Below are 1,153,433 nucleotides of genomic sequence, written 5' to 3' on the forward strand. Positions count from 1 at the left end.
CGGGGCTCTCTTTCTTTCGTGGACCGCCCTCCGCACCACAGATCATGGGTGCCGGCCACAACCTCACAAGACCCCTCATTCCTCACCCGTGCCGGTGGGCAAAGAACACTTCCGCTGGTGCCCGCTCCGCACTGTTTACTCTGGCACACCTCTCCAGCCCCACCAGTGTCGCTCCTCTCTCTGTCTCTCGGACCACCCTGTATTGGCTCAACAACCTGCCACAATGCCACAGCGTCCACCGGCTCACTTGAGGTATTGAGGGAGGGTGGGAAAAGGGGTAGGAGGGTCCCCACAGATATCTGCTCTCCTCCACTCCTGCCCACCTTGGGTCAAAGTCCGCTTGGAGCACCGCAGCGGTGTTGTGCTCGTCCCCTGGGCTTTAGATTGCTGCCGTTTTGTCTCCGGCTGGGTCTATGGTCTTCACTACCTTCTCTGCTGATATCGGACAGTTGCTGTGAAAACAAACCATTCCCCGTACGGGTGCTGTGCTCCTGTACTCACGTCTTTGAGCAAAGGATTCAATCAGGATTAGTTATGGGCCATCGGAGTTCCGGTCGGACGCGTCTAGTCCACCATGCAGCCGGCCATGCCCCCCAGGTAATCGCAATGTTAGCTTATGGGAAATATAAGCCTTGCATTAATTGAAAACAAACTTAAGAGTTTTTCACTACCAGGTCATATAAAATGTTATGTTATTATGTCCTACTTTTTAAATACATTGCACCATGCCCTCTTGGCTATACAGGGCCTCAAATAGAGGTGACATATATTTATTAAAAAGAAAGGTTTGGGTCTGACAAGACATTTAACTTCAATCACACTCTAAAAGGAAGGGACGAGACGAAAAAATACTTCCCTGCGCCTCCCTCAAAAATGTTTAACCACACACATAAAGAAGGGAAGGCTTTTGAATTCAATAATCTGTGTTAGCGGGAAACCCTCTGGGTTTTTAATACTGCCCTCACCCACTAGATAGTGGCATGCTACATCATAGGGCTGCTTCTAGACCCTGCTGCAGGCCAACATACAGGGTGGAGCGCAAAAAGTTTTTTTGGGGAAAAAAACTATAGGCCTCCATTTATGCAGAGGCAGTGAATTTGGGGTATCTAGTAATTTACCCTCTATATTACTTTATTCTTGGGTCTGTCCTGATAGGGTTAAAAAAATTGATGGTAGGGGTGTACTAAGGGAATTAAGGTCCCTGTCACCCTCTCTGCTTCACATCGACATGTTTCTTGCTAATGTTTTTAGCCCCCTAGGGGTCTATGGCATTACTCAGGATATAGATACCATATTATACCTCCCACCTAATTATATTCTAGGTCAGGGTTATAGTGCATACTTAACAATCCTGTTATAGTAACACATCAGGAATGTCCTATAGTAAAAATAGAAGTCAGCTTTAGTTTCTATACATATGAGTTATTCCTCAGTACATATATGGGTAACACACCATGCCACTTGTCTGCTACCCCTTCCATTAGTTATCCCCAATTCATATCTTTCGAGCATCCAACGGGAGTACTCTCCCCTACACAATATATTGACTCACAAACACGTTTACTGGAATATACGTAACTCTGAGATACTTGCACATACATCCGCCAATTTTTCGAGGGATACAAGTCTTATTTTGACCCATGTTGAATGGGACCACTTACATGTTATACCTGGACTGTGGCGAATCTGCTTATGAAGCCGTGTTTGCATGTGGAAGTCGTTGGGCAATATACCCAAGACGAAACACGTGTTGGCCACATCTTGGCTACACCAACTACACCAATCTGCTGTCATGAACCATGTGTAATACATCTACGGTTGTGAACAGGATGAGAAAATTAAGAAATGAGAAAATAAAGAAGAATACTAACACACAAGATTTGGACTGATACTTTCTCGGATTGACTTTCTGATGATATAATTTTGATTTCTCACTTACCCTTTGCTCAGGAACGGTATCTTGTTTTGTATTTGTTCTTTGTGTACCTTGGGTAACAGAGGATTTCTGGATACGTGGATGGCCGTCTCCTAGCTGTTCCCTCGAGCATCTGTTAGATATTATTGGCATCCTGATTATAATATTGGTATTGAGCAAGGTTTGACCTAGCCACGTTTCAAACTCACATGGTTTTATGGTTAGACTGGGTTATCTCTGAGTTCCTGAATGGCTTTATTTTCTTCTTTAGTTAGATTGAAGAATGTTTTTGGGGGTGATATGTTCTTAGAATCAATCTCCCGCATTACTGCTTGTTCAAACACAGGTTATTGGATTCAAAAGCCTTCCGTTCTTTATGTGTGTGGTTAAGACATTTAACTTACCAGGTCGACATGGCAGTTTAATACTGCACACACAGGCTCTGCAATGACAGGCCTGAGATATGTTTAAAAGACTACTTAAGTGGGTGGCATAATCAGTGATGCAGGCCCATTAGTAGCATTTAATTTACAGGGTGTGGGCATATCTTCTGCACTCTACTAAAGACTTATAAGTAAATTAAATATGCCAAGAGTGGATATGCCAATGTCAATACGTTTTAGAGAATGAGCACAAGCATTTTAGCACAGGTCAGCAGTGGTAAAGCGCACAGAATCCTAAGGCCAGCAAAAACAAAGTCAGCAGAAAATTAGAGGAAACCACGGCAAGAATGCCAGGTCTAACACAGACCATAACACTCTTAAGAGGAATTACACGGTAATCCTCATTAACAGGATATTCAGCACAGACCCGCTAAAGCACTGCTATAACTCAATCCTAAAAAATAGGTAAGTTAAAGACAGACATACTAAGAACTTATTTTATATTTCATGTCTTTTACAAGTATCCTGTAATCTGGTACTTTGTCTGAAATGGTAAGCTTCAAGAGCTCATCCAGATGTAAGTCTGTAAGTTTATTTCTGAGTTACTCTTCAACACTCTCCTTGTGGGAAACTGATTTTCATAAACATATATTGACCAAAACATACATCTTACTTTCTGGGCCACTATAAAAAAAACGAGGACATTTATCAGAGGGCACAATATTACATAATTGTTCTGGTGCCCACCCAAAAAAAAAGATGCTTTGAGAGCTGAATTGTGCTGCATGTCAATCAGCTCTATTTCTGCTTGTGCTCTTTTCATGACAATAAATTGAACAACTTCAAGATTTCCTGCAGCCATCATCCAGGGGTTTTCACCTAGCCTGAACATCGGGGTGAGGGCTCTGAATTGAGAAAATCACCTTTTGATCTCCCCAGAAATGTCCTCTAGACATGCAACAAAGTTTAGCATTGACAGCATTTCTTGTACATTAGGAAACCTTTGAGTCATAGCCAACAGTCCTGGAAAATGGGAGAAGACAGCATCATTCAGTTGTTCTTTGAATAGCACACGCTTACTTTCAAATGAGCAAATACCATTCATCATGAAGAATACAAGCTTGTGTTTGACTTGCAGCACCAAATTGAGAGCATTGAAGTGTGAAAATAGATCTGACAGAAAATTTAGCATTTTAAACCATTTCACATCCTTTAGTTCTAGGAATGATTGACCTCTACTGTTTACAAAGTCTTTAATTTCAGGAAGTGAAGAGATGAACTGTTCCAGACTTTCTCTTTGTTTAACCATCGCACGTCAGTGTGCATCAAGAGGTCTGTTTATTCAGGTTCAGAATCCTGCATCATAGCTGCAAAAAGTCTATTGTTAAGCACTTTGGCACAAATAAAATTATCAATTTTCACTGCAAGTTTTAGGACATTATTCAATTCTCTTTATTTCTGCACACAGAACTTCTTGATAAATAATACAGTGGGGGTCTATGACAGTCCTTCCAGTGAACAGAGATAATTCTAGTCTTTTTCTTAATGTTTTAAACAAAGTCCCTTCTCTCTCCACATCTTTAGCGGCCATTTCTGTTGATGCAGAAAAAGCATTTGACAGAGTAGATTGGTCATTTTTATTTGCATCCTTGAAATGGCATGGTTTTGGTCCCAAATGTATTTCTCTTATATCTTTGTTATATTTAGCCCTCAGAGCAGTTAACGGTTGTGTCTCATTCTACTTTCACCCCCAACGTGGAGTCCGTCAGGGATGTCCTCTCTCCCCTCTTCTTTTTGTTCTTGCTCATGAACCCTTCCTTTCCTCAAGCCTCAACAATGCTTCTATTTCTGGTTTTTCGTACGGTGAGCAACATTTAAAACTCTCTGCTTACGAAGATGACATCCTACTCTTCATTTCCGATCCTGGCAAATCCATTCCTCCCTTAATACAAGAATTTGCTTCTTTTGCCTGTTTTTCTGGTTATAAAATTAATTCTGATAAAACAGAAATTCTTCCCCTCACTAAATTCTGTCTTCCTCATTCCTTTTCTTCCACTGGGTTTGCATGGAATAGTTCCAAAATCAAATATCTAGGTATATGGTTCTCCAATTCTATTTTTCAAAGAAAAAGAAAGCTGTTCCTCTGTGTTGCAGACTCGCCTACCAACTAATTAGTGGTGGTGAGTTTAGGGAAGAGAGAAAGGAGGTAGAGGGATCGGGGATCCCGCTTATGCGGAACTAGGGTCCTCACACATCCAGCAAGCTAGGTGTCATGCTTCATCATATGGACCTGCTCCTCGTTGAGCCGGCACTGCAATGCTCAACGGGCACCCGCGAAGGGGCTCTTTATCTGAGATCTTTTGTTCCTTTGCCGTATGGTGAAGTGGGGGGGGGTGGCCCGTGTGTGTGTAGATAGTGCTGTGGGGGTGGGTTAAAAAAGGTTGGATATTCCAAAGCGAAATGTTTTATTCTGGTTGGTAATCCACCTTAATAAAAAATAGATATATGCAGAAGAGAGGCACCGGCCCTGTCGGGGGAGGTTCATTCACTTATGTGCTCTTCTCTTTGGGTCAACATGTTTCTTGCCCTGTTTGTCTGATAGTACCGTGGCAATTCTTCAGGACCTATATATGTGTAATCTGTGAGAAAAATGTGGGGGGGCAGGTGTTGGGTATCTACACTAAACGGTGCTGTTAAATAAAGAGCTACCATTCAGAGGGGACTACCTATCTATGTTAGTGTAGTCCGAAGGAAGAGGAGCTCCCTCAAAGATGCGAGGAGCTTCAACGTGGGCGGGAGGGTCGTGGGGCGCCTCAATAGTAGGAGCCTTTACTCATCTGGAGTCTGCGTTTGTCACCTAGCCTCTGTCGCCGATCCCACGGTCGTGGATCAATTCTATTGCCTCTTCTATTAAATTAAATATGACTGGGATCCTGTCTCAGGTTGACAAATTACTTTCTTCTTGGAATCCTCTCTTTCTTTAATGGTGGGGTCGGTGGGACTCAATCAAGATGATGATTACTTCTATTTTGATTTATACTCTTTCTATGCTTCCTTTCATATTCCCGCCTGCTATTTTAAACAATTCGATTCTCGTATATCTAAAGTTCTTTGGCAAGATAAAAAATCAAGAATCTCTCTCTCTTCTCTTCTTTGGATAAAATCTAATGGTGGTGTAAATTTCCCTAATTTTCGCTTATATCATAAGTCTTTTTGTCTTCGACATGCCTCTAAATGGCTCTTCTCTGACTTCTCCCCCTACACTCCCTTATGGCTCTCCATTGAGCAAGCCTTATTATTACCGTTCTCTTTTAAAGAAGTCTTGGCCTTTTCTGCCAAAACACCTCTTACCTCTCTCCCTTTGTTTAAACACACTTGTTCTCTACTGAAACCTTTATTATATCCCAATCCTATCTCTATGGAATCCTTTTTAGACTCCCTTATTTGGCATAACTCCCTCATTACTATTAATGGTAGACCTATTTTTTGGAATTCTTGGGGATCCCGGGGTATAACCTGGGTCAAAGACCTTTTTGATGGTCTAACTCCTTGTTTATTCCCCCAGTTTCAAACCACGTTTCAATGTCCCCGCTCCTTCCTACAGACAATTACTGCTCTAATGACAGTTATTCTTTATATATTCTATTCTCTTCGTTCCTCATCTCTTCCCCCTACCTCTCATTCTCTTCTAAAACTTCTTCTCTTAGTACCTAAAGCATCTCCTATATATAAATATTTCTCAGCTCCCAATCCAGAGCGTATGAAAACCAAGTTGGAACTTACATGGGAATCTGACCTGGGATGTGAATGGTCTATTATTTTTTGGGAACATTTTGGTCACGTTCTCTCAAAATCTCTTGTTCTGCTTCTCTCACTCAATCTATGTTCTTCCTCTATCATAAGCTATATCTCACTCCCACCTCTATCGCTAAATTCTCTCACTCTACTGATACAAACTGTTGGACCTGTGGCTCCCCTAATGCCGACCTTCTTCACCTTTTTTTCCTCTGCCCTTCAGTCTCCTCTTTTTGGAAGAAAGTTTGATCCTATGTGTCTCACCTATTTAATTTTTCTATTCCCTATTCCCTTCCCCTACTTTTCTCTGGAAGTCTCTCTGATTCCATAGACCTTCTCCCTCATAAAAACGGTCTCTTTGATCTTATGCTTGCTTTAACTTTCCAACACATTACTCTCAATTGGAAAACACTAACAAAACTCTCTATTCAACACTGGTGGAATAGCCTCTGTCATATGCATTTACTTGTTATTGCTTTTGCCTCCTCTTGTAAACCTGTGCTCAATAGACATTTCTTTTGGCTGCCTCTTACCACTCATTTAGATCACTCCATCTAATTATAGGCCCATAAGCCTCATAGACTCTATTCAAAAAATTGTGGCGAGATTAGTGCTAAGTAGGGTAAATAGTTGGATAGATGAGAACGAAAAATTTTCCACCTATCAAGCAGGATTTCGTTCCCATGTTAGCACTATCGACCAAGTTTTTAGATTCATGATGATATACTAGAACACAGTGGTCTTAGCAGGGGGGACTCTCTATGCAGCATTCGTAGATCTTAAATCTGCATTTGATTTAGTCCCCCGCCATAAGATGTGGGAGGTTCTTAGGGAAGCACTGATGCCTGCAGAGATCTTATCTTTTATTGTAAATCTACATGAGTCTACATCTGCCCAAGTACAATGGGGTCAGCAGGGTGAGCTAACAGACCGCTTTCCTGTGAACAAGGGAGTAAGGAAGGGGTGTGTTTTGGCTCCTACCCTCTTTTAATTGTTCATAAATAATGTTATCTCATACTACTCTGAATATTCCACGGACGCACCTACTCTTGCTGGATCCAGGGTTCCTCTATTAATGTTTTCATGTGACACTTGTTTAACTGAGGACGAGACTCTATTGCATGTCCTGTTTATGTGCCCTGCATACAAGAGCCCTCTGCTGAAATGGCTCAAGCCGCTTTGTACAAAGTTTGGAACTAGATCTTGTCAAACGGCCCTGCATATTTTAAAAACTGAAACGTCTGAAGTCATAGTTGTTGCTATGGCTAAGTTTCTGAGCTGGACTTGGGTCCTTAGAAGGAAAAACCTGCAAGGCATTATGTAATCTATCTGCTTATGCATTGGTGTGCTCAAGTTTCCCCCACGCCATTCAGTCCAATATTGAAGACTGTAACCAAGCTCTGTGTAATTATGCATTAATAGCTTTTGACCCTGAATTCTCCCTTTTAAACCCAATCATTGTTTTAACAGCCTTGGGATTTTATATGACATGCTTTTTTTAACAAAATATTTTTGTATGAAATGTTATGCTTTATATTATATTGTATTTGTCTTAATGTGTCTTTTATGATTGATTATGATCGAATAAAGATGGAAAATAAACTGAATAGATCATTTAGTATTAACTGATAACACTCGTTTAAATGCTGAATATTTCAATTTCTTCATTCCTTAACTTTTACTGTTTTTTGATTACCATATATATTAGCTTGATTAGTTTTATCTTTCTTATTCTGACGTAAGATGCAATGTTTTAATTCTTAATTTATTAGTTTTTGAAATGTTTACCTTCCTTTCTTCCCTCTTTTTCCCGTTTTCCTTCCCTACCTCTTATTCACTTTGAAAATTTTAAATAGCTTTCTCTTCTAGTTTACATAAACCTCTCAATTGCTATGTTTTTTCTCTTAGAATGCAGTAATTTTGTATCATTGTTTTCTTTTTAGAGACATGCCGCTATGAAAAATGTAGCTAAAACAATCTACGTTTAGCACTACAGCAATGGGGAGGGGTAACCTCATACAGGGAAAAAGCGGACACTTAAAACAAATCGCAATCACAAAGGGTGAATGCGTACAGAAGATAAGCCAACATTTGAAACCCAGGAACAGAAACAAACTAAAACAAGCACTACGAAGTGCCTGGCTTTAGTTTCTCCTGGAAGTGGTCGTTGGCCCAGTGTTACAGATGTTGATTTGTCTAACTAGTCCTGGACAGTGTAGCGCAGTATCTGCCCACTGACAATAATATACAACCCGACCCCACTCACCTAGGTCTACTGTTAGCATAAGGTCTTCATGTGCGGCATCTTGCCATTAACAGCCATAGTGTTAAGGAGTAGGTTACATATTCCAGGCCCTCCACTCATTAAACCACCGTATCAAGGGGGCGGGGGAGGGGAGGAGAGGGTAGGAACAAAGGGAAAAAAATTGCAGGGGTTTGAGAGTAGAAGCAGAACAGTCATTCCAAACCATCGGGCTGTGAACTCCCTGGGCAGATCGAGAAAAACAACTGCCCATTGGGCCCGTCAGCATCCAAGCACGTTTCATACATTTAAATAAATCAGCAGGAGCATCGAGCCAGAGCCCTGCATGTCCCACCCCTAAGTCTACCACTGCCTATGAGTGACCTGAAAAAGGCTTCACAACCCCATTTATCCACCTCCTGACAATAGCTCTCTTGCTCCTTGGGAGTGCCTGAATCAGCTACTGACTCTGGGAGTTGCCTGCAGTGTCCATCCACTGCTGTGATTTAAGTCCTGAGTCACTCACTCTGGGTGACATGAGGAAAGACAACTCACCATCCTGTGCCCAGCTCTTGGCTCTGTCGCTGAGACTGTGTGATCTGTTGAAGATCATTCACAATCCTGAGTAGCCAACTCCCGGCTCAAACACTGACTCCCTGGTTGGCCTTAGGATTACCTACTCACCACTAACGTGCGCCTGACTCAGTCACTGATTTCTAAGGGGTATTACACCCTACTGCTTTCAAAGATCACCAGACGCTGTGGATGCACATCTAGAAAATCTCTATCCCACACAATGCCATCATCTTGGCCATGCTGTAAGCCCTGCCTCAAACCTTACCCATGAGCTTCCCCACACCCTCCTCTGTGATGCCCTTGTGTGCTCATACCACCCCACAATGCCTTTTTACCTGTGAGCTCCTCCAATCACCTCCCGCTGTGTTCTCTCTCATCCATTTGTTCCCCCTTGTTCCTCTTTCTCCCTATTTGCTCCCACCCCATTGGTGCTCCTTCTCTACGCCCACTTTGCTGCTACCACCATCAAGTTGCTTTGCACACCCCTTCCTGTTGCAAACCCCTCTGTGTTGCTCCCACCCAGTTAATTCCCTTTCCCCTGTGTAGCTTTTCCTACCCGTACAACTTTTTTTTTATTTACAGATCCAACCCGGAAGGGCAAACAAAAAAAAGCGCAAGCCACATTGTGCAGGTGTGTGCAGACAAAATGATGTGGCTGGCTGCGTGGTGCTTTTTATTCCTCTTTTTAAAAAGACATGCAGCATAGCTTCAGGGATTATGTGCAGCATGGCTAGAACACTTGATAAAAGTTCTCAAAGGTTCTCACAGGCAATACCTATTGGATTTGTCAATGTTTGTTTAGATATTGCCTTTACTGTGCTTCTTGCTGCTCCCTCACTATTTTCTGCTCCAGGCAAACAAGTCCTCAATGGCAAGGTAGCCCTGGCAGATTGGATACAAGGCGTGGTTGGAGTAATAAGCAGGGAACAGTGACAATGTTGGCTGGGTAGTGGTCTGCTCTCCTGAGCAACTTCCATCATAGTATACCGAGTGTGAGACCCACTCATCTACATTCATATGCACATCTTGGTGGGAATCTCTATACCTATGCCTTCTCAGTACTACAAACTTTAAACAAAATATCTCAGAATGGACAATCAAGTAAAGTAACCAGCTAAGCGGAGTATGATCATGACAAAATACAATAAAATTACCTACAGAGCTGCTCAAAGCTGCCAGCTTCCTGAAATCCATAAACTGCGCATATGTCTCACAATTCTTCATCCATCACACTGCTAAGGGTTGGGTCCCATGACACGCTAACCACACCTCAATCACGACACTGAAACACTTCCTACATAGGATCAAAACAAAGACAACATACTTCCTGTCACACAGCCCACATGGTGTATCGTGCTACTCTTCTAGACAAGTGCTTTAGCACCTGACATAAGGGAAGTAAGCACTATCTAAACATTGCAATGCAATACTAAACTCTTCTGGTTGCGCTAAGGCACGTTCCTTCCTATGTAAACTGGATTCAGGTTGCCAGCTGTCATTTGGCCACGCAGGAACCATCAACCACTTGCAAGATAAGCAACATGGACATGAGAAAATTCTTCTTTCATGGAACAAGGTTTCATTTTCTCAAGTCTGAAGACATCACTAAAAGAGGTGAGATCAGAGCGGCGAAGAGACTCGCATATGCGCCACTGAGGCTATGAGGTACCTAGAATTGCCTACTAGCCACTTGTAAATCTACCAGGGGGACAGCATTACCGCGCAGTATTATCCAGGGTGGGTTTATCGGCTGCCGCCAAGTTTTCTTTGTAAGAATGGGAAATACTATGCCGTTTCCGCCTGACTGATAGAAGCACAGCCACTATATCCGCTGTTTTTCTCAAACAAATTCCTAAGAGTGTTACCTGAGGGGAATTTTCGCAGGAAGACAAGCACAATCTCCCCTAAAATCGAAAAGTAGAAGCAAGGCTGCAAACCGTTTCTGCTCAACTTTACCTTTGTTGCAGAGTGAGACGGCTGGAGTGGGATGATTTTTTTTTTGATAAACACATTTTATTGATTTTACAGGAAATACCAGCCAATCACCAAGATATCACGATAACCAAGATTTAATTGCATTACTCTGGACAACCCGAAGGCCATAGACATACAATTTCAAAAGGGCAGATATGGGTGCATCCCCGCCAAAATCAGGCCATACTTCCCAACCACTTCCCCCAGACCCTACGATACTTCTTGGGGCAGCCACGTGCCATGTACAATGTCTTGTTTTGCGTGGCGCACCAGGCCACTTCGGCCCGCCACTTCCCCACGTAGGTAGGGTCAGGGCACTTCCAAGCAGAAGCTTTGTCTCTTTTGGACACTACCATTGCAGTGGTGTAAAAAAGTTTTTTGTTTCTGGTCCCGTCCAATCTGTCTGTGATGCCCAGCAGTGCATTTCTGGGGGCATGTGGGATCTCCGACCCCAACACCTCATTGAGTTCCTCCTCAATGTGCTCCAGAAGCGCGCCAGGCGTGGGCATGTCCATACCATGTGAAAGAAGTCGGCTGGCTCGTAACTGCACCTATCACAGAAAGGGGTTGGCCGGAACCCCGCCTGTGTAAGCGCACCAGCGTCAGGTAGGCAGCATGCAGAAAGAAGAGTTGTGTCAAACGCAGTCTAACGGAAGCGATGACTGTCCTGGGGGCCATAAGGGCATCGCGCCAGACTTCCTCTTTCAAGGAACCCACCCATTACTCCCATTGGGCCCGTAATCGGTCAAGAGATGTTGGAATGAGCGACCGATAAATGCGGGAGACCCCCCTCTCCCCAGGTCCCCCAGCATAATTTATGCATTTGGGGGGGGCTATGATCTGGGAGTCGTGTACCAGTCGTTAAGTATACTTGAAGGGCGTGGCGAAGCTGCAAATATCTGTAAAACTGCAAGCGATGCAAGGAATGCCTAGCCTGGAGGTCTTGGAAGGAGAGCATGTGGACACACACCCAAATGTTACCTAGTTAGGAAATGCCTATAAGATCCCAGGACCGAAAGCCCTGCAGTCCATTGACTTCTCTGATCCAGGTACCCTGCCACAGGGGTGTGCACTGAGTCAGGGTGCGGGTCCACCCAGTGTGGCGCAGCGTGGCCCGCCAGGCCAGGAACACCGAACGCGTCACCTCTGGTAAGTGAGGCGGGACAGGTGCCCCATACATCATCGACTGGAGGTTGGACAAGCCCAATTCACTAAGTTCTAGTCTGTAGGCCGGATCTGACCATCCTCCGTTGAGCCAGTCATGCAGGGAGAGCAGGCGTGTGGCTAGGTAATACAAATATAGATGGGTCATCCCTATGCCCCGATCAAAGGACAAACACCCAAGGCCAGTCGGGACCTGCCCTTCCCCCAGAGGAATTTGGAAGCCAAGCTATCAAGTTCTCAGAACCACGCTCTCGAAAAGGTAATGGGGGTGTTTTGGAGCATGTAGAGGAATCTGGGAAGAATCATCATCTTAAACAGAGCGACTTTCCCCATGGAGTTTAGCGGCAATGACTGCCATTTTGACAGATCCGCCTTGACAGTTTCACCAGGGGTGTAACGTTGAGGGCCCAGCTGAGTTCACGGAGTAAAGTCACCCATATCCCTAGGTACTTGAAAGATTGGCGACTGAGTGGTATAGTGGATTGCCAATCAAAACACTCCCAGGACATATGGAGGGGAACCAGGACCGATTCCTCAGGATTGAGCCAGAGGCCCGCCTGTTCAAAGGACCGGAGGATCTGGAGGCATTGAGGGTCCGCCAAATAGATCAGGACATTGTCTGCATGAAGGGCGATTTTATCTACCTCCGTGTTAGGCCACTCCCAGCACTGCACCTGCCCGCTGGAACGTATCAGGGCTGCCAGGGGTTCCATCACCAGGGCAAAGAGCAGAGGAGAGAGAGGACATCCCTGCCCCATTCCCCTGCGGATCAGAAAGGGGTCTGATAGAACACCGTTCACTGGGAACCGCGCCCTCGGTCGGGCGTATAATAGTCGGACGAAACCGCAGAAGCAGGGTCCGAAGCCCATCGTCTCCAGAACGTCGTCCAAAAACCCCCAGTCCACCGAGTCGAAGGCTTTCTCAAAGTCTACCAAGAGGAGAGCGAGGTAAGGGGTGACCAACTTGCGGTAAGCCAAAGCTGTATGGAGCCTCCGCAAACAATGACTGGCTACGTGAAAGGTCAGTGTCTGGGAGATCAGGCACGGAGGCGGCCGGCGACGAACCCCACGGCCCAGGCGGCCAGATGAGCCGGAACGCCGCACAGTCTGGAGGCCCTCCCGGGGCCAGTCTCCAGATTCCAACTGCCAAGTTCTGAATCAACCAAATGGTCATTTTTAGAATACTCACGCCAAAAAGGTTCTCGGTCAGGAGCGGTAAACATTTGGAGGATCAAAATCAGGAAGACCAGAAATATACTGAGCTGCAGAGGCAGAGAATGTCAGTGCACAGGGTACCTCCTTAGTAGATTCCTGTCCTGTCTTCCTCAGTAGATTCCTGTCTCCTGTCAAGACCACTCCCTTGGATAGCCGCTTCTCTGATGAGGTCCACGTTGAGTGTCATTTGAAGAAAATAGAAACCTTCTCTGGGGTCTCACTGATACACCTGGTCCTTTTAAACCAACAAAGAAGAGATTGGCACAGAAGCTGTAATATAAAAGACATCTTTATTAACTTCAGATGAAGGAGACAACGTCACACAGTACCCTCAGGAAACTGTAGGAGGCACAGTACAGAGAACAGGGACCTTATATATGCATAGGTTTACATAGTCAGCATAAAACCAAGGGGAGGTCCTGGCATGTTCCAGCATGCAAAATGACTAATATGGGTATACAAAATTTGCTTGCTCAACAAAGTGGGAGGAGAGATCAAACTGAGCACATCAGTAGGAATAGCCTGACAGTTATAACATAAGGGCAGGTGCATTCTACTAGCTAGGCCCCTCTGAGCATGTGCAAGGCTCTGGAAGAGGCAAATGTCAATTGCCAAGTACAAAATGGCTTTCAGCTCATGCTAACAGATCCCTGAAATCTTTAACATCCGGATCCTGGGTCTCTCCTCCGGTGGCTGGTCCCAGTGACGGTACACACAGGTACGGACCAGGGGGGCCCCCGGGTGAGTCCGGCACCGGCCCCAGATGAACACAGGAGTCCACACCGCTCAGGCCGCCACCATGCAGCCAGCCGTCCCCGCCACGTGAAACCGCGGCCGAAGGTTGCGTCCCACCGCGGGTACCCTTGGAGATGATGGCAGCGTCCCCCGGCAATGAGGCCCGATCAGCAGGCCCGGGTGGGCCCTCAGTCACGTACCTACAGACGGGTGCCCCAGGTGGGGCCAGCAGCACCCTAGGCTCTCAGCGCACCACCGGACCTCCTCCGCCACGGAGAGTGCCTCTCAGTACCCCCACTCCACACCGGCCACAACGGAGATCAGCGGAACGAGGAGCTGCCGAGCCCGCCAGTCAGCGTGCCGCCATGTTAGGGGCCGAGGCCCGCCGGTCGCACGATCCCCTTCTGAAGGCCTCCCTCCGGTGGAAATCAGCGGCAAAGGTTGCGGCCAGGCTCGCGACAAGCAGTCGGCAAAAAGAAGGCTGGATGGCTCTCTCCTTGGGCGGATAGCGAGCGGATGGTGGAGGGGTCCTGGAGCGCACTCAAGGAGCGACTGCCATCTTAGCTAGGCAAGCCACGCCCCCGAGTGTGATGATTTTTAGTGAAAGACTTTAGAACTAGCTGTCATGATACCATGTTGGAGTGAGTACAAATGTAAAGTAAAATCAGCATTTTTTTATTTATATAAAAAGGGTAGTGAATTCCCGACCCACCTGCCGATGACAAATCGGGACCTGAGCTGGAAAATACCAAGACAGAGAGGGGCAGTTGCAGAAAAGAACTTGCAAAATTTTAAACTAGACTGTTATGGATTTCAAGCCTTCAAATATGTGCAAGTGTGTACTATCAGGCACCACTTTCTCTCTCTGCAGCCTTTGGCACAACGTATAATTCTATCAATCTTTCTTCAGTCTATAGTTTAAACTTGGAGTTTGCAATTGTGTGTGCAAATGTCTCTGCTCCTGTCTGACATCTAAAACTTAATCGGTCTCTTTTCCCTCCTTTTCACTTGGCCTCTTCTACAATTACTAGCTAGGCACTGCGGCACTCCTTCTAGAGCCCCAAGTTATTCAATGCCTGCCTTCACTCTAAATGCTGCAGCTGCCCACAATATATTTGCATTATAGTCAAACAGATATTGCAGTTTTAAAAAAAGGCCACGGTCAGCCGCAGTGCTCCCACTGAGCCGAATCCCCACTTTATTGTAAGTCATGAATAGTGCTTCAATAATGAACTCTGAACTGACTTAAATATTTCTAAGGATAAACTTTCAACAAATGACACTGTTCAACAATAGACGCCTGCAGACCCTGATGAATTCATCCTATTGCGTGTACCTTCCCCCTTCCGGAAGATTCGTTTTTTCTACCGGTTAATGCGAACTCTCTCCTGCGCCTTCCTATTGACTGCGGGGTCGCTGCTGATGGGAACGGAGCGTCCGGTAAATGGCCTCCTTTCTCATTCCACCAAGACGCAACGTCCATAACAGCGAGGTGAAGGGGGTAAACCGTCACAAAGTCAAAGGTGATAAAAGCCTGCTTGCATAACAGAGAGGTGAAGGCGGTAATCCAGTCTGCGAGTGAGCGACCCCAGCTGGGCACATCAACAAAATTTTCGCATACCCCCAGACTGGAGACACTCGGGCAGAACACACTGCACCTTCCTTGCGAAACCCACCCCCTTTGTTTACAGACAGGCACACTCCCAGACGGACCCAGCCAAGCTACTGGATTGGGCATTGCTAATGTCTAACTTTGCATTTTCAAACCAATTATCTGTGCAGAGTATCAATACCAGGGCGATTTTGCTTGCATGCTAACACGGCGCGACAGACTAACTGTGTGCCAAGCACAGACACCAAACTATTACGTAGTAAAACAGAAATAAATAGTGCTCTAAATAACACGTCCGTACAGTGTAACACTCGAGGTAAAGGGGCCAATAGCCATGGGCAGCTCTACCAAGTAGCACGCATCACGCGTTAGACCAACGCATTTCAGTGTGGTGGTCTGCATCACCGCACTGAAATGCAAAGTAACACATTATATGAATTAGTGCCTGGCCCTGGGCTGTCAAGCCATAGTGTTGATGGAGCAAGGTTTCACACGTAAAGTGACTTGCTCGTACTCAACCCTCTCGATGATAATATTAATGTACTAACTAACATGTTTTATCTTATCAATATTGCATTACACAACATAGTAGATATCTAGGGGAAGCGTGCCAATGTGCTTTTACTAACTATAATCCCCTTGCACTAAAATGGCTGCTGCTACGCGGGATTTTCTACTGCGCATGCGTCTGTCATGCCCACGTGACGTGTTTGGTGGGAAAACTTTTGCTTCTGCGCAATAGAACTAAGATGGCTGTTATGTGTCCTAATGTGCAAGAAGCTTGCATCGCTGCTTTGCTAAGCTGTTTGTTTTCGTTTAATATTTAATGCAATAGTATAAAATAAAATAATGGGAATAGAGTAGAAATAAATGGTATACAGTGCATTTATTTATTCTGTATTTCTAAAACTGTTTCTTTTCTATTTTCACATGTTACCAAAATTACGGGCCTAAATGCTTTGCTGAACTCCATCTTTGGAGAAACTGCGCCTCTGCGACAAATGTCCTGAGGCCACAGAAGCTGTAGCCTTGAATCATGGCCAAGACGGACATGGAAGGCGGAGAAGAGTGAACTCCGTGCCTTGCCAGAGGAAGCTGAATTGATTAAATTGTTTTAAAATGATTATTGATACATTTCACTAAAGAACATGGGTAGATAAATTTATGGGAGGGAAAGACTTGAATACATGATTGACAAGTTGCTTCTAGAAAAGTATGGTGTGATTGCTACTCCTCGTTCTTGGTCCAATAAAATTGTGGGATTCACACATTTGCAACATTTGGGGGGTGGTACACTGATCAGCGTATGACCAGGGTTGGTCATTACACCGTTCTAGGTAACTATAAAGTGTGGGTTTGTCATTGTACTGTTTTCCCCTTTTTCTCTTACCCACCCTCTGTTTAAATGCTTAACGACATTTTTCTCTCCTAATTATTCTGAAATATTTATGTTTTTAAATCTGCATTAGTCTAAATATTATAAGAAATTAATTTGAGTTTTCATGTTTATAAGTTTTCAAAGATTTTACTTAGATAAAGATTTTTAACCATTCCCGAGTTTGTGGTTATTTATGAAATGCTAAATGTTATTATTACTACCTATTTTCTATCTCACTACCTTGATCCTTTAGGACTATAGGTATCGGTGACTTGGACTGGTAAGCTAAATGGTAAAAATCCAAACGGTAAAACCCCAATTGATTTGAGTGTAGGTTTACCTCTTTAATGTATATATAAACATATGGGCCCAGGTGAGTATGTTGAGCAGGTGAGCCTGCGCTCTATCAGGGTTGCTAATTCCATTGCGGTAATATTGGAGGCGCCCGTGTTTCAGGATGCCTCAGTCAAATTTATGGTGCTCTGGCTCCTCTCAGCATGATGTGGCCCCTCCTCCGAGCTGGAAAAGGAAAGGAAAAGCTAGAGCAACAATGTTGGAGGCTCCAAATGCTAGTCTGATAGTTAAAGCTGGAGAGTGGGAGCGAGCTGCTCACGGAGGCTGGGGTGGCTTTCTGAGCAGTGCTTGGCATACAATGTAATAATTAGCACGCAATGTCAGCAAGCCGACTTTCAATAGCCATGTCATTCATGTCCTGCTGGCGCCTGCGGCGCAGCGGGGGTTAAGCAGCAGAGTTACTGTGCGGATTTTATTGATTTTATGCATTAACCAAAACTGTTCGTACCTGTTTTTATGTTTTGTCTGGAAACCCCGGGGGCAGAATAGCAGATGGTAAATGGAAGCCATTCTATAGTGAGGTCATTTGTTTGAGGAAGTAACAGCCAGATTCATCAATGTCCAAATCTGCGATTTTTAAATTGCGAGAAAATGCGAATCGCCATTTAGAAATCGCAGAACGGCATTCATGAAGTTTAGCGATTTAAAAATGCGAATCGCAAGCGGCCGCAATCGCCGATTGCGAGAAGCCAGAAATCGGTAAAAATTCGCAGATACCGCCGATACCCCTATTGAAATTGCGAATTCGCAATTACCAATATCGCAAATAGCGATCTCGCTAACTGCGAGATCGCAAAAACGGGAAGTCGCATCCTGAGCACAGTGATGACATCACAACCAGGAAGTAGGCAGCTCCCACCCTCATTCAGCAGCGAGAGGCTGAAGTACAGGCAGCAGTTGCAGAGCTCCCCTCCAGCATTCCCACAGGACTACAGCAGGAGACACCACAGTGGCAAGCATGGCACAGGATGCAGCAGGAGCTTCCACCAGTGGGAGAAAGCGCAAAATAAAGTTTTCGGAGCAGGAGCTCGAACACCTAATTGAAGGAGTTTCCAAGGATCACAACTGCCTATTTGGCAGTAACTCCAGAAAGGTACCAGAGGCGGACAAAAGGCGCATATGGCTGCGCATCCGCGCCAAAGTGAACGCCGTGGGGGTGACCCAGCGCTCGGTGGACGAGCTGAAAAAGCGCTGGTATGACTTAAGAGGGCAGGCAAAAGAAAAGATTGCGGAGAGGCTGGGGAGCAATTAGCGACAGGTGGAGGGGAGCCCACTGTCCCACCGAACACCCCACTGGAGGACCAAGTGGAGGAGACCATCAACCCACAGGCCTGCGTGGGTGTGACCCAGCTTGACTCCTCCCGACCCACCCAAGACACACTAGGTAAGTGCCATGCGACTGCAACCCCCTGTCCCCTAACATCGTCCATGACTCCAGTGCATCCCATAACAAACCTCAATCATGCAGCCAAAGTACAGCTCCATAGCGCAATTGCATTGTGGGACATGTAGTCTGCCCACAATTACCATCCTGTACCATAGAGCCTGACATGTCCAGTGAGATTCAATCCTGCAGCGAGACAGGGAATGGTAGACTGCATGCATGTAGCAAGCCTAACTGTGTACGGAACATGTCACTAATCAACGTCCACTTCACATCACAGGTGGCGCTGATGTCCCCAGCACAGACAGCGAGGCCCTGGTGATAGAGGAGAACACGGAGGACACGGAGGGGGATACACATCATACCCCACAGCCCGGACCATCAGGGCAAGCTGCCACAACAGTGGTCATCCCACCACCCGCCCCTGTGGCCCGTGCCACCCCCGTGACAACAGGCGCTGCTGTAGCACCACGCAGCACACAGCCACCAGTGGGGCCTGCAACACCAGCAGCAGGTCGCCAACAAACCCGCCGCCCTGCAGCTGTGAGGAGCCAGACGAGCGGTCTGGTCAGGGAGCCGCGCACCAACACATCCCGCGCTGGCAGGGGCAGAATTGTGCGAGCATGTGGGCTCTCTATTGAGCGCAGGATGCTGAGTGTGCACCAGACCCAGGCCCGACACCTAGCCGCCATCCACCTCCAACTGGACAAGACGACACGTAATGTGGCACATATGACAGCAGCTGTGGAGGCCAACACTCAGGCAATGTCCAGGCAGCGGAATGTCAATCGCCGCAGACACCGCCAACTATTGACCCGCCTGTCGGCGTACACGCGGTCAAATCACATTATTGGGAACGCCACCTCCCAACTCTCGCGACACTCCCTGGCCATGCAGGGCCAAATGGTGCAGTGCTGCCAGGACGTCGCAACAGCCCTGGAGAACATAGCAACAGCCATGCAGGGCATGCAGGCCACTGGCCATGGCCAGGCGGGGGGCAGACGACAACAGTGAGGCAACATCAAGCCACAGCAGCCAGTCCATACCACCGGTCGTAGCACCCCGCCGCAGCAGCAGGCCCTCTGCTGCCGCACGGCAGAATCTGGAGGAGGACGTTGAGAGGAGGTCAGGGGCAACTACCCGGAGACGCCACTGAACTGTTGTGCATTACAATGAGGCCACATGCTGACGCAACAAGCATGCCATACAGACTAACCTGGAGATATGACGCAATATGTCAATCTTTTCACACTTTTCAGAATGCCATGTTTATTGTGCAGTAACAGTAACTAAAATTCTGAATAACGTAATGTGCCTCATGTCATTATTAATGTTGTCATGCATGAGTTGAGTAATGGGTGTGGGGAGTGGGTGCCCTAGGAATAGTTCATGCAGATTTGGTTGCGGCGCCTGTGTCCTTCTGCTGGATTCTCCCCGCGTGCGTGACGCACATGTGCAGGTGGCCGATTGTCCCCTTCTGACTCACTGCCAGAGATGTCAACAGGGATCCTGCGCTTGGTAGCAATGTTGTGAAGGATGGCACACACGGCCACGATGCGGCAGCAGACCTCAGGATCGTATTTCATGGCCCCACCTGTCTTGTGCAGTATGCGGAACCTGCTTTTCAACAGGCCAAATGTCCTCTCAATACAGTTCCTTGTGCGAATGTGTGATGCATTAAATCGCTGTTGTTGTGGAGTTGCAGGGTTGAGGTATGGGGTGAGGAGGTACTCATGGAGAGCATAGCCGCTGTCACCTGTATGTAAGGAGCAGAGAGTGAGTGCCTGTTCTGCGCAGCTACATGATCACAACGTACACATTTGGGGCATGTGTACTTACCCAGTAGGTGTCCTTCCCCAAAGTCTCCCCTGGCCAGTAGTGTGTGGATGCCGCTATGCCTGAAGATGAAGGAGTCATGTGTGCTCCCTGGGTACTGTGCCACTATGTCAGTGATTATTGTTTTGGCATTGCACACCATCTGGATGTTGAGGGAGTGGTAGCATTTCCGGTTGCGGTACATGTACTCCGTCTCAGCAGGTGGGCAAATATGGACGTGCGTACAGTCAATACATCCAATGACGTGTGGGAATTGAGCTACATTATAAAATTGCAGCTTTGTATCATTGATGTCCTGTTGGCTGGTGGGGAATGATATATAGTGGTGTAGCCGGGTCAGCATTGCCTCCAGGAAACTCCTTAGGCAGCGGGACATGGTGGGCTGGGAAACCCCCCCTGCAACTGCGACCATCCCCTGGAAGCTCCCGGAGGCCAGGAGGTGCAGGCAGCACAATACCTGCACATGTGTGGGCACGGCATTGGTCCTTCTTGTAGGGTGCTGCATCAGGGGGTCTAGGTCCCGGATGAGCTTGATTATCATGGCCCCACTCAGGCGGTACTTGGCATAGATTTGCTCCCTGGTTTGGCCCAGAAGGGTGACCCGCTGGCGGAATATCCGCTCCTGTATCCTCCGTCTGTTGCGTGCAGCTAGCTGCAGCCTACGCCGCCTCACCAGCATGTAAAGTCCAGGCATTGTGGGAATCACCAGGCTCCAGCTGCATGTCCTTATATGTGTTTGATCAGCCCTGCACCTGTTGGGAGTGACCTAACTGTTTTTGAATATTTTTTTTTCAGTACTGGTTATCACCTGATTTGAGTTCTTCTTAAATTGCGCGTCGCAAATAGCGATTTTCACGTTTTTCACTTTTAGCGATTTTTCATGAATGGCTTTTTTGCGAATTCGCTATTAAATTCGCAGAATCCATGGTTCCTCGCAATTTCCGATTTGCAAATGCCCATCCTCCAGGATTCTGCAAATTTAATAGCGAATTCGCTATTTTTAAATTGCGAATTCGCTATTTTGGTTTTTTGGGTTTCTTGAATTCCTTCCCTTCAAATTGCGAGCGAAATTGCGAATTCGCAGCTATTGCGAGCGCAATTTCCTTTCATAAATCTAACTGTAAGTGTATGGTTAGGTAAAACCGGAAGCACTGTTTTAGGGACTTTTCTGTAAAAATTTGTGAATAATTGATAGCAAAGAGTTCACTAGTAAAACTTTGGTGTGATATCACCTAGAAAGGGTCACACTGGAGGAGTAGCAGGTTCTTCTGAGCTTGATTGACAGCAAAGGGGTTCGTTGGTGAAACTTTGGCCTTGCATAACCTAGAAAGGGTAAGCCCAAGGGAGTAAAAGGTTTTCCAATGCTTGCGTGAAAGGTAGACGGAAGGGATCTACTTGTAGTGTATGAAGAGTAAATGGAAGGGAGTTACTCGCAGTGAATATAAATCATTCTTTTCTTTCAAATTAGTTACTCGGACACAGTGGCTAATGTTTATACGTTGTTAATTAATGAAAATGAGTTTTTAAAATAAATCTCTCGTATTTCTTACAAAGGAGGGAGTCAATTGCGGAGCTGCGCTGACGTCACTCAGAGCCGTGCTGGTATTGGGTAATACAGTGGGTGTGTAGCTGAGGTAATTTTGTAAAGGAGGGGTGAGTACAGGAGCGCGAGAACTCGTCTCACGGGAAAAAGCCGCGCAACCATTGCTTGAAAATATTTTGGATTCTAATTGTTGATTGGTTATTGAAAATAAGAAACGTTTTGGTATTGGAGGCTTCTGGTAAACAAACTGAGAGTCATTACAAAGAAAAGCGGCATAAAATATATGTGGCATTTAGATCCAGAATTCATAGGAAATAGACCAGATAGAAAATAACTAGGTTTTGCTAAAGAACAGATGATAAGAGGGAGACCTTATATCATGTACGGAGACAAAAGAAAAATGTCATTTGTCAAGAAAGTTAAAAATGTCTTTAAAAAAGATAAACCGATTAAAACCAGAGAAGGGATTATTATTCCACCATCAAATACTCCCGCATCATACATGATGGTTGAAAGGGGCTACCATACTTGCATATGGTTAGAAAACTGGATAGAATATACAAAAGATTATGGAATTTTGGCATTTCCAGAAAATGGTACCTTTAATGGTAGAGTTTCATATCATTTAAGAGCCTGCATGAATGAATTAGTTCCCCCTATGTTAACTCAATATGAGGCATTGGAGGAATGGGAAACAGAAGTTTTTGTGCGAGACAGTTCCAGAAGTGATAAAAGTATTAGTAAATTTTATCCTAAATTTCCTAAAGCAACAAGAGATAAGCAGATGAAATAATGGAGACAGTCTATGCTGGTGGAAGGATTATATCCTGTCCGAGCAATAGAAGAACAAACAGGGAGTAAAAGTACTGAGAAAAATAAAAATGTAATGACAAGTGCTGATCCAGAAGATAATTACTTGGAGGATTTATTAATGAAAAATCCGCCACCTTATAATGAGGAGCAGAATCCTAGTGCTCCGTTTTTAAAGCCACCTTTAGTTCCACAAGAGTTACATGAGGCATCATTAGAAAAAGTGCTGCAGGAAAAAGAACAAGAAGCAATAATTAAGCAAAGGAATGAGTTAATTCAGAAAATTACACAGTTAAAGATCAGTCCTGAAGCCTTGACCTTTCCAGTGACTATAAGTCCAGTTGTTCCTTTATATGGAGAAAAATAGACTAGTCCCAGACCTCCTGTTTTAACTACACCTGTAGTGCAGCCAAGGAAAGAAACATTAATAGTGGATGACCAAGCAACTGAATGAGGGTCAGAAATTTCTTTGATGGATTTACCTATAAGAGAACCAGTAAGTAGCTCAGCTAGGAAAACTACACCTGTAAATACTAGAGAAGTGCAAATAGAGACCTCTTCAGGTACGAGAAGTGCAACTGTAGTTACTCCAGAAAAAATTGAAAGATGGTCCCGAGAAATAGAAAAACCAAAATCACAGTCAAAGACATTGGATATTTTTAAATTAAGATTTGAATTAGAAGAAATGATTGCTGGGAATGTGGGATTAGATCGATTGAATGCATTAAATGAAGATGAATTGTTGTTTATATGTCGAAGTATCACTCGAAATACAAAAACATTTCATGAAAAATTGACGAGTTTAGCAAGTGAAATGGCAATTGACATTGGTAAATCAAAAGTGATACAAAAACCATTTCGAGCTGAATTTTCTGACAAAGATTTAGAAAATGTGAATGTGTCAGGTCGTAAATTACAAATAAAAGAACTGTTATCATTGTTGCAAAAATGGGGTGACATTGACAGATGGAAAGCTAGATGGTTAAAGAAAAAGGAAGAAGTTCAAGGGAAAAGCACTGTATCAGAATGTATGTTGAAAGAAACAGAAAAAGTGGAAAGGTTGTGTCCAATGAGAGAAGTACCAGGTGGAGGTTATGTGCATGTTCCATGGTCCCGACAAGATATATTGTTATTTACAAATGAATTTCCAAAACTCAGAGAGAAACCTGTAGATTGGTACAGACAGGTAGAGAGATTTGTAAAGGTTTCAAAAGTGTAATTAAAAGATCTAGATGGGTTATTTGACATTGTTGTTCCTGTCGATTTATGGACAGAATGTAAAATTGCAGTAAACTGGCCAAATGATGAGTATCCTAGAGACCCGAAAACAGGAGCAACATCAGACGAGGTGATAAGGAAGTATAATCAGGTTATACTGTATTTGAAAGGGAAAGTGCCTCCAAAAGAAACAGACTGGACTAGAATAGACAGAACTACTCAGAATTAAGCTGAATCTGTGCATGCATATTATGAACGTCTTTTACAAGTTTTTAAACAGTATAGTGGTTTAGAAAATATTGACACCAAAGATATGACACATTTTATCTATCAGTTTGTATCTGGATTAAGACCAGAAATTTCACAATGGATTAAGGATAATAAAATCTGTTGGCAGGCCAAACCTGTAGATGAAATACTGAAATATGCTAAATATTGTGAAGACGAATTGGATAATAAACGAAAGAATTTGGAAGAAAAAGTAATGTGGGCACATGTAAAATTAGTAGAGCAACAAGAACTTCAATTGAAAAACATTCAGACCCAAGGAGATGGAAATGGTAATAAACCTAGAGCTAAATTTAATCGAGAAGAGGTTAAAAAGAAATTTCCTTGTCATGGGTGCGGCAAGTTGGGGCATTGGATGAACAAGTGTAAGGCTGTGCTAAATAATAATAATAATTTGAATCCACAGACGCAGAATGAGGTATCAAAAAAGAGGCAAAAACAGGTAATACAAAATCAGTTACCATTGGCGCCTATGCCAAACCCTGGGAGTCAACAAGCACACAGTATAGATACCACAAGTTGGGAAGGAAGTAGTAAAAGGGACACAGTGACACCCCAATTTCTTTTGAATGTCTCATACTTTGATGAAGATAGTTTCTGACGGTGCATGAGGGGGGAGGACGAGGAGTGCGTACTTGGCGCATCCTTGCAGGTAGATCAGTTAGGTCCATACATTGAGGGAAAAGTTGAAGGAAATTATGTTACCTTTTTGTTGGATACTGGTGCTACCCATTCTACTGTGAGAACAGCAGACGTTCCAAACCTACCCCTCTCAGGAGAAGCGATCCAAGTAGTGGGCGTTTCTAATAAACAAATTAGTACCCCAGTTACAGAACCAATGGAAGTCAAAATAGGCAATTTTAAAGAAATGCACACATTTGCTGTATGTGACTCCAGTCCTGTAAATCTATTAGGCAGGGATTTGTTGTGCAAAATGAATTGCACTGTCTTTTGTACTCCAAATGGAGTTGAAATTCGAACTGGAGATGAAGATGTAATTTATAAAATTATGCCAGCAAAACAAGAACCTGAAAAACAAAAATTTCCCATAGAAGACTTACCAAAAGAATTACAACATACAGTAGATCCTAAAGTGTGGGATTTCACAGGAAAAGATGTAGGATTAATGGCAAATGTTGAACCAGTTAAAGTGACAGTAAAAGAAGGTGCAGTTTATCCAAATATTCGACAGTACAAAATGAGCCCAGAAATAAAAGCAGGAGTCGCACTAGAAATGAAACGTCTAGTGGAAGCAGGAATTTTGCAGGAAATAATGAGCAGTCCATGTAATTCACCCATAATTGGCATCAAGAAACCGAGCGGAAAATACAGGGTCATACAGGACCTCCGCGAAATTAATAAAATTGTCGTCCCATGTTGTCCAGTTTTGCCAAACCCTGCTGTATTTTATATCAAATATCATGGGCAGCAGGCTGGTTCACCGAAATTGACCTTTGCCACGCATTTTTCTCAATACCACTACACCCGGATAGTAAGTATCTTTTCTCATTCAAATTCGAGACCATATCTATGTTTGGAATCGCGTCCCTCAGGGGTACACAGAAAGTCCATCGATCTTTAATCAGATCTTGAAAAAATGTCTTGAATCTTTGATATTGCCCGGACAATCAGTCCTGGTGCAGTATATAGATGACCTACTGGTGGCATCTAAGAATCGAAAAGACTGTGTTACTGACACAATTGCTTTGTTGAATCATTTAGGAAAAGGTGGACACAAAGTATCACCTGAAAAGTTGCAGTATTATACTACATCAGTGAAATATCTGGGGCACCAGATAGAGAGAGGTGCCAGAAGGGTTACCTCTGAAAGAATCAGAATAATTGAAAACATGAATCTACCTCAAACACCGAAAGAAATCAGAATGTTTCTTTGAGTTGTAGGTTACTGCAGTCAATGGATTGTGGGATTTGCAGTCCTAGCAAAACCATTAATACAAATGACAAGAAAAAGAGCAAAGGACCCAGTAGAATGGGATGATGAAAGCATGTCATCTTTTCTAAAATTACGAGATTGTTTGTGTTAAGCTCCAGCATTAGGGATGCCTGACTATACAAAATTTTTGCATTGTTTTGTGACACACAAGACAATTGTGCACTTTCCGTTCTGACTCAGACTCATGGTTTGACGAGACGACCTGTTGCATATTTTTCCTCTACTCTGGATCCAGTGGCAGCAGCATTGCCAGGATGTCTGAGAGCAGTAGAAGTAACTTGTGCGAGTCTTGAGCAAAGTGAGTCCATTATCATGGGACAATCAGTAACAGTGTATATCCCACATGCAGTTGTGATTTTATTGACCAGGACTAAAGCTCAGTATTTAACACCTAGTCGGCTGACTAAGTATGAACAAATTCTTGTAGGTGCAGAGAATGTGACAATTGCTAGATGTAATATTCTGAACCCAGCAACATTGTTACCTGAATCACAATTTGCAGAAGTCAAAAATTAAATCGAACATAATTGTATTGATCTTACAGAATAATGTACTAAACCACGACCAGACATAAGAGAAGAGCCACTAATAAATTCAGAACATGAGCCATTTGTAGATGGTACATGTATGCAACATGAGGAAGGAGGTTTGAGTGCTGCTTATGCAGTTTGCACTCTATGGGGTCCAGTTGAAGCATCATATTTACCTCGAGTAAAATCTGCACAGGTAGCAGAAATAATTGCATTGACAAAAGCTTTTAAATTTGGGAAAAATCTGAAAGTGACTATTTTTACTGATAGCCAATATGGCTATGGGGTTGTGCATGATTTTGGCCAACTCTGGATGCAAAGAGAGTTTCTGACTTCATCAAGTACTCCAATTAACAAGCATTTGCAATGCAATAGGTCTCGCATTAGGAAAGTGTGAGCTATTAGTCTTGTAAATGACAATTTTTTAAAAATATGTGTTGGCTTTGAAAATATATAAATTAATAGCATTGTTATTCACAAACCCAATAGCTTACACTTTCCTAATGCGAGCACTATTGTCTATGGCAATGCTTGTTGGTAGCAAGCAAGGACAGTGCTGTTGTGGTGCTGAGTGATGCTGTTGTAGTTGGGCTGAGTGATGTGGTGGTGTATTAGAGTGATGTGGTGGTGTCCCAGAGTGATGTGGTGGTGTCCCAGAGTAATGTGGTGGTGTCCCAGAGTGATGTGGTGGTGCCCCAGAGTGATGTGGTGGTGTCCCAGAGTGATGTGGTGGTGTCTGTGAGTGATGTGGTGGTGTCTGTGAGTGATGTGGTGGTGTCCCTGAGTGATGTAGTGATGCCCCAGAGTGATGTGGTGGTGTTCCGTGAGTGATGTGGTGGTGTCCGTGAGTGATGTGGTGTTGTTCTGTGAGTGATGTGGTGGTGTTCTGTGAGTGATATGGTGGTGTTCCATGAGTGATGTGGTGGTGTTCCGTGAGTGATGTGGTGGTGTCCCTGAATGATGTGGTGGTGTCCCTGAGTGATTCCCCAGAGTGATGTGGTGGTGTTCCGTGAGTGATGTGGTGGTGTTCCGTGAGTGATGTGGTCGTGTTCCGTGAGTGATGTGGTGTTGTTCCGTGTGTGATGTGGTGGTGTACCGTGTGTGATGTGCTTCCTGATTCTTGAGGCATGGGGCAGATGCGTGGGACCCGGCAGGAAGGTAAGTGAACTTGCGGGACCCACCCTGCCCCAACACCGGCGCGCCATGTAGGAAAAGGAAAGAACGAGCATGCGTAGAAGTACGAAATAAATCACAACATTAGGCAATCGTATTATCTACCGTACAAGTTTTTTTTCTGGAATGTTTCCGGGTCATAATAATTGAGAAGTTTGCCTGACCCTTTTTCGGCTGGTCGTAGTAGGAAACATCATAGTGCTCTTCATGGTCAAGATAAGCATTTGTGAGATAACAAGAGACTACAAACGCCGGACATTACTCACAGGAAAACGTGCACATCCAGGAGCTGGAAAACAGGTAAAGCGATCCGTGAAAAATGAAAGTTGAGTGAGCTAAACAGCGAGAGTTGGGAAAAGATAAACTATTGTGAGTCATGTTCTGTTCTTGTCATCTGCTCTCAGCGTGTCCTGATTCAAAGGTTTGGCTTTCGCATTCATTGAAAATAATGTGGCGGTGTGGTTGATAAAAGGTTGTATTCCGCTTTCAATGATATGCACAAAAGCCCACGTGAAATAGCAACGAAGAGCTGAGAAGTCAACTGTTGCTCAGGGAGCAACTCCAAGCGAGATGAGAGTCACACCCCGGACAGCAGTGGAATCCTTAGGCTCGAAGCACACATTATATTAGAACTAATAATGAATTAAAGAAACCTATCCTCGCAATGCAACATATCCCTTCCCACAAAAACTAAAGGAAACAAGCTCTTGGCATTGCTGTGGGGAGGAGAAATGCGAGACACGGCCTGGCGGACGTGAAGTGTGAAGCAGTGGGCGGGGGAGTGAATCCCTTTGAAGTGGGAGGCAGGCGGCTCGGGAGCAAATGGTAAAAAGCGCATGCATGAGCACATGCACTCGACGAAATCCGCGATGGTTTCAAAGCTTATTTGGCCCACAATACTCTCGTCCTATTATCGCTTGCGCGATTAATAGGACGAGACCTAAAAATGGAAATTTTGTGAAAATTTTACTAAAAGCAATTCAATTACTAGAAACAGTAGCTGTGGTCAAGTGTGCTGCTCACCAATCTGGCAATGACAAAAGTGACAGCAGGTAACCGATATGCTGACCAACTAGCTCAATATTGTGCCAAGAATAAAATGGCAATAAACACGAAAATTGAACCAAAAAGAAACAGCTGCCAACTTATGTTGCTTGAGAAAGTGAAAACGTGGGAAGAAGTGAAAGATTTGCAAAATGATGCAGAACAGGAAGAGAAGGAAGAGTGGGCAAAAATAGGATGTCAGAAAAGGGCTGAAGATGGTGTCATTATTTACCTTGATGGGAGGCCTGTGTTGCCAAACTGTATGCTTGCTCCTATGGCTAGGATGTATCATGGTGATTCTCATCTAGGGCGAGATGCTATGGTAAGACTATTCAGACAAACTTGGTTCAATGCAAAGTTCATGAACGTTACAGAGAGTCTTTGCCATAGGTGTTTGGTATGTCAACAAATGAATCCCTGGGAAAAGAACTGTGGTTTTGTCAGGAAAGATTGGAAAGGCAGAAGGTCCATTTATTCGACTTCAGATTGATTTCATTCAGTTACCCCCTTGCAGAGGAATGAAGTACGTTCTTGTCATTGTTTGCCTATTTTCAAAATGGGTGGAAGCTTACCCTACACGTAGGAATGATAGCATCACAGTAGCCAAACTATTACTCAGAAAGCTTATACCACGTTTCGGTTTTCCAGTAACGATTGAATCAGACCGAGGAAGACATTTCAATAATGAAATAATTGGTCTAATCTGTGAAGAATTTAAAATTGAGCAAAAGCTGCACTGTGCATACCGCCCAGAGGCTTCTGGAGTGGTAGAACAACTGAATGGCACAATCAAATCAAGATTGGGAAAGATTTATGAATCAATTCGATTAGAATGGCCAGATGCTTAACCTCTTGTTCTGATTGGAATCAGAAGCATTCCAGACAGAAAAACAGGCTTGAGTCCTCATGAAGTACTCATGGGAAGAGCAATGAGGCAGGCATGGGTGCCAGGACATAAGTTGATAAATATATCTGATGACTTAGTACTAGAGTACTGCAAAGAACTGGCTGACCAAGTGCGTTCTATCTCTCACCAGGTTGGAGAAGACGCTGTCACCAGGCAAACAATCCAGCAACACGATCTGATTCCAGGTGACTGGGTTGTAATAAAAGAACATACACGAGAATCTTCTCTAGCTCCAAGGTGGGGAAAACCAACACAAGTGATATTGGTTACCACTACAGCAGTAAAGTGTAAAGGAGTTCCGAATTGGATCCACGCGAGCCATACACAAAGAGTGGCTGAACCTGATGAAATTGAAGCTGAAGGTTGTGCAGCTGAGGGGTCTCGAGAAAGTGATTCCAAAGTAGTTGATGATGAACAACAAAGCACCAGTCAGGATGAATGGATTCCAGTGATTGACATTCCTGTAGATGTTGTGAGAACCAGAAGCCAGACCTATTTAGATAGACAAAGTGATAGTGAGGATGAGATAGGAATAGAAGAACGTACTCAGGTTACACAAATAAAAGTCAAAAGTAATTCTGAGGAGGAACAGATAAGGAAAGATCAATATACTCAGACATTCCAAATACCTGTCACAGTTCCAGAGTCTGAGAAGGGCTACCTGAGCAGGATCAGATAGATGTTTAAATGTGTTCAGGAAGAAGAAAACAAACCAAATCAAAGTCAATTGCAGCACATACCTGAACAAGGCCAGGTTAGTATCCAGGCAGAAGAAACAGAAGAAAGACCTGGACCAAGTCAGATAGAGAGAGATACAGATAACAGAGATATACAAATGTTGCCACTACTGAATGAAAACAAAAGAACAATTGAAGAAAAACAAAGCATAGTGCCAGCTTAAAGACTCAGAAAAGGAGATAATTGGCCTGGTTTTGTTAAGAAACTAAAATTTCACCTTAACTCAATAAATGAAGAACCAGAGCAAGTAGCGAAATATCAAGTCAAACTGAGCTTTCCACAGAACAACCAAAAAGAAAAAGTCTGAGATTGAAAAGACTGAATACCGTATTTTCTGGCGTATAAGACGACTGGGCGTATAAGACGACCCCCTACTTTTCCTTTTAAAATATAGAGTTTGGGCTATATTCACTTGTTTATTAAATGACACCGGCGTATAAGACGACCCCCAACTTCTGAAAAGATGTTCAAGGGTTAAAAAGTCGTCTTATACGCCAGAAAATACGGTAATAAGTTCAGAGGTCCTGAATGGACTTATGTCATCCTTGAAGATCTTGAAAAATTAGAACTGAGTGATGATGATGATGAATTAATTGATGAACCAACAGACGAAGAAGTAAGACCAACTTGTAAAATTCACAGGTTGAAATTCTGTGAAAAACTCTCAAAGAGGGGCTAAGTCTCCCTAATCGAAAAATGGCTGATCATACTGTTAATGGTAAACCGAAAAGAAATTGTTTAAAAACATGCTGTAGAATATGCACATGTATTATAGTAATAGTACTTATAGTTACTATTGCTTGATTTAAGAAGCTTTTTAACTGGTGACATCTGCTGAGACCTCGCAGAGACCTTCCCCCCGCCCCCCCTCGCTGCCTGGCCACTCTCAGCCGAGTACCGACGCTGAGAGTCCGGTCCCGGGTAGGCGAGTGATAGACAGCGGCCATATTGGGTGTGGGCTATTGCTGGGTCGCGCTCTAGCTGCGCATAAAAGGGGCATTCGGAAGCCCTGCGCTTGACTAGGCAGTACGATCTTTTCACCCTCCTGAGGCAGATGCCGGGAGGTCTCTCTTTCACTTTTTCTCGTATTTTAAAAATGTTGGTGTTATTTTGACTATTGCTTGATTTAATAAGCTTTTTAACTGGTGACATCTGCTGAGACCTCGCAGAGACCTTTCCCCCCCCTGGCTGCCTGGCCACTCTCAGCCGAGTACCGACGCTGAGAGTCCGGTCCCGGGTAGGCGAGTGATAGACGGCGGCCATATTGGGTGTGGGCTATTGCTGGGTCACGCTCTAGCTGCGCATAAAAGGGGCATTCGGAAGCCCTGCGCTTGACTAGGCAGTACGATCTTTTCACCCTCCTGAGGCGGATGCCGGGAGGTCTCTCTTTCACTTTTTCTCGTATTTTAAAAATGTTGGTGCTATTTTGACTATTGCTTGATTTAATAAGCTTTTTAACTGGTGACATCTGCTGAGACCTCGCAGAGACCTTTCCCCCCCTCGCTGCCTGGCCACTCTCAGCCGAGTATCGACGCTGAGAGTCCGGTCCCGGGTAGGCGAGTGATAGACGGCGGCCATATTGGGTGTGGGCTATTGCTGGGTCGTGCTCTAGCTGCGCATAAAAGGGGACGGCTATGTCTTCGTGCAGCGGACGCGCCGGATCTGTGCCGGAGTCGTGCCAGAGTCCTGCCCGTCTGCGCTAAGGAGGCGCCTTGCGCCGGAGATACTGTGCCTTACAAGCCTGACGGAGGTTTGTACATGAGGGAGGAGCTACTTAGTATCCGGCAGCTGTCCCTACACTGTGAGCATTCCTCTCTTGATCCGTTGTGTGGCCCTTTTCAGTGTCCATGTGGCAATTTTTTACTTAATCCCCCAACCCCTATTAGAGCTTTTATTGAGCCCCCTCCCACTGTTTCCCTGCCCACCGAGCCTTCGGCTCCTCGGGATCTTAAAATTTGGAATCTTAATGTTAGGTCACTGGTTAAACACCATTCCGCAATTTACGACCTTATCTTGGAGGAGGCCCCTGATATTTTCTTCATGACCAAAACCTGGCTTCATGATGAGGCCGTGGCCAAACTGAACTTAGCACTCCCTCCAGAATACTCCATTTACGCTCATAATCTTAACTCTAGGGGCGGGGGTATTGCAGTGGTAGTTAAATAATGCTACCCTTGTATTTGGAAGAAACTAGCCATGGATGGATGCGAGAGTGCGCATTTCTGTATTACGGTTAATCACTATTTTACCTTTTCTGGGCTTCTGATTTATAGACCCCCTGGTAATGATACCGCTTTTAGAAAGGCTCTTGCAGAAACCGTGAGCTCTCTTGCGATAGGATCGGCTAACTTTAGTGTCCTTTGTGATCTCAACCTCCATTTTGACCTCTGTCATACCCCAGCTATTGGTAGTACACTTGCAGATTTAGAGGAGCTGCAGTTAAGTCAGGTGGTTACCCACCCCACGCATGTGGGTGGACACATCCTGGATCCCATATTTACTAATTTGACAGTGGCAAATACCTTACCGCCGATTCCAGTACCTTGGTCAGATCATTGTTTAGTGGAATTACACCTCGCGATTAGAGACCCTCCTTTTAAAATCATAGACAGAGTCGTTCTTAAACGCCCATGGAAGAAACTAAAGCTTGAGGATTTTCATCGGGTGCTCAGTGAACACTCGCCTGGCCCTTTTAACGACGTTGAGTCTGGCTATGATCTCTTCTGTGAATGGGTCTCTCGGGCACTTGATTCCCTGATCCCTGCTACGTGGAGTAAATGTCGCTCTTTAGAACCCAGTCCATGGTATGACAGCGCCTTATTGCTCCTGAAAAAATCATGCAAACAAGCGGAAAGAGACTAGCGTAAAACCTATGATGCCGAGAAAAAAACGCAGTACCTAGCTAAAACCAAAATTTACCATAGAGCCATAGAGCCATATGTACTCCCAAGAGTTCAAACGCAGTCCTAATCCCACGAAGCTGATCTTTAAAGTTCTCAAAGACCTGACTGCTATAAGAGCCCCAGCAGCTGAGATATGCTCAGTGTCCCACTGTGAAGAGCTCGCTACCTCTTTTTTGGAAAAGGTGCACACTATCTATCGCTCTTTCCCTAGTACCATCCCTCAGAGTGAGGACCAGAGGCCTAGTACCATCCCTCAGAGTGAGGACAAGAGGCCTAATTCTACTACTAATGTGGTTTTATCCACATTTCCTGGAATTTCAGAGGTAGAGTTTGATAGGCTGGTGGCCAAAGTAAAATCCGGGTCTCCTGCCGACCCGCTTAGACCTGCGCAGTTCAGAGAGTCGGCTACACTTTGCCTTCCCCCCGTGCGCCAACTCATCAATCTTTCGTTCTCTTCAAGGACAGTAACAACTAAGTGGAAACAAGCCTATGTCACTCCTATTTTGAAGAAACCCGCGCTGGACCCTCTCAAACTCGAGAATTATTGTCCAATTTCTCTTCTCCCATGGGCCGCGAAGGTTGCGGAGGCTCATGCCAATGGAATCCTGACTAAACACCTTCAGACTGCCAATATCCTGGACTCCTCCCAGAATGGATTTCGGGCAGGTTATAGCACAGAGACTGCTCTCCTTGCTATGACGGAACATCTACGCTCCGTGCTCTACTCTGGTCAACCTGCGGCGCTGGTGTTACTCGACCTCGGTGCCACGTTTGATACGGTCTCACACGCGATACTGCTGCAGTGTCTGGGAGAAGCAGGTATCTCTGATTTAGCACTTGAATGGTTTCGGTCATTTCTAGCAGGTCGCTCATTTTGGGTCGCTACACCTCCATTTGAGTCTAAACCCTATTCCATCGAGCAGGGAGTGAATCAGGGGTCGGCACTTAGCCCCACGTTGTTCAATCTGTATGTGCAGCTGCTGGCTGCGGTCGCCAAGCAGTGGGGCCTGACTATGGTTTCGTATGCTGACGATACGCAGCTGGCGGTTGCACTCAGTGGGGACTCCGACTCTGAGGCCCCTAGGTTCAGGGAGGGTTTGACAGCAGTGGCTGGCTGGATGACCGCTAACTGTTTACAGCTCAATGCCAAGAAAACTGAGGTTCTTATTGTTGGTAAGCATAGCAACCTCTGGGGCGCTCAGTGGTGGCCTCCAGAGCTGGGTCCAGCTCCCATCCCAGTACCCGAGGTTAAAAACTTTGGTGTCTGGTTAGACTACGGACACACAAACAAATTGGCTGCTACATGCTTTGGTATTTTGCGTGGGCTCAGGCCAATCCTGAAATTTTTTGATGCCCCCACTAGACAGTTGATAATCCAGGCCACCATACTCTCGCGGTTTGATTACGCAGGTTCGCTCCTGTTGGGGGCCAATCAGTTAACCGGATGAAGCGCATACAGAATGCGGCGGCCAGAGCCCTGGTGGGCCTACCTAGGTTCTGTTCTGCGAAGGAAACCATCCGGAAACTCCATTGGCTGCCCATGGCTCAAAGGATTGAGTTTAAGACTCTATGTCTTTCCTTCAAGATTCTTAAACTGTCCTCTCCCTAGATCCTAGAGCATCTTCTCACCCCCTATGTCCCCTCTCGTTCTCTGAGGTCATTGGGTCAAAATCTGGCTACAGTCCCACGGTTCAAACGCTGCAGAGCGGGAGGGCGTTCCTTCCGCTATCTAGCGGCTAGGCTTTGGAACTCGTTACCAGCTCACATTCGCGCCCTAGATGATTTGCTTACGTTCAGGAGGACTATTAGAACCTATCTTTCCCCCCCTGGACCCTAATATACTGCCCTGCTTCTACTTCTCTCTGGGTTTTCTTCTGTTCTATATGTGTATTCCTTCTGCCAGTCAAAGCGCCGGGACGCCCCTTTGCTGGGGCAGCTGTGCGCTATAGAAGATGAGATAACATAACATAACAGTATGGTTAGGACTAACCGTAGCTATTCCTTATCTAATAGGTAAAAGTGAAAAGAATGATACTAACATTCATGAGAAGGTAGACGCACCTGAAAAATTAGACACACTTGGGAATATAGACAATGTTAGGCAGCACAGAATAGAAGTAGAAGCATCAGATGAGGAAGGATTGTGTTACGATAAAGTTAGAAATAGAACACATTTAAATGTATTTGCAAATCTATTAGTACACTATGTAGAGGCATTGGAAATAAGCGATTGCTACGCATGTATGGTGCTACCATTGTCTGTAGCGGAAGGCGTCACTTATCATCATTTGTCCCTGACTTATGGTATTTCATGTAGTATTTTAGCTAGCTTATTTTACAAGAGAGTACCCTTACAATATTATTATTCTAATTTAGATGTGATTTTCTCTGAACTTCCTATTCATAATAACCTGAATTCCGTACATAGTAAAGGTAACATAGCTCGTTATTTGGGAGAAAATTTTCTAATAGGTACAATAGATATAGCTGAAGCACTCAAGAATAATTTAACATGCATTTTACATGAAGAAGAGAAGACATTTTTTAATGTAGTTGAGAAAAGGAGAGAGGATTTCCGAAGAAAAGCTACAGAACAGAAACAAAAGATTCCTAAATGGGCAGAAAATAAGGAATACACCTTGAATGGCAAAACTCATGCTGCTATGTTGCTGGACTTTTAAAAGAAAGGGAAACTCTGTCTCCACAGGGAGAGAACAAGTTATTATAACAATATATTCATTGGTTCCAGTGAATGTGAACACAATTATAAAATAATTGGGGGTTGGGGTTTCAAAGATGGAACTGAACCGGTGTTTCCTGGAATTTATTATATCTGTGGGAACAAAGTGTATTACAAATTGCCTAATCATTGGTATGGGAGTTGCTATTTTGGAATAGTATTCCCAAAAGTATACCATATAAATAGAAACACTGGAAGCAATGAAGACACTAATGGACTAATATGTAGTAAAAGAGCTAGTATAGCAGAAATTGTAGGTGACATTTAGTGCATTGATACCTTCAGTAGGAGTGGTTTTAAATACTCAAAGAATTTGCAAATTATCGACAGTGGTAGATCGTTTATCGACAGACACTGCTGTAGGTTTCTTAATGATTAATACAGAATTAGTTGCGGTAAGATCAATGGTTTTACAAAATCGACTTGCTCTTGATACATTGTTGGCAAAAGAGGGCGGAGTCTGCAGAATGCTGAAAGCGCAAAATTGTTGCACTTACATACTTGACAAAAGTGTAGAACTGAAAGGGTATGTAAGGAATATTACATATTTAGAAAAAGAACTTAAACCATTGGAGGTTGATAGTGCATGGAAAGGACTAACAGATGGTCTTTTCTCTATAGGTAGTTGGTTTTCTAATGTAGGGAAAAGTTTTATAGGTAAAATACTGATGCCAATGGTGGGAATAGCCTTAATGATTTTAGGGATAATAATTTGTTGTAAATGTCGCAAACATAAAAAGACATATGCAATAAATAAAAAGGGAAAGAAAAGAAATATCAATGAAATAGAATTAGAAGAATATAATAGACATTTGTACAAAAAGGTAAAAGACCTCCATATGAAGAATGAAAAGAATATTAACAAAAAATTTGAAGAAATTGAGATGGGTGTAGTAAAAAATTTGGCATCTATTTCATTAATTAGTGATGATATAAAATATCATCAAAGAGGGGATTGATGGAGCAAGGTTTCACACGTAAAGTGACTTGCTCGTACTTAACCCTCTCGATAATAATATTAATGTACTAACATGTTTTGGCTTATTAAAATTGCATTACACGACATATTAGATATCTAGGGGAAGCTTGCCAATGTGCTTTTACTAACTATAATCTGCTTGCACTACAATGGCTGCTGCTACGTGGGATTTTCTACTGCGCATGTGTCTGTCATGCCCACGCGACATGCTTGGTGGGAAAACTTTTGCTTCTGCGCAATAGAACTAAGATGGCTGTTATGTGTCCTAATGTGCAAGATGCTTGCATCGCCGCTTTGCTAAGCTGTTTTTTTTCGCTTAAAATTTAATGCAATAGTATAAAATAAAATAATGGGAATAGAGTAGAAAGAAATGGTATACAGTGCATTAATTTATTCTGTGTTTCTAAAACTGTTTCTTTTCTATTTTTACATGTTACCAAAATTACGGGCCTAAATGCTTTGCTGAACTCCATCTTTGGAGAAACTGCGCCTGTGCGACAAATGTCCTGAAGCCACAGAAGCTGTAGCCTTGAATCATGGCCAAGACGGACATGGAAGGCGGAGAAGAGTGAACTCCTTGCCTTGCCAGGGGAAGCTGAATTGATTAAATTGTTTTAAAATGATTATTGATACATTTCACTACCGGGAGGAATAAAGAACATGGGTAGATAAAGTTATGGGAGGGAACGACTTGAATACATGATTGACAAGTTGCTTCTAGAAAAGTATGGTGTGATGGCTACTTCTCGTTCTTTGTCCATTAAAATTGTGGGATTCACACATTTGCAACATTAGGCGGTGGTACACTGACCTGAAAAATAGTATAACTAGGGTAGGCTTAGTTAGTTAGATTGTCCGACTTGTCCGAATAGCTGACCTGTCACTGACCCAATGCACTCAATAGGTGATCGGGAGCAGAGTTGCTGGCGGAGCACTCTGTCAGACGTTTCGATAACCCAATCGAGGTTCTGGGGAGGAGATCAATGACCCAATCGGGGTTCGACTGTTAGCTGCAGAGAGGGCTTACAACGCTGGCGTTTTGAACCTTAAATGTGGTGCTGGTATTAGCCTGTGGTGGTCCTATCCTGATCCAATTTGGTCCGTAACCTGTCCTGATTCTGGCTTGCACCTGTTCTTTCCATTACCCGGATGTTCTACGTTTCCCGCACGTACACACCTGTGCGCCTTCTCCTTTTCAGGTCCCCGTTTTGGGTATGTGACGCACCCGTCCAGATTCTTTGACCGTTCCGACAGCAGGGGATTTAGGTGGCTGGCAATTGAATCTTTTCCGCCATCTCGAACCCCGACCCTATGACAAGCATTACAGCCCTGATGAGTCACATCCCATTCATGTTGTGACGAAACACGTGTCGGCTGGATATTATTATTTGTACTGACCTATAAATCTTCTTCACAATCATAACCACTGTGTTTGAACTTCATTTCTACCTCAAGAGATCTTTGTTCCCAACAATCCAGTCCTGACTCTAGGGCCACTTACTGGATGCATGTGTCATGTATTCCTATAGGTTCTGAATCGATCCCCCTATTCCTGACCCTATTCTGGTTAAACTAACTATCAAGTTAACTAATAGTCAGCCCATGAGGCAAGAAAAGCCCCCATGATGCAGATACCGTTATCTGACGCAGTCACACTACGGCACAGGAACGTGTTATCTGATTAGGTCATAACGCTTGAGATCTAATTAGACAAGCGACATTCCTCCAGCCCCTGATAAGGCATACGACGTTCTCATAACAAATCAAACCTATGACAACCTGGAAAATCCGTGCGGCCATTGTTTTGATTTCACAGAGAACTTCAGTAAAAGAATGTGCTAACGAGCAAGTCGTATGACATCTTTATTGACGCATCTATGTCCATCCTTACGTCAATCCCGGCACCTTTAAGGTATAAATATTGCCGATCTTGCCCTATGCAAACACACGCGTGGTGACGAGACGGAGCAGCCATACTTGCCGAAGCCCAGAAGCAGAGCAGACCCCGCTGGCAGCAGCCCCGCCTTCCTGACGCGCTGAGAGACGCGCTGCTATCTCCTACCGAGAGACCCAGCACCGGCGCTTTCGGGCAGCCCTCGCAGGCAGCCTGGAATATCGAGACCAGAGAAAGAGATACCATTCCTCATTCATCCTAACTTCCAGGTACAGAACTGAATAACCCCTCACAGAGAATTCTTTAGTTATTCACTTGGCAAAAACAAACTTAACTTAAACTGTAACTTTCTATTCCCGCCCACGCATTAGACTTAGGTCAGGTACACGGGGTAGGCGTATTTAGAAACACCAGTTGAGTACGTTTAGTCAAATGTATATGTGTATGTAAATATATTTTAATCATTTTAAACATCATATGGCTCAGAAACCATATCAATGTTTTTACAGTATTATTTTATACTATTGCTTTTAATGTATGCACTTTACTTAACTATAAGTATTGCAATAATATCGATCCATTTCTCTTGTACGAGAAAAGAGACTGATCAATAAATAACACCTTTTTATTGAACACGCACGTCTCTTCCTTTTCTCTACAATCTGATGAGACTAAGAATGCACGTACTGACTGAGTAAAATAATTGCCTTGTGCTCACACGACTCTGGAGATACACTCTTGATTAGGGGAGAGCAAAGTTGTCATGTTCTATGGTTGTCAGAAACTAAATCCCTTCTTGTCTAATCAGGGGAGTTAATTCTTTCCTGAACATTCGAGAAAGTTTCTAGCGAACTCTGAGCTATGCTGGCAAACCCAAAACTTAAGTCTAGTATCGACAGTAGTAGACCTAGTTAACGTCTGGCCTAGGCCTTTACTGCGGTAGGTATTATTCCAATGCGCAGAGCCTATTGGGAAGATAGGAACTACACTACATGGCGCCCAACGCGTTTGGAAAGGGCGATAAAACTAACGTAAGACATTTAGAGTAACTCAGTCGTGCTTTCTCACTCAGACCCCTTTTCCCAAATACTCCAAAGACGTCTGGAGTGGGTGAAAGGTAATATCCTCCAAAACCTCGCAGGAGGGAACTCCTATGTAAGGTTCTTGGTTTAGTCAACGTTGAAGGATACACTGTTCCAAAATATTGTGCATCTAATCTTTGTTCCATAAGAAACCTGATCTGCAAACAAACAAAATAAGCTTCCTGTCGGTAAAATGTCTGACAATGATGATGAAAGAGAGGCAGTTAGATCAGCAGCTGAAATAGCAGCAGCTGATACTGCAGCACTAGATGCGGACGGGGATATAATACTCATCCCGGTCGCCAAAAGGAAATCTATAACCTTAAAACTTATAGAAAATGGACTGACACCTAGAGGTGGCACAGTCATATTCGTAATTGAGGCACACGAATATCGGCAGACAGAGGTATACTATACATGGATACATTTTCCAGCAGCAAATGCTGTAACAAAGTACTTCCACTATTACAAAATAGAGGTTCCACCCGCCATTTACACTCCTTTCGAGGAGGTGGAAGTACCACTCAAATTCCAAGAGCATTTGCTCTTATTTGATGGCGCCCTAATACATAACAATCACATTACAAGGCTCGGTCCTTTAGGTAGACCAGGAGCAACGTGGCCGGTCTTAGCCGGATACACACCACACCCAGACATCGAAGGGATGTCTACTGGAGAGCTGTTAATACAGCTAAAACAATTACTAAAAATTCATAGACAATTAGTCCAGTATGTAATGCGGACTTCAACAATTCAGCCAGCGATTAAACTTCCACAGCTGACCCCTCACCAGGGGAACACAAATAAAATCACACCACAGAACATCCAATCCTGCCTAGGTAAAGTTCCTGCTAAACGAGAACAAATACCATTCTGGTTGGCACAGAAAATCACCCAAATAGAGGCGGTGTTTCCTGACACCACCCCGCTAGAAAAACACAGGATTCTGACTATATGTCTCCCAATGGGAATCGCACCACACATAGAGGACTGTGACACTTGGGGTACAGTCTTTGCTTCAATCTACACAAAAACGCACGGTGTTCCATCCATTTCGGTAATACCAGATGTGCTAAAACAAATTCAAGATGAATACGGTCCAGAACCAGCTTTAACTCTTGGAATGAAATTACTGAAAGACTTCAAGCAGGTCTCGGCTATATTATTAGCCAATATAAAAGGTGAAGCAGCAAACGTGGCGATCCGCCAGAGGTTAAAAGAGACAGATATAGCAGACCAACCAGCTGAAATTGCCAGAATCATAGAAAAATCCTATGAAGAACTAGGTAGAGATAGTTTAGGTGGAATACCAGTAAAACCGCAACTGACTGAAAGTCCAGAAAAATTATTTTTTAATAATAATTCACCAAAAAAGAACTGGGATGGAAACAAACAATCCAATCCAAAAGAAAAGAAATTCCAGTCCCGAGGAAGGTCTCCTAGGCGAAGGGAGAAATCTCCGAACCAGAGACACAGGTCACCCCAGAGTGACCCCTCTGGGAAAAGATATAACCTTAGAAATAGGGATAATATTAAAAAACCTGATAGATATCAAGACATTGATACACGTCCCTCTCAATCTTTTCAGACTTCCTCGCAGAAATCGGAAAGAAGAGGACGATCAGAACAAAGAGAAGAGCACGCCAAGTCCAAAGACAAGGAACCTGCTCAACAAAAAAAGAAATTACAATTTCCAAAAAAGAAGGTAGCCAGTATCAAGGTAGTTAACAATGCCGAGAATACTGAGGACACAACTGAAAAACGGAGAGTGGGCTCAGACAATGCTAGACAGCGCAGCAGAAGTGAGCATAGCTCGCAAAGTCCTTATGAATCATCTGGAGACAGTGGACACGAATGAATATCTTCAAGTGGAAACTGCAGACACCAGAGTTAGCAAACCCCACAAGATATACGAGATAACATTACGTATAGAGGGAGATAAGACTAGGAAAATAAGGGGACTATTTTGGGATAACCTCTCCAAGGGCTATGATATCCTTCTAGCTGAAAAAGACTGGCCACCAGAGTTTGTCAGGGAGTGCCCTCATGGCGAAGAAGTAATTATGCCTGCCTTCTCGAATCAAATCCCGATTCATAAAAAATACACACTTGCTAGAAAGTGGGCAGTGGCCTTAGCACCTGCTTTATATAAAAATCATGTAGGATGGGATGAGGATTCTCCTCCTCACAAAATCCAGTTAAAATCACAACCTACTGCACAAAGGCAGTACCCAATTAAGCAAGAAGCTAAAAAACAGGAAAATGAAATACTAGATCAGCTAGAATACCAGGGGGTGATTGAAACTTGCACCTCACAAATGAACAATCCTTTGTTTCCGGTCTCCAAACCAGACAATTCATATCGTCTAGTTTTGGATTACCGACACCTTAACACATGTTGCAAAACTTTTGCAGTGCAAAACTCACACAGTGCTGCACTAATGAATAACATAGTGCGCAAAAAATACAAAACAACCTTGGACATCTCTAATGGATTCTTTTGTCAAAACATAGCACCAGAGAGCAGATATTTAACTGCATTCTCAATAAATGGCACTCAAAAACAATTCTGTCGGTTAGCCCAGGGGTACAAGAACAGCCCGGGAGTATTCTCAGCGAGAGTAACAGAATTACTACAACTATATGATGATGAAGCATTATCTTATGTCGATGACATTTACTTAACAGATGATGACTTGGAGACTCACTTGAAGAGAGTGAACACCATAATACTTGGGTTCGCAGCAGAGGGTTACAAATTCAACTTTAAAAAATCCAGAATTGCCCATCTGACAGTCCTATTCTTAGGATATGAGTTATCAAGTGAAGGTAAAAGCCTGGCAGACAATTTCCTAGAGAAATGTGCCGTAATCCAAGCTCCTAAAACACTAAAAAACCTACAGTCAATTCTAGGCTTCCTAAATTTCGGAAGAACATACATTGCAAATTACGCAGAAAGGGTCAAACCCCTTTATGATCTAATTAAACCAGACTTTAAAAGATCCAAGTGGACTCAAACACACACAGAAATTTTGAGATCCTTACAAACAGACATGCTAATTAAAACAAAATTAGAAACACGTGATAACACACGCAATCTTGTGATTCGAGTCATCCCAGGGAGATGCGGATTCACATACCTGACCTCTAATAAGGGAGAAAAGGTACCAATTGCATTCAAATCACACTTGTATACAGAAGCTGAACAGAAATTCAGTAATACAGAAAAAATCATTCGTGCAGTTCAAACCGCAATAGCTAGAGAAAAAGACATAGCTGACGGTAGACATATCACAGTCAGAACAGCAGAATCAGCCTTTGAGGCACTAACAACACCGTGTAATTTACCAACAACAACATTGAATCCGGAATGGATACAATGGATGAATTCAATCACAACGGACAAAGTGTACTACTACTTTAATCCAGAACTAGAAGAATTAAAAAATCTAAAATATGAAAAGACGTATCCTCTGCCAATCGACATTCTGCCTCTACGACATTACGCCTGTGTAATCTATACAGACGGACATGCTCAACCCTCCGTTTGGGGAGAACAAGCATACAACCCCACATGTGAGATTACAAAAGAAGTGTGACGCGGAGGTAAACTAAGACCTCTATTAACAAAAACACACTCAGTTGAAACTAATTCAGAACAACAAACTGAAATAATAGCATTGAAAATGGCGCTAGATAATGCGGATCGCGAATTCCCGACACTTATAGTGTCAGATTCATATTACTGCGTCAAATCATATAACAAGGATTTGCAGACATGGATTCAGAACGGTTACAAAGATGACACAGATGCACCAATAAAGCAGAAATTGCTCTGGGAACAAATAGCTCTTTTACAAAAAGAACTACCAAGGACTCACGTGACACACTCACTGAGTCATCAGCGTGATGGCGTTCACGTTGCAGGGAATTCATTGGCTGAAACAGCCACAGCGGCAGCAACTAAAACGGCTCCCGTAGTTCGAAAAAAGCGTACATTAAAATACATTGACGGTGAAACAGTGCTGGCAGTGAAAACGTCATCAAAAGGCGACTGCTCAGCGTTACCGATCAACTATCCACTCAATTATACATACATAATCGATGCAAACTCCGTCCCTTTTGCTCGAATCCCTGGAGTGGGGGATAGAGTGATTCCAAACATGGACAGGAGAAGCTTGTTAATCGCAGACGCACACATGGGTGAGGGTCTTGGACACCTCAAACTGAAAGATTCTCTGGAAGAATTACAATCACGGTACTGGTGGCCAGGCATGAGCCTGCATCACACCATGTTTGTAAAAAACTGCCCAAACTGCAACAGAGATCGCAGTGGGGAGAGAAACAGTTTAATACCTCGTCGTATCAAGGCAGATAATATGACCAATAAAAAGCAGGGCTTGCGATTAACATATACAGGCTAGTTTCCACTTATAATGTCGATCCTCAGCACTCGGCTGATGTCCGGACTGTTATACAAAGATTTGCGAGTCTAAATGGCATATACGCTAAGAGCATGCTACGTTCGACCATTGTTTTCACTCGAGCCCTCCGGCCGGGGGGGAAACATGGCCAAATGAGCACAGCCCAGCGGGAATCTTCTCACTTCCTTCCTGAGGGTACGGGATGGTGTAAAGAAAAAACCAAGGCAGAAAGCAATCTATAATGGAAAGGATATTAGGTTCGGGAGCTGGGTGGGTCAAACATCTAATAAGTGTCCAACGTAGTCTAAATAACTTGCCAAGAAATTCTCTGAAGGGATTCAGTCCGTACGAATTATTATTTGGAACTAGAATGATTATCTCTGACCTCGACAGTCAGACTTCAGTGGTTAAAGAAAAAAGCTTTGATGTCAAAGACCGTTTGGCTATTTTGCAGGGCTTAAACAAAAGACCTGAGCAACATACAGTTGAAACAACAGCCAACAACCACTGAAGAATCACCACCTGTCCCAGCAAGACCTGTCTGGATTCCAAAAGTCGGGGATCTAGTCAGGGAGAAGATCGCGGTAAAGAAGGAATTTGGGCCTTCTTACAGAAAAGCAGTTCCTGTCTTGTCTGTCAACGGGACAAGATCAGTTGTACTACCGCCACTTGCTGGTAAAAAGGAGAACCGAGTTGTATCCATCGACCTGGTAAAACCACAACATGTGGCCGATAACAAACAGTAGGCCAAGTGGACTCCCAATAAGTAGCAGAACACCAAGGTTTGCTACCAGTACAGAGGTCCTAACAAAGAGGCTCATCACATTCGAAACGCCTACAGAAGAACAACAAGGACTATGCAACAAGGCAATAGAACTCAGACCTCTGAAAACCCAAATAAAAACATTTAGCAGAGACACACCAATCTATAATGAAGTACCAGGTGACAATTCAAGAAACAAAAATCCTGAAGCAATTGGAACAATTGACAGAACTGCATCCGGCTACTTCATCAACTTCGATGATTCCTCTGAAAGCCTCAGTGAATCAAAGACACAGCCATCATCAAAATCCTTTAAAGACAAAGCTAAGGAACTTTTGAACCAACTGAAAGAAACATATCTGATTTCTCCATGGATTGAATTTTGGGTGGGTTTTGGTGCATTTATCCTCATACTTTGGCTCATCATGGTATTAACTTTGGGACGCTTCATTGAGGGAAAATATGCTAAAATGGACACAGCAAGTCAGAACATCAACTTGGTCCTCAAACCACACACATCTTCACACGTCGAGAAAAGAGAACTTTCTTCAGCCAACTTCACAGCCAATCCTATACCTGGTGGGGTAGCCTGGGACAACACTGACTATGAAATTTATGGTCCGGTCGAGATCCTGAAATATCCACACCAAATCAAGATCTCCTTGAGTGACTTTGCAAAACCAAACTCATTTGCTGATGATTGGGACTTCGAAAGCATTAATAACATGATGTCTGACTTAGTAATGTCTGCTAAATTTACAAAACATGATTATCTGCAAGGTTCTACAAATTATGATAGTATGTATTGCTATAACCACTATGGTAACCATTTTTTACATAAATCTGCACAACCTAGAAATGTTTTAAACTATAATCAATGGGAACATTGTGCAACACCTCCAAAAGGAAGCTCAAGGATCGTTTACGACAAATATTCATATTTTTCAGGTTTTAACACAAGTAATGCTGAAACATTCTATTTTAAATTGTCAAACAAGACAGGGATGAAAACCATGATAACCAACACAAAGTTGACATATTCAGATTCATTCTTCGAAGAAATGAATACTTTTGGATTTGATTATTGGGACAAAAATGTTGATTTGAAAAGTGTTTGGGGTACAAAAGAATGGCAAGTACAGGGTTTAGAAGCTTTGTTTAGAGCTTGCATGATCCCAGAACAAATGATATTTTTAAATGACACTGTTCAACAAACCACCTGTCTTGGCCTAGCCAAAATCAAAGATTTAAATAAACCGTCTATTCCAAAGCCAACAATGTTTAGCAATAGCTCTGATACGGATGAAGAGATAGACGTAAACCATATATTAAACCAAAACAGAACACATCCTAATTGGAAACAATGGTTGATCTGGCCCACAGATACAAATAACTGTCAAGACAGATTCCTGAATAAAACACAGGGGTTCAAAATGACCAGGCCAGACCCTAGATATCCCCAAAGACATCACCCAGGGATAATAACAACCTACAGTGTGGGCAAATTATGCCTTCAGTGGCTACAAACTTCCACACTGCCTGAAATTAAGCAACACCTAACTTTACTTACTGATGGTGCTGACTTGCGTGATTTCATAATGGGACCACGCAAACAGCGTCAAAAGCGTTTCATAGCAGCCTCTGTATATGCAGCATACAATGAGGCCTGGAAGGTTAATCAAATTGAAACAGCAGAAAGAATACGGGAAATTGACCGTATTAATTTGGAAAAATCACTTTCTGTAGTGGACAATGGGTTAATGACTCTGTCCTCCAGAATTTTTTCATTGGACAGCATTGTGTCTTCAGCAATCGATATATTATCGCAAGACTTACTGTTATTACAACATGGTCAGTCACAATTGCGTTCTATTGTACAGCTTGGCTGGACGTTACAAAATCTGCGTTCAGGCTATGTGCCTTGGCGTTTAATCAACAAAACGTCACTATTCCAAATCTTTAACCTTACTGATAGACAAATCGGTATGGCGCAAAAGGGTGCTGATTATACAATCTTGAGCATTGAAAAACTAGAAAGATTACCAATGACAATGTCAGAACGACCTGTCAGTGAATGGATAATCCACGGAATCATAAATATTCCAATCTCAACCTTCAGGTTTCAATACTGCCAAAAATATATACAGGCTGGCATGTACGAGAAATTGGGGAAGGGGTACCTTAAAACAACTTGGAACCTGCCCTATTCACATGCATGTGTCAGTAATAAAGGACAGAAAGTGTTTCTTAGTGGCAACAATTGTGCCATGTCACTAAGCGGCACGCTTCTGTGTAACGGAATTAGTTTGCATGGAGCCTGTGAAGGGAATTCATACAACCTTTCATGTCACCAGCAAGGCGCACCTGCAACTGAAATAGAACCATTCTTTCAAAGACTCTATAATGGGAGTTACATTCTTATTGTAGACCGCAAATGTTGTAGTCTTATGCCCGGGACTCCTTATCTAGTCACTACGACTGCGAAGGTCAAGTGCTGTGGACGTTCTTTGTTCCCCAGCTCCTTTCCAGACAGGGAGGCAAGGGCATGGCCCAGTTTGAAAATTACTTCTATTCGAATAGATACTTTAAGCAGAATGAAAACAGTGCTTCTTCAGATGCCTACAAGGCTCACGTCATCAAAAGAAACGTATGATCTACAAGTCGCAAGGACGACTGCAGAGATACATACATTATTATCGACTAATTCCCCCGTACATTTCGCGGAAATCCTGAGCGAAATCTTAAATATTTCTGATACCACTGGGGTCTCAAAGGTATTTAAGACAGTATTTTCGATGGCATTAACACCATTCAAAGCCATACTGGGTATTTTTCCAGATTTCGTCCTTTCGATTTTTGGCGGACTTCCCCTGATCCTGGGACTAATTGCAGGAATCCTATTCTTAGTCCTTATTTTTCGTTATGGCAACCCATGTCACAGATCAAACTCTCGCGACAATGGAAGAAACAATCCTAGCCATTGGATACCGGGACCGGATATCAAAAATCCTGGGACTCTCCCGGCTTAGAGACCTGAACATGACTTGGTTTCTATCATTTCGACCAATGTGGCAAAGATGTGTTTTACCTGTATTGAGGTGTCTGCTATGCGGAGAAGAATGCGTGTTAGACACCTGTCTGACGCTACAATCGGATGCGCCAGTGGATGCAGATACACTGTTGGTTCCTACCAAGGTTCACGCTTTGTGCTGCCCTCAAAGGCTGCCAATCCTGATGACGGCATTCGTGGAATCTTCACCACTACGATTGAAGAGTAGTGAAGTTCAAGATGAAAGCAGCATCGATCAGGTACGACCTTCTGTCAGCAATCATGCGCACGAATGCATGGTTACACCTATTTCCGACTTAGTGGAACTTTCCCATGAAGCTGTTGACAGTTTTTTCGAAAGCCTTAATGATATGATGTTCTCTCCAGAACAGAAATAGAGACTTTTGAGCAAGCTCGCACACGGCGTTCCCTGAATTCGGCCTTCAACTTTAAAAATAAAGTCACATGAACAATTTTTCCCACCAGTTCACGGACAACAATTTTTTAGCAGCCCCAAATTATTTTTTACAAAATTTTCGGGACACTTATCTTCTGCTTAAAGTAAGAAACTATTCCTAGAGAACTAAGATTTCTATTTTTAGATACCTTATAAACTTTAGTTGCCCGCTGGTATGTTCACAAATATTTTATTATGTGATGAAATGGTCTCGAACTTTCTTTCTGTATAGCCATATTAAGAGCCATTTCATGTGTATTTCTCATATGCCAAATGAGCAATAATGTCTACAAATGCGTGTTTACTTTAGCGTTTAATTCATAGCTTAAGTGCATACAATATATATGACTGCAATTTTTCAGTATATTTGAAAATTTCAAAATGCATTTATGTATTTTGGGGTGGTGAGGTATACACTATACTCTATAGTATGTTGTACTATGTTATACTATGCATAGATTAGTAAATATGACCATAGTTAGCGTGGAGTGGGTGTCATGTATTCCTATAGGTTCTGAATCGATCCCCCTATTCCTGACCCTATTCTGGTTAAACTAACTATCAAGTTAACTAATAGTCAGCCCATGAGGCAAGAAAAGCCCCCATGATGCAGATACCGTTATCTGACGCAGTCACACTACGGCACAGGAACGTGTTATCTGATTAGGTCATAACGCTTGAGATCTAATTAGACAAGCGACATTCCTCCAGCCCCTGATAAGGCATACGACGTTCTCATAACAAATCAAACCTATGACAACCTGGAAAATCCGTGCGGCCATTGTTTTGATTTCACAGAGAACTTCAGTAAAAGAATGTGCTAACGAGCAAGTCGTATGACATCTTTATTGACGCATCTATGTCCATCCTTACGTCAATCCCTGCACCTTTAAGGTATAAATATTGCCGATCTTGCCCTATGCAAACACACGCGTGGTGACGAGACGGAGCAGCCATACTTGCCGAAGCCCAGAAGCAGAGCAGACCCCGCTGGCAGCAGCCCCGCCTTCCTGACGCGCTGAGAGACGCGCTGCTATCTCCTACCGAGAGACCCAGCACCGGCGCTTTCGGGCAGCCCTCGCAGGCAGCCTGGAATATCGAGACCAGAGAAAGAGATACCATTCCTCATTCATCCTAACTTCCAGGTACAGAACTGAATAACCCCTCACAGAGAATTCTTTAGTTATTCACTTGGCAAAAACAAACTTAACTTAAACTGTAACTTTCTATTCCCGCCCACGCATTAGACTTAGGTCAGGTACACGGGGTAGGCGTATTTAGAAACACCAGTTGAGTACGTTTAGTCAAATGTATATGTGTATGTAAATATATTTTAATCATTTTAAACATCATATGGCTCAGAAACCATATCAATGTTTTTACAGTATTATTTTATACTATTGCTTTTAATGTATGCACTTTACTTAACTATAAGTATTGCAATAATATCGATCCATTTCTCTTGTACGAGAAAAGAGACTGATCAATAAATAACACCTTTTTATTGAACACGCCCGTCTCTTCCTTTTCTCTACAATCTGATGAGACTAAGAATGCACGTACTGACTGAGTAAAATAATTGCCTTGTGCTCACACGACTCTGGAGATACACTCTTGATTAGGGGAGAGCAAAGTTGTCATGTTCTATGGTTGTCAGAAACTAAATCCCTTCTTGTCTAATCAGGGGAGTAAATTCTTTCCTGAACATTCGAGAAAGTTTCTAGCGAACTCTGAGCTATGCTGGCAAACCCAAAACTTAAGTCTAGTATCGACAGTAGTAGACCTAGTTAACGTCTGGCCTAGGCCTTTACTGCTGTAGGTATTATTCCAATGCGCAGAGCCTATTGGGAAGATAGGAACTACACTACACATGTGCACAGGACCTGTTTCCCCACCTGTTCTTTCCTGCTGGTACTTATACTTTGGGATCCTTATTCTTTCACTGAGCCTATGACCAGGGTTGGTCATTACACCGTTCTAGGTAACTATAAAGTGTGGGTTTGTCATTGTTCTGTTTTCCCCTTTTTACTTGCCTATGATACTGCATGCGCTGCTGAAAGTCACGAGTTAGGAATAGGAGCAAAAGGAGCAAGGAGCTAGGAGCAAGACCCAAGGTTCAAAGGGTTGCAAAGTACGATTAGCTGCTGACAGGTGTGAGGGCTTCCATAAGCTGTGGAAGCGCTGTGGAAATAAGCACCTCACCAACCCGTGTATGCTGTTTTTGCTATAGGCAGGTGAGAGCGCTATGCCCCGAGCGCTGTTATAACAACACCGCCATTACTGCCATTACCACCATCAACCACCATCAAGCCAAGTAAAACCGAGCTCCTGAGGTCAGGGGGTGTTCGGCCACGCTAAGAGGTTGCTCCAAGGGGCCGGCTCCAGGATTAGATTTCATATCACACGGACCACGCTCCACGACCACACCTCCTGACTAGATTGGTGGGGGGTACAGCGTTTGGGGTCCGTGTGCTCATATACGGCTTCTTGTTTCTGGGTTACTGGGTCGGAGGGAAAATTCCACACCCTCATTTGTTATGAGAGCTCGCGATTAGACTGGGACTCTAGTCAACATACCCCTCAGGCTCAGGGGGTCCGTCTATAACTCAATTCGCTTTCACTGTAGCGCTTTCCCTGACGGCAGCTGCTCCTTTGCTGTGTGTAACCTGGTTATGTGGTAATTTCACGCGGCAGGGCACCAGAGCAACCAGAGAGAGTAGACAGGCCTGGGACTGCACTAGTGTTGCGCGGATAGATAGGCTTGGGACACGAGTCTTTAAGAGGGGGGGAACCAGGAGTGTTTCCAACTAACAAATTAGCAGATATAACGATCTAAACTATAACTACAATTACAGCACACTCAACGACATGCGATCGGGAAAAGTAAGGACTGTGGGAACAGCAACTAAACGCGCTAAGAGATTGCAACAATCTACTACATCAAAAAAGGTAAAAATTAACGCACCTGGTCAGACCCAGTCACTTATATCCCCGATTGTGAGGATGTTCGAGAAAGCAGGAAAAATCCCAGACAAATTTCAATTTTTTAAGGATCCTGCAGGAGGTACGATGTCAATGAGAACAGAAACAAATAATGACAAATTACAAACCCCTATGAAACCTATTAATACCACCATGGAAACACTAAACCTGTCGCAAATCAACACACAAAGGGAAAAAATGGAGCAATCAGAACAAAACTGGAAAAAGTACGAATCTGATGACTTAGTCAAACAAAATGGAGACAAACAGCAATGGCTAACTCAGCAGGAACCCCCAAAGGAGAAGCAAAACCCCAACATATTATCGATGAATGATACTAACGCCCTTGAAACGTCAAACTGGGATGTTACAACCTCAAACATGTTGATGTCACAATCCATTGAAATCAACCAACATGAAATCCAATCCATGAAAACTATCCAACATGAGAGCCAAGATAGGACTGAGCAACCAGTACAAAGGATTCCCTTTGAAGTGAAAGTTGAGATAAAGAATTGTTTGGGTATTACCACTACGGAATCTGAAACAAACTCCAACTACCATCGGGAGTCCCAGAGGAGTGTTAAGAATAATAATACCCTCAAGGATTTAACAAACGAAACTAGGATGTTAGGGGAAAACTCAGAAGGATCTCAGGAAAATAATAACTTATCCTTTAATACGATTGACAATACCATCAATAATGACAACACTAAGGAAGAACCTATACAAGACAGGGGATATGATCAAACCAAGCGCGAAACTGAACAAAGTATAGAACTAGGAGGCAAACAACACGATGCAGTTAAACCCTGGGATCTTTTCTATCAAACATCGACCCTTACATTAGAAGCCCTACAGTACCAATCAAATAAAATGGACATTCAAATCGACCTGTTAAAAATGATGGCAAACAATGTGGTGGGAATCGACAACAAACTTGCTCAATTAAATGATTTGATAATCAGAGCACAAAGAGAATACGAAAAAACAACCTCCGATTGCATCTATGTTCCTATCATGGACAAACTATCAGTCCTACAAGCAGTACTAACAAGTATAATAGAAGATACAAAAAGAAATATCGAACTCAGTAAGGATAAACCCAAATCAAACATGGATAGTACGAGGGCAATGGAAAAAACTGCAACTGGGGTTGAAGTGGATAACCTACAATCCAAAGTTCCACAACAGTTAACAGAACAACCTGGCGACATAGTCACTCTTCCATTCCCCCTGGTAAAGGTTCTACCGGAAAAGGAAACCACGTGTGAAACTCTGTGTAACACCTCCAAAAACGATCAAAACTACAGTGACACAGAGTCAGATGGTTTCTCTAAGATGTCAAAACGTCAAAAGAAAAAACTTCGCAAAGCTAGAAAAAATGAGAAACCAAAGCTGAATATCATAAGCACCATAGCTGAGGATCCGACATCATCTACTTCAGGAAAAAAAAAAGATAGATAAAAAGAACATCTTCCCTATTTTTGAAAAACAACCAACAAATGGCCCAAACTCAACATCATCTGACAGGATAAAGGAACCTCAAATGTCGGTACGGGAAGACAACAGAGCATGGGAAGTACAAGTAACAAACAGTATATCAAACAATTTACAAATAGTATCTATTCGAGATGAAATCCAAAACAAAGAAGAAATAGAGTCCAGTACTTACAATCCTAACATAACGAACGGAACCATGCCTATTAAACAGACTGAAACAAGGATTGCCTCCCACAACAAGGTTGGCACGGAGGAAGATACAAAAAAAGAAAGGGTCCTCATAGCCCGGAGGGTAGAAACCAGTCCTGAAACAAAACCTGAAAGGGACAATCTATCTGCAGATAAAAAGCAGGGATGGGAATAAAACAATCAGCTACACAACGAAACAAATCATGAAAAAGGAGGCAGCTATTCGTCATAGTCCAAAAACTAGCGAGAAACTTATATTTACACCAGAATTCCACTCTAGAGGTAGACATGACATACTCAATCGAGGGAATCTACTTCCACTTTTCAAATCCATACCCTCACTGAACAATATTACAACTGAAGATATTATCTCCGTACAGTTTATGGAGGACGAACTTAACACCCAGACTCCAACCTTAATCTCACTAACATCGTTACCCATAGCTCAACAGATAATGAAGGAACAAATGACATTCAAATCCTGGGGCATAATACTAACTAAACAAACCCCTGAGGTTTACCCTACCCCTTTTATAGAAGCTGATACATCACCGAAACAGAAAATGGTAGGGACAAAGATTGTATCAGTCTTAAAAAATGCATTAGGCAGATCACCGGTAAAAAATGAAGGTTCCTTCTACCAAAATGTGGCAGAAAGAAAACTAGAAATAAACGATAAATGGATCACCATGGCACTCCATAAATATCAGTCACAATGATATGGTACTCCAACTCAAATAGGAGACAACACTGAAGTCAAAGAAAGATTAAGATTATGTTCCTGGAACATTAATGGTTTGAGGGGGAAAATTCATAATGCACAAATTGATTCTATAGTGGGAAATCCAGACACAATAGCTTTGCAGGAAACATGGGAACTTAATCCATTTATGCTACACGGCTATGCCGGTTATTACAAAAACGCAAAGAAAGAGCAGAGGTTTGGGCGAGCCAGTGGGGGGCAGGCAATATTCATTTCAAATGCGTTGCACATCGACCACAAACAAGTAGGGATAGATGACTCAAACATTCTGATGGTTAAACTGAGTTATAAAATAAACTCTCAGAATCCTAGAACACTATATTTGATTACTGTCTATATACTGCCCACCAATAAGAATATGGAGACAACATGTGGAACCCTGAACAACGTCCTAATCGATAAAATGTTGGAGGATCCGTAAGCAGATTTTCTGATAACCGGGGATTTCAATCTTAATTTATTGTCATCCCACCTAAGAGATGAGAACACGCTATTCCAAAACCATCAATGGCTAATACCTGAGCAGGATATAGGGATTGATAACAACAGAAACACTAATAAAACGGGATAGAAATTCGTAAAGGATATGGAAGCTTTGGGTCTTCGAATACTTAATGAGAGAATAAAATCGGATGTCCCACCAAGATACAGCTATTTTGGTCACAATGCAACCTCGAGGATTGATTACACGATGACATCACTATATATGTTCCATAACATCATCTCATACCAACTAAACAAAGTAATGGAAAGTGACCATACCCAGCAGTTAATACTAATGGACACCAGAATAACTATGAAAAAAATCTATCAGACGGTCCAAGGGCATATTGGTACTATTAACTATAAAAATTGATCTGGAACACGGGTAACAAAGAAGAAATGAACGACCAAGTGGAAAAGACCTTGGTAAAATGCCTGAATGACACTGCATCAAAAACAGTAATGGAGCAATGGGAAAATCTGATTGGGATGTTAACTAAAACAGAAGGTCAAACTAAAACAAATAGGTTTAAAAACAGGAAGGAGACCAAGAAGGAAAATGAAGATTTTCTAAACCTACCGCATACAATTAGGTCACTGAAAAAAGAACGTAATAGGACTATCATATTAACTAAGAAATCGGGTGCCAACGCAGAAATGATTGGAAAGTTAAAGTCAATAAATTTTAATTTGAAAAAACTGATATGGGGTGTGAAAAACAAAGCAAAACAAGAAATCTGGGCAAAAATTTTCCACGCAAGCAACAAGAAGAACTCAAGAGACTTCAGGTGTATTATCAATGGTCTTGCTCGTCCCAACAAGCAAGCAGTCTCATCACCTATAACGGAGCAGGAATGGTACAAGTTCTTGAGGAAACACCTGAACCAAGACTCTCTACATACAACCTCTCTGGGAATTCAACAAGGGCATAAATCTCACAAAGTGAACCACATTACTCATCATGATTGTGATATGGATACACAATTAGATATAGGAAAAGAAGAGATAATCAAACCCATAAAACAACAGAAGAACTATGCTCCCGGACCAAATGGGATACCATTTGAGCTCTTCAAAGAAAACCCAGAATTATGGGCAATATACCTTGAAAAATTGTATTTAGAAGTCGCTCGGACAGGATCGGTACCCAAGTCATGGCGCGGATCTCTAATAACTCCAATTTTTAAAAAAGGATGTTGGGCACTCCCAGAAAACTATAGACTGATCACATTGCAAGACATGGATGCCAAGCTATTTGCCAGAATAATTTTGATGAAACTAACTGCCTGGGTGTCGGAAGAAAAAATAATGCCTTTAAACCAAACAGGTTTTATACAAGGATTAGGAACTACCACTAACATAATGGTTCTTGCCCTACTGATGAACAAGTGGCTTAGATCAAAACAACCCTTGTATCTTTGTTTTATAGACTATAAATCTGCATTTGACTGTGTCAACCGTAAATTACTCTGGAACAAATTAGAAAAAATGAAAATTCCAGCCCCCCTACTTAAGCTAATCTGCCTCTTATACTCAGAGACATGGGTGAGTGTGAGGATGGGTGATGGTAACACATTATCCAGGGAGATCCCAGCTAATGAAGGTCTAAAGCAAGGCTGTGTTTTAGCCCCCCTTCTTTTTAATTTGTTTCTTGCGGACCTACCAGGAATATTGGACGAGGAAAATGCGCATCCCCTGAAACTAGCTGACAAAAGGCTCACAAGCCTGATGTACGCAGACGACGTTATACTTATGAGCCACACAAAAGTGGGCTTACAGCGGTTAATGAGAAGGACCTATATCTATTCTAAAGAGAATGGGATGGTTATAAACGAGATCAAAACCAAGATTATGGTAGTTGCCAAAAACGCTAAGTTGAAATATAAAAGCCAATGGTTCATGGACAAAATAGAGCTTGAACAAGTAGAGGTCTATAAATACCTGGCGTACTATTTGATTCAAAGGGCAACTACCACCTACATATGAGTGACGCGCAAAGAAAAGCGAACGCACTAGCTGCTGCATTTAGAATTGTGCAGAAGTCGCTCCCCACCCTGACGTATGGTCCTCTCTTGAGCATTGTCGGTGCAAAACTCCTGCCCACTATTGTTTATGGCAGCGAAGCCTTGATGGGTAAAGACAGTGATATCTTGAACAAAATCATAACTAGAATATACCGAGTGTTATTTCATCTCCCAGTGAACGCTTCCCCGGCGCAAGTAAGGTTGGAGTTTGGTCTAACCAACCAACAGTTCGCTAGGAAAGGCCACTTTATAAAAGTCTGAAATCAAATAAAAAGGTACCAGAAAAACGAGATATCAATGCTCTTATGGAGAGAAATAAATAAGGATACTAATTCTTCTGCAGCTATATATCTTAGAGAAGCAATCAATGAGTTTGGGGTCACGTCTATATGGGAAACGAATATAACCAAGTCATCATTCAAGAAAATCATTAATAAAACTGCAGCCCACCTATCCATTATAAAGGATAAGGCTACCCTTACCAAGAGGAAATACGCCTGGATTGTGCTAAACGCTTACAAAAAGAAGGAGATACAACAATATCTGATAACCCCGTGGACGGAAAAAAACAAGCAGGTGCTCCTTAAAGCAAGATTCCGATGCATGCCAGGCCTATGTCATCTTCCGTGGAAAAAACAATGGGAGAGTGAGGTCCTTTTCACTTTTTCCTTTTGGTCCTGACGAAAACCCACAATCATAAGAGGTTGAAACATGTAGACCTAAGACCTATATTTTAATCACATAGCACACGTCGCTATTTTATCATCACTACACGTCTTGAACACCGCAGTCTGCCTAGTTAGACAAAGGTGTTAAAGTTCTTTTACCAGGGTGTTCAGTCACTCAGGAATAAAGTCTTGAAGTGAGTAGATCTGGCCTCCTTTTTAAATCACTTAACCTTCTATCACTGCACATATAAAAAGACAAAATACCCGCTCCACTGTAATCAGGTGTCGTAGCACACCCTGTTGGCACTCGGCCAGCGGGGTGGGACCCCGATTATGAAGCATGTCACCAACTAGGTTGGTGAGTGAGGGGTCTTCTAAAAGGACATGCTATGTCCTATATTAAGGTTGGGCACAAGTGCTTGGCTAAGCCTTAAGCTTCAGGCGCAGAGACTGTTACTGTCTCGCCTACAGGGGGCACTCCTCCATTTGTTTTGATTATAACGCTTACAGGGGAATAGGAGCTCTCACCTCACTTCTGAGTGAAAAACCCTCACTCTCCCATTGTTTTTTCCATAGTTAGGCAGCGCACAGCTGCGAGAGTAACACATAGTCATCACATACTCTATCCGCAACCATGAGCGAGAACCAAGGCCTCTCCTACACCTCAGAGGAGGTCGAAGAAATCATGGGAGATCTGTCTATATTCGCGGATGCGAATATAGCACAAAGCATATCACAAACAACGGATTGGGAGAATCTAACAGAGCTAAAAAGGAACAGGATTAGAACTATCCTACATGGCACCATTCTAAAACAGTACCTGAGCAACAATATGGCACCCAAGGGTCTACTAGTTACGAACGCACCGCGAATTTTCTTGGATGATGCTGCCTTCCGAAAAGACTGGGCAGCAATAGCATGGCACTGTACGCACTACTGGATAGTCCTCATCCTGAAAACTGCTATAAGACTGTCAGAAAAAATACAAGTCGAAATCCAACTAGCTGAAGGCCAGATAAAAACAACGATCACCGGTTACAAGAAGAAACTTGAAGAACTAAATAAGGAAATTAATGAGTACAAGGAGAATCTGATGCAGCAGAAAGTGCAAAAGTTTCAGAAAGACCTAAAAAGATTTTCCATGGTGAAAGCCTATCCCTATTCAGATCCGGAATATGTACCACCCTCGAAGGCAGATGACAATTCGGATGCCTCAAGTAATGCCTCAAGCAATACCTCCAATGCTAGTAGTAACTCAGGCAATGGAAGCACCAAACCAAGAGGAAGAGGTCGTGGAAGAATGCAGAGTAACTGGCCATCGTTCAATCCAGTACCGATGCAAGGCTATCCAGATCCATTCAACCCCCAGAACTATCAGATGTATGGGTGGCAACCGCCATTCCAGCAACCCTTCTACCCACCTAATGCTTATAGACCGCCTTTTTTAGCCAGGCGCGGAAGGGGAAGGGGAAAGAGAAGACCGGGAAAACAAGGCAACCAAGTACATTGGGGATCGGAGGAGCCGGACATGAATCAACTTCGGAGCAAGACTCCACAGGCAGGACCCAGCAACCGGAAAACCTAGTCACAAATCTAGCGACTAGACCCCTCTCCAAGGATGAGGAACAAGTATTGAACAAAGGCCTCGGGTTTGTCCCGACGGCGAATTTGGACAAATTCAAACTCCAGTGTGAGCTTTCATCCTTTTTTAGAAAACTGAAACTAAGAGCATTTTTTGAAAAGAAAGACGAGATGATCACTAACGATGACCCTAATGAAACAGGCCTAAGAATTAAATCATCCTTCGTATCACCACCACACACGATCCCAGTGGAAGTAACCACATTTGAATAGGCGGTCTTCAATGAAGTAGAGCAGTTGACCCCGAAAACAACATTTACTAATCTGACCAAGAAGGAAAGAGTAGCCCTGGAGACTCTGAGAAATTGTGACACTATCGTGATCAAACCCGCGGACAAAGGCGGTGGAGTGGTGATATTGGACAAGTCAGCATATCAAACTGAATGCTGAAGATTACTGTCAGATGAGATGAGCTATCGGAGATTACCCAGTGACCCCACGGAGGAGCTGCGCAGCGAGATAAAATCACTGGTGGACTACGGAGAAGCGGAAGGGTATATTTGCAAACAGGAGGCAGATTTTTTGTGCAAAAGTGAAGGAAGGACACCCTACTTCTATACACTCCCAAAAATGAACAAAAATAAACTACCCCCACCAGGGAGACCGATAGTATCCGGCCTGGGTTCACTTCTAGAACCACTGTCCCGTTTTTGTGATGTCTTCTTCAAGAAATTGGTACAAAAAACGAGTACATACCTACAAATACTCAACGATCTCACTGTGGATAACAACACCATCCTGGTGAGTTTCGACATTGAGAGTTTGTATACAAGCATTCCCCAGGACGCAACACTGATGGTCCTGGAAAAAGCTCTAGAGGAGGAAGAATGGAACTCAAGAACCCCGAGAAATTTTATCTTAGAATGTGCAAGGCTTGCATTAAAAAAGAATTATTTCGAATTCGAGGGAACACTATACCTCCAGACGGGCGGAACTTCGATGGGGAGCACATTTGCCCCCAGCGTGGCAGGACTATATGTTCATGACTTTGAGAAGAAACATATACTGAGTGAAAAAAAAAACCTACAGATCAAATGTCCTGCTATGGAAACGGTACATTGATGATGTGCTGGCAGTTTGGAATGGAACAGAAGATTCTCTGGCCTCTTTTTTCAACTGGATGAACACCTGCGATGACAATCTAAAATTCACCTATGTCAAGGACCATAACACACTGGTGTTCCTGGATCTGGTCATAAACAAGGTGAATGGGAACTTTCAAACTGTAACACATTACAAACCTACGGCAAGAAATAATCTTCTAAGATACGAAAGTTTTCATCCCAGGCCATTACGAGAGAATCTTCCGTACGGGCAATATTTACGAATCCGTCGCAATTGCAGTCAACTTAAGGACTACAAAGAGCAAGCAAACGACCTCACCAAAAAACTGAAGGACAGAGGCTATCCGGACAGAATTTTGCAAAAGAGTCAAAAACGTGCTCGCAACCAACCCCGAGAAGCACTTTTGGAAAACACAGTAAGGCCGACTGAGGAAAATCCACTCACATGTGTCACTACATATAACAAGATTTCCAACGATGTAAACAGGGTGCTAAATAAACATTGGTCGATCTTGAATTCTGGCAAAAGACAATGGGAAAAAACACTTTTTTCTTTTAAAAAAAGCGAGAAGCATAAAAGATGCAGTGGTGAACACCAGACCAATAATGAAAGCAGTACAAAACGAAACAGTGCTAAACGCTTGGGGACTACCTAAGGTAACAGGCCACTACAAGTGTGGCAATTGTAGTGTGTGTCCCTTCACGACAAACACAAAGATCCTGAATCTAGAACCAGGAAGGATCTGGACAATCCGAGGTCTGTAACAGTGAAAATATAGTGTACAGAATTACGTGCCCATGCAATCTGCACTACATTGGCATGACCAACAGAAAAGTCAAGCTACGTATAGGTGAACACAGGAGCACCATCAGGTGTAAGAAGTCCATGACTAGATTGACAGAACACTATCTAACTGCAGGACATACGCCGGACGACCTTCAATGAACTATCATTGAACAGATAAGCCCAGGGAACAACCTGACTCAACGCCTCTTTGAAAAAGAACAGAGATGGGTCTATAGGCTGTCAACACATAGGACTGGTCTGAACGACAATATTCCCTGGAACTCAATCATGGGGTAATATGTTTACCAACAATAACAACATACTTGGAAAATGTACCTGTAGGCACCATCATTTTGGTCATACAGAAATATTTCTGACTACACTGCGTGATGGTCTCTGATGTGGTCCCTATACTTATCCGATTGCCACTGTCAACTGTGGTATAAGCCCCGATCTTTTTTGAGACAAGATACGAATTTGCTCCTTTATTTCCGAAATTTTAATTCAGAAACAAACATCAAATATAGCCTCTCTTTTTTGCCTCAGGTGTCTTGTACTTATAACATACTTGGCCATCGGGATAGAAATGCAAACAAAATTTGCCTCGTAATCCTGACTTTAGAAGGGCGCTCCCGAGCATTCATCGAGGCGCCCACGGTTACTATGGAAACTGAGTTCCAAGCCTCAGTTTGAACACAAATGCCCGCTGATTGGCTGAGCGATACACGTGAGCGGCCTGACCACGCCCCCCCCCACGCCCCTTTCAGGAAGCGGAGCACCCAACTATTTGTAACGCTCCCGCACTGAGGGTGAGGGATTACCACGGGGCGGATCGTTGATGGAACCAAGTAGGTTACCAGTCCAAGGAACATAAGCCGCAAGTAAGTCAGGTCATGATCCCCCTGGATTCTGTTTGTTTTGTACGTACGAGAGGACGCCTTGTCACTCATCGCATTTTTCTGCTCGTGTTTTCTCGTTACTCCTCAGATTACGCGAGCATCGCCTTTGGATCACGAACGCCCATGAGGCGGTTTCTTACCGCTCTATGAGTAAGCCAAATGTTTTACGAATATCCGTGTGTTATTTTGCTACATCCAAAGAACGTACTATCAGATCCTACAACTGGGATTAGTGAATGTGGCGTGCATGGGTATATTGTGAGACATCACTACCTCCCTGATTAGCTGTTTTTTTCACCACGATATGCTTTAGCTGCACAGTTTTTACCGCAAAAAAACTTTACTAATCAATAGGCCAATATAGTCAAAAACGTACTCCCAACAACAGGCTTACATACTAGTTTAGCCTATTGAGAACAGTATCAGTATCTTAGCCACGCAGTGATGATTCTTATGGCTGGATACACCCTGAATGGAGTTGATACCGGTATGGTAAATCGACCATTCCTATCTACCTACAGCAAAAAAATTTGTTATATGTACAACCAATGTTTGTTTTGTATTGTGTGATCCCAACCACCCTTTTCCTTCACAGGTTTTTCTTCCAGAGTGGAGAGAAGACTACATTTTGTGTAGGGACACAATTTTGTGTTCCCATTTATCACGGATCGAGGGCAGGGCGCACCTTAGCGTGTGCGTACCACCCAGGTCCTTTTCACTTTTTCCTTTTGGTCCTGACGAAAACCCACATTCATAAGAGGTTGAAACATGTAGACCTAAGACCTATATTTTAATCACATAGCACACATCGCTATTTTATCATCACTACACGTCTTGAACACCGCAGTCTGCCTAGTTAGACAAAGGTGTTACAGTTATTTTACCAAGGTGTCCAGTCACTCAGGAATAAAGTCTTGAAGTGGGTAGATCTGGCCCCCTTTTTAAATCACTTAACCTTCTATCACTGCACATATAAAAAGACAAAATACCCGCTCCACTGTAATCAGGTGTCGTAGCACACCCTGTTGGCACTCTGCCAGCGAGGTGGGACCCCGATGATGAAGCATGTCACCAACTAGGTTGGTGAGTGAGGGGTCTTCTAAAAGGACATGCTATGTCCTATATTAAGGTTGGGCACAAGTGCTTGGTTAAGCCTTAAGCTTCAGGCGCAGAGACTGTTACTGTCTCGCCTACAGGGGGCACTCCTCCATTTGTTTTGACTATGTCATCTTCCCCCATGGGAATTTCAAGAAACCCAAACGCTATGCAGACAATGCAACAGGGGTGAGGAAGACATTCAATATCTTCTGTGTATTTGCCCTGATTTCCTTCAAGAGAGAAAAACATTGCTGAAAGCTCATCTCAAGTCACGCGGCATACGGTCATGCAGGCAGGCCGTGATTAATTGTATGATCCCAAATGATATAATTTTAAACTCCTCCTTTGTAAAGTTCCTACTGTTAGTTAAAAGGAAACTCGGAAACATAATTAATGCAAACACTTAAAGGATTGTAACGTTCATTTTATGATATTTTATATGATTTTAAATTGGAATATAACTTTTAAATTTTTTGTGTGAAATGTTGTAAGATTTTAAATAATCATCACAATAAACTACCTTTGTACCTTTGTACCCTTTTTACTTACCCACCCTCTGTTTAAATGCTTAACGACATTTTTCTCTCCTAATTATTCTGAAATATTTATGTTTTTAAATCTGCATTAGTCTAAACATAATACAAAATTAATTTGCGTTTTCATGTTTATAAGTTTTCAAAGATTTTACTTAGATAAAGATTTTAAACCATTCCCGAGTTTGTGGTTATTTATGAAATGCTAAATGTTATTATTACTACCTATTTTCTCTCTAACCCCCTTGATCCTTTAGGACTATAGGTATTGGTGACTTGGACTGGTAAGCTAAATGGTAAAAATCCAAACGATCAAATGTCCTGCTATGGAAACGGTACATTGATGATGTGCTGGCAGTTTGGAATGGAACAGAAGATTCTCTGGCCTCTTTTTTCAACTGGATGAACACCTGCGATGACAATCTAAAATTCACCTATGTCAAGGACCATAACACACTGGTGTTCCTGGATCTGGTCATAAACAAGGTGAATGGGAACTTTCAAACTGTAACACATTACAAACCTACGGCAAGAAATAATCTTCTAAGATACGAAAGTTTTCATCCCAGGCCATTACGAGAGAATCTTCCGTACGGGCAATATTTACGAATCCGTCGCAATTGCAGTCAACTTAAGGACTACAAAGAGCAAGCAAACGACCTCACCAAAAAACTGAAGGACAGAGGCTATCCGGACAGAATTTTGCAAAAGAGTCAAAAACGTGCTCGCAACCAACCCCGAGAAGCACTTTTGGAAAACACAGTAAGGCCGACTGAGGAAAATCCACTCACATGTGTCACTACATATAACAAGATTTCCAACGATGTAAACAGGGTGCTAAATAAACATTGGTCGATCTTGAATTCTGGCAAAAGACAATGGGAAAAAACACTTTTTTCTTTTAAAAAAAGCGAGAAGCATAAAAGATGCAGTGGTGAACACCAGACCAATAATGAAAGCAGTACAAAACGAAACAGTGCTAAACGCTTGGGGACTACCTAAGGTAACAGGCCACTACAAGTGTGGCAATTGTAGTGTGTGTCCCTTCACGACAAACACAAAGATCCTGAATCTAGAACCAGGAAGGATCTGGACAATCCGAGGTCTGTAACAGTGAAAATGTAGTGTACAGAATTACGTGCCCATGCAATCTGCACTACATTGGCATGACCAACAGAAAAGTCAAGCTACGTATAGGTGAACACAGGAGCACCATCAGGTGTAAGAAGTCCATGACTAGATTGACAGAACACTATCTAACTGCAGGACATACGCCGGACGACCTTCAATGAACTATCATTGAACAGATAAGCCCAGGGAACAACCTGACTCAACGCCTCTTTGAAAAAGAACAGAGATGGGTCTATAGGCTGTCAACACATAGGACTGGTCTGAACGACAATATTCCCTGGAACTCAATCATGGGGTAATATGTTTACCAACAATAACAACATACTTGGAAAATGTACCTGTAGGCGCCATCATTTTGGTCATACAGAAATATTTCTGACTACACTGCGTGATGGTCTCTGATGTGGTCCCTATACTTATCCAATTGCCACTGTCAACTGTGGTATAAGCCCCGATCTTTTTTGAGACAAGATACGAATTTGCTCCTTTATTTCCGAAATTTTAATTCAGAAACAAACATCAAATATAGCCTCTCTTTTTTGCCTCAGGTGTCTTGTACTTATAACATACTTGGCCATCGGGATAGAAATGCAAACAAAATTTGCCTTGTAATCCTGACTTTAGAAGGGCGCTCCCGAGCATTCATCGAGGCGCCCACGGTTACTATGGAAACTGAGTTCCAAGCCTCAGTTTGAACACAAATGCCCGCTGATTGGCTGAGCGATACACGTGAGCGGCCTGACCACGCCCCCCCCACGCCCCTTTCAGGAAGCGGAGCACCCAACTATTTGTAACGCTCCCGCACTGAGGGTGAGGGATTACCACGGGGCGGATCGTTGATGGAACCAAGTAGGTTACCAGTCCAAGGAACATAAGCCGCAAGTAAGTCAGGTCATGATCCCCCTGGATTCTGTTTGTTTTGTACGTACGAGAGGACGCCTTGTCACTCATCGCATTTTTCTGCTCGTGTTTTCTCGTTACTCCTCAGATTACGCGAGCATCGCCTTTGGATCACGAACGCCCATGAGGCGGTTTCTTACCGCTCTATGAGTAAGCCAAATGTTTTACGAATATCCGTGTGTTATTTTGCTACATCCAAAGAACGTACTATCAGATCCTACAACTGGGATTAGTGAATGTGGCGTGCATGGGTATATTGTGAGACATCACTACCTCCCTGATTAGCTGTTTTTTTCACCACGATATGCTTTAGCTGCACAGTTTTTACCGCAAAAAAACTTTACTAATCAATAGGCCAATATAGTCAAAAACGTACTCCCAACAACAGGCTTACATACTAGTTTAGCCTATTGAGAACAGTATCAGAATCTTAGCCACGCAGTGATGATTCTTATGGCTGGATACACCCTGAATGGAGTTGATACCGGTATGGTAAATCGACCATTCCTATCTACCTACAGCAAAAAAAATTGTTATATGTACAACCAATGTTTGTTTTGTATTGTGTGATCCCAACCACCCTTTTCCTTCACAGGTTTTTCTTCCAGAGTGGAGAGAAGACTACATTTTGTGTAGGGACACAATTTTGTGTTCCCATTTATCACGGATCGAGGGCAGGGCGCACCTTAGCGTGTGCGTACCACCCAGGTCCTTTTCACTTTTTCCTTTTGGTCCTGACGAAAACCCACATTCATAAGAGGTTGAAACATGTAGACCTAAGACCTATATTTTAATCACATAGCACACATCGCTATTTTATCATCACTACACGTCTTGAACACCGCAGTCTGCCTAGTTAGACAAAGGTGTTACAGTTATTTTACCAAGGTGTCCAGTCACTCAGGAATAAAGTCTTGAAGTGGGTAGATCTGGCCCCCTTTTTAAATCACTTAACCTTCTATCACTGCACATATAAAAAGACAAAATACCCGCTCCACTGTAATCAGGTGTCGTAGCACACCCTGTTGGCACTCTGCCAGCGAGGTGGGACCCCGATGATGAAGCATGTCACCAACTAGGTTGGTGAGTGAGGGGTCTTCTAAAAGGACATGCTATGTCCTATATTAAGGTTGGGCACAAGTGCTTGGTTAAGCCTTAAGCTTCAGGCGCAGAGACTGTTACTGTCTCGCCTACAGGGGGCACTCCTCCATTTGTTTTGACTATGTCATCTTCCCCCATGGGAATTTCAAGAAACCCAAACGCTATGCAGACAATGCAACAGGGGTGAGGAAGACATTCAATATCTTCTGTGTATTTGCCCTGATTTCCTTCAAGAGAGAAAAACATTGCTGAAAGCTCATCTCAAGTCACGCGGCATACGGTCATGCAGGCAGGCCGTGATTAATTGTATGATCCCAAATGATATAATTTTAAACTCCTCCTTTGTAAAGTTCCTACTGTTAGTTAAAAGGAAACTCGGAAACATAATTAATGCAAACACTTAAAGGATTGTAACGTTCATTTTATGATATTTTATATGATTTTAAATTGGAATATAACTTTTAAATTTTTTGTGTGAAATGTTGTAAGATTTTAAATAATCATCACAATAAACTACCTTTGTACCTTTGTACCCTTTTTACTTACCCACCCTCTGTTTAAATGCTTAACGACATTTTTCTCTCCTAATTATTCTGAAATATTTATGTTTTTAAATCTGCATTAGTCTAAACATAATACGAAATTAATTTGCGTTTTCATGTTTATAAGTTTTCAAAGATTTTACTTAGATAAAGATTTTAAACCATTCCCGAGTTTGCTGTTATTTATGAAATGCTAAATGTTATTATTACTACCTATTTTCTCTCTAACCCCCTTGATCCTTTAGGACTATAGGTATTGGTGACTTGGACTGGTAAGCTAAATGGTAAAAATCCAAACGGTAAAACCCCAATTGATTTGAGTGTAGGTTTACCTGTTTAATGTATATATAAACATATGGGCCCAGTTGAGTATGTTGAGCAGGTGAGCCTACGCTCTATCAGGGTTGCTAATTCCATTGCGGCAATATTGGAGGCGCCCGTGTTTCGGGATGCCTCAGTCAAATATATGGTGCTCTGGCTCCTCTCAGCATGATGTGGCCCCTCCACCGAGCTGGAAAAGGAAAGGAAAAGCTAGTGCAGCAATGTTGGAGGCTCCAAATGCTAGTCTGATAGTTAAAGCTGGAAAGTGGGAGCGAGCTGCTCACGGAGGCTGGGGTGGCTTTCTGAGCAGTGCTTGGGAAACAATGTAATAATTTGCACGCAATGTCAGCAAGCCGACTTTCAATAGCCATGTCATTCATGTCCTGCTGGCGCCTGCGGCGCAGCGGGGGTTAAGCAGCAGAGTTACTGTGCGGCAATGGTAGTTCTGTTTGCACCACCGCGGTCAAGTTTAAAATGAATCAACATTGTGATCCCACGAGGACTGGACCCACTCTCAACTCACTGGACCGCGGCAGCCGCGATGGAGCGCAGAGCAGATCAGCACACTACTCACGGACTGTGCAGCTGGTGAGTACCTTTAGAATCATAGCCCAGGCCGCAGTTACAGATTACTTATTCACTGTGGGGACAGGCGGGGGTTCACAAAGCCATGCCATGGGACAGCAAAAGAAAGGGTTTCCTGAAGTTTACAGTGTCAACCCCAGCAACACGTCATTAAAAATATCCCTGCACATCGCCTTGATGTAACAATCCTTGCCAAGTCCAATTATTTTTAAGTGTCTCTCTGAATCTGTTGCAGGTCCTGAGAGGCAGGAATCTCAAAGGTATCAAAGGGGTGCCAGAGGGAACATGTTTGGTGAGAGCCCCACACTCACTCAGGCTCACTTGGGTTATCGCCCAGCAATGGCTAGACATTCCCACTGAGCCCCACTGCAAAGAGCAGGAGTTGCAGTACAAAATTACTTGTTTTTTACGCGCTGCATGCCTATATACTTATTTTATCAAGAACGGCTTTCTCATGTCCCTTGCCTAGCCGGTATCTAGTTGCACTTGGCTGCTATAAGTTTGGCTTCATGCTGTCTTCCGTGTCCTGCACTCTAGCTACTGTGCAGTCAAGCAGTCTCTCTCTACTTCAGCAGTGACATGTTAGTGCACAATACTATAGCGTGAGAGAGTCAGGAGGGTGGGTGTGCCGTACTAGCGCTGCATGCAATTTGCCTTATTATGGCACCATGGACGTCAGTCTGCACCAAATAAAACAACGCTCTCGAGTCCAGCAAGGGGGTAGTCCCGCCCAGCTTAACAGTACGATCAGGTTACTAGGGTACCAGATTAGTGCCCTTCAAGTTCTTGTACTGCTTTGCAGCAATTTAAAATCTTTTTCTCGTTGTTCAAATGACTGTAAATTCTGATATTTATGTTTCCCTCTTATTCACCCTCGCCGCTGTCCCCCGCATCCAACGAAGGACCTCCAGCGGCAGATCCTTCTCCTACCTCGCCGCCAAGACATGGAACACCCTCCCTACCCACATACGGCAGACCCAAGACCTACTCACCTTCAGAAAACTCCTCAAGACCTGGCTCTTCGAGCTGTAGCAGCCCCCCCAGCGCCTTGGGACCCTCACGGTAAGTAGTGCGCTTTACAAGTACTCTGATTGATTGCTTTATTTTTCCTGCAAGATAGTGTCACTCATGAACATTGAAATGTCACTCATAATTACACTGAAATTATGAAAATGATACACATAGCAATCTGAAACATTAGCAGCTATGCATTGGAGGGTACAAATGAGGACATGGCATAATAAGGAGGGACTAACAAGCCTCACAATCAATCAGAAGACAGAATTTAGGAAGGACAAACACAGAAGCCAATTAAAAATATGGGCGGAGCGTGAGGGCAGCTTATCTCCTATACTCTACTACTGAATGTCTCGCAGAGCGAGCGCTGCCGCCAAAGCTCGACCTTAAAAATAGGGAGCCCTCCAATACAACTGGGCTGTTGACATGTTTGTAAGGCACAACGGATATATACTGCAAAAGTAAATAATAAGCACCATAACTTAAGCAATGGATTAAATGCATAATCTTAAAAATAGCGAGTAGCTGAACCAAACTTAAAGTGGAAGTGTAGAGATGGGAACCTTCAGAACCCACGCGCACGCGCCTTCCCAGCTTTCTGTCCTGCGCATGCCCAGTGCCCTTCCCACACTCGCACGCTCGAACTTCCTGGCCACTGCACGGTAAACAGTGAGGTCACGTGACGCGGCCTTGCTGCGGGCTTCGAGCTGCTGATGGCTGCGGAGAGTGAGCCGTGGGGGAGGAGGGCTGAGCGCGCTGGGGCCCGGTGGCGGTCATAGCATGAGACGGACGAGGCACGAGCAAAGCGCCCTTTAAGAGCTGTGTCAGGTGAGTGTTGTGATTGTGAGAGTAAAGGTCACCCTTACGGGAGATCTCGATCCGTAACCGTTTCTCCTCTTTCCGTGGCCATTGCGAAGAGATCCCCTCTGCGAGCCAATTTAAGGGTCTGTCAAAGCGCATTCCTTCCCTTACAAGAGGCTGCAAAAAGTGGTCTTTTTGCAAGGCCAAGTAATCTTGTTTCTAACAGTGGGCGTGGCATGCCGATCGCTGCACACTGCCACCTCCCCGTTGCTGGGCGGCTCTTTTCTTGATGATATCGCTGCACGCGCTTGTGCCCGCGATGGGACTGCCTAAACTACACGAGGTCGCCAGCTGTTGTGGCCGGATTCTCACTATTACTTCGTATCTGCGTTATTTTCGGGGTGTTCTTTTTTGATGGTTTACGCTGGTACTCGCTCTCCACCCAACTCACTAGCTTGATGTTTTTTATGCCCAGCTTTATTGGAGCTCGGACCCGCCACTCTCGTGTGCTGGACGTGTTCGTTCATTGAGTGATGTCATTCAGACGTCAGTATTCCCCCCCCCTTTTCCCAGTTGCATTATAATAAGGGCAGGTTCTGTTCTCCTTTTGAGTTAGTCTGTTCGATTCTGATGAACACGGTTCGCAGTACAAAATACTGGCCTGCTTGCGAAATTCTTAAGGCCCGCTTTTGGATGCAACTTGATTGGGATTAATGAATACGCAACACAATAATAAAATGGCACTGGTGATGTTCTAATCACCATACCTTCTTACGTATGTGGGTTGTGATGCATTAAATTAGCTCAAAGATAGGCATTCTTAAAATTCCACGTTCTTATTTGAGACAGACATGCACGTGCCCGTTTGACATTATGCTTAAAAATCTTCTCGTGATATGACGATTTGAATTATAACGTTTTCCGCATGTTTTCACACTGTCATTTTGAGGAGCATCACCAGTGTACAAAGTTGATGGAGGGCATGTTTATACTACGACCTTTGTGGCAAGCATTTCGTGTTGCTTGCGATGGTCAGAGGGGGATTTCAACTTTCTGGTTGCAGTCATCTTACTTTGTACAAGTTGTTTTTATGAATCCATTTTATCCACGGGATAATCCTTTGATTTATGGTAGAAGACCTGTCTCTGCTCTAAGGAGGTGGTTTCCAAATATTTGTATATTAATGGAACATTTTTTTGAGGCATTTGCTAGTTTACCTGCGGTATGGGAGCCATAAATTCAGGGCACAAAAATGCAGTGACCCACTAAAGACACCCATATAAAAAGGTCCAAAATGTAGCCAAAAGCGAATGAGAAGAATGCCAATAGAGAGATCTATCTATAGCAGCCAAAAGCAAAGACAGCAAGCAGTTCAAGCATATTGTGGCTAAGGGAAGTAGGATCCAGGCTTTAGATGAAGATTATTACACCCAACCGATGTCCTAGGTAAAAAAGTTTAGTACACTTTACAGCGAAGAGACTCAAACAGGACTGGGAATAGATAATCCATTACGGGCAAGTATAAACAGGGAATCCGGGGATACTGATATTGATTCTATTGACTTGAATTTGGAGGAAACTAGGCTAGCCCTTTCCACGCTTCAGAGAGGAAAGACGTCTGGACTAGAAAAAGTCCCTGGTGACCTTTTCTTTTCTGAAGTGAATGTATGTTGTGTTAGCCTCCACCTTTGTTTTAATGCTGTTTTAAATGGTGCACAGGTTCCCGATTCCTGGTTAGGGGTGGAGGTGGTCCCAGTGCATAAAAAGGATTGGCGTAGCCAATAGGTCTTGCCTTTGCGACTGTGTAAGTGTTTAGCTGTGCAGCACATTATAGAGAAACTAAAGACCACCGGCCATGCCCTAAAGGGTATTTACAATGAATTTACATTTATGTAGCACTGACACCCCCTGACGAGGCGCTTTAGCATGCTAATCCAGAACCTGAAATTACTGGGTAGTGCAGTAGTGAATGGTTATTCAAGTGCTGTCAAGGAAGCCGCTCCTTGCTCTTACTTCAGTTACTTGGTTGTAACACTAATGATTTCGGTATGATAATTATTTGGGGGTATGTGGAAAGCAAATCGTGGATGGAGTGACTAAACAAATTGTTAGGATGTAGGGATTTTTTTTCAGAGTGAGAGATTAAGGCATGCGGTGTACCGTGTACTCGGGGAGCATGTAAGAGGTGAAGGAGAGGGTCGTTAAAAAAAATAAAGGAGGATTTAAGTCAAGGTCAGATTTTCACACAGGGTGTACGTACATTGCGGACTATGGTTAATGAGACAGTATGTGATCTGTGGATGTATAAACAGAGTCCGATGTTTCTGCCGTCCAGGTCGCAGGGGCCTCTTTTAGAACAAGGTGGGGGAGGGAAAATGCGACGGTCAACAAAAAAAAGTAGTCCGGTTCAGCAGTTCGTGACCGCGCTGTTAGCACTTTCCAGCCTTGCCAGGGAATTGATTTAGCTAGATTTGTCTGAGATTTCATGGCAGAAAAACACTTTCTTTCTGTACAGCTGTGTTGTGCAGATGGACATCGCTTACAGTGACGTAAAATGGCTTGTGGTGAAATGTCCCAGGTTTGGCTTTAAAATTCTGGCACCCCACATACAGGATCTCAATGAATAACACTTATGAACTCCGTGGTTATCATGAAAACCTGGCATGGATATTACCCTCCTGAAACTAATCTGGACACAGCCTTTAAGTTTGAGATTGCCAACCCAAAACACGTATATCTTAAAGACCTTCAACAATCACCGTAGTGGTTCGCACGTCCCCTCCTAATTACTAGCTATGCGGCCATTATTATCATTTACAGATGGCTATGAATGCTCCTCCCCTCCCTGAGCTCGGGGTGATGACAACAGTGATCTGGTCTCAATTCCAAGTTTTCAGCGGAAGAAATGTAATAAAAACTCCATTCGATTATTTCCAGGTGAGAATTCACAATCCAGAATGCACTGTCCCCTTGAGCAGCTCAGTGTTTAGTGTACACAGTCTCCCTGACTGACCACACATTCCGCAGATGCCGCCTCTGCATTTGGCAGGATGCCGACAAATTAATTGCCCGCCGCAGATATCTGTCCCGTTGTCCGTGCAACATGTTTTCTGCCTTCTTCTGGGTCCGTTCCACATGACGGGAAGATACAATAGAAACTCCCTGTAGGCACCATAAAAATGCAGTGGCACATCATAATCTGGCCGGAGCTCGTGGACAGCACGGCACAAAAGAATGCACTTTGGTAGGCAGGCAGCACACACTGACAGAATCTGACTGGGGCACAATGAGTGCCACCTGCTTGCCGCTATCGGTGAGAGCCTAAATCTGGGCCACTGGAATTATGCGACTGTGTGGCAGTGGCGTTTTCGCACTGCTAAGTCAAGAAGATATGATGGGACGTCACCAGCAGGAGTCCCCCGCGTGATGCCACTGTGTATTATATGATGCAGGTAGCACAAATCCACACCATCAAGGAGTCTGTATACTTGATCTCAGAGAGTCTTTTAAGAGCTGACGGCACAATTACATGTGGAATCCCAAAAAACTTTGCTCTTTAGCTGCACTAAAGAAAGGAAGGGATGGCGCTATACTTTCCCTACTAACGTGTACATGAGCAAGACTTTCAAGGACTGTAGTTGATTCACGCCTTGATACAACTAGGCATTACAAACGTAAACAAGGCAATTAAAAATATATATGTTTATCACGTCTGTGTCTTACAATACACGACAAACAGAGCATGAACAAAGCTGTGTCAACAACCTCACAAAGCAACTGAAAGACAGTCACTTGGCAGTAATAATATTAAACAAGCGCGAGGAATGCAGCTCCAGCGTCCTGCAAGTGGTGCGCGTGCGCTCGTGTGAAATCTGACACTTAACAGATCGCACACTGCGCGCCGCTGCTCATAACCGTAGGCGGATACATTTCCTGGGAAATGTGGGACATGCGCCCGCCTTTGCCCAATTGCATGCTGTCTTTTTAGAAAGGCGCACGCAAACCCAATACAAAAAATGCTTAAAAAAAAAAAAAAAACAAGCACAAGCGCGTGAAAAGTTTAGAGTGATTCCAAGAGGTCGTTTTCCTAGAGCAGCGCATGCCCGCTGCCCTAGGCTCGACCTAAAAAAAGAGACCAATATGATCCCACCAACTATAGGCCCATTAGCCGAACAGATATTTCACAAAAACTGTTTTGCAGGCATTTGTTGGGGAGATTACAACAATCAAAGAGATCAAATTGAATGAGATCCTCTGGCCCCACCAGGCTGGTTTTAGAGGTAAAATAGGTGAAATCTATCTGGTATTCAGGTTTTTAATAATTCTGTGGAAGTATGTGGTGATCAAAAAAAGAACATGTGAACGTTGTGTTCATAGATTTACGTGCCACCTTTGATCTTATTCCCAGATAAAAATTGTGGGCAGTTTTAGCGCAGTTTGGTGTTCCAAACTACCTTTTACAAACGATCATTAGGCTTCCCCAGGTACATTATGCCTGGAGAAGATGAGGTGAAATTGTGAACTCGCAGAGCGCATTAAGGTGGACAGTGGGGTATTGTAATTGGATTTATATAGCACTTACTACTGATGAGGCGCTGAAGTGATTTTTCGGCGAGTAGCACACTATTCAGTAACCCATTAAGTATTAGTGATGAATTAGTATTGTGAAATATGAATGTTATTTGAGCGGTGGATATGTTAGGCAGTTATTTGGATTGAGACGGCTACTGGAGGGATAGAAGCTGGAAAAAGGTTTGCCTTTATGTAGCGCTTGCTACCCCTGATGAGATGTTGAAGCTCTTTTTCGGTGAGTAGCATGCTAATCCGGAACCCATGAAGGATTAGTAGTGAATTAGTATAGTGAAATATGAAAATAATTTGAATAGTGGATATGTTAGTCAGTTTTTTGGATTGAGAAGGAAGAGGGAAGGTTCTAGAAATTATAATTTTTTTTTCTTTTTGGGAATTTATAGCTGTTGGAGAGGGTTTGGGGTGAATAAAGGGGAGGTGGAGAGGAGTTAGTATAGGGAAATATGGCATTAATTTGAGTGGTGGACATGCTATTCTGTTTTTTGGACTGAAACAGAATAGTGGAGGAATAGAGGAGGATAGAAGAGGGAGCGAAGGAGGGATAGAAGAGATAAGGGTCTAGAATCTTTTTTGTTGTTGAGATCACAGCAGTAGGAGGGAGTTTGGGATGAGTAAAAGGGAGGAGAAGAGGGAAGAGTCAGTTAAGGGTTTAGAAAGGCTTGTTTACTAGATCTGAATAATAAGAGCTACAAGATGATGTAAGGGGGTAGAGGAGGAAAGAGGCTAGAAAGGGTTATTTTGCGGATCATAGTGATATGGGATAAATGAGAGAGTGGAGGTAGAGGATATATTGATGGAGGTATAGGGTGAGAAATAGGGTAGTGTAAAGGAAAGGGCAGTAGAACAAGGTTTGAGATGAGTCAGTCAGAGTGTTGAGATTGAAGATATATTGAGAGCCGTATAAGGTAGAAATAGGGTAGTGCATTGGATATGCTGAATTAGAAGAAAAGTAATAATATAGATACATGTAATGTAATGTAATGTAAGGTTTTTTTTTATACCGCGCTACTATCGCTCCAAGGAGCATCTAGGCGCCAACAGAATGACCAATGATGTAAAACGGCCTGGCTGCTAATGTTAACTAATCCAACCTTCACACTAAAGTCCTAGCTATGGTGTCCTGTAGCTTAAAGATCCAAGTTTTAAGTTCTTTTCTGAATTCAGTTTCACTCTCCAGTGCCCGAAGGTAAGGAGGAAGAGTATTCCAGGCTTTTGAACCTAGAACTGGTAAAGATTTACCCCTCTCGTACTAAGTCTGAAAGTTGGAACAGACAGCAGATTAGCATTTGAGGAACGCAAGGTACGGGCTGGATGATACCTGATTAACTTTTTCCTTAGGTACTTGGGCCCTGAGGAGTGAACAGCTCTACAGGTGATGACCAGTATTTTAAAAAGGACCCTTTTGATTATGGGTAGCCAGTGCAGGGTTTTTAGTGCAGCAGTTGCAGATGATCTCTTCGGCCATTTCAGCACCAATCTGGCTGCTGCATGCTGCACCATCTGGAGTTTATGGGTAACCACTTTGTTAGTACCAGCATAGAGGCTATTACAGTAATCTAGCCTTGATGTCACAAGGGCGACTATTACCGTTTTTCTAGCCTCCAGCGGCAAAAGATCAAAAAACTTCCTTAATCACCTGATGATACCAAAACATGTCCCCGCTACCTTCAGTGCCTGTTGCTTGAAGGACAAATCAGAGTCAAAGTTAATCCCCAAATTACGAGCAGAGTCTGTAGTGTGAGGCGGTATTTCTGCCTTCTCCGGCCACCATAGTCTGGGGACAAAGTCGTTTTTCGGGCCCATCGGTATGATCTCAGTCTTTCCCGTGTTACATTTCAGGTGGTTTCTCCTCATCCATTCAAAGGTAGCCGTCCGGCAACATTTGGGATTGGCTTCCCAGTCCTGAGTGTCTTTATCAAGGACTGTACATAAATACATGGAATATGTGTGTGTGTATGTATGTGTGTATGTATATATATATATATATATATATAACGCTCCAAATCCTTTCAAGCTTGCAGAAAAGAACAAACAGCACTCGAAGATGGAGGTTTCAACACGCTTAGATTTTATTCAGCGGGGGGGGGGTGCACACAGACGCGTTTCGGCGGTCTGCCTTCGTCAGTGTGTGATGCACTGTGTTTACTGCCGACATTGTTTTAAACATTATTTTGTATCGTTCACTCCCACATTCAGTAAGGCATATTCACTGAAAAAAACATAGGTTTCAGATATGTTATAGTTAGGAATTAGCATTTAAAAAACCTTAGAAATTCACAGAAAAAAACATAGATTTTAGGGGTGCTATAGTTAGCTGGACATTTCACTAGTTCAAAACCATTGAAATTTCTCCGTCATAGTTAGTTGTACTCACTATAACTCACATACCCGCAATCCACTGCTGATGATGTCACATATTACATCATTCATGACATGGTCAGTGACATCACTGATGACATCTCAAATGCCATCAATGATTACATCACTGATGACATCATCCAGTGAATGTGGTTGGTTCGATATTTAAATAAGTATTATATATATAGCAATCTGCATTGAAGACTGTGTGGATTTATAAGTGTCTGGATGGAGGATTTAGTAGCACTGTGATTAACTGTCTAATCGACTAAAGTGTCTAACTAAATATATGGGATAGTGATTAAACTGTGTGAACACCTGTATAACTCTATCTCTTGTTGTGTAAACTACTACATACGTTTATTACTAGCTATGTGAAAGTCTATATTAGTTAAGTGAGTATTTGTATGGGATAGTGAATGTGTGTGTGGTTGGGTGGGAGATGGGTGACTGTCCAAAGATGTGTAAATAGTTGATTTAGTAGGTATGTGAGGTTAAGACTGTATGTGGAAACAGTTGTTTGGGTGAGTGAATCTCTTTATGGGTGTGGTGATAAGTAAATATATTTCTCAATGATACATGCACTGTATGTGACAGTTGTATATAAATAAGTATACATAAGACTCAGTAATTGCATGAGTGACTGTATTGAAAACTATACCTATAATAGTGATTTTATCACACACTAAGTGTGAGTTACTATCTATATGAATAAAGTGGTGTTTGTATAAGTGTGTAGCTTAGTAAATACAAGTATGATCAATTGTTTGCACAAGTGAGTAGGATGACTGCATAACTAAATAGGATGTGTACTGGTGTGTAATGTCGACGGAGGTCTATACGTATATTTAATAGTATTCTATTGATCTTTGTTAGCATGTATGAGTGAATCTATCGGTAAGTGTTTAGATGTGTGTGTAGATGTAGGAATCACTGAGTGAGTTTTCAGAAACTTGTATTGGTTTGTGAATTGTTTCAAATATGGTAGTCCACGTTTTATGAGTGTTGAAAGGTTATTCTAGTGTATGATGAAATGTATCACATTGTCACGTGGATGATGTCATCGTTGATGTCATTTGAGATATCAGTGATGTCATTAGTGATGTCACTGACCATGTCATGAATGATGTGACATCATCAGCCGTGGATTGCGGGCGCGTGAGTTATAGTGATTACAACGAACTATAACGGAGGAATTTCAGTGGTTTTGTACGAGTGAAATGTCCAGCTAACTATAACACCCCTAAAACCTATGGTTTTTTTTCCAGTGAATTTCTAAGGTTTTTAAATGATAATTCCTAACTATTACATGCCTGAAACCTATGGTTTTTTCAGTGAATTTCAAAGGTTTTTTCAATGATAATTTTAAAATGTATTAATTGTTATATGTATTTTTCATTATTTTACTACATTTTTTAATCTATTTATTTTTAGATATCTTATTTTTTAAATTGCATTACACATTTTAATATATATATTTAAAATTAAAAATGTGTTTTTTTATGTAATTTTATATTTTTAAAAATAAATGTATAATATTTTCTTTATTTTCAAACAAATTTTGGGGAGTCGCGCACCCAAAGTGCACCTTACTCGATCACTGCGCGGAACCTAGCCGTCATTTTAGAATTGTTGTGTAGGGTCCGCGTAGGGTGTGCGACTGGTGCCTATTACTTTACGCGACGCTCGCGTGCTTGCTCGTGACATCCATATACATGTTCGATGCAGGGGGTGCGCGACTCCTGTGAAATTTTTAAATGTCTAATATGATATATATATGTATTTAATATACATATTAGGACAAGACATTATCTAACCTAATCATAAAAATACAATTTCGCGTTGGGTGCGTGCTGCCTGTGCGCAGGGTTGCGGATCCCATGTGACCTGAAAAAAAAGATCTGATTGGTTCATAACTTTTCCCATTGTAACTATTGAAGGACTCCACCCATTTCAATCATTCTTCTTAGAGCTTCTTTGGAGACAGATCTCTTAGCTGAGAAGAACTTATTTTCTGATATTTTCCAATTTGTGGACAAAATGGCTTCAGGACAACAGCCACCACAAGAATCGGACCATTCTTCGGACGAAGAGTTTGTTGTGGAACCTCCACCTCCAAAAAGACCTTCTTCAGTGGTGTGGAAGTTTTTTTTACCCACCCTGAAGGAGAAAGGAAGGTGAATGTCACAAAAGTCACCTGTAAAATCTGTGGCAACGTTCTTTCAAGAGGCAGTGCCAATAAAAAGTACTTGTGCGGCACTGCAAGTATGTACAAACATCTTAGGAGTCTGCACCCTGTTAATCTGTCTTGGGAGGAGTGCAGGAGGCTTCGAGACAACCCTCCAACTGCAGTGCCAAGTACTTCTGCCAGTTCCTCTTCGCCAGCACGTCCGAACATACGTTCCGAATTTGCACACATAAAAATACACTGCATCAAGTGCAACCAACTTCTGTGCTACGGAGAACAGTCTGTGGACTTAGTCTGTACAGCACAACACGAAACCACAGCTGATAGACTTTTTTTTTTTCTGGCTTGTTAGTTCCTGAAGTTCACTGTTTTTTTCGTCCGTTTTTCTATTGAAAAAACAACAAAAAAATTCAGAAAATTGTTAAAAAAAAACTACCCAAAAAAAAAGTTCTTTTCAGAACTAACTTCTCTGGTTAAAGAAAGAGCTATATTTGTATGATAGTGTATGAAAGTTTGTTTGAATGTATGCATTGTGCATAATTGACTGAAAGAATGCATTAGTACTGTATGATGTATATGTAAGTGCAAAACTATAAGGAAGTGCTGTAGCATGACACTTTTTGCTCTTTAGCTTCAGTGTGCTGTGGTACTTCCGAAGCACAGGGATGCAACATATGTACATAAATATGTTGCAAGTCTATGCTTCCCTCTGCACTGCTGCTTAAACTGCAGCCATTTGGTGACACAGGCCCCCTTGCACCATGGCGCAAGGATATCTGTGCAAAAACAAGAAAAGAGAGGCCAGATCAAACACTTGATCAATCTAAGCGTAATCTATACAGACCACAATTCAAGAAGTCAACACAAGATTATCACATCCGATTTGGGTGATAAAGAAAGCCCTCACACACTGACCTAGTCAGTGTCATGCTTCATCATCGGGCCCCACCGAAAGAGGCCGAATGCCTCTTCGGTGTGCTACGACGCCAGAAAGACTGCGGAGCTGGTTTTGTGTGTGGAGGGCGTGCTCTTGTTTACAGTGAAATATTAAAAGTGCCTAAAAAAAGGGTATCGAAAAAAATTATTTTAATAAATGATCCCTGAGGCACAAAGTAAAGAGTATTACGTGTCTGTATTTACATGCCAAGGTTCAAGATTGGTAAAATACAGAATATACTCAGTTTCTTTTAGTCAACATGTTTCAGCCATAAGGGTGGTATATTACCGTGGCATTCTTCAGGACTATACCCCGGCGGTATGGGCTCTCTAATCACCCACCCTGACCTGGGGACGTGAAAGTACAAATAAAGAGTGAAAAAAGTGCATAAAAATATTGGAAGAGTAAAATACTCGATTCCAAAAAAATACTCCGTAAATTTGGAGTGTCACTGCACTTTCAAAAGGGGCGCTACTAGCACCATGGGTCTCGGGAGGGGGTCGGAGCGACCTGGCACATCGCCCTCAGCGCTCTCGACCCGCTGATAAACCTGGTTGTGGCCTCAAATCCCCCGAGGCCACAACCAGGTTTATCAGCGGGTCGAGAGCGCTGAGGGCGATGTGCCAGGTCGCTCCGACCCCCTCCCGAGACCCATGGTGCTAGTAGCGCCCCTTTTGAAAGTGCAGTGACACTCCAAATTTACGGAGTATTTTTTTGGAATCGAGTATTTTACTCTTCCAATATTTTTATGCACTTTTTTCACTCTTTATTTTTACTTTCACGTCCCCAGGTCAGGGTGGGTGATTAGAGAGCCCATACCGCCGGGGTATAGTCCTGAAGAATGCCACGGTAATATACCACCCTTATGGCTGAAACATGTTGACTAAAAGAAACTGAGTATATTCTGTATTTTACCAATCTTGAACCTTGGCATGTAAATACAGACACGTAATACTCTTTACTTTGTGCCTCAGGGATCATTTATTAAAATAATTTTTTTCGATACCCTTTTTTTAGGCACTTTTAATATTTCACTGTAAACAAGAGCACGCCCTCCACACACAAAACCAGCTCCGCAGTCTTTCTGGCGTCGTAGCACACCGAAGAGGCATTCGGCCTCTTTCGGTGGGGCCCGATGATGAAGCATGACACTGACTAGGTCAGTGTGTGAGGGCTTTCTTTATCACCCAAATCGGATGTGATAATCTTGTGTTGACTTCTTGAATTGTGGTCTGTATAGATTACGCTTAGATTGATCAAGTGTTTGATCTGACCTCTCTTTTCTTGTTTTTACATAACTAACCGGGGACTAAGAGAGTGCCTCATTCTCCCTACCTCTCCTTTTGTTGTTAAAAAAAAAAAGCAAGGATATCTGTGTCATGCAGAATTTGTTTTTGTGCAGGAAGACACACCTTCCTGCACAAAACAATCTGTGAAGGCATTTTTCTCCTTCAATGTATGCTGTGCATTTTAGCATACATTCAAAGAGAAACAAGCATTAGAAATGCAATAGGGCTCGCATTAGGAAAGTTTGAGCTATTGGTCTTATAAATGAATTTTTTTTTATTTGTGTTATTTTTGAAAATAGCTAAATTAATAGCTTTGTCATTTACAATGCCAATAGTTATAACTTTCGCAAATGTGACACTTATCGCATTTGTAATGCAATATGTGTTGCATTTACGTGACTTAGATGTATTGACATTACAAATAACAATGGCTTTTCATTTTTTAAAATAATTAATACTTAAATAAAAGGTATTGTAATTTATAATGGCAATAGCTTAAACTTTTGTAAATAACTTTTATGAAGATTATGTTCAGTGCAGATAGATAGATAGATGGAGATAGATAGAGTGAGGGCGATCGATAGATAGAGTGAGGGCGATAGATAGAGGTAGAGCAATAGATAGATAGAGGGAGGGCGATAGATAGAGTGAGTGCGATATAGACAGCTAAGGTGAGGGCGATAGACAGAGTGAGGGTGATAGATAGATGGAGTGAGGGCGATAGATAGAGTGGGTGTCACTTTTCTGTACTTCGCTTGAACCCCACTAGTGCGTGACTGGAACACAGGAAAGACCCATATTTAGCTGGTGGAATAGAAACATGCGTCAGTATGCCTTACAGTGTGGTGACACCACTTTTATCCCACCTGCCCACCCCCTTATCTACTCTTTAAACCCATTGACTCAAGAGAAAGAAAGAAAGAAAGAAAGAAAGAAAGAGAGAAAGGGAAAGAAAGAAAGAAAAAGGGAAAGAAAGAGAGGGAAAGGAAAAAAGTGAAGGAAAGGGAAATAAATATAAAGAGAGAAAGAAAGAGAAAGAAATAAAAAGAAAGAGATAGGGAAAGAAACTAAGAAAGAGAGAAAGAAAAAGGGAAAGAAAGAGAAAAAGAAAGAGAGAGCCAGAAAGAGAGAGAGAGAAAGAAAGAAAAAGAAAGAAAGAAAAAGAAAGAGAAACAAAGCGAAAGAGAGAGAAAGAAAGAGAAAAAGAAAGAAAAAGGGAAAGAAAGAGAGACAGAAAGAGAAAAGGAAAGTAAGAGAGAAAGAAAAAGAAAGAGAAACAAAGAGAGAAAGGGAAAGACAGAAAGAAAGAAATAGAAAGAAAGAAAAAGAAAGGAGAAAGAAAGATAGAAAGAGAAAAAGAAAGGAAGGAAGGAAGGAAGGAAATGGAAGGAAGAAAGAAAAAGGAAGGAAGAAAGAAAGAAAGAAAGAAAGAAAGAAAGACATTGGTGTGGTAGCTAGTATGTGCTGAGTGACCGAGAACTGAGATGATGTCTGGTAAAACAGACATCCACGTGGGCAGCTGGGCCGACCTGGTTTCTGTACACAGAGCTCAAGGGGACAGCCTCAGCAGACTCCAGGTTTCACTGAGGGCATTTAAAAGTGCCAGACTGCATTTTAACTTGGGCTGACGTCATTTCAATTGAAAGGCAAACATTCGGGGAGGAGCTCGTCTCCTCGCTCTACAAATTACTAAGTGACTCTACCAACAAGTCGAAACAAGCAAAAGAAGACCTCAAACACACTTACAGTCACATATCACAGCCTAAACAAAAACACGAACACACACACCAACGGAGGTCACCACAGATACCTGAAAACAAACACTTTCGAAGAGAGACAAGTATACATATACGCATACACAAAAAGTTAGACCGCGATACATACTTATGAGCACAAGCTTGACCTAAAAAACCTGTAAATATGTTGTGTGTCGGCAGCATTGATGACTCTGTAAGTTCACAGTGCCTCTGCGTCTCAAAATAAAATGTCTCCTGTACTTCTAAGACTGTTTTAATTTTGCGCCTGGTGCACATGAAAGAGCACACAAAAACACATCAATAAACGTTTGTACACAGCAGAGTTGAACAGTTTCTAATTGTGTACTTTGATCCAACTGAATACTTTTTTCTGAAAAGAGGCCTTTGACGCTATGCAAAAGGGCTCCTGAAAAAGCATCTTTCACTAAAGTGCCCAAATTCTAAATCGTACCCTCCGCTGCTCTAACCATGATCACCAGCGCGCACCGAGGCTTTAATTGCGTGCGTGAAGCACACTGTGTGATTCGTTTAACCTGTCATTCTTTCATGCACTTATTTATTTGTAGGTGTTTGTTAGTTGATTCACTCATGCATTCAAAACGCTTTTCTGTCAACAGCTTTGCGTGCACTGAAGCGCTTGAGTTGAGTCGTGCGCAATACAAGACCAGTGTTTTACAATCTTGGCTACCCCACTCGATCAAAGTGTGTGATCCCTGGTAAATCACTTCATGTCCTTGATTTCGCTTTTCTGTCAACAGCTTTGCGTGCACTGAAGCGCTTGAGTTGAGAGTCGTGCGCAATACAAGAAAGCACATCCATGCGGTTGTTGAACAGAGCATTTACCATCCCCCTCAGCATGAAAATAATTTAAAAATACATTAAAGCTGTTGCTGTGCTTAAAGTTAAAGCGGCGGCAATCAGTATGAAAATAATTAGAAAGAAGGGAAGACTAGGGGAGAGTAAGGGTGACGAGACGCACGGGGAGCAGCAGCCTTTGATGTGCCAGCCGGCCGTGGGCAGTGAATAATTAGGGGAGGAGAAATGCCAGAGCGCACGCTGGGGGAAGCTTGTGGGAGGGAGGCTGGTGGCTTTGATGCGTGCACGCGCTTTTTTCACAGGCACAGCATCAAATTACCCGTTTGGTTAAGCTCTCGTTAAGCCCCAATATGTCTCGACATCTGCAATGCTTACGCATTGGCAGAGGTCGAGCCCTAAAAATGAGGAGAAATTAAACAATTCTCCTTGTTGTGCCTTGCTACACCAATTGGAGGATGGTGCAGCATTCACACACATGTCCAGATTTATGATTTATAATAAATCTGGAGATGTGTCTTGCTCTCTGACTGTTCTGTGCAAACACGCACACCAATGGAATGCTCCTTCAACATAGGAGTTTGAAGCACTCCGTGCCCTAAAGCCTGCCTCACTGCATGAGTACATGCATACTGACTGAATGATAACAGTACTGTAAGGAGAGACACTGGGTGAATTCATAATTGGTTGAGTTTTACTTTAGTGAATGGATTAGTACATGGTACTGAAAGAGTCACTGTGGGATTGCAAGAGCAGTCACAGGGTGTTTGCTGGAGTGTATGGATACTGACTGGGGAATTGTAGGCCTGAAACACAATTGTGTACTTAGTTAATCAGAGCCCTACACCCAACTCGTAGAAGTCGTGCACCAAACGTGTTGGAGTCCTGCATCCTACACGTTAGGAGTCGTGCATCCAACGCATGCACACCAGGGAGCCACACTGAGCGCCGCGCTGGGTGCGCAACTCCTAATTTTAGCTTTAAAAAAAAAAAATAGCCCCTATCACTAATTTCTATTATCCCCAGGCACTCCATCCCCCGGGGCTTATATAAAACATTGGGGACAGTGGGGGGAGCCCCAATGCCCCCACGGTTCCAGCCGTCTCCCTACATCCTTCAGGAGCGGGCATTGTTTTCCACATGGGGAGCAGCTAACGTGTGTGGAAAAGCAATTTGATTTTGATTTTGATAGACAGAGCAGGTTTCCCTGCGCTCTCTTTCAAAATCTAAACCAAGTTTGCTATGGGAGGGCGGGAGCCCGCAGACTCCCACCCTCTCATAGCAAACAGCAGTGTCCCGGAAGTGGGCACCCTGGGACACTGCAGGAGCCGACCATGGTGGGTGGCGGTCCCCAGGGCCCTCAACGGCCCCCCTCCCATAATACACAAAGCTGGGGGGGGGGGCATTGAGCCCCCACCCACATATTTTGCTGGAAGGCCAAAATCGGAGCACTTATACTACTCCTGTCCACGCGGCATGGGATTTCTTCTGAAGCCGGAACAGCGGAATTGCTGTTTGCCGTGTGGACAGGAGTAGTATAAGTGCTCCGATTTTGGTACTTACCATTCTATTCCCGATTACCAATTTTTACACTGATTGATTGACGCCACCGCCAGGACGGAAGTAAAACCGGCGGAGAGAAACCGTGATACTCTAGCCATCTGTCCAATAGCCCTGAAGAAGTCTTGGGTTACACCCTGACGAAACACGTGTAGGCTGGGCACCTGAAAAAAAAATAAACCATACGGAAAAAAACCCTCAATTTGACCATTGTGATTATGCTTTTGTAAAACATACAGTATTAATACTGTTAATGAAAATTGCATGTGCACAGGTCATCTGTACAATTGTTTCAAGGACTTCGGTCCTGTTTGGAGGTTTTGGGTTATCCTCTTACCTGTAGCACCGTTCATTATTTGGTCTGGGTTTGCACATACGTTGTAATTGGAGGCGCCAATACTTGCCGCAACACTCTTAACCCTTTGCTTGTATTACTGTGCTGAGGGGGCCCCCTGCAGCTCTGGCCCCCCAGCACCGCGGGAGATGCGGGAACATGTGTTACGCCCCTGGCATTATTACTGATACTATAAGTTCACATTCACAAAGTCCAAAAACGATATTCCTACTGTATACGCTTCTTTAAACTACCTCTGTCAGTGCGACTCTGATGAACACTGTTTGCCGTACAGAAGGCCTGCTTGCTATATTCTAATGCCCGCTTTTAGATGCAATTTGACAGGGATTCATTAATAAGCAACGCATTATTAAAATTGCGCAGGTGATCTTATAATCACCAATACCTTATGTATGTGGGTTGTGATATATCAAATTAGCTCAAAGTTAGGCGCAAGTGGAATACCCTGCTTTAATTTGAGAGAGACATGCACGTGCCCAGTGATGTAACAAAAGCCCCTGCAGTCCCTGCAGTAGGTTTATACTCCGACGTACATAGAAAGCATTTTGTGTTGCCTGTGATGGGCAGAAGGCTTTTTTTGTTCTCAGTTTTTAGCAGCAGACTTAGTGCTGTGCATACACAAGGGCTGTGACATATTGTTCTTAGATTGTACAAGTAGTTCTCATAGATCCATATCTCCATGGGATGATCCCTTGACGTATAGTATAGGTCCAGTCTCTGCTCCAAGGAGGTGATTTCCAAATATTTGTACACTTGTGGACCATTTTCTTAAGGCTTTTGATAGTTTGCATCTGGTTGTGATGTTTATGTAGGTGAGGTGATCAACTGTGTCTTAGTTGCTCTTCCCAATTCCAATTGATGTGAGGCCTTTCCTAATTTTGTTTCAGAGTGCAACAGTAGGCAAAAGGTGAGATGTATCAGCTTTGCCAATGTTTTTTAGCGACTTTGAAAATGGTTAAAAATATGTCGCAGCCAGTGTTGACTGCCTTATAGCATTTTTTTTCACTTGCTATGCTGCACTAAGTCAGCACTGCGGTATAGTGTATAATATGACGTCCCTGTAGATCAATAGTCTGGGGACCGCAAGCACAGTCCTGACCTATTCATGCAGCCCCCTGGCAAACATTTATTTACAAGTTATTCAGTGTGAAAGAAAGCAAGGAACTAGGGTTTCCTGCACAGTTAACCTTTGGGCCATTAAAGACATTCTGCAACGAACGTGTAAAATATGAAATCATTTTTTCAAAAATGCCAAAAATCTGTTATAACTGTTTTATCTTAGTAGGAGTATATCAGACTAAATCAGCGCACAGCTTTCTTTTTTGTATTTTTAGGAATAGTTTTCAAACATGAATTTTAAAACATTCATGCTTCCACCCACCCTGACAATGCCAGTAGTGAACTAACAGGCAAGTAAGCTAAGTGCACCCTTTGGATGGCTTGGGTTGCTTTTCTACATCAACAACATTTTAGTAAAATTCAATATTGGAGACGTTTTCATGCATTGCAAACCCTTAAGGTATGTATTTCAAGATCATATTATATGTAATAATATGGAACAAGCATTGGCAAAGCCAATAGGTTTCACCTATGCAAAATCTATTGTCGTTGTCAATGTTTTTGAGCATGAGCTCTTGACTTGGGGAACTAGGTTCAAGTCTCCGCGTTGGCTCAACATCCTGTGATCCTGGCCAAATCATGTAATCTCCCCTGTGCCTTAAAAAAATATCTTTTTGCAATATAACTGGTGTTCATATAAAACACTGAAATACTTATTGAACTTATAAGTGCTTTTTATAAAAGCTTCCCTTACTTTGGAAAAATAGAAAGTGGTCCATACACTTTTAAGGTGGGCCAGTGTCCTAGCGTGTAGCTAACCATAAACACACAAGATTTTATAAAAAGTGCCTTTAAACTTATCTCTCCAAAGCGAGTTGCCACAGAAGTCTTAAATACAGCATTTGCTTTACAAATTAAAGTGAAAACCAAGCATTGTTAAATTGTGTTACAATGTGGCTGGCTCTTTTCTGTGAAAAGATCTTATCCTGTGCTTGACAGTGAAAGGACCATAAACAGTGTAAATTGCTCAGAATGACCATGTTAGGCTGACACAGACTGAAATGCGATATTTGTTCCTAAAAAGTCAGTTTCACAAATAAAATGGACTCCCTAAAGAAGAGGAATTTTGTAAAAACATATTAAATATGAAAAAGTACCTGCAAAAATTCCACAAATGTATTTTATTTGCATGCAGAACTGTTTCATCTTAATAGTACAGTACGTCAGACTAAATCAATGGGATTCGTAAGCAGCCTCCCGAACTTTGCATGCAACTACCGTTGAAAACAGGCAAACGTTTATTTACAAGTTAATCGATGTTGAAGCAAGTAACAAGGGTGTCTTGCACACTTAACATTTGGCCACTTTTATTTATAAAGACATTTTGCAAAAAACATGTTCAATATGAAAACGCCTGCAGAAATTTATTTCATTCACATGCAGAACTGTTTCATTTTAGCACTAGTACTTCAGACTAAATCAGTGCAAGTTTTTTTGTAAGTAATAGTTTTCAAACATGATTTTAGAAATGGTCATGCTTCCACCCATCCTGTAAAATTCATGCCACACGACTGAAAAGCAAATGTTTTGTGCAGTTGAAGAAGATACCTTTTGAGATGGTTATCTAAAATAAAAAACACATTTAAGAAAAAGGGCACACGCAGGGTCTATGGAGAAATTACTCTGTATTCCTCTTTCCTATAAACGCTCTCACTTTGAAGTCAGCCAAAAGTAAAATAAACACCAGGCTCCCTCGCTTGACATTTGACCTCGGTCTTTGAATGCCAGCAAATGTGACGAGATAAGATTTAAAGGCCTGTTTATTGCAAAAAATTAGTTAGTGGGAAAATACTATAAATGCGTCTTTGGCTTGGGGAGGTACAAACTCAAGCTGGACAGCCTAAAGCAAATTAAGCCAGCAAATAGAAAGCCAGAAAACGTGAGTTACAATCCTCAAAGCGAATAGCAAGCAACTGATGGAATGCATTTCTAGGTCAACTTTCTGAAACTCCCTAAGATGTCTTTATCATAGCCCGTCAGCTGTGCTGTCTGGTAGACTGCGATCTAGAAAGGCATCCTCGCCCATATGGGACTTTCTGTCCCTCCGGGTAGTCCAGTGTGGTTTCTGATCCTGGTAGGATAGTATGTGCAAAGCGTGTGTTTTAGCAGAAGCCACGGTAGTTGTTGATTATACAAAGGGGAGGATCAAAATAGCTATTCAAAAATAAAGATGCAATCCCCTTGATGGATGCCTGCTTCAAAACCAAAAGGTGAGGATTTGGAGATTGTGGGTTGATGGTTTATTGATGTCTGTTTTGAAAGGTAAAAAGAGATGGTGTCCAGTGCAGTGCTGTGTAAGATTTTTGGTATAGCTCAAACTTAGTTGAAAGACGGTGGAACTCTGTACAGGGTCAAAGGCAGTGATACAGCCAAAAAGTGATTGGAGCAATACCTGGGGACAGACTAAAAGTGGACTGTTACTCCGTTGTGATATAGTCTTCTTTAAAAATGTGCATCTTTGGTTCTTTTCTGAATTGGAGTATAGTTTGGTCAGTCTTGATGTGTACTGGGACCTCAATCCAGATCCTGTGTGCCTTAATGGAGAAGACATGTTAACTTATTTTTTCACATCTTGCCTGCTAGATAGGCAAATGGTGCCGTTATAATGACTTTGTAGATGATGCAGCTAATTTTTAAGATGGTAGGTGATCCAGTGAAGATTCAAGATGGTTGACACGATGTAGTTATATTTTGTCAGATTTTAGATGAGGCGTGCTGTGACATGCATGATGTTCTTAAGTGCATAAAGAGTCTATTCGGTCTGTGTGTGTTGTTGGAAGCCGCCCTGTCAAATGTCAGAGTTAGACCACGAGAACTGCCTCCCTGTTCAGCTCGACTATTGATTTGAACTCATCCCGGATGACAATTAGTAATAATTCAGTGCAATGCCCTGGAGGAAATCTGGTTCAGCAATTCAATGGCAGGGTTGTGGAATTTAATAAAATATCTACTTGTCCAAGGGACAGGTTGCTTCATAAAACTACTCATCCTGTAAAAAAAGCCACCTGACACTTTGGTGCCACATAGTGCAGCAACAAATTAGGGCAACAATCTCGTCATATAAAAGCTCTGATCTTAGCCTTTCCGATTAAGCCAGGGCTAATACAATAGTAAGGTTAGAATTCTAGCAGTTTCCTTACTTTGCTACCTTTCCACAGAACTACATACTGGGGCTGGAGATTGCTTTAAGCAATACTTCCAGGGTTTGAATGCCCCTTTGAATCTGAGCAAACCTACTAAACTGCATGTTTATGGGGTTTTCGCTAGTTCTTCTCTAGAATTCTAGCAGTTTCCTTACTTTGCTACCTTTCCACAGAACTACATACTGGGGCTGGAGATTGCTTTAAGCAATACTTCCAGGGTTTGAATGCCCCTTTGAATCTGAGCAAACCTACTAAACTGCATGTTTTAGGGGTTTTCGCTAGTTCTTCTCTAATATTTTCTCATACTGAGAATGGTAGGAAATTTACACCTGACAATGGCAAAAGTAAAACTTCTTCCAGGGTTGGGGAAAAAAGTGGTTGGAGTGAAAGTGAACTTGTAAATGCTCATGATTATCTCATGAGCACATCTGCACATGCATATCTGCTCGTGCTAAAAAGCAGTTCACAAATATTTTCTAGGAGTACGATTTCCTGCCTACTTCTGTAAATTCTTGTGAATTCATGAAGGCTATTAATGCAAGGACATATACCATGGGAGCAGATTTGTGACTTTCTTTAAGAATTAGACACCTAATTAGGTCTGTAGTTAACCTAGAAGTTTATTTTTTGTTAAAAATCTATCTATCCATTCATCCAGAAGGAGCATATCTGCACACAAAGTAGTTTTGTTTAGTGCCAGGGACTACTGTGGCAATGTGTGCTTTTTAAGACCCCAAAAAATTATTGTTTTTGTCAATGTTTGTCATAATGGTGAGGGTCTGATAACTCCAACAAAGTTTTATAAAAATGTTATCAAAACAAGACACATTTACAAAACCAAAAGGCTGACCACTAATATCAGACATATTGGCTTTGCCAATTATGTTTTTCATGTTTCCCATTATCTTACTGAAACTGGTTGCAGTGATATTCCATTATGAATATTTTTGGGGAAAATACTGGCATACATCAACACATTTGACTAAATGATGCTTCAAAGAAATGCTGCCTACTATTTCACTTTAGTTTAGCAAAAGCTTTTTTTTTTCCTAGTTTCATTTTTTTTGTGAACATGTTATTTTAAAAGCAAAGGATCATCAATCTTGTTTTCATACTTCTGCAGATATTTGCATCTCATTCAAGAGCAATCAGGGAGCAATGTATGTAGCATCATATTGTTAAACTTTGAAAACTTGTGTACACATTTTTACACTGGAACAACTGTCAGTAGTGCAGTCCAAGCTTACAACATTTCATCCGAGCGGTCACCCAATAAGAAAGGCTTTTTATTGATGAACCATTAATACAAGTTAGAACGAGCAGCATTAACATATGGACACAAATATTACCTAAACTGGAGACAATGCCCTTTCCTAGTCCATAATGTGGAACTGTAAACTGGCAGCCAGGAGAAGTGTGGCTCACTGGTTAGAGGAGGCAGACCTGGACGCTGAGATACGACCCGGGACCAGGGTTCAATTCCCGACGCGGCAGGGTCTTGAGCCCAAAAAATGTCCACGGGCTCGGTAATTCTCGCTTCGTGCCTACTCGAATCACAGGTTCACACTCTGCAACTCTGGGCAATAGCTTGCTTAATCTCCACTACGGCCCCCCGCGGCGGGATGCCTGGCTTTCACCTTGGGGATACCCAGTAGGGGCTATCTCACAGGGAAAAACCAGGACGGGTTCCCAATGCAAAGCGCTTTGAGACCTGGCGGTGATATTGCGCTATATAAAAACCCATCCATCCATCCATCCATCCATCCAGCCAAAGGGTTTGTGCTACAGGGTTCTGGGCCTACTTGTCCCAAGGATAAAATAAAAATGAAAACTTGTTGTCCTTGACCCCAAACAATATGTTCTGGGAGTCGGGCTGTAGGAATTCCACACCCATGCGATGGGATGTTGTTTTATTTAAAGAACTAAGATAGTTGCATGAAGTTGAAGGAATCAATGGTTTTCTTGAATGATATATTTGATATAAACTGTCTTCAAGCGATCATTGTGTTGATTAGTAATCTCTAATGTATTAAAAGACAAAGTTCGGCTTGTGTTATGTCCTCTATGTTAAATGTCTGTCTGCTTCTTTTTTGGACAAATAAGGTCAGTTTATCACAAAGAGATACTGTACCCATGTGACAACTAGAGGCTCAATTCCTGCTGGGGCTGACTGCTGCAACTTATTTTTCTGTAATGACTAAGTAAGAACCATTATAGCAAGATCATGAACACCATCCACTCCTAGGGCTCGAAAAATCTGAAAAATGGTACTAGCCCTTGAACCTTGGAAAATCTCCTCAACCTGGCAAGATGGCGACAGAGTGAGGAACCACATCGATCCTGCTCTCTGAGGACCTGAGAGTAATTCTAATTCTAGATGGCTGAGGCTGGAGCTTTTTGAGAACTGAGCTATGCCCCCGAAATAAACCTGGACAATTGAGCAAATGAGCTATTAGCAGGGAGGAAAAAACTCTCACCGGAGACTCGGAGGCTTGGTGGCTCAAACGGCGCAGGTGCGAGGTAACAGCCAGGGCACTGGGTCGCCGCGATAGGGCGATATACCGCAACAGTCTCGAAAGGTAAACACACCGAGTGCATCTTGAGCAGCAGGGAGCTGTTGCAGTGAGCGGCGGTGTGCAGTTGCGAGCTGCGAGGCGCTTGAAGCGCAGATGGTTCTCTGACCTGTCTTTCCCTGCTTCCTTGGTCTCCCGGTCTCCAGTCCTCCGGTCCTCGTGTTAGGTGTTACAGCTGAGTCTTGCACGGCCGGAGGGGGTCCGCCTATGTGCCCACTGATATTCGGCTGATACTGCTGGGCCGCTTCAATCATCTCTGGCTGCTGGCTGCTGTTCTATCTGTTGCATTGTACGCTGTGCTGTGCCTGCAATCCCTCAACTGGATAGCGGCCCAGCGAAACCTGGAAGCTTCATCGGAGCACTGACTGCCGGTTGCTGATAGGGAGAAAGCCACGCCCCCAGTACACAGAGCATAGGGAGCGTCCATAAACTGCCCAAAAAAAAACCCTCTATCGTATAGGGGTTCTGGAGCAAGGCACCTTTTCCCTCTTACGGGGGAGTAAGAGAACCTGACTGTCTACATGTGCACACTTCAAATGATCCAAATCATTGTCTCAAAAAGATCTGGGAGGGGCTGTAAGCACAAGGAGGAGCCTCTCATAAAAAGATTTAAAGATAAGCAGAACAAGCAAAACAAGCATAGACTGCTGCAAAAGCTACTACTGCCTAAACAGAGAGTAAGCCAACATAGGATCACGATAAAGCTCGACTTTAAGAGAGGACAAGAGTGGGATTATACTGACTCAGGTATTCTCAATCTTAATCTCAAGGATCTTGTTGGGGCTTCTATGGCGGCACCACATGCTCAAACTCAAGTACAGATAGTACAGAAAATGCCTGAAACAATCTCGAGAAATTCTATAAGTAAAGCACTTTCGGAGGATGAAGCTAATGAAATGGTTAAGATAAATGAGCCGAATGAGCCAAAAGAGGCGACCAAAGTAATAGCAAAAAACGCGGCGACGGTGGATCATGAAAGCAGCTCAAAACAACCGGTTAGCCACCAACTAAAAAATAATGGCTCCACTAGAAGACCAGAAACTAGAGGATTGAAGGCACAAGAAGTTAAAGAGGCCAAAAATGGAGAGGAAGGTAAAGAGGGCATTACCACTGGCAAAGCAAAATATAAAAACAACCTGGAGAAAAGTAAAAGTCAAAGTCAAAGCAATAATGCCCTGAAAAACGCTGAGAAGGGGAAGGAGAAAGATGGTGAAAGGGGAAAACAGAAGAAACAAGAACAGCTAAATGAATGCAACGAAGGAGAGAAATTCGATGACCAAGTTGATGAAAAGATGGAACTTTTGCTTAAAAAAGCTAAAAGAGTGCAAACTATTAAAAATTTGAAGGCTGCTGCAAAGCTAACTGGTTTGTGTGACGAAACACAACCAAGGATATCTAACATATTTACGCCACTCTCAAAGGAATCCTTGAAGGAACGCGACAAGGGAGACGACAGTAGCAGTATTCTTAACGATAATGGAAAACTAAAGGACGTAATGAACAATAAGAGATCCAGTGATGGAATAAATCCAACTACCACAGGTGCAGAAATGGTGGAATTGGCTACAGATCTGATTGATCAAGAACGGGACTATGTGGAGGCTAACGGTCAAATCAAAGCTGGGAATAAAGAAACGGAAGCTGGGGGCGAAGATTCGTCAGAGGAATCTAACTCTGAAATCTATGAAACTGGGGTTTCGATCACTAGCGAAATTGAAAGTGAAATTGGAGGCACAAGTGCGGCTAGCGAGGACGAAAAATCACCAACCGCCGATTTGGAAGCAATCGATACAAAGAACAATAACAAACCGGGTCGAGACTCAGCATCCAAAAAGAAAATGGAAAAGAAGAAATCCAAATTTAGAAAATCACACAAACCACTAGATGATGAAACAATGGATCAGGGGAGCAACCAGGACCAAGCAAAGAAAAAACATAGACCCCTCCGGAAAAGTCCGACTCCGACATTTAAAGGAGACACAGAACTTAATCCTAAAAACGGGGCAGCTGAATTGAGTAAGGGAAAACAACAACATCATGATACCGATAAACCAGGAGGTTCTGTAGAACCATCTCTGAGCGAGGTCCTGAAGACCATAAAGGATTTTCATTCGGATGTCAAAACCGATAGTCAAAGGAATCATGACGCGATTCAACAACTCCAAGGCGCTATCCAGAAGGTAGATAATACCTGTACGGAGATAGTGGATAGAATGGCCTAGGTGGAGAGCCGCACTGAAAATCTAGAAGTAGATGTCATTAAACTCCAAGGAAAAGAAAAATCTCAATCTGCTATTATCGAAGACCTAATGATAAAGGTGGAAGACCTTGAGAATCGGGGAAGAAGAAACAACCTCCGCTTCTTGGGAATTGCAGAAGGGGCAGAGGGAAGTGATGCCAAGGGATATATTGTAAATCTTTTGAAGTCTTCCATGCCCGAACTTTCAAATTGGGAATTGGAACGAGAAGTACATCGTGCTCACCGCTTTCCTCTGACACTTCATAAGAGACCTATTAAAAAAAATCAGTACCCAAGAGGTCTGTTTTGGAAACTTTCTTTTAAGAGAAGCAATCTACGACCTGGCTAGGCCAACGAGCAGAAAAGAATTTCAAGGAAATAAGTTCTTTGTCCGTCCAGACTTTGCACATGCAACGGTTGAACGCCGATGGAGGCTGTGACAACTCTTTGCCCCATTTGAGAAAATTGGAGCAACCGTCTTTCTGCTGAATCCAGCACGCTTGAGAGTACTCTACAAAGGAACATCAAAGAACTTCACTAGCGAGATCCAAGCTGAAGCTTACCTGCATGAACTCTCTGAACTAATAAAATAGGAGGGGGAAAACTAAACTTAACCAACTGAAGCGTTATATGGCTAAAAACTTTTTGCTCTCTCAGGCGATCAAGCAGGCGGTGATGCTCGGATCACTTGATCGCCCATACCTGGGGCCCCTCGGTCCCAGGATGCCTCACGGACTGGTAGGGGGGGAGGTGCGAGAAGCGGGAGGGGTCGGGGGGGATAAGGGAGGGCCGGGGAGGAAAAAGGGGGAAAAAACTTCATCACATCAGGATATAGAAGAAACTAAAGAAGTCAGTGCAACAAAAGCAGAATGGGGGAGAGCGAAATTGAAACAGAAATGCCTATGCGGATAGTCTCGTTGAATGTTTGTGGACTAAATGATGGTAAAAAACGAAGAGCTATGAGGGAATATTTAAGAATATTGCACGCCGAGCTGATTTGCTTGCAAGAAACACATATAGAGGCTTCTCAAAAGGGTTTTTTAGAACAGCTGGGATATCAATTAGTATCATATACGACGCAAGGAACAAGAACACCAGGGGTGGCGATCTTAGCAAGGCATGGATGTGTGGTTGTAAATAGGCAAAAATCAGACTGCTATGTAGTGTAGTTCCTATCATCCCAATAGGCTCTGCGCATTGGAATAATACCTACAGCAGTAAAGGCCTAGACCAGACGTTAACTAGGTCTACTACTGTCGATACTAGACTTAAAGTTTTGGGTTTGCCAGCTTAGCTCAGAGTTCACTAGAAACTTTCTCGAATGTTCAGGAAAGAATTAACTCCCCTGATTAGACAAGAAGGGATTTAGTTTCTGACAACCATAGAACATGACAACTTTGCTCTCCCCTAATCAAGAGTATATCTCGAGAGTCGTGTGAACAAAAGGCAATTTATTTTACTCAGTCAGTACGTGCATTCTTAGTCTCATCAGAATGTAGAGAAAAGGAAGAGACGGGCGTGTTCAATAAAAAGGTGTTATTTATTGATCAGTCTCTTTTCTCGTACAAGAGAAATGGATCGATATTATTGCAATACTTATAGTTAAGTAAAGTGCATACATTAAAAGCAATAGTATAAAATAATACTGTAAAAACATTGATATGGTTTCTAAGCCATAAGATGTTTTAAAATGAATAAAATATATTACATACACATATACATTTGACTAAACGTACTCAACTGGTGTTTCTAGATACGCCTACCCCGTGTACCTGACCTAAGTCTAATACGAGGGCGGGAATAGAAAGTTACAGTTTAAGTTAAGTTTGTTTTTGCCAAGTGAATAACTTAAGAATTCTCTGTGAGGGGTTATTCAGTTCTGTACCTGGAAGTTAGGGTGAATGAGGAATGGTATCTCTCTCTCTGGTCTCGATATTCCAGGCTGCCTGCGAGGGCTACCCAGAAACGCCGGGGCTGGATTTCTCGGCAGGAGAAGTCAGCGCGTCTCTCAGCGCATCAGGAAGGCGGGGCTGCTGCCAGCGGGGTCTGCTCTGCTCTTGGCTTCGGCAAGTATGGCTGCTCCGTCTCGTCACCACGCGTGTGTTTGCATAGGGCAAGATCGGTAATATTTATACCTTTAAGGTGCCGAGATTGACGTAAGGATGGACATAGATACGTCAATAAGGATGTCATACGACTTGCTCGTTAGCACATTCTTTTACTGAAGTTCTCGGTGAAATCAAAACAATGGCCGCAGGGTTTTGCCCAGGTTGTCATAGGTTTGATTTGTTATGAGAACTCCGTATGCCTTATCAGGGGCTGGAGAAATATCGCTTGTCTAATTAGATCGCAAGCGTTATGACCTAATCAGATAACATGTTCCTGTGCCGTAGTGTGACTGCGTCAGATAACGGTATCTGCATCATGGGGATTTTCTGCCTCATGGGCTGATTACTAGTTAACTTGTTAGTTTACTAACCAGAATAGGGTCAGGAATAGGGGGATCGATTCAGAACCTATAGGAATACATCACACCCACTCCACGCTAACTATGTACATATTTACTAATCTATGCATAGTATAACATAGTACAACATACTATAGAGTATAGTGTATACCTTACCACCCCAAAATACATAAATGCATTTTGAAATTTTTCAAATATACGGAAAAATTGCAGACATATGTATTGTATGCACTCAAGCTGTAGAATAATGCCAAAGTAATCGCATTTGTATACATTATTGCTTATTTGGTATATGAGAATTACACATGAAATGGCTTCTTAATACAGAAAAAAAGTTCGAGACCATTCCATCACAGAATAAAATATTTATGAACGTATCAGCGGGCAGCTAATGTCTATAAGCTATCTAAAATTTAGAAACCTTAGTTCTTTAAGAATAGTTCTTACTTTAAGCAGAAGATAGTGTCCCGAAAAATATGCAAAAATATTTGGGGCTGCTGAAAAATTGCTGTCCGTGAACTGGAGGGAAAATCTGTTCATGTGACTTTATTTTTAAAGTTGAAGGCCGAATTCAGGGAACGCCGTGTGCGAGCTTGCTCAAAAGTCTCTATTTCTGTTCTGGAGAGAACATCATATCATTCAGGCTTTCGAAAAAACTGTCAACAGCTTCCTGGGAAAGTTCCACTAACTCGGAAATGGGTGTAATCATGCATTCTTGCGCATGATTGTCTCCATTGACATTCTGATTTGTATTACTGACAGAAGGTCGTACCTGTTCGATGCTGCTTTCATCTTGAACTTCACTACCCATCAATCGTAGTGGTGAAGCTTCCACGAATGCCGTCATCAGGATTGGTAGCCTTTGAGGGCAGCACAAAGCATGAACCTTGATCGGGCTCAACAATGTTTCTGCATCCATTGGCGCATCCGATTGTAGCGTCAGACAGGTGTCTAACACGCATTCTTCTCCGCATAGCAGACACCTCAATACAGGTAAAACACATCTTTGCCACATTGGTCGAAATGATAGAAACCAAGTCATGTTCAGGTCTCTAAGCCGGGAGAGTCCCAGGATTTTTGATATCCGGTCCCGGTATCCAATGGCTAGGATTGTTTCTTCCCTTGTCGCAAGAGTTTTGTCTGTGACATGGGTTGCCATAAAAAATAAGGACTAAGAATAGGATTCCTGCAATTAGTCCCAGGATCAGGGGAAGTCCGCCAAAAATCGAATGGACGAAATCTGGAAAAATACCCAGTATGGCTTTGAATGGTGTTAATGCCATCGAAAATACTGTCTTAAATACCTTTGAGACCCCATTGGTATCAGAAATATTTAAGATTTCATTCAGGATTTCCGCGAAATGTACGGGGTAATTAGTTGATAATAATGTATGTATCTCTGCAGTCGTCCTTGCGACTTGTAGATCATACGTTTCTTTTGATGACGAGAGCCTGGTAGGCGTCTGAAGAAGCACTGTTTTCATTCTGCTTAAAGTATCTATTCGAATAGAAGTAATTTTCAAATCGGGCCATGCCCTTGCCTCCCTGTCTGGGAAGGAGCTTGGGAACAATGAGCGTCCACAGCACTTGACCTTCGCAGTCGTAGTTACTAGATAAGGAGTCCCGGGCATAAGACTACAACATTTGCGGTCTACAATAAGAATGTAACTCCCATTATAGAGTCTTTGAAAGAATGGTTCTATTTCTGTTGCAGGTGCGCCTTGCTGGTGACATGAAAGGTTGTATGAATTCCCTTCACAGGCTCCATGCAAACTAATTCCGTTACACAGAAGCGTGCCGCTTAGTGACATCGCACAATTATTGCCACTAAGAAACACTTTCTGTCCTTTATTACTGACACATGCATGTGAATAGGGCAGGTTCCATGTTGTTTTAAGGTATCCTTTTCCCAATTTCTCGTACATGCCAGCCTGTATATATTTTTGGCAGTATTGAAGCCTGAAGGTTGAGATTGGAATATTTATTATCCCATGTATTATCCATTCACTGACAGGTCGTTCTGACATTGTCACTGGTAATCTCTCAAGTTTCTCAATGCTCAGGATTGTATAATCAGCACCCTTTTGTGCCATACTGATTTGTCTATCAGTAAGGTTAAAGATTTGGAATAGTGACGTTGTGTTGATTAAACGCCAAGGCACATAGCCTGAACGCAGATTTTGTAACGTCCAGCCAAGCTGTACAATAGAACGCAATTGTGACTGACCGTGTTGTAATAACAGTAAGTCCTGCGATATGTCGATTGCTGAAGACACAATGCTGTCCAAAGAACAAATTCTGGAGGACACAGTCATTAACCCATTGTCCACTACAGAAAGTGATTTTTCCAAATTAATACGGTCAATTTCCCGTATTCTCTCTGCTGTTTCAATTTGAGTAACCTTCCAGGCCTCATTGTATGCTGCATATACAGAGGCTGCTATGAAACGCTTTTGACGCTGTTTGCGTGGTCCCAATGTGAAATCACGTAAGTCAGCACCATCAGTAAGTAAAGTTAGGTGTTGCTTAATTTCTGCCAGTGTGGAAGTTTGTAGCCATTGAAGGCATAATTTGCCCACACTGTAGGTTGTTATTATCCCTGGGTGATGTCTTTGAGGATATCTAGGGTCTGGCCTGGTCATTTTGAACCCCTGTGTTTTGTTCAGGAATCTGTCTTGACAGTTATTAGTATCTGTGGGCCAGATCAACCACTGTTTCCAATCAGGATGTGTTCTGTTTTGGTTTAATATATGGTTTACGTCTATCTCTTCATCTGTGGAAGTGTTGCTAAACATTGTTGGCTTTGGAATAGACGGTTTATTTAAATCTTTGATTTTGGCTAGGCCAAGACAGGTGGTTTGTTGAACAGTGTCATTTAAAAATATCATTTGTTCTGGGATCATGCAGGCTCTAAACAAAGCTTCTATACCCTGTACTTGCCATTCTTTTGTACCCCAAACACTTTTCAATTCAACATTTTTGTCCCAATAATCAAAACCAAAAGTATTCATTTTTTCAAAGAATGAGTCTGAATATAACAATTTTGTGTTGGTTATCATGGTCTTGGTCCCTGTTTTGTTTGACAATTTAAAATAAAATGTTTCAGCATTACTTGTGTTAAAACCTGAAAAATATGAATATTTGTCGTAAACGGTTCTTGAGCTCCCTTTTGGAGGTGTTGCACAATGTTCCCATTGATTATAATTTAAAACATTTCTAGGTTGTGCAGATCTATGTAAAAAATGGTTACCATAGTGGTTATAACAGTACATACTATCATAATTTGTAGAACCCTGCAAATAATCATGTTTGGTAAATTTAGCAGACATTACTAAGTCGGACATCATATTATTAATGCTTTCGAAGTCCCAATCATCAGCAAATGAGTTTGGTTTTACAAAGTCACTCAAGGAGATCTTAATTTGGTGTGGATATTTCAGGATCTCGACCGGACCATAAATTTCATAGTCAGTGTTGTCCCAAGCTACCCCACCAGGTATCGGATTGGCTGTGAAGTTGGCTGAAGAAAGTTCTCTTTTCTCGACGTGTGAAGATGTGTGTGGTTTGAGGATCAAGTTGATTTTCTGACTTGCTGTGTCCATTTTAGCATATTTTCCCTCAATGAAGCGTCCCAATGTTAGTATCATGATGAGCCAAAGTATGAGGATAAATGCACCAAAACCCACCCAAAATTCAATCCATGGAGAAATCAGATATGTTTCTTTCAGTTGTTTCAAAAGTTCCTTAGCTTTATCTTTAAAGGTTTTTAGGTCTCGCCTGTCGATGCGCATGCGCATCGAGCAAGCGAGACTATAGGGGCTCATCTACTCTTTATCTAACTTGCAAGGAATCGTGGCGATTCCTTGCAGTGCCCGTGACTTTTAAGCTCAATGCGCATGCGCATTGAGCTTAAAAGCGCGTGCACAGCCGCCCGCATTCCTCCGACACCTTTGAAGTGAAGCTTAGCTTCACTTCAAAGGCCCGGCTTCCACGGCCGCCAGGCCACATCAAAGGCTTCCCCAGCACTGCCCCGCCCATCAATCACCCTCCCACTGCCACCCCCCTCCCTCTCCATATGGTGCGCTCTGCCTCAGGCCTCTGAGCCGTCCCTACGCTCCCCGCCCACCCCCATCCTTTTCTCCCACCTCATGTAATAGATGCCATCCCGATGCTGGTGACGCCCCCTCACCGAGGCCTAAGATACAAATTGCACCGAGGCTTAAGATACAAATTGCACCACCATCCCTTCTAAGCGCGCACTAGGGCCACTTATTGCACTAAAAGTCTTCAGATGAATTTAACACCAACCACTTCGCCCCAATTGTTAGATTACAACTGATTGGCAATGGGAGTATCAGAGCACCAGCCTCCGTCACTTGCGTTATCGACCGACACAACAGTAGAGATAATCAAGTGCTTTGGCCCAAACCCAACATGCTGAACGACCCAGCCAAACTCGACCCCCAAAAACGGGTTTACCCCTATTTCATTGGTGTGCCAAACCTGATGGCTTCACTAGCAACGTCACCATGCAGGAATGAAGTGATTTCCCCAGATTTGCAAGATGTTGCGCGCCCCCGTCACAATATTACCACTAACCGGTTAGCCATGTGGTATCAGAGCCCCTCGCACGAGCTCCAGTACGTTACACAACGGCACACCAACATTGTGGAATTAAGTGATTTGCCCAGAGTCGCACAATGTCGAGCATTCCCGCCGAAATTCAAACCCTGCTCCTCAGCAACCCTGACGACCGCTACAGCTGAAGGCCCTACTGTCCGCCTTTCGGACCTTTGCAAACGACTACCTCTGTGCTCTGTCTACACCAATCTCGAACTGCCTAGTTCTTGCTGCCTGCAGTTGTTACCACCAATTAGCATAAACACCAGTTTTCAGCCTATCAATATTTTCGCTACGTCAGGGTTCCCTCCCCTTCCATTCACAGTCGCAAGATAGAGCTTCCTAAGCAATATTTAAGTAACGTGCAGCATTCTCAAGAAACGCAAGCAGCTGTGAGGAAATCTTGCCAATTTATGAAATAAAGTGCACCAGTGCCCCGGCTAGGTGGCTGCACTATGTGCAAGCCAGTCACCGTCTGCTGGAAACACAGACAGAACTGAAGTGTCCACCCCGATTCAGTAAGACATTCACTAAGACATCTGGTTCTCCCGGCACCCAACCTGCCTGTCACGTGGCTGCACTCTGGCCAGCCCCGTCCCTGCATTGCCTTGCCAGTTTAATATTGATGAACCACTCCCTAGTTCAATCTCTGCATACCTTGTAATCCTGGCACTGACCACAAAACGTAAGAACAGCTGGCCACCCCTGAACCACTCCTAGGAAAACCAATATGACATTGTAGTGAATTGTAAATGCGCTGCCCTAATCACACCGATCCCCGATCAACAAGACCCACATAGCTGCGTCTTCTCGGGGCCCCCCCGGTACAGTTAAAGGTGGATTCACAATACACGGTCAATGGGAAAAACGCCGCCATAATGACACGATCCACCGTTCGGTCTACCAGAACCTACATAGCTGCGTCCCCTCAAGAGTGCTAAGGCTTTCTTCGTGGTATTGGCGCAACGCAAACAACTCAGAAGGTGGAGTCATTATACTAAAAGGAAACCGCACAGGCTTTCTGTATACTGTGACTGTGGGAGAATTAGTTAATGTTCCTGCGTTTGAGTTAGAGCTTTTAGATTTGTTTATGGCTTTTTTTCTTTGTAATTCTTTAGCATTGCCTACAGGAAACAAAAATGCTAAAGATTTAAAAAAAAAACCCATAAACAATTCTAAAAGCACTAACTCTAATGCTGCGAGACCTATTGCATTTCCAATGCTTGTTTATGATGGCTGTGTCTTTGATTCACTGAAGCCTTCAGAGGAATCATCGAAGTTTATGAAGTAGCCGGATGCAGTTCTGTCAATTGTTCCAATTGCTTCAGGATTTCTGTTTCTTGCATTTTCGTTTGGTACTTCATTATAGATTGGTGTGTCTCTGCTAAATGTTTTTATTTGGGATTTCAGAGGTCTTAGTTCTATTGCATTGTTGCATAGTCCATGTTGTTCTTCTGTAGGCGTTTCGAATGTGATGAGCCTCTTTGTTAGGACCTCTGTACTGGTAGCAAACCTTGGTGTTCTGCTACTTATTGGGAGTCCACTTGGCCTACTGTTTGTTATCGGCCACATGATTGTGGTTTTACCAGGTCGATGGATACAACTCGGTTCTCCTTTTTACCAGCAAGTGGCGGTAGTACAACTGATCTTGTCCCGTTGACAGACAAGACAGGAACTGCTTTTCTGTAAGAAGGCCCAAATTCCTTCTTTACCGCGATCTTCTCCCTGACTAGATCCCCGACTTTTGGAATCCAGACAGGTCTTGCTGGGACAGGTGGTGGTTCTTCAGTGGTTGTTGGCTGTTGTTTCAACTTTATGTTGCTCAGGTCTTTTCTTGTTTTGTTTAAGTCCTGCAAAATAGCCAAACGGTCTTTGATATCAAAGCTTTTTTCTTTCACCACTGAAGTCTGACTATCAATGTCAGAGATCATCATCCTAGTTCCAAATAATAATTCGTACGCACTGAATCCCTTCAGAGAATTTCTTGGCAAGTTATTGAGACTACGTTGGACACTTATTAGATGTTTGACCCACCCAGCTCCCGAACCTAATATCCTTTCCGCTATAGATTGCTTTATGCCTTGGTTTTTTCTTTACACCATCCCGTACCCTCAGGAAGGAAGTGAGAAGATTCCCGCTGGGCTATGCTCATTTGGTCATGTTTCCCCTCAGGCTTGAGGGCTAGAGTGGAGACAATGGTCAAACGTAGCATGCTCTTAGCGTATATGCCATTTAGACTCGCAAATCTTTGTATAACAGTCCGGACGTCAGCCGAGTGCTGGTGATCTACATTATAAGTGGAACTAGCCTGTATATGTTAATCGCAACCCTTCCTTTTTACTCCTGATTTTTTCTGGAGTAGAACGACGAGGTATTAAACTGTTTCTCTCCCCACTGCGATCTCTGTTGCAGTTTGGGCAGTTTTTTACAAACATGGTGTGACGCAGGCTCATGCCTGGCCACCAGTACCTTGATTGTAATTCTTCCAGAGAATTTTTTAGTTTGAGGTGTCTGAGACCCTCGCCCATATGTGCGTCTGCGATTAACAAGTTTCTCCTGTCCATGTTTGGAATCACTCTATCCCCCACTCCAGGGATTCGAGCAAAAGGGACGGAGTTTGCATCGATTATGTATGTATAATTGAGTGGATAGTTGATCGGTAACGCTGAGCAGTCGCCTTTTGATGACGTTTTCACCGCCAGCACTGTTTCACCGTCAATGTATTTTAATGTACGCTTTTTTCGAACTACGGGAGCCGATTTAGTGGCTGCCGCTGCGGCCGTTTCAGCCAATGAATTCGCTGCAACGTGAACACCATCACGCTGATGACTCAGTGAGTGAGTCACGTGAGTCTTTGGTAGTTCTTTTTGTAAAAGAGCTATTTGTTCCCAGAGCAGTTTCTGCTTTATTGGTGCATCTGTGTTATCTTTGTAACCGTTTTGAATCCATGTCTGCAAATCCTTGTTATATGATTTGACGCAGTAATATGAATCTGACACTATAAGTGTCGGGAATTCGCGATCCGCATTATCTAGCGCCATTTTCAAAGCTAATATTTCAGTTTGTTGTTCTGAATTAGTTTCTACTGAGTGTGTCTTTGTTAATAGAGGTTTTAGTTTACCTCCGCGCCACACTTCTTTTGTAATCTCACATGTGGGGTTGTATGCTTGTTCTCCCCAAACGGAGGGTTGAGCATGTCCGTCTGTATAGATTACACAGGCGTAATGTCGTAAAGGCAGAATGTCGATTGGCAGAGGGTATGTTTTTTCATATTCTAGATTTTCCATTTCTTCTAGTTCTGGATCAAAGTAGTAGTATACTTTGTCCGTTGTGATTGAATTCACCCATTGTATCCATTCCGGATTCAATGTTGTTGTTGGTAAATTACACGGTGTTGTTAATGCCTCAAAGGCTGATTCAGCTATTCTGACTGTGATATGTCTACCGTCTGCTTGATCTTTTTCTCTAGCTATTGCGGTTTGAACTGCATGAACAATTTTTTCTTTGTTGCTGAATTTCTGTTCAGCTTTTGTGTACAAGTGTGATTTGAATGCAATTTGTACCTTTTCTCCCTCATTAGAGGTCAGGTATGTGAATCCGCATCTCCCTGGGATGACTCGAATCACAAGATTGCGTGTGTTATCACGTGTTTCTAATTTTGTTTTAATTAGCATGTCTGTTTGTAGGGATCTCAAAATTTCTGTGTGTATTTGAGTCCAATTGGATCTTTTAAAATCTGGTTTTATCAGATCATAAAGGGGTTTGACCCTTTCTGCGTAATTTGTAATGTATGTTCTTCCGAAGTTTAGGAAGCCTAGAATCGACTGTAAGTTTTTTAGTGTTCTAGGTGCTTGGAGTACGGCACATTTCTCTAGGAAATTGTCAGCCAGGCTTTTGCCTTCACTTGATAACTCATATCCTAAGAATAGGACTGTCAGATGGGCAATTCTGGATTTTTTAAAGTTGAATTTGTAACCCTCTGCTGCGAACCCAAGTATTATGGTGTTCACTCTCTTCAAGTGAGTCTCCAAGTCATCATCTGTTAAGTAAATGTCATCGACATAAGATAATGCTTCATCATCATATAGTTGTAGTAATTCTGTTACTCTCGCTGAGAATACTCCCGGGCTGTTCTTGTACCCCTGGGCTAACCGACAGAATTGTTTTTGAGTGCCATTTATTGAGAATGCAGTTAAATATCTGCTCTCTGGTGCTATGTTTTGACAAAAGAATCCATTAGAGATGTCCAAGGTTGTTTTGTATTTTTTGCGCACTATGTTATTCATTAGTGCAGCACTGTGTGAGTTTTGCACTGCAAAAGTTTTGCAACATGTGTTAAGGTGTCGGTAATCCAAAACTAGACGATATGAATTGTCTGGTTTGGAGACCGGAAACAAAGGGTTGTTCATTTGTGAGGTGCAAGTTTCAATCACCCCCTGGTATTCTAGCTGATCTAGTATTTCATTTACCTGTTTTTTAGCTTCTTGCTTAATTGGGTACTGCCTTTGTGCAGTAGGTTGTGATTTTAACTGGATTTTGTGAGGAGGAGAATCCTCATCCCATCCCACGTGATTTTTATATAAAGCAGGAGCTAGAGCCACTGCCCACTTTCTAGCAAGTGTGTATTTTTTATGAATTGGAATTTGATTTGAGAAGGCAGGCATAATTATTTCTTCGCCATGAGGGCACTCCCTGACAAACTCTGGTGGCCAGTCTTTTTCAGCTAGAAGGATGTCATAGCCCTTGGAGAGATTATCCCAAAATAGTCCCCTTATTTTCCTAGTCTAATCCCCCTCTATACGCAATGTTATTTCGTATATTTTGTGAGGTTTGCTAACTCTGGTGTCCGCAGTTTCCACTTGAAGATATTCATTCGTGTCCACTGTCTCCAGATGATTCATAAGGACTTTGCGAGCTATGCTCACTTCTGCTGCACTGTCTAGCATTGTCTGAGCCCACTCTCCGTTTTTCAGTTGTGTCCTCAGTATTCTCGGCATTGTTAACTACCTTGATACTGGCTACCTTCTTTTTTGGAAATTGTAATTTCTTTTTTAGTTGAGCAGGTTCCTTGTCTTTGGACTTGGCGTGCTCTTCTCTTTGTTCTGATCGTCCTCTTCTTTCCGATTTCTGCGAGGAAGTCTGAAAAGATTGAGAGGGACGTGTATCAATGTCTTGATATCTATCAGGCTTCTTTATATTATCCCTATTTCTAAGGTTATATCTATTCCCAGAGGGGTCACTTTGTGGTGACCTGTGTCTCTGGTTCGGAGATTTTTCTCTTCGCCTAGGAGACCTTCCTCGGGACTGGAATTTCTTTTCTTTAGGATTGGATTGTTTGTTTCCATCCCAGTTCTTTTTTGGTGATGTAGATTTATTATTAAAAAATATTTTTTCTGGACTTTCAATCAGTTGCGGTTTTACTGGTATTCCACCTAAACTATCTCTACCTAGTTCCTCATAGGATTTTTCTATGATTCTGGCAATTTCCGCTGGTTGGTCTGCTGTATCTGTCTCTTTTAACCTCTGGCGGATCGCCACGTTTGCTGCTTCACCTTTTATGTTGGCTAATAATATAGCCGAGACCTGCTTGAAGTCTTTCAGTAATTTCATACCAAGAGTTAAAGCGGGTTCAGGACCATATTCATCTTGAATTTGTTTTAGCACATCTGGTATTACCGAAATGGATGGAACACCGTGCGTTTTTGTGTAGATGGAAGCAAAGACTGTACCCCAAGTGTCACAGTCCTCAATGTGTGGTGCGATTCCCATTGGAAGACAGATAGTCAGAATCCTGTGTTTTTCTAATGGGGTGGTGTCAGGAAACACCGTCTCTATTTGGGTGATTTTCTGTGCCAACCAGAATGGTATTTGTTCCCGTTTAGCCGGTACTTTACCTAGGCAGGACTGGATGTTCTGTGGTGTAATTTTATTTGTGTTCCCCTGGTGAGGGGTCAGCTGTGGGAGTTTAATCGCTGGCTGAATTGTTGAAGTCCGCATCACATACTGGACTAATTGTCTATGTATTTTTATTAATTGTTTTAGCTGTGTTAACAGCTCTGCTGCTGGCATCTCATTGATGTCTGGATGTGGTGTGTATCCGGCTAGGACCGGCCACGTTGCTCCTGGTCTACCTAAAGGACCGAGCCTGGTGATGTGATTATTATGTTTTAGGGCGCCATCAAATAAGAGCAAATGCTCTTGAAATTTGAGTGGTACTTCCACCTCCTCGAAAGGAGTGTACTCATTAGGAGGTTCCTCTATTTTGTAATAGTGGAAGTACTTTGTTACAGCATTTGCTGCTGGAAAATGTATCCATGAATAGTATACCTCTGTCTGCCGATATTCGTGTGCCTCAATTACGAATATGACTGTGCCACCTCTAGGTGTCAGTCCATTTTCTATAAGTTTTAGAGTTATAGATCTCCTTTTGATGACCGGGATGAGTATTATATCCTGGTCTGCTGCCTGCATGGTAGCATCAGCTGCTGCGAGTTCAGTTGCTAATCTAACTGCCTCTCTTTCATCCTCATTGTCTGACATGTTACTGACAGGATGGTTATTTCTTTTGTTTGCAGATCAGGTTTCTTATGGAAACAAAGGTTAGATGCACAATATTTTGGAACAGTTTATCCTTCAACGTTGACTATACCAAGAACCATACATAGGAGTTCCCTCCTGCGAGGTCTGGCGGATATAACCTTTCACCCACTCCAGACGTCTTTGGAGTATTGTGGGAAAAGGGGTCTGAGTGAGAAAGCACGACTGAGTTACTCTAAATGTCTTACGTTAGTTTTATCGCCCTTTCCAAACGCGTTGGGCGCCATGTAGTGTAGTTCCTATCATCCCAATAGGCTCTGCGCATTGGAATAATACCTACAGCAGTAAAGGCCTAGACCAGACGTTAACTAGGTCTACTACTGTCGATACTAGACTTAAAGTTTTGGGTTTGCCAGCTTAGCTCAGAGTTCACTAGAAACTTTCTCGAATGTTCAGGAAAGAATTAACTCCCCTGATTAGACAAGAAGGGATTTAGTTTCTGACAACCATAGAACATGACAACTTTGCTCTCCCCTAATCAAGAGTATATCTCGAGAGTCGTGTGAACAAAAGGCAATTTATTTTACTCAGTCAGTACGTGCATTCTTAGTCTCATCAGAATGTAGAGAAAAGGAAGAGACGGGCGTGTTCAATAAAAAGGTGTTATTTATTGATCAGTCTCTTTTCTCGTACAAGAGAAATGGATCGATATTATTGCAATACTTATAGTTAAGTAAAGTGCATACATTAAAAGCAATAGTATAAAATAATACTGTAAAAACATTGATATGGTTTCTAAGCCATAAGATGTTTTAAAATGAATAAAATATATTACATACACATATACATTTGACTAAACGTACTCAACTGGTGTTTCTAGATACGCCTACCCCGTGTACCTGACCTAAGTCTAATACGAGGGCGGGAATAGAAAGTTACAGTTTAAGTTAAGTTTGTTTTTGCCAAGTGAATAACTTAAGAATTCTCTGTGAGGGGTTATTCAGTTCTGTACCTGGAAGTTAGGGTGAATGAGGAATGGTATCTCTCTCTCTGGTCTCGATATTCCAGGCTGCCTGCGAGGGCTACCCAGAAACGCCGGGGCTGGATTTCTCGGCAGGAGAAGTCAGCGCGTCTCTCAGCGCGTCAGGAAGGCGGGGCTGCTGCCAGCGGGGTCTGCTCTGCTCTTGGCTTCGGCAAGTATGGCTGCTCCGTCTCGTCACCACGCGTGTGTTTGCATAGGGCAAGATCGGTAATATTTATACCTTTAAGGTGCCGAGATTGACGTAAGGATGGACATAGATACGTCAATAAGGATGTCATACGACTTGCTCGTTAGCACATTCTTTTACTGAAGTTCTCGGTGAAATCAAAACAATGGCCGCAGGGTTTTGCCCAGGTTGTCATAGGTTTGATTTGTTATGAGAACTCCGTATGCCTTATCAGGGGCTGGAGGAATATCGCTTGTCTAATTAGATCGCAAGCGTTATGACCTAATCAGATAACACGTTCCTGTGCCGTAGTGTGACTGCGTCAGATAACGGTATCTGCATCATGGGGATTTTCTGCCTCATGGGCTGATTACTAGTTAACTTGTTAGTTTACTAACCAGAATAGGGTCAGGAATAGGGGGATCGATTCAGAACCTATAGGAATACATCACAGCTATGGCCGATGGGTTTTGGTGGAGTGTCAGGTGCAGGGCTTTAACTTCACACTATGTTCATTGTATGCTCCCACTGTAGACGACCCGGAAGTTATGGACTCTGTTAACGTACAAATAGCCAACTGGCCTCTGCCATTAGTAGTTTGTGGGGACTTAAATGTCAATGGCCTGAATGGTTTGTGGAAGAACGATCCGGGAAAATTCTCCGGTCGGAAGAAGAGAAGCCACAGGGCATTGATTCAATTGATGCGTGATAACGGTCTAGTAGTTATGTGGGACCTGCAAAATAACTTAGGGAGTGGTAGTACATATTATTCTGCCCCTCATAAGGCTTTAGCAAGGCTAGATTACTTTTTGGTATCACCAGCAGTAGCTTCTATTGCAAAGATTAGCATATTCTCCCGGGTAATGTCCGACCATAACCCGCTTATCTTGGATATATCAATTTCTGCCCAACAAAAGAAGGTGACAAATTGTACATTTGAGAGAGCCCTGTTACAGGATCCGGAGTATACTGCCCTAATGAAGGAATGGATGAGAAATTTTTTGGAGCTAAATAAAGGCTTTGCCCCCCCTGCAGTAGTGTGGGATACGCTGAAAGCAGGAATAAGGGGGGAGACAATTAGGTACTCAATTAGGCGCAATAAGGCAGAGAGGGAAGAAATAGAAACGAGAATAAGGGCAGTCGCTAGACTAGAACATGAACTTAGCAGCGCAATCAGGGGGAACCAGGATATTGTCATAATAACATATGAGCTTGCTATGGCTAAGGCAGCGGTTGGGGAGCTATTTGCGTCTAAGGCAGCAGGGAAGTATCTGGCGTGGAGAAAGGACCAATATGAGTATAGTGAGCAGATAGGCCGTATGTTAGCTGTTCGAACTAGGCAGGCTGCTACTAAGGGGGATATTTCTGAGATCAGGGCTGAGAACGGAAGTGCTGCAACAACACCGGAGAGTATTTGTGCTAGCTTTCGGGACTACTATCAGAGGCTATATGAAGCCAATTATATGGTGCCTAGCGAGCATATAGAGAGGTATCTTGGGAGTGTCAGGCTAGAGAAGCTAACGACAGAGGATAGGGGGATTTTGGAGATAGCATTTAATAAAACAGAAATGCAGTGGGCAATCTATGACTTACCGTCAGGTAAAGCGGTAGGCCCAGACTCTATACCCTTGGAATTTTACAAAACGTTTTTACCCGAGATAGAAGAAGAACTATATGAGATGGTTGTAAATATACAAGAGGGTGCGATACCCCCGGAGTCATGGGGAGAGGCAACTATGATAGTCTTTCTGAAAAAAGATAAGCCCCCAACCAATCCTGGGTCGTATAGGCCGTTAAGTCTAATGAACAGCGATGTGAAAATGTATTCAAAGATGCTGGCAAATAGGCTAGGAGCTGTAATTGGGAAGATTGTCTCTCCATGGCAGCACGGGTTTATCCCTGGGAGAGGAACGGCGGAGCATGTTAGAAGAGTGCTTACGTTATTCGATGGTACTGCATCCTCACGAGACCCTATAGCGCTGATTCTTTTAGACGCTGAGAAGGCGTTTGATAGGGTCTCGTGGGGATTTCTCTGGGCTGCATTGGAGAAGTTGAATCTGGGGGAGGGTTGTGTGGGGGCTGTGAAGGCCTTATACCTCAATCCAAGAATAAGGGTTAGAACCATGGGGGAGCTGAGTGGCATAATAGATATTGGACGAGGAACTAGGCAGGGGTGCCCCTACTCCCCGTTGCTCTTCGCTCTATATATAGATTCATTCATTAGGAGGATGGAGCAGAACAGAAACATCTTGCCCATAGCACTGAACAGGCATGAAACTAAAATCCTAGGATATGCGGATGACCTGGCCATAACATCAAGCGATCCAGTGTCAGCCCTAAGAGAAATAGAACAGGAAGCTGCTGCATTTGGAAGACTGTCTGGGTACAAATTAAATGCAAATAAGACCCAAGTGGTAATAAATCAGAAAATATCTTTAGTCGATCCAAGAGTAGTAGAGACAGCAGTATATCTGGGGGTTCGCATAACCTCAGACCTTTCTAAAGTGGTGTCGAAGAACTTAAGCCCCATTATAGATAAGGCTAAAATTTATTTTGACAAGCTGAACAACCTACACCTAACAACAATTGGTCGTTGCAATGTTATTAAAATGGTGTTTTTGCCAAAGGTGCTATATTTATTTAGGACCATACCGCTAATTTTTAACAATAGCTGGTTCAGGGAGTTAGAGAAGGTGACAAATAGATTTATTTGGGCTAAGGGCAAAACACGCCGCAGTCAAAAAATGTTGTCGCTCCAAAGAGAGAGAGGTGGGCTGGCGGTACCGGACTTTAAGGCATACTATTGGGCAACGGTCTTGCAATACATCAGAGGTATGCTGGGGGGGGGGGGAGTGTTACAGACAGATGGAGAGGTAGAGATGGTGTCCCAGACGTATACGAACTTGTAGTGAAAGATTCCAATCAATGGTTACTTACATATGAGGTGAGGAGCTATTACAAAAAAGTAAGGTTCAAGATTTTGGTGGCCGCAAGGTTAGTCTGGTCTGGGATAAGGAGAAAATTAAAACTAGGGAGAATTATTACACCCCTCTATATGGGAATCCATCGCTGCCGGGGGTATTTCATGACCCAGTTATGAGGGGTTGGGATGTATTAGGGGTTAAGACTATTGGGGATCTTCTAGGGGCAGCCGGTCTGATCTCTTTTGAGCAGGCACAACGCTTATATAATTTAGGGCGTAGAGACTTTTTTAAGTACCTACAAGTGAGGTCAGTTTTGCTAAAGAAACGGGGGGGGGACATGAACTTTCAAAGAGTTGAGCTTTTGGAATGTGTAAGGGATGAAGGGGGATCCTCTATCTCGCAACTATATGGGGGAAATTTGTAAATATAAAAAAGGATGATTGTGGCAGAATGTATGAGAAGTGGAGAGGCAAAATAGGTCTAACAGGAAACGAGGCAGAGAAGTCATTAAAACTGTCAAATTCGGTGCTAAGAGTGGCAAACTTACAATCTCAACAATATAAGACTATGTTTGAACTTTACTACACTCCTCATAGAATAGCGCAGTGGGGGGGAACAAGCGGGGGCATCTGTCCAAGATGCCAATCCACGCAAGCAGACACAATTCATATGTTTGCATCATGCCCCTCTCTAGATGTGTATAAAAAATCTTTAGAACAATTTTTTGATGATTCTCTGGGGATTCATTTAATTTTGACTGATGAAGTTATTATTTTGGGTGTAGTGAGGGAGGGTGTAGAAGTTCTCCACCATGAGTTTCTGTATTTAGCTATGACCCTCAGTAGACTATGCATAGCCACACTCTGGAAGGATCCCAACCCCCCCAACGTTACAGCAATGGATCTCTCGGGTATTGGCCATATATATCTTAGAAATGGCCCTATATGAAAAAAGGGGGAGGGAAAAAAAAGAAGTTGTACGGAGGATATGGGCCCCAATAATTGAATGGAAACGGAGGCTGGGTGAGATATAAGATGAAATAGGGGGAAAGTTTAACGCAATTAAGATTGTATGATATTTCTTGATGATGGTTTTCTATTGTTCTTGGGATGAATTTTTCCCTTCTTATGATTCACTTTTCCCAGTCTATAGCTCTTTGTGTTTTTGAAAAATGCTTTATTTGTTTTGAACCTGATGATAATGCTTTCTGAATTGTAAGGTACTTTTGTTTCTCTGGCAATGTCTTATGAATTTGTAACTCTGATGTTGATGAAATAAAAAAAAAAAAGGAAAATCTCCTCGACCTAACAGTAACCTCCTTGACCTCCGTCTCTGAAAGCAGAGCAAATGTGACAAGATAACGAGATTTAAAGGCATCTTTATTGCTCATTTGCTTTGTGAGCAATAAAAAGGCCTTTAAATCTTGTTATCTTGTCACATTTGCTCCGTTTTTCAAAGACGGAGGACAAAAGTTAGAATGTTTTCCTACTCGCCAGAAAGGGCGAGTAGGACCTAAAAATAGATCACCTTTGCACCCATGCCTGGGACGACTCCTGGCGGCCGACCAGTCTGGGAACAGCCCCAAAACCCACGACCACGCACGCAACCTAGGGGTCATCCTGGACTCCACCCTCTCCATGACTAAGCAGGTCAACGCTGTCTCCTCCTCCTGCTTCAACACCCTCCGCGTGCTCCGCAGGATCTATAAGTGGATCACCACCAAATCGACAAGAACGGTCACTCAGGCACTTGTCAGCAGCAGATTGGACTATGGAGATGCCCTCTACGCAGGAACTTCGGCCAAACTACTGAGACGGCTGCAACGCATGCAGAACGCCTCTGCACGTCTGATCCTCGACATCCCTCGCCACAGCCACATCACACCCCACCTGAGAGACCTGCACTGGCTCTCCGTCAACAAAAGGATAACCTTCAAGCTCCTCACCCACACACAGAGAGCGCTCCACAATACCGTACCAGCATACCTCAACAGACGACTCCGCTTCTACACCCCCACCCGCCCGCTCCGCTCCATCGGCCTCGCCGCAGTCCCCCGCATCCAAAGAACGACTACCGGTGGCAGATCCTTCTCCCACCTCGCCGCCAAGACCTGGAACACCCTCCCCACCCACGTAAGGCAGACCCAAGACCTGCTAACCTTCAGAAGACTCCACAAGACCTGTCTCTACGAGCAGTAACAGCACTCCCTACCCCAAGCGCCTTTAGACCCTTGCTGGTAAGTAGTACCCCTAACAAATGTTATCATTGATTGATTGATAAAACCATGTTCCCCCAGGGGTTTGAATTTTCTCATCATTTTGACTAAAGGTCATTTTAGTCACCGAAATTGTAGTACCTTTGCTCCTCAAATCCGAATCCTTTATTTTGTAGAAGCACAGTAAAAGTTAAATAAATGAGCACATCTGTTGAAAGTGCATCTATAACTATTCGAACAACAGTGGTTTATGTTCTATCTACATTATAATGTATTTTTGGCCTTTGACTAGAACAGCTTTTTAAACATAGTTCTTGGTGTTGAACTTTGCAGTGCAGTTGCAATGCAAATAACAAATGCTACTGTTACGCAACTCATTTGTTATCTACTTTTGTAAGGGCGAGAAGCAGTTTTCCACTATGATTCAAACTCAGTTGCACATGCTGTGCTTCCCTGAACATTCCCTCTATATATAGCCCATGTTCATTTTGATGCATTAAAGTGAACAATTGGATTTCTGCATGCTAGCATCATCTGGAACACATGTAACATTTAAAAAATCTTTGCAGCATATGAGTTTTGAGGTATTCGACTAGCACTTAATCTATTAAGTAGAAGTTAATTGAATCATGTTGAAATACCAGCTTTGGCATTTGTCAGTCAATAACGTATATGTTTTCCTTGAAGGTCAGAGCACCTATATTTGGAAAGAAACTTGGTCTAGTGTCTAAGGTGGGGACTGTCGTCTCATCTGGAACTTAATCTTAGTTCCCTCACTTAATCACATTTTGCTACACTGAGTACATAATGTCATTTTATGGCACTTAATTTCCCTCACCAATCAGAATTGACAGAGTTTAGAAATTAGCTGTATGCTGGTGCTACCCATCCAATATGTTTTGTAGGCTTTGATTGTCCCAGAATACAAAACCCCTGATACATCCATTTTATTTGTTCCAGAGTAACTTCTGTGTCTTCAGTAGCTGAAAGCTTTGCCGCTATCTCTCTCCCTCCTCGCTACTCTGTTCCACACCTCAAGTGGAAGAGAGGAGCAAGCTACTTTGTTACTTTATATAGATCCTTTGGCATTAGTGCATCGTGTAAAGTAACAAACTAACATGTTATTCTCTTCCACTTGAAACTTATCTGAGAATAGCAATGACTGAGCATGATTACATCTTCCAGGTATTAAGTGTCAGCTATTAAATGTGAAAAGGCTGCACGTGTTGCATTGAATGAATGAATGAATATAACATTTTTTAAGCGCGAACTTAGCCCAGGGGCATCAAGGCGCTGCGGACAGAGATCAATGCATCAAAGTTCACAGGTTACTAGAGCTAAAAGATTACGAGAGATGGCAGCTGGAGCAAGAGAAAAAAAGCCAGGTCTTCAAAGATTTCCTGAAGGAAGAATGTATTTCCAAACTAGAAATAGAGGAAGCAAATTCCACAAGGTGGCACCTAACAGCGAGAACGCCCCCCCCCCATCTGACTTTCCTGAACCTAGAGACTGTTACCCGATTCATACTAGCAGATCTCAAGTTCTTGCTAGGGATAGATCTGTGAAACATTTTATTAATGCCTTCAGAACCCCTGTTGTAACGGCCTTGTGTACCAGGCATAGGGCTTTGAACACAATTCTCCCCCAAGCGGGAGCCAATGAAGGCTCCTAATGGTGGCTGAGACGGCGTGAGATTTAAGGAGAGCCATCACCAGCCTAGCGACTGCATTGTGCACCAGTTGGAGTTGATGCAGGAGTCCCTTATTTATCCCTAGATAAAGGGCATTACAGTAATTCAACCTGGATACCACAAGGGCGACCACTGCCTGTTTCCGTGCTGAAAGGGAGAGAAAATGGAAGATCTTCCTAAGAGTCCTTATCATTCCAAAACATGTTGAAACAGTTCTATTTGTAACTTTAATGACAAAGAGGAGTCTACAATAATGCCTAGATTCTTGGCACTGAGACAGGGGACGGGGCAGGCTCCTAGGGAAACAGGCCACTAGGCCTCTGACCAAATATCCAGCTTGTCTCCAAAAATTAAAACCTCAGTTTTGTCCCCATTGAGTCTGAGGTAATTCTCCACCATCCATGTGGACACCGCTTGCATGCAATTTTTAAAATTTGCTGCTGAGGCTGAGACACTCTGTGATGGAAATCAGAATCTGAGTGTCATCAGCGTAGGATAGGACTTCTAAACCAAAAGACCTAACCACGGGGGCAAGCGAGGCTACATAGATATTAAAGAGAGTTGGACTCAATGAGGATCCCTGAGGGACTCCACAAAACAATTGTTTGGGGGCAGACAGAAATTGGCCCATCTTAACTATCTGTGAGCGATCCATAAGGAAGGATGACAACAGATTAAGTGCAGATTCCTCTATCCCAATTTCCTGGAGCCTACCAACCAGTCTACTCGGAGAGATGGTATCGAAGGCTGCAGTCGGGTCCAGGAGGATCAGCAAGGTGGTGTGACCAGCATCAACCTGTTGGCGAATGTTGTTAAAGACAACGGTTAGTGCCTATTCTGTGCTGTGTTCGCTCCTGAAACCATGCTGCGAACCATCGAGCAGTTGGAATTCCTCCAAGTAGCAACTGAGATGGTGGTTAAGGTGTCTTTCCACGATCTTGGCATGAACTGGCAACAGAGAAATAGGCCGATAGTTTTTGGATTCGGTCGGATCAAGGGAGGCCTTCTTTAGCAGAGGTTTTACTACTGCAGTTTTCCAAGCGGTGGGAAATTGGCCAGCTGAGATGGCGGAGTTAATGATCGTCGTTAGAGGAGATACAACTGCCTCTTTTTTCCAGTTTCAGAATCTTAAGAGGACACGGTTCAAAAGGCGAACCAGACCTAATCCCACTTAACAACGATTCAGTTTCTTCTGGAGAATAGGCGGAAAAGAACGTAAGTGACAGTCCACCGTGGGAACTTCCACTGAATCAAGAGGAGGAGGTAATTTAACACTCCCCAGATTTGAATTCTCCAGGGAGGTATAAATGCCCTTAAATTTTGGCATTGGTGTAGATAACATGGCTGTATGATTCTGGATTTTAGTATCGTGTGCCATTAAAATCCCCAGAAAATAAGTTTGCCTTTACGAGCCATTTTAACAATAAAAACAACTGTCTTATTACAGTGAGTTTACACTGGATCATTTACCTGTGGTATACAGAGAGACGTTTCATAATGGCCAAAGACGTACATGACAAGATGAAGGGAAAGTAAAAGACCAGCATGAAGGATACCGCAATGGAAAAACATTGTGAAACAAAATATACATTCTAAAAGTTCTGTTGCAAACACCACAGGGAAAAAACATTGTCTTCAGTGCATGAAATCAAATTCCACAAGGAGAAAAACATCTGGCTGTAAGCGAGCTGAAGGTTGTGATGCTATGCATGTAGATATGTTTATATAGTACAAACGTAGCTGCTGGACTGCTGCCTTCGCCTAATTGAGATGAGACCTCCACTGTTCAAAGAAAAGAATTTAATACAATAGTCTTCTTTTCTGTCACCTGGCTTTGTCTCTAAATTTCTGTCAAAAGCAGTGGGCAGTTTTAATTCACCTTTTGTTTAGCTTTCTTACACATGCCATTTTTTTCATCAAGTTAGAATTCAGATTTATGGTCTCTGAGGGCCTGATTTTGGCGGTGTGGCACCGGGTCTGTACCGCCTCTGCACTAACAAAGCGGTGGTCAGATCTCCCGACAGATAAGTTGTTTTCTCCTGTGTGGCAGACTTTTTTGGGACATTCCCACGGCTGTGCCCTGAAAATGGGCACCGCAATGGGAGTGCCGAAAACAGTTTCTGCATGGCATGGACTGGAAAGTCCATGCCGTCAAGGAACTGGTGTGAATGGACACCGGGGGTACATCTGTGCCCCCTGTGTGCATCCACATGCGAATGAGACACAGGGGGCCCTACATGGCCCCCTTTTTTCCTCTCTGCCACGGTGTTTATGGAGGAGGAACCTCCATGACCCCACCGGCGGAGAGGAAACTCGTAATATGCTTGGCTGGACAGCGGCCATCCCACCAACCATATTGTGGCCTCCTTGCAGCCGCAACATGACCAAAGAACAGCAGTTCCCTGGTGGCTGCACCTGGGCTGTGATGGTCCGACCGCCCGACTTGTAATGAGGCGCCCCCACGAGTCTGGCTGGCCATGGACCACCAGACTTGAAATTGGAACCTTCATTGGTTTGGCCTTTGCCTAAAAAAATAAACGAATGTTAATCAAAAAATACTAAGTTTGATTTTTGGGAGGTGAGGAGTAGCATGCAGGATTGTGTAATAACCTGAAGCTGGGTAATGAAATCATGGGAACGAGCCTAGAAGCCATGAGTAGTATTCTTATAGAACTAGCAGTAATCCGGGTCGGACTGCCCTTTTGGGCATCATTCGGTGGGCAAAGGAGGAGGGGAGTGGTCGTAGATCACACCCTGCGTGCAGCCCCAGAAGGCTGTGCACAGCTTGTTTGGGAAGTAACATTTTCTGAGGTTGTTGCAGCTTCCCACATTTTCATATTTGTTGCAAACACCTATTAAATAGTAAGTCCTTAAGAACCCTCTTTAGCTGTGAGCACTGGGGACTAGTCCATGATGAGTCATTCATCCCCCCCCCCCCAATCCCCCCCCACCACTTCCCTTTCCTCTTAAGCCAGGGTGCAGCTGGACTGGAAGATAACAATTCTTTAGCAGCAGTGCATTTCCTTGTGAAGACCTTTTGCTGTTCTTTGTGCTCAGCACCACCTGGATATCCAAAGCAGCTGCTCATAGCCTGTGGGTAGGTGCAGCTTGTTTGGGTAATACAGCTTCTAGGGCAGCCGCACACGACCTTTGGTTGTGCAACTGCCCAAGGTTTTTTCCCACTAACTTCCAAAATTGCCAGCATATAGCCTCCACTGCACTCTGTTACTCATACTTTGCACTTCACACTTTGCGCCCACCTTGTTGATATTGACCTGGCTGTGCACTGCAGACTTTGGCAGAAGAGTCCCTCCTCTCTACAGAACCAACTGCTCACTGACTTGGGTCTCTTGTGGTCTACAAGCTGGATGTGACATTTCGCTAAACCTGAAGTCTACCCCCAAGAGATTCAACCATCGGCTGTGCACTATTCATTTTTGTGATACAATGTGGCAAACAAGACTACAAGTCCTAGAATGCACCAACACAACCTTTCCCTTAATGAGGTGTCAACGCCTCTTCAATACTCACTCCTCCTCCGCAGCATTTGCTGCTCTGCCTGACCTCCTCCCTCCTCCTCCAGAGGTCTCCCCACTCCGCCATGGCACAAATCAACCTGCACTTTGTAAGTTCACATGCTAATTAATCACACTTTTTAGGTCTCCGCTACGCAGCGCGCATGCGCTGCTTAGAGGGACCTCTTGCCATCGCTCAGTACTTTTTGGGAAACTCTTGCATGTTTTGCACTGTTTCCAATGAGGTCTTGTACATGCAGAGCGTTTGCCTTGCGGGAGCGAGCAGCGGGAGCCATATTTTTGCAATTTTCGCGCCTTGCAGCTCGCTCCCGCAAGGCAAACGCTCTACATGCACGAGTACTCTTTAACTTTTGGGGCCGTGCTTGTCTTTCAGCGCTTGTTCTTTCTTTTATATCTGGTCTTTAAAAGCGTCATACACAGGAGCTACAGATCAGAGGATAATCATTATGCCAGTTGAGTATATGTACTATGTACACTCTCTGTGGACTTCCAGTATTGTGCCGCAAATGGCGACTTTCAGGTCGTATTCATAATAATCACCTCCACTGTCCCGCATTTAGGACTTTTGGACTGCTTACTAATGCCTCTTTTGGTATTTACATGGGGTTATGTGAGAACGATGCTTGTGATTGAACAAGGTGTTTATCAGACTGCTAAATAAATTATTCGTTATCCGCAGTCCTAACGTTATATTTGTTAATTGCTTCAGTGTCAGAACGAGCATACCTTGTGGCCTCTAATAATACAGTGCTGCAGGTACCGACGCGGATTGCTTTGACCCTGCACTATACACTCATTAGAGTAGTAGCATTTCTTTAGCGGTGACCTGTAGAAGGCACTAGACACCTACTTACCGAAATTAAATGTAGCAATAGAGCCACAAAGATGCGGAAAGGTGATGCCAAGATTGTACTTCCTAATCGTTAAGTTATTATATGTTCCTGTCAACATATTATTCCTTGAAGTTTTTTTAACGAAATTTGGAGGACGGCATATTGATGTACGAGTGCGCTGTTTCCTGCTGTATTGCTCGTCATTCCACAGCTGACATGGCAAACTTTGAAAATATTGCAGCTTTTGAGCTGCGGTACTTCGGGGTCCTAACACCGGGCACACAGGAATCCCTTGTGTTAGGCCAGCACAGCCCAGCAGCTGCCTGTATGGATCTCCAGAGCAGCCACTATTTTTTTCTCCCGAAAATTGTCTGCTACATTCCAACGCATGGTTTCTGTGACCAGCGTGGAGGGCTGTTTGACTGCAAGTTATACGATTAGAGAATTGCTCTGCTGAAACATAACACTATGTGGAAATAACCTGTCACACCTGTTGATAAACACTTTGACATCTTATCAGCATCACAGCAACACCGATCCTCCACACACCCCTAGTCTGTTTTCTGCTCAATCGTTTCTGTTAAGTGGGACTCTGCACATTCCTGCACACCCCACTACTGTTACTCGTTATATAAAACAGTGCCGCAGAACATTTGCCATTACGTTGTGGACATGAACTCTTAAAGCCAGTATTGATAAGAAATACACTGAGTGCCTATGTGGGGGACTTGCCTTTCCCACTGCAGTACCTTGATGAGGTCTCCTATTTTTGAATCTTTTTCCATAACTCCTTATCTGGAAGTGGCTTGCAGTCTTTTGCAATTGGTTAAACCCGCAATTGACATAAGTAGTCTAAACTGCCTGTTTACGCTCTAGATCTTATAAGAACCTGGCAGCCTTGGTGTGGTGATGACTTTCAGCACAGACAGGATTTGTACACGTCAAGCGGAATTTCAGCAGTAGCTGGTTCAAAAGAAAACAGGCCTACTCATTCTACAACTAAAAGTAACAGATAACAAGCATTGAAAATGCAATAGGTCTCGCAATAGAAAAGTTTAAGATTTTGGTGTGGTAAATGTAAATATTTTTTAATTTTTGTTTATGTTTTACAAATTATAAAAGTATTAATTTTGTTATTTGAAATGCCAATAGCTATACATTTAGCAAATGTTACATCTATGGCATTAGTAAAGGTACATGTTTAGTTTTCCCCTGTCTTACATGTATTGATCTGACAAATCACAATCTTTTAAAAATGTTATAAATAATACGTTTGCAATGCAATAGGGCTCGCATTAGTAAAGTTAGGGGTATTAGTATTGTAAATGACAAATTTTTTATTTATGTTTTTGTTTTGAAAATAACGAAATTAATAACTTTGTCATTTACAATGCCAATAGTGTTAACTTTTGCAAACGTGACACCTATAGCATTTGTAATGCAATATGTGTTGTATTTACATGACTTAGATGTATTAATATTAAAAATAACAATGGGTTGTATTTTTTCCAATATTTAATACTTAAATAAAAGTTATTGTCATTTCTAATTGCAATAGCTTAAACTTTTGCAAATAACTTTTTGGAAGATTATGTTTAGTGTATTTTATTGTGATGAAAATACAAGAACAGAAGTGAAATATTAACATTTTTTTGTGACATTTGTAATAAAGTTTGAAACATTGAGAGAACATATTTGAATCAGTTGTTGTTGAATGGTTGCACAGATTGATGCTGTGGTGGCTCTGAATGATGTTGTGGCGGCGACGAGTGATGCTGTGGCGTTCAGTGATGCTGTGGCGTTCAGTGATGCTGTGGTAGCGCATAGTGGGTGAGGGATGGAGTGTGGGCGAGGGATGCAGTGTGGGGCGGGGGATGCAGTGTGGGGCGGGGGAGGGAAGGAGTGTGGGGCAGGGGAGGGATGGAGTGTGGGGCGGGGGAGGGATGGAGTGTGGGGCGGGGGAGGGATGGAGTGTGGGGCGGAGGAGGGATGGGGTGTGGGGCGGGGGAGGGATGGAGTGTGGGGCGGGGGAGGGATGGAGTGTGGGGCGGGGAGGGATGGATGGAGTCGGGGGATGGATGGATGGAGTGGGGGGATGGATGGATGGAGTGGGGGTATGGATGGATGGAGTGGGGGGATGGATGGATGGATGGATGGAGTGGGGGGATGGATGGATGGATGGAGTGAGATGGATGGATGGAGTGGGGGGGATGGATGGATGGATGGAGTGGGATGGATGGATGGATGGAGTGGGGTGGATGGATGGATGGGGTGGGATGGATGGATGGATGGATGGAGTGGGGGGATGGATGGATGGAGTGAGATGGATGGATGGAGTGGGGGGATGGATGGATGGAGTGGGGGGATGGATGGATGGATGGATTGGGGGGATGGATGGATGGATGGAGTGGGGTGGATAGATGGATGGATAGAGTGGGATGGATGGATGGATGGGTGGAGTGGGATGGATGGATGGAGTGGGATGGATGGATGGATGGATGGATGGAGTGGGATGGATGATGGATGGTTGGAGTGGGGGGATGGATGGATGGATGGAGTGGGGGGGTGGATGGATGGATGGAGTGGGGGGGGTGGATGGATGGATGGAGTGGGGGATGGATGGATGGAGTGGGATGGATAGATGGAGTGGGGGGATGGATGGATGGAGTGGGGGGATGGATGGATGGATGGATGGATAGAGTGGGGGGATGGATGGATAGAGTGGATTGGGGGGATGGATGGATGGAGTGGGGGGATGGATGGATGGATGGATGGATAGAGTGGGGGGATGGATGGATAGAGTGGGGGGATGGATGGATAGAGTGGGGGGATGGATGGATGGAGTGGGGGGATGGATGGATGATGGATGGAGTGGGGGGTGGATGGATGGAGTGGGATGGATGGGTGGAGTGGGATGGATGGAGTGGGGGGGTGGATGAAATGGGGGGGATGGATGGATGGAGTGGGGGGGATGGATGGATGGATGGATGGAGTGGGGGAGCCGAAGGCAAGAAAAAAACGAGTGCAATCAGGGGAGCAGAAGGCAAGAAAATGAGTGCCTTCAGAGGAGCAGAAGGCACGAAAAACGAGTACAATCAGAGGAGAAGAAGGCACAAAAAATAGAAGAAATGGAGAAGCATGGGGAGTGGGCAGGAAAGAGATGGGGGTGAGAGGATAAAGAGTTGGATAGAAGGACCAGGAGAAAAGGATGGAAGGTGGTGAAAGGAGGGTGGATGAGATAAGGGCGAGGATGTAGGTGGAAGAGACAGACTCAAAAGAGATGGGAGTGGAAAGAGACTATAGAGGAAAAGGAGGCTGGAGAGGAGAGGAGCAAGAAAGAGATCAGGGGGGAGGGGGCAGGGAGGCCAGAGGAGCTGTGAAGCATCCAGACTGTCCTGAAGAAAATAAGGTGCGAGGTCGAGGTGAGGCCAGAAAGAGATGAGAAGGGCGGATGGAGAGGGGAGAGAGGAGGTGAACATATGGCGGTGGGAACGGAAACATGCTAGAAATGACGAGCAGGGAGAGAATAAAACAGATGTGGGGAAGAGAAGGGGTTTACGCAGGAAGAGGGGAAGTAGGACGCTGCAAGGCGAGGAAAGAACATCGTAAGATGAGAAAGAGGGGTGGGGAGAACAGAAGGAGATGAGGACGGATAAGCATAGGGAGAGAAAATAAAGAAAATGAGGCAAGAGTGGAGAAGATAACGAGATACAGAAGAGACGATGGCGGAGGGGACGAAAACAATGAGATAAGGATGAGAGGATGGGAAGGAGGCTGGAGAAGTGAAGGGCATGGAGGGCGGGAGAAGGGTGAGGGAGCGAGCATAGGAAGGAGGAGGGAAAAAGATTCTGAGGGAATAGTGGAGGGGAGAAGAGAAAGGAGAAGCAGAGGGAAGAGAGACAAGAATGAAATGTGGATGCGTAAGAAGGGTAGGAAAGAAAGAGTGACGGGTGAGGACTCTAGGGTGGAATATTGTAAGAAATGGGAGGCAAAGAGAAGTGATGTGAAGAAAATGGATGAGAGAACATTATAAAAGAGAGTGCTGCTCTAGAGGGTACACGAGGAGAGTGAGGACAGGGCATGCAAAGAATGCACCTGAAGATGCTTACAGATGGTGAGAGGGAGCAAAGGGAGGGCTGGGGAAATAATGATGTGGAAGAAGTGAGGCGTAGCCAGAGATTGGGGGCGGGGGGGGGGGGTAGAGGAGTAGGTGCAATGGAATGGTGAGGGGAAGTGGCATAGCGGAAGGAGTGAAGGAGCACGAGAGACTGCGCAGAGAGGTCAAGAGAGTGACGTGTGTGGTGGTGTGCATCAGGAGGCACTGGGACAAAGGCAGTCAGAGAACAAGTGAAAAGAGACAGGCCACGTGGAGTAAGAGACAGCAAAGTGGAGAGGGTGGTCACAGGATTAGAAGCAGCCCAGGTAGAAATGTGGGGAAAGAAGTGAGCCGCGGAAGGACTGCATGGTGCACGCGGGAAGGAGGGGAGGAACAAGGGAGGGGAAGGACACCTTCGGGTAATGTTTGCGCTATATAAAAGCGCATTAAATAAATAAGTAAATGAAGTCCGCTTTAGGAATTGTAAAATTCCTGGAGTCCAGTTTGTTTTGCTCTCTGCCGTCAAGTATTTTCAGTAGAGCAAGGAGTACGATTACAAACATGAACATTACGAACCTCCTGGAAAGTAAAGATACTTGCTTTGGCTGCAATAAATGTGCTGGTTTGTAGAGAGGATTCCTGTAAACAACAAGCTCTTGGCATTGCTGTGATTAGGGGGGGGCGGAGAAATGCGGCTCGGGAGCAAATGGGGGGAGGGGGCAGGGAGGCCAGAGGAGCTGTGAAGCATCCAGACTGTCCTGAAGAAAATAAGGTGCGAGGTGAGGCCAGAAAGAGATGAGAAGGGCGGATGGAGAGGGGGGAGAGGAGGTGAACATATGGCGGTGGGGACGGAAACATGCTAGAAATGACGAGCAGGGAGAGAATACAAGCCTTTCACCGTAACACGGCTGGCAGGGGAGGGGGCGGAGAGGGGAGAGGTGCGACACGGCAGTAGGAGGAGGAGGGGGGAGGAGAGTAGGGGAGGCACGGCCTAACGGCAGGCGAGGAGAGGAGGAGGGGGGGAGGAGTAGGTGCAATGGAATGGTGAGGGGAAGTGGCATAGCGGAAGGAGTGAAGGAGCACGAGAGACTGCGCAGAGAGGTCAAGAGAGTGACGTGTGTGGTGGTGTGCATCAGGAGGCACTGGGACAAAGGCAGTCAGAGAACAAGTGAAAAGAGACAGGCCACGTGGAGTAAGAGACAGCAAAGTGGAGAGGGTGGTCACAGGATTAGAAGCAGCCCAGGTAGAAATGTGGGGAAAGAAGTGAGCCGCGGAAGGACTGCATGGTGCACGCGGGAAGGAGGGGAGGAACAAGGGAGGGGAAGGACACCTTCGGGTAATGTTTGCGCTATATAAAAGCGCATTAAATAAATAAGTAAATGAAGTCCGCTTTAGGAATTGTAAAATTCCTGGAGTCCAGTTTGTTTTGCTCTCTGCCGTCAAGTATTTTCAGTAGAGCAAGGAGTACGATTACAAACATGAACATTACGAACCTCCTGGAAAGTAAAGATACTTGCTTTGGCTGCAATAAATGTGCTGGTTTGTAGAGAGGATTCCTGTAAACAACAAGCTCTTGGCATTGCTGTGATTAGGGGGGGGCGGAGAAATGCGGCTCGGGAGCAAATGGGGGGAGGGGGCAGGGAGGCCAGAGGAGCTGTGAAGCATCCAGACTGTCCTGAAGAAAATAAGGTGCGAGGTGAGGCCAGAAAGAGATGAGAAGGGCGGATGGAGAGGGGGGAGAGGAGGTGAACATATGGCGGTGGGGACGGAAACATGCTAGAAATGACGAGCAGGGAGAGAATACAAGCCTTTCACCGTAACACGGCTGGCAGGGGAGGGGGCGGAGAGGGGAGAGGTGCGACACGGCAGTAGGAGGAGGAGGGGGGAGGAGAGTAGGGGAGGCACGGCCTAGCGGCAGGCAGGCAGGGGAGGAGAGGAGGAGGGGGGAGGAGAGTAGGGGAGGCACGGCCTAGCGGCCGTGCAATCAAGTAGTGAGGGGGCGGAGCTGGGGGAGGCTGTGAGAGAGAGTAGGCAAGGCAGGCGGCTGGGGGCATGTGCACGCGCTTTTAAGCTCAATGCACATGCGCATTGAGCTTAAAAGTCACGGGCACTGCAAGGAATCGCCACGATTCCTTGCAAGTTAGATAAAGTCTGGATGAGCCCCTATAGTCTCGCTTGCTCGATGCGCATGCGCATCGACAGGCGAGACCTAAAAACTGCTGTGATGGACCTTAATTATTTCTTGTTGAAGGAACAGGTACATTTAAAATCTGCTTCATGCGCAAAGACCGAACTCTTTCCCTACATACGATTCAAGATTGTTGTCTGCAGAAGAACACGGGCCTGTTTTCTCTCTTGGACGATAGATACCTTAGTAATTCAAACTAATTCCCACAGAAGTAAGACAAATACAACCACATGGGCAGCTCTCTTTGACTGCTCTTCGCTCCAATCCGTGTATGAGAGGAGTTTCTCATTCGCAGCAACATAAAAATAAATGTAGTTTTACACACACTACTCATAACTACACATTCATTTACAAATGTAAACATGCTTATAAGTGGTCCCCACACCCCAGAACCGTTGCTCCAAAGCACGAGCTGCAGAAGTAGTTGAAAAAACAATAAGATATCGCCTGAAGGCATAAATGCATTTCGCAAGAGACATAAGGTACCATCTGGGAAAAATAATAAGGGGGTTCTTGTGTGCCTGACTGCCCCAGAGCACTTTGCCATTCGTTGGTACAACCCAGCCATATGCAAATCAGTCTTGACCCTATGCCCCATGGGAACAGTCCGGACCGAACTGCCAGGCCAGGTCCTCCATGGACTGGAAACAAGCATCCTGAGAGCGGTTTCAGGGTATGTCACCCTTCTTCAGCCAGGCTAGCTTAAATGCAGTGCCACAGTATGCAAGGGACCCACGTCTGGGCATACCCATCCCACATAAGGCGAAAAGTTTTACAGCAAACAAATGATGGACGTAATGCTGACAATGCAAACATTCTCCCCAGTCAAGAAATCTGGGTTCCGTCCATCATTTGTTTGCTGTAACACTTTTCGCCTTATGTGGGATGGGTATGCCAGAGCTGGCAGAGGACAGGGCCGTTGGTCACTGGGCCCCCTCCCGCGGATAGTGAACGAGGGTTCACAAACTCACTTCAAAATGGAACGGGGTACTTAACCTGGGGTGGCAACGCTCCTAAAACTTAGCCAGTATTGCCTCTCTGAATTCTTTTCGTTTTTTAAATTGATCCAGGTTTAAAGTTTAGTAAGTTGTATGCCACGATTAACTACTCGCCCTGGTGTTTTAAATCTTTTGCATTATTGCATGCTTTGAAAAACGGCCAAACGATTCAAGTCGTGAATGCTGCGTCGCGCAGTGTCTGCTTCAATTTCTGCAATATTGAATTTCAACTAACATCTCCATGATTGGTTGTCAGAAAAGGGATTTTTTTATGCAATGAGGACACCCTTTCAGTTTTTACTTTAGTAAAGTAATCCATTTGCATGTAATTGATCCTTTGACGTTGAAGCTTGGTTACCTTCAAGGCGCACTGCCCCTCATTTTGCAGAACAAAATCTGTTTGGTATTTATTCACTGGTTAAGCACATATTTGCAGTCCCTCTATTGGACCAGATGGTAGTTTCCGAAGGTAAATGGACTCTTGTGGAATGTACTATGGCAGTATTCTTGGAAACCCTTTATTCATAAACCCTCCTCACTTGACCTCCAGCGCAACTTAGACCAGGCACAACTGTCGAGTTGGTGTTAAATTATTTTGGTGCATAGGAATATGTTACCTTAAGTTATATTTCGTTTGTTTGAGTGAAGGTTGTAGCTCTAATCCATAGTTACTCGCAGGCTTTCTCCCGGAGGCCAAAAAGTATGATGTGTGGGGACAGTGCCACAGAGTTTTGCCAGAGGGGGACGAAAGGTAAGCAAAGCCTGTACATGGTGTGCACAGCAAGTCGTGGATTTATTATGAGGGTTTCATTCCTTACTGTCCTCTAGAGTGAGATAATTCTATCTAGAAGTCCTAGATGTGACTATACTGTTATACTGAATCAGAGCTGCTGTCCTTCTGCAACACTATGGGCTAAGTAAGTCCCCTATTTGCTGCAGCAACCTTTGGTGAGTCAAGTGCACAAAGGTAGAAACTTGGTTAATGGTAATTAAATGGTTAGGCCTTAAATCTCTTTATGCCTTTGGTCTCTTCACTGTAAACAATGGGAGGGCGTTGAATTGCGTTCTGTTAAAGTAGGAAGTGTTTAAAAAAATCCATGACAAGGGACCCCCAAGCAACGTTGCACTTCACTGAGTTGGTTAGACACAAACAGGCAACCTATATCACTATACATTGGACAGTGAGAATGTAATGACCTTGGCACGGAGACTTGCCATTTAATCCTGGATTTACCAAAATGTATTGGTTGGTAAATCTGTATTCAAAGTCTAGGCATGTCACCTGTCTCTGATGGAGTAGTTCCTGAGTAACTAAAGTCTCGCCATAGGAACCACTAAAACCCCAGTTGTGTAATGATCAAGACCTAAACTAAAAAACCATAAGGCATGCTGTTTTAATTAATCTATGCCTTCCCTTATGGCACCCCTTGTGGTCTTGGGTAATCACTTTCTGAACACATTGATATGTCTGTTGTATTTATGAATCTTAAAACAAGGAGTCCTGCACTGTTTGTACTCCCGCTTAACTAAATTGATAATAAATCTTTCTTATGCCCCCTAAGTTGTTATTGTGATAAAGGTGGGTGAGCAACTGAAGGCTTTAACTAAGCAAGAGCTAGATGGTTGACTCTGGCTCATCTTAAAGGGCTTAGATCAATGGGCCAGAAACTAGCCAAACAAAACATTGCTTTTTTGTAAAACAAAATTGAAAGAGATACCCATCAAGTGGTTGAATTGCACAATGTGACATTTTTCTCGTGATACGTTTGCATTTTAAAAGCACTGTTTTGATTCTCCCACTGAAAGCAAATTTTAATTCAAAGCACCGAAGATGATCTCTCGAGGCCGAAAATGCAGCAGCACGCTGTTACTAGAAAATTGCAGCCTTGAGGGAAAGCGTAATGCCTTTAAAGCGAAACAATCATGAAAACAAACGCGAATACAAGCCAGCTGAGGATCAATTCCACGTTGATTCCATCAAAGCCAAGGTGACAAAGCTTGCTGTCCTGAAAAGTCGAGCAAGGAAAACGCTGTCTCAATAGAGCGCTCCAGTCAACTCCGTGGGTGACACTTAAAAAAAAAATACTTACAACTTTCTTTTTATATACTTGTATAAGTCGCATTTTCAAGAAGTAGAGTGTCATGTCTGGTGCGGAACCAGGCTTCAGCCAGGTTTGAACGGGCCATTCAGACCCAAAGCTTCAGTGTGCCTGTGATTGTGTGCCTGCATGTGCGATCACGTGCTTCGGTGCACCCTTGCACCCGTGTGCCTCTATGTATAAATGTGTCTCTCTCACGGGGTGCGTGTCTTTCTCAGCGTGTTCATGCATGTGTGCCTATTTGTAGTGCGGTTTGTATGTATGTCTGTATGCGGGGGTCAACAGGGGGTAAAATACATGGTCATTTACAACGCCATTACTTGATTAATGCTTCACGTAGGGGGAAAAAACCCAATAACATTTTCAATGCCAATAGCTCAAAAGAATGTTATTGCGAGACTTATTGCATTGTAAATGCCTGTCTACACTGCTGCCTGAACAGGTAGTAGTCAGGTTTCTGTGGGACGTATACACAACAAAGACGTGAGATTCAAACATATTACCTTCTTTTCCACTCTCTTGATACAGGTCTTAAGGGACAACGTTTGTTAGAAGTCTATGGCTGGATACAAAACTGATTCTGAGATAAATAATTTGCAGTAAAAGTAGACTGGCCCGTATCTCGTATCTAGTTCGTAGATTCTGTCTAATATACATTTTCATTAAATGTAGATTTCGATGTATAATTGACCTTTCTAGTTTAAAGATGTAATACACATTTCTTTTCTCTCTCTTTGTTGTTTACAGAACTGAAAGGTGCACAGAGTTCTTAATGGATATAGTTGACTCATTTAACCACTTAATTCCAGAAAGCTTAGATGATGCCCTATTTCTTGGGTCCAATCTGGAGAGCGAAGGCTGTGATGAATTTATTTCAAGTCACGATGTCGTAGAAGACTCACTGAAAAACATGCTTAGTGACAAGGACCCTATGCTAGGATCTGCAAGCACGCAGTTCTGTTTGCCTGTTTTGGATGGCAGTGATCCTAATTTCCAACTGGCATGTTCTACAGGTAAATAACGTTTTTGTTTTGCTTATTGCTTTTGTTGACCTGTACACTTTCAATATTAAGATGTGTACCAAGAAAATGTAACGGTATGGTAAAATAAACTCCTCCCTCAGTTCTTCCTTTCCTCCGTCCGAATCATGTTCACCTTTTCCTCTCTGCTCCTCCCTAGCCCCCTCTTTCTCTCTTCTTCTTTGTGCCCTACCATCCTTGTTAAATTAAAGATCTAGAATCAAGGAACAGCCTTAAAGAAGGTCAGTTCCTTTTTACGGTCTCTCTTACAAGACAGCACAAGATGTGTGGTTGAAAAACACATTTTGTGAGCATACGAAGAACTTCTTGTGGCTTCATTGTCATTCGTTTGTTTTCTTCTTATTTGATGGGTTGGCTTTTCCGTCGTGTGTTTGCTCCTCCCAGGAACATAGCCTGTTTACCATCCTTTGCTCAGCTGACTTCTATTCTTCCACTAATCGATCTTAAGGGACTACTTAAAAGAAAAAAGAATTATGCAGTACATGTGTTTTCAAACGCTCTCCCTCGTGTGCTTGTCCCCTCTCAACACGTGCTGCTGTCTACCTCAGATTGCAAGCTCACCCTTGTGTGCTTCCCCCTAGCCAACCCCTTCTAGCTCGCTCCATGTTGCTTTCTCACTTGTGCGCTTCTCCCCAACCTAGAGCAACACACTTGCTCTAGTGTATTGCTTTTCCCCTCTCCTGTCCTCATTGCTTCCACGTCCATGCCTGTTTCCAGGTTGACCCTCCACTGTTTTAAAATGTTCGCTTTTTTATTCATTTTCTTGCAGGCGCAGGCAACAAATGAGGCTCGCCTCCCTGCCTTAAAAAAGCAATATTGTACTACTTAAATTTCATTTATTTTTTATTTACCGATATGCCTCAGATCGATACTTTTAAAAAAGGGGTGCCTGCTTCATGGCATCATGCAGGCATGCACACAATCTTCTTTAATTTCTTTTGGCTTTAGTGCACATCATCTTGTCCATTCTGTACAATGTGGCTCACGGACAGCGGCAGAGCCAGTAGGTCCCAAATGCTTGTAGTAATAAAGCCCTGATATTCAGGCATAAGGAAACCGAATATTGCAGTTGCCTTTTTAAAGGAATAGATTGATTTTATTCTTCTTTCTTATTTTTCTTCATTAACTTTTGTGTTTTGTTCACCAGCACACAATAACTTCAAACACGCTTAATCTTCTGTGTTAACTTAGTTGCAGCATGAGTTAGCGTAATGCATATTTATTTTCAAGTTTGCTGCATTCTTACAGTTAAATATAAATAAGCATTTGCAATGCAATAGGTCTTGCGTTTACGTAAGTTTAAGCTATTGGCATTGTAAATGACAACGCCTTTTATTTATATTTTAAAAATGAAAACAAAAATTAAAGACATTTTTATTTGCAATATCAGTAGCTCAAACACACGTAAATGCGAGACCTATTGCATTGCAAATGCTTGTTAACAGAGGGGCCAGTAAAACCTCAGTCCCCTTCAAGACTAGTGTTAGCGCCCTGAAAACTTCACTTTCCGCATCCGAGCACACTGTTTGCAGTCCTTAACCCTACATGCCCAGTGACTGCACTTTGTGATCTTACCTGGCCTCGGCATGTCTACTGTCTCAGTGGTAGGCCTTTCATCACCCAGCGGTGCTCTATGCCCTCTCCATGCACAGTGTCAGCACAATCCCAGCTGCTTGTGTGGCCACTACTACTGGCACCCTCTACCCAAGCCCCTCCAGTGGCAGAAGAATAATATCTCCCTCACTGAGCTCTTTGTGCCCAGTGTCATCTCTGTGCCTGCCCCCTTCACGCCCAATATCAGTTCTCAGTAAGTAACCTTCCCCAGTCCAACCATTCTCCTGACACCGACGTCTGTGACTCTTCATGTCCAGAGTCAGCACCATGTGACCATGCCTGCCCAGACCCCCATCCCGGACCCTGCCTGCCTAGTGTCAGCATGCAGCATTAGCACTGTAATGCTACAGTACTCCCAGCATGCTCAATACCCGCTGCCTCCAAAACTTCCCATGCTCTCTACGCCCTGTGACCGCATACAAACTCCTTCTGCCCTCTCTGTTCACATCACATTCCCCAACGTCAGCAGCCCTAACTCCTTCTTATTGCCCTCTTATGCCCAGTTTGATCATTATACACCTGCTCCCCGCATGTCAATTGCCTGCAGTAGCACTCTATAATGCTACATGCCCCCTGCTTAGTCAATATCAGCGTCTCCGAATCTCTTCTCTCTATGCCAGTTATCCAAAGCAGTTAGTTCCCACTGCCCTATGGCAGCAGCCCTAGACCCTCCCTGCCTTTCGTCTAAATGCCCAGTGTAGGCACCTCCCAGTCCTACTCCATTCTTAGCGGCAACTGCTTGCCCTCCCCCTCCATCTCCACAGCCGACCCCAGACCCTCCCCACTTTCTGCAGGTGACAGTGGCACGGGATCCGAGGTGACAGGCAAGGCGGCGAGGAGCGAGGTACAGATTCTCTCCAGCAACCCCTTCCTCACCGAGAATCGATTGGCCGATTCAAATCCTGCATGCTTGCCCCCATCCAGTGAGGGGGGGCGAAGGAGGGGTCTCCCTTTCAGAAGAATGGACGCTGGGGTGTTTACAATAAGTGGGCAGAGCCATACTGGAGACAACAGGGAGTGAAGGAGCATCTGGGGCGACTGAGGTAGGAGGAGGGACAGACTGGAAGCGGGCCGGGTGCAGAAAGAGGCACTGCGGGCAGGAGTTAAAAGCGCGCCACCAGTGTGTGCAGCGCCAGAGAGAGCTTGGTGCCCAGGGCGAGAGGAGCAGAGCGATGCTGAGGCAACCTGTAACACACATGCACCTGCTGAAGACTCGGGAAATGCCAAGGTCCTGCTAAATCCACGCTGAAAGTGTCTGAAGTACCTGGCAAGCTCTGCCTGCAAAAGAACGGTGGTGCCAAAACCTCGCTGGTGGAAACTGACAATGGAAAGTGGACCCCGGATGACCCCAGTATTGGAAAATGGACAATGGAGTAATCCACAAATGAAAAGTGGACACTGAGAGACCCCATCGATGGAAAGCATACACTGAAAAAATCAGGCGATGCTTAGCCCATGTTAAAAAAAAAAATAATAAGCGCTCCCAGCAGAAACCATCTCCAGGACACGCAGTCTGAGAAACGTCATGCTAACAAGCGTGGTGCGCGCGCCACAGCGAGACATCTGTTTTCCATTATCGCGCACGCATCTGTGCACGATAATTGAAAACCGATGTGGCCTGTGTGGGTAACCGCAAGCAATAGGCCATGGGCGGAGCAAAGGCAGGACATGCGCCTGCCTGTGCCCAACTGCATGCTGTCTTTCTTAGAAAGACGCACGCAAAAGCCAGTAGCCTGTCGCGAAAACAAAACCACACGCACGAGCATGTGGTGAGCTTTTCTAAGCCCTGTACTGATGACAATAAGCCTCGCAGAGCGAGGAGCGCATGCGCGCTCCAGCGCTAGTTCTGCGAGACATAAAAATAATTGGTCTACTACTTATATCTTTTATATTTTTTGTTGGTTCTTCATGTAGCATTTCAAAACCCTATGAACATCGTGGCAGAATTCTTTATACAAAATAGCAAAGTACAACAATGCAACATGTACCATTATTAACATATGAATTAAGGTCATCTTGGCAATAGTGACATCTTTGTAATACATTGACGGCCATTGACGGCGAGGAGTAGAGGCCACGCCTACCTCTAGGCCACGCCCACCCGCCGCATTATAAAAACGCTGCCTCTAGCGCTACATCACTAGAACCCTGCAATCTCCTGAGGCGGAAGCCGGGAGACGACGGAATCTTTTTAAAAATTTGAATCTTTCTTGTGTCACTTGTAAAATACTTTGTACTTTTTAAAACGCGCACTCACCTGGTTGCCACCTTCATAGCGGGCCAGTGATACGCTTAAACAGCGACTCCTTCGCTGCAACGACCCACTCAAAACAAATGTTTTGCCGCCATTGACGGCGAGGAGTAGAGGCCACGCCTACCTCTAGGCCACACCCACCCCCCCCTTTTTTTCCCTTTTTAGGGATGTGCAATTACCGTACGCGCAGCGGACGGGCGCAGCGGGCGCGCCATCAGCGCGCCCAAGGCAAGCCCGTCTTCGCCCGTCCTCGCCAAGTCCTCGCCTCTCGCCAGACTCCCTGCCCAAAAAATCGTCTATGACAGTAACATTCTGCGGTCGCTCAACATCGGCCCCAGATGCAACAATATAGAAGGTTGCATTGGTAGTACCTCCCTCTACTGCAAGCTTTGTAATCTGGCCATACCGGAACCATGCCTGACAAGCCATAAAGAGATTAAAAGGAACGATACCTCACTCACCATCATGCAGCTGAACGTTAGATCTCTAGTTAAACACCATGCAGAGGTAAGAACTCTCCTTATGGACGAGAACCCAGACATAATGTTTCTAAGTGAAACATGGCTCAAAGATGACCTTACTAGCATCCCTAATTTAACAATACCGGACGGGTTCTCTATGACGTGCATCAATAGAGACTCAAGAGGAGGCGGCATTGCTGCCATCTACAGAACCCCCTTTACCTGCTCCTTCCAAAAGGAAAGTATCGCAGACTGCGAATGTGCCCGCTTTAAAATCTCCACGAGCCCTCACTGCACTTTCTCGGGCCTTTTTATTTACAGACCCCCGGGACCTTCTGCTAAGTTCACGGAAGAGGTCATCGATGTTACAAATGCCTTGATCACTGGCTCGGCTAATTTCACGATTTTAGGAGATCTCAATCTCCACTTAGACAATGAAACGGACGCTAAAATTAGCAACTTTGTCACGGACCTAGCCGCCCTGCAACTAACTCAGTTGGTCAAATCTCCCACACATGTAGCAGGACACTTACTTGATCCAGTATTTACTAACATTCCCGAGGCTACAACGGATGACCCTAAACCTATGGCATGGACTGATCACTCATTAATAACCCTCTCCATTCCGAATAACTCCCCTCCTAAGAAAAAATCACCCACCTCCTGTTTAAAAAGACCCTGGCATAAACTCCGACAAGGTGACCTTGCGGCCAGCTTGGGGCAACCTACCCTGGATAACACAGACGACATAGAAAAATCTTACGCGTCGTTCCAGGATTGGATCACCAAGGGGCTGGACACTATCATACCAGCCAAGTGGACAAAAGGACGTAGTACTCCTTCCAACCCTTGGTTTGACGATAGTCTGAAAAAAATGAGGAAAGCCTGCAAGAAAATAGAACGGCAATGGAGGAAGGAATATAAGCAGAATGATAAAATCTTATATTTGGCTTCGCTGAAATCATACCACAAGGCAATTCGGTCAGCCCGTGCTGCCTTCTACGCCTTTGAAATAAAATCCAGTTCAAACCCCACGAAAACTATCTTCCAAATTGTGCAAAAAATACAAAACGGAGCCAAACCGGCCACTCATATCACCTCCACGCAACAATGTGAAGAACTAGCTACCTTCTTCACGGACAAGGTGAAGAAAATTTACAACACCTTCACCCAGGACATCTCAGGAGACGTCGATTCTCCTAACGCCACCTTCGGAGACGCCAGGCTCACTCGCCTACCCGCCATCTCCAGTGAAGAACTTACTAAACTTTGTAGGAAGGTGAAGTCGGGTGCTCCAACAGACCCAATGAGACCTAGTCACTTTCTAGGAGCCTTGGAATTCTTCCTCCCACCCCTAACCGTGATTCTGAATCTATCATTTGCTACGGCCACGGTACCCATCTGCTGGAAACAGGCCTGGGTAACTCCGATTATAAAAAAACCCTCCCTAGACCCCGCTAAACCAGAGAATTACCGGCCTGTCTCACTGTTACCTTGGGTCGCTAAATTAGCGGAAGCCCACGCGAATAAAATACTCAGTGAGTATATGGCGAAAAATAATATCCTGGACCCCTCCCAACATGGCTTCAGGCCGGGCCATAGTACGGAATCCGCGCTCCTTACCTCCACTGAGAGCCTGCGGGAAATCATGGACACCGGTAAAAGTGCCGCGCTGATACTGCTCGATCTTAGCGCGGCCTTTGACACGGTGTCACATGCTATTCTGCTAAAACGCCTGGAAAATATAGGAATCGTGGACTCGGCGCTCCAATGGTTTCGGTCATTCTTAACCAGCAGATCATTCAGGGTATCTGCCCCTCCGTTTATCTCCAAACCCCAAGACATAGGACAAGGTGTCCCACAGGGTTCGGCTCTCAGTCCCTCCCTGTTTAATCTATATATGCAACCTTTGGCGGAGATTGCTAAAACATGGGGCCTCACAATGGTGTCGTATGCTGACGACACTCAGTTGGTCATCAGCCTTAGTGAGGCCCCCTCCCCGGAGGCCACCAACTTCAGGGATGGACTGTCTGCTGTAGCCAAGTGGATGACAGCAAATTGCCTCCAACTGAACGGTGGCAAAACCGAGGTACTGATAATGGGAAAAAACAGCAACAACTGGAACGATCTATGGTGGCCTCAGTCCCTGGGCCCAGCACCCCCTCCAAAAAACTTAGTAAAAAATCTAGGGGTATGGCTGGACTCAACCCTGAGCTTCCAAGCGCACACAAAAAAAGTCGCCGCAACCTGCATTGGACTACTGAGAAGCCTATACCCCATCCTAGGCTACTTCGACTCCAAGACACGACAACTCATAGTACAGTCTACTATCTTGTCAAGACTGGACTATGCGAGCGTCCTGTTGCTGGGAGCTAATAAAGCTGAGATAAAAAGATTCCAAAGAATCCAGAACTCGGCGGCTAGAGCGATAGTAGGCCTTCCAAGAAGGTGCTCAGTAAGAGCGACTATGTACAGACTTCACTGGCTGCCCATAGAAGCCCGTATCCAGTTCAAGGCCCTCTTATTTGCCTTTAAAATCTTGAAGAATGAAGGCCCAGAGCTTCTCCGTCCTCTGCTGACCCCCTATAAACCCAAACGGAACCTCCGGTCTATGGGGCAACATCTAGCTCTGATACCCCAGACGAAATTCTGTCGCATCGGAGGTCGCTCTTTCAAACTTCTGGGGGCCAAGCTGTGGAACTCCCTCCCTCTCCACATCCGCTGCATGGATGATCTGCTAGCCTTCCGAAGAGCGATTAAAACCCATCTATTTCCCGCCCCGTAGGTCCCTCTCTCGCATCCAGTAGATTGTGTTACGGTTCTAGCGCCGGGACGCCCCGTCGCTGGGGCAGCTGTTGCGCTCTACAAAACAGGTAACATAACATAACATGTTCAGGGAAATCGGTTTAGAGTATTGGAATCAGAGTACAAAACGTCTTTTAGAAAGTGTTGTGCCTTTTTTTAAACAGTGGAGATTGTTATGACTTGTCTGTACCATTAGAACATTCCAAGTCTTTGGTTCATTGCCACAGTGCATATGCTTAAGGGTTGAGGACTTTGCAAATCTGGAAGTGTCTAACTTGAACAAAGCTTGCTTTCTTAGTGTTCTGTTTCTGCCAGAAAGCTGAAGCTTTTCGGCCATGTACTCTGGTTTGTTCTTTTTGAATCGCCTTGTAAGTAATGCATGCACTCTTATACCCATAGTGGTGCTCCATGGCAAGACAACCCAGTGATTTACGGGATGGTGTAATATGCCAAAATCTTTTCTGAACCAGACTGGCTATTGGAAGGACTGCTTTTAGGGGAACTAGGCGAGGCTTGGGCAAGCCAGTTAGTATTGCATTACCGTAGTCTGTGCATGAGGTAACACAGGGTGTGGCACAATTTTAAGGTCTTGTTTTATGAGTATAGACTCGAGGCAACATGAAGTTTTAATTGCAATCTGGTGCTTGTGGCCATATCTTTGACGTGGATATCAAGGTGGAATTTCTTGTGAAGCTTAAAGCAAAGAGGCTTTGCTGATGTGATTGTTTTTGGCGCGATATCCATGTCCTTGAGTCTATTTGACCACTGTTCTGAAAGTTTGTTCAATAAAAAAGAAAATCCGTCTGATGTTGGATTAACATTGATAACATGTTATTCAGTTTTAAATTTCTATAAGGGAAGGAGGAAAGGGGATTTAAGTAGTTGGGACATTCACTTTTTATATAAAGCGATATATCATATGCATATTGAAGAAAGGAAATGCCATGTGTTGTTGCAATACCACGGTGTGCTTTCACTTAGTGATTAAAGAGTAACAGGTGAGTATAAGGCCCTGATTAACTTCACAATTAACTTTGACAGGGATAGAAAAAGAATTTAATATTTGGCGAGTTCAAATTTTGTCGTACAAAATGGGACTAAACCATTCCAGGCCTACAACAGTTGAGGTACACTTCAGGACAGTGTACTGGCACCAGACATTTTCTTCTCCCCTCCAGTAATCAGGCATTCACTCTGAATTACAACACTCTTTATTTCTTCTCCATCCTTTCAAATATTAGTATGAAGCGCAGGTGCTTAAAAAGTGTAGAGTTTGCTCCGATGGGTTGTAATCAGTACGCTGACCTTTTTTAAAAGTACATGTTCTCACCATCTTAGCCTGCTATTTATAAACCGATCATGTTCAGCATAATTCATGCAGCTGGTAAGCATCCTATCCAGATCTGTTGTAAGGCAGTTATGAAATGGATCCATGAAAATAACTTGCTAGATGAAACTCTGTGTGGATTCCAGAGTGGTTTTAGCACGGAATCCGTTCTTATTGTGGCTACAGGCGAGATGGGGGCAGCAGTATAAGGTGGTGGCAATGCCACTCTCATCCTTTTTGATTTATCTGCGGCCTTTGATACAGTTAATCATAATATTCTGATTAACTGCCTACATAATTTGGGGATCCAGAGCGTTGCACTCGAGTTACTGAAATCCTTTCTGACTGACCGCATTCAATCAGTTGCTTTTAAGGGCTTTACATCTGAATCTTTTTTGCTGGCTTGCAGGGTAGGTACCTCAGGGCTCATCATTGAGCCCAACTCTTTTCAATCTCTACGTAACGCCCTTGGCAGCCCTAATCAAGTCCTTTGTGCTATCGCTGGCGTCGTACTCCGACGATTCCCAAATTGTGGTACCTTCATCGGGCAGAGATCTGGACTTGAGTAAGATCTTTAAAAACTGTATGGTTGCAGTGGGCTGTTGGATGGACCAGAACTGCCTAAAATTGAATTCAACAAAGACAGATGCTGGGCAGCACATGCACTGCTCTGTGAGCCTTGCTGTTTTGGAGTATGTACTTGAAACCCCGCCAACTCTCCGCCCATATTTGTCATTGGCTTTTGTCATTGTCCTTCGTAAATGCTAGCTTCTGATCCGTTATTAGGCTTGTTAGTCCCTCCTTAGTACTGCCTTGTCTTCATTTGTAACCTCCCATGAGGTCTGGCCCTTTTACTTTGGTTGTTTTACGCTGTGTGTCTTCTTTAGTTTGTAAGCACTATGTTCTGTAATGAGTTTATCTTACTACAGGAGGGCGAGGGTCTCTCGTGCATAGTTGTGACCACAAGCTTGTTTATTTAACTTGTAGCGAACTGGGAGCTCTTCAGGGGCCATGGGAGATGGAAGGGGGCAGCTCAGCCATGCCGTCAAGCATTTAGAATAGGTCTCACATTTGAAAGAGTTTAAGCTATTGGCTTTGTAAATGACAGTGCCTTTTATTAATGTTTTGAAAACCAAAACATAAATAAAAAGCATTGTCATTTACAATGCCAATAGCTCAAACACTCATAAATGCGAGACCTATTGCATTGCAAATGCTTGTTTAAATAACTTCTTACTTTTTGTATCAGAGACTTTTTGTGTTTTGATACTCTGTGCAATAGTTGTGTTTTTCTTTACTTCTTTTTGCACTTATTCCAGTTGTGCGCAACCAATTTAAAGCAATGTCTTGGTCCTCCTACTAGTAGGCCTTTTCTCTATGACCATCTGTTTTCCATTTTGCCCCTTTTGTTTCTCAGTTCTAAGGAGACACTCTATTTGCTGCTACTTCTTTCCTCTCTGAGTTTTTGTTGGCATGGTAATTCTCTGTAGATAACTAGATAGTTATGTCTGAAAACACAAATAGAGAAGCAGATTCAGCACGTAATTACATCGTATCACCTTACATATTTTAACTATTTACACATTTACTTTACATGATCAAATATAGCTCGGGTAGTCTTCAGACTGCATGTGTTACCTTTTAAGTACGTAGGACCCTCCCTATTAGCTACCTGCAGCCTACCTTAGTGCTCAGTTATATTATGGGTGAGTGAGACCGTGCTCATACAGCTACTCTCTCTCTCACACACACACACACACACACACTCACCCATAGAGTTACTCACACACCCTCTCACTCACCCTTACACCTACTTACACAGACATGAACTCGTAGGAGCATACCCTATTGCTTGACTACATCCTACCTCGGGGGACAGTCCTATTTTGTAGAAGACAAAGTTAAGTCTTGAGAAGGGATTTTAAATGCCAAATCGGCCTAGCATGCACACAGTTAAGAATGCCAGCCTGAAGACATGTTAAAGGACTACTCCTCTGAATGGGTGACTTCCTAGTATCAAATCTTCAGTACATATCTGAATGACTGTCTCAGTCCCTATGTGGAGTTCTGTGATTGCATGTGTATGTAAACTTCTGCTAAATTACTGCCTCTCTTTGTGAAATCTATGATTCTGTAAGTGTGTCTCTAAGACACTGTATGGATGTGGCTGTGTTAGTGAGTATTGCGTTTTTAAGTGCATGTGCAACTGCCTCCATTAGTACTAGATACATAAAGGTTGTGCCTCTCTGTGTGAGTGAATGTTTAGATGCTTCTGTCACTGTCTCAGTGGCTGTTTTAGTGTCTGTCTGCTTTTGTCCTTCGGTATGTGAAGTTAAAGTCTGGGGGGCAGCCTGGATGTATAATTGGGTACATGGGTCTCATGAGGGCATCTAGCTCACTGAATTTTCAGAGTACACATCTTACTTCTTAAGCACAAAGGACCCTATCCTATGGTTTACCTACAGGTTATCTTCATTGTTACTTATACATGGTAGAAAAACAGTTTAAACCTTGTATAGAACTTTTAAATGAGAATATACCATTAGCACTAAAACTACATACATAGGCCGAAATACAGCAAGCCTGAAAAATGATGGAAGGGCTACTTCTGTACGTGTTAGACTTGAGTGTCTGTTTTTTCGCAGATATCTGAATGACTGAGACCCTGTCAGGGGCTGACATTCCAAGTGTATGTACGTTTGTTGGTAAATGACTACTTCTCTTTGTGACCTCTATAGTTCACTAAATGTGTCTGTAAGTGTATTGGATAATTTTCATGTGTGTCCATTTACCTGTTTTAGGACAAGATACATATTAGTTGTACCTGTCTATGTGAGTGAATATATATATATATATATATATATATCTATATATATATATGTGCTTCTGTCATTATTTCAGTGGATGTTTAGTGCCTGTCCGCTTTTCTACTTAGGTGTGTCAGATTGAAGTCTGGCTGGCATAGTTGATATATAATTGAGCACATGGGTTTCTATGAGCACATACAGCTGACTGAATCTTCAGAGTACTTGTGTTACCTTTTAAGCAAATGCCAGCCTCCCCTATGGCCTACCTACAGCATTTCTCTTTAGTGAGGTATACATGGTAAAACATTAGTTTATGCCTTGTCTAGGAGTTTTAAATGTGAAGGTTAACCAAGTAGTAAAACTGCATGCATAGCCTCAGGTGTAGCATCCCCGAGGCATGATGCAAGGGCTACTTTTCTGCATGTTAAACTTGAAAGCGTCAGTTTTTTAGCAGATATCTGAATGAGTGTCTCAGTCCCAATTTGGGGCTGTCATTGCATGTCTATGTAAGTTTGTTTGTAAATGGCTGCCTCTCTTTGTGACATCTACGGTTCTCTAAATGTGTCTGTAAAAGGCTACATAGATTGCCTCCTGGATGTGTTAGTAAGTTTTGGGTTTTTTGAGTGTGTTCAACTGCTTCCATTAGTGCTAGATACGTATTAGTTGCCCTTGTTTATGTGAATGAATGTTTAGGTGCTTCTGTCACTATCTCACTGGGTCTTTTAGTGTCTGTCATCTTTTTAACTTAGGTGTGCTAGATTGAAGTCTCGGTGTCAGGGTGGATGTATAATTGGCCACTTGGGAGTCTAGGAGTGCATATAGCTCACTGAATCTTCAGAGTACATGTGTTACCTTTTAAGCACTTAGCTCCCTGCGCAATGTCCTAGCTTAAGTCTACCTTAGTGGTCACTTATATGTGGTACAAGAGCAAATTTTATCTTGTGTAGGAGTTTTAAATGACAAAACAACCCTAGCAATAGAACTGCAAGCACAGAGTGAATTATAACAGGACCGAAGCACAATTCAGGGCCTACATCTCTTCATGGTACACTTCAGAGTTATTTGTGTGTGTGTGCAACTGCTTCTATTAGCGCTCAATACATATTAGTTCTGCCTGCCTGGGTGAGTGAATGTTCAGGTGCTTCTATGACTATCTCACTGGGTGTTTTACAGTCAGTCTGCTTTTCTACTTACTTATGTCAGATAGAAGTTAGGGACTGAAGGTGGATGGATAATTGGGCACATGGGCCCCAAGGAAGTGCATATAGCTCACTTAAACCTTGCAGTGCATTTCATAGATTGTAAGCACATACCAGCCTGCCCTAAGGCCTACCTGCACCAACCTGCCTTAAGACCTACCTGCATCCTATCTCACTGGAGAGTTCTACATGGTTATAGAGTAGTTCATACCTTTTAAAGGACTTTTCAATGTGCAAATTAACCTAGCAAGAAAAGTGCATGTACATGCTTAAGTGCAGCAGGCCGAAGGCATGATGCAAGGCCTACTTCTCTGCATGGTAGAGTTGAAAGTGTCAGTTCTTTACTAGATATTTGAATGAGTGTCAGTTCCTGTTTGGGGCTCTGATTGCATATGTATATAAGTCTGTTGCTAAATCACTGTGTCTATTTGTGACATGCATGATTCTCTAAATATATCTGTAAGGGGCTGCAGGGCTTGCCTCCTGGGTGTTTAGTGAGTATTCAGTTTTCTTAAATATGTGTACAGATACCTCCATTTCCACTAGATTCAAATCAGTTCAGCCTGTTTGTGTGATTGAGTATTTCAGATTTAAGTCTGGGTGTAGGCTGGATGTATAATTAGGCAAATAGGTAACTGGAAGTGCATACAGCTCACTGAAATGTCCGAGTGCTTCTTTTATTATTTTGAGCGCATAGCTCTGTGCGCTATGGCCTAGCCACAGACTACATCATTATTCAGTTATATGTGGTACAAGAACAGTCTACACCCTGTATAGCAGTTTTAAGTGATAAGACAGCCCTAGCAGTAAAACTACATGTCCAAGCTCAAGTACATCAGGCCTGAGACAAAATTTAAGGGCTACTTTCTGCATGGCAAAATGGAAAGTGATAGTTGTTTAGGAGATATCTGAATGAGTGTTTCAGTTCCTATCAAGGGCTGTGATTCCACGTCAATTTAAATTTGTTAGTAAATCACTGCCTCTCTTTGTGAGATATATGGCTCTCTAAATGTGTTTATAAGGGCCTGTATAGATCGCCTCCTGGGTGTATTAGTGAATATTGGATTATTTAAGTGTATGTGAAACTGTCTCCATTAGCACAAGATACATATCTGTTGTACCAGTGTGTGTAAGTGAATGTTTACATGCTTCTCTAACTACATAACTGGGGGTATCAGTGTCTTATCTTCTTTTCTACTTGGGTATGCCAGATTTAAGTCTGGGTATAGGCTGGATGCGTAATTGACCACATAGGTCTGTAGGAGTGCAGATGCTTCAGTCAATCTTCAGAGTAGATGTCTTAAGTTTTAAGCATATAGCTCCCTACAGCATGTCCTAGCTACACCCTTCCTTAGTTTGGGTCATGTTCTAAAAGAGCAGTTTACACCTTGTGCAGGGTTTTTAAGTGAGAAGACCGCCCTAACAGTAAGACTGCATGCACAGGTCAATTAGACCACCTCTAACACATAATGTATAGGTTTCTACTTGGGTATGTCGGCTTAAAATGTGGATGGTACAGTGCATGTATACTTCAGAACAAAAATCTTTATAAGCACATATAGCTCACTCAAATATTCAAAAGACATATCTTACATATTAGCCACATAGCACCCTCAAATATTCAAAAGACATATCTTACATATTAGCCACATAGCACCCTGTGCTATCGCCTACCAGGCAGTCCCATAACATGTGTTAGAAAATGTACCAGTATCTGACTATCTTTTTTGAAAGCTCAGAAAATATCAACGTACATTGCTTAATAAATACATCAGTGCCTGTATTATGAATTTGAAATATATCCCGAACTGCCTTTGATACAGGTACACATATATCTACTTTGTAAGTATCTTTGTGAATATATGTGTTTCTCTTGATCCATGAGAGAATGAAAGAAAGCCTCTATAATTTACAAACATATATGTCCCACGCATTATAGGTACTATACTTTATATAATACATGGCATAACAGTGCCTAGCAGTATTGTTTTGCATATCTCAATCTGAATATGAATAAAGACCAATATCCCCTTGTATGCACATACAAATCTACCCTGTAATGATCCAACACCTACACTAAAGAGTATGTAACATATAGCTATCAACTTTGAGGGATTCATTATTCAAATATAGCCACAGTGCCCAATTTCCACTTTCAAATATTAGTATTAGTCTTCTTTTTTTAATGGAAAAAATTAAGACCACAACTCCCAGAATACAAATACATTTTTTTTTAGAAGCAGCACATCATATATACATATATAAAACTTTGGCATCTTGTACTACATTATTACATATTCCTTTAACCATTACTGTGTACTCTTTTCTTCTACCACTTACAGAATAGAATAAGGGAATACAAGTGAAATATTTACCTTAATGGAAACTCATTCTAACTTGACAGACACCTAGTCTGCACCTGAGCCAAAATATGGGGCCAATTACGATGTCAATGGGATTGACACTGATGGTACATTGGTGGCGGTCCCACTGACCTATTTAATTGCGGTCAGACCGCCGCATTATGATGTGGTCGATCGGACTGCATTACCCCAGGGACCGACTGACAGCTTCCAATAGCGTCGTCCGATTGCATTCCTCACAAGGGGGGTGGTACTTTCTTAGGGTCCGCCGTGGGGATTACAATTCACCTTTCCGCCAGCCATTTCACGTTAGTTCTTCCAATGTGAAAAGGATGGCGGAAAGGCTTTCTTAGGGCCCTTAGCAGAGCTACTGTCCCCCATGGCCTAATCATCGCTGTATCGTGTGGCAGGCACCGCATGGTGCATGCCACTGGGTGCAGGTATGTTTTTAAACAAGCCTCTTTGCATGGGGGCTAGTGCAGCGGTCCTTTTCCAGGCCGCAGCACAAGCCTCAATGCAGAGCAGCATGTTTACGACCACATGCATGGCAGTCTGATCCTAATTTGGCTTGCGGGACCACCAACTACATGTCGGTCAGTCCTGTTCCTGCAGTGATGGTGGTCGGACACTTATCCGACCGTCCTTGTAATCGGCCCCTATATCTTAGTTACCTATTAATAGGTATATAAAAACACTTAAAATTTCAATTATATGTCATCCTTTCTTTTTTTTTTTAATACTTATACATGTTTCAATATCTTTTATTACAATATGACATAATTATCTACCTAATTAATCCATTTTTTCGCGTACAAAGAAATTTAATTAACACCATAATATTGAGTTTGTTGGTAAAATCGCTTTTTTCTGTTAATATTTGGATGCAATACTCTTATTGTACAAAAACTTAGCACAAGAATTGCATACCACTCTCATACAAAGCAGCCATGAATAGCAACCTCCTGAACTTTCCATTGCCGAATACCGCAAAAGTCAGCAAATAAAAACTTTCCTTTTGTATTTCATTGTTCTAACTGCATTTCTTTTTTTTTTTTAAGTTCAGAAAAAAAAATTATTGAGAGAATAGGGGTGCCAATACACAGTTCACAATATTAAATTCATATCATTACGAAATAATTAGCTGCAATAAAGTTGCATGAATCGGACTCGAGAATAAAAATAGAAAGAATAAGCAGTTAAAGTAACGTTTGAGGCATATGAGCTGCAGATCGTATACTGTGCATTAGATCGCCACCTGGTGTTGGGCTCGGATGATTGCAGGTTGTTGTCTTCTTGGAAGAAGTCTTTGTCACGAGATAGGTGACTCCTCCCTAGGGCAATACTGCGCATGGTCATCGACTCCATCCTCAGATTGTTTTTGTCCGCCACTGGGTTCGGATGAAAGTTTTCTGCTCCGGCTAGAAAAGACTTTCCAGCAACTTCGAAGCAAAACAACTTTATAAAAATATCATCGACTTCGAATAAACTACTTTCGACATCAACTACATTCCGGTGCGTCGACGCGGGCCGTTGGGCCCATCGGCGCCGTACGGCCTACGCCTCATGGACAGAACTCCATTGAAGAGATGCCCGGTATGTCGCGGAAAGTTCCCTCATAGCGACCATCACGAGGTCTGCAACCGCTGTCTATTGCCGGAACACGACGAGTCGACCTGCACAGCTTGTGCATCCTTCCGATCGAAGAAGACCATCCGGGATCGGAGGGCCCGTCGACACGAAATGAGGAGATCAGTACCAGCACCGGAGGCCATCTTTGAGGAGGAGATAGTCGAAGAAGACATCTCCGAGGACGAAGATCCACTCGTCGCCGAGGAAGACTCGCCTGATCTCCAGATCATATCGGGGGCAGAGGACTCAGACGACTCGATTCCATCTCGACAACCCGTGAGTACCCCTGCCCCTGCACAACAGGCACTACCCAAACAAAAGGCAACGGTCAGCACTCCGCCCATGGGGCCCAGTCGAGGCCGAAATATCCCCTCAAACGCCCCGCCCTCGGGCTCGGCTCCGAGGAAAACGTCTACACCTTCCGGTGCCTCGGCACTGACAAAACCACATGTGCCAATTCCACCTCTTCCATTGGCACCGAAGCACACACATCCTTCGGCACCGAAGGATTCCTCGGCACTGAAGCCAAAACGCCCTTCGGTGCCCAAAGAAAAAGAGCCTTCGGCACCCAAACCAAAAGAGGCATCGGTGCCGAAGCCGAAGACTGTACCGGATCCGAAAAGAGCTCCGACTCCAAAGCCTTCTGGTTCCAAAAATAAATATGGGAAGCCAGAGTCCGACGCCGCAAGGCCAAGGAGACCTGTCTCCACTCCAACCTCGGTACCAAAGACTCCTACTAAGCCGAAACCACCTTCGGCACCGAAAACTTTGCCACGGGACTCAATAACGCCTCCTACAGCAAAACACACGAAACAACCCCTATCGGCACCGAAAAAGTCGACGCCAAAGAAGGTTGTAGAGGGGGAAGAACTGTTTACACCAGATCCTAAACAAAAGAAAGTCTATATCAATCCAAAGACTGGACATGTAGAAGCTATTCCTTATAAGAAGAGGCCAGCAGACCCACCACTTCTACCTGTGGTTCCTGCCAAAAAGAAGGACTGTGCAACTTCTCCAATGCACCCTTCCTCTCCTTTACCTTCTTCCTCTCCTATCCCTCCTTACATTGAACCTACAGTTTCTCCTGTTCAATCTCCTGCATCATCACACCACACTGACGAGGAGTATGATCTAGGTGGGGGGAACGACATACCAGAGCCACAGGAATACCCTTTAGATGAAGATGTCAATCCTGAATATCCTAAAGAGTATGACATGTATGGCTTCCCACCACACAATGTGCCCGACATTCCTGACCCTGAGTCCTAGCCAACAAAGCCGTCCCCTCCGGAGAATAGTATTGGGTTTAATCATTTACTAAATAGAGCAGCCCTTTACCACGGGGTTTCAATGCACTCTGATGCCATTGATGAGGATTTTTTACTGGATACATTTGAGCAGTCACAAAGGTCTACACAAATACTACCTATGATCAAAGGAGTTATTAAACATGCTCCAAAAATATTTAAAGACCCGGTACGCTGTAGGGTACTAAACCCAAGAATAGAAAAGAAATACAGACCAGCACCATCTGATCCAGTCTATATTAGGGGACAACTGCCACTAGACTTTTTAGTAGTGTCTTATGCAAGAAAAAGAGCTAATTCCCAGACCTCTGGTGAGACGCCCCCGCCTGACAAAGAATCTAAAGTTATTGACGCGTCAGGGAAACGGATTGCTGCGCAAGCAACAAACCTATGGCGCATAGCAAACACACAAGCCCTGCTCTCAAGCTATGACAGGGCTCACTACGACCAATTAGAAAAATTGATGGAATACCTCCCAGATCAGTACAAAGATCAGGCAACCGAGCTCATACAGGAAGGCAAGTTAATATCCAATGCCTCAATTAAATGTGCACTAGATGTAGCTGACACAGCATCCAGAGCAGGTAATACTAGTGTTATACTCGGACGACATGCGTGGTTACGCATTTCAGGGTTTAAAACGGAGGTACAGACCACCATCTTGAACCAGCCCTTCAATCAAAACTAATTGTTCGGGACGAAAGTAGACAACACACTAGAAAAGATGAAAAAAGACACAGACACAGCTAATTCTATGGGTGGATTACAATCCACACAGACTAGAAGTTCTTTTCGCCGCTCCTTTTATAGAGGAGGCTCTAAGCAAACCGGCACAGATACAATGTCATCTTTTAAAACAAATACACAGGCCTCCTCTAACAAGAGCTACTTCAGAGGAGGATACAGAGGAAATAATAACAAGGGAAGAGGTAGAGGTAATAACAACAACCGCTCCTCTTCCACTCCCAAACAGTGACTTCCCTCTGCCTCCCCCACAGCATTCCACTCCTGTGTGGGGCAGATTATCATAGTTCCTACCTGTCTGGAATTCCATCACAACAGACAGGTGGGTAAGACAAACTATCCAACATGACTACTGCCTAGAACTCACAGCAACCCCCCCAAACATACCGCCCAGGCAGCGTCCAATGTCCACGGACCATATTACTGTGCTTCAACAAGCAGTTCTAGCACTTCTACAAAGGGATGCTATTCAAGTAGTTCCTTTAGAAGAACAGGGAACAGGAGTCTACTCCTTGTACTTCCTAATTCCCAAGAAGGATGGGACACTAAGACCAATTCTCGACCTCAGGCCCCTCAACCATTACATACAATCAGATCATTTTCACATGATCACTCTGCAGCAAGTACTCCCACTACTACAACAAGGTGATTTTCTTTCAACACTAGACCTAAAGGACGCCTACTTTCACATTCCTATACATCCTGCTCACAGGAAGTATCCAAGGTTTGTCATAAAGCACTATCAATTCAAAGTCCTTCCATTCGGTGTCACAACAGCACCACGAGTGTTCACAAAGTGCTTAGCAGTAGTAGCGGCACATCTCAGAAGACAACAGATACATGTCTTCCCTTATCTAGACGACTGGCTCATAAAAGCAAAAACATACAGTCAATGTGTCCATCACACAAAGCACACAATTCAAACATTGCACGACTTAGGGTTTACCATAAACTACACCAAGTCGCACCTAGAGCCTTCGCACGTTCATCAGTATCTAGGAGCTACCATAGACACATCTACAGCTGTAGCGTATCCCAATCCAGCCAGGATACAGAGCATTTAAACCTTAGTCTCCATTTTTCAACACCAGCAGTCTCTCCAAGCCAGAGTGTTCATGAGACTAATAGGCATGATGGCATCTTGCATCTTCATAGTTCCACATGCAAGACTGCAAATGCGCCCATTACAAGAATGTCTAGCACAACAGTGGAATCAGGCTCAAGGTCATCTCTCACACCTGGTGTTGGTGGACAGCCGTACATATCGCTCTCTGCAATGGTGGAACAGCAAAAATTTGACAAAGGGACGGCCGTTCCTAGAGCCTGTTCCACAGATAGTGCTCACGACAGACGCATCCCTCACAGGATGGGGAGCCCATCTCTTACACTATACCACACAAGGTCAATGGAACAACCAACAAAAACTGTTCCATATCAACCATCTAGAGCTGCTAGCAATTTTCCTAGCACTCAAAACATTTCAAGTGCAAGTACAAAACAAAGCTGTCTTAATCCGGACAGCCATGTACTATATACAAAAACAGGGGGGACACACTCTCTGCAACTGTCCCAGCTCGCACAGAACATTTGGAGATGGGCCATTCCTCAAAACATACACCTGACGGTAGAGAACCTTCCAGGAATTCACAATCAGATAGCAGATCTGTTGAGTCGACAGTCACAACAGATTCACGAATGGGAGATACATCCACAAGTTATTCAGCCATTCTTCCAAATGTGGGGGCATACACAGATAGATCTGTTTGACACCCACGAGAATACAAAATTCCCAACCTTCGCCGCCAGGTTTCCACACCCACGGTTGGAGGGGAATGCGATATGGATGAACTGGTCAGGCAGATTTGCGTACGCTTTTCCTCCTCTCCCACTCATTCCACTAGTAGTGCGCAAACTCAGACAACATTCTCTCAAACTAATACTAGTAGCTCCCACATGGGCACGCCAGCCGTGGTTCACCACACTGCTGGATCTCTCACTATTTCCACATCAAAAATTAAAGCTCACGCCCTCCCTGTTAACACAGAATCATGGAGAAATAAGACACCCAGAACCAAGCTAACTGAATTTGGAGACCTGGCTCCTGAAGTCTTAGAGTTTGGTTTCTTAAACCTACCACCAGACTGTATGAACATAATTAAAGAAGCTAGAAAACCCACTACCAGAGCGTGTTATGCCGCTAAGTGGAAACGATTTGCAATATATTGCAACAATAATCACATTGATCCACTGGATGTTTCCATCCAAAATAATTTTTTGCTACCTTCTACACCTACAAAGGTCCAATTTAGCTTACTCTTCCATACGCCTCCATCTGGCAGCAATAGCAGCCTATTTACAGAATAGACAACATCTATCTCTATTCAGAAGTACCTGCGATCAAAGCTTTTATTGAAGGATTAAAACGTATAATCTCACCTAGGTTACCACCTGCTCCAGTATGGAACCTAAACGAGGTCCTTACAAGACTTATGGGACCTCCTTTCGAGCCTTTACATAAGTGTGAATTACAGTTCCTAACATGGAAAACTGCTTTCCTTGTTGCCATCACCTCTCTCAGAAGAGTTAGCGAAACACAAGCATTCACAATACAAGAACCTTTTTTTCAGATACATAATAACAAAGTGGTTCTTAGGCCTAATCCAAAATTCCTGCCAAAAGTTATTACTCCTTTTCAGCTTAACCAATCAGTAGAGCTACCTGTGTTTTTTCAAAACCCGGACTCTGTTGCAGAAAGGGCTTTACACACCTTAGATGTTAGAAGAGCCTTGTTATACTACACAGATAGGACTAAAACCTTCAGAAAGACAAAACAATTATTTGTATCTTTCTCTCCTCCACACAAAGGCAACCCCATCTCTAAGGGGGGAATTGCCAGGTGGATTGTAAAGTGTATACAAATATGCTATCAAAAAGCTAAACGTACACTAGCAGTTCCTCCTAGAGCAAACTCTACTCGCAAACTAGGAGCCTCTATGGCTTTCTTAGGAAATATACCACTAGAGGACATATGCAAGGCAGCGACATGGTCTACAATACACACCTTCACTAAACACTATTGTGTTGGATGTGCAAGCCAAGCAGCAAGCTGCAGTAGGCCAAGCTGTCCTTAGAACACTATTTCAGAATGCTGCAACGGATACAGACGACCACCGCTAGGGGAGACACTGCTGCACAATCGATGCACAGTATACGATCTGCAGCTGATATGCCTCGAACGGAATATGCTACTTACCAGTATGCATCTGTTCTTGGCATGTAGAGCTGCCGAGTCGTATACGCCCTCCCGCCTCCCCGGGGCTTGTATCCGTTCCAGCTATCATCTAAATTAGATGCACACGCATGGACATCCTTTCTTTATCTTTACTTCTACTAACTCCATCATTTCCCATCATGGCGAAAAACAATCTGAGGATGGAGTCGATGACTATGCGCAGTATTGTCCAAGGGAGGCGTCACCTATCTCGTGACTACAAAGACTTCTTCCAAGAAGACAACAACCTGCAATCATCCGAGCCCAATACCATGTGGCGATCTAATGCACTGTATACGATTCTGCAGCTCTACATGCCAAGAACAGATGCATACTGGTAAGTAGCATATTCCTTTTGAACGACATTGAAGTAACAAATAGTTTAGGAACAGTTGGGGGTTAAGGGGGTTTTGGAACCTCTTTTTGGATTGGTTGTAGCTGGAAAGATCGTCTGGCACTTGGGTCAAGGTATATGTAACCGGAGACCACAAATTGAGGCATTTTACTGCCATGTGTATGGGATATACAAAAGATGTGTCAATCCTGTGATTGTGGCAAACAGCATACCACCATGCCTTAAAAGAAATTTTCGTAAAGTCTTCCCAATTTGCCGTGATCTGCTGAAATGCTACAGCTAAAAGCAAATCAGTAATTTTAACATTAAAGTTACCAAGTTCCCAACAAGGTGAGATACTTCCTAAGAAAACATGAGTAGAAGAAAAAGAAAATTGAGTTTCAAACATTAGGTTGACCATACTTGTTTCCAAAAATTGTGTACAGTGGGACAAGAAAATAACATATGAAGTAAATCGGTGTTTGGGAAGGAACATGTCCAACAAACATCTGGTACAGTCGTAAACTTTTTACTCAAGGCACCCCGTGTTAAGAACAGTATGTTGTAAACAAAAAACAGCGTTTGCGTTATACTAGCTGTCCTGGATGATTTACGTATCTTAGTCCATAAGCTGTCCCATAAGGACACTGGCCAAGATAACGCAAAATCTCGTTCCCATACCTCTTCTATTTTGAATTTCTGCCTAACAGTGTCAGTGCCGTGTAAATACCTATATATGGAGGAAGCTTTGGGCATAGTTTGTAATAGAGTATGAAGTCGTAAAGGAGGATCTGGAGCGATGGGAACAATATGCATATTAGATAGTTGGGTATATGTGCCCATCACAGCTGTCTTAAGTAGATTATATTTATGAATCAATGAGGTTGGTAGGTTAAAAGATTGACTAAGTGAGGACAAAGGTATGAAATCTGATTGTGAGAGTAACTGGTGGATCCATATTAATCCTCTCCGATGCCAAGTCTTCCAATAGAATGGTTTGTTTCGAATGAGTAGATTTTTATTGTGCCAAATTGTTGACTTAATAAAGGAGTCTATAGTGCTATGAGCAGTGAGGGAGGTGGGTACCAGGAGTTTAGAAGTCATTTTGATTATGGGAGTGGATAAGGCCTGTGGTTTACGTGAAAAGGAAAGATATTCCTCAAAGGAGTAGGGGGGACAGAAAAATTCGCTCAAGTATAGTCCATAAAGGACAATCTTTTGTGGGGTTGCGCAACAAATGAGAAGCCCGACGTAAAAGGAATGCTTTTTGATATGCCGGGAAGTCAGCAAAGTTAATTCCACCTTGTGTTTTGGGTTTAATTAGCCTGAGTAAAGACATTCGGGATTTCTTGTTATTCCATAAGAAAGAGGAAAGGACAGAATTAATCTTTCTTAAATATTTTTGTGGGAATAGGGACAGGGATGTTAGAAATAGTGTATATAATTATAGATGTAAGCATCATCTTTATAGTGTCCAAATGGCCCTCCATGACAGGTAAAGAGGGTGCCATTTAGTAGCTGGGTCTGAAATCTTTTGTATACATCTGTTCATGCATAAAGATACTGTGTCCGGAATTGAGTGGGTAACATGTAAACCTAAATAATTAATTTGATTTGGACTGCATGTGAAGTTGGAAGCACTAAAATCTGATTTAAAAGTATTCTTAGTTAAGGGCAAAATCTCGCATTTATCATTATTCAGTTTATAACCAGAAATATTGGAATACGCTTGCACTTATTCGCTAAAAAAGGCAGGGATTGAGTCATTTGGTTTAAATATAAATAGCAAAATATCATCAGCATAAGCGGGAATTTAGTGTTTGAAAACCATGTATATTTGGGTTTTGGCTTAATTTGGATAAAAAAAGGTTCTGAAGCCAAATTAAAAAGGAATGGGGAAAGAGGACAGCCTTGACACACACCTCTCCCTAGATCAAAGTATGGGGAAATCAGACCATTGGCACAAACGGCCGCACGAGGATTGGAGTAGAGAGGAGAAATTAAAGATGTAAATTTAGGGCCAAAACCAAACCATTTAAGAGTATGAAATAAATAAGTCCATTCAACTCTATCAAACGCCTTCCCTGCATCTAGTGCTATCTCTATAAGGGAATGTGTTAAGTGAGAAGATTAAATAAAACATTAAAAAGGAGTCGTGTATTATCAGTTATGAAACTACCTTTGACAAATCCAGAGTGTTCTTTTCCCAACAAGTCTGGTAAGTAGGAATCTAATCGTGTGGCTAATGCTTTGGAAAAAATGTTGTCGTTAATGTTGACCAAGGATATAGGCCTATAATTTTTGCAGTATTGAGAATCTTTACCTTCCTTGGGAATAAGGCAAATGTGAGCTTCTGAGAAGGAACCAGAAGAGCTGCCTAAAAAATTAAAGGAATTTGTTAGGGAGTACAATTTGGGCATTACAAGTTTGGAAAAGTGGAGATAAAATTCGACAGTGAAGTCATCTGGCTCGGGGCTTTATCTTTTTTAAGGAGTTGAAGAGCTTTCAGTAGTTCTTGCTGTGTAAGATCCAACTCCAGGGATGATAGATCTGGAAGATTATGTTGAGGTTTTTGGATATTGGAGAAAAAGTGCAAGAGGGAATGGTCAGTGGGATGTGTTTCAGAAGCATATAATGACTTGTAAATAGAGAAAATTCATTCAAAATATCAGTGTCTTTGAATTTTAGGTTTGATTGTGTATCATAGATAGATTCAATGTTCAGTTTATTATTTCTAACTTTTCAGTAGTTGGCCAATATTTTCCCTGTTTTATTTTTCCCCCATAGAATTTTGCACTAGATTTTAACAAGTACATGAAGCATCTTCTGTTGATTTCTTATTGAATTGCAATTTAGCATTAATGAGAGTTGTAAAACAATCCTTCGAATTTGAAGTATAATAAGAGTGCTCCAGTCTCTTGATATCCTGAACGAGCTCCTTAGTTACTTTACGGGCAATCCTATGTTTATTGGCAACAAAGCCAATTATGAAATTTCTCGCTGTGGCTTTGAATGCATCCCATAGGGTGGAGAAGGGCATGGAATGAGAATGATTCGTTTTAAAAAAAACTCATAAAAAAAAGGTAGTAAAGGAGGAATTAAATTTTGGATCTAAAAGGAGGGCATTATTAAAACGTCATCTTCTGGGGCCTGTACTTTTGGGTAGGATGTCAATGCTAATGGAGACAGGGGCATGGTCTAACAATAAAATGGGTCCGATCTCTGCATTTGTGAGAGTTTGTGAAATAGTATGGGAGACAAATACATAATCAAGTCTTGATTGAGAATGGTGGGTAGGGGAGTAAAAGGTTACTCTCTAGTGGTCGAATTACAGAGACGCCAGGCATCGAGGAGTTTATGCTGAGTGATAGTGGAAACAAAAGATTTATGAGGTTTATTAGGAACACAGGGTACTTTAGAATTCTGATCAATAAAAGGGTCAAAAATGTGATTACACTCACCCGTTAGAATAAAATTCTCCTCTATGCAGTGAGTAATTTGCTTGTCCAATGTAGGCCAGAAAGAAGAATCTTCACAAGTGGGAGCATAAATGTTTAGGAGAGAGACTGGAACACCCTTCAAAGACAATTTAACATTCAGCCATCTGCCATTAACATCAGATTCTTGAGATATAAGTGTGTGCGGAAGGGATTTGCGGCAAAGTATCATCACTCCATTATGTTTACCATCACCTGGGGAAGAGAAAACTTCCCCCACCCAACCTTTTTTTAATTCTAACGCTTCAGCATCCAAGAGATGGGTCTCTTGCAGAAATGCCATATCTACATCCAATTTGGCTTAGTGGGTCTGGACACTTTGCCTCTTAATGGGAGAGTGCAATCCCCTAACTTCAAGTAATCAATTTTAATGACATAGATTATTAGAAATAAATTGATCTAGACGAATAAAACATCGGTCCAATTCATTGTGAGAGCTAAATTAAATGTGAAAGAAGAGAGGAAAGAAATTAAAGTTGAATTCAGTACCAAAGTAAGAAAAAGCGTAGGAATCAAATAACCAGAAATGAAGACGAAACCAGAGAAGTGAACGTATCCTATCGAGAAAAGAGAAGATAAAGTAAGTAAGAAAAGAGATAGGAAAGAAATGGTGACAGTCGAATTTGCAGCAATAGATATAGAAGTATTATCGGCCTATGCAAGAGAATAAGAGAAAGAAAGACACCAGGTAAACATCTGATTGTAAAGTTCAAAACCTATTGAGAAACCAAAGACAAAACTACACAGATAACAAAGGACAAAACAGAAAACATACCTACAAAAGGAAATGTGGGTGGGGAGGTGTGTGGAGCCAAATGGAGCAGACACTCATCTAGGGAGGCTCCAGCAGAATTCGGGAAAGACCATTTAACGATTAAACGTAGCTGTGAAACAGGAAACAAGAAACGTAACTTAGCAGGAAAGAGAAATTTAAGAAAGTAAAAACAATAAGAACACGACTTAGAAACACTATAAATAGGACATCGTGAATTTAAACCAACCACACAGCATAGAAGGAGCCAAGTAAACTAAAGGACTGTTGAAGATAGGCCATCAACATAACCCAAAACTAGTTGCATAAGAACTATAATAAAAGAGCAGCAGCAACGCAAATGTATACATCAATAGTTCATGTAACATACGGTGAGAGTCATCCTGAAGAAATCGTAGAATCCATCCTACGCGAAATGATGAACTCTGCAAACGAACTGGATCTTCGTAATTCGTCGTTCTGTTGTTGTAGGTGACCTTGAAGAGACATGGATGGAAAAGGCCATATCTGGCACCCAAGGAACGTAAGTCAGGTCGTAAGTTGAGAAAATCTTTACGTCTGGCCGCTGTGGCTTTAGAGTAGTCTTGCGCAAATAACAATGTGGAACCAGACCACGTGATGCGTTGAATAGCTTTAGCTGCTGTCAATACCTTTAGCAAGTCTGTATATTCTAGAAAATAAAGGATGACTCCTCTTGGTCTCTGGGAAGGTGAAGCAGTAGTGGATGCTCGCCCCAATCTGTGGGCGCGTTGTATGTTCAGCGCAATGTCATCTGGCATATGTAATAATTTAGGGAGGAAATATTTGAAAAATGTGATGGAGTCTGTGCCTTCGGCACCTTCTCCCAGGCCATAAATACGTAGGTTGTTCCTCCTGTTAAGATTTTCAAGGTCTTTGACCTGCTTCTGGAGGGTCGTGACTTGGGATTGCAAAAAAGGGACACTCTTAGTAGTGTCGCTAAGGGAAGAAACATTATGCTCAACTGCAGTAAGTCTTGTGTCTAGTTGCATCCAGTTATCTGAGAGAGCTTGCAGTTTGGAATTTGTCTCCTCCATGAAAGGCCTAAGTGCTCTAATCTCCTGCAGCAGCACTTCCATTGAGGCTGGGGAAGCTGGTTTAGCAGGCGAAGGAGGGTCTTTTTTTAACCTTTTAGCCCTTGATTTGCCTGATGCCACAGGTGTAGAATCCATTGTTGAGTTTGCGTTATCCAGCTCTAACAACAGTGAATCGTCCAGTTTAGACGGCTGTGGGAAGAGGGTAGAGTTTTTGATAAAAAGAGCACTTTGGTGCAGTTACGCTATGCAGAGAGCCTTTCTTTCTGCCCATGTACTGAGAAAACGAGCCCAGAAGCAAGGTCTGGAGTTAGAGTCCGAAAATTTAATGTAGGAAGTGCGGATGTAGAAAGAGGGGAACCTCAGCTTGGGGCACACAATTCTTATAATAAAAGATATGCAGTCAAATAAGTTGATATATCATGTAGGTTATCAAGTGTTAACTATCTCAGAGGAAGGGTTCTGCATAACTCATGAGCGCTTGAAAAATGTTGCCTCAGACCGCCTCCCTCCTCTCTCAGAACTGCTTCACGAAGATCATCAAACTGAACCAAAAAAAATAATTATGTGAGAGATGACCAGCTTCCAATTAAGCAAGCGAGTAAAAGTAAGAGATAAGGAAGAACAGTTCATCTGGACGCTGGAAAATGCATCGTATCCTCGATGTGAGTGAAGAAAGAATTAAAAATGGCAGCCATTGCAAATATCCTTCAGCAGCTGTGGGCTGACAGAACAATGAAAAGAATTGTTGCAGGCAATTTATTGAAAGCATAGGCATTAAGGTTCTGGGCTGAGAGTTGAGCTGTGGGGCATAATGAGGTTGCTTATTGTTTAGCGAGTGAGGCAGATAGGCATACGCCACTTGTGTTACGAAATTCAAAATGGCGGCCGCAGCGCCGAAAAAACGCTCAGGAAGGCCATTACCTGCAGAAAAATGCTTATTTGCGCTTTAAACGCATGCAGACGTCTTGACCCCAGAAGCAGCATTGGTGCGGCGGTGTTTCCTCCCAAGCCGCTTCACATTTAGGTGCCACGGGACAGGTACTCTTCCGGTGCTGGGAGCCCTACGGAGATGCGACCATCCTCCTTGGGCCCCTGGCCACGCCCCCATTCTAACTGCATTTCTGAATGGTTACTGTCTGGTAACCCTTTCACTCCATTTTAGACGTAGCTCAAAATGGATGCATTTGTGTCAGTACTCGCAACGTAATCACGATGAATTCATGAAAAAAACGGGATTTGGAAAACCTACTTTAATTTATAATTTTATATTTTTAACACTATACTACACTACTTACCGTATAAAACAATTAACCTAAAAGCTCTCCAATTTGGAAAAATTAATACCTGTCTCTTTAACACCATTCCCCTCAATACACCCTTTGCAAGTTCTCCATAGAAACTCACTAGAACCAGCAGGTCACAAATTCACAGCACATTCCAGAACGGCCATACTAGTATACAAATGAACTACAGCAGGTGTGGTTTACTTCACAGGGCTCGACAAATCCACTCGCCCGCTCGCATTTGCGAGGGAGAATGGATGAGGACGAGCTATTTTTAGGTCTTACTCGCCCTAACTTTTGTCCTCTGTCTTTGAAAACGGAGCAAAAGTGCCAAGATAATAAGATTTAAAGGCATTTTTATTGCTCACAAAGGGACTGAGCAATAAAGATGCCTTTAAATCTTGTTAACTTGTCACTTTTGCTTCGTTTTCAGAGACAGAGGTCAAGAAGGTTGCAGTTGGGTCGAGGGGATTTTTCAAGTTTCTAGACCTGCAGGACTAGTACCATTTTTTAGATTTGTCGAGCCCTGCTTCACATACTGTAAAGCATATCCAACTCTCTATTACATTTTTTCTATTTACCAGACTCCATTATATATCTATTTCCTAATGATTTCTAAATGCTACCTACTTTTTTTTACCTGCATGTCCCCTCCACCCAATCAAATGTTTTGTTTTTTCAAATCACCAACACATGCATTTTCCTTGTTTTTCATTGTACCAACTGTGATCTTCAGCTGCAGACCTGTCCATGGGCTGCTCCTCCTTCCTTCAAAATGCCTGAGAGTGGATTGTGGGCCACAGCTATGTCTATTGAGCTGCAGTGGCTGCAAGAAAGTGAAGCATTAACCGGGACGTGGGTTTGGCTTATGTGAACATTACTTGGATTGGGAAGAGAGGATTAAAGTTACTACTATTGGTTAAAATCATTGTGGATTTACCAGCCCCTGACCTTTATGATTGTGCACTGTGGTGGCAATGACCTAGGCACATTAACTGGAGTAGGACAGGAAATCCTAATGAAGCATACCTTTGCTCAATTGATGATGCTTTAGCCCCACACTGTCTTGGTGTACTCTGATATATGCCAAAGACAAATGGAAGTGGTCTAATCAATTCTGTCCACAGATTGACAAAGTCAGGAAACATGTTAATAAAAATGTTTCTGCTTTCCTCAGAGACTATAACATGGGCCCTATCTACAACAACAACCTGTATTTTAACATGCATGGAATCTACAGAAGAGATGGAGTTCACTTTACAGACCAAGGAAACAGGGTGTTTCTAAGCAACCAGAAACTCTGGAATAGGTCTCGCATTTATGCAAGTTTGAGCTATTGGCATTGTACATGACAATGCGTTTTATTTATGTTTCAAAAACCAAAACATAAATTAAAGGCATTGTGATTTACAATGCTAATAGCACAAACTCACGTTAAATAGAGACCTTTTGTATTGCAAATGTTCCCTGGCCTAGTCACATGACCACCAATATCACTGTTGTAAAGGATTCTGACATACTTCTCAGCCTACAGGAAAGCTGTAAGCCATTAAACAGAAAATAATTAGTTTTGCCATCTCACTGCCCCTACTGCACACGTCTATCTATATCATAGACGATCTCCACTGATCTTGGCTGTGTGCGGCCTCAGGCCTGGGAGCACAAGGGAAAACCACGTGTGAACCCTGTGTGCATTTTACACTGAAATCCATTTCTGTCAGCCTTCCACATTGCTGGGAACTATTTTGTAACCTTACATTTGTATTTCAAAACATTAAGAAGCAATGCTGTATGGAAAACTATCATCGGGAATTAAAAACATTTTGATTTAGAGGGCTTGACCGGAAGTACTCTGATACCTGCTATTCTGCTCTGAAGGAAGCCAGCCCCGCCGACTGCAGTTATTATTTTCTGATTGTTAAACAGTGCTCGGCAGGCAGCCCGCAAGCACAACGCCGTAATTCCAGGAAGACGCGAGGAATGGCAGCCACGAGGGGGGCAGCAACACAGAGAAGTTGGGTGTTGAAAGAAGCAACACAGGAAAAAGGGTAATTAACATTCATTCAAACCTCAATCACAACGCAAGCAGCAAAGAGACAATGGGGTCAGTGACACGCAGAAGTGGTGGGTGGGAGAGGAAAGAGGGAACAGGGGCAACAAATTAAACAAGCAACAACAACTAAACAATATAAAAAAAGTGGGGAAATCTAACGTTAATAAACTCGATCGCAAGCTACAAATAGAAATCAAACTGCAATACACTATCGCAAGTAAGTCTAACGCCGCAAGTACACAATCGAGTTCGGATGGGCCATTCGCGAAGGAGACAGGGCAGTAACCACAAAGCCTCCTTTTGAATGGGAAGCGAGCGTTTAGCATAAACGCTGACACAACCCTATTAGAATGATGGGCAGGCTTAAACTCAACTTCCGAAAAATACTGATTACAAGAAGCCTCTCAGAGATAGCAGTGCAAGCGCGCTGCAGCGCTAGGCGAGACCTAAAAAAGTGGTATCTTGGAACATTAGTTCTAACTATTACAATACATATATTACTAACTACATCACTGCTTAAAAAGCATGTTTGTACACATTTTTCTAGTAAGTTTAAAAAAAAATGTTTGAACCCTACTTTCCAAGTTCAAAGGCTTTATTTTGATAGATCAAATCATAAAAGCATCATAATAATACAAAAGAAGAACATTTCATACAAGGATAAAATTGGCCATTGGTTTTAGTCGTAAGGGCATAGAGTGTGTGTAGACAGTTGTAAGGATAGGAAAGGGAGGCTGAGAGGGCAAAGTATTCCGTTTGCCAATTGGTGTAATTCACACTTTATGTAGCAAATCTGTGCATAGTCAAATAAAAAAAAATGCTTGTTTTGGGGCAGTTAGTGTCACACCCTTTCGTGAAATTAAGTAGGGGGAGCAGATGGGCAATGTTCGGAAAGGGTAACGTGTGGGTGCGAATGAAGTGGCGGAACCCTGGAATGGAGGGGATAGAACCAGGGAGCAAAAGGCAAGAGAAAGGCCAACTAGATAAGGATGGACGGCAAGTATAAACTAATGGTATGCAAAGTGTATTTTGCAGCCTTTGTAAACATCTATAGAAAGTTTTGCTTAGTGTTTTTTTTGGGGTGTGAGGTTTATCGCACTCCATTGAAATATTTACTTTTTTCCACCAATTTAAGTTATGTTTTTGCGTGTATAGTGCTAATACAGTTTCCGTGATATTTGGACTCCTTTGTTGGGGAGCTGTAAAAAAAACAACAGTTGTATCTTGTGTGTGTGAGATTAGTAGAGAGTATGCAATCTATCCGTTTAGATTTAGTATTAAGGTAAATTGCGTTTGATCTTAGGAGATCATTGTAGAGTTTTAACTTTTATGCGTCACTGGAGAAGTACATAGGGTTTTCCTCTATTGGATATGATCAATAGTAATTTGCTCGTTTGGAGCAGATGTTTATCTATGCGTAACAGTTTTCAATGGGTGAATGACTGTGTAACGCGCCGATTGTGAAAATATGTTGTATTGCAGCCATGTTTACCAAACATTTAGCAATAAGTGAACTGAATTTTTTGCTTTTTATGCAGTAGTCTCCGCGATCTGGTATCTCGTTGATTGCCACCCAGGTCAGGCCAGTTTTCGAGGGCTTGTGTGACTAGTTAAGTAGATTAACAATGTTTGTAGCAAGTAAAGTTGCTGTCCTTGAAGAAACGGGAACAACGTACTGCTTGCTCACTGGCTTGCCAAGTTCTTTCGTTTATAGCGCAGCTGTCTGTTTGCGTAAGATTTATTGGGGACCTGTCGATAGCTGATCTGGAAAGCAACTCTACCCATTGCTTGTTTCCATTGTATTTTTGCTGCTTTCTATTCAGTGGTTTTATTTGTTTTAGTCTGTCCAACTAGCCCGCCCCCACATGAAGCATTGCATACCTACCATGTTACTGATGGACTCCTTTTATCCTTCCAAAAGTGCTTGTTTTAAACCATTTCATCTACGGCCTTTACTATATTCCTGTGTGCATATTTCATTTCTTACCTTTAATACCACCATCATTTTAAAACCTTAAACTACACTTTTAATACGTTTTTAGTGTTGCTTCCCGTGCCTCATGTTGCTCCCCCTCCCTCAGTGATTCAGCCATCTGTGTTCACAAAATGATTCAGTAAAGGGGGTGGTGATGAACAGAGTGCCTGAATTAAGCAGACCACTCTTACCCAGTCCAAAGATCAGGGCTTGATCCATCACCGTTTTTTAGCTCACTGCACCATCCCAGCTCAGAACTTGGCTATATGCAAATTAGTCTGTTCCTGTCCCAGTGCATGATGGGAACAGGGCAAACCAAACTACCAAGCCAATTCTTATACTGGGAAGGAAACAAGCTTCCGGGGACCGGTTTCTGCCATTTCAGGTGTCGTCGGCCCGGCTTGCTTGAATCCTGATGGTGCAATGAGCAAGGGACTCACATCTGAGTATACCCTTCCACGCATATGGTGGACAAAATGATTCAGTAAAGGGGGTGGTGATGAACAGAGTGCCTGAATTAAGCAGACCACTCTTACCCAGTCCAAAGATCAGGGCTTGATCCATAACCGTTTTTTAGCTCACTGCACCATCCCAGCTCAGAATCATATTTTGTTAGGGAGTTTGTATAAAAACCATCTTTAAAACAGATTTTCAGATTTCACAATGTCGCCGGGTGCCACGATGATATTGGTTTCCGTGATCACTCCAAATACGTTGCAAAATGACAAAACAAAAGCTGACATTCAATAGCCACAGCCATATACAAAACATATAACTGCAAAATAGATTATAACCAACACTCTAAACTTATTACTATCTAAATGAGTCTATAATAACATATATAACTCCCTTAATATCTCTATAACACTGTGTATAACTCTTTCAGTGGAATTTGTCACTGCATTCATTACCATCTCAGTAACTCACTCATTCACTGTAAAAGTATTTGACTGGATCTGTAACAGTGTGCAACCGTCCATTACTGGTTATATAACTAACTGTGTGACTGTCTCGGTGGATCTATGACTGGGTGCATGAGTGTCTCAATGGGTCTGTGATTGGTTTCATTAGTCTCGACGTCGAACTGTGACTAGGTGCACGGGTGCCTTAGCCCATTAACAATTGAATATATAACTGTCTGACTTCATCAGACTGCATTTGTGACTGCATACATGAGTGTCTAAGTGGATTTGTGACTGGATGCATTAGTGTTTGTCTAGGTTTGTGAATCGGTTTCTGAACAGATCTTTCAGTGGGTGTGCCAGTGTCTAGGTGGATCTTTTGAGTGTTTGCCTCAGTGTCTGAGTGCCCTCTTACTGAGTGCATCAGTGTCTCAGCGGGTCTGTCAATGTTTTAGTTGGTCTCTCAGTGTGTGCATCATTCTTTGAGTGCATCTCTGAGCCACTGCATCAAAGGGTGTGTCTCTAACTGGGTCTGTGAGTGGATGCATAGGTCTCTCAGTGGATCTGCGAGTATCTAAGTGGGTGCATTGGTTGGTACATGAGTCTTCCAGTGGATCTGTGACTGGATGCATAATCCTGAGTGGATATGTCCGTGGGTGCATGACTGTCTAAGTGCATATGTGAGTTGGTACATCAGTCTCTGACAAGACATATTAATAGCTGCATGACACTTTGAATAAGTCTGTCAGTCTGTACATAAGTCTCTCAATGAATATGTCACTGACTGAACGAGTTTATAACTTAATATGTCAGTAGATAAATGACTATCTCAGTCAGTATGCAGCTGGGTGCATACGTCTCTTAATGGGTCTGTAACTGGCTGCAAATCTCTCTGACCAGGGTCTGAAACAGATGAATGAGTTTCTATGTGGGTATGCAAGCGAGTACATGAGTTTCTGAGTGAGTCTATGAGTGAGTACATGATTCTCTTAGTGGGTCTATGAATGGGTGTGAGTGTTCTACTGGGTCTGTGAGTGGGTGAGTCTGAGTGGGTCTGTGAGTTGGTCCAAGAGTGCCTGAATGGTTCTGTGAGAGCGTGCTTGAGTGTCTGTTTAGAGTGATTCAGTAAAGGGGGTGGTGATGAACAGAGTGCCTGAATTAAGCAGACCACTCTTACCCAGTCCAAAGATCAGGGCTTGATCCATCACCGTTTTTTAGCTCACTGCACCATCCCAGCTCAGAACTTGGCTATATGCAAATTAGTCTGTTCCTGTCCCAGTGCATGATGGGAACAGGGCAAACCAAACTACCAAGCCAATTCTTATACTGGGAAGGAAACAAGCTTCAGGGGACCGGTTTCTGCCATTTCAGGCGTCGTCGGCCCGGCTTGCTTGAATCCTGATGGTGCAATGAGCAAGGGACTCACATCTGAGTATACCCTTCCACGCATATGGTGGACAAAATGATTCAGTAAAGGGGGTGGTGATGAACAGAGTGCCTGAATTAAGCAGACCACTCTTACCCAGTCCAAAGATCAGGGCTTGATCCATCACCGTTTTTTAGCTCACTGCACCATCCCAGCTCAGAACTTGGCTATATGCAAATTAGTCTGTTCCTGTCCCAGTGCATGATGGGAACAGGGCAAACCAAACTACCAAGCCAATTCTTATACTGGGAAGGAAACAAGCTTCCGGGGACCGGTTTCTGCCATTTCAGGCGTCGTCGGCCCGGCTTGCTTGAATCCTGATGGTGCAATGAGCAAGGGACTCACATCTGAGTATACCCTTCCACGCATTTGGTGGACAAAATGATTCAGTAAAGGGGGTGGTGATGAACAGAGTGCCTGAATTAAGCAGACCACTCTTACCCAGTCCAAAGATCAGGGCTTGATCCATAACCGTTTTTTAGCTCACTGCACCATCCCAGCTCAGAACTTGGCTATATGCAAATTAGTCTGTTCCTGTCCCAGTGCATGATGGGAACAGGGCAAACCAAACTACCAAGCCAATTCTTATACTGGGAAGGAAACAAGCTTCCGGGGACCGGTTTCTGCCATTTCAGGCGTCGTCGGCCCGGCTTGCTTGAATCTTGATGGTGAGTGTCTGTTTAGGTCTGGGACTGGGTGCATGAGTCTCTCAGTGGGTGTGTGAGTGGATGCAAAAGTGTCTGAGCGGGTCTGCGAGTGAGTACGTTAAGTGTTTGATTGGGTCAGTCAGTGGGTGTGTGAGTGGGTGCATGAGTCTGACTGAGCCTGTGAGTGGATGCATGAGTCTTGCAGTGGGTCTATGAGTGGAAGCATGAGTGTCTGATTGGGTTTGTGAGTGGGTCATGACTATCTGAATGTGTCGGAGTGGGTGCATAAGTGCCTAGCTGGGTCTGTGAGTGGGTTTAAGAGTCACTAAGTGGGAATGTGATTGTGCGCATGAGTCTTAGTGAGTCTATAAGTGGATGCATGAGTACCTGAATGGGTGAATGAGTATCTGAGTGGGTATGTGACTGGATGTATAAGTGTCTGAGTGAGAAGGTATGTGAAAGGGTGTATAAGTGTCTGAATGAGTTTGTGAGTGCGTACATGAGTCCGAGACAGTGACCGGCGAGCGGATATATATATATATATATATATATATATATATATATATATATATATATATATATATATATATATATATTACCTACTGGCGGTCGCCAGTAGGTATATATAGTTAGGATTTTTTCTCTATGGGATTTTTGAAAATTCTATGTCTAATAACTTTGGCGTTTGTGGACGGAATTGGCTGAAATTTTCAGGAAAATGGAACATTTCGTTTCTGAGCAGCCCCTGAAAATTTGGGGGGGGTTCGTCAAGGGAGGGCCGAGAAAAAAGGGGGGTCCCAAAACGTGTTTTTAACATTGAGTTTTCCATAGGGCGGTTGGCCTCACTTTTAGCCCGAACGGCTGAATGGATTTCCACAAAACTTGCCAAAATTGTAGGGACTGGTAGCCCGATGTGCCTTTGCTAGGTCTCAATATATGTGCTTCAGTGGATTTTGAGAAATTAACGTTCAAAAAAAGATATAAATCTGTAACAGCGGACCGGGCAGCGCTCCGGTTCGCGGACTTTTCGCGGTACGGAGCTTTGTGAAGCGAAGCTGATTGGTTCTCCGGCGTCTGTGAACATTCCAAACAGTCCGTAGCGGCCGCCATCTTGTCTCTCGGTAGGATCGAGAGACAAGAGGAGGCCAAAGCGAAGGGGCAAATGACCATAAGGGGGCATAGTAGATCCTCGCTGACCCCCTAGGTTTGATGTGGAGGTTTTAAAAGGGCCCCGCGGGGCAAAAAAAATAAATAATAATAATAATCGAACGGCTGAATGGATTTGCACGAAACTTGGCAAAATATTAGGGACTGGTAGCCCGATGTGCCTTTGCTAGGTCTCAATATATGTGCTCCAGTGGATTTTGAGAAATTAACGTTCAAAAAAAGATATATATCTGTAACAGCGCTCCGCTTCGCGTACTTTTCGCGTTACGGAGCTTTGCGAAGCTGATTGGTACTCCGGCGTCTGTAAACATTCCAAACAGTCCGTAGCGGCCGCCATCTTGTCTCTCGGTAGGATCGAGAGACAAGAGGAGGCCAAAGCGAAGGGGCAAATGACCATAAGGGGGCATAGTAGATCCTCCCTGACCCCCTAGGTTTGATGTGGAGGTTTTAAAAGGGCCCCGCGGGGCAAAAAAAATAATAATAATAATAATCGAACGGCTGAATGGATTTGCACGAAACTTGGCAAAATTGTAGGGACTGGTAGCTCGATGTGCCTTTGCTAGGTCTCAATATATGTGCTTCAGTGGATTTTGAGAAATTAACGTTCAAAAAAATATATATATCTGTAACAGTGCTCCGCTTCGCGGAGATAAAATTATCTCTGTATTACCTAGCTGTTGCTAACACCAGTTAGCGACCGCTAGTAGGAGATAGCGACCATCTTGGGCCCCACTTTGCATGTCAGTGATATTTATCACTAATGACGTGCAAAGTGGGCATGCCAAGATGTTAGCGACTGGAAACAGTCGCTAACATCGCTATCTCCTATTACCAACTTTTGGAGATATTCGCGCTAAGCGCGAATATCTCCAAAAGCTACCACCTGCCCTGAGCAGTTCTTAGCCATGTTATCCAATGGGAGGTGGATAACATGGCTAAGAGCATTAGCTCGGTAATGCATGAATATCGCTGAGTTTTCAGCGATATTAATGCATTGCGGTCGTTTTTTATGGCATTTGCGATAAACCTTGATAATAGCAAGGTTTATCTGCGATAATTTCTGACGATGCTTAGCGGTAAAAAATTCGTTGCTAAGCATCGTTAGGGATAAATATCGCTTAACTTTGGTAATATGCCCCAACGTCTGTTAACGTTCGATTTGAAGGAAATCAGGAAGTGTTGAAAAACATTGTCTGCGCCATCTTGCCTTTTTTCAAATGCCACACTTTTGTCGTGCACGGCAGCCATTTTAGATGACTTGACCAGACCCACTCTCTGCACGCTGTCGATCCTTAGCATGGCTCCCCACCCTCGCAAGCATCTCCCCCAGGCACTGGTCACCCCCGCTCTCTGTCTTATGCATGGGTAATAAACCTCCCCCCATCTGCGCTGTTCTTCCCTGAGAATCACACCCTGTGCCCGCCCGACACCTCCCTTTCGCCCTATTCACTACCGCACCCTCTGACACTCCTTTTCCTCTGTGTCCGATTGTCCAGGCCGGTCCTAGGCTATCAGCTAGCCCTGCAGATGTAGTTTATGGCCCCAGCTGTAAAGAATCACCCCTCTTCAAAGGAGTTATAGTAGATCAAGGCCCACACTCGATGAGATCCGTCACAGCACACGCGTTCCTACTATCTGAAAACCATCCTGTATTGTGATTGGGGAGGGGACCGAGCCTGAAGCGGAAGATTCCAGGGATGACTCTTTGTACATCAAAGTTTTTACAATTATGTGTCACATTAAAAATATATAGCACTCCAACAAAGTAGTAAGATTATAAAACTTTAATAACTTATAAATATATACAACAAAACAAAAACAGTAAAAACATATAAACATTTTTAGGGAAAAACAACGAAGTAGCGGTCGGCTGTGCGAATAGTCCCAACGCAGCACAACGTCCAGATTTCTGGACGGCACCCAGGTGATGTTGCCTGGGTGCCGCACTGATTTCGGCATCCGGCGTGGGGCGTCGCGGGGGGTGGGTCATCAGTAGCAAACTGTTGTGCGAATAGTTCCAAGGCAGCAGAACGATGGCACCAAGGTGATGTCCAGTAAGTTGCCGCACTGGTTTTGGTATCCTACAATGCTGCTCCGAATAACGGCGTGGGGCGCCCCGGGGGGGGGGGGGGGGGGGGAAAGGCGGCGTGAACGGGCCTCTCCAGGTGGAGTCTCGTCTGTTGTAGTGGGGCGCCCCTTTACCGTTTCAGTTGCCATTCCGTCCGCATTTGGTCCACTGTGTCAAAAGCCGCAATTCAGCTGAGTTGCGCCCACTCTTGCGGTGCAGCGATAGGCGGCTGCCACAGGACTCTCAAAATGGCGGCAGGCTCTTTCCTTTTTGGGCCTGGTCCACTGAAATGGCCCTGGGACACCTTGGAAATCGGACGACTGTCTGCTAGGTCTTGGACCCCATTCTCGAAAGCGTCCCCTCCGCCTTGAGGATTCAACAAAAGTTTTGGGGGCCCCCGACTCCTGCAGACTTCTGGTGGGGAGCGGCTGTCATGATTGCTCGCGGAATGACCACGACGGAGCCACGAGATGGTGGTGCTTTCATGCTGACGCCAGCTTCAGTCTGAAACATCCAGAAACAAGGTGGGGCTTTCATCGTTTGGGGAAAAAAAAAAGTTTTCATCCAATGAAAAGTGTTATTTTTAGGTCATATGATCAAGCCTTCCATCATTAGGAAACCAAAAGTAAAATGAACCAATGAAAAGTTTTATAAACAAGTCACATGACCTGTTATGCGGCATAGGGTATAAAATGCGGAGAAAATACGTTGGCACGTGAGGCGGCGTCAGTAGCGGACCGATGTGCGAATAGGCCGAAGGCAACACAACGCGCCAAGATCCGGATGGCACCGAGGTGGTGTCCAGCAAGTTGCAGCACTGGTGTGGCCATCCTACAATGCTGAAAGTCGGCGTGGGGCGCCCCGTTGGCCTGTGAGTTCGCGTCAGTAGCGGACCGATGTGCGAATAGGCCGAAGGCAGCACAACGCGCCAAGATCCGGATGGCACCGAGGTGGTGTCTAGTAAGTTGCCGCACTGGTGTGACCATCCTACAATGTTGAAAGTCGGCGTGGGGTGCCCCGTTTTGGCACGTGAGGCGGCGTCAGTAGCGGACCGATGTGCGAATAGGCCGAAGGCAACACAACGCGCCAAGTTCCGGATGGCACCGAGGTGGTGTCTAGTAAGTTGCCGCACTGGTGTGGCCACCCTACAATGTTGAAAGTCGGCGTGGGGCGCCCCGTTGGCCTGTGAGATGGCGTCAGTAACGGACCGATGTGCGAATGGGGCCAAAGGCAGCGCAACAATATTTTCGGAATAGAAGACACCACAAGGCGCTGAGATGCCAACATCCGGATGGCACCGAGGTGGTGTCTAGCAAGTTGTGGCACTGGTGTGGCCATCCTACAATGGTAAAAGTCGGCGTGGGGCGCCCTGTTGGCCTGTGAGATGGTGTCAGTAGCGGACCGATGTGCGAATGGGGCCAAAGGCAGCGCAACAATATTTTCTGACTAGAAGACACCACAAGGCGCTGAGATACCAAGATCCGGATGGCACCGAGGTGATGTCTAGCAAGTTGCTGTACTGGTGTGGCCATCCTACAATGCTGAAACTCGACGTGGGGCGCCCCATTAGCCTGTGAGATGGCGTCAGTAGCGGACCGATGTGCGAATGGGGCCAAAACCAGCGCAACAATATTTTCTGAATAGAAGACACCACAAGGCGCTGAGATGCCAAGATCCGGATGGCACCGAAGTGGTGTCTAGTAAGGTGCACTGGTGTGGCCATCCTACAATGCTGAAAGTCGGCGTGGGGCGCCCCGTTGGCCTGTGAGATGGCGGCAGTAGCGGACCGATGTGCGAATGGGGCCAAAGGCAGCGCAACAATATTTTTGGAATAGAAGACACCAGAAGGCGCTGAGATTCGGTTAGCACCGAGGTGGTGTCTAGCAAGCTATGCAGCTGAGTTGCGTGTGCACTTGCGGCGAATAGGTCGAAGGCAGCACAACAATGTTTTCTGAATAGAAGACACCACAAGGCGCTGAGATTCGGTTACCACCGAGGTGGTGTCTAGCAAGTTGCTGCACTGGTGTGGCCATCCTACAATACTGTTCCGAATAACGGCGTGGGGTGCCCGAAGGGGGGGGGGGGAGGCGGCGTGAACGGGCCTTCCTAGGTGGAGGCTCGTCTGCTGTAGTGGGGCGCCCCTTTACCGTTTCAGTTGCCATTCAGCTGAGTTTTGGCCGCTCTTGATGCTACAGCGACAGGCGGCTGCAACAGGACTCTCAAAATGGCGGCCTGTTCTTTGGATTTGGGCCTGGTCCACTAAAATGGCCCTGCGACACCTTAGAACTCGGACGCTCGATTTTTTTTTCCTTTCCTCTACATGCAAAAAAAGGTAAATGCCCGGTACGTTATACGCTTCATCTGCCACGATGTACTCTCCAGAGGAACCGAAAAAAAATATAGTTATGGTAACTATACCATGCATCGTCATATGGAGAGGTGGCACCAATTAATTATAGTGCTGCATAAAAGAGAGATTTGGAGGAGAACCCCCGACCTGCCAGTACATTCATCAAAGAAGTGGCACTGACAGCATCAGAGGCAAGGGAAACGGTCCCAAATATTTAGAAGAACTTTGCAAAGATTAAAATGACATGTTTAGATTGTGGCAAATTAATTTCATGTGGACAGATGAGTGTTACTCTATAAATACAGCATATGAACATCATCATAGTCGATGGTTGGTAGAGACATTTTGACTATATCCTGGACCTGCCCGTCCTCGCCCAAAATGGCGCCGGAATAAATGGGACTCGTAACTCCTTGTTGTGTACTGGTTGCAGAACCTTGAAATCACGAGATACGTATGCAATTTTGAAGCACATGGCGGGCGGGGACGAGAATTGATTGAGTATTTCGACATCCCTATTGATATTAAGTTCTGATGTGTTATTGATTACTGTACTATTGAAAGTTCGAATTAACGTCACGCATGGTACTTGCCCGCAAATGTATATCTAGATAATTTTATTGTAACTGGCCCTGTCGTATTTTAATTATAAAATGTACGTCCACCGATTCCGCAACTGTTAGACACCTTAGTTCTTGCAACCTAATGGCCCGCCCGTTACGTTCCTCTACAGTGTAAATGTCTACTCATCATATACGATTACAGTTTGCTCCGTGGCCGGCCCACGTGGTTATAGGCTCGTATTTGTATAATGAAATTTTCACAATAAAGGTTTTTAAAAGAAAACATGGTAGTAGTATATACATTGGTAAAGTTTTTAATAATAGTCACTGTTTTAGAATCATTAAAAGGCAAGTGAAATAAAGCAGACCAATCACATGAAGGGTAAAAGGTATAATACGCAGGAACGCAGTAAAGATAAATGGTCAAGGGCTGTTGTGTTTTCTACTCCTGCAACATAAAGTGATCGATAAGAATCTCATATTCAGGCGTATCGGCGACTAAGACAGCAGGTCGACCCTCTTTTGCTCAACGGCTCCGTCATGGGACGAAGAAACGCCCTTTTTCTCGAAAAAAGAATATATTTTACTTGCAGGACAGTTGTAAATTTTCCGGGAAAGTACATTAGCCTGGAACATTATAACATATATTTAAGAAAAAATAATGTTCGGAAGTAATAAAAAGCGTAATTTTTAGGTCATATGACCAAGCCTTTCATCATTAGAATAAGAAAAGTAAAATGAACCAATGAAAAGTTTTATTAACAAGTCACATGACCTGTTATGCTTACGGTACGCGCTGCGCGTCGCGCCCCGGATGACTTCCGGATGCGCTAACGCGGCGCGTCATATGACGCATTACGCGACAACGCAGGTCCAGAATATAGTCAAAATGTCTCCACCAACCAGCGGTCGGAACACAACCCCTTTCAGCAGGCTAAATAGTTCTGTTAAATGACAACAGAAGGGACAGGCAACAAGAACCATCAGTCAAAGAGGGGAGGGCTAGTTCTTCTCTACCGGGTTACATTGGGGCGCTACCGGAACTGATCGAATTGGTAGTCTACAGTGTTTCTGGATGTTTCAGACTGAAGCTGGCGTTAGCATGAGAGCACCACCATTTCGTAGCTCCGTCGTGGCCATTCCGCGAGCAATCATGGCAGCCGCTCTTTATCGTTATTTTGGGCGGGGTGGGTGGCGGAGCCGAGCTGTATTGCAGCCATCATGGTGTGGAGTGCAGTTCATTTCACTAGTTTCGTATTTGTCATGAGGGGTTGTTCTTAATGTTTCTATTTTAGCGAGGTCAAAAAGAGATCCCATTAGTGGCCTACTGATTTTGCTCGATTCCTTTTGTTTTTTCTAACGATTTTTCGTTATCTGCAAAGACTAAACAGAGTATTGCGACTCTGTGTTTGTTTGTAAATAGAGAATGAACCAAAGAGAACCAATTCTAAAACAGTAAATGCTTGGATAACAATCAATCAAATGGAGAGAGAAGCAGGCACGACGTATTACAACGGGGGCAAAGGCCTGCGTTAACTACCTTTCACTATCTGCAAAGAGAGAGTACTCCTAATAGAAATGAGGGGGGGGGGGGCAGCATTCAAAGCAGATCAGTGTGCATAAACACGAAAATGTTTTTACTTACCACGTACTTGACATTCGACAGCTTATGATATTTGCTATTAAAAAACCATTGAAATTCACTGAAAAAACCATAGGTTATAGACCATATATAGTTAGGAATTAGCATTTACAAAACCTTGAAAATTCACTGAAAAAACCATAGGTTATAGACCATATATAGTTAGGAATTAGCATTTACAAAACCTTGAAAATTCACTGAAAAAGCCATAGGTTATAGACCATATATCGTTAGGAATTAGCATTTAAAAAACCTTATTTTACCCACACAAAACCATTGAAGTTCCATATATAGTTAGTTGCACTAACTATATATCGCGCACCCGCAATCCACTGCTGATGATGTCACATATTACATCATTCATGACATGGTCAGTGACATCACTGATGACATCACTGATGACATCTCAAATGACATCACTGATGACATCACTGATGACATCTCATTTGACATCAATGACCACATCACTGATGATATAATTCATGTGACAATACAATGCATCTCCTCACATTTTATTATAACCTCTGTTTCACCCAGTGTTAAATACAGAGTATAATTTTTGAAACCATTGACACACCAATACTAGTTACTACATACGCACTCACTGATTCCTACGTCTACACACACCTTCACTCATTCACCCATACAATCATTCATACATACAATCACTCATCTTTACAACACTATCATATGCACTCATACACCTATACAGACACTCACAGTCTGCCACTCATCCATGGAGTTACTCACTCACCTAGTCAGTCATGTAAAGAATCAATGACACTTCCATTTTCTTGTCTATACAGTTAAACATAGAGCACCTTACATTTTCAAACATATACTAACACATACTTACCTTCTTATACAATCATTGATACAAGTACACATTGATCTGCACAGAGTCACACACCTCCCAGCCAGCCACACACACACTCAGTCTCCCATACAAATACTTGGGCAATCAATCAATAACCCATATAGTTACTCATACAGCTACTGATCAACACATGCAGCAGTTTACAGAACAACAGACATAATGATGCACAAATTAAGACAGTTTAGTCAGTAACCCATGCACTCAGTGAGACACATTTAATCACTCACTCATACAGTTAGTCATGCGCCTACTAAATCCTTCGTCCAGACACTTATACATCCACTCATTCTTCAATATGTAAGACATATTTAAACTTTACAGAAACAAAAAATCACTGGATGTTGTTATCAGTCATGTCATCAGTGATGTCATTTGAGATGTCATCAGTGATGTCATCAGTGATGTCACTGACCATGTCATGAATGATGTAATATGTGACATCATCAGCAGTGGATTGCGGGTGCGCGATATATAGTTAGTGCAACTAACTATATATGGAATTTCAATGGTTTTGTGTGGGTAAAATAAGGTTTTTTAAATGCTAATTCCTAACGATATATGGTCCATAACCTATGGTTTTTTCAGTGAATTTTCAAGGTTTTGTAAATGCTAATTCCTAACTATATATGGTCTATAACCTATGGATTTTTCAGTGAATTTTCAAGGTTTTGTAAATGCTAATTCCTAACTATATATGGTCTATAACCTATGGTTTTTTCAATATATATATGTATATATATATATATATATATATCTATATATATATATATATCTATATATATATATATAGATATATATATATATATCAACCATTCCCGGCTGTTCCCAGTCTCTAGTTACGGCGAGTCTGTGCGGGTGCCGGCCACCCTATATAAACAAACAACTCGTTTCTCCCAGTTTCGAAGAAATTGCACAGACTACTCCCGATGCTTCAGTGATTTATTTACACGAAGTCAGCAGCTCCCTACCGACGCGTTTCGCCACTTAAGGCTTGGTCACGTGACGCGTATATATATATGTATATATACAGTCAAACTCAATCCCAAAAGGAAAAAGCAAGGGGAGACAGTTGGAGGCTTTATTCTGCAGTGTATGGCGGATGCATTTCTGGCCATTGATAGCCTTCGTCAGCGCCCAAAGCCTCCTCACGAGATACAGCACCCAGCTGATAGGTCCCGCCCCTTTTGAACCCGTGATGACTGGTCCGCACCGCCCCTCAGTTCGTAAGCCAGCACACCTGTGTAGTACCCAAAAGGTGGAGGGAAACTACAGATCCCAGAGTTCCAAATGTTAGGTTCCTGGAGGTGTTGCTGGGGGGATGAAGCAAAAGTTTTACTCCCTGTGCGTGCGTGCGGGAAGCCAGGTGTGCCCTCACAATTAAAGCAACAAAATGTGATGAATCCTTAACGAGCAGCTTTGCAGTCCACAAAACAGCGCCTCCTCAGCTCCCCTATACCGCTTCAACCAAGACGTCCAGGGATTCCAATAGCAGGGGCTACAGTGACAGTGCACGCAGCCCAGCGCGAGGTTGCAATAACCTAACAACTGCTGAATTTCTTCCCGGGCTCCTTGGCGGGCGCAGGACCATCCAAACAACTTTGGCCACACAAAGAACTGAGAAAGTTCCAGCCAGTAAGGTCCTAGCCCAGAGTGAGGCGGGGGTACTCCGTAGTGCGTCTCTGGCTGACGCATAGAAAGGTGCAGTCAAACTCAATCCCAAAAGGAAAAAGCAAGCAGAGACCCAAGGGGAGACAGTTGGAGGCTTTATTCTGCAGTGTATGGCGGATGCATTTCTGGCCATTGATAGCCTTCGTCAGCGCCCAAAGCCTCCTCACGAGATACAGCACCCAGCTGATAGGTCCCGCCCCTTTTGAACCCGTGATGACTGGTCCGCACCGCCCCTCAGTTCGTAAGCCAGCACACCTGTGTAGTACCTGAAAGGTGGAGGGAAACTACAGGTCCCAGAGTTCCAAATGTTAGGTTCCTGGAGGTGTTGCTGGGGGGATGAAGCAAAAGTTTTACTCCCTGTGCGTGCGTGCGGGAAGCCAGGTGTGCCCTCACAATTAAAGCAACAAAATGTGATGAATCCTTAACGAGCAGCTTTGCAGTCCACAAAACAGCGCCTCCTCAGCTCCCCTATACCGCTTCAACCAAGACGTCCAGGGATTCCAATAGCAGGGGCTACAGTGAGAGTGCACGCAGCCCAGCGCGAGGTTGCAATAACCTAACAACTGCTGAATTTCTTCCCGGGCTCCTTGGCGGGCGCAGGACCATCCAAACAACTTTGGCCACACAAAGAACTGAGAAAGTTCCAGCCAGTAAGGTCCTAGCCCAGAGTGAGGCGGGGGTACTCCGTAGTGCGTCTCTGGCTGACGCATAGAAATGTGCAGTCAAACTCAATCCCAAAAGGAAAAAGCAAGCAGAGACCCAAGGGGAGACAGTTGGAGGCTTTATTCTGCAGTGTATGGCGGATGCATTTCTATATATATATATATATATATTTTGGTGTCTGTCACAATACACTGGTTGACACTGACGAAGCCTTAACGGTGAAACGCGTCTGTCGAGGGGGCATGGGGGTCTGCCAATAAACCACCTTTTGGAAAATCGACTCTGAGTGCTGTCTACTTTCGTTTAAGTAAACGAGTGTGTGGCAACAATATATATATATATTTGCATTGTTGGTGCGATATTCGATACGTCCCGTCACAGTACACGGGGCCGCACAGGCGATTGCGGCATTGTCGCAGATACCGCGGACGTTTACATTTTATTTATTTTGCACACATAACTGTTATGTTGGGTATATGTTGTTCACTCCTTACCGTAGTTGCTCTTGACAGTGTACTGCCTTGTCAATTACTTTAAACACAAGTACTTGCACACTTGCAAATTGATATGTGCACACATTTATGTGTAGCCACACTCAGACCACCACATGCTCATATAATCATATGAACACTCACAAATTAACATACATCTAACCGCTCATTGTCTCTCAGACGCACACACATCCACCCCTGAACATTCAGAAACCCATACAACAAGAAATGCACACGCACATCAAACATGTTTGCAAGTAAAACTGCAAAAATAAACCAGCATATATTCTCACATACAATGAATTGCGCATACATTATATAAAAATTAACACCAACCCAGTCAACACACACATAATTAAAAACACTTGCATAATTAAACAAGCAAAACATACAAAAATGTTCTGTGTAGAATCACACAACCACACTGTTACCCATATAGAATGTCACGTGTACAACATATGCAGACACAGATATATGTAAAACTACACAAGCACACACAATAGCATTAACACAGATTGCCTTACATCCGTGTGTTTTAGAATATTCACAATGGTTCATAAATTTGTATTCCGGCACATCCTCAATTTTTGCAAATTATAATAGTTAATGCTTCTGTGGACTGGGCCTTTCTACAAACTGAAGAGCCAAGAACTGTAAATCACGGTAATTGATTTACACGTAACGTGTATTGAAGACCTTTAGTGACAACATGTGAAATGACTTGTAATGACGCACGCTATTATCGTCAGTGATTTTAACTTTTAGATTGGTTTGCTAGGAGCCGTTATAACAACTGAACCATGCATCAATGAAATTTATATTTGGACCATTTCCTTTAACATTCTGACCATTCTGATGTGTGTGCAACTGCAATACATACTACTACAAGATAAAGGGTCTTTGCATCAGTGATTTACTTGTTTGGATACATCCTGAGCTAAACCTTCTTGTTATCAATTGCAAATGCTATCATCTGTGAAATCTTTGTAGTCCCTATATTTCTGACAAGTAGCTTTTGTCCACAGATACCCCTTTGGAGCTTGTGAGCTCGGTACAGTGACCATGTTCTCTTCATCAAGAATCTGGCTACAAATGTATTTGAGATCCATAGAGTAAGATTGTGTTTTGGTGGCATCCTTCAAAACAATATCAAAATATGTGGATGAGCTCCTCATCTGCTGATTTGACATTCTGTCAGTGCCCATACATTTTGACTTCATTATTTACTGGGAAAAAAACTTTTTAGGGCCACCCTTAAACTGTTAAAGGCCAAAGAGTAAAAAAGATTGTTACTAGACTTGACACTTCAGGGAAAAATACATTGCAGGAAGGATTTGCTAAGTTAAGTAATTTAATATTCCAATGCAACCCTAGCTTGACTGATGTATAGTAATGATCTTTTGTAGGTTATGAAATGTTAAGATGTGGGGAGTGTCAATGATCGCAATAGGTCCAGCGTCTTTCTGTAACACCAGGGCTGGAACAGCTGGGTGTAGTGGTAGTACAACATATATGTCTGTGTTTTTTTTGGAATGTGTCTGACTGTAAAATGCACTTCAGATAATGATTTTTTTTGCTGCTTATTTCCACATTAAAAATATTGTTCTAGCAAGAAACGTGGATAGAATGCCCCTGACAACTTCTAGATTTTTATTTTTTATTTTCCCCAGATCCTCTAGGAGTGCTGTAGGCCACCTTATTCCTGTCTTATTGATTGTAACATTCACTAATCTTAATCGGTGTGTGAAGGAAATATATGGCGTACCTCTAATGTATGTACAGTATCTACTTTTCTACGCTAGATAACTAAGAAAATATATCGGCACTGAATTTTGTCAGTTTATTTATTTTATAAATCTTTTTATTGTGCATTTTTCAAATGAAAACCAGAACATTAGTATAATGCAATTAATCATTAATCAGAGTCTTACTTTGGTTCATAAGAAGTCGCATGTACAAAAACAGGGAATCCATATCAAACTTAATTTTTGTCGAAAAGACTGCACTCATACCATGTGCCACATTCTTACCATTATACCTTTACCTTGGCCTCCAGATCTGTAGATGTTTTTTAGTTTAGCCTCACACTCTATATATTTTCTCTGTAGCTGTTGGTCAATGGACCATTCCCCTGAGCTACTCGTGCAGTGTCAGGCCTCTTTTTTTCTTCCAAGTTTGAATAATGTCCATTTTAGCCAACAACTTTCTTACCCCTATTTGTGTGCTGGCACCCATGGATCCCTCTCAGCCATCCAAGATACAGAGACAGGCCATTTTAGGGTTAGAAATCAAAGAGTGTCTGAGCAGTCTGGATTAATATCCAATGTGGAGTAATTACCTGACGTTTCCGTATGATGTGCATGAAAGTACCTTTCGTATGATTACAATGGACACAGCCAGTTTCTAGGAACTCTACCATTTGCAGTAACCTGGTTCGGTGTAATTGAGTCCTGTGGAAAAAATGAAGATGTATTAGTTGAAGTTCTGTGCATGCAGCCAAAGTGGAGGCCATCCGAGCGACTGTCTATTCTTTCTCTTCTTGCACCCCTACATCATTCCCCCATTTGGCCCGTAGATCAGCAAAACATTGGGCGTAGTGATGCTAAGTGAACTATATAGTCTAGAAATCGCTTTTATCTCTAGTATCTCCATCATTATTTTAGCCACTAGGGGGCATCATTCAGGCACCTATGCTATCTTATCTTATACAGTTCTACTGCATGGAAGATTTGCTGAGTGCAGATTAGTTTAACAGTTGCTCATACAACTCAATATGATTAGATTCTCAAACATCATCATCCAGCTTCGAAATCCCTATGAGATCCCAGGTTTGGAAACCATCCAGATGCATGACTGGATTAGCGAAGAGCCCCGCCAGAGAGGAGACTTCCTTAATATGGTTCTCTGCCAACTGATCTGCATTACAGCATTGGGCCAGCATTGCATTGGCAGCCTGATAATGTGGAAAAGTAAGTGGAGAATAAGTGACCTATGAAAAAATGTATCCATGCCGATTGGCTCTAGTAATTGCAACTCTAGTCTGATTCCAGGTCTTCCCTATCACCAAAAAGCCAATCATTGAGTGGAACTAGGTGGGAAGCCTATACTATGACTGAATGTTGGATGTTCCCAGGCTGCTGTCCTAATAATGCCTCGTGCATGTCAATAAAAAGACTTGCAGAGTACCCCCCATTCAGTAAAAAAAAAAAGTTTCAGTGTGAAATAATTGGGGCAGTAGAAGTAATGGGAAAGTTTGTAGTGTTTGTAGGAATCGGGGTCATCGGGGACATCATCTTAAAGAGCGGTCTGCACACCATGATAGTCAGTGGCATGATAGTCAGTGGCAAGAAAGCCTATCCCTCCAGGCATATATAAGTAATGGGGTTATGTTTATGTCCCTTCCTGTGTCTGCCTCTCTCATAATCCACATTCCTAAGTTTTTAAAAAGGTGGACTGCTACTTCAGTACGGAGATGATTCAAAGAATTTGACGCCCCTTGTGTACCCCACAGTTTACCTGTAGTCCAGATTGCATCACTGTTGAGTTGTAGCATCTGAGTTACTGGTGAGAGAGAGAATGGAGTACTGGATATTCAGCAAATGTTGTCTGCATTGAGCAAAACCCTGTCCTTGTGCTCATTTCTCCTGAGGAAAGCCTTGAGCTATGCGTATCCACCTTGCCAAAGGTTTTATTTTTAATGCAAATAGGAGGGGGAGAGCAAACACCCCTGTTCTATGCCACGTTCTGTTGTAAAGAGTGGGAATAGCACACCATTTACCCTAACCTAAGTGGAATATAGTGCAACCACATATTGCCTATAAAGAGGACCAAAGGCTAGCTTCTGTAGTATCAGGTGTAGAAAAGGCAAATAAACTGTGTTGAAGGCTTTTTCAAAGTTGACTGATATCAAGGCAGCACTTCCTGATGTTCGTTGGCTCTCAGCCAGCCTAACGTGTAGGCGTCTGAGTCTGTGGCGGGTGCTGCGACACGGCATAAAGCCATTTCGATCACAGTGAATGTGAATACATACCGCCTTAGAAATCTAGTCACTAGGAACTCTGCTACCACCTTCCTTTCACTATTTGAAAGTGATATTGGTCGATATGAACTACATTAATTTGGGAGTTAGCCTGCTGTTAATATCCAGGAAATAGTTTCTCCACACATGTGGTAGGAAAAGATCCTACAGTGAGGGCCTCATTGAACAATGTGAGCAAGTGTTGCATCATAAGCGATGCATACGTCTTGAGGAATTCAGTTGTGCCAGGGGCCTTGCTTAACCGCATGCGTGCGGGCGGAATTCCGCCCGTACGCTGGGTTTTTTAAAATCGCACTTTACGTGACGAGCTGGGCTCGTCATGAGCGTGCGAGGAGGCTACCTCATGACGAGCCCAGCTCGTCATCAGCGTCGAAGGGGTTAAGGACAAGTCCTATATTCCCTGCAGCATTTTCCTGTGGTGTGATGGGTAGATCCGACTCCGTCTGTCGTAATCAGAGAAAGTGAGGAGGCGGATATCCTTAAGTAATGGGAGATCTAACTCCATTTGCTGATAGCACATCTTACGTATAGGCATTTGTAGTACTTAGTGAAGGTCTTGGCAATCCTTACACTGCCTGTAATCAGTTACTTGAAACTTTCTGTTTAGTATCTCTAGAATGTTCCTTGCCTCAACCTCTCTATTGTACAGCCAATGCAGCAGCCGTGTCGCTGGAGGTTTTGGGTGAATGACCTAGGAGTGTTTCCTCTCCACACTTCTTACTACTCACAATTGCGATTGAACACCTTATCTGTAATTAATCAATCAGGGTTTTTATAAAGCGTGCTACTCAACCGTGAGGGTCTCATGGCGCGGGGGGAGGGGAGTGGGAGTGGGGGGGGAGGTGCAGCTCCAGCCAGTCGAGGAGCCAGGTCTTGAGGTTCTTCCTGAAGACATGCAGGGTAGGGGAGCGTCTGATGTTGACTAGGAGCTTGTTCCAGGCCTTGGCTGCGATGTAGGAGAAGGCTCTACCGCCTGCTCTGTTTCTGTGGATGCGGGGGGTCTCTGCCAGGGCGGGGTCGGCGGAGCGGAGGTTCCTCTTGGGTACGTGGAAAGAGACTCTCTCGTTGAGGTATTTGGGTCCGATGTTGTGGAGGGATTTGTAGGCATGGGTGAGCAGTTTAAAGGTTAAGCTCTTCTTGACGGGGAGCCAGTGGAGGTCTCGTAGGTGTTGGGTCATGTGTTCGTGCAGTGGGGTCCGGAGGACGAGCCTGGCTGCGGTGTTCTGGATGGTTTGGAGCTTGTATAGGGGAGTTCTGTTAATTCCAGCATAGAGGGTGTTGCCGTAGTCCAGTCTGCTGGTTATGAGTGCGTGGGTGACGGTTTTCCTACCTAGGTGGGGGAACCATTTGAAGGTCTTGCAGAGGATGCAAAGTCACTTGAAACTGGTGGAGGCAACCGAGTTGATGTGGCGGGTCATGGTGAGTGAGGAGTCTAGGATGATGCAGAGGTTCCGTGCATGGTCAGTAGGGGTGAGTGGACTACCGAGGGCGGAGTGCCTCCAGTTGTTTTCCCAGGCGGAGGTGGAAGGTCCGAGGATGAGGACCTCTGTCTTCTCTGAGTTGAGCTTCAGGCAGATATTTTTCACCAGACTGCGACGTTCTTCATTCCTTCCTGGAAGCAGAGTCTGGTGTCTTCAGGGTTTTTTGTGAAGGAGAGAATGACCTGTGTGTCGTCAGCGTATGACACCATGCTGAGCCCATGCTGTCTGACGATGGCGACGAGGGGGGCCATGTAGATGTTGAATAGTGTTGGGCTGAGCAATGATCCTTGGGGTACTTCGCTGTTGATCTCTGTGGGTTCGGAGAGGAAGGGAGGGAGTCTGATTCACTGTATTCTGCCAGAGAGAAAGGATTGGATCCAGTTGAGGGCGGGTCCCCTCAACTGATCCGGCAGTCTGAATTGGGCACTGGGCCATGATGGTCAGAAACCCTGAAGGATAAAATATCACTTTATGATTACTATCATCTGTTTAAGAAACCCCTTGGGCCAGCGTTTAGGACTGAAGGTCAATTGGTCTAAGAGGAGGACTGACCCTCTATACCCAGAGGACAGATACAGAGACTGGATAGCTGAAAATGGGATCTGAGTAAGCACACTGAGAATAAGGTATCTAGGGATCCACCTTACACATGTAGAAGATGTAGCTTGAGCTGGTAATATCGCCCCTCTACTGGTCGGTGTCCATAGAGACATGCTAGTCTGGATTTCTTTTCCTCTATCAATGATGGGGTGGATTGCATTTGTGAAAATGAATACGCTTCCAAAATCCTGTACTTAGTAAAAAACGACCCTTTCATTCTCAGTGGCTTCTTGTCACTACTGAAACCTCAGGTCTTACTACAGGGCTGCACACTTACTTAATGTGAACAACTGAATTCAATCCACGCTTGTGTGATCCATAATGGGGATAGCACCCCAATGCAAGTGCTGTATGGAGATTCACTGGAACGTCCATGGAACTCCCTTCCTGAACTCCCCAGCAGCAAAAGTAGTTATAGAAACATAGAAGGCCTCTAACGAACACATTGGATGGAATGGAAGCCTCGCTGACCAAACCCTTCTGTGGACAGGTACCACTTTCCTGGACTGGAGTTGATTGCCATTGAGACCTTCAGGGGCTGGGACCAACTGGGGATTTCTGTACTGTGAGACATAGCATCAGGAGGCATATTAAACCGCTGTGTAGAAATCAAGGTGGAATTTTGGGTTATTTCAAACTCTGTTTTCTAGATATTTCCTACTTAGGGATGCAATTAGGCCCTGAGTTCAGTCCCCTTGAGGCAAAACTGATTATGTCTCCTCTTCTCACACTCAGGGAAGTCTCCTGACTATATTGAACCTTGATCATTAACTCTCTAATATTTTCAGTACGCTTGGAGAAAACTGTGAGGCAGACACTAGCCACCTCAAAGCTGAGGAATGGATGTTTGACCTCATGGCCTTGCGGGAAGCGGCAATCATGAGCAAGCTTCATCTTATACAGTACAAGTACCTATGTAGAATCTACCTGACCCCCGAAAGATTGTGGCAGTTCCAGAGAGGTTCTGGCCCTGAAAGTTTTAGATGCTGGGCCCCAGTAGGAGATTTTCTTCACATTGCCTGTGCTTGCCCAGTCCATTGGTCCTTCTAGGTAGGTCTTTACCATAAATTTCAAGCTATTTTAAAACCGAAAATTGGTTTAGATCCAGAGATAGCCCTGCTAAATATCCTGGAGGGTGTTGGTTTCACAAACGCTGAGAAGACTCTCTTAATATTAGGACTAACTGGGAAGAGAGACACCACACAGAGCTGGGGGAAACGAACACCCCCAAGTTGTTGTAGTGTGGAAACATAGCATTGATTGGTGTTGCAGTCTCAAGATCCTGATATGAGTCCATGGGCTGTCCACATAAGCATAGTAAAATCTGTAGTGGTTGGGAAGTATACGATACAGCAGATCTCTAATAACAACAAAGTCTTAATTACAAAAGACAATACTTATGAGGTGGTCATAACACACACGCTCATATTTGACATGTATCCTTTTTGCTTGGCTAACGGGAATTAGGATCCTGCTGATATTAGTTAATAATGCTCTGAGAAGTGCCTAGTGATTCTTTATGGTTTTTCTCCTGTTTTTCAGATAAAGCTCTATAAAGAAAATTATTAAAAAAATAAAATAATATCCAGGCGCTTGGCGGAATACAACACCTGCACTACATACCAACTGTCTGACCAAAAGATTATGCTCTTGTCACTGAAAGGTATTTACCAAATTGTTACTACCACCAAAATGTGAAGTAGCTCAAGAAAGTTCATATATTTTGTCAAAACCTGGTGATGCCGATGCATGCGGCCACATGTTCCCAGGAAAGACCAAAACCAACATTGACTGGCACACCTGTGCATAGATGTGAAGAATCGCTGGAATCACCTCCCCACACAACAGCAAGATCCTGTTGTAGTTTTCTAAGCAGAGCTCGCACACCTTGAGATCATTCTTCACCCCCCTTAGATAGTTTGGTAAAATGTAATCTGTGCTGTAATCTCTTGATTGGCCTTAATTCCAGCTGTTGTTGCTGTGAGCGTTAATGTCATCTGCTCCAAACATTTTACCCACGCCCCCATCTTCAACGTCCCCCCACACTGTTCTAGCCCGCTTAGCCATCTTGCCCTTTGCCCTCAACTCTTCCCCTACTCATCCCAGGAAGCTCATACCCTTCCCCGAGCTTCTTTCCACTACCTCCTATTGTATTGTATTGTACTGTAATTGCATTTATATAGCGCTTATCCTATGTTTCTCCTTTCCAGGACCGTAGCTTGAGTGCCTAGTGGGTCCCCACCTGCATCCCATTTCCAAGTTTCTTCCTCCTGTTTTCATTTATTTATTACTTTATTCATCTCTAGGAGTGAACTTCCCTGGTCGCCAAGTGGCTCCAACCTTCCGCCCCCAACTTCCATCTCTAGTGCTAAGCTACCTTCATGGTGGCCCAGTAATTGCCTGTCCCTTTTCAAACACCCTCGAGGTCCAGCAACATTTGACACTCCACCTTCCAAACCGTTAATCTCCATCCCTCACTAGTGCACTAGCCTCCTAGACCCCAGAGGGCCTTACACTGTTCTTAGCACAGGCTGCAACCACACCGGGAAGTAGCAGAGAGGAGGTGTGCCTGAGAGTGTGTTCTTTCCCATTGTATGAAAATCCGAGATCGCCGCATCCACCAGTGGTTGTTTGAAGCAGGTCATGTGCCCAACACAATATCAGACAATGACGAGATGATCATGGGATCTCGTTGACTTTCCCAGCCTCACTGCGCCTGCATGTCTGCACAAAATCCCCCTGGGATGTATGTCGTGCCGGGTGGAGCATTTTCGCTGCTCTCCAAGTAAGTTAGGCTAAACAAATTGGATTCTCAAATTGTTGTCTGTCCTGCGACAAACATCCTTATGCTCCTGGATACTATCTTCTTGTGCGTGGAGAGATTCAAGCCTTGGCCTCTGGGGGTGCAGGGCAGTGCTCAGCCATTAGACCACATGAGCTTCTCTTTACCCAAGCACAGTGAAGGCACTCGCTATTGCTCACGCCACTAACTAGTCTTTGGCCTGCCAATGAATGGTTCAAGTGTGTAAATTCGGCTTTCTGTACACAGTCCCTGGAACTACCTTGGAGAGCTCTGTCACTAGTTGGAATAAATGGCATACTGCACCTAAAAGTGCTCCTTCAATCCCCACTATGTTTTATTTGTTTACTAACCCTTCACAAATAGTCTATTGTTTTGCTGATCTCACAGCCCCCTACACACTGCTCAGATGCAGCCTCACATCTATACAGAGGTGATGAGTGGGGAATTATGTATTTGGCAAGGGATACCTTTACTTACTTGAACATGTCCTTTCCTAACCTACCATGACTTAGAAAGTATGCATTCTAAATGTCGTTAGCCATGATACTGGTAACATATGTGGTGGGCTCATCTAAAATGTGCTTCATAGGGGCTTTTTGGTTGACCCACAGCTCCTATATGTACCTATAATGTGTATTGTTGATAGTGTGCATAACCTCTGGGGAAACAGCTACAGCAAACTAGCTCTGGCATTGAAGCGAACTATATGACATTGAAGGGATCTATATTTGGGCACAGGTAAAGTTCTGTCATTCACAGTGAGGGTAGTCAGTGGCTCAATTTGTCTGACTCCTTGCCGCAAGCTTTATGCTGTGGTCGGCGAAAATAAAATGTGATTGAAATCTGAATAGACAAGTGAGTGAAGAGGGCTGACTGAGAGATAGATAACGAAATCCTCAAAATATATAATTATATATAATATATTATATATATTTGTTTGCTAAGAAGGATATGACAGTAGCAGGCAGCGTTCAAGACTATTTGGGTGTAAAGACATTATATTTACTGCCTATGCTGGTCAAAAAGCCACACTGTTGCATCTTTTTTTTTTTTTTACAGAGTTTTATATAGCGCGAACTTGACCCGAATCGGGTATCCGAGCTCTTTACATAGCACCAGTTGCATTACATGAGGGCACATTCATTTTTGTTAGGCACGGGGAGATTAAGTGATTTGCCCAGAATCACAGGATGTTCAGCGTCATTGCATAGGCTAGAAGCCAGTTCCCCAGATTCAAGGTTGACCGCCCTAGCCGTTAGGCCAACTCCTCTCCCCAAAACACAGTGGGTGGTTCATCACATATTTAGAGTTCATGCTTCAGGTGGAGGTAGCGGGGGAAGGTCAGACCAATAACAACGTCCATTCAGTAATTTAGACCCTTTCACTAGGATTCTCTATCATAGTACATCTTAAGGTGTCTCCTACGTTACACAAAATACAGCGACACGTTTCAGCCATTACACTTTCAGGCCTCTTCAGGACCAATGGAAGACAAGTACTTTACCACTAAATGAAGGGTTTCCACTGCTGACTAGACCGCCCGAGCTAAGCTCAGGCGATGTGTTTAGACGTGCTTTGGTCTATCTCTGGTTGGGCAGCAGTGGTAAAGGAGTTGTGATGTTTGAGGTCTGCGGAAGGCTTTGGCCTGGGCCAGTAATATGATCTATGGCCTCCGTTGTAGTTTGTTTCTGTCAAATATTGACCAAAGTGCAATTGTTTTTGAGTTAAGCGGTTTTAAAAGAAACATGCAAAAATAACGTGGTCGCAGATAGATCTTTTGGGTTATAGAACCGGATTTCTTGTCACGCCTTCAAGGGCTGTCCGAGGCCATTATCACTAAGGTTTGTGGTACGAGTAGACTGGTTAAGGAAGCACCTTTGAATACATCAGGTAATGGTCCTGGTGCGTCAAAGCTTCCATTAGACCTTTAAATGCCCACAATGGTGCTTTCTGTGGAATTAGACTGCAGTCCTATTTTATGTATGAAATCATTACCTCCCTGTAGCAATAGTTTGAAAGCTTGGAGCTAATCAACACTCACAAGCTGTGCATCATTCCATTATCTAGTAATTGTGTCCAGAAAAACATGCAGAAAAATTAGACTTTTCGCTTTTGGGGCATCGTTCATAGAAAGACTCCTAACATCAGTCGTAATCCCACATTGTGTGACTTCCAATTTAAGATTCTCTTTCAAGAAAAACTATTTCCATTATTCTCATCAGTTGCTAACAAGGTCTGCATTCTGGCTCGTAATGCGTCTGGGCTAAGAGACAATGGCTCACATGCCAACATATTAGAATCAAAAGCCCTAATGAGGTTATGGGCGAGAAACAAGGGGTACTTTAGTTAAATCTGGTTGGAACAAGACTAGTCATCACAGTCTGTTTTAATGGAGAATTCCATGTAGCTTTTTTTTAGGACTGAAGTTTCCCACTCTGGTGGTCTCCGTCTCCATCTCCCAACAGTCCTTTTAAAAATACATGTTGAGGACTCAGGGAGAGTGAACCACCTCAACTAAAAATATATTTATGGGCCACATTTAGAAGCTGGTGCCTCCTCGAATGACGAGATAGTTGCTTGCCAGACTATGTTTCCCACCCCACACATCACATTAAAGGGGCAGTCGCATTCCCTGCAACAAGTGCTCTTCCTCTTAAAAGCACAAGTCACACCGGAAGTACCACCTTAAAAAGATGGACACCTCCAGGAGCGCTATAGTCGCCTACCTGCTGGATTATATGATGAAAGGCTAAAGGGAAGTCCTTAGAGGAGAAATGCCACTTATTGGAAGAAACGAAACGGTTGAGAAAAAGAGCATTATTTGGTCTTTTGGGGAATTCCAGACAATGTGTGTGGTTGTATGCAACATCAGAAACATAATAAAGGATAGGAAACATGATTCAATTAACTGAGTGATATAAAAAAAAAGTGGCAAATAATAATGTCTCTATTTTATGGTCCTTTTCAGCCCTGTTTCAGGTCTGCATCAGAGAGTTTCCAAAACTTAATTTAAGCTGACATTTTGAGGTTTTATTCTGTTTTTTTTTAGGTCTCGGTCTGCGTAGGCTGCGCTTGCGCAGTCTCGCCGGCGAGATCTTATGTTGCTTAGTGTGGAGATTAAACCCGCCCCTCTTCTCCATTGGCTGGCTTCCTAAACGGAGGCCAGCCATTGGAGGAGAGGGGCGTCTTTTCATTTAAGCAACCGCTAGGGATAAAAATGAGCAGATGTGCGGGCCCCGTCCTTTGCAGACTCGGGGGTGTGTTTTTTAGGTTCTTTCTCTCTCTGACGTCCTCATTCCGAAACACGCCCCCCATCACACTGCCTGCACGCCTAAGTCTGCTCTCTAATTGGTTGACAACTACCAAATAAACACTACCATTCGTGTTCCTTATTAACCAATGAGGGGGGCGACTGGCGCGTGCAGTCAGCGTGAGCAGACAGCAGGCGGATAGAAGCACTTCTCAGAAGCGTGTTTGTACTGGGCGGGGAGGGAGGGAGGCAGGAGAAAGAAAAACACGCCCCCCAGTCTGCAAAGGACGGGGCCCGCAAATCTGCTAATTTTTATCCCTAGCGGGTGCCCACACCGCCAGGGACCTTGCCGCTACTCCGATACCCCTAGTGGGTGCCCACCACGCCAGGGACTTTGCCTTAAAGAGGGTGCCTACCCCTCATTTTGCCCCGATAAACTCACCGCCGCTGGCCCAGGAATCCCCGGCAGGGCTGCTGCTGTCATCACGAGGCGCCGCGCTGGGATTGGTCCCAGCCGTGGGCGTTGCCTCGCAACGAAGAGGAAGTTGCCGGTGAAAGCGAGGACGGGAGCCTACCCTGCCTCCCAGGACGTCCCGGCACCGGAGAGGAGAAGCCAGGCCAGAGTCTGCGGGGCTCCCATGAGCGGGAGAGAGCCCCGCCCGAAGAGGAGTGTCCCAGGAGGCTAAGAAGCCGTCCCGCGCCTTGCTGGTCTCCCGTGTGGAGCGGGAGACCAGAGATGCCCCCGCCCGCTGAGAGAAGCTGTGTAGCACCGGGGGGAGAGGTCCCGCAGGTGCCAGCAGCCCGGTGAGAAGCCCCACACAGCCCGCAACCCAGGAGCGAGACGCCGCCCAGGAGACCGGCAACACAGGAAAGCCCGGTGAGTGGGGCTCGTTGGCGATGGGGTGGTAACCTGGCGAGCTATGAGGAGGCGCTCCGAGGAAGAGCCAATGTGAGCGCAGGTGTCTGCGGCCCCCCGAAAGACTGGGCGGCTTGGGCGACCCTGAGTGCAAGAACGAGGAGACACAGGGAGGCAGCCGGCAACCGCATTGGGCAGCGTTAGCCCTGGGCTAAGGAAGGGAGAGAACGCTGGCGAAGCTGTGAAGAGAAGTGGCGCCGGTGGGTGATGTGAGCACGCTGCTGGAGAGGGGACTGGGTGTGCAGAACAGGTTTGAGAATTCGCCTCACTGACTACTCCACAGTAATGCTGTAGCGGTGGATTGTAATTGTGAACGTTTTTCTTGCCTCTGATCCCTGGTTGTTATCGTTTTTCTTGCCTCTGTTCCCTGGTTATGCTTGCTTTTCTTGCCTCTGCCCCCTGGTTGTGCTCGCTTCTTTCCTCTGCCCCCTGGTTTGTGCTCGCTTTTCTTGTCTCTGCCCCCTGGTTGTGCTCGTTTTTCTTTCCTCTGTTCCCTGGTTGTGCTTGCTTTTCTTGCATCTGTTCCCTAGTTGTGCTCGCTTTTCTTGCCTCTGTTCCCTTGTTGTGATCGCTTTTCTTTCCTCTGTTCCCTGGTTGTGCTCGTTTTTCTTGCCTCTGCCCCCTGGTTGTGCTCGCTTTTCTTGCCTCTGTTTCCTGGTTGTGCTTGCTTTTCTTGCCTCTGCCCCCTGGTTGTGCTCGCTTTTCTTGCCTCTGCCCCCTGGTTGTGCTCGCTTTTCTTGCCTCTGTTCCCTGGTTGTGCTCGCTTTTCTTGCATCTGTTCCCTGGTTGTGCTCGCTTTTCTTGCCTCTGTTCCCTGGTTGTGATCGTTTTTCTTTCCTCTGTTCGTGCTCGTTTTTCTTGCCTCTGCCCCCTGGTTGTGCTCGCTTTTCTTGCCTCTGTTCCCTGGTTGTGCTCGCTTCTCTTGCCTCTGCCCCCTGGTTGTGCTCTCTTTTCTTGCCTCTGTTCCCTGGTTGTGCTTGCTTTTCTTGCCTCTGCCCCCGGGTTGTGCTCGCTTTTCTTGCCTCTGCCCCCTAGTTGTGCTTGCTTCTCTTGCCTTTGCCCCCTGGTTGTGCTCGCTTTTCTTGCCTCTGCCCCTTGGTTGTGCTCGCTTTTCTTGCCTCTGCCCCCTGGTTGTGCTCGCTTCTCTTGCCTCTGCCCCCTGGTTGTGCTCGCTTCTCTTGCCTCTGCCCCCTGGTTGTGCTCGCTTCTCTTGCCTCTGCCCCCTGGTTGTTCTCGCTTTTCTTGCCTCTGCCCCCTCGTTGTGCTCACTTTTCTTGCCTCTGTTCCCTGGTTGTGCTCGCTTCTCTTGCCTCTGCAAGAGAAGCACCATAAATGACGTCATTTAGGCGCCCGCACAGCGGACGCGCGCAGCGGGCGTGCCGCGGCGCACCTAAGGCAAGCCCGTCCGCGCCGGACTGACGCCAGACACCTGGACACCTGGACCCCTGCTCCTGCCGCCAGTACCCATATCTCCTACACGCGAGATGAGCTCCTGGCGTGGGAGGTCAGGTGCCCTGCTCGTATTTGGGATCCTTGCGAGGGGGCTTTCCAGTGCACATATTGTGCTCGTCACCTCCCGGCCAGGAACCCACACGCCGACACAGGACAGGGCATAGTGGTAAAGTGTTTAAGCCTGAACTGCAGATCCCTGGCCAAACACCACGGTGAGGTCTTTACTCTTTTAATGGAGGAAAATCCTGATGTTTTATTTCTAACTGAGACATGGCTTACACCGGACCTGGCGGCCGTGTCCTGGTTGGCTCTGCCTGCAGGATACAGGCTATACAGCATTCCCAGGGAGACAGGTAGAGGTGGGGGCATTGCAATTATTGCTTGGGAAGCTTATACTTGCTCCCTGAGTAAAGAGAGCATTGCTGGATGCGAAATTGCCCTATTTAAGATCGCTCTGAATCATAACTTCTTCTTGACGGGCCTCCTAATCTACCGCCCGCCTGGCCCTTCTGGTCCCTTTAGAGAGGATGTACTTAATAAAGTGGCGCATTTTGCATGTAAAATGGCCAATTTTACCGTTCTTGGGACCTCAATCTTCATCTTGAGGACTGTAAGTCCGCCGAGATTGTTAGTTTCTTGGCTGACATGGAGGTCCTCCAGCTAATCCAATTGGTGCAAACTGGCACGCACGCCGCCGGTCACCTACTGGACCCTGTCTTTACAAACTTAAGCTCCTGCACAGTATCGTTGCTCGTCCCGCAGGTCTGGACTGATCATTTTCTGGTCCCCTTTACTCTGCAACTTCTAGTCAAAGGGGAGGCTATCTGTCCCGCCCCCATTCTTAAGCGCCCCTGGCATAAGCTTGACGCAGGCCGCCTCGCGACCTGGCTGGCTAGTCACAGGCCTCAGACGACACAGGATATTGACCTGGCGTATTCTGGCTTCAATGAGTGGGTATCCGCTGGGCTGGATAATTGTATTCAGCCAGACTGGGAGGGAAATTTCGTGGGCCGTCAAACCCTTGGTTCAACGACTCCCTGGTCATGGCCAGAAAGGGCTGTAAGCAGCTGGAACGAGCATGGAGGCGCTCCTACGATCTAGCGGCAAAAAGGAAATATCGTTCCGCGATCCAGCACTACCATAAGCTTATCCATCAAGCCCGGGCCAAGTTCGTGGCCGATAAAATGCTGTCCAGCTCTAATCCGGCTAAAACCATCTTCGCTGTTCTAAAGAAGATGAAAAGCGGAGGAGCCATGGAAACCTCTATGATCTCGTCAAATGAACAGTGCACCGAGCTGGCCGCTTTTTTTGTGAATAAAGTTGACAACATCTATCAGGGGCTAGACGCCCCCAATCCATCTCGGGGGGGGGGGGGGCGCGGGCTGAGGTGCGGATTTCGGGATTAAGGGGTACTAATTCCTTGGCCTCTTTCCCATCTCTGACGGAGCCCGATTTCGAGGCACTGTGTTCTAAAATCAAATCTGGCTCTCCAGCCGACCCCTTGACGCCGAAACACTTTCGCCAATTCCACGCATGCCTTGCTCCGCTGAATTTTAACTTGGTCAATCTTTCTTTGACTTCAGCGTCCGTTTCTAGGGCCTGGAAACACGCCAAGGTCATTACTTTGCTAAAGAAGCCCACGCTGGACCCCACCGAGCCAGCCAATTTCCGCCCAATTTCCCAACTGCCCTTTCTGGCCAAGGTCACAGAATCACATGTGAATACCATACTCTCCAGGTTTGTGGAGCAGAATGATATCTTTGACGCGTCCCAACATGGCTTTAGGGCTCGACACAGCACGGAGTCGGCGCTACTGGTGGTCACGGAGACTATCCGGGCGACCTTGGATGTGGGAGACTCAGCAGCCTTGGTCCTGTTGGACCTAAGCGCCGCCTTCGATACGGTCTCTCATGCAATTCTCCTGCGACACCTCCTGGATATTGGCATCAGAGATCTGGCCTTGGAGTGGCTCTGGTCATTTTTGGCAGAAAGGTCTTTCCAATTGCATGTTCCACCTTTCCAGTCACAGGAGTTTGCCTTACGCCAAGGTGTACCGCAGGGATCAGTGCTAAGTCCCCTATTGTTCAACATCTACGTTCAGCCTTTGGCCGTATTGGCAAGGGATAGGGGCTTTGCACTGGTATCGTACGCTGACGACACCCAGTTGGTGATCGCTTTCTCCCAAAAAGAGTCACAAAGCTGGTGAAGTTCAAGGAGGATCTTGCCGCTATAGCGGACTGGATGGCAGCGAACTGCCTGCAGTTGAATGCAGGCAAGTCCGAAATCCTGCTGTTCGGAAGAGACCGAGGGATGTGGTCCCAGAGTTATTGGCTGGACCAGCTGAATCCTGCTCCGGCTCCCAAGGAGACCGTGAAAAATCTCGGTATTTGGTTCGATAGCGAACTAACTTTCGACGCCCAATCAAAAGCTGTGACCGGATCATGCTTTGGCGCTCTGAGGGGCTTGAAACCTCTACTGGGTTTCTTCCCCCCGAAAGTTCGCCAACTCATCCTACAGGCGACCATTTTGTCGTGATTAAACTATGGGAACTGTCTTTATCTAGGCGCAAACCAAGCCAGCGTTAAGCGCTTGCAGAGGGCACAGAACGCGGCTGCTCACATGTTGCTGGCTCTCCCCCCTATCTGCTCAGTTTCCCAGGTCTTACAGAGGCTTCATTGGGTGCCAATAGCAAAGCGCATCCAATTTAAGACGCTTTGCTTAGCCCATAAGATCCTATCACCACAGTCTCCGGTGGGCTTGAGGGGATTGCTGCAGCCCTACACCCCCCGTGGCCCTTTAAGATCTGCCACCGCAGCACTTGTATGCACTCCGCGTGTCCAGAGAGCCAGAGCGGGTGGTCGTTCCTTCCGCTGTCTGGCTGCGCAACTTTGGAACTCGCTCCCCGGGTCAATCAGAATAATTCAGAACCATCTTGCGTTCCGGAAAGCCATTAAGACCTGGCTTTTTCCGGCTTAAGGCTGGTTGCTGTGGTTAATGTCCAGGAGTTGTTGGTCTGCACTGGGACGCTCCGTTGCTGGGGCAGCCATGCGCGTTCTAAATCTAACAAATAAATACAAATCTGCCCCCTGGTTGTGCTCTCTTTTCTTGCCTCTGTTCCCTGGTTGTGCTCACTTTTCTTGCCTCTGCCCCCTGGTTGTGCTTGCTTTTCTTGCCTCTGCCCCCTGGTTGTGCTCGCTTCTCTTGCCTTTGCCCCCTGGTTGTGCTCTCTTTTCTTGCCTCTGTTCCCTGGTTGTGCTCACTTTTCTTGCCTCTGCCCCCTGGTTGTGCTTGCTTTTCTTGCCTCTGCCCCCTGGTTGTGCTCGCTTCTCTTGCCTTTGCCCCCGGGTTGTGCTCGCTTTTCTTGCCTCTGCCCCCTGGTTGTGCTCGCTTTTCTTTCCTATGCCCCCTGGTTGTGCTCGCTTTTCTTGCCTCTGTTCCCTGGTTGTGCTCGCTTTTCTTGCCTCTGCCCCCGGTTTGTGCTTGCTTTTCTTGCCTCTGTTCCCTGGGGCGTTACTGGGCAGAGGTGGGCGTGTGGTGAGGGGCAGTGGGTGCCCAGGCGATGGACACCAGCTGACCTGGACTGAGGGAAGCAACGGGTGAGCTCTGCGAGTTGGCGGGGGCCTCAAATAACCCATTTGTAAATAAGGAGAGTCCCCGAGGTGAGGGTGTGTGTGTCTCTGTGGCTTTGTGTGGCTGTGTGGCTCTGTGTGTGTGGCTGTGTGTGTGTGGCTCGCTTTGTGTGTGTGCGGCTCGCTGTGTGTGTGTGTGTGTGGCTCGCTGTTTGTGTGTGGCTCGCTGTTTGTGTGTGGCTCGCTGTTTGTGTGTGGCTCGCTGTGTGTGGCTCGCTGTGTGTGTGTGTGTGGCTCGCTGTGTGTGTGTGGCTCGTGTGTGTTTGTGTGTGTGTCTGTGTGTGTGTGTGTGTGTGTGTGTGTCTGTGTGTGTGTGGCTCTGTGTGCGTGTGTGGCTCTGTGTCCGCTAATACTCTCTACTACTCTCTAAGGCTCACCTATTGCCATTGTAAATGACAATACCATTTATGTTTTAAAAAAAACAAAACATTTAAAAAATGCCATTTGCAATGCCAATAGCTCTAACTTTAACAAAGCCGAGACCATTGCATTGTAAATGCTTGTTTTTAAGACTGGTGGATAAATTGAGGAGCGGATAAACGGAGGAACATTAAACAATCTTCTCCTTCAGAGACCTTTTGAGACACTTGGTAGCTCTCTGAATGGCGACATGAAGTTCCTACAAACTGCCCTGTGAACGTTGGTTACTCAGAAATTAGCAGTCGTTGAACGGTGATGTTATCCATATCATCCTCCAAAAAAGTGTTCAATTCCCCGTGAAATGTAATCGGATCACCTGTTAAACCTAATTTTTGAGGCAAGCGGCTGGCAGGTACAGAGATATTTCTTTAAACTAATATAGTGAACAAAAGTTATTTGTGCTATGTAAAGTATTATTGTTAATGCGGGAAGAGGCAGCAATTCAATTTGTTGAAAAGACTTATAAAAGGTGTTCATCTGCTCACTCTGCAGACGGTCGAGCCAGGTGACTTGGACTCGAAGCCCTTATCCTCAACTTCAGATCCTGGAAACTCACTCCTTTCCCATGACTGATATTGAGCACTTGCACATGATTGCAATGTCACCCACCTGTGAACAAGGTGCAAGCTGAAACACGGAGGGTTAAGTTTGCAGCAACATGAAATAAATACCTGTGCAACTTCAAACCGGGCTTGGCACTTCTTTGTTGTATTTGTATGACATAGTCCTCCATCTCCGTTGATAGCTGGAGCTGCCCTGCATGGTCGGGGGCCCCCTTTAAGGAGACTTTATTGTTGCCGTACTGCGGATCAAGGGGGCATGACCCGCTTTGCTCATTGCTAGACCAACGGAGTTCCAAAGAAATTCTGGCGTGAGTGATGAAAGGGAGATCAGAGGGGCTACACCCTTCTTGGACAGTTTGAAATGCCAGGTATTTCCTTATAACTACGCTGCATTTGGGACATTGTGCACTACAGATATCGTATTCACTTTGTTTGCCAAGAAGGATATGACAGTAGCAGGCCGCGTTTAAGACTATTTGGGTCTAAAGAAATTATATTTACTGCCTATGCTGGTCAAAAAGTCACACTTGTTGCATCTTGGAACTCGTAGTGCCCTGGACAGTCACATGACTGATATTGAGCACTTGCACATGATTGTAGTGTCACCCAGCCTTAAACAAGGAGCAAGCTGAAATGCGTAGGGTTAAGTTTGCAGCAAAATCAAATAAATACCTGTGCAACTTCAAACTGGGCTTGGCACTTCTTTGATATATATCTTATCTCTTACTTTAGACTAAATTATTTGACTCTTGAGTATTATTTTGCTCTGTTAGTTTGGGGCATGCTTGCATCAGTAACAAAATGCCTCCTCGCATACTCATGTATGTTTGGTCTAAGCTGGGAGCCTAGACTATTTCTGAAGCTTCAATGAACTGTATACAAAAATTATAAAGCCATACTTTGGGAATGCCATCTAATACAAGTGGAAATGAGTGGAAAAGAGAAATAATACCCAATTTTGCCATTGAGCAGGGGTGTGTTTTGGTGGGCCTGCTTTTCAAGTAGGTTTAGCAGATTTGGATTTAGTTCTGAAAGCATTGTACAACCATCCCCCGAAATTGAGTGCGACTACTGTCTTTGCTTTATTTGTATTTTTACGTGGATGCCATGGTGTTTTTGTATGTTTTTATAAGCAGGTGGTGACTAGCTTTCTCATTTATTCACATCTCTAATCATAGCCCATACATTATTTCCAGAGTATAAGACTCACACTGCTATCAAAAGGTATATATAATCAATAACAAAAATCGTTGTGAAACAGTAAAGTTTTTTTTTTTTTTTTTTTCCTCATTCGCCTTTAACCCTCTTGAGAAGAAACCAACCACCATTCGTAACCCCACTGAACGAGTTCAGGAGTCTCTGACATTTTAATAGCTCAGATAAGGGTATGTTTAGTAGGCAGGAGGAATATCAAGGGGTGAGGATAGGTTTTTTACTCCACCTCAGTCTTTGCAGACCTGACTGACCATATCGGGGACCTGGGAAACCAAAACAGTAGTCCAAGGAGTAACCAAGAAAGGCATAATCATAGGACTCGGGAGAAAAAAAAAACAGGCTCTCTATCTCCACTGTATCAATAAGTCCCAGAACGCGATCTTATTCTTCCTGCAGGATCTAGCCATGTCCATCTTGGATACTTCATATAGAGAGGTCAACCATTCTGAGTGAGTTGGTGCAACTGAATTCACCCAATGTTTGCATAGTTGTCTCCTAGCCATTAGGATTGCATAAAAAAGTAAAGATCTGGCGGGACCCGTGATGTAGTCGTTAAGGCCAAAGATGATTAGTGGCAGACTAATATCCAGTGATACCTTCAAGATGGACTCAAGAGTCTTCTTCACATTTTCCCAAAAGGGGCGAATGGAAGGACAGTCCTTAAACATATGAACGTCTGATGCTTCGGGCATCCTACATTTGTTACAAACTTTCCCTATCTGAAATTTCGATAACTTGAGAGGGGAAAGATACGCTCTATGAGCCGTGAACAAATGATTTCGCTTCAACCAAGCAGGTTTAACTATTCTATGCATGAGTCCACCCAAACCAGATCACAATGAATATCCATCTGCTCTCCCCATAACTCGTCAGCGAGTTTAAAGACGCCATCCATTTCCTCCTCAATTGCCCAATACCACACTGAGACCTCCTTTTTACCCGCCGGTCTCACCACTAACTGTTCTTCCAGTTTACTGACCTTCCCAAAAGATGTATTATGCCTAGCCTGGGCCTGGGTCCAGCTTTACATCTGGATGTACTTAAATCTGGAAAGGCCAGACCCCACTCTCTCACGTAGATCTTCCCAGGAGAGTAGAGATGCACCATTCGGCAAGTCTCCCCATATTGTGATCCCAGAGTCTCTCACTGGTTTAATCAGGCTATCCTGGAAGCATGCGGGTGTGCCTGGGGAGTCCCACAGTGGTGCAGATTTTGAAAAGTAGCTAAGCCCCACTTTGCTTCTTATTGTGGTCCAGTTTTTACCATCAAATGGAGAACCTTAAATTTGGTCTCCGAACTTAAACTAAAAACCTTCCTCTGGTAACCCTGCCCCCCTTAACATCGGCCTCCCCTTCTGTGCTCCTTAGCCAGCCTCATTTGCTCCAGAGCAGCAGCTCGGCAGCCGCTTGGCACCCCACCCTAACACAGACTCTGCTCCCCAACAAAAACTAATCACCCATCCAAACCACACCCAGAAACACTTCTCCAACAAGCATTGGCATAGCCAATTGGCCTCGCTTTTGGGACCTTATAAGTATTTAGTTATGCAGCACAATATCCTTGGTGCAACAACATCAACTGTTGCATGGCTAAACACTTAAAATTTCCCAAAGGCAAGACCTATTGGCTATGCCAATGCTTGTTTTTCTTGTGCGTCTTCGACCATATGAGTTTAAACTCCTCCTTGTGTGACATCGGATGTATGCCCTGGAAATCCCTCAACGCAGTCGCCATCTTCAGATTCTTTTTTCAGTCGCTGGGTCTAGAACCGTATGGTAGAGTTCCGGAGTTGAGGAAGAGAAATAGCAGAGAGATACCACTTTTCCTACCGAATATCACCACAAAGGGGAGAGGATTGGTTGGCGACTGATAACAAGTAGAGAGGAAACACCGAAAACCACAGGGTAACACCGAGATGAGAAGACCAACGTAGCAAGACCACATGGTTGGAGAATGAGAAAGGGGCATGGAGCATACCTACTTTAGATTCTGCTATAAGTGCCACCCCAAGTATGCACAGGAGGGTACACACAATGTCTTTAACCTATGCCTCCCTAAAGACCACAGCGGTACAAAAGGGGGTGGTGATGGACGGAGCATCTGAACCAATCAAACACTCACACCCAGTCAACAGATCTGGGTTTAATCCATCACCGTTCTTTAGCCCACTCTGCCACCCCAGTTCAGACATGGCCATATGCAAATCAGTCTGACCCTGTGCCTCATGGGAACAGTCCAGCCCGAACTGCCAAGCCATGCCTTCCCTGTTGTTTTTGCATTTGTCACCCCGAGTGGGACGGGTATGCTCAGACGTGAGTCCCGTGCTCTACATGCCACTGGAATCAAGCTATCCAGGCTGATGAGGGCTGAAAGCCCGAAACCGGTCCTTGGATGCTTGTTTCCAGTCCAGGGAGGACCTGGCTTGGCAGTTCGGGCTGGACTGTTCCCATGGGGCACAGGGTCAAGACTGATTTGCATATGGCTGGGTTCAAACTGGAATGGCATGGTGAGCAAAAAAACGATGGATTTAGGCCCAGATCTCTGTACTGGGGTAAATGTATGACATTGTTCTGCATTCTGTCCATCACCTGTTGTTTTTGCATCCCTAAAGACCACAGCGCATAGTACTGTCCGGCATGCACATAGTTCTTGTCCAAGACCATCAGGACAAGGCAGAAGCAGAGGTGGGCACAAAGGTGGGCACAGAGGAAGGAGAAGTCTCTAAAAGACCTGGACCTGTCAACCGACAACAAAAAATTCCTAGAAAAGAGGAAGCCCAAATGAAGAGCTGGAGCTTGATGAGATCGACTATAGCTAAACCGGAAAGAGCCTCTGGTAAGAGGCGAGGGAGGAGCATAGACCAAAAGTAACCCCACAGAGCCGAGAAACCGTCAAGCCGAAATCCTTGGGCTTGAAGAAACCAGCAATTACACCTAAATCGTCGACTTCGGAGGGCAGAGTGAAGTCCGCAGAGCCACACAGGTCCAAGACAAGGGACACCGATGGAGGTAAACCCTCGAAACCAGCTTTGACTTCGAGAAAGGATCAAAGAGCCGGTGAGAGAAAGCTCAACGCCGTCCACGAAATTCAGTTCAAGGCTGTCCAGAAAGACTGGAGCCATGACGATGCAGAAGAGCCCCTCTGCATTGCTGCTCAAAACTCCTGAAGCACAGTGACACCCGACCTCTATGTCGAAAGGTTTGTCAGCATTGATGTCGAAACAAACAGTTGAAGCGGAGCACGGAAATGATGCTCTACTTAAAAAGATGAGGGTATTCATTGACTCCCTGCAGGGTTACAGAATCCCACTGGAAAGGCAGGTGGAAGTTGCGGAAACAGAGGAGCTGGAACAGCCCTCTATCCCCGCTACACCAGAGCTGCAGAAAAAGTTAGAAGAGGAGTCCCTTGATCTTGAGGAGGAATAAGAAGGCTTCTCACATAGGAGAAACAACAGATGACTGCAAGATATCTATGCAGAGTCCCTAAACAAAGGGGTGGAGTCTTATTAATCAAATCCTTCACCACCAGACAACATCACTGCATAAATGGAGTAGTAAAGAGGTCTGCAGGCACCTATTGAGTGCAACTTGAGCAAGTACAAGCCGAAGCATGTTTCCTCCTGGAGACACTGTTACTGGAGCAAAAGATAAACGCTTTTCGGCCAACGCTCCCAAGCATGCGAGGGCAGAGAGGCTTTAAAGAACAAGCTGCGGCTAAGGTAATAACCCCAAGGGTAGATATTTTCATCAAGAGCCCCGCCATACGTCAGGGGAAACATGCCAGCAGACTCCCTCATCATGGTTACAGCATGGAAAAGAGCAAATAAACCTACGTCTGCAGGACCACCCCCTGACTTGAGTGTGGCTAAAACAAGATGTGTCAAGACAGATCTTCAGGCTCTGGGAGACTCCACAAGTAGACCTCTTTGCCACCCACAAGAATGCAAAATGACAAAACTTTGCATATAGGTTCTATCACCGAGAGTCTCTGGGGAATGCCCTGTCAATAAATTGGTCAGGAAGATTTGCTTATGCCATTCCACTGATTCCAACGATACCAAAGGTAATCTAAAATTCTAGACTGGAACAGGTCAACCTTATCCTTCTAGCCCCTCAATGGGCTTGGCAGACATGGTTTTCAGGCATTGTAGAAATATCTCAAGGTCAATACATGCCAGTCGCAGCACACCAAGACATCTTAATGATGCACGGAGACCAAGTGTGGGACCCGGAACCAAACACCCTCAACCTGGCAGCATGCCTCATGAGGACTTAGAATTTGGGTACATCAAGTTGTTAAAGGAACCAAGGCGACCAACAACATGAAAATGTTACAGCCACAAATGGAAAAGATTCCAATTATGGTGTAACAGGCCTGGGAAAAGAAGAGACTGGACGCAAGGGGCCTCAGTCATTAGATACCAGACACATCTAGTAGACAATCAGCTCTACTATGCCTCTATCAAATTCTACTTGGCAACCATTGTAGCTTAAACAAGAGGCACTCTGAGTAGAAGTTTCTTCACCACACCAGTGGTGAAGTGCTTCCTAGAAGCGTTGGAGAAAGTAGCACCACCAAGAAGCATGGCAGTGTCTGCATGGAGCTTGAATGTGGTGCTCACTCAGCTAATGAAGTCCCCATTTAAACCAATGCAGAATGCACAATTGAGGTTTCTAATCCTCAAAACTGCCTTTCTCATGGCCATCGCTTCGCTAAGAAGAGTAAGTGAGAAACCAGCACTCCCCACCCAAGAGCCATGCCTTCGAATAAATAGGGACAAGTTAGTCATGAAAACGAACCCAAAATTAGTTTCAAAGGTGGTATCAACATTCCATGTTAACCAAGCAATCCACGTACAAGCTCTTTTTCAACAACCTAAAACGCAAGGGGACTGAGCATTGCACACTTTAGATGTAATAAGAGCAAATATGTACGATTTGGAGAGAACAGAGGACCTCATGAAAGGATAACAGTTCTTTGAATACTTCAGACAAGCAAGTCACCAAGGGAACAATTGCAAGGCGGATAGTATAAAAAACACAATATTATCACAAGGCAGGAGTAATGCTGGCAGATAAGGCAAAGGCTCTTTCATTGAGAAAAAAAGGAGCAACACTCGGCTTAGGTAGTGTAGTGTTAGAAAACATTTGCACAGGTGCTACATGGTCTTTGATACATACCTACTCTAAACACTACTGTTAAAAATGGGGGTCTCTAGTTGGAAAGGGCTTGCACATTTGTCCAAGTAGGGACCCTTCTTCCTAGTCAGGATAAGGGAGTTACACTCCTAAAATAACCCCTGCTCAACCCCTTGGTAGCTTGACACGAGCAGTCAGGCTTAGTCTAAAGGCAGTGTGTAAAGTATTTTCACCTAACTAACCGCAATACAGTGTAAGCACTACTGTAGAACACCACACCAGTTCAGAAAAATTTCCAATATTTTTATATACTTAAGACCAGACTAAAAATGATAGAAATCCACCATACAGTACTTTTAAATCTTCAGTTATCAAAATAACCTTCAAATACAGTTAGTTCCTTGAAGTCGATCGCTCCATCCAGGGCTATCACGGCGTCGTGAAAAAACAAATCCTTACAGTTCTGGCTGACTGCAGCATCGCGGGCCAGCTACGGTGTCAGGAAGACCCGCAAAACAGTGCAGTGCAGTTGCTCGGTGGCGGCGTCAGTTGGCGTCGTCTGTGAGACCAGGGTCACGGTGCGAGGTGATGCGGTGCTCATCGCAGTGCTGGCTGGTCACGGTGCTGGCAGCGGCGTCATCAAGGCTGAGCGCTGTCCCCGGCTGATGAACTGGACTCGATGGCACCGGCTTCGGTAGGCCAAGGCTATGGTGCAGGATGAGGACGGTGCGTTGTGTAACTTATAAGCGGTGCCCTCAAACCATGGTGCAAGCAGCAGCGCGAGCACCACATTCAAGCTCCATTGCCATGCTTCTTGGTGGTACTACTTTCTCCAACCGTTCTAGGAAGCACTTCACCACTGGTGTGGTGAAAAAACTTCTACTCAGAGTGCCTCTTGTTTAAGCTACAATGGTTGCCAAGTAGAATTTGATAGAGGCATAGTAGAGCTGATTGTCTAGTAAATGTGTATTTAATTACTGAGACCTCTTGCGTCCTGTTTTTTTCCCCCAGGCCCGTTACACCGTAATTGGAATCTTTTCCATTTGTTGCTGTAACATTTTCATGTTGTTGGTCGAGTTGGTTCCTTTAGAATCTCTATCTCCCTTCTTGGTAACTTGATGTGCCCAAATTCTAAGTCCTCATGAGCCATGCTGCTAGGTTGAGGGTGTTTGGTTCCGGGTGCCACACTTGGTCTTCCTGTATCATTAAGATGTCTTGGTGTGCAGCGACTGGGATGTATTGCCCTTGGGATATTTCTAAAATGCCTGAAAACCATCTCTGCCAAACCCATTGAGGTGCTGCGAGCCCACAGTAGCATTAGGTGTACAGTCCCTGGCACTCCCAGTGCACTCTACTAGGGACTTACCAGTAAGTCCAATATGCCAATCATGGAAACACCAATCCATAACATAATTTATAACTGGAGCACTTGCACTTTAACACTGAACAGTGGTGAGAATGTGTTCAGAGACACTAAACCAGCAAAAACTGACTACAAACTAGGAGGTCAGAAAACAAAAAGACAGGGGAAACACGCCAAACGATGTCAGGTCTAACAACTACTGAGTGGACATTCAGATCAACAGAGAGACAGAAGTGGGATAAAGAGTACTCAATATTTGTTTGCTAATACACACTCCAAGGAACCCATACCCACATAAAAGAAAACTGCTCTGCAATCAGTGCACAGCATGAGAATCCAGAAAATATTCATGCTGCAAAACAAAATTGTTACTTACTGGTAGGAGTAGTTTTGCAGCTTGAAGAATTTTCTGGATTCACATGCCGCCCACCACCTCCACCAGTAGAGGTATATTTACAAACTCAAGACAGCAATGCCACCCGGAAGAAGAAAAATGAATCTAGGAGCAGGCTTCTGATGTCACACAGTAAGGGGTTTAAACCCAAATGGTCGATGACTCCGACAAACAAAAAGCTAGAGACAGAGACTTCAAGGAGTCTTTACCGGACCCAACTACTAGACAGCGGAATAATGCACGGCACGTGAATCCAGAAAATTCTTCAAGTTGCAAAAAGTGCTACTGGTAAGTAACCATTTTCTTATATGCTTTACTTGCAAAGTCATACTTTGCTTCTACTTCCACTAGACTTCACTTGGATGCTGTTCCTGTCTACCTACAGAACAGGGAACACACTTTACTCTTCAAAGTTCCACTCATAAAGGCCTTCGCGGGAGGGCTTGAACGAGTCATTCCACCCAGGCTGCCACCTGCCCCTGTGTAGAATCTCGGTACAAAAGGGGGTGGTGATGGACGGAGCATCTGAACCAATCAAACACTCACACCCAGTCAAAAGATCTGGGTTTGATCCATCACCGTTCTTTAGCCCACTCTCCCACCCCAGTTCAGACATGGCTATATGCAAATAAGTCTGACCCTGTGCCTCATGGGAACAGTCCAGCCCGAACTGCCAAGCCATGCCTTCCCTGGACCGGAAACAAGCTTCCGAGGACCGGTTTCTGGGATTCCAGCCATCTTCAGCCCGGCTTGCTTGAATCCAGTGGCAAAGTGAGCAAGGGACTCACGTCTGAGCATACCCTGCCACACTTATGGTGGCCAAAGCGGTACAAAAGGGGGTGGTGATGGACGGAGCATCTGAACCAATCAAACACTCACACCCAGTCAAAAGATCTGGGTTTGATCCATCACCGTTCTTTAGCCCACTCTGCCACCCCAGTTCAGACATGGCTATATGCAAATCAGTCTGACCCTGTGCCTCATGGGAACAGTCCAGCCCGAGCTGCCAAGCCATGCCTTCCCTGGACCGGAAACAAGTTTCCGAGGACCGGTTTCTGGCATTCCAGCCGTCTTCAGCCCGGCTTGCTTGAATCCAGTGGCAAAGTGAGCAAGGGAGTCATGTCTGAGCATACCCTGCCACATTTATGGTGGCCAAAGCGGTACAAAAGGGGGTGGTGATGGACGGAGCATCTGAACCAATCAAACACTCACACCCAGTCAAAAGATCTGGGTTTGATCCATCACCGTTCTTTAGCCCACTCTGCCACCCCAGTTCAGACATGCCTATATGCAAATCAGTCTGTGTAGAATCTCAGCATAGTTATCAGTAGACTTACGGGCCCTCCTTTTTTCGAACCACTTCACTCATGCCCTTTACTTTACCTTTCCTGGAAGGCAGCCTTCCTTGCTGTCATCGCCTCTTTCAGGCGTATGAGTGAACTTTAAACAGTAACCCTTCAAGAACCCCTCATCCAAGTTAACGCCGATATGGCAGTCCTTAGGAAACTCCAAATTTCTATCCAATTTGATCTTTTCTTTTCACCTCAATCAAACTATCGAACAACCAGTATTTTTCCCACATCCAGAGTCCGTGGCAGAGAGGGCTCTTCAATCAATGGATGTCAAAAGAGCCCTTTTGTGTTACATTAACAAGACAAAACACTTCTGTAAGACAGACCAATTCTTTGTCTCTTTTTCCAAAACACACAAAGGCTATGCTCGCTCTATAGTAGTAATAGCACAGTGGTTGGTCAAATGTTGCTAGACCTGCTCCGTTAAGGCCAAATGATCTTTGCCTATCCACCCCAGACCCCACTCTACCTCCAAAAAGGGATCCTCCGTAGCTTCTTTAGACAACACCCCTATAGCGGACCTCTGCAAAAGAAATACCTGGTCTACTCCACACACTTTCATCAAGCATTACTGTGTGAAGGTCTTAGCAGGCCAACACGCTTATGTAGGCCAGGCTGTACACCATACACTCCTTCAGTCTTCTGCAACATCCTCTGACTAGTCACAGCTTAGGGTGAAGACTGCTTTACAGTCTGTGCACAGCATTTGTATTAACAGCTAAACATGCGATGAACATAACATTTTGTTTACCCAGGAAACATTTGTTCGCTACACAAATTGCTGTAGTTTCACATGCGCCCACTCCCTGTAAAACTTTGGTTGTTGGAGAGGCCCTTCCTTCTATATTTGTGTGCATGGTCATCATCTTCTGTATTTCTATGCTACATCCTATCCTGTCCCTCTGCGTGGAGAAGCAATCTAACAATGGATCCGATGTCCCTGTACATCTTCAGTATGCAGTTACTGAACCTCGTGACTTGAAGAAAAACAAGTTAAACACATCCGAGCCCAACACTAGATGGAAGGAGTATGCACAACATGTGAATCTACAGCACTACATGCCACGTATAGTTGCTTCCAGGGTAAGTAACATTTTCCTTTCTCACCACTTTTGGTAGTCCTTCTTACCCATTTCATCCTGGCCCTTAAAGGAACATTTTCTATAATTTCCAATAGTAGAAGGACTGCTGGTATGCCTAGCGCTCTGTCCTTGGACTAGCACCTCAAAATCGTGTAGTGCAAATATCAAGCACAGCTAATGCATATTTATTATTTGCCTTGTAAAGCCGGGCATCACAGGTGAGTATGTCAGGCAGTGCGAGTGTAGCTCAAGTACCAATTAAATTCGGAATCAGTGGACCTAGTTATAGTAACTTAATTGAGTTACTTGACCTGTGGTTCTTGAGGCATTATTCATATATTATAACTTTTATCAACTCTTCTGGATATGGTTTTAGATGTTGCACCTCACGAGGCCCAAATATTTTTAGTGTAAATAGGATGTTATGGTCTTACATGCTCATTAGGCAACAATCTCAATTGTTGATGGGTCTAGCATCATTGAGAGCAGTACATTTTTGACATTGGATGTACGAGTGCTGATAATAGTAGATTCAAAAAATCTTATGTTCGAAGGGATGACCGACGAGTATTTTCTTTTCCAGTCATAGGTCTGGATGATATGATGGATGAAGGGTGTGTAAAAGAAAGTACTCCTGATACCATCGATGAAGATGATGCGATCCTATCATGCAGCAACGAAAGGCACAGATTGGATAAGTCTGCAGTCAAATGTTCACGAAAATCACCTCGCTTGATAGCACAGGGTAAGCTTGCATATAAAGCAAAACTACATCAAATAAACCACACTGCAGAGCAGTATGAGTGACTCATACCTTGAAGCTCTACCTGACTAACCGGATATTCAGTAGCAGAAAACCTGAATGCATATAATGTAACTTAATGAAAGCACTCAAGTCAACAAAATCAAAAGACAATCCAGTGCATCACTTGATGTAAAGTTGCATGATATAATGGAAGTAATATATCAACATGCTAAATATAAGGTGTTTAGCGCAGTTTATTTCACTGATGAAACACAAATACCACCATATATGAAAATTAAATGCACCGACAACAAACCCTCATGCTAATAGCAAAGACTCTGGAGATTGCAGCAGCCAAATGATTGCTGTACAGCAACACAGAACATAAAAGGTCTCACCAATTGCACTTATAACCACTAATGCTTTGTATGCATACAACAAATACAAAACGAAAGACTACACTTGCCACAAGTGTAAAAACCCAATACAATCATATGGGCACTCAAAATAGACTATGATATTCAAAATGCATACACTACCTCACAAATCTTATGCCTAACAACAAACCCACATTAACGGAAGGCAATAGAAACACCAGAACTGAAATACACACAGAAACCGAGATCATACAAATATCAGTGTGTGGCTTTTGGTAAGCTCTTAAAACAATTAAAATTCCTTCTCCCCTATTTCTCGGTAATGTCCTATTTCTCCACTCCCATCGCTGAACTTCACCTCTCTACTGCTTTACATTGCCAAATCCCAGTTTAGCAAAACACACCAACAAAGCACCTAAACTTGTATGGTTGGCTAAATAATGCTTTTTAACAGCGCTAATAGAAAAGAGTCACCCAGAGCATGTACAAAACTCTCTAGGAACACGTTTCTCTAAGGTCCTGAGTGTCTTAAAAAATGTTAGACTAATTGCAGTGTGAGGCTGTTAACTGTGTGTTTACGTGCCTACGGGGAAGAAAGAGAACGTATACTTTTGCTGAGGTTTGTCTTGTTGCTCAAGCCAAGGTACCAAAGTTGAGCCAAGGTTGCTACCATCACTGAAACCTTTAACCTATTTGGACTGGACTGTGGGTCATTATCCAACATGTCTGTTTCTCATGAGTGCATATAGAAAAAAGGCTGTTTCCACTGTCACCAGCAAATGTGGAATACATGATTTGTTTGTAACTTGTGATGTCTTGTTTGTCTGTACGTACAACATTATTTGAGGATGCATGTGGTGTCACGTTCACCCAGGTCTAATCAACAGACTTGTAGAAGGTATATAATTTGCAGTTCAATTATGATGTTGTTGATCTAATTTGTGATGTAATTTCTAAGGGCATGGAGTGCTTTAGAGGGGTTTATGGTTGTATAGATCACAGTAACTGGCCCATTTCTGTTCTTTAGGTTGATGATCACAACTGTGATTCCCATCCAACTGAAGGGGAATATATATTGCTTTTGTTACTAGCTCATGTTATCTTGTGCTCAGAGTAAATAACCATAACACCCCTTTAGCTGATTTTCAGTGGTTCTTTTTGATTTTGTTATAATATGTCATTGCCCTTGCCTAAAGTATCTATAGGGTGCTGGCAGTGTAATTTCATCCCATTGTAGCCTAGTCCATATGTCCACAAAGAAGCGTGGCACATCCTTTGGCCAAGCCTATTTGGATTTGTTCGGTTCCAACCTGTCCCTCATATGCTCCCTTATTAGTGATCAGAAGAACATGTGGTCTGTGCTTCAATTGCATGGTTAGCTGCTTTGATGTATGTTTTATTTATTTATAATCGGGTTTATGCAGTGTGGACAGGACCCGTAGTTTGACAGAGAAATTCACAAAAGATGAGTTTCTTACAAAAGTTAATAGCCAATATTATAATAAATATCTTTAAATAATGGTAAGTTAAAGGTCGTAAGATATTACATATAATGAAGGTAAATTGATCCGATGAAATGTGAGCTAGACAAATATCAACATAATACGTATAGTAGAATTCCATATAAACTTCAACCTCAAGGGGTATGTCAGAAAGTTCAAAGTCACATTAACCTTCTCCGTAAATAGCAGCAAAGAGATAGTGCTCTTTGACGTTTTGAAGTAGGATTGAAATAACATTTTTTTTAGCTCTGACTTCGAAAGATCTTAGGACGATATTGTTCTAATGGCACCCTTTGGTACACTTACTTGAATCTTGGTGTTTCCAGAAAAATAGTATCCTTGCTCTGATGGGTTTGGGTCCTTGGTTAGTTAACGTACAAAGTAAGATAACTAAGCAGTACTTTGAAACACAGCTATATATGTGATAAAGTCAAGTTTTTAAATGCTCCTGACTTCTATAGGGATCCATTTAGAAGAAACCAAGAGTCCCGTAGAATTTCAGAAATTTCTTGTTTCCTTAGGCAGTCTAGTAGCTGCATTAGTGTTGCCTAAGAGGGGGTTATGTGTGTGAGAAAGTGCCATCTTTCTTGCATGGTATGCCCCCACTTTTTGCTGAATTGCTGATGTACTTTGAATAAGTGTGCCCTGGGTTCCTGCCAATCAGGTGCCCAGGGCCTGTGTTCCTTCCCTAAAACTGTGTTGAAACCTAAACCCAATTGGCATCTCTGGCCACATGTCAGCCCCTTGGTAAATGGTACCCTAGGTACCCAGGGACCTGTGACCAGAGAATGCCCCTAAGGGCTGCAGCACTTATTGTGCCACTCTTAGAGGCCCTGTACTCTGACACACACACACACTGCCTTTGTAGGCTGAGTATCTGGGTGCAGAACAAGACAGAGTCGACATGTCACACATCCCTGTGTGCCATGTTCACAACACACTGCCCTGGCATACCTCAGTCACCCCTCTAGCTGGGTGCCCTATGCTAGTGGTGTGGGTACAGGTGCATTAGCCCTGTACCCCTGCAGTACCCAGGTCCATTCTTGGGCACTGTAAGTGCAGTGCTGCCATTAAGAGTATATGGTGCTGGGGGGCCGTGGCTAACCCCCGACGATGGCGGTCGTGGCTCGGTAGAGCTCCGGATGCTCCAGGGGAATCTGCATTTATACGCCACGGCCGTATTTGATGGGGCCTTGCTGGTGTGGATGCCCTTAGTCCACAGTAGTGGTGTTGGAGGCTCGAAAGTTGCTGCGGAGTGACCGGGAGACTGGCTCGACCTTTGGCCTATCTGTCCCGTGACGCCGGAAGGAGCCGGGATCTGACTTGCAGAGTGCGCCGGCGGGCGGTGCTGCTGGACCGGGCCTCTCTGTAACCCGAGGAGCGGCGGGTCCTTTTCATGGATCCCTGCTCCAATTATCGACCCCTTTGAGAAGCACGGAGTGGTCGCCGAGGACCCGGGTGATTTACTGGGCAGCGGCGGGCTCCACGGAGAAGAAACGACCTGCTGGTGAGCGGCCGGGGGGCGAAGCAGGAGAGGCGGAGAGGTGCTGGGGGAGCGCGCTGGGGTCAGACGCGGCTATATGTGTGAACCCCCATGGTTTGAGTGGTGCGGAGACTGCCGGAGCCTCGCCTGGGGCAATTTGTGACTCTTTTTGCCCTTAGAGGCCTGAAACAGCCACCGGCCCTTTAGCGGTGACGGGCTGGTGGTGGAGTGTGAAGTACGGAGGGCGAGGCTGCCTGGCTGTCTAGCGCTGCGGGGGCTGCTCGGGACCTGGCTGTGATTTGGGGGCCCGAGCTGGCTGATTGGGCCCCATCCGTCCCCGTTCCCAAACCCCCCCCGCCCCAGAGACCATAAACGCAACGCCGGAGGCCCCTTTCACGTGGTGCAGAGGACTGAGGGACACTTACTGGGCCCTTGAGACCCGACTGGTGAACACTGTACAGGCACAAGTGAGACGGAGAGAGACCTGTGAGGAGAGAGGGGCGAGCGGATGGCGATTCGGTTGGCTCCATGAGCCACTGTACCTTGATACTCTGCTGAGGGAGTTGCAATACACTGGCGCTACGCCCCGCTGCCTAGCTGGGGCCCTGACCACTCTAGAGAAGGGGCTCCCTCCCACTGGCGCATACCGAAGTGTACAGTTGCGCAGTACTAATCCTAGGAGCGGGATGTTACCCCTACAGGACCAACTGTGAGAACGCCCCGCCGAGCAGCCAGGTGGTGACGTTGGGCAATGGGGAGGAACCGTGCTAAAGCAGCAGAGGGACAACAGAGCACCGACCCCCCCCCTTCCATCATGCCGGACCAGGCTAGCAGACCCCCCTCGCCGAGGGCAACCCTGACTGACCACACGGGGGGGGCACGCCAGATAGACTGGATCTCATCCTGCAGGAGATACGGGACTCAAGGGTCGCAATGGAGCTGCAGATGGGAACGCTCACTACGGGACTGACACTGCTGAAGGCGGACCATGCCAAACTGGCTGATACAGTGAAAGACCACGGCCCATCCCTTGCAGACCTCGTCCCTACAGTGGCGGACCACTCCTCCTCCCTACAGCGGCTCCAGCAGCAGGTCACCTTGCTCATTGACCGAGTGGAGGATGCGGAGGGCAGAAACCGACACAACAACATCCGCGTTATAGGTCTGCCGGAACGCTGCAAGGGGAGTGGGGCGGCTGACTTCATGGAAACATGGTTCTGGGAACATGTGGCTCAAGAGGGATTCTCCCCCTACTTCTGTGTTGAAAGGGCTCACAGAATACCGACGGGACAACCCAGACCTGGAGAGCCGCCCCGACCTCTAATCGTAAAAATACTTAATTATAGGGACCGCGACATGCTTTTACAGAAGGCTAGAGAAAAAACGCTCATCCAGTACGAAAATCGCCGTGTCACTATGTCAGTATAGTACAGACATATATATATGTCCGGACTATACTGCGATGGTGCAAAGACAGAGGTCTTCCGATCAGGCGGTGAAGAAAAAGCTACAGACTGCACAACTCAAGTATGTATGTATGTATGTATATGTATGTATAGGCATTTATATAGCGCACTACTTACCCGTAGGGTCCCAAGGCGCTTCGACCGCTGCGAAACCCTTCCTGGCTTCCCTGAGAGATGGTCCCTTAATGGGTATCTCCAGGGTGAGACCAGGCATCCCCGGCGGTCTGGTGGGGCCGTTAGTGAAGATGAGGCAAGCTAATGCCCAGAGTTGCCGAGTGTGATCGCTGATCAGAGTGGGCACCGAGGCGAGAGAATTATCGAGTCCGCTGACCCTGGTCCAGAAACCTGCCGCGCCGGGAATCGAACCCTGGTCCCGGGCCGTCCTCTGCTCTCGGGTCTGCCGCCTATCGAGTCCGCTGACCCTGGTCCAGAAACCTGCCGCGCCGGGAATCGAACCCTGGTCCCGGGCCGTCCTCTGCTCTCGGGTCTGCCGCCTCTAACCAGTGAGCCACACTACTTCACTGCACCCTCCTATATCCCGCCCGACTGAAAGTGACGCATGACAAGAAGACTCACTTCTTCGAAAGTCCGGCGGACGTGGAAGAATGGATGGGAGGTCATGTGCATCGGTTCTAGCCAAGCTAGCCGCCCGGAGGGCTCCTCGCAGGATTCGGAAGCGCTCCCGAAGCGGACCTCTAGAAGAACACAGGGCACTAACCGAGTGAAAGGCGGAGCGGGACCCTCACGAGAACAGCAGCGGAAGGACCAGGAAGGGGCACTGGCGGTGTCTGGCTCCTTCCACGAAGACTCGAACAAGATTGCCATGGATTCAGAGGATAGTACGGTAGATTCAGACTCTGACCATAGTGTCGTACTCTTCCCCACCATCACACCGAGAGCGGCAGATGACCCGATTAATGAATAAGGAGAGCAGCTGGGGCACCAGCACTTGGGACTCCTACTACTGACTTTGCTGTACGGCGAACATGCACCTAGCAACAGAAAGACTATTGTATCCTCTTAAAGAGGTAGCTCACTGTATGAACTGGTATACTAGTAGGGACAGCTATTGTTATGAGAGATACTAGCCGTAAGTTCTAACACTGTATTCACAGTATTGTGTGCCACCTGGAGATCAAGATGCTTGATGGGAGAGGTGTGGCGCCGCGGCTAGGGCGACTGACGCTGGAATCTGGGGATCAGGGTTCGATCCCCGGCTCCGGCGGCAGGTTAGCCCAGCACCATGTGACTCTGGGCAATAGCTTGCTTAATCTTCCCGACGGCCCCCAGCGCCTAGAGACCCTTACGGGTGATTGTGCACTTTACAAATGTGGATTATTATTATTATTATTATTATTATTGATGGGGTACCATTTGTACAGCATTGTTGGGCCCAGCGCAGTTTAGGCGTTGTGCCAAATTTCGTTCAAGATGTTGGCGAAAAGGGACTCCTGGTCAGTACTGCCTTGATAGTGTCACGCGGAGTTGAGCTCCGCTCCTGCATGGGACAAGACGGGGACAGAGATGCTGTGATTCTGCCCTGTACACGGTACCCTTAGGGAAGACGCTCATATAGTGACTGCCTGTTATCATCGTCATCGTTGCAGTACGACTGACCAGGAGGGGGTTAGGGTGGGATGGGAGAGGCGGGGGGGGGAATAGTTTAGGGTTTTCTTTTGTCACTAGTTGAACTTAAAATATGCACTACTTTGAATTATGGATGTGACCCTGCATGTGCATTTATGGTTCGGGAAAAGGGATCAGACTATAAATACCCTTTGTAAGCCTCTATTATAATGCAAGATATGAAAAATCACATTGCTATGTACAAATGCGTTGGGATGGATAAGGTGGGAGAAAAACAAAAGACTGTATTTAAATGCCTATACTTTTGGAAGTACATGATGCACAAGCGGTCATCAATAAAGTGTTGAAAAAAATAATAGTATTTGGTGCTCAGAGGTCGTCATCACGAACTCCACAGCACCATGATGGCTACACTGAAAACAGAGAAGTTTGGTATCAAACTCCTCAGCACATTAAACCCACACTAATGCCATTGTGGGATTTAATGTCAAATGCACGACAGAGGGCAACTTACAGTTGCCCCCTGAAACTAACCCACAACCAGTGTCCTGACTGAGAGGCTGCTTTGGCTGCCACCCTGTAGACATGTTGCTGGACCCCTGGGTAGAGAGCCATCCGCTCTTGTTGGCCTGTAACAATGCACATTCTGGGGCTAGGTGCTAGGCCTCCTCTTCCAGGATGGGCAGGGGAAGCTTCAAAGCCATGCCGCCTTTGGGAGCTTCTCCAGGCCATTTGCTGTACTACGCAACTGGCCCCCACCGGTTCTGACCCCAACTCTGGCGGGAAGACAGGCGGGAAAACCTAAGTGAGGAAAGGTGGTGTGCCAGCCTCTGCCAATCCCACCCCTCAGGTGGGGGAGGCAAGGTGAAGCACAACTCCGGGCTCTTGTCATCTTGAGGGTGGGGAGCCCTACCCAATCAGAGACATGCTCCTGCCCCCTCCCACTGGAGAGTAGCAGGATATGGTGTGTACTCACCCAAGGGGAGGGACCCATTGGTCCCTGACCTTCCCCTACCTGTAATGCCACTAAATTTTGTATTTAGGGGCACCCTGAACCTTCCTTCCTCAGATCCCGATTCCGAAACTACAAAGAAGAACAAGAAGATAGAAGACCTGCCGTGCAGCTGCTAACAAGAGGACAACACCAACTGACTTGGCCCCAGCCCTACCCGGCCTATCGACCCTCGAACCTGCTCCTGATAAAACCCAGTGTCTCCTGTGGTCAGCAACCTCGAAAACCCCGGAAGACCGGACTGCCTTGCTCATCCAAAGACTGGGACTCCCACAAGCAGTGGTTCTGCTCAAAGATCTAAAACCCCGGATGCCAGCCAGGAACCGTGAATCCAGCACACTCTGCACCCGCCGAGCCCGGCCTGAGTGGACAAAGACCACGAGGACGTTCCCCTGGAGACTGTGACCAAGAATCCAGCACTCAAGGACCCTCCTCGATGCTCCTGACGACGCCTGCAGCCTCACAACCAGGGACCCCTCCAACCGTGACCAACAGAGGGTAAGATTTCCTGACGCCAAAAGACACCCCTGCACCCGGTGCCCCTGTGCCCAACTCCTGGGTGTCTACCTAACCTACAGCTTCCCATCTTACCTCTTGAAGTGGTGGTCACACCTGAAGAATCTCCGTCCCCGAGCTTGCAGCCTTTGTTCGTCTTGCAGCTTTCCCATTGAAATACATTGGGCGCCCAATGGCCCAAAAGCACCCTGCTCCCACCTGCCCGAGTGCCACTGGAAGTGCAGCATCTGTTCTATTCTACTTCCCCCCTTGCCCTGTGTGAGTGACCAGAAGCCCAGCTCCCACAGACGCATGGCCTGTCTGCTAGCAGCCACCTACCTGCCATATGCTAACACTGGGCCTACTCTCTCTGCACCCGGCTGCCCCAGTGCCGCTGAGGGTGTAACTACTGTACCTACCTGAACCTGGGAGACCACTGAGTCTATCCCCAGAACCTTAACTCTGCCAGCCACCTGAAAGCCGATAATTTAAATTTTTTCCATAGGGTAACACAGACTGGTTTTCACTTGGAAATTCTTCTAAGTGTCGAGTTTTGAAACTTTGAAATATTCACTAAAAATCATCCGATCAACGAAAACGAAATTACTCACCTGTTACCAGGAGACAGTGCTGGATCTTGTTGCCCAGCACTGACCCTAAAAATTAATTACAACTGTGATTTTCCGATAACTTGATTTTCCTCCATAGGATAACCTCGCCTGTTTTTTGCCAGAATTTCTTCTAAGTGTCGATTTTTGAAACATGCAAATATTCCTTAAAAATCGCCTGTTTAACTAAAACTATTTCTTACAACTGTTTACAGGATATGCACCAGGGCTGAATCCAGGATCCAGCCCTGAGTAAGAAAAACATACCTAAAGTAAATGATATTGCATTTTACTTAAAACTCCCATTGAGCTCAATGTTATCATTGTGTTAAGCTTATGTTGCACATTGCAACAACTGTATCTATTGCATTGAAAAGTCTATTGCTATTTGAAAAGTATTCAACTGTAGCATCCCATTCTGAGAAAGTATTTTCATACCTACTTGTGGTTCTAGAATAAAACAACAATATATTTTTATATACAAAGCAATTGGCCTAGAGTTCAGTTCTTGAGTGTGTGAGACCATTTGCTGACTGAGTGTGTACAACAAATGCTTTACACTGACCTCTGATACTGCTTTACTGCTCGACCAAGCTACCACTTTAATGAGAAAGGTTATACCTAAGTTTAACCTCTGCCAAACCTCTGGGGACTGTGGACTCTGTGCACACTGTACCTTACTTTGGTGCAGTATATACAGAGCCACTTTCTTACAATGTGCAGTTTGGGATACCTTTAATTAGTCATGTGCCATAGTCCAGTTTGCACAGTATGCGGACTGGATTACTTTCTTAAAATCCGAATTCGGGAAACAAGGTTTGATTGAGTTGAGATTTAGCCTCCATCATGGCAAAGAGTAAACGGATCTATGAGAGCTATCCCATAAAGACGCACCGAGATTTCCCTGCAGAGCCAAGGTTTTATGCACATTTCTCATAAAGACGATTATCCACTTTGTCATGAGTTCTGTTCCCATTATAGTTCATATTTACTAACTCTTATTGTTTACAGTGATTTTCCAGAGTGTGTTTAATATTAAAATACTTTTATTTCCTTAAACCAAAGTACTGGCTGGACAGTGATTTATTAAATGCCATTTGCTGTTTTTTTGGGTTTGCCTTGAACTGCTCAATTCCAGAACCCTGTGTGTCACGTGCTAAAGGGTTGTGTTATTGTTACGTTTTTATTGGTCCAGTAGAAGGGCGACGCCATAGTACAGCAGTGGTAAATATCCTTTAATCAAATTATCTGAGCTTAGTAACCCCTGACAGCCCCAGGACTCCATTGTACATAGGCAAGAACCGGGTTTTAGTAATCAGGAAGTATGGCGCTCCAGCAATATTTGCGTAAAGGATCTAACAGGACTAATTGTTATTAGGAATGGTGCTAGCAGGAAGGGGAAACCCTCACAAACCCCTTAATCTGTATAGTAAAACCATACAATCATGAAAAACGAAATTCCTGCGCACACATTTATATTACAAATACAATGATTAAATTCTCAGAAATAGGACCAATCCAATAGTAGGTTCTTTGTTCCGATCTGGATTCTTTAATTGCATACCAAAGATAAGAAATACAAAAAAGCCAGCCGACACGTGTTTCGTTGTGGGAAACCGTAATCCACAACTCTTCAGGGCTGGGAACCAGAGAAAGAAATAAAATACATTCTCAGAAAGAACCATTCCATATTTTTCGACAGTTATTAATCAAACAAATACTTGAAGTTCATTTCATTCCCACATTTCTGTGCACCATAATTATAAAATATAAAAAACAACCAACACTCGTGGAGCCCCACAAGAACAACATTCTCCATAATATAACATGCACCGAGTAGCTTAATAAAGGTGTTGACAACTTATAATTCTTATTGTGTCTACACAATTCAAGTAAAAATTGTCTTAATGTTATTTAAACTCATTGTGATCCAAAAAATACAATTGATCCGAATCCCTTAGTATAAACGAATTCAAGATATTCAATCAATACCTAAATGGCTTGTTCCAATTGTAGAAATGCTGCAAGGATAAAACAAGTAGGAAAATACAAGAAAAGAGGAAGAGAAGAAAAAGAGGACTGTTTTAATGGCTCATGTATGAAAGATAATAATGCATCTAAATAAGTGTAGTGAAATTATAGTACTACACTTACCCCACTCCCGGTGATATTTCCACCCGGTTGGGTGACACAAGTTTATTTTCTCTACTAATCGTCTCAATTAATAAGATACCCGAATGCCGGTTTCAGCTGCACAAGACGTCAATGTAGGGGAAAAGAAAGGCAATACAAGGGAAAATAATCAATATCAACCTCCCCAAGGTTATCATATACCACTAACGTGACCACATATTTAAAAAGAGCAAGACACCACTACTCCAGAAGCATCATCCATCAAATATGTATTCATATTCTACAGGTTAGTGGTTTTCATCCCAAAGCTTTATTCTTAAAAGTAGTCCCAAAGGTCCTAATATGTCGCTGTGTTTATAAAGAAAAGGTCTCACTCAGCCACCCAGTGAAATGACCACTATTTTTGATTGGCCAGGATCCCAAAAGGTCGCATCTCCCTCAATAAATAGGATCTCCAATCCAGGTACTCTTACCTATAAATCAACCGCAAGGTATGAAAACGCCAGTATGTGGTAAAATCGGATGTTCATAATAGGCCGAATATACCCTACATGGAAATGCAAGCAAGTATTACTAAACCAACGTCACCTGTGTTTATATGAACTATTATAGGAAAGAAGACAAATACATCCCAAGTGTCAACAGATCGCCCATGGTGAAATTACTCACGTCAATATTATCACAACATTCCTGATAATCACAAACCGGCGAATCCCGGTGTAGCACGGGTACGTGCTCACACGATCCCTGCATCGGGGAAGAAAAAAGAGTAGGGGAGAAGAATATTTATCTCCACGAACCCGTAACTTCTTCCCATTCATATAATTAAAACCACACGCACGTCCAAAATTCGCTCCGAGCAATATGCTCCCTGCAAAGTCCCCGTACCTGCTCTCGTAACACGTCCCCTCTTTCCGGCGTCTTAGTCAAATGGCGTGTAGCTAAGTGAAACCGGAAGTACTATTATATCCGGTTTCTCCTGAAAACAACTAGAACGTGAACGTCATGTCCACCCAGAATAAACATAAAAACAATCCCCAAAGTGCCTCGCATATAAGGTAAACCCGGATCTATCTCCCAACATTTATTAAAATCTGTCGCATGAACCATCAAAACAATCCAAGGAATTTGTTAAAAAACCCATTTAGTAAACCCAAAGGGGCCAATTCTATTTTTTATATTGTGTCCTTGATATCCATCAATCTTCACGATAATACTCTAATAAAAAAGATTTATTATACACCACTTTTTTCTCAAAGTCACCCAAGATCAAAAGAGTCCAGAAAAAAGTAAAGACCAGAAAAATTGCAAGTAGTAAACCATACTCTAGTATATCATTGAACTGATAAAGGAGTTCACAACATATACTCCGATATCACAATAAATCACCATACAATGTATTACTGACTTGGCTGCAAGTCACCACCTGCTAATGGTACATACTATGTTACAATACAGGAAATATATTACGATATCATATACATAACCATAATTATTAAAAACTTCGCTGCAAGTCACCACCTGTTAATAGTACATCCTGTATTATAATGCAGAAGATTAATTTCGTACTTATGTTGATTATGTTACATAATCACGTATAAGGCATCCCAATAGTCCCTCCTGCTATTGTTAACTTAAAGGTTCAATGTCAATAAATCCCATATGTTGACTAAGGACTGAAAACCATCAAACCACCTTTTTCTAAGTGAACAGATGTACAGTAGATTTACTTAGTAGTTCGTGATAGTATCCTCCAGTTAATCTTCCACAAGGGTGTGATCTAACCTAGTCACCCAAGAAATACTGCATCTCTGAATCACAACTCAACCCCCGTTCTACCGTATGCAATTTCATAATCCAAGTGGCCTCCCTTCTCCTAAGGAAGAGTTCTCTGTTGCCACCGCGAGGATTATGGGCGATGTGTTCAATTCCAAAAAAACATATTTCTTTGTGTTGGCCCTGTGCTGTACAAGACGCAGCATGGGTGGCCACTGGGTATCTAATATCTTGTTGTATCAGTGCCCTTATGTGTTCCCCTATTCTCTCCTTCAGGGGTCTGATCGTGCTCCCAACGTACTGCTTGCCACATTTACACTCAATTATGTAAATTACAAATTTAGTCACACAGTTAATGTTTGTTTTGATATCATACGTTCTGTTGTCAATTCCACTAAATCTCCTAGTGTTATGTTTAGCCCATTTACACATCCCACAAAATCCACATTTGTAAAAACCCGTATTTCGTGTGGTTAGCCAGTTGTCAGTCCTGATCAATCTAGGAACAGTGGGGCTCAGTCTGTTACGAAGAGTTCTACCCTTCCTGAATGTAATTAGTGGTTGTGAGGTAATGTGACTCGTAAGTGTGTTGTCTGATTGTAAAATATTCCAATGTTTTTTCAAACTTTTACGTAACACATGGCTCAATCCATTAAAGTCTGTAACCATGCGTATAGTCTGACTAGTGTTCGTTTGTATCAACTTAGGTTTCAAAGTATCTACCCTCTTGACTTTCATAATCCTGGTCTCAGCTCTTTTTAGTTGTCTAGTGGAGTAGCCCCTATCCAGGAATCTACCTCCCATGTCTTTAATACAGTTGACAAATTCTGCTTCTTCACTGCAATTACGCCTAGCCCTCATGAACTCACCATAGGGTATAGAGCCAATCTGATGTACCGGATGTGAGGATTCGGCATATAGTACCGAGTTACAAGCTGTGTCTTTACGAAACAAGCGACTCGTAAGCTTGTTATCTTCCACGTAAATTTCGATATCAAGGAAATTAATGTGCGTATAGCTAAATTCAATGGTGAACTTCATGCCAAATGTATTACTATTCATATATTCATAGAATAGTTCTAGTTCAGGTTGTGTACCTGCCCATAGTAATAGGCAGTCATCTATAAACCTGCCCCAAAAGATGATTTTTGTCAATCCATATATTACCACAATTGCCCCAAATCCAGTCTCTTTCCAATCCTCCCATGAATAAACAAGCAAATGACGGGGAAAATTTTGATCCCATTGCGACCCCTCTGTTTTGTTTGAACCACTTCCCATCAAAAAGAAAGTAGTTGTTGTCAAGAATAAGGTGCATCATTGTAATCAACATCTCATTATGTAACCTTTCAGAGGCTGGTCTAGAGCTAAGCATGCGTGTTAGAGTATGCACCCCCAATCCAGGTTCTATGTTGGTGTAAAGAGATACAGCATCACGAGTTGCTAACAATAACCCTGGTTGCCACTCTAGATCTGCAAGTATACTCAGTATGTGTTTGGAGTCTTGTATATAGCTCGGCAAGGTTCGTACTAGGGGACCCAGAAAAAGGTCCACATATTAAGATAATCTCTCTGTGGGGCCCCCTATACCTGATACTATAGGTCTCCCATGCGGGAATGTACCCTGTTTGTGCACTTTTGGTAGGGTGTATAGATAGGGGTAAGTGGGTCTGAAGACCTTTAAATATGCCAATTCGTCATCATCAAGTATGCCCTTGGAGTGCCACTCAACAAGGTGTTTGTTGATTAAAATAGTGAGGGGACCCATCGGGTTCTGTGCCAATTGTTCATAACAATTACAATCATTAAGTTGTGACATCACTTCTTTGTTATAATCAGATCTATTCATAAGGACGACATTCCCCCCTTTATCTGCCTCCCTTTTGAGAATCTCACTATCATTGCTAAGAGCTTGTAAAGCATGTCGTTCACCACTACTTAGATTGTCCTTGAAGAATTTATGTCTCCTCTTAGATGCCTGTTTAAAATCCCAATCATCCAAATCATGTAAAACCCTTCTATAAACTGTATCAATAGAGTTACCCCCCGGGAGGGTGGGTGTCCATCTGGACTTATTCTTAAGTCCACTATAAATCGACAAATCCATATCAATCTCAGGGTCTTCCAAAAGACGAGTCATCGTGTGAGGTGAGTCCTCTCTCTCCGTAATTGACAATAATAAGTTAGTGGCCTGCATATCTTGAATACTGGGTATACCAGACACATCACTCATAATTGCATTTGGGACTCTTCTATTTGATACAGGGTTACAAGTAAAGAATTTTTTCAATTTCAATCCTCTGATAAACTTGAATAAATCCACTTTCATTTTACACAAGTCACCCGGGTCTCTGGGATTGAAACTAAGTCCTTTGTTTAGCAGGGAGATCATATCTGAATCTAATTCCTTAGAGGAAAGATTAATAATCTGTAGGGAATCATCAGATCTCTCTATTTGTTCCTGTCCCCGCCTGACCTCAATTTCCTTTTGTAATCCTCTTTTTCCCCTTTGTCTGCCCCTTTGGCCTCTACGGGTTTTGCCTCTACCCCTGTGCGTGTCCCTTGCAATCTGTTCCCCTTTCGGACAGTGCGTACCTCCTGTAAAAAAGCAGATACTGAGGAGTTATTAGCATTGTCCGTCTCACTGTCGCTTGAGGTTATGGCGTTAATGGATAAGGAGCTAGAGGAGATAGAGATTGTGTCAGCTCTTACCGATTGCTCTTTGTTAGGGTTTTTAGGAATCAGAGAATCATATTTACGAGCATAAGTAAAAATTCTCCCGGTATTATAATCGATCTCATCACGTTTCAACTGCCTCAATTTTCTGTCCTTAATCTCCCTCTGATGTACTGCTAAGACATCCTTAAGAATGGCATAATTCTTCTCAGTTGGATCCTTAAGATCAAGGTCACTAATTTCTTTTTCCAAAATACCAATTTCAGTTTGAAGTTTATTCACCTTCCTCTCAGAGCTCTCAATCAGAATCATCATTAGGGTTTCAGAATTTACATTAAGTGACTCCTCCCATTTGTTTAAGAGGTCTGTATCTAGTTCGTCATAAGTAGGTAGGATCTGGGCACGTAATCCCCTTGGAATTCGTTTCAACCTTAAATATTGTTTGAGGGTTGCCCCATCCCACCACCTTGCATTTTCTGTCTTTTTAAGACGTTCCAATTTCAAAAATTTATCTCTGAGGCCCTCCTTACGTGCGGTGTTAGTGCTAGTGGTTGCATTGGTACTAATAGAACCTGTGGTCAGATTCCCAAAAAGTTCAAGTGCTTCTTTATCCCTATCCATTATGACCGGGAAATATTACATTTCTTTTGGTTTTAGAGTATTACGCAGCGGCTGCCCTTCCTGGGACACAATTGTACATAGGCAAGAACCGGGTTTTAGTAATCAGGAAGTATGGCGCTCCAGCAATATTTGCGTAAAGGATCTAACATGACTAATTTTTATTAGGAATGGTGCTAGCAGGAAGGGGAAACCCTCACAAACCCCTTAATCTGTATAGTAAAACCATACAATCATGAAAAACGAAATTCCTGCGCACACATTTATATTACAAATACAATGATTACATTCTCAGAAATAGGACAAATCCAATAGTAGGTTCTTTGTTCCGATCTGGATTCTTTAACCCCTTCAGTGCTAATGACAAGGGTAACTCGTCATGGAGTTTCCATTGATTTCAATGGAAAGTCAATGGAAGTGCATCATGTGCCTTAGCAGCCAAGTGGTTAATTGCATACCAAAGATAAGAGATACAAAAAAGCCAGCCGACACGTGTTTCGTTGTGGGAAACCGTAATCCATAACTCTTCAGGGCTGGGAACCAGAGAAAGAAATAAAATACATTTTCAGAAAGAACCATTCCATATTTTTAGACAGTTATTAATCAAACAAATACTTGAAGTTCATTTCATTCCCACATTTCTGTGCACCATAATTATAAAATATAAAAAACACCCAACACTCGTGGAGCCCCACAAGAACAACATTCTCCATACTATAACATGCACCGAGTAGCTTAATAAAGGTGTTGACAACTTATAATTCTTATTGTGTCTACACAATTCAAGTAAAAATTGTCAATGTTATTTAAACTCATTGTGATCCAAACAATACAATTGATCCAAATCCCTTAGTATAAACGAATTCAAGATATTCAATCAATACCTAAATGGCTTGTTCCAATTGTAGAAATGCTGCAAGGATAAAACAAGTAGGAAAATACAAGAAAATTGTAATTGTAATTGTAAAAAGATTTTTAAAGCGCATGGCTGCCCGTGAGCGTCCCAGCGCTGACAGAAGATCTGGATAGAACAGGCGGGAGCAAGAAGATGGTTAAGGGAACAGCAAAGTCTTTACAGACTTACGAAAGGGCAGAAGGTTAGGTTGGGAGCGGAGGTCCAATGGAAGAGCATTCCACATCTTGGACGCATGAAAGGAAAACCGCCGGCCTCCAGAACGTGCTTTCTTAATCCTGGGAATTTGGGTAAGGTGGGCATTAGAGGATCGGAGAGTTCTAGTCGTGGTATGAGGGACAACGAGGTCCTTAAGGATAGGCGGGGCTTTTCCATGAAGGATTTTATGGGTTAGGCACAGGGTCTTGAACTGCACCCCTTGCTCCACGGGCAGCCAGTGTAGTGCTCTAATCGCAGGTTTAGCTGAGCAGCGATTTTTAGTGCCCGTGAGAATCCGATCGGCAGCATTTTGCACGACCGGCAGCCTGGCTGTGACTTTCTTTGGTGCACCGAGGTATAGGGCATTTCCATAATCCAGTCTGGAAAGGATGAGGGCTTGTAGGAGGAGCTTTCTTGACTGGAAAGGAAGCAGGGAGAGAATCTTACGAGTAGTGCGTAGTAGGCCGAAGCAGGTTCCGGCCGTTTTCCTTGCCTGGGTATTTAGGGTGAGGTTATGGAGAAGTGTGGCTCATTGGTTAGAGCGGCAGACCTTGATGCAGAGGTCTAGCCCGGGACCAGGGTTCAATTCCCCGCCTCGGCGGGTCTTGGGCTCAAAATTCCACGGACCTGATAATTCTCGCCTCGGTGCCTATTCCAATCATGGAGTCCCACTCTGCAACTCTAGGCAATAGCTTGCTTAATCTCCACAACGGCCCCCACAACGCTAAGGATGCCTGGCCTCCACCTTGGGGGTGCCCAGGAGTGGACACCTCACAGGGAAAGCCAGGATGGGTTCCACAGCGGTATTCGTACAAGCGCCTTGAGACCCTTGCGGGTGAGTAGTGCGCTATACAAGTATCAATTTACATTTACAATTTTATGGTCTAACCAAATCCCCAAGCTTTTGAGGTCTGTTTTGGGGGTTGGAGGAGGGCCCATACACTGGGGCCAAAGAGACTCCGGACGGAAATGGGACTGATTGCCCATCACCATTATCTCAGTTTTTTCCCCATTGAGTTTTAAATGGGAGGAGTTCATCCAATTGACTATGTCTCTCAGGCATGAATGCAGATCGATGGCAGGATTGTCTTGCCGACTGAGGGAGACAACCAGCTGAGTGTCATCCGCGTAGGTCAGGAGTTTAATACCATACGGGATGACAATTTTTTCCAGGGGCGACATATACACGTTGAAGAGCGTCGGGCTCAATGACGAGCCCTGAGGCACTCCGCATCGTATTGGGGTCTCCCTGGAGATAAACTCGCCTTCCGCCACCTGGAAGGAGCGGTTATGGAGATAAGATTTGAGCCAAGAAAGGGCCGGCCTTGAAATACCAAGGTTTTCAAGCCGCTGTGCCAGGATCATGTGGTTGACGGTGTCGAATGCCGCGCTGAGGTCCAGAAGGATCACTGCCACTGATCCTCCTGCATCAATGATCTTCCTAGCCTCTTCGACCACCGCCGCCACCGCTGTTTCGGTGCCCTGGCCCGGTCGGAAGCCTGTCTGAGATGATTTTAGCAAATCGTTGGCTTCCAAATAGTTTGAGAGCTGACCATTGATGAATTTTTCAGCCAGCTTGCTAATGCCAGGGAGAAGAGAAATCGGCCTGAAATTGGCCAGATTGCCAGTGTCAAGGTTGGGTTTTTTGATTAAGGCTTTGACCACAGCCTTCTTCCAACTTGCGGGAACCGTACCACTTTCTATAGAGGTGTTTATCAGGTTCACCATTAGTGCTAGAATGGTAGACGCAACCTGTTTCAGATGTCTGACTGGCGCTGGATCGTGCGGGGACCCACTTTTAAGAGATTGAAGGATGGGCCCTAAGGTTGCCTCACTGATGGGAGAGAACCCGATTAGTACTGTGTCCAGGTTCTGGCACTTCGGCGAGTGAGGAGGTGGGGGATCCACAGGGAGAAGAGGGGGGAGATGTTGAAGAATATTTTGTATTTTCAGGTCAAAGAACGTGGCAAACTCATTACAATGGTTGTCCGAGAGATTATGCGTGACAGTTGGATCTGGGATTTTTACAAGTTTTTTCACGATTTGGAAAGTTTCTCTGGACGAACAGGAGGCCTTGCTAATTTTTTCAGTAAAAAAGGATATTTGAGCATTTTTTAGGGCCTTTTTGTAGATGAGAATAGTCCGTTTATAGTCATTTTTGCTGTTGAGGTCGAAATCTTTCCTCCATACTCTTTCCGCTCTCTTGCATGTTTTCTTTAAGAGGCGAATCTCGTGGGTAAACCACGGGGAGGTGGCTTTTTTCCTAGGTTTCCGGTATGGTTTTTTGGGAAGGACTGTATCTAAGGAGTTTGCAATCCAGGACGTGAAATCCACGTCTGCTAGGTGAGGGTTCATTTCGGGATGTGGCCTGGTGTCCTCTAGTGCTTGTTTCCATTTGTCGATGTCGAGTTTCGCCCATGGACGGGAGGGTCTGCTAGGTGCTTGGGTGGAAGGAGGAGTAGCCAGAATTCGCCACCTGAACGGGATGAGCAGATGGTCGGACCACGGCACAGGAATCGGTGTTCCCACCACAAGATCAGGAAAGATGCAAAAGATAGGATCAAGCAAGTGTCCACGATTATGTGTGGGAAGATCGTTTTGTAAGTTAAGTTGGTGGATTGCCAGGTCTGAGATCAGTTCTGTGGCTATTTCATCTTTACTATTGTCAAAGTGGACATTAAGGTCCCCTAAAATTAGGAGATTGGGCCGTGTACTGGCCATGGCCAAGGAGCATTCCAGAAGAGAGTTATGGAATTGCCCCATGGCTCCTGGTGGACGGTAAATGAGAACTTCTGAAAGGGAGATACTAGGGGACATTTGGATGGTGAAATGCGTATTTTCACAGTCCGTCAGGGGGCTGTCCAAGAATCTACATGAGAAAGACTCTTTAAAGATAACGGCGATTCCTCCTCCCCTGCCCTTAGGACGGTTTAGGTGTTGTATCAGGAATCCGTGGGGTAGTGCCTGTACTATATCTGCGTCTGAGTCAGGCGCTAGCCATGTTTCCGTAAGAAACAGGATCTCTAGATGGTGTTCCTCGATGAGTAGATGTATTTCATGAGCGTGTTTGGGCAGAGACCTGCAGTTGATCAGACCCATATTGATGATCGTCTGAGGGTGGTCCTCGTTTATAGACTGGGTGAGTTTGAAAGGACAGTGGGGACAGTGAGTGAAGCGGGATTCTCCTCTCAATGATTGGGAGCATAACGGTAGAACGGGCAGCTTGAGATGGCATAGGGAGTCTCTGGAGTATGAAATCCTCGACTGAGCCTGGCTCCTGGCTCGTTCTGGCGCGGACGGGCGCAGACGGGCTTGCCTTAGACGCGCCATCGTCGCGCCCGCTGCGCTCGTCCGCTGCGCTCGTCCGCTGCGCTCGTCCGCTGCGCTTCCGGTGGGTGAACATATTTTATGGGAGTGGAGATGCTGATTGGAAGGGGGCGTGGCCAGCCCAAGTGGGCGTGTCCGGCAGGACCAGGAAATGGCGGCAGAAATACATACACTCACCCGTAACAGCGCTAATTCCGCTGTGCGGGGATGTCTGTTTAAGTTTGTGGCTAGAGGGATGAGTGACCAGCAAGTAAGTGAAGTTAAAAACAAGTAATCACGATTTAGTATTAAAATACAAGTGGACGTTGCTCCCGGCTTTCCACCTCAGGAGGATTCTGTAAACACTGCGCTCGCACTCAGCGCGCGTTTAAATGTCTGGTAAAGGGGGCGTGGCCAACCCAAGTGGGCGTGTCCGGCAGGACCAGGAAATGGCGGCAGAAATACAAACACTCACCCGTAACAGCGCTAATTCCGCTGTGCGGGGATGTCTGTTTAAGTTTGTGGCTAGAGGGATGAGTGACCAGCAAGTAAGTGAAGTTAAAAACAAGTAATCACGATTTAGTATTAAAATACAAGTGGACGTTGCTCCCGGCTTTCCGCCTCAGGAGGATTCTGTAAACACTGCGCTCGCACTCAGCGCAGGTTTAAATGTCTGGTAAAGGAGGCGTGGCCAGCCCAAGTGGGCGTGTCCGGCAGGACCAGGAAATGGCGGCAGAAATACAAACACTCACCCGTAACAGCGCTAATTCCGCTGTGCGGGGATGTCTGTTTAAGTTTGTGGCTAGAGGGATGAGTGCCCAGCAAGTAAGTGAAGTTAAAAACAAGTAATCACGATTTAGTATTAGAATACAAGTGGACGTTGCTCCCGGCTTTCCGCCTCAGGTGGATTCTGAAGAAAAGAGGAAGAGAAGAAAAAGAGGACTGTTTTAATGGCTCATGTATGAAAGATAATAATGCATCTAAATAAGTGTAGTGAAATTATAGTACTACACTTACCCCACTCCCGGTGATATTTCCAACCCGGTTGGGTGACACAAGTTTATTTTCTCTACTAATCGTCTCAATTAACAAGATACCCGAATGCCGGTTTCAGCTGCACCAGGACTCCAAGTTCCAGCATAGTCAAATTTGGTAGAAAACATACTCCAATTTCCAATGTAATTTTTTGATCATAAATATCCGAAAGTCCGATTAGAGCTGTCCACTCTTAAGCACTTCATATATAACTTTATTATAGGATTGGGCCTAGTTGAGACTTGAATGCTTTATAAAGTTTCACAAGGAACCTGCTGGGGCCCTTGGTCTTGCCAGATTGTAATTGGGTCAGTGCCTCCTTAAACTTTTCAACAATAATGATGCCCATCAAGAGAGTTCTTCCTTCCAAGTTCAACCTATGAATGGGCCGCTAGACCATAAATGTGACCAATGTAGACTGCAGTTGCTCGATGGCACGAGTTGAAGATTATCATAGTAAGTTGAGAACGTGTGTGCAATAGAGAGATCCCCTCTAATAGGATTAACCTGGTCATCCATCAGCCAAACAATAGATTCACGGGTGGTGGTGGCAGAGCAAAGCCTGTGTAGAATCTTACCAGCCTTGTCCCCCACGATAAATATGGTTTTGCGCTAGAAGCCATGCTGACAGTGCTTCATCTGGGGCATACACACTAATGTGGGACCGTTGCACTCCATGTAGTAAACCTGTGACTTCCACATATCTCCCCCACTTGTCATGCCAAACCTGTGTGGTTTTAAAGGAAAAATGATTGCCAAACAAAATGGAAACCCCCCCATATCTCATGCATGATACATCTGGATGAAACCCAGCCAAGCCAAGAAAGGGCAGCGATTAACTGCCAAGGGAGTCTCCTGGATTAGGACTACGTTCTACTCAGCACAATCGGCAGCCTTCAAGATAGCCTGTCTTTTTACCCTGTCCAGGAAGTGATTAACATTCCAGTTTATGAGCAGCAACTGGTCCTAATCTTTGGACCTTGCATGGCCTCCAAGAGGAGACAGCAGGCAGATGTTGGTGGTTCGCTTATCTTGAAAGTGTGGTGCTACTATCAAGTGTCTATATAAAAGAAAATTCTTGTGATTAATCGGCGGTGCACCCCCATAAATAACTGAACCCTGCCCACCGTATAGTATCTGTCGTGGCCTGTACTAGGAATACTGCAAACAAGTCTCTACTGTCCAACAACCCATTCATCAATCCCATAACACAACCTAAAATCTGGAAATTTTGGAGTGTCTGGTCACATCCTCAAACAAAAAGTGTGTAGGAAAGGCAGATAAAGCAGTTAAAGAAATGGAGAGAACACCAAACCATGTCTTACGGAGCACATGTTTTCAATCTCTTTGGGGTCCTCCGCACTCGACGACGATCAGTGCTGTTTAGAACTGCCGTAACAATTTCCCTAGACGGTTTGAGCTGTTTAGAACTGCCAGTAACAATTTCCTCAGAGCGTCAGCGATGCTTACTTATTCAGCTCGTGTGAGGCAAATACGACCAGGCCTCAGAAGACCTCTCTTTCTCCGATATCAACCCCCTCTCCAGGCTGCTTCTCTTTGATTCAGGGCATTTCTTTATGCAGTCCAGGCATTTTCCAGTGTATAGGTGTCTAGAGTCTTATCTCCTAAAATAATGTTCAGACAGGCATGGGAAAGGAGCATGCATTTGATCTCCATAGCCCTAATTTTTTGTTTGACACCTAGAAAGGAACAACATGGATGGTGTACCTGCCATGTATAATCAGTCAAGATATTTATCCATGAGGAGCCATACATGAGATTGTCAAGTTTTCGGAAGGCTCACTGGATCCCATACCTGTCTGCAAAGTTAAAGATACCAGTACAAAGGGTCTGGGTGGTACCCACGACTGCGCCTGAGGGGCCAGGGATCTGTTTGCAAACCCCACCAAAAAGCACACCGCAACATCTTCTGCCAGAGCCCAAGATTTAAGCCACTGCATAATGAGTTTTAAAGATGTTATTCCCGCTTCCCCTTAGGAAAACCCACAATCACTATGCTATGTCTTCAACGACCCTTTATATCTTCTACTCGACTCTCGAGGTCTGGTGCGGTCTCCTGGAGGTCATTTCGAGATCCTTAAATGAAGTGTTCTATTTCTGAGATCTGATTCTCAACATCTTTGAGCCTGTTTACAGTATTCTGTTAGTCTTGGTGAAGGATGGAACAGTCATCGACGATAATATGAACACTGTGGAGCTCGAAGCCAATTATGTGGAAGGTTGTGATACCAAAGGCGAGCCCCTATGAGGACCCTGGATCAGTTTTGTGAATTTGTCAATGCACCCCTGGATGGACTGGGATGTTTGTTTATCTTTCCTCATAAGGGATGTGGGGTTTACGTGTGGTATCAAGACGCAGGGGGGTCTCCGCCTCCAAGACATCCCACCATTGGGAAGGAGTCTGACCACAAACTGCCCTCTCCGAAACCCTATTACCAGCTCTGGAGGCTGAACATCCAGATAAGGAACTTTAGGCTGCTGCAGGGGCCTGTGAGAAGGGATGAAGAGAGGCTGCCAGTCTCTGTCGGAAGATGAAGTTCACAAATCTCCCAGTCAAAAGTCCCTGTGGAAGGAAGTGCAGTGGGCTCCTGCAGTATCCTGTCTGTGTACACAGTCAACTACACTGCGGCCCAACCACCAGCAACCCTACAGCCATCCTGAGATCACACTATTCCAGCGCAGGCCAAAGGGACAACCGGGTCTCGGGTGCTGATCATGAAAGAATCTGGCATGTTGTGGGGTGTGGCCGAGATAACATTCAAGGTACTTTGCAGAGTATATCAGGGTGCCCCCAGCAGACCAGGTTGAGCAGCACCACCAATGGGGATAGAGGGCCCCTCATCCGCTGCCCGACCAACCTCCACCATGGTGATCCATTCTGTAGGCCACCGTGTCCCAGGTCAGCCTCAAAACACGTTCCTTAACCACAGTCCGGCACAACTGCTTGACCTCTTACCTCTACATATGGGAGTCGCCTGAGCTTCCCTCAGGATGGGCTGTAGTCTGGTAGCCACTGCAGAAACCAGTGGAGGCCCCAAACCCTCCACATCCTGCTCCAAGAGTCTCCGCTGCCAGGGGTCCTCAGTAGGTCCAATAAACTTAGCCCCGTAGCGGGGGGCGCTAGAGGGCGCATGATCAACATGGCCGAGCACTAGCGAGGCTCCTGCCGGCCCGGGCGGAATAACAAACATAAACCCCATCCTCAATTGCTAAACGCATCCACTGTGCATCTGAACGGAGAGCGGACATACTCCTGCCTGCGTGTAACTTACTCCAGACGCCTTGAGCCTCCATCCGCCTGAGATATCTGCCAGCAAATACTTAGGCGTTCGTCAGGAACGGAGTGCCGGAGCTCCGTGACGGCTGCATTCCTTAGGCAAGCTCGGGGACGACTGGGCCCTGCCGGAGCGGGCGATCGGCAGGCCCCGGTACTATTGACCCCCCGCGATTGCGGTCCTCGGAGGCACCCGCGGGCTGTACGCTGCGGGCAACGGGGGGCGCTGCTTGGTGTTCTGCGAAGGACTTTGGCCAACGACAAGAGTTGACGGTGGCATCACAGCTCACGGTGGAGAGACCCGACCCCTGGTGAGTGAGCGACGCAATATTGGCGGAGGAGGCCACACGAGCCATGGATGTGGGACGCCTGTGTGCTGTGTGCATGACTAGCTCTGCTTTGCCATAGGAGACCACGCGACCCCAGGAACCATCCCTTGATACCTGCAGAGTGGGGGGCTGTGGCGGCCGCCATTTTGGACACACGCGCGCCGGGCGGAGAATCGAACACATTACCTACGGGGGGCCTCTGCTGCTTTTTGCCTGCATGACACACTGAGGGGGGAATGTGGTACCCAGTCACAGATACCCAAGCCGCGGACTGGAGTCTTGACGAGGACATCACCATCCTGCTGTAGACCAACTATTCCCCCCACAGAGGCGATAGTCTTGCGCGCCATAGGAGAGACGGGTGTGTGCGTGCTCCCCAGTTGTGGTGTATTTTTCCCTTCGCTCAGCTGCCAGATACGTCCCGTGCCACCTTGGACGTGAAGGAGATATCGCAGTGACGCCATAGCCTGCACAGGGTCCACAGTTGGGGTGACCCAGGGCGTAGCGCCTCACTACATAAGCAGCATGGGCCTCAACGAACCTAAACAAGCCAAACGATCCTGCTGGGCATGAAGCAAAGCCTCACGTCTATCAACGCCAAGATAGATAACATGAACACTAGAATTGACTCAGTGGTTAACAAACTTGAGCAACATGATCATAGGATCAAAGAGGTTGAAACCAGGGTGTCGGACCGGGAAGATGGCGCTGCATCAACAAGTACACATGTGCTCCAACTGGATAAACTGCTGAAAGTGATTGCTGAGAAGAACGAGGATTTGGAGGCACGCTCCCGCCGGAATAAAGTCTGCGTCCTTGGCCTTGCAGAGTCCACCAACACTGGCCAGATGGAGGTCTTCATGGAAAACTTGATTGTCGAGTTATTTGGCAGGGACGCCTTCACGGCCCATCTCAGGGTGGAGAGAGCGCACCGGTCACTAGCTGTGCGCCCACCGCCGGGAGCACCGCCCCGTCCTGTAATTGTTTGTTTCCTAAATTATCAGGATCGGGACACTGTGCTGCGGCTTGCCCGGGAAATGAAACAAGTACGCTACGAGAATACTACTTTGGCTTTTATCCCGGACTTCACCCAGACGCGCGGCGCAAGTATGCAGCGGTAAAGAAGAAACTTCTGGCGCAAAATATTCAGTACGCGATGCTCTACCCGGCGAAACTCCGGATTAGGCACTTAGGGAAGCAACACTATTTTACCACTCCACAACAAGCCGAAGACTACCTAAGGAGACATCGCAGAGCAGGGTCACGGGAGACGGAGGGAAGTAGGCGCTCCAGATCTCATTCACATACCTCGAACCCGGACTGAATATCGATCTATGGACACTGCACGGCAGACGGATGAGTCTGGTTCATGTCAAGAAACTGTCTCCAAATTGGTGATGTATTAACAACGTTTTTTTTCTGTTGTGTTTGCATCATAACTTTTAGACTCCGCCCGGGCACTCTCCTCCGTCCCACTGATGCACCCTGCCTAGTAGGGCAGAGATGCGGGTGGGTGAAACATAGGAGGTGAGAGGGCGAATCGTGAGCCACTAGTGTTCTGCGTATGTGGGCATACCCCCAGATTTTCCTCTACTGAGAGGTGGACCTTATCAGACTTTGAACTTATTACAGGGAGGGAGCCGGTGTGGGAGGGGGAGGTGGGGGGGAGTTCGGGTCTGACTCTAGTTGCTAGGCTGGACAATGGACAAGGTAGTTATGTGGCAGAAATGTATACGTGCTGGGACAATGGTTGAAGGTTCTATGGATGTGCGAGAACTTAATATATTATCGTGGAATGTACAAGGCTTAAATGAGCGATGGAAGAAGAGACAAGTGCTGAGTTACATGGACAGACATTGTATTAATGTGACCCTGTTGCAGGAAACCCTCTTGGGCCAGAGTAACCAATCCCAATCCGTTGGCCCGTTGGTCTACACACCAGTTCTTTGCTTCCTACTCAAACTATTCCAGAGCGGTGGCTATTCTGGTTAAACGAGGGACACCTTTTGTACAGGGGGGAGAGGAGGTGGATGCAAATGGACGGTATTGTCTACTCTGGGGGAGGATACACACTCATGATGTCCTGTTTGCTAACAGAAGCTGGACTAATTCGACCTGCCCCAGAGTAGAAAGGGAATCCAATCTCTCCAAACTTTCATCACAACAGACAGAGGACTACTTTTCTCGTTCATGCTCTCCTATTTGGTGGCCATCTTGACTAGTCTTCCACAGTGGCGGCCATCTTAGACTAGTCATCCTCATCACAGATCACACTGATGGTTAGTCCCAATTTTATTTTCTTTTATTTCTATTTTACTTTATTCTATCTCATTTATGTCTGTTCACTTAACCCTGTATTTACACCTACCTTCACACACCCCTCCTCATCAATTTTTATTCTATTCTTATCTTACATCATTCTTATCTAATTTATTCCTATTCATATAACCCTACAACTACACCTACCTCACACACCCCCCCTCATCGACCCACCCCACCTCCCCTAACATGGAACACACGGGCAAGCACACATACAAAATTAACTACCCACCCAAGCTCACCAAAAAAAACACCAAACGCTTCAAACACAACGTACTGAAGGCCCACCCTGAAACCCCTTTCGTGGACTCCTACTTCTCACTGATCAATGGAGCCACGAGCACCGATATCATCTTCTACACCACACAGAGAGCACAATGGAGGAAAGTGTTCCTCTCCCTCCTCACTATCTCCACCACCAGGAAATCCGCTCATGGCCTAACACTCTCTTGCACACCATCCCAACTCTTCCCAGGCAGAGCTACCATCACTATTTACAACAATGGGATCATCCTACTCCAAACCACTGATAAGAACCTTGACCTACTCGACAACTTGTTCCCCACCTTCAAAGAACATATCTCCAATAGGCAGACCCCCAATCCAAGCACCTCGGACTACACAACACCCCCTACCTCGCATCGCCTATCTGACCCTCCAAACCGTGCACAGCATCAGAACGACATGCACCCCCACCCTCCCATTGTAGCTACCTCACACCCCACAATCACAGATGTAGATCACTCCCCCTCTCACATCCCCCACACCCCCACCCCCCTACCCCCCGCCTCGCACCTCCTACTTTCCCCGCAGAATTCCCCACCCCCTTAACTCATCCCCCCTCCTCGCAACATGACCTTCTCCCACCCTATCCCCCCCACTCTTAGCCCCTACTACACCACTCTCCCAACTAGTCTCTCAGAACACACCACCCACCTTACCATAACTCCTCCCCCTCTCTCTCCCCCCATTCTCAGCCCCCACCCCCTTACCTGCACCCCAACCTTCCCTAGCCTACACTCACCCCCCAACTCGCCCTCGCTGCCTCCCACCAACGCCCACACTTATACCACAATCCCCCCCCTTACTCCTCTCACTCCCATCACCCAGTTACTCGCTCACCGGCCGAATACCATCCCACTTACCAATACCGCAAAGCCCTGCACTAACACTAGCGCACCCCTCCCCCCACACTCCAGTTCCAGTTACAATCTTCCACCATCGGCTCTCATCCCCAACACCACCTCCAATCCTACACTGGACATGATTATGTCCACCCTCCTCCAAGTCAAAGAAGAACTTCGCACCATCAAAGAACTCCTCCTCATACACCCCCCTACAAACACCACTTCCTCGTCCAACAAGTCCCACAGCGTCCACACTGCCCCTCTCACTCAACACTCCCCACATTGGCCCGTTATCCCGGCGCGCAACCACACCAACCGCCCTCGCCGCGCCCTCAATCCTCTTTCGGTCCACGACATCCACACCCTCCTCCGCTCTTATGGCCCAGTTCCCTTTAACCACACCTCCACCACACACCTCTCCATACCCATGATTCTCTCAAATCCCCCTAGGCCCCCCACTCAAAACAACAGAAGCTCCGTCCCAGATAACCTTAGAAAAGTCCCCCTCTCTCTAGAACCCTCTACCACCCTTTTCACCCCCAGACTCAAATGTATCCTACTCAACTGCAGATCAGCCCCTAGACACTCCTCCGACATTGCAGATCTTATCATAACAATGGACCTTGACCTAGCCATTCTAACGGAAACATGGCTATCTGAATCTTCCACACCCATAATGGACATTCTTGTCCCCCCCAACTACCACATCATTAGACTCGACAGGTCCGGCAAGACGGGCGGGGGAATCGCATGCATTTTTAGGAGCAACCTTTCCGTTGCTCAAGGCACCTCCCCTTCCCTCACCTCCTGTGAACTCATCTGCCTCGACGTCAACAGTGAGGGCAAACCTGTATGCTCTCTACATATCATTTACCACCCGTCCGGGGACAACCTCACCTTCACCCAACACCTCATGGACACGATCTCAGCCAATTCCGGACGGCAGAACACACAAATCTACCTGGGTGACTTCAATCTCCACTGGAACGACGAGAAAGATGCAGTGGTGAATAGTCTTAAAACTTTCCTTAATGCGCTTGACCTCACCCAAATCTGCAACAGCCCGACACATGACAAAGGCTCTATCCTTGACCTTATCATCGCCAAAGAGGACTCTACCCAACTGGGGTCAATCCAACCCTGTGATTGGTCAGACCACCACATTATCACATTCTACATCAACGAAAAAGTCAAACTTAACCCGGCTCAACCTTTCAAATCCAAGTTCTGGAAAAGGGACTTCAAGAAACTTAACCCCAACTCCTTGCCTTCACACAGCTGCAGTCTCCTCCTTCCCCCCACCGGCGCATCAGACGTCCAACCTCTGACCGACCTCTACCTCAACTCTATGACTTCAATAACCAACGAAGTCGCCCCCCTGCAGCTGAAGAGTTTCCACCAAGAACTCAAACCCATGGTATGATGGCAGACTCAATGAAGACAGGCGTGCCAATGCGAATGGCTGAGCGCACCTGGAGATCTGACCCATCAGCACTGCACCTTAAAACTCTTAAGAAGAAGAGAAATGCCTATTTTAGGAAAATCAAGCGCTCAAAATCAGCTTTCTTCAGCCTCCAGCTCGATCAGGCAAAAAATAGACCAAGAAAATTGTTTGAACTAGTCAAAACTCAAACCAAGGAACAACCTCTACATTCAAACATCACCTCAAGCGATATACCAACCTGTGAAGAATTCTCTCCTTTCTTTAAGACAAAGACCGATACTATAAGAAGCGATCTCCTCAATGATGTTTGCCGTTACTCCAACCCCATCGGCATAACTTCCACTCAACCTAAAAACAATGCGACATGGTCATCCTTCGACACCTACTCAGAAGAAACATTTAACAAACTGCTGGGCACTTTGAAACCCTCTAATCACTTCACTGACCCCTTACCTGCGAATGCTGTAAAAGACTTCACCCCCTGCTCCTCCCACTCTGGACTAAAATCATTAACTGTTCCCTCCAACAAGGTCTCATCCCTGACTCCCTCAAGGTGGGGCAAGTCACGCCTATACTCAAGAAACCTACAGCTGACCCTGCTGACCTTAACAATTACCGCCCTATCACCAATATCCCCACCCTGGTCAAACTGCTGGAAAAATGCGTTCAACTCCAACTGACTAAACACATCGATCAGTTTGACCTCCTCAACCCACATCAATCAGGTTTCCGAGCAAGACACAGTACGGAAACGGCCATTACACACATAATTGACGACGCCCTCCAAATCCTAGACCGCAATGACTCCTGCCTCCTTATCCTACTTGATCTCTCCTCAGCATTTGATACCGTCAAACATGAGAACCTACTTGAGCTGCTAAACACCAGAATGAGTCTATCGGGAACTGTCCTCAAATGGTTCACTTCCTCCCTACATCACCGGTCTCAGAAGTTCAAGATCAACAACGTGCTATCCCCAGCTGTGCCTGTTTTATTAGGCGTACCTCAAGGATCGTCACTATCCCCCACATGTTCAACCTAGTCATGGAACCACTCACCACCTTGCTCCAAGCATCTAATGTACACTTTCATATGTACGCCAATGACACTCAGCTCTACCTCAAACTACAATCCCCGGAAGACATCATACTTCTGAACTCTACGCTCAAAAACACCCAATCATGGTTGGCCGATAATCATCTCAAACTAAATGCTCTGAAAACTGAGTTCCTTCTAATCTCACCTCCGGCGAAAATCTCCACCACTCAAACCTGGCTTAAGCACCTAACTGCATTCAATGTCCAACCCACCATTGTGGACTCCGTGAAATCATTAGGCATCACTCTTGACGCCAACCTCAACATGCAGCAGCATATCAACAAAGCAACTAAGGGAGCTAACTTCCAAATCAGCACTCTGAGGAAACTTAAACCCTTCCTCCCAGCTAAGGACCTCTAAACTGCAGTTCAAGCCCTAGTCATTCCACGCATAGACTACGGAATCGTGGCTCTCAGCGGACTCCCCCTATCAACAACAGCTCCCCTAAGAGCCTCCTTGAACGCTGCAGCGAGACTTATCACTGGTTCTAGAAAACACTCGCATATTTCCCCTGACTTAAAATCCCTGAACTGGCTCCCTTTTGAAGCCAGAATACAGCTGAAAATTGCCTGTATGACACACATGGCTGTACACCACAAGTCTCCCAGCTACCTCACTCAAAAGCTGACTTTATCAGGAGGCTCGAGAAACAACAGAAGCACAAAGAATCTCCTCCTGAAACCTCGAAGATTCCGGAAGGAAAAAACTTACAAGCGCTCCTTCTCAGGAATGGCACCTAGGATCTGGAATGCCCTCCCTCCCGAAACCAGGCTTATCTCCTCCACTGCACTCTTTAAGAAAGAAGCAAAAGCCATCCTTATGGCTAGTCGCACTTGAACGCTTTTTTGGTTGTACTGAAGACTGTGCACAGACTTTGTATTATTGCTTATTCTGATTGTCTATTGTACTAAGTTGTTTATCAGATTATTACTCTAGTTTGTTACACACCTACTACCCACTACTATCTTGTACCTATAAGTTTGCTTTTGCCGGTTTATCTTATTGTGTATTCGTTCACAAGTTGTTTATCTGGTTACTATCCTAGTTTGCTACCCACCTACTACCCATTACTATCTTGTACCCACAAGTCTGCTTAATCTCCCGCTTGTTTCCCTTACCCCGTGTTTTCTGTAAAGCGCTCTGATATATGCAAAGATCTTGTCCGCGCTATATAAAACGTTGAAAATAAATAAAATAAAATAAATTATGGTCCCAACACGGACGATCCACATGCCCTCCGTTAAGTGTGGGGGAAGATTAAGACACTAGACCCTACTTATGTGAATTGTGGGGGCGTCTTCAATACTGGTATAGACCCCAGGACCGACCGATCCCGTCCCGACCACATGCACTACGCTAATTCGCAAAAAACACTGCAGGATATCACAATCTCTAACTGCCTGCTGGACACTTGGCGATATAAGCACCCCACATTGAGGGAAAGAACACACTACTCGGCGGTGCACGGGTCCTGGACGAGGCTCGATTATGTGCTGGTAACGGTGGGTATGGCGCACTGGATAGAAGAGGCATTCCACTTGGCCCGTACGTATTCTGACCACTCTCCTGTCAAGATCAGATTGCGGCCCCCGGTGGATCATTCCCCTATCTTCATTGGCAACTCAATCCCCTGCATCTCCAGGACCAGGAATTTAGGGCTGAACTGGAATAGGAGATTCGGGAGTTCTTTGAGCGTAATGTAAACTCAGTCTCCAGCCTGACTATAGTGTGGGAGGCTTTTAAGGTGACGGTGCGCGGCTGGTGCATCTCCAAGAGGGGGGGGTATCCTGAAAGACCTCTGCAGACAATCACAAACACTTGAAAGGGAACTTAAATCCCTAGAGAGGGACCTGGTAGGGGGGAGGAGACTGGAGTCACTATGGCAGCTCTACGTACTAAGGAGGCTGAAAGGGAATGTAAGTTCAGGGGAAAAACCCACAGAGCACGGATATTTGGGGAGGGGGATCGGCCCGGGAAAACGTTGGCAAATGCAGTACGTTCCCCTAAATTCGCAAACTATATTGTGGAAATACGGGATGAGGAGGGGCGGCCACATAGAAACCTGCCGGAGCAACTGCACACATGTGTGAGCTTTTATAAGACGCTCTACACATCCCTGAGGGGACCGCCTTTAGACTTGCAGACCTATTTTGAGGATACTGCTCTGGCATGGGGAAGTTTCTTGATCTGGACCTGGAGGTGGATGAGATCACCGAGGCCATCATGTCTATGAAGTCGGGGCGTGCGCCGGGTACGGATGGGCTGCCTGTGAAGTTTTATAAGACCTTTGTGACCTCTTTAGCCCCTATATTGAAGGCAGTTTATTACGAGGCGCTGGAGGAGGGGATATTGCCGGAGACTATGAGAGTAGCCCAGATTATTGCCTTGCTGAAGCCAGGGAAGTGCTCTGCTTCTTGCGACTCCTACCGACCGCTGTCGCTTCTCAACTGTGACACTAAATTCCTGGCCAAAGTCCTTGCTACGCGCCTCAACCTCCTGATGGAGAGACTGGTCTTACCTGACCAGGCAGGCTTCGTTCCCAATAGGGCAACTGCCCATAATCTTAGAACCCTGCTGTCCGTGATGCAAGACATTGATCCTAACAGTGCTGCCTTTCTTGACGCCACCAAAGCCTTTGACTCTCTCGAATCGGACTACCTTATTGGCACGCTTAGTTACATGGGCATGCCGCATCCTTTTCTTAACTGGGTGAAACTGCTATATTCCAATCCACGCGCCTCAGTGCTGCTGAACGGGACTTGGTCTGAGAGCTTCCCCATCTCTAGAGGCACGAGACAGGGGTGCCCATTGTCTCCCGTCCTTTTTGCGCTGGCAATTGAGCCTTTGGCTTTAGCTCATTGTTCACTACACATTGTTATGTAGTGGCTAGCAGGTTGTTGCTGAACTAAGAGCAGGGTCCCAGTCCAGGGCACGAGACATCACCACGATGTTAGCTCCTTCGCTGAAAGCGTGATGGAGTGTTGCTTTCTGAAAGCTGAGGTATCAAGATAGTAACACAAATATTACTGTGCCTATAAATGCTCCTAAAGCCATTGCCCTTCAATCAAACGCTCTACCAAACACTCCCTGTATTAGTTTTATATTATGATGGTCTGCAAAGTGTGCCTGGAGCAGCTGCATCTCCACATGAAGGACAAAAACCATATAATGTACATCTTCAGCAACCATTCACAGGGCTAGAAGGGGCCCGGGCACCGGGTTTGCTGAAACTGTGCTTCCTACAGTGCATAGTTTAACTCCGTGAATCTACAAATTAGTGTATGAGGTACACATAGTGCAGCTCAGTAACCCACGAAGAAGCAGCCACTGCTCTTTGGTTCTTAGTATGTGCAAGCAGCACAATTTGTGCAGAAACAGGTGCATGGACCTGTTGTGAGCCTGCATACAGAAGTAGCACGTGATTATGATACAGCCCCGAGATCACCAAGTTCAGCTTTCACTCCTGCTATCTCCAAGTTAAAAAGAAGCTTGGAAGTTATGGTGATGAATGCTAGACACATGGCAAAAACCCCTGTAAAAACACTGCGGCCTTATTTAATAGAAGCGTATTGAACTGTGCTAGTTTTTTCTCCCAAGATCGAAAATGCACTAGAAGAGTGAAAACTACACAGAATACAAAGATAAAGTATTTTTCAGCAAAGCCCATATATGCCTGCTTTCACACAAACAATGGCCCACTTGCTTTGTGTAAATCAATTGTCAGCTTTATTCGTGCTGGCTTTCAAATAAAGATTAAATCCCACATGTGTTCCCTATTAATGTAAAATAATCTTCAAGATTTATGAAGTAAACCGCACAGGCAAATAACCCTAGACATGCTCCAGGTCATGGAGTTGCTTTACTGATGCAGCTGCTTCTTTATACTGCAGCAGAGTTTGTTGTCACCATAGACAGTATAGCTAGCAGTATGCTTATGACTTCATTAACAAATATCTTGCCTTCTAACCAAGTCATTAAGGAATAGGCCTAGATTGAAAACTTAAAACTACATTTACTAACCCGGTCTTTTCTTGGTATCTCAAATCTTGAGAATAGGGTAGGGTTACACTAGCAATAACTGCACCAAGCGTCAGCAATTCTTATATCTTAAGTGGAAAATCTTCATACGGATGTCGTATGCCGACGACACCCAACTTGTACTCGCTATTCATAATGATGGAGCAGAAGTTGCAGCCAATTTGCAGAAAGGTATGCGTGACATCAGTCTTTGGATGTCTCGCAACTGCCAGAAACTGTACTCCGATAAAACGGAGGTAATGACTTTTGGCAACTTAGTCCCTAGCTGGTCCCCAATCTGGTGGCCAACTGAAATGGGACCTCCTCCACCCCCTGTACGCAAAGGTTAGGAATCTGAGAGTGGTGTTCGATGATAAATTTTCATTTAAACATCATGCCAATGCTCTTGTGTCCTCCTCTTTCTTCACTCTTAAAATGATCAGAAAACTCCTTCCTTTTCTTCCAATGAGTGCAGAAAAAACTTTGATGTGCACTTTGATCTTATCGAAGATCGACTTTTGTAATGGTCTTTTTTTAAATGCTCAGGAACAAGTATTGAATAAATTGCAGCTAATTCAAAATTCAGCAGCAAGAATTCTATCTGGCACACCGAAGTTTAATTCGATTTCTCCGGTAATACGCGAGCTTCATTGGTTGCCAGTTAGGAAACAAATTAAATTCAAAGCCCTCTGTGTAGCATACAGGGCGGTCAACAATTCAGGACCTAAGTTCCTAAGAAGGTCACTAGGGCGCTATATCCCCAGTAGACTTCTACGCTCCTCCTCTGCCTGTCTTCTAACTGTCCCTCGTACAAAGAAATCGTCTTAGGGAGACAGATGTTTCTCAATTGCCACAGCGAAATTATGCCACACCCTTCCTTCCCACATCAGGGCTAGCCCCTCTCTCCTCACCTTTAGGAAGTCAGTAAAAACCTGGCTTTTTAACCAGTAAACACCATCTCTATCTGCTCTGTATTATTGTTTTTTCAGCGCCGAGACACCTCCGGGTATTTGTACGCTATACCAATTGCATAAATAAATAAATACATTTCTGTAATTTGCTAAATGCTAGAGCAGCAGGAAGGTCTGTTAAATGCTCACCACTAACCTTTTATGTGCTATTACCAAATCTTAACGAGGTGTAAATAAAACCTCGTCTGTGCACAACCTGAACAAGGGTGGAACTGGGCTGCTGGAGAGAGTAGCTGGGGAATGAGACCGGGAGAAGGATAAGCAAACATTGCAAACTTACTTGGAAGAGCAAATTCAAGCATAATGTCCATAGAAAGGAATTGGGAGAAAGATGGAAAGAAAATGTAACATTGGGAACGAACTAGAGAAGGATGTAAATAAGAGTAATTCTTTATATGCACTCGAAAAATACCATACTCTTGAATTTCTGTGGCGCAAAAAAAGAGTATACAGTGATTAACTACTGACTTTTAAAATATTGGAAACATTGAAAAACACCACCAGAATTCACAACAAATAAAAACTGTAAACAGCAAATGCTATATATTGTTTTCTATTGTTTTTGTGTTTTCCTGTATTCCCCTCTTGCAGGCAGAGAGATTCAAGGTTAGTGAATGTAATAAATGAACATATGATAAAGCATTGGTGTTAACGGTGACCTTTTAGACTCTTTTAGTGGTTGTGAGTTCACGTTTGGAAAACCTTTATGTCCTGTAAAAACAATGCTGACTTTAGAACCTATAACCAATACTTGCATTGCGACATCCATCTTACCATGGTTACCTACTTTGGAATTGCGACAATAGTTTGTAGTAAAAATATATTTTTAAGTTGAGGCCTACCAGATCACTGTGCTTTCTGGTTTTCAAAAGCCATCTTGAGGACATTCAGAAAGCTTCCCTGGAAACGCATTTGGCACATTGCTTACAATTGTTCTTATTGGCTTTTTCGCCCTAAGTGGGATAGGTATACCCAGGCGTGGGTCCCTTGCTCACTGTGCCACTGGATTCAAGCTAGCCTGGCTGAAGAAGGGTGACATACCCTGAAACCCGTCCCACGATGCTTGTTTCCGGTCCAGGGAGGACCTGGCCTGGCAGTTCGGTCTGGACTGTTCCTTTGGGGCACACGGTCAAGACTGATTTGCATATGGCTGGGTCCAAACTGGGGTGGCGTAGAGGGCAAAAGAACAATGGATTTAACCCAGATCTTTTGACTGGGGAGAATGTTTGCATTGTCAGCATTTCGTCCATCATCTGTTTGCTCTAACACATATCATTTTAGTAGTAAAACTGTATGTCTGTGCAAATGTAATGGTAATTTCAATTGAAAATGTGTCAGCTGTAATGGCAGTGGGCTACCACACCATGCATACTCCTCTGTACTCTGCACCACTCTACTCCCCACCATTGCACTCTACACCACTCCACACCAGGCCATTGTACTCTACGCCATTGTACTCTACGCCATTGTAATCTACACCACTGCACTCTACGCCACTGCACTCAACATCACTCTATTCCACTTCACTATACATACACCACTCTCCTCTCCTCACTACCACTCAACGCCAATGCACTCTACACCACTCTTCACACTACTGAACTCTTCGCCACTGCTCTCTACACCACTCAAGTCTAGGCCACTTCAATCTACTCTGCACAACTTCACTCTGTGCCACTCTGCAATACTTCACTCTGCTCGAATACACTTTACTCTGTAATGCTCAACTCTACGCCACTCTAATCTACTCTGCAACAGTGCACTCTATGCCCCTGCTGTATAATCCCCTTTACGCCCTTACACTCTAAGCCACTGCACTCTACCCTGCACCACTCTACTACTCGCCATTTCACTCTACTGTGAAGCAATGTACTCTCGCCACTGCACTCAATGCCACTTTACTCTGCACCATTCCGCCACTGCACTCTATACCACTTTACTCTGCGCCACTCTGCCACTGCACTCTATGCCACTGCACTATGCCACTCTACTGTAAACCACTGCACTCTACACAACTGCATTCTAATCTGCACCACTGTACTGTATGCCACTGCTCTTTGCGTCACTCTACTCCACACCACTACACTCTATGGCACTCTACTCTCCACTGTATGGTAATGCATTCTACACCACTCTGCTCTGTAACACTGGACTCTGCATCACTCCAGTCTATGGCACTGCACTCTGTACTGCTCAGCTCTGCACCACTCTGCTCTGCGCCACTCTACATCACTGTACTTTACGCCACTTCACTCTATGCCACTTTACTCTGCATCAATCCGCTGTGCACCACTTTGCTCCACTATGTAGTGTATTTTGTAAAGCGCACAGCTGCCCCAACGGGGCGTCCCGGCGCTGTATAACGCTGTGGAACCCTTCCTGGCTCTCCCTGTGAGAAGCCCCTCCTGGGCACCCCCAAGGTGAAGCCAGGCATCCCAGTGTTGTAGGGGCCGTTGTGGAGATTAAGCAAGCTATTGCCCAGAGTTGCAGCGTGGGACCCATGATTAGAGTAGGCGCCGAGGCGAGAATTATCGAGTCCGCGGACATTGAGCTCAAGACCCCTGGTCCCGGGCCTGATCTCTGCTTCAGAGTCTGCCGCTCTAACCAGTGAGCCACACTTCTCCACTACCACTATGCACTACCATAATCTGTGCCACTGCATTCTATGGCGTTGCATCGTACAGCGAATTCTTTCTATGCTGCTGGTCTACGCCACTGTACTCTACACCACTATACTCTGCAACACTCTATGCCAGTGCACTCCACACCAATCCACTCTAATCTACTCCACATCACTGCACTCTACTCTGTGCCGGTCTACTCTATTCCACTGCACTTTACACCACTATACTCTACTCTGCACCACTGTACTCTACTCTGCACCACTGTACTCCACGCCACTGCACTCTACACCACTTTACTAAACACCACTCTGTCACTGAACTCAGCTCTTCAACATTGCACTCTACGCTACTGAACTCTGCCACTGTACTTTTTGCCACCCTACCTTGCACTCTACACTGCACCATATGCCAGTGCGACCTATGCCACTCTATTCTGCATCTCTTCACTGTACACCTCTGTACTCTGTAACTGCACTCTACGGCACTATATTCTACTCTGCACCACTCTGTCTCTGCACTATGTGCCACTTTACTCTGCATCGTATGTCACTGTACTCTATGCCACTCTACACTTCTCTACTGTTCACCACTGCACTCTACTATGCTGCGATTTAAGTCACTAAATATAATGGGGTTGCCATGTGTCCCTCAGAACCTGGACATATAATGTTATGTGCTACAGTGAATTCTGTTGGTTATCTCGATTGCTTTGCGTAATCGAAATTGTATCTAGATTATATCTAGACTATATCAATAATGTGTGTAGCCCAATCTATGGTCTCGAGAATTGAGTAGACAGTGTTCACAACATAAGTAGAGTGTGGTCCTTTACTTGACCAATATTTAACGCTCTATAATACAAATCAAATAAAGAAATAAACTTATTTTACTAGTCCTGAGGAAGACCTGCAGTGATGTCTACCAACTAAGATATACACAAAGGGTTGAAACGTCGAAGACAATTTTATCAGTCCAGGTCCTGGGTCAGCCATCCTCTAAATGGAATTAAGATATGATAGGACAATTGTTGAACTAGTCAATACAAAAAGGACGGACATATTCTCTGTGTGTTTTATGTACATCTTTTGTATTGTGTTTTGCTAGTACTTTTGCCCTTTATGTCACTACTTCAATGAAGTCACATTGTCTTTTTAGGTCTTGCCTGGCATTGCAGCCCAAAGCGCTGCTCGCTGGGGAGAGATATTGTAAGAGAGTAGATTTGAGAAGGGGAATTGAAGCCCCGCCCCTCATTTTCATTGGCTGGCGTCACAGTTTATGCTAAACAGTGGCATGCCATTGGAAATTAGGTTTTTAGGACACTGCCCTTTCTCCCTTTAGTCCGGCCGATCCGGACAGGGTTTTCTGCTTTGCTGCTGTCTCAAAGCAATTTCTTATCTTTATCGGGGCCATCTGTTTTCACTCAGCCTGTGTTTATTTTTGAATGGCGCCTTCACTTAAAGTGAAAGCGCGATGCAAATATAAACAAGTGGCTGAGTGAAAACAGATGGCTAGTGCTTGTTAACCAAAGATGCCAGCTTCCACCAAAGAGTTTTTCGGAGCCAGCATCCTTGTAGCCAGACTAAGGCACTAGAGGTTGTATTTGCAAACTCACCGAGAAGATTTCTGATGAACTGAAGTCTGCTACAGTTTAGCTATTGTTGTAACTAAATCCAGAAAGTGGCCTCTGCGCGTTATATTCAGTGCTGATTCCCTTCAAGTGAGTTGTAAATAACACGAAGACGCTGGTGAATCACAATCAGTGATCTGGCAGAGGCACCTTGAGAGCGTAACTGGGAGGCGAGCGAACAGTCTCTTTACCCTAGGTGTACGGCGGCTCGCTTTAATCCGGAGTGGTACGGTGCACCCACCAGCGCAATGCACAACGGTGCACCCGAGCTGTCGGGCACACACACTGGGCTGGGCTAGCTCGGTGCAGCTCTTCCTGACAGCTGAAGACAGCAGACATGAGGAGACCCCCGAAAGTGAGTCACTTTGATGCACCCCAAACCTCCATCTACCGTACTACACTGTAAATTACCACTGTAACACTTTCCCTAACTCTATAACGCTAAACAGTACTTTCTTCTGACTTAAATCTCATTTTCTGTTATTGGTGGGTTACTTCTTTATCTTGTAGTACGGATGGGAAAACCATGCAATGAGAAACCTTGGAGACCATTTGGTAAACAGTAAAGTGGTCAGTGCTTTTGCTTTACTCCATAGGCAGACTGTGAAGTCAGGCCTTGTATGATTTTTAGATATTTTCAATAGATTCGGCGTGGGTTAATCTACCTGAAGAGGGAGAGGTAGGATACATGCAAAAACGTAGTATAAAATCATAGCTTTTTCAATGAATGACTACATATATGTATTTATATAAAAGCTCCTCTCAGCGAGGTCTATATAAGTACATCTGGTAATAAATGCCTGGCCTGCTCTGGATTTAGGGAACAAGTTGAACCGGATTTTTAACGACTCCTCTGGTGCATTTCTCGGCTCTCTCCCTCCCTACGACCCTGTACCACACACAGACTCCCATTGTCACCTCTCTCCTATGTCATTTACAGCTTCAGTCCTTTTCTATAAGCATTTTTGGGGGGGTTTTGGCGTGTGGGGGGATAAATGAGACAGTGGTAAGCTTGGAAAAGACCACCTTCAAATCCCAAGCATTTCCTGGCGTTCATGCCCCCCACCCCTTTACTTTAACTTCCACCCTTGCCCGTGCCATTAAATGGGCGCTTTTTTTGCCAGTCAGGGAGACAGGGGAGCAGGAAATTACGTGGTCAGTTTAAAAATGCGCATACCCACCTCTTGTGTGTTTTTTTCAGTACATGAGCAATTCATGTGGCAGTGAGGTCCTGAGGTAACCTCCCTCCTGCCCCTCCACTGGAGGAAGGGACCGCTACAAATAAGGAGGGTAGGTGCTGCTAATCGCACACTACAGCCTCCTCCCTCTTACTACAGCCCTCCGCCCCACCACCGCTCAGATATTCAAAGCAGTATTGATCTGTGCCCGGGCACTCGAGCCGGAGTGCTTCTGGGCTGCGTCTGACGCTCCTGCGCTGTGGTGGAGCTGCGCCCGCCGCCCAAGTTTCCAGAGTGGCAGGAAGGAGTACGGGCAGAGGCTGAACTATTTGAACGTCATGAGCCACCTGCGTGGACGGCCAACTGAAGTTTGGGGAGCAAAGGGAGGTGAAGAGAAAGAAGATGTGAGGCACAACCTTCTTGTGAGGCACAACCTTCTTGTGCATGGCAGGACCCCATATCCATGAAGCTTCCTGCCTCGCCCTGGAGAAGAGGTCTGCGGGGATGCCGTTCCGTGGGGCAGCTCTGGTGACTGTTTCCTCTTGAGGAGGGTGGGGCATTGCACTTCTCACCGGGGCTTCCCCGGGGACCACTATCAAAGAATATGAGCGATGGGGTGTCCGAGGAGGACAGTAGTCCGCTGTGCGGATCAGGGGGCGGGGGACTGTACTCAGAGCAAGGGCCCCCCACCGCCACCAGGGCTTAACCGGAGTGCGGTCACCGCGGGCTGAAGGAGCTGCCAGGAAGCTCCATGGAGGGAGGAGGAGTAGGAGGGCAGCACCTGGACATGGGCAAGAGCCCGACTGAGGGGGATTCCAACTACTGATGCAGGATCCTGGTCAGCGGTAAGATGCACGTGTGCTACTGCATCCTACCTCAGGAGTAAATACACCCTCCTCTAGAAAGCTTCCCTACGGAACCCTCAAATCCTGACAGCTCGCACAGGCCTTTGTGGATGTAGGAGTACTGACAGCTCGCACAGGCGTGTGTGGGGGCAGGGGCCCTGACAGCTAGCACGGGCGTGTGTGGGGGCAGACTGCCGAAGAGCCAGGCAGCCCTTTCATGACAGACTGTTGGAGCCTAGGGGTCTGATGGGGGGGGGGGGTCCTGGGTGCTGTCTCTGTGCAGGCAGCGGATAAGCGGCTGCATTTCTGTGCCATTTTAGCAGGGCTGAGCAGCCCCACAGCCTCATTCCTGGTTGGAAACAAGCATTTGCAATGCAGTAGGTCTTGCATTTACGCAAGTTTGAGCTATTGCCATTGTAAGTGACAATGCCTTTTATTTATGTTTAGATTTTTAAAACATAAATAAAAGGCATTGTCATTTACAATGCTAATGCTTAAACTCTCGTAAATGCGAGACCTATTGCATTGCAAATGCTTGTTTGTTAATGGCATGACAGCCTTACACGGAGAAAACAGTGTTTAATATTTGAATATATGACTGCGAATAAATGCAAAAAGTAATGGCTATGTTGTGTGTTATTTATTCCTTTATTTGATTTATATTCTGGAGTGTTAAATATTGTTCAGGTGTAGAGCCACACTCTATTTATGTTTTGGACATTGTCTGCTCAATTCCCCAGACCATAGATTGGTCTACACACCATGTTGATATAGTCTAGATATCATTTCGATTGCACGAAGCAATCAAGATAACCAACATAACTTATTGTAGCTCATAGCATTCTACGCTATTGCACTCTATGCCACTGCACTCTATGCCACTACACACTGTCACTGTGTTGCACGCAGCTGCACTCTATGCCACTGTACTCTGCAACACTCTACACCAATGCACTCTATATCAGTCCACTCTACTTTATGCCACTCCACTGTACGCCACTCTTTGCGACTCCACTCTATTCCACTCCAAAACAAGGCACTCTTTGCTACTCCACTGTACATCACTCTACTCCCCTCTTTGCCCTTTAACCTTCACACTCAGTGCCACTCTCCTCTACGTTACTAACTTTTAGCCAAGCTGAACAGAAGCCATGTTGGTGTACAACATGGCTAAAACAAATTGGCAATGCCAATAGCTCTTCCATAGGCGCGACCTATTGGCTCTGTCAGTGCTTGTTAGTGAACCAATAGCAGATGTAAGGTTATGGTTTATTATCATTTATCTTAATTTGCGTTTTTTGTTTTTTCTTTCTTCTAGAACCTGTTCGAAGTTTGCGGCAAAGCACAGTTGCAAAGCGCTCTAAGGCTGCACCTGCACTGAGTCCTCAGAAAATTGCTTTAATTTCTGCAGTAACTCTGACAGTTGGGGCAAAGGAAGACTCATTTCTTAAGTCCAGTGAGGTTGTTGATGACCATGCAGATGAGTTTCAGGTGAAAGCAGAGCATCATAAATCATTGCGAAAAAGCGGAAGGCGAGCGTATCAAACAGTGCCGCGAGTGAAGGTGCAACTACCTGGTGTGAAAAACTCAAATGTGATAGGTGAAGACATGAGGAAAGAAGCAACAGACAAAGTGGAAACTAAATTGGAAGAAGGATCAGAGGTTAAGTCTGAAAAATTAGGTAGCTGTGCCCATATATACAACTCTCACTCTGTGGAGGAAGAAAGGCATATTAAAGTTGGGAATACAACACAGTTTGAGCATATTAAAAGTGATGTACAAAGTATCATGACAGAAAAAGAAGCACTAGCTGACATAACTCTTCAGTCACAAGCTGAGGGGGGCTATAAAATAAATGAAATACTGAAGACCGTGAAGGAAAGAAGTAGTTCTGAATTGGTTGAACCATCTAATCAAGCATTTGTGAGTACTGCGGAAGGACACAAGGTAATGCCAATCTTGCAGGGTGCAGTAGGTGAAGAAAGTGCACGAAGCTCATGGTTAGAGGCTTCTGTGGATTCACTGGTAAGAAATACAGGGGTAATAAACAGCTGCAAAGGGGGGGCTTTGCAGGATGAGAACACTGAAGGCCAAGTGCTATGCTTTTCTGGAAAGTGTTTTGAAACTGTTAGATCTGATAAAAAAACTGAGGAGAATTTGTACACTTCTGGGCAAGGAAAGAAACGTGTTTTCGATAGCAACCATGCTCAAAAATTCCATACGCAGAACGCATCACTGATTACAGGGGGTGTCCGCCCAAAAAGGCAAGCAAAGCCAAGAGCTCATGCTCTCCACAATAAACTGGCTGTTAAACCTACAAAAAGCAAGAAAAATGTTAAAAAAACACTATACAGACCAATTCAAGCTGTACAGGATTCTCTGCATAATTCAGACCGGGGAGCAGAAGAAAAGTGCATATCAACCAGGAAAGGCCCGAAGAAGACAAGAACACATACAGTCCACGTTAAAATGATTCGGCCTGTTGGGAAAGAGTCACCAGAAAAGGGTACACCAAGTACTGCTGAGCCTACTTTTCAGCTTTCTGTTAAGTCAGGAAAAGGGAGAAAAGTACATTCAACTAAAGATGACAAGATGCATAGTTCTATTTTAGATGCTAAAGTGACCACAAAGCCAATCGTAGATGTGAAAAAAACGCACCACACCCATGCTCAAAAGTCATTAGCCAACAGTTTGGATGATAAAGCTAGGATTCAACAAAGTACTCCAGGTGAAGGACACCATCCAGTTTCAATGCATGTGCATACCCATTCTCAACCAGACAACACTGGACAGTCTAACCAACGACAAACTCCAAAACAGTTGCCTTCATCGTTAAAAACTAGTGATCCGGGAAAGGATGAGGGGGAACAGAAAGATCCAATGGGTGCTGAGCGGTTGAAGGAAGATGAGAGGCTTAAATTGAAAAAAGGCCTCCAACCACGCCAAAGAAGAAGCAGTAAGAGCATTTCTTTAGATGAACCTCCACTTTTTATCCCAGATAACATTGCTGCTGTAAAGAAGGACAGTGTTGAGCATAGCTCACCAAGTGACAGAAATGCATTGTTGCATGCCAAGCAATGTGCCTCTTGTAAAAAGCACCATGTCAACAGGTATGTATGATGGTATTTTGTTCTGAATGTTCTCTTTTTAACTTTATATAAAATTCACAAATATTTTCTAAATCATTTTTTGTTCACACATATTTCTGATTGTCACCCTTTGTATTTGTACTACTTGCATGTTAGTTAAATAATTTGCCTGTATAATCGTTTTTTTTCTTACATTGTGCCAAATTCACTGTTTACTATCATGGGCCTAAGTACACTTAATTAGTTACCTTTACTCTAATGGTTGTGGCTTATATCTTCATTTTTACTGTGACCAGCAAGATACTTACTAGCCTACTACTTCTGCTTCTGAGACCCAGGACTTGAAGGGTTTGTCATAGGAGTGTGTGAAGTATTGATTTATCCCTTATTGCAGTAGTATCACATATCCTCATCCTTTTTTAATGTGCTGAATTCATGGTGGTGTGTTTTTGAAAAGGAATGTACTAATCCTCAATGTTAGGGCTGGGTTGATGGAATCAAACCTGCTTTACAAATTATATGGCTAAGGTCTCCATTTAATAAAATATCCCACTCATTCTCTCCATAATGGTATTTGCTGCAATAGTCCTAAGCACTAGAATACCACTATGCATCCTTGTATGTTCTCATTGAAACCTGAAATCCCTGCACTGTACTTAACTTGCTAACAGTCAAAATATTGTTAGCAGAGTATGTTTTCTGTCCCCATGTTTTCTCTTTTTTACACTGAAACATCATTTTTTAATAACAATGAAAGTGGAAATTTTCTCTGAGGACGGGAGCACGGAGCATAGGTTGCAGCAAGATGGCGGCAGGCTGAGGGCAGTTGTAAGATGGAAGAAGGAAGCTGTTTGTTTGACTCCTCCCCCCATGAGAGTGCGTGTGGAATAAATGTAGTCTCCATATCTACGGCCTCCTGATTTTATTAATGCCGAGTTTACTGATGGACTACAATTTATGCCATATGTGACCCTTGAAGTATTTGGCATGGTTTAAGGATCTGGGAGAACAGCTAACATCTGTTTAATTGTATCAGGCTAGGTGTCCCAGTTTGGTGCTTGCGGACTGCTTTGTAGCCAGGGGTATTGTGACTGTTAGCAAATTATGTTTACTCAATGCATGTAGACTGACCTGCGGGCCAGTGGGGTACAACATTTCCTAGCTGTTCCCAAGACCAACAGGCGAGGCATGGCAGAAAATATAGTGTCCCTCCCTGTCTACCTCGCTCCATCTCAAGGGCCTCCCATGACTAAGGTGATGCCAAATGAGAAAGCAAGAAACAAAGAAAAGGATGACGTAAGTAGTGGGACTGTCAAGAAGACTGAGATAAGTATGAGCTAGAGGCTACCAGCATCCAGCTTGTGCTCTGATGAACAGGGGATAGAGGAAACGTGCGTCTTGTGGGTCGAGCGAGGTCCGGAAAATGGATCCATTATCCGGACCTCGCTCGACACACAAGACGCACGTACCGGGTAATGGATCCATTATCCGGACCTCGCTCGACACACAAGACGCACGTACCGGGTGCGTTCCTTTCTCCGCTACATGCTTCCTTTTAACTCGGGGCGCAACCGTCCCCAACTACAACGCCTGCCTGCTTAACCCGGGACACAACCGTCCCCACCTACAACACCGGCCTGCATAGCAGCTCTCCGACGTTTGACCATCTACTTTCCACACGGACGTGGCTAACCCTCCACCGTTCCGTGCCTCCATGATCACGTCTTCCACCGTAGCCCTGCAGCCCTGATGAGTCACATCTCCCTCACGGTGTGACGAAACACGTGTCGGCTGGCTACTATTTTCTGTACAGACCAATATTTTACCTATAAACAAACTTTCACTCACACGAACCTTTGCATCTGGCCTTTTTGAACTTTGAAGTATCTATTTTCTCCCAAGAAATTTTACTGGTCCTCACACTAGGACCACAGACTACATTTGCGTGTGCACAGGATTTGCTCTTACTCCTCCTTTGGATGATATTGCGCATGGGCATCGGCTCCATCCCCAGATTGTTTTCTTCCGCCACCGGGCTCGGATGTGGTTCCAGCGCTCCTTGTTGGAACCGATTACCGTTGGCGCGCAATCCTCACCGGCTTCAAGAAACTACTCTTCAAGACCAAGAACACCGATTCCGGTCGTCGACTACGGCCTTCGGGGCCCAACTAGGCCTCGACTCCAGCTAATGGAAAGGACGCCATTTAAAAAGTGTCCTCAATGTGGGTCGAAGTTTCCCCACACCGACCTCCACGAGGTCTGTAACCTCTGCCTCTCTCCGGAGCACAAGGCAAAGGACTGTTAAGCCTGTTCCTCCTTCCGCTCCAAAAAGACTATCCGGGACCTGAGAACCAGAAGAACAATGACTCGATCTTCAGCATCGATTCCAGATGACATCTTCCAGGAAGGCGTTGACGTCCCAGAACAACACGACGTCGACAGCAACTCGGAGGCAGAAGATTCTGATGTTGAGGACGTGACTCCAGTGCAGCGGGTCGTAAGTAAGACCGTTGACCCCGAACCCTCTCTCAACACACAAAAAAGGCTACGGTCACACCCTCGCCCTCGGGCTCGGGTGCACACCGAGACACTACTTTGACGGCCCCACCTTCGGGCTCGGCAAGAAGTCAATAAAGCCTTTGGGCGACTCGGGCTCGAGTCGACCCCCACTCGGTGCCAGCCCACACTCATCGACACCGAAGAAACCATCTAGTACCGCACTGAAGCCATCGGCGCCGAAACACTCAGTTCCTTTGGCACCCAAAACATCTTCAGAGCCACACAAAGCTTCCGGCCCCAAGAAGGCATCGGAGTCGAAGCACACATCGGAGCCGAAAAAAGTATTGGACACTAAAAAACCCTCGGAACCAAAAAAGACTTCGGAACCGAAAAAGACCCCGACTTCCCCCATTAAAGACAAAAGGTCGAAAAAAGGCGCTACGGCGCCAAAACAAGCTTCCACGCCGAAAGGTCACACTCCTGAAAGAGACTTGTTTACTCCAGACCCAAGGCAAAAGACTCATAAAAGATCCTAAGACTGGTCGATTGACATTATCAAAGAAACGACCATCAGAGGCACCAGCACCAGCTCCTGCTCCAAAAAAGAAGGACATTGCTACCTCACCTATGCATGTGCCTTCCCCGCCTCCTGCACCCAATCCCTCCCCCCATATTTCACCACATCGCTCCCCTACACCATGTAGCACACATGATGATAATGGGGACGACATATCAGATACAGGGGCTAACCCAGAGGAGCCATATTATCACCCAGCCTCGCCAGACCCATGGGACAACTATAATACACCAGACATTCCAAATGTACCCCAAGATGACATATACCCCTCTAGGCCTTCACCACCAGAAGACACTATGGGGTTTAACCAGTTACTGATTAGAGCAGCACAATACCACGGGGTAGACATGCACTCCGATGCAGTAGAGGAGGACTTCCTGCTAGATACATTTGACACTGCACAAAGATCCTCAGCAACTTTGCCAATGCTCAAAGGCGTGGTTAAACATGCCTCTGAGGTCTTTAAAGACCCAGTCAGAACTCGGGTCATAAACCCAAGAGTTGGGAAAAAGTATAAAGCTGCACCATCTGACCCAGCATATGTAAAGGGACCAGTTCCCCTAGACTCTCTAACTCTCAAACATCAGGCGAACCTCCTCCACCAGACAAGGAATCTAAACTCCTTGACGCGTCAGGGAAAAGAACTGCCTTACAAGCAGCAAACATGTGGCGCATTGCCAACACACAAGCCTTACTAGCACGCTACGATAGGGCACATTATGATGAACTCGAAGACATAATGCAACATCTCCCTGATAAATTTAAGGATACAGCTAGTGAGCTAATTCAAGAAGGAAAAATTATCACTAACATATCTATCCGCTGTGCACTAGATGCAGCAGACAAAGCCTCCAGAGCCGTCAATACTAGCGTCCTGCTGCGCAGACATGCTTGGCTTCGTATATCTGGCTTCAAGCCAGAGGTCCAAAGAGCTATACTCAATCAACCATTCCATGAGCAACACCTATTTGGACCCGAGGTGGATGTCTCCCTCAAAAAAATGAAAAAAGACACCGACACAGAAAAATCTATGGGAGCCCTGCAGTCGCAGGCTCCCAGACGTTCATTTTGTCTCTCCACATATAGAGGTGCAAACAGAGGGTACTCATCAGACACACCTTCCACAGCATACAAAAGCCCAACTCAGTCTACCTATTGTAGGGGCTACCAAAGGGGAGGTTACCGCAGTAACAACAACAAAGGCAGAGGCAAGAACAACAACTCACGCTCTGCCTCCACCCCTACCCAATGACTCCCCTCCCCTTCCCCCGCCCCATTCCACTCCTGTCGGGGGAAGGATACAGCAATACCTACCAGCCTGGGAAGACATCACATCAGACAGGTGGGTGCTTCAAATAATTCAGTCAGGTTACTGTCTAGAACTAACATCTACCCCCCCCAAACATACCACCCAAACAGCGTCCAATGTCACAAGATCATTTAACGCTGCTCAGACAAGAAGTACTTTCTCTCCTGAAGAAAAATACAGTAGAAATAGTTCCAAAACATCAAAGGAACAAAGGAGCATATTCCCTATACTTCTTAATTCCAAAGAAGGACGGATCTCTGGGACCTATTCTAGACCTCAGACCTCTAAACCCTTACATACAGTTGGATCATTTCCATATGGTCACACTTCAGCAAGTCCTTCCACTCCTGTTGCAGAACGACTTTCTTGTCACACTAGATCTCAAAGACGCCTATTTTCACATCGCAATTCACCAGGCGCACAGGAAGTACCTAAGATTTGTGCTAGGAAGACAGCACTACCAATTCTAACTACTCCCATTCGGAGTAACAGCGGCCAAGAGTGTTCACCAAATGTCTAGCAGTGGTAGCAGCACACTTAAGAAGACAGCCACGTCTTCCCATATCTAGACAACTGCCTCATAAAAGCACAGTCCTACAGCTAGTGTGTACAACACACTCACAATACAATAATGTTACTACACAACTTGGGATTCACAGTAAATTACACCAAGTCACATCTGCTACCATCGCACACGCAACAGTACCTAGGAGCTACAATCAATATTCAACTAACACTAGCTTATCCCTCTCCAGCAAGGATAACAAGTGTGCAAACGCTCCTAACAAAATTCAAATCACAACACTCGCTTCCAGTTCGAGTGTTTATGCAACTCATAGGGATGATGGCATCTTGCATATTCATAGTACCTTACGCAAGACTGCAAATGCGTCCACTGCAAGAATGTCTATCACGTCAATGGAACCAGGCTCAGGGTCAGTTAACAGACCTAGTGTTGGTAGACAGTCTGACTCATCGCTCTCTGCAATGGTGGAACACAAAAAACCTGTCAAAAGGCCGACTATTCCTAGAGCCTGTTCCACAAATAATACTAACAGCAGACGCATCACTCTCCGGCTGGGGAGCCCACCTACTGCCTCACACCACGCAGGGAAGGTGGACACCAATGCAAAAGCTACTCCACATCAACCATCTGGAGTTGTTAGCTGTGTTTCTAGCTCTAAAAGCTTTCCAAAAACAAATTGCAAACAAAACTGTCTTAGTCCGCACAGACAATATGACAGCCATGTATGCCATAAACAAACAAGGAGGGACACACTCTGCAGCTCTCTCAACTAGCTCAGCAGATATGGAGGTGCGCTATACCTCAGAACATCTTCTTAATAGCCCAACACGTCCCAGGGGTTCAAAACACCATGGCAGATCTGCTAAGTCGGCAGACTCAGCAGATGACCGAGTGGGAACTTCATCCACAAGTTCTTCATCCGTTCTTTCAAATGTGGGGACAACCTCAGATAGACCTCTTTGCCACCCACGACAACGCAAAATGCCCACACTTCGCCGCCAGATACCCACACCCATTGGCCAAAGGCAATGCGATATGGATGAACTGGTCAGGACTATTTGCGTACGCTTTTCCTCCTCTACCAATGATTCCTTTACTAGTACGCAAGATGCAACAACACTGGCTAACGCTTATACTAGTAGCTCAACCTTGCGATCTGGCTCCTGAAGTCATAGAGTTTGGTTATCTCAAACTTCCTCAAGAGTGCATGAACGTTGTCAAGGAAGCAAGGCGTCCCACCACTAGAGCATGTTATGCTGCTAAGTGGAAACGTTTTGTAATATACTGTCAAAACAACAACATAAATCCCCTAGATGTGTCCATCCAATACATTATAGTCTATTTACTACACCTTCAAAGTGTAATTTAGCCTACACATCTATCAGGTTGCACCTAGCTGCCATTGCAGCTTACTTACAAAATAGACAACATCTGTCTCTTTTTAGAGTACCAGCCATTAAAGCTTTCATGGAGGGTCTCAAAAGAATAATACCTCCAAGAATACCACCTTCACCTGTGTGGAACTTAAACATAGTGCTCACACGTCTCATGGGACCTCCATTTGAACCTTTACATAAATGCGAATTGCAATTTCTCACATGGAAAGTGGCTTTCCTAGTAGCCATTACTTCTTTAAGAAGAGTTAGTGAAATGCAAGCATTTACTGTTCAGGAACCTTTTCTGCAAATGCATCACAATAAGGTTGTGCTTCGTACAAACCCTAAATTCTTTCCAAAAGTCATTTCGCCATTCCATCTAAACCAATCTGTGGAACTGCCAGTCTTCTTCTCGCAGCCACAAACAGTAGCAGAAAGAGCTCTGCACAACTTAGATGTCAAAAGAGCATTACTGTACTACATAGAGAGAACACAAAGCTTTAGGAAAACAAAACAGATTTTTGTATCTTTTTCACCACCGCATAAAGGCAACCCAATATCAAAATCTGGTATTACCAGGTGGATCGTTAAGTGTAACCAAATATGTTATCATAAAGCTAAGCGTACACTAACAATTCCTCCAAAAGTCCATTCTACAAGGAAAATAGGGGCTTCCATGGCATTCTTAGGGAACATTCCCTTAGAAGACATCTGCAAAGCAGCTACATGGTCTACACCGCACACATTCACAAAACACTATTGTGTAGATGTGCAAACAAAGCAACAAGCCACTGTAGGCCAAGCTGTACTTAAAACACTATTTCAAACAACTGCAACAGATACGGGTGGTCGCCGCTAACCTGGGTACTGCTATACAATCTATGCATAGTGTACAATCTGCAGCTCATATGCCTCCAACGAAAAATGCTACTTACCAGTATGCATCTGTTCTTGGCATGTAGAGCTGCAGAATTGCACACGCCCACCCGCCTCCCCGGCTACCTTTATCTGTTCCAGTGTTATCGTCATTAGATACAAACACACATGGTCATCACTATCTCTTAGCTCCATCACTTCCCTAATGGCGAAAAACAATCTTGGGTTGGAGCCGATGCCCATGCGCAGTATCATCCAAAGGAGGAGTCACCTATTTCGTGACTTCCAAAGACTTTCTACAAGAAAAACAAACTCAAACATCCGGGCCCAACACTAGGTGGCCATCTATGCATAGTGTGCAATTCTGCAGCTCTACATGCCAAGAACAGATGCATACTGGTAAGTAGCATTTTCCTTTCCTGTGGTAACTAGGTTCTAACTATAACTATCTACTGGTGACAAAGCAAATTTGATTTTAGAAGTGGGCCTTGTGATGCAGAATCTTCTCACTAGTGCTCAGCTAGCAAGCACACTGAGTGTGAATATGCATGATCTGTCGCTTCTCCCTCAAGGACCATAAGTGAGAGCTACACCTCGAGGTGACAACGGTTTTCTTCTCCAATTTAGAATTTCCACTTGTGGATCTCTTTGATGTGGCTCATAACAGGAGGTGTCCTTGGTTCTGTGTTATACACTTCCACCTGAATGGTTCCCAGGATGCCGACTAGTTTTTGGTCCTCCAGTGAACATTTCTGGCTATTCATCTCCTGTCAAAATTCTGTGCATGGTCAAAAGTCGTGTGGGAGGACCGAGCACAACTGTTTCTGATTGTCCCAGACTGAGTGATGAGCGTCTCGTCTGCTGATCAGTTAGCACTTCACATTTAGCTGTACTGCCATCTCCTGTGCAGAGCAGTTCTGCACTCATAGTAGCATTGCGATGGGTAGGTTCACCACACAAATCCCCATATGCTGTGGTTGCATGCCTGAAGATTGATCAGTGCCCGTTAAGAGCCCTTATGCGTTCCTGATGAAGTCGCAGACATCATCTTGACAGCCAGTTACTAAATCCATTTGCTACTAAATCTATCTACGCAGTCCAGTGGAATAAGTTAAATTAATTGTGCAAGTTTGTAGGCATTGACTTCTTTAAATCCTGGATTTCTGATGCCTTAATATTTGTGTTGTCCGCCACACAGCTGGGTCTAGTGGTGGTGTAGGAAAGTGGGTTTCTGTTGCAGAAATCCGCCCCCCTTTTTGTCAGACTACTGATGCACTTTGGCATGATGCTCCCAGGGTCTCTGCCAATCAGGTTCCCAGGGCCTGTGTTCTTTCCCCAAAACTAACCCAATTGGCATCTCCAGCCACTGGTCAGCCCCTGGTAAATGGTACCACAGGTACCCAGGGCACTGTGACCAGGGAAGACCTCTAAGGGCTGTAGCACTTATTGTTCCACCCATAGAGGCCCTGTGCCTTTGCACACACACACACACACACACTGCCTTTGCAGGCTACGTGTTTTGGTGCAGAACAAAGTGAATAGTCGAAATGGTACACATCCCTGTGTGCCAGGCCTACAACCCATTGCCTGGTATAGAACAGTCACCCCTCTAGCTGGGTGCCCTACACCAGTTGTGAGGGTACAGGTACATGAGCCCTGTACACCTACAGTGTCTAAGTCCATTCTTAGACATTGTAAGTACAGTGCTGCCATTAAGAGTATACGGTGCTGGGAGCTTGTCATTACGAACTCTTCAGCAGCATAATGGCTACACTGAAAACTGAGAAGTTTGGGATAAAACTTCTCAGCACATTAAACCCACACTGATGCCAGTGTGAGATTTAATGAAAGATGCACACAGAGGGCATCTTAGAGATGCCCCCTGAAAAACGGCCAGCCTCTGGTGGGTTCCCTGACCGGTACACAACAGTCTACCACTGGGAGGCATGTTTCTAAACCCCTAGGGTGAAAGCCTTTGCTCCCTGAGCCCAGAAACAAAGCCTTTCCTGGGCGGAGGTTTTCACCCCTCCCCCAGGCCAGGAAGGGCCATCTGTGGCAGGGGAGCTTCAAAGGCCTGGCAGCCTTTGTAATGCGACCCCCAGCCTCTCCTGCTATCAGAAGCAGGCTCCCTTCCTGTCTCCCCTCCTTTTCGGCGGGAAGACGGGTGGGAAAAACTAGCCAGCCCAGAAGGTGTGCCCTCCTCTGTCAACTCCACCCCTCCGGTGGGGGAGGCGAGGTGAAGCCCACTCATCTTGCATATGGCAGGGACTCCCCAATCAGGATTGAGGATTGTGCTCACTGCCCCACGAGGGGTGAGCACACCCAGGGTCCATTGGCTACTGATCTCGAGACCCCTAAAACGCCCCCTAAATACAGTATTTAGGGGGCAGCCCTGAACTAAGAAAGCAGATTCCCGCAACCTTAAAAAAAAAAAAAGGGCGAAAGAAGACGCCCAGCAGAGGAGACTGCTGAGAACAACTGACTTGGGCCCAGCCCTACCGGTCCGTCTGCAGTTTCCGGAGATCTTGCCCCAAAAATCTTGTCCTGCAGCCAACGACCTCCCGAACCCCTGGGAGGATTGACTACCTTCAGCAAAGACCGTACCTCCTGTGAACAGCAGCCCTGTTTAAAAGAAACTCCGAAAACAAACTCTGAGCCTGCTGAGGACAAAGAAACCCGACTACTGCACCCGTCGCCTATGGCCTTAGTTTGAGTGGGTCACCGGTCCCAGCAAGGCCCCCCCATCGCTCCAGAGTCAGAGTCCACCATGGGTTGACCTCTCCAGGACTCCCCGATGTCGCCTTCTGCCTCTGCGCAGAGATTCCACCCCCCTCCCCCCCAACTGCGAGTGGCCCGGTAAGGGGAAATCCGACCTCAAAAGACACCCCGGCGTCCAGCCTCCCTGTGCCCTGGAGAAAAGAACCAAAGGTGCACCTACATCCTCGAGCCCTCCAAGTTACCTGCACAGCTGTTGGTTCCTCCCAGAAGTCTTCCTGGACCGAGCCTGCAGCTAGAAACCAAAACAAAAAATCCCCATTGAAAACAACAGGGCACCGGATACCAAAACAGCACCCTGCACCCAGCTGCCCCTGCGCCGCTTCTGTTTGTATGCTTACCGGATCCCCCTTTGCCCTGAGCCTAACACCCTGAGCTTGGCTGCCACAACCAAGTGGCCTGCTCGTCAGCAGCCACCAACCGGAGGTCCCCTATCCCACATTGGATAACATTCAGCCTCAGCACTCTGCACCCGGCCTCCCAAGTGCCGCTGAGGGTGTAACAAGAGTGCATCCTTGACCCTGGGGGACCCCTGAGTCTACCCCCAGAACCTCAACTCCCACTACCAATATTCCTACCTTAAAACCGATAACACTAGTTTCCTCCATAGGATAATAACATTGCCTGTTTTTCTTTAAATGACTTAAATGAGATGCAGGGAACAGCGGTGCAGCCCTGAAATGATCGGTAGCTCTATTGGAGTTATGGAAGAGAGCTACAACAGATATTACCATAGAGTTCCTTAGATGCGGTCCAAATGGCCGTGCAATCGCTGTTGTTATGCGATGTGAGATTAATGTCAGGGGGGCGGGGCTAGTTAGCGTCTTGATCCTCTGAGCCTACGTGCGCAGCCTGCCCCCAAATCCCTCGGTCCTCGCGGCGATCGTTGCGCAACGTCCAAGCTTCGCTAGAACCTCCGGGGTTCATCGCAGACGGGCTGACCGCTAGATACTTGGGCCCACTGTGGAGCTCAAGGCGCGATGTCAGAGCCGCCGAACGGTGCTGTGTCCAACCCAGCCCACGATTCCTCAACCTTTGTGGGGAAACGCAGGCGCGATGACCATTCTTCCTGATGCAGCCTGCACTCCCGCGCCGTGATGGAAAGAAGGAGCGCGATGCCAGGAGGGAGTGCGATGCCCCGGAATGACCCCGCTGCTACTCAGGTGGCAGCCCACAACCTCGTCCGGAGGTTTTCAGGGCTCGCCCCCAGGGACTCCGATCCAGCTGGCTCACACCCAATGCCGCAGGGTCTTTCAGTCTGGCAGGCTAATCGGACTCCTCCGGTAGTCGTCGGCGGTTCCGTCTACGTCCCTCGGGGTGGTGATCCTCGGCAGAAGCATTTCATTTCTAGCCTTAACTGTTCTGGAGGTCTCACTTACAACATTTCTAACCCCAGATAGATGTTGATATACAGTCCCCAACTTTAAAACACCTACACAGACTTCTTGGGTGAACTGGCACCTTATTGAGGCATTGCCCTAACAAATAGCACAGCAGCTACTGCATTTTGATGCCAGTGACTATGCTCACTGATCTCCAGGTACGGATGCCTGGACACATGTCACCACCATCTCTCTTGAATACCTTAGGGACACTCCCAAAAGATTTTACTTACCTTGAAGAATTCACTCTTAATTTCTTTGTACGTTGGACCCATTGGGCCCCTTTCAACATCTTTTATAATTTTGTGGCAGATACACAGAGGACAAATTCTCAACATGTTTTGTATGTTACCTAAAAGAAATCACCGAAATAAAAAACTATAGGACCTTTAGTTTAGATTTTTGGGTGGTCCTTTGATATAAGGTTTTTACACCCCTTTGAAGAACTGACTTTAGTTTTGGCTAAAGACATCTGTAAGGTTTGTTGGGGACATTCCTGAGCTCTACCATAGTATAACATTGGCTACAGGGTTCAATAGAAAGGAAAATAGTAGTGCTGAGTACTTAGGACTTAGACGTTTTTAGGTTCCTGTTTCTCTTCCCTTTACCGTTACATTACTTCTAAACTTGTTGAAAGTGTTTATTCTGACAACATCTCTTTGAGTTCCTCTAGACTACTCCACCTCGCTATTCTTTGAGAGTCAAGTACTAAAGGGAACTCCTTGGTTATGCAAACTGAGTGCAGCATTTGTATCGCTCCTGTACACCAATGGTAAAAGACATCAGTTGTCACAACTGATGCTCATGGTAATCTTGGACTATCCTGGGACCTCAAGAAAATGCCTCATAGAGAGACAGTAAGCCTTCTTAACATGGTCACTTTACAGCCTACCATAAGAGGGCAAGCACTAGCTGCTCTTCCTTATGTAATGAGTGTCCTTTGGATGATCGCCAGACAACAAAGCCTAGCTCTAGAGCGCTGTAAAATATGGAGCACCACTACCAGACTTGCAGAATGCTGAGTTTTCTAGATGAATAACATAGCCCCGAAAAGCATAGAGGCAAGAGGTGTTATATTCCATATAGGTACCCCAATATCTGCTCAGGTACTACACGCACATTTAACCTACATTGCCCTCGTATTGCGCTACATAATGGTTCTTAGGACTGACCTTTTACCTAGTTAAGGTAATGACTAGAGGACCTGGGGATTTCACCGAAAGGCCTAAGCCTCATTCACTCATTCATTATGCATGAGGATTCTTGGAATCACGGCTGGACAGCAGGCCAAACATCTGCATGAAAACAATCTACAAGGATCATTCCTTCCGTCATCCTAGTTCGACATGACACAGCGAGGTACATCCCCAGGGGGTATCACTTTGGGAATATATACACTATCTCTTGCTAAGGTAGAGAGAGGAGAAAAGAACTTCAAGATTGCCGACATCCACAACAGTTTCGGCGCACCTTCCACGCACCCAACCACCGAACCAACGAACCCCACCGCCACCCTCCGCACCTGGACCACGGTGACCACCGAAGACACAGCCCGCACGATGAACACCATCCACTCCGGCTCTCCAACTGACCCCTGCCCCCACCATGTCTTCAACAAGGCCGACTCCACCATCGCACCCCAACTCCGGAACGTCATCAACACCTCCTTCAACACTGCCACCTTCCCGGAGAGCTGGAAGCATGCCGAACTCAGCGCCCTACTGAAGAAACCAACAGCGGACCCCACCGACCTCAAAAACTTCCGCCCCATCTCGCTCCTCCCTTTTCCTGCCAAAGTCAACAAACAGCTTGCCGCCTTCCTCGAGACGAACGGATCCCTCAACCCCTCGCAGTCCGGTTTCAGAGCCAACCACAGCACCGAGACCGCCCTCATCGCAGCCACCGACGACATCCGAGCCCTGCTCGACAACGGGGAAACAGCGGCACTCATCCTCCTGGACCTCTCCGCGGCATTCGACACGGTCTGCCACCGCACCCTAGTCCAACGCCTCGGCAACACCGGCATCCAAGAGAAGGCACTGAAGTGGATCATCTCATTCCTCGCCGGAAGAACACAGAGAGTCCGCCTCCCCCCGTTTCGATCCAAGGACACCGAAGTCATCTGTGGCGTCCCGCAAGGATCATCACTCAGCCCCACCCTCTTCCAACGTCTGCATGAGACCTACAACCTCAACATCATCTCCTACGCCGACGACACCCAGCTGATCCTCTCCCTCACCAGAAACCCCGACACCGCCAGAACCAGCCTACACGAAGGGATGAAAGACGTCGCCGAGTGGATGAAGAACAGCCGCCTGAAACTAAACTCAGACAAGACGGAAGTCCTCATCCTGGGACCATCACCCTCCGCCTGGGACGACTCCTGGTGGCCCCCAGCCCTGGGCACCGCCCCCAAGCCAACAGACCACGCACGCAACCTGGGCTTCATCCTGGACTCCTCCCTCTCGATGACCAGACAAGTCAACGCCGTATCCTCATCATGCTTCCACACCCTTCGCACGCTTCGCAAGATCTTCCGATGGATCCCGACCGAAACCAGGAAGACGGTCACCCAGGCACTCGTCACAAGTCGACTGGACTACGGAAACACCCTCTACGCCGGAACCACAGCCAAGCTACAGAAAAGACTCCAACGCATCCAAAACGCCTCCGCCCGACTCATCCTGGACATCCCCCGACGCAGCCACATCTCCGGCCACCTGAGTGACCTGCACTGGCTCCCCGTCAGCAAGAGAATCACGTTCAGACTCCTCACCCACGCACACAAATCCCTCCACGACCTGGGCCCCAAGTACCTCAACTACCGCCTGACCTTCTACACGCGCACCCGCCAGCTACGTTCGACAAGCCTCGCCCTCGCCGCCGTACCACGCATCCGAAGAGCCACCGCCGGAGGAAGATCCTTCTCCTACCTGGCGGCCAAGACATGGAACTCCCTCCCCACCCACCTTTGGCAGACCCAGGACCATCTCGCCTTCAGGAGACAACTCAAGACCTGGTTGTTTGAGCAATAGCAGACCCCTTCCCCCAAGCGCCTTGAGACCCTTCCGGGTGAGTAGCGCGCTATACAAATGCTATGATTGATTGATTGATTGATGATATAGGGGCTAGCATAGATGATCCATCTATTCCTCCAGGCTCACCTGACCCGTGGGATGATTATAACACCCCAGAAGTCCCAAATGTCCCTCAAGATGACATATACCCCTCAAGGCCTTCCCCACCAGAAGACACTATGGCTTTTACTCAGTTGATACACAGAGCCGCGCAATATCATGGAGTAGATATGCATACAGACCCTGTAGATGAAGACTTTCAAGGACCCAGTCAGAACTCGGGTCATTAACCCTCGAATAGAGAAAAAGTATAAAACTGCCCCTTCAGACCCTGCATATATTAAAGGTCCAGTAGCACTAGACTCACTTGTAGTTTTCAACGCACGCAAGAGAGCAAACTCACAAACATCAGGTGAAGCTGCACCACCAGATAAAGAGTCTAAGCTACTTGACGCATCATGGAAAAGAACTGCGTCTAAAGCAGCAAACATGTGGCGTATTGCCAATACACAAGCATTATTGGCCAGATATGACATGGCCCATTATGACGAATTAGGATCACTAATGCGACATCTCCCTGATAAATACAAAGATAGAGCAAATGAGCTTATTCAAGAAGGGAAAAATATTACAAACACCTCTATTCGGTGTGCACTTGATGCAGCGGACACCGCCTCCAGGGCAGTTAACACCAGTGTTTTATCACGTAGACCTGCCTGGCTACACATATCACGGTTCAAACCTGAAGTCCAAAGTGCTATACTTAATCAACCCTTCGATGAGCAACACTTATTCGGACCCAATGTAGATCTATCACTTGAAAAAATGAAAAAGGATACAGATACAGCCAAATCTATGGGAGCCCTGCGGTCGCTGGCTCCCAGACGTTCATTTCGCCGCTCATCTTATCGAGGCGCCACCAGGGGACACTCCTCAGACACACCTTCTACCTCATACAAAGCCCCTACGCAATCCACATATAGTAAGGGCTACCAAAGGGGAGGTTACAGGGGTAACAATAACAAAAGCAGAGGTAAAAACAACAACTCCCGCTCTGCCTCTACCCCTGCCCAATGACTCCCCTTCCCCCGTCCCATTCCACTCCTGTCGGGGGACGACTACAACAATACCTACCAGCCTGGGAAAACATCACATCAGACAGGTGTGTGCTTCAAATAATTCAATCAGGTTACTGTCTAGAGCTAACATCCACTCCCCCAAACATACCACCCAAGCAGCGTCCAATGTCACAAGAACATTTAACACTGCTCAGACAGGAAGTAATATCCCTCCTGGAGAAAAATGCAATAGAAATAGTCCCAGAGCTTCAGCAAAGCAAAGGAGTATACTCCCTATATTTTCTAATCCCAAAGAAGGACGGATCTCTAAGACCTATCCTAGACCTCAGACCTCTAAACATTTACATACAGTCGGATCATTTTCATATGGTCACACTCCAACAAGTCCTTCCACTCGTGTTACAAAATGACTTCCTTGTCGCTCTAGATCTCAAGGACGCCTACTTCCACATTCCCATCCACACAGCGCACAGAAAATATCTCAGATTTGTGCTAGACGGGCAGCACTAACAATTCAAAGTGCTTCCATTCGAAGTCACAACAGCGCCAAGGGTGTTTACCAAATGCCTAGCAGTAGTAGCAGCAAACTTAAGAAGACAACATATTCACGTCTTCCCATACCTAGACGATTGGCTCATAAAAGCTAGCTCATACAGCCAGTGTGTACAACACACTCAGGCTACTATTCAACTGCTTCACGACTTGAGATTCACAGTAAATCACACCAAGTCACATCTGCAACCTTCACACATACAACAATATCTCGGTGCTACAATAAACACCCAACTAACACTAGCCTATCCCTCTTCAAACAGGATAACAAGTGTACAAACTCTCCTAACAAAATTCAAACTGCAACACTCGCTTCCAGCTCGAGTGTTCATGCAGCTCATAGGAATGATGGCATCTTGCATATTTATAGTAACTTACGCAAGACTGCAAATGCGTCTACTTCAAGAGTGCCTAGCACGCCAATGGAACAAGGCTCGTGGTCAATTAACAGACCTAGTGTTGGTAGGGCCGATTGTTCCTAGAGGCTGTTCCTCAGATAATCCTGACAGCGGACGCATCGCTCTCCGGCTGGGGAGCTCACCTACTGCATCACACCATGCAAGGCAGGTGGACACCGCAACAAAAGTTACTCCACATCATCCACTTGGAGTTACTAGCTGTTTTCCTAGCCCTAAAAGCATTCCAAAAATAAGTATCAGGCAAAGCTGTCTTAGTCCGCACAGACAATATGACAGCCATGTACTACATAAACAAACAAGGGGGAACACACTCTCTGCAGCTCTCTGTTAGCTCAGCAGATATGGAGATGGGCTATACCACTAAAAATCTTCCTCTTAGCCCAACACGTTCCAGGAGTACAAAACACCATGGCAGATCTGCTAAGTCGAGCAACACAGCAGATCCACGTGTGGTAACTTCATCCACAAGTTCTTCAACCCTTCTTTCAAATGTGGGGACAACCTCAGATAGACCTCTAGGCAACCCACGAAAACGCAAAATGCCCAAACTTTGCCGCCAGATATCCACACCCGCTGTCTAAAGGCAATGCGATATGGATGAACTGGTCTAGAAAATTTGCGTACGCTTTTCCTCCTCTCCCACTACTTCCGTTAGTGATACGCAAGCGACAGCAACATTCCCTAACACTCATTCTAGAAGCTCCAACTTGGGCCAGACAACCGTGGTACACCACACTGCTGCAACTATCGGTGGTACCACACCAAAACTAAGCCTATCTCCACGTCTCTTGACACAGAACCATGGAGAAATCAGACACCCGGACCCAGCTCAGCTCAACCTAGCGATCTGGCTCCTGAAGTCATAGAGTTCGGTTACCTCAACCTTCCTCCAGAATGCATGAACATTATTAAAGAAGCCAGACGTCCCACTACGAGAGCATGTTATGCTGCGAAGTGGAAACGATTTGTAATATACTGTAAAAACAACCACATAAATCCGTTAGATATGTCTATTCACACATCATAGGATTCCTATTACACCTTCAAAAGTGTAATTTAGCTTACACGTCTATCAGACTACACCTTGCTGCCATTGCAGCATATTTACAAAATAGACAACATCTATCTCTTTTTAGAGTGCCAGCTATAAAAGCTTTCATGGAAGGACTCAAAAGAATAATCCCTCCCAGAACACCACCTTCACCAGTGTGGAACTTAAACATTATTCTTACACAGTTAATGAGACCTCCCTTTGAACCGTTACATAAATGCAAAATACAATTCCTAACTTGAAAAGTAGCTTTCTTAGTAGCTATTACTTCTCTCAGAAGAGTCCGTGAACTACAATCATTTACCATTCAAGAACACTTTTTGCAAATGCATCATAACAAAGTGGTTCTACGCACTAATCCTAAATTCCTTCCAAAAGTCATTTCACCATTTCATCTAAATCAATCTGTTGAACTGCCCGTTTTTTTCGCGCAGCCACAAACAGTCGCAGAAAGAGCTCTACACACCTTAGATGTCAAAAGAGCATTACTGTACTACATCGAAAGGACACAAACTTTTCGTAAAACGAAACAACTTTTTGTGTCTTTTTTACCACCACATAAAGGCAACCCCATATCAAAATCGGGGATAGCTAGGTGGATTGTTAAATGCATACAAATATGTTATCAGAAAGCCAAACGTACGTTAACAGTTCCTCCAAAAGCCCATTCTACAAGGACAATGGGGGCTTCAATGGCATTCTTAGGGAACATTCCCCTAGATGATATATGCAAAGCTGCTACATGGTCTACACCGCACACATTCACAAAACATTATTGTGTAGATGTGCAAACTAAAAAACAAGCTACTGTGGGCCAGGCTCTACTAAAAACTCTGTTTCAAACTACTGCAACGGATACTGGTGGTCGCTGCTAGGTGTGGGTACTGCTATACAATCTATGCACAGTGTGTAATCTGCAGCTCATATGCCTCGAACGGAAAATGCTACTTGCCAGTATGCATCTGTTCTTGGCATGTAGAGCTGCAGAGTTACACATGCCCACCCGCCTCCTCGGCTACCTCTATCTGTTCCTTTATTATCTTAATTAGATGCAAATCACATGGACATCACTACTTCTTGTACAGCTCCATCACTTCCCTAATGGCGAAAAACAATCTGGGGTTGGAGCCGATGCGCATGCGCAGTATCATCCAAAGGAGGAGTCCCCTATCCCGTGACTTCCAAAGACTTTTCTACAACAAAACAAACTGTAAACATCCGGGCCCAACACTAGGTGGCCATCTGTGCACAGTGTGTAACTCTGCAGCTCTACATGCCAAGAACAGATGCATACTGGTAAGTAGCATTTTCCTTGTTAATTGTTTGCTTATGATACTGCTATTATCTCCTTTCTTTGACATTCTGACCACAGTTGCTACTCTGTTAGACCTTAGTTATGTGATTTACTGATTCAGATGAGGTGATGCAAGTATGTCCCTTTCTCTTATAGATTTATGGTGGGCTGTTGGCGTTGTGGAGATTGGTTACATGGTGATTGTGTTGGTTTGAGTCTTTCTCAAGCACATCAAATGCGAGATGAAGGTAAAGAGTACATCTGTGTGAAGTGTTCTGCTGATGAAAATAGGAGGATTGAATACTATGATGATGGTGCCTTGAAAGATGAAGATAAAACTGGTGCAGATAGAGAAAACAAAACTGTTGAAAGCAAGAAGACTGTGATATTAAAAGAATCGGTCAGCAGTTTTACATCAAGTGAAAAACCGAAGCAAACAGAAGAACGCGTGAAGAACAAAATTAAATTGTGTAACAAGGTAATCTTACATACTTGTTTTTGAGTGTAAAATTCCAGAAACCCCTTATTGTATTTTCCACTGAAATAGTATTAGCCTCACTAGGAAATGATCTACTGTGACAAAATATGGTACTGTTGCTAAATTGGAAAACAAAACTATAGTGTTGTTTTCAGTGAAATTATATAAATATTTTTCATCTGGGGAACAAATCAGAGATAGCCTTGAGTAACAACGACATAACTATTGAAACTTTCAACCCAGGAGGTGAAACAGTATGCTGTGTTTCTGCATTAAGCACATTTCTATAATGCCTCACATAAATATGTGAGCCCATCCACTATATGTATATCCATATCCATATTCTCACTGTCTTGGGTATTTACAAATGTCAATAGAAGGCCTCCAATTCTCCAAAGTGCTGAACGTTAATTTGATCAGTTAGAGTCCCATTTCTGGATTTTTTAAATTAGATGTATTTGATGTATTTCATATAATTACAACAAAAATCCATAGCACTTCGTAGAGAACAGTTTTTATTGTTAACAGGAAGATCTCACATATGGACTCTTGGCGATCTTAACAGTTAATGCAGTTATGTATTTGCTGAAACTCTATCCCTCTACTCCCTGCCGCTTCTAAAACTCTCTCTCTCTTTCCCCTCCCCACTCCCCCCGCCGCCAGCCACCCCGACCCGTGTATCATTCTTATGGGGAACAGAGGGGCGAATTGACTCTTTTCCAAGGTTCATCGACTTATGGCTCTTCAGTGCATACATCTGTCCCCTGGCTGATATGCTCAACCATTGCAATATGTCCATACACATCTATGCAGATATTACACAGCTTAGACTGGGCTTGGAAAAGCCTTGCAGAAAACTGGTGCAGATAGAGAAAACAGTTTCTCATTCAAGTTGAAGAATGGATTAAAGTGTGAGTTAATAGTTTATTCGTTTTTGGGTGCTAAGCTGATCTGATTTTTGGGAAATACAGCTCCAACCAACTGCTGTCCCACGGTGGTGGTGACGAGATCGGAGCAGCGAGACGTGCCGAGGAGCCCAGCAGAGAGCGAAGCCCACAGGCGCTGCCCCGCCTTCCTGACGCGCTGAGAACGAGACGCTGCCTTTCTCCTGCTGAGAAATCCAGCTCCGGCGCTTCCAAGCAGCCCTCGCAGGCAGCTGGAATATCAAGACCTGGGATAAGAGATACCAGCCCTCCATCATTCTAGATCTCGGGTACAGAACTGAATAACCCCTTGCAGAGAATTCTCGAATCAGTCCCTTGGCAAACAAACTTAACTTAAACTGCTACTTATCTACTCTCGCCCACGTATTAGGCTTAGGTCAGGTACACTGGGGTAGGCGTGGTTAGAAGCACCAGTTGAGTATGATTAGTCAAATGTATATATGTATGTATCTATTTTATCCATTTTAAAGTATCATATGGCTCAGAAACCATATCAATGCTTTTACAGTATTATTTTATAATTCTGTCTTTACTGTATGCACTTTACTTAACTACAAGTATTGCAATAATAGCGATTCATTTCTCTTGTATGAGAAAGGAGACTGATCAATAAATAACATCTTTTATTGAACACGCCCGTCTCTTCCTTTTCTCTACAATCTGGTGAAACTAAGAATGCACTGAACTGACTGAGTAAAATAAGTTGTCTTTTGTTTTCACACGACTCTAGAGATACACTCTTGATTAGGGGAGAGCAAAGTTGTCATGTTCTATGGTTGTCAGAAACTAAATCCCTTCTTGTCTATCCAGGGAGGTTAAAATCCTCCTTGCCTATTCGAGAAAGTTTCTAGTGAACTCTGAGCTAGCTGGCAAACACAAAACTTTAAGTCTAATATCGTCGGTAGAAGACCTAGTTAACCTCTGCCCTAGGTCTATACTATTGAAGATATTATTCCAATGCGCAGAGCCTATTGGGATAATAGGAACTACACTACACTCCGACGGTATTGTTTTCGAGCGCGTTTCCTTTTCTCTGCTGTTCCACTTGACCATCAAGAAATCTCCTTTTCCATTGAGATTTTCGCAGGCGACCTACCGGCACCTTGTCAATGGAACGGATTCCATTCAAATTCTGCCTCCTGTGCTTCGCAAAGTATCCGCATACAGACCTACATTAGGGGTGTAACTTGTGCTTGTCCCCTGAGCACAAAGAACAAAACTGTGACGCGTGTCGATCCTTCAGGTCGAAGAAAACTCTCTGTGATTATCAAGCTCGACGTCGAGAGATGAAGTAGCAGCAGTTAGACGACACACTGGAGCTCTTTGGCGAGGACTTCGAACATGAGGAAGTCTCAGCGGCCAAAGAAGAACAGGCTTCAGCTGCATCGGACTCCGAGGCAGAGTTGCAGATTATCCTCGAAGACGACGATGTGCCACAGGGACAAGGGGACCTGAGTACAGAAGACAGCTTGCCTCCCCTTTCCACCGTCCTGAGAAAATGTAAGGCTTCGGTACCACCTCTGCCTTTAAGCCAAGGTCATATAAATGATGGGGTTTGTCCGTCGGAGTCAGGCTGGACATATAAATACTAATAATACACAATTGCCTGGTCTCAATTTCAATGCTGTCTTTTAATTATCAGCACAATGAGAGCCTGAATTTACTTACACAGCTCTTGTGTTATTTCACTCATTTTACATTAGATTCATATAAGCCATTACTTCATTTCTTATGAGGTTTCAACACATTCTAAACTTAAATTGCAGAACAAATACATATACAATACAGTGTCCTATTCCATACAGTATCATACATCAATATACAGTGTCATGCTTAAATTAGTCAATGAAAAAACATCTTTGGGAGGTACACCAGAATCAATTATACTTCAGTCCTATCTGTGTTATTTCTGATTGTCTTTTTAAGGACTGATTATCACCATAGGGTAATTTTCAACTGATGTGTCCAACTCGGACACCCTTTTTGTTTGCTACCCTTGGCGACCGGAGCGATGAATCTGCTCAGGAAAGCCGACGCGTTTCCAAACCCGGTCCAATCGTTCGGGTTTTTCCTCAGGGCGAACCTGGGTACCTGACAGGTTAAAAATTACATTATTAGTGCCTTCTCCTAATTCAATTGAAGTTGCTATGCAGCAGTTTTTAGGCGCCCGGAATTACCTTCTAGGTTCAGCGCCGCTTTAGCGTGTGCATTCTGGAATTGTTTTCGTTTCACAACCTGTAATGGTGTGAAAAGGGGGAATCAATTTGTGTCTGTCTATGTCTCCACTTGGGCATTTCTTAGAACATACCGTGCATCCTCAGGACTTACTTGAAGTGATGGCTGCGGTGGGCTCGTGTTGTTGACGATTCCCACGTTGAAACAATCTAACGGAATCACCCCTCTGTTTATAAATAACAAACTTGTGTCAGTTCTACACGACAGTGAGTTCGAGTGACACAGCAGTCTTGCAACGCGAGCATTTCAAAAGGGATTTCAAGAAGGGGGAGCGGGTTCTTACTTGTATCTGCCGTAGTTATATTGCTGTCTTGTGACGATTCTTCATTTTGGGGATTATTCAACCGCCTTCAATGCTGTTTGGCTGAAAAAGGTTTGAAGGCTTTATTAAACACGCACGCATTTAACTGCGAGCCGTAATTGAAGCTCTACATTTAAGTTATTTGCTCACCTTACTTCTTTTGGTGTGATTCACGATTACTCGCTCCTGCTGGTTAGCGTTCAGCCGTGGCGTTACTGTGTGTATAGACTCCACGCCTTCCGAGTCATGTGATTCGTGTCTTAGGTGTTTAAGGGACTTGTAGTTTTGTGACTTAGAAAACTTTCAAGTTTTTGGAGGGCATCACAATGATTTAGGGGTGTAATCAATTTTACTAATGTGTGATTTTTATGCGCCTAAGTGCGTTAATTTGAGTGCCGGGGCAGCTCACATGGGGGGTCAGTAAATATTCCTTTGAAGTTCAGAAAGTTCGTTCATCCCATCGATCACGCAGTTGAACTTTAGTATCAGGTATGCTACCCTTTGCGTTAGTAAACTGTCCACGTCCCCTCCTCGTGGGGGGGTCCTGATGCCAGATAATACAGTCCACTTGAAATCCTTCTCACTATGACCGAATTGCTGAAAATGTTGTACCATCGGGGCTGTTAGTATGTTTTGTTTTATTCTGGATCGATGCTGTGCTACTCTTTGATTGATTTGCTGGGTCGTCTTGCCTATGTACAGTTTTGGGGAAGGGCAGATTATAGCATAAACTAAATTGCGACTTTTGCAATTAGTAAATTCCTTGTGTCTCCATTTGATGTTGTTATATTGAAATTCTGTTCCTTCTACCGTGTTGGACAGGACACACAAGTGCCGCATTTGTGGTGGCCTTCTACCGGCTTTAATTTCCATAAAGTGCGGAGGTCAGTTTTGACCTGACTCACCCCCAAATCTGCCCGGACAATCTGCTGTCCTATGCTCTTGTTATTTTTAAGAGCAAAGAGTGGTTTTTCAAATGGCATTTCAGACCCAGCAATCAAGTGCCAATTTTTTTAAATGATGGATTTAAACTTATTTGTGTGTGGACCATATGTTGACACACATACTAGCTTATCAGTGGGTTCTTTTTCTTTTTTTGTTACCAATTCCTCTCTTGGTGTATACCAAGCTCGTTTTGTCGAGTGTTTTAACAATTTGCCAGGATAGCCTCTTGTTCTTAATTGTTTGCTCAATATTTCAGCATGTGCTGCAAAGTCATATTTTTTTGCACAATTCCTCCTAATCCTAAGCATTTGGCTGTAGGGGAGATTAGCTCTTAGATTTTGAGGATGATAACTAGTGTAGTGGAGAATTGTGTTTTTGTCTGTTTCTATGCGATGTAATGTTGTAGTTAATTATTGGTATTGTGAGAATACCTCTACATCCAAAAATGTGAGGCGAGTTTTACTTGATGTCCCGGTGAACTTGATGTCGGGGTGTCTCATGTTTAGCCATTCGTGGAACTGAGTCAATGTTTCTGTTGTGCCCTTCCATTGGCACCAGATATCATCAATGTAACAATACCATGTGACGATTTGATCACTAAATGGATTGTTGTGGTACACGAAACGTTCCTCGTACAGGGCCATGAAAAGGACCGCCATCTCCGGGGCATAAGGACACCCCAGTGCGGTCCCCTTCACCTGCACGTAGAACGTATCCATGAACTGAAAGTAGTTCCTTTTTAATGCAATTCTGGCAAGGTCTATGATGAATTCGGTGGGCACTCTTTGTGGTTTGGGGCGAGTTTCAAGGAAGAACTCTAATGCTTCGAGTCCCTCCTCTTGCGGGATTTGTGTGTGGAGGGAGATGACATCGAAGGTCACCATCAGATCTTGGCTCTCATCAAACGTTACTTCTTTTATCTTGTTGATGAAGTCCATGGTGTCCCGAAGGTATGATTTTACTTGGCCTAAAAAAGGCTTCAAGAACACATCTACGTACTTGGCCAATGGCTCCAATATAGAATCACATCCGGAGACAATTAGCCTCCCGGGCTGTTCGGTTGGGTTTTTATGTAATTTAGGTAAAAAATATATTACCGGAGTACGTGGTTTCTTTTTCATCAAGTACTCGAATTCTTTAGGGCCTAAAATGCCTTTGTCAAATCCTTCTGTTAGTTTGATTTGTATTTCACTTTGTATAAGTCAGTGTTAGTTGCAGGTACAAACTAACACTGACTTGACCAAACTTAAAATTGAGGCGCTTGAATAAAAACCCAACCGAACCACCCGGGAGGCCAATTGTCTCCGGATGTGATTCTATATTGGAGCCATTGGCCAAGTACGTAGATGTGTTCTTGAAGCCTTTTTTAGGCCAAGTAAAATCATACCTTCGGGACACCATTGACTTCATCAACAAGATGATGAGAGCCAAGATCTGATGGTGACCTTCGATGTCATCTCCCTCTACACACAAATGCCGCAAGAGGAGGGACTCGAAGCATTAGAGTTCTTCCTTGAAACTCTCCCCAAACCACAAAGAGTGCCCACCGAATTCATCATAGACCTTGCCAGAATTGCATTAAAAAGGAACTACTTTCGGTTCATGGATACGTTCTACGTGCAGGTGAAGGGGACCGCCATGGGGTGTCCTTATGCCCCGGAGATGGCGGTCCTTTTCATGGCCCTGTACGAGGAACGTTTCGTGTACCACAACAATCCATTTAGTGATCAAATCGTCACATGGTATCGTTACATTGACGATATCTGGTGCCAATGGAAGGGCACAACAGAAACATTGACTCAGTTCCACAAATGGCTAAACATGAGACACCCCGACATCAAGTTCACCGTGACATCTAGTAAAACTCGCCTCACATTTTTGGATGTAGAGGTATTCTCACAAGACCAAAAATTAACTACAACATTACATCGCAAAGAAACAGACAAAAACACAATTTTCCACTACACTAGTTATCATCCTCAAAATCTAAGAGCTAATCTCCCCTACAGCCAAATGCTTAGGATTAGGAGGAATTGTGCAAAAAAAGATGACTTTGCAGCACATGCTGAAATATTGAGCAACCAATTAAGAACAAGAGGCTATCCTGGCAAATTGTTAAAACACTCGACAAAACGAGCTTGGTATACACCAAGAGATGAATTGGTAACAAAAAAAGAAAAAGAACCCACTGATAAGCTAGTATGTGTGTCAACATATGGTCCACACACAAATAAGTTTAAATCCATCATTTTAAAAAATTGGCACTTGATTGCTGGGTCTGAAATGCCATTTGAAAAACCACTCTTTGCTCTTAAAAAAAACAAGAGCATAGGACAGCAGATTGTCCGGGCAGATTTGGGGGTGAGTCAGGTCAAAACTGACCTCCGCACTTTATGGAAATTAAAGCCGGTAGAAGGCCACCACAAATACGGCACTTGTGTGTCCTGTCCCAACACGGTAGAAGGAACAGAATTTCAATATAACAACATCAAATGGAGACACAAGGAATTTACTAATTGCAAAAGTCGCAATTTAGTTTATGCTATAATCTGCCCTTGCCCAAAACTGTACATAGGCAAAACGACCCAGCAAATAAATCAAAGAGTAGCACAGCATCGATCCAGAATAAAACAAAACATACTAACAGCCCCGATGGTACAACATTTTCAGCAATACGGACATAGTGAGAAGGATTTCAAGTGGACTGTATTATCTGGCATCAGGACCCCCCACGAGGAGGGGACGTGGACAGTTTACTAACGCAAAGGGAAGCATACCTGATACTAAAGTTAAACTGCGTGATCGATGGGATGAACAAACTTTCTGAACTTCAAAGGAATATTTACTGACCCCCCTGTGAGCCGCCCCGGCACTCAAATTAACGCACACAGGCGCATAAAAATCACACATTAGTAAAAGTGATTACACCCCTAAATCATTGTGATCCCCTTCAAAAACTTGAAAGTTTTCTAAGTCACAAAACTACAAGTCCCATAAACACCTAAGACACGAATCACATGACTCAGAAGGCGTGGAGTCTATACACACAGTAACGCCACGGCTGAACGCTAACCAGCAGGATCGAGTAATCGTGAATCACACCAAAAGAAGTAAGGTGAGCAAATAACTTAAATGTAGAGCTTCAATTACGGCCCGCACTTAAATGCGTGCGTGTTTAATAAAGCCTTCAAACCTTTTTCAGCCAAACAGCATTGAAGGCGGTTGAATAATCCCCAAAAGGAAGAATCGTCACAAGACAGCAATATAACTACAACAGATACAAGTAAGAACCCGCTCCCCCTTCTTGAAATCCCTTTTGAAATGCTCGCGTTGCAAGACTGCTGTGTCACTCGAACTCACTGTCGTGTAGAACTGACACAAGTTTGTTATTTATAAACAGAGGGGTGATTCCGTTAGATTGTTTCAACGTGGGAATCGTCAACAACACGAGCCCACCGCAGCCATCACTTCAAGTAAGTCCTGAGGATGCACGGTATGTTCTAAGAAATGCACAAGTGGAGACATAGACAGACACAAATTGATTCCCCCTTTTCACACCATTACAGGTTGTGAAACGAAAACAATTCCAGAATGCACACGCTAAAGCGGCGCTGGACCTAGAAGGTAATTCCGGGCGCCTAAAAACTGCTGCATAGCAACTTCAATTGAATTAGGAGAAGGCACTAATAATGTAATTTTTAACCTGTCAGGTACCCAGGTTCGCTCTGAGGAAAAACCCGAACGATTGGACCGGGTTTGGAAACGCGTCGGCTTTCCTGAGCAGATTCATCGCTCCGGTCGCCAAGGGTAGCAAACAAAAAGGGTGTCCGAGTTGGACACATCAGTTGAAAATTACCCTATGGTGATAATCAGTCCTTAAAAAGACATTCAGAAATAACACAGATAGGACTTAAGTATAATTGATTCTGGTGTACCTCCAAAAGTTGTTTTTTCATTGACTAATTTAAGCATGACACTGTATATTTATGTATGATACTGTATGGAATAGGACACTGTATTGTATATGTATTTGTTCTGCAATTTAAGTTTAGAATGTGTTGAAACCTCATATAAGAAATGAAGTAATGGCTTATATGAATCTAATGTAAAATGAGTGAAATAACACAAGAGCTGTGCAAGTAAATTTAAGCCAAGGTCAGCACAGAAAAGAGGTTTCTAATGCTCCGCCTTCCAACTCAGCACCAAAATACTCTGACAAGCATTCCTCGTAGCCGAAATCTTCAGTGCCGAAAGGACATTCCAGCTCGGCACCGAAAGCTTTGGTACCAAAAATTAAACTGCTGCCAGTACCGCAATCGGATCCAAGCTTGGACATTGTACCATCTTAATCAGATCTGAAACAGAAAAAAACTCTATTATTATATGGATACTGTGCATAGTCACTCTAAACCACCATCCAAACACAAGCTTCCAGATGATGACAGCTGTAAAATTCCATTGAAGAAGAAACGTGTGGGGACTAGTCCTTTCCATACGCTACCATCTCCTCTTCCTCCCTCTCCACCACAATTTCATCCCTTAAACTTCTCCCCGCCGGTCAGCTGACGAGATGCAGGAGTCTCGGTGTTCTAGGTCTCATTCGGCTGAACCTGTGCCTTCCCCACCTTCCCGGGAGCCTAAGTGACCCCCTCCCAGCTCAAGGAAATTCTATGATGCCAAGTGCCTCATATTCGGGTAACGTGGCCCTCCCAGTGTAGCTTTGGGCCCTGGAGGCTCAGAAGGGGCTTTATCGGGTTCTGAGTCGGTGGCTCGGCACCTGGCACCGATGATGTCGCCCGCACCCCAACAGCACCCCATACCTCCTACTCCCCCTACCCATGGAGCTGATAATGGATCCGGACTGATGCAGGTAGTGCCACTGCAACTATTGTAATACATGGTGACAGTTGTTGGATGACACTCGTAAGAGACCGTCATCACAGTGAAAAGAAGAAAAAGAAAAGCCCTAGAGGAGAAAAGGATCACATCATGCTCAGAAATGGACCGAAGACAACAACAGTTTGAGTGGGGTCTGATAATCGCCCCAGAATATAGTGGCTAAAAGTGAGTAGTATAAACCCTCACCATTTGTGGTTCATACATAGAACGTTGTGATCATGCGATAGTATGGTGGGGAGTACCCTAACTTTTAGGCAAGTGTGAACAGTGATAAACTCCTAGGGAAACGGGTAAGTTAAACGCGTGTAAGTATCTGACCACGAGTGAAATGGTCTGCACTAATGGTGAGAAGGTGAGAGACCGTATCTCACCTCTCCGGCGATTGTAATTCCATCCCGGCTGGTGTATAGCAAAAAATGTGAACAACAATCACAAAGTCCTTGAATAAATTCAAAAGCGGTTCCTGTGTAAAATAAAGTAGACACACTGTTATTTCAAGTGCTGTTGCATAATGACCATCGCAGTAGAATGTGTTTACAGCTTAAGAGACATGCTCCCAAATCTCACCTTCTAATGTAGAAAAATGTACAGATGGGCCTCGGATAATAAGAAGGTTTTTGCTGGACAGGACAGACATTAGTACACGATCAGACAGAATATAAACTGTAATTCGAAGTATGAGGTTTACATGATTGAATGCAAGTGCAAAGAACTATATGTAGGCAGCACTATTAGAATGTTGAAAGAGAGAATCAGCGAGCATGCAAGGGCGGTGAAACAATGTGATGACAAATATCCCTTGACAGTACATGCTATGGATTGTACAGCGCAGGGACCTCATAAACAATTTTCTTTCTATGGAATTGAATCAATTCCACAGAACTCGAGGGGGGGAGGGTTGGGGGGGGGGGGACAACAGAGAGTTGAAACTAAGCCGCACAGAGGCAACCTGGATTATGGGGCTCAGAACGGTGGAATGTGGCTTAAACACGGACCACGAGATGCAGTATTTTCTTGGGGATTAAATGATCTCCACTTCATAATTCAAATGAGACCATTTGGTTTGAATGTGTTATATATATGTTTTAGACATAACCAGGACACATGCCCAGACAAAACCAATTTTGATGCCTATAGATAACCAGTAGATGTTGTATAGGATAACAGGTGCACATTACACAAATCATATAGAGGGAATGTTGCGTAGATATACTTGGGATTATTAGGAAATGATTGTTGATTATAATTGAAAAATGTATGTTCAAGGTATGTGAATTGCAGATCACAAGCTGTGCACAGCTCGCCATCTAGTGTTTGCTCTGGATGTTTGCACTTTGTTTTTCTTCGAAGAAGACTTTTCCGTCACGAGGTAGGTGACTCCTCCTTTCAGTGATAGTGTACATGGATATTTACTCCATCTTTAGATTGTTTTTTCCGCCATCGGGTTCGGATGTGTATTGCTGCGCTGCGATACGCCACCGTTTCCCGGACTCCTTTGACGTGCAATCCACTACCCTCGACGGTATTGTTATTGATCAGGGTTTCCTATTTTGCGCGTAACCTCTCAACTCAAAACAACTTCGATACGAAAACTCGTAGCGGGCCGCCGGTATACCAGCGCTGACAGCGCTAACAGTTGATGGAACATTATAAACTCTGCCATGGGTGTTGTGCTAAATTCCCGTGCACCGACTTGCACAAAGTGTGTAACCTCTGCCTTTCCGCACAACACAACGAGAAAGACTGCGATACGTGCCGGTTGTTTCGATCAAAGAAAACGCTTCGTCACCGTCTGGCTCGACATCAAACAACACCAAAGCGGCTCCGCACCAGACATCCTCAGTGAAGATTTCGACAAAGCACATCACGCTCAGGGAACCGAGGAAGAAAAACAAGAGAAGAGGAGCGGGTTACTCCGGGTCAGCATACTGTGAGTAAAGAAATCCATTGCCCCCCCCCCCCCCCCCAACAAACAAAGAAAAAGGCTCCGGTCCCTCCTCTGCTTTCGGGCCAAGGACGGCACAAACAAAAAGTTTCAATGCCCCGCCCTTGGGCCCGGCACCGAAACGCAAAGAAAAGCCTTCCGGCTCGGGCTCGAGCTGGCCCCATATCGGTGCCCAACCAACACCTTCGTCACCGAAACCCAAACCGAAACATCTCTCAGTGACAATGCCTTTGTTACCAAAGAATCTTCCTTCGGCACCGTAAGGTTCGGAGCCGAAACCTTCGACTCCAAAACTGGCAGGTAAGGACAAAGACACTCTGTCTAAAGAGCCTCGGCCCAAGGCCCCGCCTTCGTATCCGAAATAGAAAAAGCTGGGGATTAACCCTGATACGGGGCATATCCATGCCACCCTTCCAAAAAAACGGAAAATAGACCAGCCTGAGGATTACAAAAGGAAAAGTGTGGGTTCTCACCCTTCTCCACCATACATTCCACCTCCTTCCCCTACTGATCCCAACTTAATCATCAGACCCACAAATTCACCACCACTATCACCTGACCTACAGGATGATGTGGATAGAGATGAGGATCATGATAGGCCTCAGGACACTGACCCCTGGGAGGATTATCACACTAACCCAAACACAAATAATGACCCTGATCTATATCCGTCCAGACCCTCACCACCTGATGATAACATTAGTTATATTGAGCTACTTAACAGGGTTGCTCAATATCACTGGGTGGAGCTGCATAAGGGGGCACTAGAAGAGGACTTTCTATTTGAGACTCTAAGTTCCACTCAGAGGGCCACTCATACACTGCCAATGCTTAAAGGGATGTTCAAGCATGCAGATGAAATATTTAATGATCATTTAAGGGCAAGAATAATTACACCTAGGGTGGAGAAAAATCTAAACCTGCACCTATTGACCCCACTTACATCAAAGGTCAGTTGCTCTTAGACTCTCTTGTGGTTTCCAACACTCGCAAGATAACTAATTCACAGACCACAGGTGAGACCCCTCCTCCTGACAAGGAGTCCAAGCTAATTGATGCCTTTGGTAAAAGATTAGCTTCCCAAGTGGCAAATCATTGGCGCATTGCTAATACTCATCTGAGGGCTCATTGTGATGAGCTAGAAAAACTCATGAAATTCCTCCCTGACGAGCATAGGTCTAGGGCTAATGATCTAATCCAGGAAGGCAAACTCATTACAAATACTTTCATCAGATGTGCCCTCGACACAACAGACATGGCCGCTCGTGCAGTAAACAATAGCTTACTACTACGCAGGCATGCTTGGTTGAGAATCCCAGGATTCAAGTCTGAGGTACAAACCTCCATTCTCAATCAACCGTTTGATAAGGAACATCTCTTTGGCCCAGCAGTTGATACCTCACTGGAGAAAATGTAAGAAGACACGGAGGTCTTTGCAGTCATCTACAAATAGGGGTTCCTCTTACCGCTCCTTTTACAGTGTTGACTCCAAAACTGTATCCACAGAAACTCACTCATCCTCTTACAAGGGTAACAACCAATCCCCCTCATCAAGAGGCTATTTTAGAGGGGGTTTTCGAGGAAACAACGGTAAGGAAAGAGGCAGAGGCAACTCCACGCGCACTTCCCCTGCAAACCAAAAGTGACTTCCTTGCGTTAACTCCCACCCCCACTCGATCATTCCACTCCTGTCCGGGGACGTCTCTCTCAATTCCTACCTGTCTGGAATTCAAACACTTCAGACAAGTGGGTACTACAAATTAATCAATATTGTTACTGCCTAGAGCTTACAGACATTCCCCCAAATATTCCTCCAAGATTACATACAATGTCACAAGAACATATCACCCTCCCAAGGCAGGAGGTTCTCGCTCTCTTGGAAAAACATGCTATAGAGCCGGTCCCCTTACAATACCAAGGGACGAAGGTATACTCTCTGTACTTCTTCCCCAAAAAGATGGTTCTCTCAGGCCTATACTAGACCTCCAAGAACTAAATCTATACATTCAGTCGGACCACTTTCACATGGTCACACTCCAGCAAGTGCTTCCACTACTTTAACAAGGCGTATTTCTATCCACTCTGGACTTAAAGGACGCCTATTTCCATATTCCCATACACCCTGCTCACTGGAAATACCTCAGGTTTGTGGTAGAGGGCCAGCATTACCAATTCAAGGTCCTTCCATTCAGAGTTACTACCGCACTTAGAGTTTTCACAAAGGGCTTGGCAGTAGTTGCAGCTCATCTACGAATACACCACATTCACGTCTTCCCATACCTAGACGACTGGCTCATAAAAGCCAGCTCAAAACAAAGCTGCCTACTGCACACTCAAAAAACAGTGCAACTGCTCCATGACCTTGTGTTCACAGTAAACCTGACCAAGTCTCATCTACAACCATCCAACATACAGTTGTATCTAGGAGCCACAGTAAACACTAGCGTGTCCCAACCCAGCCAGAATCCACAACATGCAGACTCTAATCTTTCAGTTTCGGCCCCAACACTCATTACCAGCTTGAGTGTTCATGCTGTTACTAGGAATGATGGCGTCTTGCATCTATAATCGTACCTTACGCAAGAATTCAAATGCGTCCCCTTCAGGAATGCTTAGCATGTCAGTGGAACCAAGCTCAGGGTCGGCTATCAGTCAAGTGTTGGTGGACGGCCGCACCCATCGCTCTCTGGAGTGGTGGAATACACAAAACCTTTTAAAAGGGCTGCCCTTCATCGATCTGGTTCCACAGATCGTGCTAACAGCAGACGCATAGCTCACTGGCTGGGGAGCTCATTTCCAAAAACATAACATTCAGGGCATGTTGACTCTGTAACAAAAGCAGCTCCACATAAACCATCTAGAGCTGCTAGCGATTTTTTTAGCGCTCAAAGCGTTTCAACTTCATTTATTAGCAAAGTTGTCCTAATTCATAGGTACAACATGACAGCAATGTACTACATACAACAACAGGGAGGCACTCACTCTCTCCAGCTGTCACAACTAGTTCAGACCATCTGGATATGGGCTTTACGTCACAAAATGTATCTCCTTGCAGAACACCTTCCAGGAGTAAACAACCAGATTGCAGATCTGCTCAGTCGTCCACGACAGCAGATCCACGGATGGGAACTCCACCCTCAGGTTCTCCTCCCATTCTTTCAAATGAAATGTGGGGCTTCCTAGAGATAGATCTGTTTGCCACACACCTAAACGCAAAATGCCCAAACTTCACATCCAGGTAACCTCACCCATTGTCCAAAGGCAATGCACTATGGATGAATTGGTCATGGATATTTGCCTATGCTTTTCCACCTCTCATTCCATTAGTGGTTCTGAAGCTGAGACAGCAGTCCCTGACACTAATCCCAGTTGCTCCCACATGGGCCCGTCAACCCTGGTTCACAACCCTGTTGGAGTTATCAGTAGTTCCTCACCAAAAAGTACAACTTACTCCCAATCTCCTCACTCGGAGACATAAGGCATTCAGATCCCAGTCATCTCAACATTGCGATCTGGCACCTGAAATCTTAGTTTGGCTACCTCAATCTTCCGCCAGACTGCATGAATATCATCAAAGAGGCTAGGCGCTCTACCATAAGAGCATGCTATGCACCAAAGTGGAAGAGGTTTGTGATAAAGTGTAAAAAAAAATCAAATCAACCCTCTTGCCGCTTCAGTACAAAACATAATTGGCTATCTATTACATCTACAGCGTGCCAATTTAGCGTACATATCCACACCCTTACATCTTGCTGCAATAGCTGCATATCAACAGAACAGGCAACACCTGCCTCTTTTTAGAATGCCTGCTATTAAAGCATTTATGGAGGGACTTAAAAGAATCATTCCCCCAAGTATTCCACCTGCGCCAGTGTGGAATCTGAACATTGTCCTTACCAGACTAATGGGTCCACCTTTTGAGCCTTTGCATAGATGTGAGCTGCAATTTCTCACTTGGAAGGTAGCTTTCCTCATAGATATCACATCACTGAGGAGGGTGGGTGAGCTTCAGGCACTAACCATAGAAGAACCCTGTAAGAAAGTTGCTCTGTATATACTGGACCAAAGTAAGGTACAGTGTGCACAGAGTCCACAGTCCCCAGAGGTTTGTCAGAGGCTAAAGTTAGATGTAACCTTAATCTCTAAAGTGGTACCTTGGTCGAGCAGTAAGGCAGTATCAGAGGATAGTGTAAAGCATTTGTTGTACACACTCAGTCAGCAAATGGTCTCACATACTCAAGAACTGAACTCTAGGCCAATTGTTTTGTATATAAAAATATATAGTAGTTTATTTTGGAACCACGAGTAGGTATCATAAATACTTTCTCAGAATGAGATGTTGCAATTGAATACTTTCAAATGGTGATAGACTTTAGAATGCAATAGATACAAGTGTTTTTAATATGCAACACAAGTTAAACACAATTATAACATTGAGCTCAATGAGAGTTTTAAGTAAAATGCAATATCAATTACTTTACATTTGTTTTTCTTACACAGGGCTGGATCCAGGATTTAGCCCTGGTGCATCTCCTGTAAACAGTTGAAAGAAATAGTTTTTCTTATACAGGCGATTTTTAAGGAATATTTTTATGTTTTGAAAATCGACACTTAGAAGAAATTCTGGCAAAAACCAGGCAATGTTATCCTATGGGACGAAATCAGGTGATCGGAAAATCACGGTTGTAATTACTTTTCAGGTTTAGTGCTGGGCTCAAGGATACAACACTGGGATCTCTCCTGGTAACAGGTGAGTAATTTCGTTTTCGTTGATCAGCTTATTTTGAAGGAATATTTCAAAGTTGCAAAACTCGACACTTAAAAGAAATTCTAAGTGAAACCCAGCCAATGTTACCCTATGGAGAAAATCAAGTTATCGGTCTTTGGGTAAGTACTCGGCTAGCAGAGTTAAGGTTCTGGGGGAAGAATCAGGGGTCTCCCAGGGTCAGGTAGGTGCAGTCGTTACACCCTCAGCGGCACAGGGGCAGCTGGGTGCAGAGTGAGTAGGCCCAATGTTATCCTATGGAGGATAGGGGGCCTTTGGTTGGTGGCTGCTAGCAGGCAGGCCACGTGACTGTGGGAGCTGGGCTCCTGGTCACTAACACAGGGCAAGTGGGGAAGTAGGATAGGACAGTTGCTGCACTTCCAGTGGCACTCGGGCGGCTGGGTGCAGGGTGCTTTTGGGCCTTCGGGTGCCCAATGTATTTCAATGGGAAAGCTGGAAGTTGAACAAAGGCTGCAAGCTCGGGTACGGAGATTCTTCAGGTGTGATCTCCAATTCGAGAGGTAAGTTGGGATGTTGTAGGATAGGTAGACACCCAGGAGTTGGGCACAGGGGGCCGTGGGGTGCCCGGTGCAGGGGTGCCTTTTGGTGTTGGGAAATCTTACCCTCAGCTGGTCGCGGTTGGAGGCTTCCCTTGTTGGAGGCAGCAGGCGTCGGCAGGAGCATCGAGGAGGGTCCTTGGGGGCTGGATTTGTGGTCACAGTCGCCGGGGGGGAGGTCCTCTTGGTCTTTGTCCACTCAGGCAGATGCAGAGTGTGCTGGATTCGCGGTTCCTGGCTGGCACCAGGGGTTGTTGCGGCTTGAGGAGAACCACTGCTCGTGGGAGTCCCAGTCTTTAGATGAGCAAGGCAGTCAGGTCCATCGGGGTTTACGAGGATGCTGACCACTGGAGACGCCAGGGTTTAGCCAGGAGCAGGTTCAAGGATCAACAGGCCGGTAGGGCTGGGGCCAAGTCAGTTGGTGTCGTCCTCTTGTTAGCAGCTGCACGGCATATCTTCTTTCTTCTTGTTCTATGCACAGCATGTGAATCTACAGCTCCGCATTCCTAGAACAAAGGCATGCTCTTGTAAGTAGCATTGTCCTTCCAATGTATTAATGTCAAGATCAAATGTATGGCACCCAAATTTGACCTGTTAGATAATTGTCTTATCTTTTAAACATCCGCAACTAATATGTGGTCGCCAATACAGTGATCATATTCTTTACTTTTGTTTACCCTATATAAGAAGAGACTAGCAGGTGATCATCAGGTTTACTCACATGAGTTAAAACACTTCCGCATGTTACTATGCTAACACTTAAGGTTCACTTCATTTACTCACTTGTCTATCAACTTCATGATAATCTATTTTAGTTCTCTATTTTTAGATTATAATAACCCACTCGTACCCCATTTACTAACATCTAGTTACACTTCAAACAAATTAAAAGAACGTTTGACATAATATCCACATTACATATTTGCGGACAGGCTCACTCATCACTATAGATTTTATTATATCAACTTAGGTATCAACACACAAAATATATCATCATATCTGGGAACAGAATTATGTAATGTTGAGTTTCTCTGGGCTTTTAAATAGGATGTAGTTACAGTTACGTGTTGAAAATGAGATGACCAAATTAGATTTGGCATTATCACCACCAGGTTCTCTTCCGGTTTTCACACGGACGTGCTGCCACTTGTTGGTTAGCGGTCTAGCGCTGAAACGTACTTTAGCCAAAATAGAGGAGTTTTGCTGCCGGGTAACTGCTTCCGGGTCAAATTGGAATCTCGAAGCGGGATTACCACGGACATCGCATTCGCTAGAAGGTAAAGTTCTGTAAACTGGGAGCAAGTGGGGGTACTACATGGATTGTCGTTTCTACCTGCTGACTTACATAGAATTTGTTTGGGATATATTTTTTAGGTACTCGTATTTGGAGTGCCGTTGAGAGAAGGACATTAACCTTAATTTGGACATATTACACTGGACATTTTTCTAAATTAGAAGGTGAGATCTGGGGGCATGTCTCTTAATCTGTAAACATATTCTACAGCGACTGTCATTATGCAACAGCACTTGAAATAATAGTGTCTGTCTACTTTATTTTACCCAGGAACTGCTTTTGAATTTATGTAAGGACTTCATGATTGTCATTCACATTTTTATCTATACACCAGCCGGGATGGAATTATAACCGGTGGAGAGGTGAGATACTGTGACTGACCTCACCATTATTGCAGACCACTTCACTCATGGTCAGATAGTTACACGTGTTTTAACTTACCTGTTTCCCAAGGAACTTATCACTGTTTACGCTTGCCGCTGTACTATCGCATGATCACTACGTTCTATGCATGAACCACAAATGGTGAGGGTTTATACTCCTCACTTTTAGCCACTGTACTCTGGGGCAATTATCAGACCCCACTCAAACTGTCATTGTCTTCTCTCCGTTTTTGAGCACGATGTAATCCTTTTCTCCTCTAGGTCTTTTTTTTTTCTTCTTTTTTTCTTTCACCGTCATGAAGATCTCTTACGAGTGTCATCTAACAACTGTCACTATGAATTACAATAATTATGGTCACCTGATGTACTAGAGATTCTCAAAATTTAGCCCTGGCCCTTCTATAGCTCCTTGACCGCGGCACGAATTCCGCCGGGGTGCGGAAGATCTAATTAATGGGTGGGGCTGCGTCGGCCAACAGACTTGCGCAGCACCAGCGAGGTAGTGCTCGCAATGGCACGGAACGGGCCACTGGGATTGTGTTTACTTGTAAATAGGAATATGTTTTCTCCCAACACAAATCACTGTAAGTTAGGGTGTCCCCTACTTGATGTATGGTATATGATCAACATATCATATTGTATTGAATGATATCAGGATTCCATGATATGTTATGTTCCATTATACATCTTTTCAGCCCTGAAGTAGTCATGGGGAACATCCCTAGACAAAACACGTGTTGGCTGGGCAATGTTCTGATTAAAGGAACAAGAAAATTACAACTACACAGATTAATCTCATTTTTGTGATATGTGTCCAATGAATTTGTAAAGAAGCTTGACAAACTAAGAGTTCTAATTAACACTAGCGTGTGCATAGGCTTGCTATAGTCATGTTTTGACCCTAGGGTCTACTATTGAGGGCCTAGGGTGTTCTTTCTCACTTTTTGCACCGCTTTACTCGCAGAGTTATAATTTATGCACACTTTATAGGTGCCATTTTCTCCCAAATAAGAACCCCCCACCCCTGTTTTACTCCCCGTTCTGTGAATGGATTTCTTTTGACAGGCTTTCCCCTTTCATGACCCTAGTTTTCTACACCAGTGTTCAGTGTTCTTCGTGGCTCTGCGCTCCTAACGTGGAAAGTTGTGACAAGAAACTGATGTCAGTGCAATTGGGTGGCTCCTATATAGGCACTGCACACTTCACTTCTTTTTTTTCAAAACACTTTTTATTAGTCTGCACAAATATAAATGCAAAGCCCCGGTCACCGGGTTCTGTTGCATACATCAATGAAGCAGGCACAGCAGTGTCAGACATTTTTATATAATACAAACATCCCCCCACCCCCCGGTTGCGCTGCTACCATGTACCAGGTTACAGAGACCAATAGGAGAAACAATGATCATATGCCAAAACCATCAGAGCACTACCAACGTGCTCCAGCACTCCCTAGTGATTAAAGTGTCAGAGTGGAGTAGTTTTCCGGGCGGGTCAAGGTCCAGCCCCCTGTAGTCCGCCCATCTTTTCCAAATCCGAAAGTGCTTACGGGGGCACCCTCTGGCTAGGAAGACAGGCTGCTCCAACCCCATACAGAAGTCCATGTCGTACCTCCAGGCGGCCAGAGGCGGGGCCAGGGGCGCCTTCCAAGCTCTGTCTATGTCCTGTTTGGCCAAGGTCAAACCCAACAACTATAGGTGACGTTTATATCGATTGCCTCCAACCCCCTCCATAACATGCAACAAAGCCAATTTCGGTTCCCTGGACAGTTCCCATGCCAATACTTCTGATAAACATCGAAAGACTCCGGTCCAGATCCTATGCAGCACCGGGCAATCCCATGTTGTGTGCAAGAGTGTGCCTACCTCAGAGCCACATCGCAGGCACTCAGGGGACCCTATCATACCCGCCTTCCACAGGCACTCCCTGGTGAAATATGTGCGGTGAAGGTATTTGAATTGTACAAGTCTCAGACGTGTGGAAATAGCCGCCCCCTTGGGGCTCGCCAGAGCTTCCATCCAGTCTTCCTCCTCTAATTCCCCAACATCCCCCTCCCACGCCTCCCGCAACCTCTGTAGGTCCGAGGAACAATGCCGCACCAAGGACTGGTATATATGGGACAGTTTTTTGTCGGGCAGTTCCCCCATAAACAGCTGGGCTTCAAGTGGGCTAAAGTCTGGAAGGGTGTCCATGTCCGTCAGGTATGGTGTCAGTGCATGTCGGAGTTGGAGAAAGCGAAAGAATTGAGAGCGAGGCATCTCATAGTCGTTCTGCAGATCTTGGAACGACTTCAAGGAATCGCCCGACATCACATCCCCCAAGGTGGAGATTCCTATGGCATCCCACCCGCCAAAACCCCTGAGGGTCAGCAATTGGGGCAAGCGACCATTGTGCCATAGGGGGGTCTCCCGAGTAAGGATGCTCCACCATCCCATCCGGCGCAGCACCTGCCGCCAGACGGAGAAGACCACTTGCGTGGCGGATGGAAGATTCCGCCGAAGCGGTGCAGAGTACAGAAGGACATGGATGGACGACGAATCCATCAGGTGGCGCTCAACAGCATATGCTGGATCCCCCCTGTCCCCGTACCACCAGTCATAGAGGACCAGAAGATGCGCGGCTTGATAGTATGAGAGTATATCAGATGTGGCGAGGCCCCCCACGTATGTGGACCGAAAGCATGTCCATAGCGCAACCCTGACTATCCCACCCTCCCACAGGAATCCGCCCAGTGCCGAATTAACCTGTTGAAACCAGCGAGGCGGAATGGGGTAGGGATGATTCTGTAGTTGATACACAAGTCTTGGGAGCGCCACCATTTTGAAGATGCAAAAACAACAGGTGATGGACAGAATGCAGAACAATGTCATACATTCACCCCAGTACAGAGATCTGGGCCTAAATCCATCGTTTTTTTGCACTCCACACCACCCCAGGTCAGACATGGCCATATGCAAATCAGCCTTGACCCTGTGCCTCATAGGAACAGTCCAGCCCGAACTGCCAAGCCATGTCTTTCCTGGACCGGAATCAAGCATCCAAGGACCGGTTTCTGGCTATCAGCCGTCATCAGCCTGGATAGCTTGACTCCAGTGGTGTGGAGAGCATGGGACTCACGTCTGAGCATACCCATCCCACTCGGGGTGACAAATGCAAAAACAACAATTGATGGACAGAATGCAGGACAATGTCATACATTCACCCCAGTACAGAGATCTGGGCCTAAATCCATCGTTTTTTTGCACTCCACACCACCCCAGGTCAGACATGGCCATATGCAAATCAGCCTTGACCCTGTGCCTCATGGGAACAGTCCAGCCCGAACTGCCAAGCCATGTCTTTCCTGGACCGGAATCAAGCATCCAAGGACCGGTTTCTGGCTATCAGCCGTCATCAGCCTGGATAGCTTGACTCCAGTGGTGTGGAGAGCATGGGACTCACGTCTGAGTATACCCATCCCACTCGGGGTGACAAATGCAAAAACAACGATTGATGGACAGAATGCAGAACAATGTCATACATTCACCCCAGTACAGAGATCTGGGCCTAAATCCATCGTTTTTTTGCACTCCACACCACCCCAGGTCAGACATGGCCATATGCAAATCAGCCTTGACCCTGTGCCTCATGGGAACAGTCCAGCCCGAACTGCCAAGCCATGTCTTTCCTGGACCGGAATCAAGCATCCAAGGACCGGTTTCTGGCTATCAGCCGTCATCAGCCTGGATAGCTTGACTCCAGTGGTGTGGAGAGCATGGGACTCACGTCTGAGCATACCCATCCCACTCGGGGTGACAAATGCAAAAACAACAATTGATGGACAGAATGCAGAACAATGTCATACATTCACCCCAGTACAGAGATCTGGGCCTAAATCCATCGTGTTTTTGCACTCCACACCACCCCAGGTCAGACATGGCCATATGCAAATCAGCCTTGACCCTGTGCCTCATGGGAACAGTCCAGCCCGAACTGCCAAGCCATGTCTTTCCTGGACCGGAATCAAGCATCCAAGGACCGTTTTCTGGCTATCAGCCGTCATCAGCCTGGATAGCTTGACTCCAGTGGTGTGGAGAGCATGGGACTCACGTCTGAGCATACCCATCCCACTCGGGGTGACAAATGCAAAACAACAGTTGATGGACAGAATGCAGAACAATTTTCACCCCGAGTGGGCTGGGTATGCTCAGACGTGAGTCCCAGGCTCTCCACACCACTGGAGTCAAGCTATCCAGGCTGATGAAGGCTGATAGCCAGAAACCGGTCCTTGGATGCTTGATTCCGGTCTGGGAAAGACATGGCTTGGTAGTTCGGACTGGACTGTTCCCATGAGGCACAGGGTCAGAGCTGATTTGCATATAGCCAGTGTCTAACCCAGTGTGGTGTGGAGTGCAAAAAAACGATGGATTTAGGCCCAGATCCTTGTACTGGGGTGAATGTATGACATTGTTATACATTCTGTCCATCAACTGTGTTTTTTACCATTTTGAAGATGGCAGACCTCCCAAATATGGACAGTGGCATGCGGCCCCACGCCTTCATATCCTCCCGTGTGCGATCCCACAGCGGGGCAAGGTTACGAGCGCGGGAGATAACTGCATCCTCAGACAGAAAGACTCCCAAGTACTTCATTCCTCCCTGGGCCAACTGTAAGCCCGCTGCCCAGTCACCCGCCGGCTGCCCGCCGCCCAGGACCCACAAGGTTGATTTCCCCGGGTTCACATAGAGGCCTGAGGACTCCCCGAAGATCTGCAAGATGCGCCGCAGCCGTGGCCCTGATCGATCAAGGTCTGTTAAGAAGAACAATACGTCGTCAGCGTAAAATGCTATCTTGTCCGTAAGGCCCGGGGACCAGCGAAAACCCTTGAGCTGGGCGTCGATGCGCACCCACGCAGCTAAAGGCTCCATGGCCAGCGCGAACAGGTATGGGGTGAGGGGACACCCCTGACGCGTACCCCTCTGAAGCGGAAATGGCCGGGACACAGCCCCCCCAACTCGCACGGAGGCCGTGAGACCGGTGTACAACAGCTGCTCATAGGTCAGAAAGCAAGGACCTATGTTAAGGCGGCGCAGCAGGGCAAATAGGTAGGTCCAACTTAGGGAATCAAAGGCACGGTCCATATCTGCCAGGAACAAGGCAGCCCGCTTGTCCAGATGTCTCCAGGCCGAGACCGCCACCTGTGCCCGCCTAATATTATGTCGGGTGGCCCTTCGGGGCATAATGCCCGCCTGGTCAGGGTGGACCAGGTCCGTAATATGGGGCTTAAGCCTATTGGCTAAGGCCTTGGCCATGACCTTGGCCTCCGTATTGATCAGCGATATCGGGCGGTAGGGCGCGTGGTTCTCCGGAGGCCGTCCCGGCTTCAGGAAGACCACCACCTCGGCGTGTCTCCAGTCCGGCGGGAGCACCCTACTATCTCGCGCTTCCTCAATCACCGAACGCAGGCGTGGGCCCAACTGCACGTGGAACCGTTTAAAGAATTTGCATGGAAACCCGTTGGGGCCCGGCGCCTTGCCCGGGTTGAGCTCGCCTAAGGCAGAGCCCAGTTCCTCGTCCGTGAAGGGCCTGTCCAACAGGTCTCGCACCTCATCCGAAACCGAGCTGCACACTTCACTTCTGGCGGCTCCGCCGCGCAGAGCTAGTTGACGGCACCACACGGCGCGCAGGGGTACTGTTCACTAAAAAATTCCAGATCTAGTCTGATACCTGGGGATAATTCCAAGGTAAGGAATCTGTGGCAAGATAGTCTCTACTAGATAAGGCATTACCGAAGGTAAATAACTTGTTCTTTAAAGTTGTATTCCATCGTAAAAACCTCACTGCATGCAACTTCATGTATGTTTATTTAATTACAGGTAGCTGTGCAAAGTTCATATCCATCTGTAATAAAAAATAGTGAGGGGCAGACCAATTCCTGCTTCAAATTCCTTTTATCAGCTTCATTTATTCAACTTGTAACTCCTCTATTCATGTATATAAATAACTACTTAAGCACAAAACCTCAGTTATAGACCACTCCAAAACATAACAGCAGCACATAAGAAGTGATGTGTATTAGACCCCCACTGCAGGACATCATTTGCTCCTATTGCCAATGGGGATGGTCACAAGACAGGAAAGTTTGTGGGCTTCACCCAGATTACAGAAACATGCACTGGGACTCCGGGATAAATTCTGATTCTCATCCATTTATTGTGAAAGTAGCCTTAGAAGATATATGTAAGATAGTCTTCCATTGTTCAAATTCACAAAGCGCGACTTTGTGGATATTCAGGACCTCTGCGAGACCAAAGTAAGACAGAGAGTTGAATAAATACACACCTCAAGCCCACGTCTCTAGATGGAATATTGATTTACATTTGTTGCACAGCAAGTAAATCAAGCATAGGTTTACTCCTCCAAAGGCAAAAGGTACTTATCTAGAATAGCAAACTATTGGTATACAAGACTCTCGTAAACAGCCCTGGTAAATTGGGACAATACATAATTAACGTTTACGGCTTGTAATATTCACTTATGAACACTTTGATATTTTTCCTCACAAACCTTCAAGGAAGATCGAATCTAAAGAAGGCAGTCACTTTGTGGGTCATTGTGAGTATACATTAAATTTAATTACTCTGACTTTGATGAGCATCCCAGACATTTAATATTTAGATGTCTTTCCAAGATCAACCTCTATTTGGTGGAGTAATACTGTTCATTCCAATCTAGTATAGACTTAAGTTGGTGAATTCTTGTCAGTGCCTTTCTTTTTTTCCAAGATTGTTTGCCTCCGCTCTATAAAAAAAACTCATTTTAATGGTAATCACTTAAAATTTACAAAGGACATTTCAATGGGTTTAATTGTTTTACTATTTAATTAGTAATTGAATAACCTTTTGCAGGACTCTGGAGATAAATGTGTATCAGAAAGCAAAGAATTGGATAGCAAAAAAGTGCACAGTACACCTATAAGGAAATCAACACAGACATCTTTATCATCTCATTTGCTACCTGAAGAGAAGAATGATAACCTAACTAAACACTTTCCAAATGTTTCACTTACAGAAGAAAAAATGCCAAAATCAGGTAATTGTATCTATATAATAAAATAGAATGTTTTATCTGAACATGTGTTTGCTGTGCTTGAATCGTTCTTCTTTTACCCCTCTAATGATACTCAAACCTTTCCCCCTGCTGCCAAATTGTTGTCAGGAAAATGCATTTGTAAAGAGCTGCTTATATGTATGATATATATATATATATATATATATTATATGTGATTTACTGAAAAAACAAAGCTTAAAGTGACGTTACAGTTGTAAGAATATCTAACATTACATTACAAAAACCTTAGAAATGAACTGAAAAAAACAAAAGTTAAAGAGATGTTATAGTTAGGTGAAAAGGTCGTGTGAAACATACTATTTGAAACTAACAAAACCACTGAAATTCACTTGTAACTGTAACTCGTGCCCCTGCCATGCACAGTATTATCAACAATGATGGCATTTCAGATGTGATATACCATGTTATGAATTATATCTGAAAGAAACACGTTAGTGTTAGATTCCTTACCTTAGAATATCCCCAGGCGTCAGACTGGATCCGGAAAGTTTCCGTCAGCAGCACCCCTGCGCGTCGGTAGGAGTCGTCGGTGGCTTCGCGTCTGTCGTCTGCATTGTGATTGCCGGGATGACGTCGTCGGAGTACTTAGACGCCGCCCTCGCACGCTGACGTCGGTTCTTCTTTTTTTCCGCGCCAGCAAGCGCAGATCCGGGAAGAGCACTTACCCATAGTCATTTTTTTACAAACTTTTTGATCTTTTTGACTATCTTTTTCGAGTCGACTTTGACTCCTGGTGCCAGTAGGGATGCCCGGTTTTAAGCCGTGTGACGCCTGTCACCGACTGATGTCGGTTACCGACCCCCACCGCCGGTGTCTCTACTGCTTAGTGTCCGACCACGACGACAAGTCGTGCCCCGACTGTCGGGCCTTGACTTCGAAAGCAAGACGGGAGCGGTCCCGTAAGCTTCTCGAGCTCTGGCAGTCGGCTCCCTGCCGCTCGAGGAGGAAGTCGAGGGACCGATCGCGGAGCCGCAGCCATCACCGCTCGTCGGGTTCCAAGTCCTCGCATTCAGGTAAGTCGAGGTATGGCAAGAAGTCGTCGAAGAGGCGACATCGCTCTTCTGACTCCCCTCGCCGGTCGCGTGACTAAGCTGAGGGTTCGGGTGGCACCACCCGCGCAGCTCCGCCGGAGCCGCAGGAGTCGCATCTGGCTCCACACCCTCGGGTCCCTGGGCTTAATGCGACTCCGGGCGAGATTCGAGACTTCCTCTTGGCCATGAGGACTCTCTTTCCGCCGCCGAGGCCCGCCGGCGTACCCCGCGGGCCTGGCTGGGGGCTTCAGCTTCGGCCCCTGCACCGTCGGCGACTTCGGTCCTGGCGTCGCAGGACCCCTCGGGATCTAGGCCTGGATCCCGGTTGATGCCATTTGACCTCACTACTCCGTCGCTGGCGCCGACCCCCACGGTGCCGCCCCTGGCGCCGTCCTCGGACGACGCTGTCCCTGGTTTCAGCCGCAGTCCAGGTCCGGCGTCTGAATGGTGCAGTCTCCGGCGTTGAAGGGTGAGCACTTCGCCTATGACCCGGCTCCGTTATTTCTGCCTGTTTATCAGGACACGGATGAAGTAGAGGACTGGGAGGGGTCTGAGGACCCTCTAGCACAACAGTGCCAGTTAAGTCAGGACTGGGCAGATGAGCTGGGGGATGCCAGTGGTCTTGACACATCGCCTGACACTGGTTTTCTCTCTCCTCCTTCTGTGGCTACGGAGGAGGGGGCTACGTATGCTGTGGTGTTGCGCAGGGCGGCCAAGGCCCTGGCACTTGAGCTCCCTGCAGCGGTCGTGAGGACTAACCTCCTCACTGAGGTGCTTCAACCGCCAGTAAGCTCTTAGGAGCCTATGCTGCCGTTCAATGAGGCCCTCATCGACGTTCTGATGGACACTTGGTCCAGGCCCTCCACAGTCCCCCCTGTGGATCGGAACGTGGCCCGACGCCGGCTCCGGGCGATCCCTGCTTTCTGTGCACCCACCCCATCCCCGAGAGTCTGGTTATCCAGGCCTCTACGTCCCAGACCGCATTTCCGACCGCTCCCCCGGATCGGGAATCCAAAAGGTTTGATAAGTTTGGGAAGAAACTGTTCTCCTCGGTCAGCTTAGGATTGCGGTCCATTAACACTGCATGCCTTTTGGGCCGTTACACCCACTCTCTGTGGGATACGGTGGCGGATGTGTTGCCCCAGTGTCCGGAGGAGGCCCAGATAAGGCTCTCCCAGACTCTTGCTGAGGGGCGGGACGCAGCACAGTATTCGATCCGATGTGGACTTGATACCACGGACTCGCTAGGCAGAGCGATTTCCATGAATGTGGCGATCCGTCGTCTCACCTGGCTGAGGTCCGCCAATTTTTCGGGGGATGTCCAGAACACACTCATGGACATGCCCTTTGATGGCCGTCACCTGTTTGGCGAAAAAAGCAGACAGTGCGCTTTAGCGTTTCAAGGACTCCAGGGCTAAGGCCAGGTCCTTGGCGCTGTCAGGCCAGCGCTAGCAGACTTCTACTTTTCGTCCCTTTCAAGGCAAAGGGAGGGGCGCCCCCACACGTTCGTCCAGCCACAGGCCGCAGAACAAACCTCAACGCGGTCGCGGACGTGTTGGCCGCCATGCCGGTGCAAGGGGACAGAGGCCGGGTCAGTCCACATCCACATCCGCAGCATCCGTCTCAAAGCCTTCCTAGTCTGAGCTTTCAGGCCCATTCGACACCATTGGGAGGCAGGGTTCTCCTTCACCTACTACACTGGCGTACCATCACTTCGGACAGGTGGTTGCTGCAAATCGTCCGAAGGAGCTACTCCCTCCCCTTCGAGGCGACCCCTCCAGCCATGCCACCGCAGTACCACCGCATGTCTGGGGATCACTTGCGACTACTGCAGGAGGAAGTTGGGGGCCAACGAGCGCGTTCCTGGGCCAGAAGTAGGACGTGGTTGTTATTCCCACTTCTTTCTGGTTCCCACGAAGGGCAAAGGGGGCCTGCGCCCTATCTTGGACCGCAGGAGCGTCAACGGATTCCTCCGGAGGGAGAAGTTCAAGATGCTGACTTTAACTCAGGTCCTGGCTGCCCTAGACCCTGGAGACTGGATGGTAGCATTGCACTTGCAGGACGCTTATTTCTATATCCCCGTCCTGCCGGCCCACCGGCGCTACCTGCGGTTCACGGTAGGCCATGAGCACTTTCAGTTTACCGTGCTCCCCTTCGGCGTCACCAGTGCCCCTCGGGTGTTCACGAAAGTGATGGCGGTGGTCGCAGCTCATCTACACAGATCCAGTCCTTCCCTATCTCGACGACTGGTTGTTGAAGGCGGGCTCGCCCCAGACAGTCGTCTCCCACTTCCAGACTACGGCCGACCTCCTGCACTCGCTGGGTTCTCCATCAACGTGCCGAAGTTACACCTGAGTCCCTATCAGAAGCTCCTCTTCATCGGAGCGGTTCTGGACTCGGCGCAGTTTCAGGTTTATCCTCCCGAGCAGTGGGTTCGGGATATTCAGGCTCTGATTCTGATCTTTCAGCCTTTATCCCGAGTTTCGGTCAGGATGATCTACGGCTCCTGGGGCTGATAGCCTCCTGCATCCTGCTGTACATCACGCCAGGTGGCAGATGCGGGCTCTGCAGTGGGACCTGAAGTTCCAGTGGGCACATCATCAGGGCAACCTGACCGATCTCAGAGGGCACTGCGTGTCAGTTGCAGTGGTGGCTCACGGACCGCGATTGGGTCAGTGGCAGATCCCTCTCCCTACCCCAACGGGAGTACACAGTGATGATGGATGCATCCCTCCTGGGATGGGGGGACCACATGGGAGAGGTGGAGATCAGAGGCCTCTGGTCTCCGGCGGCGTCCTGGCTCCATATCAACCTTCTGGAGCTGCGGGCGATCCGGCTTGCACTGAAGGCATTCCTTCCCTCTGTCTGGGGAAGTGTAGTGCAGGTGTTCCCGGACAACACCACCGCCATGTGGTATTGCAACAAACAGGGCGGGGTGGGGTCGTGGACCCTTTGTCAGGAGGCTCGGCGCCTCTGGACATGGCTGGAACACCAGGGCATCACCTTGGTGGTTCAACACCTGGCAGGTTCCCTGAACGCCAGGGCGGACAAACTCAGCCGCCGGTGCATGATGGATTACGAATGACGTCTGAACTCGGACGTGGCGCAAGGTCTCTTTCAGCAGTGGGGAGAGCCTTGGTTAGATCTATTCGCCACCGAAGAGAACGTACAATGTCATCAGTTCTGTGTGTTGGAATTTCCAAGGTGGCACTCGCTCGGAGACACTTTTCGTCGCGACTGGAGTTGCGGTCAGTTGTACACCTTTCCGCATATACCACTTCTGCCCAAAGTGGTGAAGAAGATCAGGCGCGACCGGGCCCAAGTCATCCTTTTGGCTCTGGATTGGGCACAAAGGTACTGGTATTCCGAGCTACTCAGTATGTCAGTCGATCCCCCGATTCGTCTGCCTCTTCAGGGGACGGTCCTCCACCCGAACCTGTTCAGTCTCCACCTACATGCGTGGAGATTGATCGGCGACAGTTGAGGCCATTTGACTTGCCTCCTGAAGTTTGTGATGTTATTCTGGCAGCCAGGCGCCCCTCCACAAAAACGGTATATGCCTGCAGGTGGAACAACTTTGTGGCATGGTGCACAGCAAAGGCTGTGGATCCACTCTCTGCCCCTCTTTCTGAGGTCCTAGAGATGCCCCCTGAAAAACGACCAACCTCTGGTGGTTTCCCTGATTGGTATAATCCAGCCTGCCTCCACGAGACATGATTCTGGACCCCTAGGGTGGTAGCCTTCGCTCCCTGAGCCGAGAAACAAAGTCTTTCTTGGGCAAGGTGTTCACACCTCCACCAGGCAAGGAAGAGCATCTGTGGCAGGGGAGCTTCAATGCTTCAGATGCTTTGCAGCCTTTGTAATGCGACCCCCAGCCTCTCCTGCTATCAGGAGCAGGCCCCCTTCCTGTCTCCCCTCCTTTTTGGCAGGAAGATGGGCGGTAAATATTAGCTGGCCCAGAAGGTCTGCCCACCTCTGCCAACCCCAGGTGGGGGAGCCGAGGTGAAGCCCACTCTTCAGTGCCCACCATCTTGCAGATGGCAGGCACTCCCCAATCGGGATTAGGGATTGTGCTCACTCCCCCACATGGGGTGTGCACACCAAGGGTGTAGTCACCCTAAGATCAGTAGCTCATTGGCTACTGATCCTAAAACGCCCCCTAAATACAGTATTTAGGGAGCACCCCTGAATCAAGTAGGCAGACAAGAAAGTAAAAGAAGAAGGATCGAACAACCGTACCAAACCTAACAAGAGGAGGACGCCCACAGACTTGGTCCCAGCCCTACCGGCCTGTCCCCACCTCGACCCTGCTCCAGCAAAATCCCGGTGAGTTCTGCAGCCAGCACCCTCGAGAAACCCGGAGGACATGCCTGCCTTCCATCCCAAAGACTGTCTCCCGTGAACACCGGATTTGTTCATCAACAGACTCCAGCTCCGCAAGGATCTGCTGGTCTCCACCCGACGCCCACGGCCCAAGTTCGAGTGGCCCAACACCCAAGAGGAGGTCTCCCCGAGACCCGTTAACCCCTGACCTGCCTCAAGCAGATGCCTGCAGCCTCAAACCGGAAGGTCCCCCCAACCATGACCAAGAGCTGGTAAGAAGATCCAACCCAAAAGGCACCCCTACACCCGATGCCCCACGGCCTTGGGTGGCCCAACTGACTGTGCCTAACCAACTCCCAACATCCCAACTTACCTCTCCAAGTAGTAGTCTTACCCAGAAGACCTTTGTCCCCGAGCCTGCAGTGTGTTGCCAAACCGGAGACTCCCCTTTGAAAGTTACAGGGCACCCGACGCCAAAATAGCACTCTGCACCCAGCCGCCCCAGCGTCGCTGAGGGTGCATCTTTTGTGCTGGCCTAAACCCCCATTTGACCTGAGCTTAAGCGCAGGAGCTTTGCTCTCACAACCCAGTGGCCTGCTCGTCTGCTGCCACCAACCAGAGGCCCCCTTTCCCCCATTTGATAACATTGGGCCACAGCACTCTGCACCCGGCCGCCCTATTGCCGCTGAGGGTGTAACAAGAGTGCATCGTTGACCCTGGGGGACCCCTGAGTCTAACCCCAGAATACCACCTCCCACAACAAAGTACTTACCTTTGAACCGATAACACTATTTTCCTCCATAGGATAACATTGACTGTTTTTCTATGAAAAGTTTTTAAGTGTGGAGTTGGAAAACCTAAAGAAACTCTTTAAAATTGTACTAACTAACAAAAACGATTTTACCTACCAGTTTACTGGAAATGTCCCAGTGTAGTATCCAGGTATACGACACTGTGTAAGAAAAGTAATCTGAAAGTAATGTACTGGTCATTTTACTAAAAAGCCCACTCAAAGTATATGTACTGTATTTCCAAAGCATTGCATTTCTCAGTAACAGTACTGTGATCAAAACAAAGAGCATATACAATTACAATCTGTGTTACAACTGTATATTTACTTCAAAGTACTTATCACTTACCTGTGCCAGGCTTTCTTGGTTCTAGGAAATAAAATAACTATAATAATATTTTTATACAAAAACAATTGGTTTGAAGTTCAGTCTTCGTGTGTGAATTCATTTGCTTACTGAGTGTGTACAACAAATGCTTAACACTGTCCTCTGATAAAGCCTTACTGCTCGACCACACTACCACAAATATAGACTGTGGGGCTATCCACTTTACCTCTCCCTACCTTTTGGCTTCCACTGGACTCTGTGCACACTATACCTCCCTTCGGTATAGTATATAGAGAGCCAGCTTCCTACATGTTATGAAACATTTAGTTTTATTTGTACTTGATGGTTATTTTCTTTATATTTGCATTTCAGGCACACTTGAGAAGTATGAACACAAGAAGAAAACTGAAAAGCGGTTGTCAGTTAGTAACGTTCATCCTACAACCCCTCCTGCTCCTAAACCATCTGTAGATCAAATCCGTCAAAGTGTCCGTCATACTCTCACAGACATACTGTTGAAAAGGTATTGCTTCTAAAATGTGTAATGCCGGAATGCCTGTTCTTTCCTGTTGCTGAATGGATGCTTTACAGAGCCGTAATGCAACAATTCTGTGCGGACCGCTATGCTAAATAATGTTACTTCTCAGTATCCTCAATAAACCGGATTCTCATAGAGATTGTTGGTGTACTTTATTCCCGTTACAGCGCTAATGTACATTATGGTCATATACATTTTATAGCACTGTAAAGAAACAGTATTGTACAGCCCTCTGTACTGTTCTTCATTAAACAGTGCCTTTAATTTCACATTAATTACGAATAATTTGTAACCTAATTGCACAACTTTTATTTCAGTTATTTTGATGCTTGATTCATGCTTTATTCGAGCTTGTAGTACAACATTAGAGCTGTTTAGAGATTATGTGCTCTTGTTTTGTACTGAATTCCCTTGTATATCCCATAAGATTCAGTTCCCATAATTCTTGTTTTAGAATACCTTTTGTTTATTTTTTTGGTAAAACCAAACAGATAACATTTACATCATGAATTGATGTAAACATATCATCATATTCAGTACTACCTATAGGTTTGTTGGGAAAATTGCTGGAATAAATTCTCCATATCCATTTCGAAATCTGAGAATAGTCTAACATTGAGGAATCTGCAGGCAGGGTATCCAATAAAAATACGTTCCTAATTATTTATGGATGAAAATGACTTTGTGAGTTGGGAACATTGTTAACGGTATAGAAACTGAAGAATCACAAAGCTAGAATTGTAGTAGAGTTGTCCAAATGCTGTCATGTCACCCTTACACTGAAAGAATCATTTGCTAGCAGTGACCTCAAAGATTAAATGCAGTGCTCTTGCATGCTGGTACAGTGATTTGTAAGACATTCCACTTGCTTAGCAGAAATCACAGGAAGAGTAGACTCATTTGGTGTACACTTCTATAAGATCTTAGCTCACAATTGAAAATATTTCTGGCACTTTTCTAGATTTACAGGGGCACTACAGGTGGCAAAGTGCAGCATTAGGTGGAGGCATGCATCTCCACTTCTATCCTTATTAATTTCTGCGGTTTTGCTAAAAAAGTTGAATACCTGTTAACTGGAAAAGGCATGATTCAGTTGGTTTTGAGCAAGCACCTGTGTTCCAGTTTGGGTTTAGGTGCTTTCGAAATAGCCTGAAATGAGTTGTTATTCACTGTTATGTAGTTTGCACAGTTTACCCTCTCCACCTCCTGCCTTGACTGCTCGCCCTTGCTAGCCTGCTGCACGGAAATGCCGAAAAAATGAGACTTTATTTTCCGTTTGGGTTGTATTATAGAATGGCCGGTGCTAAATGGAAATGTCACCTCAGTATACTGTCTAGTAACATCCAAATGGCACAGTAACCCAAGAAAAAGTCTGTCAGTCTACAAGAGCAGCTCTCTACCGTAAAGTGGCAGAGCGAAACATCTCTTATCAAACTCATCTACTACCACCTGGCCCTGTTTAATGCATTTTCCTGTTAAAGAAAAAAATTGAAACAATGAATGTAAAATCTCTTAAAAATTACTTTTAGTCTTCTACTAATCTTCTATTAACATTAGATTTAGGGAAGCTGTTTCTCATTAAACCCATTTCTTAACCCCACTTACAAGAGAAGATATTGTATGTTTATGAAGGTGGAGACGATTCTGATGAGCAACTAGATTTACAAACAAGTTAATTTCCTTATCTTTAACTGAGCCTACTTAGAAAACTTGTAACCCTTTTCCTCAGAATTTTTGCTCAATTTCTTTATTATATCTGTTAGCAGTTAAGGAATGAGAAATATTAGAGATGCACGTCAGTTTGTTTGTTGTCATGCACGTATGCACATGGCATATATTGCGTAGTGTCAACAGCTTGTTTACTTGATGTGAAGAATGTGTAATACTAAAAATACAAAAAATGCTGTGAAAATGCATGGCATTTGCTTTTGCAACACCGGCAAACCTAATTTTAACGAAATAACTTATTTTTCAGATTGTCAGAATCTGGTTCAAAAATTCCAGAGGAAAGAGCAGCAAAGGTGGCAACAAAGATTGAAAAAGAACTATTCTCCTTTTATAAGGACATTGAATCCAAATATAAAAACAAATATAGAAGTTTAATGTTCAATTTACGGGATCCTAAAAATAATGTAAGCACATTTTAATTAGTAGTAGCTTTTTACTAATGCATTTTGTTTTTCATTTTTATGTATAGAATGCAAATCAAACTTCTTTTTATTTTTAGGTCTTGTATAAAAGAGTACTCAAAGGAGATATTTCACCTGATCATCTCATACGAATGAGTCCGGAAGAATTAGCCTCCAAAGAATTAGCTGCTTGGAGACAAAGAGAAAACAGACATGTAAGATTTATAGCCTCTATCTTCACTAATCTGCCTCATAATCTGTCAGCCATAATTGGAATTTGATGATATTCTTTCATAACATAATAACTGATGCCACTTTGTTAGGACATGGACACGCTTTCCTTGTCATTCTGGATAAAGGAGTTCCCGTGAGGTCTGTGTATCTATGCTTGGATATCTGTGTCTGTCTGTTCTCCAGGTTTCCTAGACGTTGTTCGCCAGGCAAGGCAAGGCAGACCCATGCGCTTGAGGTCTTTAAGGACTCCAGGGCTACGGCCAAGTCCTTGGGCCTCTTGGCCCCGCGCCAGCAATCGGCTGCCTTTCTCTCCTTTCGTGGCCACGGAAGGGGTGTACCCACACGTGCTGCCAGCCACGCTCCGCAGGGTAATACCCAACGCGGTGGCGGCCGTGGGAACCGCCGTCCCGGCGGTCGGGGACAACGGCGAGGTCAGTCCACACCTTCCCCCGCAGCATCCGCCTCTAAACCCTCCTAGTCCGTGCTTTCAGGCCCATGTGACGCCAGTGGGGGGCAGGGTTCGCCATCACCACCTTCACTGGTGCACTGTCACTTCGGACAGGTGGGTGCTGCAAATCGTCCGAAGGGGCTACTCCCTCCCCTTCGAGGCGACTCCTCCAGCCATGCCACCGCAGAACCACCGTGTATCGGGGGATCATTTGCGACTTCTGCAGGAGGAAGTTACGGCCCTCTTGGCCAAGGGGGGCATCGAGCGCGTTCCTGGGCCAGAAGTAGGGTGTGGTTGCTACTCCCACTACTTTCTGGTACCCAAGAAGGGCAAAGGGGGCCTAAGGAACGTCAACGGCTTCCTCCGGAAGGAGAAGTTCAAAATGCTGACACTGGCTCAGGTCCTAGCTGCCCTGGACCCAGCAGACTGGATGGTAGCGTTGGACTTGCAGGACGCTTATTTCCACATCCCTGTCCTGCCGGCCCACCGGCGCTACCTGCGGTTCACGGTTGGCCACGAGCACTTTCAGTATACCGTGCTCCCCTTCGGCCTTACCAGCGCCCCACGGGTGTTCACAAAGGTGATGGCGGTGGTCGCAGCTCATCTGCGCAGGTTAGGGGTTTCAGTCTTCCCCTATCTCAACGACTGGTTGTTGAAGGCGGGCTCGCCCCAGACAGTCGTCAGCCACCTCCAGACTACGGCAGATCTCCTGCACCGGCTGGGGTTCTCCATCAATGTGCCGAAGTCACACCTGTGCCCCTCTCAGAAGCTCCTTTTCATCGGAGCGGTTCTCGACTCGGCGCGGTTTCGGGTTTATCCACCCGAACAGCGGGTCCGGGATATTCAGGCTCTGATTCCCATCTTTCAGCCGTTATCCCGGGTCTCGGTCAGGTTGACGCTGCGGCTACTGGGGCTGATGGCCTCCTGCATCCTACTGGTGCATCACACCAGGTGGCGGATACGGGCTCTGCAGTGGGACCTGAAGTTTCAGTGGGCCCAGCATCACGGCAACCTGTCCGACCACGTCCTGATCTCGGAGGGCACTGCGAGACAGCTGCAGTGGTGGCTCACGGACCGCGATTGGGTCAGCGGCAGATCCCTCTCCCTTCCCCAACCGGAGCACGTAGTTGTGACGGACGCGTCCCTCCAGGGCTGGGGAGGCCACATGGGAGAGGCGGAGATCAGAGGCCTCTGGTCTCCGGCGGAGGCCCGGCTCCACATCAACCTGTTGGAGTCACGGGCGATTCGTCTAGCACTGAAGGCATTCCTCCCCTCTGTCCGGGGGAGTGTAGTGCAGGTGTTCACGGACAACACCACCGCCATGTGGTACTGCAACAAACAGGGCGGGGTGGGGTCGTGGACCCTTTGCCAGGAGGCTCTGCGCCTCTGGCAATGGCTGGAACGCCAGGGCGTGACCCTGGTGGCTCAACACCTGGCAGGTTCTCTGAACGCCATGTGGTATTGCAACAAACAGGGCGGGGTGGGGTCGTGGACCCTTTGTCAGGAGGCTCGGCGCCTCTGGACATGGCTGGAACACCAGGGCATCACCTTGGTGGTTCAACACCTGGCAGGTTCCCTGAACGCCAGGGCGGACAAGCTCAGCCGTCGGTGCATGATGGATCACGAATGGCATCTGAACTCGGACGTGGCGCTAGGGCTCTTTCAGCAATGGGGAGAGCCTTGGTTAGAAATATTCGCCACCGAAGAGAACGCGCAATGTCATCGGTTCTGCGCGTTGGAATTTCCAAGGCGGCACTCGCTCGGAGACGCTTTTCGTCTCGAGTGGAGTTGCGGTCTATTGTACGCCTTTCCGCCTTTACCACTTCTGCCCAGAGTGCTGAAGAAGATCAAGCGCGACCGGGCCCAAGTAATCCTTGTGGCTCCGGACTGGGCACGAAGGTACTGGTATCCAGAGCTACTCAGTATGTCAGTCGATCCCCCGGTTCGTCTGCCTCTTCAGGAGGACCTTCTGTCGCAGCAACATGGGACGGTCCTCCACCCGAACCTGCCCAGTCTCCACCTCCATGCCTGGAGATTGAACGGCGACAGTTGAGGCCATTTGACTTGCCTCCTGAAGTCTGTAACGTCATTCTGGCAGCCAGGCGTCCCTCCACAAAGTCGGTATACGCCTGCAGGTGGAACAGATTTGTGGCATGGTGCACAGCAAAGGCTGTGAATCCTCTTGCTGCCCCTCTCTCTGAGGTTCTTCTCTTCCTTCTTTCTCTTGCCCAGCAGGGCTCTGCTCTGGGCACTATCAAGGGCTACCTTTCTGCCCTTTCAGCCTTTCTGAGGCTGCCTGATCAACCTTCTTTGTTCAAGTCCCCTATTGTAAATAGATTTCTAAAGGGCATCACACACACATACCCTCCTGTTCCGTTTGTGATGCCTCAGTGGGACTTGAACCTGGTTCTTACGTTTCTGATGTGCGCTCCCTTTGAGCCACTTCACAACTGTCCTCTCCGCCTTCTTACTCTGAAGACTGCTTTCCTGGTTGCCATCACCTCTGCCAGGAGAGTGAGTGAGCTCCAGGCCCTTTCTTGTACTCCACCTTTCCTTTCTGTCCTTCCGGACAAAGTGGTGTTGCGTACTAAGCCATCTTTCCTGCCCAAGGTTGTCACGGCCTTCCACATCGGGCAGTCTATCACCTTGCCAACCTTCTTCCCGCCACCGCATCCCTCTAAAGAGGAAGAGCGGCTCCACCGTCTGGACCCAAAACGTGCGCTCTCATTTTACTTGGATCGCACACGCCAGTTCCGGGTGGATGACCAACTCTTTGTTGGTTACGTGGGCGCTAAGAAGGGGAAAGCGGTGCACAAGTGGACCATCTCCCGGTGGATCATCTTGTGTATCCAGGCATGCTACTCCCTGGCTAGAAAGGAGCCCCCTGTTGGATTACGGGCTCATTCCACCCGAGCCACGGCGACTATAACTGCTCTGGGCCGGGGAGTGCCCTTACAAGACATCTGTCAGGCGGCTACGTGGGCATCACTGCACACGTTTGCAAGACACTACTGCCTGGACAGCCAAGTCCGGAGGGATGGCTTCTTTGGCCGTTCAGTCCTCCAGGACTTTCTGGTGTGATTATTGGTTCGCAGACCCACCACCGGGGTTGGTATTGCTGGGGTATCTATTCTAGGGTAAGGAATCTAATACTAACGTGTCTCTTTCAGATGCACAAGTTACTACTTGTGTAACGATATATCTGTAAGAGACATTAGTTAGCATTCGATCCTTACCGACCCACTCATCCTCCCCGTTCTGCGAACCGATATCTAGGGTTAGGGTTACCCCCTTTCAGGGCCCTAGTTTCAAAGGCACCAGTGTTGGTTTTTAACATGGCTCTGCGTTTCTGGCGCGGAAAAGCTGTGTCTAAGAACTGACGTCAGCACGCGGAGGCGGCGTCTAAGTACTCCGACGACGTCATCACGGCGCCCACGACGCCGACGACGGACGCGGAGCCGCAGACGACGCCTACCGACGCGCAAGGGTACTGCTAGGCAAAAGTTTCCGGATCCAGTCTGACGCCTGGGGATATTCTAAGGTAAGGAATCTAATACTAACTAATGTCTCTTACAGATATATCGTTACACAAGTAGTAACTTGTGCGTTAGGTTGTAGGAAGCTGGGTACCTGTAACGGTACCCCTTACCCCACACTTTTTGCCTGGTATTTGATTCACCTTTGACTGAAGTGTACTAGGTTCCTGCTAACCAGGTCTCCAGTACCAGTGTTCTTTCCCCAAAATGTGCAATTATTTACCCAATTGGAAACACCTTTAGCACCCTCTGTAAGTCCCTAGTAAATGGTACTCCTGGTAACTAGCCCCATAGTTGCTAATGAGGGTCCCTAAGAACAGCAGCCTCTGGTGTCCTTGCTGACTGGTTTCTGCCAGCCTGCCACCTGAGAAGCTGTTCTGACCTCCTAGGGCAAGAGCCTTTTGCTCTTAGGAGACCAAAAACACAAGCCTGTCTGGGATCATGGTGTAACACCCCCTCCCACTGGATGACCTGCTTATTGGTCTCCTTGGGCTGGCGAGCTTCAAAGAAGCTGCAGCCTTTGGAATACAAATCTGGCTCCCCTCAAAGGAGATTGAGCCTCTTTTGTGCCTGGACAGACAGGAACATTAGCTAATCAAGTAGGCGTGCCACCTCCAGGCTAGTACCACCCCTAAGGTGGCCTACTGTGAGGTGGACACAATTTTTCAGAGGTAGCCATCTTTGTGACGGCATACTTACAAATTCTGGGACAGGTTTATGCCAACTTCCCACAGGAAGTGGTCATAATAGGGGGCGTAGTAACCCCAAGGGTCAGTAGCCCATTGCCAACTACCCTAATCACCCCTAACTCCCCTAAATTCAGTATATAAGGGACTCCCTGGCACCTGAGAAGCAAATCCTTATGACCTAAGGACAGAGGTCACCAAAGAGCCACAAAAGCTGAGAAAGTAGAAGCAGTAGCTGACTGGTACCAACCCTGCCAGCCTGTCTGCATCCTTCATCGAAAACAGCACCAAAGATGACTTGGGAGGACTGCCTGCCTTTGAAAAAGACTTAAGACCGCCGGTGTGCAGCGGACCTGTTGCAAAGAACTCCAAAGGAAAAGATTCTGATGTCTCCTGAACCACCAACTCCTGGCACCTGAACCTACTACTGCACCCGTCATCTCTGACCCAAGTTGAAGTTGGCCAACGATGCCAACAAAATACCCTAGCTCTCCAGAGGTCAAGCCCATTGTGGTTTCACCCCTCGTGGGCTCCTTGACATCCCCTGTAGCCTCTATACGCTGGCCCCCTCGACTACTCCCGGTAATAAAACCTTGTGCCTAAGGACACCTCTGCACCTGTCTCCCCATGACTGTGGAGAAGAGGACGCCAGGTGTCCCTACGTCTCTGAGCATCGCAAATCTTGAACCCCCTATTGGTTCAACCCGACTGGCTTCCTAGCCAGAGCCTGCAGCCTTTGAGTACAATGCTGATTTGCACCCTGTCCCTAGCTGCCCTTGTACCCCTGCTGGTGCTGCCTTTGACCTTGCCAACCACTCACCTTAACTCCTGGAGATTGGTTTTATAGGTCGATGTTCTGTACCTGTTTGGGGAACTTGTTCTTCCTTCCATAGAAAAACATAACAGAACTCCCACATTGCACCGTGGCCACTTTTTGAACTAAAATGAATTTATATTTGAAAAAGTATATAACAATACTTGCTATTTTTATGAATTGGTGTGGATCTCCTTCTTGAGTCTTGGTGTCATTTATTGATCATTGTGTGTATTTACGAATGTATTGCACCCCTCTGTGTTAAGCCTAAGGCTGCTCGACCACACTACCCTCTAATAAAGCATTTTGGGATTGCATAGCAAACATCTGTCCAGTCATAAGGAAACCACAGGACTCTTTACAAGGGTATATCAACTTATTTATATATCCCTTAAAGAGCCAGCTTCCTACATAGGTCCCCTACAATACTGTGAGATATGAATTTATTTTGAATCTCCTGAAACGTCCAAAGGGTTAGTAGAGAGGAAATTGCACATCAAACTCAAGAACAGAGGCGAAACAAAAGTTGAATGATGCAATAAGTGCCTAACTGGGACAATTGAAAATATACTAAAACTTATTTAGAGGATGACCGATCATTGGTGGCATATGCGTTGTCAGTCGTTAAACAGATATCCTAATTAGAGAGAAGACATTTACCCAGATAAGTTTAGATGCCTCTTCAAAATTGTAGTTTCATTTTCTGAAGATTTATGTTCGAGGCATATGAGCTGCAGATTGTACACTTAGCATTAGATCGCCACCTTGTGTTGGGCTCGGATGATTGCATGTTGTTGTCGTCTTGGAAGAAGTCTTTGTAGTCACGAGATAGGTGAATCCTCCCTTGGACGATAGTGCGCATGGGCATCGGCTCCATCCTTAGATTGTTTTTTTCCTCCACTGGGTTCGGATGCAACTTTTTCGCTCCGGTTCAAAAATATACTTTTCAAAGACTGCGACGCGCAAAACTTTCTAAAAACAAACTTTAACTTCAATATACATAGTCTCGACCTCATCACTTCGATTCCGGTCGTCGACGCGGGCCGTCAGGCCTACCCACGTGGTGAGGCCTACACCTCATGGAAAGGACACCATTCAAAAAATGCCCCGGGTGTGGAGCAAAATTTACACACAGCGACCATCAGGAGGTGTGTAACCTGTGTTTATCACCGGAACACGACAAGTCGAGCTGCACAGCTTGTGCGTCCTTTCAATCCAAGAAGACCATTTGAGATCGGAGGGCCCGGCGACGCGACATCCAGAGATCAGCTCCGGAACCGGTGGATATCTTCGACGAAGGTCCATGTGTCCCCGAGGAAGATTCCGATGATCTCCAGATCGTATCTGAGGCAGACGACTCCGATGACTCCATACCATCCGGTCAACGCGTGAGTACTGCTGCCCCTACCCTAGTCCCAACCCATAAACCAAAGGCTAAGGTCAAAACTCCGCCTTCAGGGCCCAGCCGAGACCGAGACAATGCTTCGAAAGCCCCGCCATCGGGCCCGGCTCCAAAGAAAATATTAAAGCCTTCCGGTAGCTGCATACCAAGCAGACCGCACGCGCCGATACAACCAGCTCCCTCGGAACCGAAAAAAGTCCCGGTTCCGAAAAAGATCCAGAAACCGTCGATTCCTAAAGACAATACAGCACAGATACCAAGGAAGCCTGTTTCAGACGCTTCCAAGCCGACCAAAACAGCTTTTAGTCCAAAATCTTTGGTGCCGAAACCTACAAAGCCTGCTACCGACGCACTCGAACCAGGCCTTGATGCCGAAAACGATACCTTCGGTGCCGAAAACTACGCCAAAGGACTATACAACAACTCCTAAGGCTAAAGACAAGCAGAAACCAGGCCCAGAGCCGAAAAAATTGGCGCCGAAAGCAATTTCTGAAGAAGAAGAGCTTTTTAGACCTGATCCTTTGCAAAAAAGGATATACATAGACCTAGAAACAGGACATGTTTCCACCAAACCACACAGGAAGAGGAAGTCAGATACATCACCTACACCTCCAGTGCATGTCAAGAAGAAGGACTCTGCCACATCTCCTATGCACCCTCTTTTCCTGTATCTCCCTCTCCTGCTGTCCCTTTAAACATTTCACCTCAAAATTCTCCACTTCATTCTCCACAACATACACCTCCTCAGGATGCTGATGATGATCAGTATAGCATGGGGGGAGGGAAAGACCCAGATGACCCCTTTCCCTACCCAACAGGTTCACCAGACTGGGAGTATCCAAACCCACAGGATATACCAGATAGATATTCCTGACCCACATATATTTATCCATCTAAACCTTCTCCTCCGGAAGATAATATTGGGTTTGGACACTTGGTTAATAGGGGTGCCGTCTATCACAATGTTACCATGCATTCAGATGAGGCAGAAGAGGATTTTTTACTAGACACTTTTGAACATTACCAGAAATCCTTGCAAATACTGCCAATGATTAAAGGAGTTATTAAACATGCCCCAGAAATGTGTTTAAAGATCCTGTACGGGCTAGAATCATAAACCCAAGGATAGAAAAAAAGTACAGAGCAGCTCCTGGTGATCCTGCTTACATTAAGGGACAGCTACCCTTAGACTCCCTAGTAGTTTCAAACGCTAGGAAAAGAGCAAATTCACAAACACATCAGGAGAAGCACCACCTCCTGATAAAGAATCCAAAATCATAGATGCTTCAGGGAAAAGAATAGCTGCCCAAGCTAGCAATGCATGGTGCATTGCTAACACACAGGCCCTCCTCGCAAGATATGATAGGGCTCACTATGATCAGCTAGAGAAGCTATCACAACATCTACTTGATCAATATAAGGCACAAGCAGATGACCTCATACAAGAGGGTAAGCTTGTATCTAACTCCTCCATTAAATGCGCACTAGATGTAGCAGACACTGCATCCAGGGCAGTAAACACCAGTGTCCTTGGACGTCACGCTTGAATACGCATTTCAGGATTTAAGCAAGACGTACAGACTACTATCTTAAATCAACCATTCAACCAACACCAGTTGTTTGGTCCAGAAGTAGACACAGCTCTTGAAAAAAGACACTGACATCCAAGTCTATGGGAGCTTTGCAGTCCACCCAAGCAAGAGGCTCCTTTCGTCGCTCCTTTTACAGAGGCGACTCCAAACAAGCTGGAGCAGACAATTCAGCTTCCTTTAACACTAATACACAAGCATCCTCCAATAAATGATATCTTAGAGGGGGCAACAGAGGTAATAACAATAAGGGAAGAGGTCGAGGTAACAACAACAATCAATCCTCTTCCACCCCTAAACAGTGACTTCCTTCAGCTCCCCCAACAGCATACCACTCCTGTAGGGGGGAGATTAACACAGTTCCTACCTGTCTGGAATTCCATCACAACAGACAAGTGGGTAAGGTAAGACAAATTATCCAGTATGGTTACTGCCTAGAGCTTACAGCTACCCCTCCAAATATACCACCCAGACAGCGTTCAATGTCCACAGAACATCTAACGCTGCTCCAACAAGAGGTTCTCTCATTGCTACAAAAAGATGCACTAGAGCTAGTTCCATTGCAACATCAAGGAACAGTGGTCTATTCACTCTACTTCCTAATACCCAAAAAGGATGGGACACTCAGACCAATTCTAGATTTGAGGCCTCTCAATCTGTATATACACTCAGATAATTTTCACATGATCACTTTACAACAAGTGCTCCCATTATTGCAACAAGGCTATTTCCTCACTACACTAGACCTCAAAGACGCCTACTTTCACATTTCCATACATCCTTCTTACAGGAAGTATCTCAGGTTTGTGCTAGAAGGACAACACTATCAATTCAAAGTCCTTCCATTTGGGTAACAACAGCACCAAGAGTGTTCACAAAGTGCTTAGCAGTAGTAGCAGCACATCTCAGAAGACAACATATCCATGTCTTCCCTTACTTAGACGATTGGCTCATAAAGGCCAAGTCATTCAACCAGTGTGTTCAACACACATCTCACACAATTCAGACACTGCACAACTTGGGGTTTACAATAATCCACACCAAGTCACATCTACAGCCCTCTCATGTACATCAATACCTAGGGGCTACCATAAACACAAATACAGCTCTACCATATCCCAGTCCAGCCAGGATACAAAGCATTCAAGCCTTAGTCACAAGGTTTCAAAACCAACACTCTCTCCCAGCCAAGGTGTTCATGCAACTAATAGGCATGATGGCATCTTGCATTTTCATTGTACCATATGCAAGACTGCAAATGCGTCCATTGCAGGAATGTCTAGCACATCAGTGGAATCAGGCACAAGGACAACAGACAGACCTGGTGTTGGTGGACAGCCACACACATCGCTCTCTGCAGTGGTGGAACACCAAAAACTTGTCCAAAGGGCAGCCGTTCCTCGAGCCAGTTCCACAGATAGTACTGACAACAGACGCATCCCTGGCAGGATGGGGAGCACATTTGCTCCACCACACAACTCCGGGAAGATGGACTGCTCAACAAAAGGTGCTTCACATCAATCACCTAGAGTTGCTGGCAATTTTCCTAGCACTGAAGTCCTTCCAAGTGCACATACAGAACAAAGTTGTCTTAATCCGGACGGACAACATGACAGCAATGTACTACATACAAAAACAAGGAGGCACACATTCCCTGCAACTGTTCCAGCTCGCACAAAACATTTGGAGATGGGCCATTCCACAAAACATATATCTGTTAGCATAACACCTTCCAGGAGTTCATAATCAGATAGCCGATCTGTTAAGTCGACAGACACAACAGATTCAGGAATGGGAACTACATCTGCAAGTTCTTCAACCATTCTTTCACAAAATAGGTCATCCAGACATAGACCTGTTTGCCACACACGAAAACGCAAAATGCCCAACCTTCGCCGCCAGGTTTCTACACCCGTTGTCCAAGAGCAATGCGATATGGATGAACTGGTCAAGCAGATTTGCGTACGCTTTTCCGCCAATGCCACTAATACCACTAGTGGAACGCAAGCTGAGAAAACAGTCTCTCAAACTGATCCTGGTAGCTCCCACATGGGCACGCCAACCGTGGTTCACCACACTGCTAGAACTTTCTGTAGTGCCACACCAAAAACTGTCTCCAACACCATCCATGCTAACGCAGAACCATGGAGACATCAGGCATCCAGATCCAAGTCAACTGAATCTGGCGATCTGGCTCCTGAAGTCTTAGAGTTTGGTTACCTTAACCTGCCACCAGACTGTATGAATATCATTAAAGTAGTCAGAAGACCAACTACTAGAGCTTGCTATGCGGCTAAATGGAAAAGATTTGCCATTTACTGTACTAATAATCAAATTGATCCTTTGATTGCTTCCATCCAAAATATTATCTGTTACCTTCTCCATTTGCAAAGATTTAATCTAGCATATTCATCTATACGATTATATCTTGCAGCCATTGCGGCATACCTACAAAACAGATAACATATGTTGTTGTTTAGAGTACCAGCAATAAAAGCTCTTATGGAAGGATTTAAAAGAATTATTCCTCCTCAGTTACCACCTTCTCCAGTGTGGACCCTAAACATTGTTCTTACCAGGCTCATGGGACCCCCTTTTGAACCTTTACACAAATGTGAACTGCAATTTCTCACATGGAAAACAGCTTTCCTCATTGCTATTACCTCTCTTAGAAGAGTTAGTGAGATTCAAGCTTTCACTATACAGGAACCATTCTTATAATTACACCGTAACATAGTGGTTTTAAGGACTAATCCCAAATTCCTTCCTAAAGTAATTACTCCTTTTCCTCTAAACCAATCTGTAGAGTTGCCAGTGCTTTTCCAAAACCCAGACTATGTAGCAGAAAGAGCTCCACACACACTAGATGTCAAAAGAGCTCTTCTCTATTACATTGATAGGACAAAATCCTTTCGCAAAACAAAGCAACTATTTGTAGCTTTCTCTCCACCACGTAAAGGCATCCCTATGTCTAAATCAGGAATTGCAAGGTGGATTGTTAAATGTATACAAATATGCTATCACAAGGCAAAACGCACATTAACAGTTCCTCCTAGAGCGCACTCCACAGGCAAACTAGGAGCCTTTATGGCTTTCTTAGGGAACATTCCCCTAGAAGACATCTGCAAGGCAGCAACATGGTCTACAACACACACCTTCACTAAACACTATTGTGTTGATATGCAAGCCAAGCAGCAAGCTGCAGTAGGCCAAGCTGTCCTTTAAACTCTCTTTCAAACTACTGCAACAGACACAGGTGACCACCGATAGGGGAGCCACTGCTGCACAATCGATGCTAAGTGTACAATCTGCAGCTCATATGCCTCGAACGGAAAATGCTACTCACCAGTATGCATCTGTTCTTGGCATGTAGAGCTGCAGAGTTGTACACGCCCTCCCGCTTCCCAGGGACCTGTGTCTGTTCCAGTTTCATCTTAATTAGATATACACGCATGGACATACTTTCTTCTTTCTACTAACTCCATCATTTCCCATCATGGCGAAAAACAATCTAAGGATGGAGCCGATGCCCATACGCACTATCGACCAAGGGTCGGTGTTGTATTCGATTTCCCTTCGACGCGCAATCCTTCACCGCTCTACGGCATTGTTTTTCAGTTGCGCTCCTTGACAGGGATCCAACAAAATCTCAATACCTTTGATTTCGGTTGTCGATGCGGGCCGTTGGGCCTATCAGCGCCATCAGGCCCTGCAGCTAATGGAAAGAACTCCATTCAAAAAATGCACCCTGTGTGGTGTCAAATTGCCACGCACTGATCTCCACGAGGTCTGTAACCTTTGCCTCTCTCCAGAACACGAGGACAAAGATTGCCCGGCCTGCGCTTCATTCTGATCGAATAAAACCATGCGTGATCGCCACATAATCTCTCGATCCACAACCTCGGTGCCGGACGACATCTTCGATGCAGGCCCCTATGCTCCTAAGGAACAAGAACCAGACAATGAAGACATCAGCGTCTCCGAGGCCGACGAATCAGAGCCCCAAGATCAGACGGTCACTCCAGGTCAACGAATGGTGAGTACCGACATAGACACCCCTACCCCTTCTCAAAAACGAAAGGCTCTGGTAACACCTTCGCCTTCCGGCTCAGGTCGACACCATGACAAAACTTCAGACGGCCCACCCTTGGGCCAGGTTCCGAAGTCCAAAGACAAGCCTTCAGACGTCTCAGGACCGAGCCAACCACGCATCGGTACCGAACCAACCCTGGTACTGAAACCCAAACATTCGGCACCGAAACACCATCAGGATAAACCCTTGGAGCTGAAACCAAAATCATCAGTGCCGAACAAGGATACTGGATTAAAAGACCTATTTCAATCAGATCCTGTGGATCCTGAACAAAAAAACCTTCATATTGATCCTAAAACTGGTCATATCAAGACAATTCTATCTAAAAAGAGACCTTTGGACTCCCCAGAAGAACTCACGGTACCCTTAATGAAGGGAGACATGTGAACTTCTCCAGCCAGACCCTTCTCTCCTCCAAATATCCCCACAACACCACTTTCTCCAGAACACTCTCCAATACTTCCATATTCACCTACACCACAAGATGATGATGATGATGATCACGTTGGGGGTGGGGATGACATTCCACGAGAGGATAACGATGATGAGATGACTCTCCCACCACCTGATCCTTAGAAGGATTATGATAATCCACCAGATGTCCCGGATCTCCCAGATCCATACTTCTTACCCTTCTAGACCACCCCCCCGGACGACAAAATAGGGTTTGCACAGCTCATAAATAGAGCTGCACAATATCATGGGGTAGAATTACACTCAGACCCACAGGAGGAAGATTTTTTGTTGGAGACGTTCACACAGTCACACAAATTAACAAGCATTCTACCTATGTTAAAAGGTATCATCAAACATGCATTTGACGTTTTTAAAGATCCTGTCAGGGCTAGAGTTCTCAACCCCAGGATCAAGAAAAAATTTAAACAAGCTCCCAATGATCCAGCTTATATTAAAGCACAGCTCCATCTAGGTTCCTTGGTTGTGTCAAATGCACGTAAACTAGCAAATTCACAAACATCAGGAGATACCCCACCTCCAGATAAGGACTCTAAATTACTAGACACGTCTGGCAAACGCAATACTTCACAAGCAGCGAATCACTGGCACATTGTCATTACCCAAGCTTTACAGGCAAGGTATATTAGGGCTCATTATGATGAGCTTGAAAAGCTCATACATCTTCCCGATCAGTATAAGCCTAATGACCTCATACTAGAGAGAAAATTAATTACAAACACTTCTATAAAGTGTGCTCTTGATGCAGCCGACACAGCGTCTTGTGCGGTTAACACAAGCGTTTTACTATGCAGACACGCATGGCTACGCATATCTGGGTTTAAACTGGATGTGCAGTCCACAATTCTTAATCAACCCTTTGATCAAGAACACTTATTTGGACCCACTGTAGACACGTCTTTGGAAAAAATGGAAAAGGACTCAGAATCTGCTAAGTCCATGGAGCCCTACAGGCAACAACCACCAGAGATTATTTTTGTCGCTCCTTTTATAGGGGCGCCTCTAAAACTATTGGGACGGACAACACCTCATCCTCTTACAAAAACACGACTCAAACCTCCCCTAATAGAGGTTATTTCAGAGGAGGTTATAGAGGCAATAACAAAAAAGGGTAGAGGCCGCAGTAATAACACCCGCACCTCTCCTACTACCAAACAGTGACTTCCCTCCTCTTCCCCCGACCATTCCACTCCAGTCGGGAGAAGACTATCACAGTTCCTATCTGTCTGGGATTCCATCACCACAGACAAGTGGGTAAGACAAACTATCCAGTATGGTTACTGCCTGGAACTCACTTCAACCCTGCATTCATACCTCTCACACAATGTCCAATGTCCACAGAACATCTGACACTGTTAAAACAAGACGTTATCTCCTTATTACAACAACACACAATATTTTTTATTTTATTTATTTTGAAAGTTTTATATAGCGCGAACAAGATCTTTGCAGATATCAGAGCGCTTTACAAGGGCATGGGGATAAAAAATACAATGTAATAAAGCGTATATACAGAGTAATATATGAGGTAGTTAGGTACAAGGTGCTAGTTACATAGGTGGGACAAAGGACATGAGGTAGGTCACAGGTGAGGTAGTGTCGGTACACAGTGTATAGACAGACAATTGCGTCAATAGTATAAAGTGCAATAATAAGGAGCATATACTTGCTTAAGCGTGTTTAGAATATTTAGAGTTTAAAGGTGGGTACAGTTGAGGTAGGTGTGAGCAGGGTGTATAGTCCCACAGGTGCGAGAGTATTAGGGGAGTAACGTTGAGATGGAGAGGGTAAAGTGTGCAAAGTCAACCAGGTGCGTCAATAATATAACAATATACATAATCAACCAGGCGCATCAAACATTATAATAAAATACAAAGAGTGAGCGAATACAGTTAAGTAATTCGATAACACGGGTGGCACAGTAGACCAGGGTCGGGAAGGACTTACAAGGCAGATTCATGAGTGATACGGAGCAATAGATCATGTGTATTTTGCCATGAGGATCGCTTTAACTTCCCTCTTAAAGATTGTTTCGGAGGAGATGAGCCTTGTTTCCGGAGGGAGTGAGTTCCAGATCCTGGGTGCCATTCCTGAAAAGGAGCGTTTATAAGTTTTTTCCTTCCGAAATCTTCGAGGTTTCAGCAAAAGATTGTTTGTGCCTCTAGTAGTTCGGGAGCCACCCGAGATTGTCAGCTTTTGAGTGAGATAGGCGGGTGAATTCCGGTGCACAGCCTTGTGTGTCATGCAAGCGATTTTCAGTTGTATTCTGGCTTCAAAAGGTAGCCATTTCAGTGATTTAAAGTCCGGGGAGATATGCGAGTGTTTTTTTGAGCCAGTGACGAGTCTCGCTGCGGCGTTAAGGGACGCTCTTAGGGGTGCCGTTGTAGTTAGGGGTAGCCCGCAGAGGGCGGTGCTACCGTAATCTATGTGCGGGATGACTATAGATTGTACTGCAGTTTGGAAGTCTTTGGCAGGAAGGAAGGGTTTAAGTTTTCTCAGGGTATTGATTTGAAAGTTCGCTCCTTTGGTTGCCTTGCTGATGTGCTGCTGCATGTTGAGATTGGTGTCCAGTGTTATGCCTAAAGATTTTGCTGAGTCAACTACGATGGGCTGTACATTTAGAGCCGTTAATTGCTTAAGCCATGTTTGGGCCGTGGATATTTTAGCGGGAGGTGAGATCAGGAGGAACTCGGTCTTCAGAGCATTGAGTTTGAGGTGATTCTCAGCAAGCCAGGATTGGGTGTTTCTGATCACACAATAGAACCAGTTCCCTTACCTCATCAAGGAACAGAGGTTTACTCCCGTTACTTTCTAATCCCAAAGAAGGACGGTACTCTCAGGCCAATACTAGACCTCCGACCGTTAAATTTCTACATACAGTCGGACCACTTCCACATGATCACTCTCCAACAGGTCCTCCCACTGCTCCAACAGGGCGATTTCCTTGCCACTCTAGATCTCAAGGACGCCTACTTTCATATTCTCATTCACCACGCTCACAGAAAATATCTATGGTTTGTAGTGGACGGCCAGCACTATCAATTCAAAGTCCTCCCATTCGGAGTGACTACAGCACCCTGAGTCTTCACAAAATGTCTTGCTATAGTCGCAGCTCAAATCACACGCACACTATGTGCACAATACACATAAACAAATCAGCTGCTCCCCTATTTGGGATTCACAATAAACCTACCCAAGTCCCTCCTTCAACGGTCCCATCTACTTTAGTATCTAGGTACCACAATAGATACCTCAAAAGCCCTTGCTTACCCCAATCCAGTCAGGATAGCCAGCATGCAAGCTCTCATATCAAGATTTCAACCTCAACACTTCCTTCCAGCTCGAGTGCAACTAATAGGGATAATGGCCTCTTGCATCCTCATCGTTCCTTACTCAAGACTTAAGATGCATCCCTTACAAGAATGTTTAGCACATCAGTGGAACCAAACTCAGGGTCAGTTAACAGATCTGGTGTCGTGGACAGCCGCACGCATCGCTCTCTGCAGTGGTAGAACACACAAAACCTATCCAAAGGGTGGCTTCATTTACCCGCTTCCACAGATAGTGCTAGCCACAGACTCATCGCTCACTGGCTGGGGAGCTCATCTCCAAAACCAAACTGTACAGGGTATATGGACCCATCAACAGAAACAACTCCACATAAATCACCTGGAATTACTGGCAATCTTTCTAGCACTAAAGTCGTTTCAACTCTTGCTAGTAGGCAAAGCTGTCTTGATTCATACAGACAACATGACAGCAATGTATTACATACAAAAACAGGGGGAACACACTCTCCAGTTTTCACAACTAGCACTGAGCATATGGAGATGGGGCATTCCTCAAACCTTTTACCTCCTCGCAGAACATCAACCAGGAGGACACAATCAGATCGCTGATCTGCTCAGTTGCCATACACAGCAGATCCGCGAATGGAACTTCATCCTCAAGTTCTTCTTCAATTCTTTCGCATGTGTGGTCATCGGACATAGATCTGTTCGCCACACACCATAACGCAAAATGCCCAAGCTTTGCCTCCAGATATCCACGCCCATTGTCCAAAGGCAATGTGCTATGGATTAACTGGTCAGGCAGATTTGCATGCACTTTTCCACCTCTCCCGCTCATTCCGTTACTGGTTCGGAAGCTCAAACAGCACTCCCTCACAATGCTCCTAGTTGCTCGAACGTGGGCGCACCAACCATTTTTCACAACCCTGTTGGAACTTTCTGTAGTGCCTCATCAAAAGCTGCACCTCTCCCCCAAAAATCTCACTCAGAACCATGGAGAGATAAAGCACCCAGATCCCAATCAACTCAATCTTGCGATCTGGGTCCTGAAGTCCTAGGGTTTGGCTACCTCAATCTCCCGCCAGACTACATGAGCATCATTAAAGAGGCGCTAGACGTCCTCCTTCTATAGCATGCTATGCAGCAAAGTGAAAGCGATTTGTCATTTATTGTATAAATAATAAAATTGATCCGCTAGATGCTTCCATCCAAAATATTATCTGTTATCTTTTGCATCTACAACAATCAATGTAGCCTAGCATGTACATCTATACGGCTACATCTTGCTGCAATTGCTGCTTACCTCCAAAACAGACATTTGTTGTTGTTTCGAGTACCCGCTATCAAAGTGTTTATGGAAGGACTTAAAAGAATAATTCCACTTAGAGTTCCACCTTCTCCTGTATGGAATCTCAATGTTCGAGGCATGTGGGCTGCTGAATTCACATCTTATGCATAGATCGCCGCCTAGTGTTGGGTCCGGATGATTGCACCTTGTTGTCCTGGAAGAGTCTTCGAAGTATCACGAGATAGGTGGCTCCTCCCCTGGACTACAGTGCGCATGGGCATCCTCTCCATCCTCAGATTGTTTTTTTCCGCCATTGGGTTTGGATGTACTTTCTTTACTCAAGTTCGGAAACTTTTTCTACAAGGCCAAAAGGCCTTCGGGGTCGTCGGTATTGTTATTTTGATCGGTGCCGAGTTCTTGTTCCAGTTCTTTTCGAAGCAAGACGTCGAAGAGAGCCGCGTGGCCTTTTCGACACCGAAGGCCAGATCGTCGATGGAACGAAGTCCGTTCAAGCGATGCCCCCTTTGTAACTCTAAATACCCGCACATTGACGTACACCCGGTGTGCAATAAGTGTTTATCACCAGAACACAACGAGGACAGCTGTCTCGTTTGTGCTCGGTTCCGGTCGAAGAAGACGCTTAAGCTCCGACGTGCAGCACGGCTAACAATGACGAAGCCAGCGCCCGAACCGGTGAATATCTTCGATGAAGACGTCAAGGAGGTCGCGGAGACCGAGGAACCAGAACAGGCATCGGATCCTGGCTCGGAGCACGACTCAAACTACTACGAAGACGACGAAGAACGCGTCGTTAAAGAAGAAAACGTCAAAGAGGTAAGGGACGACGTGTCCCCCGTCGGAGCCGTCGATGACGACTCGAGTGATGAACCAGGCCCGACAGCAGGTACTGGGGCCCAAAAAGACACTCAAAGACTTTCTAAGGCTCAGGTCGAGGCATCGCAAAAAGGCCTTAGCCAAGACCTTAACAAACATTCTATAGCCCCGCGTCTCGGCCCGGCTAAGAATACATCGCACGAGCCATCGTTCGCCATACAAAAAGCAAAACCGAAAGCTATCGAGGCGCAATCAAAACCGAAACTGCTAAAGACAGTCCTCGGATCGAAGAGTGCAACTACGTCCGAGTCGACGTCGAAAAAAAGTGTTGACGACCCTGCGGGGTCCACCACAAAGGGTGTCGAACCGAAAATTGGTGCACTAAAGGCCATAGCTAAAGCCAAGAGCGTCGAACCCACGAGGTCGGCGTCGATGGACAAAGACACAAACAAGGGACTCCAGTCTCAAAAGGCCCTTGAACCGAGGCACCGAATCGAGATGCAACAGCTCGTCAAAGCCCTCGAGCCGAAACACAAAAGCGCCTCGAAGGAACGCGTCGAGTCGAACACAAAACACGCGCCTCCACAGCTTCAAGCGCCAAAGTCGACACAAGGGCAAAAGTACGACGACAAGGCAAAGTCCGACGACAAGGCAAAGTCCGTCGGTCCATTATCGACGCCAGCCCCGAAGCCGCCGATAAAATTTGGTCTGCCACCAACAGCACGACCTAAGGCTATCGATCCAACAACAAGAATCTAATCGCCCAAAAATGTGTCTCTTGGGAAACTAAGTCATCCTCTGGAAGAGGACATTACGTACCAGGAGCCCACCTATGATGAACAAGCAAAGCTCCACATCGACGCAAACACAGGCAAACTTACTGTCTATCACAGAAAACTAAGGGCAGAAAATCCTCTGGAATCCTACAAGATCCCACTGAAAAAGAAAAGGGATTCTTCAACATCACCAGTCCATTTTGAGCCTGTAAGGTACCATGAACAGGACACTTATACAGGCTCACCCACACACTCTACTGTGGACATTGGGTATGACTATGATGACCAACATGGCTACCCTGCAGGAGATGATCATGATGACCAAGCTCAAACCTGGACAGACAATACAGACCAGGGAGAGTCACAAACTATCCCTGATACTCCTTCCTATCCAATAAAAACTTCGCCAACAGAAGATACTGCAGCGTTTAACGCATTAATAGAAAGGGCAGCCCAAAATCATGTGGACATGCATGCTGACCCAGTTGAGGAGGACTTCTTGTTTGACACTTTCTCCTCTTCTGAGAAATCTGTTGAAACGTTACCAATGTTAAAAGGTGTCCTAAAACATGCAGGAGACATCTTTAAGGAAACCACAAGAGCAAGGGTTGTTAACCCCAGGATTGAAAGAAAATACAGACCAGCGCCTGTGGACCCTACATACATTCGGGGACAGTTGCCATTGGACTCTTTGGTGGTATCCAATGCTCGTAAACGTGCCAACTCCCAAACTACTGGTGAAGCTCCTCCCCCAGACAAAGAGTCTAAAGTGTTAGAAGCTTCTGGGAAAAGGGTGGCTGCTCAAGCAGCTAACATCTGGAGAATATACAACACACAAGCCCTATTAGCCAGATATGATAGGGCACATTATGGCACGTTAGAACAACTGCTATAACACTTACCTGATCAATACAAGGAAGGGGCTGAAACCCTAATCCAAGAAGGGAAACTAATATCCAACGCATCCATTAAGTGTGCGCTAGATGTGGCAGACACTGCAGCCAGGGCCATCAACACAAGCGTTATGCTCAGAAGGCATGCTTGGTTGCGCATTTCAGGGTTCAAACAAGAAATACAAACCACATTACTAAATCAGCCTGTAAACCCTGATTTTTTTATTTGGACCAGATGTGGACACCATCTTAGAAAAGATTAAAAAAGACACTGAGACAGCCAAATCTATGGGGGCCCTGCAGTCTCAGCAATTCAGAGGTGGCTCCTTTCGTCGCTCCAGTAACAGAGGGGCTACAAGAGGCCAGGCGTCCCAGCAAAACCAATACAATAAAGGGAACACGCAATCCACCTATACTAAAACAAACAGAGGCGGATACCGTGGCAACAGCAGTAAAGGCAGAGGACGAGGAAACAACAATACCAGATCCTCCGCCAATACTAAGCAGTGACGCCTTGTCACTGCCCCCAGACCATGTAACACCAGTCGGGGGCAGATTACAACAGTTCCTGCCAGTCTGGGAAAGCATTACCACATACAGGTGGGTGAAACAGCTTATTCAGTACGGTTATTGTCTAGAGCTAACTTCAACTCCACCCAATATACCCCCAAAACACCGTCCTATGTCCGCAGAGCACATACACTGCAACAGGAGGTTCTCAGCATGCTGCAAAAAGGGGCTATAGAGCTCGTCCCTCTACAAAAACAGGGTACAGGGGTGTACTCTCTGTACCTCTTAATCCCCAAAAAGGACGGGTCTCTCAGGCCCATATTGGACCTCAGGCCCCTAAACCAATACATCTTGTCAGAATACTGTCACATGCTCACTCTGCAGCAGGTCCTACCATTACTCAGTCAGGGAGACTTCCTCGCCACACTAGATCTAAAGGATGCGTATTTCCACATACCAATACATCCAGCACACAGGAGGTATCTCAGGTTCACCATCCAAAATCAGCACTACCAGTTCAAAGTACTGCCTTTCGGGTGACAACAGCCCCCAGGGTGTTTACCAAGTGCCTAGCTACAGTGGCTGCGCACCTACGGAGAAATCATATTCCCGTCTACCCATACCTGGACGACTGGCTCATCCAAGCAAAGTCAGCCCAGCAATGTGCCAGCCACGTGTCATGCACTATTCACCTCCTACACATCCTCGGATTCTCATTAAACTACCCAAAGTCTCACCTTCAGCCCACACATGTTCAACAGTACCTGGGAGCAACAATAGACACTCTGGCGGCAACGGCGCAGCCAAACTCAGTAAGAATCAACAGCATTCTGTTACTCATTCAAAAATTCAGACCCCAACACTCGCCCCAGCAAGAGTGTTTATGCAGTTGATAGGCATAATGGCCTCCTGCATCTTCATAGTCCCTCACGCAACACTGCACATGCGGCCGCTTCAGGAGTGCTTGGCACGGCAGTGGAACCAGGCTCAAGGGCAATTGACAGACCTAGTGTTGGTGACCGGTCGTGCATACAGTTCTCTGCATTGGTGGAACCCACAAAACCTTTGCATGGGACGACCGTTCCAAGAGCCTGTACCACAAATAGTGCTCACGACGGACGCATCTCTCCTGGGATGGGGGGGCGCATGTCCTCCATTACACAGTGCAGGGACTATGGACGACACAGCAAAAGAAGATGCACATCAACCTACTAGAACTGATGGCAATCTTCTTGGCAATGAAGGCTTTCAAAGTACATCTCTGCAACAAAGTCGTGTTAGTCCGGACGGACAACATGACTGCAATGTACTACATACAGAAGCAGGGGGGGACACACTCTCCACAGTTGTCCCATCTTGCGCAAAGCATGTGGAAGTGGGCCATTCAGAAAAACATCTTCCTCATGGCGGAAAACCTCCCAGGCAAGGACAACCAGATGGTGGATCTTCTCAGCAGACACAGCCACCAAATGCACGAGTGGGAGATACATCCCTCGGTACTACAACCCTACTTCCAGCGGTGGGGTCACCCAGAGATAGACCTGTTCGCCACAAGGGAAAACGCAAAATGCCAAAGCTTCGCCGCCAGGTTTCCACATCCACAGTCTCAGGGCAATGCGATATGGATGAACTGGTCAGGCAAGTTTGTGTACGCTTTCCCCCAGCCCCGCTCATACCACTAGTGGCACGCAAACTACAACAGCACTCACTGACCCTCATTCTAGTTGCTCCAACGTGGGCGAGGCAGCCGTGGTACACCACGTTCCTACATCTTTCCGTGGTGCCTCATCAAAGGCTCAAGTTAACACCCAGTCTTTTAACGCAGGGCCATGGCGACATTCAGCACCCAGACTCACAGCAGTTGAACCTAGCGATCTGGCTCCTGAGGTCACAGAATTTGGTTACCTAAACTTGCCTCTCGACTGTATGAATATTATCAAAAAGGCAAGAAGGCCTACAACAAGAGCATGCTACGCGGCCAAATGGAAGCGATTTGTCATCTATTGTAACAATAATGACATAAATCCGCTAGATGCATCTACTCAAAACATCATATGCTATCTCTTACATTTGCACAGATGCAATCTGGCTTACAGTTCCATACGGATACATCTAGCCGCCGTAGCAGCTTATCTTCAGAACATGCAGCGCCTTTCACTCTTCAGGGTGCCTGCCATTAAAGCTTTCCTGGAGGGACTGAAACGAATGATTCCACCAAGACACCCACCTTCGCCTGTCTGGATCCTCAACGTGGTTCTCGCCAGACTAATGGGACCACCTTTTGAACCTCTACATTCCTGTGAAATACAATTCCTCACATGGAAGGTGGCCTTTCTAATAGCTATTACATCGCTCAGAAGAGTTAGCGACTGCAAGCCCTAACTATCCAGGAGCCATTCATACTAATTCACGCTAATAGGGTAGTACTACGAACTAACCCTAAATTTATGCCAAAGTTGGTGTCCCAGTTTCACATCAATCAAGCCATAGAACTGCCAGTATTCTTCCCTAATCCAGATTCAGTGGCCGAAAGAGCTCTACATACCCTAGACGTTAAAAGAGCTCTCCTGTACTATATAGACTGAACAAACCCTTTCAGAAAGACCAAGCAACTGTTTGTTGCCTTTTCCCCACAGTACAAAGGCAATCCCATTTCCAAATCAGGTATAGCCAGATGGATTGTTAAGTGCATACAGATCTGTTATCAAAAAGCTAAACGCACATTATCAGTTCCCCCACGAGCGCATTCCACACGCACGTTAGGGGCATCCATGGCTTTCCTGGGAAACATTCCTCTAGAGGACATATGTAAGGCAGCCACATGGACTACCATACATACACTTACCAAACACTACCGCGTGGACGTACACTCAAAGCAGCAAGCAGCCGTAGGGCAGGCTGTACTCAAAACTCTTTTTCAGACTGCTGCAGCTGGCACGGGCAACCGCCGCTAGGAGGAAACTGCTATACATTCTATGCATAAAATGTGAATTCAGCAGCCCACATGCCTCGAACGGAATATGCTACTTACCAGTATGCATATGTTCTTGGCATGTAGGGCTGCTGACATTCACATCGCCCTCCCTCCTCCCCGGTGCCTGTCGCAGCTGTAGCACTCAGACTTTATCTCTAGCATGGACATCACCTACTGTATCATACTCCATCCCTGCCACAATGGCGAAAAACAATCTGAGGATGGAGAGGATGCCCATGCGCACTGTAGTCCAGGGGAGGAGCCACCTATCTCGTGATACTTCGAAGACTCTTCCAGGACAACAAGGTGCAATCATCCGGACCCAACACTAGGCGGCGATCTATGCATAAGATGTGAATATCAGCAGCCCTACATGCCAAGAACAGATGCATACTGGTAAGTAGCATATTCCATAGTTCTCACCAGACTCATAGTTCCCCCATTTGAACCTCTGCACAAATGCAAGTTACAGTTCCTTACTTGGAAAGTAGCCTTCCTGGTAGATATCACATCACTTAGAAGAATTAGTGAACTCCAGGCATTAACCATACAAGAACCATTTTTACAAATATACCATAGTAAAGTGGTTCTTAGGCCTTATCCAAAATTTCTGCCTAAACTGGTATCTGCCTTTCACCTTAATCAGTCGGTTGAACTTCCAGTATTTTCCCTCAACCAGACTCGGTGGCAGATCGCGCTCTCCGCACGCTAAACGTTAAGAGTTATACTCTACTACATCGAAAGAACTAAACGTTTTAGAAACACAAAATAACTTTTTGTTGCTTTCTTCCCACCTCATAAGGGCAATCCCATTTCAAAAAGAGGAATTGCCAGGCGGATTGTTAAATGCATTCAAATATGCTATCTCAAAGCTAAACGCTCATCAACTATTCCCTCTAGAGCTCATTCCACACGCAAACTAGGGGCTTCAATAGCATTCTTAGGGAAAATTCCCCTAGATGACATCTGCAAAGCAGCAACTTGGTCTACACCGCATACTTTCACTAAACACTATTGTGTAGATGTGCAAGCAAAGCAACAAGCTACTGTGGGCCAGGCTGTATTAAGAACACTTTTCAAACTACTGCAACGGATAAAGGTTGCCACCGCTAGGGAGGAGAAAACTGCTTTATAGTCTATGCTAAAGTATACAATCTACCGCTCATATGCCTCGAACTGAAAATGCTTCTTACCAGTATGCATCTGTTCTTGGCATGTAGAGCTGTAGAGTTGTATTCGCCCACCCACCTCCCCGGGTACCTCTAGCTGTTGCAGTATCATCTTATTTAGATACATCACTTGAACATCCTTTTCTATTCTCTTACTAACTCCATCATCACCCATTATGGCGAAAAACAATCTGAAGATGGAGTCGATGCCCATGCGCACTATCACCATAAGGAGTCACCTATCTTGTGACTACAAAGACTTCTTCCACAAAAATAATGTGCAAACATCGAAGCCCAACACCAGATGGCGATCTATGCTAAAGTATACAACTCTACACCTCTTCATGCCAAGAACAGATGCATACTGGTAAGTAGCATTTTCCATACTACTGGTCTCCCATTACTTATGACTCTCCAGTTGGTTAAGCCAGTTTCCTCGTTAAGGCAATTGAATCTGCAGATGTCGCTAAGTTGAGTGTTAAGATGCGTTTCTGTAGATGACATGCTTTGCCCACTTCTGCCATCTAGAGTTTGGTGTGGACAATACAAGTTACTTCTCTTCAAAGTAAAGGTTTCAGTTCTGAGATAACTAGTAATTTTTGCAGCTTGCATCTTTCCTGGATTCACATGGTGCGCATTATTCCGCCATAAATTTTCTCCTTGGAAAATAGTCCTTTCTTTATTTTTCCCTTGCTGTTGTGCATGACAGTCCTCACCATTTGGTGTTTGCTCCAACCTCTTCTGAGCTGTAAAAGAAAAGGTATAGAAAATGTACGAAGATATTCATAAATAATAATCAGTTATACACAAGACACAATTGCTCGTGTTCTAAAGGTTATGTATTTACAGCTGTGAGGAAGTCTTATTTAGGACAAAACATGTGTTGGCTGTATTGGATGTGCCTTAATCATTTCGTGATTACATGTTATTACCTTCCTGTTTTAGTGATAGACCCATTTTTTTGCTGTCTATTGGATCACTATACATGTTCCATCTATTTGCTTGGGTTATCTAATATCCCTATATCACATGATTACTGCAAAAAGAAAATATTATTCGGAATGGGTCATATGCATGAAAATGTTAATAAAATAGTGTTCGAGGCATATGAGCTGCAGATCTCACACTTAGCATTAGATTGCCATCTGGTGTTGGGCTCGAATGATTGCATGTTGTTGTTGTCTTGGAAGAAGTCTTTGTAGTCACAAGATAGGTGACTCCTCCCTTGGAAAATAGTGCGCATGTGCATCAACTCCATCCTTAGATTGTTTTTTTTCCGCGATTGGGTTCGGATGTAACTTTTCCTCTCCGGTTCAAAATCTACTTTCCTAAGTAGTTCAATTCAAAAAAACTTCCTTAAACTCTTCAAATTAACTTCTAAACATCTCGACCTTTGACTCGACTTCATAACTTTGATTCCGGTCGGCGACGCAGGCCGTTGGCCCTATCCTCGCTGTAAGGCCTGCATCCCATGGAAAGGAAGCCATTCAAGAAATGCCCCCAGTGTGGAACAAAATTCCCGCACAGTGACCATCACAAGGTCTGCAACGTGTGCTTATCACTGGAACACGACGAGTCCAGCTGTCCAGCCTGCGCATCCTTTCGATCGAAGAAGGCCATTCGAGATCGAAGAGCTCGTCGACACATCATGCAAAAATCAGCTCCGGAAGCGGTGGACATCTTTGATGAAGGCCCAGATGTCCCAGAAGAAGAGTCCGAAGATCTCCAAATCGTGTCAGAGGCAGATGACTCCGATGACTCCATCACTCTGGGTCCAAGAGTGAGTACTACTGCCCCTACCCCCACCAAAATCGAAGGCAATGGACAACACTTTGCATGCTGGGCCCAGTCGAGACCGAAAACATACTTCAGGAGCCCCGCCTTCGAGCCCGGCTCCAAAGAAAATCGAAAAGCCTTCCGGTAGCTCGGGACCGAGCAAACGGCATGTGCCAATCCCACCAGCACCTTCGGCACCGAAACCAAAAGAAGTCCTGGCTCCGAAACCGGTTTCGACTTTAAAAGACAAACGGGCCTGAAAACTCCCAAGCCCGTACACAAACTGGCTTCGGACACTTCCATACCGAAACATTCAGCTTCGGCTCCAAAACCAAAACCCTCGATCACGCCTCCGAAAGTGGTTCTTGAGGAAGAGGAGCTTTTTCATCCAGATCCTATTGATCCTAAGCAGACAAAGATCTATATTGATCCAAAGACAGGACACGTCACCACTGGACCATATAGAAAAAGGAAGTTAGCTACAGCACCTGTTCCGCCAGTGCATGTGAAGTAGAAGGACTCTGCCACATCGCCTATGCACCCTTCTTCCCCTACACTTCCTTCTAACCCACTTCCTCTACCTAAACCTATTACACCTCAAACTTCTCCACCTCATACACTTCCACATAACGATAATGATGATGATGACATAGGGGCTGGGTGTGACCCAGATGACCCTTTTATGTACCCAACTGACCCACCGGATTGGGAGTATCCTGTCCCACAAGACATACCGGACATCCCAAGTTCACATACATACCTCTCAAAGCCATCTCCTCCAGAAGACAATATTGGTTTTTGACACTTAATTAATAGGGCTGCCATCTATCATGGTGTCACAATGCACTCAGACGAGGCAGAAGAGGACTTTTTATTAGATACTTTTGAACAGTCCCAAAAGCAGGACAAATATTACCCATGATTAAAGGAGTCATTAAGCATGCCCCTGATAGAAAAGAAGTATAGACCTGCTCCTGCAGATCCTGCCTACATTAAAGGACAGTTGCCCTTAGATTCTCTGGTCGTTTCCAATGCTAGCAAGTGCGCTAACTCCCAAACCTCAGGAGACGCGCCACCTCCTGATAAAGAGTCAAAGCTACTAGACACTTCTGGTAAAAGAATAGCTGCCCAAGCAAACATTACCTGGCGCATAGCTAACACTCAAGCACTGCTTGCAAGATATGACAGAGCCCATCACGACCATTTAGAAACCCTACTACAACATTTGCCTGACCAATATAAAACGCAAGCAAATGATCTAATCCAAGAGGGTAAACTAATTTCAAATGCATCAATAAAATGTGCACTTGATGCAGCAGACACTGCTTCTCGAGCAATAAATACCAGTGTCTTCCTTAGATGTCACGCATGGCTACTCATCTCCGGTTTTAAGCAGGAGGTCCAGACTACTATCCTTAATCAGCCATTTAACCAACAACAACTTTTTGGCCCGGCTGTGGACACTGCACTAGAAAAAATGAAGAAAGACACTGAGACTGCCAAATCCATGGAAGCTTTACAGTCCCCACAAACACGGGGCTCCTTTCGTCGCTCCTGCTACAGAGGAGCCTCCAAACAGATGGGAGCAGACAACTCATCTTACTTTAAAGCCGCTACACAAACATTCCCCAATAGAGGATATTGTAGAGGCGGATGCAGAGGAAACGGCAATAAAGGAAGAGATCGAGGTAACAACACCAATCGTACGTCTCCCACCACAAAACAGTGACTTCTTGCGCTCCCCCACAACATCCCACTCCAGTTGAGGGGAGATTAGCACAGTTCCTACCTGTCTGGAATTCCACCACAACAGACAAGTGGGTAAGACAAAGTATCCAGTATGGTTACTGCCTAGAACTTACAGCCACCCTTCCACACATACCACCCAGGCAGCGTCCCATGTCCACAGAACATCTCACTCTACTAAAACAAGAAATTCTCTCATTGCTTCAAAAGAACACAATAGAGATTTTTCCCTTACAACATCAGGGAACAGGGGTTTACTCGCTGTACTTCTCAATACCCAAGAAGGACGGGACACTAAGGCCATTTCTCGATCTCAGGCCCCTCAACCTATTTATACACTCAGATCCTTTTCACATGATCACTCTACAACAAGGTGACTTTCTTGCCACACTAGATCTCAAGGACGCCTACTTCCACATTCCCATACATCCTTCTCACAAAAAGTATCTAAGGTTTGTACTAGACGGACAACACGATCAGTTCAAAGTCCTTCCATTCGGGGTGACAACTGCACCCAGAGTGTACACAAAGTACCTTGCAGTAGTAGCAGCACATCTCAGAAGACAACAAATCCATGTCTTCCCATATCTAGACGACTGGCAGATAACAGCCAAGTCATTCACTCAGTGTGTTCAACACACTCATTAAACCACTTCAACATTACATAACTTGGGGTTGACTATCAATTACACCAAGTCGCATCTCCAGCCCTCTCATATACACCAATATCTGTGGGCCACAATAAACACCTCTACAGCTCTAGCATATCCCAGTCCAGCCAGGATAGCGAGCATTCAAGCCTTAGTCACAAAATTACTAGCCCAACACTCTCTCCCGAAAAGGGGGTGGTGATGAACAGAGTGTCTGAATTAAGCAGACCACTCTTACCCAGTCCAAAGATCAGGGCTTGATCCATCACCGTTATTTAGCTCACTGCCCCATCCCAGCTCAGAACCTGGCTATATGCAAATTAGTCTGTCCCTGGCCCAGTGCATCATGGGAACAGGGCAGACCAAACTACCAAGCCAATTCTTCACCAGAAAGGAGACAAGCTTCCGGGGACCGGTTTCTGGCATTTCAGCCGTCGTCGGCCCGGCTTGCTTGAATCCTGATGGAGCAGTGAGCAAGGGACTCATGTCTGAGTATACCCTGCCACACCTATAGTGGCCAAAAACGATTCAGAAAAGGGGGTGGTGATGAACAGAGTGTCTGAATTAAGCAGACCACTCTTACCCAGTCCAAAGATCAGGGCTTGATCCATCACCGTTATTTAGCTCACTGCCCCATCCCAGCTCAGAACCTGGCTATATGCAAATTAGTCTGTCCCTGGCCCAGTGCATCATGGGAACAGGGCAGACCAAACTACCAAGCCAATTCTTCACCAGAAAGGAGACAAGCTTCCGGGGACCGGTTTCTGGCATTTCAGCCGTCGTCGGCCCGGCTTGCTTGAATCCTGATGGAGCAGTGAGCAGCCAGAGTGTTCATGCAACTCATAGTCATGATGGCATCTTGCATTTTTATTGTACCGTATGCAAGACTTCAAATGCGTCCATTACAAGAATGTCTAGCACATTAGTGGAACCAGGTTCAAGGACAACTTACAGATCTGGTGTTGGTGGACAGCCGCACACATCTCTCTCTGCAGTGGTGGAACACCAAAAACTTGTCCGTTCCTCAAACCTCTTCCACAGATAGTACTTACTACAGACGCATCACTTACAGGATGGGGAGCCCATCTCCTAGGACATACGACTCAGGGAAGATGGGCCACTCAACAAAAAGTGCTCCACATCAATCACCTAGAGCTACTAGCAATATTCCTAGAACTAAAATCTTTCCAAGTACATGTACAAAACAAAGCGGCCTTAATCCGGACGGACAAAATGACAGCCATGTGCTACATACAGAAACAAGGAGGCACACATTCTCTGCAACTGTCCCAGCTTGCACAGAGCATTTGGAGATGGGCCATTCCACAGAAAATATATCTACTAGCCGAACACCTTCCAGGAGTTCACAATCAGATTGCAGATCTGTTCAGTCGACAGACACAACAGATTCACGAATGGGAGCTACATCCACAAGTTCTTCTACCATTTTTCCACAAATGGGGCCAACCAGACATAGATCTGTTCGCCATACAAGACCACGCAAAATGCCCAACCTTCGCCGCCAGGTTTCCACACCCATTGTCCAAGGGCAATGCGATATGGATGAACTGGTCAGGCAGATTTGCATACGCTTTTCCGCCACTCCCACTAATCCCACTAGTGGTACGCAAGCTCCGACAACAGTCTCTCAAACTAATTCTAGTAGCTCCCACATGGGCTCGCCAACCGTGGTTCACAACGTTGCTAGAACTCTCACTAGGTCCGCACCAAAGACTGTGCCTGTTCCCATCCCTGCTAACGCAGAACCATGGAGAGATCAGACATCCAGATCCAATCCCGCTGAATCTGGCGATCTGGCTCCTGAAGTCTTAGAGTTTGGTTACCTTAACCTGCCACCAGACTGTATGAACATCATTAAAGAAGCCAGACGACCCACTACTAGAGCTTGCTATGCTGCAAAATGGAAAAGGTTTGCCATTTACTGCACCAATAATCCTATTGATCGACTGGATGCTTCCATCCAGAATATCATTTGCTATCTACTCCATTTACAAAGATGTAATCTAGCATACTCATCTATACGCTTACATCTTGCAGCATTTGTTGCGTACTAACAAAACAGACAACATGTGTCACTATTTAGAGTCCCTGCAGTTAAAGCATTTATGGAAGGATTAAAAAGAATCATTCCTCCTAGGTTACCACCCTCTCCAGTGTGGAACCTAAGACCAGGCTCATGGGACCCCCATTTGAACCTTTACACAAATATGAACTACACTTCCTCACATGGAAAACAGCTTTCCTAGTTGCCATTACCTCTCTTAGAAGAGCAAGTAAGATTCAAGTTTTCACTATACAGGAACCATTTTTACAATTATATCGTAACAAAGTGGTCCACAGAACAAATCCAAAATTCCTTCCTAAAGTCATCACTCCATTTCATCTTAATCAATCAGTGGAGTTGCCAGTGTTTTTTCAAAACCCAGACTCTGAAGCAGAAAGAGCTCTACACACCCTAGACGTGAAAAGAGCCCTTCTTTATTACATTGACAGAACAAAATCCTTTCGCAAAACAAAACAATTGTTTGTAGCTTTCTTTCCACCACATAAAGGCAATCCCATTTCTAAAGCTGATATTGCAAGGTGGATTGTAAAACGTATACAAATATGCTATCAAAAAGCAAAACGCACATTATCAATTCCTCCTAGAGTGCACTCCACACGCAAGCTAGGAGCCTCTATGGCTTTCTTAGGGAATATTCCCCTAGAAGACATCTGTAAGGTGTAAGAAAGTGGCTCTATATATACTGGACCAAAGTAAGGTACAGTGTGTGTAGAGTCCCCAGTCCCCAGAGGTATGGCCGAGTCTAAAGTTAGATATAACCTTACTCTCTAAAGTGGTAGCTTGGTTGGGCAGTAAGGCAGTATCAGAGGACAGTGTAAAGCATTTGTTGTACACACTCAGTCAGCAAATGGTCTCACACACTCAAGAACTGAACTCTAGGCCACTTGTTTTATATCAAAAGATATAGTTGTTTTATTTTAGAACCAACAAGGTATCAAAATATACTTTTCTCAATATGAGTGACTTTAGGTAACTACTTTGAAAATAGGCAATAGACTTTGTAAGTACAATAGCTACAGTGGTTGCAAGAGGCAACACAATTTCAAAAACAAGTTAACATTGAGCTCAATAGGTTTTTCTAGATAAATGCAATGGATTACTTTATGGATTACTTTTCTAACCACAGGACTGGATCCTGGATTCAGTCCCGGGACATAAGCGGTAACCAGTTAAGTAAAAGCGCTTTGGTTACAGTTGTGATTTTCAAAGAATATAATTGTATTTTCAAGGTTGACACTTAAAAACTTTTCAGTGATAACCAAGCAGTTATCCTATGGGAGGAAATTCAAGTTACTGGTAAGTACAGTTCTAATTACTTTTTCGGTTCAGTGCTGGCCTAAAATGTGCAGCACTGGCTTCTCTCCTGATCACAGGTGAGTAAATCGGAATTCGTTATTCGGCTGATTTTAGTATTAAATCTTTTTTTATTGAGCAGCAAGGAAAAACTTAGCGTCTCATACAGCCACCCGCACCTGCCTGAGCACATGGCGGTCAAGAACAGTTCAATAGCGTACACACGGCTGATAGAGGCTCCTACTGCAAGCGTTAACACAGCAAGCCGCCTACAACCCATCCGGGCCGGCCGCGTCATAAGGGCTGAAATGCAGGTGCGGTTGGCACTGATAATGAAACATGAATAAACGGAGAAAACAGAAGAAAGGAAAAACAAACCCCCACCCCCCACCCTCCTCCCACAACCACCCCTCTCCTTGTCCACAGAGTCAAGACAGAGACCATAGGGGATCGCCTCTCTAATGGGCGCCATTGGGTGCAGAACTCTCTGGTGTTTTGTGCTTGTGTGGCTGCGCCTTGGGTACTGGAAGCGGGGTGTCTGCAGGGCGTAGCAGCCGCAGGTAGCGGGGGCAGCTCAGCTCTCGGAATTCTCCTGTCAACAGGGTCAGAAACGGTCGCCAAAGTGCTGCAAATTCTGCCCCCTTCCCTGCCTTAGCCAAGGATAACTTCTCCATTTCCAGGATCGCCCACAGCCTATGTAGCCAGCCCAGTTGCAGTGGAGGTTGGATGGCTCTCCAATGTGCTACAACATTTTGTACAGCTGCCCTTAGTGCGATTGCAATAAGCCTCCCTCTCCGGGATTTTAAGGGGTACATCAAAGCGTTAGGAAGGCCCAGTAGGACATAAGCAGGGAACCTGGGTAGTTGAGTATCTAGGTGAGAGTCTATCAAATCTAGGATCGAGTTCCAATAAGGCTGAAGGTGGTCGCAGCTCCAAAGCAGGTGCTCCAATGTTCCACGCTCCCCGTACCCCCTCCAGCAGCGGTCGCTAACCCGAGGGTCCCATTGATGGAGTCGTTCGGGTGTATGGTACCAGTAGGTGGCAACTTTGGTCATAGTTTCTGTAAGTCCTGTATGATATGCAGAATGCCTGGCTCTGTAGTAAACCCCCTCCCATTTTTGCGTGTGAGTTGTCACCCCAAGTCCCTCTCCCATCTGACCCTCCCCGCGTTGTATGTGTATATGTTGGTGAGGAGCAAGTGCTGGTACAGATCTGAGATCAGATTTTTGTCGGATGTGCGTGTCAACAGCCACTTCTCGTATGGGGTGAGGTGGCGCTGTGCATCGGGTTGGATCGATGGCTGTAGAACCCAATGACGGACCTGCAGGTAGGGCAAGCGATCTGTTTCCGGTATGCCATAGTCCTCCTTCACTTTCTGGAAAGGAAGAATGCCCTTAAGATCAAACATATGTCCCACGTTCCTGCAAGGTGTCGTCCTCCATGTCGCATAAGCCCGAGGGTCAAGGCCGGACGAGAAGTCAGGGTTGTCGAAGATCGGCGTCATTGGTGAGGGGAAGGAGGTGAGCTCTTGCTTAACTGCCACTTTGTCCCATATGTCCAGGACCGTGTTGGTGATCCGTGAGGCGTAGAGATTGGGAGGTCTATGGCAGCGCGGCAAGAACGGGATGCCCTGGAGTGGACGACCAGCCACCGCCTGGTCCTGAAAGAGCCAGTGTTTGCCACATTCCAGTTGGTGCCACTCCACCAGAGTGCGTAGCTGAGTCGCCTGAAAGTATAGAGTGAGATCGGGCATGCCTACACCGCCATGTTCGGGGGGGGAAGTGTGGCGATCGTATGTTTAAACCGCGGGCGGTGGCCGTTCCAGATAAAGTGCGCCAGATCCGATTGTGCCTTCCGGAGCCATCCCGCCGGTGGGCGTAAAGGGAGGGTCTGGAATACGTAAAGAATCTGGGGCAGCAGGGTCATCTTGGCGGCAGCGATACGACCCAGCCAGGACAGGGTGAGGTGTTTCCACCTTCTGAGATTGTCACGAAGTCGGGAACTGAGTCTAGCATAGTTGGCCTCCGCGGTGGCCTGCACTGTTGGAGCCAGCAAGACCCCTAAGTAAGGGATGGTAGACGCTGACCACTGTAGGTCAAACTCAGCATTGGCGTCCTCTAGTACCTCTGGTGACAGTGATATATTCAGGGCCTCCGATTTCGCCACGTTAATCTTAAAGCCCGATGCCAGCGCAAAGGTGTGAAGTTCAATAAAGAGCGCTCGGAGGGATTGCATCGGATTGGTCAGGGACAGTAAGATGTCGTCGACGTATAAACTGATCGTGTGCGTGTCCCCGCCAAACGGGATGCCCGTAATGAGGTTGTGTTGCCTCACCCGTTGCGCCAATGGCTCCATATAGAGCGCGAACAAGAGGGGAGAGAGTGGGCACCCCTGTCTAGTTCCTCTGCCAATTGCAAACCGTGGGGAGGTGTGGCCGTTAACCCGGACTACAGCGTTTGGGTGGCGGTAACAGTTAAATATACGGTTGCGAAGGGTTTCTCCCACCCCGAACCGTTGTAGCACCAGGTCTAGGTAGGGCCAATGCACCCTATCGAATGCCTTCTCTGCATCGATCGTGAGGAGCATGCAGTCCGGTCTCGTCCGCGACCCCGCCTCAATGAGGTGGAGGACTCGCCTGGTGTTGTCCCTTGTCTGCCGCTGTGGGATGAAGCCCGCCTGATCGGGCTCCACCAGTTGCTGCATATAGGATGCTAGGCGACCTACAAAGATGCCGGTGTAAAGCTTCAGATCTATATTCAACAGGGAGATCGGCCGGTAAGAGCCACATCGGGTGGGGTCCCGCCCAGACTTGGGAATTACCGAGATGGCCGCCTCCAGCAGGTCCGGGGGGATGGCACCAGGCTGATCGAAGGTGTTGAAGAGGTCTCTCAGCAACGGGGCCACTTGTGGGCAAAAGGTCTTATAGAAGGCCGCCGTGTAGCCATCCGGGCCTGGGGATTTCCCCAGTTTGAGGCGAGAAATCGCCGATATGACCTCCTCCAGGCCTATGGGCCGATCGAGGAATGCTGTCTGTGCCTCATTTAGGGAGGGGAGAGCTGCACCCTGCAGGTAATCATGGCCATCTTGCAGGTCGAGGTGGTCCGCTGTATAAAGATCAGCGTAATAGTCGCCAAAGGCTGCGGCAATAGCCGCGTCGTCTGTGATGGGGGCATCGTGGCTAGGCTGGAGGGTTTGGATATGTTGCCTCTGGCGCTGCTCCCGCAATCTGCTCGACAGCAATTTCCCGCAGCGGTCCCCTCCGGTATAGTACGCGTGTCTGAGGCGCATAGCGGCATATTCCGCCACGTCCTGGTCTAGGGACGCCCGCATTTTCCGTTCCGTGCATAGCTGACGCCACGCCCGCGCTGCCCCTGTGCGCTGATGCATCTGCTCCAGTTCCGCCACTCGCTGAGTGAGTTCGGCTCTTTTCTGCGTGCGTTCCCTATTGTTAGCCGTAGCTATAGAGATAAATTCACCGCGGAGGACCGCCTTAAGAGCCGCCCATTGTGTGGCTTTAGAAATCCTCGTTGGCATTGTGATTGAGGAACTGAGCAAGCGCCGCCTTAATCCGCTCCAACGTGGTCGGAGTCTGCAGGAGGCCATCTCGCAGCCGCCAGTGCCGCTGAGGGCTGGGTGCGGCCGAGACAAGAAAGGACGCCACTACCGGTGAGTGATCGGACAGAGAGGCCGGGAGGATCTCCACGTTCTGTGCTTGAAGTACCAGCTGGGAGTAGCATAAAAAGTGATCAAGTCGCGCATATGTTTTGTGGGCCGCGGAGTAATAAGTGTATGCTGTCGCCCGTGGGTGTGCGTGTCTCCAAAGATCAACGAGATCCAGATCCAAGATGTGGGTGTGCCCCGCAGCTGACAGTGCCCCCACTTGACCGGACCGCTGGCCAGAGCAGTCCGCCGTGTTGTGAAACACAAGATCAAGATCACCCCCGAGCAGCAAGTGTGGATGCGTGGTGGCTGTGGCCGCCTCCAGGGCAGTATGCAGAAATTTCTCCTGGCCTTCGTTGGGTGCGTATATGGTACCTACTAACAATGTCTGACCGGCCACTTGGAAGCGATGGACTAACAACCTACCCCGGATCTCAGCTTCCTTTTGCAGAACCCTCCCACCAAAGGATTTGGCCACTAATATCGCTACCCCGGCTACCTTTTTGTTAGCGGACGAGAAAAACTGCCAGGGAAAGGAGCGGGACTTGAGCCTGTGTTGGTCCTTGGGCATCAAATTGGTTTCCTGCAGGAGGCAGATGTCCACCTTCGAGTGTTCCAGGAGAGATAGGACCGCTTTGAGCTTAATAGGGTTATTGAGCCCTCGCACGTTAAGCGAGAGAACTGTCAGGGGGTGCGTCATTCTAAGCAGTTAGCTGGGCTAGCTACGCGCAGCGCCAGGCCTACAGCAGTCTGTGGCGGAGCTGTTCCGCGTTCCGCGTGTGATGGCCTAGGAAACCCTTGGATAAACTCCAAAGGTCGTGGACAAGGAGAACCCCCCTCCCCCCATCCTCCCCTCAATACCAACAACTCCCCAACTCCCACTGTCCCCCCCCCCGACTCCCCTCCCCTGACTCCCCTCCCCCTTTGCCCCAACTGTGAGTGACCCATTAGTGAACATTGTCCCAGGTCCAGCCATCAGTCCGGCAAGATCCGTGGTAAAGTGTAACGTTGACGGGGGAATAGTGGCGACGGCGAACCATCGGCTCCCCGCCCCGACCCTCTCACCGCTTGGCGGCAGTGCACATCAGTAGTCCCCGAAGCTATGTCTCATGGCACGCTAGACGTGTCTTTTGTCACTTCTTGGATAGCGGCTGCGTGTTCCTGCGCCACTGTCTCTGTGTCCGGTTTGCTGACCTTTTTCCTAGGTCGCCTGTGTCTCACTTTCTGCCAGCCATCCCTAGCGCCCGGCGGGGGCACCGAATGAGAGGGGGGAGCACCCGTCTCGTCTCCAGAGACCTCCTCGTCATGGGGAATGCCCAGCAGGTCGCAGGTGTCTCTTAGGGATCTGAGCTGGTGTAGAGTCCCGTTCCACTTGAAGATGATGCGGAAGGGATACCCCCAGGAGTATGGGACCCCCTTCTCTCTTAGGAAAGCAGTGACCATCTTGAACACCCGCCGTTTCTGTAAGGTGATTGCGGACAAATCTTGAAAGAGTTCCACTGTTTGACCTCGGTAGACGAGGGGTTGTTTCTGCCGAGCCATTTTCAAGATGCGCTCCTTGAGGGGAAAGTCAGGGAGGAAGGCGAGAATGTCCGGTGAGGGGGTAGCTGCACGGCGCGGGAGGCCCACTCTGTGTGCCCTGTCAATTCTGATCTCGAAGTCTTCAGGCTCCCCCAGGATGTCTCGGAACAGGCCCTGTAGATAAGCTGCTACATCCCCTCCTTCCGCCTTAGAGGGCACATTCCGGATGCGGATATTATTGCGTCGTGAGCGGTTCTCCAGGTCTTCCGAGTGCGCTTGTAGATCCATCTGTTGCTCCTGAAGTCTGAGTATTTCTTGTTGAAGTGTGTGCACTTCCTCGCTTCTGGCCATGTCCGCCTTCTCCACCTCCGCCACCCTTTCCCCAAGCTCGTCCATATCACGACGTAGTTCTTTGTATCCTCCAGCCACCTCCTGTTTGAGAGTCTGAATGTCCTCCTTGAGGGAGGTGAACAGCGCTTCCATAAAGGACTTTGTGGCCGGGGCTTCCCGGTCAGCCCGGTCTCCGTCTCCGGGTTGAGGCAGCGGCGCCTGCTTGTCGGGGCTTATCTCACCTTTGGCCGCCCCCTTTACTAGCATGTCTGTGATAGTGCGCCCTGTTCTGCGGTTGGAGGAGGACATGGCTGAGGCGCGTTTCGTGCTGTCGGTTCCCCTGTTTCCCGGAGCGCCCCTCACTCCTGCGACGCCAGCGGGCCCCGGTGGGTAGGCCCGCGGCCTGCTTTGCGGGGGGGGGATGGCCGCTGTGGAAGGGGAGTGTTAAGATGTGGCGGAAATGGCCGGCAGTCGCGTGCACTAACCTCCGCCCCTGATGGTCGAGGGTCGGGCCCTCAGTGTGGTCTCGGGCGTGTCTCCTGTTTCTGCGGTGTCCCGGGGCCCGGCTGCCGGTCTCCTTGTCTGCCGGTAGCGGGTAGGACTCCCGTGCCAGCTCGCTCCTCGGGGCACCCAGGCAGCCGCAGCCGGCGGAGCCAACGCCCAGGCCCTCGAGCAGGCGGACCCGGGCTCCAAGGAGGCACCTGTGTGTGTCTCTCGTGTTCCTGTGGTGACCGTGGGAGTGGCGGCTGTTCAGGAGCCGGCGCGTCGAGCGCGGGCCGCCGGTGGAGGCCAGTCTAGGGGCGGCGGGCTCCCGGCAAGCACGTGAGGGCCGGAATCGTAGCTAGGGTCTCTTTGGCTAGGGCCTCAATGCGGGTCACGACGCCTTCCTGCCTCCCCTTTCGCGCCAATCCGCGCTCTGGTCTGCTAGGCCTTACGCCGGGGGCCCGAGCGTGCCCCCCGAGTCTCCCTCTCGCACCCCTCCTAGTGACTCCTCACCTCCGGCCACATCCGCTCCAGGCCCCGAAGCGTGCGCCGCCGTCTCCCGCTTGGCCGCACTCCCCGTCGTCTGCCGCTCAACACCAAGCGTGGCTCCACCGGTCTCGCACCTCCGCCTGGCCCATCTCAGCGGCAGTCCGGGCAGGCGCACGCTTCTCCGGCTCTCCGGTCACTCGCTCCCTGGCCCGCGCCCAGCCAGATCGCGGCGTCCTCCTAGGGGGTCCGTAGGGCCAAGGCCCGGAAGCCGGGACCTCGAGTTTTGCGACCTACGGCCGGCTCACCCTCACCTCACCGGCCGGGTCACAGCAGATGCAGCCGGAGCTTCTATTCACTCCCGGCCAGGAGTCACGGGCTGCTGGACCTCGTCGCGGACTCCGCAGGGACCGGAACGATCCGCGCTCCTCCCAGGCAGCAACCACTGATCGGCGCGGGCCGGCGATCACTCCGGGGAGGCCGCCATTTCAAGGGTCGCGGTCGCGGGTTTTCACATCCGTCGGGTCTCCCACTCGGTCAAACAGGTCCAGTAGCAGCGCCGGTAAGGCAGTCCACTGCTGCGGTCAGGTGGGGACCAGCAATGTGATGGGTGGGGAAGTTTTCGCTGTGTCGGGTGCTTCAAACGAGGATCGGAGCAGGGAGCCACAGAGACCTGCGTCCGATCAGGTCGCCATCTTGGCCACGCCCCCCATTCGGCTGATTTTAGATTAATATTTTAAAGTTTCAAAACTTCACACTTAAAAGAACCGGTGGGGGCCAGTTCCTGAGTATAGCAAGTGGCCTGGAGAAGCTCACAAAGGCGGCATACCTTTGAAGCTTCACCTGCCCATCCTGGGGGAAGAGGCTTGGCACCTCATCCCATTGCATTGTTTCAGGCCCCCGAGAGTGACAGGCTCTCGACCCAGAGGTCTAGAAACATGTCTGGTGGTGGCAGCCTCGGTAGCCACGCAGTCAGGACACTGGGAGTTGGTTAGGTTTCAGGGGGCATCTATAAGATGCCCTCTGTCGTGCATTTGGCATTAAATCCTACACTGGCATCAGTGCGGGTTTAATGTGCTGAGAAGTTTAATATCAAACTTCTCAGTCTTCAGTGAAGCCATCATGGTGCTGTGGAGTTCGTAATGACAACCTCCCAGCACCATATAGTCTTAATGGCAGCACTGAACTTACAGTGCCCAGGAATGGCCTGGGTACTGTAGGGGCACAGGGCTCATGCACCTGTGCCCACACCACTGGTATAGGGCACCCAGCTAGAGGGGTGACTGATAGATGCCAGGGCATTGAGCTTGTGGGCATGGTGTACCATGTCGACTCTTTGTTTAGTTCTGTACTTGAACACTCAGCCTGCAAAGGCAGTGTGTGGGTGTCAGGGTACAGGGTCCCTAAGGGTGGCACAATAAGTGCTGCAGCCCTAAGGAGTCTTCTCTGGTCACCATGCCCTGGGTACCTCGGGTACCATTTACTAGGGGCTGACAGGTGGCCAGAGATGCCAATTGGGTTTTTATTTCAACACAGTTTTAGGGAAGGAACACAGGCCCTGGGCACCTGATTGGCAGGAACCCAGGGCACACTCAGTCAAAGCACATCAGCAATTCAACAAAAAGTGGGGGCATACCATGCAAGAAAGATGGCATTTCTCACATAAGGCAGCAACATGGTCTACAACACGCACCTTCACTAAACACTATTGTGTTGATGTGCAAGGCAAGCTGCGGTAGGCCAAGCTGTCCACAAAACTCACTTTCAAACTACTGTGACAGATGCAGGTGGCCACGGCTAGGGGAGATACTGCTGTATAATCTATGCTAAGTGTGAGATCTGCAGCTCATATCCCTCAAACGGAAAATGCTACTTACCAGTATGCATCTGTTCTTGGCATGTAGAGCTGCAGATTCTCACACGCCCACCCGCCTCCACGAGACCTGTATCTGTTCCAGTTCTATCTTATTTAGATATACACACATGGACATCTTTTTTCTTTCTACTAACTCTATCATTTCCCATCATGGCGAAAAAGCAATGTAAGGATGGAGTCTATGCCCATGCGCACCATCGTCCAAGGGAGGAGTCACTTATCTCGTGACTACAAAGACTTCTTCCAAGACAACAACAACATGCAATCATCCATTCCCAACACCAGATGGCGATCTAGTGCTAAGTGTGAGAATCTGCCGCTCTACATGCCAAGTACAGATGCATACTGGTAAGTAGCATTTTCCCTTTCTTGCATCAAATTAGGTTTTGATTGGATTTACTAAAATGTTGGTTTTGCTCCAGTCATTAATTGTATATTATATCAGTCTCTGCTTTGGCAGTGTATCTGGGTGCACCTCCTTGCAGCAGGGGTGCTGTCTGTGGCAGCACATTATACACAACATATTGTTTCTATCACTAGCCACAATTTTGGGAATGTTTTCTGTGCTGGGCATCTTTTTCCACTGCTGCTACCTTTTTAATAATAGAAACAGATACACATTCACCCACAGAAAGGTCACATTCTTGCTCCGCTTCCACCAAAGCCAAAAGACCCGACTCCTCTGAAGCGCAAGCTTACCTTTGGGGGAGCCATAAACGTCCCGCTCTCTACGAGCGCCAAAGAGACATGACAATGCACCAGTCCACCTCCTTTGCCCCGTCCTTTACCTCAGTCCTCTGCTCCTCCTCCTTTACAAGGCTTAACACCTCCCCATCATTTGTCACGTTTTGACCCACTGCCTCTCTCGCCACAGGAGTCATCACACTCTGGTTGTGAGGGGACACGGTCCAGGGTCTCCTCAGGACTCTTACCAGCCTTTGAGCCCCATCAAAAAGATGACCCTTGGAAAGACTATGATGTTAAGCCCCCAGGGTACTCTGAACCTGCCCTCTACACTGTGTGTCCCTCTCCACCTTCATACCAGAAGGTGTTTTACAGTGCAGTCACCTAGCATAAGGTGGGGATGCACACAGTCCTAGAGGATGATGATTTCATCATAGAAACACTCTCCTCCACCCAACGCCTAATACCTCTCCATGCTCAAAGGCATGCTCAAGTCTGCTCCTGATATCTTTAAGGAGCCAGTCAAAGCAAGGGTTATTACACTCCGGGTGGACAAGAAGCACAAGGTGTCTCCTTCGGACACCTCATACATCCAGGGGTCAATTGCCCCCAGACTCTCCCATAAGGGTGCAGATACCCAGGGCACGGGCAATGTGCCTCCAACAGATAAAGAGAGCAAGAAGATTGATGCAGCCGGCAAGCTTGTTGCTGTTTATGCCTCCACCCATTGGTGCATCGCCACTTGGTTGGCTGGCATGCTTGCTATGACAGGGCCCACTGGGATGAAATAAAGGAGCTTCTCCAGCACCTCCCTGACCAATAACGCAAACAAAGTCAGAACCTCATAGTAGAGAGCAAGCCCAGCACTAATACTACTATTCGCTGTGCCCTCGGCGCTAATGCTTGCTGGAACAATTCCAGTGTCCTGATCTGCAGACACGTGTGACTGCATGTCTCTGGCTTCATGCCACAAGTCCAGCATCATTTCCTCAACCTGCACTCGATGGGGAGCATCAAGAAGGACATGGCTACGGCCAAGGCCATTGGAGTTTTGCAGACAACATCTGTCTGTGGTTACTTTTGGAGGTCCAAATACCACGGAGACTCCGAGACCAACTCTCCAGATGCCATCACCTCCTTTCAGACTCATCAACCTCGGTAGACCTCTCTCAGGGCTATGTTAGAGGAGGTTACCCACAGAAAGGTCACATTCTTGCTCCGCTTCCACCAAAGCCAAAAGACCCGACTCCTCTGAAGCGCAAGCTTACCTTTGGGGGAGCCATAAACGTCCCGCTCTCTACGAGCGCCAAAGAGACATGACAAGGCACCAGTCCACCTCCTTTGCCCCGTCCTTTACCTCAGTCCTCTGCTCCTCCTCCTTTACAAGGCTTAACACCTCCCCATCATTTGTCACGTTTTGACCCACTGCCTCTCTCGCCACAGGAGTCATCACACTCTGGTTGTGAGGGGACACGGTCCAGGCTCTCCTCAGGACTCTTACCAGCCTTTGAGCCCCATCAAAAAGATGACCCTTGGAAAGACTATGATGTTAAGCCCCCAGGGTACTCTGAACCTGCCCTCTACACTGTGTGTCCCTCTCCACCTTCATACCAGAAGGTGTTTTACAGTGCAGTCACCTAGCATAAGGTGGGGATGCACACAGTCCTAGAGGATGATGATTTCATCATAGAAACACTCTCCTCCACCCAACGCCTAATACCTCTCCATGCTCAAAGGCATGCTCAAGTCTGCTCCTGATATCTTTAAGGAGCCAGTCAAAGCAAGGGTTATTACACTCCGGGTGGACAAGAAGCACAAGGTGTCTCCTTCGGACACCTCATACATCCAGGGGTCAATTGCCCCCAGACTCTCCCATAAGGGTGCAGATACCCAGGGCACGGGCAATGTGCCTCCAACAGATAAAGAGAGCAAGAAGATTGATGCAGCCGGCAAGCTTGTTGCTGTTTATGCCTCCACCCATTGGTGCATCGCCACTTGGTTGGCTGGCATGCTTGCTATGACAGGGCCCACTGGGATGAAATAAAGGAGCTTCTCCAGCACCTCCCTGACCAATAACGCAAACAAAGTCAGAACCTCATAGTAGAGAGCAAGCCCAGCACTAATACTACTATTCGCTGTGCCCTCGGCGCTGCTGCTTGCTGGAACAGTTCCAGTGTCCTGATCTGCAGACACGCGTGACTGCATGTCTCTGGCTTCATGCCACAAGTCCAGCATCATTTCCTCAACCTGCACTCGATGGGGAGCATCAAGAAGGACATGGCTACGGCCAAGGCCATTGGAGTTTTGCAGACAACATCTGTCTGTGGTTACTTTTGGAGGTCCAAATACCACGGAGACTCCGAGACCAACTCTCCAGATGCCATCACCTCCTTTCAGACTCATCAACCTCGGTAGACCTCTCTCAGGGCTATGTTAGAGGAGGTTACCAAGGTAACAACTCCAAGGGGTGGAAGCAAATTCTGCACTGCCAAGGTAGCGGCCCATGCCAAACAGTGACTCCCTTCCCCCCAATGTTGCTACTCCTGTTGGGGTACCTTTATTTCACGGTGGGATCAAATCACATCAGACCAGTGGGTCCTCAACATCATACACCATGGTTAGGGTCTGGAGCTCACTCTAACTCTTCCAAATATTTCCTCCATCATCACCCTGACACTCCCTCCCCGCTCAACATCAGCTTCTCCTTCAGAACCAGGTTGTCCTACTTCTCCAAAAGGATACCATAGAACCTGTGCCGTTACACCAGAGCGGCACAGGGGTATTTTACCTCTACTTTCTCGTTACCAAGAAGGACAGATCTTTCAGGCCCATACTAGACCTCCGGTCCCTCAAGCAGTACATCCTGGTCGAACACTTCCACGTGGTCACCCTCCATAATGTCATCCCACTAGTGCAGTAAGGCATCTTCACGACTGTCTTCAAACTGAAGGATGCCTATTTTCATGTCCTGATTCACCCTGCTCACGGCTGGTTCCTCTGGTTCCTGGTAAGTGGCCAATATTACCAATTCAAGGTGCTGCTCTCTGGGTTCGCAATGGCCCCCAACGTGTTTCTCAAATGCCTTGCTGTAGTAGCCGCGCACCTCAGGCGCACCAGCATACATGTCTTCCCTCACCTAAACGACTGACTGATCAAGAGCACAACCCAGCAGCACTGCTTGACACATACCCAGACCACCATAAACCTCCTTCACAGCCTAGGATTCACTATCAATGCCACAAAATCTCCCCTACAGCCCCTCCAAGTCCAACTATTCTTAGGACGATCCACAACTGTTTGGAAACTTCAAAGGTTCAGCAAGGGTGCAAGCTCTCAAGCTTTACTCCCTCATTTTCAGCCAGAGTGACAGGTAATGTTGCAGCAGTGCCCTGCAGCACAATGGTTACAAGCGGAGAGTCACGGAGAGGATCTTCTTTACATCTGGGGCCGTACACATTGCTCTCTGCAGTGATGGAGCACCAATAATCTGTTGCAGGGCTGACTCTTTCTCAACCCAGTTCCACAGTTGACGACCACAATAGACGCATCCCGCTGTGGGTGGGGGCAGGGAGTGGTGAAGGGCTCACCTGCAAGATCTTACTGTCAAGGGTCTGAATACTTATCTATGTCAGTCCATTTTTTGTCTGCTTCTGGATCTAATTCATTGCACGGATGCTATACTATTGATTTCCAACTTGTTTATTGGGTTGTACACTAGGACTTGAGTGCCTCAATAACCTGCAACGCACCCACTACTGACTACTTCTTTGCTTTCAACATTGTGTTTACTCACCCTCTGGGGTGCTATAATCTTATCCGTTTAGACATTGTACTGCTTCCATATTATTGTTTCTTGATTGTTATTACTCTGTATACTCTTGTATGATTGATACCCTATTTTTGCATCTCACTGTCTACGGAATCTCATATTGATTTAAGAGTCTTGTTTATCCTACCTACTGTTTCTGTAAAGCGCTCTGATATCTGCAAAGATCTTGTTCGCGCTATATAAAACTTTAAAAATAAATAAATAAATAAATAAAGGGTCGGTGGACTCTACATCAACAGGTTCTTCTCATCAATCTCCTCGAACTGTTATCCATCCAACTATCCCTCAAAGACATCCTCTGTCACATTCACAACAAGGTGTTCCTCGTTTGCACCAACAACATGACCGCTATGTAGTACCGAAAGAAACAAAACAAAGCCCTCTCCCCACAGTTGTCAGTGCTTTCTCTGAGTGTCTTGAGGTGGACACTCCACAGCAGAGTTAGTCTACTAGTGGAGTAACTTCCGGGAGCCGACAATGAATTTGTAGACCTGCTCAGCAGGATGCAGGAACAAGTCCACCAGTGGGAACTACACCAACAAGTCCTGCCCTTGTCTTTCAGCCATTGGGAGTTTTCTGACTTAGAATGCAAAATGCCCAAGCTTTGCCTCCAGGTGTCTACATGAGCAGTCCCTGAACAATGCTCTATAAAGCAACTGGTCAGCGATATGTTTTTAATCTTTTCCTTCTCTCCTGCTCCTTCCTTGCATAGTGCGGAGGCTTCGGCAGACATCCCTAACCCTCATCCTGGTGGCTCCCACTTGGGCCTGGCAGGGCTAGTTCACCATCCTCCTCGGACTATCCGTAGTCCCGCACAGGAGGCTGCCCAACTGGCCAGAAAATCTTTTACAAAACCACACACAATTTGGAATCCAGACCCCAGGCAGCTCAATCTTGCGATTTGACTTATGAGGTTCTATAAATTGGTTATCTTAACCTCCCTCCGAAGTGCATGGTCACACTCAAGGAGGCACGCAGACCCACTACTTGAACCTGCTATTTTCCAAATGGAAGAGGTGTTTGCACTAATCCTTCTTAGGCACATCGATCCTCTGACTGGCACTGTTCAAGACATCATCTGCTCTCTGCACCACCTAGAGACCTCATGTCTCGCATACACTTCCATCAGGATTCACTTGGCTGCAATGCCTACTTAGCTTTAGAACAGTGAGCACACCTCTCAGGATCAGCTTCATTAAGGCCTTCATGGATGGACTCAAGGGAGTCATCCCTCCTTGAGTCACAGAGTCATCCTTCCTAGAGTCCCACCGCTCCAGTGCGGAACCTTAATGTTGTCCTTATAAGTCTTATCAGCCCTCCATTTGAGCCCCTTGTAAGAAGCCAGCTATGTATATACTATACCAAAGTGAGTTATAGTGTGCACACAGTCGAGTGGAACCCCAACAGTAGACAGAGGTAAAGTTAGAGAGCACCTCACTCTCTATTTGTGGTAGTGTGGTCGAGCAATAAGGCAGTATCAGAGGACAGTGTTAAGCATTTGTTGTACACACTCAGTCAGCAAATGAATTCAGTCACTCAAAAGACTCAACTTCAGACAAATATTTTTTTTAAATAAAAATATTCTTTAAGTACTTTCATTTTCTAGAACCAAGCAAGCCTGGCACAGGTAAGCAATAAATACTTTACTGTAGTAATGCAGTTTGTAAATAGTTTGAATTGCAATTGTAAATGTACTTTGATTTGATTACAGTAGTGTTACTGATAATGCAATGCTTTTCAGAATGCAGTACATATACTTGTATAGGATTTTTAGTAAAATTACAGTAAAGTTACTTTTGAGATTACTTTTCTTACACAGTGCAGTATGCCTGGATACTGCACTAGGACATTTCCTGTAAACAGGTAAGTGAAAGCGTTTTTGTTAGTACAATTTTAAAGAATTTCTTGATGTTTTCTAACTCCGCACTTAGAAACTTTTTATAGAAAAACAGTCAATGTTATCCTATGGAGAAAAATAGTGTTATCTGTTTCAAGGTAAGTGCTTTGATGTGGGAGTGGGTGTTCTGGGGTTAGACTCCGTGGTCCCCCAGGGTAAAGGATGCACTCTTGTTACACCCTCAGCAGCACTAGGGCGGCCGGTGCCAGAGTGCTGAGGCCCAGTGTTATCCAATGTGGGATAGGGAGCCTCCGGTTGGTGGCTGCTGATGAGCAGGCCACTGGGTTGTGGGAGCAAAGCTCCTGGACTTAAGCTCAGGGCAAACAGGCTTTTAGGCCAGCACAAAAGATGCACTCTCAGCTGCACTGGGGCAGCCGGGTGCAGAGTGCTGTTTTAGCGTTGGAAGCCCTGTAGCGTTCAGTGAGGAGTCTCAGGTTAGCAAAAGTACTGCAGGCTCGGGGACGAAGGTCTTCTGGGTGCGACCACCACTTGGAGAGGTAAGTTGGGACATTGGGGGTTGGTTAGGCACCGTTGGTTGGGCCACCCAAGGCCATGGGGCATCGGGTGCAGGGGTACCTTTTTGGGTCAGATCTTTTTACCAGCTCCTGGCCGTGGTTGGGGGGACCTTCTGGTTTGAGGCTGCAGAGGTCGGCTGGAGGCTTGAGGCAGGTCGGGGTTCGCCAGTTCTCAGGTCCGGATCGCCGGGGGGACCTCCTCTGGTTGTTGGGCCACACGAACTCTGGCCGCGGGCGTCGGTTGCAGCGTGGTGCAAACCCGCGGATCCTTGCGCAAATGGAGTCTGTTGTTTGAACAATTCCAGTGTTCACGAGAGACAGAGTCTGTGGGATTGAATGCAGGCAGGTCCTTCGGGTTTGTCGAGGTTGCTGGCTGCAGGACACACAGGATTTCGCAGGAGCAGGTTAGGGGGGAGGGGGACAGGCCGGTAGGGCTGGGGTCAAGTCAGTGGTAATCCTCTTGTTAGCTTCAGCACGGCTGTTTGGTCTTTCTTTTCTTCTTGCAGGTTCTTGTCTGAAGAAGCAAGATTCAGGGGTTCCCCTAAATACTATATTTAGGGTCGATACAGGTAGGTAAAAAGGTTGGGACCAATGGGTCCCTTCCCTGGGGGTGTTTGCACCCCCTATTATGCCACCCTCCATTGGGAGGGGGCATAAGCCTTTCCCTGGTTGGCTGAGTCCCCCCATCTGCAAGATGGCGGGGACTGAGAGTTGTGCTTCACTTAGCCTCCCTCACCTGAGGGGTGGAGTTGGCAGAGGTGGGCACACCTCTCTTCCTCACTAGTTTTTCCCGCTGGTTCTCCCACCCAAAGTGGGGGTCAGAACCAGTGGGTTCCTGTTGCTGAAAGCAGCAAGTGGCCTGGGAAAGCTCACAAAGGCGGCAAACCTTTGAAGCTTCCCCTTCGTGAACCCTGCCCATCCTGGGGGAGGAAGCTTGGCACCTCGTCCCAGGATATGCATTGTTTCAGGCCCCCGAGAGCAGCAGGCCCTCTACCCAGGGGTCCAGAAACATGTCTGGTGGTGCCAGCTGAAAGCAGCCACTCAGCCTGGACACTAGGGGTAGGTTGTTATTCAGGGGGCATCTCTAAGTTGCCATTGGTGTGCATTTTTACATTAAATCCCACACTGGCATCAGTGTGAGTTTAATGTGCTGAGAAGTTTTATACCAAATTTCTCAGTTTTCAGTGTAGCCATTATGGTGCTGTGGAGTTCATAATGACACATTCTCAGAACCATATACTCTTAATGGCAGCACTGCACTTACAATGTCTACGAATGGACTTTGACACTGTAGGGCTATAGGGCTCATGCACCTGTACCCTCACCATTGGTATAGTGCACCCAGTTAGAAGGGTGACAGATCTATGCCAGTGAAGTGGATTGTATTCATGGCACTCAGGGATGTGTGCCATGTCGACTCTTCACTTTGTTCTGCACCAAAACACACAGCCTGCAAAGGCAGGGTGTGAGTGTAGTGGTACAGGGCCTCTAAGGGTGGCACAATAAGTGCTGCAGCCCTTAGGGGTCTTCTCTGGTCACAGTGCCCTGGGTACCTGTGGTACCATTTACCAGGGACTAACCTGTGCCCAGAGATAACAATTGGGTTTTGTTTTCAATGCAGTTTTAGGGAAAGAACATAGGCCCTAGGTACCTGATTGGCAGGAGCCCAGGGCACACTCAGTCAAAGCAAATCAGCAGTGCAGCAAAAAGTGAGGGCTACCATGCAGAAAGAGGGCCCTTTCTCACACCCCTACACTCTTTTTCCTTACAATTTCTTGCCTGGAATGTGGATTTTATGGTAGCCATCACCTCCTGTAGACATGTTAGTGAGCTTCAGGCGTTAACCCTGGAAGAACCTTTCTCCCAAGTTCATAGGGATAGGGTGGTCCTTCGCACCAACCTCAGGTTCCTTCCTCAAGTGATCTTCTCTTTTCTCCTTGAACAAACCATAGATCTTCCAGTGCTCTTCTCCTCCCCAGACACATTAGCTGAAAGGGTTTTACGTACAGTCAATGTTAAATGAGCTTTCATGTAATTAATATACACGATAAAAACATTCAGTAAAAAAACGCAACAGCTAACTATCTTCTCCAAACTACACAAGAGCTGTGATATTTCCAAAGCTGGTATAGCACAGTGATTGATCAGATGTATCCAAGCTGTTACACCTAGGCCAAGAGGGATTTGACAGTTAGGTAATATCTCATAGCAAACATTTGCAAAGCAGCTACATGGTCCACTCCGTGCACTTTCACTAAGCACTACTGTGTGAACTACCTAGCACGCTAACAAGCCAAAGCTAGGTAAGCTGTACTTTGTACTCTTTTCCAGTCCTCTGCAATGTCCTCCGCTTAGGGGGAGAACTGCTTTACAGCCTATGCACAGCAAGTGTATCTATAGCTACACCTGCCACAAACTAAAATGTTAACGTGTTAGCATCTATTTTTGGCATGTAGTGCTGTAGAGTTTCAAGTGCCCACCCTCCTCACTTCAAGCCTACGGTTGTTGCAGATGCCTTTTTTTCCTACCTTTAGTTTATGATTGCATCTTATTCTGGGATAGTCCCAAATGTTCACTTGCATATGTGCCCGCTTCAGAAGTGTCTTGTCAGACAGTGCCCAATAGGAACTTGGCAATGGAGGAATCTAGTGTGGTTGGAGCTGTGAGTATAGCACAAAGTGCAATGGTGGAACAACAAATAAAGTTACTTTGCAGGTCATTACTCTTCCCCCCCCTCCCACCCCCATCCTAGTCACAGATCACCATCAGACAGATTCCTCCATTACAGGGTGAGCAACTCATTGAGGCCCTTTTCCAGTGCAGGACCAATAGCATCACCAACAAAAGAAATGTTTTCACTGTCTAGTGAGGGCTAAGAGTTTTTTCCAAAGTAATTCACAAAAAAGCGGTCCTCATTCATACAGACATGACCACAAAGTATTACATCCAAAAGCAACGGGCAAACACTCACCGCAGCTCTTGATCTGGCATTGAGCTATTAGTTACAAAGTCCTAAAGTAAAACTGAGGTTATTATATTTTATCTTGATCTTAGAATTATGGCCTTTTTTTAATGGAAGTCTGTCCAAACCTTTATTCCTCTAATAAAAGATAGCCTAGTTGTGTTTTTGATTTCCAGTTATTATCCAGTATTTGGGTGTCTTTCATAGATTCACATGCCTGAATCATTCCCCGTCGTCGAGACGGGAGCCTCCGGTATATAAAAAAGTAATGTCCTAGAGACATACATAGAAAAGAATAGGCCTAAGGATCTCACCTTAGTGTCCTATCCACGTCCTTATGTAAAAAGGACCAAAACAGAGTAGGCCCAAGGGTCCCACCCTAGTGGCCTATCTGTGTCCTTTTGTCAAAAGGACCAAAGTAAAGAAACCAACCAATCAGCTACCACCTCCTTCTAGAACCTTCTTGTCAGGAGCCCAAGTCTCTCAGATTTTTTACCGCACGTTGTGCTAGGGAGTCTCCACCTGAGTTCTCCTCAGGAATCTTACTTCTTACTTCAAAAAACAAATTTTCTCAACTTCTTATATTATGGCTGATAGCCAGAAAAAGGGTCTCTTTAGAGCCTGTTCCTCTTGTGGAAAGAAAAGGCTCCATGTGGAGGACAAACATGAAACCGGTTTATATTGCCTCTACCCTCACCATCAACCCAAGGACTGCAAAATATGTAGGACCTTCTCAAACAAGACCCTCAAGGACCGGGAAGGGCGCCTACTTCTCTGGTTCAACAGGCTGAAGAACAGAGACGACTTGGTGTCAGAAGACGGTGAGAGTATTTCTGGTACTTCACAATTTTCCTTGAAGAGGCCAAGGGTTACTTCCCCTAGCCCCTCAGACACCCCTCCTAAGAAGACTCTTAAGAAGTCCTCAGAGGACAAAGCCTCTGTGTCTGGCAAGGATCTTCCTGTCACCAGGAAGCAGCCGCTGTCCTTGACGACGACGACAGCGTCGACGATCTCTTCAGCGCTAAAAACTGCTTCAACGTCGACGACGACAGTGTCAACGACGACAGCATCGTCGGCCACCTCCTCGACGACGCCTTCATCGTCGGCGAGTATGCCAATGCCGTCGACCATTCCAGTCACTTCATCGACGACGAAGAACTTACCGTCGACGACGAGGCCGACGAAGACCGTACCGTCGACGAAGACTATCTCGTCGACGAAGGGCATCCCGTCGACGACAGAGAAACCGTCGACGGCGGGGAAACCGTCGACGGCGGAGAAATTGCCGTCAACGAAGGGCGCGTCGACGAGGACACCGTCGACGGAGACACAGTCGACGACGGGTAAATTACCGTCGACGAAGGTAATTCCAATGACGGCACCGTCGACTCAGGCGTCGACGACTACAGGAACATGGAAGGAGTCTGAGCTGCTGTTGTAGTGTAGTTCCTATTATCCCAATAGGCTCTGCGCATTGGAATAATATCTTCAATAGTATAGACGTAGGACTGTGGTTAACTAGGTCTTCTACTGACGATATTAGACTTAAAGTTATGTGTGCCAGCTAGCTCAGAGTTCACTAGAAACTTTCTCGAATAGGCAAGGAGGAGTTTAACCTCCCTGGATAGACAAGAAGGGATTTAGTTTCTGACAACCATAGAACATGACAACTTTGCTCTCCCCTAATCAAGAGTATATCTCTAGAGTCGTGTGAAAACAAAAGACAACTGTTTTACTCAGTCAGTACGTGCATTCTTAGTTTCACCAGTTTGTAGAGAAATAAGAGATGGGCGTGCTTCAATAAAAAGATGTTATTTATTGATCAGTCTCTTTTCTCATACAAGAGAAATGAATCGCTATTATTGCAATACTTATAGTTAAGTAAAGTGCATACAGTAAAAACAGAATTATAAAATAATACTGTAAAAGCATTTATATGGTTTCTTAGCCATATGATACTTAAAATGGATAAAAGATATACATACATATATACATTGACTAATCGAACTCAACTGGTGCTTCTAACTACGCCTACCCCGGTGTACCTGACCTAAGCCTAATACTTGGGAGGGAGTAAGTAAGTAGCAGTTTAAGTTAAGTTTGTTTTGCCAAGAATCTGACTCAAGAATTCTCTGTAAGGGGTTAGTCAGTTCAGTACCTGGGATTTAGAAGGCTGGAGGGTTGGTATCTCTGTCTCAGGACTCGATATCCCAGTTACCCGCGAGGGCGGCTGGAAACGCCGGAGGCTGGATTTCTCGGCAGGAGAAAAGGCAGCGTCTCTCTCAGCGCGTCAAAAGGGAGGGGCAGCGTCCGTGGGCTTTTCTGCATCAGCTGGGCTCTCCGGCAAGTAGCGCTGCTCCAAGCTCGTCACCACCGTGTCTTAGCTTAGGGCAGCGTCGGTATATTTATACCTGAAAGGTGCCGTGTTTGACGTAAGGATGGACATAAGACGTCAGCAAGAATGTCATAAGGACTGGTCGTTCTTACATTCTTTGCAGGAGTTCTCGAGCGAAATCAAAACAATAGCTGCGGGGGATTTCCCAGGTCTGTTGGAGGTTTGATTTGTTTTGAGAACTCGGTGTGCTTCTCTAGGGGGCTGAAGGGATAGTGCTTGCTTAATGTGACAGCATGCGCTATGACCTAATCCGAAGACGGGTTTCTGTGCCGGTGTATGGACATTAGTGAATTAATAACCGGACAAGGGTCAGAAATAGGAGTATCAATATAGGTACCTAGATAAACACACTACACTGTCGCACGCAATGGATACCTTGCCGCCTCAGACATCCCATATCACCCTTAAAATCACGAAAAGGCCAATTACGCCAGTCCTGACGTCGCCCAGTAAGGTGCAACAACTGCCGCCCGCCTGCCTACTACAAGGTGAAGAGTCGGAGGAAGAGTTATGCACACAAGCCACTAGCCCATCAGACTTGGTGCTCAAGTGCCAAAGCACAGACGAGGAACCGGAGGAGGAGGAGCATATAGAGCAATCAGTCCATGCTCAGGTGCACACACAGGTTACACCAATGGTGTGCCTACCAGCATCCATTGTATCTGACCTGCAATTCTTAATCACGGACTACAAGCAGCGGTTTCCAGAGAAACCCACTACGCCTACACCTCCAGCTGCACAGATACCCACTCCTTTGTCTCGACACAAGCCGCCACCACTGGTGCTTAGTAGAGACCAGGAGCCAATACAAGAAATCCACTCGTCTGAGGACGAGGAGAGAGATCAGGAAGAGGGCGAGGTCCGTGACGATGAGTCAGACCCAGATGTAGACCAGGACTATGTCGCACATTCTCCGGCCTCCCCAGAACGACAGTCTTCGGAATCACCACCCGCAGACATCGGTGGGTTCCATAATCTTGTAGAGCGAGCTGCCAAACGTTTCCATATGTCTATGGAAACTCAGGAAACTGAGTGCTTCCTTTACGACTTCAAGGAGCCTACTAAAAAGACAACCAGGTCAATCCCCATCATTGACTTTATCTGGAAACAAGGTAAACAACTGATGCAAACGCCAGCTTCAATCCCAGTTGTGGTACCCAGGCTCGATAAAAAATATAAAGCAACCTCATCGGCGCCAGCATGCCTCACAGGTCACCCCAAGGCAGACTCTGTGGTAACCCAAGCGGCACAGAAAAACTCACGCAACCCAGCATCGCCTCTGTCAACGCCACCCGACAAAGAAGGCAGAAAACTGGATACTATTGGCAAACGGTTCTCCACCACGTCGGCCATGACGGTGAAGGTCGCGAATTCCATAGCACTACTGGGCCGCTACAATCGACAACTCTGGGCGGATATTGCACCCTACCTGTCTAATCTGCCAGAGGATTTAAAGGAGGAGGCTCATTCGCTTCTCTTGGAAGGCCAAACATCTGCCTCCGAGCTCATAGACTGCGCAATGGATGTAGCCATGACCGGCTTCAGGCAACTGGCAGGAGCCGCTGTACTCAGACGACAAGGCTGGCTCAAAGCCACCTCTTTCCGCCAGGAAGTGCAAACGAAAATTCTAGATATGCCCTTCGACGGCCAGCATCTTTTTGGTGAAAAGATTGATGAGGCCCTTGGAACACTACAGTTCTGGAATCAGTCCTTTCGTGGCAACAGAGGTAGAGGACAATCCTCATATAGGGGCACCTACCAGAATAGGTCTTCCTTTTCGTACAACCAAACTAAACCGCAATACCAACCGCGACAAAACCAACAAGGGCGTCAGACTTCCTACGGCAAGTCGAACTACAGGGGGAAGAACCAGAGAAGACCTGCTGGCAACCGTCAATGACTCGTGTCAATGGCCAGTCCATCCACTGTTGCACTTTTTTAAAATTGGAGGGAAACTCACATACTTCCTCAACAACTGGGAAATGATAACAACAGATCGGTGGGTGCTCCAGCTCATTCAATTTGGACATTCTCTAGAATTTGTCACAATTCCCCCGATAACACCACCTCGCAATCGGTCCCACAGGCACCTACGACTGCTTCTTCAGGAAATCTCTTCCATGCTACAGAAGGGAGCGATAGAGAGAGTTCCACCAACCCACAAAGGAAAAGGTTTCTACTCCCACTTCTTCCTGATCCACAAGAAAGGGAAAAAGTGGAGACCAATCCTCGACCTCAGGGCACTCAACGTGTTCCTAAAGAAACAATCGTTCCGTATGGTAACACTCCAGGAAATCCTGGGACTCCTGGAGGAGGGGGACTACATGACGTCCTTAGACCTGCAGGACGCTTACTACCATATTCCTATCCTCAAAGGGCACAGAAAGTACCTCAGGTTTGCGGTAGCTGGACAACACTACCAATTTCGTGTCCTTCCGTTTGGCCTCAAATCGGCTCCACGGATATTTACCAAATGCCTCTCCCCTGTGGCAGCCTTCCTTCGTCAACAAGGACACCAGGTCTTCCCATACCTGGACGACTGGCTGGTAAAGGCACAATCCGATACCGCCGCAGCCACATCCTCCAGCGCCTAGGGTTGACCCTCAACCACGACTTCATCGACGACGAAGAACTTACCGTCGACGACGAGGCCGACGAAGACCGTACCGTCGACGAAGACTATCTCGTCGACGAAGGGCATCCCGTCGACGACAGGGAAACCGTCGACGGCGGGGAAACCGTCGACGGCGGAGAAATTGCCGTCGACGAAGGGCGCGTCGACGAGGACACCGTCGACGGAGACACAGTCGACGACGGGTAAATTACCGTCGACGAAGGTAATTCCAACGACGGCACCGTCGACTCAGGCGTCGACGACTACAGGAACATGGAAGGAGTCTGAGCTGCTGTTGTAGTGTAGTTCCTATTATCCCAATAGGCTCTGCGCATTGGAATAATATCTTCAATAGTATAGACGTAGGACTGTGGTTAACTAGGTCTTCTACTGACGATATTAGACTTAAAGTTATGTGTGCCAGCTAGCTCAGAGTTCACTAGAAACTTTCTCGAATAGGCAAGGAGGAGTTTAACCTCCCTGGATAGACAAGAAGGGATTTCGTTTCTGACAACCATAGAACATGACAACTTTGCTCTCCCCTAATCAAGAGTATATCTCTAGAGTCGTGTGAAAACAAAAGACAACTATTTTACTCAGTCAGTACGTGCATTCTTAGTTTCACCAGTTTGTAGAGAAATAAGAGATGGGCGTGCTTCAATAAAAAGATGTTATTTATTGATCAGTCTCTTTTCTCATACAAGAGAAATGAATCGCTATTATTGCAATACTTATAGTTAAGTAAAGTGCATACAGTAAAAACAGAATTATAAAATAATACTGTAAAAGCATTTATATGGTTTCTTAGCCATATGATACTTAAAATGGATAAAAGATATACATACATATATACATTGACTAATCGTACTCAACTGGTGCTTCTAACTACGCCTACCCCGGTGTACCTGACCTAAGCCTAATACTTGGGAGGGAGTAAGTAAGTAGCAGTTTAAGTTAAGTTTGTTTTGCCAAGAATCTGACTCAAGAATTCTCTGTAAGGGGTTAGTCAGTTCAGTACCTGGGATTTAGAAGACTGGAGGGTTGGTATCTCTGTCTCAGGACTCGATATCCCAGTTACCCGCGAGGGCGGCTGGAAACGCCGGAGGCTGGATTTCTCGGCAGGAGAAAAGGCAGGGTCTCTCTCAGCGCGTCAAAAGGGAGGGGCAGCGTCCGTGGGCTTTTCTGCATCAGCTGGGCTCTCCGGCAAGTAGCGCTGCTCCAAGCTCGTCACCACCGTGTCTTAGCTTAGGGCAGCGTCGGTATATTTATACCTGAAAGGTGCCGTGTTTGACGTAAGGATGGACATAAGACGTCAGCAAGAATGTCATAAGGACTGGTCGTTCTTACATTCTTTGCAGGAGTTCTCGAGCGAAATCAAAACAATAGCTGCGGGGGATTTCCCAGGTCTGTTGGAGGTTTGATTTGTTTTGAGAACTCGGTGTGCTTCTCTAGGGGGCTGAAGGGATAGTGCTTGCTTAATGTGACAGCATGCGCTATGACCTAATCCGAAGACGGGTTTCTGTGCCGGTGTATGGACATTAGTGAATTAATAACCGGACAAGGGTCAGAAATAGGAGTATCAATATAGGTACCTAGATAAACACACTACACTGTCGCACGCAATGGATACCTTGCCGCCTCAGACATCCCATATCACCCTTAAAATCACGAAAAGGCCAATTACGCCAGTCCTGACGCCGCCCAGTAAGGTGCAACAACTGCCGCCCGCCTGCCTACTACAAGGTGAAGAGTCGGAGGAAGAGTTATGCACACAAGCCACTAGCCCATCAGACTTGGTGCTCAAGTGCCAAAGCACAGACGAGGAACCGGAGGAGGAGGAGCATATAGAGCAATCAGTCCATGCTCAGGTGCACACACAGGTTACACCAATGGTGTGCCTACCAGCATCCATTGTATCTGACCTGCAATTCTTAATCACTGACTACAAGCAGCGGTTTCCAGAGAAACCCACTACGCCTACACCTCCAGCTGCACAGATACCCACTCCTTTGTCTCGACACAAGCCGCCACCACTGGTGCTTAGTAGAGACCAGGAGCCAATACAAGAAATCCACTCGTCTGAGGACGAGGAGAGAGATCAGGAAGAGGGCGAGGTCCGTGACGATGAGTCAGACCCAGATGTAGACCAGGACTATGTCGCACATTCTCCGGCCTCCCCAGAACCACAGTCTTCGGAATCACCACCCGCAGACATCGGTGGGTTCCATAATCTTGTAGAGCGAGCTGCCAAACGTTTCCATATGTCTATGGAAACTCAGGAAACTGAGTGCTTCCTTTACGACTTCAAGGAGCCTACTAAAAAGACAACCAGGTCAATCCCCATCATTGACTTTATCTGGAAACAAGGTAAACAACTGATGCAAACGCCAGCTTCAATCCCAGTTGTGGTACCCAGGCTCGATAAAAAATATAAAGCAACCTCATCGGCGCCAGCATGCCTCACAGGTCACCCCAAGGCAGACTCTGTGGTAACCCAAGCGGCACAGAAAAACTCACGCAACCCAGCATCGCCTCTGTCAACGCCACCCGACAAAGAAGGCAGAAAACTGGATACTATTGGCAAACGGTTCTCCACCACGTCGGCCATGACGGTGAAGGTCGCGAATTCCATAGCACTACTGGGCCGCTACAATCGACAACTCTGGGCGGATATTGCACCCTACCTGTCTAATCTGCCAGAGGATTTAAAGGAGGAGGCTCATTCGCTTCTCTTGGAAGGCCAAACATCTGCCTCCGAGCTCATAGACTGCGCAATGGATGTAGCCATGACCGGCTTCAGGCAACTGGCAGGAGCCGCTATACTCAGACGACAAGACTGGCTCAAAGCCACCTCTTTCCGCCAGGAAGTGCAAACGAAAATTCTAGATATGCCCTTCGACGGCCAGCATCTTTTTGGTGAAAAGATTGATGAGGCCCTTGGAACACTACAGTTCTGGAATCAGTCCTTTCGTGGCAACAGAGGTAGAGGACAATCCTCATATAGGGGCACCTACCAGAATAGGTCTTCCTTTTCGTACAACCAAACTAAACCGCAATACCAACCGCGACAAAACCAACAAGGGCGTCAGACTTCCTACGGCAAGTCGAACTACAGGGGGAAGAACCAGAGAAGACCTGCTGGCAACCGTCAATGACTCGTGTCAATGGCCAGTCCATCCACTGTTGCACTTTTTTAAAATTGGAGGGAAACCCACATACTTCCTCAACAACTGGGAAATGATAACAGATCGGTGGGTGCTCCAGCTCATTCAATTTGGACATTCTCTAGAATTTGTCACAATTCCCCCGATAACACCACCTCGCAATCGGTCCCACAGGCACCTACGACTGCTTCTTCAGGAAATCTCTTCCATGCTACAGAAGGGAGCGATAGAGAGAGTTCCACCAACCCACAAAGGAAAAGGTTTCTACTCCCACTTCTTCCTGATCCACAAGAAAGGGAAAAAGTGGAGACCAATCCTCGACCTCAGGGCACTCAACGTGTTCCTAAAGAAACAATCGTTCCGTATGGTAACACTCCAGGAAATCCTGGGACTCCTGGAGGAGGGGGACTACATGACGTCCTTAGACCTGCAGGACGCTTACTACCATATTCCTATCCTCAAAGGGCACAGAAAGTACCTCAGGTTTGCGGTAGCTGGACAACACTACCAATTTCGTGTCCTTCCGTTTGGCCTCAAATCGGCTCCACGGATATTTACCAAATGCCTCTCCCCTGTGGCAGCCTTCCTTCGTCAACAAGGACACCAGGTCTTCCCATACCTGGACGACTGGCTGGTAAAGGCACAATCCGATACCGCCGCAGCCACATCCTCCAGCGCCTAGGGTTGACCCTCAACCACGAGAAATCGGCACTGGAACCCACCAAGATCATTACATTTCTTGGAGCGACTCTGGACACGGAACGCGTCAGAGCTTTCCCCTCTCTGGAGAGAAAAGTCAAACTCATCTCCCTGGCCACGTCAGTGGCATCACGGAAGACTCTGCCGGTCCGCACCTTCAAGTCCCTCCTCGGCATGATGTCCTCCTGTATCATGCTCATTCCCCACTGCCGCCTCAAAATGCGCCCACTCCAGGAGGAGCTGACGAAGCAATGGACACAAGCTACGGGATCATTCGAGGACCGCATACGAGTCACTCGCACCATGGTCAACCACTTACAGTGGTGGAGATCGCTCAAACACCTGTCACAGGGACTGCCGTTCCTGCTTCCTGCAGAACCACACATCATAACAACGGACGCATCCCTAGAAGGCTGGGGAGCGGTCCTCCAGGAACTCCAGATCAATGGCAAGTGGACGAAACAGGAAACCAAGCTCCACATCAATCTGTTGGAGTTAAGAGCGGTCTTCCTAGCTCTTCAAGCTTTCCTACCACGTATTTGAAATTCCCCAGTGCTCGTCAGGACAGACAACACCACGACGATGCACTACCTGAACAAACAGGGGGGGACGCGATCGCTCTCACTTTCTCGAGAATCGCAAAAGGTCTGGAACTAGCTTCTGGAACATGGGATTACACTGAAAGCGGAGTACGTCCTGGGCAAGGACAATGTCTTGGCGGACGCCCTGAGCAGAGAGGGGTCTCCATCCCACGAATGGGAGCTGGACACGGAGGTGCTGGAACACATCTTCGCGGAATGGGGAACCCCGCGAATAGACCTCTTCGCCACCAGAGAGAACGCCAAATGCCCAAGCTTCGCAAGCAGGCATCACCACCCAGGAACCCTCGGAAATGCATTTTCCATCGCATGGCACAACGTATTTGCGTACGCCTTTCCGCCATTTCCACTGATACCCAGGGTTCTCAGGAAGATGAAGTCGGAGCCCTGCACTCTGATTCTAATCGCTCCATTCTGGCCGAGGCAGCACTGGTTCACGGACCTTCATCGCCTCTCTGCCCGGCCACCTCTTCGCCTGCATCAACATCTAGCTCTGCTCACAATGTCCCAAGGACAGGTACTTCACCCGAATCTGAGCTCTCTAAAATTGTCAGCTTGGCTCCTGAATACCGCAAATTCAGCCACCTAAACATTCCGCAGGAGTTCAGAGTCGTCCTTGCAAAAGCTAGAGCGGACAGCACTAATAAAACCTACTCACTAAAATGGAAGCGGTTCTGCTCTTGGTGTGTGGCTAAAGGCTTCCACCCCTTCCGCATCACTCCACAGCAGCTGCTACCATACTTACTGCATATAGCGCAATCGGGCCTCGCACACGCATCCATCAAAGTGCATCTAGCGGCGATCTCCCGATTCACAAGGACTTCTACGGGTCCATCCCTGTGGGCAAACAGACTTATAAAACAATTCCTTAAAGGTCTTTTCAGGTCCTTCCCATGACCAAGACCGATCCCTCCGTCGTGGCACCTCAATGTGGTCCTTCACCAATTAATGAAGCACCCCTTTGAACCCATCCATAAAGCGGAGATCAAATTCATCTCATGGAAAACGGCCCTCCTCCTAGCTTTGACCTCTGCCAGAAGGGTCAGTAAGCTGCAGGCCCTCTCAATCCAAGATCCTTTTATACAATTCAGGACGGACAGAGTCATTCTACGTACTAATCCTCGGTTTATTCCGAAAGTCCCCTCGGACTTCCACCTAAACGAACCAGTGGTACTCAGGTCATTCTTCCCAAATCCTACCACTGCAGCCGAGAAAACTCTGCATTCCCTAGATCTGAAGAGATGTCTTAAATTCTACATAGACAAGACACAACACTTCTGAAAATCATCTCAACTCTTTATTGCCTTTAGTAGACCACGGAAAGACATGCCTTTGACGAAACAAAGTATTTCAAGGTGGATTTCTTCGGCGATCACCTTTTGCCATGACAAGGCCGGACGGCCTCTGGACTCACGAGTCAAAGCTCATTCGACAAGAGCCATGTCCACGTCTGCGGCGCTGTTCGCTGGAGTGCCGGTGTTGGACATCTGCAGAGCGGCGACCTGGAAGTCCCCGCACACCTTCACCAGGCACTATTGCCTGGATACTGAGCTGATGAAGGATGCAGCAGTGGGCCGAGCAGTGCTTCGCCATCTATTTCAGTGAGGTGAGCCTTCCTACATCCCTCCATCCTTTGCTGGTATGCACATGTCTTTGCTATTACTTACATGTCTTTGCAATTTGTTGATTTGCAACCGTGTGATATGTATTACCTACATACTCATATATGATGTTCCATCACAAATGTGCATTATACATTGCTTGCTACTCTGATTCTGGCATTTGAATCTATGAAAGACACCCAAATACTGGATAAGAAACGCGTTACTTACCTGTAACTGCAGTTATCCAGTATTAGTGTCTTTCATAGATTCACATGCACCCTCCCGCCTCCCCTGGAAGGACTCACTTATCTCTCTACCAACTTTACACCTACCTAGCTTGGTGCGTACGAAAATCTGAGAGATTTGGGCTCCTGACAGGAAGGTTCTAGAAGGAGGTGGTAGCTGATTTCTTGGTTTCTTTACTTTGGTCCTTTTTACAAAAGGACACAGATAGGCCACTAGGGTGGGACCCTTGGGCCTACTCTGTTTTGGTCCTTTTTACATAAGGACGTGGATAGGACACTAAGGTGAGATCCTTAGGCCTATTCTTTTCTATGTATGTCTCTAGGACATTACTTTTTTATATACCGGAGGCTCCCGTCTCGACGACGGGGAATGATTCAGGCATGTGAATCTATGAAAGACACTAATACTGGATAACTGCAGTTACAGGTAAGTAACGCATTTCTTACACGCTCCTCAGGTTTCTGAAGTTTTAAAATTAGTTTCTACCATATAGGACTCAATAACACCTTTTTTGGGAATTTCACTTCAGCGGTGTCTGACCTTGTTTTGTGCATTATTTAAATTTGTTTTATCTGCGGTTTGAGGCAGGTGCAGCAGGTATAAGTTAAGTATGGGTTAGTCTGATAAAGTATGAGTTCAAAGCATGTGAGCTGTAGATCACATGCTTTGCATACTGCTGCCATCTAGTTTTGGGTCAGGATGTTTGCAAGTTATTTTTCTTCAAAGACGTCATTCCAGTTACGAGGAAGGTGACTCCTCCTTTCGATGATAGTGCGCATGGGCATTAACTTCATTGTTAGATTGGTTTTTCTTGCTATCTGGTTCGGACGAGTATTGCTGCGCTCCGCTTAAGAATCATTCCTCGGGTTCCCCTTGGTGCCCAATCCACTCTACCCCTGACGGTATTGTTTTAAAACACATTTCCCTTTCTCTGCAGGTCGGCTCGATCAACAAAAAATCTTCATTTAGATCGGAAGATTTGCGGGCGGCCTTCCGGCCTATCTGCGTCGATCCGGCTCCTTGTCAGTGGAACAGACTCCATTCAAATTCTGCCTCCTGTGCCACGCAAAATATCCACATACGGACTTGTATCAGGTGTGTAACTTGTGCTTGTCTCCAGATCACAAAGAACAAGACTGCGACACGTGGTGATCCTTCAGATGGAAGAAAACTCTCCTTGATCGTCGCTCTCGATGTCAAAGAAAACTCTCCTTGATCGTCACGCTTGACGTTGAGAGATACAGTAGCAGCAGTTAGAGGACACACCGGATCTCTTCGGCGAAGACTCCGAGCAAGAGGAGGTCTCAGCGGCCGAAGAAGAACAAGCCCCAGCTGTATCTGACCCTGAATCAGAGTTGCAGATTTTCCTTGAGAACAACGATGTGCGGCAGGGATAAGTAGACGTGAGTACTGACGATCTTCCCCCTCCACCCCACCCCCCCGTAAAACTCCACCATCCCTAATAAATCTAAGGCTTCGGTGCCACCTCTGCCTCCAGGCCAAGGTAACACTGTGGGAGTTTTTGGACGCTCCGCCCTCGGGCTTGGCACCAAAACACTCTGATAAGCCCTCTGGCTTGGGATCGAGTCGGCCAAAACCCACTTCTGAGCGGAAGCCTTGGGGTTCTAAGCATAAAATCGGTTCGGACCGAAACCGTTGACACCGAAACTTAACAAACATTCCTCTGAACTGAAATCTTCAGCGCCGAGAGGATATACTAGCTCCACTCCGAAACCTTCGGTGCTGGAAACTAATGAGATGCCCATAATGCAGTCGGACCCAAACATAGATGCTGTACCACCTAAGTCGGATCCGAAACATAAAGAAACTCTGTATTATCCAATATTATGTGTGTCTTTCATAGATTCACATGCCTGAATCATTCCCCGTCGTCGAGATGGGAGTCCCCGGTACATAAATAAGCAATGTCCTATAGACATATATAGAGAATAGTAGGCCAAAAGGCCTCACATTAGTAACGTATCTAGGTTCTTTTGTAAAAAGGACCAAAGTCCAGAGAAGAGCCAATCAGCTGTCACCTCCCTCCAGAACCTTCCTGTCAGGAGCCTCAGTCCCTTAGATTTTCTACCGCATGTTGTGCTAAGGAAGTCTCCCCCTGAGTTCTGCTCAGGTTTGTTTCTTCAAAGCTTTCTCTTCAAACTTTTGGATTTTTTCTCTCAAGTGAAAGCTGTACACTATGGCTGACACTCCTAAGAAAGGTCTCTTCAGAGCTTGTAGCTCTTGTGGGAAGAAAAGGCTCCTCATAGATGACCAACACAAGGACTGTCTATGCTGCCTGTACCCTGATCATTCAGCTAAGGACTGCAAGGTATGTCGAACATTTTCTACAAAAACCCTCAAAGACCGGGAGGGACGCCTTTTGATTTGGCTCCAAAGACTCAAGGACAGAGATAATGTGGATTCTTCCGAGGGAAGTGAGGGCTCTTCAGTCTCCTCAAAAATGTCTCTTAAAAGGCCAAGGGTAGCTTCCCCTAGCCCTCTGGACGCTCCTCAAAAGAAGACACCAAGAAAGTCTTCAGAGGCTCTGTTAACATCAGCTTCTGACAAGGAGGTTCACACCTTCAAGAAGCCGACGACGACCTCGTTGACGACATCATCAGCGTTCAGGAAAGCTGTGTCTCCTGTTTGTCTCAAAGTCGACGACGACAGTCTCGGCGACGACAGCATCGTCGTCATTATCTTCATCGACGACTACCCCATCGTCGACTGCGGGTAAGGCTTAATCTTCGACGATTGTCATTAAGAAATCATCGTCGACACCCAAGATCCCGTTGACGATTACCTCGCCGACGACAGCGTCTACAACGAGATCATCACTGTCGACATTGATACCATCGACGAAGGCCTCGTCGTCGAAGACACCGTCGACCAAGGCACCGCCGACGAAGATATCGTCATCGAAGACACCGTCGATGAGGACATCGTCGCGACTACACCATCGACAAAGACACCGTCGACGACGACACCGTCGACGAAGGCACCGACGACGTCTGCATCAATGCCATTGACAACAACACTGTTGCCGATACCTTTGGTACAGTCGACGACGACAATCCCGTCGACGACAGATTTTCAGGATATAACAACTGTCGACACTGCTTCGTCGACGATCACTCCCTTGACGGGCTAATTGCCGTTGAGTGATTCTGGATTTCAAGCCGCTTCTGTACGTCTCAGAATCACCAAAAAGACAATAACGCCGGAGTTAACTTCTCCTAGCCGTGTGCAGCGTTTACCACCAGCATGGGGATTCTGATGACGGGGATATGTTTCAAGCCACTAGCCCCTCAGAACTAAATGTTAAATGCCAAAGCTCGGATGAGGAGGATGTTCAGGAGCACATGGTTCAACCACAATTACGCCTATGGTCAGTTTACCATCATCCTTGATTACAGATCTGAGGTTCCTCATTCAGGACTACAAGCAGAGATTCCCAGAATCTCCAGCTCCTCCAGCTACCAGGTAGTACCATCGCCAACACCACGACCGCCGCCCTTGGTTATCCAGCAGGAAAGGGTGAATGTGCCTGATCCTCAGTGTAGGAAGGTAGATCCCTGACTATGGTTGCCCCCAACTTTTTGCCTGGTGTTTTGCTGGTTTTCTGACTTAGTTGACCTGGGGCCCTGCTATTCAGGACCCCAGGCCCACTGCTCTCTCTGTAAAATGGATTCCATGTACCTTAGGTACATATCCAATTGGATACTGAGTCACCTTATCAGTCCCTGTCCAGTGTACCTTAGGTACCCAGGGCATAGGTGTTCCCAGGGCCAACCAGCATGTATTATGCCACCCCTGGATGGCCATCCAAATCTGACACAACTGGCTGCTTGACAGCTGGGGCAAGGTGGTGTAATCACCCTTTGCTTTAGATATAGTATACCTATATCTAACCCTACAAATGGACACACAGATCTCCTATCAGTCACTCCTATGGCAGGCCTTGACAATCCTGAAGGCAGAGTGCTTGGAATCGTGTGAGATAGTGCTCTGGCATGAGCTGAGCCTGTCTGCGGCTTTCGGGATCCATTCCTTAGCCGTTTCCATGATATCGCATACCATATACTCTTAAGTGCATTATAACCCTCGCGGTTATATGCCAACTCTGGTATCGCTTTATCAAAACATGTCGAGTAAGGTGTCATACGAATTGGAATACTAATCCCTCGCCAATTCTGGCGACGGGGTTAGCATTCCACCCTTCTAGAGGGACACGACATGGATGTAACCTATAACCCCGGTTAAAGTCAGACAGAGCCTTAGCATCCACAAAATGGATGCTGCCACCGAGACACAAGTCTACCCTCCTGCTGCTGGGAGTCCTCCCAGAGCAGGAGGCAAGGACAAAGGGTTTCCTGCCAGGGGCGGTGCCAGCACCGTCCCAGACAGGGTTTTGTGTATTCCAGGTAGGCAGGGCTACAGAGGAAGGTGACTGCAAGTGGCACCCCGGTGCTCACTGTGCATAGGCCGGCTTGAACCAGTTCCAGGGGCACACCAGCCCCTGAGCTGGGGAAAGCCCGCCAAAGGAGAGGGGTGTAACCACCCCCCTCCTGGTCCCACCCATAGGGCAGGACTTAGTCGCGTGCCAGCCCCCTTTTCCAAGATAAAGGTAGGAGCAGGCCCCCTTCCAAATTAGATCATCTTTGAATCCTGAAACTACTTTCCACGAAAGGAACTCAAGACTTCTTCCTAAGATTTCTCCCTTGTGACTAAGGAGTAGTCACCCTGCATCCGCAGGCACCATCTTAAGAACACTGCGGTCTGCTGCAAGTCCTTCCTCCGGAATCCGACTGCCCAGCTCGACGAGAACCGGCTTCCCTGGCACCTCTGACCTCTACCCACCTCTACAGCCCAGCTGAGAACCGTGGGTGCGACGAGACCTCGAGGGACCGGCCATCTGCAAGACTGCACGACTTCTGCACAGCAAGCCCGCCGAGTAATTTCCTGGTGAGTGCTTTGGGGTCCGAGAAGCCCCGACCCTGAGCAGCTCCAGCACCGAAGTGCAGCCTCCCAGCATCTCCACGATCTGCGTGGGGCCCTTCTGCTTTTTGCTGCTCACCGCGTTGTTTGGCTACTAGCCCGCTGGCTTGTGGCCATCTGAACGACGCCCGACGACATCACTGCTGCTGGTCTGGTTGCTCCAGACTGGCCCTTGCTCCCTTCCCGAAGAGGAGCACCCAGGACCCTCCTGGTCCACTCAAGACGCCATTTTGAGTCCACCGCGTGGGCTTGAATTAGCCAAGGCTTGTTGCCCAATCCTGGGTAACTTCGACGCTGACAGCTTCATCCATCGTGGGACAGCTCGCCTCTCCATCCTGGTCGCCGACAACGCCTCCTGGTCCGTGAGATCTGCAGAGCCAGCGTCACCCACTCACCTAGTCGAGGTGACTGCCATCCGGTGCCCTCCTGGTGCCCACTGACTACTGGCTAGTAGTCACGAACTTGGTCCCCTCTGCTTTCAGGTGTCATCCATCTTCCAGATCCAGGCTTGGATCAACTCGAACTATCTTCACTGGTCGCCTGCCAGCATCTTTCTTCCAGGCTCCTGGTCCGGCAACGAGGATTCCCGACGTCTTTTGAGACCTATGCAGCTGCAGCCCCTGGGCTAGGTAACTTCGGCATTTCGGTGCCCCAGCATAGCCTCACTATCCAAGGGTCAGGATCCACTGTCGTTTTCTTCCTACCAGGTCGGGTTCGCCCGTAAACACTAACTTTAGCGTTACTAGCTTCCATAGACTTTGTCCCGCATCCCGCGTGAGAGTGCACACTCTGCACCCGAGTCCCCTAGGTCTCCTAGAAGTAATCTAACGATTCCCTAGTCAAGTCCTAGCGATTCCAAAGCCTATTAGTACTGTACTTACCTGCTAGTAATTTCGCATTCCACTTTTAGAGTATATGGTTTTTCGTGCCCCTCGGGCATTTGTGTATACCGTGCGAACTTAAGTATTTTCGTAAGAGTTTTGTTGTGTGCCTAGCACCCTGTCCTCATAAAGAGTACAGGGCTGTTGTGATTCTAATAAATACATTGTTTATTTTCATAACACTTGTGTGGTGTCCTTTCACTGGGTGTTCAAGGGGTAATGTGATGGTAAAACAGCTGGCTTAACACGCCCTCTAGAGTCTTAGCCTTAGACTGCTCGTATCCATGCTACTAGGATAGCTGGTCTATAAGGTTGACTTACAACCAATCATCAATAAGGGTTGTTTGGACTGATATATAGTGATCACTAGAATAGTGAGCACTGCACATCAGGCCAACTTCTCACATTGGTGAGCAGCGGTTGGGATTTGAGCTTGCTGTTGTTTTACCACACATATCCTAAGAATACCTTGTGAAAGATCACATAAGTACAAAAGGTACATATAACTTAGCTTAGAATACTCTGAGTTCTACTGAACCAGCTGTTGTAGCTCCTAGGGCCTAGCACACCCTAAACTACAACTCTAGCAAGGGATCAGTAGGTAAACATATAGTGTAGGTAAGTGCACCACTTACACCTCACTAGAAAAGCATGTCTACCCAGGGAGAATCTACTGAGACTCCCCTGGTCAGTGTTGACCCTCCACAGGTCACTTCAAGATATGCAGCTCTCAGTTTTCAGGAGATGAGACAAGTCTGTACCTCCAGGAAACTGAAGCAGGGGTCTAACCCCACCATTCCCTTTCTGATAGGTCTCTTAGAGACATATGATGCCAGAAAGATTTCTCAGTTACATGAGAATATGCCAGCCTTAGAGGGAACCTCTGGGGATCCAGACCTCCCCAACACTGCTACTGCAGTTGAGGAGGAGGATCAAGAGGAACTCTCTGGGGATGAGGTAGACAAAGGTCTTGAGGTAGTCAGAAGGCTAACCAGGGCCAACTTAGACTTACTTGGGCTAGGATCTGGGGGCCCCCCAGTACTAACCCGAAGTGGGCCTAACCTTGGAGTTAGGAGAGATCAATCTCTTTCTAGGGACTCCAATAGATCTCTGCACTCTAATGCCTCTTCCCAGAGGAGGAGAAACTCTCCACAGAGGAGAGTGACTTCCCCTCAGAGAATAGAGCATGAAGCTAGAATGAGACAGGCTGCTCTGAGGATTGAAAGGGAAGAACTTGCCCTGGCCAAAGAAAAGCTTGCCTTTGCTAGAGAGCAGCAGATGAGTGGGCTAGCTCCCACTGGTGGCAGCAATCTCCCAAGAGAAAAAGAGAAGGGTTTAGATACTAAACACCTGACTAAAATAGTGCCCCCCTTTAAGCAAGGGGATGACATCCAGAAATGGATGGCTGCTCTGGAGAGGGCCTGCACTGTGCAGTGCATTCCCCAGAGTCAGTGGGCAGCTATACTGTGGCTCTCCTTTGATGGCAAAGGTAGAGATAAGCTCCTCACTACTAGAGTTGAGGAGGCTAACAATTACCAGGTCCTGAAAAATGCACTGGTTGATGGGTTTGGCTTAACCACTGAGCAGTACAGGTTGCTATTCAGAGACACCCAGAAAACTCAGTCTCAGGACTGGTCTGACTTTGTTGATTGTGCCACTAAGGCTTTGGAAGGCTGGCTACTGGGTAGCAAGGTTACTGACTTCACAGGATTGTATAATCTTATTATGAGAGAGCAAGTCTTAAATAATTGTCAGAACCAGTTATTACACCAGCACCTGGTAGACTCTGATCTGACCTCTCCACAAGAATTGGGTAAGAGGGCAGACAAATGGGTCAGAACCAGGATTAGGCCCAAGAACCAAGGTGGTGACCAGAAAAAGGAATCAACCAAGCCTCAAGAGAAGGGTGGGAATAAATCTCCAGATCAAACCCCATCAGGGCCCCAAAAATCCTCTGAGGGGGGTGGGTCCCAGAATCCTTCTAATAACCAGAAGAAACATTATTGTTATCCCTGTAAACAGGTGGGTCATTTGAAAACTGACAGCAGTTGCCCAAAGAATAACAATAAGGAGAACATACCCCCAAGTAACATTCCCAAACCTCCTGTTGCTACTAGTAGTAATCCCCCATGTGGTGGGAGTGCCCCCAAGAATTTGGGTGCATTTACTTTGGGAGTTCCTGGGGACTCTGGCCTAACCAGGTCCCCAAACTTAGATACTCTTGTCTGTGAGACTGGCATGGGGTTTGCCAACTTCACAACTTGTCCCAACACCTTGGGCAAGTACAGACAGGAGCCCCTCATCAATGGTATAAAAGTTTAGGCCTATAGAGATACAGGGGCTAGCATCACTATGGTGACTGAGAGTCTAGTCCCCTCAAGGCAACTTTTACCTGGTGCCACATACCAGGTGACCAATATTGATGGAGTACAGAGAGATCATCCCATGGCAGTGGTCAATCTCAGCTGGGGAGGTGTCACTGGCCACAAGAGAGTGGCAGTGTCACCAAACTTGCCTGTAGATTGCCTACTGGGGAATGATTTAGAGCTCTCAGCCTGGGCTGAAGTAGAGCAAGAAACCCATTTTAGAATGGTAAACATCCATGGTAAGGTTAGTGGGGCAGTGGTAGCCACAGCCCCAGTCCAAGATATCCTCCCTGAACAGGTCAGGAGGGCTGTGCCAGTCACAGCCCAATCTCAGACAACTTCCTTCCCAGAACAGGTTGTCAAGGCTGTGATGGTCACAGCCCACACCCAAACTGAGCCCCCTCCTGAAAAGGTTGGGAGAGTTGTGATGGCCACAGCTCAAACTCAGACAGATGATAGTGTTGTGAAGCCTGAAACTATGGATCACTCCACTCAGACAGAGAGCATTGAGGAGGAAGAGAAATCTCCCTCCCACCAGACTTTAGGAAAGGGTCAGCCTCCTCAGGGAACTGATCTGACCCCTTGTGAAGAAACTGCCACATAGGTAGTCAGGCCTAGCCTGGCAAAACCCCTGATGTCAGTGGACCCTTCCAAGGTGGGACCCAGTCTGGAGCAGGTAACCTGCCCCTCTCTACCCTGCCTCAGTCAGCCCAGGGCTGTAGAGGTCAGGGAGGCCAGTGTTGGACCCCAAAGGGCCCCCTGTCCAAAAGAATCCCCCAATCAGCAGATTAAGGGCACTGAAGCTAGCAGTCCTAGCCAAGTGAAAATAAAACAAACCCCTGAGGGATCCCCCTTAAATTTAGTTAGGGACCTCCCACAGATGGACACTGTTGGGCACAGCCAGACCTGGGACCTAAGGGCCCCAAACCTTACCTGTCCCTCCAGTAAGCCAAACAGAGGGACCCAACCTCCCGCTGTAGGTAGCCAGAGGTTGACCCTGAGAGCCCGAAACAACTCAGTCTTGGAAAGAAAGGCCTCTATGGTGGAAAATGATTGGAGGAAGCTGAGCCCAAAATTAGTGGAGCCTCACTTCAGTACTCCATTTCAGCCCCAGCCTTTACCTTTGCCAAAACACACCACAGGTAGAGATTCCCTATGGTGGAGACCCTCAGATACCCTTAGGGTGAGGGATTGCTTAGTGGACCATGAGATAGGGGGTAACCATGCCAGTGCTGGTACTTCCTTATATGGCCACTCAGGCAATATAGGCTTACCTGGCAAGGATAGCCTTATCTCCTTTCGTTTGGGGGGGGGTTATGTAGGAAGGTAGATCCCTGACTATGGTTGCCCCCAACTTTTTGCCTGGTGTTTTGCTGGTTTTCTGACTTAGTTGACCTGGGGCCCTGCTATTCAGGACCCCAGGCCCACTGCTCTCTCTGTAAAATGGATTCCATGTACCTTAGGTACATATCCAATTGGATACTGAGTCACCTTATCAGTCCCTGTACAGTGTACCTTAGGTACCCAGGGCATAGGTGTTCCCAGGGCCAACCAGGGGCTGCAGCATGTATTATGCCACCCCTGGCTGGCCATCCAAATCTGACACAACTGGCTGCTTGACAGCTGGGGCAAGGTGGTGTAATCACCCTTTGCTTTAGATATAGTATACCTATATCTAACCCTACAAATGGACACACAGATCTCCTATCAGTCACTCCTATGGCAGGCCTTGACAATCCTGAAGGCAGAGTGCTTGGAATCGTGTGAGATAGTGCTCTGGCATGAGCTGAGCCTGTCTGCGGCTTTCGGGATCCATTCCTTAGCCGTTTCCATGATATCGCATACCATATACTCTTAAGTGCATTATAACCCTCGCGGTTATATGCCAACTCTGGTATCGCTTTATCAAAACATGTCGAGTAAGGTGTCATACGAATTGGAATACTAACCCCTCGCCAATTCTGGCGACGGGGTTAGCATTCCACCCTTCTAGAGGGACACGACATGGATGTAACCTATAACCCCGGTTAAAGTCAGACAGAGCCTTAGCATCCACAAAATGGATGCTGCCACCGAGACACAAGTCTTCCCTCCTGCTGCTGGGAGTCCTCCCAGAGCAGGAGGCAAGGACAAAGGGTTTCCTGCCAGGGGCGGTGCCAGCACCGTCCCAGACAGGGTTTTGTGTATTCCAGGTAGGCAGGGCTACAGAGGAAGGTGACTGCAAGTGGCACCCCGGTGCTCACTGTGCATAGGCCGGCTTGAACCAGTTCCAGGGGCACACCAGCCCCTGAGCTGGGGAAAGCCCGCCAAAGGAGAGGGGTGTAACCACCCCCCTCCTGGTCCCACCCATAGGGCAGGACTTAGTCGCGTGCCAGCCCCCTTTTCCAAGATAAAGGTAGGAGCAGGCCCCCTTCCAAATTAGATCATCTTTGAATCCTGAAACTACTTTCCACGAAAGGAACTCAAGACTTCTTCCTAAGATTTCTCCCTTGTGACTAAGGAGTAGTCACCCTGCATCCGCAGGCACCATCTTAAGAACACTGCGGTCTGCTGCAAGTCCTTCCTCCGGAATCCGACTTCCCAGCTCGACGAGAACCGGCTTCCCTGGCACCTCTGACCTCTACCCACCTCTACAGCCCAGCTGAGAACCGTGGGTGCGACGAGACCTCGAGGGACCGGCCATCTGCAAGACTGCACGACTTCTGCACAGCAAGCCCGCCGAGTAATTTCCTGGTGAGTGCTTTGGGGTCCGAGAAGCCCCGACCCTGAGCAGCTCCAGCACCGAAGTGCAGCCTCCCAGCATCTCCACGATCTGCGTGGGGCCCTTCTGCTTTTTGCTGCTCACCGCGTTGTTTGGCTACTAGCCCGCTGGCTTGTGGCCTTCTGAACGACGCCCGACGACATCACTGCTGCTGGTCTGGTTGCTCCAGACTGGCCCTTGCTCCCTTCCCGAAGAGGAGCACCCAGGACCCTCCTGGTCCACTCAAGACGCCATTTTGAGTCCACCGCGTGGGCTTGAATTAGCCAAGGCTTGTTGCCCAATCCTGGGTAACTTCGACGCCGACAGCTTCATCCATCGTGGGACAGCTCGGCTGTCCATCCTGGTCGCCGACAACGCCTCCTGGTCCGTGAGATCTGCAGAGCCAGCGTCGCCCACTCACCTAGTCGAGGTGACTGCCATCCGGTGCCCTCCTGGTGCCCACTGACTACTGGCTAGTAGTCACGAACTTGGTCCCCTCTGCTTTCAGGTGTCATCCATCTTCCAGATCCAGGCTTGGATCAATTCGAACTATCTTCACTGGTCGCCTGCCAGCATCTTTCTTCCAGGCTCCTGGTCCGGCAACGAGGATTCCCGACGTCTTTTGAGACCTATGCAGCTGCAGCCCCTGGGCTAGGTAACTTCGGCATTTCGGTGCCCCAGCATAGCCTCACTATCCAAGGGTCAGGATCCACTGTCGTTTTCTTCCTACCAGGTCGGGTTCGCCCGTAAACACTAACTTTAGCGTTACTAGCTTCCATAGACTTTGTCCCGCATCCCGCGTGAGAGTGCACACTCTGCACCCGAGTCCCCTAGGTCTCCTAGAAGTAATCTAACGATTCCCTAGTCAAGTCCTAGCGATTCCAAAGCCTATTAGTACTGTACTTACCTGCTAGTAATTTCGCATTCCACTTTTAGAGTATATGGTTTTTCGTGCCCCTCGGGCATTTGTGTATACCGTGCGAACTTAAGTATTTTCGTAAGAGTTTTGTTGTGTGCCTAGCACCCTGTCCTCATAAAGAGTACAGGGCTGTTGTGATTCTAATAAATACATTGTTTATTTTCATAACACTTGTATGGTGTCCTTTCACTGGGTGTTCAAGGGGTAATGTGATGGTAAAACAGCTGGCTTAACACGCCCTCTAGAGTCTTAGCCTTAGACTGCTCGTATCCATGCTACTAGGATAGCTGGTCTATAAGGTTGACTTACAACCAATCATCAATAAGGGTTGTTTGGACTGATATATAGTGATCACTAGAATAGTGAGCACTGCACATCAGGCCAACTTCTCACACTCAGTCTTCGGATGAAGAAGAGGAGGGAGAACAGCAAGAGGAAGGTGAAGTGCAGGATGATTAATCTGTCCATGAAGACTGGGACGATTACGTTATACCTTCCCCAGCATCTCCAGTGCCCGCCACCTCAGATTCTCCGCCGGTGGACATCGGTGGTTTCCACAATGTGGTAGAAAGGGCCGCTAAACGCTTCCAGATTACGATGGAATGACAGGAGCAGGACTGCTTCCTGTACGATTTTATAGAACCTCTTAAGAAATCGACGAAGTCGATTCCAATAATTGATTATCTGTGGACACAGGGGGTTCAATTGATGCAAAATCCTGCTTCAGTTTCGCCAGTAGTCCCTCGCCTGGACAAGAAATACAAGGCTCCAACATCGGCACCGGCCTGCTTGACAGGGCATCCTAAGCCTGATTCGGTGGTGACGCAGGCGGCACAGAAGAACTCCAGAAATCCCTCATCTCCTTTATCGGCGCCAGCGGATAAGGATGGACGGAAATTGGACAACATAGGAAAGCGATTTTCCACAATGTCAGCGATGACAGTCAAAGCGGCAAATGCCCTAGCGCTTCTGGGACGCTATAATAGACAACTGTGGGCAGATATAGCCCCATACCTGTCTGAACTGCCGGATGCCTCGAAGGAAGAAGTAAAAGCGATACTTTTAGAGGGTCAAACTTCAGCTTCAGAGATGATAGACTGTGCAATGGATCAAATAGCACCTGTTGAGGTCTTTTCGGGAAATCCAGATACACTGGGCGCACACCTTGGTAACCGCAAATGGTAACAAACAAAAGTAAAAATGGTGTAGGCAATGGGGCGAGTGGTAATACCTCACAACCACTCTGGAAGACCAGAAAACCGGTCTACAATGAATAAGAACAACTGTGCCCCTGCACTTACACAATTGTGTACAATTTCAAGGTTCGTATATGATTGTATGCAAACAATAGTGACATATAGCACATCAATCTAAACAATTGGTGGAGAACTGTAATTCAGTGACAAATTCATCTGTTGAGACGGGTCAGTCAATCAACAGTCTGTTGATTGACTGACCCGTCTCAACAGATGAATTTGTCACTGAATTACAGTTCTCCACCAATTGTTTAGATTGATGTGCTATATGTCACTATTGTTTGCATACAATCATATACGAACCTTGAAATTGTACACAATTGTGTAAGTGCAGGGGCACAGTTGTTCTTATAGACTGTGCAATGGATGTGGCAATGACAGGATTCCGCCAACTAGCCGGGGCAGCGGTGTTAAGGCGGCAGGGATGGCTGAAAGCGACCTCATTCAGACCTGAGGTACAGTCCAAAGTTTTGGATATGCCATATGACGGCCAACTTCTGTTTGGTTCCAAGATTGATGAGGCATTACAAAATGTTAAAAAATACACTGACACTGCAAGAGCGCTGGGCACGCTCCAGTTTAGGAATCAGTCCTTTCGAGGAAGCAGAGGAAGAGGACACTCCTCCTACAGAGGTGGTTATCAAAACAGGTCATCCTACTCTTTCAATCAGAGTAGACCTCAATACCAGCAGCGTCAACAGCAGCAGGGCCGATAGTCCTCATTTGGAAAGTCATCCTTTCAGGGCAGAGGTCAAAAGAGGAACAACGGTGGACGACAATGACTTGTTTACCCAGCCAGTCCAGATCTCATCTCAATTATTAAGAATTGGAGGAAAACTAACCCACTTTCTAAAAAAATTGGAGGAAAATTACTACGGACCGTTGGGTCCTTCAATTGATACAATTTGGCCATTCCATGGAGTTCGAGAGTACTCCTCCACAAACTCCTCCTCGCCCTATGCTCCACAAGAATTTACGACTGCTTCTGCGAGAAATCTCTGTTATGCTAAAGAAAGGAGCAATAGAGAAGGTACCACCGTCACAGAAGGGGAAGGGATTTTATTCCTGTTTCTTTCTTATCCAGAAAAAAGAGAAGAAATGGAGGCCGATACTAGACCTCAGGGCATTGAACAAATTCTTGAGGAAGCAGTCGTTTCGCATGGTCACGTTACAAGAAGTCCTGCATCTTCTGGAGGAGGGAGATTTCATGGCGTCACTGGATTTACAGGATGCATACTTTCATATCCCAATTCACAGAAATCACAAAAAGTACCTGAGGTTTGCAGTAGCGGGCAGACACTTCCAGTTCCGTGTCCTGCCCTTTGGTCTCAAATCGGCGCCCGAATCTTCACCAAATGTCTCTCCCCAGTGGCGGCATACCTCAGGCAGCACGGTCACCAAGTCTTCCCATTTCTGGACGACTGGCTTATAAAGGCACCATCCTTCACAGACGCTTCCAGATCCTCCAGGGCCTGTCTCAATCTCTTCGATCATCTGGGTCTTACGCTAAACCAAGAGAAGTCGACCCTGCAACCTTCTCAAACCATCACATTTCTGGGGGCAACTCTGGACACATGTTCTGTGAGAGCATTCCCATCACAGGAGAGAAAACGCAAACTCCTTTCTCTAGCCTCGACGGTGGCCTCGAAGAAAGTGTTGACGGTTCGTCTCTTCAAGTCCCTTTTGGGAATGATGTCATTGTGCATCCTACTGATACCACATTGCCGTCTGTGGATGCGTCCTCTGCAAGAAGCACTGTCCACGCAGTGGGTGCAATGTATGGGGTAGTTCGACGACCGCATAAGGGTGACAGCGCAAATGGTCAAGGCTTTACGCTGGTGGATGTCGCCGAAAAACCTATCTCAAGGATTGACATTCCTACTTCCCGCAGCTCCTCATGTCATCACGACGGACGCCTCCTTGGAAGGTTGGAAGGCCTTCCTGCAGGAGTTGCAGATAAGCGGCAAATGGTCAGTGGAAGAGAAATAACTCCATATCAACCTTCTCGAACTGAGAGCAGTTTTCCTGGCCCTGCAGTCATTCCTACCAAGGATCAAGTACTCCCTAGTTCTCGTCAGGACCGACAACACTACGACGATGCACTATCTCAACAAACAGGGAGGGACGCCCTCGCTGACACTCTCTCGCGAGACGCAAAAAATCTGGAATTGGCTCATACGCAACAATGTAGCCCTAAGGGCCGAATATGTCCCAGGCACAGACAATGTGCTCGCCGACGCGTTGAGCAGACCGAAAATATCATCAAACGAGTGGGAGCTAGATCAACAAGTTATCGACCAGATCTTCTCCAGATGGGGCACGCCCACAAATCGTTCTATTTGCGACGAGAGTGAACGCCAAATGCCCACACTTCGCAAGTTGGCATCCCCAGTCAGGGTCCTTAGGGAATGCATTTTCCATCGCATGGCGCAACGTCTTTGCGTACGCCTTTCCGCCATTCCCGATGCTTCCCAGAGTCCTAAAGAAAATGAAGGTGGAGCCTTGTACTCTTATTCTAATAACCCCAACTTGGCCGAGGCAACATTGGTTCACGGAGCTCCACTGTCTATCCCTGAAACTGCGGATCCACCTGCAGCAGTATCCATCTCTGCTCACGAAGAACAACAAACAAGTTCAGCATCCGGATCTGAAGTCTCTCAGGTTAGCCGCCTGGCTCCTGAGTTCAGAGAGTTTCGGAATCTGAATATTCTACAAGATTGTAGAGACATTCTGGCCAGAGCATGGGCGGATAGCACGACCAAGACGTATTCCCTGAAGTGGAAGCGCTTTTGTGTTTGGTCTACAGATCAAGGAAATCGGCCTTTCTCCTCATCACCAGAGCAAATTTTACCTTATCTATTACATCTGGCACAGTCGGGCCTAGCACACTCCTCCATTAAAGTACATTTGGCAGCAATTTCTCGAGATTAAAAGAACTGCAACGGGTCCATCTCTCTGGTCAAACAGGTCGATTAAGCAATTTCTAAAGGGATTATACAGGTCTTTCCCGCCAGTAAGGATGTTGTCGCCTACCTGGCATCTCAATGTGGTTCTTAATCAGCTCATGAAGCACCCGTTCGAACCAGTTCACAGAGCCAACCTAAAGTATGTCTCGTGGAAGACAGCACTCCTCCTAGCGCTCACATCTGCGAGGAGGGTGAGTGAGCTGCAGGCGCTTTCAATCCAGGATCCTTTTCTACAGTTTAAAAACGAATAATCCTGAGAACCAATCCTAGGTTTATTCCAAAGGTCCCTTCGGACTTCCACCTAAATGAACCATTGGTTCTACGTTCCTTCTTTCCAAACCCCAGCACAGCAGCTGAGAGATCACTACATTCTTTAGATCTCAAACGATGCTTGAAATTTTATATTGACAAAACGAAAACCTTCAGAAAATCTAACCAGCTATTTGTAGCTTACATCAGACCTAGGAAGGGTCTACCGCTTACCAAGCAGAGCATCTCCCGATGGATTTCTGCAGCCATTGCTTTCTGTCATGACCAAGTTGGACAGCCATTACATTCCAAAGTGAGAGCGCAATCCACAAGAGCTATGTCCACTTCTATGGCACTCTTTGCTCCTTGACATTTGCAGAGCGGCAACATGGAAGTCGCCGCATACCTTCACTAGGCACTACTGCCTGGATACAGAGCTGATGAATGATGCAGCTGTGGGACAAGCAGTGCTACGCCATCTATTTCAGTAAGGTGAGCCTTCCTCCGTCCCTCCATCCTACTCTGGTATGCACATTTCTCTACTAATGCTGATTGTTGATGTCTATTGATGGTTCATAGTTGCATGATATGTATTATCTAATGACTTGTATATGCTGTTCCATCAGAAATGTGCACTTGGCATTGCTTGCTACTCTGATTCAGGCATGTGAATCTATGAAAGACACCCATAATACTGGATAAGAAATGCGTTACTTACCTGTAACTTCAATTTTCCAGTATTGTTGTCTTTCATAGATTCACATGCAACCCTCCCGCCTTCCCTGGAAGGACTCACCTAATTCTCTCAGTAACACGCCTACTTAGATTAGTGCGTACAAAAATCTGAGGGACTCACGCTCCTGACAGGAAGGTTCTAAAGGCAGGTGACAGCTGATTGGCTCTTCTCTGGACTTTGGTCCTTTTTACAAAAGGACCTAGATAGGTTACTAATGTGAGGCCTTTTGGCCTACTATTCTCTATATATGTCTATAGGACATTGCTTATTTATGTACCGGGGACTCCCATCTCGACGACTGGGAATGATTCAGGCATGTGAATCTATGAAAGACACCAATACTGGATAACTGCAATTACAGGTAAGTAACGCATTTCTTCATCCTGACACAGGGGCATATTCATGCTCAAGCGCCATCCAAGCATAAGCTATCTGATGACAACAGACCTTATACAATTCCATTGAAGAAGGAAAATGTGGAAACTAGTCCTTTCCATACACTACCATCTCCTCCCTCTCCACCACAGCTTTATCCTTTACACATTAGACCTTGTCAGTCTCCTCTACCTCACCCTGATGCAGGTGATACTGATGATGATGACGTACAGTTGCCAATAGATCCTTGGACATAATATACAATTGATCCTCCCCAAGATACAGACCCAGATCTTTACCCTGCCAAGCCATCTTCACCTGATGACAGTTTGTCATATCAAGAGCTCATTGCTAGAGCCGCACAATTCCATGGGGTAGAGCTCCATAAAGAATCCTTAGAGGAAGACTTTCTCTTTGACACTCTAGAAACACTTAAGTCCAGCCAGACACTGCCTATGCTCAAGGGTATGTTGATTCAAAAGGGGGTGGTGATGGACGGAGCATCTGAACCAATCAAACACTCACACCCAGTCAACAGATCTGGGTTTAATCCATCACCGTTCTTTAGCCCACAAGGGTATGTTGAGGTACATAGAAGACATTTTAAAATATCCTGTACATGCTAGAATCCTCACTCCTAGAGTAGATAAAAAATACAAATCTTCCCCAACAGATCCTATTTTCATTAAAGGTCAGTTACAACTTGAACCTTTAGTAGTATCTAATGTTCGAAGGCGAGCAAATTCTCAAGCGTCTGAGGATGCTCCTCCCCCAGATAAAGAGTCCAAGATTATTGATGCTTCTGGCAAACGTATAGCTGGGAAGGAGCTAATCATTGGCGTATTGCTAATAGCCAAAGTCTCCTAGCAAGATACAATAGGGCCCACTGGGATGTAATGGAGCAATTTCTACAGTTTCTCACAGATGAGCATAGGCTGAAAGCTCAGAAATTAGTTCAAGAAAGTAAACTCATTTCCAACACTTCTTTTAGATGCGCTCTAGATGCAGCCGACACTGCAGCTAGAGAAGTGAATACTAGCATCATACTCCGAAGACATGCCTGGTTACGGATTTCAGGGTTTAATCCTGAAGTCCAACAATCCATTCCCAACATACCTTTAGACAAGAAACATCTTTTTGGCCCTGAAGTTGAGCAAGCCCTTGAAAAAATGAAAAAAGACACAGATGTAGCTAAATCGATGGTAGAGCTTCCATCTCCCTCAAATAGAGGTTCCTTTTGACGCTCCTTCTACAGGGGAGGGTCCAAGTCCACAGTGACAGACCAAAATACTTCCTCCTACAAGGATAATTCCCAATGATCTTTTACTAGAGGATTTTTCAGAGGATGTTATAGAGGAAATAGTCCCGGGGCAGAGGTAAAAACGCTACACCCCACAATTCCCCTTCCCCAAATAAACACCGACTTCCCCACATTTCACTCCAACTATTCCACACCTGTCAGAGGAAGATTTAAAAACTTTCTCCCAATCCGGAAATCAATAACAACCAACAAATGGCTGCTTGGAATTATCCAACATGGTTACTGCCTGGAGCTTACTAACAATCCTCCTAACATTCCACCTCAATATCACAAATTATCACCAGACCACCAGCACTTGTTTCAACAAGAAGTGCAATCTCTATTACTCAAAGGGGCTATAGAACAAGTCCTGCGTCATTACAAAGGGCCAGGGATTTATTCTCCTTACTTTCTGATTCCAAAAAAGAACGGCTCCTTAAGATCTATTCTATATCTCAGAGTTAAAAAAAATAGATACCGTCAGAGCACTTTCACGTGGTGACTCTTTAAAAAGAACTTCCCCTTTTACAGCAGGACGACTTTATGTCTACTCTAGATCTAAAAGACGCCTACTTTCACATTCCAATTCATCCGGCTCATCTCAAATACCTCAGATTTGTGATAGCAGGCGAATATTATCAGTTCAAGGTACTTCTATTTGGCGTCACCACGGCCCCCCAGAGTGTTCACCAAATGTCCCGCAGTAGTAGCCGCTCATCTCAGAAGACAATGTAAACATGTCTTCCTTACGTAGATGACTGGCTTATCAAGGCAGGCACTTACCAGAACTGTATACTACGCACTCAGGCAACAGTACACCTACTTCATCAGTTGGGTTTCGCAATCAATGCATGAAAATCTCACCTGTGCCCTGCACAAGTGCAGTCTTATCTGGACGTTTCCCTCAACACTCTCAAAGCTCTAGCTTCTCCCAATGTAGCCATGATTCACATTATTCAGTTCACAGTACTAAAGATTCAACCCAATCAAACATTACCAGCCAAAGTTTGCATGCAACTGCTGGAAAAGATGGTATCTTGCATTGCAATCATACCTTATGCAAGGCTTCATATACTTCCTCTGCAAGAATGCCTAGCGTGTCAGTGGAATCAGTCACAGGGTCAGTTAACCACTCTAGTTTTGCTAGACCCATCGCTCTCTGCAGTGGTGGAACCCTCAAAACTGATCAAAAGGGCAGCCCTTCATAGACCCGATTCCACAGACTGTGCTGACACTCATCTTTACCCGGCTGGGGTGCCCATCTCCAACATCACACAGTACAAGGGCTGTGATCTGACAATCAAAAACATCTCCACGTCCACTACCTGGAACTTCTAGCTATGTTCCTAGCACTCAAAGATTTTCACACTCCGCTTGTAGGTAAGACTGTCCTAGTCTACCCAGACAACATGACAACAATGTACTGTCTGCGGAAACCGGGAAGGACACGCTCTCTCCAGCTGTCGCGCCTTGCACAAAGTATTTGAATTGGGCAATTCATCACAAAATGTATCTCTTAGCAGAACACCTTCCAGGAGTAAACAATCAAATTGCTGTCCTGTTCTTTAGACACAGGCAGCGCGTTTACGAGTGGGTACTTCATCCCCAAGTTCTTCTTTCCTACTTTCAACAATGGGGATTTCCACAAATAGATCTGTTTGCCACAATGCCAAATGCCCATACTTCGTATCCAGGTTCCCAGCCCATCTATCCAAAGGCAATGCTCTAAGGATGACTTGTTCAGGGATATTTGCCTACACTTTTCCACCTCTCCCACTAATTCCATTACTGGTTCGGAAGCTCAGCCAAACATCCCTCACACTGATCTTAGTAGCCCCCACATAGGATTGTCAACCTTGGTACACCGCCCTATTAGAACTGTTGGTGGTGCCACATCAAAAGCTACATCTCACACCCTGTCTCCTCACACAGAGCCATGGATAAATCAGACATCCAAATCCCAAAGAACTAAACCTAGCGAATTGGTTATTTATAACTACCAATAGATTGTATGAATATTCTCAAAGAAGCTAGAAAGCCTACTACTAGAGCATGTTATGCATGTTGGAAACAGTTTGGTATCTATTGTAACAACATCAATCCACTTGATGCTTCTGCATTTGTTATCTGTTGCATTTACTGCAATCTGGATTGGCTTACGCATCCATTTGTTTACACCTAGCATCAGTAGCCGAATACTTACAAAATAGACAACACTTATCTGTATTCAGAGTACCAGTGATCCAAGCCTTCATGGAAGGATTAAAAAGGGTGATACTACCAAGAGTTCCCCCTTCACCAGAATTGAACTTAAATATAGTCCTTACAAGGCTAATGGGTTCACCTTTTGAAGCAATGCACAAATGTCAGTTACAATTCCTCTCTTGGAAGGTTGCCTTCCTCATAGCAATAACCTCAGTAAGGAGAATTGGTGAACTTTAGGCATTAACTATACAAGAGCCTTTCTTTCAACTTCACAAAGATAGGGTGGTTCTTTGAACCAATCCTATATTTCTCCCTAAAGTAGTCTCTGCCTTTCATATCAATCAGTCAGTTGATTTACCTGTGTTCTTTCCTCAATCTGATTCTGTAGCAGAGCGAGTTCTACACACACACTTGATGTTAGACGAGCTATACTATATTACGTAGAAAGATCCAAAGACTTTCGAAAAACAAAGCAGCTATTTGTTTCTTTTTTGCCACCACAGAAGGTAATCCCATATCCAAGTCAGGTATTTTAAGATGGATTGTAAAATGTATCCAAGCATGTTATGCCAAAGCAAAAAGAACTTTGATAATACCCTCTAGAGCACATTCCAATCGCAAAATAGGTGCTACTATGGCCTTCTTAAGGAATATTCCCATAGCCGACATCTGTAAGGCAGTATCATGGTCTACACTGCACACATTCACCAAACACTATTGTGTAGCCGTGTTAGCGAGACAACGGGCAAATGTAGGCCAAGTAGTACTAAAAACACGTTCTCAAACAACTACAGCCACCGCTTTGGGAATTTACTGCTATATAGTCTATGCAAAGCATGTGATCTACAGTTCACATGCCTCGAACGGATAATGTTAATTTCCCAATAAGCATCTGTTGTTGGCATGTAGAGCTGTAGATTCACATGTGCCCACACGCCTTCCTTGTCACCTGTGGTTGTTGTAGTTCTCAGTTTACATTCATACGCATGGACATCTCTTTTCTACACTCACTAACTCCATTCTCACCCTCTGCGGTAAAATCTAACAAGGGGGGTTGATGCCTGTGCGTACTATCACAGAGAGGAGGAATCGCCTTACCTCATGACTGGAAAGACTTCTTCGAAGAAAAACTACTTGCAAACATCCGGACCCAACGCTAGTTGGCAGGAGTATGCAAAGCATGTGAATCTACAGCTCTACATGCCAAGAACAGATGCTTACTGGGTAAATAACATTATCCTTTCATACATTTGGCATACTTTCCAGTCTGCCTTGTGTGCAAAACCAAGGATGGGCAATCCAAAGACTTTATTTAAATAAATGAAGATCACTTTAGATTCAGAAAGGCTTTGAAAATTGCTCTTCCCATTTTAAAACCGTGTTACAATCCGAAAATACTGCTCCTCATTATTATTTTAGGATAGACGTCTGATAGACTTCAATGCATAAACACTACACTCACAGCACAGCATGCACTTTCTAAGTATTCTAAAGTAAGCAGACTGCCATACCAATAGCAAACAGTTTGCCACCTAGTTACCTGCAGGATCTACACAAGCATGGTCTGAACAAGCATGGAGGCTTGCCCCATTCTCTTACCTCTATTTGAAATGTTGCCAAAACTGTAAATCCACCACTGTTTAGTAGCTTCTTTACCACTGTCTTAATATATATCCCTTTGAAGGGGGCCTGATTGCAAAGCATTTTTCTCAGGGGGTGCAGCGTAACAAAGTTTTATAGACCACTGCATTACATTGATAGAAAGCTTTTAGGAAAACTAACCATCTGTTTATACCTTTTGCTAAGCCTGGCTTAGGGTAACCTGTTTCCAAGTCGGGCATTGCTAGATGGATAGGTAAGTGTATCCAAGTCTATAATGCCAAAGCAAAACATATAGATATAGGGTATCTCTCGCTTCGCTGGGAAGAACTTTTGTGTGATCTCTACAGGTAAAACAACCAGTGGGTCTAGATTATAATCATGCTGAAGCCACCTCTGGTTTCCTCATAGGCTGGTTCGAAGGGGCAGTAACCATACTGACCCTGGAATGGGTTACACTTTGGTTGTTCCTCCTAACAAAAGAGCACAGATTCAGTGTTAACAAAAGGCTGCTCAACTTTATTTACTTTTACAAATGTCTCTTTGCATTCAGGATTTTAGGATGTTTTTAACTAATTCGGGTTCTTGATTTCATGGAAGATTCCCACAATGGAGATCTAAGTAAATTTTCCTTACCTTTATGGTCAGTGCAGCGTTTTACACTTTAGACATTCATAAATGTAAATATTGCTGTCTTCTATTTTACAGACCATAGAAATGATTGAAAAAGAGCAGCGAGATGCTGAAAGACGGCCAATCACTAAAATAACTCACAAAGGGGAGATTGAAATAGAAAATGAATCCTCATTGAAAGAGTCAGAAGCCATGGAAATTGAGGTGAGAAAATACTAAAATATTTGTATATCATTCAAGCATGTGATTTTACTGGCGTTATCAGATCCTATCATTTAAGCAAATGCCTCCATATATAGTGGGGTGTTGCGCTGTAAAAGACATTACACCACTGAAGTGCCAGGCAGACCATCTCAATGGATGGTGGGTCCTACAAATCCTAGAAATGGGGTATGCCCTTCCCTTCTAACAGTTTCTCACTCCTGATGTATTTTCCACTCAGTCAGGCTGGCAGGTTCACATTCTCCAGCAAGTAGTCGGGGCCATGTTGTAAAAAGGGTCTGGGCAACTATTTCCAGAGCAGGTTAGGTTGGGATGTTATACCATTTCCTACTTTATACCCTAGAAGGATGGTGGATTGCTGCCCATATCTTGAAGATTTGTAGCTGAAGGCACATTCGCTGTAGCTGGTGTTTGACCATCTAAATATGACAACAACCCTGCTTTTCAACTTGGGATTTCCACGCAGCTATCCAAGGAGTACCTGTAGCCCTCGCAGCACCTTCTGTTAATATGGGTGGTGGTGGAAATGACCTCGCTCAGAGCTTTGCTCCTTCTCGGCACATTTGTTAGGTCTGCTCGCTTCTTGTATCCTCCTTGATAGCCAGTTGGTCCCTTTAGTGCTGCCTTTGCCTGTAGCAGTTCCATAATTAGGGTGATCTGATGGACAACATCAAGGTCACTCTGTTAACTTTGACAGATGGTTGGTGGAGGAGAACTTCAGCTGTAGAAACCCTTCTGCCTTACACCTGCAGTGTCCACAGTGATGAGAGATGCTTCTATTTTGGGAGGGGGGGTGCTTAATTGAAAGAACCGGAGACCAGAGGACTTTAATTTTTAGGGGGAACAGTATTTTTACGTCAACCTGCTTGGACTGCAGGCAGTGCTGAAGCATTTTATGGCCTTTATTGAATGTCAGTCAGCAATATTCCCCTTTGATTTTCTCCTCTTTGGGCAGCAGTGTACGGCCTTTGCTCGCTGTAGCCAAGGGTACATGTGCCAAGAAACTGACAATTGTAATGAGAACAATTGATGGACAGAGTGCAGAACAATGTCATACATTTACCCCAGTACAGAGATCTGGGCCTAAATCGATCATTTTTTGCTCACTATTCCATTCCAGTTTGGACCCAGCCATATGCAAATCAGTCTTGACCCTGCACCCAATGGGAACAGCCCAGCCCGAACTGTCCTTCCCTGGACTGGAAACCAGCATCCTAGCACTGGTTTCGGGCTTTCAGCCCTCATCAGCCAGGGTAGCTTAACTCCAGTGGCATGGAGAGCACGGGACCCACGTCTGGGCGCACCCATCCCACTTGGGGTGACAAATGCAAAAAGAACAATTGATGGACAGAATGCAGAACAATGTCATACATTCACCCCAGTACAAAGATCTGGGCCTAAATCCATGGTTTATTTGCTCACCATGCCATTCCAGTTAAGACCCAGCCATATGCAAATCAGTCTTGACCCTGCACCCAATGGGAACAATCCAGCCCGAACTCCTACGCAAGGTCTTCCCTGGACTGGAAACAAGTATCCTAGGACCGGTTTCGGACTTTCAACCCTCATCAGCCTGGATAGCTTGACTCCAGTGGCATGGAGTGCACGGGACCCACGGGGACAATGCATGCAAACTCAGCTACCAAAATCTGTGTGAAACGTTTTGTATGCAACCAAAGCAAAAAAGGGAGTATTTGTATGTTGTAGGAAGCTGGCTTTGTATATACTAAACCAAAGTGAGGTATAGCATGCACAGAGTCCAGTGGAACCCCAATGGTAGGCAGAGGTAAAAGTAGATCGTACCTTACACTCTATTTGTTGTAGTGTGGGCGAGCAGTAAGGCTTTTACAGAGGGTAGTGTCAAGCATTTGTTGTACACACTCAATCAGCAAATGATATCACACACTCAAAGACTAAACTTGAGGCCAATTGGTTTTGTATACAAATATTCTATTAGTTATTTTATTTTCTAGAACCAAGCAAGCCTGGCACATGTAAGCAATAAATACTTTAAAGTAGTAATGTAGTTTGTAAACAGTTTGAATTGCAATTATATATGCACTTTGATTTTATTACAGTAGAACTACTAGTAATGCAATGCTTTAGATATACTGTACATATACTTTGTATTGGCTTTTTAGTACAATATCAAGTAGATTACTTTACAGATTACTTTTCTTACACAGTGCAGTATACCTGGATACTGCACTGGGACATTTCCTGTAAACAGGTAAGTAAAAGCGTTTTTGGTATTTAATTACAGTTTTAAAGGGTTTCTTAGGTTTTCCAACTCCTCACTTAGAAATATTTCACAGAAAAACAGTCAATGTTATCTCATGGAGGAAAATAGGGGTTCGAGGCATGTGAGCTGTAGATTACATGCTATGCATAGATCGCCATCTAGTGTTGGGTCCGGATGGATGCACTTTGTTTTTCTTCGAAGAAGTGTTCCTAGTAGGTGACTCCTCCTTTAGGTAATAGTGCGCATGGTCCTCAACACCATCTTCAGATTGTTTTTTTCCGCCATCAGGTTCGGATTTTACTCTCTGCACTCCGGTTCGACACCGATCCTTTTGTTTTCCTTGCTGCGTAGTACACTCACCCTCAACGGTATTGTTTCCGATCACGTATTCCATTCTTCGTGTATCGTGTTATTTTGAGAAAAACTCTTTCGATCAGAGAGCTCGTGGTAGGCCGTCTGGCCTAACCACCTCGATTCAACTCGCAGTCCATGGTACAAACTCCCTTTAACTTCTGCCCTCTGTGCCACACAGTATTACCGCGCATTGACTCACACAAAGTGTGCAACCTGTGTTTATCACCTGATCACAGAGAACAGAACTGTGACGCTGTGAGAAGTTGGCCTGATATGCAGTGCTCACTATTCTAGTGATCACTATGTATCAGTCCAAACAACCCTTATTGATGATTGGTTGTAAGTCAACCTTATAGACCAGCTATCCTAGTAGCATGGATACGAGCAGTCTAAGGCTAAGACTCTAGAGGGCGTGTTAAGCCAGCTGTTTTACCATCACATTACCCCTTGAACACCAAGTGAAAGGACACCACACAAGTTGTTATCAAAAATAAAGTATATTTATTTATAACAGGACTACCCTGGCTCTTTATGAGACAGGGAGCTAAGCACACAACAAAACTCTTGAAGAATTACTGAAAGTCGCACAATTTACACAAATGCCCGAGGGGCACGAAAAACCATATACACAAGAAGTGGAATGCGAAGTTACTAGCAGGTAAGTAATACTTTTCTAGACTGTAGAAACGCTAGGCCTACAATGCCGAACCCTTGGATTAGAAGCAGGAGGCCTAGGGACGCCGTGTGCAGAGTGGGAACTCTCACGCGTAATGCGGGAACAAGTCTATGGATACTAAGTTACTGTTCTCGGGCGAACCCGACTAGGTGGGTCGAAAACAAGAGTGGATCCGAACACTTAGGGTGTTGGACTATGCTGGAGCACCGGAGTACTCAGTTTACCTAGCCCAGGGGCTGCAGCTGCATAGGGTTCAAGTTGCGTCGGAAACTCTCGTTGAAGAACCAGGAGCCTGAAGAAAGAAGTTGCTGGCAGGCGGCCAGTGAAGAAGTTCGTGGTGATCCAAGCCTGGATCAGGGAAGAAGACCTGTAAGCAGAGGGGACCAAGTTCTGAATCACTAGCCAGTGATTTAGGTGGGCACCAGGATGGCACCGGACGAAGTCACCTCGACCAGGTGAGTGGGCGCTGCTGGGCTCTGCAGTCTCTCGGACCAGGAGGCGTTGTCGGCGACCAGGATGGAGGTGCGAGCTGTCCCACGAAGGTATCTGCTTCTGACGTCGCTGGACCCAGGATTGGGGCAACAAGTCTTGGCAAATGCAAGCCCACGCGGTGGACTTAAAATGGAGTCTGGAGTGGACCAGGAGGGTCCAGGGTGCTCCTCTTTTGGAGGGGAGCAAGGGCTAGTCTGGAGCAACCAAACCAGCGGTGTTTGTCGTCGTGAAGCGTCGTAAGAGGGCCACTAGCCAACGGGCAAGTGACCGGGACAACGTAGTGAGCAGCAAAGAGCAGAAGGGCCCCACGCAGATCTCGTGGATGCAGGGGGGCTGAACTTCGGTGCTGGAGCTGCTCAGGGTCGGGGCTTCTCTTACCCCAAATAACTCAGTCGAGGGTCACTCGGTGGTCGTGCTGGACAAGCGTCGTGTAGTCTTCAAAGATGGCCGGTCCCTCGAGGTCTCGTCACACCCACGGATCACAGCTGGGCTGATGATGCAGGTTGAGGTCAGAGGTGCCAGGGAGGCCGGTTCTCGTCGTGCTGGGCAGTCTTGATCCGGAGGAGAGACTTACAGCAGACCGCGATGCTTGGTTGGTGCCTGCTGCTGCAGGGTGACTACTCCTTAGTCACAAGGGAGAAATCTTGGGAAGAGTCTTGAGGTCCTTTCGTGGAAAGTTGGTTCAGGATTCAAAGATGATCTAATTTGGAAGGGGGCCAGTTCCTACCTTTATCCTGCAAAAAGGGGCTGGCACGCGACTAAGTCCTGCCCTATGGGTGGGACTAGCAGGGGGGTGGTTACACCCCTCTCCTTTGGCGGGCTTTCCCCAGATCAGGGGCTGGAGTGCCCCTGGAACTGGTTCCAGCCGGCCTATGCACAGTGAGCACCGGGGTGCCACTTGCAGTCACCTTCCTCTAAAGCCCTGCCTACCTAGGATACACAAAATCCTGTCTGGGACGGTGCTGGCACCGCCCCTGGCAGGAAACCCTTTGTCCTTGCCTCCTGTGCTGGGAGGACTCCCAGCAGCAGGAGGGCAGACTTGTGTCTCGGTGGCAGCATCCATCTTGTGGAGCTGAGGCTATGTCTGACTTTAACCGGGGTTACAGGTTACATACATGTCGTGTCCCTCTAGAAGGGTGGAATGCTAACCCCGTCGCCAGAATTGGCGAGGGGTTAGTATTCCAATTCGTATGACACCTTACTCGACATGTTTTGATAAAGCGATACCAGAGTTGGCATATAACCGCGAGGATTATAATGCACTTAAGAGTATATGGTATGCGTTATCAGGGAACAGCTATTAGGACTTGGTTCCGCAAGCTGCAAACGGGCTCAGCTCATGCCAGAGCACCATTTCACCTTATCCCATGCACTCTGCCTTCAGGATTGTTAAGGCCTGCCATAGGAGTGACTGATAGGAATATAGGTGTCCATTGTAGGTTTAGATATAGGAATACTATATCTAAAGCAAAGGGTGATTACACCACCTTGCCCCAGCTGTCAAGCAGCCAGTTGTGTCTGATTTAGTTAGTCAACCCAGGGGTCGCATAATACATGCTGCAGCCCCTTGGAGACTTCTGGGTCACTCAGCCCTGGGTACAGGGACTTGGAGAGGGCCCAGTGCCAATTCAGTACCTGGGTACAATTTGGCATAGAGAGAACAGCTAGGCTGTGGGTCTGATTAGCAGGCCCACAGCCAGGGAAAGTCGTAAACCAGTGAAGCAAAAAGCAAAAATCTGGGTGATCATAGGATTGCAGACCCTACTCTCCTACAGACGCGTGTAAATCTTTCCGCTCCAAAAAGACGCTTCGTGACTGTCGGGCTCGGTGACGCGACATGCAGAGCCAACCCACAGGCTCCATTCCGGACCTCTTCAAAAGAAGCCGGCGAAGCTATCGGGGCCAAAGAGGAACAGGATTCGTTCTCCGGTTCAGAGGACTGCTCCGACCAGGAAGAAGACATCCCGCCTGGACAACGTACTGTAAGTACAGTCCCTTCTTCGCCCGACTCCCAAGTGAACCCCCAAAAAAAAGGCTCTGGACCAACTAGCTTCCTCAGGCCCTGGTCGGCACCTGGACCACGCTTCCGACGACCCACCTACCGGCTCGGCACCAAAGCCTGCCAAGAAACCTTCCGGCTCCGAAAAGCCGCATTTCAAGTCGGGCACTGAGCCTCTGGATCGAAGCCCAAGTCCGGCTCTAAACCTCATCACTCTGCCCCAAAAAATATTTCGGATCCGAAGACACCAACCCCAAAGCCGTCGGCATCGAAAACTTCGGCTGAAGTACCGACTGATGCACCAAAATCACCTGAAAAGCACAGTTTCGGTGATCCGCTCGGAAAACCGGACCCGAAACAGAAAGTTTTGTACATATATCCTAAAACTGGACATATTACCACTAAAGTGACTCTAAAGAGGAAAACTGATACTATAGAGGAATATCATATTCCTTTATAGAAAATAACTATAGGAACTAACCCTTTCCCTCCTTCTCTTCCATCACTACCTTCTCCTCAGTCTCTACCTGTGCCAATTTCACCTGAGCACTCTCCAGCACCACATACACCTGACAATCCGTGATGTGGATGGGGTTGATGATAATGATTATGATGATGGTCAGCCAGGGCATACAGACGAGTGGGTCGACTACAACACGGACTCGCCCGGAGAATCCTGACCTATATCTTACCAGGCCCTCTCCACCAGACTACAGTGTAGGCTATATTGAATTGCTAGGCAGGGCTGCCAATTACCATGAGTTGCAGCTCCAAAAAGAATCCATTGAAGAGGATTTCCTTTTTGAAACATTAAACAGCACACAAAAGTCAACACATATGTTACCCATGCTGAAAGGAAGAAGCAGACATGTGGACCACACATTTAAGGATCCTGTTGGGGCACGCTTCATTACCTATAGGGTGGATATAAAATATAAGCCTGCACCATCTGATCCAGTGGACATAAAAGGACAATTACCGTTAGACTAGTTGGTAGTTTCCAATGCACGCAAAAAAGGGCAAACTCCCAAACTACTGGAGACACTCCACCCCCAGATAAGGAGTCAAAGCTTCTCGATTCTTCAGGAAAAAGGGTAGCCTCCCAGGCAGCTAACTTCTGACGCATATCTTCTACACAAGCATTGTTTGCCACATACAACTGTGCGCATTGGGATGAAATGGAGCAACTCATCCAATTTCTACCCCAAGAACATAAATCTAAAGCGCAAGACCTGGTATGTGTGGGACAATTAATTTCAAACAATCAAATTAGGTGCTCCCTAGATGCTGCTGACGACATCTACCAGAGCAGTAAACACTAGTGTCCTTTTGAGAAGCCACGCCTGGCTACGTATATTGGGGTTCAAACCTGAGGTTCAGACCTCCATATTGAACACACCTTTTGATAAGGAACACCTTTTTGAGCCGGTGGTAGATTCTTCACTTGAAAAGATGAAGAAAGATAGTGAAGTGGCTATGGTATACTGAAGGGCTATGGGAGCCCTTCAGTATACACAAGGCCGCGGTTCCTTTTGGCGCTCTTTCTATCAGGCAGGGTCCAAAAATACTACCTCGAAAACTGCATCCACCTATAAAAGCAATAACCAACCCTCAGGCTCTAAAAACGACTTCAGAGGGGGTTACAGTGGGAACAATGGCAAAGGCAGAGGTACAGGTTCTAGCACACGTACCTCCCCCTCCAGTACAAAGCAGTGAAAGAAGGAAGATGGCCGCCAGAGGAGGTGCACCAAGATGACCTCCTGAGGGACGGAATTGCCTTCGGCGAAAATCCCGGGTTTCCCCATGTCCAATATCAGCGATTTCTTGCTGTGGAAGGAGAGTCGAATCAGACGAGCAATTGACTTTGTGCGACCATGGTCGCCTCTTCAGATCAGACAAGCCCACCCGAGGCAGCTCTGAGGTGCGGCGGTCGAGGAGTGTGTTGGAGGGTAGGGTGACCAACCGTCCGTAAATTTCACGGACGGTCCGTAATTTCGGCCGTCTGTCCGTTGTCCGTGAAGGATTGTTTAACGGACGCCATTTGTCCGTAATTTTCACCGGGCACCGGTCGCACCTCCCTAACGCAGGCACAGCTTGCACCCACCTCCCTTCTTGACTTGACATGACGCATTCAGGGCTGATGGCATCTGAATAGATGCCCCTGCTCTTGAAGCTGCAGCCCCCACCCCTCACACCTCCAGCCCTTGATGAGCTGTTAAGAGGTGCTTGAAGGTGACTGTGAGGGAGGGGCTGCAGCTTCAGGAGCAGGGGCATCTATTCAGATGCAAACAGCCCTGAATGCCTCATGTCTCTGCTATTTGTGTGAGACATTCCCTTTCTGCCCAGGGCCCCAAACATCCTACAACCAGAGGAAGGAGGAGGAAGTTTCCACACATCCTCTGGGTGTCACAACATAACAAAGTTTGGAGCAAAGTTAAATAGGACAGATTAAAAAAAAAATAATAATCATTTTTTTACAGCTCGGACTAGAAGCTGCAAACATAAAAAGTGTCCAGCATTCATTGGCTATCGTGGGTGGGATTGGGCGGCAAAGAGATTAATACTGCTTGTTCATTGCACGACCCCCAGCTAATAAGTCACACCAGCAAGACAGAGAAGCGCAATGCACTGTCACGCACGCCAGCAAAACACTCCCCTGACACTCCCACAGCCATCTAATCGGACTCAAATATGATGCTCAGGTGTGCTACCTCTCACCCTTCCATGCAAACGATGCTACAGGTGACAAGATAAGAGTATCACTTTGGTCATTAGGCACAACACCAAAACACTTCCAACACAAACATACAGCAATTCAACATCCTTCCAACCAAGCACACCCAAAGTAGTAGACTGCATTACACCAATTACACCGAGGCAGCACGTGGTTCTCTTCACAGCACAGAGCTTGATTACTGTCTTTAGTCATTGTAAAATGTGTCATATTTATTCTTACTTTTTCTTGTACACTCTGTTCAGGCTATTTTTGTTTGTTCTATTCCTGCAACAGTTCTCTCATGTAACGTAACTGGTTCTATTGTACAGTGCTCTGACACCTTCGGGTAAAGTCCGCGCTTTATAAAAATGCATTAAATAAAAATAAATAAAATAAATTAATAAACTGTCACTAAATTGTAAACAAACCTCGATTCTTCAAACATGAAGTCTTTAATGTTATAAAATAAAGAAATGGCACAATCGCACCCACACTGATTAACAAAGTATGGAGGACAATCAGTTAAATCAGTTCTCTTGGAGTATCTCCTGTAAGTACTGTACATCACAGTGGGGGATGGCAAAACTAACATTTTGGAAAGAGAGACTGACCTCGTTGTCTTGTCCAGGAGGGGGCGAGGAGCCCTACCCCACCCTGGAAGAGACCAAGATGATACTAGAATACTGCATGCCCAGCCCTGTGCCCACCCTGGTGGATCCTGTTCCCCCTCCTGCACTCCCTCCCCCAGTGATGGCTCCTGTTCCTCCCCCTCTCCCCGCCCCCCACCTGTGGTGGATACTGTCTCTGCCCTGGGTGGCTTCTGTCCCAGTCCAGGAATAGCTCCTGCAGCTCAAAAAGGCTCAGCTCAAAATTAATGTGAAAAGGTGGGCGAGTGAGTAAGTGAAGGGATGGGTGGATTAATTAGTGAAAGGGTGAGTGGATGAATGAAAGATTGAATAGATGTATAATAAAAGAGGATGGATGCATTGATGAGTGAGTGGTGGAAGGATGGAAGGGAGAAAAGGTAAATAGCTGGATGTATGGGTGGAAGGGTAGCTGGATGGGTAAAAGGGTGGATGGATGAGTGAAAGGATAGATGAGTGAAAAGGTGGATGAGTGAGTGAGTGGGTGGATGGATGAGGAAATGATGGATTGATTGATTAATTGATAAGTGCAAGGGTGAATGGATGGACAGATGAGTGAAAGAGTGGATGTAAGGATGGATGAGTGAGTGAGTGAAAGGGAGGGTAGATGGACTAAATGATGAATAGATGAGTGAAGGAGTGAAAGGATAAATGGATGAGAGAAAGGATGGATGAGTGATGGGGTCAATGGATGGATTCATGAGTGGATGAGTAGATGGATGGATGGAAGGAAAGATTGCTAAGTGAAAGGGACGATAGAGACAGAAAGGGAGGATGATGGATGACTGAAAGGGTGGATGGGTGGAAGGATGAGTGACTGGGTGGATGGATGAGTAAGAGATAGGATGGCTGGATGGGTGAAAGGGTAAATGGCTGGATGGATGAGTGAATGGATGGATGGGTAGAAGAGTGGATGGATGAGTGTACAGATGGCTAGGGTGAAAGGGTGGATGGATGGATAAAGGATGAATGAAGGGATGGATGAGTGAAAGGATAGGTGGAAGGATACATGATGGATAGGTTTGCAAATGGTTGAATATGTTTAGATATGGCTGGGCTTACTTATATACTATTGCACGACCTCTGATGTGTCTGTAAAACTTATCCAATTGTCCTGAAGTTTTGTCCTGAATTTTGACCTCCTGTCCTGAATTTGTGTCCTGAATTTTGATCCTTTGTCCTGAATTTTTACATTCACTGTCCTGAATTTGCACCAATGACAGTTGGTCACCCTATTGGAGGGGCGTGCCGCTGAGAGAGGGCTGTCCCGGTTTAGCAGGGACTACGCAAAGGACGAGAAATCTACATTGCGCAACCTCATAGGATATCACGATGTTGCCACCAGCGCCATCAAGTCTGCCCTAGGCAGTTTTGAGGCACGATAATTGGGGTGAGGAGTAGGAAGGGTCGCGCTGCTGGGTCAGGGCAACCCCGGTTTGCCTCAGTTTCCTGCTGACCCCTGAGGCAGGACTGAGGTGTGGGGATAGAGAGGAGCGAGGACCACGCACCGCAGCACCAGGCACGGGAAGTTGAAGAGCGCTCCTGGTGCCTCTCGCAGTGTGGGGCTCGCCTGCGCCCCCTCGCCATCATCTGATGAACAGGGAACGAGACGAGAACAGGGTAGAAAAAGTAGGCTTAAGTGGATCGAGAGCACCAGATGCATATCACTGGATCCACCCTCGCGCACCTCTCACCCCCAGACCCGGGAAGTCTAAAAAGAGCTCATGGTGCCGCGCTGGGCTCTACCGTTATCCTGCTCCATCTGACAGTTCCAGCTGGTCGTAAATGTGCAGGGAACTGACACAGCACTGAAAATACGTAATTAATGACAAAGTGGGGACAAGAGGACCTCCATGTAAAATATGAAGGTGAAACTGCCCTCCCCCTGCTGGGAATATGCTCTCATGATACAGCTTCCAACTTCTTTTCTTCCTCAGCCATTTTGGGAAGACCACTCCCCTCCCCACGCCCCCCCACCCCGCAGCCATCTTGTCATCCTCTTGTCCACCACTGTCTCCGTTATCTTCTGCACCCTACCCAGGAGATGCTGACCTCTTTAGTAAGCCTAAAGCTCCATCTGGTGGCCAAAAGAAGAAATGCAGGATACCTTGCTTTCTGCTAGCGTATACTACAGGTCCTCCGATCCACACTGCCTGTTTGTGTGGTCAAGCTTAGAGCTCCTTCACAGGAACTAAAATTAACATACAAAGGCTTCCTGGATATGCTGGCGTTGTTAGACAGGACCGTGGAATGCTACTGCCTTTTAACCAACTGCGCTTCTAGTAAAGAGACTAAATCAGTAATTGGCATTCCCTCATTATTTATACCAACCATACACCGTAACAAGACGCAAATGCACAACTAACTTCTCCTCCCACCGATTCATTTAGAGCCGAACCCTCAGTCATTAACTATGCCCCCGCCAAACTCCACCCGGAACTCTAAACTCATGTGGTACGGACCCAACTCATGGTCCATAAATAACCCAGATAATCTGACCAGCAATTCTAAAAACAACCTAAAACACAGAACCTTTAAACAGCACCCAGAAACACTTATTGTAGACAACTACCATACCATGACTAATGGCAGATGAAAACTAACTTCATTTCTACACAAATCGCCCAACGAAGTGGAAAAACACCTTCCCTCTTTACTCTAAAGTCACCAAGTCAGTAAACATTCCCTATGGCGAAAAAAACTCCACTACTGTCTCCCCTACCTTTAAAGGGGAACTCACAATCTCTATCTTCATCTTCAGAACAGGAAACATTCTGATTCAGGCCACGGACCAGCACCTCTCCACTTTTGATCGACACTTCCCAACATTACTCTACTCTCCAACTCTTCAGGACCACCAAACCCAATCTCCCCTATTCCTTCCACCCTGACAGCAAACCCTGAACCAACCCAATCTCCCACCCCAGACGACCCACATCACAACTCATGGACATTCAACATCACTAATTATAACCTCACTACCCCTATCATCACACTCCGCCGTCAAACACCCATTACAATGGCTCCAACCGATACCACCAGGTCCAGCAAACGCACAGTTATGAAACACCACAAGGCGGATCCTGAGCCTATCAGCTCTGACTCAATCGACAATCTTTCCGTTACTGAACTCACTAAAGATAGCCCCCCCTCGGCTTTAGGAGTCCCGACTCTTCCCTCGCAAACTATCCCCAACTCCACTACTGCCACTACTCCACCTACCCAAATCATCTCCATATCCAATGCCACCGATAAGCCCTTGGACACTGACCCCCCTCAAACCACTGCACACGCACCCTCCCCCGACACACCGCCACATACCCAAACAGCCCACACCTCCAATCCTACTGCCAATCCCCTGGGCACGGACTTCCTCCTAAACATTGCTCAGTCCTCGCCCTTGGACCCAAGACTCACGACACCTCCACCTAACCCAGTAGTTCCCAAACTTTTTCAACCCGCGGCTCCCTTGAGATATTGCCCGTTGACTGCAGCTCCCCGTTATGTTGCATTTTTCTAAGTTGTATGTTACACACACACATGTCCTTTGGACATGTGTGTGCGCAACATCAGTCTACATTTTCATTTCAGGGGTGCTACAGGGTGTCCTTTGGACACCCCTGGCACCCTGAAATCGCATCCTTATTTGCGATTAGCAAATTGCTAATCGCAAATAAGGAATGACTCCCCATTCATTCCTATGGGCTTTCGCAAATAAGGAATGACTCCCCATTCATTCCTATGGGCTTTCGCAAATAAGGAATGACTCTCCATTCATTCCTATGGGCTTTTAAGCCCATAGGAATGAATGGGGAGTCATTCCTTATTTGCGATTAGCAATTTGCTAATCGCAAATAAGGAAGCTGTAGGAATCGCAATTTTTTTTGCGATTTCTTCATGAATCCCGTTTTGCGAGTCTTTAATAGCGATTCCTTAATAATCGCTATTAAGGACTCGCAAAACAGGACATTGATGAATCTGGCCGAAAGTGTCTGTGCTCCAAGCACATCACCAAAGGGTTCACAGAGGTGATTTAAACCTTCATATGATAAATATTTTTAAAAAGCAAGTAATAAAGCAATGTCAGTTCTCTTTTCTACTGCTTTATTCTTACAGAAATGCTTGGTTGATTTGTGCCTTAAATAATATCATATGATAATCGTGTATTGAAATTACTTATCATATTATTAACTCTTTATAGGAACCCACTGTTGCTAAACCAATGGAAAAGGTAGAGGAATTGCCTCAAGAAAAATCAGCAGAACCAGAGTCTACATCTGACACAACTAATCAACATAAAGGTCATCTCTTCGATCTTAACTGCAAAATCTGTACAGGTAAACAGCACATTTAGTGTCCATCATATTTATTAGCCCATTAATGTATTGCCACAAGCTGAAACATAACAGTAGGTAAATCATGTTCTATGTAATCTCTTTACTGGCTGCTCAAGGACACCTCAAAATCATCTAGGAGTGAGATTCCACAGGCTTTAAATGTAGTATCTTATTTAAGTATTTGAGCACACACCATGTTTATTAACTCAGAGTGCTGAGGCTGGGCATATATTGAGTTTGCGGTTTTCCGTCTGTAATAATGGTATGTATTGTGAGAGGGCTAACTCTATATGTGTCAAATTACCAGTGGCCTGTCTGTCTGGAAGGGCCTGGACTCATGACCTAATGCTTTTAAGGTTATTCAAGTCTTTCTTTCATGTAGTCATGGGTACAAACAAGGATAGGAGTGACTGTACATTTTCATACAGTTGTCCACGTTGGATTATCATTTGTTAGAAGATCCAAGGAAGTTGACAGGTAGTTCTGTTTCTCTCTAGGTTGGTAGATCCCTTGAATGTCGTGCTTCAGAACAATAACAGCTTAATTTTGTGGCATATCTCTATCTCCTGCAAGTGGTACTCTAGGCAACTTCCATATGGCATTGGTTCTTGGACCACCACTGAAATTGCAGGTTCTTAAAGTACTATTGCCTTCATCCTTTGAAATCTCCACTTATCACCCATTCGTTCTCCTGTACTTTCACAGGGAACGCTACTAACTGACTCAGCATTAGACGGTTTGTCATTGAAACCTCTGAAGATAATGGCTCAAATATTAGGTTCACCACAATTTTGAAATAGCTAGCTTTCTGTTGTCCAGCAGTTCTATCCAAGCACATTGCTTACAAGTTTATGAATGATATTGGACTGGGATGTACCTTCTTTTTTGAGCATGGTCTGGAGTTCACCATCTTTGGTCCCTGATGTGTGCATTTTGGTGGAACGGAATGGTTGAGTATTTGAGCTCTTACCTAATATAAAGAAATTTGTATGGGTTAAGGCATTGAGAGGAGGAGAATGCTAAAAGCAAGGACTGAAATGGAATCGAGTAGTGCCTATAACCCATGTTTGGCTCCTATCTATAACCCAATCTAGTTGTTGCTTTACATGATAGTTTTTGCCTAATGAAACCTATCCGTGTTCTGATATAAAGCAGCAACTTCTATTTATAAGTTATGATTGTGATGCCTTTTCTTGTGGTCCTGGAGTAACCAGACGTTATTGCGCAATGTTTTATACAGGCTGTCCCAGGGTAACAATTCTGGTCCACTCCAAATTAGGTAGCCAAGATATTCCCTTTAGCATACAAACGTGATGAATGGAGTGCTTGAAATAATCTCAGCCATTTGTAATTACTTGGGCTGCATCCCAGTCGATTGTTTTGCACATCGTGCCACCTCAGTTTGTGACCCAGCCATATGCACATCATTCTTTATCCTGCTCCTCTTGTGAACAGTCCAGACAACATTTTCAAGCCAAATCCTCCCTCAACCAGAACACAAGCAACTCAGGACCAGTTTTTCACTAGTTATGGGTTCATCAGCTAGGTATAGCTTGGTTTGAGTGTCACTGAGAGCACGGGCCCCACCTCTGGACATACCCATGCCACTTAGAGTGGTACATGAAACGCACAAAACGTAATGGGAGGTTGCTTGCAATAAGTAACCACTGTCAGTCGCTCTGGGTAGCAGTCCAACCCATCGTTCTTTTGCTCGCCATGCCACCTTAGTTTTGACACAGCCATACGCAAATCAGTTGTGACCCTGCTCCTTATGGGAACACTCCAGACCGAACTGCCAAGCCAGGTCCTCCCGGAACCTTCGCACAAATAACTGAGGACTGGTTTTGTCCTAGTTATGGACTCATCTGCCAGGTACAGCTTGGTTACAGTGAGACAGTGGGCCTCCTCCTCATTACAACACTTAGCCTTTACTACATATTTTGTTTTTACTACACATATGCTTTTACTCCGCATGCCTTTACAAAGAATTTCATTGTAAAGGTATGTATGTTAAAGGTATGCGTGGAAATAGCCGTGTTGGTAGGCATTCCACATCGTTAGAGGAAACAGAGAATCTTCTGCTTTGTCACAACAACATGCACCGCCCCTCAGATGAGCTGCATGCAGAAGGAGAGTGGTAAGGAGGATTGGGCCTGGGGCGGGGGGCTACTATTTTAAGGGTTTGGGTTAAAGAAATGCTGGGGGACCGGGTCGTAGAGGAGTGTTGTAGTGTTTGGGGTAGGGGGAGAGCTGGGAGCCGGGGGGAATAGTGCAGGGGTAGTTCCTTACGGTTTAGAATAGGAGATGGGCTGTGGGCTGGTCGTACAAGGGTAGGGTTTAGGGCAGAGGAAGGGTAAGGGTATATTTTTAGAAGGTTGGGGGCCGGTAGGTGGTGAGGGATTTTACAGATCACTCTGGCCGCAGCGTTTTGTACAGACGCCTTATCTGATAGGCAGGCGCCCCAAGGTAAAAAATGTTGGTGTAATCCAGATGGGATGTAATTAAAGCATGGATTACCCTCCTACGGGACTCCAGGGGAAGGAAATGAAGGAATTTATGCAACATGCGGAGCATCCCAAAACAAGAGGACACCTGTCTAATTTGAGTTTTGCAGGACCGTTCATTGTCAAATCGGAAGATGAGGTTCCTCGCCGAGTCAACAGGCGTGGGCAGTGGATTCATCTCAGTCGGCCACCACAGCGTCGGGCGGTATTTTTTGATTGACGAAGAGTACCTCTGTTTTGTCCGAATTAAGTTTAAGAGTGTTCAGTGACTGGTCTTACAAAAAAGTTTATCTCTATCTTATAAGGATTTCATCTTTTTTAATATTAACTGCAGATCTCTTTCTAAACACAAGGCTTTTTTGACCTTGTGATTAACAAGCAACCAGATGCTGTCTTTCTTACAGAGACCTGGCTCCAGGAATGCTCTGGTCCTGATGTAGCTTCAGCACTTCCTTTAAATTACTCTATTAGGAAAGATAGGGAAGGACTGTTGGGGGGAGGCATTGCTATTATTTACCCAAAAATATTTGATTGTAAGTTTGATGATATACCCTCTACTGTCTGTGAGGCTTCTTTTTTTAAAACCACACTTACTCCCCAGGTCACCTTTTCAAGTATACTGGCTTACCGCCCTCCTGGTCCTCCCAGACCATGGTTTGACTCTTTCCCCGCTTTGATAACTCCTTACCTTTTGAATGCCGCTAACATCACCATTCTGGGTGATTTAAATCTCCATCTTGATGACCCAACATGTGCAAAAAGTGCTGCACTCATCGCGATTTTGAGGCAATTAATATTTTACATTGTGACTTGGGCCCCACCCAATTGGCTGGCCACTTATTAGACCCTATCTTTTCTAACTTGCCTGATATTTACTGTCTCCCCGCTCTCCCGCTATTCTGGTCTGACCACATTGCTGCTGTCTTTAAGGTTGTCTCTGGCCCCCCGGTAGCCCAGATGGGTATTAAGTTCAAAACTAGAAATTGGGGAAAACCTGATATTAGAGCCTTAAATAACCTCTTAATCAACAGTTCACCAGCAATTAAACGCATGAGAATTGCGGACCTTGGGGTGATCCAAAACTGGCTACTACGCTCTATGGATTCCTCTCTTCCTCTCTCTAACAAACAGTTTAATAATCACCGTTCCCCTGCCCCCTGGGTCACAGAGAGGCTTGAAAATGAGAAAACAAAATGTAAAATCTTAGAAAGATTATGGAGGAAGAACTATATGCCTGATGCTAAATTGACCTATAAAAAGGCGATAAGGGAGTATCACTCCCTTTGCTAATCAGCTTGTGCCAAATATGTCTCAACCAGAATTTCTCAGGGCCAATATTGCTCTAAAACCTTGTTTAAGGTGGTCAAGGAACTATCCGGAGCCGAAAGTCAGTCCACCCCACTCATTCTAAATGAAACACAGTGTGAAGATCTCTTCTGTGAATAAAGTAAAAAATATATATTCTACAATGACAGATGATAACCTGACTAATACTGCACAGCCAGCCCATGCTTTTTCTAATTTAGTCACTAACACAAGACAAGAGTATGGCAATAATACTAAATCCATCAATACAATTAAATCTTGGTCTCCACTTGATTCTAGTTCTTTTAATTTGATTCTGGCCAACTTAAAATCTGGCTTCCTATTTGACCTGCTCCCTATCTCCGTACTGAGTCAACTTGAATCTCCTTTACTCCTGCTATTTATGGACCTTCTCAATGCCTCGTTACGGGAGGTGTTAGAAGGTGTTTCTGACACTATGGGCCAGCCGGATTTTTCGCTTTTTGTGCACCTAATTGTTGAGCTTTCACTCTGGGGGAGCCTCATAAGTTGGGACTCACCCACAGTGAATTCAGGATGAAAGAGACTTCATGGGGATTTTACTGGTGTCCCCCTGGCTTGACCAGGCCACTGCGCAGCAGCTGGAGTAAGAGACACCAGGCTGGTTACATGCAAACACATGTATACAATCGTGTGCACACGTGTAGAGGCTGCGCAGGGGAGATTCCTAGCGTGCGCAGCCGAAGAGCAGGTGTAGATAGACTGGTGTGGCACGACTTATGCAGAATGGGGTGGTGACATGGACTAGGCTATATACACTGGGAAGAAACATGCCAGGGAAAGTCAGTGTGTTCTACTGTTTTTCAATTCATTATTCCCCTATGGGGATGTGGAGCTCATGGGTTAGATTAACTTTCCTAAGACCTACAGATTGCAGACATGCACTAAAGTCCACTGTAACGGTTGTGAGAAGATGTATTCTGCAGAGTCCAAAGTCCTATTTGTACTACTTTTGGGTCATCCAGGAATGTCATATTTCTCTGAGTCAGCTATAACCAGGGCCTGGCTGAGGACTGACCTCAGCAGGCTGGATTGATAACCTTTCTCCCACGAGCTAAGGCCTCCTCTCCAAGGAAGAGAAGATGGGTGGAGCTAAAGGCTCATCCATCAGCAGCGATCACTGGGTGCCAGGCACCAAGCTGCACCAGGGTGAAGGCAGCCCTGGTGGGGGGAAGGGGTTCTCAGAGACCATGTGGCAAGAGACCCTGGACAATGCCATTTTGAAAAAACCCAGAGGCCGGGACAGAGGGACAGAGAAGTGATGTGTCGCTGTGTGATAGGGCAAACAGAGACTTCCTGCCAGCCCCCTCCCCACCTTCTTAAAAAGAACTTCCACAGGAAGATAAGCTCTCTCTGGGGTGTGGTCTGCTGAGGCAGAAGGTGCTGGGGCCCGGCGCAATGGGCAGTTGGAAGGAGGAACCACCTGACTGCCCCCAGGATCCTGAACAACGCCAGAAGAAGAGTCCAGGACTAGTGCGCAGAAGCAGGGGCCTCTACGCAGGGAGAAGAGAGGCCCAGGAGAAGAGCAGGCGAGATGCTGGCGCAGGGAGCCAGTGAAGACTGCTCCCTGCTGAATCCCCCCTCCCAGAGATCCAGAATGTGAAGGAGAGTGCTCCTATTGGCTGGGGAGCACTACCAGGAGCAAGAAGAGGCCAAAAGCAGGAACAGTGGACCCCTGGGGGCTGAGATATGCCCCCAGAAGGTGAGCGATCTTTGATCTGTGACCGACGACGAAGCTTTGGGGCTCCGCTGCCGGTTCAGAGAATGCATCCGGGTGGGTCTGATCCCGGGGGCTGCCCCCACAAGAAGAAAAGTCAGGGAGCGCTATTGCGCCCCTGTGAAAAAATGCCCTCTTCGGGGTGCCAGGAGCCCACCCTGGCCCCCGCCTAAACTGGAGGCAGAGAAGCACCGTTTCGCCCTCCTGGGAAAGGGAGGAGGGGCCTGGGATCTCAACTCCGGGCCCCGTGTGAGAAGAGGAGGAGGGGGAGCGCCGTCATGCCCCCACTGTGAAACGGTGTGCAAGGGGCCCAGGACCCCATCTCCGGGCCTCGAAGAAGACGAGGATCTGGGGCGGGGAGTGCCGTCGTGACCCCCCCCCCCCTCACCCCGTAGAGAGGTCTCGAGGGGCGCATCCCCGGGCCCCGAAGCGAAGTCGGGGAGCGCCATTGCGCTCTCTGTGAAAATGACCCCAAGCGGGGTGCCAGGAGCCCACCCTGGCCCCCGCCGATGCTGGATGGGGATGAGTGCCGTTGCATTCCCCCCCCCCCCACTCCCCCCTTCCCCCCCAGCACTCACCCCCTGCCTGCCAGCACTCGGGGCCCGGGATCCCATCCACGGGCCCTGAGTGCTGGCAGGCGGGTGGGGAGTGCCGTTGTACTCCCCTGGAAAGCCGGCAAAGGTCGGGCAGACCAGAAGAGGAGTGCCGGCTCCCGCTGCAGCACGCAAGGGTGCTGGCCAAGCAGGGAGCCAGTGGGTGCAGCCGGGGGTGGGCTCCCTGAGCTGCCTTCTACCGTGCAGGCATGTGGGGGGACCCTGAAAGAACAAGGAAGTGCAGCCAGGGGCCCGGGTGGGACTTGGCCCCCGAAATTGAGCATAGGTGGCTGGGGTGGGCTGCCCGAGCCGTTTCACTCAACTGGGGGTCTGGGTGGTACTGGACCTTCCAACGAGTGACACCACGTCCGGAGGCCCACATTGCGGTTCTCCCCTACACAGCGGGAGAGGCGCTGTTATACTTTGCACGGAAAGGAGCCCGAACCATCCCATAATGCCTTCCAAGGCATGGGGAAATCCATCGTTTTTGGTGCCTGGTGGCCCCCAGAGGAGGGGGTCACCCTTATTTGTGAAAGAGGTGCAGGGGGAGCTGCAGGAGCAATGCAGCCTCCCCCAGCACAAAGAAGAAAAGTCCCACCCTAAGTGTCCAAGGGCTCAGCCAGCATTTTAACACCTTCTGGGCTGGAACTTTGTTCTACAGCTGAGGGTGTATGGAGAAATGCATCAAGGAGTGAAGGGCTGAGTTGGGGATGTCTGGAGAAAGGCATCTCCTGGAGGTGAAGAGGTGCAATTACACTCGTAGTACATTTATTGATGATATTTCTTTTAGAGGGACTGAAGGTCACATGTGTTATGTGAAGTACCTGGGTAAGGTGATGTCATAAGCGAAGTGGGGTTATGTTGCCACAACATTCCTGCTAGGGTGTCTGGCTGTATATGCGTAGACCTGTGATTTCATCTGTGATGCCTTCAGGGGTTGTAATTGCAATGCATTCTAATGATCCACTAATGTGACGAGTACTGTCATTCTAAAGTGATGCTTAAACATGTATTCTTGCTGCTGCTCTTCGGAAATGCTCAGTCAAGGTGTGTGTCACCAAGGCAGGGTTACCTGTTTTAAATGCTTGTTGAGATAATGGGGTGGGTCGCCACTGGGATGGTGCCAGTGCGCAGGGCCCTAGCTCCAGGTTATGTTCAACTACCTGCATTGGGGGCAAGATGATGTGCATACATGGGAGTGGTGGTACTAGACCCCCCCCCCTTGCAGGAGGGGTGGAGATGTTATGTCACAAAGTAATTCCAATAGCTTATGTATATTTGTAAATTGGTGCATAGTATTGAGTAGTGTGTGTGTTTAATACATGTACTCTTACTTTTATAAAGCAAAGTACAACTGAAAATCAATTAATGAGTGTTATTGCTGTGCACCTGTTTTGGCGATTACTAGCCCACACCACTTCCCTTGAGTAAGCCTCAGACTGCTCTGCAACGCTACCCTCTGAGAGTCAGGCCCTACAATTGGGTGTTTGGTTCCCAGTGAATGACAAATGTAGTCATGTTATTTGTGCAGGCCTCACAGATGCTGCCTCGTTTTCCAAAAGGAGGGAATAGTTCCGCCTGAATGGACGCATGCCATGCATCTGCCACTCTTAAAGAAGACTAATGCTGATCCTTCTCAGCCTTCTAATTTTAGACCTATTTCTCTTTTTCCGGCTTTTTCCAAGATTCTGGAGAAACATGTTAATTTTCAACTCTCCTCTTTTGTTGAGGCCCACAACTTTTTGCATCTTATACAATCTGGCTTTAGAGCAGGTTTTTCTACTGAAACTACTGTGCTAGGAGTGACGTAAATGTTGCGACATCATTTGGACATTGGTGACATGGTGGCCCTCATTCTTCTCGACCTGAGTGCAGCATTTGATACAGTGTCTCACACTGTGCTACTGAAAGTGCTGCAATTCCTGGGTATTGAGGGCCGTGCTCTCCAATGGATTGACTCTTTTCTTAACAACCGCACTTTTCAGGTCTTTTCCACCACGGCCTGCTCTAAAACTCCTCATTCTTCGTATGGAGTGCCCCAGGGCTCGGTTCTATGTCCGCTTCTGTTCAATATTTGTGCTCATCCATTGGCAGATATTGCTGCAGAGGCCGGGCTGTCCATATTTTTGTATGCTGATGAGACCCAGCTAATTATCTCCTTTTCGACCGCTAAGGAATCTGAATCTTGGATTCTCAGGGCTGGCTTGAGGAAGATTGCGTCCTGGATGCAGGACAATCTACTCCAGCTGAATGGAGAAAAACAGAAGTTCTGATCCTATGGAAAAAACAAGATCTCTCAGGTCCTCAGTATTGGCCCCTGGAGCTGGGCGCTTTACTCCTACCTGTTCATCAAGTACACAATCTTGGGGTGATTATTGACGCACTGTTATCTCTGAAACAGCAACTTGTGAAGGTGGCCTCTATCTTTTTTTACCATTCTTAAATGACTGAAGAAGATTCTTTGGATGCTGCCTCTTCCCACTCAGAGAACTGTGGTCCAAGCCCTTATAACATCTAGGCTGGACTACTGCAATGTCTTGTATCTGGGTTGCAATAAGGAGGTGATACATAGATTGCAGATAGTACAAAATGTGGCGGCCAGATTGCTCTGCCAGGCCCCTAACACTGCCTCTACTTCAGGACTTCTTCGCAATCTTCATTGGCTTAAGGTGAAGAATTGTGCTAAATTCGAAGCCTTGAGCTATATGTTCAAGAACCAAGCTGGCTTGTCCCCTCTATACTTGCAGTCTTTAGTTCATCCCTATTTTCCCTCCGTACTTTGCTCTCCACTAGTCAGTGTGAATTTAATGTTCCAAAAAGCAGATTGAAGCTCATGCACTGTCACTTCTTTTCATACTCAGGACCCGCCTTGTGGAATTCTCTTCCCATTTCTTTGCGTAAAGAAACTGTTTATGTTAATTTCGTAAACAGCTGTAAACTTGGTTGTTTAATTTGTAGTTTTCCTTTCCATTAATGTTTTCAGGCTGGGGCCAGGAACCCCCTTGGGGTAGCTGTGCGCCTTATAAACTCAAAATAACATAACACGCCGAGATGTTACTCAGGCAGTGTCTAAAGTTAGATTATGCAGCTTCAGAATGTACTGTATTTGCTAAGTGTTGCATACTACTGCTCCCCTGTAAATCAAACAAAGTACAATTCCTATTGTATTTTCAAACTGTTGTATATGCAGTAACTTATTACTGAAAATGATTTAATGCTTACCTGTACCAGCCTTGCTTGGTTCTAAAAATAAACAACAGTATATTTTTTTTACAAAAACAATTGGCCTAGAGTTTAGTTCTTGAGTGTGTTAATTTATTTGCCAACTGACTGTACATCACATGCTTAACACTGTCCTCTGATACTGCCTTACTGCTCGACTAAGCTACCACTATTAGAGAGTAAGGTTCTATTTAACTTTAACATTTGCCTACCTCTGGGGACACTTGGACTCTATACACACTATACCTCATTTTGGTGTAGTATATATAGAGCCAGTTTCTTACACCCCCTACCCGCGACCAGGTGTTGGTAAAAAGGTCCGACCCCAAAAGGAACCCCTTCACCTAATGCCCCACGGCTTTTTGTGCCCCAACTAACGGTGCCTACCCAACCCCTAACTTCCCAGCCTACCTCTCGAAGTGGTGGTCTCACCAGAAGACCTTTGTCTCCCGGCCAGCAGCGCTTTTTCAAACCGGAGGTTCTAAATTGAAACCAATAGGGCGTCTGACCTTGAAACAGCACCCTGAACCCGACCGCCCTAGTGCTGTTGATGGTCCACCTTTGGTGCTACTTTGTCTCCCCATTTGCCCTGAGCTAAAGTCCAGGAGCTTTGCTCCCACAGTCAGGTGGCCTGCTAGCCTGCATCCACCAACTGGATGCCCCCTATTCCCCATTGGATAACATTGGGCCTCAGCACTCTTCACCCAGCCGCCCTAGTGCAGCTGAGGGTGTAACAAGAGTGCATCTTTGACCCTGGGGGAACTCTTGTTCTAACCCCAGAAGCTCAACTCCAAAGACCGATTACTTACCTGGTAACCGCTAACTTCATTTCTCTCCATTGGAATCCATTAACTGTTTTTCTCTGAAAAATATGAAGTTGATTTGTATGGAAACCTAAAAAGTAACGATTGTGTAAAACTGATTTTACTTGCCTTTTCTCTAGGCAGTGACCCAGTGTAATATCTAGGCATATCAAGCGGAGTAGAAAAAGTAATCTAGAAAATAATCTCAAAAGTAACGTAAAAGTAACTTACCTGTAATTCTTATTGCAAAATCGATACACAGTATATGTACATCATTTCCCAGTATTGCATTACCAGTAATTCAAACTGTAACCCTTTTAAAGTACATTTACAATTGCATTTCGAAATGTATATTTACTGAAAAGTATTTATCAACTTACCTGTGCCATGCTTGCTTGGTTCTAGAAAATAAAATAACTAAAAGAATATTTTTATACAAAACAATTGGTCTGTGTGTGAATTCATTTGCTGACTTTGTGTGAATTCATTTGCTGACTGTGTACAACAAGTGCTTAACACTGTCCTCTAACTTTACCTCTGCCTACCTTTGGGGTTCCACTGGACTCTGTGCACACTATACCAAACTTTAGTATAGTATATACAGACCCAGCTTCCTAAGAGGGGGTATTACATGATTTGCCCAAAATCACAAGAAATTGACCCAGCGCTGAGATTTGACCTTCCCGTACCGCGGAGGCATGAAGGTATTATTTCATGTGGGAGAAATGCTTCTGGTGTAGAGCGCTTTGGTGCTGGCTGGGTGGGTTCACGCTGTATGAAGCTGCAGAAAAGATATCAGAAGATGTTTCAGATGCCTGCCCTCTGGCTCAGCACCGAAACATGGCACTAAGCCTTCCCACTCAGTATCAAGTCAGCCAAAGTCTGGCTCGAAGCTGAAGACCGCTTCGGAGCTGAAATCATTAACACCAAAATCCAACCCTCCGTTGGCAGCGAAACCTTACACGCCGAAAATGGATTCCGCCTCGGCACGTAAACCCTTGGTGCTGAAACCTAAAACTGGTCCTCCGAAGCTGCAGGACCCGATTTGCGATGCCCCAACACCTAAATCGGACTCAAAACATAAGGAACTTTATATAAACCCAGAATCAGGACGCGTTCTTACTAAACCGCCTCTAAAACGCAAACCTGAGTCAGAGGACACTCATAACCATATTCCTTTGAAGAGGGAGAATGTAGGTACTAACCCCTCACCTCCTCCACCACGTTCCCCTCTACCAACTTCTCCACCCTTGCAGCATTTGCTGGTTACACCAACTAACTCTCTTCCACCCACCACCTGATGATGATGATGATGATGATGGTGATGATGACGGGGTGGATAATATTTTACCAATAGACCCCTGGAAAGATTATAACACGGATTCACGTACAGATAATGACCCAGATCTTTACCATGCAAAGCCCTCCCCTCCTGGCGACAATGTAGGATATTTAGAATGACTTGCTGTAGGAAGCTGGCTCTGTATATCCTACGCCAAAGTAAGGTATAGTGTGCACAGTGTCCAGTGGAACCCCAAAGGTAGACCAAGGTAATGTTAGATAGCACCTCACTCTCCATTTGTGGTAGTGTGGTCGAGCAGTAAGGCAGTATCAGAAGACAGGGTTCACCATTTGTTGTACACACTCAGTCAGCAAATGAATGTACACACTCAAAGACTGAACTTCAGACCAATTGTTTTGTGTAACAATATTCTTTTAGTTATTTACTTTTCTAGAACCAAACAAGCCTGGCACAGGTAAGCAATAAATACTTTACAGTATTTATGCAGTTTGTAAACAGTTTGAATTGTAATTGCATATGCACTTTTTTTTACCTACAGTATGGTTGCAGAGAAATGCAATACTTTGTAAATACAGTACATAGACTTGAATGGGCTTTTCAGTAAAATACGAGGTAAGTTACTTTTTGGATTACTTTTCTTACACAGAGTAGTATACCTAGATACTACACCGGGGCATTTCCTGTAACCAGGTAAATAAAATATGTTTTATTAAACAGTACAAGTTTAAAGAATTTCTTTAGGTTTTCAAACTCCACACGTAGAACGTTTTCCAAGAAAAACAGTCAATGTTATCCTGTTGTTTGCAATTGGGAACCTCCGGTTCGCAAAGGCATTGCAGGCTTGGGGACGAAGGTCTTCCTGGTATGACCACTACTGCGAGAGGTTAGTTGGGAGTTGGTTAGGCACCATCGGTTTGGCCACCCAAGGCCTTGTGGCGTTGAGTGCAGGGATGCCTTTTGGGGGTCGGATCTTCTTACCAGCTCCTGATCGCAGTTGAGGGGACCTTCCGGATTTAGGCTGCAGGCATTGTCTGGATGCTTAAGGCAGGTCAGGGGTCGCCAGATCTCGGGTCAGGATCGCCGGGGGCACCTCATTGTAGATTTAGGGACGTTACAGGTAGTTAAATGGTAGGGACCAATGGGTCCCTTCCCTGGTTTGAATTTAATCAAAATGTCAATACAAAAAATCTTAAAACCATGAAAAAGATATAAATACATTCATTTTTAGGTCGAGGCTACCATCGCACTGCGAAGCCGAAGATTTTATGACTTCTACAGTGGGGCTTTAACCCGCCTCTCTCTTCCATTGGCTAGCTTCGTAAATGGAGGCTAGCCATTGGTAGAGATGTGCGTCACTCGGTTCAGGCCCCGGCTTGAGCAGATTTGTGGGCGTTTCTTTCTCTTTTTTTAAGCCCTGCCCCCTTTTTTTTTTCTTCATTCAGAGGTGGGCCATTGTGGGCGTTTCCTTTTTTTTTTTTTCTACAGCGCTGTTTTTTAGTCATTGGTAACATCTCTGTTGCCGGGATGGACATAACGATTTCTGTTGCCGCTCCTGGTCCACGCTGAAGACCCCCGCCGCGTGCCGGTCCCGCTCTCCCCCGCAGCCCCGCAACCCCCTGCGGCTCGCTCCCGGAGTCCGTCGAGGGCTCGGGCCCGCTCCCCGGTGAAGAGTCGGAAGTCTGTGCCAGCTCGGTCCCGGTCCCCTCTGAAGCCAGCGGCCGCTCGCTCCCAGTCCCCGCCGAAGGCTCCTGCAGCAGCACCCAAGTCCCCGCCGCCGGCCCGCAAGGCCCCGCAGCCCGCGCCCAGAACCCTGCGGCCTCCTCTCCCGCCCAGCCTCGTAAAGCACCAGCCACCCGCGCTCTGTCACCATCGCAGGCCCGGAAGGCGCCCGCCGCTCGCTCGCAGTCTCCTCCTGTGCTCCCACATGGGCGGCTCTGACAACGCTTGCCAGGGCGGGTTTGGGTTCCCAGTCTGGGTTTCTTTGTATTTTTTGTAACGACCCAGCGCAATAAATAAACCTAGTGCCACACCGCGGCGGCTGCTTCATTTTATCGATCACCTACTTGAAACCATTTGTACCCAAGAGAAACCAAAAACCTTAAAGTAATAAATCTGCAGTTTTATTACTTTAAGGTTTTTGGTTTCTCTTGGGTACAAATGGTTTCAAGTAGGTGATCGATAAAATGTCATTTAATTTATTTATTTATCCACAACCCGCTAATAATAGTCACTATGTTATTTTATATTACAGATAAGCAAAGGGTCAACATTAAATTGTGAAAAGGACATTAGACATAGCTTTTAGAACTGCACTTCAGGCGTCAATGCGCTTTAATAAACAGTGTCCAAAAAGACCCAGGGCCCTATATCTGTTCTATAAAGTGCAGGTCTCACCGTAAAATGATTAAAGGGATTGTACTCCAGCACACACCACCTCTGTTGCAGCCAAATGTAACAATTAGCACACATGATACACGTTATCTGCAGCAACACGAAAAAATCCCGGCTGCCTGCACACGACTGTAATCTTGGGCACAGCGACCTTCATTGGGACCAGTGTACAGAGGTAAAGTGGAAGGACTCGCTGAACCGTCTGCAGCCATAAAAGTCAATCTTTTCACGGCGTCCTGTTCTCTTAACATACAGCTTTTCGCAGCACTTCCTGGTTTCTCCTTCAAAAGCATGAAGCAAAAAGACATTTCCAGTAAAAGAATTGAAGAGCGACTGCCCCCCCCGCCCCCATTTCTATTCACACAACAGATGCCCCGACGGCGCGTCTTCCATTGAACATTAGCGCACATTCTTGTTTATAGAGCCTAGAAACGGCAAAAGCGTGGCACAATGCGCTCTAGAAAAAATACCAAATGATTCCCAATAGAAGCGGTCAGTCCCATGAACCTGCCCAGCCGGTGACCCCTTCAAGCACATTAGCAGGGGCTGTCCGTCAAGATCCAAGCGGCCTGCACACAGGCTGTGATCTTAGACACGCCGCCTCGAAGAGCAGCCCTGACGCACAGGCCCTGCGCGGGCTCCGAGGGAATATTTTTGTTATTAATATTATTGTGATTACCACCATTACTATTGTTAATAATATTAACAGTATTGTTATTAATGGCCACAAACCCTCAGACAAGGTCAACTTTAAGGTGTGTGGCCGCTAAAACACTTTCTGTAATATACTAATGCAATTCCACGAAACCATTCCAATTCATTATTCTGAAAAGCTTTTCCCTTCAACAACGACTGAAGTAAACATTAGAGTCTCGCTCTCTGGCTGTGTGTGTGTGTGTGTGTGTGTGGCTTTGTGTGTGTGGCTCTGTATGTGTGTGTGTGGGTGGCTTTGTGTGTGTGGGTGCAAATGCAATAGGTCTCGCATTTGCAAGAGATTAAGCTATTGGCATTGTAAATGACAATGTCATTTATTTATATGTTTTAAAAACAAAAACATAAATAAAAATAATTTGAGCAATGCCAATAGCTCTAACTTTAACAATGCAGCGACCATTGCATTGTAAATGCTTGTTTCAGTGTACTGCAACAGTTGCACTACTACCTCAGTTGTAAAGCCAATAGTAGTGTTAAGACACCCTTTTGTTAAAACCTCGGTATGGATAGTACCTTGAATGAACCAGACATTGCGATCAATTAATCATTTGCATTGATTTCATTGTTCACCAACAATCACAATTCACAACAAAAAAGGGTGTTATTGCATCGACGTTTTGGTCTCTAAACGGCCACCAAGGTCCACAAGACCATCTTTAGGGCGATATGTCGAGCCACGAGCGGATTGACTCCTGCTGAATACGAGCCATAACTATGTGAAGAATTATCACATCTCTTGAATAAGAGTAATCTGATTTAACAATATAAGATTTAGAAACAGGCTCAGTGTTCTGGCTATATATATATATATATATCGACAAAGCAACTCCTCATTACTTACACACGAGCGAAATGAGAGAATGGACTCAGCGGCTTCAGGTAAGTAGATGTTTTATTTTTCTTTCAACCTTTCCAGTTGACGCGTTTCGAGCATCAAGTGCCCTTGTTTACACAACGAGCACCGCGTCAGCCATTGTTTTTAAATATGCTTGGTGTACCACCTCCCTGTGTTTGTCACATGACCACATGTATAGACATGGAAAAGTTACTGCGCCATAGCAGTGCAAATTGATCGCAGTAATAGCAGCATTAGTAGAAGTATAAATATACCATCAACATTGTTGTTTATATTTCAAATTGTGTGCAGCTTGAATACTGAATATCGGACAAAAGTGGCTAGTGCCATAAATAAATAAATACTGTATAAATACATACTCGAATTTAAATACACTAAATGCATCTATATACAATATGAATATATATTGATGGCTTTTCTACCTTGTGCGGTACGAAGACCTACCAGTTACAGTGTTGTAATCCCTGTAATGTGTATTAAAATTCATTTCAAATTGATTAAATAAACAATTCGAAATGTGCAAAATATTATCGTATGTGCAAATTCTAGCAATATGTGCAAAATTCTGCAAAACAAGGGGTCTTCCATATTTCCTCGCTCAAAAGCATGTGTGCCATTTGCCACTCCCAGTGTACTGTTAGTTTTATAGTTGATAGCTTTATAGCTATTCACCACATGTTCTTAAGGGACTGCATGAATGCAAACACTGGAGAAAAGGTCCGATAATCATTATTGTAACTCCTGCCATATAAGCCTCTGCTAGCATCCTTGTTGAGTATCTATTCGTACGTCTACGTGGTAAATGTTAAAAACTACATCGTGCTTTCTAGTGCAAAACAGTACGTATTTTCATCACAAATTGTTCTGTATCTTATCTATACATATTAAAACCTTAAAACCAAAACCCACGATGTGTACACAATAACAATAAATAGTGGTTAAAAAAGTCAGTAGGACGGGAAACTGTTATCAAATATCTAACACAGTTAATTTCATAGGCAAGCAGCATATTATATATGTAATCATTCAGATACAATCACCCAATCCACCAGTACTTGATATAATGTATCAGGGAAAATTATTGTGTTAATCAACATTACCAGTACAGCCCACACCACCTAAATCATAATCTTTTTATCTGTGGTGGATTGTTCTTAATATAGGGACTCATGTCAACTTTCGGTGTTCTTATAAAAAGCTGTGTAAGTCTTCTGTTGTATTCAGCCCATTAGGATTCTTGCTATCCAGTTCTAATATATAGCGTGTCTCCATCCTTCTCAAAGATTTCTCTCTATTTCCACCCCTTCTCAGGGGTGCTACTGCGTCTATCACAAAATATGAAAGGCATGCGAGGTTGTTACTATGTGTAGTTCTAAAATGTCGGGCGACCGGATATGAGTTATCATTATTGACGATCGCCCTGAGATGCTGCAAAATTCTGACGTGCACCAGCAGCTTGGTACTTCCCACATAACGCAAGCCACAGGTGCACGTCAGAACATATACAGCAAACTCAGTTCGACAACCATAGTTGCCTTTGATAGCAATTTGACAGTTAGAGAAGGGAGTTTCATAATGGGTTGTGTTTGTCCCATAATTGCACGCTCTGCAAGATGAGCATTTGTAGAACCCCTCTTTGGGCTTTAACCAGGCACTGCCACTACCTATTTCTGGACTGGCTTTTACCAATTTGCCGCGCATAGATTTGGCTCTCCTATAAGTGATGGTAGGCACGTAGGGCAGTCTACTACTCAATACCGCATCAGTTAGCACAATGGGCCAGTTCTTTGTAATGATCGATTTAATTTTTCTTTCCTGTTTACTAAATGTAGTAATCAGGCGGGGAATGTCATTGTCCTCTGTCTCCATGTGACTTTTGGGCACCAATAAAGATTCCCTAGATCGTTTGTGTGTCTTAATAAGTGCCTTTGACAGGGTTAGATCACTATAGCCTCTTGCTTTCAAACGTCCTACCAACTTTTGGCACCTTTCTCAAAATCTTCAGGGGAGCTGCATATTCTTTTCATTCTTAAAAGCTCCCCGTATGGGATGCTTTCAATCAGGTGTCTTAGATGCCGACTGCTGGCATGTAAAATACTGTTGCCAGCAGTGGCTTTACGGAACAAAGATGTTACTAGTGTGTGACTTCTCACTTCAATCTGTACATCCTGAAACTCTGCTTTTGCCTTACTTATATTGGATGTAAAAAAGAGGTTGTGTCTATTGTTGTGTAGTGACTCCACAAATTTCTGGGCACTAGACTCATCCCCCTTCCACACACAAAAAACATCGTCAAAAAACGTAACCAATGATGTACATGTCTAAAATTTGGAGCGGTAATGAGATCCTGTTTTCCCACCAGCCGACATGCAAGCATGCATAGCTGGGGGAGAAACAGGATCCCATCGCTACACCTCTTATTTCTCTCCAAATCTCTTTCCCGAACATAAAGAAATTGTTATACAAGCACCAGCTCACCAATTCATATAACATTTGGTTATGGCTATAGTATTCACAGGATCTTTTTCCTAAAAAATGCTTTATGGCTTCCATTCCTTTGCCATGATTGATACTGGTGTACAGTGACTCAATGTCCAATGTTATTAAGCATCAGTCATCTTGCAATCTTATTGAATTTAGTTTGTTCATAAAATCACCAGTATCCTTTATATAACTCGGAAGATTCTTTCCAAAGTCCTGCAGATGAAAATCAATATACTGGGAGATACTTTCTCTTACACTGTTGATCGCTGAAATGATTGGTCTACCAGGTGTTGGAAAATCATCTTATGCACTTTCGGGATTAAATACATGCTTGGAATGCCTGGATTTTCTGAATGCAAGAAGGTAAATTCTGTAGATGATATTAAACCTTCCCTCTTGTATTTGGCCAGTTGTGTTTTTTAAACCTTCCTTTGCTTTTTTGTATTCCATCCCGTTAGATTTAACATAACAATCAACATTTTCTCATGTCTTCCTCCCTTATCAGATTTATTGATTATTTCTTATTGGTTTTCGCTGAGTTTTTTCATTAAGTTCGCATATTGTACTTTATTGTACGATTTTGTATATTTTTGTCTTTTGACTTTCTGATTTAGTTTTTTAAAATCCTCGACCACACATTCATGGAAAATATCCACTGCGTCTTTAGGCATCATTGGGACGAAAGTACTTTCAGATTTGAAGGGGCTTTCTCCTGCTCCTTTTTGTGAAACATTAATCCTTTGTAGGCTGTTCTGTGTACTCATGATTTCATTTGCATTAGTTTGTGGGGTCCCATTAGAGGTTGTTCCTAAATCGCAGAGAGTTACAAATGATCTGGCATCAGAGGCTGCAACTGTTGGAGTTAGTCTCATCCCTTAGTGGATCTCCAGGTGGGTTACTGCCATCATTGTTATTGGAATAGCCCGCTTTGATTGTAAAAAAACATTTTTAATTAAGTTTTCTAATAAAACAGAAAATGCCTACCCTTGTGCTGGTATAATTGAATGTACTCTCGGGGCAGAAATTGAGGCCGAAAGCAAGGAGTAGTTGTTCTCCTGTGGTTAAGATCACATCTGAAAGATTAGTGATTGTAAAATCTTTCATCGCTTCTTTCTGTACCAAGTTTTCTTTTCCTGCTGTGGTTTGTTTATGTTTCTTTCTCCTTCTCGCGTTTTGCCTTTTTCTGTTTTGTTGTTTTGCGTTCTGTTTGTCTTCGGTCCTCCACTAAAAAAATCTATTTCCTCTCCTAGATTTAACACCATGTTGCAATTATGCCCTTCGTTGCTGCTGATCTCCGAGCCTGACGCACTTGACAGTGATAGTGTATCTCCATCAATCTCTGTTGCATTTCCATCACCACTCTGTTGTTGTTGTTGTGCTCCAATGCTGTTTTTGCCACTGAATTTGAGCTTTTTGGCATGTTCGCACTTGCTTGAAAAAGTATAAATTTCCCCCAATTCATAGTCTCTTTGATCTCTGGCAAACTTATGCGCCTTGCGGATATTTATCTTTTCTTCATGTTTGCCCAACCTGTCACTGATCTCCTTGCGCGTTTTCATTATCGAATCCTTTTGTTCACTTCGAACTTCTTTGTCAGGTTCTTCATTAATTTTGGCAATTTCCTCCAATAAGGTATGACGATCTAGCAAGCCATATTTAATCAATATCTTGACCAAGTTCATTGAAGCCAGCAAATTGCTCTCCCCCCACTCCTTCAACATAGCGGGGTTGGGCTCCTCAAAGCTGGGTGCTTATCAAATCCTCATATATATGTTCGAGGCATATGAGCTGCAGATTCTACACTTTGCATTAGATCGCCTCCCGGTGTTGGGCTTGGATGATTGCATGTTGTTGTCGTCTTGGAAGAAGTCTTTGTAGTCACGAGATGCGTGACTCCTCCCTTGGACGATAGTGCGCATGGGCATCGGCTCCAACCTTAGATTGTTTTTTTCCGCCTCTGGGTTCGGATGCAACTCTTCCGCTCCGGTTCGAAAATATACTTTTCAAAGACTCTGACACGCAAAACTATCTAAAAACAAACTTTAACTTCAATATACATAGACTCGACCTTATCACTTCGATTCCGGTCGTCGACGCGGGCCCTTGGGCCTACCCACGTGGTGAGGCCTACAACTCATGGAAAGGACACCTTTCAAAAAATGCAAAATTTCCACACAGCGACCATCACGAGGTGTGTAACCTGTGTTTATCACCTGAACACAATGAGTCGAGACCTGATCCTTTGCAAAAAAGGATAAACATAGATCCAGAAACAGGACATGTTTCCACCACACCACACAGGAAGAGGAAGTCAGATACAGCACCTACACCTCCCCAGTGCCTGTCGAGAAGAAGGACTCTGCCACATCTCCTATGCACCCTTCTTCTCCTGAATCTCCTTCTCCTGCTCTCCCTTTAAACATTTCACCTCAAAATTCTCCTCCTCATTCTCCACAACATACACCTCCTCAGGATGCTGATGATGATCAGTATAGCATGGGGGGGGAGGGAAAGACCCAGATGACCCTTTTTCTACCCAACCGGTTCACCAGACTGGGAGTATCCAAACCCACAGGTTAGACCAGATATTCCTGACCCACATATATATCCACCTAAACCTTCTACTCCAGAAGACAACATTGGGTTTGGACACCTAATTAATAGGGCTGCCATCTATCACAGTGTCACCATGCATTCAGATGAGGCAGTAGAAGATTTTCTACTAGACACTTTTGAACAATCCCAAAAATCTGTGAAAATACTGCCAATGATTAAAGGAGTCATTAAACATGCACCAGAAGTGTTTAAAGATCCTGTAAGAGCTAGAATCATAAACCCAAGGATAGAGAAAAAGTACAGAGCAGCTCCTGGGGATCCTGCTTACATTAAAGGACAGCTACCCTTAGACTCCGTAGTAGTTTCAAACGCTAGAAAAAGAGCAAATTCCCAAACATCAGGCGAAGCACCACCTCCTGATAAACAATCAAAGATCATAGATGCCTCAGGGAAAAGAATAGCTGCCCAAGCTAGCAATGCATGGCGCATTGCTAACACACAGGCCCTCCTCGCAAGATACGACAGATATCACTATGATCAGCTAGAGAAGCTCTTACAACATCTACCTGACCAATATATGGCACAAGCAGATGACCTCATACAAGAGGGTAAGCTTATATCAAATGCCTCCATTAAACGTGCACTAGATGTAGCAGACACTGCATCCAGGGCAATAAACACCAGTGTCCTCCTTAGACGTCACGCGTGGCTGCGCATTTCAGGATTTAAGCAAGAGGTACAGACTACTATCTTAAATCAACCATTCAACAAACAACAATTGTTTGGTCCAGAAGTAGACACAGCTCTTGAAAAAATTAAAAAAGACACTGACACAGCCAAGTCTATGGGAGCTCTGCAGTCCACCCAAGCGAGAGGCTCCTTTAGTCGCTCCTTCTACAGAGGAGGCTCCAAACAAGCTATAGCAGACAATTCATCTTCCTTTAAGACAAATACACAAGCATCCTCTAATAAAGCATACTTTAGAGGGGGCTACAGAGGCAATAACAATAAGGGAAGAGGTCGAGATAACAACAACAATCGAGCCTCTTCCACCACTAAACAGTGACTTCCTTCAGCTCCCCCAACAGCATACCACTCCTTTAGGGGGGCGATTAACACAGTTTTGCAGCGTGAATCTTTCTGGATTCACTATGCTGTGCATATTCCGCAATCTGGTGGATGGGTCCGGAATCGTAGTCTTTTTTTCTCTTTTTTTTTTTTTTTTTTTTCGTAGCCCAGGTGGGTGTCGACGTCCCACCATTTAGTGTCCCTTCGGTGACGTCTGCGTGCTTCCGGCGGAAGCTACCACCCTTGGGCGCCATCTTCAGATTCTTTTTTCCGCCATTGGATCTGGATCGTCGCGTGAAGCTCCAGAAGTTTTGGAGGAGAAAAGGAGGAAATACAGCATCTCTTCAACGGTGAAGACCTGAGAAGATCGAGAGAAGAGGACCATTAGAGAAGAGACGTCGAAGAAAGGAGAGAACTTCGAAATCTTCGACGTCCTTGGAGGAATGCGCACACAGGGGGCCCCCTGAGCGCAGGGATGTACAAGACGCCCTTTAAATTCTGCAAGAACTGCCACCACAAGTTCGCACAGAAGGACCAGCACCCAGTCTGCAACCTCTGCCTGCCACTCGACCACGAGAGCAGAGACTGCAACGCCTGCTCCGTCTTCAAGCCGAAGACACTCCTAGTTCGAGAAAGACAGAGGACGGCTCACCACACGATGCAGGGCAAGGGCCAAGCCCTGACGCTTTATGAACTTGGCCTCTCCACCGACGACGAGGACAACATCGCCGAAGGCCCAGATGACTTCACGGTCGCTGAGACCGATAAGAAAACGCCTGATGTAGGAGAGTCTACGACCCCGAAAACTCCCACAGGGCCTCGAAAACCAGAGGCAGACTCCTGAAAGTCTGAGCCCAGAGCCTCGAAAGGAGCACAGGCGCCGAACAAATCAACGACCGAAGCTGCATCCTCCGAAAAAGAGCCCAGCGGATCCTCAGAGAAGGACTCCCGGAGGCCGAAGACCAGCGAAAAGCAAAGGTCATCGAAGCAAGCCCCCGAAAAAGGGCCTTCGACTTCGACTTCGAAAGAAAAGGAGCCGAAGAAAGTTTCGCCGCCGCCGAAAAGAGCGGCCGAAACGCTCGCCGACGAGCAGGCCGCAGAGATGCAGAGAAAGAGAAGAAGGCTCGAGGCCGAAATGGAGAACATCCTTCAGAGAAAGAAAGACTTCGATGAAAAAATGAGAAGTTACAAGATCCCCTCGAAGCCGGCACCGACCGTCGCTGAGGTACAGGAGCTCGAGGAGTTCGACGTCGAAGAGCCGCCGAAAACTCCGGAACCCTCGGAGCACGAAGAGGAGGAAGACCTCTACTACACAGAAGGGGATTACGAGGAGCAGCAGTCAAGCTACGGCTCAGGTTCCTCGACGGCCCAAGACCAGGAATGGCAGGACATCGAGGCCGAAAACCCGGAGGAGGCGGTGGAAACATACCCCTCGAGGCCTTCGCCACCGGATGACATTGGGGCATACAATGAGGTGGTAAGAAAGGCGGCAGCAGCTTATGGAGTTAAGCTGGAAGAGGAGAAGCCAAAAGCAGACTTCCTGCTCGAGATATTGCTCCCCATACAGACCAGAAGCCAGTTCTTGCCCATGCTCAAGAGTATCACAGACCAGGGGAAGGAAGCCTTCAAGGACCCGGCTACATGCAGATCAGTAACGCCGAGGACGGAGAAGAAATACAAATTCTCCTCCCAAGACCCAGCTTACATCAAGGGATCCGTCACAGCAGATTCTATAATCGCTGCAACGGCCAGGAAAAGGGCAAACGTCCCAACAACGTCTGGACCTCCACCTGACAAGGAAAGCAGGAGGATGGATCTAACTGGCAGGAAGATTGAGAGGAACGCCGCAACGCACTGGCGGATGGCGAACTCCAACGCCCTCCTGAATAGACATCAATACCAGCACTGGGATGAGATGGGACAGTTGCTCAAGCACCTCCCGGAACAATACCGTGAGAGGGCATCACACCTTGTGGAAGAGGGGAAGAGCATAGCCAATTCGTGCCTGAAGACAGCCTTGGATGGGGCAGAAACATCCAGCAGACTGATGGCTATAGGCATCACAGAGAGAAGGCAAGCCTGGCTCAGGATCTCAGGCTTCAAGGCTGAGGTTCAGAACAACATCCTGAACACACCCTTCAATAGTGAAACACTATTCGGAGCCCCAGTTGATGAGAAGCTCACCCAACTGAAAAAGGACAACGAGACGGCAAGGTCCATGGGGGCCCTGCAGTTCTGGGGGATTAGAAGGGGCACTCCTACACGGAGGCCGAACGGCAGAGGTGGAAGTCAGCGAGGAGATTCTCACCAGAGTTTCCACCAGGGGCAACAGAGTGACAACCAAGGCCACCAGGGCCAGCAGAGGCAAAGCTGGAACTACCAAAGCAGGGGCCAGTCCTTTCGGTCAAGAGGAAATGGACGGGGCCAGATAAGGAGAGGCGGTGAACAACCCCCCTCTAAGTGACTTCACACGGAAGAAGGTGCTCCCCCACCCAAACCCTCCGGGGGAGGAGCACAGAAAAACAAAGAGGAGAGGGCTACACGGACAAGACACAAAGGAACATGTGACGCCGGTAGGAGGAAGATAGAGATTTTTTCTCCAGGAGTGGAGAAAAATAACAACAGACAAGTGGATACTCAATATTATGCAGTTCGGATACTGCATAGAGTTGGAAAAGAGAGCACCAAACAGAAAACCAAAGAAAAGACAGCACTCGGGAAGAGAGCTGCAACTACTGCAAGAGGAAGCCCAAGAACTCCTCCTCAAAGCGGCCATCGAACGAGTTCCTTTCAAAGAACGGAACAAGGGAGTGTACTCAAACTACTTCCTGGTGCCAAAAGTGGACGAAAGTCTAAGACCCATCCTAGACCTACGGTTCCTAAACAAATACGTCAAAACTCAAAAATTCAAAATGACTTCCCTACAAGAGGTCATCCCACAGATAAAGGCCGGGGACTTCTTGTCCACCATAGACCTCAAAGATGCGTACCTGCACATCCCCATGAACAGGCAGCACAAGCACATGCTATGGTTCACAGTAAACAAGGATCACTACCAATTCACGACCCTGGCATTCGGCCTAAAGTCCGCACCAAGGGTGTTCACCAAATGCCTCGCGGCAGTGGCCGCACACCTAAGAAGAAAGGGGATACACGTGTACCCCTACCTCGACGACTGGCTAGTAAAGGCAAGCTCTTACAGGACATGCAAAGAGCATGCAGAACAGGTGACAAGAACGCTAGCAAGCCTGGGTTTCTCCATACACTGGGGCAAATGCTCGATGGAACCAGAGCAAGTGAAGATCTTCATGGGAGCCCAGATCGACACCGTCCAATGCAGGGTCTTACCGAGCGAAAAGAGAACGCTCAGCCTACTGAGGGAGAAACGTCACTACCAGAAGGGGCGAGCTCTGACAGTGAGGACTGTGAGCAAGATCTTGGGGATGATGGCATCATGCATACACCTGGTCCCCAATGTACGCCTACAAATGAGACCACTCCAAGAGTGGCTGCAACAGCAATGGTCACAATCTACAGGAAGTTGGGAGGATCTAGTGGTTGTAACGCACAGGGTGCAGGAAGAGATAAGGTGGTGGACCAAGGAGAGAATAACAGAAGGGAAACCTCTAACACCACCGGACCCAACAGTGACCATCACCACAGACGCATCCCAGAAGGGGTGGGGCGCACACATGAACAGGCTCAGAGTGAGGGGTCTGTGGAGCCCTACAGATGCAGTCAGGCACATCAATTCCCTCGAACTGAAAACTGTGTTGCTAGCCCTCAAGGCTTTTCAGAAACACCTGTACAACCAGAAGGTGCTAATACAAACAGACAACACCACAACGATGTTTTACATAAACAAACAGGGGGGAACTCAATCGTTCCCTCTGTCAAGCTTGGCACAGATCTGGAAATGGGCTATACCACTAACAATAGACCTGCTAGCCATACACCTGCCAGGGAAGGACAATGTAGAAGCGGATTGGCTCAGCAGGCAGACTTCAGCGTCCCACGAGTGGGAAACTCAACAGTCAGGAAACAGAGAGACTATTCAGGAAATGGGGCACGCCAACAATAGACCTATTTGCAACCTCCCGGAATGCAAAATGCCAATACTTGGCATCCAGGCAACCAGATGCTCTGTCCCAGGGGAATGCCCTATGGATAAGCTGGTCAAAAACATTTGCCTACGCTTTTCCCCCGATACCACTGATCCCCAGGGTTCTCAACAAATGCATGAAGAGCAACATGACGCTCATCCTTGTGGCACCACAATGGGCCAGACAGACCTGGTATTCTCAGATAATGGAGATGGCGTAGGGGCCACCCCACAAGTTCTCAAGAAGAAGAGACCTACTCTCCATGGAAAACTGAGAAGTTCTACACCCAGAGAGCCTCAACCTCTCAGCCTGGCTCCTGAGGACTTAGAATTCGCACACCTAAAACTACCAGAGAGCACCCTGAGGGTGCTGCGAGAGGCAAGAAGGCCCAACACACGCAAGTGCTATGGGGAAAAATGGAAAAGATTCACCCAATGGTGTTGCAAGAAACAGCTCCATAGGAAACTGACCAAGGAATCCACGGTGCTAAGGTACCTCACGCACCTAATTAAGGCTAAGCTAAGCTCATCCTCGCTGAGGGTGCACCTGGCAGCGATTGTGGCATACACAAAAGGAGAAACAGGGAGAAGCTTCTTTACATCCCTAGTCGTAAAAAGATTCCTAGAAGGAGATAAAAGAATAGCGCCGCCAAAGAGAATGCCGCCACCGGCCTGGAACCTAAATGCGGTACTGACGGAGCTCATGAAAGCACCTTTCGAACCCATCCACAAAGCATCACTGCAAATGTTAACGATGAAGACGGCCTTTCTGGTAGCAATCACCTCGCTACGAAGGGTGAGCGAACTGCAGGCACTCACACTGCAGGAACCCTACATCCAGATACACAGTGACAGGGTCGTGATGAGAACAGACCCACACTTCATGCCAAAGGTGGTGTCAAGGTTCCACATGAATCAGAGTATTCAGATCCCTAGCTTCTTCCAAAACCCCACTACAAGCGCTGAGAGGTCGCTCCACACCCTAGACGCAAGAAGGGCTGTGATGCACTACATTGAAAGAACGAAGGAACACAGGAAAACAAAACAGTTCTTTGTATCCTTCGCAAACAGTTACATGGGCAAACCAGTGACTAAAAACACCATAGCTCGATGGATCGCACAGACAATACAATTCTGCCACAAACAAGCTGGCCAGGAGCTAACAGGAGGGGCACAGGCCCACTCCACCAGGAAGAAAGGAGCAACAATTGCCTTTCTGGCCAACACACCAATTCAGGACATATGCCTGGCGGCAACATGGGCTTCAGTGCACACTTTCACTAAGCACTATTGCATGGATGTACAGATGAACAAAGAAGCACAAGTATGACAAAAGGTGCTTCAACAACAACATATATTCAACAACCAACGCTCATCTTCCACCCAACCGCCACAAAAGTAACGAAAACCGCTACAAAATCTATGCACAGCATAGTGAATCCAGAAAGATTCACGCTGCAAAACGAATAGTTTCTTACCTGTCGGTGTAGTTTTGCAGCTTGAAGATCTTTCTGGATTCACTAGCGAACCCACCCGCCTCCGCCAGAAAGATGAGGCTGGAGAAGAGGGTGGAAACACATAGGAAAGAAAGCAAGTTGAAGCTCACAAGATACGGGAAAAGATACGTGGAAAGAATTACGTTGAACAAACGATTAACATAGCCATAGATTCACTACAGAGACAAAAAAAAAAAAGACAGAAAAAAGAATCCAAAGATGGCGCCCAAGGGTGGTAGCTTCCGCCGGAAGCACGCCGACGTCACTGAAGGGACACCAAATGGTGGGATGTCGACGCCCACCTGGGCTACGACAAAAAAAAAAGGAGAAAAAAGACTACGATTCCGGACCCAACCACCAGATTGCAGAATATGCACAGCATAGTGAATCCAGAAAGATCTTCAGGCTGCAAAACTACACCGACAGGTAAGAAACTATTTGTTCCTACCTGTCTGGAATTCCATCACAACAGACAAGTGGGTAAGACAGATTATCCAGTATGGTTACTGCCTAAAGCTTACAGCTACCCCTCCAAATATACCACCCAGACAGCGTCCAATGTCCACAGAACATCTAACGCTGCTCCAACAAGAGGTTCTCTCATTGCTGCAAAAAGATGCGTTAGAGCTAGTTCCTTTGCAACATCAAGGAACAGGGGTCTACTCACTCCACTTCCTAATACCTAAAAAGGATGAGACACTAAGACCAATTCTAGATTTAATGCCTCTCAATCGGTATATACACTCAGATCATTTTCACATGGCCACTTTACACCAGGTGCTCCCATTATTGCAACAAGGCTATTTCCTCACTACACTAGACCTCAAAGACGGCTACTTTCACATTCCCATACATCCTTCTCACAGGAAGTATCTCAGGTTTGTGCTAGAAGGACAACACTATCAATTCAAAGTCCTTCCATTCGGGGTCACAACTGCACCAAGAGTGTTCACAAAGTACCTAGCAGTAGTAGCAGCACATCTCAGAAGACAACATATCCATGTCTTCCCATACTTAGACGATTGGCTCATAAAAGCCAAGCCATTCAACCAGTGTGTTCAACCCACATCTCACACAATTCAGACACTGCACAACTTGGGGTTTACAATAAACCACCCAAGTCACATCTACAGCCCTCTCATGTACATCAATACCTAGGGGCTACCATAAACACCAATACAGCTCTTGCTAATCCCAGTCCAGCCAGAATACAGAGCATTCAAGCCTTAGTCGCTAGGTTTCAAAACCAACACTCTCTCCCAGCCAGAGTGTTCATGCAATTAATAGGCATGATGGCATCTTGCATTTATATTGTAAAATATGCAAGACTGCAAATGCGCCCAATGCAGGAATGTCTAGCACATCAGTGGAATCGGGCGCAAGGACAACTAACAGACCTGGTGTTGGTGGACACCCACACGCATTGCTCTCTGCAGTGGTGGAACACCAAAAACTTGTCCAGATGGCGGCCGTTCCTCGAGCCTGTTTCACAGATAGTACTGACAACAGACGCATCCCTCACAGGATGCGGAGCACATCTGCTCCACCATACAACTCAGGGAAGATGGACCGCTCAACAAAAGGTGTGCCACATCAATCACCTAGAGTTGCTGGTGATTTTCCTGGCACTGAAGTCCTTCCAAGTGCACATACGGAACAAAGCTGTCTTAATCCGGACGGACTACATGACAGCCATGTACTACATACAAAAACAAGGAGGCACACATTCCCTGCAACTGCCCCAGCTCGCATGAAACATTTGGAGATGGGCCATTCCACAAAAGATATATCTGCTTGCAGAACACCTTCCAGGAGTTCACAATCAGATAGCCGATCTGTTAAGTCGACAGACACAACAGATTCAGGAATGGGAACTACATCTGCAAGTTCTTCAACCATTCTTTCACAAGTGGGGTCATCCAGACATAGACCTGTTTGCCACACACGAAAATGCAAAATGACCAACCTTCGCCGCCAGGTTTCCACACCCGTTGTCCTAGGGCAATGCGATATGGATGAACTGGTCAGGCAGATTTGCGTACGCTTTTCCGCCAACCCCACTAATAGCACTAGTGGTACCCAAGCTCAGACAACAGTCTCTCAAACTGATCCTGGTAGCTCCCACATGGGCACGCCAACTGTGGTTCACCACACTGCTGGAACTCTCTCTAGTTCCACACCAAAAACTATCTCTGACACCATCCATGCTAACGCAGAACCATGGAGACATCAGGCATCCAGATCCAGGTCAACTGAATCTGGCGATCTGGCTCCTGAAGTCTTAGAGTTTGGTTACCTTAACCTGCCACCAGACTGTATGAATATCATTAAAGAGGTCAGAAGACCTACTACTGGAGCTTTCTATGCTGCTAAATGGAAAAGAATTGCCATTTACTGCAATAATAATCAAATTGATCCTTTAGATGCTTCCATCCAAAATATTATGTGTTACCTTCTCCATTTACAAAGATGTAATCTGGCTTATTCATCTATATGTTTACATCTTGCAGCCATTGCCACATATCTACAAAACAGACAACATATGTCATTATTTAGAGTACCAGCAATAAAAGCTTTTATGGAAGGATTAAAAAGAATTATTCCTCCTAGGATACCACCCTCTCCAGTGTGGAACCTAAACATTGTTCTTACCAGGCTCATGGGACCCCCTTTTGAACCTTTACACAAATGTGAACTGCAATTTCTCACATGGAAAACAGCTTTCCTCATTGCTATTACCTCTATTAGAAGAGTTAGTGAGATTCAAGCTTTCACTATACAAGAACCATTCTTACAATTACACCGTAACAAGGTGGTTATAAGGACTAATCCTAAATTCCTTCCTAAAGTAATTACTCCTTTTCATCTAAACCAATCTGTTGAGTTACCAGTGTTTTTTCAAAACCCAGACTCTGTAGCAGAGAGAGCTTTACACACACTAGATGTCAAAAGAGCTCTTCTCTATTACATCGATAGGACCAAGTCCTTTCACAAAACAAAGCAACTATTTTTAGCTTTCTCTTTACCACATAAAGGCAACCTCATTTGTAAATCAGGAATTGCAAGGTGGATTGTTAAATGTATACAAATATGCTATCACAAAGCAAAACGTACATTAACAGTTCCTCCTAGAGCGCACTCCACACGCAAACTAGGAGCCTCCATACCCCTAGAAGACATCTGTAAGGCAGCAACATGGTCTACAACACACATCTTCACTAAACACTATTGTGTTGATGTGCAAGCCAAGCAGCAAGCTGCAGTAGGCCAAGCTGTCCTTAATACTCTCTTTCAAACTACTGCAGCAGACACAGGTGACTACCGCTAGGGGAGACACTGCTGCACAATCGAGTGTAGAATCTGCAGCTCATATGCCTCAAACGGAAAATGCTACTTACCAGTATACATCTGTTCTTGGCATGTAGAGCTGCAGATTTCTACACGCCCTCCCTCCTCCCCGGGACCTGTATCTGTTCCAGTTTTTATCTTAATTAGATATACACGCATGGACATCCTTTCTTTCTTTCTACTCACTCCATCATTTCCCATCATGGCGAAAAACAATCTAAGGATGCCCATGCGCATTATTGTCCAAGGGAGGAGTCACCTATCTCGTGACTACAAAGACTTCTTCCAAGACGACAACAACATGCAATCATCCGAACCCAACACCAGGTGGCGATCTAATGCAAAGTGTAGAAATCTGCAGCTCTGCATGCCAAGAACAGGTGCATACTGATAAGTAGCATTTTCCTACCTACTGGCGGTCACCAGTAGGTAGTTATAGTTAGAACCTATTTTCCATGGGAAATCCACAACATTCTATTTGGAATAACTTTGGCACCGGTTGCCGAATCTTCGCGAAAACTGGTGGGGCGCTCCGGTCGGCCCCTATCCTGAAAGTCTTGGGGTGCTTCGTGAAGCGGGGGCTGAGAAAAAAGGGGGGGGGGGTCCCAAAACGTGTTTTCCCCATGCAATTTTCCAAAGGTATCGTTCATCGCGTCTACAGCCCGAACGGCTGAACGGAATTACACCAAATTTGGCAAAGTTGTAGTCCTTGGTTCAGACTCTGCCTTTTGCTTATATGGTGTAAATCTGTTCAGTAGTTCCTGAGAAAATTACAATTAAAAGTACATATATATCAGTGGATCCGCGCATATTTTGCGGATTATAAGCGCATCGTCCTGATCACGCGCAGAATGCTGATTGGCTTTCAATTGGTTGTCAACATTCGAAACAAGGAAATGTTGGCAGCCATTTTGTGCCTCGGTAGAAGCGAGGATCTAGAAATTAGTGGAACAAGTGTTCAAAAAGTGTAAAGGGGGCAGATAAGAAATATTTTGACCATCTAGACCTGCTTAGGAGGTCCCACAAGGACCCCTAGGGCCTAAAAAAGATTTTTTTATTTGAAAAAAACGAGTAATGTGCGCTAATTGCATGAATCCGCCGTAAAAAAAAAAAAAAAAGCATGTGCTCCTGTGCTTGTTTAAAATTTAGCTACGTGGGAAGGAGAAATCCCTGGGTCCAAAATATTGCATTTGAAGCGGGCGGAGAAAAAAGGGGGGTCCGAAAACGTGTTTTACCCTTGAAATTTTCCATAGTGGCTACAGCCCGAACAGCTGAACGGAATTATACCAAATTTGGCAAAGCGGTAGTCTTTGGTTCAGAAACGTGCGTTTTGCTTAAATGGTGTAAATCCGTTCCTGAGATAATTACAATAAAAAATTCATAAATATCTATGGCCTCGGTGGATCCACGCATCTTGCGCGCACTCTAAGCGCAACGTCCCGATCATGCGCTAATTGACTGTCAAGTGGTTGTCAACATTCGAAACCAGGAAGTGTTGGCAGCCATTTTGTCGCCTCTGTAGAAGCGAGGATTTAGAAAATAGTGGGACAAGTGTTCAACACGTATAAAGAAGGCATGTAAGAAATATTTTGATCATCTAGACCTGGTATGGGGGGGTGCCATAAGGACCCTTAGGGTCCCCAAAACATTTTTTTTTTATGGAAAAAACTGAGAAATGTGCGCTGGTTGCATGGATCCGCCGTAGTAAAAATAAGAACGAATTGGGGGCTCCTGTGCTTGTTTTACAATTAGCTACCTGGGAGGACCAAATACCAGGGTCTAAAATATTACATTTGATGGGGGTCCAGAGGGGTCCTGGAGCCCGGGGACCGCCATTCCTCGGTGCTACAAAATAATTGGGTGAGGGAGCTCAAAGGTCTGTCTAAGCCCTGAGGATTACCACCCTCCGGGTCTTTTTATATTTTGAGAAGGGGGTCGTGTGGTCTCCATTCTGGAGCAGTCAAAAGCCTTGGGGAACACCCCCCCACCCCACTGGAACGGCTCCTGCTGTGTCTCGGGGTGTCTACCCCCGGGACACTGCTGTTTGCTTGCTATGGCAGGGCGGGAGTCGATGTTCCCGCTGTATCATAGCAAACTTGAGGGCATAATAACAAGTGCCATTTCGCCGCAATTTTTTAGAAAAAGCCAAAAATGCAGTGAAAATTATATCGCCCTATTTACTAGGTGACGCTAAGATGCATTAATGCATGTTAGCAGTCGGTTTGCTAAGGGCTCGCCTCGTATCTCCAATGAGTTGCAATGTAGGTGTTCTCAGTGGCAAGGTGGGTGTTTCTATGAGAATATAAAAAGGAAGATGGAGGTATGACAATAGCGTTGTATTTACAAGGCGGTCCTGAATTTGAGGACCGATAGTAAAACTCTCGCTAATTGCGGTTTATGTAGGACCCTAACATCTGTTCTAAAGTAGACTTAAGCATGTTTAATATGCGAGATGGATTGATATGTTAAGTCAACAGTCTTATATTAACAAGCTTTTCACTTGCGAACATAAATTATTGCTGTATTTCTCGCGATATTGGGGGCATATTTACACGAACAACATTAAAATTATCGTCCCTTTAGCGTTAGGAAAGTGTCATTAAAGCAGCCATAATGGCTTAATAATAGGCTTTTGAGAATTTGTGAGAATTCCAAGAGAAGCCCAGATTTACACCAGAACATTTTAACGCTGTCCTTAATAATATGCTCCTAAGTTTGCTATGGCAGGGCGAGAGCCTCGGCTCTCACTCTTGCATAGCAAACAGTAATGTTGAAAAAATCTTCTGGTAAGATAACAAAGGATTTTAAAGTCCCATTATCGCAGTTTTAGTTGTAGTTTGGTGCTGTTAAAGCAGCGAGAATTTTAAGGCCGTCCTTGTAAATATGCCCCTAAGTTTTGTAATGTGGACAATCCCGTCTCCCATTCAAATAGGCACAAAGTATTTAGTGAAGTGCATTGTGAATCGTGAAGCAACACTGTCTAATTGTGATCGATAAAGAATTTGAAAAGTTGGGTACTTCTTTTGCTCGTAATGTACATAGGGGCTGATTTGCAAGTCCATTGCGCCACTATTGCATCACTTTTAACATGGGAAAAGTGATGCAAAAGTGGCGCAAGAGGTTTGTAAATCTGCTACGCAGTGTTCTGTCTTAGTTTGCTTTCCTCTCTGTCATGTAGAGGATCCTGGGTAAATATAACGGTTTCTGTACAGCCAGTACCTTTCAACCCTACCCCCAAACTGCTTACTGCCTCTTACCATAGTAACAGTTCATGGAACACTTAAGTGAGCACACAGGTTACAAGTTAACCACACAATATTGCTAATCCAAACAGTTACTTTTTTCCATAGGAACCGTTAATCGCAGTTACAGACTCTGGTAAGGAGCTGATAGAGTTAGCCTCAGTATTATACTTCTAGTTATAAACATCAAAACATCATTTCTATTTTTAACTGTTTAATGTTTTCTAAACATATGGTTATCACACTAAATAATAGTGAAATGTTGTCAGAAAAAGAAGACGTATATTCTTTTTTAAATTAACTTATTAAAACAACAATAAATAACTAGAAACGTAACTTTAAGATATCAATATAATAAATAACTAGAAGCATAACTTCAACATAACACTATAATAAACAAAATGTGAGATGGACTCCAATGGACTACGACTATGTCTTTTTCCTGTATTATTCTGCTCGATCCCTATGATTATGTGTTTTTCCTGTATTATTCTGATCGATCCATACGACCATGTGTTTTAACTGTATTATTGATTCACTTACCTGACCATCTACTTGCAGTATTGATTTAACTGTGTTTTTATGTTCCCTCACGTACCTACCCATCCCACTTACTACCTATAATGTCCATATACTTAAGGACCTGTTACTCATTCTCTTGTTGGTATTCCCTACTTTGTAAAGCGCTCTGATATCTGCAAAGATCTTGTTCGCGCTATATAAAACTTTCAAAATAAAATAAAAAAAATAAATGGAAGGAGGGTAGGTAACCTGCAAAACAAAAATGAAAATAAGTGTTTGAAATTAGATCGATGTGACTGAATAAGGTCAAAGATCACAAATTAAGGAAACACTTGCCAATATTTGGTTATTTGCACGTCTGCAGTGTGCCTGATACATTCCACCTCTCTTATAGGCCCGTGTTGAAGAGGTGTCTGTAGGGAAGTGCCTACTGCGTCACATTTACAGTATGGACCAACATGTCTTTAAAATGATTCAGAGATGAGACAGAATTAGGTGAGAGATCACGTCATTATGCAGGACAATATCGTTTATTTCGAACGCATTTAATTGGAGGCATTGTGTAGCTAGGCCGCTCTGCTTACCTTGTGTAAACACTGTAGCGAACAGAGTTCACAACTTGAATTTTGCTTTGGTTCTACACTGCAGACTGTATTAAATTCAGCCTTGATTTTTTTATCGGTACAAAAGGGGGTGGTGATGGACGGAGCATCTGAACCAATCAAACACTCACACCCAGTCAAAAGATCTGGGTTTAATCCTACACCGTTCTTTAGCCCACTCTGCCACCCCAGTTCAGACATGGCCATATGCAAATCAGTCTGACCGTAGGCCTCATGGGAACAGTCCAGCCCACACCAAGAAAAAAACTTTACTATTCATATTCAAAGACCACCACCCCTGGTTAGTTGGGGCTCTAGTGAAATCCTACTAGAACTCTATCTTTATTGGAATGCTTGCATACAAAATTAACAGATGTCAAGAGGCCCAGAAAACTGTTGCAGGCCTTATCTATGACCTAGAAAAGTTGCAATCTGTTGTGCAGTATCGCAGAAGCCTCCACTGGCTGGGGGGACAAGTGGCTCACCTTCAAAACACTCCGCCTCATGTTTAAATGTCTCAAAAGTTCTGCATCAAATACATGCAGAACACTTTTCTTTAAAATAAAATATAAATACTCCCAGGAAACTCCTCTTCAACAACTTCAAAGTTTCCGTATTTCCTTTAACAAACTGCAAGTCTTGAGGAAATGACCAGTCCATTTAAGTAGCTGGACTTAACATGCGAAACAACATGCCTAAAATCCTTCACAACTCAACAACTAGCTGACGTTCAAAAAACAACAGAAAGCATTTCTGTTCTAACCTCTAATCTCCCCCCCTTTAGCTCTCCTCTAGCTATCACAGCAGCACCTAGAAGCAATGTGAGTCCGCTATACAAATAACTATAAATAAACAATAGTCCCGGATGTAGCTGGTGAGAAGTACCTGTTACACAAACCACAAGTGTATCCTCTGTTCTCAGGAGCCCGGACGTATGTCAACTTCAGCAAAAACCCTGTGGTTTGGTGGTACCAGTAAGTGTTCTCTGAGACTGCTTACACCTAATCACAACCTCATGACACATTAGTCAACAAGCTGCACCGAAGACAGGAGAAGCCTAAAAAAAGCTACGAGGGGCAGGAGGTGTCGTTAGGAGAAGGCATGATCAGATTAAGCGAACTGCTAGTAGCACCGCAGTGTGCCAGCAAGGAGTGGGCAGAAAGAAAATATAGATAGTTGAAACAGAACATATGGTCCATAGTAAAGGGATACTTGTAGCAGGGGCAATCACCAGGGTGGGAACAAAACAGCCCAAAGGCGGCATAAACTTACACTATGTACCAATGAAAACTATGGAATTTGCAAAGGCAACCCATGCAACCAATGAAGGGCAGTGGTCATGTGGTGGGCATGTTCAAACACTGCACATGCAATACAAAATGCCTGGCAGAGCAGCGCAAGCGCACCGACTCTAGGCTCAACCTAAAATATCACATTGACAGTGGTATATTAGCCTCTTTATGGAAAGAAACATTCTCGAAATGTGCCTAGGTGAAAAATGGGACATTTTCCAAAAGTCGAAGCACCCATTTGAGAACCAACCTTTTATATTTGGAGTGTAAAACAGAAATTCTTACACCTGACTCAAGGGGTGGAGCTACCTGAATATGCTCCGTTGGAGGATAGACTACTACTAGACCCTATGACTGATAAAGCTATCTCCCTCACGTACAAGAAGCTTATTAATAACATCGCGGACATATTGGGCCCCCTGCGGGAAAAGTGTGAGCCCGATCTGGGGATGCTGGAGGATGATGATTGGGGGGAGGCCGTACAGTGTCCCAGAGAAGTGGCGATACGTGCCAGGTTCCGACTCGTCCAACTGCGTATGCTGCATAGGTCATACACCCCACGAACAACGCAATACATAATAGGCTATGTGGACTCACGCTGTTGCTTGCGGGGGGGGTGGTGAAGAAGGAACCTTGTTCCACATATTGTGGGATTGCGCCAGAATCAGAGAGTACTGGTCCAGACTAGTAGGCATTATGTCAGAGGTAGTGGGAGCGGACGTGCCGCTGGAGGCCAGATGGCATGTCTTAGGGGTCACTAGTGACATCACCTGGCCGAAATGGGACAAAGTGTGGCTGGCTCTGGCGAGTATGGTAGCCAAGAGAAATATCGCAAGGTTATGGGGAAGTGATCTTGTGCCTACGGTGGAGGAGTGGGAGCGAGATTTGGACTGGTGCCAACGGGCTGAAAAGGTTATATATAAGAGTCAAGGCTGTCCTAAGAAATGGGAGAAAATATGGGCGGCTTGGAGAAGGTAACGAGGAGAGTGGATGGACTCACAAACGGATGGGGAGTCGACCTGAGGGAGGGTCGGTGTGGAACTTTGTACTTCATAGTTTTGCACTTACTGCTGACATCTTGTGGCACTCGTTCTGCATTGGATTCCTTAAGATGCGGCTGCAGTAGGGAAGGCCGTGCTACAGACCTAGTGGGGAGGGAGGGGGAGTGGGGTGGGGGTGGTGAATATAATATGTCGGCCTTGATGGGTACAGAGTTGGGGGTCCACTGGGGATGTGTCGGTGTTTATGGGGGGGGTCTGTGGTGGTGGGTGGGTCTAAAGGCTTTATTTCTGAATCTGCGGCTGATCTTATTTGTAATTGGCAATGATCTTCCGTTGCTAACTGATGTGCACTGTTATGGAGCTGGTTATTTAAATAAAAAGATTTTCACAAAAAAAACTGAAATTCTTAAACAAGTCTTGTGTTTTTTTTACAACAGTGAAAAAAAGAAAAAAAAAGGTAGTTGGGGGGAGGGTGTCAATAGCCTTTTCATGGAAAAATGCACATTCTCAGAGTGTGATTATAGACAAGCCCAGGGACATTTTAAAAATGGGCACATTTAGGGACTGAAACAAATATTGATTCCAAAATATCATGTTACATAAATATGATGTCAAAAATATCACTACTGCAAAAATATAGTGGAACAGAATTCCAAAAGTAGGAATACCGTTTTTCTTGTATACAATATCGTTATGAAGAAAATAATGGTTGTAATAAACATTGTTTTTAAATATATATATATATATATATATATACACGCATATATATTCACTGAAAAAACCATAGGTTTGACACCAGTTATAGTTAGCTGGAAATTTTACTGACATAAAACCATTGAAATTCCCACGTTATAGTTAGTTGGACTCACTATAACTTGCGCGCCTGCAATGCACTGCTGATGACGTCACATATTACATCACTCATGACATGGTCAGTGTCATCACTCATGACATCACTGATGACACCATCCAGTGAATGTGTGTCTTTCTGAAAAATAAATATGTTTTATATATGTATATGTAAAGGTCGATGGAAGAATAAATGTTTAAATAAGTGTCTTAATGGATGTTTTTTTTTTTTTAAATTGATTGGTTAACTGGCTTATTAAGTGTATCTTAGTGAATACATATATTAGCGAGTATTGTTTAAATATTTAAATGTTTGTATCAGTGTTTCACTTTGTGTATAAGTGGCTGCATGGGTTGGTGAGTAGCTACATGTGTGTGTATATGGGTTATTAGATGTTTTTTTTAGTATCAGTATGAGTGTCTGTATGGTTTGGTGGCGGTGTTACTTAGCACATAGATGCATCAATGACTGACTCACTGTATGTGTTTTGAAGACAGCATATGTGCAGGACTGTATGGGTGGATGAGTGTGTATATGTGTGTGTTAGTGAGTGAATGACTCTCACTAGTGTCTTTATCAGTAACTACATATGTTTTAATCTAGTATATGTGAGTATTGATGTATATAAGTGAGTATATGTGATAGTGAGAGATTGAAAGAGTTCTTCTTTAAATAAGTATGTGTTTCTATTAGTGATTGTTTAAGAGAGTAAGTATGTGTAAGTTTCCTTAGAAGTAAGGTGGTAGTGTGTGTATAGCTGTATATGCAAATAAATGGATGTTCAATAGTTTATTTGCATGTGTGATTATTTGTGTGAGTAACTTTTGGATGACTGTCGGTGTGTAACAGGATGTATAGGTGTTTTCACTACATATGATGAGTGAATATATGTATGAGTGACTATATAGAACTGTTGGTGAATGAGTGGATGTGTATATAGATGGTGGTATTACTGAATTGGTTGTTGTAACTGGTATGGGTATCTCTATTTTTTTTAAATTTTAGTTTCTATTTTTGAATATGTGTTGAAACCTATGTTTTTTTCAGTGAATTTCAAAGTTTTTTTTAATGCTAATTCCTAACTATATAAGACCTGAAAGCCCACCAGGAATCTCCAGTATGCGCCAGGGGACTGCATTGCAGAGAGGTGTAATGAAGCCGCGCCCCTTTTTACACCTCTCTGCAACGCAGCCCCCGTGCATGTTTGAAGAGGGGGAACTAATTCCCCTTGCATACTGGGGGCCCCTGGGGGCCAACTAGCCCACCTGGAACCTCAAGTATGCGCCAAGGGGCTGCATTGCACAGAGGTGTAATGAGGCTATGCCCCTTGTTACACCTCTCTGCAACGCAACCCCCTGCCGCGTTTGCAGAGGGGGAACTAATTCCCCTTGCATACTCGGGGTTCCTGGGGGCCAACTAGCCCACCAGGAGCCTCCAGTATGCGCCAGGGGGCTGCATTGCAGAGAGGTGTAATGAGGCCACACCCTTTTTTACACCTCTCTGCAACGCAGCCCCCGTGCATGTTTGAAGAGGGGGAATTAATTCCCCTTGCATACTAGGGATCCCTGGGGGCCAACTAGCCCACCTGGAACCTCCAGTATGCGCCAAGGGGCTGCATTGCACAGAGGTGTAATGAGGCTATGCCCCTTTTTACACCTCTCTGCAACGCAGGCCACTGGCGCGTTTGCAGAGGGGGGACTAATTCCCCTTGCATACTGGGGGTCCCTGGGTCATATCTGCCCAAACACCGATATTCCGAACTATTGAAAATGACTTTTCTTGAGAAACATTTGGATTTGGATTATCATGTCCTATACTTTGGAATTTTTGAAAGACTGATTTTGAGGATGCTATAAATTACTCAAGTCTGCCCGAATTGTGTGGGTAAAATTGATACCTAGTCACTTTGAATAAGAATATACTTACGTCTCGTCTAACATTTAGAAGAAATATCTAGTTATATGACAACAGGATACCGACATAACTTGAAGGAAATAAGAACGCCCTGAAGAAGTTCTGTTGTACAGAACGAAACATTTCGGCTGGCTTTGGTACATAAACTTAAGGAAAATAAAAGCATTTGAATATACACCAAGCTTCAGCGCTTCAATAAGGACTCTAAGTGATATGATTTGATTGGACTTGTTGTGCAAGTGGTGCTGTGCCAAACTTTGGAATATTCTCCACTACTCTCTACTACTTACTCTCTCCTTCTCCACTACTCTCAAATACTCACTCTCTACTACTCATTCTCTACTACTCATTCTCTACTACTCTACTACTCACTCTCTACTACTCTCTCTCTACTACTCACTCTTTACTACTCACTCTCTACTACTCTCTACTACTCACTCTCTACTTCTCACTCTACTTCTCACTCTCTACTACTCACTCTCTACTACTCTCTCTACTACTCACTCTCTACTACTCACTCTACTACTCACTCTCTACTACTCTACTACTCACTCTCTACTACTCTCTCTCTACTAGTCTCTACTACTCAGTCTACTACTCACTCTCTACTACTCTCTACTATTCTCTCTCTCACTCTCTACTACTCTCTACTACTCACTCTCTACTACTCACTCTCTACTACTCTCTACTACTCACTCTTTACTACTCTCTACTACTCACTCTCTACTGCTCTCTACTACTCACTCTACTACTTACTCTCTACTACTCTCTACTACTCACTCTCTACTACTCACTCTCTACTACTCTCTACTACTCACTCTACTATTCACTCTACTACTCTCTACTACTCACTCTCTGCTACTCTCTCTACTGCTCTCTACTACTCTCTACTACTCACTCTCTACTCTCTATTACTCACTCTCTACTCTCTACCTCTCTCTACTTCTCTCTCTACCTCTCTACCTCTACACCTCTACACCTCTCTCTACACGCACACATATACACATATATATATGCATATATATGCATATGCATTTATATATATGTATGTGTATGTATATACATACATATATAAACATATATAATCTGTATATCTATATAGATACAAATATAAATGCATGCATACATATACATATATGCATACAGATGCATGTTATTTACATGAAAGTTAAAAAACACTAATAAAAGCAAAGCTAAAAAGCCACCTCATTACAAACAGAATGGCTTTAACTTAAACGAGGGCGAGACCTATTGCATTTTCAATGCTTGTTTACTTTGGTTCCATCAAGAAGGCATTCAGATGTGTCACACATTTGCCATAAATTCTGAATGTTAGCACTCTAGTTGCTCATTAGACCACTGTAGTAAAGCTACTGCTCACCAGGGAAGTCTGCTGCTGGTATTCAAAGTGCATGTTTCAGTCTGCATGTCAGATTTTCTTTAATGAAATTGAAGAGGATTTGAGAAGTCACTCAAAATGTGCCCTAATTTTTCTTTCTGCAGCACTAATCATACTTTCTATGGCGAAATATACCCCCTCATTTTGTTCCTTTTTAAATTAAATGTTTTAAGAGTTACCACTTTATTCCAATCAAGATGGCTTCAGGTGTGCCATACCTTTGTAATAAGTAGGACTGTTAGCGCTCTAGTTGTTCTTTAGAACACTCTGGGACATTCTGTCATTGGGCTATACTTGGGCTACATCTGGGTGATATTTGGGCTACATTTGGGCTCTTTTGTCTCTGGTGGCCATCTTGGGAGACTGCATGTCAGAATTTTTTTAATGAAATAGAAGAGGATTTGAGAAGTCACTCAAAATGTGCCCTAATTTTTCTTTTTGCAGCACTAATAATACTTCTATGGCATAACATACCCCCTCATTTTGTTCATTTTTAAATTAAATGTTTTAAGAGTTACCACTTTATTCCCATCATGATGGCTTCAGGTGTGCTATACCTTTGTAATAAGTAGGACTGTTAGCGCTCTAGTTGTTCTTTAGAACACTCTAGGAGGCTGCAGTAGAACACAAAGGAATCAACTGACAGTCTCTGTCCTTGTTGGATGTACATGTTTTACTGAGAATGTCAGACTTCATTCTCACATGACTGAGAAAGATAATGTGAATTTACAGAAAATATGCTTTCTGTTTAGCTTATAGATCCCCTTCCAAACCACTGTGGGACAATCATGAGATATTAGTTTTCTTTCAAACATGATTCATGAAATCACAGCAGAAGGCTTTTTCACATGGTAAAATCACCTTAGAACACACCACAATTCCTAAAATGAGTATGGTACCATCAACAAATGATTTATAATGTAACTAAAGTCCTAAAACCCTCTATTAACTACAATGCTTTTTAATGAGGTGCTATCATGTATATTGGTCCCAAGATGGCTGCCAACACTTCTTGGATGCAGTGATGACAGCCAATCAGATCAGATGTGTGGTTAGGCTCCGCCCAGATATATATATTTTTTTTAACCTAAATTACTCAAAATCCACTGGAGCACATATCTTGAGACATAGCAAAGGCACATCGGGCTACCAGTCCCTACAATTTTGCCAAGTTTTGTGGAAATCCATTCAGCTGTTCGGGCTAAAAGTGAGTCCAACCGCCCTATGGAAATTAACATGGGGAAAACAAGTTTTGGGACCCCCCTTTTATCTCGGCCCCCGCTTGACGAATCCCCCCCAAACTTTCAGGAAAGGAGCAGAGCGGAGCGGGCCATCTTCTTTGAGAAGATTCGTCCACCGGCGCCAAAGTTATTCCAAATAGAATGTTGCGGATTCCCTATGGAAATCAATCCTAACTATAACTACCTACTGGCGACCGCCAGTAGGTAATATATATATATATCAAAAACACAACAGGTAAGCCCCAAGGAGTGCAAGCCAGCCGGAAGATCGTAGTTCAAACAGGTTTAATGAAGACTTGCCAGCAGACACAGAAACGTCTCCCTTCACCTTTAATCAGTAAGCCAAACGCGTTTCGGGAGTCCTTCTTTCCCTTCTTCTATGGCGGTAAGAGACAAGTGAGAACAGCAATGTCCGTGCACTTTTGAATTTAACCTTGCTTCCATCAGTGGGCGTGGCCGTGACTGTTGATCACAGGCTTTCTGGTTAATGTAGTTCATACGATATTTCCCCAGTGGGTATGCTGCTCAGCTTGTACAAATTAAACAAAACTCTTTCCCAAGTGGGTTGTGTCGGGAACTGTCACTCTGTCTGCCCTGCTTTGTAGTCTTCAAGAATGAACACCAGGCTGACACCGTCCTGCAAGGCGCCAACCCCCTTCCTCCCGTGGTAGCAGCGCCGGTGTGCGCTAGCCAGGGCCCGCCTCATCGGCAGTGGGCTGCACTCCGCGGCTAGGGAGCCGCTCAATATCAAAAACACAACAGGTAAGCCCCAAGGAGTGCAAGCCAGCCGGAAGAACGTAGTTCAAACAGGTTTAATGAAGACTTGCCAGCAGACACAGAAACGTCTCCCTTCACCTTTAATCAGTAAGCCAAACGCGTTTCGGGAGTCCTTCTTTCCCTTCTTCAATGGCGGTAAGAGACAAATGAGAACAGCAATGTCCGTGCACTTTTGAATTTAACCTTATATATTTAAAAAGTGAGAATGAAAACAATGATTAGCGACAGTAATTTGGTGCTTATTTGTTGGTTGAGGGTCGGTTTGAGTTGGCTACTTATCAACATAATTGTAAATATTGTTACAACAAATTAGAAGAGAACAAAATGCCAGCTAGAGCAGTACATACCAACTTAGAGTTGGTAGCTATTCCTCTGGAAATGTCACCACCTTTCATGGGACCTGTTGATCCAGAAGGAGCAGCGTTTTTGTATATATATATATATATATATATATATATATATATCCACTCGATCCTCTCGCTCAACGAAGGGATGACAAGCCACACCAGCCAGATACGATCAAAATTTCTTTATTGGGCACAAAACAAGAAGCGTTTCGAGCTCACGGGCTCTTGGTCACATGACCACCACAGACATTTTGCGATTGATATAGAAAAACAATTCATAACAAAGGAAGAGAGACTCTGTGTTCAATTTTCCCACAGGGTTCCCAAAGGTGCCGTTTTTATAAAATACATTTGATTTTAGTTCATAAAGGCACACTTCCAAGGTGTATGGTGTATTTTAGCACATGGTGTTTGATGAATTTAACGATTGTATACATATATATATATATATATATGATCAAGGCCGCATGTCTGGCGGCCGAAACGCGTCATTTGGACATCTGATGCTATAATTAAACACTCTTAAGCACTAAGTCTTGCCTGTGGAGTCTGTTTCCTGGTTCGGCGCCGCTGTGAAGGTTGGTCGCACTGCTGGGATTTTCGTGTTTCATATATATATATATATATATATATATATATATATATATATATACATATACATATACATATATATACTCACTGAAAAAACGATAGGTTTCACACCAGTTATAGTTAGGAATTAGCATTTAAAAAACCTATTAAATTCACTGAAAAAACCATAGGTTTCACACCAGTTATAGTTAGCTAGAAATTTTACTCGCATAAAACCATTGAAATTCCCACGTTATAGTTAGTTATATATATATAATATATTCACTGAAAAAAACATAGGTTTCAGGGGTGTTATAGTTAGTTGGACATTTCACTCGTATAAAACCATTCCACTGCTGATGATGTCACATATTACATCATTCATGACATGGTCAGTGACATCACTGATGACATCATCCAGTGAATGTGGTTTGGTTCATTATTTAAATATTATATATATATATATATATATATATATATATATATATATATATATATATATATATATATATATATATATATATATATATATATATATATATATAATCAATCTGCCTTGAAGACTGAGTGGATGTATAAGTGCGTGAATGGAGGATTTTGTACCAATCTGATTGACTGTCTAAGTGAGGAATTATAAGTGTCTCACTAAATATATGGGATAGTGATTAAACTGTATGAATACCTGTAACACTCTATCTCTTGTTGTGTAAACTACTACATAAGTTGGTTACCACCTATGTGAAAGTCTACATTAGTTATTAATTAGTTAAATTAGTATTTGTATGGGATAGTGAATGAATGTGTGTGTGGTTGGGTGGGACGTGTGAGACTGGAAAGATGTGTAAATAGTTGATTTAGTAAGTATATGAGGTTAAGACTGTATATGGAAACACTTGTTTGGGTGAGTGAATCCCTTCATGGGTGTGGTGATGAGTAAATATATTTCTCAATGATATATGTCCAACAAACTAAAAATATAAAAGGCAGTGTATGTGACAGTTATTGTATATAAATAAGTATACATAATACTCAGTGATTGTATGAGTGATGTATGGATAACTGTATACAATTTCAATTCAATTCAAAATTCTTTATTCGACTGCGTGAAATACAGTCATAAAAGTGCATTAAAATACATATATATACAAAACATGTTAAAAAGGATCAATACGTCAGATAATCATAGAAAAGTACATGATATCACGGTCAGTTGTATATATATATTTCATCAGAGACTTATTTAAGGGGGTAAAATAGATCGGTTAGGAGTCAGCCTTCCATACTTTTTCTGAATTTCAGGGCTGTTTTTAAAAAGTTATATATAAAAAGAGTGCAATCACCGTGCAGCATTTGAAGATATAGTAATGCTGGCATTATTTGCACAAAGTTCAATTTTTTAAGCAAAGGTTTTAAAAACATTTTCTGCGGGGTCTCGTAAAATGAGCATATAAATAAAAAGTGTGCCATGTCTTGCGGAGACTTATTGTCGCAGCCGCAAGATGGCAACACTGTCCCTCTATGGGCTCCACTCGGTACGGCTAGCATCAAATGAAATAAACCAAAACGAAATCTACTCAATAGGAAGCGTTCATATCTGGAGGTAGGCCAGGATAGGTATGGTTCAGTTTGTATACTTGTTGTAATTAAAACATGTCTCATAACACTATCCTTTTTCAGGTCGGTGTCTTCCCTAGCAAGCTGTCTATTCAGCAAGAAAGTATCTTTTACATATATTACATCAAGCTTGGATACTTGCTGAGGTGTTAAAAAGAGATCCAGCCTGCCTAGATCTTGAAGGTAGTTTCTGATGTATTTTAGCCAGGGTATCTTGAATTTCCCTTCCCAGGTTAGTGCTTCGAGGAGGATATTATGGGTTAATGGTATTTCGTCGTTCAGCCAACATTTAAGCCAACAGAGCAAAGGGTTTACAGCGATCTTATCCCCTATGTGTGGCATGCCCAGTTCCTCATGGGTGGAAAAATTAGCGGTACACTTTGGTAGACACAGGACCTGTTTTAAAAAGTTGTTTTCAACAGTTGTAAGGACGCCCACAGGGGCAAAGCCCCAGAGTTCGCTTCCGTAACTTGCGACTGCAATACTTTTAGCTTGATATAATTTCATCAGGGCGACTACTGGTGTGTTGCCCATTTTGCACGCAAAGTCCATTATACCAGCGTTGGTCCTTATTAGTTCATCTTTCTTTTTACTTATTGCGGGTCCCCATGTGAGTTTAGAATCAAACAATACTCCTAAGTATGAGAAGGTTTTTGTTGTTGGTATTTTCCCCCCGTTGATAAAAAAGGGGTAGGACTTTTTCGATCCAGAGCCTACCTTCATAACAAAAGATTTTGAATTGTTGATACTCAGACCCCGCAAATTCATAAATTGGAGAAAGGAATCTAACAATTTCTGGAGACCTAGTGCAGTTCTGGAGATAAGAACGGCGTCATCTGCATAAAGCAGAACAGGGACGCCCTTTTTCCCTATGTAAGGGTATTCCGTATCAGTTGTTAAAAGATGCTCCTCAAGACCGTTTATATATAAATTAAAAAGAAAAGGCGCTAAAATACAGCCCTGCCTAACCCCCCGATTAATTTTAAAGTCACTGGTTACTTTCAGGTCTTTGGTATAACGAACATTTGCACGTGTATCATTATGGAGGTCGGCCAGAAAATTAATCAAATTAGTTTCAACTCCCATATTCAGTAAGACGTCCCAGAGTTTGCTTCTGTCAACACAATCAAAGTCCGATGAAAGGTCCATAAAGGCCATATATAATGTTCCAGTGCGGGCCAGGGTGTACTTGCCACTGATTAAATATAAATTCAGGCATTGAGTTGTTGTTGAATGCCCTGGTCTGAAGCCATATTGAGCGGGTGCCATTATGTTGTTGTCTTTGGCCCATATGGACAACCTGTTTAAGAGGATCCCTCCCACTACTTTGGCAACTGAATTTATCAGCGAGATTGGTCTGTAACACGCTGCATTAGTTCTAACGCCCTTCTTGTATACTGGAACGATGGTGGAGGCTCCCCAGGTCTTTGGTGCCCCAATTGCGGCCCCGGCGTTGACAACCACTGTGAGAATTGGAGCCCAAAAGGGGATATTTGATTTGAATAAGTCCGGGGGAAGACCATCCGGGCCCGGGGCTTTGTTGCTGGTTAGACCACGGATCCCTTTTTCAATTTCTTTGACTGTGAAGTGCAGTGGTGCACCTTCAGAAGGTTTAAAAGCTTGTGTTGTATTTGGGATGTTGCTCTCAAAAATTGAGCTGAAATGGGAGATCCATTCATTCTCGGGTATAACAGTTCCGAGGCTGGTAGCGTTGGGATCATCAAACAATGGCTTGTTGATTATGCTCCAGAACTTCGAGCTATTTCCCAAGATTGAGGGATCAAGCAGGGACTCCCAGATGTTCTTTTTTATAATCTTTTTCCGGGATGCCAAGGCTATTTTGTATTCTAAACGTAAGGCTTTGATAAGTGCGGGGTTTCTTGGTGTATTCTTAAGGGCAATTTTCAGTTTTTGGTTGGATGATGAGCAGGTATGATCAAACCACCGTGGTTGCTGAGCAATTGATCCTTTTATTGGTACAGAAAGCAGTTGATCAATTCTTTTTGTGATCACAGCAAAGGCAGATAGAATAGATTCGGGGGAAGTATTATTGGAGGCACAGAGATTAAGTTCGTGTTCACAACTCTTTATAACCGACTCTTGCAAGGTGTCGCTATTTATCGTGGACCATTTCAGGCGGCGGTTTTTGTTAATCAGTTTTAAGGCTCCAGGGTCCTTACGATTTTTCCGGCATACAAAAGGACCACATTGTAAGTCAAGTGAAAGCGGATTGTGATCACTATAGGTGCTTTCAAGTATGTTGAAATTTAAGACCAGGTTTGCTACCTCGGCTGAGAAGAGTATGTGATCTATAAAAGACCCTGACTCTGAGCCTTTGTAAGTTGGTGTTTTAAAGATGTAAGAATCATCTTTCAGAGACAGGGCGATACTCAGGTTTAGGACATCTATTAGGGTGTTCATGGTTGTTCCTCGAGGGCAATGTTCAAAATGAGGACCTGATCTGTTTCCACAGCCCAAAGTACCCAAGGGTGACACAGACGGATTACCGCATATGCGTGTTAAAATCACCGACAATTATTTTGTCCCGGGACAGCTTTGCCGAATTGTCATAAAGATAATTTTGGAGTTTAACAATATTACATTCTCCTGGTGATGTAACAGAGTTATAGAAGTTAACCAGGGTTAATGCTTTTTTGCCCTTCCTGAACTCCAGTATCTGAATATTCCTGCTATCCTGCTGTATGTTTTTTGTCTGGGATATAAGAGACAGACTGATGAATATTGCTAAGCCTCCCTTTGCCCTTCCACTAGGTGAGGGGGATGCATGGACAAAGAAGCTTTGGTATCCCTCAATAAAGATGTTATTATCTACAAGCCAGGTCTCCTGGAAGCACAATATGGTGTAATTTCTGACCATAGTTACCCACATCGGGTCGGTTGCTTTGGCAGCCAGTCCTGCAATGTTCCATGATAGGATTTCAATGGAATGGGGCTCGTTGCGCTCTATCACCGACTCCGTGGTCATGTTAATTAGAGGGTGCGGGTTTGAGTTAGCATAACATACTGTGTCTGTCAGTTGGCTTCTGGTAGTGGGTGAGGGATAGAGGACTATGGGGGTAGGAGAGCTACTTGCTTCAGGTATGGGAGAAGTGGAGGCGTAATCTATAGGGGGACTGTCAGAGCAGGGTGTTATAGCCGTTGTTACAGAATTGGTTGATCTGACAGTTGACAGATCCAAAATTGTTACGGGGTTGTCCTTGCATGTTATGTTAGGATAAACTTGGATGTCTAGTCGGTTGAATGAGGGATCAGAAGGCAATGCAAATGGTAGTCAGTCCACCTCATCCAGATCATCATGAGTGTATAGAGTATCGTATCTGTTTGATGTTGGGATCCCAAAATAATGGTTATGAGGGGGGTAAAGTGTCTGTAATCTGGTGTCTGTGGATATTGGGTAAATCCTGGATTCCCAAATATTAATGGGGCAGGGTGACTATGTGTTCTGCCTTCCCAAGAGTGGTCATTTGTGTATATTTCAGGGTCTAAGGACGTCCCTTGAGTTGAATCAAAAGGGGTAGTCTGAAAATGAGGGTAAGGTTGCGGTACAAGAGGCCCTTCTTGACCAAAATTGCGTTTATTATTATTTCTTTGGCCGTCTGAGTAGTGAGGGTAAAAATAGCTTAGGCCCATTGTTCGAATCAAACTGTTTGTTGCGGAGCTCCTCCAGTTTGTGATAAATTTCGCCGCTCCTCTGTTTTTGAAAGTGACCACGATACAGTCACCCTCTGTGGATTTAAATCGTGTGCCCACCCAATCTACTCTCTTCACATGGGAAATAGTTCCTATTATGTTGGAGGGAAGTGGCCTATGGGTAGTTAGCCATTGCATCACCTTGTTTTTTAATTCTACATAGGATTCCCCCCTATTTTCCACTATTTTGGGTACCCCGAACATGACTGTTGTATAGGCATTAGACTCTGGTGGTAGATTTATGTGGATGGGTATTCGTGTCAAAATGGGTCTGGGCTGCGGGGCCCCGATTGCTTTAGTAGGGATGTTCACAGTTGGTATAGTGGGATGTCTTGATATATCAACGGAGGACGAAATTGCCTCTGAGGGGTAAACCTCCGCGGCCCATTCACTAGTATCTTCATCCTCATGTGTATGTGTATTTTGCGTGTTACTCTTGGGCAAGACTGCAGTTATCGCTGGAATGAGTGCTGTTTGTGGGATTGGTGGTGGGTCATTAGAGACAGGGCCCTGTTGCTGTGTCTTTGTCTGTTTACCCGTACTTATTAATGGATTACATGAGTTTTTTGTAGCTTTTGGGTTTTTAGCGTTAAGGGTTGTGCTCGCTGGAACAAAGGTAAGACTTGAATTAGGCATTTTTAGTAATTTGAGAATGCTCGATGATATTTCATTTTGTGCCCTCTCAAATTTACCTAAGGCCTTCTCGATATTGGCAATCTGTTGACTAATGGGTTGTAAGAGGGATTTAACCATACTTTCGATCTCACTCATAGAGGGGGTTTTAGTGGTGGGTGTCTCAACTATGTGCCCTGTCTGCTCATTGACCTGAGGCCTCTCTGAGTTATTCTTGTTATTTCGGGGTACATCCAAGACCTGAGAAGAGGACACTAAAGGCCCCATGGGGGTGAGTTCAGTTGGTTTCCTCTGCGTCGGTTTTTGCCACATATCTCTTATTGAGCGTTTCGGTTTATCTAATAGGTGATGGACTGTTTTCATGCGGTATTTTGTTTTGCGTTTTTTCTTAGTGCACTTTGATTTGCTGACGTGATTAAGAGTTTGATTTTCTGGCAAGTGAATATCCGGTATGTTGCTCTCAATTATTTGAGCTTTGGAATCTGGCGAGGATGTTTGTACAAGGATTATGTTGTTTCCACGGTTAGTTGGGATCGTGAGGCTACTCTCCAGGGTGTTCACTATAGAACCAGTAAGCAGAGATGTTGGAATATTGTCCTTAACATGTGACCTTGGTAGGTCTGTGAATGATTGCATCAATAAAGATTCCTGTGAGTTAAAAGTATCATCCATATTCTGGGTGTTGTTTATGGTATGCAGGGACAAATTCGGGAAGCACAAATCTGGTGTCAGAGAGAGTCGTCTCTCAGTATCCTGAATAGAGTTGGCCACTGCGCTAATAGTTTTTTGCAACATGATGTCAATAGCGGTTATAGTGGGTAATGGAGTACTCACAGTTTTTAGTCTGGTGGTTGATCTTGTTGCCATCGGGGTTTTATGTGCTTTGGACATCCTTTAATCAGTGTATAGTTATCCACTCTCCGTTGAATCTTTATGTTACTGTGAGTTAGGGAGCCCAGCTGAAGATCTTGAGGGGGTGGCCCGTCCCGGCCACTACAGGCCTCGGAGGGCCACAGAGGGCCCGCCCTTTGCCCGGGCTTAGCCCCGGGCGCTCCCGCGACGCGGGGGTGACACAGCCTTTATGCGCCGCCTGGCGCGGTAGATGGGCGTCCTGCGCCGCTAAGCCTCCTGGGGGATGTGGTTTAGGTGTCCCCCTCCGCTCGGCGGCCGCGACTCGCGCTCAGTTGCGGCGGCGGGAGGGGGACGCTGCTGGCAAGTTCTACGAGGGTCCGCTGATGTCTCCCCTCTTGCACTGTGCCCCGCTGCAAGGTCTGCCTCTGGCTCTTGTCCGATTAATTTTTCAAATGATAACTGTATACTTGTAATACTAATTTTATAACACTACGTATGAGTTACTATCTATAAGAATAAATAAAGTGGTGTTTGTATAAGTGTATAGCTAAGTAAATGTAAGTATGATCTATTGTTTGCTTAAGTGAGTAGGATGTCTGCATAAAGGAATAGGATATGTGCTGGTGTATAATGTTGATGTAGGTATATAAGTATGTTTAATAGTGTTCTATTGATCTTTGTTAGCATGTATGAGTGAATCTATAGGTAAGTGTTTAGATGTGTGTGTAGATGTAGGACTCACTGAGTGGGTTTTTAGAAACTTGTACTGGTGTGGCAATGTTTGAAATATGGTACTTCATATTTTATAATGTTTGTTAAAAGATTATGCTACTGTATGATCAGATGTATCAGCTTGTCACTTGGATGATGTCATCAGTGATGTCATGAGTGATGTAATTTGAGATGTCATCAGTGATGTCATCAGTGATGTTACTGACCATGTCATGAATGATGTAATATGTGACATCATCAGCAGTGGATTGCGGGTGCGCGAGTTATAGTTAGTACAACTAACTATAACGGGGCAATTTCAATGGTTTTATACGAGTGAAATGTCCAGCTAACTATAACACCCCTGAAACCTATGTTTTTTTCAGTGAATTTCTAAGGTTTTTTAAATGCTAATTCCTAACTATAACGTGTCTGAAACCTATGTTTTTTTTCAGTGAATTTCAAAGATTTTTTAAATGCTCATTTGTAAATATTGTGTTTTTATATTTTCTAACTACATTTTTTAATCTTTTTATTTTTAGATGTTATTTTTTAAATTACATTACACATTTTTTTAATTTTTTTTACATACAAATATTTTTTTTCAATTATTATATATTGTTCATAATATACTTAAATTATTTTTATTTCTTTTTTTTTTTTTTTATGGAGTTGCGTACTGTTATCCTATGGGTAAAAATTCACTTGGCAGGTAAATAGTGTTATCGTTACCTTTTCTTACTCAGCGGTGGATCCTGGATACAGCACTGCTGCATCTCCTCTAAACAGTTGAAAGAATGCAAATTACCAAAGACGCACGGAAGCCCATGATTTTTCCCAAAACAAGAAAAAAAAATAGGGACCCTGGAAGACCTTGTGGGACCCCCTGAGGAGACCTAGAGGATCAGGATGTGTCTACCCTCCCCCTTTTCAGGTTTTAAACAAACATTTCACACGCTTCTTCAGCCTCTCTTGTACCGAGACATAAAATGGCTGCCAACAGTTTCTAGTTTCGAATGTTGACAAACACTTGCCAACCAATTAGCCTTCAGCGCGTGATCGGAACGGTGCGCTTATGGTACGATGACAATAAGCGGAGTATAAGTATTCAAGTTTTTTTATGGGAAGTGGGCCGCGTGGCTCCCCCTCCCGTGCCCAATTCCGGGGCATGGCTAATTATATATTATTATTTTATGGAGGAGGGCTGCAAAGCCCCCCTCCTGAAGCCACTTCAAGACCACGGGGATATCCGAACTCCATCTATGTATGTACCCCGTAGGAGTTGCCTTCACTCTGCGCATGCCTGTTTGTGGTAGCGCATGTGTGTTATGTTACGCATGTGCACAATACGTCCCACCGTCTGGTTATGTACCCCTAAAGTATTTCATTGTATTTGCGTATGCTCAATTACAACATGCCCAATCACAGCTCTCGCACCCAGTGACATCATACTCAACCAATCATCCTTCTACAAAGCATTTATAAGCTGCCAACCTTCTTGAACTTTTCCTATTCCGCAGTCACAGCCATTGAGAGTGTTCATATCCACTTCCTCATAGGTGAGCACTTTTTTAAGAGTAATTAAATAATTAGTCTGAACAATCTTTAATTACCGCGTAAATGCAAATTTATGTTCGATTTGGCAATGCTGTTTTTAAGCACGCTTTCCTGCTTTTTTTATATCGTTAAAGTTGACTTTGTAACTTTTGTTTCTATGCAAATCACTTAATCTTGGTGCGTTTGTTTAATTTGCCAAGCGCCATGTGCTTCTTCCTCATAAGACAATTTATTTTGAATCACAACATTTCAGCCTTTATCTGACGGCTTAATTTCTATTGACACATCTTCTCGTAATGCTTTGTTAGCCTCCCGTTCTTTCTTGGATACATTAAATAGTATTCCTTTAGCACTTTGATGTTTAGTTCTTAGTATGTCCAAGTCTTTGATTACCACTTCAGGAAAGCTATCAATAATGTCAAAGACAGTTTTTGTAATGTACTTGGATTGTCTCTTCAAATGACTGGTCGCACCTATCTGAGTAACATCAGTCCGCTCCAAAAATTCAAGCTCATTCTCTGTTGTACTGTTATCCATTACAGTTGTCTCTTCACACAATTCATGTACTGTTCTCAACACTGATAGATCATCTCCAATTAGGATATCGGTGGGTTCCACATGTCCTGCAGTATTATCTCCCTGTACTACAGATCTTCCATGAAATAATTTCTTTAGTTTTAATTGTCTAATAAATTGATACAGATCGATTCTTCTTTGTACATAGTCCCATTTGTTGGTGGGTCAAAAAGGGAGTCCTTTTCGCAATACTTGTTTCTCTATTTTGGTCAATTGTCTGTTGGATAGGTTGACTACCGTTAGGTCCTCTGTTAGTTGCAGAAATTGCCCCTCTTGCTTCTTGTAATCCTCGATGTGTACTGTTGTTTTTGTTTTATTTCTTTTGTAGTCTGTCTTGTTTTCTTTTTTCTTGTTGTTCCGAGGAGTCATGCCTCTGCTGGACTTGGGGATACAAAAGGGGATGATGGACGGAGCGTTTGAGCAAATCAAACACTCACCCCCAGTCAACTGATCTGGGTTTAATCCATCACCATTCTTTAGCCCACTCAGCCACCCCATTTCAGACATGGCTATATGCAAATCAGTCTGACCCTGTGCCTCATGGGAACAGTCCAGCCCGAACTGCCAAGCCATGTCTTCCATGGACCGGAAACAAGCATCCTGGGACCGGTTTCGGATTCATAATCCTCATCAGCCAGGCTATCTTGAATCCAGTGGGAAAGTGAGCAAGGGACTCACATCTGAGCATACCCTGCCACACTTAGGGCGAACAAAGCGATACAAAAGGGGATGATGGACGGAGCGTTTGAGCAAATCAAACACTCACCCCCAGTCAACTGATCTGGGTTTAATCCATCACCATTCTTTAGCCCACTCATCCACCCCATTTCAGACATGGCTATATGCAAATCAGTCTGACACTGTGCCTCATGGGAACAGTCCAGCCCGAACTGCCAAGCCATGTCTTCCATGGACCGGAAACAAGCATCCTGGGACCGGTTTCGGATTCATAATCCTCATCAGCCGGGCTATCTTGAATCCAGTGGCCAAGTGAGCAAGGGACTCACGTCTGAGCATACCCTGCCACACTTAGGGCGAACAAAGCGATACAAAAGGGGAAGATGGACGGAGCGTTTGAGCAAATCAAACACTCACCCCCAGTCAACTGATCTGGGTTTAATCCATCACCATTCTTTAGCCCACTCAGCCACCCCATTTCAGACATGGCTATATGCAAATCAGTCTGACCCTGTGCCTCATGGGAACAGTCCAGCCCGAACTGCCAAGCCATGTCTTCCATGGACCGGAAACAAGCATCCTGGGACCGGTTTCGGATTCATAATCCTCATCAGCCAGGCTATCTTGAATCCAGTGGCCAAGTGAGCAAGGGACTCACGTCTGAGCATACCCTGCCACACTTAGGGCGAACAAAGCGATACAAAAGGGGATGATGGACGGAGCGTTTGAGCAAATCAAACACTCACCCCCAGTCAACTGATCTGGGTTTAATCCATCACCATTCTTTAGCCCACTCAGCCACCCCATTTCAGACATGGCTATATGCAAATCAGTCTGACCCTGTGCCTCATGGGAACAGTCCAGCCCGAACTGCCAAGCCATGTCTTCCATGGACCGGAAACAAGCATCCTGGGACCGGTTTCGGATTCATAATCCTCATCAGCCAGGCTATCTTGAATCCAGTGGCCAAGTGAGCAAGGGACTCACGTCTGAGCATACCCTGCCACACTTAGGGCGAACAAAGCGATACAAAAGGGGATGATGGACGGAGCGTTTGAGCAAATCAAACACTCACCCCCGGTCAACTGATCTGGGTTTAATCCATCACCATTCTTTAGCCCACTCAGCCACCCCATTTCAGACATGGCTATATGCAAATCAGTCTGACCCTGTGCCTCATGGGAACAGTCCAGCCTGAACTGCCAAGCCATGTCTTCCATGGACCGGAAACAAGCATCCTGGGACTGGTTTCGGATTCATAATCCTCATCAGCCGGGCTATCTTGAATCCAGTGGCCAAGTGAGCAAGGGACTCACGTCTGAGCATACCCTGCCACACTTAGGGGGAACAAAGCGATACAAAAGGGGATGATGGACGGAGCGTTTGAGCAAATCAAACACTCACCCCCAGTCAACTGATCTGGGTTTAATCCATCACCATTCTTTAGCCCACTCAGCCACCCCATTTCAGACATGGCTATATGCAAATCAGTCTGACCCTGTGCCTCATGGGAACAGTCCAGCCCGAACTGCCAAGCCATGTCTTCCATGGACCGGAAACAAGCATCCTGGGACCGGTTTCGGATTCATAATCCTCATCAGCCAGGCTATCTTGAATCCAGTGGCCAAGTGAGCAAGGGACTCACGTCTGAGCATACCCTGCCACACTTAGGGCGAACAAAGCGATACAAAAGGGGATGATGAACGGAGCGTTTGAGCAAATCAAACACTCACCCCCAGTCAACTGATCTGGGTTTAATCCATCACCATTCTTTAGCCCACTCAGCCACCCCATTTCAGACATGGCTATATGCAAATCAGTCTGACCCTGTGCCTCATGGGAACAGTCCAGCCCGAACTGCCAAGCCATGTCTTCCATGGACCGGAAACAATCAGGATTCAAGTCAAGTCAAGTCAAAACCACTTTAGAATGCAGCCTTGGCGCACCCCCCTACTGGACTTAAAACTTGCTGTGCATTTCCCCTCATTTGTCATCCTAATTGAGGCCTTCAAATCCTTATGCAACTCTGCCAAAAAGTACACCAGCGAACAATCAAGGCCCATCTTAAGCAGCATGGTCCACAGCCTTGATCTATTAACTAGATCAAAAGCTGTGGACAGGTCCATAAAACCCAAAAAGATAGAGCCCCTTTTTGCCCTCGTGTATTTGGCTCTAATGAGGTTAAGATTGAGACATTGGTCCTCCGTGCTCCTCCCAGCTCTAAAACCATATTGAACATCTGTCAATATGTTATTCTCCGAGGCCCAAGATGTTATTCTGGCCAAGACAACCTTCCCTAAGATTTTAATAGAGGAATCTAGCAATGAAATAGGCCTGTAACATCTCGGGTCTCCCCTCTGACCTATCTTGAACACAGGGATTATGATCGATCTGGACCAAGATTTGGGGAAACCTACGGTTGCTGAGGCATTAAAGACCTTAGTCAGGATATCGGCCCAGTACACCGGGTTGGCCTTGTACATGTCGGTGGGAACCCCATCCGGTCCTGGAGCCTTATGCCCCGCCGTACTCTCAATTGCTTTAACCACTTCGGCTGTCTCAAACCTTACTGGAGCCACAGTGGAATCAGGAACAGGGGCCACCAGGGTTTCCAGCTCCAAATGGCTACCATATATTTTTTCAAAATGACTAAGCCAGTCTTCTTCAGAGATATTTAATTCTAAGACTGAGTTTTGATCTCTAGAAAACAGGGGGGTGTTGATAATTGACCAAAACTTGGCACTGTCCTTTAGGGTAGCTTTATCCATGAGCTCAGCCCAGGCTTCATGTTTTAACTCCCTTTTTCGCTCCTGAATTGCCTTTGAATACTCCCTTCTAAGCTGAGATATACCAAAGCTTTGTTCCTCGGGCGAACATTAGGGGCCTTTTTTTAAATATTATGGGCTTTACTGCATTTTTGATCGAACCAGCCCATTGCCGGTCTATTTGTTGCTACTTGACAATTAAGCGTCAGTTCCTGTGACACTTTAGAACAAATGGCCTCATACGATGTTATTACGTCTTCCCCCCTGGAGAGAGGATTTACACAGGTATTTAATTCCTGTGCAGCCTTAGATGTTATAGTGAGGAAAAAGTCACCGGGCACGATCTTACCCCATTTGATCCTTCTCCCCTGGTCTTTAGCTTTAACCGACAGAACAGCCTGTGGTGGGACAGAAATGTTTAATAGAGAAAACCCGTTAAGTAGCTCAATCACCACGGGGTTATGGTCACTTAAAGGCATCGGTATAGCATTATAAAAGATGACATACTTTAAAAGACCTAGTGATAAGAAGATGTAATCAATGATCGTTTGGCAGTCCCGACCAGTATGAGTTGCAACCCGGGTTTTGTTATAAAAAAACTCAGCTTCAAACAGGTCGTTACTGGACAATAAGTTTTCAAGTGCCTCCCCCTTCTGGCTATGTTCAAAATGCTGGGGGGATATACTATCCGGACTGTCTGGATCAGTTAGGTCACAATTTAAACATAAATGTACATTAAAATCACCCATCAAAATTAGATGACAAAAAGTGGTTTGCTTTTCTTTATAGGAAGTTAAAAAATCGTTTAGCCATGCTAAATGCTCATCTGCAGAGACCCCTTGCTGTGAATTATAACAGTTCACTAGGATTAGTTTGGTGTTATTAACCAGGGTTACCTCCACAATGAGAAAATTATGTGAGACACAATCAACCTTTACAATTTTACCCCTGACATTCACCGAAACCAACAGCACAAGACCACCTCTACTTCTTCCGGCCGTCGAGCTCAGCGCAGGGACAAAAAATGAGGTAAAGCCATCCACCCAGAAATCGCAGTCCTTATCCCAGGTCTCCTGTAGGGCAACAATGTCGTGTTGTTTAATAAAATTAAGCCAGTTGGGATCTCCTATCTTGGAGCGCAGACCAGCGATGTTCCAACTTAACAGACTGACTTTATCCCCCAATTCAAGGTTCCCTTTTACGGGGATAGCGCAACCACTCATAGATGAAGATACAGGAGCCATGGGGGTCAGATCAGCAGTTGCCTCACCACCCAGTCCCTCACGAGCCTCCCGTCAATCACACAAATCCAGCCCAGAAAGAGCATCAAAGCTATTTTGAGTTACAATGTTCGGTCCAAGATTTATGCCCCACCTTTTCTTCATATTAATATCCCAACCTGGAACTGGGGTTTTAGGATAAGTAACATTTTGTTGTTCTCCATAAAAGAATTTTAGGGTGAGTGCGACAACCGTACCGCTTCTTCGTTGTGGCGGGAGTAAATTTGCAAGGACATTAGGCAGAACTGCCGGGTGTGAAAAGGTCACCGCCACACAGTTGCCCTTAAACTTTTTGGGTCGGTTCCCTATCCACGGGACCCTTTTCGCTGTCTTAATCTCTCTCGCCAGTTGCTGTTTCCCTCCTGGAGCTAACTTCATATTCCCTGTTAACCAATGTAAAGCCTTACTCGACAAGGATGCGGGTGGCTCTACCAGGCCGCGTTCTAGGAGTGGAACATTAGCCAACACCAGCACCACAGGCGAGGCTTCAACAATAAATTGAAGAGGGTCTGTTTCCTGACCTTGAGCAGGGGTAATGTTAACTGTTAATAGGGCGTCATCTTTAACAGCTAACTGGTTAACAATATTTACCGGAACTTGAGCAAGGGGGTTGGGTAGTATCGATACACCTCCTCCCCCTCCCCCACCCAGTATATTCTCCCCTGAGGAGACTGCTATGTTTGCAACAAGAGTAGTAGTTATATTTTCCACCTCCCCCACGACCTTAGTTTGTATGCCTCCCAGTTTTTTAATCTCGGCATTCAATTTGTCGATTTTAGCCACCAAAGGTTTAATTATGACTTTTATTTTACTTTCAAACATCTCTACAATCTTATGGAGCAAATCCTTGTCCATAGAGTACTTTATTTTGTCCTCGCCATGGTCCATAGTTGCCTTTGATGTGCCTGGGGTGATGACGCTTTTCCTCCTTACCCCAGACCGCAACCCTCCACGCTTTGGCTGTTTTTTAACACATGTTCGTACCGGCCGAGACACCTGATCTGAGGAAGAAAGTTCTTCTTCAGTAGGTCGCATCTGTACCCCATGATCAGAATCAATATCACTCTCGGGATCAGTTACGAGAAGTATATCGGGGGCAACCACTGAGTTTGTATTAGATTCGTTATTGACAGATTCATGAAAGGTAATAAGAGGAGCATCAATGCCTATGGCCTGTGGTGGAGTGTCTTCCAAAGAAGGTGGTAAAGATGAACTTAAGCGTTGGAGATCGGGAGATTGACTCAATCCCAGTGATTCTCTCCGTTGAACATTTATCTTCTTCACCGTTTGTACCAGATAGTTATCAAGTGTATTAGACGTGGCAGCAACAGCTTTCTTCGGCATCCTGAGATTTTACCCGGTAACCCTCTTTAACAGTGTAGTTGATTCTCACAGGTTAAGGCAATACTCAACAAGTAAATATCTTACTAGTGGGTGAGGTCTTGACGTCCCTGCGGCAGAGTGACTGATCCTGTCTGATCGCGTCCAGTCGCGGACTGTCACAGACTGTCCCGCCCTTGTCCCGGGCGCTCCCGCGCGCGACTCGCGGGGCGAGAGGCACTCCTCCCTCTTAAGGGGTGCTCTGATGATGTCACGTTGGTCGCGCCACGCCCGCTGGGGCTGCTGGAAAGTGTAGTCCCTGCGGCGGTGGTGGCTTACTGCGACTTCGGAGGCCGTTCCCCTCACGGCGGCGTTGAAACTACTGCGGCGGCACTCCCAGGAAGGGTCCCAGGAAGGGTCGAAGAGCCGTTCCCCTCACGGCAGCGTTTGTGGGCAAAACAGGTAGGTTACTCAAGCGTTCTCGGCGCTCACTCGGCGCTCCTCCCTCTTAAGGGGAGCTCCGATGATGTCACGTTGGTCGCGCCACGCCCGCCGGGGCTGCTGGAAAGTGTAGTCCCTGCGGCGGTGGGGGCTTACTGCGACTTCGGAGGCCGTTCCCCTCACGGCGGCGTTGAAACTACTGCGGCGGCACTCCCAGGAAGGGTCGAAGAGCCGTTCCCCTCACGGCAGCGTTTGTGGGCAAAACAGGTAGGTTACTCAAGCGTTCTCGGCGCTCACTCGGCGCTCCTCCCTCTTAAGGGGCGCTCCGATGGTGTCACGTTGGTCGCGCCACGCCCGCCGGGGCTGCTGGAAAGTGTAGTCCCTGTGGCGGTGGTGGCTTACTGCGACTTCGGAGGCCGTTCCCCTCACGGCGGCATTGAAACTACTGCGGCGGCACTCCCAGGAAGGGTCCCAGGAAGGGTCGAAGAGCCGTTCCCCTCACGGCAGCGTTTGTGGGCAAAACAGGTTGGTTACTCAAGCGTTCTCGGATTCATAATCCTCATAAGCCAGGCTATCTTGAATCCAGTGGCCAAGTGAGCAAGGGACTCACGTCTGAGCATACCCTGCCACACTTAGGGCGAACAAAGTGATACAAAAGGGGATGATGGACGGAGCGTTTGAGCAAATCAAACACTCACCCCCAGTCAACTGATCTGGGTTTAATCCATCACCATTCTTTAGCCCACTCAGCCACCCCATTTCAGACATGGCTATATGCAAATCAGTCTGACCCTGTGCCTCATGGGAACAGTCCAGCCCGAACTGCCAAGCCATGTCTTCCATGGACCGGAAACAAGCATCCTGGGACCGGTTTCGGATTCATAATCCTCATCAGGCTGGCTATCTTGAATCCAGTGGCCAAGTGAGCAAGGGACTCACGTCTGAGCATACCCTGCCACACTTAGGGCGAACAAAGCGATACAAAAGGGGATGATGGACGGAGCGTTTGGGCAAATCAAACACTCACCCCCAGTCAACTGATCTGGGTTTAATCCATCACCATTCTTTAGCCCACTCAGCCACCCCATTTCAGACATGGCTATATGCAAATCAGTCTGACCCTGTGCCTCATGGGAACAGTCCAGCCCGAACCGCTTTTGGCCGCCATAAGTGTGGCAGGGTATGCTCAGACGTGAATCCCTTGCTCACTTTGCCACTGGATTCAAGCAAGCCGGGCTGAATACGGCTGTAATGCCAGAAACCGGTCCTCGGATGCTTGTTTCCGGTCCAGGGAAGGCATGGCTTGGCAGTTCGAGCTGGACTGTTCCCATGAGGCACAGGGTCAGACTGATTTGCATATGGCCATGTCTGAACTGGGGTGGCAGAGTGGGCTAAAGAACGGTGATGGATTCAACCCAGATCTTTTGACTGGGTGTGAGTGTTTGATTGGTTCAGATGCTCTGTCCATCACCACCCCCTTTTGTACCGCTTTTGGCCACCATAAGTGTGGCAGGGTATGCTCAGACGTGAGTCCCTTGCTCACTTTGCCACTGGATTCAAGCAAGCCGGGCTGAAGACGGCTGTAATGCCAGAAACCGGTCCTCGGGTGCTTGTTTCCGGTCCAGGGAAGGCATGGCTTGTCAGTTCGTGCTGGACTGTTCCCATGAGGCACAGGGTCAGACTGATTTGCATATGGCCATGTCTGAACTGGGGTGGCAGAGTGGGCTAAAGAACGGTGATGGATTAAACCCAGATCTTTTGACTGGGTGTGAGTGTTTGATTGGTTCAGATGCTCTGTCCATCACACCCCCTTTTGTACCGCTTTTGGCCGCCATAAGTGTGTCAGGGTATGCTCAGACGTGAGTCCCTTGCTTACTGTGCCACTGGATTCAAGCAAGCCAGGCTGAAGACGGCTGTAATGCCAGAAGCCGGTCCTCGGATGCTTGTTTCCGGTCCAGGGAAGGCATGGCTTGGCAGTTCGGGCTGGACTGTTCCCATGAGGTACAGGGTCAGACTGATTTGCATATGGCCATGTCTGAACTGGGGTGGCAGAGTGGGCTAAAGAACGGTGATGGATTAAACCCAGATCTTTTGACTGAGTGTGAGTGTTTGATTGGTTCAGATGCTCTGTCCATCACCACCCCCTTTTGTACCGCTCTGCTGGACTTGGGGCCACGATTCCTGTATTACCTGGTATTTGTGGGAAAAATGTACCCTTCCACCTGAGTTCTCCATTGTTATACCACTTGCGCCCTCTGTTTCAGATTGGTCGGTATCCAATTCTGATTCGGAGGTGTCTCTTACCGTCGGAACTGCACTCTTGTTCTTTGCTTCTTGCACTGATTTTCTGGTTGATCAAACTTTTTTGCAAAGGTTAAAACCCTTCCTGTTTTGTAATCATATTGATCCCTAGTGAATTTCTCATGCTTGCGTTGTTGGATTACCTCCTCATATTTCACAAGTTGTGATTTCATCTGTTGCCTAGATTCTCTGCTGTTTCTTTTGCTGAATCATGTGCAATCAAATCTTCCAAACGTTTGATTTCATCTAGTAATTTTTTCGATGACTGAGGGCATATTTAATTAGGATCTCCACCATGCCCTCGCTGAGTTTGTGGTATGCTCTGCCCATTCGGTAAGTAGATCCGGACCCGGGTTCTCATATGATGGCACCGTGTATATCATTAACCCCCTCGGTATCCGTCTCCCTCCAAGTATCTACGTAATGATGTTGCCTCCTACCATTGTTGTACTTCTTTGTCATACGGCTTTTCCAATGCTTTAAACAACCCCTTCAAAGTCCCTGGGTTAGCATTTGATCTTGAGGCATTTTTATTTCCTTTATTCTCATTGGGTCCTACTGTGAATATGGAGACTGCAGCCTCCAGCAGTTCCTCTTCGCTGATCATACTTTCTCTTAGTTCAGTTGTAATGGTATTCACTAAACTTCTTCTTGATTCACTTGTGATGGTATTTCATTTAGAGCTTTTCTTTTTAACTCGTAGCCAATTTACGGGCTTGCCGGTGTTATATTGATAACTTGCTACGTCCTACCAGACATCAATACGGGATTTGAGAAAGGAGGTATGCTGCTCCACCCACCGGTGTGGTTCCTTGGCAGACTTGCAGGTCCTCCGACTCGCCTTATCCCGGTTCCCCGCCTCCAGTGTGGAGTCCGTATATTGCAGCTTAACCTTTCTGGACCACAACTGCTGCTCGTACTCCTGCGGGGCCCCAACGGGATCCTCCTGTTCGGCAGAGCCGGAGGTATTTCATCTTGAGTCCTTGCCACAATATGTCTCGCCAAATACCGCCGGTCTTCTAAAGGACGGGTGCTGCCGCCAGTGGTGACGAACCGCTATATCTCCTCCTAGCAACACTCTGCGTTAGCAAAGTGTGCGTTACACTCCGAAGTTCATTTTTAGTTCTTTATTCTGCCCAAACCATCATGCTGACAAACGCATTTCGGCCTTCACGGCCTTCGTCAATGTCAGCGTGTCACCATTTAAAAAAAAAACTTTTATACCCAATTACAAAATTTACATGAACTTCAAAAACTGACTATCGTACCACATTGCGTTCCAAATTGATGGCGGCCATATGTAAATATCAAAATTGCACCATTGTGGGAAATCCCTTACTTTTTACATTCAATGGGATACTGGTTGCATCGCAAGTGTCTGTCACATTTTCCTTGTGTAATTGCATTAATTTATACAGATCTAAAGCCCTCATGTTGCCCTGTATGGGCTTGAGACGGCTCTTGTCTCCCTTGTACAATACACAGATGTAACAACCATATTAGAGGCAGAGAGAGAATATATATATTCAAATATACATGGCATTCATAAGAGAAAAAAATCATCGTCAGATTAAATAACCACGAGATTGTGATTTTTCATATATGTGAATATTTGACCGCACACTCATCCTATGTCTTTCTATCTCTAGTTCATTTTATTTTGCTCTAAATGGGCTTCACTGTATTTCGGCCATTTTTCTCATTAAAGTCATGGCGACTGATCTGCCACTTCAACCTTCGCCATGAATTCCCTCAATGTTGTTATCTACACATAGGTGTCTTTGCATGACACCCAGGGTAAAGATGGTATTATCGATGGTGCTTCACTGTATCTCCTTCCATTTTCATTCCATTCAATATACATATTTTATTAGTATAGTTCTTTTTTTTAAATGTAGTTTGTAATTTTAAATGTGCAATTACAATTTCTAAATTTAATTAGTAGTTTAAAATTTAGTAGTGGGGTATTGGATTTTAGGGGCATATGGTGGGAAGGTAAATACATTTTAAATAATGATTTTTAATATTAGGTGATGTAAGTTAAATTAAATATTTAATTTGTTATTGTGTAAATGTTTTAATTGTTTAATTACTCTTTTATTTATTTGGGCTTGGTTTTGTGATTTCTAATTTCTAATTTGTATAGTATAGTTAATCATCTACAATTTAGTAGCATGTTGTTCATTTTTGTAGGGGAATCGGGTGAGAAATGATTTAAATTAAAATGCTTTTCTTTATAGATTTTTATATTATTTAAATATTTAATTTAGAAATCATTATTTAATATCTTCCTTGATTTGATATGTACAATTTTTGTTTTATTTAGACTATGTAATAAATAATTAAGAATGTTTATAAACAAGTTTATCTTATTTATAATTTGTATGTTTCCTTTTTTAGTTTATTTTCATTTGTATTTTGTTATTTATATTTTTATTTATCTTATCAGCGTTTGTGTTTTTTCAGTAGTAGTCAGAGAAGTGAATTATATGTAAGTTTATTTAAATATTTAATTTCTTCATACATTTATTTTGTATATTTATAATAAAATATACATTTTATTTAAGTGTATACAATATACATTTTTTTGTTTAAACGTGGTTAATCATTTTATGTTTTTAGGTATTCAAATATTTTTTTTAATCAACACTTTCCCTACCGTTGCTTAGATTGGAGTGGAAATAGTAAATCTAGATCACCCAAATCTAATGCTTTCCTTTTTGTTGCTTAATTGGAGTGGGGATAGTAAATCTACTTCTTCAAAATCCAATGTTTTTCCTACTGTTGCTTAGGTTGGAGTTAGAATACTAAATCTACCCCCTTTAACTTCAATACATCTCCTTCTGTTGTATATATTGGGGTGGGAATAGCAAATCTAATACCTCTGACGTTCAACACGTTCCCAGCTGTTGCTTACATTGCAGTGGAAATAGTAAATCTGAAATCTCCACAATTCAACACTTTTCCTGTTTTTGCTTAGTGTGGAATGGAAATAGTAAATTTGAACTGCTCGGAAGTGCAACACTTTCCCTACTATTGCTTAGATTGGAGTGGGAATAGCAACTCCAATCCATCCTAAATCCAACACCTTCCCTACTGTTGCCTAGGTCAGAGTGGGCATAATAATTCCAACCCTTCTGAAGTCCAAAACTTTCCATAATGTTGCTTAGATTGACGTGGAATAATAAATAAAGCCGATCAAAAGTCCTACATTTTTCCTTGGGTTGTTTAAATTAAAGTGGGAATAGTAAATATAACCTCTCCGAAATCCAAACCTTTCTGTACAGTTGCTAAGACTGGAGTGGGAATAGTTAATCTAACTCATCTGAAGTCCAATAATTTCCCTGATTTTGTTTACGTTGGAGTGGGAATAGTAAATGTAACTCCTTTCAAGTGTATCACTTTTCCTACTTTTATTTGAATTGGAGTCAAATAACATATTGTTGCTGTTTTTTTAACTGCTGTTATATATTCTGAATTACATATCTTTTCATGTTTGTTATTTTAAAAAACTTTTTTTATTTGAAATGTATATTTTTATATTTCTATTTACCTAATTTTGTTACATGTATTACAATTATTATTATTCATGCTTACATTATTCATGTACCTACAATTTATCACGCATATAGAAATGTACAAATACAAATCTCCCCCATTACCCCCTTAACACAGTGGTACTAAAGCGTGAACAACAATGAAACGTAATAATTACCTATAAATAAGACCCTAACCCAGAACATAGCAAAATGCAGTCCGCAGAACACAGCAAACTGTGATAAAAATGATATGACTGCCTTTTTCCTTTGGTAAACACAGCCATCAGCCAATCACATATTCACTTCTCCACCCCATGTATCAGGGTATACCGAGAACTTACCACGGTATAACATGGCACAATCTATAAATACATTTTTTAAAAGTTATAAGTTTAATACTACTTACACTATTTACACATACTACCAAAAATGAACATTTACACATCATAATGTATATTCCTGCCACATGACATTTATATTCGTTCACACACTTTCACACAAGGTGACAGTAGGTCTGCTTTATGTATGTTAGTATGTTAACCTTATGATAAAGCCTGTTTTGACTGTTCTTACCTGCTGCCACCCGCTGTCCTCTGCTGCCGGATCACGCTGGGACCTGTGGGGGATGTACCGACGCTGAGTGCCGCCATTGCCTTCCTGCCGCCTGGGGACTACATCCCCCATCATTCCATGCGGCATTGACCCCGAGCACCACACTTGTGAGCGCCAGGAGGCACATATAGGGGGGCCAGGGCCCGTTAGGACCGTTCTTACCTGCTGCCACCCGCTGTCCTCTGCTGCCGGATCACGCTGGGACCAGTTGGGGCTGTACCGACGCTGAGTGCCGCCATTGCCTTGCTGCTGCCTGGGGACTACATCCCCCATCATTCCTTGCAGCATTGACACCGTGCACCACGCTCGTGAGCACCAGGAAGCGCATATAAGGGGGCCAGGGCTCCTGCAGTGCGGCAGCCCGTTTTGACTGTTCTTACCTGCTGCCACACGGTGTCCACTGCTGCCAGATCACGCTGAGACCTGTTGGGTCTGTACCGACGCTGAGTGCCGCCATTGCCTTGCTGCTACCTGGGGACTACATCCCCCATCATTCCTTGCGGCATTGACGCCACGCACCACGCTCGTGAGCGCCAGGAAGCGCATATAAGGGGGCCGCAGCACGGGAGCCCGTTATGACTGTTCTTACCTGCTGCCACCCCCTGTCCTTTGCTGTTGGATCACGCTGGGACCAGTTGGGGCTGTACCGACGCTGCGTGCCACCATTGCCTTGCTGCCACCTGGGGACTACATCCCCTATCATTCCTTGCGGCATTAACGCCGCTCACCACGCTCGTGAGCGCCAGGTGGTGCATATAAGGGGGCCAGGGCTCCCGCAGCACGGGACACGCGCGGGCATGGCTGGGCCGCACCCGGGCAAAGCACGGGACAAGGGCGGGCCTGTCCGAGACCGGAAGAGACTGGGCTGGGCCACCCCCCTTTCCTCGCCACAATCTGGTCAGCTCTCTTTTGTCTGTAATCCCTTACTCGTAGTACTCCTGTATTTCATTACCTTGAAAGCATGAGCAAGATTAAGCGTAAGGGGGGAGGGGGGCCAGGCGTTGTAGGCACGCTGGACGCTTTTCTGTCATGGGCTGAGTCCGTCCTAATCCATGAGATTGAATTGACCGAAAGGAGACTCTCATTAGATCCTCACAAAGTCCCCACTGAAGTCATCTCACCTCCTTTATTGCCTATATTACAATCTGGCACAGTAATGGACCGTACCATCCCAGCGAGTCCTATTCCTCAAGAGCACCAGTTAAATGGGTTTTCCCTGTCAGCTAATATTCCATCATCATCGCCCACACCACCTACTAAGGTACTTACTCACCACCAAAGGTCTATACTGGCTCCTAGTGGGGAAGCCACTAATAAAAAAAGAAAAGTGCGTGGCTTGCCTAAAACCACGCACAAGGCATGAAAAATGGTGAAACGGAAAGTGGTACCCTTGGGCAGTGAGCGTGGCCCCAAAGTTGTTTTGACTCCAGGCATTCCGTGTATTATTGGTGATGTTAGACCCAAGGTCACAGACACACAGTTTTCTAGCAATTTCGAGGCTGTTTTTCTAACAAAGTTCGAAGAAAAATGTATGGCCATGCTCGATCCGTTATTATTAAAGTTGTCTGGTATAGACAAGAGAATGGCCAAAATTGAGCAGCATTTATTTTCCATTCCCCAATTAGCGAATGAGGGTGTGCCAGAGAGATCCAACGTACCTAGTCATGTAAGCACGACCGAAACTAGAATATCCACTAATGTGAATGGCTGCCCCCCTCCACAGTAAAGAGCGGGCTCCAATGGTTAACCCGCAGGGCATACATCTACCCACTGTCAACATATCACATAGAGGGGGTCCAGTAGCTCATCAAGCCCCAGTATTGTCACAAGGACGGGCTGACAGTATTAGTATGTCTCTTCATCTTCCACAAGAATCCACACCATATACTGTCACATTATCGAATGTGCCTGTGCTTCCTCTAGATGGTGACGAACACTGGTCATCACTCAAGAATAAAGCCCTTCACTTGTTTAATTCTAGAACTGGGGTGGGTAATGCTCTATTCAGTGAATTCAAAATGGTACGTAGAATCCCGTGGGTTGGGAATTCTCTGAAAGCCTTTAGAGGAGCCTGCATTGTCTTAGGTTTTGGGTCCCTGCGCATAGTTCAAACTATTCTAGATAGGGCAGGGTACGGGCACCTAAGCAAGGACAATATTAACATTCTACCGTTAGGTTTCTTCTATCATAATTTTACAGCCCACGCAAGAGGAAGGATAGGATTAAGGGACGTAGACTTGGTACCAGGCCGCTATGACTATGTGGTTCCCACACACAACAGATTCGAAGTTTTTTCTAATCTGGAGGATATAGATTGACTTGGACCGAATTCCAGTAATAACTCAGTTATTCCTCCGCTCGTTGAGTTGGGTGTGGGTGAATGTGTAACAAGCTCTAACAACATAGGAGTTTCCTTAACAACTACACCAACCGGTCAAAGCTGTGAGAGTGCCCTGGTTGTTAACAGGCTGGGTTAGGCCGGGGAGTATATTCTGACACTTACTAGTAGTATCCCCCCTATGTAGGGGTTATTGGTTTAGGGGAAGTAACCAGTACATGTCATCCTCTTTGTAGCAGTTATAATCCTGGCCTCATTATAGGATTTAAATTAGCTTCTTGGATCATAGCAGGGCATACATCAAAAATTCCCGCAGTAGACTGGTCCATTTTCGTTGAGGGCCATGATATACTGCTTTTTCAGGAAACCTGGGCTATGGACCATGTATATTGTCAGGGCTAATTAAAATTTTCTAAGACATCGGAAGGGGGGCAGAGAGGAAGACCGAGGGGGGACTTACAACTTGGGTCAGACAGTCAGAACACTATAGTGTGGAGGAGTTGCACATCAATAGCAGGGACATTTTAATAATTAGGATACATCAGGTAAATGACCTAACCTGTTGCTTATTAATGTCTATGCTAGGGGCGTGAAAGGGGGGAAAGCTTCTCCCACTATTGATCTTTTAGATATGTTTAAACAGAACATAGAGTTGCTAATAATATGATAATAGCTGGTGATTTGAATTGTACCTTTGAACCCCTGGACCTCAACCATGTTAATCCCAACTTAGAGGAAGATGCCCAGTGGTCTATTCCACCATTGGATCTTCCTCCAATCAAAAAATGGACAGGGGCTGCCTTGCAACAAAAGGTATTTTGCATGGAACAGGGGGTTAGGGCTGCCAACGGGAGAACAGCTTCCGATAAGCAGGGCATGCATACCTACAAAAACGGGTTGCGTAGTAGTCATATTGACTTTATCCTGCTCAACAAGGAATTTTCGTCCACCCTAATAGATATGGTGGTTTGTGAATGTGCCAAGAGTGACCATAACCCTCTAGTGCTTTCCTTGCATCCCGTAGGTATTCCCCTTGTTGTTAGTCCGGCACTACGAACTGACCACGTGGTGGCATTACTAATCAACAATGCCAGGAGAGTTAAATGGTCAAATGTGATAAAAAAGAAGAGCATCTAGAGCAAATGAGTCATTTGGTGGTTAGTGCATTGGGTACTCTTCAGACATGTGCCACCCAAGAAGAGATTAATTTAATAGTTGTGCAGGTCCATGGGGAATTGTTTAATCAGCTTAAAGGCTTTTTTACTACTAAAATCAAAAAACCTTTGAAATACTGTGGATTTAAGGCGACCGCCTAGTATGATCAATCGTGCCAAACGGCCTATAGAACCCTAGCTAGGGCGATCAAGTCTAAGAATAGGGGTGATATACGAAGGGCAAGGGCAGAATACAAGTTGGCCCAATATCGAGCTAAAAGGGACTGGGATGAACAGCACTGGGATGAGCTGCTTAAGGCATGCTCGGGGAGAAGCATGACTACCTTCTGGCACTTGGTGAAATGGGGCAGTGGTGCACCTAGTAGGTTGCCAGTGAATCATGTAGCTCCAGACCAGTGGGTATCACATTTTAAAGCCCAGTTTGCACTCTCTGAGGAGGCACAAGAAATACTTGATCTGCCACCTCCCACTTCCACCTTGAATTTTACCAAGAAAGAGGTGGAAACTTCATTACTCTCAGTCCCAAGAGGCAGGGCACCAGGGCCGGACTGCATCCCCGCGGATCTGTTCCTCCATGATATACCCAACTGGGCATCATACATTCAGCTCCTCGCGAATGCCATAGCAAGTGGAGCACCTATGCCCGGTACATGATCAGGAGCAGAAATTCTCCCTAGCCATAAGAAAGGGGATCGCTCTCAACCAGGTAACTATAGGCTGATAAGCCTAATTGATTGCATACAAAAAGTTTCTGCTAGGTTGGTTTTGAGTCGAATCCAGGCCTTGATTGAGGAACACGATATCTTGTCTCCACTCCAGGCGGGTTTCTGCTCTAGTACCAGCACTATTGATCAGGTGTTCAGGTTTATTTTGATTTATTGGCGTACAGTAATGTTAGGGGGGTACTATTTATGCAGCCTTTGTCGACTTCAAGTCGGCTTTTGATCTTGTACCCCGTGTCAAAATATGGAGAACTTTTTTGAAACTAGGCATGCCATTAGAAATTCTGGCTTTCCTGGTCATGTTACTTGATGCCAACTATGCGCAGGTACGTTGGGATACGCAGGGGAGCATTACCCATAGGTTTCCTATAGAGAAGGGGGTTTGTCAGGGGTGCGTTCTAGCACCAACTCTGTTCTCTCTATACATCAATGGGGTGGTACAGTATTTTCAGAATTGCCCCACGGACGCACCTACTCTAGCAGGGATGAAGATCCCATTGCTTATGTTTGCAGATGACACCCTTATACTCTCCAGGACACGAAAGGACCTACAGCGTGCCCTTGAGAGATTCGAGGAGATTTGTCAGGACCATGATCTCCTAGTAAATGTAGATGAAACTAAATTCATGGTCCTACACAAACATAAGAATATTACGGGTAGAGTCAAAATGAAGGAAGGTATTCTGGAACAGACACAGGATTTTACTTATCTAAGGGTAACTATTGGTAGCAAACTTAATTGGAAGCCCCAGATAGATGTGCTCTCTGTCAAGCATGCCCAGCTATCAGGTGCCTTGTTGAAGGAGCAGAGATCTGCTTACACCAAAATTGCTCCAGCACTAAAAATATATTCCTTAAAAATCAGCACCTCAATTTTGTGTGGGGCAGAACTGTGGGGTTTTATCAACCTAGACCCCCTAATAAAAGCTCAGAATAAATTTCTGAGGTCATTAATTGGCCTTTCACAGTCAACCCCGTTATTACCCTTATTCTTAGATATGGATTGTTACTCAATTGAGGATGTAGCACACTTCAGGCCTGTGGCTTGCTGGAGAAGGCTCTGTGTCACCCCAGAGCTTTCTCACTATGCTCAGGCTCTTCTGGAAGTTAGGGAGGCTGACGGTATGGGCGAAATTCTGTGGCTAGAGCGAGTAAAAATCACTCTGCGAGATGGGGATGAGTAGATTATGGGCAAACCCCGTTGATAATCCCTTTCCAGCAAAGAGCGATTTTAAAGCAGTATATTGTAACTCGCTGGCCATGAAGCGGTTTGCTGCCAAAAACTAGTCCCTCACTATCCAGAGACTTCCTTGAGATAAAGCATGAAGTATAGTACGAAGATTATTGGGATTTTATTACCATCCCCAAAGATAGGAAACTCTACCACCAATTTAGGGCAGGTTCTCTTCCCACCAATGTATTTACTTGTAAATGGCGTACCGCGATTAGCAGCAAATGTTCATTTTGTCCCAACTACAACGAATCACTGTCACATATTTTGTTTGTTTGCCCAGCCTATAGAAACCCTAGGACCAGATGGCTGAAACCCTTATGTTCAAATGTGGGCACTAGGTCGAGTAGCGAAGCTCTTAGGATTTTAAAAACATCTACCAAAGAGTCCATAGTGATCGCTGTTGCCAAGTACTTAGGCTGGGTGTGGGTGATTCGTCTTAAAGAGAGGAGCCTTAGTTAATTGCCCTATGCTCCCTAATTTTGGGGGTAACGTACTTTGCATTTTGCACATTGCTGTATTAGCTTAGAACGAACCTAACCTGGTCTGTAAACAGAAACTTGGAAATCTGTTCGTCTTTAGGTGGCAGATTCGCCGGAGTTTATCTTAGCAGCTTTTAGCTATTTATTATATAATCATGTATTTTATTAATGAGGACTAATTATATTTATTGTATAAGTTTGTTTTTATGTCCAAATATGTTTATATTCTTTTATACATTTTCCACCTCTTATGTATTATAGTATTGTCTTTTGTGATTTTAAATCGAAAAAAGACTATGTGACTGACTGACTGATAAAGCCAATACTCTGAATGGGTCCGAGCACGAAAATATAAAACTTGGGGATATTGACTTTATCATAAGGTTAGCATACTAATATACATAAAGCAGACCTAATGTATTTATAAAAAATAAAAAAAATTCCAATGTCTTTGAGTCTTTTTTTAATTTACTTCAGGCAACAAATTGAATACATAAATCACACCACAAGGTGTCCCTGAACTCCATTTCAAGAGCATACAGCTCTTGCTTGGAGTGTTTTAAAAAAAACATGGTATGTTCGCCTAGGGTTGTGGTTTTAATACCCAGGGGACTTACTGTGTGTGTGTTTTTATTGATGTTGCTGGGGTGGTGGGGGGCTGCTGTGCTATACTGGGCTTAGTTTGCTCACACTCTCCTGGGCAGGAAACTGCAGTGTCCTTGGAGAACAGGGGATGGTGTCCCTGGGGGCAAACTAGCATCAGGAAGGGGACTGCATTCCCCCCTCACATCAAATTGATAACAGCCTCAGGGACTGGGTGTCCCTGGGTTACTACTGTGGCTAGGGGATAGGGGCTGCATGTGCCTGTGCCCTGAATTTGCTAACAGCCCCGGGTAACTGATGTCCAAGGAGCCTCATAGAGGCTGGGAGAGGAGAGCCGTGAGCCCCCTACCCTTATTATACATGTTTTGCCCTGAAGATGGGGTCCCAAGGGCCTCTAAGAGGCATGGGGAGGAGACAAGGAGACTGAACAATTCCATCCCTAATATATGATTAGAAGCCCTGGGGGATGTTGTCCCAGGGACCTCACAAAGACTCTCGGGAATGGGGACGCACACCACTCCCTAACAAAATTTAACATTTTGCTCCCTGAACACTGGCCTACCGTTGGTGGGGGTGGGGTTTGTAGAAGGCAAGAGACTTCCATTTTTTTATTGGAGTTGTGGATCGGAGGATCCTCCTCATAGCTGCAGTATCAATGACAAGAAATTGAAATTTTTGGCCTCAGGAATAAAGCCCACATCAGGCCTATGGGGGATAGGATATGTCTAGCCCGCCCCTGTATGTTTTTTAAACTTTGTCCTGGGACAGTGGCATTTGCGCTGCAGAGATTTACCCCTCAATGTAGGCCTTGACATAGACCTCTCCATGTAGTATTGGAGAACAGGCAAACATTTCTTCAATATTTTCAACTACATTTTAGTGAACTTTATCACTGACACATCATTTCCTCTAGTTATTGTTAAAAACCTCTCCTCAAAGCACAGGCTGCTAGGACTATCAGAGTATATTAAAAACATTAAGATCTTGTGTGTGGCATTACAGACACCCCTGCTCATTCATTTTACATACTAGTGGTTAATTTTTGCTAGGTCAAACTTAGTGCAGTTAAATAGCGCATGTGCCCTATTAGCGAGACTCAGAATATGGCATAATGTGCTGTTCGTGCATTATAACCGAACATTCAGAGGTGCACAATGAGAAATAAGGTGCCTATTGCGTACCTAGTACGTCTTGAAAATAGATCACACTGTATTTACGGTGTGTACAACTTGTGCATAATGAGACTGCATAATTTGTGTCTCTATAGCAATAAGGCCATTGTATGTCTCTATAGATCGTGGAGTGTGATACTGGAGATTGTACACTCTGTCACCAGATCCTATTTGCGTTGGAACCATCTGGGTGTAATATCAGAGGGAATTAGGTGGGATGAGGCATAACCAGGGTCAGTAGAACTAGATGATTCTATGGCTACAGCCTTTTCTGCATAGCTATATATTTTTTGCACTTGCCACATGATCCATCATCTACTGCAAAATTTGCAGACTTTATCAAAAAACTGTTTGTAGTTTAAACAATTCAAACGTTATTTAAAATACTGCCAAACATGTTGCCACACAATGGCAGGTCATTTACAAAGATTAACTGGCCATCTTTCAATCTGTAAGCTGCTTTGTTTAGGTGATAAGTTGATATTAATGAGGTCAACTATTTGCCAGATAGTGTGATCATGTATAAACAAGCTAAAATGAGGAGGTATCTGCCACAAATGTCGTTGAATTACACAATATAATTTACATTTTCTTGCTGCCTCATTTAGTCAAATTTGCTACATAATGTGATTATCTCTGCCACATAATGCCTGTAACACTGGACATACCCAACGTTTGAATTTGGTATAGGTAGCTAATGCTTTGCTAAGTATGAGCGACCTTACTCAGCAGATCCTGTTGCACCCAGAAGAAATTGAGAGAGTTATGCTTGTCTGGGAATACACTTGAAATAATGTAAATTCATCCTATTTCATCGATGCATGACCACTGAATTAGAATATAGGTGACAAATCCTTACCCTTTTCTTTGGCACTTAAGTGTGCAGGTAATCCTGTATGCAAAGCAGGCACCCTTGCACCATAGTGCAAGGGTGATTGTGTTGGCCTTAGGCAGCTCCTTGTGTACCAGTGCAGGGGAAAGGACAGGAGTTCACAGTATTGTAATAAATATGGCGTATTCTTGCCCTTTCCCAGTAATACAGCATAACTAGATGACCCTAAATCTCTAAATCAATGCAGCAGCTGGCATGTTTTACTCCTTGAACCCTTTTTCACATTACAAATGCTGGACCGCACAGGGCTGGATTCCTCACTGGTAGTGCCCAGTGCGAAAACCTGTTTTGGCACCTCCTCCCTCCATGACCTCCTTCTCCACAGATCACCTCACTACCTCCCTCAACAGTGCCCTTCACATCTCTGTAGCCCCTCTTTCACACAGTGGTGGCTGCTACCGGGAAGCAGCAATGGGGCGGGGAGAGGGGAAGGAGGAGGTGAAAAAAAATTCACCTATCTGCCGGCTGACCAGCCATCCAGCAGGCTAGCCGCTGCCTGTCCTCCATCCTCTCCCATCCTTTTCCTGGCTTCTCCAGTGCAAACAGGAAGCATCCAAGCTCCCATGCTCCCCATCGCAAATCACAACACTGCAATGAAGCATTGTGATTGGTCTGAATGTTGTGGTTGGGCGCTCAGCCAGGTAATGGGTGCCTGAGCGTAGGCCGGCCAAACATTTATGCACACTTAGAGTGTGCAAACCATTCCTCCCCTGCTCTGTCAGCAAAGCAAAACCGCCCACCCCTCTAGGACACTGAAGCAGGAACAAATAAAATTATAATAACAGTTATCATTTTATTTTTTATTTTCTTACACTGAGGAAAGCAGTGGAATGACGCTCCTCCACCTAAGTGGAAGAGCCACCACTGCTTTCACATACATTGTATTTGTTTTATAGCACTACGCATACCAAAGTAGGGTTTCAAAGCACTTTTCATCACACAACCATTTTCCTGGGACAATGAATGATACAAGTGTAAACCAGTCTATAGAAAACGTTGCATAAGGCAATGAGGATTAAAAGGTGTAGGAAGCACTTCATCCATTCTAGTAGGCCGTTTACTTTAAGAGTTTGGCGTAGAGAGGCACAAACTCATGATTTAAAATGTACCAAAGTGCTTGGCGTTGATTTTTACTAATAAGAATGTATTTCTTTCCAAACACACCCGTTTTTAGCAACATTAGGCTAATGAAAGACCGGGGATAAAGCATATAACATTCTAACGTATACTGTGCACTTTGCATGCAACTCTTTAATGACAGTTCATAGATCACTGTGCAATGTTAGGATTATAACTTATGAACTACAAGTAACAAACAGTTCTCTGTCACAAAAGCAATTACCCACTGAGCTATACACATAAAAGATTGTTCTGTGATCTGCATGGTACACGTTCTTTGCAGATGGGATAATAACACTGCACTACTTTTTTTATGAGTCAGAACTGCCACTAGAAACATTTCCAGTCGCTCTCTTTAGCAGAAACATTATTAACCAAAGATATCCTGACATGTTTATTGTTAGCTGAAAATTTCTGGACACACAAGGAACTCTACAGTCGGTGCTTTTAAACTCATAGGTTAATTCTAAATGCAGCACTGCCTATGGTCAGTGTCAGGTGCAGCTAATACGGCTTCACCACCATAAAAGCTGGCCTTGAGACGATCGATGTGTCACAGTGAAAAAAAAAGTTAGGTCTGGAATATCTACTCACATAGGGGACAGACCCTTGCGAAATTGCGCTGCTCTCCGGGTGTTTTTCTTAACTGCTCCTCTTTCTACAACAGTTCCTGCCCTCCCTGCATTCTGCCTGTATGCCCCTCTCACCTGTACCTCTATTTCCTTCAGTAGCTCTTGCTTTTCCGACTTTTCTTCCCAGCTATTTCCTTGCTAGCACTGCGTGTTTATTGTAGGTGCTACTTTCTTTTAGTTTCGATTTTGCGTATACCTCTCTCACCTGATCATATTTTTCATTGTCTTCCCTATGTGATAGCCCTGATTCTCCTGGTCTTCCAACTCCCTCCTCCTCTTATTCCTCTCCATGGACTTTTTCTACGATTAACTTTTCCTCCTTGTCTCCATTTGTCTTCTCTGTTTCTTCCCCATTTGCCTTTGTATTACGCTAATTTTATTTTCGCCACGCTTTTGTTCAGTAAGAGCAATGTGTTTCCGAAATGAAAGGGTTGTTTATTGTGTGCCTTCTCCAACATAGCTAGTCACTATTTTCTCGAGAAGAATAATTTGTTAAAAATATAAAAAAGGAATCCAAAAACTTTCCAACTTTCCAACATTCCGCCTTCAAACTTTTCACAGAGCGCAAACTCTGCCACATGTGCAGCTCGGGAATGGCTTTGTTTGGAATGCAATAAGTAACAGAGTAATTGTAGGCACACACATTGAATTTTGTATGGCGCCTGCAAATGTTATTTCATTTTGCTTTTGTAACCCTAATTTTGTAGTGAGGTTGAGGATTTTAACCACCGAGAGTCTCGGTTTGCGTGCTGGGCCCCTTTCTTGCCACTCTCATGGCAAACAAGTTGTATGCCATGCTGCCTGCCTCTCTGTAGACCACGTTTAGCAAGGTGTGCTCTTTTGCAAAAGGGCCCATCCCCCCTCCAGGAAGCTTTTCCTGTCTCTCACCGTCTTCGGGGTTTTCAGGGAGGAGCCTCTTGTCATGCTAATTAACCTTTTGAAATGCACAATCGCGCATTTGCACTTCTACGAACAGCCATCCTGAAGTTCTGCTCTGGATGCTGCTTTTCGGTTTCTACTCTCTCAATAGTAATCGAGCTAATAGACATTTTGGAGTTTCTTGTGAACATTTCCCTGTTTAGGGAGTAGAAAATATATATATTGTAGGTTGGAATGGAATTTAGTGTTTAATGTATCTGCTTTTCTGTGGGTGCAACAAGCTGCATTTAATATTCTATCTTTCCCAATTAAACATTTTAAAAGCCATGCGTGTCTGGAAAAAACGCATAATGTAATTTTGAAGGAATCACAAATGACCCTGGGCTTCTTGTCAGCCACGTTTATCCAATGACTTTACTAACAGAACTCTACGGTTTTTTTTTTTTTTCGTTGCTAGCTCTAGGAGCAGGTTTTGCCTCTCACAAATCACTGTTTTTTAGCATACTGCTGCATGGAGTTTTTTCCCCAAAAGTTATGTAATCACATTGCACTGTTGCCATCACCAGGGTCAAAGGTTATGTTTTCATTGATTAGAAGGGGTGCATAGCTCCTGGCGCCATATCACGTGTGACACCTTTAGCCAGTCCTGGCGACTGCACTTTGCACCGTGGATGGGGTAACCAGAATTTTAAAGCCAAAAACCAAGACATTTCCCATAATTAGAAGGACTACAATTTTACTGCAACCCAGCACACAGAATGACAGTGCTCCATAGGAGAGAATTACAGAAGAGGCTATAAGAACATACAAAAAATACAATTTTTTAAAGGCAGTAGCATGCTTGTTAATTACTAGTCCCAGCGTCCCTATTCTGTGAAATACGTAGGTAGGTGCAAGAACGGGCTTGAGGCACAATTCCCTATGCCCCCATTAATTGAGTAGCTGATCGAGACACAACCAGCTTTCCCAGGATTTACAATAAGCAAAAAATAGCCCAGCACACTTTACACGCAAGTATAACAGTTCAGTACTCAAACACAAATTGCTCCAAAGAAGAGTTGATGTTCTGTTCGTTATTGTTTCGCTCCTTTATTTTCTTTTTGTATAAAAAGCCTTTTGAAACCGCCAACGCGTTTCGTCCAAACAAGGACTTCTTAAGGGCTTATAGTAGGTATGTAATGCGCTTCCTTTCGGTATTCCCCATGTATTAAGAAAATGCTTTTCAGAATCAATTTGAAAAATCCAACTTTAACGTATGTATTGTCCCAGGCAGCGTTCCCTGTTTAGTATATATCCGAGTAGCATGTAGTTCTCGTAGTCCAATCTTCCACGTCGGGGAGCAGCGCATGCTTTTTATCAACTAGCTCACACTTTTCACCCCGCAACAAGAATGATTGGGTGGATGGAGTAGTTGGTTGCATTGAAAGCTAATGGTCAACCGATTGGGGACCTGCGCTTTACATAGAGACAATGCCCTTTTTTGGGTTTCTTTCCATTCACTGTGTACATTTCTGTTTGTTCCTTTGTCGTTCTAGATAGGATCATTCTACGAGTCCAATGAGTGGCACTACTAAATTATGCTAGGCTACCACACCACCCGAGCACTTACTTCACTCCCATCCTGGTCCCGAAGAAGCGCAAAGGATCTCCTCCCGAGACCACACTTCTGCACGAAATATGTCGAGCCTACCCACCTCCTAAACGGACTTCACACTTGTCTAGCTACAGAGGGCCATTATCACCCTGGAGCAGCACACAACCTTCCGATTTTGTAGTGATGATAGAGGGATTTTTCTATTAAACTGTACTACCTTCACTTCCCGCCATCTTTTAATATCTGCACTTCACATCACCCATACTCAGACCCGCACATACCCATTCAGGTAGGTTACTAAAAGAGACCTCCAACAAAGTGAACCTTCGGGGGACCCGTAGGGCATTGCAGCGCCGGCCAGACGAGGAGCACCGCCCCGTGATGAAGCATGGCATCCTTCAGGGTGTGTGAGGGCATCAAGTAAAGGACACACTGTCCCCTACCTTTTTTCTAAAAAGAACGGCACTCCTTTCTTTTTTCCTTACTTTTTCCTTACTTCTTATGAACTGTGACTGCCTTCAGTAACAGCATTAATTCTAGTGTTTTAATCAGACGCCACGTCTGGCTAAGGGTGTCAGGTTTTAAACCTGAAGTTCAGCAGTACCCGTTAGCTCTCTCCCTTGATGGGGAACCGCTTTTTAGCCCTCAGGTGGACACCCTTTTGGAGAAAATAAAAAAAGATAACAAGACTGCGAAGGCAAAGGTAGCGCTTCAAACTCCATCATAACGGGCTCCTTTCACCGATCATCTTATTGTGGATGATCCAAAGAACCATCCTCTTAGACCTCCACTGCATACCATAAGACGCATACCCAAACATCCTCACCCAGAGGATATTGCAAAAGCTGCTACAGGGGATGCAACTCACGAGGCAGAGGTGGCTTTATCAAGCCTACCGCAACTGCCCCTAAACCTTGACTTACCTGCCCACCCCTCCCCCTTCGCAATCACACAACACCATTGGGGGACAAATTCAACAGTTCTTTCCCGCATGTCAGACCATCACCTCCAACCAGTGGGTGTTGGTTATTATCCAACATGGTTATTGCCAGGAGCTCACATCTACACCTTCAAACATTCCACCTTGTAAACACTATACACAGACCAACAGCAGCTGCTCAGACAGGAAGTCCAAGCTCTCCAACAAAAATGAGCTATAGAACTTGTGTCATTACACCAGCAACGCACTGGAGTCTAATCCTGCTCCTAAGTCCCCCAAACAGGTACATTCTATCAGAGCATTTTCACATGGTCACTTTGCAAGATGTCACTTCAACAATGTGGCTACTTCATGGTCACATTAGGCCTCAGTGACACCTCTTTCCACTTACCAATTCACCCAGCACATCACAAATTCCTCAGATTTACATTTCACAGTCAACACTTTCAATTCAAAGTTCTTCCATTTGGAGGTCACTGCAGCTCCAAGGGTATTCACCAAATGCCTAGTGGTAGTAGCAGCTCATTTGCAAAGGCAGTGTGTGCATGTTTTTCCCTATCTCGAAAACTGGCTCATACAAAGCACAGACTTTCAGAGCATCCTGGGACCAGTTTTGGGTATGCCCGGATGTGTGTTCCAGGCTCACTGTGCCATAGGATTCAAGCTAGCCTAGCTGATGAGTGGCGAAACCCCGAAACCTGTCCCAAGATGCTTGTTTCCGCTCCAGTGAGTACCTGGCCTGGCAGTTCGGGTTGGACTATTCCCATGGGGAGCAGGGTCAAGACGGATTTGCATATGCCTGTGTTTCAACTGGAATGGCATGGGGAGCAAAAAAACGATGGATTTAGGCTCAGATCTCTGTACTGGGGTGAATGTTTGACATTGTTCAGCATTCTGTTCATCAATTGTTCTTTTTGCTTGTGCCACTTGGCACTGGAGAATACTTGCAGCGGAATTTTTTTGGGGGGATATGATCTGATGCACGAGGAGTATTCATAAGAGGCATGAGGAGTGTTCATAAGAGGAAGCATCCACAGGAAGTAGTAGTATCTACTAGAAATATAATTACCAAAGGTAAGTAACTTTTATCAGGCATAAGGTGAGGTAAGATTTAGATTGTAATTGAATAGTTATATAATGAATGTTCTGATGACAATGTTTCATTGACTTTGGAAGATTTTATATTTGTAACTTTGATTAGTGTCTGATCTTAGCAGAAAACCATCATACCTTAACAGACATGCACTAGGTTATAGATCTAGAATAGATATTGCTAAAATTCTGACAACAGCATTTTCCCTTTCTAAGGTCGGATTGCACCTCCTTCCGAGGACCTTTCTCCCAAAAAAGTTAAAATTGCAATTGGTGTGGCACGCAAGCATTCTGATAATGAAGCAGAGCATATGGAAGAAGACATTGCTAGTGCACTTTCCACTGCATCCAGTATTTTAGCTTCAGATATAGCAGAAGCAGAGCAACCAGAATCACCTAAAGCAACTATATCTTCGCCTGTAAGGTAATGCTAACTGTGTGATACTGCATGATTCTAGTATACACTATCACTGTTGTTAAGATCTATGCATTGCATTTCTACTCAAGTATGTTCTGCATGTTACCATTGGACTGAGCAGCTGGTTAGTTCACGTTTTTCATGGACAGCTTGCTGTTTTAGATCCAAGAAATTAACCTGCTGTCCTTTTTATCGCTATATTTTACATGTTACTTCTTTCTGGCATGTTTAAACTAAATTTAGACTACAACTGCCACCTTTTCATTTTCCAATTAGCATTTCAAGTTTTTATTCCTTCATTTTGTTCTGCTTGATACTGTTCTAAAGATGGGCTGTTTTAAATATATGTCTTTGGGTTTAGTATGTTCAGAGAGGATTGGAACTGGTATCTTGTGCAGAAATTGTAAAATTCAAAGTAGGTCCTCAAGATGTCTCATTATGCTGAACAACATCTGTTGTCTGTTAAGTCTCAGGAATATTGAAAAGGGGACGTAAAAGCTGAAATGGTGTACTTGTACATGAAAAAGCTGTCAATGTTTTTATGTCTCATAGACATGCTTTTAGTGTATTATCGAATGTTGGGACTGGGCACTGGAGTCGCTGACCACCTTGAGACAACTGTGTCATTAGTGTCTACTCTAGGATTAGCCTTCTTCATGCAAATCATCATTTGTGTTGCGTTTTTTAGAGGGCTTTCACATTGTTTTTTCCCTACTCTCTTTATAATGCCATACTGTAAGAAAGTGGCTCTGTATATACTGGACCAAAGTAAGGTACAGTGTGTATAGAGTCCCCACTCTCCAGAGGTATAACAGTGGTTAAAGTCAGATCTGACCTTACTCTCTAAAGTGGTAGCTTGGTCGAGCAGTAAGGCAGTATCAGAGGACAGTGTAAAGCATTTGTTGTTCACACTCAGTCAGCAAAAGGTTTCACACACTCAAGAACTGAACTCTAGGCCAATTGTTTTTATATCAAAAGATATAGTTGTTCTATTTTAGAACCAACAGGTATCAAAATATACTTCTCTCAATATGAGTGACTTTGGTAATTACTTTGCAGAGAGGCAATAGACTTGGTAAGTACAATAGTTACTGGGGTTGCAATAGGCAACACAATTCTAAACACAATTTAACATTGAGCTCAATGGGTTTTTCTATAAAAATGCAATTGATTACTTTCAGGATTACTTTGCGAAATTCAAGTCACAGGTAAAGTAGGTTCTCGTTACTTTTGTAATCCAGTACTGGGCTCCTAGGTCCAGCACTCGGACCTCTACCTAAGACAGGTAAGTATTTACGTTTCAGTAGTCGGTACAATTTTTAAGGAATATTTGTGATTTGCAAAAATCGATACTTAGAAGAAATTTCAGAGAACATCGGTCTATGGTTTCCTATGGGAGAAAATGCAGGTAACTGGTAAGTACAGTTAAGATTACTTTTGCGGTTCAATACGGAACTAGAAAGTACAGCACTGGCTTCTCTCCTGATCCCAGGTGAGTATTTTGTAAATCGTTATTCGTTTGATTTTAGAAGAATATTTTAAAGTTTCAAAAATCGACACTTGGAAGACATTTCAGTGAAAACCAGACAATTTTAGCCGATGGAAGGAAAGTGAGTTATTGGCTTTCAGGTGAGTACTCGACTGGTGAGGTTAATGTTCTGGGCATAGACTCAGGGGTCTCCCAGGGTCGGAAAGGTACAGTTGTTATGCGGCACAGGGGCAGCCGGGTGCAGAGAGAGTAGGCCCAATGCAATCCAATGGAGGGCAGGGGGCCTTTGGTTGGTGGCTGCAAGCAGGCAGGCCACGCAGCTGTGGGAGCTGAGCTCCTGGTCACTTACTCAGGGCAAGCGGGGAAGTAGAGTAGGGTAGTCGTGGCACTTCCAGCGGCACTCGGGCGGCTGGGTGCAGGGTGCTTTTGAGCCGCTGGGCGCTCAGTGTCATCCAATGGAAAAGTTATAAAGTGAACAAAGGCTGCAGGCTCGGAGACGGAGATTCTTCATGTGCGACCACCACTTCGAGAGGTAAGTTGGGTTCTTGGAGAAGAGGTAGGTACCCCAAAGGAGGGCACAGGGGCCGTGGGGCGCTGGGTGCAGGGGTGTCTTTGGGTGTCGGGAAATCTTACCCTCGGCTGGTCACCGTTGGAGGAGTCCCTGGTACTGAGGCTGCAGGCGTCGTCTGGGTCGTCGCGGAGTGTCTTTGGGCACTGGACTTCAGGTCCCAGTTGCCGGGGGGACGTCCTCGCGGTCTTGGGTCACTCTGGCACAGGCCGGACTCGGCGGGAGCAGAGTGGGCTGGGTTTGCGGTTCCTGGCTGGCACCAAGGGTATGGTTGTTGGAGCAGAGCCTCTGCTCAGGGGAGTCCCAGTCTTTGAGAGGGTCAAGGCAGGCAGGTTCTCTGGGTTGTCCAAGGTTGCTGTCTGCAGGAGTCGCCGGGATTTGGCAGAGGAAGGTTCCAGGGTCGACAGGCCGCTAGGCAGGGGCCAAGTCAGTTGGTGTCGTCCTTTTGTTAGCAGCTGCACGGCAGGTCTTCTTCTTCTTGATCTTCTTTCTTGTTTTCTTATCGGGATCTGAGGAAGGAAGGTCCAGGGTGCCCCTAAATACTGAATTTAGGGGCTTTACAGGTAGGGGAAGGGCAGGGACCAATAGGTCCCTATCCTGGGGTGGGTACACCCCTAATCGGCTCCTCTCCTGTGGGAGGGGGCAGGGGCCTAGCTGTGATTGGGCAGGGCTCCCCATCTTCAAATGGGCAGAGCCCGGGGTAGTGCTTCACCTTGCCTCTCCCACCTGAGAGGTGGGGTTGGCACAGGCTGGTACACCCCCCTTCCTGACGTAGGGTTTCCGGACAGTCTTCCCGCTGGCAGGCATTTGAAGCTTCCCCCTGCCCATCCTAGGGGAGGAGACCTAGCACCTCGCCCAGGATGTGGATTGTTGCAGGCCCAGGAGAGCGGGGGGGCTCTCCACCCAGGGGTCCAGCACCATGTCTGCTGTGTGGCAGCTTCTCAGACCAGACATGGATCGTAGGTTAGGTTTTCAGGGGGCATCTCTAAGATGCCCTCTGGTGCATGTTACATTAAATACCACACTGGCATCAGTGTGGGTTTAATGTGCTGAGAAGTTTGATATCAAACTTGTCAGTCTTCAGTGTAGCCATTATGGTGTTGTGGAGTTTGTAATGACGACCTCCCAGCACCATATACTCTTAATGGCATCACTGCACTTACAGTGCCCAGTAATGGCCCTGGGTACTGTTGGGGCACAGGGCTCGTGCACCTGTGCTTACACCACTGGCATAGGGCACCCAGCTAGAGGGGTGACTGAGGTATGCCAGGGCAGTGGGTCTTGTGGGCCTAGGCACACAGGGATGTGTGCCATGTCGACTCTTTGTGTAGTACTGTCCTTAGACACTCAGCCTGCAAAGGCAGTGTGTGGGTGTCAGTGTACAGGGCCCCTAATGGTGGCACAATAAGTGCTGCAGTCCTTAGGGTTCTTCTCTGGTCACCATGCCCTGTGTACCAAGGGTACCATCTACTAGGGGCTGATAGGTGGCCAGAGATGCCAATTGGGTTTTAGTTTCAACACAGTTTTAGGGCAGGAACACAGGCCCTGGGCACCTGGTTGGCAGGAGCTCAGGGCACACTCAGTCAAAGCACATCAGCAGTTCAGCAAAAAGTGGGGGCATACCAATGTAAGAAAGATGGCACTTTCTCACACATACTGAGATCTGAATTTAGCCCTCTGATTCTTGATATGTGCTCCTTTCGAACCTCCTGAGTCATCAGCAAAAGCATAGCATCGTTCACATTGCTACCCTCTGCAAAACAAAAGGTGGAGTTGGAGCTTTTAACTCCACTGACGCTGATGACTCCAACCCTGGTGTCTGTCAAAGCACAAATACTTTACTACTGGCCTGAAAAACAAAGAAAGAAACCAGAAGTGATCGTATATCCAGTTGCGGCAACCTACTGCAGTTCCCTTAGTGCCCGCTATGGTTGCAGTTCCTTAAAAGTTTTCTATTAACGGAAAACAATTTGCACTCAGCAATCTATGAATTGACTCATTTTGTTGGTAAACCTTTGGCAGAATATTTATCTGCTGAGCATTTATCTACTGCTCAAATATATGCTGATATTAAGTCTGATATATCCTTTACTGATGCCTTGGAAATGCCATTCTTCAGAGTACAGCATCATGGCACCGATGATGACAAGTTGATTGATAGACTTCACTGTCCGATTCTTGAGGACGTAAGAACCTATCTGGAAATTCAGACAAACGTCAGCTGGGATGTTTCATACCTGGCTGGACCCCGTATAGAGCAATATAACTAATGAAGTGCTGATTGTGTGACAAAGGCACCCTAACTTCCAATGACCACACCAGAGGTCCAATCCAATTTATAAATGGAGATCCTTCAGCTTGCTGCATCAGTGGTAGAACTACTTCTGCCTTTTAGTTAATCACTTGTAGATCCCATTTTATCGGCCTATGTAAAGCCAACAGACTGATAGTTCAGTGTAGTCAGTTGGCCTCTTCTGACCTTCTTGACTCACCTATCACTTGAGAGACTTGTAGCCTCAGCCTCAATGGCATTTAAGCCATTCTTTTTGCATCTTTGCCACTGCATGGAAGCTTGAAATGCCTGTACTCTATGGGAAGAAGCGTTGCCTCATCTGGATTCCCTACTCTTTACATATCCAGTGCTTCATTCTTTTTAGTGTGGTATACCCATGCCTTATGGGAAATTGCTGCCGTAGCAAGAAGCCTATTAGACCATTGGAGGAGACCTTAAAACCAATTAGTGAAAAATTGAGAAGAAAAAGTAAAACCTGTCTTAAAGGCATGGTTGGACATGTCTGTCAATTTTGCGTGTTCAATGAACACTGGAGTACTTTAGTGTGCCCAAGCCTCGATGTGTTCTACCAGGTGTTTGAAGAATGTCGAAGCCAGTGTAATCGATTTGCTGCTCGATGGTGAGTGTCTTTTTTGAGAAAACGCTGCTTCTTCTATTGAATTGGGAAAAAAAAATCTTCTATTGAATACTGAAAAGAGCAACAGGAATGCCTTTGCTGCTGGCACCTCCAGCACCCCATTTCACATAGCAGTAACTTAAATTCCTAAAGTGTTTGAGAAGCCAGTACTGCAGGCTAAGGAAGACTTCTCTGCCTACCGCTGTCCTTTGGCAGTATTTTTTACATTAGACTGCAGATACAGTTTCACAGGAATACAACAGGAGCACCAATATTGTTTTTGTTGTTCCTCCACGCCTACTCCAAAGATACTGCTGTGGGTTCATCTGTTTTAAACTTTTTGTTTTCAGTTTACCAACAATTAAAACAAATACAGGTTACACATAACAGGTTGTTATTTTTGTATCATTTGCAAGTCAATCATTTCGACGTTATAGGTTCAATAGGTACCATTTCCACATACCAGGGGTACTCCGGAGGTCCAACCTTGAATATCAACACCCCTTCACATATGTTGCAGATACTGCCTCAAAGGGTTCCATATGTCTCTATGTTGTGAAATTCTAGGACGAAGCATAGCATATGTCTCTGTACATTGGGCTATCTCTTTTATCCAGGCATCTGCTGTCGATCCCGCTTTCCCATTCCATGTCATTGCCTTTTGTCTCTTTCCCAGCAACATGGCCATGCCTTCAGATTTCCTACAGGCTTTAAGTACTCTCTTTAAATATCCCAGGAGGGCCAACAGTGAATGTACCTGTAAATTTAGTTTAGTCATCTCATCCACTGTAGTGAACAATTCCCGCCAGAACCCACCTATTTTCGGTCAACGCCATGCTAGGTGTATGAAGCCGGCATGCTGGCCACAGCATCCAGTGCAGCTATTGTTGTGTCTCCCACCTTATCTAGCCATGCTCACTGACGTGTGTTAAATGCAGTGTATATATCCTTAGTGCTGCTATCGGCCTGTTTCATAGCTTCATTAGCATATTATAGATCAGTCTGACCAGCTGTCTGGTGGCAGATCCAGCTGCTATCAACGTCAGCAGGTTCCATTCATCATCATCCTGCGGAAAGGTTGGGAAATGCATGTATGATAGTCTCAGAATCTATAGTAATAAAAGACTTTAAAAAGAGAGGAGCTACCTTTGCTCAGGTATTCTGTTCTGGAAATAAACTGCTTGTCTCTGTATATGTGTCCTAACCAGTGAAGCGGTCTTAACTGTAGTGTCTTATTCATGATTTTTTTTGCATGTAATCCACGCCTTCGGGTTCCGCTTTAACAATATATGGGGTCAGTAGAGCATGTCTACCCTACACACCCACCCCAGTCTGCAACATGCAACCATGTGTGAATTCCATCTATAGACCGAGTTGGGGGTGTCAGCAAAATTATTTCAAATGAGTAATGGTCTGCTAGGTCCATCTCTAACCCCCTGTACGGAGCCTGTCTCGTGTTGTCGAACCGATGTGCAGCACACTGTGCTTGTACTATTAGATAATATCCCTAAAAACTGGGCACTGCAAATCCTCTCAGTTCATACAGCCTTTGTAGCAATTTGTAAGCTAATGCGAGGTTGTTTCCCGGCCCATTCAAGTTTTGTGAGGAGCGTGCCTAGCTGCGTAAAAAAAGCTGCCTCAGCGTATTGGTATATTCATTGATAAATATAGTGGTTGTGGCAATATCACCATTTTCATCACTGCTACCTTGCCTTCCAGTGTTGGGGGAAGGTATGTCCATTTGTAACGCTGGTTAGGGATACCGCCACTTATTTCACATAGTTTATACGCAGTCCAGACCATAATCCATGGTCCGTAATTTTGTCTGTCAATGGGGTTAGGTTAAGGTCCAGGTTTTTGACCAACAGCAATCTATTTTCAGCATATAATGAAGTAAGCAATCTACGGGGTCCAAATTGTATCCCTTACCTCCATGGAATTCCCTAAGTAGAAATGCTAATGGTTTAATTGCTGTGTCAAATATGAGTGGCGATGGGGGTAGCTCTATCTTGTTCCTCATTTTATAGCTAATGGTTCAGAGAGTTGCTAGTTCATTCTGATGATGGCAACTGGATTAGTGCGCTGGAGTGTAATTCATTTTATTATTGCCGTGTCCTGGCCAAGTCTATTAAGCACATGTATTGAATATGGCCATTCTTGGGTCATCTTTAAAAAAAAAAGCAACTTGCTGATAGGCGAGTGTGTTGAGGTTTATTTGCGACCATGGATAAGCATAACCTCAATCCAATAGTCTTCTGATAGCAAGAGGTTAGAAAAAAATCAAACCACTAGAAAGAGGGTTCTATTCGCCTTATTTCCAGTACACAGAGAAGGTGAGTAGAAATGCTGTTTTTGGAGGAACATATTTCTGAAAAAGAATTTTAGATTGGACAAGCCTTCACAGATTTTTCGCACATTGAATCGGGAGGTTGGATGGTATATATGGACTCATAGGATATCTATCTCTACATGCTTGTTTCTCCGATCAACCCGTTTAGGACCCTTGGGTTTCGTCTGTGAAACAAAACCCTCAGATCAATCCTGTGTAGCTGTGGCATTGAGCAATAGGGCTTATACAGAGGAACACGTGTAAAGCATTTAAACAGCACCAAAGCAATTGAAGAAGAAATCGACACAAAACTCAAGAAATTCTACACCAGTGGTGGGAAGCTGGGTTTCTGGTGCAGTAACCCTCCCACTTTTTGCCAGAACTACTGATGCACTTTGACTTGATGGCCCCAAGGTCCCTGCCAATGAGGTTCCCAGGACCTATGTTCTTTCCCCAAAACTGTCCCAAACCCAATTGGCCACCTGGCCACAGGTCAGCCCATGGTAAATGGTACCCAGGGCACTGTGACCAGGGAAGGCCTCTAAGGGCTGCAGCACTTAGAGGCCCTGTACCTTTATACTCACACACTGCATTTGCAGGCTGCGTGTGTTGGTGCAGGACAAAGTGACGAGTCGACCTGGCACACATCCCTGTGTGCCATGCCTAGAACCCACTGCCCTGGCATAGATCAACCACCCCTCTAGCTGGATGCACTATACCAGTGGTGAGGGTGCAGGTGCATGAGCCCTGTACCCCTACAGTCTCTAGTCCATTCTTAGACATTGTAATTACAGTGCAGTCATTAAGAGTATATGGTGCTGGGACTTTGTCATTATGACCTCCACAGCACCATGATGGCTACACTGAAAAGTCTGGTATCAAACTTCTCAGCACATTTAACCCGCACTGATGCCAGTGTGTGATTTAATGTAAAATGCACTCAGGTGGAATCTTAGAGATTGCCCCTGAAAAACGACCAGCCTCTGGTGGGTTCCCTGACTGGTACACACCAGCCTGCCACCACGAGACATGTTTCTGGACGCCTGGGGTGGGAGCTTTCGCTCTCCGAGCCGAGAAACAAAGCATTTCCTGGGTGGAGGTGTTCACACCTCCCCCAGGCCAGGTAGAGCCATCTGTGGGAGGGGAGGTTCAAAGGCCTTGCAGCTTTTTTAATGCAAGCCCAGCTTCTCCTGCTATCAGGAGCAGGCCCCTTCCTGTCTCCCCTCATTTTCTGCAGGAAGCCAGGCGGGATAAATGTGCCAGCCCAGAAGATGTGCCCACCTCTGCCAACCCCACCCTTCAGATGGGGGAGGCGTGGTGTAGCCCACTCCTCAGTGCCCGCCATCTTGCAGATGGCAGGCAATCCCCAATCAGCATTAGGGATTGTGGTCCCTCCACCACGTGGGGTGAGCACACCAAGGGTGCAGTCACCCTAAGGTCAGTAGCCCATTGGCTACTAACCCAGAGACCCCTAAATCGCCCCCTAAACACTGCATTTAGGGGGCAGCACTGTACCAAGAAGGCAGATTCCGGCAACCTAAGAAAAAGGACGAATGAAGATGCCCACAGAAGAGACTGCAGAGAACAACTGACCTTTTCCCAGCCCTACCGGCCTGTCTTCAGTTTCCTGAGATCCTGCGCCAAAAGTCGCCTTGTTCTGCTGCCAGCGACCTCCAGAATCCTGGGAGGACTGACTGCCTTCAACCAAGACTGGATCTCCTGTGAACAGTAGCTCTGTTCAAAAGAACACTCCAAAGACAGACTCTGAGCTTTCTGAGGACAAAGAAACTCAACGCCTGGAACCACCACTTTACCCATCTCCTACGACCTGAGTTCTAGTGACCTACCGGTCCCAGCCAGGTCCCCCAGCTCCCCCTCCAGGACCCCCCAACATCGCCTGCAGCCTCTGCATGGAGACGCCCCCAACCGCGAGTGGCCCAGTAAGATGAAATCCGACCTCAAAAGACACCCCTGCATTCAGCCGCCCTGCATCCTGGAGAAGAGAACCAAAGGTGCACTTACGTCCCCGAGCCCTCCAACTTACCTGCCCAGCTGTTGGTTCCTCCCGTAAGTCTCCCTGGACCGAGCCTGCTGCAGTAAACCAAAACCGAAAATCCCCTCTGAAAACAACAGGGCACTCAACGCCAAAACAGCACCCTCCACACAGCCACCCCTGCGGGTGCACTTTGTGTGCTAAACCGGATCCTCCTTTGCCCTGAGCCTAACTCCAGGAGCTTTGCTCCGACAACCCAGTGGCCTGCTCGTAAGCAGCCACCAACCACGGCCCCCCAATTCCCCATTGCATAACATTGGGTCTCAGCACTTTGCACCTGGCCGCCCTAGTGCCGCTGAGGGTGTAACTGGAGTGCATCCTTGACCCTGGGGGAACCCTTGTTCTCTCCCCGGAAGCTTTTTTTTTTTTTTGAAATATTTTTATTTGTATTTTATAGGTACACAACAATACAATCATGTAATCAAGAAAGCACACACTCGCAACCCCCCTCCACCCGCCCCTGATTCGCATATTCTTGACAAAATTAACTCCAATCCGACCCGACATCAATTGCAGCATTGTATTGTGATCTAAAAACATCCTAGTCATACTTGTCCCATTTGTGCACTTTTAAGTACGCCAGCCAGCACTAAAGTCTCCACCCTCACAGCCCCCCATCCAATCCATGATAAGAGGGCCACCTGGACCAGACCCTCCGACACTTCTTCGGGCACCCCCTAGCCTTATAAGTCACTCTCAGCGGCCATATACATGTCTAGTCCTCTCCTCCATTCCTCTAGTTCCGGGGCGGTCGGGAACCCCCAGTGTTTTGCTATGTCCCTCTTTGCCACAACTAGGGCCAACACCAGGAAGATCAACTGGGGTCTAGACAGGTCCACATCATTAGTCATCCCCAACAGGGCCAGCCTGGGCTCCGGGTGCAGCGGTGTCTCCATAACCTCGCTCAATTCCTTAAAGATGGCGGTCCAGTAGAGTTGTATCACATTGCAAGTCCACACAAGGTGGTAAAAGTCCCCGTCCTCTCGGTGGCACCGAAGGCAGCTCTTGTCTGTTGCCCTCCCCATTTTATAGAGCCGCACTCTATCGTAATACGTTCTGTGGAGCATATTAAATTGGATAAGACGCAGCCTGGATTTAATTGCGACATCCCTTGGGTGCATTAACACTATGTCCCAGTCAAGGTCGTCCATTTCACCCACCTCCGATTCCCACGTCTGTCTTAAGTTTCGCTAAGTTGCCCAGCATGTTGTTGGTTAGGGTTTTATATGTGAGTGAGACTGTCTTCCCTTGAACTTGTTCTTGCAATAGTCGTCCCTCCAACGGCGCATATTCTGGGAGCTCGGTTATGTGGATATTTTGGGCCCGCCAGGCGTGCCGTAGTTGTGCATATTTGAAGAATTGTGAGTGGTGCAAACCAAATTCGGTTTTCAATGCCACGAAGGATTTTAGGGCCCCTTTGGAGATCACATTGCCTATAGTGGAAATGCCTATATCGTCCCATCTTTGAAAGCATTTCAGTTTGCTCAGTTCCGTTAACCACTTGCAGTGCCATAGTGGCGTCTGCCGTGTGGGCGTCTTCTCCCACCCAGTGCGCTTTGTAGCCTTATACCAAGAGTGTAGGGTAGTGGTAGTTGCCGGAAGAAGCGGCTCCCGTCGGTTACCCCCATAAAGGTAATACAGTAAGTTTCGGGTGGACATTTTATACCTTTATAGAGCATAAGTAGGGTGATCTGCCGGGGCGTGCAACCAGTCATTGATCGGGGCAAGATGCTCTGCCCAATAATAGGCTTCCAAGTTCGGAAGCGAGATCCCCCCGCAGTATTGGTGTCTCTGAAGGGTAGTTAGTGCTACTCTAGGTTGTTTACCCAACCAAAGGAAGGCCTTCAGGTCTTTGTGCATTCTGGAGAGTACTTCGTTCTGCAGGGCGTAGAGGTACTTGGGTAGGATAATCATCTTATACAGGGCCGCTCGGCCCAAGAGTGTAAGGGGGAGTAGTCTCCATCGATCCATATCCGTGATGGAATTCAGGATAATTCGCTCCAAGTTTCGTTGGAATGACAGGGACCTGTCCAGGGTTACATAAACTCCGAGATATTGGAAGCCCTCAGTTGTAGTCAACAATTGTCCTGGAAGTGCCACCCAGTCTCCCCGCCCCCCGGGATCATAGAGGAGCGACTTATGCCAATTGATACGGTAATCCGCGTGCCTACCATATTGTTCGAGTTCATGAAACAGCGCCGGCATGGTTGTCTCTGGATGCGTAATATATAGCAGGATATCATCCACATACAGGGAGATTTTCTCCTGTGTGGAGTCCGTCTCATTCCTCCTAAAACCTCTAATGTCTGGGTTGTGCCGGATCCGGGCGGCCAATGCCTCGATGGTGAGTGCAAAGAGGAGGGGGGACAATGGGCACCCCTGTCGGGTACCCCTCTGGATCTGAAAGCTTCTAGATAGTTTCCCATTCACTCCCAAGGTTCAGTATAGAGGAGCTGTACCCATTTCAGGTACTTGGGTCCAAAGCCAAACTTAAGCAATATTCCCTCCAGGAACGGCCAGTGAACAGCATCAAAAGCCTTTTTGGCGTCAAGGGAGAGGAACCAATGAGGCTCCTCTCTGGCCCGCACCTCCTGTAACCAGTTGTGTGAACGGCGGAGATTTAATCTGGTGGCCCTATCTGGTAAGAATCCCGTCTGGTCCAAATGTATGAGGTCCGGTATCACTGGCCGTATACGTAGCGCCAGAATGGTGGCCAGAAGTTTCACCTCTGTGTTAAGGAGGGAAATGGGCCGATAGGACGCGCAGTCGTCTCGCGGTTTTCCCTCTTTGTAAATTGGGATGATGGTTGCTGCGGCAAGGTCAGGAGGGAGTCTCCCGTCTTGGAAAGCTCCCTCGAAGAGACCCTTCAGATGGCGGTTCAGGAGGTCCGCCGTGCGTTTGAAGAACTCCGATGGGAAGCCATTAGGCCCCGGGGTCTTACCTGGGCGCAGTCTGGTCAGTGCAACAGATATGTCCTCTTAGGCGATGTCAGCCTCCAGGGCCTGGAGGGCCTCAGGTGACACAGTTGGCAGGTCTACTCGCTCCAAACAGTTTAGAGCATCCTCACGCGTTCCTAACTCCCTAGCTGCATAGAAGAGTTCATAGTGCGAGGCAAATGCCTCTGCTATTTGAACATCGGACTCAATCTTTGTCCCATCCGGTCCCTTGATGTGTTCCACCCACCTGGCCGCACGTTCCCTTCTACTCAACCATGCCAATAATTTGCCCGACTTGTCTCCCACGTCATAGAGGCGATGGAGGGTGGCCAGGGCTTGGTTTTTAGCCTCCCCGGTCACCAGTTCTCTATATTGTTTCTGGCGGTCGAGGAGTTTCCTGAGAGTCTCAGCATTCCGGGAGGTCTGATAGTCTCTCTCTAGTTCCAGAATGGACGCCTCCACATCCGCTACCTCTGACTGGAGTTTTCTCCGTTTCTCCGCCAGCCTACTTTGTATCCTATCCCGTAGAACTGGCTTTAGCGCCTCCCAGAAAGTCACCCTCGAGTCAACCGTCCCTTCATTTTCTGCGATGTAGACTGCCACGTCAGCCCGTACACCGCGGAGGACCGCCGCATCTTGCAGGTCCCATGCCGCTAGGCACCAGGAAACCCCATCCGCACTCCGTCCCCATCCCACCTTAACTAGCAGGGGGGAGTGGTCGGAAATCCCCCTCGCATTATATTCCGCGGTATCGCCGACGGCCAAGTATTGTCTGGATATAAACACATAGTCTAATCTCGAGAACACTTTATGCGCACCCGAGTAATAGGAGTAAGCCTTCTGAGTTGGATGTATCCACCTCCAAACATCAGTGAGTCCTATATTAGCGATCAGTTGGGACAGGGGGGACTGGGCCCCCGCTCCAGACGCGGCGCCTGACCGGTCGAGCTGTAGGTCCATAACGTCGTTGAAGTCCCCCCCTAGTATTTGGATGGAATCGGCCGTGTCCAAGAGTATATCGGCCACTTTCCTGAGGGTGCTCGCCTGTAGTTTCGGCGGCGCATAGACTGAAATGATTGTGTATGTACGTCTGTTCCAAGTCCCCTTGACCCCCACATATGTCCCCAGAGTGTCTATCCATGAGTGGGTGATAAGGAATGGGAAGGTCTTCTTTATGATGATAGCCACCCCTCTTGAGTCAGTAGTGTAACCTGCATGCACTAGTACTTTGTGTCGCCCTCTGGCCAGAAAGGCGCAGTTAGTCCCTTTAAGATGAGTTTCCTGCAGTAGTAGTACGTCTGGGTTTTGTCGTTTAACGTATGCGTTTACCAAGCCCCTCTTGATCTTATTGCCCAGTCCATTTACGTTCCAGGTCAGGACACTAAAACCCATATGGTCTCTAGATCGTGTGTCGTCATCTCCCGCCATTTATGTGCACAGAACGATGTATTAGGTCGGACTCGGGTGTGCCAGCGAGTAGTGGAGTCTGAAAGTGCGTGAATGTGTGTAAATGATTGCCACCCTCCCCCCCCCAGCCAACTCCCCCTCAACTGAACTGCTCCTCCCTCCCACGCCCGCCCCCCTCCCAAACCTGAGGTAACGCATAACTCCCCCTCGCCACATCCCCCTCCCCACCTCCCTCCTCTTCCAGTCCCGTCCCCTCGCAAGACAGAACTGTCATTAAGAGAAGGTCTGTCGCCCTCCCGTGTATCCCCCCCTTCAGCCTGCTCTAGCCAAGTTCTCGAAGAGCATTCAACACTACTTCCCCCAAACAAGCTCAAATAACAAAAAATAAGAGAATTATACAATTAAGAACAAAAACCAGTGTAGAACAATAGGTATAAGAGGGCGTGTCAACTTGCGTGCTCCTCATCGACGAGCTGCGGTCTCTATAGCCAGTTCTGCCATCGTTCATGAATGGGAGTCCTGAGTGTCCGATCGGGGGACACTAGTCCGCCCGAAGCGTCCTGTACCAGGTCCCCGATCGCCTCCACCAATGGGTGAATGGAGTGGGACCCCCCTCTTGTCGTCTTCTCCCCCTGAAGTGCGGCTCCCAATATCGTCGTCATCCTCTCCCTCTGAGCGGGCGTGTCTTCGTAGGCAGTTGAATCTGGATCCCTGCGGGTCTTTCCTTCCAGGAGATGCCGAGTGTCCTTGCCGTCTACCCCCTGGGCTATGCCCCGCATAAGGTGTCGCCGGGGTTTGTCTCTTTGCCCTTTGGGACTTCAGTCTCTGAGCCTTCGGTAGTACCCATTGGGGCGTCAACCTGTCTGCCATTCCACGGCCAACGTTTTCCCTGCTGTGGAATATCGGACGTTCCTCCAGCCATTGCCATGCATCTTCTGGATGATTAAAGAAGTGTGTTTTTTCCTTGTAAATCACCTTCAGCTCCGCCGGGAAGAGGAGCATATAGGAGATGTTCATGTCTCTCAATTTCGCCTTCACCGCGTCAAAGGAGCGGCGTTGTTTTTGCACCTCTTGGCTGTAATCCGGGAATATCATAATGTTCGTGTTTTCCAGTCGGATCTCCCCCAGCTTTCTGGCCTCTCGCAGGATCAGGTCCCGGTCCGCGAAGTTGAGGAATCGTGCAATGACAGGTCTAGGTCTCACACCCTCTGGAGTCTTTGCCAGGCGGGCCCTGTGAGCCCTTTCGATGATAAAGCAAGTCGAGAACTGCGCCGCCGGGAAGGTTTTGGTCAGCCAGGAGTGGAGGAATGCCGCCATGTTTGTCCCTTCAATTCCCTCTCTAAAACCTACGAAGCGCAGGTTGTTAACGTCGCGCTCTGTTTTCAGCATCGTCCACCTTCCACAGCAGTTGGCGATGGGATGCCTGGAGTTCCGCCATGTCTTTTCTCAGGGTGGAGATCGAGTCTTCCGCCTCGCCTATCCTAGTCTCAGCAGTAGTCACTCTTTCCGTAAACTTTCGGAAGTCTTGCCTCAGTAGCGTCACCTCTGACCCCACCTCGCCGATTTTGACTTCTAGGGCCGCCCGAGACTCCTGAATGTCTGTCCGTGACGCCTGAATGGCTCCCATCACCAGGTCAGTATCCGAGCGCCCACCAGGGGCAGCGGAAAGGGCATCCACAGACTGTCTTGGCGCGGCGAAATTATCCATGGGCCCCTGCTTGGAGGTTTTGGGGAGTGTATCCTTCTTCCCCATGGCTGGCGTTGCAATGGAGTCTCTTTCGAGGGAACAATCGCTTTTTACGCTGCCCCCTTCGCTCGGTCCGTGGCCGGGGGACGGTGAGCTCCCCAGTCCGCCACAAGGGAGGGCAATCCGGCCACTCCGGACTGCTACTGCCGGAAGGCCAGGCGCGTCTTCTGCCTGTCCCCCTGGGGCCCCAGCCCAAGCAGCCGGCCGCGTTCCAGACCCGGCCTCTACCCCAGCGCCAGTGCCGGCCCAATGTCACAGACTTCGCTAAGTGCCCCACAGAGCGTCCGGGTCCTGTCGCCCCGTCGGAGGGTCTGGTCAATGTGGGATGTATCTTCCCCCCTCGGCCCAATCTCCAGGGTGTCCAAGCGCCCCACACAAGGAAGCAAGGATTGCCCGGCAGGGTGCGGGTTGGAGGGGACACCACAGGGGGGCCGCGACTTGTGTGGGATCGTTGCAGGGCCAAGCAAGCCCGAGCCGCAACACCAGGCAGCAGATTCTAGAATGCCTCCAGGTCCAGAGAGCGTGTACTCCGATGCAGGGTCGAGATCAGTCACATAGCACACTCTGGCTCCGCATTGCGGCTCCGTCCGCCATATTGGTACAGTAAGTAAGTCCTGCCGGGAGTCCAGATGCCTCAATAGGGGTTATCCTCCGGCCACGCAGACCCCGCACAGTGCCTCCCTCGCTCTCACCTTCACAGCGGCAGGCCAACAGCGGGACGGTCCTGGTTCTCGAGCTATCCCCGCGTCGCGGCTCCGGCCGCCATTTTGGTGCAGTACGCGGGTCCCGCCGGGGGTCCGGACGCCGCAGTGGGGGGGCCGCACTCCGGTTCCTTTCAATAGCGCAAGCTCCACACAATGTCCTCCTTGCACGGGCCCCCACAGCGACCCCCAGTTGCAGGCCCTATGTGCCGGACCTCAGCGCGATGTTCGACCTCCGATTACAGCGGCCGCCATGTTGTCGCCGCCAGGCCTTCCAGATCGGTGGTAACGGGTGAGTGTCCTGCCGAATTTTGTCCCGATTTCTTCGGTGTGATGATCCTTATGAGATCGGTGGTCCCTGTAACGACCCTCCCGTTACTTTGGTGAAGTGGGACTATGTAGAAAGCTGGATGTAGATGCAGCTCGCCGGGAGCTCTAGCAAAGCACGTCTTAGCAGGCCATGCTGTCGGCCACCCTATCCCCGGAAGCTTAACCCCAAAGACCGATTACTTACCTGGTAACCGTTAATTTCATTTCTCTCCATAAGAACCTATTGTAAGAAAGTGGCTCTATATATAATGGACCAAAGTAAGGTACAGTGTGTATAGAGTCCCCAGTCCCCAGAGGTATGGCAGAGGCTAAAGTTAGATATAACCTTACTCTCTAAAGTGGTAGCTTGATCGAGCAGTAAGGCAGTATCAGAGGTAAGTGTAAAGCATTTGTTGTACACACTCACAGAAAATGGTCTCACACACTCAAGAACTGAACTCTAGGCCAATTGTTGTATATCAAAAGATATAGTTGTTTTATTTTAGAACCAACAAGGTATCAAAATATACTTTTCTCAATATGAGTGACTTTAGGTAATTACTTTGCAAACGGGCAAAGTAATTCCCGCCAGAGTGTGGGTCAGAACCGGTGGCAGCCAGTTGCTGAGTATAGCAAGTGGCCTGGAGAAGCTCACAAAGGCGGCATGCCTTTGAAGCTTCACCTGCCCATCCTGGAGGAGGAGGCTTGTCACCTCGTCCCAGGATGTGCATTGTTTCAGGCCCCCGATAGCAGCAGGCTCTCGACCCAGGGGTCCAGAAACATGTCTGGTGGTGGCAGCCTCGGTAGCCACGCAGTCAGGACACTGGGCGTTGGTTAGGTTTCAGGGGGCATTTTAAGATACCCTCTGTTGTGCATTTTACATTAAATCCCACACTGGCATGCGGGTTTAATGTGCTAAGCGGTGGCTATCCCTTCAAAAGTGTGTGATAGCCGTAGCACCATTCCCTCCTTAACTCTGCGTGCAAGCGATGTAGCCACAACGCCATAGGCCTCCAGGCCCTCGGTCAGAGGCAGTCCATTCCAGTGTTGCTGTGCGCTGCCACCCCTGCTTCCCATCTGATGGGGCGTGCAGGTGTAGGAGGGAGCAAAAGTGTGGCGCTGGATGTCTCGGTCAGTAGCTGACCCAGTGTGGGAAGCGCTCCCAGGTCTTCTTGCGTTAGTCAGTACGGGCCAGCTGCTGTTTCAATTCCTCCAGCAGCAAACTACAGTCTTCTCACTGCTGCTCCAAGGTACAGGAGCCAATCCACTCCTTGGTGTAGTGGTGCATCAAAAGCGCTCCGGCACTGTAGGAAGCTGGCTCTGTATATACTATACCAAAGTGAGGTATAATGTGCACAGAGTCCAGTGGAACCCCAAAGGTAGGCAGATGTAAAGTTAGATAGCACCTTGCTCTCTATTTGTGGTAGTGTGGTCGAACAGTAAGGCTTTAACAGAGGACAGTGTTAAGCATTTGTTGTACACACTCTATCAGCAAATTAATGTTCGAGGCATGTGGGCTGGTGAATTCATATCTGTGCATAGATCGCCGCCTAGTGTTGGGTCCGGATGATTGCACCTTGTTGTCCTGGAAGAGTCTTCGAAGTATCACGAGATAGGTGACTCCTCCCCTGGACTACAGTGCGCATGGGCATCCTTTCCATGCTCAGATTGTTTTTTTCCGCCATTGGGTTCGGATGCAAACTCCTATACTCCAACTCGGAATCGAAACAAAACTTTCCTAAAGGCCAAAAGGCCTTCGACTCCGTCGGTATTGTTCCGTTCGGTACCTCTCTACTCTTTACAACCTTCCATCTCGAATCGGTCGTCGACGCGGGCCGTTGGGCCTTTTAAACGCCACGTGAGCCGACCGTCGATGGAAAGAAACCCCTTCAAAAGGTGCCTACAATAAAGTTCCCCCATACTGACAGACACTCAGTATGCAACAAGTGCCTTTCCCCAGACCATAGGGAAGAAACCTGCCCGGCCTGCGCCCAGTTCCGATCGAAAAAAACTATACGGATCCGAAGGGCCGCTAGGCAAGAAATGCAGCGACAGGCACCGGAACCCGACAACATCTTCGATGATGACCAGGATCTACCGGATGCTCAAGACTCGGACCTAGAGATCGTCACAGTCGAGGACTACTCCGTCGGGCCAAATCGTGAGTACCCCGGCACCAAATGACCCCTCGCCAAAGGCTCCGGTCGAGGCATCGCCAACAGGCCTTAGCCAAGATCAAAAAAGACTTTCGACAGCCCCGCCTTCCGACTCGGCTCCGAAAACAAAAACAAAACTGAAACCTTCAGAAACCCCAGGGCCCAGTACCATCGCCCCGAAGAAGGTTCCAGAGCCAAAGAAGGTACTGACCCAAAGGGCGTAGATCCACAAAAGGCCGCACAGGCAAAGACTGTCGAGCCAAAAAAGACTGTCGACCCCGCAAAGGCCGCTCAGCCGAAAGCCGTCGATCCTAAAAAATCAGTCGACCCGAACAAGGGCACGCAACCGAAGGGCGTCGAACCGAGGAAGGTCGCCGACCCGACCAAGCCTGTGGTTCCAAAAACCGTCGACCCGGCATCCGGTGCCGTACCGAAAAGGCCCAAGCCTAAGCCCAAGACTGTAGAGGAAGAACTATTCCACCCAGATCCATCCGAGGACCAAGCAAAGATTTACATTAACCCAGACACTGGTAAAGTTACCATCCTGTTTAGGAAAAAGAGACCTTTGGACTTTGCACCTGATTCACCTATCCCACTCAGGAAAAAGGACTTTGGCACTTCTCCCACTAGACCCGCACTCCCTTTTTAACCTATCATGCCCTCCACACCACTTGCACCTACCTCACCTTCTAACCACGATGACGATGAGGGGGACACAGGGTATGAACCACAACCCCTATATGAGTTTCCTCAAGATCCAGATGAAGAGGAACTCTGGGAGGAGCCAACAGACCCTTATGATACACATCCTATCCCTGATGTGCCCACTTACCCTACGAAACCATCACCCACTGATGACACAGTAGTATCTAACCAACTCATAGACAGGGCAGCACAGTTCCACAACGTGGACATGCACAGTGACCCTGTAGAAGAGGACTTCCTCTTTGACACCTTCACTACTGCAGAGAAGAGTGTCAAAACACTTCCAATGCTAAAAGGCGTTCTAAAACATGCACCTGACATATTCAAGGACACAGACAGGGCACGGGTAATCAATCCCAGAATAGAAAAAAAGTATAGACCGGCTCCTACAGTCCCCACCTATATCAAGGGTCAGCTGCCACTAGACTCCCTAGTGGTTGCTAACGCACGAAAGAGAGCCAACTCCCAGACTACAGGGGAAGCACCTCCCCCTGATAAGGACTCCAAAATCCTAGAGGCTTCGGGCAAAAGGGTAGCAGCACAGGCATCCAATTCTTGGAGAATCACTAACACACAGGCACTACTGGCTCGTTACGATCGAGCACATTACGATCAGCTCGAAAGCCTTATGCAACAATTGCCCGAGCCGTTTAAAGCACAAGCAAATGATCTCATCCCGGAGGGAAAATTCATCTCCAACGCCTCCATTAAATGTGCACTGGACGCTGCAGACACCGCATCTAGGTCCATTAATACTAGTGTCCTCCTCCGCAGACATGCATGGCTGAGGGTTTCCGGCTTCAAAAATGAAGTCCAGTCCACCATTCTAAACCAACCAGTTAACCCAGACTTTTTATTTGGTCCTACGGTAGACACCATCTTGGACAAAATGAAAAAGGACACAAACAGCAAAATCCATGGGTGCACTGCAATTTCTGCAACATAGGGGCTCCTTTCGGCGCTCCTCATACAGAGCAAATACACGAGGAAATGCCTCAAAAACATCTACCTCCTACAAGAATACCACACAAGGTTCCTTCACAAAAAACACTAACAGGGGTGGTTACAGAGGTAACGATCCTAAGGGTAGGGGGCGGGGAGGCAATAACACCAGAGCCTCCGCCTCCACAAAACAGTGATTTCATTACGCTGCCTCCGGAACACTTAACACCAGTCGGAGGCAGACTACAACAGTTCCTACCTGTCTGGCACACTATCACCACAGACAGGTGGGTGAGATAAATTATCCAGTCTGGTTATTGCCTAGAACTGACTTCTACGCCACCAAACATACCACCCAGACATCGTCCTATGTCCATAGAACACATCACCCTACTTCAACAGGAGGTCAAAAGCATGCTGGAGAAGAGGGCCATAGAGCCAGTCCCTTTCCACCAGCAAGGGACAGGAGTATACTCCGTATACTTCCTTATTCCCAAGAAGGACGGTTCCCTCAGACCAATACTGGACCTCAGATCCCTAAATCAATACATACTGTCGGAGCACTTCCATATGATCACACTACAACAAGTGCTCCCGTTGCTACAACAAGGAGACTTCCTAGCAACACTGGATCTCAAGGATGCGTACTTCCACATACCCATCCCTCCAGCCCACAGAAAATGCCTCATGTTCACAATAGAAGGGCAACACTACCAATTCAAGGTTTTGCCCTTCGGGGTTACCACGGCTCCAAAAGTCTTTACGAAATGCTTAGCCACAGTAGCAGCGCACATCAGAAGGCAACACGTCCATGTGTACCCTTATCTGGACGATTGGCTAATACAAGCAAAGTCGTACCACGAGTGTGCAACACACACGTCCCAAACTATCCAGTTGCTGCACAGCCTAGGCTTTTCAGTCAACTACACAAAATCGCATCTGCAACCTTCCCACGTACAGCAATACCTGGGAGCCACTATAAATACCTCAGTGGCAAAGGCATATCCAAACACGGCAAGGATAGCCAGCATGCAGACACTCTTTCGCAAATTCCAGCCAGAACACTCCTTGCCAGCTCAAGTCTTCATGCAGCTCATAGGCATGATGGCCTCCTGCATATTCATTGTCCCCCATGCCAGACTTCAGATGCGCCCATTACAGGAATGCCTAGCAAGGCAATGGAACCAGGCTCGTGGACAACTAAAAGACCTAGTGTTGGTGGACAGTCGCACTCACAACTCTCTGCAGTGGTGAAACCCACAAAACCTTTCCAAAGGGCGACTGTTCCAAGAGCCAGTTCCACAACTAGTACTAACAGCGGACGCATCACTGACAGGCTGGGGAGCCCATCTCCTCCAATACACGGTACAAGGGCTCTGGACAACCAAACAGAAAAAATGGCATATCAACCAACTAGAGTTGCTAGCGATATTCATAGCCCGAAAAGCCTTTCAAAAATACGTGTACAACAAGACGGTGTTGATCCGGACGGACAACATGACCGCAATGTATTATATCCAAAAACAGAGGGGGGCGCACTCTCCACAGCTGGCACAGAGCATATGGAAGTGGGCGATCCCAAAGAACATCTTACTCCTAGCAGAACACCTTCCAGGGAAGGACAATCAGATTGCCGACCTGCACAGCAGGCACAGCCAACAAATACACGAATGGGAGATTCACCCCCAAGTTCTCCAGCCATTCTTCGAGGAATGGGGTCACCCAGAGGTAGACCTGTTTGCCACAAAAGAAAACTCCAAATGCCAGTACTTTGGCGCCAGGTTCCCACATCCACAGTCACTGGGCAATGCGATATGGATGAACTGGTCAGGCAGATTTGCGTACGCTTTTCCCCCAGCACTGCTGATTCCGCTGGTGGCACGCAAACTGCGGCAACACTCGCTCACCCTAATCCTAGTTGCTCCCACATGGGCGAGACAACCATGGTACACAACGTTCCTAGAACTTTCAGTAGTTCCTCATCAAAAACTGTGCTTAGCACCCTATCTTCTGACTCAGAACCATGGAGAAACAAGACACCCAGATCCCAATCAGATGAACCTAGCGATCTGGCTCCTGAGGTCCTAGAGTTCGGATACCTCAAATTTTCCCCAGACTGCATGAACATCATTCGGGAGGCAAGGAAACCTACCACGCGCGCGTGCTATGCAGCCAAATGGAAAAGATTTGTTATTTACTGCAACAATAACCAAATCAACCCATTAGACGCTTCCATACAAAACATTATATGCTACCTATTGCATTTACAAAGGTGTAACTTCGCATACTCTTCCATACGACTACACCTCGCTGCTATAGCAGCGTACCTTCAGAACAGGCAACACCTTTCACTCTTCAGGGTACCAGCTATTAAAGCATTTATGGAGGGCTTGAAAAGAGTGATCCCTCCAAGACACCCTCCTTCCCCAGTCTGGAATCTAAATATAGTGCTTACCAGACTCATGGGACCCCCTTTCAAACCTCTACACTCATGCGAATTGCAATTCCTAACATGGAAAGTCGCATTCTTAGTTGCCATCACCTCACTCAGAAGTGAGCGAATTGCAAGCACTGACAATCGAAGAGCCATTCATGCAGGTACATGCTAACAGGGTAGTTCTTCAAACAAACCCTAAATTCATGCCTAAAATCATATCCAACTTCCATATTAATCAAGCAATTGAACTGCCAGTATTCTTTCAGAATCCACAATCGGTAGCTGAAAGAGCCCTGCACACGCTAGACGTCCGGAGAGCTCTACTATACTATGTGGACAGAACTAAATCATTTAGGAAGACAAAACAACTGTTTGTTGCTTTTGCACCACAACACAAGGGAAATCCTATTTCAAAGTTAGGAATAGCCATATGGATAGTTAAGTGCATTCAGATATGTTATCTAAAAGCTAAACACACTTTAACAGTCCCCCCTAGAGCACACTCTACACGGAAAATGGGGGCATCCATGGCTTTCCTAGGAAATATTCCCCTCAAAGACATCTGTAAGGCAGCCACATGGTCCACCATACACACTTCCACTAAACACTACTCTGTAGACGGGCAAGCAAAACAGCAAGCTGCTGTAGGCCAGGCTGTCCTCAAAACTCTTTTCCAAACTGCTGCAGCTGGCACAGGTGGCCACCGCTAGACGAGATACTGCTATTCAGTCTATGCACAGATATGAATTCAGCAGCCCACATGCCTTGAATGGAATATGCTACTTACCCGTATGCATCTGTTCTTGGCATGTAGGGCTGCTGACATTCATATCGCCCGCACTCCTCCCCGGCGCCTGTCGCAGCTGCAGCATTATCTTTAGCATGGACATCTCTGACTTACTTATCTCTACCACTGCCACCATGGCGAAAAAAAATCTGAGCATGGAAAGGATGCCCATGCGCACTGTAGTCCAGGGGAGGAGTCACCTATCTCGTGATACTTCGAAGACTCTTCCAGGACAACATGGTGCAATTATCCGGACCCAACACTAGGCGGCGATCTATGCACAGATATGAATGTCAGCAGCCCTACATGCCAAGAACAGATGCATACTGGTAAGTAGCATATTCCTTACACACTCACAGACTGAACTTCAGACCAATTGTTTGTGTATAAAAATATTATTTTAATTATTTTATTTTCTAGAACCAAGCAAGCCTGGCACAGGTAAGCAATAAATACTTTACAGTAGTAATGCCGTTTGTAAATAGTTTGAATTGCAATTGTAAATGTACTTTGATTTGATTAAAATAGAGTTACTGATAATGCAATGCTTTCCAGAATACAGTACATATACTTTGTATTGGAATTTTAGTAAAATAACAGGTAAGCTACTTTTGAGATTATTTTTCTTACACAGTAGTATACCTGGGTACTACCCTAGGACATTTCCTGTAAACAAGTAAGTAAAATCGTTTTTGTTAGTTAGTACAATTTTAAAGAATTTCTTTAGGTTTTCCAACTCAACACTTAAAAACTTTTCCAAGAAAAATTGTCAATGTTATCCTATGAAGGAAAATATTGTTATTGGTTTTAGGGTAAGTATTCAGGATTGGGAGTTGAGGTTCTGGGGGTAGACTCAGGGGTCCCCCGGGGTCAGGGATGCACTCTCATTACACCCTCAGTGGCACTAGGGCGGCCGGGTGCAGAGTGCTGAAGCCAATGTTATCCAATGGTGGTAGGGGGCCTCCGGATGGTGGCTGCTGACGAGCAGGCCACTTGGTTGTTGGAGCAAAGCTCCTGGACTTTAGCTCAGAGCCAATGGGGAAACAAAGTAGCACCAAAGGTGCATGCTCTTCGGTACTAGGGCGGCGTCGAGCACCCTTTTGTGTGCAAGGGGAAACCTCCAGTTTGCAAAGGCACTGCAGGCTCTGGGTCGAAGGTCTTCTGGGTGCGACCACCACTCCGAGAGGTAAGTTGGGATTCCGGGGGTTGGGCCAGCCAAGGCTGTGGGGCATCGGGTACACGGGTGCCTTTTAGGGTCCGATCTTCTTACCAGATCCTGGTCAGGGTTGGGGGGACCTTCCGGATTTAGACTGCAGGCATCGGCTGGAGGCTTGAGGCAGATCAGGGGTCGCCGGATCTCGGGTCAGGATCTCCGGGGGGAGACCTCCTCGTGGTGTTTGCCCGCTCGGGCCGTGGACGGCGGTTTCAGAGTGGTGCGGTTTCCGACCGGTGCCAGAGGTGGTTGTTGAACAAATCCAGTGTTCAAGGAAGACACAGTCTTTGTGGTTGAAGGCAGGCAGGTGCTCTAGGGTTTTCAAGGTTGCTGGTTGCAGGACACACTGGGATTTCGCAGGAGCAGGTTCGAGGTGGAGACAGGCCGGCAAGGGCTAGGGGCAAGTCAGTGGGCATCTTCCTCTTGTTAGCTTCAGCACGGCTGTTCGGTCCTTCTTCTTCTTTTCTTGTAGTTGCTTCTTGTCTGAGGAAGAAAGGTTCAGGGGTGCCCCTAAATACTAGATTTAGGGGTGTTACAGGTAGGTAAAAGGTTGGGACCAATGGGTCCCTTCCCTGGGGTGGGTACACCGCCTATTATTCCACCCTCCAGTAGGAGGGGGCATATGCCTTTCCCTGAGTCCCCCGATCTGCAAGATGGCAGGGACTAAGAGATATGCTTCACCTAGCCTCCCCCACCTGAGAGGTGGAGTTGGCAGAGGTGGGCACACCTCTCTTCCTCACTTGTTTTTCCAGCCGGTTCTCCCGCCCAAAATCAGGGTCAGAACCAGTGGGGACCAGTTGCTGAAAGCAGCAAGTAGCCTGGAGAAGCTCACAAAGGCGGCAAGCCTTTAAAGCTTCCCCTTCGTGAACCCTGCCCATCCTGGAGGAGGAGGCTTGGCTCCTCGTTCCAGGATGTGCATTGGTTCGAGGCATATGGGCTGCAGATGGTACATTTATGAATAGATCGCCATCTGGTGTTGGGCTCGGATGATTGCACTTTGTTTTTCTTCTGGAGAAGTCTTTGTCGTCATAGGTGACTCCTCCTCTCGGTGTTAGTGCGCATGGGCATCGGCTCCATCCTTAGATTGTTTTTTTCCGCCATCGGGTTCGGATGAGGATCGAAGCGCTCCGGACCGACTTCAACAAAGAAGGTTATAACCGGCGCGTATTCCTTTCCAAATCGACGGTATCGTTATCGAACGCGACTTCACTCCATACCGACGCGATTCGAAGGACGACGACTACGAGAAACTCGACGTAGTCCAGCCCGGGGTCCATGGAAAGGACTCCATTCAAAAAATGTCCAACGTGTGGTGCTAAGTTCCCACACAAGGACCTACACGAAGTGTGCAACCTCTGCTTGTCCCCTGAACACGAATCCAGGGACTGTGAGGCCTGTGCAGCGTTCTCGTCAAAGTCGACGATTAGAAACCGTCGAGCCCGAAGACACGAGGTATCGAGAATGCAGTCACAAGCAATCCCGGAGCTGTTCGAGGACCAGCACCCAGAAGAGGAGGAAGAAGAGGCCGACGAGGCGGGGTCAGAAGCGGACGAGTCCGACGTCGAGGAAATCGACGTCCAACAAACCGTGAGTGACGACGTCCCTTTACCGAAAAACAGACCCCGCACGGTGTCGACCCCGCCCTCGAGCCCGGTCAGACAACCGAAAAAAGTTTCCAACGCCCCGCCTTCGAGCCCGGCAACGAAACAGAAACCGAAACACTCGGTCCCCCATCATAGTGGTTCCGGTTCCGATAAACCGACCACATCGACACCGAAGCACCAGGTCAAGGAAAGCTCGAAGTCGAAGCAGTCCATGTCGACACCGAAGCACGCTTCGGCGGATTTCAGGAGCCAGATCGCTAAGTTCAATTGAGTTGGATCTGGGTGCATTATTTCTCCATGGTTCTGTGTAAGGTGCATGGGTAGAATTCGTAGCTTTTGATGTGGCACTTGTGAGAGTTGCAGGAGCGTGGTGAACCACGGCTGTCTTGCCCACGTGGGTGCTACTAGTATCATGGTCGTAGCGGCACAGGGCTCATGCACCTGTATCCTCACCACTGGTATAGTGCACTAGAGGGGTGACTGGTCTATGCCAGGGCAGTGGGTTGTAGGCATGGCACACAGGGATTTGTGCCATGTCGACTCTTCACTTTGTTCGCCACCAAGACACGCAGCCTGCAAAGGCAGTGCGTGAGTGTAAAGGTACAGGGCCTGGGTGGCACAATAAGTGCTACAACGTTTATAAACATGGGTACCTCTGAACACCATCAATCACACTATTCTTTTTAGCCTCAAGCAATCCTTTTTATTGACCTTGGGCAACAAAATCTTTTTGTTATTTTACTTCAATTTTTTTTTTTATGTTTGACGTTTCATACATCTAGTATTTTTTTCTTCTTTTCAAAACATAAAAAACAGTTCTCCAGTATTGAATCTTTCATAGATTCACATGCTTGTATCTTCCCCGTTATCATGGTGGGAGTCTCACGGTAACAGAATGACCAAAGAAGTACCATAGAGAAGAAAACTGCATAGAAAAGCCCATAGCGCCTGATTTGTTTGGTAACCAGACCTCCTTATTGTTTGGTCCAAAACTCAGCCAATCAGCACCAAGCCCTGACATCATACTCCCCAGCAGAACCCTCCTACTTCAGATTTCCAACCGCCTTCGTGTGAGAAAGTAGTCTCCCTGAGCTCTGTTTTTTGACCTTTCCAACTGCTGAACCCTTTCTGGATTAAGGTATTGTCATTCATCTTATACCTTATAATGCTGAAAGCTCTAAGAAGAGGCTTTTCAGGCCTTGCAGATCCTGTGGAAAAGCTAGGCTCTTCTCTGAAGATCCACACAAGGACTGCCTATATTGGCTTCATCCCAAGCATGTAGCTAAGGACTGCAGGCATTGCAGAAGTTTTTCTGCTAAGACTCTAAAGGATAGAGAGGCACGCCTTCAGTTGTGGCATCCTGCATACACCTGGTCCCCAATACACGGCTCCACATGAGACCATTCCAGGAATGGCTGCAACAACAATGGTCACAAGCTACAGGAAGTTGGGAAGATCTAGTGGTTGTAACGCACGCAGTGCAGGAAGAGATAAAGTGGTGGAGCAAGGAGAACATAACAAAAGGGAAGACTTTAACACCACCAACCCCAACGGTGACCATCACCACAGACTCATCCCAGATGGGATGGGGGCACACATGAACAAGCTCAAGGTGAGGGGTCGGTGGACCCCAGCAGATGCGATCAGACACATCAGCTACCTGGATCTAAAGTCCGTGCTCCTCGCCCTGAAGGCCTTCCAGAAACTAGAGAGTGTTGATACAAACAGACAACACAACAACGATGTTCTACAACAACAAACAGGGAGGAACACAATCAGTGGCACTATCCAGCCTAGCGCAGGAAATATGGAGATGGGCCATCCCATCCAAAATAGACCTACTGGACATACACCTACCAGGGAAGGACAATGTGGAAGCAGACAGGCTCAGCAGACAGACATCAGCATCCCACGAGTGGGAGCTCAATGCACAGGAAACGCAAAGGCTATTCAGGAGGTGGGAAACACCAACAATAGACACCAGAATGCAAAATGCCGATACTTTGCATTGAGACAACCAGAGGAACAATCCCAGGGGAATACCCTATGGATAAGCTGGTCAAAAACATTTGCCTACGCTTTTCCCCCGATACCACTGATACACAAGGTACTCAGCAAGCCACATGACAATGATCCTGGTTCTTCACCACAGTGGGCAAGGCAGACCTGGTACTCACAAATGATGGAAATGGAGCAGGAACACCCCACAAGTTTGGGAAAAGAAAAGACTTACTCTCCATGCAAAACGGAGAAGTACTACACCCAGAGCCAGAGAGCCTCAGCCTAGCTGCATGGCTCCTGAAGACATAGAATTCGCACACCTAAGGCTACCGAAGAGCACTCTGCGGGTGCTACGAGAGGCAAGGAGGCCTACCACACGAAGGTGCTATGTGGCAAAATGGAAGAGGTTCACACAATGGTGCAGCAAGAAAAGCTGGACAAGAAAATGACAAGGGAATCAATGGGTTTAAAATATCTGACACACCTGTTGAAAGCAAAACTAAGTTCATCCTCGCTGAGAGTACACCTAGCAGCGATAGTGGCCTACACAAGAGGAGAGACAGGACAAAGCTTCTTTACATCACCAGTAGTGAAAAGATTCCTGGAAGGGGCTAAAAGGATAGCACCACCCAAAAAGATGCCACCACCGGCAAGGAACCTTAATTTAGTCCTAACAGTGCTTATGAAGGCACCTTTCGAACACATTCATAAGGCATCGCTACAAATGCTCACAATGAAGACAGCCTTTCTAGTGGCAATACCCTCGCTACGCAGGATAAGTGAACTGCAAGCACTGACACTGCAAGAACCCTACATTCAAATACACAATGATAGGGTGGTAATTAGAACTGACCCACACTTTATGCCAAAGGTGGTGTCTAGGTTTCACATTAACCAGACAATACAAATACCAAGCTTCTTACAGAAACCATCCACAAGCGCAGAGAGGGCACTGCACACTCTGGATGCTAGAAGAGCTGTAATGCATTACATGGAAAGAACTAAAGAGCACAGGAAAACAAAGCAGTTCTTTGTGTCCTTCGCAAGCAGTTTCCTGGGTAGACCTGTAACGAAGGGAACCATCTCATGATGGATCGCTCAAACTATACAATTCTGCCACAAACAAGCAGGCCAAGAACTAGCAGAGGGGGCACGAGCCCACTCTACCAGGAAGAAGGGAGCAACAATAGACTTCTTGGCTAACACACCCATTCAAGACATATGCCTGGCAGCTACATGGGCTTCAGTGCACACGTTCACTAAGCACTACTGTGTAGATATACAAATGAACAAGGAAGCACAAGTAGGACAGAAGGTGCTTCAACATATATTCAACAACCAACGCTCATCTTCCACCCAGCCGCCACAAACATAACAAACCCCTACAAAGTCTATGCACAGCATAGTGAATCCAGAAAGATTCACGCTGCAAAACGAATAGTTTCTTACCTGTCAGTGTAGTTTTGCAGCTTGAAGATATTTCTGGATTTACTAGCGAACCCACCCACCTACGCCAGAAAGATGAGGCAGGAGAAGAAGGTGGAAATACAAGGACAATATACAGACAGACACCTTAAAAGACAAAGCAAAAAATCTTTAACTTTGAGGAAGAACTAGAGAACATTACGAAAGGATTCACAAACGGAACACAAAAACAAGAAAAAAAGAATTGACTGAGGGAGTTAAGGTTCCGGGATTAGACTCAGGGGTCCCCCAGGGTTAGTGATGCACTGAGATTGCACTCTCAGCGGCATTAGGGCGGCCGGGTGCAGAGTGTCGAGGCCCAATGTTATCCTATCAAGGATAGGGGGTCTCCGGTTGGTGGCTGCTGGCAAGCAGGCCACGAGGTTGTGAGAGCAAAGCTCCAAGGGTTTAGCTGAGGGCAAGTTGGAGACCAAAGTAGAGCCAAAGGTGTATCCTCAGCTGCACTAGGGTGGCTGGTAGCGGGGTGCTGTTTTGAGGTTGGCTCCCCTATTGTTTTCAATGGAGAACCTCCGGTACAAAGAAACACTGCAGGCTCTTGGACGAGAATCTTCTGGGTGCAACCACCACTTCAAGGGGTAAGTTGGGATGCTGTGGGTTTGGTACGTACCATTGGTTTGGGCACACAAGGCCGTGGGGCGTCGGGTGCCGGGGTGCCTTGGGACGTCGGATTTTCTTACCTGCTCTGGTCGCGGTAGGGTGGGTCCTCTGGATTGAGGCTGAAGGCGTCGCCTGGAGGCTTGAGCCAGGTCAGGGGTCACCGGATCTCAGGTCAGGATCACCGGGGTGACCGCTTCGTGGTGTTTTTCCACTCGCGCTCTGGCCGGGTTCACAGGGTTCAAAGTGGGCTGGATTCGCGGTACCTGGCTGCTGCCAGTGGTTGCTGCTTGATCAAGTCTGGTGTTCATAGGAGATACAATCTTTGAAGTGAAGGCAGGCAGGTCCTCCGGGGTTTTTTAAGTTGCTGGCTGCAGGACACACCAGGATTTCGCAGGAGCAGATTTACAGGGAGACAGGCCTGTAGGGGTGGGGCAAGTCAGTGTGTGTCATCCTCTTGTTAGCTCTGCACGGCTCTTCTGTCCTTTTTCTTATCTTCTTTTCTTGTTGCTGGATCTGAGGAAGCAAGGTTCAGGGTGCCCCCTAAATACTAGATTTAGGAGCGTTACAGGTAGGTAAGGGCAGGGACCAATGGGTCTGTTCCCTGGGGTGGGTACATCCCCCTATTCTGCCACACTCTAGTGGGAGGGGGGCAGGAGCCTGTCCCTGGTTGGCTGGGTCCCCCCATCCTCAAGGTGGCGGGAACTCGAGGTTGTGCTTCACCTCGCCTCCCCCACCTCATGAGTGGAGTTGGCAGAGGTGGGCACACCTCTCTTCCTCACTTCTTTTTCCCACCAGTTCTCCCGTCCAAAGTGGGGGGTAGGACCAGTGGGGAACAGTTTCTGAAAGCAGCAAATGGTCTGAAGAGGGTCACAAAGGCGGCATGCCTTTGAAACTTCGCCTTCGTGAACCCTGCCCATCCTGGGGGATGAGGCTTGGTACCTGGTCCCAGGATGTGCATTGTTTCAGGCCCCCGAGAGCAGCAGCTCTCGACCCAGGTGTCCAGAAACATGTCTGTTAGTGGCAGCCTAAGCAGCCACTCAGTCAGGTCACTAGAAGTTGGTCGTTTTTCAGGGGGCATCTCTAAGATGCTCTCTGGGTTGCATTTTACATTAAATCCCACACTGGCATCATTGTGGGTTTAATATGCTGAGAAGTTTGATACCAAACTTCCTAGTCTTCAGTGTAGCCTTTATGGTGTTGTGGAGTTCGTATTGACAAACTCCCAGCGCCATATACTGTTAATGGCAGCATTGCACTTACTGTGCTCAGGAATGGACTTGGGCACTGTAGGGGTACAGGGCTCCTGCACCCTCATTAATGGCATAGGGCACCCAGCTAGAGGAGTGAGTAATGTATGCCAGGGCAGTGGTTTGTGGGCATGGCACACAGGGATGTGTGCACTAACAAAGTGGGGGGGCTGAACTGTTCCTGCGAAGGAGGAGGGAAAAAAGGGGGGGGAGACTAAGAAGGACTACGTACACGCTGGCGTAACCAGAGGTGTAAATGTAACACCTGTGGGCATCCCTTTTGTTGGATGTAATTGCCTCACACACCCCGAAGGATGTCATGCTTCATCATTGGCGGTTGCTCCTCGTCGGGGGGGCGGTGCAATCCCCGACGGGCACACCTCAAAGAGGGGCACTTTGGCGGAGATCTTTTGTATCCAACTGCCCTCTGGTGAAGTGTGGGTGTGTGGGCGGGGAGGCAACTGAGCCTGAGGTGAAGGTTAAAATGCAGTAAGAGGTACCGGAAACAATTTTATTCTGGTGGTCCCCCTATTGCAGTTAAAATCGTGAAAGTAAGCTCACTCAGTGTCACCTCGTTAAGTAGAGTGACCTATGTGGAGCTATGAAAAACAACAAGTGGTCAACATGTTTCTCGCAAACGGATAAATATCCTGCGATTCATCAGGACCTTAAAAAGTGAAAAATAATAAGAAAATTAACTCAATAACATCAGGACCTTAAAAAGTGAAAAATAATAAGAAAATTAACTCAATAACATGCTAATGTCATGTATATGGTGTGGTATGGGTATGCAGTTTACCTCCATAGAAAGTCCTATGCCTAAGGGTAAAGGGCTAAATACCACATGAGTGATCGGCGGGATATCTATCCGGGCTCGGCGGAGATGGGTAGGTGATCCCTCGCGGACACGGGCAGAGCAAGCCAAGTCTGAAGGCTTCCCCCGATGTACTGACCCGCCGATCACTCATGTGGTATTTAGCCCTTTACCCTTAGGCATAGGACTTTCTATGGAGGTAAACTGCATACCCATACCACACCATATACATGACATTAGCATGTTATTGAGTTAATTTTCTTATTATTTTTCACTTTTTAAGGTCCTGATGAATCGCAGGATATTTATCCGTTTGCGAGAAACATGTTGACCACTTGTTGTTTTTCATAGCTCCACATAGGTCACTCTACTTAACGAGGTGACACTGAGTGAGCTTACTTTCACGATTTTAACTGCAATAGGGGGACCACCAGAATAAAATTGTTTCCGGTACCTCTTACTGCATTTTAACCTTCACCTCAGGCTCAGTTGCCTCCCCGCCCACACACCCACACTTCACCAGAGGGCAGTTGGATACAAAAGATCTCCGCCAAAGTGCCCCTCTTTGAGGTGTGCCCGTCGGGGATTGCACCGCCCCCCCGACGAGGAGCAACCGCCAATGATGAAGCATGACATCCTTCGGGGTGTGTGAGGCAATTACATCCAACAAAAGGGATGCCCACAGGTGTTACATTTACACCTCTGGTTACGCCAGCGTGTACGTAGTCCTTCTTAGTCTCCCCCCCCCTTTTTTCCCTCCTCCTTCGCAGGAACAGTTCAGCCCCCCCACTTTGTTAGTGCAGACCACCCGCGGAAACATGCTGTAACTGGACCTTCCACTCACCCATAGTGGTAATTAGTGTCCGTTGATCCATTGATCTCTCTCTCCCCCCTCTTGATAAACACAGGGATGTGTGCCATGTCGACTCTTCACTTTGTTCTGCACCAAGACACGCAGCCTCTAAGGGTGGCACAATAAGTGCTGCAGCCCTTAAAGACCTTCTCTGGTCACAGTGCCCTGGGTACCTGTGGTACCATTTACCAGGGGCAGACATGTGGCCAGAGATGCCAATTGGGTTTAGACTTCAATGCAGTTTTAGGGAAGGAACATAGGCCCTGGGTACCTGATTAGCAGGAGTCAAGGCCATACTCTGTCAAAGAACGTCAACAATTCAGCAAAAAGTGGGGGCATACCATGCAAGAAAGAGGGCACTTTCTCACCCATACCAACATTTAACCAAAATAGTATAGTCTGAATTCACGTCCTTTTACCTTATATGTTTATAAGGAAACGTCTAGCAAGCCCACCTTTATGCACATAATCTATGTCAGAAATTCCAAATTCTAGTAAAGTTTAGTATATAAGGACGACCTCTTGTCAGGAGCGGTCCTTCGCCCAGAGTAGTGCCCAAGACTCTGCTAAAGACGTTCTCACCTATTGCCGACAGACCACGCACATGATGTATCTCTCCTGGAGCTAACGCTGAGTCCCGGAGGAAGACTGACTGACTGACTGCTACTGCAGAGTGTGTTTGCCCTTCGCGGGAAGCACGGTCTTCCCGCCTCCACTGATGAAGACTGCTTTTGCTGTTAACAAAGTACACAGTGCATCTCTCCTCCCTAAGAAACGCTATACTACAGCTGCTCTGCCTTACATGCTCTATTATTATAGCACATAGTAGATATTAGGTTGTCCGATTCTAGATTACAATTTGTATGACATTTTAACAATGTTGGAAATGTTCTTTCTATTTTCTTTATTAATAATGTGCCTTCTTGCTGTTTTTATAATATTCTGTATAGTTGTTTAAAAAGTACAGAGAAATAGATTTTTCCTGTATAAATAAATACTTTTCATTTAAAAGGGTTCTCTCTTCTTTGGGTCGGTGGGGTTATGCTTGAGGGGTTCCCATTGCCTGGCAGGGACCAGGTTCTACCTGGTCCACAGATCTGGTTCCCTGTGGGGCCCTCAGTTCTGTATTGGCTGGTGGTGTCCTTTCGCAGACCCTCCTTCCCAGGGGGTATTGCTACGGTATCCATTCTACGTGAAGGAATCTGCGGCTAGTAGTCTCTATCAGATGTACGAGTTACTTACCTTCGGTAACGATGTATCTGGTAGAGACGATTCTAGCTGCAGATTCCTTCACGGCCCGCCCTTCCTCCCCTATTCTGCGAGGACCCTTGGGTTGGTCTTTGGTACTCGCCTCCCGGTGGGGGGCAGTGTCTCCTGTGAGTGCCTTCTTTGTTCTTGACGGGTGGCTCCGTCCGGGGGCGGTTTATTCCTCTTTTGGTTCTTTGGAGGATGGGGTTCCGGTGCTCCGGTACCTTGCTGCTCTGTCTACTCCAGGTTTGGGGGGATTGCTTTCTATCCCTGTCCTCCCTCCCCTCTCTTCCTTCCATTGCTATCCTCTGATTAAGGGTCATCTGGCCATGTCTTGCCCTTGTCCCTTGTGGGTGGTTGCCCTCTATGTTGGGGTGGCTTGGAGGTTTGTTGTCCCTGTCTGTCTTGGGACTGGTCCCCGTCCTTGATCAGGATGGGGGTGGTAGGTTTCCTACGTGTACCATGACTTTTATGCATGTTCCTTGCCTCCGTGTACAGGTATGGGAGGTTGTCTATGTGCTGGCAGGGTGGCTGCACAGGGCTCTGCTTGTTTTTTCTTCTTTCCCTGCCTTGAGTTCTGCGGTGTTGACACTACTGTGGTGGTGTTGTTAGTCACCGTTTCTTTCCAATTTTTCTGCTGTTCACACACTGTTCCCATGCTTCTACAGTTTTTTATCTGGTGGTTCCGCGTTGTGTTGCGGAAAAGTTCTCCGAAGAAAACTGACGTAAGCGCGCTGGGGCATGTCTTATGTGACCTCGCTGACGTCACGTACGCGGACGACGCCTGGGCGGAGTCGCGTGATGTCGCCCCGCACGCAATGATGCTGTGGAAAAAAAGTTTCCGGATCCAGTCTCACGGCTGGGGATAATTCTACGTGAAGGAATCTGCGGCCGGTATCGTCTCTACCAGATATCATCGTTACCGAAGGTAAGTAACTCGTACATTTGTGCACTATGTGGTTTCCTCACACATGCCCTTATGTTTTGGTTAAAACATCTCGCATGTGTGAACGCCTGTTTAGCAGAGGGCTGCCAGCTTCTTCAGTGACACTATAGTTACATCGTAGCCAGTCACTGCAGCTCATATAGATTGACACCCAGATTGCTTTGCTAACATTTGCGTGCACATTTTGTTCATTGGCCTATACCATAATTCCCAAACTCCGGACATTGCTGAATTTGCGATAGCTGTCAAGGTGCAGATAGCCCAGCTCTTCCGTGTTGCTGCATTGCTCTCTCCTGCTTATGCCTCATTTTTTGCTGCACTACTATCAATTTCACCTCTCTTGCGCCCTCTCTCACACACACACACTCTCACAGGCACTTTATCTTTCTCAGACAGCACACTTTCTCAAATAGACCTATATATGAACTGATTCATAAATTGTTTATCAAGCACATTATCATGCGTACATTTTCTCTCAAACACACGCTCCCAATTTATACTCAGACACAGTGTCTTGCACATGCTTTCAGACACCCCTCCCTTCTTTCACACACAGTTTCACCCTCACAGACACACACTCTGGCTAAAGCTCTCTCACGCACACTCTCAGCTTCCTCTATCTGATACATTCCATCACCGGTGACCCTCGACATTTTGAACAGGTGAAAGAAAATAATACCTTTTTCATTCTCTCCTTAAATATGTTGTTTTAAGCAATCCCCAACTTTGGAAATAATTCCATGTTAAAGGACAGTAGATGTTGCAGTAACCAGTATAATGTGCTGCATGGCTAAATACTTATAAGGTCCCAAAGGCGAGACCAGTTGAAATGTTCTTGGTGCAAACCAAAGATTCCCTTTTGAGTTAGGTAGACTCAGCTTTGAGGAGCTCCAGTGGAGCACGTCACTCTTTATTTCTATTCTGCAAATAATTGATGTTAAACACTGCATTGTAATGTATAGTTGACAATAATGTAGTGATGGTTAACTTACGTGCTCTAATGTAGATCGTTTCTCTATTTCTATTTCATCCTTTTATATCAGCTGCAGTGCTTATTACAGATTAATATTATCAATCCGGAAATGCCTAGCCTAGCAATATTGGAATGCAGCAATAATAATCACTGTTTAAGTTTTTCCCCTTCTTTTGTTGAATTTGTTAAGCTATGCAACATTTTGCCATTACCATAGTAATATTGTTTTCTTTCTTAAGACCCAGGAAATCTGTTGCAATGGAGGATGAAACTACATTCCTTGCTCGGCTGTCCTACATCTGGAAAGGTTTTGTTAATATGCCTTCTGTTGCAAAATTTGTGATCAAGGCCTACCCAGTATCTGGTTCGCTTGAACATTTAACTGAGGTAATGCATTTTCAATTCTAAATTAAGTTATTTTTTAGATCATTTGTATGCATGCAAAGTTGTTTGATTCACCTGCTGGGTAGGAGCTTGATGACACAAATTGTGATGATTTTATGTCATTTTTGTGGTCTACAGGCACCATAATAAACACATGTATTGGTTGTTACCTGAGGCAAAAGAGCCAATTGCACATGATACCACATCCTTGGAAATCTGTACTGCATATACACTTAAATTGCTTCTCAATAAATTGGATTTTTTCGAAATTTCACTTTTGAAATGTTTTCATTTTCCTGTCTAGTTTCCTTACTAGACTCCATTTATTCATTTTTTCCAAGTTTTTCTTCTTACTTTGTTTTTTTGGGGAGAATTTTAAGGCAATATCAGAAATGTGTTATCTTACAGAGACATCTAGCTGCAGATTCCTTACTTTAGCTTATCACCAGGCGCCTGACTGGATCCAGAAATTTTCCTACAGCAGTACCTCTGCCCGTCGGTTCGGCGGTGGAGGGACACCGTAAGAAGGTCGTCCACTAGTTGTGATGTCGTTAGAGTCCATATAAGCCCTCCCCTGATGCGCTTACATCAGTTTCTTCTTTCCATCCGGATCCGGAGAGCGGTACCTCTGGCCATTTTGGCCTACCACGACGAACCAGTGTACTTTTTCTATTGGTCGTCGGGGTCTATGATGTCGATCCCGCACCCTCACTCTCGTCCTATTTGTATGTGCTGTTTAGGCACGCACCCTGATTCCGAACTCCACAGCTCGTGTCTTCAGCTTCAGTTATCAACGCTGCTGGAGCACCACATGACTCTGTTGGCAACACAGTAGTTGACAGCCCCTCGTCGGTCACTGGCCTCTTCTTCCTCAAGGTCCAGCTTCCGAAGTTCATTGACTGCGAGGTCGTCTGGTAAGTCACTCCATTGGCGGTCGGTTCCACTGTCATCCCCAACTTTACCACGTACACGTGATATCCCTGACTCACCTCCTATTCCTCTGGTTTCAGAGTCGGAGCAAGAATCTGGGCCACGCCTTCCAGTGTTTCCCGGCACCGAGGCGACTCTGACTCAGATGAGGAAATACTTTCTCTCCCTCCATGCCATCCTCTCTCGGTACACTCCCGGACCCAAGAAAGTCGGTAAGTCATCAAGTGGCTCCAAACTGGTGGGCACACCCTTGGTGTCAGCAGGGCCCTCCGAATCCATGATCAACTGCTTCTCAGCTCTGGTGCACAGCCTCTTGCAGTTGCCACCTGTGACGACTGTGTTGGATCCACAGACGCTAACTTCAGCATCACTGATTGCCCCTTCTTTGTCTCCCCTTCCTGACGCCGAGGTGGCACAATTGACTTCGGGAATGGCATTGGTGGAGCAGTCCTCTTTGGGCTACCATCCTCCACTTTCAGAAGAGCCCACTGCTATTTTCTCCTTGACACACAAGCCTGCTCCAGGGTTTCATTGGGTTTCTTCCCTGGGTGACACTAGTGGCCTTGATTTCGCCTCCTCACCTCACTTTGGAGGCTAGCTTGGCTTTTGCTCAGCTTTACGGAGAGTTTACGTAGTTTTGGGGGTGCAGCTCCCTTCTGTGATCTCCTACTTGGGGTGTTTTAAAAGGGCCAGCTGAGTACTAAGCCTGCGCTTTGCTTCAGTGAAACCCACTTTAATGATCATTTAAGCACTTGCGCTATACCCATGTCCTGGGCCTCAGTGGACCGGACGATAGCTCAAGTCTTTTTTCACACTGGCAAGGAGTGTTTTTACCCTCCTCTCTGTTGATGCCTGTGAGAAAGTGCCTCTTTTGCATGGTTAGCCCCCACTTTATGCCTGATTTTTAAGTGGTTTCAATTGTTGTGCACAGGGTCCCTGCCAACCAGGTTACCTGTGCTAGTGCTTCTACCCTAAAAACAACCCCCCCCATTGGTACTTCTACCCCATGTAAGTCCCTAGCAAATGTTACCCTGGGTACCTAGGGCCTGGGAGCTGAAGCGGGTCCTTGGGACCCCCCTCACTGGGACCATGCCACTGCCTTTGCTGCTTGCATGCCCCTGTGATGGCGAAAATTACAAATACGACACAGCACTGAGCCTGGGTGCAAGGCCAACTAACACTGCCTGAAGGCATAGGTAAGTAACCCCTCTAGCAGGCCCCACAGCCCTAAGGCAGGGTGCACTATACCACAGGTGAGGGCAAATCTGCATGAGCACATATGCCCCTACAATATTGGGGTCAAATTCCTAATATTGTATGTACCAGTGAAGCCAAAGAGTGTTCATAGGCTGGAAACTCAACAGCTCGAATGCCACAGCACCATGATGGCTTCACTGAACAGAGGTGTAATTGGGCCAGTGCTTGAAAAGGGGTGCTTTAAAGGCCTGCCGCCTTTGTAATGTGACCCCCAGCCTCTGCTGCAACCCCTGTTTTACACCCCCACTTTGGGTGGGAATACTGGCGGGAAAACTCGAGAAGAATTGGAAGTGTGCTTACCTCTGCCAACTCCACCCCCTAACTTGGGGGAGGTGAGGGGAAGCAGATCTTGAAGGTGGGGGGGATCCGTCCAATCAGGACTAGGTCTATACTCCCCTCCCACAGGACAGTGGCATAATAGAGGGTGTAGTCCCCCCAGGTAAGGTGCCCATTGGCCCTACCTGCTACTCCCCTATTTAGCTGGCTCTCCCAGACCTGGAAACTAAATCTGCAACTACCTAAGAAAACGACACTGCATAGAAGACTGAAGACGACTGCCTTGGCCCCAGCCCTACCAGCCTGTCTCCAGCTTCTGCCCACCTATGTATCTAGGTCAGGAGAGAGAGCTTCATGCGATACAACCGGCAAACAAACTGTCATTCACTTGGGTTAAAATGTGTCCTTGTGTGGACCGGTACTCATCCTCACTCCCTGCACCCTCCTAACTGCTGCCTCTGTCTGTCGAGCCTCTCAGCAGCCCCAGGTGCTGCGTGTATCCATTGTGCCCTGCCTCACCCCCTGCCTGCCCTCTGCTGCCACTCAAGCCCCCCCCCCCCGCTGCTGCCCACAGGCCAGGTTGACAGGCACTTCCCAGCATCCTTTGCGCAGTTCATATCAGGATTCCTTACAGACAAGGCCCCCGCATACAGTCACAACGGAGTCATTGAAAGTGCGAGGATCTTCCGCTTTCGCTACCCACGTGCACATGAGGCACACAGGCTTCATTTGGGGACAAAAAGTACCAAAAGTAATATGACAACCCATCTCATACCGGACGAGGCGCGAATAATGGCATAGCCTGCAAACCGAGAGCATTGATCACCGTACCGCCTCTACCCGTTCTAAGTGTTGCAAATTTTGGTATTACTATTAGCCAATGGAATGACACTCAATTTACGGAGTTAGTAAAGAGAGTTGGAGTTATTTTTGGCGGATTCGGACACTTGAAAGCACATCAAGGCAGATGTCAGGGGCGAGCGCTTAAATCACAGATGACATTGTCAATGGTGTCTCCCACAATGAGAAGGGGCACACAGAAGAAAAAAGGTAATTATTGTAAACTGCGCAGTGTTATAACGGTAAACATATACTTGTATAAATGGTGCATGGTTTCTAGAAATACAACCCGAGTTCTAATGGCAAGGGAAGAGGTAAAGGTTCACACCCTGCACCTCCCCCTCAACAAACAAACCTTGACTTGCCTCCCCTTCCCCGATCATTCCTGTCTGTCTGGGTACGTCTCTCTCCATTCCACCCTGTGTGGCATAAAATAACTTCTTACAGATGGGTCGTAGGAATTATCCAATCTGGTTATTGCCTGGAGCTTACAGACAATTCCCAAACAACCCTCCACATCATACCCAAAAAGGACGACTCTCTCAGGCCTAAATTAGACCTCAGAGAACTAAATCAATATATTCACTCAGTTCACTTTCATATGGTCACTCTTCAACAAGTGCTCCCACTCCTACAGCATGGTGACTTGGTCTATTCTAGACTTAAAGGACGCATACTTCCATATTCAATACATCCCGCTCATCGCAAATATCTCAGGTTTGTGGTAGCGGGACAACACTACCACTTCAAAGTGCTCTTATTCCGAGTCACCACAGGTCCCAGAGTATTCACCAAATGCCTAGCAGTAGTCGCTGCTCACCTGCGAAGACAGCATATTCATGTCTTCCTGTACTTGGACGACTGGCTCATAAAAGCCAGTTCTTACCCAAGGTGTCTCCATGCACACACAAATAACACTGCAAGTGCTGCAAAAGCTCGGGTTCAAAGTGAATGTTTTAAAGACCCATCTCCAACCTTTCAACACACAAATGTATTTGGAAGCCACTCTGGATGCTCAAAAAGCTCTGGCTTTTCCCAATGCAGCCAGGATCTGCAATATTCAGGCCCTAATCGCCCAGTTTCAGTTCAACCACTCACTACCTGCTCGGGTGTACATCCAGCTGCAAGGAATGACGGCGTCTTGCATCATGATTGTTCCCCATGCAAGACTTCTTATGTGTCCCCTTCAAGAATGCTCAGCACATCAGTGGAATCAGTCTCAGGGTCAATTGACCGGTCTAGTGTTGGTAGACGGCTGCACCCATTGCTCTCTGCAGTGGTGGAATCCACAAAACGTATCCAAAGGACGGCCCTTCATCGACCCAGTTCCACAGACAGTTCTAACAGCATACGCATCGCTCACTGGCTGGGGAGGTCATCTCCAAAATCACACAGTTCAAGGTTTGTGGACCCTGAAGCAAAATTAACTTAAGATTAATCATCTCCAGCTGTTAGTAGTGTTTTTACTGTTCAAAGCCTTCCAGCCTCACCTTGCAGGTAAAGCTGTCCTAGTCCTCACCGACAACATGACAGCCATGTATTACATCCAAAAAACAGGGAGGGACACACTCTCCTCAACTGTCACACCTTGCACAAGTCATTTGGAAATGGGCCATATGTCACAATATTTATCTCCTGGCAGAACACCTTCCAAGAGTAAACAATCAAATGGCAGATCTTCTCAGTAGGCCGAGACAACAGATTCACGAATGGGAACTTCACCCTCAAGTTCTCCTCCCATTCTTTCAGATGTGGGGTTTAACACACATCGTTATGTTCACCACACAAGATAATGCAAAATGCCCAAACCTCGCCTCCAGGTATCCGCACCTATTGTCCAAAGGCAATGCACTATGGATGAATTGGTCCTGGATATTTGCCTATACTTTTCCGCTTCTCCCACTCATTCCACTAGTGGTTCAGAAGCTCAGACAAACATCCCTCACACTTATCCTAGTAGCTCCCACATGGGCCCGTCAATCTTGGTTCAATACCCTGTTGGAGCTCTCAGTAGTTCCTCATAAAAAACTACATCTCACACCCAGTCTTCTCACGAAGTGCCATGGAGACCTAGGACACCCGCAGCCCAAAGAACTCAACCTAGCGATCTGGCTCCTGAAATCATAGAGTTGGGTTATTTGAACCTTCTATCAAACGGTATGAACATCATTAAAGAGCCCAGAAGGCCTACTACAAGGGCTTGCTACGCAGCTAAATGGAAGCTGTTTGTTATATATTGTAATAACAACCATATCAACCCATTGGATGCTTCCATTCAAAATATTATTTACTTACTACACTTGCAGCAGTCATGATTGACTTACACATCCATACATTTACATCTCACCTCAATAGTTGCAAACCTTCAAAATAGACAGCATCTGTCCCATTTTAGAGTACCTGTTATCAAAGCTTTTATGGAAGGACTCAAAAGAGTTATTCCACCAAGACTTCCACCTGCTCCAGTGTGGAATCTTAACAATGTCCTTACCAGACTAATGGGTCCACCTTTCAAACCATTGCATAAATGTGAACTGTAATTTCTCACTTGGAAAGTTGCTTTCCTCTTTGCTATTAGATCACTGAGGAGAGTCGGTGAACTTCAGGCACAAACCATAGAGGAACCATTTTTCCAACTTCATAATGACAAAGTGGTTCTTCGCACTAACCCTAAGTTCCTACCTAACGTAGTATCTGCCTTTCACATCAATCAATCTGTTGAGTTACCCGTGTTCTTTCCTCAACCAGATTCAGTGGCAGATCAAGCTCTACGCACTTTAGGTTATACTTTGTCTTATTGATTTTAAAGCAAATAAAAAGGCACATTCTGTAGTAGGGGATCTATGTGTATAGTCATAATCTAGTGAATAGTCCCGCCCATGTGCGTGGACCCCGGCAATCAAAAATAATCTCTTAAGTTGTCAAAAAATTGCAGAACTGCAAAGACACTTAAGAGAAAATTTAAAGACAAATAATGCAGCCTATATCCACAGGCTACACTGTCCAGTACTTCAACTAGAAATTCCACCAAAAATCCACAAACAGCAAAGCCTGTCCAGATTTCCATGCTTTTACTGCAAAAAAAAACCTCAGAATGATAGAGAGGAAGGCCTGGACAGACAAGCCCCATAGGCTGCCATTATGTGGTTTAAACAGGATACTGTGCCTTTAAGGAAACCTTCTAGAACCTTCTCCCAGTATCCCAGAATGCATAGCAGGTCCCACTGACTTCAGTTCTTTTTTCCGGCTCCTGCTTACAGGACCCTGGCATTGAGCTCTCCCTTGTTTCAAGGGTTTATTGCATGTTTTGGCACTTTTGTATTCTAAAAGTGTTGCAGTTTACTCTCTTGGTTTTCTCTTCTCTTCTGTGTGCTGCTTCAGGTGTTTTAGGGCTCTAAAATGCCTGGACTCTTTGTGAAGTGTCCAGCATGTGAGAGGAAGAAGGCCAGAGGTGATCCCCATGAGATCTGCATCGTCTGCCTCCCTGAAGATCATGTCCCTGAGGAGTGTGTCATCTGCCAGCAGTTTACAACTCGCACTCTGAAGGAAAGGGCGAAGATCAGGCTGTCTGGCCTTGAGGAGAGGCGCCTGCAGGCTGCAGGTGGGTCTGGGCAGTCAGGGAGGGTTCCCTCTGCCTCTGCTGAGGCCTCTGGGGGGCTCCCCAGAGGCAGGAAGCCCAGCAAGCGATCCAGGTCTCCGTCGACGTCGGTAGCGTCGACGTCGAGAGGGATGACGGCGGTGTGCTCCCCTTCTCCCCGGGGCTCCGGGTCGAGACATCGGGACGACTCGACGTCGAAGCCACCGCTGACGAAGCCGAAGTCGTCTTCGTCGTCGACGGCTGCATCCCGACGTCATGGACGGAGCAGGCATCGGCGCTCGCCGTCGAGGCGACACCGCCGGTCGACGTCGAGGGGATCCTCGACGTCGAGAGCATCCAGACGGCGGCGACGCTCGTCGTCGAGGGAGGACCGCTCGACGTCGCGGAGGCATGCGACGTCGCGAAGGAAGAGGTCGGCGTCGAGGGGTCGGCGTTCGGCGTCGAGGGATCGGCGTTCGGCGTCGAGGGGTCGGCGTTCGACGCCGAGGAAGAAGAGGTCGACGTCGCGGAGGCGGCGTTCGACGCCGGAGTCAAGGAAACGTCATTCGACGCCGGAAAAGCGACGCTCGACGTCGAGCAGACGGAGGTCGACGTCTGGGAGTCGGTCAGGATCTCCAAAGCGTCGCAAGAGGGATTCTAGTCCCAGGAGTCACACTGCTTCCAGTGGGGGACGCAAGAGGAAGCGGTCTCCGGCTGAAGGGGCGGGCTCTCAGCCCCCTTCGCCTAAAGGATCACAGGGCACGGTGTACTCTGCGGTGTACACTCCTTCTCGGTCTCGGTCGACGCATACACCTGTTCCTAAGGCGGTCACTCCTCCTCATCTGCCTGAAGAGGATCCTCCGACACTGCCTCCACTTCCAGCGGACGACCCGCCGCCACCGGTCCCTCCGCGTGGGCCGGCACCGCAGCCGAAGGTTCCTCCGCCGAGGTCCACTTCGCTGCCGTTTTTGCCTGTACCTCCCAAGGGGACCCCTAAACCTGCACCCAAGGAGGCTCCGAGGGGGACCCCACCACGGAAACCGGTGGGGAGGCCACGGACTGGCAGGTCTCGCTCTCGCTCTGGGAGGCGGGACAGGTCGCGACACAGATCATCTACGCGGTCGAGACGCCGCCATAGGAGGCACGAGTCTCGCTCCCGCACGGGATCCTCTGGTTCCAGGGAGCGTTCCCCTACCCTGTCAGGATCACCGGATACGAGGGTGTCCCCAATTGATGACCTGGTGGCGTTCCAGGATGTCCTCTTGAGGGGCGCTGCGAAGCTGGGCATACCCCTGACGGTGCCCACGCCGAAGACGTCAGTGATCTTTGAGACATTGCACCAAAAACACTCGTCTCGCCCTCTCCTGCCTCTGGTACCGGGCCTGGAGGAACCAGCTATGGATCTTTTCCTCACCCCAGCGGTGGCAAAGGCGGCGCCATCTAGGTTGCTGAGAAAGTACCAGGCCCCGGATTCGGATCCGGCGTTTCTGAGAGCGGAACTGTAGGAGAGTAGGGTCTGCAATCCTATGATCACCCAGATTTTTGCTTTTTGCTGCACTGGTTTACGACTTTCCCTGGCTGTGGGCCTGCTAATCAGACCCACAGCCTAGCTGTTCTCTCTATCCAAATTGTACTCAGGTACTGAATTGGCACTGGGCCCTCTCCAAGTCCCTGTACCCAGGGCTGAGGTGCACCCAGGAGTCTCCCAGGGGCTGAAGCATGTATTATGCCACCCCTGGATTGACTAACTAAAACTGACACAACTGGCTGCACGACAGCTGGGGCAAGGTGGTGTACTCACCCTTTGCTTTAGATATAGTATACCTATATCTAACCCTAAAAATGGACACACAGATCTCCTATCAGTCACTCCTATAGCAGGCCTTAACAATCCTGAAGGCAGAGTGCTTGGAATCGTGTGAGATGGTGCTCTAGCATGAGCTGAGCCTGTCTGCGGCTTTCGGGATCCATCCCTTAGCCGTTTCCATGATATCGCATACCATATACTCTTAAGTGCATTATAATCCTCGCGGTTATGTGCCAACTCTGGTATCGCTTTATCAAAACATGTCGAGTAAGGTGTCATACGAATTGGAATACTAACCCCTCGCCAATTCTGGCGACGGGGTTAGCATTCCACCCTTCTAGAGGGACACGACATGCCTGTAACCTATAACCCGGTTAAAAGTCAGACAGAGCCTTAGCATCCACAAAATGGATGCTGCCACCGAGACACAAGTCTGCCCTCCTGCTGCTGGGAGTCCTCCCAGAGCAGGAGATAAGGACAAAGGGTTTCCTGCCAGGGGCGGTGCCAGCACCGTCCCAGACAGGGTTTTGTGTATTGTAGGTAGGCAGGGCTTTAGAGGAAGGTGACTGCACGTGGCACCCCGGTGCTCACTGTGCATAGGCTGGCTGGAACCAGTTCCAGGGTCACTCCAGACCCTGTGCTGGGGAAAAGCCCGCCAAGGAAGTGGGTGTAACCACCCCCCTCCTAGTCCCACCCATAGGGCAGGACTTAGTCGCGTGCCAGCCCCTTTTTACAGGATAAAGGTAGAGACTGGCCCCCTTCCAAATCAGATCATCTTTGAATCCTGAAACTACTTTCTGCGAAAGGAACTCAAGACTTCTTCCTAAGATTTCTCCCTTGTGACTAAGGAGTAGTCACCCTGCATCCGCAGGCACCATCCAAGAACACTGCGGTCTGCTGTAAGTCCTTCCTCCGGAATCCGACTGCCCAGCTCGACGAGAACCGGCTTCCCTGGCACCTCTGACCTCTACCCACCTCTACAGCCCAGCTGAGAACCGTGGGTGCGACGAGACCTCAAGGGACCGGCCATCTGCAAGACTGCACGACTTCTTTCCAGCAAGCCCGCCGAGTAATCTACTGGTGAGTGCTTTGGGGTCCGAGAAGCCCCGACTCTGAGCAGCTCCAGCTCCGAAGTGCAGCCCCCCAGCATCCCCACGATCTGCGTGGGGCCCTTCTGCTTTCCGCTGCTCACCGCGTTGTTTGGCTACTAGCCCGTTGGCTTGTGGCCTTCCTGACGACGCCCGACGACATTTCTGCTGCTGGTCTGGTTGCTCCAGACTGGCCCTTGCTCCCTTCCAGAAGAGGAGCACCCTGGACCCTCCTGGTCCACTCAAGACGCCATTTTGAGTCCACCGCGTGGGCTTGAATTAGCCAAGGCTTGTTGCCCAATCCTGGGTAACTTCGACGCCAACGACTTCATCCTTCGTGGGACAGCTCGCACCTCCATCCTGGTCGCCGACAACGCCTCCTGGTCCGAGAGACTGCAGAGCCCAGCAGTGCCCACTCACCTGACTGCGGTGACTTCGCCCGGTGCCATCCTGGTGCCCACTTAATCACTGGCTAGTGATTCAAGAACTTGGTCCCCTCTGCTTTCAGGTTTTCTTCTTCCTTGATCCAGGCTTGGATCCATCGAACTTTTCTTCACTGGTCGCCTGCCAGCAACTTCTTCCTTCCAGGCTCCTGGTCCGGCAACGAGATCCCCGACGTCTTTTCAGACCTATGCAGCTGCAGCCCCTGGGCTAGGTAACTTCGGCACTCCGGTGTCCCAGCATAGCCTCACTATCCAAGGGTCAGGATCCACTGTCGTTTTCTCCCTACCAGGTCGGGTTCGCCCGTGAACACTAACTTTGTGAATTCTAGCTTCCATAGACTTTGTCCCGCATCCCGCGTGAGAGTGCACACTCTGCACCCGAGTCCCCTAGGCCTCCTAGTAGTAATCTAACGATTCCCTAGTCCAGTCCTAGCGATTCCAAAGCCTATTAGAACTGTTACTTACCTGCTAGTAATTCGCATTCCACTTTTAGCGTATATGGTTTTTCGTGCCCCTCGGGCATTTGTGTAACGTGCTAACTTAAAAGTATTTTCGTAAGAGTTTTGTTGTGTGCTTAGCTCCCTGTCTCATAAAGAGCCAGGGTAGTCTTGTTATAAATAAATACACTGTTTATTTTCATAACAACTTGTGTGGTGTCCTTTCACTGGGTGTTCAAGGGGTAATGTGATGGTAAAACAGCTGGCTTAACACGCCCTCTAGAGTCTTAGCCTTAGACTGCTCGTATCCATGCTACTAGGATAGCTGGTCTATAAGGTTGACTTACAACCAATCATCAATAAGGGTTGTTTGGACTGATATATAGTGATCACTAGAATAGTGAGCACTGCACATCAGGCCAACTTCTCACATTGGTGAGCAGCGGTTGGGATTTGAGCTTGCTGTTGTTTTACCACACATATCCTAAGAATATCTTGTGAAAGATCACATAAGTACTAAAGGTACATATAACTTAGCTTAGAATACTCTGAGTTCTACTGAACCAGCTGTTGTAGCTCCTAGGGCCTAGCACACCCTAAACTACAACTCTAGCAAGGGATCAGTAGGCAAACATATAGTGTAGGTAAGTGCACCACTTACACCTCACTAGAAAAGCATGTCGACTCAGGAGGACTCTACTGAGACTCCCCTGGTCAGTGTTGACCCTCCACAGGTCACTTCAAGATATGCAGCTCTCAGCTTTCATGAGATGAGACAGATCTGTGTCTCCAGAAAACTGAAGCAGGGGTCTAACCCCACCACTTCCTTTCTGATAGGTCTCTTAGAGACATATGATGCCAGAAAGCTTTCTCAGTTACATGAGAACATGCCAGCCTTAGAGGGAACCTCTGGGGATCCAGATCTCCACAACACTGATTCAGCAGTTGAGGAGGAGGATCAGGAGGTACTCTCTGGGGATGAGGTAGACAAGGGTCTTGAGGTAGTCAGAAGGCTAACTAGGACCAACTTAGACTTACTTGGGCTAGGATCTGGGGGCCCCCCAGTACTAACCCGAAGTGGGCCTAACCTTGGAGTTAGGAGAGATAGATCTCTTTCTAGGGACTCCAATAGATCTCTGCACTCTAATGCCTCTTCTCAGGGGAGAAGGAATCCTCCACAGAGGAGATTTACTTCCCCTCAGAGAAAGGAGCATGAGGCTAGGATGAGACAAGCTGAACTGAGGATTGAAAGGGAAGAAATTGCCCTGGCCAAAGAGAAGCTTGCCCTGGCAAGAGAGCAGCAGATGAGTGGGCTAGCTCCCACTGGTGGCAGCAATCTCCCAAGAGATAGAGAGAAGGGTTTAGATACTAAACACCTGACTAAAATAGTGCCCCCCTTTAAGCAAGGGGATGACATCCAGAAATGGATGGCTGCTCTGGAGAGGGCCTGCACTGTGCAGAACATTCCCCAGAGTCAGTGGGCAGCTATACTGTGGCTCTCCTTTGATGGTAAAGGTAGAGATAAGCTCCTCACTACAAGAGTGGAGGATGCTAACAATTACCAGGTCCTGAAGAATACACTGGTTGATGGGTTTGGTTTAACCACTGAGCAGTACAGGTTGCTGTTCAGAGACACCCAGAAAACTCAGTCTCAGGACTGGTCTGATTTTGTGGATTGTGCCACTAAGGCTTTGGAGGGCTGGTTGCTGGGTAGCAAGGTTACAGATTACACAGGATTGTATAATCTAATGATGAGAGAACAAATTTTGAACAATTGTCAGAACCAGTTGCTGCACCAGCACCTTGTTGATTCAGATCTGACCTCTCCCCAAGAATTGGGAAAGAAGGCAGACAAATGGGTCAGGACAAGGATCAAGCAGAACCAGAACCAGAACCAGGGTGGTCAGAAGAAAGCAGACCAGAAGGGTAATGTTAAGAATGAGCAAAATGACCAGAAGTCTTCACCAGGTCCCCAACAAACCAAAGAGGGTGGGGGTCAGGCTTCCCAGAAGAAGAAGACTCAAGAAGGCTAGTCAAAAAGGTGGTGCCAGTACTGCAAAAGTAAATCTCACTGGTTTAGTGAGTGCACCAAAAGAGGAGGAGGACAAACTCCTGCCACTACAGCTCCTAAAGCAACTGCACCCCCTAGTACAGTCAGTAGTGGTAGTGTCACTCCCAAGGCATTAGTTGGGTTAACCTTGGGTACTGAGGGGTCTGACAACTTAGTTGGCACACTCACTCAGGCTGTCCTTGTCTGTACAGGGGATATGGATATGTCCCCTGAAATAAGTCCCAATACTTTGGGCAAATACAGGCAGACACCTTTGATTAATGGCAAGATGGCTCAGGCCTATAGGGACACTTGTGCCAGTGTCACCATGGTGACACCTAACTTTGTGGACCCTGGACAGATCATGCCAGGTACTGATTTCCTGGTGACCAATGCCAGCAATGTCACTACTAGTCATAGTGTGGCAATTGTAGCTTTCTCCTGGGGTGGAGTGAAGGGACAAAAGAAAGTTGTAGTCAGTTCAGACCTCCCAGTTGATTGTTTGTTGGGCAATGATTTGGAGTCATCACAATGGTCAGAAGTGGAGCAGAGGACTCACATGGAGATGTTAGGCTTGCCAGCACATGTGCTTGCTGTGACTAGGTCACAGGCCAGAAGATGCCCCACTGAACAGGTGCTGGATCCTGAAATTATGGACCAGACACCTTCCAAGAAGAAGAGCAGTAAGGGTAAGGCTTTGCCTTCCCCCTTGCCCCAGGTTGAGGATCAAGTCTCTGAGGAGGCTGATCTAGAAGAGCTGAGGGAAACTGAGCCTAAAGAGCTTGAACTTGATCAAGTTGAGTTTCTGGGCTCAGGGGGACCCTCCAGAGCAGACCTGGGGAAGGAACAGTTGAGCTGCCCTTCCCTTGAACCCCTCAGACAGCAGGCTGCTGCTGAGGCTGCAGGGAATGCCACAGGTGCCCACAGGGTATACTGGGAAGATGGACTCCTGTACTCTGAGTCAAGAGACCCCAAGCCTGGTGCAACCAGGAGGCTGGTCATCCCCTTGTCTCTGAGAGGTTTCCTTCTCACCTTGGCCCATGAGATTCCCCTTGCAGGTCATTTAGGTCAGACAAAGACTTGGGACAGGCTTGTCTCACACTTTCACTGGCCCCATATGAATGAGAATACCAAGGAGTTTTGTCGCTCATGTGTCACTTGCCAAGCCAGTGGTAAGTCAGGTGGCACAACAAAGGCCCCCCTCATACCACTACCTGTGGTGGGGGTTCCCTTTGAAAGAGTGGGGATTGACATTGTTGGTCCAATGGAACCCCAGACAGCATCAGGACACAAGTTTATACTGGTGGTGGTGGACCATGCCACCAGGTATCCTGAGGCTATTCCCCTTAGGACCACTACAGCCCCTGTAGTGGCAAGAGCCCTAGTTGGAGTGTTCTCCAGAGTGGGTTTCCCTAAGGAGGTCGTTTCTGACAGAGGTACAAACTTCATGTCAGGATATCTGACTGCCATGTGGAAAGAGTGTGGTGTGAACTACAAGTTCACCACACCCTATCATCCACAATGCAATGGGCTTGTTGAGAGATTCAACAGGACCCTGAAAGGGATGATTCATGGACTACCTGAACCTCTTAGGAGAAGATGGGATGTCCTGATCCCCTGCCTCTTGTTTGCTTACAGAGAGGTCCCACAGAAGGGGGTTGGCTACAGCCCTTTTGAGCTTCTGTATGGGCATCCTGTAAGAGGACCCCTGTGTTTGGTGAAGGAAGGATGGGAGAGACCTCTCAAAAAGCCTGCAACCAACATAGTGGACTATGTACTTGGTCTCCGCTCCAGGATGGCTGAGTATATGGAGAAGGCATCTAAAAACCTTGAGGCCAGCCAGGAACTTCAAAAAGCTTGGCATGACCAAAAGGCTGTACTGACTGTGTACCAGCCAGGACAGAAGGTGTGGGTGCTGGAGCCAGTGGCCCCAGCAGCTCTGAAAGACAAATGGTCTGGGCCCCACACCATCATTGAGCAAAAGGGAGAGGTTACCTACTTGGTGGACCTTGGAACTCCCAGGAGCCCTCTCAGAGTGCTCCATGTTAACAGGCTCAAGGCATATGTTGACAGGAAGGACATGAGCTTGCTCATGGCCACAGATGAGGGACAGGAGGAAGAGAGTGACCCTCTCCCAGACCTGCTCACTCAGAATCCTGATGATGGGTCAGTTGATGGTGTTGTCTTTTGTGGCAGCCTCACTGAACATCAGCAACAGGATTGCAGGCAAGTTCTGCAATCCTTTCGACATATGTTCTCTCTGACACCCAGCCAAACTGATTGGTGTACCCATGATGTTGACACTGGAGACAGTCTGCCTGTCAAGAGTAAAATCTACAGGCAGCCTGATCATGTTAGAGACTGCATCAAAACTGAAGTGCAGAAAATGTTGGAACTGGGAGTCATTGAGCCCTCAGATAGCCCTTGGGCTAGCCCAGTAGTTCTAGTGCCAAAGCCTCACACCCAGGGTGGTAAGAGAGAGATGAGGTTTTGCGTAGACTACAGAGGCCTCAATGCAGTCACTAAGACTGATGCCCACCCAATACCAAGAGCAGATGAGCTTATAGATAGATTGGCTTCTGCCAACTTCTTAAGCACATTTGATTTGACAGCTGGGTATTGGCAAATCAGGTTAGCTGAGGAAGCCAAACCTAAGACAGCATTTTCTACCCCTGGAGGGCATTATCAATTTGTGGTAATGCCCTTTGGACTGAAAAATGCACCTGCCACCTTCCAAAGGTTGGTGAATCAAGTCCTCACTGGGCTGGATGACTTCTGTGCAGCTTATCTTGACGATATTGCTGTCTTTAGCTCCACCTGGGAGGATCACCTGGTCCACCTGAGGAAAGTGTTAGAGGCCCTGCAAAAGGCAGGCCTCACTATCAAGGCCACCAAGTGCCAGATAGGGCAGTCACAGGTTGTATACCTGGGCCACCTTGTAGGTGGAGGCCAGGTTCAGCCACTGGAGAGTAAGATACAGGCCATCAAGGACTGGACTCCTCCAATCACCCAGACTCAGGTTCGAGCTTTCTTGGGCCTGACTGGGTACTATAGGAAGTTTGTCAGAAATTATGGGTCCATAGTGACCCCCCTTAATGACCTGACAAGCAAAAAGATGCCAAAGAAAGTTCAGTGGACAGCAAGCTGTCAGAAAGCATTCAATGACCTAAAGCAGGCCATGTGCACAGCACCTATCCTCAAGAGTCCAGATTACTCCAAGCCATTCATTGTCCAAACAGATGCTTCTGAGTTGGGTGTGGGAGCTGTTCTGTCTCAACTGAATTTTGATGGTAATGATCAGCCTATTGCTTTCATTAGTAGAAGGTTGACACCCAGAGAGAAAAATTGGTCAGCTATTGAGAGGGAGGCCTTTGCTGTGGTCTGGGCCCTGAAGAAGCTGAGGGCCTACTTGTTTGGCACTCACTTCACCATTCAGACAGACCATAAGCCCCTCTTGTGGCTAAATCAGATGAAGGGTGAAAACCCCAAACTGCTTAGGTGGTCCATTTCCCTACAGGGGATGGATTTTACAGTGGAGCATAGACCTGGGACTGATCACAGCAATGCTGATGGGCTCTCCAGGTATTTCCACTTAGAGCAAGAAGACTCACCTGGTCAAGGTTAGCTTATTGTCCCAAAGTTTGGGGGGGGGTCATGTAGGAGAGTAGGGTCTGCAATCCTATGATCACCCAGATTTTTGCTTTTTGCTGCACTGGTTTACGACTTTCCCTGGCTGTGGGCCTGCTAATCAGACCCACAGCCTAGCTGTTCTCTCTATCCAAATTGTACTCAGGTACTGAATTGGCACTGGGCCCTCTCCAAGTCCCTGTACCCAGGGCTGAGGTGCACCCAGGAGTCTCCCAGGGGCTGAAGCATGTATTATGCCACCCCTGGATTGACTAACTAAAACTGACACAACTGGCTGCACGACAGCTGGGGCAAGGTGGTGTACTCACCCTTTGCTTTAGATATAGTATACCTATATCTAACCCTAAAAATGGACACACAGATCTCCTATCAGTCACTCCTATAGCAGGCCTTAACAATCCTGAAGGCAGAGTGCTTGGAATCGTGTGAGATGGTGCTCTAGCATGAGCTGAGCCTGTCTGCGGCTTTCGGGATCCATCCCTTAGCCGTTTCCATGATATCGCATACCATATACTCTTAAGTGCATTATAATCCTCGCGGTTATGTGCCAACTCTGGTATCGCTTTATCAAAACATGTCGAGTAAGGTGTCATACGAATTGGAATACTAACCCCTCGCCAATTCTGGCGACGGGGTTAGCATTCCACCCTTCTAGAGGGACACGACATGCCTGTAACCTATAACCCGGTTAAAAGTCAGACAGAGCCTTAGCATCCACAAAATGGATGCTGCCACCGAGACACAAGTCTGCCCTCCTGCTGCTGGGAGTCCTCCCAGAGCAGGAGATAAGGACAAAGGGTTTCCTGCCAGGGGCGGTGCCAGCACCGTCCCAGACAGGGTTTTGTGTATTGTAGGTAGGCAGGGCTTTAGAGGAAGGTGACTGCACGTGGCACCCCGGTGCTCACTGTGCATAGGCTGGCTGGAACCAGTTCCAGGGTCACTCCAGACCCTGTGCTGGGGAAAAGCCCGCCAAGGAAGTGGGTGTAACCACCCCCCTCCTAGTCCCACCCATAGGGCAGGACTTAGTCGCGTGCCAGCCCCTTTTTACAGGATAAAGGTAGAGACTGGCCCCCTTCCAAATCAGATCATCTTTGAATCCTGAAACTACTTTCTGCGAAAGGAACTCAAGACTTCTTCCTAAGATTTCTCCCTTGTGACTAAGGAGTAGTCACCCTGCATCCGCAGGCACCATCCAAGAACACTGCGGTCTGCTGTAAGTCCTTCCTCCGGAATCCGACTGCCCAGCTCGACGAGAACCGGCTTCCCTGGCACCTCTGACCTCTACCCACCTCTACAGCCCAGCTGAGAACCGTGGGTGCGACGAGACCTCAAGGGACCGGCCATCTGCAAGACTGCACGACTTCTTTCCAGCAAGCCCGCCGAGTAATCTACTGGTGAGTGCTTTGGGGTCCGAGAAGCCCCGACTCTGAGCAGCTCCAGCTCCGAAGTGCAGCCCCCCAGCATCTCCACGATCTGCGTGGGGCCCTTCTGCTTTCCGCTGCTCACCGCGTTGTTTGGCTACTAGCCCGTTGGCTTGTGGCCTTCCTGACGACGCCCGACGACATTTCTGCTGCTGGTCTGGTTGCTCCAGACTGGCCCTTGCTCCCTTCCAGAAGAGGAGCACCCTGGACCCTCCTGGTCCACTCAAGACGCCATTTTGAGTCCACCGCGTGGGCTTGAATTAGCCAAGGCTTGTTGCCCAATCCTGGGTAACTTCGACGCCAACGACTTCATCCTTCGTGGGACAGCTCGCACCTCCATCCTGGTCGCCGACAACGCCTCCTGGTCCGAGAGACTGCAGAGCCCAGCAGTGCCCACTCACCTGACTGCGGTGACTTCGCCCGGTGCCATCCTGGTGCCCACTTAATCACTGGCTAGTGATTCAAGAACTTGGTCCCCTCTGCTTTCAGGTTTTCTTCTTCCTTGATCCAGGCTTGGATCCATCGAACTTTTCTTCACTGGTCGCCTGCCAGCAACTTCTTCCTTCCAGGCTCCTGGTCCGGCAACGAGATCCCCGACGTCTTTTCAGACCTATGCAGCTGCAGCCCCTGGGCTAGGTAACTTCGGCACTCCGGTGTCCCAGCATAGCCTCACTATCCAAGGGTCAGGATCCACTGTCGTTTTCTCCCTACCAGGTCGGGTTCGCCCGTGAACACTAACTTTGTGAATTCTAGCTTCCATAGACTTTGTCCCGCATCCCGCGTGAGAGTGCACACTCTGCACCCGAGTCCCCTAGGCCTCCTAGTAGTAATCTAACGATTCCCTAGTCCAGTCCTAGCGATTCCAAAGCCTATTAGAACTGTTACTTACCTGCTAGTAATTCGCATTCCACTTTTAGCGTATATGGTTTTTCGTGCCCCTCGGGCATTTGTGTAACGTGCTAACTTAAAAGTATTTTCGTAAGAGTTTTGTTGTGTGCTTAGCTCCCTGTCTCATAAAGAGCCAGGGTAGTCTTGTTATAAATAAATACACTGTTTATTTTCATAACAACTTGTGTGGTGTCCTTTCACTGGGTGTTCAAGGGGTAATGTGATGGTAAAACAGCTGGCTTAACACGCCCTCTAGAGTCTTAGCCTTAGACTGCTCGTATCCATGCTACTAGGATAGCTGGTCTATAAGGTTGACTTACAACCAATCATCAATAAGGGTTGTTTGGACTGATATATAGTGATCACTAGAATAGTGAGCACTGCACATCAGGCCAACTTCTCACAGGAACCCCCTCCGGACTCCGTCATTGTGACGGCGGCACGCAAACAACATGCCTCCGCTCCGTCATCCACGGTCCCCCCGGATAAGGAGTCCAGGTGGATGGATTCGGCAGGGAGGAAGGTCTGTGGAACAGCCGCCACCTCCATGAAGGCTGCGAGTGCCACGGCGCTGTTGGGTCGGTACGCCCGCGCCCTCTGGGACTCCCTTGAGCGTTTTGCGGAGCACTTGCCTCGTGAACAGCGTGAGGATTTTCAGGAAGTGCTGAGTGAAGGGATGCTGGTGGCCAACCAGATCATCAGTGCGGCAGCGGACTCTTCCCTGTTGGCTGCTCATGGGTTTTGCCATGGGGTCAACCAGAGGCGTCACGCCTGGCTCCGTCTTACGTCCCTGAAACCGGACGCACAGCAGAGGGTGGCCAACCTGCCGTTCTCCGGCAAGTCTCTTTTTGGGCTGCATGCGGACGACGAGATGGCCCGCATGAAAGCGGAGGCCGAGACGCTCACGGCGGTGGGCCTCGAGAAGCCTAAGGAGACGAAGAAACCGTACCGCCCTTTCCAACGGCGGTCCGGTGGACAAGGCCGTGGACGTGGCCAGGCTTCGGGACATTCGCAACAGCAACAGCAGTTCCGTAAGCCGTTCCAGAAGCGCCAGAGGGGCAGGGGAGGCCAGCAGTCGGCTCCGGCGCCCAAGGGCCAGGCCGGGTCTAGGCCCTAGGAACTTACTTCCCCCGGATCCGTTACCCACTCCGGTAGGGGGAAGCATCCAATTTTTTCTGGCAGAGTGGAGAAAAATTACTCAGGACAAGTGGGTGCTGAATATTGTTTGCAATGGATACAGTCTTCGGTTCACCAGCCCGCCTCCATCGATTCCTCCGGTCAGCTCGCGGTTTCAGCTGCTAGAGCTCCAGGTGGAGGCCGATACCCTGTTAAGGAAAAGGGCGATAGAAGACGTGCCTCTGTCCCAGAGAGGAAGAGGCCTGTACTCCCGGTTCTTCCTGGTTCGCAAGAAGGACAAGAACGAGTTCAGGCCCATTCTGGACTTGCGACAGGCAAACAAGTGGATTCGCAGGGAAAAGTTTCGCATGCTGTCGTTGCATCAGATTTATCCTCAGTTGCAACAGGGGGATTGGCTCTGTGCCATAGACCTACAGGATGCATACTTCCATGTGCCCATTGCACGCAAACACAGGAAGTTCCTGCGGTTCCAAGTCGGCACCAATCACTATCAATACACAGTACTCCCATTCGGACTGAAGTCTGCGCCGAGAACGTTCTCGAAGTGCATGGCGGTGGTGGCAGCGCACCTGCGGAAGAACAAGGTGTTTGTCTACCCGTACCTGGACGATTGGTTGATCAAGGCATCCTCCTTCTCGGAAGCGCGAGCACACTTCCAGAAGACGTGCGTTCTCTTGGACAAGCTGGGGTTGCACATCAACATGGCCAAGTCGGTCCCGACTCCGGTCCAATGCATACAGTACTTGGGAGCCTCCATCGATACGCTGTCAGCAAGCGTGTCTCCTTCGGAAGAGCGACGATTATCTCTCCTTCGGAAGGCTCAGGCTCTTATGTCGACTCCATCTACGACAGTGAGGACGGTGTCTTCTCTACTGGGTTCGATGGCCTCTTGTATCTTCCTGACGCCGCACGCACGTCTGCACATGAGACCGCTGCAGGAGTGCTTGGAGGACCAGTGGGATCAGAGGAAAGGATCCTGGGACGACAGGATACGACTGTCTCTGCATGCTCTTCAGTCTCTGAAGTGGTGGTGTTCGGCGGAGAATCTCCTCAGAGGGGTTCCTTTTCACAAGGACATTCCCACGCAGACTGTCGTGACGGATGCTTCTCTCCTGGGATGGGGAGCGCACTCCGGGACTCTGCAGATTCAGGGAACGTGGTCTCCGGTGGAGGCCACTTATCACATCAACTTCCTGGAACTCAGAGCTGTTCACTTGGCACTGAAGGCCTTTCTTCCGTCCTTCCAGACCAGCTCCCTGCTTGTGCAAACGGACAACACTACCACGATGTACTACCTCAACAAGCAGGGGGGCTCGAGATCTCGCACTCTGTCACAGGAGGCGCAGGCGATCTGGCACTGGCTCCTGGCCAGAGGACTGACGATAACGGCTGCCCATCTGCCAGGTGTGCAGAATGTTCAGGCGGACGAACTCAGCAGACTCATTCAGGAAAACCACGAATGGGTCATAAACGACGAAGTACTGGGAGAAGTCTTCGCAAGGTGGGGAACTCCAGACGTAGATCTGTTCGCCACCACCGAAAACAGCAAATGCCGAGACTTCGCCTCCAGGTACTACCAGCCGGGGTCGCTGGGGAATGCGCTATGGATCAGCTGGTCGAACAGCTTTCTGTACGCTTTTCCACCCATTCCCCTGATTCCGGCGGTACTCATCAAGCTGGCCCGGTCCAGGGCTCGGATGATTCTCATTGCCCCGGAGTGGCCCAGGCAGTGGTGGTTCACGGACCTGCTTCACCGATCTCTCCTTCCTCACATTCGGTTGCCGTGCAGGCCGGACCTTCTCACAAAGTTCGGGGGGCGGATGTTACACCCCAGCCTCTCGTCTTTGAGTTTGGCGGCATGGCTCCTGAGATAGTGCAGTATGGACATCTGAATCTGCCCGAAGATTGCATGGACATACTGAAGGAGTCTAAGAGACCTTCCACAAGGACTTCATATGCTTACAAGTGGAAGAGGTTTTGTATCTGGTGCCAGTCTAGGAACCATGACCCTACAACCTGCAAGGAAGATGTCATTCTTCCTTACCTTTTACATTTGGCGCAGTCTGGCCTTAATGTTCATTCCATTAGGGTTCATCTTGCTGCGTTGACTGCCTACAGGAAATGCCCTTCACAGACTTCTTTTTTCCAGATCCCTGTGATCAAAGACTTTCTGGAAGGATTGAAGAAGGTGTTCCCTCCTGTCAGGCTTCCCTCGCCTTCATGGGAATTGAATGTGGTGCTGTCCAGATTGATGAAGGAGCCTTTTGAACCCATTCACAAGGCTTCGTTGCAGCACCTGTCCTGGAAGGCGGCGTTCCTCGTGGCCATTACATCGGCCCGCAGGGTGAGTGAAATTCAGGCGTTGTGTTGTACTGAACCTTATACTGTGTTTCATGCTGCTAAGGTTGTGATGCGTACTCACCCTAAATTTCTTCCCAAGGTTATTTCTGATTTTCATGTCAACCAGACCATAACTTTACCTACGTTTTTTCAGAATCCTTCCTCTCCGGCGGAACGATCTTTGCATTCCCTGGATGTTAGGAGGGTGTTGAAATTTTATCTGGATAAGACCAAAGATATTCGTAGGTCAGACCAATTGTTTGTCAATTATGGATCAGTCAGGACGGGTCTTGCTACCTCTAAGCAGTCCATTTCTAGGTGGATTGTGTCCTGCATTCAATTGTGTTACCAAAAAGCTAATAAGACCTTAGGAGGTAAGCCTAAGGCTCATTCCACCAGGGGCAAAGCTGCCACGACAGCCTTGCTCCGTAATGTGCCGATTGCAGAAATCTGCAAGGCCGCCACTTGGAAGTCGGTTCATACCTTTGCTAAGCATTACTGCCTGGACTCTGATGCCAGGGCAGACGCTCAGGTTGGGCAGGCTTCGCTGCGGAATTTGTTCGCACAGTAGTGGCGTTATGTTCTTTCTCCACCGCCGCTTTGGTGTGGGGATGGGCTTGCCATTCTATTCACTAGATTATGACTATACACAGAGATCCCCTACTACAGAAGGAGTAGTTTCTGTTCTGTAACTCCAGTTCTGTAGTGGGGGTATCTCTGTTATAGTCATAAGCGCCCGCCCTCCTCCCCGGTGGAGAATTGTTCATGTAAGTAATGCTACAGGTCTGGCGTTTTTACGCCTTCAAAAAGAACTGAAGTCAGTGGGACCTGCTATGCATTCTGGGATACTGGGAGAAGGTTCTAGAAGGTTTCCTTAAAGGCACAGTATCCTGTTTAAACCACATAATGGCAGCCTATGGGGCTTGTCTGTCCAGGCCTTCCTCTCTATCATTCTGAGGGTTTTTTTTGCAGTAAAAGCATGGGAAATCTGGACAGGCTTTGCTGTTTGTGGATTTTTGGTGGAATTTCTAGTTGAAGTACTGGACAGTGTAGCCTGTGGATATAGGCTGCATTATTTGTCTTTAAATTTTCTCTTAAGTGTCTTTGCAGTTCTGCAATTTTTTGACAACTTAAGAGATTATTTTTGATTGCCGGGGTCCACGCACATGGGCGGGACTATTCACTAGATTATGACTATAACAGAGATACCCCCACTACAGAACTGGAGTTACAGAACAGAAACTACTCCTTCCATATAACAGACAATCCCGCATTTCGTCAACTTGCCCTCCTCCCCAGTCCAGCCCTGCCCCCTCACATCCTTTAGGGCCCACTGTGATTCTGTAATGCACTCGGCAACTAGAGCTGGCAGAGTAAGGTGGGGGCCCGACTCTGATATGCAATATGTTAAGTCTAGTAAAATAAAAACTCATAACAGTCCCCCTCCCGGTACCCAACCCCTCCACCCCTGAACCAGTGTGCTGTATCTTTGCCTTGTTAGGTTACTGCGTGAAAGGTCCGTTTCATGCCACATGTTAGGAGCCACCACTGTCGGCTGAGCGTCTGTGAGTCGAAGGAGGCGGAGGTATTTTGGACATGTTACTTCGTTAAATTCCATTGCTAACAGGGACAATAGAGGATGCCAGATAGTATTAAATGAGTCTACTGAGTGTGCGAGGTTGGCTTGCATTCTCTTCATACCAATGATGTATTATAATTTGTGTAACCATCCCGTGTGGGTTGGTAGAGTCTGCGTGCCCCATAAAGAGAGAATTTGTTGGACAGCTGCACCCAGTGCCAAGCCCATCTGTTTCCCCTTGACTGACTTCAGTGGATATGTGAGAGGGTTGGGAAGCCCTAGCAATGTGTAAGCAGGGAAGCGAGGTATTTCTGTCTCGAATTGTTTGTCTATATCGTCTAGGACAGCAGTCCAGTATCACGTCAGTTCCTTACAGTCCGAGAGTAGGTGAGTCAGCGTACCCTCCTCGTGAAAAACCCTGCCGGCTCCGGTCTGAATTTCCTCTATTTAGTCTGACCGGTGTCAAATACCAATAGGTTGCCACTTTAACCGTCGCTTCTCTACTTACTGTGTTTCGGGCCGTATGGTTCGCCCTGAAGTAGATATCACGCCATTCCTTCTCTGATAGATCTCGCCCTAGTTCTCGCTTTGATCGCTTCTGCCCGGCTGAGGGCACAGAGGGAGCTGGTGGACGAAGCATATTATAAAGTTCAGAGATCATCTTTTTATCAGAGTATTAGGTTATAAGCCAAATCTCAGTTTTCTGCCGACCATCGGACATACATCGTGGTGTAGGAGCCAATGACGGATTTGGAAGTATTGGAATCGTTTGATATCATAGGCTTGTGGTGTGTCTGAGAACTTGAGGAACCCCTCTAAATCAAATAGATGTCCGGCCGATTTGCAGTCTGAAGCCCGCCACTGTGAGAACGCTCGCTCTTCTTCCCCTGGTGGAAATTCTGGATTGTCAAACAGAGGTGTTAATGGTGAGGGGAATCCGCTTTTAACCGCTACTGTGTCCCAGACTCATCACTGTTCGTGTAAGGGGAGAGCCCTCAAGGTTCGGGGGCCTATCAGAACGCTTTAATAAGTGTTCCTTCCATAGGGATAACTTCACCAGTGCCCGATCTTGAAACAGCCATCTCTTTTCGGACTCAGGTCTGCTCCATTCCACCAAATGTCTAAGTTGCGTCGCCCGAAAGTATTCCAGGAGATTTGGAACACCCAGCCCCCCCTTGTCAGGGGGTCGATGAGATGAATCTCTAAGCATCAGATAAAGTGTTGCACCTCCCCTTGCAGTTTGTGAATGGTCCCTGTCGGGGGCCATGTCGGGATGGTCTGGAAGATATATAACACTTTAGGCAGTATGGACATTTTGAAGGCAGCAGTGCGGCCAAGGAGCGACAAAGGGGGCTTCTGCCACTGACGAAGATCTCTCTGGATCTGTGAGAGGAGTGGAGTGTAGTTGTTGGCAACCGTTTGCTCGATAGAGGGGGCCTGGACTATCCCCAGGTATGGGATCGAAGCTTGGGATTGGAGTTCTCCGTATTCCCTTTGTTCTCACCTATGTGGGTTCTCATTTAGGCCTAGCGGCAGGATCATAGATTTCCCCATGTTAATTTTAAAATCGGAGACTCTACCAAAGGAGATCAATTCCCGAAGGAAAGCTGGCACCGAACACTTGGTCGCCAATATATCGTCCACATGCAGGCTGATTGTGTGTACCTTTCTCCTTCGAAGGGAATACCAAGGATGTCGGGGTTGTCCCTTATCCTTTGTGCTAAGGGCTCTACGTAGAGTGCAAAAAGGAGGGGCGACAACGGGCATCCCTGCCTCGTGCCCGGTTGTATGTCGAAGGGCTACGAGATTGTCCCATTGACCTGTATCGTAGCTCTGGGCTTGTCGTTGGAACTCGCCACCCTGGCCCTGAATCGCTCTCCGACGCCGAAATGCGCCAGTGTTTTATCCAAGAAGCCTCAGTCGACTCTGTTGAATGCTTTTGCGGCATCGATTGACAGCAGTTGGGCATTCACCTTGGTGCGGTGGGCTTTGTCGATTGATATGTTTGGTATTGTCGCTGCTCTGTCGATTTGGTATAAAGCTGTGTTGTCGCTGCTCTGTCGATTTGGTATGAAGCCGGACTGGTCTGGTTCGATGATACGGGGCATGCTTGGGCCTAGTATGGCCGCTAGAACCCTTGTAAACAACTTCAGGTCCAGATTGAGTAGGGAAATCGTCCGGTAAGCACCACATTGAGTTGAATCCTTCCCAAAGGGGGGGGGTCGGCGTCTAGGTGTGTTCCGCGTGCGAGTCACAGGTGTAACACTGCTGGGGATAATTCAATTCTGGCTGAGTTTGGACTCCACTAGCAGTGGATGGTTAATTCCTGGTCCTTCCTCCCCTCCGATCCTTGTTGCTCGCTAGGCTGCGCTCTGGCGCCCCCCTGAGCATCCAGTTGCTGTTTTCTGTGTCCCTGCGTTCCTCGGGATTCAGGGAGCTATACAGGCAACCAACAATGTAGACCCCCCCCCCCACATGTGCGTATGACCGGGTGGTGCTAGCCTTGTTCACTTCAGGGTTATGATGAAAGTGTTCCGCAGGGGCCCGCAGGCCTGTCTCACCTCTCTCCTATTCCTGCTGTGACGCTAACCTCAGTGACCGTCACTCGGTTCCCAAAGGCTTGTTAGGTGTCCTTAAGCGGTGATGGTGGGCACCTCTTGATCCGGGTTGGACTCGTATTTTTCCCAGGTAGACGCTGGATTCACGCCCGGGTGGGCCCGCGAACCGCACCCTCGATTTCCTTTACGGGCTTACTACGAGCCCCCGCTGCTCTACTGTAGCTGTTGTGGGCACTCACCCGATGGTGGACTTGCGCTGCTGCTCCCACTGGCATAGGGCTCTGTTGCTTTCCACCACTCACTGCGCATTTCAGCTCCCGACCCGGGCACCATTTTGTCACCACCGGCCTTGTAATATGTCTCCCTGGAGCGTCTGTCGCCTGAGTCTACTCTCCGGCGCACCGCTTCACCTCCTCCAGCCTTGCTTGCCCCTTGGTTATGGCTGTGTTCAGCAGGCGGGTCTGCAGGCCCGTCCTGCCGTTATCGCTGGGTGCCTCCTTCTTTTCCCGCTTTGGCGCCAACCACACGCGGCCGTTGCTCGGTCTTCAAGGGCTCATGAGGTGGCTCTATGGCGGTGGCAGCGGGTGCCCCTCGACCCTTCCCCTGCTCTTCTTGTGCCTCCCCAGAGGAATTTGCTGCCAGGAGCGGTCCCCCCCTCCCCCATGGCACCGCTCCCGGCAGCCTCTGCTCTATTGCCTCCGCCGCGGGTACTCACTCGATGCTGGCCGAGGCGCCACCCAGGTCTGCCGCCACTCATGCCTCTGGGGGGCCTAGTCTCCTGCCGCTCCGCCGATTCTCTCTGCTCACAGCCTGGGCGTCATTTTGTTTAGCGATCTGCCGGTCCGTGAACGGTGTCGCCCGGGAGCGTATTTTGTCTCTGTTCGCTCCCGGGAGTGCCACTTAACTCCCTCTTGTTGTACCACCATCTGTGGTGCACAACCGGGAATCTAGAACAATAATTTATTTGGCTGGATTACGGGGCCAGGAGCGAGGAGCCTCCGAGCCCCTCGATCTCTCAGATCACCATCTTGGCCACGCCCCCGCTCTACGCACTTTAGATGTTAAAAGAGAGTTATTATATGACATAGAAAGAACAAAAACATTTCGTAAAACAAAACAACTCTTTGTGGCTTTTACTCCACCACACAAAGCCAATCCTTTATCTAAATCGGATATTGCTCAGTGAATTGTCAAATGTATTCAAACATGTTATGCAAAAGCGAAGAGAACTTTACCAATACCCCCTAGAGCGCATTCCATCTGCAAACTAGGGGCTACTATGGCATTCTTAGGAAACATCCCCATAGCTGACATCTGCAAAGCTGCAACATGGACTACACCACACATATCATCAAGCACTATTGTGTAGATGTGTTGGCAAGACAGCAAACTAATGTAGGGCAGGCAGTACTTAGAACACTCTTTCAGACAACTGCAACAGCTACAGGTTAGCCACTGCTTGGGGGGGAATACTGCTGTATAGTCTAAGCAAAGCATGTGATCTACAGCTCACATGCCTTAAATGGAAAATGTTAGTTACCCAGTAAGCATCTGTTCTTGCTATGTAGAGCTGTAGATTCACATGCGCCCACCCGTCTCCCCGGGTACCTGTACCTGTTGCAGATTCTTACTCATATACATGCGCATGGACATCTCTATTCTACTCCTACTAACTCCATTCTCACCCTCTGCGGGAAAACAATCTAACAATGGAGTCGATGTCCATGCGCACTATCACCGAAAGGAGGAGTCACCTTACCTCATGACTGGAAAGACTTCTTTGAAGAAAAACAACTTGCAAACATCCGGACCCAACACTAGATGGCAGGAGTATGCAAATCATGTGAATCTACAGCTCTCCATGCCAAGAACAGATGCTTACTGGGTAATTAACATTTTTCTTCTTAAACTTAGTAACAATTTCAATATTTAATTTGTCTTCACAATGAAAGTGACTTTGCCTTTCTGTGTATAATTTAAATCTTACTCAGATAAAAATATGTTGTTTCAAAATATTCTCTGATAGTCTTCTAGCCACAGATTCCTCAACTTTTGAATATTCCACAGGCGTCAGACTAGATCCAGAAACTTTTCAGCAGCACCTCTGCATGCCAGTAGGTGGCACCTTGCGGCTCTGCACTGATGCTGTTTCGTTCTGGAACTGACTTGCAGGGCCTATGTATGTGCCACTCCTGCGCACAGACCACATATCCTTTCTTTTGTTCAACCAGATACAGATCGGGAGCTCCCTCTGGTCTCTCTGTGAGACTTAACTTAGTATTATGAGAAAAAATTCTTATTATGTGCAGGGATGGCGCCAGTCTAAAACAATAGATTTCAAGCCCTGTAGGGACTATTGCAAACAAACATCTATGATAGATGCCCAGCAGGTGGGCTTGTGTTTGAGCCATGACTCCAAGGCCTACAGGGACTGCGCATCAATGCACCTGAAGGCCATTCTGGAGTGCAAAGAGAAACTTAATGTCGCCAAGCATAAAAAGACTCAGTGACAGAACAGTTCGAAGCCCTGCTCCGTGTCCAAGGCCCACTCTTTCCCATTGTTATTGTCGACTGAGGCACTCCAGAGGTTGGTCTTCGTTGCCCTCGAAGTTCTCAGGTAAGCGCAAGAAATATAAGACGTCGAAGTAGAATTCCGCTCCCTCACGCCACTCATTTGCCTAATCAAGCTTGTAGGCAGCTTGACCTTTCTTGATCAGGCTCTCGAAGACTGTCAACTGTGGAACCGCTCCTGCAGCGCGTTCTGGCACAACCTGAATGACTGAGGCATTCAGCCACGCTGCATCAGATCTAAGCGTTCCATGCAGCCATGCTTCTGCTCTTTGGATCCCTTCCATCTCCCTCTTGCGACTTTTCGGACCCCAAGGAGCTGAGAGGCCTTCCACCTGGTATTCCACCGGCAGGGTCGCCCTCGGTGCCAACTGTACCCTCTGCACTTGCATTGCCTCTGACTCCGCTGCTGACACCATGATCCACACCAGCCCCCGGGCATGTCGACGCCACCTTAGCTTCCTGAAGAAGCAGCCTCGATTACCCTCTCTGATGGCAAGTCAATGTGACGTCTGAATCCGCCCGAAAGGCTGTTTCCCCCCACTTGAATTACCACAGGCTCACTCTGCATTCCCAGGCTGATTCGGATAATGACTGTGACCCAGGTGAGTTCACACACCCCTACCAAAATGATAACTGGTACAAGGACTTATAGGAGGCTTGTTGCTCTAATACCTCATTGGAGACATGACTTTTTACTCTGTCTGGACCAGTCTGAGAGAAATCTGCTTCCTACACCGTGATGATGTGAGGGCGGCCATAGTACATGTATCCATCTCCCCACCTTGGAGCCTAAAACGAATGTTCTGACAGAAGTCTTCCAATCAGGCAAACATCTTCCTTAAGCAAGACACTGGCAAATACCCTATTGGGGCCTTGGAGCCAAACCTTACTCTGGCCCCCGGTCAATAGACAAATTGCCAGGCTCTGTGTCACTGCTCCTGGTGACGTGGCTTTTCTTTTGCAGCACCCCACACCAGAAAGTCTATTGGTGCAGGCTTCCACCAGACACTCTAATCCCAACACATTTCCCACCACTCCCCCTGATAGGTAATCTAAGTGATTGGAAACATTCAGCAAACATGTCTTTTTCTACCAGCTTAGCCCTCCGATCGGTTAACTGCTACTCACTTTCTGGGGGATTTGATGGCACCAGTCCTCTCTGGTGTGCCTGAAGACCTTTGCCCTGTACAGTCTGTCAATTCAAGATGCTCATGATGCTGCCAAGTTCACAATTTGTTGTGGCTTGGACATCATCGATTCCATAGGGCAGGCATTGGGCACCACCTGTCCATATATGGCTAGATGGAAGGGGTTCTCCAGTCATCTCTGATGGACTTGACCTTTGATGGGGCTTGCCTGTTTGGGGAAAAGCTGCTTCTGCTCTCAAGTGTCTTAAGGAGAGCAGGGCTACAGATCACTCTGTGGACCTTTCCGCTCTTCCTCACCAACCACAGCAGTTCCAGAGTTCCCTTCTCAGCTTTGGCCAAGGCCTCCCTTTATGCAGCCTGTCCAGCCCCCACAGAGGACACAGCAGTTTTCTGGTAAAGGCTGTGTTGCCCACAGCCCCCTCAGCCAAGGTCAGCGTGCTGCCCAACCTCCCCTCCCTCTGTGGCCCCACCTGCAAAACCTCTTCAGCTTGCCCATGCAGTATCACAGCCCCCGGTGGGAGGCAAAATCCTCCTGTTCTTACCTTGCTTTCTAGCAGTCACATCAGACATGTGGCTCGTATTGATTGTTTGCAAGTAATACGCCTTACCCTTTCTGTCTTCTCCCCACACCTTCCATTGTCGCCTCATCGACTAGCGGAGAACTGTCTCTCCATTTTGCAGCAGGAAGTGCATGCCCTTTTGGCCAAAGGGGCTGTCGGGAAGGTGGCGGTGCCAGAAGCAGGACATGGTTATTCTCGATGCTTTCCGGTGCCCAAGAAGGATGGAGGTCTATAGCCTATTCTAGATTTACGCTCTCTCAATGCCTTCCTCTGGAAGGGTAAATTCACAATGCCACCCCTGGAACAGATCTTGTCTGCCATCAACCTTAGAGACAGAATGGTAATGCTAGACTTGCAGGACGCCTATTTCCAATTTTCCATTCTGCCTGTCCATCAGTGCTACTTGCTGTTCATGGTGGGAGAGGAGCATTTTCAGTTTGCTATCTTTCCCTTTGGGCTGCCCAGTACCCCTCGAGGTTTCATGAAAATGATGGCAGTGGTGGCAACACAACTTCAGAGGTCAGGGGTGCCAGTTTTGCAGCGTGAATCTTTCTGGATTCACTATGCTGTGCATTATTCCGCCGTCTAGTGGTTGGGTATGGAATCGTAGTCTTTTCTTTTTTTTTCGTAGCCCAGGTGGGCGTCGACGTCCCACCTTTTGGTGTCCTTCCTGTGACGTCGGCATGCTTCCTGCGGAAACTCCCACCCTTGGGCGCCATCTTCAGATTCTTTTTTCCGCTGTTGGGTCTGAATCGTTCCCGAGAGAGCTCCAGAGACTTGTAGAAAAGAGAAGCCAAAAGCCAAGTTTTTGGGAAGAAAAGAGTTGAGAAGACTAAGTGAGACTACATCATCGAAGGGGACGACGAAGGAAGAGGATCTTCGAGGAACTTCGACGTCCAGAAGAGAATGCGCAATCAGGGGGCCCCCTAAACACAAGAGATGGACAACACACCATTCAAATTCTGCCGGAACTGCCACCACAAGTGCGCGCAGAAAGATCAACACCCAGTTTGCAGCCTCTGCCTGCCGGTCGACCACGAAAGCAGGGACTGCAACGCCTGCTCCGCCTTTGCGCCGAAGACCCTTCGAGTGAGAGAGAGGCAAAGAAGAGCTAACTTCGCCATGCAGGGCAAGGGCCAACCACTGTCCCTTCGAGACCTGGGACTCTCGACCGACGAAGAAGAAGACGACGACGGCTACACGGTCGTAAAGACCGATTATACGAAGACTCCAGAAAAGGTAGGAGACTCGACGCCGCAAAAAGGCCCGAAAGACTCCCAACAATCTGCCCAAGACTCTCGAAAAAACGAGGGCAAGACCCCGAAAGCGCCGACGCCGAAAGCTTCGGCGTCCGCAGCAACATCCAGGGCCAGCGGATCCTCACGGTAGGACTCCCAGGCGCCGAAGGACGGCGACCAGCCAAGGTCGTCGAAAAGCATCCACGAAAGGGAACGCTCGACGCCGAAGACCTCTTCGACGTCGATGAAGGACACAAGAGCAGTCTTGACGCCGAAACCAGTCTTGACGCCGAAACCAGTCTTGACGCCGAAACCAGTCTTGACGCCGAAACCCGTCTCGACGCCATCTTGCCATACAAAGAGACCGGCACAACCACTCGACGCCGAACAGGCTGCAGAGATGGAAAGAAAGAAGAGAAGACTCGAGGCAGAGATGGAGAACATCCTGCAGCGAAAGAAAGATTTTGACGAAAGGATGAAAGCGTATACAATTCCGTCTAAGCCAAAGCCACCGGTGGTCGAGTTCGTCGAGGAAGAAGAAGAGTTCGAAGTCGAAGGACCGTCCGAAAGCCAGGAAGATCTGGAATATCGGGAAGAAGAGATCCCCTACTACGAGGAGGAGGCAGATGACGACCAGTGGACATTTCAGGGCTCGACATACTCGGACACACAGGACCTAGAGTGGCAGGACCTCGAAACCGAGAGTCCAGAAGAGGGAGTGGACACATATCCTGCGAGGCCCTCGCGGCCTGACGACATTGGACTTTACAATGAAGTCATCAAGAACGCAGCAACAGCGTTCAGAGTAAAACTCGAGGAGGAACAGCTGAAGGCGGATTTCCTCGTGGAAACACTGCTCCCAATACAAACTAGGAGCCAGTACCTGCCAATGCTCGAAAGCATCAAAGGACAAGGGAGAGAGGCCTTCAAAGAGCCTGCGACTTGTAAACACCCAGGACGGAGAAGTACAAGCGCTCCTCCAAGGACCCACCCTACATCCAGGGATCGGTCACTGCAGACTCCATCATTGCGGCAACAGCAAGGAAAAGGGCCAATGTCTCGACAACTTCAGGACCACCTCCAGACAAGGAGAGCAGAAGGATGGACCTGACAGGGAGAAAGATAGAGTGGAATGCTGCAACGCACTGGCACATGGCTAATTCCAACGCCCTGCTGAACAGGCACCAATACCAGATCCTGGACAAACTGGGCCAGTTATTCAAACACCTCCCACAAGAATACCAGCAAAGAGCTACGCACCTGGTAGAGGAGGGGAAGAACGTGGCAAATTCTTGCCTAAAAACAGCACTGGACGGTGCAGACACATCCAGCAGACTTATGATGCTGGGCATCACGGAAAGGAGCCAAGCCTGGCTCAGAATATCAGGCTTTAAACCGGAGGTGCAACACAACATCCTGAACACCCCGTTCAACGGTGAGACACTGTTCGGAGCACCAGTGGACAAAAAGCTGACCCAGCTGAAAAAGGACGACGACACCGTAAGATCCATGGGGGCCTTGCAATTCAGAGGAACAAAGAGAGGAACCCCGTCACGGAGACCAACTATTCAAATACCTAGTTTCTTCCAGAAACCAACGACAAACGCAGAAAGGTAACTGCACACTCTGGACGCCAGACGTGCAGTCATGCACTACATAGAGAGAACTAAGGATCACAGAAAAACAAAAAAAATTTGTGTCATTCGCAGACAGTTTCATGGGAAAAGCAGTTACTAAGGGGACAATTGCACGATGGATCGCACAAGCAATACAATTCTGCCACAAACAAGTTGGGCAAGAACTAGCAGAGGGGTCACGGGCCCATTCAACCAGGAAAAAGGAAGCAACAATAGCCTTCCTGGCTAACACTCCCATTCAGGACATATGCCTGGCGGCAACATGGGCTTCAGTGCACATATTCACAAAACACTACTGTGTGGACATACAAATGAACAAAGAAGCACAAGTAGGACAGAAGGTGCTTCAACACATATTCAAAAATCAAGGCTCATCTTCCACTCAGCCGCCACAATGATAACAAACCGCTACAAAGTCAATGCACAGCATAGTGAATCCAGAAAGATTCACGCTGCAAAACGAATAGTTTCTTACCTGTCGGTGTAGTTTTGCAGCTTGAAGATCTTTCTGGATTCACTAGCGAACCCACCCACCTCCGCCAGAAAGATGAGGGTGGAGAAAGAGGTGGTAAAAACAGGAAAAAGACTTAAACAGGCTTTTGAAGGAAAAAGCGGTAAAACTAAATATTGAAACATTGCCATACAATTCGGAAACAGAACACAAACGGGAAAAAAAGAATCCGAAGATGGCGCCCAAGGGTGGGAGCTTCCGCAGGAAGCATGCCGACGTAACAGTGAGGACACCAAAAGGTGGGACGTCGACGCCCACCTGGGCTACGAGAGAAAAAAAAACAACAAAGAAAAGACTACGATTCAGGACCCAACCACTAGACCGCGGAATAATGCACAGAATAGTGAATCCAGAAAGATCTTCAAGATGCAAAACTACACCGACAGGTAAGAAACTATTTGTTTTCCCCTACCTCAATGATTGACTGTTAAAGGAAGCCTAATTGATGCAGTTATCAACCACCTCCAGACTACGACAAGCCTCCTGTCATCTTTGGGGTTTACAATCAACGTGCCGAAGTAACATCTGACTCCTCCTCCGATACTCACCTTCATCTGAGCCATTCTGGACACGGTTCAGTTTTGTTCCTTTTTCCCGGAAAAGAGTCCAGGACATTCAGGCTATGACCCCAACTTTCTTGCCTCTGTCCTGGATTTCAGTGAGGTCAACTATGATGCTACTGGGAATGACAGCCTGCTGCATCCTGCTGGTCGAACACACCAGGTGGCATATGCAGGCTCTGCAGTGGGATCTGAAGTTCAAGTGGGCCCAGTATCAAAAAGACCTGTCAGACAATTTTGAAGGAGACTGCAAAAGATCTGCATTGTTGATTACTGGACCAAGATTGGGTCAGTGGCAGACCCCTCTCTCTTCCACACCCAGAGTGGACTGTGGTGACTGATGCATTGCTTCTTGGTTGGGCTAGCCATCTAGAAGAGGCTGAAATCAGAGGCCGCCGGTCTCTGCCGGAGTCCCAGCTCCAAATCAACCTTCTGTAGCTTCGGGCAATTTGCTTGGCGTTGAAAGCCTTCCTGCTGTCGTTTAAGGCGAGGTTGGCACTGGTGCTCAGGGACAACACCACTGCCATGTGGTACTGCAACAAACCGGGCTGGATGGGGTCACAGACCATGTCCCAAAAGGCCTTGCACCTCTGAAAATGACTGGACCATCAAGGAATTTTCCTGGTCGTCAAACACCTGACAGGTTCACTGAATACTAGGGTGGATGAGCTCAGCCGCCCCTGCCTAGAGGGTCACAAATTACAGCTACACGTGGAGGAGGTGCAAAGTGTCTTCTGTGAATGGGGAGAACCTTGGCTTAGTCTTTTTGCCAATGCCGAGGCAGAGAATGGCAGTGCAAACACATGTGCACGTTGGCGTTCCCAAAGCGTTTCTTGCTCTGGAACCTGTTCTGTCTCAAGTGGAACTCGTGACCCTTGTATGCCTTCCTGCCACTAACACTCGAGTTCTCAGGAAGATCAGGCATACTGGCCCCAAGTCATCCTAGTGGCTCTGGTTTAGGCACATGGAGTATGATATCCAGAATTCCTGGGCTTGAGCATATGTCCTCCAATCAGGCTGCTCCTCTGGAAGGATCTCCTGTTGCAGTAACAGGGCAGGGTTCTGCACCCAGGCCTTCACAAACTCCTCCTTCATGCTTGGAGGTTGAGCAGCAACAGATTTCATCTTGGCAGCCAGGCGTCCTTCTGGGAAAACTGTATACGCCTGTTGTTGGGAAAAATCAGTGGCTTGTTACGGTATATGCCAATTTGAACCCCTCCAGGCCAAGTTATCTGATGTTCTATTATTTGTTCTGCCTCTTGCTGGCAAGGCTATGCTCTGTGCACAGTTAAGGGTTATCTTCTGGCTTCTTGCGAGCCCTCGTTGTTAAGTCACCAGTTGTAGAGTGATTTGCGAAAGGGTTGCAACACATGTATCCCTAGCACCCTCTTCCCCTTTTGTCATGCCCCAATGGGATTTAATCTGGTAGTGACTTATTTGATGTGAGCTTTATTCAAGCCACTTCACAACTGTCCATTGTAGATCCTTACTATCAATACGATTTTCCTTAATGCCAACACCTCAGCACATCATGTGATTGTGCTTCAGGCCCTTTTTGTCAATCTACCATGCTCTTCCTTCTTCCCAGACAAACTGGTTCTGCGGACATGGGCATCCTTCCTTCAGAAAGTTGCAACGCCATTCCATGTCAGTCAAACTATCACTATGCTGGCGTTCTGTGATCACCATCACCCCTCTAAGGAGGAGAAAAGGCTCCTTCACTTTGATCCCAAAAGACTGCTGAGCGTATTGATCGTGCCAAAGAACACTGAGTGGATGATCAGCTCTTTGTGGGGTCTCCTGAGTGAAAAAAGGCAAGGCAATGGAGCAGAGAACCATCTCCAGCTGGATTGGGCTCTGTATTAAGATCAGCCACACAGTGGCATGCTCATTCTACTAGGGCTGAAGCTGCTACCACTGAATTGGCACACAGAGTCCCTGTCCTAGACATTTGCCGGGCAGCTCCTTGGAGCGCTCTCCATACGTTCACAATGCTTTATTTCCTGCACAGTCAGGTTTGCTGAGAGGGCCATTTTGCCCACTTGGCCCTGCAGGACTTTCTGGTTTGAGTCCATTTACAAACTTGCCTCCATATGGGTATTCCTTTGGTATTTATTCAAAAGGTGCAGGATATGCGTCTAGAAGTCTCTGAAGAAAAACGTACTATCTTCGGTAATGTGTTTCTGATAAAGTCTCCCATCCTCCCCTTTCTGTGATTGGACTTTATCCATTGAATAGATACCAAGTCTAGAAATCTGCAAATTGTCTACCAATTTACTATTTGAGCATTGTGTCTGGAGGCATCGGAAGTGTCGAAAGCAAGTGATGTTAGCCCTTAGTAGTGGCGTCTATAAATGCCCCACACTTAATTTCCGGAGTTGAACTACATCAGTGCAGAGCCACAAGGCGGCGCCTCCTACCGCAGAAGGACTGCTGATAAGTTTCTGTGTCCAGTTAGACGCCTGGGGAAGATTCAAAGGCTGAGAAATCTGAGACTAGATAGTTTCCACCAGAACGACCATTACGGAAGGTAAGTCACTTGTCCTTTAAATCATACTGTTTCAATAATTTGTTTGGGTTAGAATGACACAGTGCCCCGAATCAATAAGTGAATTAACTTGTTAGGCCTTTTGTTTCTTGAATTTGAAAGAAGCACCGTTGCCTGTTCAGCTTAACACTGAGTGCACATTTGTGTTTATGCATAGCAATTAGGTGAATATATTTTAAATATGTAACCTTATTCCTTGTTCATGTAATGATTGTCTTTCCCCCTACAGGATCTTCCTGATAGTATCCAAGTAGGAGGCAGAATTTCTCCACAGACTGTTTGGGATTATGTAGAAAAAATTAAAGCTTCAGGCACCAAGGTACAGTGCACCTGATAAATACTATAGACTCTTAATTGTGAATTGCTATTTTCTTAATATTAAATGCTTCTATTTAGATGAATTCGATGAATCTTCACAAACTCTCCCAAAGACATTTCATCCACCTCCTCTCTTTCTTGGGGCATTTTGGAGTCCTCTGTCAAGCAGTGACAGTGCAAAAGGTGGGGGGACGATGTCCCAAAACCCTTTTTCCCCACGAATTTTCCATAGGAAATTTTTGACAGTGCTGCAGCCATACCGGCTAAATAGAATTACATCAAATTTGGTAGATATCTAGAACATCACCCAAAACCATGCCTTTTGTGATTTGGTGTACATATTTTCATTAGTTCTTGAGAAATTAACACTCAAAATGTATAGATATATTGACAGTTGCTCTGATTGGTCACTTTAAAGAGGACAAGTCAATCCTTATTAGTTGTTCGCAACCTTAACAATATGTTGTGGCAGCCAAAAAAGAGCCCGAGACACGGCACTTGTGTCCTGCAAATGATTTTTATTTTTACTTAGGGGGGCAGGATGAGCACCCCCTGACTCCAAAGGTCATGTGGGGCTATCTCAGTCAACCCTCCCCTCTCCCTCTTGATTGGCTGTGGTAGGCAATACAGGGCTGTGGAACACGTTCCCTTTTGAAATGCATGGCAACGAAAGACTATTTTTGAGAGACACAGAAAGGAGTAAATAAAGGGTGAGAACAGAGTTTAGTCACAACGTATATAATTTGTTGGTGGTACCATACTGACTTTAGGAAATGTGATGCATTCTAAGATGATGTTACCCTGTGTAAAAATCTTAACCTGTGCTGTGATTTGATGAGCTTTGAGAACATTTTTCTCTCTAATGATTTTCTCAAAGAGGTTCTAAAACGTGTACCAGAGTTAAAATCGGAGCATATTTTGTGTAAATTCACACTATTGTCCTCAGCCATGTGAAAATAAAGTCTTGACATTCTGCAGCCTCCCACAGTGTTGTTATAAACAACTAGAGTGGTAACATTCCTGTGTATGACAAAAGTGTGGCAAATTATAAACCACCATGGTTGAATGAAAGCTGTCAAACTTAATTTCCTTTAGAAATTAACAAAATTGGTGGGCTTGTTTGTCATAGAAATTATGGTTAGTGTTGTAGAAAGGAAAATTAGGATACATTTTGACCCTCAACTATATTCCTTATCCATTTCAGTAAAACATTTTGACATGCAGACTGAAATATAAAACTTCCCTCAGTTTTACCGCATTGTTCTAATGAGCAACTAGAGTGTTAATATTCAGTATTTATGACCTAATTGTGGCACACATGGCTGCTATCTTTCAGGTAAAGCTGTATAATGGAATGTATGAAGAATGAAGAAATGAGGGCACTTTATAACAGAAAATGTGTCCCAAAATGGCCTTCCAAGAAAAAAAGTACTGAAATATATCCCAACTGTCAACAACCCATAAAAATAGCATTTAGTTTAAAAGCCCTTTGTCGATTTTTGAAAATTCATAAAGTTTCCTCAATTTAGCTTTCATGTTCACTAACCATAATTACTTTATGAAAAATACTTATTTTGTTCATTTCTAAAGGAAATACCTTGTTTTACAGTTTTGATACCATCAAGATACCATACCATCAAGATGACTTCAGGTGTGCCACACTTTTGTCATACGCGCAGCATGTTAATGCGCTAGTTATTCATTAGAACATTGCCAAGTGAGAGGGAGCAGAGACATGGACTTAGATAATAGAGTTCAGGGGGGAGGAAGCAGTGGCAGAGGCTATAAACTGACCACGCTGGGCAGTCATAAGGGGCAGTTGCAGCCCAACGGACCCCACATGGCAGGTAGGAGTGGTAGTGGCAGAGCAATGGACCATGGAGGGCAGAGGGTTGAGTCAGAGTAGCAAGCCTAACATGCAGGACAGACAAGATAGGGCTGGGGCATGAACACAGACAACGGAGGGTAGGGGGAGGAGGGCAGAGAAAGCAAGCTGATCGCATAAGGTAGATGGGAGGGGCAGCACATCAGACTATGGAGAGCAGGGGGGAGGAAGAGGCACAAGGAGAGTGAAAGGTCAGGAGGCATGGGCAGCAAGCTGACAGCACATGGTAGGCACAGTGGCAGCACAAATGATCTTGCAGGTTAGGCGGGGTGGGCACAGGCAGAGAAATATAGTAATCCGGGAGGGGGCAGAGGTATGTACACGGACAATGGATGAAAGGGGGCATGGGCCTGAGCAGAAATCTGGTCATGCAGTCCTGGCCGGCGAACAGTGGAAGCACAATCCACAATGGAAGGCAGGAGGAAGAGGAGAGGGGCATGCACACAGACAGTGAATGGAAGTTGAGAGAAGGGCAAGGGTAGCAGTTCAATAATCCTTATTATGCTCTAATATTAAAGTTAGTATTTTGCTTTCCCAGCTGGGTTTCTGTTGCAGTAATGCCCCTGCCCCCCACTCTTTGCCAGACTACTGATGCACTTTGACTTGCTTTGCCCTGGGTCCCTGCCAATCAGGTTCCCAGGGCTTGTGTTCTTTCCCCAATTGGCACCTCTCTGGCCACATGTCAGTTCCTTGTAAAAGGTACCAAGGGTACCAAGGGCACTGTTGTCAGGGAAGGCCTCTAAAGGCTGCAGTACTTATTGTGCTACCCTTAGAGGCCTGTACCTTTACACACACACACTGCCCTTGCCGCTTACGTGTTTTGGTGCAGAACAAAGTGAAGAGTCGACCTGGCACACATCCCTGTGTGCCATGCCTACAACCCACTGCCCTGGCATAGATTAGTCACCCCTCTAGCTGGGTGCACTATACCAGTGGTGAGGGTACAGGTGCATGAGCCCTGTACCCTACAGTGTCTAAGTCAATTCTTAGACATTGTAGGGGCAGTGCTGCCATTAAGAGTATAAGGTGCTGGGAGCTTGTCATAACGAACTCCACTGTACCAGAATGGCTGCACTGAAAACTGAGAAGTTTGATATCAACCAGGGGTGTAGTCATCCTAACGTCAGTAGCCCATTAGCTACTGACCTCGAGACCCCTAAAACGCCCCCTAAATACAGTACTTAGGGGGCAGCCCTGAACCAAGAACTCAGACAAGAAACCAGAAAAAGAAAATAAGGAGGACCGAACATCTGTATCGAAGCCAACAAGAGGACAACACCCACTGACTTGGTCCCACCTCGAACCTGCTTCAGCGAAATCCCGGTGTGTCCTACGGCCAGCAACCTTGAGAAACCCGTATTCCTGCCTGCCTTCCATCCCAAAGACTCTGTCTTCCCTGAACACCGGATTTGTTCATCAACAGACTCCAGCTGAGCCAGGGTCCGTGGGATCAGTTGTCCCCTGATCTGCCTCAAGTCTCCAGCCGACGCCTGCAGCCTCAAACCGGAAGGTCCCCCCAGCCGCGACGAGGAGCTGGTAAGAAGATCCGACCCTAAAAGGCACCCCTGCACCCGACGCCCCACAGCCTTGGGTGGCCCAACCGATGGTGCCTAACCAACCCCCAGCATCCCAACTTACCTCTCCAAGTGGTGGTCGCACCCAGAAGACCTTCGTCCCCGGGCCTGCAGTGTGTTTACAACCCAGAGACTCCCCACTGAAAGCTACAGTGCTCCAGATGCCAAAACACTCTGCACCCAGCCACCCCAGTGCCGCTGAGGGTGCACCTTTTTTGCTGGCCTAGACCCCCATTTGCCCTGAGCTTAAGTCCAGGAGCTTTGCTCCCACAACCCAGTGGCCTGCTTGTCAGCAGCCACCAACCGGAAACCTCTATCCCCGTTGGATAACTTTGGGCTTCAGCACTCTGTACCGGCCGCCCTAGTGCCGCTTAGGGTGTAACAAGAGTGCATCCTTGACTCTTGGGGAACCCCTGAGTCTAACCCCAGAATACCAACTCCCACAACAAAGTTCTTACCTGTTAACCAATAACACTTTTTTCCTCCATTTGATAACATTGACTGTTTTTGTGTGAAAAGTTTCTACGTGTGGAGTTGGAAAGCCTAAGAAATCCATTTAAAATTGTGCTCACCTGTTTACAGGAAATGTCCTAGTGCAGTATCCAGGTATACTGTACTGTGTAAGAAAAGTAATATGCAAAGTAATCTATTGGTCGTTTTACTAAAAAGCCTATACAAAGTATATGTACTGTATTTCCAAAGCATTGTATTTTCAGTAAAAATACTGTCATCAAAACAAAGGTCATATACAATTGCAATCCAAACTGTTACAACTGCATTACTACTGTAAGTATTTATTTCTTACCTGTGCCAGGCTTGCTTGGTTCTAGAAAATAAAATAACTAAAAGAATATTTTTATTAAAAAAACAGTTGGTCTGAGGTTCAGTCTTTGGGTGTGAGAATTCATTTGCTGACTGTGTACAACAAATGCTTAACATTGTCCTCTGATACAGCCTTACTGCTTGACCACACTACCACAAACAGAGAGTAAGGTGTTGCTATAGTAAATTCAGAGCCAGCTTCTTACAAACTGCAGTTTTGTATACATTTATTCTTTTATGACTGTATGCCGAATAGTTGGCTTGTGGAAAGCTTACATTCAGTACATTGAGCTGTTTATAGTGACAAACCAATGATAAAGGGTATATGGCTGATTTCTTATTATGAAAAGTTATGATAAAGGCAGTAAGTCTTCCCCCTCCAGACCTGTCTTGAACCAAACTATCTGAACTTTCCGAAACAAATTGAAACCTTTCTCTTTCGCTAAATATCTCTCGGAGCCTTTTGACTGCACTGCTAGTAGTACTGGGATGCCCTCGGGTAACCATGCGCTTTTAGGCATGCTGTTTCAATTCAATTTTTAATTCAAGTCTGACATATTGATTATAAAAGGCATATTTTAAAGTCAATAGCCATTAAAGAGTGGGTAGTTGTTATTCTAAACAGAAGTTTATAGTGGAATCTCATAGATTAGCTTAGTAGGCAAGGATTCTGGTGTTGGTAACTTCCACTAACAATCCATAAGTATAGAATATTTGCACTGTGAGAATCCTTTTTAAGCCCTGTTAGGCGAAATGATATGTTATGACTGTATACCTGATGGTTGTCTTACGAGAAAGCTTATACTTAGCGTAGCAGGCTTCAGATGGTTATAGTGATAAGCCACTGGTTTTCTATGAAAAATATTTCTGTTGCCGTAGGTCTGATCTGTTTATTTTGAGAGGTTAGGATACAAACATTAGGCTGGAAATATTGATTCTGATAAGTATCTGGTAATATCAACATGCATTTTAGGGTGGATTGTTATTTCTCTGTATTAAAACCTACACAAAATATCAAGTGACCTTTGTAGGAAAGGATTTTAGTGTTGGTTACTGCCTCTGACAAACCTATGAGGGAGAAGATTTGAAATGTTTTAATTCATCCTAGGATCCCGTCTTAGGTGTCTACCAATGTAGGAAGCTGGCTTTTTATGTAGTGGGCCAATGTAGGGGCATACAGTGCAAAAAGTCCAGATGATCCTTATTGGTTTACAGGGCTTACTTTAATAATCACAAGTGTTCTATTTGTGGCAGTGTGGCCCAGCAACTTAGGCTCATCATAGGGGAGTGTTAAGCATTAATCCCCCCTCCCCCCCCCCCCTCCACCCCCCCCCCCCAAACCAAGATGGTGAAATCCTTTTTCGTGTGCCTGGCCTGTAAGTGTGCCACGCCTTCGGACTAGCTAATTTCCCACCTGCCCATGTGCCAATGGACACCAGGGCAGGGGCTTGTGTTCCCCATATCTGGGGGAAACAAGAGTCGCATATCGAAGGTGACAGAGGCTTTGAAGCCTCTGACTTTGATATGCTTAATCACTAGCCATCCTGCTGGAGGAGTTGTGAGCACCTTCCTCCAGAGCAAGCATTTCTGACCTCTAGGAACGCAGACTCTCATCTACAAGGGGTCAGAAACTTGTCTGTGGTGGCACACTAGACAATACCAGTCAACCAACACACTAGAGGACTAGTAGTTTTTTAGGGGGCACCTCTAAGGTGCCCTCTGGGTGCATGTCACAAATCTGATACTGGCATCAGTATAGATTTATTGCGGTGAGGTGTTTGATACCAAACACAGTTATTTTCAGTGAAGCAATTGTGTAGCTGGGTAACTGCCCAGAACATACCTTTAAAATGGCTTCCTGATCACTTGCAAGATCTTAGCAATGGTGCTAGACTTCACAGGCATATCTGCCCATGCATATGTGCCCTCACATGTAATATAATGCACCCCTCATTAGGATTTTAAGGAATGCTGTAGGGGTGACTTACATATAATACATGCAGTGTACTTGGGCGAATCACACAAGGAGTGGGCAATGTTGTGTTTTCAGAAGGGCTTGCGCCCTTTCACGCATCCTGCTATGGCAGTCTGCATGCAGTTTTTATTTGTGTCCCTTTGGGTGGTCCCAATCTGTAACCCATACGGACCCTCTGTAGTACCCATGCCCTGGCTGCCATAGGTACCATTTACCAAGGACTTACAAGTGTTCTAAAGTCCTTGCCAATTGGGGTCCAATTGAGCATGTCATAGTTTTTAGGGAAAGAGCACTGGCATTAGGGCCTGTTAAGCAGGTACACCTTGTGCATCCTGTCAAGAAACATCAGTACCAGTGTGCAAAAAGTGGGGGTGACCATCTCAAAAAGGGGCACATTATACAACTAGGATCTTGTAATTAAACAAATCATGAAATAATACTTATATGTTCGAGGCATGTGTGCTGTAGATCACATGCTTTGCATACTCCTGCCATCTAGTGTTGGGTCTGGATGTTTGCAAGTTGTTTTTCTTCGAAGAAGTCTTTCCAGTCACAAGGTTATGTGACTGCTCCTTTTGGTAACAACATGCATGGTCATGGACCCCATTGTTAGATTGTTTTTTTCCGCCATCGGATTCAGACTTGTATTGCTGCTCTCCTGTTCGAAGCCATTCTTCGGGTTCTCCTTGGTGCGCAATCCACTCTACCCTTGACGGTATTGTTTTGGTACGCATATCCGTCTTCTCCGTGTACCGTATCAGTCGAAGAAAACTAAATTTTTATCGGGAAACTCATGGAATGCTTAGGGCATCACCATGTCAGTCCATCTCGCGGTTGATGGAACGGACTCCATTTCAGTTCTGTCGTCGGTGCCACGGGAAGTATCCACGCACCTATTTGCACAAAGTGTTCAACTTGTGCTTGTCCCCTGAGCGAACAGTACTGCGACGCGTGCAATCGTTTCGATCCAAAAAGAGACTCCTCGATCGTTGGGCACGACGTTGTGAAATGCAGAGCCAGAACGTCAAGTACATGCCTGACATCTTCAGCAAAGATTCAGAGCAGGAGGAATTTGATGCACAAGGTGCCGAAGATGAGATGGAGGGGCAACCCCTCTCGGTGCCGTAATCAGACTCCGAGATGGAAGAGGACTTACCATTGGGCCAACTTCAAGGTCGCGTGAGTACAGAACACCCCTTGCCCCTAAATCCAAATGTTACTAAACATAACCTTCCACGCCTAAGTCCAAAGTGTCTTCTGAGTCGAAACCTTTCGCACTGTAAAGGCAAAATATTTGGGTATCGAAGTTGTCGGTACCGAAATCAAATGACGTTCCTCCTAGAACACATGATCAGATTTTGACTTTCCATCCCCTAAAACAAATCCTAGACAAAAAGAACTGTACATCAATCCTGATACAGGACATCTGGTCACTAAAAGGCCTCAAAAGCATAAACCAGAGTCTGAGGACATTCCATATTCAATTCCATTGAAGAAGAAGAATACTGGAACTAATCTTTCTCCTCCTCCTCTTCCAACTCATTCCCCTACACCACCACCATCTTCTCCTACACTAGAGCCACTGTATACTATAGCGCAGGTCTCTCCACCCTCACAGCCTCTTGATTATCAGAAAGATGATTTAGATGATATAACATAATCCATTATCATTAGACCCCTGGAGGGATTATGATTTTGATCAGCCGGCAGATAATGACCCAGATCTCTACCCTGCAAGGCCTTCCCCCTCCTGATGATAATGTAGGGTATTTATAACTGTTAGCTAGAGCTGCTCTGTACCATGGGGTACAATTACACAAGGAATCACGTAAGGATGATTTCTTATGTGAAACATTAGGCAGCACACACAGGTCTACCCAGTTTCTCCCCATGCTTAAGGGCATGTTGAGACATGAAGATGAGATATTTAAAGACCCTGTCAGAGCTCGAATTCTCACTCCTAGAATAGACAAAAAGTAAAAACCAGCTCCATCTGATCCAATATACATTAAAGGGCAATTGCCTTTGGACTCGCTAATGGTTTCTAAAGCTCGTAAAAGCGCTAATTCACAAACCTCTGGAGATGATCACCCTCCAGACAAAGAATTTAATCTACTAGATGCTTCTGATAAAAGACTAGCTGCCCAGGCTGCAAATCATTGGTGTATTGCTAGCAACCAAGCCCTTTTAGCCAGATATGACAGAGCTCACTGTGACGAAATGAAGCAACTGCTCCAATATCTCCCAGTTGAACACAAGGCTAAAGCACACGATTTTGTGCAAGAAGGGAAGCTCATCTCTAATTCATCAATTTGGATGCGGCTGACACTGCAGCCCGAGAAAATAATATCGGTGTGTTACTTAGGAGACATGCTTGGTTAAGAATTACTGGTTTCATACCGGAGGTTCACCAGTTTATTCTAAATTATCCATTTGATAAGCAACACCTTTTTGGGCCAGAAGTAGATCAGGCATTAGTAAAAATGAAAAAAGATACAGAGGTAGCCAAATCTATGGGAGCATTACAATCTCCTTCTAACCGTGGCTCCTTTCGTCGATCTTTTTTTACCGTGGTGGCTCCAACAATATATCTTCGGACGCCAATACTTCCTCCTATAAAGGGGGCAATCAAGCCTCTACATGAGGTTTCTTAAGGGGAGGATATAGAGGAAAAAACTTTGAGGGCAGAGGCAGAGGTTCCACTCCACGCAACTCCCCCTCCCCAGTTAACAGTGACTTATTCATCAACCCCCCCCATCATTCAACACCAGTCAGGGGATGTCTTCAACAGGTCCTTTCCGTTTAGCAGTCAATAACTGAAAAAATGGGTGCCAGGAATTATCCAAAATGGTTATTGCCTGGAGCTTATCAACAATCCTCCAAACATTCCACCTCATGTTCACAAAATGTCATCAGAACACATACACCTTCTCAAACAAGAAGTACACATCTCTTCTGCTCAATGATGCTATAGTACCATTCCCACTAAAATATGAAGGGTCTGGGGTTTACTCTCTGTATTTTCTAATTCCCAAAAAGGACTGCTCCTTGAGGCCCATCCTAGACCTCAAAGAACTCAATCAGTACATACTATCTGATCATTTCCATATGGTGACACTTCAGCAAGTGCTCCCACTTCTATAACAATTCTACTTTGTCTACTCTAGACTGAAAGGAGGCATATTTCCATATTCTAATTAACCCCGCTCATCAAAGGTATCTCAGGTTTGTGATAGCGGGAAAGCAATACCAATTCAAAGTCCTTCCTTTTGTAGTCACCACTGCTCCAGAGTATTTACCAAATTCCTGGCAGTAGTCACAGCTCATCTGAGAAGACAGCAAATCCATGTCTTTCCCTATCTGGACGATTGACTCATCAAAGCCAACTGTTACCAAAAGTATCTCCAACTCACTCAAGCTGCAATTCACCTGCTCCATTAGCTGGGATTTACGGTGAATGTGTTAAAATCTCATCTTCAACCTTCAAACACTCAGTCCTATCTGGGAGGCACTATAAACACTCCCAAAGCATTGGCATCTCACAATACAGTCAGAATTAGCAACATTCAGTCCCTTCTCACTCACTCACTTTCAGACCAACCACTCAATACCAGCCAGAGTTTTCATGCAACTGCTAGGAATGATGGCGTCTTGCATTGCAATTGTGTCTCATGCAAGGCTTCACATGGGCCCCCTTCAACAATGTTTAGCAAGTCAGTGGAAACAATCACAGAGTCGTCTAACCGATCTAGTGTTGATGGACAGACACACCCCTCGCTCTCTGCAGTGGTGGAACCCACACAATCTGTCCAAAGGGCGGCCTTTTCTCGAACCAGTTTCACAGACAATACTAACAACAGACGCATCAATGACTTATTGGTGTGCTCACCTACAGCATCACACAATACAAGACTTGGGGAGTCAACAGCAGAAACATCTCAACTTAAACCAATTGGAGCTTTTAGCAGTCTTTCTAACACTGAAAGCCTTCCAAATTCACCTAATAGGCAAAGGTGTCCTAGTTCGCACAGACAACATGACAGCAATGTATTACATACAAAAATAGGCGGGGGCACATTTTCTCCAACTGTCAGGATTAGCACATACCATTTGGAAATGGGCAATACACCACAAAATGTATCTCCTAGCCGAACACCTTCCAGGAGTAGACAATCAGATTGCCGACCTCCTAAGCAGACAGAGACAGCAAATCCACGAGTCGGAACTTCATCCCCAGGTTCTCCTACCATATTTCCAACAGTGGGAATTTCCTCACATAGACCTATTTGCAACAGCAGAAAACGCAGAATGCCAAGACTGAGCCGCCAGGTTCCCACACCCACTACCCAAAGGCAATGCCCTATGGATGTACTGGTCAGGGATATTTGCCTACGCCTTTCTGCCTCTCCCACTCATTCTACTAGTGGTTCGGAAGCTCAGGCAAACATCCGTCACACTAATCCTAATCGCTCCCACATGGGCCAGTCAACCCTGGTTCACAACCCATTGGAGCTCTCAGTTCCACACCAAAAGCTACATCTCACCTCCAGCCTCTTCACACTAAGCCCTGGAGAAATCAGACACCCACAACCCAAACAACTCAACCTGGCGATCTGGCTCCTGAAGTCATAGAGTTTGTTTATTTAAACGGTATGAATATCCTGAAAGCAGTCAGAAAACCTCCCACAAGAGCATGTTATGCGGCTAAATAGAAACGATTTGTTATATACTGAAATAATAACACTATTCACCCATTAGAAGTTTCCATACAGAACATCATCTGTTACTTGTTACACTTACAGCAATCTGGAGTAGCCTACACATCAATTTGCTTACATCTAGCTGCAATAGTCTAGCTGCAATAGCTGCGTATTTACAAAATAGAAAACACTTATCTCTATTCAGAGTACCAGTCATCAAAGCCTTTATGGAAGGATTAAAAAGAGTAATACCACCAAGACTTGCACCAGTTTGGAATCTAAACATTGTACTTACACTGTTAATAGGTCCACCTTTTGAGCCAATGCATAGGTGTCAACTGCAATTTCTATCATGGAAAGTTATTTCCTCATCGCAATTACTTCATTAAGAAGAGTTGGTGAACTCCAGGCATCAACCTTAGAAGAACCCTTCTTTCAACTTCACAGAGACAAAGTAGTAGTTCGTACTAACCCAAAGTTCCTACCTAAAGTGATGTCTGCCTTTCACATCAATCAATCAGTTGAGTTGCTTGTGTTCTTTCCTCAACCTGATTCAGTGGCACAACAAGCTCTACACACCCTTGATGTACGAAGAGCTTTAAAGCAACTCTTTGTTGCTTTTGCTCCACCACACAAAGGCAATCCCATAGCTAAATCAAGTATTTCTATATGGATTGTCAATTGTATACAAACATGCTATTAGTATCCCCTAGAGCACGTTCTACTTGCAAAATAGGGGCTACTATGGCCTTCTTGGGGAATATTCCCCTAGCCGACATAAGTAAGGCAGCAACATTGTCTACACCGCACACATCCACCAAACATATTGTGTAGATGTGTTAGCAAGGCAGCAAGCTAATGTAGGCCAGGTCATACTCAAAACCTTGTTTCAAACAACTACAAGTTACTAGTTAGCCACCACTGCTTTATAGTCTATGCAAAGCACGTGATCTACAGCACACATGCCTCGAACGGATAATGTTTCGTACCCAGTAAGCATCTGTTCTTGGCATGTAGTGCTGTAGATTTACATGTGCCCACCTGCCTTACCGGTCACTTCTAGCTGTTGTAGTTCTCACTTATACATACGCATGAACATCTCTATTCTACACTCACTTACTCCATTGTCACCCTCTGCAGCGAAATAATCTAATAATAGGGTTGAAGCCCATGCGCAATGTTACCAAAAGGAGGAGTCACCTTATCTAGTGACTGGAAAGACTTCTTCAAAGAAAAACAACTTGCAAACATCCAGACCCAACACTAGATGGCAGGAGTATGCAAAGCATGTGAATCTACAGTGCTGCACGCCAAGAACAGGTGCTTACTGGGTAAGTAATATATATATATATATATATATATCTGTGCTTCTCTTGTGTGAACCTGCTGCTTGACGAGGATGACGACGACACATGTAGATGCTTTAAAACTTTTTGTCGACCACCATTGAACGCATTTTGGCTGCGCAGCAGCCTTGCTCACCAATGCCGAGGCATGGTTTACAGCTAAGCTATAAACATTTTTTTGTGTGTGTCAGTTGAGAACTACAGTGTAAACAATACTGAAAACAGAGTTAGTTTCCATTGCATTACTATAATTGATTCGTAAATCATAATGATTTTCCCTACATAAGTCATGTACCAATGATTAGGCAGTGCAATGCTTCTAGTTTCAAAGAAATTTGTTTAAAACACAACATCAAAATCCATAATTTGGTTCCGATTTTTGGTTCCCAAATATTTCTTATTTTTGCAGACTTTTATATCATTTGTGTGGATATTTGAAACATTATTTTTGAAACCATATAATTCATTTCAATTCCACCATTAAGGAACCTTTTTTTTCAATTAAAATGATATTCAAATTCATGCGGTCTGTTCAATTCATAGCATAAATTCCTGTGTTTTCTTCTTTTCTTTTGTTTGATTAAGCCCAAGTGGGCAATCAAATAATGGTACATTGTATGTTGCTCTTGTAAGCTCTGTAAAGTGCCAAGTGCAAAATAACAGTAACATTGTATAACTATATAGCTATTGCAGTATAGGAGGTTTATATCAAACAATTCATTGTTTACAAGTGTGTATGGAAATCTTCTTCTCTATTCAAGCCCCTTGCGGTTTTAGTGTCCAGCTCAATAATATAGCTAGACTCAACCTTTCTTAATTTATTTTCTCTATTGCCACCCCTGATGTCGGATGCAACTGCATCTACCACGAAGTACGTCAAGCCATTCACATCTTTTTTGTGAAAGACTTCAAAATGGCACGCTACTGGATATGTTCTGTCGCCATTTTTGATTGCTCTCAGGTGTTATAATATGCGTTTGTGAACTTCCAGAATTGTACTTCCCACGTACCGTTGACCACAAGGACACTGTAGCACGTAGACTGCAAATTCCGTTTTACAATTGAATTTACCTTTCATCTTTTTCATTACATTGGACAATCCTGGTTTGTACTGCTCTGTATTTGTTCCATGCAGGCATGCTTTACATTTAGGGCATTTCAAAAATCCCTGCCTCCTGCTTAGCCTTGTTGTTTTCGGTCTGACACCTTTTGTAGTATTCCTGACAAGCACTTGTTATAATGATCTTGCTCGCCTGAATGTTACCGGCGGTTTACGCGGCACTGCTTTTCCTAAAATTGTGTCATTTCTTATAATATGCCAATGTTTATTTAGGATACTTCTTACAATTGTTTGCTGTTTACTAAGTGTAGTTATTATTCTACACTGTTCTCTGTTTACCTTTCCCATGTTTTGCTTGTGCTTTTCCGGTATTGAACAAAATTTCTTCTCTTGGTTGTTTCGTACCTCTAAAAACAGCAGACTCAATACATTTCTCTGGATACCCTCGGGCTTTAAATCTGCATTTTAAACAATTGATCTCATTGTTGGTTTCATTCTCTTCACAGCAGTTACGCCTAGTTCTTAAACATTCTCCATATGGAATGCTCCTGATCAGGTTTTTGGGTGAATGCTAGTTACATGAAGCAATGTGTTCCCTGATATTGGCTTCCTGTACAATTTGGTTTCAAGCTTCTTTTCCTTAATGTACACTGCAGGGTCTAAGACGTTTACACTTACTGATGTTGCTTGTAAAGCTTAAGTTTAAATGATTTAACGGTATTTGGTTAAGAAATTCTTTAGCTTCACTTTCTGACCCTTTCCAAACCAGGAACAAGATGTCAATAAAACGACTCCAGTGCATGATGTGTTGCTCCCATTCCTCCTGCTATTTTATGCAGAGCACCTTCTCCTCCCACCAGCCCATATGCAAATTTGCATAGCTGGGTGCGAAGAAGTACCATCGCTATACCGCACGCCTGGTGGAAGAGCTCCCCACTGAACAAAAAGAAATTGCTCGTGAGGCATCTCTCTAACATCTGTAATACCATCTGAGTGTGTGACCATAATCTCAAAGGTCTTGCCCCTAGAAAATGTTTTATGGCTCTTAGGCCATCTTTATGTCTGATACTTGTGTAAAGTGTGGACACATCAATTGTAATACACACACACACACATATATATATATATTCACTGAAAAAACCATAGGTTATAGACCATATATAGTTAGGAATTAGCATTTACAAAACCTTATTTTACTCACACAAAACCATTGAAATTCCATATATAGTTAGTTGCACTAACTATATATCGCGCACCCGCAATCCACTGCTGATGATGTCACATATTACATAATTCATGACATGGTCAGTGACATCACTGATGACATCACTGATGACATCTCAAATGACATCACTGATGACATGACTGATAACAACATCCAGTGATTTTTTGTTTCTGTAAAGTTTAAATATGTCTTACATATTGAAGATTGAGTGGATGTGTAAGTGTCTGGACGAAGGATTTAGTAGGTGCATGACTGACTGTATGAGTGAGTGATTAAATGTGTCTCACTGAGTGCATGGGTTAGTGACTAAACTGTCTTAATTTGTGCATCATTATGTCTGTTGTTCTGTAAACTGCTGCATGTCTTGATCAGTAGCTGTATGAGTAACTATATGGGTTATTGATTGATTGCCCAAGTATTTGTATGGGAGACTGAGTGTGTGTGTGTGGCTGGCTGGGAGGTGTGTGACTCTGTGCAGATCAATGTGTACTTGTATCAATGATTGTATAAGAAGGTAAGTATGTGTTAGTATATGTTTGAAAATGTAAGGTGCTCTATGTTTAACTGTATAGACAAGAAAATGGAAGTGTCATTAATTCTTTACATGACTGACTAGGTGAGTGAGTAACTCCATGGATGAGTGGCAGACTGTGACTGTCTGTATAGGTGTATGAGTGCATATGATAGTGTTGTAAAGATGAGTGATTGTATGTATGAATGATTGTATGGGTGAATGAGTGAAGGTGTGTGTAGACGTAGGAATCAGTGAGTGCGTATGTAGTAACTAGTATTGGTGTGTCAATGGTTTCAAAAATTATACTCTGTATTTAACACTGGGTGAAACAGAGGTTATATTAAAATGTGAGGAGATGCATTGCATTGTCACATGAATGATATCATCAGTGATGTGGTCATTGATGTCAAATGAGATGTCATCAGTGATGTCATCAGTGATGTCATTTGAGATGTCATCAGTGATGTCACTGACCATGTCATGAATGATGTAATATGTGACATCATCAGCAGTGGATTGCGGGTGCGCGATATATAGTTAGTGCAACTAACTATATATGGAATTTCAATGGTTTTGTGTGAGTAAAATAAGGTTTTGTAAATGCTAATTCCTAACTATATATGGTCTATAACCTATGGTTTTTTCAGTGAATTTTCAAGGTTTTGTAAATGCTAATTCCTAACTATATATGGTCTATAACCTATGGTTTTTTCAGTGAATTTCATTGGTTTTTTAACAGCTAATATCTGTAGCTGTAAAATGTATTCTTCTTTAAATCCAAAAATATATTTTATATGTTTATGAATAATTTTTTTTTAAAATATTTTTTTTTCTTCGTTCCCGCTTCGCGAATCGGGAAGCTTCCCGTTAGCTGACCTTGATGCCGCGAAATAGACCGCGAGCCGGTAAACGTTTCTTTACCGCAACTGCCGCGTTAGAAAACAACATCGTGACGCCTCCCGTCCGCATGACGTTTCGAGTTGTCGCGTGATACGTCATATGACGTGCTACGTTAGCGAACTGGTACGCGAAGCGAGTCGCAAAGCGCAGGTTTCTGGAAGCAAACCGGGAGGCCCTGCAAAGCGCTTAACGTAAACACAGCAGGTCATGTGACTTGGTAATAACACTTTTCATTGGTTCATTTCACTTTTGGTTTCCTAATGATGTAAGACTAGGTCATATAATCTAAAATGAACACTTTTCATTGGTTGAGAACTCTTGTTTTTCCCAAATGATGAAAATCCCTCCTTCTTTCCTCACTCTGACTTTCATCATTGTGAGAGAAAGACCCTTTGTGATCACTGAGCAATGGCTTCTTTAGTAGCTTCAGCTGGTGCTTCCCCACCACCTCCACCACATCCAAGGAAGAGTGGACCACCTGCTCAAGTTATAATTCAACAAGAAGAGGAAGAAGAGGAACAGGACGACGAGCACGAAGAGAGGCAGTTTTTGCCTGAGCAGCCCAGGACGTCTCACCGGAAAGAAAACTTCATTTGGCAATTTTTTTAAATTCCCAAAGGTCAGAAAAAAGTAAATGCAAGATACGTAACTTGCCTTATATGTCAAGATAGACTGTCCAGAGGAACCGAGAAAAAATACAGTTTCGGAAACTACACAATGCATCGCCATATGACTAGGTGGCATCCTAACAACTACAGTGCTGCACAGTTTCGGAACGACCTAGATAATCTCCCTATTATGGCCAGAAGATCTGTTGTACCGGAAGTAACGGGACCAGAGGGCAGGGAGATGGTGCCAAATATACAAATGAAATTTGGTGAAGTAAAACACATCTGCGTATTTTGCGATGGATTCATTTCCTACGGAGAAAGAAGCATCACTCTGATCAACAGAGCTATTGACTATCATATACAAGTTTGTACGAAACGCCCAAAATAATAAATACTTCTTTTTTTGTTTTGTTGCTCCTGTTGAGCCCTTTACAATGAATCGTTTTCATTGCCCCCTCCAAGAAAACCCAAAAAAAATATAAAACTGTTCAGAAAAATTCAAAAAAAGTAAAAAAATGTTCCGAAAAATAATAAAAAAAATATAAAACAACAAAAACAATAAAAAAAAAAAGTTCTTTTCAGAACTACCTCCCCGTTATTAAAAAATTGGTACAATATTTGGAACTGTGCCAACCTCTATTTCTCTTAGTTCGCTTCCCAGTTCGCTCGCCGGTACGCGAACCGGAAGCGAACCAAAAACAGTAAGTATAAGGGAAGGAAACAGACACTTATGTTAAAAGAAAGACAGCTATAGGGGAGTAAACTAGAGATACTATTACCCGTAATCCGCTGCTGATGATGTCACATATTACATCATTCATGACATGCTCAGTGACATCATCAGCAGAGGATTGCGGGTTTTTTGGCAACGTGCCTTATCCACGGTTTAATAACGCTGCCTTTTGCTTTATATAAGTTTTCAAATTGTATGAAATATATACCAATAGGTCGTTATGAACCTTTAGGTAGTGCTTTTCTTCATGAGGTCTGGTCGCTTCCATACACATACAGATGTTTCAAAGATGATCAAGAAGTTTATCTGAATGGAGAGGAATGCACTGAGACGCCAGATCATTCACTAATGTGTAGGCACATACAGTTACACGGTTCATGCAACAAACACCGACCAAATATGGCTTGCGTGTTGCAAGGCACGCCAGTTCCTGCTATCATCCCCACGTTCAAGTTGTTGGAAAATGGTAGTTATTTGATGCTCAATAATGAAGATTGTTCTGGGTTAATTAAAAGTATTCCTTTTATCGTAACAGTAAGTGAACGGGTTATTTGCTGCAGAAATGTTCTATTTCCTCCCACACATGAACATAGGGAGTTTTCAATCTCGCCACAAATACCAACCTTGGGAGCAGATTTCAACGGCATGGCAAGAATAAGAGCTCTTTTGTCTCAGAGAGAGGTGGCCTTGAGTTCGGCCCGTGAAACTTTCGTGCTTCACATAGCGAACACCCGTACAGAGGTGCAGACCCTTTTCAATTCAGATTTGCCTTTCCATTTCAGCAAGATGGTTCGGACTATCTCTAACGCATCCTCCACAAAGGCCCTGGCGCACTTTTTTAAAGTTGTTACCAGTGGTCTCGTGACTTCATTTGAGAAAATCTTTGGAGTCATCCCTACTTTCTTTCATTGTATTTTTTCCACTCTGCTTCGTGGATTGCCATTTTTACTTGCATTACCAGCGGACGCTCTTGTGCTTTTTTACATTTTTAAATATGGATGTCCCTCCTATGCAACCTCCCGCCCTGCAGCTGCTGACACTGTTCCGCAATCGCATGCTAGAATATTATGGCACAATGCCGTTGGCGATATTAAGCACGGCATATGGATTATCTTTTCGATTCTCCTACTTCACCTGTGTCCAGCCTGTATTTCACTGCCTGACCTGTGATTTCGATTGGGCCATTGATTTGTGTCTCTGCGGACCGGTTTCTCCTGACGTCGACTTTAATCAGCTGATGACTCCTATCATTACTCACGAGTTGGTTTGTCCTGGCGAAAGGATTATGGCTGTGGCATTGATGCATGGACTAATTGGTCCCTGGAATTTACTGGCGGCAACACAGTCTTTCTTGGAACAGAGCTTTCTTGAAAACCCACCGAGCTGTCCTCTGATGGTGATAGAGGATCCGGTGCTGGGAGAGCACGTATGTTCTTTTCCGCTTTTAAATTGGATGGCTGAACTGTTTTCGGATGAAGACGGTGACTTCCTATTGGAGGCTGTTGCAGCTTATTTTGCATACACAGTTATGTCATAGACCTTTTTCATGTTTGATATGCTGAGTACTAGCATTTCATTGACAATTCATTGACTTATTTGTCAAGTTTTTATTATTTACCTTGCCTATTGGCTTAAGACTCGATAAAGTACTTGGCTGTTTTATTTTTCTTTAGCATTAAATTTTCCTAGTTTTTAATGCTTTACCTTGCGGACCGTCCAAAGATAAACTTGCAATCTGCTCTCATGAGATGGCACTTCTATTATCTTATTCAGTTCGTTTCCGGATCATGGGGAGGTGTCATCTACGTCCTGGATATCTTTACACCGTGTTAAGTTAGCATGGGCTCATTACCGGTTTAAACGCCATTTTTCCTTTTTTGCAACTTCTGCACACGACACTTAGTTGTTGCTTTAGCTTTCAACCTAGTAGTTCCGTCGTGGTTTACATGAGAATAATATGTTATTGCTCTACTATCTGCTTTGCTTGTTAAACTATATCTGTACAGCGAGTGCTAAAGTTTCAAGAACAACACGATACAGAATTGTTATGAGGTCTGATCTCCACGACTTCATACTCATAACATAAGTGCAACTTCTGCCAATTCTGGGCATGAGGCGGGTTTTATATTGCTTTGCCGAACACACATACACAACACTTGATGCGGTTCACATGAAGAGAGAGCTGGTGTATGCTGATGTGATTCCTTCAAATCTAAAACACTAAAGTATGGGCACGCCCTAAACCAACACAAAGAGACCTTCTTAGCAAATAATATAATATGTGTATTAGGGAGGGTGACATATAAGCAGCCGCAGGCCGTGGAGGGAGTTACGGTGAGGCAGGGAGGCGGGGAGGGGGAGAAGCAGGGTGGAGCCCTCTCCACCCTGCCCCTCCCCCTCCCCGCCTCCCTGCCCCACAGTAACTCCCTCCACGGCCCGCGGCTGCTTATAAGTGTTGCTAACTCTTATTCATTTACAGCATGTTAACATACTGTCACCATTCGCTTTTTATGTACTAGTAACTATGCTGGTAATTTTGCTACTGATAATATGTGTACTTGTATTATCTAAGATACTACGCCTGAGAAGACGGCATTAGTAAATAAACATTTCAAATACACATGTGTTCTTCTTAACTCCATGTTCTGGTTTCTAAGAAATATATAACGACCGACTGTTCATGAGTTCCACGTATCCTGAGGTACTATAAGTTCATATTCTGGATTGTCTAAACATTGAGAGTTTGTTATATCCAATGTGACACTGTACCTAGCTTGCTAAAGGGTTTTTGATTACTAAGGTGAGTTTTGGGACACCCTAATTCGCTGAGGTTCCAATCCTCTGTCCACAGTTCTGTGTGAGAACAGAAACCCTGCGACAGGGGCACCCCCGACCCTTGCTGGAGCTTCATCACACTTGCGATACAACTCCAGCAATGCGCCACCTTTACGGCACAGATACATCACGCATCTGTGCTGTTTTTGCCCCATGATGCGCCGCATTGTAAATGCAGCACACCATAGGTGACGGAACAGCGGCACAGAATGACTAACACATCCCTGGTGATGCGCCAGTCATCATAAATCTATCCCTATGCTTCTTATCTTGTTAGAGATGAACCGCCATATGTATCATCAAAGTTTTTTGCATTTCCTAAATAGCGAACTTTAAGGAATAAATAGCGATTCTTTACCATTCCTAGTTTGCGATGAGCTATTTGCTAATTACAAATTACCCATTCATTTCCTTCATTTCCATAGGGCGGTTGGACTCACTTTTAGCTCGAACGGCTGAATGGATTTGCACGAAACTTGGCAAAATTGTAGGGACTGGTAGCCCGATGTGCCTTTGCTATGTCTCAAGATATATGCTCCAGTGGTTTTTACGAAAATTAACTTTGAAAAATATATATTGGGCTACATTGGCCTATATATATGTTGGAACCCAAATGTAGCCCAATGTAGCCCAAAGATGGCCGCCAGAGACGAAAAAAAACAAATGTAGCCCAAATATCAGCCAGATGTAGCCCAACTATAGCCCAGTGACAGAATGACCAATCAGCGTCGCAAACCTCCGTTACGCGAAGCGGAGCGCTGTTACAGATATATATCTTTTTTTGAACGTTAATTTCTCAAAATCCACTGGAGCACATATATTGAGACCTAGCAAAGGCACATCGGGCTACCAGTCCCTAATATTTTACCAAGTTTCGTGCAAATCCATTCAGCCGTTCGATTATTATTATTTTTTTTTTTTTTTGCCCCGCGGGGCCCTTTTAAAACCTCCACATCAAACCTAGGGGGTCAGCGAGGATCTACTATTCCCCCTTATGGTCATTTGCCCCTTCGCTTTCGCCTCCTCTTGTCTCTCGATCCTACCGAGAGACAAGATGGCGGCCGCTACGGACTGTTTGGAATGTTGACAGACGCCGGAGAACCAATCAGCTTCGCTTCACAAAGCTCCGTTGCGCGAAAAGTACGCGTCCTGGAGCGCTGCCCGGTCCGCTGTTACAGATATATATCTTTTTTTAAACGTTAATTTCTCAAAATCCACTGTAGCACATATATTGAGACCTACAAAAGGCACATCGGGCTACCAGTCCCTACAATTTTGCCAAGTTTCATGCAAATCCATTCAGCCGTTCGGGCTAAAAGTGAGGCCAACCACCCTATGGAAAACTCAATGTTAAAAACACGTTCTGGGACCCCCCTTTTTTCTCGGCCCCCCCTTGACGAACCCCCCCCAAATTTTCAAGGGCTGCTCAGAAACAAAATGTGCCATTTTCCTGAAAATTTCAGCCAATTCCGTCCACAAACGCCAAAGTTATTAGACATAGAATTTTCAAAAATCCCATAGAGAAAAAATCCTAACTATATATACCTACTGGCTCACCTTCAACGGAACGAAAAAGACGAGAAAGACCCTGGTTTAGTGCAAGTTTTTTAAAATATTTATTTCCGTGCTTGCCATATCGTCACGACGCGTTTCGGCAGATCCCTGCCTTGATCACATGACCTATATATATATATCTAGTAAGCATCTGTTCTTGGCATGTTTATCTCAGTATGGATACATAGCGCTACTTTGGGTCCACCCTGGTCTGTCTGTCATTTGCACTCTGCTTCCATCCATGACAATAAAATGCATAGGGTAATATTTTAGTCTGCATCATTGGCTCTTTCGCTTGTGAACCATGGCATTTTCTGATCATGTTTTTACATTCTCGTGGAAATGAGTGTGCTTTAGTATGAGGGTTGGTTGGCGATTCTTATAGTTTTGGATTATCTCTTTCAATGAGTCCCCTTTCATTTCTCTGTTTTTTTTCTTTTTATTTTAATGGTTTTTACGACACTACTCCACTGACAGTTTGAATGGGTTGTTTGCTTGACTTTCTTTTCATCCGCATTACTAAGTATTCCACATGGTCACTTTCTCTAAACCAGGAGGCTATGGAGTGCTGTTGTCTGTAGTGTATCTTTGTTTTACCATTCCATTATGGCCAACAGTTTGCTTTTAAATGCGGCAGTGATTATTGTTTTGAAGGTAATTGCAATTTAAAACAATGATAGACTGTTTACAGTACCTTTACAAGACAGACACACTCTGCTATGTTTAGATTTGTTATTGTAAACATATGCCCGCCATGTTTAGAAGGCAGCATTTTTTTTATTCTTTCAATTCATCTGGCATATGTTGTTGAGTTTGTGTGTGTTTTATTGTGGTGGTGTTAGAGGGTGAATGGACGGATGAACAAGTGGATTGATGAATGGATGCATGAGTGCAAAGATGAGTGGCAGAATGCGTGTATGATGACTTATTGAGTGTCTATGATCATCAGATACACAAAAGGCACTTTCGTTTTTAAGCCAGACCTGTTTGCATTGCCAATACTTGTTTCCGTATAAGTGTTATTCAATAATACTCTTTTGGGTACAAATAATCCAGAATTTACTACCATAATTGCTTGAATCAGCTTCGCAGTATCTTTTCTAGAACATAATCAGCAGTGCGTAATGCTTTACTTTAGTTCTTTCGATTTGCAGCTTAATGAAGAAGTTATACAGAGTTCAGCAAACACATATCACTCTGTGTGGCAAGTCTGCCGAGTGCTTGATTTAGGTTAAGTGGAATCATTTTTTTCTCTTGTTGAGTGATCACTTCTACAGCTGTTTGCTTAGCTGTGTAGTGTTTGATCAAATATCCAGTGCAGTCTGACAGCCTTCAGAGGTGTCTAAGGTTTCAGTGACTTCAGCATCAGAAGAGTCGGGTGCCTATCTGCCACTCTATTCATCTGGATCTTCACTGATGGGTGGACCCCTCCAACCTATTGGTGAGCCATCCCTTCAATCCTGCGCATGCTCATTGACTCCTCCTCACCACTCTATGCCACTCCACTCTGCGCAGTCTATGCCACTCCTCTTTACCCCATTCTACACAGTGCCTCTCTACTCCGACCCACCCTGTGGCACTTTATGCCCCTCTACTCTGGGCCGCTCCAAGTCACTCTACGCCACTCCACACCTCTCTACGCCAATCGGCACCACTCTGTGCCATTCCACTCCACTCTATTGTAGTTTACTCAATTCTACGCCAATCCACTCTGCGCCACTAAACTGTACCCCAGTCCATGGGTATGCCACACAACAGTACTCCAAGCCACTCTACTCCACGCCACCCACCCTCTCTACTTCACACCACAGTTCTGTACAGCATGACGAAAAGACATTAGCAAAGGCAATAGTTCTTGCGCAGGTGAAACCTGTTGGGTTTGCCAGTGCTCGTTAACCTGTGTCACAGAGGTGAGGCATACAGGCTCACTCAGTTAAAGTTCCGCTGCTGTGTGCAACTCACCTTTAACCTACATTGGTTTGGTGTGTAGTGCTGCTCAGCACATCAGTGGTGTATCTGCGCTGGGTGTATGTGTGCCTGGTAAGGTTACAGTACAGGGATAATGCAGTACTATATAGAGCCTACATGCTGAAAGCATGTGCTGGATGTTTGTGTTCCTATGAGTGGTACAGTACATGAAGGATGTAGTGCTGGACAGTGCGTGCATGTTAAATGTATGGACTGATGTATGTGTGCCTGTGAGTGGTATTGTACGTGCAGGACAGTGCTGGGCAGTGTGTGTATTTCAAATGTATGTGCTCGGTGTATAGGTGCCTATGAGCGGTACAGTACAGGAAAGATACAGTGCTATGCAGTGTGTTTAAGCTGTATGCATGCACTGAGTGTATGTTTGACTGAATGGTACAACACATATCAGACTCTGGATCCCATTTTGGGAGATCCAAGCCTGCATGGTGATACATGGAAAGGAGGTAGAGGAATCCTCCTAGACAGATCTGTGTGTTGCTGCATTCCTGTACTCTGGGTGGGAAACACTGACGAGGGGAGAGCCAGGCTTCCCACATACACTTCAAACTGTGGTCTTTGATTCAGTGAGAGGTGACAAGGAAGGATCTTGGCATATCTCAGGAACGTGATGGGCTTATAAGAGAATCATAAAGAGTAGGGGTGACGCTCTGGGCTAACCTTTTGCTACACATATCACTGTGGCTGAAATCCAGGATAAAAACTCTAGTCTCTCCCATGCCCTGTGTTTTGGCTTTTATCTTTTAGTTGTTCCTAGTGTGAAAACTACTTTCAAAAGAAAAGAAAATGCAGAGGAGTGGGGGTACCTGTTTCAGCTGCTCCTGCTACTCCAAACGTCTGCAGACAGTGCGTGCTCAGGAACTCAAGATGCCGATAAGGCTGATTTTGGACCAGTCTGCCTCTGGCTATCCTGCTTGCTAATTAGGGCTGCGGTGCTGGAACACTGTTGACTTTAAAATAGAGTCAGAGTGGACCCTTGAAACTCGAACTAATAGTGGGGCCTGCCCTAGATGTTGTCTAGAGAGAATGGGGAATAACCACTATCGCTAGAAGCAAGGAGGCAGAGTGACCCAGGAGACAGCCTCAAGAAAAACGTGCTGGAAGGGAGACATGAGGTGGCACGCGCAGACAGGAGATGTGCACTCCGTACGCGTGCACATCTCCTGTCTGCACGTGCCAACTCCTGTCTCCCTTCAGCAGAGAAACCGGCGGCACAGTGTTCGCATCGCGCGTGCTTTCACTTTCCCTCCCTCTTCAGTGCCTCTTCCCGGACGGAATCCTGTTTGGAAATCTGAAAGTATGTCATTCTCTTCAATGAATTGTGACATTTGGGCGAACGCTGCTCTTTCTATCAGTTTGCCTAGGAAAGGTCCATTTGTAATGGATCTGTAGTTGTCAGGGTTCAGCGGGTCCAAGTTTGTTTTCTTCAGTAAAGGGCGTATGTATGACTTTTTGAGTTCTTCTGGAAATATTCCAGTAGTTAAGGAATTGTTGATGATTCTTTTTACTGGAATTGCAGCAGAGGTTGTTAAAAGAATTGTCATGAAAGTTTGTGGCGGACAGGGGTCAGAAGGGCAGAGGGCAGGCCTGCTTGCTTTGACCAGGTCCATAAATTCATCGTGTGAGATGTGTTGGAAGGAACAGAGGGGCTTGATTAGAGCATTCTTGGATAGTTGCTTTGTACAAGGGTTAGTGCTTTGTTTCCGTTGTAAGTACGAGTCCAACGTATCTGCTTTGTCCGTGTAATGGTTTGCCAGTTTGTCTGTGAAATCTTGAGTAACAGGATGAGTTCCTTCTAGTCAATTTGGTTTTCGAAATTCATTGAGTATTTTATAGAATTCTTTATTTGCACATTTAGCATTTTGAATTCTGTCTGAATAGTACCTTGTCTTAGCTTTTTTGATAGCCGACTTATATAATCTGTTAATTTTCTGTAGGTGAAGTTTGTCTTGTTTGGCGTTTGTTGTGAGCCAGGTACGTTGCAGCTTTCTAATTTGTTGTTTTATGTCTTTTATTTCTAAGTTTCTCCAAGGCGCTTTTTTCTTTTGTTTGTTTGTTTGTTGTATGGTTTTGAGTGGTATCAGGATGTCAAAAGCTTCCTGTAGCCACTCATATAGATTCTGAACAGAATTTATCGTTTCCAGATCTATACTGTATGTTAGTTGTGTTTCCAAGTGTTCCAAATTGAGTTTGGCCTTTAGGTGGATGGCTGTAAGGTAGTCTTAGGTGAGTCGCTTAGTGTTGTTTTATTTTGGAAAGCAACCAAGTGGTGGTCTGACAATGTGACTGGAGTTATATAGTTGGATATGTCCAGCGGTGTGTGTCGGATTGTGGACAATCTGATGCAGGTTCAATGCGTCTAGGCCGGTGATTATTGTTTTTGGTTGGGTCATATTGGTTCTATCAAACCAAATGTTAAGGTCACCCAGAACGCATAGGTTGAAGTGTATTGTTATGAGGTTTGAAACTGTGTCTAGAAGTGCGTATGGGAATGTTGCCTTGCTAGGTGGAGGTCTGTAAAGGAGCAGTACGTTACAGGTGGAGGACGGTGTAGGATTGCATCTTGTTAGAAGAGCCTCACAATTCTTTATGGAGATGTTGTCAACTTTAGTGATATGTATTGTTTGCCTGAAAACAACAGCTAGACCACCTCCTTTTTTGGCTTTAAGATTTTGGGTTATTATTTGATAGCCTAGAGGAATGGCTTCATGCAGGACTGGGGCCATATCCTCTCCCAACCATGATTCGGTTATGAATAGTATGTCTGGTTTTGCATCGGTGAGAAGGTCGTAGATGTGATGCTTGTTTTTACAGAGGGATCGAGCATTTATTAGTAGAGAGTAGCCTTTGGTGATAGTGGGACTTTGTTTTGTAGAAGAGTGATCAGTATTGTGTGGGTGTGTAGCAGGTGTGTTTTTAGTGCTGGTATTAGCTGTATTAGGATAGCAATCGTGTAACTGTTCTGTATCGTGTTCCTCATCCAGCATGCTAAGAAGACATTTTGATGGGTCTGCATGTGTATGTGTTGGAGATGGTGTTTGAGAGTGAGTTGGAGTGCTGTGTTGCTTTTGTGGTGTAACATTGTTGTGTGGTAGACTTGGGGAAGCAAAGTTGTGAGGTGTGGCATGTTGCTTATATTTTTTGCGTGTGTTTAAGGCAGAAGGTGTATGAATCAGGGGAGGTGGTGCAGCATGTGGGTCATATAGTAATGTTACCAGCAGTTAATCTGTGCTGTGTGCCAGGTGATAATTATTATTACATAATTTTTAGGTCTCGCCTAGCTATCGCGTAAGGAATGCTTTGCGAGATATTTAGAGGGGCTTCTGAAAGTGCTCCCAAAGGCTGCAGGCGGATCGGGTACAGTGCATGTGCGCCGGGTGCACCTCCTGCACACCACCAGAGGTACACCTCACGTGCAAGCTCCTTAAAAAAAAAACTCACACCAACTCCTCCAGTTCAACACAGCACTCATCCACGCACTCCCCCTCCAGACTGGTGAGACAGTTCCTCACTGCCCCTGACTCAACCTGTCACCCACTTACTGAGCACCAGGCACCATACTCTGGGAACTGGGAATGGGACTTCACGCACTGGACACATTTAAGCTGCCACCACTGGATCCTACCATACTGGGGAATCCATACACACACACTACACTCTGGGGATAACCACCCTCCCAAGCAAGCAATTTCTCCTCCACACTCCCTCTCTTCCATCTACCCACACAGGGACAGGAATAGATTGGCCACTGGACCCAGCAAGGGATTCCTAATCTATGGGAACCTCCCCCTCTACTGGCGTCCCGCCCTGTCATTTTCTCTCATCTGCCACTAAACATAAAGCGCAGGAACACCATCTGAAAATGACACTCTTGAGGAAAAACAAAACAAAATCATAAACAATAATCCCAAACATGTGACTATCTGAAAACTGCAGAGTTTTGTAATGTAGCCAGTTGTCGCTGTGGCACTGCGCAAACACAAGTCCAAATCCGCACCGCTGACCAACAATGTTAGAACTGGCTATTTCTGGTAGGCTAAGGCTGACGCCAAAGCCAGGCAGAAACCACCATTCTAGTCAGGGCAAGGAAGTCACACGCCAAGATAACCCCTGCTCACCCCCTTGGTAGCTTGGCACGAGCAGTAAGGCTAAACTCTGAGGCAATGTGTAAAGCATTTGCGCCAGCGCACAACAGCAACAACATACTAGGCACACCACAAAAGGAACTCCACACAAGGTTATATTAAAATAACTTTTGTATTGTCAAAACACATCAGATAAAAATCACACATGTACATTGTGCCAACTGGCACGGGCAACATTCATAAGGGATTATGTACAGGACAGGGACACATGGGCCACTGTCAGAATCAACACTTTGTAGATATAGAAATAGCACTTATAGAACTTAGAATAAGTATAGCAAAAAGAATAACAGTTGTAAATCACAACCAGTATCTACTGGTAACAGGTAAGTACCACCTACGCAACCCTAAACACCTTAGGAGAATGGCACGCAGGGGACCAAGGCCTCACTAGGACCACCTGTACTAAAAAGAACAACCACCTAAGAAAAATACATTTAGGGGTATCAGCAAGAACACATTACCCATGATGCATAAATATACATTCAGAGGAGTAGTAAAGGGAAACACATGATGCATAAACCTACACATTCAGCGGTGTTAAGAACAGAGCACATGATGCAGTAAAATACATTCAGAGGTACCAGAACAATACAATAGCGCAAAAGTCACATGATGTTTAAAAACATTCAGAGGTGCAGGGATAAAAACCATACAATTGCGCACAACCTTACATAAGCCACCACCTGTAGCAGTCCCTAGGCCAACTGGCCTTGTTGGGGCTCAGACGCCCTGTGTCCAAATGTCAGGGCGCGCTGCCATGCAGCGCCAGTCTCAAGAAAAGAAAGCCTAAACCTAGCAGCTGGCACTAAGTGCTGCGCAGCTGTGAAGGCCTGGCACCACTGTGCCCTCTCTGACCCACACAGGGACTCTCTCCTGAAATTGCGCCTAAACGGTGCAGCTGCCCACTAATTGCTGGGCAGCTGGAGAATCATGAAAAACTGTGGCAGGGCCTTCAGCAGCCCCTCTGGCGAATTGCGCCACCAATGGTGGAGCCACACAGGCTCTGCAGCTAATCCTCTCTCTGGAGCCCTCTGGCTCCTCAACACAATACCCCCCCTGAGCCTAGCAGGCTCTTAACACAAATAAGGGGTCGTTGGAGCCCTCCCTCGGGGGCTCGACATCAAGAACCTGGCCCCCGAGCCTCTCTGGGCTCACAACACAAAAATGCGGGCGGGGAGTCCCTCTCGGGGGACTCGGAACAAAATACCCACGAGCCTCTCTCAAGGCTCAACCAACAATGGTCTCGATGGTGGGGCGGCCCGCTACCATCTGGGGCCGCCCGACATGCTAGCAGCCCACGGGGGGGGGGCAGGCACCGGCAATGTGCCCCGACGTCCCCCTCTGCCATAACCACACCGGCCCCACTCGGCCCAGCCGGCCCCAACTCACCGGCTGCTGTTCCTGTCTCTCCGGTGTCGGGACCCGGGCAGGCTCCTTCCTCCGCTGCAGGGTCCGCCTCACTCTTCTTTCCCTCGCTGAACATCTCTCTCTCCTCGGGGCTCCCTCCAGGCCACGGGAGCCCCGCACCAGCCAGACATCTTCTTCATTCCCCCGAGCTGTGGGGGCGGGACTTCCGGCCGGCCGCGACATGATTGGCCGGCCGGTCAATCACTTCCCGGTCGCCGCGGGCAGCGCGGCGGCCCGATTCAGACAGGCAGGCGGGCGGCGATCACGGGGACGAAATCGAGGTTGGCTCTCGATCAAAGTAAATAATAAAGCGAGGTGGGCTCTCGTGAATTGGCATCAAAAAGCGCTCCCAAGCGCTACAAGGACACGGAAGCGCTCTGAAGCGCTAGGGGCGCAATACAGCGCTCATGGACCAGAGCAGCCCTCTCCAGCGCTAGAAGGGAAAAATAACGCGCTCCCAACGCTAGCAATGAAATGCCATGCTCCCAGGCATTGTAAGTTTAGAGAAAGGTCCAGCACCGTTCTTCAGGGGGAAAACAGCGCCAAAAGGTCCCCAGCAAAGTAGGACACACAGTCCAGCCACGAGGTCCTTCCAGGCAGTCCTGAAATCATAAAGAGGGAGCAGCATAGCCCCCAGCAAGAAAAGTCCTCCAAGAAATGCAGCAGGCAGGGGGACAGTCAGGAAGAGTCCCCCAGCAGTCCATCAGGGCATCCAGGGGCTGGGCAGGGCTCAGGGAGGCAAGCCTTCCCCTGAGCCCAAGCAGCAGCACGCCCCTGGCAGATTAAAGTCCAGAAAACAAGAACATTTTGGAAGGGGACACAGCCAGTTCTTATACACAGAAAAGTCTTTGTGTAGGCAGTGTGAGAACCAGCTAGACTGGTTTAGAGGGAAGTCCCTTCAGTATCAGGGACAGAGGTGACAGTCGCCCAGCGGGGGGGGGGGGGGAGGGGGGGGGTGGAGCCAGCATTGTGGCAGGCAGGCACAGCCCTTCACTATCAGGTGCTAATCTCCTCCCACTTCCCTGGCAGCAGATGCTGCCTTTCATCCACGGGCTGACTCAGACAACCTCCTGGGGCTCTGCAGCCCCTGTCACACTCAAACCAGACAGTCAATCCACAAGCAGGCCCAGGCACTCCTGGGCCAGGCTCACCAGCCAATCACGTGCCAGCAGACTCACTACACAAATTTGCCAACTTCTAAAAGTGGTACTTCTAGACTAGACACAACCATGCCGCATACACCATTACGCAGCATTCAATCTCACGAGTTCACACATATCAAACTCGACCCTGCACTCCCCACACATCAGGAACTACCATGGGCATCCATATTCCCCATTCATTCCTATGGGAGGGCAGGTCACTCACCACACATACACAGAGAGCACACGCACTTTACACTGTACCACAGTGAAAAAGTGCGCAGAGGCCTAAAATCACCAACCCAGGTACCAGAAACAGGCTAGGAAAAAGCAAAAAGTTTCGGGGTGAACCTGCCAAAAAGGGCCAGGTCCAACACACACGCAAAACATTTCTCAAGGAAAAACAGTCACTGTGTTCCCTTGGAGAGAAATTAAGTTATTGGTTAGCAGGTTCGTACTTTGTTGTGGGAGTTGGTATTCTGAGGTTAGAACCAGGGTTCCCCCAGGGTCAAGGATGCAATCTCGAAACACCTTCAGCGGCACTAGGGCTGCTGGTTGCAGAGTGCTGAGGCCCAATGTTATCCAATCATGGATAGGGGCCTCCAGTTAGTAGCTGCTCATGACAGGCCACAAGGTTGTGGGAGCAAAGCTCCTGGGGTTTAGCTCAGGGCAACGGGGGGTCCGATTTAGCACCCAAGGTACACCCGCAGCGGCACAGGGGCGGCTGGGTGCACGGTACTGGTTTAGTGTTCGGTGCCCTGTTGATTTCAGTGGAGATTCTTTGGTTTCAACAAAGACTGCAGGCTCGGGGACAAAGATCTTCTTGCGGTGACCACTGGTTGGAGTAGTAAGTTGATATGCCTGGGGATGCTGGGACACCGTAAGTTCCGTTCCTGGTGCGGCGAGCGGGGGTAGGCGATCCAGCGAGGCTCCTCCAACGGCAAGAGCACCTACGTTGGAGGCGCCCAAGAAACTCCCCGCACCAGCTGAGGCACCTCGCTAAATACAGGGAGGTCTTCAGCCTGGCACTACAGTAGAGTACCATGGTAGTGCCCCCTGGATGGTAGTTAACATTGAGCAACACCATTCAGTTTAGATATATACACACACATCTAACTTTGTCACAGTTTAGGTCCTGTAGAATTGCCACGGTATCTTCAACCACGAGGCAAGAAACATGTCGACCGTAAGAGTTGAGCATAGGGTCAACTGACCACCTCTCACTGAGGATATTGCCACTCTAAACTTTTTAGTAAGGTGGATTACCAACCGGAATAAAAATTATTTGGAATATCCAACCTTTTCTAAACGCACTCACTGCACCCCACTATGTCTACACCTTCCTGGCTCACACACCCGCTCTTTATCATACGGAAAAGGAACAAAAGATCTCTGATATAGAGCCCCTTCGCTGGTGCCCGTTGCAGCGCCGGCCCAACGAGGAGCAGGTCCAAATGATGAAGCATGGCATCTAGCTTGCTGGGTGTGTGAGGACCCTAGTTCCACCAAAGCGGGATCCCCACATACCTCTTTTTCCTAGTGCTCTCAACAATAACACTGTCACCACCACTGACTAGTTGGTGTTTGGCTTGCACATCGCAAACCTTTCAGGCACTATCCTTAGAGGAACAGTATCCATTTCTATTGTTCACAACACCGTAAGTTGCGCCACCCACGGCTGTGGGACTTGGGGTAGAGGGGTTTCTTTACACATCCGGTTTTTCTCACCAGCTAGGGCTGCGGTCGGGCTTCTCCAGAAAGAGGCTGCCGGCTTCGCTGGGAGATTCAATGCAGGTCAGAGATCACCTGATCTCATGTCAGGATCGTTGGGGAGACCTCCTCGTGATGTTGGGCCACTCGGGCCTGAGGCGTCCGGTGCAGAGTGGTAGAGACTCTGGGATTTGGCCGGAACCAGAGTCTGTGGGTGAGCAAATCCGGTGCTCAAGGGAGACAAAGTCTTTCTTGTGGAAGGCAGGGAAGGTCCTCTGTGTTCTTGGAGTTGCTGGCGGCAGGACACACCGCGATTTCGCTTCTGCAGGTTCGAAATTGGGACAGGCCGGTATGTCTGGGTCCAAGTCAGTGGGCGTCCTCCTCTTCATAGCTTTAGCTTCGGTCCATCTTCTCTTCTCTTGGTCGGTTCTTGTCTGGGGAGGCAAGGTTCAGGGGTGCCACTAAATACTACATTTAGGGGTGTTACAGGTAGGTAAAGGTTGGGACCAATGGGTCCCATGCTTTGGGTGGGTACGCCTCCTATTATGCCACCCTCCAGTGAGAGGGGACATATGCCTCACTCTGGTTGGCTGGGTCCCCCATCAGCAAGATGGCGGGGACTCAGAATTTGGAGGGACTCCAAATGGCTTGCGCATTTTTTATAGCGCTATGGGTAGAAGACATTTTTAGGTCTTGCACCTGGCGATACAGCGCGAAGCGCTGTCGCCAGCGAGTCCTATAGTCGTCGACTATGCTTTCAAGGGCTTGCAAGGGAGACAGGAGATGGGCACGCGCAGCCTGCAGGCCGGATCGGATCTGTGGATGCGCGCGTTCACCACGTAGTTACGCGCTGTGCCATCTCCTGTCTCCCTTGCAAGCCTCCTGCAGTCACTTTCACTTTCCCTCCCCCCTCCGCCGTCGGCTCCACGGCCCGTAAACACACCCCGAAGTGCTCCTTTTCGCTATCACAGCACACTTGCATTTTACTTGTTTTAATTACTACCGGGTCTGACACCACAAAGGGGCCCACTCCACAGACCCAAACTCGTGCCCAAGGCTTCAGCTACTGGCCACCCACTCACTCGGGCTGTGGAAGGAGCGAAGACCTCGGCGCTGCCTGGGTGTCACTTGCTACCTCTCTCTGCAGGTAATCTCCTTGAGCAGCCTCTTTCCACGGGCGGGAGGGAGTCTGTCGCACTCGCGGCGACCACCAGGGCTGCTAAGAGCGCGCACAGGAATCCGGGGACATGAGACTGCGCACGCGTGGTCACGGGACAGCAGCGAACCAGAGACAATGCACAGAACCGGGGAGGTTGGCAACGCGACGTGACGCGGTAGAGGCCGGGTGGCTCTTAACCCACGGATTGCGTCACAGAGAAGCTGCTGCGTAGTGAAGTTAGGCTTATTTTACTTGTTATTAAAGAGTATCCGTGGCCTAAGCATGTTTGTGCATAGGTGTTGCTGCTGTTCTATGAATGTTCCCACAGCACGGCAACTTGGAAAGGCTCTTTCTTGCACGGCCTGTAAAAGAGGAATGAAAGACCTCCCAATCAGCCGATGAATTACCCCCGGAAAATAAATGCTTCTCGGTTTCAAGCTCGGCTAATGTATGGACTTTCCCTAAAACCCATGTTCAAGGCATGTGGGCTGCTGAATTCATATCTGTGCATAGATCGCCGCCTAGTGTTGGGTCCGGATGATTGCACATTGTTGTCCTGGAAGAGTCTTCGAAGTATCACGAGATAGGTGGCTCCTCCCTTGGACTACAGTGCGCATGGGCATCCTCTCCATCCTCAGATTGTTTTTTTCCGCCATTGGGTTCGGATGTACCTTCCAGCACTCCAAGTTCGGAATCGAAAACTTTTCGAAAAGGCCTAAAGGCCTTCGCGTTCGTCGGTATAGTTTGCGATCGGTACCGAAAGACTTTTTTCAACTTCTGTTGCACTCCCGTCGTCGAATTGGGCCGTTAGCCTTCTCGACGCCACGTGGACCGACGGTCGATGGAACGCAGTCCATTCAAATACTGCCCGCAGTGCAACTCAAAGTTCCCGCACACAGATAAGCAACCAGTGTGCAATAAATGTTTATCTCCAGAGCATAATGAAGATAATTGTCTAGCCTGTGCCCAGTTCCGATCCAAAAAGACAATACGGAATCGGCGGGCAGCGAGGCAAGAAATGCAGAGATCGGCACCGGAGCCCGAGAATATCTTCGACGATGAGGAAGAACTAGTGCACGCCGAAGACTCGGATCAATACGATCAAGACTCCGAGAAAGACTCTGAATACTACATCGATGAGGAGGAAGAAATCGTCGATATCGAAGACTATGGTCAAGACATTGTAGCTGTCGAAGACGACTCCGATGACAACGAGGGGCGAACCGTGAGTACACCGCCCCATATAGACACTACACCTATATCAGAGACTCAGGTCGAGGCATCGCCATCAGGCCTTAGCCAAGATCTAAAAACTGTTTCTAGAGCCCCGCAATACCGCCCGGCTAAGAACATACAAAAAGAGCCCTCTGAGACACGTACTCCAAGGCCGGTTCAATTAAAACCGAAACTTATCGACACGACCGTCTTCGGACCGAACGTCGTCGAACCGAAGGTCACGAAACCAAAGGGCGCCGAGCCGAAGGCCACCGTACCAGAAAAACCTTCGAAGCCAAAGACCGTCAAATCGACCAAACCGACTTCGACCGTTGGAAAAGGCAAAAAGCCTGGCACCGAAGACAAAAAGGGCTACGCCCAAGGCGGTCGTCGAACCGACACCGAAGGTTCACCAGACCAAACCCGTCGAGCCGAAGCCCATCTATCCGAAAAAGGGCATCGAGCCAAAGACGCAGGCTCCAAAAACACCTTTGAAGCCAAAAGAAGTTACCGAACCGACAAAGCCTATCGATCCGAAAACCGTGGTGAAGCCTGGAAAAGACATCGGACCGGCAAAACCTGTCGGAAAACCGATACAGGCACCAAAACTGGTCGAAACAGCTAAAGGCATCGAACCGAAAAAGGTCAAACCAAAGACATTGGCGCCAAGGCACAACACTGTGGAAGAGGAGCTCATCCATCCTGACCCTTCCACAGAGGATCAGTCAAAACTATATATTGACCCAAATACTGGGAAAGTGACTGTTTATACCAAGAAGAAAAGACCAGTTCCTACTGAAGACTTTTCCAAAATTCCTCTCAAAAAGAAAAGGGACTGTGCTACCTCTCCTATTCTTTTTCAGCCTATCTCTCCAGCTATGCCTACTACCCCATACTCACCTGCACACTCTGACCCATATCCAAGATGAAGATCAGGATGCAGACGTGGGTTTTGGATATCCACAAAATCCATATATAGACCTCAATTCACAACCATGGGGTGGGGGGGGGTGAGCCAGACAATGAGGGGACTCTACCTATTACAGACCCAACTGTATACCCAGTTAAACCATCACCCACAGAAGACACAGTGGCTTTTAACTTTTTAATAGATAGAGCAGCAAGCACCACAATGTAGACATGCACTCAGATGCGGTAGAAGAAGATTTTCTGTTCGATACACTAGCTACATCAGAAAAAAGTGTCTAAACGCTCCCCATGTTAAAGGGCGTCCTAAAGCACGCAACTGACATATTCAAAGACACTGCTAGGGCACTTGTCATCAACTCAAGGATAGAAAAAAAATATAGGGTGGCACCAGTAGACCCTACTTACATCAAAGGGCAACTACCTTTAGACTCTTTAGTAGTATCCAATGCACGAAAGCGTGCAAATTCACAAACTACTGGGGAGGCTGCTCCTCCTGACAAAGAGTCCAAAATTTTGGAAGCATCAGGCAAGAGAGTAGCAGCTCAAGCAGCAAACTCATGGAGAATAGCCAATACTCAGGCCTTGCTGGCCAGATATGACAGGGCACACTATGATACTTTAGAGGGACTTCTCCAACACTTACCTGAGCCGAACAAAGAACAGGCAGATGAACTCATACAGGAGGGAAAGCTCATCACCAACGCCTCTAATAAATGTGCTCTAGACGCGGCAGATACAGCTGCCAGATCCATCAACACAAGCGTACTACTTAGGAGGCATGCATGGCTGCGAATATCTGGATTTAAAAATGAGGTACAGGCTACAATGCTTAACCAGCCTATACATCCAGATTTTTTGTTTGGTCCAGCAGTTGACTCAATTCGGGTCAAAATGAAAAAAGACACGGAGACCGCAAAGTCCATGGGGGCTCTTCAGTCGCAGCAACACAGAAGCTCCTTTCGTCGCTCCACTTATAGGGGAGGAGCGCGAGGTAACACATCGCAGCAATCCTCCACATACAAAACAAATACGCAATCCACCTACAATAAAAACACAAACAGGGATGGATAAAGAGGTAATAATAATAAGGGCAGAGGACGTGGAGGCAATGCCAAAAGATCCTCCACTAACACCAAACAGTGACTTCTTGGCACTACCCCCAGACCATATAACACCGGTCGGGGGAAGACTACAACAATTCCTGCCACTATGGTTAAACATCACTACAGACAAATGGGTTCGGCAAATTATCCAACATGGCTATTGCCTAGAACTCACATCAACACCACCCAACATTCCACCCATACACCGTCCAATGTCACAGGAACATATAACATTACTGCAGCAATAGGTCATCAGTATGCTGCAAAAGGGGGCCATAGAACCAGTCCCATTTCAACATCAAGGAACTGGAGTATACTCACTATACTTCCTCATTCCCAAAAAGGACGGTTCCCTCAGACCAATATTAGACCTCAGGCCCCTCAACCTGTACATTTTGTCAGAGCATTTCCACATGCTCACTCTGCAACAAGTCTTGCCATTGCTGCGTCAGGGAGACTTCCTGGCAACCCTAGACCTCAAAGACGCATACTTTCACATACCGATACACCCTGCTCACAGAACGTATCTGAGGTTTACTATTCAAGGACAACACTACCAGTTCAAAGTCCTACCATTCGGTGTCACAATAGCTCCGGGTGTTCACCAAATGCCTAGCAACAGTGGCGGCACATCTCAGAAGACAACACATTCATGTGTACCCATATCTGGACGATTGGCTAATACATGCGCCATCGGCCCAGCAATGTGCCAGCCACATGTCAAAAACCATTCATCTCCTGCACAGTCTAGGCTTCTCGCTAAACTACCCAAAGTCCTACCTGCAACCCTCCCACGTCCAACAGTACCTGGGAGCGACAATAGATACTCTAGTGGCGAAGGCATACCCCAACCCAGCACGGATCAACAGTATGCAAATGTTGATCCAAAAGTTCAGACCACAACACTCATTGTCAGCTCATTGCAACTGATTGGCATGATGGCCTTGTGCATATTTATAGTCCCTCATGCCAGACTACACATGCGTCCGCTACAGGAGTGCCTAGCAAGGCAGTGGAACCAGGCTCAAGGACAATTAAAAGACCTATTGTTGGTGACCAGTCGTGCATACAACTCTGAATTGGTGGAATCCACAAAACCTTTGCAAACGACGACTGTTCCAAGAGCCTGTCCCACAAATAGTGATTACAGCGGACGCATCCATGCTAGGCTGGGGAGCCCATGTCCTGCATTACACAGTCCAAGGACTATGGACTATACAACAGAAAAAAATGCACATCAATCTTCTAGAGTTGATGGCAATCTTCCTAGCCCTAAAAGCGTTCAAGAAACACTTATGCAACAAAACCGTGTTGATCCGGACGGACAACAATGGCTATGTATTACATTCAAAAGCAAGGAGGGACACACTCCCCACAGCTGTCACACCTGGCTCAAAGAGTGTGGAAATGGGCCATCCAGAGCAACATGTTTCTCATGGCAGAACACCTCCCAGTCAAGGACAATCAAATAGCCGACCTGCTCAGCAGACACAGTCAAAAAATGCACGAATGGGAGATTCACCCCAATGTGCTCCAACCATTCTTCCGGAAGTGGGGACAACCGGAAATAGATCTGTTTGCCAGAAGCGAAAACGCAAAATGCCAGTACTTTGCTGCCAGTTTCCCACATCCGTAGTCGCAGGGCAATGCGATATGGATGAACTGGTCAGGCAAATTTGCGTACGCTTTTCCCCCAGCGCCATTAATCCCTCTAGTGGCACGCAAACTGCGCCAACATTCCCTGACACTAATCCTAGTTGCTCCCACGTGGGCAATGCAACCATGGTACACAACATTCCTAGAACTGTCAGTGGTGCCTCATCAGAGACTGCGACTCACACCCAGTCTTCTAACTCAGAACCGTGGCGAAATCCAACACCCAGATCCCCAACAGCTGAACCTGGCGATCGGGCTCCTGACATCCTAGAATTTGGATACCTCAACTTGCCTCCAGACTGCATGAATATCATCAAAGAGGCAAGAAGACCCACTACCAGGGCATGTTATGCAGCAAAGTGGAAACGTTTCGTCATTTACTGCACAAACAACAACATAAACCCATTAGATGCTTCTACACAGAACATCATTTGCTATCTCCTGCACCTACAACGTTGCAATTTAGCGTACTCATCCATCAGGATACATCTGGCTGCGTTGACAGCATACCTCCAAAACAGGCAACACCTTTCACTGTTTAGAGTGCCAGCAATAAAGGCATTCATGGAAGGACTCAAACGAGTAATTCCACCAAAACACCCACCTTCACCTGTCTGAAATCTAAACATTCGTTTAAACCAGACTTATGGGACCACCTTTTGAACCCCTACTTTTCATGCGAACTACAATTTCTAACTTGGAAGGTGGCTTTCCTAATTGCCATTACTTCACTTAGAAGAGTTAGTGAGCTACAAGCCCTAACTATTCAAGAGCCATTCATTCAAGTACATACAAATAGAGTAGTTCTCAGAACAAACCCTAAATTCATGCCAAAAGTGATATCCCATTTTCATATAAATCAAACTATAGAACTGCCAGTGTTCTTTCAACACCCACAGACAGTAGCTGAAAGGGCATTGCATACTCTAGATGTCAAGAGAGCTCTGCTACACAATATAGATAGAACAAAGGCATTTCGAAAGACAAAACAGTTGTTTGTTGCTTTCTCCCCGCAACACAAAGGCAACCCTATCTCAAAATCAGGCATAGCCAGATGGATCGTTAAGTGCATTCAAATATGTTATTTAAAAGCAAAACGCACCTTAACAGTTCCCCCCAGGGCGCATTCTACACGCAAACTAGGGGCATCCATGGCTTTCCTAGGAAATATTCCTTTACACAAAATTTGTAGAGCAGCCACATGGTCAACCATACATACATTTACCAAACACTACTGCGTAGATGTACATTCCAAACAGCAAGCTGCTGTAGGACAGGCTGTTCTTAAAACTCTTTTTCAGACTGCTGCAGCTGGCACAGGCGGTCACCGCTAGGGGAGATACTGCTATACATTCTATCCACAGATATGAATTCAGCAGCCCACATGCCTCGAACGGAATATGCTACTTACCAGTATGCATCTGTTCTTGGCATGTAGGGCTGCTGACATTCATATCGCCCACCCACCTCCCCGGTGCCTGTCGCAGCTGTAGCATTCACTCTTTGCATGGACATCTCTTACTGTACTATACTCCATCTCTGCCACAATGGCGAAAAACAATCTGAGGATGGAGAGGATGCCCAGGCGCACTGTAGTCCAAGGGAGGAGCCACCTATCTCGTGAGACTTCGAAGACTCTTCCAGGACAACAAGGTGCAATCATCCGGACCCAACACTAGGCGGCGATCTATGCACAGATATGAATATCAGCAGCCCTACATGCCAAGAACAGATGCATAGTGGTAAGTATCATATTCCTATCTCTCCACTTCAGTCTTCCGGGGTCAAGTTAAAGGTCTACCTCTTTTCTCAGTCGGGACTCTCTACCATGACAGGACCATTTCCATCCACTGTTCGTATCTAATATGCAGCCTTCTGCTAGTATGTAATATATATATTTAAGTATAGTTGCTTCACGTACTGTATTTATAATACATATATTCGACAACCTGTATCACTGAACTCGACCTCGAAGGACGAAAGCAGAACGTATCACGTGGATTTGGAAATAATGTATTGAAAACAGCACAAAATGTCTTCCCCATTGTGGAAGCAGTTCTTTTGGCAGAAGTAGCTGCCTGCTGCAGTCGATGACAACATAGAATGTGTCGCCGACGCTCTTTACCCACCATATAGCTCATGTCAATGACTCCATCTAATGACCAGGGCCGGACTGGCGCCAGGGTCAGTTTTGCAGCAGAGCTGCAATATGGGCCCCCTGTAAGAAAAGCGGCAGCAGTGAGACTGGAGTGGTGCTTCTAACTAGACCAAAAATAAGTTTACTTTTTAGGTTTCGCCCTGGCGGTAGCACTGAATAGCAGTGCTCCCACAGGGCGAAATCTTATGATCTTACAGTGTGGGGCTTTGTCTAGCCTTCTCTTCCATTGGCTAGCTCCATAAATAGAGGCTAGCCATTGGAAGAGATTGGCTGTCAATCACTCTTTCCCGTCCGAACGCGATTCGGGGGCGTTTCTGGGTCTTTTTTTAAGTCCCGCCCCTTTTTTCATCATGCATACCCTCCCTCTCGTTTTTATTCTATGCACTGCAGTGCATAAGTTGTAAAAACTAAACACCGCCCCAAATGCTCCTCTTAACGTTTATATGTGTTTATTTTTCTTGAGGCATTATTAAAACCTAGACTGAGCCAAATAACGTTATACGTTTTGCTTGCCTCTGCCAAACCACAAGGCTCCTTAATGGCCAATTAAAATCTGTCTCTACCCCTCGGCGTCCCCCATTGGTTACATCGGCGGCAGGAGGCGGGCCCAGTGACGTGTGCCCCGCTGCTAGGGCTGGGCTTCCTGGCGGCTGTAGTAGCGAAGGAGGCGCGGAAGGAGGCGGGGGCTGGCTGGGAGCGAGCCCGGTGTTCCATTGAACCAGCTCCAGAGGAGGGGGGCGGGGCATCGCTCTCCACTCAGGGCTGCTCGCTCGACTAAGACCCGCTCAATAACAGAGAGTGGAGGAGGAATTGGAGAATGCGAAGCTCCTCCCAGTGGCACGTGCTGTCACACTTGGAGGACTCCTCCCCCGTCTCGGTGTTGTAGCTCGGCGGTGACATTCCAGGGAGACGCCCGGGGGATGGGCAGAGGGCGGCACGAGAGCTTGGGCTTCCGGACCCCGGGAACCGAAGATGAGTCTGGACCAGGGAGGGACCGACAGTGGCACTCAGACTCAGAGAGGTAATGCTTTCCTACGAAGCATGTGAAACCCAGCACCTTCGCAACGTCAGGCAACTCACGCCTTGTAACTCGACATCAGCATCTTGGCAACCTATCCCCGACATAAACCTCCCACACCTTCTTCCCTGACCTCGGCCACCATGCATCTCCTCACAAGACATAGGTTTCCAGGTATCTTTCATCCTTTTCACCAACATTACTAACAAGGTAACCTGGTCCCTGACATCCGCTACTAGACACCTGCTGCCATCTCTACCTGCCCCCTTCTGGTCCCATCGTCGGCATCAGCCACTCGACAGGCAACTTGAGTCTCTCTCCCCGATCCCAACCTTCTCGCTTTTACTTCGGTTTTCTGACTTCTGCCCAAGCATCAACATGCCAACCTTATGAGTGCATCGCAAGGAAATGCAGCGTTAAAACATTGACATCCGTTTGACACACTTTATCTCCAAAATATATATTGTAATATGTAAATGTAGTGGAGGGTCCTAAAAAGTGTTGAAGTTCAATGTATAGTTCAATGTATTTTACATACATTCTTTTACTTTGCTCATTGCGAAATCAATAATTCTGATTTTTTTTACAGCTTGGAATGATTAGATATTATGGTGGGCAGGTGTTTATTTTGGGTAGTGCAGATAAGTAGTTTAAGTATTTTATACGTTTTATTTAAACTTTGTGAGATCTGTTTGCGTGGTATTTTTGCGAAACATGGGTGAATTTCGCTGTACTATCATGGTACATAGTGATGACAAATCCTTAGCTGATTGGCTAATGACTTCCTTTACAAAAGTTAAAGGCAGGCATGTTGTTTTTCGGTACACTTTGGTGTGTTCTGCGTTACGCCATCTGATATAGATAAGTATTTGGTTAGGTATTTTTGCCCTACCTATTACCACTTTAGAAAAGTGGTAATAGGTAGTGCAGAATATTTATACGTTTTTTCCCGGTTTTTTTTATTGAACAGTTTTTTTTCAGTTATAATTTAGACACATCATGACACAGCTTATGCCTACAACCACCGGCCGGCAGCGAATCAAACGGAAAAATGTGACTACAACCCAGAGGCCGGCAGCGAGTCTTTGAAGAGAAAGTTCAAACCTGTGAAAAGCAGTGTGTAGGGAATGTGATGGCCTTATGTATCTAACATTAGAAACAAAAACACCCAAAGAAAGGCACCCCACACCCACCCCATCACCCTTATTCTCCTCGGCACCACCATATGTCATACTCTTATGTCCCAGGTATCTAGCCGGGGTTGTATCTGAGCACAGACACAACAGTTGCTCCACAATGTGGTTATGTGGTGACTTACTGATCGTTATGTGTTAGGTGCAGGATTCGTAAAAAATGGGGGACAGGTCATCTCCATAAATTATTTTGCTAGGATAGTGATAAATGGTGCCCATAACTCTGTGCAAGTTTCAGCCCTGTTGTCAAGCATCATTGACATGCGCTCCATGGCCAATGCAATCCATAATTCCTTAGGCAATCGATTTTTTTAAAAGAAATGGGTAGTGCTGTACCACAAATGAATTTTCTAAGGTCACAATTTTTGTTTCGAAATTTCTCTATATTTTTGTAGCACTTTACGAGGAACGGTGTATTTTTAAAAAAAAAGTAGCGCAGTCATTTTTAGGTCTCAGCCTGCGATGGCTGTGCTTGTGCAGTCTCGCTGGCGAGATTTAATGAGATAGGGAGAACATCAATAGCGAGGTTAAGCCCGCCCCTCTTCTCCATTGGCTGGCCTCCTAAACGGTGGCCAGCCATTGGAGAAGAGGTCCTAGTGACGTTCTTCTTTCTCTTTAAGCCCCGTCCTTTTCAGATTGGGTTCCGTGACTTAATGCTGAAGTAAAAGATTTCTTATCTTCTTTATGGGTCCAGATGACCCCATAAAGAAGATAAGGAACCTTTTACCCCAGCAGGAAGTCGGGGCGCCCAGCCTGAAAAGGACGGGCTAAAAGAGAAAACTCGCGTTATGGCGAGTGCTTGTTTGCATCCTGAAATGAGTTAAAGTAACGTGGCCTTTGTTTGGAAGAACTAAGACAGACTCTATACTTGTTAGAATAGCTATGCTTCACAAAAGGGTAAATGCATACGCAGATATTCTCTATGGTTTGTGTGCATGTGCACTTTAGAACAATTATTTACGATGGAATCAACACCAATGAGTTAGCCATCACTCGTAAATTAGGTTTCCGCAGTTTATCGAATGTGTTCATGCATTATAAAAAAACATTTCCAAAACAGACCTCCAGTCGTGGCAATTCCAGACTCTGGTCTACTCTCCCAAGTGAGGAACAGCAGATACCGATCCATAACCTTGGCAAAAACTGCACTTCCTCCCAGCTGCGAGCAGCAACAGCGAGGGCAGACAACGCAGCCAGGACCACTTTTGGTTGGAAAAAAAGTCCGTATTGCAGGAAGCTTTGATCTTGTAACCTATTAATTTACATCAAAAAATGACTGTAAAATGTCAGCTGTGCTTATAAACATAAATCACTAAATGCAGGTAATAAAAATGTGTTTTGCAGTAAAAGTGTGCAGCCACATCTGCATAAAATATGTATTAATGAAAATTAATTGCATCCAAATAAACGTTCACCCTAGAGAAAAATCGGTGACGCATGAAACTATAAGAGTACATTTTCAAAAAATTATAGTTCAAACATGGCTTCTTCTGTGTTAGACAAAAATAGAAGGTGGTGTGGCACTATCCCTGTTTTTTTAAGTACAAATTCAAACAAAGTAATTTATCGGAAACTCAGTATGTTGTTTTTGGGCGCCTCAGGAATAGTCTCTTTTGGCTGAGGAGAGACTCAAATATTGTAAACAAGTAGCAAGGGAGTATGGGGGATTCCCACACTAAATCCTGTGGTGCTCCTGCGGAGGTGATTACCTCAATATATTCCAAAGTAATCAATTTCAACAATCCGATCAGTTCATCGTAGTTTTAATCCATAAAGGTCTTATATTGATATTCATATAGACAGTAGATTATTGTTCAAATCATTTAACATGCACGTTTTGCAATGCCAATATCCCTATGCATTTCGGGACCTGGGTCCCTTCATCAGGGGAATAGGTTTATCTGTGGAAAAAATAAACTTGCTTTAGGAAGGGAACTCTACCCTCAACTTCATAAAAAACACGGTGCATTTGAAGAGAATTGGAGTGTGAGAATTATGAAAAGTAAAAGCCCAAAAGATTACTAAAAATGAAAGCCAAACACTGATACAGTAATACGATTCCTAGCATGGTTTTAGAAAGCTGAATGAAGGTTAACGAGAAAAAACAAACACCAGCATGAGGATAACCGAGGGGCGTCTAAAGCGGGCTAATAGGATCAAAATCGGTAACTGAACAAGTCCTTAGGTACCCAAAAGTAAACACCCGAAGAGAGTGTGTTCCAAAGCATGCGAAAAACATGCTGTCAATTACTTGGAATCTTACCCAAAACGTTCAAAGTACGGCGTGGTGGCGTTCAGCGATTACCAGTGCGGTGCACCATAAGTGCCAAAGTGCATGCAATGTTAGTAACAAGACATAAATGAAGGACCAAGCCGAGTGAGGTGCAAAACATAAAAAAAGGACAACGGCCCTAAGGAGCGTTGTGGTGTAACAGAAAAATGTACAACAATAAACATGCCCCGCGGGTTTCGATGTGTACAACAGTGTTTCACAAAAGACGTAACAAAAAAAATCCAAATGGAAACAACAGCAGGAATTATATGTCAGTATTATGCTGGGAAAAAACGATAGAGTAGTGGAAACGGTGTCGGCCATGTTGGATAGGGGAATATCACATAGCGTGCAAAATATTAATCGTGAATAGTACAACACAGTATGGGTAACATAAAGACAATAGTTATTATTACATCGACTGGTGAAACATAAGAAACATAAAAATGGACAAAACAGAGCCTAGTGTGGAAGACAAAGTTGAAAAGAAAGCGGGGTCCGGAAAAACGAATACAATGAATAAATAAATGATGGTACTAGTGGAAGAAAGTGGGTAACAGACAATAAAGGAGGGAAAGGAGAGAAATAATTTCAGAGGACATAGAATGCTGCAAGGACATACAATAATGATAGGAATGAACAATTATAAGCAGTCAAAAATTAACGTATGTTCTTAAAGAAAGCAACTATATTCAATCCGTTCGTTGAGTCCTTTAGGTTGGCATGATTTCAACAGTTTAATCCAAAAAAGTTTGCGTTGTAATAATCTTTTGCGATTATCAACGCCCGGTCTCGTGGGGTCAACCTCTAGTACCAGGAACCTTAGTTGGCTGATGTTGTGTTGGGCGGATATGAAATGGGCTGCTAAAGGAGTCTTCAAGTTCTTGTTCCTTATAGTGCTTTTGTGTTCCGTTAAACAGATTTTTAGCCTCCTTTCAGTCTTTCCCACATAGGGTAAGCCACAAGGGCACTTTAGCAGGTACACCAAATTCATTGAGTCACAGGTGGCGTTGGTTTTTAGTTGAATTAGTTTACCAGATCGAGGATGATTCATGGAGTTACCTTTGATTATATTATTGCAGTGACTGCAATTATGACATGGTTTGGTGCCAGAAAAAACTGTAACTGTGGATTTTGGTTTAGATTCCAGCATGGTTTTTAAATTATTGGCTCTTTGGTAAGCAAATAGTGGAGTGCAGTTGACGATGCCCTGAAAATCTGGTTCAAGTCTTATCATTTGCCAATTTCGTAAGATAACATTTTTTATCATAGGGCTTCTTGAAGAATATTTAGACACAAATACAGGTCTTTCAATTTTGCGCTGTCCCACATTTGGAGTAAGAAGATCTTTTCTGACTTTGAGCGTGGCATGCTCACGAGCAGCCAACAGAGTGGCTTCAGGATATTTCCTTTCCCTGTATTTTTTCAAAATATTTTCTTCAGTGTGTAGGTAATCCTCTGGTTCGGAGCAGATTCTTTTAGCCCTGAGTAACTGTGAGAAGGGTAAGTGTTTTTTTAAAGGAACCGGATGGCAGCTGGTATACAAAAGAGCATTGATTCGGTCCGTTTTCTTGACAAACAGTGAGGTTTTTAGACTGGCATTCTCCAAGGTAACTAGGATATCCAAAAAAGGTAGACAATTGGTATCCGTATTGTGGGTGAATCGGCTGTGGTCGTCAACCTGATTAATGTAAGAGATGAAGTCATTGATTTCCTCTGGAGGACCTGCCCAAATTAAAAAAATGTTGTCGATGTATCTCCAGAATGTCTCAATTTTTTTTACGCCACTGAACATTTTCCAAGATGTGGTCAATTTCCAATCTGTGCATGAACAAATTTGCGTAGCTGGGGGCTGCACAATTGCCCATGGAAGTACCAACTAGTTGCAAATAAAACTCATTGTCGCAGCTGAAATAACTGTGGTATAACATGAATTGCACAAGTGCGAGCAGTAGCACTTTCAAATCATCATCCATGGAATTTAGTAGTAAGAAAGATTCCAAGGCTTCAATGCCCCTGTTGTGCGGTATTGATGTATATAAAGCACACACATCTATCGTTACAAAAGTGTATTGAATGTTGGGGTTTAATGTCACTTTATTCAATTGGTTCAAAAAATCGGTAGAGTCTCGTATATATGTGGACATGCCTCTCACCATAGGTTGCAGATACATGTCAACGAACTTCCCTGTAGGTTCGTGGATGGAATTTTTTGTCGACACTATTGGTCTAAATGGTGGTTGATGCAAATTCTTGTGGATTTTGGGCAGCATGTGAATGCTGGGGCACTTCGGGTGAGGGTGAATCAGATATTTTAAATCTTTTTGTGTGATAGTCCCCATTTTCATGGCTTTTTCCAAAATCGTTCTCAAAATCTTTGCGAAAGCTTCAGTATTGTTTACAATATTTGAGTCTCTCCACAGCCAAAAGAGACTATTCCTGAGGCGCCCAAAAACAACATACTGAGTTTCCAATAAATTACTTTGTTTGAATTTGTACTTAAAAAAACAGGGATAGTGCCACACCACCTTCTATTTTTGTCTTCAATTCTTTGGCTACCAAGTGTGAGCACCCCACAAAAATGTCCTATGAGGAAATTTCTAACATCACGGCAAATCGTGCCGAAACCTTCGGATTTGATGTGGATGAAACCAAACGGATCTATTCACTTGTCAAGGAAGTAGACCCGACCTCAACTAGCACCTTTTCTAACCCCAGCATGCTAAGGCAACTATTATACATGTCCAAGAGAGTTATTAACCAGCGCTTACACGCTGGGACATTGATCCGATATCATAAAGATCTACGCATCCCTACGCATCGCCCTAAAGCCCACCCTCTGCCGGAACAACCCGAAGTTCACGGAACGCTGGTATGCCATCTTGAACCGTTGTTCACTGGACCTAATTCTTCTGATTGTTGAAGAACTTTCAAATGTGATTAATGACCTCGAAAAAGAAATTGGTCAGATTCAACAGAATCTGGAGAAAAACATGAACAAGGCAGAGCTAGATAAAGCTCTTGAGGATATCAACATCCAGTTGGACAAATATACTAAAGAAATAAATGACAGGAAAATTTGAAAATACAAAACAGACACTATGGACTACAAACTTGGGGAAGTATACAGTTGGGCGGAGGTCTACGCCCAACGGAGACAACAAAGACCTTTCACTAACCAATCATCTGATGAGACTTCATCCGATGGATCAACTACCCAAAGACGGGGCCCACCACAGGGTAGGGCTCAAAAAACGACCCCCCAGGACAACGGAGGTAAAAACATCCAGAACATCCCTACAACAACTGGTGTTCCTTTTTTAGAGAAAGGCCAAGCCGTAAGCGTAGAACCCGGAGGGGCAGAAACCGCAACCACAACAGCAGCAACGTCCATAGCTCAGGCCACCAGGAGCAAAAGAACTTAGTCATAAACATTTCACAAACACAACTGTCCAGGAACCAAATCAATGTACTACAAAAAGGGATATCCTTTGTCCCCACTTACCATTCCAATGAACTCGAGATGGAAATTTGTTTATTCAAATTTATGCGTAACTTACGGCTACGCCATTTTTTCACCAACGTAAATCCTCCTATTGGCCCTCCTACACTTCATGCTTGTAAAGACCTAAGAAGCAAGAGTTCTTTCATGGCTCCTGTGAGCCACAAGATTCTGGATTCCTATGAAACTATCACCCGCAACGCATTGAAGGAAGTTTTGTTTTCAAAAAACCATCGCCCAAGGTCAACAATTTCAACACCAGAGATTATAGAACTCTTCAGGAAATTACCAACAATCAAAAAATCACCTGCTGTAAAGCTGACAAGGGAGGAGCTATTGTTGTATTAGACCAAGAGTTCTACAAAGCAAGTGTAACCACGCATGTGCATGACAAAGAGCTCTACACGAAGCTGGTTTCGGACCCTACTGAAGCTTTCGCAAAGATTTTGAGAAAGATTTTGGAAAAAGCCATGAAAATGGGGACTATCACACAATAAGATTTAAAATATCTGATTCACCCTTACCCGAAGTGCCCCAGCATTCACATGCTGCCCAAAATCCACAAGAATTTGCATCAACCACCATTTAGACCAATTGTGTCGACAAAAAATTCCATCCACGAACCTACAGGGAAGTTCGTTGACATGTATCTGCAACCTATGGTGAGAGGCATGTCCACATATATACAAGACTCTACCGATTTTTTGAACCAATTGAATACAGTGACATTAAACCCCAACATTCAATACACTCTTGTAACGATAGATGTGTGTGCTTTATATACATCAATACCGCACAACAGGGGCATTGAAGCCTTGGAATCTTTCTTACTACTAAATTCCATGGATGATGATTTGAAAGTGCTACTGCTTGAACTTGTGCAATTCATGTTATACCACAGTTATTTCAGCTGGGACAATGAGTTTTATTTGCAACTAGTTGGTACTTCCATGGGCAATTGTGCAGCCCCCAGCTACGCAAATTTGTTCCTCGACAGATTCGAAATTGACCACATCTTGGAAAATGTTCAGTGGCGTAAAAAAATTGAGACATTCTGGAGATACATCGACAACATTTTTTTAATTTGGGCAGGTCCTCCAGAGGAAATCAATGACTTCATCTCTTACAATAATCAGGTTGACAACCACATCCGATTCACCCACAATACGGATACCAATTGTCTACCTTTTTTGGATATCCTAGTTACCTTGGAGAATGCCAGTCTAAAAACCTCACTGTTTGTCAAGAAAACGGACTGAAACAATGCTCTTTTGTATACCAGCTGCCATCCGGTTCCTTTAAAAAAACACTTACCCTTCTCACAGTTACTCAGGGCTAAAAGAATCTGCTTCGAACTAGAGGATTACCTACACACTGAAGAAAATATTTTGAAAAAATACAGGGAAAGGAAATATCCTGAAGCCACTCTGTTGGCTGCTCGTGAGCGTGCCACGCTCAAAGACAGAAAAGATCTTCTTACTCCAAATGTGGGACAGCGCAAAATTGAAAGACCTGTATTTGTGTCTAAATATTCTTCAAGAAGCCCTATGATAAAAAATGTTATCTTACGAAATTGGCAAATGATTCAACTTGAACAAGATTTTCAGGGCATCTTCAACTGCACTCCACTATTTGCTTACCAAAGAGCCAATAATTTAAAAAACATGCTGGAATCTAAACCAAAATCCAGTTACAGTTTTTTCTGGCACCAAACCATGTCATAATTGCAGTCACTGCAACAATATAATCAAAGGTAACTCCATGAATCATCCACGATCTGGTAAACTAATTCAACTAAAAACCAACGCCACCTGTGACTCAATGAATTTGGTGTACCTGCTAAAGTGCCCTTGTGGCTTACCCTATGTGGGAAAGACTGAAAGGAGGCTAAAAATCCGTTTAACGGAACACAAAAGCACTATAAGGAACAAGAACTTGAAGTCTCCTTTAGCAGCCCATTTCATATCCGCCCAACACAACATCAGCCAACTAAGGTTCCTGGTACTAGAGGTTGTCCCCACGAGACCGGGCGTTGATAATCGCAAAAGATTATTACAACGCGAACTTTTTTGGATTAAACTGTTGGAATCATGCCAACCTAAAGGACTCAACGAACGGATTGAATATAGTTGCTTTCTTTAAGAACATACGTTAATTTTTGACTGCTTATAATTGTTCATTCCTATTATTATTGTATGTCCTTGCAGCATTCTATGTCCTCTGAAATTATTTCTCTCCTTTCCCTCCTTTATTGTCTGTTACCCACTTTCTTCCACTAGTACCATCATTTATTTATTAATTTTATTCGTTTTTCCAGACCCCGCTTTCTTTTCAACTTTGTCTTCCACACTAGGCTGTGTTTTGTCCATTTTTATGTTTCTTATGTTTCACCAGTCGATGTAATAATAACTATTGTCTTTATGTTACCCATACTGTGTTGTACTATTCACGATTAATATTTTGCACGCTATGTGATATTCCACTATCCAACATGGCCGACACCGTTTCCACTACTCTATCGTTTTTTCCCAGCATAATACTGACATATAATTCCTGCTGTTGTTTCCATTTTGATTTTTTTAGTTACGTCTTTTGTGAAACACTGTTGTACACATCGAAACCCGCGGGACGTGTTTATTGTTGTACATTTTTCTGTTACACCACAACGCTCCTTAGGGCTGTTGTCCTTTTTTTATTTTTTGCACCTCACTCGGCTTGGTCCTTCATTTATGTCTTGTTACTAACATTGCATGTACTTCGGCACTTATGGTGCACCGAACTGGTAATCGCTGAACGCCACCACGCCGTACTTTGAACGTTTTGGGTAAGATTCCAAGTAATTGACAGCATGCTTTTCGCATGCTTTGGAACACACTCTCTTCGGGTGTTTACTTTTGGATACCTAAGGACTTGTTCAGTTACCGATTTTGATCCTATTAGCCCGCTTTAGACGCCCCTCGGTTATCCTCACGCTGGTGTTTGTTTTTTCTCGTTAACCTTCATTCAGCTTTCTAAAACTATGCTAGGAATCGTATTACTGTATCAGTGTTTGGCTTTAATTTTTAGTAATCTTTTGGGCTTTTACTTTTCATAATTCTCACACTCCAATTCTCTTCAAATGTACCGTGTTTTTTATGAAGTTGAGGGTAGAGTTCCCTTCCTAAAGCAAGTTTATTTTTTCCACAGATAAACCTATTCCCCTGATGAAGGGACCCAGGTCCCGAAATGCATAGGGATATTGGCATTGCAAAACGTGCATGTTAAATGATTTGAACAATAATCTACTGTCTATATGAATATCAATATAAGATCTTCATGGATGAAAACTACGATGAACTGATCGGATTGTTGAAATTGATTACTTTGGAATATATTGAGGTAATCACCTCCGCAGGAGCATCACAGGATTTAGTGTGGGAATCCCCCATACTCCCTTGCTACTTCTTCCGTGTTAGACCATCCACGAACCGTACGTTAACAGCGCTCCACCTGTGTGTTTTTGTGCGTTGACCAAATTGCTCCGTCAGCGAGTGTTATTTTTTTGCATAATTTCCAGTTCCGGATTAGGTCCGTTTCTGTTAAAGGATCGCATGCTGTTTCCGGCCGGAGTAGTTTTTATGTGACACCCTACTCACATAGAGCCTAAAGAACCGAAGCATGTAAGGATGGCCGGGGTCACTAGAACTGCACAGGTAGGTTTCATATCGGGCTGCATGCGCTTTTCCAGCACACCGGCCTTTTGTGTCAGTCTCCCATGTCGCCTATCCCCACCCCTGTTGTGCCTGTCTCTCACTCATTCTCAGTTGATTGATTGCTTCTTCATTTGAAATAAACGACTATTGTCAATCCCAGAAAGAACAGTTTAATAACCTAAAACTTAAGCTGTTAAAGACCTATGGCGCTAAGCCATGCCTACATATTAAGTTTCCTCTACGGCACAGGCTTAATTTCTGATTCGTGTGCATGTGTCACCTTATTATTGAAAGTTTATTAAATTATTGGCATTCGCCTGTACCTTCAAACCCCTCCCCCAACTCTGCGCTCCCCTTCCCGTTTATGTATATTACTATTTCAGCAGTTCACTGACTTTGGACATGCCCCCCCCCACCTTCGGTGCTTCTCCTCTGAGTTATCCACCCTCCTCCATCCCACGTGTCTGTCTTAGATTCCCACATAGTTTCAAGTGATGTCCCACTTAGTCTTCAGTTTTGTAAAAAATCCAACTTGTTTGATCGCTTTTGGCAAGTTCAGCATCAACGCCATCCCTTATCAGCACCTTTGACCCATAGACATCTACGCTCAATATGACACGGTTGCGGGTATGGTTTTAATTATTCTAAAACATTGCTTGAATTAAACGTGCTCAGTTAACATGACAGCCTAATCAACCTGCCACGACATTCATTATACACCGATGGAAATAATTCAAGGCCTCTTCCTTGAGTCAATTGAGGAGACTATTATTTCATTCCGGATGTTATTATTTTAGTGTTCTATAAATGCTCAGTCATCATGATCATTTCTTGTTTAATGTTATCCTTGTTATATATACGTATGTAAGTAGGTGTTTCTTCTTTGTTATATCATATCTTCTTTAAACATGTGTATTTAACCTTATTAGTACAGCCCTATTATGTCAGATCTCACCATGACGAGTGTGTTGGTTTCACTACTGAATCCTATAAAATGTGCCCTTTTTGGAGAGGTGTCAGTCTGTGTGTGTGTGTGTGTGTGTGTGTATGTGTGTGTGTGTCTGGCTCTGTGTGTGTGTCTGGCTCTGTGTGTGTGTCTGGCTCTGTGTGTGTCTGGCTCTGTGTGTGTGTGTGGCTCTGTGTGTGTGGCTGTGTGTGTGTGTGGCTCTGTGTGTGTGTGTGTGGCTCTGTGTGTGGCTCTGTGTGTGTGTGTGTGGCTCTGTGTGTGTGTGGCGCTCTGTGTGTGTGTGTGGCTCTGCGTTTGTGTGGCTCTGTGTGCGTGTGTCTCTGTGTGTGTGTGTGTGTGTGGCTCTCTGTGTGTGTGTGTGAGCTGATGCGGATAGGTGGGTGGAGGGATTCGGGGGTAGGGGGGGTCGGGGGGTAGGTGGGTGGGGGGTTTTGTTTTGATGTTCTTTCACTTTTTTCTTATAAAAGCGGTCAATATGCTTCCGGTACGGTGGTGGTAGCTCCTCACCTACACGGGGTCGACCTCAGGGGTGTAGACCCGAACGCTGTGTATAAACATTGTGTGCATCCGCCCTGCCGGCGAATCGATGTAGGCAGCTGGGCTGTGTTCTATGACTTGCCACCGCACAATAACATTGTTTGATTCTAAAATATTCCTCTAAAATCAGCCGAATAATGATTCCTGAAATACTCACCTGGGATCAGGACAGAAGCCAGTGCTGTACTTTCTAGTTCAGTATTGAACCGCAAAAGTAATCTTAACTGTACTTACCAATTACCTGCATTTTGTTCCATAGGAAACCATTGACTGATTTTCTCTGAAATTTCTTTTGTCGATGTTCGCAAATTACAATATTCTTTAAAAATCGTACCAACTACTGAAACGTAATTGCTTACCTGTCTTAGGTAGAGGTCCCCGTGCTGAACGTAGGAGTTCATTACTGGATTACAAAAGTAACGAGAACCTACTTTACCTGTGACTTGAATTTCCTCCCATTGGATAACATTGCTAATTTTCTCTGAAATGTTTCTAAGTGTCAACTTTGAAAATACATTAACATCCTTTAAAAATTACAACTGTAACCAAAACGCTTTTACTAAACTGTTTACAGCTTAGGTTCCGGGACTGAATCCAGAATCCAGGCCTGTGGTTAGAAAAGTAATCCTGAAAGTAATCAACTGCATTTATGTAGAAAACCCCATTGTGCTCAATGTTAAATTGTGTTTAGAATTGTGTTGCCTATTGCAACCCCAGTAACTACTGTATTTACCAAGTCTATTGCCATTCTGCAAAGTAATTACCTAAAGTCTCATATTGAGAAAAGTATATTTTGATACCTGTTGGTTCTAAAATAAAACAATTATATATTTGGATATAAAACAATTGGCCTAGAGTTCAGTTCTTGAGTGTGTGAAACCTTTTGCTGATTGAGTGTGTATAACAAATGCTTTACACTGTCCTCTGGTACTGCCTTAAAGCTCGACCAAGCTACCACTTTAGAGAGTAAGGTCAGATCTGACTTTAACCTCTGTTATACATCTGGTGATTGGGGAATCTATACACACTGTACCTTACTTTGGTCCAGTATATATATAGAGCCACTTTCTTACAGCTCTCCTTTGCAGACAAAGTTAGAGATAAGCTCCTCACGGTAAGAGAAGAGGATGCTGATGATTACAAGGTCTTGAAGAGTGCTCTGATAGATGGGTTTGGCGTAACCACTGAATAGTACAGGATACCGTTCAGAGACACCCAGAAGGCACAGACTCAGGGCTGGGTTGACTTTGTTGATTGTGCTACTAATGCTCGGAGGGCTGGTTACTGGGCAGTAAAGTGTGTGACTATTCAGGATTGTATAATCTGATCATAAGAGAACAAATTCTTAATAACTGTCAGAACCAGCTGTTGCATCAGCACCTGGTAGACTCTGATCTGACCTCTCCCCAAGATTCCGGAAAGAAGGCAGACAAATGGGTCAGAACCAGGGTGAAGCAGAAGGTACAGAACCAAGGTGGTGATCAGAAGAAGCAAGATCAAAGGGGTGGGGAAAAAGGTAAAGACCAGAAGTCTTCACAAGGTCCCCAAATAGCTTCTAATGGGGTGGGGGGTCCCCAATCTTCCAAAGAGAAAGAAGGCCAAAGGAAACCATGGTGAAAAGCCTGTAAACAGAATAGTCACTGGACCAGTGACTGCACCAAAAAGGAGACCACTCCAGCCACCATTGCCCATAAGGCAACTGTTACCCCTAGTTCAGCTACAAATGGTGTTTCTCAGCAGATGGGTGTAGTAGGGTTAACCCTGGGATCTGAGATGGGCTCTGGCCTAGTCAGAGTACCAACTCAAGTTGTTTTAGTCTGTGATGGAGGCATGGATATGACCTCCTCTGTGAGTCCCAGTAATCTGGGCAAGTACAGACAAACACCTTTGATAAATGAGAAAAAGGCAGAGGCCTACAGGGACACAGGGGCAAGTGTCCCAATGGTGACACCAGACTTTGTGGACCCTGGACAAGTCATACTTGGTGAGACTTACCAAGTGATCAATGCTAGCAATGTCAGGACCTCTCATGTCCTGGCAGTTGTTAATTTCTCCTGGGGAGGGGTAGCTGGCCTTAAGAACGTTGTGATAAGTGAAGACCTTCCTGTATAGTGCTTGCTTGGTAATGACCTCGAAACTTCAGCCTAGTCTGAAGTGGATTTTAAGACACATGCAGAAATGTTAGGGATCTCAGCACATGCAGACATGCCCAGGATATTTATGATCTCCTGGTCACGGAAAAGCCTCTCTGTCTGATGTTGACAGAGACGTGGTTAGGGGAGTCTTCTAATCCTGATATTGCCACAGCTATTCCCCCTGATTATAATATCTTCAGGCAAGATAGATTGAAGGGGAGGGGCAGTGGTGTGGCACTTGTGGTGAATAAACTCGCCACATGTTCCACTATCCCTATGGATGTTATCACAGGATCTGAATCTCTTGCTTTCTCCATAGCATTAGCGCCCCATCAATCGTTTAAAGGGCTCCTAATTTACAGGCCCCCTGGACCGGTAAGCTCCTTTTTTGAAGAGCTCCAGTCGGTAGTCTCTGCTTTGGTGTTGAGGTCCGAGCACTGCGTATTGGCCGGGGATTTTAATTTCCATATGGACGATGGATTGGACCCGGACACGATGAAAATGACTGGTGTTACGGCTCCTCTAGGCCTTTCCCCTTATCTCTTTGGACCGACGCATTAAAAAGGCCATACCCTGGGTCAGGTTTTTTCCACGACCTTTATAGAGGTGCTGGCTCTTTTGCCGGTGCTCTGGTCGGATCATAGGCTGGTCAAATTTCATGTGCTAGGTACAAAGAAACCATCGAGTGCTGCTCCTTCTCGGCAGCTGGGTCAAGAACCTAGGGCGTATCATCGGGTGTCTCCAGAAATGCTGACACAGGCATGTCTGGATCATCCCTGCCCTATGACAGGAGACCTGGAAAGGGATTTAGAGTCTCTGCAAGCTTGGCTGACGGACAGGCTGAACGACCTTGCCCCTGCGTTGGCCCCCCCATAAAACAGCGAAACAGGTTTCTACCCCTTGGTTTACTGAAGCACTGGCGGCATCTTGACGGCAGTGCAAGGTGGCTGAGAGGGCTTGGCGCTCACAGTATGATTCCGTGGCCAAGCTTGCTTATAGGACGGCTGTGAAAGCTTACCATTGTGACATCCTCCTTGAAAAAAGGGTTTATTTTGCAAAGAGGATTGAGACTGCCGCGAATTCGTGCAAAGAGATTTTCACTATCGTGAGGGAATTTACGGCCCCACGCACTAATTCGACCCAGGCAGCTCCTTCTGACCCGTGGGTAACTGCCCTTGCCAACTTTTTTACCACCAAGATTAAATTGATCCAGGACTCTTTCCCTTTGAGGGTGGCTGGAGTATCTCCCTGCATTGAGGGTGAATCAGATCTAACAGCTTGTCTGGGTCCGGTCCTGGCAGATTTTCCGCCACTTTTAGTTTCCTCGTCTTTGGAACTTATGGCCAAACTTAAATCTGGGTCGCCTCTTGACCCGTGCCCTGCCAAATTTTTGGCGAAAATGGCGGAAGTGATCAATCCTTTGGTGAATCCAATTCTGAATCTTTCCTTGAGTGGGGGGGTGGTCCCGCAGGCCTGAAAGCAGGCGATGATCATTCCTCTTCTCAAGAAGCCTGGTTTGTATCCTGAGGCTTTGGTCAATTATAGGCCCATTTCTCTCCTGCATGCTTTCGCTAAGATTTTGGAGAAGCACGTGCATATTGTGCTCTCCAACTTTCTAGAATCCCACAATTTGCTGCATTCCACCCAATCTGGCTTCCGCGCCAACATAAGCACCGAGACGGCGCTCTTGGAGGTGTCGGAGGCTATTAAGGAGGTACTGGATTCAGGAGGCAAAGCTATGCTTGTGATGCTTGACTTGTCGGCGGCTTTTGACACCGTCCCCCATGAGGGTCTCCTCGCCAGACTTTATGAGATCGGTCTGAGGGGGACGGTGCTCAGCTGGTTTAGATCGTTCCTAGCTGGCCGCCGACAAACTGTCTGGGCCTCTCCTAGCTCTGCCGTGATGCCGCCATTGGGAGTCGGAGTCCCGCAGGGCTCAGTGCTGAGCCCGACTCTATTTAACATCTTTATGACCCCTTTGGCGGCACTGGCGGAGTCCTTTGGGGCCCAGATCGTATCCTATGCCGATGATACCCAGCTCCTCTTTACGTGTGAGAAAGGAGCAGATTTTGATGGAGAGAGTATCCACGGTTGCCTTGGGGCTGTTTTTAACTGGTTTCAGCTTCACAGCCTCAAGTGCAACCCGGATAAATCTGAGATTCTCTTCTTCGGGTGTCGGTCGGACCCAGTCTGGCAGGAATGGTGGCCTGTCAACATGTTTCCTCCAGTGGTCTCTTCCCAGTTAGTTAAGAATCTGGGGATTAAGATCGACAATGGGCTGACATTGAGATCACAGATCCTGGGTTTAACAGGTACATGCTTTGGCTTCCTCAGGACGCTCCGTAAGTTTCTTCCCTTGCTCTCGGAAGATCATAGGAAGATCACGGTGCAGGCCTTAATTGGCTCGAGATTGGACTATTCCAACGTCCTTTATCTCGGCCTGCCGGAGTATCTCTTGCAACGGTTGCAGGTGGTCCAGAACACGGCTGCACGGGCCATTTTTGGCCTTTACGGACGAGCTAGAACCTCCGGCCTCCTGCAGGCACTTCATTGGCTGCCTATCCGGAAGCGGATAGTTTTTAAGACCTTGACCTTGGCTCACAAGGCTCTTCGCGCTTCTGGAGCGAAATATCTCCAAAAGAGGCTAGCCTTTTACCATCCTGCCCGATCTCTGAGATCTGAGTCTCTGTTCCTTGCCGTGGTCCCGAGAGTAAAAAGGGCACGTATTGGGGGCCGGTCTTTCAGGCTGTGGGCGCCACAGCTTTGGAATACTTTGCCCTTGGTACTGCGTAGTACTTCCAATCTGTTGGCCTTCAGGAAGGGCCTTAAAACTTGGCTCTTTACTCTTTAGTTATGCTCTTTTTCTGCTGTCTGGTCTTTTATTTGCCTTGTTGTGTTATCTGTTACAGGTCTACAATAAAAGCGCCGGGACACTCCTAGGAGTAGCCGTGCGCTATAAAAGATTTATATAACATAACATAACATGTTCTTGCAGTGACTAGGTCACAGGTTAAAAAGTCTAACACTGCACAGGCCCTGGATTCTGGAATAATGTACCAGGTGCCGTCCAAGAAAAAGAGCAGTGGGGTTAAGGCAGTGCCTTCCCCCCTGACTCAGAGTGAGGATCAGTCTTTTGATGAAGCTGATTGTGAGCCTGAAGAAGGATCTATCCCAGAAGAGCTTGATCCTGATCAGGTTGAGTTTCTGGGGACAGGGGGCCCTTCCAGGGCAGAGCTAAGTCAGACGCAGTTGAGTTGACATTCTCTTGAACGCCTCAGAAATCAAGCTGCTGCTTAGACTGCTGGGAATGCTAGTGGCACCCATAAACTGTCGCAGGGATCCTGCTCCCACACAGAACTGTGCATAGAGACTTGGAACCCCAGTGAATTAGGGTGTGCCAAACTCACCTTAGTACACAAAATCCCCTACCAGACTAGCAATCTGTGTCTCATTGGTTCTTACAAACTCCCAATGTTTAGACAACCCAGAACATGGACTTAGAACACCTCAGGTAACGTGGAACACATGAACACTCTTTCGTTATACCAACATATCAATCCAGAACGAGGAGTAAATGAAGACACGTGCAAGTTTGAAATGTTTATTTCTAATGCAGTATTCTCAAGCGCAGTATCTTAGCTAATACAAGCAAACATATTATAAGAAACAAAGTTATCAGCACAGTTACTAGTCCATACAATACAAAGGGAGAAAGCATGTTGAAATGCTAAAGGGAAGAAGGCTAAATGGCACCTAAGTCTTACCCTCCCTTGCTAGTATATTATGTTATATCTAAAGAAGGTCTCTTTGGGTTTTAGAAGGGCGGCCCCATACCTCTGATCCTAGTGGAAAGGGATCACATCATCTTCCACCAGCTCTCTGCATGCGAATATCCATCAAGTGTGTTTGCATGCTCTGCGCAGTGCAATATTAAACGCGCCTAAAGCCAGAGTTGGCCGCAGCTGCATATGTGTTATGTCTAGAACGTGCGCAGATCAGGCCTCACAACAACCACTGTGTTGAAATAGCCTCGGCACTCACTGTTCAGACATAGCTTACCAAGCAAAGCTGATACAATAGCAAAACATTTTACTCTCGTGTGAAGCAAAATATTCTACTAGGCTCAAAGCTCTAATAACAATATGTGCCGTGTGCAGAAGCAGCAGAAAGGTAACATGGTGTTTAAAATTCTAATAAGCTCATGCTAACTTAACACAGTGTGAAGGCAAAGCATATCTATATGACACCTTCCCTTGATCCGAGCACGGATAAGATAAGATAAGGAGCAAATTTTTGGAATGCAAATTTCAAGAACAGGAGGCATCTCAAATTTGCGCAAGTGAAAACATTTTTTAAAAATTCTTCACTTAAAAAACATTCTCATAATCAAGAAAATTTAGTCATTGGCCATAGCAAAGTCAAGAGGCCTGGGGCAGAGAAAGTTTTCATATGCTAGAAAAAAAATTAATAATAATAAATAAAAAAATGTTCAATGTCTAATAAATGACGATGACACACCTCATCCTAACATTGAATATGCAAAATATGCAGCAGCAGCTTCCAATAGGAAGTCACTGTTCTCATGCGAAAATAATTCCGCCATCCAATTTAATAACGGGAAAGAACATACATGCTCTTCAATTACCGGAGCCTCTAGCACCATCAGAGGACAACTCGGTGGGTTCTCAATGAAGCTGTGTGCCAAGAAATCTTGCGCCGCTGCGAATACATTCCAACGACCCAGTATTCCATGCATCGCTGCAAAGGCCATAATCCCTCCGTCAGAACAAAGCAATTCATGAGCAACTAAGGGGCTCATAAGCTGGTTATAATCCACATCTGCAGACACCGTATTGCAGACACACAAATCCAGGGCCCAGTCGAAATCGCAACTCAGGCAATGAAAAACAGGCTGGACACATGTAAAATATGAAAACCGAAACGATAATCCATAAGCTGCACTTAAAGTTGCAAGAGGCAGTGCTCCATAGTATTCAAGCATTCTGTTGCGAAACAGTGCCAGACGTGACAGCTCGTCTCGAAACACAGGACGTTCATCCATTTTGAAAAATACAAAACCGCAAAAGGATGTCTGCAGCCAGAGCCAGTAGAATGGGAAATCCACCAAATAGGCTGGAAAAGATCCAATGAAAGAAAGCAGGAAAGACCCCAAATATAGTTTGAAATGAAGTCACAAGGCCGCTGCTAACCACTTTAAAAAAGTGCGCCAGCCCCGTTGTGCCCTTCACACCAAGCACTGGAACTGGAGCTCGATAAGAGGGACCAAATTCTTTCTTGTTTTCGATCTTCTCTCGAACCAGCTCTCCAACTTGGGGTAGCCAGCCAACTACCAGGATCTGCAACGCATCATCCGAGGTGGAGGGCAAATGTTCCTTTGCAAGACTTTCTCTCGTAGATTCTGTGAAACATTGCAATGTTCATCTACATCATAGGAGGCAGCCACGGATGGTTTACATCTTTCTTGGCTGGCCGCCGACAGACGGTCTGGGCCTCCTCTGGCTCTGCTGAGATGCCGCCATTGGGAGTCGGAGTCCCGCAGGGCTCTGTATTGAGCCCGACTCTTTTTAACATCTTTATGACCCCTCTGGCGGCTCTGGCCGAGTCTCTCGGGGCCCAGATCGTATCCTACGCGGATGACACCCAGCTGCTCTTTACCTGCCGGAAAGGAGAGGATTTTGATGGAGAGAGTATCCGTGAGTGCCTTGGGGCTGTTTTTAAATGGCTCCAACTGAACAGCCTCAAGTGCAACTCAGATAAATCGGAGGTACTCTTCTTCGGTTGTCAATCCGATCCGGACTGGCAGGTATGGTGGCCTGCGGATATGTCCCCTCCGAGGCAGTCGTCTCAGTCAGCCAAGAACTTCGGGGTTAAAATTGATAACGGTCTGACTTTAAGATCTCAGATCCTTGCCCTCACCGGCACCTGCTTTGGTCTTCTCCGTATGCTTTGGAAGTTTTTTCCCCTGCTCTCGGAGGACCACAGGAGGATTGCGGTGCAGGCCCTGATCGGTTCAAGACTTGACTACTCTAACATCTTGTATCTGGGCCTGCCCAAATACCTCCTGCAACGGATGCAGGTGGTCCAGAATGCGGCGGCACGCGCCATTTTTGGTTTGCATAGGCGAGTCAATGTTTCTGGCCTGCTGCAGTCGCTTCATTGGCTGCCTATCCGACAGCGGATAGCTTTTAAAGCTCTAACCCTTGCTCATAAGGCCTTCTATTCCACAGGGGCCAAATACCTGCAGAAGAGGCTTGTTCCTTATCGTCCTTCCCGATCTCTGAGATCAGAGTCGAAGTTTCTTGCCATTGTCCCTCGTGTGAGGAGGGCTCGTATGGGAGGCCGCTCTTTCATGCTCCGGGCACCTCAGCTCTGGAACTCTTTGCCCCTGACGTTGCGTAGCACCCCAAATCTGTTGTCTTTTAGGAAGGGCCTGAAAACGTGGCTTTCTTCTTCTTAGATTCGCATGTTCTCCAAACCCTGTCTTTTTTTATTCTGTTGTGTTTGTCTTTATAGGATCTCAATAAAGCGCCGGGACACTCTTCTGAGTAGCCGTGCGCTATAAAAGTCACAAAATAACATAACATAACACAGCCGCCGAGTCTAGACTGTCAAGGTCCGGTACAAACATCTTGATACCAAAGAGCATTTTGTATGGGGTCCGCCCACCCAGAGACCTTCTAGGGAGATTATTTAGAGCACGCTGCACGCTATTGAGGTGGGCCAGCCAGTTCCTGCCAGTGCCTATAACTCGAGCTGTCAAAGACTGCTTTAAATCACGGTTCATCCGTTCCACAACACTATTACCCTCAGGTCTGTATACAGACGAAAACTTGACTTGGACCTCCAACTAAGTCATTGCATCCTTATACGCCTTAGAGGCGAAAGCTGGACCCTGATCCGAAAGGAAGGTACCACAGGCAAAAATCCCTTCAAAGACACGCAAGTCTCTTATGACAGTTCGTGAATCAGCGCTGCGGTGAGGCCATGCCCACACAAAGCGTGTGCATGAATCAACTGCTACTAAGATGTACTTATACACAGTATCAGAAGAAAAAGGACAGCAGTGGTCTAAGTAAACACAACCAAGTGGTTTATTAGAAATGTACAACTGTGTCTGGGGCGGACGCGCAGCAGTTCAAGGCTTAATCTGCTGGCAAATGTCACATTGAAGGACATAATCACGCGTCTGTTTGTACAGTCCCCGCCACCAGAAACGCTGTTGTAACTGAGCCACAGTAGCCGAAACGCCCGCATGCGCAGATGGAACTCCTTCATGGGCCGCTGTGAGCAACGTGTGCCTGCGATCTGCGTTGGGAATCAACCTCTTACCAACGTCAGGTATTTTCACTTAAGGAACTTTATCAGGACTTAAGTGGTATGAATACTTCGAAGGGAACCCATTAGGATATTTACTTCCCTTCTCAGTCGCAGCAACAGCTGAAAAGATATCATCATCAATCTTTACTTGTGGACCGTGTAACTGCTGCAACCAAATATGACGATACTGCTGATTTCGCGGCCTCATAGGCCAATGAATTGCCAACAGCGTGGACTCCCACGCGCTGATGACCTAAAGTGTGAATTACAAACACAAGTGGCAACTGCTCTTTAAGTTCAGCCACTCGGACCCAGATCATTTTATGTTTTATTGTGCTACCCTTGGACTCAAGAAAATCATTCTGAATCCAAAAGGACAGGTTTTCATTCTAAGACTGGACACAGTAGTAAGAATCACTCACTATAAGAGTTGTTAAACTAGGATCAGCGTACTCCAATGCATGCATCAGAGCATGAAGCTCTGCCAAGTGTGCGGTGCAGTCCCCTAAAGTCTGCGTGTGCACGACGCTGGACTTGAACTCATCGTTCACCATGGCACCTACCACAATGGCGCAAGCTGAAACGTATGCGTCCTTAGACCCATGCACAACTTGCGCTGAACCATCAGTGTATTTGATGCAATGGAAATCCTCCAAAGGTGCAGGATGAACGAATTCATATTGCAAAAACTCCTGCGACTGTAAGGAGGCATCAAAAATTAACGTGACATCCGGAGATGTCAATGATGCTGCCCATTGTATCCACTGTGGGTGCAAAGCTTTTGAATTTGGTACACTGGCTTTCGTAACTGCCTCTAATGCAGGATACGGGGTAACAACCAATATGCGTTTTCCCTGTGACAGCGCACATTCTTTAAGAATCACCATCTGCACTGCTGTCAAAACTTTTTCCACAGAGGAAAACCGCATTTCAGCCGAAGTGTACAATTGTGACTTGTAAGCAATAGGTTCTGTGTCTCCTTCGTGAAAAGTAAGGTAAGTGAAACCCACCGCCCCAAGGATGATTCTTATCTCCAGGTTGGTGTGGTTATCAAGAGTCAGTAAGAATTTAGATTCTAGAAGATCAGCCTGCAAAGATTGCAAAATAGCTGAGTGTTCTGGCAGCCAGCACGATTTGGTAAAAGTAGGTTGTATCCCAGCAAGGACTGTAATTTTTTCAGAGTTGTAGGAGTGCGCAATTGTGTGCATTTCTCCAAGAGGTGAGGAGCCAATCCTCGACCTTCATTGTTGAGCTCATAGCCCAGGAACAACACTGTGTACTCTGCAATGTGGGACTTTGCAAAGTTGAATTTGTAACCAAAGTCCGCAAAGTTACAAATTATGCAGTTAACGCGACACAGATGCGCCCAAAACTCGTCGTCTGTGAGATAGAGGTCATCCACATACGAACACGCATCCGTGTCCACTCTCTCTAAGAGAGAGACAATGCGGGCAGCAAACATGCCTGGACTATTCTTATAGCCCATCGGTAAACGTTTGTATTGGCGCTGTTTGCCGCCACTTGTAAAACTGGTCCATTGGGAACTTCGACCATCTAAGTTGTGGGCAAAAAAAATATTGAAAATGTCAAGTGTGGTTTTAAACCGTTTACGCACAAGACCATCCACTAAAGCAGAGCCGTGGGTATTCTGTACTGCACAGGTACGACAATGTTAAGATGCCGGTAATCCAATACCAAACAGAACAAGCTGCCTGGCTTGGCCACAGTAAAAAGAGGGTTATTCATCAGTTACACACACAAGTTTCAATTACACCTTGATATTCCAATTGTTCAAGGATTTCCGCAACGGAAGCCTTAGCTTTGCATCTGATGGGATATTGAGGTTGAGGCTGTGGCATAGACCGTAAGGGAATCTCGTGGTGTGGGGAAAATGTATCCCATCCACAATGTGTATGGTACAGAGCCGGCACCAGGGCTTTAGCCCACTCTTTTGCAAAATTCAGCGTATGCTCCTTCGAGACAGTGTGCCCGAAACTAGGGAGGATCACCTCCTCCCCTCTCGGAGCAGTGAGCAATTCAATTCAATTTCAATTTTATTTTATTATGTTTTTGGCTCTCCGAGGAGGGCCACATAAAGTGTACAGAATAAAACACACAGCAATTACATTACACAAAAGAGCAAAGAAAATTAAATCCTTTAGACATCCTCAGGTAGATACGAAGCTGACATAAAAACAAAATTACAAAAGTCGGGTAGTCAAGACACATCTCCAGAGACATATTAATAAATAGCTAAGAACCCTTTGAAAAAATTAAAAATGTGAAAGCAGAACATTTCATTAGGAGGGCAATAAAGTGCAGACAGAAAATCATTCAAAGTAACAATGCCAAGATACAGGCAGATAACTTTTAACCATCTGCCGCGTAATTTACGAAGCGCAGGGCAAATCAGCAACACATGCATATAGTCCTGGATGTTTACTTTACAAAAATTACATAAGGGAGAGGAGCCATACCATTTAGATAACAGTCGGTTCAGGGGTAATAAATCATAGCGTAAAAGAAACCAAAATCTACGGATACCATGCGGAAGGTTCCATATTACATAGGGTTGTGGGAGTTTCCACAGGTAGGAATCAAGGAGAGGATCAGGAAAAGGATCAACCTTCCTTTTTTCACAAATAACTTTTTTATCCATCTGGAAACATAAGTCCCATGAAGCTGCTTTTAAGACAGATTTTAACTGTAAAGGAGAATACAAAAACAAAGCAGTTTCATCTAGTTTTAGAAGGGTTACAGCTTTTCTAAAATTACGGACAAGTTGAGAAAACTCATTAAAATTACCCAATAATTCACTTTTGAGGAGTGCTCTCATTATCCCTACCTCTGCTCTTGCAAGACAAGCCACCCATCTAACAAGGGCCGATAGTCCCTGTACCCAGCTACTCCTGAGACCAAATTCAAGCCTACAGGCGGCCAAAGAGCACGCAGTGTTTAGGGAGGAGAGAGATCTTAAAAGTTTCCCCTCAATCTTATGGCAAAAGTCCCACTTTTTCACATCTATAAGTTCAATACCATACAGAATTGTAGCGGGGATTTTAGATCTATACACTTCCAGTAAAATCGGAAAGTGCCGTTTCCCCGTTGCATGGTATAAGGATTTTAAACCTTTGCCATGGGCAATAGCTTTGCGTGTACAATGCTCTATATGGAGTTTCTCACTCAAGTTAGCCGTAATGATTTTCCCCCAAAAAATATAGGACTTTACAACCTCAAGTTTCTGGCCCCCGATAAACCAACCAAAATCAACAGATCGGCACCTCTTCTTGCCAGCTATACACATAACTTTACTTTTGGTAATATTAATTTTCATATGATTGGCCACTGCAAAAGTATGAAGAGCATTGAGCCGATTTGCGAGACCTTTTGGGGTTAGGTCTAAAATAAGGACATCATCGGCATACATCAGGCAAGATATAGGGGTCCCCCCAACCACCGGGGCGATGCCCTCTCTGGAGGACAGGGTAGCGGGTAAGTCCGCCGTATACAGAGAGAACAAGAGGGGGGCCAACAGACAGCCTTGTTTAAGGCCATTCAAAGATGGAATTAAATCCGATAACCCCCTTTCGCCCCCCATCAGGACCCTACACCAGGTCTCAGTATGTAGAGCCTGCACCAGCTCCAACAGATGGGATGGAAGACCAAGCGCTGCCAATTTTCTCCACAGCGTACCACGGTCCACTTTGTCGAACGCTGTGGAGAAATCAATAAAGGCAGCATATACCACCCCACCTCTCACCTGAACATACTTATCTGTGACCACATGAAGAACAGTAAGGTTGTCTAACGTACCATGGTCCCTACGGAAACCCGTTTGTTCTAGCGGCAAAATATTATTCTCCTCCACCCAACCGGAGAGGGATTTTAAAAGACATTTCGCAAACACCTTACCGATTGAGTCGAGGAGAGCAATCAAACGATAATTGCTGGGGTTATCCCTAACTCCCTTCTTAAAGATAGGGACCAAAATACTTCCCCTCCAAGAGGCAGGTACCTTTTTTGTCTTAAAACATACTTTAAACAGAGGGAACAAGATTTTACTCCACCTTACGGGATCCGATTTCAGGACCGTCATGGGGAGTTCATCGGGTCCCATTGCCCCGGAAACCCGCATACTTTTTATAGCTAACTCAATTTCTTTCTCCGCCGGGTAGATAGTAAAGCCCACGTGAGTAACATTAATGGCGGTATTATTGCCTGAGTTAACACCGGTTGCAAAATCGTCACTTAAAATCCCATTCCCTGCATAAAGATCCCGAATATAGGCAATCCATACCTCTTCCGCTATGGGGATAGGGGAGGGACCCAGTCTAGAACCACACCCCTTACCAATTATCGACCAAAATTCTCTAATCCTGCCATGGACGACGGATTCCCTCAAATTAATCCATACATTGTCCTCCCTTACTCTTTTTAATTTTGACTGAAATCTACTTTTCTTTCTTTTTAGCCTAGATATTTCTTTCCCACGTTCCGTAACTCTATCAAGATATTGTTCGCGGACCAGTTTGTTTATTTCCCTATTTAGACTACGCAGTGCGCTTGGGACCGCAACTCTATTTCTAGGTCGGAAAGTATTTTTTGCTTGAAAAATAATATTACGCACAAATTCTTCAAAATATGCTATTTCATTCCCATGCCACTCATTTAAGACTAGTAGGGTATCGGCAAGAAAATCCTGTACCCCATTAATGGCTATGGGATTCCAGTAGCATCTTCCCGAAGAGGCTTGGAAAGCAACATCACTGCCCGTAAAAGACCAAGGCACACTAGTCTGAGGCTTTAAGGAAATAGTAACAAACAGTATACTATGATCGCTCAGAGGAGTACATATTATTTTAAGATCCTGAATGAAAGGATACAAACCATAGTCTGCGATAGCATAGTCTAAGATAGAGCACCCAAACGGAGACTTGTGAGTAAATTTTGCAGGCACGTCGGACGGTAATCTCCCATTTAATATAAGTCCATCGACGGCCGCTAATTCACTTAACAAGATCTTCCCTCTTTTGTTTGTCACTAATTTATCAGGGAAGAGAGCTTGCGGAACAAAGTACGCCTCTTCCTTAAGTTTGTTCCTGAAAAGATCCAAGCTAACATTGGAAATTTTACAATTCAAGTCTCCGACCAACAGAATATCCGGCGGGGACGGAACATTTTTGATTAAATCAATGTATTGAAATACCTGCTTTAAAATCACATTAAAACGCTCTTCCGGGGGGATATAGACGTTCACAATTACAATAGGGGACTTTATCCCATTATTAAACAAATTGTCAATGGTGATAGCATGGAAAAGTTTACTTACATCCATGTAATGGGTAAATTTCCAGTGCAATTTATTAGATAGTAAGCAAGCGATTCCTCCCCTAGCATGACCTTTCTTAGAGGGGACGGCAGGAACTTCCAGAACATAATAATCCTTCGAGACCTTCAGCGTATCAATACACCACGTTTCCTGTAGACAGATCACATTCGCTCCCAGAGAAGATAAAAACTCAAACTTCTCTGGGCTACTATGGATCCCTGCGGCATTCCAGGAAATAATATTTAGTGGGGTGTTAAAGATGCTGAAACAATCTTGGATCATCTTTTGATTTAGTTGATAAGGCACTGTGCAGCCAGTTCCACCGATTATTGTCCTCTACCAGAGAGGAGTTCAAAATCAGCGGGAGTGGCTTTACTTGAGAAACCGAGCGTTTTCCCTTGGACACCCAAATCTTCAGGTCTCTAAGAGGAGCGGCTACCCCATTTTGATCCTCCCTTCTAGACACCTCCATGAAAGACGGGTTTGTATTACCATGGTTAAAGATCGGAAGAACATCAATGCCTATACGCTGGAAGTTCTCCGCTTGCTGTAATATCAAATTCACAATAATAGGGGAATAAAATTTCACCCTTATACTCGTTACCTTGACTTCACCAAACAGGGAGACTAACTCGATATCCCTAGTTTGGATGTGATGAAGACTATCAATCTCACTAAAGCGCTTAAGAAGCCAAGTTCTATTTAAGGGCAAGTCAGCGTCAAATAAAGGTAAAAAATCCAACACTAATGTTTCCACTGGGGCGTTTAAAGTTGTCAAAGGACAGTCTGGAAAATAGCGATCTCCATTCTCTGGAACTAAACGGAAGGGAGAAGCCAAGGGGTTAAGGGACCCAGATGGATTTTGACTTAATGGTCTAATTGCTGATGGAAAGAGGAGACCGGTAGGGGAGCCCACCCTTGGTGGAATAGATTCCAAAATCTTTGGAGGACAAAGTTCACTTTCTACCTTAAAAAAGGTACTAATGGGTAGGTTCCGTTCAATATCCATAACTTCCTTTCCAGATTTAGAGGATGGCTCCAGATTAATCACTTCATTCTCCAGTACAGACACAGAATTTTGGAAAATTATCCGACGCTGCCTTTTCTTCCTATATTTACGAGTTGGTTTCCTTCTATTCCCCTTATTGCTTCTAGATTTCCCATTTTTCCTAGATTTCCCATTATTTACCTTTACCTCATCTTTATCATCGATGAATTCTTTTTTATTTTCAGACACGAAGATGGGAAAAAGGTCCTGAACCACTTTAGGGTCAGATATGGATTTATCTTCCTCCATTATCTCAAGAACTGAATTATTTATACAGTTCGGCACTGCAGTTAAAAGAATAGCTGCAGCATGTGGTATCGAAACCGATGTCCCAGCTTTCGTGTCAGAATCCACTGAAGCCACGTTAGTTCCCCCCCTCGGCCGACTATGTTCGGACATGGGGGGAACATCCCTCAAATCTAATGGCTTTTGTAACAATGCCTTCAGTATTTGGGTAACGGATTCCAAAATGCAATCCGAATTACCAACAAATTTCCCCAAAAGAGATAAAATAGAGGCTAGTAATTGTTCCAAGGCAATCATGGATTCAGAAATTGGTTTTTCACATGCCTCCGATGGACGACAAATACCAGATAGATTAAGGCCCGGGGTCCCTGAAGCAACTAACAAGTCTGACATATCCTGATCATTCAAAGAGGGGGTACTACTATACAACATTAACCCAGAAGGGGTAGCTCCCCCTGAGGATTTAATAGGGGCCGAAGGCTGCAGTTTTACTAAATCTACATACCGGCCACAGAGTTCCTGATCGATACATAATGCAGACAAATCCCCATCCAACCCATCCTTCAGCAGCGTTCTAGGTATAGATGGACGATTTGTAGATTTGCTCTCATGCACTGAGGGAAAAATTTTGTTTTCCCCATTCCCTTCAGAAAGAGCAGGGGACGAAGCCACCACTGGCATCAGTTGTTGTGGTGTGGACTGAGAACAAGAGAGCGATAGATGTGTGATAGGTTGCATAGGGACCTCCTGGGTCAGGGCACAAGGGTTTTTTTTAGATGATAAGTTAGCGTTCTTCGGGGAGGGCAAATCCCACATTTCGTACAATTGACATTGACCCTTAAGGGGGGGATTGTTTACAGATTTATTTCTTATACGCTTAATTTCATTATTTGCACTAGGTAGACCACCCACTTCCCTTCCAGAACGCAATTTCTTATACATCTTTTACAGAAATAGGTCCACAAATTGATATTATAGCGATTATTCACCTCCGGGTGAGTGAGCACAAAAATAATACAATAAAACACAATAATAAAAGACAATCATAAAACCAGTCCTGGAGATGCAACTAAGGCTGCCCGAAAATAAAGTCCGAGGAAGCTGCCAGTCAATTTAGATGAGTGATTTCTTCCAAGAACAGTCATACGTACATTCCAATAGAGGATGTGAAGAAATACTTAAGTAAAATACCAAAAATCGCTCAATGAAAATAACCGGGCCCAGCCCAGCCTACCTCGGCCTCTGAGGGCCACAGAGGGCCCGCCCTTTGCCCGGGCTTAGCCCGGCGTCCCGCACGCGTCCCGCTTAGCGTCTAGTAAGCGGCTTTATAGGCGGGGCAGGGGGCGGGAAGAGACTCCAGGTGCGCTCCAAGATCCTGCGCTGCAACCTGGGTCTCGCAGTCCCAGCCCCTGATACAGCCGCCTCTCTCGCAGTGCCGGTAGGATTTCTCAAAGCCTCACACGGGGCGTTTGCAGGCAAGGCAGAACAGCATCCACAAGTCACGATGTGAAAATGAGATAACGAGCGGCGCCCGCGAAGCGGGGGCCGCGAGAAGTTGAAGCAGCGTCCAGCCAATCAGGTCAGGCGGTCAAGCTGAGCAGGACAGGGGCGGGAAGAGACTCCAGGTGCGCTCCAAGATCCTGCGCTGCAACCTGGGTCTCGCAGTCCCAGCCCCTGATACAGCCGCCTCTCTCGCAGTGCCGGTAGGATTTCTCAAAGCCTCACACGGGGCGTTTGCAGGCAAGGCAGAACAGCATCCACAAGTCACGATGTGAAAATGAGATAACGAGCGGCGCCCGCGAAGCGGGGGCCGCGAGAAGTTGAAGCAGCGTCCAGCCAATCAGGTCAGGCGGTCAAGCTGAGCAGGACAGGGGCGGGAAGAGACTCCAGGTGCGCTCCAAGATCCTGCGCTGCAACCTGGGTCTCGCAGTCCCAGCCCCTGATACAGCCGCCTCTCTCGCAGTGCCGGTAGGATTTCTCAAAGCCTCACACGGGGCGTTTGCAGGCAAGGCAGAACAGCATCCACAAGTCACGATGTGAAAATGAGATAACGAGCGGCGCCCGCGAAGCGGGGGCCGCGAGAAGTTGAAGCAGCGTCCAGCCAATCAGGTCAGGCGGTCAAGCTGAGCAGGACAGGGGCGGGAAGAGACTCCAGGTGCGCTCCAAGATCCTGCGCTGCAACCTGGGTCTCGCAGTCCCAGCCCCTGATACAGCCGCCTCTCTCGCAGTGCCGGTAGGATTTCTCAAAGCCTCACACGGGGCGTTTGCAGGCAAGGCAGAACAGCATCCACAAGTCACGATGTGAAAATGAGATAACGAGCGGCGCCCGCGAAGCGGGGGCCGCGAGAAGTTGAAGCAGCGTCCAGCCAATCAGGTCAGGCGGTCAAGCTGAGCAGGACAGGGGCGGGAAGAGACTCCAGGTGCGCTCCAAGATCCTGCGCTGCAACCTGGGTCTCGCAGTCCCAGCCCCTGATACAGCCGCCTCTCTCGCAGTGCCGGTAGGATTTCTCAAAGCCTCACACGGGGCGTTTGCAGGCAAGGCAGAACAGCATCCACAAGTCACGATGTGAAAATGAGATAACGAGCGGCAGCTGGCACCATGTTTTAAGTGTCTGCTCGTCAAACTCCTTTGTATGGAGAAAATGTACTCTCAAGTCGGAGTTTGTTTTCTCAAAACAAATTTGTCCCAACACTCGGAGTTTTCTCACTGCGCGTTGGGGCCATTCTACATTTGACAACACAGGAAAGGAAAATGTCAACAACGTAGCAGCAGTGAGCACAAAAGGTGGGGGCCAGTCAGCCTCCGCTAACAAAATGTCATAGGTAGTCGTAAGATTTTCCCAAAATACCCCTTTTATGGTACGTTGTATGTCACCTTCCACTAAAAGGACTATTTCATAAAGTCTATCAGGAGGAGCTACTTTAGTGTCAGCTGTCTCCACAACAACATATCGGTCAGTCGCTGTCACCTTCAGTAGTGGACGCAGGGCCTCCCGCACTATGGTAATCTCCGCCGCGCTGTCCAGCAAGGTCAGAGCCCATGTCTGATTCCGAAGCTGTGTTCTCACTATCTGTGGCATATCTCGCTGTTAAAGTGGCAACTTTCTTTTTCTGAAACTGGGGTCTTTTCGGTGTTGAATCGTCCTGCTTGCCTTTACCGTCTTTTGGGCGGGGCTGGTCGCGTCCCTGCTGGCCACCCCGACCTCTGCCGCCTCCTCCACCACCGGTCGATGAGGCCGATGATTCCTGAAAAGAACGAGGAGAGCGTTGTTCAGAAACCTGAAAACGATTAGGTGGTTTTATCGTCGCGCGATCGCACAAGTCACAAATACGTTCTGTAGGTGCAGGCACTGGAGACGCAGGACGAGACTCCTGTTTCTGCTGTTGTTGTTTACCCTGTTTTTGTTGTTTTTTCGGCCAATTTTGCTTTTTAGTGTTGGGCTGTTCGTCAGTCTCTGACTTCTGCCCTTGGGGTTGTTTTTTCTCTTTTGTTGAGAAAGGCTTGAGTCCCAAACTATTACGGCCTGCGGTCTTATAAGCCGCCACAATAATTCTTGGTAACTGTCGGGGTTTGTCGACATCGGGTACAGCCTGCAAAGCATTAGACACTTGAAAGTTCACTGCATCTCCCTTGGCATTCGCAAGTACGAGATCGGAAACTACGCCAAAACTGACACATAGGCGCATACCCAATTCAACCGCCATTTCGGGTCCGTGCTCATCTTGAACACGCTTAAGGACCGTTGGAAGGACAGTCATTGACGGATTGCCGAAGCACCTCGTATAAACTGCCGCAAAGATCTTACCCCAAGTCTCACAGTCACCAGCTTCCGGGACCAAGTCTTTTGGCATGCTAATTGTCGGAATCCTGTGTTTTTCACCAGGAGTCGTGTTAGGAAATACTGCTTCTAGCTGGTCAAATTTCTCGGCAAGCCAGAAAAAAAATCATCCTTATTCTGGGGGCGATTGCCCATTACTGCGTTCACCATCACAGGACTGAGCTTCATTCCGCCCTGTCCGAATGGAAGCGCCGCAACTCCTGGGGCCCCGCCCGGGAGATTGCGGGTAATGTACTGCACTAACGACCTAATCGCGCTAATTGTGACTAGATGTAGTCGTCTTAAATCTGCAAGGGGACACGCCCCTTGTTGAGGATGAGGTCTAAAGCCAGCCAAAACAGGCCAAGTTGCGCCTGGAATGGACAAAGGACCTAACCTCGGAGTTAACAAAGAGTGGGGTAGGGCGCCATTAAACCAAACTTTGTGCTGCCAAGCAATAATAGGAACTTCCTGTGTCCTATAGGGAACATATTCCTGTGGCATTGCAGTTGGAGTGTACGTGTCGAACACATTAGTATTTGCATTCACAGCCGGGAAGGTCACCCACGAGTAAAAGATTTCGTATGGGTGAGCCACTTCCGCACTCACCACCATGATCACAGCCATGCCATCCACAGGGACATCATGAGTCTGTAAATGATTGCGAACCGCAATCAACTATGCTGCGGAATATCAACGGCATTAGCCATAGGGACACAGTAAGAAAGAGGTACAATAAAAACTACATAGCACAACTGGGTAGATTTAAAAAAGAAACCGTTTGAAAAGATTCAAGCTAGAAAAGACCTATGTAACTATAGGTAGGTTTGTCCGACACCACTGCCTTCTGGAAACAATAGCGAAGGGGGTTAAGGACTGATAGAAGCACAACTCAAGTGTCATGTAATAAGACCGCTCACATTGGGCGCCATGTCGCAGGGATCCTGCTCTCACACAGAACTGTGCATAGAGACTTGGAACCTCAGTGAATGAGGGTGTGCCAAAACTCACCTTAGTACCCAAAATCCCCTACCAGACTAGCAATCAGTGTCTCATTGGTTCTTACAAACTCCCAATGTTTAGACAACCCAGAACATGGACTTAGAACACCTCAGGTAACGTGGAACACATGAACACTCTTTCGTTATACCAACATATCAATCCAGAACGAGGAGTAAATGAAGACACGTGCAAGTTTGAAATGTTTATTTCTAATACAGTGTTCTCCAGCGCAGTATCTTGGCTAATACAAGCAAACATATTGTTCGAGGCATGTGGGCTGCTAAATTCATATCTTAGCATTAGATCGCCGCCTAGTGTTGGGCTCGGATGATCGCACATTGTTGTCCTGGAAGAGTCTTCGAAGTATCCTGAGATAGGTGGCTCCTCCCCTGGACTACAGTGCGCATGGGCATCGGCTCCATCCCCAGATTGTTTTTTTCCGCCATTGGGTTCGGATGTGGTCTCGGCGTCTTACTGTCGGAACCAAGAAAAACTAACTTTTAGCGGCCAAAAGGCCTCGATTTTCTTGCGTCGGTATTGTCTGCGCACGGTCTCGAGTCTTCCGTCTCTTGGAGCCGGAATAAGCGGAGTTTTCTTCGCTCTCGGAACTTTGAGGCCTTCTCATCGCGACACGACTGCAAAACTTTTCGGACATGGAGCGGAGCCCGTTTAAGTACTGCCCGCTCTGTGGGTCCAAGTACCCACACATCGATCTACACCCCGTGTGTAACAAATGCCTTTCGCCTGACCACCACGACGGCAAGTGCAAGTTGTGTGCACAGTTCCGCTCAAAGAAGACTCTCAAGCTTCGGCGCGCGGTGCGCATGGAAGCTAAACAAGGGGCCCCGGATCCGGAGAACATCTTCGGCGACCAGGACGAAGAGGACCAGGGTCATCATCTCCAAATCTCCCCACCCGAGACGGAGGTCGAGGCGGATCCGAGAGACGACGACGGAGTCGCGGGTCAAGGCCTTGAATACGTTGACGAGGTAGGAGACGACGATGAGATTTATGGGGCCGCGGCAGACAGCTCGGGGGACGAGCTCTGCCCCGAAGGTTACGAGGATATCGACCGGGACACGGGATCGCCTGTCGGCCTTACCCAAGACCCGTTGCCGCAAGCCACAGCCCCGCCTTCGGGCCCGGCCACGGACTTACTTGCTGAGCAGACTGTTTCGAAACCGAAACCATCGGGATCGACAACACCTAAAATGGCCGACCCGAAAACGAAACCGAAACTTAAGGACTCGAGTGTCCCTAAGATGGCTGCCGTGCCGGTGAAAACGACGGTGCCCGCTACCCCATCGACTCCGTCGACCTCCGGTCCGCAGAAGTCGAAGAAGTCCGTCGATTCCGATGCTGCAAAATCGAAACCGACGCCAGAGGAGGGGTCCTCCAAAAAAGATGGTCGGCACGGGTCAGCGGCTACGACGCCGTCCAAGCCCGCCAAAGTCGGCTCCAAGGAGGCTACGCAGGCACACGGAAAGAAGTCTGCGCCCCGAACACAGGAATCGGAGGCGGTAAAGACAGGATCCGCGCCCAAAGTGCACAAGGCCCACAAGGACGTCGGATCCGAGGGAAAGATCAGACCATCCTCGTCGGCGCCGAAACAAACTGTGAGTGAGCCGTCCCTCATAGCCGAATCACTGCAAAGAATCAGGGAGAAGGCCTTTGCCCCGTCGGCTCCGATACCATCGCCGCAGCCGCAAAAGGACACTCCAGCGAAGCCTTCTGGGAAACTTCTCTTTATTTTGCCGCCAAAGGAGGCGCCGAAAGCATTTTCAACCAAATCGGCACCGAAACAGGTGATTTCTTCACCGACTGGCCCGCTTCCACGTCGGGTACTCGAATCAGAGGACGATTCAGCGCGTTTCATCGACGCTGACACAGGCAAACTGACCCTCTATAAGAGGAAAATCACTTCGGAGCCAGTGGACTCCTATGTCATCCCACTAAAGAAGAAGAGGGTGCCCCTTGACGCCTCAGGCCTCACGGAACCAATCCAGCCTCCTCCGAGACGGAGCCCTACTCCCTCCCCAGAACACTCTGCGGGTGAGGGGTATGATGAAGACGAGCAGTACAATTTCCCTATCAATGAACCTGATGCACAACCGGATTCATATGATGACACTGGTGACCAGAACACCCAGGGTGTGGGGCAGGACCCGCAGCTTTTTAATGCACGTGCATCCCCGACTGAGGATTCAGCAGGTTTTCATGCACTACTCGAAAGGGCGGCAGCCAATCATGATGTGGACATGCATGCCGACCCGGTTGAGGAAGACTTCCTTTTCGACACTTTTTCAGTCTCTGAAAGGACAGTAAAGACACTGCCTATGCTTAAAGGAGTCCTCAAGCATGCTGGGGACATATTTAAGGAGCCTACTAGAGCGAGAGTGGTCAACCCTCGCATTGAAAAAAAGTACAGACCTGCGCCTGCGGACCCCGCATACATCCGGGGACAATTGCCACTGGACTCTCTTGTGGTCGCCAATGCCAGGAAACGTGCCAACTCCCAGACAACGGGTGAAGCTCCTCCCCCGGATAAGGAGTCCAAAGTGCTAGAGGCAGGGGGCAAAAGAGTAGCTGCACAGGCATCAAACTTTTGGCGCATCGCCAATACACAGGCACTCTTGGCGCGTTACGATAGGGCGCACTACGACACCCTAGAACAGATTGTACAACACCTGCCTCCACAGTTCCAAGAAGCCACCCACCTGCTCATTGAGGAAGGAAAGCTAATCTCAAACGCAGCCATCAAGTGTGCACTTGACGCTGCGGACACAGCTGCTAGAGCTATCAACACTAGCGTTATGCTGAGACGACAAGCGTGGCTCCGCATCTCAGGGTTTAAACCGGATATTCAGACAACAATCCTTAATCAGCCAGTCAATCCTGATAGTCTGTTTGGTCCAGATGTTGACACCACCCTAGAGAAAATAAAGAAGGACACAGAAACTGCTAAGTCCATGGGGGCCCTGCAGTCACAACAGTTTCGTGGCAGCAATTTTCGTCGCTCAGGTGCACGTGGAGTCACCAGAGGACAAATGGGTCAACAATCCCAGTTCTCTAAAGGTGGGGCACAATCCTCGTTCACAAAACAGAACAAGGGAGGTTACAGAAATAACAGCAACAGAGGTCGCGGCAGAGGAAACAACAGCTCCCGCTCCTCTGCTCCAGCCAAACAGTGACTCTCTGTCACTGCCCCCCGACCACCTAACAACTGTCGGGGGGAGACTACAGCAGTTCCTGCCCGTCTGGAGAAACATCACCACAGACAGGTGGGTGCGACAACTAGTCCAGTATGGTTATTGCCTAGAGTTGAGGTCCACTCCACCCAACATCCCGCCAAGGCAAAGGCCTATGTCCGCAGAGCACTTGCTCTTATTGCAGCAGGAAGTAGTGGTGATGCTGCAAAAGGGAGCAATCGAGCTCGTGCCGGTGGGAGAGGAAGGCACAGGGGTTTATTCCCTGTACTTCCTTATTCCAAAGAAGGACAGATCTCTCAGACCCATTCTAGATCTACGTCCCCTCAACCTGTACATACTATCAGAACATTTCCACATGCTTACACTGCAACAGATTCTTCCATTGCTAAACCAGGGAGATTTCTTAGCAACCTTAGATCTCAAGGATGCTTATTTCCACATTCCACTACACCCGTCACACAGGAAATACCTCAGGTTCACTATTCAAGGCAGGCACTACCAGTTCAAGGTCCTACCCTTCGGAGTCACCACAGCCCCGAGGGTGTTCACCAAGTGTCTGGCGACAGTAGCGGCGCACCTCAGGAGGCAGAACATCCATGTCTACCCCTACCTAGACGACTGGCTTGTGCAAGCCAAGTCAGAGCAACAGTGCGCCGCAGACATGTCGACTACAATTCACCTTCTTCACGATCTGGGTTTCTCCCTGAACTACCCAAAATCGCATCTTCAGCCGGCACATGTCCGGCAGTTCCTAGGTGCGACGATCAACACCCTGACGGCCATGGCTCAGCCAAACCAAGTCAGGATAGACAGCATGCAGGCTCTGATCCAAAGGTTCAGGCCACAACACTCGCTTCCAGCGAGAGTGTTCATGCAGTTGATAGGCATGATGGCCTCCTGCATCTTCATAGTCCCTCACGCACGGCTACATATGCGCCCGCTCCAGGAGTGCTTAGCGAATCAGTGGACACAGGCTCGTGGGCAATTGACAGACCTAGTGTTGGTTACCAGTCGGGCATACGACTCTCTGCATTGGTGGACTCCACACAACCTTTGCAAGGGCCGACTGTTCCAAGAGCCTGTGCCGCAGATTGTCCTGACAACGGACGCATCTCTCCAGGGATGGGGAGCTCATGTGCTCACTTACACAGTGCAGGGACTATGGACGACGCAGCAACAGAAGATGCACATCAACTATCTGGAACTGATGGCAATCTTCATGGCGCTCAAGTCCTTCATTGTACATCTGTGCAACAAAGTCGTGCTAGTCCGGACGGACAACATGACCGCGATGTACTACATTCAAAAGCAGGGAGGCACCCACTCGCCACAGCTGTCTCATCTGGCTCAGAGCATGTGGAAGTGGGCCATTCAGAGGAACATTTTCCTCATGGCAGAACACCTCCCAGGAAAGGACAATCAGATGGCGGATCTGCTCAGCAGGTACAGCCATCAAATGCACGAGTGGGAGTTACACCCATCTGTCCTCCACCCGTACTTCCAGCAGTGGGGTCATCCGGAAATAGACCTGTTTGCCACAAAAGAGAACGCAAAATGCCAACACTTTGCCGCCAGGTTCCCTCACCCACAGTCGTAGGGGAATGCGATATGGATGACCTGGTCAGGCAAATTTGCGTACGCTTTTCCGCCAGCCCCTCTAATACCGCTGGTCGCAAGAAAGCTAAGGCAGCACGAGATGACTCTCATCCTAGTTGCTCCAACGTGGGCGCGCCAGGCCTGGTACACCACGTTCCTCGAACTCTCAGTGGTGCCGCATCAAAGACTGCGCCTCACGCCCAGTCTTTTGACGCAGAACCATGGAGAAATTCAGCATCCAGATCCGCAACAGCTCAACCTGGCGATCTGGCTCCTGAAGTCCTAGAGTTTGGATACCTTAACCTACCTCCGGAATGCATGAACATCATCAAGGAGGCGAGGAAACCAACTACTAGAGCATGCTATGCTGCAAAGTGGAAGCGTTTTGTCATTTACTGTACAGCCAATGACATCAACCCGCTAGATGCATCTATCCCCAACATCATCTGCTATCTGTTGCATCTTTACAAGTGCAATCTAGCGTACACTTCCATTCGGATACATCTATCCGCCATAGCGGCTTATCTCCAGAATAGGCAGCACCTCTCTGTCTTCAGAGTGCCCGCCATTAAAGCCTTCCTTGAAGGTCTGAAACAAGTCATTCCCCCAAGAACACCGCCAGCTCCGGTGTGGAACCTCAATGTCGTTCTCACCAGACTGATGGGACCACCATTTGAGCCATTGCACTCGTGTGAACTCCAGTTCCTTACGTGGAAAGTAGCTTTCCTTGTAGCTATTACGTCTCTGAGGCGTGTCAGTGAGCTGCAGGCGCTCACAATCCAAGAGCCATTCATTCAAATTCATCCAAATAGGGTAGTGCTACGCACTAACCCCAAATTCCTTCCGAAGGTGGTGTCTCAGTTTCATCTAAACCAAACTATTGACTTACCAGCATTCTTTCAAAACCCGCAAACGGTGGCGGAAAGAATGCTCCATACCTTAGATGTACGGAGGGCGTTGATGTACTACATAGACAGAACACAACCCTTTAGAAAAACAAAACAACTTTTTGTTGCCTTCGCACCACAATACAAAGGCAACCCGATTTCCAAAGCAGGGATAGCCAGATGGATTGTTAAGTGCATCCAGATATGTTATCAAAAGGCCAAGCGCACTTTAACAATACCCCCCAGAGCGCACTCCACACGCAAACTGGGGGCGTCCATGGCTTTCCTAGGGAACATTCCTTTAGAGGATATTTGCAGAGCAGCCACGTGGGTTACACCACATACCTTTACAAAACACTACTGTGTTGATGTGCATTCCAAGCAGCAAGCTGCTGTAGGACAGGCTGTTCTGAAGACACTTTTTCAGGTTTCTGCAGCTGGCATGGGCAACTGCCGCTGATGGAGGGACTGCTATGTATTCTATGCTAAGATATGAATTTAGCAGCCCACATGCCTCGAACTGAATATGCTACTTACCAGTATGCATCTGTTCTTGGCATGTAGGGCTGCTAACATTCATATCGCCCGCCCTCCTCCCCGGTGCCTGTCGCAGCTGCAGATATACTATTGTATTTATTCATTAGCATGGACATCCTTTACACTTTTCACTCCATCTTCTGCCACAATGGCGAAAAACAATCTGGGGATGGAGCCGATGCCCATGCGCACTGTAGTCCAGGGGAGGAGCCACCTATCTCAGGATACTTCGAAGACTCTTCCAGGACAACAATGTGCGATCATCCGAGCCCAACACTAGGCGGCGATCTAATGCTAAGATATGAATGTTAGCAGCCCTACATGCCAAGAACAGATGCATACTGGTAAGTAGCATATTCAATAAGAAACAAAGTTACCAGAATAGGTACTAGTCCATAAAATACAAAAGGAGCTGCATATGTGTTGTCTAGAACGTGCGTAGATCAGACCTCAGAACAACCACTGTGTTGAAATAACCTTGAAGGCCTCGGCACTCACTGTTCAGACATAGCTTACCAAGCAAAGCTGATACAATAGCAAAACATATTATTCTCATGTGAAGCAAAATATTCTACTAGGCTCAAAGCTCTAATAACAATATGTGCCGTGTGCAGAAGCAGCAGAAAGGTAAAATGGCGTTTAAAATTCTTATAAGCTCATGCTAACTTAACACAGTGTGAAGGCAAAGCATATCTATATGACAAAACGTTATTGGGATGATGGACTCCTGTATTCAGAGAGTAGAGACCCCAAGCCTGGTGCAGCCAGGAGGTTGGTCATACCTTTGGCATTCAGGGGCTTCCTATTGACAGTAGCCCATGACATTCCCTTAGCAGGACACCTAGGCCAGAACAAGACTTGGGACAGAATTGTCCCTCACTTTCACTGGCCCCACAAGTCTGAAGACACAAAGGAGTTTTGTCGCTCCTGTGTAACCTGTCAAGCCAGTGATAAGGCAGGTGGCACTACAAAGGCCCCCCTAATACCTGTGGTGGGGGTTCTCTTTGAAAAGAGTAGGGATTGACATTGTTGGACCAATGGATCCTCAGACAGCATCTGGGCACAGGTTTATCCTAGTGGTAGTGGATCATGCCACTAGGTACCCATAAGCTATTCCCCTTAGGACCACTACAACACCTGTTGTGGCAAGAGCCCTCTTGGGAGTGTTCTCAAGAGTGGGGTTTCCTAAGATTAGATTAGAGTATTTATAGAGCGCATGGCTGCCTTGGCAAAAAGGCGTCCCAGCGCTGAAGCAGAACAGAGCGCAGAACTTAGGCAGGGATTAGATCTGAGAGAAGAGCCAGGTTTTCACATGCCGTCTAAAGATCTTATAATCCTGCTCGGCGCGGATGTAGAGAGGAAGGGAATTCCAGAGTGTGGGAGCCAGTCGTCTTAAAGAGCGGCCGCCAGATCTCGCTTTACGTATACGAGGAGTGCGTGCAAGACACTGGTTTGCTGAGCGCAACGCGCGTGCTGGAGTGTACAGGGTGCACAGCTGCTCAATGGGCAGCCATTGGAGACGGTAGAGGAGGTTAGAGGCGTGGCTGAATTTCGGCAGGGCAAAGATGGCACATGCTGCCGCTTTCTGGACCCGCTGCAATCTCCTCATCACAGATTTATTTGATCCGAGAAGAACCACACTAGAGGCTTGAAAAATCAACTGGCGTGTCTGGGCATCAAAAAGTCCCAAAATCGGTCTCAGGCCACGGAGTATCCCAAAGCATTTCCCGGCCACTGTTTTAGCATATATTTCAAAGTTCAGATATTTATTCAATATAAAGCCCATGGGTTTGGGGTCAGGAGGGTTACCCAATGCCGAAGGCCACCATTCATTTGTCCAAAGATGGAAATCTTTGCCCACCAGGAGGATTTCTGATTTGGTGGAATTCAGTTGCAAACAGTTGTCACCCATTCCGCTATGGCGGCGGTATCCTCTTTAAATTTTTGTTTGTCTTGACTGGGATTATTGGATAGGCTGATCACCAGTTGGGTGTCATCTGAGTATGATATCAGGGACATTCCTCTTGCCTAAGATGGTAGTATCTGACAGAGGTGCAAACTTTATGTCCAGCTACTTGACTGCAATGTGGAAGAAATGTGGGGTCAACTATAAGTTCAACACACACTATCATCCACAGTGCAATGGTTTGGTTGAAAGGTTCAACAAAACCTTAAAGGGTATGATTAAGGGTCTCTCCGAAAAGCTCAGGCGGAGATGGGATATCCTGCTACCCTGCCTTTTGTTTGCATACAGGGAGGTTCCTCAGAAGGGGGTTGGCTACAGCCCATTTGAACGTCTGTTTCGACACCCTGTCAGAGGACCACTTTGCCTGGCAAAGGAGGGATGGGAGTTACCTCTCAAACCCCCCAAACAGGATATTGTGGACTATGTACTTGGTCTCCGCTCCAGGATGGCTGAGTACATAAAAAAGGCAACTGAAAGCATTGAGGCTAGACAGGAATTACAGAAACCCTGGCATGACCAAAAGGCTGTACTGACAGTTTACCAGCCAGGACAGAAAGTGTGGGTGTTGGAGCCTGTGGCCCCAGCAGCTCTCCAAGACAAGTGGAGTGGACCCCCACACTATTGTTGAACAGAAGGGAGAAATTACCTATCTGGTAGATCTTGGAACTCCCAGAATCCCCCCTTAGGGTGCTTCATGTCAACAGATTGAAACCATATTTTGACAGGGCAGACATGGACTTGCTCATGGCTACTGATTAAGGACAGAAGGAAGAGGTTGACCCTCTCCCTGACCTGCTCTCTCAGAACCCTGATGATGAATCAGTTGATGGAGTAGCCTTGGCAGGTAGCCTCACTGATCAGCAGCAAACTGCAGCAAACTGATTGCAGACAAGTTCTAAATCAGTTTAGACATATGTTTTCACTGACTCGAAGTCAGACTACACTCATGAAGTTGACACTGGGGACAGTCTGACTGTTAAAAATAAGATTTACAGGCAACCTGATCATGTCAGGGACTGTATCAGGACAAAAGTCCAGAAAATGTTGGATCTTGGAGTAATTGAACCTTCAGATAGCCCTTGGGCTAGTCCAGTAATCTTGGTACCAAAACCTCCCACCCAGGGTGGTAAGAGAGAGATAAGATTTTGTGTTGACTACAGAGGTCTCAATGCAGTCACTAGAACTGATGCCCATCCAATACCCAGAGCAGATGAGCTCATAGATATGTTGGCCTCTGCCAAATTTCTGAGCACCTTTGATCGAACAGCTGGCTACTGGCAGATCAGGCTAGCTGATGATGCAAAGCCAAAGACAGCAGTGGACATTATCAATTTGTGATAATGCCCTTTGGTATGAAAAATGCACCTGACACATTTCAAAGGTTGGTGAACAAAGTCTTAACAGGCCTGGAAGACAATAGTGCAGCATATCTAGATGATATTGCTGTCTTTAGCCCCACCTGGGAAAAGCACCTGATCCACCTGAAAAATGTTTTGGAGGCCTTGCAAAAAGCAGGCCTAACTATCAAGGCTACTAAGTGCCAGATAGGGCAGAGTCAGGTTGTGTACCTGGGCCACCTTGTAGGTGGAGGCCAGGTACAACCATTGCAGAGCAAAATCCAGACCATAATGGACTGGGTTACTCCAACCACCCAGACTCAGGTCAGAGCTTTCTTGGGCCTGACTGGGTACTATAGGAGATTTGTCAAGGGGTATGGATCCATTGTGACACCCCTGAATGACTTCTCTTCCAAAAGAATGCCTAAGAAAGTCCAGTGGACAGTTAACTTTCAAAAGGCATTTGATGACCTGAAGCTGGCCATGTGCACTGCACCAATTCTGCAAAGTCCTAACTACTCCAAAGAATTCATTGTCCAAACAGATGTATATGAGTTGGGGGTAGGGGCTGTGCTGTCACAATTGAATGATGAAGGTCAGGACCAGCCAGTAGCTTTTTTTAGCAGTAGACTGACCCCTAGAGAGAAATGTTGGTCAGCTATTGAGAGGGAGGCCTTTGCTGTGGTTTGGGCTCTCTCTTGGGAATAGCCGCCGCAGCGAAGAGGATATATTCATACAAGCATTAGGGTCAAGTGATCGTTCTCCGTTGTTTCCCTGTGAATCGAACCCCTGATGTACTTCTATATAGGCCAGGATCATCTCGTAGTCCTTTTCGGAATACCGAGATGAATCTATCATGTAATGCTTGTACATCATCGACAACAATTTAAACCAGGCCTCACAGCTTCCCAAATAAGATAAAGGCAGTGAAATAGAAAGATCATGTCTATGCATTACCGATGGCAGCAGGCCACAAACCCAACAATTTGTCGTATTGGTAGTGCTATGGATTTGATGCAACATCTCTACAAATACATTTTTAACATAGGTCTGGTGATGCCTTTCCTTATGAGGGGCCAAAGTAAGGAAATGCTCAGTCGGTGGGGTAGAAGTGCCTAGTACAGTATGCATGGGATGATGAAATTCTAAATATAAAAATACACCCATTATTATGATAAAAAGAACTGCAATAGTAGTCACAAAAGCAACTTTCACACGTGTTGTCCAAGAAGAAAACATAGGGACATAAGTAGGCATATATCGAGGAGCTAGGGGGCGTTCCTCTTCAGGAATAAAATGACCAAAGGGATACATTCTAACTAAAAGTCCAAACTACACTAAGGGACGCAGTCCAACCTGCTAGAGGGTACTTCTTTCCTGTGTCCGTCTAGAACCTCACAGGCAGGCTCCTGTCATTCATCAATAAGGAAACAGATCCTTGCGTTGACTTTTTCAAACAGTTGCAACCAGGGCTCCCTTTCGGCTTTCTTAGTCTTTCTTTCTGAACAAAGCAATACAATGTTCCAGCTCTCAACGTGTTCAGTCCAGTGTCTCGCTCATCACCCCCGAACTAGTCTAGAAATGCCCTATTGCTCAAGTTTCTCCCTATCTCCTACCATTTTCATCAGGGGTACTGTGTCGGTTTCCGGGCCGCAGGTTGTATCGAACATGACCAGGCAACTTCTGGTCGGCATACAAAACATCTGAATTGGGATTCGTGATTCCTGACTTATCATGAACTCCTCGTGCAACGACAGGGGCAACAGATTCCGGGACCAATCCAACTGCGCGTCTGCAGGTAGACTCCCCAAGGGGTCGTGTGTGCCGAAGGGTATGGAAGAGGAGGACTCCCCGTCCTAGAGTCCACCGTTATTCTGGCGGCAGCGTTATGGCTAACAGAGAGGCCAAAACGCCATATCTCCCCTCAGACGTGCTCTACCTGGGGGCTCAGGCATTTACTTGCAGGGAAGAAAGATGCTTATGACGACGCACCGCCATGAAGAGGCCTCGCGGCAGCCATGTCAGAGTCCGGCAAGAAAGGGCAGGGCGTCCCGCATAAGCCACGGAGTCAAAAGACCTACAGTACTCGATCTGGAGCACAGCACCAGTGCCCCCAGTGATCCGATGCAACAATCAGTCCTTCACGGAGTCCGCGGCGATCCCGGGAAGCCGCCCGCTGCTGCTCTTAGCCAAACTCAGGCCGCCATCTTAGTTCACTCGGGAACTCGGTGGTCCATTTCCCTACAGGGGATGGACTATACAGTGGAACATAGACCTGGGAGTAATCATGCCAATGCAGATGGACTCTCCAGATATTTCCACTTAGAACATGAAGACTCAACTGGTCAAGGGTAGTTTAATGTCCCTGCGTGGGGACGTGGGGGGGGGGGTTGTGTAGGAGAGTAGGATCTGCTTCCTATGGTGACCCCCACTTTTTGCTGTGTCTCACTGGTTTATCGACTTTAGTCTGGCTGTAACCCTGCCAATCAGGACCACAGCCTGGCTGTTCTCTCTCTAAATTGATTACCTGTACATTAGGTACACACCAGATTGGTTACTGGGTTACCCTTGTGAGTCCCTAGTATATGGTACTTTAGGTACCAAGAAGTGTGGCTCAAATGGTTAGAGCGGCAGACCCTGATGCAGAGGTCTGGCCCGGGACCAGGGTTCAATATCCGCCTCCATACCTCATTACTGGAGAAGACTATTTAAAAAAAAAAAAACTTGGAAAAATCTGTAACTAACACTAGAGGGCTGGAGTATGTAAAGCATAGGAATCGACAGCTCTGCATGCCAAGAACAGATGCTTACAGGGTAAGTAACATAATTCATTTCCAAATGTTTTCTTTGTTCCTTTTTAAGGATATGGCTGCACCCAGCATCAAAGACTGCTTCCTAGTGCATAATGCAGTCTATACTACCTTTAAAAAAAGTGTTATTTGATTCATGTATTCCACTACTCCAGAAAGATGCAAGGCTGACAGCCCCCCCTGAGTTATTGCCCAAAGAGGCTGACCAGCTGGTGTGACTAAGCACATTAAACCTGGTTGATGTGCAGAAAACAGGGACTTGGCCGCTTGGCGGAAAGCCGACTGGGAGATTCATGCTAGGCTACCTCAAGCACTGCATGACTGACAGTGAGGAGGAGAATTTTATGTTGGCTGTACAAAATATTTCAGACACGCAACCTATACTAACGCTACTGTGGAACCGTCAAGGAGATGTAGCTTAGCAGTTAGAGCTGCCAACTTTGGAACTTGGGGACCCAGGTTGAATCCCAGTCTCCGCTCTTGGCTCAACATCACGTGATTCTGGGCAAATCATTTAATCTCTGTGTTCAAACGAAAATGTAGTATAATGTGTGAATTGTATTTGTGTAGTCCCCGCTTGATGTACACAGTCCTATATATCATATCCCATTCCTCAAGTAATATCCATATGTTACATTTTAGATAGTTTTGCACTATAAAAATAGCAATACGTACATATAGTCATCAAGTAATACCTTTTAAAAGAACGATAAAAATTGACTACTGCTAAAATCATTCGCTCCTGCTATGGAAGTAGTTGAAGGATAGTGTTGTCAAAGGCTCATCTCGTATACCTGGGGCAAAACAACCAAAGCTACCTCTGCTCCTTGCTGCACATTATCGTCCAATGAGGGCAATCCTGGGAGTTTTCATGTTTGGAAAGAAGGACCTTTGCCCTGCCCCTGAAGAGAGCTAACTGACATTGTTTGACATTCTTCCCTAGATGTGAGCAGTCCCGCACGAGCCCCAAGCTCTGGGGGTATGTATGGGGAGAAAGTCATACAGCTGGTTAGGGGAATGCTTAACTAAGCTTCTGCCTACCCAAATTTTCACCTGCATATGACACAGGCAGCCACATTTACTACAATTAAGAGGCATGTGCCAGGGCAAAATTTTCATAAACTTAACGATGTCAAAAGACAATGGTACATTTTTATCCAACAGCATCATATTTTATTTGGAATCCAAATTCTCTTCGATCTCAGAGGAACATGAAACCATTGTGTGATTCTGTAAAGTTTGTTGCATTATTGTTTACAGGTATGCAACTTAGTATTCCATTAATTCTATGTATTATTCTTATTAAAACTGCACTACTGAAATAAGTTTACACATACATTTTGACTCCATTTAGTTCTCAACTAGTTCAAACTTAGTTCTTCGTAATCCTGTATCCATGTATTCAGTGAGTGCCCTTGAACGTTCCAAACTGAAATACTTACTTTTCAAACTGAAATACTAAGTGTCTACAGTCCAGTTTTGCAGAAATTGTTGTTATCCTATATTTTGCAGAAACATTGAAAAATAGCGTAATCTAGATTTTGACTATTATTTTTCTTTGTACAGGAAACATGTTTAATACGCTTCTGCCCTGTGACTGAAGAGGATCAAATCTCATATACTTTGTTGTATGCATACTTTAGCAGCAGAAAGCGATATGGTGTAGTTGCTAATAACATGCGGCAAGTGAAGGATATGTATCTTATACCTTTGGGAGCTTCAGAAAAAGTTCCACGTTTTCTTGTTCCCTTTGATGGGCCGGGTAAGTATTTTCATCCCATAGTTGGATATAATATTGCGTCATATTTATTCCATATTTTGATTGTGCCCTAATTTCAATACATTATGTATTTTCCCTGTTATGAAAGTGCTTTTCTTCGTTCATTAATCTCAGTTGTGCTTTACTGTGACAGAATTTTAGACTCGTATTTACAGAGGTGAAAAGAAAATAACTGAGCCATGCATCACCACACTCGTAGGCCCGAGATCATGCCACTAGAATCTGCCTCAACTTGATTGCACATATCTCATTTGTGAAGGATTCATTCTGGTTATGTGAGCTTTTGTGATCTTTTCTGTCTAATTGGGAACCAATAGGTAAACCCCTCAGAGATCGCCCCTCCTTGTTCGTTTCATAGAATTCCTGAGATTTTTAAAAGAAAAATCCTGCGTTAACTTCTCCTCTTCTAAATCTCTCTCATGCTGTTTAGACATGAGGTAACGTGCTCTAAGAGTGTCCTTAGTTGCGTTTGTACTTTGCATAAATTCTTTTATTTCTATTTTTGTAACATTCAATCTAAATCAGCATAGCATCACAGAGGTAAATGTATGTAGAATGCAGTACACGCAATAATCCATCAATATTAGCAGTGAATTTCCCTATCCTAAACAGCACTAGTCTAGCAAAATTTCACAGTAGCCATAACATACGCACCAAGTTAGACAAAGTAAGTTCCTTAATCTATCTTTATACTAATTTGGCACAGGCTAAGGGGCTGAGATAAATGAGGAGTAAGATTGGGATGAGAGCTACAAGGTGGGTAGGGGGGCTTAATGGTAGCATAGTGTGGGGAATCAGTGGGCATTTACTTTTTGAATGAAACCTAATGAGTGGCTCCAGAGTCAAGCGTGTTCTTTCCAAAAGCTTTCAGTGTGTTAAAAATTCCCCTAGGTCAACTCCTTCATTTCTGAATCAGTGTAAAACTCATTCTTGGTATGTTTTTCAGCGGGAGCTCCCGGGGGAAAGATGTGCAACTAAGATTTTTGTCCAGCGCTTTAGATGTGTGTTGAGAAATATTCCGAAAAATAATATCTCGTGTTGAATACATACCTTAGCTCCAGAACGTATTGGTCCGATTGTGGAGACGCAACATGGGGTCTGGCAGCGAGCAGCAGGCTTCCTGCGGAAGACTAGGGCGGTGATTGTGGCATTTCGCTACCGGGTTGACGGGGGAGGAGGAAGGTCAGGACATGAGCCGGCACAGGGGAGAGACGCCGGGAATACAGTGGAGATTTGCGGTAGCAAGGAAGCTCAGATCATACCCATGCTCCAAAGCACGCGAGTAGACTCTCAAGTGTTGCAGATCATTGGAAGTAAGAATGGGAAGACGAAAAGCTTACAGGTACGGGGAGGGCCACGGAAGGCACCGAGGTCGATGGAAGAGTCTCCCGCTAATGCTACAGAATCAGTCCATGATTTAAGGGGAGAGAGTAAAATTTGCGAAGTTAGCGTTATTGGAGGCAGGGGTAAAGGTGAAAAGATCAACCCCACGTTATTAAAATCTGTAGGTGAGCCATGTTCAGTGCAGAGGGTTGAAATTGCTACAGAAAACGCATCAACAGAATCTGAGACGCGAGTGAGGAGCCGGTATCAGTTGAGTTCGCTCCCGGAGGCTAGAAGCAGAGGGAAAGGTGGTGGGGAGGTCAGGGAGCAGGCAGTTAAGGGAGTAATTGCAGTCTCCCCTGAAAAGAAAGCGTTGAAGGGTCGGTGCTGTGGTCTAAAGGTAGCATGGGCTCCTGTAAAACCTTAAGGTCATATTTTAAAATAATGGAGCATGGTGAAGGTACACAGACAAAGGGGAAAAATCCATGAAGCAGATGCAAACAGCTCCACTTCCCTTGGAGAACAGATTTACTTTATTAGCTGGATTACCCCTGAGTGACGACATGCAGCCGGCTGAAAACGTGAGGGTGGCAGCTAGCCCCAGTTTAGGTCCTAGCCCTAGCCCTGGCCCTGGCCTTAGTCTTAGTACTAGTCTTAATCCTGGCCTTAGCTCTAGTTCCTCTATCTCTCCACGTGTAAGTATAGAACCCTCACCGACGTCCTGTGGGGTACTTGGTCGGGGCCGGCTACAGGGGCTCCTGTGGTTAAGAATGTCGCCAGCCATCACCGCCCGGCGCCTGGTGACCCTGCCTTCCTCACCACCCATCTGACGCCTGAGAGTCTGGTTATCCAAGCCTCAACGTCGCAGAGTGCTTTTCCCACGGCTCCTCCGGATAAGGACTCTAAGAAGCTGGAACAGTTCAGTAAGCGGTTGTTCTCCTCGGCCAGCTTGGGGCTGCAGTCGGTGAACACCGCCTGCTATTCCCATGTGGTGTGGGATACTGTGGCTCAGGTATTGCCTCAGTGTCCTGAGAAAGTTCAGGCTGTTCTTTCCCAAGCGGTTACAGAGGGTAAGGATGCGGCTAAGTTCGCCATTCGGTGTGGTTTGGACACCGCTGACTCGTTGGGCAGGGCGATTTGTACGACTGTGGCGCCGCGTCGCCACGCCTAGTTGCGTTCAACTGGGTTCTCTCCCGATGTCCAGAGTTTGCTCATGGACATGCCCTTTAATGGCACTCGCCTGTTTGGCGATAAGGCCGACAGTGCACTGGAGTGTTTTAAGGGCTCGCGGGCCAAGGACAAGTCGTTGGGTCTGTCTACAAAGAGCCTGGCCACTCCTGGTTTTCGTTCCGGCAGGGGCTCTCAGACACGTTCCTTCAGCAAGCCTGCGCAGAACCAGCCTCAGCACCGCCACGGCTTCCGCCGGGAATCAGCGTGAGGGTCAGTCCACTTCCACCCCTGCTGCTTCGACCTCCAAACCTTCCTAAGCCAAGCTTTGTGGAGCACCCCATGCCGGTGGGTGGCAGGATCCGCCACCACCTCCCCCACTGGAGCAATATTACATCGGACAAGTGGGTGTTGCAGATCATCCACGGGGTTATCCCCTTCCCTTTCAGTCCTTCCCTTCAGCCATCCCACCTCAGTGCCACCGCATGTCGGGGGATCACTTGGTGCTTCTCCAGCAGGAAGTCGCGGCCCTCTTGGCTAAGGGGGCCATCGAGTGCGTTCCTGGGTCAGAAGTAGGGAGTGGTTGTTATTCCCACTACTACAAGAAAGACAAGGTGGGGCCTGCGCCCCATCTTGGACCTTCGGAATGTCAGTCGCTTCCTCCGGAAGGAGAAATTCAAGATGCTGACTCTGGCTCAGGTCCTTGCTGTCCTCGACCCTGGAGACTGGATGGTAGCGTTGGACTTGCAGGAGGCATATTTTCACATCCCTGTCCTGCCAGCCACCGACGTTACCAGCGGTTCACGGTAGGCCGGGAGCATTTTCAGTTTGCCGTGCTCCCCTTCGGCCTTTCCAGTGCCTCTCGGGTGTTCACGAAAGTGATGGCGGTGGTCGCAGCTCATCTGCGCAGGTCAGGGGTGTCAGCCTTCCCCTACCTCGATGACTGGTTGTTGAAGGCGGGCTCGCCCCAGGCAGTTGTCATCCACCTCCAGACTATGGCCGACCTCCTGCATTTGCTGGGGTCCTCCGTCAACGTGCCGAAGTCGCACCTGAGTCCCTCTCAGAAGCTCCCCTTCATTGGAGCAGTTCTGGATTCGACGCGGTTTCGGGTTTATCCTCCCGAACAGAGAGTCCGCGATATTCAGGCTATGATTCCGATTTTTCAGCCTCTATCCCGGGTTTCGGTCAGGATGACCCTTCAGCTCCTGCATCCTACTGGTACCACATGCCAGGTTGCATATGCGGGCTCTGCAGTGGGACCTGAAGTTCCAGTGGTCACAGCACCAGGGCAACCTGTCCGATCACGTCCAGATCTCTGAGGGTACCGCACGACAATTGCAGTGGTGGCTCACGAATCACGATTCGGTCAATGGCAGATTCCTCTCCCTTTCCCAACCGGAGCACACAGTGGTGACGGACGCGTCCCTCCTTGAATGGGGTGGCCACTTGGGAGAGGCGGAGATCAGAGGCCTCTGGTCTCCGGCGGAGTCCGGACTCCATATCAACCTTTCGGAGCTTTGGGGTATCCGACTTTCACTGAAGGCATTCCTTCCCTCTATCCGGGGAAGTGGGGTGCAGGTGTTCACGGACAACACCACTACCATGTGGTATTGCAACAAACAGGGCGGGGTGGGGTCCTGGACACTATATCAGGAGGCTCTGCGCCTCTGGATATGGCTGGGTCATCAAGGCATTACCCTGGTCGTTCAACACCTGGCAGGTTCTCTTAACGCTAGGGCGAACAAACTCAGCCCGCCGGTGCTTGATTGATCACGAATGGCGTCTGAACTCTGACGTGGCGCACGGTCTCTTTCAGCAGTGGGGAGAGCCTTGGTTAGATCTATTCGCCACCGTAGAGAACACGCAATGTCATCAGTTCTGCGCATTGGAATTTCCAAGGCGGCACTCACTCGGCAACGCTTTTCATTGCGAGTAGAGCTGCTGTCTGCCTATACCACGTTTGCCCAGAGTGATGAAGAAGATTTGGCGCGACCGGGCCCAAGTCATCCTTGTGGCTCCGGATTGGGCATGAAGATATTGGCATCCCTAGCTACTCGACATGGTGATCGATCCCCCGATCCGGCTGCCTTTTCGGGAGGACCTTCTGTCGCAGCAGCCGGGGACGGTCCCCCACCCGAACCTGTCCAGCCACAACCTTCATGCGTGGAGATTGAGCAGCGACAGTTGACCGCTTTCAATCTTCCTCCCGAAGTTTGTGATGTCCTTCTGGCAGCCAGGCGTCTCTCCATGAAAACTGTATAAATCGACAGGTGGAACAAGTTTGTGGCATGATGCACAACCAAGTCTGTGGATCCCCTTTCTGCCCCTCTTTCTGAAGTTCTGCTGTTCCTTCTTTCCTTGGCCCAGCAGGGCTCTGCTCTGGGCACTATCAAAGGTTATCTTTCTGCCATCTCCGCCTTTCTACGGCTTCCAGATCAGCCTTCCCTGTTCAAGTCCCCGGTTGTTAACCGTTTTCTGAAAGTCATTACGCACACTTTTCCTCCTGTGCCGTTCATCATGCCTCAATTGAACTTAAACCTTGTCTTGACGTATCTGATATGCACTCCCTTTGAGCCCCTTTATAACTGTCCTCTGTGTCTTCTCACCTTGAAGACTGCTTTCCTGGTTGCTATCACCTCTGCTAGAAGAGTGAGTGAGCTCCAGCCTCTTTCTTCTAAACCTCCTTTCTTTTCTGTTCACCGGACAACGTGGTTCTAAAGACCCGTCCTTCTTTCTTACTGAAGGTTGTCACGCCCTTCCACATCGGACAGACCATTACCTTGCCCACCTTCTTTCCACCTCCGCATCCTTCCAGAGAGGAAGAGAGGCTCTACCACCTGGACCCTAAATGTGCGCTCTCCCTCTACCTGAGCCGCACACAACCGTTCCGGGTGGATGACCAGCTCTTTGTTGGCTACGTGGTCGCCAAAAAAGGTCGGGCCGTGCACAAACAGACCATCTCTCGGTGGGTCGTTCTCTGCATCAAGGCCTGTTACTCGTTGGCTAAGAAGGAGCCTCCTGTGGGGCTGCGTGCCCATTCCACCAGGGCAACTGCAGCAACTACTGCCTTGAGACGCGGCGTTCCCTTGCAGAACATTTGTCAGACCGCTACATGGGCCTCGCTGCACATGTTTACTAAGCACTACTGCATTGACAGTCAAGTCCGGAGGGACGGCTTCTTTGGCCGTTCTGTTCTCCGTGACTTTCTGGTGTCATCTTATTCGCAGACCCACCACCGGGGTTGGTATTGCTGGAGTATCTATTCTAAGGTAAGGAATCTATCACTAACGTGTCTCTTTCAGATGCACAAGTTACTACTTGTGTAACAATAAATCTGTAAGAGACATTAGTTAGTGATAGATTCCTTACTGCCCCACCCATCCTCCCCGTTCTGCAAACTGATTACTAGGGTTAAGGACATCCCTTTCAGGGCCCTAGTTTCATGGCACCAGAAGTCAGTTTCTTGCATGGCTCTGCGTTCCTGGCGCGGAAAGTCGTGTACAGAACTGACGTCAGCATGCATGGGGGGGCGCCTAAGTAGTCTCCATGACGTCATCTCGATGCTTAGGACGCCAGCGATGGATGCGGAGCCGCAGGACGCCACCTACTGACGCGCAGAGGTACTGCTAGCAAAACTTCCTGGATCCAGTCTGACGCCTGGGGATATTCTAAGGTAAGGAATCTATCACTAACTAATGTCTCTTACAGATATATTGTTACACAAGTAGTAACTTGTGCAATAAGATTAGTCAAGTATGAATCAGATTTTTCGGGTAGGTGGCTAGTGGCAACTGTTTTAGTTAAAGGCAGACCTTTAGTGTGTGCAGTCTACTATGGGCCGAATAACGATAACCCAGACTCCCTAGGAAAGTTGTAGTCCTGTCTACTGGAGACGACAGCCCCAATTATATTAGGGGGACATTTTAATTTAGTTTTGAAAAAGGATTGGATAGGATTTCAAAAGTAAAATATACCAACCCACCGAAAACTTTTTTAGATTGATGTGCATTATGAAAGATTTTAATGTAGTTGATATATGGCATATTAAAAAAAAAAGGATATGCAGGAGTTCACTCCCGTATAGATTACTTCTTATTAGATCAGGAGCTATGTGGGGAGGTAGTAGAGGTGACCCATATCCCAGCAATACTGTCTGATCACTCTGCTGTAGTATTCTCATTGAGGTATCATCAAAAAGAGGAGAAAAAAAGGTGGACTATAGATAGGGCGATTCTTTTTATTCAAGAATGTAGTTGGAGATTTGAGGGAAAAATCTGAGAACTACTTTAGTGTTAACAAGGGCCCAGCAGAAGGAAGTATAGTATGGGTTGCTTTTAAAGCCTATTTAAGGGGAGCCATAAAATCTATTTTGGTAGGGTAAAGTCGAGTGGAGAAGCAGGAAAGGGAGAATAGAATTAAAGAGATAAAGAATAAAGAAGGGGAATTACAGAAGGCGTCCATGGAGGATTTAAATAGAGTACAGGCCCAAGTAAAGAGCTAGAGGGGTTACAAGTCGCGTTCCGGGCAAAGATTGATAAAAAAATCACTTGATAGGTGGAAGGCAAGTAAACTCCAGCATTTTGCCAATGGAGAAATTGTGGATTACTATTAGCTTGGAAGGCGAAGGCAGATAGGTCAAGGAATACATTCCGGGAGTTGATTAGTAGAGAAACTGGAGAGGTATTGGACGTTAATCCTGATATATGTAGTGAGGCCTGTAGTTTTATGAAAGACTTGCATAGAGATGATATTCTACCTAGTCAAGAAGACATAAAGGAGTGGCTTGGGTTGACGATACTTTCACGGTTAACTATAGAGCAACAGAAAGTCTTAGAAGGAGAGATTAAGGAGGAGGAGATAAGAGTATTTTTAAATTATAAAAACAATTTATTAAGGATACATTACATAAAAACAGAATCAGAAAATGGGAAACACACAAAGACGGTTCAATAATCAATAAAAAACCACATTCAAATAAAAAGGAGTATACAGGGAAAAAGGATAGAACTCAATAAAAAAGAGAGCAGTTTTGAATTCCTCCTTAGTTTGTATTCCCAGATTCACTCCTTAGGCGTCGACGCGTTTCGGCGGAGTATTCATTTTAATCCGCCTTCATCAGGACAGTAATAGAGTTTCCCAAATAAATTCTCAGACACTAGATAAGTCTAACAGATATTGTAAGGGGTATTCGGCCTCCTTATCGTCAACTCAAGATATTCGTCCAGCGAATTCGTCTTTCTTTTATATATTAGAGAGACACTATTTAAAAATTGGAGGTATGAGGCGTAAATACGTCTATCTCACTCATCGAGTTCTCCAGCTGACTGGCTGGTAGAAATAATTAAAAAGCTAGTGCATGAGCACGCAGTAGTGAGGTATTCGATTCCCGCTTTCGTCTTATTAATCAGGCTTTTACACAATTTGTTACAGCGTGGGTTCGGGAGGTAGGATCCAAAGATACCCGCTGTACGAAGAAAACCTCTCTGTAAGCCCTTCTTTAGTCTTTTTAATCAGGTTTCTACACGATTGGTGTCAGCATGGGTTCAGGGAATATGATCCAAATATACCCGCTGTGCGAGGGAAACCTCTCTGTACGCCCTTGGGCGCTGTGGTCCCGGACGTCCTGCGTGCTTTTGTTCGTCTTCCCGGCTAGCTAGACGAACAAAAGCACGCAGGACGTCCGGGACCACAGCGCCCAAGGGCGTACAGAGAGGTTTCCCTCGCACAGCGGGTATATTTGGATCATATTCCCTGAACCCATGCTGACACCAATCGTGTAGAAACCTGATTAAAAAGACTAAAGAAGGGCTTACAGAGAGGTTTTCTTCGTACAGCGGGTATCTTTGGATCCTACCTCCCGAACCCACGCTGTAACAAATTGTGTAAAAGCCTGATTAATAAGACGAAAGCGGGAATCGAATACCTCACTACTGCGTGCTCATGCACTAGCTTTTTAATTATTTCTACCAGCCAGTCAGCTGGAGAACTCGATGAGTGAGATAGACGTATTTACGCCTCATACCTCCAATTTTTAAATAGTGTCTCCCTAATATATAAAAGAAAGACGAATTCGCTGGACGAATATCTTGAGTTGACGATAAGGAGGCCGAATACCCCTTACAATATCTGTTAGACTTATCTAGTGTCTGAGAATTTATTTGGGAAACTCTATTACTGTCCTGATGAAGGCGGATTAAAATGAATACTCCGCCGAAACGCGTCGACGCCTAAGGAGTGAATCTGGGAATACAAACTAAGGAGGAATTCAAAACTGCTCTCTTTTTTATTGAGTTCTATCCTTTTTCCCTGTATACTCCTTTTTATTTGAATGTGGTTTTTTATTGATTATTGAACCGTCTTTGTGTGTTTCCCATTTTCTGATTCTGTTTTTATGTAATGTATCCTTAATAAATTGTTTTTATAATTTAAAAATATTTTTAGAGTGTTTTCACATATATGGTTGGTTTCATCTGTCTACATTGCTTCTGTGTGTTATATGGGTGGCTCAAATGGTTGTTTGAAAGTATTTTTGTACTATTGTTACCTTATCCAAAGGGAATTTCTTTCTGACTAACGTCAACTGTGGAACCCCATCCCTTTGGTTTCGGGGTCCCTCTCTCTTTTATTAGGGAGGAGATAAGAGCCCAGTATAAGAAAATGGTTAAGGGAAAGGCAGCTGGACCGGATGGTCTTCCAGTGGAGGTTTTTCTTTGTATTATTGACAGTAATTCCTGTCTTTCAAGTCTTATTTAGTGAGATATATATATATATATATATATATATATCTCCAAAATCCTGAGGTGGAACAACTCAAAGCAGCATATATATATATATATATATATATATATATATATATATATATATATATATCAACCACTCCCGATTTATGAAAGAAAATCGGACTCCGACACAGGCATAAGCTTTACTATCCAGCCGTTTATTTAATCTTCCGCTTAATATATATATATATGAGTGGGAAGAAGGTCCCAGATTCCTGGTCAGAGGCTACAGTCACCCTGTATTTGAAATCAAATAAGGACCCGCAGAAAGTAGATTCATATAGTCCGATATTCTTATTAAATACAGACTACAAGATCTTCTCTGGAATGATAGCATCTCAGGTAGCTAAGGCAATACATGAGGTTATTCACCCTAATCAAAGAGGCTTTATCCCAGGGAGGCAGCTGAATGAATTGACCTTTCAGTTGTTGGGAGCTATAGATATTACGGAGGCTTAGAAATCACCTTTGACCAAAGTGGCAGTGGATGCAGCTAAAGCTTTTGACCAGGTACACTGGCCATACGTGTGGGAGGCTTTGCTAAGTTTTGGTTTTCCACTGAATATGGTAAGGGCGGTGCAACATCTGTACTGCTGTCCTAAAGCCAGGGTGCTGATAAACGGGAAGCTGTCAGATTGGTTTGAAATCTTTAGAGGGACAAGGCAGGGTTGCCCCCTTTCCCCGCTTCTTTTTAATCTATATATTGAGCCACTAGCCAATTTGATAAGGGCAGATACCACTATACTCCCTTTTAAATCACATAATTTGGAAGTTAAATTAGCATATATGCATATGATTTGATGTTGTACACGAGTAACCCGCAAAACGCAATCCCTAACCTAATGAGGAAAGCAGAGATATTTCGCCATATTTCCGGGTATAAAGTGAACACAGGAAAAACCCGAGATCATGGACTGGAATCAGGGTTTGGCAAGCTACAGGGCGAACACTCAAATACGGTATCTAGGGTTGCTAATAACTCAGAGATTGTGAAGACATTACAAAAACAAATTGGAAGAAAGTTAGCCAGGAAGTAATTGACCTACTCTCAAAATGGGCAAACTTACCCTTGAATATTTATGGAAGGGTAAACCTTATGAAAATGATTATTCTACAGAAGGTGACATTTCTTTTTATTACCATCCCGCTAGTTTTTCAGAAGAAAGATATAGCAAAACTCCAAGGGAGAATATGAGGTTTTATTTGGGAATTCAAAGGCCCTAGGTTATCCTGGAAAAAACTGCATAGGAGGCTTGAAATCGGAGTATTGGCACTACCAGATATGCTTGCTTGTTACGCCTTTCAGTTGGCTAACAGAACTGACAAATCACTGAAAGTCTTACTTTTTGATGCAATGCTGATTGATGTTCCACAAGGTCGAATTAATTTTCTTTTAAAATACGGAAACCCTACATTTTTTTAAAAGTTGAGGCTCAAGATACCTAAGTCTGCACTACATACGTGGATGTATGTGCGAAAAATTCGGAGAGTCCCTTATTTTTCATAATGGGCACCAATTTGGGACTCTCCAGTTCCCCAGAGTGTTTGAACGATCAACCAAGTCAGCCTTTGAAATCTGGGTGTATTTGCTATTGGGCAGACCCTGAGGCTGGCATACATTTGATGAGTTGGGAAGCATTGAGCAATTGCACTGATGGTTTGTTGACAAGGTTTCTGTAGTAGGGGATCTCTGTGTATAGTCATAATCTAGTGAATAGTCCCGCTCATGTGCGTGGACCCCGGCAATCAAAAATAATCTCTTAAGTTGTCAAAAAATGCAGAACTGCAAAGACACTTAAGAGAGAATTTAAAGACAAATAATGCAGCCTATATCCACAGGCTACACTGTCCAGTACTTCAACTAGAAATTCCACCAAAAACAACCACACAAACAGCACAGCCTGCCCAGTTTCTTCTACAGAAAAACTTGCCTCTACCAGTAAAAGCCTCTGGAATGATAGAGAGGAAGGCATGGACAGACAAGCCCCATAGGCTGCCATTATGTGGCTTAAATAGGATACTGTGCCTTTAAGAGAACTTACCAGAACTTCTCCCAGTATCCCAGAATGCACTGCAGGTCCCTTTTACTTTCAGTTCTTTTTGAAGGCTCCTGCTAACAGGACCCTGGTGCATTGAGCTCTCCCTTTTTCAAGGGTTTATTGAAATGTTTTGCACTTTTTTGCCTAAAAGTGTTTCAGTTTGTGTACTTGGTGTTTCCCTTCACTCCTGTTCAGGCTTTTTAGGGCTCTAAAATGCCTGCTCTTTTCGACAAGTGCCCAGCATGTGGAAGGAAGAAGGCCAAGACTGATCCACACGATGTCTGTATCCTCTGTCTCCCTGAAGCACATGTCCCTGAAGAATGTGACATTTGTCAGACCTTTTCATCAAGGACCCTGAGGGACAGGCTGAAGATTATGCTCCAAGGCCTAGAGGAGAGACGGCTGCAGGCTGCAGGTGGGTCTGGGCAGGCTGGGAAGACTCCCTCTGCTGAGGCCTCTGGGGGGCTCCCCAGAGGCAGGAAACCCAGCAAACGGTCCCGGTCTCTGTCGACGTCGATTGCTTCGACGACGACGTCGAGAGGGATGACGACGGTGTGATCCCCGTCTCCCCGGGGCTCCGGGTCGAGACGGCGTGAGAAGGCGATGTCGAAAGGCCTGGGTAGGCCGCCGTCGAAGTCACCGTCGACGGCGTCGTCGTCGTCGTCGTCAGCGTCGAGACATCGACGTCGAAGAAGTACTGACAGGCACTGGCGCTCGCCGTCGAAGCGACACCGCCGGTCGCCGTCGAGTGGACGGTCTGCGTCGAGGGACTCCTCGACCTCGAGGACCTCGGGCAAACGGTCGCCGCCGAGGAGGCATCGACGCTCATCGTTGAGGACTGCACGTTCGACGTTGCGCAAGCGAAGGTCGGCGTCGAGGAAGAAGCGCTCGACGTCGCGGAGGCGGCGTTCGACGCCGGAGTCGCGGAGGCGACGTTCGACGCCGAAGAAGCGACGCTCGACGTCGAGAAGAAAGAGGTCGGCGTCTTCAAGGCTTTCCAGCTCTCCTAAGTGGCGCAGAAGGATTTCTGACGCCAGAAGTCACGCTGGGTCGGGTGGAGGACGCCGGAGATGGCGGTCACCTACTGGAGGGGCTGAGTCGCAGTCCCCTCCCCCGAAGAAGTCACCGGGCTCGGTGTACTCAGTGGTTTATACATCACCTCGGCCTAAGAACCCTCCTCCTCCTTTACCTCGAGAGGATCCTCCCATCAATCCTCCTCTTCCACCACTTCCTCCCGCAGGGCAACCACTTCCGCCACGTGGGCCTGCTCCTCGGTCGGAGATGCCTTTTCCTCCTCCGAGGTCGGTGTCTCTGCCTCCGCTACCTACGCCGCCTAAGGGGACTCCAAAACCTCTACCCCAGGATAGGCCAAGGAAGCTGGGAGGAAGGTTTGTGGGACATCGGCGACTTCCATGAAGGCTGCGAGTGCCACGGCCTTGTTGGGGCGGTATGACCGAGCCCTCTGGGAATCCCTCCAGCAGTTTGTGGAACTCCTGCCTCGCGACAAGAGAGAAGATTTCCAGGAGGTGTTGAATGAGGGGATGTTGGTGGCGAATCAGGTCATCAGTGCTGCAGCCGATTCTTCCTTACTGGCGGCGCATGGCTTCTGCCATGGGATTAACCAGCGAAGACACGCTTGGCTCCGCCTCACGTCACTAAAACCTGACGCACAACAAAGGGTGGCCAATCTACCATTCTCCGGCGAAGCCCTGTTTGGAAAACACGCCGATGACGAAATGGCCCGCATGAAGGCGGAGGCCGAAACGCTCACGGCGGTGGGCCTGGAAAAGCCCAAGGATACCAAGAAATCGTACCGTCCGTTCCAGAGAAAGTTCGGTGGACAGGGCAGAGAGCGTGGCCAGGCTTCGGGACAGCAACAGCAGCAACAACAGCAGCAGTTCCGAAGGCGGTTCCAGAAGCGCCAGAGAGGAAGAGGCGGCCAACAGTCGGCAACAGCGACTAAAGGACCGGCCGGGTCTAGGCCCTGAGCGCTTACTTCCCCTACATCCGTTACCCACTCCGGTGGGGGGAAGCGTTCAATTTTTTCTGGCAGAGTGGAGAAAAATTACTCAGGACAAGTGGGTGCTGAATATTGTTTGCAATGGATACAGTCTTCGGTTCACCAGCCCGCCTCCAGCAATTCCACCGGTCAGCTCGCAGTTTCAGCTGCGCGAGCTCCAGGCGGAGGCCGATATCCTGTTAAGGAAAAGGGCGATAGAAGACGTACCTCGGTCTCAAAGAGGAAGAGGTCTGTAATCCCGGTTCTTCCTGGTTCACAAGAAGGACAAGAACGAGTTCAGGCCCATTCTGGACTTGCGACAGGCAAACAAGTGGATTCGCAGAGAAAAGTTTTGCATGCTGTCGTTGCATCAGATTTATCCTCAGTTGCAACAGGAGGACTGGCTTTGTGCTATAGACCTGCAAGATGCGTACCTCCATGTGCCCATTGCACACAAACACAGGAAGATCCTGCGATTCCAAGTCGGCGCCAATCATTATCAATACACAGTACTGCCATTCGGACTGAAGTCTGCGCCGAGAACATTCTCGAAGTGCATGGCGTGGTAGCAGCGCACCTGAGAAAGTACAAGGTGTTCGTCTACCTGTACCTGGACGATTGGTTGATCAAGGCCTCCTCCTTCTCGGAAGCGCAAGCCCACTTCCAGAAGACGTGCGTTCTCTTGAACAAACTGGGGTTGCACATCAACATGTCCAAGTCTGTCCTGACTCCAGGCCAGTGCATACAGTACCTGGGAGCCTCCATCAATACGCTGTCAGCAAGCGTGTCTCCTTCGGAGGAGAGACGGTTATCACTCCTTCGGAAGGCTCAGGCTCTTATGACCACTCCATCTACAACAGTGAGGACGGTGTCTTCTCTACTGGGATCGATGGCCTCTTGTATCTTCCTAACGCCACACGCACAGCTGCACATGAGACCGTTGCAGGAGTGCTTGGAGGACCAGTGGGATCAGAGGAAAGGAACATAGGGACGACAAGACTGTCTCTGCATGCTCTTCAGTATCTGAAGTGGTGGTGTTCAGCGGAGAATCTCCTCAGAGGGGTCCCTTTTCACAAGGATATTCCCACTCAGACTTTCGTGACGGATGCTTCTCTCCAAGGATGGGGGGCGCACTCCGGAGAGTTACAGATTCAGGGAACGTGGTCCCCGATGGAGGCCACGTATCACATCAATTTCCTAGAACTCAGAGCTGTTCACTTGGCACTGAAGGCCTTTCATCCGTCCTTTCAGACCAACTCCCTGCTTGTACAGACGGACAATACGACCACGATGTATTACCTCAACAAGCAGGGGGGTTCGAGATCGCGCACCCTGTCTCAGGAGGCGCAGGCGATCTGGCATTGGCTTCTGGCCAGAGGACTGACGATAACGGCTACCCATCTGCCGGGTGTGCAAAATGTTCAGGCGGACGCACTGAGCAGACTGCTCCAGGAAAACCACGAATGGGTCATAAACGACGAAGTACTAGGAGAAGTCTTCGCAGGGTGGGGGACTCCAGACGTAGATCTGTTCGCCATCGCCGAAAACAGCAAATGCGGAGACTTCGCCTCCAGGTACTACCAGCGGGGGACGCTGGGGAATGCGCTATGGATCGCATGGTCGAACAGCTTTCTGTACGCTTTTCCACCCATTCCCCTGATTCCGGCGGTACTCATCAAGCTGGCCCGGTCCAGGGCGCGGATGATACTTATCGCTCCGGAATGGCCCAGGCAGTGGTGGTTCACGGACCTGCTTCACCGGTCTCTCCTTCCTCACATGTCGCTGCCGTGCAGGCCGGACCTTCTCACGAAGTTCAGGGGACAGATGCTGCACCCCAACCTCTCGTCTTTGAGTTTGGCTGCATGGCTCCTGAGATAGTGCAATATGGCCATTTGAATCTGCCCGAAGATTGTATGGACATACTGAAGGAGTCTAAACAACCTTCCACTCGGACTTCCTATGCTTACAAGTGGAAGAGGTTCTGTATCTGGTGCAAGTCCAAGAACTATGACCCGATGACGTGCAAGGAGGATGTCATTCTTCCTTACCTTCTACATTTGGCGCAGTCTGGCCTTAATGTTCATTCCATTAAGGTTCATCTGGCTGCATTGACGGCCTACAGGAAATGCCCTTCACAGACTTCCTTCTTCCAGATCCCTGTGATCAAAGATTTTCTGGAAGACTTGAAGAAAGTATTCCCTCCTGTCAGGCTTCCTTCGCCTTCATGGGAATTGAATGCGGTGCTGTCCAGATTGATGAAGGAGCCTTTTGAACCTATTCATAAGGCTTCGTTGCAGCACCTGTCCTGGAAGGCGGCGTTCCTCGTGGCCATTACATCGGCCCGCAGGGTGAGTGAAATTCAGGCGTTGTGTTGCCAAGAGCCTTATACTGTATTTCATGCTGCTAAGGTTGTTAGGCGTACTCACCCTAAATTTCTTCCCAAGGTTATTTCTGATTTTCATGTCAACCAGACGATAACTTTGCCTACGTTTTTTCAGAATCCTTCATCTACAGCGGAAAGGTCCTTACATTCCCTGGATGTTAGGAGGGTGTTGAAATTTTATCTGGATAAAACCAAAGATATTCGTAGGTCAGACCAATTGTTTATCAATTATGGATCGGTCAGGACGGGTCTTGCAACCTCGAAGCAGTCCATCTCTAGGTGGATTGTGTCCTGCATACAGCTGTGTTACCAAACAGCTAATAAGACCTTAGGGGGTAAACCTAAGGCTCATTCCACCAGGGGCAAAGCTGCCACGACTGCTTTGCTCCGTAATGTTCCAATTGCAGAAATATGCAAGGCGGCCACTTGGAAGTCGGTTCATACCTTTGCTAAGCATTATTGCCTGGACACTGATGCCAGGGCAGACGCTCAGGTTGGGCAGGCTTCGCTGCGAAATCTGTTCGCACAATGGTGGTGTTATTTCTCCTTTCTCCACCGCCACTTTGGTGTGGGGATGGGCTTGCCATTCTATTCACTGATTATGACTATATACAGAGATCCCCTACTACAGAAGGAGTAGTTTCTGTCCTGTAACTCCAGTTCTGTAGTAGGGGTATCTCTGTTATAGTCATAAGCGCCCGCCCTCCTCCCCGGTGGAGAGAGATATTCATGTAAGGAATGCTACAGGTCTGGCGTGTTACGCCTTCAAAAAGAACTGAAAGTAAAAGGGACCTGCAGTGCATTCTTGGATACTGGGAGAAGTTCTGGAAAGTTCTATTAAAGGCACTGTATCCTATTTAAGCCACATAATGGCAGCCTATGGGGCTTGTCTGTCCATGCCTTCCTCTCTATCATTCCAGAGGCTTTTACTGGTAGAGGCAAGTTTTTCTGTAGAAGAAACTGGGCAGGCTGTGCTGTTTGTGTGGTTGTTTTTGGTGGAATTTCTAGTTGAAGTACTGGACAGTGTAGCCTGTGGATATAGGCTGCATTATTTGTCTTTAAATTCTCTCTTAAGTGTCTTTGCAGTTCTGCATTTTTTGACAACTTAAGAGATTATTTTTGATTGCCGGGGTCCACGCACATGAGCGGGACTATTCACTAGATTATGACTATAACAGAGATACCCCTACTACAGAACTGGAGTTACAGGACAGAAACTACTCCTTAAATATTATCAACTGATGTCCTGGTGAGTAACGCAAGATTCGGCGGAGGAGGATTATTCCAAATTTGACCAAGTGATGAGAACTGGTCAGTGGAAAAAGGAAACATTGTTTTGGTATTGGGCCTTCGTGGAAATGAGTGGGAAGATCGAGACTGACATTTTTAAACTGTGGGGTGAAGAGTTTAATGATGAGGATTTGATGCAAATGTGGAGTGACTCTTATAGTATATTACGACAAGAAGTAAAACCGGCACCACTTAAACGGAATCATCTATTTACTACTCCTAGAGTTTATTGGTCCCTTGCAAAACTTTCCAGAATTATCGGTAAACTCTATATTTGCCCTAGCTGCGGTCAGTAAGCAGCAGGCGATATGCATTTGTTTGCCATGCCCAAAAATAGTCCCATTTTGGAACTTGGTATGTGACTTTCTGGGAGAAATCATTGGGATACAAATGAAAGTAATTCTTGGGTGTAATTTTCTTTGGATTAACTTCGGATCAAGAAGTGCAAATCACAACGGTTGAATCAAAGTTCTTGTGTTCGAGGCATATGAGCTGCAGATTGTACATTTAGCAATAGATCGCCACCTGGTGTTGGGCTCGGATGATTGCAGGTTGTTGTTGTCTTCTTGGAAGAAGTCTTTGTAGTCACGAGATAGGTGACTCCTCCCTTGGACAATACTGCGCATGGTCATCGACTCCATCCTCAGATTGTTTTTTTCCGCCACTGGGTTCGGATGAAAGTTTTCCGCTCCGGCTAGAAAAGACTTTTTCGGCATTTTCGAAGCGTAAAACTTTAGACAAACAACTTTCGACATCGAAGACACTTTTCGACATCACTAGCTACATCCCGGTGCATCGACGCGGGCCGTTGGGCCCATCGGCGCCGTACGGCCTACGCCCCATGGAAAGAATTCCATTCAAGAGATGCCCGGTATGTCGCGCAAAATTCCCTCATAGCGACCATCACGAGGTTTGCAACCTCTGTCTCTCGCCAGAACACGACGAGTCGACCTGCACAGCCTGTGCCACCTTCCGATCGAAAAATACCATTCGGGATTGGAGGGCCCGTCGACACGAGATGAGGAGATCAGCGCCAGCACCGGAGGCCACCTTTGAGGAGATCGTCGAACAGGACGTCTCCGAGGAAGAGAACCCACTCGAAGATATCTCCGAGGACGAAGCTCCACTAGTCGCCGAGGAAGACTCGCCTGATCTCCAGATCATATCGGGAGCAGAGGACTCGGACGACTCGTTTCCATCTCGACAACCTGTGAGTACCGTACCTCTGCCCCTGCACCACAGACACTGCCCAAACCAAAGGCAACGGTCAGCACTCCGCCCATGGGGCCCAGTCGAGACCGAAATCTACCCTCTAACGCCCCGCCTTCCGGCTCGGCTCAGAGGAAAAAGACTACGCCTTCCGGTGCCTCGGCACCGAAAAAACAACATATGCCAATTCCACCTCCTCCATTGGCACCGAAACATCCTTCCACACCGAAGGACTCTTCGGCACCGAAGCCAACACACCCTTCGGCGCCCAAAGACTCTTCGGCACCCAAACCTAAACAGTCATCGGTGCCGAAACCAAAACCAGTACCGGAACCGAAAGCTTCGACTCCGAAACCATCCGGCTCCAAAAACAAAGACGGGAAGATAGACTCCGGCGCAACAGGACCAACAAAACCTGTCTCCACGCCGAAATCTTCGATAGCGGTACCAAAGACCACAAGGCCTGATGCACACAAGCCTAAAGAACCTTCGGCACGAAGAAATTGCCACAGGACTTAATAACTCCTCCTAAGGCAAAAAACACGAAAGAACCACTATCGACACCGAAGAAATCGGCGCCGGACAGGATTTTACAAGAGGAAGAACTATTTAGACCAGATCCAAAGCAGAAAAAGGTCTATATCAATCCAAAAACTGAACATGTGGAAGCAATTCCACACAAAAAGAGACCAGCAGACACACCACTTCCAACTGTGTGCCAAAAAGGATTGTGCAACATCTCCAATGCACCCTTCCTCTCCTTTACCTTCTTCCTCTCCTATCACTCCATATATTGAGCCTATAACTTCTCCTGCTCAATCTCCTGCATCATCACATCACACCGATGAAGAGTATGATTTAGGTGGGGGGGATGATGTACCAGATACACATGCATATCGCTTAGATGAGGATGAAGATGTCAACCCAGATTATACCAAGGAGGATGATGCATATAATTTCCAACCAAATAATGCACCAGACATACCTGATCCTCAGTATTACCCAACAAAACCTTCCCCTCCAGAGGATAGTATTGGGTTCAATCACCTACTAAACAGAGCTGCACTGTACCACGGAGTTCCAATGCATTCTGACGCCATTGAGGAGGATTTTCTATTAGACACATTTGAGCAGTCACAGAGAGCTACTCAAATACTACCTATGATCAAGGGGGTCATTAAACATGCCGCAGATATTTTTAAAGACCCAGTAAAGTGTAGGGTACTAAACCCAAGAATAGAGAAAAAGTATAGGCCAGCACCATCAGATCCTATCTACATTAAAGGACACCTACCATTGGACTCTTTAGTAGTGTCAAATGCACGTAAAAGAGCAAATTCCCAGACTTCTGGGGACACACCCCCCCCCCGACAAAGAATCAAAAATCATTGATGCGTCAGGGGAACGGATTGCTGCACAAGCAACAAACATATGGCGCATAGCAAACACACAAGCCTTACTCTCAAGCTACAATAGGGCTCACTACGACCAACTAGAAAAGTTAATGGACCATCTGCCAGATCAATACAAAGATCACGCAGCTGAGCTCTTACAGGAAGGTAAACTAATATCAAATGCCTCCATTAAATGCGCACTAGATGTAGCTGACACAGCATCTAGGGCAGTTAACACCAGTGTTATCCTCAGACGTCATGCATGGCTACGCATTTCCGGTTTTAAACCAGATGTGCAAACTACCATCCTCAACCAGCCCTTCAATCAGAACCAGTTGTTCGGGCCAGAGGTAGATAATACACTAGAAAAAATGAAAAAGGACACCGACACTGCTAAGTCTATGGGTGCATTACAATCTACCCAGACTAGAGGTTCCTTTCGTCGCTCCTCTTATAGAGGAGGCTCCAAGCAGACAGGCGCAGATAACACCTCATCTTTTAAGACACACACACAAACCCCCTCTAATAAAGGTTACTATAGAGGAGGGTACAGAGGCAACAACAATAAGGGAAGAGGTAGAGGTAACAACAACAACCGCTCCTCTTCCACTCCCAAACAGTGACTTCCCTCTGCCTCCCCTACATCATTCCACACCAGTAGGGGGCAGAGTATCACAGTTCCTACCCGTCTGGAACTCCATCACAACAGACAGGTGGGTAAGGCAAATTATCCAACATGGCTACTGCCTAGAACTCACAGCAACCCCCCAAACATACCACCCAGGCAGCGTCCAATGTCCACAGAACACATAACACTGCTTCAACAGGAAGTTCTAGCACTTCTACAGAAAGATGCTATTCAAGAGGTCCCCTTACAGGAACAAGGAACAGGAGTCTACTCCCTGTATTTCCTAATACCCAAAAAGGACGGGACATTAAGACCGATCCTCGACCTCAGGCCCTTAAACCACTACATTCAATCAGATCATTTCCACATGATCACTTTACAACAAGTACTCCCATTACTACAACAGGGAGACTTTCTCACAACACTAGACCTAAAGGACGCCTATTTTCATATTCCTATACATCCTGCGCACAGGAAGTATCTAAGATTTGTCATACAAGGACAACACTATCAGTTCAAAGTCCTTCCATTCGGGGTCACAACAGCACCACAAGTGTTTACAAAGTGCTTAGCAGTAGTAGCAGCACATCTCAGGAGACAACAAATACATGTCTTCCCTTACCTCGATGACTGGCTCTTAAAAGCAAGATCGTTCAACCAGTGTGTACAACACACAACACAAACAATTCAAACATTACACGACTTAGGGTTTACGATAAACTACACCAAGTCGCACCTAGAGCCTTCGCACGTTCACCAATATCTAGGAGCTACCATAGACACATCATTAGCTCTAGCCTATCCCAGTCAAGCCAGGATTCAAAGCATTCAGAGCTTGGTCTCCCTTTTCCAATGCCAACACTCTCTTCAGGCCAGAGTGTTCATGAAACTAATAGGCATGATGGCATCTTGCATCTTCATAGTTCCTCATGCAAGACTGCAAATGCACCCACTACAAGAATGTCTAGCACAACAGTGGAATCAGGCTCAAGGTCAGCTCACAGACCTGGTGTTAGTGGACAGCCGTACATATCGCTCTCTGTAATGGTGGAACACCAAAAACTTGACAAAGGGACGGCCGTTCCTAGAACCTGTTCCACAAATAGTGCTAACAACAGATGCATCCCTCACAGGATGGGGAGCCCATCTCCTGCACTATACCACTCAAGGACAATGGAACAGCCATCAGAAACTGCTCCACATCAATCATTTAGAGCTGCTAGCGATTTACCTAGCACTAAAAACTTTTCAACTACAAGTACAAAACAAAGCTGTTCTAATCCGGACGGACAATATGACAGCTATGTATTACATACAAAAACAGGGGGGGGGGACACTCTCTGCAACTGTCCCAGCTTGCACAGAACATTTGGAGATGGGCCATCCCTCAAAACATACACCTGACTGTAGAACACCTTTCAGGAATTCACAATCAGATAGCAGACCTGTTGAGTCGTCAATCACAACAGATTCACGAATGGGAGTTGCACCCACAAGTTCTACAACCATTCTTCCAAATGTGGGGGCACCCACACATAGATCTGTTTGCCACCCATGAAAACACAAAATGCCCAACCTTCGCCGCCAGGTTTCCACACCCGCGGTCGGAGGGGAATGCAATATGGATGAATTGGTCAGGCAGATTTGCGTACGCTTTTCCGCCTCTCCCACTCATTCCACTAGTAGTACGCAAGCTCAGACAACAGTCCCTTAAACTGATACTAGTGGCCCCCACATGGGCACGCCAGCCGTGGTTCACCACACTACTAGATCTCTCACTGGTTCCACATCAGAAATTACGGCTCACGCCATCCCTGTTAACACAGAACCAAGGAGAAATAAGGCACCCAGAACCAAGCCAGCTGAATTTAGCGACCTGGCTCCTGAGGTCTTAGAGTTTGGCTACTTAAATTTACCACCAGAATGTATGAACATAATTAAAGAAGCTAGAAGACCCACCACTAGAGCATGTTATGCTGCTAAGTGGAAAAGATTTGCAATATACTGTAACAACAATGATATTAATCCATTGGATGTTTCCATCCAAAATAATATTTGTTACCTTCTACACCTACAAAGGTCCAACTTGGTTTATTCTTCCATACGACTGCATCTAGCAGCAATTGCAGCCTATTTACAAAATAGACAGCACCTATCTCTCTTTAGAGTACCTGCGATAAAAGCATTTAAGAAGGATTAAAACGAATAATCCCACCTAGGTTACCACCTGCACCAGTATGAAACCTGAACATTGTACTTACAAGACTCAAGGGACCCCCGTTTGAGCCTTTACACAAGTGTGAATTGCAATTCCTAACATGGAAAACTGCCTTCCTTGTTGCCATCACCTCTCTCAGAAGAGTTAGTGAAATACAAGCATTCACAATAGAAGAACCAATTTTTTCAGATACACCCTAACAAAGTGGTTCTTAGACCTAATCCAAAATTCCTGCCAAAGGTGATTACTCCTTTTCACCTTAACCAATCAGTAGAGTTACCAGTGTTTTTCCAAAAACCAGACTCTGTTGCAGAAAGGTCTCTACACACCCTAGATGTTAGAAGAGCTCTTTTATACTACATAGACAGGTCTAAATCCTTCAGAAAGACAAAACAACTATTTGTATCTTTCTGTTCCCCACACAAAGGCAATCCCATATCTAAAGGAGGAATTGCCAGATGGATTGTAAAGTGTATTCAAATATGCTATCAAAAAGCAAAACGTACACTAACAGTTCCTCCTAGAGCGCACTCCACTCGCAAACTAGGAGCCTCTATGGCTTTCTTAGGAAACATACCACTAGAGGACATATGTAAGGCAGCAACATGGTCTACCATACACACCTTCACTAAACACTGTTGTGTTGACGTGCAAGCCAAGCAGCAATCTGCAGTAGGCCAAGCTGTCCTTAAAACACTATTTCAGTATGCTGCAAAGGATACAAGCGACCACCGCTAAGGGAGACACTGCTGCACAATCGTTGCTAAATGTACAATCTGCAGCTCATATGCTTTGAACGGAATATGCTACTTACCAGTATGCATCTGTTCTTGGCATGTAGAGCTGCAGAGTTTTACATGGCCTCCCCGGAACTTGTATCCGTTACAGTACTCATCTTAATTAGATGCACACGCATGGACATCCTTTCTCTTTACTTCTACTAACTCCATCATTTCCCATCATGGCGAAAAATAATCTGAGGATGGAGTCGATGACCATGCGCAGTATTGTCCAAGGGAGGAGTCACCTATCTCGTGACTACAAAGACTTCTTCCAAGAAGACAACAACCTGCAATCATACGAGCACAACACCAGGTGGCGATCTATTGCTAAATGTACAACTCTGCAGCTCTACTTGCCAAGAACAGATGCATACTGGTAAGTAGCATATTCCTTTATGCAGTTCTGTTGGCAAGGCGTGAGATCTGCAGGTTATGGAAATCTGAAAATCCTCCGACCTTCTGTGAATGTCTTAGGAACATTGTCTATATAAGCAAGTCGAATATGGCATGCAATTTAAAAAGCAGAGAAAAATGTGGTCTCCATTGGTAAGGTGGAGAGAGAAGGAAATGTGAGTCCTATGATTATGCCACCTACACTGTTGGCCATATTATCTCCTACCCTTGGGCAGTCTCAGTCTGTAAAGGAGATGGAACTGGAAATAGTAGTATACTTGTGGGCCGTCACTCTTCCTGTTTCCTCTTATGGTCTACAGTCTGATTTTCTCTGTAAGACTTAGAGGGACTAGAGTATAACCCAGCAAAATGAGGACAAAAAAAAGCATGTGTGGTGTGGGCCTTAAGTAACAGCACTTCATCCATGACGGAGATTGATCTCGGATTATTGAAAGCTTGCCGAGGATATGCCCATCAGGTACATATCTCTCCTCCTATGTGGGATTCCCTATCTGGGTCTACTAAGTATAAGTGTCTAACATTATGGGGAGGCCAAACAAGATGACAAATACTAAATCGGATCTCTTCTTTAAACATAGTGAACTACTAAATATCCAATAGATAGGCTGAGTCTATATTCAAGATTAAAGGCAGTGATCTAAGATCCTCTCAAAGATTGATATTTGATCTTGTAGCCTGTAGCTCAACCTCGTGTAGGAGACTAATCTGATAGAGACATCTAGCCGCAGATTCCTCATCTTAGAATCCTCACCAAGTGCCAGACTGTATCTGGAAATTTTTCCAGCAGTACCTCTGAGCGTCGGTTGAGCAAATCCTTAGAGACATTGTGCCCCAATTTTTACGTCAACGGAGTCTATATATGCCCTCCCCTGACCCTCTGTGGTCAGTTCCTTCTTTTCTGCACTAGCGACACGGATCTGCACTGCAGTTCCTCCAGTCGTTTTCCCGCCTACTCAATGTTTTTCAGTTGACGGATCAGTGTGCCTTTTTCTGCCCTTCTTCAATGTCCTCGGGGTTCAAGCCATGTGAGTCCTGTGGATGAAAAATATCCGCCACGGACCCTCCCTCGGTTTGCATGCGGAGACTGGGTGACTACCATGACTCCGAAGAGTGCGAGTCCTCTGGCCAGCTGCAACCGAAAGCACTCAGTGAATGTCGCATGAAGCTCCCTGAGGCACGGATGCTACCGGCACCGAACTCTTTTCGTCATACTCTGTCACTTGTACGCTCCACAGACCGATCACGCATCCGCTTTAGGAGCAGTTTCCGCGGGTGTCATTCTCCCTCTTCTTCCGGGGGTAAGTCTCGGAGTCAGCGGTCGAAGTTGGGCCGCCGGCAGCCTTCGTCACCTATTACTGGTTCCCACTCTTCTGTTGAGGTGTCGGGCATGAGTCCGCCTGCATCCCTCCACCTGTCCTGGGGCCGGGACATCTTTGACCCAGATGAGACAATGTTATCAATCTCTTCATTCTATTATTGGGTCGTCACCTATCTCAGGAGTGCCCTTGTGCCCCATGGAGGTGCATGAGGTCGTGCTTGTGACCCCCCTGGCGGGATCTCCCTCGGCTTCAGGTTGGCCTTAGGTGCCTGACACTTTAGCGACGCTGGTGCACAGCACATCGAGGCTCCCACCTTCAGCTTCACGTCGACCGACTCCAATGTCGACATCCAGCTCGTCTGCTTGCTCTCTTAGTAGTGCCATTGGCGCTACTTCCAACATCGAGGCGTCGTGTTCTCTGTGTAGCTTGACTTGGGTGACATCAGTGGTGTAGAATCATCTCAAGCGTCATGTTTCCTCCTGGTTTCGCTACGGAGGCTAGTTCTGCTCTGGTGACATGCTCAATCTAGCTTTAATCGTCCTAGATTTGCAACTTCCTTATGTGGAATAGTCAATTGAGCCTTTAATTGGTGTTCTACATCCTGTTCTGCCCAACGTTGAGCCTGTACTTCTTTACAGTGACTGACATTTGGATATCCTTTTGGGTGCTTGTGCTAAACCAGACACTGGGCTTCCTGTGGCTCACTCTATTTCTCACAGGCATCGTCCGGCCCCGTTGGATACCTCCTGTCTCCTGCGACATCCCTCTACTAGGGGCTTTGTGTTTCAGGCTGCTTTAACCATCCAAAATATTGATTTTCTCCCTCCTGTCTCTCCGGAACGAAAGGCCAGGAAATTTGATGCTTGAAGGCATATTTTCTCTTCTTATAGCTCTGCACTGTGGGGTCTGAACACTTCTTGTGTCCTTGCCCATTTATCCCACGCCTTGAAGGGCTCAGCGGGGCACCTCTTGCCCTCCCTTCCGGAGGAAGCCCGGAATGCTGCTGTTCCATTCGTTCGAGATGGGCAACAACCTGCCACACTTAGCATCCACTGTGGTATTGATACCTCTGATTCTGTTGGCCAGGCTTTGGCCTCTTCCACAGCCCTATGTTGGCGTGCATGGTTGCGTTTTTCCAGGTCTTTAGAGGCTGTGCAAACTACTATGATTGACATGCCTTTTGATGGCACCTCCCTTTTTGGTGCGCATGCTGACTCTCTGCTTTATGCTGGTTCAGAGATAGTATTGGTGTTGCAGAGTCTTAACTCTGGTTGAATAGGGCTTGTCAGGACAAATTGTTTTTCCTTGTTTCTGCTCTTATCAGCCTTCATAGGGTTGAGTGTTTCTCTCCCCTTTAGGGTTAAACTCTGGATTCAAGCTAGCCTAGATGATAACGGCTGATTAGCCAGAAACCGGCCCCAGGATGCTTGTTTCCAGACCAGCTAGGACATGGCTTGGCAGTTCGGGCTGGATTCCAGCTCCAAGCCCTAAGCAACGGCACGCAAAGCGGGGCAGGTGTTTTCTGGTCTCTTCCATTGACTGGCCATTATTTGGTGCTGGCGTGCGGGCGCGCCCACAGCGGCTACACCTGAAGAGGACTGCATCACCCAGAAGGCTTTTAGCCACGCCCACCAGAGCGGGGATGTTTAACCGAGTGCTCTCCTAGTAAGCGCCTGCAGCTGACACTTGCCATCACGCCACTGAAGAAAGGAACTCATTCCTGAAACGCGTCTGGCGTTCTACTTTTAAAATTAAGTTTCCATGAATTTACCTGCTGGCAGGCTGTTGCTTTAATAAAGAGGGCAGTTATCTTTACCTTTGTGAGGCTCCTGTTCCATAAGGGTTCTGCTTTGGCTTGATGTGTAGCGGCCGTCCCGGTCGCGGAAGGGAGTCTGTCGCCCCAGCGGATCCAGGGAAGCACCTACCGGTGTTTCCATTTTGGAGCGAAGGGGGAGCGAGGGGTCGGGCAGAGGATTCCAGCTCCAAGCCCTAAGCCACGGCACGCAAAGCGGGGCAGGTGTTTTCTGGTCTCTTCCATTGACTGGCCATTATTTGGTGCTGGCGTGCGGGCGCGCCCACAGCGGCTACACCTGAAGAGGACTGCATCACCCAGAAGGCTTTTAGCCACGCCCACCAGAGCGGGGATGTTTAACCGAGTGCTCTCCTAGTAAGCGCCTGCAGTTGACACTTGCCATCACGCCACTGAAGAAAGGAACTCATTCCTGAAACGCGTCTGGCGTTCTACTTTTAAAATTAAGTTTTCATGAATTTACCTGCTGGCAGGCTGTTGCTTTAATAAAGAGGGCAGTTATCTTTACCTTCGTGAGGCTCCTGTTCCATAAGGGTTCTGCTTTGGCTTGATATATATATATATATATATATGTATGTACCGCTCATCAAACGATTGTGTCCACGGCGTGCTGTTTTTCTATCCAGGAGGCAGCGCATTTGGAGATATATATATATATATATATATATATATATATATATATATATATATATATATATATATATAGGTCATGTGATCAAGGTCCGAGTGGGACCGAAACGCGTCATGGCAGAGGTGCTGGGTGTAAAAATACAATAAAATATTGCGTCACGATACTGGGTACGCTTCGTCTCTGTGGACATTGAATTCCTGTTGGTGAGACGAGAACAAGGAGATATATATATATATATATATATATATATATATGTATATATATATATATATGTGTGTGTGTGTATATATATATATATGTGTGTGTGTATATATATATATATATGTATATATATATAGGTTAGAGCAGGAGGCAGATCCTTTGAGTTGGCAGCTGCTAAATTATGGAATCTGCTCCCACTCGATATATGACAAACCGCGGAGCTTCTCCCATTTAGGAGAAAGATTAAAACCTGGCTGTTTCCTGAGTAATTAGATATGTGGTCTCTGCCCTGTCCGATATATGTCCTCTGCCCATGAGTTAGTTTAGCGCCAGGATGCCTGCAAGGTGACAGTGCTCTCTAGAAATAATAAATAATAATAATATATAATTTATTTATTTGTTTATATAGCGCTAGAATCGACCCCCGAAGGGGTATCTCTGCGCTTAAACTGATTCTGAGGAGAGACTGAGTATCCTGGCATGCTTCGCAAGTACTAAACAAAAAGGTTTTAAACAGTTTCCTGAATTTTGTATGCTCTGGGCACTGTCTAAGAAAGACGGTAAGCTCATTCCAGAGACGTGGGCCAAGATAGGAGAGAGCCTTCCCTTCCAATCTTGGCCTTCTTATACTGGGTACTTCAAGAAGATGCTTACTACTAGAGCGGAGATATCGCAAAGGTGCATAGGGTATGAATTTCTCTGCCAAATAGGAAGGACCCAGGTTCTGGAGTGCTTTATGAATAATGCAACAGGTTTTAAACTTGATCCGTTGGCGAATGGGCAGCCAGTGTAGCTTTACCAACAGGGGATGTGAAGGTGACCTAGGTGGTGCATTCTGGACCTACCGTGCGGCTGTATTTTGGACTACTTGTAGTCTGCTGAGTAAGGTGTCATTGGCTGAGATCAGCAGACCATTGCAGTAGTCCAGGCGGCTGAGTACTAGAGCCTGGACCAGAGTTTTATGAGTGGAGTCAGGAAGTAGCGGGAAGACTCTACGGAGTAGTCCTATTACATGGAAGCAGGACCCAGCTGTCTGAGTAATATGCTCTTTTAGGCTGAGGGCCTGATCTAATCGGATACCCAAGTTTTTTACTACATGTTTGGCGACCGGGTTAGGGCCCAAATCTGATGGCCATTAATCAGGAGTCCACAGGAGAGGGGCCTCTCCAAAGAGCATTACCTCAGTTTTTCCCACATTACATTGTAGAAAAGGTATTTACCATCCATTGTGATACAGCTCGCATTCCTTCCGAGAAGGCCATCTGGACCATAGCTGTCAGTTTGCTGAATGGAAAAAGAAGCTGCGTATCGTCTGCATATGATACGGGAATAAACCTGTATGTCCTTGAGATTGGCCAAGGGAGCGACATATATGTTAAATAGTGTTGGGCTCAAACAGGAGCCCTGCGGCACCCCCTTGGTCAATTCTATAGGGGCCGAACGATACGAGCCAAGATTAACACTCTGTGAGCGGCCAGACAGAAAACTCCTCATCCATGACAGAGCTGACCCTCTCAGCCCCACCTCTTCCAATCTTTCGAGCAAGACACTATGGGAAACTGTTTCGAACGCAGCGGATAGGTCCAACAGCACCAGTACCATAAAATGTTCTTTATCAAGGGACATTCTGATGTTATCTGTAACTGAGAGAAGTGCATATATGTGTGTGTGTGTGTATATATATATATTGCATCTGCTATTTCCCCAAATCGTGCTCACAATCCTGAGGGAGTCTTAACGAAGGCTGATGTTCATGATATTCCAGCTTCGCTCATCCCCTCCGTACCTCTGTGTTTACCTGTCTTGCCTGAGGGTCTGCCCACTACTGTGGGTAGCCCTCCCGATCCTCTCATCTCCATTTCACACTCTTTAGATATCTCTCTTGCTTCCACTTCCTACGGTGGACTAGATAGTATTCCGGCCAATCCAAACAAAAGAAAACGTCCTAACAGTATAATTTCCCCACAGGTAAAGACCTTAAACCGGGGGGGTAATTCGTCCAATGTTGGTAGTACAACAGCTGATAGCAGCCCCGGAACGCCCCACACTTCCCCCCAGGCTCCCTGGCGCGTCAACAACGTGGGGATAGCCCCTGTGGCATCTGGAAGCATTTTACCAACTGGGAGAACAGACTCTGTCCCAAACGACCAAGAAGGGAGGGAAAGGGAATTTATAGGAGTGGTTTGGGACACCTTAAAAAATCTTTTATCTCCCCTGGACTTAAGGCTCTCTCGAATAGAGAACAACCTCCTAGAGATGGAGAAAAGCATCATCGCTCTGGCCACTCTTGGCCTGAGAGGCCTTGAATACCAGGGTTTGATAGATAGTAATATGGCTCCCCAGGCTCCTACCCCCTCTCCCACAGCTATGTCCGGCTTGCCACCTAACCCTATTGTGCCTTGTTCCACCCAGCCCATCCCTAAACCACGCACTAAGAGAGTTGTTGCAACAAATCCGACTCCCCAGCCTAGGGTTCACACCATAAGCACTCCCACCATCCAACCACATACTCGTACTACCCCGGCGGCCCCGAGATCACAGAATCTTATTACCTCCAATCTCTGCCCTGCCCAGGCCTCACAGAATAAATTTCCTCCTCGTTCTTCTGGGGGTCATCGCTCTAAGAGCAATTTCCGAGGGGGATATGTTGATCTCCCTCCTGAAGCAAATGATTATGTGGTGGTCTTGACGGGTGTTCCGGAAATAGAGAATGGCCATTATGAACATCAGCATTCCCTACACAACAAGGTCATGCACTGGCTCAACACCTATAGACCTATCCCTAATGGTAGGAGGAGCAGAGTTACAATGGTACGCAGAGTCAAATGGGTGGGAACAACAAGAAAACTCACCCCCGGTGACTGTATAGTCGTAACCTTTGACGATGTCTTTACGGCCAACCATATCTGCTCCTGGGCGAGCCAAGACGGGGGCTCTTCCATTGCCCCAAGACCTTTGTCATTCTTCTATCCACCTCGTGTTGTACACTCACAGGGAGGCAATTGGTCTATGGTCCCCCAACAGCCCAGCTGGGGGTACCTTCCAAAGGAGCACAGTCAAACTAGAGGGTGGCCTGGTATTACAACTTCAAATAGGTTTGGCAGCCTTGAGGATGTCGATTGACTCCTAATGTCCCCAGCACTGGTACCATCAACTAAATCCAATATCTCACAGTTGGAAGCTGAGATTTCCCCACTGCTGACTACCTTGGGTATGATTAGTATTGTCCCTTCAATCCAGCCTATGATTCAGGTTCCTGCTGTACAGGGCCTGATGCACCCACCCACACCCGACTGTACCACCAGTATTCTCACAGCCGTGAGCATGATAGCCCCTGATTTATCGCCGCCTTTAGCTCCTTCCCAGTCTTCTTGGCTGGGTGGCTTTCATGCTGTTTCCCCAGCTACTGCCCCCCTGTCCTGCGAAAGTTCGGCAGGCAATTCCCAGCTTAAGATCTTAAACTGGAACGTGGCAGGGCTTGCGCGAAATTTCGACAAGCCAGACTGGAATTCATTTATGGAGCCTTTCGGGATTTGTCTCCTACAGGAAACCTGGTGCTTGGAGCCTCTGCACAGGGTCGGTTTCACGACATACTCTGTGCCAGCCTCCAGGCCTAAAGGCAGTAAAGGCCGCCCTTCTGGGGGCCTTCTTATTTGGATCAGTATCTCTCTGGGGCTTACTATAAAACACATAAATACCCAATCCCCAGATCTCCTGAGACTCACTATCCAGTGCCCGGGGGGCAGGACCTTAGAACTGTTCAACCTGTATCTTAGGGGGGGCAGGGTGGGGAACTCCTCTTCCCTATCTCCAACTGGAGTCGAAGAGGAGCTTAGTGGTTGCAACATTGATTCCCTAATTGTCTTGGCTGGGGACTTCAATTGTTGTTTCGAACCACTGTCCAGCGAAGACATTTTGGACACCTGGGAGGACGATGCCAAGAGAGGCATCCCCTTGCTCACTCTAGACCCCATCAAAAAATGGACACAGAATGCCATCGATATCAATTCTCTTTGTTTGGAATACGCCCTAAGAGCCACAAATGGCCGTTCCAAATCTGACCCTAGGGGTGCGCACACCTTTAATAGGGTGGGCCACTCCTCAAGAATAGATTATATATTATTAAATCATAACCTGTGGGAGTATTTTCTTGACATGGATGTCCAACAAACATCGGATAGTGACCACAACCCTTTGGTCCTATCACTTGCCCTCCCGTGGGAGACTGGGGATCTAGTACCACCCAGGTCCATCTGGAAATCATCCAATGATGTTGTTCCATCCAATTGCGGGAGGCGCTTGAAATGGGCAAAAGTTGCTTCAGATGAACCTAAAATGGCTCAAGCAAGGACCATAATAATGGAAGCCAAGTGTCTCTTAGGTACGCTGGATTCCGATAATGCCGTTCTTACGACATTTACGGAGACCATCGTATCACTTGGCAATCTGTTCCTGGTCCCTCAGGGGAGGGGCGGGGCCGAGCGGAGAACTGTGACCAGGGGTAGAGACCAATGGTACTCCCCCGCCTGTCGCTTGGCTAAAAGCAATCTTATCCGGGCAGTTGGTCTGAAAGACCCGGCTCTGATCTCCCTCGCTAGGAAAAAATACAAAAAAGTCCAAGTTGTGGCAAGGGACACCCATGAAACCAACTTTTGGAGCGAACTCATGGATTCAAGGGCTTTCTGGGCCTTGCTTAGAGGTAGGGATAGGCCCGTCGACTCATTACTGACATGTAACATCACAGGGGATGCCTGGTTGGCTCATTTTACAAAACTTTATTCCAACCCCCTGGGGACCGAGTGCCAGGGTAGGGGCCCCAGTCATATAGTACCAGCTAATAGCCCACACTTAGACCCCACTTTTTCACCTAAGGAGGTTGAAACAGCGATCAGGTGCATCGTGCCCAATAAGGCGGCGGGCCCAGATGGAGTCCCTGGAGATTTGCTCCGGATTAACATAGAGGAGTGGAGCCTACTCATCGCCAAACTCCTGAATGAGGCCTTGGAGGGCGGAGGCTTCCCGGATTCATGGAGGGGCGCAGAAGTTGTCCCTATTTTTAAAAAAGGGTGCAGGGACGACCCTGCCAACTACCGACCCATAAGTCTGCTTGATTCCACCCAGAAGGTAGCAGGGAAGGTAGTTTTAGGGAGGATTCTGCAATGGGCTGAGGAGGCGCAGGTCTTGTCTGACTTTCAGGCCGGTTTCAGATCAGGAACTGGCACGATTGAACAGACATTTCGTTTCCTTATGCTTTATTGGAAAGTGGTAAAACTGGGCAAGGGCAGTCTGTGCCTCGCCTTTATAGATCTGCGGACTGCCTTTGACCTAGTCCCACGCAACCTATTGTGGGCTGTCCTTGAGGGTCTGGGCATGCCCGCGTACTTGTTGGCACTAACCATTAAATTCCATGAAACGAATTTTGCCCAAATCAGATGGGGTGTGCAGGGCCAAAAAACACCTCGCATCTCTGTAGACAGGGGTGTCTGCCAGGGCTGTGTGCTAGCCCCCACTCTGTTTTCACTATATCTAAACGGAGTGGTGGAGCACCTTCTCCAACTACCAGCAGATGCTCCATCCCTGGCGGGCAGGAAGATACCAACACTCCTGTTTGCAGATGATACCCTGTTGATTTCGAAATCCCCGATGGGCCTTCAAACCCTGCTAACGAGGTTCCAGGGCTTCTGCGACGCCAGGGGCTTGGCTATTAACATCAGCAAAACCAAGTTCCTGGTGTTGAATCCCCCCAGGAAGACAGTCCACCCACCATCTCTGGACTCAGTTCCTTTAGAAAGGGTAAGAGAATTTGATTACCTAGGAATCCGGCTCTGTGACTCCATGAGCTGGAAGGCGCACCACCAAAAAATCATCCTGGCTCATAGGAGGGTCACAGGTGCCCTATTAAAAGAACATCGTGCCTCTTCCCTCAAACCTATCGGGGTGATATTAGATATCTATAGGGCAAAAGCTGTGAGTGCGGCACTGTATGGGGCTGAGCTGTGGGGTACCCAGAAATTTGAGACCCTATCTCACCTAGAGAACAAATTCCACAAAGACTTAATGAGGCTCCCTCATAGCTCCCCTACTGTTCCACTCCTACACGATACAGGTACACGATCCATAGCCGAGCAGGCCAAGCTACGTCCCCTTCTTTTATGGGCCCGTATATGGAATGTCCCTGAACTTTCAAGTTACGCGGATGCTCTACGCGAACTTCTCTCATCCCCGGGTTGGTCTAAGATCGGCTGGCTCTCGGAAGTAAAGTGCCTTCTTTGTGAACTAGGTCTGGATGACGCTTGGGCCAATAGATCATCACCACCCAAACAATTGTTAAAGAAAATATTTTGGTCGTGGGTGGATAACGAGAGAGCAAACCACTCCAACCTATGTAGATCTGCTGTGGAGTTTTTGGTTATTAAAGGCTGCCCTTTCAGAGAACCCTACCTGGATCTGATTTCTAACCCAACAGATAGGGCGTTGTATTTTAAATTTAGGGTTGGGGTTCTGCCTCTTGGCACATGGACAGCAAATTGGAAACCACCTTGGCAAACTATAGCAACTTGCCCTTTTTGCACGAACAGGGATGAAACAATTCCTCATTTAATGTTTGAATGTCCAGCATATGCTACTCCTCGTCGCAGATGGTTGAAAACGCTCTGCTTGAGGCTGGGCACCCGGTCATACTTAGAGGCCCTACAGTTGCTAAAATCAGATCCTCACCCCTTACTTGCTTGTGGCTTGGCAAAATTCTTGGGGTGGGCTTGGAGGATAAGATCCGCGAGGTTAATGATCCTCCAGTAAGGGCGCCAATCCACATTCCAATGGTCCTGCTGTTTAATGCTGTGTCCCTTCCTTTTCCTCAAGGAGGATTAATTATGCATGTTTATCAATGTTTTTAGATGGACGTTTTCTAGCATTGTTGTATATTTTAAACTTTTTTAGTGACTGGTCCGTCTTGCTGGCCAAACTGTATAATTGTTTTTATTCTTGTATCTGTTTTTACTGCAACGCTTTTATGAAATGAAATATTTCGAAATAAAGCTATACAACAACATATATATATATATATATGTTTAAGGCTGAGCTGTAGATCATATGCGTTAGCATAGATCGCCATCTGGTGTTGGGCTTGGATGATGTGTTTTTCTTCGAAGAAGTCTTTGTAGTCACAAGGTAGATGACTCCTCCTTTCGGTGATAGTGCGCATGTGCATCGACTCCCTCCTTAGATTGTTTTTTTCCACCATCGGGTTCGGATGTGTATTGCTGCGGTTCGGTATCATTCGGTATCATTCTCGAACCCCTTTAACGCGCAATCCTCTACCCTCAACGGTATTGTCTTCGATTTTGGTTTCCCATTCGTCGCGTATCGTCCAAACTGTGAAAATTTCGATTAGGAACTTCGAGGCGGGCCATCGAGCCTACCCGTGCCGACCACGCCAGCATTCGATGGAACAAACTCCGTTCAAGCTGTGTCCCGAGTGTCATGCTAAATTTCCACGCAACAACCTGCACAAGGTCTGCAACTTGTGCCTATCCCTGAAACACGAAGAATCATCCTGCGAAGCTTGTTAATCATTCAGATCGAAGAAGACCATCCGTGATGGTCGGGCTCGATGCCACAAGATGCGACGCAGCAGCGGCTCCGTACTATCATCATCGGCAACGATCCAGAGCACAGTGCTGCCGCAGAAGAAGAACTGCTCTCCGTTTCCGAAGCCTACTTCGACAAGGAAGAAGACCTGAGCGTCACTCCGGCTCAACGGACCGTGAGTACAGACCCCCATAGGCTAAGAAAAAGGCTCCGGTATCACCCTTGCCCCCGGGCTCCGGTGAAAAGGTTTCAGCTGCCTCGCCTTTCGGCCCGGCTATGAAATACAAACATAATCCTTCGGGCTCGAGCCGATCCCAGTCCGGTGCCGAAGGTGTTGGGTCGGCAAATATAAGGACAAACATGGGAATCCTCCCACGTCGTCGGTACCGAGGACATCTTTGACATCAAAAGCCTCAGAGCCGAAACCCTCCAAGCCAAAAGAGCCGGAACCGAAGTCGTCCAAACCGAAATCCTCTGAGCCGAAACTCTCCACAACTAAAAGCTTGGAGCCGACAACCTCTGCGTCGAAATGTTCGGACCTACTCAGAAGGCTACACAGCCTAAACCAGCTAAAACTAAAGAACTAGATTCTAAACACTCGGCACCCAAAGACTCTAAACAAAAATCTTTGATGCCGAAATCCACTCCAAAATGAACAGAGGCTCCTTCCAAAGAACTTCCATCTGAAGAACCACTTCTGGATCCAAAACAGAAAAAACTCAGAATTGATCCCAACACTGGACACCTTATGGCTACTCTTCCCAAGAAACGGAAGTTAGACCTCCCACAAGAGGCCCCTATACCTCTTAAGCAAAAAAGAGACATGGATACCAACCCTTCTCCCCCTTATATACCTCCATCTCCTCCTCCTATTCTAAACATCACACCATCAAATTCACAACCTCCAAGGTCACCTGACTCAAAGGATGACGATTTCAATGATGGGGATGGGATTGGGGATGATGATCATCATATCAAGCAAAGGCCCAGACATACCACACGATACTGACCCATGGGATGATTATAATAAGGATCCGGATGTACCAAATTACCCTTATCTATATCCCTCTAGGACTTCCCCACCTGATGACAACATTGACTTTGTGCAACTCATCAACAGGGCTGCACAATATCATGGGGTGGAGCTACATAGGGAACCTCTAGAAGAAGATTTCCTTGTAGAAATGTTCACACATTCACAGAGGTCTACTAACACTCTACCCATGCGAAAAGGCATGTTAAAACATACTAATAAGGTATTCAAGGACCCAGTTACAGCCAGAATACTAACACCTCGGGTAGATAAAAAATACAAGACTACTCCTATAGACCCTGTATACATAAAAGGTCAGTTACCACTAGACTCTCTTGTTGTGTCTAATGCCCGCAAGAGAGTTAACTCTCAAACAACTGGTGACACTCCTCTTCCTGATAAGGAGTCAAAACGTATTGATGCCTCGGACAAAAGGGTAGCCTCCCAGGCCGTCAACTCTTGGTGTATTGCCAATGCTCCAGCTCTATTGGCACGTTACGACAAGGCACATTATGACGAATTAGAAAAACTTCTACAACATTTGCCAGAAGAACATAAGGCCACAGTTAACAACCTCATTCAGAAAGGGAAGTTCATCACAAACACTTCCATAAAATGCACCCTAGATGCGGCAGCTAGCATACTCCTGTGAAGACACGCTTGGCTTCGAATCTCTGGATTCAAGCAGGAGGTACAATCCTTCATACTTAATCAGCCCTTTGACAAAGAACATCTTTTTGGGCCAACAGTAGATACTTCATTAGGAAAAATGAAGAAAGATACTGACACTGCAAAATCCATGGGAGCCCTACAATTACCTTCTAGCAGGGGTTCCTTTTGTCGCTCCTTCTACAGGGGTGGCTCAAAAACAGTGGCTTCAGAAAATCGCTCCTCATATTACAAGGGGAACAACCATTCTGCCCCTCCAGAGGCTATTTTCGAGGAGGTTACAGAGGAAACAATAACAGGGGTAGAGAAAGAGGTAACTCCACCCGCACTTCCCTGCCAACAATCAGTAACTTCCTCCTACTACGCCTGACCATTGCACTCCTGTCGGGGGGGGGACGTCTCTCACAGTTCCTACCTGTCTGGAATTCAATCACCTCAGACAAGTGGGTAATACAAATTATCCAAAATGTTTGTTGCCTGGAACTTACCAGCACTCCACCAACAATCCTTCAGAGAGAGCAGGCAATGTCACCACAACATCTCACCCTGTTAAAACAAGAGGTCCTCTCTCTGTTAGACAAACATGCAATAGAATCAGTCCACTTACATCACCGAGAGATGTGTACTCCCTATAGTTTTTGATTCCCAAGAAGGACGGCACTCTCTGGCCCATACTTGATCTCAGACAGCTAAACCGCTACATTCAATCTGACCACTTCCACATGGTCACCCTACAACAGGTGCTCATATTGCGTCAGCATGGCGACTTTCTTTCCACTCTAGATTTAAAGAACGCCTACTTTCATATTCGCATTCACCCGTCTCACAGGAAATATCTCAGGTACATGGTGGACAGACAACACTACCAATTCAAAGTCCTCCCATTCGGGGTCACTACAGCACCAAGAGTATTCACAAATGCCTAGCAGTAGTAGCAGCTCATTTAAGAAGCAACACATTCACATCTTCCCTTACTTAGGCGACTGGCTAATAAAAGCCAAGTCGCAACACAGCTGCCTACACCACACTCAGAAAACAGTTCAACTACTTCACAACTTGGGATTCACTGTGAACATCACCAAGTCTCATCTGCAACCCTCCAACACACAAGCCTATCTAGGAGCTACAATAGTCACCCGCAAAGCTCTAGCATACTGCAACCCAGTCAGAATACGCACCATGCAAACATGATATCACAATTTCATCCGCAACACTCACTACCCTCCTGAGTGTTAATGCAGTTGATCTGAATGATGGCGTCTTGAATTCTAATTGTTCCTTACGCAAGACTCCAACTACGTCCCCTACAGGAATGCTTAGCATGTCAGTGGAACCAGGCTCAAGGTCACTTAAACGATCTGGTGTTGGTTGTCGGCTGAACTCCTCGCTCTCTGCATTGATGAAATACACAAAACCTATCCAAGGGCGTCCATTCATTGATTCGGTTCCACCATCTGGAGCTGCTTGCATTTTTTCTAGCACTATAGGCTTTTCAGACACATCTAGTAGGCAAAGCTGTCCTAGTTCGTACAGACAACATGACAGCAATGTACTACATACAAAAACAGGGAGGGACACACTCTACAACTTTCACACCTAGCTCAAAGCATTTGGAGGTGGGCCATTCCTCAAAACATATACTTCCTTGCTCAACATCTCCCAGGAGTAGACAATCAGATTGCAGATCTACTCAGTCGTCAGAGACAACAGATCCACCAATTGGAACTACATCCCCAAGTACTCCTCCCATTCTTCCTAATGTGGGGCTACCCAGAAATAGATCTGTTCGCCACACACCACAACGCAAAATGCCCAAACTTTGCGTCCAGGTATCCATACCCATTGTCCAAAGGCAATGTGTTATGGATAAATTGGTCATGGAAATTTGCTTACGCTTTTCCACCTCTCCCGCTACTTCCATTAGTGGTTCGGAATCTCACTCACCAATCCCTCACAATGATCCAAGTTACTCCCACATGGGCGGATAACCATCCGACTGGACTACGGAAACACCCTCTACGCGGGAACCACAGCCAAGCTACAGAAAGGACTCCAACGCATCCAGAACGCCTCCGCCCGACTCATCCTTGACATCCCCCGACGCAGCCACATCTCCGGCCACCTGAGGGACCTGCACTGGCTCCCCGTCAGCAAGAGGATCACGTTCAGGCTCCTCACCCACGCACACAAGTCTCTCCACGACCTGGGCCCCAAGTACCTCAACGACCGCCTGACCTTCTACACGCCCACCCGCCAGCTCCGTTCAACAATCCTCTCCGCCGTACCACGCATCCGAAGAGCCACCGCCGGAGGAAGATCCTTCTCCTACCTGGCGGCCAAGACATGGAACTCCCTCCCCATCCACCTCCGGCTGACCCAGGACCATCTCACCTTCAGGAGACAACTCAAGACCTGGCTGTTCGAGCAATAGCGGACCCTTTCCCCCAAGCGCCTTGAGACCCTTCCGGGTGAGTAGTGTGCTATACAAATGTTATGATTGATTGATTGGTTCACAACCCCTATCAATAGTTCCTCATCAAAAGTTACACCTCTCCCACAAGCTTCTCACTCAGAACCATGGAGAGATAAGACATCCAGATCCCAGTCAACACAACCTTGCAATCTGGCACCTGAAGTCTTAGAATTTGGCTACCTTAACCTCCCATCAGACTGCATGAATGTCATTAAGGAGGCTAGACGTCCTACCACAAGAGCATGCTATGCAGCAAAATGGAAACAATTTGCAATTTATTGTACTAAAAACCAAATCAATCCGTTAGATGCCTCAACTCAAAACATCATTTGCTATCTGTTACACCTAGAACATGCTAACCTAGCATATACGTCTATACGATTACATCTTGCCGCTATAGCGGCTTACCTACAAAACAGACAACACTTGTCTTTGTTTCGAGTACCCGCTATCAAAGCGTCTATGGAAGGACTCAAAAGAATTATTCCTCCTAGACTTCCACCTTCTCCTGTGTGTAATCTTAATATAGTCCTTACAAGACTCATGGGCCCACTATTTGAGCCTATGCACAGAAGAGAATTACAATTTCTAACTTGGAAAGTAGCCTTCCTTATTGCCATCACATCTCTTAGTAGAATTGGTGAGCTCCAGGCACTAACCATACAAGAACCATTTTTACAAATTCACCAAAATAAAGTGGTTCTTAGGACTAGCCAACATTTTTACCCAAAGTTGTTTCTGCTTTTCATCTCAGCCAGTCTGTTGAGTTACCCGTCTTTTTTCTTCAGCCAGACTCAGTTGCAAAGCGTGCCCTTCACACATTAGATGTAAAAAGAGCGATACTTTATTACATTGAAAGAACCAAACCTTTTAGGAAGACAAAACAACTCATTGTTGCTTTCTCACCACCACATAAGGGCAACCCCATTTCAAAATCAGATATTGCATGCTGGATAGTTAAGTGCATACAGATAAAGCGGATTCTACATGCAAGATGGAGTTTTCCATGGTATTTTTAGGAAACATACCCTTAAATGACATTTGCAAATCTGCAACATGGTCTACACCACACACATTCACAAAACACTACTGTGTAGATGTGTTAGCAAAACAACAAGCTAGTGTTGGCCAGGCTGTTTTAAGAACACTATTTAAGACCACTGCAACAGATACAGGTTAGCCACTGCTTGGGAAAGAACTGCTATATAGTCTCTGCTAACGCATATGATCTACAGTTCATATGCCTCGAACGGAAAATGCTACTTACCCAGTATGCATCTGTTCTTGGCATATAGAGCTGTAGATTCATAAGCACCCACCCGCCTTTACCTGTTGAAGTATTATCTTACTTAGATACACTATACATGGACATCACTTTCTACTCCATCATCTCCTTTACGGCAAAACAATCTAAGGATGGAGTTAATGCCCATGCGCACTTTTACCGAAAGGAGAAGTCACCTACCTCATGACTACAAAGAAAAACAAAGTGCAAACATCCGAACCCAATACCAGATGGCGATCTATGGTAACGCATATGAATCTACAGCTCTATATGCCAAGAAGAGATGCATACTGGGTAAGTAGCATTTTCCATACACACATATACACACACACACCAAACACAAAGATATGTATCTACCAGGTATGACATACAGTCACAGTTAAAACTTACATTGAAGGAAGCAAACTGCAACTCATAGTAAGATGAAATGGAACTGAAAAACTAGCCCATGATACTCACACAACAGAAAATTGAAATAGAATAAAAGAAAGGAAGATCACACCTTTAAAAACACATGCTGGGTGACATAGCATCAAGATAATGCTGACTGACCAAAAGTATCCTGAAAGGCTGTTACTACCATCAGCCTAACAGAAAACACAGGAAAATGACATGGATAAATATATATCATTTTACCTAATGTGTTCTCTCAAATAATAGACTTTGATTTGCATCAGTTTTTGTACTTGGTCTGGTCTTCCTGACTTAACGATGAATGCGTTTATTCATCTATGCTCTATTGTGGATGAGTTCTGGGAGACCATTTTTTTGGATTTCTTGGAATGGGTTATTTTGAAAACTTCCTTATTGCTTTAGGGAACTGTAGTTTACGGGGGCGTTTGTTGTTGCTTTTGGCCCTTCTAGTCCATAGAATCATTTCACCCTTTAGGGTTCATGTACTACTGCTCTACTGTTGACTTTTGTCTTCTGACACAGTATTATTCAGCTGCCCTTGTGGCTTGGTTTTTTCGTTGCCTGTGGGATTGTTTTTATTTAAGTTACTGTGGTCCTTGCCACAGTTCTTATAAGGAGCTCATGCTTTTTTTTAAATCCAATTCCTATGTACATCTATTGATAATTTCAACCGGCTGGTTCTTTTTGAGAACTTTTGTAGGATTACTTCACTGACCCTCCTACGGATAGGTATGGCTATGGTATTTAATTCAAAATTTAAGGAATCTGCAGTTAGATGCCTGTATTGGATGAGCAAGTTACTTACCTTCGGTATAACATTATCTGGTAGAGATATAGTCTAGCCGCTGGTTCTTTCATGCCCTACCCATCCTCCCCGCTCTGCGAATAATCTGTAGTGTAAGATATATTTCCTTTTACAACCCTGGTTTATACATCAGAGGTCAGTGTTTCAATTAGCTATGTGCTTCATCGATCCATTTGATATTTCCTTATAGACCTTGTCTGGGTGTAAGGGTTATACCCTTTTCTGAACTGGTTTTATTCACCAGTGAACACTGTTCATGTAGTTGTGTGATTCAACAAACCATTTGGCCTTACCTTGTAGATTCTGACTTGATATTACCATACCATTCATTTCTGTCTCTAGATATTGTTTCAGAAATACATTGATCTTTTTTGGCACACTGTTTCCACAGCCAGTTTCTATAGTGGCTTCACAGAAGAAACTGACGTCTGCGTCTCGGAGGGGACTTGTATGACTCCACTGACCTCACCATTGGAGTCAATGTAATTTCACAGTCATACGACGCCGTCACCCGACGCGCAGAGATGTGCTGAAAAAATTCTGGTCTCAGTATGGTGCCTGGGGAGAATAAAAAGTTAAGGAATCTTCAGGTAGACTGTCTCTGCCAGATAATCTGTTACCGAAGGTAAGTAACTTCTTCAACTTGGTGCAAAGTAGGCTGGCTGATATCAAAGGCAATGTGTAAAGTATTTAGGCAGTGCATACATAGTAGAAAAAGTAACACAAAATTCAATAAAATGTCCCAGTCAATTTTATATTAAGGAGCCAATTTATGAGTAAAATAAAACCCAAACTACTCAAATCCAGTAAGGTGAACCAATTATATGAATTGTTTACGATTTAAGTTACAATAGCGCCAAAAAACTCGAATCACTAATGATAGTCTGTGAAGCGGGAGACCAGGACCAATTTGAGGAAGAGAGCAATGAAGCCCTGGTCAGATACAAAAATTAGATTGGTCCAAGTGAAAGTCTGGAAGTCAAAAAGATCAAAAAATTGTCTCATTCAAAACAGAGAAATGTCACTTTTTGAGAGGAAAAATTCTACCTCAACTGATTTCCGCTGAAATTGAAGCCACTGCTGCGGAACCGAAGGCTGTATACTTGAAGCAGGTTGGTACTTCTAGAGCTTTTAAGATTTCTTGTTGAAAATCTTTTAATTTCAATCGCAGAATGATATTTAGTACTTTTTTCTGAGGTGATGGTAACCTTTAGCCATACAAAGGCAGAAATTCAATCCAGCGTCAAGGAACTACTAGCCAAATACTTTTTCCCTTAGGTACCCCTAAGGCTCTGGAGAAAAGGTTTTCAGAAATTTCCAAACATATTTTCCGGTGCCCAAATAACCACAGAGTACAAATCTAAAGCACCCAGTACGTTGTGGGATGGCACTTAGAGACTCTCATGCTGTCAGGCAGAGGCCCACAGCAAAATCCAGCCCAGGTCAATAGCCACTGGTCAGCTAGGCATTTCCACGAAAAGGCCTTTTGCAGCTTGTTTTGTCCTCATGTGCCCGTGGCCACAAAGGAGTCTGCTTCTTCGTCCTGTATACAAGAAGGAGCAGGTCCAGCCCTTCCCGGCTCCTCTTTGGTCACAGTGTGCAGGTCCAGTCCTCTTGTGATCTTTCACAGGTCTAGTAAGTGTTCTGACAAGTAGTCAGTTCCTGGTCATTGCACATGTATACCTGTCACCAGGTAGTAGGTGGGGATAACTCCTGGGCACCCCCTGACCAATGGGATAACAATTCCCTGGGACTACCCTACATACCTATTTTGCTGTTTGCCTCACAGCAAACAATCCCACACTGCCCCTCACTCTCAGAATTCAAGATGGGTAAACCCTTCTCCCTTTGTGCAGAGCATGTGTCCACCCAGATGTGTGACCTTGATAACAGGCTGCCCCTACCTTCGTGCTGAGACCAAAAAACAGTTCTAGAGGTAGCTTCTCTCCGACTGGATTTGGTGCTGGCCTGACTTGTGCGACAAACGTTTGGGGCCTTTCCACATGTCACATTTACTTGTAGCAGGGCATGCTCCTTTGAAGTAAATTACCCCAACTGATCTTTCTGCCAGGGAAAGAAAGCACCTTCCCACTCCAAGGCAATTGTCTTTGCTCTGAAAGAAGAGTTCATAACTCTTTCAAACCTAAGCTGGGCAGCTATGGAGAGCTAATGTAAATTTGTTTCCTCCATCCACCAGCAGGGTAAAGGAACTGTTCTTAAAATTACATTTCCAATATATTTCATTAACATGTAATTCGTAAGTAGATTTGATTTTATGAAGTATAAACATAAGTCCTTGAATGGTGTCAGTAGCTGGCACAGGTCAAAATAAGTATTTAAAGTTTATAATCTGTACTTTGACTTTTCCTGTGTGCCAACTGCAGCATGGCCAGAGACAGTGTTGTTTTGGGTCTAGCAACTGGGTGTACATGCCGTTTCTACAATATCTTACCTTTTGAGTTCTTTGGTGACTTATTTAATATATAAAATCAGGTTTTCTTTCCTGTGAAAAAGGGGGATTGTGAGAGGTCTATGCAGCAGAGTTCAAGCTGCTGCTGTAATGCCACACAGTTAAGCCATGCCTTCACTCTCGTTGTAGTGGATGGCTTAATAGGTGCTGCAGTCCACAAATGACATTTAATTTCCCATGCTTAGGGTGTACTTCTGCACCATATACTTATAGAAAACTTAAATATTCCAATCAGGTTTCGAGTCAGTTTTGAGGTTTTAGGGGTCAGAGCACATACTCTGGGCATTGGATAGCAGTGTACCAGTGATACAGTTCAAGATTACCAGCAGTTCAGTCCTAGAAACTTAACTGGAGGTGACCACCCCAAATGGGGTAACTTTGCCACAGGTTATGACAAGATCACAAGACCATAATATATGTATAAAGTTACAATTGGGTTGGTGTTATATCCAGCGTGGGCAAACCAACTTTCCGAAGGCTGTAATGGGTCAAGTACAACGCAATTTTAGGATTTTGAAATGTGCAAATTTAAGCCTTGCTTCCCTTTGGCCCCTAACATGGGTTTGGAGCAAGAAGGTCCATTCTTCTATCTCATTCATATGCCCTCTAGGTCTGATAGAGCACTCTTGTAGAATTACCAGTTTGTTTAGCGCATCTTTCATAATTTAGAGTACACCACTCCTGTATTCTGGTCCATTTTTGTAATATATTGCAAGAGCTTAAGGTGAACCCATGCTGACTCTCAGACATAGCTGATGGCAGTTCTGCGATTCCTAATTTTGCAGCCCGACCTCTGACTGTAAGTTTGACAGTGATTTGATCTGCCCATCCCCCGTGATATCAACCGTCAGTATCCCTTTTCCATCCACTACTTTCTGAAAGTTAGTTCTTTCCACAAATTCCTTACCTCATAGTTATCCGCTAGGTGCCAAATTTGTATCCGTTAAAACATTTTTCCCATTTGCCGTTCTGTCAGGTGGCACCACTTATCTCCAGTTGCATCTTTGCCGGACCAGAAGGTAACATCATCAGACTACATATAACACAGTCCTGGAGTGCGCGGCATCAGTTCTTGTTTTTCTGCTCCTCCTTGATGCAGCTCATCTTAGTATTTAGCTGATTAAATTCTTTAGCAATATGATGCCAAGTTTGTCTCTAACCAAGTTTGAGGTTCAAACCCTGCAAGAGACATTGTACAAAAAGATGCCCTTATCAGGTCCACATAAACTCTATGTTGGATCAGATCAGACTTATCGGCCTACAACTCTTGTTTTTTAATTCAACTAAAAGTTATCATGAAGTAGGCTAAGCTAATATCCAGACAGGAAATGATTGTCCAAGTGACTTGCTACGAAACCAACAAAAGCAGTAGCAATGAGAGGCTCTCTTCCTCCTGGATGTAACAGTCCCGCTCTGGGAACACTTGCAGACTTGACCCCAATTCCGGGCCTCCGGCTCCTCATCTTCGCCAGAGAGCCGATTCTGAAAAAGGTAAAGTAAGAATTTTAGACTCCCTCTGCTTCTCCTTCTCAACTAAATGTCTTCTGGCAGGCCATGTTTGATGTCTTAAAGATATGCCTTTTGCCTTGTGGGCACTCTCAAAGGTGGATCCATGCCTGCGGGTTTAATGATTCTGGCAGCTCCAATCCTTGCTGTTCCAGAATGCCCACCTCCACAAGCTCCAACCTTGGTGCAGCTTCCAAGCAACACCTTGCCATCTAAGGCATCAACAAGCTTCTCTTCAGTGCAGCTTGTTACATTCTCACTCTCACTGCCCTGAAAGATAATTTTGGTACCTCCTCTGCATTCAGTGTCAGCAGACTTCTGTGCAGCCGAAGAAAAAGTTTATACATATTTCGATGATCAACCCTTGCCTCAGCATCTCCTCAAGGCCCTGAAGTTCTCTTAGATGGAAATTTCCAATCAACTTCTTTGCCCTGAAAATTCCCCCAAAGACTCTGGTATATAAAGGTAGATCATTTGTAGACTAACAGCCTCATTCTTTATACCTCAGGCAATTTTTCAGAAGAGGTCTACTCATTTACTGCAGTAGTATGATCGGAAGTGAAAGCCTGGCAATTGCCCTTGCCTACTGCTCCTGAAACAAATTTAAATAATTTGACTGAAATCCTGCAGCCATTCTCTGCAGTGTCAGAGTCCTTGCTACATTTCAGCAAGGTTTTTTCTGGGCCAGTTCTAAGTACCTGAGAGAAGCCCTTCTTGGGCCCGAAAATCCACCGACAAACTGTACAATGCGATTGGCAAGCACCTTCTGATTAAGAATTAACGTTGTTACACTCTTCTCTCGATTTATAGTGGTTCAAGCTTCATCTGCTAAGTTGAACCCCCTTGTGCTTTTTCCCCATCTTATCCGAACCATGAGTCTAACTGGCTTGGCTCTCCAAGCAGAAACTTTTTTGTGTTGGCCAGTTTAGCTCTTCATGCTGCTAACACCATTTATCTTCTTGCCTGATATATCCAAGTTCTGCCAAAATAGACAAGATTGGTGTCATTGGTCTTCGTGAGCACATGAAGAAACTTTTCTTCGATCTGGTCAGCAATGGTTTGCCCATCTCCGAATATACTGGAGTGCATGACCTGGAGTGTGCCAACATAGTGGCTCAATCCAAGGCCCGGTGGATACTCTGCACTGCTAAGACTGGATGTGCTCCACTGACATTTCGGGACATGTCAAGGCGTCCCTAATGGAAATTCAGTCTATGGCAAGCAGCTCTAAACAGAGAAGCTGACCTCTTTCCCTGTAAAATTTGAAAAATAAATTCACCAATGCACACTCGCTAGACGATACCAGCAGTACTGTCCCAAGTGGGGGTTCTTCAGGTAGCAACCCTCCCTACCGGTTTAGACTGCAAGCAGCTACATCATTCCTTTTGAAGAAGGAGTGGACCTAATGGATGCCAAGATCACCAATGCCAGCAACTCCAGTCTCGACCAGCTTAATCTGCCACCTCAAAGCCTCTTTAACTGCAGCCCCCTCCATCACTAGCTTTTGATAGGGCGAGAGGTCTCCCAGTTTATCACCAGTTGGAAAACTATTTTATCATATTATTGGCAGCTCCAGATTATCTGCAAGGGATACTTTCTTACCCTTCTCTCCTTCCCACTGGATCACTCTCTTTCTTTAAGAATGAGATCTCCTCAGTCTTCTTGTTGGCCCTTTTGAACAAACGGTGCACCAATATGGTTTGCACCCTGTTTAACCAAGTCTTTGCCTGTAAGCAGCAGCCCCCATCGTGGAAAGGAAACATCATCCACCCGATTTTTAAAAAGGGAGACAGGAGATCACCGCGGAACTACCGGCTGATATCTCTAATAGATGTGGAAGCCAAATGGTACGCCTCTTGCATTTTGGAGGAGATTCAGGAATGGGTGGACAATAACAACTTAATCCCCAGCTATCAAACAGGCTTTAGAAAAGGGACAGGGACCATAACAAACCTTACAGCCCTAGCCCTCCTGATGGAAAATGCCAAAATGAAGAACAATCGGTTATACGGCTGCTTTATCGATATTAGAGCGGCTTTTGATCGAGTCAGTAGGGAGAGACTTTGGGAAAAACTCAAGGAGTGGGGTCTGTCAAAAAATCTTCTCAACGCAGTCATGCTCCTCTACACTGACACTTGGGCAAGGGTCAAACAAGGTCAGGGTTCAAGCCTCACGTCGAAAATTCCAACTGAAGACGGACTAAAACAGGGCTGCGTCCTGGCCCCCATGCTTATTTAATTTATACGTTGCCGACCTAGGAAACAATCTCGGTCAAATTGTAAGCCATGCAGCGAAACTGGGAATCACCCCAATGCCAATCATCCAGTTCGCAGATGACATCGTCCTCCTAAGTAGAACCTGCAAAGGCTGATAAATGCTCTACAACTCTACCTAGATGAAGAACATCTGGAACTTAATAGAGAAAAGACAAAAGTAGTACGCCTTACAGAGCGAAAGTCTATCAAATTCAGTTGGACATCTAACCACCTTGCAATAGAGGAACAGCCATATTATCGGTATCTGGGGGTAACCCTCGGCAAAGACAACTTAAAAAAAGAATATTCGACGGTGTTTATTTATTTATTTATTTATTTATTTATATTCTTATAACGCACCATAGCAGGGTGGCCCCTCCAAACAACATGACCTCTGTTTTGGTCACATTGCACTGGAGGAAGTTCTGGGCCATCCAACCAGCTACCGCCCTCATGCCATTTTGAAAGGATTGCATGACTGCAGGAGTGATGGTTTCAAAGGGAAACAACAGCTGAGTATCGTCAGCGTAGGAAATTGGTGAGAACCCATAGGATCTAATAATCTCGGCCAGAGGGGCCACATATACGTTAAATAACGTAGGGCTCAAGCATGAGCCCTGTGGCACACCTTTGGTAAGCTTCCTGCAGACAGATTTATGGGGGCCTAATTTGACACCCTGTTGTCTGCCTTCAAGAAAGCTTTCAAGCCATGCAAGAGCGGTCCCCCTTACTCCCGCTCCCTTCAGACGGTCGAGAAGAATTTCATGCGACACCGTATCGAAGGCAGCGGATAAGTCCAATAGCACCAGAATCACTGAGCTCCCCCTGTCCAGTGACATTCTGATGTTATCTGTCACTGACAGGAGGGCTGATTCGGTGCTATGGTTGGGCCTAAAACCAGATTGCGAGTGGTCTAGGCCACCCGCTGCCTCGATGTAATTCGACAGGTGTGCATTTACATGCTTCTCGACCATCTTGCTGTAATATGGCAGAAGGGAGATGGGACGGAGGTTGGGAAGTTCCGTCCACGGGAGAGCCGCATTCTTGCGAATAGGGTTCACCACTGCAATTTTCCATTCAGTTGGAACTTTCCCCTCTTTGAGAGACTGGTTAATTACATCCTGAATGTAGGGAGCTAACAGGGTGGGAAGGGAAGTTAAGATTTTAACAGGGATGAGATCATCCGGTGAACCAGATTTTATTTGGGTCATTATGGTGTGGAGTTCATCAATGTTAACAGGAGGAAATGTGGTTAATGTAAGGTTGGCATTTCTGCTGGGGGAGGAAACATTCATAGTGGCACTATTTTGTTGGGATACTAGAATTTTTTCATGGATGGTCTCTATTTTGTTTTCAAAATATAATGAGACTTCATCACATAGACTTTGTGAAAAGTCATCAGGGCTTATGCAAGCCACAGGTTTTACAAATGTTTCCAGAATCCTGTACAGTTCTTTCGGAGAATTTCCGGCTTCCACGAGCTGTTGGGCAATATTATTTTTGCGTGCAGCTTTGATGTGTTTATAGTAATTGGTTTGAGCTGCTCGATGTGCCTTATTGTTCTCCTCCGTATGTGATCGCCGCCATCTCTTTTCTATCCTCCTACATTCTTGTTTCTCTTTCCTGAGAGCCTCAGTGTACCATTTTTCTTGTTTGGCCACAGGTAGTTGTCTAAAAGTTTTCAAAGGGGCGATTTTGTCTATGGCCACAGTTAGAGAATGCTGAAACATAGTTAACTTATGTTCTACATCCTCAGTATCTCTGATCTCAGGTTTTTTCCACACCTTTTCTAGCGACTCTAGCGTAAGTTTCTGCCACTGTCTACGTATAGTGGGGGGTAAAAAAGTCTTCTGAGGACCATTGTTAACTTTAAAAATAGTAAAGTGTAATAAAAAGTGATCTGACCAATTGACTTTAGTGGGTTTGTAACACAAAATATTATCAAAATTAGTGTATATCAAATCAATACAGTGTCCACCTTCATGAGTGGGATCCTGATTTCTTTGTGTAAGACCAATGGTAGCCATATCAATAAACAAACCATTAGTCCCAATGGAATCAGGTTGGTCAGTATGAATATTAAAATCTCCGAGGAGAAGAAAGTCTTCGTTGGCCCGTATATAGGGGCCTAACATCTCTAAGAGAGATGTAGAGAAGCTGGGACATGGAGAAGGTGGTCTATAAACAAGAGCACCTTTACTGGTCTTTCTGTTAGGGAGGGTAATTCTAAAGATCATGATTTCCATTTCCTTGCTACATTGTTTATCTAAAATGTCTAGTTTAAGAGAATCTTTATAGATTATAGCAATGCCACCGCCAGTTTTATCAGGGCGGTCAGAATGTTGAAGTTTGTAACCCATAGGCACTCCTACATTAATGGCAGATACCGTATGTGGCTTTAGCCAAGTTTCCGTAATGAAACAGAGATCTGGGGTCAAAGAGTGTATTAGGTCCCAGATCTCAATTTGGTGCTTGGGCATCGAACGAACATTAATAAGAATGCAATGCAAATCATGTGGTGACTTAATTGGTTCTTGGGAATCAGGAAATTGCATTGAAGAAAAATGACATTTTTTGCATGAGAATGGACCTCCAAAACACGGTCTATTATTCTCTGGATAGCATGGGGAGGAGAATTGCCTTAATGTTTTCAGCTGCAAAGCCTCATACCTGATATGGATGTTAGCACTAAGAGCCGGCATGATGTATATTTACCGCCCCGGCGCCCCGTCCTGTCGCGGACGGGCGCAGACGGGCAGCTCTTTGACTGGTCTTCGGCTGTGATGAGGCTGCGCGCAAACGCTGCGCGCTTCCTGTGAGGCGATGGCTAAATAGCCCCAGTTGAGACCTAGAGCGCTAACCGCTCCCGGAAGTGCCTGGCCCTCACCTGTCCGCCCTCCGCACAACGGTAATGAATTACCGAGTCGGACCGAGGCGGGCAGGCACAGGAATCGAGACCAGCACTCCGGATCAGTTTAAAATAAGTATTAAACAATTGTGAGCTGTGCACTCTAAAATCGTGCACACGAGTATTTTAAAAGCAAGTTGTGTTAAAAAGCGCTTGTTTGGCAAATGCGCTCTATCTGTCCCAAAATTGATTCTGCCCTCTTGATTCAGCAAGCCAGCGAGCCAGCTAGCGGTGTGCAGACACTGCCACTGTCTTTCCACCGCAGCTGCGCTGACCAGAGGCTCCGCCTAAATAGCCCCAGTTGAGACCTAGAGCGCTAACCGCTCCCGGAAGTGCCTGGCCCTCACCTGTCCGCCCTCCGCACAACGGTAATGAATTACCGAGTCGGACCGAGGCGGGCAGGCACAGGAATCGAGACCAGCACTCCGGATCAGTTTAAAATAAGTATTAAACAATTGTGAGCTGTGCACTCTAAAATCGTGCACACGAGTATTTTAAAAGCAAGTTGTGTTAAAAAGCGCTTGTTTGGCAAATGCGCTCTATCTGTCCCAAAATTGATTCTGCCCTCTTGATTCAGCAAGCCAGCGAGCCAGCTAGCGGTGTGCAGACACTGCCACTGTCTTTCCACCGCAGCTGCGCTGACCAGAGGCTCCGCCTAAATAGCCCCAGTTGAGACCTAGAGCGCTAACCGCTCCCGGAAGTGCCTGGCTCTCACCTGTCCGCCCTCCGCACAACGGTAATGAATTACCGAGTCGGACCGAGGCGGGCAGGCACAGGAATCGAGACCAGCACTCCGGATCAGTTTAAAATAAGTATTAAACAATTGTGAGCTGTGCACTCTAAAATCGTGCACACGAGTATTTTAAAAGCAAGTTGTGTTAAAAAGCGCTTGTTTGGCAAATGCGCTCTATCTGTCCCAAAATTGATTCTGCCCTCTTGATTCAGCAAGCCAGCGAGCCAGCTAGCGGTGTGCAGGCTCTGCCACTGTCTTTCCACCGCAGCTGCGCTGACCAGAGGCTCCGCCTAAATAGCCCCAGTTGAGACCTAGAGCGCTAACCGCTCCCGGAAGTGCCTGGCCCTCACCTGTCCGCCCTCCGCACAACGGTAATGAATTACCGAGTCGGACCGAGGCGGGCAGGCACAGGAATCGAGACCAGCACTCCGGATCAGTTTAAAATAAGTATTAAACAATTGTGAGCTGTGCACTCTAAAATCGTGCACACGAGTATTTTAAAAGCAAGTTGTGTTAAAAAGCGCTTGTTTGGCAAATGCGCTCTATCTGTCCCAAAATTGATTCTGCCCTCTTGATTCAGCAAGCCAGCGAGCCAGCTAGCGGTGTGCAGACACTGCCACTGTCTTTCCACCGCGGTGTTAAAAGCCAAGTCCCAGACGCTAATTTATGGATATAGGCGACTCTTACAAAAACTGGGTGGCCCAAACTACACCCACCTTTTAAAACTAATGGCCGCTCAGATTTTACCTATTCTATCGTACGGTTTGGTCACATGGCTTGGAGCGGAGGCCGGTTTATTAAACAACTTACAAAATAAAATTTACAAAGATGTATTTAAACTACCCAAATGCTCCTCACCAGCCCAGGTGCGATTAGAATTTGGACTCCAAAATCAAATCTTTAGGTCCAAATCAAGATTCGTCAAACTTTGTCACAAACTTTGTGCTGCCGACTTAGACTCTTTAAATAATCTCTGTTGGCAAGTAATCAACTCTGAATCTACCCAGCCCTGGGCCATTCACTTGCAAACGGAGCTCGAACTGCTAGAAGCATGGAACAAAAACATTGACCAAGCCAGTTTCTGCAAAATTGCTAATTCCATTGCCAAAAGGAAGTCGTTACTGGAAGACAAACAAATATTGACCCATCAACGTCATGCCTGGACAGTTATTTCTTCCTATACACTTCAACAACCCCAGGCATATTTGGCAACTCATTTTAGCCAACATTTAAAAAAGACCCTCATCGACTTCCGAATGGGCCTTCACGAATCCAAGGACTTAAGACCCTCCTGGAAACCCCAAGACGATTGCCCAAAATGCAGACTCTGCGGATACCAAAATGAATCTCTAATTCAATTGTTTTGTGTGTGCCCAGTCCTCATGGTATTTAAAAGACAGTTCTTGCGGGACATACTGATCAAATTGAACATAAGAACATGTCAGCAGGCCGTTATTATCTGGCTGGCAGGTTCATCCCCAATCCTGACTTGTCGGGGACTCAAATTTATGATTGAGATTAGAAAGCAGCTACAGGTCTGTTAACGATCATCCAACTTACTGTCTGAGGCCCATCCTCCGACGCTGGTGCTCCCACGCTTACTTCACAATTCCTTAACCGCTTCCGCGCTCATGACGAGCTCGGCTCGTCATGAGCGACGACGCTCCTACGCTCATGACGAGCTGAGCTCGTCATGTAACGCGGCTTTTTTTTAAACGCAGCGCGCAGCGGGAAAACCGCTAGCGCGCATGCGGTTAAGCTGCTAGTGGGGGGACTCGACGATCAGTTTTAAGTTTTAACCCTTTTTTAACTTCTACATTAATTCTTGTTTTTTTTAATTTTAACGTTATTTGTTATGTAAATATTAGCTAAACTTACTTTTCGTATTGTAAGGATTTTTATTAATTCGACAAAAATAACATATTGTATTGTATTGTATTGTATTGGTGCCCTTATACAAGGACTTGGGATCTTACTCCCTACAATTCTTGGTCCCAAAGAAAGATGCAGGGCTCATACCCATCTCATTTACTTAAAGGTTTGCTGTATTTGGTCCCTTCCACACTGTTAATCATTCAGGAGTTGGATTTGAAACTAGTATATTCATAGCATGTGTGGCTGTTGATACACATGTGGTGCACACTCCTGCCATCTAGTGTTGGGCTTAGACGTTTACTACTTGTTTTTCTATGAAACAGTCTTTTGGGTCATGAGATCCAGTGACTCCTTCGCTTTGAGGTAATGTACATGATCATCGGCTCCATCTTCAGATTGTTTTTCTCCGCAAGCTTGGAGTTGCACTTCGTAGCTCGCTATAGACGCCCCTTCTGTACTTCCCTCTCGAATTCCTTAGGTAAGTCTAAGGCCAGGCCAAGCATATGAAAACTGAGCAGGACTCAATCTCATCACTCCACTCTTAACTCCAAAGAGACTTCAATATTCCAACACTTCATGCACGACTTCCTCAGGTTATCAACCCCACAGCAGATTGAGGCTTTCAGAGGCCATGCTGCAAATTTTCAGTGTGCTTCCAGCTCCCTCTGGAGCATGTTCAGGTGCCACTGAACCATATGGACCTCCAGTCTGCTACCACCGCTGAGCCCTACCCTGGCACCCTCTGTCCCCTTAGAACCCATTACTGAGTCCGTCACAAATCCAGTCCAGCCTCCTTCTCCGTCCCAGGATCCAAACTGTTTCCTGCCTCCCCAACACTACCAGTGCTGATGGATGGCACAGTGCTGACACACGTCTGGCACCGAACAGATGTCGGTTCAAGCTTGACCATTGTCATACTACAAAAGTACTAAAGCGCAGCCGGTTGTCAAGCAGCCTTAACCAGACCCTGTGCCTGTACTGTGTTGCAGAGATCAGCTGAGGCTCCATTATATTTTAGTTTCTGACTCTGATACTGTTCCCGAGTAGATTGCACCCAAGCTTCTGAATAATGGTGAAGAATGAGTTACTCCCCTCTCATTACACTGATGATGCCTTTTCCCTTGATTTTGAAAATGCCAGTAGGCTTGATACCTCCCCTGAGACAGAGCTTGACTTGCTGCATACTCACAAACAAAGGAAAGGGCCTCATTTGCAGTGGTGGCTTACAGGGCATCCAAGATATTTCAGCTTCCCTCCTTTGAGACTAAGACATAGGTTTTGACAGAAATTCTTGAGCCTGAGCTAGAAACAGCTGAGTCCTTACTCCCCTTTAATGATGTCCTGGAAGATATTCTAAAGGCTACATGGTCGAAAACTAGTTCTTGCCTGCCTGTTAGCCAGCAGGTGCCCTGGTGCTGTAGGCCGGCGCCCAGTAATCCAGATTTTCTCTTCAAGCACCCTAGTATAGTGAGTTTCATTATACAGTCAAGTGAACCCTAATTCATCTGTGAGCAACTTTCTGATACAGAATCCAAAATAATTGATGCCTTTGGTAGATGTATGTTTTCTTCTGCCAGCCTTGCAGTGCAGTCTGTAAACACAAGCTGTTTGTGTGCCAGTACATGCTTGCCCTTTGGGACACGGCAAGCAAGATTTTATCATCAGTCCTGAAAGATGTAAGGACCTTCCTGGCTCAGATGATCCATGATCGTCAGTACTCAGCCAAGTAGGTTAGTAACACACATTTTGGATACAATGGACTACATTGGCAAAGGAGTTGGTACCTGTGTTGTCCTCCGAAGACAGGCCTGGATGAGGTCTACCAAATTCTCAGGCGATATACTGGCATCACTATGGATATAAAGGCATTGGTATGGAGATGGCCTTTCATGGTTCTCACCTCTTGGGAGAAAAGGTGGACTATGCATTGGAACACTTTAAAAATGGTACACCTACAGTACTTTCCTTGGGGTTGTTGATCCCTGAAAACATTTTCCACAATTGTTCTGGAAATGTAAGGGCTGTTTTATAGGCACAGACTGCCTTCCCAGCCGTAGATGTAGCAGACAGTTCCATCCTTTCGGGTGACGGAACCGGCAGGCCAGCAACTGCACTAGTTATCCAACCCCTCTTCCCCTGCTACAGTGGTTAACCAACAACTTTAGTTTGCCCTCCGAGAAGCATGCCCAACCCAGTGGGTGGCAGGATCCAGAACTTCCTCCTGAGTTGGTGATACATCACATCTCACAGTTGGATTTTGCAAATTGTTCAAAAAGACAACGCCCTATCTTCTCTCTCCTCCTCACCCAATAACCCCTCTACACCAGAGTAAATATCAGATAAGCATCTGTCCATTCTGCTACATGAAATTTGCCTCTTGTTCTCCAAGGGCCCCATCGAGTGAGCACTAGACTTTTACAAAGGCGGGTGTCATTACTCCAAATACTTCATAATCCCGCCCCCCACCCCCCCAAAAAAATATGGAGTTTTCAATTCTATCCTGGGCCTTCGATTCCTGAAAGCCTTCCTATGGATGGGGAAGTTTAAAATGCTTTCATTGGCCCAGGTCCTTTCTCTCAAAACCCAGGAGACTGGATGATGTGCTTGGACTTGCAGGTTGTGTATTTTCATATACCTGTCTTGTAGTTCCATCGGAGTCCTGTACCTCGATGACTGGCTGCTAAAAGTCTCACCTGATTCCTTCATAGAGGCTTCCATTCATTAACGTGATCATGGACACAGTGATGTTCAATGCTTTTCCTCCTCTGAAATTAGTTCAGGATATTCGGACTATGATCCCGATGTTTGAAGCTTAATCATTGATCCAGGTGGAATCCCAGTTTAAAAATTCAATGACATTGACTCTTTGGGAGTAAGGGTCTCAGCTGGCCCTACCCATGGCTAGTTAGCTAGTTAAAAATAATGTTAATCTGTGTGACTGTGTGGGTGCCACTTTAAGGTCCCATAGTATTCTGATGTCACCTGTCCTGGGGATATATAAGCCAAAAACCCAGGTGGCTGCAGCCTATGGAGCTGAAGTCTGGGGCTATGCGGAAATTACCAAAGTCTCAAAAAACTGTTTTGTAAATTTCTTAATGTGCGTAAGACTGCCAACTGGTGCTCCTACTGATATCCTGGTCTATGTCGTAGGGCTCAAGAACCTACACTATTTGGGTCATCTTAGACCTATTGTCCACTGGGACGGATTATTAATCACCAGTGCCCTGACACCTTATTTGAATGTCTAACCTGCCATGATTGGTTCAGCTGCCATATGCTATCACTGTTAGAATCCATGGGTTAGGCTGTTTTTTGGATCGTCTACTCATGCATATTATTTGTGTTGGTCTTCTAAAAGAATACTTCTGGAAGCACCTAGCAGTCATGAATTTGATAGTGTCCATGGAAAAGAAGCTGAACCCTACCAGAGTGTGAAATGGTACAGTTTATTGGACATCTATTTGAACTGGTTAAGTCAAATAGATGTTGCAATATAACTATATACAATGTAGATTTGGAATTTTGTCACTTGTTGCCTGTACAGACAGGTGGCGGCAGCCTATCATTTAGTCTACAAATTGCTATTTTTGAACAGGGATCACAGAAATTAACACACCTTTTATTCTTCTGTCCTGTGTATCAGGCTAAGAAATTATAGTTGAAACCCATGGTAAAACGTCTTGGCGCAACTGTTTTTATGAGGTCTTTTGGATCTGTAAAGGTGACAACTTCTATCACAGTGATATACTTGTTAACAAAATATTTAGCTTCATAATGTTGTCTATGACACAGACCGCTTAAATCAGTTTCTTAATGATAGTCTGCATATCTTTTGTTTTGTAATTGTTACTTCTGTAACATATTGTGGGACACATTGGGTTTTAGTGCTTATCAGGGATTGGGTCGTTTTTACCTATGATGCTTAAACGTATTGTGTGAACGATGGACAACTAAAGTTATTTTTGTATTGTGTACAAAATACATTTTATGGACCAATGCCATTTCACACGGTTGCCCATTTTCTAACTGAATCCCTTTGATTGTGTCATTTTGTCAATGTATTTGGATTGCATTCTTATGATGGGATCATTTTCTGACCATTCACCTGAACTAAACTTCAATTTATATTGGATAGCCTCAAAGAATGATGTCAAAACTATTTTTAACTCAGATGGTGTTGTAATGCACCTCTGACTTGAGCTTTCATCGACGTTTGATACAGTTAACCATTTTGTGCTCATAATAAGGCTTGATGACACTTGAGTTCAGCATATTGTTTTAGAAAAGAATTGCCTCTTACCTCATTTATCGGATCAACTTACTTTACTCTCTTTACTTTGTAATCATTCAAATCTACACCTAGAGTATCCCACTGCTGGATCATTGCTCCTCCTCTCGTGCATGACCATTGCCTGCTACCTGAGCTGATTTCCTTTATTAGCTGCAGTACCATTACATTATGGAAAACAAGGAGACGGGTAGTAAGGTATAGATTGCACAATGTAACTGTAAATTCTAAAAGGCAACAACTATATCATCTCAAATATGAAGGTGCTCCAAGGAAATTGAAACAACGACCACCCCTGGTGTTAAATGTGTGTAAACACTAGTCTACATACATATAGTACAAGAAAAAACAATGTCCTGAGTCACCCTCATAAAGTAACGCAAAAAGTAAGTCCACACTGTAGTCTTTTACACTGTTCTTCTTTGATGCTTTATTCCATGTCTTGTAAATATATGCTTCAGTTCTTCAACTCAAGAAACAGATAGCCACAGCGCCAACACGTGTTTCGTCTTAGGGAATTAAATCAAGACTTCATCAGGGCACAATCAATAATATCCGTAGAAAAAGTATAGACGGAATCCTCTTTCGCAGTCAAAGGTACCTTCCATATGCTCATATGAACCCATCAAGTACAAGGTATTGACGTTCCGCAAATAAACTCCTTCAATAGGGAATAATCATCAGACACTTGAGTTCTGTCCTGAGAAATTCATGTGAAATTCGACGGAGAGTGCTCCGCTGCAGATCCTGGCGTGTTGCCTTACTATTACATATTGACTGTGATAATGGACTATACCTTGGGGCACCAATGATAGTACTTTAACAATTACATAGAATTCAGAGAATCAAGCTGCTAGATAGATTCTCAACCTACCTGTTTTGACTTGTATTCCACCAGGAAGCATATATTTAATCTGCCTGTCTTTAACTACATGCATCACCTTTAAAGTAATATGCATTGCTCATCAAGCAATCCTATGGGATTGGATTAATCTTCCTTCAAAACAAACTCCACATCTGTAGCCATCCAAGAAATACCAGTATGATCCAGACTAGTTTCTCTTAGACAATTCCTCTCTTCAAAAAGTTGTGTACTGGCAGAAACACATCCATCTAGACTGCTGTTAGACCTGGCACTGTTGTCGTGGGTCTCCCTTCCAATTTGTTGCTATTGCCTCATGTTTTTGCTGGTTATAGATGCTGTGGGCACTGCCACTGCTATTCAGTGCTACAGTGCAAGTGTGCCCTATGGTAAACAGATGTATGGATTAGTGAGTGTGCCCAGGGCTTGTAAATCACATGCTGCTGGTGGGCTTGCAGCACTGGTTGTGCCACCCACAGAAGCAGCCTGTAAAATGTGTCTAAGGTCTGCCATTGCAGAGCCTGTGTGCAGTCTGGTACTGGGCAAGTGCACCCACTTGCCAGTCCCCAAACCTTGACTTTCTGCATATTAGTCATCCCTATGGTACGCCCAAGGGCAGGGTGCATTGTAGGTGAAAGGTAGCACATACCCTGGTGTGTGTGGCATGTCCCAATTGTGAATTACAGCCAGTTTTGCACTATTGCAAGGCTACCTATTTCCCATAGGCCAGAATGGGCAGTTTCATTATAACATCTTATGATCCTAACTCGGGTAACCAGGTAGAAATTAAGAGTTTAGTATGCCTAAACTCAAAATGATAATAAACATCTTTTAGTGAAGGTGATTTTAGCATTCTGTGTTTGAAAATACCACTTTTGGAAAGTAGGTATTTTCTTGCCTAACTGTCCAAGCCTGCCTCTGCTAGGTTGTATATTCCTTGTCTGGAGTGTGAGTGACAGGGGCTGGGGGATTCCAAGAGACAGGGTGAGTCAGCGCAGGGCTGAATAGAGCTATCTGCATGTAGATGGGTGGTAGGAGTACACCTGGGACCCGAATAGGGCTGTGCCTGCCTTCCACAATGCTGGCTCAATCTCCTGCGGTGCGTCTGATGTCCCTGGCCAACACTGTCAAAGGAAAGGAGGATTCTTGTTAACAAAGTGCTCCAGGACTGCACAGAACTGGTTTGGACTAGGCACAGACACTCTCTGCCTCCAGAGACAAAGGGTTTGCTAGTATACATATGGGGACCCAGACCCCAGAACTTTAGATCACTTTTGGGAAAAAAGAAGAACCTTTCCTGAGGAGAGGAACCAGAGAAACTGAGGAGGAGACTGTAGGAGAGTAGGGTCTGCTTCCTATGGTTACCCCCACTTTTTGCTGTGATTCTCTGGTTTTTCGACTTTAGTGTGGCTGTGGACCTGCTAATCAGGCCCACAGCCCAGCTGTTCTCTCTCTAAATTGATACCATGTACTTTACATACATACCAGATTGGTTACTGGGTCACCCTTGTGAGCCCCTGTATAGTGTACCATAGGTACCCAGGGCATAGGTGCACCCTAGGCCCACCAGCGGCTGCTGCATGTATTGTGCCACCTCTGGTTTGCCTTCCAATCTGACACCACAGGTCTGTTCACACAGTTTGGGTAAGGTGGTGTAATAACCCCTTACTTAGATACAGTATACCTATATATATATATTCATATAGACACATATACACCTATAAGTCACTCCTATGGCAGGCCTTGACAATCCTGGAGGCAGAGTGCTTGGTTTTATGTGAGAGGGTGCCCTAGCATGAGCTGAGCCCCTCTGCAGCTTTCGGAACCATCTCCCTATAGCTGTTCTATGATCCAGCCATACCATATACTCTTAAGTGCATTATAATCATCGCGGTTAATGCTAACTTTGGTTTGGCTTTATCAAAACATGTTGTGTTAAGGTGTCAAACACTTTGGAATACTACCCCCCTCCCTCCCCACCAGTTCTGGCGGCGGGGGTAACATTCCACCCTTCTAGAGGGAGAAGACATGTAGTTACTGGTTTACCAGTTAAAGTTAAACAGAGCCTCAGCATCACAAAATGGATGCTGCTGCCACAGACACAAGTCTGCCCTCCTGCTGCTGGACGAAACTCCGGCAGGAGAAGCCTGGACAATAGGTTTCCTGCCCCAGGGAGGTGCTGGCACCTCCCCAGACAGGCTCTTTGTGTATTGGGGCAGGGAGGGCTGCATTCAGTGAACGCTTTCCAGACACTGCCTGGAGCACACTAGGTGCTCCATGCATTTCCCAGTTCAAACCGGTTGCTAGGGCACTCATCCCCAGCTCTGGCGCAAAACTGGACAAAGGGGAAGGGGTGTAACCACCCCCACCCCAAGTCCACCCATAGGAGGGACCTTAAAGTTTGTCCAACCCCTAAACTTAGTATAAGTATAGGATCCCATTCCCTAGGACTTTAGATTACCTTGGACGAAACTCTGAAACATATATTCTGGACCTTTGACATTCCATTTCGACTGGAAGACGGAAGACATCTCATTTGTGGTCAAGGAATGACCATCCTGTTCAAACAGGCACCAAAAGCATCTTTGCCAGTCTGCATTTTCAAGGATCCCGCCGGATCCCGAAGAATCTGCGACAAAGGACAAGTACTTCCAGACATCTCTGACCCCGACCTTCGCTCACAGCAAAGCTGAGACCCATGGCGGACACGAGAGACGTGGGACCGGAACTCCTGGACATCCTGCATTTTGCTACCTGCATCGACTTCCCTAGGTATCCCGAAGTTGTGCATTGGGGTGCTTGAAGCCCCAGACCCGAGCACCTTTTGCACCGAAGCACAGAGCTCCACACTCCACGATGGCCCGTGGGCTCGCTTTGTGCATTTCCGCTCGACGCGTCTTCGCGGTTCCTAGTCCGTTGGCTAGTGAGCCCCCAAGAAGACAATCCTTTAATCTAACTTGTTTTCCTGGTTGCTCCAGGCTTGCTCCAACTTCCCTGCAGAGGAGAAGTTCCACAGACCTTGCTGGTCTGCACCGAAGCCCATCTTGACATCCTGCGTGGGTTGCGTTTGCCAAGGCTTGTTGGGTCCAATCCGGATACAGACACCGCAGTCAACTAGATCCTTCGTGGGACAGTTCGAATCCAGCTCTTGGTCGTCATCGACGCCTCCTGGTCCTCGTGGCTGAAGAGACAAACTTCACCTTTTCACCTGAAATCACCCGACATCTGGTGGCATCTTTCTATCGCCGCCCTGGTCACTGCCAAGTGGCCCAGACTCTCTCCCTTCTGCTTTCAGGTTCTACAGATCTTCGATCCACCCTTGGATCCACCCGAACACTTTTCCTCTGGTCGCCAGCAGCACTTCTTTGCAGATCTCCATTGAAATCGACTACGAAACCAGACACCAAAAGAGACCTATGCACCTGGCTTCCGTGGGTGTGGTAACACGAGTACTCTGGTAGTCTCGAGGGTATTGGTCCTCCTAGTGTCGAAGTCTAAAAGCGTTCCCTCGTAGTTAATTTAGAAGTGTCCTTAAATTGTAAATTTGTAACTTATTCGTTTCCCATAGAAAGTCAATGGTAACCTGCAGCTGTGTTTAGACACTGCACGCGTCTCCCGTGGGCCTCCTACATCCTAACCTTTGATTGTTTAGAGTAGCCCCAGCGATTCCACAGGCCCCAAGCCTGCTTTCTAATTCTCATGAGGTACTTATACCACTATTTTAGTATATGGTTTGTGAGGCCCCTAGGGCAAAATTTATACTGTGCAACTTATCGTATGCTAATTAAGTAACTTGTATTGTACTTTTACCTCTGACCTCATAAAGAGTGCAGAGGGGTTGTGTTCAGAATATATATATATATATATATATATATATATATATATATATATATATATATATATATATATATTCACTGAAAAAACCATAGGTTAGAGACCATATATAGTTAGGGATAAGCATTTACAAAACCTTATTTTACTCGCACAAAACCATTGAAATTCGCATATATATAATTAGTTACGCTAACTATATATCGCGCACCCGCAATCCACTGCTGATCATGTCACATATTACATCATTCATGACATGGTCAGTGACATCACTGATGACATCACTGATGACATCTCAAATGACATCTCAAATGACATCACTGATGACATCACTGATGACATCACTGATGACATCATCCAGTGACTGTGTGTTTCTGTAAAGTTTAAATATGTTTGATATATTGAAGAATGAGTGGATGTATAAGTGTCTGGATGAAGGATTTAGTAGGTGCGTGACTGACTGTATGAGTGAGTGAATAAATGTGTCGTACTAAATGCATGGGTTAGTGACTAAACTGTCTGAATGTGTGCATCAGTGCTGCTTCATATCCTAGAAGCCAGAGAACCCGCGCCTCGCTCTTCAACCGTTCCAGTCGTTTGAAACAGAATAACTTGTTGCAGCATTGTACTGCCTAGTAGGAGATTTTCGCATCAAGAAGGCTCCTCTGTTAGTTATGAACCAGGAACCATTTTTTAACTTCATGAGATTCCGATAAAATGTTTTGAAGAGCGAGTGTTGCAATTATATATACTTGATCAGGATTCTGACTGATCTTTTAAATTTATATGAACCGTCAACAAAGAAGATAAAATACCACAGTATACAGTGTGTTTATCCAGTAATAAAGATTCCCTGGCCACAAATTTGAAGCAATTATCCACGGCTACAGAATCTTTTTGAACTATTATTAGATCATTGTCACACAGAAAAACAAGTCTGCATTTTGATTACTTTATCCTGTGACGCTTTTGCTTTATTTATGATATACGTGGCTACTCCAGAAGAAGGCGCTGGCCGCCGAAACGCGCGTAGAGAACTTATTTGTTAATGCCACAGTTTTATAATTTTTCCATTTTATGTCTGAGAATTAATTTGTGTAAGATTTTATAAAAATGTTTTGAATGTGTTTTTTGTTGCTAATTTGTTGATTTTATACTTTCCTCCCTTTTTTTAAAATACCTGTTTATATATATGATGTGTACCAATGTCTGTGATCTCTTTTTTAATCCGATTAGTAATAAAATTTGAATTCAGACCTACCTACATCCCTCTTTCATTTATGTAATCCTTTTCAACATTATTAATTTGTCTTTCAAGTGCCTTGGTTGTTACTTTTCGCTCTGTGTGCATCAGTATGTCTGTTGTGATGTAAACTGCTGCATGTGTTGATCATTAGCTATACGAGAGGCTATATGTGTTATTGATTGGTTGCCCAAGTATTTGTATGGGAGATTGAGTTTGTGTGGGGGTGGCTGGGAGGTGTGTGACTCTGTGCATAGATGTGTGAGCAGTTGATTCACTAGGTGTATGAGTTCAAGAGTGCATGTGGAAACAGCTACATGGGGGCTTGACGGTGTGCATGAGTGTATTGATGAGTGAATGGATATCTCAATGCTACATGTCATAGTAAGTACATATGTAAAACACAGTACATGTGAGAGTTGGCATATATAAATAACTGTGCATGAGAGCCACTGAATGTGTGAGTGGCTGTATGGATCATTGTGAACTTGTATCAGGGATTGTATAAGAGAGTAAATATGTGTTAGTATATGTTTGAATAAGTAAGGTGTGTATAACTGTATAGTTGAGGAAATGGAGGTGAGATTGTTTCTTTGCATGACTGACTAGGTGTGTGAGTAACTCCATGGATGAGTGACAGTGTGTGAGTGTCTGTATACACTGAGTGTATCTAAGGTTATATTAGAGTCTGAAGAGGTTCATCGTATTAGCACAAGAATGATGTCAAATGAGATGTCATCAGTGATGTCATCTCATGTTTCGAGAATGGGGTCCAAGACCTAGCAGACAAGCGTCCGAGTTCCAAGGTGTCCCAGGGCCATTTCAGTGGACCAGGCCCAAAAAGGAAAGAGCCTGCCTCCATTTTGAGAGTCCTGTGGCAGCCGCCTATCGCTGCACCGCAAGAGTGGGCGCAACTCAGCTGAATGGCGGATTTTGGCACAGTGTACCAAAAGCGGGCGGAATGGCAACTGAAACGGTAAAGGGGCGCCCCACTACAGCAGACGAGCCTCCACCTGGGAAGGCCCGTTCACGCCGCCTCACCCCCCCCCCCCCCCCCGGGGCGCCCCACGCCGTTATTCGGAGCAGCATTGTAGGATACCAAAACCAGTGCGGCAACTTACTGGACATCACCTGGGTGCCATCCACATCTCAGCGCGTTCTGCTGCCTTGGGACTATTCGCACAACAGACCGCTACTGACGAGGCCTCCCCCCGCACCCCCCGGGACGCCCCACGCCGTTTTTCGGAGCTGCATTGTAGGATAGGCACCCAGGTAGCATCACCTGGGTGCCGTCCAGAACTCAGCATGTTGTGCTGCCTTGGGACTATTCGCACAAAACACAGCTACTGACCATTGTTGCTTCTTTTTTCAAAAAAATGTTTAAATGTAATTACTGTTTTTGTTGCGTTGTATATATTTATAAGTTATTAAAGTTTTCTAATCCTACTACTTTGTTGGAGTGCTATATATTTTTAATGTGACACATAATTGTAAAAACTTTGATGTACAAAGAGGCATCCCTGGAATCTTCCGCTTCAGGCTCGGTCCCCTCCCCAATCACAATACAGGATGGTTTTCAGATAGTAGGAACGCGTGTGGTGTGACGGATCTCATCGGGTGGGGGCCTTGATCTACTGTAACTCCTTTGAAGAGGGGTGATTCTTTACAGCTGGGGCCATAAACTACATCTGCAAGGCTAGGTGATAGCCTTGGACCGGCCTGGACAATCAGACACAGAGGAAGAGGAGTGTCAGAGGGTGCGGTAGTGAATAGGGCGAAAGGGAGGAGTCGGGCGGGCACAGGGTGTGATTCTCAAGGAAGAGCAGCGCAGATGGGGGGAGGTTTATTGCCCATGCATAAGACAGAGAGTGGGGGTGACCAGTGCCTGGGGGAGATGCTTGCGAGGGTGGGGAGCCATGCTAAGGATCGACAGCGTGCAGAGAGTGGGTCTGGTCAAGGCATCTAAAATGGCTGCCGTGCACGACAAAAGTGTGGCATTTGAAAAAAGGCAAGATGGCGCAGACAATGTTTTTCAACACTTCCTGATTTCCTTCGAATCGAATGTTAACAGACGTTATCTCTCCCACACTACCGGTCCCCCTGGGCTTAAACGCCGAGATGGTAGGGACTGCATCCTGTGGAGATAGGCCGAGACGTCACTCAGCAGAAAAAGAAAAAAAAAGTCTATAAACATACAATAAGTTAAAAGTCAATCATTCTTGTTTCCTTGTAGTACGCTCCCCAGTCCGCTTTCAGTTACGCGTACCGGGCGCACCCCACGAAAAAAAACGATTTTTTATTTTATTTTTATTTATTTTTATTTTTTTTGCCCCGCGGGGCCCTTTTAAAGCCTCCACATCAAACCTAGGGGGTCAGGGAGGATCTACTATGCCCCCTTATGGTCATTTCCCCCTTTGTTTTGGCCTCCTCTTGTCTCTCGATCCTACCGAGAGACAAGATGGCGGCCGCTCCGGACTGTTTAGAATGTTGACAGACACCGGAGAGCCAATCAGCTTCGCTTCGCGAAGTTCCGTTACGCGTCAAGTACGCGAACCGGAGCGCTACCCGGAGCGCTGTTACAGATATATATCTTTTTTTGAACGTTAATTTCTCAAAATCCACTGGAGCACATATATTGAGACCTAGCAAAGGCACATCGGGCTAACAGTCCCTACAATTTTGCCAAGTTTCGTGCAAATCCATTCAGCCGTTCGGGCTAAAAGTGAGGCCAACCGCCCTATGGAAATTAACATGGGAAAAACGCGTTTTGGGACCCCCCTTTTTTCTCGGCCCCCCCTTGACGAACCCCCCCCAAATTTTCAGTGGCTGCTCAGAAACAAAATGTTCCATTTTCCTGAAAATTTCAGCCAATTCCGTCCACAAACGCCAAAGTTATTAGACATAGAATTTTCAAAAATCCCATAGAGAAAAAATCCTAACTATACATACCTACTGGCGACCGCCAGTAGGTAATATATATATATATAGCTTAATTCGGTCTCTGAAGTCTTAGCCTGAAAACTGCTCGCTACCGCTAAGATAGCTTTCTTATAAGGTTGACTTTACAAACCTCATCAGTAAGTGTCGCTTAGACTGGTGCAAGGTGCCCACTAGAACTATTGGACATCATATGCCAGGCTAACCTCTCATAGAGACTATCCCTAAGCTGAGTGCTGTTTGGGGGATTGGCCTGCAGTGGTTGCCTGACTGCCATAGAAAGGAGAAAGGAGTTTGTGCTACTTTCAAATCAACTTGTAAAGGATCTCCAAGGGCCTGAGATAAAGCTTGCCTCCTGCTGAAGTTTCAAGGACAACAGACTTCACCAACCAGCTCCCCTGCCTTCCCTTGCTGGGAATTGAAGTGCCTGCTGTTGAGCTGGGCCTTCTGAAAGACTGCGTATCTCTGGGAGTTGGAAGCGCGACTCAAAAGGAAGAAGCCTGTCTCAGCCGTTGTCGTCGCATCACCGGAGAAGAGTGTTGCCGTCGCAGCAGACGTCGTCGCATCACCGGAGAAGCGTGACGACGCTGTTGACATCGCATCACCCGAAGCGCCTCGCATCACCGGAGAATAGTGTCGCCGTCGCAGCATACGCCGTTGCATCACCGGAGAAGTGTGTCGCAGGGCTTGTCGCGGCTTAGAAGAATCATTAAGTCGCCGTCGGGCATGCACGCATCGTGTCGCATCAAGACGAAGACGCCATTTTGTTTCATTGCACCGGATCTTCATTACATCACGGTGCTGCTGGTCAGATCGCCACGGAAGCGCAGTAAAAAACCGACGTATCACCTCCCCACGCGGAGGAGAACCAATGCAACCCCTACGCAGCTGAAGGGACCCGACGCATCATCGTTTTTGCGTGTAAGGAACCGACGCATCACCTTCCCTGCAACACTTTTGTTGTATAGCGTTACGCATCCAAAGATACATTGTACTCAGTGTTGCATTTTACATCTAAAGAGAACTAAGCTATTTCTACCATTTTTAAAGTACAGTATTGTGGCTTTTTGTCGTTTGTGGTCTTGTGTTAAGTCTATATAAAAATACTTATTTTTATACTTCAACTTGTGTGGTGGCCATCTGTAGTGTTGTCACTGGGTTACTGTATGTGTGCACAAATGCTTTACACACTGCTTTGAGATAAGCCTGCCTGCTCGTGCCAAGCTAACAAGGGGGTGAGCAGGGGTTATTTTAGGAGTGTACCCCCTTAACCTGACTAAACGCAAGGGTCCCTATTTGGTCAAAGGTACCAAGTAAGAGTGTGTTTTTTCTTCTATCTGCGCAGAGGAATCACCTTCTTTGTTGGTTTCCGGTGGCGCTAGAGAGCAGTAAGGAGCAGTAAGGAGGAGGTCTGAGGAGCAGCGGCGGCGGTGGCGGCGGCGGTATCAGCCCGGAAAAAGCCGCGGAGAAAGCAAAGAAAGCAAAAAGACTCGAGAAAGCTGAAAAGGAGCTGTTGGAGCCGCGGGAGCCGCGGAAGTCGCGGGCGAGAGGAACCCGCTGCAGGAGAGGAATCCGGGCGTACTCCGGCAAATTCGAGAGACAGCGGTACATACCACCGCCGAGCCGAGCACAGCCCGGTGGTGCTAGTGAGCCGCCCGAAGCGCCTGAAGCGCCTGAATCGCCCAGACAGTGGAGCGCCGAGCTGTGGCGGGCTGAGGAGGGCCAGGGGAGATTCACGGCTGTGGCAGTAACAGACCCTCCCTGTAAAGGAGTGAGGAAGCGAGGAAGCGGAGCAGCAAGGACGAGATTTGATCCGCCACCCGTGAGTACCAGCCCTATAGAAATTCACCTCCCCCCTGGAGCAGACCACAAAGACCACAAAGGAAAAAGAAGAAAGGGAATAAAAGGCAATTGAAGGATTTGGAACACCCATAGGGTAGACTTGGAACACCCATAGGGTAGTCTGTATAGGTCCAGGACCCCCCGCTAAAAAGTCTCTGACGGCAGATGTTTATACCCCTGTAATACCCCTGTAAAAGCGTTTCCCAAGTGTTTCCCAAGCGGCTTAGGGCGGAGGTGAAGAGCCGAGCCGGGGAAGGTCGAGAGGCTCGGCAGGACGTTAAGGACTGAGGGAACCTGCTGAGGCGCCGCGGAGCGGCAGGCGGGAGCCGGCGGTCCCTGGGATCAGGCGCTCGGCAGCACCGAGGGTGGGCCGTGGCCCCGCCCGTTAAGCTGGTAAAAAAAACGGCCAATAGAGGAAAAAAGTAATACCAGCAGTTCTCCTGACCCCCCCAAAATCTATAAGGTTTAATTACATGGAATAGCAAGGAAACGTCCGGAATTTTGAGAGGCCAGTGGAGCAGCCAAAGCGTAAAGCGTAATCTGGGGCTGCGAGCTGGTTTGTGAGCTGCAAGGGGCTGAAGGAGTTACGAAGAATCACGAGCCATAAGGAGCAGCAACTCGGAGAAACTTGAGTGCTGTGATAAGCCAGAGCCAGCACAAGAGGCAGAGGCAAGTTCCAGAGGGCAAGCTACGGACTCAAGCTGAAAACAAGTAAGGAGTAAGCAAGGAACAGGGTCCAAGGGGACACCAGAAAAAGAGGGGCAAGCAGAAACTTCCGATACTAGTCCAGTGGGGCAGGTGGAAAGAGTCGACTAAGTTCTGGAGCCGGAGCAAAGGGGGTGGAGAGTGGCAACTATGAGAACGGACTGATAGATAAGACATAAAGGGGGTCGAGTTCAGTGGACACATCTGAGGATAATTACCACCAGCAAAAGATCACTGTAATATTCAAACTGAGTTCACCTTGCAGAAAATACAGAACCATTTTTCACCATTTTTCCATCAAGCCATTAAGCCATCCACCCAACGCCTGACCACATTTCCACGTGTACTCCCCCGACGGCAGCTGTCGCAAAGCGGCAGACGGGCTTGGGGAGTTTTGGGAAAGACAAAGCAATATACGAGCTGGAAGGGAGAACCTCCAGGAAAAAAATTTGCATTTTGAAAGATGCGGTCAGGAAAAATCCGACAGACACGAATACAGAAAGTAAAAAGAAGGATGGCTGTAAAAGGAAAAAAGGAACAAGTGAACAAAAGCAAGTTAGAAGAGTCAACTAATGACGAACTATCTGACCAGGCACATATTCCCATGGCCGAATCTTTTAAGTTTGGGGGTGAAAAATTGAAGTTCAAATTTCAGTTCCTAAAAGAGCAAGGGGCTGCAACGTATACCACAAGCAACGGAGAAAAAATTCAAAAAAGTCCAAAAAAATCAACCCGCTTGACTTCATCACGTAAAAAACGTAAGACGAGAAGCGAATCTGAAATAAGTATGAGCCCCAATCTTAAAGAAAAATCGACAATAAAAAATTGGCTGATTAAAACCTCTGCACAAATTCATGCACCCTTCAATCAAACAAAGTTAACACCAAATAAAACTTCAGATGAGGTTAACGAAAATAGCCCAGTATTCATAAATCAAAGCAATGTTGGATCCCAAACAAATCTGCAGAAAAGCGCACAAAAGATTGAGTGGTCTAAATCATTTTCGATCTTCGAAGAAACAGAACTTCGGAGAATGCTGGAAGAAAACACACATAAGGAAGCTGAACCAATGCAACTGAGTCTCGAAAATTTGAGAAAATTGGAACACTCCGAAAGCATCGGAAATGGAAACGTAAATGGACACAAAAGGAAGCCAACATCTTCTCCAATAATCCTTACATCAAGCCCAATTAGACAATCTACTAGTAAGCGCCAGGTTTCCAACATAGCAAAAGATACCACAAAAGAAGAACATCCTATAACTATCTCTTCCTCAGAGAGTTTAAACAGGACAACAGGGGTACAGTTGCAACAAACCGAAGCAAAATCTGCACTCTGGGGGGATGTTCTACTAAAAAGCTTACAACAAGCAATCAATGCGCTGAACTTTCAATCAAACAAACTTGACGTGCAGGTAGATTTGATGAACCTAATTGCATCTCATATAGCGGGAATAAATTCGAAATTGGACAAAATTTCGCTAAACCTCGTAAATGAAAAGGAGGAAAAAAAACAATGGAAAGAGAAATTAACAGAACAAAATTGCGTCTTCAAGGATATAATAGATAAATTAGCATCTCTACCAGACATCTTGAAAGAAATACTAGCAGTAACATACTCAAAAACCGATAAAGGTGATAATCCCATAGATGAGGCCAAAAAAGTTGGAAAACAAAATAGAACAACCCACACCTTCGAAGAAGAAAAAACTCAAAACGACACAGAAGAAAATGAGCCAACAAAGAGAGGTCCGGAAGAAAACAAAACAATGGGTTCATCGGGCACGGCAGAACCCTTAACCAAAAGACAGCGGAAACGGGCAAGGAAGGCAAGAAAAAATGCTACTAAAAGTAAGCAAGTAAAACAACTCTTTGCCATTTTTGACCAAAAGAAGAAAGAGGCCCCAACAGATCAGATCACAGATATCACTACCAAAGAAGATGGAAATAAAGAAAAAAATACAGAAAAAGCCGAAGAACAAACAAAATTTAAAGAGCAGAATAAAACAATATCAAGTATACAAGGAAAATCAAAAGACGAGGAAAATTCAAATACAAACAAAGTTAATGATGAAATTGAGACAATAAAAACAAATCACAGTGAGGCCACAGAACAACAAAAAACTCAGGAAAATGCGCTAATACTAAAAAGGGAATATGAAACATCGGCTCATAAAGGGTCAAATTGGCACATAAGAGGAAAATCACCATATAACCTGAAAAAAATGGAAAAAGAGCAATTTCAAAAAATACAGGCAGATCAAGCGAGGGAACCTAATATAGGCCTGATCATCACGGTAGGAAATAAAGGAAGAACTTGCAGAGACAATAGCGAAATTGAGCCAAATGACAAACCAGGGCAAAACACAAGCAATATACAAACAGGCCGAGAAGTAACGAACCCCCTAAAAGAAGCATCTTCGGTAGATCATATCCGACCGGAATCAGCCACGCTCTGCCGGAACGATGAAATAACGTACATTCGATTTAACCCAATAGAGGGAAAAAGGAGAGTTTATCAAACCCAATATCTCGAAACAGCAAGCACGGAAACAGAATGTAAATTACTGTTCAAGCCGGAATATCAAACAAAAGGCAATTCGGACACGCTGAACAGAGGAAATATTCTGAGATTAATCAAAGAGATACCGAAACTAAGGGGAATAACAACAAGCGACCTGAAATCAGTAGAATTCATTCAAGGAAAAAAAGATAAGGACACGGAAATAAGCAGTACCATCTGGGCTTCTAAAAAAATAGCAGAGCTTATCTTTGCGACTAGGACACATTTCACAGGATGGGGAATAACTTTAGAGCGTCAAACTCCAATAAAATATCCATTCCCCCTACTAAACAACAGGATTTCACAACCTAAAAATGTAAATTAAAAAATTCATACAATCTTGAAGGGAGCAAGAAATAAATCAATTATCGAACAAGATCTGAGTAGCACAAAAACAAAGCAGCAGTACCAGGATCTGAAGGAACATAACGATTGGTCTTGGTTAGCACAGACACTAAACACTCATCGATCCTGATGTAGGTAAATCAGTACAAAAAAACCAAAGACAAAACATCAATTTAACCCCAAAACCAGAGAGAAAAATAAATATTTGCTCGTGGAACGTACACGGTTTTAAAGAAATGTCCCAAGATCAAGAGACAATAGACTACCTGAGTAAATTTGAAATAATACTACTCCAGGAAACATGGAACGTAACCCCGAGGCAAATCATGGGATATGAGGAATATCATATAATGGCAGAAAAATTTGCAAAGTATGGACACCCAAGGGGAGGTCTGTCCATTTTTATTACGAATGACCTAAACTGGAAAACCGAACTGCTCGATTCAGGAGAGAACTGGATACAAGTGATTAAAGTAGAAACTAAAGTAAATAAAAAGTGTCCAGGATGGAAACTACTAATCATAAATTTATATATTCATCCACACAAGGTCAGAAAAACTAAAAAAGCTCTAACACTAATAAATTTGATAAAAACCTTACACAAAACTAATCAGTCCCACGAGATATTTATCTCCGGAGATTTCAACTGCAATTTAATAAAAGTCAACCAGAACAAGTACAAAATCCATAAGTTATGGAGCGAACTGGAATCCCTAGGTTTAACAATCCTAAACGGAAATATGGAGGGAAACCAACCCGCCAAAACCACCTTCTCTAGTGGAAAAAAGAACTCCACACTTGACTTTACCCTAACAAGTAACGAACTAAAAAAGAATGTAGCCCATTTTGAAATACGAACACGACCGGAGAGTGATCATTTCCCACAAGAGACCATAATGAGGAAAAACATCGAAGAGAAAACACAAATAGAATTTCTCACCGCAATTCCGGAAATACACAAATTGAAGAAAATCAAATGTAAGGGTCCTGTAAAAAAGGAGATAATGGACTCAGTACTTGAACGTGAAATTTATATGGAGTCCATTGAAAATCAATCACCCACAACAAAATGGGAGAACTTACATAAATTTGTGTTAGGAAAATTCTCGGTAAACACACCAGCAAATTATGGATACAAAGCAAACAAAGAACAGTGGTATAACACTAAACTAAGAGACAAAAAAAGGGAAATTGCGAAAAAATTAAGAATAAAGGCTGCAGAAAAAAGGTTAGGAAAAGAAGTAGATAACAATGATATACAAAAAATGAGAAAAAAATATAAAGAGGATTGCAGAAAAGCGAAAAAATCGCACACAGAGGAAATCTGGGAAGATCTATTAAGAACAAGCAAACTGCCAAACAGTGGAGAATTTTGGAACATAATCAATAAATTATCAAAAGGAGCGGGCGGTCAATACAACATAGGAATAAGTGAAACAACATGGGCCGCTTATATTGACAGTCTATACAACATCCCTAGCTACCCAAATAATAAAGAAATAAATAAACACTTTAAAATAAGTCAAGACCAAAAAGAAACAGATTTTGGACAATGGAAAAATAATAAGCAAGAATGCACTGACCAAGTGGAACAGGCACCACTGACAACTATTAAACAAACAACCGCCCTAATAAGAAAAATGAAAGCGGAAGGAGCAGCAGGCCCAAATGGAATGCCAAACGCCTTATTCAAATATGACCCCGATTTCTGGGCAAAATACTTGACACCGCTATTCAATTACGTTCATAAAGGAAAAAAGATTCCACAGTCCTGGCAAGGTAACATCTTCCATCCAATACACAAAAATGGATGTAGAATGGAACCCGGAAATTATAGATTAATAGTTTTAATCGACGTGGAGGCAAAGCTCTTTTCATCTTGCATACTGAATCTCCTACGACAATGGATAAATGACAATAAAATAGTACCCAAATTCCAAACCGGTTTTAGGGAAGGTATGGGCTGTTTAACCAATCTGTCAGCATTGTCATTATTAATCGAAGGAGCAGGTAAAAGGAAGACGGGATTAATAGCCTGCTATATAGACCTGAAATCCTCCTTCGACCGAGTTCCAAGAAAACGCCTATGGGAAAAACTTGATCTTTGGGGTCTGCCGCCGGCTTTAATTGAAACAATAATGGCACTATACAGCGGAACATGGGCAAAAGTAAAGCTTAGAGACGGGAGAAGATTATCCGCAGAATTAAAAATAAAAAACGGCCTCAAACAGGGCTGCGTGCTCTCTCCAAGCCTTTTTAATATATATCTGGCAGACTTGAAAGACCAACTTCAGAACGTGAATGGACACCCGCCAAAATTGGCCAATGAAAGCATCCAGTTCCTCCAATATGCGGACGATATTGTAGTCTTAAGCCAAACACCGATAGGCCTCCAAAGAACAATATCTGAATTGACAGACTATTTCGATAGAGAAGGCCTGGAATTAAACATCAAAAAAACAAAAGTGGTGAGATTGGCGGGCACTAGCAGACGATCTTTCAAGTGGCACACAAAAGGCAAACACATTGAGGAAACAGCTGCTTACAAATATCTGGGGGTCACAATAAGTAAAAATATGTCCCTTCTAGATCAAAAAAGAAACATCGCGGCAAAAGCACAATCATTGAGCTTTGCGTACAGAGTTCTCCAAAAGAAATTGCAATGCCCATCATACGACCACCTGCTAAAAGTAATGGCAGCCCAAGTTTTACCATCTCTCTCATATGGACTGGAAATATGCCATGGGAAAGAAGTACCCATCCTAAATACCCTCCAGACAAAAATATACAAATCCGTGTTTCACCTTTACAAGGGATCATCTCCGGCACAAATAAGGCTGGAATTCGGCTTGCTAAACCAAATTTATCAAAGAAAAGCAGTCCTAGTGAAATGGTGCTGGAAATTGAGATCAGCGGAAATAGGATCTTTAAATAACTTATGTTGGCAAGAAATTAAAAAACAATATGACCAACAGGAACCCAACTCATGGGGCGATGATTTGCGAGTGTCACTAGAAACCCTCAAAATAGAGGAGATCTGGAATAGTCAACCAGAAGAATCATCCTTTAAGAAGATTTGCAAGCTAAATACAAAAGCTCTATCTTTGACAGAAGATAAAAAGACTTTGGCCAAACGGCGACATGCATGGACCATTTTAAACTCGTACAAACGATTAAAACCACAACCCTACCTCATGGCGCATTTCCGGCTATCCTTAAAAACAAAATTTTTGGCCTTCAGAATGGGTAACCATTTCTCAAAAGACTTGATCCCGTCATGGAAGGACACACACCAGGGACCAAGATGTAGACTATGCGGCTACCACACGGAAACCTTGTGCCACCTCCTGTGTACATGTGAGTCCTCCAAAGAAAAGAGAAGAACTTTACTGAAACCAATTTTTAACATGTTACAGATCCGTACCTGCAGGCAGGCGGTTACCAGCTGGATGGGAGCAGGTTCAAACATCCTAATATGCCGCGGGGTAAAATTCATGAACTTTGTAGAGACTCAGTTCTAAAAGCAGAAACAGATTTAAAGATAGGGTCCGGAACATAGTGACTAATTAAGGAATGAGAAAAACATATTTTAAGTAAATGAATTTTTATATATTACTATTTTAATTGAAATTTGTACATGTATGCTTTATGGTTGTGACTAACCAAATAAAGTAAATTTTTGACTGACTGACTGACCTTCCCCCCCTGCCTACCAGAACCCCTACCCTATCTGGCACTCAATGGCCTTGATAGTTTGGCCTGGCTCTATCAGGGCCTGAAGCACTGCCCAGAGGTGAAGAGGTGGTCCTCCCAACTGTTACTAATGATAGTTAGGTCATGCAGGTAGGCAGCTCAGAAGGCCTCCAAACCAACAAAGATCTGGTTTACCAGCCTCTGGAAGGTGGCAGGGACGTTGTTTAATCTAAAGGGCATCACCCTAAACTGATAGTGGCCCTCTGGAGTGGAGAAGGCTGGCCTCTCCTTGGCTCGCTCGGTTAGGGCAATCTGCCACGACCCTGATGTGAGATTAAAGGTACTCAAGTTCATCCGCTCCAGGGATAGGATGAGCATCAATCTTGGTCACATAATTTAGCGCTCTGTAATCCACACAGATTCTCAGTTCAGATGTAGTGCCTGGTGGGGCAGCTTTTGGTACCAGAGCCACAGGACTGGATCAATAAATCAGGGTTCTCAAGGCGTGCAATGGTCTGCAATTCAGTCGAAGAGCCAGGTCTTGTGGTCATTTCTTAATTGAGGCAGTGATGGTGATTGCCTGAGGTGCAGAGGTAGGGAGTTCCAGGTCTTCTCAGCGAGGTAGGAGAAGGATCTTCCTTGCCGCGGATGCCATCGCTTGTAGTCTTGTGCAGAGAGTGTGGTGGGATAATGTGACGAAGGTGACATAGATGTCAAGGAGGAGGAGGGCTGAAGTTTAGCCTTGGTCCAGGAGAGTTCAGATGTCGTCCGTTGCGGCAAGGAGCACAGTCTCTGTGCTGTGGTTGCTCCTGAAGCCAGATTGGGAGGGGTCCAGGGTGTGATTTGTTTAGATGAATTCTGTGAGTTAGTCGTTGATGACTTTCTCTGACTTTGCTTGAGAAGGGGAGCAGAGAGATGGGTTCTTGAGGTCCATCGAGTTGACAGTCTTCCTTCAGCAAGGGGTTGATCTCTGCGTGTTTCCAGTCTTCAGGGAAGGTGGCATATTCAATGGAGCAGTTGATGGTGCAGCAGAATTCAGAGGCGATGGCGCCTGCTCAGTTTAAAATGTGGTGGGGCAGTGGTCCGAGGGGGCACCAGAGTGGATGGTTTTCATGATCCTTAGGCTATCGTCAGCAGTGAGGGTGGTCCAGTTGAGCAGTGTTGGCTGGGACCTGGAGCCTTCAGGTGAGGTGGTTGGGGTGGGTGGGTCCTGGATTGGATTGTGAAGCTGCCGTAGATGTCTAAAATCTAGCGGTGGAAAAAAAAAGTAAGGTTCTCGCAGAGATCTTGGGAGGGGAATGTCTGTGGTGTCCGTGCAGGGTTTGGAGAATTCTTTGATCACAATGAAGAGTTCCTTGCTGTTGTGTGCGTTGACATTGATGTGTTCCTGTATGGCAGTTTCCTTGGTGGTTCTGATGAGGTTGTTGTGGTGTGCGGTGACGGCGGTCTTGAGGGCTGGGTGTTATGTCGATGTCTTGCTCTCCTCCATCTTCTTTTAAGCTGTCTGCAGGTGCTCCTGGTCTCTTAGAGGGCGGGGGAGAACCAGCTGGCTTTCCCAGAGGGTTTCCTGGGGGGAGGTGGGGGGAGTGTGTCTGGGCAGTTGGCGATCCATCCTTGAAGGTTGGGTGCTGAGGCATTGGCGTCCGTGGTGGTCGTGGTGGAGCTTTGCTGATGGAGGCGAGTTTCTCTTCGGAGCTCTGGTTCCAGCTTCTGCGTGGGGCGTGGTGGTGTTGGGTGGGTTTGGTAAAGGAGAAGTTGAAACAGTCTATCCAATGTAGTTCAGAGGTGTGGCTAACAGAGCCCGTGGAGACAAAGGGGTCGAGCGTGTGTCCTGCTGAGTGGGTTCGGGAGGAGATCAGTTGTTTCAGTCCGATGGTGGTAAGGTTTTCTAGTAAGGATGATGTATTTTGGCTGTCCAGATTGTACAGGTGGAAATTGAGGTCGCTGTGGAGGATGTAATCTGTTGAGGCGAAAGCATGGTGGGTGATTAAATCGGCTATGCCTTCCCTGAAGGGGGGGGGAGCGGGGTCCAGGAGGTCTGTAGACTAGGGTGCCGCAGAGGGTGGCGCTTGAGCTTGTCTGGATCTGGAAGTGGAGGTGTTCCATGTCTGGCGAGTGGTCGTCGAAGCTCGTTGTGATGTTAAGGGTGTTTTTGTGTACGATTGGCGATGCCTCGTCCTGGCTGGTTGTGCGCGGTCCTTATGGATGATCTTGTAGCCGTCGGGGATGGGGGTTGAGATGTCCACAGCTGAGAGGAGATTCAGCCAGGTTTCCATAAATAAGGCAACGTCAGGGGGATATAGTCGAGCAGGTCTCAGGTCTTCATTGCGTGTCTATGGAGAGAGTGGGTGTTGAGTAGGATGTAGCTGAGGTTGTCAGGTCCTGTTCTTGCAGGTCGTGCGGTCGGTGGGTCTGGGGTCCAGAGGCAGGATAAGGTGCAGTTGTGGCAGGTGAACGGGCCTTGGGTGTCCTTCGGTGACGCGTGGTGGTAGGCAGTGGATCGTCCTGTGTTGAGTGCTTGGAGGGTGCTGGCATCGTAGCGATGAAGGTTGTGGGGACCAGTGTCTGTGGGTGGGCGCAGACGGGCTTACTTCGGCACTCCTTTGATGCCGCTGGCAATATTTAGTGTTGGGGAGGGCTGGTCAGCTGGGAGGCAGGAAACTGCGCTGGAAGGGGGCAGGGCCACGGGGCACAAGCAGCGGCAAGCACGGGAAGCGGGGAAACTGAGAGGGTGAAAGGGAAAGAAAGAAAAGCAAACCAGAGCAAAGTTAAAAGGACAGCAAAAGGCTTAAAGTAAAACGGGGAAATAAAAAACGATAAATGAACGACAGAAAATGGCTATGAGAAAATTAGACACCAGCAGAACAGAAACAAGAGTCTGGCTCACCACTGGGCCACTAGGGATGAAGCGCAGGCAGGAGCCTGTGAGTGGCGGAGGGCCCCAAACACAGACCCTATGGCTCAAGATGGTAGACCACTGCCAGGTGGAGCTGCACGGCAGATGCAGCGATAAATGCGAAGGTCAGTGAGGTCGCTCCTTCACTACAAAGTAGTGTTGGGGGGCAGTAGGGCAGGTCAGCTGGGAGATGGGAGGCAGGAAACCTCGCTGGAAGGGGGCAGGGCTGCAGTGAACAAGCAGCGGCGAGGACAGGAAAGGGGTACACGGAGAAAGAAAAAAGGAAAGAAAGAAAAGCGACCAGAGCAAAGTTAAAAGGACAACAAAAGGCTAAAACAGGGAAATATAAACAGAAAAAAGAAAGATAGAAAAAGGAAAGGAAAAGGTTATGAAAACGAAAAAACAGCAGAACAGAAATGAGAGATAGGTTCACCACTGGGCAGCTAGGGATGAGGTGCAGACTGGAGCCTGTGGGTGGAGGAGATCCTTGAACACAGAACCTAGAGCTCAAGGGGGCAGATCACTTGCGGGTAGAGCTGTGTGGCTGGGGGAGCAACACACGCTGACAAGGTCGTTGAGGTTGTTCATTTACCAAGCAGTGGCTGCCATTAAGTAGTGTTGGGGATGTGGTAGTGCTGGTCATCTGGGAGGCGGGAAACCAGGGGCTACTGGAGGGTTCTATCACCCTCCACTCCAGCATCTTAGAGACTTCGCCCTTGATGCTGGCCCTCACCTTATCCAACAACCTGTAGGATTTATTCTTGACGGAGGTTGTCCCCTGTGTCCACATCACAGGTAGGTAATCCCAGGAGTAAGGGAGAAAAGAGAGGAGTACTCTTTCAACACTTGGCGACAGCCACTCTGTTGTTCATGAGTCCGACTGGGACAAATGGTTACTCCTTCCACAGACCCAACCTTCTCCTTGGATGCCAAGAGGTCATGTAAAGTTTCACTCTCCTCTTCCTCTGCTCCATCTGTCACCAACAGCATGGTGGGCTCAGACCTCTCAAAGAGGGGTGTGAGGTGATTGATGTATAGTACCCTGTGGGGTTGCCTGGGGGTCTTAAGGTCCACCACATAAGTGACCTTATCCTTCTTCTCATTTCCCTCATAAGGCCCTGTCCATTGGTCCTTAAGGGCACTGGGCTCCCTGGGTCCCATGACCCACACTTTCTGCCTGGGCTGTAATTCCAGAGTGGTAGACTTTTGGTTATACCACTCCTTCATTACAGCTTGGCTGGCTTCCAAGTTGTCAGAAACGTGCTTCCACAACTTAGCCTATTGGCTGTGAATGGCCAGCATGTAGCTCACTACATTCTGGGGAATTTTCCTTGGAGCTTGCTCCCACCCTTCCTTTATCAAACTGGCAGGTCCTCCGAGAAGGTGACTGTACAGAAGCTCAAAGGGCCTAAAGCCCCACTCCCTTCTGCGGTTCTTCCCTGTAGGAAAACAGCAGACAGAGCAACAGGATATCCCACTATTTCCTCAGGCAGACTTCTGATCATTCCTTTTAGGGTCTAATCTCTCAACAAGCCCATTTGTTTGGGGGTGGTATAGGGTGGAGAACTTGTAAGTAACACCACACTCTTTCCACATGGACTGCATATATGTAGACATGAAGTTTGGGCCATTGTCACACACAACTTTCTTGGGGGAAACCCACTTGTGTAATAATCCCCATCAAAGCCTTTGCCACCGCAGGTGCAGTGGTGGTCCTCCGAGGGATTACCTTTGGGTACCAGGTGGCATGATCCACCAGAACCAGGATGAACCTGTTGCCTGAAGCAATAGTCCCAACAATGTTGGTGCCTACCCTTTTAAAGGGGGTGCTAACAACATGTAGTGGTTCCAGGGGAGCTTTTAGCATTTCTCTGTCTTCCTACTAGCCTGGCAGGTCACACAGGTCCTACAGAACATATCTGAGGATGTCCTGATCTTGGGTCTATAGAAATGTGGGGCAAGCTTTGCAAAGGTCTTGTCTTGCCCAAGTGTCCTGCCAAGGATACTTTGTGAACCAGCTCCAGTAAGAAGGCCCTGTAGCTTTGGGGGACCACCAGGCCCCTTGATGTTCCATGCACAGGAGCCTTAGGCTCACTTTTTAAAGGAGGTTGTCCTCCCAATAAAATGTGATTGTTCTCAGAGACCTCACATCCTACTTGGGTTTCAGCTTGACGCCTCAAGGGTAGGGCACTCCCGCTGTGCCCTACAGAACTCCTCCCAGGTGGGTCCTCCTTGTACATTCCAGTCAGAAGGTGTAGGTAGGTCACCTAGGAGAGCAATGTCATACTCATGTGGCCTCCGGGGAAGCCACTGCAGGTGCCCCATCCATCTCACTGGTCATACGTTCAGGGGTGGGTTTCACACACCCCCTACTTTTCTCTTTTTTTAGTAGCTGGCTGGGCCATTGTTCGAGGCTCCAGATCTTTTTAACTCCCTTTCTGGGCAGCCATGGACCTTGTTGTGGTACAGATCCACTGGGTAACCCCAACACCTCTACATAAGCCTTGAGCTCCACTTCTTGCCAGATAGTGTGCTCAAGGTCATTACCCAAATGGCAGGGTTCACAGCAACTTTCAGAAGACCTGTAAACCCCCCCCCCCCCCACCCAATTAAAAATTGAACCAGGGCCACTGGATAGTGACCTTCCCTGTTGTCAGCCACCACAATTTGGTGGAATGCATTTGGAATCACCTACTCTGGAGACACCAGCTGACTCCTTACCATAATCATGCTAACACCTGTGTCCTTTAGAGCCTCAACACCTTGCCCATTGATGGTGAACCATTGCCTGTACTTAGTAGTATTTGATGGCACATGGATCTTAGGAAGTATCTCCTGCTCTCCCCGGGACTCTAGAGTAACCCTGCTAAGCGTCCCCCCCTTTAACTGGGACACACTCCTCCCGAGCACTATGCTAGCCACCCCTGGGTTCTTCCTTCTAGTGGGAGGACACTTGGGATCCCCTTTGTAGTGCTCATACTCACTGCACTCATAGCACTTGGGAGATTTGGGCTGCTGACCTTTGTCAGGGTGTGGTGGTGAGCCTCAGCAAGGCCTACCAGTGCTAGGGGTTCTCCCTTCTCTGCACAGAGTCCTCAGACCAATTGGAAGAAGTTGGCACAGAAACTGGAATAGGAAAGACAAAGTTTATTAAACCTCATGAGGTGGAACTACATTCACACAACGCCCTTCGGTAGTGTATGAGGTAGCACACTGACTGGAAGGAGCTTGGTCCATTTATACCCACACAGGGGCTCAAATGAGGGCGGTACAAGGTACAGAATACTGGTTTCAAATACATACAAGGTCATACAGAGAGTGTGCTGGCAACAAGTGGGAGGGGCTGACAGTTAGCTAATTCTGGTGGACACATCCTGACAGTTACAATTTGGGTACAGCTGTAAGCTCAACTGAGCATGTGCAAAGCAGAAGAGGCTAAATATATCTCGACTCTAGGCAGATTTCAAGAGCAGTTGACAAGAAGGTAGGACAGAGCACATGGTAAACAGAATGGCTGCCAGAAATACAAAATGGATTCCACACAACGGACAAGATAGTCCCTAAATACAAGATTGTACCAAACTTTGAAAAGCACCGCCAACAGATTTTAGATCTCCACCATGTGTGGTTGACAAAGTCTAGAAGCAAAAATGTTTCAAAATGAAAGACGCTGTATTCGTAAATGCAAAAAAGTTCAAGGTTCCTTTAATAATCCATTTGAAGTGCCAGCCAACGCGTTTCGTTCCGTCAAGCGGAACTTCTTCAGGGCTGTAAATCAAAAAATAAAACATACAAAAAACCCTAGTGAATTCCTTCACAATGACATAAATACACACGTGAAATGTTATACAAAAAACATTTAACATTATATATACCAAACAAAACCCAAGTTAAAAACATCCTTTTCTCATAAAAGTGCAGCATATATGAATACATTATTTTATCCATTTCGTTGGGTTCTTGTCCTGCACAATAAGATACATTGACAATATCATTATACACTCTCGAGTAGTCCAAAAACAGATGGCCCATTCATTAGGTCACATATTAAAAGTTAAGAAACAGATCCACAGGGATTTCTTTCAATTGTCAGAAACAGCGTCATTGTTATTGTAATCATCCATATCTAAGCATAGAACTGCAATCGTGACTTTGCACCAAACATTTGCATATCCAGACAAGTTTTGTCAATTTCTAGTATCCGACATATTTATTTAATTAAACCATATGGTCCCAGGATACCATTTCTAGTTTTTTCCCCATCTTCAACAATGCTTAAAACACATTTCCTGAGGACCCCCTATTTGGGATAACTCTTTTTCACAGCCACCACTGGAGCCAGCCCCGGCCACACGAAAAGAACAGCAAGTCTCTCCATATTTATTTCACATGATTACGAAGTGAGACACATAAAAGTCACACAAAAAGAAATATATGTTCTTCCTACCGCAATGAATGTCATCAGCCGTATTTGTCTTCCAAATCACAATAACGAAATGGGATACAGATCAGTTCCCTCAATGCGGGTAATTGATGAGTGGTATAGGTCCAAGATCAAAGGTTATTTCTCTTATCGATTTATCAGACTATTTCTTGCCAGCTATTTCGAAATATCTATTCAAGATATAATGTTCACCTGGAATTGTATCAAGTGAAAGTACATATAAGGGCAATGTTAGGTCCCACCTTTTCCTACATATACTAATATTTCATAGAAAAACATTTTTACACTATCCACAATTAAAAAGTATAATAAATATATAATTCTATACCTTACGATTTCGAAGGGTATATTTCTTGGAAATTATTCCTATGTCTCCATCTTAGTTCTCGATCTTATTTGATAATTTTCTGTAGGGCACTAACCTAAAAGATATATATATATTCATGATATAACTGGTTCCATTGCAGTATGTGCACCAGCTTGAGTTGGTGCTTTGAAGGTGTAAAAGTGGTCCACTGCCCATATCGTTTTGTCCTAAATACAAGATGTCTTCTGCTAATGCTTAACCTAATCGCTGCTAAATTACAACATACGGCCCTTTCAGCATTAGCTGAAGACATTTGTTTATCTGGGGTCATTTAGATATGCATCCTGTACATTGATGCTCATCATCTCAGCTGTTTCTTTATTTAACATTTGCTGTGCTTTTATATCTGCAATATTTCTTTTGGCAGGTGTACAAGCAATGATGCACATGGAGCAAAGCATAGGACCACATTGTATACAAGTACAGCATGTAAATATTATCACCAGTAGTATACATAGAATAGTCAGTAGTTTCCAGCCCCAAGTACCAATGAGTGTCCATATCCAGTTTGAAAATGTCCATGTACCAGTCTCTGTGTAAATTTCTGCAGCAATCCTATGCAGTTTTGAGATTGCATCATATACTGAAGGTGGGTGATCCGGTATAAATACGCAACTGCTACCGATGATGCGACATGCACCACCTCGATCAGCCAAAATCACGTCAAGCACCATCCTATTTTGGAGTGCTACAATCCTTGCAATTTGTAGTTCCTCTGTAATGTTCCCAAGTGCCATAGCTGTTTGATTGGCGACAGCTTCCACAACACAAGTTTATCGCCTTATCTTTCTGCTATTCAATGCAGCACCCACAAAGAAGAACAAACTCAAATTGAAATCGACATATTGTTGCAAAGTGGTATCTGTCTTGTCAACTTCATCTGCACTTATTGTTCGTTTATATCTATTCTTGGAAATGTCATTAAACAACTTTAAATTCAGGTGATATGATGGAGGGGCCAAGAACACAGGTGGTAACAAAAATGATATGTAACATACCCCGGACCACCCAACAGGTAATTGATAGTATCCTTTATTACCACATACAAAATATGAATTGTGTGAAGACGTAAAACTACTGTTGTTAGCTCCTTCAATAATCAATGTCAAAATACATTCACTCCGTCCTACGGGACTTCTCCCAACACTGCCAATACATAAATCTGTTTTAGCTCTAGTTACAGAAATCACAAAGGGTCCAGTGTTTTTAATAGTTCTCACATTTGTGAAAACATACGGTGTTGAAATATTGTCCGGTTGGTACTCTTCCCATTCCCATTTAGTCTTCATCTTGGTAGCATTCTTTATTTAACCGAAAAATGATTCCACCTACTGAGGGCGTTCTGGAAGCAAACAAAAGAGCATACCAAGCTTGACAAGAACCATTATGGGAAAAAGGTAGAGGAATAAAAGGCTTTCCTCCTTTCTTTTGGTGTGCAGGTATCATCCCACACACCCAACAATTGGTAGTGTTTGTGGCATTGTGTGTATGATGCAACATCTGGATGAATGTGTTATTTAGGTAGGATTGTCGATGTTTCTGCTCATGGTAGGGAAGTGTAAAATAGTTATGTTCCACTGAAGCTGGAGTAGTGGCAACAAGAAGCTGTCGAGCAGGAGCCACTTTCTCAACAAACCAGATGATTATTGCCATAACCACCAAAGCAACAACAAATCCTACAGCACAAATAATTCTCTTGTTATTCATTTTCGCAACAGTGATGATTGATCTTTTTTTAAAAATGTGTTGAAAGTAATCGTTGGAGCTCTTATCCCTTGGGCAGCCGCTGATTTCTTCACCACGGGCCAAGACGGGTGTCGCCACACTAATGCAGGGCTGATCCCCCCCCCCTCCCCTCTTGCCACATTGGCTCTCTGTTTCACAAACCCCGGGCGGTAGCTCAACCAGTCTCGTTCAACACTGCAGATTCTTTCCTCTGTCTCAAGTGGTATGGCGATGCTCCAGGAAGACTTCCGCAGATTTGTCAGGTGAGATAGCTTGACCTTTCTCTGTCTCCAGAATCTCTCGATGGTCGGTCAGCGCAGCAGGTTCCACCAAGGCGGGTGACACACGCTTGCAATGCGTGCTGTGGACCCTGTCCTTGTAGCCAAAAGCACCTGCTCCGCACCTCGACACTTCGGCTCCAAGCTGTTCAATCTGTCGAAGACCTTGACCATCACATAGTCGCTGGGATGGAGTTCATGGGCCTCACCTGTAGATCTGTCCGGAAGAGCTTCGCGAACCTGTTGATGAATAGAGATCAAACTGTTGGTTAACTGTGCCAAATAATCATTCAACAGAACACAAGGTACATCATGTATGGGGCGTGGCTTAGAAACTCCCCAAATATTCATCGGTCTCCCAAATACCACCTCATACGGTGTAAGGCCTGATTGTGAGTGTGGCACCGATCTTATGGATAATAATGCCAAACGTAGTGCATCTGGCTACTTTCTGGGACGTGGAAGCCAGTATTTTTGCCAGCTTCAATTTTAAAGTAGCATTATACCTTTCCACCAATCCTGCTGATTGCGGGTGGAAGACTGTATGGAATTTCTGTTTGATCCCTAACCCTTTCAGGACATACTCAACAACTTTCCTAATAAAATGAGGTCCGTTGTCACTCCACAAAAGCTTACAAACACCATACCTAGGAAAAAACTCCTTTAGAAGCACCTTTGCTGTGGTGAGAGCAGTATTATTCTTTGTAGGGTATGCCTCTATCCATTTACTGAAGGGACATACCACCACTAAGACATATTTTAGATTATTGCAGCGTTCAAGTTGGATGTAATCCATCTGCAAAACTTCAAAAGGTGCGGTTGGTGTAGCAAACCCTCCTGTAGGAGTCCGTGTCCCTTTTCCAGGATTATACTGTCAACAGATCAAACAGGACTGTACCACTCTTTTAGCTGTGCTGGCAATTTCAGGATGCTCCCAAACTTGTTTAAGCAATTTAGTTATTGCTAGAGCTCCAACATGTGCCAGCCCATGTGCCATTGAACCATAGGTTGTAAATAGGCTGCATACATTTTCCACTTATTCATTTCTTTGTTACGCCAACAACCCTCATCGTCTAACATTCCTTCTTTAGACCATTGCTCAAGTTCTTCCACAGAGGCAGATCTCTGTATATCCAATACTTCCTCTCTAGCATCATGCCATCGTTCAGCTTGAGACTTCACTACGTACATGGAAGTAGTGTTTCGTTGGGTCGCAGTTTCACGAGCTACGCGATCTGCAAAGCTATTGCCTTGTCCTATTTTGTCAATGATTTTCTTGTGTGCGCTACACTTCGTAATAGCAACTTTCTTCGGGTATGTAAGTGCAGTCAAGAGATTATGCACTAAGTCTCCATTCATTATCTGCATCCCGTGGATGTAAGAAAGCCTCTTTCCTTCCAGAGGAGGCCAAAATCATGAACCACTCCAAAAGCATAGCGGCTATCCGTGTAAATGTTCACACACAAGTCAGTGCTAAGTTCACACGCTTGTGTCAAAGCTATTAGTTCAGCTGCTTGAGCCGACTTCTGAGGTATGCGAGCTGTTTCCACTACTGTCTCAAGCGTGGTGATTGCATAAGCAGCTGAAGTCGTGCCATCTGATAACTTCAGACAGGACCCATCAACCCACAGTTCCCCATCTACATCTGGAAGGGGCTAATCTTGCAAATCGATGCGACCCTTTGTCTGTCCCTCAGTAAGGAATAAACAAGCGTGAGGTTCCTTTGACTGGGACTGAGTCGCAGGATATAGCAACAAAGTGACTGGGTTCAGTGTCACACACCTCTTCAAGGTAATATGAGGTGCTACCAGTGTCAATTCGTATCCTGTCAAACGAGCACTAGTTAAGTGCAGTGTCTTAGTGAATATGATCTGGTGTCAATGCACGGCCCTCCTTAGACAGAAGGTGACCTAAGTAGGTTACCTTCGGTCTACAATATTGCAATTTCTTTTGTGATACTTTATCATGGTGTGTAGCAAGAAAGCAAAGACAAAGTACACTCTTCACATAGTTCAGGCGTATCGGCTGCCAACAAGATGTCATCGACATATTGTATGAGAGCCACCCCTTTAGGTAAAGTAAAGGAATCAAGCTGTCTCTTCAATGCTTGACTGTAAATACTAAGACTCTCAGTATAACCTTGAGGAACTCTACTAAATCTATACGATTGGTTATTCAAAGTGACACCGAACAAATATCGACTTTCAGGATGAATAGGGATCGAAAATAAAGCGTTCTTCGCAAGTCTATAACCGAGAATGTAGTTGCTGTCGAAGGAACCAAAGTAAGTAGTGTCGTTATGTCAGAAACCACAGGGTACTGCGGTACTACAATCTTGTTTACTTCTCTCAAGTCAATGATAAGTCTATAAATCTTAGTGTCAGTATCTTTTTTCAAAATGGGAAGAATCGGACTATTGCAAACATTGTAAGGAACTTCTTCCACAACCCCCACTTTAATCAAATCGTGAATAATGCGTGTAAGTGCTTCTTCTCCTTCTTTAGAAATTTTATACTGAGGCAGTCTTGACAAAGAAGCACCTTCCTTGACACTAATATGCACTGGCGGAATAACCATTTGCCCTACATCAGTGTCTGAAGTAGCCCACAAGGTACTAGGGAGTGAAGCTAATGCAATGTCTTCTTTAACAATACAAGATCTCGAAATCACAGGGTAGTTGTCATTCAAAATAACCTGTACTCCTTCCGGAGAACATCGTATCGTAGCCCTGAAATATTTGAGCATATCTAAACCCACAATATTATCTGGTGTGTTGGAGAAAGCAAAAACGGACATGGAGCAGTAAACTTATCAACATGAAATGCGAGTGGTTGTGACAATGGGCTAAGGGAAGGTGTTCCATCGAAACCTATTGATGTAATAGTTAAGCCAGACAGGGGAGCCCTTGGAACCAATTGTCTAGACTAGGCGCTACGAGTAGCTCCTGTATCAACCAGAAACTGATCAGTAGAACCCAAAACATGTGCTGTAACATAGGGACCCCTCTGATCTACTGGAACTTCAACTGATTCCTTACCCCATCCTAGGCAATCCTATGCATAAGCAGAATCTTGAAAATCAGACGCCACACAGTCGGACATTTGATATTGGTTCCTTCTGTCAAAAGTATTAGACCCCTTCTGTCCACGTGTATTAGCATCAAACCTAGCGCGATCATTCGTGCTTCCTCTAGGCCCTGAATATCCTGAGCGATTTCTCATTTGTCCCGACCACTTGGACACTGCAGAGCACGCAGTACTGGACAATCAGAAAGCCAATGTCCAAATTTCTTGCTGTACGCACACTGGTCAACAGATACATTTGAACGAGTATAAGAAGGAAAAGACGAACCACAAGATCCACGTCCGACTCTATCATTACCTCCAGAAGGTCGTCCATAAGCTTGAGCTAACATAACCTTTGTTTTCAACTATTTAGATTTTTTATCCTCATTATTTTTAGCTTCCAATTCTTGTCGCTCATAATACTGAGCCATGGTTAAAAGAGAAACCGGAGAAGAGGTAGTCCATGAACACTCACTGGCCTTTAGGCGACTAGCTATTCCTGGCAAAAGGTTTGCAACATATTTATCGACAAACAGATGCCTACCCATGTCATCTGTTAATAACTGGCCACTAAAATCGTGGAATGCCTCTTCAAAGCGTGAAAAGAAATCTGAAACAGATTCATCTGCCTTTTGCTTACACGACGCTAATACAGTCCAATCTATCTTTTTAGGGGGAATAATCGTCTTTAACATAACTAATATAGCTGCCGGAAGGTCTAAAATTAACTGACACGGTTTCTGTGCAGGTTCTCTATCTTCATCTAACTGCTCTAAATCTTTCCATAATGCTCCAAATGTCGCACGGTCATCAACTTTACGCACAGTTCTCCACATATCAGGCGGTAATATTAATCCAAAAAACAAATCAATATCAGGCAAAGTCATAGTACAAGAACTAATTGCACCCTCAACTTCCTCATAAAAGGCTGCTGGATTCTTTCGCGGATCAGGCAATGCATTTTAAGGGCCATAACATCTGCTCTAGTCCAAGGAGTGTAAACCCAATTATAAATAAAATAACCTTTAGCATCTGTAGAAGTCTTATCATCATTTGTACCCGTTCCTTTAGGAGGAACGTATTAAGGCAGGGCTTCCCGCATGGGTTTCACATTAATTACAACATTCTTATCTGTTTCAAAAGTAGAAGTTCGTGCCATGCTGATCTGAGATGTTGGTGCAGCTGCGTCTGCTGCCTTTTTCTCCTCTCGCAAACGGGCTGCTTCAACACGCAGTTTAACCAAGCGTCTGATCGTGTCAGCCACCTGGGAGAAGATAAAAAGACCGTCACGTAATTGTTTACAATCAGCTGCTACATCATCGGGCTCCATTTCTACCGAATGTTTCCTAAATCGTTCAATAACCTCTGCAGCAAATACCTCAGTAAAATATGTCTGCTCCCTTTCCTGCCAACTTTTTATACTATCTAGAAGTTCAGAAGCAGTAGTAGTACTACGAACGGCTTTACGGGCAGCAGATCTAATCTGAGACACACGTTCAGCAGATAACATTGAGCGAGTTTCTCTAGCTTTGTCCTGGTCTGTAGAAGAGTCCTCATCTGCCTCATAAGGAGCAGAAGGTAGAGTATACGGAGGTGGACAACGATCTAATAAGAGAGAATCATCTTGGGGTTTATTAAGAATAGGATAAAGAGGTCTACGAACAGCGTATTGGCCATTTACCTGTGAATGACGCTCCCTATCTACCCTCTCTTTAATTTCCTTCCTTTCCCTATTTTTCAGTTCCAATGCTTTTGCATGGATACCCTTTCGCTGTTCTTTTTCAGTCAAGGCTTGCTCACGCTTCATTCATTTACGCACTTCTTTCTCCCACATTCATACACAGTCAAACATATCTTGCCTAGCCTTTCGCTTAAACATCTGTTGCTCCACATACTGAATCTTTCACAAATTAAATGACCCATGCATAGGCCAGCGCAACTCAGGATCTTTACAAGTGTATTTATTCCATAACATGCTGTACATTATGGAAGAAATACCATACTTAACATACATGTCCCTATTAGGCGTCCCCTCCTTCGTCGAGTTTCAAACTGGTACCACTACAAAAGCAACACATCCTACGAAGTCTGCTGGAAACAGGCATGCCAAAAATAGTGCAAAATATGCAGTAATATAATCAAAAGTAGCACTTAAGGTACTCTTCGTACGTCGCGCTGTTCAAACAATTTTAAATAGAGAAAAATCTCATTACCTGCCTATAAGTATTGCAACACATATATATTTGTCAAATAAAATTCAATATTGGCCAATCATACAAACAAAGCTGCAGTAAGTGTTACTAAACTACCTTACCAATCAAAGGCGTCAAACCAACAGCAAGTGCCGCAGAACAACTCTTACCAATCAAATGGTATCCAGGTTCCCACTGCCAAGTTCTCAAATCGACCAAATGGTCACTGCACGGCGAATCAACAGAAGAGATCTCAGTCGAGGACCAGCGCCACCTGGATGGTCAGATCAGAAAGAAAGGAAAAACGCCGTGGGTGCCAAGACTCGGGTCTCCTCAGGCAGCGATCGCGTCCAAAGCGAGATTCCAATCCTTCGTCGCGACCAGTCCTTCGGGCATCCGAGTCGCCAATGAGCCCCGCGTTGGAAGCGCCATTTTGTGGTGGTGAGCCTCAGCAAGGCCTACCAGTGCTAGGGGTTCTCCCTTCTCTGCACAGAGTCCTCAGACCAGTAGGAAGAAGTTGGCACAGAAACTGGAATAGAAAAGACAAATTTTATTAAACCTCATGAAGTGGAACTACATTCACACAACACCCTTTGGTAGTGTATGAGGTAGCACACTGACTGGAAGGAGCTTTGTCCTTTTATTCCCACACAGGGGCTCAAATGAGGGCGTTACAAGGTACAGAATGCTGGTTTCAAATACATACAAGGTCATACAGAGAGTGTGCTGGCAACAAGTGGGAGGGGCTGACAGTTAGCTAATTCTGGTTGACACATCCTGACAATTACAATTTGGGGACAGCTGTAAGCTCAACTGAGCATGTGCAAAGCAGAAGAGGTTAAATATATCTCGTCTCTAGGCAGATTTCAAGAGCAGTTGACAAGAAGGTAGAACAGAGCACATGGCAAACAAAATGGCTGCCAGAAATACAAAATGGATTCCACCCAATGGACAAGATAGTCCCTAAATACAAGATGTCTTCTGCTAATGCTTAACCTAGTCGCTGCTAAATTACAACAAGGGTAACTTTGCTTCTGGTCTCTGGATTGGGAATGAGAACCACACCCTTTTCCCTGTGAATCATTTAGAGAGGCCTTTTGAGAACTTCTTTTTATCTTCAGCCTCTTTCCTCTGTTGGGAAGCCTGACCACCCATTTGGGAGTCCCCCCAGAAACCTTTTTGGACACTCTGGTGCTGACCCAGATGTCCAACTCCTTAGCAAGATTCTTGGTGTCAGTCAACTTGCCATCTACCAGTTGTTGACGCAGCTCTGGAAAACAATTATCAAGAATGTGCTCCTTCAAAAATAAGTTGTACAACCCATCAAAACCATTAACGTTGGTGTCCCGCACCCAGCCCTCAAGTGCCTTACTAGCATAGTCTACAAATCCACCCATGTCTGTGTAGAGAGTTTGTGACTAGCTCCGATCAGTTGCCTGTAATATTCAGGTGTCAAACGAATCTTCCTGACTAAAATGGCCTTCATGGAAGTGTAGTTGGTCTGGTCTCCTACCTCTAATGTAAAGAGTGTATCCCTCCCCACTGGGGTCATGTACCTCCAAAGGCTGCCTTCCAGAACTCCTATGGGACACTGTGTACTTTTAAAGCCACTTCATAGGCTGCCAGTCATTTGTCCACATCACCCCCACATTATAACTGGGCACCATATCCTTGATTATATGAAACCTGGGCTTCCGTGAAGACACTGCAGGTATGCTGCCACATTTACTGATGCTAGACCCTACTTCCAGGGCTCTTTCATCCAGCTCTTTGAGGCACAACTCATGGGAGAGTTTCTTCTCCTCCACCCAGAACGTACCTCCTCTTAATCAGTGCCTGCCCTTTCTCCAACTTAGCAAGCTCCAACTTTAGTTTTCTCTCCTCCCTCCTTTCCTCCAGCTCATCTGGGGTCAGGCTTCTGGACGAGGCAATGCTCCCTGCCTTGCTGGTACCCCCCTACTCATTGCATGCTGTTGCCCTCCTGGCCTGCAAGCAGTCCCAGATCCACATTGGCATCCAGGGTCAGCTCTTCATCCTCCTCAGGAATTTCCTGCTCCTCATCCAGGTAATCAACCCCTAAGACTGTACCCAGGCCCTTAAGGCTTTCTGTAGGTGTACCTTTGTAGTGAACCCCCTGGTGAACCTGCAGATGCCTGGAGAAACACCAAGACAACCAAAACCATACTACCTACAAGATGCCATGACGGACTACCACTACCGCAACTATATCAGAGCCACCAAGAGGAACTTCATCCACAACAAAATCCTGGCCAACTCCAAGGAACTTTTCAGTGTCATTCAAGAATTCAACCCATGTAGCGAAGCCACAGACATCACCCCATCCCAAGACCTCTGCGACAAGCTTGGAACCTATTTCCACCTCAAGATCAAAACCCTCTACGACAACTTCATCGACCATCCACCTGTCGCCACAGACGGCTCCCCAGAAACATCAGCCAGCCCACCATCTCCAACTGGACACCGATCACGGCTGAAGATACCGACTTGTCCATGAAAAGCATCCACTCGGGGGCCCCCCTCGAATCCTGCCCACCTCACATCTACCGCAGAGCAGCGGCCACCATCGCACCTGAGCTACAACGCACCATCAACACCACCTTCAAAACAGGCACCTTCCTAGACGACTGGAAGCTTTCAGAAGTCAGACCTATGCTCAAGAAGCCCACAGCTGACCCCACCGACCTCAAGAACTATCGACCCATTTCGCTCCTCTCCTTCGCAGCCAAAGTTGCAGAGAAAACACTCAACGGGAAACTGACATGATTCATTGTAAAGAAAGCCGTCCTCGACCCGTTCCAATCCGGATTCCGAAGCAACCACAGCACAGAGACCGCCCTACTCGCCATCACAGACGACATCCACACCATCCAGGACCAAGGCCACTACGCAGCCCTCATCATACTCGACCTATCTGCGGCCTTCAACACAGTCTCCCACCACACACTAGTCACCAGACTACACAACGCAGGCACACAAGGAACAGCCCTGGACTGGATCCGATCATTCCTCACTGGAAGAAGCCAAAGCATCAGACTCCCACCCTTCCTCTCCGACCCCACGAAAACCACCTACGGAGTCCCGCAGGGTTCATCCCGGAGCCTCACCCTCTTCAAAATCTACATGCCCCTCCCTCCCCCTCCCCGGCAGCTATCTTCCGACCACACAGCCTCAACATCATATCCTACACCGACGACACCCATCTCATCCTCTCCCTCACCAAAGACCCCACCACTGCCAAACTCAACTTCCAGAAAGGAATGCAAGACGTCGCAGTCTGGATGACCAACAGCTGCCTGAAGCTTTACGCCGAGAAGACAGAAGTCCTCATCCTCGGTACCACCCCTTCTACAAGGGACAGCACCTGGTGGCCGACCGCCCTCGGAAGCCCACCTAACCCCTCAGACCACACCAAGAACCTCATTGAGTACGATGAGTTGAGTACGGCATCGTACTCAACTCATCACTCACCATGAACAGACAGGTGAATGCCATCACCTTTGGCTGCTTCAACACCCTCTGCATCCTCCCCAAGACCTTCAAGTAGATCCCCCCCCTGAGTCAAGGAACACAGTCATCCACGCACTCATCAGCAGCAGACTAGAATATGGAAATGCACTCTACGCCAGCATCAACAAGTCCCTACTCCGCAAACTACAGACAATACAGAACACTGCCGCCAGACTCGTCCTCGGCATACCCGACACTTAACACATCAGTTAACACCTACGAAGTCTCCACTGGCTCCCCGTGGAGAAAAGTGTCACTTTCAAAAACCTCACTCGCGCCTGCAAATGCCTACACAACAACGCACCCAAATACCTCAACGACAGAATCAACTTCCACATACCCAAAAGAAACATCCGATCTTCCAACCTTTTCACTGGTCAAAACCCCACGCATCCACAGAAACAGAGCAGGCGGAAGATCCTTGTCTCACATTGCAGCCAAGGTCTGGAACAAGCTACCGGCAGATATCAGACGCGCCCCCTCCCTGAACACCTTCAGGGAGACCCTCAAGACCTGGCTCTTCGGCTAAACAGATCTGGGGACCCCCTCAGCGCCTTGAGACTCTCACAGGTGAGTAGTGCGCTTACAAATCCCTGATTGATTGATTGATTGATGGAGACCTAAAATTGGTTGCAAAAGTCCTTAATCTGAGCCCCGTATAAGCCTCAAATCGGGCCAGATCGAATTCTACATCTTCGGGTGCAGGTGATGCTTCTCCAGATTGAGGCATGAGTTAGTAGAAAAATTCAAAAAGCCCATCGGGTAGAATTGAAAATTAGAAATGCCAATGAGCATTAGACAGTCAAACATTTTTCCAATCTGGAGGAATAGGTTTGAATTGGTCTAAGTATAGAGTTGTAATAAACACTGAATTACTATAATGTTTTACCCAAACAAAAGTCATATCCTCACCACTGATCAACAACATTAGAAATGGGGTCTCTAGTTGGGAGATGTTGGCACCCTGTCTTAGTAGGAACCACCACTCTAGTCACGGTAAGTCAGATACACACCCTAAGGTAACCTGTGCGCTCACCCTCCAAAAGCTTGGCACAGAGTAGTCAAGCTTAACTTAAGAGGCAATGTGTAAAAGTATTTGTGTAACACTTAAATTACAGTAACTCAATGAAAATCCCACTAAAAGACTCCACAGCAGTTTAGAAAAATAGAGAATATTTACAAGATTAAAACGAGACCAAAATTACAAACATCCAATAAGTAGAAGTTGAGATATTAGTTTTTAAAGATTAAATGAGAAAACAGTGCTTAGAAGTCACAAGCAGTCAAAAGGTTACTTGAGGACACGGGGGACTGGTGCAAAGTCAAAGTTCGGACTAACTGCAATGAAGAGCAGGCCAGTTACAGGACCCAGACAGGTCCTGCTGAAGAATTACCTTGGATGGAGCTTTTGCCGACATCGAGAATCGACTGCGTCTGTGTCGAGCCATGCAGAAGGGTCCTGTGTCGTCGTCAACTCTGTTGAAGACAATGCAAAGCTTTGTTGCCGAGCACCCTCTGCATCACCACAGAGCCACGTAGGCTGTGGATTCTTCATCATTGAGCAGCCTCTACATCGGCTTCAAAGGGCATTTCTCACACAGTCAAAGCAATGCATAGTTTTTTGCAGAAATCCTCTTCAGAAGACACTTCTGAGACCCAAGTCGGGAGGGAGCACCTGAGGCAATGGTAGGACTCACAGATGGTGGAGTCTAGCAGCACCAGCAGGATTGCAGGAAGTGTTTTTGTCAATGAGACTTCAGAAAACAGTAGGCAATCCCTTGGAGTCACTACGGGTTCAAGTGAGATGGGTCCAGTCCTTGTCCTCAGCAGGGCAGAGATCAGCAGGGCAGCTCAGCAAAGCAGAGAAGCAGTTCATCAAACCGTCATTGTCTGCAAAGTGGCAATCCTTTCAGCACACCATTCTTTACTCTAGCACAGTTCTTCCAAGGTCCAGTAATGTACTGATTTGGTAGGGCCTGAGTCCTGGTACATATACTCAGAAAGGCCTTTGATGTAGGGGGTGACTTCAGAAAAGATTCCTCAGAAGTGCAAAGGATCCACATCAGCCCAGTCCTTTCTGTCAGGCAATCTGTGGGGGATAGTCAGCATCTCTGTATTCAGATGTAAGTGTGATTCACCTCTTCCACTTCCTGTCCAGGAAGGCTATCAATTTGAAGATGATTGTAGATTAATCCCCTGTCACATCCAGCCCTTCCTATGTTGTGGCTGTCAAGAGAGAATGCACAAAGTGTAGTCGTCACCCAGCTCAGACGTGTATTGGAAACGGGCTGCAGGCACACAGAGTAAAGTTAAGAGCAAAGAAATTTTCACTTTTTAAAAGTAGCATGTCTAAAATGGTAATATCCAATCCAACTTTACCACTAAATAGGATGTATCACCACCATTCCAAAGATATTAAACATGAAGTAGTTACTCCTTTCCAATCAGGAATTACCGCTTAAATAGTATTTTAAGGAAACCACAATGTTAGCCTATGGAAGGAGTAGGCCTCACATCAGTGAAAAACAAATGTAGCCGTTTGTCCCTGCCAGGACATAGAAAACTTAAAAGTACATTGCCTGCCTCCTAGTTACACATCACCCTGCCCTTAGGGGTGACGTGTGGGTAATAAAAGGAAAGTTCAGGCAAGTGGTTTTAAATGCCAAGTCGAAGTGGCAGTTGACTGCACACACAGGCCCTGCAATGGCAGGCCTGAAACCGGTTTAAACGGCTACTTGTGTGGTTGGCACAACCAGTGCTGTTGGCTCGTTAGAGGCATTTAGATTACAGGCCGTGGGTATATGGTATACCACTTAACAATGGACTTCTAAGGAAACTAAGGGACAGATGTAGGTAATCTCGATTTACCTACTCTTAAATACCGAATCATACCGATTCGGTATTTGAGTAGGTAAATGGGATGTAGGTATTTTCTCTTTTTAAATTACCGAATCGGTAAGATTCGGTAATTACCGAAAAGGTATTTACCGATTCGGTAATTGCCATTCATTCCTATGGGCCTGGAGGCCCATAGGAATGAATGTCAATTACCGAATCTGTAAATACCGATTCGGTAATTGGGGGAAACAATGAAGGGTGGCAGGGTGTCACTTTCACACCCTGTTGCACCCCTCAATCGTGTATGGGTGCACATGTTGCAGACCTACATGCCCTAAGGGCATGCATGTCTGCAACGTGGCAGCGTTTGAAAAGCAAAAACAATGCTTTTTCAAGGCTTTTCATTATTTACCACCAACTTCTAGTTGGTGGTAAATTACGAATTCTTAAAGCCCTGATTACAGTGCTACCTACATCTCATAATACAGAGTCGGTAATTTTACCGAATCTGTAAAATTACCGATTCTGTAAAATTACCGAATCTGTATTTTAGGTGGCCCTACATCTCAGTATCCAAATACCGGTCGGTAACGGCCGAAAATTGGTATTTTCGGCCGTTACCGACCGGTATTTGGATACCTACATCTGGCCCTAAATATGCTAATCAGGCATATACCAATGTCAACATGTTTAGGGGAGATCACACGCACTTTAGCACTGGTTAGCATTGGGAAAGTGCTCAGAGCCCTAAGACCTACAAAAAGATACAGCAAAAATGTGAGGTAAAAGGCAAAACGTTGGGGGATTGACCACCCTAAGGATGACAGGTCCAATAACACTGCACCATGTTTTAAGCAGTTCTTTTAACTTCCAGACATCACCTAACACCTGTTGCACAGAATACTGTGAAAGGGTATGCAAAAATCCACTACAAATTGGTGTGCTTTGTGCCTTCATCATTAGTATGAAGTCATGTACAAAATCATCTTCAGTATAGTATACAGTACTTGATACTGCCATCTGAAAAACTCAATGAAATTGGACTTGCTAATTGCAAGGAAAAGTGTTTCTTTCTATGGGATGCTGAAGTGAGCAAGAGTAGTACTGTGTGGGTAGGGGAATGGGTTGGAATGGGACAGTTTTGACTCCTTTCTGTAGTGCTGTCTTCATATTTGTGTGCAGAACTGCTGCTAGATTTCCTAATATGAACTTATTTTATTAGAAGGTATTTGTTATAAGGAAATTTCAGCTGAGATACGAAAGGTTTAAATATGGCAATAAAGAGTAGTGCACTGGTAAGTCCCATCCCATTCTTCAAGTTTTGAAATGTCCTGGCTGGAGTCCAGGGGACCAGATCCTCTCTTTCACAACACAGAGTAAATATGTTGTGGTAAGAGTACTGTGTTTATGCACACCTTGCACTTTCTGCACTACTAGGGGGTGATCGCCTCCTTGATCATCAGTCCTTTCTTCCACTGCTAAGCATCACATATCTATTTGTATAGGTCACTGTACCTCAATATCCAGATTTTCCGAGATCCTCCTGCAATATTTGAAATAGCCGTTCAAGGCTACTTGCCGCTCTTCAAGCTTCTTGTCCCCTCTAATCGTGCCAGTTCTTTAACATATGACACCATTGAAAATCCCACAATGAACTCTAAACAGTACTACCAAACAGAACCCACCTCTAACCTAGCTGTTTCACATTCTGCCATTACTTTTATCTTCTAGTAAGCCAGGCTGGCTACAAGTGTTTCCTACTCATTTCATTCTGTGTTTGGGGATGGTCTTTTACAACCAGTAGCCACAGCACCCATCATCACTTTATTATTTTGTTTGCAGCATTTATGTATTGTTTCTTAATTTTCAAAGTGACATAAAATCGAGAACAATATGCAGATGGGTCTATGCAGTGAGAGACAGTAATTGTTTTGTCTTTAAAGGTTCAGGATACGTTGGGCACCTGGTATCCAGTGTGCCCTTGCCCGAAGCAATCACACCAGACTCTCTAACTTGGTCACTGATACCAAAAATATCCCAGAGAATAATGTGAAAGACTACTTCAAGCTTTTCATCTCACAAGTTCATCCTACACCCAGATCTAGTCCCATCTAATATTTATTTATATCAAAAGGGTATAGGAGTACTTAACATGAGAAAAGTTACTACTGCAGCGAGGCACTTTGCAAGAAGACAGTTCCAAAGTTGGTTTCACATAACAAGCAAAAATACACATTAACTTCAATGTATTCAAGTGGTCGTTTTGCACCCAGCATGGCTGTCAGCATATGCCAAAGCTGAGTAGATGGTACCAGAGGGTTACCAAACTAGATGTTGTCCGGGTGAACCTGCCACCACTGAAGACAACTCCACGACCATGAAGAATACCCACTCGAGCCTCCATGGACCCCCTCCCACCGCACATCTACCACAGAGCCGCTACCGCCATAGCACCCGAACTAGGCCGGACCATTAACGCCTCCTTCGAATCCGGCGTCTTCCCCGGCGAATGGAAGCTGGCAGAGATCAAACCCTCAAAAAGCCCTCGGCCAACCCAACGGACCTGAAAAGCTACCGACCCATATATCTTCTCCCCTTCGCTGCCAAAGTCACTGAGCGACTCGTAAATGCACAACTGACCACCTTCATCAAAGAGAACCCCTCCCAGTCCAGGTTTAAAAAAAACCACAGCACAGAGACCACCCCCCTCGCTGCCACCAACGACATCCGCATGCTACTCGACCAGGGCCACATGTCTGCCCTCATCCTCCTAGACCTCTCCGCAACCTTTGACACTGTCTCACATCGCACCCTCACGGCCAGACTCCACGACTCCGGGATAGGAGGAACCACACTCAAATGGATCTGATCCTTTATCTCCCGCAGAACCCAGAAGGTCGGACTCCCACCCTTCCTCTCCGAACCCACTGAGACCATCTGTGGAGTTCCCCAAGGATTCTCACTCAGTCCCACGCTCTTCAACATCTACATGGCCCCCCTTGCCGCCATTTTCAGACTGCCTGGGCTCAGCATTGTATCATACACCTTCGACACCCAGCTTAACCTCTCCCTCACAAGGAACCCCGAAGACACTAGACTTTGCTTCAAGGAAGGAATGAAGGATGTTGCAGGCCTGGATGAACAACAGCTGCCTGGAGCAGGCCCCCTTCCCATCCCCCCTCCTTTTCGGCAAGAAGACGGGCAGTAAAAATTAGCCCAGCCCAGAAGGTGTGCCCACCTCTGCCACCGCCCCACCCCTCAGGTGGGGGAGGCGAGGTGAAGCCCACTCTTCATTACCCGCCAGCATGCAGATGGCAGGCATCCTCCAATCAGGATTAGGGATTGTGCCCACTCCCCAACGTGGGGTGAGCACACCAAGCTCATTGGCTACTGATCTCAAGACCCCTAAAAAGCCCCCAAAATACAGTAAACTAAACCAAGAAGACAGACTCTTGCAGCCTAAGAAGAAGGATTAAAGAAAACGCCCGGCAAAGGAGACTGCAGAGAAGAACTGACTTTGCCCCAGCCCTACCGGCTGCAGTTTTAAGCGATACTGTGCCAAAAGTCACCTTGTCCAGCAGCCAGCGACCTCCAGAAACCCTGGGAAGACTGACTGCCTTCAACAAAAACCGGATCTCCTGTGAACAGCCGCTCTGTTCAAAAGAATCACAAAGAAAGACTCCGAGCCTGCTGAGGACAAAGAAACCAGAGCCCTGGAACCACCACTGAACCCGATGCCTACGGTCCCAGCGAGGTCCCCCAATGCTCCAGAGTCCGGGTCCACTGTGGTTTGACCACTCCAGGACTCCCTGATGCCGCCTGCAGCCTCTGCAAGGGGACATTACCCCTCCACTCCCCCAAACCGCAAGTGGCCCGGTAAGGTGAAATTCGACCTCCATCTCCGACTTCATCAGCACGCAAGCCCTGACCTCCACCGACTACATCCTCCTTGGAGACCTGAACTTTCACCTTGAGAACAACAACAACAACTCCACAACCCTGATCGATAACCTCGCCAACCTCGGACTGAGACAACTCGTCACAACGCCCGCCCACTCCGCCGGCCACACGCTCGACCCCGTCTTCTCTTCAAGCCCACACGTCTTCGTCAGCCACACCACCAAACTCCTCTGGACCAACCACCGCTGCATCCATTTCACCTTCCAGAAACCCACCACACACCACCGCACCCAACAGATCCCTCGCCGCTGCTGGAGCAAAATCACCGAAGACCAACTACATGCAAACCTTGCTCTCAGCCCATCCACCGAACCCTCCCTCCGCTGCCCACAACCTCAGACGCTGGATCGAGGACTGTGCCAACACCCTCGCCCCACTGAAGAAACCCCCCCACAGAGACACCAGCAAGAAGGCCAGCTGGTTCACCCCAGAACTCCTAGATTCCAAGCAAGCCTGTCGGAAACTAGAGAAGAAATGGCACAGTGAACAAACGTCTAGAACAGAAAACTAGTCCTGTATGTGGGTGGCACTGTGCCCTTGCAGTAAAAACTGCCTGCCTTAAAGCTTGAAAATTAATTTCACTTCTGTATTTAGTATATTTCCAGACAAAATGTTTTAATTCATGAGTCTGTGTCAATCATCATATAATCAACATTTACAAAACATGATACAAAATTGTCTCTATTCCATATTAATGAAGCATATGAAACATTTTGTACAAATTCTTTCGTTGTAGTTTACATAGATAAGAAAAACCATATTTTCATGAATATCATAAAGCTCAATTAGAAATCATATAATTTCAGGAGAAACCAATGCATTTCGGAACCAATGTCCCTTCGTCAGGGGTATATCTGTAACAGAAAAATATATGTGTGTAATTACATATCAAGCGGTCGGAGAACCCACTCTAGCATAGCTGTACATTGGCAATCGGCCAGACATACCATTTCCCAACTAAGAGGACAAATAATAGAAGTGGTCAGTAATCTAGAAGGCATTGATAATCACAACCGACTACTTCAGAGAGAGAATTATTGGATGGAGTCCTTAGGAACAATTTCACCGAAGGGATTAAATGATCGAGTAGACTATAGTTGTTACTTATGAACATAAATTAGGTAATATATCCACAGGGATACTCTGATATTATGTTGACTATGTATTTACATTCGACATATTCGTCTAGGCTCATGGCAGTAATAAGCAACATGAAAATATGTAGTGTTTTGTTTACCCTTGTACTTTATTGTACTAATGTAACGTTTTTTCTGTGAACTGTTATATTATTTGATCTATGTATGAAATGTACAATGTCATTTAAGAATGATGTAGAGTTGAAACGTAGAATATGGCAGCTCATTTTAATTAACAGGTTATCTTATAAATACAGAATTTCACCACTATAACACCACTTCGCGGTCACACTTCTCTAATTGACGCTCATGTCTCAAATATTGATCAGATACTAGGGCATTGACATAGATATTCACAGCGTTAACATGGCCACACTGTTATGTTAATTTCCCGCCATTCGTTAATATAGTCTGACTTTCACTTGGTAGTACACATCTTCATGTTTACATGTCTAGCGTGTACATTGTCTGTTTTTGATTTTCACGCTATAGTCCTATTTTTATGGACCTGCCACGCACTCGCGCTCTTCCTGATATCTACGTTTCGATAGAACGCCGAGTACCTTTCTCCAGACATTGCCGGTAAGAATATATCCTGGTCCATGAACTCAATAGCGTTTTTTGCTGCATACGACATGTATTCAAATACCAATGATATAATTAATTACTATTGTAGTGTTCGCACACCACGGAACTCGGCTCATTGAACCCCCCATATCCTGCTCGGCTGACATTTTCTGCCGGTAAGAATACACTCCGGCTTCTATATTTACTTAATGTTTTTTTGCCCGATTTGTGTGTCACTGATACCGATACCGTTATTATCAATTCTAGAGTTCTTGTGACACAGAACTCGACACTATCAAACTCCAAGAACAGGATTTGGTAAGCGTAATTGGTTCATTAGCCTCCTTTCAGTTTTTTCACTTCATGATTAAATTACAATATCTGACTCGCAACTGATTATTATTACAGGATACAGAGTCATCTCTTCCAACTATTGGTAAGAACTCCTGGCATAAGACTAGTCATATTAGTTGATTTCATCACTGGATAATACGTCACGCTCGACTATTTACATTTTCGGTTTATTGCTTGTACTATTTATATTTTAGGTTCATTGTCTGTACGTTTTTTCTATGAAGAATATATGACAATTCATACAGCTCAACAGGTGAGCATTCACATGAACATTTATTGACATTAGCACTTAGATCTCTAACAATGATCATCAACTCACAAGGGCATAACTTAAACGGTATCTTAATCTGCTTTTCACTGTAGCACACAGAACATCTCTGTGGAAGAGCCTAGAAACGATTGTACATAAATACTGCCATTTTCATTGATTTATAATGATCTGGTGTTATTAATGGGTTCTCCGACCGCTTGATATGTAATTACACACATATATTTTTCTGTTACAGATATACCCCTGACGAAGGGACATTGGTCCCGAAATGCATTGGGTTCTCCTGAAATTATATGATTTCTAATTGAGCTTTATGATATTCATGAAAATATGGTTTTTCTTATCTATGTAAACTACAAAGAATGAATTTGTACAAAATGTTTCATATGCATGTTTCGTGAGCAGCGTGTGTATCGCGCTGGTGGCGAGAGCCTTACTTTATGCTAAGAGAGACTGGTTGATTTTAAGAACTGCTCGTTCCGCGTGTCAGAAGTGTTTTAAAACTTTTAAATTTGGATGAAATGTAATTACTGTGTGTGCTTGCTCATGTTGCACATCCCCTTACACTTACCCTGATTATTGTCGATCCCCGGTCCGTCACGGCTACTGGTGCCGGTTGAACGGAGGGACGCGACTCCTCCCCCTCATTAACTGTGAAAAGCTGAGGGAAGCCAGGCCTCGCTGGTGTGAGCAGCGTGTGTATCGCGCTGGTGGCGAGAGCCTTACTTTATGCTAAGAGAGAGTGGTTGATTTTAAGAATGCTCTTTTCGCGTGTCAGAAGTGTTTTAAAACTTTTAAATTTGGATGAAATGTAATTACTGTGTGTGCTTGCTCATTTTGCACATCCCCTTACACTTACCCTGATTCTTGTCGATCCCCGGTCCGTCACGGCTACTGGTGCCGGTTGAACGGAGGGACGCAACTCCTCCCCCTCATTAACTGTGAAAAGCTGAGGGAAGCCAGGCCTCGCTGGTGTGAGCAGCGTGTGTATCGCGCTGGTGGCGAGAGCCTTACTTTATGCTAAGAGAGACTGGTTGATTTTAAGAACTGCTCTTTCCGATTGTCAGAAGTGTTTTAAAACTTTTAAATTTGGATGAAATGTAATTACTGTGTGTGCTTGCTCATTTTGCACATCCCCTTACACTTACCCTGATTCTTGTCGATCCCCGGTCCGTCACGGCTACTGGTGCCGGTTGAACGGAGGGACGCGACTCCTCCCCCTCATTAACTGTGAAAAGCTGAGGGAAGCCAGGCCTCGCTGGTGTGAGCAGCGTGTGTATCGCGCTGGTGGCGAGAGCCTTACTTTATGCTAAGAGAGACTGGTTGATTTTAAGAACTGCTCTTTCCGAGTGTCAAAAGTGTTTTAAAACTTTTAAATTTGGATGAAATGTAATTACTGTGTGTGCTTGCTCATTTTGCACATCCCCTCACACTTACCCTGATTCTTGTCGATCACCGGTCCGTCATGGCTACTGGTGCCGGTTGAACGGAGGGACGCGACTCCTCCCCCTCTCTCGCCCCCCCTCGCTCCCTCCTCCCTCCCTCCTCCTATAAAAAAACATGGGAGCAAGGCAGCGGACGAGCGCAGCGGGCGCGCCGATACCGCGGCCAGCGCCAGCCTCGCTGCCGGTGAGTGTAGTGATACTAAGAGGATTGTTTGGTCCAGGTCAGAACTATTGGCACTGAACACAGAAAAATCGTGTCAGGTGACCAAGTTTAACTTGGCTAACTATGATCTACCGCCGTCATGCTTGCTTTGTAGCAAGTCATTTTGTGATGGTCCGTCCTTAAAAAATTCATATTTAAAAAAATCAAAAATCAAACCTATAGTTAATACCTCTGATACTCTCTTTAGGGCTGGCCTACTGAATTGCAGATCCCTCCCTAGGCATGCTGACGATATTTGGCTGTTACTGGCGGATTCTGAGTGGGACGCCTTATTTCTTACAGAAACATGGCTGAATGAAGATAATATGGCCTCCATTCCTTTGGCTGTCCCGCCGGGCTTCAAAATGAGCTTCTCGAACAGAGAGGAGGATAGAAGGGGTGGCGGGGTGGCTATTATCTTTAAGGACAAATACACATTGGCATTCTCTATACCTACCACTATCCCCGGCATAGAGGGGCTACACTTCTGCCTTCAAATCAACCCCCAATTGTCTTTGGCCGGCCTGATTATTTACAGACCCCCGGATTGCTCCTCAATAAATACCTGTGAACTTTTGGACTTTATAGTGCAAAGTTCTCTAGTTCACTCACATTATGTTATAGTTGGTGATTTTAATGTCCATGCAGATAGGCCTGGCTGCCCCCAAGCCACTCAACTTATCACAACGCTGAAAGCTGCAAACCTTATTCAAATCATTTCTGGACTGACGCACCGTGCAGGTCATATGCTGGATTTAATTTTTTCCAACATACTGGACACGATAGCCAAACCTCCGCAACCACTGCTATGGACGGATCACTTTTTAATTCCCTTTTCAATCTCATTCCCATCCCACTACCAGACAAATGGGAGACGCTCATATGTGCGCAGAAAATGGGATAACATATCAGCTGACACCCTCTGTCCTGCTCTCGCAGCTGCCCCCCCAACCCTGACTATAGATGTGAACACTGATGCGGTGGCGCTGAACCGCTGGATAGGACACACGGTGGAAACTATTGCTCCTGCAAAAGTCGCCACGTCACGCAGAGAATCCCCCTCCACCCCATGGTTCTCCACAGAGCTGATGGCAGAAAAAAGCAATTGCAAAAGGTTGGAGCGCCTATGGCGGGTAAATTATTGTGAATCAGCAAAAACTTGCTACAAAAAAGCCCTCCGTGGTCTTCATCAATCTATAAAAAAAAGCTAAAAAATTATTCATTGCGACCTCTATTCAGCAAGCGGAGCAATCAAGCAAAGAAGTTTTCAAGATTGTCCAATCCTTTTTTAAACCTAGGGCTATTGAGACTGAAGTCACTCCGTCGGAGAGACTCTGTGAAGACATCTCGGACTTCTTTGATAAAAAAATTATGAAAGTCTATGATACCTTCACTAGCCCCGAGCCCACAGTAATGACGGACATGGCTGAAAATGTGATGCCCTCCCTTTCCCTAGCTCAATTCCATCCTATCTCCCTCCCCGAGGCACTGAAGGAATTACAAAAATGCAAATCAGGGGCCACGGATGACCCCTGCCCGCCCAAGCTTTGGAATACATCCAGATTGGACTACGCGAACGGCCTCTATCTTGGCTTGCCAAAATATCTGGTGCAGCGCCTGCAGATCGTGCAGAATGCGGCTGCGAGACTGATAAAGCACATCCCTTTTAGACAGCATGTCTCTCCGCATCTGCGCGAACTGCATTGGCTCCCAGTGGCAAGCAGAATAAAATTCAAAGCCCTAACCCTGGCGTTCAGAGCGCTAAGGGGAACCTGTCCGAACTATTTAAAACTCAGACTCCCCCGCTACCATCAGGAGAGATGCCTGCGATCTAATTCCCTGCTTCAGCTGCTCGTCCCACGAGCCAGAAAAGCTAGACTTGGTGGCAGGTCCTTATCTGCTGGCACGGCGAAACTCTGGAACGTCCTGCCTTCCGCCATCCAATCTGCCACGACATAATCTAGTTTTAAGAAGCAACTAAAGACCTGGCTCTTTATGCAGAAAACCTAAGCATTCTCCCTGCCTTCGCCTTGCCCAATTGCTCACTTAGCGCCGGGACACCTCCTCGTGAGGTAGCTGTTCGCGCTCTGCAAATATCAGTATTATTATTACTATTATTATATGCTTCATTAATATGGAATAGAGACAATTGTGTATCATGTTTTGTAAATGTTGATTATATGATGATTGATACAGACTCATGAATTAAAACATTTTGTCTGGAAATATACTAAATACAGAAGTGAAATTAATTGTCAAGCTTTAAGGCAGGCAGTTTTTACTGCAAGGGCACAGTGCCACCCACGTACAGGACTAGTTTTCTGTTCTCGACATTTATTTATATCCTGTCAGGTCAAAACAGGAAGTGGGCAGGCACCCCTGTACAAACAGTGATTAATTTAAAATTTAGGGAAAAAAGATAAGAAAAGTAAGTGCATCTCCCACTCACAAATATTTCTCTTAAATACAGTGAACAAACTCCAGAAAGCCACACAGCACACAAGGACGTCGTCCGCAACCACCACCATCTCATCAGGGTTGCCAAGACGACCTCTTTCAAAGACCGCCTCGACAACAACGCACACAACAGCAAGGAGCTCTTCAATATCATGGAGGAACTCCCCAACCCCAGCTCCAACACCAACGACATCCCACCGTCGCAAGCCCTGTGCGACTCCCTCGCCACCTTCTTCCACCGAATGATAGCAGACATCCATGACAGCTTCAACACCCAGACAGCCCCAACAGACAGCAACACAACAGACCCTCCGCACACCATCGACCACATCCCCTTGCTAGCCTGGACCAGAGTGAGCGTCGATGACACCATCAAGACCAGGAGCACAATCCACTCTGGCTCACTGTCAGACCCATTCCTGCACCACATCTTCAACAAAGCAAGCATCTCCATCACACCCCACCTATGCAACATCATCAATCTCTCCCTTGAGACCGCGACCTTCCCAGAGAGCTGGAAACACGCCAAGATCAATGCCCTACTCAAAAGACCTCAAAAACTTCCGACCCATCTCTCTGCTCCCCTTCTCGGCCAAGGTCATCGAGAAAATCATTAACAGACAGCTAACCCGATACCTCGAACAGAACAGAATCCTGCACCCTTCCCAGTCAGGGTTCCGCAGCAACCACAGCACCGAGACCGCCCTCATCGCCGCCACCGACGACATCAGGACCCTGCTAGATTACGGGGAGACTGCAGCACTCATCCTCCTAGACCTCTCCGCCGTCTGCCACCGCACACTACGCGCACGCTTCCTCGCCACAGGGATCCGAGACAAGGCTCTGGAATGGACCACCTCCTTCCTCTCTGGCAGAACCCAGAGCGTCCGCCTCCCCCCGTTCCGAAGCCTCCCGAGATCATCTGCGGCGTACCTCAAGGATCCTCCCTCAGCCCGACACTGTTCAACATTTACATGGCTCCGCTCGCACACGTCGCCCAACAGCATGACCTCAACATAATCTCCTATGCCGACGTCACTCAACTGATCCTCTCCCTCACCAAGGACCCCATCACCGCCAAAGCCAACATCCATGAAGGAATGAAGACCGTTGCCGACTGGATGAAGATCAGCCGTCTGAAGCTGAACTCGGACAAGACGGAGGTCCTCATCCTCGGCTCCAACCCGTCAGCATTGGACGACTCCGTGTGGCCAACGGAACTGGGGGCAGCCCCGACCCCCACCGACCACACATACAACCTGGGAACCATCCTCGACTCAACGCTCTCAATGACCAACCAAGTCAACGCTGTCTCCTCCTCCTGCTTCAACACCCTCCACATGCTCCGCAAGACCTACAGATGGATCTCGACAGATACAAGAAAGACAGTCACCCAGGCCCTCCTCAGCAGCAGACTCGACTACGGAAACACCCTCTACGCGGGAGCCCCGACCAAGCTCATCAATCGACTACAGCGCATCCAAAACGCCTCGGCACGACTGATCCTCGATGTACCACGACACGGCCACATCACCCCCCACCTGAGAAACCTACACCGGCTTCCAGTCAACAAGAGGATATCCTTCAAGCTCCTCATCCACGCACACAGGGCACTCCACAAGACCGGCCCAGCCTACCTCAATAGACGGCTCTCCTTCTACACCCCCAACCGCCAGCTACGCTCTGCCGACCTCTCACTCGCCACCGTCCCGCGCATCCGAAGAACTACCACCGCGCATCCGAAGAACTACCACCGGCGGGAGATCCTTCTCCCACCTCGCCGCCAACACATGGAACACCCTCCCACTGAGCCTACGACAGACTCAAGACCTGCTGACCTTCAGGAGGATACTCAAGACCTGGCTGTTCTATCAGTAGTCATTCATCAGGCAAATGGGGGCAACATCTTCAAAGACTACTTCAAGGCAAACCACATTTCTCGCAAGCAGATTCATTAAATGCAACATCTCTAAGGTCGGGTTTCAACATTAACACACTTCTTGTGCATGGGGATCCTTGGAATGAGTAAACATCTGCATAAATGGCACATCAGAAACATAAACAGGGATCCTACTCCAGGGCCTGCTGAAAAGAACACTCCCCTAGCCAGGGATTAACTTAGGCACAGTATATTAATAATTATGAGAGACTGGTACCCACTTCCGGAGGCCTTTACTCAGTTTTATCCTCACTCTATGCCTCTAGGGAGTTAATACGGGCCAACGGGGCCCAACTACAGTCTCCTGAAGGGAGGGGCGGTTGCGGGCCTGCCCCTCTGATCTCACAAGGCTCCCGGGCAGCCCCCGCTGTCTCCTGTCTCCTCCGCCCTCCCCCAGGGTTGTTACCTTAGTCCTTGGGCTTTCACGGTGATGCGGGAGCCCGCGCAGGCTAAGCGGGCTCCCAGCGGCTCCTTGCGCCTTTCTGGGTACTCCTCCCGTGGACGACCAGGCAGGGGAAATACAGGGGGCTCCCGCTCCTCCCGGCGTCAGGGCTAATCAGGTACGGCCCTCAGGAGGTGCGGCGCCAACCGCCTATCACAGCGCGGCTGGCTGGGGGGGCGGCGTCGGAGGCCAATAGTAGTGCGGCAAGAAAGAGGGTGCGGCTGATAACGCGGCCGGCGCCCCCCGTCATGTGAGGAAGGGTGTACTGGCTTCCTAGGGCCGGCGCGGGCCTCTCCAAAACCGCGGCGGCCCTTTCCTGGCTCCGGGGGCCGCAGCTAGGACACAGGCAGCAGCGGGCACTTCACCAATTAGGAGCTGGCCCGCGGCGGTGACTTGGCCGGACTACGCTTCCTTTAGTGACACTAGGGCCGCTGCGGTGAGGTGAGGCAGTAGCGCCTCGAGAGACACAGTTCCAGGGACAGATACCGGGGCAGGATTCACGCGCTACCAGCGCTTAGCGAATTGCAGCAGAAAGGGGCCCCACATCAGCGCAGATAAGTTGGGGAAGTTCTGCCAGAGTGTCCGTTGGAGGTACGGGCCAAACTCGGCCAAGCCCTTGTGGAGGGCCGGGATGCAGCCAAATATTCTATACGGTGTGGGCTGGATACCACCGACTCACTGGGTAGAGCGATGGCAACGACGGTGGCGGTCAGACATCACGCCTGGTTGAGGTCCGCCAACTTTTCGGCCGATGTCCAGAACACCTTGATGGACATGCCGTTTGATGGCCGTCGCCTCTTTGGCGACAAGGCAGACCATGCGCTCGAGCGCTTTAAGGACTCCAGGGCTACGGCCAAGGGCTACGGCCAAGTCCTTGGGCCTCTCGGCCCCGTGCCAGCAATCGGCTGCCTTTCATTCCTTTCGTGGCCACGGAAGGAGTGTACCCACACGTGCTGCCAGCCACGCTCCGCAGGGTAATACCCAACACGGTGGCGGCCGTGGGAACCGCCGTCCCGGCGGTCGGGGAAAACGGCGAGGTCAGTCCACACCTTCCCCCGCAGCATCCGCCTCAAAACCCTCCTAGTCCGTGCTTTCAGGCCCATGTGACGCCAGTGGGGGGCAGGGTTTGCCATCACCACCTCCACTGGCGCACCGTCACTTCGGACAGGTGGGTGCTGCAGATTGTCCGAAGGGGCTACTCCCTCCCCTTCGAGGCGACTCCTCCAGCCATGCCGCCGCAGAACCACCGTGTATCGGGGGATCATTTGCGACTTCTGCAGGAGGAAGTTACGGCCCTCTTGGCCAAGGGGGCCATCGAGCGCGTTCCTTGGCCAGAAGTAGGGTGTGGTTGCTACTCCTACTACTTTCTGGTACCCAAGAAGGGCAAGGGGGGCCTACGCCCTATCTTGGACCTAAGGAACGTCAACGGCTTCCTCCGGAAGGAGAAGTTCAAGATGCTGACACTGGCTCAGGTCCTAGCTGCCCTGGACCCAGTAGACTGGATGGTAGCGTTGGACTTGCAGGACGCTTATTTCCACATCCCCGTCCTGCCGGCCCACCGGCGCTATCTGCGGTTCACGGTTGGCCACGAGCACTTTCAGTATACCGTGCTCCCCTTCGGCCTTACCAGCGCCCCACGGGTGTTCACAAAGGTGATGGCGGTGGTTGCAGCTCATCTGCGCAGGTTAGGTGTTTCAGTCTTCCCCTACCTCGACGACTGGTTGTTGAAGGCGGGCTCGCCCCAGACAGTCGTCAGCCACCTCCAGACTACGGCAGATCTCCTGCACCGGCTGGGGTTCTCCATCAATGTGCCGAAGTCACACCTGTGCCCCTCTCAGAAGCTCCTTTTCATCGGAGCGGTTCTCCACCCGAACAGCGGGTCCGGGATATTCAGGCTCGGATTCCCATCTTTCAGCCGTTATCCCGGGTCTCGGTCAGGTTGACGCTGTGGCTTCTGGGGCTGATGGCCTCCTGCATCATGCTGGTGCATCACGCCAGGTGGCGGATGCGGGCTCTGCAGTGGGACCTGAAGTTTCAGTGGGCCCAGCATCAGGGCAACCTATCCGACCACGTCCTGATCTCGGAGGGCACTGCGAGACAGCTGCAGTGGTGGCTCACGGACCGCGATTGGGTCAGCGGCAGATCCCTCTCCCTTCCCCAACCGGAGCACGTCGTTGTGACGGATGCGTCCCTCCAGGGCTGGGGAGGCCACATGGGAGAGGCGGAGATCAGAGGCCTCTGGTCTCCGGCGGAGTCCCGGCTCCACATCAACCTGTTGGAGTTACGGGTGATTCGTCTAGCACTGAAAGCATTCCTCCCCTCTGTCCGGGGAAGTGTAGTGCAGGTGTTCACGGACGACACCACCGCCATGTGGTACTGCAACAAACAGGGCGGGGTGGGGTCGTGGACCCTTTGCCAGGAGGCTCTGCGCCTCTGGCAATGGCTGGAACGCCAGGGCGTGACCCTGGTGGCTCAACACCTGGCAGGTTCTCTGAATGCCAGGACGGACGAGCTCAGCCGTCGGTGCATGATGGATCACAAATGGCGTCTGAACTCGGACGTGGCGCAAGGCCTCTTTCAGCAATGGGGAGAGCCTTGGTTAGATCTATTCCCCACCGAAGAGAACGCGCAATGTCATCAGTTCTGCGCGTTGGAATTTCCAAGGCGGCACTCGCTCGGAGACGCTTTTTGACGCGAGTGGAGCTGCGGTCTACTGTACGCCTTTCCGCCTATACCCCTTCTGCCCAGAGTGCTGAAGAAGATCAAGTGCGACCGGGCCCAAGTCATCCTTGTGGCTCCGGACTGGGCTTGAAGGTACTGGTATCCAGAGCTACTCAGTATGTCAGTCAATCCCCCGGTTCGTCTGCCTCTTCAGGAGGACCTTCTGTCGCAGCAACAGGGGACGGTCCTCCACCCGAACCTGTCCAGTCTCCACCTCCATGCTTGGAGATTGAGCGGCAACAGTTGAGGCCATTTGACTTGCCTCCTGAAGTCTGTAACGTCATTCTGGCAGCCAGGCGTCCCTCCACAAAGTCGGTATACGCCTGCAGGTGGAACAAATTTGTGGCATGGTGCACAGCAAAGGCTGTGGATCCTCTTGCTGCCCCTCTTTCTGAGGTTCTTCTCTTCCTTCTTTCTCTCGCCCAGCAGGGCTCTGCTCTGGGCACTATCAAGGGCTACCTTTCTGCCCTTTCAGCCTTTCTGAGGCTGCCTGATCAACCTTCTTTGTTCAAGTCCCCTATTGTAAATAGATTTCTGAAGGGCATCACACACACGTTCCCTCCTGTTCCGTTTGTGATGCCTCAGTGGGACTTGAACCTGGTTCTTACGTTTCTGATGTGCGCTCCCTTTGAGCCACTTCACAACTGTCCTCTCTGCCTTCTTACTCTGAAGACTGCTTTCCTGGTTGCCATCACCTCTGCCAGGAGAGAGAGTGAGCTCCAGGCCCTTTCTTGTACTCCACCTTTCCTTTCTGTCCATCCGGACAAAGTGGTGTTGCGTACTAAGCCATCTTTCCTGCCCAAGGTTGTCACGGCCTTCCACATCGGGCAGTCTATCACCTTGCCAACCTTCTTCCCGCCACCGCATCCCTCTAAAGAGGAAGAGCGGCTCCACCGTCTGGACCCAAAACGTGCTCTCTCATTTTACTTGGATCGCACACGCTAGTTCCGGGTGGATGACCAACTCTTTGTTGGTTACGTGGGCGCTAAGAAGGGGAAAGTGGTGCACAAGAGGACCATCTCCCGGTGGATCATCTTGTGTACCCAGGCATGCTACTCCTTGGCTAAAAAGGAGCCCCCTGTTGGATTGCGGGCTCACTCTACCCGAGCCACGGCGACTACAACTGCCCTGGGCCGGGGAGTGCCCTTACAAGACATCTGTCAGGCAGCTACGTGGGCATCGCTGCACACGTTTGCAAGACACTACTGCCTGGACAGCCAAGTCCGGAGGGATGGCTTCTTTGGCCGTTCTGTCCTCCAGGACTTTCTGGTGTGATTATTGGTTCGCAGACCCACCACCGGGGTTGGTATTGCTGGGGTATCTATTCTAAGGTAAGGAATCTAATACTAACGTGTCTCTTTCAGATGCACAAGTTACTACTTGTGTAACGATATATCTGTAAGAGACATTAGTTAGTATTAGATTCCTTACCGACCCACCCATCCTCCCCGTTCTGCGAACCGATATCTAGGGTTAGGGTTACCCCCTTTCAGGGCCCTAGTTTCAATGGCACCAGTGTTGGTTTTTTGACATGGCTCTGCGTTTCTGGCGCGGAAAAGCTGTGTCTAAGAACTGACATCAGCACGCGGAGGCGGCGTCTAAGTACTCAGACGACGTTATCACGGCGCCGACGACGGACGCGGAGCCGCAGACGACGCCTACCGATGCGCAAGGGTACTGCTACGCAAAAGTTTCCGGATCCAGTCTGACGCCTGGGGATATTCTAAGGTAAGGAATCTAATACTAACTAATGTCTCTTACAGATATATCGTTACACAAGTAGTAACTTCAGCTTTACCTGGTTGATCCCCCAGCAGTGCTCTCAACAGGTAGGTGCTTCTTGACAGCGCTTGGTGGTCACAGCTCCCGTCTGGGGGGATGGATGGCAGGTCGTTGTGTACCTTCTTGGGGGGAAGAAGGGGGGTTGAGTTGGTGGGCTCCGAGGCAGGATGGTTCCAGCTAGCACACTGGAGGTGGGTTCCTGGGTTCCCCCTCGCTAGGCTAGATCAGCAGGCTGGCAGAGTACCTCATCTAACTTGGAAAAGCAGTGCCTAGGCCCAGTCAGTCCCAGTAGTGTAGGTTCCTCCCCTAGGCCCAACTGCCTAAACTCCTGCAGAGGTTCCCCCAGGTCCAGTGGTGCCCCAACTGACTAGTTCAGTTTCCCTCCTTTACTCTTATACCCCTAGGTCAGGTGATCCTCCTCTAAAGGCGGCAAAGCGTAACCCCTCCCAGGGCTGGAAGGTTCCAGGTGCTTCCACATTCTAGGCTATGGAACAAAAAGGCGGGATGGCAGTGTTACTGTATCATGATGTCCCAGCCTGCTCCTGACTACTAGTGTGTTTCTACAAAGGCCACTCCGCAGTAGCAGGGGCCTGTTGCAGCCATGTTGTTGGGAGAGAGCACCTGCACCTCAGCAGTGGTAAGGCGCCCAGAGCCCTAGCTCTAAACAAAAAGATGGTGGAAAAAAACAAGGCAAAAGGGCAAAAAAATGGGGTAAGACCACCCTAGGGCTGACAGGTTTAACAGACATCATTTGCTGCCTGAGTGTGTACAACAAATGCTTAACACTACCCTCTGATAAAGCCTTACTGCTCACCCACACTACCACAAAAAGGGAGTAAGGTGCTATCTACTTTTTCCTCTGCCTACCTGTGGGGTTCCACTGGATTCTCTGCACACTATACCTCATTTTGATGTAGTATATACAGAACCAGCTTCCTCCATTCAGCCACTTAACTCTAACAAATTAGCAAGGTTGAGCAGCTAAGGCATACTCCAGGAAGTGCAAGGGCAGAAGAAACTAAGAGTTTGTGGCATGTGCAGCTGTAGATACACGTTATGCATACTTCCGCCGTGTTGGCCTCACATGTATACAATTTGTTTTTCTTCTAAGAAGTCTTCTCGGGGCGTGGCCAAGATGGCGGCCTGAGCAGACGTAATGCTCCGGTGCTCCCGCCGACGGCCTGCCATAGCACCAGCTTCTTGGCCGTTTTAGCTACTGTCGGCCCTTGAATCACGAGTGGTTTTGGTCCCGACATTGCTGAGCTGTCATCCAGGGCCAGCAGCGGAGGCTAGGCGGGCATATTTCCCCGCAGCGAGACGGAACCCGGACACACTGCCGGGGCCGTGAAGAGAGGCCTGGGGTCTGAGGACGGGCTGTGAGTGGCCCGGGAAGCGGCGCATCGTTCTCCGAATAGCCCAGCGGGAGCAGTGATCCATACCGGGGACCCCAATCCGCCAGAGGTAGTCCGAATAGCGGCAGAATTGCAGGGACATCGCGGCTGAGACTAAGTGGGACGCAGAAGAGTGAGAACCGTAGCCGCCATTTTGTGGAGAAGATTGTCGCCCCTGGGCCAGCACGGAGGCTTGTGCCGGCCCTCCGGTGACTGCAGCACCCTGCAGCAGTGAGGCAGAGAGCAGGTCTGGTGGTACCCCCCCGCATCTAGGACGAACCATTGGGAGTCACGAGTCGGGGTGACCACTGAGCGCCGGTCTGCACCAACCAGGGCCCGGAGTGAAGAGCTGCCCATGCCGGGTTTCCTGGCCGGACTGTCTGCTGAGAACAACGAGCTGCAGTGGCGCCCACTGTCTGGGGAATGAAGCACGGCCCGGTGAGTGAGGCTGTGGGCTGCTTTGCCGCAATGTGAAGATGGACGCAACTGGCTGGGCATGCGGCGGCCGGGCTGTTGGGCGAAAAGGAGCCTGCCTCGTGACACGGCCTAGTGGGCCTCACCGGAGATGCACAGAGAAGATGGACGGCAGATGGTGAGAGGAGGGGTCGGCCAGGGATACAGCAAATTGCGGAGAGGAAGGGTTGTGCTATCGGAGGCACAGCAGGACGTTGGGGAGCGGATAGGCGGCCCGACCCGCCCTTTTGTGATGGTGCCTCCACCTACCCTGGACTCACGTAGCTGAAGCAGAGGGGCCCACAGCGGAATGGAGGTCCCCTCTTAGGGGTGTAGCAGCACCAATCCAGTGAACTTACTGCAATCCGGAGACGACGCCGGGTACTGCGAGGTAGGAGGACCACTGATCGTTGACCCACTGGGTCTGAGGTACAGATGGAGGAGCGGTCTACGCCAGAGCCTAGGCCCGATCCTTGGGCTGACCCGGAGGGTGCTGGGCTTTGAGAGGACGATTGGGAGCTGGAGTGCAGCTCAGCAGACTGCGCGGCAGATAGAGGGGAGACCGCCAATTGACTGACTGTGGCAGCGAGTGGCGACGGGGAAAATCAACTTGGGGGCTGTGGACTCCCCTCGAGGGGGGAAGTCGCACCCTGCAGCCGCTGGGGGCTCCGGCGGAACACCAGGAGGTGGGGATCTGCAGGATTATTGACTGCCACATGGTGCCACAATCTAGCGAAAACGCCTGGGCCAGATGGCTTTTCCGCGGTCTTTTATAAGACATTCTCTGCCCAAGTCGCCCCTCTCTTCACTCGCCTTTTTAATTCTTTCTCGGAGCCCGGTGCGATTCCAGGAGACTTTCTAGAGGCTTCCATAGCAGTCATCCCCAAACCAGGGAAAGACAAGTCACAATGTGGGGCATACCACCCTATCTCCCTTCTTAACGTAGATCTTAAATTATACACTGAGATTTTTCGCTGCCCGCCTCGCACCTCACATGAATGGCCTAGTTGATCCGGATCAGGCGGGCTTCATCCAGGAACGAACGCCAGACCTCTGACAACACTAAGCGGGCCTTGCACCTTACCGAAAAAGCTACACGCACACAAGGAGAATACATGATGCTGGCTATCGATGCCGAAAAGGCGTTCGATAGGGTCCACTGGTCCTATCTAGAACAAGTCCTGGAAAGAGTGGGGTTGGGTGTGAACTTTCGCACATACGCCTTGAATTGCTACAAGTTTCCGATGGCCACCGTTCAATGGATACACATCTCCCCAGTTCACTATTGAGAGAGGTACGAGGCAGGGGTGCCCTTTGTCGCCCCTCCTTTTCGCTCTTTACATGGAGCCCCTGGTGCAGAGATTGAGGCTCAACCCGTTGGTTACGGGGATTAAATTTGGCGGTTATGTCCACACGATTAGTCTCTACACTGATCACGTCTTGATTTTGTTATCTAACCCGCGAGATGCGCTGCCCGGTGCCTGGAGGACCTAGATCTCTTTGCACAAACTGTCGGGTTCAAAGTAAGTTTTGACAAGTCGGTGGCCCTAGACCTGTCTCTGGAGAAATTCACTCGGGAACACTTGCAAAGTTTACTCCCTATCCAATGGGCAGCAGACTCGATCTCATATTTGGAAATTCAGTTAGCCCCCTCGCTTTCGGAAACGGCTATCACTAACTACACCCTACTGCGACAGAAAATTCGGCGGGAACTGGGCGATGGAAACATTACCCTTTGTCGTGGCTAGGCAAAGTAGCCACAGTCAAGATGACAATTCTTCCACAGATCCTAGATTTGTTTCGTACCTTCCCTCTCAGGCCACCTACTGGCTGGATACAGCAAACACAATCAGAATTGTCTCCGTTCATATGGAATGGTCAGAGGCCACGCCTGAAACAGAGTTTGGCAACGCTACCCCCGAAGGGGGTGGGGGGGGGGCCAAACTCGGACTCCCCGATTTACTGCACTATTTCCAAGCTGCTCAATTGCGTCTCCTGGTGGAGTGGAGCAGATGGGAGTCAGAGAAACATCAGTTATTCCAAGACCAGGCGTTAGCCGGCAGATCCCTGCAGGAAGTTACATTTCTTCGCAAACAACACAGGCCCCCTAACTTATATGCCTCATATATCACAAGGGTCCCCATGGAGATATAGGACCAAACCAATGTTAAACACGAACTTACCACTTTCCCGTCCCCACTCACTCCATTGATGGACAAGCCAGACTTCACTCCGGGTATGGACAAGACGGCTTTTGCGAGGTGGCGACCCTCTGGGTGTCGATACCTCTACCACATGTATACCACAGGGAGAGTTATCCCTTTCTCCCAATTTAAACAAGAATATGGGATGCCAGAGTCGGAGAGACTTCGATATCTGAAAGCACGACATTGGGCCCGTGGCTGATAGACACCTCCTTCCCTATGAACACTGGCTTATTACACGCAAGACAGACAAAAAACTAATATCGGATTTATACAAGATGCTACAGGCCAGATTTGCTCACACTTACAGCTCCGTTAGGGCACGATGGGAGAGGGAACTAGGCAGGACAATCAGTCATAAGGAGTGGGAAGGCATATACTATAGAGCACGGCATTCCGCATATCACATGGGGCTCACTGACACCCTTACTAAGATTGTAACCTACTGGTATCATACTCCTGAACGTATCCATGCCATGGACCACACTAGAGAAGCGACATATTGGCGGGGCTGTGGACAGATGGGCACATTGGTACACCTACTTTGGGACTGTGTTCACCTCCAAGCCTATTGGAAACAGGTACTGGACGAAGTAGATGCACATTTTGACACAGAGAACCCACGATTCCCCTCATACGTCCTCCTGGCCCTCCCAAATCCTTTGACCTATCCATTGCGCTCTTGCAGATGCTGCTTGATAGTGATTGCGCTGGGCACAGCAATGCAAAATATACTCACACATTGGTGGACCTCTCACGTCCCGACATTCAACGGCTGGCTCCACCGCTTATGGCAGGTTCTTGGTATTGAGAAGCTTACGTTGACTATGGCAGGGGAGGGATCCAGGTATGTCGAGCTGTGGCAGCCCTTTTTGTCCTTGTTGGCCTCTGAATTTCGGGAAGTCCCTTTGCCCTCGATACCTCCGCTTACTGCGCCTCTCTGATACGGGACAGATGGCATAAGACTAGTGGTCGCGAGTTTGCCTAGATAGTTTAGGTGGTGGACTTGGAACACAGGTGGTGGGTGGGAAGGGGAAAGGAAGGGTTTAGGGGTTTTCATATTTGGATTTTTCTTGTCAATTCAATTCAATTCAATTCAAAAGTGCTTTATTCGAGTATTACTCATAAAAGCAGACAAACAAACACATAATAAAATACAATTAAATTACAAAGTCAAATATGACTTAAGCACGATACACGTTAAAAAGACATTTAAAATTAGATTTCATGCTATTATTTACAGACAAAGGTGCAAAGTTCATATGATAAAAAATCAGATTTTAAAAGCAATCCAGTATCATTATTTAAAATCAGTACCAATTATTCATTCATCAGATAACACCTCGCATGGGAACAGAGAATAGATAAACTAGCAGTCTCTGTTCAACTAAGCAGAGAGTAGTCACCCTACTAGGAATCTCTGCCTAATTACCCACGCCCACCCCATGTACTTTGCAGTCGCTATGATAATCCAGTTTAAGGAGGTAGATTTGACAATGCGTAGAGCTACCATACTGCTTTTAGTACCCAGGTTTCTACACATTGGAGCCAACCAAACACGTCTAGGAGCAGAATATGCATTACAGGCAAACAAGAAATGACCCAACGTTTCCTTTCCCTCCCCACAAATTGGGCAAATAGCTGGACCTCCATTTCTCCATTTTGATGTTAAGTTACTCAGAGGTAGGGAGCCAGCCCTCATTTGGAAAAACAGTTTCCTGTCCATGGGTTTAGTAATAAGATCCCAGTACATTTCAAACATGGGAAACAGTTTAGCTTCAAGAAAAGCCGTCGTCATAGACCCATTGCTGTTACTAAGGAAGCTCCAGTTTTCGACCTGTTCCCAGAAAAGATTTTTTATGAACAATTTGGATGGGAAGGATGACCCAGTTGGATCGGACCACAATTCGATTAACCCTAGTTCACTTAATGCTATTTTTAGTGATGTAAACCATCTGATTTTATGAAATCGGTCTGCTTTGATGACGTCAGCAAACCCTGCTGCATATTGTGACAACTCAGGGGTGGTCCAGATTCTACGCCAATATAATATCGGACGGAGTTTGCACATTGCCGAGATTTCCTTCCTACCAAGGTCATATCTGAGAGGCAAAATGGGGCTGCTCTGTGGGGTTCCAGTTAGTTTCCGCAGGAAGTTATTCTCTGATGTCTGTAACTCCTGGAGATTTTCTTGCCCCCACATCTCTGCCCCGTACAATGCTGACCCTATTGCCTTGGCCTCATATATGATCTTGGGAGGTTTAATTGGTTTGGTCAAAGATTTACTGTGCTCCTTAATGATGGTACCAGACAGTTGTTTGTGCCTTAGTACTGCAATATTTAAATGATGGTTCCATCTATTATCATTTGAAATGTGGATCCCCAGGTAAGTAAAGGAATTTACTACATCGAGGCAACGCCCACTCATGGATATTTTAGATTTAAAATTTTTAGATGGATTAAATACCATGAGTTTTGTTTTAGCTGCGTTTACCTCCAGGCCATGGTCACTACAAAATTTGTCAAAAATTACCAATGCCTTTTGCAGACCACTGGGGGTTTTTGATAAAATTAAGGTGTCGTCTGCAAACATTAAAATGGGAACTTTTACACCTGCAAGTGAGGGAGCATCTACTGGCTCGGCTTGCATACGGGGAACAATTCCATTAATAAAAAGTGTAAACAATGTCGGTGCCATTGAACAGCCCTGTCGAACCCCACGCTCGACAGGAAAATCAATGGTATCGTTGCCGTAACCACCCCATTGAATTTTGGCATAAGTACCCTCATGGAGTCTCATGATCAAAGTTAAAATGGTCATCGGGACCCCCAGAGCAGCCAGCACCTCCCACAATTTTGCCCTCGGTACCAGGTCGAATGCAGCCCGTAGGTCAACGAAAGCTGCATAGAGACTGCATCCACCCAGAACCACTGTCCTCCACTGTATCAATTGAAAACGGAAGACCTGATCCACCGTGCTGGTTGCTCTGCGAAACCCAGCCTGAAAAGGAGATAAAACATTCTGTTCCTCTGCCCAATCGAGCAAGTTGTTAATAATTACACGTCCTACAACCTTTTGAACCGTATCAATTAAGCTGATTGGACGGTAGTTGCAAGGTTGGGCGCGATCTCCCTTTTTATATACTGGGATAATAACAGCACCCCGCCAGGATACCGGGATTTCAGCGCCCCTAGCTATATGATTTAGTAAAAGGCAGATGTACTTACTCCACCTATCGGTGTCATTTAAAAAGACGTCTGCCGGGACTCCGTCAATACCCGGAGCTCGGCCACTGTGCACAGATTTCAAGGCAGACAGGACTTCGCTCTGCACAAAAATGTCTTCATCTGTATACAGGTAAGTTGGACTAGAGCTATTATCAAACTGATCCCTGGAGGAGTACTGCTCGCTGAAAAATTTGACCCATGCATCGTGGGAGACATTATTATTGGGAGTTTCTGGAGATCTGCCATGGCCCCATTTGACAATATGCCAAAATAATCTAGAGTGTTTGCATTCACTAGCACTTTTCAATTTCTGCCAGTGGTCTTCGTCCCATTCTCTTTTAGCCCTAGCAATGCAGTTTTTATAGTGCTTCCTGGCAGATTGAGTCTCACTCAAATTATTACTTTTGATTGCAGCTCCTAATTTAAATCTTGCTACCCTACAATCTTGATTGTACCACTTTGCTGATTTATACGGGCGGTCCCTAATATTATGTACGGGTTTTAAGAAGAAACTTTTAACTTCGTTAAAAAGAGTCGTATGTGCTTTATTAATCTCTTCATGTCCCTGTAAAGACCCAGCAATACTCTCCAGTACCAAAATGGCCTTGTCTGCCGCTGCTCCTATCTTTTCCAGGACCTGCCGATCTGTCTTGACACCAGACCACCTCAACCGACGCATATTATTAGATGGAATGATCGTCTGTAGCACCGGTTGGACACAAGGGGTTTGAGCAAATTCGTTAGATGTCCACCAATTATGAGAGACACATAACGGATCGTGGTCGCTTTCTGGCCTAGCTGTTACTACCATATCACTAAGAGATGACCATAAGGATATACTACAAATAACATAGTCGATGCGACTTTTACTTCGCCCGTTATTAAAAGTCACGGCGGGATCACGATCTGATTTGGTCCGACCATTCAAGGCTCGTAGCCCGTGCTCCAGACACATAGCGTTTAGGCCTAGGATATCAGCCGTCCACCGAGTTATCGGTGGGGAATCTAATGCGGGGATGTTCCAGAGCTTGTCTTCCTCAGCTCCAAGAGGAGAATCACCAGTGATTAGAGGTTCGAAAGTACGATTTAAATCGCCTGCAATTAGAATGTTTTTCCCTGCAGATTGTGTCTCAAGAAAATTAAAAAGACTCAGGAGAACCTCAGATTTACCTTTACTACCACCTCTGACATAGATATTATAAATATCTATGGAGATGGATTGATCACTAGTCAATCTGATGAGCTGGATATCTTTTTGGTCAAGCTCCACACATTTTACAGTAAATTTTAAAGACTGCCTGATCCATATGATAAGGCCCCCCATCGGCCGCCCTTTAGGGCCCTTAATAGCAGGAACATGAAAATTTACATACCCCAAAGCAAAAATAGGATCACACGCCCAGGTCTCTTGGAAAATGCAAAGGTCATAATTATTAATAAATTCAAACCAATCAGCGCAATCCATCTTAGAGCAAAGCCCAGCCACATTCCAGGACAAGAGATTCCCAGAACTAGATGTCATAGGAGAGCAGGGATCAATAATAGTCTTGTGTGCCGTCCGACCCCCAATAACCTCCTTTAGGTTTTTAACATTCAGTGGCCCTGGTGAATCATAGGACGAAGACCCCAGAGTACAATCTGCAGTTAAATTGTTGACTGTATCAAAAATGCTTTTGTCACAGAGGGGCAAGGGGATAGAGTTGCAAATAGATAGTTGTCAATCACAGTCATTTAAGTTAGACAATGCAGAAAAGCGATTTTCCAACCCCAAACCCCAGTCCACTGAAGCGACATCCTTCCTCCCCCTCTTGGTCACAATGTTCCATTTGGTTCTCAAAAAACTTGAGTTTGGGCCACTTCCCTTTCTTGGATAGAAGAAGTCCAAAGTCAATGGAACTATTGAGGTTGATCTCCGTTGTGGTGGTAGGATGTTAGGCAAGATGTTAGGCAAAACCCCAGGGTCAGAAAAATGTAGAACAACACACTCCCCTTTAAACTTTTTCTCCCTAACCCCAATCCACTGGACCCTTCTTGCATTGACGAGCTCTTCAGAGAGTTGCTGTTTTCCCCATGGAGTGATTACCATGTTGTTGGTCAACCATGATAGAGATTTATTTATTAAAGAAGATGTAGTTTCAGACTCACCTTGAACCAAGGGAGGAACATTAGCAAGAACAAGTACCAATGGGGAAGCTTCAACCACAAGCTCGAAAGTCCCTTTTTCAGTAAATGTAGATGGGTCTTCAACAGCAGAAGCAGGGGTTGGGGCAATAAGAGAGACACCAGGGAAAATATTATTAGTTGCCATTTGGGGGTTTGGTGCAGGGGTAGGGGTAGGGGTAAGTCCACTGTTAGCTGCAGGTACAAGTTTACTTAGAGATTCCTCTATCTTGGCGGAGACATCTTCTGGGAGTTTACCTAAGTCACCCAAAGTTTTTTCCAATAGCCCTTCCAGACGATTAACCTCAGAGGTTAGCTTATCTATTTTGCTGACCAGGGGTTTAACCACACCTTTGATTTTAGTATCCATCATAGCCAGTAGTTTATTAAATTGGGCATTTGAAAATGTGACATAAGCCTCATTAGCGAGATTGAACTCCTCATCCTCTGATTGTTTCCTCGGGAGGTTTACAACTCTGTTCTTGGCTGACCTTAAACACTCCCGTTTCCCCAGAACGGGTGATGGAGGAGAGATGGAGGGATCATGACTAGTAGTTATCTCTGTCAATACTTCGTTTACGCTAAGGTCTTCAGGTCCAGCAACAATACCACTAGGCTGTATGAATGTATTATCCGGAAGTGAGTCAGGTATTGCACAGTTTATGCTGTTATTAATCTGGTGACCATAAGGATCATCTGACTCAATATCAATTAAGAGAGATTGGGTGGATGAGTCTATTCCCAAAGAAGCTCTCCTGCCAATGTTAATTTTCTCTACAACTTGTACCAAGTAGTTCTCAATAGAATTGCTAGGAGTGAGTAACTTTTTAGGAGGCATGATACTCTTTACACACAGCCAATGGTAAAGACTTACGATGGAATATGTCGAGATGATGATGTGCACAAAAACGTCGAAATAAGGACAACAAACCAAGGGACCAGGCCCAACCCAACCCTGGCCAACCTCGGACGGCCTCAGACGGCCCGCCCTTTGTCCGGGCTTCGTCCGGGCGTCCCGCGAAGCGGGTGTCAGCGGCGCTTTTGTGCGCCTCCTGGCGCCCTCGCGTCGCTGGAAAGCGCGCCGCCGCGTAGGCTGCCGGGAATTGAAGTCCCGGAGCGGCGGCGCGTGTAGGCTGTTAGCTGGTGACTCTCGGCGGTGGCGGCTTGACTCCGTGTGCCCCCGCAGCCCCAAAGAAATGCTCCTGGCTTGTAGCGGCGTCAGCAGGTAAGTGTGCAAAGTCTCCCCCACTCCGCCGGTGTCAGCGGCGCTTTTGTGCGCCTCCTGGCGCCCTCGCGTCGCTGGAAAGCGCGCCGCCGCGTAGGCTGCCGGGAATTGAAGTCCCGGAGCGGCGGCGCGTGTAGGCTGTTAGCTGGTGACTCTCGGCGGTGGCGGCTTGACTCTGTGTGCCCCCGCAGCCCCAAAGAAATGCTCCTGGCTTGTAGCGGCGTCAGCAGGTAAGTGTGCAAAGTCTCATTTATAGCATATACAAAGCTTTCTTACAGTAGCACAAGCCAGCTTTAACACTGATGGACTTAGCTTGTCCTTTTTGAATCCTGGATTTAGCACTGTTAAAGGTTGTGATGGTTATACCTGCATGTATATTTTTTTGTATATGCTTTAAATCTTTCAATGAAAAAGATTTAATACTAAGAAGTCTTTTCGAGTCACAGGACCTAGTTGACCACCTATTAGTGGTTATGTGCATGGACATCGGCTCCATTGTTAAATTTTCTTTTTTCTGCGCCGTCTGGTTCTGAAATGCCAAAGTGAGGTCTGGTTCATTGCTGTGTGGTGTTCTTGCTGGGCCTTAGGATCTGGTCCTCGTTGGTTGTGGAAACAATCAAGTTTTTTAATCGATCTCCCATTTTATGTAATCTACGATTCCATCTAAGTAGAGGACCTCCTGGAACACCATCACTGAGGTCGAGAATGTCTCAGTGATGGAATGGTTTCCATTTCAGTTCTGCATTACTTACCACGCTAAGTATCCAAGAACCGGCCTCCAGGAAGTCTGCAGTCTGTGTTTGTCTCCCAAAATACCATGAAGACTCCTGCTTGGCTTGTCCCGCGTTCCGGAGTAAAAAGATCCTTCAGAATTGAAGAGCTTGCAGCATCCCTTTGCCCTCCATGGTGCACAGAATGGAAGTGGAAGACACCCGGACGTCTTCAGAGAGAGAGAGGAGTCTGATGTTGAATATTACAGCTTTCGAAATCTCGCTAGAAAGTGTATACTCCGAGGTGGACGTTGAAGCAGGAGAGCCTCCACTAGCCCAGCATCCAGGGAAGACCACAGTGAGTATCAGCACCTCCCCTACTCACCAAAGAGATGCACCAACCGCAACATCCCTGGCAACTTCTGAGGCCTCCAGTGCACCACTTTCTTCCAGCCATGGCTGACACTGCTATTCCAAACTGCACACAACTTCCATATCACACTGTGTGCCGAAATCCTCCTTGAAGCCTCGACCTTTGACCGCCGCTTCTGTACTGGATCTGAAGATATAGACTCAGCCACCTTCGAAATCGAAACGTGTGGCCTGAAGCGTTTGGAGCCCGGAAAACTCACCCGAAGCATCCAGAGTCAAACCAACCAGACCAGAAGTATTCGGATGTGAGAGACACCAAGCCGAAACATCCAGAGTTGAGAGCAACACCATATGGACGTCTTACCTCTTTGGTTCAATCCAGGCCACCTTCTGCAGCTTCATTCTCCGTGGCTTCTAAGGATTTCAAACAAACCATCCTTAAGTGGCTGTAAGAACAACTATGTGCCAAGCAGCAATCGATCCATTTCCAGCTGGGCGGTGGTCGGATCCTGGCAAAGCCTCCACGGGTACTGAAAGACACTAGCGCAAAAAGAGACAAAAGTTGGTGGCAGAGGGCAAGATCATATCCAACACCAAAATCTGCTGCATAGCTGCTCGTGGCATAAGCACAGTGGCTGTGTGTCTCTGGCTTTAACCCAGAGGTACAACACCTGCTTCTAAATGTACCCCTGGATGGCCAGCATCATATCTCCGGCCCTCAGGTTGACTAGATGCTAGAGGATATGAATAAAGATACTGATACGGCTAAAGCCATGGGCGCCCTACAAACACTTATTCCTTGTGACTCCTTTTGTCGCTCACAATATTGTGGTGCAGCCAAACCCCCACCCCAGAAACCTCTTCCACCTTTTCAAGGCCCCCACAATAGTCACATTGATGGGGCTACTATAGGGGTAGATACAGAGGTAACAGTGGCACAGGCAGAAGCAAGGTTACGGCTCCCAAAGCGGCTTACTCTCTCTTCTCCTTCTGCCCGATCACAGAACACCTGATGGGAAGGGTTGGACAGAAATCTCCCCAGATTGATGGGTCTTAGACATTGTAAAGGTCGGTTACTTTCTAGAACTCCTTCATACACCACCAAACATCCCCAAACTCCCCCCCAACACAAACTGTCCCTGTAACATTTGCACCTCCTTCAGGAAGATGAACAGGCCCTTTTTGCCGAAGGAGCCAAACAACTGATTCTGCCACAACACAGCGGAAAGGGGGTGTATTCCCTGGATTTCTTTATACCTAAAAAGACAACTCTCTCAGTTCCCATCCTCGATTTTAGACCTCTCAACAAATACATTCTGTCTGTGGGACCACTTTCATACAGTTACTCTGAAGAACGCCTATTCTCACAACCCATCTTTCCAGCACATTGAAAATTCCTGCGGTATATGATGAGTGGACAGCATTACCAGTTCAAAGTGCTTCCATTTGTGGTTACCACAGACTCAAAGGTCTTCAACAAATGTCTGGCTGTAGTGGCTGCTCATCTCAGGACAAGCGACATCCATGTGTTTCCTTACCTGGACGACTAGCTTATCAAACAACTTGTTGCAGGGACGGCCCTTCTTAGACCCGTTTCTGCAGGAGACAATCACCACGGACGCTTATCGTCTGGGGCGCGCATCTCAATCACCTTATCTTTCAGGGGAAGTGTACATCTGTACTACAATTCCTCCACAGCAATGACCTTGAGTTACTGACTATCCAGTTCGCTCTGCGGGCCTTCCATCCTCTCATACAGGACAAAACAGTCTTGGTCCGAGCAGACAATACAACAGCCATGTTTTACCTATAGAAATACAGGTGCACACACTCACTACAGGTGTCCACTGTAGCCCAGAGCATCTGGTGGTGGGCGATACATCACCAAGTCAATCTGCTCATACACCACGTTCTGGGGTGGACAATGATCTGGCAGACCTGCTCAGCAGGATGCATCAACAAGTCCACTAATGGGAAGTCCACCCTTAAGTCATAATTCTGTACTTCCAGCGTTAGAGGTTTCCACAACTATACTTGTTTCCACCGCTGAAATGTCCAAACTTCGGCGCCAGGCTACCACACCCATAGTCCATGGGTAATACACTATGGATGAATTGGTCAAGGATATTTGCCTTTATTTTTCTGCCTCTCCCATTCCTACCGTTCGTGGTTCCTCACTCTCATCCTAGTGGCACCAACCTGGGAATGTCAACCATGGTGCACCGCCCTGCTCAAACTTTCTCTAGTGCCTCATGAGAAGCTTCCCAACAGACCAGACCTTGTAACGCAACACTGTGTCACTCTGACACCCCAAACCTCAGCAGATCAACCTTGCTATATAGACCTGAGGTCCTAGAGTATGGTTACCTTAACTTACCAGAAGAGTGCCCGCTACGAAAGCCTGCTATTCAGCCAAATGGAAATGCTTTGTACACTACTGTCTCCCAAAAAATGTCAAACCTCTCACATTATTACCTCCTTCACCTACAAACTTCATGCCTACACCTCCATTTATTACATAGATTACATTTGGCTGCTGTAGCTGTTTACTTATAGAACAGACAACATGCCTCATTGGTCATAATGCCAGTCATTTAGGCTTTTATGGAAGGCATCAAACGAATATCCCACCCAGACACCACCTGCTCCTGTGTGGAATCTTAATGTGGTTCGTACAAGACTCATAAGCCCTCCTTTTGAACCACTACACTCTTGCTCATTGCAATTCCTTTCCTGGAAGTTGCCATTCCTTGTAGCCATTACTTCCCTTCAGTGAGTTAGAGAGATGCACACCCTTACCTTGGAGGTACCTTTCTTCCAGGTTCATCATAATGAGGTGTACGTTTTTTTTTAGAACCAATCCAAAATCTATCCTTAAAGTAGTCTCCAGTTTTCACTTTATCAGACAGTAGAACTCCCAGTTTTCTTTCCACACCCAGAGACTGTAGTGGAACATGTGCTGCATATTTTAGATGTTAAGAGACCACTAATATATTACATTGATAGGACAAAACCCTTCTGTAAGACACAACAGCTATTTGTGTCACACTTCAAGCCACACAAGGGATGTGCCATTTCCTAGGCACGTGTTGCACGTTGGCTGGCTGAGTGCATACAGATTTGTTATTCCAAAGCTAAAAGAACTCTGTCAGTCCCCCCAAATCTCATTCCACCAGAAAGAAAGTGGCATCTATGGCTTTTTGGGTAATGTATCACCAGCTGACTTCTGTAAAGCAGTTGCCTGGTCCACCCCTCATGCCTTTACCAAACACTACTGTGTGGATGTCCTGGCCAGACAGGGAGCAAAGGTTGGCCAGTCTCCTGCAACATCTTCAGGCTAAGACACTGCTTTACAGTCTGTGCACAGCATGTGTACCTACAGCTACACATGCCACGAACATCTGTTTATTGCATGTAGTGCTGTGCATTCACATGTGCCCACCCTTCTCTCCGGTCGCCCATCATTGTTGCAGATATATTCCTTCTCTTTGTTATGTTTAATACTTTGCCTTGCATGGTCATCTTTACAATGTCTTTACTCTCCATCTATAATTTCGCCCTCCGTGCTTGGAAAAAATAATCTAGCAATAGAGCTGATGCCCATGTGCATACTACTAATAGGTGGAGTCACTAGGTCCTGTTTTTCTCAAAGACTTCTTTTCAGAAAACAGTTGTACACATCTGAGCCCAAAGCTAGATGGCAGAAGAATGCACAGCATGTGAATCATCTACAGCTACACATCCACGAACAGATGCTTACAGGATAATTAACATGTTCCTTTAATACAGCACAATACATATTGCTCATTAATATCAATGTCAAATCATTGCTTTGCTTTATAAAAAAGAACCACCAATTCGCCTGCTTGCAACATATTGTATCATGGAGATGTTTTCAACTTCATTGTGCCTTTTCAGTCCCTTCAGGATTCATCATCCAGAGTGAAGGAAAGGGAAATATGCCCCTGAAGGAAACAAATTGAACATGCTTGCATTTCTGCTTGGAGACAAATAGGTTTATGCTAGGATGAGGCGAGAATAGACAAATTGTTGACCTCTCACTAATGAAGGGTGTGGTGTAAGCCAGCTGATGAACTCTGTCTTGATGTTGTAATACCCTAAAAGATTTACAGGTGATAGCCACGTCTCATATTTAGTGATGAGATCAGAAGAGAATTACTATTTTTGTCACTAAGCAGTCAGATGATTTTGCAAAAGAAAAATAAATGATCTTGTTTTCTACAAATGCTGTTTTTGCTGTTGTGTTGTACCTATACATTTTCTCATATGAGACATAGTATACCACTGTTTCCTTTGAACACTATATTGTGCAAAGACGTTTTTTCTGTTCAATGTATTACTTTTTTTTTTGTTACATGCAGGGCTGGAATCACGTCGACCAAACCTTCTGTTGGCATTGATAATTCGCCAAAGATTGAAAAGGTTACACAACACAAGTCTTGATGAGGAAACCCTTGGAAATACACCAGATGTTACCCCGGAAAAAATAAATAAAACTGAAGTCAGTAATGAAGAGGCAGATGTGGAAGATGAGGATGAAAATGAATTCTTTAATTCCTTCACAGCGGTGTTGCACAAAAGCAGGAATAAGTCCCAAGATGTGGAGGAGGAGGAGGATGATGATGATGAAGAAGAAGAGGAGCCTCAATCTGCTATGGAGTCTGTACCAATAACAAGCAAATCTGAGCCACCTAAGCCTCTTCGCTTTCTTCCAGGTGTTTTAGTTGGATGGGAAAGTCAGTCTTCTACACTAGATTTAGTCAACAAACCACTGCCTGTAGATGACATCCTTCAGAGTCTTTTTGATGATAATGAACACATATTCGATGACAATGAGACTACACCGGATGAGAACTCAAAATTAAATGAAGTGAAAATGGCAGGCAAAGTAACAAATGATTGTGTTCCTGACACCAGAACTACACTTGAAGAATCAAAAAATGTAACAAAATCAGTGAAATCTCCTGTGGTGAGTAGCCTTTATGCGATGAGGACCTTGAAAGGTGTAAGCCTTAAAGGAAAACCTGCAGATGTTTCCACAGAAGCTTTTCTAGACAACCTTTCTGCTGCTCCATTTCAAAAAGAAGGAGCTAAAGAAAGAGATGCACATTGTCAGCTGGAAGACCAAAATGACGAATCTGACAGGACTGCAGATTCTGGCTTGTCTGCTTCCACATCTGATAATAGCAATGTGAATAATAATGACAACTTAACAGAAAATCCTGCTGATTCTAGTAGATCTACAAAGTTTGTTTATATTAAACGTGACCCAAGGCAAGCAGCTGGACGAAAACATGTTATTTCTTCGGAAGTCAAGTTGAATGACAGTGGCAGAAAAGAGGAAAGTCAAGACAGGATTGTCCAGGAAAACATTAAAACTTCGGGTAATGGGCCATCAGGCAGAGAAGGCAAGCAGTCTTCCCAAGAAAGGGACCCACCATATGCAGATCATTTAAAGTCTGGAATGAGTCATCCTGTGTCTGAAGACAGAGGAACTGGTCATTTAAACTTTTTACAGAAAGAGAGATCTAAACATTTGCAGGGAGACCCATTAGTGCAAAAAATTGAATCTTTACAACCATACGCAAGAGGGCCGGCAGGTGCTGCAGCTCATTTGGAAGCACAGAATTCCAAACAAAGTGAACCAAGCTCCACATCACGGGACATCTGCTCACCAGTTAGGCATCCAAAGTCCATCTTACAGAGTCCAAAATCATGTCCTTCCTTATTACAGATTCCGTCACCTCAAAATTTCTCCCCTATATATGGATTCCCTCAACATATGCCCCCTCCATTGATTCCTCCTCATGGTTATGGCTTCCCCAGGGGACCATCTTTAAGGTTTGGATCAGTAGATTCTGGCTTGCAAAATCCCATGGTACCTTGGCCTACGAGAGTTCAACTACCAGGTCATCCCTCTCATTACTTTGGTCCACTTAAACAAGGGATCCCTCTTGCCCTAGGTCCGCCTAGATTTCCAGGACCACAGCCGTTATTTCCCAGAGATGAACACCTACCTGGTAGACGCCACAGTGACCCTTGGGACAGACATGATTCAGTCTCGGACCGAAGTTTTAGCCGTGACAGTGATGTTCATCATAGGCAAAGATTTTATAGTGAGTCCCATTACCAAAGGAGAAGCAGGCTTCATGCAAACGATTTACACGATGAAAAGGACAGTGATTATGGCTTTGAAAGGAACAGACACAGAGAAAGGGACAGAAACCATGAAAAAGAGAGAGATCGAAGCAGGGATGAAACTCCTAGAGATAAAGACAGGTCTCGAGTTTCACGTAGTGATCGAAGCACTGACGGAAAAACCCATAAGGAAAGCAAAAATTCAGACAAACATGATGATAAATCTAAACATGAACATACTCACGAAAACGATAAAGAACAAGAAAACAGAGACAGAAGCAGAGAAATAGATAAATACAGAGAAAGACACCATAAGGATAAGGACCACTATGACAGAGTAAAACAAAAAAGGTGAAAGATGTAAGCTGGCTTTTAAAGTTCTAATTTAATAAACTCTACAAAGATATCCACCAGATTTAAATTAAAAAAAAGCCTGCTGGCCTTGTGCCATATTTTTTTATTCATTGTTGGTGTTTGGCAGAAACAAATCCTTGTTTTTGGTACAAACCAGTCATCGATCTTCATAAACATTATAACAACTATCCATAAAATAGAGGTGTAATATTTTAAATAAATAAACTTATATGTGGCTGTCCAATAACATATTACACGCTATTTGTTATTATGCAATAAATGCTTTTAAATTGTTTTAATTGACAAGATTGATTTTGTTAAGTAAACTGCTTGCTTTTGTCTGTTCAAATACAGTCTAACTATATGACACAGAATTTACAGCCTTTTTTTTGTAAAATGTACAGTTTTTATAAGATTGATTGAATCCACCAATTGTCATTTCAAACAGTCACTGTGTGCTGCAAAAAGAATCTCATTTAAGTTATTAGGAATGTCCAGTGCATCTAAATTGTGAGGCTATGAGACCACCAAGACAGTTTTCTAATTGTGTTTAAATACTGTCATTTATTATAAAACATGTACATATTTTATCCCTTTCAAGCTTTGATTGTTTTAAAAAAAAAATATTTAATGGTCCCAAGTTCTTTGCCCTGAATGCGGCTTGTATATATCCGTATGTTTTGCAATCCTTAGTACTGTAAAATGTAAATATTTTAGGAGATATTTTGATTTTTTTTTAAAGATAAATCTTTTATTGAATTATTTCTGGTTTATAAGCTCAGCCTTGGCAAACTTGGCCCAGTATAAGAGTGAATAAAGTACCTTCTCTGCAATCTTTCATTTTGACACCTCTGTATAAACTCACCACTACCTCTTTCTCTATGCCCCACTGCCCAGGCTCAAAAGTCACACCTCTACTTGTTCTGCTACCATTTGTGATTCTGATAGAGGTTTTGCATCTTACTCAATAATGTATTATGTATCTTTTTCAACATAATTCTAAAAAATGCTTGAATTCAAAATGTTTGTCATTGGAACAGCCTCTATTACTGCACTTTTTGTACAGTGTTTTTTTTCTTACATGAACAAATTCTGTGATTCTATAAAACATTGTGCTATTTGTGTACAGAATTCTGGCAGCCTTTTAATAAAGACAGACATTATTTTATAGAGCATTATGCTTTGATGTGAGGGGTGAATTTGTCCAACTAAAAGAACTTCAATCCATAATATCATCCTTTATGAAACTGGAGCTTTCTAATGTATATGAATAAAGTTTTATTCAAGAACATAAAACTGTGAGCGAATTATTGTTGAGGAAACAGATTGCCTTTTTTTGTTATTGGTTGTTCATTTTTTATTATTGGGGGCTTTCTCTTTTTCATAGAAAACATCACCTTTTCAAGGGACTTTCTCCTGATGACAAGATCTCTGACATATTGTTTCGTAGCATTCTAAATCCATTTCCTGCACTTTCTTGGACAGTTTTTAAAATTTGTACCACATGACCGGATCAGAACAGTCTTTTCATATTGGTAGAACATGACGTTTCAACAGAAAGCAAAGCATTCAATTGTGATTGTGATTTTCCTTGGAGTATTACAGAGTGATCTATTTAACAGTCTGGTGTGCATTACCGAGAAGAGAGGCACACTCCATTATCGTGAATGTTTTTTGATTGCAACTGTAAACATTTTAAACAGTTTCATGTTTTTTCTCACTGTCATTCATTTTGTATGGATTGTTGATTCAAATATTAAAAATAGCAAGAAGTGACAGTAATATGAACACAAATGCAGTCAGATTGATCAATATCCGTATATTTTGTTAACATAAGTTATACTTTCATAAAATGGGTTATCTGATACACTTTCGTTTTTTATTGGAACATATTGGAACATCTGTATCTAGTAAAAAAAATACATCTGTTTAAAAAATACGAATCTTGTGATAGGACCAAAAACAATGATTTAGATGTTTTAAAACTCTGCGGGGCAAGAGTATGTTTTGAGATTTCTCTGTTTTTTTTATTGCTTTTCATTCATGTCCACAGCTTGTATCACCACACTTAAATATGGAATGATGGGTATATCTACTTTTTCGGAGAAAAGGCGTCATGCAAAACCTGCCAAATACTTAAAAGAGGTGACCATTGTTGCACCAAGTTGTCCTATGAGAAAACAAACTACATTTCCTTTGACCGAATCATCCCCAAAATCCCAAAACTGTACATTGTTTCAATGGTGCCCGCGCAAAGGCACTTGGAAACCTTCATGCAGCTCTAAGGTCTAAGCCGAGAGACATTCTTCTAGTTAGGACATTACGCCATTCTAATAAAGAGGCTAGGGAAGCCAGGCTGAGAGCCTTGAAGGAGGAGGCCTGGAATTTCTTACAAAAGGTAGTGGTGTTAAAGAATAGTAGGGACTTCTGGAGGGTCATCAATGCCCCATTTTTTAAAGCTGATATAGATATTAACCTTGAAGTATATGTGAGTAAGGAGGCATGGGTAGCTTATTCCGAAAACATTTTTGTTGGAGGCAGGAAACTCCTAATCATCCTACAATCTGCCGACTCTGACTGTGGATAGATTGTCCTTCGATTTGGGAGAGGTGAGACCGGGATTGAAACAGTGCAGCAGAACCAAGTCCCCTTGTCCTGATGGGGTTCTCATCAATTTCTCTCTAGATAACCTGGAACTCTGGGCCACATTACTGATAACTGTCTTGAATGTTCTAGCCAAACGGGTATTATCCCCTCATGGCAAAAGACAGTTGTAATCCCTATTTATAAAAAGGTGAGATAGGGCTCTACCTAAAATCTAAAGGCCCATCTTGCTTCTTCATGGCACAGCAAAATTAATGGGTCGACTATTGCTGAATAGATCAGAGACATGGGCCCAAGAGAGGAACATCTTCATCTCGTCACATTACGGCTTTAAAAAGGAAAAGGGACAATCGATCAATGCCTTAACCTAAGTATACAGTGGCCAATACATTCCATTTGTAAGTGGCCTTAATGGATTTTTCAGCCGCTTTTGACTGTCATTCATTCAAAGCTATAGGAAATTATGGAAGCGATGGGTATAGAGCTGACAATTATAAGGTTTATACGGGCAATGTATTCGCAAGTCTGTGTCCGATTTGGAAGGGATGAGGAGTGCACAAGGCAGTTTGGCTTATTTTGGAGTGTCAGACAGGGTTGTGTACTTGCCCCATTCCTCTTTTCAATTTACACTAATGGTGTGGAAGCGGCGTTAGTCGGTTCTAAAGTGGATGTCCCCAAAATGAATTCAGGCTGTGTTCCGATACTCCTCTATGTAGACGACGCAGTCCTTATGGCGAGGACTGGTAACGCACTGCAGAGCCTTATAAGGCAGTATAGAAAAGCTTAATGAAGCGCCTGGGTCTCCAGGTCAATGAGCCAAAATCTTTTATTCTGGTGACAGGCCCGAGATTGAAGTAACCTCAAAATATGTTCATAGAAGGGAGACATCTGGAGGTAGCGGATACTTCCTCCTTTTTAGGGGTTTTGTTTGACAGCAAGAACACTTGGCAAAATATGGGGGGTCATTAGAGGACTTCAAATGGAAAGAGCGTCAGGGCTATTCACAGATTTGTTAAACAATAGGATCCACAGCACTGGAAGCAATAAAAAAGGTTTACGTGGCAAAATCTATTCCTGTACCTAAGTATGGGGCAAATGTTTGGGGGATGGCAGATGTGTCAATCTTGCAGGGAATAGAGGATGTTTTTTTAAAGAGACTGATGGCCGTTCCACAAACCTGCTGCAACTTTTAACTGCCATAACAAGCTGTGTGTACCTTATATTACTGATAACGTCCGTATAGTAGGAATTCTGTGTGCCATTAAGTACGGAGAAGAGATTCTGTAAATTTGATCAAGATAGTTCGAAAGACTGTTTAAAGCGCGATGCAGAAGGAAAGATCGCCTGTCTGCAATATGTTAAGAGCACCCTTCAGTCTGTTGGCCACCAAAATGTATATGAGAATCTGTCTAGCTATCTCAGTGTCTCAAGGGCTAAATTAAAGGGATTATTATTAGCAAAGTTGGGAAGTAACAGGTGGAAGCTAAACCATAACAAGGCAAGGGTTAGACTACATCAGTTAGCACCCAAATTAACAACTGACACTTCTTCTTGTTTAACCTTTGTCACAAATCGGCAACATGGATTTATTTTAGTTAGGTTCCGGTGAATTATATCCCACTTATGTTAGGATTTCCCTCCAAAATGTACTCTGTCAATGCCCTTCCTGCTTGTACATGTGATGGTCAATCGCACCACTCTAACCTGCATTTTTATTTTTCTGTAAACTGTGTTCTGAGGAAAGAAAAAGATTTATTTTCCCGCTTTTGCGTAGGCTGAAGTTTACACAGTGCCTCCCTACCCTTCATGTTTTACAGATACTGAACATTTACATGCTATTCCTTAACCTAATTTTTATGAACTGCTATGAATAGGAGGCGGCATCCTTAGCATGGATTGCAGGAAAGTTTAAGAGCGAGGGGGTAAAACGTATACATCTAAAGTGGAATATATTCAGATATAATCTGTTATTATGTCTACATTTTTTAAGCACATGAATTGTAAATTGTCATGGATTTTATTAGTGAAGAATTATATTTTTATACTGTGTATCTGGCTGTATGTTATGCTTTATATGCTATTTATGTCATAGTGAAATAAAGATTGTATAGATTGATTCAAATATTAAAAACAGCAAGAGTGACAGTAATATGATTAACACAAATGCAGTCAGTTTGATTAATATCCGTAAATTTTGTTAACATAAGTTATACTTTCATAAAGTGGGTTATCACTTTTGTTTTTTTATTGAAACACATAACATCTGGATCTGAAAGAAACACTTTAGTTAGATTCCTTACCTTCGAATAACCCCCAGGCGTCAGACTGGATCCGGAAAGTTTTCGTCAGCAGTACCCCTGCGCGTCGGTAAGCGTTGTCTGCGGCTCCGCGTCCGTCGTCTGCGTCGTATCCGCCGGGATGATGTCATCAGAGTACTTAGACGCCGCGCTCGCGCGCTGATGTCAGTTCTTCTTTTTTCCGCACCAGCAAGCGCAGATCCGGGAAGAGCGTACCCTTAGTCATTTTTTGACTAACTTTTGGACTTTTTTGGTCTATTCTTTTCGAGTCGACATAGACTCCTGGTGCCGGTAGGGATGCCTGGTTTCATGCCGTGTGACGCCTATCACCGTCTGATGTCGGTAACCGACCCCCACTGCCTGTGTCTCTACTGTCTTGGGGCCGACCACGACGACAAGTCGTGCCCCGACTGCCGGGCCTTGACATCGAAGGCTAGGCGGGAGCAGTTCCGCAAGCTACTCAAGCTCCGGCAGTCGGCTCCGTGCTGCTCAAGGTTCCGGTCGAGGAGGAAGTCGCAGCCATCACCACTCGTCGGGTTCAAAGTCCTCGCACTCAGGTTAATCGAGGCATAGTAAGAAGAAGTCAAAGCGACGTCATCGTTCTTCGACCCCTCGTCGGTCGTGCGACTCAGCCGAGGGTTCAGGTGGCGCCACCTCTGCGGCTTCGGCGGAGCCTGAGGTGTCACATACAGCCACACACCCTCCGGTCCCTGGGCTCAATGTGATTCCGGGGCAGATTCGAGACTTCCTCGTGCCCATGAGGACTCTCTTTACGCCGTCGGGCCCTGCCGGCGCGCCTTTGGGCCCTGCGGGTCCGACTGGGGGTCCTAGCCCTGTGTTGGCGGTGGCTTCGGCCCCGGGGCCCTGCTCGGTGCCGTCTCCAACGCTGACTGGTGAGCTATTCACCTATGCCCCGGCTCCATCATTTCTGCCTGTTTATTAGGACACGGATGAAGGGGAGGACTGGGAGGGGTCTGAGGACCCCCTGGCACAGCAGTGGCCATTAAGTAAGGACTGGGCAGATGAGCTAGGGGAGGCCAGTGGCCTTGACACTTCACCTAACACTGGCTTTCTCTCTCCTTCCGTGGCTACGGAGGAGGAGCTACTTATGCTGTGGTGCTGCGCAAGGCAGCCAAGGCTTTGGGCCTTGAGCTCCCTGCAGCGGCCATGAGGACTAACCTCCTCACCGAGGTGATTCAACCGCTAGTAAGCTCTTCGGAGCCTCTGCTGCAGTTCAATGAGGCCCTCACTGACGTTCTGATGGGCACTTGGTCCAAGCCTACCACAGTCCCTCCTGTGGATCGGAACGTGGCTCGGCGCCACCGCCTTCCTCCGGGCGACCCCTGCTTTCTGTCCACCCACACAACCCCTGAGAATCTGGTTATCCAGGCCTCTACATCCCATTCCGCCTTCCCGACCGCACCACCGGACCGGGAATCCAAAAGGATGGAATAGTTTGGCAAGAAACTGTTTTCCTCTCTTAGTTTGGGGTTGCGAAGCATTAATACTGCATGCTTTTGGACCGTTAGACCCACTCTGTGGGATACGGTGGCGGACGTGCTGCCCCAGTGTCTGGAGGAGGCCTGGGCACGGCTCGCCTAAGCTCTTGCTGAGGGGCGGGATGCAGCACCGTATTCCATCAGATGTGGACTTGACACCACAGACTCGCTGGGTAGAGCGATGGCAACGACGGTGGCGATTCGCCATCACGCCTGGCTGAGATCCACAAACTTCTCGGGGGATATCCAGAGCATTCTCATGGACATGCCTATTGATGGCCGTCGCCTCTTTGGCGACAAAGTGGATAGTGCGCTGGAGCGCTTTAAGGACTGCAAGGCTACTGCCAAGTCCTTGGGCCTGTCGGCCCAGCGCCAGCAAACTTCTGCTTTTCACTCCTTTCGTGGCCATGGAAAGGGCGCCCCCGCACGTTTGACCAGCCACAGGCCGCAGAACCAACCTCAACGCTGTCGCCGGCGTGCATTCCGCCGTGACGGAGCAGGGGGACAGAGCTCCGCAGCATCTGCCTCAAAGTCTTCCTAGTCCGAGCTTTCAGGCCCATTCCACGCCAGTGGGAGGCAGAGTTCGCCATCACCTGCTCCACTGGCGTACCATCACTTCGGACAGGTGGGTGCTGCAAATCATCTGAAGGGGCTACTCCCTCCCCTTCGAGGCGACCCCTCCAGCCATGCCACCGCAGTACCACCGCATGTCGGGGGATCACTTGTAACTTCTACGGGAGGAAGTTACGGCTCTCTTGGCCAAGGGGGCCATCGAGCGCGTTCCTGGCCCAGAAGTGGGACTGGGTTGTTACCCCCACTACTTTCTGGTTCCAAAGAAGGGCAAAGGGGGCCTACTCCCTATCTTGGGCCTCAGGAGCGTCAACGGCTTCCTCCGGAAGGAGAAGTCCAAGATACTGACGTTAGCTTAGGTTTTGCCTGCCCTGGACCCTGGATGGTAGCATTGGACCTGCAGGACGCTTATTTCCACATTCCCGTCCTGCGGGCCCACCGGCATTACCTGCGGTTCATGGTGCCCCATGAGCACTTTCAATTTACTGTGCTCCCCTTCGGCCTCACCAGTGCCCGTCGGGTGTTAACGAAAGTGATGGCGTGGTTGCAGCTCATCTGCGCAGATCAGGGGTTCCAGTCTTCCCCTATCTTGACGACTGGTTGTTAAAGGTAGGCTCGCCCCAAGCAGTCGTCTCCAACCTCCAGACTACAGCCGACCTCCTGCATTCGCTGGGGTTCTCCATCAACGTGCCGAAGTCACACCTGAGTCTCTCCCAAAAGCTCCTCTTCATCGGAGCAGTTCTGGACTCGGCACAGTTTCGGGTTTATCCTCCCGAACAGCAGGTTCGGGATATTCAGGCTCTGATTCCGATCTTTCAGCCTTTATCCCGAGTCTCAGTCAGGATGGTCCTACGGCTGCTGGGTCTGATGGCCTCCTGCATCCTGCTGGTACATCACGCCAGAAGTTGAATACGGGCTCTGCAGTGGTACCTGAGGTTCCAGTGGGCCCAACATCAGGGCAACCTGTCCGACCACGTCCTGATATCGGACGGCACTGAAAGACAGTTGCAGTGGTCGCTCACGGACCGCGATTGGGTCAGTGGCAGATCCCTCTCCCTACCCCAACCGGAGCACACAGTGGTGACGGATACGTCCCTCCTGGGATGGAGGGGCAATATTGGAGAGGCGGAGATCAGAGACCTCTGGTCTCCGGCGGAGTCCCGGCTCCATATCCACCTTCTGGAGCTGCGGGCAATCCGACTTGCACTGAAGGAATTCCTTCCCTCTGTCCGGGGAAGTGTAGTGCAGGTGTTAACGGACAACACCACCGTCCTGTGTTATTGCAACAAACAGGGCAGGGTGGGGTCGTGGACATTTTGTCAGGAGGCTCTGCGCCTCTGGACATGGCTGGAACATCAAGTCATCACCCTGGTGGTTCAACACCTAGCAGGTTCTCTGAACGCCTGTGCGGACGAACTCAGCCGGCTGGGCATGATGGATCACGAATGGCGTCTGAACTCGGACGTGGCGTAAGGTCTCTTTCACAACTGGGGAGAGCCTTGGTTAGATCTATTCGCCACGAAGAGAACGCGCAATGTCATCAGTTCTGCATGTTGGAGTTTCCAAGGCGGCACTCGCTCGGAGACGCTTTTCGGCACGAGTGTAGTTGCGGTCTCTTATACGTCTTTCCGCCTATACCACTTCTGCCCAGAGTGCTGAAAAAGATCAGGCGCGACCAGGCCAAAGTAATTCCTTGTGGCTCCGGATTGGGCACGCGTCCCTCCACAAAAACGGTATACACCTGCAGGTGGAACAAATTTGTGGCATGGTGCACAGCAAAGGCTGTGGATCCCCTTTCCGCCCCTCTTTCTGAGGTTCTACTCTTTCTTCTTTCCCCGGCCCAGCAGGGCTCTGCTCTGGGCACCATCAATTGATATCTTTCAGCTGTTTCTGCCTTCTCTCTTTAAGTCCTCTGTTGTAAATAGGTTCTTGAAAGGCATTACTCACATGTTTCCTCCTGTTCCCTTCGTAATGCCTCAGTGGGACTTGAATCTGGTGTTAACCTATTTGATGTGTGCTCCGTTTGAGCCACTCCACAACTGTCTTCTTCGTTTTCTGACTCTCAATACTGCTTTCCTGGTTGCCATCACCTCTGCCAGAAGATTGAGTGAGCTCCAGGCTCTTCTTCCAAACCTCCCTTCCTCTCTGTCCATCCGGACAAAGTTGTTCTGAGGACTCGTCCTTCCTTTCTACACAAGGTGGTTACTGCCTTACACATCGGCCAGACCATTACCTTGCCCAGCTTCTTTCCGCTTCCGCATCCCTCGAAAGAGGGAAAGCGGCTCCACCGTCTGGACCCAAAATGTGCGCTTTCCTTTTACCTGAACCGCACACAACAGTTCCGGGTGGACAACCAACTTTTTGTTGGCTACGTGGGGGCTAAGAAGGGACGGACGGTGCCCAAACGGACCATCTCTCGGTGGGTCGCTTTATGCATCAAGGTCTGTTATTCCTTTCCTAAAAAGGTTCCTCCTGAGGGGCTGCGCTCCCGTTCTTCTCAGGCCACAGCGGCTACTACTGACCTGGGATGGGGATTCCCTTTGCAGGACATTTGTCGGGCAGCTACGAGGGCCTCGCTGCACACGTTTGCCAAGCACTACTGCCCTGTGTCTGTTTCTTGCATGGCTCTGCGTTCCTGGCATGGAAAGCTATGTACAGAACTGACTTCAGCGCGCGAGGGCGGCGTCTTAGTACTCCGACGCCGTCATCCCGGCGATAACGACGCCAACGACAGACGCGGAGCAGCAGACGATGCCTACCGACGCACAGGGGTACTGCTGACGAAAACTTTCCGGATCCAGTCTGACGCCTGGTGGTTATTCTAAGGTAAGGAATCTAACTAACTAATGTTTCTTACTGATATATCGTTACCGAAGGTAAGTAACTTGTGCATCTAGTAAATAAATACATCTGTTTTGAAAATACGAATCTTGTGACAGGACCAAAAACAATGATTTAGAAGTTATTTTAAAACACTGCATCGCAAGAATATGTTTTGAGATTTCTCTCATTTTTTCATTGCTTTTCATTCATATATGCAACTTGTATCACCACACTTAAATATGGAATGTTGGGTAGATCTAACCAAGAACATCTTTTCGGTCCATCAGTTGATAGTGCACTAGAAAAGATGAAAAAAGATACAGACACGTCAAAATCAATGGGAGCTTTACAAACACAAGCCCATAGACCTTCCTTTCGTCGCTCTTCATATAGGGGCGCCAAGGGTTTCCAAACTGACAATACCTCCTCTTCTTTTAAAGCGCCCAACCAAACCTCGCCTATTAAAGGATATTATAGAGGAAACAACAATAAGGGTAGCGGTAGAGGAAACAACAATCGCAACACCTCTACTCCCAAGCAGTGACTTCCCTTCCATCCCCCCAAACCATTCGTCTCCTGTTGGGGGGAGGTTACAACAGTTCCTACCTGTCTGGAACTCCATCACCACAGACAGGTGGGTAAGACAAATAATTCAGTCAGGTTATTGTCTGGAGCTCACTTCCACTCCTCCAAGAATACCACCCAGACAGCGTCCTATGTCACAGGAACACGTCATACTGCAAAGACAAGAGGTGGAATCTCTACTGCAAAAGAATGCAATAGAACCAGTCCCAAGAGGACATCAAAACACAGGAGTTTATTCTCTATACTTTCTCAAACCCAAAAAGGATGGGTCCCTCAGACCTATGTTAGATCTAAGGCCCCTAAACCTGTACATACAATCAGACCACTTTCATATGGTCACACTACAACAGGTTCTACCGTTGCTAAAGAAGGGAGACTTACTTGCCACATTAGATCTCAAGGACGCCTACTTCCACATTCCCATACATCAATCGCACAGAAAGTACCTAGGGTTCATTCTAGAAGGTCAACACTACCAGTTCAAGGTACTCCCCTTTGGAGTAACTACAGCACCTCGAGTGTTCACAAAGTGTCTAGCAGTAGTAGCAGCACACTTAAGAAGGGACAAAATTCATGTCTTCCCATATCTGGACGATTGGTTAATAAAATCCAAGTCATACAACCAATGTGTACAGCACATGCATTAAACAATATGTCTGCTACACAAACTGGGATTCACAGTAAATCAAAAGAAATCCCACTAACCTGGTTTTCCAGGTTAGTGGCAGCTCCTGGTTTCCGCTGGGAGCATAGCATGCTCAAGGGGCAACACTGTGACACGCTAATCTATTTTATTTCACTTGCTTCATCGCGGCGCTCTGCTTGATTAAGAAGCAGGCGCTTCGTTTTTAAAACATTTCTGCTGTTTTTAAAGTTATAACGTGTGCTGTGTTATTACCTGTTGTGTGCTCCCATCTGCCCCGGTCCATCGCGGCTCCTTCTGCCGTTTGTGTGGAGGGCGGCTCTCTCACCGCGGCTCTTCGTGCCGATCGGGTGGAGAGCGGGCGCCATATTGGGTGGAGCCTGAAGGGCACTCTGACCCGAGTCAGCGGTCCAGCTGCCCGAGGCTCACTCCCATAAAGCGCAATGTGTCTCCGAGAGCGCAGCGGACGAGCGCAGCAGGCGTGACGGTGGCGCGCCGAAGGTGCGCCTAAGGTAAGCCCGTCTGCGGCCGAACGGGGCAAGGGGCCACTTATTATGGCCAAAATTTTATTTACTCCGCCTCTGACCTACTAACACTTAGACCTCCTGCACACCTTTGTCCCCCCTTACCCCTGCTTACATTAAAACGCACCTCTCAGCATGGCATCTCCAAAGTCAGGACCTCCGTGGCTGACGTTAAGTCTAGGAAACCCCCGCGCATTAGCTCTTTTTCCCCTACAATCTCACTGATGGAACTACGCTGCATCTATCTCAATACACGTTCCATGACTAAACATCAACTGGACATATTCATATTGCTAACCTCTGAGAAACCGGATATCCTTCTATTAACAGAAACCTGGCTTACTCAGGATTCACTGCCAGATATTCTTGCCTCACTTCCTTCTGACTATTATATTATTACCGCCAACCGTCCACCTGGTAAAAAGGGCGGGGGAGTAGCGGCCATTATTCATAAAACTCACACATTTTTAACACTTCCCTCCCTTGTTCTTGCTGACACAGAGAACATTGTCATTAAGACCGACACTGATAGCGGGGCTCTGTTATTGGTCCTGCTATACCGTCCTCCACAATTCATGTCTACTTTTCCTTCGTCATTAGCAGAACAACTGGCCTCCTATGTGACTAATTACCCAAAAATCGTTCTAATTGGGGACCTTAATTACTGGTTTGACAATACAGCAGTCGACTCCCAGGCAGCAGAACTTAAGGACCTGCTACTGGACATGAATCTGACCCAGCATATACATTCTTCCACCCATGAGAAAGGTCATAGTCTGGACCAGATCTGTTCCTTCAATCTCCCTTTATCCCCCCTCCATACGACCCTGTATTTGGTCAGATCACTCCCTGATACACTTCACATTCACTATCAATGGGTCTACTAAACCGATGTCCCGGGCGGGCAGGGAAATTAGGAAATGGAGGGCCATGAACCTACCGGCATTTTTAGACACCCTGGCCACTACTCTGCCCTTAGCATGTAAGGATATAGATCTCATGGAGGAGTCGCTCTCACAATGGCTCCGACAGTCTGCGGATATGCACGCACCCCTGGTGAGCTTTTCCCGATCGCGCGCAAATGGTGCCCATAAATGGTTCACCCCAGAACTAAAGAAGCTAAAGCTCGAGATACGTCAAAAAGAAAGGAAGTGGAGAACTAAATACTTACCACAAGACAAAGAGATCTACTGTTCTGCTCGAAAACATTACCAAAAGACCATTCTCAAACATAAAACTGATTATTTTTCTGCAAAAATCTTAAACTCACAGAACAAATCAAAAGATGTGTTCAATATAGTGAATGACCTTTGTAATAGCGACAGAACAGCCCCCCTTGTAACTCCCACACAAAAGCTGTGTGAATCTCTAAACTATTTCTTTATAGACAGAATCATCACTATAAAACAGAGCATAAACAATTCCCTTACCCCGGCCCCACTGGATGACATTTTTTACAATCCCATTACACTAGATACTCTTCCTCTTATTGATACAAAAACTCTTTCAGAACTCCTTTCCCGTGTTAAGTCTGGATCACCCGATGATATCTGTCCACCTCACATTTTCAGAGAGTTAGGCTTAGCTATCCCACAAGGCATTCTCTCTTTCCTAAATGAGTCACTTTTGCAGGGCAAGGTACCCAGCAGTTTTAAGAACGCACAGTTAATCCCCCTGATAAAGAAACCCGGTATTGACCCACATGATTTGACTAATTATAGGCCGATTTCCCTCTTGCCCTACTTATCCAAAATCTTGGAAGCTCATGTCTCTTGCTGCCTGTCGAATTTCATCGAAAATTTGGCATATTTGGAGCCTAATCAGGCAGGCTTCCGTCCATGTCATTCTACAGAGACCGTGATTCTTGCAGTTCAAAACACTCTTAGATCTAATGCGGATAAGGATGTCCATCAGGCCCTTGTGCTCCCTGACCTGTTCGACGCAGTTGACTATTCCATTCTTGTCAACCGTGTCGAGCAGGCCGGCCTCAGAGGTTCCGCTTTGAGTTGGTTAACCTCCTTCATTGCTGGGCGCACGCATTCAGTGAGACTGGGGACCTTCACGGCTCCCAGAACCCCGTCCACTTGCGGTGTTTCTTAAGGATCCTCTCTGTCCCCTTTATTGTTTAATTTGTACTTACGTCCATTATTACATTCTTTAAAAAACTATAAAGTCACTATTTTTCAACTTGTCTTCCCTTTAAACTCTGCAGACTCTGGCTGAATTTCAGAACACCATGGTTCACATTCAGAGGTGGATGAATCTGAACCACCTCAAACTGAACCCGGGCAAGACAGAATTGATCTTGCCCGGGAAAAGTGAACTCAGTTGGGGCATCCACTTTTGGCCACCTGACATGAGGGTTCCGCCCATCAAATCCCTCACGGTCAAGAGCCTAGGGGTGACGCTTAGTGAAGATCTGTCACTCAAAGGTCAGGTAGGGGCGGTGGTATCCTCAAGTTTCTTTCAACTTAGAAAGATAAAAAAAATAGCTCACCTACTGACATACTCTGCACTTATTCAGGTAATTATTGCCCTTGTTCTGTCCCGACTGGATTTCTCAAACAGTCTTTACTTGGGACTCCCAGCGGGTCAGCTTAAAAGATTGCAACTCGTTCAGAACCAGGCGGCCAGACTTATTTGTAAACAACCTAAATGGCAGTCTATTAGACCTGGCCTACAAAAACTACACTGGCTACCTGTGGCTCAAAGGGTTGAGTTTAAGGCAGGTTGCATTATCTTTAAGGCCCTACAGAGTAAGGGTCCCAAATTCTTTAGGAAAATTGTATCTAAGTATGCCCCCTCACGTAACCTTCGTTCCGCTCACAAAGATCTGTTAGTTGTTCTTCTGTTTAAGAAGAAACGGCAGGGTGGCAGCTGTTTCCATTTCCTAGCTGCTACCCTCTGGAACTCTCTACCACTGCATTTAAGACCGTGTGAAGACCTTACCTTTAGATGTTCTCTCAAGACGTGGTTATTCAGACAGGCTTACCCATAGAGCAGTGTGTTGTGTGTTCTATAGAGTATTGTGTTGTGTTTTCCACCCCGATAGCGACATAAAGCCCACGGGCGTACGAGCGCTTAAGAAATAAATATTAACATAACATAACCGTCCCTGTCTAAGCAGTATCTAGGTGCTACAATAGATACCTCCAAAGCAATAGCTTACCCAACCCAGCAAGAATGCAAACTATGCAGAATCTTATCAATGAATCAAATAAGTCTTTATTTCGACATGTCATAAAAGACTGGACAATATATAAATACACATTTTAAAAAGAACAGAGACACAGCATATAACCCCAGAAGTATCTGGGACACAGAGTTTCTACCAAAGACCTACAGGTTTTTCCGTTACAGTGTGATCATAATTATATTTGTTTTTAAAAAGACAATATACAATATAAAACCAAGTCATTAATAAAGTTAAAAAAAGGATTTAGAGGTCGTTAGGATGTTCATGACACAGTAGTGGTAGTATATAAAGTTAAAAGAATTAACCCAGGTTCAATTAGAACATAACTTTCTCCTCCTTATGGCCCATAAGTGGTAATTTAATATATGTCTTACTAGTAATTAAGTTGGTAGATCTCTCATTGTGTTAATTAAGATCATGAGTAAGACGATTTGCAAGGGGGGAAATGGGGCAGGTGTCGTAGGTACTTTGGATGCATTCCTTGTTAGGGCTGAGAGCTTGCTAATGCATGAAGTACAGCTAACTGAGCGGAGGCTTTCTGTAGAGCCCAGACCATCACTGCCTCCGCCAACTTCAGCTCCGACGAGTAAGGCAAATATAATTGCAGCAACGTGTTCTAGCCCACAAAATCCTTGTCCATCCCTATCCGAACAGGACACCCCAGGGAATTTAAATATTGCTGTCCCCCCCAGCCCAATTATGGTCCCTTCTCGGCCACAGACACGCTCCGAGCAATGTAAATCCACATATGGTACCACAAGGAAAGTCCAGTCCAGGAAAAGGAAGGCATGCAGTGCTCCTAAAACGAGTATTCAGAATTCTAAACAGCCAAAGAATAGGAATCATGCACCCATTCCAAGAAGCCCTGTGGTGACACTTAGACCCTTAGAGGGACAAGGGGGAGAAGTAAACAACATGAATACACTTGAGGCTGCTCATGGGCCAGATTGCTCTTACTCGCCACTGGATATAGTTGATATGGTAGAAGATAGGCTTCTATAATTGATTACTCCCGTGATGGCGAAACTCGAGGCTATTTCCCAGAGATTGAACCAGATTGAGAAACATCTACTCGATAATATATCTGTCCATCAGGAAAATATCCAGGGAGTTAGTGGCACCATTAGGACCAGGGATAAGGCACTACCACTCCCAACTAGTATGCAGGGCGAACGACAGGCGGAATGCCCCACAGCTCTAGCACCAGCCCCACTCCCAGCAACCCAACAGATTCACAATGCTAAGCAGGTATGCGGAACCACAGGGTCCTAGAGGTAAATTTAGGAGTGATGGGGAGGAGATGCTAGATAGACCCTCCTTACATCTCCCACCAGAGGCTACGCCATATACAATTATTCTTGCTAATGCCCCAAAATGCGCCCATCAGGATGAGGAGCATTGGTCCACCTTAAAGCACAAATCATTACACTTCTTAAATCAGAAAACTGGGCTTGGAAACCATTTATTCGAACAATTCATGATGGCCTGAAGGATCCCATGGGTAGGGCAATCCAAGAAGAAATTTGAAGGAGACTGCATCGTCCTTAGTTTTAGATCACCAGCCATGGTTAGGGATATATTGGACAGGGGAGCCCAGTTCAGATCTATGCAGGAGGGTATACATATCCTCCCGCTGGGCTTCTTTTATAGCCCTGATATGCATAAAAGACACATTCGTCACAGACAATTTGGTGAGATGCCTAGTGGCAATCCGAGGGCAACCGTGGTGTCCAATCGGTATGAGGCATTGAGCACCCTGGATTAGAATGATTGACTGAGTAATTCCATAGTTTGCATGAACCGAGGAATAGCCACTCAACATGACAAGGGCGATACTGATATCATAAGAGAGGAAGACACTGCCCCTATAACTTTGGGCGTAATGGAGCACCACTGTGACGTTGATTGTAAAGGGATGGTTGCCACGGAACCAAGCTGCCCCCTCATTGTTCAGAGCCTAGTTCTCGCCGCCCCAGACACAGGTAAGCTGCCAAACATCAATGCATCTCAAGGTTGTCTTCCCCAGATTAATGGCTGTGCTAATAATTTGCCTATAGTACAATCTATGGTATCCTGGAATATTGCAGGCCTAAAGAACAAATTAACATCACAAGACTGGCTAACGTTTATAGATAACTATCACATCATATTATTCCAGGAAACGTGGCAGATTGAACCCCAGTTTAGACAGGGTTTCCTGAACTTTTACAGTCCAGCCACACCAAGCATGAGGGGAAGGCCCATGGGGGGCCTTACAATCTGGGTCAGACAGGACGCCACGTATATAGTTTCTCAGCTGGCTTCCAGTAGCAGCGACATTCTAATTATTAAAATACAGAGTCCGAAATCTAGAGACTTGTACATATTTAACATATACGCAAGGGGCAAACCGGGGGAAACCATCAGAGACAGTTTCCTTGTTGGACTCCTACCTCAGCCACTATAATGGCAAAGGGAATATGTTGATAGCTGGAGACCTCAATTGCTGCTTCGAAACCTTGGACAACAACGATATCGAATTAGCAACTGAGGAAGACCATACATGGGATATCCCGCAACTGACCATCCCCCCCGTAAAGAAATGGACGCAAGCTGCATTGCAGTTAAAAACCCTATACCTAGAGCAGGGGTTAAGCGCAACCAATGGCAGAACCAAATCTGACCGAGATTGCGATTTCACATTCGACAACGGGGCCCGCAGTAGTCGGATAGATTATATCCTTTTTAATCTAGAGTTTTGGTCATCAATTAAAGACATGGTCATTGAAAAACGGGTGGAGAGTGACCACAATCCACTAATATTAACAGTAGAGCTCCATGATGGAGCGTCGGAAGTTCTTAGACCCACCTCTGTTGATATATACCCCTCAAACGACACCAGGAGGGTAAAATGGGCTGATTGTCTGCTCAAAGAGGAACATTTAGCCACAATGGGAGTTCTAGCGGCAAAGGCCACAATCGAGCTCCAGGAGTGTACATCGGACCTAGACTTTTTATCTAAGGTTGTTCCTATCCACACAATCCTTTTTAATAGGTTAAGAGATTTTTTTATTAAGGAGGTTAGTGGTCCTAAACGAAGACCCAAAGCCAAGGCAGATTCATGGTATGGTAGAAGCTGCAGGGACGCATATAAATCACTACCCGCGGCAATAAGATCCAAAGACAGGAATCGAATCCGAGTTACAAGGGGGATGTACAAGAAAGTACAACAGGAAGCAAAGCGATCCTGGGACTACCAATATTGCTCAGAGTTATACAATGCGAGCAGAACCAGGAACATGGTGGCTTTTTGGGACCTGGTGAAATGGGGGAAGGGGCGCCCCAGGCATCACCCACATAATCATGTCCCCCCAGACGCGTGGGTCTCGCATTTCAAGACGCAGTTTGCCTGCCCGCCCCTTGACTCTGGGATGAGTCCTAACAGCTTCATCCCTGCTGTAAACTTTATGCCATTATATTTTAGTATGAAGGAATTCGAATCTGCTCTTAATTGTGTGCCAAAGGGCAGAGCGCCAGGGCCAGATAGCGTACCTGCGGACCTCTTCTTACATGGGAAAGGTGTGTGGGCACCTTACATTTAGTCTCTGGTAAATGCCATCGCCAAAGGCTCCCCTATACCTGACACCTGGAAGGGAGCCGTGATAATCCCCATATTTAAGAAGGGGGACCGTTCCGACCCCGCAAACTACAGGCCGATCAGCCTGGTAGACTGTGTCCAGAAGGTGGTAGTAAGGCTCGTGTTGTCAAGGATCCTGAACTGGACTGATGAGGCTAATGTTTTGTCTCCTCTCCAGGCTGGGTTCCGTGCACACACGAGCACTGTAGACGAGGTCTTTAGACTTGTTATGATTTACTGCTGGTGGTTGTTCTTGGAGGCGGCACACTATACGCGCCATTTGTCGATCTTAACTCGGCTTACGACTTAGTGCCGCGTCTCAAAATGTGTAGAGTCTTCCGGGAACAAGATATGCCACCGGGGGTACTTTCTTTATTAATCAAATTACACGATGAAACTTTGCCCAGGTTCGATGGGGAGAACAAGGCCAAACAACAGATAGGTTTCCGATCCTCAGAGGGGTAAGACAGGGGTGTGTCCTGGCACCAACGTTGTTTTCTTTATACATCAACAGGGTTATTGACTATTTCAAGGACCACCCCACGGATGCCCCCAAGCTGAATGGAATGTCAGTACCCCTGTTGATGTTTGCAGTTGACACTCATTTAATTTCTAAGACACAACAGGGGCTACAGAAGTCCATTGGGCGTTTTGAAATTTTCTGCAAAGACTATGGCCTCACCATCAATGTGTCAGAGACCAAATGTATGGTTATGCACAAACATAAGTTTGTGAAAGGGTGTGTCAGTTTGAATGGTGAACCGCTGGAACAGACACATTCATTTACCTACCTTGGAATTACATTGGGTTCCAGGCTTGAATGGAAACCTCACACCAACCATCTAACCACTAAACATGCCCAGCTAGCAGGAGCACTATTAAAGGAATTGCGATGTTCGGCCACTAAACCTATCGCCCCAGCACTTAAAATTTACACCAAAATAGGTGCTTCCATCTTGTATGGGGCTGAATTAAGGGGGTTTAGTAACATCACCCTATTAGCGAATTCCCAAAATAAGTTTGTGAGGGGACTAGTTGGTCTACCCCCTTCCACGCACCTTTTACCCTTATATTACGACCTGGGATGCCAACGACTGGAGGATGTGGCAAGGTATAGACCAGTGGCATACTGGAGGAGGCTCTGGGTAACACCGTAACTCTCCCAGTACGCCCAGGCCCTCCTCGAAGTCCGGAGTACCGATACAGCTAACAAAATCCCTTGGTTTAGAAAGGTCAAGGCTGTTTACAATGCCGTGGGCCTAGGCATACTGTGGGAGAATCCAGCAGTAAACACCTTCCCACCACGTAATGTCCTAAAAGAGCACTATTGGTCAATGGTGTCAATGCGTAACTTTCGTACGTGCACTGGCCCATCACTAACAAGAGACTTTTTAGAGCTCAAGCAGGAACCAGCTTATGAAGGCTATTGGGACATCATTACAATTCCTGAAGATAGGAAATGGTTCCATCAGTACAGGGTGGGAACTCTTCCTCTCAATTCCTTCACAGGCAAATGGCTTGTAGGAAAAGATCTATCATGTCAGGATCTTATCAAAAGATTCCAGCCACAAAACTCACTACAGCTCAAGTATTTATGCAACTAATAGGAATGATGGCATCTTGCATTTTCATAGTGCCTTATGCAAGACTACAAATGCGCCCCATTCAAGAGTGCTTGGCAAGTCAGTGGAATCAGGCTCAGCAACAAATAACAGATCTGGTGGTGGTAGACGACCAGACTTATCGCTCTCTGCAATGGTGGAACACCAAGAACCTTTCCAAGGGCCGGCCGTTTATAGAACCTGTTCCACAGATAATACTAACCACAGACGCATCTCTCACAGGATGGGGAGCGAATTTACAAAAATCACACAGTACAGGGTACATGGACAATGCAACAAAAACGACTCCACATAAACCATCTGGAGTTACTAGCGATTTTTCTAGCTCTAAAATAGTGTCAGCATTACCTATCAAACAAAGCTGTACTAGTCCGGACGGACAATATGACAGCAATGTATTACATTAAAAAACAAGGGGGAACACACTCCCTACAGCTCTCCCGGCTGGCACAGAGCATATGGAGATGGGCCATTCCTCAAAACATTTTTCTATTAGCAGAACATCTACCAGGAGTTCACAATCAAATTGCAGATCTGTTAAGTCATCAAAGACAACAGATACACGAATGGGAACTTCATCAAGTTCTTCAGCCATTTTTTCAAAAATGGGGACAACCAGAGATAGATCTGTTTGCTACAAAACACAACTCCAAATGCCCAAGCTTCGCCGCCAGATATCCACACCCATTATCCAAAGGCAATGTGGTATGGATGAACTGGTCAAACAAATTTGCGTACGCTTTTCCACCTCCCACTTATTTCATTAGTGGTACGCAAGCTACAGCAATATTCTCTCACATTGATTCTCATAGCACCAACGTGGGCAAGACAACCTTGGTATACCACGCTACTAGAGATGTCAGTAGTACCACATCACAAACTAAAGCTCTCTCCACATCTACTAACACAGAACCTTGGAGAAATTATACATCCAGACCCAATGCTGCTCAATCTAGCGATTTGGCTCCTGAGGTCTTAGAATTTTGATATCTAAATTTACCACCTGATTGTATGAACGTCATAAAAGAAGCAAGATGCCCTACCACTAGAGCATGTTAATCCCTTAGATGTTTCCATACAAAACATCATATGCTATCTGTTACATCTGCAAAGATCTAACTTAGCGTATTCCTCAATCAGGTTACATCTTGCTGCTATAGCAGCATATCTTCAAAACAGACAACATTTGTCATTGTTTAGAGTACCTGCAATCAAAGCATTTATGGAAGGACTTAAAAGAATAATTCCTCCTAGAATACCACCCTCTCCAGTGTGGAACTTAAATGTTGTTCTCACAAGACTTATGGGTCTTCCTTTCGAACCATTACATACGTGTGAATTGCAATTCCTTACGTGGAAAGTTTTTTAGTAGCTATGACTTCACTAAGAAGAGTAAGTGAGATACAAGCATTAACAATTCAAGAACCATGTATACAACTTCATCATAATAAAGTGGTTCTTAAAACAAATCCAAAGTTATTGCCATAGGTCATTTCGCCTTTCCACCTCCATCAATCTATTGAGTTGCCAGTATTTTTTCCCCAACCACAAACAGTGGCAGAAAGAGCTCTACATACATTAGATGTAAAGAGAGCGTGTCTTTACTACATTGATAGGACAAAACCTTTTTGTAAAGCTAGACAACTGTTTGTGTCTTTTTATACTCCACATAAGGGAAATCCAATTTCAAAATCAGGCATTGCAAGATGGATTGTTAAGTGCATTCAAATTTGTTATCAAAAAGCAAAACGCACTCTATCCATTTCTCCTAAGGTTCATTCTACCCGTAAATTAGGGGCATCTATGGCATTCCTAGGGAACATACCATTAGATGACATATGTAAAGCAGCTACATAGTCTACTCCGCACACATTTACAAAACACTACTGTGTAGATGTGCAGGCAAAACAACAAGCAAGTGTGGGCCAGGCTGTACTCAAAACATTATTTCAAACTACTGCAACAGACACAGGTTGTCGCCGCTAAGGGAGAAACTGCTGTGCAATCTATGCAATAGTGTGTGGTCTGCAGCCCATATGCCTCGAGCGGGAAATGCTTCTTACCAGAATGCATCTGTTCTTGCCATGTAGGGCTGCAGAACCACACACGCCTCCCCGGCTACCGGTGTTTGTTCCAGTATTATCTTATTTAGATACACAATACATGGTCATCTCTATATGTACTCATACAACTCCATCATTTGCCCAATGGCGAAAACAATCTGAAGATGGAGTTGATGCCCATGCGCACTACGGTCGAAGGGAGGAGTCATCCAACAGACAAAGACTCTTCCAAGACAACAATAAAGTGTAATCTTCCGGGCCCACCACCAGATGGTGATCTAATGCAATAGTGTGTGGTTCTGCAGACCTACATGCCAAGAACAGATGCATACTGGTAAGTAGCATTTTCCTTTTGCTCACATTTAGATCTAGTCTTTGAACCTCTATTTGACTGCTTATCTGCACTGAGTGTTGACAAAACCCTTTCACAAGGATAATCCTTTTAAAACCGAGGTTGTAGATTTGTTACCCATCAGCTTTATTATTCTCTCCAAACCTTGTCAATATTTTATTCACCATCTTTTTCACTATATACCTAATTTGCACAGACTTTTTATTTCCGTCAAGCAATCATTAGGTGCTAAGTATCAATTGAACACTGTTGTTCTTGTTGCATCGTTTAAACTCCACCTATAATCATTTGTCCTATTTTGTGTAAATTACTGGTCTTTTGTACTTCTGTGATTAATATGATTATTTACTTCAGTCTTCCTGTCTAGAAGTTCCCGTTCACTTTGTGTGTGGGCTCCCATATACCTCTAAGGGCATTAGATATCTGAAAGAGACTATTAGTTAGAGATTCCTTACCCTATAATTACCTCCAGGTGTCAGACTGGATCCAGAGACTGTTTTCTTCAGTAGTACCCCTGCGCGTCGGTAGGTGGCATCAGTCGACTCCGCATTCGTCGTGGCGTCGTGATCGCCTGAATGATGTCGCAGTATCTACTTAGATGCCGTCCCTGCATGCTGACGTCAGTTCTTTATTTTTCCGCGCCAGCCAGTGCATATCCGGAGAGAGCGGTACTCTTAGTCATTTTTTGACTAGTCTTTTTCGACTTTTTGTCGACATCTCTTTCGAGTTTAACTCCTGGTGCACGCAGGGATGACACATCAGCGGACCGGCTTCAAGCATTGTGACTCTTGTCACAAGCTGATGTCAGTCACTGTGCCTTTGAAGCCTAGAGCGCAACGACTACCCAAAGTGGTGCTTCGACTGTTGAGCCATGAACTCTATGTCTTTGCGGGAGCGGTCCCAAAAGCTTCTGGAGGCACTGCAGACAGCTCCGCTCCGCTCAAGGTCCCGGTCAAGAGGGAGGTTACGGGACCAGTTCAAGTTCAAGTTCGAAAATTTATACAGCGCACTACTCACCCAGAGGGTCTCAAGGCGCTGTGGGAGGGGTTAATAATTTATCGAATAGCCAGGTTTTAAGTTCTTTTCTGAAGGTGATGTGGTTCTGCGTAAGGCGGAGGTGAGTGGGGAGTGAGTTCCAGGTCTTGGCCGCCAAGTAGGAGAAGGATCTACCTCCCATGGTGGTTCTTTGGATACGCGGAACTGCGGCGAGGGCTTGATTGGAGGATCTTAGTTGTCGGGTGGGAGTGTAGAAGGATAGTCGGGTGCTGAGGCATTCGGGTCCTAGTTTGTAGAGGGCCTTGTGTGCGTGAGTGAGGAGACGGAATGTTATTCTCTTGTTGACGGGAAGCCAGTGGAGGTCTTTTAGATGGCCGGAGATGTGATCCTGGCGAAGAATGTCCAAAATGAGTCTCGCCGATGCGTTTTGGATGCGTTGGAGTTTTTTCTGTAATTTGGCTGTAATTCCTTCGTAGAGGGTGTTTCCGTAGTCTAGTCGACTTGTGACCAGTGCGTGGGTGACAGTCTTTCTTGTCTCGGTGGGGATCCAATGGAAGATTTTTTTGAGCATACGAAGTACGTTGAAGCAGGAGGATGAGACGGCGTTGACTTGTTTGGTCATCGAGAGTGAGGAGTCTAGGATGAAGCCAAGGTTGCGTGCGTGGTCTGTGGGTATGGGTGCTGAGCCTAGATCCGAAGGCCACCATGAGTTGTCCCAGGCAGAGAGGGATGATCCTAGGATGAGCACTTCCGTTTTGTCTGAGTTAAGTTTTAGGCGGCTGTTTTTCATCCATACGGCTACTTCTTTCATGCCTTCGAGGAGATTGGTTTTGGCGGTGTTGGGGTCTTTGGTGAGGGAAAGGATCAGCTGGATGTCGTCAGCGTAGGAGATGATGTTGAGGTTGTGTTGGCGCGCGATGGAGGCGAGTGGACCCATGTAGACGTTGAAGAGAGTGGGACTGAGTGAAGATCCTTGTGGTACACCGCAGATGACTTTGGTGGCTTCTGATTTGAAAGGAGGAAGTCGGACTCTCTGGGTTCTTCCGGCGAGGAACGAGATAATCCAGTCTAAGGCTTTTCCTTGTATGCCGATGTTGCTAAGGCGTTGTATGAGGGTGCTGTGACAGACTGTGTCGAAGGCGGCGGAAAGGTCGAGTAGGATGAGGGCCACTGTTTCTCCGCTGTCCAGTAATGTTCGGATGTCGTCTGTTGCTGCGATGAGGGCGGTTTCGGTGCTGTGTTTGGCTCGAAAGCCGGACTGTGAGGGATCGAGGGAGTTGTTGGATTCGAGGAAGGCGGCGAGTTGGGTATTGACGGCTTTCTCAATGACTTTGGCTGGGAATGGGAAGAGGGATATGGGGCGGTAGTTTTTAAGTTCACAGGGGTCTGCTGTGGGTTTCTTCAGGAGGGCGCTGACTTCGGCATGTTTCCAACTTTCTGGGAAGGTAGCAGAGTTGAAGGAGCAGTTGATGACATCGCGGAGATGGGGTGCGATGATGGAGTCAGCTTTGTTGCAGATGTGGTGGGGGCAAGGGTCGGTTGGCGATCCAGAGTGGACGGAATTCATGAGGCGGATGGTGTCTTCAGTGGTGATTGGGTTCCAGGCGCTGAGGTTGTTAGAGGGCTGTTTAGGTTCTGAGGGGGGTGGGGAGGATTGCTCGTTGGAGCTGTTTTCGAAGCTGTTATGTATGTCGGCAATTTTGTTGTAGAAGAAGGAGGATAACGAGTCGCAGAGGTCTTGGGAGGGAGTGATGTCGTTTGAGGCTGCGGTGGGGTTGGTGAATTCTTTGACGATGTTGAATAGTTCCTTGCTGTTATGGGCGTTGTTGTCGAGTCGATTCTTGAATGCTGATTTTTGGGTGGATCGAATCAGCTGGTGGTGTTTGCGGGTGGCTGCTTTGAAGGTGGTCATGTTGTCGGTGGTTGGGTTTATTCTCCATGTTTTCTCGAGAGTACGGCATAGTTTCTTGGATTTCTTGAGGTCGTCGTTGAACCAGGGGGCCTTTTTGTTGTTTTGTTTGGTGTGAGGGTTTTTCAAGGGTGCCAATTTGTCCGCGCTGTGAGTGATCCATTGTTTGAAAATGATGGCAGCTTGGTTTGGGTCTGATGAGAGGGCGAGTGGGTTTTGGTAGAGCGATGTGAGGAGTTGGTCGGTGGTGATTTTGTTCCAGTTTCTTCGGGGGATAGGTTGTCGGGGTTGTGGGTCGAGGTGGTTTTGTAGCTGAAGTGAACACAACAGTGGTCCGTCCAATGGAGAGCTGTGGTGTGATCGAAGGAGATGTGTTTGCTGGAGGTGAAGATTGGGTCGAGCGTATGTCCGGCTACATGGGTGGGGGTGTCGACAAGTTGTATGAGGCCGAGATTGGCCACGTTGTCCAGAAGGGTGGTCGTGTTGCTGTCGTTTTTCTTTTCCAGATGGAAGTTGAGGTCTCCTAGTAGAATGTAGTTCTCGGAGGCGAGGGCATGTGGACTGATGAAGTCAGTGATGTCTTCGCTGAATTGTTTACGGGTTCCTGGAGGCCTGTAGAGGAGGGTGCCTCTGAGTGTGGTCCTGGGGTCGGTGTGGATCTGGAAGTGGAAGTGTTCGGCGGTAGTAAGGTTATCGTCGGAGCTGGTCGTGATTTTGGTCAGGGAGTCACCACCATCACTCCTCATCGTAGTCTTCAGGTAAGTCCAAGCACAAGAAGAAGGCGAAGAAGCACCGTCGCTCTTCTCCTTCTCCCCGTCTGTCAGCCGACGCGGAAGTTCGTCGTCCTTCAGCTCCGCCTGTGGAGCCTACTGGGACGGCTCCTAGCTTCCCTCCCGGTGAGCCGAAGCGTCCCCTGCCCAGCTTTGTGCTTTTTATGAAGCCCTCCACTCTATCTTTGGGCAGCCTGACTCTGCCGGTGCGCCCTCAGGCCCAGCAGACTTAGCTGGAGGCTCTAGGCGCTCGATGCCGGCCTCTGAACCACAGAGCCCCCAGGGATCCAGGCCTGGATCCGGAACGGTTCCGGTCGACATCACGGCACCTCCTCCGGCACCGATTCCTTTAACAACGCCTCTGCCCCCTTCGATGCCGGTCGTGTCCCCAGCCGGCATCAACCCCGGCCTCCCCCTCGTCTTGGACATGGAGCTGGATTGGCGTTGACCAGCGCCGACTGGTATTGTTGTACCACTGTTCTCCCCTGGTGTGCCCTATTGCCCTGAGTGGCAGCCAGATGAAGGTGAGGAGGACTGGGAGGGGTCTGTTGACCCTCTGACAGACCAGCTAGAGGAGCCGGACTGGAGAGAGAAGTTGGGGGAAGCCAGTGGTCTGGATACCTCCCCAGACCTTGGCATGCCACAGAAGAGGGAGTCTTCTATGCTGTGGTGTTGTATAGAGTGGCTGAGGCCTTCAGCCTTGAGCTTTATACGGTGGCAGTCAGGACGAATCTCCTGACGGAGGTGCTTCAGCCGGCAGCGACCTCTTCGAAGCCCCTGCTGCCGTTCAATTAGGTCCTCCGAGACACCCTTCTAGGCACTTTGTCCAGGCCTAAGACAGGGTCTCCTGTGGATAGGATGATTGCTCGATGCCAATGCCGGGCCCCGGGTGATCCCATTTTCCTCTCCCAACACCCTACCCCCGAGAGCTTGGTGGTCCAAGCCTCAACATCCAAAGGTGCGTTCCCTTCTGCTCCCCCAGATTGGGAATCCAAGAAGCTGGACCATCTTGGGAAGAAGATGTTTTCTTCTGCCAGCTTAGGACTGCGGTCGGTGAACACCGCATGTCCCTTGGGCTATTACACCCACTCTGTGTGGGATACGGTTGCGCAGGTGCTGCCACAGTGTTGGGAGGAGGCCCGGTTCACACTCTCCCATGCAGTTGCAAAGGGGAGGAATGCAGCAAAGTTCGGCATCCGCTGTGGGCTGGACACTCGCTGGGTAGAATTATTTCTATGTCAGTAGCCCAAAGATACTATGCCTAGCTGAGATCCACTGGCTTTTCTGGGGATGTCCAGTTGACTCTTTTGGACATGCCCTTTGATGGGCGCCGTCTGTTTGGTGACAAGGCGGACCATGTGCTCGAGCGCTTCAAGGATTCTAGAGCTACGGCCAGATCCTTGGGCCTAACTGCCACCTCTTGTCCTGTGCTGTCTGCCTTTTGCCCCTTTCGTGGCTCCAGAAGGGGTGCCCCACCATGGTCCCCCCAGGGCCACAGGCCGGCGCAAGCTACGCAGCCTCTGCGTGGATGTGGGACCCAAAGGCGTGGGTCTGAAGGACAGCGGGGGGGGCCAGTCCACCAGTGCCCCACTCTGCAGCAGCCTCTAAGCCTTCCTAGTCTGACATTTCAGGGCCACCCGTTGTCAGTGGGTGACAGGATCCGCCATCACCTCCCCCACTGGCCCAACATCACAACAGACAGGTGGGTTTTGCAGATAGTCTGAAGGGGCTACTCCCTCCCCTTTGAGACTACCGCTCTCTCCATGCCACCAACACTCCATTGCACGTTGGAGGATCACTTGGCCATTCTTCGTCAGGAAGTTGCGGCTACCTTGGCCATGGGAGCTATCGAGCGAATCCCTGTCCCAGAACTAGGTGGTGGTTGTTACTCCCACTACTTTCTGGTGCTCAAGAAGTACAAAGGCCTGCGTCCTATCTTGAATCTCAGAGATGTCAACCGCGTCCTCCGGAAGAAGAATTTCAAAATGTTGACATTAGCTCAGGTCCTGTCTGCCCTCAACCATGGAGACTGGATGGTCACGTTGAGCAGGACGCTTACTTTCACAATCCCGCCCTGCCGGCCCACAGACGTTCTCTAAGGTTCACAAAAGGCCACAAGCATTCTCAGTTTAGCGTGCTTCCCTTCGGCCTTACCAGCGCCCCTCTTTGTGTTCACAAAAGTAATGGCGGTGGTCGCAGCTCATCTGCGCAGATCAGAGGTCCCAGTCTTGTCATATCTCGATGACTGGTTGTTAAAGGTAGACTTGCACCAGGCTATCATCTCCCACCTCCAGACTATGGCGGACCTCCTGCATTCGCTGGTTCTCACTATCAACATGCCAAAGTCACACCTGGTTCCCTCTCGGAAGCTCCTCTTCATCGGAGCAGTTTTGGATACAGCACAGTTTTGGGCTTAACCTCCCGAGCAGCAATGATACCAATGTTTCAGCCTCTATCCGGGATTTTGGTGAGAATGACTCTGAGGCTGCTGGGCCTCATGGCCTCCTGCATCCTGGTGGTGGATCATGCCAGGTGGCATATGTGTGCTCTGCACTGGGACCTGAAGTTCCAGTGGGCTCAGCATCAGAGGAATCTTTCCGATGTCGTCCAGATCTCGGAGGATACTGTACACCAATTGCAGTGGTAGCTAATAAACCAGGATTGAGTCAATGGCAGATCCCTCTCCTTTCCCCAACCAGACTTCACAGTGGTGACAGATGCATCATTTCTGGGATGGGTCACCACGTGGCAGAGAAAGAGATCAGATGCCTCTGGTCGAGTCTGGACTCCATATCAATCTTCTGGAGCTCCGGGTGATCAGTCTTGCACTGAAAGCATTCCTTCCTTCTGTCAAGGGAAGAGTGGTGAAGATGTTCACAGACAACACCACTGCCATGTGGTACTGTTACAAACAGGCGCAGAGTGGGGTCATGGACTCTATGCCAAGAAGCTCGCTGCCTCTGGACATGGCTTGAACATAAGGGCATGTCCTTGGTGGTTCAACACCTGGCAGGTTCCCTGAACGCCAGGGTGGACAAACTCAGCTTCCGGTGCATGTTAGATCACGAATAGCATCTTCACTCTGAGGTGGTGCAAGGTCTCTTTTAGCAATGGGGTGAGCCTTGGTTAGATCTGTTCACCACCGAAGAGAACGCGCAATGTCAGCAGTTCTGCACATTGGCAATTTCCAAGGTGGCACTCATTCGGCGACGCTTATCGTCGCGAGTGGAATTGCAGCTTCTATACGCCTTTCCGCCTATACCACCTCTACCCAGAATGCTGAAAAAGAACAGGCGCGACTGGGCCAAAGTAATTCTTGACTGGGCTCGAAGAGTCTGGTATCCCGAGCTCTTGAACATGGCCATTAATCCTCCGATCAGACTGATTCTTTGGGAGGATCTTCTGTTGCGGCAGCAGGGGGTGGTCCTCCACCCGAACCTGTCCAGCCTCTTCCTCGCTGCGTGGAGATTAAGCTGCGACAGTGGACAGCTTTTGACCTTCCTCCCGAAGTCTGGAAAGTCATCTTGGCAGCCAGGCATCCCGCCACTAAAACGGAATACGCCTGTAGATGGAACATATTTGTAGCATGGTGCACAGCAAAGGCTGTGGGTCCCCTTTCTGCCCCTCTTTCAGAGGTTTTCCTCTTCATTCTTTCTTTGGGCCAGCAGGGCTCTGCTCTGGGCACTCTTAAAGGCTATATTTCGGCCTTTCCTCGCCTTCCTGATCAGCCTCTCGTTTCAAGTCCCCTATTGTAAATAGATTTCTTAAGGGCATTATTCACCTTTGCTCCTATTCCTGTTGTAATGCCCCGGTGGGACTTAAATCTGGTCTTAACTCACCTCATGTGTGCTCCTTTCGAGCAACTACATGATTGCACCCTCAGACTCTTGACTTTAAACATTGCTTTTCTGGTTGCCATCACCTCTGCTTGCAGGGTGAGTGAGCTTGAGGCTCTTTCTTCTAAACCTCCTTTCCTTGCTGTTCATCTGGACAAGGTTGTCCTTCGAACTAGACCTTTTTTTCTTCCCAAAGTGGTTACCTCTTTCCACATAAGACAGACCATCACTTTCCCACCTTCCTGCCACCGCATCCTTCTAAAGAGAAGGAGAGGCTCCACCGTCTGCATCCAAAACATGCGCTGTCTTTTTATCTGGATTGCACAAAACAATTCCGGGTGGATCATCAACTCTTTGTTGGCATTGTGGGCGCCAAGAAAGGGTGGGCCGTGCAAAAACACACCATCTCTCGATGGGTTGTGCTTTGCATTAAAATCTGTTATTCCTTGGCGAAAAAGGAGCCTTCGGTAGGGTTGCGCGCCCATTACCCCACGGTATAACTGTGACAGTTAAAAAAAAAATAAGATGGCATTTCTACTGTGCAATATAGAACTTGGCCAATAATTTTTGGTCTTATTTTTTAGAATAAACCTGTCAAAAAAATGTTTGTGTCATTTTGCATCCTGCTCTCTTTAAAAGAGTCGTTGTCATAAGAAAAAAGATATGTGAACAGGATACACAGAACACAGATGTGAAGGTCTGAGACCCCAGGCTGAGGGACTGACAAAGACTTTCGAATCCAGACAAAAGTTAGGCCGATAGCCACACTGTGAAACTATCCAACACAATATATCACTTAATTCTGTCCCCCTTCCACAAATGCACCTCAAATGCCCGCGCCTCTGGCCCATGACCTTTCCAAGCCCCTTAACCTCTTACTAGGACTTCCGACTAAAGTGAAGAGAGGTTAAGGTTGTTTTCCATGTTTGCACTTGGATGGTGATAGGCACAGAATCAGTGCCTAGTTACTCACATATCCTTCCAGCCAATCTTTTCTCTGTAAATTAGCTCACTTGAATGTCTATTCAGTGGATTTTCAGTGAATGTTAAGACTGGGGGTTCTGCCTCCTCCACTTCTGAATGGGCCCTATTTACCCACTATTGAGGTGTCTGTGCTATTCCTAGGTGCCACTCTTGGGGAGACCCCAAAGGCCCACTACTGTGGTATTTGTGAAAATCCTTGGGTTTCAAGTCTACCTTTGCTGGGTGGACCCCGTCAACCCACCACTGTGTTTTCTGTGCTGCACTTTGGCGTCCGCCCCAATTGATTCCAAGTCAGCACTAATGGTGTTCCAGGCTTCACTGCTGCTCCCATAGTAAATGGCACAATCCCTGAAAATGGCCAACTTGGTAAAGAGTGTGTTCCTACTGTTTTGCCTGCATAGTTCTTGGCTGGAGCTCGCTAGACTCATTACTCATCTATCTGTGGTATTCATTAGGTTCACTATCTACAGCTCCAAGTGCACTGCCATGTGTTTCAGAACCCTAGTTATGCATTCCCTGAGAAGGGCAGTCCTCTTAAAGTAATTATTGTGATCGTATGCAATAGCACCTCCATCCCTAACACACATCTTTTCTACAAACCATGCTTAAGCAGAGCTTTATGTTGGCTATGACATGATGTGAGAGCACATATCTAAACCTCATGGTCAACACCAAAAATCCTCCCACATAGACATTGCTGATTCCTACATACTTGTGGGGAAATGAGAGTGCGTGATGCTTGGTGTCCCATGAAACGTAGTCTTTCTTCAAACAACAAGCGGAGTTCCAGTAAAGAAAACGTGATTACTTTTTTTTCCTAAGCAAACCCATAAGAAATCTTTACATCTAAAAGGGAACAAGGCCAACGGGCTGCTCCATGCACCCTGAATTCCCGGTATAGCTGCATCATGCGGAGTTTGAGTATGTGAATTGAGTTGGTGGATAGAGGCCTGGACTATTTGCCCGCAGAATCTTTTCCCATATTTTGAGAAGCTGTTACATTAGTACTGTCATGGTAATGAAGTGAGTGCTGCGCGGATTTTAGACTGTGCCAATAGCGTAAGGTGACCAGATTCTAAAAACAACAAGCATTTGCAATGCAATAGGTCTCGCATTTGGGAGAGTTTAAGCTATTGGTATTGTAAACGACAATACCTTTTATTTATGTTTTAAAAACCAACATGTAAATAAAAGGCATTGCCCTTCACAATGCCAATAGCTGAAACTCTCACAACTGCGAGACCTATTGCATTGCAAATGCTTGTTTCTCTTATTATTGTGTTGTAGAAGCCTGGCGTTCTCTTTGACCTCAGGTGTCATTTCAACCGGTGTCAATGACTTGCTAAAGATAGGATTGTTATGGTACCTTTGCTATATGTGAATGTAATGCTGCATTTAGAATCAGAAAAGTACGCCCATGGGTACTTGAAAGCACAGCACAGCACTGGCTGAGTCAGGCACTCACACTGGACGGATGAAGATCTGTGCCTGGCCGCTGTGCCTGCTTGTTTCTGCCAGGCTGCAGGGTACGAGGCTGCTTTCTCAACAGGACATGACACGTTCACTCAACCGAGCCCCCTTGGTCTTGTTGTACTCACAGCTTGTTTTGTTTTTTGTTCTGGTCCTGCTGCTGCCCTCTGTACCCTCCTGCGTCTCTTCAGGTGTCTCTCCAGACCCTTGGCTGACTTTGGCATGCATGTGGCTGTCAGCTGGCTTGTAGAGCACCTCGAGCAAACTGGTTAAAATCTGTTTAAGATAGTAGTGTAGGCGAGGGTTACACGGTGCATCCCTATTGCCCTGAAAGTATGGCAGTGCAAGTGGATGCCATTTTAGGTATAAAGTAACAGAATGGTGTGGACATGAGGGTGGTAGAGAAGGCAATATTAGGCCAAAAGGCAAGGAAAGCTCGTGGTGAGAGGAATTGGTTGAAAATTTGTTATATGAGCAGTAAGGGAGTGATGGCAAAAGGGATGAGATTATTCAAATAACGCAAGCTCCTGGAACGGCGAACAGGAGACAGCCATGGTTCGGGTGCAAGAGGACCTCAAACCCACAGACACGATTGGCAGTAATACCGGAGAAATGCCAACTAGATGCAAGGGACTGGTTCAGCATGTTCAGAAGTGAAATTCACCTTCTCTTAAAGGCTGCTGCATGAAGCAGATGCAGGGACAGTTTACCTCACGGTGTTGCATCAATAGCAGGGACAGTTTACCTCATGCATGGCCCGAATGGAAAGGGAGATTCAAAGACAGTTTAACTCACAGTACTGCATGACCAGCAGCAACATGAACAATGCATCTCAGGAGGTAGTGTGACCAGCAGAAGCGTAGACAGTTTACCCCGTTGTGCTGCATGAACAGAAGCAGCGGAGACAAGTTACCTCGCTTGGGAAAAAAAGATCTTGATATGCTTGAGCTCTGAAATGTATGTGTCTGCCTTGTGTGAAGTCGGCGCTGCAGTGAAAGTGAAAGCTAAATTGAGCGTGTGAAAGCTAACCGCCAGAGAGAAGACGCTGTGTGCCTGCACATTGGCTGTCCAGGCAAGTGCACATGTCCTGTCCCCCTTCGCCCACCAAACCGACAATAGGTCTCACCAAGGCAAGCAGAGCATGCGCTGCGTCGCTAGGCAAGACCTTAAAAAAAAAAAAAACGGGAAAGGTGTCATGGAAATAGAAGTAGGACTGACAGAAGTACCCATGGCTTTAAGTGGGATGAAAAAACAGGGGGGGGGATATTTCAAGGGGCATGGCCAATGGCTTAGCACAACAAAAATGTGCTGCTTATGTCATTGTATCCAGATAAATAATCTAACGAGTAACATCACACCTAGAACAAGCCTGGACTATTGGCTTTGTCAACAATATAATGAGTAACATCACACCTAGAACAAGCCTGGACCATTGGCTTTGTCAATGATTGTTAGTTGCATAAGAGAAATAAGCAACAACTTTGCCTTCGCTGTACATAACATTGAAAATGCCTCAGTTCTGGAAAGAAGAGACGGACTGTGAAAGAACTATAACGGGCCTCTTTAAAAGCAGTGAAGGGTGGTACTGCTGCAGCAGTAAGCTTTTTTTTTCTCCATGAGGGCAAAAATGGAGAGCCCAATAGAGACCCGTTTCAGCATCTGTGAGGAGTAAAGCAGACGCACCGAGCGAGACACTATTTAAAAACCGGGACATTTATCTGTTTAACCCGGCAACTACGCAAAAAACGGGACATTTTTTTATTAATTTGCAGGAAAGTGTCAGGACACCGGGACACCGCTCCAAAAACCGGGACCGTCGAGGGAAAACCGGGACGTCTGGTCACCTTAGCTAATAGGTGATCATTGTGTGTAATAATGATGAACTGGTCCGCGCTTGGTGCCATTATGCTGGGATGTGCAGACTTTAGATGGACTCTTCGGGTCAAGCGGCGTTTTCACCTGGAGTCTAAAAGGATTTGTCTGTCTGTGACAGTGGTGTTAGTGTTTAGTTACTGATGCAATGGTCGAAGTGGGGAAAAAAAGTTGGGGAACTGTGGGTGGAGAAACAGGGGGCGGGAATAACTGAAGATTGAATCAGTGGGCGGAGTCTCGGGTGTGGCTAGAAATAGCAAAACATACCAATTTTTGGTACGTTTAGCATTTCACTGACCAGTTACAGCTTATAACGTTATTTAATTAAAACAATGGATAAACATGTTTATTTGAGGTTTAATTCAGGAAAAAGCAAACACTCATAGGGAATACAGGTGTATGTAAAGCGTGTGAAATATAAGCAGGAACAACATGCTACCTTAATGCTTTTACTCTCATTGTTCAGAAATCCACGATTATATTTTGTCTCAAACATTGAGGTCATGAATACAGGGCTCCTCCTGTACACATGTGTTAAGCAGAGGTCAGAAGAGAAAGGGACTCTTCAGGAAAATCTAGACTCACGGAAACCCACAAAGGCTCCTTCATATTCATGTCAGCCAGCTAGCTGCTCAATTATAAAATAGCAAAAAGAACAACTGGTGGACAGAATGCAGAACAATATCAGACATTCACCCCAGTACAGAGATCTGGGCCTAAATCCATTGTTTCTTTGCTCACCATGCCATTCCAGTTTGGACCCAGCCATATGCAAATCAGTCTTGATCCGGCACCCAATGGGAACAGTCCAGCCCGAACTGCCAGGCCAGGTCCTCCCTGGACTGGAAACGAGCATCCTAGGACCGGTTTCGGGCTTGCAGCCCTCATCAGCCAGGATAGCTTGATTCCAGTGGCATGGAGAGCACGGAACTCATGTCTGAGCATACCTGTCCCACTCGGGTGACAAATGCAAAAAAAAGAACAATTGATGGACAGAATACAGAACAATGTCATACATTCACCCCAGTTCAGAGATCGTTTTTTGCTCACCATGCCATTCCAGTTTGGACCAGCCATATGCAAATCAGTCTAGATTCTGCGTCCAATGGGAACAGTCCAGCCCAATCTGCCAGGCCATATGTATTCAAGTGTCCTTTCATTCGGGAAGTGAACACAAAGCAGTACCCCCTGAACTATGCACATAACATATTGCTCTTTGATATGCATGGTACATGTTCTTTGCAGCAGGCATATTAACCCGCTGCACTACCTTAGATGAGTAAAACAGCCACTAGACAAAACATGCTCCCATCTCACTCCAGCAGGTACATTTATCACCAAAGTTATCTTGGCACTTGTATTGTTGACCGAAACCTGCTGAATATACAAAGAACTTTGCAGTGTTTTTAAAACTCCTGCACTTCTACAAAACCGGTCCCCCAAAACTAAACTGGCCCCCTACCCTTCAAGTCGCCCTGGGAAACGCCTGCTCCTGCCCTTTCACTGATCCTGTCCAGTCAGTACTCCTGCTCATGCTCTATCAACACTCCTGCTTCATCAATTACCCTGCCCCCTCCCTTCTCCTGGTCCGTCACTTCTCCTGCCCGTCACTTCTCCTGCCCTGTTCACTGCTCCTGCTCTGTTCACTGCTCCTGCCCTGTTCACCGCTCCTGCCCTGTTCACCGCTCCTGCCCTGTTCACCGCTCCTGTCCGTTCACCGCTCCTGCCCGGTCACTGCTCCTGCTCATGCCTAATCACTGCTTATGCCCCGTCACCTCTCCTGCCCCGTCACCTCTCCTGCCCCATCACCACTCCTGCGCCGTCACCACTCCTGCCCCGTCACCTCTCCTGCCCCGTCACCTCTCCTGCCCCGTCACTTCTCCTGCCCGGTCACTTCTCCTCTCCTGCCCTGTCACGTCACCTGCCCTGTCACGTCACCTGCCCGTCACGTCACCTGCCCAGTCACTTCTTCTGCCCGGTGACTTCTGCCCAGTGACTTCTCCTGCCCAGTCACTTCTCCTGCCCTGTTGCCTCTCCTGCCCTGTTGCCTCTCCTTCCCCGTTGCCTCTCCTTCCCTGTCACTTCTCCTGTCCCAGTCACTTCTCCTGTCCCGGTCACTTCTCCTGCCCGTCACTTCTCCTGTCCGTCACTTCTCCTGCCCCGTTCACTGCTCCTGCCCCATTCACTGCTCCTGCCCCGTTCACTGCTCCTGCCCCATTCACTGCTCCTGCCCCGTTCACTGCTCCTGCCCCATTCACTGCTCCTGCTCATGCCTAATCACCGCTCCTGCCCCATTACTTCTACTGCTTCGTCCCTTCTCCTGCCCCGTCACCTCTCCTGCCCGTCACCTCCCCTGCCCCGTCACCTCTCCTGCCCCGTCACCTCTCTTGCCCCGTCACCTCTCCTGCCCCGTCACTTCTCCTGTCCTGTAACTTATCCTGCCTGTCACTTCTCCTGCCCAGTCACCTCTCCTTTTCTGTTGCCTCTCCTGCCCTGTCACTGCTCCTGACCTGTCACTTTTCCTGCCTTGTCACATTTCCTACCCCGTCACTTTTCCTGCCCCGTCACTTTTCCTGCCCTGTCACCGCTCCTGCCCGTTCCCTGCTCCTGCCCGTTCACTGCTCCTGCCCGTTCACTGCTCCTGCCTTTCACTGCTCCTGTCCCATCACTTCTCCTGCCCCGTTCACTGCTCTTATCTGTTCACTGCCCCTATCCGTTCACTGCTTCTGCCGGTTACCTCTCCTGCCCCTTCACTTCTTCTGCCCCGTTACCTTTCCTTTCCTGTCACCTCTCCTGTCCCGTCACTGCTCCTGACACGTCAACTCTCCTGCCCCATCACTTCTCCTGCCCCCGTTACCTTGTAGAACTGGCTTTTTGGAGACCCCTCCCCACTAGGAGAGTCAAAGCCAGCGGTGCAGGGGACACCTAGAATCTACGGGTTCTTCTTGCTTGAATCACACATTACCAAAGAGACCAGGACAACCAGCTGCGGAGGGAAGTAAGTTATTTATTAGCTCGAGCTAAGGACAGGGTCCCAGAATGGTACAAAGACAATTCTACGGAGACTGCTGCTTTACTCCGCAGCCAACACATATTTATAGCGCTAGCCACGCCCATTTGCACAGTACAAGTTCCCTATTCAGATAAGTTCCTCATCTGACAAGTTCTTCGTCTGTCTTGTGTGGTGCAATCGTGGCCAGGGGACATCTGTCTCTGATTGCACAATGTGCGCAGCCCCGTGCTTCCTTGCCCAACTGGTGTTGTCATGGGGCACAGCCTCGTGCTTCCTCTATCAGTTGGTGTGGTCACAGTGCACAGCCTCGTGCTTCCTCTATCAGTTGATGTGGTCACAGGGCACAGCCTCGTGCTTTCTCGACCACATGGTGTGGTCACGGGGCAGTTGGTCGTGACAGGCTGAGTTGCCAACAATGGACAGGATGTGGCTGAGTCTCTGGCACAACTGGGGGGGGGGGGGTGAGGCACACAGGCAGCTTCTTGGAATCGGCTCGACCACAAGGAGCGGGGAGGGTTGTGCAAGTTTCAACAGGGACGTGGAAAGCAATTCTTCACCAGGTTGCCAAAAGCATAGCAACACAATATGGAGTATTGTGGGTCATTTTAAAATGTAGTTCAACAACCTCTCCTTTCCTGTCACCTCTCCTGTCCCGTCACTGCTCCTGACATGTCAACTCTCCTGCCCGGTCACTTCTCCTATCCGTAACTTCTCCTGCCCGGTCACCACTCCTGCCCTAGTACCTCTCCTTTCCTGTCGCTCCTGTAGCCTCTTCTGTCTGGTCACTGCTCCTGCCCAATTAACCCTGTGTACAACATTAACAAATTACACATGGTGTCAAGTTCCCCACGTACTCTGTCTGGGGAAAGCTCCTCTGCAATCACCAACTCCGATCTCACAGGCACTTGATATGCTAAAGGCAGAGGGCGGGCGCATTGTCATTCAAAAGGGGGTAATCTGCCTCAATCAAAATGACAATGGGCCTGCCCTCGGTCTGTGCAAGCTCATGGGGAGCGGGGGCTGCTATAGCCTCTTGACTTCACAGAGAAGTTCGAGCAACCCCTGGAATCTAATGAAAAAAGTTATTGTTTTTAAGTCGGACTATTCTTGCTGTACCGGGATGCTTTTTTGAAAGTAAGAAGTAGGGGAACGGACTGAAATTATTTTTAGAAGTAGGGGCACGCCGTGCCCTTCCGTTCCCGCCCACTTCTACCACTGTGCTGATGCTTGTACTAGATAGGCACCGGGCCCTTACCCACTAGTGGAGGAACGTACAGGGAGCCGGGATCGTAGGGAGCCATAGTGACACAAGACCCAAGTACTTTCTGTTCCTTAATTCCTGCAAATGATAGACTTTACCACGTACTTCGAACTTTATGTCTTTTCTTGGGCACCCGATGGGTGTGATTACTTGCTAGCAGGACATCACAGTGTCTGTTAGATAATAACCATCGCAGCCCCTCCATGTTTTTGTTGAAGAAAGACCAGTGCAAAAAGAGTAGAAAAGCTGAACATTCTAATTAAGCACGAGCCTTGTGGAGAAGGAAACTGCGAAGCATGTTCCTCTTTGTAGCACAGGTACTTTAACAAGATCAGATGTGTTAACAACCCCCAGGGTCGTGAAACTTACAAATGACACCTACCTCCGAACCCTTCCGATTTCATTGTTGAGGTATCAGCAACATACACACACGTGCATTATTGAAAAACGAAAGGTTTGAGCGTAAGAAACCTTCAAAAAAAAATCTTACGAACACCGTTGTGTACAAAAATCTGGATCTAGCCTACCATATCAAGGCGGAATCACTTTCTGAGCATGACCGGTAAATAGCTCTGGTAAATGCAGCGGGTCAGCACCGTCTGAACAGTGTCTGTCTGTAGGTCTTCTGTGTGCTATACAAATGCCCCCCCATGCTTAATAATCTATTGACTTTGTGTCCAGTGTCATGTGCCTGACCACCACTTTGACGGCTGTAAAAGTAGGCTGAATGCATAGATACCCTTAAAATGTTTGCTTCTGGGGTTGAAGTACAATTTCACAGTAGGCACTTATTAATATTCTGTCGAGAGTTCTTTTTCTTATTCAACATTTAAGAAGATTCTTTGGAGACTTCCCTCTGATTTTAAATCTACTTTGGTTTAATTCAGTTTTTGTTTGCTATTCTTGCTCTGCTACCAAATAGCAATTATGTTTTTGAATCCGGTCTACTGCAGTCTGTGGTGACAAAAGCAAATTTCTTCCCACATTGCCAATGATAGTGTGGGAAAACATGATTTGCATGGGGTCACACAATTCATCCAAGCAGAGAAGCTGTGGTCTGACAAGTTGCTAACCTGTCCCAAATGGGTGACCCGGTCCCCTCAGGCCTCTTGGCCACGACGGCACTACCCATCATCAATAACACTGCCAGACTTTGTGGTGGTGTAAAAGTGGCTTCAGTTTATTAACATTTCGTCATAAAGCCACATGATCGGTCATACTCACCATGACACTACTCAATCATATGGTCACAATTATGAAATGGCATCGGCTATATTCAGTTTGTCTATCTGCAAATCATTGATCCCCAATCTTAAACTGATGGGTCATGGCCATACTCATCTTTGACAGCACTCCGGTTCAGTCCGTGACATGAAAGGGAAGGCTCCCTGGGGTTAACCATTGCGGCTTCTAGGCTTCCCTTGCTGCCGATGTGTGGCATTTGTGGCTCTCTCTGGCGGTGCCTGGGGTTCAAGTGCTGTCTTCTCTGCAGCTATCCACCTTCTTGGCTCTTCTATTGCCCCATCGTGTCCCTCCCGTGAGGCATCCCAAAGACACTGCTCTGGCACTTTAGCCACGGTCCTCTTACAGTCCGTCTAAGCCTTCCCGTCCCGCTCTTCTTACGTTTGGAGCTTAGGAATTTAGAGGGGGGGCAAGTGGAAAGGGGTTTGAATTGCTGCCACTAAACCCCCTTCTAGAAAAGTGTATATGTGGCATTTGCCTGCATTTATGGCTTCATTGCGGAGACCAGAGGCTGGGGTGGGAAGGAATAGAAACAAGGCTACCCTTGGAAATTTAATGAGGCCCTCATTAGCGAGGGGCTGCTAATCACTTGTTTTTCCTGAGCACTGCCAATTGGGAAATTTAACAAGCATTTACAATGCAATAGGTCTCGCATTAATTAAGTTTGAGCTATTGGCATTGCTAAATATTGCAACACCAATTGCAACAAAAGTCTATAAATTGTAGGCCAAAATTTTTTTCATTTATTTTTGTAACAATGGTGGCATGCTGCGCTTTAAATGAATATGTTTAAAAGTAAAGTGTGCCATACTGCTTTTGTTACAATAGTTAATTGTGAATGAGTTAACAGTTGATGTGTGCACTGATGGCTGGTGGTGTGTGTGTCTGTATAAATTGTTCACTGATGGCTGGTAGTGTGTGTGCCTGGTGGAAGTGTGCACTGCTGGCTGGTGGTGTCTGTGCCTGGTGGAACCGTGCACTGACGGGCTGATGGTGTGTGTGCTTGGTGAAAGCGTGCACTGACGGCTGGTGGTGTGTGTCTGATGAATGCGTGCACTGACGGCTGGTGGTGTGTGTGTGACTGGTGAAAGCATGCACTGTCGGCTGGTGGCATGTGTGTGCCTGGTGAAAGCGTGCACTGACGGCTGGTGGTGTGTGTGTGCCTGGTGAAAGTGTGCACTGACGTCTGGTGGTGTGTGTGTGCCTGGTGAAAGCGTGCACTGACGGCTGGTGGTGTGTGTGTGTCTGGTGAAAACACGCACTGACGTCTGGTGGTGTGTGCCTGGTGGGAGCGTGCACTAACGGCTGGTGGTGTTTCTGTCCTGTGAAAGCGTGCACTGATGGCTGGTGGTGTTTGTGCCTGGGGAAACCGTGCACTGATGACTGATGGTGTCTGTTCTTGGTGAAAGTGTGCACTGACGGTTGGTTCTGTGTGTGGTTGTGTGTGTGTATGTGGTTGTGTGTGGTTGTATGTGTGGTTACATGTGTGGTTGTACGTGTGGTTGTGTTTTTGGTTGTGTGTGGTTGTGTGTGCCTGTGTGTGTGTGGGGAGGGTGAGGGGGCAGATAAGCGTAATGTTGTCAGCTCTTAGGAGCACACAGTTTATGCTCATATTCTGAAGCATGTGCTTCCAGACTCCCTGCTCCCCCTTGACGGTCGGTCCGAGTTATACCTTGCACTGCTGTTAAGCCTCAATAAATCCCAGGCACACTTCCGCTTTGCATCTGTCGCCACTGGGAAAAAGCAGTGTACCAGTACATTGATTAATTGGCCGGCTGATGGAGACCCTCCTGTGAAATCTAAAATATTTAATAAAGTAACCCTCATGTTAGCTCTTAAAGTGACCCTCACAATATATCCTCAAATGACCTTCACGTGAGGTAATAAAGTGACCCTCTGGTGAGACCCGAGAGTTAGCCTCTTGAACTCCAAGAATGATTATACCTGAGACGCCAAAAGAAGCTGCTGTGACATGTCCAGGAGCCACCTAAATTACCCAAATGTATTTACAAAAACTACTTAAATGTAATAGATGCAAAATAAGTCATGTGCAAGACCCCGACACGCCGCCCCTACGCTGGACGATTACAAAAGTATGCAAATGTCTATTTCTTTTAAACTCTCCTGACATAGAAACAGTGGTCTAACTAGAACATTATATCTAGGACCACTGGGATTATGTGGCAGTGATGGACCAAAGAATGCTGTTAAATTATATGGCAAGAAAAGGCAAATTATGCGGCATAATGCAACACATTTTGTTATATTGCTATAACTATTTTGTCTTTTTAACTCACGGTAACACCATCTGGTCAAAGATTTCACCTTATTAGCAGTACCTGTTTAACATCCAAAAGCACCAATAAACAAATGAAAGATAACTAGTCAACTATTGTAAAAGGTCTTCCACTGTGCTTGAACTCATAGTCAAGCTTTAGTGAAGCTTTAGTGAGCTAGAAGCATGGAGCGCTAGGAGAAAGCAGCTGTGTGCAGAGCGAGGCGCTACGGCAGATAGATGTACAGAGAAGGAGAAGAGACGCCTTGTGCGCAGAGCCATCAGGAAGGAAGTGAGGACTTGTGGCATCACCTTCCAGTACACTCTTCATTTATTGCCGTCCACATCAGCAGAGCAGAGGCCTGTAGAGAGGTCCTGGCAGGCTCGGCTCAGCTCCCTAAATACTGGAGGGGGTGGGAGATGCCTGGCTCTGGCTCAGCCCGAGGTCCTGTTGGGACCTCGAGCCCATAGCGAGCTGAGCCTCCATGTGGCATTGCCTGCCCCTCTCCCCTTACCCCAGGATGTGGTGTAATGGCCAAACCAGCTGACTTTAGAACTGGGAATCGGGTTTGAGTCATGGAGTCGCTCAACATCCTATAGTTCTGGACGAATAAGCTAATAATCCCGGGACAATAAAAATGAATGTGATCTTGTGTAAGGTAACTGGAATGAATGACGCCCCTTAACAGGAGACACGCCCATCCAATACCTGCCCTCTCTGAAGAGAGCACGCAGCAATGGTCAGCTATGTGCGAGTGTGTGAAGGGGTGCATAGCGCTTAAGGAGGTTACAATAGGTTGAGACAGGGTGAAGGGTGAAATAACTTGCAATACCACGTACCATCGTCCTGCCCTAACAGCCCCACATAATTAGGGTGACCACCTGGCATTGGTGCAAATTCAGGACGGTGAGTGTAAAAATTCAGGACAAAGGGTCAAAATTCAGGACACAAATTCAGGACAGGAGGTCAAAATTCAGGACAAAACTTCAGGACAATAGGTAAGTTTTACAGACACATCAGAGGTCGCGCAATAGTATATAATTAAGCCCAGCCATTTCCAAACATATTCAACCATTTGCAAACCTATCCATCATGTATCCTTCCATCTATCATTTAACTCATCCATCCCTTCATCCATCCCTTCATCCATCCTTTCACTCATCCATCCATTATCCATCCATCCACCCTTTCACCCTATCCATCTGTACACTTATCCATCCACTCTTCATCCCATCCATCCATTCACTCATCCATACAGCCATTTACCCTTTCACCAATCCAGCCATCCTTTCACTTACCAATCCTTCCACCCATCCACTCTTTTAGCCATCCATCCATCCTCCCGTTCTCTCTCCATCGACCCTTTCACTTAGCCATCCTTCCTTCCATCCATTCATCCACCCACCCATCTACTCATCCACTCATGAATCCATCCATTTACCCTATCACTCATCCATCTATCATTTCACTCCTTCACACATCTATTCATCCTTTTGTCCATCTTCCCTCCCTTTCACTCACTCATCCATCCTTACATCCACCCTTTCACTCATACGTACATTCATTCAACCTTGCACTTATCAATTCATCCATCATTTCACTCATCCACCCACCCACTCAACCATCCACCCACCCACCATCCACCCACACACTCATCCATCCTGCGAGGCCCCCGGGTAGTTACGCGCTATACAAGTGCAATTTTTCATTTCATTCATTTCATTTCCTTTCACCCACCATCCAATTCACTCATCCATCCTTTCACCCACCCACTATCCACCCACTCATCATCCATTCTTTCACCCACTCTCCATCCATCCATCTTTTCACCCACCCACTGTCCATCCATCCACCCACCCAATCATCCATCCATCCTTCCCCTCATCATCCATCCATCCTTCCCCTCATCATCCATCCATCCTTCTACCCACCCACTCATCATCCATCCATACATCCTTTCACCCACCCACTCTCCATCCATCCATCCTTTCACCCACCCCCTCATGATCCATCCTTTCACCCACCCCCTCATCATTCATCCATCCCCTCATCATCCATCCATCCTTCCCCTCATCATCCATCCATCCTTCCCCTCATCATCCATCCTTTCACCCTTCCCATCCATCCTTTCACCCACCCCCTCATCATCCATCCCCTCATCATCCATCCATCCATCCTCCCCCTCATCATCCATCCCCCTCATCATCCATCCCCCCTCATCATCCATCCATCCGCCCCTCATCATCCATCCATCCTCCCCCTCATCATCCATCCATCCTCCCCCTCATCATCCATCCATCCTCCCCCTCATCATCCATCCATCCTCCCCCTCATCATCCATCCATCCTCCCCCTCATCATCCATCCATCCATCCATCAACCCCCTCATCGTCCATCGTTCCATCCTTTCACTCACCCCCTCATCATTGATCCATTCATCCACCCCCTCATCATCCATCCATCCTCCCCCTCATCATCCATCCTCCCCCTCATCATCCATCCATCCATCCTCCCCCTCATCATCCATCCTCCCCCTCATCATCCATCCATCCTCCCCCTCATCATCCATCCATCCATCCTCCCCCTCATCATCCATCCATCCATCCTCCCCCTCATCATCCATCCATCCTCCCCCTCATCATCAATCCATCCATCCTCCCCTCATCATCCATCCATCCTCCCCCTCATCATCCATCCATCCATCCATCCATCCATCCATCCTCCCCCTCATCATCCATCCATCCATCCTCCCCCTCATCATCCATCCATCCATCCTCCCCCTCATCATCCATCCTTCCCCTCATCATCCATCCACCCATCCTTTCACCCACCCCCTCATCATCCATCCATCCATCCACCCCCTCATCATCCATCCTTCCATCCTTTCACTCACCCCCTCATCATCCATCCATCCATCCACCCCCTCATCATCCATCCATCCACCCCCTCATCATCCATCCATCCCCTCATCATCCATCCATCCATCCTCCCCCTCATCATCCATCCATCCTCCCCCTCATCATCCATTCGTCCATCCATCCTCCCCTTCATCATCCATCCATCCATCATTCCCCTCATCATCCATCCATCCATCCTTTCACCCACCCATCCATCCATCCCCTCCATCTATCCCCTCATCCATCCCCTCATCCATCCTTCCCCTCATCCATCCATCCTTCCTTCCACTCATCCATCCATCCTCCCCCTCATCATCCATCCTTCCCCCATCATCCATCCATCCATCCATCTTTCCCCTCATCATTCATCCATCCTTTCACCCACCCATCCATCCCCTCATCCATCCATCCATCCTTCCCCTCATCCATCCTTCCCCTCATCCATCCATCCTTCCACTCATCCATCCATCCTTCCCCTCATCCATCCATCCTTCCCCTCATTCATCCATCCTTCCCCTCATCCATCCTTCCTTTCATCCATCCACCCATCCTTCCCCTCCATCCATCCCCTCATCCATCCTTCCCCTCATCCATCCATCCTTCCTTCCCCTCATCCATCCTTCCTTCCCCTCATCCATCCATGCTTCCCCTCATCCATCCATCCCATCCATTTATCCTTCCCCTCATCCATCCATCCTTCCCCTCATCCATCCATCCTTCCACTCATCCATCCATTCTTCCCCTCACACATCCATCCTTCCCCTCATCCATCCATCCTTCCCCTCCATCCATCCATCATTCCCCTACATCCATCCTTCCCCTACATCCATCCATCCTTCCCCTCCATCCATCCATCCATCCATCCATCCTTCCCCTACATCCATCCCCTCATCCATCCTTCCCCTCATCCATCCATCCTTCCTTCCCCTCATCCATCCTTCCTTCCCCTCATCCATCCATCCTTCCTCTCATCCATCCATCCCATCCATTTATCCTTCCCCTCATCCATCCATCCTTCCCCTCATCCATCCATCCTTCCACTCATCCATCCATTCTTCCCCTCACACATCCATCCTTCCCCTCATCCATCCTTCCTTCCCCTCATCCATCCATCCTTCCTTTCATCCATCCATCCCATCCATTTATCCTTCCCCTCATCCATCCATCCTTCCCCTCATCCATCCATCCTTCCACTCATCCATCCATTCTTCCCCGCACACATCCATCCTTCCCCTCATCCATCCATGCTTCCCCTCCATCCATCCATCCTTCCCCTCCATCCATCCTTCCCCTACATCCATCCATCCTTCCCCTCCATCCATCCTTCCCCTACATCCATCAATCCTTCCCCTCCATCCATCCATCCATCCATCCTTCCCCTTTCTTAATTTTATTACATTATAGACTGCATGTTTGAAGAACCTAGGGTTGCTTACAATTTAGTGACAGTAATTAAGCTCTGTGAAGAGAACCAGTGCTGCACAGTGTGATCAGGGCCCAGTCTAGGATGTTTGGGGCCCTGGGTAGAAATGGAATGTGTGAGGCCCCTCTAAATTGCAGACATGGCACATTCAGGTCTGTTTGCATATGAATAGATGCCCCTGCTCTTGAAGCTGCAGCCCCTCCCTCTGTCACCTTCAAGCACCTCTTAACAGCTCATCAAGGGCTGAAGGTGTGAGGGTTGACATCCCGCTGTGCGTCTCCAATGCTGCAGAGTATGTTAGCTTTGGAACAGCATCGGAGTCAAAGAGGGAGGCGGATGGAAGCTGTGCCCGGTTAAAATTACGGACAAATGGCGTCCGTTAAAGAATCCTTCACGGACAACGGACAGACGGCCAAAATGACGGACTGTCCCTGAAATTTACGGACGGTTGGTCACCCTACACATATGCCCAGATGCATCAACGTTTCAATTTGCGATTCCTTATTTGCGAAAAATAAGGAATCGCAAATAAGGAATCGCAAATGGCTATGCATCATTTTTTTCGCAAATTTATTGCGAATCGGTAAAAATCGCAATTTTTACCGAATCGCCTTAAATTTGCGATTCTTTAATTGCGAAATCGCAATTTGCGATATCGCAAATTGCGATTTTACACACATGATGCATCTCATTGACTCAACTGCCAGAAAGCCAGTTCAGCAATCAGGCGCAGCTGCTCCCTAGTTTGAATGTGTGGTCTGGCAGTTTGCTGTGTGAGCCTTGCCTGAAGGTTGCTGCTGCAGTCTGTGCCTTTCTTCAGTCTTTGAAAATGGAAAATGAGAATGCAGTTGAAGAGGGGCCATGTAGAAAGAGAAAAATTAAATTTTCAGATAAAGAATTGGAAATACTCATTGAGGAGGTGACTGCAAGACAGGAGCAGCTTTTTGGTAAGCTGTCTCTTAAGGTCCCTGAGGCTGTGAAAAGGAACCTATGGATTGCCATACAATCAAAAGTCAATGCAGTAGGAGTTGCACATCGCGATATTAATAATCTCCAGAAAAGGTGGTATGACCTGCGCAGCCGTGCAAAAGCGAAGCTTGCAAAGAGAATGAAATCTGCTAAGCTAACTGGAGGTGGAACACCCAGGGATACACCCAGCACTCCCCTGGAAGAAATGGTGGAAAGCACACTTTTGTCTGAGGCTGTAGTTGGAGTTACAAACATTGATACATCTGAGATTCCAACTCCTAATGAAGGTAAGTGAATTGTATGTGGTTCAAAAAGTGTGAATGGAGACCATTAATTCGAAAGTGTTGATGTGTGTTCCACATTTTTGAATAACTTTGATAACAAATGATGTGACAGAGTCACATTCATCCTCCTAGTACTGTTAATGAACTCAAAGCAGTGCATTGTGGTAGTTGTAGTTCTTTATACATAGTACACATAGGATAACATTTGCATTATACCAAAACAAATTGTTTCAAGCAAATAGAAAAAATTAGACTAGATAATTTCAAGTGAAATCATTTTTAAACTTTAATACATATTGCAAGGGTAGTGCAAACCAAAAGTAACAATATTTTTAATGTTTTTTTAAATCATAGAGCAACTCCAAGAGTTAATTGAGCAGGACTTAAGGGATTTGCACACCCAAGATGTATCTCAAAATCAAATGGAAAATGCTCCCAGTACTTCTACTGCCAATTCACAGCCATGTGAAAGACAAAGGGTGTGACAACTGCTCCAGACAGATTCAGAAACAGAGCAGAATGTCAATGTAACTCCAAGCCAGCCTCAAAGTACTCCTACAGTCACTAATTCAACGATGAGTAGGCGAAGGAGACTGCAGCAGTTTACTATGCGTAGAACTACTGTGCGTGAAAGTGGTCAGGATGGAGAGGGTACCTTCACTGGCAATCATGTAGAGGACAACATTTTGAAGGTGCAGCGTCTGCAAGGGAAAGACATTAGGATTATAAAATGCAAAATGGGGCACATCAGCAAACAAATGGGTACTTTGGCAAGCAGTATGAATACAATGATCAATGTGTGGAAAACTGGCCATGATTCAAATGCAATGAAGCTTGACCGTATTGCAAACTCGTTGGAGACAATGTGCACATTGATGCAGAAACATCAAAAGATCAGTGCTAAAAGGCAGGTTAAAGTCCTGGACAACATGCAGGCCCATAACAGGGAGATGACTTCCCTTACAAATTGTATCCGTGCCCTCTGCAAGCAAACCCTGTCAACACAGGTACTACTGATGAAAACTTTTAAACACATTCAAAAAGGTGTGGGGTCTACCTTAGACCCATCTGATAAATCGCAGTCCATGGCATCCCCTGAAAAGCTAATGGCAATGGAGGAGCAATTCCATAACAGTGCTGAAAGTGGCACATCCGAGCATTGCTTGACTGGCACACGGAGAAGTATTAGGAAGCAGAATGATGCCACAAATGCCAACATGCACACTGGAAAAAGTCCTGGGAAGGCATTAGGAGTGCGTGGCCATAAAAAATGACATTTCAATGCATCTTGCAGGGTATTCATGATTATAATTTGTTTGTAATTCACTGCTTTTCATTTCTACATGCCTGATTTGAAAGGCCTCAATTAAGTTTTTAGTACTGTGTAATTTCCAAAAAAATAGATATTTCTTTTCATATTCAATTAAATTTCACATTGCTTGCAAACAAATTACTTTCTCAGAGTTTTTCTTACCTCATTTAGAAGTAATGCTGTGTGATGTCTGCCCTTCTCCTTCTGCCCTCTGCTGCCTCTGGTCCTTGTGCTCTTGGTTGTGGTTGTGGAGGCTGAATTATATTTGGAGGTAACACATCGTCCTCATCAAGTTCTATTCCTCTTTCAGTTGCTAGATTATGTAGCATTGCACATGCTGCTACAATTTTACAACAAATGTCTGGTTGGTACTGCAATGCTCCTCCAGTTTTATGAAGAATCCTGAAGCGTGATTTCATCACTCCAAAGGTCCGCTCTATGACATTCCTTGTTGATATGTGTGCCTGGTTGTAGTGCTGCTCTTTCCTTGTACTTGGATTAAGGTATGGAGTTAAGATGTAAGACCTCACTGCATAGGCACTATCTCCTGCAATGGAAAGCAATGTAAATGTAATGTAAGCATACATGTGTGCAGTTCAATTATAAGTTTGTTGAGTGGAATGAAACATTTACCTAGTAGGTATCCATCTCCAAATTCACCAGCTAGCAGTCTACCATGAATGCCACTATGTCTAAAAATGTAGGAGTCATGGGCACTTCCAGGGTAACTAGCAACTAGGTCTGTAATTATGGTTTTAGCATTACAAACAGCTTGAATATTAAGAGAATGGAAGCATTTTCTATTGCGATAAATATATTCATTTTCTGAGGGAGGGCAGATGGGGACATGGGTACCATCTACACAGCCAATAACATGAGGAAATTGTGCCATGTTGTAGAAATCCTGTTTGGTCTTCATTAAATCCTGTTGTGTGCTTGGAAATTGGATATGAAACCTTATTCTATGTAACATGGCATTTAAAAATGCATTAAAAAATCTGGAAAGGGAACTCTGGGACACACCACCAGCAATGGCCACTACACCCTGAAATGACCCAGATGCAAGGAGGTGCAATGAACACAATACCTGCACATGGGTAGGTATGGCTTGTGTCCTGCGTGTTTGCCTCTGCAGGATTGGGTCCAATTCCTGGATTAAATCTAATATTAAATTGGCATCCAGCCTATATTTCTTATATATCTCAGCCTCAGTCTGCCCCAATAAGGTTATGCGCACTCTGAAGATTCTCTCCTCTATGAGCCTTCTCCTCCAACCTGCAGCTACTCTCAGCCTCTGCCTGCGTGCCAAAAAGTAAAGTGCAGCCATCTTGAAAGACTGGGTCAAGGTCTGAGAGGTCCTTATATACTGTACAGGTGATTGACAGATCCAGTTATACCACTTACTGAAATTAGCACCAGGTTCAAGTTCTTCTTATGTTAGGAATTCCAAATAGCGAATTCTAATAAATTCGCTAATTGCTAATTTTGATGCATTGCATTTTTTCGCAATTTTTTAAGGAATCGCAATTTTTGCGACTTTTTTAGAGAATCGCAAAATAAATAGCGATTCCAAAATATGCGAAAACAGGGAAAAAATGATGCATTCCAAACACATGAATTGCATTCGCAAACGGCCGAATTTACCGATTCGCACCGTTTGCGAATGCAATTTTCTTTGATGCATCTGGGCAATAATGCCTTAATTTGCTAAAATGTGAGGGACAGTACAGCAGCAAAAAGTGGATGGAAAGGATAACGCCAGCAGCGTGGGTAATGTAATAAAGGGAGTGGCTTAAAAAAATAATCGTTCTTAGCTTAGTGTGCTGCCCCACTTGTATTTGGGCTGTTTCTGTCATTGCATCTAGACATATGATATAACGAGTAGCAGCATACTGACAATAAGTCGGGTCTATTGGCTTTGTCAATGATTGTTAGTTGCATAAGATAAATAAGCAGCAATGATGGCTTGGGCTATAGTATGCGGCAGGGTTGGGCATACAAAAAAAAAAAGAGGCCAAATTATGCGGTATAATGCAGCAAATTTGGATGCATGGGGGACTAAACAGGCGCAAGCTGCGGAAAGATAGTGTGAACACAAGTCACTTGAGGGACATTACCTGGTCTGTAGTCACATCACACGGCTGATGTACGCTCATCCCATACCTGGTCTCTCTGAAGAGAGCACTCCGCGATGGTCAGCTATGTGCGAGTGTGAGAAGGGATGCACAGCGCTGAAGGAGGTTAAAATGGGTTGAGAGGGGGTGAAGGGTGAAATAACTTGCAATACCACCTACCATAGTCCTGGCCTAAGAGCCGTACATAACGCCTTAATTTGCTAAAATGTGAGGGACAGTACAGCAGCAAAAAGTGGATTGAAAGGATAACGTCAGCAGCGTGGGTAATGTAATAAAGGGAGTGGCTTAAATAATGTGCAAAAAATTAAATAAATTCATGCTTAGCTTAGTGTGCTGCCCCACTTGTATTTTGGCTGTTTCTGTCATTGCATCCAGATATATGATACAACGAGTAGCAGCATACTGACAATAAGCTAGGTCAATTGCCTTTGTCAATTGTTGTTAGTTGCATAAGATAAATAAGCAGCAATGATGGCTTGGGCTATAGTATGCGGCAGCGTTGGGTACACAAAAATAAAATATAAAAAAGAGGCCAAATTATGCGGAATAATGCAGCACATTTGGGTGCATGGGAGGACTAAACAGGCGCAAGCTGCGGAAAGATAGTGGGAACACAAGTCACTTGGGGGACATTACCTGCCCTCTAGTCACATCACACGGCTGATGTACGCCCATCCAATACCTGGCCTCTCTGAAGAGAGCACTCCGCGATGGTCAGCTATGTGCGAGTGTGTGAAGGGGTGCACAGCGCTGAAGGAGGTTACAATGGGTTGAGTGGGGGTGAAGAGTGAAATAACTTGCAATACCACCTACCATCATCTTGGCCTAACAGCCCCACATAACGCCTTAATTTGCTAAAATGTGAGGGACAGTACAGCAGCAAAAAGTGGATTGAAAGGATAACGCCAGCAGCGTGGGTAACATAATAAAAGGAGTGGCTTAGATAACGTGCAAAATAAAAGAAGCAATTAGTGAAGTCCAACACAGGAAAGTTATTGATATAAGTAGCAGCACAGGAATTTAGAAACCAGGGAAAACTTCAAGCATTTAAGCGCACCGTGGACTGAGCAGGGGTCCGGGTTCAAGCAGAGTATTCTAGAATCTGAGCGCTGGACGCTCACCAAAAAAAACATGTATTAGAGAAAAGTGGTGAGGGGGGACAACCTGAGCGAATGAAAGGCAGTAACAGGGTCTGTGTAGAAGCAGGCAGGGAGAAAACAACAAGCGATGCGCGCTCTGTGCCGGGGGAGGGGAGGGCCATTATAGGAAGTGTGGAGAGGAGCTTGTGAGAACTCGCGCAGAAAGTTCAAAGAAAAGCGGAGATCAAAGGAAGGGTGGGAGGGACATGAGTGAGCATATGGGGTTGAAGGGGTGTGAAGCCTAGTGAGCTGAATGCGTGTGGCAGCAGAGGCGGAGCACGCGCACAAAGTGTCTGGTGGCAAATGGAAGCTGTGCACAATGCGCGTCGTTGTGCTCACATGCACTGTACCCAATCCGCATTTTAGGAGCACTTTTCAAAAGCCTTACTTTAGCTCTCGCAAGCATTTTTCTTTTTTTTTTTGCATATTTGATGTAGCGCGAACTCGACCCGAAGGTATTGGAGCGCTTTACATGAGCACCGTACCTGTTGCTTTGGAAAGGAAGCATTGTAGTCAGGGCATTTCCTTTTGTATGTCTGATTACTACTACAGGAAGGCTGAATGACAGCTAGATGCAAGATCTCACGCTTCATTTTACCTATGTTGTGGGTGCTCCAGACTAGATACAGCCCCAGTGCTATCTGCACTGAGAGCATAACTTTACAAAAATCCACTGAAACACACTCTGTTCTCCTTCATCCAACTCTAACCATCTGAGGGAATAATATTTACATTTTATGTTTTTCTACTATTAGATTTGTTACTGGATAGTTGGTGACTACACTCACATAAAACTGCTAAGGGTCATATCCATCACCTAGGAACTTTACCAGTCCACGGCAATTGGTCTTCATCTAGTTGGCAATTCCAAACATGCAGGTGGTGAACTTCACCTGGGTGTTTGAGATGTTATCGGAGATTGAGATTATGAGCTGAGTGTCGACATATGAGATGAGGATGGTCCGTGTGCACAGAGCAATGTGGCGAGCTGTGCTATGTATGTGTTGAGCAGCGAAGGGCTGAGCAAGGATCCTTGTGGTACTCTGCAAATTAGGTTGGTGACAGCAGAGGTGTATGGCATTAGGTTGACAGGCTAGGTGCACCCCGTGAGGATGGAGCTGATCCATCGGAGGGGGGTGTCCTCATATACTGGTTTTGTGAAGGCATTAGATGAGGATGGGGGGGGAGATGGTGTCAAATGCTGCTGAGTGGTCAAGCAGGAGGAGTGCTACAGTATCCCGTTTGTCTATGATCAGGCAGATGTTGTTGGCGATTAGGGAAGTCCAGATTCTGTGATTGGGCATGAAACTAGATTGAGAAAAGATTTTCCAGGACTTCGGTTTTGTAAGAGAGTGGATTGTTCTGTAGTTTGCCTGCCTCTTCGCGTCTGCTGAGGGTTTCTTCATAAGGGGTAGTATGTTGACATGTTTCTAGGTGTCTGGGAAAGTGTCTTTGGTGAGGGAGTCCTTGAGTATCTTGGTGAGTGAAGCGCAGATGGGGGTCCATTCCTTTGGTGAAGATGAAGTGTGTGCAAGATTTAGATGGGGCTCATGAGTGGATGGAGTGCATGGTGTTGGTGGTCTTTGTTGAGGTGCTAGTGAGCCTGCAGGTCATCGTCTCATTGGGCAGGAGGGTGGTAAAGATGTGTGTGCCCGGTTGGGGAGCAAAGTTTTAAATGGCACTGCTTTTGTTGCAGAAGTAGCGTTAAAGCTGGGCAAACTTTATAAGGTATTTATGGTGAATATACATAGTTGTGCCTCTATCTACCACAGACCTTCGCTATTTACTACACTTAAACACAACTATACGTTCGCTGTGACTTGAGTATTGCACAGATGTGCACCGCATGCACAACACCACAGTTCTTTCACATACACAAAATTAAATGCACATACTACTAACAAAGCACACACATTTCCTCAAGCACCCAAAAGTGCCCTGGACCTCATTAGGTTTGGAAAGTGGTTTACAAATGGCCATGCAGTACAATACACCACAGCCCCTTTGTACCAGTAAAGCAGGACACAATATACAGCACAAAATAATTTATTATGTGTCCCCAACACAAATGCTCCTCCGCTTAGTGTCCTAGATGAAACACTATCATATGTTGCTCCAATACACAGCACAAATTGCCAACAATATCCTCCATGCCTTTACAATGGCCACAAAGTACCACACCATCAATCCCATCTCAAGATCCCTCAAACAAGTATGACACCTCTCAAAAACGAAATTCGTCCCTATGCCTCACAGTGCTACGCAGGCATTACATCATGTTGTCCACCACATTGAGGTGCACTACTGAGTATGCTGTACCACAGCAGAAATGACTGTGCCACAACACACTACACTAAAACTGTACTGCACTACAATACATACTATGCACCACTCTACAGGATTTCTCAGACATCTGATGTAATGCCAAGTTTGTGTGTCATGACACTACGTCGTCAGTGTTACTAAGCTGATGATTACCAATAATCAGTTGATTTAGCGCCATCAGCCTTGTGCTTATACTGGTGGCATCGCACCCTCAAGTGTGAGAAAAACTGCAATATACAGAGCCATTAGAAACTTTTATGGGACCCAGTATTCAGATCTGTTACTGGATAGTGAGTGACTACATTTGCAGTGTTCCTTATTTGGGCCTTCTACCTCAGAAAAGGGATGCACCATCCCTCTCTACTGAACACAAATATGTACTTCCTAATGAACACGCTGAGTATTTCTCCCTAGGCACTAGTGTTATTAAAGTTGCAAAAACCACAATATTAATTTTAAAATTGAACGCAATGTTATTTTATTTTGAGTGTTTGAGAGAGACATTAACTCTCCTTTCCGAGAGTGGCATGTTGTATTCATTACTTACATGAAGTAGTTATCCATGTTGATATCTGTAAATGGCATCTGGCTATACCCAAAGACATAGGCTGAGATCCGCAACTACAAACTCCTGTCCTTCCCATCCATACAGAGAAAAATATGTGTCTTCAAATAACACAGGAAAAGTGAAACGTGTCTCATATAGAGAGACCGCAAGGGTTATTTTTCAGAGCAGCAGTTATGGCTGGTGCGCACCTTTTGCATTTTTCGTTTTTGGGGAGAGCCAAGAGATACTTGTAGGAAATTCTGATCTTTGGTGTTATTTCCTCCCAATTTTTGTCCTGTCTGTTTTGCTCGACTTGGAACTCTATGGGGCACATTACCAACAAATAGCGATATTTATCACTATGTAGGCTTAGCGGCAATTTTTTTATCGCCGTGCATCACCGGATTTTATCGCTGAGATAATGTGCTATTAGCAACGTTTATCTCAAAAGCGATAAAATTCCCGGCGATAGCGGCAGAATGCGTGAATATCGCTGAGAATACAGCGATATTCACACATTATCGCTAACAGGGTCTTAGCCATTATATCCACCTCCCATTGGATATAATGGCTAAGAACTGGTCCCTTGACCCTGCTTGCAGGGCTGGTCGCTCCACACACCGCGCGGCTCCCCCCGTGAGTGCCCAGGACCCCTGACCCCTCCGCTGCTGCCGTGAGCCCTCAGCTGCTGTCTCGCTCCAGAGCGGCGCTTATCGCCCCTGTGCTTGTGTACCCCGCACTCTCGCCAGCTGAGTGCCTGTCTGCCAGTATCTGCTGTTGTTTGCGCTGTGACCAGTAATTTAGTGCCAGTATCTTTGTTTTTGTTGGCCCCTGTAATCTTTGCCGTTCCATGTAGCCCGTGACTATTCCCGCCGCATCTCCCCCTCCCCGCTCCCCGCCGCTGCTCCCCTGCCGCCCCGCCCCCTTTTTTCTTCTGTACCCCTCCCTCGTCCGCCCATTGGCCACCCCGCTCCCGCCTCCCAGCTCCTCCTCCCTCCCACTTCGCCATTTATGGAGGTCGCCGCACGGAAGCGCAGCGGACGTGCGCAGCGGGCGTGCCGATTGCGCGCCGAAGGCACGCCAAAGGCAAGCCTGCCTACGCCTGTCTGCGCCTGGACCACGCCCAGCGCCAGGACCCCTGGCCCTCGACGATGCCAGCACACCCGACGGACTTACGACGCCGCCACCCTCCACGCACTCAACGACAGCCGGAACCCCGCCTGCTACCGAGCCACCCCGAAATGCACCCACGGACCCTTCACCTGCCAAGCCTGCCAATTCACCTGCCTCCGAACCTGCACCGCACCCGCCAAGCCGAGCACCAGCAACAACCACCTCAAGTGCATCCTGCTCAACACCCGATCCGTCCACAGGCACGCCGTCGAACTCTGGAACCTCCTCGACACAACATCACCAGACGTCGCCTTCCTCACAGAAACCTGGATGAACGCCTCCTCAGCCCCCGACATCGCCATAGCCATCCCGGATGGCTACAAGATCACCCGGAGGGTCCGCGTCAAACCAGAGGAGGCATCGCCATCGTCCACAGAAACACCATCCGCGTCACGACCAACTCCGACGACACCCTCACCGCCGCCGAGCACCTTCACTTCCAGATACACACCAAACCCCAAGACCACCCTCAGAGGCACCCTCATCTACAGACCCCCGGGACCACGCACGCAATTCAGCGAAGCCATCGCAGACTTCGTCAGTCCACATGCCCTCACCTCCTCAGACTACATCCTCCTAGGGGACCTCAACTTTCACCTGGAGAACAACAAGGACTGCAACACCGCCGCCCTGCTGGACAACCTCACCAACCTCGGACTCAAGCAACTGGTAAACACCCCCACCCACTACGCCGGCCACACGCTTGACCCCGTCTTCTCCTCCAGCAAGCACATCTCCTTCAGCCACTCCACTGGACTACACTGGACAGATCACAGCTGCGTCCACTTCAACTTCAGGAGAACCACGACCCACCATCACCCGCAACAGGTTCCCCGTAGAAGCTGGAGAAAGATCACACAACAGCTTCGGCGCACAGACCACGCACCCTACCATCGAACCAGCGCCACCCACCACCACCCTCCGGACCTGGACCCCTGTCAACACTGAAGACACCACCCGTCTGATGAACACCATCCACTCCGGCTCCCCTACCGACCCCTGCCCACACCACATCTTCAACAAAGCCGACTCCATCATCGCACCCCAACTCCGGGACATCATCAACAGGATCCTCACTCAGCCCCACCCTCTTCAACGTCTACATGAGCCCTCTCGCAGCCATCGCACGCCAACACAACCTCAGCATCATCTCCTACACCGACGACACCCAGCTGATCCTCTCCCTCACCAACAACCCCGCCACCGCCAGCCTCCAGGAAGGAATGAAAGACATTGCGGAATGGATGAAGCTCAGCCGTCTGAAACTGAACTCAGACAAGACGGAAGTCCTCATCCTGGGACCATCCCCTTCTGCCTGGGACGACTCCTGGTGGCCCCCTGCCCTGGGCACCGCACCCAAGCCACCGAACCATGCACGCAACCTGGGCTTCATCCTGGACTCCTCCCTCACGATGACCAAGCAAGTCAACGCCGTCTCATCCTCCTGCTTCAACACCCTGCGCATGCTCCGAAAGATCTTCCGATGGATCCCCACTGAAACCAGGAAGACGGTCACCCAGAACCTTGTCACCAGCCGCCTGGACTACGGGAACACCCTCTACGCTGGCACCACTGCCAAACTCCAGAAAAGACTCCAGTGCATACAGAACGCTTCTACACGACTCATCCTGGACGTCCCGCGCCACAGCCACATCTCCGCCCATCTAAAAGACCTACACTGGCTCCCAGCCAGCAAGAGGATCACGTTCAGACTCCTCACCCACGCACACACGGCTCTCCACGACAGAGGCCCAAAAAATCCCTCAACAGCCGCCTCACATTCTACACCCCCACCCGCCAGCTCCGCTCCGCTAGCCTCGCCCTCGCTTCCGTCCCACGAATCCGCAGATCCACCACCGGAGGAAGATCCTTCTCCTACCTGGCGGCCAAGACATGGAACTCCCTCCCCACCCACTTACGGCTGACCCTGGACCATCTCTCCTTCAGGAAACAACTCAAGACCTGGCTGTTTGAGCAGTAGCGACTCCCCCCCCCCTCAGCACCTTGAAACCCTTACGGGTGAGTAGCGCGTTTTACAAATTTATTGATTGATTGATTGGTCTGAGCAGGTGTTAGTTTTTGGAGATATTCGCACTTAGCGCGAATATTTCCATTGCTACGCCTGTGTTGGTAATAGGCGATAGCGATGTTAGCGACTGCTTTCAGTCGCTAACAGGTTGGGTATGCCCACTTTGAATGTCATTAGCGATAAATATCGCTGACATACAAAGCAGGCCCCAAACCGCTCGCTATCGCCTACAAGCTGTCGCTAACTGCTGTTAGTGACAGCTTGCAAATAGGGCGATGGAATTATCACCGCTTAGCTTAGCTAAAGCGGCGATAATTCCCTATCGCCCCCCCTTGATAATATGCCCCCCATGTGCTTTACCCCTGCTAACCAGAAGTAAGGTGCCTGTGCTCCCCCTTTAGAGAAGGTTAAATTGACATTCCCCTGATTTACATATTTAACTTGTCTACAAGTTCCTAGTACATGGTGTAAAGAATGCACCTCGGGCCTGTAAGTTAAATGCCACCTCTGGACTGTAGCACCTATTGTGCCACTCACAAAGTACACCAGTAAAATATGGCTATACAGTATAAGGTATCCTATATAATTAATCATTGACCCAGTAACCAATCTGGGATAGAGACCACAACCAAAGTGAAGCTAGACCCATGTTCATTTGACCAATACCTTAATGTTGTTAGGTAGACCTCACACATCCTATTGGTGTCATCTTTATCATCTGGTCTCATCCTGTTCTCTAACAACCAGGATGGGCTCAACCTTGTTCCAGGAGCATTTAGGATACTGTTTTGCCAGGTTCTTAGGTAGACCTCACACATCCTATTGGTGTCATCTTTATCATCTGGTCTCATCCTGTTCTCTAACAACCAGGATGGGCTCAACCTTGTTCCAGGAGCATTTAGGATACTGTTTTGCCAGGTTCTTAAGATAAAAATACCTTGAAACAGCAAGGTATCCCTTTATTAGTGGTGTTCCTGGTGTGATTAAAATATTATTACAGGGAGGTGTCTATGGAGGTTATGCGCCACCCCTACACCCTATGCATTAGTCAACATGTTTCAGACCAAAAAATTGGAGGACCATAGGGTCCATGACTTTCATCCAGAGTAGGTTGTTTTTGCCCCGTAGAAACTGTCAGTAGTATGAAAGAAAGCCTAATAATCAGGACAGCACTTAACATGCAACATGTATTAGGCATGCAAAAAGGACAAAAGTGCCCTTGTTGAGAACGGGTCCTCTTCTTGGGTCCCTTTAATTTTAAGCCACTAGGCTATATGGGAGGAGTGCAGGACATGTCCCTGTGGTCACACATTCGTCAAGGGTATCATGTCACTGATCACACCTAACTTGGTCAGCTCCTCACCTCCCCATTGCATGTTATGTGTTGTGTTATCATTTTGTACATGTAACTCAGCAAGACATCTTGCTGCTCTGTACTGTGTGAAAGGAGAGGGCAGAAATGTGCCATGTCTATCAAGATATGGCGCATTCCTGCTCTCTCCTTGCGCTGTCACACTTTTGGCTGCCTAGCACCAATGCAGTCACCCTTGTACCTTGGTGCGAGTGTGTATGTGTTATAGGCAGGATTGTTTTTGTGCAGGAAGGGTTCTTCCTGCACAAAAACAATCCTCTGAGGATTTGGTATGTGTTATAGGCAGGATTGTTTTGTGCAGAAAGGGATCTTCCTGCACAAAAACAATCCTCTGAGGCTTTTTTCTCTTTCCATGTCTGCTGCAGAATATGTAGAAAGCGGAGACAACTGGCAGAAATAAAAATATTCCTCCTCTTTATGCATCCTTCGGGAAGGTTATATATCAACTTTGCCAGATATAGTCTGCTGGCCTGTCCAGCTTGAAGCATTTTTCATACATTTTGCAGACTAAAGGCCAGCTTTATCATTATTTGATGCAGCATGGCAACTTGCTACACTGCATCAAATGGAGACGCAGGAATGTGCCACATTTAGATATGGTGCATTTCTGCTGTCTCATTGCAAAGGTGCCTGTGTAGCATACTGGTGTCTCTTCGTACACACAAACAATCCTTAGAGGTGTTTTCCTCTTTGTAATTATGCTGCAGAAAGAGGAAACTTCGAGGAGAAATCAAGGTATTTCTCATTGTTGCACCTTGTGAGGAAATGGGTGTATTATATGGTGTGATTGTTCAACCTCACCATGTAATACACTTACCAACCCCTTTTGGACCAGTAGGTTTAGTTTCTTTAACCCTCAAGGTTAACCCTGGGTATCTGTGACTCTGAGCAGCAAGGCTTACACAAAGGTACAAGTGCAAAGCATTTAAACAGAAGCAAAACAATTAAAGAAGAAATATGACACCGATTTATAACAAATATACTGTATTTTAACATATTTTTAAACACCACAAAGAAAAAGATCTACTAGAGGGTTCCGGAGATATAGATTTTACAAGTTACAATTAATATGCACCGTTTCACTTAACCACAAACAAACATTGGCAGATTCAATTAATTTGATACTAGGAAACGTTTTCAAGAAACGTTCGGGCAAGTGTCAATGCGGGTGCTTAGTGTTACTTTAGGCAACCAACTCCAGCTGGGAGCCAGTCAGGGGGACCAGTCTCATCCCCAGAAACAGTTACCTCAAAGAAAGGAGCAAGCATAAGGAAGTTCCAGGCATTTTATCCCTCTACAATAGGTTCATATGGAAGTTGTCCTGATGCAAAGGATACAGGATGCTGAAGATGCTCAAAGATGCTGTGGAAGCAATGTGATTGATGGGGATCTTCATGCAGTTTCACCTCAATCCATCAATGGGATGAAGCCGTTCTGGTCCTGGCCACTGGAAAGATGTCCCTCGAAATCCTCTTTGTCCTAGTAGAAGACAAGTCACCACTGGGCTATTAGTCACCCGTTATTCCTCTCACAACCAAATCCTTCCCTGGGAGATCACCCGTCTTCTGGGTGACCTAGCTGCACTCAGACGTCTCTCCCAGGTACAGCAGATCCTGGTGCAGCATTGAGTTCTGGTCTCTGGTGCAACTTTGAGCATTTAGTTCTCATCTCTGTTACTGTACCACGGTGACCTGGAGATTCTGGGCTACCAACTTACCTAGCAGGCTTCTTCATCTGTTGTGACCTTGTGCTGCAACAGGAGGTCGGACAGCTGACCCTTGGAGTCTCTTGCTTCGGCTGGGTTCTGGGGAAGACACCTCCATGAGCAGGACACAGCAGGCATCGACCCTTCTCCTTTGCTGCCCACTAGATTCAGCAGGTGCAGTCCATGCCAGTCTTTGCTGGTTCCACAGTGCAGCAGGGCAGTCCCCCTTCAGTCCTTCTTCCAGTCCAGGTGAGATCTGCGTTCTGGTACCAGGGATGCATATTTTATGCTCAGAAAGTGCCTTCAGGGTAGACCCAGTTGGTAGCAATGGACTACCAGGTTCCCTCCTGGCTGATGACCACTCCTGGGAAGTGTGGCATCCGGCTATCCCATTATGCACCATTCTGCCCACTCCCAACATGGCAATACCCCTCTCTGTGTCCAGTGCTTCCTAGTCCAACCCAGAGGTGTAGCTACCAAGGGGACTACTCGTCCCTGGAAAACCAGTGTGGCACCTAGTTTCCTCTTCCCTGTCCCTATTGCCAGCCTGCCTACCTCAACAATAGAGCAGACCTTCTCCTAAGAGTTTCCCATTTGTCCTTCGAAGGAGGCTTCTCCTTTGAAGCTTGCTTTATGGGCCAACACCTGTGTGGCTTCCTGCGGGAGGGTGGTAAGACCTCTCTCCCCTCAGGCCCCTGTTGTCTCCTCTCCTGTGAGTTGTTAGCATGTCTCCCCAGGAGAACAGAAAGTTGCCTGAGGACAGACCCTGTGTACAACAGTAAACAGGCACTGGAAATCTTGAGCAACTAAAGTGGCAACTTTTAAAGTTGCACTTTGCCCACCAGTGACATTAAATTTGATTTATACATTAAAGCAGATGTAATGCACTGATTCTTTTGATATTGTTAGACCTGGCACCATTGGCGTGGGTCTCCCTTCCATTTTTGTGTTGCCTCATGTATTTTTGCTGGTGTTAGATGCTTTGGGCACTGTGCCACTGTTATCCAGTGCCACAGTGCAAGTGCTCCCTACTGTAAATTGATGTATTAATCAGTAGTTCCATGTTTAGCTTTTTGGTTTACTTGTCAGACCCTAGTCTAGTGCACTGAGTGTGCCCAGGGCGTGTAAATCCAAATGCTGCTGGTGGGCTTGCAGCACTGGTTGTGCCACACACAGAAGCAGCCTTGAAAAATGTGTCTAAGGTCTGCCAGTGCAGAGCCTGCATGCAGTCTGGTACTGTCATGCTGACTGGGCAAGTGCACCCACTTGCCAGTCCCTAAACCTTCCCTTTTCTTCATATCAGTCACCCCTATGGTAGGCCCAAGGGCAGGGTGCATTGTAAGTATAAGGTAGGACAAGCCCTGATGTGTGTGGCATGTCCTAATAGTGAATTACAGCCATTTTCGTTTTTCACTATTACAAGGCTACCTGTTCTCCATAGGCCAGAATGGGCCGTTAGAGTTATTACATTTTATAATCCTAACTGTCTCAGAGAACATGGTAGAAATTCAAGTTAAGTATGCCTGAACTCAGAATAATTAAATACATCTATTAGTAAAGTTTATTTTAATATTCTGTGTTTGCAAATACCACTTTTAGAAAGTTGGTATTTGCTTGTCTAACCATTCAAACCTGCCTCTGCTAGGTTGTGTATTCCTATGTCTGGTTTTGTGAGTGATTCAGAAAAGGGGGTGGTGATGAACAGAGTGCCTGAATTAAGCAGACCACTCTTACCCAGTCCAAAGATCAGGGCTTGATCCATCACCGTTTTTTAGCTCACTGCACCATCCCAGCTCAGAACTTGGCTATATGCAAATTAGTCTGTTCCTGTCCCAGTGCATGATGGGAACAGGGCAAACCAAACTACCAAGCCAATTCTTGTACTGGGAAGGAAACAAGCTTCCGGGGACCGGTTTCTGCCATTTCAGGCTAAATAACGGTGATGGATCAAGCCCTGATCTTTGGACTGGGTAAGAGTGGTCTGCTTAATTCAGACACTCTGTTCATCACCACCCCCTTTTCTGAATCGTTTTTGGCCACTATAGGTGTGGCAGGGTATACTCAGACATGAGTCCCTTGCTCACTGCTCCATCAGGATTCAAGCAAGCCGGGCCGACGAGGCTGAAATGCCAGAAACCGGTCCCCGGTAGCTTGTATCCTTTCTGGTGAAGAATTGGCTTGGTAGTTTGGTCTGCCCTGTTCCCATGATGCACTGGGCCAGGGACAGACTAATTTGCATATAGCCAGGTTCTGAGCTGGGATGGGGCAGTGAGCTAAATAACGGTGATGGATCAAGCCCTGATCTTTGGACTGGGTAAGAGTGGTCTGCTTAATTCAGACACTCTGTTCATCACCACCCCCTTTTCTGAATGGTTTTGTGAGTGACAGGGCTGGGGAATTCCAGGAGACAGGCTGAGTCACCCGGTGGGAGGAGTTGCACCTGAACCTTGAATAGGGCTGTGCCTGCCTTCCACAATGCTGGCTCCACCCCCTGGGGAGCGGCTGATGGCTCTGCCCTGCACACTGAAAGAAAAGAAGGAGTCCTGTAAACAAAGTGCTCCAGGACTGTACTTGCCTTCCACAATGCTGGCTCCTCCTCCTGTGGGGCATCTGATGTGCATGCCCTGCACTGTGAAAGGAAAGAAGTCTGGTAAACAGAGTGCTTCAGAACTGGTTTCGACGGGGCAAAGGCCCCTCTCCCCTCAGAGAACAAAGGATTTTGGGGTATAAATATTGGGACCCTGATCCCACGACATTAGATCACTTTGGACTACAAGAAGAAACCTTTACTGAGGAGAGGAACCTGAAGAAACTGAGGAGAGACTATTCCCAAGCTGAAGTACTGCTTGGGGGATTGGCCTGCAGTGGTTGCCTTACTGCCAAAGGAAGGAGAAAGGAACTTTGTGTACTTTGCTTTCAACTTGTGAAGGATCTCCAAGGGCTTGGAAAAGAGCTTGCCTCCTGCTGAAGTCTCAGGGACAATAGACTTCACCCCCCAGCTCCTCAGAGTTATTGTGGAAGTGCCTGCTGCTGTTTTGGGCCATCTGAGGAACTGTGTGTCGCAAGGACCTGGAAGCATGACTCAACGAGAAGAAGCGTGAGCTGGGCCTGCCGTCGCAACTCCGAAGTGTGTCACTGCTGGAACTGTCGCACTGCACCGCATCGGAGAGAAGCGTGCCGCAACGAAGAGGAAGCGTGACGCCGTCGATGCTGCTGCAGTCGCAACTCCGAAGAAGGGTGTCGCCGCTGTAGTTGTCCCTCTCCACCGCATCAGGAGAAGAATCTCGCAACGAGGTCGGAGCGTGTCGCGATCGCTGTGCCTGCCGTCGCAACTCCAAATGAGGGTGTCACCGCTGGAACCTTTGCGTTGCACCACATCGACCAACTGCACCTCGCATCCCAGAGATGCGCACCGCCGTCGGAGCTGCTGCCGTCGCATCTTGGATGTCGTCGCTGTAGTTGTCGCATCGAGCGGCAGCTTCACGCATCATGGGATAATAGCGTCGCCGCTGGAGCTGTTGTCGCATTGTAAGGGTGTCGCCGCTGCAGTCCACGCGTCAAACCGAGAACTTCTCGCATTCCAGAGAAGTGTGCCGCATCTGGAAGATCTTCACGTCTTTATTTCTTCGTATCTGAACTTTGCCGCATTTCCCATCGCTGCGACATTGCTTGTCGTGGAAGCGCAACGCAACTTAAGGTACATTGACGCAGAGTGTCACATCTAACTAAACTGAACTGAACTAAGCTTAAATCTACCATCCTAAAGTATGTAGGAGGGTAGGGTCAGCTTCCTATGGTCACCCCCACTGTTTGCTGTGATTTTCTGGTTTTTCGACTTTAGTGTGGCTGTGGGCCTGCTAATCAGACCCACAGCCCAGCTGTTCTCTCTCTAAATTGATACCATGTACTTTAGGTACATACCAGATTGGGTATTGGGTCACCTTTGTGAGCCCCTATATAGTGTACCATAGGTACCCAGGGCATAGGTGCATCCAAGGCCTACCAGGGGCTGCAGCATGTATTATGCCACCCCTGGCTGGCCCTCCAAACTGACACCACAGGCTGATCACTCAGCTTGGGTAAGGTGGTGTAATCACCCCTTACTTAGATATAGTATACCTATATCTACCTTATATCCAGACATATATGCACCTATAAGTCACTCCTATGGTAGACCTCGACAATCCTGGAGGCAGAGTGCTTGGTTTTATGTGAGAGGGTGCCCTTGCATGAGCTGAGCCCCTCTACAGCTTTCGGAACCATCTCCTTATAGCTGTTCTATGATACAGCCATACCATATACTCTTAAGTGCATTATAATCCTCGCGGTTAATGCTAACTTTGGCATGGCTTTATCAAAACATGTCGTGTAAGGTGTCAAACACTTTGGAATACAACCCCCCCCCACCAATTCCGGCGGCGGGGGTAGCATTCCACCCTTCTAGAGGGAAAAGACATGTATGTTACTGCTTTACCCGGTTAAAGTTAAACAGAGCCCCAGCAACACAAAATTGATGCTGCTGCCACAGATACAAGTCTGACCTCCTGCTGCTGGACGAAACTCCAGCAGGGGAGGCCTGGACAATAGGTTTCCTGTCCAGGGAGGTGCCAGCTACTCCCCAGACAGGCAGATGTGTATTGGGACAGGGAGGGCTGCATCAGCAGATGCTTTTTGAGACACTGCCTGGGGCACACAAGGTGCTCCATGCATAGCCCGGTTCAAACCAGTTGCTGGGGCACTCCAGTCCCAGCTCTGGTGCGAAACTGGACAAAGGGAAAGGTGTGTAACCACCCCCTTCTCAGGTCCACCCATAGGAGGAACCTAGGCAGGTAATCCAGCCCCTTAGCTTAGTATAAGTATAGGAGCTGTGTCCCCAGGACTTTAGATTATCCTGGAAAGAAACTTTGATACAGAACTCTTGGACCTTCGACATTCTATTCTGACTAGAAGACAGAAGACATCTCCCTTGTGGTCAAGGAGTGACCACCCTGTGCAAACAGGCACCACCAGTAACTTGCTGGTCTGCGTTGTCGACGCTCCCGCCGGAGCCCGAAGACTCAGTGACACAGGAATTAGACTCTCGGACTTCTTTAACTCTGACCCACATCCACAGCAAAGTTGAGACCTGTGGGGGACACGAGAGACGTGGGACCGGACACCCTGGATATCCTGCATTTTGCTAACAGCTCAACTACCGAGGTACACTTGCAGTTGTGCATTGGGGTACTAGAAGCCCTAGACCCGAGCGCCATTTGCACCAAAGCTCAGCCCTCCACACTCTATGAGTGCCGTGTGGGGCCCGCTCTTGCACAGGCCCGGACTGGCCGTTGCAGGCACCGGGCAATCCCCCGGTCGGCCGCGAGGGTGGGGGCCGGTTTTGTTACAGGGTCGTTTTTTGCAGCATAGCTGCAAAAACGGCACTGTAACAAAATCGGCCGAAAACCGGCCCTAGCAAAGAGCACGGTCGCACCCCCCAACCCCCCGGGGGGAGGGGGGGCCGGCCGAGCACTTTGCCAGGGCCGGTTTCGGTTTCCAGTCCGGCCCTGCTCTTGCATTTCAGCTCAATGCATCTTCCCGGTTCCTTGCCCGTTGGCTAGTGAGCCCTCTGAAGACGTTTCTTCTTAACTAAACTGGTTTCCTGGTTGCTCCAGGCTTGCTCCAGATTCTCTTCAAAGGAGAAGTGCCACAGACCTTGCTGGTCTGCAACAGAGCCAATCTCGACATCCTGCATGGGTTGCAGTTGCCAAGGCTTGTTGGGTCCAATCCAGATACCAACACCGCAGTCAAATAGATCCTTTGTGGGACAGCTTGAATCCAGCGCCTGGTCATCGTCGATGCCTCCTGGACCTCATGGCTGAAGATACAAACTCACCTTCTTCACCTTCAAGCACGCGACATCGCCTGGTTCCTTCCTGGTCACTGGCTAGTGACCCAGACTCTGTCCCCTCTGCTTTCAGGTTCTTCACATCGTCGATCCACACTTGGATCCACACGAACACTTTTCCTCTGGACGCCTGCAGCACTTCTTTACAGATCTCCATAGAAAACGACGACAAAACCCGACACCAAAAGTCACCTATGTACCCAGCTTCCCTGGGTGAGGTAACACGAGTACTCCGGTGCTCCCATGGGTCTTGACTCTCGAAGTGTCCTAAAAGGGTTTCATCCTAGTCCATCCGGAAGTGTCCTTAAACAGTAACTTTGTAACTACTTTGTTTCCCATTTTAAGTCACTGGTAACTCGCAACTGTGTTTAGACACTGCATGCATCTCCCGTGGGCCTCCTACTGCCTAACCTTTGGTTATTTAGTGTAGTCCCAGTGATTCTACAGGTCCTAGGCCTGCTGTCTAACTCTCATGTGGTTCATATACCACTTCTTTAGTATATGGTTTGTGAGGCCCCTAGGGCATAACTGTATTTGTGCAACTTATCGTATGCTAATTGAGTAACTTGTGATGTACTTTTACCTCTGACCTCATAAAGAGTGCAGAGGGGTTGTGTTTAGAATACATGCATATATATTTGATATATACCTTGTGTGGTGTCCTTTAATTTAGTATTCAAGGGATTATAATTGGTAAAACAGCTTGCTTCACATGCTCTCTGAAGTCTTAGCCTATGACTGCTGGTCCATGCTACCACTAGGATAGCTTGTCTATAAGGTTGACTTCACAACCACCATCAATAAGGGTCGATTAGACTGGTGCAAGGTGCCCCCTAGAATAGTGGACATCATATGCCAGGCTAACTTCTCACAGTGTAATCATAGTGTGTACTTTTGTCGTTTATGGTCTTGTGGTAACTCTATATAAAGTCTACTTATTTTTTTTATATAAAACCTGTGAGGTGTCCATTTGTAGTGTTGTCACTGGGTTACTATATGTGGTCACTATTGCTTAACTTACAACGCCTCTGAAGTAAAGCCCTTCTGCTCGTGCCAAGCTACCAAGGGGGTGGACAGGGGTTATTTTATGAGTGTAATCCCCTTATCCTGACTAGAGGAGAGGGTCACTATTTGTCACAAGTACCTACCTGTGCCAACTAGAGACACCCAAATCTAACAGATACTCTGCATTATCTCTTTAGTAGTGTCATTTAGAAATTAGCAAGTTGAGATTTCTGCCTGTAGCTCTCTATCTGTCAATGGGACTACTAGCTTTTCCGCAGTAAAAACGACAGTTTAGGGTTTTTACTGCTGGAATATTTAAAAGTACATGTTCCACTTTTTAACATACGTTACCCTGCCTTAGGCCTACCTTATGAGTGATGTGCATATAATAAAAAGAGAGGTAGGGGTGTTGCCATTACTTTAACCCCTTCTCCGCTCGTCATGAATTAAAACGCTCGTACGCTCATGACGAGCTGAGCTCGTCATGTAATGCGGCTTTTGAAAAAACGCAGCGCGCAGCGGGAAAACGGCTAGCACGCATGCGGTTAAATGGCAAAGTTGAGTTAGCAGTTTTTAACTGCCCTTCCAGTCTGCAATGACAGAGAGGGAGCCATGTTTTACCTTGTCCTACTTGTGGTGGCACAATTAATGCTGCAATCCACAAGAGATACTTCAAGTTAGAGGCCCCTGGAACCATATACTAGCGATTTACATGTAAGTCATGCTATGTCAACTGGGGACAAGCCAATCAAACATACACCATTTTAAAGGGCAGAGGACATGTACCAAATCGGGTTTAGCAGGGCTGAGGGCATTCCAGCACCCTTACACAAGTAACTAGTGGTCAAAATGGGGGCGTAAAGTGTGGGATAAACCTGTAAAAGCTGGTTTCCTTACACACCTCTATCGGGAAGGTGTACAATTTTGTCGCATTTACAAGTTTACTAGTCTTGGTATATCTGGGAATGCACCAATATGCATGGTTGGTTGCCTAGGAACACCCACTCTCCACCCATGTAACTTCTGAGTGCATAGTAATGCAAGACAGTGACATAAGCTGCCTTGCGTTACTCCAGATTTACCAAACAACATAGGGCCACGCAAGGTGGCCTTCCGTGCCTTGGTAAATCTGACTTAAGGATTGCATTGACCTTGCGTAACCTTGCATGACACAAGAGCAATGCAATCCTTTGATACATTTGGACCTAGGCCTGAAAGTAAAATCCTTGACCAGGCTGTCCCGCTTCATGAATCCAATATAGGATTCCATCTCGGTCCACCTCAAAGTGTACCTATTTCCCAGCCTACCGCAACCACAGATTATCATTGGCGCTTAGCACTTTCTGGTGATATTTTTTCTTCAAACTTTAAAAACTCATATTTAAGCGGTATAGGATTGTTGTTGTTTTGGTGTCCTTTTGTTTATTAAGTGTAACTATATATTTTTTTAATTGGACTTAGAATTTTATTTTTGGTGTTTTTAATGTATTCCTGCTTTTGTACTGCTTACACATTTTACACATTGCCTTTTGGAGTTCACCCTGTCAAGTTAGTGCTGTTATTCCTTGAGGTTGGTTTTTGCCATGCCCACATTTTAGTCCAGTTTCTTTCAGTACCTACTGAAATAAGCTCACCAAGTGGTGACGTAAGAAGAACTCTCAGCAATTTTAGTACCATGTTTAAAACGCAAGAGTGTATGTGGTTGTACTATGCACCCAGAAAGGCCCTGCAGAGTAGATTACACCAACCTGAACAAGGATGCGCGTTTAAACAATCATCCATCTTACATTCCATTCATCTCTATTCTACTCATGTACGACACCAGTCCCTTTAACAGCTGGGGGATACTGCGGTCAGTATTTGTGGAGTGAATGTAGAATGGGTACGGTTTAACCTAGGGATTCGCCCGTGAATTTGCATCCTTGATCAACATTTCTACGACATGTGAATACCTAAACAAGGACTCCGTTTTGAAATTAGGTTGGAGGGATAGGCATCCTGCTCATTAATCCCAGAAGTGGGCACTATTAAAGCACCTATTAATTAGGAGTACCAGAGTTATAACAACTACTTAAAACTAGTTACCTAATTATCTCCACTATAAATGTCATATCCCTCCGTGTCTATTAGCTTAATTGTTTCAGCGTTTTTAAATAGCTTTACATCTTTTATTTTGCCATCTAGTCCTTGACTAAAGATGTGTGATGTGATTGTACTTATTTTACGTCCGTGCTCAAAACCACCTAAATAGCAAATTCCCCCATAATTTAATTCTGTGTATTTCTTTTTTGGCACTATATCTTCAAAAATAGCAAGGACCCGGTCAAGATGAACTTTGATAATAGCCTTATTTTGCGTACAGTTACAAAGTGCCATTTGTTGCAGCAAAGAATGGCATTACTTTCAATTAAAGGAGTGGGCATTTTCCCCCGAGCCTAACAACGACTTTTAGGGTTCCATTGTGTATCCCAATTGCGAGGAAGTCATTATCATCTTTAGAGGTCCCCAGCCACAAAACAAGTCCTTCACGCTGGTTGGTGGTGAAATTTAATGACACGCTGGTCAAGTGAAGGTCTCGGTTTACATAATTAGAGTCGGTATACTTAATATAGGAAGTGCCTACAAACCTTGCAGTGGAAAAAAGGCATGTAAGTCTCACAGTATCTGCCGATCCAGCCAATTGAACATATACAGCTATATGAAGATAAAGTGGCATTAGGAAAACAAAGTGATTGGTGCAGACATTGGTTACTAGAGCAGAATATCGATTCATCACATCTTAACCCAGCCCACTGGTGTGAACAAGAGCAAGAATATTCGGAGTTGGTAAAATGGCAGGTCCCGTTATTTTTGCAAACTGCATACCCACAAGCTGTGCCGACATTGGAACCCTGCTTTACCTCCTTCTCGGTTAGTATTAGCTCAACTTCATTAACGAGAACTTCCCTGATACAACCATTAAACCCTATTTGTTCATTCTCTACTGCCATGAAATTGACGAGCTGCATGTCTGGCATTCCTCCAATGTAGAAATCTGTGTATATGTCAAGTGAAGTCATCCTCGAAGTGACCCTTTTGGTAACGAAACTGCCATCCAGTGGCAGATAGCCTTCGTTTCCATATCTTCCTGCTTTGATCACGTGCCCATAGGTCTCTTGTGGTGCGAATGTGTTTGTTAGCCTGCATGATAATCGTCCTGTCACCAAGGTTGTAACGCAGTTGTACACATTTGTTTACCACAGATATGCACAAAAAATCACCTGTGAATAGAAACATAACATTATTAAATGCTGCATGTTTAGTATAGATCATAGGCATTTTGGAATTCGAAGCAACACTTTTTGTCCTCTAAAAAATTGTATTACACATTACAATAATGTATTTATTCTAAAAAACGGAAATCGAATGAAACTGAAAAGAAGCTCTATGTAAGCTCGGAAAGCAGAGAAAAAAACAGAATTAACACCTGCCCAACATTTGTTGCATTGACACACAGGGGTAGTATAACATTGGGGAAATCTTTATTTTCAGTTTATTTTGACCATGACTACTAGACAATGTATTTGATTTTTTCTCACTACCTTTGTTACCTCGACCGAGTTCAACATTATAAGATGGCAACCGCCTTTTGACATGCAGTCCTCTGTTTACAGCGTATATTCACGCAGAGTCCTACTTTTGCATCTTACTGTATGCATGTATTGATGCTCTGTTCTCCGTGGCACTTGGTGTGATCAAGACCGTTTGAAGGTCGAAACACTTCACGTTGTGATTTATGAAGTAATACATCTTGTGTATTGTATTGAACCGTGTGCTGTGCCTGAGAGCGCGTTTTATTTTTGGATTAATTACTGGCTGCTGCGCCGGTGAACGCGCCAACACCTATGGGTCTCTAGCTTCCGGAAGGAGCAATTTTTGCGTTGGGTATGAATGTCCGACAAAATGTCGATATACAAAATATCGACCTACAAAAATATCGCAACAAAAATATCGATATCAACAATATCGACATCCGATCTCCTACAAGGTAAGTACAAAAATATCGGAAAAAAAATAGCAATGTCAAAAATATCGTAATTAAAAAATATCGGTTTTTTTAAATACAAGAAAATATGTCAAATGAATTAAATAATACTTATAAATGTAATAAACATAGTTAAAATATGTTATAATATTTAAAATTAATAAATATACATAATTTAATAAATACATTGATTAAACATCTACTTATAATACATAATATATACTTCCTTAATAATAACTTTTAAACATTATTTTAATAGCATACATAATTAAAAATATTATAAATTACAAATACATCTATACACATAAAATAATAATATAAATAAAAATGTATAAAAATGTAAAACAAATTTTAAAAAGTAAGTAAATGTTGAATAGCGCAGGGGTAAAAATTACTATTCCCACTCCAGAGAGTGCAACAGTAGGGAAAGTGTTGGATAGCGTAGGGGTAAAAATTACTATTCCAACTCCAGAGAGTGCAACAGTAGGGAAAGTATTGGAAAGCGTAGGGGTAAAAATTACTATTCCCACTTCAGCGAGTGCAACAGTAGGGAAAGTGTTGGATAGTGTAGGGGTAAAAATTACTATTCCCACTCCAGAGAGTGCAACAGTAGAGAAAGTGTTGGATAGCGTAGGGGTTAAAATTACTATTCCCACTCCAGAGAGTGCAACAGTAGGGATAGCGTAGAAGTTAAAAATAAATAAATTAATATTTTTAAATATTAAAAAAAATAATTACTAAATAAACCTAACTATTTACAAATACCAATACATAATTATTAAAAACAAAGCGCGCTTCATTTGTTTTAAGCCCCTGGTCCCGGGGACGATATATAATTATGTTGCAGGGGCCCACCACCTCCCCGGGGCTTTGGTAATAATGCACGGGGGCTCCTGCCACCCCCACACTGCCCCAGAGACCGCCACCTCTCCGGGGCACACTTTATCCAAATACGGGGGTCCGTTGCGGAACCCCGGCCCTGGGGACCACCACCGCCCTGGGGCCTTAAACAAGTTAGGAGCTCCTGGAGCATGGCTCCCGCTGTGGGATGGAATCGATTTTCTGCACTTATTGTAATCTTTTGTTAGCATGATGTATCTAACTATATATATATTATCTACGTTTATCATAGTATAGAATAAATAGTTACATCAATACAGGAATTCCTTTCCCGCTTCTGCATTGTATTCCTTTGTACTCGATCTGAGAACCAAACAGACGCCATTTTGTTGTACGTGTATTAGACTCGGGCAGCGGTCACGTGCTGTCCTCCAGCAGTTGAGTAGGCCCCAGTTAGTTGAGTTTCCCGAGGCAGCTGAATTCATACTATTCTTTCTCGTTCTAAGACCCAAGGTCGCATCTGGTTTCAGAGGTGATAAGCACATTCCTGGAGGCGCCGTGCCTGTGCTCCCAGGCACCGAGACGAAAGAGAGTCACCACTCCTGACCCTCCCCAATAATAGCAGAAGCAGACTTCTAAACGAGCTTTGTGTGCCATATATGGTCTTTCCTTTAAGCTACTGTGCCAACCAGTATTTTTCCATGTAAGGTGATCTCATGTAACGCAATGAAAGTATATATGCCATGTATTGAGTGTGAATCGGCAGTCTTCTCTGTGCACTGGCTGGGTGACGTTGGAGAGGCTCCTCTATAGAGTATTATTGGTTTAATAAACAATTGACTTTTCTTCACTGTCAACTGACTGATTATTTGGTAAGAAGAACTTTGGGGCCTATTGGTAGGTATAGCTCCATAGATTATTTTTGTAATACGACACCGCCCTGTCATAGCGAGAGCAGGACAACTGCTCTTGCTTCCATTAAGCGAAGCAGGTTTGCTTTTGGGCAAAGGAAGCTGCATGTTTGCAGCTCCCTTTGTCCAAAAGCAATGCCGGCTCCCGCAGGAGGCGGGGAGATGGCAGGGACCATTGGGGCATTGGTGCTCCCCCGGCGGTGCCCAATGTGAGGCCAGGCCACGAGGGATGGGGTCCCCGACCCAAAAGTGGCCCAGGGAAGGGGGGGCCACGTGGCCCCCTTCCATAAAATATTTGTACATTTTTTTTAAAAAGATGCAACGCCCCTAGAGATGGGATCCCCGTGGCAGAAAATGGCCTCAGAGAGGCACCGCACTGCACCCTCCTTTAAATGTAGGCTTTTCTTTTTTCCTTTTTTTTTTTAAAGAAAAGGCCATGCCCCAGGGAATGGGGTTCCCTGCACCAAAGTCGGTCTTGTGAAGGGGGCCGCAGGCCCATCTTCCCTTTTTTTAAATTATTTTATTAAAAAATAGATCAGGCCCTTGGGGATGGGGTCCCTGTGAGAAGTTGGCCTGGCATATGATGTCCACTATTCTAGTGGGCACCTTGCACCAGTCCCAACGACCCATATTGATGGTAGGTTTAAGACAACCTTTATAGAAAGCTATCCTAGTGGTAGCTGTGGAGAGCAACCTTCAGGCTAAGTCTTGAAGGAATGTAAAGCAGCTTGATTTACCAGTCTATAATCCCTTGAATGATCAAATGAAAGTACACCACACAAGGTATATATATAAAATATATGTATTTACTCTAAACACAACCCCTCTAGTCTCTTTATGAGACTTAAGGCCAAAGTTTAATACAAGAACTTAAATAACACACAGTAAACTAGCACAGTATATGTTTTGCCCTAGGGGCCTCAAAAACCATATACTAAAAAAGTGGTATAAGTACCACGTGAGAGTTAGAAGTGAGGCCTTCTGTGTGTCTAAACACAGCAGCTTATCACCATAGACTTCTATGAGGAAAGATTAAGTTACAAAGTTAAAGATTTAGGACACTTAGCAGTGGAATGCGAGGGAACTCTTCAGTTCTTGGACACTTCGAGAGTCAAGACCCATGGGAGCACTGAAGTGCTCGTGTTACCTTACCCAGGCAAGCCGGGTGCATAGGTGTCTTTTCGTGTCCGGTTTCGTCGTCGATTCCTATGGAGAGCTGCAAAGAAGTGCTGCAGGTGACCAGGATCAAAGTATCCAGATGGATCCAAGGGTGGATCGGAGTTCTGAAGAACCTGAAAGCAGAGGGGACAGAGTCTGGGTCACTAGCCAGTGACCAGGATGGCGACAGGATGCTAACCGATGTCGGGTGCTTTAAGGGGAAGTAGGTGAAGATTGACTTTTCAGCCATGAGGTCCAGGAGGCGTCGATGACAACCAGGAGCTGGATTCAAGCTGCCCACGTTGGATGTCGAGTGCTGCAGCATCGGTATCCAGATTGGACCCGACAAGCCTTGGCAACAGCAACCCACGCAAGATGACAAGATTGGCTTCGGTGCAGAACAGCAAGGTCTGAGGGACTCACCCTTTGGAGGGTCGTCAGGGCACCTCTGGAGCAACCAGGAAAACCCAAGAAACACAGGATTGTCCTTCGTGGTGACCCACTAGCCAACAGACTAGAGATCGCGAAGGAGCCTTGAGCCGAAATGCAGGAAGAGGGCCCACAGAACACTCATGGAGTGTAGGCCTCTGAGCTTCAGTACACAAGGTGCTCGGGGTAGGGGCTTCAAATACCCCAATGCACAACTTCAGGTAACTTCGGGAAGTAGGTGCAGTTGCAAACTTGCAGGATGTCCAGGAGTTCCAGTCCCACATCTCTTGTGATAGCTACAGGTCTCAGCTTCACTGTGGACTCGTGTCAGCCTTGGAGATGTATGGGAGTCCATGTCCTGTGTCGCAGATTCCTCTGGATCTGGCTGGAGCCATGAAAATGCAGACCAGCAAGATGCTCCTTTTGTGCCTGTTTGAACAGGGGGGTCACTCCTTGACCCCAAGGAAGATTTATTCCGTCTTCCAGTCGATATGGAATGTCGAAGGTCCAAGATTTTGTCTTCAGAGTTTTGTCCAGGGTAATCCAAAGTCCTAGGGACTGGGTTTCTATGCTTATACTAAGTTTAGGGGTTGGACTATCTCTAGGGTCTCACCTATGGGAGGACCTGGGGGGTGGTTACACCCCTTCCCCCTTTGTCCAGTTTCACGCCAGAGCTGGGGCTGAGTGCACCAGCAACCGGTTTGAACTGGGAAATGCATGGAGCACCTTGTGTGCCCCAGGCAGTGTCTGAAAAGCATTCACTGAATGCAACCCACCCTGCCCCAATGTGCTAAAGCCTGTCTGGGGAGGTGCTGGCACCTCCCTGGACAGGAAACCTATTGTCCAGGCCTCCCCTGCCGGACTTTCATCCAGCAGCAGGAGGTCAGACTTGTGTCTGTGGCAGCAGCATCCATTTTGTGATGCTGAGGCTCTTTTAAACATTTACCGGGAAAGTAAGTGTGTACATGTCTTCTCCCTCTAGAAGGGTGGAATGCTACCCCCCCGCCCGAACTGGTGGGAGGGTAGTATTCCAAAGTGTTTGACACCAAACACTACATGTTTTGATAAAGCCAAACCAAAGTTAGCATTAACCGCGAGGATTATAATGCACTTAAGAGAATATAGTAGGGCTATATCATAGAACAGCTATAAGGAAGGCATTCCAAAAGCTGCAGAGGGGCTCAGCCCATGCTAGGGCTCCCTCTCACATAAAACCAAGCACTCTGCCTTCAGGATTGTCAAGGCCTGCCATAGGAGTGACTTATAGGTTAATATGTGTCTATATATATATATATATGTAGATATAGGTATACTATATCTAAGTAAGGGGTGCTTACACAACCTTATGCAGGCTGCAAGTGCAGGCCTGTGGTGCCATTTTGGAAGGCTTCCCAGGGGTGGCATAATACATGCTTCAGCCCCTGGTAGGCCTCTGGGGTACCTATGCCCTTGGTACCTAAGGTACCATATACTAGGGGCTCACCAGGTAACTCAGTAACCAATCTGGTATGTACCTAAAGTACATGTAATCAATTTAGAGAGAGAACAGCTAGGCTGTGGTCCTGATTAGCAGGGCCACAGCCAGACTAAAGTCAAAAAAACAATTACACATAGCAAAAAGTGGGGGTAACCATAGGAAGCAGATCCTACTCTACTACACAACCCCCCCAAATGCAGGGACATTAAACTAACCTTGACCAGTTGAGTCTTCATGTTCTAAGGGGAAATATCTGGAGAGTCCATCTGCATTGGCATGGTTACTCCCAGGTCTATGTTCCACTGTATAGTTCATCCCGTGTAGGGAAATGGACCATCTGAGCAGTTTGCGATTTTAACCCTTCATCTGTTTTAGCCATAAGAGGGGCTTATGGTCTGTCTGAACTGTGAAGTGAGTGCCAAACAAGTATGGCCTCAGTGTCTTCAGAGCCCAAACCACAGCAAAGGCCTCCCTCTCAATAGCTGACCAACCTTTCTCTCTTGGGGTCAGTCTACTGCTAAAAAAAGCTACTGGCTGGTCCTGACTTTCATCATTCAATTGTGACAGCACAAACCCCATCTGTTTGGACAATGAATTCTTTGGAGTAGTTAGGACTTTGCTGAATTGGACTCGTGCACATGGCCTGCTGCAGGTCATCAAATGCCTTTTGACAGCTAACTGTCTACTGAACTTTCTTAGGCATTCTTTTAGAAGTTAGGTCATTCAGGGGTGTCACAATGGATCCATACCCTTGACAAATCTTGTATAGTACCCACTCAGGCCCAAGAAAGCTCTGACCGAGTCTGGGTGGTTGGTGCAACCCAGTCCATTATGGTCGGGATTTTGCTCTGCAATGGTTGAACCTGGCCTCCACCTTCAGGGTGGCTCAGGTACACAACCTGACTCTGCCCTATCTGGCACTTAGTAGCCTTGATAGTTAGGCCTGCCTTCTGCAGGGCCTCCAAAACATTTTTCAGGTGGATCAGGTGATCTTCCCAGGTGGAGCTAAAGACAGCAATATCATCAAGATAAGCTGCAGGCCTGTTAAGACTTTATTCACCAACCTTTGAAATGTGGCAGGTGCATTTTTCAGACCAAAGGGCATTACCACAAAATTGATAATGTCCACTAGTGGTTGACAATGCTGTTTTTGGCTTTGTATCATCAGCTAGTTTGATCTGCCAGTAGCCAGCTGTTAGATCAAATCTGCTCAGAAATTTGGCAGATGCCACATATCTATGAGCTCATCTGCTCTTGGAATTGGATGGGCATCAGTCCTAGTGACTACATTGAGACCTCTGTTGTCTACACAAAACCTCATCTCTCTCTTACCACCCTGAGTGTGAGGTTTGGGTACTAGGACTACTGGACTAGCCCAAGGGCTATCTGAATGTTCAATCACTCCCAGATCCAACATTTTCTGGACTTCTGTCCTGATACAGTCCCTGACATGATCAGGTTGCCTGTAAATCTTATTTTTAACAGGCAGACTGTCCCCAGTGTCCACTTCATGAGTGCACCAGGTAGTCTGACTTAGAGTCAGTGAGAACATATGTCTAAACTGTTGGAGAACCTGTCTGCAATCAGTTTGCTGCTGATCAGTAAGGCTGCCTGCCAAGGCTACTCAATCAACTGAAATATCGTCAGGGTTCTGAGAGAGCAGGTCTGGGAGAGGGTCACTCTCTTCCTCCTGTCCTTCATCAGTGGCCATGAGCAAGCCCATGTCTACCCTGTCAACATATGGTTTTAATCAGTTGACATAAAGCACCCTATGGGGGCTCCTCTGAGTTCCAAGGTCTACCAGATAGGTAACCTCTCCCTTCTGTTCAACAATAGTGTGGGGCCCACTCCACTTGTCTTGGAGAGCTGCTGGGGCCACAGGCTCCAACACCCACACTTAATTGTCCTGACTGGTAAACAGTCAGTACAGCCTTTTGGTCATGCCAGGCTTTTGTAATTCCTGGCTAGCCTCAAGGTTTTTAGTTGCCTTTTTCATGTACTCACCATCCTGGAGCAGAGACCAAGTACATAGTCCACAATATCCTGCTTAGGGGGTTTGAGAGGTAACTCCCATCCCTCCTTCACCAGACAAAGTGGTCCTCTAACAGGGTGCCCAAACAGACGTTCAAATGGGCTACAGCCAACCCCCTTTTGTGGAACCTCCCTGTATGCAAACAAAAGGCAGGGTAGCAGGATATCCCATCTCTGCCTGAGCTTTTCCGGGAGACCCTTAATCATACCCTTTAAGGTTTTGTTGAAACAACTAGGCCATGGCACTGTGGATGATAGGGTGTGGTGAACTTGTTGTTCACTCCACACTCCTTCCATATTGCAGTCAAGTAGCTAGACATAAAGTTTGCACCTCTGTCAGATAGTACCTCCTTAGGGAAACCCACTCTTGAGAAAACTCCCAAGAGGGCTCTTGCCACAACAGGTGCTGTAGTGGTCCTAAGGGGAATTGCCTCTGGGTACCTAGTGGCATGATCCACTACCACTAGGAAAAACCTGTGCCCTGATGCAGTTTGGGGATCCATTGGTCCAACAATGTAAATTCCTACACGTTCAAAGGGAACCCCCACCACAGGCAGTGGTATAAGGGGGGCCTCTGTGGTGCCACCTGCTTTGCCACTGGCTTGACAGGTTACACAGTAGCGACAAAACTCCTTGGTGTCTTCAGACATGTGGGGCCAGTGAAAGTGAGGGACAATTCTTTCCCAAGTCTTGTTCTGGCCTAGGTGTCCTGCTAAGGGAATATCATGGGCTAGTGTCAATATGAAGCCCCTGAATGCCAAAGGTATGACCAACCTCCTGGCGGCACCAGGCTTGGGGTCTCTACTCTCTGAATACAGGAGTCCATCATCCCAATAGATTCTTTGGGTGCCACTAGCATTCCCAGCAGCCTCAGCAGCAGCTTGCTGTCTGAGGGGTTCAAGAGAAGAGCAGCTCAACTGCACCTGACTCAGATCTGCCCTGGAAGGGCCCCCTGTCCCCAGAAACTCAACCTGATCAGGCTCAAGCTCTTCTGGGACAGTTCCTTCTTCAGGCTCACAATCAGCTTCCCCAGAAGGCTGATCCTCACTGCCTTAACCCTACTGCTCCTTTTCTTGGTAGGCAACTAGTCCATTATTCCAGAATCCAGTGCATGTTCAGTGGTAGACTTTCTGACCTGTGACCTAGTCACAGCAAACACATGTGCTGGAATTCCAAGCATTGCTGCATGGGTCCTCAACTCCACTTCAGACCAGGCTGACGTTTCCAAATCATTGCCAAGCAAGCATTCTACAGGGAGGTCTTCACTGATCACAACCTTCTTAAGGCCAGTTACCTCTCCCCAGGAGAAATCAACAACTGCTAGGGCATGTGTAGTCCTGACATTGCTGGCGTTGATCACTTGGTAAGTCTCACCAAGTATGACTTGTCCAGGGTCCGCAAAGTCTGTTGTCACCATTGTGACACTGGCTCCTGTGTCCCTGTAGGCCTCAGCCTTTTTCTCATTAATCAAAGGTGTTTGTCTGTACTTGCCCAGATTACTGGGACTCACAGAGGAGGTCATATCCATGCCTCCATCACAGACCAAAACAGCTTAAGTTGGCACTCTGACTAGGCCAGAATCCATCTCAGATCCCAGGATTAACCCTACTACACCCTTCTGCTGGGAACCACCACTTGTAGCTGTACTAGGGGGAACAGTTGCCATAGGGGCAATGGTGGCTGGAGCTGTCTCCTTCTTGGTGCAATCACTAGTCCAGTGAGTGCCATTCTTACAACCTTTGCACCATAGTTTCTTTGGGCCTTCTTTATTTTTAGATTGGGGACCCCCACCATTAGAAGCTTTTTGGGGACCTTGTGAAGACTTCTGGTCTTTACCTTTCTCCCCACCCTTTTGATCTTGCTTCTTTTGGTCACCACCTTGGTTCTGTACCTTCTGCTTCACCCTGGTTCTGACCCATTTGTCTGCCTTCTTTCCCAATTCTTGGGGAGAGGTCAAATCAGAGTCAACCAAGTGCTGATGCAACAGCTGGTTCTGACAGTTATTAAGAATTTGTTCTCTCATGATCAGATTATACAATACTGTATAGTCACAGACTTTACTACCCAGTAACCAGCCCTCCAGAGCCTTAGTAGCACAATCTACAAAGTCAACCCAGTCCTGAGTCTGTAATCTACAAAGTCAACCCAGTCCTGAGTCTGTGCATTCTGAGTGTCTCTGAACTGTATCCTGTACTGTTCAGTGGTTATACCAAACCCATCTATCAGCTACTAAATTGAAACGTGACTCTGCACACCTAGTTACTAATATAGTAAAGTATATAGTAACTAATATAGTAAAGTCAACAAGATGGCCGCCTGGTAAGAGCTCCAGTCCGGAGCTCCTAGTGCCTGGGATCCCTTTTTTTGGAATTATCCCGGACAGCACCCATCTGCGCTGTACAAAAACAAGTAACTGGATTTACAGCAAGTAACAGGTTTTACGGCAAGTAACTGGATTGCAAAACACTCACCAGAAACTGCAGCGGAGCCCTGGACGGTGGGGCGAGCTGGGGAGAGGGCTGCTGCTCGACGCTGGACATCGGAGGAGTTGGAGTCCGGGATCCCTTGGAGGCGTCGCTAGGCTCCCGTGACTGCACCGGACCGGTGAGGACTCCACCGCTGGCTACGTCTGGAGATCGCCTTGAGGGCTGTGCTGCCCACAGGAGGGCTACTGGCGAGCTGTGACCCGGCCCATCTCCGCCGGAGTTGAGGAGGCTGTGGTGGCTTCGCTGGGGTCCCGCACCGCTTGCCACGTCGGAAGATCGCCGTGAGTGTTGGGCTGCTCACGGGAGGGATGCTGTCGCTCTGTGGCTCCGCCCGACATCGCTGGAGCTGGGGAGAGCGCCCGTGACTGCAACGGACGGACCTGAGGGCGCTCTGGGGACCTGGCAGCCCCGAGGAGAGTGTCTCCACCACGCCACCACCCCTGCAGGCATTGAGGGGTTAGGCTCCGCGGGGCATGACCGGAGCTTGCCAAATCCAGCTCGGCTGGTCTGTCCCCTGCGCCTCTCTGCGTCGACACCTGGGGATGGTCGTGGAGCTGAAGGACGGGCGGACTGGCGGAGAGCGGGCGAATCTGGGCTTCCCCGCCTGACTGATCTTCGCGGGCTGTGGTCAACGTGTCCCGCCCGGCCGGGGGAAGGGGAGCTCGTCCTCCGCCTGCAACCGCCATCGTCCTAGGAGTGGGGGAGAGGACTTAGGGATCTGACACGGCTCTCCCTCACACACCCGGAACACACCGCTCATCAAGCGTCGGGGGGTGAGCCAGGCAAGGAGGAAGGATCTGTCCTTAATGTCTGCCCTGATCTGCTTGACCCGGTGCACGCTCACGTTTCTCTTTGGGACGGGTTGCATGGATGCAATACTTGGGAGCAGTGACGGTCGGTGAGCCTGTCGATCTGGGCACCACTGCAACGGTGTTATGCTAACGCTGGCAAAAAGGTCGTATTTGCCCCGGCGGCTGGGCGTGCAGAGCGCGTGAATGCTGATTAAGGTATTTACTGTGCCCCAATACTTTTGCTGGATAAGTTACTTATTCTGCCCCACTTATTGATTCATCCTGTAAAAACATATTGTCTTCAAAATGGCCGGGGCCATAAACTGAACACTCTACCCCCGCCTGAACACACGAGGCCCCTCAGCAGCCCCTCGTCAGATAACAAATCAGAGATAAGACTCCCCTTGGTATGCAGGACCCAGAGCCAGCCGGAATTGAATCTGAAACTGCTCTGCTCGTCTATCAAAACAGCAACAACTAAAAGAGGACTAATGTTTACATCCTCCCCACTTGGTGGCCATCTTTAAAACTACTCTTGCTCTCTTTGGCAGCCATCATGGACTAGTCCTTCTGACTATTATTTACTATCGGTACCAAGGTCTCCACTTAGCCCTGTATTTAAATCTATGTGTTCTTAAGTGTCTGTCTTTTACTGCGGTATTTATTACTATTGTATCTTACACTCTATGTAACCTAGAGCTCATGATGTGCTTAGGTATCCGCCTTTTACTGCAGTATTATACTACTACTGGTACCCTACATCTTAGGCAACATACACCCATCTTCACTTTTACTCACTGACAGTGCACTGATTCCTACCTCATATTCTACTGTCGTATTTGTTATTGCTGTAACTTGTTTGCACATATATTGGACTCAGTAATTCATTAATATTTTAGCGCTATTCGCATTCTGTATATGTGGTAAGCTGCTCCTATCTCACCTTTATCCCTATCACTCACTGCTCGCTACCTCATTTAAGTGTTGGTCCTTCGATGAAAGATACCTCACGATGTTGCACTGATTATTATTACTACCTCATTCACTTCGTCTAGTCATATAAGCTGCACCCAGCCACCTTCTACACCTCGACTACACCACTGTTACCTCGTGCATTCTGATGTGTAAATCTGATTCCACCTAAACGGTTCTACCTCTCATATTTTGTACATGGTGTAAGCTGACTGCTACCTCGCATATAGGATACATTATGTAAGCTGCACCTACGCACTGTTGTTCTTGATTCACTGACTTCTACCTCTTACTCATTGGTCACTCTCAAGTATCACTCCTCTGCACTGTAACTAGCAGCTGACAGTTTTTGTTGTCGTCCTATCTCCTACACCCAACATCACAGCCGTTCTAAAATGGAGCTCAACGGCACGCACACTTTTAGAATTATCTACCCTCCAACACTCACCAAGAAAGCCACTAAACATTTTAAACATAACTTCCTGAGATCGCACCCTGAAACACCCTTTGCCGACACGTACTTCTCGCCGGGCAATGGAGCCCTGAATACTGATATCATCTGAAAACAACTCATGGCCTAACTCTCTCTATCACACCTTCCCACCTCTTCCCTGGCAGGACTACCATTACTATCTACAATACCGGGATTGTCCTAATTCAATCCACGGATAAGAACCTGGAACTACTAGACAACCTGTTCCCTAAGTTCAAAGAACACCTTTCCAAGCTGCGGACCCCCCCCCCAGAACTCCACCAGCACTACCACCCCTGACGTCGCAGCCCCCACCTACAACATCTACACCCCTAGCACCCCAGTAAATGACCCACCTGCGGTTAACGCCCCACACTCCCCAAGAACAGTCACAAAGGTCTCCACCTCATATACTAGCCGCCCCTCTAACAGGACCCCTCATACCCCCACTTATACCCCCTCCATCCCTCTCCCCCCTGACATAACAACTCCCACTCACAACACGCCACCATCTGAACACACCATCGTTCGGAGTCTATCCACCCCCTCCTCCCTTCCCCCCCAGCAGACCCCTCTCCCTCCCCAGCTCCCTCCCCACTCCCACCCACGAGTCTCTCACATCCACCCCTCTCCCCCCTGACATAACAACTCCCACTCACAAAACGTCACCATCTGAACGCACCATCGCTCGGAGTTTATCCACCCCCTCCTCCCTTCCCCCCCACGGCAGACCCCTCTCCATCCCCAGCTCCCTCCCCACTCCCACCCACGAATCTCTCACACCTGACACAATAACTCTCACCCACACACCACCATCTGAGCACACCGCCATTTGGAGTTTATCCACCCCCCCTCCCATCCCCCCCACGGCGGACACCTCTCCCTCCCCAGCTCCCTCCCCACTCCCACCCAAGACACTCTCACCCTCCCAACAAAAGATACAGAACATACCGCCTCCCTTACCTTAGCATCCCCCTCTCTCCCACCTCCTATTCTCAGCCCCCACTACCCTCCTGTCTCCCCCACTGTCTTCAGCCTTCACTCACTCTTCCACTCACCGACACCGTCTCCCACTGACGTCACTACCTATGCCTCCCACCTACCGCCCACTTCACCTACCTCACCCACACCCCACGCCCACAAAAAGGCCCCCACTTTGATTGCCATCCCACTCTTTAGCACCGCAGAACCCCCCAACAACGCTAGTATATCCACCCCCTCGATACCCTGCCCGCTTTCCAGCTCACTACTCAATGATTCACCAATGGCTCTCACCACAAACCCCATCCCCAATCCACCTCCTGACCAGACTTTATCCACCCTCCAGCAAGTCAAAGAGGATATTCTACAAATCAAAAAAGATGTCCACGCAATCAAAGAGCTTCTCTCCTCACAGCCCAGCCTACTTCCCACCATCCCTCTACCCTACAAACGACGCACCCTCCCTACATACCCTCGCCTCCAACGACACCCGCGCTGGCCGACTATCCCCGTTCGCATTAACGCCCACCGCCCCCGGCGTGTCCTCAACCCATTGTCGGACCGTGACTTATGCTCTCTACTACGCTCTTATGGCCCAGGTCCGGTAAAACACATACCCAACACACACATCCCCATACCCACAATTCCTACAAACCCTCTGAGGCTCCCAACACTCAACAACAGAGGTTCCGTCCCTAACAACCTCAGAAAAGGTCCCCTCACATTAGAAAGCTCGACCACCCTTCACTCTCCCAAACTCAAATGCATCTTACTCAATTGCAGATCGGCCCAGAGACACTCCTCTGACATCGCTGATCTCGTCTCAGCTAGGGATCTGGACCTGGCCATTCTAACGGAAACGTGGCTTACTGAAGCCTCTACCCCGATTATGGACATACTAGTCCCCCCAATTATCACATCATTAGGCTGGACAGGTCTCCTGGCAAGACGGGCGGGGGAATTGCATGCATTTTTAGGAGCAACCTCTCCGTTACTAAAATCACCCCCCCCTCCTTCTCCTCCAGTGAACTCCTCTGCCTCGACATCACCAGCGACGGCAAACAAGCTTGTGCTTTACATCTCATCTATCACCCGCCTGGTGACAATCTCATATTCACCCAACAACTCATGCACATGATCACTTCCAATGGCGGTCGGCAGACAACCCAAGTCTACCTGGGGGACTTCAATCTCCACTGGAACGATCAGAAAGACACAGTGGTGAATAGCCTCAAAACTTTCCTTAATGCGCTTGACCTCACCCAAATATGCGATAGACCAACACACGACAAAGGCTCGATACTCGATCTCATCATTGCCAAAGAGTACTCAACACAACTGGAGGCGATTCAACCCTGCGACTGGTCTGATCACCACATTATCACCTTCTTTATCAATGAAAAAGTTAAACCTATCCCAGTTCAACCAATCAAAACATGGAAAAGGGACTTGAAGAACCTTAACCCCTCTACCCTGCCTCCCCACATTGGCAATCTCCTCCTTCCCCCTTCAGGTGCCTCGGATGTTCAATCACTGATGGACCACTACCTTGACTATATGAACACAGTAGTCAATGAAGTCGCCCCACTGCAACTGAAGAGAGTCTCCACCAAAACTTCTAACCCCTGGTATGATGATAGACTCAATGACGACAGGCGTTCTATGCGAATGGCAGAGCGCACCTGGAGATCGGACCCTTCAGCACTACACCTCAAAAGGCTTAAGAACAAGAGAAACGCCTACTTCAGGAAAATAAAGCGCACAAAGGCGGACTTCTTTAGCCGCCAGCTGGACCAAGCAAAAAACAGGCCAAGAAAGCTGTTCGAACTAATCAAGACCCAAACAAAGACTCAACCCCTACAATCAAACAGCACAACAAGCGACACCCCACACTGTGAAGCCTTCTCTGCTTTCTTTAAGCTAAAGACTGACAACATAAGAAATGACCTCATCATGGATGTAAGTCGATTCCCCAACGCCACCAAAATGTCTTACACTCAACCTAAAAACAAGGCATCTTGGCTGCACTTCGATACCTACTCGGAAGAAGCAATACGCAAACTGCTCTGCACCTTGAAGCCCTCTAATCACCTCACTGACCCTCTACCTGCTAATGCTGTAAAAGACTTCATCCCCTTGCTTCTCCCTCTCTGGACCAAAATCATCAACAGCTCCCTGCAACAAGGCCTCATTCCGGACTCCCTCAAGGTGGGGCAAGTCACGCCTATACTCAAGAAACCTACAGCTGATCCGTCTGACCTAAACAATTACCGGCCCATCACCAATATCCCCACCCTGGCCAAACTGCTGGAAAAATGTGTCCAACTACAACTAACTAAACACATTGACCAATTTGACCTCCTCAACCCTCATCAATCAGGCTTCCGAGCGAAACATAGCACGGAAACAGCTATGACACACATAATTGATGACGCCCTCCAAATTCTTGATCGTAATGAGTCCTGCCTCCTCATCCTTCTTGACCTCTCGTCAGCATTTGACACGGTCAAACATGAGAACTTGCTGGAGCTGCTAAGCACTAGAATGGGACTATCGGTAACTGTTCTCAAATGGTTTTCGTCCTTCCTTCACAACCGGTCACAGAAGTTCAAGATCGACAATGTGCTATCCACACCTGTGCCTGCAGATCTAGGTGTTCCACAAGGATCCTCCCTCTCCCCCACACTGTTCAACCTCGTCATGGAACCGCTCGCCACCTTGCTCCAAGCTTCCAATGTCCAATTCCATATGTACGCCGACGACACACAACTCTACCTAAAGCTACAATCCCCAGAAGATATCAAACATCTGAACTCCACGCTTATTAACACTCAATCTTGGCTGGCAGATAATCACCTCAAACTAAATGCTCTGAAAACCGAGTTCCTACTCATCTCACCCCCGGCGAAAATTTCCATCACCCAAACATGGCTCAATAACCTAACAGCACTCAATGTCCAACCTACCATCGTGGACTCGGCGAAATCCCTAGGTATCACACTCGACGCCAAGCTCAACATGCAGCAGCACGTTAGCAAAGCCACAAAAGCAGCTAATTTCCAAATCAACACATTGAGGAAAATTAAACCTTTCCTCCCTGCCGAAGACTTCCAAACTGCTGTACAATCTCTAGTCATCCCTCGAATAGACTACGGAATTGTGGCCCTCAGCGGACTCCCGCTATCCACAACTGCACCCTTAAGAGCCTCCCTGAACACTGCAGCAAGACTCATTACTGGCTCAAGAAAACATTCGCATATATCCCCAGACTTAAAGTCTCTAAAATGGCTGCCTTTTGAAGCCAGAATACAGCTAAAAATTGCAGTTATGACACACACGGCCGTGCACCACAATGCACCCAACTACCTCGCTCAAAAGTTGTCTATCTCAGGAGGTTCGAGGTCCAATAGAAGTACAAAAAACCTACTCCTGAAACCGCGTAGATTCCGGAAAGAGAAAACATACAAGCGCTCCTTCTCTGGAATGGCACCCAGGATCTGGAACGCGCTCCCGCCTGAAACTAGGCTGATCTCCTCCACTGCACTCTTCAAGAAAGAGGTGAAAACCATCCTTCTGGCCAAGATCTCCTGAACATGAGTGGTACTGTATCAGAGACTCTGCATTGCTTTGTATCACTGTTCACCTTGTCCGCTGGCACTTTACCTCTAACTTGATGTTGTCACTACCAATATATGACACATGTTGATTAACTCTCCAGATGCCCCCACTCAGTGTTCTCGCTTCACTAAGACTTTGGTATAAGCCATCCACACACCCAAGGTGCACCTCTATAGTGGGATCAATGACTTGTACCGTCTTATATTACTTGTTTACCTGATTGTATATTGTTATGTTTTATGTATGTTACTATTATCCCACCATGTTATTGACTACCATACTACTCCCATTATCTCTGTTCACTCCTACTGCCCCTACCCTGTCTTTGTGAAGCGCTCTGATATCTGTAAGGATCTTGTTCGCGCTATATAAAATTTTGAATAAATAAATAAATAAATAGTAAACCAAAGATAATTCAATTTTTAGGAAAATATGCATGCATCCACCAAATGAGAGATGTGTCCCCAAATCTCTCTGTGTATTGAAATGCCAAAGGAAGGTTGTGGATAACCATAACCTGAGTGGAGCACTGCCCCAGACTAAAATTGTCTCAAAAAGCTAAACAAATTAATCCCAAAATACTCATATGCTCTATAGCATGTTCATTTATCATACCATAATCAATCTTACATTACATGCATGGTATATAAGATATCAATCAACAAATATTTGAGAATGTGCACCTAATTACAATGAGGGGGTTCATTTTACCATAGAAATTATGATTAGTGCTGCAGAAAGAAAAATTAAGGCACATTTTGACTTCTCAAATCCTCTTCTATTTCATTAAACAATTCTGACATGCAGACTGAAACATGCACTTTGTATACCAGCAGCAGACTTCCCTGGTGAGCAGTAGCTTTACTATAGTGATCTAATGAGCAACTAGAGTGCTAACATTCAGAATTCATGGTAAATGTGTGACACATCCGAATACCTTCTTGAAGGAACCAATGTAAAGAAGCAATCAAAATGCAATAGATCGCGCCCTCGTTTAAGTGAAAGCCATTCTGTTTGTAATGAGGTGGCTTTTTAGCTTTGCTTTTATTAGTGTTTTTCAAACTTTCATGTAAATAACATGCATATGTATGCATATATATATATATACACATACATATATATAAATGCATATGCATATATATGCATATATATATGTGTATATGTGTGCGTGTAGAGAGAGGTAGAGAGGTAGAGGTAGAGAGGTAGAGGTAGAGAGGTAGAGACTAGTAGAGAGAGGTAGAGAGGTAGAGAGTAGAGAGTGAGTAATAGAGAGTAGAGAGTGAGTAGTAGAGAGTAGTAGAGTGAGTAGTAGAGAGTAGTAGAGAGTGAGTAGTAGAGAGTGAGTAGTAAAGAGTAGTAGAGAGTAAGTAGTAGAGTGAGTAGTAGAGAGCAGTAGAAAGTGAGTAGTAGAGAGTAGTAAAGAGTGAGTAGTAGAGAGTAGTAGAGAGTGAGTAGTAGAGAGTAGTAGAGAGTGAGTAGTAGAGAGTGAGTAGCAGAGAGAGAGAATAGTAGAAAGTAGTAGAGAGTGAGTAGTAGAGTGAGTAGTAGAGAGTAGTAGAGAGAGAGTAGTAGAGAGTGAGTAGTAGAGAGAGAGTAGTAGAGAGTGAGTAGTAGAGAGTAGTAGAGAGTGAGTAGTAGAGAGTAGTAGATAGTGAGTAGTAGGGAGTGAGTAGTAGAGAGAGAGTAGTAGAGAGTAGTAGAGAATGAGTAGTAGAGAGTGAGTATTAGAGAGTAGTGGAGTAGTAGAGAGTGAGTAGTAGAGAGTAGTGGAGAATATTCCAAAGTTTGGCACAACACCACTTGCACAACAAGTCCAATCAAATCATATCACTTAGAGTCCTTATTGAAGCGCTGAATCTTGGTGTATATTCAAATGCTTTTATTTTCCTTAAGTTTATGTACCACAGCCAGCCGACGCGTTTCGTTCTGTACAACAGAACTTCTTCAGGGCGTTCTTATTTCCTTCAAGTTATGTCGGTATCCTGTTGTCATATAACTAGATATTTATTCCAAATGTTAGACGAGACGTAAGTACATTCTTATTCAAAGTGACTAGGTATCAATTTTACCCACACAATTCGGGCAGACTTGAGTAATTTATAGCATCCTCAAAGTCAGTCTTTCAAAAATTCCAAAGTATAGGACATGATAATCCAAATCCAAATGTTTCTCAAGAAAAGTCATTTTCAATCGTTCGGAATATCGCGATTTAAAAAAGATTATAATAATTTGGGGCCTGGGGGGGTCCTTGTGGGATCCCTGAACAGGCCTAGGGGGTCAGGGTGCTTCTACCCTGCTCCCTTTGCGTGTTTTGCACCTTTGTTTCACTGCTTTCTTGTGCCTTTGTTCTACCGAGGCACAAGATGGCTGCCAACACTTCCTGGTTTGGAGTGTTGACAGACAGTGGCAGCCAATCAGCATGCCTTCCAGAGAAAGCTGCATGCTCATTGACTGTCAACACTTCTAACCAGGAAGTGTTGGCATCCATCTTGTGCTAGTGTTGACAGACAGTGGCAGCCAATCAGCGTGCCTTCCCGAGAAAGCTGCATGCTCATTGGCTGTCAACACTTCTAACCAGGAAGTGTTGGCATCCATCTAGTTGGCCCCCAGGGACCCCCAGTATGCAAGGGGAATTAGTTCCTACTCTGCAAACACGCCAGGGGTTGCGCTGCAGTGAGGTGTAAAAGAGTGTGGCCTCATTACACCTCTGTGTAATGCAGCCCCCTGGCGCATACTGGAGGTTCCAGGTGGGCTAGTTGGCCCCCAGGGACCCCCAGTATGCAAGGGGAATTAGTTTCCCCTCTTCAAACATGCACAGGGGCTGCGTTGCAGAGAGGTGTAAAAAAGGGTGTGGCCTAATTACACCTCTCTGCAATGCAGCCCCCTGGCTTATACTGCAGGCTCCTGGTGGGCTAGTTGCCCCCAGGAACCCCCAGTATGCAAGGGGAATTAGTTCCTCCTCTGCAAACACGCCAGGGGTTGCACTGCAGAGTGTTGTAAAAAGGGGGCGTGCCCTCTGAACACCTGCCTGCAAAAATGTAGTAAATCAGTATAAAAAAAACAAATTAATACATTTAAAAACTGTCATTTAAAAAACCGTTGAAATTCAATGAAAAAAACATAGGTTTCAGGCCTTATATAGTTAGGAATTAGCATTTAAAAAACCTTGCATATTCAATTAAAAAACCATAGGTTTCAGGCCTTATATAGTTCGGAATTAGCATTTTAAAAACCTTGCAAATTCACTGAAAAAACCATAGGCTCTTAGTCCGACCCTGTTTAACATCTATGTGACCCCCCTGGCCAGACATATAAGATCTTACGGGATGGAGGTAGTTTCCTATGCTGATGACACCCAAATCCTCGTCTCTCTCTCCCATTCAGATGTGCAGACCGCCTCCAAGTTTAGATCTTGTATGGAGGCGGTTGGTCACTGGATGATTCAGAACTCTCTCAAACTGAATGGGGAGAAGACTGAGGTGATGGTGTTTGGAGGGAACAATAACATCTGGTCAGATAGTTGGTGGCCCAACTCGCTCGGAGCTTGCCCTTCCCCTACAACATCTGCCAAGAATCTGGGGGTGATGATAGACCCGGTTCTGGATATGAATGGACAGGTGAGCAGAACCATCTCCACCTGCTGGGGCCTAATCCATATCTTTAGAAGGATTAGGAAATATCTATCATTAAAATCCAGAAAACAGGTAGCTGTGGCATTAATAAGCTCGCGGCTAGACTACTGTAACGTGTTGTATGCGGGGCTGAAAAAGAGCCTCCTGCAGCGCTTACAGGTGGTCCAAAATGCCACAGCAAGATTTTTCTTGGACGCTCCCAGACGTACTTCGGCTACGTTAGCCAGGAAAACACTGCACTGGCTTCCGGTAGAATACCGAGTGCGGTTCAAGGTCCTGTGTATGACCTATAGAGTCATCACAAAAAATAGTGACTCTGGAGTAAGCTCCATCATCTCTAATTACATCCCTGGAAGGAACCTGCGTTCCTCCGGGAAATTACTTCTGTCAGCCCCTCGTATACGAAGAGCTAAATGGGGTGGCAGGGCCTTTTCCACCCTTGCCCCTAAATGGTGGAATGAACTCCCTTTGGATCTCAGGTCCCTACCCACATTGCAGGCATTTCGTGGTGCACTTAAAACTCGCCTCTTCCTGCAAGCCTATGTGTAATGGATGATTGGTTCTACTTTTTGATTTTATTGTTAGGCGCCTTGATACCTTCGGGTTATTGTTTTTGCGCGTTATAAATTATTTTCATTCATTCATTCATTCAGGTTTCAGGCATTATATAGTTAGGAATTAGCATTTAAAAAACCTTGCAAATTCACTGAAAAAAACATAGGTTTCAGGCCTTATATAGTTAGGAATTAGCATTTTAAAAACCTTGCAAATTCACTGAAAAAACCATAGGCTTCAGGCCTTATATAGTTAGGAATTAGCTTTTAAAAAACCTTTGAAATTCACTCAAAAAACTATAAGTTTTAGGGGTGTTATAGTTAGCTGGACATTTCACTCATACAAAACCATTGAAATTGCTCCTATATAGTTAGTTGTACTAACTATATTTCGCGCACCCGCAATCCACTGCTGATGATGTCACATATTACATCATTCATGACATGGTCAGTGACATCACTGATGACATCTCAAATGCATATATATATATATTACCTACTGGCGGTCGCCAGTAGGTAGTTATAGTTAGGACCTAGTGTCCATAGAAAATCCGCAACATTCTATTGAGAATAACTTTGGCGCCGGTGGACGAATCTTTGCGAATTTCTCAAAGAAGATGGCCTGCTCCGCTCCGCTCCTTCCCTGAAAGTTTGGGGGGGATTCGTCAAGTGGGGGCTGAGATAAAAGGGGGGTCCCAAAACGTGTTTTCCCCATGTTATTTTACATAGGACGTTTAGACACGGCTACAGCTCGAACGGCTGAATGGATTTATAAGAAATTTGGTAGAAAGGTAGAGTCTGGCTTGCAGATTACGCTTTTCTTTGAATGGTGTAAATCTGTTCAGTAGTTGCTGAGAAAATTAACTTTGAAAAAATATATATTGGGCTACATTGGGCTATATATATGTTAGAGCCCAAATGTAGCCCAGTGTAGCCCAATGTAGCCCAATGTAGCCCAATGTAGCCCAATGTAGCCCAAAGATGGCCACCAGAGACAAAAAAAAACAAATGTAGCCTAAATATCAGCCAGATGTAGCCCAACTATAGCCCAATGACAGAATGTCCCAGAGTGTTCTAAAGAACAACTAGAGCGCTAACAGTCTTACTTATGACAAAAGTATGGCACACCTGAAGTCATCTTGATTGGAATAAAGTGTTAACACTTAAAACATTTAATTTGCAAAGGAACAAAATGAGGGGGTTCATTTTGCCATAGAAATTATGATTAGTGCTGAAGAAAGAAAAATTAGGGCACATTTTGAGTGACTTCTCAAATCCTCTTATATTTCATTAAAAAAATTCTGATATGCAGTCTCCCAAGATGGCCACCAGAGACAAAAGAGGCCAAATGTAGCCCAAATATCAGCCAGATGTAGCCCAACTATAGCCCAATGACAGTAGTTAGGACCTAGTTTCCATAGGAAATCCACAACATTCTATTGAGAATAACTTTGGCGCCGGTGGACAAATCTTTGCGATTTTCTCAAAGAAGATGGCCTGCTCCGCTCCGCTCCTTCCCTGAAAGTTTGGGGGGGATTCGTCAAGTGGGGGCTGAGATAAAAGGGGGTCCCAAAACGTGTTTTCCCCATGTTATTTTCCATAGGACGTTTAGACACGGCTACAGCTCGAACGTCTGAATGGATTTATAAGAAATTTGGTAGAAAGGTAGTGTCCGGCTCGCAGATTACGCTTTTCTTTGAATGGTGTAAATCTTTTCAGTACTTGCTGAGAAAATTAACTTTGAAAAAATATATATTGGGCTACATTGGGCTATATATATGTTAGAGCCCAAATGTAGCCCAATGTAGCCCAATGTAGCCCAAAGATGGCCACCAAAGACAAAAAAAAACAAATGTAGCCCAAATATCAGCCAGATGTAGCCCAACTGTAGCCCAATGACAGAATGTCCCAGAGTGTTCTAAAGAACAACTAGAGCGCTAACAGTCTTACTTATGACAAAAGTATGGCACACCTGAAGTCATCTTGATTGGAATAAAGTGGTAACACTTAATACATTTAATTTGAAAAGGAACAAAATGAGGGGTTTCATTTTGCCATAGAAATCTTATATTACCTACTGGCGGTCGCCAGTAGGTATATATAGTTAGGATTTTTTCCCTATGGGATTTTTGAAAATTCTATGTCTAATAACTTTGGCGTTTGTGGACGGAATTGGCTGAAATTTTCTGGAAAATGGAACATTTTGTTTCTGAGCAGCCCCTGGAAATTTGGGGGGGGGGGTTCGTCAAGGGGGGGCCGAGAAAAAAGGGGGGTCCCAAAACGTGTTTTTAACATTGAGTTTTCCATAGGGCGGTTGGCCTCACTTTTAGCCCGAACGGCTGAATGGATTTGCATGAAACTTGGCAAAATTGTAGGGACTGGTAGCCCGATGTGCCTTTTCTAGGTCTCAATATATGTGCTCCAGTGGATTTTGAGAAATTAACGTTTAAAAAAAGATATATATCTGTAAGCGCGCTCCGGGCAGCGCTCCGGTCCGCGGACCTTAAGCGTACCGGAACTTCGCGTAACTAAGCTGATTGGCTCTCCGGTGTCTGTCAACATTCTAAACAGTCCGGAGCGGCCGCCATCTTGTCTCTCGGTAGGATTGAGAGACAAGAGGAGGCCAAAACAAAGGGGGAAATAACCATAAGGGGGCATACTAGATCCTCCCTGACCCCCTAGGTTTAATGTGGAGGTTTTAAAAGGGCCCCGCGGGGCAAAAAAAAAACAACATTTTTTTTGTTTTTTTTGCGTGGGGAGCGCCCGGTCCGCGAACCGGGAAGCGTTCTGGGCAGCGTACTGCAATGAAAAATGAATGATAGACTTTTCAAATGCTGTATGTTAATTGATTGTTGGTTTTGTTGATTATTTTTTATTTTCTTTATTTTTTAAGCATTTTTTTTTATTGTGATTGTGTTTCATAATTTATTAAACTTTCTAACATTTCATTGTCAGAAATTTCATAATTATCATTGAATATACATTGTAGTCTCTGAGGGTGTAAAATGTCCTCATTTTCAAGGAGGTTATCTACTGCTTGTACACATTGCAGTAGTTCTTTGTCTAAAGTTTCATCGAAAAATTCAATATCATTTTCATCATTGATTTCTTGGCTGCTCTCTTGCAGGACAATTTGAAATTCAACTTTCTGTTAGCCTTCCATTTTGCCTGAAATTTAGATTAAAAAAATATATATTAGTAGAGATAGGGCACTGTTGGGATTAATTTTGGGCAGTGGATAGTATCAGAGTGGAAGTAGGAATATAAAAAAGTGTATGTGATTTAACGTAAGTAAATTCATAATTATACAAGAGAAGCCTAACTCCATCCATAACTATAACAGAGAAGTCTATCTAAATCTATAACTACTACAGAGGGATAGTATATAACTATCAGAAAAAGTTTACCATATTAACTTATAGTGCACAATATACTTCAGTTTTAAAAATAAAAACTTACCTTTAGATAGAAGTTGAAGGAATTAGTGAAAATCCTATTGAAATGTACAGCAAGAAGTAGTAGTCAAAATGGCTGTGTTTTCTTCTCTTCCTTTATATATATTCAGGTATATAACCAATCAAATGTCAGGTAAAAAAAGTAGAAAATGAAAGTAACATTTTAATTGGTTGTCAATTCCAACACTTCAGATGTGTTTTGTGAAGTAATTTACCTCACGGTATTTAGAGAGGTCTACAGGCTAAATGGCTAAATGGAATTCCAATCAAATTTGTGAAAATGGTAGGGATTGGTATGGAGTATGAGCTAGTCTATATTTGGTGAAATTGTCTCCAGTGGCTTTTCTGTGAACTACTTTCCCACCTTTTTTGATGGTGCGCTTCCCAGGGAGCGACCCGGTACGCGAACCGTTGAGCGCCCCGGTTCGCGAACCTTAAGCGTAACGGGAGTCCACCATTTTGTGTTTCGGTCGAATTAAGATACAAGATGGAGGGCAAATAATGTTCAGAATGGGTAGAAGGGGGCACGGTAGACTTATCTTGACCCCCTAGGTTTTGTGAGGGTGGCTGAGGAGGCCCATATGTGCGAAAAAAAAACATTTTTTTTAAAAATTTCGCGAGGTTAGCTCCCGGTTCGCGTACCGGGTAGCGCCCCAGGGAGCGTACTTTGTTGAAAATTAGTGAAAAATGTTAGAGTAAAATAATAATTGTGAGTGATCAGATGTAGGGTAGCTCTGAGAAGAGCTTTTGGGTTTATGGTACATTTAGGTACTTATAAGTAGGTACCAATGCACATTCTTAAATTCAGAGTGAAAATTCTGTTGCCCTCATCTGAGAAGTGAACTCCATCTCCTCTGTAGATATCTTGCATGTAGTAACGCAAGTTATTGTTGTACAGGGAGCCCATTCCATGGTCTCTCATGTAAGCTGAAACAGATTTGTTTACATGCTTCCTCGACTTCTCAATTTGTGGACAAAATTGGTTTGACCACCTCCATTTCTGTCTTTGGCATATATTTGAATATACCAAGGCAGTCTGAGGAAAAAGTGCCATTAATTGCTCAAAGGTGTCCTTTAAAAGCATTTCCATGCAGAAAAGACAGAAAGGACTACAAAATCTTCTATTTAAAATGTCAAGTAGTGTGTTAAGTTTTTGATCATTGTTATTGATTTACTGTTTGGTAATAATGGTTAATAACATTTTTTATTATATTTTACCACAGATTCAACTGCAGATCATTTCAAGATTTCACCATGCCAACAATAGAAAGACAGAGAAAGGCTGCAAAACGTCAAAGACAGCAGGTGAAACAAAATAAGCAGAAGTCCTCTAACAAAAAGATTTGTCAAGTCACGAAGAAAGCACCGGGTAAGAGCACAAAATATTTCATAAGCAATATGTGTAGTAAAAAAAATATTACTACAGAAAATGTTTCAGTCCATAAAAAGATAAGCAAATCAAATGGAAAGGAAAGGCCAATCAAAAATGTTACTGCTAGAGCAAGAGATAACTCTGTGCATGATAGTAGAAGGAAACAACAGTTTAGGGACATTCGTAAACGAATGTTCCGCAACAGGATAATTGGCAATTTGTTAAAAAATATTAAGAAAGGTCAACAGAAACTGGTTTTTTATAAGAGAAAAAAAAAAGTTGAGAAAGTTATTGATCAGGCATTTGAAATTAAACGTAAGTTATTTATTTTGATAATCAATAGAATTAGGAAGCTAAACAAGGCAATTTATGATTTCAAAAGAAATAGTAGATGGAAGAGAATAGTTAATCGTAGTAATTTTTGTGAAGTTTTTTCTGGAGAATGGATGCATAGTTCAAGCTGTGAGGCATTTTTTAATGAGGAGAGTTATTTCCAGGATAATGATTTGGTGCATGCAGTTGACACCAGTGGTCGTGCTTATGAAGTGAAAGATGGTTGTCCAGTTGAAAAAGAAAAACTTGTGACAACAGAGGCAGAAGAGGTGTTAGGTAATGAGGTTTTAGGAAGACGTGCTAAGGGTCCTGTGTACACCTGGAAGTGTAGTAGTATTTGCAGTGTGCGACAGGATTCCATCAATTTGCTTTGTGATTTTGTACGGTCATTTAATAAGAAAAGTTTGAAGCAGAAAATGAAGTTGTTGCAAGAATTAGATCCTTGCAGAGTGAGAGAAGTGACAGGTTTGCATGGTCATTCACTGGCTTGTCTTTCCAGGAGAGTATGCCAGAGTGTTTTTCATCATTTCAGGATGCTAGCTGTGCATCATAATAAAGTGAGGAAATTAGTTAGAATGTTGTATTATGCTAAGAGTCCAGCAATTATGCTTAAACAATTATGCGCTGCTCTTTTGCATGGTTCTGAAATAGATGTGAAGAACATATGTGAAGAAATTGAGTTTTGTTACTTTGGAAGTAAAGAGGAGAATGTTGAAATTGACCCAGAAGAAGAGGGTAATGTGGAAGATAGTGTACAGGTTTCCAGTACAGATAATTTCCAGAGGGAAATTGCGACGTTTCAGGTGAAATCAAGTGAGAGGCCTAATTTCACTTGTGTGTGTTGTCGACGCACTTATTATAAGAATCAGACTAAGTTAGTGGATTTATATGCAAAAAGTGAAAGGGAAAATAATAGTGAATGGAAGGATTTTGCAACATACTTGATGGTAGAAAATTGTTTTGATTTGGGATTCGATCAACGTGTGTGTACTTATTGTTGTTGCAAATTAAATCAAAACCAGATGCCTGCTAGAGCAGTTCATAATAATCTGGAATTGGTTGAGATTCCTTCTGAATTGAAGGATTTAAATACTTATGAATCTATTTTGATTCAAAGTATCCATCCCTTTCAGGCTATTGTAAGAATGGAGCCAAAGACAGGGAAATTGCCTCCATCAGATTTACAGAGAGGATTAAAGGGAAGAGTTGTTTATTTGCCTCTAGATTTGAAGAAAAACATTAACACAATCGGAGTAGAAAAAGTGGAAGAGGAACCTCTGGTTATCTTAGTTAATGGGGTTCCGACAAAGAATAAGAAAATATGGCAAGATTTAGTAGATGTTAGGAAAGTTAAAAAGGCAACATTGTATTTGAAAAAAAATAATAAATACTATAAGAATGTATATGTTGCAGAAGAGGAAGTAAGTGAGGAAGAGGATAGCGATTTGTGTGCTGGTCAAATTGAGAAAGTAGAACCCTCTACTAGTGAAGAAATATATGAACATTATAGTGTTCATCCTTTGCATTCCAAGGAAGTCATGGGGAATGCTATTGAGTTGTTTCAAATGAAACAAGCCAAAGGGAGTCCCATTAGTGTTTGGGAGGAAAGTTTGGAAGCTCGGTGTTTCCCACAGCTTTTTCCAACAGGTCAGGGAGGAAGATATGATGAGCGACCTCATCAAATTCCTGCTTCTGAATACCGGACTTTGCGATTGTATGCAGGAGATGCTAGGTTTCGACAATGCATTCCCTATTTGTTTCATCTCCTGTTTGAAAGCGATCTGTCTGGACTGTCATATGCAGTGAACCACATCTTGAAAAGTGGTATACACATGCAAAACATCTCGGCAAGTGACTTTATGGATAAAGTCAATGTCCAAGACAGTATTTTGGATTCTCACCTGATTAATCTCATGGCGTGTCAGCGTGGTACTAATGAGTACTGGTACCGTCGTCATGGTGATTTAAAATGTATGCTGAGGAACTTAGGTACTCCCACATGGTTCCTCACTCTAAGCTGTGCCGAGTATGGCTGGGAAGACTTACTTGAATTTCTACGAGAGGCAAATGCTAACGTAGATAACATCGATTCGATTCGAAGCACACATAAAAAGACTCACTGGGGTGTGCTTCGGGTCCCTAAAAGCCATGAGGAAGATTTTTCCTTATTTGCCGTCTTCAGCAAGAGAGTCGGTTGTGAGGGCCCTTATTTTATCTCGGCTCGATTATGCCAACTCTCTGCTGTGTGGCTCTCCGGCTTTTTTAATCGCAAGGCTTCAGATTATTCAGAATGCGACTGTTCGCCTACTGTGCAATGTGCCGTATAGAGAAAGTACTCGGACTCACATGAAGGAACTACACTGGTTGCCAGTAGTGCAGAGGATAACTTTTAAAATTCTTACCATAGCCTTTAAAGCAGTTCATGACCTTGGTCCTTCTTATTTGAGGGAAAGATTTACCCGTTATGTCCCTACTCGGGCACTACGCTCAGCTGACTGTAACTTTTTAAGAGTACCCCGATTTCAGCGAGTTCGTTTAGGAGGCCAATCACTTGCTGTCACCGCGGCTAGGACTTGGAATACCCTCCCCCTTTCCCTGAGATTAACTGAAAATGTTGTGCTATTTAAGAAGGCACTTAAAACGTATCTTTTCAGAACGGCTTATTAAACTACTCATAGTAAAAAGAAAATTTAGATCTCTACCTTTTTCCTTCGGCCACTCGCTTGTTTATTTTTCCACGCGCCAGGACACTCTGGTAGTATATGAGCGCGCTATAAAACAGCTAAAATAAAATAAAATAAATAAATAAAATCGAATTCAAGACACCCGGAGAACTGTGCTCTTTGGATCCAGTCAATGTATGTAGGTACTTCAATCATAGATTTGAAGCTATGATGTCTTTCATCATGAATAAGAAGAATCCACCTCTTGGAGAGGTGTTGGATTTCTTCTGGAGAAAGGAGTACCAAGCAAGAGGTGCTCCTCATATACATATGTTGCTGTGGATCAAGGATGCACCTAAATTTGGAACGGATCCAGAAGACTCAGTGATGAGTTTCATCCAACAGTATTCTACGTGTGCTGTTCCAAACGCAAAGGAGAAGAAAAGCCTAAGAGAAAAAGTTCTGCGTTTCCAAAGCCATCGATGTGGAAAGTACTGCCGTCGTAAATTCCGAAACAAGGACAAGTTCTACACCAAATGTCGTTTCGGCTTTCCACGACCGGTGATTTCTAAAGGAAGAGTAAACAGTTTGATGTCTTCGCTGCGACACAATGTCATGAAGAAATCACCTAAAAACACATACAATTTGAAGAGGAACGAAGAGTCCAAGTACATCAACGACTACAACCCGGTGATTTTGTCCATGTGGAATGCTAACATGGATATACAGTTTGTGGCTGATAACTGTATGGCTGTGGCTCGGTATGTGACGTCTTACATCACCAAAAAAGAGAAGACAGAATTGAAGGATATGTGGGAGGACATTTCCCATGAAAAGAGCCTCAGCAAGAAGTTGTACAGTTTCAGTCTGAAGATGTTGTCGCATCGAGAAATTGGAGCTTACGAATGCTCTGACCGGTTGTCTTCAGCAAGTCTCTATGCCAAGTCCAGGAGTATCGTTTGGGCGAGTCTTGGTCTTGCTGCAACGTGTAATCGAGTTCTGAAACCTGTGCGGGAAATTGAGTATTTGGCGGAAAAGGAGCCAAACAGTACCGACATTTTGAAGACCAACATGTTGGATACATATTATCCAAATAGAAGCAGTCACCTCGACAATGTTTGTCTGTATGAGGTTCTTCAAAATTACATATTCAAGAGGAACATCAAAGAAGATACTGAGAAAGGAGTGTATGCTGTAATAGGAAGTGAGGGATGTCTGGTCAAGCAAAGAAAATGCCACTTGGTAAACCATCGAAAATTGAGTGGCGAATCTCCTGAAAAAAAGGAGTTTTTCTATTTAGCACTTTTGCAACTTTTCAAGCCTTGGCGTGCAGAAGAGGAACTGCTTGGAGATTTCCTCTGTTTCGAAGACTCTTTCAATGCCGCCAAGGAGACCATAGAATGTCCTGCTTTTCCCAAATATGTAGAAATGTTGAATGCGGAAATTGAGCAGGAAGCAACGATTGCAGCCGAGATTGCCAGAGACAGTTCTCAGGACAGTCAGAGTTCTGCTTCATTGAGTCAGGATCCACTAGGAGGACCTGTTATCGAAAATGAAGCTGCCACTGCCATGAATGAAGTGGAAAGAGCCATGGCACATGCTCAGGAGGATGCGGTTAACTTAGAAGAGTTGGAAAGACAACTCAACGTTGAGCAGAGGAAAATATATGACGAAGTTACCATGCAAATTGATCATGGATTAAGTCATGACAAGAAAGAGTGCTCATGTACGTCGTTGAAGCCTGTCCGACTGTACGTGAGTGGAGAAGCGGGAACTGGAAAAAGTTTCCTCATCAAAGCAATTTCATGCTATTTGCAGGAAAGAACAGAGTCATCGCTGTCTTGTGTTGTCACCGCTCCAACTGGACTGGCAGCACATAACATTAAAGGGATTACTTTACATCGTTTACTGATGCTGCCAGTGGAGCATGACAACAAATTACAATATCACAAGCTATCTGGAGATGCTTGTTTTGAAGTTTCAAGAATCTTGAGGAAAATGAAACTTCTTATCATTGACGAAGTAAGCATGGTTTCCAATGTCATGCTTGCCTTTGTGCATTTGAGAATGCAAGAAGTTCTCAAAACAGAGTATGATGTGTTATTTGGTGGCAAACACATCATTGTTTTCGGAGATCTTCTGCAGCTGACACCAGTGAAAGGGCAACCTGTGTTCAAAATGCTCACGCATGAAGATACCAGGAAGTGCCTAGGCAGCATTGGCAACGTCAATATATGGTTAAACTTCAATTATGCTGAACTGCATGAAAATATGCGTCAGGCGAAGGATGAAGTTTACAAGACTATTCTACAAGATGTTAGAATTGGAAAAGTGACCGAGCATGGGAAAGAAGCTTTACATGCACGATTACTGTCAAATTTATATCCAGAACAAGATGTTGTGCCTGAGAATATTTTTCAGAAAATTACTGAGAAGAAATCTGGAATATGTTTGATGCCAACTCTTGCAGAATGTGCCAAATTCAACAACAAAATGTTGCATTTAGAAAAGCAAGAGATTGTGAAACTGGAAGCTATTGACAGAGTAGAGCATATGGGATCAACAATTATTTTGTCTGAGAATCTGAAAACAAAATTGGATTCATTAGAGAAGAGTATATCTAAAACTGCAGGTTTTGAAAAGACTCTGAATGTGTGCTTGAACTGCCGTATAATTTTAAGAAGGAATTTACATGTTGAAAGAGGTCTGGTAAATGGATCAATGGGTAATGTTGTTGATTTTGTAAAATACAGAAATAGAGATGGAATTGAATTTTTAAAAATAAAATTTGATGGCATTGAGGAAGTACAGCTAATTGGTCGTTGCTCTGCTAGATTTTTGCTTGTAAAAGACTTATATGTTCGCCGTAAGCAGTTTCCTGTTTGCTTGGCATATGCGGTGACAATCCATAAATCGCAAGGTTTAAGTGTAGACAGTGCATTGGTGAATATTGGCAGTTCTGTGTTCAAGGAGGGTATGGCATATGTGGCATTGTCACGAGTTAGAACTTTATCGGGATTGTACTTGATTGAGTGTGATGTCACAAACATTTGTGCGGATCTAGATTGTGTTAAGGAATACAATAGGTTAAGAAGAGAGTATGCGCCACATTTGCCTCAGTATCCTTTGTTTGAGAAACGTGTGGTAGGCCGGAAACGAAGAAATGTGACCAATACTGGGGAGGTTGTAGCAAAAAGACGAAAAGTCTATGAACCTAAAATTACAAGCAGAAACAAAAAGGATTCTGTTGAAGATGTTGTTGGTTTTCAATTTGAAAACAGTTCTGGTGTCAACTGCTATGCTAATGTAGTGGTTAATGTTTTGTTTTCTCTAGAAAATGTAAAAGAAGAGATTGTGGTCAATTCTGATCAAAGATTTTGCAGTTTGTTAAATTCTGTGTTAGAGAAATGTAGCACTGATAGAAGAAACATAGAAAGTGTGTCTGAAATTCGAAATCTGTTAGACAGATGTTCAGGCCAAACACAATTCTCTCAAAATATTCAGCAAGATTGTCAGGAGTTTTTAATGTATATGCTTGATGTATTGCATGCTGAAGGTGTAGATGTAGATCAGCTGTTTGGGCTTTCTTATCAATGGCAGCATGACTGCGAGAACTGTATGGTATCAAGTACTACTAGTGTAGACTCAGAAAGATTTATATATTTAACTTTGCCAGACAGTAAATCAGTCTCCTTTAATAAGCTAGTAAAAGCAGCTGATCACAACATGGAGTGTAGCCAATGTAAATCTGAAATGATGTCCACATTATTTATACGAACATATGGCCAGTATGTCATTTTAATGTTCCAACGATGTAGGCCTGATGGAACAAAATTGACAACTTTAATGAAAAATTTTGTAGCTTCGCAGTTGTCAATATCAGGAAGGACTTTTGTAACTGCAGCAATTATATATCATGACGGCCCTTCAATAACATCAGGACATTACACAGCTTATTTAAAGTCTAGAAATGGCTGGTCATTCTGCAACGATTCTGTTTTAATTTTCACAAAAAAATTGCCGTATGACCTTAAAAACTCTTACCTGGTGTTTTTAAAACCAACATTTTAGGGAAATAATCTCGGGATGTGCTCTGTGGAATTTCAAGAAGTTCTAATGGCTCCTACACAATTTGGCCTTGAGGATAAGTGTAGTTCAGAGACATAACTTCTAACCATAAGACTGGACGTGATTGAGAAATAAGTGCACTTTGAATGAGTTCAGAAAAACTATTTCTTTTTAAAAGCTAATTGAAGCAGCCAATCAAAACATAGAGTAGAGGGAATGTAAGTCTGCAACGCTGTCTACTGTTTTACATTGCTTTGTGATTGAAAGTGATGTAGAGAATTAAATAATTGTAGTAGTCATAGAGTTAGTGTAAGTCTGCTTCATAGTAAGCAGTATCAGTGTCATAGGAAATGTAGAACATGACTGAGCAAGAAGGGGAAGATATTACTATTCCAGGATTGTGAAAATGATCTTCAACATTTTAATTCTGAAAGTTGCGGAAATGCAAAATGACGGGATTGGCTTACAAGAAATCCAAGAGTTATAAATGGGTCTGACAAGATTTGGCCTTGTGGAAACTTGTGGTAGAGAGCAAGAAGTCATTTATTGCATGTAACATGTTTTTAAAAACGATGGAGATTTTCTTTCAGAAAGTGGCGGGCTGAAAGTAATAACAGCACAAAAGAGTGTAAGCTGTTCATAGGATATCCTTTGACGTCATGGAAAGTAAGTTAACTTTAAGGAGTTCTGAATTCTGATTTCTTATGTTGTATGGGTTTTTTAAACACAATCATTTTGATTGTGTTTTTTTTTCCCCGCTGTTATATGATGAATACCTTCAAGTCACTGTTTTTAGTGAATTTTGATACATTCTGAGAACAGCAAAAATAAACCATTTAACATGTTTAATTAATTCTGTACTGTTTGCATTTATGATGTATATGTAGAACTGTGTAGGAGGCATGGAGAAGGTGAGGCTTCTGTAAGTGTCAAAGTTGTTGCATGCAGTGCTGCACTTCTGCGTATTCTTTCATATGCTAGACTACATCTGCACAATGAGATACCTAAGCAAAGGAAACACAAGTGATGTGATTGTGAAATGAGCAAAATAAATTGCACGTATTTCAATTACATCACCTGTGTTTCCTATCATTACGAATCACATTGTGCAGATCAAGTTTAGGTCTGTCCAGGGAAACATAGGAGGTTTGGACTTTGTTCAAGAGTGCAGTGGACATGACTCACTTCATTGGTAGACCTTTACATGTATTATGTCCTCTATTCTCTTCAACAACTCGAAATTTCATCTGCAACCCTGAGTAGGCCTCACCTCAAACAAACCTCTGGATAGGACACATCTTATTGGCATCCTGAAGCAATTATTTAAAATTTTAGTGTCTTGCGACACTTTTCTGAGACAACAGCAATGCAAAAGATGCACCATGTTTTAAGATAGGCCTCACTTCATCTGCATCAAGATACTGTTAGTTTAAAATGTATATCTTTAGGACTGTGTAGGGGGCCTGGAGAAGCAGAAGCTTCTGTAAGTGTCAAAGTTGTTGAAAAACTGTTTGTCCTTCAATCTTTTCCCTTGTCTTTTGTAATTTTTAAATACATGTTTTAATATTTTTGAAATGTTTGTTCTCTCTTTCACAGATTGAAAGTATAAAAACAAAAAGTGAGTAATTTAACGACAATTATAAGGTAAATGCTTTGTACTCTTTTCGTTACATTTCTATCACATTCACCTACTATTAGTTCCACTGCTTCATTTCTTTAACCCTCAGTTTCCTGCCTTTGCTACTTCCCTCATTCCTTTCTCTATTACCTACTTACTCAACTCCTTCCACTCTTTTTCTCAGTCCCTCTCTTCTCATAGTTCCTCACTCTTGTTCACTCACTCCGTCTCTATTACTCTTAGTGTCTTTGACTGATCACTCTATCACTACTTGTTCATAATGCTTTCTCTGTGTAGTTGAAGCACACTAAGGGGCATATTATGAATACAGCCAATACAATTATTGCTCTTTTTATTGGCAGAAAACTGGTGCAAAAGTGGTTTTAGCGGCAGTTTTCTGCCGCTAAAAGCAGCTTTAGCGACACATTTCTGCCAATAAAAGCTGCAAAACTTTTATTGCCTATGTTGATGATATGGCTCTATGTTACTTACATTTCTTTGCTGTTTCAATTAATCTTTTTCTGTTATTTTTTGTTTTCTGTTTTCTATTTTTTCTCTCTGTTATTCCTCATGTTTTAATCTTATTTTGAACATTCACTCACATTCTCCAAGAAACTCTTCTTTGTTAATGTTATACTCTCTTTTTTTTTCTTTCACTTCGTTATCTATTTTGTTTTTCACAATTATACCCTCTTCCGTCTTTTCTTCGGTAAATAGATCTATTAAACAGTATCTCTTCTTTACTCCCTATAGCTGTCTTTCTTTTAACATCACTCTCTGTTTACTTTCCTTATACTTACTCTTTTTTTTTTTTTTAAACATTTTTTTGGGTTAGCTCCCGGTCCGCGTACCGGGAAGCTAACCCGGGAGCGAACCAAAAGAAATAGAGCTTGCCAGAGTGCTAAACATTCTAGCAATTTTTTTTGTAAGGGAAGGTAGTTCTGAAAAGAACTTTTTTTTAATATTTTTGTTGTTTTATATTTTTTTTGTATTTTTTGAACATTTTTTGTTTTTTTTGTATTTTTTGAACGATTTTATATTTTTTTGGGTTTTTTTGGGGGGGGGGAAACAACAAAAAACAGGCGTTGAAAAGGGCTCAACAGGAGCAAAAAAAAATTACTGGGGGCGGTTAGGGCAATCATGGTGTTCATACGCCAGGTTTATAGCATTGATGCTCATGTTGCCACAAGCTAACAATGCACGACAGTGCATACAAGAGTGAATCATGTGCCCAAAATTTTCTTGAATATTTGGCACAGTTTCCCGTGCCTCTTCTGATGTTAATGCAATTGGTAATCTTGGTCTGGCCACAGGAGTTGGTCTTGGATTGTCCTGCATATCCCTTATTTCCGCCCGGCTGTAATTGAGCGGATGCTTCCGTGTCATGTGCCTGTGCATTGTGTGATTTCCGTAGCTATATTTCTTGTCCGTCCCTCTGGACAATTGTTCTTTGCATATGCGGCAGGTGACATACCTCGCATTGACTTTTTTTTGGCCACGAGGGATCGAATAAAACTGCCAGATGAAACTGGCTTTCTTTCTGGAAACACGGGGCACCTCTTCTAAGAACTGTGGTTCTTCTCCCTCCTCATCCATTTCTTCCTCTTCCTCCTCAGTGTTGGTCAGGACCTGGGGAGGTGGTCCTCTCTTCCCATGAGGAGGTGGTGGTGGTGGTGGGGGTCCACCAGCTGAAGCTACCAATGAAGCCATTTTCCAATAAGCAAAATAGGTCTTCCTCTCACAATGATGAAAGTCAGAGTGAGGAAAGAAGGAGGGGTTTTCATCATTTGGGAAAAACAATAATTCTCAACCAATGAAAAGTGTTATTTTTAGGTCACCTGACCTAGCCTTACATCATTATGAAACCAAAAGTGAAATGAACCAATGAAAAGTTTTATTAACAAGTCACATGACCTCTCACGCTCATGTTACGCGCTGCGGAACGCGCCCCGGTTAGCTTCCGGGTCGCTAAGCTTCGCGCCTCGGTCCGCGCCCCGGGACACTTCCGGGTGCGCTAACGCGGTACGTCACAAGACGCAATACGCGGCAACGCGATACGTCGCGCTTTCGCGACGCGCCGCGGATCGCTTCCGGGGAGCTGCGTTTCGCGCCTCGGTCCACGCCCCGGGGCACTTCCGGGTGCGCTAACGCAGTACGTCATAAGACGCATTACGCGGCAACGCGATACCGTCACTAAGTTGATTTTTTACCGGTTCGCGGACCGGGTCGCGGCATCAAATTGAGCTAACGGGAAGCTTCCCGGTTCTCGGACCGGGAGCGAAACAAAAAAAATATTTAAAAAAATTATTAATAAACATATAAAATATATTTTTGGATTTAAATAAGAATACATTTTACAGCTATAGATATTTGCTATTAAAAAACCATTGAAATTCACTGAAAAAACCATAGGTTATAAACCATATATAGTTAGGAATTAGCATTTACAAAACCTTGAAAATTCACTGAAAAAACCATAGGTTATAGACCATATATAGTTAGGAATTAGCATTTAAAAAACCTTATTTTACTCACACAAAACCAATGAAATTCCATATATAGTTAGTTGTACTAATTATATATCACGCACCCGCAATCCACTGCTGATGATGTCACATATTACATCATTCATGACATGGTCAGTGACATCACTGATGACATCACTGATGACATCTCAAATGACATCACTGATGACATCACTGATGACATCTCAAATGATATCACTGATGACATCACTGATGACATCATCCAGTGACTGTATTTTTCTGTAAAGTTAAAATATGTCTTACATATTTAAGAATGAGTGGATGTATAAGTATCTGGATGAAGGATTTAGTAGGTGCATGACTGACTGTATGAGTGAGTGGTTAAATGTGTCTCACTGAGTGCATGGGTTAGTGACTAAACTGTCTTAATTTGTGCATCATTATGTCTGTTGTTCTGTAAACTGCTGCATGTGTTGATCAGTAGCTATATGAGTAACTATATGGGTTATTGATTGGTTGCCCAAGCATTTGTATGGGAGACTGAGTGTGTGTGTGGGTGGCTGGGAGGTGTATGACTCTGTGCATAGATGTATGGGTTCAAAAGTGCATGTGGAAACAGCTGTATGGGCGGTTGACTGTGTGCATGACTGTATTGGTGAGTGAATGGATATCTCAGTGCTACATGTCAAAGTAAGTACATATGTAAAATACAGTACATGTGAGAGTTGACATATATAAATAACTGTGCATAAGAGCCAGTGAATGTGTGAGTGGCTGTATGGATCATTGTGCTCTTGTATCCAGGATTGTATAAGTGAGTAAATATGTTTTAGTATATGTTTGAATAAGTAAGGTGTGTATAACTGTATAGTTGTGAAAATGGAGGTGTGATTGATTCTTTGCATGACTGACTAGGTGTGTAAGTAACTCCATGGATGAGTGACAGTCTGTGAGTGTCTGTTTACACTGAGTGTATCTAAGGTTATATTAGAGTCTGAAGAGGTTCATCGTATTATCACATGAATGATGTCATCAGTGATGTGATCAGTAATGTCAAATGAGATGTCATCAGTGATGTCATCAGTGATGTCATTTGAGATGTCATCAGTGATGTCATCAGTGATGTCATTTGAGATGTCATCAGTGATGTCATCAGTGATGTCATTTGAGATGTCATCAGTGATGTCATCAGTGATGTCACTGACCATGTCATGAATGATGTAATATGTGACATCATCAGCAGTGGATTGCGGGTGCGTGATATATAGTTAGTACAACTAACTATATATGGAATTTCATTGGTTTTGTGTGAGTAAAATAAGGTTTTTTAAATGCTAATTCTTAACTATATATGGTCTATAACCTATGGTTTTTTCAGTGAATTTTCAAGGTTTTGTAAATGCTAATTCCTAACTATATATGGTTTATAACCTATGGTTTTTTCAGTGAATATATATATATATATATATATATTCACTGAAAAAACCATAGGTTATAGACCATATATAGTTAGGAATTAGCATTTAAAAAACCTTATTTTACTCACACAAAACCGTTGAAATTCCATATATAGTTAGTTGCACTAACTATATATCGCGCACCTGCAATCCACTGCTGATGATGTCACATATTACATCATTCATGACATGGTCAGTGACATCACTGATGACATCACTGATGACATCTCAAATGACATCACTGATGACATCACTGATGACATCTCATTTGACATCAATGACCACATCACTGATGATATCATTCATGTGACAATACAATGCATCTCCTCACATTTTAATATAACCTCTGTTTCACCCAGTGTTAAATACAGAATATAATTTTTGAAACCATTGACACACCAATACTAGTTACTACATACGCACTCACTGATTCCTACGTCTACACACACCTTCACTCATTCACCCATACTATCATTCATACATACAATCACTCATCTTTACAACACTATCATATGCACTCATACACCTATACAGACACTCACAGTCTGCCACTCATCCATGGAGTTACTCACACACCTAGTCAGTCCTGTAAAGAATCAATGACACTTCCATTTTCTTGTCTATACAGTTAAACATAGAGCACCTTACATTTTCAAACATATACTAACACATACTTACCTTGTTATACAATCATTGATACAAGTACACATTGATCTGCACAGAGTCACACACCTCCCAGCCAGCCACACACACACTCAGTCTCCCATACAAATACTTGGACAATCAATCAGTAACCCATATAGTTAATCATATAGCTACTGATCAAAACATGCAGCAGTTTACAGAACAACAGACATAATGATGCACAAATTAAGACACTTTAGTCACTAACCCATGCACTCAGTGAGACACATTTAATCACTCACTCATGCATTCAGTCATGCACCTACTAAATCCTTTGTCCAGACACTTATACTTCCACTCATTCTTCAATATGTAAGACACATTTTAACTTTACAGAAACATACAGTCACTGGATGTTGTCATCAGTGATGTCATCAGTGATGTCATTTGAGATGTCATCAGTGATGTCATCAGTGATGTCACTGACCATGTCATGAATGATGTAATATGTGACATCATCAGCAGTGGATTGCAGGTGCGCGATATATAGTTAGTGCAACTAACTATATATGGAATTTCAATGGTTTTGTGTGAGTAAAATAAGGTTTTTTAAATGCTAATTCCTAACTATATATGGTCTATAACCTATGGTTTTTTCAGTGAATTTTCAAGGTTTTGTAAATGCTAATTCCTAACTATATATGGTCTATAACCTATGGTTTTTTCAGTGAATTTCAATGGTTTTTTAATAGCAAATATCATAAGCTGTCGAATGTCAAGTACGTGGTAAGTGAAAACATTTTCGTGTTTATGCACACTGATCTGCTTTGAATGGTGCCCCCCCCCCTCATTTCTATTAGGAGTACTCTCTCTTTGCAGATAGTGAAAGGTAGTTAACGCAGGTCTTTGCCCCCATTGTAATCCGTCGTGCCTGCTTCTCTCTCCATTTGATTCATTGTTATCCAAGTATTTACTGTTTTAGAATTAGTTCTCTTTGGTTCATTCTCTATTTACAAACAAACACAGAGTCGCAATACTCTGTTTAGTCTTTGCAGATAACGAAAAATCGTGTAAAAAAAAAGAAAAGGAATCGAGCAAAATCAGTAGGCCACTAATGGGATCTCTTTTTGACCTCGCTAAAATAGAAACATTAGGAACAACCCCTCATGACAAATACAAAACTAGTGAGATGAACTGAACTCCACACAATGATGGCTGCAAAACAGCTCTGCTCCGCCACCCACCCCGCCCAAAATAACGATAAAGAACGGCTGCCATGATTGGTTGCGGAATGACCACGACGGAGCTACGAAATGGTGCTGCTCTCATGCTAACCCCAGCTTCAGTCTGAAACATCCAGAAACACTGTAGACTACCAATTCGATCAGTTCCGGTAGCGCCCCAATGTAACCCGGTAGAGAAGAACTAGCCCTCCCCTCTTTGACTGATGGTTCTTGTTGCCTGTCCCTTCTGTTGTCATTTAACAGAACTATTTAGCCTGCTGAAAGGGGTTGTGTTCCGACCGCTGGTTGGTGGAGACATTTTGACTATATTCTGTACCTGCGTTGTCGCGTAATGCGTCATATGACGCGCCGCGTTAGCGCATCCGGAAGTCATCCGGGGCGCGCAGCGCGTAACGTAAGCATAACAAGTCATGTGACTTGTTAATAAAACTTTTCATTGGTTCATTTTACTTTTCTTATTGTAATGATGAAAGGCTTGATCATATGACCTAAAAATTACGCTTTTCATTACTTCCGAACATTATTTTTTCTTAAATATATGTTATAATGTTCCAGGCTAATGTACTTTCCCGGAAATTTTACAACTGTCCTGCAAGTAAAATATATTCTTTTTTCGAGAAAAAGAGCGTTTCTTCGTCCCATGACGGAGCCGTTGAGCAAAAGAGGGTCGACCTGCTGTCTTAGTCGCCGATACGCCTGAATATGAGATTCTTATCGATCACTTTATGTTGCAGGAATAGAAAACACAACAGCCCTTGACCATTTATCTTTACTGCGTTCCTTCGTATTATACCTTTTACCCTTCATGTAATTGGTCTGCTTTATTTCACTTGCCTTTTAATGATTCTAAAACAGTGACTATTATTAAAAACTTTACCAATGTATATACTACTACCATGTTTTCTTTTAAAAACCTTTATTGTGAAAATTTCATTATACAAATACGAGCCTATAACCACGTGGGCCGGCCACGGAGCAAACTGTAATCGTATATGATAAATAGACATTTACACTGTAGAGGAACGTAACGGGCGGGCCATTAGGTTGCAAGAACTAAGGTGTCTAACAGTTACGGAATCGGTGGACGTACATTTTATAATTAAAATACGACAGGGCCAGTTACAATAAAATTATCTAGATATACATTTGCGGGCAAGTACCATGGGTGACGTTAATTCGAACTTTCAACAGTACAGTAATCAATAACACATCAGAACTTAATATCAATAGGGATGTCGAAATATTCAATCAATTCTCGTCCCCGCCCGCCATGTGCTTCAAAACTGCATACGTATCTCGTGATTTCAAGGTTCTGCAACCAGTACACAACAAGGAGTTACGAGTCCCATTTATTCTGGCGCCATTTTGGGCGAGGACGGGCAGGTCCAGGATATAGTCAAAATGTCTCTACCAACCATCGACTATGATGATGTTCATATGCTGTATTTATTAGAGTAACACTCAGATGTCCACATGAAATAAATTTGCCACAATCTAAACATGTCATTTTAATCTTTCCAAAGTTCTTCTAAATATTTGGGACCGTTTCCCTTGCCTCTGAAGCTCTCAGTGCCACTTCTTTGATGAATGTACTAGCAGGTCAGGGGTTCTCCTCCAAATCTCTCTTTTATGCAGCACTATAATTAATTGTTGCCACCTCTCCATATGACGATGCATGGTATAGTTACCACAACTATATTTTTTTTCGGTTCCTCTAGAGAGTTCATCGTGGCAGATGAAGCGTGTAACGTACCGGGCATTTACCTTTTTTTGCATGTACAGGAAAGGAAAAAAAAATCGAGCGTCCGAGTTCTAAGGTGTCCCAGGGCCATTTTAGTGGACCAGGCCCAAATCCAAAGAACAGGCCGCCATTTTGAGAGTCCTGTTGCAGCCGCCTGTCGCTGTAGCATCAAGAGCAGCCGAAACTCAGCTGAATGGCAACTGAAACGGTAAAGGGGCGCCCCACTACAGCAGACGAGCCAGGCCCAAATCCAAAGAACTGCTATCTCACAGGCTAATGGGGCGACCCACGCCGAGTTTCAGCATTGTAGGATGACCACACAAGTACAGCAACTTGCTAGACATCACCTCGGTGCCATCCGGATCTCGGCGCCCCACTGCAGATGAAGTGCCTCTCAACTATGAAACCACCACGGTGACATCCGGATCTTAGCGCGTTGTGCTGCCTTCGGCCTATTCGCACATCGGTCCGCTACTGACGCCATCTCACAGGCTAATGGGGCGACCCACGCCGAGTTTCAGCATTGTAGGATGACCACACCAGTACAGCAACTTGCTAGACATCACCTCGGTGCCATCCGGATCTCGGCGCCCCACTGCAGATGAAGTGCCTCTCAACTATGAAACCACCACGGTGACATCCGGATCTTGGCGCGTTGTGCTGCCTTCGGCCTATTCGCACATCGGTCCGCTACTGACGCCATCTCACAGGCTAATGGGGCGACCCACGCCGAGTTTCAGCATTGTAGGATGACCACACCAGTACAGCAACTTGCTAGACATCACCTCGGTGCCATCCGGATCTCGGCGCCCCACTGCAGATGAAGTGCCTCTCAACTATGAAACCACCACGGTGACATCCGGATCTTGGCGCGTTGTGCTGCCTTCGGCCTATTCGCACATCGGTCCGCTACTGACGCCATCTCACAGGCTAATGGGGTGACCCACGCCGAGTTTCAGCATTGTAGGATGACCACACCAACTTGCTAGACATCACCTCAGTGCCATCCGAATCTTGGCATCTCAACGCCTAGTGGTATCTTCCATACAAAAAATATTGTTACGCTGCCTTTGGCCCCATTCGCACATCAGTCCGCAACTTAGACATCACCTCGGTGCCATCCGGATCTTGGCATCTCAGCGCCTTGTGGTGTCAGTCAGAAAATATTGTTGTGCTGCCTTCGGCCTATTCGCACATCGGTCCGCTACTGACGCCATCTCACAGGCCAACGGGGCGCCCCACGCCGACTTTCAGCATTGTAGGATGGCCACACCAGTACCACAACTTGCAAGACACCACCTCGGTGCCATCCGGATCTTGGCATCTCAGCGCCTTGTGGTCTCTTCTACACCGGAAATATAGTAGAAAATATTGTTGCGCTGCCTTTGGCCCCATTCACACATCAGTCCGCTACTGACACCATCTCACAGGCCAACGGGGCGCCCCACGCCGACTTTCAACATTGTAGGATGGCCACAGAAGTGCGACAACTTACTAGACACCACCTCGGTGCCATCCGGATCTTGGCGCGTTGTGCTGCCTTCGGCCTATTCGCACATCGGTCCGCTACTGACGCAAACTCACAGGCCAACGGGGCGCCCCACGCCGACTTTCAGCATTGTAGGATGGCCACACCAGTGCGGCAACTTCCTACACACCACCTCGGTGCCATCCGGATCTTGGCGCGTAGTGAAGCTGCAGCAGCTGCAAATAAGCTTCAGACAGTGTTACAACCGCTGCTCAGAACTCTCAACTATGACACCACCTCGATGCCATCCGGATCTTGGCGCGTTGTATTGCCTTCGGCCTATTCGCACATCGGTCCGCTACTGACGCCGCCTCACGTGCCAACGTATTTTCTCCGCATTTTATACCCTATGCCGCATAACAGGTCATGTGACTTGTTTATAAAACTTTTCATTGGTTCATTTTACTTTTGGTTTCCTAATGATGGAAGGCTTGATCATATGACCTAAAAACAACACTTTTCATTGGATGAAAACTTTTTTTTTCCCCCAAACGATGAAAGCCCCACCTTGTTTCTGGATGTTTCAGACTGAAGCTGGCGTCACCATGAGAGCACCACCATCTCGTAGCTCCGTCGTGGTCATTCCGCGAGCAATCATGGCAGCCGCTCCCCACCAGAAGCCTGCAGGAGTCGGGGCCCCCAAAACTTTTGATGAATTCTCAAGGCGGAGGGGACGCTTTCGAGAATGGGGTCCAAGACCTAGCAGACAAGCGTCCGATTTCCAAGGTGTCCCAGGGCCATTTCAGTGGACCAGGCCCAAAAAGGAAACAGCCTGCCGCCATTTTGAGAGTCCTGTGACAGCCGCCTATCGCTGCACCGCAAGAGTGGGCGCAACTCAGCTGAATGGCGGATTTTGACACAGTGGACCAAAAGCGGACGGAATGGCAACTGAAACGGTAAAGGGGCGCCCCACTACAACAGACGAGACTCCACCTGGAGAGGCCCGTTCACGCCGCCTCCCCCGGGGCGCTCCACGCCGTTATTCGGAGCAGCATTGTAGGATACCAAAACCAGTGCGGCAACTTACTGGACATCACCTTGGTGCCATCGTTCTGCTGCCTTGGAACTATTCGCACAACAGTTTGCTACTGATGACCCACCCCCCGCGACGCCCCACGCCGTTATTTGCTGGGTGGCAACTTACTAGACATCACTTTTGTGTCATCTAGATTTCGGCGCGTTCTGCTGCCTTGGAACTATTCGCACAACAGTTTGCTACTGATCACCCACCCCCCACGACGCCCCACGCCGGAAATCTGGACGTTGTGCTGCGTTGGGACTATTCGCACAGCCGACCGCTACTTCGTTGTTTTTCTCTAAAAATGTTTATATGTTATTACTATTTTTGTTTTCTTGTATATATTTATAAATTATTAAAGTTTTATAATCTTACTACTTTGTCGGAGTGCTATATATTTTTAATGTGACACATAATTGTAAAAACTTTGATGTACAAAGAGTCATCCCTGGAATCTTCCGCTTCACGCTCGGTCCCCTCCCCAATCACAATACAGAATGGTTTTCAGATAATAGCAACGCTTCTGCTGTGACGGATCTCATCGAGTGTGGGCCTTGATCTACTATAACTCCTTTGAAGACGGGTGATTCTTTACAGCTGTGGCCATAAACTACATCTGCAGGGCTAGCTGATAGCCTAGGACCGGCCTGGACAATCGGACACAGAGGAAAAGGAGTGTCAGAGGGTGCGGTAGTGAATAGGGCGAAAGGGAGGTGTCGGGCGGGCACAGGGTGTGATTCTCAGGGAAGAACAGCGCAGATGGGGGGAGGTTTATTACCCATGCATAAAACAGAGAGCGGGGGTGACCACTGCCTGGGGGAGATGCTTGCGAGGGTGGGGAGCCATGCTAAGGATCGACAGCGTTCACAGAGTGGATCTGGTCAAGGCATCTAAAATGGCTGCCGTGCACGACAAAAGTGTGGCATTTGAAAAAAGACAAGATGGCGCACACAATGTTTTTCAACAATTCCTGATTTCCTTCGAATCGAACGTTAACAGACGTTGGGGCATATTACCAAAGTTAAGCGATATTTATCCCTAACGATGCATTGCAAAGATTTTTTTACCGTCAGAAATTATCGCAGATAAACCTTGCTATTATCAAGGTTTATCGCAAATACGATAAAAAACGAGCGCAATGCATTAATGTCGCTGAAAACTCCGCGATATTCATGCATTACCGAGCTAATGCTCTTAGCCATGTTATCCACCTCCCATTGGATAACATGGCTAAGAACTGCTCAGGGCAGCTGTTACTTTTTGGAGATATTCGCGCTTATCTCGAATATTTCCAAAAGTTGATAATAGGAGATAGCGATGTTAGCGACTGTTTCCAGTCGCTAACATCTTGGCATGCCCACTTTGCATGTCATTAGTGATAAATATCACTCACATGCAAAGTGGGACCCAAGATGGTCGCTATCTCCTACTAGCCGTCGCTAACTGGTGTTAGCAACAGCTAGGTAATACACATATAATTTTATCTCCGCGAAGCGGAGCGCTGTTACAGATATATATCTTGTTTTTGAACGTTAATTTCTCAAAATGCACTGAAGCACATATATTGAGACATAGCAAAGGCACATCGGGCTACCAGTCCCTAATATTTTACCAAGTTTCGTGCAAATCCATTCAGCCGTTCGATTATTATTATTATTATTTTTTTTTGCCCCGCGGGGCCCTTTTAAAACCTCCACATCAAACCTAGGGGGTCAGCGAGGATCTACTATGCCCCCTTATGGTCATCAGCCGTTCGATTATTATTATTATTTTTTTTTTTGCCCCGCGGGGCCCTTTTAAAACCTCCACATCAAACCTAGGGGGTCAGCGAGGATCTACTATGCCCCCTTATGGTCATTTGCCCCTTCGCTTTGGCCTCCTCTTGTCTCTCGATCCTACCGAGAGACAAGATGGCGGCCGCTACGTACTGTTTGGAATGTTTACAGACACCGGAGAGCCAATCAGCTTCGCTTCGCAAAGCTCCGTAACGCGAAAAGTACGCGAAGCGGTGCGCTGTTACAGATATATATCTTTTTTTGAACGTTAATTTCTCAAAATCCACTGAAGCACATATATTGAGACCTAGCAAAGGCACATCGGGCTACCAGTCCCTACAATTTTGCCAAGTTTCGTGCAAATCCATTCAGCCGTTCGATTATTATTATTATTATTTTTTTTTGCCCCGCGGGGCCCTTTTAAAACCTCCACATCAAACCTAGGGGGTCAGCGAGGATCTACTATGCCCCCTTATAGTTATTTCCCCCTTTGTTTTGACCTCCTCTTGTCTCTCGATCCTACCGAGAGACAAGATGGCGGCCGCTACGGACTGTTTGGAATGTTGACAGACGCCGGAGAACCAATCAGCTTCGCTTCACAAAGCTCCGTTGCGCGAAAAGTCCGCGAACCAGAGCGCTAACCGGTCCGCTGTTACAGATATATATCTTTTTTTAAACGTTAATTTCTCAAAATCCACTGGAGCACATATATTGAGACCTACAAAAGGCACATCGGGCTACCAGTCCCTACAATTTTGCCAAGTTTCGTGCAAATCCATTCAGCCGTTCGGGCTAAAAGTGAGGCCAACCGCCCTATGGAAAACTCAATGTTAAAAACACGTTTTGGGACCCCCCTTTTTTCTCGGCCCCCACTGGACGAACCCCCCCCAAATTTTCAAGGGCTGCTCAGAAACAAAATGTGCCATTTTCCTGAAAATTTCAGCCGATTCCGTCCACAAACGCCAAAGTTATTAGACATAGAATTTTCAAAAAACCCATAGAGAAAAAATCCTAACTATATATACCTACTGGCGACCGCCAGTAGGTAATATATATATATATATATATATATATTCACTGAAAAAACCATAGGTTTTAAACACGTTATAGTTAGGAAGTAGCATTTAAAAAACCTATGAAATTCACTGAAAAAACCCACAAACTTTTACACACGTTATAGTTAGGAAATAGCATTTACAAAACCTATGAAATTCACTGAAAAAACCATAGGTTTGACACCAGTTATAGTTAGCTGGAAATTTTACTCGCATAAAACCAATGAATTCTATTTTTGAATATGTGTTTCAAGGGTTACATTACAGTGAAAAGAGGTCTGTCACTCTGTCACAAGGATGGTGTCATCAGTGATGTCATGACTGATGTCACTGACCACGTCATGAGTGATGTAATATGTGACGTCATCAGCAGTGCATTGCACGCGCAAGTTATAGTGAGTCCAACTAACTATAACGTGGGAATTTCATTGGTTTTATGCGAGTAAAATTTCCAGCTAACTATAACTGGTGTCAAACCTATGGTTTTTTCAGTGAATTTCATAGGTTTTGTAAATGCTATTTCCTAACTATAACGTGTGTAAAACCTATGTTTTTTTCAGTGAATATATATATATATATGTATATATATACCATGAAAACTCCCAACAGCCACCTTCAATCCCACAAGATCGGCGAAGCAGGAGACGGACCACAATTGAAGGTAACAATTCTTTTTACTGCAGAAAGGTCAGGTGGAAAAACCAGCGATGACGCGTTTCGGTCCAAACGGCCCTTATTCACATGCAGAGAGTAGCAGAATGTTAATATTTTTATAATGCATTTCACCCCGCCTACATCCCGCCTCCAGCTTAGTCATGTGACTAATGGACATGGCCAAAAGACTGTTGTTGTCAAGGCCAAAAGTGAAATTCATTTTCATATTGCTTTGTACATGACAAAACACAAGAAATAACATAATTTAAACTGCATAAATGCAATAACGAATAAATAAATTCATTAAATTCACATGGCATAAAATGAGCATACTTGTACTGAAATTTTGATTACTCACTGGATAAATCCTATATACCAGGCAGGCCACAACATATTCAACAGAATGAGTGTTGGTACCAAGTCACTTGTTCCCAAAAGGAACAATCAGAATTATGCTGGGAATTACGTAGGCCATGTTTTCAATGGAGCTCCCAACATTCCAATGTTGAAGCATGGATGCCCAATGCTGAACAAAAAGATGATAGCTGGTAGAGTATGCTAACTTGGTATAAAAAAGTCAATATTCCACTCATTATTTATTTTGTCAAAATGCCAAGTCGGATTGTACTATTCATCCAATTTAAAATTGCACAGGGAAAGCCACGATGTGAATCTCTATAATAAAGTTATAAGTGAAAATATTAAATTCTAATCTGCTAGTTTGTTAAATTGGCAGAATCAATACATGTGCTGTTAACAACAATATGAACCTAAATACCGTTATATTGGAATACCCGATAACAATTCTTTCCATATGCCACAAAGATATTCTCAGGTGGATTGTAGATATCGGTCCATGTAATTGAAAACAGATTTGCGATTTGGCTCTCTATAATATAAATAAACATATCTGTAATTTATATTGTTGTGCTGCACTCACAGATTGCCATTATATATATGCTCAATGATATAAGATGATGAATTACCTCGTGCTGATGTTTTGTGGCTTAACCGCTGGGTTAATGATGAAGTAATATGTGCAGCGAGCGAAAGTAAAGTTGTCCCTCTATGCAGCTAAAAATTAATGCAAAAGACAGTTCTATATCAATTAACTTGTATTAAAAATGTGGGCTAAGATTACAAAGCATACGGTCCAGCTAATGCTGAGCTTACCGTTTATATTATTTTCACTCGACATGTCGACAATGTGATTATAGGTTCACAAGCAAATGAGGTGGAGGATATCCTTCTATGTATATGGATAAAGAAAAACTTAGGGAATTCTCCATTAGCTACCTTCGTTCGGAAAGAAACTTCTAAGTTTTAATGCACGTGAACTTATGAGTTTCACGCTTACCGTTTTCTTAATACTCGCACGGCATGGCTCCGACTTCTGCAGTATGGGAAATAAGCGATCGCGTATCGATCGTTGTAAAGCATATGGTTTGTTTGAATACTGTATTTGAAGGTCGCACGAGAATTTGTCATCCAATAGGTGACACGGATGTCGAGAGTAACAGCGGACTAGATCTATGTTCCGCGGGCGCCATATTTCAACATTTTAATCTTAATGCTTTACCTCTGATGTTTTGTTAAGCCAAATAAGATATATACATATATGCTACATATCCGATGTAAAATCATTGGTTTGAGGGTAATATATATTAATCAAAGAATCGTTTGAGAGCCGTATTTGAAAATCGCACAAAGCAATGAGGTATTCAATACATAGCATGGGTGTAAAGAGTAACAATGGACTTGATCTATATTTCGCAAGCGCCATATTCCGACGTCTATAATTTAATACTTAGTTCATTTTCAGTTCAATACTTAAACCCTATTCAAATGTAGAAACATACAGAAGGAATGTATTTATCATCTTCTATGTAACCTAGAGTCATCTTACCCAGCTTCTAATTTCGAAATGTGGAAATGAGATAAGATTTCGCCATACTTGACCAGAGGCAGAGGTAAAGATGCCATATGGATAATTGGCTGAACTTTCAGGGTCTCACTAGATACGTTCTCTAAATATATAGGACTTCATGTATTTAAATCTCACTACGAATTGATTTCTAAACATTAACTAAAACCTAATTGCATAGCGATCGTAACTATGACAACAGATAAGAAAGATGTAATGGCCGATGTGTTTAGATAATCGCATTTTCCCACGGTATATCTAAATTCAGTTCTTTATTTGCAGTGTCCAAAAGGAAAATCCAGAACACCTCACGTTTTTTTCTTACACTGTCCTGACTTTGTCCTTCTTTTAATAATATCTTTTCTAGTATGAACCACCGTATTTTATCTTCTGTATGCCCTTTTTCCATATAGTAGGCAACCATTGGAGAGGTCACTTTTCTTGTTCTTATTGCAGACCTGTGTTCAGTAAGTCTGACATTCAAGGTACGGGATGTTTCCCCCACATATCCCTTATGACAAGGGCAGGTCAAGAGATATATAAACATTTTAGATTTGCAATTTGTCATGCCTCTTGACTTAATTGTATGACCATTGAATTTCAATTCATTTGTCTCTATGGCCAGCGGGCAGCTCTTACACGTGCCGCATTTAAAATTGCCCTGAATAGGTAACATATTTTCAACACTTCTCTGTGTTGACTCTTTTTTACTCGGCATACCTGACCTTACTACCAAATCCTTCAAATTTTTGTTTTTGAGATATGCAAACATTGGTTTCAATATGGCATCTGCTGGTGTATGGTCAAAATTCAACAGGTGCGAATTAGAGCAAACTATTTGGCGAATTTTCTCATTTAGAACTGAATGACGCGTGACAAAGACTAATTGTCCTTCCTGTTTGGGGCAACATTCTGTAATAGGTATTGCCGATCATAAACTTTAACACGCTTGTATGACTGCCTTACTAGTCTATGTGGATATCCCCTATCCACACATTTTTTAGTCATATCTATAGCCCTAATGTCAAAATCTTCCAACCTTGTACAATTTTTTCTAAGGCGTAAGAACTGCCCAAAAGGGATACTATTCATTTGTGTGGTCGGAGGATAGCTTTTGTAATGCAACAATCTGTTGTGCGCGATTGGTTTTGTATAAAGGTCAACTATAAGTTGGCCCCTTTCATGTTTGATCATTATATCCAAAAAATCGAATTTCATATTGTCAAACTTTGAGGTAAACTTTAAGTTTGAACACATAGATGTTTTCTCTTTTTTAGATGATAGTCGGATTTTAATTGCTGGGTACATCCCTCTATTTAAGAAATCATAATAATAACCGCTGGAGGTGTGTGTAAACTTAAGGTAACCAACAAGTCTTGTTCTAAAATAGTGGGTAGCAAGCCTGACATGAATAGTGTAATAACCAAATATAACTTATTTTTAGAAACCTGTGGGTGATAAGAATTGAAACATGCTGGAAAAGGGAACTAATGACAGGATGGAATAATATGGGATAAGGTAACTTACACTAGAATTTTAGTTCTCTGCAAAATATGTTCATATATAACTAAAGAGACCAAAGTTAACAGCGAGGGGTTGGCTATTTTGTTCCCGTCCACCTTTACCATCAACTTTTACTTTCCCTCTACCCTTCTCCATAGATTGTCAATAAAAAAAATCTTTCACGTGAGGATATTAACGGGAGGGGATAGACAATAAATGAGGTATAGCCCATTTGTTAGAATACAGGAAATAGAAGTGCTGTGTTTTTAAAACAAATGTATAACAAAAATAGAAGAAGGTAAATAGTCCTTCATTATATTTTGGAGAATGAATGTCTTGAACAAAGTTTATCTTGTAGTTGAAAGAGTTAGGCATTGCCCATTGGTTTTTTCAAATTATGATAGATAGAAGTTGACATGTATGGGACAGTTCTTGATTGCCCTACTGAAAAATAATTATTTAATCTGCTAACAGGAACCAAGTGAAAGTGGCAACCAACCAGTGCCTTTTATTAAAAGAAAGACGTATGTGATTGTCTTGAAAAAGATGGACTATCAATTTTAACCATCGAAATGCGTCGAACCTTCATTGTGCACAATCGAGGGAAACAGCTTATCCTATAGATATCAAACATTAAGTATATCAAGGAGTAGCCAGGAAACATTGTGAACCTTGATGTGCGACCTTATGACAAAAAATAGTGTCTGTCCTTTGTCTCTCTGTCGTTTTGCCTGTCAGTATACATTTGGTGTTATCGTAGTTTAAAAATGTTGTTTATTGCTTGGTAAAAGTATATGGAATTGATTTTAAACCTTCTCTTTATGAGAAATTGTCCGAAGTAGGGTTAGACTACTGTACGTGATTTTAATGTGAATGAATTTTTTTAACTGTATGTTGCATGCTTACTAGTATGATGCTTAATGTGTTTTTTAAAATAATAATAAAATATCAGTATCTTCTCAACTTGGAATGTATTGTGTTTTAATTAAGAATCTGTAAGTTCTAACACATGGGCTACAATCTGGGTATAGGGTACACGGAGTGATTTTTGATTGACCTCTAATCACTAGTGTCCACCAAGAGATTTTTCTCTCTACTGGTCACATAGATTAAGCCATAATAAATACTCATCCAATATGGTGATATCATCATCCCATATGAACACTATATCATCTATATAGCGTGACCAATGAAGGACAGATTCGTAAAATGGGGCCACTTCATTGAAGATGAATTTTTGTTCAAAATAGGCTACATAGATGTTCGCTATCGTAGGGGCGCAAGATGTGCCCATACTTACGCCTTTCACTTGCTTATATACTTCACCATGGAATTAAAAAATGTTTTCCTCTAAGATTAAGCATAAGCAGTCCGTGATGAAGTTTATATCACAGTCACTTTTCATTAGTGTGATAAACCATTGTATAGCAGATATTGTTCCATTGCAGGGTATATTGCTGTATAGGCTTTCTACATCTAATGAACCTAGCCATTGTCGATTAGATTGAATGTGATTCCTTCCATTAGATTTATTATGTGGAACGTGTCTTGTACATGTCCAGGAATCTTTTTGACATAGGGGCGAAGGATAGCGTCAAGATATTTCGATATTGGTTCTGTAACAGAACCTATTGTTGTGACAATAGGTCTGAAAGGAGGATTCTTGTTGTCTTAGTGGATTTTTAGAGTACCATACAGGCTAGCCAGCCTTGGGTGGTTAACATTCATATATTCAAATTCCGTGTCACAAATAGGGCCATTCCTTAGGGCTTTGGAAGTTATCCTTGTTGTTTTATTTTTTATCTTATCTGTTGGGTTTCTGATGACTTTAGTATAAAACCGAGTGTCACTTAACATTTCTTCGATTTTACTGACATAGTTAGTAGTATCTAATATGGCTATGCCTCCTCCCTTATCACAACTTTTAATTGTAATTTCAGGAGAACTTTTTAGTGTCATCAATGCCTTATGTTCTTCCATATTGATATTAAACGGAGTATTTGGCACATATTTAGTAGCAGCTAATAGCTTTTTATATACTACTTTTTCAAATATCCCAACCTCAGGGGGTACCTGATAGATTGATGGTGTAAAAGTAGATTTTGGGGCCAACCTCGATTTATTCATTTATGTATTGTTAGTGTCAATATTGGAGAAGCCTGAGCCATAGTTTACATGCTGCTTCTGTGGGTGGCACAGCCAGTGCTGCAAGCCCACCAGCTGGATTTGATTTACAGTCTCTGGGCACAAATGGTGCACTGTACCTGGGTCTGACAAGTAAATAAAATAAGCCACTAATACATTACAACCCTTTACAATAGGGAGCACTTGCACTTTGGCACTGAATAGCAGTGTCAAAGTGCCCAAAGCATCTAGAGCAGCAAAAACATAGCAAAAACAAAGGAGGCAACAGTAAAAAAATAAAAGGGAGACCCACGCCAATGGTGCCAGGTCTAACAGCAGGATAGTTCATTCATCAATCGTGACTACTGGGCATACCATGTTCAGTCCCAGAAATGTGGGAAAAACAACATACATCATAACATCATGGCATGGATATGGATATGAAGCATGTAATGAATGAAACCCATCATCACTAACTGTTGTCAGCACACACATGCAGCCTGTGGTGAGTAAAACACAGAATCACCACAACACATAGGATGCAGCGCATCTGCACTCCTACTACTGACACGGGGTAATTGGAGCTTCAATCACAGGGCTAATGCCTCCTGCGTGCCTATTACCTGTCCTACGGTAATTCCATGGATTGCCAAGAATGAAGAGGGAGCCTCCGTCGAGGAATCTCCCCGGTAGCCCTTACTGAAGGCCAGTGCCTCCAATGTGTGTACCCACACGGGGGAGGGGAGCACAGTCTGAGAAAGATGGCGGGAAGCCCCGTTTTTTGCTCTCCCACAATGGGGTCCACCAAGGCAGCTGCCCGTGCTTTGCAGCTGCTGGCCCACAACGCTTCTTCGGCCAAACAATCAGGCCCACAGAGCCTAAAACCGTGAGTAGAGCAGTCCCTGGGGACTCACTTTCTCCCTTTGAAAGACGGTCTCAATTGTGTCTCCCTGTGCGCCATATCAAGAGAGAGGGCTGCACTGGGTTCCTCGACGTGCGGTGGGGATTTGGCATGCCTGTCTGGTTGGCGGTTCTCACAGTCCAGCAGCCAATGCCAGCATCGCAACGGTCCAGTGCACTTTCTAGCGCATCCGTTTTCTCCCACAATGGAATCCCTGGTACACCCAGATTGGAATGGACTGCTCGATTTGGCCAGCGGCAATGGGTGAGGATTTCAGCTAGGCAAAAAATGCTCCACTTGGGTCAGACCCAAGAAAAGGCAGGGAGAAGTCTTCTATGCAGTTCCCTGCCAGAGAATAAGTCACAGGGCTCAACACATGCTTTCTAGCACTAAAAAATAAATGGAAGACGAAGTGCTCACCATGCGCTAGAGTTTGCAGAGGCAAGAGGCATAACATCACTCCTTGGAGAGCACAAGGGCATCAAAGCAAGAGTGCAGGCAGTAGTCCGGCACCCAGGGTCCTTCTCAGCTGGTCAGCACTACAAGCAAAGTCCCCTGGCTCTTCCTCCTGGTAGCATAACAGCTCCTCCTGGCAATGGGCAATTTGTAGAGCCAGCAGCATCTGGCTACAAGTCCACACAGTGTCTAAAATCATGAGGTCACAGACCCTGTACTTATACTCACAAAGTTGCTGTTCTGGGGGTACTTCAAACAAACCTCAGAAGTGCAACCCCCCCCCCCCACTCAATCCCCAGCCCTGGCTCCATACACACTACAGGGAGGCAGTAACAGCATTGTGAAAGGCAGGCACAGCCCAATTCAGGTGCAGGTGACAACTTCTTCCACCACTCTAAATGCAGACCTGGTCTATGCAGCCTGGCTATGAGTCACCTAGAAAATGGAGGACACAACTCAGCTCCTTTTGTGACTGTCTAGAGCAAATGCACAAAACAGGCCCTTGTCAGTCTAAACCAGGCGTTGACTGGAGTCAGGCTGCAAAGCACAAGGAGTCATAAACACACGGAAATGACCACTTCTAAAATGGGCATTTCTAATATAGTAATAAAAATCAACTTTCACAGACAAGCAGGATTTATCCCCACTATTCCAGCATACCAAACATGGCCATGCTAGTCCTTCCAGATTAGAAATTACAACTGAAACACATATCATGCAATTCCCAATTCAAACCTATGAGTGGATCAGTTTCACAGCAGTGAGAAATCAAATAGGCTGTTTGTCACTCCCAGGACATGCCACACAACAAAGGCACCTATCCTACCTTTTATCTATCAAATCAAATCAAAATTATCTTTATTCGGTTTTCCAAGAAAGCCATAAAAGAACATTTTTAAAAGACAATTGTCGATAAAAATAGAATAAAAGTGTTTTAAAAATTAATATACAGGATAAATACATAGCTCGAAATACAGTGATTATGTGGTGTTAATGCAGAATTTTTAAAAAGTGGGCGATCGATTTTGCATATAGTTCAATCTTACCAGTTTACAGTAGAGAGTACATGCACATGCACTTTAGCACTGATCAATAGTGGGAAAGTGCCCAAAGTCATTAAACCAACAAAAATAGGTTAGAAAAATATAGGGGGAAGGAGGTAACCCAGCAAACAGGGGATATTAATTTGAAGAGTGAAGATCTTGAGAGAAGGGGTTTATTAATGGTGGCTAGTAGGGTCAAGAAAATGAGAAATGGTGAGGCAAGACTTACAACTTGTCCAAAATATGGAGATATAGAGGCTGATCACCCTCATGTGATTTGTGGATGCCATTCAGTGCAGGAGGTTGAATATGGTAATTTCTTCCACCATTTTAATGATGCCTAATCTTGTTTTAATTAGTTCTAACTGCACTATGGTTAGCCTGTCTAGGACAGCAGGTATTATAATATTTTTGTACTAATGTGGCAAGATTAATGATCATGGATTGAAAGGTAGCAGGAATACTTTATGTGTATACAGGAATTTATGAAATGCAGTTAATGATTGAAACTGAACATTTGATGTCTAAAAACATCCAGTATGGTCTTGTTAGTAAGTGGAAAGAGTTGGAGACTTAGTTGACACAGGGACTGGGATAGGTGGACTACTGTACCCTGTACCTAGAGGAGCATTATGTGGCATGCACTGTCCATATTTTATATTTTCTGCTGTGGTTAAGTTTCTTTGACTAATGTTTATGATTATTTTTTGTTGGCTTAGTTAGATTGAACAACTACTGATGGTTACTTTGAATGCATGAATGGATGCTTTTATAAAGCACACCGCTACTCAACCAGGTATTGCAGTGCTAAGTCTAGTGGAAAGACCCATTACCATAACTTAATCAAAAAAGTCCCTATAAATAAGGGAGAATAGCCAAGTTTTTCTGCTTCCCTTGGTATTCTTCCTCCGTAGGAAGGGACAGGAGATCCAAAGGGAGCTGGTTCCAGGCTATAGCAGCTAAATACACAAACACCTTACCTCCCTTCTTCATACGCTTAATTCGAGGCACTGTCAGCAGAGCTGCAATGTTGATCGCAAGGATGTGGCTGGACAGTAAGGGAGGAATCTGTTTGCAAGACAGCCAGGACTGACTTGACACAAAGCAAGATGAACCGGAGTCAGGGATTTGAAAATAACACGCTTCTTAATAGGCAGCCAATGAAGAGATCTTAACAAGGACCCTTCCATCTATGAAACACTCAAGACTGACAAAAAAGCAGACTTACTACCAAACTTGGAATAAAATTAATTAATGTATATAGTAATAATTTTTACTCCCGTTGGGCCATCGTTAATTTAAAAAATAATATTAAGGAGGTACCCAGAAACTTTCATCATTGCTTTTCCGAAACAATTAATAGATTGATGCCTTCAATCACTAAGAAAAAGATTGCCGAGCACAGACCCGATCCGTGGTTCTTCTCGGAACTTGGAGAAAAAAGAATAAAGGAAAGATATTCTAAAAGAGCATTGCAAAGACATTATGGCAATCAGGAACAAATCATGCAGAAAAATGTACTAAAGAACTTCCCAAATGGTTCAAAAAAGCTATTGAAAAACACTGTGATGAGCTTAACCTGGAAAAACTGCTTTTTTTTAGATCTTTTCCTTAGTTTGAGTTTTTATGTACTATGCTTCTCAAGTTTATGACTAGAAATAGAATAACTGCTTAAGAAACAGAACTCTAGTTCTCTAGATTATATCTGTCTGATGACCACTTTGTAATCTGTGGCAGAAATGACTGTTCCTCTAATTGCTGCACTACTGAATTCCTCCTTTGCTTTTGAGTGGTGCCACCATGGTTAGTTTAAAAAAATGATCTTGATCCTTCTGTAATTTCCAGTTATACACTAATTTCTCTCTTACAATTAGTGGCAAAACTAGTACAAAACATCATAGCCCAATTACTAGATGAGAACTAAATGAGCTTTAGAACTGAAGCCGCCGCCGTCTCTGCCTTTAAGTACTTGAGACCAGATCTGTCTGATGGAAGTCCTACGTGTCTGAATCTCCAAGGGTCTCTGATCCTCAATTGATATGATTTTAATTAAGCAGTTGAAGGAAATGGGGTTAATGACACAACATTAGAGTGTTTAAAATCTTGCCTGTATGATAGGAATTTGATTATGCATCTCTCCCATAGATCTAAAATGATTCAGCTGAAGCTTGGAATGCGGCAGGAATCAGCGCTCTCTCCCATTCTATTAAATGTCCAAATGAGTAAATTGGTGAACATAGTCAGAAAATATGCTTTTAGGATTGTTTACTAGGCAGATGATGTCACACTGTTTATATTTGGATTAGACATATCTGCTGCACAAATTAAGTGTAATTGCTGAATGGACTTGGGGAAATTTTCAGTTGGATGCACTGCAACTATTTAAGACTCAATGACTACAAGAGTGAAATGCTTATACTATGTAGAAACAATTTGTGCTCTTCCAAACCATGACCAAAAGTAAGTCCCCTCCTCTCCCCAGTCACCACTGGAAAAGTAAAAATCCTAGAATTTTTACTGGATACAATCATAGTTTAAGCCCACAATGTAATTCTGTTGAGTTAGCATGTTTTCTGCAGATTAAAAAGCTAAAAAAGATTTTTCTGCCTATGCCCAAAAAAAATTGATAGTGATTTTGATTAATTAGGTAGTGAATTAGCCCACCAGTGCCCCACTGCCAAACCCATACTGAGACCGCCTGCCGGATTCCAACTGGAATCCAGGTTAGGCGGTCCTGCTTTGGCACTCCCATGGCAGTGCCATGCTAAGGCGCATATTTGAGGCTTTGCAAGCCATTGACTTAGAGCCGCCAAAGCGTGTTTGAAGTAAGTGACCTGATACGGGTCACTCGACTCACTAATGATCATCTCTTAGCCTTCCATACCAAATGAAGAGTCAGTCAGACAGTAGAGAATACAAACCTATAACTGTTTATTCAGATTACACTCAGGGGGACATTCACAAGGACCTAACGCCGATTTATCTCCACCTTAATGCATAAAAAGTGGAGATAGATTTAACACCCCATTCACAAGCTGGTGCAAACTGCAGACATCGCCTGTATTCCTGCGATAACTGCCCCAAAATGTATCTCCACGGTGGACACCACCAACTAATCCTAATGAGATGCAGAGTAGGTGTTCCCCTGCAAAATCACACAAAAAACCACAACACCACTTTCACAATGAACTGCCAGATCCGCGATGCGAGTCAAAACTGCGCAATAAGCCGCGTTAGCAGCAGGTATTTAACCCTTGCCTCCTGCAGGTGTAAAGCTGGACGACTAACTGCAGTAGGCAATGGAGCCCCGCACACAGCCACACCTGAAGAACAAACAACACCATGGAGCTACTCATCATGCAGCTCAGAGCCCCAACAGGTCCACAACACCCACCACAAAGACCCACAGGACCTCCACACCCCCAGGACCCAGCCCTGCCCCCCCAGACCACCACAGAGGCAGCTCAGAGTAAGACAGAGTACCTACCAAAACGCACCAGTCTCACAGACCTAACGTCCGAGGAAGTCATTGCCCACTAGAGGCTCAAAAGGACAACCATCATCCGCATCATGACCCACATCGCCCACAAGTTGACGGTACCAACACAGCGGAGAACCAACATCCCTCCGCAGTCAAAGCTGCTGGCTGTGCTGCACCTGTTGGCCTCTGGTACCTTCCAACCAACAACTGCCAGAGTCGGAGGGGTCTCACAATCAGCCCTATCAAAGTGCATCACACCTGTCCTGGATGCCATACTCAGCTTCATACCCCAGTACGTTCACTTCCCACACGCTGTGCAGGAACAGGAGGAGACCAAGCAAAGCTTCTACACCATAGCTGGATTCCTGGCCGGGTTGGGGGCAATAGACTGCACACATGTCCCACTTGTGCCCCCTGTGGATACTGCACAGCACTACCGCAACAGAAAGCACACGCATTCCATCAATGTGCAGGCAATAGTGGACCACCGGGGACTCTTCACTAATGTCGTCGCAAACTACCCCGGCAGTGTGCACTATTCCTTCATCTTCCAACAGTCCATCATCAACCAGCGCTTTCATGATGGCAATATGGAACTGGACTGTTCATTGGTAAGTGCCAAATCAACACACAACAAACAACTGTGGGAATGCTGCCCCGGGACACTCCGCGGCTGGCACCTATGACATATACAAGACCCTGCTCTGCCCTCATGACTGTACCCCAGTCTCCCGCAGGTCAGCGTCCCTTGGCGGTGGTCCCATGACAGCCAATGTGCATCCGGGGCCACTAAACCTGTGCAACTCAAGTCATCCCCCTTGTTGTTCTTACATTGCATTTCTGAGTGCCTGATGAATGTTGAAGTTGTTGCCAGCACCAGCTACTCCCTAAGGGGTGGCTTACACTCACCCCACACACAGCCAGCACAGGCATCTCTGGATTAGTGGGCCTCCCATCACATCCTGCCCAACCAAGTATTGACTCTTTTCTCCCTGCACTCTCACAGGTGATCAAGGATATGCACTCTGCCATTGGATGATGACACCCCTTCAAGACCCAAACACACCCGCCCATCGGCAGTACAATGCGGCCCACATACACACCAGGGGCATCATTGAACGCACATTTGGCCTGTCGATGTCACATTTCAGGTACCTGGACGGCACAGGGGGAAAGTTCCTGTACAGCCAGGACATTGTGTGCAAGATGATCGGTGCATGTTGTACAACATCTGCACACGCACCAATGCCCCATGGATCCCAGTTCCAGAAGTACCGGACGATGATGGGGACAATGGGGCGGTTGGCCCACATCCCACTGTAGCTGCGGCAGGAATGGCCCATAGGAACACCTTGTTCTTCAGGCTTGCTGCACTCGGTTTCCTTTTGCCAGCGCCCCGTTCCACCACGGGTTTTCCCGCTTTTTGTGGAGGGCGCCGGCACAGATTTCTGGTCTCTTGACGATTGGAGACCCAGGGTCACGCGCTAGGCTCTCCCCCAGCCTCTCCCCCAGGCGCAGCCCTATTTAGCCCTAACAACCTGCCCAGCGCTTAGAGGTTCATGATATTGTAATGTGCTGCTGAGACATTTCACTGTGCACTTTAATCCGCTGATTTTTAACCTTTGCTGTATGTGATTCATTTTTAAAATACGATTTGTACTTTGCATACACCTTGTTCTTCAGGCTTGCTGCACTCGGTTTCCTTTTGCCTGCGCCCCGTTCCAACATGGGCTTTCCCGCTTGTTGTGGAGGGCGCCGGCACAGATTGCTGGTCTCTTGACGATTGGAGACCCAGCGTCACGCGCTAGCCTCTCCTCCAGGCGCCACCCTATTTAGCCCTCATGACTTGCTCAGCGGAAGCGTGCAACGGACGCGCGCCGAAGCCGCGTCTAAGTCCAGCCCATCTGAGCCCGTCCGCGCTGAGTTCGCGCCTGGGGCCTGAGAGTCTGGGCTGGCCTCTACTGGTTTGCAAGTAGGTCACTGCTATCCTAAAGAGTTGTTGCTGGCGCTGAAGCCTCTAGCCAAGCCCTGCGATCACACTACTGTTCCTGAAGCCTTCTCAGGCAGGTTGGGGTGTGGATGTTTTAGTAGTGTCTTCGGAAATGCTAATCTCCAAAAGATTCAGCTGTGCACCGTCGCTGCCAAGTCTGCTCCCAACCTTACGACTGAAAGGGGTTTTCTTATCAATGCTAGGTCCTTAATAAAGAATAACATTGCTTTTAGGGACTTTGTCTCTGATAGGAAACCTACGTGGGTGTTCATTACAGAGACCTGGGCTTCCGATGCCTCGGGACCTGATTTAATAGATGCTATCCCCACTGGGTATGCACTGGCCAGGATGCACAGAATTGGTCGTCGAGGAGGAGGAATAGGAATTCTTTACAAGGATTCCCATATATGTCATACTGAGTTTCTTTCCACTCCCTCTGACCCTTTTCAGGCCTTGTACTTTTCCATTAACTCCACTCCTTCTGTCTCTTTCTCTGGCCTTCTGTTTTACAGACAGCCGGGCCCTAGATCTTCTTTCAGTCAGGATGTGAGTAGGTTGTTAGAGCCGTTTATTGAGAGACCCAATATCACTCTCCTGGGTGACTTCAATTTCCATTTGGAAAATTCGGGATCTAAGGACACTCAGATTCTCCTAGATACCTTGGGTTCTTGTGGTCTTACTCAATTGGTGGTCGGTCCCACTCATTTGGCTGGGCATACACTCGATAGAGTCTTCTCTAATGACCTCAGGTTGAAGGTGGGCCCTCCGGTTCCCTTAGCTTGGTCCAACCATGCGGCCGTCCCGCTAGAACTGTCTTTTCAGGATACTCTTCCTTCTTTTGCAGATGCTAAGAAGTGGGAACTCAGAAGAAGCCTTAAAGCCATTAATAGTTGTTGTTCTCTCTCCTTTTTTGAATGATTTGATGCCGGCGGAACTACAGGATGCTAATTCTGCTGCCCTTGAACTAGAAAGTACTACCTCAGGGGCTTTGGATATTGTGGCCCCCCTCAAATTACATTACTCTGCGAGAAAGAGTCCATCGGCCCCTTGGTTCTCGGACAGACTTAGGGTGTTGAGACAAGGATGTCGGAAACAGGAGAGGCTCTGGAGGGCTCGGCTGGATCCCTCAGAGAGAGAACAACATAAACTCTGTCTAAGGGATTACAAACTAGCCATTGTGGAGGAGAAGAGGGCTTATTTCTCCAAGATCACTGCCTCTCTTAACTCCCCCAGAGATCTTTTTAAAATGATAGACTCTTTATCCCCTCCCCTGGTAGTTGATCCTATAGCGGATTCGCAGGAGTTGTGTGATAACATCTCAGCCTTTTTCCACTCAAAGATCGCTGAAATCTACAGCTCTCTTGAATCCCTGAATCTCGGTCTGCCCTCCCCTATTGATTGTGCTTCCGCCAGAGATCGGAGTCTGTCCGATGGACACCCCCCGAGTTTTCTGAGCCTTTCCCCCTCTTATGCCTGAACTGATGATACAGCTCTTGGATAACACCAAATCAGGCTCTCCTTTAGATCCCTGCCCACTGAAAGTTCTGAAGGCTTGTCGGGACGTGCTTATCTCTCCCCTCATGAATGTTATGAATCGGGCAATCTCGGAGGGAGTGCTTCCTTCTTTATGGAAAATGGTGGTTGTCAAACCCTTTCTTAAAAAGTCTACTTTAGATCCAGGGGTTCTGAAAAATTTCCGCCCTATCTCACTACTCCCTGCCCCTGCAAAGATGCTGGAATCTCATCTAAATCGGCACCTTAGCTCCTTTCTAGGAGATTCGGCGCTTCTGGACCCCTCCCAGCATGGCTTTAGGAGATCTCATAGTACTGAGACTGCCCTTACGGCAGTTGTTAATAATATCCGCTGCCAGGTTGATAAAGGCTATACCACTCTCCTGGTCCTGCTGGACCTGACGGCGGTGTTTGACACTTTGTCTCCATCTATTTTGGTCACCCGCCTCAGGGATATAGGGGTCGGAGATCTTGCACTGAGCCTCCTGGCTTCCTTTCTAAATGAAAGGGAGCAGAGAGTGAAGCTGGGCCAGTTTCTTTCTGCCCCTAAACCTGTGCACTGTGGGGTCCCCCAGGGCTCTTCATTGAGCCCTACATTATTTAATATCTATGTGGCCCCACTTGCCAGGGTAGTTAGATCTTTTGGGTTGGAAGTACTGTCATACGCCGCTGACACTCAAATAATGGTCTCCCTTACGCAGCCCCTGAAGGATTCTGCTCTTAACTTTAGGAACTGTGTCTCAGTGGATGGTACAGAACTTCCTGAAACTAAATGGGGAGAAAACTGAGGTGCTGATTTTCGGGGGCAATCAGGATATCTGGTTCAAAGACTGGTGACCTGCCTCCCTCTGGGATTGCCCTCTTCCCCGTCAGGTTGCTAAAAACGTAGGAGTCTTTGTGGACACTGCTCTCTCCTTTGACCGTCAGGTCAGCAGGACTGTCTCCACCTGCTGTGGTATCATCAGGGTTCTCAGAAAGATTGCCCATTATCTCTCCCCTGATGCCCGCAAGCTGGCCACTGTGGCATTAGTCTCCTCAAGACTGGACTACAGTAATGCCCTCTATGTGGGCATAAATAAGAGCCTCATCCATCGTCTCCAGATGGTCCAGAACGTGGCGGCAAAGATGGTCTTAAACCTTCCTAGACTCGCCTCGGCCACGGCAGCCCGGAGAAGTCTACACTGGCTTCCCATTCAGTCCAGGATTTCTTTTCAAATTCTCAGTCTTGTCTATGGGGCCCTTCATGGCACGTGTGTGGTGGGTCTTAAGTCACTTATTCATCTCTACTCTCCCTGTCGACCCCTTCGCACATCTAATAAAAATCTTCTTGAGGTTCCCAAATTTGTTAGAGCCAAATGGGGAGGCAGAGCATTTTCCTCGGTTGTACCCAGGCTATGGAATTCTCTTCCTCCTGAACTCCTAGGGCTACCGTCCATTGCGCAAAGCACTGAAAATTTGGCTTTTCTCTGAAGCGTACCTGTAGAGTACCTCATCGGTTACTACATATTTCTGGACCTGCTTAGGCGCCTTGATGCCCTTGGGCTAAGTCGCAAGATATAAGACTCCCATCATTCATTCAAGCAAAACCCAACCTTGGAGAAATGAAACCTAGCAAAGGACTTTTCTCAGAAATAGCTAAGGGTTTGTTTCAATCATGATTCAAAATGGTGCTAAATTAAAAATAGTGCAGCAAATGCTAACTTACATAGGATAATGCACAAATAGAAACATTTCTTTTCTAACAGACCCTCCTTTTAGCATGAACTATAAGATTTTCTAGCGGCAAAAATAAAAATATTTAATCAGAAAAACTAAAGACTATGAACATAACTCCTTATGAACATTCCATATTCTCAGTATCGGGAAGGGAGACTGTAAGGAGGGAAGATGTTTAGAAAATGCCCTCATCAATGTGCGTTAGGTCATCTATCTCTTTTTGCAAAATAATTGCTGCATTGGTATCATGAATCAATATGTTCCTCTTAGAAGTGAGAAAGGTGGTGCAATAAGAACGACTGAAGGGGAGGCACTGAATAAGGGCACAACAAAACACCAATATCATAATCAAGTAATTCACCTTTTCAAGAATCCATCCCCAACCACCAAAAAGAGACCAACTCCAATTTCTGCTTCCCATTCCATTGACTTTCTCGAGGATGTCTAATATGTGTTTGGTAATGTTCTTTTCCATATTTTTTATTCTGGCTACACACTGGTCTCCCACTACCACGCATACAACACCACACTTGGCTAGAATAAAAACCACTGTGAATCTAGTCTGTTCAGAATATATTTGCATACTCTCCAACTGAGAAGTGATGTTGCATAAAGCAGCCACAGTAGTGTGTGACAATATTTGCAACTTACACCCAAAATATTCTCTGGCTTTCTCACCCCGGGCAATAGAGGTACCACCCAAAGTGAAAATAGAAGAAAGGATGTATCCAAAGGTGATTCCATTATTATAGTTATTCACCTCAATATCAGTCACTCCCTCACAGAATTCTTTGGCCAGACTCCTCTTAACCCAACAGAAATTGGGCTTAGGGTACTTACAGGGCACACCTAAGGGCAACACCATCCAAGGCGACATCGTCCGTACTATGATGAACATTAGAATAAGTACAAGACAAGTTAGACAAAAAATAAAACCAGAGTGTGCATAAATCGGTCCTTTGTAATCTACTGCAGAATATCTGGTGTTCATTCCAAATGCTCTTGGATATTTGTCATTCACCAGGGGATTGTATTTTTGTACAGCACTATCCCAGAACAATTGATATACAAAGAAGTGTCCGTAATATTCACAGTGGGGCAACAAGCAGGATAATAACCAGCCTCCGGGTAACTATCAGTTCCTTATATTGCCAACTTACCAATGTGACATTCGGTTCCTCCATGTAAATGTTGTCGCAATATGTGTTGTTTTCTCACCTTGGATAACCCATTTCCTGTGGCTTTCTATAATATAGACTTGGACCTGGATAGCCATAACAAAATACTCCCTCCACTTTTGTAAATTGTGGTGGACAAGTATATGTATAGTTCACAAGAGATAATGGGTATGCAGTTTATAAACTAGTGATGCACTCAGTGGGGTAACAAGCGGTCCCCTCTCGGATGAATCTCTTATGTGTATCTAGAAACACATAGCTCTGGGCTGTCCTTTTCTTTCTTCGTGGTGAAACAACATTAACCTTGGTACATAAAGGCACATCTTGATCATTTTCTAAAACCCATGACACCCCACACAATATTATTAGCAATAAAATGACAAGAGCAACACACATTATTTTCATCTTGCAAATCCACACCACATTATGCTGGGCAACAAGATTCACTGGCTGCTCTTCCTCAGCAACCAACCTACCAAAGGGATGCATAACAAATGATGAAATGGGGTCAAAATGCAAAGGAAATATAAACGTTCCCAGTGTTCTTTAGAGCCTCAGTGGTACAAGCTCCTATTGTCCATCAATACATTGGCGCTCTTGAGCACCGGCGGTGGAGCTTGCTCTGTCCTAAGCTCGTATCCCTCGTCGATCACGATAGTATACCTCCACGGTATACTTTGGTCTTCTGTATCTAATGTTCAAACAACTAACTAAAGTAAGCAGAAATTCTTCACCAAGCTTAAGAAATCTCTGTTGGTACTATAACTCAGTACAGTCTATCTTATGCAGCCCACCCCTAATCTCTTTTTTCCTTAGATGCACTTCACCTTTGCTAAGGGTGCAAATTTTACCTGATAGCTCCAGGCACTGTAGGGTCAATATACAACAGCTCTTGGATAGCTCGTATTTTTGGAGGAACAGCCGCATTCAACACTTCATCATTTTCCTAACCATCTGATTCCAAATTATTTGGGCCTCACTGAATGAGATAAACCGAGGCACCCACTGATCATAGGGTAGGGGTAAAGGAACCCTCCGACAATGGGTGGCATGCAGCTAGTTCTTACAGCCAGCAACCTTTACAGCAGTACGGGCTACCAGCAGGACATGTCCAGGCCCCTTTCAATGCGGCTAAAACTTTTCTTTCGATGAAAATTCCGGTGCAGCACAAAATCACCAGGCTAAATTTAATGGCCAGGTCCCTCTGATGTAGATGGCAGGGACTCTCGCACCTGTTAGTAAATAGAACGTAACCTTTCTGTTAACTGGCCAAGATAATTCAACAACACAGAGTACTCAATATCAGAGAATCAACGAGTGCTCGGGATGCCCCAGACATTTGCCGGGCGTCCAACGCGACCTCCTACGGTGACAATCCTGTTCTAGAATGAGCTGGACCATGGGCCATAGTAACCACAGGAAGAACATATGCATCTGGTAACATCATCTCTGTTTTTCTGATTTATAAATCCAACATCCTTCCTTATACAGCTGTGATGTACTTTTCTGCCACACCACTAATTCTTCTATCATGGCTTCACTTTCTATCTCCTTTACAATTTCAGGGGTATCTTTAATCATGACAACCTCAGGAACCCACCTAGCTGGACCTGCTACAAACATTAATTTCATCTTTGTCTGGGCCGTTTCCTTAGCTGTCTGATCAGCAAAAGCATTTCCCCGCCCCATATCATCAGTGACCTTCCTTTGGGTGCTACACTTTACTGTTGCCAATTTCATGGGGAGCATCAAAGCAGACAAAGGCCTCAATATGAGATGCCCATGCTGGACTTTTGTGCCATGAGAAGTAAGGAACTCCCTCTCACCTCAGAGTCGCCCAGAATATGACCGACGCCGCGGCATACTGGTTATCAGTGTACATATTGACAACCAGCCCCTCACTCAATTCACTAGCTCGAATAGGGGCAGCTAACTCACCAGCTTCAGCCGACTGATAGGGGACCCGTTATGTCTCTACCACCGTATGCAGTGTGGCTGCAGTCGTAGTGCCATCTAGTAACTTAAAACAAGAGTCATTGACATATAGGGCCAGATGTAGGTAGGTAAATACCGGTCGGTAACGGCCGAAATTCGAAGTTGGTGGTAAATAATGAAATGCCTTGAAAAAGCATTTTTTTTGCTTTTCTAAAGCTGCCATGTTGCAGACATACATGCCCTTTGGGCATGTATGTCTGCAACATGTGCACCCATACACGATTGAGGGGTGCTACAGGGTGTCAAGGTGACACCCTGCCACCCTTCAATGTTTCCCCCAATTACCGAATCGGTATTTACCGATTCGGTAATTGACATTCATTCCTATAGGAATGAATGGCAATTACCGAATCGGTAAATACCGATTCGGTAATTACCGAATCTTACCGATTCGGTAATTTAAAAAGAGAAATTACCTACATCCCATTTACCTACTCTTAAATACCGAATCGGTATGATTCTTTATTTAAGAGTAGGTAAATCGAGATTACCTACATCTGGCCCATAGTTCCCTTTTTGGGTCAGATAAGGGAACATCAGTCAGGTCTACCATTTCTTCTTCTGTTCGGAAAATACAGTCATGTTTATCAACTTCATCACTCTCAGAAGGGAGGGGTAGTAATGTGGCTGGATTCAAAGTAGCACATCTTTTAATTGTAATATGTTTAACAAACAATGTCAATTCATAGCCAGTAAGACGTGCACTGGTGAGGGGCTGTGTCTTTGGGTTACCACGACTGTGAGGTCAGTATCAAGTACGAGCCCAGCCGATTGTCTGATGGAAGTGGCAACAGTCGTAAACGCTCTTAGACAACTCGGTAGGGCTTTCACTACTGTATGAAGCATAGCAGAGAAATAAGCACACAGTTGTTGCTTAGCCCCAAATTTTTGTATTAGAACAGAAAGCGCACAACCAGCCATCTCATGGACGCAAAGCACAGACGGCTTGCCATAGTTAGGTGTACCAAGCACGAGAGTTGAACAAAGCACCGTTTTCAATTGCTCAAAAGACTGTTTAATTCAGGCATCCAAGGCAAAGGCTCATGCACTTCTTTGGTTGTTAATGCAAGCAAAGGTTTTATTAGTAGGGAGTAATTAGGTATCCACTAGCGACAGTAGGCAGTGATACCTATAATCTTTTTGAGATTGTGAAATGGGCATTTTAACAATGTTACTAATACGCTCAGGGGTTAACCTCATACCCTCCTATGACAGTAGGTGACCTAAATAGATGACGTCCTGTTGACAATACTGACATTTAAAAAAGAGACACTTTATGTCCATGATGGGCAAAATGCCGCAACAGTTTAACTGTACTGTCTCTACAACGTTGTTCTGTGTCAGAAGCGATGAGTAAGTGGTCAACATACTGCACTAATACATTACCTGGTGGAAGCGAAAGGAAATACAATTGACCTTTCAACACTTGGCTATAAATACTCAGGCTCTTTGTATAGCCTTGAGGAGCTCAACAGAACCTAAAGCTCCTGCCAGCTGGGGTGAACCCAAATTAATATCTACTATCTAGATGAATAGGAATACTAAAAATGTAATTTTTTTTAATCAATAACAGAAAACAATGTAGCAGTAGAAAGAATCATTGTCAAAAGCATGGCAATATCAGGAACCACTGGAAACTGCAGAACCACTATTTTATTAACTTTGCGCATAGCAATTACAAAACTGTAATCATCCTCATGATCATCAGAGAAACCTGAGGGTGTCCTTTTAAGAAACGGAAGAATGGGACCATTACAAATGTTGGCAGAAGTCTCCTCAGCTACGCTCTTTTGTATCAAATCCTGAATAATCTATCTTTTGTATCAAATCCTGAATAATCTGTAGAAGGCCTCCTTCTCCCGCCTGAAGTATTTTATACTCAGGAATATGAGACAAAATAGCATTGTCTTTAACCTGATTCGAAACCAGTGGTATATGCAGTAGTCCTACATCTGCATCACCTGTCACCCATAGAGAGAGTGGTACGTTAGTGAACTCAGTGGGAAGAGGGTAAGACAGACACTGTTTAGTACCCGCATTTGAGCCCATTGTCATATAAACACTTGCCGGGGAACAATAAATAGTAGCATGCAATTTCTTCAACAAATCAAAACCCTTCAAATTTTGTCCAGAATTTGAAGTCAACAAAACAGAGAATCCCCGGTAAAAGGACCAACAGTCAATGCGAGGGGTTGGGAAATGGGGCTTACAACCGGTACACCTGAAAAACCTACTTAAACATTATTATGGCCAGACAGAGCCGCCCCAACAAAACTCTTCATCGCACATGTGTCTGTTGTATATGAATTTAGGACCCTAGTGTAATATTTAGACTTAGCCTATGCAGTCCAAATACGGCATGGCTAATTCCACTAGTTCCGGAAATCCACAACGATTTCTTGGAAAAACCCGCCTTCAGCAGTCAGGGACTTCCCCTTGCTTGAATATTGATTTATCCATAACTCATGGAGTTTTCAAAGAACTGAATCTTTGATGACGTTATTATGTCCAACCTTATGTCACACTAGGCACCTTCAAGGTATAAATATGCCCACCCTTGCCCAGTCAAACACACAGTGGTTTGGAGCAGTTCGACTATCTACTTGCCCCGCGCATCTCGCTGAAGCAAGTGCTGAAGGAAGCCGACCCTCCAGCAGACTCACTGAGAGAGACGCTGTCTTTTCTCTTGCTGAGAAATCCAGCTCCAGTGTTTCCAAGCTACCCTTGTGGGTTGTTGGGCAATCGAGTCCTGAGTGAGAGATACCAGACCTCCTTCATTCTGAAACCAAGGTACGGAGCTGATAAGACCCGTAGAGAATTCTTGGATTAGATTCTTGGCAAAAGAATACTGAAACTAAGCTACACCTCACTTACTTCTTCCCTTGTACTAGACCTAGGTTAGGTACATCGGGATAGGCGTATTTTAGAAGCACCAGTTGAGTACCTTTTAGTCTTTATTTATTGATGTATGTATTCTATGTATTTTATGGCTTAGAAACCATACCATGCTTTTACAGTATTATTTTATAATACTCTTCGTACTGTAAGCATTGTACTTTACAACCAGTATTTCGATTGTAGCAGTTCATTTCCTCTGCATGAGAAAGAAGACTGTTCAATAAATACTTTTTATTGAAAACGCCTGTCTCTCTATTTCTCTGCACCTCTGGTGAAACGAAGCATGCACGATTGACTGAGTAAAATAACTATCTATTGTTTCCGCGACTCTAGAGATACATTTCTTATTCGTGGGAAACAAAGTTGTCATGTTTATGCGGTTGTCAGAAACTAATCCCTTCTTGTGAATTCGATAAAGTTTCTAGTGACTTCTGAGCTAGCTGGCACTCACAATTAAGTCTAATATATTCAATAGAGACCTAGTAGACCTCAGTCCTACGTCAAATCTATAGTATATGTTATTCCAATGCGCAGAGCCTATTGGGAATATAGCAACTACACTACATAGCACCCAACGTTTGGTAAGGCGATAATTTAACGCTAGATACTAGGGTAACTCAGTCGTGCTTTTCACACAGACCCCTTTTTTCCCGTAAAAACTCCAAAAGACATCTGGAGTGGGTAAAAGGATATAATATCCACCAAAACTGAGTAGGACGAAAATCCTATGTATTAGTTTTTTTGGTTTGTTCAACGTTGAAGGATACCAAAAATATTGTGCACCTTATCTTTGTTTCCTTGAAACTTGCTCTCTAAACTTTCAGTCAACAAAATGTCAGAGAGTGACGACGAAAGGGAGAGAGCTGCAGCAGCAGCTCAAGCAGCTCTAAATGACACAAGTCTCCAACAAAATAACCTGGATGCTATACTCATCCCGGTAAATATAAGGAAAACAATCACTATAAAACTTATAGAAAATAGGGCATCATTGAGAGGTGGTAAAGTAATAATTGTTATAGAGGCACATACATATATCGGCTGACAGAGGTATTCTATTTATGCATTCTGTTTCCTGCAGCAAATCCAGTAACACACAAGTTCAACTACTACAAAGTAGAAGAACCTCCAGCGGAATACGTTCCTTTCGAGGACGTTGAAATTCCACTAACTTACCAAGAGCATCAGCTCTGGTTTAAAGGAGCCCTACAACATTAAAATCACATTACCAGGCTCGGTCCACTAGGTAGACCAGGAGCAACATGGCCGGTACTAGCCAGCTATACACCACATCCTGACATTGAAAGAATGACAGGTCCAGAACTGTTAGCTCAGTTAAAACAGTTAATAAAAATACACAGACAATTGGTTCAATATGTCATGCGGACTTTAACAGTCCAACCTACTGTAAGGATTCCACAGCACACCCCTCATCAGGGGAACACAAACAAAATTACACCACAGACTATACAATCAGTCATTGGTAAATTACCCGCAAAAAGGGAACAAATTCCGTTCTGGTTAGCTCAAAAAATGACTCAAATAGAGGCAGTATTTCCAGTTAGTTCACCTCATGAGAAACACAGAATTCTGACAATCTGTTTACCAATGGGGATTGCACCACACGTAGAGGACTGTGACACTTGGGGTACAGTCTTAGCTTCAATCTACACAAAAACACATGGTGTTCCATCTATGGCGGTAATACCAGACGTCCTAAGACAGATTCAAAATGAATACGGACCAGAACCTGCCTTAAATCTTGGTATGAAGTTACTAAAAGATTTCAAACAGGTCTCGGCTATACTATTAGCTAACATCAAAGGTGAAGCAGCATCCGTGGCGATCCGCCAAAAACTAAAAGATACAGATATTACTGAACAACCTTATGAACTTGCAAGAATTATTGAAAAATCCTATGAAGAACTAGGTAGAGATAGTTTGGGTGGGAAACAAGTAGAACCCCAACTAACTGAACATCCTGAAAAAGTTTTTATTAAAAATAATCTCACTACTCCTAAAAAGAAGTGGGAAAACACTAAACAGACACTTCCTAAAGAGAAGCGTTCTCAGTCCAGAGGAAGGTCTCCTCAACAGGAGCCCTCTGAAAAGGGGTATAACCTCAGGAATAGGGATAATTTGAGAAAACCTGATAGATATCAAGATACTGATACATGTTCCTCTCGTACCTTTCAGACTTCCTCGCAGAAATCCGAAAGAAGAGGACGATCAGAACAAAAAGAGGAACCCGTGAATTCCAAAGACAAACAGCACGTTCCGAAAAAAAGAAGACCCAATTCTCCAAAAAGAAGGTAGCAAGTCTAAAGATCAGATATGCCGAGGATCTTGAGGACACAACTCAAGAACGGGGAGTGGGCACAGACAATGCTAGACAGCGCAGCAGAAGTGACCATAGCTCGCAAGATCCTGAAGGATCATCTGGAGAAAGTGGACTTGAATGAATACATTCAAGTTGAAACTGCCGGCACCAGGGTTAGTGTACCACATACGTTATATGAAGTAAAACTCCAGATGGAGGGGGACATAACTAGGAAAATAAAAGCACTCTTTTGGGAGAAGCTTTCTCAGGGTTATGACATTCTTCTAGCTGAACAAGACTGGCCACCTAAATGTGTTAGGGAGTACCCACATGGCGAAGAGATAATTAGAGTTTTAAGAGGGTGGATCTGCACACATGGTTTGAAACCGTTAATTCAATGCTATTATCTTTTATCAATCTTAGCGTGCTATCTAGTTTTAAGGGATTGTGCCCTTTCCCTATAAAATAACAAAATTATAAGTATGAGGCCAAGGAAAACCCTGGACTACTAGAAGCACAGCTTGTGGGCTATACGCCTTTTCAAAAGTTAACCCCAAACGTAAATCTACGAGTTGAATGAATAAACAGATATCTTTTAATATACAATATTAAGCATATTTCTGCAGCAACATAATCAAAATATCATTGTAATGCAATTCATGCTACGAAAGAACACAAACATTAGTTTTTACATATAACTGGAACATATTCTTAGAACATTTTTAGCAAATTGCATTTTATAACATCTCATATTGCCTTCATGCACAAACAAAATATTTGCGAACAGCTGAAAGTTTGTCCCAATGCATTTCGGGTTCAAACTGAACCCTTCTTCAGGGGCTATACATTTCAAAAGAATATAATGTACACAATCTTGCGATGATGAAATTCTGAGATGAAATCTCTACGGGACCTAGAAAACAGCAACATGTAAAATTATATCAACCTCTTATCTTTTTCACATGTAGCACAAGAGATAGAGGTATGGCTAGGGAGCGCCACTTAAGAAAAACCTTCACACGTGTGCACAAAAATCAAAATCAAAATGAAGAGTGTGAAAAAGTGTTGACAGAAAAAACCAAAACCACTGTTCATTTGAATAACTAATGATTTCCAATCCTCAACCTGTGTATAACCCAAATAAAAAATAGCTGGTAAAAAGACCTTTCTATGTCATTCCATTAGTTAATAGCACAAATGTTCCTAGAGAAATGGAGTCGAAAGCACCAATCACCCTGTGCTATGCTACATAGAAAATGCTATATATCACTTACTGGAAACCAGAAACGCTACCAGCACTGTTTGCCACGGACCTGTCCTCGAGATACTAACTTCACACTAAGTACCCAGAACTCCTGCACAAAAACTGCAGAAAAACGAATGCCGTTTTAAAACCTCACGTGGCAAGGACTCTGTCCTCTCTTACAATAATCTATACAACGCTTACCAGCTTCCACGTTGCTTCCAACTCGTTTTCCCAATGCCCAGGACGACGAGGAGCCTGTGAATGTATTAAGCCACCGTAAGTATAACATCACTCCCTCGTACTAACGTTAGAAGTAAATCACCCGAAAAAGGCAAACAAACAATTGCATACTTGTATTGGCTGCAGCCGGACGCTATCTCATTGACGTGAAGTTTCACCGCGAGTCCGCCCCTTCCATCACGTGGTGCGGAACCCGCCGGGGTTTTAAAGCTAAGTAATGAAAGACGAAAACAGACTGCTCGTCGTGTATCAGTGATTCTAATCCATGCCAATTCTTTGGGAAATACTTAAGAATGAGGAAGTTAGACGACCAACTGTTTAACGTTATCTGGTGAATAACAAATAAATGACTAAAAATAAAAATGAAAATAAAGATAAAAATAAAAAATTTAAAATTGCAAGTTTAGAAAAATATGATGTTAATTCGACATCTGCCTGTTGGCTCCCAAATAACTGTAATACAGTCCGACAGTCTCTGAATGTCTCCACATAACTCTCTATTTGAAAACAGAAACGCAATTTATTTGTATTACACTTCTGTGTTTACCTCACTTCCAAAAAAATGTAAATGCCCTACATCACCATGTGATATGTGTAAAATGCACCTGTGTGAAGGGAATTCCAGTGTGCCCCCGCACAATCTATGTTTATGTAATGCATCTTCATAGAAAACATAGAAGTTCATAATGTTCATTAAGACCTCCTGGAATGACTGTTCCCAAAGTCTTAATCCAAAACGTTTCCCTCCTTGCTAAAATAGTGTGAGTATCCAAGCCTGGTATTGCTTCAATACATTCTAAAACAGTGTATCTTAATTGGGGAATAGTGTGTTTTGCTTCTACCCAATGTCTAGCCAATGAAGAATGTGTGTTTTGGTTTCTGATACGACTTTTGTGTTCCACTATGCGCGTCTTAATTTTTCTACTCGTTCTACCCACATACACAAGTCCACAGGGACATTTAATTGCATATATTACTCCCTCAGTTGTACAGTCTGCATTATGCCTGAGTTTAATACTTTGCCCTCTGTGAGGATGCATGAATTGATTTCCTGTGATAACATTACCACATTGTCCGCGGTTATAATACTTCATCATGCCTCTTTCTCTAACTCTGTTAGATTGTTTAGTGGGTTTTAACAATTCTCGTATGTTTTTCGCCCTTGTGTGCGCGAAAAGTGGGGTACCATGAAACACTTCCGTGAAATCAGGTTCGTTTTCAATTATTTCCCATCGGTTCTTAATGATGGCTTTAATTTGTGACGTCTGAATCGAGTTTTTAATGACAAAACTTCTCTTTTTTGTGGCATCTTTTCTTTGGGTATCAGAAGTTCATCTCGTGTTTTCTGAGAAATTGTTTCAATAGCCACCTTCAATATTCCTTCAGGATAGCCACGATCCTCATACTGTTTTACTTGTTTATCAATCTCCTCTTGACATTGAGCGTCATTCGATGTAATTCTTCCGATGCGCATCATCTGTGATATCGGAAGATGTTTCTTCAAACTGTATGGATGAGCACTTCCAAACAGAAGGGCATTGTTTACATCAGTAGGTTTCCTGTATACAGATGTCTCCAGGCCATTCCCGGTTTTCCTTATCTCGATGTCCAAAAAATGAATCCTATCATTGCTTATGTCATGGGTAAATTGAATCCTCGGATTCAAAGTATTCAATGCCAGTATGCTCTCCTCCAATAGCTCTCTGGTACCCGTCCAGAGAACTAAAATATTATCAATATATCGGATGAATAGTCCTGCGTGCGCTTGCCACACTGGGTTCGATAGTATAAATTGATCCTCAAAGTAAGACATGTACGTATTTGCATAGGATGGTGCTCCCGGAAATCCCATTGCGGTGCCAGTTCGTTGAATGTAGATCTCATCCTGCCAAGAGAAATAACTATGATACAATGAAAAATGCAATAGTTCTAGTAAAAAAGTGCCTTTTTGGTGTTCAATCTCTGAGTGTAGCAGCCACCATTCAACTGCCTCCATTCCTTCATCATGTGCAATGGATGTATATAAAGCGACCACATCAATAGTACAGAGCCAAATATCCTGTGCGAAAAGGTGTCGTTGTTTCTCCAACTTATTCAAACAGTCTGTTGTGTCTTTTACATATGTGATCCAAGATTGTACTAGGGGTTGTAAGTAAACTAAAAAATCTAACAGAGTTAGAGAAAGAGGCATGATGAAGTGTTATAACTGCGGACAATGTGGTAATGTTATCACAGGAAATCAATTCATGCATCCTCACACAGGGCAAAGTATTAAACTCAGGCATAATGCAGACTGTACAACTGAGGGAGTAATATATGCAATTAAATGTCCCTGTGGACTTGTGTATGTGGATAGAACGAGTAGAAAAATTAAGACGCGCATAGTGGAACACAAAAGTCGTATCAGAAACCAAAACACACATTCTTCATTGGCTAGACATTGGGTAGAAGCGAAACACACTATTCCCCAATTAAGATACACAGTTTTAGAATGTATTGAGGCAATCCCAGGCTTGGATACTCACACTATTTTAGCAAGGAGGGAAACGTTTTGGATTAAGTCTTTGGGAACAGTTATTCCAGGAGGTCTTAATGAACATTATGAACTTCTATGTTTTCTATGAAGATGCATTACATAAACATAGATTGTGCGGGGGCACACTGGAATTCCCTTCACACAGGTGCATTTTACACATATCACATGGTGATGTAGGGCATTTACATTTTTTGGGAAGTGAGGTAAACACAGAAGTGTAATACAAATAAATTGCGTTTCTGTTTTCAAATAGAGAGTTATGTGGAGACATTCAGAGACTGTGGGACTGTATTACAGTTATTTGGGAGCCAACAGCAGATGTCGAATTAACATCATATTTTTCTAAACTTGCAATTTTACATTTTTTATTTTTATTTTCATTTTTATTTTTAGTCATTTATTTGTTATTCACCAGATAACGTTAAACAGTTGGTCGTCTAACTTCCTCATTCTTAAGTATTTCCCAAAGAATTGCGCATGGATTAGAATCCCTGATACACGACGAGCAGTCTGTTTTCGTCTTTCATTACTTAGCTTTAAAACCCCGGCGGGTTCCGCACCACGTGATGGAAGGGGCGAACTCGCGGTGAAACTTCACGTCAATGAGATAGCGTCCGGCTGCAGCCAATACAAGTATGCAATTGTTTGTTTGCCTTTTTCGGGTGATTTACTTCTAACGTTAGTACGAGGGAGTGATGTTATACTTACGGTGGCTTAATACATTCACAGGCTCCTCATCGTCCTGGGCATTGGGAAAACGAGTTGGAAGCAACATGGAAGCTGGTAAGCGTTGTATAGATTATTGTAAGAGAGGACAGAGTCCTTGCCACGCGAGCTTCTAAAACGGCATATGTTTTTCTGCAGTTTTTGTGCAGGAGTTCCGGGTACTTGGTGTGAAGTTAGTATCTCAAGGACAGGTCCGTGGCAAACAGTGCTGGTAGCGTTTCTGGTTTCCAGTAAGTGACATATAGCATTTTCTATGTAGCATAGCACAGGGTGATTGGTGCCTTCGACTCCATTTCTCTAGGAACATTTGTGCTATTCACTAATGGAATGACATAGAAAGGTCTTTTTACTTGCTATTTTTTATTTGGTTTATACAAAGGTTGAGGATTGGAAATCATTAGTTATTCAAATGAACAGTGGTTTTGGTTTTTTCTGTCAACATTTTTTCACACTCTTCATTTTGATTTTGATTTTTGTGCACACCTGTGAAGGTTTTTCTTAAGTGGCGCTCCCTAGCCATACCTCTATCTCTTGTGCTACATGTGAAAAATATAGGAGATTGATATAATTTTACATGTTGCTGTTTTCTAGGTCCCGTAGAGGTTTCATCTCAGAATTTCATCATCGCAAGATTGTGTACATTATATTCTTTTGAAATGTATAGCCCCTGAAGAAGGGTTCAGTTTGAACCCGAAATGCATTGGGACAAACTTTCATCTGTTCGCAAATATTTTGTTTGTGCATGAAGGCAATATGAGATGTTATAAAATGCAATTTGCTAAAAATGTTCTAAGAATATGCTCCAGTTACATGTAAAAACTAATATTTGTGTTCTTTCGTAGCATGAATTGCATTACAATGATATTTTGATTATGTTGCTGCAGAAATATGCTTAATATTGTATATTAAAAGATATCTGTTTATTCATTCAACTCGTAGATTTACGTTTGGGGTTAACTTTTGAAAAGGCGTATAGCCCACAGGCTGTGCTTCTAGTAGTCCAGGGTTTTCCTTGGCCTCATACTTATAGAAGAGATAATTATGCCAGCCTTCTCAAATCACATTCCAATTCATAAAAAATACACCTATGCCTGAAAATGGGCTGTAGCCCAGGCTCCAGCATTATACAAAAATCACATAGGATGGGATGAGGACTCTCCTCACTATAAAATCCAGTTAAAAATCAACCTACTGCACAAAGGCAGTATCCAGTTACGCAAGAAGCTAAAAAACAGGTCAGGGAGATCTTAGATCAACGTGAATACCAAGGGGTGATTGAAACATGCACCTCATCTATGAACACTCCTTTGTTTCCTGTCTCCAAGTCAGACAATACATATCGTCTAGTTTTGGATTACAGACATTTAAACTCTTGTTGCAAAACTTTTGCAGTACAAAATGCACACAGTGCAGCACTGATGAATAACATCGTGCGAAAAAAATATAAAACCTTATTAGATATTTCTAACGGTTTCTTCTGTCAAAACATTGCACCAGAAAGTAGGTACTTGACCGCTTTCTCAATAATGGGGACACCGACAATTTTGCCGTCTCCCCCAGGGATTCAAGAATAGTCCAGGGTTATTTTCAGCCAGAGTAACAGAGTTACTACAAACATATGATAATGAGGCATTATCTTATGTCGATGACATCTATCTTACAGACGATGATTTGGACGTGCACTTAAAAAGAGTGAACACCATAATACTTGGGTTCGCTTCTGAAGGGTACAAATTCAATTTTAAGAAATCACGAATTGCCCACCTCAACGTCCTATTCTTAGGATATGAGTTATCAAGTGAAGGCAAAAGCCTGGCAGCCAACTTTCTAGAGAAATATGCGCTGCTTCAACCTCCAAAAATGCTGAAAAACGTACAGTCAATTCTAGGTTTCCTGAATTTTGGAAGAACCTATGTTCTAAATTACGCAGAAAGGGTTAGACCTCTCTACGAACTAATAAAACCTGATTTCAAATCAACTAATTGGACTCAAGAACACACAGAAATTTTGCGTTCAGTGCAAACAGACATGTTAGCAAAAACACAATTACAGACAAGCGACAATGTACGCAACCTTGTGATCCGGATCATCCCAGGGAGATGCTGATTCACATACCTATCCTTTGATGATTGTGAAAAGGTACCAATAGCATACAAATCACACTTGTACACACAAGCTGAAATGAAATTCACTTCAACAGAAAAGATTCTGACAGCGGTTCAAACTGCAGTAGCAAAAGAGAGAGGTCTCGCGCAGGGTAAATGCATAATGATCTTTACACCTGTACCTGCCTTAGAGGCAGTGACAAAAGCGAGCATTCTAAATGCTAAGGCTTTACATCCGAGATGGATACAATGGGTTAACTCTCTTGAATACGTTTTTGACCCCTACTTGAAAACACAAGAATTTCTACAATACGAACACGAATGTCCTCTGCCGACCGAGATTCTGCCTCTAGAACATTACGGATGTATAATTTATACAGACGGATCAGCACAGTCCGCAATTGGGGGTAAACAAGCCTATGGTGCAGCGTGCGTGATTGTTGAAGGTCGCTGGCGTGAAGGTAAATTTAGTCCTATGGTCACTAAAACTCAATCACTCGCGGAGACTGTACAGCTCAGAGAGTTGAACTACAGGCTTTCAAGATGACGCTTGAAAATACCGATCGCAAATTCCCCACACTCATAGTGTGCGATTCATATTACTGCGTCCAGTCTTACAATGAATATCTGCAGAACTGGGTTCAAAACGGTTTCAAAGACGCAAAAGGTGGCACAATTAAGCATAAAATGCTTTGGGAACAAGTAGTTCTATTGCAAAAAAACCTACAAAAGACTCACGTGATCAATACACTGAGTCACCAGTGTGATGGCGTTCACGTTGCAGGGAATTCATTGGCTGATGAAGCCGCAAAGGCAGTTGTGCAAACGGCTTCCGTAGCTGCAATCACTTGTTCAAAAACAAAAATAGACAGCAACATAATGCCAGCTTTCACTGCCTCAGTAGAAGACAGTGACAAAACACTCCCAAAAGGCTTACCAGTAAATTACTCATTTATAACTGATGCAAATAATGTTCCTTTTGCTCGAATCCCTGGAGTGGGGGATAGGGCAATTCCAAACATGGAACATAGGTTAGGACTAATCTTAGCAGCACATGAAAGACTAGCCTCTGCGCATGCAGGAGTTTCCGTCACAGTATCCTTATTAAAACAGAGATATTGGTGGCCGCGCATGAGGAAACAAGCTAGAAACTATGTTCTAGAATGTGAAATCTGCCAGAAGATGAAAGTCTCTACAGTGAAACGTCCTGCGCAGACGCCCCTTCTAATATCAGATAAACCACTAGCGTGTGTTTACCTGGACCACTGTGGTCCCTATAAATATGTCATGGTCGCTGTGGATTCCTGCTCAAGATTCATTTGGATGTGGCCTCAGCGGTCGGCTGACGCTCAAACTGTTATAAAAGATTTGCGAGTCTTTATCGGCACATACACAATCGGCACGCTACATTCTGACAAGGGTCCTGAGTTTAGCTCTCGAGCTTACAAGGAGGCCATGGCCTGCTTGGGCGTTGCATTGTGGTACTCAAGTCCATTCCATCCTGAGGGAAATGCGGTAGTGGAATGAAAAAACTGTGACATAAAGCAATCTATAACAGCTAGGGTATTAGGCTGGGGTGACGGGTGGGTCATACATCTAATAAGTGTCCAACGTAGTCTTAATAATCTGCCAAGAAATTCTCTGGGTGGAATCACTCCATATGAAATACTTTTTGGTACAAGAATGATTTTCCAAGACCTCGATTGTCAAACTTCAGTGGTAGAACAAAAACCCTTTGATATCAAAGATCGTTTGGCTGTTTTACAGGACTTAAATGAAACAAGAAGAAGTCTGAGTAACACAATACAGAAGCAAACGACCACTGAAGAAACACCACCTGTCCCAGCAAGACCTGTCTGAATTCCAAAGATTGGGGATCTAGTCAGGGAAAAGATCACGGTGAGGAAGGAATTTGGGCCTTCTTACAGAAAACCAGTACCTGTCTTAGCAATCCACGGAACAAGATCAGTTTTTACTACCGCCCCTTGCTGAAAAAAGGGAGAAAAGAATCGTGTCCATCGACCTGGTCAAACCACATCAAGTGGCCGATAAAAAGTAGTAGGCCCAGTGGACTCCCAAGATGTAGCAGAACCCCAAATCTTGCTACAATCCAAGAGGTTCAAACTGAAAGACTAATCACTTTTGATAAACCTACAGTGAGAAAAGAAGGACTATGCAACAAAGCCATGGAACTTGTACCTCTTGAGACCCAAATAACAGTTTGTCAAAACACCTGTCTACAATGATATAGCCTCTGACTATACAAATATGACAAAGGAAGAAGCAGCTCCAACGATTCCAAACAATCCGGATGCAATCCCAACAATTGACAGAACTGCATCTGGCTATTTCATCAACTTTGATAAATTTTCTGAGGATCCCAGTGAACCTGAAACCACGCCAGCTAATAAAACTTTCAAAGAAAAAATAACAGAACTCTTTCATCAACTTAAAATACATTTCTGGTTTCACCATGGGTTGAATTTTGGATTGTGTTAGGTGTACTTTTTCTCCTTCTTTGTCTCATTCTTGTTTTAAGTTTGGGACAGATGATAGATGGAAAATACAGTACAATGGACGCAGCAAGTAAGAACATCAACTTGCTCCTGAAACCTCACAAATCATCTCATCGTGAGCGAAGAAACCTGTCATCGGTGAACATCACAGCCGTTCCTATACCTGGTGGTATAGCATGGGACACAACTGATTATGACATTTATGGCCTGGTGGAACTGTTGAAGATTCCAAACCAGTTTAAGGTTTCTTTGAGTGACTTTGTCTCACCCAGCACATTTTCTGATGAGTGGAACTTTGAAACTGTTAATAACATGATGACAGATTTAGAAATGTCAGCTAAATTCACAAAACATGAATACTTATAAGGTCCATCAGATTATGAACATATGTATTGTTTTAATCATTATGGTCACCATTATTTGCACAAATCTGCAAACCCTAGAAATGTTTTTACTTATAATCAATGGGAACATTGTCCAACACCGCCAAAAGGCAGTTCAAAAACATTTTATGAAAAGTTTCCATACTTCTCAGGTTTTAACATCACAAATCCAGAAACGTTTTATTTAAAAAATGTGAATAAGACAGGAATGAAAAACATGCTGACTAATACCAAACAAATTATTCTGCGAACTTTTATGCTCAGCTGTCTACATTAGGTTTTAACTTTTGGAAAGACAACATTGAGACAAAAACTGTCTGGGGCACAAAAGACTGGCAGGTGCAAGGTTTAGAAGCCTTATTCCGAGCCTGCATTATCCCAGAACAAATAATGTTTTTAAATGACACTGTTCAACAAATATCTTGTCTTGGCTTAGCTAAGATAAAAGATTTAAACAAACCGTCCATACCTAAAGCCACACCTGACAGTAATGGCACTGCAGATGAGGAGGTAGACGTATCCCATATTTTACAAATGAACACAACTAATCCTGATTGGAAAAAATTGTTAATCTGGCCCGAATAATTGTCAAGATAGATTCCTGAACAAAACACAAGGGTTCACAGTAACTAGGCCAGATCCAAGATATTCCCAGAGACAACATTCAGGGATAGTTACAACATACAGTGTAGGAAAACTATGCCTTGAGTGGCTACAGAAATCCACACTTCCAGAAATTAAACAACACTTAACTTTACTTAAAGAAGGCGTTGACTTACGAGACTTCTTACTTGGACCTCGTAACCCACGTCAAAAAGGTTTCATATATGCCGGGATATACTCTGCTTACAATGAAGCATGGAAAGTCACACAAATGGAAACTGCAGAAAGAATACAAGAAATTGATCATATTAATTTAGAGAAAGCTCTCTCTGTAGTGGAAAATGCGTTAACGACTCTGTCCTCCAGAATTTATTCTTTGGACAGCATTGTATCATCTGCCATTGACATAATAGAACAGGACTTGCTAATGTTACAACATGGCCAGTCTCAATTACGTTCTATAATGCTGCTAGGCTGGACATTACAAAATGTCTGTTCGGGCTACGTGCCATGGCGTCTAATCAACACCACGTCATTGTTTACTGTCTTTAACCTTACAGATAAACAAATCTCTTTGGCACAAAGAGGAGCAGACTATACAGTGCTGAGCATAGAAAAACTGGAGAGATTACCATTAACTGTTTCTGAGAAACCAGTCGTGGATTGGATAATACATGGCACCATCACGATACCAGTCACGATTTTCCAGTTTCAGTATTGCTTAAAACTCATACCAGCGGGCCTGTATAAAAGGTTGGGTAAAGAGTAAATTAAGCCGACCTGGAATTTACCATACACACACAAATGTTGGAGTTGGGGAAAGGAGGTATTTCTTAGTGGAAAAAATTGTAAGAACTCACTAAGCGGTACACTTTTGTGTCAGGGTATTAATTTACACGGAGCCTGTGAGGGTTCTTCAAATAACCTTTCTTGCCACCTGCACGGTTCACCAGCAGCAGTGATAGATCCAGTTTTTAGGCAGCTATCCAATGGTAGCTACATAATGTTGAATGATCATAGCTGTTGTGGCATGTTGCCAGGAAAAGCCTATCTAGTTAGTGTGTCAGCCAGGGTCACTTGTTGTATGCAAGTATTGCTTCCAAAAGCAAGACAGACAGGGAGTCGGCGTTATGACCTTCACTGAATATCTCTTCTATACGAATTGATAATTTAAGCAGAATGAAAGCCATTCTTTTGCAAAAAACTGTGCCACTGACCTCGTCCAGAGAAACGTATGATCTGCAAGTCGCAAGGACTTCTGCGGAGATACATGCCCTATTATCAACGAAAGGTCTTATCTTAAACATGTCTGATACGGGTGGTATTGTACATGTATTTAAGACAGATTTTCTGGGACTGTTAGCACCCTTTCAAGCATTCCTAGGCATTTTTCCAAATTTCGTGCACTCTGTGTTTGGCGGCCTGCCTCTTCTTTTGGGACTCGTAGCAGGAATTCTATTTTGTTTCTTTTGATCCGATATGGCAAGTCCAGTCACCAGCGATACCCAGACTACCATGGAGGACGCCCTCCTAGCCATGCGGTACCGTGACAGAATTACACAGATTCTTGGCTTGGCTCGTTTGAGAGATCTGAATACCACATGGCTTTTTTCGTTAAGACCAATCTGGCAAGATTGCATCTTACCTGTTCTACGATGCCTGCTTTGTGTTGGACGTTTGTCTTACACTTCCATCAGCACTGCCAACGGATGTTGACGCTGCACTGAGTCAGGTAAAGGCTCACGTGTTGTGTTGCCCCCAACGGCTTCTATCCTGATGACGGCATTCATTGAGATCTCACCGGAAAATCCAACAGGAGGTGAGATATGAGGATCAACAGGCACACAGGTACCATCTGATTTGAACATTGCTAACGCAGCTGATGCTGACGGCGATGCTTCTCATCTGTGCACAATTGTTCTACATAATGAAGTAGTTCCACTTTCACCTACCGTGGTAGACGATTTCTTTGCCAGCTTAGACGATTTGATGTTTTCTCCTGACACCGAGAATAACTTTTGGAATCTGCACACAACGTTCCATGAACTCTGGATTTGGCCTTCACTTTTCATTACAATCCTTCCAAAGCTTTGGAACTCTATTTTTCTGTGTCTAATTTTGAATTTCCCCCAAAAACGTGAACATTTTTTTGGGGGGGCGCAAAGTAATCTGCTTAAAGTAGAACTATTAATAGATAACAAGAAATTCCCTTTTGAATACTTCCTAGAGACAATATTTGACCTTGTCCTCAAAAACATGGAGAATTTGGCCTTATGGGCCGAGCGGCTCAGGGCACGCCTAAAATCTCCGGGTTCAACTGCCTTGTCAGACAGAGACATGAGACACTCTGTTAGGTGTAGAAAATCAGGTTTATTAGCTGCAGCTAAGCACAGTTATCCAAGAAGTACACCAATGGTAGGTTCTCAGGAGACTGCCACTTAATTCTGTGGCGCACAATCTTTTATAGTGTACATATTTACAATGCCTACTCCCAAAACATACAAAGTCAACGAATAGGAAAAGTTTGAAAACAAGCTATCAAGTATCCTTATCTCTTTTCGCCTGTTTAATTTCTTTCTGTTTGGCCTCCTTACGCCATAGGCGGAAAGAGTCAAACATTGCCGGCCGGGCTTTTCTCTTAAATAAAATTGTTTCCAAATTGTCTAATATGTCAGACTCAAAGCTACCATTTTGTGGCCACTGCAGAACACCACCATTCTTTCTTCGTATATCGGATCCATGTTTCATTAAAAATAATAGGACCAAGACCATGTTTCAAATAGAGCTCATAAGTGGGAGTTCCAACCGGAGGAATCGGACAAGAGTCCTCCAGCCGGGAATCCCTAGTACAGTTAAAACAGCAAAATCTCTTAAACGTACTAAGCCCAGGCATTTCGTAACGAACTGGACTGTTCACAAACTTCAAGGAGGTTTAAGGCAATGATCACAGCACAAACGTACTTACCCCTTGGTAAACAAAAGAATGGGCGCTACCCACAAATACTTAACTAAGGGTTTTCGTACGCCAACAGATGTCCGTCTAACGTCTCACAATACCAATCATCACCAGAGGGCCAAGGCAGGGCGACAGTCAGGGTAGCAGTCGTCTGCAGCCGTCGGAAAGGAGTAGCCGCGCTGCAAAAGACTTTCGGTCCACTTTTGACATACAGGGGTCGCTTGACGTGGTTCGCAAATCCTCCAGAATTTTCTTGCGAGGTTCCGTTGGGCGCCAGTTGGAGAACTTGGCCTTATGGGCCGAGCGGCGCAGGGCACGCCTAAAATCTCCGGGTTCACCTGCCTTGTCAGACAGAGACACGAGACACTCTGTTAGGCGTAGAAAATCAGGTTTATTAGATGCAGCTAAGCACAGTTATCCAAGAAGTACACCAATGGTAGGTTCTCAGGAGACTGCCACTTAATTCTGTGGCGCACAATCTTTTATAGTGTACATATTTACAATGCCTACATATTTACAATGCCTACTCCCAAAACATACAAAGGCAATGAATAGGAAAAGTTTGAAAACAAGCTATCAAGTATCCTGAATACGCCCTTCTCTCAGACCCTGTGTTCTCCCCTCCCCTCAAGTTAATCAATACTAGTGCATGTAATTCAATTTGCAGGTGGCAGGATGTATTTGCGTGTTTCAAAGGATAGTTGTGTAATAGGAGAATACAAGAGAAGAATAGCGAAGGCCAGTCAAATAGGATAAAGTAGAGGAAGAATGGTGGGACTCGAACAGTCAACTAAGACAAGGATCAATCAGTCTAGACAAGTCGAAAATCACGGAACCTCAACCAAAATAGTATATTATTCTGCTATGGGATGGTCTCGACTTTTTTTCTGTTATTAAGAGCCATTTCATGAATGTACTTTTCATTATTGATTTAGTTAGTATTAATGCTTTCATGCTTTATACTTCATGTGAAAACACTATTCTTAAATGCTCATTTTTTCATGTGCAAACCTTTTCAAATGCATTTTTTGGTTGGGATTGTAAACACATGCTTTAGATATGTTTTAGTGCTTATAGTTTAGTAATGTTAAACATAATAAAGTGGAGTGGGTGTTGTATATGAATTTAGGACCCTAGTGTAATTTTCCCAATTCATGCCCATATATAGGTATTAATCACCCTATCCTTATATAGGCATAGACATCATAACCATATTTAGACTTAGCCTATGCAGTCCAAATACGGCATGGCTACTTCCTCTAGTTCCGAAAATCCACAACGATTTCTTGGAAAAATCCGCCTACAGCAGTCAGGGATTTCCCCTTGTTTAAATATTGATTTATCCAAGAACTCATGGAGTTTTCAAAGAACTGAGTCTTTGATGACGTTATTATGTCCAACCTTATGTCAAACTAGGCACCTTCAAGGTATAAATATGCCCACACTTGCCCAGTCAAACACACGGTGGTTTGGAGCAGTTCGACTATCTACTTGCCCGACACATCTCGCTGAAGCAAGTGCCGAAGGAAGCCGACCCTCCAGCAGACGCACTGAGAGAGATGCTGTCTTTTCTCTTGCCGAGAAATCCAGCTCCAGTGTTTCCAAGCTACCTTTGCCGGTTGTTGGGAAATCGAGTCCTGAGAGAGAGATACCTGACCTCCTTCATTCTGAAACCAAGGTACGGAGCTGATGAAACCCTTAAAGAATTCTTGGATTAGATTCTAGGCAAAAGAATACTGAAACTAAGCTACACCTCACTTACTTCTTCCCTTCTACTAGACCTAGGTTAGGTACACCGGGGTAGGCATATTTTAGAAGCACCAATTGAGTACTTTTTAATCTTTATTTATTGATGTATGTGTTCTATGAATTTTATGGCTTAGAATCCATACCATGCTTTTACAGTATTATTTTATAATACTCTTCGTACTTTACGCATTGTACTTTACAACCAGTACTTCGATTGTAGCTGTTCATTTCCTCTGCATGAGAAAGAAGAATGTTCAATAAATACTTTTATTGAAAATGCCCGTCTCTCTATTTCTCTCCACCTCTGGTGAAAGGAAGCATGCACGATTGACTGAGTAAAATAACTATCTATTGTTTCCGCGACTCTAGAGATACATTTCTTATTCTTGGGAAACAAAGTTGTCATGTTTATGCGGTTGTCAGAAACTAATCCCTTCTTGTGAATTCGAGAAAGTTTCTAGTGACCTCTTAGCTAGCTGGCACTCACAATTAAGTCTAATATATTCGATAGAGACCTAGTAGACCTCAGTCCTACGTCAAATCTATAGTATATGTTATTCCAATGCGCTGAGCCTATTGGGAATATAGGAACTACACTACATGTCCACCAACAATCTCTTAGTTGAGTCGTGCAAATCTGCAATGACATAAGGACTACGCTGATCTGCTGGTGCGCGGAGTTGTCTAGAAGGATCAACAAGAAGACCGAAGAACATTTCAATATTAGCAAGATTCATTACAGTAGAAGAGGCAGCTTTGGTCAACTCTTTATAATAAGCAGTGGGATATTTCCTAGGATCAGGCAAATGAGTCTTGAGGGATAGAACCTCACTTCTTTTCCACGATGTATAAACCCATTGTTGTTGAAAACGGGCCAGCACACCAGGTCTGGTGACAGTACTGTGCTGATCCATTAATTCTGGTATTTCTGGGTGATATATAGGAGGAAACTCCCGCATTGGAAACTGACACACTGACTTAGGACTATTCTCATACAACCTTCCCCTGTAAGCAATTAAAGTCATAAGATTTCCAGAAACCTGACCTGGCTAAAAATCACCAACATACACACGATCTCTAAAATCAAACAAAATTTGAGGCATGTCTGTCCTAAAGTGTTGCTGCCAAAGACTAATCAACGTAGCGTACATATGCTCAAGGACATGTTGCTGTATAAATGCTCAAATTCTTGCATGACTTTCCAGACATCCTCCACACTATAGATAGCATTATGAGCCCACAACACGGTCTGATTAGCTATTACTTGTTTTAGCACCCCAGACCGCACTAAAGGGCCCATACACTCCTTAAATTTGGTTCAATTTCTATCCTCACATCCAAGTCCCAGCATCTCAAGACTCAAAGACGCTGTGGAATGAAAAACTGTGGAAGGAGAAGTAACAGAAAAGACAGGTACAATTGTGGCTGGCGCTTGTACTGGAAGAGAGAGAACAGAGGATACAGGAGTCAAGACAGTAGGTTTGCTAAAAGTCATAGTTGCCAAAGATGGCGAAGACAGAGAAGGAGCAGGGGGGGCTGTAGCTAAAGCCTTCGAAACAACAGCAATAGATACAGGAATAGTAAGGGCAGATATAACAGGCTGCTGCGACTTTAAGGGAACAGCAGGGTATATCCTCTGCGAGGCATATGGAAGTGGGGTTGAGTGTCTAACAGTTCCCCCACACAAGTATCTTTTTCCTCCTGGGCCAAATAAGATTTATCACTATACAACCATAACCTCCTATCTCCACATTCAACTCCTGCCTCTTGCTTTTCTCTATCATATGCTACAGCTTTCTGGGTCAATGTTTGCATTTTCCCCTTCCGTGCATCCTTTTCCATCTTCAATCATCTCTGTCTAGCTGCTTTTCTGCCATGTTCTGAGGGAATGAAACATAGACTGTCTACTTCGTCTTTTGAATAACTGTTCCTGTAAGAATCCAATCTTTTGTTCATCAAAAGTGCTCGTCAATGGCCACTGTAACTTGGCATTGTCCCTCGTATATTTGTGCCATAATATACTAAACATAATAGGGCCAAGACCATGCTTCACATACATATCAAAATTAGGGGGGCCTTCTGGAGGTGCCTGCTGAGCTTCTTCTAATCGAGCATCTGCAGAACAACAATGACAAAAGAAAGACTGGAACATGCTAAGACCAGGCATTTAAAAAAAAAGGAAAACAAATTTGCTATTTTTGCCTGGCAAAACAATTGCAAATGCTTTTATCAAAAACGGTACTCAGACCGTACCAAACTCAAACCACCTTGATACCATATCCACAAAGAACCAAAACAAACTCACCTGATATGAGTAGCACAAACAAACCGATTCTCCACTACCAACTCTTCAGACCAAATTGTCAGATCCAAGGGTTTTGCTGTTCAGGACCCCAGTCGGGATGACCACTGGGCGATGCACCATCTGGCAGGACGGAAGGGGCAGCTGCGAGCAATCGATACTCCTCGTGTAGGGATCGCTGAACCGTCAGTCTGACCCGACGATGGCCTTGACCTCCCCCTGTCCGCAGAAGGGGATGGATGAATCACTTTAGGAGTGCCAACTAAAAGAAGTGGCCCGATTTGGGTCACTTGGGACACTAATGACCACCTCTCAGCCTTCTCTACCAAATGAAGTCGTTGAGACAGTAGAGAATACAAACCATTAACTGTTTATTCAGAATACACTCAGAGCAGAGCCCAGTCTGCCCATTCGCTAGGAGTGCTGCAGAGGGACTGAAATCGACAAGCATAAAGATACATTATGTACATTTCGTAACTGGGCTAGAAAACGCCCACAGTGGAAATATTCTGGGCAGGTGCTGCAAAGCAGTGGAATACAAGAGAAAAACAATCTCAGTGCTCATATCTTACACAAGGTTCTTCCAGCCGGGCCCGTCACCAGACAAGTGGGAGAAGGCCTTTATCTAGCGAGAAAGGTATGCGCTAAGAAGAACAGTCTATTCATTGGTGAAGCAAAACCCAATCTTGGAGAAATGAAACCAAGCAGAGGGCTTTTCTTAGAAATAGTGAAGGATTTGTTTCGATCATGATTCAAAGTAGCATCTAAATAGAAAATGGTGCGGCGAATGCTAACTTACATCGGATAATGCACAAACAGACACATGTCTATTCTAACACGTTCCTGCATGGCATGGACTGTGACGTCCATGCCGTGCAGGAATTGGGGGTGCATACAGATGGGGGGCAACATGTGCCCCCCTGCAAGCATCCCCTGGCCCTGAGGCAACAGGGGCCCTATAGGGCCCTCTTAGGGCCCTCTTAGTTTCCTCACTGCCACACTCTTCATGGCAGGCTCACTGCCATGAAAACTGTGGTGGTGAGGAAACTCGTAATATGCATGGCTGTGCTGCAGCGACACCGCCAGCATATTGCAGGCCTCAGACTACTGCAAGACTGCCAGGGATCGGGGATCCCCAGTGGTAGCAGTGGGCCACGGCGGTCCGACCGCCTAATGCGGAACTAGGCACTAAGGTTTTATACTTCTATGTAGGCCTTCTAGGTAAAAAGTTTTGTAAACTTCAGCGGGTACAGATTTTTGAGATAAGAGCAATTTTCAATTTATTTAAAATTTGACTCTGTCTCGGATACCTGTCGATCCCTTCACTGGCTTCTGGTGCAAAGAAGAATTAAATTCAAAGCCCTTTGCTTTTGTGATAAACCATTCTAAGGACAGGTTCTGAGATGTTTTCAAAATGTCTTCCAAACTATTGTGGCAGCACATCGTTGAAAGCGAAAAACATATAATTGCTAAAAACTTCCCATTTCTTGTAAAGAAGATGGGGGTGGGGGAGAACCTTATCTGTGAAGGCCACATAGCTATAGAATTGTTTGTTTTCTCGTTTTCTTAAAAAAGGAACGTTTGACTGTGTTTCGAAAGGAAGGTTAGAATGTTTTTGTTTTGTTAATAAGATCTGACTGTTTTTTTGCAGCTTATACACTTCATTATTACCAAGAAGTCTTCGGGTGCACATACTCATCTGGTGTCCCATGATATAGTAATGCAAGCAAGGTAATGACACCAGCTGCCCATAAAAAACCTTCATAACATGGGTGCATTTAAACCCTCATTTTGTTGTACCCCGGTGACATTGCACTATTGATAGTTACGCCCCTGAAGGTACCTTATCAATAATAGCTGGGCCATGTCGGTGATGAACAGCTATGAAGGATCTCCATTAAAACCAGCAGGTCTTGTGAACTGAATGTTTGCCCCCTCAGCTGATGAGGCACAGGGTCAGACTGATTTGCATATGACCATGTCTGAACTGGCGTGACAGGGTGGGCTAAAGAACGTTGATGGATTAAACCCAGATCTTTTGACTGGGTGTGAGTGTTTGATTGGTGCAGATGCTACGTCCATCACCACCCCCTTTTGTACCGCTTTGTTCGCCATAAGTTGGCAGGGTATGCTCAGACGTGAGTCCCTTGCTCACTTTGCCACTGGATTCAAGCAAGCCTGGCTGAAGATGGCTGAAATGCAAGAAACCGGTCCTAGGTAGCTTGTTTCCGGTGCAGGGAAGGCATGGCTTGGCAGTTCAGGCTGGACTGTACCCATGAGGCACAGGGTCAGACTGATTTGCATATGGCCATGTCTGAACTGGGGTCGCAGAGTGGGCTAAAGAACGGTGATGGATTAAACCCAGATCTTTTGACTGGGTGTGAGTGTTTGATTGGATTCAGATGCTCCGTCCATCACCACCCCCTTTTGTACCGCTTTGTTCGCCATAAGTTGGCAGGGTATGCTCAGACATGAGTCCCTTGCTCACTTTGCCACTGGATTCAAGCAAGCCTGGCTGAAGATGGCTGAAATGCCAGAAACCGGTCCTAGGAAGCTTGTTTCCGGTCCAGGGAAGGCATGGCCTGGCAGTTCGGGCTGGACTGTTCCCATGAGGTACAGGGTCAGACTGATTTGCATATGGCCATGTCTGAACTGGGGTGGCAGAGTGGGCTAAAGAACGGTGATGGATTAAACCAGATCTTTTGACTGGGTGTGAGTGTTTGATTGGTTCAGATGCTCCGTCCACCACCACCCCCACCACCCCCTTTTGTACTGAGAAGCTTACTGGCACGAGGAACAGCTTTGACCTCTGTGAGTAGTCTCATCTAACAATGAAACACACTGGCCTATTTAAGCATCAGGAATCAACCCTGGCAGGATGCCATTTTGAGCATTACTGTTACATACACGAGCGAGAACCCGGGCTGCCTGACATGTTTATCATCAATTTGTCATCAGTGTAAAAATTTTGAGGGACTCTTAATCGGTGCTGGCTGGTCACTGTTCCTTCGTAGGGTATTTTTAAGTGGTGTTATTTTTCCTGGCATAGGATTGTACATGTGGATTTACTTCAGTGGGGTATTTTGCATAAATGAGCAGTGCATCTTTATTGGCACACATCTTTGTCCACTGTCCACACAATGGTTTTATTGAGTGTAATTTGTACCTGTAAACAATTCTTTGATAGGCCCATGTATTTTTGCTCGGGGGGAAATTGCTAGCAGACACTTTGGCAGACCCTGCAATATTTGAATATTACGTTAACACCACCTTAGAATTGCCTCCCTCTTGTGACTTTTAGACAATGTATTTGAAAAGTTCCATGTAAAATACACTATTTTAACTATTTTTTTTACAAGCAATTTCTTCGGTTGAAGACTACTAAGGCACCAGATTCAGAGGTTTAGAATCTCAACAAATGCTCGTTAGATTTGATTCTACTTATTACAGAGGAACTTTCATAGGCAATGGAGGAATTATCTCTGGAGATTTCCAATATTAAAACCGAGCTGACCAATACCATGGAAACCACGGACTACACCAAAATGCTGGAAGACATTCACATCCAATTAAATAAATATACGCAAGACATTCAAGAACGTAAAATTTGCAAGTTCAAACGCGACACCATTGATTACAAGCTAGGCGAGGTGTACACTTGGGCAGAAGTGTATGCCCGCCGACGCCCAAATCACCCGTACAATCCTTATTCTGAAACAGAGACCTCTTCTTCGGACGGGGAAGCCACAGCACACACCAGACAAAGAGCCACCCACACTGATGGACAAACCGCAACAACCACTACAACTGCGGTGCATTTTTTAGTGGAAGGCCAAGAAGAACAGGCAGACCCAGGCGGGGAAAAACCAGCAGAAACAGTAAAAACTCCTGTAGAAATCAAGAACAAGAAGAGCAACAGAAGGAGATAAATTATTTTGAAAATCTTGTGATTAATATTTCCTCACACAAATTGACTCTACAAGAAACCCGCACCCTACAAAGAGGTCAAACATTTGTACCCACAACAATGACTAACACATTAGAATTGGAAGTGAGTGTATTCAAATTATTGAGAAACATCAGACTTTGACATTACTTTGAGAACTTGGTACCAACAACAACCCAAGAAGAAGACATCCTTCAAGGTTTAAGACCCCGTAGCACATTCATGGCCCCTGTGAGCCACTAGATCATAGATACCTTCGAGAATCTTGTTAAGGATGACATTGCCTCTTTGACCTTTTTACAAACTTCAAAACGCTGCAACCTCACCATGAAAGACAAGAGTATACTACAAAAGCTAGCCAACAACAGGTCCATTACCTGTCAAAACGCTGACAAAGAGGGAGCACTAGTTATCATGGACACCTCGTATTATCAGGAACAAGTCGCTCTGCATGTGTCAGATATGAACACTTATGTACTATTGGACCATGATCCAACAAATGAATATTCCACGGTCCTGAAGAACATCATCATGAAAGCATTAGACAATGGAACTATCACTGAAAGAGCTAAGAGATTGCTCATCCAAGAGACTCCGAAGGCACCATCATTATATATGCTGCCGAAGATTCACAAACATCCAACACAACCACCGTTCAGACCGATAGTTTCTACCAGAGGCAGCATCCACGAGCCCATTGGGAAATTTATAGACAAACATCTACAGCCTTTTGTCACTTCAACTCAGTCTTACATCAGAGACACTACAGACTTTTTGACGAAACTCAATTCCTGTTTCATATTACCGGAAGAGGAAATGTGGCTGTGTACAGTAGACATCTGTTCCCTGTACACATCGATTCCACACAATCTGGGCATAGTAGCCATCAAAGAAGTGCTAATAAATTCCAGTCTTGATCCTGACTTACAAATATTGTTAATGGAACTGCTTATGTTCACCCTATATCACAGCTATTTTTCTTGGAATGGCCAGTGGTACATACAGTTATGTGGGACCTCCATGGGCAATTGCGCAGCTCCTGTCTACGCGAATCTGTTCATGAAACAGTTTGAAGAACAGAGCATTCTGAATGACCTGACGTGGCATGAACACGGCAAATTATTTTTGCGATTCATTGATGACATTTTTATTTTATGGTCCGGTACAGCGGACTCATTGCAGAGATTTCTACACCGGATAAATCAGATAGATGAACGCATTCAATTCACTTGGGATTTCAGTAAACAACTGATACATTTCCTGGACGTGGAAATACAACTTTCTAGTGGGAACCTGTCGACCAATCTACTTCGCAAAACAACATATTGTAATTCCATTTTACACTACAACAGTTTCCATAGACCGGGCCTTAAAAACAACTTACGATTTTCACAACTGCTTAGAGTCAAACGCATCATTTCATCCACCACGGAAAGTGAACAACAAATCACTGAGATGCTTAACAGATTCAGACAACGTGGATACCCTGATGAAATTTTTAAAATGGCTGAAAACAGATGCAAGACCATCAAAAGGCAAGATTTATTAAAAACAAAGAAAAAAGAAACTAACAAACGGATGGTAGTAGTCTCGAAATACTCTGTTGTCAGCCAGAAATTTAGGAAAATTATCTTGAAACACTGGCCACTGTTGAGTGGTGAACCAGATTTCAGAGGACTATTCGATAACAAGCCCATTTTTGCATATACCAGAGGTCGGAACCTCAAAGAAATGCTTACCCGACCCACCGACTGTTCCACACCTATACAGTATAAAGGCCTAATACCTTGCTACAATTATAGCAATTGCCACAACATAATTCCAGGAAACCACACCAATCACTCCATGAAGGGTACCAAGATCAAACTGCAAGTTAATGCTACATGCAACACTGCCAACGTCATTTACATGTTGAAATGTCCTTGTGGATTTTGTTATGTCGGACACACAGAAAGGAAAATTCGCACAAGGATTCTTGAACACAAAACCAACATTCGGACTAAAAACTCAAAATCGACCGTTGCTGTGCACTTTCTGGAGAGTAATCACACAGTAGCACAACTCAAGTTCCTAATTTTGGAAGTCATCAAACCCTCGGAAAGTGGAAACAACAAAAACAGATTATTACAAAGAGAAAGTTATTGGATCCGCTACATGTGCACGATGCAGCCTAACGGGCTCAATGACAGAATGGAAATCTCGTGTAATTTATGAATTTGTATGATGTACTGTTGCACTTGTAAAGTCACACATTTCATAGAATATTTGCTGCGCTAGTTCTTTTAATCTTGTTGGATTTCTCTTTATGCTTTTGTTTCTTTTCTCTTCTGGTTAGACGTTCATCTCACACTCTGATTGTTCTCTTGTTTATACTCTCACTCTTTCACCATTTCAAGAAGGCGCCTGTTCTCGAAACTATCGAGTTAGTCCTTTTTCGCTTTTCATGCTCACTATTCATACCCGATGACAGACGCCGCCACTCACTCTTCACTTGAACTCCGGTTACAGCACGATTACAGAAGAACACCGCGATCTAATTTAATACTCACTGCCACAAGATCCCTGTAAGTATATCTCCTGAGGACCACACTAACCGCAGCTCCATCATCCCATACTGATCGCTGTATTCAGGTGTTTTCTTTTAGATCACACGGCCATTTACTGCTCACCGCGCTTCTTTTGATATTCACGATACGATTTATGGAGTTTTCCGCTAAACCGGATACTTGGTTTAATCGCTTTTATGCACTTTAACACTTTCCCCACGATACGATAGTACGCAGTTTTTTCACCCCGCATGCACCAATTGGTATTTCCTTCGTATATGATCAAGTTCGCGTTTTTCAATACTCCTGAATACCTTCATGTCATCCTACTCACCTAGTATTGCTGCATGAACCACCTCACTCTGGATCACGTTTCTTTAATCACTCCATTTATTTGCCACACGCCAGTGAAACGCTCACCCTTTCTAGCTAGTCACATGTTCCTCACGTCCTATAGTCACCTTGAATGTACCAGATGTAGCGAGATGCTTCTTCATTAAGACCTTTCATTTATTTTTGCTCGCAGAATTATCCCCTGACTAAGGGCATAGTCAATGCCCGAAATGCATTGGGAAAATAAGTTGTGGTGAAGAATGGATTTAACAATACACTTTGGATCTTCATAGAGAAGAAATAAAGAACTGTATAAATTTGATCATGAGGACAATGATCAATAAATAACTTTATTCAAGAATTTTGATTGAACTTTTGATTGACAATTAGATTGGATTACAAACATTTTGTTTGTTATATAGCTGTGCACAGAGGGAAAACCCCTATTCAGAGGTTGCTCCACATTGGTTTGGAATCATTCACTATGGGCCGGATTTACTAATGCTTTTCACTGGGTTTGTGTCACTTTTGGACACAAGCACGGCACGAAATGTTAGAGTGGTAATTACTATCTGTTAATAATGAGATTTATGGTTGGCTTAGGTATGCACCCAGGCCAGGTAGAAGCCACCACTCTAGACAGGGTAAGCGAGATCCACAACTGAGATGACCTGTGCTCGCCCTCTGGTAGCATGGTGCAGATAAGGCAGGATTATCAAGAGAGGCAATGTGTAAAGTATTTGTGCAACACACACATACAAACACACACAGAGCAATACAATGAATACAATACATAAAGACTCCACATAGGTTTATGAAAATAGATTAGTATATTGTAACTAAAACAAGACCGGAGCAATCAAAATTCAGTGTGTACTTTTAAAGTTATGAGCCTTATTGAATATGCAGTAAAAAAACAGTCTTACAAAACACCTTAGTTCCTCATAATTTTTTACTGTAAAGTTCAAAGCTGTGAGTGCCAGAAAGAGCACTCGCATTTTGCACTCTCATTGTGGACTCATTGGACCACGGTGGGATCGACAGGGAGGCATTTGTACAGTGCCTGGATAAGACCAGCTCCCCAGGCACTGCAAATGGAAAGGGGACCCCGGGTCACTCAGGACAGTTTTAGTCACCTGTGGGAACCCAGGTCAACCACAGAGGACCTTGTGGGTCCCGACCACAGGTAAAGTGCCTTACCTCACAGGAGCAGTCAAAGCAGACTGGGCAGGCCTTACACCGACGCAGTGATCTCCTCTTTACAGGAGCGGTCGGTGTGCAGCATGGCCTCAGGTGACATAGACGGTCTGAGGTGAGGCATCGTCATGGGCAAGACTCCAGTAACCACGGCAATGCTGGGGCTGTGCTGGAAGGGCTTCCCTAGTCTCTGTGGCATCAGCTCCAACACACAGGCGGTGATTCTGGTCAGCGGGTAAAGGTGATGTTCGTAGTTAGCAGTTGCAGGTCAACACCAAGCACAGGACCTTTGTAGAGCGAAGCACTCAGTCTTTTGGAAGCAAACTCTTTAATGGTCCTGAGACTTCAAGAACAGGGGGCAAGCCCGCAAGCCCTTGGAGAACGCTTTAGGTCAGCACAGCACAAGGTAGCAGGCAGCAGGCCAGCACAACAAGGCAGGTAGCAAAGTGGTAGTCCCTGCTGCAGTTTAACAAGCTTCAGGCAAACACAGCAGAGCAGTAAGCATAGTGGCAGTCCATCCTGGCTGCAATGCAGTACTTCTGGCAATGTGCAGATGTAGAACTAGCAGTCTTCGGTTACGGGTCCAAAAAGTGCCTGAATTGAAGGGGTCAGAGACCCAGTACTTATACCCAGAAGGGACTTTGATTTAGGGGGTGACTTGAAGGAACTCTCTGAGGTGCACAAGATTCCCTTTGAACCCAGTCCTGTCTGCCAGACTAACCCTGAGGGGTAAATCAGTCCCATGTGGGAGGACAGGACACAGCCTATTCAAATGCCAGTGTGAGCCACGCCTCTCGCTTCCTGCCAGGAAGGCTACCAGAATGCAGATGAATCCTCTGTTACACCCAGCCCTACCTGTGTTTGTGGCTGTCTAGAAGTAATTAACAAAGTGTAATGCCACCAAGCCCAGACATTTATTGGAGACACACTGTCAGCCACAAAGAGCAGTAAGTACAGAGACATGTTCACTTTCTAAAAGTGGCATTTCTAAAACAGTAATGGCACATCCAACTTCACTAGTAGGGAGGATTTATCATTAACATTCTAAACATATGAAACATGAAAAAGCTACTCCTTTCTGATCAGGAATTACAGTTTAAACGTATATTAAGGAATACTCAATGCTGACCTATGCGAGGGGTAGGCCTCATTGTAGTGAAAAAAAGGCTATTAGTCATTACTAGGACATGCAAAACATAAAGATACATGTCATACCTTTTACTTACATAGCACCCTGCCTTTAAGGCTACCTAGGGCCTCCTGTGGAGGTGACATAAATGTAATAAGAGGAGAGTTTAAGGCTTAGCAAGTAGTTTTAAATGGCAAGTTGAGGTGGCAGTAAACTGCACATAAACGCACTGCAGTGGAAGGCCTGAGACTGGTTTGAAAGGCTACTTCTGTGGGTGGCACAATCATCTCACTAGTAGCATTTAACTTACAGGCCCTGGATATATGGTATACAACTTTACAGGGGACTTACAAGTAAACTAAATATGCCAATCATGTATACGCTTATTACACACATGTTTAGGGAAGAAGCACATTCACCATAGCACTGTTTAGGAGTGGTAAAGTGCTCAGAGTACTAAAGCCAACAAAAATTCGGTCAGAAAAAGAGGAGGAAGCAGGCAGATATTTTGGGAGGATAATTCAAAATTTGCGAACATACGTGACAAGAATTTTCAATTCTATTAAGGACAAGGAGGCGAGGATTATGCTTTCTCATTTCTTTTAATGAAATGCTCAGCAGCCAATAAAACAACCAAAAAACTACATTTCCCATGAACACCAGGGAATGACCATAGAGACTACAGTATAAAGGGTCCCAACATTAGTCCTTCCTCCTCTGTCTTTGTTGTGGAAACAGTTCAAGGTCAAAATAAAATCCAATATAGAACAATAAAAGCAACCCCAAACACGCCGCCGAAATCCAAAGGATCTGGAAGCAGGCCGTAGAAGAACTCTGGGTCCGTGAATCAGGAGAAAGATGAACTGCAGGGGCAAGGCGGCAAACTCTACTTCGGGTCTGAACCTGAAAGAGATATAGAGCCGTAACATCCAAATAATGCAAGAGAGTCAAAAGCAATCCAGGGGGGGGAAAAAAGAACAATGAACATATGTCACAGTAGTATCAAACAGATTGCAGAATATCAATGCACATCAAAACAAAGAGTGGGATAATCCTCGCCTCCTTGTCCTTAATAGAATTGAAAATTCTTGTCACGTATGTTCGCAAATTTTGAATTCTATGTCAGGACAGGAGGCTCCGATTATGCTTGCTTAAAGCTGGTTCACCACCACAGAAGCAACATTATCAATCGGTTTATAATAAAAAGACTTGAAAACTGAATCAGAAGACCAATCTGCGGCCTTCATAATGTCAACAAGAGTGACCCCCATGGAAAAGGCTTTAGAGGCCATCGCTCCACGAGCAGAATGTGACCAAACACAGATACATCAATGCCCGCTTCGGACATAAGCCACCGCAAACAGCGCGCCAAAGTAGCTGGAGCGACAGGGCGAAATGGTTTATGTAATGCAATTAACAATTGACCCTGCATGTCGGAACGTAAAGAAGCAGTACTCACCTCATAATCTTTCAGGCATTGCACAACACAAAGATTGGGATGTGCGGGAAAAGACGGATAAGTAATGAGCGAAGTATTACACTTAGTCCGTCTGGACAGGCGAAAAGAAACACCCTCAGGCGTGAAACTGCGACCCGCAAGATCTAAAGCGCGGACATCTGAAACGCGCTTACAAGAAAGGAGACACAGCAACATGGTCAACTTTGCAGACAATTGTTTACGGGACAAAGACGAATTGGAAGGCCAGGCCTCCAAGAAACGCAGGACAATGGAAACATCCCAGAGCGAAACATACTTAGAAGTGGGAGGTTTCGAGAGGCGAATACCCTTAAGCAATTTAGAAACAAAGGGGTGTTCCCCAGCTGGTTTACCATCAATGCGGACGTGGCCAGCTGAAATTGCGGAACGAAAATTGTTGACCGTCCTATAAGCCAGACCTGAAGAAGCCAGAGACGCCAGAAAATTAATGATCAAACAGACATCCGCTGAAACGGGATCAGCTTCCCGTTGAGCACACCAATCGCACCACCGCTTCCAAGCACCTTTGTATCGCTTGTGAGTATTGGGAGACCAAGCTTCACTAATGAATTTGTAAGCGTCGCTCGAAATGCCTGAGATCGTCCAGCGATCCCCGAGATCCGGCACGCCAGCAACTGGAGAGAGCCGGAGAGAATCAGGGGATGCGGATCTTCTAGAGGATCCAACAAGAGATTCCACTTCTGGGGAAGCAGGAGAGGTGGCTCGCAACACATCTCCAGGAGAACCGGGAACCACGCTTGAGCCCTCCAGAACTGAGCTATCAGAATTAGTTCCGCACGAAACCGTTTGGTGTAAGCCAGAACCCTGGGAAGCATCATGAATGGGGGAAACGCATAGCACAGAGTCGACGGCCAATGCTGAAGAAAAGCATCCGTGGCTAGAGCTAGCGGATCCGGTCTCCAACTGTAAAACATCGGTAGTTGTGTGTTGAGGCGAGAGGCAAACAGGTCTATGCGACACTGACCCCAACGCCGAAGAATGGAATGGAACACTCGAGGATGCAACCTCCAGTCGCTGAAGTCCCGAAGATGTCTGGAGTGCCAATCCGCAACTTGATTGTTGCAACCCGGAAGATACTCCGCAATAACAGTGATCTTCCGCTGCAGACAAAAATGCCAAAAGTCTTTGGCTATCTCCGCCAACACCTTGGACCGAGTCCCGCCCAGTTTGTTGACATATCGGACTGCGGACACGTTGTCCATCCGGAGAAGAATGCAGCAACTGGTTTGACGCGGAGAAAAACACTTGATCGCAAACGAACCCGCTAGGAGTTCCAGACAGTTTATGTGGAGAGACAACTCCTGTGAGGACCAACAACCTCCCGTCGAGACAGGACCGCAACGGGCTCCCCAACCCCATTGACTGGCATCGGATTCCACTATCAATTCCGGCGACTGTCCGAACAGAGCTCGACCATTCCAGGCCTCCATGTGGTCCAACCACCACTGCATCTCCCACTTCACATCCTCTGACAGAGGAATTTGATCTGAGCACCGGAGACCTTTCCGGAGATGCTGAATCTTCAGACGCTGCATCGCTCTGTAATGGAGGGGACCCGGAAAGATCGCCTGAATGGAAGAGGCCAACAGACCGACCACACGTGCCAACGATCTCAGTGACACATTCTGTCTGGAAATAATAGACGTCAACTCCCTCTTGATGTAACGAATCTTTTGTCTGGGCAAGAGGAGCTGGCAAGAGATGGAGTCTATCTGGAAACCCAGGAAATCTATAGACTGAGTGGGAGTCAAAACTGATTTCGGAATATTGATCAGAAACCCGAGAGACTGCAAAAGACCGATGGACCACTGCAGATGTAGCAGAAGCCGAGTCGGACAATCCGCCATAAGGAGGATATCGTCCAAATAAATAATCAGTCTGACCCCCCGAGCCCGCAAGTGTTCCACAACTGGCCTCAGCAGTTTCGTGAAGCACCACGGTGCTGACGAAAGGCCGAATGGGAGGACTTGATACTCGTACCAAACCCCCTGCCAACGAAACTGGAGAAACCGATGATGAGGCTTGAAGATCGGTATCGACAGATACGCGTCCTTGAGATCTAAGCGCACCATCCAGTCCCCCTCGCGCAGGAGATCCCGCAAGAGATGGATGCCCTCCATTTTGAAGTGCCGGTAAACCACCCCACTGTTGAAGTCTTTCAGGTTGAGAACCAGACGAGATCCGCCTCCTTTCTTCTCGACCAGAAAGACTGAGCTGGCAAACCCCGTCGGATGACGGACGGTTGGAACAATCGCCCCCTTTTCGAGATGCACATTTATCTCCTCGGAGAGACAAGCCTGATCTTGAAGGGAAAAACGTAAACAAGGGGGAGGACGGGTCTGATGCACCGGGTGATAGAACTCTATCTTGAAACCTTGTACTGTTTCTAGCACCCATGCATCGTTGGAGATCAAGCGCCAGTTTTCTAGGAAAAACTGTATCCGACCCCCCAACATCACATCGCAAGCATGAATCAGGCTCACCTGCTGAATTGGAATCTTGGTAGTGTCCTTGTTGTCCTCCGGAGCGACCTTTTCCATACTGGCCTTTCCCTTTGCGGGAAGGATAGAAGTTTGCTCTCGTGGAGTAACCGGAGTCTTGCGTTCCACCACGGTGCGAGGGGTTACCCCGGTTGGACTGTTGAGTGTGGCCACGGCCGAACGAGCGTCCACGTCCTCGTCCGGCCCTTGCAAAAACCGGACGCATCGCCCGGCGCAGGGACGCCTGCGCTTTGTCAATACCACTGAAAGTTGAGACAAACTTAGTAAGTTCCTTTAAGAAGGGTTGCCCAAATAAGAGACCCTGCGCGTCAGGACCAGACTCCGACGTTGCAAGTTCGGACAGCTTTGGATCCAGCTTCAAAAGAATCGACCTACGATGTTCAGCAGACACTGCGCAATTGGCATTACCCAACTGGCAGAGTGCTCTTTGTGCCCATTCGATTAGTTCGTCTGGGTTCACAAGAGCAGAGGCCTCCTTTGCTTGAAAGCCCAAATCTAGGATCTTAGTAAGCGGTCCAAGCATGTCCAACATTTTGTCTTGGCAAGACCGCCACGAACGGTCAAGGCCCTTTTTTGGGTCCTTAGAATATTTTTTCAAATACGTGACCATCATAGGGTCGACCTCTGGTGTTTCGGCCAAATGGTCCGCGAGGTCTGGCCGTGGACATTCCGAGCGGAGTCGCGCACGGACTGAGGCTTCAAAAGGCTGCCGAATATGAGCCTGAATGTAGGCTGCCACAGCAGGTGAAGGCAACCAGGAAGACGAGTTCGGATGCAAAATATCTGCCGGTTCAAAAGTGAGCACCGAAGGACGCTCAGGCGCGTCCACAAAATGTTCCTTACGGACCCGCTTCTTAGGTGGAGGTGAAGCATGGTCCGAAGATGTGGAGGACTGCCCATTGTCCGAGTCAGTATCGTGAGGAACAGAAGCACTGGAAGGCGCAGACGCCAATGACGTGGCCAGTCTCTGGAAATCTGATTTATGGGGATTAACAGGGGATTTCGTGGATTTCTTAGAAGGAGGTAGCCAGCCTTGCTGCTGGGCATACAAGTTCAAATGGCGCTTCAGAGGATTAATTGCACGTACCAGTGCTTTATTAACCAACTTTTGGACACCCTTATCCAACTGTTCCACCAAATCATGCTCCAGGGAGCCTTCATCCTCATCCCCATAATAGTAATCATCATCATCGTCATAGAATTCAGCCATTCTACACTAGCGTAGAAAATTAGAGCCCACAGATGATTACAGCAAATACGGAGTGTCAAAACACAAGTCAAGGGGGGAGTGTTAGACCCCACAGCAGGCTTAATGAAGAAGCAGGCACAAACCTGACCCTGAAATAGTTCAAATGTGGAGGGAGCAAAGCCTGCGCAGCACAGAAACACTCTAGGCAGAGCCTATGCCAAAAGTTTACAACCGAAGCCTTCCCCAGACTCCAGCGTCACACGGGGTTAATAATTTCGAGACAGGCTGTGGGCTGGACGATGAAAACACCGTCATCACTCAACCGGCGCTGAGAGAAACTCCCAAACCGGAAAGAAAGCGGTGCGCATGCGCGACCGCTGCCTGACACCAAATGACCGTCTCGAGAGCGCTCGCGCTCTCCAAAGGAGACGGAAACCCCTGCTCCCGCTCCACCAGAGTCCGCGAGCAGCAGAAATGCTCCCGGACTGAAAAACGGAGGTGAGGCACACGCTCCGAGTACAAACACCGCTGCGCACTGTCAGCAAAAGAAGGAGCACACGCGGAGACGGGCCAACGACGTGGCAATACAACGCGCTACAAGTAGACGCGCAACACAAGCTATCAAGCTAGCAACACAGTAAGCCAATACAATAATACAGGCATACAGTAATCAAGATAAGGTAAAAGTCATAAAGCACTTAACTGGCTGCGGAGCAGCAAAGAAAGAGGAGGAAGGACTAATGTTGGGACCCTTTATACTGTAGTCTCTATGGTCATTCCCTGGTGTTCATGGGAAATGTAGTTTTTTGGTTGTTTTATTGGCTGCTGAGCATTTCATTAAAAGAAATGAGAAAGCATAATCGGAGCCTCCTGTCCTGACATAGAATTCAGAAAGGGCCATTTCCCAACACTGCCCATAGCAGGATTTGCATTGGATAGTATACTAAGGTAACACAAAGGTGCACTGTGCATTACTTTGTGCCATGGGTGGTGAGGAAAACGCATGCACCCTTGTGCTACGGCAAAAGGGTGAGTGCGTTAGCGCCTAGCTGCCAAAAGTGCATCAGTGTTGGAAGAGAGAAAAAATACAACATATATAAGGAGATATGCCACATTTGTTTTCTCCCCCTTTGATCGACATTTCCACACGTCACAGATTGGGAAATCTAGGCCTATGTTTGCGCACCAGGTGCAATGTGGGCTTTGTATGAACATTTGTGCCAGATCTGATTTTGAGTCAGCCTGTCTCACTCCTAGCTCACCACCTGGATGGTTGATATGAATCCTCATAATTTTTTTGAAAACTGGCTCCAACCAGAGAATTTAAAAATACAGACAAAAAACATGGAAATCATCTAGAGGTGACATATCGGATAGAAAAGTTCAATAAAGCAGTCAGCTTGAGAATATCAACAGTTTTACTTGACAACTAAAATTCACCGAACAGGTTACACCACATTGTTCGGTGACAACTTTAATAGACTGCCGATGGCCATCTTACCTTCAAAGCCAAGACAGAAGAGGGAAGCAGGGGGTAATAGTTCTGGAGTATACTCGTGATAACCTCCCAAATAAAACTGGCTGAAAATGTTAAGTCCTGTTAGCATGCCAGGAAAAATGGTGGTTTTGTTTTCAAGATCATCGACCTGAAAAAAACCGTGCATAATTACTCATTGCTTCTGTTTTTTAAAGCCGGTTTTCGTATGACTTATTCATCATCCTCCAAACCATTTCCTCGCTCTTAAACCATTACTTGCAACACTCTTCTTGGCTGTCTTTTGGAAAGACGAGCTCTCGAATTTCTTAGTGACATTTCGAAGAATAAACATAACGCAGACAAGAGGTAATAGTGTCATCTGTTCTTTTCATGTCAGTGAGCTTCAAGAGAATGCGGTATGTACTTATTTTAGCAAATTACATCATCGTGTTTCAGAACAGTTCGTGCTTTATGACTCATGATTCAAAAGGCATTTAAAACAAGCATAAATGAGCGTCAAATATCGATTTAATTTTTCTGCCAGCTATCGATTTTACTCGCATTATTTTCCACGGCTTACTTAGGAACGTACTGAAAATGTGTGTGCTTTTTTTTAGAAATGGGTTTACATTTAGAAGGAGGTGACGTGATTGGGTCAAATGTGCTGAACAGTGGGGCGTAGGTCAAGTAGATTTCTGTACCACCTGGTCCCTATTCTCAAAGTTTGTATACTTTGATGAATAGTTTACTCATGGAGACAAGCAACCCAAACATGCCATTTTCCAAAACACTATAAACAGATGATGGTTTCCCGATTCTTTCTCGAAAGAACACTGGGTTACAAATGTCTTCTGTTGAGAATCGACCTTACCGGGAGGAGCCGCTGACCTTCTTCCCTACTCGGGACCTACCTGCTGCTCGCCGGACCCGCTGCGCGGGTCCCGCTTCGCAGTTACAAGGAATCTGCACACCAACCGGGCTGATCTCTGAGGGCATTAGAGGCGAGGGCAGGACTTTCGCAGGGCTGCGAGCAGTGCCGTAGGGGCTCCATTTCCCAGGAGTCCCTGCACCATCTAACCAACGGCACCTGCTCTCCCTGCTCTCCCTGCTTGACCCGCCCACGCCACGGAGTGAAAGGCCCAGTCCCTGCTGTCATCGTGGGACACTGTTGAGAATCGACCTTGCCGGGAGGAGCCGCTGACCTTCTTCTTACCTACTCGGGACCTACCTGCTGCTCGCCGGACCCGCTGCGCGGGTCCCGCTTCGCAATTACAAGGGACCTGCACACCAACCGGGCTGATCTCTGAGGGCATTAGAGGCGAGGGCAGGACTTTCGCAGGGCTGCGAGCAGTGCCGCAGGGACTCCATTTCCCAGGAGTCCCTGCACGATCTAACCAACGGCACCTGCTCTCCCTGCTTGCCCCGCCCCCCCCACTTCCGCATCCTTATATCCAACACAACTAGCCGCTACGCGGGAGCGTCCCGGGATAAGCCCGGGACAAGGGCTGGCCCGTTGTAGCCCCCTCTAAAAACTACCATCACCCAGGACTACCTTCCGAATTGTATGTACTTTTTCTTTTGTCTTAAATCAATATCAGGGATACTTATAATTATCACTCATTGTTTTTATCTTAACTCTAGCATTTCTTAAATTTTTATTATGTCTACACGAGGAAGTAGAAGCAAAACCGATGCTAAGGAAGGGCAACTTATAGGTCCTATAGATAGCTTCATCACCAGGGCTAACTCGTTTATAGATCAGAGTATTTCGCTCATGGAACGTAGAGTGTCCCAAGATTTAGCTTTCGCAAAAAGATCATCCATGGGTCATCTGGCTGATGCAAGAACGTCAGATCACCATAGGGATTTAAGAAGAAGTGAAGGCTGTGGTCAAAGGCACAGCTTACCAAAAGCAGTTGATCTATCGGTCTCACAGCTTTCTGAAACACAATTAACTTTGGATCTAGAAAAGACCCCAGATTTAGCGATCCGAACTACCCCTGAAGAGATAAGGCAGTCAAGAGGGAGGAGAGAGGGAGCAATAAGGAAAAAAAAACTCGTAGGCCCAACTAATCAAAAAACAAAAAAAAAACAATAAAGCTCCAATTAAGACAGCAGAGAAGCGCCCCCGTACCCCTTTGACAGGAGATCAGGACACTCACACAGTGATTATACATCATAGACCTCATGACTCCCCGGCCCCTCTCAGTGTAGAAATCGTAACCGATTTACCAATAAGAAAGGAGGCAGACGATAATTCCAACACCCAACTGCTATTAAAAATTGGAGCAAATATTCACACCATTAGAAGTTAGGCTGTCTAAGATAGAAAAAGTACTAGCCGAACTCTCAACCTCTATAAAAGCCAAGCCAAATCAGGGGGTACAAAAAGCCGGGGGTGGCAAGCTTCCCTCCTCTACTCCCACTGTCCAAAACAAAAAATCTATTCTACCAGGAGCAGTAGCCAAACCAATTCAAACCATAGCGGCCAAAAGTAATATAATAGAGAATTCATTAACTAATACTCCAAATATCATCACTAATACTAACCTGGAACAAAATAACACAGGTCCAAAAACACCAGCAACACAACTGAACAGAGGACCTTCTGACGGTAGATTTTCCGTCAACTTGCCGCCAGAAGCGAGTCCCTTCGTTGTCGTAATGACTGGCGTCCCAGAACTGGCGGATCAAAACTCTGAACCAAATTGGTCATTAAAGAACAAGACCCAACATTGGCTCAGTACGAACCGGCCACTTCCGCCCTATTGCTCAACTAAGATTCTGATGGTTAGAAGAGCTCCTTGGGTAGGGCATGGCAGGAAAACAATACAGGGAGACTGCGTCCTTATTACTTTTGAAGATCCTAGATTGGTTGACCATATCTGTTCATGGGAACACCCGAGCTTAACTGGCGGTATAGGAACAAAGCGCCTTTCCTTCTTTTACCCCCCGAGACACCGTAATGGTTACCATTACGATGGATCCTGGCACACAGTGGGCCCTCGATATCGGGGCAGAGAGAGGGAAGAGTGGGGAGGACAACATCAGAGGGATTCCTACAGAGAGCCACCGTGTTGGGAGGGCTGGAATGGAATCCCAACGATGAATAGATATAGTGGTCTTGAGTCAGTCGATTGACCATCACTGGCAGAAGACCATCTTAGGCCCAAGTCAGTGGAGCCGGAGCTTACCTCTGAACCACATATAGGTGACGTTCCTAACAAGGACATCCAAGCCTTAGGCGTTGTTTCTTGGAACATCGCCGGTCTTCGCTCCAAGATAGAAGATGGGAGTGCCATGAGCTTCCTAGGTAGACAACAAATTATCTGCCTCCAGGAGACATGGTCATTGACGGAACTTCACCTTCTGGGATTCAGGACGTATTTTTCTCCAGCATTGATAGGGAACATGGGCAGGCCTAAGGGGGGATTAAATATTTATATAGTGTTAGAACTGGCATCTTTGGCGTGGTTTTCCCCTATCTTTTTGCCTCTACCTCCTGTATTTTTGATGCTGTGCTGGATTTCGTTTTTGCTGGTTTAGATTCTTTGGACACTCTGCCACTGCTGATCAGTGCCAGAGTGTAAGTGCTCCCTGTGTAAATTGTTATTCTGATTGGATATACATGTTTGGCATGTTTGTATCACCATGAAGTCCCTAGTAAAGTGCACTGGGTGTGCCAGGGCTGGTGATGACAAATGCTACTAGTGGGCCTGCAGCACGGATTGTGCCACCCACAGGAGTAGCTCTAAAATGGTGTCTCAGGCCTGCCACTGCAGTGCCTATGGGCAGTTTAGAACTGCCATGTCCTCCTGGTCAGTGTCCCCACTGACCAGGCCTAACCCTTCCCTTTTTGTGCACATCAGCCACCCCTATGGAAGGCCCAAGGTACCCCCCTGGGCAGGGTGCAGTGTATGTGAAAGGTAGAGCATGTACTGGTGCAGGTAACATGTTCTGGTAGTGAATTACAGCCATTTTCGTTTTTCACTATTGTAACGCTATCTTGCTCCATAGATTAACATGGGGGATGCTGGCTACAGTGGTTAACAGCATTTCTTCCCATAGGAACAAGATAGGACATAAGTATCTAGTATCCCTGAACTCAGAATTTAATAACACACCTTTTAGGAAATGTTGTTTTTAAATCCTGGGTTTGAGAACAGCACTTTTAGAAAGTTGCTGTTCTCTTGTCTAACCCTTCTGTGTGCCTGGGCCTGTTTGTGTATTGACTGTCTGGTTTGTGAGTGACAGGGGCTGGGGAATCACCCGACCGCGCAGCGGGCGGGCGCAGCGGGCGCGCCGGCGGCGCGCCAAAGGCGCGCCAAAGGCAAGTCCGTCTGCGCCCGTCCGCGCCGGGACCGGGCCGAGGGCCAGAACCCCTGCCCCTCTTCTTTCGTACAATCGCAGTACGCTCTTGGAGCTCTGTCCCCCATATGCCCCTCTCTGCTCCAAACACGACCTTTTACATATGCCCTTGGAGAAACACATACTATGCTCACATTGCAACACCATGCTCGCGCTTAATGAACCCACCACCGCTGCTAAAACTCCAGTTTCTGTGAGAGATGTACACATCACCATGGCACTCATTAATGCTCGCTCCCTGTGCAAACATTGCCAGGAAATAGCTGAACTCATTACGGATCTTAATCTGGATGTTCTCTACATAACAGAGACATGGACCGATGAGGCATCTGCCCCTGACTACGTAACAGCAGCTCCCCCAGGCTATAATGCCTATCGGCAGGATAGGGCCAAAGGGAAAGGAGGTGGGTTAGCAATCATAGCAAGAGACCAATTTGAGGTCCGCTTCTCGCCTATTCCCATTACATCATGCGAAGCCATGCATTTTAATATAAAACTCACCTCAACTTATAACTTCAAGGGAGTACTTCTTTATAGACCCCCTGGGACCAGATCAGCGTTCCTCGCTAATCTAAGCAATATCACTGAGTCCATAATCACAGAAGAGTCCACCACAATCACGGGCGACTTCATTTTTTATCTGGAACAAAGCAGTGATAAGGACACTACTGCCCTTATATCAGACTTAGAAATAATGGGCCTCAAACAATTGGTCATGACGCCCACTCACCAGGCAGGCCATACGCTGGACGGATTTTTCACTAATGTGGAAGGTCTGTGCATAACTTCAGTTCTCCCCATGACCTGGACAGACCACTCAGTCATTCTTAGCAGCCTCACTATTAAAGGCTCGTTGAGGAAAAAGGCAGGTCACCCGAAAACAGGTACATTTAGAGCATGGAAGGATATAAACCCTAATGACCTAACGTTGCTCTTAAATAATACCAGGCCAGAACTATCTAATGACCCCTATACTGCAACTACTCAATTCCAGAAATGGTTGGGCGATGCCACGACTCAGTTGGCTCCAACTAAATCCCTTTCAAGAAATAGAAGCTCGCCAACGGCCAAGTGGTTTACAAAAGAATTAAAAATCCAAAAACAATTAACTAGGAACAGGGAAAGGCACTGGCGAAGAACCTATGACAGCGAAAATAAGGAAAAATATAAAAAAGCTCTAGCCTCTTACAAAGCAATGATAACAGCAGCTAAAAAACATTTTTTTACAACTCATATAGAGACTGCGAATAACTCCAGCAAGCAGCTCTTTAACATTGCCAAAACTCTTTCGGGTAACACCCCGGATCTTAATCCGCCTCCATCACAAGCACTATGTGATGCCTTATCCAAGTTTTTCTTTGCAAAGGTAAATGATATTTACCAAGCCTTCAACTCTAATTCTGGCAGCAGTTGTGCTTCCACCCCCATGACTACTCTAAAAAATACCATGACCAGTTTTAAACCCCTTACTACTGATCAAATTAAGGGCATAGTCAAATCAATTAAAGCTGGGTCAGCCCTGGATCCATGCCCAACTTCTGTGATCGCGATGGTGCCAGACACGATCATCCCTATTATCACTCATGTCTGCAATATAATTCTTACATCTGGAATTTATCCTGATTCTTTAAAAAACACATTGATCAAACCCCTGCTAAAAAAGCCTAGCCTGGATAAGGGTGAACTCAAAAACTATCGCCCCATAGCAAGTCTCCCTTTTTTAGCTAAAGTTACAGAAAAGGCTATGAATCAGCAGTTGTCAGAATACATAGAAAGCAACAACTTGCTGGATGACACCCAGTTCGGTTTCCGTAAACACCATGGTACGGAGACCGCTCTTATCAAAGCGGCTGATGATATAAGAATCATCCGGGATCAAGGAGGAACAGCTTTGCTTGTCCTTCTTGATCTATCAGCAGCCTTCGACACGGTCGACCACAAGATCTTGGTCGATCGTGTCGAAAGGATGGGTATTCATCTCACTGCAAAGGACCTACTCGCCTCCTTTCTAGCTAACAGGACCCAGGCGGTCACACTGGGCCCTTTCCAATCGGCAAATTTGTCGTTACCGTGTGGGGTTCCTCAAGGCTCATCCCTAAGTCCGACACTATTTAACATATATGTGTCGGACCTTGCAAGTGTCATCAAAGCTTATGGGATGAGCCTAACCTCATACGCCGACGACACCCAATTGGTGTTGGCCATAAAGGGTGATGGACAGGAGGTGGCAGCGAGGTTTCAAAGTGGGTTGATCGCTATCGGTGAGTGGATGGCAAAAAATTGCTTGAAGCTCAATTCCGATAAAACGGAGGTGGTTATCTTTGGCAACTTGTTGCCAGTCTGGTCTGTAGCTTGGTGGCCATCGGCTCTAGGCACTCCTCCCTGCCCCACCGCTAAGGTCAGAAACCTAGGAGTAACATTCGACGACCAGCTTAACTTTCTGGCTCATGCAAATAAGGTGGCAGCTAACGCCCACTTCAAACTCAAAATGATAAGAAGAATTTTACCTTATCTACCAGACTCGGCCGCCAAGACGTTAGTCACCTCCTTGGTCTTGACATCTCTAGACTATTGCAATGGTCTTTTGCTCAATGCACAAAACAGAGTAACCAAAAAACTACAGACTGTGCAGAACGCGGCGGCACGCGTGCTGTCCAAAAAACCTAAATTTGCACCCATCTCAGATACTCTGAAGAGCTACCATTGGCTAACCATCCAAAATAGGATAAAGTTCAAATCACTGTGCATAGTTTACAAAACGCTGCAGGACCAAGGACCGCGTTTCCTTAAAGAACAACTAATTCCCTATAATCCGCCCAGAACACTCAGATCCACCTCACTTAACCAATTGGTGGTACAACGTAGCAGAACAGTTTCTTGGGGTGACCGCCGCTTCTCAGTTGCGGCCCCTAAAATCTGGAACACCCTGCCACACCATTTAAAAACAAGCCCCTCGCTCCTTCAGTTTAGGAAAAAACTGAAGACTTGGTTATTCAACCAGTAAATCAAGCTTCTGGATCACCTGTTCAGGGAGAGACATTTTTGCAGATAGCGCCGAGACGCCCACGGGTAATTGTATGCGCTTTATAAATGCCATTAAATAAATAAATAAATAAATTCCCCAGCAGGATGGATGAGTCAGCACTAGGCTGAATGACTGCAGTTGCAACTGGAGTGGTGGGAGGAGTTAGCACCTGGGCTGAATAGGGCTGTGCCTGCCTTCCACAATGCTGGCTCCACCCCCCTGCTGGGCGGCTGAGAACCCTGCCCCTCACTCTGAAAGGAAAGATGCAGCCAGCAAAACAAAGTGCTCAGGATCCACCCAGAACTGGTTCAGACCGGGCTCAGGGCCCACATGCACCAAGAAAACAAAGACTTTAGGGGTATAAGTACAGGACCCCTGACAACAGAAAATTAGATCATCCTGGAAATCAAGAAGGAACCTCTGCCAAGGAGAAAGCTGAAACTGAAGAAGGAAGATTGTCCTGCTGTTGCTCTGCTGGACTGACCTGTTGCTTTGCTGCCAAGGAGAGGGGAAGGACCTTGCTGCTGAGCTGTGTCCCCTGTCTTGAAGGAATCTCCAAGGGCCTGAGAAGAGCTGGCTCCCTGTTTTGAAGTCCCAGGAACAAAAGGACTTCACCCCCAGCTTCCCTGAACTCTGCTGAGAGAGTTCTGTCCTTCCTAGAGTGCTTGATCCAGTTGTGGGGCCTCTGGAAGTTGTACCTGAGCTGGGAAGCTTGAAACTAAGCTTGAGTGACTTTTGAACTTGAAAAGTGTCGCATCGCTCGCTTGCGGAGCGCATCCCCGACAGTGCAAGAAGTTTCCCGCCGCTACGGAGGTCGAGATCGTCGCAGCGCCTGACGCCGCTGCCAGAGACGTCGCATCCTTCGTTTGCGGGACGCACCAGACCGGTGCGGGAAAATCGAACATCGCTGCGAGTATCGTTGCAGAGCCTGTCGTCGCTGGGTGAGATCGCCGCACCGCTTGCTTGCGGACCGCATCACGTCGCTGCGAGCATCGTCGCCGAATCAACGCATCGAGGAGCTGCGAGAGAGAGGATCCCCGCTGGACCGCGCATCGTCGCCCCGGAGATCATCTCAGCCCCTACGAGATCGTCGCATCGTGCCTTTGCGAGAACAGACTTCCTACGGAACCTACACACCGGAATCCATACAAGTGGCCTTCCTCCCCATACAGACCGGATTCGTCGCAACACGCCCGCTGCTGCAGCGGGGCTGTCGCATCGCCTCCCCAGGGTCTCAGGAGCAACGCATCGCTTCTTTTCCACCGCACCAGCTTCTGCTTTTGGAACTTTGTTGCAACTAAAAGGTACTGTGAGTAAACGTGACGCAACTGTGAACTTTTCACGCATCAGTAGAGAATTCTATCGCAACGTAGAGAATTCTAACGCAACCTTAAGAACTCTTTTTGAAACCATATTCTTGAACTGTGTATGTTGGATTTTTGTCGTTTTGGTCTTGTGTAGTTTAGATTAAAAATATCTTTATTTTTCTAAACTGTTGTGGAGTCAGTTTGTGGTGTTTTCACTGGGTTACTGTGGGTGTTGGTACAAATACTTTACGCATTGCCTCTGGTTAGCCTAGACTGCTCGTGCCAAGCTACCTAGAGGGTGAGCAGGGGTTATCTCAGAGGGTTATCTCCTTGCCCTGACTAGAAGCAAGGGTCCCTATTTGGACAGTGGTACCTACCTCTGCCAACTAGAGACCCCCAGATCTAACATATAGCAAACACTATCCAGCAATTAAAAATAACTACTGTTGAACTGGATGTTAATTTTCAGCTTCTCTCCCTTTCCTTACCCAAAAATGAGACAGTTCTGCTTATTAATTTCTATAACAACTTGGAGGAAGGAGAATTTCTGAGGGTGGTATTAAATCTTAATGAGAAACTCTCTAATTTTAGACAGGCCAAAGGAGGTATACGTGCTGTTTTTTTCTATGGGGGGGGGGATTTTAATTTACATCCTTGCCCACATTTTGAAAAAAATTGTGGTGGGATGGCAACTGAGCAGGATAACCTCCTTACCCACTTCTGCCATACCAAACTGGGTACTGCGATGAACGACCTATTATCAGACTTGGATCTCCAAATAGTCAATAGCTCGAACCGTAACAACAAGCAGTTAGAGCCAACATACGTGGGGAGGGGACATCACTCAACAGTTGACTATATCCTCCTATCGGATGGATTGTTAAATAGGGCCAAGCACTTCGAGGTTCTACCAAACACACTAAGTGACCACTCGGCCCTTAGGTTACAGCTGAATTTAATCCATCAACAATCTCTTACTTTAACGATAGCAAAAGCTCTGAGCCAGAATAAACTACACATGAGTCAGCTAAATGGGTACACCTTAAAATGGGGGAAGATAAATCCTGGGCAAATTACTGAAGAGCTGATTAAATCAGTCTATCCCCATATCATAAAATGCCTAGATCTAACGGTGACAGAGGAGGACGTTCTAAGTAATTTTTCCACAATTCTAGACACTATTAAGAGCCTTCTCACAGCAAAGCCAAAAGCAGAAACATCAAATAGGAAAGGTTGGTTTAACCACGGCTGCACATTGGCACACTCTAAATTAAAAGTGGCCCTGAACAACGATGCTAGAGATCCCCAGCTAATTGCCACACTCAGAAAAGAATATCATGCTCGTGCGGAATCAGAGAAAGGCCGAACTAAAACAGTCTTTGTGGGACGAACTACACAAAAGTGCCCTAGATAAAAATAGCGAGGCCTTTTGGAGAGTAGTAAGGTCCCCATTCCTGGTTGACGATAATCTTCCTAAAATCGAAGTGGCTATAGAAGAAGGAGTTTGGGTATCCCATTTTTCAAAAATCTTCCAGAAAAGGAAAACACATATAGAAAGTGATGCTGTAACCAATTCAGCCGCCGTATACCCCATTTCCATTGAATTTGACATCTCTGAGGTCCTTCTGGCCCTAAAACTAATTAAAAATGGAAAAGCTCCGGGGCCCGACGGAGTCCCGGTGGACATTTTTAAATATAATGTGGACCTCTGGGCCCCCATTCTCACCAGGGTATGTACGGCAGCTGCAAAAAAGGGGCTCTTGGAGTCTTGGACCTAGTCCGTCATGGTCCCAATTTTTAAAAAGGGAGACCGCCAGGAGCCTACTTGCTACCGCCCTATTTCACTGCTGGACTCGTTGGGCAAGGTAGCTGGCAGGGTCGTCCTTGAGCGACTCTAGCAGTGAGCGGAGGAAAGCGGTGTCCTGTCCGACCTACAATTCGTATTCCGGGAAGGTTTCGGGACAGTAGAACAGGCCGTAAATCTATCCATGATTTTGGGAAAATACATTCACGCAAAACAGGACAAACTCTACATGGTGTATGTGGACTTGTCCGCAGCTTTGATTGCGTGTCCCACACAAAGCTTTGGTCTGTACTCTCACAAATGGCAGTGGACCCCCCACTTTTAGACTTTCTGAGGGAATTATATTCCAAGGCTTCCGCGAGAGTCCGCTTCGGTACGAAGGGCGAGCTGTCGGCACCTTTTGGAGTAGAGCGTGGAGTCAGGCAAGGATGTGTCCTGGCCCCCTTCTTATTCTCCCTCTATACAAACAGCTTGGAGGTGGAGCTTCTGAGGGGGGCCCAGGACCTCCCACAAGTAAAACAACGCCCGATTCCCGCTCTGCTCTATGCAGACGATGCCGTCGTACTGGCACGTACCCCGCGCGAATTACAGAAGGCACTCCCCAGGTACTCGGACTTCATGGGCAGTCTTGACCTCCACATTAATATTAAGAAGACCTTCGTAATGGTGGCAGGCAAAGGGAGAAAACGGCCCAAGGACATACTCCTCAATAATCAAAAACTTGAAGTCACAGCCCAGTATCCCTATTTAGGCATTACAATAGACGAAAAATTGACCTGGAAAGCGGCAGTCGACGCAAGGAAGCATTGTTTTAAGAGAGCAATAGCAGCCTTGATGTCCTTCTCACAAAAATTGGGCAAACGGTCCCCTGTGGAACTACTGAAAATCTACAATGCTAAATGCCAGACAACAGCACTGTACGGGGCTGGCGTCTGGGGGCATGTGGATGTTAGTGCTCTACAGGTTGCAGAAAACTCATTCCTAAGATTTCTCCTTGCAGCACCAAGACGAACTTCTACATATGCGTGCCACATTGAACTAGGCATACCACATATAGAGGACCTGGCAAAAATCCAACCGTTGCTATTATGGCGGCGTATATGGACCTCTGATAAAAACACGTTAACCAAAGGGATTGTGGCAGACTCAATGGCACTAGATCATTCGGTAAAAATAAGATGGCTCGTCTATATTAGAAATTTCCTCACAGACCTAGGCCTAGAGACATTTAACACCACACCAGCAAAGATCAGTGAGATACCTAAGGAAGATCTGAAAGCAATGGCCCGGAGCCATTTAGATGGACTAAGGCTCACCAGCGAAATAGGGAAAGCCTCTGTCCACCACGCAATTATGGTCCAGACTACCATCACTATCCAGCCCTACCTAACGCTCAAAATTGGTATCTTCGATCGACTACTACTAACCAGATTCAGATTAAACCTTTTTCATCGGCTAGTAGCTTTTCCCATGATGAATACTTGGGAGCCAATTCTAGGTCTTTGTCCTTGTGACGATATCAGTGCAGACCACCATACATACTGTACTGTTTTGCAAGTTTTATCAAGATCATCGCAAATTGTGGCTGCTACCAATGTTAAAATCGTGGGGTTTCAGACAGTGCCGTCCTGCCATGTTGCGCCTTCAGCTTTTAGAGTCTGAAACCATTTGTTATCATGTTGTTAACTTTTAGAAATGTATTTTTAAGCATAGAAAAAGTTTGTAAGGAATACGCCCAAAACAAAGAACAATGAATTTAATGAAATGTGAAGTGATATTCTTCTTAACTATTTCTCTTTAGTTTTACTGTAAAACTGATCTTTTTCTTATTACTGTAATAATATGGATAACACTACTTTTATGGATTTCTATTATGAAATACCGAATAAAGAAATGTAATAATAATAATAATAATAAATGTCTTCTGTTTGCAAAAATAGCATTATCGTATCAGGTGTAGGAGCTGTTGCCATGCCAGGATGCTGAAGCTCTTCTTCTGACAAAGCATTAATTAATTTTTTATTATCTCTAATACCTTGGAGTTCAGAGTCCCATACCCTAAGACAATAGTGATGAGTACATTCTGGGCAAAGCATTAGCGTGGAATTTGCATTTTTGAAAAGTGAATGATTTCAATAGACCCAAAGGGGAAATGTGTCCAAGTATTGTATTCTATCATCTTATTTGATGCTTCTAGCCAGTGAGTGGCCATTGTTTTTGCGCCATTCTGACCACTTTGCAGCTGGGGACTGATGGTCAAACCCAAAGTCTGTTTGAAGGACCTGCATCTGCATGATGCTTATTTACACATACTGAATCTGGATCATGGGCAGGCTATCACATTTTCGGTTTAATTTTTGTGTCTTTTCACGTCACACCAGTTCCTTTGATTTTTACAGGACCATTTGTTATGCTGGTTGCTCTCCTGCCTACCAAGGCAAGACAGCTTTAGCCTGGTTTAAATAACTAACCGATACTGACATATTTGTTCAGGAGGCAGGAATAAATACTAAGTTACCCTCTCTTATACGTTAAGACCTCTACAAAAAATAACACCTTTCTGATCTTCATAGGGGCACACGTCTGAGGAAACCTGTGTAGTGGCCTTCTGCCTTTGGATTGTGGCCTTAGGATTCATGTACAATGGCCAAAAAAGCTCTGGTTTGTCTGGGACTCTGTGCCAATAGTAGTGTTTCTTTTAGTGTGACTTCACTTACTGTAGTGAGTGGACTATCTCACTGGGAGTACAAGATTATTGTATTTGTAGACCCCAACATTTGGGAGGTCCTTGCTGTTTAGTTGGTTCAAAACTCAAGCCTAATGGGTGAACATGCCTACTATAAATGTATGCATCCCCAATATGGATGTCATTCGCAGGTGTTGCTGGACTACCTGTAAACTATAAATGCAGGAATCATGGTCATCATTGGAATAAAGGGGTCAGTGAGTTGAAGGTAGCTAGTAGCAGTGTTTCACAATCCCTCTCATAAGATTTGCAAGCAAACTTCTTCTGTTGACATAGGTATTCCATGCTCTCCAGAGTTTCTTCTATTGACTCTAGACCAAGAAATGTGCCTTTGGGCAGAAGACTATTGTAGAAAATGTACTCTTTTTGTAGGGTCATCCAGGATATTTTGCCTTTTTGCTGAACCCTATATTTCCTATCTATACAACTCTGGGCACTTTACCCCACTAATGAGAGGTACAGTGTTTGTGCTCCTCCTATCGACATGATGAATTAGTAAATACCTGATTGGTTAACTTGATTTGCCCATAAGTCCCTAGTATATGGTACCAAATGTACATAGGGCGTGTAAATTAAATGCTATCAGTGGACTTCAGCACTGCAGTGGCACTGTAAGCATGCCTCCAGATCTACCATTGTAGCCTGGGTTTGCAATTGCCAACTGCAAATGTAAACATTTTTATAAGTAATGGCTAAGTAGGACTTATTTCTTATGTAAAATTTTATTGTCAAATGTGTCCTTCAGTGACAATGCCCTCAAAGCTATTTTCACGGTAGCAGGGTTGGCTCTTCCGTAGGAAGGCACTGGGATGCAATATTAGATTTAATAAACATTATCTCTACATAGAAAGCTGCTGCAAATTTAGTTATTAGACTTTTTGAAATATTTATTACAAGTCTAATTCACTTCTGAAGTCAGATTTGTGATAAATATTTGCCTCTCCAGCCAGACCGGCCTCCATCACAGTGAAGTGCCAGATCCTGCTGGAGTGTGAAGACCTGCTTGACAGGTTTGCTGGGGTTTTTCATATGGCAATGCAGGAAAACACTTCAAAGGAGGGAAACAGGATAAACAGAATAACAACACGTGTTGTGTGTCTCACTGTTCAGTTGCTGAAAGCTCACCTTTGTCCTACCGGACCTTTATCTCTTAGTTTGTTGGGGGTACAGGGACTGACTAAAACTTAATTTTAGTGTTAGGTGTTGGAGGCCAGTAGTATTATTATAGTACACTCCCAGCAGATACCCCCAACCCCCAGAGCCTAAGTCTAGTGTGAATGAAGATTTTGGCCATCTAGAAAATGTCAAAAGTGTGTAGGATAAGCTCGAGGAACCTTTACCCCATTTGCTTCAGAGTCCACAGGGGTCATTTCCACCCACTTGCTCATACCAGGAATAAATGTGGCTTCTCCAGGCACCCACTTCAGAATACCCCTGGATCTGTGGAAGTTCAGAAGAGGACTGAACCTCCTGTATGAGAGCTGAAGAGCTTAGAAGACGTGACCTGTTCTCCCTCTTCTACCCAGGACAAAGAAATTAACTGGAAGGTTCATAAGGCTGACCTCCTGTTAAGTCTACAGGGACATAACAAGCTACAAGAGGTCTTTTCCTGAAACAACCCAGATGACCAGTTTCAACTGTCCCTGGTCTGTACTCTCCTGTTGGCCTCTGCCTGTCACCATGTGAGTCTCTAAGCGCCTTCTCTGAAGTCCTGTGGGGGCTTTGGAAGTGCACTCTGGGTAATGGATTGGGACATAAAGAACTAAAGCCAGAAGGTAAAATCATTGGGCCCGATTCACAGAACTAACTTAAGACAAAATCCTAAACTTACTTACTCATTTTGGTATTCACAGAAGACACTTACTCATTTCGGTATTCACAGAAGTTAGGAGTCCTAACTTTCGGACTCCTAAATGCCTTCTGTGAATACCGAAAGTCTCAAAGTTAGGATTTTTCTCAATTTAGTAGTAGTAAAGTTAGGACTCCTAACTTTAGGACTCCTAAATGCCTTCTGTGAATACCGAAATTAGTAAGTGTCTTCTGTGAATACCAAAATGAGCAAGTGCCTTCTGTGAATACGAAAATGGCAGTAAGTTTAGGATTTTGTCTTAAGTTAGTTCTGTGAATCTGGCCCATTGTCCATGACCCAACCTGTGCTCCATTGGTCAGTTTCAAATTGCACCTACATTCTGTTCTACCATGATCACTAACTACCATTGGTCCTTATTAAGAGATATTCCACTTAAAATTTTAGAAATTATTGTCTCCAGTATCCCTTGTTGGATGTTTTTCATTTTGTGTGTCATTTTCTTCATTACACTTTACTCTATTGTGGGATTTGTTCAATTTTGCATTTCAACTTTATTACTGTTTTAGTACTGCATATATACTTTACACATTGCCTCTAAGTTAAGCCTGTCTGTTCTGTGCCCCAGCTACAAGGAGTTTGAGCTCAGGTACATTAAGCAACTTCAGTGGTTCACCCTGACAGTGATTGTTATTACTAGTTGAGGTGGGTAATCAAACCTGTTCCATTTACATACAAAACCAATACATATCCATAGCCATTTCACCACCAAATGTTTGCACAGCATATACATCTAGAATCAAACTGTATTTTCACTATCAATAAAGAAACGTCTGTGTACCATACCCATTAGTGATATCAAGGCTGCTCTTATATTTGATGCCACCGTTAATGTCATCTATGAAAATTCTGATGTCCCTCATATATATGTATTACAGAAGGTACTTTTATTACACTCACTCATTATTTGAAAGGGAAGTCTACAGTGTCACTATAAATATCCAGATTATCCTGCAAATTGGTATTTTGGGAAACAAGTACTATTTCGACTACCGGTCTTTACCTATGTAAAAGAGGTGTCAGTTATTGCTTCGGTGATGTCCTTGATGATGTCAATTGTTTGTGCTATGTGACTTCCCCAAGTCATCAATTATATAATTTAGATCCCAAAAAAGGTTTCAGCAGTTTAAACCCAAGGCACACATGCAGAAAAGAGTAAAAATTCTCTGAAAATGAAGTAGGATATTGGAAAAGACAAAATCAACCTGACCATTATTTGAAGATTAGATCCAGTACATGACAGAGACAATTACATTAGGGGTCTTCACATTTTTCAAAAGGTAGAGATACTTCCTTTCAATGAACACCACAGAAAGCTATGGCCTAGTATATGGATAACATAAGGATAAATTAAGGTCAAGAAAACTTAAATGCTGAACACCCGTGTCTAATACAGGGAGCGCAATGCAATAATGGCACAAGAGCTCTATCACAAAACAGTCACCTGCAGGGTTCCCAAGGATAGGTTTTTCCTTTTATCTTTATTCTGGTTTATGAATCACCTCTGAGAGGTGAGTATTTCAGCGGGTTTTGTGGTGTTTTAGTCATGCAATACGTGGGATACCGCTGGTTTTATTCTGAGAGTAAGAGCCGAAAGATTTCCATTATCTAGGTTTTTATCTTAAACTACTTTGGTTGAAGTCTTGAAATTGGCATTGTCTTAATGGTTGTAAGTAGAAAGAAGGGATACCATTACTCGTCATGCGTGTCCCCAAAAGTGACAGGTCGGTGTCCTGAAAAGTGACATGCCTGTGTGTGTGTCACCAAAAGTGACAGCTCTGTGTCCCCAAAAGTGACAGGGTGTTTCTGTCCTTAAAAGTGACAGATGGTGAGCAAAAAGTTTGGCGACACGAGGAATGTGTGGCAGCCCTAACTGGAGCTGAGCTGTATGAGGCTGTGGCTTAGGGGGGGTGTCAGAGCACAAAACAGTGTTAAATGTTATGTTAGCATAGCAGGGCATTTAGGTTAAGAGAAATGTGTGCGCAAAAAGTGCCATCGTGTAAGAGGGGGGATGTCTGTGCATGTTTAAATGTTTGCAGAGCAAAGCTGAGAAGAAGAAAGAAAAACTAATTAACCAGTCCCCGTCTTTCCAGGAGAAGGAGTCCCAAGCACAGCTGATTACACAGCCCTCCCCTCAGCAAACAATAGGATAACAGCTGTCATAATACTAAGATTCAATCTAACAATCAATGATTAGAAAAACATGGTCATTCAGCATGTCCGGCATGTCCCTAAACTTCGGAAGGAGCTTTTCTTCCCTGGAGATTGAGTCACAAGCACATCTAGTTGCACATCTCTTCCCAATATAGACAGTAGGATTAATTAACAGACGTTAAAGGGGCAATCTAACAGAAGCTGTACATTGGACAGAAAATGTTCCCACCCCAAGGCCCCCACTACATGGTTCTAAACCCCACCTCCATAAAGGGTGTTGCCCCAATTAGCAGGTCAGGACCCCTATAAAAGCATACTCTGGAGGGTCATCAGAAATAGCCATTAAAAAAAAAAACCCGGGTGAAATGACATACTTGGATTGTTTTGCTGCACAGGCCCAACTCAGGAGTTTCAAGGAATAATGGATCAGAACAACTTATCACAGATTGATGCAGCATGCTACACAATTATGGATGTAAGTAAAATAGGGGGCTGGCGCAATGTTGTATGTTTAAGGTTTTATTTAAAAAGTATTGGGAGACAATGCATTTAAGGTGAAGAAGGTTGCATTTTAAAAGGGTACCCAACGCAATGTAGGACAGTGTTCATAATGTTATAAATAATATACATTGGGGGTTGTGGTCTGGTATCTAAGGTGTATAATGCTGGATGTGTTGAGGTATAAAGGGATGGTTTAATTTTAAGTTTTTTAAAAGGCACTAAGCGCAAGGGGACCTGTATGTAATGTGAATAAAGGTTGGTTTTGGTTGTGGCGCCGGATTCTAACCTTAAGATTATGCAGGTCATAGAAACATTTCATCATGTGGGGGTCTGTTTAATGGGGGTACTGCTAGAGGGTGTAAATACTTGCAACTTAAGTTTTGAAGGTTGTTTAAAACATGTTGGGTTGGTATATGAAATGCATAATGTTGTTTTGAAGCATTAAGTTTAAAGCTATGTGTAGGCATTTAATGTGAACAGGTATGGTGCTGTGGGGTTTGTGCAGATGTTGCAGGTGTGTGTATTTAAGGTGCATAATGTTGGGGGAAATATTATGGTACATGTAGAGGGAAACATGTATTTTACACCACATAGAAACATTTTACAGGGGTCACTACTGCTTTAAGGGTCCCAGAGCCAACAGAATAAAATAAATAAAATAATAAAGGTTTTTACTCACCAGTCTGATGTTCTGTGCATGTCACGGGGTCTCAAGATGAAGTGCTGCAGGGTTGTTCAGGACACCACGGCCGGGATTTGCTGGGGGGAACCAACTCTGGAGGTGGCCTTTGATGGTCGATGGTCATAGGCTTATACTTGTGGGGGACCGGAGTGTTAGGGGCCCAATCAATTTTAAACAAATAAAAACCCCAGAACAAGCTGTGACCAAGATGCTGCTCTGTTGAAATGTATGCCCTTTGTGAGGCCTGGACTGGTGTGTAGGGCCATCCCCAGAGCCCTCAGTGATCTGGGAGAGCTCTGGGCCTAGGTGCGGCATGGTCTGTGGCGTGTTGGGTGGCTTAGCCCCGCACGTATTATTATTTTTTAAATAAATCCCCGGCGCAGGCTGCAGTGCTCCAGGGTTGTAGGGCCAGAGTATGGCATGGTCCGCAGGGTGTTGGGACGACAGGGCCCCTCAGTATACTTTAAAATAAAACCCCACAGAGTCCACTGCCCAAGTGCGGGACGGCTGGGGGTAGTCGTGCGGGCGTAGTGTGGGGGCTCACTGCACCGGTATTTATAAATTAAAAGCTCCAGAGCCCGTGGGTCCAGGCGGGGCTCTGGGTTTTGAGTGGCAGCATGGTGGGTGTGGCTCGAGGCCCCGATTTTTAAAAATGAAGACCCCGGAGCCCGCTGTGCTTCCTGCGGAGCTGCGGGCTTTGTACAGGCTTAAGGTGGGCTCGTGGCCCATTTTATAAAAATAAAAGCACCCCAGAGTCCGCTGTGGCCCGTGCTCGGCTCTGGGACTCATGCTGGGGTCTAATGTATGGGGTGGGCGCCAGGATCCGTTTTAAAAAAAATTGAAGCTCCCCAGAGCCCACTTACCGATGGCGCTGCTCTGGGGGCTGAGGGGCTGGGGGCAGACAACGGCATTTTCTACGGCTCCCACGTGGATCCCCGCTGGCGATGGAAGCAAGGAACTTCCTCTTCGTGGCTGCGGCAGTAAGCCCCGCTCCCCAGATGTCACGGAAGGGGCAAGGCCTAGTGCTGCAGCCCTGGCAAGGGAGCTCAGGCTGGGGGCTGCGCTGGGGCTGCTGGACAGATTTGGGGATTGCAGCCCCATGGGGACTACCAATAAATAAAATACATGTTTTTTTTTTTTAAATGGTGGCAGAGCAGCAGGGAGCTTCCGCGTTGCGTATGCCAGGGACGGCCCGCCCCGTTCGTGATGTCACCAGGGACACCCCAGACATCATGAAGGGGCGGGGCCGTCCCTAGCAAACGCTGCGAGGAAGCTCCCGGCAGGGATTCCTCCAACTTGTCTGTGTCCCAAGAGGGGCGGTCAATAAATAAAATTTAAAAAAAATGTCTTTTGAGCCGCAGGGACCTTATTAGCAGCGTCCCTGTGGCTTTCAGGGTTTTTTTTTCTTTTTCAAATGGGGCATATTTATTTAGCGCTACAACGCCCCTGAGTGTGGGGCAATGAATAAAAATAAATGTAGTTTACAGACTCAGGGACCGTTTAGCAGCGTCCCTGTGGCTTTAATTTTTGTTTTCAAAGGGGCTCATTTTATATAGCTCAAACTTGAACTGAAGGTCTTGATGGCTTTTAGGACCATCGGTTTCCATACATAATCCCCGACCATTTTAGGCATGCACATGTAGATTAAGTGATTTGCCCAGAAGCACAGGCTATGGCACAGTTTAATATGTATGCCGTAAAGAAGGTGCCCCAGATAGTCCTCACTGCGCATAATGTATTTAGGGGTAGATTGTGACTGCTTTTTTTTCCTAGGAGATATCCGTTTGTTACTTTCAGTTTATAAGTAAAAATCTAACCTAGCGCTGTGGTTATTAAATGGTTGCAAAGAACAACTTGCGGCACATATGTTATGGGTGTACATATGGTGGGGCGTATGTGTAGGAATGAGGGAATCTTATTAAAAATTAAATGTCCAGACAAGGTTGTTTTCAATTTTGAATTTATGATTGGCGTTTTCTAAGGTGTGTGTAACAAGCTGTAAGGCCTTGTTTATGTGGTGTAGTCTTAAACCACTTTTTTTCTTATCTAACCCTAAACAGGACATCCCTGTAATAGACATCACCGACACAGAAATGCTAGCCATACAAGCAGGTATATGTATTTAGAGTTGCATAGTTCTGTGCAGTTTTTGTACACCATTGTCTCAGAAGCTCTCCTTTTCTAATGGTCTTCTCATGTATGTATGCTTTTATAGATTATGACGCCGCTCTACAACTAGATTCTGAGGATCTAGAGCTATTCTGAGGATCTAGAGCTATACCTGGGGGCTCAAGACATGTCGCAGCGTATTCAGGATAATGTGATTCTTTCAAGTAAATAAAAAAAAGGCCATGGTTCTTTAAGCTGTCTAAGACTTAGACTTTGATAGCCTAAAAACCCCAGGGGCGTACTGTAGGAGGGCTCCTCAGAAGGGCCTGCTAAGGCCTCGTTTATACCACAAATGTGATTATTTTTTCTTTGCAGGTTCCTCAGAGTCAAGCACGGCCGACACTGCTTTGCAAGAGGCTGCATCGCCATCAAAAGAAAGACCGTTAAAGAGGAAAGCTTCAACATCCGGAAAGGAACCGGTGACGAAGAAAGGAGCGGGGAAAAGACCTCTAAGAGGTGTGTTTTTATAAAAGGGTGCGAAAAAAATAATGTTTTATTCTAGCAGGTAGAAGGGTGGCAGCCGCCATGTTGTAGGGATTGTATAAAGGGGCCGTGTAGAAATTATTGTGGGGGGTTGTCTATGGGTAGTGTAAGCATCTTTATACATGTTCATTATTTTTTCTAATATATATATTTTTTATCTTACATTCTTGGAGCCGTTCAAAAGAACACTGCTGAAAATACTTGTAAGGTCAAAAGGTCTGCAAAGCCGTTAAGGGACATAACAACAACCGTTCAGAATGCAGAGCCTGCAGCAAAAGGTGTGAGTCGGCGTGTGCGCCAGGACAAGCTCTGCACATACTACACGCACATACAACAGATAACCGGCACTGCTGTGAAATGTCAGATCAAGCCCTCCTCCAGCATGTTGAACAATCCTACAGGAATGTCTATTCTACACCGGGAGGGGGGCAACAGCGAAGAAGTTCTTACAAGCCCAGACAACGTTACGCCTGTTCAGTGTAAAAGCGATGCATCGCATCTGAACCCTCTCAATGCCTCAAAAGGGAGTCCACTCTTAAACAAATCCCCCCTTAACAAGAAGCCGAGGGCTCAGGAACCATTGCCAGGGCCTTTAAACCTCAAGAATATACCTATGGTTCCAGAGACCCAAACAGAGGCTTTAGACCTGAAGAAGAAACCAGTGGTCGTTGATCCACAAACTATGCCTTTAGATCTTTCATTAAAAAATATTGTGACATCTGTGAATGAGACCTCTACACCCCGGATCTCTAATGAGCCAGCAGCTGTGACGACAGTCACAGAAGATATGGTACAGCCCCAAACTCCTAAAGCGAGGAGCCTCTCAAGATCCTATCTTAAGAAGAACTATAGGGTGCAGGCAGATTCCTTAATCAAGCCCCTTACAGCGCAGTCTCCTACCCATACCTTGAAGTCCTCTATAGTTTCAAATAAACTAGCGGCTTCTCTAGAGGGGTTCCCCCTAGACCAAACCCTAAAACCTGCTATAATCATGCCTGCTGGGCTTAGCAACTCAGAGGCTGATAATGCTCAGCCCAAAGGACCCCCTTACAACGGTAGTAGTGGTGGTCTCAAGGCGTTGATAGGTATGGTCGCCAAATTTGATAGCCCCTCAGAGGCAGCGCTCAAGGGTCCTTCCAGCACGCACAATGGGTATTTGTAAACGGCTGTTAGACATTCACCTGCCCACAACCACGACAATTCCTTAGCCGATAGGGACCTCGATTGTTTTGACGGACATTTACACTCCCCAACCCTTATGTCACCTATCCCCCCGCCGGGAGCATACGACCCAACCAGCCCCGCGACCAGTGTAAACCACACATCACCATCAGCAATATGCTGCGATAATAGTACGGGTTGGGACAACTGGTCAAATCCGGGTTAGAGGACGTATCTAGTGAGGACCCTTTCATGGTTGCCCCGGGGTGTTCGCACTGGGACCCAGTTTCTATGATCCTCCTGTCACTCAGTTACAGAATGGTGTTGCTGCGGATGGGGCGAGTGGGGGTCCAGGGGTGTTGTAGACAGGTGTACAACCGGACACTGTATTCATCCCTAATCTGCCGCAATACGATTCTGTCAACCCAAAAGAGGTACTAGGAGCCCATTGGTGTTCAGAAAGTTAAAACGACAAGTGAACACAGCCACCTTAAAACTAGGGGTGTGCGGTAGCGACGACAGATCAGGGCTGGAGGCGCAGCGAAAGATACTACAAATGGTTGACCAGTGTAAAAGGGTTATCATACAAACGTGCCAATGCCGATGTAGGCCCTTAAAGAACCAACAAGCCCTGGGTATTAATAAAAGTAAGCGTAATTCTAAATACAGCATCAGGGTCCACGCGGTTCTGACAAAGTCCCTGCACTTCTTACGCTTCCTCAAACGTAAAAAGGACCTGGAACCCCTCAAGCAAGATTATACATTTTCACAAGCACCGCCTGAATCACATACACCGGTACAATGCACCAGTCATTACACAATTTCAGGTGAGGACAGACCTAGGGGGGTGCAATTGGAGGGATCGACAATACCAGGAACACACAGACGGTCCTAGTAGTAGTGGTACTTGTATAGCGCACAAATCACCCATGAGGCATCTCGGTGCTTGTACGAATACCGCTGAGGAACCCTTCCTGGCCTTTCCCTGTGAAGTGCCCACTCCTGGGCACCCCCAAGGTGAAGCCAGGCATCCTAGCGTTGTTGGGGCCATTGTGGAGATTAAGCAAGCTATTGCCCAGAGTTGCAGAGTGGGACCCATGTTTAGAATAGGCACCGAGGCGAGAATTATCAGGTCAGAGGAAGTTGAGCCCAAGACCCGCCGAGGCGGGAATTGAACCCTGGTCCCGGGCTAGGTCTCTGCATCAGGGTCTGCTGCTCTAACCATTGAGCCACACTTCTCCACTAGGGCTGGGGCTGTAGCAGAGGTCTCTATGAGCACATCACACACAGACACAAACCATACTGTTCAGGTAGGAGGGGGTCGGCTACCTAGAAAAGTATGGTCCCGCAAAAAACATGAGTGGGCTGCATCAGGGTCTGCCGCTCTAACCATTGAGCCACACTTCTCCACTAGGGCTGGGGCTGTAGCAGCGGTCTCTATGAGCACATCACACACAGATACAAACCATACTGTTCAGGTAGGAGGGGGTCAGCTACCTAGAAAAGTATGGTCCCGCAAAAACATGAGTGGGCTAATAGCGCTAAGCAACGCCGGCTTTTAATAAGTAAATTAAAGAAAGCCAAAATATGCACTACAAGGCTTCTTAAAAGGACCCCAGAGCCCTGCCTAAAACAGAATCCCCAAAATAATACAGCAGCAAACTCCCCCTCCAGTCAGATTCCTCAAGATGAGGATTCAGAGACAGTGTTCTTAGAGAGCGTCAGAACCTACAGTCGTACTGTAGAGAGATTTAACGCTACAGAGCACTACAAGGAGTTTAGGTTTATTAACCTACACCAGATAAGGTCCTCCATGCAAAGGCTTTTAGTCATACAGCAGGCTGTGCAAACACTCATAGATAGGTTGATACGCGATGTGGGTCCTAATGAATTTTTCCAGCTGCGCTTCCAAGGGCAGGGTATTGACAGTCCGTTGTTCACCAAACGAAAGGCCCTTGATGTGTTTGATGCTGTGGAATTTTTTGAAAACATGTCGAAGCTTTTACAGAGTAAGGCTGAACTAGTCGCCTATGGCACTTTCAGAGTCATAGCCCTCATTGTAAGGGGTTGTGAGGGGGGTGTTTCCAGACATTTAAAGTGTGTCCTATACAGTAAGATCATTGGTAAGAAACAACGCTGGCTGCTCAACTTTAACAACTGAGCAGCCAACACCTGTCTGGCGGCCAGCATCGTGGGGTTGCTGATGGGTTGCAACACCACCGACGCTGTCATCATGTCTAGAGCGGCTGAAGTCCATGAGGTTCTTGAAATACCTCCAGACCGCATGATCGGCTTTGGCGACATAGGTCTTTTTGAGAACTATTTCGCCGTTACGGTGAAAGTTCTTTATCACAACGGTTCTTGGAAGTACTTTACAACCGGGGATCATGTGAAAAACAAAACCGTATATGTCCTTCACCATGAGAATCACTTTTACGGTATCTTGAACCTTAAAAGTTTTCTGGGAGTCAAGTACGTGTGCACACATTCGACCATATATACAACGCTAAGGCACATCATCAGTGTGAAATACATTGTATGATGTGTCAGAGGGATGGTTGCGTTGTAGACGATTCCCTGAAGGTGCTGTGTCGCACCTGTAAGATGTTTTGTCGCTCGCAAGACTGTTTGCGCATACACCGCAAAGCTAATAACTGCAGCCCTAAAATGGACTGTCAATAAAGTGGCCGGTATGTGTCGATAGATCACAAATGCAAAGGCATGAAATGTGCAAGGTGTCAGATTCCATATAGGGCTGGATTTGTACACCATTGTTACATGGTTAAAGGCAGACCTCAGACGAAACCGAAGATTACATCGTTTACGCCCACCATCTAACTTCCGATGACTGCTGAGAGTTTGAGGGGTGAACGTGCATTGGTGATTTCCTTAATACATTAATTCAGTCCAAATTCAAAGGGTATACCATGCTGCCCTACAACTCAAAAGCATACGACTGTGGTAAATAAATAAATAATACCCTATTTTTGACTAGACTTATAGCATAACAGATAGCTCAATAAATAAGAGTCAAGATTCGAGGTAGTAGGAGTTTCTGCAGGTTTATTACAGCATAAGGACAGGATCAGGACAACCTGCATAGGAACAGAATGACAGGGCCCAGCAGGACAACTGGGGCCCAACAGGGGAAAAGAGGCCCAGCAGCTGCTGGGGCTAGGTCTGGGATGAGCGCGCTAACATTCAATAACAAAACACAGGCATATATACATAGCGCGAACACATAGCATTACATTGCAGTAGGCGTAGCAGTGGGTGGAGCAGAAGGTGTGACGCGTAGCAGTCGCGAAAGATAACAGTAAAAAGAGGTGTAACTGGGAGTATACATAGACATGTGATGCAAACGTAACAGAATATGTCATGAATGGGCGGAAACATAGGAGGGGGCTACCTAAGGAGCCGGGACCTCTAACCTAATGGTGCGCGAAAACTAGCAATGACGTGTTACTAGGAGAAGCTGGGGGCTATGAACTCTGTGCTAGGAGCAGAGACTAGAGTCTGGAGGGTCGGAGCGACATGTACCTAAACCCTATCTGGTATCTAATGTTTAGGGAACATGTTGATATAAACTAGAAGTCATGAGGGGAAAAGCTAACTTGATTCTAAGACTGGACCATGCATTATTCTACATGTAGTGCGTGATGAAGAATACTAAATGACTATTAAATACAGTATTTCTCTAACGTGGAGCCGAGTAGGCTAGACAATGACGGAAACTATTGATGCAGTTCAGTAGCTTAGGAATGCAGAAGAGGAGGACTGAACTGATAACTGGAACTATAACATACTTTTGGCAGACTCAGAGGCAGAGCCAAGCTGCACCGGGCACTGCGAGGCAGGAAGTAAGTGAAGGGTCGAGGATACAGGTGGGGGCTGTATCGCTCCTCAGCAAGGCTTTCAGGAGACCGAAGCTGAATCCAGGGTCCGGGCCCTTTTGAGGCCTGGAAACGGGGATTTTATAATGGAATAACGTGCACACTGGGAAACGTGGTAACATAACTTTACATAGGCCTGATATTCGTAGTATTCACGAGGACTGGAAAATAGCATACTAGAGGTGGACACAACTGTAATTGCGTCATTAATCGGACATGGGGAATAACATATGCATATTGGTCATGCACACATAACATATGATGGATGAGGCGTAGGGACACAGAACATGGCAAAATTTACTTTTCCACATTCCCTCCTTGTCACTACGTTTCCATCAGGAAACATCAATTTTCATGATACCATCTATCATTTCATACAGTACCATTTGCTCGTCTCGAATTGTCTTGGAACGGGATTTAGAACGAGGCTTGGGACTAGGAATACAAGAGGTAGCACACATGCTGCAAATCGCAGGGCCACATTGTATACAGAGGCAGCAGCTAAATATAATTGCTACTGCAATACCTAGAAAGGACAGGACTTTCCATCCCCATGCGGAAATTATATTCCAGAACCAACCGGACCATGTCCAGGTGCCTGGATCTTGATGTAACAGATGGGCAATTTTATGGAGTCTGGTTATAGCTGAATAAACAGACGGCGCGTTATTTGGAATGAAAATGCAGCAACTAGATCCGATGACTCTACAGGCCCCGCCCCTATCGGCCAGTATGACGTCAAGGACGAGACGATTTTGCAAAACGACAAATCTCATAGCAGATTGTTCTTCGGTTAGGTTACCTAGAGCAGAGGCAGTCTCATTTACTACAGCTTCAAGGGTTCTTGTTAACCTACGGATCAGTTTACTATTCTGGACAGGTCCTACGAAGAAGAAGAAACCTTTATTGAAATCTGTATACTGTTCTAGAGTAGTTTCAGTATAATCGACAATTGGGGACTCCCTTCTATGTCTAATGTGTACTAGATGTGTGTTTCTGTGATAATCAGATGGGGCTAGGAAAACAGGTGGCAGTAGGAAGGCAATGTAACAGGTTCCCTCCCAATCGAGGGGCAGACGGACATATGCAGTTTGACCACAAATAAAATAAGAATGACGTGAAGCTTTGAAAATAGATTTCCCACTGTCACTATACTTGATAACAGTAGTACATTCACTATGACCTATGTGTACAGAACCATAACTACGGACACATAATTCGCCTTTGACTGGTAGTACTGAAATAGCAGGTAAGTCTGGAGTAGTATCAGACTGAACATTCAGGACCATGAAATTCGACGAATAATTACCTAAATTATATACTTCGTTTTCTAGATCTAAACCTGTTCTGTGGGGGAAACCTTGTTTGTCTGGAAAACATGTACTGTTAAGAAAAGACATATCTGTTGAGGATGACGTTAACGTGGACCATGCTCCACACGAACCATTATGTGAGAATGGATAAGGGAAAAGTGGCAGAACTCCCTTCGGTGTCTGGAAAGGGGGGAGTCGACCACACACCCAACAATTAGTGGCATTGCTGGTCTGGTGTGAATAATGTAACATACGGATAAATGTGTTGTTGCGCATAGCGAGGCGGTAAGAATATTCGTGAGGAGGCAGATCACTAAACGTGTGCTCTACTGTAGCATTAGCAGACATATTTACATGAGGAACTGGAAAACACAGGAAAAGTGCGTAGCTGGTGCAGGAAATCATTATGCTGAGAAACAATATGAAACTTAGAAAAACGATACATTGAAGTGAACTTCGACTGACTCTCTCACTATGGGGGTCTATTTTATACATGTCAGAAACAGTCTAACCGTTTCACCTAGGGGAGGACTTATACAATCAAACTGACTGACTTATTTTACTAGACCTTAATTTGAGCTTATACTCCTGTTGCGGAGTTTTCTCTAACAAGGGAGGGGTTGTAATAATGTCTTGTGCGGGACAGTCCTTTAAAACAATGTCTTGGCAATCTTTCGAATCCTGGAAATCCTTGGAAATGTTTTTGGAGACTGATTTCAATCCATTGAAAAGTTTTACATGAGAAAGGTGGACCCACCCCTTTCTGCCTTCCAACTTGACGGCAGTTCGGGTGGTCAAGAGGACCTGACGTGGCTCCTTCCAACGTGGTTCCAGCGGACTTGATCTGTCGAAATTTCGGACCATCACAAGGGAGCCTGGAACGACCTCATGCGGTGCCACCTCGGTATTGTCTGGAAATGCGGCGGCAACCTGTGAACGACATGAGTTGAGGGCAGACATCAAGGAAGCTAGGTAATCTGTCAGCATATTACATGAAACATCGGTAATACTTCGGGGTCTAGGAGTACCCCACATGTTAGGGGGGCGGCCGAATACGACCTCATACGGGGACAGACCTGTCCTGGAATGTGCGACCATGCGCATATAAAATAAAGCGACTGGCAGAGCTATTAACCAGTCCACACCTTTGTCTTTACAGACTTTTGCAATGCGGATTTTCAGAGTCTGATTATGTCTCTCAACGAGACCGGCTGCTTCAGGATGGCGTACACAATGAAACTTCCACTGGTACCCTAACAAAAGGGAAACGTGTTTCATGAGTTCAGATGAGAATGGCTGGCCGTTATCAGAATATACGACTCTAGGGAGTCCGTATCTAGGGAAAAATTCACGAACCAACTGCTTGGCAGTGGTCGCGGCTGTGTAATCTGGGACTGGATATGCTTCTGTCCACCTGGACAAAGCGCATACTACTACAAGGACATACTTGAAACCTCGACATCGCTCCATCTGAATATAATCCATCTGGAGGACCTCAAAAGGGTGGTCAGGGGGCTGGAAACCACCTTGTTCCACCGGGACACTTTTACCTGGATTAAACTGACAACATATCATACAGGTACGGACTTTCTGCTTGGCTGCAGCTCGTAAATGCTTGTTGAACCAAATGTTCTGGATACTGTCTAACATAGCTTTTTCTCCTAAATGTGCTGGACTATGTGCGGTATTGATAATGACTTGAACCATAGAGTCGGGGAGAAACCATGTGGCTCTACCCTTCGTTAACCATCCTTGATCTGTCTGGACCCCTCCTTGTTCAGACCACTTCTTGATTTCATCGGGAGTAGCATGTAACTGTATATCTATGACATCTTGTGTAGGGTCCTTAACTGTCATGCATGTAATCGGATCTGGAGTATGTGTCATGTTAACTGGAATGTCTGGAGTCTGTGCTGTAAGCTTGGCTGTGCGGTCTGCCAGATCATTACCCTGGGAAATAAGGTCAGTAACTTTCGTATGTGCTTTGCATTTCATGATAGCAATAGATGTCGGTAAATGTATGGCATCTAACAGGGCTTGAATAAGGAGACCATGCTGAATCTTGGTTCCATGAGAAGTCATGAAACCTCTCTCCTGCCAGAGCACTCCGAAGTCGTGTACAACTCCGAATGCGTAACGTGAATCTGTGTAAACATTAACTTTCAGGTTCTTGGCGTGTATACAGGCTTGTGTCAGAGCGACTAGCTCTGCTGCTTGAGCGGACAAAGTATCAATACGGTGTGTTTCAATAACTTCAGTGTCAGTAGTCACTGCATACGCGGCGACTAGTTCTCCTGTACTAGTTCTCATACATGAACCATCCACATAAAGTGTCAGGTCAGGATCTGGTAACGGAATATCTGTCAGGTCTTGTCTTGGCTTTGTCGTAATGTTAACTACTTCCACACAATCATGTGGGTCTGGATTTGAATTAACTGATGGTAACAGTGTAGCGGGATTCAGAACGTTGCAGCGTCTGATTTCTATGTGTGGCTGGAACAGTGTTAATTCATAACCTGTTAAACGTGCAATTGTCAAGTGCTGAGTTTGTGTTCGGTTTAAAAGAACTTCTACTGAATGTGGGACTTGTACTGTCAGGGAGTGTCCTAAAACTATAGAATCACTTTATCTGATAGCTAGTGCTGTGGCTGCAACTGACTTGAGGCACGCAGGCAACGCCTGGGCGACTGGATCTAATGTGCTAGAAAAATAAGCACAGGGCTTGTATTGTCCTGCTTGATCTTGCGTGAGAACAGACAATGCTGTACCTTCGCGTTCAGTAACGAAAAGTGTAAAAGGCTTACTGTAGTTCGGTGTAGCTAGAACTGGAGCTTGACATAAGGCTTTCTTTAACTCGTTGAAACTAAGTGTATGGTCAGATGTCCAATGGAGGACAGTCGATACGGCTGCCTCCTGTGTCGTTAACTGTATCAGTGGCTTGGCTAGAAATGCATACTGGGGAATCCATTGTCTACAATAAGAAGTAAGGCCGATAAAGGCACGTACCTCCTTCTGGGTTCTGGGCTGGGGAAGACTCGCTATTAACTGGATACGGTCGGGTGTCAACTGCCTACCCCTCTTGGACAGCAAGTGTCCTAAGTATACCACTTGCTGGACACAGAATTGAAGCTTCGAAGGTGACACCTTGTGCCCCATCTCGGCAAGGAAATACAGAACTGTCAGTGACGCACGCTCGCAGTCACGTTCAGAACGGGCTGTGATCAGTAGATCATCGACATACTGGAGCAGGGCAGTGCCAGTTGGCATGTGAATGTTGTCTAGTTGTCTCTTGAGTGCTTGACTGTAAATACTAGGGCTTTCTGTGAAACCTTGAGGAGCGCGTGTAAACATATAGCTCCTTCCATTTAAACAGAATCCGAAAAGAAACTGGCTATCTGGATGAATTGGAACACTGAAAAATGCATTCTTGAGGTCTATGACAGTGAAAAACATGGCTTCGGAATCAATGGCTGTTAACAGGGAAGAAATATCTGGGACAACTGGGTACTGAGGAATAATACATTTGTTAAGCTCTCGTAAATCAATCACTAATCGATATACTGGGAGTGCATTTGGATCAGTACGTTTCATGACTGGAATGATCGGAGAATTACATACATTGGAGTCAGTTTCTACAACTACTCCTTGAGCCATGAGCTCGTCAATAATTTTGGATAAGGCTGCTACAGCCTCAGGTGGCAATCTATACTGCCTGATTCGTGGTAACACTACACCTGGCTTGAGAGTCACACGATGGGGTGTGATTTGCATATAACCTACATCAGTTGGACCTTGCGCCCATAAGTGCTGCGGAACATTAGACAATCTGGAATCAAAATCTCGTAATACATAGTGACCCTTAAAGTCACGTAGGAACAGACGTATTCCCTCTGGGGAACAGCAAATAACTGCACCTAAATCTTTCAGTGTCTTAATGCCTAACAGATTTTCTGGACATGACTTAGTAAGTAACAGATCAGTAGTACGGGACAATGGACCTACCTCTAGAGTGACTGGCTTAGATATCTCATTAACTATTGGTTTTCCTGAAAATCCAAGGGAAACATTTCTTGAGCCTGAGAGCGGAGCCCCTGGAACTTCGGCATGACTAATTGTGGTCCTACTTGCCCCTGTATCGATCAAAAACCTTCTGTCTTTCCCTAATACTTGACTGTGAACATAGGGACCTTCTTGATCTACAGGTATCTCGATGAGAGGCAAGCCTACCTCCCTCTCTAGGCTGTTTCATGAATATGACTGGTACTCTGGATACTCAGACTGTGCATACTGATACATCTGCGATGTAACATGCTGTGTTGCAGCTATAGGCTGCGGTGCGGAAACTGTCTGTTGTGCATTCTGTGACTGAGGAATCTGTGAAACTTGTTCTTGTCTAGGCGGACGTGGTCTTTCTTTAGTCTTACCAGTAGCTATGTTGTGTTTCAGAACTGCACACTCGTTTATAAAATGACCTGGCTGTTTACAATAATTGCAGTTCCCTCTAACGGGAGCTGCAGGATGACTGGCTTGATTCGGACCCCTCTTCTGACTGTCTTGAGGAACAGATTGTGCAACTAGCACTTTCATTTTCGTGTCTTTCATACGTTTTCTCTCGTGTTCTTGCTCTTCCCTGATTCTATTCTGGTGGTACTGGAGCATCTGGAGCATCTGGGACGGAGTATTTGCTTGCCAGGTGCTTTCGACTTTCAAAACTCGATTTTTAATTTGTGGGCTTGAATTCTCGACTAATTTAGTAACAAAAAGGTGAGGGTATGACTCACTACTTGTCTTGAGACCACTGTTGATACTAAAACATTTTTCGAATCTAGAATAAAAATCACTAATATCTTCATCTTGTTTCTGTTTACAGGCTGAGATTGCATCCCAGTCTTCTTTCCTAGTTGTCAATAATCTGGGTAAAACTTGAATCAGTAATTCTGGTAATTCTTTACATTTATCTCCAAGACCGGTACCTGGTACTCGTGCCTTGTCTTCAGCTTCTAGAGCTGCCCAATCGATCTTTTTCTCTCCCACCTCCCATTCTTTTTCCTTTAACTTTTCATACACCCCTGCGGGTAACAGGACCTTTAACATTTTAATGATATCTGGGTAAGTGTATTCTCCCATACGGAGCATGTCTTTTAATTCTCTATGGAACCCTGCTGGATCTTTGTCATGACAGGGGATTAATTTCTTCATTTCAAGAAGTTCCATCTTTGAAATTGGAGTGTATACAAACACTCGTTGTATTACGCCCCCCGCCCCTTGGACTGGGTGGACTTCTCGTAACGGATTCTGTCTGTCTATGTAGAATGGCTTATTTTCTGGGGGTGAGACATGAACAAAATGCGGGTTCAGGAACGTTCTATATTTGTGGCGCTGTTCTAGAATGACACTAATTAAATCGGTACCTAGACCTCTCCATCTATACTGGAGTAACTCGTTCAGGATATCATGTAACGGACCTGGATCAGAGTGTTGACCCTCATATAGAGTGATGAGGTGCTGGATCATATACATACCCACCAGTCGTTGCTCGGCTGGGGGCAGTTTCAGAAACATTTGTGCCACTATTTCGTCTGGAAAAGTGGTAGAATCAGTAATCCATCGGACTGCTGATCGGGCTAGTTCTTGTTCATGCATGGTACTTAATTCACTGTAACCGACTCGTGATTTCAGAATGTGATCGGTAGCTTGAAATACTTGTTCTAGAGAACCTTGTTCTGGTGCTAGATGAAAAATAGACTTGGGTTCTAGACGTAAATGGCGATCTGGAAATCTGGATTTTCCTACATACGCTATTCTGGCGGAATTCTCGTTCTCTTCCTCTTCAGGATCAGAGATACTTTCTTTCTCGCTTACTTGTGCTGCTTTACGCTGGTCGTGTAACCTTATTATTTCTTTACGAATTTTCTTGTACATACTCTCCATGGCACTGACGGTCTTGTGCTTACCCTCGGCTATATTATCACTCCACCTTGTCAGGATTCTCATTTCAGCGGGATCTTTAAACGGGTAATCTTGTTCTCTTATTAGACAATTGATCAGGAATTTTAATATCATGAGCTGAATCTCGGCTTTCCTTTGAGACATAATCTCGCCAATACTTTCTGGATCATCCCCTGTACGGATGAAACGATATATTCTGTCTAGATCTTCTTTCATATTCGGCAAGGTGACTAGATACTCGGTCACTCTCCTTACACGTAAGGAATATAAAACCATGGTATATTCGCCTGGGACTGGATCATAGACACATTCGTTAAGGGCTTGTCTGATTTCTGTAACAGACTTATTACTTTTAGGAGTACGCTGTGATGCTTGAGCATGTAATTCGAGTGCCGATAAACGCTTGTGTGGCGGCGGGGTTTGAGGAGTAGCTCCTCCTGCGGCCCCTAGACTAGAGTCGTCTACTGAGGCTCTACGTCCTGGCAGAGTGGGAAATGGAACTGTAGGCTGGACCGGGGGTACCGTAACAGGTACTCCGGTGTCTGGAGGAGCGGGAAGTGCCTGATTTACAGGGACTAGCGGAGCGCGAACAGGATTTGCATATTCTGGGACTGTGTCGTCCAGATAGGACGAAATAAAAATATCAGCTGCGGTCGGTTTGTGACGTAGCTTGGTCGGAACTAATGGTGGCGGGAAATTACTGGATGCCTCTGGGGTCGCTTTTGGCAAACCTTCGGCAAGGAGAGGATACATACCCTTAATAAGGGCATGCCTCTGTCTGTCTGACTGTTCGGCTTTGACTTGTTCACCTATCTCGATTAATTCTCTTTCTTGGGCTCGTTCTTGGGATTCTCTACTTAATTCTGACTTTCTGACTTCCTTTTCCGTTCTTTTATGAGCTTCCTTACGCCATAACTCGATGGCATCTTTCTGTGACTGTCTGGCTTTCTTTTTCCATAATGCTTCTTCTACTCGCATGATACATTCGGCATCCCATGTACCCGATACGGGCCATCTATACTTTTCTTCTAACTGTTTGGTATACTCTACCCATAAATCTAGATACAATATGGCGCTTATGCCATGTTTCTGATACATAAAGTGACCTGGACTGTCCCTAGGCGGGACAGGAACTGCTTCCTCTAATAAACCTTTTCTAGTTTTTAACTGACGTAACTTGGAAAATATAGGCATGACTGAACTGTAATCTGGACACAATACGATACACAATAAAAACACGAAATCACATCGCACTCATACCACAACAGTAAATTACATGAAGAACATTATAAATAACAGTTCGAACAGAATATTACCTGGAATACTGAGAACAGAAATAGAACAGATTTTCTTGAGAACGGAACAGACTAGAGTTACTGGATGCACTGCTGTAACAGTACAGAACATACCGGTCCCATAAAGGGACGCATCAGGACCCGTATCCACCTAGGTGAACACTTCGTTTGTGAGTCTGGGCACCACCAACCCACGGACCAGGAGTCAATTTAAATTGGTCCTGTCTAGATACTACCCCAGCAATGGTACTCACCGGGCAGCACGGAACGGAAGGCCTCGGACTGGACTGGACGACGGACGACGAACTTCGGACTTCGGACTTCAGTTACAGGTGGGCCTCCGGATACCTCGGACCTTGGACTCTCGGCTTGGGCTCTGGTCGGGACTCGCCGCGTTCCTCCACCGTCTCGTTCGGATGCTGGACCGCCTCCTCCGTCTCCTCCGTGGGCCTGAGGGATACTTGAGCAGAAATATCTGCCACTGCGCAGAAGAGTTCCGTCACGACTGCAGAGGGTCAGGGGGTCGGCGTGGCTTCACCGACGCGTGGGGAAAGGGCAAGTCCCTGTTCGGGCGCCATTATGTGGTAAATAAATAAATAATACCCTATTTTTGACTAGACTTATAGCATAACAGATAGCTCAATAAATAAGAGTCAAGATTCGAGGTAGTAGGAGTTTCTGCAGGTTTATTACAGCATAAGGACAGGATCAGGACAACCTGCATAGGAACAGAATGACAGGGCCCAGCAGGACAACTGGGGCCCAACAGGGGAAAAGAGGCCCAGCAGCTGCTGGGGCTAGGTCTGGGATGAGCGCGCTAACATTCAATAACAAAACACAGGCCTATATACATAGCGCGAACACATAGCATTACATTGCAGTAGGCGTAGCAGTGGGTGGAGCAGAAGGTGTGACGCGTAGCAGTCGCGAAAGATAACAGTAAAAAGAGGTGTAACTGGGAGTATACATAGACATGTGATGCAAACGTAACAGAATATGTCATGAATGGGCGGAAACATAGGAGGGGGCTACCTAAGGAGCCGGGACCTCTAACCTAATGGTGCGCGAAAACTAGCAATGACGTGTTACTAGGAGAAGCTGGGGGCTATGAACTCTGTGCTAGGAGCAGAGACTAGAGTCTGGAGGGTCGGAGCGACATGTACCTAAACCCTATCTGGTATCTAATGTTTAGGGAACATGTTGATATAAACTAGAAGTCATGAGGGGAAAAGCTAACTTGATTCTAAGACTGGACCATGCATTATTCTACATGTAGTGCGTGATGAAGAATACTAAATGACTATTAAATACAGTATTTCTCTAACGTGGAGCCGAGTAGGCTAGACAATGACGGAAACTATTGATGCAGTTCAGTAGCTTAGGAATGCAGAAGAGGAGGACTGAACTGATAACTGGAACTATAACATACTTTTGGCAGACTCAGAGGCAGAGCCAAGCTGCACCGGGCACTGCGAGGCAGGAAGTAAGTGAAGGGTCGAGGATACAGGTGGGGGCTGTATCGCTCCTCAGCAAGGCTTTCAGGAGACCGAAGCTGAATCCAGGGTCCGGGCCCTTTTGAGGCCTGGAAACGGGGATTTTATAATGGAATAACGTGCACACTGGGAAACGTGGTAACATAACTTTACATAGGCCTGATATTCGTAGTATTCACGAGGACTGGAAAATAGCATACTAGAGGTGGACACAACTGTAATTGCGTCATTAATCGGACATGGGGAATAACATATGCATATTGGTCATGCACACATAACATATGATGGATGAGGCGTAGGGACACAGAACATGGCAAAATTTACTTTTCCACACGACTCATTCTTTATTTTACAGAATATGATTAGTGAAAAGTTGCAAGTAAAGCTCATCACTCAAGGTCTCCAAGCTGATGTTTTTAATGGCAGGGCAGTTACAAATAAGATTCATAGTCACCCTGAATTTCCTACCCATGAAATTGAGCAAGCTGCCAAAAGCTTTTGGCTTCCCCGGGTGTAAAGGTTATTTTCCACACTTTTTTAACACTTGGGCGAACCAGGATTAAGTGGGGCCCATGCCGCCTCTGGGCAGCTACGGGGTTGATTATATGATGGCTGCTTAAAAAGGAGAGCTTTCTATAGTGGTACTCTGAAAACCGTGAAAAGGAGTTTAATTTCCAAACCAAGTTGGAAGCCTATTGCAAGGCCGATATAATGATTCTGCGACAAGCCTGCAACCTCTTCAGAGATGTTGTGGTGTCTATGACTAAGAAATTCAGGGGCTTGAAACACAAAATGCCTCAAATGACTAAGAAAATCAGGGTATTGAAACCCAAGACGCCTCAAATGACAAAGCCGGTTCAATACATAGACCTTTTCAGAACATCACCTTGGCCTACATGTGTATGTCCATCTACAAACACATGTTTTTAAGACCAGAAAGTATCGCTCTAGTGCCGCCAGACCTCTATAACGGTAAACAGAAACGTTATTCAACCCCTTCTATCCAATGGCTCATGTACATCTCTGAGAAGGAAAACATAGATATTCGGCATGCCTTACAGGGTGAAATACCGCCTGGGTCCCTATTACCTGGATGGGTACGCTGAAATTAAGGGAGTGCCGATGGCCTTTGAATACAACAGCTGTTTTTACCACGGCTGTCCTCAGTGTTACAAACCCCACAAGTTTAACAGACTGATGGGAGCCAAATTTGGACACTTACACAGACGTACTCTGATAAGGGCCCAGTATGTTGAAAAATGTGGCTTTGCTCTGCGGGTCCTATGGGAGCACGAGTAGTTAGATATGGTAGCAACCAACACAGAGCTCCGTTCTTTCCTTCAGAGTCGTGATTTACCACAACCTCTGGAACCCCGCGATGCCTTATTCAGGGGACGTACACATGCCATACAGCTGTACAGGGCCGTTGGTGAGAGTGAGAAAATACACTATTATGATTTCACCAGCCTGTACCCATTTGTAAACAAAATGAAGGTATACCCCTTTGGACACCCTACCATCATATATAAAGACGTTAAGCCCCTTTACGAATACTTTGGGCTAGTCAAATGTGAAATCTATCCCTCAAGGCAGCTTTACTTTCCAGTGTTACCATACAGAGTCGATGGTAAGCTGATGTTCCCCCTCTGTCGTACATGTGCAGTGCCTAAAGAGGTCGGTGGTTGTAGTCACACCGAAGAACACAGGATGCTCCCAGGGACCTGGTGCACCATCGAGGTCCAAGCTGCCTTAGACAAAGGCTACAGACTCTGCAGAATTAATGTAGCGTGAAAAGAAACGTGTCGTGGTCCTCTTAAAATGCCACACCTCGTTTCTTTTCACGCTACATTAATTTGTTTCTCAGAGACAAAAAGGAGGCCTCCGGATATCCCGATTGGTGTACTAGTCAAGATGCAAAGCAGAAATACATCGATGACTACCACATGCACGAGGGTATACGTTTACGGCCCCATTTGATAGAGGTCAACCCTGCCCGACGACAGTTAGCCAAACTCTGTCTCAACTCCTTATGGGGAAAATTCGCACAGCGTACAAACATGTCAAATACGACCTTAATAACAGATCCTGATGAACTGTTTAAGTACCTTTTCGCCCCTTGTTACGAGGTGTCCAGCTGCGAGTTTATCGATGACGAGACCGCTGCTGTGTGCTGGAAATACACAAAAGAGTATCCCACAACGTGTAACAACATAAACATCTTCATAGCATGATTCACGACTGCACAAGCCTGTCTAGAGCTTTACGATGCTATGGATAAACTCCAGGACCGCTGTCTGTATCATGATACTGACTCTGTGATTTTTCTGAGTAAACCGGGGGATGAAGACCGTCCTCTTGGGGATTATCTAGGTAATTTGACCAGAGAACTCGATAAGGATGAGCACATAATAGAATATACCTCAGCCGGGCCTAAGACATACTCGTAAAAAACGAACACCAACAAAGTGTGTATGAAGGTCAAAGGTATAACATTAAACGCCAGCAACACCCTAAAAATTAATTTTGACAGTCTGAAGGATCTGGTGCATGAATACTCTGCAACGGCCGATCATGAAAATGATAAAACCATAGTTGTTAACCAGGCCTGCATAGTCAGATCCAAAAAGAAGTGGGAAATTACAACCCATCCCCTGCATAAAACTGCGTTGTTTTTGACAAAAGGGTCCTGACTACTGACTATAAAACACTGCCGTACAGAGATTAGGAGCATTAGTGAGGACACCACCAGCACAATGAACACCCAATTACAGCACCCGTTCTCCTGTGTGTTAGCAGGGCCCTCACACTGCGGTAAAAGCTACTTTATAAAAAAGCTCTTAGATAATGCTACAGGTGCTTTATCCCAAACACCTAATAGCATTCTGTGGCTTTATTCGTTCTGGCAAGATATTTATACCGACCTGGCCCGCAGCTTCCCTCATATCCGATTTATAGAAGGTATACCTGAGAATCTCAACGATGATGAGCTGTAAACATGGTAATTGTCGATGACCTTATGCGTGAAGGTGGTGACCATCCTGAGCTAAAGCGAGCTTTTACTCAATATTCACATCGCCGCATCTAAGCATATGCTACATTGTGCAGAACTTGTTTTACAAGGGTAAGAACAGTCGCTCTATAGCATTCAGCGCCTCATACCTGGTTTTATTTAAAAATCCCCGTGATAAACAGCAAATATTCGTCATAGCGAAGCAGATGTACCCTGGAAACACACACTTCTTCATGGAGGCCTTTAATGACGCTACATCAAAACCCCACGGCTACCTGCTGGTCGACTTAAAAAATAACACTCTAGAACACTACAGACTAAAGGCTGATATTTTTCCCCCTGATCTCCCAGTCGCTTACACCCCAAAGACTAAGTCCCGAGCCTACAAAAAGCAGCGATGAAGACCTTTAGAAACATTTGTAGCCAGACCTTATAACAGGGGTTGACCATGTCTGACTGCCTACTTCGCAATTTGTCCCTCCTGAAAATGTTGGTAACAGCCAGTCCCCAGCACAGAAAGGCCCTCCTATGCGCTGCTTCTGACGATTTAGTGGCAGCCATTTCAGAAATAGCTCTTAACACCCTAAAAGGCAACGTCCCTATATCAAAGAGCCAGTTACAAGTGTTGAAGAAGAAACGACATCTTATCAGAAAGCTCAGTAATAAAAGGGCCTCAATCATCACCAAGAAGAAACTGATGAAACAGTCTGGGGGTTTTGTAGGCTCATTGCTGGGCATAACTATACCAGTAATTACCAGCCTCCTCTCAGGACTGTGATGGAGCATGCCTCAAAGATGTATTTGGTTCCTAGACAACAGCTGGAGAAACTGGTCTCTACTGCGGACGATGCCTGGGATATACGGCGAAATGAGACTCTACGACTGGATGCTGAAATTAAAGACATTTTGAACTGTACGGATCTCAACCCTTATGACAAAGCTACCCTTAAAATTTTTCTAAGCTACTACAAACAGTGGGATGCCCAAAAAAACAAGCTAACTTTATATGCCCCGGACTCTGAACAGCCAGCAATGCCTGTGCATGCTACGCAGCCCCCACAGCCGCAGCATGCCCAGACCTCACCCTTGGATATTTTTGTTGATCTGGTCAAAGGTCTCACTCACCCCAAGATCCTAACGCATCAAAATGCTCCTAGAGGTTGGGAGCAGTTTCTACAAGCAGCCACTGAACTCAACATCCCTCCCACACTCGCGGGTAATAACGATCACCGGCCTATGCTTGAAAGTTTAAAGACGGCCCTCCCGCCATCGCCTGCCTCCTCTGACGTCCCAGTACTATCCCCCTCTTGGAGCAACCCACTTGTGCCGTCTGTACGGCGAAAATGACACCTGTTCAAAACCCATACATGGATTAATCCTTAATGTTTCTACAGACTTTTTGAATAACTGTGCCTACTAAGTGTATAACCGTGATTTTTCTTCATATATTTCTTTAGTAATGGATGTTAATGTATTGCGTAACCTACATAACTGTTTGTAATTAACACTTTTATAAATTTTCATCCCTTCTCACTCGCCTTTTTAAAAACATTTAATTCCGGTGTATGGGGTAGCATAGAAATACAGAGTCCGGATGTGTGTTTAAAAAAAAAATCTTTATTTTAAACGGTCAGCATTAAACATGCATGTGTTACAGTCCCTTACAATTTTAACAGACGCTATATTCTGTTTTCACAGGCCATACTGAGACCCTTGTGTTTTCTTTAACATATTTCACAACTATACTGTCATTGTTAACAAGGTCACTCGAATATAGATTTAAGAAATTTCTAAACGACGTACCCTCTGACATTTTACTGATAAAATAAATACAGTGTTCCCCGCATGTAATGGCTAGCGAATCCTGGACCCTTAGCTTGTTATACTCAACCCTCGCTGCTGCTTTTTTCACAAACTTGAATATGGGATATGTATAGATACTGTGTACTGTCAAACACCGTAACCTTGTCACTATCTATAAACACGGCAACCCAGTGTGTTCCACCCTTGTAATGAGGATCTGTGTTAAAGACTAGGGTGCGTGGTCTTTCCGACCCTATTTCTGCAGGTAGCCCATCACTAGGGAACACACCTAAAAAATATTTCCTAGCGTATTTGTGCCTGCTTAAGAAGTCCCGTATCTGCACAGTGTCCATTTCAAAAACTTTTAAAGATAGTCAAACAAAATCTGTCTGGCGTGGTTGATCTGAATAATGCTGTCAAATACCGAGAATACGACCATGTTCACATTCGTAGGTAGTGGATTACTAAAACGTATTTCAGCTTTTAGATTTCCATTTTTGACCAGGTTGTAGTGATCACCATCTTCCATGTCGGGAGTCAGGTCGAATGCGAACAGCGTGTATCCGGTCCCATAGCCTTCTCTTGTCACGGCTACCCCTCAGTCCCGTAGATGCTTATAGAAAGCAGCCCCTGATATTCCCTGATGTAGTTGGAGTTTATAAAACTGGGTGTGTAGGGTTTTGCAGGAATCACGGTGCCCTCGTTGACCAACGCCACATAGTTGATGTTGTAGTGCTTAAAATTGAAGGAATTTGAGGCGTAGACGCCGCTAAAAACGGTATTGTCCACAAATCCGATGATGTTAAGCTTTGGTAGTTGTCCCAGAAATAAATTCTGTTGCTTCGTTAACCGGGTACCCGCAGGGATGCTGAATACCTTCAGAGACACTCTTTCCACAGCATACTTTGCGTTTGATATTTGCAAAGCGTCGGCGTGAGCTAGTCTGACGCTCGGGGACACTTTTACCCTCTTTACAAACAGACTCGCTGACAGCATGTCCAACTTGTACTGGTCCGCATCCCCGCTGATGAGACAGAATGAATCCTTGTTACGCGTGAGCTTGATCTTGAGATCAATTACGTTGATGAGCAGTTTATCTTGGAAAAATAGGTCTGAATGTATGCAGCCCAGGAGTTCAAACTGTCGACTGCCAGACGCAAAACTGGCTCTTTTCACAAAGCCCTGATTTTCACCGTCCAATTCCTTGACTTCAAAATGATCTCATGTGTCCTTGTAGAAGAGCCCCGATGAAAGCTGCATGTCCAGGGCGTCGCTACTGTAATTTAGAATACTTCTCGAGGTAGGCTCTGTAGGTGTACATGTTATCGTCCTGTGTGATGAGACGGTCGCCCAGGGTGATGTCTACCTGATTAAACATGGTTGCTAGGGGGTAAGCTATCGTAGCCACTTTAGCATCTGCTGCTATGTCGGAACCAAGTATGGGCGAAATTTGCGAATTCGCGTTTTGCGAATTCGCGCGAAATCGAATTTGCAATCCGCAAAATCCGTGAATTTATGCAAATTTGCGGATTTTTGTTTTTTTTGCGTGTTCGCTGGGTTTTTTGCGTGTTCGCGAGGTTTTTTGCATGTTCGCGGGGCTTTTTGCGTGTTCGCGGGCCGCTTGCATGGTGAAGTTACCCATGCGGTCGTGTATGGGCACAGCACCCTCTGGTTCACAACTGCCACCCTCTGGGTCATCACAGCCACCCTCCGGTTCACCACTGCCACCCTCTGGTTCACCACTGCACCCTCTGGTTCAGCACTGCCACTCTCTGGTTCATCACAGCACCTCTGGTTCACCACTGCCACCCTCTGGTTAACCACTGTCACCCTCTGGTTCAGCACTGCCACCCTCTGGTTCACCACTGCCACCCTCTGGTTCACCCCGGCCACCCTCTGGTTCACCACTGCCACCCTCTGGTTCATCACAGCACCCTCTGGTTCACCCCTGCCACCCTCTTGTTCAGCACTGTCACCCTCGGGCTCACCACTGCCACCCTCTGGTTCACGACTGCCACCCTCTGGTTCATCACAGCACCTCTGGTTCACCACTGTCACCCTCTGGTTAACCACTGTCACCCTCTGGTTCAGCACTGCGACCCTCTGGTTCACCACTGCCACTCTCTGGTTCACCACTGCCACCCTCTGGTTCACCCATGCCACCCTCTGGTTCACCACTGCCACCCTCTGGTTCACCCCTGCCACCATCTGGTTAATCACTGTCACCCTCTGGTTCACCCCTGCCACCCTCTGGTTCACCCCTGCCACCCTCTGGTTCAGCACTGCCACCCTCTGGTTCAGCACTGTCACTCTCTGGTTCACCCCTGCCACCCTCTGGTTCATCAGTGTCACCCTCTGGTTCATCACTGCCACCCTCTGGTTCACCACTGCCACCCTCTACCGAGACCTTTTGTGACACAACGGCAGCACAAAAGATGCGCCATGGTGCTGGATATTAACAATGTGACGCATCTGAGAGATGCGTCACGTTGTAAAGCCCTGCGCCATGAGGAGGCGTTCCGGCGCAGGGGAGGGCATTCCTGCGGAGGAACGCCTCCTAAAAGTGGCTGAGTGAAATCTACAAGATTTCACTCAGTCACTTTTAGGCCAATGCTGCGTCAAAACCCTGCGCCTGCTTGAAGCAGGCGCAAGGCTTGATGCAGCATTGGGGAGATAGGGCCCCCCAGAGCATTGCTGGAGCTGCGTCGCAAGCGCGACGCAGCTCCAGCAATGCGCTGCTTTTACGGCACAGATGTTGAACGCATCTGTGCCATTTTTGCCACATGGTGCGCCGCATTGTAAATGCGGCGCACCATGGGTGGCGGAGCTGCGGTGCACAATAACTGGCTCATCCCTGGGGATGCGCCAGTTATTGTAAATCTGCCCCTATACATTTAGCCAGCGAGGGAGCACTTACTGATTAGACAGTAGAAAGTACTCCAGTTGAGTAGAGGTATTGCACAAAAAGGTGGCATCTTCGTGGACAAACACACAGGGCGGGATTCATTCTGCCCCCTGTTAGACTCGTTTTTTGTGCCATTCTGCCCTCTGTTAGACTAGTTTTTCCCTTGTTTTTCTGCCCTTCTGCCCCCTGTTAGACTCGTTTTTTGTGCCCTTGTGCCGTTAGACTCATTTTCCCCTTGTTTTTCTTCCCTTCTGCCCTCTGTTAGACTCATTTTTTGTGCCCTTCTGCCCTCTGTCATTCCCTTGTTTTTGTGCCCTTCTGCCCTCTGTTAGACTCGTTTTTTGTGCCCTTCTGCCCTCTGTTAGACTCGTTTTTGTGCCTTTCTGCCCCGTTAGACTAGTTTTTTGTGCCCTTCTGCGCTCTGTTAGACTCGTTTTCCCCTTGTTTTTCTGCCCTTCTCTCCTCTGTTAGACTGGTTTTTTGTTCCCTTCTGCCCTCTGTTAGACTCGTTTTTCCCTTGTTTTTCTGCCCTTCTGCCCTTTGTTAGACTGCTTTTTGTGCCTTTCTGCCCTCTGCATCACCACATCATCACTCAGCGCTACCCCAGCATCACTCAGCACCACCACATTATCTCTCAGCACCACCACATTATCACTCAGCACCACCACAGCACCACTCAGCACCACCACAGCATCACTCAGCACCACCACAGCATCACTCAGCACCACCATAGCATCACTCAGCACCACCACAGCATCACTCAGCACCACCACATTATCACTCAGCACCACCACAGCATCACTCAGCATCACCACAGCATCACTCAGCACCACCACAGCATCACTCAGCACCACCACAGCACCACTCAGCACCACCACAGCATCACTCAGCACCACCTCAGCACCACTCAGCACCACCACAGCACCACTCAGCGCCACCACAGCATCACTCAGCGCCACCACAGCATCACTCAGCGCCACCACATTATCACTCAGCACCACCACAGCACCACTCAGCACCACAACAGCATCACTCAGCATCAACACAGCATCACTCAGCACCACCACAGCACCAATCAGCAGCACCACAGCACCACTCAGCGCTACCACAGCATCACTCAGCACCACCACAGCATGACTCAGCACCACCACATTATCACTCAGCACCACCACAGCACCACTCAGCACCACCACAGCATCACTCAGCACCACCACAGCATCACTCAGCACCATCCCTGTATCACTCAGCACCACCACAGCATCACTCAGCATCACCACAGCACCACTCAGCACCACCACAGCACCACTCAGCGCCACCCCAGCATCAATCTGCGCAACCATTCAACAAGTGGTTCAAATATGTTCTCTCAATGTTTCAAACTTTATTACAAATGTCACAAAAAGATGTTAATATTTCACATCTGTTCTTGGATTTTTATCACAATAAATTACACTGAACATAATCTTCACAAAAGTTATTTACAAAAGTTTAAGCTATTGCCATTATAAATTAAAATCATTTTATTTAAGTATTAATTATTTTAAAAAATTAAAAGCCATTGTAATTTGTAATATCAATACAGCTAAGTCACGTAAATACAAAACATGTTGCATTACAAATGCTATAGGTGTCATATTTGGGAAAGTTATAACTATTGGCATTGTAAATGACAAAGCTATTAATTTAGCTATTTTCAAAACCAACACATAAATTAAAAAAATTGTCATTTACAAGACCAATAGCTCAAACTTTCCTAATGCGAGACCTATTGCATTGCAAATGCTTGTTTTTATATCTGTCAGATGCGCCCTAAAGACAATATCTGCAAGAGTCGAGAGGCAGTTTTGAGACAGCCTACCTTGGCACAGGTACTGGCAGGGAAAAGCACGGAGCTGCGCACACCGCAGAGGAGCTTAGCCGATTCAGCTGATCCATCGGCCCAACACAGCAACGTCCTCGAGGACGCAATGGACGTGGCAGACCTCGGAGGCGCGGCGCTGTCGGTTGCTGAGCAACGATCAGTCCTGGCAGAAAGCACAGACCAAACCATTATCCCCGAGGCTTCTGAGGCTTCTGAGGCCCGTGATGAGATTTGCACACAGAAAAGGGGTGAGAATCCTGAAGGTCCCGTAGTGAATAACAGCGGGGGGCCCAATAATAATTTGGATGCATAAATACCAGAATTACCAGATACGACAGCCGATATGCTTGGGGCTCTGTTAAGGGTTGAGGAGGAAATGAATACACAGCGGGACAGTACTTGGGGTAGCAGAGCTAGTCTGAAGGCTAATATTACTACACAAAATAGTCAATCTGCGATAGGAGGCGATAATACCTCTGTGGAGCCAGAATTTTATTCAGTAAATGAGGACTCTGAGTCAGCTGAGTCGGCTGTAGCTACAGATACCAGCTCTGAGGCGGATGATGAGGAGCTGACAGGCACAGACTATACCACCTCAGGAAGGGAATCTACAGCGAGGAAAAAACGAGGGATGCTAAAGAAGCTAAGGAGCCAGAAGTCCGGACATGCTGAGCATATGGAGTGCATGGAGGAAAAACTGATATGGGACTATTCAGCTACTTCACAGGTATACCAAGAGGAGGACAAGGAAAAGACTAAACATAAGGGAAACACCAATGCAACAATGGGTGATGAAGGAGCTACAGGCCCATCACCGAAGCAGGACTCCTTTGGAAACTTGTATAGCATTCTCAAACAGATGCAAGGGGAGGCCAGGGTAGAATCACGAAGGGCAAGACAGGCTACAAAGAAAATACAGAATACTATGAGGAAAGTTAACAAACTGTATGAGGGGATAGCGGAAAGGGTAACAGAAGTGGAGGAACGTACAGGAAGATTGGAAGACGATGTTGGAACCTGGCAGACATTTAAAACAGAACAGGAGAAGCTATCAGTGGACATGTGTTGGAAAATGGAAGATTTCGAAAACAGGCAGAGGAGGAATAACGTTAGGCTGCTGGGTGTGGCAGAGGGGACAGAAGGGCAGAATGTCAGGCAGTTTGTAGTTAAACTTCTGAAGGGGGCTTTCCCAGAATCCCAGTGGCAGTGGGATAGGGAGATCCAGAGGGCACATAGGTTCCCATTTACAGCAAAGAGAACTCAAGGCCCGGGGGGTGTACTGGGAGAAGGAGTCACAGGGCAGAGAAACCTCCCAAGAGCTATCCTGATAAATGTAGGAAAGTTTTTGCTCAGAGAGGAGATTATTAGCAAGGCTAGACCAGACAATAGGAGGACATTCGAAGGCGTAGCTTTCTTCGCCAGGCCTGATTTTTGTCATCCCACGATAGAAAGGAGATGGAAACTTCAGGAGATGATCTCCCCTTTTCAGACCCTAGGGGCGGAGGCTTACCTCATGTTCCCAGCTAGACTTAAAGTGATAGTGAGAGGTAAGCCTTGGATATTCACTTCGGAGATCAAAGCACAACTATTTTTGGAAGAGATGAAGAAGAAGAAGGAAGGTTAGAAGGGGTGGTTACTACAGTCACTGTGAGTAGAGGAACCATAGAGGGTCACTAGGGTGATTAAGTAGTACAGTACGCAAAGAGAACTCAGGCGAGAGAGGGGTGCGACTAGCGCAACCTAATGCGGGCACGCATAGGTCTCCTGACCTATTTGCCTGTAGTATGGGGGAGAGTGGTGGGAGGGGCGGAGGGTGGGGAGCCAAGGGGAGGAGAGAGTTGGCTCAGGGGGGGCGGGAGGGGGAAAAAACAGAAACTATAATTTATGTTTTGACATATGATTTAACACATTGTTACTTGGTTAGAATAGATGCTATGGCTGTACACTGGTTGATGTGCTTAAAAAGAATTGGACTCAGTGGAAATGTTCTTCAACTTTTCTATAATGACGTGTAAAATAGCAACGATAAATGTTTGTGGCCTCAATGACAAGAATAAGAGGATGAGGGTGGCGGAATATTTAAAAACCCTACGTGTAGACGTGATCTGTCTGCAAGAGACACATATAGAAGAATCTCAGAACTATCTTTTGGAGCAACTAGGATTCAAGCTTCTCGCAAGTACTAAACAGGGCACCAGGACTAGAGGGGTAGTAATCCTGGGAAACAGTAGGGATACGACTATGGTCAGAAGGTTGGAAGATAAATGGGGAAGATGGGTGATTGCGGAAATAAAATTTAGGGGGGAGACATTAACTATTGTTTCAGTCTATGGATCGACAGCAGATGATCCAGAGGTGTTCCAATTCTTAGATACTGAGCTGGCCCAGTGGCCTGAGCCTATAGTGTGCTGTGGGGATTTTAATATACACGACACGATCCAGAGAGCTCTTCCACACAAACTAGCGGATCTTACCCGGGAAGGAAAAGGAGGGTTTACAAGGCTCTAGCAGCTATGGTGATTCACAATGCCTTGGCTGACCCATGGGTTAAGCTCCATCCACATCTAGATGGGAGCACCTTCTATTCCGCACCACACAAAGTAATGGTTAGGCTGGACTATTTTTTAACGTCCACTACCTTACTCCCTGGATTGTGTATTGAAAAACTCCCACGGATCATATCGGATCATAGCCCATTGATTTGCACAGTTAAAACTACTCAAGCACAAAGAACACCCTCGAGATGGTCTTTTGAGAGAGCCTTGCTTAAAGATAGTTCAAATAGGGAGCACATGGTCCTATGGATCAAAGACTTCTGGGAAATTAATAGAGGGACAGCATCTCCAGGGGTGGTTTGGGACACATTTAAGGCTGGAGTAAGGGGGGAAACTATGAGTTTTGTCCTGGCGAGGCAGAAGAGGGAAAATGATAAGAGAAAGCAAATAGAGAAAGACCTACTCAGGGAGGAAGATAGTTTGAGCAGGGCTATTGGTCAGAACCTACCTCTGGAGGAACATCTATTTAAAATTATAGCATTAAAAGCTGAGGTTGTAGAAGGTTTGGCCAGGAAAGCGGCAGATAATTACCTGACGAAAAAAGAAAGAACATATGAATATAGCGAGAGAATAGGACAGGTATTAGCAATAAGATCTAGACAGAAAACTGCAGCAGCAACAATAAAGGAGATAAAGGATGAACAGGGCGATGTGGTAACAGATTCTAATTCAATAAGGGAAGTTTTTAGAAGATTCTATCTGAAATTATATACGCGAGAGGTTATAGCAAGTCCGACAAAAATGGAAAATTATCTTAAGAATAATATACCGCCGACTTTGCCAGGGGAGAACCGTGCGGTAATGGAGGGCTCTTTTCACTTGGAAGAATTGGAATCTGCCATAGGAAGTTTACCACCGGGGAAAGCAGCAGGACCAGACCTAATTCCAATTGAATTTTATCAAATATTCAGGGAGGTGTTACTTGCAGATATGTTTTATATAATGACGCAGGCACAATTAGGGGAATCAATTCCGGAATCCTGGGGTGGCGCTAACATCATAGTCATCCTAAAAAAAGGGAAACCATCAGACGTACCAGGGTCCTACAGACCCATAACATTAATGAATGCCGATGTAAAAATATACTCCAAAATATTGGCAAAAAGACTGGCAAAAAATATTGAACAATTAGTTACTCCCACTCAACATGGGTTTATACCCGGGAAAGGGACAACCCAACACGTCAGGACTGTAGTTACCATATTTGACGCCGCAGGGGTCCTAGGAGACCCTGTCGCAGCGCTTTTTCTAGATGCGGAGAAGGCGTTTGACAGGGTCTCCTGGGACTATCTGTGGTATGTTATGAAGTGGTCTGGACTGGGGGTTGGGTTTATAAAAGCTATGCAGTCCTTATATATCACTCCCACTGCTAGAATTAGCGTTAACGGAGAGCTTTCAGCCCCCGTTAGTATTGCTAGGGGGACAATGCAGGGGTGTCCTTCCTCAACTCTGCTATTTGCATTATATTTGGAGCCGTTATTGAGGCGTTTTGAATCCAGTGTGGATATACAACCAATAAAAATTAATAATTGTATTGTGAAGACGCTAGCATACGCTGACGACGTAGCAATCTTAACATCGAACCCTACCTTAGCGATAAAAGAGGTGGAAGCAGAGGCCCTCATGTTCGGACAGATATCTGGGTATAGTTTGAATAGAGCTAAAACCCAAATTATAAAGAATGTATATACTAAGTGTGATGATACTAGAGTGGTAAGCTCGGCAGTGTACCTGGGGGTCACATTATCGGCGGATCCTAGAGTAATAGTTGAGATCAATATGGCCCCTTTAATTTCGAAGGTAAAGAATGATTTAGAAAGAATGAACAACCTTCACTTTTTCTTTATGGGATGTACTAATATTATAAAAATGTTGATATTGCCCAAATTTCTTTGTTTTTTCAGAACTATTCCTTTGGTATTTGATGTTAAATGGTTTAACATGCGAGAAAATGTATTGAATAGATTCATTTGGGCACACGGAAAGACCCGGCGCGCATATCGATACATGACTCTTCCAAGAGAGAAAGGGGGATAGGGGGCTCCCGATTTTCAAATGTATCATATGGCAACAGCACTACAGTATATGCAGGGACTAATCGGGGGTGGCGGCCTTGATGTAAGAGTTACGATCATGTCTACGGAAGTGTATTCAGCAGTACTAGGGGCCGAGACAGAAAATTGTTTTTTAAATTGTGTAGAATTTGGATACTACAAAAGGACTAGATTCAAGACCGTAGAAGCAGCAGTTAAGATATGGAACGCTTTTTTAAAAAAGCGCACCTAGGAAGATATAATAGGTATACTAGGCTGTACAAGAATAAATCTTTTCCGGGGGAAGTTTTTGCTGACTCAATAATGGCGGGATGGGCACAAAAAGGGATAAATCAGTTAGGGGATCTAATGGATGAAGATGGGATTGTTCAATTTGAAGAGCTAACTCGAAAATATGATGTTGCAAGTAGGGATTTCTTTAAATTCCTACAGATCAGGAGTTTTCTCACCAATAAGCAGGGCGGGGCAGCTGGCTTTAGTCGAAATGAAATATTGGAGAAAATAGTATTAGGAGGGGATTGTACGATAAGATCTTTCTATTTAAGTCTTGTAAAAGGGAAGGTGGACGATTTAGATAAATTTAGTAACAAGTGGACCGAGAAGTTGGGGGGAGAGTCTGGAAATTTTGTGGAATCTCTTGAGCTGGGGCGTACCATTTTGTGTTCAGGTCCTCTCCAATCCCAGCATTATAAAACTCTTTATTCACTGTACCACACCCCGGCTAGAATAGCCAAATGGGGAGGATCGACTGGCACCACCTGCCCCCGTTGTAATGCTGTAGATGCAGATATTGTCCATATGTTCGCCACCTGCCCGCAGCTACATACCTTGATTAAAAGCATAGAAGAATTTTTGGGTAACACGTTAAGAATACCCGTCCATTTGACATCACTGTTAATACTGTTGGGAAGAGATAGGTGGGAAGAGTATACCCATATTGAATTTATGTTTATTGTCACTGCAGTATTAAGGTTAACAATAGCAAGAGCATGGCTGGACAAGACGCCCCCAGTATTTCAAACTTGGCTTTCTAATTTACTAGGCATGTACAATCTGGAGAAGGCAATATATGCACGTAAGGGGAAAAGAGGGAGAAAATTAGGTTTAAAAATATGGGAGCCAATTGCGAATTGGAAAGAGACTATGTTATCATAGTTATTTATTGGATTTGAACAAATAGTAGGAAATGCAGGCAAATTTGTAAAACAGAAGCCCAGAGGGATACTGTATGATTTAAAGTATTCTTGTTTTTGCTTTTTTTCTTTTGCTCCATATAATGTTCTTCGAGAATCCTGGTGTATTATATAGCTGGTGATGCCTTAACTAACCAGAAGTGTTTAAGTATTAATGCAAAATTATCAATGGATAAACTGAAAATGAATGTATATATGTATAATATACCTGATACAATGTGTAATGAAATAAAAATAAAAATATATTTAAAAAAAATAAATATCTGTCAGTGCTTCCTGTTGAGGTTTAATTTTCGTGACAGGCGCCTCATTGCCTACTTGTAACTATTCTCTGACCCTGCTTCAAGGGTCAGAGCAGGGTCAGAGAATAGTTGCAAGTAGGCAACGAGGCGCCAGGAAGCACTTACAGGCTCACAGCAGCAGGTGCCCAAGTTAAAGTTAATTTCTTTGTAACCCTTTAGTAAAATGTTACAAAAAATTAGCTTCAACTTTTGCACCTGCTGCTGTAACCCTGTAAGTGCTTGGCTGAAAATTCGTCCCCGCTGATTCGCGGATTTTACCGCGATTTCGTGAGATTCGCAGATCGCAAAATCGCGGAAAATCCGCAAATTCCGTGAGCGGCCATGCTTTAGTTTGTGCCGCTTTATAAAATATTTACTTTAGAGGCGGATCTCTTCTTCTTCGAAGCTCTCTTCCTCCTTGGGGTTTTTCTTTTTTGAGCTCGCTTTGAAGAACTCCTCTTTTTTCAATAGGGGGCCGGCGGTCCTCTGCGTCTCAATGCGCTGCGCTTCCTTTTAACACTCGTGCACGGCTTGTAAACTAAGCCAGTGCCTTCTTGCGGTTGTTTGTTCATGCGTTCTGCAACCGCTGAAGTAACAGAGCAAACAACATCATGGGCAATGTTCGTCGCCGCCGCCTTAACATGCAGTTTTACAATTTCATAGCCTTTTCTCAAGAATGGCATAGCTCTTCTAAACAGACTGCAGAAGAAACCTCCTAGACCAGCCCCATACATAACAGGTGACCCTTGAAACTACGGTGGACCTCCATAGCTGGCCTGGTTTCGGTAATAGTCCCTGTACATTGACGGGTCCCGTATGTTTTTACCACCACCATGCTGTCTGCTTATTAACCTCTGTCGCGTCTCGGTACTAAATGAAGCTTAACAATAACTTTCCCGTATTTAAAGGACACAGGCTGCGACTGATCGTCGAAGATCATAATTGAAATAGTGTCAAAATGATTTTTAGAAACTGCTAGTAGTCGGGTTTGTTGAATTGAATATTGACCATCGTATTATTTTCACCCTGTACATGGACCCATCTTAACAACGGCGAGTAACTATCTCCGATCGTCTGTGCCTCTACAATATCGCTATACACATGGAGAGTGTAGAACCCCCAGTTAATATCAGGGCACGTGTGATCCGGCTCCACCGGACTTTTTGCATTCTGTACTGTTCCTAAAACTCTTCTTAATTTACCGGAGTAGTTAAACGTTGTGGTGCGATTCGGGGTTTTAAGAAACACCTTCCTTCTGACGTTATCTAGTGACAGATGAGTATTCATATATGTTTCGATGGTACCTATGGCTTTGTTGACGGCGTCGACAGCACTTAAAACAGTTGGGTAGTAGCCTTATGGGATGCTCTTGTGCATGCTCACAGGGTCCTGCTCACGCTTTATGTAAAACTTAACCTCAGTCTGTGTAAATGTGTTCCAGGTTCTAGGGTATTGGATCTCGGTTAGGGCTACCTCCCAATCACCTTTCAGGTCCACCGGCTTAGCCAATTCCACTGTATAATAAAAAATGTGGTTGTCTGGGAACATGTCTTTAGAAGCGTTGGATGGCAGGGTGATATAAAAGGGCGCTGTCTCCATTTTAACAGCAGGTTTTGAGACGCTCCTCGATCACACACCCTTCAGGGAGCTGGCCAGCACCCAACTGTTAAATTTCTCCGGCCACCCCCTCCATTTGACATATGCCTCACTATTAGCACCTCTACCTTTCCTTTTCAGAATCTTTTCAACCTTATACACCCTGTGCGGATCGTTGGGTATCCTTTGTAACTCTTCCTTGTAAAAGACCCCCGACACCATTTCCCCATCATAGTCCTGTAACCTGTAGATATACAAACCCTCTTTAAGCTCCACACTTTCCACTATAAATATTTCCTCGCTAAAAGTCTGTTGGTAACCCTTCGTAAAGACACCTTTCAATTTTATAATTCTTCCATGATCACCTGTTTTAAAACTAGGCTTCTTCACCCTTGTAGCGAAATTATGTCCGTACACAGTTCTCCAAACAGTTAACGAATCAGTATGAGTTACCTCTATCGGTGCTGTTCGATGGTCCTGTGATAACTGGAATTATATAAATCTAAAAAGGCCTGTAGAACATCAACATATCTGTAGGTGTTGTGGGCCGTAAAATACCGCCACATCTTAGACTTTAAAGTTCTATTAAACCGCTCTACAACCGTTGCTTTTACCTCTGTCTGTGTTACAAAATGTTGAACTCCGTGGTGCTTTAATAATTTCTGAAATGTATTATTTAAGAATTCTTTACCGGCGTCTGTTTGTAGCTTTTGAGGAATTCGCCCCTTCTCGAAGATGGCTTGAAAAGCCGCCGTGACGCTAGCCCCAGTTTTATCACGTAACGCTACTGCGGAGACATACTTGGACAGCACATCTGTAACGGTTAATATATAATGAGCTCCGTTGTTATGTTTTGCTAAATCTTTAAGGCTGATGATGTCTGCCAGCCATTGATAATCTAATTGCGCATTAACGATTGTAGGACGTCTCTTAAAACGTCTTCTGGCTGGTTTATGTAGTGAATATGCCTCCTCTCCTGCTAACCAGTTCTTCACCAGGTCTCTGCTTACATGTTCTTTTCATCTACAGCGCCCCTATATAGAGCTTCAGCGCTTCCCAAGCTGCCAACTCCCCTTGTATCATAATAAAGTTTTCTTAACCGGACCCCCAACATGTTATCATCCGCAACACCCCAGACAATGAATGACACTTGTTTTGCATAAGGACTTTTTATTAAAAGTATAGAAAAATTTTAACAAATCGTAAACAGAGTATACTTTTCACAGTAAGCAACGTAAGAAAGTATTAACACAGAGTCACCTTGAGGTGTAACATTCTATTACTTTGTTCTAAATGCACGCTATCATGTAACGTTAAATAAGACCTTGTTTAAAACAGTTTTCGGTGGGCCAAAGACCCTATTTTTCTATTTTTTTATACAGATTACACATGCGCCTTGCTACGAGTCTTTCTATCATCTTTCTATTAAAAGCGGTGCCCATCCCCTGCATACCCGGTAGTTTTAATCTCGGGTCATAGGCGTATTGGATCTCATTGAGTGCAGATGTCAAGACTCTCAACATATCTGGGTTGACAACTTTCTTTTCAGTGTACAACCCGTACACCACCTTTAGCAGTTTATACACTTTGTATGGCTCTAACAAACTACAAAAATAGTGTTTTGTTATTGTTCTGTATGATTCACCCAAACATTCGTGAGCCTCCTGCTGAGGATCGTTGATTTGATGACCGTTACAAAGGCTGTAATAGTCACGCTTGAAACAGTTTAGTACCACCGATGCGGCGAAGGACAAGCCATCATCTTCCTTTTCACACATGTCGGAGCCGCATACACACTTGTCGCAGCCTGCAAGCACGCTGCCACTACATAAGACCTCACTATCGCTGCTGTCGCCCTTAATCGGGGACACCCGGCATATGCAATCCTTGCGACTGAGTTCTTTCATATGCCCACATATGCCATTGCCAAAACCAGTAACGTCGCAGCCCCTATCCTTAGGGGTTTCTTGTTGAAAATCCTCGTCCATTACCAGGGGTGTTAAACTGCGGTAATATCTATTGATAGTGGGCTGGGAACCACCCAACACGGGTGTCTTTTCACGAACGGACTGTATCTCTTAATTTTGGCCGGGGGCACCTTTTCGTATTCAGACGTCTGCTTGCTGTACGAGGCTCTTCAGGACGCCTTATATGTATCCTAAACAGCCTCTGAAAGGGGCGTACACCTCTATACCATAACAATGGCATACAGACGCCATAGGCCTCTTGTTAGCTGATGGCCCCAAAAACAGCCCCTCCCTTTGGAAGACCGCCCCCCCTTGGGACAAATGGGACCCTACCACCATCATAGGGGTTTCACACCTGTCACTTTTAAGGACACATCTATGGGGCGTGGCACCTGTCACTTTTAAGGACCCTGCAGGTGGGCGTGGCACCCTGTCACTTTTGAGGATACAGACCTGTCACTTTTGGTGACACACACACACAGGCTTGTCACTTTTCAGGACACAGACCTGTCACTTTTGGTGACACACACAGACCTGTCACTTTTGGGGACACGCATGACGAGTAATGGTATCCCTTCTTTCTACTGTTGTATAACAGGCACAAGGATTATCGCCATGGTCCGTCCAGGTTTTGCTGCCTCGGAAAAAAATGCACATGTTATCCCCGGCATGCACAAATACACAGATAACTAAAGCAGGAAGTTACTTCTTAACATATAGATTTTACCATTAACTAGTGCCATTAACAATAGGTGAATGCAAACTTCATAGAACTCTTCAAGCAAACATATCTGTACTGCTGTCCCCATTCCAGTGAGCATACTTATGAGGCAATAATGAAATTCAGATTACCGAATGAAGAGGTTGCTTTAGAAACATAAGAATCTCTTTGGGCCTGATTACGAGTTTGATGGTGCAGCGGCAAGACCCCCTCGCCACCGTCAAACCCCCGTGAGGACCGCTGGCTGTATAATTAATTTTTTGGAAATTGGAGGGCATTTCCTTTGACACATCTACTGCAGTCGTAACAGGAACATCAAAGGAAGTTCTACCACAGCATGGACTGGAAAGTCCATGCAGTGCTGAATCATCTGTGTATGCACACAGGGGGGCACATGTTGTGCCCCCCTGTGTACATCCATAGGGCGGAAGGCACCCCCTTTGTTTCCTCTCTGCCAGGGTTTTCATGGAGGAGGAACCGCCATGAAAACCCTAGGGTAGAGGAAACTTAGCGGAACTGCGGGATCCCCTCTGGATGCCTCTGCACTGCCACACCACTGCCAGGGAACCACCATTCATGGGTCCCAGTGGGGCATGGCCACTAGGGTCATAATATGGTGGCTGCTAGACTGCCACCCCACCATGAGTCTGGCGGTCCGACTAGTAATTAGGCCCTTAGTGTAACAAAGGAGAGAAAGCAAGGAGAGGAAGAAGGAAAGAATAGGAAGAATGAAAAGGGAGAATTAGAATTAAGAAACATGGAAAAGGCTATATTAGAAAGAAGAGAAGGAAAGAAAAGAAGGAAAGAGAGGAATGAAGAAAAGGGGCGGAAGGAGCGGTAGGAAGTAGGGAGGAAGGAATCAACTGAGGATGGAGACAACGGAAAAACAGAAGGAGATAAAAAAGGCAAGAGGATCAAAAGAACAAAATTAGAGAAAGGAAGGGATAAAGCGAGTAAGGAAAAATTAGAGAAATAACGGAAATACCTAAAAGACAGTAGCACAAAAAACTAATGAACACCTGCAGAACAAAATGCAACACTGCAAATGTGTACAAACGTTCTTGTCACGTATTTCCACCTCCCGATTTCATAATAAGGGTGAAAAATAAAATATGTTTATAGTGCCTCTCAAAAATGTTTAGTGATCCTTGACCCAGTCATAAATGTAGAGAAAAGTCTGACACATTGCCTTACCTTTAACCAGCCTCTCCTGAGATTTCTGCCAAGATGGACAACATTCATTCCCAGGGTCAGATCCACTGGCTTGCTCACTACTGTAGTTGTGCCAGAGCCCAGGTTAAAGCTGTAAATAACACTGCATTCCTCAGGCCCAGCACTAAGAAATCGTCCCCATTCAGACCTAGAAGGGAATACATAGCAGATTAATGAGATGCACATGTACTCTTGATATCACTACTCACTTTTGTATGAACATAAAGTGTACTGAAAAGCACCCCAGGCATAGACTTTATTTAGGAATCATCAGGGATCGCTGCTGTGACATCTGGTTTGCTCCTTCTGATCCATGGCACTGCCTTTGTGCCCCCTGACCTCAGAGGTGGCAAAGTCAGTGCCAAGAGGACAGGGGCCACTTTGCCTTCTTTGTTTTCAGCTAATTTTTTACTATGCTAGCAGTGAATAATTCTATATTATTCACTATTAGTGGAATTAAAGTTTGAACATGAGGTAAGTAAAAACTGTAATTAATTCAATGTGTTGTGCGTGCTTGTTTGTGAGTGTTTGTGTGAGAGAGGGAGTGTTTATGTGCAAGGGTGTGTATGTGTGCATGCATTTGTCAGAGTGAAAGTACAGTCAGTGATAGGATTGGCAATAAGTGAGACTAAGGGGCATATTTAAAAGGAGTTAACACCACTAGGACGTCACTTTTTCCGACGTTCTGGTGGCGTTAAGTCCTTCACCTTATTTATAAGGTGTCATTAACACAACCCTGTAAATAATGCCCCTATTCACGCAACATTTAGTGTGAAAGGGGCGTGCAACGGGTGTTGCAGTGTGCGTTCTGCCGCTACACCTATTGCTTTTTGACGCAGGACCATATTTACAAGGTATGGGGCAGTGCCAAAAATATCACCAGCGAATACCTGGTCTTAAGCATGCGACACAAGGAGAAATTTTTAATTTCTTCTCGTATTTTGCTCCTTCCATGTGTTCTGCATTCTACAGCACACATTGAAACAGCAAATGGCCTGTAAAGATTTTTATGTGCAGGAAGTTGTTCCTTCCTGCACATAAACAATCACCCCTGCAGCGCAGGCATTCTTGTAACATGGCGCAAGGGTGCCTATGCTGGCGCTAGGCAGCTTCTTTAGCGCTAGGGAAAATGTAGGGATGTGCCACATTTTTGTAAATATGGTGCATCCCTGCGTTTTGAAAGTGATGGAGAGCGGTGTTACCAATTTTGGCATAACACCACACTCTGCCAGTTTCTTGGAAATATGCCCTTAAATGTCTGTAAGTAGGTATGAGTGAGTCAGGGTTAAATAGAGTGAGGGTCAGAGAGAGTGCAAGTCAGTGTGAGTGAGTAGCTGTGAGTTAATCAGTGTAAGAATGAGTGACAATGTGAGAGTGAGTGTAAGGCTGAATGCAAGAGTGAGAATGAATGACTGCAACTGAGTGAGAATGGTTGAGTAAGAGTGAGTAGGCCACTTAGTGAACGTAAATTAGCATGAGTGATATTGTGTTATGATTGTGAGTCTGATTTTGGCCCTTACAAAATACTTGTGCTGGCATTCTAGCGGCAATTAGTAACAGAGAGGGTCCTGGCATACTAGAGATAATACTTGATACAAGTTACATCCATGGCAAAAGGCTGGCAAAGGCACACTAGAGGTGGCATGCTGGAGGCAATTTTTGGTATGGGACACCAATGGCAAAATGAACATGCTAGCGCTCTGGAGAAGATCCTTGGCATAAAGAATGACAGCTGTGGTACATAGGAGAGGGACAACATGACCAAATGCTGGCCCTATCTTACTGGAGGTACATTTTGACATAAGGGTCATCCACCTTACATGTATAATATTAGTAGTAAAATTCCAGGACTTGTATATTATATATAATTGTTGGCATAAGGGGGTCTCCAATTCTTATTTTTTTGCATGTGGGAGCATCCATAGCAAATTTCGAAAACAAAGGAGTCAACTCCTGTGGTCCATCAGGTTTCATTGGCTTGGCACACCATTAAAGGAATTATGGGGCACATTAATCAAAATATGTATGAACTACAGTAAGTCACCTTGTTGTGCAGCAAGTCGCCTTGTTGCGCAGCTCAATGCTGCTTTATAGTGAAAGGACAGGAAAGTGCCTTATTTAACATAATATGGTGCATTCCTGTGTTTTCCACGTGCTAGCGCACAATGTTCTGCCTAGCACCAACGCAGGCATCCTTGCACCATGGTACAAGGGGGCCTGCGTGTAAGCAAAGTGGCTTTTGTGCAGGAAAGGACACCTTCCTGCGAAAAACAATCCTCCGAGGCATTTTCCTCTTTTTCTGTGTGCTTCAGAATGCAACACACTTACAAAAGAAGTTTAGTCATGGCACACCTCACCTGGGGAGACGTAGCATTTTGAAGCATTCTCATGTCTATCAGTAATGGGTCTGATTCAGGATATTCCCCATACAGTTGGGAGCATCGAAATTTCCGTATCACGGGAGGTCATTACCTATGGCCTACAAGCAAATGGTTAGATTCTCCTTCATACTGAATAGTCCTATTTCCGTTTCAACCATGAAGCATGATTTTTAAGCAGCTTGCTACTTTTGCTGATTGGTATCCGGCATTTTATCATTTTAAACGGTTCAGACTATTGCACAGCTGAGTTTAAACACCTGCACCGTTCAGTTAACGGCTGGTACACATTTCACCTTTAGTTCAAATAGCACGACTTTTTTACTATCTTAAAACATTCTATTACACACGTTTTTTAAGGAACAATACATTGGTCAACTTCATATGAGAAGTGGACACAAATGTTTCTTCTTACTTAATCACAGAGAGACATCGTAGAACAGTGGAGTGCAGTGAATCAACAAATGTTTCTTCATATTGGATTCTGATCACCGTTCAGTAGCACCCGAAGGAAATGTCATTCAAGGACATATCGAACTTAACAGAAACCAGAGCTCTAACTTTGGGATTTTCCAGTGATGAAGCCCAACAAATACATTTTTAATCAATAAGTTGGAGATCAGCCCCAAAAGTTCAGGAACAATTGAGAGTAATGTGCAACAACTCCTATACAAGTCTAAGAAAGCAATAAAACAACGGTCACATGCCACAACACTAATTAAATACCACAAAGTACAAAGAATACCCAGAGGCCTAAGAATTGCGTGAAGACCTACACTATGTAAAAATAATCACAGATTCAAAGAAAGATGGTACGCAATTCTAAATAAATGTTCACTTAGTTTAATTTTACTTATGATAGAGTATTGAAGGATGTATCAACAGAAATAACACATTTAAAAAACAAAAATCAGAAACAAATTGAGTCAATTGGAATGATATACAACCAAGATCAATGATAGAAAAAACAAAACATTTAAAAGAGATACCATTGAGTTAAAATTGGGAAAAGTATACAGTTGGACTCATATATATTAAGAAGGAGACAGACAAAACCGATGTCTCAAACAAGGGAGAGTGACACCTCAATGTCTGATGAGGAAATTAACAGAAGGGGACCGCCCATGAGTCAAGGCCAAACCAATGAGGCTACCATTATCAACAGCAACAATATTTCACAAACAGCATCCACCTCTACAGGAGTCACACTCCCCAATGTGGCTTTTTACAAGTAAGTCCCGCCTAAAACGAAAAACCAAAGGAGAAAGGGTGGTAAAAAAAGTAGAATAACCAGGAGCCAAACAACAAGTTAATCACCGATAATTTAGTGATAAACATATCGCATAAATTAATCAGATCCTTACAACTTGGCATTCTTCCAAAAGGCACCTCTTTTGTGCCAACTTATCACACCAAAGAGTTGGGTATTGACGTATATCTGTACAAATTTGTGAGAACTCTGAACTTACTACAATTTTTTTAAAATGCTATAGCAGAACAAATTACTAAAAAGGAGACTAAAGGCACTTTGAAAAATTGGAAAACCCAAAGTACATTTCAAGCACCTATAAGTCAAAAGGTATTATGTACTTTTGAAACCATTGTGAAGACAGAAATCAAAGGCGCATTTCTAAGCAAAAAACGAGGACATTCTAATTTAACCAACAAAGAGCTAGGTGGAACCAGACAAAAGGCAAGAAATGAATTAATAGAATTTTGTATTGCAGACTAAGGAGGAGCTTAGCTAATCATAAATAAACACTGTTACATGGACAGCGTGAGTAATGACATAATTGACACATCAACATACATGGCTACTAAAGAGAACACCACCAAACAATTCACCAAATCGTTAGAAAGCATCTTAAAGATGGAAGTGGATCAAGGAACCATCAATGATGAATATGTTATCCATATCAGTCTTACCCACAGATTCCCTCAACACACATGTTGCCAAAGATTCACAAAGTCTAAAAGAAAGAACTCACCGTTTAGATCCATTGTGTCTACAAGGGGATCTATCCATGAACCCATAGAGAAATACATGCATCAATATCTATTCACAACCGAGTGTACAGTTTCTGAAATCATATGTGAGGGATGCAACACATTTTCTTAATAAGCTTAACTGTATCAGGATTGTAGATCAAGAGAATGTACTACTTTGCACCATTGTTGTAAAATCGCTTTACACATTGATACCCCTTAATTTGGTCTTGGTGGCCATTGAACAATCTTTGACAATTTCTATCTTAGATGAAGATTTGAAGATATTCCTACGCAAACGAATGTATTTCACACTTAAGCAGAGTTATTTTCATTGAGAGGACAAGTACTACATACAATTGACTGGGATATCCATGGGAAACTTCACAGCTTCTTGCCATGTGAATCTGTTTTTCTGATGTTTGAGGAGGAACACATTTTAGCAGTAACAAGTGGGATTGCAATCTGAAGATGCAGTTAAGATTGATCAATTACATTGTTAATGAAAGACACCAGGACAGAATTAGAAGATGCCATAACAGAGTTGAAGTTCAAGCATGGAATACATGATACCGAGATTAACTTTTTAGATGTCAAAATAATTCTCAAGAATAGACAATTTAAGACTGACATTTAAGTAAAGTCTACTGATTGGAAAAATGTATTACATTTTACAAGATTTCATCAACTCTTCTTGGAAAAAACCCTGCCATATTCACAATTATTATGAATCAGGATAATAACAGCAGATCCAGAAACCTATGAAACAGGTAAAACAATGATTTGCGAGGAACTCAGAAAAAAAGATTACCCTCAAAACATCACAGAAGAGGCCGTGAGCAAGGTGCAGAAAAGAAATCATCAGGAATTATTGACAAATAGACCATGCACAAAAGAATCAACAAGAATGATATTCATATCCAAGTTTCCCACATGAAGTGCAAATATAAAAACAATCTGGAAATATTGGCTGATGTTCCAATACGAATCCGATTTCAAAGGAATATTCAACCAAATACCAATGCTCCCATATGAATGATCTAAAAATCTGAAAGAAATATTACACTCAAAGAATATAACGAATGAAAATAAAAAAATATTGGGGTACCACTCCATGCTACAATTGCAATAATTGCAACAATGTAATGAAGGGTTCAAAGATAAATTATTCATCCAAAGACATTAAGATCAAGTTAAGAAGCAATGCAACAAGTAAGACTAAAAGTGTGGCATAAATATTAAAATGTCTCTGCGGCCTACCGTACTTGGGTAACACAGAACGAAAAATGTCAACGAGGATGGCAGTAAGCAAAAGCAACATAAGGAAGAGGAATGGAAAATCATCTGTAGCCACACATTTCAATTTTCTGGGGCATAACATCAGTCAATTGAGATTCACTGGGATAGAACAGGTGTCTGCCAGACAGAACACCAACAGCAGGAAGCTTTTTATTAAAGAGAGAATTATACTGGATAAAAAGATTGACCACATTGACACCAACTGGATTGAATTACAGGTTGGATACTCATGTTTCTTGCAGAGACTAACAAAGGAATTATGGGGTACACACAGAAAAACATTCATCATGTTTACATTGTTTGCTGAATATTCACAACATAGAATCATCATTAAACATTATGAGGATTGACAATATGCCTGAATATTCATAATATATAATCATTGTTAAATTGTTAAATACTGTGAGGACTGTCAACACACCTTAATACAATGGCAATTACCAAGCAACATGGATTCAGTCACCTCTGGAACTTTGGACTACATGCAATTGGCTTAAACAGAATATTCGATAACACATTTAATAATGCCCATTGTATGATGATTTGATTTGATTGTTCAACAAATAATGCACACAAAAGTGGTATTATAAAATATGATTACCATCCACATTTGATTACGGATCATCATTTTCAAGGGATGAGTCTGACACAAAACACAAACAACATAGGGTTGTAACACAGTATTCTGACCAAATAGTTTAATTTCATACTTTTATGGGGACTACTTTGGGGTTTTACTTTACACATTTCAGACAGGACATTCGTTGGATAACAAATGTCAATTTTTATATTTCCGTCTCACAAGAGGCCATTGTAATATGGCCGATGAGCAAATGGTTTGATTCTCCTTCATAGGGAATAGTCCTACTTTCGTTTCAACCATGTACCACAACTTTTAAGCAGTGGAGAACCAACACAAACACACCCTATAGGACTCACAGCATCCAATCTCAGAAGTTAGGTAGGCACAGCCATCAATCGTTATTCTCAGCACTTTATTTGACACTTATTTGTTTTTATAATAACGGTCTCACATGACCTTTTTTGAGTGGCTTAAAATAATATACTGCCCTTTTAAATGTCGGGTGCATTAAAACTATGCAGTCAGTGGAGATCCTCTAATGCACCTTAGGACATAGACTATTAACTAAAAACTTGGGGGAAGATCTAAAAGAAAGTGCCGCAGCGTGGCACTGCAAGTCCTTTGGCTGCGCCATGCTGCGGCACTTTCAGAGCACAGGAATGCAATATATCTACAATGATATGTCGCATTCCTGTGCTCTTCCCTGCGCTGGCGCAGAAACAGCTGCCATGCGCCGGCACCCTTGCACCATGGTGCAAGGATGCCTGCACCATGGGGAGGTTGCTTTTCACTGCAGGCATTTTCCTCTGTCAATGTGTGCAGTAGAATGCAGCACGCATTGAAAGAGGAAAAAACAAATTTCTCCTAGCTTCGCTTGGCTACTCCACCCCTATGGTGGCGCAGCAAACTGACGCATTTCCAAGTTTACGATTTCTCGTAAATCTGGAAATGCCTCAGTGGACATGGGTGTTGCGTGGGGCCACCCACAGCAACACCCATGTCCTCCCTCTAACACGCAAAGTGTTGCCTGAACAGGGGCGATATTTACAAGCACAGGTTTAAGTCATGCAAATATCCCTTAGCAGGCTGCGCCACCGGTGCGTCACGCAACGTGACGCACCGGCGGCGCATTGGGCTTGTAAATCTGCCTTTTGATGTAGTAGATTGGCACGCTTTCATCTTTCTTAACATCATGAGGCAAATTTTGAATATACCACAACTAGATTAACATTCCGTACAAGCTGCAGTTAATTACTTTGTCCTCTTGGTAATTGGCATGCTAAGATCATTCATACTGGTTTAGAGTACTGCACCACAGAGCTTAAACACCGGAACTGTTCGGTTAACTCACGGTATATGATTCACCTATAGTTCAATTAGCACAACTTTTTCACTATCTTAAAACATTCTATTACACACGTTTTTATAGGAACAGTACATCAGTCAACTTCATATGAGATCCGGACACTTGTTTTTACTCTTACTTCATCGCAAAAGAGGCGTTTTACTCTGCATACTACAGGTGAGCATGATGACTCATTGGAGATATTGGTTGACCCACTTGGAAAAATCCAGAGTGCAATTTGATATGTATTTGTTCTTTTGAACTTCTAATTTCAGATTCCTTTTGGGAAATTAACAAAATAATTATTCATTAGAGATCTTTATGTCTAATTTTTTGATTTGTCATGGAAATATGGATCATAAGAATTAAACAAGCTGGTTAAGAAATCAGTATCGCATGTGACTATTTATTGACATGAACACTTTTGAATTAGATGGGATAAAATGTTTGCACCATCCTCTTTTTTGTTCCATTGAGCAAACTACCTTCTGATGAAGGACCATTGGTCCGAAATGCATTGAGAATTTTTTATTTGAACTGATTATTGTTGGAAGTAAATTAATCCATATAAAAATCTTGCACATGAACAGTTAACTGAATGCAAAAATACTAATGTAATAAACAGTGAATTATTGTTATTTGAACGTGGAGGGCGACACGGTGCAGGTTGACACAGTTGATTTCACACCCTGGATCAGTGGGTGATATCCACCAGCACCCTAGAACAAATTTGAGGTTTGACACATTGTAGAAGAGTGGCGTGGACTGAATCAGCAATTATTTATTCAATCTGTGAATGTGCCAAATCCATGATGGATGTAGGGGAACATCCACACTCCACCCATTGAACACCTCCCTGGGGCAGAGTAACGCAATGCAGAGATGTGAGCTGCATTGCATTACTCTAGATTTATCAAACCACCGAAGGCCACTCAAGGTGGCCTTGCGTGGCTTTTTAAATCTAATGTAGGATTGAAGTACCTCGTTGTGTGGGGCAAGTGCAATGCAACTCTTTAATGAATATGCCCCAAAATATTTAATGAGTGTCTTTTCATATCCCATGGCTTTTAGCAGAACTATGTGAAAAATATTACATACACAGAGCCACTTTCAAAGGTGCTGTCAGCACCCTGGTATAGGTGGATCCAAAAGAGACATTTGTGTTGTATTTTTAGATTAATGACACACTTATAATGTGATTTCAGTGTTGTCAATTACTGTGATGTCATCCAGGTTAATGTCAAGTCACATCACTTCCTGGGAAGATTCAGGGTCAAAGGTCATAGGATGTCACTTCCTTTGATGTCAATAAGGTGAAAGGGTGTGTGATGTCACTTTCGCTACCTCTGGCATTTTGGTGAATCGATGTCCATGACCACAGGTCAGGTAATCAGAATATAAAATTACAACTAAAGAAATGCATAAACATGTAGGCGATTATGTATTCATCTAACAGAAAAACATCAAAGTGCCACTGATTAATGATAAAGGCAATTCTTGTCAGGGTTTGACTACGTAATTTAACAATTCTATTGTGCAAAATGTATTAAGAGCAGACAGCAGACCACAGTCTGTGAACACAAGTGAGCCTTACATCTGCAAGGAGCTTTTTGACAGTACTCCTCAATAATTTCCTTTTTAAAATGGAACCAGACAATTTATTTTTCAGAGCAATGTTTGTAAAATATTCGCCAGGCAGTCATAGATTCACATGCAATGATGAAGAGGCACTCGTGAAAAATAATTTTAGATTATGGTATTGTACCAAGTAGCATTATTTTTCTGAAGCAGAATTTCATGCCAGGTCTGATACTGGGCGCTTTTCCATCTATATCGGAGCCCGTCTCTTTAGCACTCATGGGCAACTTGAAATCTGGCTCGCCCCTGGATCCTTGTCCTGCTAAGATACTGGCGAAACTGGCTGATGTGATCAATCCTTTGGTAAATCCGCTGCTAAATCTTTCATTAAGCCAGGGAGTGGTCCCGCAGGCTTGGAAGCAGGCTATGGTCATCCCGCTGCTCAAGAAGCCTGGTCTGGACCCTAAGGCCCCTGTTAACTATCGGCCTATCTCTCTGCTGCCGGCCCTTTCGAAAATTGTTGAAAAGCACGTGCAGACGGTGCTCTCCAATTTTCTAGAGGCGAATGAGATTCTGCATGCCACCCAGTCAGGTTTTCGCCCTAATCTTAGCACGGAGACCGCGCTCCTCGAGGTCTCCGAAACAATCAAGGAGATCTTGGATTCCGGGGGTAAAGCCATGCTGGTGATGTTGGATTTGTCGGCGGCCTTTGACACCGTTCCCCATGATGGTCTTCTCACAAGACTCTATGAGATAGGACTTCGGGGAACGGTGCTCAGCTGGTTTTCTTCCTTTCTAGCTGGCCGCCGGCAAACGGTCTGGGCCTCACCAGATTCCGCCGTGATGCCTCCACTGGGAGTCGGGGTCCCTCAGGGCTCTATTTTGAGCCCGACCCTTTTTAATATCTTCATGACCCCTTTGGCGGCATTGGCGGAGTCGCTTGGGGCCCGGATCGTATCTTATGCCGACGATACCCAGCTCCTCTTCTCGTGTAAGAGAGGAGGAGACTTCGAGGGGGAGAGTATCCGGGATTGCCTTGGGGCTGTGTTTCAATGGTTCCAACTACACAGCCTCAAGTGCAATTCCGACAAGTCCGAGATACTCTTCTTTGGGTGCGACACGGAGCCAGACTGGCAGGCCTGGTGGCCTATTGACATGTTCCCCCCTACGTGTTCATCCCAAATAGCTAAAAACTTGGGTGTTAAGATGGACACGGGGCTGACAATGAAAGCCCAGATTTTGGGGGTGTCGGGCATGTGTTTTGGCCTCCTCAGGATGCTGCGGAGGTTTCTTCCCCTGTTATCGGAGGAGCACCGGAAGCTGACTGTACAGGCCCTGATCGGCTCCAGGTTGGATTATTCGAACATTCTATACCTGGGCCTGCCAGAGTACCTGTTACAGCGGCTACAGGTTGTACAGAATGCTGCGGCAAGAGCGATCTACGGAGTGAACAGGCGTACCAGTGCTGCGGGTTTGCTCCAGACCCTGCACTGGCTCCCAATCCGTAAGCGGATCGCCTTCAAGGCTCTGACTTTGGCATATAAGGCCCTTCATGCGTTGGGAGCGAAGTATCTCCAGAGGAGACTGACTTTCTACCAACCAGCTCGCTCTCTGAGGTCAGAATCCTTATTTCTGGCTACTGTCCCGCGAGTGAAGAGAGCACGTCTGGGAGGTCGCTCCTTTGGATTACTGGCGCCCCAATTATGGAATTCTTTGCCCCTCTCCCTCCGGGGATCCACTGGCTTATTAGCCTTTAGAAAAGACCTTAAGACCTGGCTGTTTGTCCAGTAGGCCTTCTTTGTGTGCTGTCTTTTTTTTTTTTTTTTTTTTTTTTTTACTTTGGTGTCTTGCTCTCTTTTAATGTGTTATGTTATTTTACTGCAGCCTTCTTCAATTAAAAGCGCCGGGACACTCTTTTTGAGTAGCCGTGCGCTCTACAAAAAACCATTTAACATAACATAACATAACATCATGCATGTGCCTATAAGAAAACAGTGCACAGGACTTGGGTCAGGTCTTGTTGAACTTAGGATCTTTGATTCCTGTTTGCTATCCACCCTATGAAGGTTTATACTTGCACTCCTTCCCCCCCCTCACTCTGTAGAACCAGATCGGCGATGGTAAGCCCTGGAGACAAGTACGCTTCCTCCAATTCTCATTGACACAACCAGGTAAAAAAGCACAGATACTTTTTCACAGACCTTTTAGGATCTTCTGATATTAAGGATAAAATAATTATTTAAATGGCCCATAATTAGGTAACATCATAAATAGGTTTGAGAAAGCTACAGTTAGGAAACAGATTTAGAGCCATTGGGATTACGGGAATGGCTTGACTTACTTGTTCATCTTGCTTCAGGACTACTTCCTCCATGACTGAATAAGAACGACGCAGAGTAGTATGGTGAGATAAGTATGCCCTTTATTAAAATGAATACTATGCTAATACAAACATTTATCAAGCAATACTAGAAGGGCTTCAATCAACCAGAAGTAAACACATATGTTATCAAATCCAATATGTATCATACATTTTTTCCTCAGCACTATAAATTCCTTAAATGCCTAGGTTTTCAGACACCCGCCTCTGGACTAAGGCCTTTTTTTTTATATTTGAGGCAGTTTGTACTTAAGCCTTCATAGCTTGTTTCCACAAATTATATCCAGGTCAAATGTGAAACCCTTTTCCCCATATTTTGGTGATTTTACAGATACTCAGAGTGTGTGGAATCCTGTGTGGAAAACTGAGAAAATAGACAAAGTATAGCAAGGTGATTTTTGCGGAAAAAATAAGAAAATGTGATGAGCAAGAAAGTGAATGTTTATTCCTCAGATTAACATCAACAAAAGGTTTACAGTGATTGTCATCTTTGCTGCATTTAGGAATAGGTAGAATTGTACAATAAATATAAATAAAAACAACTGAAATTGTGTTTGTTAGAAATGGGGTCTCTAATTGGCAGTCGGTATGCACCCTGTTCAAGTGGGACACTCACTTTAGTCATGGTAAGAGGATCGCAGAGCTAAGATAACCCCTGCTCGCCCCTTTGGTAGCACAAGCACTCAGGCCTATCTCAGAAGCAATGTGTAAAGTATTTGTACACCCACATACACAGTAACACACTGAAAACACTACAAAAGGACTCCACACACGTTTAGAACAATAGCCAATATTTATCTGAGTAAAACTAGATAACATTTATCAAAATCCAAAGTACACAAGTAAAGATAACAAAATACTTTCAAGGCTTGGGGCATAAACATCAATGTCCACCAAAATATAGGCTACCCATCTCCACTGCTTCCCACTGTAGGACACAAAATCCACGCTGTAGCAAAAACCACCTGCTTGGTCTTCAGGGGAGACCGAGGGGAGTTGCCACACAGAGGTGGGACCTCAACGGCAGTCTATCCCGATGGCAGCGCTCACCATTGACACCGAATTAAGGTGGATCAATCACACCCAATGACAAGACCAGCACCAGGCAGCAACACTCTGAGCTTCTTTCGACTCTGCGTCCACCTGCTCAAAAATAAGACTATACAGTCATCTTGCTTTCACTATTTCACTGAATCTCTGCATTCTGCCTAGGTGTTGGATCTAGCCCTGATCTCTTGACTGGGTGAGAGTATTCTGCTTAATTCAGAGACTCTGTCCATCACCACCCCTTGTTGTAAATATTTTTGTCCACCCTAAGCGTGGAAGGGTATACTCAGATGTGAGTCCCTTGCTCATTGCACCATCAGGATTCAAGCAAGCCGGGCAGAAGACGGCTGAAATGCCAGAAACCGGTCCCCGGAAGCTTGTTTCCTTCCCAGTGTAAGAATTGGCTTTTGTAGTCTGGTCTGCCCTGTTCCCATGATGCACTGGGCCAGGGACAGACTAATTTGCATACAGCCAGGTTCTGAAACTGGGATGGTGCAATGAGCTAAAAAACGGTGTTGGATCTAGCCCTGATCTCTTGACTGGGTGAGAGTATTCTGCTTAATTCAGAGACTCTGTCCATCACCACCCCTTGTTGTAAATATAGGGGATAAAGGAGACAGCGACCATAGACCACAGGAGACATTGCTCCTAGCAGAGGTTCCTGTGCTAGAAACATCGCCACAAGTTCCACACTCAAGTTAAACGATCAACTTAAAAAAAATCAAAACCGCCCTGACAAACACAGAGGAGGAACGTGAACCAGTAAAGGGTTTACTACAAGCACATGAAAGGACAGCAGAGTAGCCTCACTTACAGATGGGATAGCTTCACTGAACACCCAGCCAACTCCTTCTCCACGGAAACCAAAGCAAGATTTCACCGAAACACCTGGGAAACAGGTTGGATCTCCACTGCTTACCACACTCAAATGAAACAACTTAAAAGGGCCATAAACAGTACACTGAGATCACTGAGACATATATCTGGGGACACCTATTTCATCTCTCTACTACATGAACAAAGAAGCTCGCTGAAAAACTAAAATGAAGCATAAACAGACCTCAAGAAGATGACCATTGGGCAAAACTATTCTTAGGCAAACAATCAAGCAACAGCTCTCGATTCTGGGAAACAGTAAATAAAATAACACGCCAAGCCCAGGAAGGCATGACATCTTACCTCCCGGAAGAGATCTGGGCTGACTTTCTTAAAGCTCAATTCAACCATCAATCCCAGAGCCAGCCAGTAAAAACAGTGCGGCTAGGTCATCCAATCACGACCAACAATGCAGAAGCACCCCCTCTCAAACTAGTCATAATCAGGTCTCAGTAGTCACTCATATCACCGCCATCAAGTGACAGATCGCCAAAGGCAGGAGAGACAGGCACCTGTACCTAATGGGATCCCATCGGCCCTCTTCAAGTAGGACAGGGACTACTGGGCAGAGATCCTTAACTCTAGTCCGAGAGGTCAGACCTCTGGGGAAACTTCCAGCCTCCTGGAAAGGCGCAGTGATTTCCCCAATACTTAAAAGTGGAGACAAGGCTATAACAAAAAAACATTGCCTGGTCGCCCTGATCGACAATGAGGCAAAGTACTTTGCAAGCGCCGTATTAGAGGAACTTCAAGCTTAATCATCAGCAAACTTCATCATACCACTAAACCAAACTGCTTTTTCCCAAAGACACAGGCACAACTACCAACATCATGGCCATTTCAATGCTCATAGACGCAGCAAGAATCACTAAGCAGCCTCTCCACCTCTGGTTATAGACTTCAGAGCAGTCTTTGAAAACATAAACTGGGCTAGGCTCTGGAGGAAACTAGCTGACAGGAATGACCCGCCGGGAGTGTTGGACATGTTGATTCTTCTCCACACAGACACCTGGGTGCAGGTAAAGTTGGGCAAGGACACACACCTCTCCAGGTGAGTACCAACCATCAAAGGGTTAAAACAAGGATGTGAACTTGTGCCCACACTATTTAACCTCTACAATGCGGACCTGATACAGATTCTCAACTCTAGAAATTCGATTGTCCCTGGGGTGGGGGCACAATGCTATCCAGTTTTTTTTACACGCGAATGATGTGGTCCTGGTGAGCCACACACATGTGGGCATACAACACCTCCTCAACGCAATGCAGGCTCATGCAAAGGAGACCCACTTAGAAGTAAATCTTGAGAAAACAGGGGTCCTGTTTGTTTGTACTTTGCACTGAGCGGTTGGAGCGAGGTGTTCCTGACTCACCTTGACCCTCTCCACCTCTCCTCATCTGCTGCTACTGTTCGCCGGTCCCACTTCGCAGGACCCGCTTCACGAAGACTGCGAGTGTGGGCTGCGGCGGCTCAACGAGGCTTCGAGCGTGAAGTGCAGGGACTCCATTGACCAGGAGTCCCTGCGAGGCCAATTCGAGACACCTGGCCCGCTCTCCCCTGAAGCCACGCCCCCAGCACCCTGGACCTTTGATTACCGGCCCTCCCCTCCCCAACTGGTGGGTCCTGTTTGTTTGTACTTTGCACTGAGCGGTTGGAGCGAGGTGTTCCTGACTCACCTTGACCCTCTCCACCTCTCCTCATCTGCTGCTACTGTTCGCCGGTCCCGCTTCGCGGGACCCGCTTCACGAAGACTGCGAGCGTGGGCTGCGGCGGCTCAACGGGGCTGCGAGCGTGAAGTGCAGGGACTCCATTGACCAGGAGTCCCTGCGAGGCCAATCGGAGACACCTGGCCCGCTCTCCCCGAAGCCACGCCCCCAGCGCCCTGGACCTTTGATTACCGGCCCTCCCCTCCCCAACTGGTGGGTCCTGTTTGTTTGTACTTTGCACTGAGCGGTTGGAGCATGGTGTTCCTGACTCACCTTGACCCTCTCCACCTCTCCTCATCTGCTGCTACTGTTCGCCGGTCCCGCTTCGCAGGACCCGCTTCACGAAGACTGCGAGCGTGGGCTGCGGCGGCTCAACGGGGCTGCGAGCGTGAAGTGCAGGGACTCCATTGACCAGGAGTCCCTGCGAGGCCAATCGGAGACACCTGGCCCGCTCTCCCCGGAAGCCACGCCCCCAGCGTACACGCTCTTAACCCGACTCATACCCGCGCACGCGGGACGCGCGCGGCACGAAGCGCGGAGCGAAGCCCGGGCAAAGGGCGGGCCATTTGAGGCCGTTCGAGGACGAGAGAGACCGGACCGAGCCACCCCCCCAAATTTTCACCTTCCGTAATCCATCTGGACATCGTATGTACTGTCTCCCTATTGAGTCTACATCTGTAAGCTTTTAAAGACCTAGCTTTATTAATCTCTGCTTATGCAAGTTATTAAACTCCCTGTACCGGTTTAGCAAGAACAATGGTACTAACTAGAGGAAGTAAAACCAAGGTATTGGGGCGTGGGGGCAAACTACTAGGACCCATGGATGACTTTATTACCAAGGCTAACTTATTTATCGATCAAAGTATCACTTTGATGGAAGGTAGGGTGTCCCTGGACTTAGAACACGCTAATAGATCGGCTATGGGCTACCTAGCGAATGTAAGATCCCCTGTAACAGACAGCAATCCTGGGCAAGGGATCCTCTGTGAGGGTAGGCGTAGTCTACCAAACAATGTGGACCTGTCGGTTTCACAGCTATCAGACGCACAGATAAGCTCAGATCTAGCAAGGACTCCAGAGCTGCCTCCCCAAATCACACCGGATGAAATAAGGCAAGCAAGAGGGAGGAGGGAGGGTGCCATAAGCAAAAGAAAAAGTGCCCAGAAAAGTTCTATCCCTAATGTGATCGGTGATATGGCTAGTATGATAGAGAACGCACCTCCTAGATCGGAACAGATAGTGGTCACTGCGACCATAAACCATTCAGTACATGATTCTCTTAATCTTATTAGCTTAGAATCTCCCATCCATCTACCCTGTAGTAATGAAATAACTGACAGTAATAACTCACAGCTTCTAAACAACATCACAGACATACTGAAATCTTTACTCGAGCCAGTAGAAGCAAGATTAGCGCATATAGAGAACCAGCTATCCAATCTTGCAAAACACCTAAAGCCTATGCAAGTCCCGGGAGCACAAAAAACGGGGGGAAATAAACATGATAACCAGATTCTTCCTAACCACCTAATTAGACAAAACAACGTACCCACACCGTCTAACTTAATATTTAAACCAACAGCTCCCGAAACAGTAAATAATAATAGACCAGCGAAAACCCCCACTAACGCCGTCATAACTCTACCCCAGGGCAATCCACCGATAGTATTACCATCGGCGCCCAAAACATCGGCGCCTAAGACATTGGTGCCCAAAAAAATCGGTGCCTAAAACCACGGCGCCTAAACCTCCGGCATCTAAAACTCCGGTCTGTAAAACACAAGCTCAAAAAAACCTGGCCCCAGTATCAAACAGAGGTGGCCCGAGAGGACCTTCCGATGTTAGACTCCCTGTTGAGATGCCACCAGAAGCATCTCCCTTCGTGGTAGTAATGACAGGTGTCCCTGAGTTGGTGGATCACAATACAGAACCTACGTGGTCATTGCAAAATAAGGCCCAACATTGGCTGAATATTAATCGTCCCATTCCATCAACCTGGCCTTCCAGGATTTTGATGGTACGTAGGACTACATGGGTAGGAAACGGCAGAAAAACAATTCCGGGAGATTGCATTGTCATTACATTCGAAGACCCCCGAGTAGTAGATTATATTTGCTCTTGGGAGTACTCGAGTGTAAACGGAGGTATAAGCACCAAACCACTTTCTTTTTTCTACCCCGCAAGGCAACGCAACGGTCCCCCTAATGATCACGAATTTCCCTGGGAAATAGCAGCCCCCCGGCCTTTTGAACATGGCAACATAAGACAAACAGTGGCCCCTCGTCGCCATGATTATGATAACTCCTGGCACACAGTAGGACCACGCTATAGGGGAGGTGCATGGGATGATTGGGGCCCGTATATGCAGAGAACGGCCTATAGAGAGCCGCCTCGCTGGGATACCTGGTTCAGTATCCCGACGAGGAATAGATATAGTGGCCTTGAAATGGTCTATTGACCACTAACGGCGACCGAATCAACTAACCTCATTCCCCCCAAGTAACTCCAAAAGCAAAAACACTGTGTTTAGTAAACGAAGAAGCGGCGGTTAATCCAGAACCACCGCCTTAACCAATCCTCTTCTGGAATGTGGCGGGTCTCCGTCCTAAAATTGAGGATGGGACGGCTCTGCACTTCTTGGAACAGGGGAAGATTATTTGTCTTCAGGAGACATGGTCCACAATGGAACTCCACCTCCTGGGATATAAAACATACTTTATTCCAGCTCTGGCCGAAGGGAGGGCTGATCACGTACATCGCAAACACTGTGAACCATTTAAAAGTTACGATAGTCGAGTCTGACCCAAATTTCCAATTATTCTCCCTGGCCTTCAAGAACAAGGACCCTATCCTTTTAATTAACCTTTATAACAACCTAGAAGAGGGACAATTTCTGACCCTTCTTTCCAACATCCAAGAGAAACTAATTCAGTTTCATCAATCCAGGACAGGAAAAGGGGCAATCCATCTTCTTTGGGGAGGGGACTTTAATCTGCACCCATGCCCACACGCTGAGAAAAATCAATGTGGGATTGTGGATGAATATGATGCTCTACTAATGCATTTTGTCCATACTAAGGTGGGGATTGCTCTGAACAACATGTTATCAGACCTAGATCTCGTAATAGCCAATAGGTCAAGCCCAGATATAAACTTCCTGCAACCAACTTATGTGGGAAGGGGATGCCAAACGACAGTTGATTATATCTTCCTGTCGTCTGGACTGGTACACATAGCTAGATCCTTCGAGGTCCTGAATAACACATTAAGTGATCATTCTGCCCTGAGGATGGATCTTTATTTAAATAAGTCCAAACCCCTAATCACAACTATAGAGAAAACCCTTGCCCAGAATAAACTGGAGATAGGCAAACAAAATTGATACACATTAAAATGGGGGAAGTTAAATCCAGCCGAAATCACTGGAAAACTGGTAAAAGCGGCTTACCCAAACATAATCAAATATCTAGATCTACTAGAAACGGATGAGGTAGTCCTAAATAATTTTATCCAAATATTGGAGAAAATTAAGGGACTTCTTACAGCAAATCCCAGATACTCGAACGCAACCACCAAAGGGTGGTCTAATCATAGCTGTACCGTGGCCCTAACCAATTTAAAGCTAGCTCTAAAAAAAACACCTAGAGACTCGGTCCAGATCCAACTCTCTAGACAGCAATATGGAAGGGCACGAAAACTAAGAATACAAGAACTAAAACAAAAGCTATGGGACGACCTCCACGCTAGTGCTCTCTCCAAAAATAGCGAGGCATTTTGGCGAACAGTTATATCTCCCTACCTAACAGACGATAACAGTCCCAAGATAGAAGTGGCTATAGGGGAAGATATATGGGTGTCCCACTTCTCCAAAATTTTTAAAAACACAATAACATCAGTAGGGACAGAAAACACACTTCCAACGGTTGAGTACCCAATATCCCTGCATTTTAACATCTCTGAGGTACTAGTTGCACTAGAAGCAAGTAAAAATGGGAAAGCTCCTGGTCCAGATGGGGTCCCAGTGGATCTCTTTAAATACAATCCAGATCTCTGGGCCCCCATTCTCACTAGAGTGTGTAGCGCAGCAGCAAAAGTGGGACTGTTAGAATCTTGGACCAATTCTATCATGGTCCCAATCTTCAAGAAAGGGGATCGTCAGGATGTCACATGCTATCGCCCCATCTCACTGCTGGACTCCTTGGGCAAGGTTGCGGGCAGGGTAGTCCTCGAGCGACTCCAGCAGTGGGCTGAGGAGAAAGGCATTATCTCCGACCTCCAGTTTGGATTCCGAGAGGGGTTTGGTACGGTGGAGCAGGCCCTTAATCTTAGCCTGATAGTGGGCAAATAAACCCAAGCAAAGAAGGACATGGTGCTGCTTTTGATTGTGTCTCGCATGCTAAACTCTGGACAGTTCTGAGACAAATGGGAGTGGATCCCCCCCTCTTAGACTTTCTGAGAGAACTCTACTCTAAAGCCTCTGCGAGGGTGCGTTTTGGTGTAAAGGGGGAGTTTACAGCATCGTTTGGTGTGGAGCGTGGAGTCAGGCAGGCGTGTGTCCTGGCCCCCTTCCTATTCTCATTGTATACCAACGGCCTAGAGGAAGAGATGTTGAGGGGGGCCCAGGATCTACCACGGGTAAAAAAGCACCTGATTCCCGCTCTGCTCTATGCAGACAATGCTGTCATTCTGGCCCGCACTCCGTGCGAACTACAGAAGTCTTTGAATAGGTACACGGACTACATGAGTGAGCTGGACCTACATGTAAACGTTAAAAAAACGTTCGTCATGGTAGCAGGCAGCGGGAAAAAACGAGTAAAGAGTATTTACCTCAAAGATCATAAACTTGAGGTAACTGCCCAGTACCCGTATCTAGGTATTATGATTGATAAAAAGCTGAACTGGAGGCCTGCAGTAGAGGCAAGGTGTCATCTTTTTAAAAGAGCTATAGTGGTCCTGATGAGCTTCTCTCAGAGATTGGGGAGGAGGGCACCAGTGGAGCTATTAAAAAAGTATAGTGCAAAGTGTCAGGCAATTGCACTATATGGGGCGGGTGTCTGGGACCACGTAGATGTTAGCCCCCTCCAGGTGGCAGAAAATTCCTTTATTAGATTTCTCCTAGCAACACCGAGATGCACTTCTATCTATGCATCCCATTTGGAACTTGGTATCCCCTATTTAGAGGATCTCATAAAGATCCAGCCACTATTACTTTGGCGGCGTATTTGGACCTCCGATAAAAACTCACTGACACAGATAATTGTAGCAGATTCAATGGCTCTTGATCAAACCATAAAATTAACATGGCTTTGGTACATTAGAAATTTCCTCAAGGACCTTGGCATTGAGAAGTATTACCTCCAACCCGAAGGCATTATTGATCTACCAAAGAGAGCGTTGAAACAATTGGCTCTTAGCCACTTAGAGTCCTTGAGGCTGACTTCTGAGTCCACAAAACCCTCGGTCCTCCACGCCAATATGATCCAGGCTACATACCTTATCCGGCCTTATTTAACATTACAGATTAGTACGTATGATAGGATGTTACTGACAAGATTCAGGCTAGACCTTTTCTTTAGATTAGTAGCTTTCTTTGACGGAAATAGGTGGGATTCAACTCTTCCCGTCTGCCCCTGTGACGAGGAATCAAAACAGACCAACTTACATACAATATTGTTTTGCAAATTCCTCCTTCCGCATCGGAAAATATGGCTACTTCCTCTATTGAGGCATTGGGGACTTAGACAATGTCGTCCTGCAATGCTTCGTCTCCAACTGCTAGAATCTGAATCCGTTTGTTTCCATGTCCTGAACTTCTTAAAATGCGTTATGAAGCACAGGAAAAATCTGTAAAACGTATGCTGGATGTGGTTCTAGATGATGCAATGAAACAATACGATTTTTTATTCTAAATATATTAATTTGACTTTGATTGAATTTTAATCTGTAACATGTTTACTTTTTACTCTTGTATAATATCAAAGTGTATTATCAAAATGTTGCTTTTATGGTTTTCCAATGTGTAAAGCCGAATAAAGAAATTTATTATTATTTATATAAGTAAATCTTGAGAAAACAAAAACGATGACCATCATTGGTGGTAAGAAGAAACCCCCTGCCTGATATCTGGGGACCACACAGATTCAAACCACAGCAAACCATAAGTACCTAAGCATTGAAATCAACAAGGGGGGCCTGTTTGCCATACAGAAAGGGGTGATTAAAAGAACAGTGGTGGCACTGGCTGTGACAGTGAGGAACCTCAAACTGAAGTTGACAGTTCCAATACTTACAACCCTCCATCAGGTAGCTCAGTCAACAATTCTACCAGCAATCACCTATCAAAGTGAAGCCCTGGGAGGCAGAGTCGCTAAGACTCTAGACAACACACTTGTTAAGGATTAAAGACTCATATTCAGCATTCAAAACTACTATTCGGTGGCACAGATTTGGTTAGAGATAGGTTAGAGAGGCCTAACAAAACAGTCCTTGGCAAGGCAAACTGCATTTATTGTCTGCTGGCACAAGATCAGGAATGCATCTGCCAACACCCTGAACCTTCTCTAATGGCAAGAGCTGCAGCATCGAAGCACTTGGACCACGAGAAACCTTCTTCATGAATCTCTTTCAAACACTTGTCTGCCTCCGGCCTGGTACACTCCAACGAGCCACACCATCTTTAAAAAACTTGTTTGGAAATCAATGAAAAGCCTCTCACTTGTAGAAGACAAGGCCACTTTCTCAGGTCACAGCCATGCCTGGATGGCAATCAACAGCAACCGATTACTGAAATAATTCAGTCTGAGCTACTCAAGAAAGGTACATTAAAATGTTTTAAAACACCGTCATGGGTTTCTCCCCTCAACTCTGCAACTCTCGCCATGTCGAAGGTTGCAATAGCTGATTATGAAGCTTAGCAAAAGATGTCACTCGCCATGTCATGAGTGACGCAATGTGTGAGGTCATAAGCAGTACATTATGGGGGTGTAGGTTTTAGTTAACTCAGGCAATTATAACTGCTAAATTTCAATGTTTTTGTAGAGTGAAATCTGAGCCTAACTATAACGTCCTTGTAACTTTTTTTAAGCGAATTTCTAAAGTTTTCTAAATTCTATTTCATAACTATAAAGTCCCAGAAACCTTTGTTTTTTTTTAATTCTCTGCTGGAATTGTGGATCCAGCACGATTCTCCCTGATTTTGGTTTTAAATAATGCTTTTCTGATCCCCTCACCACCCAAGAGGCCTGGGGGACAGGGTGTTTCTAGCCTGCCCCCTTTTTTTTTAATGTTTTTTGGTGATTCGGTTCAACATAGTCACAAGATGACTGGTGTTAGATCTGGGGGTCTCTAGTTGGCAGAGATAGGTACCACTGTCCAAATAGGGACCCTTGCTTCTAGTCAGGGCAAGGAGATAACCCTCTGAGATAACCCCTGCTCACCCTCTAGGTAGCTTGGCACGAGCAGTCTAGGCTAACCAGAGGCAATGCGTAAAGTATTTGTACCAACACTCACAGTAACACAGTGAAAACACCACAAACTGACTCCACAACAGTTTAGAAAAATAAAGGTATTTTTAATCTAAACTACACAAGACCAAAACGACAAAAATCCAACATACACAGTTCAAGAATATGGTTTCAAAAAGAGTTCTTAAGGTTGCGTTAGAATTCTCTACTGATGCGTGAAAAGTTCACAGTTGCGTCACGTTTACTCACAGTACCTTTTAGTTGCAACAAAGTTCCAAAAGCAGAAGCTGGTGCGGTGGAAAACAAGCGATGCGTTGCTCCTGAGACCCTGGGGAGGCGATGCGACAGCCCCGCTGCAGCAGCGGGCGTATTGCGACGAATCCGGTCTGTATGGGGAGGAAGGCCACTTGTATGGATTCCGGTGCGTAGGTTCCGTAGGAAGTCTGTTCTCGCAAAGGCACGATGCGACGATCTCGTAGGGGCTGCGATGATCTCCGGGGCGACGATGCGCGGTCCAGCGGGGATCCTCTCTCTCGCAGCTCCTCGATGCGTTGATTCTGCGACGACACTCGCAGCGACGTGATGCGACCCGCAAGCAAGCGGTGCGGCGATCTCACCCAACGACGACAGGCTCTGCGACGATACTCGCAGCGATGTTCAATTCTCCCGCACCGGTCTGGTGCGTCCCGCAAACGAAGGATGCGACGGCTCTGGCAGCGGCGTCAGGCGCTGCAACGATCTCGACCTTCGTAGCGGCGGGAAACTTCTCACACTGTCGGGGATGCGCTCCGCAAGCGAGCGATGCAACACTTTTCAGATTCAAAAAGTCTCTCAAGCTTAGTTTCAAGCTTCCCAGCTCAGGTCCAACCTCCAGAGGCCCCACAACCGGATTAAGCACTCTAGGAAGGACAGAACTCTCTCAGCAGAGTTCAGGGAAGCTGGGGGTGAAGTCCTTTTGTTCCTGGGACTTCAAAACAGGGAGCCAGCTCTTCTCAGGCCCTTGGAGATTCCTTCAAGACAGGGGACACAGCTCAGCAGCAACGTCCTTCCCCTCTCCTTGGCAGCAAAGCAACAGGTCAGTCCAGCAGAGCAACAGCAGGACAATCTTCCTTCTTCAGTTTCAGCTTTCTCCTTGGCAGAGGTTCCTTCTTGATTTCCAGGATGATCTAATTTTCTGTTGTCAGGGGTCCTGTACTTATACCCTTAAAGTCTTTGTTCTCTTGGTGCATGTGGGCCCTGAGCCCGGTCTGAACCAGTTCTGGGTGGATCCTGAGCACTTTGTTTTGCTGGCTGCATCTTTCCTTTCAGAGTGAGGGGCAGGGTCCTCAGCCGCCCAGCAGGAGGTGGAGCCAGCATTGTGGGGGAAAGCCCAGCCCTGGAGCACTTTGTTGACATGATTCCTTCTCTCCTTTCACAGTGCACGGCAGAGACATCAGACGCACCACAGGGGGTGGAGCCAGCACTGTGGGGGGCAGGCACAGTCCTATTCAGGCCCAGGTGCTAACTCCTCCCACCACTCAAGTTGCAAATGCAGTCATTCAGCCTAGTGCTGACTCATCCAGGGGAATTCCCTCCTGGGGAATTCCCCAGCCCCTGTCACTCTCAAACCAGACAGTCAATACACAAACAGGCCCAGGCGCACAGAAGGGTCAGACAAGAGAACAGCAACTTTCTATAAAGTGCTGTTCTCAAACACAGGATTTAAAAACAACCTTTCCTAAAAGATGTGTTATTAAATTCTGAGTTCAGGGATACTAGATACTTATGTCCTATCTTGTTCCTATGGGAAGAAATGCTGTTAACCACTGTAGCCAGCATCCCCCATGTTAACCTATGGAGCAAGATAGCCTTACAGTAGTGAAAAACGAAAATGGCTGTCATTCACTACCCGAGCATGTCACCTGCACTAGTACATGCTCTACCTTTTACATACACTGCACCCTGCCCAGGGGGGTACCTTGGGCCTTCCATAGGGGTGACTGATGTGCACAAAAAGGGAAGGGTTAGGCCTGGTCAGTGGGGACACTGACCAGGAAGACATGGCAGTTCTAAACTGCACACAGGCACTGCAGTGTCAGGCCTGAGACATCATTTTAGGGCTACTCCTGTGGGTGGCACAATCAGTGCTGCAGGCCCACTAGTAGCATTTGTCATCACCAGCCCTGGCACACCCAGTGCACTTTACTAGGGACTTCATGGTGATACAAATATGCCAAACATGTATATTCAATCAGAATAACAATTTACACAGAGAGCATATGCACTTTAGCACTGATCAGCAGTGGTAAAGTGCGCAGAGTCCTATTGCCAACAGCCACGGGTCAGGAAAAATAAGGGAGGAAGAAGCAGAAAGTTTGAGGATGACCCTGCAAGAAGGGCCAGTTCCAACACAACCCCCTTCCAGCCTAAAGCCAGGGTAGACCAAACGATACCTCAATGGGATTCCCTGCTTAAGGCGATAGAACACGGAACCTGGCCCACACAGCAGGGCAGTCCTGTTCTACGCCGTCCTAAACCCAGTTGGATCACTCTATCCATACTCTCAGAGTCCACCATGCCAATCCATGTGGAAACCTTCTCCTCACCTGTGGACACCACCTGTGCAGCACCTAACCTGAAGTTACTCACAGGTGTGTCCCAACAGAGAGACAGCAAGCCACAGTGACCACCAACAGTGATCAGGGATGAGACCCAGGCCTTATGCCTCTCAGGGCGCTCAAACCTCTGTGGCGTCAGAGGGTGGGGGGCAGTAGCCCCAGGTGCTTGGCACCCTTTGTCCACTCCCTCTCTTGTCAGGTCAGGTCTAACACTCTGGCACTGACCCATCAGTCCTGGACCTGTATCCAGCGGCTGGACAGGAGGCTGGGGTGGGCTTCCCCACACCAGGTCCTCCTCTTCCTTGGGGCTCTGTACCCTCCCACCTGGAGCGGTACCACCTTCTAGAATAGCCAGGGCACCTGTGGCAGGTGTCCCGCACCATTCATCCACCAGTTCAGGGGTGCTATCCTGCAACTGGTTTTCCAGGTCAGGGGGGACACCCCAGACCTGGCCCTCAAAGCTAGGCTCCAAAGCCTCCAGGTCAGACAGCACCTGAACCTGGCTTCCCCACCCAGGGACTAACCCCTGCAGTGGAACACTTGCCTGGCGCACCAGGACTTCACTCACTGAGGTGCCTCTACTGGTAGACAGTACCCACCTGGCCAACACAACGGTGTGGCCCAGTCCACCCCCAGGGTGAGACTCCTGCCCTCCTTTCAGGGGCAACCCTGTCCACCAAGACAACCAAGAACACAACTTTCCTACCAGTTCAGGACCTCCCTCCAGCAACTGGTCTCCCAACCTAGGGTTTAACCCCTCAGGTTGTACCGGGGTCAGGGGCGAGGACTCCCTCCCTCTGCACCCCCTTCCAGAGCGCTGCACCCTCCCTACTGGAGGGGTACCCCTGGGAACCATATTGGTCAGGACACTGGTTACAGATGTCCTTCCTTCCAGGTCAGGCAAATCCTGAACCTGGTCTCCCAACCCAGGGACCAAAACCTGCGGTTGTGCATTTACCTGGCTTGCCAGGACTTCTGGGGACTCACATAGTACCCCCTTGAGGGTGACACACAACTCATGTGTCCTGTGACAGTCTGCCTGGCGCAGATCTCCCGACCCCTGTCCACCTGACAGCGCGGGAAGATCCCCCAGGACAGAAGTGAGGTTACCAGGGTCACTCAGTGGGGACTCAGCCCTCCCGACTGGTCCCTGACCCACTGGTTCTCCCACTGGGGACTCCTTCCCCCTCTCACCCCTCAGTCTGGACTTCTGTACCCTCCCAAATGGAGAGGCACTGCCAGACACCAGAACGGATGGAGGCCTGGTTACAAGCACTCCCCGTTCAACAGACACTAGGAGATCCTCCTCAAATGGCCTACAAGTACAGTCTAGGTCCCCAACCTGGTTTTCTCTTAAAGAACCCTCCAGGCCCTGAGACTGGGTTCGGGCACCGTGAGACACACCGTCCCACACTCATTCCTTCTCCACTGAGACCGGACATGAGCCCCTACACCCCTCCCACTACACTGGGACCTAACTGGGCTACACTGAACCTCTTCCACCTCACAGGTCTGGAAGATATCTAAGCCACTCCTTTTGGGATCACTCCCCAATGCCTCCTCACACTCTCTGGAATCCACCAAGAGGTCTGCCTCCAATGCAAGCTCTCTGGGGTCAGAGAACTCACACTCCACCGGGTGTTGGCATAGCTCTGGAAAACAGGGACTTAAAATATGCTCTCCCACAAATGAATCACACAGCCCCCCACAGTTGTTAACCAAGCTACCCTTTGCCTCACCCTCCAGTGCCTCACACAAGTACCCCACACCACTCTCCTGAGACTGGCAAGACAGTATCTGACTGTCTCTGTCACACAACCTACACTCTTCTGGCTGGTCTTCACACACACACCCCAAGGTTTCTACCATAGGGGAATCCCTCTGCCGGTACCTCTCATCTAGAGTCAGTAGAGTGTCCCTCCCACCACTAGGAATATGGTCCCCTGTGCCAGTCCCCCAATCTACTTCAGGGACACTGCACTCCACTGGAACTACATCATAAACCTGAACCCCCTGGTGTATGTCGACCCCCTCCCTCAAGTCAGGCGCCACATCTCTGGGTGTTTGTACCCTTCTCTCAGCACTAGATATCTTACTTATGCTGCCACCATCTGAGCTGGACTCCACCTCCAACTCAGCAAAGCTCACCTCTTGAGCTACCCATGTTTCTTCTTCAGCTGAGACCCTCATGGCCTCACGCCTGTTGAGCTCCAACTCAAGCTTCCTCATTCTTAATTCATGGGCCAAGGTCAATTTCAATTCCTCCAGGGCACGGGCATGTTTGCGCTCCTCCGCCGCCCTTTCTTCTTCCATTTGCTCCAGCTCCATTTCAAGCCTCAACATTTCTAACTCATGATCTCTCGCCCTTTGGTTTTCCTCCAACTCCTCTGGGGAAAAACTTTCCGCTGAATGGTTGCTGCCAGCCCTTGAGGCTGCTCTGGACACAGGCAGATCCTGTGGCCTGAAACCATCCCTTTGTGCATCCTCATCCACTTCTGCACCACCTGTCTCCCCAGCCTCTTTGGTCTCCCACCAGGCCCTTAAGGCCTCCTGTAGCTCCTCCTTCTTGGAGTGGCGCTTTATGGGGCATCCAAAGTTCCTGCAGAACTGTCTGAGTTGACCTACTTTGTAATCACTTAACATTTCAATATCAAACTCCAGTTCCGCAACTTCACTTGCTGGTTTACCATTTAGAGACATGATGCTTGGATTCTTTCAGGGTTACGATCAAAAATGGAACAAAAAAAAAACTTAACCATGGTATGCGGTGGCGTAGTGGTCTGCACTCACTAGTGATGTACACCAATTACTGTGGGTCAAGTACAAATACAAGTTCAAATCCCACCGCCTGACCACCAATGTTAGATCTAGGGGTCTCTAGTTGGCAGAGGTAGGTACCACTGTCCAAATAGGGACCCTTGCTTCTAGTCAGGGCAAGGAGATAACCCTCTGAGATAACCCCTGCTCACCCTCTAGGTAGCTTGGCACGAGCAGTCTAGGCTAACCAGAGGCAATGCGTAAAGTATTTGTACCAACACTCACAGTAACACAGTGAAAACACCACAAACTGACTCCACAACAGTTTAGAAAAATAAAGGTATTTTTAATCTAAACTACACAAGACCAAAACGACAAAAATCCAACATACACAGTTCAAGAATATGGTTTCAAAAAGAGTTCTTAAGGTTGCGTTAGAATTCTCTACTGATGCGTGAAAAGTTCACAGTTGCGTCACGTTTACTCACAGTACCTTTTAGTTGCAACAAAGTTCCAAAAGCAGAAGCTGGTGTGGTGGAAAACAAGCGATGCGTTGCTCCTGAGACCCTGGGGAGGCGATGCGACAGCCCCGCTGCAGCAGCGGGCGTGTTGCGACGAATCCGGTCTGTATGGGGAGGAAGGCCACTTGTATGGATTCCGGTGCGTAGGTTCCGTAGGAAGTCTGTTCTCGCAAAGGCACGATGCGACGATCTCGTAGGGGCTGCGACGATCTCCGGGGCGACGATGCGCGGTCCAGCGGGGATCCTCTCTCTCGCAGCTCCTCGATGCGTTGATTCTGCGACGACACTCGCAGCGACGTGATGCGACCCGCAAGCAAGCGGTGCGGCGATCTCACCCAACGACGACAGGCTCTGCGACGATACTCGCAGCGATGTTCAATTCTCCCGCACCGGTCTGGTGCGTCCCGCAAACGAAGGATGCGACGGCTCTGGCAGCGGCGTCAGGCGCTGCGACGATCTCGACCTTCGTAGCGGCGGGAAACTTCTCGCACTGTCGGGGATGCGCTCCGCAAGCGAGCGATGCGACACTTTTCAGATTCAAAAAGTCTCTCAAGCTTAGTTTCAAGCTTCCCAGCTCAGGTCCAACCTCCAGAGGCCCCACAACTGGATCAAGCACTCTAGGAAGGACAGAACTCTCTCAGCAGAGTTCAGGGAAGCTGGGGGTGAAGTCCTTTTGTTCCTGGGACTTCAAAACAGGGAGCCAGCTCTTCTCAGGCCCTTGGAGATTCCTTCAAGACAGGGGACACAGCTCAGCAGCAAAGTCCTTCCCCTCTCCTTGGCAGCAAAGCAACAGGTCAGTCCAGCAGAGCAACAGCAGGACAATCTTCCTTCTTCAGTTTCAGCTTTCTCCTTGGCAGAGGTTCCTTCTTGATTTCCAGGATGATCAAATTTTCTGTTGTCAGGGGTCCTGTACTTATACCCCTAAAGTCTTTGTTCTCTTGGTGCATGTGGGCCCTGAGCCCGGTCTGAACCAGTTCTGGGTGGATCCTGAGCACTTTGTTTTGCTGGCTGCATCTTTCCTTTCAGAGTGAGGGGCAGGGTCCTCAGCCGCCCAGCAGGAGGTGGAGCCAGCATTGTGGGGGGAAAGCCCAGCCCTGGAGCACTTTGTTGACATGATTCCTTCTCTCCTTTCACAGTGCAGGGCAGAGACATCAGACGCACCACAGGGGGTGGAGCCAGCACTGTGGGGGGCGGGCACAGTCCTATTCAGGCCCAGGTGCTAACTCCTCCCGCCAATGCAAATGCAGTCATTCAGCCTAGTGCTGACTCATCCAGGGGAATTCCCTCCTGGGGAATTCCCCAGCCCCTGTCACTCTCAAACCAGACAGTCAATACACAAACAGGCCCAGGCACACAGAAGGGTCAGACAAGAGAACAGCAACTTTCTATAAAGTGCTGTTCTCAAACACAGGATTTAAAAACAACCTTTCCTAAAAGATGTGTTATTAAATTCTGAGTTCAGGGATACTAGATACTTATGTCCTATCTTGTTCCTATGGGAAGAAATGCTGTTAACCACTGTAGCCAGCATCCCCCATGTTAACCTATGGAGCAAGATAGCCTTACAGTAGTGAAAAACGAAAATGGCTGCCATTCACTACCAGAGCATGTCACCTGCACTAGTACATGCTCTACCTTTTACATACACTGCACCCTGCCCAGGGGGGTACCTTGGGCCTTCCATAGGGGTGACTGATGTGCACAAAAAGGGAAGGGTTAGGCCTGGTCAGTGGGGACACTGACCAGGAAGACATGGCAGTTCTAAACTGCACACAGGCACTGCAGTGTCAGGCCTGAGACATCATTTTAGGGCTACTCCTGTGGGTGGCACAATTAGTGCTGCAGGCCCACTAGTAGCATTTGTCATCACCAGCCCTGGCACACCCAGTGCACTTTACTAGGGACTTCATGGTGATACAAATATGCCAAACATGTATATTCAATCAGAATAACAATTTACACAGAGAGCATATGCACTTCAGCACTGATCAGCAGTGGTAAAGTGCGCAGAGTCCTATTGCCAGCAGCCACGGGTCAGGAAAAATAAGGGAGGAAGAAGCAGAAAGTTTGAGGATGACCCTGCAAGAAGGGCCAGTTCCAACAACTGGCAACACTTCCTGGTTTGAAGTGTTGGCAGCAAATCAGATCTCAGCACAAGATCTCGGATGGGGATGCGGATCCTCTGCCTGCCTAGTTGTATATCTTAAAAATCTTTACATTTCTCTGCAACTACTGAAATGATATACCCTCCTTAACATAAAGGGCGCTTTCTAGACCAACAGCTACCTTTCTGGCAAATTTGGTGTAATTGTGTTCAGCAGTTCGGACCGAAGCCATGTCTAAAGTTCTTATGGAAATTACCCTCTCCTTATTCTCGGCCTTCGCTTGGCTTATCACTCCAACATTTTCAAGACAGCTGCTGAAGTGAGCATCAAAGTGGTTTTGAAAATTTCACAAGGATTTGTCAAACAACGCAAATCAAAAAATACTCTTCCACTAGAAACTAGGTCCTAATTATAACTGCCTAGGTAATATGAATATATAAAAAAATTATATATATATATGTATATATATATATATACATATATATATATATTCACTGAAAAAACCATAGGTTATAGACCATATATAGTTAGGAATTAGCATTTAAAAAACCTTATTTTACTCACACAAAACCATTGAAATTCCATATATAGTTAGTTGCACTAACTATATATTGCGCACCCGCAATCCACTGCTGATGATGTCACATATTACATCATTCATGACATGGTCAGTGACATCACTGATGACATCACTGATGACATCTCAAATGACATCACTGATGACATCACTGATGACATCTCATTTGACATCAATGACCACATCACTGATGATATCATTCATGTGACAATACAATGCATCTCCTCACATTTTAATATAACCTCTGTTTCACCCAGTGTTAAAAACAGAGTATAATTTTTGAAACCATTGACACACCAATACTAGTTACTACATACGTACTCACTGATTCCTACGTCTACACACACATTCACTCATTCACCCATACAATCATTCATACATACAATCACTCATGTTTACAACACAATCATATGCACTCATACACCTATACAGACACTCACACTCTGCCACTCATCCATGGAGTTACTCACACACCTAGTCAGTCCTGTAAAGAATCAATCACACTTCCATTTTCTACTCTATACAGTTAAACATAGAGCACCTTACGTTTTCAACCATATACTAACACATACTTACTCTCTTATACAATCATTGATACAAGTACACATTGATCTGTACAGAGTCACACACCTCCCATCCAGCCACACACACACTCAGTCTCCCATGCAAATACTTGGGCAATCAATCAATAACCCATATAGTTACTCATATAGCTACTGATCAACACATGCAGCAGTTTACAGAACAACAGACATAATGATGCACAAATTAAGACAGTTTAGTCACTAACCCATGCACTCAGTGAGACACATTTAATCACTCACTCATACATTCAGTCATGCACCTACTAAATCCTTCGTCCAGACACTTATACATCCACTCATTCTTCAATATGTAAGACATATTTTAACTTTACAGAAACATAGTCACTGGATGTTGTCATCAGTGATGTCATCAGTGATGTCATTTGAGATGTCATCAGTGATGTCATCAGTGATGTCACTGACCATGTCATGAATGATGTAATATGTGACATCATCAGCAGTGGATTGCGGGTGCGCAATATATAGTTAGTGCAACTAACTATATATGGAATTTCAATGGTTTTGTGTGAGTAAAATAAGGTTTTTTAAATGCTAATTCCTAACTATATATGGTCTATAACCTATGGTTTTTTCAGTGAATTTTCAAGGTTTTGTAAATGCTAATTCCTAACTATATATGGTCTATAACCTATGGTTTTTTCAGTGAATTTCAATGGTTTTTTAATAGCAAATATCATAAGCTGTCGAATGTCAAGTACGTGGTAAGAATTTTTTTTTTCGTGTTTATGCACACTGATCTGCTTTGATTGCTGCCCCCCACCCCTCATTTCTATTAGGAGTACTCTCTCTTTGCAGATAGTGAAGGGTAGTTAACGCAGCCCTTTCCCCCTTTGTAATCCGTCGTGCCTGCTTCTCTCTCCATTTGATTGATTGTTCTCTTTGGTTCATTCTCTATTTACAAACAAGCACAGAGTCGCAATACTCTGTTTAGTCTTTGCAGATAGCGAAAAATCGTGTAAAAAAACAAAAGGAATCGAGCAAAATCAGTAGGCCACTAATGGGATCTCTTTTGACCTCGCTAAAATAGAAACATTAGGAACAACCTGTTGAAAATAGCAATGCGTATGTATATAAGCGGCGTTCATTTGTGTTCACAGTACCCCTTGTTGATTGTTTCAATCGAGCATTGAATTGTTCGAAGTTAATTCTCTTAACGATCTTCTCTACCTGCAAACGAGGAAGAATAGGAATATTCTATCTCCCTTTGCAGATAGTGAAGGGTAGGTAACGCAAGCCTTTAACACGTCGTACCTATTTCATTCCTCATTGATTGATTGATTGTCCGAACATTGACTGTTTGGGAATTAGTTCTTTTTGGAGGTATTCCCTGTTTGCAAATAAACGTAGGAAAATCTTTGCAAGTAGTGAAAGGGTACGTAATGCGGACCGTTCTCCCCCGTTGTAATCTGTCATGCCTATCTACTCCCCACTGATTGATGCACCTTTTTCACCCGGACCATTTACTAGAGATACGTCATCTGGCCCGACCAGAGAGCACCCCTAGTGAAAAGGACATATGCAATAATAACGAAGTGATCACTGTATCCTGTTAACAGAAACTTTACCATGAAACAACCTGGAAAGAAAAAAATAGGAAAACGAAAATCAGTAGGCCACTGATGAACATGAACTTATATTAAACAACGAACAAAGAAACGATAACATAACGTAATGATAAAACCTATTAATGTCCTAGAAACAAGAAAACGTTAAAATATGCCAGTGGTGAGAGACCAGAAAAACAGTAAGAGAAACCAAATCACCCCTCGCTGTCCCACCGCCTGCCACGCCAAAAAAATCGATAGACTAGGGAAAATGCAAGTCAGTAGAACATCCACCCCCACTCTGGAAACTTCCAAGGTGGGGCAGGGTTCCGGCTACGCCCAGCCGGGAGCAGCCCATATAAGGCAGGTCCTGCTGCCACGCCTCGGCCAGGAGATCCTAACGTAGGGTGTAGCCGGAGGAGAGGCCGAGACCAGCGGGACCCGGCCAGGGGATTGCCTTTACAACGCTGAACAGTTGCAGGGGGGGGGAATGTCTCCTCGACCCTCCCCTCTCTCTCCCAGTCCGGCCGCGGTGGCCCTTGAGAGTTGCAGGTAGTCCCGCCACATGCTCTTCCGGTCCGACCACCAACGGTCGGGGGGCCGAGGCCGACGGGATCCGGCTGCAGCCGATAAACCAAGAAACCCGTTCATGGGGCCAGAGCCAGGGGCGTCCGGCCGACATCCACCGGAAGCCCGGCCCGAAGACGGACGGGACACTTCTTTCTTTTATAATGGCTGCGACAACACTGGAGGGGGATGTCTTGCACATGCCTCCGACCCCCCCCTCGTCCTCATCGCCTGGTCCGGCCATAACAAATCTCAAGCGAGACGCCGTGGGGTGCACTGGGAGGGAGAGACGGTGCGAACAGGCCTCTCCCGCCTCCCCAGGTGGAGGCTTCCCAGCTGCACCCTCAGCGCTCCAGGCGGTGGCATCCTAACAACTACAGTGCTGCACAGTTTCGGAACGACCTAGATAACGGTTCTTCCACTGTGGCCATGCTGCAACGTCTCGCCCGGCAGGGTGGAGCCCGTCCGCTCATGTGACCCCGCGATCGCCGGTAGCTGCCGAACTCTCAAAATGGCGGTCGACCTGGCAAGAGCGGGCCCAACATAAAGAAATGGCCCGGTCACTGGTTGACTCCACCACCGTAGTCCTCCACGACCTTGAAGATTCTAGAGGAGCCGCGGGAGTCTCCGACCCCCGATGGGGAATGACTGCCATGATCGCCCGTGGAGTGACGAAACTGTATCCGCGGGACGTCGGCGCTCCCATGCTGGCGCCAGCCTCACTTTGAATTACTACAATCCTGCAGACCTCACTTCCGGTGAAAGCACAGTGTGACCCGGTAGGAAAAATTATTGCACCCCCTCCCCTTTTTGACTGATAGTTCAAACCACCGATCCTTTCCTTTGCCCTTTTAACGGAACTTTGGACTGCCTCCCCCTCTTTTACATTTTCTAGAGAAAACAAAACATTAACCACTACATTACCATAGCAGTTGACACCAGAACTGTTTTCAAATTGAAAACCAACAACATCTTCAACAGAATCCTTTTTGTTTCTGCTGTGACCCTGCTACAGCACAGGCATTGTCCCCAGCAGTAATTCTGCAATGCCGGTAAGAATAGCTGTGGTGCCTACTGGACTCACTCACCCCCGCGGCGCCCCACGCCGTTTTTTGCTGGGCGGCAACTTACTTGACATCACTTTCGTGCCATCTAGATTTCAGCGCGTTCTGCTGCCTTGGAACTATTCGCACAACAGACCGCTACTGACAAGAATATTTCATTATTGGTGCTGTCAATTTCAATAAATCTATTGGATAATTAAAAAGAAATTGCCACGGTCTCTTCGTTGTTTAAATGTTTTTACTGTTTTTGTTTTGTTGTATATATTTATATGTTATTAAAGTTTTATATTCCTACTACTTTGTTGGAGTGCTATATATTTTTAATGTGACACATAATTGTAAAAACTTTGATGTACAAAGAGTCATTCCTGGAATCTTCCGCTTCAGGCTCGGTCCCCTCCCCAATCACAATACAGGATGGTTTTCAGATAGTAGGAACGCGTGTGCTGTGACGGATCACATCGGGTGTGGGCCTTGATCTACTATAACTCCTTTGAAGAGGGGTGATTCTTTACAGCTGGGGCCATAAACTACATCTGCAGGGCTAGCTGATAGCCTAGGACCGGCCTGGACATTCGGACACAGAGGAAGAGGAGTGTCAGAGGGTGCGGTAGTGAATAGGGCGAAAGGGAGGTGTCGGGCGGGCACAGAGTGTGATTCTCAGGGAAGAGCAGCGCAGATGGGGGAAGGTTTATTGCCCATGCATAAGACAGAGAGCGGTGGTGACCAGTGCCTGGGGGAGATGCTTACGAGGGTGAGGAGCCATGCTACGAATCGACAGCGTGCAGAGAGTGGGTCTGGTCAAGACATCTAAAATGGCTGCCGTGCACGACAAAAGTGTGGCATTTCAAAAAAGGCAAGATGGCGCAGACAATGTTTTTCAACACTTCCTCATTTCCTTCGAATCGAACGTTAACAGACGTTGGGGCATATTACCAAAGTTAAGCGATATTTATCGCTAACGATGCTTACCAACCAATTTTTTACCACTAAGCATCGTCAGAAATTATCGAAGATAAACCTTACTATTATCAAGGTTTATCGCAAATGCGATAATAAACGGCCGCAATGCATGAATATCGCTAAAAACTCAGCGATATTCATGCATTACCGAGCTAATACTCTTAGCCATGTTATCCACCTCCCATTGGATAACATGGCTAAGAACTGCTCAGGGCAGGTGTTACTTTTTGGAGATATTCGCGCTTAGCGCGAATATCTCCAAAAGTTGGTAATAGGAGATAGATATCTTGCATGTTGTAATGCAAGTTATTGTGGTATATGGAACTCATACCATAATCTCTCAGGAAAGCAGAAACTGATCCTTTTGGGACCGCCTAAAAAGGCCTAGGGGGTGAGGAGTACTCTACTTTGCCCCCTTTTCACGTTCCGAACTATTTTATTTTACTCTCTTCTGTAATTACACAAAATACCAGCGATAAGATGCATCGGAGACACACAGTGAGAGAAAGGAGGCCGGAGATGAAGAAGACATGTCAAATACACATTGGAGATAATATAGTGGCAGAAGGGAAGTAAATATGAGTAAACTTACCATGTAACATAAAAATGTTGCACTCTATACTATAAGTCTCATTTTATACTACAATCACTTCGCTACAACCTCATAAATTAAAAATAAAAATAAATAATGTCTCAAACAATTTTTGATTTCTAAATATAAATTTATTCTTCAGAATTTTCTAAATTTGAAACAACTAGTAACATGTCCTCATCAGTAATTTCCTCTTCAATCATCTCATCTGGAATCTCCTCATTAAAAGTCTGCAATGATGATTCTTGTAACTCTATGGTCTCCAAACACTCGATAAATTCGCCATCAAGAGATTGATCAAAAAAATCATTCAAGTCATCTCCTCCTTCTGACAATATTTCATTATTGGTGCTGTCAATTTCAATCAATGTAGTGGAATCATTCAAGTCATCTCCTCGTGACAATATTTCATTATTGGTGCTCTCAATTTCAATCAATGTAGTGGAATCATTCAAGTCATCTCCTCCTTGTGACAATATTTCATTATTGGTGCTGTCCATTTCAATCAATCTAATGGAATCATACAAGCCATCTCCTCCTTGTGACAATATTTCATTATTGGTGCTCTCAATTTCAATCAATGTAGTGGAATCATTCAAGTCATCTCCTTGTGACAATATTTCATTCTTGGTGCTGTCCATTTCAATCAATCTAATGGAATCATACAAGTCATGTCCTCCTTGTGACAATATTTCATTATTGGTGCTCTCAATTTCAATCAATGTAGTGGACAATTCAAAAGAAATTGCCACGGTCTCTTCATTGTGAGCCATTTTATTTTGAAATTGCTTGCTGTAAATTGCAGAAAAAAATAATCACTTTCATTTATCGTTTTTAGTAATACATAATATAAAACTAACTTCATCAAGTATTTAGTATAACAGAAGGACTGCAAATAAATAACAGAAAACATTTTTCAAATTATCTTCAAGTGTACAACATAGTTCCCCTTACAAATTAACAACTCACCTTTTTAAAAGTAGCAGAAGTGTTAGTACTGTGTAAATCAAACACCAGAAATTCACCACCAAAAATTCCTCACAAATGTACCTCAGACAGTAGTATCACAAAATGGCTGTGGTTTCCTCTCATTTGACATATATACATAACCAATTAACTTTCATCACACACAAATACAAAACCAAAGTAACATTTTAATTGGTTCTAAATTTCAACACTTTCAAATGTGTTTTCCCCATGCAATTTTCCATAGGACATTTACATACGTCTACAGCCTGAATGGCTGAACGGAATTACACCAAACTTGGCAAAATGGTACATCAAACCTAAGAGGTCAGGAAGGATCTACTATGCCCCCTTATGGTCATTTCCCCCTTCGCTTTGGCCTCCTCTTGTCTCTCAATCCTACCGAGGGACAAGATGGCGGCCGCTACGGACTGTTTGGAATGTTGACAGACGCCGGAGAACCAATCAGCTTCGCAAAGCTCCGTAACGCGAAAAGTACGCGAAGCGGAGCGCTGTTACAGATATATATCTTTTTTTCAACGTTAATTTCTCAAAATCCACTGGAGCACATATATTGAGACCTAGCAAAGGCACATCGGGCTACCAGTCCCTAATATTTTGCCAAGTTTCGTGCAAATCCATTCAGCCGTTCGATTATTAATATTTTGTTTTTTTTTTGCCCCGCGGGGCCCTTTTAAAACCTCCACATCAAACCTAGGGGGTCAGCGAGGATCTACTATGCCCCCTTATAGTTATTTCCCCCTTTGTTTTGACCTCCTCTTGTCTCTCGATCCTACCGAGAGACAAGATGGCGGCCGCTACGGACTGTTTGGAATGTTGACAGACGCCGGAGAACCAATCAGCTTCGCTTCACAAAGCTCCGTTGCGCGAAAAGTCCGCGAACCAGAGCGCTAACCGGTCCGCTGTTACAGATATATATCTTTTTTTAAACGTTAATTTCTCAAAATCCACTGGAGCACATATATTGAGACCTACAAAAGGCACATCGGGCTACCAGTCCCTACAATTTTGCCAAGTTTCGTGCAAATCCATTCAGCCGTTCGGGCTAAAAGTGAGGCCAACCGCCCTATGGTAAACTCAATGTTAAAAACACGTTTTGGGACCCCCCTTTTTTCTCGGCCCCCACTGGACGAACCCCCCCAAATTTTCAAGGGCTGCTCAGAAACAAAATGTGCCATTTTCCTGAAAATTTCAGCCGATTCCGTCCACAAACGCCAAAGTTATTAGACATAGAATTTTCAAAAAACCCATAGAGAAAAAATCCTAACTATATATACCTACTGGCGACCGCCAGTAGGTAATATACATATATATATATATATATATGTCACCAGTAAGTAGTTATAGTTTGAACCTATTTTCCATAGGAAATTCACAACATTCTATTTCCGAAAACATTGGGGCCGGTTGATGAATCTTCACGAAATGTTCAAAACTCGTGGGGCGCTCCGGCCAGCGCCTACCCCGGGGTGGTTCGGCAAGCGCGGACCGAGAAAAAAGGGGGTCCCAAAACGTGTTTTCCCCATAGGAAACTTGATACACAGCTAAATCCCGAACTACTGAACGGAATTTCACCAAATTTGGCAAAGAGGTAGTTCTTGGTTCAGAAAACCCCTTTTTGTTAAATGATGTTAATCCGTTCCGTAGTTGCTGAGAAATCCAAGAGTAAAAGCACATATATTTCTATGGCCGCACAGGATCCGCGCACCCTCCCAATCACGAGCTTTATGCTAATTGGCTGCCAACACTCCAAACCAGGAAGTGTTGGCAGCCATCTTGTGCCTCAGTACAACCGAGGCACAAGAAATCAGTTAAACAAATGCGCAAAAAGCAAAAAAGGGGCCTGCTTAGGGGCTCCCACAAGGACCCCAGGGCCAAAATAAATTATTTTTTAAAACAAAATCAGCAAAATCCGCACAGGCTGCACGGATCGTGCAGAGAGAAAAAAAAAAAAAAACAAAGCACAGGCTCCCGCGCTTCTTTAATATTCAGCCCCCGGGTGGGCCAAATCCAGGGGGCAAAATTACTATTGGGATAGGGGGCCCAAAGGGAACCCCAGCCCCTGGGACGGCCACCCCTATGGCTTATCTGACATAATTGCGGGGGGGCTCACAGCCCACCCAGCCCCGGGAACCGCCACCCCTGGGGCTTTTTTATGTAATGTGTTAGGGGCTCAAAGGCCCGCCAAGCCCCCACCCAGGTTTCTAAGTATTAAAATTAGGGGGTCCGTGGCGAACCTCCAAGCCCCGGGGACCACCTCCCCCCCCCCCCCGGGCTTTGTAATTGGTAGAACCAAGGCACAAGAAATCAGTCAAACAAGTGTGCAAAATGCAAAAAGGGGGCAGGGTAGAAACACCTTGACCCCCTAGGCCTGCTTCGGGGGTCCCACAAGGACCCCCAGGGCCCCCAAATTATTATTATTATTTTTTTAAATCGACAAAATCCACACAGGGCGCGTGGATCCAGTCGAAGAAAATGAAGCGCGGGCTCCCGCGCTTCATTATTAATTACCCCCTAGATGGGCCAAATCCCAGGAGCAATGTTTTTATTATAATGGGGGCCCAAAGGGGACTACCACCCCCGGGGCTTTTATAAAATGGGAGAGGCAGGGCCTGAGGTGACGTGTGCAAACACGCCCTGTATTGTGTTTTAAGTTGGGGAAATAATTCCCCTTCAATCCTGAGAGCCCCTAGGGGCCAACTAGCCCACACGGTGGTTCCAGTAAGCGCCATTGCACTGCGTTGCAGAGAGGTGGTCCGGGCCGTACCCCTTTTAACACCTCTCTGCAACAGCGCTTACTGGAGGTACCTAGTGGGCTGGTTTGACCTTAGGGACCTTCAGGATTGAAGGGGACTTAATCTCCCAACTTAAAACGGCCACATTGTGGGGAAGGGAGGGGACGGAGCCTGAGGTGACGTGTGCAAACACACCCTGTGGTGCGTTTTAAGTTGGGGAAATAATTCCCCTTCAATCCTGAGGGCCCCTGGGGGCTATTTAGCTCACCAGGTACCTCCAGTAAGCGCCATGGAGCTGCGTTGCAGTGAGGTGGTCCAGGCAGTGCCCCTTCTTACACCTCTCTGCAACGCAGCTTTGTGGCACTTACTGGAGGTACCTAGTGGGCTAGTTGGACCCTAGGGACCCTCAGGATTCTAGGGGACATAATCTCACAACTTAAAATGGCCACAAGGGGCATTTACACAGTGGTGAAGGGAGGGGATGGGGCCTGAGGTGATGTGTGCAATCACGCCCTGTGGCGCGTTTTCAGTTGGGGAAATAATTCACCTTCAATCCTGAGAGCCCCCGGGGGCCAACTAGCCCACCAGGTGGTTCCTGCAAGCTCCATTGCGCTGCGTTGCAGAGAGGTGGTCCAGACCGTACCCCTTTTAACACCTCTCTGTAACAGCGCTTACTGGAGGTACCTAGTGGGCTAGTTTGACCCTAAGGACCTTCAGGATTCAAGGAGACTTAATCTCCCAACTTAAAACAGCCACAGGGTGTGGTTACACAGTGGGGAAGGGAGGGGACGGGCCTGAGGTGACGTGTGCAAACACGCCCTGTGGCGCGTTTTAAGTTGAGGAAATAATTCCCCTTCAATCCTGAGGGCCTCTGGGGGCTAACTAGCCCACCAGATGCTTCCAGTAAGCGCCACTGCGCTGCGTTGCAGAGAGGTGGTCCAGGCCATGCCCACTTTTACACCTCTCTGCAACGCAGCTCTCTGGCGCTAACTGGCGATACCTGATGGGCTAGGTGAACCCAAGGGACACTCAGGATTCAAGGGGACTTTATCCACCAAATTAAAACGACCACAGCGCGTGTTTGCACACGTTAGCTCAGCCCCCCTCCCTTCACCAGTGTGCAAATGGGCCCTGTGGCGCTTTTTAAGAGGTCATTTTAATCCCCCTGCCCTAAAATGTACTAGGGTCTTACAGAGTGTGGTAAATAAATAAATAATACCCTATTTTTGAATGAATAAATGAATAACAGATAGCTCAATAAATAAGAGTCAAGATTCGAGGTAGTAGGAGTTTGCAGGTTTATTACAGCATAAGGACAGGAACAGGACAACCTGCACAGGAATAGGATGGCAGGGCCCGACAGCGCTGTCGGGGGTCAGGATCGGGACAAAGGAACACTTTTTAATAACAGTACATGGGCATATATACATATCGCAAACACATAGCATTACATTGCAATGGGCGTAGCAGTGGGTGGAGTAATAGGCGTGACGCGTAGCAGTCGTGAAAGATAAGGGTGAAAAGAGGTGTAACAGGGCGTATACATAGACATGTGATGCAAACGTAACAGAATATGTCATGAATGGGGCGGAAACCATGGAGGGGGCTACCTGAGGAGCCGGGACCTCTAACCTGGTGGTGCGCGCAAACTAGCAATGACGTGTTACTAGGAGAAGCTGGGGGCTTCGAACTCTGTGCTAGGAGCAGAGACTGAAGTCTGGAGAGTCAGGGCGACATGTACCTAAACAGTATCTAGTATCTGATGTTTAGAGAACATGTTGATATGGACTAAAAGTCAGGAGGGGAAAGGCTAACAGACACTAAGACTGGACCATGCATTATTCTACATGTAGTGCGTGATGAGGAATATTAAATGACCATTAAATGCAGTATTTCTCTAACATGGGGCCGTAAAGGCTGGACAATGACGGAAACTATTGATGCGATTCAGTAGCTTTAGGAATGCAGAGGAGAAGGACTGAACTGATAACTGGAATCATAACATACTTTTGGCAGACTCAGAGGCAGAGCCAGGCTGAACCGGGCACTGTGAGGCAGGAAGTAAATGAAGGGTCGAGGATACAGGTGGGGGCTGTATCGCTCCTCAGCGAGGCTTCAGGAGACAGGAGACAAGAGCTGAATCTGGTGTCCGGGCCCTTTTGAGGCCTAGAAACGGGGACTTTACAATGGAATAACGTGCACACTGAGAAACGTGGCAACGTAGCTTTACATAGGCCTGATATTCGTAGTATTCACGAGGACTGGAAACTGGCATACTAGAGATGGACACAACTGTAATTGCGTCTTTAATCAAACATGGGGAATGCATATGCATATTTAATCATGCACACATAACATATGATGGATGACACGTAGGGACACAGAACATGGCAAAATTTACTTTTCCACATTCCCTCCTTGTCACTACGTTTTCTTCAGGAAACATCAATATTCATGATACCATCTATCATTTCATACAGTATCATTTGCTCGTCTCGAATTTTCTTGGAACGGGTTCTAGAACGGGGCCTGGGACTAGGAATACAAGAGGTAGCACAAATGCCGCAAATCGCAGGGCCACATTGTATACAGAGGCAGCAGCTGAATATGATCGCTACTGCAATACCTAGAAAGGACAAGACCTTCCATCCCCAGGCGGAAATTATATTCCAGAACCAACCGGACCATGTCCAGGTGCCGGGATCTTGGTGTAACAGATGGGCAATTTTATGGAGTCTGGTTATAGCTGAATAAACAGACGGCGCGTTATTTGGAATGAAAATGCAGCAACTAGATCCAATGACTCTACAGGCCCCGCCCCTATCGGCCAGTATGACGTCAAGGACGAGACGATTTTGCAAAACGACAAATCTCATAGCAGATTGCTCTTCGGTTAAATTACCTAGAGCAGAGGCAGTCTCATTTACTACAGCTTCAAGGGTTCTAGTTAACCTACGGATCAGCTTACTATTCTGGATAGGTCCTATAAAGAAGAAGAAACCTCTGTTGAAATCTGTATACTGTTCTAGAGCAGTTTCAGTATAATCGACAATGGGGGACTCCCTTCTATGTCTAATGTGTACTAGATGTGTGTTTCTATGGTAATCAGATGGGGCTAGGAAAACTGGTGGCAGTAGGAAGGCAATGTAACAGGTTCCATCCCAATCGAGGGGCAGACGAACATATGCAGTTTGACCACAAATAAAATAAGAATGGCGTGAAGCTTTGAAAATAGATTTCCCACTGTCACTATACTTGACAATAGTAGTACAATCACTATGTCCTACGTGTACGGAACCATTATTTCGGACACATAATTCACCTTTGACTGGTAATACTGAAATAGCAGGTAAGTCTGGAGTAGAATCAGACTGGACATTCAGGACCATAAAATTCGAAGAATAATTACCTAAGTTATAAACTTCATTTTCTAGATCTAAACCTGTTCTGTGGGGGAGACCTTGCTTGTCTGGGAAACATGTACTGTTAAGAAAAGACATATCTGTTAAGGATGACGTTAACGTGGACCATGCTCCACACAAACCATTATGTGAAAAAGGATAAGGAAAGAGGGGCAGAACTCCCTTCGGCGTCTGGAAAAGGGGGAGTCGACCACATACCCAACAATTAGTGGCATTGCTGGTCTGGTGTGAATAATGTAACATGCGGATGAAAGAATTATTTCGCATAGCGAGGCGGTAAGAGAGTTCATGAGGAGGCAGATCACTAAACATATGCTCTACTGTAGCATTAGCAGACTTATTTACATGAGGAACTGGGAGATACAGGTAAAATGCGTAACTGGTGCAGGAAATCATAATGCTGAGAAATAATATGAAACATAGAAAAACGATACATCGAATTGAGTTTTGACTAACTCTCTCACTATGGGGGTCTATTTTATACATGTCAGAAACAGTCTAACCGTTTCACCTAGGGGAGGACTTAGACAATCAAACTGGCTGACTTATTTTACTAGACCGGAGTTTCAACTTGTACTCCTGTTGCGGAGTTTTCTCTAACAGGGGAGGGTTTGTAGCAATGTCTTTTGCGGGACAGTCCTTGAGAATAGTACTTTGGCAATCCTTCAAATCCTGGGAAATGTTCTTTGAGACGGGTTTCAGTCCACAAAACTTTTTCACGTGCGAAAGGTGCACCCAGCCTTTGCGACCCTCCAACTTCACGGCTGTACGGGTGGTGAGGAGGACCTGTCGGGGCTCCTTCCAGCGAGGCTCTAGCGGACTTGAGCGGTCAAAATTGCGAACCAAGACCATGGATCCTGGAACGATTTCATGCGGTGCCACCTCGGTATTGTCTGGAAATGCGGCGGCAACCTGTGAACGACAAGAGTTGAGGGCAGACATCAAGGAAGCTAGGTAATCTGTCAGCATATTACTTGAAACATCGGTAATACTTCGGGGTCTAGGAGTACCCCACATGTTAGGGGGGCGGCCGAAAACGACCTCATACGGGGACAGACCTGATCTGGAATGTGCGACCATGCGCAAATAGAACAAAGCGACTGGCAGAGCTACTAGCCAGTCCACACCTTTCTCTTTGCATACTTTGGCGATGCGGATTTTCAGGGTCTGATTATGTCTCTCTACGAGACCGGCTGCTTCAGGATGGCGTACACAATGAAACTTCCACTGGTATCCTAACAAAAGGGAAACATGCTTCATTAACTCTGAGGAGAATGGCTGGCCGTTATCAGAATATACGACTCTAGGGAGTCCATAACGGGGGAAGAACTCACGAACCAACTGCTTGGCAGTGGTCGCGGCTGTGTAATCTGGGACTGGATATGCTTCTGTCCACCTGGACAAAGCGCATACAACTACAAGGACATACTTGAAACCTCGACATCGCTCCATCTGAATGTAATCCATCTGGAGGACTTCAAAAGGGTGGTCAGGAGGTTGGAATCCACCTTGTTCCACCGGGACACTTTTACCTGGATTAAACTGACAACATATCATACAGGTACGGACTTTCTGCTTGGCTGCAGCTCGTAAATGCTTGTTGAACCAAATGTTCTGGATACTGGCTAACATAGCTTTTTCTCCTAAATGTGCTGGACTATGTGCAGTATTAATAATGACTTGAACCATAGAGTCGGGGAGAAACCATGTGGCTCTACCCTTCGTTAACCATCCTTGATCTGTCTGGACCCCTCCTTGTTCGGACCATTTCTTGATTTCATCGGGAGTAGCGTGTAACTGGATATCTATGACATCTTGAGTAGGGTCCTTAACTGTCATGCATGTAGTCGGATCTGGAGTGTGTGTCATGTTAACTGGAATGTCTGGAGTCTGTGCTGTAAGCTTGGCTGTGCGATCTGCTAGATCGTTACCCTGGGAAATAATGTCAGTAACTTTCGTATGTGCTTTGCACTTCATGATAGCAATGGATGTCGGTAAATGTATTGCATCTAACAGAGCTTGAATAAGGAGACCATGCTGAATCTTGGTTCCATGAGAAGTCATGAAACCTCTCTCTTGCCAGAGCACTCCGAAGTCGTGTACGACTCCAAATGCGTAACGTGAATCTGTGTAAACATTAACTTTCCGGTTCTTGGCGTATATGCAGGCATGGGTCAGAGCAACTAGCTCTGCTGCTTGAGCGGACAAAGTGTCAATACGGTGTGTTTCAATAACTTCAGTGTCAGTAGTCACTGCATACGCGGCGACTAGTTCTCCTGTACTTGTTCTCATACATGAACCATCCACATAAAGTGTCAGGTCGGGATCTGGTAACGGAATATCTGTCAGATCTTGTCTTGGCTTTGTCGTGATGTTGACTACTTCCACACAGTCATGTGTGGCAGGATTCGGATTAGCTGATGGTAACAGTGTAGCAGGATTGAGAACGTTGCAGCGTCTGATTTCTATGTGTGGCTGGAACAGTGTCAATTCATAACCTGTTAAACGTGCAATTGTCAAATGCTGGGTCTGTGTTCGGTTTAAAAGAACTTCCACGGAGTGTGGAACTTGTACTGTCAAGGAATGTCCTAATACTATGGAATCACTTTGTCTGATAGCTAGTGCTGTGGCTGCAACTGACTTGAGGCACGCAGGCAGAGCCTGGGCTACAGGATCTAATGTGCTCGAAAAATAAGCACAAGGCTTGTATTGTCCTGCTTGATCTTGTGTGAGAACAGATAATGCTGTACCTTCGCGTTCAGTAACGAAAAGTGTAAAAGGCTTACTGTAGTTCGGTGTCGCTAGAACTGGAGCTTGGCATAGAGCCTTCTTTAACTCATTGAAACTGAGTGTATGTTCAGATGTCCAAGGGAGTACAGTCGATACGGCTGCCTCCTGTGTCGTTAACTGTATCAGTGGTTTGGCTAGAAATGCATACTGAGGAATCCATTGTCTGCAGTAAGAAGTGAGGCCGATAAAAGCACGTACCTCCTTCTGGGTCTTGGGCTGAGGAAGACTCGCTATTAACTGGATACGGTCAGGTGTCAACTGCCTACCCCTCTTGGACAGTAAGTGTCCTAAGTATACCACTTGCTGGACACAGAATTGAAGCTTAGAAGGGGACACCTTGTGCCCCATCTCGGCTAGGAAATACAAGACTGTAAGGGATGCTCGCTCGCAAGCACGTTCAGAACGGGCTGTGATCAGTAGATCATCGACATACTGGAGCAGGGCAGTGTCAGTTGGCATGTGAATATTGTCTAGTTGTCTCTTAAGTGCTTGACTGTAAATACTAGGACTTTCTGTGAAACCTTGAGGAGCTCGTGTGAACATATAGCTTCTTCCGTTTAAACAGAATCCGAAAAGAAACTGGCTGTCTGGATGAATGGGAACGCTGAAAAACGCGTTCTTGAGGTCAATGACTGTAAAAAATGAAGCTTCTGAATCAATGGCTGTCAATAGGGAAGAGATATCTGGGACAACTGGGTACTGAGGAATAATACATTTATTAAGTTCTCGTAGGTCAATCACTAATCGATATACTGGAGGTGCATTTGGATCAGTACGTTTCATGACTGGAATGATCGGAGAATTGCATACATTGGAGTCAGTTTCTACAACTACTCCTTGAGCGATGAGCTCGTCAATAATTTTGGATAAGGCTGCTACAGCCTCAGGTGGCAATCTGTACTGTCTGATTCGTGGTAACACTACACCTGGCTTGAGAGTCACACGATGGGGTGTGATTTGCATGTAACCTACATCAGTTGGACCTTGCGCCCATAGATGCTGCGGAACATTGGACAATCTGGGATCAAAATCTCGTAATACATAGTGACCCTTAAAGTCACGTAGGAACAATCGTATTCCCTCTGGGGAACAGCATATAACTGCACCTAATTCTTTCAGTGTTTTAATGCCTAACAGATTTTCTGGACATGACTTAGTAAGTAACAGATCAGTAGTGCGGGACAATGGACCTACTTCTAGAGTAACTGGCTTTGATATTTCATTTACGATAGGTTTTCCTGAAAATCCAAGGGAAACATTTCTTGAGCCTGAGAGCGGAGCCCCTGGTACTTCGGCGTGACTTATTGTGGTCCTACTTGCCCCTGTATCAATCAAAAACTTTCTGTCTTTCCCTAATACTTGACTATGAACATAGGGACCTTCTTGATCTACAGGTATCTCGATGAGAGGCAAGCCTACCTCCCTCTCTAGGCTGTTTCATGAATACTGTTGGTACTCTGGATACTCAGACTGTGCATACTGGTACATCTGCTGGGTGACATGCTGCGTTGCAGCGATAGGCTGCGGTGTTGTAACTGTCTGTTGTGCATTCTGTGGCTGAGGAGTCTGTGAAACTTGTTCTTGTCTAGGTGGACGTGGTCTTTCTTTAGTCTTACCGGTAGCTATGTTGTGTTTCAGAACTGCACACTCGTTTATAAAATGACCTGGCTGTTTACAATAATTGCAGTTCCCTTTAACGGGAGCTGCAGGATGACTGGCTTGATTCGGACCCCTCTTCTGACTGTCTTGAGGAACGGATTGTGCAACTAGTACTTTCATTTTCGTGTCTTTCATACGCTTTCTTTCGTGTTCTTGCTCTTCTCTGATTCTATTCTGGTGGTATTGGAGCATCTGCAACATCTGGGACGGGGTATTAGCTTGCCAGGTACTTTCGACTTTCAAAACTCGGTTTTTAATTGGTGGACTTGAATTCTCGACTAATTTAGTAACAAAAAGGTGGGGGTATGACTCACTACTTGTCTTGAGGCCACTGTTGATGCTAAAACATTTCTCAAATCTAGAATAAAAATCGCTAATGTCTTCGTCTTGTTTCTGTTTACAGGCTGAGATTGCATCCCAGTCTTCCTTTTTAGTTGTTAATAATCTGGGCAAAACTTGAATCAATAATTCTGGTAACTCTTTACATTTATCTCCAAGACCGGTACCTGGTACTCGTGTCTTCTCTTTGTCTTCTAGAACTGCCCAATCGATCTTTTTCTCTCCCACCTCCCATTCTTTTTCCTTGAGCTTTTCATACACCCCTGCGGGCAGCAGAACTTTTAACATTTTAATTATATCTGGGTACGTGTATTCTCCCATACGGAGCATGTCTTTTAATTCTCGGTGGAACCCTGCTGGATCTTTATCATGACAGGGAATTAATTTCTTCATCTCTAGGAGTTCCATCTTTGTGATCGGGGTGTAAACAAACACTCGTTCTAGTTCGCCACCCGTTCCTCTAACTGGGTGGACTTCTCGTAACGGATTCTGTCTCTCCATGTAAAATGGTTTACTTTCTGGGGGTGAGACATGAACAAAATGCGGATTCAAAAACGTTCTATATTTGTGACGCTGTTCCAGAATGACACTAATTAAATCGGTACCTAGACCTTTCCATCTATACTGGAGTAACTCGTTCAGGACATCGTGTAACGGGCCTGGATCAGAGTGTTGACCCTCATACAATGTAATGAGGTGCTGAATCATATACATACCCGCCAGTCGTTGCTCGGCTGGGGGCAGTTTCAGAAACATTTGTGCCACTATTTCGTCTGGAAAAGTGGTAGAATCAGTAGTCCATCGGACTGCTGATCGGACTAGTTCTTGTTCATGCATAGTACTTAACTCACTGTAACCGATTCGTGATTTCAGAATGTGATCGGTAGCTTGAAATACTTGTTCTAGAGAACCTTGTTCTGGTGCTGGATGATGGAAAGTAGACTTGGGTTCTAGACGTAAATGGCGATCTGGAAATCTAGATTTTCCTACATACGCTATTCTGGCGGAATTCTCGTCGTCTACCTCTTCAGTATCAGAGTTACTTTCTTTCTCGTTTACTTGTGCTGCTTTACGCTGTTCGTGTAACTTTATTATTTCTTTACGGATTTTCTTGTACATACTCTCCATAGCACTGATAGTCTTGTGCTTACCCTCGGCTATACTATTACTCCACTTCATCAGGGCTCTCATTTCGGCCTGATTTTTGGACGGGTAATCTTGTTCTCTTATTAGACAATTAATCAGAAACTTTAATATCATGAGCTGGGTCTCAGCTTTCCTTTGGGACATGACATCACTAATACTTTCTGGATCTTCCCCTGTACGGATGAAACGATATATTCTGTCTAGATCTTCCTTCATATCCGGTAGGGTGACTAGATACTCGGCCACATTTCTTACGCGTAATGAATATAAAACCATATCATCCTCGCCTGGGACTGGGTCATAGCAGCATTCGGCAAGGGATTTTCTTATTTCTGCAACAGACTGATGTCTGGGCGTACGTTGTGACGCTTGCATATGTAATTCGGCTGTCGTTAAACGCTTATGTGGCGGCGGGGTTTGAGGAGGACCTCCTCCTGCGGCCCCTAAACTAGAATCATCAACTGATGCTTTTCGTCTTTGCACGGCAGGAAGTTGAAATGCGGGCTGATTTACAGGGACTGGCGGAGCGCGAACAGGATTTGCATATTCTGGGACTGTGTCGTCCAAATAGGACGAGATGAAAATATCAGCTGCGGTCGGTTTGTGACGTAGCTTGATCGGAACTAATGGTGGCGGGAAGTTACTGGATGCCTCCGGGGTCGCTTTTGGCAGGCCCTCGGCAAGAAGAGGGTACATACCCTTAATGAGGGCATTCCTCTGTCTGTCTGATTGTTCGGCTTTAACTCGTTCACCTATCTCGATTAATTCTTTTTCTTGTGCTCGTTCTGAGGATTCTCTACTTAATTCTGACTTTCTGATTTCTTTTTCGGTTCTTTTATGAGCTTCTTTGCGCCATAACTCGATTGCATCTTTCTGTGACTGTCTGGCTTTCTTTTTCCATAATGCTTCTTCTATTCTCATGATGCACTCGGCATCCCATGTACCCGATACGGGCCATCTATACTTTTCTTCCAACTGTTTGGTATACTCTACCCATAAATCTAGATATAATATGGCGCTTATGCCATGCTTCTGATACATAAAATGACCTGGACTGTCCCTAGGCGGAACCGGAACTGCTGCTTCCAGCAGACCCTTTCTGGTTTTTAACTGACGTAATTTCGAAAAGAGCGGCATGACTGAACTATAATCTAGACACAATACAATACACAATAAACACGATACTTATTCCCCATTCATACCACGACATTAAAATACATGAAGAACATTTAAAATAACAGTTCGAACAGAATACTACCTGGAATACGGAACACAGAATACATGAATTTTCTCGAGAACAGAACTGACTAGAACAGAAACCAGATGCACTGCTGAAACAGTACGAAACTTACCGGTCTCATAAAGAGACACGTCAGGACCCGCATCCACCGAAGTGGACACTTCGTTTGTGGGTCTGTGTACCACCAGCCCACAGACCAGAGTCAATTAAATTGACCCTGTCTAGATACTACCCCAGTAATGGTACTCACCGGGCAGCAAGAACGGAAGGCCTCAGACTGGACGGGACTGCTTGGACGCCGGACGGACGAACTTCGGACTTCTGTTACGGGTGGACCTCCGGATACCTCGAACCTTGGACTCTCGGCTTGGGCTCTGGTCGGGACTCGCCGCGTTCCTCCACCGTCTCGTCTGGATGCTGGACCGCCTCCTCCGTCTCCTCCGTGGGCCTGAGGGATACTTGAAGCAGAAATATCTGCCGGTGCGCAGAAGAGTTCCGTCACGACTGCAGAGGGTCAGGGGGTCGGCGTGGCTTCACCGACGCGTGGGGAAAGGGCAAGTCCCTATTCGGGCGCCATTATGTGGTAAATAAATAAATAATACCCTATTTTTGAATGAATAAATGAATAACAGATAGCTCAATAAATAAGAGTCAAGATTCGAGGTAGTAGGAGTTTGCAGGTTTATTACAGCATAAGGACAGGAACAGGACAACCTGCACAGGAATAGGATGGCAGGGCCCGACAGCGCTGTCGGGGGTCAGGATCGGGACAAAGGAACACTTTTTAATAACAGTACATGGGCATATATACATATCGCAAACACATAGCATTACATTGCAATGGGCGTAGCAGTGGGTGGAGTAATAGGCGTGACGCGTAGCAGTCGCGAAAGATAAGGGTGAAAAGAGGTGTAACAGGGCGTATACATAGACATGTGATGCAAACGTAACAGAATATGTCATGAATGGGGCGGAAACCATGGAGGGGGCTACCTGAGGAGCCGGGACCTCTAACCTGGTGGTGCGCGCAAACTAGCAATGACGTGTTACTAGGAGAAGCTGGGGGCTTCGAACTCTGTGCTAGGAGCAGAGACTGAAGTCTGGAGAGTCAGGGCGACATGTACCTAAACAGTATCTAGTATCTGATGTTTAGAGAACATGTTGATATGGACTAAAAGTCAGGAGGGGAAAGGCTAACAGACACTAAGACTGGACCATGCATTATTCTACATGTAGTGCGTGATGAGGAATATTAAATGACCATTAAATGCAGTATTTCTCTAACATGGGGCCGTAAAGGCTAGACAATGACGGAAACTATTGATGCGATTCAGTAGCTTTAGGAATGCAGAGGAGAAGGACTGAACTGATAACTGGAATCATAACATACTTTTGGCAGACTCAGAGGCAGAGCCAGGCTGAACCGGGCACTGTGAGGCAGGAAGTAAGTGAAGGGTCGAGGATACAGGTGGGGGCTGTATCGCTCCTCAGCGAGGCTTCAGGAGACAGGAGACAAGAGCTGAATCTGGTGTCCGGGCCCTTTTGAGGCCTAGAAACGGGGACTTTACAATGGAATAACGTGCACACTGAGAAACGTGGCAACGTAGCTTTACATAGGCCTGATATTCGTAGTATTCACGAGGACTGGAAACTGGCATACTAGAGATGGACACAACTGTAATTGCGTCTTTAATCAAACATGGGGAATGCATATGCATATTTAATCATGCACACATAACATATGATGGATGACACGTAGGGACACAGAACATGGCAAAATTTACTTTTCCACAAGAGGAGGCCATGGTAATCACAGGGGTGCCCCAACGCATAGTGTTCCCTAGTGTATGTAGGTGTTTTAACTGTATTCTAAGTGTCTTTTAGCATAGCACTGGCTCTAGGACTGGTTAGTCAGAGTCAGTTACCACCAGTACCATCTGAAAAAGTTGAGGGTACAGGATGATTTTGAAACAAGGACTCTTTCTGCTCCTCTGTTTGTTCTTTCTGCACGTCTTCCTTCTTCCTGCACTTTTCTTTGTCTTTGGGGCCTTCTGTTGCTATTTCTGCATTTCTTTTTCTTCTTTCTGTGTGCTTTTACTTCTTTCTTCACGGGTCCTACCTCTGTAGGCATAGTTAGAAACTAGCATTTAAAAAACCTTAGAAATTAACTGAAAAAATATAGGTTTCATGCCCATTGTATTTACAAATTAGCATCTAAAAAACCTTTGAAATTCACTGAAACAACCATAGGTTTCAGGCACGTCATAGTTAGGAATTACCATTTAAAAAACCTTAGAAATTCACTGAAAAAAACATAGGTTTCAGGGGCGTTATAGTTAGTTGGACATTTCACTCGTACAAAACCATTGAAATTCCTCTGTTATAGTTTATTCAGCTAACTATAACTCACGCGCCTGCAATGCGCTGCTGATGACGTCACGTATTACATCACTCATGACATGGTCAGTGATATCACTCATGACATCACTGATGACATCTCAAAAGACATCACTGATGACATCATCCTTGTGATAGAGTGGCAGACCTCCTCTCACCCTAATATAACCTTTGATACACACAATCAAAAATAGAAACTAACATTTTCAAAACAATGGACATACCAATACCACTTACAAACCACCTATTTAGTAATTCCTAGATCTACACACACACATCCACTCATTCACCAACAGTCCTATACAGTCATTCATACATGTACTCTCTCATCATATGTACTCATACACCTATACATCATGTTACACACCGCCACTTATCCATAGAGTTACTCACACACATAGTAACACATGCAAACAAAGTATCAAACATCCATTTACTTGCACATACAGTTATACACACACACCACACTTACTTCTACAGAAACTTACACATACTTACTCTCTTAAGCAATCACTCATAGAAACACATACTAATTTATAAAGGAACTCTTACAATCTCTCACTCTCACATATACTCACTTATATACACCAACACTCACATATACTAGTTTAAAAGATATGTAGTTACTTATAAAAACACTATTGAAACAGTCATTCACTCACTAACACACCCACATACACTCATCCACCCATATAATCATTCACACATACTGTCTTTAACACATACAAACAGTGATGCACTCATTCATGCATCTAAGTAATATCCCCCACCGAACCATACAGACACTCAGACACTCATACTGATACTCAAAAAAACAACTAATGGCCCATATAGACACTCATGTAGCTACTCACCAACCCATGCAGCCCCTTATACACAAAGTGAGAGACTGACACAGATATTTATATATTTAAACATTACTCACTAACCCATGTATTCACTAAGATACACTTAATCAGTCAGTCATACAATCAATTTTTTATTTAAAAAAATCCATTTAGACACTTATATACCCATTTATTCTTCCATCAACCTTGAGATATACATATATAAAACATATTTCATTTTCAGAAAAACACACATTCACTGGATGATGTCATCAGTGATGTCATGAGTGATGTCATTTGAGATGTCATCAGTGATGTCATGAGTGATGTCACTGACCCTGTCATGAGTGATGTAATATGTGACGTCATCAGCAGTGCATTGCACGCAAGTTATAGTTAGCTGAACTAACTATAACGGGGGAATTTCAATGGTTTTGTACGAGTGAAATGTTCAACTAACTATAAGGCTACTGAAACCTATGTTTTTTTCAGTGAATTTCTTAGGTTTTTTGAAATGCTAATTCCTAACTATAACGTGCCTGAAACCTATTGTTTTTTTAGTGGGTCCCAAAACATGTTTTCTTCATGTTAATTTCCATAGGAAACTTTAGACAAGGCTACATGTCAAACGGGTGAACTGAATTACCCCAAATTTGGCAGGGAGAAGGGAGCACGCTTTTGTTTATTTGGTGTAAATCAGTTCAGTAGTTTTTGAGAAATATCGAAATTTACAGATATCGATATTTGGGAATTCTGCCATCTGATTGGCTGAGGCGTTACGAGCACGAGCTTGCTGCTGATTGGCTGCGAGCGGTTGCAACTAGGAAGTGTTGGCCACCATTTTGTTATTCCGTTGAAGGGAGTAAGGGGAAAAAAGGGCAAAACAAGTTGGGAAGAGGAGGGTAGGAGCACTGTAACCTCTGTGGGGTGTTTAGGGTGTGCTATACAGGAGGTGTGAAGCAAACTACTCATATCTACTGGTCTGAAAGTGCTGGGCTACCGAAATTATGTGAGGTATTGCGTGGAGTCTGATGCTGATAAGGTGAGCTGGTGCGGGACTCGGGATTAAAGCGGTAGCCCAAATTTTGCGTGTAATGCTGTGAAGAAATGTGCACTGGCCGCTGCAGTACACCTGTGGAAGTAGTGTCAGCATGTGTTTATATCTAGTAGGATGAACTAGTGATTCGTACTGCTCTGAAAGTCCTCGGGTACGGAATATATGTGAGGTACTGTCTAGAGTCTCATGCTGCTAAGATGAGCTGCTGCCTGAAAGCGTGAGCCCAAACTGTGTGTCATATGCTGTGAAGTCATGTGCTCTAGGCGCTGTGCCATACCTGTCCAAGTAGTGTGAGCATGTAGGTATAGCTACTTGGATTAACTTTTGTTTCGAACATTGTAGCTTGTGTGTTATAGAGGGAGTGCGAAGTTAAATTTGCGTTTATCAAATCAATTCTGTATTTGTGAAGTGCTAACTACTTACTCCTACGGGTCTGATGGTGCTGGGGGAGTAAACTGAGTTGCTGACTCGGGTAAAGCCGTTGAACTACTGACCCCTACCAGTCTGAAAGTACGGGGTACGGAAATTAAGTAAGGTATTGCGTAGAGTGTGATGCTATTAAATTGAGCTGCTGCTGGAGTCGGGGATAAAATTGTGAGCCTAAACTGTGTGTGCTATGTAGTGAAGTCATGTGCTCTGGGCGCTGTGTCACACCTGTCCAACTTGTATATGGTGCTTAGGTGGTGTTGTATAGGGAGTGCGAAGGTAAATCAATATGGTATTTGTAAAGCGCAAATTACTCGCCCCTATGGGTGAGTAGAGCCGGGGATCAAAGCGAGAGCTCTGTGCTGCAAAGGGAGATGGTCTGGCCGCTGCGCTACAGCTGTGTGGAGAATACATTTTGGCGAGTTGCCGTTAACTAGCCCTAAAATAGTGGGCCTAAGTTGTAAGTTATAGGGTGGCTCTAAAAAGAGACCTTGTGTTCATTAGTTGAAGCTACATATAAGTGCGGATGCACAGCTTCAAGTTATTCAGGAAAACCTGGTTTCCCTGATCTGTGAAGTGTACTTCATCACTTCTGTAGATATCCGTCATATCAAAAGGTATGCTGTTGTTGAACAAGGACCCCATTTTGTGAGCTCTAAGGTATGCAGACACAACTTTGTTGACTTTCTTCCTAGATTTTTCAATCTGGGGACAAAATTGTTTGCACCATTTCCACTTTTGTCTTTGGGATATATTGGAATATACAAAGAAAGTTTGAGGCAAAAGTAACATCAATTGTCCAAAGGTGTCCTTCATAAGCATTTCCAAACCTACACCAGTCAATGTGCCTAGGTTGTTTCCACCACAGTGCACAATGACGCGGTCAGGGTATTGGAGATGCAAACAGGTTTTAACCAAAGGCAACAATTGGTGACACTTCAATCCTCCTTGTCCAAACCATTTAATGTTCACATTTTCTAAACCGAGGTCTAAGTCAATATGTCTCTTTTCTGCATACCTCTTGTACCAGAAAACAGAGCTATGTCCTACGATCCACACTAGCATTTTGAAGGTATGGCTAGAAGGTATGGAAAAATGTCTGTTGCTCATGCACTTCCTTCGTAGAATAAGAGATATGTTTAAAGATGGGGAACTCATTTTTTTCACATACAAAGCGATACCTGATTGGGACATGGAAAGCATTGTTTTTTAAAAGTAGGATGCACATTCGTTTTGTGGAAAAGCATCTTTGTGGTTGGTTAAGAAAAAGCAGTTTGAACTATTCTAATTTGTTCTTTATATGTATTTATGTCTGGGGAGCAAAATTATAGAAAGAAGAGCAGCAGGACGAGGAAGAAGCAGGGAGTGGGAGACGGGGGAAATGGGCACAATGGCACACATGTACAGTGAAGTACAGCACAAGTATAGACAAACAATGGCCAAAATGAAAAACACACAGAAGGAGCATAAGTCACACAACCTGGCAACATCACAGTACTGAACAAGCATAGAAGTGAAAACTACGTTGCATTCATATAGGATGTGTACAAAGGCTGGTCATGGGTGTTGGGGAATGTGTGTGACATTGCCAAACACTGCTCCTCCTTCCCTCGCGCCCCCATACTTTTGTACGGTGCGCTGTTGTATCCCATGCACTCGTATGGCACCGCATTCTAATGCGTATTTTGGTATGTTGTACGGCATTCGAACTACACCACGAGAGTGCCGTTTGGTGGTGGTGCATGCCACTTTACAACACCGTCTGCTGTGGCCCTTGTGGCAGGCTACATCAGAACACAGAGACACACTTACCACACTTCCTGCACACAGACATGTGGGAGAAACCCTGTTTCCCTTGCCATATAGGCACACCCCTGCGCTGACCTGTGTACGCTGGGACCTGTGTACACTGGACCAGCACATGCCTGTTTTGCAGGCAGGAGGATGCGTGCGTAGCTACATGTCAAGGGCCACTGCCAACGCTGAGGTGACATGGTAACGTCTGCTGAAGACAGCACAGTGTGATGTTGCAGGGCCTGTGCCTATCATGCTAACACAATGACCACATGGATACACTTGCTCAGATGCGGGTTTTGGAGGCTTTGGTGGTCCTGGGGTTGTTGCGATGAGTCTTGTGGTCTTCATGGGTATCCCTGTATCGTGGTCATTGACTCTATGGCATCTTAGGTGTCCTGGTGTGGCTCTTCGCTGTGTTTCCTTTTATGCTGCAGGTAATCGTCTTGATTAACACTAGTAGAAAGCAGGTGTAAAATTCTTTGTGGTAACGTGAGTTATTGCCAGAATTAATTTTGCATTGTAGTTGTGAAGGTTGTGATGTCATTTGTTTATGTGCAGAACAATATAGTGACTGGGTAGTGTATCCCATCAAGATCCAGCACCTGACACACTATTCCTAATCAATATAAATACAATGAGATTTCTTCATTGATTTTGTGTAAGATTTTGTGTAAGTGCAGGCACTACCTCAGTGCAATTCAATACAGGATTTGAGTATTTAGAATAAATCGCAAAGGTGCACCTTGTGTCTTTTTGCAAGGGATCGGCTACTCTGCATTTCATTATTAGTACTTTAATGCAACTAAAGTTGAGATAAATCTAATGCAGTATTTAGTAGTATTGCGGTGATAAGTGCTCTAAAATTTAACACCATGGTGGATACCATCAAATAACAGTAATAAGAACAAGAAAGAGTCACAACGCAGTTAAGAAAACAATCGAAAAGGTTTATAATTGCTTTGTTGTCAAACTTTATTTTTCTATAAAGTTATATAAACCATAAACTATTTTCCAATTTAAATTTTTTATTAATATATATATATAAAAAATAAAACAATAAATAAAATGTAACAAATATAATAGAAAACAGCAAGGTGGAAGATTCCTGTGGGGACTATGGATGTCGACGACATAGCTTGGAAAATAAATCACAAAATAAGGACGGGCCTGATTCACAGAACTAACTTAAGACAAAATCCTAAACTTACTACTTTTGGTATTCACAGAATGCACTTACTACTTTTGGAGATCACAGAATGGATTTAGGACTACTAACTTTTCGTCCGAACTCGGGCTGGAGATTCTGGCCTGGAGTCGGAGCTTCCGGCCCAGAAGCGGAACTTCCGGCCAAGAGGCGGAGCTTCCGGCCCAGAGGTAGAATCGGGACTGTATCTGAATTGAAAGGACTGCTGACCATAGTGTAGGTCAGAGGTAGCGATGAGGAAGGGCCTACAGCCTTATGCATACTGCAGGTTCAGTGGCACCACTTGTCGGCAGACTTCAATCTGTAAATACTCCTCACTAATCGAAGGGAGTGAGGTGCTGTGGTCGCTGACACGAAGTTGGGGTCACTGCTGTTCAGGACTCAGGACACAGTTAGACATATGGGATTTGTTTGTGTTAAATAGGGTTAGTGGTACCAGAAGCATTGAGAGTTTAGGAGCCTGTGATGATTTTTGATGTGGGCGGGTCGCACTAGGAGCAATGCGTACTGGACTGCATCATGTGGAATCAGGACTGTATCTGAAATGTGAGGACTGCTGACCGTAGTGTAGGTCAGAGGTAGTGATGAGGAAGGGCCTACAGCCTTGTGCATACATTGGTGGGCTCACCGTCCTGCGTAGTGCAAGTTCAGTGGCACCACTTGTCGGCAGACTTCAATCTGTAAATACTACTTACTTATAAAAGGGAGTGAGGTGCTGTGGTTCCTGCCACGAAGTTGGGGTCGCTGCCATTCAGGACTCAGTTACATATGTGGGATCGGCTGGTGTTAGAGAGGGTCAGTGGGACTACGTATCGCCGGCCTTGCATATGGAAATATGGTTGTGATCGAAGAGATTCTGGTGCTGTGGTCACTGCAAAGAAGTTGGGGTCGCTGCCATTTAGGAGTCAGGAACCAGTTACACATGTGTAATCAGCTTGTGTTGAACAGGGTTAGTTGGCACCACGTGCCGCCGGTCTTCTATATTGTGGGCCAGAGGCAGCGGTCAGCAAAGGCTCACAGGCAGGTAACGCTGACTTGAGCTGCACAGATTGGGAGTATTGGGTCTTCTTAACCCATTATAGTCTCTTACACAATTTGCGTCGCTACTCATCTTCAATTGTGAACCGTGTAAGCACAGTGTAGGGCGCAGGCAGCGGTCAGGATGGGCGCACAGCCATGTGGCATTGAGTTGAGCTGCGGTGGCCCGCAGTGGGAGCAATGTCTTGACTTGATAAGGTCACATGGTGATGATTTATGGTGAAGTGAGTTAGTAGCACCTGAAGCACAAAGCGTGTGCGCATCCTGCGATGAGTCGTGGTCTCGGGGGCCAAAGTGGGAGCAACGTATCTTGCAAACTGGACTGCGTAATCTGCAATCGCTACTGCATCTGAAATTGTAAGCTGTGCTGTCTGCAGTGTAGATTGAAGGCAGTAGTTAGCATAAACATCGAGGAATGTTTTTTGTCATTTCTTCTTGACAAAATCTGAGGACATAAAGTACAGTTCTCTGTGCAATTAATAAATCAAGGCTGATTTCAAGTTGTGAACCCTGCTGTCAGCAGTGTAGATCAAAGGCAATAGTTAGCATAGACATCAAGGAATGCTTTTTGTTACTTCTTGACAAACTCCGAGGACATAGAGTACAGTTCTCTGTGCAGGTAATAAATCAAGGCTGAATTCAAGTTGTGAACCCTGCTGTGCACAGTGTAGATCGAAGACAGTAGTTAGCATAGACATTGAGGAATGCATTTTGTCATTTCTTCTTGACAAAATCCGAGGATATGGAGTACAGTTCTTTGTGCAATTAATAAATCAAGGCTGAATTCAAGTTGTGAACCTTGCTGTCCACAGTGTAAATCACAGGCAGTAGTTGGTACAGACATAAGTGTGCGGTGTTGTGGAGCTGGGTTGGCAGGGGGCTTGTGTAAAGGAGGCCCGCGGTCATGGCGGCAGCCACGTGCCAGGGTGCGGGCCACCGCTCTGGCAGACTCGTTGGTGTTCGCACAAGTGAACCACACCCAGGGCCTGGCCTATTTATTCATACTCCTACGCTGTATTGGCATTCGTTGGACCAGCCCACTCCGCTTCTGCTTCAAGGGGGGGATAACACAGCTACATGACTGAGATCTTCCCCACTGTCTGAGGTAATATGGTTGCATCCACTGTGCAGTACACTACAAGTATAAATACAATATCTCCACATGATGAGGTTTGTGCTTTGCATAGTAAGGTCTGTGCAGCACATCACCGGTACACGTGGCATTATGTGAATTATTGTTGATGGGCAACTTGCCTCCTTCACATATAGTTGGTTGCCACATCTCCGAACATTCAGCTATTGTGCGGTTGAGGGGATATGGTATTTTGGGCAGGCCCGTTGTTCTGTTTTACGCTGCCTCAGTGGTAGTAGCCGGGGATGGTGTTGTGGCCTTGTTGGGTGTCGGAGCTGCATGATTAGTACCTCTATCACGTGTTGGTCTTTTGATGTGGGTGTGAGTTGGGTGTTATTCACACAGTGGATAGTTGAAGTCCTTACATCAGTTAAAGGTTGATGTTAATTTGTTACTGGTAAGTGGGTCTATCGCCTGTTTTTAGAAAGCATTGCAGATTTGGCTGGTTGTTGAAAATATGGGAAAGTGGTGTTTTCGTGTTTTTTTGCATGGGAATGTCTTGTTTGCATATCATTAGCGTTAGTTGTGACTCTAGTTTGTGGCGATTTTGTTGGGGAAGGTATCGATGGAAGAGTGGTGAGATTTGCAGTTTTTACCAGGTTGAGAATAGGATGATAAATAAAAAAGACAGAAAAAAAAGATATGTTTAATGAACATTATAATTAGAAATTAGCATTTAAAAAACCTTTGAAATTTACTGAAAAAACCATAGGTTTAGACGTTATAGTTAGGAATTAGCATTTAAAAAACCCTGGAACTTCACAAAAAAAACATAGGTTTTAGGGACGTTATAGTTAGTTAGTTAGTTCACTCATACAAAACGATTGAAATTCCGCTGTTATAATTACTTGAGCTAACTATAACTCACGCACCCACAATGCACTGCTGATGATGTCACATATTCCATCATTCATGACTTGGTCAGTGACAACGCTGATGACATCACTGATGACATCTCAAATAGTGAGTCCAACTAACTATAACGTGGGAATTTCAATGGTTTTGTATGAGTAAAATGTACAGCTAACTATAACTGGTGTGAAACCTATGGTTTTTTCAGTGAATTTCAAAGGTTTTTTAAAAGCTAATTCCTTACTATAACGAGTTTGTAACCTACGATTTTTAAAGTGACTTATTAAGTTTTTTTAATAGCTGTTTTGTATAACTAATAATTATTATATTTTTTATATATATATTTTTTTCCCCTAAAATTAATTTTTCAATGTATTTTTCCTGTGTTTTTTTTTATCATTTTACCTCGGAGCGCTCAGGGTACGCGCACCCGTAAACGCACCCGTAAACTCCATTCCCACGTGCGGAAAAAAAGTATGTATTTAAAGTAAATAATAATGCAAGACATTCAGTGGCATACTTAGAAAAGTAGTATTTTTGATTTTAAACAACCGTATTTTAACTGTAAACGCATTTCCTAAAATCTAACAAAACGTCATTCAGGCGCGCCGCGTAAGCGCCCCGGAAGCGCCTATGTACGTGCCGCGTAAGCGCTCCCGGAAGCGCTCCGGAGCGCGTAGCGTAAGCGCGTCAAGTCATGTGACCTTAAAATAAAACTTTTCATTGGTTGTTAACAGTTTTTTTTACAACTAATGAAAATCCCACCCATTTCCTTAACTACCTCTTTCACTTTGGAGAGAGCAAGACCTGTTCCCTTTTTCTCCTGTTCAGTTCTTTGGAAAGAATGGCTGCAAGAGCACCAAGCAGCAGTGACTCTGATGAGTTTCTCCAAGGGGACCCTCCTCAGCCAAAAATTAAGGAGCACTTCATCTGGAAATTTTTCAGCATTCCAGAAGGTGAGAAGAAAGTAAATGCTCCAAAGGTGGAATGCAAGATATGCCACACAATTCTTTCACGTGGTGACCCCAGAAAAGAATACAGTTTTGGGAACTCCACCATGATTAGATACGTGCAAAGAAGGCACCCCCAGAACTATGCCCGGGAGAGTGTCAGGGACCTGGCACGGAATGCACCAAGAGATGGCCCCTCGACTTCCACCGGAGGACCAACAACATCAGTGACAGGAAGATCAGTCGAGTTGATACCAAATATTCTGCCTGTTTTTTCTGACATTACAATTAGGTGTAAGCAGTGTGACGAACTGCTTTGTTATGGGGAGCAGAGCATCCTACTAATTGTTCGAAAAAGGGAAGAACACCGCTGCGGTCCTCAGCCCTAATTTTCCCCTTTTTTTTGCTCCTGTTGAGCAGTTTTGCATTCCCTATTTTTGTTTTTGTTCTAAAAAAAACCAAAAACTAAAAAAGAAGAAAAACGTTCTTTTTAGAACTACCTCCAATTCTCCAAAAAGAGCGATATTCTTTATATATTCTAAAGGAGTGAGTGAAGGGGAGTACAGTGAGAGAGGAAAGGAAAATGAGTGAGGGAGCAAAGGAAGAGATGATAGGGGAAGGGAAGTGAAGTAGGGGGACTGAAAGAAGGTGAGTGTGGGAGGTGAGTGAGGGGAAGGGGAGTGAACATGGGGAATCAGGATAAGTGAGGAAAGTGGAGTAAGGGAACGGGGGTGAGGAAGGGTAGGAGAAGAGCAGTGAGGTTGAGGAAAGAGTGGTGATAGAGGGTGGATAAAGGCAAGTGAGCGTGAGACAAGGGGAGTGAGGAGTGAGGAGACAGAGGAAGTGAAGGAAAGAGTGAGAGAAGAGGACTGAGTGAGGGAGCATAGAAAGATAAGTGAGGGAGTGTAGGTGAGTTATAGGGAGTAAGCGTGACGGAAGAGGAGTGAGAGAGTGAGGGGACGGAGGTAGTGAAGCTAAGAGAGAGGGAGTGAGGGAAGGAGAATGAGGATGTAACAGGAGAGAGGTAGTGAGAGAAAGAGTGAGTGAAGTGGAGTAAGGTGAGTGAGGTAAGGGGAATGAGTGAGTGAGCGAAGGAAGGGAATAGAGGGGAAGAGTACTGAAGCATAGGTACTGAGAGAGGGTGAGTGGGGGATGAAAGTAAAGGGAAAGGGAGAGAAAGATAGGGAATGAGGGGTAGTGAGGGAACCAGACTAAGAGAACGGGAGTGAAAGAACGGCAGAAAACATGAGTAAAGAGGGATGAAAGAGGGTGGATAAAAGTGAGTGAGGGTAAGACAAAGGGAGTGAGGAAGTGAGGGGATAGAGGTACTGAAGGAAAGAGCGTCAGAAAGGGACTGAGTGAGGGAGCAAAGACAGATAAGTGAGGGAGTGTGGCTGAGTTAGGAGAGTAACGGAAGGGAAAAGAGTGAAGGAGCGAAGGAAGGGAAGAGAGAGGAAGGGAAGTAAAACAGGAGATCTGAAAGAAAGTGAGTGTGGGAGTGTGGCTGAGTTATAGGGAGTGAGCGTGACATAAGAGGAGTGAGAGACTAAGAGGACGGAGAGAATGAGGCTAACAGAGAGAGAATGAGGGAAGGGGAGTATAGAAGTAAGAGGACAGAGGGAGTAAGAGAAGGTGTTAGTGAAGTGGAGTAAGGAGAGTAAGGGAAGGGAAAAGAGTGTAGGAGCGAAGGAAGGGAAGAGAGAGGAAGGAAAGTAAAGGAGAAGGTCTGAAAGAAAGTGAGTGTGGGAGAGGAGTGAGGAAAAGGGGAGTAAACATGGGGGTTGAGAATAAGTGAGGGAAGCGCAGTAAGGGAACGGGGGTGTGGGTGGGTGAGAGAAGAGTAGTGAGGTTAAGGAAAAGAGTGTTGAGAAAGTAAATTTTGTATGTCAAACTTACCTTTTAAGTAATGTAAACTTAATTACATATTTTCAGTAAATTTAATATCTGTGAAAGAGAAAAAAATGTAAGTTATAATATTTATAATTTATATATTTCACAGTACAAGAGACAAAGCAGGAGATTAAAAGTCATAAAAAGGTAGTAAGAGATAAAGTAGGAGTGAAGGACTCAGAAAGGAAAACAAAGGAATGGTGAAGGTCAGAGAGAGTGAAAAAGAAATAGAGGGAGAGTAAATTACTAAGAGGATAATGAGATGGATACATTCAATGACAGAGAAGAAGAGAAGGAGAGAGAAATGAAGTGAAGGTGAGTAAGATACTAAAGGAATGTGCATTAGGAAAACTAAAGGAAGAAAGGGGAGTAAAGAAAGGAGAGTGAGTGACAGGGAAGCAGGAGTGAGTGGATTCATGACAATGGACAGTGGACAATGGACAGTGGATTCATGACAATGAGGGATGGAAGGTGAGTGAGGGTGAATGTAGGGATGTAAAACAGTGAGGGGACAATGGGAGTGAGGGTAACAGAGAGGGAGTGAGGGAAGACAAGTGAGAATATGAGAGAACAGAGGGAGGGAGAGAAAGAGTGAGTAAAGGAGAGTAAGATGAGTGAGGAAAGGAGAATGACAGAGGGAGCAAAGGAAGGAAAGAAGGGGAAGAGAAGTGAAGCAAAGGGACTGGGAAAAGGTGAGTGCGTGAGGAGAGAAAGAGGAGGGGAGTTAAGGATGATGAATGAGGATAACTGAGGGAACCGGAGTAAGGGAACAAGGGTGAGGGAGGGTGAGTGAAGGGCAGTGAGGATTAGGAAAGAGGGAAGATAGAGGGAGGATAAAGGCAAGTGAGCATGAGACAAGGGGAGTGAAGGAGTGAGGACATAGAGGTAGTGAAGGAAAGAGTGACAGAAAGGGACTGAGTGAGAGAGCAAAGAAAGGTAAGTGAGGGAGTGTGGGTGAGTTATAGGGAGTGAGCGAGACAGAAGAGAAGTGAGAGACTGAAGGGACGGAGAAAGTAAGGCTAAGAGAGAGGAACTGAGGGAAGGGGACTGAGGAAGTGAGAGGACAGAGGGAGGGACTTAAGGAGTGAGAGAATTTGAGTAAGGTGAGTAAAGGAAGAAGAATGAGTGAGGGAGCAAAGGAAAGAAAGAGAGGGGAATGGAAGTAAAGAAGGGAGACTGAAAGAAGTTGAGTGTGGGAGGGGAATTAGGGAAAGGGCAGTAAACATGGGAAATGAAAATAACTGAGGGAGGTGGAGTAAGGGAACGGGGTGAAGTAGACTGAGAGAAGGGCAGTGAGGTTGAGGAAAGAGGAGTGATAGAGGGTGGATAAAGGCGAGTGATTGTAAGACAAGGGGACTGAAGGAGTGAGGACATAGAGGTAGTGAAGGAAAGAGTGAGAGAAAAGGACTGAGTAAGGGAGCAAAGAAAGGTAAGTGAGGGAGTGTGGGTGAGTTATAGGGAGTGAGCGTGATGGAAGAGGAGTGAGAGAGTGAGAGGACCGAGAGAGTAAGGCTAAGAGAGAGGGAGTGAGGGAAGGGGAGTGAGGATGTGAGAGGACAGAGGGAGTGAGAGAAGGAGTGAGTGGAGTGGAGTAAGGTGAGTGAGAGAAGGGGAATTATTGAGGGAGCAAAGAAAGGAAAGAAGGGTAAGGGGAGTGAAGTAGAGGGACTGACAGCTGGAAAGTGGTGGATGGGAGAGAGGGAAAGGGCAGTAAAGGAATGGGGAATGAGGATAAGTGAGGGAAGTGGAATAAGAAAAGGGAGGTGAGGGAGGGTGAGAGAAGGGCAGTGAGGGTGACTTAAGAGGAGTGATAGAGGGTGGTAAAAGGTGAGTGCGTGTGAGAGAAGGTGAGAATAATATATATTTAATAATACAAAATATAATTTAACTTGTACAACATGTTATATGGTTTATTTTTGCTGTTCTCAGAATATATTGAATTTCACTTAAAACAGTGACTTCAATACTACTCATCATATGACAGCGGGCAAAAAAACCCACAATCAAAATGATTGTGTTTAAAAAACCCATACAACGATTCAATAAATAATGTAAAATTTAGAAAAAACATATCTTAACCCACTTTTGATCCACGTACTTTTCCACGAGGCCAAATAGTATATGGAAATTCCTTTTCTTTGGAAATTACTCAATAGTATTCTTATTCTTCCATTTACCCGAGTTTCTGAAAGAAAAGCTCCAACATCTTTTACATTATAAAACAATAGTTATATTTCCACCTCTGGCTTACTTATGATTAATATTTCCTATAATACTCACATCACACACTACGTGATACACTTACACTACCTCTATGACAACTACAAGTTTTTTTAATATCTTAATCAATCTCACTCACAAAGTAATTTTGAACAGCAGACTAAGTTTTATTAACTGCTCCAATCTTCATAGGCCAATTACCTTTCCTAAAATTTCGGCTGTAAGAATACTAGGTAAGAATTTGGTAACTGATAAGGCAAACGTTGTGTGAAAGCCAATTGAGTATCATTGCAATTAGTCCAGCCTTTTTGACATTTTAAATAAGCTGTGTTATGTCCTGATGTTGTCGAAAAACCATCATGGAAAATAATTGCTGCAGTTGAAAAGGTTCTTCCTGAAATTGATAATTGAGAAGCCACAACATTTGTAATTAAAGTTGTCAATTTAGTTCCATCAGGTCTACATCGTTGGAACATTAAAATTACATACTGTCCATATCTTTGTATAAATAATGTTGATAGCATTGCAGATTTACATTGAGTACAGACCATGTTTTGATTTGCTTCTCTTACTAGATTATTAAAAGACACTGATTTGCAGTCTGATAAAGTCAAATATATAAATCTTTCACTGCCTATTGTAGTACTACTTGAAAAGGAGCAATTGTCGCAGTTATGCTGCCATTTATAAGAAAGGCCAAAAAGATTTTCTACATCTACACCTTCATCTTGCAATACAACAAGCATATACATTAGAAATTCCTGACAATCTTGCTGAATATTCTGTGTAAATTGTTTTAGATCAGAACATATGTCTAAAACATATCGAATTTCAGAAACAGTTTGTATTTTTGTTCTATCACTGCTACATTTCTCAAACACAGAATTCAACAAAGAACAAAATCTTTGATCCTGATTTTCAACAATCTGTTCTCGTACAGTTTGGAGAGAAAAACAACATTAACCACTACATTAGCATAGCAGTTGACACCAGAACTGTTTTCAAACTGAAATCCAACAACATCTTTAACTGAATCCTTTTCCTTTCTGCTTACAATTACTGGTTCATCTACTTTTTTTCTTTTTGCTACAACTTCACTACAATTTTTCTCATTTCTTCTTTTTTGGCCTACCACACGCTTTTTAAATAGAGGATATTGAGGTAAATTTGGAGCATACTCTCTTCTTAACCTATTATATTCTTTTACACAATTTAGATCAGCAGTAATTTTGGTCTCATCAAAATCAATCAAGTACAATCCAGATAAAGTTCTGACTCGAGATAAAGCAACATATGCCATACCCTCTTTGAACACAGTACTCCCAATATTCACTAAAGCACTATCTACACTTAAACCTTGAGATTTATGAATAGTCACTGCATATGCCAAAGAAACAGGAAACTGTTTTCGGCGGACATATAAATCTTTCACAAGCAAAAATCGAGCAGAACAACAACTGATTTGTTGTACTTCTTTAATACCATCAAATTTGATTTTTAGAAATTCAATTCCATCTCTATTTCGGTAATTCACAAAATCAACAACAAGACCCATTGCTCCATTTACTAAACCTCTTTCCACATGTAAATTCCATCGTAAAATTATACGACAATTTAAAGATACATACAGAGTCTTTTCCAAACCAGCAGTTTTAGATATTGTCTTCTCTAAAGAATCCAATTTTGATTTCAACTTTTCTGACAAAATAATAGTTGCTCCTTCATGTTCTATTTTATCAATAGCTTCGAGGTTCACAATCTGTTGATTTTCTAACTGTAACATTTTGTTGTTGAAGATTGAACATTCTTGCAGAGTTGGCATCAAGCATATAACAGATTTGTTTTCAGGAATTTTCTTTTCATTTGGAAACAAACTTGAAATTAATCATCCATGTAAAGCTTCTTTGCCATGCTCAGTTAGTTTTCCAATTCTTACATCTTGTAGAATATTTTTATAATCTTCATCCTTTGCCTGTCGCATATTTTGAAGCAGTTCTGCATATTTGAAATGTAACCATATGTTAACATTTCCAATGCTTCCTAGGCACTTCCTAGTATCTTCATGTGTAAGCATTTTAAACACTGGTTGTCCTTTTACTGGAGTTAGCTGCAGTAGATCTCCAAAAACAATGATGTGTTTGCCTCCGAATAACACATCATACTCTGTTTTAATAATTTCTTGCATTCTTAAATGCACCAAAGCAATCATTACATTTGATACCATGCTTACCTCATCAATAATAAGAAGTTACATTTTCTTTAGGACTCTTGAAACTTCACAACAAGCTTCTCCAGATAGCTTGTGGTATTGTAATTTATTATCATGCTCTACTGGCAGCATCAATAAGCGATGTAAAGTAATCCCTTTAATGTTATGGGCTGCCAACCCAGTTGGAGCGGTAACAACACAAGACAGCGATGACTCCGTTCTTTTCTGCAGATATGTTGCAATTGCTTTAATCAGAAAACTTTTTCCAGTTCCTGCTTCTCCACTCACGTACAGTCGGACAGGTATAAATGATGTACATGAGCACTCTTTTTTCTCATGACATAAACCATGCTCAATCTGTTCTGTGACTTCGTCATATATTTGTCTCTGCTCAACGTTTATTTTTTTTTCCAAATCTTCTAAGTTAACTACATCCTCCAGAGCTTGTTCCATGGCTCATTCCACTTCATCTATGGCAGTGGCAGCTTCATTTTGGATAATTGGTCCTCCTAGTGGATCCTGACTCAATGAAGCAGAACTCTGACTGTCTTGAGAACTGTCTCTAGCAATCTCTGCTGCAATTGTAGCTTCTTGCTGTATTTCCTCGTTCAACATTTGCAGATAATTTCAAAACAGGACATTCTGTGGTATCCTTGGTTGCATTGAACGAATCTTCATAAGTGGAAAATCTCCAAGTAGTTCCTCTTCTGTACGCCATGGCTTAAAGAGTTGCAAAAGAGCTAAATAGTAAAATTCCCTTTTGTCTTTAGATTCACAACTCAATTTTCGATGATTAATCAAATGGCCTTTTCTCTGTTTCACCAGACAGCTTTCACATCCAATTACAGCATATACACCTTTATTGATATCTTCTGTGACGTTCCTCTTAAAAGTATAGGTTTGCAGAACTTCATAGAGACAAACGTTCTCAAGATGACTACTTCTATTTGGATAGTATGTATCCAACATGTTTGTCTTCAAAATATCTGTACTGTTTGGTTCTTTCTCCGCCAAATACTCTATTTCTTGTACAGATTTCAAAACTCGGTTTCGTGTTGCAGCAAGACCTAGACTCACCCAAATGATGGTTCTAGATTTGGCATATAGACTTGCTGATGATAACCGATCAGAACATTCATATGCTCCAATTTCTCGATGCGACAACATCTTCAGACTGTAACTGTATAATTTCTTGCTTAGACTCTTTTCATGTGAAATTTCCTCCCACATTTCCTTCAGTTCCGTCTTTTCTGATTTTGTGATGTAAGACGTCACATATCGAGCCACAGCAATAGAGTTGTCAGCAACATACTGAATATCCATGTTAGCATTCCACATGGACAAAATTACTGGATTGTAGTCATTTATGTATTTGGACTCCTCATTTCTTCTTAGGTTGTATGTATTTTTAGGTGATTTTCTTGTCACAGTATGTCACAGAGAAGACATAAAATGTTCACTCTTCCTTTCGATGTTACTGGACGTGGAAATGCAAAACGACATTTTGTGTAGAACTTGTCCTTGGATTTGTATTTTCGACGTCAGTATTTTCCACAATGATGGGTTTGACAGCGTAAAACTTGATGTCTTAAATTGTTTTCTTCTGTACTTTTCGGAACAGCACATGTAGAATACTGCTCAATGAAACTCCTCACTTTCTCATCTGAATCTGTTCCAAATGTTGGTGCATCTTTAATCCATAGCAGCATATCTATGTGAGGAGCACCTCTTGCTTGATAGTCCTTTCTCCAAAAGAAATCCAAAACCTCTCCAAGCGGAGGATTATTTTTGTTTGTAATAAAAGGCATCATAGCTTCAAACCTATGATTGAAATATCTGCATACATTAACTGGATCCAAAGAGCACAGTTCTCCAGATGTCTTGTATTCAATATTTTCAATATTTTTATTTGCCTCTCGTAGAAGTTCAAGTAAAACTTCCCAAGCATACTCAACACAGCTAAGAGTGAGTAACCATGTAGGAGTTCCTAAGTTTCTTAGCATACATTTCAATTCCCTATAACAACGGTACCAATACTCGTTAGTACCACGCTGACATGCCATGAGATTAATTAGCTGAGATTCCAAAACACTGTCTTGCAGTTTCACTTTATCCATAAAGTCCCTTGCCGAAACATTTTGTAGATGTACACCAATTTTCAGTATATGGTTCACTACATAAGAAAGTCTAGACAAGTCACTCTCAAACAGTAGATGGAACAAATATGGAATGCATTGACAAAACCTTGGATCTTCTGCATATAATCTTAAAGTCTGGTATTCAGATGCAGGAATTTGAACAGGTCGGTCGTCATATCGTCCACCTTGACCTGTTGGAAATAACTGTGGAAAACAACGAGCTTCCAAACTTTCTTCCCATACACTAATGGGACTTCCTTTTGCTTCTTTCATTTGAAACAAGTCAATAGCATTCCCCATTACTTCTTTGGAATGCAATGGATGAACACTATAATGTTAATAAATTTCTTCACTTCTAGAGACATCAACTTTTTCAATTTGCCCAGCTGAGAAATCACTGTCCTCTTCTACAGTTGTTTCCTCTTCTCCAACATATACATTTTTGTAGTAGTAATGATTTTTTTACCAAATACAACGTTGCCTTTTTGACTTTCCTAACATCCACTAATTCTTGCCAGATTTTCTTACTCTTTGTCGGAACTCCATTAACTAGAATAACCAGCGGTTCCTCTTCTACTTTTTCTACATTAATTGTATCAATATTTTTCTTAAAATCTAGAGGCAAATAAACAACTCTTCCCCTTAATCCTCTCTGTAAATCTGAAGGAGGTAATCTCCCTGTCTTAGGCTCCATGTGAACAATAGCCTGAAAAGAATGCACACATTGAATCAGAATAGACTCATAGGTATTTAAATCTATCAATTCAGAAGGAATGTCTACCAACTCCAGATTATTATGAACAGCTCTAGCAGGCATTCTGTTTTCATTTAATATATTCTAACAATATTTACAAATACGTTGATCAGAACCCAAATCAAAACAATTTTCTACCAACAAATAAGTTGCAAAATCCTTCCACTCATTTTTATTTTCCTTTTCGCTTTTTACATATAAATCAACTAATCTAGTCTGATTCTTATATTGAGTTCGTCGACAACACACACAAGTAAAATTAGGCCTTTCACTTGAATTGACCTTAAACTTTGTAATTTCATGTTGAAATTTTTCTGTACTTGAAATCTGTACATTCTCTTCCACATTACCTTCTATTACTGTATCAGTTTCTGCACTGTCCTCTTTTTCACCAAAGTAACAAAACTCAATTTCTTTACAAATGTTCTTCACATCTAATTCAGTTCCATGCAAAAGAGCACTGTTTAACTGTTTTAGGTTAAGTGCTGGACTTTTTGCAAAATACAACCTTCTCACTAATTTCCTCACTTTATTATGATGCACTGCTAACATCCTAAAATGGTGAAAAACACTCTGACATACTTTTCATGAAAGACAAGCCAGTGAATGCCCATGCAAACCTGTTTTTTCTCTCACTCTACAAGGATCTAACTCTTGCAAAATTTTCATTTTTTTGTTTTAGACTTTTCTTAGTATATGTCCGTAAGAAACTGAGAAACAAATCAATTGAATCCTGTCGCACACTACAAATACTACTACAATTCCAAGTATACACTGGAGCCTTAGGACATCTCTCTAAAACTTCATCAGCTAACACCTCTTCTGTGTTTCTAGGCACAATTTTTTCTTTTTCAACCGGACAACCATCCTTCACCTCATAGGCTCGACCACTGGTGTCAACTGCATGCACCAAATCATTATCCTGAAAGTAACTTTCTTCATTAAAAAATGTCTCACAACTTGTACTATGTTTACATTCTCCAGAAAAAACATCACAAAAATTAGTCCGATTAATTACTCTTTTCCACTTACATTTTGATTTGAACACATGTATTACCTTATCTAGTGTACGAATTCTATTGATTACTAAACAATATAATTTATTTTTCACTTTAAATGCTTCATCCACAATCTTCACTATGCTTTTTTGTGCTTGTAAAAAGCGGTCTTTTTTTGATACATCTTTACATTTTTTAATACATTTGAAACTATTCTGTTATAAAACATTCGTCTACGAATTTCAATAAATTGATTTCTTCTTCTATTGCTATAGACAATATCATCTCCTTCTACAGGTCTAACAACTTTGAGGGCCACGATGTTTTCTTTCCATTTAGAGATGGGTTATTCTTCTTTGAAACAACATCTTTTTTTTTAACATTTCAATAACTTCCTTAAAAAGTCCTTAGTTTGCTTACCAGGAGCATTATGTTTTTTTCACTGAAGATTGTGTTTTGGATGAGTCTTGTATTTCTGTTTTCTTGGACCTTAAATCCTGTTTATATTTCTTTTGACGTCTTTCCTTTGACGGCATATTCTTTAATCTTTCTATAGATGATTACAACCTGTGGTAAAGACAAAATAACATATTATAGACCACTACAAACATACTACATAGCAATTACAATAGGTGAACAATATAAACACTAGTTTACAACATAAGTTACTTTATACCACAGCAACTGTGTCACAGTAACAATGCAGTACAGTTTCATTACTAATCTTACTCTCTGCCTGCACCATCTCACTCTGTGCCTGTGTGTTATGTTACTCTGTGCCTGTGTCTCATCTCACTCTGTGCCTGTGTCTCAACTCACTCTGTGCCTGTGTTTCATCTCAGTCTGTGCCTGCCCCATCTCTCTCTTTGTGTGTGTCATTTCTCTCTTTGCGTGTCTCATCTCACTCTATGCCTGAACCTCATCTCACTCTGTGTCTGTGTCTCATCTCACTCTGAGCCTGTGTCTCACCTAACTCTGTGCCTGTGTATCATCTCACTCTGTGCCCCATCTCTCTCTCTTTGTGTGTGTCATTTGTCTGTTTGCGTCTGTCACATCTCATTCTGGTAAATGTTTTATGGTAAAAAGCATAGCTTTAACATTTTTGACAAGGATCACACTGAGTGTCTGTATGAAATAAGGAATTATATTTTTACATTTGTCAATAATGTCACCTGTGTCTGCTCACAGTTTGCATTTCTAAGGTTAAAGGGTACTTTGTGCCTGTGTCTGACGTCACTCTGTGCCTGTGTGTCATCTCATTCTGTGCCTGCCCCATCTTTTTTTCTTTGTGTGTGTCATTTGTCTGTGTGCGTCTGTCTCATCTCATTCTGGTAAATGTTTTATGGTAAAAAGCATGGCTTTAACATTTTTCACAACGATCACACTGAGTCTCTGTATGAAATAAGGAATTATATTTTCACATTTGTCAATAATTTCACCTGTGTCTGCTCACAGTTTCCATCTCTCTAACTCTCATCAAATTATTCGCCCAGATCTATTTAAAATCAAGCTTGACTCACAGTGTGATCTTAGGCACATGACCAGGATGTTACATGTAATCTACCATGTCTGTCTCTGCATGCAATATGTGTGTCTTTGCTCATACTATTTCACTGTCTCTACTGGCAAAAACAGACCACATACATATATAAGCAAGACATAACATTCCTTTTTCATTTCAACGGCACACCCTGGATCTTGATTGCAGAGCTTAGAGCCTATTTGTGAAGTAAGAGGCCTAACAGACATGCTGCCTAAGATTCCCTACTAGTACATATGCTAAAGCCTAACTGAATTTAAAAATACATGTATTTCCATATTTTTAAACACATCAACTAAGCAAATTATTCACCCAGATCCATTTAAAATCAAGCTTGACTCACAGTGTTATCTTAGGCACATGACCAGGATGTTACATGTAATCTACCATGTCTGTCTCTGCATGCAATATGTTTGTCTCTGCTCATACTATTCCACTGTGTCTACTGGCAGAAAACAGGCCACATATATATAAGCAAGACATAACATTCCTTTTTCATTTCAACGGCGCACCCTGGATCTTGATTGCACAGCTTAGAGCCTATTTGTGAAGTAAGAGGCCTAACAGACATGCTGCCTAAGATTCCCTACTAGTACATATGCTAAAGCCTAACTGAATTTAAAAATACATGTATTTCCATATTTTTAAACACATCAACTAAGCAAATTATTCACCCAGATCCATTTAAAATCAAGCTTGACTCACAGTGTGATCTTAGGCACATGACCAGGATGTTACATGTAATCTACCATGTCTGTCTCTGCATGCAATATGTGTGTCTCTGCTCATACTATTTCACTGTCTCTACTGGCAACAAACAGACCACATATATATAAGCAAGACATAACATTCCTTTTTCATTTCAACGGCACACCCTGGATCTTGATTGCATAGCTTAGAGCCTATTTGTGAAGTAAGAGGCCTAACAGACATGCTGCCTAAGATTATCTACTAGTACATACATGTAATCTACCATGTCTGTCTCTGCATGCAATATGTGTGTCTCTGCTCATACTATTCCACTGTGTCTACTGGCAGAAAACAGGCCACATATATATAAGCAAGACATAACATTCCTTTTTCATTTCAACGGCGCACCCTGGATCTTGATTGCACAGCTTAGAGCCTATTTGTGAAGTAAGAGGCCTAACAGACATGCTGCCTAAGATTCCCTACTAGTACATATGCTAAAGCCTAACTGAATTTAAAAATACATGTATTTCCATATTTTTAAACACATCAACTAAGCAAATTATTCACCCAGATCCATTTAAAATCAAGCTTGACTCACAGTGTGATCTTAGGCACATGACCAGGATTTTACATGTAATCTACCATGTCTGTCTCTGCATGCAATATGTGTGTCTCTGCTCATACTATTTCACTGTGTCTACTGGCAAAAAACAGACCACATATATATAAGCAAGACATAACATTCCTTTTTCATTTCAACGGCACACCCTGGATCTTGATTGCACACATTAGAGCCTATTTGTGAAGTAAGAGGCCTAACAGATATGCTGCTTAAGATTCCCTACTAGTACATATGCTAAAGCCTAACTGACTTTAAAAATACATGTATTTCCTTATTTTTAAACACATCAACTAAGCAACATATTCACCCAGATCCATTTAAAATCAAGCTTGACTCACAGTGTGATCTTAGGCACATGAGACACATGTCATGACACACACACAAAGAGAGAAATGACACACAGAAAAAAAGAGATTATGCATGTGCAAAGTGACATGAGACACAGGCACAGAGTACCCTTTAAGCTAAGAGAGGCAAACTGTCAGCAGACACAGGTGACATTATTGAAAAATGTGAAAATATAGTTCCTTATTTCACACAGACGCTCACTGTAATCCTTGACCAAAATTTAAAAGCCAGACATTTTACCAGAAAACATTTTCCATAGTAAATCGTTTTTAACACAGAGCACAGCCCATTTAAATGACCACTACAAAACAAGGCAGAAACCTAACTAATTTCCAAAATACATTTCAAATATGCACCATTAAATCTTTTAACAGCATTACAAAAAAACATGACACACAATGCAAGAATAAAGAAGCACAATATGCTTCTTAATCTTCCCCATAGTGCATACAGCAGTCTATCTTCATTAAATGAATCATATATGAGATAACACACAGGCACAGAGTAAGGTGAGACACAAGCACAGAGTACCCTTTAAGCTAAGAGAGGCAAACTGTTAGCAGGCACCGGTGACATTTTTGAAAAATGTGAAAATGTAATTCCTTATTTCACACAGACACTCACTGTGATCCTTGACCAAAATGTAAAAGCCAGACATTTTACCAGTAAACATTTTTCATAGTAAATCGGTTTTGAAACAAAGCCCAGCCCATTTAAATGACCACAACAAAACAAAGCAGAAACCTAACTCATTTCCAAAATACATTTCCAATATGCACCATTCCATTTTTAAACAGCATTACAAAAAACATGACACACAATGCAAGAATAAAGAAGCACAATATGCTTCTTAATCTTCCCCATAGTGCATACAGCAGTCTATCTTCATTAAATGAATCATATATGAGATAACACACAGGCACAGAGTAAGGTGAGACACAGGCACAGAGTACCCTTTAAGCTAAGAGAGGCAAACTGTTAGCAGGCACCGGTGACATTTTTGAAAAATGTGAAAATGTAATTCCTTATTTCACACAGACACTCACTGTGATCCTTGACCAAAATTTAAAAGCCAGACATTTTACCAGAAAACATTTTCCATAGTAAATCGATTTTGAAACAAAGCACAGCCCATTTAAATGACCACAACAAAACAAAGCAGAAAACCTAACTCATTTCCAAAATACATTTCCAATATGCACCATTCAATTTTTAAACAGCATTACAAAAAAACATGACACACAATGCAAGAATAAAGAAGCACAATATGCTTCTTAATCTTCCCCATAGTGCATACAGCAGTCTATCTTTATTAAAAGAATCATTACTCACCTTTAAAAATGCTTTTGAAGATTTAGAACAGTGTCAGTCACACACACCAGATTTTCTTAAGCAGAATCTCTGAAATGCACCTGAAGCACTGCAACCAGAAATGGTCCTGATTCCCTGTAATTTTTCAGACATATCCCTGAACTTAACCAATTAAAATTCTTCCGACACTATTTCAAAACCAAATTAACATTTTAATTGGTTCTACATTTCAACACTTTGAAACTCACATAATATTCACCCATCCCCCCAGTGCTCATTCACCCTGTTACCATGGTAACTCCCACGTAAGCCAGCACACAGTTGAAAAGGTCACCATACTATGTTGCAAAAGAATCCAGCAAGGGTGTTTGACCTCTCAATGTAATAGCTAATCATGTGCAATGTTTCTTTCAATGACTTTTTCTCAACCATTAAAATGACTTCTTCAAAAAAAAACATGCACCCTAATTTTCAGTGGAGAATTTTAAGAAACCACTAATCATTTCTTGTTTTTCAAGTGCACTGAATCTCAACCACTTTTTTTTCATAACTCCTACTTTCAAACTGCCATTTCATTTCCACAACTCATCTGAATACAAGCACACCTACCTTCAAGATGCCAAAAGTCTAGTTTGTGGGTCATAGCTTTGTCTACTGGAGTGAAAAATATGCAAGTAACAGAGGTTTTTCCAACCTTGATTTACCAAATGTGGACATTGTGTGGATTGGACAGAGAGGATTGAGAAGTCACCAATTGATACCATTGGTAAAATCCTTTATGCATCTACCACACCCTGACCTCATAATTGTGCACTGTGGTGGCAATGACCTGGGCACTTTCACTGGGGTAGGTCTGGAAATGCTTTTAAAGGACATCTTTGGGCAATTGATGTCACTTTTCCCAAAAACTGCCTTGGTATTTTCTAATATATGCCAAAGACAAAAATGGAACTGGTCCAACCAATTTTGTCCACAGATTGAGAAAGCAAGGAAACATGTGAATAAATCTGTTTCTGCTTTCCTCAGAGACTATGGTATGGGTTCCATATACCACAACAACTTGCGTTACAACATGCAAGGCATCTATAGGAGAGATGGTGTACATTTTACAGATGAGGGGAATAGAGTCTTCCTCTTGAATTTGAGACTCTGCATCGGTACCTACTTGTAGGTACAAAAAATGCCCACATAACACAACAGCTCTTTTCAGAGCTACCCTACCTCTAAGCACTCTAAATTCTTATTTTGCTCTAATTTTTTACTCTGTTTTCCCCGTGGTGCGCTCAGGGTACGCGTAATGGGAAGCGTACATGGGAACGCACCCAGCGCTTACCCCGCGAAAATTTCAAATTTTTCCCCCCACTATTTTTTACCTTCAGGGTCCTTCTAGGCCGCCCTCAGAAAACCTAGGGGGTCAGGGTGGTCTACCCTTCCCCCTTTTAATCATTTACCCCTTTTTATTTTCACCTCTTGTGTCTCGATTCTACTGAGACACAAGATGGCGGACTCTCCGGACTGTTTTGAATGTTGACAGACACCCGAGAGCCAATCAGCTTTCCGCTCGTGCACTTCCGTGGCGCGCCGGGTGCGCTCCACGGTACGCGTACCGGTAAGCGCTGGAAGCGCGCATATAGATATATATATTTTTTAAAAGTTAATTTTGGTAAAAACCACTGGAGCAATTTTCACCAAATATACAAAAGGCACTTCTGCGTACCAGTCCCTACAATTTTGCAAAGTTTGGTGAAATTCCGTTCAGCGGTTCGGGCTGTAGCCTTGTCAATTCATCCTATGGAAATTAACATGGGGAAAACACGTTTTGGGACCCCCCTTTTTTCTCGGCCCCCACTTCACGAATCCCCCCGAAACCTTGGAAAATTACACGCAAATTCCTCCACCGGCACCAAAGTTATTCCCAATAGAATGTTGCGGATTTCCTATGGTAGCTAGGTCCTAACTATAACTACCTACTGGCGACCGCCAGTAGGTAATATATATATATATATATAAAACATATTTAAACTTTACAGAAACACAGATTCACTGGATGATGTCATCAGTGATATCATCAGTGATGTCATTTGATATCTCATCAGTGATATCATGAGTAATGTCACTGACCATGTCATGAGTGATGTAATATGTGACATCATCAGCAGTGCATTGCGGGCGCATGAGTTATAGTTAGCTCAACTAACTATAACAGGCAAATTTCTCTAGTTTTATATGAGTTAAATGTTCAACTAACTATAACATCCCTGAAACCTATGTTTTTTAATGAATATTTATATATATATATTCACTGAAAAAACCATAGGTTATAGACCATATATAGTTAGGAATTAGCATTTACAAAACCTTGAAAATTCACTGAAAAAACCATAGGTTATAGACCATATATAGTTAGGAATTAGCATTTAAAAAACCTTATTTTACTCACACAAAACCATTGAAATTCCATATATAGTTAGTTGCACTAACTATATATCGCGCACCCGCAATCCACTGCTGATGATGTCACATATTACATCATTCATGACATGGTCAGTGACATCACTGATGACATCACTGATGACATCTCAAATGACATCACTGATGACATCACTGATGACATCTCAAATGACATCACTGATGACAACATCCAGTGATTATGTGTTTCTGTAAAGTTTAAATATGTTTTACATATTGAAGAATGAGTGGATGTATAAGTGTCTGAATGAAGGTTTTAGTAGGTGCGTGATTGACTGTATGAGTGAGTGATTAAATGCGTCTTACTAAATGCACGGGTTAGTGACTAAACTGTCTGAAAGTGTGCATCAGCATGTCTGTTGTTGTGCAAGCTGCTGCATGTGTTGATCAGTAGCTATATAAGTAGCTATATGGGTTATTGATTGGTTGCACAAGTATTTGTATGGGAGACTGAGTGTGTGTATGGCTGGCTGGGAGGTGTGTGACTCTGTGCAGATCAATGTGTACTTGTATCAGTGATTCTATAAGAGAGTAAGTATGTGTTAGTATATGTTTTAAAATGTAAGGTACTCTATGTTTAACTGTATAGATTAGAAAATGGAACTGTGATTGATTCTTTACAGGACTGACTAGGTGTGTGAGTAACTCCATGGATGAGTGGCAGAGTGTGAGTGTCTGTATAGGTGTATGAGTGCATATGATAGTGTTGTAAAGATGAGTGATTGTATGTATGAATGATTGTATGGGTGAATGAGTGAATGTGTGTGTAGACGTAGGAATCAGTGAGTGCGTATGTAGTAACTAGTATTGGTGTGTCAATGGTTTCAAAAATTATACTCTGTATTTAACACTGGGTGTAACAGAGGTTATATTAAAGTGTGAGGAGATGCATTGTATTGTCACATTAATGATATCATCATTGATGTGACCATTGATGTCAAATGAGATATCATCAGTGATGTCATTTGAGATGTCATCAGTGATGTCATCAGTGATGTCACTGACCATGTCATGAATGATGTAATATGTGACATCATCAGCAGTGGATTGCGGGTGCGCGATATATAGTTAGTGCAACTAACTATATATGGAATTTCAATGGTTTTGTGTGAGTAAAATAAGGTTTTTTAAATGCTAATTCCTAACTATATATGGTCTATAACCTATGGTTTTTTCAGTGAATTTTCAAGGTTTTGTAAATGCTAATTCCTAACTATATATGGTCTATAACCTATGGTTTTTTCAGTGAATTTCAATGGTTTTTTAATAGCAAATATCATAAGCTGTCGAATGTCAAGTACGTGGTAAGTAAAAACATTTTCGTGTTTATGCACACTGATCTGCTTTGAATGCTACCCCCCACCCCTCATTTCTATTAGGAGTACTCTCTCTTTGCAGATAGTGAAGGGTAGTTAACGCAGCCCTTTGCCCCCTTTGTAATCCGTCGTGCCTGCTTCTCTCTCCATTTGATTGATTGTTCTCTTTGGTTCATTCTCTATTTACAAACAAGCACAGAGTCAAAATACTCTGTTTAGTCTTTGCAGATAGCGAAAAACCGTGTAAAAAAACAAAAGGAATCGAGCAAAATCAGTAGGCCACTAATGGGATCTCTTTTTGACCTCGCTAAAATAGAAACATTAGGAACAACCTGTTGAAAATAGCAATGCGTATGTACATAAGCGGCGTTCATTTGTGTTCACAGTACCCCTTGTTGATTGTTTGAATCGAGCATTGAATTGTTCGAAGTTGGTTCTCTTAAGGATCTTCTCTGCCTGCAAACGAGGAAGAATAGGAATATTCTCTCTCCCTTTGCAGATAGTGAAGGGTAGGTAACGCAAGCCTTTAACACGTCGTACCTATTTCATTCCTCATTGATTGATTGATTGATGCACCTGTTTCACCCGGACCATTTACTAGACATACGTCATCTGGCCCGACCAGAGAGCACCCCTAGTGAAAAAGACATATGCAATAATAACGAAGTGATCACTGTATCCTGTTAACAGAAACTTTAGCATGAAACAACCTGGAAAGAAAAGAATAGGAAATCGAAAATCAGTAGGCCACTGATGAACATGAACTTTTATTAAACAACGAACAAAGAAACGATAACATAACGTAATGATAAAACCTATTAATGTCCTAGAAACAAGAAAACGTTAGAAATATGCCAGTGGTGAGAGACCAGAAAAACAGTAAGAGAAACCAAATCACCCCTCGCTGTCCCACCGCCTGCCACGCCCAAAAAATCGATAGACTAGGGAAAATGCAAGTCAGTAGAACATCCGCCCCCACTCTGGAAACTTCCAAGGTGGGGCAGGGTTCCGGCTACGCCCAGCCGGGAGCAGCCCATATAAAGCAGGTCCTGCTGCCACGCCTCGGCCAGGAGATCCTAACGTAGGGTGTAGCCGGAGGAGAGGCCGAGACCAGCGGGACCCGGCCAGGGGATTGCCTTTACAACGCTGAACAGTTGCAGGGGGGGGGGAATGTCTCCTCGACCCTCCCCTCTCTCTCCCAGTCCGGCCGCGGTGGCCCTTGAGAGTTGCAGGTAGTCCCGCCACATGCTCTTCCGGTCCGGCCACCAACGGTCGGGGGGCCGAGGCCGACGGGATCCGGCTGCAGCCAATAAACCAAGAAACCCGTTAATGGGGCCAGAGCCAGGGGCGTCCGGCCGACATCTACCGGAAGCCCGGCCCGAAGACGGACGGGACACTTCTTCTTTCTTGAAAAATGGCTGCGACAACACTGGGGGGGGGATGTCTTGCACATGCCTCCGACCCCCCCCCCCTCGTCCTCATCGCCTGGTCCGGCCATAACAAATCTCAAGCGAGACGCCGTGGGATGCACTGGCAGGGAGAGACGGTGCGAACAGGCCTCTCCCGCCTCCCCAGGTGGAGGCTTCCCAGCTGCACCCTCAGCGCTCCAGGCGCCCGGAAAAGGGTTCTTCCACTGTGGCTATGCTGCAACGTCTCGCCCGGCAGGGTGGAGCCCGTCCGCTCATTTGACCCCGCGATCGCCAGTACCTACCGAACTCTCAAAATGGCGGTCGACCTGGCAAGAGCGGGCCCAGCATAAAGAAATGGCCCGGTCACTGGTTGACTCCACCACCGTAGTCCTCCACGACCTTGAAGATTCTAGAGGAGCCGCGGGAGTCTCCGACCCCCGATGGGGAATGACTGCCATGATCACCCGTGGAGTGACGAAACTGTATCCGCGGGACGTCGGCGCCAGCCTCACTTTGAATTACTAGAATCCTGCAGACCTCACTTCCGGTGAAAGCACAGTGTGACCCGGTAGGAAAAATTGTTGCACCCCCTCCCCTTTTTGACTGATAGTTCAAACCACCGATCCTTTCCTTTGCCCTTTTAACGGAACTTTGGACTGCCTCCCCCTCTTTTACATTTTCTAGAGAAAACAAAACATTAATCACTACAATAGCATAGCAGTTGACACCAGAACTGTTTTCAAATTGAAAACCAACAACATCTTCAACAGAATCCTTTTTGTTTCTGCTGTGACCCTGCTACAGCACAGCCATTGTCCCCAGCAGTAATTCTGCAATGCCGCTAAGAATAGCTGTGGTGCCTACTGGACTCACTCACCCCCGCGGCGCCCCACGCCGTTATTTGCTGGGCGGCAACTTGCTAGACATCACTTTCGTGCCATCTAGATTTCAGCGCGTTCTGCTGCCTTGGAACTATTCGCACAACAGACCGCTACTGACAAGAATATTTCATTATTGGTGCTGTCAATTTCAATAAATCTATTGGATAATTCAAAAGAAATTGCCACGGTCTCTTCGTTGTTTAAATGTTTTTACTGTTTTTGTTTTCTTGTATATATTTATATGTTATTAAAGTTTTATATTCCTACTACTTTGTTGGAGTGCTATATATTTTTAATGTGACACATAATTGTAAAAACTTTGATGTACAAAGAGTCATTCCTGGAATCTTCCGCTTCAGGCTCTGTCCCCTCCCCAATCACAATACAGGATAGTTTTCAGATAGTAGGAACACGTGTGGTGTGACGGATCTCATCGGGTGTGGGCCTTGATCTACTATAACTCCTTTGAAGAGGGGTGATTCTTTACAGCTGGGGCCATAAACTACATCTGCAGGGCTAGCTGATAGCCTGGACAATCGGACACAGAGGAAGAGGAGTGTCAGAGGGTGCGGTAGTGAATAGGGCGAAAGGGAGGTGTCGGGCGGGCACAGTGTGATTCTCAGGGAAGAGCAGCGCAGATGGGGGGAGGTTTATTGCCCATGCATAAGACAGAGAGCGGGGGTGACCAGTGCCTGGGGAAGATGCTTGCGAGGGTGAGGAGCCATGCTACGAATCGACAGCGTGCAGAGAGTGGGTCTGGTCAAGACATCTAAAATGGCTGCCGTGCACGACAAAAGTGTGGCATTTCAAAAAAGGCAAGATGGCGCAGACAATGTTTTTCAACACTTCCTCATTTCCTTCGAATCGAACGTTAACAGACGTTGGGGCATATTACCAAAGTTAAGCGATATTTATCGCTAACGATGCTTACCAACGAATTTTTTACCGCTAAGCATCATCAGAAATTACCGAAGATAAACCTTGCTATTATCAAGGTTTATCACAAATGCGATAATAAACGGCCGCAATGCATGAATATCGCTAAAAACTCAGCGATATTCATACATTACCGAGCTAATGCTCTTAGCCATGTTATCCACCTCCCATTGGATAACATGGCTAAGAACTGCTCAGGGCAGGTGTTACTTTTTGGAGATATTCGCGCTTAGCGCGAATATCTCCAAAAGTTGGTAATAGGAGATAGATATCTTGCATGTTGTAATGCAAGTTATTGTGGTATATGGAACTCATACCATAATCTCTCAGGAAAGCAGAAACTGATCCTTTTGGGACCGCCTAAAAAGGCCTAGGGGGTGAGGAGTACTCTACTTTGCCCCCTTTTCACGTTCCGAACTATTTTATTTTACTCTCTTCTGTAATTACACAAAATACCAGCGATAAGATGCATCGGAGACACACACTGAGAGAAAGGAGGCCGGAGATGAAGAAGACATGTCAAATACACATTGGAGATAATATAGTGGCAGAAGGGAAGTAAATATGAGTAAACTTACCATGTAACATAAAAATGTTGCACTCTATACTATAAGTCTCATTTTATACTACAATCACTTCGCTACAACCTCATAAATTAAAAATAAAAATAAATAATGTCTCAAACAATTTTTGATTTCTAAATATAAATTTATTCTTCAGAATTTTCTAAATTTGAAACAACTAGTAACATGTCCTCATCAGTAATTTCCTCTTCAATCATCTCATCTGGAATCTCCTCATTAAAAGTCTGCAATGATGATTCTTGTAACTCTATGGTCTCCAAACACTCGATAAATTCGCCATCAAGAGATTGATCAAAAAAATCATTCAAGTCATCTCCTCCTTCTGACAATATTTCATTATTGGTGCTGTCCATTTCAATCAATGTAGTGGAATCATTCAAGTCATCTCCTCGTGACAATATTTCATTATTGGTGCTCTCAATTTCAATCAATGTAGTGGAATCATTCAAGTCATCTCCTCCTTGTGACAATATTTCATTATTGGTGCTGTCCATTTCAATCAATCTAATGGAATCATACAAGCCATCTCCTCCTTGTGACAATATTTCATTATTGGTGCTCTCAATTTCAATCAATGTAGTGGAATCATTCAAGTCATCTCCTTGTGACAATATTTCATTCTTGGTGCTGTCCATTTCAATCAATCTAATGGAATCATACAAGTCATGTCCTCCTTGTGACAATATTTCATTATTGGTGCTCTCAATTTCAATCAATGTAGTGGACAATTCAAAAGAAATTGCCACGGTCTCTTCATTGTGAGCCATTTTATTTTGAAATTGCTTGCTGTAAATTGCAGAAAAAAATAATCACTTTCATTTATCGTTTTTAGTAATACATAATATAAAACTAACTTTATCAAGTATTTAGTATAACAGAAGGACTGCAAATAAATAACAGAAAACATTTTTCAAATTATCTTCAAGTGTACAACATAGTTCCCCTTACAAATTAACAACTCACCTTTTCAAAAGTAGGAAAAGTGTTAGTACTGTGTAAATCAAACACCAGAAATTCACCACCAAAAATTCCTCACAAATGTACCTCAGACAGTAGTATCACAAAATGGCTGTGGTTTCCTCTCATTTGACATATATACATAACCAATTAACTTTCATCACACACAAATACAAAACCAAAGTAACATTTTAATTGGTTCTAAATTTCAACACTTTCAAATGTGTTTTCCCCATGCAATTTTCCATAGGACATTTACATACGTCTACAGCCTGAATGGCTGAACGGAATTACACCAAACTTGACAAAATGGTACATCAAACCTAAGAGGTCAGGAAGGATCTACTATGCCCCCTTATGGTCATTTCCCCCTTCGCTTTGGCCTCCTCTTGTCTCTCAATCCTACCGAGAGACAAGATGGCGGCCGCTACGGACTGTTTGGAATGTTGACAGACGCCGGAGAACCAATCAGCTTCGCGAAGCTCCGTAACGCGAAAAGTACGCGAAGCGGAGCGCTGTTACAGATATATATCTTTTTTTGAACGTTAATTTCTCAAAATCCACTGGAGCACATATATTGAGACCTAGCAAAGGCACATCGGGCTACCAGTCCCTAATATTTTGCAAAGTTTCGTGCAAATCCATTCAGCCGTTCGATTATTATTATTTTATTTTTTTTTTGCCCCGCGGAGCCCTTTTAAAACCTCCACATCAAACGTAGGGGGTCAGCGAGGATCTACTATTCCCCCTTATGGTCATTTGCCCCTTCGCTTTGGCCTCCTCTTGTCTCTCGATCCTACCGAGAGACAAGATGGCGGCCGCTACGGACTGTTTGGAATGTTGACAGACGCCGGAGAACCAATCAGCTTCGCTTCACAAAGCTCCGTTGCGCGAAAAGTACGCGTCCTGGAGCGCTGCCCGGTCCGCTGTTACAGATATATATCTTTTTTTAAACGTTAATTTCTCAAAATCCACTGTAGCACATATATTGAGACCTACAAAAGGCACATCGGGCTACCAGTCCCTACAATTTTGCCAAGTTTCGTGCAAATCCATTCAGCCGTTCGGGCTAAAAGTGAGGCCAACCGCCCTATGGAAAACTCAATGTTAAAAACACGTTTTGGGACCCCCCTTTTTTCTCAGCCCCCCCTTGACGAACCCCCCCCAAATTTTCAAGGGCTGCTCAGAAACAAAATGTTCCATTTTCCTGAAAGTTTCAGCCAATTCCGTCCACAAACGCCAAAGTTATTAGACATAGAATTTTCAAAAAACCCATAGAGAAAAAATCCTAACTATATATACCTACTGGCGACCGCCAGTAGGTAATATATATATGTATATATATATATATATATATATATATATATATATATATATATATATATATATATATATATATATATATATATATATATTCACTGGAAAAAACCATAGATTCCAGGCCTTATATAGTTAGGAATTAGCATTTAAAAAACCTTTGAAATTCACTGAAAAAAAACATAGGTTTCAGGCCTTATATAGTTAGGAATTAGCTTTTAAAAAACCTTTGAAATTCACTCAAAAAACGACATGTTTTAGGGGTGTTATAGTTAGCTGGACATTTCACTCATACAAAACCATTGAAATTGCTCCTATATAGTTAGTTGTACTAACTATATTTCGCGCACCCGCAATCCACTGCTGATGATGTCACATATTAGATCATTCATGACATGGTCAGTGACATCACTGATGACATCTCAAATCAATCAATCAAATCAATCAGGAGTTTGTTAAAGCGCGACTACTCACCCGTAAGGGTCTCAAGGCGCTAGGAGTGGGGGGGTGCAGGTTCCATTCCATCAAGGAGGGGGTCTGTCGAAGAGCCAGGTTTTGAGGTTTCTTGCGAAGATGGGGAGCGATGTTGTCTGTCTGAGGTGGAGCGGAAGGCGTTCCATGCTTTGGCCGCGAGGAAGGAGAAGGAGCGGCCTCCCGATCTGGTCTTTCTGGTGCTGTGGACCACGGCGTAGGAGAGCTGGGCTAATCGTAGGGTCCTTTGGGGTGAGTGGAATTTGAGCCGGCTGTTCTGGTATGCTGGTCCGGTGCTGTGTAGGGCCTTGTGTGCGTGGGTGAGCATCTTAAAGGTGATTCTCGCCTCGACGGGGAGCCAGTGGAGTGTGCGCAGGAGCTGGGAGATGTGGCAGTGTTTTGGCAGGTTGAGGACCAGTCCTGCGGCCGCGTTCTGGATGTTCTGTAGCTTGCGGATGAGGTTTTTCTTTTTTTTTTTTTTCTTTTTTTTTTTTTGGAAAACCTTTATTGTACAGAAAGAGCTCACAAATACGGGCCTACAACCCACCGGGCTGGCCACCACAGAGCCGAATGTCAGGAGCAATGCGCAGAGTATCACAGTATACAAAGGCAAAGAAACAGGAGAAATAACAAGCATCTTAGAGCGATCACAGGAGATAAGAATTAGAAAGGTAGTTTTCGTATTTTTAAAGGACGGGTTAGGGAGTACAGGAGTATGGCGGGCCAAGAGACAATCCAAAGGGGCGGGGCCGCGGCGGGCAGCGATACAATGATCGTAAAAACACAGGAGAAACAAACACGAGATAGGCATACCAATAAGCACCGGTCAAAACAGCAGACACGAGGAAAGGCCATCGCACACACCGTCCAATGCCCGCCCATCGCAGCTCCCACCCATCCCACCAAACAGCACAGAAAAAGACCCAAATACAAGAACAATACTAAACGGACCCCCAATAAAAGAAAGAAACCCCGCATAAGGGGGGGGGGGGGGAAAGGAAGGGGGAAGAAGAAAAGGAAGGGACTCTTATCCAAACACCCACCCCCGGGCGACGAAACAGGAAAACCATAACCCGATACAAAATAGACATTGGAAATATAAAAAACACACCCAGCAAATCAGAATCATCGTGATACCGGAAAAATACCCCAGAAAGACACCAGGGGGACAGATGACGAGACAGAGCCCCGAAAGAAGGGATACACAAGGGCCATAGAACCAAAAAAGGGAGAAGAAAGGAGGAAAAAGATCCCCCAAAAACAGCTAAAGACCCCCCCACCCACCCCTAAAGCCCACCCTACACCCCTGCAGAAGGCTACGGCCAACCCCCCAGCAGCGTGCCTGTCGCCCTAAAATAGAACCCGAAATATAGGAGAAAGAAGCAAGGTAGAAACAAAGGCAAAAAGAAGGGCCAGGGAAAGGAAGGAACATCACACACGGGAGAGGGCAAAAAACAGGATAATCTGAAACCATCCCACCACCTGTGAAAAGGGGAGAGGCAGAGCCCACGGGAAGTTAAACGAAATCAGGAAAAGTTTCAGGAGTCCCACGAAGTTACGCAACAGCACAACAGCACATGTCGGTCATAGATCAAAAACAAGACTACCGCATATAATAAGTCATTTCAGCCCTGTCCGCTTTTGTCCAAGGTTGTAATCATCCAAACAAACAAAGTCCAAACGACGAGGGACACAGGGTTCAGGAGGAAATCCAGCGGCAGTCCTGAGGAGAAACGTGAAAGAAAGTACGGAGAATAGAAAAAAGTTACGGGACAATCTTCGCACCGCAGGCACAGTTCTATAGACAAGTCCAACGAGGCAAGCCCAGCTGGGTCGGCACAGGCGTCCCGGCCGGGGAGCCGACGCGATGAGAAACAGAAAGGATCATCGAGGCCTGGACAGGATGCAAATGGACCGCAGACCAGCGGCCGAGGCAACAAAGCAGGACGACGAAGGGCGCCGGAGAGTCTCCAATTCAAGGATGCGGTCTCCGCCGGAGGCACAGAGACCAGGAGCACACCAGCCGTACCCTGCAACAAGGAAGCAAAATCCAACGACGGGGGCCCGCCTAAATCAAAAATTGGGTCCGCCTCCACAGGGGAAACAGGTGCAGCCACGGAAGTCCGCCAGGAGTATAGTGCATCCAGGATAACTTGAAGTGCAGGAAACCCTTCATAAGATCCGACATCCGGGCCGTGTGGCGGGCCCCCAGTGCTCGCCCAGGCCCGGCAGAGACTCTCAGGGTCGGCCGCCATCTTAGGAGCCCAGCAAGCCCTCGGTCGTCGGGGGCCCCGGCCGGAGCAACACCAAAGCAAAAGGAGGTCAGCCGAACTGCGGCGGGGCGCCCCAAGGCAGGAAGGAGACCCACCAGAAGAAGGATGTTCGGAGGCCCCCTCGCGCCGCCGGCCCCGTTCTCCGAGCCCGGGCGGAAAATTCAAAATGGCCGGGCCGGGGAACAAAGGGGGGGGACCAAGCCGGAGAAATGAGGAGGCTCCCCCGCAGGAGGCAGCGTCCGCACCCCCAGGCCCAGGCCAGTCGGGTCCGCCAACGGGCACAGCCGGCTTATTCGCACATCAGCCTCCGCAACCAGATCCACAGCGCCAGCAAGGGCCGACCATCGCGCTACGTCGCGTCCCGTCGCTGCCAGGAGGTCCAGGCCAGTCCGCCCCGAAGGCTCCGAGCGGGACCACCGCACAGGATCGACAGCACCCAGGATCACCAAAGCAACGGGTAAGTGTCCGCGGCACCGAAACACCGCAAGGAGGGCTTCCCGGGGCAGGAGAAATGCAGGATAATCGAAGAAAACAGGTGGTTGAACGGAGCCGAGCTAAAACCGAGCTAAAACGCGGCCATCTCGGTCGCGAGCTAGGCTCCTCCCCCCGAGGTTTTTCTTTATTCCGGCGTAGAGTGCGTTGCCGTAGTCGAGTCTGCTGGTGACCAGGGCGTGACTGACTGTCTTTCGGTGTTCGAGGGGGATCCATTTGAAGGTCTTACGAAGGAGGCGGAGGGTGTGGAAGCAGGAAGATGAGACAGAGTTGATCTGGCGGTCCATTTTGAGCTCGGAGTCCAGGATGATTCCCAGGTTGCATGCGTGGTCTGTGGGGGTTGGCGGGTTTCCGAGGGCGGTGGGCTACCAGGTGTCGCTCCAGGCGTCGGGGTTTGGGCCCATGATGAGTACTTCTGTTTTGTTGGTGTTTAGTAGTAGGCAGCTGTTTTTCATCCATTTGGCGACGGCTTCCATGCCTTCTCGAAAGTTGCGTCTGGCGGTGTTGGGCTCGTTGGATAGGGAGAGGATGTGCTGGGTGTTGTCTGCGTATGACACGATGTTGAGTCCGTAGGTTCTGACGATGGGGGCAAGTGGAGCCATGTAGACGTTGAAGAGCGTCGGGCTGAGGGAGGAGCCCTGGGGGACTCCGCAGGTGGTAGGTGTGGGGTCTCAGAGGAAAGGGGGGAGTCTGACCCGTTGCGTCCTGACGGAGAGGAAGGAGCAGATCCAGTCGAGCGCCTTGTCCTGGATTCCTGCGTCGTAGAGTCTGCGTATTAGGGTGCGGTGGGAGACTGTGTCGAACGCCGCTGATAGGTCTAGGAGGATGACGGCTACCGTTTCTCCTTTGTCCAGTAGGGTGCAGATGTCGTTTGTTGCGGCCAGGAGGGCGGTTTCCGAAATGTGTTTTTTTCTGAAGCCGGATTGGGAGGAGTCGAGGATGTTGTGTTCTTCATTGAATGTGGCGAGTTGGCTGTTGATGGCTTTCGCTGGGAAAGGGAGCAGGGAGATGGGTCTGTAGTTTTTGAGGTCGGTGGGGTCCGCTGATGGTTTCTTTAGGAGGTGGTTGACCTCGCCAGGGAGTGGGTGATGGTGTGGCGGAGCATGGGTGCGATGGTGTCGGCGGCTCTGTTGAAGATGTGGTGGGGACAGGGGTCCGTGGGGGCCCCTGAGTGGATCGACTTCATTGTCTTCAGTGTGTCTTCGGTGGTGAGGGCTGTCCAGTCATCAATCGCTGGTTTCTGGGTGTCGGGTTGATGAGGGTTCAGTGTGTTGGTTGTCTTCGTCGAAGTTGTCATAGATGCTCTTGATTTTGTGGTGGAAAAAGGTGCTGAGTTTGTCGCAGAGGTCTTGTGAGGGAGGGATGTCGGTAGACTCGCTGGTGGGTTGGACGAACTCCTTGATGATGCTGAAGAGTTCCTTGCTGTTGTGTGCGTGGGTGGAGATTCTGTCTTCAATCGCTTTTTTCCTTGTTTCTCTGATGAGTTGATGGTGGGCGTTGGTGGCGATTCTGAAGTTGTTGTGGGCTTCTGTGGATTTGGTGTTTCTCCAGGCCTTTTCGAGGCGGCGGCATGTGCGCCTGGACTCTCGAAGTTCGGTGGTAAACCATCTGGCTTTCTTGGCACGGGTATTGTTGTTTTTCTTGAGGGGGGCTATGGTGTTGGTGCTGTCCGAGATCCATTTATGCAGGGTTCGGGCTGCGGTGTTGGGGTCATTGTTTTCCGCGATAGTTGGGGTGGAGTTGTTGAGTGAGGAGGTGAGCTGGTCATTGGTGATTTTGGTCCAGTTTCTTTGTGGAAGCAGGTGCTGGTGTCTGTGGATGGTGGGTGTTCTGAAGGGGAAGTGGACGCAACGATGGTCGGTCCATGGGAGTTCGGTGGTGTGGCTGAAGGTGATGGAGTTTCCTGTAGTGAAGAGGGGGTCGAGGGTGTGTCCTGCTGAGTGCGTGGGCTCGGTCACGATCTGGCAGAGTCCAATGTTGTGGAGGTTGTCCAGGAGGCATGTGGTGTTGGGATCCAGTTGATTGTCGAGGTGGAAGTTGAGGTCTCCCAGCAGGGTGTAGTTGGTGGATGCGATGGCCTGCGGGAGATAATGTCCGTGATGGAGTTGGCGAAGGGTCCGCGGGGTTCAGGGGGTCGGTAGATGAGGGTTCCTCGGAGGGCAGCGGTGGGGCTGGCCAGTATCTTGAAGTGAAGGTGTTCCATCAGTTCTGTGGACTCGTCAGGGAGTGTGCTCAGGCGGAGGCTGGATTTGTGGATGATGGCGATTCCTCCACCTGGGTGGGTGGGGCGGTCCTTCCTGTAGATCTTGTATCCTTGGGGGATGGCAATGGCGATGTCCGGTCCCGAGGTGGTGTTGGTCCAGGTTTCGGTGAAGAATGCTACGTACGGGGTGGTGCTGTCGAGGAGGTCCCAGATTTCTGTAGCATGTTTGTGGAGGGATCGGACATTGAGGAGGATGCATTGCAGGGTCTTCGGTTCGGTTGTGTTCTTGTGGGCGGGTTCTGCTGGATCCGTGTTCTTGGCGGTGCTGCAGGTGTGCCAGTGGTGACAGCTGAAGGGTCCATGGGTGTCGGCTGGTGATGCTAGCTTGCAGTTGTTGTTGCAGCCTGGGTTGAGTACGTGGAGTGCTGCTGGGTCGTAGCGTTGGCAGGGCGGAGGTCCAGGGTTCCTGGTGCTGGTCGCGGACGGGCGCAGACGTGCTTGCCTTTGATGCGCCTTCGGTGCACCAGTGGCCGCCATTAAGTAGGGGTCGGGGAGGGCTGGACAGCTGGGAGGCGGGAGCGGGGAGGGGAGCTGGATTGGGCCAGTTGCGCTGGGGGGGAGGGGCCGCGGGGGCAGCAGCGGCAGGGAAAGGTAAAGGGAGGAAAGAAGGGATAAAGAAAAAGGGGAAAATAAGCAGAAAGAAGGCACAAAAGAGCAGAGATGCAGAAAAGAGCAGAAAGGTGAAAGATAGAAAGGGTAGAAAAACGAGTGAAAACGAGTGAAGGAGCAGAGGGAGAGAAAGGGAAAATGGGCAGAAATAAGGCACAAAAGAGCAGAGGTGCAGAAAGGTGAAAGATAGAAAGGGTAGAAAAACGAGTGAAGGAGCAGAGGGAGAGAAACGGAAAATGGGCAGAAATAAGGCACAAAAGAGCAGAGATGCAGAAAGGTGCAGAAAGGTGAAAGATAGAAAGGGTAGAAAAACGAGTGAAGGAGCAGAGTGAGAGAAAGGAGACAGAGGTCCACTGGACCACCAGGGATGAGGCGCAGGGAAACCTGCGGGTGGAGGAGGGCCTCGATCACCAACACTCAAGAGTGCAGGGGCACCTCACTTAATGGTGGAGCTGCGAGGGTGGGAGAGCAATTTCACTGACAATGAGTCAGTGGTCTTGCTCGCCTGTCCCCGCAGTGGCCGCCATTAAGTAGGGGTTGGGGAGGGCTGGACAGCTGGGAGGCGGGAGCGGGGAGGGGAGCTGGATTGGGCCAGTCGCGCTGGGGGGGAGGGGCCGCGGGGGCAGCAGCGGCGGGGAAAGGTAAAGGGAGGAAAGAAGGGATAAAGAAAAATGGGAAAATAAGCAGAAATAAGGCACAAAAGAGCAGAGATGCAGAAAAGAGCAGAAAGGTGAAAGATAGAAAGGGTAGAAAAACGAGTGAAAATGAGTGAAGGAGCAGAGGGAGAGAAAGGTAAAACGGGCAGAAATAAGGCACAAAAGAACAGAGGTGCAGAAAGGTGAAAGATAGAAAGGGTAGAAAAACGAGTGAAAACGAGTGAAGGAGCAGAGGGAGACAAAGGGAAAATGGGCAGAAATACAGGCACAAAAGAGCAGAGATGCAGAAAGGTGCAGAAAGGTGAAAGATAGAAAGGGAAGAAAAACGAGTGAAGGAGCAGAGTGAGAGAAAGGAGACAGAGGTCCACTGGACCACCAGGGATGAGGCGCAGGGAAACCTGCGGGTGGAGGAGGGCCTCGATCACCAACACTCAAGAGTGCAGGGGCAGGTTCACCTCACTTAATAGCGCTCGTGTCTCTGTGTGGGGTGTGCTTTGGGACAAGGATTTGGAGTGCTGCATACGCCGAGGACTGCGAGGACCAGCAGGCTCTCTGCTCCACACCTGCTGCCTCTTCCCTCGGCGTTCCCGCCCCCGGCCTGCAGTGCATATAATCTCGCACCTAATCCCGCAACGCGGGACGCGCGCGGGACGAAGCCCGGACAAAGGCCGGGCCCTCTACGGCCCTCATAGGACCGAGGAGGCCGGGACGGGCCACCCCCCTTGGCTCCGCAACCAGAGGAAGCACATCGTTTTACTTATACCCATAACACTTCCTGGTCTGTGTTTCTCTTTCCTGTAAGACTATGTCACGTAAGGGGTCCAAAAATAAATTACCTTTAATATGTGATCCAGGCCAGGGGACCCTGAACTTTACCGTGACCAAACAAACACTGTCCACTTTTGGTGAAGATGTGATCGAGTCGCAACAATCGTCAGACACCAATCAATTACCCCCACTCAACTCTGTTAACTCGCAAAACTTGTCCTTTTGGGAGGAAATGAATTCTCTATGCGGCACTAAATATGCCCTAGTGGCATCCTCTTCCCCCGTAAAAAGTTCTAGCATTTCTACCCCATTTGGGAAACCATGTGACTTATTAGAAAATACCCATGGTGTTGCCTTGTCTCAGGGCCCAAATAATAAAAGGAAGCAAGATGACACTATGGAAAGTGGGAACCACCTAAACACACCATGTGCTGGTCTTTCATCACCAGTCACCAATCCCCCCCTAACCATGGTAGAGAGTGGAACTTACGTAGACCAAGTACTTTTACTGTCCCAGATAGAGTTATTGTTTAATTCTATCGTATCACCTCTGGTACAAAAAATTAATGCCCTTGGTGATAGAATTACGGGTATCGAGAGAATCATTCAGGCCAACCCCCCATTACTTAATAATGATCCATCCATTGGGTGTAGAGCCCAGCAGGCTATTTCCATAACAAAAGATGTAAAGCCTTCTATCCCTAAGAAGGTTATAGCCAACGGTCCTGACGTATTTATTGCCTCAAAAGTTCCATTGCCTACTAACCCTAGCAAACATGCCCAAACTTCTCCACAGCTTCCTAAAAAATGTGTTAATACCAAAGTTGCCCCTAAATTCGGGTCTAATAATTACAATGCTGCCAGAGCGGACCTAAATAGAGTAACAAGTAGAGCAGCATCTATACACTTGCCTCCTGAAGCCGCTCCTTTTGTTCTTGTTCTATCAGGTATACCGGCACCCTGCCATGGGAAATTTGAAAGCCGACAGGAACTTTTAAATAAGGTCTTATTCTGGCTTTCCAAAAATAGACCACTCGCGCCCAATCATGACGGTGGTATTCTAAGTGTTAGAAGGGTGGGCTGGCTAGGGTCGCTAACCAAAGACATTAGTGGGGATCTGGTCCTAGTGAAATTCAAAAACAAGAACATCGTCCCCCTTCTACGATCTTACCCGCCCCAAAATGGAGACGGCCCCATATCCGTCTGGGACTTACATGACTTTTATCCAAAGTATAATATATATCCTGTTGTTGGGAAAGGGTCCTCATGCGGTTTAACGTGTTCCTAAAAACTTTTGTAACCACAGCCAGTCTTCCACAATTGTAATGTTGTATTTATGTACATCATGTATTATTTTTATGTTGATGTTGCTTTTATGATTTTTTAATCCTACAAAAATCGAATAAAGCTTAAATCAATCAAAGAGCAGAAAGGTGAAAGATAGAAAGGGTAGAAAAACGAGTGAAAACGAGTGAAGGAGCAGAGGGAGAGAAAGGGAAAATGGGCAGAAATAAAGCACAAAAGGCCCAAATGACATCACTGATGACATCACTGATGACATCATCCAGTGAATGAGGTTTGCTTCGTTATTTAAATATGCATTATGTATATAGCAATTTGCATTGAAGAATATTTGGGTGGAGGATTTAGTAGCAGTGTAATTGACTGTTTACTTGACCAATTTATAATGTCTCACTAAATAAAGTGGATAGTGACTAAACTGTGTGAATATCTGTATCACTTTGTCAGTTGTTGTGTAAACTGATTCTACAGTTGGTTACTAGCTATGTGAAAGTCTATATTAGTTATTGATTAGTTAACTGAGTATTTGTATGGGAGTGTGAACGTGTGTGTGGTTCGGTGGGGGGTGTGTGACTGTCCAAAGATGTGTGAATAGTTGATTCAGTAGATATATGAAGTTAAAACTACATGTTCTAACAGTTTGGGTAAGTGAATCTCTTTATGGGTGTGGTGATGAGCAAATATATTTCTCAATGGTACATGTCCAACAAACTAGAAAAATAAAAGGCAGTATATGTGTCAGTTGTTGTATATAAAGAAGTATACATACGACTCAATGATTGTGTGAGTGACTGTATGGATAACTGTATACTTGTAATAATGATTTTATAATTCACTAAGTATGACTTACTATCTAAATGAATAGATGAAGTGGTGTTTGTATAAGTGTTTTGCTAAGTAAATATGTAAGTATGATCCATTGTTTCCATAAGTGAGTAGGATGGCTTCATATGTGAATAGGATGTGTGCTGTTGTTTAATGTCGCTATAGGTGTATAAGTATTTTTGATAGTGTTCTATTGTTCATTGACAGCATGTATGAGTGAATCTACAGGTAAGTGATTAGATGTGTGTATACATCTATGAATCACTGAGTGGATTTTTAGATACTTGTATTGCTGTGACAATGGATTCAAATATGATACTCTGTATTTTACAAAGAGTGATGAAACATTTTAATAGTGTATAAAAAGATGTATATGATTGTCACGTGGATGATGTCATCAGTGATGTCATTTGAGATGTCATCAGTGATGTCACTAACCATGTCATGAATGATCTAATATGTGACATCATCAGCAGTGGATTGCGGGTGCGGGAAATATAGTTAGTACAACTAACAATATAGGAGCAATTTCAATGGTTTTGTATGAGTGAAATGTCCAGCTAACTTTAACACCCCTAAAACTTATAGTTTTTTTTGTGAATTTCAAAGGTTTTTTTAAAAGCTAATTCCTAACTATATAAGGCCTGAAACCTATGGTTTGTTTCAGTGAATTTCAAAGGTTTTTTAAAATGCTAATTCATTACTATATAAGGCCTGAAACCTATCGTTTTTCAGTGAATTTACAAGGTTTTTTAAATGCTAATTCCTAACTATATAAGGCCTGAAACCTATGGTTTTTTCAGTGAATTTGCAAGGTTTTTTAAATGCTAATTACTAACTATATAAGGCCTGAAACCTACGGTTTTTTCAGTGAATTTGCAAGGTTTTTTAAATGACAATTTTTAAATGTATTAATTGTGGTTTTTTATACTGATTTACTACATTTTTGCAGGCAGGTGTTCAGAGGGCACGCCCCCTTTTTACAACGTTCTGCAGCGCAACCCCTGGCACAGTTGCAGAGGAGGAACTAATTCCCCTTGCATACTGGGGGTCCCTGGGGGGCAACTAGCCCACCAGGAGCCTCCAGTATAGGCCAGGGAGCTGCATTACAGAGAGGTGTAATGAGGTCACACCCTTTTTTACACCTCTCTGCAACGCAGCCCCCGGGCGTGTTTGCAGAGGGGGAACTAATTCCCCTTAAATACTGCGGGTCCCTGGGGGCCAACTAGCCCACCTGGAACCTGCAGTATGCGCCAGGGGGCTGCATTGCAGAGAGGTGTAATGAGGCCACACCCTTTTTACACCTCTCTGCAGCGCAACCCCATGCGTGTTTGCAGAATAGGAACTAATTCCCCTTGCATACTGGGGGTCCCTGGGGGCCAAGTAGCCTACCAGGAGCCTCCAGTATGTGCCAAGGGGCTGCGTTGCTTTGCCCCGGGGGCGGCGGTCCCCGGGGCAGTGTGGGGGGATTGTGGACCCCCGGGGAGGGGGTAATTTTTAAAAAAACAGACCAGGTTTTTTTTTTAAATGTGGCCCTTTTTTGTCCTTGTGGGACCACCTGGGCAGGCCTAGGGGGTCAGGGTGTATCTATCCTTCCCCCTTTTTGTGTACTTCACGTTTGTTTTTCTGCTTTCTTGTGCCTCGGTCTATCTACACGCACACATATACACATATATATATATATATGCATATATATGCATTTATATATATGTATGTGTATTACCTACTGGCAATAGCCAGTAGGTATATATAGTTAGGACCTAGCTACCATAGGAAATCCGCAACATTCTATTGGGAATAACTTTGGCGCGGGTTGAGGAATTTGCGTGTAATTTTTTAAAATGTTGGCCAGCTCCGCTGCGCTCCTTCCCTGAAAGTTTCGGGGGGGATTCATGAAGTGGGGGCTGAGAAAAAAGGGGGGTCCCAAAACGTGTTTTCCCCATGTTAATTTCCATAGGACATTCTGACAAGGCTACAGCCCGAACCGCTGAACGGAATTACACCAAACCTGGCAAAATTGTAGGGACTGGTATGCAGAAGTGCCTTTTCTATATTTGGTGAAAATCCAGTAGTTCCTGAGAAAATCAAAAGAGAAAAAATATATATATCTATAGCAGCTTACTGTAAGCTTACTGTAAGCTTACCTTTCCGAGCACGAGCTGCATGCTGATTGAATTTGAATTTGAATTTAAAATTATTTATAAAGCGCATGGATTGGCTGTCAACTGTCTGTCAACACTCCAAACCAGAAACTGTTGGCAGCCATCTTGGGACCAATATACATGATAGCACCTCAATAAAAAGCATTGCAGTTAATAGAAGGTTTTAAGACTTTAGTTACATTATAAATCAATTGTTGATAGTACCATACACATTTTAAGAATTGTGGTGTGTTCTAAGGTGATTTTACCATGTGAAAAAGCCTTCTGCTGGGATATCATGAATCATGTCTGAAAGAAAACTATTATCTCATGCTTTTCCCACAGTGGTTGTGAAGGGGATCTATAAACTAAGCTGAAAGCATATTTTCTGTAAATTCACATTATCTTTCTCAGTCATGTGAGAATAAAGTCTGACATTCTCAGTAAAACATGTACATCCAACAAGGACAGAGACTGTCAGTTGATTCCTTTGTGTTCTACTGCAGCTTCCCAGAGTGTTCTAAAGAACAACTAGAGCGCTAACAGTCCTACTTATTACAAAGGTATGGCACACCTGAAGCCATCTTGATTGGAATAAAGTGGTAACTCTTAAAATATTTATTTAAAAAGGAACAAAATGAGGGGGTATATTTTGTCATAGAAAGTATGATTAGTGCTGCAGAAAAAAAATTAGGGCACATTTTGAGTGACTTCTCAAATCCTCTTCCATTTCATTAAAAAAATCTGACATGCAGGCTACCAAGATGGCCACCAGAGACAAAAGAGCCCAAATGTAGCCCAAATATCACCCAGATGTAGCCCAAGTATAGCCCAATGACAGAATGTCCCAGATTGTTCTAAAGAACAACTAGAGCGCTAACAGTCTTACTTATGAGAAAAGTATGGCACATCAGAAGCCATCTTGATTGGAATGAAGTGGTAAGTCTGAAAACATTGAATTTAAAAAGGAACAAAATGAGGGGATTCATTTTGCCATAGAAAGTATGATTAGTGCTGCAGGAAGAAAAATTAGGGCACATTTTGAGTGGTTTCTCAAATCCTTTTCTATTTCATTAAAAAATTCTGACATGCAGTCTCCTAAGATCTCCACCAGAGACAAAAGAGCCCAAATGTAGCCCAAATATCACCCAGATGTAGCCCAAGTATAGCCCAATGACAGAATGTCCCAGAGTGTTCTAAAGAACAACTAGAGCGCTAACAGTCTTACTTATGACAAAAGTATGGCACACCAGAAGCCATCTTGATTGGAATGAAGTGGTAAGTCTGAAAACATTTAATTTAAAAAGGAACAAAATGAGGGGGTTCATTTTGCCATAGAAAGTATGATTACTGCTTCAGAAAGAAACATTAGGGCACATTTTGAGTTACTTCTCAAATCCTCTTCTATTTCATTAAAATATTTCCGACATGCAGACTGAAACATGCATTTTGAATACCCGCAGCAGACTTCCCTGGTGAGCAGTAGCTTTACTACAGTGATCTAATGAGCAACTAGAGTGCTAACATTCAGAATTTATGGCAAATGTGTGACACATCTGAATGCCTTCTTGATGGAACCAAAATAAACAAGCATTGAAAATGCAATAGATCTCGCCCTCGTTTAAGTTAAAGCCATTCTGTTTGTAATGAGGTGGCTTTTTAGCTTTGCTTTTATTAGTGTTTTTCAAACTTTCATGTAAATAACATGCATATGTATACATATATGTATATGTATGCATGCATTTATATTTGTATTTATATAGATATGCAGATTATATATGTATATATATGTATGTATATATATATACACACATACATATATATAAATGCATATGCATATATATGCATATATATGTGTATATGTGTGCATGTAGAGAGAGGTAGAGAGGTAGAGGTAGAGAGGTAGAGGTAGAGAGGTAGAGACTAGTAGAGAGAGATAGAGAGGTAGAGAGTAGAGAGTGAGTAATAGAGAGTAGAGAGTGAGTAGTAGAGAGTAGTAGAGAGCAGTAGAGAAAGTAGCAGAGAGTGAGTAGTAGAGAGTAGTAGAGTGAGTAGTAGAGAGTAGTAGAGAGTGAGTAGTAGAGAGTGAGTAGTAAAGAGTAGTAAAGAGTGAGTAGTAGAGAGTAGTAGTGAGTGAGTAGTAGAGAGTGAGTAGTAGAGAGTAGTAGAGAGTGAGTAGTAAAGAGTGAGTAGCAGAGAGAGAGAAAAGTAGAGAGTAGTAGAGAGTGAGTAGTAGAGTGAGTAGTAGAGAGTAGTAGAGAGAGAGTAGTAGAGAGTGAGTAGTAGAGAGTAGTAGAGAGTGAGTAGTAGAGTGAGTAGTAGAGAGTGAGTAGTAGAGAGTAGAGAGTAGTAGAGAGTGAGTAGTAGAGAGTAGTAGATAGTGAGTAGTAGGGAATGAGTAGTAGAGAGAGAGTAGTAGAGAGTAGTAGAGTAGTAGAGAATGAGTAGTAGAGAGTGAGTATTAGAGAGTAGTGGAGTAGTAGAGAGTGAGTAGTAGAGAGTAGCGGAGAATATTCCAAAATGTGGCACAGCACCACTTCCACAACAAGTCCAATCAAATCATATCACTTAGAGTCCTTATTGAAGCGCTGAATCTTGGTGTATATTCAAATGCTTTTATTTTCCTTAAGTTTATGTACCACAGCCAGCCGACGCGTTTCGTTCTGTACAACAGAACTTCTTCAGGGCGTTCTTATTTTCTTCAAGTTATGTCGGTATCCTGTTGTCATATAACTAGATATTTCTTCCAACTGTTAGACGAGACATAAGTACATTCTTATTCAAAGTGACTAGGTATCAATTTTACCCACACAATTCGGGCAGACTTGAGTAATTTATAGCATCCTCAAAGTCAGTCTTTCAAAAATTCGAAAGTATAGGACATCATAATCCAAATCCAAATGTTTCTCAAGAAAAGTCATTTTCAATCGTTCGGAATATCGCGATTCGTTGTGGGACCCCCTGAGCAGGCCTAGGGGGTCAGGGTACTTCTACCCTGCTCCCTTTGCGTGTTTTGCACCTTTGTTTCACTGCTTTCTTGTGCCTTCGTTCTACCGAGGCACTAGATGGCTGCCAACACTTCCTGGTTTGGAGTGTTGACATACAGTGGCAGCCAATTAGCATGCCTTCCTGAGAAAGCTGCATGCTCATTGGCTGTCAACACTTCTAACCAGTAGGTGTTGGCATCCATCTTGTGCTAGTGTTGACAGGCAGTGGCAGCCAATCAGCATGCCTTCCCGAGAAAGCTGCATGCTCATTGGCTGTCAACACTTCTAACCAGGAAGTGTTGGCATTCATCTTGTGCTCGATAGACAAAGGCAAAAGAAAGCAAAAAAACAAACGTGAAGAACACAAAAAGGGGGCAGGGTAGATACACCCTGACACCCTAGGCCTGCCCAGGTGGTCCCACAAGGACAAAAAAGGACCACATTTTTTTTTTTTTAAAACCTGGTCTGTTTTTTGAAAAATTACCTCACGGGGGGACCAAATCACGGGGGCATAGTGATAAAGAAGTGTGGGGGGTCCACAATCCCCCCACACTTCCCCGGGGTCTGCCGCCCCCGGGGTAAAGCAACACAGCCCCTTGGAGCATACTGGAGGCTCCTGGTGGGCTAGTTGGCCCCCAGGGACCCCCAGTATGCAAGGGGAATTAGTTCCTACTCTGCAAACACGCCAGGGGTTGCGCTGCAGAGAGGTGTAAAAAAGAGTGTGGCCTCATTACACCTCTCTGCAATGCAGCCCCCTGGCGCATACTGCAGGTTCCAGGTGGGCTAGTTGGCCCCCAGGGACCCCCAGTAATGCAAGGGGAATTAGTTCCCCCTCTGCAAACATGCCCTGGGGCTGCGTTGCAGAGAGGTGTATAAAAAGGGTGTGGCCTCATTACACCTCTCTGCAATGCAGCCCCCTGGCTTATACTGGAGGCTCCTGGTGGGCTAGTTGCCCCCAAGGGACCCCCAGTATGCAAGGGGAATTAGTTCCTCCTCTGCAAACGAGCCAGGGGTTGCGCTGCAGAGTGTTGTTAAAAGGGGGCGTGCCCTCTGAACACCTGCCTGCAAAAATGTAGTAAATCAGTATAAAAACCCCCCAAATGAATACATTTAAAAATTGTCATTTAAAAAACCATTGAAATTCAATCAAAAAACCATAGGTTTCAGGCCTTATATAGTTAGGAATTAGCATTTAAAAAACCTTGCAAATTCACTGAAAAAACCATAGGTTTCAGGCATTATATAGTTAGGAATTAGCATTTAAAAAACCTTGCAAATTCACTGAAAAAAACATAGGTTCCAGGCCTTATATAGTTAGGAATTAGCATTTTAAAAACCTTGCAAATTCACCGAAAAAACCATAGGTTTCAGGCATTATATAGTTAGGAATTAGCATTTTAAAAACCTTGCAAATTCACTGAAAAAAACATAGGTTTCAGGCCTTATATAGTTAGGAATTAGCTTTTAAAAAACCTTTAAAATTCACTCAAAAAACTATAAGTTTTAGGGGTGTTATAGTTAGCTGGACATTTCACTCATACAAAACCATTGAAATTGCTCCTATATAGTTAGTTGTTCTAACTATATTTCGCACACCCGCAATCCACTGCTGATGATGTCACATATTACATCATTCATGACATGGTCAGTGACATCACTGATGACATCTCAAATGACATCAATGATGACATCACTGATGACATCATCCACGTGACAATCACATACACCTTTTCATACACTAGTAACATCTTTCATCACTCTTTGTAAAATACAGAGTATCATATTTGAATCCAGTGACACAGCAATACAAGTATTTAAAAACCCACTCATTAATTCCTAGATGTATACACACATCTAATCACTTACCTGTAGATTCACTCATACATGCTGTCAATGAAAAATAGAACACTATAAAAAATACTTATACACCTATATCGACATTACACACCAGCACACAACCTATCCACATATGAAGTTATCCTACTCACTTATGCAAACAATGGATCATAATTACATATTTAGTTAGCTACACACTTATACAAACACCACTTCATCTATTCATTTAGATAGTAAGTCATATTTAGTATATTATAAAATCATTATTACAAGTATACAGTTATCCATACAGTCACTCACACAATCATTGAGTCTTATGTATACTTGTTTATATACAACAACTGACACATACACTGCCTTTTATTTTTCTAGTTTGTTGGACATGTACCATTGAGAAATATATTTGCTCATCACCACACCCATAAAGATATTCACTCACCCAAACAACTGTTAGAACATGTAGTTTTAACTTCATATATCTACTGAATCAACCATTCACACATCTTTGGGTAGTCACACACCCTCCACCGAACCACACACACATTCACTCTCCCATACAGATACTCAATTAACTAATCAATAACTAATATAGACTTTCACATAGCTAGTAACCAACTGAAGAACCAGTTTACACAACAACTGACAAAGTGATACAGATATTCACACAGTTTAGTCACTATCCACTATATATAGTGAGACACTATACATTGTTAAAGTCCTCCATCCAAATATTTATTTTTATATATCCACCCATACTTCAATGCAAATTGCTATATATATAATGCATATTTAAATAACGAAGCAAACCACATTCACTGGATGATGTCATCAGTGATGTCATCATTGATGTCATTTGAGATGTCATCAGTGATGTCACTGACCATGTCATGAATGATGTAATATGTGACATCATCAGCAGTGGATTGCGGGTGCACGAAATATAGTTAGTACAACTAACTATATAGGAGCAATTTCAATGGTTTTGTATGAGTGAAATGTCGAGCTAACTATAACACCCCTAAAACTTATAGTTTTTTGAGTGAATTTCAAAGGTTTTTTTAAAAGCTAATTCCTAACTATATAAGGCCTGAAACCTATGGTTTTTTCAGTGAATATATATACATACATATATAAACATATATAATCTGCATATCTATATAAATACAAATATAAATGCATGCATACATATACATATATGCATACATATGCATGTTATTTACATGAAAGTTTGAAAAACACTATTAAAAGCAAAGCTAAAAGCCACCTCATTACAAACAGAATGACTTTAACTTAAACGAGGGCGAGATCTATTGCATTTTCAATGCTTGTGTACTTTGGTTCCATCAAGAAGGCATTCAGATGTGTCACACATTTGCCATAAATTCTGAATGTTAGCACTCTAGTTGCTCATTAGATCACTGTAGTAAATCTACTGCTCACCAGGGAAGTCTGCTGCTGGTATTCAAAGTGCATGTTTCAGTCTGCATGTCAGAATTGTTTAATGCAATAGAAGAGGATTTGAGAAGTCACTCAAAATGTGCCCTAATTTTTCTTTCTGCAGCACTAATCATATTTTCTATGGCAAAATATACACCCTCATTTTGTTCCTTTTTAAATTAAATGTTTTAAGAGTTACCACTTCATTCCAATCAAGATGGATTCTGGTGTGCCATACGTTTGTCATAAGTAAGACTGTTAGCGCTCTAGTTGTTCTTTAGAACACTCTGGGACATTCTGTCATTGGGCTATACTTGGGCTACATCTGGGTGCTATTTGGGCTACATTTGGGCTCTTTTGTCTCTGGTGGCCATCTTGGGAGACTGCATGTCAGAATTTTTTAATGAAATACAAGAGGATTTGAGAAGTCACTCAAAACGTGCCCTCATTTTTCTTTCTGCAGCACTAATCATACTTTCTATGGCAAAATGAATCCCCTCATTTTGTTCCTTTTTAAATTAAATGTTTTAAGACTTACCACTTTATTCCAATCAAGATGGCTTCAGGTGGCCATACCTTTGTAATAAGTAGGACTGTTAGCGCTCTAGTTGTTCTTTAGAACACTCCGGGAAGCTGCAGTAGAACACAAAGGAGTCAACTGACAGTCTCTGTCCTTGTTGGATGTACATGTTTTACTGAGAATGTCAGACTTCATTCTCACATGACTGAGAAAGATAATGTGAATTTACAGAAAATATGCTTTCAGTTTAGCTTATAGATCCCCTTCCAAACCACTGTGGGAAAAGCATGAGATAATAGTTTTCTTTCAAACATGATTCATGATTTCCCAGCAGAAGGCTTTTTCACATGGTAAAATCACCTTAGAACACACCACAATTCCTAAAATGAGTTTGGTACCATCAACAAATGATTTATAATGTAACTAAAGTCCTAAAACCTTCTATTAACTGCAATGCTTTTTAATGAGGTGCTATCATGTATATTGGTCCCAAGATGGCTGCCAACACTTCTTGGATGAAGTGCTGACAGCCAATCAGATCTCACAATGAGATGGTTGGTTAGGCTCCGACCAGATATATATATATTTTTTCTTTTGATTTTCTCAGGAACTACTGGAGGGATTTACACCATTTAATCAAAAGGCACTTCTGCGTACCAGTCCCTACAATTTTGCAAAGTTTGGTGTAATTCCATTCAGTGGTTCGGGCTGTAGCCTTGTCTATTCGTCCTATGAAAATTAACATGGGGAAAACACGTTTTGGGACCCCCCTTTTTTCTCAGCCCCCGCATGACGAATCCCCCCCAAATTTCCAGGGAAGACGCAGAGCGGAGCTGGCCTAAAGTTTCAAAAATTACACGCAAATTCCTCAACCGGCGCCAAAGTTATTCCCAATAGAATGTTGCGGATTTCCTATGGTAGCTAGGTCCTAACTATATATACCTACTGGCTATTGCCAGTAGGTAATATATATATATATATATATATATATATATATATATATATATATATATATATATATATATATATATATATATATATATATATTACCTACTGGCGGTCGCCAGTAGGTATATATAGTTAGGATTTTTTCTCTATGGGTTTTTTGAAAATTCTATGTCTAATAACTTTGGCGTTTGTGGACGGAATTTGCTGAAATTTTCAGGAAAATGGCACATTTTGTTTCTGAGCAGCCCTTGAAAATTTGGGGGGGGTTCGTCAAGGGGGGGCCGAGAAAAAAGGGGGGTCCCAAAACGTGTTTTTAACATTGAGTTTTCCATAGGGCGCTTGGCCTCACTTTTAGCCCGAACGGCTGAATGGATTTGCACGAAACTTGGCAAAATTGTAGGGACTGGTAGCCCGATGTGCCTTTTGTAGGTCTCAATATATGTGCTCCAGTGGATTTTGAGAAATTAACATTTAAAAAAAGATATATATCTGTAACAGCGGACCTGGCAGCGTCCCAGGACGCGTACTTTACGCGCAACGGAGCTTTGTGAAGCGAAGCTGATTGGTTCTCCGGCGTCTGTCAACATTCCAAACAGTCCGTAGCGGCCGCCATCTTGTCTCTCGGTAGGATCGAGAGACAAGAGGAGGCCAAAGCGAAGGGGCAAATGACCATAAGGGGGCATAGTACATTGTCGCTCACCCCCTAGGTTTGATGTGGAGGTTTTAAAAGGGCCCCGCGGGGCAAAAAAAAATAAAAATAATAATAATCGAACAGCTGAATGGATTTGCACGAAACTTGGCAAAATTGTAGGGACTGGTAGCCCGATGTGCCTTTGCTAGATCTCAATATATGTGCTCCAGTGGATTTTGAGAAATTAACGTTCAAAAAAAGATATATATCTGTAACAGCGCACCGCTTCGCGTACTTTTCGCGTTACGGAGCTTTGCGAAGCGAAGCTGATTGGCTCTCCGGTGTCTGTAAAAATTCCAAACAGTCCGTAGCGGCCGCCATCTTGTCTCTCGGTAGGATCGAACAGCTGAATGGATTTGCACGAAACTTGGCAAAATTGTAGGGACTGGTAGCCCGATGTGCCTTTGCTAGGTCTCAATATATGTGCTTCAGTGCATTTTGAGAAATTAACGTTCAGAAACAAGATATATATCTGTAACAGCGCTCCGCTTCGCGGAGATAAAATTATATGTGTATTACCTAGCTGTTGCTAACACCAGTTAGCGACGGCTAGTAGAATATAGCGACCATCTTGGGCCCCACTTTGCATGTGAGTGATATTTATCACTAATGACATGCAAAGTGGGCATGCCAAGATGTTAGCGACTGGAAACAGTCGCTAACATCGCTATCTCCTATTATCAACTTTTGGAAATATTCGAGATAAGCGCGAATATCTCCAAAAGCTACCACCTGCCCTGAGCAGTTCTTAGCCATGTTATCCAATGGGAGGTGGATAACATGGCTAAGAGCATTAGCTCGGTAATGCATGAATATCGCTGAGTTTTCAGCGATATTAATGCATTGCGGTCGTTTTTTATCGTATTTCCGATAAACCTTGATAATAGCAAGGTTTATCTGCGATAATTTCTGACGGTAAAAAAATTGTTGCTAAGCATCGTTAGGGATAAATATCGCTTAACTTTGGTAATATGCCCCAACGTCTGTTAACGTTCGATTCGAAGGAAATCAGGAAGTGTTGAAAAACATTGTCTGCGCCATCTTGTCTTTTTTCAAATGCCACACTTTTGTCGTGCACGGCAGCCATTTTAGATGCCTTGACCAGACCCACTCTGTGCACGCTGTCGATCCTTAGCATGGCTCCCCACCCTCGCAAGCATCTCCCCCAGGCAGTGGTCACCCCCGCTCTCTGTCTTATGCATGGGTAATAAACCTCCCCCCATCTGCGCTGCTCTTCCCTGAGAATCACACCCTGTGCCCGCCCGACACCTCCCTTTCGCCCTATTCACTACCGCACCCTCTGACACTCCTTTTCCTCTGTGTCCGATTGTCCAGGCTGGTCCTAGGGTATCAGCTAGCCCTGCAGATGTAGTTTATGGCCACAGCTGTAAAGAATCACCCCTCTTCAAAGGAGTTATAGTAGATCAAGGCCCACACTCGATGAGATCCGTCACAGCAGAAGCGTTGCTATTATCTGAAAACCATCCTGTATTGTGATTGGGGAGGGGACCGAGCCTGAAGCGGAAGATTCCAGGGATGACTCTTTGTACATCAAAGTTTTTACAATTATGTGTCACATTAAAAATATATAGCACTCCGACAAAGTAGTAAGATTATAAAACTTTAATAATTTATCAATATATACAAGAAAACAAAAATAGTAATAACATATAAACATTTTTAGGGAAAAACAACGAAGTAGCGGTCGGCTGTGCGAATAGTCCCAACGTAGCACAACGTCCAGATTTCCGGCGTGGGGCGTCGCGGGGGGTGGGTCATCAGTAGCAAACTGTTGTGCGAATAGTTCCAAGGCAGCAGAACGCGCTGAAATCTAGATGACACTAAAGTGATGTCTAGTAAGTTGCCACCCAGCAAATAACGGCATGGGGCGTCGCGGGGGGTGGGTCATCAGTAGCAAACTGTTGCGCGAATAGTTCCAAGGCAGCAGAACGATGGCACCAAGGTGATGTCCAGTAAGTTGCCGCACTGGTTTTGGTATCCTACAATGCTGCTCCGAATAACGGCGCGGGGCGCCCCGGGGGAGGCGGTGAACGGGCCTCTCCAGGTGGAGTGTCATCTGTTGTAGTGGGGCGCCCCTTTACCGTTTCAGTTGCCATTCCGTCCGTTTTTGGTCCACTGTGTCAAAAGCCGCAATTCAGCTGAGTTGCGCCCACTCTTGCGGTGCAGCGATAGGCGGCTGTCACAGGACTCTCAAAATGGCGGCAGGCTGTTTCCTTTTTGGGCCTGGTCCACTGAAATGGCCCTGGGACACCTTGGAAATCGGACGCTTGTCTGCTAGGTCTTTGACCCCATTCTCGAAAGCGTCCCCTCCGCCTTGAGAATTCATCAAAAGTTTTGGGGGCTCCGACTCCTGCAGGCTTCTGGTGGGGAGCGGCTGCCATGATTGCTCGCGGAATGACCACGACTGAGCTACGAGATGGTGGTGCTCTCATGCTGACGCCAGCTTCAGTCTGAAACATCCAGAAACAAGGTGAGGCTTTCATCGTTTGGGAAAAAAAAAAAGTTTTCATCCAATGAAAAGTGTTGTTTTTAGGTCACATGATCAAGCCTTCCATCATTAGGAAACCAAAAGTAAAATGAACCAATGAAAAGTTTTATAAACAAGTCACATGACCTGTTATGCGGCATAGGGTGTAAAATGCGGAGAAAATACGTTGGCACGTGAGGCGGCGTCAGTAGCGGACCGATGTGCGAATAGGCCGAAGGCAACACAACGCGCCAAGATCCGGATGGCACCGAGGTGGTGTCCAGCAAGTTGCAGCACTGGTGTGGCCATCCTACAATGCTGAAAGTCGGCGTGGGGCGCCCCGTTGGCACGTGAGGCGGCGTCAGTAGCGGACCGATGTGCGAATAGGCCGAAGGCAACACAACGCGCCAAGATCCGGATGGCACCGAGGTGGTGTCCAGCAAGTTGCAGCACTGGTGTGGCCATCCTACAATGCTGAAAGTCGGCGTGGGGCGCCCCGTTGGCACGTGAGGCGGCGTCAGTAGCGGACCGATGTGCGAATAGGCCAAAGGCAACACAACGCGCCAAGATCCGGATGGCACCGAGGTGGTGTCCAGCAAGTTGCAGCACTGGTGTGGCCATCCTACAATGCTGAAAGTCGGCGTGGGGCGCCCCGTTGGCACGTGAGGCGGCGTCAGTAGCGGACCGATGTGCGAATAGGCCGAAGGCAACACAATGCGCCAAGATCCGGATGGCACCGAGGTGGTGTCCAGCAAGTTGCAGCACTGGTGTGGCCATCCTACAATGCTGAAAGTCGGCGTGGGGCGCCCCGTTGGCCTGTGAGTTTGCGTCAGTAGCGGACCGATGTGCGAATAGGCCGAAGGCAGCACAACGCACCAAGATCCGGATGGCACCGAGGTGGTGTCTAGTAAGTTGCCGCACTGGTGTGGCCATCCAACAATGCTGAAAGTCGGCGTGGGGCGCCCCGTTGGCCTGTGAGTTTGCGTCAGTAGCGGACCGATGTGCGAATAGGCCGAAGGCAGCACAACGCGCCAAGATCCGGATGGCACCGAGGTGGTGTCTAGTAAGTTGCCGCACTGGTGTGGCCATCCAACAATGCTGAAAGTTGGCGTGGGGCGCCCCGTTGGCCTGTGAGTTTGCGTCAGTAGCGGACCGATGTGCGAATAGGCCGAAGGCAGCACAACGCGCCAAGATCCGGATGGCACCGAGGTGGTGTCTAGTAAGTTGCCGCACTGGTGTGGCCATCCTACAATGCTGAAAGTCGGCGTGGGGCGCCCCGTTGGACTGTGAGATGGTGTCAGTAGCGGATCGATGTGTGAATGGGGCCGAAGGCAGCGCAACAATATTTTCGGAATAGAAGACACCACTAGGCGCTGAGATTCCAAGATCCGGATGGCACCGAGGTGGTGTGTAGCAAGTTGCCGCACTGGTGTGGCCATCCTACAATGCTGAAAGTCGGCGTGGGGCGCCCCGTTGGCCTGTGAGTTTGCGTCAGTAGCGTACCGATGTGCGAATAGGCCGAAGGCAGCACAACGCGCCACGATCCGGATGGCACCGAGGTGGTGTCTAGTAAGTTGTCGCACTTCTGTGGCCATCCTACAATGTTGAAAGTCGGCGTGGGGCGCCCCGTTGGCCTGTGAGATGGCGTCAGTAGCGGACCGATGTGCGAATGGGGCCAAAGGCAGCGCAACAATATTTTCTGATTTGAAGACACCACAAGGCGCTGAGATGCCAAGATCCGGATGGCACCGAGGTGGTGTCTAGCAAGTTGTGGCACTGGTGTGGCCATCGTACAATGGTAAAAGTCGGCGTGGGGCGCCCTGTTGGCCTGTGAGATGGTGTCAGTAGCGGACTGATGTGTGAATGGGGCCAAAGGCAGCGCAACAATATTTTCTACAATATTTTCGGAGTAGAAGACACCACAAGGCGCTGAGATGCCAAGATCCGGATGGCACCGAGGTGATGTCTAAGTTGCGGACCGATGTGCGAATGGGGCCAAAGGTAGCGTAACAAGATTTTCTGTATGGAAGATACCACTAGGCGTTGAGATGCCAAGATTCGGATGGCACCGAGGTGATGTCTAGCAAGTTGTGCCACTGGTGTGGCCATCGTACAATGGTAAAAGTCGGCGTGGGGCGCCCTATTGGCCTGTGAGATGGTGTCAGTAGCGGACTGATGTGCGAATGGGGCCAAAGGCAACGCAACAATATTTTCTGACTGACACCACAAGGCGCTGAGATGCCAAGATCCGGATGGCACCGAGGTGATGTCTAAGTTGCGGACTGATGTGCGAATGGGGCCAAAGGCAGCGTAACAATATTTTCTGTATGGAAGATACCACTAGGCGTTGAGATGCCAAGATTCGGATGGCACCGAGGTGATGTCTAGCAAGTTGGTGTGGTCATCCTACAATGCTGAAACTCGGCGTGGGTCACCCCATTAGCCTGTGAGATGGCGTCAGTAGCGGACCGATGTGCGAATAGGCCGAAGGCAGCACAACGCGCCAAGATCCGGATGTCACCGTGGTGGTTTCATAGTTGAGAGGCTCTTCATCTGCAGTGGGGCGCCGAGATCCGGATGGCACCGAGGTGATGTCTAGCAAGTTGCTGTACTGGTGTGGTCATCCTACAATGCTGAAATGTAGTGGGGCGCCCATTTACCGTTTCAGTTGCCATTCAGCTGAGTTTCGGCTGCTCTTGATGCTACAGCGACAGGCGGCTGCAAGAGGACTCTCAAAATGGCGGCCTGTTCTTTGGATTTGGGCCTGGTCCACTAAAATGGCCCTGGGACACCTTAGAACTTGGACGCTCGATTTTTTTTTCCTTTCCAGTACATGCAAAAAAAGGTAAATGCCCGGTACGTTACACGCTTCATCTGCCACGATGAACTCTCCAGAGGAACCGAAAAAAATATAGTTGTGGTAACTATACCATGCATCGTCATATGGAGAGGTGGCACCAATTAATTATAGTGCTGCATAAAAGAGAGATTTGGAGGAGAACCCCTGACCTGCTAGTACATTCATCAAAGAAGTGGCACTGAGAGCTTCAGAGGCAAGGGAAACGGTCCCAAATATTTAGAAGAACTTTGGAAAGATTAAAATGACATGTTTAGATTGTGGTAAATTAATTTCATGTGGACAGATGAGTGTTACTCTAATAAATACAGCATATGAACATCATCATAGTCGATGGTTGGTAGAGACATTTTGACTATATCCTGGACCTGCCCGTCCTCGCCCAAAATGGCGCCGGAATAAATGGGACTCGTAACTCCTTGTTGTGTACTGGTTGCAGAACCTTGAAATCACGAGCTACGTATGCAGTTTTGAAGCACATGGCGGGCGGGGACGAGAATTGATTGAATATTTCGACATCCCTATTGATATTAAGTTCTGATGTGTTATTGATTACTGTGCTGTTGAAAGTTCGAATTAACGTCACCCATGGTACTTGCCCGCAAATGTATATCTAGATAATTTTATTGTAACTGGCCCTGTCGTATTTTAATTATAAAATGTACGTCCACCGATTCCGTAACTGTTAGACACCTTAGTTCTTGCAACCTAATGGCCCGCCCGTTACGTTCCTCTACAGTGTAAATGTCTATTCATCATATACGATTACAGTTTGCTCCGTGGCAGGCCCACGTGGTTATAGGCTCGTATTTGTATAATGAAATTTTCACAATAAAGGTTTTTAAAAGAAAACATGGTAGTAGTATATACATTGGTAAAGTTTTTAATAATAGTCACTGTTTTAGAATCATTAAAAGGCAAGTGAAATAAAGCAGACCAATTACATGAAGGGTAAAAGGTATAATACGAAGGAACGCAGTAAAGATAAATGGTCAAGGGCTGTTGTGTTTTCTATTCCTGCAACATAAAGTGATCGATAAGAATCTCATATTCAGGCGTATCGGCGACTAAGACAGCAGGTCGACCCTCTTTTGCTCAACGGCTCCGTCATGGGACGAAGAAACGCTCTTTTTCTCGAAAAAAGAATATATTTTACTTGCAGGACAGTTGTAAAATTTCCGGGAAAGTACATTAGCCTGGAACATTATAACATATATTTAAGAAAAAATAATGTTCGGAAGTAATTAAAAGCGTAATTTTTAGGTGATATGACCAAGGCTTTCATCATTAGAATAAGAAAAGTAAAATGAACCAATGAAAAGTTTTATTAACAAGTCACATGACTTGTTATGCTTACGTTACGCGCTGCGCGCCCCGGATGACTTCCGGATGCGCTAACGCGGCGCGTCATATGACGCATTACGCGACAACGCAGGTCCAGAATATAGTCAAAATGTCTCCACCAACCAGCGGTCGAAACACAACCCCTTTCAGCAGGCTAAATAGTTCTGTTAAATGACAACAGAAGGGACAGGCAACAAGAACCATCAGTCAAAGAGGGGAGGGCTAGTTGTTCTCTACCGGGTTACATTGGGGCGCTACCGGAACTGATCGAATTGGTAGTCTACAGTGTTTCTGGATGTTTCAGACTGAAGCTGGGGTTAGCATGAGAGCAGCACCATTTCGTAGCTCCGTCGTGGCCATTCCGCAACCAATCATGGCAGCCGCTCTTTATCGTTATTTTGGGCGGGGTGGGTGGCGGAGCCGAGCTGTTTTGCAGCCATCATTGTGTGGAGTTCAGTTCATCTCACTAGTTTTGTATTTGTCATGAGGGGTTGTTCCTAATGTTTCTATTTTAGCGAGGTCAAAAAGAGATCCCATTAGTGGCCTACTGATTTTGCTCGATTCCTTTTCTTTTTTTTTACACGATTTTTCGTTATCTGCAAAGACTAAACAGAGTATTGCGACTCTGTGTTTGTTTGTAAATAGAGAATGAACCAAATAGAACTAATTCTAAAATAGTAAATACTTGGATAACAATCAATCAAATGGAGAGAGAAGCAGGCACGACGGATTACAACGGGGGCAAAGGCCTGCGTTAACTACCTTTCACTATCTGCAAAGAGAGAGTACTCCTAATAGAAATGAGGGGGGGGGGCACCATTCAAAGCAGATCAGTGTGCATAAACACGAAAATGTTTTCACTTACCACGTACTTGACATTCGACAGCTTATGATATTTGCTATTAAAAAGCCATTGAAATTCACTGAAAAAACCATAGGTTATAGACCATATATAGTTAGGAATTAGCATTTACAAAACCTTGAAAATTCACTGAAAAAACCATAGGTTATAGACCATATATAGTTAGGAATTAGCATTTAAAAAACCTTATTTTACTCACACAAAACCATTGAAATTCCATATATAGTTAGTTGCACTAACTATATATCGCGCACCCGCAATCCACTGCTGATCATGTCACATATTACATCATTCATGACATGGTCAGTGACATCACTGATGAAATCACTGATGACATCTCAAATGACATCACTGATGACATCACTGATGACATCTCATTTGACATCATTCTTGTGCTAATACGATAAACCTCTTCAGACTCTAATATAACCTTAGATACACTCAGTGTATACAGACACTCACACACTGCCACTCATCCATGGAGTTACTCACACACCCAGTCAGTCATGCAAAGAAACAATCTCACCTCCATTTCTTCAACTATACAGTTAAACACACCTTACTTATTGAAACATATACTAACACATATTTACTCTCTTATACAATCCCTGATACAAGTTCACAATGATCGATACAACCACTCACTCATTCAGTGGCTCTCATGCACAGTTATTTATATATGCCAACTCTCACATGTACTATGTTTAACATATGTACTTACTATGACATGTAGCATTGAGATATCCATTCACTCATCAATACACTCATGCACACAGTCAACTGCCCATGTAGCTGTTTCCACATGCAGTCTTGAACTCATACACCTAGTGAATAAACTGCTCACACATCTATGCATAGAGTCACACACCTTCCAGCCACCCCCACACAAACTCAATCTGCCATAGAAATACTTGGGCAACCAATTAATAACACATATAGCCTCTCGTATAGCTAATGATCAACACATGCAGCAGTTTACAGAACAACAGACATAATGATGCACAAATTAAGACAGTTTAGTCACTAACCCATGCACTCAGTGAGACACATTTAATCACTCACTCATACATTCAGTCATGCACCTACTAAATCCTTCGTCCAGACACTTATACATCTACTCATTCTTCAATATGTAAAACATATTTAAACTTCACAGAAACACACAGTCACTGGATGACGTCATCAGTGATCTCATCAGTGATGTCATTTGAGATGTCATCAGTGATGTCATCAGTGATGTCACTGACCATGTCATGAATGATGTAATATGTGACATGATCAGCAGTGGATTGCGGGTGCGCGATATATAGTTAGTGCAACTAACTATATATGGAATTTCAATGGTTTTGTGTGAGTAAAATAAGGTTTTTTAAATGCTAATTCCTAACTATATATGGTCTATAACCTATGGTTTTTTCAGTGAATATATATATGTTCACACTGTCGCAGCAATCCTGGCCCAAACAATAGACGGCACTCACGGGAATTCTTGTGAAGGCATTTTTAATACGGGTGCAGGAACCCTCTCCCCCTGCTGAGAGACGCGTTTCAGCGTTACCGCCTTCCTCGGTGTATATATGCAGTTTAAGAGGCCCACATGGGCAGGATGTATTTAATTGGGGTAATTTTAATAGGAGGATCGATGGAATGAAAACTGCTGGGGGCATGCTGCCTTTGAAAAAGGACATTTATGTTTAAAACAAGTCAGGCAAGGCATGTTGCTGTCCATATTTTATTTACCGCAATTGTTCTGTCACCAAATATTAAAGGCTTGTTGGGAGTGCACTCTGCACAAAGGGTATGCTCAGACATGGGTCACCTGCTCACTTTGCCACTGGGTTCAAGCTGGCCTGGCTGATGAAGGGTGTTACCCAGAAACTGGTGCCAGGATGTTTGTTGCCGGTTCAGGGAAGAACTGGCTTGGCATTTTGGGCTGGACTGTTCCCATGAGGCACAGGGTCAAGCCTAATTGGCATATAGCTGGGTCTCAACTGAGGTGGCGAAGTGAGCTAAAGAATGATGATGTATTCAACCCAGATCTGTGACTGAGGGTGAGTGTCTGAAAAGTGTCAACGCTCCGTCCTTCATCTCCTTGTGTTTGCATGTTTGCACTAAGTTGGCAGAGTATGCCCAGACAGTGAGGTCACTGACAGTGTCATGAATGATGTAATATGTGACATCATCAGCAGTGGATTGCGGGCGCGCGAGTTATAGTCAGCAGAACTAACTATAATGAAGGAATTTCAATGGTTTTGTACGAGTGAAGTGTCCAGCTAACTATAACACCGCTAAAACCTATGTTTTTTTCTGTGAATTTCTAAGGTTTTTTAAATGCTAATTCCTAACTTTAACATGCCTGAAACCTATGTTTTTTTCACTGAATTTCAAAGGTATTGTAAATGACAATTTTTAAATGTATCAATTGTTACATTTGCTTTTTATACTGATTTACTACACTTTTTTAAACTATTTATTTGGAGATATTTTATTTTTTAAATTACATTATAATTACATTATACATTACATTACAAAATATACTTTCTCAGAACCAATTAATTTTGTTTAAATACTTTGCAAATAGGCAATAGAGTTTTAAGTACAGTAGTTACAGTTGTTGCAATGGGCAACACAATTTCAAACACAATGCAACATTGAGCTCAATGGGAATTTCTAAATAAATGCAATTAGTTACTTTATGGATTACTTTTGTAACCACAGGACTGGATCCTAGATTCAGTCCTGGGACATCTCCTGTAAACAGTTGATTAAAATTGTTTTGGTTATATTAGTGATTTTTAAGGAATATTATTCTATTTTAAAAGTTGAGACTCTCACAGAATCACCGATGTTATCCTATGGAAGGAAATTCACTTAGCAAGTAAATAGTGTTATACTTACTTTTTCTTACTCAGTGGTGGATCCTGGATCTAGCACTGGTGCATCTCATGTAAACAGTTAAAGAATGCGTTAAAGTTATACAGGTGATTTTTAAGGAATATTTGTAGTTTGTGAAAATAGACACCTAAAAACTTTTCTTGTGAAAACCAGACAATGGGTTCCTATGGAAAGAAATAGAAGTTACTGGTAAGTACGCTTAGAATTACCTTTCAAGGTCAGTGCTGGGCTAAAAGATGAAGCACTGGATTCTCTCCTGATAACAGGTGAGTAAATCGGAATTCGTTGTTCGAATGATTTTAGGTCAATATTTTAAAGTTTGAAAACTCCACACTTAGAAGAATTTCCAAGTGAAACCAGTCAATGTTAGCCCACGGAAGGAAATTTGAGTCACTAGTAAGTACGGTTAGAATTACTTTTCAGGATCAGTACTGGGCTAAAAGGTGCAGCACTGAGGTATCTCCTGATAACAGGTGAGTAAATCAGAATTCTTAGTTCGGCTGAGTTTAGAGGGTCCCTAGGGTCAAAGTAGCCCACTAGGTACCTCCAAGAAGCACCACAGAGCTGTGTTGCAGAGAGGTGTAAAAAGCGGCGTAGCCTCTGAACACCTGTCTGCAATTAATTCCCCAACTTAAAACCCGCAACGGGGTACAGTGGTGAAAGACGGGGACATGGCCTGAGGTGACATGTCTGCAAACATGCCCTGTGGCGTGTTTTTAGTTGGAGAATTAATTCCTCCTCAATACTGTGGGTCCCTGGGGGCCACCTAGCCCACCAGGTAGCTCCAGATGTTCAGAGATGTGGAAATCAGCTGTGTATAAGTGAAGGAAGTCGCACATCAACAATAATGTATTTATTTTAATACTCGAATAAATAAAAAAAAACGAATAGCACCTTTTTAAAAAAAGTAAAGATAACGGGTTTTGGATGGGGAAGTGTATTAAAATTGTGGACAGACCCTGTACGCAGTTACTAATAAGTACACTTGTTATACAAAAATAAATACAAAGATATTTATTTTAATACTCGTATAATAAAAGAGAGAAAGAATTAAAAGAAAAAGAAAGACCGAATATGTATGAGGATATAAAACAAAACTAAAACTATTTAACAAGTTTCACTTTTACAAAAACACGTGCGCAAGTTAAACAGTGGAAATGTGAGCATGTGTCAACTGAAAAACGTGACAAAAAATGGGAGGAGCACTAAATTGGTTCCATAGTGACTTCAATAACCAAAACGTATATAAACCACACCCGTAGGATGATTACTTTAGTTTCTGTGATTTAATTATGGGTGACCAAACTACAAGCAAGATAAAGTTTACGATCGTCGGATTCATCTTCAGTTTATTGTCCATTTCCACAGAGGGAACATAATGTTAATGTATATATTGTAATATATAAAACATTATGCTCCCTCCAGAGGAGTTGGATGTATGTCGATGGAAGGAGAAAAGAATTTTAAAGAGAGGTAAATTAATAGTATAAGTTTATGCTTTATATATTTTTCTAATGCAAGTATATTATTATGCTTTCTAAATGTAGTGTGTAAAAGTATAATTGTACTTTAGAAACGAAAGGACGTAAGAACAGTTTATGTATTATCATCGCAAATTGAAAATACTACAAAGACGTAGAAAAAAGAAGGTTTGAAATATATACAAATCAAAAAAAAATGATCAAGTAATTTTCTTTTTCTTCTTGAGTGAAAATGAGTTTATCAGTATGTATATTGTGTAGTACTGTGACCTATTTTCACTCATGAAGAACTGGAGGTTTATCGTTGCAAGCAGTAAATATGGAAACAAATATTAATGTCAATTAACAAATAATAAAATAATCTTTTTTAACAGTCACAATGTTTTCATAAAGAGTAATTGAAAAGAAATGCAAAAAACAAAAAAGAGAGATGAAGTAGTGAGGGAGTGTTTGTAGTAGCACTTCTATTCTACTTTATCTGAAAGTAAATCATGCCCTCTAATAATAATAAGAATTTGGGAAAACACTTTAAAAAAGATTTGAATAGAAAATAATGTTTACGGAGAAAAAAAGGAGTGTGTGCATATTTATATAGCACAAAGTCGACCTAAAACTATATCAGCAATTTACATGAGCACCGTATTTACAGTACATTTCAGGCAGGCGTAGATTATATAATTTCTCTTCAATAACAGGATGTGAACACGACTCATAGGCTTGAACACTGATTTCCAGCACCAAGTGTACCTGAATGACCACATACGTATATATATTAGCTCCCCTTCATGTGCCAAAAACTGCATCCTAAAGCTTTCATAGCCCTGTATTACTGATAGAGCGCGCAGGTCACCTGACTAATCGTTTTACCATATACGTATCGGGCCCATAAAATTCACTCTATCATATACATTCATCAGGTGACCTTACGCTCTAACTACCAGTATCCCAGTTTCCTTCCTATTTCATTTACAGTGTACCCGACGTACCACTCCACTGCTAGCGGTACCTAATGACCACAATGGATCAAGGAGCTAGCTGTAAAAGAAAAGGCAGACACCAAAATACTTATACTTTATATATTCTATTTGTACTTTTATAATAACCACAAACTCAAGAAGTTTTGAAAACCTTTATCTAAAATTCTTCGATCTCGGAAACATGAGGTTTACAATGAACACACAGTCGATAACCAAAATCATAAAGAGAACATATCCATAAAGGAAATAGACCAAGCCAACCATTTATGAGTCTTACAGTAAGGTAAGAACAAAGAACATGCTAGGCAGTAATTTCAGAATTTTGACTTAGTAAGGAGAGACTAAAGGACGGGGAAGAATAAAGAGCATACTAGAACTTCACAGTGAAATATATCCCCATAAAGAGGAACCATAGGTAAGGTGCAAATAAACCGTACTAATAAACCGGAGCAATTACTTGAATCAACTATAACATGGGTAAAACAAGGGAACATCGGTATATCATGACCTGAAAGGAAATGTACTCAAAGGATGGGGAAAAGTGGAACATACTAGAATAAAGACAATTTTATGTATGACTTGTTTATTCGGAGATGCGAAAAAGCATGGAAAATCAATTTGCAAGAGTATGACTTTATTAAAGCAAAGAAAGGAAAATATAGGAGGTGCAGAGTAGACTTTTCAGCACTATATTTACCTAAAGTCGTGTGAAGACCAACCCTGGCCACGGGTCAGTTAAGGACGGGAAGAACCCCAAGGAAGGACAGTCGCCAATAGACCAGCAGGTGCAGAATGGACACCCCAGGACAGGACAGGAAACCCAAATTAGGATCAGGACAGGACCACCAAGGCACGACCAGCACCCGCAGTTCGGAAGCAACGCCTGCGCTCCACCCTCTCTGCAGCTATCAGTCAGAACCCCGATTGGGTTATCGATCCCCCCAGCAAAGTGCTCCGCCAGCACTTAAGGTTTCTTTAACAAAACACTTGAGTCTATGGAAATTTTGGACAGAGTGCTCCGCAGCCCTCTGTATCAAGTCACCTATTGAGTGCGTTGGGTCAGTGACAGGTCAGTTATTCGGACAAGTCAGACAAATTCTCTAGCTAAACCTAGGCTAGTTATACTGTTTTCGGGTCAGTGTACCACCCCCCAAATGTTGCAAGTGTCAGAATCCCCAATTCCGATTGGTCCATAAGTAGGATAGGTCAACACACCAATCACATTTCACTTCTACAAGCCTATATTAACATATTCTGGGACCGCCTATTGATTTTGGGGTTCCCATGACATACTCTACGGAATACAATGAATAAAATACATTTGTTGGATTTGTAGGACAGTTTAGCTTCTTCTGCTAGGTGAGGGTGCATCTTCCCAGGCACATCTTGGCTGAGACCTCTGGTTGGCAGGGATTCAATGCCACAGGCAGAAGACTGTCATGCGCAGAAAGGTTGTTCAAGATGGATTCACGAGTGTCTCCCAGACCCTCAAGAACGCGGTACATGAAAAGTAAGCGGAAACAAATTAAAACACAGAAATAAATGATTACACTGTATACCATGAATTGCTACTCTATACCCCTTACTTTATAATAACTATAGCATTAGTATTAGATGCATACAAACAGTAGCGCAAAAGCAGCAGCGCAAGCTTCGGCATGTAGAGAAAACAAAGCGGCCATCTTAATGCTAGTGCGCAAGTGCAAAAGATTCCCACCAGAACTGCGAGTACGTCACATCACGTGATTGTGACCGACGCATGCGCAGACGAAACCCCGCCAGGCAGCGCCCATTTTTAATGACAAGCGTTGTTAAGGTTAATACATACATAAGCAAGCATCTCTCGGATACCCCAAATGTCAGCATAAAAGGGAAATTAGTAAGACGAACATGTTGGTTATATCTCATTATTGTTATTCGAGGTTCTTGATACAAGCAAGCCGCGTAACGTGCGAATTCTTGCTCCATCAATCCCCTCTTTGATGATATTTACTATCATCACAAAACCAATAGAATCAGATGACAACTTTCTCACATTTTGCCCAATTCCATCTCTTCCAACATTCTATAAAATTTTTCTTTCGTTTCTTTGTTAGGGTGAGAATTTTTCACCCTTTTATAAATTTGATTATTCATTTCCTCCAATTCAAGCTCATCCACACTCCGTTTCATGCCTCTCCTGTTCACAGTATATTTCTTTTGGTGTTTGCGACATTTGCAACAGTCAAATATGAGGAATATGAAAAAACCTATTCCGGCAATTGGCATCAGTACCTTATATACCAAACCTCTACCTAAATTTGCAAACCAATGACCTACAGCGGAGAGACCATCAGTAAGTCTCTTCCAGGCACTGTCAACCTCCAGTGGTTTGAGTTCCTTTTCCAAATTTGTAATGTTCCTTACATACCTTTGGATTACCACACTTTTATCAGGTATGTAAGTGCAACAATGTAGCGCTTTCAACATTCTGCCGACTCCGCCCTCTTTCGCTAATAGAGTATCAAGGGCAAGTCGGTTCTGTAAAACCATTGATCTGATCGCAACCATTTCGGTATTGACCATCAGGAACCCTCCAGCAGTGTCGGTAGATAACCGATCTACTACTGTAGACAATTTGCAAATTTTGTGTGTGTTCAGAACCACTCCCACTGCAGGTATTATTGCACTAAAAATATCTCCTACAATCTCACCGGCAGTTTCTCTTTTAATGCATACTATTTTGTTAGTTTCTTCAGCGCTTCCAGTGATTTTCCCCACATGGTATATCTTCGGGAAGACAATACCAAAATAGCAACTCCCGTACCAATGGTCGGGTAATTTGAAGTAAGCCTTGTTCCCACAAATAAAATAAATTCCAGGAAACACCGGCTCTGTCCCATCTTTGAAACCCCACCCTCCAATTACCTTGTAATTATGTTCGCATTCACTGGAACCAATGAAAACATTGTTATAATAACTAGTCATCTCCCTTTTTAGACAGAGCTTCCCCTTCTTTTCGAAGTCAAGGATCATAGCAGCATTTGCTCCACCATTTGAGGTGCTCCCTATATTTTCTGCCCATTTAGGAACTTTATGGTTCCTGTCTTTGGCTTTCTTTTGGAAACTCTCTCTTCTTTTCTCTACCATGTCCAGAAACTCCTTTTCCTTCTCATGTAAAGAACAGGTCAGGTTATTTTTATGTGCATTATCTATATTAATTTTTCCTACAGTTAGAAAATAATCACTCATGAACTTAGCTACATCTCTCTTCGTCTGTACAGAGTTCAGGTTTCGTCGAACAGGGAGTTCAGAAAATGTCACGTCAGAGTTTGAATAGTAATACTGTAATGGTCCTCTTTTATAAAATAAACTAGTTAATATACTACAGGAAATTCCATATGTTAAGGGCAAGTGATGATAAGTCACGCCTTCAGCTACAGAAGTAGGTAGCTTCATGCAGACATAACATTCGTCTATTTCCATAGTTTCTACATAATGCAATAACAGGTTTGCGAAAACGTTCAAATGCGTCTTGTTCTTAATTTTGTTAAAGTGTAATTCTTCCTCATCTGGTGCTTCTAAGTTTAATTGTCTTCGTCTTAAACTAAGTAGGTTTGTCCAGCGAGTCTACTCTTCGTGGTGTCTTTCTAGTATGTGATTCTACAGTGTCGTCAGGTAAATTATTATTTGGGTACAGACTTGGGTTCTTGCTCATCATAGAAGGAAGTGTGATTGTTAGACCTATCCAAAGGATCAGTACTATTGCTACACTACATAAACATACTTGGCAGCATGTTTTACAACAACTTCGTCTTGGTCCTCCATTCACATTTGAATCAGACATTTTTCGCTCACAAGAAGCTTTTCAACCCCTCTTTGTAACTTTGCACAGGTAGCTTACACTGGGCAATTTCAGGTTGGTTTGTCTTCTTCGGCAGACTGGTCAGTAGTCTGTTCTTCATCACTTTCGTCACTTATCTCAAGATCCTCAAATTCCTCCAACACCAAGTAAGTCCATTCAGGATCCTGATACTTTTCGTTCAGTATTTTTATTCGTGCACTTCTTCGCTTATTGCTTTCTCCAGGTGGCTCTGTTTTATTGAAAGCTTGTTTCCTTTGCTCAAGCTTCTCTTCTACAGTTTTCAGTCTTAGTCTCAGTCTTTTGATGTACCTTGGTTCTGTATTTTTCTTCTTGAGTCTTTTAACTGGCACTGTTGTTGGGCTTTCGTCTAAAGCTCTTTTATTTTCGTTCAGTTGTGGCACTTCTGCTTCTGTCTCCTTTTCACTTTCTATCTGACTAGTCCCAGGTCTTATTTCAGTTTCTTCTGCCTGGTTGCTAAGCTGTCCTTGTTCAGGTGTATACTGAATTTGACTTTTTGATGTTTCGTTTCCTGTATCCTGAACACATTCGTCTATTTCTATCTGGTCCTGTTCAAGCACTTCAAACCCTTGATTTTCTTCCGCTTGAACTTTCGCCCTAATTTCTATCTGTCCCTTTTCAAGCTCAGGAGTTCTTGGAGGTGTGTCGATAACCTGTTCTGTCCCTATGTGATTTTCTTCCTCATCAGATTTAACATGAATTTCGATTACCTGATTTTCTCCTTCTATTCCTGTCTCTTCCTCACTATCCCTCTCTCTGTCTGCATATGTCTTGCTTCTGGTTCTTATCGGATCAATAGTCAGGTCGATCACTGGGATCCAGTCATTTTGACTGGTGCTCGGTTGTTCATCATCAGCTACTTCAGGACCAACATCTGGAGACCCCTCAGCTGCACAACCTTCAGCGTCAGTTCTCTCTTCGTCGGTCAACTTCTTCGTATGACTGGCATGGATCCACTTTGGTACTCCGGCACACTTCACCGCGGTCGTGGTCACCAGGATCACCTGTCTTGGCTTTCCCCACTTCGGTGCAAGGCAATTCGATCGAGTGTGTTTCTTGAGTACCACCCAATCGCCTGGAATCAATTTATGGACTGGAGTTGCTGGATTGGCGACGGCATCTTCCCCAATCTGGTGAGAGATAGAACGCACTTGGTCACCCAGTTGCTTGCAGTACTCAAGTACCAAATCATCAGAAATGCTTATCAGTTTGTGTCCTGGTACCCATGCTTGTCTCATTACTCTTCCCATCAGGATCTCATGGGGATTCAGGCCTGTATTTCAGTCTGGAATACTTCGGATTCCAATCAGGACAAGAGGTAAAGCCTCTATCCAGTTCATGCCAGTAGATTCACACATCTTCCCTAATCTCGCCTTGATAGTGCCATTTATTTGTTCCACCACTCCGGAAGCCTCTGGATGATATGCACAGTGCAGTTTTTGAGTAATTTTGAATCCTTCACAGATTTGATCGATTATTTCATTCTGAAAATGCCCCCCTCTGTCTGATTCAATTGTGACTGGGACCCCATACCTAGGTATTAGTTCTCGCAGTAACAACTTGGCTACAGTGATGGCATCATTCTTCTTGGCCGGGTAAGCCTCTACCCACTTTGAAAATAGGCAAACAATGACAAGGACATATCTCATTCCTCTACAAAGGGGTAACTGAATGAAGTCAATCTGTAATCTTGCAAAAGGACCTCCTGATTTCCCAATTTTTCCTATCTCAACTACTGTTTTCTTCCCATCATTGTATTGATGACATGTCAGGCACCTCTGGCAGAGTGACTCTGCTACTTTCCTGAAATTCGGATTGAACCATGTTTGCTTAAAAACACGAACCATGGCATCCCTACCAATGTGTGTATCTCCATGTGTTAATCTGGCCATAGGAGCAAGCAAACTGTTAGGCAACACAGGCATACCATCAGGACAAACTATAAAACCATCCTCGCTTCTTGGTTGACAACCAAGCTTTCTCCATTTTCCCTTTTCCTTTGGTCCTGCAGCACCTTGCAACTCTCTCAATTCCTCCCATGTGGGCACATCTTCAAACACCATAAGTTGGCAGCTGTTTCCATGCCCTCCCAATTTTATATTAACTGACATTTGATGTCTTGCACAATGTTGGGCTAGTTGGTCAGCATAATTATTACCTACTGTCACATTGTCATTGCCAGATTTGTGAGCAGCACATTTGACCACTGCCAATTCCTTTGGTAACTGGATTGCTTCCAGTAATTCATGTACCACCTTTCCATTTCTGATAGGAGTACCTGAAGAAGTCAGGAACTCTCTTTGCAGCCACAATTGGCCGAAGTCATGCACAACCCCGTAACCATACTGACTGTCAGTGTATACGGTTACTCTTTTGTTTTTCCAATTTTACAGGCTCTTGCCAATGCAATCAATTCGGCTACTTGCGCAGACTTTATTCCAAATAGATAGGATGCTTCTATAGCACGTGATACTGTGACTACAGCATAGGCAGCACTTAGGCCTCCATTCTAATGGCTCAAACATGAACCATCTACAAACAGCTCATAATCTTCTACAGGCAAGGGCATTTCTTTGATATCTGGATGTGGTTTGGTACTAAACTCGGTCAGGTCAATGCAGTCATGCTCAACCTCTCCCTTTGCTTCTGCAATCAATGTCTCTGGTAATAGGGTAGCTGGATTCAATATGTTACATCGAGTAATGTTTACATTTGCAGCACCTACAAGAATCCTCTCATATTTAGTCAGCCGACTAGGTGTGAGATACTGGGTTTTAGTTCTGGTCAGTAAGATTACAACTGCATGTGGAACATACACAGTTACAGGATGTCCCATGACAATGGATTCGCTCTGTTCAAGACTCATGCAAGTTGCAGCTACCGCTTTCAGACATCCGGGTAATCCAGCAGCCACTGGATCCAGAGTAGCAGAAAAGTATGCTACTGGACGTCTAGTCAAGCCATGCTCTTGAGTTAGGACTGATAGTGCACAATTGTCTCTTGTATCACAAAACAGTGCAAATTCTTTCGAATAATCAGGCATTCCTAAAGCGGGAGCTGTACACAGACATTCCCGCAATTTAGTAAACGCCATCAGGCTCTCCTCATCCCATTCCACTGGGTCTTTAGCTCCTTTCCTTGTCATTTTTATCAATGGTTTTGTTAGGACTGCAAATCCCACAATCCATTGCCTACAGTATCCTACAACTCCAAGGAACATTCTGATTTCTTTCTGAGTATTAGGTAACTGCATGTTTCGAATTATCCTAATTCTTTCTGAAGTAACTTTCCTGATACCCTTCTATATCTGGTGTCCCAGATATTTTACTGAATGGGTACAGAACTGTAGTTTGTCAGGTGATACTTTGTGTCCTCCTTCACCTAGATGATTCAGTAAGGCAATGGTGTCATCAACACAGTCTTTCTGACTCTTAGACGCCACCAAGAGGTCGTCTATATATTGCACCAAAACTGAGTTTCAAGGTAAGACTAAAGATTCAAGGCACTTTTTCAGAATCTGATTAAAGATTGAGGGGCTTTCTATATACCCCTGAGGGACGCGATTCCAAACGAACACGTGACTGTCGAATTCAAATGAGAAAAGAAATTTGCTGTCTGGGTGCAATGGGATCGAGAAAAATGCATGACACAAGTCAATTACAGTAAACCACTCAGCATTCCAGGGAATCTGATACAGGATCACTGCTGGGTTCGGAACAATAGGACAGCAAGGAACAACAATTTTGTTTACCTTTCTCAGGTCTTGCACTACCCTGTACTTACCACTAGGTTTCTTGATGCCAATTATCGGTGAGTTACATGGGCTACTCAACACTTCTTGTATGATGTTTGCTTCTAGCAATCTTTTTATTTCAATGGCAACTCCTGCTTTCACTTCTGCACTCATTTTGTATGGTTTCGTATTTGGGTAAACTGCATCTTCTTTTATGGCTATTTTTATTGGGTCAACATTTGCCATTAATCCTACATCTTTTCCAGTAAAATCCCATACTTCAGGTTTTACTGTCTGTTGGAGTTCTTCAGGTAAGTCTTGTATGGTCAGTTTTTTAATTTCTGAGTCAGGTCTTATTAGCATTAATTTGTATATTCCATCTTCGTCTGGGGTTTGAATTTCGACGCCCTTTGGTGTGCAAAAGATGGTACAGTTCATTTTACACAACAAATCACGTCCTAATAAGTTTACAGGACTGGTATCACAGACAACAAATCTGTGCATTTCTCTGAAATTCCCTATTGTAATCTCCATGGGTTCAGTAACTGGGGTACTAATCAATTGATTAGATACACCTACTACTTGGATTGCTTCTCCCGAGAGGGGTAGGTTTGGAACATCTGCTGTTCTTACAGTAGAACGGGTAGCACCAGTGTCCAACAGAAAGGTGCCTTCAACCTTTCCTTCAATGTATGGCCCTGACTGGTCTACCGGCAAGGAGGCGCCACGTATGCACTCCTTGTCCTCCCCCCTCAGGCACCGTCAGTAAGGTTCATCACAGAGGAAAGTGTCACTCAACAGAAATTGCGAAGTTGCTGCATTTCTATCCTCCTTTCCTCCCCAAATTTCTATGTCTTCACCCTGCTGTGTTTTTCCCTTAAAATTCGGTCTAGGTGCTCGAGGCAACTGACTCGATTTTACCTGTGGCTGGGTCTTTCTTGGTTTTTCATTCTGTGTCTGTGGATTTAAATCAGTGGTTTGGGGGTTATTATTCTGCGCATAGGGACACTCGTCTCTCCAGTGCCCTATCTGTCCGCGCCCGTGACAGGGAAATTTCTTTTTGGCTTCTTCTCGACTCATTTTTACTCTGGGCTTCCCTCCACCCCCAGATCCTTGGTTTTGGGTATTACTATTCATTTTACCTAACTGCTTTTCTTGTTGCTCAGCTAATTTTACTTGAGCCCACATGACTTTTTCCTTTAAGGCTTTTCGTTTGTCAGCCATCTCATCCTCGCAGTACTTTGCATTGCGCAAAACCTCATCTATTTTCTTGGACTGCAAACAAATTTTATTGTCTTTGATCCATTGACAAATTTCAGGTCTTAAACCGTTTACAAACCTGTAAATGAAGTGGGTCATATCCTTCATTTCAATGTTATCTATGCCACTGTACGTTTTGAACACCTGCAACAGTCTCTCATAATAATAATGCACAGTCTCATCCCTATCCTGGGTAGTTCTATCTATTCGGGTCCAATCAGTTTCTTTTGCAGGCACCTTCCCTTTCAGATGTAACATTACTTGCTGGTATTTTTTCATTACCTCATCAGAAGGAGCTCCGGTAATAGGGTCCCTCGCGTATTCCTCACTAGGCCAACCAATCGCAATTTTACATTCTGTCCACAAGTCTACAGGAACTACAATATCGAAAAACCCATCCAGATCTTTCCACAGGCACTTTTGTACCTTCACAAACCTTTCTACCTGCCTGTACCAATCCACAGGTTTCTCTCGTAGTTTTGGAAAATCATTGGTAAATGACACAATATCCTGTCGGGACCATGGAACATGTACATATTTCCCACCTGGCACTTCTCGCATGGGATATAATTCCTCTGCTTTGTCTGCCTCTTTTAAGACGAACTCAGAAGCCATCTGTTTTGACCTAACCTCTTCCTTTTTCTTTGCCCACCTGGCTTTCCACTTTTCGAGTTCTCCCCATTTTTGCAACACGTTCAACAATTCTTTGATCTGTACCTTCTTTCCTGACACATTCATATTTTCCAGGTCTTTGTCTGAGAACTCTGCTCTGTACGGTTTCTGTAAAGGCTTTGATTTCGAAATATCTATTCCCATACTAGCTGCAGTGTCGGTTAATTTCTCATGAAACACTCTGGTATTACGGGTAAAACTCTTACAGATAAACAGCAGTTCTTCTTCAGAAAAGGTATTCAGTCTGTCCAACCCCACATTTCCAGCCATCAGTTCTTCCATTTCTATTCTCAATTTGTAAATATCTAATGGTTTTGGCGAAGAATTTGGTTTCTCTAATTCTCGACTCCATCTCTCGATTTCTTCAGAAGTCACTACAGTGGCACGTTTAGTACCAGAAGCGGATTCAATTTGCACTTCTCCTGAACTGAAAAGAGTGTTCTTTCTCTGGGAACCCCTTTCCAGCTCTCTCACTGGCAAATCCATCAAAGAAATTACGGATTCGCATTCGCTTGCCTGATCATCTACAATTAAGGGCTCTTTTCTGGGCTGTACTATAGTTGGGGTAATAATCGGTGTCTTGGGACACCCCTGTTTATCCCCATACAAAGGAACGACTGGTTCAATAGTTACTGGGATTGTCAAGGCTTCAGGACTGGTATTTAGCTGGGAAATTTTCTGAATTATTTCTGTTCTCTTTTTAATTAATGCCTCTTGCTCTCCTTCCTGTAATATTCTTTCCATACTTACTTCAGGTATTATTTGCGGTGTCAGGGTTAGGGCCGTGGGATGCGTCATACTTGGTCCCTCACCATAATTAGGTTTCATGAACGGATTTCCTGTACTAAAAGGTCTCTGCGTCTTCTGATAAGGAGGTATTTGACAGCCGTCTCTTACATTTGCAGGTCTAGACCCTTCCGGGTAAGGAGGTCTCAGGCAAACATCCCCTACACTAGAGGATCGGGACCCTTCATTATAAGGAGGTGGATTTTTCATGAACAAATCATCCAGTAAATCGTCATCTGAATCCCCTCCGGTTATCAGATGCTTAGTCTTTTCGGTCCTTTTCTCTCCCATGGGATCCTCTAGGGCCATCATAGGGTACAGTCCTTCTACTATCATATTCTGCCTCCATTGTTTCATCTTTTTCGCTCGGGTTTCAGGTTTTACTTTAGGATACCATTTGGTTAACCCTTTATCCATTCGGGGCTTATCCCTCTCAAAAGCCTCTATCTCCCATTCCTCTAGTGCTTCGTACTGAGTTAGTCTGGGTTTGGGATGCAAATCATTCATTCGGGTTCTCAGGTTGAACAGAATCCTGCCATTGCCAATGTACCTTCTAACGGAAATGCTAAAATCCCGTCATTTTTTGTGTATTCCACCCAATTCTCCAACCACACACAAGAGTGGTACCCTTTATCAAACATCATGAACGATGCGGGAGTGTTAGGTGGTGGAATGACAACTCCTTCTCTAGTTTTGATAGGCTTGTCTCTTTTGAAATAATTCTTTACTTTGCTCACTAAGGTCATTTTCCTCTTTTCTCCGTACATAACGCTTTTACGACCTTTCCAGTGATCTTTTCCAAACCCTAAATATCTTGGATCAGGTCTAGTCTCCGGAGTATACGAATGCCACATATACTTTTCCGCAAGCGACTTTGTTTACAAAATCACTCCCAATCTAATTGCGTCTTCTATTTTCGCGCAACCAATCAAATGCGCGATTTCAAATAGTCTCGACCAATGGGTGCGCGGCCTTTCCGTGAGGCGAGTTCTCACGTTTCGGCACTCACCCCTCCTTTATAATACTAGCTCCGCTACACACCCGCTGTTTCTACCAATCCCAGCGCGGCACAGAGTGACGTCAGAGCAGCTCCGCAACTGACTCCCTCCTTTACAAGGTAACGGAAACTTTATTTCTTAAAGTGCAAGTGCGTTATTTAATTTACAACGTAGAAACATTCGCCACTGTACTCGAGTGTCTAGACAGGAATGATTTGTTTTACTGCAAGTAAACTTCTTTTTGTCTACTTTTCATGTACTACGAGTAGATCTCTTCTGCCTGCCCTTCACTCAAGCATTAGAGAACCTGCTACTTCTTTGACTCATCCACTTCTTTTCGGGATATATACTAAGTCTAAAGTTTCACTAGCGAACTCCTTTGCGATCAATCAAGCTTAGATGAACCTGCTACTCCTCCCGTGTGACCCTTACTAGGTTATGTCACAATAGAAGTTTTGCCAGCGAACTCTTTGCTATCATTTTTCAAAGATACATTCAGAAAACCCTAATTAGTGCCTCCAGCTCTGCCTAACCTGCACCAATTTTCCTCAAGCCAATGACCTCAAAACAAAGTGGATTCTCCTCACCATTCGCTATTCAATTCCCCGGGGATTCCAGACAACATATAACAAATACTAACGAGTTTTGTTAGAACATAAATCAATATAGCAGCAAGTAAAACAGTTTAAAATATTTCATAATTTTCAAAGCAATAAAACATTTGCAATTGCGTTTAGCAGCAAAATTTTCACAATTAGCAGCAATAACTTTTTAGCAGCATCCAATCTACCTACCTATCTTAACTAGTCCTACCTAACTTTAACTAGTTCTAAAAACCATTTTCTTTAACTAGTCCCTAACCATCCTCTGGCTACCAGAAAAATACTGATAGAGCGCGCAGGTCACCTGACTAATCGTTTTACCATATACGTATCGGGCCCATAAAATTCACTCTATCATATACATTCATCAGGTGACCTTATGCTCTAACTACCAGTATCCCAGTTTCCTTCCTATTTCATTTTCAGTGTACCCGACGTACCACTCCACTGCTCCGGGTACCTAATGACCACAATGGATCAGGGAGCTAGCTGTAAAAGAAAAGGCAGACACCAAAATACTTATACTTTATATATTCTATTTGTACTTTTATAATAACCACAAACTCAAGAAGTTTTGAAAACCTTTATCTAAAATTCTTCGATCTCGGAAAACATGAGGTTTACAATGAACAAACAGTCGATAACCAAAATCATAAAGAGAACATATCCATAAAGGATATAGACCAAGCCAACCATTTATGAGTCTTACAGTAAGGTAAGAACAAAGAACATGCTAGGCAGTAATTTCAGAATTTTGACTTAGTAAGGAGAGACTAAAGGACAGGGAAGAATAAAGAGCATACTAGAACTTCACAGTGAAATATATCCCCATAAAGAGGAACCATAGGTAAGGTGCAAATAAACCGTACTAATAAACCGGAGCAATTACTTGAATCAACTATAACATGGGTAAAACAAGGGAACATCGGTATATCATGACCTGAAAGGAAATGTACTCAAAGGATGGGGAAAAGTGGAACATACTAGAATAAAGACAATTTTATGTATGACTTGTTTATTCGGAGATGCGAAAAAGCATGGAAAATCAATTTGCAAGAGTATGACTTTATTTTTTATTTTTTTTTAAAACCTTTATTTGCATCAACAGGATAGACATGCGTGGGCCCACAACCAATCCGGCCGGCCACAATTCAAAAAATGATCAAAAGTCAAAATAAGCAACACAAGGCCAGCTGGCAGACAGGCAAACATATTGGAAACAATGCTAAGGAAA

The 1,153,433-nt window shown here is 45.5% G+C and overlaps 1 protein-coding gene across 2 annotated transcripts; it reads left to right on the forward strand.

Annotated features, from left to right (window-relative positions):
- Positions 1 to 69,924: 69,924 nt before the first annotated feature.
- On the forward strand, positions 69,925 to 786,063 carry PHF3 (PHD finger protein 3). Of its 2 annotated transcripts, none has more exons than XM_078648001.1 (16): positions 69,925 to 70,117; positions 131,170 to 131,435; positions 208,957 to 209,118; positions 252,496 to 254,287; positions 273,215 to 273,536; positions 298,690 to 298,873; positions 305,757 to 305,907; positions 307,898 to 308,054; positions 308,150 to 308,266; positions 393,475 to 393,603; positions 406,946 to 407,081; positions 489,017 to 489,224; positions 525,914 to 526,061; positions 563,337 to 563,426; positions 651,779 to 651,974; positions 782,637 to 786,063. In XM_078648001.1, exons 2-16 carry the CDS (start codon positions 131,195 to 131,197, stop codon positions 784,766 to 784,768), a joined length of 6,165 nt encoding a protein of 2,054 aa, XP_078504127.1. In that variant the 5' UTR covers positions 69,925 to 70,117; positions 131,170 to 131,194; the 3' UTR covers positions 784,769 to 786,063. The 2 variants fall into 2 exon arrangements, with proteins under 2 accessions (XP_078504127.1, XP_078504128.1); XM_078648002.1 differs by lacking the exon at positions 69,925 to 70,117 and adding an exon at positions 186,339 to 186,459 and having other exon boundaries at positions 131,309 to 131,435.
- The last annotated feature ends 367,370 nt before the right edge of the window (positions 786,064 to 1,153,433 follow it).

Source organism: Lissotriton helveticus, chromosome 6 (genome assembly GCF_964261635.1).
Source record: "Lissotriton helveticus chromosome 6, aLisHel1.1, whole genome shotgun sequence".
Lineage (NCBI taxonomy): Eukaryota > Metazoa > Chordata > Amphibia > Caudata > Salamandridae > Lissotriton > Lissotriton helveticus.

What these genes read in the sequence shown, in the direction of transcription:
- PHF3 (XM_078648001.1), top strand. Translation starts at nt 131,195, where the DNA reads ATGGATATAGTTGACTCATTTAACCACTTAATTCCAGAAAGCTTAGAT. An exon ending in TACGGGATCCTAAAAATAAT is followed by an intron (nt 308,055 to 308,149) that starts GTAAGCACATTT and finishes TTTTATTTTTAG; the next exon opens with GTCTTGTATAAAAGAGTACT. An exon ending in GACAAAGAGAAAACAGACAT is followed by an intron (nt 308,267 to 393,474) that starts GTAAGATTTATA and finishes TCTATTTTACAG; the next exon opens with ACCATAGAAATGATTGAAAA.